Below are 1,037,165 nucleotides of genomic sequence, written 5' to 3'. Positions count from 1 at the left end.
ATCTTCTGGGAGGGCAACAGAGGAGGGCATAAGCAACACAGGGTGTTTCTGGAGTGCGCTGATGACAACTTCTGAACACAAGTGATCATGGAGCTGATGAGAGAAGATGCTCTTCGGATCTGATATTCACAAACAAGGAAGAATTGCTTGGGGATGTGAAGATTAGAGGTTGCCTTAGCTGCAGTGCTCATGAGATGGTGGAGTTCCTGAGGTTCCTTCTGTGGGTTTCCTCCAGGTTCTGGAGGACTGCAGGAAAGCAAATGTCATTCCTGTCTTCAGGAAGGGCAAGAAAGAGAATCCAGGGAACTGCAGGCTGGATGGCCTCACCTCAATCCCTGGGAAGGTGTTGGAGCAACTAATCCTGGAAAACATTTTCTAATGTATTAAGGACAGGAAGGTGATTGGGAGTAGATAGCATGGATTTATGAGGGGGAAATCATACATCATAAACCTCATAGCCTTCTGTAATGAGTTGACTGTCTCAGTGGACAAGGAGAGATTAGTGGATGTTGTTTATCCTGACTTTAGCAAGGCTTTCAAACCTGTCTTCTGTAACACCTTTGTAGACAAATGATGAAATACAGACTAGATAAATGAACAATAGGGTGGCCTGAAAACTGACTTAAATACCAATCTCCAAGGGTTGTGATCAGCAGCATAGTGTCTACCTCAAGGCTGGCAGTGTGCCACCATCGATACTGGGGCCAATACTGTTTAACATCTTCATTAATAGACTGCATGGTGGGACAGAGTACAGCCTCAGCAGATTTGCATATGATAAAAAAGTTGGAAGATTGGTTGTTAGGCATGATGGTTGTGCTATCATTTAGAGGGACCTTGAAAGGCTGGAGAAATGGGCAAACAGGAATCTCACTAAGTTCAACAAAGGCAAATGCAAAGTTCTTTGAAGAAAAGGACCTTGTTCCTGACAGACAATATGTCCTTGCAGCAAAGCAAGCCAAAATCCCCCTGGGCTACATTAGGAAAAGGATTGCCAGCATGTCGAAGGAGGTAATCCTTCCCCTCTAGTCAACATCTGGAGTGCTGGGTCCATTTCTAGGCTCCTCAGTACAAGACATATATAGACATACTGGAATTAGTCCAGCAAAAGGCCCCAAAGATGATTGTGGGGTTGAAGCATATGACATGTGAGAATAAGCTGAGGGAACTGGGACTGTTCATCTTGGAGAGAAAGTTCAAGGGGGCATCTTATCAACATGTATAAATACTTGAAGAGAGGGTGCAAAGAAGAGGAACCCAGGGTCTTTTCTGTGGTCCCCAGTGACAAGACAAGAGACAATGAACAGAAACTGAAATAGAATAAATTCCATTTAAATGTAAGAAAACACTAATTTCCTGTAAGGCTGGTCAAACACAGGAACAGGTTGCCCAGGTAGGTTGTGGGGTCTCCATCCTTGCAGACATTCAAAACCTAACTGAACATGCTGGAGGCTGTAGAGCTTCTACAAGTTGCCGTGTATCATAACTTCTTATTCCACCAGTGCCATCTACTGTATACGAATGAGAAACAAACACCTCAGGAAAAATGATAATTTGCAAAAGTATGGCTTTTTGCGTATTTACTAAATCATTGCATTCTGACTGGAGGAATTGCAAAGAACAGATGCTAACTGATACAGCAGCTCACACCCTACCGAGAGAATAATGTGGCAGTCCTTGCTCTACTTGCTAAAATATATTTAAATTTAAAATGGCCTTACATTGTTTCATTTCTCTGTGTTATAATGAACATTCATTTCACTGAATGATCCAATAGAAAAATTGGCTTTAGTTTTTACCCAAATTTCCTGAGGGCTTCAGAACAATAAACACTTTGGCTACACCTATTGGCATTTACTGCACAACAGGGATATGTTCCTCTTATTCTGCTACATTGAGGAGGAAGAATATTATCACCTACATATCTCATTGTTACTTCCATTACAATTGCTCTCTTGTGATGCAATTCAGAAATGAGGCATTTTTCATTAATGTAGTTTACCATGGAAACTCATGCAAGATAATCTACTGCTGCTGCGTCTATTGGTAGTAGAGAGGACTTTATTCTCAGATATCACTATATTTCCTGGCTCTATATTCTTCTGTCATGCTCTTGGCTGCAAATAAGGCTAAAGCAATAGCACTTATATATGTGCAAGTATGTGGGTGTCTATGTATGATATATATGTGTGGGTGTATGTGCAAGCTTGCACATGCTCATACGCACAAACACACAGGTGTATGTAGAAGAACGTGGTCAGGGGGCTGGTTATGCTACCTTGATCCTCCAGCACAGACCTGGTCTAGAATTAAATCACTTCACTGTCCCCTCTTTGTGGTGGGAGGAGCTCATAGGGACCTTGATGTCACCCGCTAGCTACCCTGTGGAAGGCTCAGCAGAGCTCCCTCTCTCCAGCCTGGCATAAGAGTGCCAAAGAGTGCAGTAGGGGACATTTCTTAGGCAAACAGTACTTTTGCAGGAAAATTGCAGTTTGGGTTTGATTGAAAGTGTTTGTGAAATGGAGATTCTTTCTGAAAAATATAAATGCTTTTTTCTGATGTTTTTGAACTGCTATTTCAATTACATATTCCAAAACCATGTTTCACTACTGCATGGAACAAAATTTATTTTGACTAATAGTAGTAATAACCTTACAAATATGCTTGAATGTTACCTTAGGTGCTTTTTTCACTTCTTCTGACTCCAGTGGGGGAAATTAAAAAGTAATACTTGGAATTTAATTGAAATGTTTTTCTTTTCTTTTTCAGAACACACACTGATTTGCCAAGCATTATTCTTGGGCTTTTAAAGTATCTGCATAAGGCTTAATTTTGAGTGAGTTTGACCTGGATCAGGCTTGGCTAATCTGGGCCTAACATAACCTCAACCTTAACTATGCTGTGATTTGCATGTAAGGTAAGTTAGATGATTTAATATTATTGAATCTCATTTATTATGTTTCACTTTAGGCAAGACTTTATGCTAAAATGTTTTTCTCCATCTACACTGAGGAAAAGGTGAAATTTAAACCAATTCCTAACTAGGGAAGCTTGGGCTACCTGTTCACAGTATACAGAAAATCAGTGGTGCAGCTGGGAACTTAAATATGGAGTTAGTGTCATTCTTTAATGGCAAATCCATCCTTCCTATATACAATTGATATCAGAAGATAGCTCAATTTAAAGTAAAATAGATATAAGAGAGCACCGATGTTATATTTCACCAGCTAATGGATAGCAGACAGCCTCTGAGTGAACTTTTATATCTGTCTTTGCTGGTTACAGATAAAGATGTCCAATGAGTAGATGGACAATTGAAAAGTGAAGTCTTTGGTACAGATTTGCACCCTTCATCCCTTCCACAGGAAACATACCCACTTCTGCAAGTTCCTGTGCCTACCCCTGTGGGGTCTCCCCTGTCTCCTTTCTGGTTCCTACATTCACAGTACTGTCAATTTTCTCAACATCTCCTTTAATGTTCCTTACAGTATTTTACTATCACTAATAAAAGAAGTCTTTATGAGAATTATGACAAAATGACAATTTATTATGATAAAGAAGGTCTTAGAAATATGAGCCATCTGTAATCTGATGTAGGAAAGTGTTTGAAATGGTAGCTCAGAAAGGTGAATGATGCTTGTGTCTATCTCAATGGCTGGCTGATGTTGAAACCTGAAGGTGACACCTTCAAATGTAAATCTATTTGAACATTTAATGACTAACTTTTTACGTTCCGTTAGTCAGGAAACATGCTTCTTCTCTAACTCCTAAAATAAAGAGCTTATGGACAACTGAATATAACATTATTGATTTCAATGTTTTATTCAAACAAAATGCCATTGCCAGGACTTAGAGTATTCTCTCTCTTCACTTTCCACACAGAAATCATGATCCTTGCTCTGGATCAGAGGTTCAGGCTTCCTCATGGTACAGATTCCTTACCAATAGGAGCTTGCCCAACTGGTTTGAAAGATACTCCTTTACTTGTCTCTCCACTTCTTGGTGTTGAAGAAGTGGATTTGTATTTAGTTTTAATTGGTGGAATGATCCCTCACAAAAAAAGTTGGGATGTTTTTTCTTATTTCTTGGATTCTTTTTTTCTTAGGGAACCTGTAACTTGCTATGCTTTAATTTTAGTTTATTTTAGGTTTCCTGTGCCCTCACAATGGCTCTGTGGTGCTTATTTACAAATCTTGTGGGTGAGAATTCTTACTGTATAACCTGGAATACAGGAATATTTTTCTGCCCTCTCCCCTTCATTCCAGTAAGACTCAACCCCCCAGCAGTGGCTGAAGCCTATTCACAGTACATGTACAGTAAGGTATTTCCTTTATAGCTGTCCTGGTACCCTGCCATCTTTGGCCTCGTAAGAGAAGGCTAACACTGCAGTTAAAAGGGGAGTAGGGGAAGAGGAGAAATCTAAGTTCTCAGATCCAGTGTGTTAAAATATATTGCTTCATGTAGCTACAGGATGATGAAAATAATTAATTTTTCACAAATCACTTTTTCTAATCTCCTTCTGTGGCCTACATCTTATTCACTCTTGTAATTTCTTTTAATAAAATTATAGTTTAAATGTATGGCTTTGCACTGTTTCACATTTTTTCCCTTTTTGACATACAACACAGGGTACATTCTCTGGAAACAGAAGAAAATGGTTTCCTAATGCTGTTCCCAAGATCACTCCTGTTTGCAAGGCAATTTATTAGAGGCACTTACATTCTCTATTCTAATCTATCCCAGTTCTGGCTGGCAATGAATGCCCACATTGAATATAGTTATTGATCAAAAAGATTGTAAGCAAACCTAGACAACGAGTTTATTAATGTGTCTTGTCATAATGGAAATAATGAAATACATTTGACAAAGTAGATGGTGGTGAAGAGCCTCATGTCTGTGTGGCCTCTCTTCTACATAGGTGCCCTGACACAGGTTTATGGGTCAAAACTAAGGCTGTAATTTGGATCTAGCTGTTGTGGTTTTGGCAAGGTAGGCAGGGTCTTTGTTAATCCATACATTTTTCTCATATAGAAAGGCTGTAATTATTTCAGGCAGCAAAGGGTAAGCTAAACTTCAGGGTAAGAGATACGTGGAGGTCACCAGGGCAATCAACTGCCTCTTTTCCAGACCAGTAGACAAGTCGAAACACATACATTATGCATACCATTTTTTTTCAGAAAACAAATAAACATGACATGTTAAAGTATCATTCCATCCCCTTACAGATAAGAAGGATCATAGGAGATAGGTAAGGGAAAAATCAAACAGCTCATTTGGCTCTCTACCAACAAAACCTTCCTTCTAGTGTCAGTGCCCTGCTTTCGGCCAACCATTACACAAGTGTTTGCTTAGACACTGGTTCCTTCCAAAACACTGGTCACCTTTAAAATGGCCTATACCAAGGGTACTTTTAACTGTAAAAACCGTAGGTATATATAAACTGGTTGATGAAAGTTAGTGGTAGGATTTCCCAAGTTTTCTGTATGTAAATTTTCATGATATATATGGCATTAATGAAGTAAAAAAAGCAAAGAAGCAACTCACGCTGGCCACTTGTCTTTAATTATCAGACTTTGCAGGAGCACGTGAGCTGGGGTCTTTTCTTAATTTTCATGCCTTGCATACATTTCCTTTAACTCCATTGGCCTTTCAGCAAGAAACAGCAGAAAGCTGGAAGCCACCAAGGAAATTTACTGTTTTCAAAGTCACAACCTCCAACTGACACTAGGGATAATTCTGGTCAGATGCATGGGTGCACCCATAAGTTCTAACTTACCTGAGCAGCCTCACCTGAGACCCTCACCATCCCTCTTGCCATGGTCCAGGAGCCCCACTTTGACTCAGTCCTGGGCACCCCGCCCTGCCCTGAGTTATGCTGTGGGCGTGCCTGTGTCCAGCCTTGTCTCCTGCCATTCCTGACGTGACATCCCAGCTGGATCCCAGTACTGGCTCATTGCTTGCCCTGTCTGTCCGTGGACCCTGGTACTGGCCTCTGGCTCTGCCCTCCATGCTGTGACCCCGTGGGATTGTGCCTGTTGGGGAGGGCACGGCAATCCATGAGGTCTGCTCCGCTGCTGGCTCAGCCCTGACCTGTACTGCTGCTCCCTGACTGCCCTTCTCAGAAGAGTGTCTAGGACTAATCCTCTCATCCTTATTTATGGGATAGTGTGTGGGCCCTTTGTCCAGGTCCGTTTTCCATCAGTGATATTGCCTGTAGGAACAAAGACCATTATCTCAGTGAGCACTCCTGGGAAGAAAGCCTACTGCTGGTCAATATGTAACAGCTTATGAATGTATTCAGAGAATTGTGAGCAACCAAGTGAGGTGCTTGCCATACATTTCCTAAATACCTGGTGGATATTATTGAGCTTTCTAAATTTGTGCCTAGGTCATCAACTGAACATGCAATGTCTCGACTGGTTACAGAGTCTTCTTCAAATCAGTACCTTGATTCTCACAGGAATAACTTTTCATGTTTTCAGAGAAAGGGGCTCATGATCTTCTCCATTTCAAGTCAGGCTATCAGGGTGTTTCTGTGAAGGTGACTGTTACTAGCTCTATGCCAGTATTTCTTTGATGTAACTGAAGAATAACATGAATGAGTTTTCTAGACTGAATGAGTTTTCTAGACTGAACTGATTTCTTAGGAACTGTTTTTACTAAGCATCACTTTTATTGTACAGCTTTCATCAGAAGGATCAAAGAGTAGACAAGCAGGTCAGAGATTAATTGCTGTTTGTGAACCGACTGTGCACTTTGCTAAAACCAGCTCAGCTCTCACCAAACCCAGGGGTTCTCTATGAAACAGCACAGCAGAACCCATAGGTTGAACAATGGTCCAGATTTTAGAGAGTCAGCATGACAGCAGTGGAGGAAGCAATGAGTGTAATTCTCCAAGGGTAATTTCCCTGACTGAAAACAGTCTTTTACTTCCACTACCAAGTTTCATTTTATGTAGCTTTGTATGTATGGGAGGCATTACCTTCCAAAGGAATAGTATTTTGTGTGTTATTATCACTTCAACCCCCCGAAGAGGTAGGCTGATTTTAAGAAAACAGCAGCTGCCTATAAAGTTTTACTTTCTTCTCTTGGATTTTCAATATTTTTTGGGTTCAATCACTTGTAGTGCAAGAAAGTGGCTTTTCTGCATTTTAAACAATTTAAGGGTTTTTTTGTGATAAGTGTAACAAGACAGTATAAAATGTAATAATGATAGCATCATGTAACAATAAGCATGCCTCTTAAGTTCCTGAGTTATAAAATCAGAGTAGCTTATTTCAAAGGAGGGAAAGGAGCCAGGGGAAGGAAGGAGAAGGCTATGATGTGTCCTCATTTTCCTGCTACCTGGTGTTCCCATTTCCCATGTAGGTAGTCTGAACTCAGGGATGTGATGTTGGGGCCCTTGTAGGAAGAGTGCCAGCTATCTCGCCTGTCTAATATGATCAAGTAATGTTTTTAAAAGGGAAGGTGGGGTTGATGGAAGTTAGCATTAGGTAAAGATGGATAGACTGAATTTGTCCTCAAGGTCACACCCTGCATGGCAGTGCAGAGACAGGATTTCATCTATTGTAGCTGCTCCAGTTTATAAAATGCACTCAGACCTGAATTCAAGCCCTTGCTCCAATTTATATTTAGAGTATTGCTGAGGATGCTTAGGTCCATTATCCTCTTCAGCACCTCTTGTAACTAATTTGGATTGCCATGTCTAATCCTATTTGTTTCTTGGTTTTAGCTTGGTCTTCTATTAGAGCTCTTCTGAAAAGCACCTGGGCATAGGCAGATTACCTCAAGTCTGCCTGTGTCATGGGCTTGTGAAATGTGGGTGTTACAGCATTTGGTATTTCAGTGTTCCGGTCCCCCTGTATATTTATTTCCTAAGCCTATAGTCCTTAGTGCACTAGTTTTTAATATAATAGGTGCTGCTTTATGACAAACCCGGATAATGACATATCTTGGAAAAATGCATATTACCCATAATGAATCTTCTCATCTTTCATGATCATTAATTACTTGCTAAATTCTCAAGGGTCTAACTAAGAAAATACTTAACTGACTGGTAATGCAGTGGCCAGCATAAAATTCATTACCACTTAAGCATAACACATTGATCTCCAGGGTACTCTGTGAATAGTGTATGTCTTCAACATGTTTTTCAAAGAGGCCACACAATGGCTTGGTGAGGCAATTAATTTACCATTTATTTTCATTCCAGAACAGAATGTTTTCTTCTCATGTTTTTGTAAGCAGGAGAGAATAATTTAATCTTGGATCTATTGTTAGAATTTAATGGTCAAAACAAAAGCTCTACAGCCCCAGACACCTGTCTGTTTCTTTTATTGTTTTATATGTTTTAACATCAATGCATCAATATATATAATGAATAGATGAATGAATAAATTAAGAAAACATACTGCCTGTTCTTCTGTGGCTCTTATTTATTGCAATGATTTATCTGATCTCCATAAAGTGCTGGTTACTGCTGCTGAAAATACTAATTCTTCACAGAATGAAGCATTCAGCTGCTATCATAGCTCTAGGCAGGTTTTTTTTTAAATCTGAACGCTAGAAAGATATACATGATTTATTTTCTGTATGGGAACACATACCAGAGTCCAGTTTTAAGAATGCTCTTTACACCCTGTTATTTTAGCATACATTATATGGCACATTTTCTGTAGAAATTTTGGCTTCTGCACCAAAGCACTATTTTTGTTATTTGTTACTTATCTAATATACTGCTGATTAATTCATGTTTTTTCTATTCACATTACAGATTTTAATTGCCAGTAGTTAGCTGGTAAGGTATCTCAGCATGCTAAAGAAGTCCTAGGAGTGTAGTTCAATTACCAGGGCTATTGAGCATGTCAGAAATTACAAGGGGAGATGAGAGTTTTATGGTTCTGAATCTCAATGTGACAGGTAATAAGGTTATTTCCAGGACAGTATCACCTCTCATAACAAGCCAAGTGTACTAGTATTGTCTAATCACTGTAATGGAGAAACTTTCATTGTCTTTTCTGCGCTGCTCTGAGTGTGTAAGCTATTAATTTGCTGGTATGAATATTCACATACCATCAAGTGTTTGCCTTTCTAAAGTATACACTGCACAGCTGCACCAGGGCATGGAATAACACCCATTTTTCACATTGTATGGTAAAAGTGAAAATGCATATAAAAATGTACAGAAGCTGTTACTTTGACTGTCATGAATGTGCCTGGAAACAGGGAAAACCTAAGAGAGAACTTATTCAGGATACGGTTGGGACCAAAGTGATATTTCATTAGAGACTTCTTCAAAGTTCTTCTTATCCATTAAGGAGACTTAAATTACATGGCATGAGCTACTAACCAGCTGCACTATAATATTATGCAAGGTTTTTGATTGCTTGGAGAAGCAACACTCTACACCATATTTAGTTATTTGTGATTTTATGCTAAGCTTTGCAATCTGGTACTGTCACTTGTGTTAATGTATTAACAGTTTGGATATTTATGTTGACTCATGCAGCTGCAATTTTTGTATTTTCGGATATGACAAATAAAGCATACTCCTATAAAACTGCATGAACTGTAAGGTAATGATACTTTGTCCACTGCTGAAAATCTACCTCATACACTGACATTCGCTAGGTAACTTAAGAACTCTCCTTCTACTATATGTAATTTAATAGCTGGCATTGGGTGACTTTCTCTAAGGGGAACAGAGGAACAGAATTAGTGGCCTGTCTAATGAATAATTGGGATAAGCTTTACATATTTCATTATAAATAGAAGGCTATTTAAACACTGTCAAACACTATCAAAATGAGGCCAGTCATGACCTGGGTGCTGTACATAGTGTGTCCCTCTCTTCTCTGTTTTAGTTTTCTTTCTGGGTTTTTCCAAAAGAAGTTGAGGATGATCTCGTACTATTTTTGCACCTGTAAGATTGTGGTGCTGTCAGGAGCCAGTGCAGCATTAGCACAAGCTGGAACCATGCTAGGTATTACAAGTAATCACCAGGTCTTTTTTGCAGCCCAGATTGTTTTGCCATAATCCTTCCCTTACTATTATATGCCTCACTGCCAGACCACCGTTTGCTGGAGTGCATGAGTGAGATCTGGACAGAACTGGTGGACAAAAACTGCAATACCAAGAAATAATTTCCACTCGCAGAAATAGAGACAGGTGTTTTATAGGCCTCTTCTACATCCACATCATCAGAGCCAGAACATAGGCCATGATCAAGAAAGCCTACATAGACCATGGCCAAGAAAGCCAACGGCATCCTGGCTTGTATTAGAAATAGTGTGACCAGCAGAAGTAGGAAGGTGATAGTCCCCCTGTACTCTGCACTGCTGAGGCCACACCTGGAGTATTGTGTCCAGTTTCAGGCACCTCAATACGAGAGAGATATCGAGGTGCTGGAACGAGTGCAGAGGAAGGCAACGAAGCTGGTGAAGGGCCTGGAGAACAGATCCTATGAGGAGAGATTGAAGGAGCTGGGACTGTTCAGTTTGAGGAGGAGAAGGCTAAGGGGAGACCTCATCACTCTTTACAACTACCTGAAAGGACATGGTAGAGAGGTTGGTGCTGGTCTCTTGTCACAGATAATTAGTGACAGAACAAGAGGGAATGGCTTTAAACTGCAACAGGGGAGGTTTAGACTGGACATTAGGAAAAAAATTTTCACAGAAAGAGTGGTCAGACAGTGGAATAGGCTGCCCAAGGAGGTGGTAGGGTCACCATCCCTGGATGTGTTTAAGGGTCATTAGGATGAGATGTTGGTGGATATGATGTAGGGGAGAACTTTGTAGAGTAGGGCTGATGGTTGGACTCTATGATCCCAAGGGTCTTTTGCAACCTGAATGATTCTGTGATTCTGTGATCATGACCATGAGTCTCTGTGTATCATTATCTTTCATCCTTTTCTTTTTCTCTTTGAACTGTAAGTTTTTATGTGCCTTTCTTTTGATACTGTCTAGTGTCTAGCCCATTGGTGGCATCATAAGCATCTTACTGCAAACAGAAGACACTTCAGACAAAAAGAATTCTGCTCACTATACTCACAACAGCAGTTCCTCTGAAACTGGTGGGTCTCTCTTTTTTTTTGGTCTTAATGCACAGCCTGGAACTAGCTTGTATGAACATGCCCAAGTGTGAGTCTAACCCTTTGGAGGCAATGCTTTATCTGTTCAGGATGCTGTGAAAGTTAACATTGTGTTTCTGTGAAGCACTGCCATCTGGCAGCATAGCCAATGATATTTGGGATTGCTTGCATGAGTTAAGAGAGTAGGTTTTGGCTCATTATGTGGCTGTATCTGTTTCATACTTAACAGGATAGAGCAGTGCATCTTGTGAAAAAGGATACTAAGCTCAAGTAAAATGCGACATGCACTATCTTCACCTTTATACCATATTTTGGCCATTGCTTGTCATCTTAAGGCAGCTTCAGGAGACAATAAGGGTCAAGAAATTCCATCTAGGGCAAACATAGTGTAGAGATACCCTAGCTTTTCCTAGTACACATATCCTCCCCTTCTCTTTTATGTTGACACCTTAGATGGCATAAGGCATAGGCCAAGTATCTGCCATTGACTATCTACGTTCCCTTCCCTCCATGGATCCTCCTGGAGGCAATTGTTCAGATTTTTGCCATCTGAAATCTGAGTCATTAGTTTACAATGTGCCAGTATTTTCTGTGCCTGCAGTTTTGCTAAATTGTTAATTTTTCGTCTTTAATTTCATATTATATTGGACAAAGTAATTTCAAACTGAACGCAAGACTCTGAAAATCCAAGTGCCAGCATTAATAGCTCTGACATGGATTGTTGTTTATATGAAAAAAAAAACTTTTCAAAGAGGGAAGAAGCAGGGTGAGTTTTCACACACAGAGTTTCAGCTACATTGTTCCAGTGAAATGTAGGATGGGAAGAACCTTTGCAGTGCCTTTGTGAGATTTGGGCTCCACAAATCAAGCCGTCCATGAAGTCACCATGGGCTTGAGCTTTCCATGATGAAACTCACGCATCAATACTAATTTCCTGACACCTTGCCTTTCTCTCCTGAAACCAAGTCACTCTGCTGTTATCTCTGATCTTCAAGTGGGAAAGTTGTTTGACCCAACCAAATAAGATTGCAGTGAATAAATCAGATGTCTCCTATGGAGATACCGACAGGGTCAGCTAAAGGAAAGGAAAATAAAGGTAAGGTCACTTAATATCAAAATATTCTTCAATCTTAAAACTTCCTTATTCAGCTACTTCTTTGCCCCTGCAGAACAACTGCTTGCTGAGGCAATTCGATAAGACCTCAGTACTTGCATACTATGGAGAATTATAATCTTGGTGGTTTATTTCCATTAAGCTGACTACTGGATGTAAGAATCTTTAAATTAAATTACTAGTATAGAAAAAGAAAGAGTGATTTTAGAGATTTTACTGTTTTTCTTTTACTCTTAGTTTTATGCAGCCTCTCTTTCCCCTGTAAATTATTGATTTTGTAGATAAATAACTGCTCTGCTGCCAGAAGTTAAATGTCTTTGGCTGCCAGGCACATGAGCTGGCCCTCAGCTTGAGCTCTAAGAATCACTCAAGTAGAATTTATGAACAATAGAATTGATAGTCTCTTTTTGCATGAATACTTGCCCGTGTGGGTCAAATACCCAGAGAGTAGACTTTGAAATACATGTGTGTGTTGAAACTAAGAAATATAAATCATCCCAGTGCCTTGGCAACTGCCTTTTACCTTACAACCCCTGCTCCCTGATGGAGGTTTGGCTGCCTCACTTCAAGTTTCCCGGGGAGCACGCAGATCGCTGAGCAGAGCCTGCTCTTTACCGTTAGTGTCGCAGGTGGAGTAGCAGTGCTTTGGAAAAGTGGAAAACCCAGGGGTAAAGTGAGAAGCAGGAAACTATTAGGGTTAGAGTGACAGGTGGACAAAAATGCAGTGACTGCACTCATATTGCCCCTGTGTTTTGGTAGGATATTGTGCAGATTGCAGCCCTCAGTGTGGGTGAATCTGGGTCAGGCAGAAAGGAAAGTGCTCTGTTCGGAATAAGGCTCCTCACTCAAACAGAAAGGAAACAGTATAAAAGTACAGGCTCACTCATACATGTGACAGCTGTGGGTAACTGGGAAGGTTTCTGACAAGATAGTTTTACTTTACAGCTCACCTGCCGAGATGTATGTGTAGAGTGAGTAATATTAGTTGCAGAGAGCTTTTCAGTCCTCTGAAAGTGGAGGAAGAGATGTAGAATAAATCTGGATACAGATGTACTGCAAGTGAAACTGGGAAAGCAAAGAAGAGAAAAGGAAAATCTACCCTATGTACAGACTGGGTTGGCTAGGGGCCAAATCTTCAGTGGAGTTATAACAACATTGAGGAGTTGAGAATGTCATTAAAATCTGCCTCCACCTTAGATAAATTAGAGAAGTTTCTAGCTGGTAAAAATTTTCCCTTTAATGATCAGTTTGAATGCGAGAATTTTCTTTTACTTCAACTCATGATCGCTTCCAAACTCAAAGTTTCATTTTCCCTGCTTTCAGAGCTGTTGCTTACTCAAGGTTTTTGTGACAGCAGCCTCACTTGCAAAGTTCGTCTCCATCTCTCTTGTATCTCTGCTTAACTTCTTCTTCAGAATAAATCTAAAACTTAAATTCTAAATCATTCCTGGTTGTGGCACTGCTGAGAACCTGCATCATGTTTGGTGCTTGTTCCTGCACGCTTTCCATATATCTTTCACAGCATGGCTACACAAACATTGTGGTGATGCACCACATGTGCCTTCACAATTTCATAAGGTGAAATTCACATCAGTTTTGAGGTTCTGTTGCCTTTATTCATATTAGTTCAGATTCCTGTTCACAAGGTGTTATCTGAATACTGTAGTTGTATTTGAATGGGTTCTCTCAGATCAAGGTGTGAGTGAGTTCTGAGTGTGGGTCCCTGAAGGTAAGCTGAAATCCACTTTCTGCCTTACTTCGCAATTGCTTCTTCATGTGCCATTTTAGAGAGTAAATTAGCTCAAACTTGGAAATTATTTGAGAACATAACTCCTATTGATATGCATTTTTCATGGCATTTATGAAACATCTCTTTCTTTTATAAATGACTGATTTTGTTGATAACAAACTATTATCTTGTCAGATATTAAATCTCTGTGGCTGCCAGAGACTTGAGCTGGATATCAGCATGCACTCAAAGGGTCACAGGGATACAAAAATATTCTTCAGCTTGGAAAGCCTACTGTGTCACTGGCAGGGGAGGACAGGAGCTTACTTTCTGATTCTTATGGAAATACTGGCACTCCCCAGAAAAAAGCAGGCAGTACAGATCTAAATGGGTTTTTGTGTCAGATTTTTATTCCTCAAATACTACTGATGAGCATAATGGTGACAAAACCATCTATGATTGGCATCTTGGTGCCATTGGCTAATATTTCCTCCCACTGTTGCTGGACATCTTCATCCTTGTGGTGCTGCTTGTGACCTTATAACAAATAAGAGGACAGTTCTGCTAACTTCATCATCAGGAGGACTATCGCCAGCTGACTTTCAACTCTTTCATTCATTCAGTGTTGCTTCACATATAAGCTCCTGAAACTGCCCGTTGCTCTCTCATTCTTGATAATGCTTCCATAAACAGCTTCGAATATATCCACCCCCTTGACAGTTCTGCTAAACACACTCAGCTGAGTCACCTGCATTTCATTTACTGTATATTGTGGGAGAACTTGAGACTGTATTTGTTACAGCTCAACAAAATGGAGTCCAGGAATGAACTTTTAACAGAGATGGGATTCATCTCATCTAATGATGGCCTCCTACAATCAGATGTGCAGTCAGACCTAGTTATATGAAGTGACCTGTATCTTCACTGGCAAGGACTGGCACTAGGTGATTTATATTTGTCAGTGACAAAGCTATGTCTCTCTATGCTCGAGTTTTTCTGATCACTTAATGATTTTTCTACAGTACTTTTACTGTGAATACACAAATACCTCAATTGTCTATTAGAATCTATATGTTCTGGTAAAAAACTACAGTGCTCTGAGTTTTCAAAGTGTTTTTCACTTTGAAAGATGCAATCTAAACACCTTATTCAGCTGTCACCCAAATCTGTGGAAATAAAAGGAAACTGCACACAAAAGATCAGAGGGTAATGCAAAATGGACATGGTATAAAAAGACGAAAGTACATCAGGAGACTAAAGGACATAGCTGAAGGAGAGTAAAGGAAGAAAGCAATTTTCCTCCCACTTCTGTGTTTTAAGATTTCAATTTTTAATTAAACATTGAGTATAATAACCTGTAATAACCATATCCGAGTCTAATAAAGTCCCTGGCCTTCAGCCATGGTATCTATTAGTCCAGATTATGCATATTACCTTATAAACAAAAGGTGCCCTCAAGTTATTATTATAATCAGTTCTTGAGTTGTTCATTTCCGCTATGGAAAAACTATCAGGAATGTGTGCAGCTAAAACCAAAAGCAGTAAAGTAAGTCAGAATGAGTAATATGATTAGGACTTTTCTAGATGAAAATGTCCAGGTGAATATTGTGTTTGTGTACATTGCTTTCAGCTGTTCAAAGAAGAGAGTCAAGTACCTCTTTTCAGAAATACTGGAGAACTTTTATTCCAGTCAAAATGTTGAACTAACAAGTTGTGGTTTATGCTGTCCCTATTTATCTGACAAACGTTCAGGTACTTTTGTGTATTTGGACTGGCCTAATATTAGGGTTTTGGGTTTAGTGTACTGTTCAAATGAAACAGAATGGACACTTAGAAGCTCTTTTCTAGTTTCACTGTTTAGTTTGACTATGTCATTATTTAATATGGGTGTGAAAGCATGATAAAGTCCCTTGTCTTAAAGTGATGTATTTCTTATATATTTCAATGGTGCTGAGGTCATATATTAACTACAATGATTGGCCCTCCTCAATGTCTTGGTGAAGGCTGGCATTTTTCCAGTCATATCTGCTGGAGAACAGATTAATTTTGGCTATCCTTTATTCAGGTAGTTGGCATTATGTTTTCAAATAATAAATCTACTTTTAATGCCTATTACCTAGGAAGAATATTGACTTATAACAATTTAGTGTCATAAGTACTGAGTGCCGTGAAATTGCTTCTCCTCTGCAGTGCTATTTGTTTCTAGGCTTAAAAACGTAAAGACAAGTAAAAGAGGAATTACCTAAAAATTCAAACATAATTAAATCACATTAGAAAGTAATTTTTTCTTTGATTGCACAACAGGATATAATCTCAGTTCTTTTTGACCCAAGATTACTACTGTTAACCAGTACTCGTAGGCACTGCAAGGTGTACGTTGATTCCTTTCCAAATGTCAGTGTGAGAACTCTGCAAGTCTCATTGGGCACCTACACCCACCGTTATCCCCCTTTTACTCAATATCATTTACACAGTTTGCCTCTTGACTTTTAAGAACAGGATGATAGTGGGGCTGCATGATTTTCTTTCAAATGTTAAAATGTTGGAGATTGAAGCTGTACAGATTATTCATTTACTTCACACATGATACAGCACAGTATAGCTGGGAAAAAAGCAAATTCTTAAAGGCACTAAAACCCCAATAAATTCTGTAAATAGTGCTTTGGTTGAACAAACAATATTTAGGAAAAACCTCTTAGCTACAATATTTAAATACAGTAAATGAAGACTGCGTTCCATTGAAGCTACGCTGTTGCCAACATTAAAATGACTTTGGAGATAACCTGTCAGGCATATGAAAGAGGAACATCCCTCAGCCCAGACTTACCTGAATATGAACACTTCAACATGATATCCTTTGTCTTAGTCTTCAAAACTTTTCCGTGCACACTTATGTGCATTATCTATAATTCTTTCCAGGGCTGGTATCTGCCTCCTGAGGCTGTAGGAGCTCTCCCAGATTTTTCACTCTGTTTGTGGCAGTATCACCAGCTACTCTCAGGGTTACTCAAAGATTGCTTGCTTAACATTGAATATAAAAGGTAAATGTAGCATGAGTAATTTAAATCACTTCTTGCAGTCAATGGCAGTAAGCTCTACAGATCATTTTTTACTCTTTTCAACAGTAGAAAGAAACCCAGAAAAAATATCCCTATTTCTCAGTTCCAGAACCTCACATTGTCTCATGTATTGAACTAAAGATCTCTTTTGCCTGTCATTTTTAAGCAAATAAATCCTATTTTGTTCCTACAAGATTCCCATCTTCCTTCACTGTTACATACAACATGTTGGTGTATCTCTTCTACCATCTGCTCTTTTGTCATTTCTCTCTTCCTTTTCTTGCCAAACTGATGGAGGACCAAAATCCTTTTATGTTGACAATTTGGAATACTGTTTTTTGGGTAATTTTATAGCTCATGCAAATAAGTGACTAACCTGCCTGTCCAGCAATTACAGATAGATTAGTAGTAGGTAAAGTGCAATCTCCGTATACAAGTCCATCAATGATCCCTGTAGTATTCTATTATATCCCTGACTTTCGGGTTCATGAACCATATATATCTGTCAGTAGATGTTAAGCTTAGACTTAAAATGTCTCTATCAGGCAGTTCATAAATTACTGATTGCTAGAAATCAAGTATAATATAAAAAGGGAAGGATCCTTGTCTGAAATGCTTTCTTAAATATCTTCCTAAGAATTTTCTGTTGGCTGGTTGCTGTCAGCCAAACCTGTATGGCAGGTGTTAAATTCCTAGCAGGCCTTTTCACCTTTTCTTTTATGGAATACACTAAACTGTGGGTTAGTTGCATGTACAAAGTCAGCCTACTGGCAAAGGCAAAACTACAAAATTTATCTTCTGTCATGACGTAACCTAATTCTATATTCTTATTTCCATCAGGTAGCGATGTTATTTACTGAATGAAATCATTGCTCCTTACAGGACCAGGCATTTATTCTGCACACATGTTTGTGTTCGCCTATGCAAGAATATTTTAGCAAATCTATGAATCCCTGAAGAAGAAACAGCTTTGCTGAGATTCAGAAAGGGCTGTAGGCAGTGCAAATTCCACTTCCAGCATCAAGTTGCTTAACTGCAGGTGCTTCAGGGCTCACCTTGACCAGGCTTACATCCATTTGAGTGCATTCAGCACTGGCACATTTTGTACTGGCACAATTCTCTTAATGTGTGGGAACCTGACAGGAAAGATTTTTGCACTGGGCCACAGCCTGAATAGACTTTTTGATGAACACCTGTGTACCAAGTGACATGATGGATGCACCCCTCCTTGGGTGGTAGTGGAGAACTGAGCTGTAGCATCAAGATGCCACACTTCTTAGCTCAAGGACCCTATATATTTGCTGCGATTAATTGGTGGGTTCCAGGTCTGGCAACAACCTTGCATAAGCTGATGATACCCCACCTGGTGTGATCTGGTCCCCTGGTATGCAGCTGTGCTCTCTGCCATGCCTGCACACTGCAGCGGGAACACATAATCCAAGGAATGGTATTTCTGCTGCTGTGACAAAGCCTTTTCACAAACAATTTTTTTCAAGACAATGGTGAATGTGCATTTTATGGTGCACCCAATTTCTTAATTTCATTTTGCTTGTGATTGTGAGACACTTGCAAGTAAAAACTGGATTGAAATAGAATATGGAAGAACTTCAAGCAGCAGAATTTTGCTATGAGTAATCTAAAGTGCAGCTCTGAATTCAGTTTGAAACTAGCTTTCTGGGAAAGCAGTGGTTGTAGAAGCTTATTTTTATGTGGTCACACTGGTGATTATTATTTTTGTTGCCTTCCAAAAGTGGATTATGTTTAGCCTAAGTTTAGAAATAATAGGTGTAATGAGTCATAAGTATCACTGAGCTTAATTGGGTAAAACTGACTGTAGTATTTACTACAGAACATGAGGGATGTCTCCAGAATATACAAAAGAGTATTTATGGAAGCTGAGGTTATACACTCTTAAAGAATATTTTGAGATCACTAGAAGATCCTGCAAAATATTACTTAAGTAGGCTGACCCTCCATGGGGTGGTTGGCATTCCCTGGAGATATAATGGCTACAACTCATCTGTAAGATGACTGAGAAAATGAAGTATTGATTTAAGGTTAGGCCTGATGTTGCACAGTGTTATTAAATTCAATTCAGTAGTGTTAATTCTATGTTTCACACTTTCTCAGAAGATTACACCATTATTTTAGTTTCCCCAGCAACACGATCCTTGGATTCTTATTACTCAGAAAATCTTGTGAAAAAATATGAGTAAATAGAACATACACAAGTTATGTATGAAAAAATGTTTTTCTTTTAAAGCTGGTCATGGTAGGGCTCATCTTTGCTTTGGTTTTCTCATATCAGATTCATGCTATAATTCCTGACTTATGTCAGGAATGTCAAAGGTTACTTTCAATCTTCCTTTACAGTTTTACATAGTCTTCATAGACTGTTGTGGAGTTATGTTAAACAGGAATTATATTTCTAAACCCATAAAGGTTTTAGTAGTATCTCTATATTTAAAAGCTGTGTTTGTGTCTGCTTCCTGGCCTGAAACCTCTGACAGCTATTACGTGCTATCACACATTAATGGTGAATCACAGTTTAGTTTTGCATCTGCTTGTGCTGCATGTCCTTTCACTGTGGCATGCGTAAGAGAGGGCCCAGGAGCCTTGCACCCTTGTCAAAGTCAGGCCTAAATGCCGCAAATGGGCTAGTTCTGTTTTACAATTATCTCAGTGTACATCAAACTAACTAGATCATAAATAATACTTTAGCTGACTGCCTTTAATATCTGCCAGTGTGACTGACTGATAGCACAAAGAACAACACTCATTTGTGGAGCTGCTGGTGGCCTCCACTTCAGCAGATATCTCTCCAGAAACAGGGGTAAAGTGAAAGTCCTGAGGCAGAGCTCTGCCTTCTTTACTGGGCTGTGCCCCTGCTGCTGAAGGTGACAGGGTGAGGATCACTCCCATGCCATGCTGCACTGCTGGCTTTCCATCCCACTGCTCAGAAAGCTGTCCCCTAGCATAGACAGCTGCTTTCTCCCAGTGTTGCACTTGGGTGCAAGAGTCCTTTGGATTTATTATGACTCCTGTGTGACCCTTAAACACAATAATTATTTGGTCTGCTTTTTCTAGTTCAAAGGAGCTGAAGTAACATGAGGACTGAACTGCAGCTCTTCAGTGTGGTATTTTTACAGCATGACGCTGAGGGTATATTTTGTCTGCCCTGGGATATGGTGTAAGGATCCTAAGGGCACAAAGTCTGCTGGGTTAGTGATGGAAGGCTACGTTGAATAGAAGGCAGCAAAACCAATGTATGTCAGCTTTATATCTACGTTGTGTGGTCCTGGGAGAAAATTATCCCTTGAAATGTGCCTGGGCATTGTCTTGAAGGCAGTGACTGCTCAGTGTCCCAAAGCAGAGCCAGGTGGAGAGGGAGCCACTGATGGTCCCAAGCTCAGTGCTTGAATTCACTCCATGGAAGAGCAAATGTACTCCCTTTCCTAACAGCAGGCCAAGGAGTAAACTTGGATGCTCCCATAGGCATTTTTTTCCTTCTCATGTAGAAACAGGGAAAAAAAAATCTTTATTGTGAACAAGACCCTGGAATTATCTCAGGTTTCCAATACTATGTCTATATCGCTTTGAAGTTTTTGCTTCCACCAGTGTGGCAAGATTTATATGTTTCTGTAATTCCAAAAGGCAATACAAATTCTGAAAATGGATTTCCCAGTCTCTGAAAGCACTTGTTATCTTGGAAACAGAGACAACCTTGAATGAAATATAAGTGAGGGACAGAGTGTGACAGAGAGGGTGAACTTCAACTTGCCATTCTGCCTTCCGCTGCCATGTGACCTACAGAGATAAGAGTGGGGTGAGAAAAAAAATTACATTGTTCATGCTAAATTAGTCCCAAGATGCTTCTGAGCAAAAATTACTGACTGAACCACATGTTTTGGTAGTGATTAGGTAGTGTTTTGTTTTGACTAATTTTATGTATACTGGGAGCTGAAGTGAGACCATATGTTTTATGTGTTGTAATAACCTCCTCTTAAAATCTAAAGAGTTGGTGTTGGATTAAAACACTCTGCTTAAAGAGAGAGATAAATATTTAAGAGAGAGAGATTTTAAGAGAGACAGACAAATTAAACTAGCAACCATTAGGAAAATGTTAAAAGAACCAACTGAACATGTCAACTGATTTTTTAAATATGGAACGTTAATAAGTCCATACTGTTATTATGAGTACATGTTATTATGAGGGTATCTTGTTATAAAGAATCTGGTCATATAAGCAAATGTATTTTTAAAAACTACCAGAAACTGCTAGGATGAAAGATGCTCTATAATAAATCTTTAACACAGTACTCATGTATTTGTCACTGTTTTTAAAACACTGCTTTCCCTTCACAGCCCCCTGGATTCATGGTCATTAATATTTGCCATTTTCACAGGATTCCTTTGGAAAACATGAGAAACACATCTTCTCTTAAAGATTTTGTTTTCCACCATGAATTTCCTTTCACCTGATGCAAGTAAATCCTTATTTTTTTCACCTGGCCTCATCTGTGTCTATCATTCACTTGACAGGATGGTGGGTTTAACATCTTAGCTCAGCCGTACTATGCTGTAGTTCATGTACCAGAGAGCTGTCAGCATGTCCAGCCATGCAGAGGTGTCGTAAATTGTACTCGTAGCCTTGCTGCTCTTCCTAGGACAGTTCCTCAGCTCAGCTTCTTCAGTTTATTTCTGTGATATTGAAAAGTTCACATACCACTTTTCTACAGGAAAAAAACCACCCCAAATATAGGTAAATTGCTGGTGATAAACACTGTGGCAGAATTCAGGTTATAAGGAATCTCCAGGGAAACAGGTCTTCAGGTGGATGTCTGCTGGTACCTACATTTTGTCATTTATATACACAGATATTCTTACAACATTTCCCAATATCTGTGTGGGTTTTATTGCTTGACATGACAAAGACAAAAACAGGGAAAAGGGAAGATTTTAATTAGTAAGCTTACTAATAACTCAAAGGTTTTTGAGGCTGGAGTTTCTATTTGGAAGCATTGGAGGGAGGCTGGAATGGAAAGGGCTGGACTTGGCTGTCCTCAGATGGACATCTAGTGCTAGAGCGAAGGAGATGTAGGCTATTTATCATATCTACATGGCACTGGTAGATGTGACAGGTAAAACCCAAGGGAGACCTGTGTCCTTTTGGAGGTGCAGATGCAGAGCAGGAGGCATATCCTCAAGTATCCTCAGTGCTTTGTTTGGGCAGCTAAATCAGGCCTTAACACTACAGGATTCCTCAAAGTATTTTCTCCTCTCATCTTTGACTGGGAAGCAGCACTAATGAGACCAAGGCTGCTACTTATTTTTTCTCTCTCTCTTTCTCACTCCTGTCACTAATGGAGCCACTAATGGTGGTTTTAGTCCTGCAGTAATTATTACTCTGACCTGAAGCACAAGCTCATTGAGTGGAGTCAACTAGTAATGATTTTCAGTCACAAGTGATTTGAATGATTTTGAACCAGTGACCTAGCTGTTGAGGTGAAAGTTGCTATAATTATTCCTCTGAGCAATTTTCTTTCCTCTGAATTAGTTTGTTTTACTATTCTTCTCACAGTTTCATAAAAGAAACAAGAGTTGTATGTCTGAAGGCAAGTCTAAATTGATAGTTATTTAATCTCTCCACCTGTGTCTACATGTGAAATGGAGACGCTTGAGCTAACGGAGATCTGAGTAGAGAATCCATCTACTGCAGCACTACATGCAGTTGAATACATCCCACTACTGACATGCTAGTGAACATGTGTTCGGATCTGCTCTGTTGAAGTCTGCAAGGAGTTCAGTTGCAATGTTGCTAGTTGCTGTTGCAGGTCTTTGTTAGATCAGATATCTCTTCACTATGCTCTGTTTCACTGTACAGATGCATTGCCTATAATTTGTCATGTGCAATGGGACAGAAGGGACTCTTTATCAGTGGGTTGGGTTTGTGTGTGGTGGGGTTTTGATAGTGGGGGAGGGGCTACAGTTGTGATCCCTGTGAGAGGCTTCTCAAAGCTCCCCTGGATCCAAGTCGGACCTGCCTCTGAGCCAAATAGCGATGGTGGCTGAGCTTTTGTGATAACTTATTTAAGAAGGGAAACCTGGGAAGAAGGGGAGTTGTGAGGGAAATACCTCTGCAAACACTAGGATCAGTTGAAGAAAGGAGGAGGAGGCGGGGCAGGCATGCTGGAGCAGAGACTCCCCTGCAGCCCATGGTGAGAGGTCAGGCTGTGCCCCTGCAGCACATGGAGGTCCATGGTGGAGCAGATGCCCACCTGCAGCCTGTGGAGGACCCCACACCAGAGCAGGTGGCTATGCCTGAAGAAGACCAGGACTCCATGGGAAGCCCCTGCTGGAACAGTCTATTGCTGGGAGGACTGCAGCCCACGGGAGGGACCCATGTTGGAGCAGTTTATGAAGAGCTGCCACCTGTAGGAAGGATCCACATCAGAGAAGTTCATGGAGGACTGACTCCTATGAGAGGGACCCCACGCTGGAGCAGGGGAAGAGTGTGAGGAGTTCTCCCCCTGAAGAGGAAGGAGTGGCAGAAACAACATGTGATGAACTGACCACAACTCCCATCCCCTGCCCCCCTGCACTGCTGGAGGGAGGAGGTAGAGAAATCTGGAGCAAAGCTGAGCCTGGGAGGAAGGAAGGGGTTGGGGAGGAGGTGTTTTTAAGATGTGGTTGTACTTCTCACTGTCCTACTTTTTTTGATTGGTAAATTAGTGTTGTTGTTGTTTTTCAGTTGTTTAGTTTTTGATGTTCTCTTTTAGTTTCCCTAAGGAGCCTGTCTTTTGCCCATGGCCATAATGGGTGAATCATCCCTTCCTGTCTTTGTCTGGATCACCAAGCCTTTTGTTTTATTTTCTCCTCCCCATACCTTAGGGGGAAAGAGTGAGTGAGTGGCTGCATGGTGCTCAGTTGCCCTCTGGGCTTAAACCATGACAATCAGGGAGTGTAGTGACAGGACAAGGGGTAATGGTTTTAAACTGAAAGAGGGTAGATTTAGATCAGGTATAAGGAAGAAATTCTTTACTGGGAGGGTGGTGAGACACTGGAACAGGTTGTCCAGGGAAATGCAGATGCCGCCTCCCTGGAAGTGTTGAAGGCCAGGTTGAATGGGACTTTGAGCAACCTGGTCTAATGGAAGGTGTTCCTGTCCATGGCAGGGGGGTTGGAACTAGATGATCTTTAAGGTCCCTTCAAACCCAAACCGTTCTATGATTCTAGGTACCTGTTCACCACTCTAAGAAGGCTTTCCTGAATATCAGCTTTGTACAGGATGCTGTTGTCTTCTGCATTACCCCAACTCTTAAAAATCTTGTTTCTTAAATAATAAAACAAGCATCAGCAGATTTTTGCTGAAAGTGAGGGCCACACACCTTTGCTGGGCAATTGAAACAGGCAACTCATTGAAAGATTACATATGGAAATTGCTACCTACAGACAATCTGCTCAAAACATGTATGTTTTTAGGATTCTGTTTGAGTATCATGTTGTGAAAGACTTTTGACATCTATCCACATTCATTTCCAGGATGAAGGATGGTCTGAATTGAAAAACATCAAATGCCATAGATTTTACAAAGCTTGTTCCTGTTGCGTGTCATGCCATGTAGTCTATGATAGTCTTGAAGTCTATGAAGTCTACAAGTGTAGTCTATGAAATCTACTACAGCCCAGAAGTCTATGATAAATGATCCATGTAAAAAAAATGAAGGTGGCAGCTTGAGGTTACTGAATCTTTATTTATTCTGTAACAAATTCCTTGTGTTTTTACACATTGGGAAAATCAATTTGAGTAAATTGGACTGTGCTCATTTTTCAGATAAGCTGTGTGGTCCAAGGAATTTGCTCTGAGTATTAACAAAAGCAGATGTTAACTTTTGTAAATAGTCATTAACATCAGGAGCATTTTAGGCTTTGGCTTTTTTTTCCTTTCCATTAGAGGTATTTGAAACCCAAGTGCCAATGCAACATAAGTGACATGTCAGGTCCCACAGAGTTTTTGAATAAATTTCTTGGCTTTGAAGTTCTCAGTTCAGATATGTATACTTGTGTATGTATATGTGTTTGTGCTGGTTTGTGCAGACTAGAGTTAGTATATCTGATTAATTTAGGTTATTTTTTCCCCTCTCACCAATAGCTGGGGAAAATTCTTATTTACTCTATTTACTTTGTTATTGTAGCAAAGATGTGGATGTCGTAGGGAAGCATGCAGGTCTTCCCTGGAAGGGTGGAAGAGGTTGAGGTTGTAGCAGAATCGGACCAAGGGAATTTGAAAGCCAGGAGGTAGAAGAGGCAGTGGCAGTGATGCTCATAGTAACTTTACATACTTTCATTTCATTCAAAAAGCTATGTACCAACATCTTAAACTGTTTTCATTTTATATTCCAATCATACTTTGGGACTTTGTCAGCGATTTTTAAAAATTAAACCTTTAATATTCTGAGGAAAATATCAGAAATAATTTATCCAATGAATTCTCCATGTGAAGTTATTTTACAATGAAATTGTCTCCATGCTTGTGAATTAAATAGGCCAGGATTCTCCCCAGAGGGAATTTTTATTGTGAATCTGACTATCTAATCCATTTAAAATTGGCAGTTTATAACTGACACTTCATTAAATTCCAACTTTTGCATACTGCTAGAGTTGGTGCTTCAAGTGGGTTAGTCAGGACCTGATCCTGTAACCTTACTTATACAAGCAGTATTACAAAGGTATAATGATTCATTGCACATGTGAGGTCTCCAGTTCTACAGAATAATATATTTTGATTAGTTCAATAATTATCTGTAAATGTTGTTTCTCTTTTGCTGTGTGTGATTCTGCTTCTGGATTTAACTGTGTAATTCTGCACATGTATTAGTCCTTCATTAACAGTCACAATAAATTGTGCAGCTGGAGTGAGATAATTGCATCTGTGGGGCATAGCAAAATGCAAGATAGATATGCCAATTCCCTGAGGTTATGATTAGTCTATAGGAACCATTCTCCCTTGAGTCTTCTTTTGTTATTAGCATAAGTTGTTATTGTAGGAAAGGCTCAACATAATGGAAAATTTGTACTTAAAGTTCAAAAACTTTTTAAAAATTTAGGTGAGAATTAAAGGGGGGGGAGGGAACAATAATTTAACTCTTTACATGCCACACTTCCTTGTACCAGAAAGTACAACAAAGAAAAAACTGTTCTAATGAAACATCTACTGACTTTTGCTAAGACTGTTACATGCCTCTGGATGTGCCTATCCAGCTTTAAGAGTCTTGCCACCAACCTGCCACTCAAGTTCCTCCATCTGAAACTGGGACATCCTCAAAGGCAGTTATAGAAGAATGATATTCATTCCTATTTGGTGTCAGTGGAAAGACACAGAGGAAAGATCTCTTCAGAGTAGTTTCTCTACTGAGTTTAGACATATTCCTTATTACAATGAAATAGGCTGTGACCCTCATGGATACAGTTTTTATGCAGAAGCTATGCCACCGATCCTGGTAAATTTGCAAGTGATTTACACCAATGTACCTGCCATTGATAATTTAGAATTGTGCACAAGTTCAGGTAGGCTGACAGACCAGATTGCATAGAAAGATAATATGAAGACACTTTGTCCTGGTTTAACCAGGATAGGGTTAAGTTTCCCCAGCAGTGGGGGGGGAAGCTCTAGCCGGGTTATTCAGATACCATGCAGACGTCACATCCTGGCAGGTCACATTTTCCTGGCGCGGAGCGCGGTGCACTCGTGGTTTTGTACATCGTGCTTCAAACTGCTGTATTTGGTAGCGATTTTGCTCTGTTCATTGCTATCACTATTACTGTTATTGTTATTGTTGTTGTTTGTTGTGTTGCTGTTGCATTATTGTATTAAACCTTTCCTTATTTCAGTCTTGGGGCTTTGTATTTCACTCCCTTTGTGGGGGAGGGGCAGCGGCCGCGTGGTCTCAGACCCCGGCAGGGGCTAAACCACCACACACTTTCATAGGTTCACTTATTCTTTTTGATTTTTTAGCTGAAATGGAGATAAATTTGCAATTAGTTAGGAAGACAAACAATTTTGGCTGAGATCTTGCCATCCCTACACCATCAAAACAAAGAGGTTTTTGCTGGAATAAAGTTAGAATATCATAGAATGTCCTGAGTTGGAAGGGACCCACGAGGATCATTGAGTCCAACTCCTGACTTTAGACAGGGCAACCTAGAAGTTAAACCATGTATCTATGAGCATTGTACAAACACTTCTTGAACACTGACAGGCTTATAGCCATGATCACTTCCTTGGGGAGCTTGTTTCAGTGCTTGACCACCCTCTCAGTGAAGAACTTTTTACCAATATCCAAGCTGAACTTCCCTGATGAAGTTTTAAGTCATTCTCTTGCATCTTATCACTGGACACAAAAAGAGAAGAGTTCAGCACCTCCATCTCCACTTCCCCTGATGAGGAAGATGTAGACAACAATGAGGTCACCCCTCAGTATCCTCTTTTCTAAGCTGAACAAAGCAAGAATCCTCAGCTTCTTCTCATAAGTCATGTCCTCTAGTCCTTTCACCATCTTCCTTGCCCTCCTTTGGACACATTCTAATATTTCTATATCTTTCTTATATAGTGGAGCCCAAAACTGCATGCAGTACTCAAGGTAGGACCACACCAATGCTGAGTATAGTGGGTCAATCACTTCTTTCAACTGGCTAGCTATACTGTGCTTAATGGATATGGTTGTCCCTGTTGGCCAACCAGGGCAAACTATTGACTCATACAGAGCTTACCATCAACGAGAATGATAATCATAATAATCTGTCCACTGTCTTCCATGGTAGTTGGCACTCATCCTTAAATAGTGTTAAGCAAGAGTAAGCATGAAGTTGAAACTGACAGCAGAGGCCATCTCCTAAGACCATTCAGCAATGCATCAGTGGTCGCAGAACTTACTCAGACTCCAGGGCTTTATTCAGGTTCACTGATGATATTGATGACTGAGGGGAGTAGAACAGAGGGTGATTCCTCTTCCATCAAATTATCAACTATGTGTGCTCTGTTTATGGCAGTTGGGGAAATGTATAACCTATATACAACAGCTCAGATCCCTATTTTGCAGCAGTGGAAAGAGTAAAAAACACTGAAAACTAAGAATAAACAAGGTTGTGAGGTTGTCCTTGTGTTTTTTGTAAACAGAGGTCTGCAGTAGGATATTTTCTTTATGATTTCCCAGTTGTGCTGGGATACTTGCCAAAGCTAATATTTTGTTGAGAGATATGAAAGACTTTTAATTAAATGTTCAGGTGCCAAAAGGTTAGGGTAGAATTGTTCTTTCTTTCCAGTTTTTTGCAGAGAAGACACAGAAGGATCCTATTAATATTACAGGAGTGAACACTTCATGAAGGCAGGGAGGAAACATTGCCTAGCAAATAAAATAATTCCTGAGAGAACAAAAGGTATTTGAATCTTTGGAAAGGTTCTTCATTATTAGGTGAATTTTTGCTGGCAGAATACATGGAACCATGCACATAACAGCCCTATGCTCATGTAAGTCACGAACAAGTCAAGAAAAATATTACAGTTTATTTAATCTTTCTACAGCTCCATAAATAAGTGTCAGATTTGTTGAGAATTATTGATTTTTTTTTACAGTCTGTTGAAGGATTGATTCTCACTTTTCTCTGTCTCAGGAAAAATGTTTCACCAAAAAGTTGTATTTGTACATATCCAGGGTATGAAATATCGGATAACAAACAGAAGCACAGTTTATATTGACAATGTGTGCAGGTGAATGGTGTTTGATATCTCTTCAGCTGCAGCAATTGTTGATAACCTTCATGACAATATGAAGTTGGTTTTTTTGTTTATTGTCTTTGGAACCATTCATATAAAAACTGCTCTAAAGAATACAGCTTCAACCGTGAAGTTTCCCTCTTGGCTTCCATGCTGACTTGTATGAAATCTAACCTTTTGAACTCACGCTTCATTACCTTGGAGGTGCATGAAGGCAAATCTCTGGAAGTTAAGGCAGGCACTGGTTTATTCCAGAATCTCTCTCTTTCTCATAAACTTCTCACACAACGCACAAATATTCCTAGAACTGCACAAAAGGTTCAGGTTGGCTGGAGCAGTTTGTCTCAGACACTGTTTTGAGAGGTGGGAGATGTCAATACAATATTTGATTATGTTTCATCATATTGTGGATGGCTTCAGTCTCAACTTTTGTTCACTGGAATATCAAAAAAATGTTGTATTCTTTATTTTCAGAACATCTACTGCTCCATTGTTCTTGAGGAAATTCATTTTATTATGTCTGTGGTTTTTATACCTGGCTTCCTGATGACGTTATATACCATTCTCACTTTTGCTTCATATGAAACTACTTTACAAGCTTGTTCTTTTGATTTTTCACACATCATTTCACAAAAGCACAGCATAGATTTTTACTTATCTCAGCATAAACGTCAATGCTACATGATTATCTTACTTAAATGAGCAGTTGCTGTTGAAGAAATAAAGAAATAGAGGGACACAACAATAACATCTGCACAAATGTCTTGATACTGCATGGTACCCACCACTGCATGGTACCCACCACTGCACTTTTAACACACAGCTTTCTCCTCTACTGATCACTTGTTCTGGGAATGACTGGCAATTTAACTTTGGCTAAAAGTTCTCACTTTCCAGTGAAAAAAAAAAAGAATACAAAATCAATTTTGTACTTTGTTTACACCTCCACAGGCCTGCATATTATTTTTCTTTCTGTTGATAAAATGTATTCTCTTCTCCTTAAGACAGCACTAGAGAGAAGACTCTCTACCGCGTATTTTGAAAGTATTTTCCTAAATCTGTAAATGGTTCTTTTCCAAATTCCAAGATATTTCAGTGTCACAGTTTGCCTGGACATTTCTTATAGTGTTTATTCCTGTTAAGGTTGTCTTTTCTTTTTCTTGTCATCTGCCAAATTTTCCTGGTTCACCACTGATACAGATTAGCCTTATCTGTGTAGAAACCTCTACCAGTATGGGCAAGAGTGACAAAATCTGGCCTGCAGTAAAGAACAGGTTATTCAGAAGAAATAAAATCAGGCAGTTGAACTAACCAGACACTAATGACTGGGTGCCATGAGTACTGATGATTGATCATTCAGGAATGAATTATTTATCTCAGCCTCATACACAATACTCGGGTACATGTTGTGTAAAATTAAGTATTACCAGTCCAAAGCTTAAGCACTATGTATAATGCCCGTGATAGCTGAACAACCTCTTGACCATTGAGTGTTTATTTGGAAAATGAAAAGCTTGTTAAAAAACTCAGAAAAAATAATGCAAACTTTTTGTTATGCGCTTTATAGTCATGATGGTTAACAAATCAATTAACATGTTAATATATTAGTAATTCCTATCTGAATAGATCTGGCTCAATAATTGTTGTAAGGCATCATTCATTTATATTGCTCCAGAGAACATACACTGTCTGAATTCTATTTGTGTTCATTAATTCCTTTCCACTTCACACATAAATATGGTACTTGACATGCTATCCTTGGTGATGTATAATAGCAATTTCCTTCTGACCTCAAGGTCACTTTCTTTTTTGTGTGTGCTACAAGCTGAGATTTCAGGAAGCCTGTATGGTAAAACTGGTGCTCTACAATAACCCCTGTTGCTATGTGATAATTAATTACTTCTAAGGCTATCTTGTATTCTAAAGGTACGGACCTTTAAAAGTGTATTTGCTGTGCTACATGTATGCTAAACTTTATTTCATGGACTGAAAGAAGATATCTGCCTACTTCCTTATATACCAAAGCACTTCATACCCAGTTCAGACTACTGTTTGCAGATTTAAAAATTTGTAATACTGGTTGCTGATTATGTCCAAGGCCTGAGTTTCATAAGTGAATAGGCTCAGATTAAGGACTTGGCTGAGAGAAACTGTCTGGAAAGCAGGTGAAAACCATTCACTGGGAAGAGATAATTGTTTATCATAAAAAGGAGTTTACTACTGTCCTGGTTTAACCAGGATAGGGTTAAGTTTACCCAGGCAGTGGCTCTCGGGCCAGTCCGGACAGGGCAGGAGATTAAGAACGTGCTCTACACCGAAGCCGGGGAGAATGGCCCTTCCTGGAGCCTTTGGCAGAGAGCAGATGGGGAATCCCGAGGCCGACCTCTAGGCTTTTGGAGCCGGGGATACAAAGGCTCTGAAGCTAACTATACCCTAACTGAGAAGGAGATACTGGCAGCGTATGAAGGAATTCGAGCTGCCTCAGAAGTGGTCGGCACTGAGACACAGCTCCTCCTGGCACCTCAACTGCCGGTGCTGGGATGGATGTTCAAAGGAAAGGCTCCCTCCACACATCATGCAACAGATGCCACGTGGAGTAAATGGGTTGCGTTGATAACACAACGGGCTCGAATAGGGAACCGCGACCCCCCAGGATTAGTGGAAATGATCATGAACTGGCCAGAGAGCAAAGATGCTGGGATGTCACCAGAACAAGAGGTGAAACGTGCTGAGGAGGCCCCACCATATAACGAGCTGCCAGAGGAAGAAAAACAATATGCCCTGTTCACTGATGGGTCTTGCCGCATTGTGGGAAAACATCGACGATGGAAGGCTGCAGTGTGGCATCCCACACGAGAAACCACTGAAGCTGTTGAGGGACAAGGTGAATCAAGCCAGTTCGCAGAGGTGAAAGCCATCCAATTGGCTTTGGAGATTGCTGAGCGAGAAAAGTGGCCGAGGCTCTGTATCTACACTGAGTCGTGGGTGATGGCAAGTGCCCTGTGGATGTGGTTGCAGCAATGGAAACAGAACAACTGGCAACGCAAGGGAAGACCCATCTGGGCCGCTGAAGTATGGCAGAACATTGCAGCCCGGGTGGAGAACCTTGTTGTGAAGGTGCGCCATGTGGACGCCCATATACCCAAGACTCGAGTCACTGATGAACATCAGCATAACCAGCAGGCGGACCAAGCTGCTAAGATCAAGGTGGCTCAGGTGGACTTGGACTGGCAGCGTAAAGGTGAACTGTTCATAGCCCAGTGGGCCCATGAGACCTCGGGCCACCAAGGCAGAGATGCAACATATAGGTGGGCTCGAGATCGAGGGGTGGACCTCACCATTGACACCATCGCAGAGATCATCCACGGATGTGAGACGTGTGCTGCAATCAAACAAGCCAAACGGGTGAAGCCCCAGCGGAATGAAGATCGATGGATGAAATATAAATATGGAGAGCCCTGGCAGATCGACTACATCACACTGCCACAGACCCGCCGAGGCAAGCGCCACGTGCTAACAATGGTGGAAGCAACCACTGGGTGGCTCGAAACTTATCCAGTGTCCCACCCCACCGCCCGAAATACCATCCTGGGTCTTGAAGAGCGAGTCCTGTGGCAACACAGCACCCCAGAGAGTATTGAGTCGGACAACGGGACTCACTTCCGAAATAACCTCATAGATGCCTGGGCAGAAGAACATGGCATCGAGTGGGTCTACCACATCCCCTACCATGCACCAGCCTCCGGGAAGATCGAGCGCTACAATGGACTGTTAAAAACTACATTGAGAGCAACGGGGGGTGGAACCTTCAAACACTGGGACACACATCTGACAAAGGCCACTTGGTTAGTGAACACAAAAGGATCTGCCAATCGAGCTGGCCCGGCTCAGTCAAAACTTCCACGTGTTGTGGACGGGGATAGAGTCCCTGTGGTGCGCATGAGGGACCTGCTGGGAAAAATGGTCTGGGTTAGTCCTGCGCCGGGCAAAGGCAAACCCATCCACGGGATTGTTTTTGCTCAAGGACCTGGGTGCACCTGGTGGGTGATGCAAAAGAACGGAGAGGTCCGATGCGTACCACAAGGGGACTTGATTGTGGGTGAAAACACACCGTGAGTTATACTGTGCTTTTGTTAATTTTTCTTTGTCAATGCTAATTGCTAAGTGGCAGGTGGATGTGACGCACATGGTATAGAATAAAGGGGTGGATTATGTCCTGGTTTAACCAGGATAGGGTTAAGTTTCCCCAGCAGTGGGGGGGGAGCTCTAGCAGGGTTATTCAGATACCATGCGGACGTCACATCCTGGCAGGTCACATTTTCCTGGCACGGGAGCGCGGTGCACTCGTGGTTTAGTACATCATGCTTCTCACTGCTGTATTTGGTAGCTATTTTGCTCTGTTCATTGCTATCACTATTACTGTTATTGTTATTGTTGTTGTTTGTTGTGTTGCTATTGCATTGTTGTATTAAACCTTTCCTTATTTCAGTCTTGGGGCTTTGTATTTCACTCCCTTTGTGGGGGAGGGGCAGCGGCTGCGTGGTCTCAGACCCCGGCAGGGGCTAAACCACCACAACTACAACCACTGTAATTCAAAATAAGGCTATGGTATATAGCATTTAACCTTCATACTCACTGTTCAGTAAATGCTGCAAAACACCTGCATGAGTTTGTAAGTTAGAGAGTTTTAAGTGCGATAGAGAGGAGAAACAAACTCTATCATGTGGCCTGGAGTGATGGCTGTCAGCCCTGTCCCAAAGGCCATTCCAGATACAAAGAAGGAGGAGTTTAGGCACACACACTGGCTGCAATTTCTATCTATCCCAAAGGAAAAAGAAACAAATAAGGCAACTGTCTGGTGGGAAAACTTGAAGAGCTAGGAGCGGTGCATTCTGTTATTAATTATCTGATCCTATACTACAAAAAATGCTAAGAAGCAGGAGAAGATAATTTTTACTGAGGATCATGCACATTGATGTGTGAGTCTGCTCCACTTCATAAGTGATAGAGATGAAATTACAGACAGTAGTTCCAAGAGCTGTCAAAGGAAAAAAAAAAAAAAGCCAAATGAGAGGCTATAACAGCAACGTTCAAAAGCCTCCCACAGAGAAAGTTAGATTTTTTGGTTTACGTCACTACACTCTGTTAATCAACTCTGTACTTGCCTTCAGTTTCGCAGTTGCTCCCTGCTGTCCACTCCCAATATGTTTGAATGACCCCTTCTTAGCACTTCCAGGGATTTTCCAGAAGGAGTTTCAATTAGGATACAGCATTTGGAGCAAAGGGCTGATGGTTTTTCTAGATTTCAGAAGAGATGTGATGGACTTCTTCTGACAGCTGAGAAAGGCTTCCTAAGGATTGTTCTCAAACTGTAGTGCTCAGGATCCAGAAAAAAAGTACTGCAAACTATTAAATGTATGAATTCAGCAGGCATGCATCCAACTTCTAGCTCTGTAGGCCTTGTGATTTTCTTTACGATTGTTCTGACTAACTCAAAGTTGTGTGATTTTAAAGGTTTTAAGCTATGAAACCCCTTTTATCACATGCATTTCAAACCTTTTCTGTTTTCAGATATTTTCTAAACTATCTGATCATCTCAAGTTTGTGCAATGAGGCTGGAAGCCCACTAGAGTGGGATTGGGATGGAGACATTTTGTCCCATTCTAGCTATATTTTTAAATATGGTGATTATCATAATTCTAGTATATTGATATTCCAGTAGTGTGGAGTTGGGATTATAATGCCAGACCTGGGTATGCTTCAGTCTGTGAACATGAAGTCTTTTGTGACTGTGTGTTAAACTAGCAGTCTAAAAGACAATAATATTGTTCATTTTCTTGTATTTCTCCAAACCAAAATAAAATTGAGTTTGCTGTAAGAAGCTGCATGGTGCTGCTTTCTCTTCAGTGGTTATGCTAGGAGTGGTGTGGGTAGACAATTCTGTTTCTAAGGGTGAAAAGCTGAAAACTGACCCAGGAGATCAAGACCACTGCTTAAAAACCGGACCTTTGTCACTAGAATGACTCCACAGTTCTTGCTGTTGCCACATCTTTTGCATAATTATGGGTATATCCCAGCAGCCTTTTTGTGTGTCGTTCCACTTCTGCTCTACTGAGCTCTAGGCTTCCTTTGTTCTTGCAGGGTTTCACTCACACTCTGCATGTTTCATGGACTGTTTATGATTGAGCTATTCCTTGATGTTTTGTGCTTAATGTATGACAGAGGGAAGACGTTACATACCTGCCTGAAATGAAGGTTAAATACCTGTAATGGGGCATCATGACTGTTAGACTCAAAGAATGGAAGACTTTTCATTCAAGACATTTCGTTTCAAATTTTATAAAATGAGGGTCAGGATGCTATCTGTAGAATAGATGATGTATGTAGCTTCTATCTTGTTTCTAAGCATGAGTGTAAGAAGAAAAAAGTGTATTCAGGAATTTAAAATAATGGTAAGCCCTATTGATTAATAACAAATATAGAAAGAGCAGAAGAGGTAGGGGCAACAGTCCATGCCTTCCTTCAACCCTCATTTTTCTGATTTACCTGCTCAACAGATTTATATTTTGTGCTTATTTTGGGAATCTCTAAAAAAATAAGAGCAATAGAAATTAAGAATTAGGTGAAGGTACAGAACACAAAAGATCGGGGCAGAAACAGGATGGTGGTAAGAAAGTGATGGGCTTTTTTTCAAACTACTCATTCACTGGCCAGGAGTGCTGATAAGGAAGCTGGAGAAGGATATTGCCTTCTGCCTTTTTATTCTTGTTCTCTTTCTTTCAATCCTGATTTCTCTCTCTCTCGACATTTAAAATCAAAACTGTCTGGAAAATTCAAGTCAAATTCAAGGATGAATTGCTCTACAAAAATATATGCTTTTTGGCAAAACTGGTTGAAGTGAGAAAAAAAATTTTCCATCCTGTAGCCCTTAAATGTGCTGCAGCAGAGGAACAGTAGAGTATATGTAATTGGCTGCATATAATTCACATACGATGTGAATCTGTATTACATACAGCCATAGGAGCAGATACCATAGTTGAAACAAACATGTTTTGATCATTTTGTGTACTTTTAGGCAGGTATAGGTAGTATTTAGATGCAAAAGAGAAGGAACTATGCTTGTTTTCATTCATTGCCTACCATGCTGAGACAAATCCACTTCTTCCTTTTGCCCCAAGGTGTCTTTTATAAACTGGTATGTGCAATCTAAGTTTGCAATAAGAACAATTAAAATTTCATGTTGTTTTTTATGTTCTCAAGTGCTATGGTTTAATATTTCATTCTGCCATCAGTTTTCAGATTAAGGAAGAAAGTGTTTAGGAAAGACATTTCTCCAGTAGTAATATTCAAGATGCTTTACAGGGAACGTGAGGACTATTTAGAAGGACTGTTATGGTAGAAAAGGGGAGGCAGCATAATAATTTATTTCCCTCATTCTTGTTTACATTCTTGGAGTTAAGCTCCTGACGTGAAGGAAGTAAAAAAAAACCTGTTTTTGAATTAAGCAATATTTTTTCTGTCAGACAATGGAAATGGTTTCTCAGCATGGTAAAGAATTTGCTGGTAGCTGTTGAAAAGAGAGAAAATTATTTTTCAGTTGCCTATAGATTTCCTGGCAACTCTCTGTAAAGAAGCTTGTGGGCTTCTGAGATATCCCTTGACCTGGTCTAAAAAGTCAAATAATCTTTCCAGGTGTTGCTCATGGAAAGAAACATAGAAAATTCTCAGACTGGTGACAAGCAAAATTCCTGGGAGTATGTATATGCTATAAATTTGGGTCTATTGCTTATTGTAAAAACAAAACCAAACCAAGCAAAAAAAAAAAATCCTTTCAAATAAAAATATTGTAAAGTAGTAGTACTTTGCCTGGACTGGAAATTATGGTCATGCAAAATATTAGAAATTACTCAAGTCCTTCAAGGTTTACAAATGAAGGTGGCTTGCTGTGTTTTCTCCCTTCCAGTTTTGAGAGAGTCCTCCATTTGAGCATCTTTTCAAGATGTGGAGCAGTAGGGCTATTTGGGAAATCTCAGAGAATTTTGTGGAAAAGTGAAGCCTCTTCTACCTTTTTCAGCATGGTCCTGGTGCTGCTGGATCCCCAAAACCAGAGTCCTGAGATGAGCAGGGTGAAAGATGTCATCCTTATTTACAGACAATTAAAAACATGATGCTTGCACAGGGTTTCCTTGCAAGTTGCTTACAGCTGTTTTTCCTGAATTCCTGGCTGTCATTTGAAGCCCATCTCAAAAAGACTTTACAGTCTTTGTGCAAGCCTACAAAACAAGAGGACACAAGCAAGCACTCCAGGATTTATACTGATGGACAATTACAATATTGTTTACAGCCAGTTGAGAATATAAACTTAGGAGAATGAATGTTAAAGGACCTCAGCAGGCCGTGTGTTCCTCCTCTTCTTTATTATTCCTCTTTCACACCAGTTCCAGGGAGACAGCCTGCTGTCCCCAGATGGTCTGCTGAGACACTCACATCTGTCTCTTCTTAAGGGAGTTACTCTTAATGAGCTGAGCACCTGGGAAATCAGAAGTGAATACCTGGAGTGATATTTTGACTTCTTCATCTATTGATATGGGAAATATGAGAGCCTGAAAGTGTGAGACTGGAGGAGGTAACAAGCAGTTGTGTTCTTCAGTGCCATGACATAAATGGCCAAGTCACTTACTTTGGTCACATCAGGACTCTGCTCCTGCAGATTCAGCAGTGGTGAAACCATGCTAGTGAGGGATTTCTCTTCTATAAGGAATTATCTTTCACATTCACAGCTCTGAGCAAATATCTAAATATTTTAAAAGCAGTGCAGCGTTTTTTGTGTCACTTCCTGTGAAATACACCATAGGGAAGGTCTTCAATTTTACAGAACGGTCAAAGCACAGGCAAATCACTGACAGAAGGAGAACGGTTTTCAATTTGCCAAAATGTAGACTTCAGTAAGTATTTCCACTGATGAAGAGGCTTTGGAAAGGCATGGTCTTGTGAGCACTGCAGCCAGAGTGAGAAACTAAAGTCTGTTTCAGCCATGTGTACAATGCAAACAACTTCAAATCCAAATACAATCAAATAACCAATATTAACCTCTTATCTAAAGGGTTCTTCACTTTCATTCTCCTAAGGTTTGGCTGCCTATATTATGGGGTATTTGCAGCTTCCAGGGTGACCTTGGTTGGGCAACTCATTAAACATCTGTGTCGCAGTTTTTTCATCAGTACAAATGGTGATGATGACATTTACCTACTGCCCTGGGGCTCTGTAAGGCTTAATTAGATCACATTTCCAAAACATTTTGAAAATGGTGTAAGATCTTCAACTGCTGAATGTTACCAAATTAAGGCATGGGTGATATTTCTGGCACGAGCAATGTGATGAAAGAAGATGTTATACTTTTGACTTAGATATCAATATGTCATATTGCACCAGGCTCACCTGTGAATGGTACCAGGTTTGCATATGATGCCATATAGTTATGTAGCCTGTGATCCTATATATAATCCCGTCCTTAGTGTATTATGGATTACACACTTAAGGCTTAATATTACTTTTGTGCTGATTTCATGCTACTATAATTCCATCAATTTCAGCTACACCTCATTTATAACAAAAAGAATAGAGGCTGTACAAACTTTGTATACAGTTTGCATTCAGCCTTATAGGATTAATTTTTGTCTTTATGAGAGCGAGTCTTTTCTGTTTTCATTTATTCTCTTCAGGGTTAGCATGAATAGGTGTGTTCGGTTGTTACTCTTACTACGGTGGATGGCAATTGCTATTATTAGTGTTTGTTGCTGGGGTATATGGCAAAACTGCAAATGGAGAAGCTAGGCAGTGGAAGGATGAAATGACTGAATTAGTTGTTCATCTAAAGCATGCTTTCAGTTTTCCATAGAATCAGATTTTGCTTCTATTTTTATTCTGCTTGCAGACATACACACACTTTGACTAGTCCCTTAAAGCTTTAACAACACTTACTAAACCCATCACTCTCCTTTGTGCTTTACGTCAGATGAGAAGGGTTGAAACTCTGGCAATCTTCACAAATTCCACACCACGTTTGTCCTTGCTCTTGCAGTCTGTGACAATTCTGGCAATGGCCCCAAAAGCCATCGAAAACACTTTTTCACTTGGATTATTAAAACTATCAAGGATCTCTGTAAATATAGCTTGGAGCTCTTTCTTCTGCAAAACCAGGCATGTTAAAAGGGCTGAAATAACTACCATTTGCTATAAACTGGATGGAGAGGAAAATTATTAGAAAGTGCCAGTCCAATGGTGCATGCACTCAGCCATCTGCTACAGGGACAGCAAGCTTTGGAGGCAGGAAAGGAAGGTTATTCTCCACTTTCCTTCACATTCATGACTTGCTATAGTGCCAGTGCACAATGTTCTGATCCTGCTGTAGCCTTTCTTACTGTGCCTTTTTGGAGCAAAAATGTAGGGTTTTTTGTGTGATAAGAACACAAACTTTCTGGTTCTGGCATATTCCTTGAATTCATTGATGATCTTCAAGGATACAAAGCCATGAATGAACAATTCCCTACTTACCTTCTGTAGGTGCAGAGCAGCATTTCCAACTCTGAGAAGACCAGCTCAGCTAATAGGATTTAGATCAGCTAGCCATTTCTTCAGGTGCCCCAGGATGTACTCATCCTTTAATACTTTGTAAGTGGATTCAGTGCAGAATAGCTAAAACAAAAGTGACTGGCAAACTGGTGGGAGAGGTTTCCTAACATTTGCCATTCTCAAACTTCTCAGTTGTCTTACAACTAAGAAAATCAGCACTTGTAAAGTCCACTTTGCTCTGGTTATGAGCATCATCCTTTCTCAATGCCTTAACCTTTGAAATACTAAGGATCTTCTATTTGTAGCCCTGTAATATGTCTTTTTCCATTGTAGTTCTCACGCTATTGTTGTGCTGTTATTCTTGCCATCTTACACCTGCAAACCCCAATATCATTGTTATGTCAGGTTTCTTATGTGAAGCAATCGCCACCTGCATGGAATTAGCTCTTTGTTACCCACTTTTTCCTAGTCCTTATTTTGAAGCTTTTAGTTTACATCAGAGGAAAAACAAGACTTGGTGAATAACAGTGTAGATAATAATAATTTAAATAGCCAATAAGTATTACTCAGTGATGTGCATGCACAAAGATTGGCAACAGATGATTGGGCAGCACCTGCAGCTGATCAAAATGTTCTCCAGTCAGTGCTAATAGTGGGAACTGTCATGAGAGGTCCTGATGAAAAGTATTATGTGAAAAAGCTGGTGAAACATCATCATCAACAGCTTTTCTTCTTGATGGCCACCTTGAAGTCAGTGTGACTAGCAAAGAGCCCACAAATAAAACTTTGTGCATGTGAGTCTATCTCAACATCCTTTTTGTGACACTATGCCAAATATACATTAAGGTGGGATTCAAGCACAGGAAGATTTAGCTATTGAAGCAAGTCATTCTTTAGTTGAGAAAGACTGACAGCATTAAGCCTCAGATATCCCTAATTCTTCAAAACAGGAAGGAGGCTCAGCCCAGCAACCAAGGTCATCGCAGTCAGCTTCAGCACCCACTGGTGCAAGAGGGGAACGACCTTGGTAAAAATGGAAAAATCGAGCCTGGGGTAGTGCTTGACAGTGATCCATAGGATAAATATGATTGCTTGTAGTGTTAAAGAAGGAATAATCTAAGGGAGGATGCATTATAGAGCTAGTAAATCCTGTAGTCTAAACAGATGTATTCAGAACTTTTTTCCCTTACCTAGCTAGAGGAAGAACACCTTCCAGATAAGTCTCTGGCATTGATAAACAAGTCAACATGGTTGGTAAATTTAATCAAGGAGGATTTATCCTTCTTAATGGTACCTTTCAGAGTGTCAGGTGCACAGCTGGATTCAGGACAAAAAGTGGACTAATCAGTCCTGCACAGGTAGCCCAAAGCATACAGTAAAACAATGAAAGTTCCACTGTCATTTCAAATCAGGCACTCTGCCCTCACAAATTTAATAAGGATTAGATTCTACATTTTCTGTCAATGTCTGGTGATGTACTAGGCAGAATGGAATTGTGGGGTTCGTGTTGATCAGATCTATCCAAAAGCTTACCAGTCTACTTCATGACAAAGGGCTGTCTGGCTTTGAAATAGAAAAATATATACACCCAAATGTCCACAGATATTGAGACAAGAGGGGTAGATGATTTTGGCACTGTGAGTCCTGGCACTGTACCCTGTCTACACGTGACTAATACAATCAGCATACTGCTGTTTCTATTTCCATGTTGGCACATTCATTATTTTTTCTGCCGATACCCAACACATACAGTTGGTTTATCAGTCCTATTTATCTAATGGTATTAAATAAAGTGTCTTGCAGTATCCCAGTATAGAATATGACTGGAGTCCATTTGTGGCTTCACTGAAATTTCAGCTTACTTCAGATCTGAACTCCCCTTGAACCACCATGCTATGACTAGGAAAGTCATTAATTTCTCCCATTTCTTTTCTGCTTCACAGCAGACACGTTGATGATTAGCTGCCCCTTATTTAAGTCAAGAAAAAGTGTGAATGTCACTTTTGGAGTTACTATCCTTTTGTTTTATTCACTTTAAATGTCTCTTTTTCACCCAGAACAAAAAGAAAGCAGGCAAGCAAGCAAGACACACAGATGTCGACTGCGTATCTCTGGGGTTTTTGTTTTCATCTTCTGGTAAGCACAATTGAGAACAATGTTCGCTACAACTCTCAGTGAAGCAAGCCTATCTGCTTGGATTAGCCCAAGCCTGATCTACCATGTTAATAACACTTGTCTTTTCATTTCATTGTTATTATGGCACCATCTTATGCTTTTTACATATTTTTGTTTGTAAAATTTTAGTACACAAACTCTTCTGCAAGAAAAACGAGCAGATAAGACAGCAAAATACAAACTCTGAAAGTAATATAAGTGGGAGACAGGCAACAGGAGAGATGTTGTTTCAAAGTATACAGATATGTTGGGTTTTTGTTTGCATTTGGAGAAGAAATAGGAAACTAGTCATTTCTCATCCTATTTGTCAAGCAACTTTCTGCTGATAGGTTTTCTTTTGCATTCATCAGTGTTATTTAGAGCACATATTTTTATTCAACCCAGGGCATTATTATTGCAGATGGCTCCACTCACCTTTATGAAAATACAGAGGATTCTCCTGTCTGAAAATTTTGTAAAACAGCTGTCTTAAAAGCCTCCTCATGAACTTCCTCACTCAACTTACTTTTGGAGTCGATCTCAAACTATCGTCTATGAACAGTCTTCCTCTGTAGCTTGTACAAATAGAATTATCCATTACATTAACATTTACTTCACCAAACTGGATGCTTTGAATCTGTCCTCTGGGCCATACACAACATCTGGGAGCCTCACTAAGTGATGCATCTGAATGACCAAGAAGATTAATACAGGAGCATAAAAAACACCAATAGGCACTTTGCTTTCCTTAGAATGCAATATTATAATGAGGACTTTTGCTGCCTGGGGAAAAAAAAAAGGACAGAAATTTAAATTGAAAATAATCTTTAATCTTGTTGTTTTTGAAATAAATATACTTTGGTATTCTCCCAAGCTACAGCAAATGATATATTATTGTCACTCAAGCTGACAGTTAGCAGAGGGAAGCTGTCATCAGTAATCACAATTGCCACTGGCCAGGTAGCAATGGTACAGCCATTACCATCCACTGCTATAACTGTGTGAGGATGGATGACTTGAGGTTTTCTTGATCAAATTTCAGGCTTTAAAATAACTATGATGATTGATTTTTAATTTTTTTTCTATAGGAGGGAAATAATTAGAAAGATTTTGGGGTTTTTTGCCATGAGGCCAGAAGGAAATTACTTTTCTCCAATCTGTAAAATTAGTAGCCTAAGTAAAGAAAGAGGCCAAGCAGAAAGAGGTGAAGAAGTTGTGGTAGACCTGCCAAGAAAATAAAGGACTACGCTGAACCATGTATCTCTACAAGCTCAGGCACACAGAGCTTTGTTTGTCATAGCAACATATTAATTTTTTTTTTTAGCTAACGGTACTAAATGCCCCTATCTTTTAAGGTAAACAGAAACCTGAAACAGAAAAATTATCAGATCTTGAAAGAAAAGGTCAAGCAAACTGATTGTTCCTGCTTAATTTTTTGCTTTAAAATCATATTAAAATTCAGTAATAACAAAAAAAAAAAAAGTCAAAACAAGTATCAGTCTGCACATAGTCTGCAGCCGCTCCAAACTCGGGTCTTCTGCCAGTGTCTCATGAATTCCTGTTTTTCATCTGCTAGGAGACAAAGGATGAAGAGATTTTACCCAACATCTGTTACTTGGGTGTATAAATGCACACAGATATTCTTTCAAAGTTTTGCTGTTTAAGGGTCACTTTGTCTTAAACTTTTTCTGTTACTGGAAGCCAACCATCGAAAACCCAAGAAAGGCTTTCTTGCAGACATTTTACATTTCCAGCTTACTGTGGCAATGGTGAAACTCCCCACCCCAAATCCTCTTGAGAGACTCTGGTGATCTGTCTCACACTCTCTCCCTTTCCTCATAGCTCTGAAGTGATACTCTCTCCTAGTCTGATTTACAGTGGCCATCCGTAATCCACAGGTAACCCCTCAGGCATGTATCAAAAGCCTTTGGTTATGAAACGAGGCAGCACTGTGTCCTAAGCCTGACTGCCTGTTCTTACAGCAATAGGTAGCAGAGGAACATGATCCTTAAAGCTGTGACTTAATTCACAGCTTTCAAACTTGTTGAAGTATGGTCTCTTTTTTTTGTCACTTCAAGGAGCTCTGCAAGAACTTGGAGGCAGACATTTTTTTTTGGCTCTGCCAGTTGAGTTGAATGGTTGTAAATTGAAGAAAATGTACTGGTCATACCAGGTGTTACAAAACCTCTTCCCTCTCCTGCTGAGGAAGTGAGGTCGAGAGGAGTTATGTGAAATTGTGGAGGAACTGGACTTTCAGCTGTCTACTTCTCCCCATTTTTGACCCACAGAATGAGCCTTGAGCCAGAATCACTGCAAAGTTAGCAGGATTACCTTGACCTCCTGTGCACACTTTCTCTTTTACTGTTTCTACCTCAGTACACTGTCTTGCATGTAAGCCAGTGTCTGGCATACTCTCCACTGCATGACAAACCACAGTTCTCCTATCTGGTCATTCTGGAGATCAAGAGTCTGGCTTAAGACCAGAAAATTAATTTATATTCTTATTTTGGGAACACAACCGCTTACCTATCACAGGGGAGGGAATGTCTCAGGAGGGCTCAAAGCATCTCCCCTCGGTGCTTTTCAGACAGTAAGCACACAGCTTCTGTAGCTGCCAGACTGGCAATGACTTTCTCCATAGCCTGAAGGTGGAAATAAATGGTATCTATGAACTATGTCACCCGGAAGAAAATAAAACTTATTTAGTTTACGTTTCTCCTATAGATTCATTCCTCTTCCTGGTTTATGTGAACAAAGTGAAGGTCAGCATCTGAGTGGGATCGATTCACAGCTCTGCAAAAGACTTCTGTGCCAAATAACAAGCAACGCAGCTTGGGAAGTGAGAAAAGCTAAAGGCTTTGCTCTTCAATGTGATATGTGCATCTGCTGCATTGCTTAACAATTTCAATAGAAGCTGAAGAAGCCGAGGATTTTACAAAATGAGATCAGGACACAAACACGAATGGGTGGACATGAGATGGTTTAGTAATCCAGGTATTTTCCTGCTGTAATCATTGGGTTTCTGATTATTCCTCATCTCTCCTGACAATGTGTGTAATAAGAGGTGTTTAATTCAAATTATGGTCCAACAGGGGCACTAATTCATATCTGAAATGCCTATATGTGAAAACCTGAAATGAGGCATTTTCAGAAAGCACATCCTCCCTGTTTTCTGCTACTTTCTAAGGCTGAAATGTGAAAATGTTATGAATATGGGTTTTCTTTTTGTTGTTGTTGTTGTACTTCTGCCTTTGTCCATCAGATCTAAAAACTGGAAAGCTGTGGGAAATAAATGAAAACCAACAAAAGATAAATAAAATTTAATTAGGCCCTAAAAAGTCTTTGTTTACGTGTGGGCAACCAGTTTGTTGATGCCAGCTTTTGACCGACATGACAATGTTGCTTTCTGGTTTTCAGACTGTTTCTTGTACAAACAGATCGTAAATCCTCCTAGCAGCCCTGGGGAGGAACTGCTAATTGACTCTGTTGGAAGAGTGGGAAGACTGCAGCCTTCTTGCAAATGTGTGCCACTGTCTGGGTCTCTTTTGCAGGGTACAGCTTTTTTAAGATGACTGGAGAAGGAGAAACAGTGGATTTGCTCCAAAGATTTGCCTCTGCCTTATGTGACACTGCTGAGGCTGGGGACACACATCTTGTTTCAGCAATGTTAATTGAAAGATTGTAATTCCCAGAAGGTGGAGAGCTCCTTGTCACCACCCTCCTGCCAGGTGGAGGATCCTTGGATCCTCCTCAGATCTGTCTGCTGCACTCCTCACGTAGTTGATCTCTAATTCATCTTAGACACTTTAAGCCAGACAGCTTAAGGAAATTAACTGCTAGGTCTTTGCTAGCCCATCTCATATTTTCACAGGGAGCAGATTGGCTCAGCTGGCTACCTGATCAGCATGTTGTCCCCTGTCAAAGAGTAATGACGAGGGTGGGTGAGGTCTTCACTTGGCACAGCTGGGACCTGCTGAGGATGTATCCACAGGCAAATGCAGACTCCTCTGGTGGTACAGGGAAAATATTTCTAGTGTTCCAGAATTAAGATTTCTATCCCTGGGGGGGAAATAACAACCCACAAAAATTATTTAGAAATAGTGGAGAAGGAAGTTCCAGAAATAAGGAAATCTGCCTGTTCCAAAATTTTACTGTATTCTTCATATTGCTCCTCAGCTCCTTCAGGATCAAAGTCAGCATTGCTGAAGCTGCTTGGTCATGAACACTGGCTGTCTCTCTTAGGCCAGCCACATCTACAGGGATTCAGCCTATAACTGTGGGCAGCGAGGTGGATTTTTCAGGCGTCTGAAACAAATAGGAAAAACCCTGTTTGTGACATTAATGCACTGAAAAGATAAGGAAGGTAACACAGCAGTATAGCCAAAGTTTTGGTTTGGAAGCTCTGGGGCTGGGTTATAACTTTTCACAGCAGGTTTCCAAATCTTTCTTATCACAGTTTATAAAATAAGTCGAACTATATGATATGTGCAAAAGGAATACAAAGAACATGCAGGATGATTTTGAGTGGAAGAATAAACTTACAAGACCTGGTGAAGGCTAGCAAACATCTGCAAGAATAACAGGCAATAAGGAGGCAAAGCCAGACCATCAAGGAGGCAGAGAGGTAAGTTTATGTGAAGGAACAAGTTTCAGGTACACTGGGAGTAAATCCACAGCATACAGAGAGAAGGACAAGAGTATAAACATACCAAGGAAAGCCCGTATCCAAAAGAGGATTGGAATGGGAGAAGGAAAAATCTGTGATTTGCACAGTCAAGAGACAGTCCATCATACAACTGTGACAGAGAGAAACGCTAGCTTATTCCGAAAATAGAGGCAACATTGCCTAGCTTTAGGCAGCAGCTTGCTGGACTGCAGGATCTCATTCATAATACTTCTAGATGAAGCTCTTCCCCTGATTAATTGTGTTGCACTGCCTGTGTCCCTGTGACCAGCATGAGAAAATTCCAGATACCTGCATGGATGCTATGGATACTCAGCACCTCTGGAAAAGCATGAGGACAGGAAGTGCCAATCCAGGTCAGACCTGCAATCCACCTAATTCACTGTGGTACCTTTCTCTATTGTCAGCACTGGATGCTTCAAAAGGAGACTTGAGATGTGGGGAGCTGACAGACAGTGGATAATCTCTCCTTCACAATATTGTTGTGAAGGATGACATTGTTGCCCTTCCCTTACCAGCAGTAAGAAATTCCAAAATATCATTTCAATAAAATATGATGTGACTTGTGACATCCACATTTTAAATGCTGGCATGAATCTGCTGGTGTCTCTTAACGGGGACAATAATCCTCAGTGACCTTTCAGCTGAATTGCAATACTGACTGAGCAATGTAGATGGGCGATACACCAAAATTTATTTACGGATTAACATCTGCATTTAGGACAGCAGTCACCAGGGTGGGGCTGAGGACAGCCATCAATGGTGGTTGAAGAAAAGAAGATAAGGGACATGAACACATCACAGATACTGTTCTTACCTGGGTAACTACAAGAATATAAATTGGTGTTTCTGGCCCTGGGCCTGCAGACACCAAGCTCAGCATGGTGAATGTATCCCATCACAGGGCTGAGTCCTGGATAAGAGCCAAATTTGATTTTTTATCTGTTTGCTCTGGAACTACTGAAAGCTTTGTTATTTAGCAGTGGAGGATTGAGCAGTCCCTTGGGATGAGTGGAGGAATCCGAGTGGTCTGAGGCATGGTTAAGTGTTGATGTAAGTATTTTGCCCTCCCTTTCCCTTGCCTGCTTTTGGTAGTTGTCCTTTTAAAGAGCAGAGGAGTCAAAAGAAAATTGTAACATGAAAGCAAAACCGGGATTTTTCACTCTGAAGGGCTGCGCTATCATCCTCTGAGTGAGATGAACAGCAGCCAGCTGCAGATGTGAGCATCTGAAAGCTTATTCTGTAAACTCAAAGAGCTAAATCTAAGAACTGGGAACTTAATAATTTACAAAGAGAGATTGTGAATAATTTAAAGGTTGCAAGAGAGCCATTCCCTGGCCTGAAATTAGTTAGTCTGGTTGCCTTCTTGTACTTGTCAGGCTGGCAGCTCTTCCAGGGAGTTGTTTCTTGTCTGTTGTCTGTGCTTGTTCAGCACTCAGTGGAGTACAAATGTTGGGAGGAAATAATAACAATAAATCAATGGGGCCAGAAGCTAACAAATAGCAACCCCAAAACAGAACTGGGGGCACTTCTTGCTTATTCAGGGAAGTGTGAACCTGTTTGCAGGGAATAATCAAGGCAAGACAAGATTTGTCCAGTCATTACATGGCCAAATATGGGGCAGTTTTCAGAAAGTGCAAATGTCACATCACTCCCAATGAGATGATTTCCTTGATAATACCAAGCCCTCTTCCAAGGCATGAGGCACTACACACCCTCAGTGCCACAACCACACAGATTCAAGTTGGAGGTGGTGTCATCCTTTCTGTCCACATGGCTCTTGAGATAGATGGGTGTGATGGGCACTGTGTGTGGCATGATGGTGTGTCAACAGAAGTAGGTACTGGATAGAAAAAAGGCCAGCCCAAACAGTTTGAGTCTAACAAAGTTTTAAGCAACGCAATTGTTGGGAAAAAAAAAAATATCATGAAGGCTTAACTCAAGGCTTTGCTACCAGCATTGCCTGTAGTCCCATTTCTCTTTCCTCAGAATATCAGAGGTCATTTTTCTCAAAAACAAGCATGACTTTTTTTCTTACAGTTACAGGAGCACAGCAGCCATCAGACCCAGCCCTCTTCCTTCATTTCCCCCTGATCCCAGCAGTTAGAGCATCACAAAATACAAATTTTTTGCCTTTCTTGAGAAGTATATTTACTTCTAACTCAGCAGTGAAAAGATAACCCAGCATGAGAAGAGCAAACATTCTTTTGTATAAAATGTCATCTTTTGAATCAAAAGTAAAACCAAAGTTTAAACAGTTGTGTTTGGTAACGAAGCACAAATATGCTGTTAGGAAGTATGCTTGGTGTGGCCTGACTTCACTAGTTACACTTTGCCTTGGTTTCACAGTTTTGTGCAAGGCTGTCAAATCTTTGTGTGTGAGCCCATGGAGTTGCCTGTTTTCCCTGATAATTATTTCTGGACACCTTTGACAGCTTCAGTCACTTTGCAAAAGCATAGACATCCCAAAGGTCATTGCATTTCTTTGAACTTCATGAGGGTGAGTGCTGATGAGAAGTTCTGTTGAGGCCCTGATAGTGTGACAATGTCCTTTTCTGACACCATAAAAATTCAACAGCAGAGCTGTCCCAAATCTGACAATATTTTCACTGGTGCTTGCAGCTTCTTAGGGACCAAAGTCAATCAACTACAATATTCAAGTCTGACAGTAATGACTATATTAGCATCTCACAGAACCACTTGTTCCTTTCTAACGTCTCCTGAAATTGGAACCTGAAATATTTTCCACTCGCTGCCCTGAATATTTATGTGCTGCTGCTGCACATGTGTGAGTTCAAATAATCTCTGTAAAAAACGGCTGCTCTAATATGTAGATATAAAGACACCTTTATCATGTATCTAAAAGCATAATGTGTTTTTGGTATTGTTTGTTATATAAATGTCACACAAGGTCAATATTATTATGGGACAGATGAATAATATGTGTAGCACTTGTTCATCAGCTGTTGGCAGATAAAAATTGGAGTGGGTAGACATGAAATAGCACATTCAGATGCTGCCTGCTTGATAAATATTGGGATTGTAATTGCACCTCCAGAAATCAGCTCTAAAAATAGAGTGAGACAAAAGAAAATGAGATGTGAATAAGAATTTATAATAGTGTTTCGTATAATGTCTCCTTCATTAGCATCCATCTGGACAGAACTGATTAAGTCTCTTAGCATACGTCACTAGGCAGGAGAAACAAAGATGAAAGGATATTCAACAGTAGACAACCAAGAAGTTGTACCATCAGTAGAATGAATGCATAAACACTGACAACCTGCAGACTGCACTACATTTTCCCTGCTTTACTTCTAACTGGTGCTGTGACATATGTGATTCAAAAAAAGTTGTTTTCAATCAGGACTTATCTTTCCTGCAATTCCCCTTGCTGTGTAATGAACACACTCAGGGGGCAATGCACAACCTCGTCAAAGGCTCAATCCAGACAGAAGGGCCAAAGTTGACAGAGGTACTGCTAAAAGACCAGTGGGAACTGCATTCTGTACAGACAATTAATTAGAAAGAGTGAATGTCGTATTCAGGCTGCTGTACTGAGCTGAAAACCAAAACAGCACAGGATGGATTTTCAGGTAACAGGCAATTCATTATCAAACAAACATATTTATGTAGAAAAGATTTAGTGTCCATAATAATCTTTTTGGATTAATGGTTTTAATTAGCAGAAAAATAGCAGATTCAAACTGTTGAATCATTCTACAAAGATATCCCACACTCTTTGTTAATGCAAGTGTTATTAACTTTGAAAAGAAGTCAGACATGGAAATACCTTTTCTTTTCCCTTGCAAAATCTTTCCCTAAAATATCAAATTAAAAATCAAGCCATTATAAACAAAAACTCAGGCAGATTATGCCTTCTGAGTTATAGAGATTTAGTCTGAAATCAGATAGATAATTTGTCAGGCTTTTAGTAGAAAGCATCAGGAGAGTCACTATAAAACTACCTAAATCAGAGGAGATTTCTACATTTTTAGCTTTACTTTCTAAAAAAGCAAGGTCTATGTAAACCGTCTGTGGCTGAACCCAACCCAGCATGAAGCCTAGAAGTCTCAAAAATAGTAAATTTCCTGAGTTTTCTCTAAAAGAAAGATTTATCATAATTTCTCATCTTACTGGATACCTGAGGCACCACCTGGAAAAGATGTCCGTTAAAACCCTTAAGAGAGACAAAAGCTTTGTTTAGAGCTTACACTTTCTTGGAGACTATGAAGTGCACACAAAGGTAAACCCTGCCTATGAGGAGGCATCTGTCTGTATCCTGTGGAGAGTATCTGCAAAGCTACACAGGGAAAAGTAATTTCAAAGATCAATGGCAAGGCTACCAAATGCTTGGGGATCACTGAGCAAGAGGAGGGTGGGGCAGGAGCCCTTTCCTGTTTCCCTTTTGGGATGGAGAGCGTGTTACTGAGAACGTCTGATTTCCAGGGCTTCTGGTGCTGGTGACCAAGCTGAGCCAGAAGGTTTTGGAGTCCCTTTCTGCTTTGCCAGCAACTGCTGTGAAGGGTTTTATTAGTCCAGGCAGCGTAGCAGAGTTCGGCTGCAAATAGCTGATGCTGTTTTGGGAACTCCAGCAGTTCTCCTCCTCCTCGCCGGCCCAAGGCATCTCCCCTACTCCATTCCCTTCCTTAGCAGCCTTGACAGCTTTCCCCATTGGAGTGAGGCTGGCTCACTCCCAACTCTTCTCATACAGGCTGTGGACTCTGCTAAAATCCACTTTTTTTCTGAACATTTGTATCTTGATTTCCCATGGAAACAAGCCTGGGATGATCCCTTCTTCAGCCTGTGAGTCTCTCTCCTCACTCTTAATAACTCTTGAACTCAGTAACTGTTTCCAGCCAGTTTTGACAGAGAGGCAGAGGTCTCAAAAGTAATTATGTTTTTACCAGTTTTATAAAAAACAGGCAGTTGGGTAGATGAGAAATGGGAGTATGAACACTTGCAAATTCACCCCTGGCTTATGTCTGATCCCTCTGGCTTATTGGCATCGCTGAACGTGCCAGCCCAAGGATCACTGCCAATATATTCTGTGGGAAGACATTGCATGTATTTGTGGTGTTAATGGAAAGTTGTTGTGTAATTTGGCAAACAAAAATAATATCAGAGGACACAAATGGCAAGAAATGGAGGTTTTGTCACATCTGATGCTCATAGAATTACTTATTCTGCATGAGTGAAAGACCACTTTGTAGCCAACATTAGAAAATGTACATCTATTCATCAGTTCATCTTGAGTCTGTGAAGCTGTTAGTCAAATTGGAGGCCAAGGGAAAGGTTTCTTAGCAGAAGTACTGTACCAGTAACATGATCTGATCAGTACAGAAATACTGGGCAGGCCCAAATTGCGGGGAGGTATAAAATAAAGGGCCTCTGCCTTGCTATAGTAGATTTAAAAACAAGGGGGGAGCAACTGGTATGTCCTGAACTGGGAAGTGTCACTATTCCATTGCTCCTACATTTGCTGTATATAAGGATTGATGCTCTAATGATGTATTTTACAGATGGGTTGTTTATGACACCATACATCAGGAGAATGAAACACTTTAGATGATCTCACTGTAACTATGTCCCAAGCAGCGGCATTCTGCTGATACTTATTAGAAGATTTGATTGTGCTCAGGATGGGGACCTGACATTTCTGTGAGCATTGAGTGCTCTGAAGCTATCTTTTTCTACATAGAGACCCAAAATTGCTTAGAGAGAGTTCCATAAAGAAGCAACCCCTCTATTATCCCCACAATGAGTCATGTAGGCAAAATTGTATATCTATGTAGTGAGCTATTTATGATTAAAATTTAAAAAAAAGGTCCCTTAACTTACCTAAATAAGCTCCAAACCTATTTAAATGGTGGTTACTAGCTTGTAAGTTGTTTTTTGCCTACAGTTCTTGTTGAAAATCTTGTCTGCTATGAAATACAGGTATCCTTCTGGCTTTCCCCTGTTACCCTACAAATCTCCAAAGCTGTGAAACCAGGAAAGTTGGAAGAGAAATGCTTTATAGCACTATGAATGTGCTGACATAAATACTTACTAATCAGTGTGATAAATTTCTGTCTTATCCAAGCAGCAAAATAAAATAAAAAGGACATATTTGTGCCATCATATATCAAAACCCCTTGAGCTCTGCTCCTCTGTCAGACTTCATAAATACCGGATGTGTTATCCCAATTCAGCTGCAGCACTACAGACAAGACAGTAAGAAAGTATTTATTTGATATGATTATGATATAAATTTCATGTCTGATTCGTCTCTCCCTCATAAAGTGGAATATTAGATTAGATGTTACCACGGGTGCATTGTAATCAGCCTTCTTTTACTGACTTCTTTTTGATCGATGAGAGAACAATTTTGCTTATTTTACTTGAGCCAAGAAAAAGCTAATTATATTCATTTCTGAAAATGTGATGTTATTAAAATTGAGATAAATGGCTCAGAATAAAATACAGAACATGGAAAAAATGATTATTTCTATTATTAGCAACAAGGCACATTCTCTCTGCTGTAATTGTGGGGATACTTGAAATAATCTGGCTTCTTGTCACCATTGTGGAAGGCAAAGAGAAAGTGAAAAGTACCAAATAACTGCACTTGAGACAGAGGTACTGCATCTCTAGCAGCACTACAACTTGTATGTCAGCTATCAACTTAAGGTAGTTTGGGAGGGAGATCCTCAGAGAGAAGAGAGACAGACAGGTAAAAGTCCTTTCCCTTCATTCACCTTCTTTTATCTCTTCTCTTGTGTCTGTTTTTATCTCACCCATCCTTTGGCAGTAGGGCAGCATGCTAATGAACAAACACCTGGTGTGACCAGGACCATCATTGGGGAATAATAAATGCTGGTGCCAAATACCCGTTCTGCAGTTTATCAGACAGTGTGTGGTTGTGTGTGAGCACATAGGAACTCATATATATGTGAGGATCAAGAGAAGTGACTGAAGATACTTTTATTTCCCATGCTCTGCAATGAGACAGTAAACATCTGACATATTCATGTTGCTCCGGTTCAGACCTTTATCCCTTCCAAAGAGTTGTTATTGTTCTAGGGTTCTTATAACTACTTCTTTACATGGGTTTCTACTGAATATAATTTCCTGTTTATAGTGGGGCTGCGTATTAGTCAAAGATTTTTTGTTCTGCTCTCTTTCTAGTGTTTTTGAATGTATCCTTCCGGAGAAAGGCAGTGGCATTATACTGAAGCAAACAGTCAAAGGTATTTAAATCGGTTTCTAGATGAATGCAAGCAAATGTCAAGGTGACAGCTTGCTGGTGTTTACAGTTTCATCTTCAAATGTTGAACTATGCATTTAATCTATTTATTATGTGTTCCTATAGCAGCTTTTAATTTACTCCCAGCAATGCAAATGGTGCTTTCTCAAATATGTAGGCGATATGTGTCCTGTTGAACAACAAACTGAAGTTAGAGGGACAATAAGAAAATAGTTGTATGTGTGTAAGAAGTAGATGCTAGAAACCAAAAAGACAAGGCCAATGTTTGTTCAGGGGAAAACCATGTTGTGGACATTTTGTTGAACGTAAAAATTGTAGAGAGCAAAGGTGATTTACATCACAATTTTCCTGTAAGTACGAGTGTCCCCTCTAAAGCTATGGTGTATATTCTACACCACCAACCTGCTTTACAAGGTTCCTTCACTGTCACCAAGAAATTTTCTTTAAAAACATCTCACAAAATAAAATCTGAATAATATAAATACTTCTTTTCCTTATTTGTTAAGACAAATATTTGGCTTTATGTATTTTAAATACAATTTCTTTAGAAAATTTCCCTATTTTCATTTTCTAGAAGTGGAGTAAGGCCTCCAGTCAGAAACAGTACTTTTTATTTCAGTCAACTGAACTTTTAAAAATACAATTTTTTCATCAAAATCTATTTTTGATTTGCTAAAAATATTTTGAAAATGGTTAATTGAAAATATGCACTCACACACTCCTTTTTATCATTTTGTATAATGGCATTTCTGATCATATTATCTACAAAAGTATCTGTAGTGGAAACAAAGTTCATATACTATGATGCATTTGTACCATGTAAAGTATTCAGTGGCAACATGCACAGTCTGAACAATGTCATGACTAGAATAACACACTTTTCCTATAAAGATCCCATTTACATAAATGAAAATTACATGTGTTCTAGTACAGTATAATTATTTTATATTATATAAATAAAACTTTATTCAAATATGTTTAAGGGCAAGTATGTGTGACAGCCTCCCACAATTTAATTCCTAAAAATGACTAAATACTGAATTACCATACTCTTACTGGCTATAATCTAATGCTCATTAAAGATGTTCTTAAAGGGAAGAAACAACAAAAAGATTCTTTTTTGTTTTGTTTGCTGAAGGATGATTAAAACACACATCACACAGGGCACATCATCTTATCCACAAGAAGCACAAAATTTTAATTAGAGCCTCAATGTCAGTGGTCCCAGCCAAGGTGTACCCTGATTTGGTCAGTGACATTTTGGGTGTTTGGAGCTTGTCAGAGTAGTCAAGTCAACCATCAGCACAGGTTTTGATGTATTTCAAAGTGACCCTGCTGACTGGGTGTAGAAAAGGGGAAAGATAAACCAGAGTGGTAATTGTCAGAAATGTCAGGGGGGAAGGAAAACAGGGCTGTGGGGGATTTTGAACACACAGCACACATGGCAGAGCAGGGCTATGCTGCTTGGCTCTCCCCCCTTCTCTACCAGGGTTCAGGTGGAAGAAGAGTCTTTACAAGGATGAAGGAAAAACAATACGTGAGTATTAAACTGAAGCAATTGTGTTTTCTTTCCTGTGTGAATAAAATGGCCAACATAATGTCTTACAGTCAAAACATGGTTTAAATGAATGTGTTAAGAAGAAACATTTGAAACAGGCTACAAGAGGGTGGGAAGCGCCTTCCTTTTGCTCTTTTGGGTGAAAGCCATGAGGAGGCAGAGCATGCGTGCAAACCTCTGCGTCAGGAAGTGAGAGCTAGCAAGGGAGGCCGATTCGGTGGTTTAGAGGAACTAACTAGGGACAGAAGGAGACAGGCATCTGTAGCTGTGTCGGGGTTTGCTGGCATGTCCAGCAGTGCTGATGCTGCAGAGCTGCTCCCCAGACCATGGCCAGCCGATGCCTGAGGCCACCTGCCTTGCAGTCTGCCTGCTGGCTCCTGTGCAAGCCTGCTGGTGCCACCTCCTACCCGTGCCCCTGCTCCCTGGCTGGCTGAGGGACCGCTGCTCCGCTGCAGGGCAATGCGGTGCAGCCTGGGGCTCTGGTACCCCAAGATTTCACTATTTACACTTGTGTGCCTCTGAGCTGGCATTGCAACACTTGCGCAAATTGTTACAGGTGGAGAAGCTGGAAATGCAACATGGGTTAGACAAATGGAGGATGAGGATGAGGATGAAGAGGAGAGAGTGTTCTCAGCGAAGCTGACCCAGTGGACAAGCTGACTCTCAGGAGAGGGCTTACAGATGACCCTCCCAAACAGAGGAAGGGGCTCATCTCTGGCCAGTCAGCCAGGCCCACCCAGTCTGGCATCCCAGCACTCAGGTTCTCTCTGCTGATTTCCTCTCGTTGCCTCATGCCTGTCTTCAAGGCAACACGCCTGTGTATTTACAGGAACTGCATTTCCTCTGACCTGATCTTGGACTGAGCTCCTGGCTCAGCCAGTGACCAATGCCTGGCATGTTCCCACATTTTGGTATTTCAGAGGTGCCATATCAGGGTCTGATTTACTTCCCTGCTGGTTTAGCTGCCTCCCTGCCCAGATGACAGACCTGTGCAAATCCCTTGTTTAGGTGCACCACTCACCCAAATGCTTTTTGGGAAAGATAAGGCAAAATGATGCATCCCACCCTGCAGTGGAGGATTGCAGAAGGGCAGGTGCAGATTTGAGAGTTGTTTTCACCTACCCAAACCCCCATGCTTCAGTCCATTGTGAAAATCCATCCACAGGGGGGTCTTTCAGGTGAAGCATGTTTTCTTCCCATGTGTAATGCTCTAATCCTTTGCCACGAAGGCAGAAACTTTTGACTTAGGTACCAGCTAATCCTGCTAATAGCAAATTTCTGGCCACTGAGGCACCATCTCACCAGCCAAATCAAGAAAGTAACAGGACTCTCTAACTCAGTCAGAAGAGACAGAGCTAGCTTTTCCTCACTTCCTTTTATTTCAACCGCTGCCAGGTGGAAGGAGATAAAGAAGACCAAAATTCAAATATTTCCTACCTCCTTAGTGCTAAAATAAATAGAAAAATAAATTCTTGATAACTAAGAAGAGCTCCAAACTGGCTCTGGCAAGTCATTATAGTATGTAGATTTGTTTTCTTTATACACAAACCCAGAATCAAAATCCCATATAAGCTTCTTTTGGCAGTATCTGAAATTGCGTGCCTGATCTTTTTATGCAGCAATCCCTCATTGAAAATGCTCCTGCAATTTAAATGCTGTGTGAACCATTTACTGTTCATACTCTGTGCAAAGGTCTAAAGGAGGAAACAGGAATTTATCTTATTGCAATCATTAATGTGACTGTCTTCACCTAAGCAGAATAGTACAGTGTTCCTGGTTATACAGGGGCCTCAAACTGTATTTTTTTATGGTCACATATAAACTGGCCCATAATAGTGTATCAATAAACCTCAATTACACTCAGGAAAATACTAAAAGCAAAGCTCAAGTGAAGCTCAATAAAGTCTACAGGCATATTAGAGCTGTGTGGAATAGTGACATCCATCTGGTATTTTTCAGTGACTTCTAGTCAATTACTACATTTCATCGTATGCAATCCTCTTTTATCTTCTGTTCCTGCTGCTACAGTAATTCTCACTCTGCTACATCTGTGGCTTTACTGTGAATTTTTATCACCTATGAGTAAGTGGGTCTTTTTTTTTTTTCCACTAGCAGTTGTGCTATACCTGCTTGGGGAAAAAAAAAAACCACAACCACCCAAGAAAAAAAGAAAGATTTAATTCCAAGAGAAGTGAAACACAAACCTAAAGACTGCAAGGTAAAAATGTAAAGTAAACCTATTTAGATATGGACAGATAATAATGAGCATGACAAAGGCAACATTCCAATCAGAACATGAATTGTTGAAAACGTGATGCAGGTTGAAGTGTCTGAAGTGGCATGTATTTTTAACAACCTCCTATGATTTGATCATATCTGTGACAATCCATTAAAAAGAGCATTATAAAATAAATCATAACTGTATTTTTCTTGGAGGAGAAAGCTTTGGCTGTCATGTCCTTATGATGAACATTAAATCCAGAGATATATTCTCTCTGTATGTTGAAAAATACAAGGTTAAAACCTGCAGCAGAACAGTTGATCTTACAGCACTAGTACTCCATGCTAGTCTAATCACATGCTAAAGCCTACAAAGGCTCCCACTGATCTGTGTGCAGATGGAGAGGGTGCAAAGAAAAAACCTGTCACATCCTTTTGCAAAAGACAGGCATCACATAAACCTTTATCCTGGGAGAAGCAGAGGGATTGTTCTCTTGGGACTTCAGACAGAGAAACTTGGCTTGGTGTAAATAATGAGATTCTCTATGAGAATATTGGCAGATGCATGGAGCCATCTTCACAGTTACCCCAAATTCAGGGGATACTTCTAGATAGGTAATGAGCTGAAAGAGTCAAAATTAGAATAGAGCCACAGAGGAAAAGAAGAGTAGTGAGAAAGGCATGGGATGGACCTGCACTCTTGCAAGCACTCATTTTCATGACATTTTCGGGTGATCGACACCCCTCCCATGGAGAGACAAGTGGAAATGTAACCCTGTGGCATGGGCTTTTTCTGGAAAGATGGCTTTCCTTCCCAAGTACAGATTCCTAAGGGACATGGAGCAGAGCTGCTTGGACATTTTTTGCTTGCAAGTGATTTGCTGAAGATGAGATAAAAAAGAAACGAGGGCTCAGCTTGTTTAGCCAAGTGAAACAGAGACTGATCGCTCCCTCAAAGTACCTCAGGGAAACGAGACTCTGTAAGGCAGAAGACAAGGCAGAGGGCAGAACTAAGTAATATAAACAGGCTAGCACTATACATCATCTGCAAATTAATAGCTTTCTAAGCAGAGGAGGAATGAGGCTCTGGAGCTGCTTCCCAGTACGAACAGGGGCTTCAAGAGGCCTGAGCAGATTCAAGATAGAGCACAATCAGCTGAAGAAAGGGATGAAGTGACGTAATTGAAAGAGGCAGCAAGAAGGAGGATTTGACAGTGTAGGAGGTTCCTTCCAGGTCTGTACTCCTATGAAAAATATTTTTTTTGCTTTAAAAACAAACAAAACCAGGTGAACTCTTTGATCTTGTCTACTCTTCAGTTTGAATGAAAATATCATGGATAATATCAGTGAGAACTACAAATAAGAAATGGTTCAAAATGCACATATTGCCCTTACTCAAAGACATTAATTTATTTTTATAACTCTTTCCAGTTCCAGAGAGGTGGACTCAGGGACAGGTAAGCCTTTTCTCCCCTCCCCATGCCAGACAAACGTGGCAAAGGGATGCTGATGCCCCAAGGAGAATGGTGCAGCAGTACCTTTGGTGCATTCAGATCTGTTAAAGCTCTAGGAAAACAGCTTCTCCTACACTCCTAGAAATCCCTCTGAGGAGGCAAATCTATGCCTCTGTTGTGATTTGCTTGGGGCTGGAACAAAACATCACCCATATGTCGTCGATCGGACCGGGAGCTGGCGGGAAGGATGGCATAGCTCCCCAGGCCAACTAGCTGCCTGGATGCATGCATTTGAATGTCACTCACTTCCCACAGTAAGCAAATATGCAGCTGCCATGAGAGAACTGTTAGATACTTTTAAGTCCTGGTTATAAAACTTGTTATGTATTATTTACTCAGCACTGACAGCTTGCTCTGTGCTGTGTGCACAAAGCAGTTCACTCTCTGCCTGCAGGAGCTTTTGATCAGGCACAATCCAAAGGTTTAGGATACACAGTCTGAATCTGGATTACTGGCTGGGTGTACTGTCAGGTACTGTCAAGTACCAGCATCCTGACCCCTGCTGTCTGGACTGTGTATTTCCTTTCCAATGCACAGCTATTTATTTCCTTTATGTGGCAAAGGAGATGCACGAAGGGCTCTTGACCTTTCTGGAGATGGGATACTACTGGGACATCTACCTAAGAACCAGGAAATGGTCCAACCTCTTAATCTACACATAGTCTTAAGGAGTTTTATATCCAGTGAAGGCAGAAATGCCTGGAAGAACTGAATCAGTCATTCAGCAATTGCATATAACTTTTAAAACACATCTTCCAGTGCTCCCGTGTATTTTTTTTCTCACATCTAGTTACCTGAGAAGAGAATTACAGCAAAGCACAGAGATTTCTCAGGTACCTTCATGGCAATGTATCATGCCATTTGAACATCTCCAAGTTCAGTGTCTCCAAATGGCATCAAAACCAGATGGCACAGAGAGTGGGGAGTGCCTAGAGTTAGCTGACAGTAAATGCTAAAAGCAGGGATATCTGAATCCCATCATTCTACAAAATCTTGGCTGCTACTTTTTTTCTTGTATGGCACCTTGGTTAGTACAAGAGCATTTGACAAGTGCATAACCTGGGCTAAGGTTGGAGGTGGTCCTCAACCAGGGGAATGTCAGACCTATGCCACCCAGCTGGCAAAACAAGGACCTCAGCACTGTGCTAAATGTTGTCTCCAGAGGTCCTTGATGGGGTGCATTGCTATGTTGCAAAGACCAGACAGCCCTGATAATTTCTAAAGACTGTGACAGGATTCAGGATGCAGGGACTGAAGGAAGACAGCCATTCTGTGTACAGAGAGCAGTGGATAAAAGATGTGGAAAAGGAAGAAGGAAAGAGGTTGAAATAACTGATGGAGCATGGGGACCAGAGGACAGAGGAAAAAAAAGAAAGTGAAAGGAGCTACAAGCAACTTCAGTGCCAGTAAGCACTGATCTTCTACTGGGTGTGTGTTTTGGGCATGATAGATGAAGATTACTGAGTCAGCAGGAATGGGATTCAGCTCAATGACAGAGACACTCAAATTCATGTGTCTGTATGTGAGTCTCTACACATGAGCTGTGAGTACAAGCTTGTGCTATAGTCAGTGGAGGTCTAGGAGAAGGTTAGTTGCCTATGTGTAGGTGATTAGTGCTTTCTGAGATGCCACAGAGTACCCAAGATACTTCTCTGCAGATAACAGGTGTTTCATACAACTTATGGCATCTTGTGAGTCTGCTTAATGACAAACAGGATATGCCAGACTACCTCAAAATGATACCAGATGCCTAAGTGTAGGTGACTAAATCATGCACCTGGTTGACAGAGTCTGAGAAATCCCAAAATCAATTAATCTAAACCTTGCAAATGATGCTGAATGGCTGTCTGGAAATTACTGGCTCAGTTGAAGAGGAACTCAATCCATTGGATGAACATAAGCAACTCCAGTAGCCTGGGGGGTCTCTCCTGAGATCACTGGTGGTGCTCAGCAGGCTGTCTCTTGCCTCTCCCAGCTCTGGTTACTCTGCAAGTTCTGGGTACAGAACAGTCTCCAGGTCTTGTTGCTTTCACTGTTGTCAGGCATTATTTCTAATAATAGTGTAGCTGTAACCCTCTGCCATACAACACAATCTTTACAAAGTTGTAGTTTCACTGAAATGGAAGACTCACTGGTGTCCATTAGCAGCTGCTGATTGATGTAATTCTCTTTATTTTGGCCACCTCCAAACTTTAATTATGAAATCAGAGGTTGTTCAAAACGCTGTAGTCAGATATCCCACTGTTACAGATTTAAGCGAGGAAATTCTCCCAAGCCTTCACTTTCTGACCTGGCTTCCCAAGCAGTGTCAGTGTCAGAGGTATAAAGCAGTACAAAACTTGGTGCTCTGATTTCACAGTTCTTGCTTTATTATTTTAGGCCCTCATTCTTTCTTATAACTTATCAGGGACCAGAGCCACAAAACAAGAAAATCCAGCTACCTTTTCAAAAGATAACTCATCTTCAGTGAAGATCTCCATTGTCCTGTCCTTTTCCACACTCAGTGTCCACACATCATATTTTGCTTTCCTTCTAGGAAGTGGAGCTGTATGTGGTTCTAGCCAAAGAGGACACTTCCCATTTTATTGAAGGGGTGAATAAAAGAGGAACGATATGTGAATGCCTTGAGCCCTCTACTGAAATCAAACCTTTGGAGACATATTTGTGAAAAGTGTGGGGTGACCTGAGACAGGCTATGAGTGAAAGATAATGGCAGGGGATGGGGATCAAAGGCATCTGAGTTGCAGCGTCCAAGCTTGTTTCTACCACCCTTTTGCACTCTTAGACACACTGCAGCAGCCAGAACATGCTGACTATAGGTTTGATTTTGCAAAACCTTTTGATGCAGCTTTTGCAAAACCAAGTCAGAATAGTATGACCCTGGTTTTGCATTTATCTGAGATAGCAATATCTGGGTCAGGAAGGGAGAGGAGTTCTTGGGAAGAAAACATGAATGTTTTTTTAGTTGATCTCCACACTAAACCTCACAAATGTGAATAACCTTTCTAACGCTCCTGCCTGATTTTCAGACTATTCAGAAAGCCAGGCACCTTGTTTTCCTTAGTTTTGCATTTAATAAAAGTTACGTACATCTGTTAGAGGTCTTGATTCAGTCAAACTTGAACATATGGCTAATCAAAGTCAATAAGACTATTTGCGGACTTACAGTTAAGTGTGTGATTGGGAATATGCTAAGTCAGGGCCATATTGACTCACAAGGCAAGGTGGCACATAGATTGATTTTTAGTTGTTAGAGACAAAAATAATTGCCTGGTTCTTTCTGGCTTTTTCATTGTTCTCTTTTAATACATCTCTTTTATTGGTAATATACAAAACTATACAATAAACATTTTTTTTTCTTTTTAAAAAGATATATCAAATCCTGACAAGTTATACCAAGAGAGGAATAAAACCAAGGCAATTTTATCTGGAACTCCACTGAACTGCTGTTTGTTCTCAGTTTCCTCTGAAAGTTAACTTTGCATATCATACCTTCCAGAGTGTGATAATCAAAAAGGTGATGTCTTATAATACATGTAATTACAGATTTTTTTTAAGTTTACACAATGTGTGCATATGGAGTCAGTGCAGCGTGGCTGACTTGACATGAACCAACAGCCTCTTGGTTGTTGTTTTCATAACTCATACTGGACATGAAGACACAAATATTTATTCTCAAAGACATAAGGATCTGTGAGGAGAGTGTACGAAAAAAAGTGAGAGAAGCAAAGAATAAACAACCAGTGAGCATATTGGGATAAAGCTGTTAGCTCAATTAAAATAAAGAAAACAGGAGTGGGAGAAATTGATAGCGGAGTAGAGAGTTGAGATTGGGAGCCTTCAGATGTCCCTGTAGCAGCATTTCTGTCAGAGGAGCGACTGCTACAGGAGAGCAAAGTAAAGAGTCTTTGAACTATGGACATGAAACTGTGACAAGAGAGAGTACTAATTGTCTGTATAGCTCTTAAGGCTGTCCAAGGTGCAATAATCCTCCATAAGAAGGGTGCAGGGTACAGCTTGAAGGGACAGCTGGTGGGGGAGAGTTGGTGCCCCTCTGCACTTCTTTCCGGTGCAGAGGCACCTGGGGAGGTCAGGTGTGGTGACTGTGCTTGGCCTGTCTGAAGGAATCTGCTGCCCGCTGTTTTGTGTGCCTGGTACAAACAATGATTTCCAAATCTGTAACCACATCTCAGAAGGGTCATGCATGCCTCATAGATGGAGAAGGAGGGAATTGCGCTCTGGGCAATGAAGATTTTGAAGAGGAACAAAGGTGCAGTGGTAGACCTGTTCATGAATTGGGGAAGTATTTCGTGGGAGTGTCTGACTCTGGACAACACAAACTTCTGTGATCTAAAATGGAAAAGCCCAATACTCAGACCTGGCTGTATAGCATGATGGCATTGAATGACTTATGCTGCTGAGCCACTCCGTATATCAGGTCTGACAGTGCCATGCTGTACCACTGCTATTCCTCTTGGCACCAGGACACGTGCATGGCAGGAGAAGCACGGCGTGGGCACCTTGCTGGGGAGGGGGCTCTGTTCCTCGCTGTTCTGGTTCCTGTCACCACTTTTATCTCCTCTCCTCAGCTCTTAGCCCGACTGGGAAGCCTCACCCACAGAGGAGACAAGGGAGAAAGCAAGCTGTCGTAACCAAGGGGTGTTACAGCAGCAAGTCTTGATCGAAGCATTTTATTTGCTGGGTCTTTTATCTATGTGTATGTGTTGGAGCATGACAGAAAGCAGAAAAAGTAGTCTTAAAGTTTTCTGTTGAAAAGCAGTTGCATTTTAAGTTTTACTGGCCAGTCTCATTGGTTAACAAAGTGAACATGAGTTCCCACTGAGATGTGCTGGCTGAGAGCATGGATGAGAGCCAAGGAGGTGTAAACAGCAGGGTGTCAGGCAGGAGCGGGAGGTCTTATTGCCCCCTGTACAGCACCAGCAGGATCGTTTGCAGAATAATGTGCCCCATGCTAGTGCCAGGCTTAAAAGGGGGAAAAAAAAAAAAAGGTATGATGAAAACTGGAGAGATTTTAGAAAGGTTGAAAGTACAGAAAATATACTCTGCCGTTAAGGGTCTTGTGGAAGCAGCCCCTTTAGCCTGTCAAAAAAGAAGAAGATCCTAAACTGATCTGAGAGCAGCCTTTGAACACCCCTAGAGACGGTGTGAGTATCTGACACTAGAGAAGTCGTTAACCCCGTGGAAGAGGCTTATGTATGTGTTCAGACTATCAACTGAAGCTTGAAATTTCAAGGGGGGTTCACAGTTTTAAATAGCAAAGGTAATTAATCATCGGAGCAATTTGTCAAGGGATGTATCTTTAATCCAAAACTGAATTGGCTTAAAAAAGATATTATTTAACTCAGCCAGGAATTAGCCTAGTGTTTGGTAGGAATTTAACCCATATAATCACAGCAGCCCCTATGGCCATAAAATCTATTAAACTGTTATTTTTTTAAATCAATCCAGGTTATCTTCCCTCAAATAGTTTAGTGCTAACCCAATCAGATCAGCCATCTTAGGGGGATTATTCATAACTATGGAGCAGAGTGTCATCTCAGGGGAAGAAAGGTAGAGGCAGTGATTTCTTTCCGTTGTTTAAATAAGTCTGAGATTTAGTAGAGGATAATGCATAGGAAGTGGCAGCTGTGTTCACTGAGGTCAGTCTGAAAAGAGGCATGGTATAGCAGCACTTTTAGGGAAATTAAAATTAAATTCAGAGAAGACTCTAGGTTAATAAAACTTGTTTCAGAGGAAATGTAGTGAGAGCACTTATCGGCCTGGCCAAAACCAAGTGAAGTCAAAACAAAACCCCCCAATTTCTTCATGCTTTACATAGAACGTATGTTATGGAAAAAGATGAAAGATATCATGTGACAGTCATGGCAAAAATGACATGCTTTATAGATATGAACTCACAAAGTCATTTAGGTCATAGAAGATATAGTTCAAAACAATTTGAGCTATTTCTGAAACGAAAAAGATGTCAGTATGAACTCTACATTTGCAGTTAGAGAGCAGGGAATATCATAATGTGAATATGTGAATAATTAAGACACTACAGACACTTGTGGAAGCAGGGGGGAAAGATGAAAGGTGTCTTTAGATATGAGTCTGGATTTGACTGACTTTTAAAGAAAACACACACAACCTACCATTTTCATGGCATGCTTAACATTTCATGTCTGGTGCTGAGTTTTACACTGAGATTAATACTAACAATAATATGCATATAAACTGGAGGAATAAGATGTGAAGATCACATCTACTCGGCCTTTACTTGTCTTATGTTTACTCAGTCCAGCTTTCTGCACTCAGACCTTGTTTACCATTCCCCAACAAGTTTTCTGTTTGAACCATACAAATCTTTTAGGAAAAACCAACCAAACCCTCCTGACCAACCTTAGCCAGCTGTAAGGCAAGGGTCTCAGGTGATTCAACTTATTCCTTCTGCAAAGTCATACACAGCCCTTGCATTACTTTTCAATGCATTTGCAAAGCAATACTAATTTATCTGGTAGGTCACGTAGCTTATTGATGCTGTGAGTTGCACTCACACGGTTAGTCATTTTGGTATCAGTGAGATTCCTTGAATGTATAATATCTACTCAGTGGGACTGAGGCTTCCAAAATGGGACTCGGAGAATATAAATGGCTTATGCCCTAAAGCAATAGATGCAACGCCCTGGTGTGGATTTGCAAAGTGTGACAGAGACTCCAAATGAGGGACACAAAAAAATTAATTATGCAGACAATTGAAATTGCTGAGGATTCCTTCCTTTAGGGGACATCATTCTTTCTGCTACCACAGACTCATGATTATTTATTTCAGCTCATAATTTTCCATCACAAAAGTGCAGAGGCACAAATCTGTGCTAAAGGGAGATGGCTTTTGAATTAGAATTGGAAGCATCCTCAGAAGGCAGGGGAATATGTGGTTAAAATGTGACTTGAGGGACAAAGATAGATGAGACTGCTTGGGGGATCAAGTCTAGTCCCTTATGGGGGGAGGGCAATGCTGAACAGACTCTGGATATGTTTAAACAATGGTGCAAGGGTGAGCTGCATCATGTCCTGCTGCCCCAGTCACTCACAATGGGAAGTTGTGTGTGATGCTTTCTATTTTCAGGGGCCCAGCTTCCCTTTCTGTAGAAACCAGGCACGGGGACAGGATAGGTAGTGTTTACTCCAGTTTTTGTTGCGACCTGTGGCATGGAGCATACCCAGAGTGAACATCTTGAGCAGGGCATCGAACTGTGCTTCCCCATCCCAGGAGGAAGATGCAACAGTCAGCTCCTTGCCAATACGTGCATTAGTCCAGAATGGTCCGCAGAATGCTACATGCCCAAAGCATTCCCATTTCCATATCAAAGATGCATATATGCAATATGAAGAGGCGCCTCACATGAACATTACATTACACATATATACAAACTTAATTTGCTCATGCAGTGTTTAAACCGAGAACTCAAAGGATACTGTCAAAAAGGGTTTAATATTTCAAGAACTAGGGAGGCGAGAGCACGCAGGAGGAGTAAAGCTATTTAAGGATTCAGTGGTAGCATGAGCATTATATAATTCTCCGAATCAGAATATAAAATTGCACTAATTCTTTGATTTCGGTTCCACTTTGTCTGAAACAGAAAAGGCTTGCTTGTAGTTTGTTCATGCTGTGAATTGATGTAGAAGCTTTTTGCAGATAGTTTTGGCCTGCCTGATTATCAGGTTTATTCATGTAACTGAGACCATTTTGACAGAATTGGCAATACTTTGTCTTCTGAGTTCAGAAAGGTCAGTCTGGCTTAGCAAGAGTTGCTTTCCCTGCTTCCTGTGAAAGAGGTAAAGCCTTTCTGTCTCATTCATAGAAGTGGAAAATCAAAATGATTCTCATCCTGGGATTCACCCCCCTTCACCCTCTGCTGGGTAAATTTGTGTGAAAACAGAAGAAAGTTAGACGACATTGCTTTTCGTGGGTGCTTTAAAGCCTGAAGCAGGAGCTGAAAGGGAACTGCTGGAGAGCAGGCACACATGCATCAGCTTTCAGCTTTGCGTTCTACATCCAGATGCCAGGTTCAGCTTTAGATACCTGTTCTTACAGAACATGGTTTGGCTATAAATATTCCCGTGAGAAACAGAGGTAGGGCTGATGTGTCACAGCTTTGATCTCCTCTGTGTGAGTTGGAGAGGGCAGCCTGACCCTGTGCCTGAACACTGACCGCTGGAAACATGCTTTGCTGGTGTGTGTGCTAGGTGATAACACATGTGCACAGTGCCCAGGCCTGCATGAGCAAAACTCACATAGTCAAACTTTCAAGACTCCACCAAGTAAAAAGGAGCAGATATATAAAAGAATTTTCCAAATTCAAATTAAAGAAATATTAATCTTTACAAAGAATTGTTCCAGGATTGTATTGTTCCAGGATTGACAAGTTTCTGTCAGACTCTTGTCATGGATTTGGAAAGCTGGACTGGACTGGAGGGAAGCGAGACCTTCCACAGCCAATATACTGGTGCAAATTGTTATTTACTATTATTCACAGTGTTATTGCATTCGTACTTAAGGATGCATTACAGAAGATTGTCCCTGTCCCCAGTGCAATGGTAATGTCAAGAGACAGCACGATCACAGAGCCTGAGAGGACACACAGGCAGGGAGGATGACGTGAGCATCACAAGGCTCCACAGCAGGTCAGCGGCGGAGGGGCGCAGATCTTCAGTGTCTGACCCAGATTGTGCTTCCTCCCCAGCTCTCAGCCTCTCACCACCAAGAGGCTTTCCACCCTTAGTGCTAGGTCTTAAAATAAACAACATTATAGCATCCCATATGTGGTCCCTGAATTAGTGCAGAATGGAAACTGGTTTTACAGTCTCTTACATTGTTTCCCTGCTGCTGCTGTCACTTTTCAGCAAGATACCCCAGACAGCAGTCTGGCTCAGCAATGACAATTTCAATTAAAAACATTTGTTTTCACATCCTCTTAACAGTTTCCACATGGTGAGAAGTGCCTCCTCTCCCCATGTAAATTTTGGGTGTAGGACAGTGAACAAAGCATGCATGCTTCTCTCTATATGGAAAAACTTAATTCCATTGTGGCTTCATTTGGTGTCGTGCTGCAGCAGAGCCAGGGTGCTGCACTGTTGTATATCTCACAGCGCTAAATGGGGTTTTATTAGCCTTTTTGCAACTCAGAATCAAGAGCAACTAACATAGAAACAAAAAAGGAACTTGTGTGGAAATGAAAAAAGTTTGCTACAATATCTGGCCTCTAAATATGCTGTTACTAGATTGCAGATCATATTTTTGCAACATCTGGGGTTAAGCACACTTTATGTTGGTGTATGCAGATTTAAGTAAGTTGAGGCATTTCATAGTTTAATGTCCTGACATATTGCAAAGTAAACACATTTTTCCAGCTATTCAAGAGAGTGTTTTCACATCAATATGCTAGGGTTAAGGAAACATTTGTGATGTGCTGCAAATGTGTCCATTGAGCAACCTTGGGGCTGGAGCAAAGAGTTTTTAGGAAATTGATGTTTTCTGTCTACTAACAATATAATCCTTCTTCCTCCAAAAAGTCTATTTTCCCCTCAGTATCTGAGTCCACCACGTTTCACAAAAGTCACAGCAATCAGAAGTAGTCAAGGGGTCAGGACCTGTCCTGTTTTTGAAAATGATATGCACATATGTTAATGTCTGATGTTGAGAGGCAGGCATGAATAAAACTATATCCTGGCATTTTTGACCTTGGAGGAAACAATACTCACTAGCAATGATTAAAACCTATCCTAAGTAGTGACAGCAACATGGTCCCCTCACCTTGCAGGATTGCTTGACACCTTTTTATGTAACTCAGCTCTCTAGATACCTCCCTGCTTAATTTGAAAACCCCTCTGGTGCTTATTATTAATTGCCTGTGAAACATCACCCTGAAATGACTATTTTTTGGGACATGAATACCTACTTTTTTCCTAAAGCTATGTAGCTTCTAGTTTTTGGGCAGGTACTTGTTTAAATTCTTGGAGAATGACAAAAAGCCAGATACACTCATATCTAGCTGAACTATGTCAGAACATCTCTCACCTCATGCACAGGGACCTAGCAGCTGGACCACTCATTCAGAGTGGGAGAAACTCATGAAGAACGATCAAAAGGCCCAAGTCAAGCTCAGCTGAGGACATGCCCCTTTCCAGCCATCGCTAGGGCAGACACAGAAGGCTGGTGAGGAGACAGTTTGCTGCTGATGTCGTTCTGGTTCCTTGTCTAGCTCTGTGTCTCCTGCATCCCTGGCTGTAAAATGGCTAACCATTGCTCAGATCAGCCCAGGGCAGCACTGGTAGGTGCTTGTTCTCAGGAGGGGCATAGGCAGACACAGCTGTGACCTGATAGAAAAGCTCAATATTCCTGTTGTTTTCCTGTACTCTCAATGGAAGCATTAAATATTTACCAGAAATGGATTTCAAGTGCTTTATTTCCTTACATAAGAAATGCGTGAGAGGTGCTTTCCAAGTGTTTTGACAGCTATGTTGGGCAGAAGGAGCATCCCCTCTCACTGAGCACTAGGAGCCTCAGCTACTTCTGAGACATACCTGTCAGGCACCAAAAGTAAGCAGACTGTGGAAAATCATGTTCTTTTGCTCTATTGCACCAACAAGGAGCACAGGCGTTATGTTGCCTGTCTGTGTGAGTGCAACAACTGTTGCTGTGGGACTGAAGTCAGGGACTTCCTGAGTAATATGCAGAGATCATATTGTTCCATAAGGATCCAGGATTTTTTGTGTTCAGAATAAAATAGCCTACATATAGAGAAAGTGATGGAGAGACGTGGTGAGTTGACTTTAATTTAAACTAGACACATTTCTACATATTACGGTTGTATTAACGGATTACCTTCCTGTTTCAGGAGGACACTGTTCTCTGAGCAAAGAGACAGTAGAGTTGGTGGCTTGGAAAGGGCAAAAACAAGGGAGGAGAATGGGATAAGCAACTAAGACATGGAAGATGGCAGAGGCTGGCTATGCTTCAAGGAAGGCTGAAGAGCAGAACCCCAATGGCAGAAAGTGGTAGATGTGAAAAAGAGAAGAGATAAAGAGATTTCCTTGAAAGAGAACTCTAGACACCGAGAAAAGTGAATGCAGCAAGACAAGAAGGCAAAATGGATACTTATGTTATACGAAATTTAAAAAAACAATAATCAAAATTTTAGAAAAATTACCCTACAAATTGTCTTACAAACTCCATCAAATGTAGTGGGGGTTGTTAGTCTCCACAGGACTACTATCCTGAGGAAATGCTGTTGAACCCGGAGTAAGTCCAGATTTCATGGCATATGCAAAAGTAAAGGATATTTTCCCAAGCAAGAAAGCTAAATCAAACAAATAGTATTTTTTTTTAACTATTTATGAAGTGCAGTAAATAGTTCTGGAGTTTTCATGCCCAATATAGTATCTGAATGCATGTATCCTATAGATCTGTGGTATTACTATGTGGATATTTCTTCATGTTATTTCCCTCTTTCTTCCACTGAAAAGAGCATGAGCTTAAAGCGGTATGTATATTACAGAACTTGCCATTTTATATAACTCACACTAAATGGGAGGCCCCCAGAAGCAAGAACAGACTTAAATATCTTTTTGACCAGTTAAATATCTTCTGCATAATTAGGATATGGTAAAATTGAGACTGTATGTATGACTGAAGTTTTACTGTATGTAGACAGTGTTGTAAGGCACAGCTGTGCAAGACTTGATGCAAGCCTGCTGATTTGAATATTCATTGAGTTCAGTGTCCCCTTGTGAACATCCACTAATCAATAATTGAATAGATTAAAACAAGAGGTCTCTAGAAGCAAATACTAGAGAAGCCTGTTCTGGTGTATTGATATTATAACAATTCAATGCTGGCATGAGAACAAATATATCTACCAACTGTCTGAGTAAATGAATTGGCTTGCTAGAATTGTTGTTAATTTAACAGGGCCGGGGTCATGCTAAAATCACCTTATCTGTCCAAGAATAAGGTGTGGACTAAACTAGGTGTCTCTCTTCAAAACTTCTGGAGAGAGAGAGAGAGAGACGGACACTTCCAGGACTGTATTCATCTCAGCTAAGATACATAATGAAAATGCCCAAGATAAGTGAGAAGGCCTGGCCTTTGAAGGTCCCTGTCCCCTCCACTGATTAGATGGTTATCCTAGTCTAGATATCTAATCAGTAGGCAGACAAAATTAAATAATGATCTTCACCACTGGTGTCATTGCTGTTATGCAAAGTTCAAGAGGTGGAGGAGAGATAGCTCCTGCTTATATGGGCAGCAGAGAGAAACAATGATGAACTTACATGAATGTCCAACAGGCATCAATACTACTTGTATTCACAGGCCACTTGAGGTACTGACCTTGATAGCCCTGTATGCTTTTCTATCTGAATCGCTCATTGGCCTCTTGAGCTTAGAGATCATTACCAGTTGCCAGGATGATTAATTTGGACATCTATAACAAGCATTATGAAAATCACCCTTAGGTATTCATAAAACAATAGTTTTTGAATGTAAAAGATTGCTTCTGTGAATGACATCTCTCCTGGTCATCACAGTGGTATGCTGTGTTTGTACAGAGAAGTCTGGATTGAGGAAGGACCTAGAAAGGAGATGTTACTCTGTACAAGCTTGAGATCTCTGTTTTCCTGAGAAATGCCCATACCTGAAGTTGGTAATCCATAAAATTTTGATCAATTTGAATACTCTTTTAGGTTTTGTGGTAGAGAAGATAATTCTCTGGAGAGTGGTGGTGGTAAGAAATAAGGCTTTTTCAGGCTCTTCATACCTACTTCCTTTTCATGTTAACCAAGAGTATGTTTTACTGTTAACATTGCAGAACCAAAGAAAGCATATGAGCAGGAGCTCATGCCCCCAGGGCATGTCCATCTTCAACAGAATGATTAATTAATTTCCAGCATCACCTGCTGTGCTTGGTAATGTTTGTCTTGCTGTGGCTGCACAAGTTAGAAAGAGGCTGGCTTGTCTGGCAAGATCTGAACGTAATTTTAATAGTGAGCAAAATCAGCATTAGCTGTTTCTGTATTGACAGAGAAATGTGGAAACCGATGCTACAGCTGCTCTCAGCAAAGACACTAGCAAAGGCAGGAAAGGGGAGCAACTGTGAATGTACCCTGGGTCCACAAGAAACTAGTCTTAACCTCATAGTGTGCCACAGAATGAGGGATTTTTCCTTAGGTTTCAAGAATAATTCAGACTGGAAAAAGCCAGAATATAAGATACTCTGTAATCTTTTATGAAGATTGCCTCCTTACTGCTCTCTGGTACATAATGGTATTTGCTGCTGGTTTTCCCTTTGTAGTTTGATTTGTGGGGTTTTTAAAATGTCTAAACACAGTTTACCCACTTTTTATATACTCATAAATCCAAATAAATAATAAAATAAAAATTGGGCCATTTATTCAGTCACTTTTTGGTGTATAACCTCATTTTAAAAGTACAGGCTTAGCTGCAGGGTAAGCAATCTTTCAGCATTATGTTTCCAATCTGTCAATCTGATCTGAGCTTAAAGAGCTCACATTCTGTTTTTTCCACAGAAACAAAACACTTATTTGAGAAAAAGTATAGCTTAAGCTGCCTTACAGACAGATATGCATCCCTACTTCTCTATTGTCATTACCTTTGAAAATTGGCCAGTTTTCAGCTGAATGGACCTTGATACAAGGCACTTTAAAGGTCACTGTGAAGGTCCATACAGAGGATTTTCCAACACAAACATTGACAGCCTCTGGAGAAAATATGTGTCAGGGTTGAATCTCATTCCACCTTTGTGATCATAAAAATCATCCCACATTCATGTTTATCTGTAAACCGAAGATTATATATCCTTAATTATGACTTATACCTCATCTCTTCTTTACAAGATCCCTTTTCAATGCTAAAGTAGATCAATACATTTAAACTTCCTCACTTTATCTTCAAGGCTAAAACAGCTCTGCCCTGTTCTACTTTTCGGACTTTATCACATTTTTCTTAAAGCCAGTTCTTTATTTCACCAGTGCTAGCTACACTGATGCTCTATTCATTCTCTTTTTGCTATCACAGTTTTCTATAACAAGCCTCTAAGAGGAAAAACTTGATGGATCCAGTTCCCTGGACACCATGGAAGCAAAATTAATGACAATGATACAGGTTGCAAGGTCTTAAGTTGTCATTATTAGAAATGCATTATAGACAATCTCTAGTAGGTAGAGCTCTACAAGGTAGCAGACTGAGTTGCTTACTGACCAAAACGTTATTTCTTAAATCATACCAGCTGAACCAATCCTGGAAAACTGCAAATATTCAAGCTACCTACTTTCATTTGTTCCACTGTTATATTCCTTTTTTTTCCTTCAAGAAACAGAAAAAAAAATTCAACTCCTTTTGAAGATTAAAACTGCATGCAGAAGATGTTTCAGCAAAAGGCCCAGAGAAAGTATTTGCCCTGGAAGATCTAAGTGGGAAGCCTGGAGACTGGAGAAATAAGTATCTTAGCAATATTCTTAAAAGTAAAGAAATGGTAGAATTTGTTTATTTTCTGAGTTTGCTCTAAGCAATCCATCTGTTATTTCTGGGTGGTCAAGAAGTTTATACTGGAAAGATTATTCTATAACCCCAAAACAAAGCCAAGCCACAAATATTTAAACAGCTATGAAGATTTTATAGTAAGAGCCACTGGAAAAAATCTTTTTGGAAAAGTGTCCCAATGAAGGAGACAGATGAAAAAGTTTTGAAAATTCCTTCAGAAAGAGTTTAAACAAAGACAATGGAAAGTTGTCTACCATCTAACGTACTCAAGGTAACATTTGTAAATGCTGAGTTAAAAATGTTAATTATAATTTTATGAGTTTACATTTTTATCTCAAACGTATTTTTCCTGAAATAATAAGGAGTGCTGGACATTGTTTATATGAAATTAGCTGATGTTTCAATATATTTTTCCAGCAAAGTGACCTTTTATAACGATTGTGATTTCCCCTTCCATACTTGTTAGTGAAGCCTACTGTCCTTACTTGTGCTGAGTAGTACCTAGTAGCACCCAGTACATCTAAGCTGGAAATAGCAGAAATTGTCTTAGAACCAGAAATGCAGTTGAGTATCTAAGAAACCATTTGCTCACTGTGGTGTGGTGAACGAGTCCTTCAGCTGATTTCAATGGAGCTAGCTCCATACCCCAGCACTGCGACGGCCAAGAGGCATGGTGCTAGCTGGGCCTGGCTCTGCATTTTTGGGACTTCAGTGATATTGGTGCTGGGTTGTCATATGGATGTAACAGTTTGCCCAGAGCTTGACTGAAGATCTCTGTATTCCAGCCCACAGTAGAGACACATCCTTGACCTCCACAGTAGGAAAGCACCTGTGATGACCACAGCCATGATGTAAAATTTTTGCTATGTCACCAGCCTCCAGAAGAAGGACCAAGCTTATTCAGATCTAGATATCTAAAAGTAAGTATGAAAGTAAAAAAAAAAAAAAAGTGGATAAAAGTCTCTAGACATATTTGCTGACTTGATTATCAGAAAATTACAATATATTCAAACTTTGCTGATTTCAGGGGAAGCAACAGTTGAGAACACACTCTGGAAACAGGGCTTCACATATCTGGGATTAAGTGTGACCTAAACATGTTCTTTTGTCTAGCATGCTTTTCAAGAAAACTATAAAAAAAGACAAGAAAAAAGAAAAACCCCACAGTTTAGGATCTGCTGAATCTATAAATAGGAAACCTAACTCATAAGGAACTAGCAGACACTTCCATAAATACCAATCCATGATACATGTTTACATTTGGGCAACTAAGCTTAAAGGATATAATTTTAAACATCACCAGGGCTGTTGGTAAAAAGCACGAAACAAACTTTGTCACATGTGGAATTTATCTCCTCTACCAGGAGCCATAGAAAAGTCAGACGTCTGCTAAGAGCTAATCTTTTAGACTCATGATATTACCAGCAAAGACATAACTTCCAGAGGACTCTGTATCACCCATGTCTTAGGTACCTACTTTTGGATAACCTTCTGTCTGGAAGTGTCTTTGTTTCTTCTCTGACTATAAGGAAGACTTAAATAATTTTGTTACATTTGAAGCCTACTTTTTACCAGTTATAGATAGACAAAATAAATCAGAAAAATAAAAAACTTGGAAAATATGTAAATGCCTAGAAAATAAAAAGTACTGAAACACAAGACAGTTAGACAAAATTAACCCTATGTAAAGGGTCTTTGTAGAAATATAGTTCTTAATTATACTTAAATTTAAGGGTGAAACTGAGAAGCACTAACTGAACTACTAAAAAAGAACTATTTTTAGAGTATCCATTCAGCAAACAAGAACCTTACTTTTAAGCAATCCACTGACCTCTCCTTTTATGACCTTATTCTTGCATAAAGAAATACATAGCCAACAAATTTTAACCATGTCTTTGGATTATTTTTTGTTTGTGTTTTTTTTTTTTTTTTAAATTATTTGTAAACCCTGAGTCAGTAATTGCACAGCAAAGACAAGCTGAAAGTAATCTGCAGCTGGATCTAAGCAGCATTTTTTCATGGTGGTATTTTCATGACAACCAAAAAGTCTGTCTGTGCTTTGAAAGAAAGAAACTGGAACTATCCAACAACACCAGAGCGTTCAAACTAGCCATCAAGGTACTCTTTTTTGCTGATCAGTTGTAATGCTCTAACATAATCTCTGTGATTTGCCCTTCAGCAGATGATGTACACAATTGTTCACTTAGGGATACAGTGACATTAAATATTTGCATGGCATCTTGGTCTTGTCTTGATACAAAAGTGCCCTGGTTCTGCATGTGCAATACAGTTTGACAAGACACCAAGAAAAAAAAAAATTGCCATAGCCTGTAACACTGGCTACCTCTGCCTTCCATGAATCTAAAGAGCAATCTTTTCAGCAAATTTTGTGCAAGTAAGACAAAATCAAACTAGGTGGTAGTCAGGCTCCTGTAGCTCCTTTACAAGAAGTGGTTTTCTGCTATGAATCAAAGACACAGAAGCCATATTGACTAAGAGAGAAGAATTTCATATAAATGTATGAATGTTAGGTAGTCATAGAGGGAAAAGCTTGTGTTTAAGAACCTGATGTAAAGAAAAACATCTTGAGACTTCTGATTCCTGAATGGTACATGGATTCTAGCTAACTGTAAATAACCATGAACAAAGAATATTTCAGTAGCCAATATTTTTCTCTGCTGGTATCAAATGAAATTCATTTGGTATCAGCTGGAGTTTTTATAGTGCTAATGGAAGTTATTTTCAGTTATCACGTCAGCCCATAAGTATACAAAGGCAGCAATTTTGCTAGTCATCTGGAGATCAGTTTGTATGTAGGGGGTATAGTTTAGACTGTTTCTGCAATGCAAGCTTTTATCTTAATAAATGTGATGAATCATAAATAAAAAGGAAATGATAAAAAAAGGAACATACGGCTGGGGCTAAGGTTGGGTTTTGAAACATTTCATAGTGTGAATGTCTGAACTCTAAAACATGATGTCCAGTAAACCCTGTGCACAATGGGGAACCAATGTACCTGTGAACTAAATATGACTGATATTTTCCTTACAATGATTCCTCTGATATTCCTTTAACATATGACATGAGATACAAACTAGTCAAATTCTGCTGGGCTGCACAGTATATGTGTAATTGCAATTCTTTTTAATAAACTCATGCATTTTAACACATATCAGACTGACAAAGGATTAACTAGTCCAATAAATAAGGAGGAGTTTAACTCTGCTTTTTATAGCTCTCCAAATCCTGTCAGCAATGCCAGTCTCTAATTGTGCTATGTTGATTAGTATTTCAACACACTTTGGTAAGATGCAAAATCACTCTCCAAAATGGCTCGCTTAGAAGAGCTTTCATATCTTCAAACTCTGTTACTCATTTTATCTAATGACAAATTCAACATTAGCTGGTTAAAATTTATCTAGTGTAATGCATGCATAGTGCTTAGAAGTTATGCAACATGCTGTGTTAGCGCATGCGTAGGCAATCTGGCTGTGCAAGAGCATAGGGCCAGGTTCTCAAAAGGCAATGCAGCTATGTTTTCTTATATTGCTTAAAAATGTCAGTGACTGTTAACGATAATGGCCCTTAAAGATGAACTGAGCTTTTTATAATACTCATCAGTCATTATAGCAATGTGAGATGCAGATTGCTGTACTGCACAGTGTTCCCTGGCATCCTGGTGCCCCAGTTGTCAGATTGGGAGGTCTATCAGGGTACCAACAGTTCCATCCCTGCTTTACCACTAAAATGCCTTTTCATTGAAAATAGAGTGAAGTGTGGAGGTACGTGATGTGGACCCAAGTTTAACCTGGTTGCATGGTTGAGAACCAACTGGAGTTTTATCACACTTGGAAGTAGTCCCATATCCCACCCTGGCTGGAGTCCTGTGATGCTTACCGCAGCAGCTACAGGCTTGTTGCTTATACATTTATAAAGGAACTGTATTTTAACTCACCATATAATTACGTGCAATATTTCTACATTAGGATGCCTGCTATTAATGCTGATAACGTACCACAGCCTGTGAAACTGTGTATTGACCTTTCATATTTCAGGTAAGTCATGATCAGCTAATAAGATAAGCAAAAGAAACTGGGTGAATTTAGAACATATCGTTACCTGTTTAAAACAATGTTTAACTTCAACATTTACCACTTCTGGTAAATCAGAGTTATATGAAAGGCACACCCTCTAATTTTGTAAAGAATTGAAAGCAAAGGACAAAGTAATACAACAGTTCAAATGTTCTTTATTCAGTGAATAAAACTCACTACTGTTTTAAGCTTAAATGCTGCTAAACAAAAAATTGGAGAATTCTAGCTGTCACAGATTTTCAGTCCTTTAGGGGTTGAACCCCCGATAATGAATCTGTTTTTATGTAGTCTTCACAAGAGTTACAGGGACATAGATTGCAACCACCACTAGATTCACAATTTCCCATTTAGGTAACAAAGCATTGTGATACAACTGTTTGGTTTTAATTCTTTAATGGAAATTTTCTTTACCTGTGCAAACGGTCACATTCATTTTGCTATTCTAGTAAACCACTGAGTCATGAAACCTACCTGAACTGACAGGCCAAGGCAAACTTAAGACTGCTTTACATAACCAAGATGACAAAACCGTTTTTCCCAGCTCTACTGAGATCTGGATCTTCATTGCCTTTCCTTTTGTGCAATCAGTTTCACTTTAGCAGAGTTCCAAGGCTGTTAAAAAACCAGCATTACCAGGACATCTGTACTCACTTTGCATTCATGACTGTAAGGCAGTACAGAATTAGGATTCTTCTGGTGAGTACAGGTGGTCTCATTTTCACGCTAAAGACCAAGGTGTTAAAGATCAATGTCTGCATTGATATTAAAGCAAGGCTGTTGAAGTGACATCCTGAACTACCTTAACTACCAAGTTCTTTGTCTAAAGGATGGTCTGATCTATTCTATTCTATTCTATTCTATTCTATTCTATTCTATTCTATTCTATTCTATTCTATTCTATTCTATTCTATTCTATTCCTACTCTAACCTGTCTTGACCCATCCTGCCCTACCTCATTACCAAAAAGGTCCAACATTTTTTTCAGGAGTGTATTAAGCAGCATACTTAACATTTGTCATAGTGGGATTTTTTTTTTTTTTTTTCATTTTCTCTCTTGGAAAAGAATAACACATGCAGTGGTATATTTATGTGGGGTGGGACACTTTTGGAGAATTTCTTCTGCTGTGCAAGTCAACCTCTATCTGCATTAAAGAAAGAGACATCCAAGCAGCAGAAGGTGCTGAGTTTTGTAACAGTCCTTAGTCTCCATGTGAGTCCAATCTGTAGTCCTGGATCATCCAGTCCCTTGAGAAAGCTGCTTGTCTGAAACAGGAAAGCTATACACTTATAATAGAAATCACATTATGCCAGTGGAACAGAATTGTCAACTATGTAGTCAGCCTGCAGCAGGCTTAAAGAGAGGAAGCCTTAAAGAGGAAGTGCAAGACTTTGAGCCTCATTTGGTATTTTCTGGAAAGCCAATGCAGAAAGCAGAAAAATGGTTTTATATACTCCTAGGATGCTGTTTTGCTGAAGACTCATGTTGAATATTCTGTAGTAGATGAAGTCTAGGTTATTTCACTGCTTTTGTCCATATGGAAGTGATAAAGGCACTTATAGGAAAGGAAAAATCAATAGACAGAAGATAGGATGCAGTCTTCTAACCTCACAGAACTACTTGATTGCTTAGGAATGCTACTACGAGAGATCTTAGTGTTGGTAAAGAAAACAGAGCAGGGACTTGAATTTACCTCTGTGAATGTGAATCTCTGCAAACCTTTCAGAATGTTCTCCTTTGCTTTTCTATCAACTTGATTGCTTAGTTAGTAGTTGCAAGTAAATGTTGAATATGAAAAGAGAAAAAATAAACTTTGGGAGACATTACAAAAAGAGGTGGAATCGCCTTTTACTATTCTTCAGGATAGATTTAAACTGGTTTAGAAAGCTTCTTGAGCCCTACTTTCATCTGTCACCACTATAGCTCATGCCTGAGACTGCCAAATGCTGCAGAGAGATCCCAGCAGATGGGAACAGTATTGACAGCAGCCGATCAATCATAGGCAGTGCTGTAGCTGTTCCCATTATACCTTGTAGCCTACACCCGCAACTGACTGTTTTCAGGTTATAAATTACACTGAGTGTGTAGTTAGCCTTTGCCTCGTCTCTGTTTCTGCTTGCTTAGGACTGAGAAGCTGGATGTTGGGCTGACAGCAGGTTGAATCAATACCAGCTTCTTCAAGGATCAGCAGACAATTGGATGTGTCAAAGAAAAAGATGAGGTTTCTCTCCAGAATAACTGTTTTGGTCTGAGACAGCACAGTCTGGTTGTGGGTCTCCTCCAGCAGCCAAGAGATGGCTCAGGGGTGCTCAGTGAAGCTTTTTTCTCAGCTTGGGATTGTTTTGTGAGTGAATATGCTGGGCACTGGCAATGCAAACAGGCTGGTAGCTGTGGTGCTGCGTGTGCTGGATCATTAGTAAGGAAAAGTGACGTGAGGAAAAGAAGGCAGCTGCATGATGCTCACTATCTTTTTTCCTCTATAAAAAGACAAAAAACCACCACATTGTTTCTTCCCATGACACTCCTATGTAAGAATTTACTGTAGTTGAATCAGGGCTGTTATGTGATGACCACTGAGTAAAAAAGACGGGCAGTGCACAAAAATAGGAATGGACAGTCATGCTAGCCTCAGTTATAATAACAAGGGCTTTTAGAACTGTATTCCAAATACTAATAGACCATGCACAATGCAATACTATGCTAAAAACCAGAATTTCAAATGAATAATTAGTGGCCCCAGACTACCTTTCAAAGAAAGCTTCATTTACAGGTATGCTTTTCCTTTCTGCAAAACTATATTTGACACAGAATTTGTAAGAAATGCACAAATGATTCAGAAATGATTGAGGAACTCCTTCTTGTCCCCAGTTTTTCTTACAATGGCTGACCTGAATTTCTTTTAAGTCAATAGAAAGATTGTTGTGATGCCACTGAATATCCTGTAAATCCTATTTGTCAATTCCACTGAGATTACTTGCAGATATTAAGGCTGAGTAGATATTTGCAGATTTGAGCCGATATTTATCAAATGTAAAACTGCAGTAATGATAGGATAAATAAGCAAATTGTGATTCTTTTTCTAATGATGAAGAAAAAAATATTTTTTTATAGGAGACACAAAGCTTGCGGTTCTCAAGCTAAATAAATCCCAAACCTGTGATAAAGACACTGAACATGTTCTAAACCTGTTAAAACAAAAAGAGTAAGCCAGTAAACATGAATATTGTAATTAAATCTAGATCAAAAATAAAATTTGAATATTTACAGTGCTACTAAGTTGAAAAAACAATTTGAATTATTAGGAAATTGCCTTATTTTTCTAATGAAATAAATTGCTGTCTCTGCCTCCATCAAATTCTACATTCAAAGCCATGGGATTTAAGTAATAGGAGAGGAAAAAAATAAATCTTTTCTTAACAAAGGTTTTCTGTGCTTTGGCAGTAGCCATCTGTCATGGTTGAGTGTTGTTAATACTGAAAAACCACCATACCCAGATGTCAGACTTTTACAAATACTGACTGCTGAAAGCTTGATAAGAACATGAATTTATCAGGTTTCCAAAATGAGATTTGGGTTTTTTGTCCTGTCCGGTCCCCCAATGTGGAAGTTCAAACTGACTTTCTGTTACCACATTTAGTTACTATTTTACATTATCTGTATCAACAGCCTTTTGTATCTTCTGGATTAGCTAAATTTTCTTTAATTTGTATTTTATCTGATGTTCACAGATTATTTTCACATTAATAGTGGGCAAAGGGTCAAGTTTCAGTGATTTATCAGAGTTCGCTTCCTACTTATTTTCTTTTCCTTAATAAAGGTACCATCGTGTTCATAGTGTTGAGAAAATTACCTTTTCTTAAAACAAATCATGCCCTTCTGCACTCTAGAAGTTGCTGCTTAAAAAACCCAGAGAAAATCAAAATGCAACATGATAAAATAATGATATCCATCATCGCTATATCCTGAAGACAGCTTGGAAACAGTATCTTTCCTATGGGGCTGAACTGGCACCCAAAGTGTACCTCCAATGGAAGTCAACAGATACATCAGGGTCCTGTATTTTAATTTTTTTCATTGACTCAGCACTACCTATCCTGCCATGAAAATACGAGAACATTTGAACTTGGTGTTTTGGTTTTTTTTTTTTTTTTTTTTTTGCATTTCCTCCTTTAAAAAAGGAAGAAAGAAACAACAGACATGTGAAAAGAATGCTTTGACATTTGAATGTTTGGTATACAGAAAACAAATTCCATGATCTTTTCTCTGAAGTTCATTTCTGGGCATTTTGGAGCACATGACCCCTTCATTCTTCTTTCCAGAAGGAATGTTCATAATGGCCTACTTTGAACAGGTTTTTTTAGACTATTTCAGAACGAAACCCACTATAGCTCTATTAAAAACACAGTAAATCAATACATTGCCAACGGTGTTTTGTCTATTGGTTGTTACTTAGTGTTCCTTGATTGAATTACTGCAACGAACAAACTCTCTATAATTGATCTTCTAAACTTCCTGATAACGATATAGTGAGGATATAGGTTTCTAACATACAGACACAAAACCTTAAGACTGTTTTAAGACTGTTTTGTTCATCTTTCCTTCAGGTGAGAAGCTGGACTGAAGGAGTCTAGAAGCGATTCTTATTGCCTCTCTTTCAAAAATGAGACATTCAATTAAGATTAGTCCTCTGGGAACCCACTGAGTATGTAAAGAGAAAGAGGCAGCTCCAAGGGGTGATTTTTCTTGTTCTCAGGTAAGTGTCAGGTTGGTAGGATGAGCTACCCTGAAGAGAAACCTCTTTCTGTCCATTGCCTGATGGGTTTGTGAGGAAGCACTTATACCATCTTAGCTGAACCTTTCCATAAAAAAAATGACGGACACAGATTTCAGCATAGGAAATTTCCCTGGAAAAGGGTCTTCCCTGCTGTTAGATTAGCTCAACAATGGCAAAAGTGCCAGCTTAAAGAAACCTCTCAAAATGCTTTTGTAGATCTGCTGTGTTAATAGCCAGTTACAGAAAAAGTCAAAGAAAAAAAAAAGGAAAGGCTGACATAAACACTGTAAATATTTGTATATTTTTTACCAGAGTCATTCTGATGTTTTCTCCAAGTGAGAAGTCCAGAAGTCAAAGAGAGTATAGGTGTCAAAAATGGGGTTTTCAGCAACAAAAAGGAGATTACCTTGCCTTTGGTTTGGGAGACATGAACTGAAATAGTTAGCAATGCTCTGATGTGTGCCCATCATTTCCTGTGAAACTGGAAGAGATCTGTGGCTACTCCTCAGATTGTTATTTAAACCAATGCCACTAACTCCAGACCTTTTTTTGACCACTGCAAACGTGATGTATTCCCAGGTGGTTATTCCGTACTCTCAGACACCAAGAAGACATGTGGTTGTTTCACTGAACTCAATGCAGTCTTCCAGATTATATTTCATAATAGACACTAGCCTATTGATCATGACATCAGTTTTAATCAATTTTTATAAAGGTTTTAGTTCACATTTAAGGCACTTGAATGGAGGCAGAAAACTTCCTGGAGATTTAGAAAGAGTTACATGATCATGGAGTAAAAATGTCAAAATATTAATAATTAAAAAAATCTTTCTTCCTGTTAATACTGCTTGTATTTTACAGAGGAACTCAGGGCTCAGTCTTCACAAGAGTGTGAATAATAAAATCATAGTATGGTTTGAGTTGGAAGGGACCTTAAAGATCATCTAGCTCCAACCCCCCTGCCATGGGCAGGGACACCTTCCACTACATCAGGTTGATCAATGCCCCGTCCAACCTGGCCTTGAACACTGCCAGGGAGGGGGCAGCCACAGCTTATCTGGGCAACTTGTTCCAGTGTCTCACCACCCTCACAGTAGAGAATTTCTTCCTTACACCTAGATCTAAATCTACCCTCTTTCAGTTTAAAACTGTTACCCCTCCATCCTGTCACTACAATCCCTGATAAAAAGTCCCTTGCTATCTTTCCTGTAGGACCCCCTTTAAGTACTGGAAGGCCGCTAGAAGGTCTCCCTGAATGCTTCTGTTCTGAACAATCCCAACTCTCTCAGCCTGTCATCATAAGAGAGGTGCTCCAGCCCCCTGATCATCTTCATGGCCCTCCTCTGGACCAGCTCCAACAGGTCCTTGTCCTTCTTATGTTGAGGGCACCAGAGCTGAATGAAGCACTCCAGGTGGGATCTCACAAGATCACAGTAGAGGTGAAGAATCACCTCCCTTGACCTGCTGGCCACACCTCTTGATGCAGCCCAGGATATGGTTGACTTTCTGGGCTGCAAGCACACATTACTGGCTCACATGCAGTTTTCCATCCCCCAGTACCCCCAAGTTCTTCTTTGCAGGGCTGATAATCCACTCTTCGCCCAGCCTGTATTTGTGCTTGGGATTGCCTTGACCCATGTGCAGGACCTTGCCCTTGGACTTGTTGAACTTCATGAGGTTTGCACGGGCCCTTCTTTCAAGCCTGTCAAGGTCCCCCTGGATGGCACATCCCTTCCCTCCAGTGTGTCAACTACACCACACAGCTTGGTGTCATCAGCAAACTTGCTGAGGGTGCACTCAATCCTGCTGCCCATGTCTCCAACAAAGATGTTAAATGACACAGGCCCCAGCACTGACCCTGGAGGAACACCACTCGAGCCATTGACTGCAACTCCTTTGAGTGTGACCATCCAGCCAATTCCTTATCCACTGAGTGATCCATCCATCAAATCCATGTCTCTCCAATTTAGAGACAAGGATGTTGTGAGGGACAGTGTCAAATGCTTTGCACAAGTCCAGTTAGGTGATGTCAGTTGTTCTTTCCTTGTTCACCAACAGTGTAACCCCATCGTGGAAGGCCACCAAATTTGTCAGGAGCGATTTGCCCTTAGTGAAGCCGTGTTGGCTGTCACCAATCACCTACTTATTTTCCATCTGCCTTAGCATAGTCTCCAGGAGGATCTGCTCCAGGATCTTGCTGGGCACAGAGGTGAGACTGACTGGCCTATAGTTCCCCAGGTCTTCTTTATTTCCCCTTTTAAAAGTGGGGGTTACGTTTCCCCTTTTCCAGTAAGAGAGAACTTCACCGGGCTGACCTGACTTCTCAAATATGATGGGCAGTGGCTTAGTCACTTCATCCGCCAGTTCCCTCAGGACCCGTGGATGCATCTCATGATGCCCTGTGGACCCAGGCACCTTCAGGTTCCTTAGATGGTCTCAAACTTTATCTTCTCCTACAGTGGGTGGTTCTTCATTCTCCCAGTTCCTGCCTTCACCTTCTGAGTCTTTGGTGGTGTGGCTGGGGCCCTTGTCGGTGAAAACTGAGGCAAAAAAGTCATTGAGTACCTCAGCCTTCTCCATATCCCAGGTAACCAGGTCTCCTGTTTCATTCTGGAGAGGGAAATTTTTCCCTAGTCTTCCTTTTATCACCAATGTACCTGTAAATGCCTTTCTTGTTGCCCTTGACATCCTTGTCATTTAATGAGAGATTTAATTCTCTCAGGGTTTTGGCCTTCCTAACCTGATCCCTGGCTGCTTGGACAGTTTCTCTGTATTCCTCCCAGGCTATCTGTCCTTGCTTCCACCCTCTGTAGGCTTCTTTTTTATGTTTGAGCTTGTCCAGGACCTCCTTGTTCATCCATGCAAGGACTCCTGGTGGTCTTACCTGACTTCCTCTTTGTCAGGATGCATTGCTCCTCAGCTGGAGCAGGTGATTATTGAATATTAACCATCTGTCTTGGGCCCCTCTTCTCTCCAGGGCTTTATCCCATGGTATTCTGCCCAGCAGATCCCTGAAGATGCCAAAGTCTGCTCTCTTGAAGTCCAGGGTATTGAGCTTGCTGAACACCCTCCTTGCTGCTCTAAGGTTCTTGAACTCTACCATTTCATGGTCACTGCAGCCAAGGCTGCCCTTGAGCTTCATATTCCCCACCAGCCTCCTCTTGTTGGTGAGAACACAGTCCAACATAGCACCTCTCCTTGTTGGCTCCTCTATCACTTGGAGAAGGAAGTCATCACCAACATATTCCACGAACCTCCTGGATAGCTTGTGTCCTGCTGTGTTGCCCTCCAATAAATATCAGGGTGGTTGAAGTCCCCAATGAGGACAAGGGCTTGTGAATGTGAGGCTGCTCCCATTTGTCTATAGAGGGCCCCATCCACTCGCTCTTCCTGGTCACGTGTCCTGTAGCAGACTCCCACTATAACATCTCCTGTGCTTGCCCCGCCTTTAATCCTGACCCTTAAGCCGTCATAAGAGTCATCCCACCACGTCTCCGTGGTGAACAAGAAATAGTCACATCCTGTATTTGATAGTTACTACAGATGCCTTGTGGGTCCGTAAGTTCATTATTCATGCCTTCACTGGTATCTCTTCTGAAACACAGAGAGTACTAGTCACACATTCTAAAATCCTGAATATTTACTTTTGTATTTGAAGGCAGAACATGTTCTGTGATTTATTCATTGAATGCTTTATAAAGGTAATTTCAGAAAAGTATGGTTAGGCTGTCTACAGGCAATGTCCAAAAATGAACAAACTCATTGTTTACTCCACTACCATGAACAGTAAGTTTGAGACAAAAATTCAGCTTACATCAAGCCAATCCTAAAATATACATTCTTTGCACAGAGAACTGATGTTTAAGAAAATGTCAGTAGGAAAGGTGAAGAGCTGGGCAGAAAAGGAAATTTTAAAATCTACATATATTCTTCTGAATCACAGAGAGACAGTGAACTCTTTCCAACACTTGGGCAACCCAGTACCAGCATCTCTCTTAACTCACATATGAGTCAACAATATTTTTATGTCTTGATCTTCCACACTAAAGATAAACAGATGTAACTTTCTGGAGGTGTAGAATTGCCATGCCTTCTCCTGGGAGTCATTCAGAAGTAGGTGTGTTACCTTTGCATATAACACATCGACTTTTTTGTTACAGTTTTCATTAATGAACAGTACTTCATCATGAAACGTAAGTTAGCCTTTTGAAATTAAATCTTATCTTACTGAAAGAAACAGCAAAATTTTTTAGTGAGTCCAAAATATTTCTACTTCAGCCTGCTATAGGCTAACATCTGTACAGAGATTCGGTTATCATAACAGATCTATGAAGTGCAAACCTTTAATTGTCCAAGAGGTTACACAAGAGAGAAAAATGATATCTTAAATTTTAATTATGGCCTTTGCTTTATTACAAGTTATTTTATCTGAGGAGAAAAACCACAATAAAGGTTTTTCTTCTAAAATAATATCTTAGATGATTAGGCCCCCTAATGTCATCTGATGATTCACAGTGATAGTTCTCATTTATGGTCAATTGACACCAAATGGCAAGAACAGACCTGAGGGCAGACTGAGCAGATTATTTTTTTACAGCTGAATTTGCCCAGCACATCAGCTGTATAATTCCACCATACGTTACTACTTCCAAGGCAAATATGACCATTATTTCTCTCAAGGAATGCATGCAGCACTATCAGGCTTTTAGACCTTGGCCCCTGAACCGAGCATTTATGAAGCTTCAGTACTCCGATCATAATTTTCAAAAATAGGGTATCTAATAAACAGAAGATCACTCTGCACCAGCCTTTGCACTATAGAAACAACTGATCCCACAGCTTGCTTTAGTTTTCTGTGGGTGCATTCTGAAGAAATTATGACTAAAACGGAAATTTTCAGGCAAAAGCATTAAACAAGAAAAATAAATCTGTCAGTCAAGACAACTATCCTCAGTTAAGAGTTGGTGCTTTCTGTTTGATTAGTTATGCCAGTCTCAGTAAGTCCTATCACCTTTAAAAGATTTTTCTTTGTATAAATAAGAATACTACATGCCTAGTGGTAGATTTCACCCCAGCCATGTATGCATGAAGACAGTCATTGTGCATTTGCAGAAGTGGCCATTCTGCCTAAGTTTCTCTTCCCAGGCCACAGATGCTTCATCAGCCAGTTTTTAATAACTTCTTATTCAGAATGGTGACTGCGAATTCCCAGTCATCCTGCACTTTGCTCACACTTACTTCCCAGACAAAACTCCCTAACGCCTCCTCCCCATCCCCTTGCAGCCTGTTGGTGCAGCTGTTTGTGAGGGTTTGTTTGCAGCTCAGGGACTGTTTCTTCTTTCCAGGCTTATTCTCTGAGCTTCAGAGCTTTCTGTAATGTAGTAAATACGCTATTGATTTAGGACCTAATTTCAGAAGGATCATTCACACAATTAAAATAACCATGTGCTAAATTGACAAAACCATCAACGCCCCCCCAACTCCCCAAGTCATTTTGCATGGCAGTCTGGAGTTAGACTCCCTCTGTAAGAATATAGGGACCACCCTGATCTGTCCACTACCTGCACACAGTTCTATGCAGCTATCTGTCCTGTCTCTGACTGTGGCTAAAACTCTATTTCCAGGTAGAGTATAGGAACAAGACAAGGTATGCTTCAACACTTCTCCCACACACTCTACCAGTCTGACATTTAGCAGCTCTGGGAAGGCATTGAGTGGGTTATGGTTACTAAGAATTTAGTAATTTTCAGTGGATTTTCCTTCCATGAGTTTAAACAGTGTCCTCCAGAAGTTTTAGTAAGTGCACCATCCTAGGGCAATGAGTCCTACAGCTCAGTTAGGACTTGTCTTTTGTAGCTGCTCTGCATTACTGCTGCTTATCAGATTTTATAAATAATATACATAATATAAATATAAATGTATTTGAAGTTGTTTTCTAACTTTTAGAAGTTATGTAAGGATGTTATATATATAACATCATAATTGTACTATAATTACATTGTATTACATTATTATACTATTATAATTGTTCATATCATATATCAAATCATATCATATATCATATCATATTATGCTACTTTGCCATGCATTGCATTGCATTGCATAATTGGGGTTTTTATAACCTAAATAGCTATACGAAAAAGAGTAAAGTCAATTAATTCTCAGATAGACGATGTGCAGTTTGGCCCAAGATGAAGTCAAGAACCACAATTGGCTTTATGAGGTCCCTCCACACAATCTGCATCAAATTACAGTGCTTCACAGCCTCACATTTTACCACATTAACTATTTCACCACTGAAAGTTTTGAAAGATTTGTCACTGGCTTCCATGGGAGTAGTACTGAGCCGTATATGAACTACTCAAGGTCACACAGCTATAAAGTATTAGGTCCAGGAAATGACTCTTTATCTCCTGACTCCTTACGTGTTGCTTTAACCTCAAGGTGAGCCTTTGTTCCTTTGTTTTCCTTTAAAAAATATTTTGACCAAAACATTATTTTCTCCATGATGTTACATGAATAATTCTTCTTGTAGTATGTCTTGGTTACATTTTTCATATATTTTTGGTCTGGAAAGAGAAATAACATGCAGTATTTTCCAGCTAAGTAAGTTCTCTGTTGAAAAATTAATGGACCAATTTTATACTTCCTATTGATCAGATCTTCTAAATAGGCTTGTAAACCAAAATCTAGTCTTCCTCAGAGGAATCAAAATCTAAAGTCTTATTCCATGCTTACCCACATTTTTGGACGCCTTTGAATAAACTAACAGTAAAGTGAGGACTTTTCCAGGATTCAGAGGTGTTGAACACAGGCAGAAAACCCATCAGATAGTTCGTTGGTGACCAAGACTTTTGCCCTCAGTTACATGCCCTGGAACATGTGGAAAGACGTGTGACTGCAGCTATGAACTCCTGTTCATTTTATGGTGAAGATGTTGATGAAGCATGAGCAAAGGATTTGTGAAAAATATGTTTCAGTACTTAAGTACTTCCAAAATCCATCCCCCCACCAACACTTCCCAAAACAACCTCAGCCTTTTGGAAAGTTTCTGCCCGTATTGTTTATATTGAGGACCGTTAGAGACAGTCAGCCAGAAATGTAAGTCTTCTAAGGGCAGTAATATTATTTACTAACGTCATGTTCCCATGCTGCCAAAGAGACCAGATGCTATGGTGAAAGAAAAATAACTTGGAAACAGAAAAGCACTAATCCCCATTACAATGTTCATCTCTAAATATTCTCCGAAGGCATTTTATGAACCCATTTGCAGGAAATGAATCCATACAAGATATGGCTTAGAAGGGAAAAAAACAGCGTAAGCTGCTATTTATGTACTCTGACCTCAGAAATTATATCAGATTGACTGTCAGTCTCTGTAGAACAAATCAACAACAGCCCCTGACATCAGGGATTTATTCCTTTACTTGTGTCATTTGCTTCCCAGAGATAGCTGTGGAATTACTGCTATTTGCTGACAGGCAGAAGTGTGGCTATCACTTCAGACAAATCAAGAAAACATGACAGAGAGTTGTTTTAATTAAAACACGAAAGCAAAAGGGAGTTACAAGTTTCATTGAGGTGAGCTGCTTGGTAATTATCTAACATCCGTGGGAGATGTAGGCTACTACAGTTAGCACTTGGGAGAGATGGGGTATAGCATAGGATTTGCATCACTAGCCAAGGCAGTGCCTGGGTTTGGGCTGTCCCAGGTCTGACAGCACAGGTCTGACACTTCTCTTCATCACTGCCTTTGCTCTTGGCTGTAGTATTGATGGAAAGGAAAGAGCAGGGCAAGGAAGTATATTTGTCCTGTTGTATTTGGTACAGGATAAAGCATGTATTTTGTAGGTTGCTTCTTTGTAGTCTTGCATGAAACAGAGATACAGACAAATCCTTTTATGTTCCGTCATTTACTCAGAATGTGTTAAGGTGACACAGAACGTTAAAATGTCTTGGGTTTGCATTTTGTTAGTGTCTCAATTAGACCAATCACTCTCCATAAATTTTAAATAATGATAACAGTCTTAATTTTACTAGAAATCAGCAAAATGCATGTGAAATGTGAAAAAAACAGGGAAGTAAAAAATACTAGCAAATTAGCTGCCAGTCTTCTAGTATATGTGATTTAGCTCTTTCTGGTTTGTTTGATGTCATCTGGTCTAAAAACTCTATATATTTGCTCCTAGAAATTCAAAAACCTTATATGTGAAAGACTTACATAAATGTGCAGCTTACAACAGTAAATGAAGGCACTTGGCTTTGCAGATGTGTCTTGGTCATAAGATTTTTCAAATTCTTTCTCTATCTATACAAACACTTCTTAACCTGAGGGAAATTATTCATACATCAAAAATTTCATTTTATACCTCTGCAAGGAATAATTTATAAGATACACATAGAACAAGTCTAGAAATGGTCAGTAGCTCCAAGCAAGGAGCCAATGTTTCAGGTACCAAATTTCTTTATAGAAATGGGCTAATGTTAATGAAAAAAAAATTTTGTTTTGTTTTGTTCTTTTTTTTCTCAAGAATTAATCTTATGAATAATTTGCTCTATTATTTTCATTAGTGACCTTGGCAAAAAAGGTTGGCATTTCACAGATGAGTTTTCTAGTGTTGATGCTATAAAGCTGGTTGGCACTGTTAATATCAAGGAGATTATGAATATTTTGCACAAAGTAGATGACCCTGCAGGTTAGGGGGTTAAAGCTGTGATGAAATTTAATAGCACAAAGTGAAACTTCAGGAATTTAAGGATGAATAACAAGTATTGCTGTAGCAATTACTGCTGTGGGTTCATAAACTGAAAACAGCAGAAGGAGGAGAAAGAACTGGATGTGGTGATACGTTATGGGTTGGCCATTGTCTGGTGACCTTGTAAAACCATTTATGGGTCAAGGCTGTATGACCAAAGGTCAGAGCCTGGCTGGAGGACTGGACAGTGACCTGGTTACTCACACAGAGTTGTCACTGTCTAATACAGGTTTAGTCATGTTGTGAGAGCAGTCAGGTGTCTGCCAACTGACCTATACATGGAAAAAATCTATGTGAAAGATCTTCTCCTTTTTGTCTTCATAGTGGCGACTCAATCTAAATTCCTACTCTTTCAATTTGAAAGAAGCCACCCTGCCAAAGGGCCACATTGTCAGAGCTCCATTGCCTTTTGAGGAAGAGACAAAGGGCCTCCTGGGTGAGCTGCTGGTCTCCACTCCTTCCTGATTGACTCACAGGACCTGCCAAGGTGATAAGTGATGTGATTCTGGATCATAATCCACTCTGCTTTTACATAGTGGTTATAGGAATTCACATTTTCTCTGCTTTTAATTTCGGTAGCTAGTAACCAAATGAAATTCCAAACTTCATATTAAAGAAGTCGCCTGGAAGCCGGGACTGCCTTATAACTGAGTGGTGCCAAAGTCAAAGCAGTTTGAATTAGATTCCTTTGCCTCTTAAAATAACTTTGAAACAGTTTTCACACCAATTCCACAGGCAGGCAAGATTATTGCTATATAGAATGTGAAAAAATATATTTGAATAGTTCAGTTTTTCAGAGCATTCAGCCTGCAAACAGTAAGACTGTAGTCTGTTATTTAGTACACCAAATTTAATGAACAGTATTAAAGCACTGATTATAACTGTTAATTTTCAGCAGAAATAAACACTGAATCCTACCAAACCTTTTTTATTAATAATCATATTTTGATAATAATATGTTAATATTGTTAATAATTATAAGTTAATAAGTTAATAATTATATGTTATTGTACTCCCTGGATGTAGCTGTATGTTAAACAGTTGGCAGAACAAATCCTCTTGATTCCCTGCTTGCAAGTCTTGACTATTTGTGAAGCCTTGCTAATGACAATATAGATTATTATAGCACTTTCACTTTGTTTCTTTTTCAGTACTGTCAGTCCATGTGTCCAGACTTTCATAAAATGATTTTGCTTCTTAAAAACACAAAAGCTATCTGAAGACCGAACATTTCTAATGTCTATGCTTCCACCCTTTGAACAATTTTCATGCTGTGTTTTACAAACTCACTCTGCATTTTTTAGGCTTTTGACTGGAAGTTTTGTCCTAGCTCTATATCATCTTAATGGTTTATGATCTCATAGTTCAGTGAACTTCTGTATTGTCTTGATTTTACTTCCAAGCCTTGAATCTTCATCTGAGGCTGTCTCTTCTGCTCTGGCTCTTCTGATTGCCTTTCTCTCTAATCCCCAGTATGCTCTACTTGGGAACCCCACAAGCCTACCAAGATGGTATCTCTAACACTGGAGACTTAGGCTGATTGTTGCTTCACAAAGTATGTTGAGTCAGGCTCACCAAGCCGCAACTAAGGATATGAAAAAAGTGGGGAAGGAAGGTAGGATTCTCATGCCAATGGCAAAAAGGAGAATCTGCTATAACAACACTAGTAGAGTTTGTAGGTGCAAGGCCATGAAAGTAACAACTTGAGAACACTAGTATGAGAGCAACAGTATGACAGCAACAAGGGAAAAATACAGCCCTGGAGGCTCTGGAAAATGCTGTCTTGGCAGTCTGAGTGAGAGGATGCAGAGCTGGCAGTGAAAGGCAGGCTGTGGAGTTGTGACTGCAAGGCCCCCAGCAATGCAAAAGGTATCTTAGGCACTGAGCAACATTATGAAGTCCAAGAGTTTCCCTCACTTTTTCATTTCTTATATGAAAACATATTTCAAGTTGTATTCTTTATAGGATTACGATATAGTTCCAATCTCTTTAATACACCCTGATAACTGCCTTCCTCACTCTAATTGCACAGTGCTAAACAAATCTTGAGCCTCTGACGGGCAATATTAAAGAATAGTTTCTGAAGCAGGAGGGAAAAATGGGTTGTTTTCTGTTGGTGATGTGCTCTGAAAAGTTAATTAAGAGATAAATGAAGAAAATGGCTATGAAGGCGGGAGGAGAGCTTGTATTCCCTTCTACTAGCATCAACGAAGCTTAACAGATCCCATTCACACCAGAATGATTGATTTTCTAATAAGCCAAGCCAGGAGGTAGCCTGTTTTTATGCTTCCCGTCTTTCTTTGAATATTCTGCCTGGGGCCCCAGAGAGGAACTGGCTTTTATATAAATGAAGTCTAAGTAATCTTAGACATCTCAAAAAGGACAAGTCTATGTGTGTGCTCTGCATGGCTTCTTGATCTTCAATGAGGAAAAGAAAAATCTATGTCATTTCTAGTTTGGCTGTTAGGGCTCACTTCATGCCCAAACATCTTTTTTTGTAAGGAAAGATCTTTCTCCTTCAAACTTTGCCACTCTTGACTCAGTAGCTTTGAGAAGGCCCTTAGGTCTATCTCTCTCTTCATTGCCCCTACTTCCTTGATGCACAGGGTGGAATTTACCTCCTGTGGGTTCTGTACCCAACCGTAACCAACTCTGGTCATTAGGAGATTGGGTTGTTGCCTCCCTCAAGAAAGAAGGCAGTTGACAGACCTTTGTTGACATCTCAGGGAGATAACAGAAATAAACCAGTGAGTGTGACATATGTGGTGGGGTCCAAGAATCTCCAAAAAAGTGTCAAGGACTACTGTAACTCCAGGGTACTACCTTGTACTACCCCAGGAGTGTCTGAGGGAGCAGCGTTAAGGTTAAAAGCTGAAATTTTTTGGGACCTGCCCTCTATATATATCCATGGGGCAAAGAGCTCTGGTGGGAGCAGAGTGACAGCCATGTGAGAATATCCAGGAATACAAGAGGAAATTTTCTCTCATAAGCTTAAACATGAATGAGGGATGATGTGTGATGACCTTCTCTTGCAGGCTGTATTGGGAAATACAGCTTCTTTCCCACTGGGAGGAGCACAGAAAGTACCCTGAGCAGAGGAAGCTGTTCCACCACCTGGTTGAGCTTCCAGGGTGAATATGGATGGTAGAGAAAACAACTTAAAAGGAAAGGATCCAGAAATGAGAAAGTCAGTCCAGAATCTTGAGTTCAGGTGGAGACACATATATTGCTCATGATTGTTACTTGAGGGTGGTGGATCTGGCAATACCAGTGGGCCTTGTGTCACACACAACCACTTCTTCCACTGAGTCATAGCCACCAAGACTTTGAAAAACTAGTGTTAGAAAAGGTGATGGGCTGCAAAAGCATCCAGTTCTCCTCAAATCCCCCTGAATAGAGTTACCTCCCTTCCCACCAGTGGTGCTGAACAGCATTAATATTCATCAGGAGGGGAGGACAGAGATGAGCTATTTCCTTGTGCTCTGCTGCTTAGTATAGTTGCAATACACTGGAGTAACAAGATAATGATGCTAATAAAGCAAATATATGCTTCTGTAACATTTTATGTAACTGGGCAGAGAGAGGAAGATGACCAGACCCAGGAGGCTGAGGATGGCATTCCAAAACTGAGAAGATTATGTACACTTCTGCTGTGTCCAGTGTGCAATAAATGCTCACAATGTTGTCCAGTCCCTTGAGAATGCTTAAATTAGATCACTTTGTTTATATCATCCAAAAACTGTCCTAGAGAAACCTCGGTCAGGACATTGGCTTTGTTGATGAGTCCAGGGCAGTGGATCTCCTCCTAAATTACACAACAATGTACGTGTGACCAGCAGCCTAATTGATGGATGGCCTCCACAACAGCAAAGACTGCCATGGATTTACTGATGTCACAGTGATACATGTGACTGATACGTGTATGTCCTGGTAAGCATCCAAGGGTCATTGCTCTTTCTCTTGGAGCCCTAAAATAGGAAAGCTGTTTCTCTCAAGCTTGGGAGGGCATTGCTCTCATTGAAGGGGGCTAGGTACATAGCCTTGATCAGCTCAAAAATATTGACTGGGCTGAATGCAAAGGTAACACTGTGAAACTCAACAGCCTGTGATATACATGTAACTTGAGAAGATGTGATCTAGTAGTCCCCATGGCCCTATTATCTATAAAAGTGATGTGCCTCTCAATTAGTCCTAACAGTCATCAAAATAGGCTCACTGTCACTTAACAACAGGCAAGCTATGGTCTCTTTAGGTGCAGCTTGGAAATTATTTGAGAATTCTACCTGGGAGACCAAAAATACAGAAACCACCTGGCAGTGGTCAAGATTTCAGCTGATATAACCTACATGGTAAGGATTAATGTTGGAGGACCCATCTAGAGCTTAATTAGGTAAGTGTTGCAGCAGGTTTTTGTTGAGATAACTTTATGGACCACAAAGTCATTATGCAGCTTCATGTCAGGAGGAAAACTGCGGAGCTGAAAAACAAGAGTGATAGCAATGAATGCAACCATAACTTTTTTAAAAAGTTGAGTCATTGCCAATATCTTTTAAGAAAAAAAAGACTGAGCACAACACTTTTTTTCATTAGCTTCGTGGACAGATTGAAAATTCATGAAAGTGAGGGAGTAGTAGCAGTGTCTCCTGCTGCAAAATATTGAGGCAGATGTAGTACAATCTGGTTGTAACAACGCACCTGAAGGAAAGCCAACAACACTTTCATTTGTAGTTCTGACCTGCACTCTGAGCAGTGTCTGGCAGTGAGCAAACTATGATTTTCCTTTCTGTCTAAAATTGAACGTCTATAACAGGTTCATATTCATCAAAAGTAGAGTTTGAAAAAGTTACAGAAAGAAAATGAAGAGATAGTGAGAATGAAGGGTTTTTGGTCTATTGTAACAGCTGTCTTTTCTGCAGAATGTAGAAGGCTGCAGATGACCTCCATAAGCCCTCCCCTTTACCACTGTGTACAGATCACACTGCTACGATCGGTGAATGTAAACTGGTATAATTATCCCATCTTAAAAACTCCATGGATCCTCTTTGGCAGAGGTGCTTTTTTTTTGGCTGAACCTGGTGCCTAAGTAAATGTCAGTTTCCAGATACAGCTCAACCAGTGGAAGAAGATACAACCCCTGGATGCATATTATCCCATCCTGCTGGAGGTTACTGACTTGCTAGACATGTTATACCTAATTACAAGTTCAGATTTACCACTTTGGCTTCAGGGGAGCCCAAACTGCATGTCTGTCAAAGCTGAGATTCATTTAATGGAAGTACACAAGATCTGAGCAATCAATATCAAAATCATCCAAATGATCACCTTACTATCTGCAAACAGCTCCTTTGGCCTTTCTCTGGTGATCAGGGATTCTGGGGTGTCTTTTATTTTTTTTTTTTTGTAAGCATCTTCTTGGTTGGGTTTGAACAACTCCTAAGATTTTAGCTTATACATCTTCAGTTATGCGCCCTTCTTTCATGGCTGGATGGATGCACTAGTCCTCTCTAGCTATGGACTTGCTGATCTACACCCTTGGTTTTGGAGGCTGTTAATGTATGTGTGGAAACTTGAATGAGCTACAGCTTTCCCAGTCCCTTCTGCCTCCTGGCAAATTCTTCCTATCCTCTTTCAGGCCTGGCCACTGGCTTTCTGGATCTCACCAAAGACCCTCAGGCTTTCTGGAGGAGTTACAGGCCCCCAGCTCTCTGCTGTCTGTGCCCCTCTTCTCTGCCATCCCCTGCAGCCTCAAGAACCTTCTCCCCATTTAACTTGATTCATAACTTTACTAAGGTGCATAGAAAATAACTGAGAATACAGAAATAAAATAAATACCATCTTTTAATTAAAAATTAGCATAAACAGTGTCAATCTAAATATGCAACAGAAATAACAGGGAAACCCCTTATTATTCAGTGCCTTATTTCACATTCTAACAGACAAAAGCAGACACTTCCATTATATATATATATACACATATAACTATTTGGCAGGCTTATTTCAGCATCTGAAATTAAACAACTAAGGCAGGCATTTATGGTAGCAAGAGCAAGGTTCGGGCCTATAGACCTGCATAGTGACACATGCATGTGCTTCCTAATTTGCTATAGGCAAAATCAGTCAGGTAATCTTCGACCAAAGATTTAAACTGAGACAATCAGTCTGAGTTTGCCTGAGAAGGTTTAAGGCATTGTTCCACTGTCAGATTGGGTAATGGTTTCTGACAAGAGGTAGTCGACACCTCTAGAGCTGGAAGGGGAAAAGCAAAATGCCTCTGTGCCCTAAAATGCTTGCATGATTCAGCCTTTAGGAGGCAGTGTCATTTCCAAGGGGACCATCTGAACTTCATTTCTAGCTGAGTCTTCGGCTGTAGCAAGAGTGGGAAGTTGATGTTAGACATGCCGGTGGGAAAATGTACATGACTACATACACATTTCATGGAGTTATTTTTAGTGTGTGTCTTGGCTTGCTTGTACTCAGCTTACCAGTAGATCTAGGACACTATAGGGATTCAGTAAGGAAACTTTTAGCATTATTCAAGATTTCCTCTGAGATATGGTGCATGGCCTTGAGACCACCACCAGGTCTTACTGTCCTCAATGAGCCTCACCTGGGAGTAACCACTCAGGACTCTGGGCCCAATTTCAGCTCAGCCATGTCCCATCCCAGCTCCAGCGATGCTGCAGGAGTGCCTATGCTCACTCCTATCTCTGTGTTGCCTCTGGCTGGGCTGCAGCCCCAGCTTGTTGCTCCCCAAAAGTGTCAGGGGCTGTTGGATGCCCTGTTATTGGCCCTGGCTCTGCCTGCAACACCTGTTCCTGAGGTGCCCACAGCACCCTGCTCCCCAGCCCCAAGGGAGAAAGTGGTCAGTGCTGATTTTGGAATTTACAGTGTTTCTTATATAAAATAACCATATCTGCCAACACCAGCTACTAGGTCTGAAGAACTTTTTCCAAGCACATAATGTGTGTGCTGTGTGCTGCCTTTATTGCCATCTCATCTGCTCTACCATCCTGGGTGTGAGTCTCATGCTTTTTGCTTTTTACATGGGAGGGCCCTTCCCTTCAGCGATCGCGTCTGGTGTCCTCTGTCACATCTCTTGGTCATAGCACTGTCCTCTTCCTACAGCTGCATTCTTCTGATGGAGGAAAGGGCTGCTGAGGACTTGGTATCTGCTTCTCTCCTAGGGAGGGCTGAGGGAGCTGCTGAGCATGAATTGGAGTAGACTGTTTTGGGGAAAGAGTGGCATCCAGGGGATGAGATTCACCCACAGTTTAAGACACTTATATTTAGGTTTTCACTCTTAAAAATCTAGAAATGAGCTGTGTCTCTAACACTCATGTTGGTCAATATTGCTCTCCAGTGACCAAAAGGACCACTGAAACACCAGTGCCAGATGGGTCACCAACATTTAGAAACCAACTTTCAGATACCTACTTTCTGAAGCTCAATTGCAGGCAAGGGGCTGGATTCAGCTGCCTGCAGAAGGGCAGTTTTAGAGATGCCCTAGGCTGCAAGACATTTGCATAAGGTTCAACAAGGCCATGTGCAAGACCCTGCACATGGGTCAGGGTAATCCTCAGTATCAATATAGATGAATGGATTGAGAGCAGTCCTGCAGAGAAGGACTTCAGGATACTGGTAGACAAAAAATTGACATGACCCTGCAATGTGCGCTTGCAGCACAGAAAGGCAATTGTAGCCTGGGATGAAGAAAAAGAAGAGTGGCTGGCAGGTCGAGGAAGGTGTTTCTGCCTCTCCTCTCTACCCTTGTGAGACCCCATCTGGAGTACTGTGTTCAGCTCTGGGGTCCGCAGCACAAGAAAGACATGGACCTGTAAGAGTGGGTCCAGAGGAGGGGCACAAAAATGGTCAGAGGGCTGGAACACCTCTCCTATGAGGACAGGCTGAGACAGTTAGGGTTGTTCAGCCTAGAGAAGAAAAGGCTCCAGGGAGACCTTATTGTGGCCTTCAATATATAAAGCAGGTTTATAAGGAAGATGAAGACAGACTGTCACTAAGAAAACCCGTAGTGACAGGACAAGGGGCAATGGTTTTAAACAGAAAACAGGTTGATTCAGATTGGACACAAGGAATAAATTCTTTATGGTGAGAGTGGTGAGACAGTGGAATGGGTTGCTTAGGGAAGTTGTGTATGCCCCATCATTGGAATTGCTCACAGTCAGGTTGGACAGGGTTTTGAGCAACCTGATCTAGTGAAAGATGTCCCTGCCCATGACAGAAAGGTTGGACTAGATGATCTTTGAAGATCCCTTCCAACCCAAACCATTCTATGATTCTATGGGGTTAACAGAAACAATGCAGGGCTTTGGGGTTGACCCGCATGCTGGAAGGCCAGGCAGGTTGTCATATGGCATCTCAAATACACTGACTGCCTTTACTTAGGCAAAATTTATTCCCTAATCAACACTGCCACTGCGGTTTAAAGAGTGATTCAGTTTGCTTTTCATCAGCTGAATATATCTCTTGGCTCCTTTGCAGTATTAACAAGATCTCCATTGACTGGAACAGGAGTTCACATGCGTTCAGTTGGTTTCCTATAAGGAGACACTTACATTTAATCAGTGAGTTGAATCCCACTCTTGATCTCTTTAGCAGTATATCAGTGCCAGGCTATATATAAATCCTTAGCCTAGCTGGTGATTTAAAAACAAACAAACAAGTGAGCTACTATTCAAACCAAAACACCTTAAATCAGCAAAACTTCCACTACAAGAAGTTAAAATATCTTGTGTTTTTCAAATGAAAGGTGATATTCTCATTGATTTCTGATTCCTTTATACATACATAAGGCTGGACACTTCAGAAAAATACCAAATATATTCAAATTTTTAATGACTTTGTGGGAGCTGACACCATAGCTATGTACAAATGTCCCCTGTTATTTGTAAAATAAAGTCCTAATCCAGCTGTCAATTACAGTGTAGGCATCCTTTAGACTGTCAGTGCTAATAAGGAATGCAGTCCCTCTTTCAAGGGCCTGACAACACTGATTGTCCATCAATGTAATACAGCTGTTGTAAGAACAACCCTAGGAATGTCAGTCCTGTGCTTTGTCTGTACAAGCTCTCTTTCTGTAATAAACATACTTTTTATTTCCTTGTTTACACATCAGCATAGAGATGTGGTTTTGCATTTCAGTAAGTGTATGTAATTCCATTAACAGTAAAGAGATCAGAATGTTCAGCAAGAGAGGCGATATCCTAAGGCATTAATCTCTCATCTCTGCTGGAGAATTGCACCGTGTATATCTAGCAGTATAGAAATTTCATCCTGGTCTCTTTCTGTACATTCTGTATAAACCAGTAACTAACAAGTGCCTTTTTTTCAGAGATATTTTAATGATAATTTTCTCTGCTTGCCAATCATGGAATATCAGCAGTTCATAGATTACCAAATGTCCTTCCGTAACCCCAAAACCATTTGTTACATATGAGATAAAGAGAAGTAAAATATGTGATCATGGCAGAAAAGATATTTTGTCTCCTTGCTGGATGCAAGAATTGATGGGAAATCACCTAGATCCCACTTTACCTGGGTGTGCTTAAAAGTGCTTTATGCTGCAAACTGTAAGAATTTACAAAACTATGAAGAGAAGAAACCTCTGTTAAAAAAGGAAAAATGTATTTTATCTCTGTGCATTTCCACCAAGGTTTTGAAACTTGCAAGCCAGCCTAAAGTTAGACCTATAACCAACTGTAGGCACCAATGTTTGGATCTGCTTTTCAAAGGCAAGTTCTATATACACAGGTTTGAAGTCTGTGGCTTTTAAGCAAATGTACTGTCTTCTCTTATGAAGTTGGAAAGAGTTACAGGAAGTGGGATTTTTAAAAATTGACCACAATCTCTCTTTTCATGTCTATAATCTATGAATGAAATGTCTCAGGAAATATTGCTGGGCAACTCTTTATTCCACTGAGAGAGATTAGAGAAAATGAGAAACTGAAATGAGGCTGCAGTTAAACAGGGCTGGCAATTTGTCACTGCTGTGGGAGTCGGAGAGCAGAGGGAATGGCTCTGAGGCTGAAACACTGCAGAATGTCTTCAAAGTGAAATTAGCAGCAGTGTATTTGATGGAAACAAATTTTCTTCTTTTATTCAATGTTTTTGTGTCAGAAACTGGAAAGTGCAATAACCTAATTATTTCATTATTGTACTGGCATGGCTTCAACTGACTGCCATTTCATACTGATTGAAGATTATAGTTGCTAACTATGTTGCTGTAGAAATTGCACATGCTCTTTCACTTTGATTTGAAAGTGTTACATTCAGTGAAAATAGTCACTCTGTGCTAGGAGTTGCAGCTCAGAAGTTTGTCCCAGGTTTTCCATTATACTAAAGCAGCGAGATCCAGGGAGAAAAGAAAGAATGAAGATTTAGAAGAAAACTATTTTCTAGTCCTACCTCTGCAACTCAAAGACTGGAAGACCTTGTTCACTTGTGCTCTTTATACATCTTCAAAAGGAAATAACTCTTCATTTCTTGGTGAAGCCCCTTAGGGTTCACAATGTTTTAATTGGCAAGAGTGACCTCGATGCAGTCCAGAGATTCAGTGACGGTGAATATGAGCAACAAAAGTGTTCGTCCTTAAAGGTCAAAGGCTGAAGTAAAACTTAGATCATCATCTCACTTTTTTTATTATGTGCTCGGAACATTACAGGCTATGAGATTTCCTAAAGCACCAATTCAGCTGTGAAGTAAAATGTAACAGTTTATCGACCTGTCATTTTATCAAACTACCCATGCATTGTTAAAAGACTACTGGGGATGGTAGAACTTGCATTAATTTCTACATTCATTTGCTACATAGATCTGAACCCCTCTGTACTTCTGCTATAAGATAATTCACATTTGTGTTTAATTAATGCTAGGTTTTAGTGATATTCATTATAATTTACTGTGTCATTATGGTTTATTGTAGATGCTCAATTTAAAAGGAGATGACAAATTTGTGCCTGGAAGAGGTGGCATTTTTTAATTTTGCAGGTGATTAAAAGTATAGGCCAAATTCTGTCCCTCAATTTCACTGAATTCCTCTGAGACAGAATCTGGCCTTAGTTTACAATAGCTTTGTGCAAGGCTGCAAAGAAAGCTCATTTGCACAATGTTGAAAGGACGATGTTCTACAGGGTATATAAAACAGCTCAGCTTGTCTTTAACTGCTAGCTAACTCATGTAGGTTCTAGCTAATTACTTTTTGGCACAGAGAGACCTGAATTCTTAGTTGCTTGTTCTGTGCTGTCACTTATAAATTAACTGTCAAAATCCCCCAAACTTGTGTGAGTGGCTTATTACTTCAGCCAAAGGTAGCACATAAGCTTTATATATCAATAAAATACATTGGTTTTGCTACTTGAACTGTTGGTAAGACCATTGTCTTGATTCAAGTTCATTTTACCCACTTTGATTTTTTAAAGTTTAGGTACTTAGCTGCCTAAGCCTAGGCGACTAGTGAAAAAGACTCCATAGGTATACAATCTCACAAGAGTTAGAAATAGCTTAACTGTGATAATATAACAATTCCTGTTTAGAGAAGCAGGTCTCCCACTGACAAAAGAATGCTTAGGATTAGACCCTATGTGAATAGTATTTGAGTTCTTGGGGACTTTGACCATTTTTTAAATACATTTATGAATCATTTTCGATGTTAGGAAGGGCCTGACTGTAGAAACAGTGTAGACCCAGATCATGTTTTACTTGAATCTTCATATGAAATGGTTTATGTTGCATCCTAGTATGCCATAAATTTATTTAATTTTGTAGTCCGTTTTTTGTTTCTCTCATTGATTTCAGCCCAAATGTTAATCTCTGAATCTATATGTAGACTAAAAGTGAAAGTTTCAGAACTGAGTGGCTGGCACAGATTTCAGAAGTCTGATCATAGTTAGTCAAATTTGAAACTATTGGCCAGAGATACCATGTACTTTGGAAGATTTCTCATTTAATACCTCTTTGAAACCTGCTCATGCTTTATTGCAAACAGTGGTATTGACCTGTGTGTGGAAAAGACCTTTCTTCAGCATATTTTCATTGAGTATATTCCTACTCTGTAGGGTTTGGGTTTGGTGGGTTTTGTTTTGTTTTGTTTTGTTTGTTTGTTTGTTTGTTTTAATGTGTCTTTAGGGATTTTTTGAACCAGTCAGTAACTAGGAAAATATTCCCGTGTCTTCTCATATATAAAGCACCATAACTGTCCCATGACTCACAATTATTTGGAATGCAGCCAAATGAATTATTAGTGGCAATTGTTCATTTGATGACTAATGTCTCAACCTTCAGAAATGGTGGGAGAGAGCCAGTAATCATTAAAGTTATAAAAGGCATTATACAGGCCTATATATGCAGCCTTACAGGAAAGTGTTTGCTCTTTTCTATTCCACTTTAGAACTGTGTCTGCTTTTCTTTTATCTGGAAGGAGAAAATTGAAAGCAGATTCTTTATTTTATTGTCTCTTTTTCCAGGGCTTTACTATTTCATCTGGTGCCAGCATCTATGCGACTACTGTTCAAATGTCTCTATAAAGACAAACATCTTTTGCAGAAAACTCAAACCAAACATGAATGGAGATTTTCTCCCTTACTTTCCTTTCCCCCCTTCCTAGGTTCTGGGTGTGACTGGCAACAGATACTGCAAAACTCTGATTTGGCAAAATTTCAGCAGCTTTGTGTTCACACACAAAAGGCTTGATCCACATGAGCACCATGTAAGATCCTGTGGAACACAGTCTAAAGATGAGATTTAGATGTTTTATTTAAGGCTCATATACTCTGCTCAACATTGGTGCCTATAATCTAATCAAACTCGTTTGTCTTCTAATTTTGTTCATTCATTTCCTTGGTTTCCTTTTTCACAGTTTAAGATAATCATATTTATCAGTCAATCAATATGTTGTTTGTGATATTGTAATTTAGCCTATGAATGATCAAAAACTGTAGATGAGCAGTATCCTCACAAGAAACCTTCTGTCCCCACAAATGAACTGCTTCACGTTTTTCCTTTACATTTAACTTACCCTAGTGTGAACAAGAAATAAACAATTTAAGTTGGTGGAGTTGAGAAAGGGGCATAACTGAGGTGAAAATTCAGCTGAAAAGCTTGAGCAAGGTGCTTCAGAAATTTTTTGTGTGCATGTATTATTATGTAATTGTTAGATTTCTTATGAAGGACCTAAATACAGATCTAATTTGCTTCTGTGACAGAAGGCTAGCTAAAGCTTATGGAAATGCAATACATTATTTCTGCAGCTTGCATGCACAAGTCTAAAGCTACAAAATGCCTTCTGTAGTTGTAACTAGTGGTGGTTGAAGGAAATTTTGGATATAACCAGGGTATAGACAGGAAAAAAAGAAATGAGGTAGTGAATGGGCAGATTTTTCTGGCAAGATTTTAGTGTGTGTGCAATCCATGAGTATAACATTAGACAGATGACTGGGAATTCCCAGCTGACCTGAAGAGCTGAGTATCACTGCATACCCTCCTTGAATGTTGTTGGTGAGCAAAACACTGCACATTCCCATCCTGGACAAGAAAAAAACCACTAAATCTATAAAGCAGGTTAACAAATGTTCTTTGGATAATTAATTTGATCCATCCCTGTGGAAAGGAGAACTTCCCTGGTGAAACATTCTGAGAACACTGGTTATTTCTCTCATGGTATCCTCATTCTCATTAAGTCTGGATGCAATTTCTTCAACTAATCTGAGCCATCTATGGGTTAAAAGCATAAATCTAAACTCCTTTTGGAGTCAATAGAGGGAAAGGGGCTCTGAAGAAGGCAACTCATCACCTCTTTGGACAGTGGTTTGAGAGTGCAGCATCACAGTCAACCTAAGTCTGTATGAGATGTCATGCTGTTGAAATGACTGGCCCCAAGCTACCTCCTGTCCCCAGCTGAGCATCTGTGCTGCCTTCCCTGTGATGGGTTTAGGAATCTGACAACAGTCACTGAGGTAACCTTCTGTTCTTTTCTTTTGCTCCTACAAAAGAAAAACATCTAGTGTTCACCAAACTGATTTGACTCAATTCGTGATCAGTGTTACCAACACTAGAGACCTGGCTGGGGCTGACAGTAGTGGGTTAGGCAGGATTACAATAACGCAACAGCCATGGACTGGTAAAAGACAATTATGAAACTTCAACCTCCCATAGCCAGAATGAATGTAATTTTGGATTTTTCTATTTCTTTCCTGTATTTGCAGGAAACATAGATAACTAATGTTTAGAGGGTTGAAGATGGGTGAGATGAATCTACCCCTTTGACTGGGCAAGTAAGAATAACTTGCTACGAAAGTACTGCAATACTTGGCTTAATTTTTGTACAGAAAAGCTACAATGTTTGTTGTAGTCATATTTTCTGCCAGAAATAGTTAATAGTGATAGAGGTTTTTTGGGAAGCTGCTATGCATTTGCTGGGAATTTATCCAATATTGGCTTCCAAACATAAATAGGCTTTTCTGGAAATAAATTAAAATAAATATTTATTGTTTTACATAAGCTTTGTCTCTCTCTTGTAGTCTTCATTGTTTCATTCACTTCTCGTTCTTAACCTTCATAATCTCTAGCAAATACTTTGTAAGATTTTGAACAACAGTTGTCTTCAGGTAAGACTAGCTGGGTAACCTGAGAGCCCAGCAGCTGAACCATCCTTTACTTACACTTTTCCTGAGGGAGAGAAAAACTGACAACTTCTTTTCTAAGGAGAATTGCTGAAGCTAGTGGTAAGATCTAGTCTGCCTAGCTTAGAGGTCAAGCTGGTTCCTAAAATTTAGGGAAGTAGTTGGACAGTGCATCTGAGGTAAATGCCTCAGGTTGTCACATAATCAATGTCAACTTATCTAGGTGGATGGTATTCTCTCTCTAATCATTTGAAGGCATCTTCCACTCTCCACTGCTTATACAGAGGAGGTAGGCATTAATTTTAAGAGACTAAGAAGGAATTCATCATATCAAATGAATATCTAAGCTAGTCATCCTAAAATCCTTTATTATCCATGGACAGGGATACATTGAGGGTGCAATTCTCAGCTTCATTTAGACATCTAAAATGGGTCAGATGAGCAGTGCCCTGAACGTCTTTATTTTTCTCCATGAAAAAAGGAGTCTCAGGTGATTAGTTCAGGTCCAGACATCTATACTGTAAAGCTATAGTTTGCAAGGCTAAGCTTACTCTCACCTTAATTATCGAAGATTTATATTCATGACAGATGCCCAATTTAGGGAACTAGTTCCCCCTGCCCATCTGTGACTTTTGACAGATCACATCTATGTGGCTTCTCTGAGTGTCGTCTGCAAATTTACTGAGGGTGCACTTGATCCCCTCGTCTAGATCGTCAATAAAGATGTTAAACAGGAGTGGCCCCAAACCCGAGCCCTGGGGGACACCACTCGTGACCGGCCGCCAACTGGATTTAACTCCGTTCACCACAACTCTCTGGGCCCGGCCATTCAGCCAGTTTTTTACCCAGCAAAGCGTGTGCCCATCCAAGCCACAAGCAGCCAGTTTCGCCAGGAGAATGCTGTGGGAATATTGAGTTAACTGTACAGCAACACAAAGTGCATTTACTGTGTAAGGGGAAGACACATTTGAAAACTGCAATTAAACTTCATTGAGGGGTACCAAAGGTGCAGTGTGAACTGGAGCCATAATATTGCAACTGGGCTTTCCTCTTAACCTCAGCAGCACAGGATAAAGTCAATCGTGAAGAAAGTGTTATCAATTAGCATGTAAAATAAGTGACTTTTCAACTTAATTATCTGCAGTGTTATCCTAGTTGTAAGACATGTGTTAACAGTACATTTACAGCACACACTTGTCTCCAAAAAAGACTATTCAGTTTCTCCAAATCACATTGAAACTGAGGTTAAAATATCTTTCTGACACTTTTTCATGGCTCAACAAACTTGGTATCAAAAATAAATTTAGTTCCCATTTCGCCAGCCTGACTGATGCCAAATGATCAAGAATGTCAAGTCACCTCTTTGAACAGAAGAACAGGCGGCATTCATTTGTCTGGCTGCTGACAAGGCACAACCAAATTTACCTGTGACTAACAGAAAACCATGATCGGTAAAAACACTTTATAATTAAAAAGGCAGGTTCTCTTTTATTCAGTTCTTCCAGCATAGTTATTAATACACATCCATTTCTTGATTCCTTCCTGGGAATAGAACAGCAGTTTAAACAAAAGTAACTCCGTTATTTTTCTGCATTGCTTTTTTTTTGTATTTATTCTGTTCTGGTGACAAGTTCACTTGGAGGTTAAGGCAGTCTAATCGCATTAACTATAAGCTTTAACACTAAGGAGTGGTTGGATGCTATGATTTTTCTGGTGATAAAGCTGACTAAAGAAGTTCCTACCTCCTTTCAAACTCAGTTACACATCTGTCCTCTGGAGGCAAGCCAGGCCCCCCTTCTGAACCTCACTCAGATCTCAGGTATATGTATGTTTATGCTATAAATTGGATCAAGAAAGTGATCCAGATTCTGACAAATTGTTCAAAAATGTGGGTTTTTCTTTAAACTTCACTAATTCTATGTTTATAGTCAAATAAGGAACGTATATGTTCGTATCAACACTAGGCAATTAAAGATCACATATGTTCAATGAAATAAAAAACAAGGTAAAAGGCAAACCCATAGAAGCTTGATATACTTTTGCTTTTTATTAGCTAGGCCAGTCCTGGCTTTCATTCATCCTGTTTTTAAAAAGAGCATCAATGACTTTTCCCAGCATAAGTTATCATTTCCCCCATTTACTCATGATGGGGGTGGAAGATGCTGAGAGTTACATCTCTTCAATGCCTCTGTATCCTCCTGTTTGATGCCGACATTCAGATGATCTTTTGATAGCTGCTTGCAGAGAATTTGCTGAGATTAGCAACCCAGTAGAGATAAGGTACTTTTATTAATAAAGAAAAAAGAACGAAGGTGTGTGGTCTTTTGGGAACAGTTAGTTTCATTTGTGATGCTGGATATGCAACACAGTGCTGAGGGTCGTATACGACTTACTGACATTTGATTGCAAGGCTTTTCTCAATGCACATCCATCTTCTCTGATCGAAGGTCCCTGCTGGCTTCATTCTCTGACTAGATAGTCATACTTGACCATAAAGTCTGCTATAAAGAACACACTTTGTACCTCACACTGCCTGATTTTCAGCTTCAAGATTCCTCAGCATCTTCAAAGCAACTTCAGTGGTAGCAAACTTCTGCTTGCTCTTCATCCAGCTTCTGTCTTAGCAAGGTTGTTGTGGTGGGTGGAGCAGTTCTTTGAACTGGGACTGGAAAGCAGGACACGTGCAATAACTTTCTTACACATAGGCATTTCCTTTTTCTACCAGTTGGACAGTCCCTATCTTTTCCATTCTTGAGACAACTTCTCAGGCAGCTTCCACTATGAACAAGATGTCAGCATATATTTCTTTTAGATGAGGTGTTTTGATTAGAAAAATCTTGTGCAAGGGGAAGAACCATTTCTTTCTCTAGGACAATGGTGTCCTGTTTTATTTCCTAGGGTGTGGTGGGTTGACCCTGATTGGACACCAGGTGCCCACCAAAGCTGCTCTATCACTCCCCTCCTCAGCTGGACAAGGAAGAGAAAAACACTATGAAAATCTCGTGGGTCGAGATAAGGGAGAGATCATTCAGCAATTACCATCACAGGCAAAACAGACTCAACTTGGGGAAATTATTTTAATTTATTATCCATCAAAATCAGAGTAGGATAATGAGAAAATAAAAACTAAATCTTAAAACACCTTCCTCTCAGTCCTCCTTTCTTCCTGGGCTTAACTTTACTCACAAGTTTCTCTACCTTCTCCCCTCCAGCAGTGCAGGGGGATGGGGAATGGGGGTTGTGGTCAGTTCATAAGCTGTTGTTTCTGCCGCTCCTCCCTCCTCAGGGGGAGGACTCCTCACACTCTTCCCCTGCTCCAGCATGGGGTCCCTCCCACAGGAGACAGTGCTCCACAAGCTTTTCCAACATGAGTCCTTCCTACGGGCTGCAGTTCTTCATGAACTGCTCCAGTGTGGGTCCCTTCCACAGGGTGCAGTCCTTCAGGAACAGACTGCTGCAGCATGGGTGCCGCATGGGGTCACAATTCCTGCCAGCAAACCTGCTCCAGTGTGGGTTCCTCTTTCCATGGGTCACAGGTGCTGCCAGGAGCCTGCTCCAGCGCAGGCTTCCCATGGGGTCACAGCCTCCTTCAGGCATCCACCTGCTCCGGTGTGGGGTCCTCCATGGGCTGCAGGTGTATATCTGCTCCACCGTTAACCTCCATGGGCTGCAGGGGCACAACCTGCCTCACCAGGGTCTTCACCATGGGCTGCAGGGGAATCTCTGCTCCAGTGCCAGGAGCACCTCCTCCCCATCCTTCTTCACTGACCTGGTGTCTGCAGAGTTGTTTCATGTATTCTCACTCCTCTCTCTGGCTGCAGTTGCCATTGCACAAATATTTTTCCCCCTTCTTAAATATGTTATCACAGAGGTGCTACCACCATTGCTGATGGGCTCAGCCTTGGCCAGGAGTGAGTCCATCTTGGAGCCATCTGGAATTAGCTCTATCGGAAATGAGGGAAGCTTCTCACAGGAGCCACCCCTGTAGCCCCCTGCTACCTAAACCTTGTTACGCAAACCCAGTAGAAGTTACAATGCTCAGTATTTTAAAGCAAAGAGGTGTTTATTCAATCTATGTACCTGGCCACGCAAGTTAAATTAATTTGAATTATGCAGCAAGAAAGATATAGAGACAATGGCTCAGACCCACAGTCATTATAAACCATGATGGCTCAGAGGCTTCATGGCCACAAGACTTGGACCAGCCAGAATCCTCTCCCTTTGGAGGAGGTACACTTTGAGTTTTATCTTCCATCTGTGGTACTGTGCTACACAAGCTTCTCAGACTGATATAGACCTTCAGGAGAAAGATAGAATTTACCAGTTCATCTGTCTTTGTTTATAATGTAGCAAATTTATGTTTCTTGCCTTCTTTTAATAATGTTTGAAAAACAATCATTGGCAATGATCATTAGAAAAGCCTATACAACTCATAATCTCCTTCATTGCCTGCCATTGTTCAGCTCCCAGACAAACTGGGAATATTAAATTGGATTACAATTTAAATCAAAAGTGAAATTTTAAACTGCTTTTGTTAATAAAGTAAATTAGCTAACTGAATCCACAGTCACAGGAACCTGAAGCAGGACATGATTCCATAAATTTATCTTCCCTGTTTTGCTGATAAACCTTAATCATTGCCCAAAAGGCCTGTGTTCAGTAATGAAGAGAAACTCAAACTCCAGTCTTATTCTGTTCCTGGAATGTCTCTTAAACTGACTAACAAGGGGCTGTACAAATAGCTGTAAGTCTTAATTTCTTGCCATTATAGAGGAATATTTTTCAGTAGAAATCAGCCTTAATATAAGTATTTTGCATTCTAATCAGCACAATCAGAGTGTTCCTCCGCACCTGGCTGTATAGCAGAATATCTGCTTGGTGGTAAAAAGCTATTAAGCAGTTAAGAATAGTAGTTCTTATGCTATATGACTCACATACTTACTTTTCATATGCTTTCTAACGTTCTTATAGTTGGTAGATTGATTTGCCCAAATGCTCCATTTGACAAATTTCATTTAAGTAATCTCAGGTTGAAGTGACTGGAAATTTTACTCAAATGAAGACTGCACTCCCTGGCATACTGTTCTGCCTTAAAAATAATGAATAGCCGCCATGCTTAATTATGGCCTAAATAAAGTCTAGAAGGCTATGGCACAGAAAGCACTATCTTGATCTGTCTATAGTATAGCTCTCTCACTAAGAATTAAACAAAATCATTTTGGTATGTAATGTGCCACGGATCACTTATTTTTCTGATCTTCAAAAAATAGTCTAATGCAATGAAGATTTACAATAAGATTTATGCACATTAAGATAATACTTCCCTACAGTCTTCAATTCAAAGCTTTCATAGTTTTGTCAGTCAATTTAATTCAACATCATAACAAATGTAAGTCTAATTTTCTTGGCGTTCAACACACACCTTTATTTTGAGCAAATCAAGCTTGCGATAGCAAGAATTAGTCATAGACTAACTGCGCACAATAACAGCTGAATCTCCCAGGGTAAGTAGTCATCTTTCACAAAAGGTGCATTGATTTATCTTCATTAAGGGATAGAAACCAACCACAACAGATCACACTCCAGCATTTACTTGTCCAGCTTCCAATATGGGTCCTTTCAAAAATTAGAAGAGAAGTGTTAACCCCTTTTGTTAAAGTTGCCAAAGACTTTTCTTTTCATCCTTGTTTTTTAGTTACTGATAATTTTCAAATGCTTCCATCTCTGGAAACCCCCTTTGAGGACCCAGTGGAGCATTACTACAGGCTTATACAAGTGTTGTTTTACAGAATCAGATAGGTAAAAAGCAAAAATGAGTCAAATATTTCTTTTCTGCCCTAAGGGGGTGGAGAGAGAGAGACAGGAAAAATTGCTGAGGCATTTTTGAGTTTGGGGAGATTCAAAAAGGCCCCATGTTTTAAGCAGCTGTATATGAAATGATATGAGATGAGTGAAAATGCTTGGGGCTGTAAGTGGAATTTGGCAGGGAAACAGCATTTGCTGAAAAGAAGCATCTATGCTTGTTGTGCAGAGAATTGGTTTCATTTGACCAAGCTATAAGCCTTGTCAAATTATGAGCTCTAGCTGTAAAATATGCAGCTTTTAAAATGTATGCTGCACACATATGAATGGCAAAGTTAGCTACATAATGAAAAATCTAGTCAGGTAAATTGCTGCAATTCAGAGAAGGCTTCTTGTAAAAGGTATCTAGCAAGCCTCGTCAGGCACTAAATGACTGCTTGTGCAAAAAAGGGTTCCTGCTGACTTAGTAAGAGACATTATGACGCACTTACGCCTCCCAGGGATGCATTGCTTGCTGGCCATTGTCAGGGACAAGACAATGGATGAAACAGGTTTTTGGTCCAATTCTCTGTGGCAATTCCTGCATTTCTGAGAACCTAAATTTTACTTGAAACTGAAAAGCTAGTATCTGAATCTGGGTTCCCCTAGGCAAAGCTCATTGCATTAGAAAATGCAAATCACACTTGGTGTGTCTGGTTTTATTAGATTAAGCTATGAGCATTGTGCCATGCCACGAGGAAGCCAATGGGCCAAGACCACAGTTAATTTTCATTATCAGTCAGTACAAAGGGGTGTTTTCCTTTGCAGGCTGAATTCCCAGCTGAAGGTTCAAGGATGCTGTTTTGTGCCTTTATATTCTGAGTCTATGGAAAAAGCTGCCCATACAGCTACTCAGTATTGCTGATGCCTACCACTGTGCATCAGCTTCCATATCAATTTCGTAGTGATTTTGACATCACTCTGCAAATCTCATCAGAAACAACAGATTGTGCTATATTCATAAGGTATGAGCAACTTTTGTTTAAAAAGGATAACAGTCTACATCAGATAAACAAAGCTCTGTAGGAACAGGGGTCTTGTCATCAAAGATATTTGAGAGATCAGTTCCAATTGACATTATATCTTAATATCACAAATTCTTACAAATTTCATCGGGTGAAATAAAAAGAAAAAATTTTGTTTATTTATTTTTGTGACCACTCAGCCCCTTTTGCTCTTGTTTCTTACTTAAAATAACTCCTTAAGTGCAGTCTACTCTGTATTAAATATGCTTTCTCTTTGATATCCCTTGCATGCCATCAGCTCATGTTCAAGTTCTAGCCAAAACATCTGCAGAAAGTTCATGCTCCTGAGAGCACTAATCTCAATATTTACTTAGTTATGCACTCATACTAAACATTGCCAGCTAATACAAAAGGCAATTAGTTTGCTGATTCATGGACTCTTTTTCTTAAGTTTCAGCTAGGAGCAATAAAATATACGGTTAAATGTGCCTTTGAAAAGGCAATCTGGTTTACAAGAAAGCTTTGAGCTGAATTATAGATGACTATTGATGATTAGCTGCTTGGTGCAGTACTGGCGCACGCTTCTCATCTGGGGAGCTGTTGAGTTTCTGCAGAGAGTTCTTGAAGCCCATTAAGGAGGGCTGCCCCAGGGAACCTTGCAGGCACCCTGCACCGGTGGCGTTATGCAGCGAGTGTGGTCAGGCTTTGCCCGAAACCAAATGTCTACCACAAAAAAAAAAAAAAGATGGCCCAGGAGAGCTGATCCTAGGTGGAAAGTACCCATTTGGGTAAGAACCAGCACCAAGGGCTCCTACCATATTTAGAAAGCTGCTCATTTAAAAAAGAAAAACTTTGAAGAATTAGTCATTTGAGTCCCTGTGTATTTCAGATCTGCAAAGCAAGCGGGGCACCATGCCATATTTCCCTCTCCCTGGGACTTGTTTCAGGAGGCTGATTCCCAAAGAGCTGTCAGCCAGCTGTGCTTCTTAGCAGTGATGCTGAAGCATTCACTCAGGAAAGGAGGTAGGAGGCATTTAAATCACTGTCTCAGGCTGCCAAGATCAAAGCAGAAGTTGCACATTTTTAAAAGCGTAATGTGGCAGAACATCTAATAGCTGTAGTGTGTCAGCGCAGCTGGTGCTAGGACTGCAACACATGAGTGGCCTTTGCCTGGGACATGGCTGGTGGCACCAGCAGGAGCTGCCTACCCCAGTGGGAGAGCAAAGGGGGAGAGCCCCAGAGCCTCCTTTCAGAGGACTGGAGCAGGAAAATGAGACTGGCATTGAGCAGGGGAAAATAAATCAAAGAAGGGGAAGAGAAACATCCGCAGGTCACTCTAAGGATCTAGAGAAGGAGCAGATGACTCTGGCTTTTGACTTTTCACAGTATCATTAGCTCTTTAAAGACCCATGCCCAGAAACTCTCAGCCATCAGAGGGCAAAAGGAGAGACTTGGTATGGTGCCCACTCTTAACTCTGTCATTACAAAATTTAACTGATTGAAATTGCTGCCAACACAGGGAAGAAAACAGGGTAATTAGGTAGCCATGTCACTACTCTTGTTTAATTTGTATTACCAAAGCAGCTAGAAACAGGAGGCATTTCTGTGTGACTGTGTGCTACACAAACACAGAACAAAGAGACGGTCCCTCCCCTCGCAAACTGCAATTTTAATATCCATGGAGAAGAGATCTTAAAGAAACAATATGAAAATGTTGAGATGCATGAGAGGTAGCAGGCCAAGCATCTCCCCAGGACCTGCCTGTGCTGAGAGAAGGAGGAGGAAGAGGGGGCTGCAGAGGCGGAAGGCACAACACGGCTTTTGCCTGACACAGCAGAACCTCTGAAAAGATATGCAGATGGGGTGAGATGGCAAAGTCACGAGTTTAGGGAGAAAATCCTTCTGGTGATGTTCTGGCTGCACGTTAACAGCCCAAGGTGACATTTATCATTGCTGTAGCAAAAGCTGTTGCATTGGCTGAGACATGGGATTTTAATGCTGAGAGCAAGTCGGCAAAACATCCAGGACATATACAGGTGCATCCCAGGCAGTCTGTGTCACCTCCAAGGAGCAGAAAGCTGGGTTATAAATAATGACAATGTACTGTCACTGGGGCTAGGCAGCCAATTGTAGCCATAAGTGTTTGTTTTTAAAAAAAAAAAGTGAAAAAAAAAGACAATTCCCCCTGCTTGCCCTAGGATTTAGAGCTTGTCAAAGGTGACAGTCTGACAGTCTCGGTGCCTGAAGTCCTCTCATTACCCACAGAACAGGTGCAGCACGGGAGGCAGCAGGACAGGTTTTCAGGGCTGATCTGACAAGCCTGCCTTTAGCAGTAAAATGCCAGTTTTCTGTGACAGATAAATTGTTGATGTCCTGATGGAGACTGCAATTTGTAGTGGTAAGAGCAGTGGGGTTCGGAGAGCGATGGCACTCTCATTGAGAGCTGAGTTGAAGCAAACCACCTGCTTTGGATAACTTGAGTGAGAAGTCAGTCAGAAGTAGTGCATTACAGTCAAGACCCATTAGAGTGTAATTTAAGCCAGAAACTCACAGACAAAATATTAGGGCCCCACTTGAGCAATTCAGCCTTTTCTTACAAAAGTTCTGTGTGTTGGCTTTCAGACCCTTGAATCATTCAATATCTTACAAATACCTCTCTTGGATCTTGTTATCCTTCTTGACCTGGCTCAATAACTAGGGGCATGAAGATTTTAGGAAAAACTGGTGAGAGGGGCACGAGCCGGGTTTGATGTAGAATTGGCAGAGCCACCTCACACAGGTGCTGCACCCAACCGTATGTACTTCTACTCAGAAGTTGTTTTTCATTCATTGTCATATGGTAAAATGCACAAGCAGCTCAGCCTCTCAGGACCTGAAAACCAAGTGGGTGGCCTGGATGAACAACTCTGCAAACTCAGGAGGAACCAGATCTCCCATGTCCTGGTTCCTGCAGAAGTGTCCTAACCACCTGGCAATCATGCAAGAGGCAATGACAACTGCTACTGCATACTTTGAGCTGAGATCTCTGCTGCCTGACTACATAAAGACAAGGGCAAGGGCCTCTTCTTTCTGACTTAGGTATGAGGAGGCCCAGTCGGTATAATTTTCTGCATCTCTAATCTATATCCCTAGTCTCTCTATCTCCATGGATAGAGCAGGTTTTATAGGTTATTAAACAACAGGTTTATTCTAAACTAAGGATTTTAACCAAAACCGCAGCACATCTGGGCAACTTGGAAAGCACGGGTCAAGCAAAATGACCTCATGCTTTAGATACGTGTGACTGGTAAGTACCTAAAGTTTTTATCAATTTTTATTCATGTCTTGAATAACTTTTGCATCTCCCCCTCAGCCTTTAACTCCTTAGTGGCAGAATCCACAATTAACCATAGTTTAGTTTGGGGTTTTAGTTTATTTTCTTCATTATTCATATTCGTTATTCAAACTGTCTTGTAAACCCCTTGTGCTCATTTAATGCTTGGAATTACACTGGTTGTGTTCAGGGGTTTCACTAGTTTGTACCAGGTCCTTGAAGTACTATTAATATTTTTTAGGATAGCAGTATACCTTTTTGACTTGCATTTTGATATTTTGCACTGCCACTGCAAGATGTCACTATTTCCAGTATCTGTTCAAAATTAAACAAATGGTTTCAGAAAGCTCCTCACCCGCTTCCTTTTCAGATATAGATTATCTCTGTATGTGCAACAGAAATTGTGAACTTTGTCACATGCTTTCCCACCACCCTTTTTGATGTCAATAGTAACATTCTCCATCATCATCAAATAGGGTAGCTACATCTTCTTGCCTGATTTAAAATATAGAATAGATATATATACTAAATATTTTTATACAATTACTTTCCATCTTGCCATCTGCATCTGCTTTACTTGAAGGGAGGCTCATTTTCCTCTGAGTATGTTTTGAGTGGCTTTTAGTGTCTTTATCAGTATTGATTGTTAGCTTTCCTTATCCATATTTTTCAGCATTCCCTTTCATCCACTCTTTATGCATCCAATCTTTGTGCATTGATTTATTTCAAATTTTTATTAAATAGTAATGCTCAATCATTTTTTTTAAGCAATAGGCTTTTTGCCCATAAGATTTATGCAAACTTTGATTTTAGAGCATTCTTGAACCACATTTAAAACTAGTCAGCTATGCCAAAAGTTTGTTTAATTTTTAGAAAACTGATGTTTGTAAAGGCATAAGTTTACATATCATCTATGGGTGCCATGTATGTTTGTACAACACAAATGTAATCATGATCATTGCTACCTAGGCAACAGTTAATTTTTAGGTCATCTTGTACTGGTGATTGGCTTGTAGAATACTGCATCCCCTGGAAACAGGCATTTATTATTTTCTAGGAGAAAAAACTATCTGCTCTAAACAACAGCTATTTACTGTCAAATGTGTAGATATCTTCTTTGAGAAATCACTCTAAAGTAATTTAAAAATGTGGAACACCCTTAAGCAATGGTGCTTAAAATTTGATGACACAGACTATCCAATTACCTGAACAAGTTACTCATCCAAGAAGGGGTCATAACTTCAGAAGTGGATGATCAGCCCTCCAGAGTGGGAAGACAGGTAATATATCAGTTCAGAATTGCTTGTTTTGTGAAGGAATCAGCTCATTTGATCTATATGCACCCTAGGGGACACCCACAGTTTCAGGAACATTCTGTTGTGCCTGGATTGGCAGCTTCAAGGCATGCACTTCTCCTACCTCTGTGAAAGTGCAGCATTGCCAGGTGCAACTAGGAGATGAGCTCAAGACTGTGGAACGATCTGGTTGGAAACAGCATAGAATCATAGAATCATAGAATCATTCAGGTTGGAAAAGATCCTTGGGATCATCAAGTCCAACCTTCAGCCCTACTCTACAAAGTTCTTTCCTACACCATATCCACCAATATCTCATCTAAACGACCCTTAAACACATCCAGGGATGGTGACTCCACCACCTCCCTGGGCAGCCTATTCCACTGTCTGACCACTCTTTCTGTGAAAAAGTTTTTCCTAATGCCCGGTCTAAACCTCCCCTGTTGCAGTTTAAGGCCATTCCCTCTTGTTCTGTCACTAATCACCTGCGAGAAGAGACCAGCACCAACCCCTCTACAATGTCCTTTCAGGTAGTTGTAGAGAGTGATGAGGTCTCCCCTCAGCCTTCTCCTCCTCAAACCAAACAGTCCCAGCTCCTTCAATCGCTCCTCATCGGATTTGTTCTCCAGGACCTTCACCAGCTTCGTTGCCTTCCTCTGCACTCGTTCCAGCACCTCGATATCTCTCTCGTATTGAGGTGCCTGAAACTGGACACAATACTCCAGGTGTGGCCTCACCAGTGCAGAGTACAGGGGGACTATCACCTCCCTACTTCTGCTGGTCACACTATTTCTAATACAAGCCAGGATGCCGTTGGCTTTCTTGGCCACCTGGGCATACTGCCAGCTCATGTTCAGCTGCTTGTCAATTAGAACCCCCGGATTCTTCTCTTCCAGACAGCTCTCCAGCCACACCTCCCCAAGACTGTAGCGATGCATGGGGTTGTTGTGGCCCAAGTGCAGGACCTGGCATTTGGCCTTGTTGAAGCTCATCCCGTTAATGTTGGCCCACCGATCCAATCTATCCAAGTCCCTCTGTAGATCTTCCTTATCCTCATGCAAATCGACATTCCTGCTTAACTTGGTGTCATCTGCGAACTTAATGATAATACACTCTATGTCCTTATCAAGATCATCAATAAAGATGTTGAACAGAAATGGTCCCAACACTGAGCCCTGAGGAACACCACTTGTGACCGGCCTCCACCTGGATTTAGCTCCATTGACCACCACTCTCTGGGACCATCCATCCAGCCAGTGCTTGACCAGCAGACCGTTCGCTCATCCAGGCCATGGGCAGCCAGTTTTTCTTTGAGAATCCCATGGAGAACTGTGTCGAATGTTTTTCAAAAATCCAGGTAGATAATATCGACAGCTTTTCCCTTGTCCAATAGTCAGGTCATTTTGTCATAGAAGGAGATCAGATTAGTCAGGTAGGACCTGCCTTTTATAAACCCATGCTGACTAGGTCTGATCCCCTGTTTGTCCATTATATGCCTTTTAATGGCACTCAAGATGACCGGCTCCATGACCTTCCCTGGCACCGAGGTCAGACTGACAGGTCTATAGTTTCCTGGATCCTCCTTCCTGCCTCTCTTGAAGATGGGATCTTGGACTTCATGGACAATTGGTCTGGTGCTGCCTGGCAATTCTTCTATTGCTAAGGGGAGATGAGATATATGAGTGTGATGGCTTCTCATTCTACAGACCTCTGACATAACAGTTTGGAGACTCCTGCCCAGCTGCTAATCCCTTTCTTGCTCTCTGAGCTGACACCCACCCAACAGCTCGTATAGTCACAGAGACTGTGACAAGCCCTTAGAGGAACATTCATGTTGTCCAGGGTGACAGAGTCCTCTTCTGATGTTCTGCACCTAGTGACTGGAAAATCTGTGTCCACCTTCCTTTGGTCAGAAGGTAGGCATTTGTTCAGATTATATTGCCATTTATTTGTCTTTAAGAGAAGAAGGTGGCATTTTGCATATTAATGTATTGAAATTATACATCCATTATCAGCATTAAACAGGGCAAACAGTCAGGAGATATTTATAGTAAGTTCTCAACCTTACAGTAAGTTTTTATATTCTAAACACTTGGGTAACATAACCACTCAGCTTTTTAAGTGATTGCCATAGGAAGAAAGAGAAACATTTACATGCAGTGAAGGAGAACTGAAGCAAGTCTTGGAAGGTACTGTTCTGCATTATCTCAGGCACTTCAGTGTCAATGGGGAATTGGGCATGGCAAGCATCCAAGTGCTCAGCTTTTTACTACCAGTGATGTTCCCTCTAATGTTTTTTTCTTTGAGGGAAATTCATCAGATGTAAAACCCAAAGACACATTATACTGTTCTGATCATCCTTCATTACATGTTGATCCATATGTGTTTTAATACAGCTGACCCCAAATGTTCAAAATTCACAAATCACACTCCCATAAGTGATACTAAGCTAGAAGCCAGAACTTTGAAAGGAAAAACTATAAAAAATAAAATATTATTTTTTTATTTCCTCCTCTTTTATGAGCTGTTAGTCTGGATAAGTTACTATCATAAGGGTCCCTTTGTGAATGTTACATCTAGATATTTTCCCTTCCCTTCCCTCCCCTCCCCTCCCCTCCCCTCCCCTCCCCTCCCCTCCCCTCCCCTCCCCTTCCCTTCCCTTCCCTTCCCTTCCCTTCCCTTCCCTTCCCTTCCCTTCCCTTCCCTTCCCTTCCCTTCCCTTCCCTTCCCTTCCCTTCCCTTCCCTTCCCTTCCCTTCCCTTCCCTTCCCTTCCCTTCCCTTCCCTTCCCTTCCCTTCCCTTCCCTTCCCTTCCCTTCCCTTCCCTTCCCTTCCCTTCCCTTCCCTTCCCTTCCCTTCCCTTCCCTTCCCTTCCCTTCCCTTCCCTTCCCTTCCCTTCCCTTCCCTTCCCTTCCCTTCCCTTCCCTTCCCTCCCCTCCCCTCCCCTCCCCTCCCCTCCCCTCCCCTCCCCTCCCCTCCCCTCCCCTCCCCTCCCCTCCCCTCCCCTTCCCTTCCCTTCCCTTCCCTTCCCTTCCCTTCCCTTCCCTTCCCTTCCCTTCCCTTCCCTTCCCTTCCCTTCCCTTCCCTTCCCTTCCCTTCCCTTCCCTTCCCTTCCCTTCCCTTCCCGTCTCACCTCTGTGCCCAGAGAGGTGGTAGAGTGGATCCTCCCAAAAACTGTACTTGGACACATGGAAAATAAGGCGGTGATTGGTGATAGCCAACATGGCTTCACTAAGGACAAATCGTTCCTGACAAATTTGGTGGCCTTCCACAACTGGGGTACACTGCTGGTGGATAAGGGAAGAGCAACTGAACATCATCTAACTGGACTTGTGCAAAGCATTTGACACTGTCCCACATGACATCCTTGTCTCTAAATTGGAGACACATGGATTTGATGGATGGATCACTCAGTGGATAAGGAATTGGCTGGACGGTCACACTCAAAGAGTTGTGGTCAATGGCTCAATGTCCAAGTGGAGACCAGTCACAAGTGGTGTTCCTCAGGGGTCGGTGCTGGGACCGGCGCTGTTTAACAACCTTGTTGGAGACATGGACAGTGGGATTGAGCACACCCCCAGCAAGTTTGCCGTTGACACCAAGCTGTGTGGTGCGGTTGACACGCTGGAGGGAAGGGATGTGCCATCCAGAGGGACCTGGACAGGCTGGAGAGGTGGGCCCGTGCAAACCTCATGAATTTCAACAAGGCCAAGTGCAAGGTCCTGCACATGGGCCAAGGCAATCCCAAGCACATATACAGGCTGGGTGATTGAGATCAGCCCTGTGGAGAAGGACTTGGGGATATTAGTGGATGAAAAACTGACTATGAGCCAGCAATGTGCACTCACAGCCCAGAAAACCAACCGCATCCTGGGCTGCATCAAGAGAAGTGTGGCCAGCAGGTTGAGGGAGGTGATTCTCCCCTTCTGCTGTGCTCTTGTGAGACCCCACCTGGAATACTATGTTCAGCTCTGGGGCCCCCAACATAAGAAAGACATGGCTCAAGTGAGTCCAGAGGATGGCCACAAAGATGATTGGGGGCTGTAGCACCTCCCTTATGAGGACAGGCTGAGAGAGTTGGGGTTGTTCAGCCTGGAGAAGAGAAGGCTCCAGGGAGACTTTCTATATTGGTCTTCCAGTACTTAAAGGGGGCCTATAGGAAAGATGGGGAGGGACTCTTTATCAGGGAGTGTAGTAATAGGATGAGGAGTAATGGTTTTAAACTGAAGGAAGGTAGATTTAGATTAGATATAAGGAAGAAATTCTTTATTGTGAGAGTGGTGAGGCACTGGAACAGGTTGCCCAAAGAAGCTGTGGCTACCCCCTCCCTGGCAGTGTTCAAGGCCACGTTGGACGGGGCTTTGAGCAACCTGGTGTAGTGGAAGGTGTCCCTGCCCATGGCAGGGGGGTTGGAACTAGATGATCTTTAAGGTCCCTTCCAACCCATACGATTCTATGATTCCCTTCCATTCCCTTCCCTTCATCTTCCCCTCTTCCTCTTCTGTCCTCTCCTGTCTTTTTTTAATTTTTAATTAATACTGAGATTCTCAGAAATAATATGATCCTGGACTCTAAGAAAAACTCTCCATATCACAAGCCTGTTAATAAAAGGCAAAACTTTAGCAAAACTGGAATTTACCCTTGTGGACTGGGCTCCCAGGCTGCTCTTTAGTTGTTTTTTTGAACATGTTTCTGGAGGAATGATGCTTCTTTTCTCTCCTTCTTTTAAGAGAAGCCCTTGGGTAAGAAGGTGTGCTGCTCAGTTTTATGTCTTGGCTTTTTGTACATTGAAGAGAAAGATTATGAGTTTTTCTCGTGTCTGGCTTCAGCTCTTTAAAGGAAGGAGGGTAATTTTCTGTGTAAGGTATGGCGAGTCTGTGACATAATTTCCTGGATTCCTCTGGGCCATGGCTTGAAAATATTATTAAAACTTGAAAATATTAAATCTGGTATAGTTTTTTTAGATGATCACAAAAGTTTCTTGACTATTTAACATGACCTTTAAAAAAGTTATTTTAGGTTTTTATGGAGACTGACCATGGAGGTGGGATTCAGTAGCTTGAAGTGTCTGCACTTATGTGTCTACTTATAAACTGGGTGTCAAGTCTCTGTAACAAGTGATGGAGATTTCTGGAGGAACTGAATCAGCTAAACCTAGGGCTATAAAGTCATTTTAGGCCAGGCAGTCTCCAGAGACTGTTTCAGAAAGAGCAGTCTCCCATAAGCTTGTGTTGGCATATAGGATGCTCCTGAGCATCTCCAGTAGTACAAGACTCCTGTGGGAGCCTGGCCATCTGAAATTGCTCAGCTGACTTGTGGATGTCTGCTCTGGAGGGAGATGAATCCCTCTCCACACACAGCATAAGGAGCGGTCTATTAAGTTATTCTAAATACAAGCATTTTGTTGACAGAGCTGATGTGATGTTCATGCCTTGAGGGCTGGAGGTAGGGTGGGATCCCCTGGGCATCTCACATGGGACTACAGACCAGAGCATGGACAAATGAACTGATTTCTGACGTATTGTCTAGATTTCCATGGAGTATATTGAGAATGAAGACACCCAGCTCACAAAAACATACCCTGAACTGTCTTAATCTGTGAACAGAATCCACCTTCTTTTTTGTTATAAAGTGCAAACAGGTACAATTCAAAACTCACACACATATTTCTTCCAGTCGTATTTGTACTACCAGATGTTACGCATCTGCTCAAACAAAGGTGAGACATTCTCCTTTGTGTAAGAAAAAATCAAAGGCAATGATTGCATATACAATTGGGGTTTGGTGGCTCAGTTTCCAGATTATTACTTTCTGTCTTTGTATGTCTGCTTTTTTTTAGTTCAGTAATGTATTTTGAAATTTGTAAATTCTCAAATGCATTATTAGAAAAGCACACCAAATTATGGGTTTTCAATGGCAAGATGCATATCCACCTCTTTGCATATGTATTTTATGTAAAAAGATGAGCGTGCTTCTAATTTGCTCTCTACTCTGTGACTTTTGTATTATGGTTTTGCTACAAGAGTTTCAAAAATTTTTTCAGACCAGTGGATCACGTCTGAAGCAACAAAACAGCAAATATATTGTTGCTTGTTACTAAGGGTAATACATGCTAATAAATGCTAATGCTATTTTCTAAAGTACCAAATAGTGATACCAGACGCCAGTATAAGAATCAGTGGATTAGTCTGAGGTAGGCAAGAGATGGATAAACCACAAAGCTCAAAGATCACAGATTAAAAGGGAAAATGGAAAACTCAGGGAAGAAAGGGTACATTTTGAAACACTGCAGTCAGATTGCTTTTTATTGCTGTGGGTCCCTGTCCAGATCTTCCCAAGGACTCATGTTTCTGTAGGTCCTGTGCTTCTGCCAGCCCCATGGGGCCACCTCTGGCACCTGCAGGTGTCTGAAACAGTAGCAGACGCTTGTGTGTGGGCAGCTGAATCGAGCAGGTGAATCCTTGAGTATTGCTGTTGCTGTGATCATTACGACACACCTGGCCTGGCTGTGCTGCTTTTCCCCAGCAGATAGATGTCTGGTGGCTTTGCTGCTGTGCTGTCTGAACATCCCCTCCCACTATAGAAGGATTCCTCTGCTCCAGGGAGTCCTGTAATACGGTGTTTAGGCAAGTTTTAAGCCTTTCTAGTACTGCTGAAAGCAGAGAAGTTATGTGATCCCAAGTGTGGCTCTGAAGGTCACTATATTTCACGTAATGTCCTAGTCTAGTCTTCCCAGCATACATACAGAGAGGTTTTACACCGCCTTGTAAGGATAAAACAGAGTTCTCCCCTGACTAAACTGGAATTCCGGAAGTTAAGTATACCTGTGAAAACAAGCAGAAGAGTGAAGGGATAATCTCAGCATGAAGTCAACCAGCCATGAAACAATATTGCAAAGAATAGGGAAAAATTAACGCCAAGGATTGAGTTGTTATAGATCCTCATTAACTGAGAAAAGAACAGAACGCCAGATTTTTCTCTAGGGGCTAGCAGCAATTTCTACCATATTTTAGATGAACAACAGAATTGTGAGGTTTTTCCATGTTCTTTTCTTCTGGTTGAGACAGGCAACTGGTTATGATAAGAACTCGAATTTATTATGCCCCAGGTGAGAAGTGAATGATGCATAAATGTAATTCTTTCTTTCTGCTGTAATTCTGAGACCTGCCCCAGCAGGCTGTGGTAACAGCTGCCCACCCACAAACACAGAGCCACACAGTAAGGTTATTGTAGAAAAGATTGGTTAATTGGATTAATTGTACAATAACATAGACTCTCAGGAATAGTCACAGGGAAACAGAAATCTCATAACAGGCAAGAATTATTTTTTTAAATTGTCATTTCAACATAGAAAAGAGATAGATTTCCACTGCAGGTCTTTTTTTACACTCAGAAATCAACTTTTCTAGAGAGCTGATGTCTTGGATGAACCCTGGTGAGTCTGAGCCCTGCCCATGTCATGCAACTTTCAAAAACAAGCCTTTTGGTGTCTAGGACTGGTACCATGGCTGCAGAAAGCTCTTGTGGTGCAGCTGACACAAACACTGCAAAAGCTGGAAATGAGAACTGTTAAACACTAAGCAAAGGAGACATCTCTGTCTTTATTTCTCCCTTTATTATTTGTAAAGTATTTGGAAGAAGACAGTTGCTGTAAGAATTTTTCAGCCCTTTCTCAACCTTGTTGCTACTTTTCTGTCCATTTCTAACCAGAGTATTATAACAGCACAATTGACAAGAGATAGGATATTTTCTGTTCCTTAAAATCAGAGGCTTGCTGTGCCCTGCTAGTTTTGCTACCCATTAGCCAGAGGGAAGCCTGATGGTTTTGCTTCTCTGGAACATTGAAAAATGCCCCATCCAAGGAATTAGAGAAAGAAAATAGTGACTGAAGATACAAAATAGACAGCGAGATGACAGCTGGATGATGGCAATAATATGTAATCTTGAGAATGAATTTTGTTCATTAAGCCTGCAGGGATCCCACACTCAGCTTCTGTAAAACAAGGTCTTTAAAAATTGTACATAAAGACTAAAATGGCCATAATACTTCCTTTTGTAAGTGATGAAGCAATCACTTAAAAACATGAACTAAGGCTCTGCAACGTGACTTGGGTCTGTGCATGCCAAGGATCCAAAGATACGAGATCCTTTCAAAGATGATTGTCACTGAGAAGTTCTGGAGTAAAGCTATGAGAATAAGAGAAGTTGTATCTGTCTAAATAATACAGAGAAGCAGTTGCATTTTGGTGTCTGCTGTTATTAGCTGCATTCTGTATGCCATTCATAATTTAAAATGCTCTCATAAATTGCCCTTTTTTCCTTTTACTGTGTTTCCATTTCTGAAGTGAAACTCTGGACCCACTGAAATCTGCAAAAGTCTTGTCTTTACTTGTCTGTTGGCAAGTAGTCACATCTGGTTCACCTCAGCATCTTAAAATCTGTGCTTTCTTGTATGTCTAAGCTAATTTCTTATCACATAATCCTTCCTCCTTCCTTGCTGTCTTGCTGAAAAAATGCCTTCCTATTGTTCCATCTTCTTCACCAGTGGCACTGGCAGTAGGTGCAAACAGATGCCCAAGGAGCACAATAACTTTGTGTGCTGGGTTTGTGTGGTGGGGTTTTTTGGTGGTGAGGGAGGGAGTTACAGCAGTGGCGCCTTGTGAGAAGCTTCTCAAAGCTCTCCCGGCTCCCAAGGCAGACCCACCTCTGGCCAAGGCTGAGTCAATTAGTGATGGTAGCTGTGCCTCTGTGATAATTTATTAAGAAGGGGAACCGGGGGGGGGGGGGCGGTAATGGGAGTTGTGAGGAGGACACCTATGCGAACACTGAGGTCAGTGAAATGAAGGAGAAGGGGGGAGGTGCACCTGAGCAGAAACTCCCCTGTATCCCATGTCCCCCTGACACCACGGAGGTCCACAGTGGAGCAGAGATTCACCTGCAGCTTGTGGAGGACCTCACACTGGAGCAGGAGGCTGGTCCTGAAGAAGGCTAGGACTCTGTGGGAAGAAGCCTCTGCTGTTGTAGTTCAGTGCTGGGAGGACTGTAACATGTGAGGATGACCCATGCCAGAGGATCTCGGGAAGAATGCATGCTGTGGGGAGAACTCACACTGGAGGACTGTCTTCTGTGAAAGAGACACTATGCTGGAGCAGAGGAAGAATGCGCAGAGTTCCCCCCCTGCCCCGAGGAGGAAGAAGTGGTAGACTGACTGCACCCCCCATCCCCTACCCCTGCACCACTGGGGAGGAGGAGGTAGAGATATAGGGAACAAAACCAAGGCCAGGGAAGAAAGGAGGGGTGGGGGGAGGTGTTTTTAAGATGTGGTAACACTTTTCACTGTCCCACTCTGTTAAGTGGTGATGTTGTTGTTAGTGTTCAAATTAAAGTGATGGTCTTTTTTTTCTTCTCTTAACGAGTCTGCCTTTTGCCCCTGACCATAATGGGTGAATCACCCCTCTCTAGCCTTATCTCGATTTCTGAACTTTTTGATCAATTTTTCTCCTTCCCAACTCTGGGGGTGAAGGGGTGAGTGAACGGCTGCATGGTGCTCAGTTGTTCTCTGGGCTCAAACAGTTGGCACTTCAGTGACAGATATTATTAGCTCTATTATTGGCAGTATTAGCAGTTGTGTACTGAGGGTTTATGTATACTTTGGGGTACGATGGAGCTAAATAACCATGTTTTCAAGGAGGGACAAATGACTTGATCAATCCATATATTTACTTCCTTTTTCATATTTAAATGACACTTTCAGATTTGTCAATAAATAATATAAACACATTGAGTAAATCAGTTATTGATTAAGTTGCTGGGGCATCATTTTATTCATATAAGGTATCTTTGCACAAATCAGCAAGAGCTAGTCACAAAAAGCCAGTTATATCTTTCATCCATACCTGCAGTACTTAGTCTTTTTTGCAAATGCGTGTAGTAAGGAAAGCCAAGCTTCAGTGAAAATGAGTAACTGTATTTACTACACAGAGACCTGTTAATAAATAGACTGGAAGAATGAAAAACAAGTTAAATGGTATGGACAAAATTCAGTTGAGTCTGTGTAAACTCATCAGTTAAACCTCAGAGTCTGGGGCAGTCTGCATGGGAGCTGTGACCTCTGCTGGTACTGATTGAGACCAGGCTCTTCTAATTAATGCAACTCTCCAGGGACCGCTGAATTGATGATGAGTTTTGTGCAGGTACCTGATCACCATTGTAAATAGAAGCCCAGAAATTCAGATTGCAGGTGCTGCAATGTGCTGCCAAGACATATTTTCTCCCTGCAAGACATGGAGTCTACAAAAGAGTTGCCCAGGCACCGCTCTGAAAATTCAGTCCACACTAGTCAGCTTCCTTTTCGTTCTCGTCATTCAGCCTGAATGAGACTGAGTGTGACCTTCCATATAAATTATTTTACTTAAGCAATAAATTCCATACTCCATAAGAGTGTATTTTCTCATAATTTCCAATAGTATTTAAATACACCAGAGGTTCTTGCTTCATGCACTTTTTGTAGGAGGTTGTTGCATATTGACACTTTTGCCTCAACAGCAGAGAGGAAGGTCTTATTAAAATGGATGGTTTCTACTACATGACCTTTTCAAAAAGCATTTTACATTTTACTTAAGATTCACAAGCAGTTGAAAGCCTTCTATTCACACTACATTTCTGTCCCATTTAATTTCCTCACTCCTCTTCTGTCTTGAAACCTTTTCTCTAGCTTTAAAGGGGAGACTACTTCTTAATGGAATGCAAACAGGACTTCCTCAGAAACAACATTATATCCTTACACAGATGGAGATACAGGTGATCAGAGACTAAATAATAGGTCTGGGCTGCCTTTCCACTGGGAAAATTAAAAGTGTCAGAGCATGAGCTTAGGTGCTGGGATGTACCTGTGATTCTGGGGAGCTGTTACAACAGTGCCTGGCATGCCTTTGGACCATGCCAGACCGCACAGAAGGTACCAGTTTCAACTGCACAGGTTGGCTCCAGGCTTCACATTCTCCTAAGAAAACTGGCAAATATACACATTCCTCTCAGTTATGTGTCCTAAGCAAATTTCAAATACCTCTTGGGATAAAGTCACAGTTCAGGCACCTCAGCCAAGAAAGCTGCTCAGAAAAGAAAAAAGGGTGTGGGAAGAAACGAGCGTAAAGCTGGAAACAGCTTCTGCTTTTGCTATGGTAAGATGAAGACAGAGATATAAGTGAAGGGATGTCCTGTAACAGCTAGATGAAAGCCCATGGGGAGAGAGCTGGAGAACGGCTGCAGAGAGGAACCAGGGTTTCAGGTGACACAGCTGAAGAAGTCACAGGGGAAAAATTTTTAAAAAAAAAGAAAAAAAAGAGACAAAGTCTAAAAGCTTTGGAGATGCAAGGAGCTGGTTGCAACGTTGAGACTCCAGGAGGAGTCTCACTGAATCAGCCCTTGGTGAGAGGTGGACATCCTCAGCAGCCAGCTCATGCTTTTCTATGCAATTTCACCAAAATAATTTAAAACACACCCTGGCGTTTGCCTCCACAGTGGCATTACCCCCATTTTCTGAGGAGGGGAATGTGTGGGCTAAAGGTAAAGAACAGTGTCACAAGGGTTAACATCCCTGGGGACTTCATTTTAATGTGTCTTCTTCAGAAGCGCATTTCTAGTGCCATGCTGGGATGCTAACAGATGAAGCATGTCTGGCTCCACATCCCTTAATATTTCAACCTTTTATCTTCTGGTCCAGTGAGGAAGTGGTGCAGAACCGAAATGCCACCCATACTGTGACAATTCAATTGTTGTTTTATATTTTAAAAATATCCTGTTGTTCATGGAAATATGACACCACCAGAAACCCAATAGGAACTAGCTGGAATTATTTACTTGCCTTAAACACGAGCTTTTTATCTGCAGCATACCCATGTTTTCTTTGTGAAAGGAAAAGTGATGGGGGCCAGATGGATTAAAATAATTGGGGAGTTGAAGTATCAGCCTGGGAAAAGAAGTTCATTATAAGCAGTGCAAGGCCAAAAGGAAGCCATCCAAATTGTTATTGTTCCTTACATTTTTGTTGTATCTTAGAACACAAACTGAGGTTTGACATTAAATGACATACGCTAATCCCAACAGCTTGTGTCCTTATGTTTTTTAAGTATATCAATGACATATTTTGCTCTTTTGTCACAATTTAAGAGTTGCATTCCCATCTCAGCATTTAAAATGTTTGTTGTAACTGGAAAGAATGGTGGCAAAACACTTCAGAACTGCTTCTGAATAAATTGACCTTGAACTAGGTATCTCTTGCTGGCAGAGTAAGGCTGGATACTGCTGCACCTCAACCAGGGTTTGTTGACCAACAGCTTCTAAACATGAGGGTGAGCAAAACAGGTGCGTGTGCACGTACAAGGCTGAACCCATGTTTATATATCATTCAAGAAATATGTGGTTTGATGTCCTGAGCATTTCTGTAAGGCACTTGTGTTCATTTGATACTGCGAACAACTAAAAATGGGACCCTACAAAACTCTCCAGAACAAACCAGGAAGAGGTATTTGAAACAACCTCTCCAGTTACATGAATGATTCTGCATACTTTTCTACACTATATAACACAGAGTTGTATATCAACTATGCAAACAAGGAAAATTGCTTTTTCATAAAATAACTGATTTTGAAATTGCAGAGCAGGCAAGTACACTGTTTTAAAAGAAATTTGTAATTTAAGTGGTCTTCTCAATAAAAAGGGACTGATATTTATTTAATAGGCTTTTATTTCTAGAGTTGCTAAATCCTTTACTGCTACACTGTAGTAAGAGAAAGCCAAGTGATTATCGATGTATGCTCTAATTAATCATTTTCCTCTTTTTCCAGATCTGTGTCAGCACCATCATTTCTCCTATTTTAATAACAAAAGATGGAAAACTAGCTGTAATTTAAAACTGTTGCTTAGTATGACATGGGTGGGGGTGTTGAAAACCAGACAAAATCAAGCAGACAAGCAGAGATAAAATGATTAATGATTTGTTCAAAAACCACCATTGATTTAATAATTTGGGGCTGAATTAGGTGTATTTTGGAAAGACCAATTAGCTGATGGCTAGAGGGAGATAACTGTGTGCGAAGTGTCCTTTCTGAGCGCATAAAGAGAGCAGTATCTAAAGGTTAAAAACAGATTCATGAGAACCTGCTAGGAAGCAATTCAGGGCTGAACATGCATGAGGTCAACTGTGAAAACCGTTTCCTGCTTATTCTGGTTTTTTATCTCCAAGCAAAGAAGAAATCAATAATCCCATATAGTGCACACTTCTGAATAAGAACTAACCACCCCATTCTGAGTAGACCATTAACATGAGCTCCATGCATTTGCTAATATAAAAAAGCAATGAGTGATCTTTTTTCTCCATTGCCACAAATTAGGAACAATATTTTACTTCTTCCCCTTGGTGCTGTTTTAAATACAGGTTAGCTCATGGCCACTGCACAACTGAGAGGGACACAGAAGGTAATGTACAGCTATTTGGATATAAAATGAAAATACATCCCATGAACTGCTTTGACTTCAGCAAACTGCAGGCAAAACTGAGAGCATTCCTCCAGAATGGGAGGAGTATTTGCCCTAATTCATGAAGCACCATTTTACCATTCTCCTCTCTTTCACTTTCCTTCTCTCTCTCTTTAAACAGAGGTGATTGCCTTCGGGAGCCGAGGCAGGGACTCATAGACCCCATTCCATCAGTCAGTTCCTTTCAGTGCAGATGATTTCCTTTTCTCCGTTAGCAAACACTGATTTTCTTAGTTTTGTTTCTTTGGAGCTTTACTTTCCAAGGCTCTGCTCGCTCTCATTGTGCCGCTGCAGATCATCAATAACAGCAAGAAAAACTCTGACAATAATGCAGGCTATTTACCTGCTGCTTTTGAGCCAGCAGAGAAAACACAAAAGCACAAAAGAAAGACGAAAGAAGACACTCTGGCGGTTAATGTCTTCTTAGAATCCTCCTCTGTTGCAATGCCAGCAGCAAAACTTGACAGTGGTCAGGCTGCAGCTGAGCAGAGACCTCTGCCTAACGCTGCGGCTGGCAGCATCACTTCACTTTGCTGGTCTTGTGCATCTCCATCAGATTTACCCACCCCTTGTAAACTCTTTTAGGTAGGGACCATCTTTTCAACTGCTGTGTCACAGGGAAGTACCACACTGTTAATGCTGTTTAAACCCGATCTACATCAAAGAGGTTTATTTACTTATTATTGACATGTAAGTAACAAGCATCCACAGAAGCATATATTCAAGATAAATGTAACAGGTAAACCACAGCGCTAGACATTGAAAAAATCTTAATGAACGTCTACAAATTTCTGAAGACCTAATGAAGACATAATGAAACCCAGGATATTTTAATCCTATATCATTATGCGCTCCTCTTGGCAGTGGGGATCCCTGAGGTGTGCACTCTTCCAGTGCAGTGTGTGGATGCCTCAGCGCCATGAGTAGCCCTGCAGCTTCCCCCAACCTGCTGAGACACAGAGGGAGCCCCTGGGGGTCCTGGCATTTCCAGAAAGCCATCTCTGATGTCTCCTGTTTGGCAGGTTTAGCCTAACTTAACCCCTGTTCCTTACTTAAAACATCAGGTTGTGCTTGTCATGCTTGTGTCCCCACGCCCCGCAGCAGTGAGGCATAAAACGCACGTTATTTACAGTGTGCCTGTAGTCACCGCTGAGCAGTGCAGAGATGCTGGTGTGCCTGTGTTGATACTTGGGCTTGGCAACACAGTGGTTGAAAAAGCTGGTTTGGTCTCTTGGTTTGCAGGCAGAACACAAACTGCTTGAACTTTTTAGTTTTAATTGAAGTATCTCAGGATTTAGCTACCACTGCTACAACAGAAGGCTTTTCCAGAATCATCCTCTTCCGAGGCTTAGAAATATTTGTCTAATTTCCATCCTAAATATATTCATGGCCACTTTCTACCCACCCGTGCTTGCATGAGCAATGTTCATTAGCCTGAATAACAGCTATTTCACAGGTTGCAGCACTGGAGGCCTGGTAGGAAGCCCCAACAGCCAGGCAGACTTGTGGGCATCCTAAATCTATTTTTCAAGGAATTCTTCAAGGCTGGGGGAACAGCTTGGTGAGAGAGCTGTGTGGAAGCCAGACTCTCAGCTGGGGGGGAATGCTAGCAACAGTAGGAAAGATTTCTGGATGAAAACCAATAAATGCATTATTATACAGAATTTTGCATGCAGTGGGACACAGTTAGCTTCACTTGAGAGTGGAAGCCAAATTTTCCTTGGCCATTATCCTATCTCCTGCACCTGATGCAAGATGGCTTCCAAGGGAAGAAAGAAACTCTCCAGAAGAAAGCTGAATCTTCATTCGGAGATTTAGCTACACTAAGTTAGATTTTATTAAACAAAAGGAAAAGAAGATTATTGCTTTAGCTTGCATGCAAAAATGCTTATCTCAGCATGTAACACTTTGCCAGTGTCAGTGTGTTGTCCCAGGAGAGCCTCTATGACAGCTCCTGGAACTGCAAGAAGTGAAGAAGTGATTTGTGGCTTTGTGTCTGCAAACTGGTTGTGCTCCTTTATGGTGCTCTTGGGAAGCAGTGAGAGGTTGGCAGCTCTGTTACCAACTAGCCTCTACCCCCCATTGATGTATCACCTCCTCCTGACCAGGGGCACTTGAGAAGCTTTCAGCTTCAAGAATCTCAAGATGATCAACAAAACTCGCATGCAGGCAGGTCACCAGCTCTCTTTTCTCAGTATGCTCATCGGTTCACAGCTGATGAAAAGATCTCTTTTCCATGCATGGCCAGAATACAATTTTCAGCTTCTGAGAATACAATTTTCAGCTTCTGTTGGGATATTTTCTTCCACTTCATGATGTGTGGCTAAATCAAAACATCAAAGGCTTCCCTGGCACAATGTTGAAGCTAACAGCAGCCATATAAGCTCTGATTTGATTGCCCCCAACTAAGGATACTGCCTTGTCCAGGTATGTCCAAAATTTAGTGTAAGATGTCGAAGTTAAATCACAATTTCTTATTGCCACTCATAGAGAAATTCTGGAGCTGTTGCTGCTCCTTCCAAACTGACATAAGCCTAGAGGTGCCTCCACAGACATACCGTCTCCATATTGGATTCACTTCCAGTTTTTAAGTGTCCTGGATTTCTGCTTATAGCACCCAGTTTTGCCTGTGTTTGCCTAACAAGCAGGCACTCTTCAACAGTCTTCCTACCTAAGGCTAGTGAGCCATCTTGCTCTCTCTGAGGAGAAAATTGTTTCCATAGTTTTCATATCATCAGCTTTCCAAACCACATCAAGAAACTATTTTGAGGATTTTCTTTTTTTTTTTTTTTTACTATATTTGTATAAAGTGCAAACACTCATTGATAGCTTTGGTTTTAAATGCCTTCTCAGAGTTCTCTGATGACTTTCAGATAGTTGGGAACACGTTATGCCTCTGGCAGACATCCTGGGAAATTTATGAGTACAACAAGCCTCCAGTTCTTCAGGGGTCTTTGAATAAACTTACATGTCAGAATAATGAGAACGAACAGCAAGTTGCTCTTGGTAGTCAGAGACCTTGTAAGACTGCCCAGGGACAGGAGGTTCTGGAAATTAATAACCTTTATACTTTAAGTTCTGCTTTTAAAATGTAGATGAAAATAGTTGTCTACAAATGTGAAACCACATCAAAAAGAATGAGCAGAACTCTGGAAATAGAGTTATGTGTGGGGTCATTTATCAGCTTGGGCAAGGTAAGTGAGCTGGCTGATAAATAGTTTTACTTAAGTGCACACAGCAAAATTAGGAGATGTTCTTGATGAAGGATGTATCCTACCATTTTGGATTCATATGGCAGGACATGTAGTGCCATGTCTTTGAGGAACAGACTACTTGAGCTGGAAGTCTAGTTTTAAGTACAGGACAGATTTTATGCATAGATGCAAGGCAATTTTCTTTCTGGCGTTCAGGAGCTGATTAAGCTGTCATGTTTCAGGTTGCTGCATATCACTGATGGACGTCTTACAAGAAAATTCATGTTGTTTACATGAATTTTGCATGTCAGATGGAGCCTATGGCTGGACTCGTACAGTGGTGTCATGATTCCATATGGGATCCTATGATGAGGGTCCACCCTTGGGCTATTGCTTGATGGGGAAGACAACATGGTATTTGGCTGCTGTTGACAGAGTCTGGCTCCAAGCTGAGCTTCTTTTGAACATGGGGCTGTGCCAAAGACTCCAGATATTTCTGTGTGGGGGATGACACAGGATGAGGCAAAGGCCTAGTGGCAGAGGTGTGTGGAGTAGAAAGCACCTGGGTAAGTCTCCCACTTGACAGTGGCATCGACTGGTAGGAAAAGACACCCCCCCATCCTGAGCTGTGTCATATCTAGCCCCATAAACTGCAGTCTACAAAGGGACAATCCTCAGCCACTATACAGCCATAGCCAGGTACCTCCAGCCTACTATAAATTAAAAGTTTTCCTGGTCTTGCTGCTTTCCATAACTCAGGAGCCAGTGCTTCTAGTGCATCAGACATAGCCAATTTTGGTAAAACACCATTTCAGTTGAAAGTAGGAACAGTGGGTCTTCTGTTGGAGTGGACAGGAGCAAGGTGCCTGCCGGGCTGGGAGTGTCACCTTACATTTTGACAGGGCAGCAGCACTTCTGCTCAGGGATTTGGGAAAAACAGGCAAGTTTTCCTGCAATATCCTAAAACCTAGTTCCTGGAAATGCACCAGACTGTGGGGTGCTGAGAGGCAGCTGAAGAAATCTTCGTGCCTGGCACCCATAAGCAGAGCATGGGTGTTGCTGGGGATCTCGGTTATGGGCAGATGAGATCTGCAGCACTGCCTTATGCAGGCGGCCTTGGCAAGTACTTTTACTGATGCCTGGGTGCATGATGGCTACGTGCCATGGGCCAGGCATGTCCCTACAACAGCATTTTCAAAAATACTCAGTTCCTGCTGGAGTCAAGGCTCTCCATGTCCACAGTGGTGTGGCCCCAGGCTTTTCTCCACAGGACCTTAAAGATTCTGGGCCTTAAACTCCTTTGGGCAAAGATTGTCTCTTTCTGAATATTTTCAAAGCATCGAGGAGACCTGAGTTTAGCAGGAGCTGTCAAACAGAAATCATTGCTTTTGTGTGGCTCCCCGGTAAATACAGAAAAAAAGGACCATTCTTGGCGAGGAGAGCTTTCTCTGAAAACAAACAGATGCTAAAATAATTATTATTTGGAGCCTGAAAGGCTTGACTTTGCAAAGTCAGAGTAATTTTAAAGTAAATTTTAAAGTTTGTTTTAACTGAATTTTTTAATCATTTATCTTAGCAAAAGAACAGGTGGTGAGGGCTTTCATGTTTGGCGGCTCATATTGCATTTATGCTTACATGTCCTGAAGTGCCCCACATCAGTAGGAAACAGCACTGTAAAATAATAAAAAAGAAATTAAAATCTGGTTTTATGCTGTATTGTTGTTTTGTCTATTGTTACTAACAGAGATTCACAGGAGAAGAGTAGCAATTAAAAAACTGCTGGAGTGACTTCAGGTCATTTTTAATTACTTGTGACACTAGGAATGAAATGCTAATTACAAGTCAATGTGGTGAAGGCTTACTACTACTGCAGGAACTCCTGCCAGAGAAGTTCCAACCATATTATCACTGAGATCACATTCTTTGCTGCTTCTGGTAAACATCATACCCAAGGGGACGTAATAAATGGAGGGGTGCCTCAGACAAGCACATGTGTCAAAGGAGAGGAGGATTGGGACACTAAAGCTAGAGGAAGAATTAAACCCAGAGAGAACCAACTGCATGTGCATGGATAAGCCCTAGGACACACCAAGTATGAAGATGTTTGGGAAGGATGAATGAGAGTCCATTTGTGCTGGCAGTAGCTTCAAGGGAGATGTTGTATCTAATGGACAGGAAATATGTAAGACCTTCATAGCCCAATCAAATGCAAGGAGAAACTTGCTACTGCTCCTCTGTTTGGCCAACAATGATCCATTAGTGCCCCAAATCACCAAACCGGCTTCATGGCAACTGGCTTCTAGAACTTGCAAAGCAAGGTGAAGAAAGGGATGGAAAAGCATGTTTCTGAAATCAGGAGGCCACACATTCAGTCCCTGAATAGACCTTGTCAAAGGTCCCCCGGTGCAGTGCAGTATTTTTAGACCTTTTGTTTTATTTTTAGATCAGACAGATTTCTACTGGCTTGACCCATTCTTTATTCCATCTCATCAAAGTAAAAAGGCAAAAACCTTTCCTAGTATGTGCCACACAATGTGAGAGCTATTGTTCACCGCAGTACAACTAACTGTATCAGAAAAGGCTTGTCCTCTACTTTATGTAATATTTTGATATATATACATTTTACTTACATGAAACATAATATAATGGAAATAGAAAGGCAATACTGCTAGCGGAACAGTGCTGATCAATACTGATGCATCTCCCTTGTATTGCTTAATACTCCAGGAGCCAAACAAAAAGGCATGAATGCTATTAAAGGATTTTTTTCCACTCAAGTATTTTAAAGTTTTTCTTGTAGCTGCTGTTATAGACCTAACCATAAAACCAGAAGATTGGTTGCACTGAGCCAAGCTAAGGATCCAATATCCTGTCTTTGGCAGAGAGCAATAACAGATGCTTGGAGAAAGAATGTAAGAAATAGTGCATTTATAGAGTGATTTTCCCCTGGTATGCACTCGCCGTTTCCAGCAATAACCATTTAAGAGTTTCCCGTGCCAGCCATGGCATCCAGACCATCATGTTTAATGAGGGACTCCTCTCGCTGGGCTGTCACCAGGTTGTTGTAATTAGGTCCTGAGTAATTCTGCGCCAGCTGGAGCTGGGCAGAGTCCAGACGGCTCCCGAAAAGGGCTCTGAGGCGCAGTCCTGGGGTCAGACCTCCTGCCTGGCACCCTCCTGCGAAAGGCAGACCTGCCACTCATCCGCTCCCCGGGCAGCGGGCTGCTGTGCGTGCCGAGTCCCTGGCCATGGGCATGGCCACCCTCAAACCCACCCCGGCACAGGCGGTCTGGTCTGCGATGCTGTTCCTTGGGGTGAAGTGACAATTGAAGAAAAAAAAAAAGAAAGGAATATGAAACACAAGCTTTTCCAGGAGCCTTCGGGGTAATTTTTACTGCTGGAAAGCTGTAATTTTGCATGTTTCAGGAAAAAGAGATAAAGCCTATACACACTTTCCTATGGTTTAGTGATATAGTTTTCCAAGAACTTTATGAATGTCTTAAGTGACTGAATGACTGCTTCTTCCCTTAAGTCTAAGACATTACTTTCTAGAATACATTAGATAAATCCAATTTCAGTAAATCCATGTTACAGGTCTGTGGAACCACTCAAGCACCACACGGGGCAGCTCTGATACAAACAGGATCAGACTTCTGGCTGAGTGTCCTTGGACTATGCACCTGCCCAGGTCCCCAGGAGGAAAAAGGGCCCAAAAAGGCAGAGAAAAAACCCCAACCCCCAAATGATTTACAGATCTTTTTATTCTGGAGCCACAGACAAGTTGGTCAAATCCTGAGAAAGCACTGCTGGGTTCGACTTCCTCCCAGGTTCTGCATCAGGGCTACCCCAAGGCTGCCTATTGCTGAGATGTGCTTTTTTATGTTGAATTTCTCCTCAATTTGGGACAATGCAGCTCTGTAATTCTACTTTGTGTGATGGAGGATTTGTGAACTTGACCATATCAGAATTGGGGATACAACTGAAACAATGGTCAGTGCTGCAGTCAATTAGCAAACCAAAGCTTAGCTATTACAAGGCCTTCGGGTGCTGCATTACAGTGAAAAATACATCCATATATCTGCTGATGGGCCCAGTCCTTACACATTGCATTTTTGGGAACGTCTAATCTATTCAAGTTCCAGAACCAAATAACCTGTTTGCTTCAAGGCTGACACAGCTGTTGAGACCCTACTGGTCCCTCACATCCCAGGCCTTGAACAACTGCCCGGGTCAGGATTAAGGAGAAGCTCGTAGCTTTGAAACTGCAACAAGGATCGCTTTGGCGAAGGGCTGGGTGATGTAAGAGATGTCTCAGCCACCCCAGGTGAGTTACTCTGCTGGATGCTTGTTTGACACAGAAGTGAAGCAGCCCTCTGAGTTATCCAGCACCCGAAGAGCAGAGCATTCAGAAACATGATTTATCTGCAGGCATGTGCTCAGTGTCATCCATGAACACTTGCAAAAAGGCAGCTCGTGGAAGTTAAGGATTTGGAAGATCCTTTTTGGCCCCGTTGTGAGGGCTGAACTGGGATAAACATGGGAGGAAGCATGTATGACACCTCCATGAGAAAGCAGTAAGCACCTTTGATTAGGAGGCTGTCATGTTAGAAAACTGCTGCTTATGCTTTTAACATCTCCTTCCACCCATTGCTCTGTAACAGAAAGGCCTCATTGGAGACCAGCCTCATTCTCTTTTCTGCTATCTCAACATATCCCAGCTTTCTTTCCAGTGGTGCTTGTATATCGCTCCTTCTCACCTGACCAACCCCCATGCTGACAAGCTCGTATAGCTTCAGCCAGGTGTCTTTGTTTGAGGGAGAGCACTTTTACTGAAGAGGTGCACATCTGAAATAAAACAGGGTGTCATGGTTCTGGCTCTTGGTTTCACTAATGCCCTTGGCTTTGAAGCAGCCTGAGATACCTGATACACTATCATCTACAAGAGGAAATGTTTTTCTTTTGTGCTCTAAGGAATTTATTCTCCCTCTGAATATTAATCTTACAGTGTACTATACACTCACTTGCAGGTGTTAGTAAAGATAATTTTTGTGCCAATTAAAGCTCTGACTTGGCACAGAGAACATATAGCTTTGCAAGTTGCTTTTCTCCTGCCTGGAGAACATGTGTTTCCCTCTTATTTCCACACCTCAGCTTTGGGGACAGCACTGTGCTAAACAGTGGCACGACCTGTCTTCCTGAGCTGCTCCATATCATTTTAAACAGAAGCTACTGGAGGCACATCTGAGACAACCATTGTCCCTGATTACCCAGCCTTGCATTGCTAACGTGGTGAACTCACCCTTTCTACTGTGTGTAACAATGGCCCCAGTATGGTCCCATGTCCTTTGCAAATAACCCCTAAAGCACCCCTGGCTACCATTAACACCCCTTGCGTTGGGCACCCTCTTCACTGCTGCACCCACCACTACCATGACACCCCTGGCACCTTGCAGACTAGCCCCTTGCCAGCTTGCTAGCGGTCAGTGGTGATGGTGGGATAGCAGACTCCTGCAAGGCCTTGCAGACTCCACTTCTTTAGATGAAAAGAAAACTAATGTCTGCAGAGAAACTCTGTAAAGATTTCCTGAAAAATGATTTTATGCATCTCACATTCTGCCTTTGCTGCTGGCCGTTGCACAGCTTTAGCAGAATTTGCAGCTGTAGCACGGCTCTCCCAAGGAGCAATGCCCAGGAAAACACATCCAGATCCTTCTCAACTGCAGCCTTTTCTCCTTCCTCCTTCCTCTGTGACCTTGCTGCCCCAATCCTCTACCCACTGCATGGCTCTAACTTTGCAGCGGCCTGCTTGTATTTATCAACAGGATGATCACAGAAGTTGCCAGGAATTTCCTCCACATCTGTTGACCCTTAGGTGCTCCCCGTGTTGGGGGGGAATGGAAAAGAACAGTGTAAGGTTTTCACTCTGATTTGGTCTCCAGATTACATTTTCGGCTGGTAGGTCTCCCACTGCACATAAGAAAGAAAAATCTCTCTCTCTCTCTTGCCCCTTCCTTTACCACACAGAAGCTGAGCAATGCATGTGGTGTTTAACCATAATGCTGAGTGCAACAGGCACTCACAACAGCAAATGCACCCTCGCTGCAAGGCTTGCATGCTTGCAGGTTGTGTGTCAGTTCCTAGACACTACTTAGCAGTGTATTTGCAGCAAATTTCAGATGCAGATGTGCACTGAGGTTTTTAGATGAAATTCATATGCAATTCAAGTCAACTAATCCCTTGGTGAGACAGCTTACCCAGCAAACATTTCGATATGGCATAAAGTCTTGTGGTTTGTGTTAGATGAACGCTTGAGGGGGAAGCCCAAAATAACTAGCATAGTCAGTAATGTTAAGAAAAGATGTGGGCATGTAACTGCATGTGGGCAAACCACGACTGGACAGGTCACTGCACACAGCTGGGTATGGCACACATGTGGGCATGTGAAATGGAAATAAACCATATTAGCTTAAAGTGCCTGTTAAGGAGGGACACCATGGGCTCACTGCAGCCAAAGGGAAACTTCATGCTGCTTTCAATGGCCATTGTGCACCATCCTGTGCTTTTTTTTCCCTCTCCCTCTTACTGTAAAAATTGTTATGAAAAAATAACCCCAAGCACTCCCTGCTTTTCATGGTAAAACACAGAAAGCAAGCTGCACTGTCAAATATTTCTCAAAATGATTAACTATCCATCAACGAATATAATCTGTAATGGTATTTCTCATCTAACCATAGTTTGTAAGTGAACATATGTAGATGCTTACAGTCAGGCAAAGAAAATCCACAAATGGAAAGCAGGGACCATAAAAAGCAGGTGTTGCAGTTCAAATTATTAGGCATAATTTCTGTGTCCAAAAAATGAAATATGCATTTATTTTGTGGCATAAGATTTCTGACATCCTTAGCTATTTGTTTCTTCAACTTTAGGAGCTAGATTTTGAAAATAGTGTCACTCCTGAATTTCCCTGGGAATTGAAATGCAAATATAAGCTGCATTCCAGCTGACATGCAAATAGCACAATCATTGGAGACAGAGAAAATGAAACGTTGTTGCTAACTCAATCTTCTATTACAACTTCTGTGCACATCATATACAAGTGGGAATGCAAATGTCATTAGTTTCCCAAAAAGTCATGTTTCCACAAACAAAATAAAGCAGTTTTTTGGTAAATACTACAAGATTAATGAGAGGTTCCTTGTCATATAATGATGCTAGAAATTTCTTGTCACCATGGTATCTTAAATACTTACTCTACATGGGAAAAAAACAAAAAACAAACTTCTACCATGAAGATGATCAACCTACTAATCTTGTGTGTGTGTGGAGACAGGCAATGTAAAATAACACTAGCCCTCTAGTAGAAGGCTCAGCTATTGAAAATTGTTGAAATGACCTGTCTTTGGCATTTCTGACTGTTTGGCTCAGGGGGAATATAATTTTTGAGTACAACTGTGGACAACCGAACACATATTAAAATAAAACATTGTAGCTAGATTGGCTCAGAAAACCAGTCTTACAGATTATACCAAGACCTTTTCCTACTGAAAAGCACTGATTTACTTGAAAGAAGAAAGGCTTTGTGAAAGCAATCTGAGCCCCAAGCTGCCTATTTGTGTTTAAAAGTGAAGTAAGAGAGAGACGGGTGCCCCTGGCTCCGAGGGCATGTGGCAGGAGCTGTACGGCCATACTGCATGGGGGGAGACCTTCTGCAGAGGCCAAATCACTCCACAGCACATACGCTGGGCCCCATTTGGTGTTTATGTGGGCCTCATAAATAATCATCATATTATTTGTGTGTTTTGTTCAGCTCAATCATCTGGAATAAGGCAAGAATGTATTGCACCAGCCACAGCGTGAAACTGAGAGGATGTCCTGCATGCTCTGTGGCATGGCAGGGGGGCTTGTAGGGATCCTCAGGGCTACAAAGCTGCTCCCATCCTATCTGAGGGCTGCACAAGATGGAGGGAGCCATACCCAGCACAGTCTCATCCGAAAGATCTCCTGGGGAGTGGTTCATGATGTAAATTACCCTGAACTGCCCCACCTGGGGCAAAGTGATGGGAGTGGCAAAGGACAGAGCTGGGGCTGTGCTAGCACGGGGCGGCTCAGAGACCAGGGTGCAAGCCACTCCTGAGATGGCTTTTACTGAGCCCTCAGCTGCTCCCAGAGATCATAAGAAAGGCCTCCTCTATGCAAAGGAGTTACATCCATATAATTAAAAGTGCAGTTTTAAAACCAATTAAGACGGCCGATGTGTAGACCTGTGGGAGCACTCTTGCCGTTAGAATAAAACCAAGGTTATTTGGGGTTTAACACAGATCAATAGAAAAAAATCTTTAAACTGAATTAAGCATTTCCACAGGTATTCAAACTGATTTAGAGAAATCAATTTGTAACAACAGGTTAAATTTAAGCTGATACAACTTCCTCATGTAGATAAGCCCTTACAGATACCTGCTGAATTGATGAATGCATATAAAGTTGAAATACATCTATATGCCAAGGTCAGAGAAACATTCTTGCTGTTGCTGATCCAATTAAGATGAAGGTTTTAATACCTGGATTTTTAAATCTGGAGTATTTTACACAGCTCAGAAGAAGAAGCAACGGGGTGAAGAGTTAAACTGGCCAAGTTCAGGGCATCATACTTTCCATTGGAAAAGCTGGAGCTGGCTACGAGAAGTTGCATTTGAGACCTTCTTACTCACAGCAGCTAAACCAGTTCACTGGATCATATCCTCAGGAGTGTCTGCAGCACAGGAGTGGATAATTGGATGCCTAATATCACCCATCTGAAAGTTTTGGCAGAAAAACTTAGGCAAGCCTTGCTGCGCCTGTCAGCTGCTCTCAGCTGCCCAAGGACCGCGGTGCCAAAGGTGTCCCTCTCCCGGCGGAGCAGCCTGAGGGGCCATACATCTGCTCAGGCTTCTGCTGACCTCGGTAGAGCTTTAACTCCCCTCCCCAGTGGGTGTGGCAGAAAAACCAGGTTTTGCCATGAAGAACAGAGGCACAGGAACCAATTTTCATCTACCAGCTTTGATGAGGAGTGTCTCCAACAGTGGGGTGACCGGGGCCAGCAATGCCTACAGGGGCACTGCAAAACTCACCACCACATGTGTGGTCGTACTGGAGGACTTGGCAGGCAGCTGAGGAGGAACTGGGAAAAGTGATTTCTTTCTTTGGTGATGTTTAGTTTTTGAAACATTTGAAGTGCTTGGGAAGAAGACTCACAATGATGTCAGCAAACCATTTTGGCTGAATCAATTCAGCAAACAGAACAAAATGTTCATAGTTTTTCACATACTGATAACAAAGGCAGTGTTCCTCTTTTTCCTGCATGCCATTTTTCCATATGACACCATTGTTATGCCAGATGCAAAAATCTATAGAATTTATAGAATCATAGAATGGTTTCGGTGGGAAGGGATCTTCAAAGGTAATCTAGTTCAAGCCCCCCTGCTAGGGGCAGGGACACCTTCTACTGGATCAGGTTGCTCAAAGTCCTGTCCAACCTGTCCTTGAATTGCCAGGTATGGGGCATTCACAACTTCTCTGGACAACATGGTCCAGTGTCTCACCACCCTCGTGATAAAGAATTTATTCCTTATGTCCAGTCTAAATCTACCCTCTTTCAGTTTATCTTGCCACTACAGGCCTTGGTAAAAAGTCTCTCTCTACCTTTCTTATAAGCCCCCTTTATATGTTGAAAGGCTGCAATAAGGTCTGCTTGGAGCCTTCTCTTCTCCAGGCTGAACAATCCCAACTCTCTCAGCCTTCCTTCATAGGAGAGGTGTTTCAGACCTCTGACCAGACCCTCCTCTGGACCTGCTCTAACAGATCCATGTCTTGTACTGGGGGCCCCAGAGCTGAACGCAGTACTCCAGAGAGTGGAGCAGAGGGGGAGAATCACCTCCCCTGACCTGCTGGTCACTCTTCTTTTGATGTAGCCCAGAAGACGGCTGGCTTTCTGGGCTGCAAGCATGCATTGCTGGCTCATGTCCAGTTTTTTAATCCACAAGGATGAACTTTTTCCTGGTGGACTTAAAAAAAATCTGGGTGAATTTTTGTGCATGATACAAATTCATGAGGAAAATCAGTTTTTGGGTGACCAAAATATTGATAATTTAAAGTCAAATACAGCAAATAGGTTTTTATGACATTTTTAAACTAAAAAGAAGAGTCAAAACATGAAAACTCTTCATTTCAAAACTGAGGTGCATTTGAGAAATGGACATATTAAGAAAAAGGTACAACATTTTTTTTGTTTTCTTAGGTTGGTCAGAACAACTGAGAAGCTTGTCTTTATGTAGAAACACTGCTTTTTTAAAATAGCTGCTAAAATGAAAAAAAATCAACCAAACAAAACCCAACACCCAAGTAACTCCTTTCTCTTTCTTCTTTCTTATTTTTCCTTTTCATCTTTTTTTTTTTTTTCTTGTTTTTAAATGTGCAGTAAACAGACTCCCCAGGCAGTATGAATTCAGAAAATCTGAGAGGTGAAAGTACCTGATCTGCAGAACATGTAGTTCTGTGGAATGGGTGCTGAGACAAAAAAGCTAGACTCATTAACCCTTATAAATTGGCATCAGATACATTATAATGAAATCATAACTATGTGGAATCCCCTATTTCTTAGAAGTATGTGTTGAGAATGCAGAATATGCCACTGTCTCCCTTACATGCAACTGGAGAGCAAAACCTAAAAGAAAACCAGAATACAGGGCGTGAGAAAGGATGTGACATCCAGCTTCTCTGCCAATGAATTCAAGGACCAACCCTCTTTTCTTACCTTAGGAGGTAAATGTACTCATAAGTAGTAATCCCACCACAGTGACTTCCATCATGTGGAGGATCCAATTAGAACATGACTGCCCAAGTCTCTAGGACTCAGATGTCTATCTGGTATAAACCAGCCTGCTTCCAATCTCAGCAAAAGCTTTCCTGAAACAAAGCAATGTCCGCTGAGACACTGGAGGCTTGTGTCACTGGTGGCTGCTTCTTGAATTCAGAAGAGGCTAATGTCAACAGCTTTTCAGGCTGATGGATTTTTTTTTAACTTTTCTACCTGTACTTAAGATATTTCTTGCCTTTCCAGAAAGCTGCCCTTTTATCAAACACACTTTTGTAGGCACCCAAGTAATTTACCCCAATCCCCCAGTGCAGATATGCAAGTTAGGTAAAAGTATGAAACCAGTAAGGGTACTGGCATAAGTATCTGAGAGGGGAACCTGTGGAAGGGGGATAAAATGCCACTGCCTGTACACTTAGCTCACTGATGGGTTAATAACTTGGTGCCTAGAGGTTCTTCACTGAGAACAATGGGCAACAGCTGCTAATGGGGCCTGACACTAGCGCCCTTGGGAAGAAGAGGAAGGTTAATTGAATTCTAGTGAGGCTCCCTTTGTGTTGCAGAGCAATTGAACAAACCAGGGCAGCCAACTTCCCAGCATCAGCCTATGCATTGTGGCAAGTTCATCTGCGGTGTGACTAAACTGCCTTCAATAGAAGGAATGAATTTAGCCTCCTAAAGCTAAATTCGGGGAGACTGAGATAATCCTATTGGTAATTTTGATTGACAACTGATGCCAGTGTTCGTTTTTACTTGTTGAAGTGTTGCAGGAGGAGTTCGCATTCTTGGACAGGCGGTTTAGCAGATATCTTGCTTGCTGGGGCTCCAAATGTACTGTTACAACAATGCGAACTCTTCTCCTGCTTCAGTTATTCATGGACATCCTTATCTGCACAATACCAAGAGCTGTGGGCATATTGTGATTAAAAGAAGAGAACAAAAAAGTTTATTCTCACAAAGTCATTCACTTGCTTTTGGCATCTAAATCTTTGGCTTCTCAGAAGCTGTGATACTGGTCTTTGAATGCAGACAATGCAGAATGTAATGTTATTTTGAAGATGTTTAAGCCTGATTGGTCCTCATTAGTTAAAACAATGACGGTACTTTCTGCTTGCCAGATAAAAGTGTACTTTATGTTTTTAGCTCTGAATTTAGTTGGATATCTTCCAGTAGCAAATGGTTTCAGGTTATTAATTTCTTCATTACAGAAGTGATTGTCTGAAATCTGACCTGACTTTGGAATGATATTGAGATAAAACTTTGCTGCATGTTCTCAGACTTCGCACAAGCTGGTTTTTATTTGAGTGCTGACAACATGCACTACACTTTTTGCCCACCCAAGCCATGAAGACTTTTACAACTTGCTTCCTATGGAACACAGCTCTCTTAGTGGATGAAAAGGAGTCTAAACACTTCTTTTCATTTGTGTAGGATAACTCTGGATTTAATTCCAGGAGCCAAGAGCACTGTAGGTAGCAATATTCCCCTGGCAATTTTTTGTTTGCCTTTGTCTAGGGTCTGTTCTCGTTTGAACTTTTCTCTCAGGCTGTCTGGACTGACTGATTTCCTGATGCACTATTTCTTCTTGTGTCTCTCCATTGTTTGCGCAGGCTGTTTGAACTTCAGTCATTCTTCAATTCTCTTCTCTGCTTTGTCACCTTCATGTGCAAATATGCATTAGTTGCTCTGCTGCAGAGTAGTAAGTTATCACCTTCTTTAGTTATGTCTGCGGTGCCATACTATGGAGGTTTTCAGTTTAACCTAGTTGCCTGAATGCTCTAGTATATATTATTTTCATGCCTTTGTAACTCCATTTTACTTCCCGTATCTGCAAAAGTAAAATGGGGGAATAAACAGGTGAGCATTGCTTTTTCAGAGCCAGCTTGCCAGTTAAATTAGATGGTCCAGGGATCTCTAGTGTTTTGGAAGACATTGGAAGCCAGTCTCTGAAACCATTACAGTGTTTCCACTACAGATTTCCCCCTGACACACATACCCCCACGCATGCATATTCACATACAGGCTCTAAAACAAAGAAACTGGGTTAAATGAAAATAAATAACGAACAGTCCTATTTAGTCCCATTTTTTTAGTGAGACCCCTCGTGGCAGTACTGATGAGGTTGGTTGCTGGACTTCTCACCAAAAAACCAAAGGCCTTCTAATTAGAAGAGTTTGAAAGCATCTCTAAATAATGCTGAACAAACCACACACCTAGCCACTATGCAGCATTGTCACAGATGAGCCAGATATAGCTAATGCAGTTAGAATGAAAACCAGAGTGAGGAATACTGCTTAAAGCAACTCACTTTTATTGACAGAGTACTGTAAGGCAAGGAAAATATGTTTGCCAGATTTTTTAAAAACAAGATTTGCAGCAAGAATGATTCAGAAAGATCAGCAGTTCAATATATTATTGAACTTTCAAAGATACTATCCTTTATAAATCCAATATTTATCTTTTCTCATATATACAAAAGCTCAACTTAAGCACAAAGCAGAACACAAAATAATGGATCTGCATATGAAGTTTTGTTGATGGTTCATAATCCAGTAAACAAGAGAATGCACATGTTCTGTTGCTATAGAGTTACAGTTGACTAGATTTAAACTTAAATATACCCCAAAACACACAAAGAAACCACAAAATACAGATGTGTTCAATATGATTATTTAAAAAAAAAAAATCTAAACCATGTTCAATCATACACAGGGAACAAAACACTGATAGATGCCAAGAAAACTGTATTTTATGGCCAAAACCAATTTTGCATTTATGGTGAAGGCATCTGTGAAATCAATGTTGTATTCTGACCACTCTACATTAATATTTTGGCCAGAAAACATTGCAAAGCACTGGCTTTTGTCTGGTTTTTAAAGGATATATTTTTAAAGTGGTGATGTACATTGACTGTGAGCCTCTTACAAGATCTCACATCAGGCCATGTTAGAGCAACCTATCATTTCCATAGGAAACAACAGTAACAGAAAGGTCCCAGCTATGCTAAAAACCCAGTCGGGGGCCGAGCTACAAAATCTGCAACCTCTTAGTTCTTCCCTGAGGGAAGAGTACATTTTTATCCCACATTTTCAGATAGCCTTAAATTCTGAACCTAACAAACTCTGCTGCATTTTGTGACTTTTCTTCTCCACCTCCGTATCTGTATAGCATTGGCCTTTCACTGGAAAAACTTATGAAAGGGATAGCTGCTTTTCACCAGTGATAATGTAGCACTATTGGTGCTTCCTAAAATAAAAGAAGGCTAACATGTCAAAATATGATGCATCTGGATAAAAGGGACAAAGGTACTTAACCACAGTACAGTATCATGCCTTAGCTTTGCAGGGCTGTAGCATGAGTACTAACGTGTAAGTAAAATTCACTTCTACCTGTACAGGCAAAACTGAACTGTATTTTAAAAGCCATACGATACTACTCTGTAATTAGAACCCCCAACATGCTAATTTTTATCACATAGACAAGAAGAGTGTTATCTTACGACTATACAAGGAAATGGGACCCAATTAACATGAGAATAATGACACCATATATATATGTAACCAGTATATTCTGAAAATGAAGCATAAACTATGTTTTTCACATGGAGGTCTTTTGCTGGATACTTTAATGCACAGTTTTCATGTCTTTTTTTTCTTTTTTTTTTCCTGTTTTCTCTATGAAAATCAAGCTCTTTGCATAATTAACTGAAACCCAAAGATATTTACATTTTAAAAGCCAATCCTTCACCTTCTAATTTTAAAATGAGTTATCCTGTATCTTGCATATTTTAAAAAAAGGTCCAGAAAAAGCTCAGAATTGTAATTCAGAATCTGTACTTTGTAAAAATACTTCCCTTGAACATGAAGTCAGTGCTGACCTCTTCAGGTCATTTGTGAATAAAATCTTTCTAAAGAAACGTTACTAAATAAGAACTGAGGGAAAACACAAAACGAAGAAATACATTACCCCTGTATTGTAAAGTGTTGCCACTTTAAAGTATGGTATAGGTTGAAGAAAACCACAGAGGTGTGTGTATCAAAATATCTTTTCATTATGCAGCTACAGAACATATGAAATCTTTCAACGCTGTCTGCTAAAGGCAGTATAGTCTCTCTAGCTTTGTTAGTACTGCTATTGTATACAGGTTTCTTAAAGTACAGTTAGTACCTATAGAGGTGAATTCTAACATATAAGTGTGTGCTATGCTTCATATGGCAGTAGGATAAGCATTTGAAAAAATTTATGACATTGATTTTAAAGAAATCATACATCACACAGCATCTTCAATTCTAAACATAGAAAATTAGATTGTACTTGAAGTGCAGTATGACTTAGTTTTTTCTCAGATATCAAGAAGGTCCTCTCCACTTTCATCACTCTCCACAGTTAATTGTCTCGTCCACCATTTCTTGACTTCTGATCCACAAGAAGCAGCATCAGACATGGGATTCATTTTGCATACAACAGATTTCATAGTTGAACGTCCACCAAAGCGAAGGTTGACTGAAGACACTGAATGGCTTATTGGTTTGGAGGCTATGAAATTAAACAGAAAGTTCTGTATTAGAGTAGATCTGCTTCTTGAACATTTTTGCTTAGAATTCAGGTATACAGAACTAGCTGGACTGGGGTAGCTTTAAACTGATTTAGTGCAGAAAGAGTTACTTGCAACCTAAATGATTCAGGCAGTACATGCATGAGCTGACCTGCTGGCAAAATGGTGAAAGTGGTAAGTGCCAGAAAAAGGGAGAGAAAAGTGCATTTATGGGTGGCAGCTACACCTAGAAAGTGGTATGTAACTATGGCCTAGAGGTAGAAGCCAGTACAAGGTGATGGTATGGCTTTAGGAAAGCACTAAAACACATGTGTAAATATATAAAAAACACAGTTTGATCTTAATGATGCTATTCATGATCTTAAATAGATGGAGGCAGACTACTTATCATCTGCTGGGCTGTACTGTGCATGGAAGTGACACTCCTTTTCTGGGACCATCCACTGAGAAACATTCAGGATTGACATGGCCAAGATCAGTGCTAAGAAAGGAAACCCCAAACTCCTAATTCTCACTTGAAAAACCTAGCCAGTACAGTAGTACTACTCCTCCTTAGCACGCTCCCTCTTTTACTCCTTCCCTCTGTTCCAACAAAATTCTGATCTCTGCTGCTCAGTGACATTTAAGTGGAAAACATGGACTGAAAGCTATTAAGCTCTTCTGTTTCTTCGACAAGTATTCTGGTCACAAAAGTAGGGCTAATGGTACTCATAGCATGACTAGCTCTTCTACTTCCACCTAGGTATGATTAGAGTCTGAACAGTGGCAGCCTTTGAAGGCAGTGCTCTGACTCAGAATAGGACTGACTGATGCAGCTGAAAGCAGGTTGATGTGCACGCACCTAACCTGCTGGTCATGAGTGTGGCAGGCAGCAAAGGTCAATATGCACTTTAAGAGAGAATATTTCAGGTGGTGGAGAGTGCTCTTGAGATAAAGACTTGACAAGGCCTCAGACTGTACCTATGCACCTCTCCCACCCTCCTATAAGGCATAGTCTAGCCTTTCTTTTCTAGCAGACTCTAATTAATAGAATAACTTGAGGATGTTTTCTGTTTCTGAGAAAATAAACAGGAAATGTTGTACATCTGGACAATTCCTGGCTGAAGTGAATATACAAAAATGTATTTTTATGGTGTAAGGTATAAATTATATACCTGGTACTCTCAGACAAGACAAGGCACTCAGCAGTTATTACTGTTGTTAGGAAAAACTTCATCCATTTTCACCGTGCTTTATATGATAAAAGAGAACTCTAAATGCACAAGATGCTATCCAAACATATGGGACAGTACAGCCCCCAAATCCAAAGATCCTGAGTAAATCTATGAAAAAGTAAAAGAACCCAACCACCTGCACATTACAGTGCTTGAGCCCATCTTCCAAACTTTCAGAATTCTGAGGAAGGGGAGAGATTGCTGTATTTCATCATACATGAGGGTAGAAAAATGTGGATGTGGGTGCAAGCAGCAGGTGGGATGTGGAACCGTGAATCATGAAGCCTCTCAAGGCTGTGTTGTTGTACAGCAGTGATTTGGCATGGGGGGACTCTCCTGATAAACGCTTTTTACTTACCTGATGGCAAACGCCATTGTCCAAATTTCCGCTGAGGTTTCCCAGCATCTGCAGAGTCTTGTCGATAGCCACCTCTGTCAGAAAGTGTTGGGCTAAGGAGCTGCTGCTGGCTACTTGTCTGAACAGAGAAAAAAGAATCTCAGTCATAGTTCCCCATTGCACGGGGACAATCCTAAGAAGGGTTATCTTTCTATTCTGTTTCCAAGCTTTATACATGAATAAAAACAACACATATTGCCATTTGTTAAGGCAGCATGGTTTCTATTCTTTACTGCCCTGGGAAACTACTAATAGTAGGAAAAAAATAAAAAGACCATTTGGGCTCAATTCCATTATACAGTCCCATTGAGGGGTACAAAATTGTTCTCAGCTTTCTACAGTGGAGTCCTTATGTTGTACCTTCTTCATTTCCTACCCTGGAATAGCCCAGGACTCCTACTCAGAGGACCCAGCATGCCCAGTGTTATCACTCTCATGTAAACACTACTTCAGAATGCTTGAACAGGAAAGCTTCACATCCCTGAGCCTGTACACATCTCATGCTAGAGCTGAAAGTTGGTGCTGCCAGAGTTGTACAGCTGAGTTGGCCCTTTATGGTGCTAGCAAGACAGCTAACTAAGCTGGGGAATTACTGCCTTAGACCATCTTGCCTTTACATGTGAAGGCAAAGACTGAAGCAAAACAAGATATTGCTTTCAACTTCTCCAGTTAAAAAGATGTTTTAAAAAAAAAAAACAAATAAGAAACATGGATGTTTTCTGAATTTGTTCTGAGTAGCTGATAGTCTTCTGGTTAACATACCTCTGGCTGTGCACTGCTATCCTGATTAATAGCATTCATATCTTCACTTGGCTGTGTTGTCTCAATGCTGGGAGGATTCAGAAATCGGCTCAACTCCTGTTGTTGACTCTCTCGCAGACTATGGATAATGCTGCATGACTGTTGTTGTTTCTATCAAGGTACAATATGTGACAACAAAGATGTTCTCATTGGTGTGTCACGGTGTTTGATTTTTTTTAAAGCCTTCTAAATATTTAACCAAACAGGCAGCGCAAGATGTGGACACCAGGCGCAATGATAAAGATACATGTATCAGATGGTTGCTATTTAAATAAAGTGACTTCCAGCATATGTCTGACCTTTATGTATGGAATAGAGGATGAAATTTATAAACTGTATTAAGGGGAGGGCAAGTTGCTCAATTGTTGGTTTAAACCTAGAGTTTAAAAACATATAAAGTTTTGAATTTATGAGTTAAAAGTTCTTGCAAAGAAAGAGAAACAAAGAAATTGGTAGAGATGCACTAAGAATTACATGAAGACAACGAAAAAATTCTAATTTCTTTCAGGGACTTTGCAACAGGCTGTCAATAAGACTGAATGAAACAGTAGTGGAAATCTTGGGACCGAGTATAGATTTACAGTACAAATAGAAAAACAAAACCACTACCATTATGATCTTACAATCTAATTTGCTTTTAAATTAAAATAAACAGCCCTTAGGAAGGGTTTCACTTTCCTGGGTAGTTTTCACATGCTCCCTCTAGAGAGACTTAGAGACTAACAAGAGAATTTGAAAATATATATTAACTTCCATAATTACATTCAGTTTATAAAAGGTTCATATAATGTGAAATGATCTGAACCATATTATTAGATTGAAATGAATAGCATATTTACTTTAACATAGCGTAATTCAATATCATAATGAAATGAACAACAGAGTTGAACAAACCCAGGATTGACAGCTGAGATTAAATTTACTGCCATTATTATTACAGAGATGAGATCAAAATGAAACTATCTATTTGAATATGCCTTGAACATTGACATTTCAGCTGGAATGTACATTACATTCAAATTGTCCAGTTATGTTTTTTTATAAATTTACAAACTGAAAAAGTCAGATCCCATGATCATAGATTTCTATGGAAAACCTCCACTCACAAGAAGTAAGCTTTTATAAAAATAAAAAATATATGCATCAAAACCTGGACTCAGCTTTACAGTAACTGAAAAATCAGTCATTAAAGCAACCAGCTTGTGACTTTTCATATAAAGAAACAGATGTTTTTGGAAGAAAAGAATAACTGCAAAACCTAATTCAAATTTCCTGAATTTTTTTAATAGAAATTTAATCCAAGAAAAACTTCGACCAGCACATACTGTAGCTATCCTGAGCAAAGGCAAAAATGTTTCTGACAATCAGAAACACTGCGTAAACAGAGTACAGAAGTACTGGCTGGGTCTCTACTAGTAAATTAAACAGACCGGGATTTTCTGCAGTGCTGAAGCCAAGTGACAGGCCAGGACTTGCATGATCTGGCTAATCTTCCCTCTACCACACAAGACAGCTTCAACCACTGCCTACTGGGAGCAGTCTCCACCCTGACCCACGCGGGGAGGGCAGTGATGCTCCTACGGCAGTGGTGTGGGAGACCATAAGGCAGTGGTGTGGGAGCGTATGAGTATGCATGGGCCAAAACTGTGCCAAGGAACATGCTAATGAGTATGGGTGACCCCAGCCCAGTCCTGAGCCAATGCCTTGGCCCTGCTTAATTTACTAGCATAGACACAGCTACTGTGTGCCAGGTTCATATACCTGATTTGCATGTACAGACTGCTCATTTGCACACACAGTTACTGTAATGGCTTATTCAAATGATGTATCTTGATACAGGTTCCATTTGAAGAGTCATCTGCTGGTGACTGATCATGGTATCTTCTGCCAGCAGAGGCAAGGAAATTATATAATTACATTCTGTGAGGAAGGATTAGGCCTATGGGGTTTCATCAAATTACATTGTTTTTTCTTTACTCCTTTGACTTTTGTCTCCGCGCATGCATCTTCCTGCTGCATTGAAAAGACAGATAAATTTTTGGCAGGAAGACAGTTTTCGCCTTCAAAAGATGCTTATTTTTGTAGTGCTTTCAATTGAGCTGTAACATACTTTTTCTGCTGAGTTAGCAACTGCTACATACTTCTTCACATAAATATTATCGTGACTTGAGAGTAAATGAAGCATAATGACAGCAAATTCCAGCGTTGTTGAACAGTACAATTTCTGCAACCATTTAGATCCTGGTTTAGCTTGACTTACTGCTCTGATTCGCTTTAAGCACTTCTTCAGCCACATGCGTATGGTCTGTTTGGCCACCTCCTCTTCTATGGTATATTCCAGTTGTTCCCTAGCAAGCAGCTCTTCCAGTTGAAGACTTTTTCTGATATCAACAGATCTATATGAAAGCATGCTGGAAGAAACATTTTTTTTTTCAAATTCTGGTGACTTTTTTACTTTAGAAACCCAAAACTCATAATTAAAATCTTAGTGCAAAAATATGTAATACAGGTATGTGCAATAAAATTGCATTTGAAGCTAAAAAACGCTGAGATGCCTCCAGAAGCGATTTGTGATGCTCAAAACAAATGAAGACCCTACCACCTACATCTAGCTATCCAACACAGGTAAGTTGCTGAACTGTAAGCAACTAGGGCATTTGTGGTGTTTGTTTTTTTTTTCCCCTAAGTGTTCATGCTTGGATTACATTCCCATTTCTAATTTATTTCTAGTCAGATTCACTGCCGTGTTGCTACATGTGTGGGGACAACATTTCATTGCTCGGGATACAAGGCAAACACATGACTGCTGGTTATGACAAACTGTCTCCAGTAAAAACATTAAAACTACTTAGAGCTGATTCCTTAGGACCTGTGTTTTCCATCACTAAAATTTTTGCAGGGAAAAAAAAGGGAAATCTAATTTTTATATTACATTTAAAACGGCAGTCCCTCTGTGGCTACCAGTCTTGCCTTTTCCCAAGTCTAATGAACACCTGTTAGGCTGGAGAGAAATACAGGCCATTATACCCGTTGTACAAATTTAGACAAAATCTCAGAGTACCTCAGCACGTCATGGAAAGTGACATCACCACCATTATGGAGCCGTTCCATTTCGTAGCACATGTGCTTGAACAGCAGCTTATCCTTGTCGAGATCCACCTCCAGCCTGCCCCGCAGAAGCCTCAGCAGAAATTTCACTCGGAAGGTAGGAATTACTCCCTGGGTAAAATTGCATAATAAACGGTAAATTATTACTGTGACCTAACAACCAACTCAGACATACAACTTCATCAGTGAGAGAAATGCTACTTCTCCAAAGACTCTGTGTCAAATCCTGGCCTATTTAAAACACTGTGAATACATTACTGAAGAATATATACATGCAGCCAACTCTTCAGCACATTCATGGAAGTCTTCATTGTTATTTGACTGATAAACAATGACAATCTGTGCTGTTAATTTTGTCAGGAATTTTCAAAATTGTTTGGGGACTTAGTTTCCCCATCTGTAATGAGGATTATATGCCCAGTGAGCTGCCTTTGAAAAACTGAAATTAAACTACAGTTTAAACATTCACAGCCAGGCCTATACCTGGCTGTAAACCTGTCCCCTTCTCTGTGCATCTTTGGACAAGAGAATGTTGGGAGTTCACTGGCTTTTCAAAGGCCTTCTGCTATAAGAGTCAACCTAGCACATGTTGCAGTTTTTGTGACAATAATTTTGATCTGCTGTTAAAAAATTATGACTGAAAGTATTTCGCTCTGAAACTGTGGTATCCATACTCTTTAAATATTTTGTTCTGCTAAATGAGCCAGACTGGAACTATTTTTTCTGTAATGTGTTGTTCCACATCAGAGAGAGATACTGTCAGTGTTGGGCATGATGGATGCAGAACTCTTCACCTCCATCAGTACAGACTGTGGCTTCCATCTCCAGCACAACCACGTGCCAACTACAAGCGATCAAGTTCTTTCACCATAATGTTGTTGATATTCAAATCTTAGTGATGTCATGAATCGTTCAGATGATGATTCAACTTGTGTGGGCATCTGAACAGCTCAGTCTCCCAGATGCTCTTCTCATCCCAGAATCACAGAATGGTTGAGGTCGGAAGGGACCTCTGGAGCTCACCTTGTCCAATCCCCTCTTCTTTAAGCAGGGCCTCCTAAACCCAGTTGCCCAGGACTGTGTCCGGACAGCTTCTGAATATCTCCAAGGATGGAGACTCCACAATCTTTCTGGGTAACCTGTGGCAGTCCTCAGTCACCCTCACTGTGAAAAAGTCTTTCCCGATGTTCAGAGGGAACCTCCCGTGTTTCAGTTTGTGCCCATTGCCTCTGGTCCTGTCACTGAGCACCACTGAGCAGAGCCTGGCTGTGTCCTCTTTGCACCCTCCCTTCAGGTATTTATATACACCCATGAGATCCCTCTGAGCCTTCTCTTCTCCAGGCTGAACAGTCCCAGCTCTCTCAGCCTCTCCTCATAGGAGAGATGCTCCAGTCCCTTGATCACCTTCATGTCCCTTCGCTGGACCCTCTGCAGTATGTCCATGTCTCTGTTGTACAGAAGAGCCCAGAACTGGACCCTGGACTCCAAGTGTGGCCTCACCAGTGCTAAGCAGAGGTGAAGGATCCCTTTCCTTGGCCTGCTGGCAATACTTTGCCTAACGCAGCCCAGGATACCGTTAGCCCTCTTTGCTGCAAGGTCACATTGCTGGCTCATGTTCAACTTGGTGTCCACCAGGACCCCCAGGTCCTTTTCTGCCAAGCTGCTTTCCAGCTGGTCAGTTCCCAGAATGTACTGTGCCTGGGGTTGTTCTTCCTTAGGTGAAGGACTTTGTACTTCCGCTTGTCGAACCACATCAGGTTCCTGTCATCCCATTTCTCCAGCTTGTTTAGGTCCCTCTGGATGGCAGCATAACCCTCTGACACATCAGCCACTCCTCCCAGTCTCGTGTTACCTGCAAACTTGCCGAGGGTGCACTCTGCCCCATCTTCCAGATCATTAATGAAGATGTTGAACAGGATTGGACTGCAGTATTGACCCCTGGGTGTACACAACTAGTTACTGGCATCCAACTAGAATTTATGCTGCTGATCACCACCCTCTGGGCCTGGCCATTCAGTCAGTTTTCAGTCCACTTCATTGTCTTCTCATCCAGCCCATACTTCACCAGCTTCTCTATGAAGATCTTATGGGAGACAGTGCCTAAATCTCAGCAAAGCCCTTCTGAAGATCAGACACATAAATGGATGTGTGTCTGTAGACTTCCAAGGGAGCAACTCTCAGGGAGCTGGGAGGAAAGAATGAATTGTATTGATCCTACAAATATCTACATTTGTTTTTATATCTACTATTATAAGTACTTCACAGTAGTAAAGAATAGAGGTTAGTATTTGAAGGGCCATGAACAATGTTAGATCATGTTCACTGAACTTTCAGAACTTGAACAATAACCTCTCTGAGTTTCATCATAACACTTTGCTTTCCCCATATGTTTTTTCAAGGCAAAATATAAATTTACTGGATTTCTGTGCTCATTATCAAGTTTCTTACCTCTCTTTTGTCATCAACCATGTTCCATATAATTTGAAAATGCCTAAGGTCATTATAACTTAAAAGTTGATCTTCTTCAGTTGAGTAAAACAATGAGAAATTCTCCACAATGATAGCTGAAAACCACAAAACGAAAATACACTATAAAGAAAGCCTGTAGTTACATTCTAACTGGTTAACATCTATAAGCAACAATGAATTTCAACAGAGTATGAATTCTGCTGTGCAAACTTCACATTAATAAATGCCTTCAGCTTTATGTTCAGATGAGGATTTTCAATGGGTAATACACTGTCATGCTACATCAATATTCATTGTGTTCACTCTTTAAAAGCTGTATCTTCAATGCTGGTGAGGTGCCTAATCCAACATCTTCTAAGATCAATTAGGTGAGTTCCAATGATGTTGGAAAAATGTTAACTGGAGAAAGGAAAAGCTCAGAAAATAGTATTTTTTAGGGTAATGATACTCTACAAACACATCCCTGTTCAAAAACGTTTAATTCCCAAACTTCCTGAGCTTTAGCATACACCATGCCAGAGAAGCATCAAAACCATGATATGCATATAAAGTAACAGTGAAGGTACAAGGTAGCCGCATACCTTAATAGAGGACAACAGACTCACATCTAATATACTACATGCCAAGATGGATCTATTTGTTGTTAATGTGTATTTTCACTTACCAACAAGCAAGTTTAGCATGATGTATGCAATGATGACATAAAATGAACAGAAATACATCAGAGCACCGGCATAATTGCCACAGTCTGTTTTCCAGTAGGTGCTGTTATCTGGTGTACAAAATGGAGGCTGAACCTTGAAAACAAAAAAACCCAAAGTCGATCACTCATAAAAAGAGATTCTTAATTTCTCTGCAATCAGTACAATACTTACAACTATCATTTGTTTAAAGCTTCCCAATTAGGGAATAATACTGTGGGCATTATTGTGGGCAGGTTTTAGTTGTTCCTTTAGTAGTTAGAAATCAGAAGACACAGAAAGGTATGACAAAAACCACCTAGGTGTGGATCTCACTACCACACACAAGGCACACTGTGCGTTATGCCACTGTGAAGAAGAAAGTTGATGCTCTGAGATGTGGTGGTTTTCAAAAAGCTTCCCTGCCCATTATTTTTAAAAAGGAAGGGAATATGATTTTCATCACAGTGGAAACCACAGATGGAAATTTACTTGGGCAAAATAAAGAGGTTCAAGGACAAATTTTGAGGTCATTAAGACTACCATCCACATGGAATGAGCCAAAGTGCAGACATTAACGACAAAGTTAATCTGAAAAGTCACTTTGCCCCAGTCAAAGCAGAGGTAACTGTGGAAAAGCAAGTTACTGCAGTTCTGATTTTGAAAACATATTTTTATTTTTGTTTTTAAATCATGTAATAGCCTAGCCCTATGAAATATCACACTGTGAGTGTATGACTGGAACTGCAATTTGTGTTTTATGTTCTAACGTTTAGCGAACATTATATCTCTTGAAGAGATAAAGGCAATCACAACATTCCCTGTACAAAGCCAAGATACTGGAAACACTTTACGATGCAAAGGTGTCTCCTGCTTCTTGCCTGCTTTATCTCCGACAGTATTGTATTTACCATGCAGTCATGCATAATTTTGTTCCAGTCTTCTCCGGTAACTATTCTGAAGAGTACAGTAATAGCCTTGCCAGCTGATGAAAAATTTGCGTGTCTGTTTTAAAGAATAAGAGAGAGAGAGAGAGATCATTTCATGTCCCAGAACTAAAACGTTGGCAAGAAAAAATGCAAACCATTTCCATTTTCTACTGTTCTACTATTTTAAACTAAAAATAGTTACAGTATTATTTGAATGAGCTCACTGAATTATTTATTCCATGACTTAAGATATAATAACTGAACTTTAGCTCAGACACATGTCTGAGTGTTTTGGCTCATTTTATCAAAGAGCTAAAGCAGACTCAAAGCCAGATCCTATCTCCTGTCTCCATTCTCTTCCTGAAGCCTGATGATGCTATTGATTGGGAAATCTCCAGTTAACTGCCAGTTCACAGAAGTGTCCCCCCCTCTATATCAGCCTGGTATATGGATCCTGTTCCTGGGGGATGCCAATAAGGTGTAGTAGGTACACTGTGTTTCAGCAGCTTGTGGCTAGCACAGTGCTGCTTTGAAGCACATTCCAGCTGGCATAATGAAGAACAGCTCTCAGTCTGCTCTGGGCTGGATCGAGGGTCATTTGGTCCAATGCACAAGGACTAGAAAGATGGCTCAGTGTCTCCTATCAGAAATTTTGTTTAGAGCTCTTCAGCTAGACCTGGGAACTTGTCTGGTTTTTACCACTGATAAACTTCTCCCTAGCAAGAATGTGATTTTTTCAGGCTGTTTAAAGAACATGACGCAGTAAGTACATACTGTACCTGTTAATGTTCTCTCCATACTTCACTGTACCAAATAAAACCACTCCAGCAAAAGCATAACAAAGAAGCAGTAAGAACATTCCCACTATGATGAAGAAACTCTTGTACATGCTGACAACCACAGTCAGAAGTAGCATTTTTAGTGTCACCTGGCAGGACAGAGAAAAAGCAATCCATGACACCATTCAGGAAAGCAGAGATAAAAGGGAAAAGAAAGTTACTGCAACTGCCATTTTGACAATGAATTCTTTACACATACATGTTCATGGGTGAGCCCAGTGAAATGGTACATTATGAATCTGATTGGAACTGAACATTTTGTGTCTTTCTCTGAAATTTAGTGTGCTTTTTACTTGTTAAGGAGATCAGCATATTAGCTTAATTTACAAGGTCAGAATGTTGCTCCTCAAGGTGTATAAATAAGGTAATACAGTGTAGGATAATACAGCAATAATACAACATAAGCTTAACTATAATATTCTAGGATGACTATACTCCAGAAGTATCAAAATTAGCATTGCATGAACAGCGGTGCAGTAAACTGGGCTTATCTGAAAGTGATGCTAACTGTTAGGTGGAAACCACAGATATTGCAGCCTACCTAAAGGAATGGGTTGATGTATAGAGAAGGGGATTTCCTTAAAATCAGCACAGCTTGGTTAAACTAGTAACTTCTCATGCAAGTTGGCCAAAAAACTTAAGAAGAGAGCATGATTTTGGAAATTACATAGGCTGTAGGCCTAGGTAATAGATATTACTTTCCCATGCATGGATATTGTACATTTTACTCTTGACGAAGTTATTGCCCTAGATTGTCCTCCTAACACCCTTAACCACTTTGGATGCTATGGAAAATTCTCTTTAATGGGACTGAGGGTAGCAATTTTCTTTAGAATCATGCCAAACTGATAACTCACGCTGATTTTTAGAGATCATATTGCATCACAACAGATAAATTAGTGAAACTGATACAGGTCCTAACATGAAAGCACAAAAGACTAGGTTAAAACCTTGAAAAAACTTTAGAATCAGTCAGAAAGCTTTGAAGGCAATCACTTGGTCTGGCTGCATAGGAGAAGCAAGGATTTTTCATTTGACTTCCAAGGCTCTACAGGCTCTGTGTAGTTTGATTGAAAGAAAACTTTCTATCTTTACTGAACAAACCCTCTGACTTACTGTTCTTAACCCTGACAACCTAGTACAGCAGTTTTTTCATCACATTTACTTTAATATGTCAGACTTCACAGAAAATGTTTGGATAGTCTAAGAAGTTCTACTGCAAAAGAATGCAGTGTCACCACTTCTTAAACAAATGTGTTTGTTCTCTGCTTATGCTTATTCTGCCAGCCAACTCTCAATTACACCAGAGCAAATCCAAACACAAAAGAAATGTAAACTTTAGAAGTGACTTGCTTTGTCGCCATGCCAATGTTTCCAGAAGAATATCTTGGCCCCCTTTAAATCAAATATAAATCCCTTACTGTGATAAGACATATATTGTAGAGACACAACATGCAGACCTGCACTCTGGAGGAAGAAACTTCTATAAGAGAACACTATCATAACAAGATGAGTGCATCATCCACCACTCCACTAGTCTTGCAGAGAAAATAAGTAAATAGCATGCACATCACACCACACTGAAATGGCAAGGACTGAAAATAGCACAATGTATGTTCAGAGTTTTAGAGAGCATTTTTAAAAAACTGTGTGGTATTACAGTTGCACTTTTTTTTTGGAAAAAAATGCAGCTTTTCCAGTAACCATAATGTAGTGCTATTATACACAATATACCTAAAATCCTGACATTTTAACGACAGCATGTCAAATTGGAAACTGCTGCTTGAAGTCTCCTTTTTTTCTGCATATGAAATGGAGCCTTACAGAATGTGCACTAGAGGTGTGTAGCAACTAGTCCTTTAGTCTACACATGAGCACTGCAGTGATTGTAGTTCCTAATTTATACTTACATGCTTCCCACAAATCGAGAAAAACCTGAAGACAATTACGCATGCCCCCATCATGTATGTGTATGCATTCTGGAACAGAAACGCAGAAGACTTAATACATTGTCCCCCAGAGATCTCATGGAAAGATCATGATAATTGGTCTTTTAATAATGTAAAGCAGTCACCATATGAAGTAAGAACTCATAAACTAGTAGCACCAATAATTCAATAACAGTGGAGCAGTAAGAAACTAACAAAGATGGTCTACCACTTCAAAAACACCAACCCAACCTCTCCACACATCAAACCAAAAAACCTTTAATCCTCTATTATCTGGGCTGTAGTTATGTCCAGCAGCCCCAGTCTACTTGTCTAGGCAGCTGTTGGCTTACAGAAAGTCCTCAGGTCTTCCAAGCTACTCAGCAGCAGGGAGCAAACTGTGAACGTCAGGGCAAAATGACTAGTCACACAGGACAGGCTTTCCTCCAAACAGAGCTTGGTGGAGGCAAGAGAGGAGCCCGCAGTCATTGTAGGGTTGTGACTTTGACAACTTGTGACTGATGACAAGTATTAACTATCCCTTTTCCTTCCCCTGTAAATAACGGAACCAGGGGTGAAGTCAAATTTAAAACCTGGGGTGGGATGGAGGGAGACCTGATTTCTTCCCCTCTTCTCCATTAAGCATAGCCCCTAAAGCAAAACCAGTGGTCCAGAATCACTGCTGGGTTTGGGACAGGTTGTATTGTTCAGCACTTTTGCACCTATGCCTTCTTCCAGTTCTCTGCTCCTGACTGGATTCTGTGCATTGCCTCTTTCTTCCTTGATACACCAGAGACTGCTGTTGGCAAGAGCTCTCAGTCTCTTCAGATTCCTTTCTCTCCTCACTCACATCCCTCCTAAAGACTTTAGTTTTCTACCACATTTACAGACTGTACCTCATATCAGTAAGACAACTTTTGTACTTCATCATTCCTCAAGACAACAATTCCTTCTTCTTAGCATCAAGCTTAATTTGTTTCAGCCATATTTCAGCCTTATTAAGCTCCCAAGGGTTTATCTCGATGTATCGCAGTGACCCTACTGCTGGTGCTTCACAGATAAAATCAAGCTTAATCACTGGAACTGTGTTTTGTAAATCTTACCAGTAAGGCAAAGTGAAGTATCACCCATATAACTCCAAGAGATGTCACCAAGAGATCATACCGATTTCTTCTGCTTTGCCAGAAGCCAGAAGGTGACATGGCAATAATCTTCATTGTGACCTACAGATAAAAACAATTTCTCAGTTGTACTGAAGAAATGGTTATTTCTTTCTATAAGAACCTCTTCCATTCTCTGAAATGTTTGATTGAGTTCATCTTATCAAATAGTTTAAAACAACTGAGGGCAGGTTTCCTGTCAGCTACCTGTTCCCATGCGGAGAAGTTAGGCTGCTAGACTAACCAGATCATATAAGCTTCCCTTAGGTGGAGGAGAACTGGTTCTTTGGAAGACCACACACGACCAAGACCAGCGGATCAACAGTATTCTGGAAGTGTCTCTCTCTCTCCATCAAGTACCAAAGGAAGGAGTGCAGCTGACCACCTCAGACTGAATGCTTAATGTATAGATTGCTGAGGTGAATGTGGGCTTAAGATTTCCTATAGTTAAGCAAGTCATGAAGTTAGAAAATGATTATGTCAATAACATGTAGCTAAAAGAGGTAGTAATATCGTATCTAGCTAGCTGTCTGTAAGCAGGCTAAAATCACATACACACATTTGAACTCAAGAATCTAATTGTGTTCTGTAGCACCTACAGTTCAAATTAATTAAAAAGATTTCTCATACTGCAAATATTTCTTGCTTTAAGGAATAGTCTCAGCACCATCTGTACTCAGCACCATATAAGAGATGAAAGCTAAGAACAGCAAATGCTGTACATTTTACAATGTACCTGGTAAAAGACAGCAGCCAAAGTGCTTGACATTTCCGATGCAGGTAATAGAAGTGCAGACAGGAAGCTTAAGAATAGATACTGATAAGAAATAGTCACAACAGCTAACAGATATTTATGTAGGGTGATGAATGTAGAGGGAACACTGGAGAGTTTCTCATACACAGTTTGTATTAAACCTCAAAGCAAGTGTTACTATATAAAGGCTATAAATGTCAGGCATTCATTGCATGATTTTTTCCATCCTACCTTGCAACACTGCCACTTAGCAGTATTCTTTACATTCTGAAATCTAAAGCGTATACAAAGGATGCTAGTTTGAGGTAAAAGGCTGATTTTCCAGTTGGTTTTTTTCATATAATGTTTTCTGAAGTCTGACTACAAAATGAAGAATATGGTCTCTGAATCTCTAATTATCATTCGAGGTAACTGAAAGTATCTTGCCTCCTTCTATCCAGACAGCTGAGATGCCCTAGAATATTGGAGCTAGATGCATGGGGCTGACAGGGAGCAGGTAAACATCCTTGACCTTCTGTAGCGGTTAGTGGAGGTAAGGGGAGATCAGCCAGGGTACCCAAAAAAGCTTTTGATGCCTTCAGTTATTTAGGCAACTGAATCTCACCCTACCTCTCCCTTGATCACAGTGACAGCTTAAACACCTACCTCACGTGTAGAATTTAAACACCTAAGTTCAGGTGTTTATAGTCTTGAACTGAATACCACACCGTGCAAATAAATAATCACATCTCACTTTATTCTGTGATCATCAGCGTGGTAAAAGTGAGGTCTCCGAGTTCTTCCTATTCTTCTATACCACACATACTGATGTGAGCAGTAGAGGTTAAAACTGAATCCTTAGACTGGACACAGGGCCATTAGCTATGCAGAAAGCCTTGGCCTTCCTCATGGACCATGCCTGCTAGTGGTAGTCAACCACGTACATTGCAGACTCTGTAACCCTGCATTAGGGAAGATCCTGGGCAGGAAGCTGCTTCCTCTCTCCATAAATTGTGTGCACTCACAGTGTGATAGCTTGCCTGGTGAGACAGTCAACAAATTTTTCTTGGCTCTGACAAAGTTCCTTTGAAATTCTAGAAGTGTGTTTGTTTCCCCTGGCAGGATAAGAGAAAAAAATATTTCTAAAGACGTAGTTACTAGGTAAATTAAAACCTGTCTGTGTATGATACAAATCAAACTTTTCTGTGTTTGCTCAGTCTCCCAAGAGATACTAATTTCTCCTGGGTAGGGAAAAAAAAAGCAACAACATGGACATACTCTAGCTACAGCTTCTACAAGGTATTCACTTCATTGTTTATTCATCACCGCTGGCAAAACCTATCACTGGAACACAGGAACTGCCATAATGCATTAGAGCAGTGGGAAATGTAGTCTAGACTGCTGTTTCTGACAGTGGTCAGTATCAGCTATTCAGAGGGGACTGAAAAGAAAAATACTCAACCACAAACTTATAAAAGAATTATGTACTAACCTAACCACGGAGGAAGCATCTTCTTTAACCTCATAAATGTGTGCTTTGTGACACTACGGATATCCTTATACATTAAAAAAAATATGCTTTTTAAAATGTGTTTAAGTCCTTAGATTCCAATCTTATGAAAACAGGCTTATTACACCTCGCACAGTTGCTTGCGATCACAATTTTCTCACAGATAGAGAACTGTTACTGCACAGGGTCCAGATCTGTGCAACAAAATATAGACAGTACTGGAATTTGACACAGTTTATTAAAAGGTATTAAAATGAAATATGATACTTTAAAAAAACAACACAAAACTGAGAGAGGTTTGATGATGACACAGGTACAGAATAGTGGGGATTAACACACCAGGCAAAATATAAATGAATGGATCAAGCAGAACTTCCGTGATACAACACACACTTTGTGTTGTAGCGAGTGAATTTAATCTGAGATGTTCTGCAAGAAAAGAGTTCACTGGGTTCACCAAAACACACGTTGAAATGCTCAGAGTTGAATATATATAAAAGGACACAAAGCTCAAGCTGGTGAATTATGACTATAACAAATTAAAAGTTAATTCCTACAACACATGTTTAAAGACAAGTGTCATGGAGAGTCCCAAATGTACATGTTCAGAAATAAAAACCGTTGTGAAGAATGAGACAACGTCCCTAAAGGCAAAATTAAATCTATACCTACTAGTCTTAATCTCAAGAAGTCATAAAATATATTACTTTACCTCAAGGACAAAAATGAACGTGAAAACAACAGACATTGTTGCTAAAGGCACAGTCACCGGATCGGCAGCATCCCACTGAAATGCAAACAAAATCCATTCATAGAAGAGTAGCTCTTAAACAGAACTAAATGCTTCTTCACTGCCTTAACATTTCTTGCAGGTTTTGTTAATGAATAGATTTCACTTTAAAATATACTCAGACAAGAATGGCATCTTCGTATATTCTTCTCTCACGGATTTACAGCTTAACTGGAAATCAAAAACAGTGGACCAGTCTACAAAAAGGCAGAAATTGACTCAGCTCCAAAAATTACAATTAATCTACAGTGATCTGTGCCAACTGAGATTGCTGTATCTAGAAATCATGTTTCTGTACATTCATCACAGTAATGGCTCAACTGATCGTTAACTGGTGTTAGGAAACGTGCAAGACATGCTGTACTACAATGAAACGCTTAAAAGAAACACAATTACCTTAACTGATAACAACACAGACTGGGCCAGAACAAGTACGGCAATAGTTCTCTTAAAAAATGGATGCTGAGTTATATCGTACATCTTAGCTCTAAAGCCGTCATTATCTGAAAAAGAAAGTTTGAGGAGGAGAATTAAAATACACAGTGGTATTTTCCCCCTATTTCTTGACATACTATCCATGTTCATTAGTGGCAAAATAATCCTTTACCAGTTTCAAAATACATTTCTAATTTTCTGCTACAATTTTCCATATCAAATAGAGCTTCAGAACATATAATTTCAAATACTGAATACCAGTGTTGCATGAAGGCTTTGGTACTTGTAGGGCAAGTGCATCATTCAACTGCTGTCAGGTTAATACATTCCATTCATATCATTAACAGCCAACTGCAAATATTTTTCATCTAGAAATTCATTTCTTCATTAAGGCTTATCCTAAAACCATCGAAGCACAACCTTTTTTTGGGTTGATTTTAATAGCCTTATGCAGAGATCTGTAGTTGGAGCCTGTTTCCACATTAACTTATGCACAACCTCCTAGTGGCCTCACGATTACAATTTTAATTTGAATTGCAGACTCCTGGGGAATTATGAACACTAGGGCTCAACATGAATAAAATCAAAATATCTTTGATACCCGGACGAGGTGGGAGATGAAGAGGTTGTGCTATCTTCAGTCTGCTTTTCAGATCTTCCCATCGTCTCTGATCTACAGTCAGTAAAGCTGTCCCCTTAATAAACAAAGAGAAGTGTATAAAGCTTTTGTCATATAAAAGCTAGAACATTTAATGCTGTAAACATGAAAACAACATTCTCTTTGGTGCCTGAAATAAAGTTACATACGCAACTCTCTTTAAATAACACACTGTTAGGGTAAAGGAGTCTAAAGTATCAGCTGTTACTCAAGAGGATTTCTGGATGCATTAGCTGTGAGTTTCTGCGACTCAACTCAGCAGGCACAGTTGTTGCTCTTTGTAGCAGCAGCCCAGTGTGGGCAGTGAAACGCTGCAGGAGATCTTCCATTTGACTGAACATCATTTGCCAGGAAGCACTGTTTTAAAGAGTGGTCAGTTTTGTCCGGACTTTGCTGCAGAATATCCTGCGGCTTGTCAGTACCACTACAGTTTCTGGGGGAACGAGCCCTCCAGGAGACCGCTCCCACTCTCCACAGCTCTTCTGCTTGGGGTGTAATTGAAATAAAATACTAGTATGCTATGAATCTACAAGAGCCCTCCACAAAGGAAGCACAAGGAGAAGTGGAAATACATCTTTAGGGTGGGCGGTGGTAGATGATAATCTAAGTGTTTTCATAACTTAGGAAGAAACAAGCAAACCCCAGACAGAATTCAATGTTATTTAAAATGACCTTCAAAACAAAATGAGGTCCTCATCACTTCAGAGAAGTGTAAAATCTCATGGAAGAAGTCTGGAGTTACAAAAACAAGGGAGACCTTTCCAAGGTAAATGTCACAAGCCTGTCTCCCAGACACTTGGCTGCTCCCCCAGTCAGCAGGGAGCTGCACCAAACTGGGCGAGGGCTGGTGTGATCTTTGGGGCTCACCTTGGCATTGGCTTGTGTAGATGCTGGAACAGTGACTGGCTGTGTGACTGATAAGGTCAGGATTCCTCCCTCTCAGTGGCCATAATCTCTTTATGGAGCTGGTCCCCAGATGGCACCTTGGGAGCAGGTGCTTTCCAACACAATGTGGACAAAGCGACAGATGTAGGGATGCCTATTACCTGAGTCAGGCCCAAACCATACCATTTAAAAATGCTTAAATTAAAAGGCAACTCATTCACCGCAGTGAGCGTGTCTGGTTTATATTCTCGGAGAGTTTCCACTGCAAACAAGACAAAACGTGGCAAAAAAAGTGGACCTTTGTAGAATTTAGGAATAGTGATGCCAAGTTGCTCTGCTGCTGAGAAACTACCACCTCTACCAGTGGGATCAGTATGAGGGGACCACTGAGCAGAGCCCCGTGAGTGGGACTACTGCTGAAGGAGCTGTGTTTGCATTTGGACTTCAACTCAAAACTGCCAGATAATATTTGAGTCGATCACATCTTCACTGCCAACTGAACACGGGGCACTTGGGAGCTGTGACAAGTGATGGGTGGGGGTTGTGAAATGAGGTGGTGGTGGAATGCTTTGGGCTACTGCCCTGTTGCTGGGACAGCTGAGGAATCAGCCCAGAGCCCCCTGTGGTACCTCCCAGTCCAATGTCTCCACACCTGCTGCGCCAACAGTTCACATGAAATACTACATAATATCTGAAAATATTATTATTTTTTTTTTTTTTAGAAAATTGTTCATTCCTACGTAAAATAGTTTATTCAGTAATTGTCCAACTCTGACCCTCCTCAACAACTCCTGGCACTGCTCTAACAATGTATCAGCCATGAATGTTCTAAAGCCAACATCTACTTAAAACACCAATAGCTTGGCCAAGTAACTAGTTTTAAGAAGATGAAACTTAACTTCACACAGTGGACTGTTTTGCTCTCTTCTTTTTGGACTAGTTGTCAGCCTTCTCTCTATCTTATTTCACATTTTTTTCAGTTCCTGGGTATTTCTTCACTCTACTCAAATATTGATTGGGCTGAGATTTTTTCCCCCACTGCATAATTAACATATTCATCTTTTCAACTCAAATCTAAAGACATTTTCTTTTCCCTACAGTAAATACATAAAAAGTAACAAGTATTCAAGTAAAAAGAGAAAAACAAACATCACATGCCACAGCAGCTACCTGAGGTTACTAAGAAACAACTGAAGAAGCTGAACCAGATGACATAAATGATTTATACTGACTGCATTTTTAGTATCATGTAAATTCAACAGAAATATTTTATGATGTGCCTGTTCAGTGTAATTCACAGGGAACTTTTACTATTGAGTAGCTTTTTTGATGTTCAGACTAACGCTTTCCCTGTACTCAGATATGGAATTGAGGGAGGAGAGCAATCATAGCTGAAAAGGTGGCTGTAGTTTGAGGAAAGTACAAGCAGAGAAAACCACCCCAAATGATAAATGTAAAAATCAGATAATTTTCTGAAAATAATGGGAACCCTAATTCAGGCTCTACACCTCAGACTTCCACATTTACACTGGCAGCTCATGCAGGGGTAATCCGGGCTAAAATGAATTGTTTAGTTATCTCCTGCGCTCATGATCCTTGTAAGCCTCATGTTCCCACCTTCCTGTTCCCTCTCCTTTTGAATCACAGTGAACATAAAAAAACTTTTACTTTTCACATGCGTTTGAGCTGTCCTGTGTCTTTAAAGTGGCATATCTAGGAGGAGGGAATGAAATATGAATCTGCTACACAGTCACATATAATTAAGGGTGTTTTTCCCCTGTTCATGTTCATATTGGACAAATCACTTCAAAAGTAACCTGTGGGTTGGCCCAGATCACCTTATTCCATAGCTGACAGTTGACTACACAGATGAATACTGAGTTATGAGTTAATGACACCTCACTAATTTGTGAAAGAAATCTCACAGACAACCTTTGCAGGTGACAGGCTGAAACAGTGAACTTAATCTTGTGAGTGACTCCTATTGAAAGAGTGGGAACCAAGAGCAAAAACACTGTCTAGGAGATTGACAGCACTTAGTAAGATTGGGCCTATTGTCACAAAAGCATAATAAAAGTCATACTAGTCAGAGCAAAGATCCACCTCCTCCAGTACCTTTTTTTCTATGACAATGGCAGAAGTAGATGCGTGTCGGTGTAGCAAAGCAACGCAGAGCAACAAGTGGCTCCTGATGATTCTCCATTGCCCACAAAGCTGGCTCAGAATTCATGACAGATACATTCAAGACCACATGCAAAACCAAAGGGGAAATGTACCACTTCCTCACTCCTCAACACCACATGCACCACACTTCAACGGGGTAAAGGAAAGATGTTTGATCAGCCATGATCAAAAGCTATTTAAGAGTGAACTCTGTAATCTGGTATTTCTTCTTCTTGCCTGTACTCCTGCCTATGAATAGGTTTTTAAGGAAATTTACCTGTGTAGAAAGTGTAAAGGGGAATGAAGAAACAACTTATATGATAGAAATGCTCAGCTAACATCTCAATAGAGTTTCATGAACTATGACGTACACGACAGAAACTCACATAGTTAAATACATCACAGCTATAGAAGAAAACCAAAAATAATTTTAACATCTCAAATAATATTTTAATTACCCGTAATTTAAATGACTTAATTTTTTTTCAAGACTTGCTGAAAAATATTTTGTATTCATCAGTATAAGGTTGACACATTTGAAGGAAAAGTAACATTACAAAGCTGATCAGGGGCAAAAGCAGCTATAAAAATCCAGTGGAATTCTCATAATGGGGAATTTTCAGCTTTGTTAATTCACTATTTAAAATTTAGTGAGTAAGAAAACAAATGAATAGTATATTGCTCCTTGTTCTCTAGAACAGATGTGTTTTAACAAGAATGACTGCACTTCATCTCGACAAAATTACACTTAAGTCACGCAAATATAAAACTACCTTCTGAACAGCAGAGGTTTTAGGTTATTTATTTGTTTTGCAATCTGCTTGACTTGATTTCATGATGCCTTGCTTGCCCATGTTGGACACACAGTAGTGTGCTGCTCAGATCCCTTCCAGGAGGAGTCAAGTGGTTTCCTTGAAGGGCAAACTCAACAGTTGTGTTTGCTACAGAGTTTGGGTGAGGGCCATGGTAGGGCCATGGCCGGCACCCAGTTTGTCTCCAGCACTAGCACTCTGGATTGTCTTGCATCTCCAAGCCCCAGAGCACACAGTCACCCTTTCTCTCCAGTGCCATGAATGACAAAAATATCACTCTAGCTAGCTGCAACATAGACATCTCATTATTTTTGGGACTTTGAACTGAAAGATGAAAAAAATTAGTAATTATGTCTTGGTGCCACAGGGGCACCACAAAAGGCTCAGCAAAAAAAGTCAGATTAAGGGTGGTGCAGTGTGTGTGCAGCAGTCCCATCCAGAGGATGCTATCTTTAACAAGTGTAGACATCAGCTGCTCTGCAACAATTCATCTGGGGACAGGTTTTTCTACTTTTCAGGGTAATCTAAAAAGCCCATGTGAACTGCAGTTTTTTTCCTAGAACACTAGCTACTTTTTTGTTTGAGTGATGGACAATTTTATAATGTACTCTGCTGTTTGCCAGGAAAAAGCCACACAGCTTTACTTTGGATCTGAAATATGGCAATAGCAGACCTCTAATGAGATCCATTAGTTGTAACACATACAAGCCTAACAAATTTTTACCTGCCGCTGCATGTAGGCCTGCATCAAACTAAAACAGCAGAACGTGGAGCATCTGTAAATACACTGTGCTTTAGGTTCAATCTCCATTTGGCAACATGGCTGCATTGTAAATAAACTCATACAGCTTTGAAAGTGTGTGATGGATTGCTATCATCCCAGGTTTGAGTTTTGTAGCAAATATGGATCAGGTGTGTCTGAAGCCATACTTGCAGGCTTGTAGAATGTAAGATTGTCAAGTCAGTCTTAAAGGCAGACCTGTCAGGTAATGTAGACAGTGTAATACTAGTTTCAGGTTTCTTACGGAGCCAGTTCTACATACAATAAGCCATCTCACTTGGTACCTTGTTTTCATTGAAATTAGCGATGACAACTCCAACAAAAAGGGTCAGTCCAATCATGCAGCCAAGGAATACAAAAACATGAATGTAGATTCCGTGGATCTGAATAGACAAAAGTAAGATTAATAGTTAAAACAAATCAAAGTATGTGCTGTAGAATTCAAAGACTCTGATGTGTTTCCTTACCGGCCCAACGCGATGAATAATAACATCTCTGACTTCCACCCAGCCTTTTAATGAAAGAACTTCAAATAGTGCCAGCATTGCATTTCCCACATTGTCAAAATTAAAATTCCGAGGATTTGCCCTGAAATGCAGTACATGAATAGGTATAACTTCAGCAATAAAGCTGTTCTTTCTATTTGTTACCTTGATTGTTCATAGTCTAACATTTAAATACCTCGCAAAGTTGGTGTGAATGCGTTTAAAATATTCAAAGTTCTGTCTCAAGAATGAGAAAACAATATCAACAGCAATAAATATGTACAGCCTATTTTTTTTGATTCCTATGTATATTTTCTTACTCAGAATCTGATTCACTGTAATAAAGCTTGTAACACGTTGCTGCATTTTAGTGGTTTTGTCAATGAAATTAGCAAAATACAGCATTCGTGAAAAAATTGATCTGATGGCATTGGCTAGATTCTAAAATAAATTTACCTGGAGACCAGCCTTAAACCCACATAAATGATTCTGACTCCAAAGTCAGCAAGATTGTTTAGAAAATGCTGTTCTTTTATTTCATTATCATCAGGAACTGATGATCAAAATCAAAACTTACTGAGAGGGCATCACATCTTCTTGGCTTTCCTGTACCATATGCTCTGACCTTTTGTATCAGTTGAGATTTGAGAGGATGCTTCCAGCTGAACGTTAAAAGCACTCTCTTTGGGCTAGGTTAGCACATTGTTCTGGCTCTACAATCTGAGACAGGTAATCCAAGGATCCCAATTAATTTTCAACAGTTTATAAGGTAAATAGTTGTATTCCAGAAGAATTATTGTTTGGTACTTCTGAAAATCCACCCACGCAGTGAAAAAGAGAGCTCTCAGGTATTTCTTTTAAATGCAGTCCTTATACTGCCATCTGGCTTTTGAAAATCTGGCCTGACACAACCAACAGGTGGTATAAATGTCCTTGCCATAAAACATTTTTCTGCAATAACAAAACATTCCCCGAAGTTTACAGTTATGCTGATTAAGACAGTTTTTGCTTATTTCTGGATCAAGCTGAAGAGGATTGAATTTGCTTATTTAAGGAAGAATTTCTGAAGCATACAGAAACAAAGACTTCTGCAGATGTCAGAGTTTCACTGACTGTTCAAATCACAGCATATTATTTCATTAGTGTAGGATGGCTCCAAATCTACCACTGCTGGTACATTCTTTATCCACACACATAGTCACTTAAAATAATTGTGGCTGTTAAGCTGATTTTGCAAAATGCCAACCTACATAAAAATGTAAACAATTAAAAAGAGCATTTTTTTCCTGTTCAGGTGTTGGGAAATATTAAACGGGCTTTATCAGAATACTAATCATAAATATAATGTTAGCTCTTAAATAATTTTTACTGCACTACTGCACCAGATAGACCACAAGGATTGCACTGGAAACAGAAAGAAGCTGCTAGCTAGCATGGTTGATGGCCATAGAAGAGAAAGGCTGGTTTTAGGCATGACTTGCTGAATTTTTTTTATGGGTAGTTGTAGGCAGGTTGATTTCCATTTGGTTTTCTTCCTGTCCTTTCCTATTTATTCTTAGGCTCTGTTGTTGATGTATGGCTCTCAGGATGTCTTCATAATAGTGCTAAAGAACAATTAAGTGATAATCTTGGTTCAAGACAATAACTCCCACCGTAATAATAATCACATGTAATTCCTATCTAGGTTCAGTACCTACAGGCATTTTTTTCCTTTCTGCTTTATGAATAGAACAGCAGGTTAAGTCTGGAAAAGTTTCATGTATCTGACTTTTTATTAAATATACCAGGATTTTTACCTTTAATATCATTTGATTTACAATTAAAACCCTCCATCAGTAGTTTAATGCCATGAGATTTCAGCCATTTTCTACATCAACAGCTGAGTTTTTGAAGAAAGACAGGCCAACATGTAGCAACTCACCAGACTCGCGGAACCCAAAATCCAGGCTTTTTCTCTCCAGGTCTTAACTTTAAATTGAGATTTTTGGAAACACTTACATTTATTCTGAAGATGCCATGACAATCTTCCTATAGTGAAATAAACCACAGCCTGAGATTATACAGTGGCCTATGAGAGATGCCAAAATGCCAGTATAGACAGCACACTTGTCATGATAGGGAAGCAATGTAAACAGAAATGAAGGGTTATTTACAGGTCTGGGATTAATCGTCATGGACCTTTACCCAAATGAAAAATGCACTTTAGGAAGGTTCAAGAAACCCTTCTCCTTCCAGGACTGAGAGTGCTTTTAATTTTGCAAGACTATCTAGCCTTTCACCTCTTTAGATGATGACGATCACTCCAAATGGAATAAGAAACACAGCTATCTTTCTCTATGTAATCTACATAGTATTCCAGTGCTTTTGTTTAGCAGCCTAACCTGGTTTTTAGCTGCTGATGTTGGAATGCAAAGGTGACATTTTCCATAGTTAATTCCATTTGACATCCACTCCTTTGCAGATAATCTGGCAGGAATTTGACAACTTTTTAGACAGTCCACAATATTTGGACCTGCTTAACTTTTTTACATGAAAACCCAGCCTTACCCTCATTCACTCATTCCATTATTACCCTTCCCTCCATCATCCTGCTTCTGAACACGCAAAGTGCCCAAGATCTCCATCTCTCATATGATAGCTCTGATTGCCCCACTTTCTTTCCCCAGCAGGAAGAAATGGCACAACATACTATTATTTTGAAGCAGAAAAGCAGTTCCTACCCTAGAGATGATGTGTGGATCATTGCATTTAGCCAGTTTTCCAGCAAACAGCTGCACTCCAAAGCTTGCGAAAACAAGCATTAATGTCAGCAAAAGAATAGAAACCTGTAAAGATGAAGTTAGACTCGTCAAGCTCTCCTCCTGCGGACTTGAAAAAGGAGGTCATATCCTTCCATGAACTGCAGGGAGGATTGTTTTGTTGCATAAAGCTGGAGATATGGCTTTCGTGACACACATGTTACTTCAGATTCTGGTCCACTAACCAGGTGCTGTGTTATTATTGGTATTATTACTAATGTGGCATCTAAGAATTGTAGATAAGGATCAAGGCTTCCTTGCACTCAGTTACCACCTTGCTAAATTCTGTACACCTAAGAACTGCCCTTCACTTTAAAAAGAACTCTTCAAGTACTTAAGTATGTGCTGCTTCTGTTTTGCTGAATCAGGCTTTACTAATTAATCATCTGATTAAGTCATGTTAGATATTTAATTCCAGGATAGCTACAATAAAGACATACATGAGCAAATTATGATGTAAATATCTTTAATAGAATACAGTATCTATGAAATGCTAACTAGCTTTATACTTTTTGTCCTTGCTCTATTACTGTCTGGAAATATTTGATAGTTTTAGCTTAACTGTTGTTTAGGCTGACAAATATCACATAGGGTCCCAAGACAACAGATTAGGTTCTGATCAAGCAATAACAGACTCCATTATTGTTATGATTACTATAAGTGCATAATCATGACCATAATAATAATGACATAACAATGAGATCCAGATCTGTGATGAACAACTGTATTGTCTCTGGTTACCTCTCAAAGAATTTGGAGGTAAAGACCTTCAGCTTGGAAGCCAGGTTTACTTTTGCTCTTGCATAGCTGCCATACCCTACTTCGCATCTTCCTTCCCCAACTAGAAGTGTGAATAAGGGGTAGATTTTATTTCAGTAGTGCTCCTATGTAATTATGGCCGAGTATATGCTGAATGAATAATATAAGTTATAAAAGAATTATTACAGCAGCTTTATTCAGTATAAATGTAAACGAGTTACTTATGTTCCTAATTTTTAACCTGTTCTGTGGTCATCTGCAGTGGTAGCTACAATTAAAAGTAAACAGACAACAATGGAGAAGAGATTAGAAAACATATATATTATAGCAAAATGGCATCTTATTACTCCTCCATACGTTTTTAACAACAAGAACAAAATAACTGGCACATACCAAAAAGATTTCCTTGAAGCCACTAAACAGCTCTCGCACCACTTTCCTCATCTGAGGGACCAGTTTGAAAATTCGAAGAGGTCGGAGGCAGCGGAGTACCATTAAGAGCTGAGCTCCGGATTTGGCAGGGACGTTCTGAGGCATCCAGCACAGGAATATCAAACTCACCTTGAGGAGACAGGGCAGGAAAAGGCAAAGAAGGATTAGGCTTACAATGTCTTACTTGACATAGACACAGCACAGAAGACCAATAAACACCTCTCTTCCTTAAAATTAAAGGGAAGATTAAGGCAAAAAAAGCCTAAGTTAGAAAAAGGACTTGGATCTCCTGTGCCCTGGCTGATTGTCCTAACTAATGGGCATCATCTTCCCCTTTGACTCAAAATCTATTTTATTCTTTTCAGCAGATGGAACAGTTCCAAAAGAAGAAATCAAATTAGCTGATTCAGAGCAGGGACATGAACTACATTCTTGGAGCAGGCAGCATCATCTCTCTCCCCCCTTCTCCTTTCAAACAGAGATTCTACCCTGAAACTGAGTTATCCTCACCTGGAAAGTCCTTTAATAGTTTCCTTGCCAGTTCTTCCTTCCACTTTGTTACAGGTGCAAGTAGTTTTGTCACCATGTGGTTTTATCACACAAATATTACGCATTTGAAGTGTTTTCAAACAGCATAGTTGTGTCTTGTAGCTTGAACAATCTCTGACAGATCATTATTGATTATAAGGTCTGTTAATGACTTCCTATCTTTTAAAAAGTAGTTATAAACCCAATGTTATTAGAGGGGGACAGAGGTGGAGTGTTACTAAGTGTTAAGTGCACAAAAAATGGAGGATCAAGCTGATATCACCAATGTTTTACAACATAGTATGATTTGTTAAAAGATACAGTGGTAAAGACAGCCACCCCACTAAAACAAAAAGATTTGACAGTGCTTCTGACTTTCATATTCTTTTAAGACCACCACAGGCACATTTGGAATATTCAAGCCACACCATCTAAATATTCCTTCAGACAAGCAGAGGGGTTCAAAGGGATTTCAAGAAACTAATGCACATACTGATTATGCATACTACAGTAGGAGTTTTGTATAAGTATGCATGTTCTTATTTATGCTAACAAAGGAATCTTTGATACAAATTGATCGTGACAAATTTTATGCAGCACATCTGTCTGGTGGACTAATCTCTGAAAGATTTAATCTAAATCCATCAAAGCCATTTTGCTTAGTAATTTCTTCAGTTAGAAAATATTTCATACTGTATTATACTGAGCACTGTTTCTGACACATTCTGTGGTGTTTGTTGTCATATGTGAAGAGTAAACAGACACCCTTCTCTTGTATTTGAATGCAATGCAAGAAATTTCCAGGGGACAAAGAAAACAGTAGAACATTTTTTTCCTGAGAATCACTACTGATAGGTATGGAATATAGAGATACTGTTTTGCTCTCTTTCTGCTATAGCAACACCACCACCAAGGACGTGCCCTTCTGTCAAATGGCAGAGGCTTTTGAAACGCTCTCTAGAAAGCAGGAGAACTGTCAAGAGGGGAGGAAGCAAGGGACGGCTAAGAAACAGAAAGATTCTCCTACATAAAAATGCTGAAGCGAGGTCAGAGATCTTGAGCTTACTTTGGAATGAAATGAGATCTGATACTTAAAACCTGTAATAAACAATTAAAAGGGACCATACAACAGCCCCATACTAAATTGCCTGGTGCTTATCACATGTCAGTACATTTTTAGATGTCTAAACAAGTATTTGTACACCTAACTGACAGGACTGCACATGAAAACAGTGGTGTCTGCACACATATTACACTACTGCATTTGCACCAGGGTGCACAGCCAAACTTTTAACATTCCCAAATATTTATATATCCAAAGATATCAAAAATAAGAGCTCTACAGAAACCTCCCATAAATATAAAAACTTACAAGATATATAAATATGTCCATAACTCCTCCAAAGTCCCTAATCACAGCTGTTGGTGTAAAAAACAAGCCATCTGCCATAATCTTCAGATTAAGCTCAATGCTCATGAATATTACAAAAACATATTCAGCAATCTGAAAATCAAAACAGAGAACAGTCATAATTTAAGAATAGGTGGTGGAGAAAACCAAGGTGACTGTGCTTCATTAAATGTAAAATGATTCAGTGACAGTACCTGGAGGGTTGGAGCATGCATGACTCTTCTGAAGGGGGATTCGAACATCATGGAAATGCAGGAGCATATAGTAACAATGATCATGACCCAGTCCAGGTAAGTAACCAAACCCAGCAAGTCACTGTGAACAACACATAAGGATAGCCATTACAGAAATGCCAAGAGTGCTGCGTCACTTGTACTGTGTCTACACTACAGTTAAGTTCTTTCCTATGAAGAATAAAGTAAGCTGAGGAGTGTCAAATATTTCAGTATTTCAGAAATGCGTAGTAAAACTAGAGAAGTTACATGCAAGTGAAGAAGAAAAGTTTGATAAAAACATCCTCTTCCTATTCATCCTCCTCCCCAAACAATTTGATGGAAAGAAAAACCTTTTCTGGGAAAAAAAGAAATACACACGTGCATGAACACATACACACATACATGCATGTGTGCACTCACACACTTATACTGCAGGCTTATGTGACCAAGCAAAGTTACTTTTACAGTGCTTACTAAAGCTGATGGTATTTGGTATTTTTCACAGCTCCAGTAACAGGATCTGTTTTAGAACTATAAAAAGAAGAAAAGATACAGTCATTTGCATCTTATTTTAGCCAGTATTATAATTATACCATGCATCCATCACCTCAAAGTAATTTATATCCAAAATCAAGGCTACATTTTATCTTGGATTATTTTAAAATGTCTGTAAAAGTTTCACTTAATTCTGTGCTATTTTAGTCACATTATCAACACAGCCAGTATCACTTTAATTCATGGCCTACCTGTAATTCCTCTAATGATTCTTTAAACTGCTAGTTTTTTGGGTCTTGCTTTTGTAAGCAAGGACTTAATTTTGTATTTTGCTTGGGGATGGGGTGGGGACAACCTGCTACTAAATTTTATGTTCGCAAGTGCTTCCTTGGGAGTTCCTTCCTTTTGCTTCAAAACCTCTTGGACCATACCCTCAGCTGGCACAAAAAAATCCTTCCACAAGCCCTATTTCTTTTATTACTTCCCCAATCATTTTCAGATGAATATTTTTAGATTCTCCATATCTGAATTTTCCTATGAAATTGCTGTACTTCACCTACCACATCCAAACACCCATTAGGCAGCCAGAGAGAGTGAGAACCACTCTATAAGTAATAAGCACATATCTAGGCGACATGAGTTAAATTTGTACTCCAGCAATTATTTAGCCTTTTTATACAAAGCAGAATGGCTTCAGCGGGAGAAGCTACAAGAACCCTATCCAAGAAGCCTCCCCTGCCCCAGTGGTTAGGGGCACTTTTTACTTATCTTTCAAATCCTTGTAGCAAGCCATGCCAAGACAGGATCTGCACTGAGGTATCCTATATTCCATGTGAGGGATCTAGCCATTGGGATGTGAAATTGTCATCACTTCCTTGCTGAGCTTAAAGTGAAAAATGGACTGACCTGACGAGGCATTACCACCAGAAGAGATTTCATGGTTATGAATTACAAGAACGCAGGATGCATACAAGAACAAGAAGCATCTTCCACGAGGCAGGTTCACCCACTTACACCAGTCAGTATACAGAATATACTCCTTTTGGTGCCATCCCACTGAATCTAGTGACTTCTCTGTCTTAAGCTCATATTTCTTCCCCACATTGTGTATAGTGCCATTCTTCAGTCTTTCTTACTAGAAGAAAATATGTATCCTACCAGTTTGAAAAAGATATCTAGGATATCTTACTTGGCAATCAGGGTGGGACAATGAATAAAGTAGGTAGGATTTAAATATATGAAAAAAATGACTATTTAACAAAATCAGTTTACTCTTATAATTGCAAACATTTTAATTAAACTGTTGATAATATAAATATCCTGTTACCCTCAGGCACTCCACAATGCTAAGAGGTGCTGACATGTATTTGACAAGTGGATTGGAACGCATGTTTGTGTGTTTTGTTTTGCTGTTTTAATTTGCAGCTGCTTCATGGACCAGTGAACTGCAATCAAGTTAGCAGTTGCATAGAAAAGCAGGCACCTAACTCAAGGATGTGCTTCTACATAGGTGGCAGAACACTTAAATATGGGTATTGTAAAACTGAGTATCTAAGCTTCCTCTCATTCTACCTAGAAGTAATCTGTTGAAGGGCACAGAGAAAACCAACAGTAAAGCAGGTGCTGAAACCAGGTCTTCCAAGTGCCTAGCTAATAGCCTTGAGCTATCTTCTGTCTTACACTGCCTGTCTGCAAGGTGACAAGCATTAAACCTCCAAAATTAGGGTGCCAGCTATAGACAGAGGTTTAAAAGAAGAGCTGAAAGATTATATCAAGCTGCTTGTACACAGTATCTGCCACACTTGCATACACCTACAGGTTACTTACTGAGTCTTCCTGGTTTTCACCTGGTGTCAGCTTTTCTCCTTTTATCTCTCACAGCTGAACACCTCCTCATCCCATTCTGGTTTCTAATTATGGGCTAAGGAGTCTTCAGGTGAGCACTGGTGGGATTCACTTCTCTTTACCTTTTTCTATTCTTTGGGTAACTGTTGGTGTATAAAGACTTCCTGCCTTATGATGAGGAATAGGAAGGGAATAGCAAACTGTTTCCCCAAGGTCTAAAAATGGGGTATAAAACATTACCCTTTCCCCTCAGTTCACACCTGCAGTTTCCCCACAGTCTTGTCCCATCTTGTCATCGCAGCCTGCTCAAACGTGTCTGCCCTTACACAGCATTTTATTGCTTCCTTTCTTCCAACAGCAAGACTACACCATAGGCAACTGACTGCCAGCTCGCATGGTGACCACATTATATGCAGTTTTCCTTTCAAAATAAAAGTTAGACCCAGACTTCTGAGGACATGAAAGTAAATGCTTGTTGAGCCAATTGTTGATATGGAATAAACTTACGCATTAAAGCGAGCTCGTACCACCACTCGGCAGAAATTCCTGAATCTGTGCTCACGACCAACTATGAAAAGTGGTTTATCAAAATAGGGATGATTCTCTCGCAGCTCCTCTTCCTGGACTTTCCTTTTGAAAGACAGAACATAAATTATTAAGTAATATGTATTATACCTGGCAAAAATATCCCTTACACTTTGTTCTTTCTTCATCATGACTCTCAATACTTTTTACTTCATACACAGAATACTCAGTACAGAAAAATGTGCACTCAGACTTTTGATTTCTAAATACCTTTTCATTTCAGCTTGTTCTTTTTTTTCTTGGATCATCTTTATCTCACTGTCTTCTCTCTGTGCATTTCTGTATCTCACTGTGTTGGAGTGCTAGAAGCAAAATGATTCCTTTTAAATGAGGTCTGTGGGTTGTTGTTTTTTAATATTTCAGATGAAAGCAAGATATGGTATTTTACATGGAAAGATTCAAATGCAAAATCTTTATTTCCAAATGCACTGCACATCAACTTAGTCAAGCCAATTGTACAGTATTTTCTATCTACAGCACAAAGCTGCTTATTTTCATGAAGGTTATTTTCAGTTTTAATTTAATGTGTGAAGTCCCATCCAATGCAACTTTGAACTTTAAAAGCAAAGGTCCTGTAAACTCAGCCAATCTCTCTGAACTGGAAGGAATACCATCAAAGTTACTAAGGGCAAAGACTGGGAAAGAAAAGGCTTTAGACATCCTTTCAACTTCTCAAGCCTGCTGCATGTGCTGCCAGGCAGTGAGTTGTGCAGAACATACAGGTAGTGACTACTGAGCGCAGGGAGGGAGAAGAGAATGTTGTCTGAGCTCATCCAGTGGAGGGTACAATCAGCATTACTATTCAGAGTTAAGTAAGTCTTTGGAGCACTCCTGGAGGGGTAATGCTTACTATTGGACACAAGCAAAGCCACATCTGCTTTAAAAGATTAGTTACCTACAGTTTCTTTCTACCACCATGCAGGATAATTCATTAACTACTTCTTATGCAGTTGTTTTTAAGTATGAAGCACATCTAGAAAATGACTGCCAGAGTTTGGAAATGGAGGGATTAACATTGCCCCTTGAATTTTCATAGTCATAGAGATCCACCAAATATCATTATGAATTTGCAGAAGTGAAAATGCACTTAACTGCATCACACTATACCACAGTGAAATCTGTGATTACTATTCTCCCTTTCAGTCTTTGTCCTTTTGTCCGATGGTTCTGGTGTTTGAAAAACACTGTTAATCTTCCATCAGAAATTTTGAAGTGCTGTTTTACCAGCCTGAGTAATTTGTGTAATTCCAGAGTAAGGCTTTTTAAGGTGTCCTGGGTAGCAATTGTTGTGTTCCTAATGTAGTGTCTACAGCTCCAGTGAATCTATCTCAGCAAGTGTTTCAAAACAAGTAAGTCTATCAGTGAAATAACAATGTCAATTATTTTGAGGATAATTCTGATGCAGTTACAGTCTTTGTTTTATGATTTCCTTTCAAGATTTCACAAGACAAGTTGTAAACAAGATCATAAATATACATTAGTCCTACATAATAATTTATTAGATAGTACATGTTTCTTATATTCTCAAACTGAAGCCATCATTTCTATGAGGACTTACATCTTGAGTTAACGTTTCAAGAGATTTTCCTCTGCTGATTCGCTGGCTGTTGGAACCATGTCTCAGTGACCTGAAACAATCATAATCAATTTAATGATAAATCTCAAGATGAAATTTTGACCTTTATAGGATGGCCATTATAAAGCACTGCTCTCCAGCCACCCAGTATTTCAAATTCTTATCATTTTTCTCTCACAAACATCAGAAGCTTATATGTTCTTCAATTGTTTTCAATCTGGTCTAACATAAGCCAATTTCTTTCCTTCTGATCTTTAAATTGATAGCTTTGTAGTCGGCAAAGGAAATGACATTTGATATAAAAAGGCATTTTTTTTCCATTTATACAGTACAATGAATTTCATTATGGTTACAAAGAAGAATGTAGAATTCAGTTCTTTGTACAAGTAAGTAATTTCAGTTTTTCACACGTTAGGTATTGCTCAAATGTAAGTCTTTTCATCACCTTTATTTTAAGAATATTTTTAAACCATCCTTTCTCTCCATGTTTACCTGCGTTCTTGTCGTATATGATGCTGGACACTAAGTATTGACCTTTCCTTTGCAGGCTGCCCCTCAAAGGATCCACTCAGCATTCGTTGTCTAGTGCAGGCCCTGTGAAGAAATATAATCATGATGACACAGAGTTTTCAGTATAAATGATAATGTCGGAGGTAGCATGTTTCGACAAGTCAGCTTGGCCTTCTGGGAAGCAAGTGCACAGCTTAACAGACAGTAACAAAACATATTTCCAAGGTAATGGTCCCTACTCCGCAACATAACTGCTCACCTGATGAACCTTCTCCATGCCTTAGCAAGGGCCATCTTTGATTTTTTTTCATTTTGCTGTAGAATTTATGGTCCGTCAAGACTTCACTAAGTGTGAAAACGGTTAAGCAATGCACTAATCAGTAAAACCAACTTCTCAGCAATAAAGAAGGGAACAGTACAAGTACAGCTGTCATTTTAGGGCAGCTCCCTTTCAGGGCTGTACGTGGCAAAATATTTATGTACACACTCAAGACTTACAACATACCTTTGAGCGTTCTTCTACATAACTAGGAACATATATAGTTTGAAATTAAAAGCTTCACATTGCTGATATCCTGTCATGTGCAATGTCTGCTCTCTGGGAATGCACTGAACTTGCAGAATTTTGCTGTGTGGATTTTTTCACTTGTTTGCTCATTTGTTTCATTTTGCTTTTGCTAAATTTTGGTTAACACTTCTTACATTTTACACATTTTAGCAGAAATGAGTATTTGTTGGTTAGTAAGTGTGATACAGCTAAACAGAGCATGCATATCTTTATTTTGATGGATACAATGAAATGGACTTGCTTAAGAAAAAGAGAGTTTTCCACTAAAAGAACTCACATAAATCTTCCAATGGCTGAGAAATGGAATTTCAACATTAGAAAAATATTTTAACTTTCCATGAATGCTGCAATTTTAGATTCACACAGTGCATGCCTTATTGCTCTTTTTGTGTTACACAATCATTCAGAGAAACACAACACCCAGCTGGTAATATTTTATCTTTTTAATGAACTGAATCTCCATTTTTTTTGAAAACATGAAAAAAACTACATGCTACTGGAGTAACCACTCTATTCACCAGTCTACTGTAAGGCTTAGATAAAGGCTGTCCTTGACAGCATGGGATGATCATGCTTGATGGCAAAATGTGTCCCAGGCATGTTCTTTCCTGACTGTGACTTTATTTTTCACTCTTCTCCACTATTTCTTCTTCTTTTGGATTTAAACACATAAATGATATGAGTAGGGATCCAAAGTGAGATCTGGAACAAAAATGAGAAGTTTAGAATGTCTGTCAGTGTCATCACTGACAATCATATGATTGTGAATGTGCTACACTTGTTATAAAAGGCATTAGGTTACACTACACTGAACTGAAGCATCATGCCATTTAAGAAAATTACTGTATGTCTTATAAGACACAGCTCACCTCAGCCAAGTCGTTAACATTTTAATACCAATGGATTTTAAGCATTATATTATGAAGGATGAGACTACAGAACACTATCAGAAGACAACAGAGATATCATTTGAATACCTCTGCAATTTTCTTGTAAAAAACAAAAAAAAAAAACCCAGATAAAAATTATTTCCTAAAAATACCTACCTAACTCAATTAAAATGACAATCCGTTTTTTCCCAGCAGAGACAATGGAAAGTTGTGGGGCCTGACTTCTGTATAGAGGCTTCTTGCTGTGACAAAGTGGGTAACTTACCTTTTTTTCCTGTAAATATAAATCATTGTGCTTTGCTTTTAACAGCCAAAAATTATTTTCCTGACATCAAAAAGTGACTTGCACATAAACTTTTCATGTCCTTGTACATACATTACTTGAATACCAAGTTACATAAACTCTTAGTGTCCATAATAAAAGAGAACATCAAACGCTCAAACAATAAATTCTTTACCTGACTAATGAACAAGATGGCTTATTTGATTATTAATGGTATAACAAAATACATTTAGCCATACATTATACAGAATGGGTATGCATAAAGGGTAACACCTGTAGAAAGACTGTTAGGATTGTCTATGATCTCTGCCTAAGTTAGGTTTCCCTAAATCCATATTTAGAATTTATATCCATTGCCTCATTTTCAATAACTCTGGAAGCTCTGCAGCTCCTATTGAAGTCAACAGAGAAATAATGAAATGCCAGTTGTATAACACAGAGATCAGAAATTTTTATCAAGTAACTGCAAAGAAACTTGTATTTTCAGTGAAAAAATGCTGTGCTGAAAAGGCTGTAGCTACTTTTGACAGCCTCTCTCCTGGCATTCTCCACTTGATGGGAATTAGTGCCTTAATCTTCCTTGTATTAACTCTTAGTAAAGGGTATGCTTTGTTACCCTTTTGACTCAGGATCTGTATATTTTTCAGCTGTTTAGACACCTAGAGTTGCAGATCTTTGGGGACTTCTGAAAAAACAGGCAGGCACCATGAAGTTTTCAGAATTGAACAGTTGTCAATTTCAAAGTCTACAATAGGATTTGTTTTCTTATTATAGACACTTACACTTATGTGCTTACTCCCAGTGCCTAGATGTGAGCCATGTGTCCAGGCTTCCCTCATAATCAGTGGAGATGTAGGACTCAATTAAATTGGTTGTAGAGAGGTGGCCAGTGCCACCTGCCATGACTTGGGAGTATTTTGCCTTGTTTCCAGGTGCTGCTTCAGGTCCCCTGTGCATCCCCTACAAATTTCTCTATTACCTGCCATCCTCAAGAGGACATCCTGTGGCATCTCATACATTACTAGATGTCCATATACGGACAACTTCATTGAATGCTTGGTCAATTAATTTAATTAATGGTGTTTGGAAGCTATTCAAGTAATCATAAAGTGGCCATCTAAAGACAAAGCAGTCAGCTACAGATCTCACTGGGCTACACTGCCTGTATTGACTAGACTTTTGTCAAGTAGATTACAGAGGTCATCCCTTAGCTCACAGGAAGATCTGGTAATCTGGAGGTGAATCCCACACCTGGGACAATCACTGTGCCACAGTGTTAAAAATTCATTCCTATGTGGTTTGCAAACTGGAGATAAAAAAAGAAGTTTTCTTGACTTGATACATCTTCATGCAACTGTAGCTGGTCAGAATCTTTTGACCTTTCTTCGAACAACGCAGGCAAAATTACCTTTTTTTAGTTAAAATTGTCCTTTCCATCTTCCTATACCACCTCTATGAAATATCAGAGAGGTTCATGTTCACTTGTGGAGGAATGAGGAAGTTATGAAACAAAGGAGAAGAGACAAGAAATATGTCAAGCTTCTGGATTTTGTACTCACCTTGCAGAACTCTGAACACAGTCCAGCAGCTGCAAACTACATGCTCCAAATTTGCCTTGAAAAGTACAAATGGAAAAAAAAGCCCTGAAAAAGAAAATGCGATGCAGTAGGTTATCAGAAAGCCAGGCTACAGGTGAAGACCACATAGAACAATACAATATTGGGATACCACATAGTTTGTATTACCTGTGAACAGTTATGAGGTCCAAACTTCTGAAGTCTTCCAACTATTTCATGCTTTGGAACCCCTGAAAAATAAGTAATGAACAGAGTGTCCAAGTAACATTCTTCAAGCTAATGTAAAATGTTAAATGCTTTGATCAATACTTCAAAATACTATACCTTCAATGAATATTCCGAGGTGTCTTGCAGAGGGTATGCATATGGCTCATGCTTGGACTGGCATCCTTTCCGCAACAAGTGTTTACTCATCTTCTTGTATTCTAGTATTTCACCAATTTGTTGCTTTTCTGTATTATTTTAATGAGTGAATACTTATGTAGTAACTGCAGCAACTGCAAGTATTACTGTGTACTTTTGATCTTGTCCTCCCTGAAAATGTACTCACACTGAAGTCTTAGCAGTGTGGTACACTTCAGTAAAACACTCAATTATCAGCCTCATTCAGCACTGTTTTCACTGTGACTTTCTATCTTTACTAAATCTTTTTATGCTCTCATTATACTTCCATCTAACTTGGAATATATTGTTAAATGTGACATCCTAATATTCATGGTGAATCCACCTGATAGGTGTTCTAGTGTTTTTCTCTTTCATTTTATAAATTTAATTCAATAAGGCACTGTTTGAATAGCAAGCAAAATGCACATTTTCAACACAGCTACACTACTGTTCTTTGGGAAAAATACACTATTTTTAAAAGAAATCTGAATTTGGCTGGTGAAATGAAATGAATTATTAATGCAACTTAGACAATTCATGGTTTTCCTTTTCCATGGTTTTTTTTTGTTCCCTTCCATATATCTCTAAAGGAAAAAACAGAGTGTCACTTATTTTCCTTATTGTCTGCTCAGTCTGTTGAACTATGGTAGCATACTTTCTTTCCTTTAGCCATTTCATATTCTCATTGTCGTTTTGGCTTTTCTGTTTCAGTTTTTTGTCTACCAGATGTTCATATAATAATTACTTTCCTTGGATTACAGAAGAATTAATAGAAACAATGGAGAAGAAGGAACCTTAAAAGGCCATATAGTCTATCATTTCTCTCAAAGCAGGATCAATGATATCTACAACTATCCTGGGCTGATGTTTGGTTAATTTCCTTTTTCATACCTGCAGTGTTGGAGACTCCACAGCCCACTAACTCTCCTTCACAACAATGCTTTACAGCAATCTATAACATGGTGGTCACTTGGCACAAACCCCATAAAATAGAGTAACTTCTTACCAAGGGATATGTGCATTCCAGTATTTATTTCTGTTCGTCTTTGCAGGAGGCAGGTGATATCCAACGATGTCATACACTTGTGGAGATTTAAGAAGGTGGTGACTAAGTCTGGATTTTGCGCTTGATGACAACAATCATCAACTGAGCTTAACTATATTTGTTCCGAGAAATGCATGGTATCAAAGCCTCACAGTTATTAAGAAAGAAGTCATACTCCTAAGAGAGAAAACTTAAAATATATACAGAGAAACTTGTAAGTGATTTAGAACTGACTAATGCAAGTCAGTTATTTAATGCAGGCAAATTTCTAATAAAGGATACCAAAGGTGTGCCTTCTATGATCACAGAATCATAGACTCATTTAGGTTGGAAAAGACCCTTAGGATCATCAAGGCAAACCGTAAACCTAACACTGCCAAGTCCACCACTAAACCATGTGCCTAAGTGCCACATCTACATGTCTTTTAAATACTTCTAGGGATGGTGACTCCAGGCTAAACAACCACAGTTCCCTCAGCTGCTCCTCATAAGACTTGACCCTTCACCAGCTTTGCTGCCCTTCTTTGGACATGATCCAGCACCTCAGTGTCTTTATCGTAGTGAGGGGCCCAAAACTGAACACTGCCATCGAGGTGTGGCCTCACCAGTGCTGAGTACAGGGGGACAATCACTTTCCTAGTCCTGCTGGCCACACTATTTCTGATAGAAGCCAGGATGCCACCTGGGCACACTGCTGACTCATATTCAGTCAGCTATTGACTAACAACCCCAGATCCTTTTCCTCTGGGCAGCTTTCCAGCCACTCTTCTCCAAGCCTGTAGCATTGCACAGGGTTGTGTGACTGGAGTGCAGGACCTGGCACTGAGCCTTGTTGAACCTCATACAGTTGGCCTCGGCCCATCGATCCAGCCTGTCCAGATCCCTCTGTAGAGCCTTCCTACCCTCAAGCATATCAACACTCCTGCCCAACTTGGTGTCGTCTGCAAACTTACTGAAGATACACTCGATCCCCTCGTCCAGATCACTGATAAAGATATTACACAGAAGTGGCCCCAGTACTGAGCCCTGGGGAACACCACTTGTGACCAGCCACCAGCTGAATTTAACTCCATTCACCACAACTCTTGGTGCCTGGCCATCCAGCCAGTTTTTAACCCAGTGAAGAGTACACCTGTTCAAGCCAGGAGCAGCCAGTTTCTCCAGGAGAACACTGTGGGAAATGGTGTCAAAGGCTTTACTAAAGTCTAGATAGACAACATCCACAGCCTTCCCTCATCCACTAAGTGGGTCACCTTGTCATAGAAGAAGATCAGGCTAGTCAAGCAGGACCTGCCTTTCATAAACTCATGCTGACTGGGCCTGATCACCTGGTTGTCCTGTACGTGCCGTGTGATGGCACTCAAGATGATCTGCTCTATAACCTTCTCTGCCACCGAGCTTAGACTGACAGGCCTGTAGATCTCCAGATCCTCCTTCTGGCCCTTCTGGTAGATGGGTGTCACATTTGTTAACCTCCAGTCACCTGGGACCTCCCCAGTTAGCCAGCACTGCTGATAGATGATGGCAAGTGGCTTGGTGAACACTTCTGCCAGCTCCCTCAGTACCCTTGGGTGGATCCCATCCGGCCCCATAGACTTGTATGTGTCCAAGTGCTGTAACATGTCGCTAATCATTTCCCCTTGGATTATGGGGGCTTTGTTCTGCTCTCCATTGCTGTCTTCCAGCTCAGGGGGCTGGGTACCCAGAGAACAACTGGTCTTACTATTAATGACTGAGGCAAAGAAGGCATTAAGTACCTCAAACTGTTCCTCATCCTTTGTCACTATGTTTTCCTCCTGCATCCAATAAAGGATGGAGATTCTCCTTAGCCCTCTTTTTGTTGCTAATGTATTTATAGAAACATTTTTTATTGTCTTTTACAGCAGTAGCCAAATTAAGTTCTAGTTGGGTTTTGGCCCTTCTAATTTTCTCCTTGTATAACCTCACGACATCCTTGTAGTCCTCCTGAATTGCCTGCCCCTTCTTCCAAAGGTCATAAACTCATTTTTTTCCTCAGTTCCAGCCAAAGCTCTCTGTTCAGCCAGGCTGGTCTTCTTCCCCAACGGATATCTTTTGGCACACAGGGACAGCCTGCTCCTGTACCTTTAAGATTTCCTTCCTGAAGAATGTCCAGCCTTTCTGGACTCCTTTGCCCTTCAGAACTGCCTCCCAAGGGACTCCGTCAACCAGGCTCCTAAACAGGTCAAAGCCTGCCCTCCAGAAGTTCACGGTAGCAGTTCTGCTGGCCCCCTCCTTACTTCTTCAAGAATCAAAAACTCTTAGCATTTCATGATCGCTATGCCCAAAATCGCCTTCAACCATCACATCACCCACAAGTCCTTCTCTGTTTGCAAACAACAGGTCCAGTGGGGTGCCTTCCCTAGTTGGTTCCCTCACCAAATGTGTCAGGAAGTTATCTTCCACACACTCCAGGAACCTCCTAGACTGTTTCCTCTCTGCTGTATTGTATTTCCAGCAGACATCTGGTAGGTTGAAGTCCCCCATGAGAACAAGGGCCAGCGATTGTGAGACTTCTCCCAGCTGGTTATAGAATATTTTGTCTGTCTCTTCATCCTGGTTGGGTGGTCTGTAACAGACTCCCACCATGATATCTGCCTTGTTGGCCTTCCCCCTGATTCTTACTCATAAACACTCAACCCTATCGCCACCATATTCAAGATGAAATAACTGGCTATGTGGACAACTGAAAAGCAGTGTTTGACACATTGAATGGTAGAGCATTAAACCAGACGGACCCTGATAAACTTGAGGACTGGGTCAGCAAAGGCTTCAGGAAGTTGGACAAGGAAATGTGCAAAGTTTCACACCTGGTGCAGAATAGCTCCATGTGTCCACGCAGACTGTGGAGTGGCTGGCTGAGAAAAGAATCTGGGAGTTACATTTTGCACTGGGTCTGAATGGGATGGAGTTACTTGGATGATAACTGGATGAATGTGTTCCTGCCATCAATAAGGCAAACTTCCTACTATATTAAGGAGGAGTGTAGCCAGCAGACTGAGGGAAGTTATTACCCCTCCTCTACTCAGAGCTGGAGAGACTGCACCTGTGATGCACTTTTGGGTACTTCAAAAGGGATGCTGAAACACAGGAGCAGGTACCAGCTGTCAGTGGCCTACAACACATGACCTCCAGGGAGACTTTAGGGAGCTGGGCTTTTTTCCTTTGGTGAAGAGGAGGTTAAACCATAGAGTTAAACACTTGTTACTGTGAGATGACCGAGCAGTGAGCAATGGCCAGAAACAGTGTCTTGGAGGCTTCAGACTGGGCATCAGGAAAACTCTCTCTCAAGGGTAGGTTAATGCAGTGCTGGAACCAGAGCAGGTGGAAGATGCAAAGCTGATCTGATCCAGGGATAGTAATAGACCTTATTTGAAGTGGACAGTTGGACAACATGGCCTCCAAAGTTCCCTTCTGACAAATATGCCTTATGTTCCTGTGATGAACAAACTGTGGCAGGTGCACCCACCTGATGAAAATAGGGCTTCTTGGCTGCTGAAGTGTAGCAGCTATCGATCTTCTTTTTCTGTGCCCTTGTTCTCAGGACTTTATGGTACTTGGGGCCCTTGGCCAATGGGAGCCAATACTGACTACAGATCAGATTTGGCTTGGGTATAGATGGAGTACCTTGGGGGAGCCATTTTGAGCACTGCACTGCGGTTGAGGACTCTCCCCTTGGGTCAGGATGCCACCCAAGAAAACTCCTTGAGGTTCCTATGGGTCAGGATGCTGCCCTATGAAGTTTCTTGAGGTTGAGAACCCTCTTTTTTTTTTTTTTTTTCAGGTGAGTGACAGAGCATTTTGGGTTGTCGTTAAACTCTACCAAGTTCGTGGGATCGTTTTGTTCTCCTCTTACGGACATTCGAATCTGCCATTGTGTGTTTGCGGAGTGTTAGTTGGTTGTGTGGGAAATAATTTTTTTCTATTCTTTGGTTGTTTTTCGCTTATTTGAGAGCCTCCTCAACACAAACTAATGAAAATGTTTGCTCATTCTTTTATGAGAGGTGGTGTATTATACTAATGTATTAGTGTCCAGAGATAATTTATTCAGAGATTAACTTTATGACTTTCCTAGAAGCACAAAGAATCTTATTTCTTGCTCATTCTAGTATTCAGAAAAATATCACTGTATTTTGAAGAAATATTTGTATGAACACAGTCTGAATTATCTTCTAGCATATTACCAAATTAGTAAAACTGGATACTTAATTCAAGTAATTATTTTTTTCTTCCCCCAAGATGCACTCATGGAAGTCTCAGTTTCAAACATATGAAAAATGCACTTCACTCAATTAGCTGTTTATGAAACTGAAAGTTCCACTTAAGCATGAGCCATCTTATTCACTCAGGCCCAGTAAATACATCAGACAAATCTTGACTAGAACAGTGAAAATCCTATTGCATACCCCCAGCATCAGTTTACACTTTGAATATAGCATCAATTGTAATGAAAAGCAAATAAAAAGCTGCCCATTTAAAAAATACTAAGTTTCCTAAACTGTCACAATATATATTTTATAATAAAATGAATTTTTGTGATTTTGGTGAGTTTCATTTTCTTACCAACAGACCAGAGAACTTTTAAGTTATTCCTTGTGTTTTATAAAATAAGGGCATAAATCCTTATGCAAGGGTGACCAAACACTGCTGCAGGTTGCCCAGAGAGGTCATGGAGTCTCCATCCTCAAAGTTTTTCAAAAGCTGCCTGGACATGGTCCTGGGCAACTGGCTCTGTGTGCCCCTGCTTGAGCAGGGAGGTTGGGCCAGATGACCTCCAGAGGTCCCTTCCAACCTCAACCATTCTGTGAAGCATGACAGACACAGAACCAGGTTCTGCACTACTGATACTTTGACTATATTTTGGACTATGTGAGACTAATTTTAATTTGCTCAGTTTCCCCCCCACTCTGTGCTGTTTACAGCTTATCCTCAGCATGGAAAAGAATGGACTGGTTTGTACACAACATTTCGCCTGAACCTTCTCCATGCTTTCTACTTCAAAAAGCCAGTGGGACTAATAATGGACTAGACACCCATTCTTAGATAATGATTCATCAGGAATGAGGGTCAGAAGAACCACAGGCACAAAACTTGCTTTTAAGATGAAAAGCAGTGCTCACACCAAGATAGAGTGATACAAAAGTGGGAAACACTGAAAATACACAGGAAGAACTGGATTTGTAGAAGTGGTTATTGCTGCTGAGGGAAATGCACCATGATTTTCAGAAAGAAGTGGAGCTGTTTGTAATTTAGAGGCACTAGTAAATGTGATTGTGTTTTGAAAAAGTTGTTCTAACTGTCTGTAACTCACTTTTATCTTCTTTCATTTTCCTTGGAAGGGTGAAGTCCCCACCTCAGAATGGATTTATGTGAATAGTTAAGCCCCTCTGTGCAAATGCACAGAGCTCCGATTCAAATCACCGGTCAGAGTCACAGAATCACCAAGGTTGGAAAAGACCTTGAAGATCATCTAGTCCAACCATTAAACTAACACTGACCGTTCCCAACTACACCATATCCCTAAGCGCTATGTCAACCTGGCTCTTAAACACCTCCAGGGATGGGGACTCCACCACTGCCCTGGGCAGCCCATTCCAACGCCTAACAACCCGTTCTGTAAAGAAATGCTTCCTAATATCTAGTCTAAACCTTCCCTGGTGCAACTTGAGGCCATTACCTCTTGTCCTATCGCTTGTTACTTGGTTAAAGAGACTCATCCCCAGCTCTCTGCAACCTCCTTTCAGGTAGTTGTAGAGGGTGATGAGGTCTCCCCTCAGCCTCCTCTTCTCCAGACTGAACAACCCCAGTTCCCTCACCTGCTCCTCATAAGACACGTCCTCCAGACCCTTCACTAGCTTTGTTGCCCTTCTTTGGACATGCTTGAGTAATTGAGTCAAAGTATGCAAGACAGTAGTTGCTACATCCTTGACTCTGTTCCCAAGACCAACTGCACCGAGATCTCAAGGGGGCAAGGTGAAGGTTAGCTTCCAAGCAAGGATTTTCAGAAAATACATAGTTCCTTTGGAGCACAGTAAGAAAGTTGCAGGAAAATGAAGAGACCTGAGACCTCCATTTTGCTGCATAATGCAACATTAGATGAGCAGGTGAGGCACCTAGGATTGAATGTATGAACTGCCTTTCTCTTTAAAACTCCCCTGCATCAACACTGGCAACACTGGAATCAACACAGAAACACTGACAGGGCTCAGGACCAGCAGGCCCAAGACTGGCAGTGCTCTCTTTCAGCATGCCCACCAGATAGATATACCACAAACACAATTTTCTTATGCTGGAACAGATGTACTGGAGATGCCACAGTTCACAGCCTCTTTAACAATTTTGAGGCAGTAACAAGGAACAATAAATAATATTTGTTCCTTTTTCTCAGGAGGAGAATAAGACTGCCTCTTTGTAAATTACTTACAAACATCCTGAGAGAGCATTAGAGGATGTATGATTCCCCATTTTTCTTACTTGACAGAAGTTCCCTCCTTTTCTCTCTGTTCCTCAAAAGTTCATTGCTGATGACCCAGCAATTAGATGGGAAAGCACAGTAAATGTAGATTAAACAAATAGATTAAATAGATTAATTAAAATAAATTAATAGATTAGTAAATGAAAACTTCCTTCTTCTGCCTCTGAAACATTTCTTCAGAGGAATTCAGGTGAACTGATGAGAAATCCTCCTAGATACAAAACTTTGGCAGCAGCAAAGGACCAAGAGGAATTCAGCAGGATTGAAATTGAAAGGACTGATTTCTGTTTCTCTCCTGGTATCTCTTAGTGAAGTCCAAACCGTTTGCTTGGATTCTCCTCCCACTCTGCTTTAGACTTCTCCTGAAAAGGAGAAAGTTCTGTTCTGATGGAAAAATTCATCAGAATTCTGAATTTCAATTTGCAGGACTTAATATTTTCTTCTATGTAAGAAAGAATGGAGCAGATGTCACAGGTGTTTGGTTTTTTTTAAATAAGTAGGGTATTCTCTTTGTCTACGTATTTTCTCTATGGTATGGTGTAAGAAACGTGTCAAACAAACTGACATTTGTGTAACCAAAGAGGTCTCACTAACATTTCACAGTTGTAATATAACACAGAATTTCATTACAAATGTTTTACTGAAACACTGCCATGAAGCCTGTATCTAAACCATATTTTTAAATGTTTTTTGATTAGGACAAAGAGACTTGCACTTATCTATCTGTAACAGTAATGCCTGTAACATCAAGGTACATTCACATAACTGAAAGAAATGCTTACAAATAGAGTCCTAAGTTTTGTTAAAATGGAATACTTATGGTCTTGTAGTTACAGTTCTCGACAATATTTTGACAAAGAGCATTAATTTGAATTAGTAATTGTTCATGTTTTCATTACCATGGGTTTAAAGACAGATAAAGTTTCACATTAATTTCTACAGTTCTCCCAGTGCTGTATTCTTATAGAGTATTAAAAAGAACTAGAGCTGTAGTATTTCTCAAATGGCATGTAATTGCTAGGCACTTTTCAAGCAACTTCATAATTCAGAAGTCACATTGAATTCCTAGTGCAGTGCTCCTCATAAAACACTGCCATACTTAATCTAATCCCACAGCTGTACTTCTCAGATCAGTTGTTCTTGTTTATATTGGGCATTTATCTGGGACCACTCATTCACAATATTCTTGAGATACACCTGCTCTGGTGAGAATGTAAATATGAAAAAAAGAATGATCTAAAAATTGTTGGCATTGTTAATGCGCTTTACATCAATGATAAGTCTTTCTAATCTAAAACCAATAGTGGCATGGAAAACTGCAGCATGGTGTCACCCATACAATAATTTTAGGCATAGGTCTTGGAGGCTTGCATTATTTACTTATGGTGCTGAGTACTTACTTGATATGGAATACTGAAATGTGTGATCATTATTAAAACATTCAAGAAATCTGGAAGACACAGTTTTGAAATCTTCTTCATTGTACATTTCCTACTTGGAATATGATTAGTTGTGGTCTATGTTTTCTAGTGTACAACCCCTGTGAATGTTTATGTGCATATATATGCAAGAACTAGACTGGAATTCTTTAGGCAAAACAACACTGCTAATGAAGAGACTTTTTTTGGTTAGTAAGTGAAAAAAGCTGAAACATGATCTTTCTGCATGACACAGAATTCAAATACATACTAAAGAAGAACAATCTCTCTCTTGTTGCTGTTCGAGCATATAATATAGCCAGAGAAAAGAGCAATTTATCTTTGATAATGAAGGCAATAGGTGTACTACAAAGGGATACACTATCATAAATATTATACATACAGTAACATTCATGAAAAACAAGGTTATGAGAAAACAGATCATAGTCAAAACAAAATCAAATCACTGCTGACTCTTACCTTAGAATTTTATTGATTGCTGTCTCTTTTTCCAGAAGGTTTCTTGCTCTGATGCTGAAAACAGATTTACGGAGCTATAAAATTAAGAAAAAGACAGTGTACCTTTTAATTGCCATAAAATATAGTATATGTATGTGATAGACCAATGAAACACTATGATTCCGTGTATGCAAAAGCAAACACATAATGTTTTCTATCATAAAGCTGTTGTTCACAGTCTGTGGCATGGGTGTCCTTTTCCAGGAAAAGGATGGTGGAAAAGATCAAAATGGTCACATAGAGCAAATTCCTTGAGGAATGTCTAAGATCCTAGCCTTATCTTGCAGCTTTTGGCCTCCCTATCCCAATCCCTAGCTAGTTCTGGGTAGAAAGAACCAGATAAGTTTTACTGATTAGCAGTAATATTATTGCCTTTATTAGATTTTTCTTCTCTGGTTGGCCAAGTGGCACCTTTGTCTTAATCCTTGCTACTCCTCCTTCACTTTGTATTTTGACTAGGATGGATCATACTCTGGAGATGCCTTGACTATACAGAAGAGCCAGCTAACAAAGCTTAGATGTATCATTTCAGTGCCTAGAGCTAGGTGAAACGAAAGTAGGTCCCATTTTTTCCCCCTAATGTAGAGCAAAATGTGGTGAGCAAAATGTGCTTGTGCTTGCCCCTGGTCATAATGTTTTAGGCATATTCTTGTGAACAGGACTTCCTGAACATTAAATGAAAGGACTGAGATACATGAAAAAACAAGCACTTAATTCCTACGCAAGTGGTTAACAAACATGGCAAATCAAGGAATGAATCACAGCTGAAGAATTTAGCTGAGGAATTGCACCTGTGATGGACAGAAAGCCTCTGGCACCTTGTAAGACTTAACTCTGTCAACTGTTTGGAGACCGTTATCTTGAAACAAATGGTTGAGATTTGGGAACTCCTAGCAATGTGTGCCCTGTTTTTGATCAATCTGAAATGGAATCTTTAAGCATATTTCTTTAAAACTATTTATTATAAATATTGGATTTGTTTAATTGATCTCTGTCTGACCTAAGGATGTAAGTAATAGATTTCTAAAGCACTACCTGAAATCCAAAGTCATTGACAAATAATTTTCCTAGAACTTCTCTCAAGACTCAGATTTACTCTGATTCACAGTAAGATGTCTCATTTTGGAGAAGAACGGAAGCCTAGAAAATACCTTAAAACTTGTTAATTAGACTGGCTATTGTTAATAAAATGGGTACTGCTTTTTAAGCCACACCTGTGACAGCAACATACAATCTCTTACCTAACCTTTACCTTTTCAAGTGTGGCCCCTTTAACCTTTCTCAAGTCCTAACCCATCTGTGTACAGCTTGTGGAAGTAAGAACACAGTTGATTTGAAAACACCACTATTTTGAGATTCTGTTGGTTCCTTAAAAAACTGCAACTTGAAAGCTGAAACAAAGTATTGAACACTTCAGAATGTAGTTTGGAAAATAAGGTATTGGAATTTCAGTTAAGATTAAAAATATAGTAACAGAATTGTTGAATATTTGAATATTAACCAAAAACTTGTTCCATTGCCTGGATATGGTTAGCATCTAAACAAACTAAAAATCCCCATATGAGATATACTATTATATTAAATATTGTGTAGGGGTAAGTATTTCATATACTGAAACATGTATGTGTAGGTTTTAACTCATTTGCAGCACCTCAGCACAGGTTTAGTGGATTTATCAGCATGGTACCTTATTATGGACTTAGAAATAACTGACAATGGTGAAAGCAATGGCAACTCTTTCACATCTTTTTTTCTTCTAATGTTAGTGAAATTAATGTCAATGCAATTCCAGATAACTGATTTTTCCCCTTATCAGGATTGCAGAAAGAAACCACCAAGCCACAGTGGTATCTATTCTTTTGCAAGGTGTTAGCTAATGATTTTTTTAGGGCTCAACTAGGAACATCAAACTTACAGGAATAATGAAGATGGAAAAACAGCTGTTTTGTTTCAGATGTTTTTTCCTGTTATAAATAATTGCTTTAGAATAATTGCAATTACATCAAACATCAGGGAAAAAAAAGTGTGCTACCTACTAATGTGTTATGTCCATTTATTTCTAATAACAATTCTTTGCTTGTTAACATCTTAGAAACTGAAAAGATGTCAAACACAGGTAGCATTAATTTAATTCCAAATTTCCAGTTTTTGCTCCTCTGATTTGAGAAAAAAGCTGAGGCGAATAAATTTTCCTGAAATTGTCTACAGCTTCCTATCTGGCACAGACCACTTCTTTTTGGTGTTTAAAAGAGGTGTCAGAACACCTTGGCATTAAGCGTGTGGCCCGAGCAGGGAAATTCACCCTGGTCGTCAACAAGGAAACATGCCCTGGGAAAGCAGGAAAGGGGAGTCTACTTCTTTTCAAAGACTTTACAGGGACGCTGAGCACTTGTGCTGATACATTTAGTGCTTCCCAAGACAAGTGTTACACCATCTAGTGCCAGCAAGGAAGAAGAACATCTCAAGAAAAGCTGCTTGCAGTTCTAGGTCAAGGGCTACTTAGATCTGGCACATTCGTCTACCAGGGGCTGCTGGATCCTCCCTCTAGGTAACAAGACTAACAAAGAAGGAGGCAGTGGTGTATGTTCTGCATAAAAGCATACTGCTCAATCCCTTTTTGAAGACTTTAGTGAACACACTAGTCATCTGCTGGAGATTTGCAAGGACAGTGCTGCACTCTGTTATTTGGCCACTGCACAGCCAGAGGTGCAACATCGATGGAGCCAGAGAGGTGAAGAGAAGCAGTAGGAAGGAGCCCATGTCCAGAGGCACTGAGACAGGGGAGAAAAGACTGGGTTCTAGTTCCTGCTCCCAAAGCTGTTCATTAATTTTATTCAGTGATGCTTAAACAAATAAATGCCTAAGAAGTCATGGGAATGAGGGAAGGGACCAGACCACAGGGTGCTGCACTAGGTTATCTGTGAAAAGAGTGCATTTACTTTTCTTGCACTTCTTTTCAGATGGACTAGCTGTGAAACTTGCACCTGAAGCAGTATGTCCTTAGGCATTGACCATGGTCTAAGCATACCCAATGGACTGAGCCTTAGGTGAAGTTTTGAAGGTTTGTTATCATCTTCTCTGCCTCTGCACTGTGACAGAATTAAGAATGGAGCCAGGTATCCAGTTCTTTAATCCAGGAATACATGAGCATGCACAAGATCCTACACTTTGCTGCCTAGGGACCTCAGTCGTCCAAAATGGAACTGATAATACAAGCCAGGCACTTCCAATGATTATGGCTTTTGAAGATGATGGTCCTCATTGCTCTTTAGGACTAAGGAGTACTTGCTTCAGCAGAACCCTGGTGAATTTATCTTAAATTTGAAATATCCAGAAGAAGCAATACAAGATAGTATTTTTAGATATGCACGACTGATCCGTATCTCATGCATATGTCAATATACGTGTTGAAGAACATCAAACATTAGTATGTATTTTTAAAATATGTGTCCTTATTTCTATATTAGATAAATAAACCAAATTGCTTCCTATTTAATTTTCCAAATTTGCACAGCACACCAGGCAAATGCAATGGAACTGTACAAACAGAAAATGGGGGTGATGATCAGTATTTTGTTTAATAATGTCTAGATGCTGCATGCTGGTGTAGAAGGAGGTTGGCAATTAAAACTTATAATACCTGCCGAGTTCTTGAATGTTGCAGAGGAAATTATTAGCAGTGTTAATGTACAAAAGATATTACTTGATCAGATGATGTGGAATTAAATAAGTACAGTATACTCTACTGAGGTTATTTTAGGGTATATCTGTTTAGCCTGCTGAGTTTTTTATTACAGGTTGTCATGTACCGTGAGGACACCCTCAGTGTATCTTTATTAGCCATTATTTATTTATTTACTTCTTTATGCAGCCTATAAGTACACTCAGTGCAGAGATAACAGTGCCATATAGTGTTCTGCTACAGAGTATTATTTTTTTTTAGCATAAAACACTGTCCTGAAATCACCTAACAGCATCTGATTACTGTTAAATATGTTTTCAACAACACATTTTAAAGAACTCCTGCAGGTTACTTTAATCTGTAAGGAACAGCTGTGACAGGTCAGCAAATTACCGATAATATTTCCTGGATGAAAAGGTTTTAGATGGAAAGCATGTGCTCCCACGAAAGCATGAATAAACTCGAGTCTTGGTTCCCACATTCCTTTGAGTTTGTTTACACAGATGTGCCTGTAGACACAGAATTAGAAAAGCTGCAGGTAGCGCTTCATCCACAAGTGCTGGCACCCTTCACTGCTGCTGTTGGCAGGGCAGACTTCAGGCAGATAAAATGACTCAGTCCTGTCAGTGTGAACTTGATCTGAATGCTACATCCTATGAAATCCCGTTTGTCCACACCGACAAGGACAAACCAATAAACCAGTGCAACTCTTGTAAAAGAAGCTAAATCACAGAACATTGTTGCTCTGCAAGTGCCACCCGCTGCTTTGAAAAGGTACTGCAGAAATCAATGACAATAGTGTATTTAAAAATTCCAGGCTTTGTACCCTGGAAAAAGAACATCTTTGGCATAAGATTAAGAGCAAAGCAACACAGGATGGTACCTTTGGTAGATGGCAGTTAATGGCTGTGGATCAGTCCTATAGCCTAGGTGCACTGGCACAGCGCTGCTGACTTTAGGCAGATCTATGCCAATTTGTAACAGCTAAGATAAGGCTCAGTAATTTTAAGTTTTGAGAAATACTATTCACTGTCAAGGTTTTGATATAGTTTGCTAGTTACATGTTTGCAGTGCACAAACCTCAGAAAACGCTGCACAAAGCAATTGTTTTCAACTTGAATTTGACAGAGAAATGTATGTTATCAACAGGTAAAAACTGTGGTGATGTAGTATATTATTTTTGTATCAGACCACTGCAGAGTTGGCAGAACAGACAAGCAGTGGTGGGTGTTCTGCAACGCAAGGTGAGACAAGGTCGTAAGTAAATAATGAGATATAAATGTCTGAAATGTTTGGTTGACAATGGAAAAAAAAAAGTGCACGCAATATATTTTTCTAATGCAATTTCTTGAATGTTATATGAAAATTAGGAATTTTGGCTTAGTGCTGTTGATAGCAATTTTTTATAGGGAACTACAGGGCCATATGGGAATAATCTTCTGTACCATGCCAGAAATTCCAAGCAAGGAAAAAAAAAATCATCCAAAGCTTCCGTTTCAGTTTGGAATTTGTTGGATGCCAATTGATGGTTTATGTAGACTTGCAGAATGAACAGATTGTTAGGTATTATATTGTTATTTAAACATGTACAGCTGCTAGGGAAAATATGAAGAGTCAGTACAACAAGAAATATATCAGCGTGATTTTTAAGAAATGGTAAGGAAGTATTTGAGCAGAATCTGTTCAAAACTTGAGCATTCCATTAATATAGGATATTTTTGGCCCACAGGAGTTTGCTGTGCAGCCTCTCAAATGCAAACATTATTATTTGTTCAACAACATTCTGCCTATGCATCTTTGGCTTGAAGAGATCAGATTCTGTCAAAAGGAATATGACAAAAATATGAAGAGTGATGGAAGGCCAGACCGCAAGTTGATGGTAGGTACCTAACAAAATGTTCAAAAGAATTTAAGCAGGTTAAGTGACTAAATCCTGTAGAAATCAATGGGGAATTTCTTAAGCTCTTTTGAAAACTTTGCTTAATGCCTACAGAATCATGAAGGATGCAAACACAAGGGACCTCTAGAGATCGCCTAATCCATTTCCCTCTCTCAAAGTAAAACTATTTTCATATCAACTTTGAAAACCTAGCCCTTGGTAAGGTAGTCCTGTATAAGAAACAGGATGGCTAAACAGTCAAGAAAGTGATTTAGCATTAGATAAGTGCCAGGAGGAGTCAAAGGCTGTCCCTTTTGATCAGAAGTCTAGAATGAGAAGTGCGCATAATCTCCTTAACTCTTGGGAGTCATTGACCTGAAATAGCCTTAATTCCTTTTGTAGCCCTTGATTGTTGCCTGTCTCTTAAGGAAAGCCATGTTCTTCTAATTATCTGACTACTGATCTGGAAACTTTACATGTCCTTTCATAACCAAGAACCTTTTTCAATTAAGGCTAATATTAACATATTCATAAAACCCCCAAAGACTGAAAGAGGATGATAATAGTCCATCTCAGACAGGTGGGGGAGCAGCTCCAGGGAAGGAGAAGAATCCCTGTCTTTTATGTATTGTCATACTATGGTTGGGTTTTTCCCTTTGGCACATCTGAGTTTTTTACTTTCAGCAATTTAATGGGTAGGTTTTTCATAGACTCATAGAATGGTTTGGGTTGGAAGGGACCTTTAAAGTTCATCTAGTCCAACTCCCCTGCAATGAGCAGGGACATCTTCAACTAGATCATGTTACTCAGAGCCTCGTCCAATCTGGCCTTGAATGTTGCCAGGGAGGGGACATCTACCACCTCTCTGGGCAACCTGTTCCAGTGTTTTACCACCCTCATTGTAAAAAATTTCTTCCCTATATCTAGTCCAAATCTACCCTCCTTTAGTTTAAAACCATTATTCCTTGTCCTATCACTACAGGCCCCACTAAAAAGTCCCTCCCCATCTTTCCTGTAGGCCCACTTTAAGTATTGAAAGGCTGCTATAAGGTCTCTCTGGCACCTTCTCTTCTCCAGGCTGAACAATCCTAACTCTCTTCGTCTGTCCTCATAGGAAAGGTGGTCCAGCCCTCTGATCATTCTGCCAAGTGCAAACTTGGAATAGGTTTTCTTTTTTTTTTTTTTCCCCCCCGATCTTTACTTGATGCAGGAGCCAGGGAGACCTTGGGAAAAGCTAGTAAAGAGGGCTGGGTAGATTACTCATGACAGCCAACAGCAGGGTGGAAGTGACGGCTCCTGGCCAAGGTGATGTGGAGTTGTAATACATTCTGCTGGGTGCATAGCAATGATAAGGCTCCACTCCACACCTTGAGTCAGGGATCTTGAGGGTCTAAGGGAAGAAGGGACTGCCAGGCTGGACCGGATTGGGAATGGAAGAGGACTGATAAAGGCTGGGAGTTTCAAGTGGGAGGTAAATTGGGTTGGGGGAACAAGTAAGAACATTACTCTTGGTTACACAAGCACATGCATATAATTCCCTTCACTAGAACAAAGTGATCACGACTGTATTTAATCAGTTCTTGTGAATGAGTCCTGTGACTGTGTGAGAGAGACCAAAGGGCTTGGAGAAGGAGATCTGGATTCCTCAGTAGGAGCAGGGAAAGGGAGAGTACAAGGCTCAAATAGAAGGGCTTTCCTGTAACCCAGCCCCCATTGACTCTCCCTTCACTCCAAACTAATGCATGCTCTTTTCTGTTAAAATACAACAGCCCTAAAAATTTTGCCATGCCTGTATTTTGTTTGATTGAAGAAACAGGATCAGCCCCTTGTGTTGTAATGCATCTTCACAGCCTTTGTATCAAACCCTTGAAATGTTTTAGCTCAAAACTGATGAAGGAGAAAGCTAATGCCAGAAACAAGTGCTGAATTGTGGCACTTTTTGAAAATGGAAAAGTATCCAGTCCCCAGCCTCCTTCCTCTCAGAATGTAATTGAAAATTGGTCTTTTCCAGTCAGAATTTCAAACATGCTATGTAGAGTCAAGAGTGTCAATTTTAAATCATCAGAAGCGAGAGACAGACCGTAACAAGAACAGAGTCTTGTTACTATTGCAGTTCTGTCTTCTCTGCTCTGAAGGGAAACATGATCAGGGAAGTTATGTGTATGTGGAAAAATACTTAATGAGAAAGTCTCTTTTTCTATGAATTGATTATTTAGACACAGGGACATAGGGACATTGTTACACATCCATTTTTTTCTGAAAATAAAATCTTAAAAAAATGCAAAATAGACAAAGAGGTCTCCTGATTAATTTTCAGAAAACCTGAAATACATCACTGCATTTACATATATTAACTTCATTAGAAAGGTCTGATGAGAATAGACATGGAACAAAAATAATCTTTGAAAATCAGGACTAATGAGCAAGAAAATGCTGAATTCATAAGCCATTCCAGCAGATAGATTGTTTTAATGACTTTTCTGAATGTTATAGCTAGATAGATTTTGGCAATATCCTGCGAATGACTGTACTGGGTCTGGCTGAGCCAGAATTGGTTTTCCCCTGTAGCAGCCCTCATGGTGCTGTGTTTTATGTTGGGAGCTGGCAGGGTGTTGATAGCACACTGGTGTTGTGGCTACTGCTGAGTAGTGCTTACACAGCACCAAGGCTCTTTCTGACATTTCCTGCCCCCAGTGGGACGGGGTGGGCAAGATCTTGGGAGGGGACACAACCAGGACAGCTGACCCGAACTGACCAAAGGGATATTCCATACCATATGACGTCTGCTCAAGTATAAAGCTGGGAAAAAGGAGGGAGGGGGTGGGGTCACCCTTGGTCCTCCGAGGCAACCGCTATGCGTATCGGAGCCCTGCTTCCTGAGAAGGCCCGACATCGCCTGTTCATGGGAAGTAGAGAATAAACCTGTTTTCTTTTTTGCTTCCACGCGAGGACCTTTGCTTCGCTTTGCTTATATTAAAACTGCTTTTGTTTTACCCACAAGGGATGGTTTTGTTTTTTTTTTTTTCCTATCTTATTTTCTTTCCCCTCTTTGCCCTGTTGAGAAAAAAGGGGGAAGGAGGGGGAAGTGATAGAGTGACTTGGTGGGTACCTGGCATTTAGCCAAGGTCAAAACACCACAATGACGTAAATAGCTAAGACTGAAGCACTTGGCTGTGTTTAATTAACAAGCAGTATATGGAAACTGAAATTGTAGGACAGAGTTCTACTCAGATACTGAGTAAAGGGAGATTAAGTTTGAACGATTTTTGTTGATATTTATGCACAAAGTTCTGCAAGAATTACTTTAGAAAAAATGTAGTATTTATTAGTGTTTAAAAATAAATAATCTTTTCTACTTGGAATTCATGTGCAATTACACTTTATTAGTTTCTGCTATATTCAACATTAATGTGATAAAATTATTCTTTCAAATTACTTAGAGAAAAGAATAATCAGGAACACAACAGAATGCTATCAGGTTTTGTGCCAAAATTCTGCTTTGCACAACAGAATGCCCAAAATAAAGTTCAGAAGAGGTTGATTAACTTGGGACATAAATTTATTACAATAACAAGTAGAAATTCTGGAAATTACAATTTATGAATAAATATTCTACCTTTGTTTTTTTCCAAGAAGGAAAAATTACAAATAAATTTTATGAGTATGTCTTCATGCCTGATGATTTTCTAAAAGATATCTTGGGACACTGTCTTCATTGCTAAAAGCTATGCTTTAGAAAAGCTGAAAGGCTATTTCAGCTTTTACAATTACAAGTATTTTCTGTAAGGAAAAGTCCTTTCAGAATACTCTCAGAATAAATGTGGTTCTTTTCACAAGAAACAGAATAGTTAATGAAAGAAGCTGAGCACAGTTCAAAAAAAGACATGCTGGAATAAACTGCCAGATTAAACACCATCAAGAATAGGTGGCATGTGTCAGCAGCTCATAAATGGAGTATCTATGATGTTAACCAAACGCGTTAAAAGTTGTGGGCAATCTTGTGTGTTGAATTTGTTGTGTGAAACTGTAAACAGATAAAATCATAAACTTTCCCTGAGGTGTTGAGAGATCATGTTTTTTACATAAACCAAAGGGTGTTGATCTCCAAGGAAGTACTGAGGCCCTTCCAGGATGAGACTTAAATAATTGAGTTGAGGTTTGTGTTCCATCCCATCTAACTTTAATGGATATCAGCACGTTCATATCTGGGAATGAACGCAAACAGCCTAAAAAAAGCAGGTGCAAAGCTCAGCAGCCCACCTGCAAGGCAACAAAGGTCATCATGAACATATCACTCCAGTGCTCCGACTCCCCAGAGAATGGAGAATCCAGTGCAAGGTCTGCTGCTTAATATTCATAGTCCTCCATGGTAATGGCTCTAGCTACCTCCGAGATCAGCCCTCACTTTCTGACCATGACCTCCTGTCATACAGCTACATTCTGCTGTAAGCAGGAAATCAGTGGGAGAAGCATATGGCATGGGAAGTTGAGGTTTCACAGGAACTAGACCTTAATGATGGATCTGGCTCCCACAGGAGAAAGGATGGCTACTAACTTCACTCCTTGCAGAGCTAAAACCAAAACTCATACAGGTGAAAGGAAACAGAAAGGAAACAGGATGATAAAGAGGACAGAAAAGGAAAATATGTTTGCCACTATCCAATTAATCTTACAAATGCAGAAATAAAGGAGCTGGCTTGTTTATATTCCTTTGATTATATGGAAGATGTTCAAATTCTGAACTATAAAATACATGGATATATTAAATACTCTTTTGCTTTGTTTTGTAATTCACTCCTGTTGTGCCACTGCTGCAAACATGCATATGGATATCTGTACATATTGAGTCATAGGCTTTTTCAAAGTTCATCTAATGAGTCTGTCAGTTTTGAGCTTTAATTTAACTGCAGTGTGCTGTGTTGTGTGGCCAAAGATAAGTAACCAGTTCCGGAGTGTCCTTACAACAATTTTCTGCAGGACTTTCTAAAAGTTGTGTGTCTCTTAGGAAAGAACTCAGAGGTGTTTCTGTGCTCCTCAGATTCTAGTCTTGAAGTTAAGAAGCAGAGGACAATGCTCTATGGCCAAATCAGCTGTATTTTACTGGACACCTGATTTGTTGTAAAACTTACAGCTTGTTTAGTTCTTCGTCTCCTGAAACTTGCTGTGACTATCCCTCAGGGTCTTGTGAGAGCCACCACAGTGCGACGTCTTTATTTTCTGCCAACTTCCTTTCTTCTCATCCACCCACTCACACAGAAATTATATGTTTCCATATTTCATCCAGTTCTCCTGTCCAAGAATTTACTGAAATATTGGTTAGCTAAGGAAATTCCCAGCATACTGTGAATAATTTTCATACAAATGTGGAAGTATAAAAGAACACTTCCCTCTGTGTCTCTAAAACTCCCCTTCTCCCACATCTACAATGTTCATGTAACACCCTAACTCCCTCTTTTCATTTGTTAACCCTTTCCTCAGATACTTTTTCTATTAATTTTACAAGAGCACTGTCTCTGTATACTTGCACTTCTCCTGAGCAGTATTCCTTCTTTCACCAGAAAGTATCTTCATGGTACTTTCTACTACAACAGGGGTATCCTCACCAACCTGGACAGTCCTGGTTTCTCTAATTAGACCCAGAGCTCTTCAACTCATGGCCTGCAGACCACATCAGCTTGGTCTGATCATCATTGCTCAGGAGGACCTCATGCAGAGAGCAAAAACTGACCATCCTGCATTTCCAGCAGTGTTAAGTTCAGAGAACCCCAGAGAATCCCAGTTTCTCACTGGGATTCCCACACACAGATACAGATAATCATAAACAACTCAACCAAAGCATCATGCTAAGCTGCCTATCAAGCATCCATAACTGAGAGAGCCTGTGTGTTGCTGGCACTGGATGTAGAAGAATGAAGATGGCACAGTCTATCTCCATACACTCACTCAGACCCCACACATTAAGAGAAAACTCTTAGGGGATGTGTAAAAGGTAAAGGGCATTTAGGTATCCAAAAGTAATTTTTTATATTAGTGTTTGGCTGGTTTATTACTTTGATAATAGTTTAGAAATTTGGAAGACTTAGAAAAACTTCTGGAACTCACAGACTTGACTAGAAAAAAGGAGTATAGCAGAGAAATCTGTTTTCCAAAGCTGTTATTTTGATTTGACATAGATGAAAATGATTTCAAACTGATTGTGTCATGGTTATGGCAATATATACTTTTTTCAATTATTTTGAGAAGGTAAAATATCTTAAAAAAAGAAAGAATGCAATGAAAATCTACTCCTCTTTTACAACGTAAGACAATTTTTCAAGAAAGTGGGTAATTATAATACTGAAAAGACTTTCTAAACTCCTAATATAAAAGAAAAAAAACTGATTTGCTTTATTGATCATCACAAATCATGGGTCAGATTGATATTGAACACAAAACCAACACCATATATATATATAGTGGCAGATTTTTAGAGAAATAAAAACAGAATGTTGCTGAAGTGGAAATAAGGCAATGTATGTATTAAACACTTCCTATCACTTCAGCAAGTGTGGAACACAGAAATACTGATATAAGTCTAGGAGAAACTGGAGGAACTAGTCACAGTTAAGGCACCACAAAGGAAGGACAGAGTCAAATCTGCCAGCAGAATCCCAGCTTTTGATTCCATCATATTTTTTTTCATCAACTACAATGCAAAAAAGATGTGAAAAGTTTCTGAAGCCATTGCACTGCTATCAGGAGCAGTAGGAATGTATCCTACTAGGCACTGGGATTAGTTAAATGTTTGGTCAGATTTCTTTTTTTACAAAGAAAAGGAAAGTATGCATGTAAGGTTTACATCTAAGTGCAACCAGTCATTCCAAGCTTGTTTTAAGGATATTTTTAAGAAGATTTGTTCATACAAAAGTGAGGTTTCCTTGGCAACTGTAACTATAGAAAGCCAGAGTAATTACTTTCACAAAATCCTTCCTAGTGCTTTCTCCCTCTTAATAGGAATGTGTAAATACCTTGTTTTAAGCTACATTTATCAGAAATATTACTCATCATTGATTCTACTCTTGAGGCATGGAAATCCAAAAGTATGTGCTTAATGCGAGTTGAATAGTGCAAAACCAATTTGCAAACACTTATTTCAATTCAAAAAGGAAAGTCAGATCATGCACATTTGCTCTTGGAGAGAAGAGAAAATTTGACAAGAATGCAGCATTCTGTTTTCATATTGCAAGACCTCATTGAATAAACTGTGCTATGTATTCATCTATCTTCAAACACAATAACGATTCACTTTTGTGAACAGCAGGCAGAAGGAATAAAATTACAATTTAATATACCTAAACTATATTCATGTAAACAGATCTACTGAATCATTGCACAGCTTTGCACTGCATACTGTGGACTTATCTGTGTGGCTGGGACAAGTTTAAGGTCTCTGTTCATCTCTTCATTACATGGTAGAAATGTACTCCAATTTCCCTGGCACAGTGTTTGAGATCCATCATTAGCAGTATTTGGCATAGTTCTGCTGACCACTAGGCTTGTCATTTAATAACATCCAATTTTTCTGCAGTGCTTGTTAGAGTAGATGATGTCCATTTAGGCTTGATTCCTTCCTACAGTTTTCCTTGTCTGATGAACAGTATTTTACCACGGCCCTCCCTTTCAGGCCATGCTTTTCAGCTTTGGATTACTGATGCCGTAGAATACACTGGCCACAGGAATGGGTTCTTGCACTGAAACAGGGATGGAAATTAACTGTAGTTTGCAAATTGTCTCTTTTCATTCATTATCGGAAGAGTATTGTTTTTCCTAACTCTGCTTCCTACCTATACGAATGCTGTCATGAGTTATAGTTGCAAACAACACTAGGAGAGCCAGAGTTTTGTGTAACTACAATACGTACTCTCTTTCTCTTCCTTGTCTGTGATTCTGTAACTTCAAATGTATTTACAACCCCCTGAGTTAATATTCCAACAGAATTCGGGCACTCTGTTATGAATACTGACTTCTATTTTGTCTGTTAAAATGCCACTAATAAGTTACACAATATTAGAAGTGATCAAGAAGTGGTATCAGTGTAGATGCCACTAGAAATATGGGAAAACAGTATTTTCCATGATGCACATGAAGATTTTTTCTGTCCCCGTAGTTTTGCAAGGTGCCAGAGGTCACACACATTTACTTATGTTGCATCATCATCATCATTCCAAGCAGTACCGGTATTTTTCAAATCCAACCATCTGTACCAGTCCAGCTGGGAGACTATCAGCATTTAGCACAATGGGTATCAAGTATGTGTGTTCAGCATCTGTTTTCTAAGAATTCCCAGGCCTAAAGAGAGGTTAATGTCCTCTAAATAATTAGAATAATTCTAAAATTAGAATAATTTTTACTCATCTCCAATGATTACGCAGAGACCTTGCTTCAGTGAAGTGTGTTTTCAACACTGTAACAGTATCAAGGCACTCAAAAATCCAAAGTGATATTCACAAACTTTAATTTTCCACTAGCTTCTCAGTGATTAACAGCAAGACTACTTAAAAAAATAGATTCATAAGATGGAAGCACTGAACACAATTATGTATCAAATCCTGAATTCTGAAGTCAAAGGAGACAGGAAAATTTAAATCAAATGAGAACCTGCTGTGATGTCTGTTTTAGGCTAAATTAAATACAGCCTTTCAGCCTGTGTTCAGTCATCCTAGCTTGTGTTCACTTTTATGTAGTTTGACAAACTGAATAACCTGAGGTCTTTCCTCAAGGAAAGACATACACTGCCCTATTCTCTTGATTTACCTTTTGATCAATATATTTGTTTTCTTCAATTGCTGATCTTTTAGAGTGGTCACATGAGGAAGAAGATGCTGAAGGAAGTCTTCGCAGCAGACAGCTGGTATCTTGTTGCTGGCGATCAATAAACTGCTTCATGAAACTTTCCCTTGTGAATAAATAGAAGATATTGATGGATTAAAACCCCAGAAAGAGTTAATATTTGGTTTTCTTTATGACATGCCACAATCGATTAGTGCTAAGATGGATAACTCAAAGAAAAAGTTGTACTGGGCTACAGATGTATATAAATGGACAGAGTGACAAACCGACTGATAAAACTTAAATTAATTTATTAAAGGAATCCATAATTGAACTGAGATGTGGGTGGCTTGCATGTAGTTTCAAAGAAAATGATTTTATTCCTTTTAATAATTATTTATTTACCAGTTAAAGTGCTAAATATTTGAAATGCCTTTTGCAGTTTTCAGCTCTTTTGAGCTCATTAAACAGCAAGTTGTTACTTCAATGTAAATCAAACGCTGATATAATCCAAAGGAAACATACTTTCTGCAAGAAATTCTTTCTTGAAGATTTCAAACAACATCTGTTCATATAACTGCTTTGAATGCCACTATTAAGGCGCTTCAGCAATTCTGTGTCTCACATATGCCATGTTTAAAATGCAGAAGCATTTCTGTTTGCAACAAATGTACATTTATCTTGCTGTGTTTTAAGTTTAGTAGAGTTGCCCTATTTTCAGTGCAAATTTACTATGTCAAAACTAATTTTTATCTGAAGACATAGTTGTACATAGCACAATAGCTTCAGATGTAAAGATATGCTTTGCTAGAGATAGTTTTATGTCTGTTTCAGTAGTTAGCATGATCATGTATTAGTCTAGAGTATGCTGGGATTAACAGAGCTAGAAAGAAATATCAAAAAAGACTAAGACTAGGAGAAGAATGCCCTCAATATATAACCAAACAGTATTTTGTTACTAAAAGCAAAACACCTATGACTGCTTCCTTGAGGTTTGGAGGGTTGTTTTTCCTGACCCTTCTGACCAGCATTCAGCTTCTGACCATCCTTTCATTCAGCTAAATGATATGAACAGGTTAAACCAGTTGCCTTAGCTTCCTTGTGAGTTTAATCAAAAGAAATGCAACCTCAGGAGACCAAGAACAATGACACCCATCTTTCACACCATCCTCTCTCCTTGCATGTTCTTGGTGGGGATACTGGAATGGGCATGGCCAGAGGACCTGTTTGGCCAGCCTGTGCTGTTTCAGAAGTACACGCTAGAGCAGCCCTTGTATTTCTGTAAGCTTTTTTTGGGACCATGCCAAGAATGTTTGTACTGTACCTGATGACTTAGTAGCCAGTTGAGGGGCTGATCCTTTGTTAAGGTGAATTTTACAGGAGAGTGGCAACTATGCAGAAGCCAAGAGGGGACAAGGTCGTCACAGAGTAACTGGTATTGGATAGCCTGTGTTATCCCCTCTAATGATTTGCTGCCAGTTGACCTTGTCTTTAAAAAGCTACACGAGAATTGATTAGACTGCTAGTTGTCTATGTCAGCCAAGAATCTAAAATCCAATCAGGAGCGGAAACAACAACACACTTTTCAATCATATTGTACTCATGTTGGTTCTGGTCAATCTAGCTGCTTTCATGAATATGTTATAAGAAGTGGTAGGATATTTTTTTTTTTTAAAGTAAACATGAGGTAAAACCAAAATATCATATCCTTTCGACACCGATGTTAATTCTGTTTAATTTCTGATTTTCTGAACTATCTGTCTAATCCACAAGCAAAACAATTAAATATTTTGGGTGCTATGTCTCACCAAACAAGTTTATAGCTGGGAAATATTTCAATACCTTATTTTTGGAACTGTGAAATCTGAAGGAAGCTTGGAGATTTTAACCATTTGTGGCCTGTTTGGAAATTTTTCAAAGATACGTAGACGCAATGGAAGCTTCTCCTTTGTATCTGCATTTGCTTCACTTTGCTTTAACTGAGAAAAAGAAAATGAAAAACATTACAGAAATGAAAATTTTGCCCTGTAATATCCCAACCTTGTTTTTCAGAATCCAAATAACAACAGCAATCATTTAAAGAAACAGAAGATGGCAGCAAAGAACTACAGAGGGTAAATTTGATACTCAGGAGTTTATCAGTCTGCTTGTGCTAGAAGCTGAAAATACCTAACGATACCATGCCTTTAACTGAAAGTCATAAAATGGGAGGACTGCTAATAATTTTAATTTTAAAATACAAAGCATATTAGTGTCCTATTCAATATGTTTATTTTTATGTTTTTTTCACAGATCCCTAACACCTTATTAAGCAAATAAACACCCATGATCTTTTCTTATTAGGCACATCTTTTCATCTATGCTGACAGCTCTTCGATATTCAAATAGAACATAGCATTTTAAAAGGGAGAAATTCTGAAGGAATCCAGCTCTCAGAACATGAAAATAACAGGAAAATTACGTTTAGATGAGTATTACAAGTAATAACAAAGGACTCAAAAGAATCCATCTACATCAGCAATTCTGTTACTGGGCTGCAGCAAATCACATAATGAATGTTGCATTTACAACTATCCAAAAACAGTTATTCCATGGAATATCACACATTTAAGTACAGAAAAGGCAGATGCATCTATCTACATGGACAGATGATGGCTAAAGGTAATGATACAAGATAAAAAAGATATGATATGGAGATATGATTCCTGAATTCTGATTACCTTATGTAGCAATTCAGTTGTGCCATTGCAACAAAATACCAAGTCAGAAAGAATCAGTGAAATTCACTTTTACATTTATTTTAAATGGTATGTGTATTGCATACTATTTCAATAAGCATACACCTAACTGAGATTATTTCAATTCTCCTTCTCCCACCTGCTTGTGAGCACAGGCTTAGAAGCTTACATTTTAAAACAGATTTTTCTCCATCAGCACCTGCAGGGAATACTGCTGATAGACATCAGCTTTAGATTTTCACCAGGGGCAATTGCCCAGGAAGTTGAATGGAGTTTTAACTCTCATTTGCACTGCCTACTGAAATGCATGCTCCCACAGCATGCTATAGAAGAACTGCTCTGCTGCGCTGTCATGCTATCAGCAACATCACCACTTCCAGCCACAGGACAGCTTAAACTGAAAATCAATTCATATTTGGTTGGATATAAGCTGTCATGTGGATGGAAAACTGTTTGAAGAGCTACAAACAAAGACTAATGATGACAAAGACAAAGACAAAAGCACTGAGTCAGAATAGAAGAGGAATATTGCATAAATCTGTATTATGTCCAGTCCTATTTAATTGCTTTATTAATGATCCTTAAAAGGAAGAAATGATGACATTCATGAAATTCACTTGATATTAAAATGTGAAGAGCTGCAAATACCATGTTGGACAAGAAAAAGGACAGATTTAGAAACAGGGGCTGGAAATAACATACTGAAAAAAAATCTAGAGCAAGAATAAAAGCAGAAACTAAACAAGAATTTGTACTTCAGTTGAGCATCAAAAGGCCAATTTGGGCACCAATTACATTACTAGCCAAAGGCTATGCTCACAACCAATCTCTGTTGGTTAGACATTATATAGGTACAGAAAATGGTACAGAAGTCCACAGCTCCTCTGTGCTGCTTTGAAGAAACCATACCTGGGTATCCATTCATTTCTAAATACCATTTTACCAGTCTCACACTGACAAGCCAAAACAGTGCAGAAGAGAGCCATGAAAACTAGGGGGTAGCTGCATAAACCAACTGGGACAAGGGAGAAAAAAGGAAAGCAAAACTAAAGGGGCCCAAAATTTACATCTACCATAACTGATTATAAATTAAGGGGAGATTATGTAAATTTACGTAAGAAATATTTGAAAACAAATTATTTCAAGAATATAATGGAATACCCCAAATATAGAAATGAGAGGATGATATTAAGAAAGGGAATTTCTAGGATGAGAATAAAGATTGCTCTCCTTACAGGGAAATCTCTGAGTGTTCAGAGAGGTCTCCAGAGGGAAGTGCCTCATCATTTTAAATTCAGACTAGACAGAAACCTTGAAACGCCAGAGTACTGCAGAAAGAAATTGCTCACTGACAAGGAAATGAATTGGATAATCTAACAGGGCTTTTCTGCAACATTGTACTGTTGAAAAGCTTTGGGGAGGGGTAATGTTTAGAGGAAGAAAAGGATTCCAGTTTCTGCCATTGCTTTTTAATAAGAAATATTTGCATAAATATGCAGATTTTGGCACAGACAATGTCTCTTACAGCTATGAACTCCTGTTTGAAGAAGTCAATGTGTACAGAAGAGAGAGCATATGATAGATTGCAATGTTGTCTGAAGTCTCAGTGCAGAACAGATCAGGGGGAGCTTGGAAGCAGGAAACTGTATAGTTCAAAAGGTGAGCAAGGGGACAGCAATATCCCCTGTCTAAGCAGGAGAATGATTCAGGATAGGCTTTAAAATAACCAAAAGTCAAAGCAGTTCTACAGAATATCTCAAATTACTCCTGCTGTGATAATATTATGTATTGGGGAGCTTGAGGCATTTAGCTTCACTGAGTTCTTCTCTATACACTTGGGGTGTAATTGTTGCTCCACATGACATACATCCTATTTTGTATTGCTGCTTAAAACCTTTACATTTCAACTTGCCTTAATGCATAATAAACACATATAATTTTAAAGCCTCAGGATTATGCTGAAATGTGGCAATGATGGTACAGAGTCTTTCAAGTAACAGCTAAACCCAAAATAAAATATCAGGACATTTTTTCTACGACTTTTGTTTTTTATTTATTATTATTACTATTGGCAAGGAAATGCACACTGGCCTGATTTGCTCTGCATGGCCTCGATCTCCAGCCCCAAAGAGCCCACTGGGAACAGTTCACCAGCATTTTGTCAGCCTGGCCTGGCTAAATATCTTGTGGTTGCTAGAACAGTAAGAAACATTTATGGCTGTAAAGCCATAGAAGGAATTTACGTCTATTTCCACTATTTCCATGGTGCTTGAATTTACAGGGGCAGATTTAATGGCACAATACATATGGTACAACTGCTTGCTCTAAACCTAGATCAGAAGAACTTATCGAAATAGTACGTAAATGGTGAGGAGTGGCAGAGAGAAAATCTTAATTTGGGATTTCAATGCAGCTTGAATAATACATCCAGATACACATCCCTGAAATCAAACTTCTCCCTCATCTGTTCATTCATAGAACTATAGAATGGTTTGGGTTGGAAGGGAGCTTAAAGATTATATACTTCCAACACCCCTGCTGTGGGCAGGGACACCTTCCACTAGACCAGGTTGCTCAAAGCCTTGTCCAATCTGGCCTTGAACACTTCCAGGGAGAGGCCAGTCACAACATTTCTGGGCAACCTGTTCTAGTGTCACATCACCCTCACACTAATTTCTTCCTTATATCTAATCTAAATCTACCCTCTTTCAGTTTAAAACTGTTAACCCTCGTCCTATCACTACACTTCTCTGATAACAAGTCCCTCCCCATCTTTCCTGTAGGCCCCCTTTAAGTACTGGAAGGCCACTAGAAGGTCTCCCCAGAGCCTTCTCTTCTCCAGGCTGAACAACCCCAACTCTCTCAGCCTGTCCTCATAAGGAAGGTGCTCCAGCCCTCCGATCATCTTTGTGGCCATCCTCTGGACCCACTCCAACAGGTCCATGTCTTTCTTATGTTGGGGGCCCCAGAGCTCCAGGTGGGATCTCAACAAGAGCGGAGTAGAGGGGGAGAATCACCTCCCTCGACCTGCTGGCCACACTTCTCTTGATGCAGCCCAGGATATGGTTTGCTTTCTGGGTTGCAAGCACACATCACTGGGTCATGTTCTGTCTTCCATCCACCGATACCCTCAAGTTCTTCTCTGCAGGGCTGATCTCAATCCACTCATCACCCAGTCTGTACTTCTGCATAGGATTGCCTTGACCAATGTGCAGGACCTTGCACTTGGCTTTATTGAATTTCATGAGGTTTGCATGGGCGCACTTCTCCAGCCTCTCCAGGTCCCTCTGGATGGCACATCCCTTCCCTCCAGCGTGTCGACCGCACCACACAGCTTGGTGTCATCGGCAAACTTGCTGAGGGTGCACTCAATCCCACTGTCCGTGTCTCCAACAGCACCGGTCCCAACATTGACCCCATGAGGAACACCACTTGTTGCTGGTCTCCACTTGGGACATTGAGCCGTTGACTGCAACTCCTTCAGTGCGACCATCCAGCCAATTCCTTATCCACTGAGTGGCCCATCCATCAAATCCATGTCTCTCCAATTTAGATACAAGGATGTCATGCAGGACAGTGTCAAATGCTTTGCACAAGTCCAGGTAGATGATGTTCAGTTGCTCTTCCCTTATCCACCAACGCTGTAACCCCGTCATAGAAGGCCTCCAGATTTGTCAGGCACGTTTTCCCCTTAGTGAAGCCATGCTGGCTGCCACCAATCCCTCCTTATTTTCCATGTGCCCTAGCATAGTTTCCATAAGGATCTGCTCCAGGATCTTGCCGGGCACAGAGGTAAGACCAACTGGTCTGTAGCGACCTGGGTCTTCCTTTCTTCCCCTTTTAAAAATGGGGGTTATGTTGCTCCCGTTCCAGTCAGCAGGAACTTCACTGGATTGCCACAACTTCTCAAATATGGTGGACAGTGGCTTAGCCACTTCATCTGCCAGTTCCCTCAGGACCCGCGGATCCATCTCATCAGGTCCCATGGACTTGTGCACCTTCAGGTGCCTTACATGGTCTCGAACCTGATCTTCTCATACAGTGGGTGGTTCTTCATTCTCCCAGTCCCTGCCTTTGCCTTCTGCATCTTGGGCAGTGTGGCTGGACCCATTGTTGGTGAAGACTGAGGGAAAATAGTCACTGAGTACCTCAGCTTTCCCCATATCCCAGGTAACCAGGTCTCCTGTTCCCTTCCGTAGAAGGCCCACATTTTCCCTAGTCTTCCTTTTATCACTGATGTACCTATAGAAGCTTTTCTTGTTGCCCTTGATATCCCACATCTTAGATCAATACAAAAGACAGCTGTGAGAAAGGCAGCCTTATTGGTGAAGAGAGTATATTTGTGGGGTTTTTTTCTCCCAGAAAGGCATTATGGCCATGTCTCAGTTTGGTTCAGAGCAGTTTGAAGTGAATCCCCCAATCATTGGCACTTGCTGTTTGCAGGTTTAGTTCATGAGCTGTGTTGGTAAGCAAAACAGATTCTTTTTGGAGGAAACAAAACCAGAAGCTCCAGCTTGGTTACACAAAAATACACTCCAGGCACCAAGACTGACTTCAGGTTCACAACTAATGACTGCTCCTTAGGGTGGCTTCAAACCCCGTATGTGATGGGGTATGTAGTCCAGTGTGAGACCGAATCTCTTCTGAAGGAAAACCCTCTGAACTGCACACATTGTAAATGTGGCGGCAGCAGCAACTGCTTCATTGTACTGCTTCTCCCCCATGGCACAGCCCAGGTGTTATGCAGTATGGTCTCACCCATACTACTTAATGCAGCTTCAGCTGTAAATTTGTTTGTGACTTCAAGGCTTCCTTACAAAAAGGTCATTGCTAAAACCAGCTTTAGCATAATTAAGATCTAGGCCCTTAAAACTGAAGAGAACCTGTAAGTGGTTCTCCTAAATACAGACAGAAACATGAATGGTGGTGAAAGTGGAAGACTGGGATAGAGCCAGGGGCAATAAAGGAGAAAAAAGGGGAAGGGTTATCTTTCTAATGGAGATGCACCCTGGATGTGGTCAGACAATTGTGTTGGGATGGTCAGAAAAGCAATCACTGCCCCGCTGGAGATAGCAGTCTTCCCAGCAGGAAGCTGGCATCTCCCACATAACCACACTGGTTCCACCAGGCTAACAGAGCCACACCACAAGACTATTCACAAACCATCCCACCTCTGCCACTAAAGCTTTCTCATCCATGTTTCAGAGATGGAAGTGTTGACATTTAAAAATTAAAAAAAAATACACTGCATTACAGTACTTGACCTACACAGTATACACAGTGTTATGTAGAACCTGAAGAGGAGAGTAAGGCAATAAATGGTGGTTCTTAATTTGTAGTATTATAGTCACCCAGATATTGTGTGACTGTAATGTGGTCAGGGTGAAAGTAGTGAGTTCTTTTAAAGTACATACTGCAACTTCTTTGATAGCAGTGACCGGAGTTGCTGAAAAAGCATTAAAGCACTGGAGTGAGACAAGCAGCAGGACCTGATTAGGAGAGCTTGCATTCCCACCATCTCTCCCCACGTTCATCAGAAGAGACATGCCACAGTGCACTTCAGATCTTCAGGTGAACACAGGGCAGTGTCACGCCTGCCCTCCAGCCTACATCCTCTTCTGTGTAACCAGGATGTGAGACGTGTCTGCACATGCAGAGGTCTTGTTATGGACTCAGCTGACAGCCTGGAACATGGAAGTGCTCTGTGGTCTGGTAATATGAACAAGATCACTTGAACAGTTCAAAGGGCAAACTAAGGTGAGTATCTCTTAATATCACCAATTTGCATTTAGAGACAGAAATATCTGCAAAAGTAATGTACTTGGCAAAGCGAACTGAAAGCTCGTATTTAACACAGTCATTGAGTTTCTAAGACATTGACACTTTGGTGAGAACATGCCAAAAGAAACAGAGTTAAACATAGCCAAATGGATAAGACCTACCTTTCCTAACTTTTTGTTTTGTTCTCTATTCATTTAATTCTGATCATGGAAGAAGAGCCAGTAATATGCAAAACATAAAGAGTGAAAGATGCAATTTTCATATGGCCTGTGAAGCAAGTGTATGCAAAATTCACTTAAATGTTCTGTAAATATTTCAATGAAATTAAATGATTATGAAAAATTTACTGCAATGCTCTACCTCCTTCATTTTAGTTGACAGTTTTCATAACAGGCTGAGATCAATCATGTTCAAAATTAAAAGCTTTGCTACTGGTGTACACACAGTTTATTTAGGAACTGGCCAGCTGCCCAGAATAATTTCATGGTGACTGAAAAGTTCAAACCTTTTGAGAAAGTTCAGGGGGTCTCACTACAGGATAGTTTTAAATTAATATTGTTTGCTACATTATAGTGCCCTGCTATATATATCAACGTTTTTCACTGCAAATCTCCTTTAGGGGCTGCATATATACCTATGCAACTATACAATATCTGTGTTACACTCAGCAGGATATGCTACGTGTTCCAACACCAACCACTTTGAGCATGACACTTTGAGCATGAAAGTACACAGGGATGAAAGACATTACAAAGTAATACCAGCACCCATCCAACAGGTTTCAAGAATTTTTTTGCTTATCCAAATGCTCAGATTTACCATCACCTTTGGCTTGTCAAAAGGAGCTTTGAATGAAATCCAAGTAATTAGCATTTAATGACATGTAAATTAAACAATCAAAAATCAGAAAGGCAGATTAAATGAGCCACTTTTTTCTTTTCTGTTATTATTCTGAAATTGTACAGACCTGGTAAATTTTTGGACATCAATGAGCTATACTAAAAGGAGATAGGCATATGGGTAAGCTTTCACAGCCCACACTCAGCTTTGGCACCAATTTGTATCAACATTTTTGTACCTGAATTTGATTTAAAGTTCAACATAAATCAGCTGTTCAGTTACTATTATTTACACCTCCAATTCCATTAACAATGAAGAAAAAGCTCCATTTTGTTTGGGCAAACTGCACCATGAAAAAAAGAAGGCAAAAAATAATCTGGAAATGAAGGTAAAAAAAATGACAAATTAAACTTGGGTAAAAGTAACACTTGCAGTGTTAGAAAGCAGTATTTATGGCATGTAGATCTTATTAGTATGTCTATAGTGCTATATAGAAGACTGCCAAGGGTCAAACCCCTTGCCTAAGGTCAAATGGTACCCACTGACTTCAACCATAGTTCATAGTATTTGCCTCCGGGTTCCTCTAGGCCTTGTGTGGTGGCCCTGAGACATAATTACAACAGTTATTTTTCTACAGGTATTCCAATTCTTCAAGGCATCTGAAACAGCATGAGAGCTTTTAAGTGCAATTCCCTACTTCTGTAGGATGACAACTGGGTTGTGTATTGCCTACTTTGAGAGGGAGAAGTGCTTGTGAGTTTGGCTGAAGGTGGGATAGCATTACAGGACTGTGTGGCTTAGAGTCCAACGTGGTGAGATCTTGTCTGTGCTTTCTTTGAAAGCAGTCCCTCAGTTAAAACATTCCCTGAACTACACCAAAGTGTTGTCTGGGAGAAAGTAGCTGGAGCTACAGAAGAGAGCCAGCAGTGAGCAAAGAGTTAAGCGGTGTGCACAGACAAGGGGTTAATGCTTGGGCTTGCTCTCTTGTTCTCTTTTAGTTAACTACCTAGGTTCCAGTTGCCAGTTTTGCCCTTTGGGCTCACCTAAACAAATGGGGACATTGCAAACAATAAAAAATTCTCCCATGTAGGGACTGTAAAATAGAACAGAACCTGAATTGATTTTAACCACATTCTGCGCTGCCTTGGGGAATTTTCAGTGAAATGTACCAAAAAATATGATTACAGTGGTACTGGCATTCACAGTAGAGACTGAACTGTTGATAATATAAGGGTAAAATAAACTGAAAAAGTTCCCGGTAGATGGAGGAACAAGATTACACATGTATTTCTCATACGCACAAGATTTGTTTTTTTATAAACAACTCTCTGTGTCACAGGGTTTATGTGCTGTGTGTAGTATGATTTGGTGCTGTGACTATTATTTCCCAATTGTTCATTTAAATAACTTTTTCTTCAATTTTCTATGAAGTCTTCCAAATTAATAAGATATTGAGTAAGGTTTCACAAGTGTGGCTTTTTTAATAACTTCCTTCCAGTAATTGCAGCTCCTGTCACTTCTTCAGGAACAAATGCTGCTGACAAGATGTGATTGCAATTCAAATGGAACAAAACTCCTATAGCAAAATTTGGCTAAGATTTAGTCCATTTATTTAACAGAGGACAGGAATCCAGTGTGTCATGGAGTTTCCCTTTGATTAACTGAGATAAATGAGATGAATTGTTCAAAGCTATTACTTCATACTTTCTACAGACTCAGGCAAACATTGTTACACTGACCACACTTTAGCCATATTTCCAAATTTTTTTCCCCTTTGCAGAGGCAAGAATTATACCATTTTAAAAACTGTAAGATCCAAGATTCTGTGCAGTAATGAGGGCCCCAGGAATGTGCTTACCAGACCAGGTTCAACCTTTACACTGAGGTATCTACCTGAGTTAAGTAAGCTGTGGTTGTCTTAGTCTCTCTTTATAGCCAAAAGTGATGAAGAAGCACTTGTAGAGGTCAGTTCAGATCTGGGGCTGGCTATATCTTTCAGACATATTTATCTTTTTCCATTGACTAAGGCGGGAATTTGAATCCAGTGTGCTCTTTAAATCAGATGTGTGAGTCCCAGTGTTAGGCAGGAGTAATCTAGGCCATAGCATCTATGATGGTATACATCTCAGTTAATTATAGTTGTCCAAGTGTGAAGTACATCGTATAATCATCTAGACGCTTCCTATATTTAACTGAAAAAGGTATCTCCAGATATTGACTCATCCCATACTAACACATAAATAAGACAAGCAAGATGGAATATCACCTTAGGGTAACTCCTTTACTGCATGTAGAGACAGTATAAGGTTACATCTATACTAGTAATGTACTGGGGTATGGGCCTAGGAACTGGAATAAGACTGTCCATTGTGTTACACTGTTAGCAAGGCTGCTTGCACAGTTTTGGCCTTGGCCAGCTAGCACTCTCCCTGATCATTCTGACATTCCCAGTAGGCAGTATGGACACCTATTTAAGTGGTAGGTACTTTTGAAAAGGGAAAATAACTTAGCTTCTGTATAAGTCAGGCTGTGGCTGTCAGCCAGCTTTAGGGACAGAGAGCAGGTCCTGGACAGATCTGTTTCTTGATATAGATTGGCTAAATTATTACCTTAGAGAAGATGCTCTAGTTTAGGTAAGATAAAAGGGCTTATCTTATCTATGATAAATCCCACTCTTATTTTAAAACAGTTCAGGGGTAGGTACATTTTTGGATGGGTAGTTTAAAATAGATAATGGACATGAAATATAAATCTAATGCTAACATGCATAACTATTCTTTTAATAGCTTTTATACATATAAATGCAGCTTTACCATTTTCATATTCATTATTTTTCTCTTGGGATAAGTAGCAGAAATGTTTTTGTTTCCATACAATGGTTAGTGAGTCACAAAAGAATACCATTATAATAAAAAATGCATTACGTGCTCCATTTCATCAGAGGAAACTGCTTGAGACTTCACTTAAACTAGGCATCATTATTTGTTATGAATTGTATATTTGATGAACAATAAACAACTAAAATATTTTCAAGTGAATGAAAGCACAAGATGTATGAATTCTGCTCTTGTACAAATAATCATTCAATACTGACTAGGTACAATGTGTTTATCTTCAAAACTCTGGGTAAAATTAATTTCAACTTGAAAGAGTGCTTCTGTGCAGGAAGCAAAGGAAGTACCATTGCAGAACAATTCAGAGACCCTTAATGTTTGCTTAGAGATTCCAGACCCCTGCACATGGGCAGATTCCTGTTGGTGGCTTTGTAAACGGTGCTTACATACATGTAGCAAGACACACAACTTCATCTGCCCTGCTGGGTTCACAGTAAAATAGAAGCAATCTGGGAAATTATAATTGTGGACAGATTTTCAAAGGCTGTCACCATAGGCAGCTCTCATTTACTTAAAAAGAAGACAGAGATCCAGGCTGTGATTGACCGAGAAAGTAATCATTCTGACTTCCTATCAGGATACAGACAGTGAGAGGTATATAAAATGCTGAGGAGCAGTGAGGTCACAAGGATAAAAGACTCAATCTGCAGAGAATCTGTGTATCCCTGCTCATAGTTTAACAAAGGATTATAACTTTGACCTAGGCCCTCTTAATACTGAAGTATAGGAAGACTGAAATTCGATCCATGCATGCAAAACCTTTATTCCATGTGATTTGTATAGGTTGCTCTATGCATTGTCTGGGGTATTACATGGGATAGATCACCACTAAACTGGTGTGGACACAAGGCATATCCAACTTGACCTACTACTTAGTTTTGTCTGCATGGTAGGAAACATACCTATTCTATGTGAGCCTAATTTCAGATTCCAAAGCCAACCTATGTATTCCCTATGAATTTGTGAGTGCTGCTTGAGGTGGAAGCGGTTAGGTGTAGATGTTGAATGATATTTGTCACAGATTGTGATACAGGTGCTTGTGCAGCAGGTTGCATGTTGTTTCTGTGGGTTGTGGCAATGCAAACCTGTTTGCTTTTTTTTAGGTATGCTGCAATGTCCGTGGACATTCTTGTAAAAGGATAGTTTGCTGGCACAGATGAATATAATAACATCTTCTAACACACAAAGGAGCTCTACAAAGACAAAAAGGATAATCTACTCATGATCACTGTAGCTAAGACAAGAATGCTTCATTGGCAACATGGAATACAATTCAGAGACACCAGATAAATCTTCCTAAAAATGCCCAAAGATAAGTACCAAATGTGGTAATGAAATGTATTATTTTTGGTCCTACAGGACAAGCTAAGCAAACCTCAACGGCAGTGCACAGTACTTTTATTTTTGTTTCCAGTGCTTTTATTATAAACACCATTATCATGTGGATTTGTTCCGTTCAATGTATTCAGTGAAATATGTATGAGTCTGTACACTTGATCTGATCTCCATAGAATCTATTTGTTTGGGACTGGAAAATTGGAGAGGGTCTGTGGAGGGGTCATAGAGATCTTCTCTATAATGTAGTTCTAGGGAATATAGAGGCACACTCTTCACAAAGAGACTTGGTCACAAGACGGGAGACAAAGAGACACTATTTGCTTCATGAAAAATCTGTCTAGACAGAACAATGCAGTTCTTCACTATGAAGACAATCATTGGAATAAGTTGCCCAGAGAAGCTGTGGAACTTCTATCACTGGAGATATTCAAGACTTGACCTGACACGATGGGTAACCTCATTTAATGGCCTGCTTTCAACAGCACGTTGGGCCAGATGGTCTCCAGAAGTTCCCTCCAACCTAGACTTTTCTATGAGTCTATGATTTGGTGATAGCTATAACCTGCAAGACAACAGATAATTACACTCTTCAGTTTCACTGTTGTGTATATGCATCCGCCATCTCTTGATAACTTGTACTTTCATTCAAACCATTACTGGGCTCTGTTTGATTTTGTGAGAAGTTAATTAATATAACTTAGATTTGAGTAAGTATTTGCAACCCACGTAGTGGAACAATTTCTACAATCGAATATCCTTAACACTGAGAAAATGTAACTGAAGTCAAGAAAAATTTCATAGCTGTAGCTGAGACCAGAATCCAGTATATTTCTTTAAACAGAAGAGACTGTCTTTGCACAAATTAGCTGTCCCTTGCCTTTTTGTGTTTTTTTTTGTTTTGAAACAGAGGCAGTACATTGAATTTGACAGAGGGGGCCTCAGTTTTAGATTCATTGTAGCTTTACAGTATTTCTGCAGTATAGAAATTCACATAGGAAGTTAATTTAGCCAAAGAACATGCAGAGACAAACCTATATGAGTGTTAACTGGGAGAACACAGAGGCTGATCCAAATTACTTCAGAAACCTTCTTGGCTGGATTAGATGAAAACAAAGACAGTTTGGTGTTACTGGCTGCCAATGCTCCCACACAGGTTTGCTAATAAAATTTTAGCCAGAGTTAGATTCCTGCATTCTGTTATTCTGTTATTCTTCTTTCAGAAGAGATGGGGATAGTTCTCTTTGTATTCTTCTGGTGATGGAATGCTTCTTTAAAGGGGGAGATATGGGTAAGAATTCTCCTTTAATTCTGAAATAGTGCTCCCACTCATTGGATATTATGCCGGAAAACCGTGCTGGCTTCCTCATTTTCTGTCATGTTTTAAAAAGAGTGCCTGATCCATTCTCGAGGAACTATAAAGAGAAGTCCTCTGAATTCTAAGTGGAAAATAAGTGACTGACTTATATTCAGGTACCTAAAAATCTCAGTAAAAATATGATGAATTCATCCTTCTAAGCAGCTAGCTTTTTTTAATGACTGAACAAGGAATCAAATCTCATACAAAGGCCAGGCCTCTACTTTTTATAAGCATACGAAGGTTACCTAGAACGTGCACACAAGTGCACAGATCCACAAGCTCTTATGGGCCTAAGACACAGTTCAGAAAAGGCAATGCAGACCTGTGTGACACAGAAGGACCCAAAGCCAAACACAACATGGATGTTCAATGATCCAATTGGCATCAAAATAACACGTAATGCTACACAAACCCTCTCCTTCCTTCCATACAGGACTGTCCCTTAATTCAGAGGGTGGAGCATCTAGAATCACCTATGTGCCCTGCGAAGCATTTGCATTTTTCTTAGATATCAACCAAATAAAACAAAAAATAAAGATTAGATGAGCTCCTGGTGATATAAAAGCTAGGTAAGCATTTTGTTCCCTGGTAATATAAATGAAGCAGCTGAAGCTTCCATTTATACTTTTGTTACTGCTGTTCACACATTCATAGCAAATCTGACTCCCATCTCTCCTCCTTGAAAAGTGTGTGCTTTGAATATGATCTTTGACTAGAATTTCAAAGGTCCCTATTTTATACAATAAAACCTTCCTCCAAGAGAATCCCTCTTGAATTTAATGTGTTTTCTTGACAAATAATATCGTATTGCAAATACTAGGGATTGGCAACTTCTGAATTAATAAGGTAAGAGGTAGGCAAAAAACAAAGGTACAAGCTACAGCCTTCAGTAGACTTTCAAAACTTTCTTAGTTATTAAAAAAGGAAAGAGTCTGGAACATGCAGTTTTCCAGATGACAAGGTTTTCCAGTCTTGAAAGGACAGCTTGTTTTCTAGAAATGGACATATTCTCTGTAAAGTTTACTACTTTTGAAACAGCACTGTTTTAAATGCTCTCCATGTGGCCTGGGAATGGAGGACCAACTTGAATTTTGTGAACTTTCTACTGTCTTCCCTCTATAATGAAAATAAGGATTTAATGCATTTTATGTGATACTTAAAATTCAGTTTGGAACCATTATTGTACTTTTCATTTGTTAATAAAATGTGTTCAACACTTATCTTTCCTGCCACTTGTTAAAAATCCATTTACATGGGATCAGATATAATGAAAAGGTAATTTTTCATTTTTCTTCTATTTTGTAGTTATTTCCCATTTGGAATTACCTCGAGCACTGTCCTCAGAATAAAAATACTCTGGAGGAAAGTAAATCTAACTAGGCTTTAAAAAGCTCCTTGATTTTCACACATGCACTCACATATATATATAAAATTTTATGCTGAGTGTGTTTAAATTAGATATACCAATTATAACACCTTTTTGCACAATATGTTCATGAAAAATCCCCATGCTGAAACTCCCACTTTAATGCTGAAACCTCAGCACACAAAATTTGGAAGTGATGCTACTGCTGAAATTGTCATTGGCATCTTCCTAGATCTGCTGAATGCCTGGAGGTGCTGGGTGAAAAGCACAGGGCTCCAGCAACGTGTTCTGACCAAACGTGTTCAGCATCCCAGAGCGGGGTGCAGCAAGACAGTCAGGACCAGCTGAGGTTTCTGCTTTGTAGCTCTTCACTGTGCAATCCTAATGGCTATCATCAAGATGAAAAAAGAAAAAAAGAAAAGAATATTTTAAAAGGAAAGAACTATCTAGCTGGTCCTTAACACCTCTGTTGAAGCCTTTGATTTTTCACAGCTCTGCTCCTGGTTTACAAGGTGCTTCTATACATATGAAAACACTTAGGTCTGAGAGATAGAAAGCCTCCAAATCCTATCACACAAAATGTCTCTTCTGAGATATCACTCAACATAGTTTCTGGAGCCAGGTGCCAAAAAATCAGTTACTAGTGTTTGACCCACCATTGTTCCTGGTCTCCATTAAAGGCAGTAGTGACCTGTGTGCTTTGGTTCCACTTACCAAGAATCTGTGGGTGAAAAAAAAAAAAAAAGAAAAACTCCTTCACACTGAAAAGTACAACTGGGTCATAAAATGTGAGTACAGTTTTGCTCCTCACTGAATAAAGGAGCTGTTAACAGGTCTGCCAAAGTGACGTTTGCATTGCCAGGACAGTGAGACTCCTTAGTATTAACAGGAGTAAGGTCAAAACTATCTTCTGAATGAATAATGACTGTATCTGAATGGCCTGGACTTCCCCTAGAAACAGCTTGCTTTCAAATACTAAGCTGCCTCACCAGAAAAGAGATCTGAGGAGAGCAAATAGAAACAAAGGGAAAACAAAAAGATGAAATCTCTGAAAAACAGTACCAGTAAAGCATCAGCAAGCTAGCTGCATGCAGGGAGACAGGACTGATTATTTTAGACTGCCTTCCTAATATTTTTTCTATTATGGACTACCTATTTTGAACTCTTGTTAAAAAGAAAATAATTTCCAGGAAATGATGTTACAGAAATTCTATCCTACTAATTCCACATGCTGATTTATTTACTTAGAAAAAAACTGAGAGGGTTTGTAGTGAATATTAAACATGACTTTTTCCAAGATGCATTAGTTAAACTGCCAAATTTGCTTGCAAATGCAGATCAAATAGATTCAAATAGATTCAAACAGACTTATCCAGTGAAAAGAAACTTCACTCAGATTCTAAAGCTGTGTGTACAGGTGCACAAAGACAGAATACAGTGGAAGTAGTAACATGTACGGTAGGAGGGAGAGACCACTGAGAAAGCATTTGACTGGAATGACTGTAAATAATGAACTAGGGGGCATCAAGTGAAATTTCAAGTGGCAGATTCATAAGTAGAAAAATAAGTATTTTTTCACATAGTGCATCGTTAAATTTATCTTTGCTGCTGCAAGCAGTAAATGCTAGAATATACACAGATTTTAAAATAGATTTAACAAAGACATGCAAGAAAAAATTCATCAAGAACTACTAGACAAAGATACACCATGTTGGACACTGGAAGTTCCCAAATCCCTTGAGAATGACTCTCACTCAAGTATGAAATATCACTGGAGAATGAAACATCACTACATGCCTTCCCTGTTCTTATGTTAGTCCCTAAACATCTTTTACTGGCCACTGTCAGGGACTAGATGTTGAACCAGGAGGACCTTTGCTTTGACCCAGTACAACTGTTATATTCCAAGCCTACAGGTTCTTCCTCAGTAAGCTTCAAAATATATATCTAAGCACAATATTGACATCATTTTTTTTACCGGAAACATAGATAGTGAAATTGCATCAACCATTGGTCACAAGAAACTGTCAAGTGACTGTCAGTGCCTTGGTTCTACTTTCAGGTGACATTGATGCTGATATAATTAGAGCTAGAAGGGAGACATTGGTTACCAGAATCTATCCTTACCCCAGAAACTGGGGTTTCTGGGGGTAAGGGCTGAAGAAGGCTTTCCTCTGATGTCAATGATCATCATCTCCGATACCAAAACCCATCATATTTAAAACTGCAGTACATTTAGAGTAGAGATCCAAAAGGCCTTACATTTGAATGCAGTACACTCGGGTCACCAAAGTAAAAGTTGCTAGTAGGACTTGCTCTCTTAAGACAGTCCACTGCTATGACAAAGAAGATATGCAGGTACTCTACATTATTTCACTACTTACAGTGGATAAAATAATCTTGCGGAATTAAGACATGCCCAGTGAAAAAAAGAAAAGTACCAAACACCAGAAAGCTCATTAGAGGCACTGCTGGAGCTGTTAAGGATTTAAGGAATTTTTTTTTTTTTAAAGAACAATATTCTTATAAGGCATGCACACACATTTTCAAGCTTTCAGAACGTATTCAGCATTTACATAAAATTGGCCTGATTTTAAAAGGGATCTGTTGTCATTCTGCAACCTGTAAAAATCAGGGCACTCTGAAAAACTCTGTGTATTTGACAAGTTTGTGTGTGGGTGTGGGTGTACACCTGCATTCACATATGCATATGTAACAAAGGTATTTGAAAGATCCGAAATGAAGGAAAACTTCTATGATTCTGAAATGGTTTGCACATATGTGTGTGTCTGTAGATTCAAAATCACATAGGCTACTGGTATTAGAGAGCAAAGATACATATTATGTTTTTATGGTTGGGCTGGAAAGCAGACCCAAAATATACATTTAGGAAATGATAATCAGATACATAGAACAGAAAAATATGCATCTGCAAGTACACTCAGGAGGTTTTCATATCCTTTATTCTTTTCAAATAACATAACTGCAAAAAGAAGAGCTTGTCCTGACATTTTGATCGGTGCTTTTTTGCCCCAAACCTAATTGCTTATACTGCTGCTTAGAGGGTACCTCATCCTCTCAGAACTCACATGTTATTTTTAGTGCAGAATGGAATGTAACACATTGCAAGCTTTTTAACTACCTCAAGGCACTGGCTGTATAACCAAAAAATATCAGATTCAGAGCCTTTTTTGTATGTTTAAAAAGATAAATATTACAATTCTTTACCTTTTCAGGCTTCCCCCCCCCCCCCCCCCCTTTTTTTTTAAAAACCTGTGTGAAATATTTTAAACATGACCGAAGGACACATGTTTCTTTTCAGAAGGATGTGGTCAATGCAAACGAAAACTAGGCTCTTCATTCTTTGCTAGGAGCTGAATTATACCTTTTCTACAAGCTCCTTGCATGAGTCTGTGCTCTCCCACCCTAGTTTTTAACCTGATGTCTGGAATCCTCTGACCTATAAGTAAAAAAGTAATTACTATGTTTAATAGCTGCACTTCTACAGACTGCTTCACACATACAGGTATAAGAACCTAATGTGACTTTGAAATTTGAATAACTTCTCCAGTAAAAGTTGCACCCTGACACTATTTTCTCTCAACCATAAGCAATTAAGCAAGGCGCCACAGGACTCCAGCCACAGGAAAGAGTGAGATGGAGAGAGAGAGGTCTTCAGAAGACAATTTAGCATACCTAAGGTATCACTCTGTCTCTGAAGAAGCCTATTCCTCCCCATTGCTCAGAGAACTGATGCAACTATATTGCTGAGGCCAGAAGTTAGGGGGATGAACCTAAGCCTTAAAGTTAACTCCTATAAGCTTCCTGGCAGTTTTAGCCAGATCAGGGCTTTAACATTTAAATGAATAGCTGTTAGCCATTATAATCTAAAATTCTGTATGACATTTTATAATGGCTTTGCTATTAATTTAAGCATTTACAGGACTGGCCTTATCTTTACTAGTAGATATGCCACCGTATTTTTGTAAGGATCACCCTACCATTAGTAGTTTAAATCAGAAATGAGTCTGTTTATGTTTCTATGAAGACAAGAAAACAACTGTGAAAAGCTTCTAGAATACCTTGCGAAGTCATGCAACCAATACTATTTTACCATGCTGAGTTAGTGGCACTGCCCAACTAGTGGCAGCATAAATGCATTAACTAAGATCTATGTTTTGTCCACTGATTTTGAAGTATCTATTCACATAAATGGAAATTATACAGAGGCTGCTTATATGAGTGTGAAGTTCAATTTGTTCATATCATGCATCTTTTTCTTTAGGACCAATCATCACAGTCTAGGATCTTATGTAAAGGAAAAGGAGAAAGCATGAGGACCCCTCTTCTCCCTTATCTCCTAGAAAAAGCACTCACCACCCTTTGAAAAGTCTTATGGATATTACTGTAATGCTTAGAGATTTCAGCAGACCCTGGGACACCATATTGTGCCAAAAGCTGTATCAACACACTATAAACTGGCCTCCTCTGTCATCATGAGGTTAGAATGTGAATTCACCAAAACACAGGAAGATTGGACTGGAAGAATTGCTCCTGTCCGTTAGGTATCTATGGAAGTGAAAGGCTAGCGTATCAGTCATACTGAACTTGCTTTACACTTTAAAGTGATTGTAAGAGGCTTTGTATTCGGTTTGTGTGGCAAGGTTTTGGTAGCAGGTAGGCTGCAGGGGTGGCTTCTGTGAGAAGCTGCTAGAAGCTTCCTCCATGTCTGACAGAGCCAGTGCCAGCTGGTTCCAAGACGGACCCACCCCTGGCCAACGCTGAGCCTATCAGTGATGGTGGTTGTACCTCTGTGATAATGTATTTAAGAAGGGGAAAAAAAACTGCACAACAAACTGCAGCCAAAGAGAGGAGTGAGAATATGTAAGAGAAACAGCCCTGCAAGACACCAAGGTCAGTGAAGAAGGATGGGGAGGAGGTGCTTCAGGTGCTGGACCAGAGATTCCCCTGCAGCCCGTGGTGTAGACCCTGGTGAGGCAGGCTGTGTCCCTGCAGCCCATGGAGGTTAACGGTGGAGCAGATATACACCTGCAGCCCATGGAGGACCCCACACCAGAGCAGGTGGCTGCACCTGAAGGAGGCTGTGACCCCGTGGGAAGCCTACACTGGAGCAGGCTCCTGGCAGGACCTGTGGACCCATGGAGAGAGGAGCCCACGCTGGAGCAGGTTTGCTGGCAGGACTTTTGACCCGTGGGGGACCCATGCTGGAGAAGCCTGTTCCTGAAGGACTGCACCCCATGGAAAGGGCCCATACTGGAGCACTCATGAAGAACTGCAGCCTGTGGGAAGGACTCATGTTGGAGAGTTTCATGGAGGAGTGTCTCCTGTGGGAGGGACCACACGCTGGACCAGGGGAAGTGTGAGGAGTCCTCCCCTTGAGGAGGAAGGAGTGGCAGAAACAACCCCCTTTCCCATCCCCCTGTGCTGCTGACTTGGGAGGAGGTAAAGAACTCAGGAGTAGAGTTAAGTTCAGGAAGAAGGGATGGGTCGGGGGGAAGTGTTTTTAAGATTTGGGTTTATTTTCTCATTGTCCTACTCTGATTTGATTGACAATAAATTCAACTAATTTCCCCAAGTTGAGTCTGTTTTGCCCGTGACAGTAATTGCTGAGTGATCTCTCCCCATCCTGATCTTGACCCATGAGCCTTTCGCTATATTTTCTCTCTCCTGTCCTGCTGGGGAGTGGGAGTGGTAACAGTGGCTTTGGTGGGCACCTGGCATCGACCCAGGATCAACCCACCACAGGCCTCCACAGAAATAAGGACTGGTCTTTAGAGACCTCCCCAAATTTAAAAACAAAGCCAGGTCTTGCCCTTTTTCCCTCAGATTTTGCAAGGATACTGCAAGCCTTTTTGGAGCTCAAAAATGAAAAGAGGTAGTGGGAGAGGCATGGAAGAAATAAATGTCTGAAAAGATTAAATCAGGCTATGGGTCACCCTTGTTATTTGAACAAGCGGTCACTTTTGCTTGGTTGGGCATGACATAGTGAGGACAGACCTTGAAGACTGCAGTGGTAATGACGATGCAATGTTGTCCTAAGGTTGTACTTGACACAAAAAATTGGTGACCAGATAGCTGGCAACACAATTGAGAAATTTTAGCTACTACTTGATCATTGTGTCAAAGTTTTATTGAAACACTATGCCAGTAGGAATGCATCATTGCTTCACTGTGATGGCCAGCACACACCAAGTGTTGCCATGGCTATGTAACATTCTTCTAGATTTTACACTTCCTCTGGTGGATAGGAAGCTCAGCTTTGAAGTATATTCATTTCAGTTGCCCACAGGGGACCTTGAACTAACAGATTTGATTTCTACACAAAGTGATATTGAGCAGAGATGATGATCATTATGTAATTTGTACTGCAGTTCACCTTAGCTTTATGTAACTTCATTCTATTTAAGTTAATGCTGAAGCTCCTGCCAACTTCACTGGCACCAATAAGTCAGCCTTAGTATTTTGCAGTGGCATATATTTTTTAGCTAGTAGGGTTTTTAACATAAAACTTTATGTGTGCTCATATGCACATATGTATGTGTGTGCTCATATGGACATATAACACAAAGGAGGTTTCGGAGAACAGTATTACACAAAGCAAGAATACATGTTATTAATTTTCAAGGTAACACTAACAAGACAAAGAAAATTTAGTTGTTATACATTGGAAAACAGAAGACAACGGCCATCTCATTGTGAATCACCTAACTTTCTCCTGCCCCTGCTCAGACTTAGTCCTAATTGCCACATTACTGTGCGAAATCCCCACAAATATGTGTAAGAACATGCATTCTCAGTAACACCTTAAGTTAAAAAAATTATCTGTTGAAACTCTTACTATCTCTTACAAATTACAACTTTCAACAAGTTTCCACAAGTAGTATTCTACTTTTTTTCAGTAATACTGATATGCATTACAGACTTTCAAGTTAGTTTTTCAAGACAGACACATTTTGAAAGATAAGAAAATGTAAGTGGTGCCAAATATATATGAAGATTACATGATGGCACTCATGGAGAAAATCTAGTAATAATTTGTTACAACTCCTGAACTCCTACATAAGCTACATCTTCAGTAAATGGACTGGGAAAGTTTGATCTCCTAGAACTGAACCAGAAAATCATTTTCTTCTCATCATTTAAAATAGAAATGTATTCTAAGAATTTTGAGAGACATTCACAAAGTTTCAAATGAGAAGAATAATAGTAAGAAGAGGATGAAGGACAGTCTAGAACCATAGAGCTGAAGTACAGTTTTATACTGCGGGGCACTTCATCCTATATACCATGAAAATTTGGTGTCCCTTGCTTCCTGAATGGCTTTAATCTAAGTCTATGATATGTTTACAGTATGTGGTAAATGGATAAGACCTGACATCAGAAAGTCTTTTTAGAGAAGCTTTATGCAGATCTGTTGATATCACAATTCAAAGATTAAAAATGACAGCCAGCATTAACAGTTTTAGTTCCTAGAGTAGCTCTGGCAAGTCTTAAAATTGAAGCTATTGCAAGCAGCTTGTTTTCTTTAAGCTTATCTAAATCTTTTCATGAATCCAGAGTTAACTGATACACATCAGGAACTTAAGAAATAGAGCGAGCCAATGAAAGCATTACATTTTCCTTTTCTGTTATCCATATGGCTATCCAGACCCAAAGGCATAAGGCATATACTTAACATAAGGAGCATTCTGAAACAAAGGCTATTGAATACAGTTGTCTTGTTCAATACAACCTTTTTTTTTGTTGTTGTTAATTTTGGTAAAAGCGTCAACTGCTAAAGCTTCACTATTGCAGATGTTCTGGTTTCAGAATAATGCAGTCTTGTGCACTTTAAATATCAAATCACAGATGGTTTGGGCTGCAGATATCTGTGTAACTGTGCTTTACTCTGAAATCTGAATTGTTTATGGTTTGGTTTTCATGATAAGGAGAAATGGATGATCAAGGATTCTTCCAATACATTATTTTCTTTTCCCTAGCACAGTCCTCTTTAAAATGGCTTGCTTTCTAAGGAGTTATTTCCCTCCCAAAAGGGAAGTACTTTGCTTTTAGTAAGTCATGCATGATAGTGTGGCGAGCAGTTCACAGACTACTGGCTAGCTGCCATGTGAACATGTTCTGTGAGAAACCAGGGTTCTGCATGGGGGAAAAAAAGCCATGTAGAGCCTTAGTTAGTTTATGTGCTTTTATTTTAACAGAGATGAAGATAATTGCTTTTTAGAGCTCTTTTACAGTGTGTAATTTTCTCAATTCCCAAATCCACATTAAGGAAAAGCTTTTACTTTTGTACTGTTTTGGGCAATCCATTTCGATTATCCTTCATACCAGACAATCTAGACTTCCTTCTCTTACTGGAACCAGGCTTAGGTAGAACTTCTTGGCCTTACTCATGGTACTAGAGCACATGGGCTTCAGTTTGGCTGATAGTTAGATTTTGACTTATCTTCTCTCTGTGACCAGTTCTGCTGGATAAATCACTTGCTTAGCCCTGACCTCTGCAAAGCTCTCACAGGGGTTTAATTATGAAGATTTCTTGACCAAAATAAAGGTAAGGTTCAATGCAAAAATATTTATTTTTAGAAGCTTATAGTGAAAAGTTAAAGAAAAATAAGCAGGGCATTTAGTTCGGGTTCACTTATTTGTTCTGCAGACAATAATACAAAAATACAGCATCAGGAGTGTCTAGCAGAAGCTATAAAAATAGCATGTGTTTTCACTAGCTAGAAAACCAGTGAGCTGTTTCAGTTAGAATTGCTTTATATGAAGAGATGATGAATATCTGTAGGGCAAGAGTGTATGGAAACCAAATTTCATACCTTAGTATCTAGAAACAGTTAAAAAAGCAAACAAAAGGTAGAAAAATATTAATATACAGATAGGCTTTTCCAGCAAACATCATGAATGTGTACTCAAGAGGTTGGTAGAAAAACCTTGGCCTTTTCTTCCTGTTTACCTGATTTCAACAGAATGACAAGAACAAAAAATATCCAAACCTGAAATGAGTTAAAATTTGCAACCATCCCTAGCACTGAAAGTAGAAACATGCTATGTGTTAGACAAAAAAACTAATGGGAGATAGGTTGCAGACCTGACCTCTGCATTTAGATCTGGAAAAGATCAGTGTACTTATCATTTTTATCTCTTTGCCAGCATGACTTCCATGTTGGAAACCTAGTTTGTGTGAAAGCTTTCTCTCACATCACGAATTTCAGCAGTAAGTATATGCCTTGGACACAGAAACACTGATAATCAATTATCAGAAGGACATTTTAGTCCAAGAGAGAGTAGTGATCATTCCCAGAGCAAGAGCCAACTTTAAAAAGGAGAGACACCTTGAAAATTTTCAAGGAAACCAGTACTGCATCCATGAATTTATGGAGGCTCTCTTAAAAAACAGATGGTTGTTTTGCATATTTCCAACGATGGGAGGATGGGTAAATTCCTCTGACAATGATTGTGGAGAAGTGACTACATGCAGTAACAAATGTATGATCTAATGTAAACAAAAGACTGTACTGTGTCTGGATATGAAAGAAAAAGAACCAGTAGTTGAGAAAATGGGAACCATAATGATGATGCCTGAGGGGAGAAAGGTGTGAGCATATTGACATGAATAATACTGGAATGCCATAGTAAATTAAAAAAAAAAATTTCCCAGTATCTTGATATTGATGTAGCAACACTGGTTTAACGTATCATTGCAGGGAATACAAGATGGATAACCTCAACATCACTGGCAGTACAGTGACAGCCTTATTCTCTGGGGAAGAAATTATTTGTAACTTTGTCTGTTAAGACCAAACATAACTACAAAATCTTAGTAGGATACATTAAAACGTGTGAAAGCCACATTACTGAACATATTCACATAGCAAATGGTGAATGTCTGGTTTCACACCTACCATACTGCCTTTTTCTCCACGTATGCCTTTTGCTCCACAGTGAGCCAGGGCCTGTACTTCCTTCTGAGACAACCCAGGTGGAAGTCAGGAACCTCTACAAAGATCCTGTTGGATTTGTGCCACACACCTTTAGAAACTAACTGAAGCGCCAACTCCAGAGACCTGCTGTTTTATGAACCTAAGTTCACAAATGAAGAACTCGGTCCCTGCTGTGAGGAGAGATGACCAGCTTTGAATGTTGACTTCTATCCTTCTTTCTTGCCATTATCATCAAAGTTCCCAACCTAAATTAGGATCCCAAATCTAGGAAGTTCAGTAAGATGCCTAGTGTTACACACCGTGGTTTTGGGCCTCAGTAATGTAAAAGCACCCATATGATTAAATGTCAATGAAATACGGGTTGCTAATTCATTAAAGTTGGAGATTTATGTCACTTAACTTTATTCATTGAAAGTCAGGCATTTTGCCTAATTAGTTGTCTAGACTCCCTCTGTAATAGAAAAAGAGAGCACCCAACTAGCATGGCATGAATCATTCCCTGGAGGGTAACTATGACTACAGGCAAGCGCAGATGACTAGCTTAGACTACATGTCTAACTATTTGCATGGCTAACAAGGTGACATGAATCCTACCCTTTGACATTTTAGAGAATTCCAACCTTTATCTAAAAGAATGAGAATCTTTTTCTTTGTATATAATTGTTCCAAAACTTGAGGATAGTTGTTTCTAAACTTCTGAGTGCTGAATTAACTATAAAAGCATTAAAACTTTTTGTTATGCTGCTTCCTGCACACAGAATTCTCATGAATTTTTTCAGTGTATGGCAGAAGATACACTCTTACTTCTTTCTTAAAAATAACTGCATTTTTTAAGAGCATAAAGTTTTTTTATTCTTGGGAGATTTCTTTTACATGGATTAAAAATGTGAATCTAATTGCTCCAAGTTAGATATGAAAACCACTGACATATTTTTTAACTGTATCAAAATAATAACTGCATAATCAACAACTGATTTCACATGAATTTGAGATCAAAAGTACAAATTGTGCTTCTCTCCAGATTACAGACAAACAAAAATGAATACTATAGTAATCACAGAAAGGAAATTTTATGTTTGTTCTATGGATGTAAGTTTGAATTGTCTGGCATGTGAATATCACTTTAATAAAAAATCAAACTCTACAAGCAACTGGGTATTTGTGACCCTCCTAAAATCAACAGGATGCTATGGTGATCAGATTCCTGCAACACTGAAAAAAAGATTTTATTCTACTTAATATAAATGTCTGATTTGAATCTTTTATTCAAATTTTATTCAAATTCGTTCTACTTTAGAGAAAAATGTAGAAGAACTCAGCATAATCTCTTTAGAGACCAACTTGCTTTGTCTTGACTGACATTAACCAAAATTTCACTTATGCATTCTTGAGTGAAAGAGGAGCAGTATCAAATTAGTATTTAGAATATGTGTGCCAGAATTATCTTGTACAATGTTCAGAAGACATCAGATACTCTCCCTTTAGATAGTAGGAGGCCAAAAGTCTCATTATATATCAGGGATTTTCTAACCTAAGTACTAAGTAGAGTAGTGAAGAAGCAGAAGTAACTGCTTAGTGAGAAAAAAAAAGTTGGTGGTAATTGCTGTTTCCTTGACAGCAAAACCAGAAAAAAACAGGGTAGATTTTAAGACCAGAGGGATTAACACCTAAAAATGAATACTTTTTTTTTTTTTTTAAACTCTTTCCAAAGACCTCTGTACCCTGTTGCTGTAGTTCTGGATGACTAGGTGACAGTGGATCCCACTATAGACCTCCCCATGCCCCCATCACCATTACCACCACCAAAAAAAAAGGGTATTATGGAACTAGATTCCATGACAATTCTGCCACTTTCGATGGCACCCAACTCCCGATTAACCTTCTTCTACTGCAACTGTTCCTTCTTATCAGACAGATTGCCTAATGGTTTCCTTTTATGTTTCTGCTATGAAAGTCCTGTCAAGACCACTAATGTTTCTTGAACTGCTGCTTTTTTGCAAAGCTTCTATGCATTTCAAAACCTGACCCTGAACCACTGACATCAAGTTGAGCTGTTCAGACATTAACCACTGTCAAAAGCAAGAACCTATCTCAACAGACAAAACCAGCAAAGAAGCTATCATTATCTCTAGGCTTTGATTATGAAAGTTTCTGTTTTCAACATAAAATAGTTAAAAGTGAGATTTAGAAAAGAAAAAATCAATATGGTAAACATTTGTTATTTTTTAAAGTGTAGAGGTAAAATAATATAATTCTAAAGGCAGGACTTTTTAAATATATGTACTATAAGCATATATATATATATATATGCAAACTCCTGCAGTTGCTGCTTTGATATGGATTCATGGCGAAAAAAGTCTTTTATATATTTCATGGTGTGGAGCAGAACTGGAGGGAAAGAAGTATGTACATCTGACAAGTATCTTCACTGGTGAGAGTGAGAACTTCATTAAATTAGAAGAACCATGTCACTGCTGCATACTCTTGTTTACTCCTCCAAGCATTTTTGTTGCTAGGTAGTAAGGCATGTATTGGGAAAATATTTTTAGTAATGAATGCCATCTGTACTCATGTTGTGCGTATGCACTAGTGAGCACAGACAACACATGTGTGATATGACAGAAACCTGATTCAATTCCTTTGAAGCAGGAGAACTACACTTATGTGAGATTTTAACAATTTAAAGTGGATGGGTACTCCTGACTGACCTCAGAGGCCTAAGCATTAGCACAGACTTTGTTCGATTCCTTGCCATACTGGGAATTTATATATGAACCCAGAGATGTTACTTCTTCAGCTTTGATTCTCCAGTAGCAAAATAGGGACACAATAATCTTGTCTGATATAAGCCATAAGATAAACCCTCCAAAGTCAATGAGGATTTATCTTACAGCTGGGGTTGTTATCATAAGCATAAAGGCAAATCAAGAACATTTTATATTTTAATACTGCTAACAGTATTTTAACAGGGGCATTCCAGGAAGTAGGATTACAGAAGTAAGATTACATGGCCAAGGAAGTTAGGCCACTGCTTATACTCAAAGATGTTTGAGATGATTGCTCTTTCCCATGTGGAAATACAACTCAGTAAAGTGGCGACACATATGGTTTTAGCCGCCAGTGGGTTCATCCTTATGCTATTTGCAAATTGCTTCTGAAATCCCATTCATAATATGGAACATTAGGGGTGTAAGAATGAGTGCACTAGGTTAGATCAAAGGTACATCTCATCAGTACCCTGTCTCTGACAAGGACCAGCAGAAGGTGTCTGAGATATAAGAACAGATCAAATACAGAGTAATTTTACTTCCTGCATGCCTTCCTAGCTTTGACAACCTCTGGGGCTGAAAGTTACACCTAAACTATCAGCCCTTATAGGATTTTTATTCCATTAATTTGTTTTTAAAACAAACTAATTTGATTTGATGGAGTGCCCTCTCATTTTTTTACAGTGGAAGAAGTAAAATAGTCCTTCTCAATTCAAATTCTCACACCTTTTGTGATTTCATATAACTCTGTCTTAGCCTCCTCCTCAGTCACCTCACTTACAAGCTGAAGATCATCCTCATTATCCTTGTCTGTACCTTTTCTAGGTTTATTATATATTATTTTTAAAAAGATGGTGTGATTTTATCTGCATGCAGTACTCAAGATGAAACATCTTGGATGTATATGGCAGAACAGTAATGTTTTCACTTCTGCTTAAAAATTTTCTCTAATAATTTTAAAAAATGTGTTTGCCTTCTCTTTTGGTACTGACTGACATGATAGTGAATATCTACAATGATTCAAAAATCTTTCTGGACTGGTGATAGCTTAATTAAGCCTACATTTATGTATCTAGCAGGCTTCTTCTCTAGGTATATTTACTGACATTACATTTCATCTGACATTTTATTTCTTAGCCACAAAATATGAATACTTTACAGTCACCTTTAATTTTGCATACCTATACTTTGCACCATCAGCAAACTATGTCACCTCACTGTTCACCCCATTTTCTAGATAACTTACAAATACTGAGTAGCACAGGTCCCAGCCAAGATCACCATGAACCTCTACTGGTACCTTTCCTCTATTATGAAAACCAATCATTTACCCCTACCTTTTGTTTTCTATCTTTTTGTCATTATTCCACAAATCTTTCTTCTTAAATTGTGTAAGCTTAGAAGGGATCCACTTTGTATGGTACAAGGAAAGCTGGAATATACACTTGAGAAGTAGTGTCATAGAGGCGTCATTGCTGTAAACTACAAACTCTGCTGCAGACGAAGGAAAGATGATTCATACAGCTAGGTTGGCTTGAGGATAATCTCATGGTTGGCTTAAAATTTTCTTGTAGCCACCCCACAAACAAAATGTATGCCTCTAAAAATTGGCCTCCAAAAGTATCTACTACTCTCCAGTGACTAAAGAAGGAAACCTGCATGAATATTTCAAAATGCATATACAACTTTGCAATGCATTAGTGAAGTGGGATTATGAATGCTACCCAGGTGTTTAAAACTCCATAACATTTTTAATGAACTTCACTGGCTGCAAAAGCTATTTCAGGGAGCACATACTACAACAGTAGAGTAAGCCCAAAATGGAGTAATCAACAAGGTAAAAGTGAGTTTCTCTGTGCAGAATGAGGCTATGGGAATCCTAAAAGTTTAGAATAGGAAACAGAAAAACATCAGAAATAAAGCCATGTTAAGGTGGGGACATAAAACTAGACAAGAACAGCACATATACGGGCCTTTATACTAATAGTAGAACCCTAAAAAATAACATGATTGAACTAGAATTCCTGTTATTAAAAAACCCACAATGTTGACACAAAAGGCATCTCAGAAACTTGGTAGAGTAGCAAGCAGTAGGATCCTACAGAATCAGAATATGCAGAACCAGGCAACGTATAACCCAGACTGACAGTACATTGCACCAGTGAAAGACTGGTACTATTAGAGAAAACCTACAGTCAATGAAGTGAATAAGGTAAATGCCCATGCAAATAGCATAGGATCCCTCTGTATTGTAACTGCATGCCTAACTGGAAGAAATATTCTGCATACATGTAAATGAGGACTTGAAAGTAACTCCAATATGCAAAGTAGTATTAAAGGCCTAAAGACAAGCAGTAATAATAATGGGAAGCCTTTTTATGTTTAGGAAAGGGTAGAAGAAAGAGGTTAACTTTTCACTCATAAGTGCCTTCTAGCTGAATTATATAGTCAGAGAACACCTAAGTGAAGAAGCACCTCATGGTTTAGTACTGAGCAAGATCTAGTTCGTGACATAAATATCAAAAAGTTATTCTGTAACAGTGATAAAAATGCTCTTACATTCAGAAATTTTTAGAAGTAGAAGGTCAAAACCATCTACTACATTGAATTCAAATTAAAAAATGAATTGCATAAAATCATAAAGCTTTCGAAAATAAATTTAAAGGAATGGCCAAACGACAGAAACTGTGAGGGGGGGTATATGGATTAACTTTAAATACCCTGATTTAGAAGCACAGAATACATCTACCACCTACAGAAAAACTTCAAGAAGGTCAAAAAGGCCAGCAATGTCAACTGGAGTGCAAAGAAGGCTTTTAAAAGTAAATGGATATGTTTCAGAAAAGAAAGTCATACGCTAAGCAAAGAATACAGAAAAAAGCATATATTCTGGCAATTTTTTAATAAAACAATAATATGGCAGATCATGAAAGATTTTGAGGAACTACTTTCTAAAGAAATAAAATCTAATAAGGAAGCTTTTAAGAACATACAGAAAGCAGCAAGATCTGTAGAGTTTTTAGAAGAGCAGCTGACTATTAGTCAAGAGTGTTCAGAAAAATAAAACTAGAGCAAGAAAGCAAAATGAATTGTGTTGACCACAGAGGAGGTCAAAGAAGATCCTAAACTGTGCTGAAGACTAATCTCCAACAAAAATGTCAGGAGAAAAGCTTTTGGAAGATAACTGACACAAGGTCAATTTGTTACTCTCCAAGACCTGAAAACACTCACTCAAGACGTTCAAAGGATCTCAGATGTAACAATGCTGACAGACGAGTGGTGGTGAATAACTTGTCACCTAAATAAACTCAGTAGCTAGAGAAAGGAAAGTGGAAAATGTGACTAACTTTAAAAAAGGGTTTCAGGACAGAGCATGGGAAATTAGAAACTAATCAGTCTGACTTCACATCTAGGCAAATTGATAGAAATGTAATAACTAGAATTAGTAAATATGTGGAAAATATAATGGGAAAGTTAACACAGCTGCTGTAAAGGGAAGTCAGGCTTCATAATCTGTTAAAAGTTCTCTGAAGTAGTCAAACAACACCTGAATAACTCAACTCATGTGATGTAGCTGAATTTCTAAATAGAAAGTCCAAACTTTATCACAGAAGGTGAAATAAATCAAATCTTTTCAGTTTCTTTTTAACTTTGGGCAACAGTTTATGGAGAGGACACAGAAGACAGGAATAAAAGGGAAGGAAGTTAAGATTGTAGCCGATAGATTTCTTGTGCCTAAGATCAATATCATCCACATGACTGATGCACCGAACATGACAGAAAGGGGCCTCACGGGAAGATAAGCAGCATCAACCTCCTACCTGGAGGTTAACTAGCGTGTTAGGGTCAGTCCAGATTGCTGCAGAGGATCAAGTTTATTGCACAGATGGATGGTGTCTATGAGCTATAGTACAACCCCTTTTCATTTGACTTGAGATAATACGGCAGACATAGCCAACAGGATGAGAGAAATGGCAGAACATGGGAGACGTACTGTGAACAAATGGAGCTGTAAGAATGATTCTGTTTTTAAGCCAGATTCTATTCCTATGTGTGACCGTGGTGCTAAGTAAATCACTTAAATTAACATTTTACAAGTTTTATGTTTGTTGTAGACACTTATAAGGGCTACCATAAAAAAGTCAGGAAAAGATTAATAGTTTTGTCTCTGTAGCCAAGCTTGAATACTGTGTAATAAATAATGCACAGGGATCACACTACAATAAAGAGAAAAAAATATCGACTACTGGCTTATTAAAGTGAGCTCTATCTACTTACTGCATTAAATGAGGCCAGACTTTTGGAAAGAGTATTATGTGATGATGTAATTAAAAACTGAATCATGATGTATATCCTTAACTTAATTTACACTGGCAAATTTAATTCTAAAAGTTTACTAGCTTTTAAATACATTATTTTACAATCTTTCTTATAATCTCCTAGTAATTTAATGTATTTTTGCTTTGATTTATTCAAACACATTTACTGAACCAACATGAATACCAAGTGTTTACATAAAATTTTACATTTTAGAGTACATTGAAAATATTACCTAATTAGTCCTTTCCCAATAATCTGAAAGATAAGTAATATTTTTCTTATCAAGTTCAAGAAAAGGAATTAAGTCCTAATTATGAAGGACACATCCCAAAAGGGATTATTAGCTAGGTGTAATTTCTGGCCTAAATATATTCTTCTTCCTTCCTTGAAAAGCATTTAATATTTCATCATCTGAAAATGCCCTGGGCCTCAAGCTTTACAGCCATTAAAGGCAGGAAAATAATGCAAACATGAGGATGGAAATACTTTTGGGAATCACAGAATCATCAACGTTGGAAAAGACCTTGAAGATCATCTAGTCCAACCATTAAACTAACACTGACAGTTCCCAGCTACACCATATCCCTCAGCGCTATGTCGACCCTACTCTTAAACACCTCCAGGGATGGGGACTCCACCACCTCCCTGGGCAGCCCATTCCAACACCTAACAACCCGTTCTGTAAAGAAATGCTTCCTAATATCTAGTCTAAACTTTCCCTGGCGCAACTTGAGGCCATTCCCTCTTGTCCTATCACTTATTACTTGGTTAAAGAGACTCATCCCCAGCTCTCTGCAACCTCCTTTCAGGTAGTTGTAGAAGGCGATGAGTTCTCCCTTCAGCCTCCTCTTCTCCAGACTAAACCACCCCAGTTCCCTCAGCTGTTCCTCATAAGACCTTTGCTCCAGACCCTTCACCAGCTTTGTTGTCCTTTGGACACGTTCGAGTAATTCAATGTCCTTTTTGTAGTGAGGGGCCCAAAACTCAACACAGTCATCGAGGTGCAGCCTCAACCAGTGCCGGGTACAGGGGTACATTGAATTAAAAACATTTTCTGCTTCATCTTCTGAGATAAGACAACCAGTATTTCAGTATAATAGCACACAGTCCCTATCAGCACTGAGCCTGTGATACCATCACATTTACCTCACAGGCAACCTTTTCTGTCCTAGACAGTTGTCCAATCATTCCAGTAATTCTGTATGATTCAGCTCCAAGAACCGACGTCTTACCTCCTTTCACCTTAGGCATTTTTAAAACATGCAACACTTCCTATAACATTAATTTGTTTGGATAAAATACCAGAAGGGAATACATTCAATAGTACCAAGTAACAGTCTTTGAAGAGAGGCTACTGTTTAAAGCAACATTTCAAAAGCATAAACACAAGTGAACCAGTGTCAGCCACCTTGGACATCTTTACATGTCATAATGGTGTATAATGCATATACCATTAATGCCAGTCAACCAAACTGGCATGTCCTACGGCAAAGTGCTGTCCTCTGGTTAAATACCCACTTGGGTCATGAAAACAGACTATGAGTGTCACCATGGTGCCACACTGCACAGTAGCTAGAAGGTCTGGTGACTTAGGCAGTGGTTTTACTCTCGTCCACCACCACACTCATATAGCTATGCTGCTGCCAGTCTCAAAGCTATGAAGTTGAGGGACTTTTGTAAAAATTCTATTTATGTCTTTTACTTGAGTGTGCTCTACTGCTGTTATGGAGACTGGATTCCTATCAGGATAATCAGGATAATGCCTTGTGAGAGACGAGAAACCAGGCCTGTGAGAAACTAAGAAAAACAGCCTGAGAAAGCAAAAGTTGAGGCTGATCGAAGAAATGCCTCAAACACTCGCAAGACAAAACTATGAGTCACAGGGTGCATTCTGTGGAGGTCGAAGCTGATAAGGCTGCCAGAATAACACAAGATGGGACTGGAGGAGGGAGCCCTGTGAAGACAGGACAGCTCTGCTCTGGTGCACCTGGCCAAAACTTCAAGGGCCATCTGTCCGGTGAATGACGTTTGCTTCATTATCCACAAAATGCATATTAAAGTTAACACCCCTCAATATGCTAACGAGGGCTAACATGATCATGCTAATTACATCATCCCATGAAACACCTCACCCCTCCCCGTACATGGGATACGTAGGTATGTGGGTCGACCTAGGGGATGGACCCAAGGAAAGTGGGTATAAATCAAGAAAGGGGGGGGGGGTGGCGCGCCCCGAGGAGAGAGAGTGCAGTGAAGCGAAGAAGATGGATGCCAGCGAAAAAGACGGATGTCTCCTGTGCCTCCCGGAACCCTCGGCGGCGGGATCAGCGCAGAAACCCAGACCGGTGATCTGTGTTTCCCCATTCCCTCTATCTCCCTCTTTTCCCTTTCCTATTAAGCAATGCAAGGCATATTATATTGCTTGCCACAACTTGCTATATACTTAGCCAACTATCGTGTGTTCAATTAGTACATTGTGGGTAGTTAATAAATGTTTAGACTTGGAGACTTGTTGTCCGCTCCATTGGGGATTTGCGAATCTGAGTCACTTGTCCCCCCCGTCTGAGCGGGACGTGACATGCCTATCAGGATAATATCAGTTATTTGGCATGTTAGTTTCAATGTAACAGTTCAATGTAAAGTAACTAAACTGGGTGATTATTTTTCAAGAATTGAAAGAACATAATTCTACAATTGCTGATACACCTGAAAGATTAACAAAACCAGCAAATGATGGGTGAAAGAAGTCTATAACCCAAATATTACAGAAGAGGTTCCCACATATTAAGCTCTCAATTTGCTATTTTGTGCATGAAATAAGCAAATGTGGATGATTTTGTTCCACTTTGTGCAGATTAAAGCACAACTATATATTTATGTAAAAGCTACAGATACCTTCCTCTTTGGTGGTTTGTGCACAAGGTCAAAATGGCCAACATGAACTTTCTAGTTACATTTGTTTTATGTGACTGTCATGTGAGTTTTCAAGCATGAGAGAATGGCTTCTTGGTAATATTGGTCCCCAAATCTGGAGAATCAATCAATCAAGTTAACTTTGCCAAGTGTCTTTAGCACTCACCTAACAACCTAGTTCCCTCTACCATTCCTGTCTATGGACCCTTGCCAGCACTTTCACCTGCAGTGGTGCTATGGTGTGCTCATAAAGTATCATACAGAATGGTTTGGGTAGGTTTGGGTACGAAGGGTACTTTAAAGATCACCTAGTCCAAAGCCCCTGCCATGGGCAGGGATATCTTTCACTAGATTATAAACAAAAAGATGGCCTAGATGTGATTTTAAAATTATTTTAATTACATAACTATCTAAATTGACTTTCATTGAATATTTAAACCAATTTCTAAATCTCTTTCACAATCTCTTTATTTCTACCTCACATGGTGTGATGGTCAACTATCTAACAAAATACTGCTATTCTCTTCAGCATCTACTATTTTGTTCATTTTGGTGAAGATGTTTCTGGTTTTTTACCATAAAACCACCAGTAAAGTAACGCTTTATTGAAACTACTTCCAAGCACAATAAAAACATGTTCTTACTTGTTTAAGTTTCTTCAGATCTTCATCAAGTTCCAAGTTGTCCAGAATAACAGCAACAAACAAGCTGAGTAGAATCTACAAAACAATTGCAAACTATTTGTTAAAGCTTGTCTCATTTTTCTTAAGAAGTAGTATGAAATGACATGGAAAAATGAGGTCCCTACTGATGTAAATGGGAGTCTTGCCTTTGACAGCTGTTTAACTAAAATCACCTGCTACTATATGTCTGCCAGACATTTTGCAAGTAGTAAATTGTTTTTTAGCCTATCATACAATTATTATATGAATTTAAAGATTTTGAATTCTACGCTTTATGATCAACGCATTATGTATGTTTAACAACATAATCGTTAAAATGTATTTCACATGAAAAGAAAACTAAATTAATCAGAAATAATTAAAAAAAAAGAAACACAAAGCAGAATCCTAAAATAGCTCGTAAAGCTAAGGTGCTTTTCAATTAAGGTGTGAATTTTTAGCACAGAGGCCATCTAACAATAATTTACTTTATGGACTTGCTTAATGCTCAGAGTGCCTCTGTGCAACGTAGCTAACTCCACTTTGAAAGAAGAGTAAGCTGCCTCATTATTTGCATGCATCAAAAGCAAAAGTATAGGAAACTCATGCACTTTCATTTACTATACATTAAATATTGTATAGATATGCCTCTAGGAGCAAGAATCCCAGGGGAAAAAAGTGTATATCAGATTATCGTATTTTCCTTGTGTAGAGATACTGACCAGAGGCCAAAGAGGCTGAAAATGTGACTGATATAGCTGAGAATGATATGGAACTAGGAGAGCAAGGATGTACATTCAGCATATATTCTCAGACAACTTACATTTTAAGGCAGTCAATTTGTATATACATAGCTTTAGAGCTGTCAGCAGCTGCCAAGGTTTTAGTCTCTGAGGTTCAAGGCAAATATCCTCAAACATACTGAGCTCCAACAGGCACGTACTTATTTTCTAGAGATATCAGAAGGAATCTAAGCTCTCTGAAAACAGTTACAGGCCTAAAATATTTTTGTGGTCTTGGACCACTGAGTGACAACCAGAGCAGACATATCCATCCACCACTGTTGTGAATGAAGTGTAAGTTTATCTGTCATTCAATCACACTGGAAGATTATTTCCTACCTATATGGAAGATGAAATTCAAGTAGCTTAGTACACCAGACAAAGAATTTGAAACTCAAACTCTATCTGAGCTGGGTGTTTGGATTTGTTGCAGAGCAGTATTTCCTTTCCCTTCATGAACTCTAAAGGTACAGAAGACACAGGAAGGACTCCCACCCATAAATTTACAAAATGTCAGTGTTCAGAAAAATAAATGTTCTTTTAATAGGACACCGGCTTTAGCAATATGTAGAATTTCCTGCAGCTGTTCGAAAAGACATATTATATATGCCACATACTCAAACAGTACATCATACAGTTTTCAATGCTCCAACTACTACAAACATCGGAAGTTAAGATGGACCTCAGAATGGCAAAACAAGACAGAATTCTGATAAAATACATAATCCCTGGCACAAACTATTTTGATCCGTAACTGTTGATGAACAGTTTTGCTATCATTTTGTCAGGATTTTACAGTATGGTGTTTTTCTTCTTCAGATACTTTATACAGTCTGTGATACTCCATTATCTGCAGCTTAGAGCATACTAGTTAAGGAAATACAGTTCCACTCTAAAAAGAAGTATAGTACTCATTAAATATATCACCCCTTACAGTCTTGCTGCTTCAATGCACAGATATGTATCAAGGCATCAAGACTTTCATGAACTCCCTTTTCACTTTTTTTCAACAAGAACCAAAGACGATGTACCGCAAAAGTTAAATGCAAACTTGTTATTTGTTTAACTTCCTCTGCTGCCATCTCAAGTAATAACAGTCCTCACTTCCAAAAGAGGTTTTGTTTCTTGAGCTTCAACTTTTCTTTGCCTTCTAATGTGAAACCTATTCATTTCTTTCCAAGGCTCTACAGTCTGCTTTGCCAAATGCCTGCAATTATCACCTCAATTCTAATCCTCCCCCCCTCTTCTGGCTGGTGAAAGTAATTTTTTCATTTGACTTCACTCTTGTTATTCACTCACGGCTGTTTATTCTTAGAATTCTTCTTTTTGGCGTTAGTAGCAGCCCAACTATTTTCATGCTCCTTTACCAGTTCCACGTTACTTTCTTTCTTTAAGCTCCTTTTCCCTCTAGACAATTTTGTCCTACATAGCTTTTCTCTTCAGGGTCTGAGAAAGAACTTAGAACTGAAACTAACCTCTTCATAAGACCAGGTAATTCTGCAAAGTTCTTAGAAGAGTTTCTTCATCCATGTGAAATTTATTTAGGTGAACTAGAAGAAATGTATACACTTATGAAGCAAGCAAGGACCGTGTACTTAAACGTAAATTTCCCATAAAAGGACTGAGGATGGTGTACTGAAAAGTGACTTTGCTCCTAGCAAAATAAGTGTTTTGAGTAAACAAATGGAGAAGTCCCAGATGACTCAAAACATGAAACATAAAGCAGAATACTAGAATTGCTATTACAGTTGAGTTACTTCTCAATTAAGGTAACTTTTCAGCACACAGGCCACCTGACACTAATTTACTTCCAAGTAGAATTCAAATCAAAGTATTAATACAAGCTGCACAGGAAGGTGTCAAAAGCACAGAACATGGTACACAAACCAGGGCAGGCAGGAAAGAAAGCATCAAACTAGTTTGCTTTTGACCTCTCTTTAAGATGGGAGAAGAAAGAAACCCGAACATCAGGCTGCCATGCAGAGGGGTGCAGGAAGATTCACAAGCCTCAAAGTCCAACCTGAATATATCGTATGCAGGTAACAATAAAAGTCTTTGCCATCTCACAGCCAACCTAAACGAAGGCCCTGGCTTCACTAGCAAAAGACATTTCATGACCTTTCCTCAGGACAAAGAACATTTGAGCCTCAGGACACTGGCACACACACATGTGTATGGTCTTTTGTCTGAGAGCTGATCACCTCCCAAGACAGGCCTTAGGAAGCTTGAAGACTTGCTGGGGAAGGGCAGAAAGTTTGATTTCAATGCTGTCAACAGAACTTGTACCAGAGGGCTTGAAGCACAAACATTCTTTGAACAATAATGCTGACATGCACTGGACTGTTAATAACAAATATATACCAGAGATAGAAAACACACATCTCCTCAATGCTGCTGGGGCAAAAGGGTCTATGAATGTCATCAGATGCTATGATGCAGGTTACAATGAAGTGTGCACCTCAGCAAAGACAAAGTACAGCAGCATCTTCAAGGGAGAAAAAAAATCATGGGTGAAACGTAAAACTCACATAGGTCTTGGTACTGAAGTTTAACAGTACTGTTTGAGCCAGATGCAGCTGCTCATTGGCCTTGAGTTTTGTACACAAGAGGCACAAAAGAAAGCTTGGACCAGATGATCCTTGAGGTCCCTTCCAACCTGGTATTCTATGATTCTACTTTATGGACTTAATGCTCATCTAAGAGATAAAAATGGATTCCAGTTCAGACAACGTTCTTGTTAAAGAATCAGAAAACCATCAATAAGACTCTAACCAGCAACTACTTTCAGATCCATGACCAAAACTCACTACCCTTTTGCTTTCTATCCTCACTTCCCAAGGAGTTTTAAAAAATCACTTCATCATGAAAAGTTGCTTTTCCAGACCCCAAGGACTCCTCTGACCCTTGAGAGCAAATTACACATTTTATATATCTGCTGAAACATACATTTGTTTGGCTTATATTTTATTTTGGTTAAGCAGATCTAAGAGCATCAAATGCACTTTACTGCCATTTATGAAGTGGTCAAGATTTCAATCCATATGAAGGAACCTGTTGCATCCACAATTACAGTTGGATTATTCATTCTTTAGAAGTGACACAGGACATAATGTAAAGTAAAAGTAGATGGAAGCTGATGGAGATTGTACAAATACAGTTAGTACCTTATATAAGTAGACAACTGAGAAAAGAAAGAAAATGGTATGAAGAAAGTGAAAACAAGAATAAATGCATCAGAAACTGCAGTGAACATAGACTACAAAATGAGCAAAAGTAGGAGTAAATTAAGGATGTGTAAAATGGTCATTCCCCTGATTGTGGTATTTTCTCTGTGTTGGTATTCAAAATACAGTAGTAAGCCCTTAGTGGTACAGGATATCCAAAAAGCTGTTTTACTTACCATTTTCTCTATAAAAAAATTAAATCATCCCATTTGAAATGCATACAGACAAAATGTTTTTTTAGATATAATCCCAATTTCCATACACATGGAGGAACTGCTGTATTAGTTCTCATCCTTTTATTGCTTGATATACCATATCATATATTTTCCATGCATTGATTTTGCATCAGGCAACAGGAAAGTAGTGATTTCTAGTTAAGAGTTTATATCCTGAGGCTTTACACTTCTCACTTTAAATACTGCTGCAAAGAGAATGCAATGGAAGCTGAGGACACCATTTCTACATGACAAATAAAAGCACTTGCTTAACTCTGCAGTCATTAGAACTGTGAAGGTACGAGACAGTTAACAATTATATTGTCAGTCTAGCAGTTTGACTTGGATCTTATGAAGAACAACACCTCACACCAGAACAAAGGCCACCACAACCTTATGCCACATGGCTGAAGGGTAAATTCTACCACATCAAAGAACTAATCCTACAGCCCTCTATGCTGCAAATAAGCATCACAATTAGTTTTAACTAGCTGAGAGAAATAAGTAATACAAGAGCTATGAAAATAATTCAAAATAAAGAAAAGCACAGCACATTGGCAAGCAAAGACTTACCAGAGTAGCAAAAAGATGATATAGTATAAAATAAATAGCAACTACTGGTGCCCACATATGTCCTACAGCATTCAGTGTCTGATCCATGACATCCACCCATCCTTCCTGTGTGAGAATCTGAAACATTGACATGAACGCCTGCAAGAAAAAGAATTACAAACATATTAACAATTCACAAATTATATTAATATGGTTTTATTGACACATTCCTCAAGTTGATTTAACAGAGCAGAACACCTGTTTTGGTTTGTTTTTTAAATCTTAATAAACAAACATATTTCAGTTTTTAAAGTCAGATGAAATGGTGTTCTAGAGCTAGAGGAGAAACAGCTAGCTTAACCTTTGACTGAACTCTAATCTGCAATTTGTAAACAGAGTCCTAGCTTCATTGGCCCATATGAAGAGCTTTTTGGTTTCCTCCAGGACTGACAAAATAGAAGAAATATCCCGATCATCACAGAACATTGTTTTAAATGTTATACTGTATTGTGATTTTTTGTTTATGCTTATTCTTCTGTGTTACCTCTCTAGAAATATGCCTATGATAAAGTGTTATAATTGTGACCATATATTTATGTTCTCTTAATAGCAGAAGCATTCTAGGCACCCCATAGATGTGACTAACTAATACAACACAAGGTCCTAGTACTTCCACTCCATTTCAGTCAGCCAGATTCTTCCCCTTATACATTTTGTAAATAGCATTGCTTGTGGAATTGTTCCTGTAACATTTTCAAACCCCTTCATACCAGGGGTACATGTCAAAAACAGAGGGAATAATGGAAATGTTTCAACCAACTGTCTTTGGTGATGGGGATTAATCCAGATAAGCCTAGAACCAAGATGTCTTACACCTTCGAAACCCCAACTTGAGCCTACAGCACAGTCCAGAATCTAATTCAACATAAACAATGTGTGAGCATGACACGTACATCATACACAGACACTGAGGACTGTGCTCTGCCTCAGCCACAGAAGTCTGCCTATGGTATTGAAGCATGGATCTTGATAGTCTTAAATCTCTCAGTGAGGCCAAACCTTTGCACAAGTTTCTTTTGCCTTTGCCTGACATCAGAAGTACTGCCCAGACAGCAAAGACGAAAGCTGATATCTTACTGACTTTTAATATGTAACAAAAAAGTGTTAGAAACTGAAGATATTAACAATGTAGCTTCCAGATAATAGGATTACTCGAATTCAAAATGTTGACACAGTAATAAAGATATATTAAGTTTATGCTCAGTGTGCTTGACACCCCCAGCAACAGCAGATTGACACAATAATGCACTTGGCACAAAGAGAACAGAACTCATCTTGTCACACCCATGAGAAAACAGGACCTGGAGAGCCCTTCACATCAATTTACCCTAAACCCAAATGCATGCTGGAAAAGCTGAAAACATGTAGATGTATAAACTTAAGTGCTTGATAATCCATAAAATGTGTTCTAATTATTTTTTAAAGCTTCTAGCAAAACTAACTGGGGGGGAGACTTCAAAGTTTATATTACTAACTACAGATAAGTACTTTGCTTGGGCTCTTTATCAAATTTGCAGAGTTTTTCAAACAGAACAATGTCTTCTCTAAGCAGTTTCTCCCAATGCAAACAGGACCCTGAAGGTTACACCCACACTCTTAAGGGAGTCCACTCCAGGCTGTGATTTCTACGCTGCAGGTAGGCTGTTTTACTCTAGAGCAGATTATTCATGTGCATGCATACAGCATCTGGTCCTGCATCTCCTCCTGGCCCTATGTGATGTCCCTATGTGGCCCTATGTGATATCATCAATATTTGGTGATAAGGAGCTGGTTCCAACTATCTGAAATAATAAGAAGGATGTGGCATAGTTTGCCACATGTTGTTTCTGTATTATGAAATCAGGGGTGTATATTATATGCTTAAAATCTAAAAGGAGGGCCTGAAAGTGCAAAGCTTGCTGGGGTGGTGTAGGAGGGCTGGGTAAGGCAGGAACAATCTGATCTGCTCCATCTTGTTATGCAAGGCACTGCATAAAAGGCACTACATTTTTGGAGTCCCCTGCTCATGCCTAGGGATTGTCTCAGAGAGTGTTCACTGGAAGCAGGAAGGAGGTTAACAACTAAGCAGTATCAGGAGGCCAGTGCTTCAGCTCAGTGTCTGACCCTCTTTCACAGACCATTGATAAGGATCCTAGGACTAAAGCTTCTTCTCCTCTGTCCATTACAACTAGTACATATTTTAAAGTACAAAAATTGGATCATGTTGCATCTAGATCATGTTCAGAGGAAGAACAGTGCATTTTTACTTTGTTAGGCAGGCCCCAAACATTTAGCTGCTAAGGGCTTTGTAAAAAATTTGCCCACTTACACTTACAAAAAACCCCACACCAGAAACCAGGTCAGTTTCTTACTGCTGCTATGTTCTGTGGCACTCTGAAGCAGAAAGGAGCATAAACACACTGTTAGGCTAAGACCAAGGAGTTCAAGAACTATTTTTACAGTTGCTTTTCACAAGTAAATGACAGAGATGATTAAGCCTACAGGTCCAAATCACTCACAAGAAGTGAGGTTAAGGTGTACGTGGAACAGATCAAGGCATCCTAGTTAGCAATCGCACACACTGGAAGATGAAGTTAAACTTAAGACTTTAATTTTTACATCAGCAACATTTTGACCAAATGTAATGTCTCAACCTTTCCTTTGAACACAGATCCCACAGAGAACAAAGGGTAGCATAAACTAAAAGCAGCAGAGAAAACTGCTTGGAACTACTTTTCTGTAATTTCTTTATGTCAGCTAAAATCTTTGCTATGTGTTACAAGAGCCCAAATACTAGGGCTAGAATTTGCACAGTGCCCTCTATTTTAAGTTCCTGTCACTAACGTTGGCCTTAACTAGCATGCTGCCAACCTGCAGCCAGATCCTCCCTTTGAATTAGTGTCCCCCGTCATACACGCAGACTCCTTGCACTGAGCAAAATTACAAAGTCTTAGCAATTCCTTTCCTCACAAAAAATCATGATGAGGGCCCTGCAAAACAACCCAACCCGAACAAGCGTTATCTAGCTCTGCAAAATACCTCCCCATGCAAAATATGCAGAGAAGGAAACATGTGGGATCTTTAGCTAGGAGGGGCCTTCTGTAGCCAGAGGAGCATGCATGGAACACGCAGGAAATTCAGCCTCCTTTATAGCTGCCAGTGGTGCTTGAGGGTGAAGACAACGCCCCATCAGTGCTCAACACCGATTCTCAGCTTCCCTTTGTCAGGGGGAGGTGAAGCTATATCAGGCAGCTGCTGTTTCCCTGAGCTCAGAGCATCTCTGGAGCCAGTGGTGGTCATACCTGACTGGTGTGACACTCCTTGCTGAAATACAACGTAGGCACTACATGAATACACCCCACTACTGGCTTTAAAAATACCTTAGGGACTGGATAATTGAACCAGTGCGGTATCCTTTCTTCCGAATTAGACTAAATTACCATAGTTTATTGCTTTTTAAAAATATATATTTTCATTAATTATTCAAGGTATAAAGATACCTACAATACTATGTTGTGGAACCCTCATTAATACAATCACTAGATTAATTTGGAAAAGACATTCTTTTAACATGATAAAATTCTAATCTTCTGTTTAAAACAGTCGTCCGTCAAGCATGTAGCTATAAAAAATGGCCTTTCACTATAATTTAGATTTTATTATAACATTAAAGTCCAGTATATGACAAAACATTAGTTTTAAGAAAATAACACTGCAAAATGAGTATGTGCTTCGCATCCAGCAGTCTCCTTTGGAGCAAGTTATTTTTAGCTGAAAGGTATACTTTCCACTGTTTATTTTAAAATTAATTTGAAATGCAACTAGCTGACAGAATCAACATCTGTGAAGATGAGACTTAGAGATTTATGCAAATGGTGGTTTTCTGAATTAATTCATGTTATAGAAAAGACTGTCAATTTCTTTGAGTGTTTATGCCCTATTACTTAATTAGATGTTTTGATGATGGAAGTCAAACTATCTTTTTATTCATAGTGGAAGATTGGCAAAGGTTCGGTGGAATATATGAGCCGAAGTGCCGGTTCTGATATCCTGTCCAACTATTACAGGGGTGGTGCCCACAAATTACTATTTACAGTTATAATGTACTTGACTTGTAACTGCTGCTTGTCCATAACATATTATGGGCCAAATCCCAATGGCCTTATTCATGGAAGCAGTCCTACAATCAGTAAGATTACTTCTGCAAACTAAGCTAACAGGATTTAGACCAGTGCTGTGAAATGCTTGCAATCTATTCTACCTGTGTAAACTTACCTTTTTCTCCTAATATAGTCAAGAGTGCTCAATAACACCCTGAGAGAAGAGTAGCTGTCCTACAAAAATGTGGCAGTGGCACTGAGATTGTAACTGCATCAGAGAATTTAGACTGCAACGTTCAACTTTTTTAATGGATGATGCTTAGGTTGAACTAACATTTCATAACTTGAGCTCTCTCCAAGCTCAAGGCTAGGAGTGAAGTCCTGGTTTTGCTGAAGACTGGGGGATTTTTTGCTGCTGAGATCAGTTGAGCCTGGCTTTCATCTTGTGTTGACCCATTTAAAAGAAGAGCAGCATCTCCAACTTTGTAACTTGAGACACTGAGCAGTCAGCACATGGCCACTGAGTAGTCAGCACATGGCCCCAAACCCCAAGGGAAACCAGAGCATGGAAGTCAGAGACACTAACAACACGTTTTGTTCTCCATACGGTGAATTTTAAAATTTCTTAGCAGTCATTTTATACCGATGCCTTTGAACAGACCACCCCCTCCCATTCCTTCTTCAGGGGGTCCATCTGCTCCCCAACCTTCTCATGGCTCAATATGCACAGCCCAAGAACACATGCAAAATGAGATGGCGGATCAGTTAAAAACAGTATAGCAAAGTTCTATATTTTTATACTTAGTATTAGAGAGAAAACCAGTGCATTTGGGAAGTTGCAATGGCCAAAAGAAGGGTGAAATTTGTAGCCATGGCAACACTGAGCTGGTGCCTATTGACTGTTGTCAGGAAACCATGTGAAAACATGCAATTTAGAGGCATTAGCGAAAGGAGGAGGTCTACTTGTTCCAAAACCCATACTGTGCCTTCTTATAAAGCACTTACAGTTTCAAAATTATTTTAGGCTTTGTCTGTTTCAGTGTAGGAAGCACTTTAATGTACGAACTCAAAATTTAGCCTCTAGTGTCACCATGTTTGTTAGTGTGCTTGTCCTCTCTGTATTTGTAACTGAAAAAGCCCAGGCAACACTCCTGGCCATTTTAAGTTTGCTCTTTTTGCGGGGTAAGCTCCTAAAAATTTATCTTAGTGAATTCTGCTATTGCAGACCTCACATCATCTCCTACATCATGCAGTAATCCAAGCATGTCTTCAGTCACGTTTTGAAAGTAATACATTCCAGGCAAACCCAAAATCACATATAACTGTCTTACTGTAAACTGATTCAGTGGTCTTTATTCAAAGCAGACAGCATGAGTGGGAATCCCAGAGCTTTTGCTAGGAAGACACACTCCTTTGGAGGGACACCATCACTTACACCATCAATCACAATTTTTGAGTACAAAATTTTCACTGACCCTATTAACTTATTAAGAGATGTTTCACTACAACCTGCAAAAAGAAATCACATACTGTAAATGATACTTCTGAAACATTCATAACAAGGTGAATATGTATACAAATAAACACTAACTAAAATATAAGGAGAGACCCTTGCTTCTGGCTATCATATAAAAAGTATTAAAAACATTTCAGTTCACTCCTTTATTATTGGTAACAGGTCTTCTGATTTTCCAAAACTCAAATCAGAAAATAGAAAACAAGTTTGGATATTTTTTGTTTGTAAAAAACTGTGTAATTTGCTGGAGAAAATATTTTCTCACTCTTCGAACATGCATTTAGTATATACGTATATCTGTTAAAATTCAGTATGATAGAAGCTCTTATTGAAGCTTAAATAGCCTCAGATTGAAATGCTCAAAATAATTTAAAACTTTACTAACATCTTGATATATCTTGGCAATTTTTTACTACAAATGGTTTTTTCTGAGATACTTGTATCAATTTATCTAGTTAAAATGTGCAGGTGGTTGTGAATCTCTCTTATTTTAATTATACTACAATAATTCTTTCAGGACTTTCATTGTTATTTTGCATAAATAATAAATATAATTCTAAAGCTCAATTTCATGGTGATTTCAAACTTGCTGTCATAAGTTTTTTTTCAGAAGTTATACATGGGAGATGGGCATACAATATGGTGGTAATATCACCCAATTTAGAGCCAGACGTCTGACTCATTAGAAAAGCTTAAGGTGGTTTGGTTTGGGGTTTTTTTGCTTTCTTCACCATTTAAAAAATGAATTATACTGAATTCTTAATGATCACAGAATTGTAGAATACCAGGTTGGAAGGGACCTCAGGGATCACCTGGTCCAACCTTTCCTGGCAAAAGCACAGTCTAGACAAGCTGGCCCAGCACCCTGTCCAGCTGAATCCTCAAGGTATCCAACACTGGGGAATCCACCACTTCTTTGGAGAGATTATTCCAGTGGCTGATTGTTCTCACCGTGAAAAATTTTCCTCTTTTGTCCAGTCAGAAACTCCTCTGGAGTAACTTGTACCCATTACCCCTGTCTTTTCCATGTGACTCCTTGTAAAAAGGGAGTTTCCGTCTTCTTTGTAGCCACCCTTAAAATAATGGAACATAGTGATAATGTCTACCTTAGGAACCCAGTTCTCTCAGCCTTTCCTCATATAGAAGGCTTCCCAGTCCCTTGATCACCTTGTGGCCCTTCTCTGGACCCTCTTCAGCCTGTCCACATCTTTTTTTGTATAGTGGGGACCAAAACTGAACACAGTATTTCAGGTGTGGCCTGACAAGCGCTGACTAGATTGGTATAATGATTTCTTTATCTCTGTTGGTGATGCCCTTGTTGATGCAACCCAGCATCCTGTTGGCTTTCTTTGCTGCTGCAGTACACTGTTCGCTCATATTGAGCTGCTTGTCCACCAGGACCCCAGGTCCCTTTCCACAGAGCTGCTCCCCAGCCAGGTAGATCCCAGCCTGTGCTGCACTCCTGGATTATGTTTTCCCAGGTGCAAGACCTTACACTTGTCCTTGTTGAACTTCATAAGGTTCCTGTTAGCTCACTCTTCCAGCCTATCCAGGTCATCCTGCAGGGTGGCTCTCTCTTGTGAAGTGTCCACTTCCCCACTCAGTTTGGTATCGTTATCAAACGATCAAACGTCATCAGGGTAGACCTGATCCCATCATCCAGATTGCTTATGAAGATATTAAACAGCATTGGGGACCCCACTTGTGATGGGTTGGCAGTTTGAAAAAAGAGCTATTTCCTACCACCCTCTGGGTGCGGCCTGTCAGTCAGTTCCCCACCCACCACACACACCACTGGTCTAGACCATAATGCATCACTTTCTCTAGGACGAGGCTATAGGAAACTGTATTGAAAGCCTTGGAGAAATCCAGGTAGACAATGTCGACTGCCTGCCCCACCACAACCAAGCAGGTCACTTTGTCACAGAAGGCAATCAGGTTTGTCAAGCACGATTTTCCCTTGGTGAATCCGTGCTGGCTTTTCCCAATCATGTGCTTCATTTGACTTGTGATAGCCCCCAGAAGGATTCACTCCATAACTTTCTCAGGGATTGAAGTATGACTGATGAGCCTGTAATATCCTGGATCCTCCTTTAAACCCTTCTTGTAGATGAGGGTGACATTAGCCTTCTTTCAGTCTTTTGGGACGTCCCCCGATCTCCACGACTTCTCAAAGATTATGGAGAGCGGCCTTGCAATGATGTCAGGCAGCTCTCTTAACACCCTCAGGTGGATAATGGCAGGGCCCATCCATTTGTAGGGGGTCAAGTTCCTGTAATAGTTCACATACCAACTCTGCCTTCACTGACAGTGGGTCTATGTTTGCATCGACCTGGATTTTTGTTCCCAAGGCCTGGAGCCCAACAGTGCTGGTAAAGACAGATCCTACTGGCTGCTCTTCTAAGCACATTTTCCAAAACAGAAAGCATGGTGTTACATTATTCCCTGTGGGTAGGTATTTTTTGTCTTACATTTGATGGCTGGCTTCCCATACATCCAGTCCAGGTTGATAATTAGGAATTGTTGCCTAGCCATTTTGTTTGCTAAATGCCTGACCCTTGAGGATGCCTTATTCATTGTTATTTAATTGTTCCAACCAATGCACTTTCACTAAAATAGATACATTGGATAACCAAGCTGGAATGACAGAAACAAATAAATCGTCACTGGAACCAATCCATGTACACTCAGTCTAATCCATTATTAAAGAAATGGCAGTACTTTCATTCAGAACAGTGTGCTTCAATAAATACATTAGCTCCAATTTCCACTGATTTTCAATGTTCTGTTCTGAATTAATGCAATGCCCATAAATATCCATTATTTATACCCAAAAGGCAAACAGTTATTTTGTCAATGCAGACAGGTTTAACAACGTTGTGTAAAACAAGCATTCCTGTATGAACCAAGAACAACCACCTTCATAATATATAGATCATGTGTAGATATGTTTTATATAAATTTTGTGGCTAATATTCACAATTGTGCACATAAATCCTCTTTCTGTAACATGCTAGAGTACCGTTAAGCCACATGCTTTGCTGTGTCATCATCAGGGTGCATACGTAGATTTCTATACATTCCCTCAACAGCAGAAATAGAATACCTAACCCAAAGAAAAACAAACTTCACTACTGAAGAACTACAAGAAGATTGTTACACCCAGAAAATATGATTCTTTTATCTACACATATGGAGATAAACTGCTCCCTCATTCTCAGAAGGAAAGAAAGACAGCTAATATAATAACAAATACAATAGAATCATAGAATCATTTAGGCTGGAAAAGACCTTTAAGATCATCGTGTCCAACTGTTAACCTAACACTGCCAAGTCCACCACCAATGGTAAGAAAATATCTTATCAATGCCAAGAAAATAATAATAAGCAACGAGCAATCGATGTTTTTTATACTTGCCCGGGGAAAGGTTGTAAATCTATCCAGTTCTTCCACAAAGCAAAACATCTGTAAACTGATTGCAGACATTACAATTAAAAGGCTGGCAGTAAATACCACCAAACTCCCAAGTTTTTTTCCTGGTCCAAATATCTTATACACAAAATCCTCCAGGGCAGGAGAAATCTTTATAAGCCGAACTACTCTAAGAACCTGCAAAGAAAGAGAAAATACAACTATATTAATTATTTGATTATCACATTAATCAACAACTTTTCACAGGATCAGAGACTTCAAGACCAAAAAGGGACTTGTAAGTCCTGTAAATATCAGGTTGCTATCACTTGTAACAGACCACAAGTTGTGTGTTAGGTTAAGTATACAAGCCTTGGAACCTGTCAGGTCTTCTCTGTACTTATCTTGGCCTGCCTGGAGATTTGTTTTAGCTAGCAACAGCAGTCACCCAATGACCAGGTAATGTTAACCTATTTTGTCTTTTGCTTAGCTTTTTACGACTGTGTGGTGTAACGCTTATTGTTACATATCTCTCTTTTCTAACATACAGTAATAACAAGCTGTAATCTTGCATAGAATGAGCTATCTATGACACCTTCATAAAATGCAGCATTGAGGCATACAGGCATGGGATGATAGCAGAGATCTTGGAGTACAGGCATGGGAGGATACTCAAGGACCCCAAGTCTATAATCAATTCACTGATCATGAAGAGTCACCACAGAAATGCAACTGGGTAAAGCTGGTTTTGGGGTAACAAAGGGAACAAAGACACAGGCAAAACACACCACAGATAGTAAATCTGAATGTAATGTGAAATTACAAACCAATGAAGGTTTATAGTGTGTTACCAAATGTAAGAACAGCTTCAGGCAGAGGTCAAAATATATCAGTCTAGATTTAGCAACTGAGAATCTACTTCAGTGCTAGGTAAACTGCTCCAGTTTGATTATCATCACTGTTAAAAATTCATACTTATTCTAAATGGGCAGGGTCCTGAACAGTTTTTGAAGCAAGCTCTGCTTTGAGCAGCAGGCTAGATGACTTTGAAAGGTCACTTCCAATCCAGATTTTTCTATGATTCTATGTTATTTGTTACACCAGGTTAAATATTCACATAAAGAACTGCCAGCTCTTCTTCCACAGGTCCATTTCAGTTTCCATTCCATTTCCGTGACCCAAAGCAAAATTGCTTGGCATTGTGTACCATATAACCTAACAAGTTTGGTAATAAACATATTTTGCTATTTCATACTATATACAACGAAGGAAATTTTGGGTGGCATTTCTCAATATCAGAGGAAGCAGCATTGTGTACCACTGACATATCTGATACCTCTCAGTATTAGTGGCAGCAGAACTGTGATCATGTGTGGAACTCCTACCCCATCCACTGCTCAGTCTACCTTGGTGTGGTGGTTTAGCCCCTGCCGGGGTCTGAGACCACGCGGCCGCTGCCCCTCCCCCACAAAGGGAGTGAAATACAAAGCCCCAAGACTGAAATAAGGAAAGGTTTAATACAACAATGCAATAGCAACACAACAAACAACAACAATAACAGTAATAGTGATAGCAATGAACAGAGCAAAATAGCTACCAAATACAGCAGTGAGAGGAGCAGATGTACAAAACCACGCGTGCACCGCGCTCCTGCGCCAGGAAATGTGATGTCCGCATGGTATCTGAATAACCCGGCTAGAGCTCCCCCCCCACTGCTGGGGAAACTTAACCCTATCCTGGTTAAACCAGGACACTTGGAAAACCTGCTGGCAGCTCTGATTCTCCTATTTCTGCCAGTGATGGTGGCACAGTGACATGAACATCAGTATCAACAAGAGGCAGTGGCAGCAACAGTATTTGCTGGAGACAACAGGCAGCAGCATATGGGGCAAATGAGATTCTGCAGTTCTTACAAAGAAAAAGACTCTCTAGCCCAAGGTATTGCCTATATTTCCACCAGAATCATATCAAAACTGAAAGGTAGGAATTACAGTGCAATTATAGGTTGACCTTATTTACGAGTTGAATACAACTACTGTGCTGCTTTTGGAGAGAAAATAAGTTTGACAGAAGTTGTTCACAGAAAGATTTCACTGTATCTTGTAGCTTGCCAATAATGTACACCTTTGCATTCTGCATGAAACTCATCTCCCTACTTATCTGCCAGGTATGCAGAATATGCTAGTCATCTAGGCTTTACTGCCAAAGAGGAGAGAGAGAGAAAGTCAACTCAAGACAGCAACTTATTCCAAACATACCAGATCCCTTGTGTGAGATGGGACAAGCCTTCACTGTCTTCAGTAGTTAAAAAGGGTCCTAGATACAGAGGTTACACTAGACAGCTTAACTTTCACATTCGAACAAGGTGAGATAAAGCCCTTTCTTTCACATTGGTACCATGATCACATTACATATAATCTAAGTACATGAAACTGGTTACCAAGGCAGTGACAGACAGTGAGATGAGAGAGATTTCCAGGTACTATGAACATGATGCTTTCTTACTTACAAGATCTACTCACAGTGTAATGTTAGATCTGTTCCCATCAATACTAGTGTTGAAACTAGTTTCAACACTGACCCCAGTGGGCTGAAGATTTCATGCTAGTCAGTATTCTGAGTTGTATTTTAGACAAACTGTATTATATGCCTTACTTTCTTCCCCCTTCCTTTGGGGAACTTTAACTGACCTTTAAGCAACACACTAATCTTATTGATACCGTTTGTTTTTTTCATTTATTTTCATTAGGTGACAAATTGAATCTACCAAAAGTACACTCTAATGAACATTTATGCATTCTGTGTAATTGGATTGCAAATTGTATTAAATTTAAGAGCTGTAGAAGGTGCGCTATTTGGATTAAATATAAAAATATGTTAAAAACCAAATAAAAAAGAAAAATACTAAAGAGGAGCTAAAGAGTTTTGTTACAAAGAATGGCTACATCTCCTAAAAAGGATGATATTTATTCAGAAAATGAGTCAGCAATACTTTCCTCAAGCACAAATACAATACCATCTCTTCAGTCCAGTATAGGTCAAATTCAGTTTAAATCTCTCCCTTTTTTGCTGGTCCATTACAGATCTCTGTAATAATATGCAAATTCTGTCATTTCTCCACTGTTTTTTTTGTGCTATAGATTATAGCCATAGAATGGTGCTCTGCTGTATTCTTTCACAGAGGGCTTTGGAAACTTTTGCATGAATGTACAGCAAATGCAAGAAAAATAGGTGGGAGCATGGACAGTAGCCAACATGGTGAAGACTGAATGATGTGTTGGTAATGATAAAGACCAATGAATAACGCAGACTGAAATATATGCTAAGGAAGACTAGATAAGCCAAATGATATTTCTGCTTGCTATCCTGGAATGTGTCAAATAACACTTCTGTTTTCAGTAATCTGTTTTGTCGGCTGACAAGGAACATATTTAATCTGTCATCATTAATACCTAAAGGCCTGGAAATCTGCCTAACGTCACGACGTATCCATGTGAAGAAGACTTTTTGACCTTGGTTGATTTGAAAATGTGTTATCTACCTTGCCCAGAAGCTTAATTGCGAGGGAATACAGTGTGTACCTCCCTTACACACTGACATCAAAGGTAAAGTATTTTCCAACCTTAATGTCGCTTGCCTCTTAGGGGATTTGGGTTGCAAAATACAACCCAAATCTTTCAGCATAGCAGGTGTTTCTGCTTGTAAAATGTATGTCTCATATATTTTGGAAAAAAAAAAAATCACATCCTGACATTTTCTGTCATAAAAGCTAGCACTTTAAAAAAAAAACCAAACCACTACCACCCCCGCTCCATAAAACTAATTGAATCCATTGAAAAGAGCCTTATCATTTTATTATCAACATCTGGCTACATTTTAATTATACTTTCAACCCCATGAGTTAGTGATGATGTTACCCATTTAGTTCAACACGTTCATAATTTATACTTAAAATTCCTAGAAAGAAATCATCAGATGTAAGTGGACTCTGCCCTAATAAATATGGACGCTATTAACTAAGTTGCTAACTGTTTTAACTGAGAACTCCCAGCTGGGTTTCCTGTGTGCTTTTGCCACAAGAGTGTGCAATGGCATACTCCTGATAGATCATCCTTTCTTGCAGGTTAGAAATATCATGCCACATTGCATAACAACATTTTACATATTTGGACAACAAAATCAAAGCTATAACTGTGTAAAAGCCTTCAAATGATCCAGGTGAAAGCAAAGTAGAATTTGTCATCCTGAAAGCTTTCTTGAGCAGGTTCGTAGAACCATTTAGAAGAAATACAGGATGGCATTTGCAGAAATCTGAATAGGCCATCATATTTCAGTCCACACTTGGGGACTCTACTTCCCCCATATTGTAATCACTTGATTACAATATGTGTCACTGTAGGTAATCACATTTATTGACAGGACTCTGATGATTTATTATTTGACTATATTGATTATTAAGTATTCTCCATGCTAATCCATTGTTGAATGGACAAATATGAATACTTTGATATATCTTTTTTTAAAATCCCTTTCTTTAGCACTGTAGAATATCACAGAATCACAGAATCATCTAGGTTGGAAAGGACCTTGAAGATCATCCAGTCCAACCATCAACACAACATTAACAGTTCCCAACTACACCATATCCCTCAGCACTAAGTCGACCCGACTCTTAAACACCTCCAGGGATGGGGACTCCACCATCTCCCATTCCAACGCCTAACAACACGTTCTGTAAAGAAATGCTTCCTAATATCTAGTCTAAACCTTCCCTGGTGCAACTTGAGGCCATTACCTCTTGTCCTATCACTTATTACTTGGTTAAAGAGACTCATCCCCAGCTCTCTGCAACCTCCTTTCAGGTAGTTGTAGAGGGCGATGAGGTCTTCCCTCAGCCTCCTCTTCTCCAGACTAAACAACCCCAGTTCCCTCAGCTGCTCCTCGTACGACATGTGCTCCAGACCCTTCACCAGCTTCGTTGCCCTTCTCTGGACACGCTCGAGTAATTCAATGTCCTTTTTGTAGTGAGGGGCCCAAAACTGAACACAGTAATCACCAGTGATGAGTACAGGGGAAAGATCACTTCCCTGTCCCTGCTGGCCACGCTATTTCTGATACAAGCCAGGATGCCATTGGCCTTCTTGGCCACCTGGGCACATGGCTGGCTCATGTTCAGCCGGCTGTCAATCAACACCCCCAGGTCCCTCTCTGACTGGCAGCTCTCCAGCCACTCCTCCCCAAGCCTGTAGCGCTGCTGGGGGTTCTTGTGGCCCAAGTGCAGCACCCGGCACTTGGCCTTATTGAAGCTCATACAGTTGGCCTTAGCCCATCACTCCAGCCTGTCCAGATCCCTCTGCAGAGTCTCCCTACCCTCGAGCAGATCAACACTCCCACCCAACTTGGTGTCATCTGCAAACTTACTGAGGGTGCACTCGATCCCCTCGTCTAGATCATCAATAAAGATGTTAAACAGGAGTGGCCCCAAAACCGAGCCCTGGGGGACACCACTCGTGACCGGCCGCCAACTGGATTTAATTCTGTTCACCACAACTCTTTGGGCCCGGCCATCCAGCCAGTTTTTTACCCAGCAAAGCGTGTGCCCATCCAAGCCTCGAGCAGACAGTTTCTCCAGGAGAATGCTGTGGGAAATGGTGTCAAAGGCCTTACTAAAGTCAAGGTAAACTACATCCACAGCCTTTCCCTCATCCAATTATAACACATTATAATGAATCTCAACGCTTTCTCCCACAACTGGAGCAACTCTAAGCACTTCAAGGAGGATGAATGGGGAATTGGTTGGGCTGGCTGACAGAGGAAGAATCAGAAGTCTGAATTAATCAATCTTTCTTTGTCTCTCCTTCGTGCTCTTTCCCAAAGGGAAAATGTAGGAAGAGCATCAATAAACACAATTTCCCTCTAGATAAGGAATGATTGGAGAGCTATAAAAAACAACTCTAAGATGATTCTGGAGAAATGACCTCAGAAGACCCACAATAACTGGCATGGAGACTCTTTCTTAGGCATGTGACTGCCACAAAGATGAAGATTTGGAGAAGAAAAAGCAAGTGTACCAAGGCCTTAGGGACAGAGGCCAGGAAACCAGCGGTGGACACTACAGTAAGGTGATGCTGTAAACATCTGTATGCAAGGTTAAGGCTCGATGAAGGACAGTGAATAAACTAATCCAGAACCTATTGAACAGTGTAGCTCAGACCGAAACAGGAGTTACTGAAAACAGAAAGGACTTGTAAGCAAAGTTAGGAAGAATACTATTTCTGTAAATCCACCCAATAAACATAGTTAAGAACAGACATATTTGTTATTTTAAAAGATATTCTCAAAATGAGTCAATATTGTGAGAACATCAGTAGTCTGAGAATGGACGTAAATCAGAGCGAAATGTTGATGGGTAATGTTTTTAACTGGTATATAGGGTAAAATGTAAAAGTAGCTGATCATACCTGAAAATATGTAAACTGAGAGTGATAGAGGTCTGGGTAAATATGAAGAGTGGTTCCAATTACAAGCAGCAACTCAAACTTGTGAAGAGATGAGCTGATGTATCCTGTGAAACCCAAGCACCAGATCTTCAGGAGAGCTTCTAAATCAAACAGAACTGTAAAAGCAACCTAGATGAATATATAAAACAAGAAAGATGCATTCAAAACACTGAGTTAAATTACAAGTTTCTATGTCATGATGTCCATCAAGGTTTAGTATAGCAAAAATAAAGATCTCCATAATATTTAACAAAAACACTCATACTCTAAACAGAATAAACAATCAATAATAGATTTCCTCATATTGGCTCATATTTTTCCTTTAAATGCACACTTTATGAAATTTTTTGAAGTCTCAACACAGACATGGAGACTCCACAATTTGGAAAGCATGAAATAACAAAACCATCCAGCTGACCTTTCACTTTGTGTACACAGATAAAAAAGAAAAAAATGATGAGATTTTTTTCAAAATGTGAAGCAACACATATGAGCTGTCTGAAGAATTTTAAGAGATCTAAGCAACAAACCAAAGTTTAAAGGTCTCTTGTTTGAAAATTGCTACTTCAGTTTTCTAAAACATCCATAGTAATATGACAACCAAAACAGGTAGAAAAGGGGTGATGGGACTTAAGCATTAGAACAAATTAAAAGAAAAGGAAATTCAAATTCAGTCCAGAATTGGTAAATTTTCACAATTTTAAAAAGAGATGGTGTTAAAGAAGTTGAGCAAAGAGAGTAAGTTACAGGGGAAGAAATCTACTTGTAGGCATTGGATGACTGTGGGATTCTTCCAGAGGCCTTTCTTGAAATACACACTAAAATGCATGACATACAGCTTGAAAAAAGGGAGACCATTTTGCATAGGTTTACATCTTCAGGATTTATTTTCTCTTATTTCTCTCACTACTAAAAATCCTTCTGACTAGACACACTTCTTCCTCACCTGCCTTCTTATTTGACCACTGTATATACACTGAGATACTCTCTCCCTCACTTCCGAACAGTCAGGAAACCTAACGGAAAAGATGTTTTTCCTTGACTCAGTAATTTTCTTCTCTGACCCTTTACACTTAAAAGAGACACTGAAATAACATTAGATGGCATCTGCACATAACTAATACTTTCAAAGTGTTGTGCAAAATTAATAAAATACAGCTCAAACCTCCTGAGCAAAAGCGTTATTAGTCCTTTAGGATGGAGAGATTAATTGACTGTGGGCCATAATGTTTACTGGATTTGGCAGGGGATAACAAAGTTAGAGACTAAGATTTTAATCTTGAGCCTGACAGCGACAATATCTGGGATGCTGCCTTAAGCACTTACATTATTTAAAATTTAAACTCTCCCATCCGTCAAAAATATATTTATCAACATGAAAGAGGAGTTTTGTGAGATAGCTAAATAAAATTTTACATATTTTATGAGTCCAGGACTGTGACAAGCAGGAGTGGAGATGGAACTTAAACACCGAAGTTTATGTCCTGTATTTACTACCCTAGACCGCACAGCTGTTTAAGAGCAGTGCTACCAGCTATATTATATGGCTTCCTTGAGGCATGCAAAATAGTTATCAGGCTTCAGATGTCTTCTGAATGATTAAATCAAGGCAAAATGCTTCACAGCACTCCAAAATTTTCTTCACATTAGGAAATAAATACTACTAAGAAATATTTGTGTGATTTCAGTCACACACAGTGTAGGGATGCTTTCATGCTCATACTCTTGAACATTTCTGGCCAGTTTTTCAGCCCTTCTTCTGGTGGCTCAAGGAGCTCAAGGAGAACAATGAGCCAAGTTTGAAGAAACCACCCCTTTACATGAAAATCTCTATCTGAAACACAAGGAAAATGTTTTATCAAAAATTTTAAAATGAAAGCTCACTTTTAAAGAAAAAACATCTAATTGAGTCCTGAAAGAATAAGGGGGGCAAATTAGGAAAAATGTAACAGTGGGTAGAAAGCAGCTGCAATTCAGCTTCAGAGCAGGTGGAATAACAATGCCATTTAAATACACACACGCAGAGAGTACATAGGCTTCCTATTAGGACAAGACTAACAAATACGATGTTAAGTGTATTTTAATTTATTCTAAAAATGTGTGGGTGGGATCATTTGCATTTTACATGCTTGTCAAACGAATTCAAACCACTAGCACTTAAAAATGTATCAAATGGTTTGCATAACATCTGATTACATTTATACACCTGTCTTCCTGCTGACAGAGCTTGTATTTTTTTCCTTCCTTGTAATTAATTACAGGAGAAGATTCAGAATATCTGACTAGAACTTTTTCTTAGGTGTGAAATGTAATACAATTTTATAGACTTTTTAAAAACTGAAATCACTCCTTTTGTTGCTGTAGAGACAGAGGAAAGGCAAATTCACATAAGAAGCCAGGGCAGACCCACAGAGAAAAAACAGGTGTAACACATGAGCAGCCACCCTCCACCAGGTTGCCAATTTTCCTTTGGGGAGGCCAAAGAGGAGCTATCAGGAATAGGCTGTTTCTCTGAGGGCTACCTCCCATTCAGTCACCTGTAAGTTTTATGGTATTAACGCTGCCTTTAGAAACATTAACTTTTGCCAGTAGCCCCTTAACATTTTTTTTGCAGAGGTAGAGCTCAGTATCATCTAACATCCAATAGTGACAGACCCAGCTAGTTTTCTTTGTAACCATGGCTTACTTGAAAGGTTATCAAGCTGTTGGGAAAGACATAAATCCTTCTGAGCAGGATCAGTGGGATTAAGGGCACAGACCTCCAGCACTTCCCTTGTTACCAGATTTGACACAGCACTCAATCTTTCCTTCAGCCAGGACAGGGCAAAGGCTACACAAAGGCAGCAGTGCAAGGGGACACAATGCAAAAGGAACCTCGGAGGAAGTGTACAGGAGCACCTGGTTTTGAACTCTGGTTTTCAGACCCTTTGAAGCAGCACTTGTAGGAATCTCCACACATCTCCAGAAAGAATTCTAGTCTGTAACCTCTTTTAATGGATGACAATGTGTCAGTTGCATATAAAAACAAACATCTATCACTATTCTGTCTAGGTATTGAGCAGGTAAAGTCAACATCCTCAATAAAAATTACCAAAATGAGTTTGCTGTTCTGCTCTTTCCAGGTTCTCAGATACTGCATTGGTGTTTTGAGTCATCCTGTTAAAATTCTGGTTTTGCTTAATCTGCAGGGCTCTTGTATACAAGTTGAAATGCTTGTAAGAACCTCTTATTTACTACTGGGTATACAAAATTATGCAACCGTTGGGATCTGGGTTTAGAATTCATTTCTATCTTTTATCTTCTTGTCTAACCCTTGCCTCCTTTTCTCTTGAGTTTGTCCTTCTCTTTCCAACAAAGAAAACAGGTGGGGTTTTTTGGTACTGGTTATCTCAATAACTTAGATTTATCTACTGAATTTAAGTGGATCTATTTCTACAGTTCGAGGCCACTACAATGTTTGGTCCATAGAATGGATGAAGTGAGCTATTTTATTAGACACGTCTGCGCCTAGAGCCAGCAGCTTCCAAGATGACTTCTGGAAAATGTATCAGAAAGCCAGATATGTTTGCTTAACCTGTCTGGCCATTTCCTTTAGCAAAGGGAATCCCCATTGCTGTTGCCTGCTCAAGTCAGCTCCCTCTGAAGGGAAAGCTTTCTGCAGTTTAGTCTAAAGGAAAATGCAGAGCAGCAGCAGTGCATCCTGCTCCAACCAGTCTCTCTCACCAAGGAAACAAACCAGCCACTGTGGAATAATCCACGTTGTTTGAATATTCAGTCTCTTCAAAGCTCTTAAAAACAATTTCTTTGTATGCCCTGTGCTGCAAAGAACAAGTTTCACAATAACTGAGTAGGAAATGACACCAAGTTATCAATTTCTTCTCTCTCCCAGAATTTTTTTTACTCTTCTGCTCTTCTGATACTGTATTTTATACCTCCTTCTATAAGATACTAGGGGTTTGTTCCTGTTTAATTTTTATAGTGTGTCTAGTAAAAGCTTCACAGGTGAAAAAACCCCAAGAAAAACAAATGGACATCAAAAGAGTAGGCCTTACAAATAAACAAAATACCTTTCTCTAGTCCAGACTAATTTACCTGATATACTTAGAAATGTAAGCATGTAGAATGCAAACAAATGTAAACCAAACCCAATAATCTAACCTATGCAGAAACAGAAAAATATATCTTTAAAGAAAACTGGACACTGCTCATAGGACAGAATTATAATACACTAGTCTACATGACATCTTGAATTATTAAACCCTGGCAAGTATTTCTGTTGGAAAAAAAAAAACCCAAACCCTACACTTGAAATAGATGTTGAAAAGAGTGTTTCTAGCACTGATTAATAAAAGCATAATTATACTATATATTCAGTGCCAAAATAGAAATAGCATATGCAGCGTTTCCTATTTTGAATATAAATAATGTTATTTTGTTAAGAATCCAGGCTCCACTTGCTGTATCCTGGGCATAACGCAAAATGCCTACAGTGAAAAGTTCATGGTCTCAGGCTTTAATGCTGACTTAATTATTTGTTTCCAGCCTAGGACATTGTACTGGTTTTGGCTGGGATAGAGTTAATTTTCTTCATTGTTGTTTGTATGGTGCCGTTTTGGATTTGTAATGAAAACAGGGTTGATTAACACTGGAATGTTTTAGCTGTTGCTGAGCAGTTCTTACACAGACTCAAGGTCTTTTCTGCCTCTCACTCCACTCCCTCTTGTGTACTTGGTGCACAAGAAGTTAGGAGAGGACACAGCAGGGACAGCTGACCCCAACTGACCTAAAGGACATCCCATACCATATAATGTCATGCTCAGCATATAAAGTTGGGAGAAGAAGAAGGAAGGAGGGATGTTCGGAGTGATGCCGCTTGTCTTCCCAAGTCACTGTTACATGTGACGGAGCCTCCTCTTCCAAAGAAGGACTGTGTAATTATCAAAGCCAGGGAAACTGCAGCAACCATAAAGCTAGACACGTGCCTAGTCCAGGCAATCGTAATCTACACTTTCAGAGAACTGACCTCGGTAAATTTCAGCACTGGTGGCTTTATAATCAGATAAAGTGACAATTCACAGTGCCCATGGAAGTAACTATTTTTAATAAAGAATGCCACAATACTGATTTCACTCTTGATTCAGGAAAAACAAGTATCTTATTTGAAGCTATGACTGTACATTAGTATCAGACTTCAATTCTTTTTTTATTCTTTTTTTTTTTTTTAAACTGAATTAAATAGTACTAAAAAGACATGCAGGAAAGGTTCTAGGATCTCTAGTGCATGCTCTACAGTAAAATCCTTGACCAGCTAACGACTCAAGCAGACTCCCTTCCTGAATGTCACTTGTAAGAAAACATTTTGCCTCCACTTCACTGGTTCAGGAGCACAGCCTCCTCCTTCACCAAATTCATGACTGGATAAATGTTTTTTCTGCAGTATGCTCTTGAGGTTGCTGAAGCCAGACTATTTGCAACAGTATTTTGGTTATGCTCAAGGACCTTCTTGCACCAAAGTATATGTCGAATAAAGATGATTTAGGAAGAAGTACTATATTCTTTAAACACAGGGTTTTTTCATTTTTTAAAGTTAAATTTGGGATGTTACACTCCTACTAGAGAAAGATAGCAACTCAGCAACCATGCACTGCCTGCAGATGTTATACTTAAGCCTTAGCTCATTACCACTGACATTTTGTTTGAGGAAATTACCTTTCAAAAGGTTGTAAGATAGGACTGTCAGCCATTTTCAGACAGAGGAACTTGAACAAGTTATCAAAGAAATCTCAGAATGCTTAAGGGAATAAAAAAATTACATACTAAAATGTGCTTGACATTCACATTTTCTACTTTAGCTTATCTTAAAAAATATCCAGATAGTCATTTTAGCATACTCACCTCAGCAAGGTAAAATTCATCATATTGTCTCTTGAAATTTTCTCCTTTGTAGTAGTTACTAGCAGCAACAATCACATCTACAGCCACCATGCTTAGTATGAACATATGAAACACAGATGACCTCATCATTTTCTGCAAAAGAAAATTTTATCATCAAAATGAGTCAAACCACATACATTATGAAGTTTTATTGCAGTCAAAATATAATCAGCTGTAATAATATGTTTTTATAAAGCTTCTTTACATTATTTTAATTTTTAGTCTTTAAAATATATTCTAATATATTGCTTCAACTGGTTTATATATGCAAGCTGGTTGGTTTTTTACTTTCAGTTTTTTATTTGCCAATTAACTTCTTACTGAATGTTTATCATTTAATATGATATCCATTGCTTTAGAATGTTTTTAATGCATAAACTGTACTTCTATCTACTCAGTTGCCCTTGAGTAGATAGAACTGAGTAGATAGGCCCTGAGTTGCCTATCTACTCCTTCATTATGATTTACTCATGCAGATGTTAATGACTTATTGTTCAGGAACAAGTAACATCAATTCTATCTTGTGCATTGCTTTTGCTCAAGAAAGATAAGTAATATGGGATTAATCTGATGTCAAACTATTGCCTAAAACTATAAAACTTATCTACATATAGTAGATATGCACATCTGGGTCAATGAACTGTGAAGTACTTCACAGATAATTCATGTATCTGTGCACTTAATGCTTTGTGTCACCGCTGTTGCAATCCCACAGGAGAAAAGAGAAATGGAGGTACGCAGCACTGTCCAGGAGTTTACATCCATGAGTTTCCAAAACAGTAGTGATAAGAGGTGTGCCAGAAGTTCAAAGAACTAACTTCTAGGTCCCCACAACAAAGAGCATGGATTTATGATTTACCCTGAAAACTTAACCACTACCTTCACTGGGTCAGCCACGGCTGTTCCAGTAGAAGCTAGAGTCAACCAGGCAGAATGTAGTTATTTTACATTAAACCATCTTTGAATGAATGGTTACTAATATCGATATTTTTTACAGTCTTTCACAAGTAATACAATTTATGTCTTTAATGCTTATTTGCAAACACAACATAAATAAATTATGCACCATTATGTTTCTTTGTGTTTGTGTGTAAATTGAAGTTGTGCTCACATTGGAAATGACCATTTTTATTTGCTCCTGAGTTTATATGTAAAAGCGCCTGACAAAATGTCAGGAAAAATAAAACTCAAAATATAGAAGAACTCCTCTTCTCAACTTCTTCCTAAACACTTTGTGTGCCTGTACTGTTCTAAATTCACAGGATCACATAATTATTTAGGTTGGAAGGGACCTCTTGAGATTATCTAGTCTGCCCCTGCCTGCTCAAGCAGTCAGCTGGAGAAGGTATTCCAGCACTGTGTCCAGTCAGTGTTTGAATATCTTGTCAGATAAAGACTCCACAACCTGATTGTGCAACCTGTTCCACTGTTTGATCACCTTCACAGTGAAAGAGCGTTTTCTTGTGTTCAGATGTTCAAAATTAGACAATGTCCCAGTGGGAGACAGAGGAAAAATATGATCACAGAATCTCTGAGATTAGAAGAGGCATCTTGAGATGATCTAGTCCAACCCCTCTGCTCAAAGCAGCATCACCTAGAGAAGGTTGCTCAGGACAACGTCCAGTCAGGTTTTGAGTATCTCCAAGGATGGAAACTCTACAACCTGCCCGGGCAACCTCACCCTGTGTTTTTACAGTGAAAAAGTTTTTTCTCATGTTTAAATGGAATTTCTTGGTGTTTCAGTTTGTGCCTGTTGCCTCTTATCCTACCACTGGACACTATTGAGAAGAGCCTGGCTCCATGTTCTTTACTTCCACACATCAGGTATTTTTCCATACTGATAGATCTCCTCCTGAGCTTTATTTTCTCCAGGCTAAACAGCTGCATGTCTCTCAGTCTTTCCTCATATTAAAGATGCTCCAGCCCCTTTATCATCTTTGTGACCCTCTGCTAGACTAAGTCCAGTACGTCCACATCTTTCCTGTACTGAGAAGCCCAAAACTGGACACAACACTCCTGATGGCCTCACCAGACCTGAGTAGAGGGGGATCCCCTCCCCCAGTCTGCTGGCAGTGCTCTTCTTAATTCTGCCCAGAGTGTCATAGGTCTTCTGTACCCCAAGAGCACATGGATGGCTCATGTTCAACTTGTTGTCCACCAGGACCCCCAAGGCTTTTTCTGCTAAACTGTAGCTGGTTGGTGTCAAGCCTGTACTGGTGCATGCAGTTATTCCTTCTTCAGTGTAAGACTTTGCTTTTCCCTTTGATGAACATCATGAGGTTCCTGTACGGTCAGCTCCACAGCCTACCAAGGTCCCTCTGAGCAGCAGCATAACCATCCAGTGTATCAGCCATTCCTCCCAGTTTTCTATCATTTGCAAATTTATTGAAGGTGTGCTCTGTGCCATCATCCAGATAATTAAAGAGGGTGTTGATGAATTAAGAGTGGCCTTGCAATAACATTGGCCAGCACCCTTAGCAATCCTAGGTTCCTCCCATCAGATTCCATAGACATCTGTATGTCCAGTTTGTTTAAATGTTTCTTAATGCAATCCTCTTCCACCAAGAGTAAGTGGCTCCAAACTTTCTCACAAGTCTCAGGGGCTTGGGATTCCTGAAGGTCAGTCTTACTCATCAAGACAAGGGTGAAAAGGCATTGAGTACTTCAACAATTTCCATATCACCAGGTCCCCTAACCCATTCAGCAGCAGGCCTACATTCTTCCTAGTCTTCCTTTTGCTGCTCTTATATCTGTAGAAGCCCTCCTTGTTGCTGTCCATGTCCCTTGGCAGATTAAGCTCCACGTGGGCTTTGGCTCTCCTAACCCTATCTCTCCACTCTCAGACAGAATCTTTGTATTGCTCCTGGGGCACCTGGACCTGATTCCACCTCTTGTACGCTTCCTTTTTATTTTTGAGTTTTGTCCAGCGCTACTTGTTCATCCATGCAGGCCTCATCTGCTTGATTTCCTTGCACTTGGAAGGGGACCATTTTTGAGATTGAAGGAGGAGATCCTTGAAAAGCAACCAGTTCTTATTGACTCTCTTACCTCTAGGACTGCATCTCATGGGGTTCTCCCAAGAAGACACCTGAACATGGAAAATCTACTCTCCTGAATACCAGGGTTGTGGTCCTGTCTTTTGGCTTTGTTCCCTCCTTGCAGGACCCTGAACTCCACAACCTCATGGTCATTGCAACCAAGACTGCTCCTGAATCTCACCTGACCAGTTCCTCCTTGCTTGTAAGTATGAGTTCCGGCCAGAACACCTGCCCTCATCAGCTCATGTGTGTTAGGAAGTTACATCACAGCAATCCAGAAATCTGGATTGTTTCCTGCTGTGTTGCTCTTCTAGGAGATATCAGTTGTTCAACTACCCCAGGAGAACTGGGGCCTGTGAATGCGAAAATGTTATAGAAGAATGAAAAAATGGAGCAACACACACTTTTTACATTCATAAAGATACATTAATGTGTTAGAAATTCATATATGCAGCTGTAAAATACCGTCTCAGTCCTTGGTGAGCTGAAGTTGTTATGTTGATAAAGAACTGTCCACGTTTACATTTTATGTTTAACCATGCCTGGAGCTCAGGGTCTTGACCAAGCTACTCTCCATATTACTGGGTTTTTTTGTGATCAAATTAGAGCATAATACGGTATGTATGGGAGACTACAAGGACTAGCACTTGTATCTGACTACAGAAGAATTCATCTGTTGAATTCCACTGGTGTTTTAAGGTAGTTTGCTTAACTGAAGCTGAGTGGAGACTAAGGACATATTTACAAGCATTCAGCTAATAGGACTGCCTCTTGCCTCTTAACATCTGGACTTCTTGTGCAAATCATTGACAAAATTGCAGACAGAAGACAGCTCTACCCTCCTCATGCAAGCTAGCTTCCTTTTGACCCTAGTGGCATAAAATGGTTGTGTAATCCAGTCTGCAAAGGGAGGCTTATGAGATAAAGCCTGAGAGTCAGAAATTTACAGAACAAGACTGGGTTAATAACAATGCCTAAAGCACAGTGAAGTCAAGAAAATAGAGTGACTAAATGAGGTCTTGATTTTATTTTTAATCCACAAGGCAAGCTATAAGAATACAATAATTAAAGACAGAGCTATTGGCATCGATCATGCATTTTTATCAGTGGTGTGATTCAAAACAGGTAGCATTGTATGTGTTACATTTCTATTTCACAAAAGTTCAAAACAGATAGTTAATCTCTCTGCATATTTTACACTGTATTTTTAATACTGTCAAAATTTCCTTCATAGTAACAAAGTATTCTGCCTCAATTGTGAAAGGACCTGCTAAAAGAAACTAGTAAGTGAGGCTGTAAAATGCACTTTTCTCTCCCTTCACAAAAAATAGCAACAGGGAAGCAAAATGGTAATACAGGAAGAATAAAAATGCATAAACCACCTTGGTATATAGGTACATACATGCATACTTTCTCATACAGTCTGTACCTTTGGACACTCATAAAAATATTTTCCAGTGGTATATTTGATATTGGAAAATAAATTACAGTAACACAAATAATATCCTAATTGTAGTATTATTCAGTAAAATTCAATAAAGCTTCTTGTCAATTACTAAAGGTCGCCTTCCCAACTGAACTGAAAGGGGACGATTTAGCTAATAGAGAGTATTATGTTGGCATGACACAATTCAACACCAAGATAATAGGGAAGGAGGTTCAGACAGGATACAAGCTAGGCACAGGCTATGTAAAGGCATGAACAGCTGGCTGAGGCAGCAAATTAGGAGATGGCTGTGGCAGGCAATGTGAAAAGCACCTAGTTGCTGGCAGAAAGACAGAGAGCTCACGGGGCCAGCAAGGTGGAGGTATCTGAGCAAATACACATGCACACAAAAACACTATGCTGAGGAGACCCAAAAAAGAAATTCATTACTTCTAAATCCCAGGACTGGCCTGCTCATGGAGGCCAGATTGGCATTTGTGTTTCTTAATTTTTTTCTACAGCATGTCAGAATCTAGCTGCTTACTTGTCATGAATGCTGTGCATGCTTTCCTGTTGGCCTCTCAGACAGACTGCTATATCCTTAGGAGATCAATCACAGTGCTCTAGTCCACACACCTACTGTGCCCAACTTTCCCCTACCTTCCCCTACTTTAATATGTCTTAGTTTGTTCTTTCTGCATCACAGGATTTTAACTTGGATTTGTACCCTTGAAATGGTTCAGCTGCACCTCTGCTGTAATGTTTGACCATGAGAGTTCACCGTTTCTTTACATGTTTCTGTATTTGGAACAAGGTCTAAGTGAAAGCTGAATTTAGCCCACAGCACTTGCCTAAGCCTTAAAAATCATTTTGGATCATCGGATCAGCAGTGTGTCATTTGGATTGCAGCCCTTTTCAGAGCATACAGCCATGGAAAATTCTCCGTGCAAACTTGAAAGAAGAGACATAATGCCAGCTTTTGTTCTTGTTTAATTTGCTGACCTTTTTCAGCCCTTGGATGTGTGTTTCTTAAACTGTGTAGGAATAAGATGAAAGAAATGTTCTGATGTTGCTGTCAGCCAGTTGCATGATGGGAAAAGTGTGTCTAATATTAAATTGGACTTAAGATTAGCTGTATTGAAGCAGTCTCAAGTGAAATGCCCTGTTGCTGCCATCAATCAACGGCAACAGTGAAGAATTTCTTACATTTACTATGAATCACTTCTAATGTTGGCATCTGGCTCCATGCAGGATGACGATTCTCAGCATCCAGGACACTGTGAAGAACGTAAATGGCACAGTGCATTAAAGATGCAATGGCCATAAAAACCAATACATGATAACCCATTAACGATCCAAATTATTTCAGTGTTTGGAAATGCACAAGGGAGTTGAGGGTTTGCTTTGTGTCCAGATGGGAATTTCATGAAAGCAGTAAAGACTTCTAAAATACTACTCATTTATTTAGCATTAGGGATGTGCTTGGTACAGCTGAGGAACTCTAAACGAAAAATTGTATGCAATATCCCGGATTCACCCAAAAGCTCAAGTAAGCAATGACACTGTAATTGCTGACAGGTGGAGACTACCTGCATCACTTAGTCTTATGAAGCATTACCATGCATGGCCTAAAGCAGTCATTTGTCACTCCAGGACTATCAGAATGGTGTACATGGCTTTAATACTCCTTCCACCTTCCTGCAGGGCAGAGAGAAGATGAGTGACATAAATTGGCTTTTGCCAGCTCACTGCCCTGGAGAAATTCCACAGCAGCTGTCACCTTACACAGCCAGAGGCACACAGACCCTGGCTCAGGAAAGCAGTGGTCCACGCAAAACGCAGTCACTAAGCAAACTAGAATAACTGAAGATGAAACTACATTTTCCTAAAGCTAAACTCCTTTCTGGAGCTTCATATGTACATCAGGTCACTCCTCGTACCAACATCCTTTATATGGGATTTTTGTTTCAAGTCCATAATAGATCTTGCTTACTAAGCAAGATGGTAGGTGTTGCAAACTTCTAGGGTCTGACAGACTTAATAATAAAAGAACATATGGGCCATAATACCCTCATATTACTAGTTCAAAATTGACCAAGCTCGTAATGTTCAACATTATCATGTGAAACCTTGAAAGAGGTGTCTTCAAAGGGCTCTATGGTTTTAGTTCGGACCTACAGAAATTCAGACTGCATTTGGAAATACTTAACACTCTTGGTGATGGTCTAAGAAAAAAAAAAAAAAAAGAGGACAAATTGGCTTGAAGAATAAAAAATTACTGACAAAACCTTCAAGTTTATTAGTACTGAGTAAGCCATGGTGAGGATCTGAATCGCAAAAAAGCTCTGCTTATTTTGGCCGTTTAGTGTGTGAGAAGCTTAGAGTCCATAATTGTCAAACTGGCAGGGTAGCTCTCAAAAGTACCAAATCAATTAATGAACAGTGTAAACATCATTTACTGGCTACATGATTATTGTGGTTAATTTTGTACCTATTGCTATAATGATGTTGTAGGTTATTTGTACTCATCTCTACATGTGTCTACTGGAAGACCATCCTCTCTGGTAGCTATAATAAATTTTGATTTGTTAAAGTTGTTTAGATGTGTACAAAAGAGTTGATTGATATTTTAAATAGTTATCACAACTAAAAAGGTTACATTTGTGTTACTCCAGTCTTTTTTACTTATGAGCCTGTTGCAGCCTAGATCATACCACTGCAGTGACATGAAGGTGAATATGACTCCCAGCTCATTTCAGTGCACAGCACCACCATGACTTATGGTTGTGGTATGTTCTGTAACTACAGTGCAAGTCTTATGGTACCTGATGATTTCTTAAAGCCCCATTAGCTGGGATCATGTGAGTATCGCAGAATACAGAACCCTTGTTCAGAAGAGCTAACAAAGCATGACCTGAGTTCATTACAGCACACAGAAAACAGTAAGTCAAATAAAAAATGAAAATGCATTGTGAGTATCTTTTTTCTTTTTTGGCAATTTCTGCAGAGCTTAGACCACAACTTCTAAAGAGGGATCATAGGTTTTATACAACAGGGCCAGTTAAAGTTGTATGCACAGAATCCATACCACTAAGAAAGTAACATGGGAAACAGTCACTCAAGGTGCTAGCTAGATTTGATATTGAAAGCAGAAGACATCACATGTCTGAAAAATTATTATAAGGTACTGGTCCTGGAACAAGACTAGAAATAGCAAAGAAAACTTGACTTTTAGCATTCTATGCAACATGATTTCTAAAAGCCACTGAGTAAAGATTCAGTCTTGGCCTAAAAAAGGGGGCCAGTTTTTTGATCCTGTACAGGTTTAGTATACTTGTGGTGCTATTTTGTCTTTTTTTTTTTTTTTTTTTCCTACAAAGTGCTTGAAGATACCTTGACTATGAAAGCAGCTTTAGAAAATCACATTCTATACACTGCTAATCATAGATAATTCATAGCATGAATAGGATAAATTTGATTTTCATGTTGTTGGTTAATGGCCATCTGAGCAAGTACAAAATTGTGAAATTGCAGGAAATTTTCCCTTTTGTTTGCAGAACATTGTAGAGCATTTTACAAGCTGTGTAACTAATTTTCTATAAACCATTTTGCTTTCAACTTACTTTATGACTGTCTGACAAAGATATGCTTGTAAGGAGAATTTAGCAAATTATTCTCATGCTCTGCAATCTGAACATTTCTCAAAATTATTAAGCATTAACCACAAATTTTAAGGGAACAGACTTTTTAATATCTTACATTGATGCAGTTATATATCAGTGTGGGACACTAAAAAACGTTGTAAATCTAAGATATCATCTACTATATTTGAGAGGAACTTCCAGATGCTAGACGAATTCAAGTAATGCAACTTCATTGAGGAAACAAGGTGCAGGGGGAGTTTTTAATTAGATGCTGAAAGGGGTGGCTTTTAGACACTGCAAAGAAATAGAGGCAGTAATTTCAGCTCAGATGTTATTAACTTTGGTGATGGCAGGGAGGCAGTCTTAGCTTTCCAGTACAGGCTGCCTGTCCCAGTGCACTGAGAATAGGGTGATTCTTCACCAGTTTAAGCTATAGACTTGTTTTAACATTCTTTATAATGGCAGAAGAACTTCTCAGGTTAGTAATGTAGTAGAAATGAATGTAAAGACTCTTTTAAGATTCATAGTCCAATGAAAAATCTCCTTGGAAACTCTAGTTACTTTAAGATCACCTTAGCATCGAGAACCTTTGTTACCAGTTGCAGGCGATAATACAGAGGGTATGGTGATATTTAAGGAAACACAATGCTCCCCAAAAACAAGTGACATAATAATTCTTGCAAGTTTTAGAATATGCAGTTGGAAACCTTTCTGTAAATGTTACCTGGCTGCAGCACAGGTGACACTGATCTGGCAGAAAGAGCAGCATAGACAGTAAACTATCCTGGCTTGAAAAATATTCTATGCATTTCACTTTACTGTGCTTCTGTTTCCACCTTCTACCTCATGTGATTTGTACGCAAAACTCAAGGTAAGCACTGTATTGAACTATGAGTTTTTACAGGGCCTCCTACTACACAGCCTCAAAATAAACTGGAAATGGGACTATTACTGAAGAATGGCAACATTTCAGGACATGCAAACATGTGCTCTGATATGTAATCAGGATCCTGCTTTTCATGTTATCACAATACGATTTTTAAAGCAAATGTAATTTTCAGATTATTTATGGCTAAAATCATAAAGAAATCAGCAACTGCCAAGGACTATCTTCCAGTAGTCTAAATGTCTCTGTAGTATTTGAAAATACAAGCAACTAATGAACCTGTCATGTTGTACCAGATACTCTTGCCTTTTTGCTAGCAAATTTTGATTTAAAAATTAAAAAACTACTTAAAAAAGGCAAACTGAATTTTGGTCAAAGGAACAAAGTAAAGTTATTAACACAGGAAGAATGAGAAAATACACAGTTAGGAAGCAAATGAATGGAAATAATGATAAAAAGCTTATTGAAGAGGAATGAAAAACTGTAAGATTTGACTTTTCAAGTAACCAAACTTTAAAGATAAAAGTTTCTGTCAGAAACTAGATACTTTTTTCCCCTTACATCCTACATTTGATAGCCAAAGTCTTATTTCTACTTTAGTGCTAAAGAGTAAGTGTTGCATATGCCTCCTTCAGACTAGCTGCATCCTCTTAATTCATACCCTGCAATAACAGAATAAAGCAGTAGTACAGGTACACTCCTGTATGCCTCTTACTAACAGTAGTCACTTCTCTCCTCCCACAAACTTCTAAGAGAACAATCAAAAAGAGAAATGGTGACTCTTCTGCCCTAAAAATCCATGCAATAATGGCTTCTTTGAAACTAAATGAACCTCCTCCTCACGAGTTTATAAATCAGCTAGCACAGATATGTCATTTTCTTTGCAAAAAGATAGAGAGGAAGTAAGCAGCCTTTCAGTGACTGCAATCTGACTTGGAGAAATGGAGAGCAGCAGCTGCAACATAAAAGAAACCTAAAAATACTACTTAAATTGTTCATGAAAACAATAATGCATAGAGATTGTTACCTTCCCCTCAGATTTTAGAACTGTTAGTAAGTATATCATCACCTCAGCAGTAATTTTCTTAAAGCTACATACTATGAAATGCAAAATAGAACCCAAATAATATGAATACAGATTTAACTCTTTTTCATAAACATTGCAACACAGTTCAATTCATAAAATACAATGAGACAAAATAATTATTGTATAAAACCTGAAATTAAATAGGCCAAATTAATTTTTGGTTTATATCTAGTGACTTCATCTAAACTGTAGGGTTGAAGTGGACCCTGTACTTTACTAAGGTGTAATTAATCACCTACCAGTCCTATGTGGATTAGTATACTCCCTCGCACTACAGTACTTTCAAAATGAAAGTCTGCAAGTTCTTTTCCTTTCACAATAAAAAATATTCTAAATCTGCAAATTATCACTGATCTCTTAGCAGCAAACTAGGTGTCTGGACTAGTTTCAAAGCACAGTGATAAATGCATTTAATCTCAGGTACAGGAAGTGGTATAGACCCAATTTAACACTTCCAGCTGGTCATATTATACACCACATATATACATAAACATATAAAAAAACACAGAATCATAGAATGGTTTAGATTGGAAGGCACCTTTAAATATCATCTAGTCCAACTCCCCTGCCATAGGCAGAGACATCTTTCAATAGATCATGTTTCTCAAAGCCCCATCCAGCCTGACTTTGTACATACATATATGTACATACATGTACGCACATATGTGTATGTATATATATAGAATCACTGAACCATTTAGGTTGGAAAAGATCTTTAAGACCATGATGTCCAACCATAAACATAACACTGCCAAGTCTACCACTAAACCACATCCCTAACTGCTACCATCTACACATCTTTTAAATACCTCCAGGGATGGTGACTCAACCACTCCTGTGGGCAGCCTGTTCCAATGCTTGATAACCCCTTCAGTGATTAGTTTTTTCCTAATATCCAATCTAAACCTCCCCAGGCACAACTTGAGGCCATTTCCTCTCATCCTATCACTTGTTACTTGAAGAAGAGACGCACCCACACCGCTACAACCTCGTTTCAGGCAGTGGTAGAGAGTGATAAGGTCTCCCCTGAGTCTCCTTTTCTCCAGGCTAAACAACCCCAGTTCCCTCAGCCACTACGCGTAAGACTTGTGCTCTAGACCCTTTACCAGCTTTGCTGGTCTTTCTTGGACATGCTCCAGCACCTCAATGTCTTTCTCATAGTGAGGGGCCCAAAAATGAACACAGTATTCGAGGTGTGGCCTCACCAGTGCTGAGTACAGGGGGATGATCGCTTCCCTAGTCCTGCTGGCCACACTATTTCTCATAGAAGCCAGGATTCCATTGGCCTTCTTGGCCACCTGGGCACACTGCTGGCTCATCTTCAGCCGGCTGTCAACCAATACCCTCAGGTCCTTCCCGTCAGGCAGCTTTCCAGCCCCAAGCCTGTAGCGTTGCATGGAGCTGTTGTGACCCCAGTGCAGGACCCGTCACTTAGCCTTGTTGAATATAGGTACACAGTTATGGGGTAGGCAAAATTTGTAACTGATTTGTGATGCTGTGCTCTGTCAGTCACATTATAATGGATGCATTTGACATTATCAATCTATATTTTCTAAGTTTTTCTCTGAAAACTCAAGTTTCTTCACTATCTGCACTATAACATTGTCTGTATTTACATATTGTTTCTGAATCCTCTAGATGTAATCTTCTATTTAGTTATGTCAACAATGTTGACATTTCCTATGTTTGTATATTTTTATTTTGAAACTATGCTAACCACAAAAGGAAAAAAACATAACGTTGTGCTTACTGTGAAGCACGACAGCTCCACCTCTACTACTAAATCTGGTTGCCATTATTCCAAAGCTGTACCATGTATGAGCTGTAGCAAACAATATATTGCTCACTCCTTCAGAAACACATTAAATATAATTTTGACAAGTAATGGATTATTATATGTGCTTCAACTTTCTCCCAAATTTCAGGGAAGGTGAATGAGGAGAGAATGAATTTGGAACCTACCTGCACTTCATTTTTTCCCCATGCCTTCAATATTTCCATACCTTTTACATTTTACAACTCTAGGAGCCTCACTTCCAACAATTTTCTATTAACACTGGTTCCTCTGAAGACCTCACCTGGCATGCCTCCTTGAAATTGCTTCAATAGGCTACTTACTCTTTCACCTACATTTCAATTCAAGAACTATGTCTTCAAAATGTCATTTATGAACCAGATGCGAATCAGGCATTTTCACTGTCTCTGTTTTATTTGGCCTTTTATTTCTTGATTCATTAGAAAAGTGTTCTTTTTGGTTTTATGTTATTGCAGTAGTGTAGATTTACTAGCTGCTTTATAAATATGAAGACAAACATTGCTCTTATTATAATGAGTAGCTGATGAGCTGGAAGGACACAGACCATAACATAGGTATTGCAGTACACCCTTCAATTGGTACTTACTCAGGATCATCATGAAATCCTTCAGAATTCTTGGTATTATTTTTAGGATATGGCATTACCCACGTACCAAGACAGGCACAGCTGAGCTAGAGAGGAGTTAAATACACTGCCAGCCCTTCCTTTTTTGCCCTCTCGCAGTTTAAATCATCTTCTTAAATATTTAGCCTGGATTCAGTTTCAGCATGATTGCGTTGCTGTGTCAACTCCAATGAGCAAGCTGCTCATATTAAAGTTGGCGTCTCCTAATTCTGCATAGACTCTATAGAAGAAATGGCTCTTCAGGGGGAACCCAAGCTCAGTGCTGTACATATGTGCTTTAACTCACCCCTCCTCACAACAGCGTTCAGGTACCATGAGCGATTTATGTGGGTGTTTTGCTGAGAGTTTAAAGTGGCAAAGGGCAGAAGAGAGCTCACAATACTCAGAAATCTGAGTTGGAGGACTGGAAACATAAATTCTGCTGCTAGGAAGACTTAGGGCATATCTTCTAGTTCCTTTAAGCTCATGAGAAAAGAACATGCAGAGCAATTCAGGATAAGCAGAAATTCAATCTCTATTTGCCAGCAACCTCTTGTACAAGGATGAAGAATCATTTTGAATTCCCAACTACTTCTTGCTTCTTACATACTGAGAAAGCACTAATAACAACACATTTTAACAGAAAAGAACAAAAGAAAAAAAAAAAAAAACAGAGGGGGAACAGTTTTCTTTATTTTGAAGAAATGATGGTGAAAAAACCAAAAATGAAATCCAAATGCTTCAAGGGTTGTCTGACATGGAAACAGCAAAAAAATATGTCCCTCTAAATAATTTAATTTCTAACAGCAAAATATGCACGTGAAAGCATTCAACTCTCTCTTTGGTCACCTGCTGTCAGTATTTCCAAATGCCATGAAAACTTGGAAAATGAGGCTCTAAGACATTAATTACTTAAGGAAATAAATATTTTATTTAGTGGGCTTTCTTTTTACTATTATTGTATTTCCCAGCCAAAGACAGTAGGAATAAAAACCTCCTTTCATGGAAAAGTTTTATATCAACTAGGGCTCCTTACCTTCTCTTAGCTCTTATTGCAGCTTTTTATTTTACTACAATTAACATAGCATGTGTGCTTTGAAATTCTTTAGAAGGCTGAGCTGAATTTCAGTGTTTTTTCACAGCTCTTGTTTTGTTGAGCTGTTTAAAACTTACAGAAGTATTTGATCAGCATTGGAAGTAGTAGAATACTTTCATTCTTTGATAACTCCCCTTCCAAACTAAAAACTTTCAAATGTGTGCTTTAGGCAATTAAGACAACTCTACCCAGAATGAATAAAAATCTTTTCCTGGGTCAGACTGGTCATCTGTATTGATTATTGGTTTCTGATTGCAATGCCTTGCCTAACAGAGTACATTAATCTTCATGGTTACCATATGTACTGTACTTGTCCTGGGAACACAGTGTACAATATAGTTCAGACTGGCAATAGCTACCTCCCTTAGAATACTTTCACTTCTGGTCTTTATGACTCTTACAGTTTTATGTACCTGAATGAGGCAATAAAGATTTCACTTCATACTAAAAGGCTTAGACCATTCAGAAACAGCTAGTCAGGTATGTGATGGGAAACTTTAGGAATATGTCCATAGTGGTACACCAGAGAAAATCTAATTTTTAGAAAAAAATGTTTTTCTAACATGAGTTACTTGGCCAAATAAATAAATATCAAATATTTTAATGGATTTTCCACCTTTTGATTAGAACAGTTTTTTCTTGCATTTTCCTTGCATAATTTAATTACCACACTAAAACTTGTGATTTACATATAAAAGCAGAAATTACTTTGAAATAAATCAAATGACCACTAAAGAAGTGATCAGATGAACAATTAGAAGGAAAAAAAAGACTTTTTGCACTTAGACTCAAAATCTACTTTCTAGTAAAGCAGTTTTCATTCAAACAAAACACACAGAATAGAATCATTGGAGTATTTCCTCCTAACTGAAACAGCTCTGGTAACTGCTGACAACTTATAGGTTCTATTGCCTTAAGCAGGGGGATAGAGAAGCTAATCAGTGATTTTGATTGCTTTTATTTTGGAGGGCAAGGGGCAGTAATTGCCTATGTACTTCCTTTTTTTTAAAAAAAGCATCTGTTCTCCAACTTCACCAGCTAGACTATTTTACTGCAGTCAAGCTGTGATATCCCTCTTCCCTTCACTAAGGTAGAACCAGCAGCGTATACATGTCTAAACAAAGGGATATGGAAAAACTCAAACTAATGTGGCTTGGATGAAATAAAGTAGCATTTCAGAATGAAAATAAGTTGATTCTAAGGTCAAAGGTTTGTACATTTTTAATTGCTTCCCTCTCACAGGAAGTAGCAGAAAAAATTATTTCCTCACTTTCTAAAAGGGTCATAAAATTAAGGTTGGATTTGGACTGGACCACACAGGAATCCTGTTGTGTAAATCTCTTGGAGAGGCTGGAGTCATAGGATACAGGAGACTGCAGCCTTCTAGTTATTTGGAAGCTCACCTTTCCAAATTTAGTTGAATTCAAACTTAATTGGGTAATTGCATGAGCAACACAATAGCTCCTCAGTTTCATAACCACACACAAAGGTGACTTGTAAGGGTCATTTTCAGCAAGTTCATAGTTCAAAATTACCAGCTTTCTTTTCTAAGATGTTATTTTAAGAAATTTATTTAAAGCAAGAGACCTAAAACAGAGAGGCTGTCTCAAACCTAACAAATGCATCATTAATCCAAATTTCAGTCCTCTTTGAAAATCATTCCACCCCTCCTCAAAAAAAGGCCAACCAAACCACAAAGAATCTTTTAGAAACCTGCACACCATTTCTATTCTTTTGACTGTTTTTTCAAACAGGATTAAGAAGAGTTAAAAATGTAAATGTCACATAACGAGAGATAAACATAGTGCATAGTGTTCATAGCTATGGCATACTTAGGGCATAAAACCTAGCAGGTCCTTCAAAAGGCAAATCAACAGATGCACCAAGTGCAGATACTAGTGAGTCTTCTTTCAAAGGCTGTGAGATTGTGTGTAAGGGGGTACAACTGCATTTTTTTCACTCCTTTCACCATCACAACTTGCTAGAGCTGTGTCAGCTTCTGCTCATCTATATCCAGCAAACTAGAAGAGCGGTTTAGCTGCCAGTAGAGCTGATTTGCAACACTGACAGCTTTAACACCACCTAATTAAGAGCTGCTTTGCTGAATGCTGCCAGAGACGGATGGGATTACAGCAAAATAGAAAGCAGTAAAGATACACGAGGTAATGTGTGATTCTGGATGAAAATGATAAATTTGGGGGCACGCCCTCAATACTGAGAAGCGGCATGGATAGAAAGAAGTTGATTAAGTAAGGGAGAGGAAAGAAAATATGCAACTTCCCCCTCCCACAAATTCTTAAACTCTCATGATGCTCTTCTCCCTATAACCCATCCTTTCAAAAATTATTCCCATATGTCCTTTATGAATTTTCACTTCAGAAATACTTACCTGATGTGAAAGCACAGAGGGTGGGAATTAAGAAATCTTATCTCCATGGCAGGGGAAGGACAGAAAAGCAGAACAGGCACAAAGGAGAACAAAGGGTTTAGCACCATGGTGTAAGAGTAGTTGGCAGAGACGTGGGTGGCAATGACAAAGGAATTGCCATTCATGGACTGTGAAACTCATTCTAGGATAAGGATTTATGTGAGCCTCACTTCTAGTTCCTGTTCTTCAACTGGTGAGTGCAGTGTTTGTCTAAAAACGTAGAACATTAAATCAAGTTGGGAATTGAGAAGAAAGAAAATTAAATAAAAGAAAAAGGCAGGTTAAAAGTTTGCCATCAGCACATACAGAGCTGTTTTTAAAAGTTTAATTAATAAAAAATCTATAATTGTGAATTGATTTTGATATATACTAAATCAAAATAAAGCAGCTAATTAGTAAACTAAATCTCTTCTGGTCTGTATGGTAAGAGTTTCTATTGAAGTTAACTTCAAAGGATTTCTTTAAAAATATGAGCATCAAACATTTTTTTTTGAACAACAAAGGAATATCCTTTGATAGGAAAATGCTGTTGTCCTATATTTGTAATATATAATTCTTATTTGATAATTCTCAATGGAATTATAAGGTATCTCATAAGACTTGAGGAAAGAAGAAGGATGCTGTAATTAAATGATAAAGCAAACTGATAACATGTCTGACAATATTGATGCAAGTTCTGCAAATTTAGATGTTTTCTCATTTTAAAATAATTCAGCTGATTTTATTTTTCCAAGGAAGATCTACAGCACTTTTAAAAATGGTCACATTAATATACATCATGAAGTAATATTCCCATTTATACAGTCATCCCTGAAAAACAGGAAAACACAGAAATTCCAGCTATTTATATGATTTTGATTATATCAAATATTAAGAAATTTATTTGTCTTTACTGAGAAACATCTATTTAATTATGGCCACTGAAATACATCCAAAACTGAAGACCTATTTGTAAGACATCATGACACATACACTCCCAGTGCATTTTTATCCTGTACAAATTCTTTCAAGGGAACTGTTGTCATTGACATACTGCAGTATACTGAATTAATATGCTATTCTAAATACAAATGAAGTAGAAACTCTTTAGACCTGTATGTCCTATTTTGGCTAATTAGTTTAATTTTTATCAGATGAAATTTGGTGTGTCTGTAAAATAGAATGTGTCCCCCAAATGCTGCTCATTATTACCGTGATGGGGTTTTATCCCCACTTGAAGTAGGGCCTACTGAATATGCACTATCGCAATATGTGATTCAGTATTTGCATTGTGAATTCAGCTGAAGTCTTGAATGTTTAAATGACCTAGGCTTTGAGCTAACATCAATGACTGTCTTAAAATTATACGAACCACCTCCTGTTGATGTCTCTTTCTTCTGATTATGAAGTGCCTAAGGTGATCAATGCCTATCAGCACATTTAACTGCCAGACTCCTAAGACAGCCAAATAAATTCCCTTCCTTCTATGTCTACGTCTGTACAACCACACTTACGCATAAATATCTATTCTTGCCCTCATTCCCACCCCTAAGGCTTTTAAGTAATTTTTAAATTAATTTCTAGTTAATGTTGCTATCCCACCAGTGCAAAGAGTAAAAACATTTTAAATTAAAACTGCATCCATCACTGCCATACATCTCCTTCTAAACCATATTCAATTATTCACCCTTTGCATACTGTATCTTATTCTTCTCTTAAACAACCAGTAGGATTAACCTTACTGGTTATATATTCATGATTAATGCTGAACTGAAATGGTGTGTACAGCATAAATTCTACATTGATTTACAATATGTTTTTTTAATTTGAAAAGGAACATAAGTGCCAGCATTACTACAGACAATTTTCCAAATGATCTGCAAAAGTAACCACACTGGTTCGTATATACCCACTGGTATTACTGTCCTTTCATTTAAAAGATAATGTCAGTTACCAATGTTTTTAGTTGAACACATTTGCATAATCACAATCCACAAAAATTAGTAAATTTGTAGCATTCACTATGTCTTGTACATACACTTATCTGTCCCAATACTGCTCCTTACTGGTTTATGAAAACACAGGACACTCTCATGTGGCACAGCCTTCTTAGAGATCAAGATTTTCAAAGCAATCAAGTGGATTTAGACACATAAGTTCTATTCAAGGACTGAAATAGGTACAAAACAATTCTTGGAATTGCTGAAGCACAGTACATCATTAATTCTGAGAACTAGGCAGTATTCTAGAACTGTGTTCAATGTTAAATTTAAGCATTAAAGTAAATTTCTTACAGCTAGAGTAAATTTAAGGAACTCCCTTTTTTCACTGCATTTAAAACTGGGAAAAATAAACAGCTAGTTTCTCCCACATATCCCTAAATCTTCATGCTTTTAAGGAGGAATGCTTAGCACGAGCATGTCCATTTTGCCTCATGGGTTTTTTGATTTGTTTCAAGACTGTTTGGCATTTAGATTTGTTTCAATGTGCCATTTTTAATGACTTCAAAACCAATGTTGTATATTCACAACAATAGAGATGAACTCCTTCTCCAGTACAGCCAGCGGCAAAATGCTTGCTGAGTTTGACAGTGTCAGGGTTCTACAGTTTCCCTTCTGTAGTTCCCCCAATCAGACAGAAAATCTGGAGGAACAGAGGGTGAAAAAACCTGCACTTGTCACATGCCCTTTCCTCCTCACCTCTTCTCTGAGGGATAGGTAGAAGGTCTCCAAGCAGCAGTGCTTGGCTCTACTTAGCTCTGAAGAACACTGAGAACCCCCCACCAATTTTCTTTCAGAAATCCAGTCTGAGAGCAGTGGATCATCCTCTTTTGCAGCTCCATCGGTGAATAACAACCTGCCTCAGGACAGTCACCTGAAAGACTGGCAAGCCGAAGTTTGTATTTCTGTATCATACACAACTCTTTGCCCAAGTATCCTTGCAGGCAGATCATTGCTCCAGGTTTGGTTTTAGTTAATGGCATTCTCAGCTGCAATAAACTCTGCTCAGTCTGCTCTATTCCGCAGGAAGTTACTCCTATCACCTCTTGAAGGATGCCTACTCACTGCCACTTCGAAGTCTCCTGGCATAAGCTGTAAGATCCTAATGCTGCAACATAGCTACACCTTGCCTGACTTCATCCACATCCTTTGCAACCATCTCCACATGAAGCATGCTCAGTAGCATCCTTGAAAAAGGAAGAGTGCTCCCTTCTCTCACAGGAATCCTTCTAACTGGGAGCACACAAATAAAACAAATACCACCCACAACAAGACATAGTGTAAATCAGACTCCCATCCATACCTGCACCCTTACCTTTCCACATACATCACCAATGGCATCAATAAGAGGACTGGGGCACAAAATCCTTACATATTTCAATGACTTCAATGAGATTCATATATATGCCTATGCTTGCTGAACTGGATTTTTTTCTGAATAAACTACTGGTATTCAGGAAACAAAATAAGGCCTATATGCTTAATAGCTTCTTAGTTGAAAATTACTTCTTGTTAAAAGTAAATCTGGTAACAACAGAACATTATTAAATCTGCAGAGCTATGAATTACAAAATGCTGGAATTAAGGTAATCTGTGTCTGGTGTGTGCATGCTATAATACAGCCTTTAATGACATGGTCACCAAAGTGCTAACTTTTCACTGAACTTCAAGGGGCTGCAGGATGCACATGAGTAGATGAAACATCCTGTGTAGTGTAAGTAAGGCAGAAAATGACATAGGGAGAAGGATGGCTTCACAGTTAATGCAGCTGAATACTTCCTTGGAGAACTGTATTTGACATCTACCTCTGTTGAAAACTGATGCTAACCAAGCTGTCTGAAACTCTTCCTAGCCAGTCATTACTAGAGTGTTCCTCATTTTAAAGGTATCTGACTTTAGGGTGAAAATGTGTGAATTTCCATTGTGTTGCCTGTCATTTCCTGCCATGCTATTCAAAGGTGTAGCTGAGTACTGAGTTCTAGGTGGTTGTGCTTTACAGTTATGCCTTACTGTTGCCATAGCACATTTTTCTCTTTTTTTTTTTTTTTTTTTTAACTTTAAATTCAGTGCTACTGGTATTTCAAACTTGTATTTGACAAAATCACTTTAAAGGAAGTGTGCAATGTACAGAAAAATGAAAATTTAAGAGTTAATGTACAAATACGAGAAAAATGGGTTGGTTTGCAGAATTTACAGTTACCAGAATTTTGCCTTTCAAACAACCTTATCTTTGACTGTGCTTAGTAGAATGATTACTATGAGGGTGTGATGGAACAAATACCAACCAAACAGCCATACCCTGATCTCGGCAAAACACTTATAGTGTGGGTGGATATGGCTAAAGTCTACCTGGTACCTGGCAGTGCACAAACCACTGTTTGCTTTAACAGGAAAAGATTTGATGTATGCAAAAAAGAGCAGTACTGGAGCTGTTCTGGCTCCACAAAGCATACAACAGGCGTGGACTCAGCAGAAAATCAAGACCCTCACCAGAATAAACAGTTCAGATGATTACCTTCCAGAGACAGAGCATGGGATTGCTCAGCCATAACAAACTTTCTCAGAGGGCTCTTACAGTTGTTTGCTTTGTTTCTGCCCTGTTTCAGTAACTGATATGCATAAAGGTATATATATATGTGTATGCATATGAGTGAAGAAGCATGTTTATCTTTATGGTTCTGATTGAGTGGCAGGAACTAAATGGATAAGGGAGAGTAGGTCTGAACTGTGAAGGTTTATCAGCCTTGGCTATGGACAGACAGCAAAGACCAAAGGTTGCTGAACCTTGGCTAGAGAAGAAAGAAGAAATTAAGGATCTGTGAATGGATCTACTGGTGGTAGTTTCTAACCTATGCAGAACTGGGAAATTTTACTTTGGGCAGGGGATGAAATGGAGTGACTGAGGGTAAAAATAGTAAGAATTCTCTTGCAAAACACCATGCATAGTCAGTGAGAGGCAGTTTGTCAGTAAAAGAGAAATGGCTTAGAAGATACCAAAGAAAACTGAGCCAACAGAGTAACAGACTGGATGGCAAAACTGTATGCAGATAAAGACAGCACGAGGGAGGGAATTGGGTGTACAGTCAGCTTTCACTAATTAGTGTTCCAGTTCCTCCTCTGAGTTATCTAGAATCCTACAAAGGGAAGCGGAGGCCAGAAATGAAGAGAGGATCACAGCACATGTACTGCCAACTCTGCTATATTAGCAATGTCTGTAGTAAAATACCTTCTGAAATCAAGCCCACTAGTGTATGTATCTGCTTTCCTCAGCCGAACTTTTCTGAACAGTTTATGATAGAGAAGAGGAAATGATTTATATACACTTTGGGTACTGTGCAATTAATAAAATGTCACCACATAGATTATATACACCAGGGGGCATTAATAGCAAAATCATGTACGGCACTTAAAGTATGATGTCTCAAGCTACTATTCAAAGGATGAGGTGAAGATTAAGTGAAAATGGCTGATTGTAGAAAGCAATTATGAAAAATCCTGAAACACTGCAATTTAAATATGAAATAGCATGCTGTGGGTCTAGGCCTATAAAAATGTAAAAAAATCTACGTCACAACTAGCAAAGAAAGTATCTGCTGAAGGTACCTGCTTCTCTCCACTAAGTATAAACTTCTGTGCCTCAGTTACTAAATTTTAAGTATCTAAAGTAAGTTAAATGTCCATTCCCGCCCATAGGAACAACTGGTTACTGTGTACTAGGAAAGAATATGCTAGTGTTTTGCGAACTGTCCTGAGAAAAGGAAGCCCATATAACAGTTCTGCACTGAGCTGAGGTGGAAAGATCAAAGTTCCTTGTGTAGGCAAAAGGCAAAGCTGGGGAAAGAACCCAACGTAGTTGAGTGCCAGTTTTTCAGTCATAATTAATTTTTGTCTTTCTCATCTTACAAGAAAGTAAAAGAAGTATCTATTGCACCACATCCTTATCCGTACCAATGCAGAATTATTTTCTAGCCTTTTGTCCCGCCTGGCCTGGCAATGGCTGCAGCCATTGGACGGCATTTCCCTGCTACCACGCAAACACTTCCACAGAATCTACAATGTTCACTGTTGGCCAGAAATCCTCCTTTTCTTAATTTTATCCCATTAGTCTTAGTCATACTTGCTTGTACTATATAATGTACACCCTGCTCTACCCTACCCTAGTTTTCTGTCTCTCTACTTGCTCCTTTAAAATATTTAGCATTAACAACCAGGCATGTTTGTTTTCTGTGTCTAAATATTGTACTATATGCTTTTTGACCCTGTGTTATTAAAGAATTTGTTCAAAACTTTTTCACCCAAGGAAAATTCATTCTCTGGTACCATCTGGTACTTTTACTCTGTTAAAAGAACGAAAGCCAACAAACAACTAAAAAAACTGATCACCATAGCCAGTCTACTTAATTGCTAGCTGGCTGCACAGGTCTGGTTTGGACCTCTTCAGTTAGTTCTTCTTAAAACAACACCCAAGCATGGGTCCCTCTGTTCCGTACAATCCTCTGATGTACTGGGTTTGTGTGTCGGGGTTTTGGTAGAGGGGGATGGGGCTACAGAATTCACTCTGATGAGAAGCTGCTACAAGCTCCCCTGGCTTCAAGTTGGACCCACCGCCGGCCAAGGCTGAGCCCATCAGCGACGGTGGTAGTGCCTCTGTGGTAACATATTTAAGAAGGGGAACCTGCAGTGGAGACAGAGAGGTAGGAGTGAGGGAAACACCTATGCAGACTCCAAGGTCAGTGAAGAAGGAGGAGCAGGGGCGGGGAGGTGCGCCAGAGCAGAGACTCCCCTGCAGCCCGTGGTGAGAGGTCAGGCTGTGCCCCTGCAGCCCATGGAGGTCACTGGTGGAGCAGATGCCCACCTGCAGGCTGTGGAGGACCCCACGCTGGAGCAGGTGGCTGTGCCCGAAGAAGGCCGGGACTCTGAGGGAAGCTCGTGCTGGAGCAGTCTGTTGCTGGGAGGACTGCAGCCCATGGGAGGGACCCACACTGGAGCAGTTCATGAAGAACTGCAGCCCTGTGAAAAGGACTCACATTGCAGAATTTTGTGGAGGACTGTCTCCCATGGGAGGGACCCCATATTGGAGCAGAGGAAGAGTGTGAGGAGTCCTCCCCCTAAGGAGGAAGGAGCAGCAGAAACAACGGGTGATGAATTGACCACAACTCCCATCCCCTGCCCTGCTGTGCTGCTGGGCAATCACAAGCAAAGCTGAGCCCGGGAAAAAGGGAGGGGTGGGGGGAAGGTGTTTGTAAGATGTGGTTGTATTTCTCATTGTCCTGATCTGTTTGATTGGTAAATTAGTGGGGGTAGTGTTGTTTTTTACTTGTCTAGTTTTTGATGTTCTTTTTCAGTCCTGAAGGAGTCTGTCTTTTGCCCATGGCCATAATTACAAAATCACAGAATCACAGAATTGTCTAGGTTGGAAAAGACCTTGAAGATCATCTAGTCCAACCATCAACACAACATTAACAGTTCCCAACTACACCATATCCCTCAGCACTAAGTCGACCCGACTCTTAAACACCTCCAGGGATGGGGACTCCACCACTGCCCTGGGCAGCCCATTCCAATGCCTAACAACCCGTTCTGTAAAGAAATGCTTCCTAATATCTAGTCTAAACCTTCCCTGGCGCAACTTGAGGCCATTACCTCTTGTTCTATCACTCATTACTTGGTTAAAGAGACTCATCCCCAGCTCTCTGCAACCTCCTTTCAGGTAGTTGTAGAGGGCGATGAGGTCTCCCTTCAGCCTCCTCTTCTCCAGACTAAACAACCCCAGTTCCCTCAGCCGCTCCTCATAAAACTTGAGCTCCAGACCCTTCACCAGCTTCGTTGCCCTTCTTTGGACATGCTCGAGTAATTCAATGTCCTTTTTGTAGTGAGGGGCCCAAAACTGAACACAGTCATCGAGGTGCGGCCTCACCAGTGCCGAGTACAGGGGTAAGATCACTTCCCTGTCCCTGTTGGCCACGCTATTTCTGATACAAGCCAGGATGCCATTGGCCTTCTTGGCCACCTGGGCACACTGCTGGCTCATGTTCAGCCGGCTGTCAATCAACACCCCCAGGTCCCTCTCTGACTGGCAGCTCTCCAGCCACTCCTCCCCAAGCCTGTAGCGCTGCTGGGGGTTCTTGTGGCCCAAGTGCAGCACCCGGCATTTGGCCTTATTGAAACTCCTGCAGTTGGCCTTAGCCCATTGCTCCAGCCTGTCCAGATCCCTCTGCAGAGCCTCCCTACCCTCGAGCAGATCAACACTTCCACCCAACTTGGTGTCATCTGCAAACTTACTGAGGGTGCACTCGATCCCCTCATCCACATCATCAATAAAGATGTTAAACAGGAGTGGCCCCAAAACCGAGCCCTGGGGGACACCACTCGTGACCGGCCGCCAACCGGATTTAATTCTGTTCACCACAACTCTTTGGGCCCGGCCATCCAGCCAGTTTTCTACCCAGCAAAGCGTGTGCCCATCCAAGCCACGAGCAGTCAGTTTCTCCAGGAGAATGCTGTGGGAAATGGTGTCAAAGGCCTTACTAAAGTCAAGGTAGACAACATCTACAGCCTTTCCCTCATCCAAGAAGCAGGTCGCCCTGTCGTAGAAGGAGATCAGGTTTGTCAAGCAGGACCTGCCTTTCATAAACCCATGCTGATGGGCCTGATCATCTGGTTGTCCCGCATGTGTTGTGTGATGGTACTCTGGATGAGCTGCTCCATCAGCTTCCTGGACACCGAAGTCAAGCTGACAGGCCTGCAATTTCCCGGATCATCCTTCCGACCCTTCTTATAGATGGGCATCACATTGCCGATTTCCGATCTGTCAGGACTCCCCAGTCAGCCAGGACTGCTGGTAAATGATGGAAAGAGGCTTGGCGAGCACCCCAGCCAGCTCCTTCAGCACCCTCAGGTGTATCCCATTCAGTTCCATAGACTTGTGTATGTCTAGGTGATGCAGTAGGTCACTGACCGTCTCCTCCTGGATTGCGGGGGGGTCATTCTCCCAGTCTCTGTCTTCTGGCTGAGGAGGCTGGATTCCCTCAGTACAACTAGTCTTGTTATTAAAGACTGAGGCAAAGTAGGCATTAAGCACCTCAGCCTTTTCCTCATCACTTGTTACCTTGTTTCCTCCTGCGTCTAGCAGGGGATGGAGGCTCTCCCTGGTCTTTCTTTTGCTGCTCACATACTTACAGAAACATTTCTTGTTATCCTTGACTGCTGAAGCCAGATTAATTTCCAGCTGGGCTTTATACCTCCTGATTTCCACCCTGCATACCCTCATAGCATCTTTGTAATCATTGTGAGTGGCTAGCCCTTTCTTCCAAAGGCTGTAAACTTTCCTTTTCTTCCTGAGTTGCAGCCAAAGCTCCCTGTTCAGCCAGGGGGGTCTTCTCTGTCGCCGGCTTCTCTTACAGCACCTGGGGACAGCCTGCTCCTGTGCCACTAAGACTTTCTTCTTAAAGATTGGCCAGCCTTCCGGGACCCCTATACCCTTCAGGACCGTCTCTCAAGGGATCCTGTCAAGCAGGTGCCCAAACAAGACACAGTCAGCCCTTTTGAAGTCCAGGATGTCAGTTCTGCTTAGCCCTCTCCTGGCCTCCCTAAGAATAGAGAACTCTATTATTTCATGATCGCTGTGCCCTAGTCGGCCTCCAACCACCACATCATCCACCAGTCCTTCTCTGTTCACAAAGAGGAGATCCAGCAGGGCACCTTCTCTGGTCGGTTCACTCACCAGCTGTGATTGGTGAGTCATCCCTTCCTGTCCTTGTCTTGATCTCCGAGCCTTTTGTTTTATTTTCTCCTCCCCATCCCTGAGGGGGAAAGAAGTGAGTGAGCAGCTGCATGGTGCTCAGTTGCCGTCTGGGCTTAAACCTCATTTAACATCACAACAGTCTTTGCACCCTTGAACAACCTCATTCACCCTGCTATCAAACCTGAGAGCATGTAATGCACGATCTCAGCATCAGACCATGTAACACAACCCTCACATTATTTTGGATACTCGGAACTGAAAAAAACACAGAGAAATATTCGTGCCTGAAGGACACAAGGATGCCACAGGGGCACAGAAGAGACAAATGGCCAAGAACTGTGTAAACTGGGCATGATTGATCTGTTCTGGAGAAGGATGTATGAAAGGCCACAGTCCATGTCAGATGGCCTCTGGGCTAGATATCCATCCTGGTCTTCTTTAGCTAGAAAAATAAAGATAACGAGTCTATAAAAGGGAATGCACACTCTTACTGTGACAGCTGAGTGTTGTACACTGTCTGAAAGCTCTGAGACAAGAACATAATTTTTTTTTTTTTTGTATAGAAGAATTAAAATAACAGATAGAAAAAAAAAACAAACTCAAATTGCAAAATACTCACCCTGAATACCAAACTAAATCTCAGGCTAGAAACTAAAGTGCATCTATGTCAAAGAAGGGTTGCAAACATGTGCTATCGGTTCACATACATTAAACACAAAGAAACTTAGTGTCCTTCCTCCACATGCCACATTGCAGGATTTTCTCTTCACTCCTGTCGGGCCTCAAAGACCCTCTTTTCAAAGGTCTGAGGCAAGTATAGGAAAGAAAGGGAATCCTCGGAAGGGGAAGCAAAATTGTGAGAGAAGCAGCTTGAAAATCTGAGTTTACTGTACTGCACTGCAGCCTTCAACTTGTTAAAATGCGTAGGTCAGCTGAAGATGCTTCTCTCTAGCTGACACTTTAAGAATTCACAAAACATAAAGGATGTAGACTTTGACCTGACTGTGCAAATACTCCTTGTATAACAAGTGCATTTATGTCAATGAAATCACTCATATAAAAACCTGATTCTCAAAGCTCTAGGTACCTTCTACTGAATTCAGTAGGATTTAATAAATGCAAAATACTTAAAATTCAGTATGCATGCTTGCTGAAGTGGGACTTAATTTTGCTTTAAATCTGCACATCAAAAATATATAATATAGATTATTATAGCCTACTGGAGAAAGAGGAGGTAAAGACTGGCTTTAGAGATTCACCCCAAAAGAACTGGCACACATAAAATAGGAAAGTAAACACCCTGCGCTCTGATGCAGTTTGTAGAGTGATGGGCAACACCAGTTTCAGATCCTCAGCTGCCCTCTGGCAATGCTCATCTCCTTCTGTTGGCTCTGTGTACTATGATCCTACCACTGAAACCTGCTAAGGGCTTAAAGACACGTGAGATGAATCAGGACCACACTGATTCTCAGAAGAATTATGAGACAGTTTTCAGAATACCAAGAATACAATAAAAAAAGGCAAAGGCTTTTTTTCAGAGATTTTTTTGGTGAGATATATTTATGAATAATTGAAAGTAACAATTTTAATCTGAATATGAAACAGCCACTTAAAAATTTCAGAATTTAGTACAAGCTGTTTGTTTAAATACTTATTAGCACAGACTCATCCCACTTACTCTTAGGAACTTCACTGAGATGCTGAGAAGGCCACACAGTTTATGTAGCCTCCCCACGACAATGAAGAAATACAGACAACGCGAGAGGCAATTCAGCATCCCCTGAATTATCTTCAGATTCATGATGGGAATCACTCTCTCCACTGACTATTGTGGAATCCAAAGGATTAGAAATCCGAACAGTAACAAAAACATATTGCAAAGTGATTTTTTTTTAAAGTTTCAAAAATCTAGAAAGAACATATATAAAGAACAATCTAATAACATACAGAGTTGTAGTGCATTATGTTCTTTGCAGTCCAAGTGAAAAGAAACCTTCCTTTGAAAAACACTAGAAATACAGAAAATATTGGAGGGAAAACAACTCACACGAAGAAAAAAAAAAAAATCCCTGCTAGTTTTATTCTAAGACTCTGCAGTCTTCCACTTTGCTCAGATTTGTCATCCAAGTTACAGCTCTAAAGGAAGTCATGCTGCTGCTGCTGCTTCCAACGCTTTGATTGCTGTAATTGTGCTAAACACAAAAAAGCTAAACGACAATTTAAATACCTGTTTTCAGTTTTATGGGATTTGAAACACTGGACATATTTAACCCCAGAAATAAAAATTTCTAAAGGAAACTCAGATGAACTTCAATTTTAGTGGCATTACTGAATAGCTTCTATAATCCACTGACACTAGTGTGCCCCAAAATTTCCAAGTGCAAATTATAAGTACAAGCTGTATTGAAGTCCACTGCTGAAAAGAATGCTAGATAAATGGTCTGCTCTGCCTGTTCAGATCATGGCAAAAAGACTGAGAGTAACAAAAAATACACATAGCTGAAGTGGTCTTTTAAAACAAGATGCATATTTTTATCATGGAAGATTTTTAGTCTATTAATTTGACCACGGTGTTGGAAGAACTGAATGTCACTACTTAATGACATTTATCGGTGAACTGTACAGGCCTGTGTGAAAGAGGGTCAAGATTTATAAAAATTTCTTACGCAAAACTTATTACTTGTGGAGAAGAAAGTTTTTCTGGGACCTTGTTTGAAAGTTAGGAGTTACTTTCAGCTTGTCCAAAAGTAAGGGGAAGTTCACAAATCTTGACTGATTATTAGTGTCTGCCAAGGCTTCCATAACTGACATACAAAGATTTTTGAAAACCTACTGCCTCAGACAAATTCCAAATACTTGTTCCTAAATCTCCCAAGAGATGCCAAGGGCCTGATGTGACAATGTTTTCTGCTGCAGCAGGCTGTCCTCTAATAAAGAATACTGCCAAGGAAAACCACTACCCTTTTATAAGCTTAATCATAGTTTAACACCTATCCGTTTTGTCTTTGCGATGGGATTCTGATACTTTAAGTCTGCAGGAAAATTATATGTTCAAGCTGAAATCTGTTTGTTCAAATGCAAAACAGTGAAATCAACAACATGGGGTTTTTTTGTTTAGTTTCTGTGGTTGAATTGCTACAAACTGTGGCTAGAAATCTGATTGTAAGGAACAAGAACTGACAGCTCAGCAGTAAATGGAGAACTACAGAGAAGAAACTATGAACATAAAAGAACTATGTCTAACTCACTGTTAACATATGTGCTTTGGCATAATGGTTATAAAAGAAACGAAGACAGGCAGGCAAGAAAGAGGGGAGAAAAGAAGTGGGAGAAAGGGAGGAAGGGAAGGGAGTGGGAAGGCAGGCAGGCAGGCAGGAAGGAAGGAAGGACAGAAAAGGAGGGAGGGAGGTTGGTTGTATGCCTTGCAGACTGGAAATATGCATGCAGTTCTGCATCCCCTTGAAATAACTTTTCTTTTAGATGCCTGTATACAATAGCAGAGAAGTAGAAGCATAGACAAAATTACAATAGGCATCTAATAATTACTACGTTAATTAATGTTTGTTAATGTCAGAATGTTACCTGTGGGAGATTTGAAAGCTGTCTTACAAATTACAGCCTCGTCACTAAATACACTAATCTTTTTTAACAGTCCTTCCTGATATTCAACATTTATTTCCCTTTCTGAAGTTTCCTCATCACTGATAACTCTATTTGTATACACAAGCACAAACATCAACCAACCACCATACTTGGTGTTTATCGTTCTCAGACACTCATGTCTGCCCTCTTCTTGTTACTGACTGCATGTTACAAGAGCTTGTGATCCTGTCATTGTCAAGTTTTGTTGTTTCAAATTGTTTTTTGTTGAAAAGGAGCATCCGTCTCAAAATTACAACCAATAATCTTTGCATTATGTTTTTTGCAATTTCTGAGTAATCTCAGGAAAATCAGCAAATTAATTCCTCAATTGTAATCAGTTAAAATGCTACATAGTTACTTTATGTAACTTGTTCCTACAAGATGTTCTGGAGGCCGAAACAATAAATGGGTTCAAAAAATAGGCTAGACAAATTGATGGGTGATAAATCCATCAATGGATACTAAATATAATGGCCTAAATTTAACATCCACTTCAGAAAGTCCCTAAATGAATGATTGCTGGAGTCCAAGACAGAGAACGAGGGCATAAATGGATATCCAGAAGCTCAGAGAAGGATGATCTATATATGCCTATTTCTGGTACTGGCTGATCTTGGAGACACGGCAAATGCCTTGTTTGTCTGCTAGTTTTATGCATTCTCCAATATCTGCATCATGGAGCTTATTAATTTTCAGGTCCCTTTAATAAAAAATGGTGAATTTAAATATGCAAAAAATGTATATGGACAAAATATGTTTGGTTCTCCAGTTTTATAGATTATTTTTTTAATTCATACCAGAAAAAGACAGTGGTTCTCAACACCACATCAGCAGCTCATTTACATTATAGTTGCCCTGTACCCTCCTTCCTCCAGTTAAACGGACTATAATAATTTCAGCTGTCTGAACTCATGACTTCTATTAATAACATAAACTGAAGTGAACACCAGTTTACATTACCAGATGAGACAGTAAGCTGACGTGTCCCTGGAGTAAACTCACTGCCTCTTCAATTGGCATTGTTACTGTGGTTAAAGACCCTGAAAAAAGGGGGCGAGCAGACAGCAGAGGATGGTAACAGCTTTACCTTCTTCATCTGAAATAGCATAAAGCTGAAACTGAGCACACATTTAATGACGGATCATTTTGTGAATCCCCAACCAGACACTCAGAGTTAGCCAGATATTGGAGTTTCTACCTCTTTTTTCCATTCACCACACCTTCACCATTTCTTCCCAGACCCTACGTACAAGTGGAAAATATTGGAAGTCTTTTTTTTTTTTTTTTTTCCTTTTCATAATATCCAGCATTTGCTATATTCCCATATACATCTGAGGATAGAAAGGTTGGATGGGGCTGGACTTTATTGTGCATGCTATTCTGTTGCCAATATGTTTAGTTTCTCTGCAGTCTTCCATTCCACCTCATTTTTTTCACCGTTTCTATCTCACCAAAGCTAACAGCTTGCTTTTACATTACACTTTGCATACTCTGCTCCAGAGTCTCCTCAATAAAACTAATATGGTTGTTTTACACTACTGTTTCAGTGCCAAGTACATCACTGAACTACCCAAGCTTCTGTTAACTGATGCAATTTCTAGGCTTTCTAAACAAGAAAAGGGCATATAAAAAAAAAAAGTAGATTTTTTTTTTTTTAATGACAGCCTCAGAAGTTCAGGATTTGGAACAATTTAATCTGCTTCTGAATAAACTCATATAATACACTCAAACAATAAACTCATTCAAATCAAAACTTACTTTTAGCCAACTGAAAGAATATTTTTCTTTCACTGTAACAGAGGATTTAAGTTAATTGGAAGAAATGTATTATATATGTATTTAATTTAATGAAAGACACTGTAGGTAAGAAGAGAATAGGACTGAGTAGGCATACCTTCTGCTTGATTCTGAAGTTACACTAAAGGGCAAATTAGTACAAAAATAGACTACCACACTTTTTCGGTTCACCAATAATTACTTCCAATGAAAGAGAAAAGGAGAAAACCCACTTACGCCCTTGTCTGTTACTCCTGCAGTGAAAATCCCTAAGTACTGTTTTGTCTCATTTCTCTCTCTCTCTCTCTCATTCAATATATCCTTATGAAACTGCTAAAACACTAGATTTCTGCTTCTCTGGCCATCTCTCCTCCACCTTCCATATGTTTTCTGTCTTTTGATATTACTTTGATCGTTTTGTCTCTTCAAGGTTCTCTAAAATTCTGTAATTGTACAGAATTTGTAAAATATAATACATAGCACGAAGGACTAACTTTCTTTTTGAGGCAAAAAGATTAATCATATGTTCAGGAGCACTGTAACCATCATAATGTCACTTGCTTGCTCAGATCATAGCTTTCTGACCTTCTATTTCTTCCCCATGGAGCACATATGATTAAAAGTGAATATAGCATTTCTAATCTGTTGAAGATTTTACGATCAGACTACGAGTGCACATATGGTTTGTGAGTTAGTGACCACTTCCATCCATGCTGACACATCACACACAGTGTTCCCAAGCTTTCCCTAAACATCATTCCATCTCCAGTTGTGCATTTCATATCTGCTGGACATACAACCCCAAAATATTTGCATGAACAGGGAATTGCTGTCTGGCTCATTGTTTCCCACAGGAATCACAGCTCCAGACTTTCTCTGCTTATTACAAAGCTATGTATTGAGAAGACTGAAGATGTCATTACTTGGTGTTAGTAATACCAACCACAGTTTCACGGAAGACATGTGAGTTGAATCTTTCCAGTTCAAGTTTAAATGAGCATGTGTATTTTACAAGTCTTTGCAGACAGGAAGACAAAGAGAAGGAATGAGCAATAAAAACATCAACAACCTCTAAAATTAATAGGAAAGGAATAATAAGAAACACAATGTGTCTTTAACATGGGATTAAAGGGGTAAATACATGCTCAAAGTTTTTTGAAGGATTTTTTCTGGAACTTGGTGCTCATTTTTTCTTTATTTGTGAACTGAGAGCTTCCTACTGTGCTAGTAGGAGTAAATCACGGTAGGGAGGAAGTTCTAACACACTACAATGTGTTAAAGTAATATCAACAACAGCAAAATAACGTGGCAATGCGGGAGCCTCAGCATGCATTCATGCCAAATGGTTCATGTTGAAATGGAAAACACAAAGATTATTTTTCAGTGACAAAAGAAAATCAATATTTAAAATCAATGCCAGTCATGGGGAACAGTGAGAATAAGTAACAAAAGTCCACAAAGCACCTTTGGGAACACTCAAAGAAAAATGCAATAAATATAAAACCATTATACCAAAATAAAAGCTTCTCTGCCCCACATTCGGATAGATTTGCAAGTCAAAATCAGAAACCATACTGATACTAATCTTCCAGCCACTTCTAAGAAACTAATGAAAACTTAGTTAGATGTCTGAGTTAGAGTTCTTCAAAAACACCAGATTAATGCCAATCTTTCTTGCCCATCTCTCATAGTTTAGTCTTATTTACTTTTAACTATGTATACAAGAGCCCCTTGCAGATCCCAGACCTGTATATACCTGCTGGTTCTGTTCTGCCCATATGCCATGCAGCCAGTGGAAAGGCAGGTGGGCTCTCAGAAGAGACAAGAGGGGATACCCTGGCAAGCACAGTAGTGCTCACTTGCCCAGCAGTTTAGACACACCAAGGCACACTACTCACTAGATGGGATTCTGAAACACCTTTGTAATCCCGTTTGTGGATGAGCTGTGATGAAAGTGAAAAGACACGGTTAGCCTGCTCATTCATTTTACCTAATTGAGCAGTTCAGTGCAACGACGACATGTTTGTGTGAGACAGTTACAAAGGCTCTGCACAGAGCCTGTACGGTATCTCCGCCTGAATTATTATTTGCTTAGGAATAATACCAGATCTGCATTGCTTCACATGCCAGTGCAATGTTCTACCTAGGCTAGCATCACCTGTCAGGCCTCCCCTGACCTGGTCTGTGGGAATAAGCATAGCTGTACAGAAGCCGAACTAGTAAAACACAACAGATCCAGCTAGTCCATGTGAAGTGTCTTCCAAAACCTGTATTAGAGACGTTTTTATGTTACACACCACACATAAATCACATTATTCTTTCCTCCATCACTCCCTGCTTTAGAGAGCTGGATGTATCTATTTGCCAATTTAGATAGCATAAACCTGTCTTCCTGGAGTGCCTCTCAAGTAGTTAGTAGATTTAAACACTACAGTAGCCAAATCTGGGAGGGATAAACTTTTCTACCATAAGGAATGTGAACTAAAGCAAAGATATCTATTAAGTCGTTTTCTCAAGGTCTACGGGAAATTTGTGCTTGGCCAATAAATTGAACCCAGATCTCCAGAGTCCCTTTCCATTCCCTTAGCCACTATGATATTTCCTCTCCTGACGCACAGTATAGTTTGTTGAGGAAGTAAATTCTAAATAACTCAGTACACTGAATAAGTGCAGTTTCACCAAAGCACAGACCAGACCTATGTAACTGCTGAAACAGAACTTTTAATAATGTTCCTGTTCATATTTGGAGCAATAATTATTTACAGAGCCCAGACAGGAATTAATAAAACCAAACTGCAAACTTTAATTAAAATGATACAGAGCAATAGAGAGTCCTCACTACCTTTTTCTAAAAACTCTATCCTTCACAGGATATTGAATGGCAATGTACTTAGCTAATAAAGGTCAGAAGAATGCATATTAATTGAATGTGTCCTAAAGGCAGGGTATATATTCTACAATCTGATTAACTCTTACCTAGATTCAGATTTATGTACCATGTTCCTCTTAAGGAACAAAACCCACCCAAACTGTTAGAAAATAACTATCACATCTCTCACTAGGGACTTAATGCATAAAGAATGCCTTTAATATATTGCAGAGGCTTTAAACACATGAATTTTTTATGAAGTCTATTTGCTTTTTACCTTGGATTGATTGAACTGAAACAATAATGCATGGTAAAATGAAAAAAAGGTGCATGTGTTTATCCAGGCTTTGAGATTTTGCTTTCTTTGGGCTGTATTTTAGCCTATGTTTAATAAGAATAAAGCCTATTTTGGACACTATCCTAATAAAATAATATTTTAACGCATTGCTTTCGTTTGGATTGCTTTCCTTGGATTTACATCCAGCAAGGTCACAGATTACTGGAAGCCCTGCAGATGTTGCACAAAGGGATGAAGAATGCGAAGGAAACTGCTAGCTGAGTTGCAATTATAAAAAGTTGCAGCAGCCACTGATGCATGAAGTTTATGTTCCCTGGAACACAATTTACTATGTGTTCACAAGATTCCTAAGCGGGGCAAGAATTCAATAATACAGACAAAGGCAGACCAGGTAAGTCAGATGCTATCTTAACTTTCATCTGGAGGAGTTTTCACTGTGAGTTCAACGACATTTTATCCACATACCTGAGACTGTTGCTTGAGAACACCATAAATGATGTTCCTGTTGCTGTCAAAATCAAGAATTAAATTTGGGAAGAGGAATTATCAGTTAAGACATATCCCATAATTCAATATATGGCAGTGGTTTGACAAAGCAGAGGTATTTTAGAATGAACAGCTTGTGGAGGGGATGAAAGGTGCTTGCCAGCTTAGTGTTCAGCAATGTACATGCTGCCCACAAGTACATGTATTTTAGTTTACACATTAAACCAAATATAACCAAAACTGCCAGCAAACATCATGGTATCAGATTGCTACAGTAGATTTGGCTTTCTACTCTGAAGCAGGTTTGTTTCACCCAGAAGTGACATTATTTAAGTTGCAAATAAAAATTTGAGCTGCTGTACAATGTGCTGCAATGAAAAGGATTTACAAAAATATTACTTATCTTAGTCTGGATTTATTTAAACAATGAGGACAGAGTTTTACAAACTCACCTATATCCAAGTGAGAATATTAAACCTGGAAGTTTCAAACACTGTATGGCTTACTACCTACATGCCTCTTCCCCCTTCTTCTGTGAAACTAGTTTCAAGATGGAACAAGAGAAATGAGGTACTTCTGTGTTTATCATTAGTCATGCTTCTTGGCATAATGTTATTGTAATTTGCAGTTAATAACCAAGCATTTCTGTTGTGAATAACCTAGGAGTGGAATCAGTCTGTACATAAAGTCTAAGAGATAAAGGATGATTACTTATGTTACTTTATATTTACGAAATCTAAAATCTTTCTTTCATGAGCACACGAAACAGGGCGTTTATAAGGAATGCATTTTTCTAATCTTCTCCCTTTGGGTGTGGTATATCTTTTTTTGTTGATCTGCAATTTTCAAGAACAAGTCTACACTGCAGAAAGCAATGGATTTAAAGAAATTTATGACTAAAACTCTTGCAGCTATTGCTCAACAGAGTCTCCTTATATCAACATTTGAGTGTTGCTGGTTACACACACTGATTTATTAAAAAGTAATGTCATACCTGTAGACATGCAGGAGCTCTGCCCTGGGGTTTATTCACATCAACAGCCACAAGCTGCCAACCTCCAGCAGCATCTTCATGAAACATCTTGAAAGGGAAAATTGTCAGAAATGTTTTACGTGCCAATAAATACAAGTGAAATCTAATACATTCCCCTTAAGGATCTGCATACATTTTGATGATCGCTAGTTTAAAATAAGAGGGAAATGGTTCTTACTGCTACAGAAAAAAAGCAATGTGCTCTTTTTCCAACATTAATAGATTCTGAATTTTACTCAGATAACAACAAACACAATGTGTCTCTATTAGTCCTAATGTAGAAACCGATTCAATGAATCTCTGATCAGTATCATTAGATGGTGGTACCTGTTCAGAATAAATTCTTTACTAAGGTAAGCTTATCCTGAGGAAACACAAATACATTGTGACCAAAAAATAAGCTTCATGGTGCATTGGGAAATAATAGACAACCTCATCTTTTTTACTGGCAAAATTATTTTACTCCAAGGATCAGACTTTATTTTTGTTGCACTGATGCATATCAGGAGTAGCTGTACAGTCCTTCTGTACTGTTATCCAGAGCTTATAATTCCTGCAAACAGCTGAATGATATTCTGGCTCTAATGATGTCAATGGAAAAGGCTCTCTTGACCACAGTGGTATTCACATTTTACCAATAATCTCTGGAAGCACAGGTGTAGGCATTCGGGCTTTTTTTTTCCCCCTCGGAAATTAGGACATAAAAAGATGCAGACTGCTAATGGACAGTGAGAAAACATGCCTGGACGTGATTAACACTGTCCTTGAAAATATCCTTGAAAGAAAATGAATGGCTCTAGCATTTTGAATTGCCACCTGGGCATCTGCATATACTATGTAATGAAGTGTGGCAAAGTTCCCACCTCACTCCTACCTTTTCCTTGATACCCAGCACCCAGCACCTCGAGAACACAGCCACAGCAGCATGGTTGAAGCTTAAAGGCCATCCTGAGAGAAGTGCTCATTAGACTGGGGACAGTGTCACACAAATATGGTTGTAATGCTGCTGAGTCCTTATGTAGCATCTCTGCACCAGGAAGAGTTGCCAACTCAGCGCAGCACTGAGTTATTCTTCTTTGTACCATGCTTTAATATGCAGTGATAAAGTGCTTTACAAGAACCTCCTTTTACCCTTCTCCAGAGACCGCTTCCTTGACTTTGACTCTCTGACACTCATTCTCTTTTCTATAGGACTAAGTTTCGGGACCAGTTTAATGATTTATGAAGTGGGCAAATGAAGAAAGATATTGTTGCTTTTTCTCAAGGTTATTTCATGCCCAAAACAAGCAAGGTTTTTAACTTTGTCTGGTGCTTTGAACAAGAAACTGCAAGAAATTTTCTGCTCTTCTTAATACAGAAAAAGATACATCGTTTTTATAATTCAATAAGATGGACTCCCTTTATGTCCCATCATGCCAGTGACTCAAGGAGCAAAGTAACCATGCATTTGTCTGCAGCCAACATGCTATTTTATTTTGCGTGATGCAATTTATATTCAACATGTTCATATTCTCTGGCATGATGACATTATTTTGGGAATTTCTTTTATCCTTGAAATTCCTTAATGTCGGCTGCTTCTTGAGTTTCTCTACATTGATCTCTCTGTTCCAGCTTTTAGTTTAGAGTATGTCGGTTAAGCCTATATGGCTCAGGAATTGGTTCCATCAGAGATGAAACAAACATTACGTTCCTCAGGCTAAGTATGTGTCATGTGGAAAAGTCCCTTTTTTTGTTAGATTTTAAATTGATATCAACAAGTCTGCTTTGACAAAGACATATATAAAGTAGAAATTATTGCCACAAAGTCTATTTGAGGTGAAAAATGTAGCAGCAGGCACAAAAGGACTAGAGTTCCATACAGTTACGGGAATATCCAGAGGAATATCAGAAAATATTTCATAAATAATTCTGAAACACGTAAATCCTCTGGCTTAAGAAAAGAAATAAACTCTAGCTACAGAGGTTAGAAAAATTTCCCTCATGGGTGTGTTTCTCGTATCTGTCTTCCTAAGGGCTTTTTGCAGGAAGCCGGTACCGGTCCCTCTTACAGATGGCAAACTGCACTAGCCTGAAAAAGCCTGACCTTTTGTACATTCAGGATACATAATATGACAGTTACAATAATGTGTGGGAAAATTTAAATCTCAACCCGTTAGCCCTTGTTTTTCATACGGGGTCTTTCACACTACCCAGCCCACACATAGCACCCTTCCTATCATGGCTTCTTCCTACCCATTATTTCACATTCAGGGTTTCACTTTCTGTGGCTACCCAAATATTAGCATGGCTCTTTCATTGCCTCAGCACCTCACTCCTCCTTGGTCTCAACATGCCCTTCTCAGCTCCAGGACCAGCTTCCCCAAACACTTCAGCTAACCTCTGACCTCTCTTCTTACAGCTACAGCTTGCAGTTTCAGCTTTTCTTCCTTAGCACAGAAAGTGATATTCAATAGCAACCCTAATTCCAAACCCACCAATGACATGATAAAAAAACATTATCCTACTTCATTAAAAGAGAATTAAAACAGTGATAACATACCCAGCAATACAGAGAACCATATTACAGTCTTCTCTAATACTCTTTTTTTAAGAAAGCCTAGTTGGATAATATAACATAGAATTTAATTTTACATGAAAATTCATATACCAACTTAAAATATATGTAGTAACATGCAAAGTCAAATAAATCAGATAAAATAATAATTAACAGGAATTTTTGGCTTATTATTCATTCATAAACTAAACCCAGTCAAGCCCCCAGAGAATCTCAGCATCTCAGCTGTTTCACCTGGGTGGTGGCAGTTGAAGTAGTACTGCTCCTGGACCCCCACATCTGCTGGAACTGTACTCTAATTTCTGCAAATGTCTCAATGATGACTGCAATGAAAACATTCTGAAAAAAGAACAAGAAAGAATGGCTGACACAAAGCTCAGCAAGCAGAAAAGAGAAGAAATTCATTCTAATATGATCTACATTTCAGACAGGTTTAAAAGAACACATTTTTCAGTACCTTAACGAGCCAGGCCAGAAAGAAAATTAAGGTGATGAAATAGAAATATGAACGCCATCGGGGAAAACTGTCGATTGCTCGGTACATAAGGAACACCCAGCCTTCCTGAGAAGCAGCTTCGTAAACAGTAAATATGCTTGTGCCTGTAAGAGGAAAAATGAAAATGTTTGGCATTAAGTCTCTCTGAAAGTTCTCACTATCAGCAAACAATAATCTTTTATCTATTCCATTTTCCTTTTCTCTAAAGTGTATCAGCTCTCCTCTCCTCCTTCAAAGAGAAGTTTTTCAGATGCATTTCCATGTTTCTTCCTTTTGCAACTGAATATCAATTGGTTTTGTATCAGATCAGACTGACTCCCTTTTCTCCCTGGGCACACATGCATAATCCCTTAGATGGGTTCACTGCCAGTATGCAAATGTCTCCAAAGGCAGATTTTGTCCCATCATGTGACTTCAGCAGCATTCGTAAGAAAAAGCAGATTTAATTAAAACTATCAGGATCAACATTTGGTAGGCAAAAGGCATTACTATTAGTATCAGCAACACTGAGTACGCAGCAATACACCGAGAAGGTGCCTGACACTAGCATGTGCAGTTAGGCACCTACCATAAGCTACTGAACAGTTTTCAGGCAGGTAGCCAGGGTAGCTGCATTAACATACATGTGTTGCTTTAAAAAATGTTAAAGCATTTTTAAGCTGAACTTCCTCTATCACTCTGGGGAGGTGGGGAGAAGATGAAAGAAAAGTTATGAGGGGTTTATGTGTGCAGAAACTACTTTTGAATAAAAGCTACGAAGTTACTACTTTTAAACTTAAGATCCAAACTCATCCTAATGTCTGAGTGATAATATGCTTCAGCCAGCTCCTCCTTCCCCCTTATCTCTGCAATGAAAGCTCTGAAATACAGACTGTGGTTAGGGTTCGTACGGCATTCTTGTCTGAAGCATTTTTTTTGTTCTGAGAGGAACACAATTAAACTGTGAAATTAAACTGTGAAATCTCACAAACTGCTGTGAAATCACAGAATTGTCCTACAGCCACCTGCTAGCTCCACTCCAGTACTGCTTCGTTTCACAAAACACCTTGGATAAAAGAAAGGGAGCGTGAGGAGTACTGCCTTTAGCAAAACACAGAAGCTGCTAGCAACACAGATAGCAAGCAACTATCTGATCCTGTTCACAAAGAAAGGAGCAGCTCTAGTCAGAAATTCCTGGGTCCAGGAGTTTTCCAAAAACTCACACTAGCCTATAAGGAGCTCTGCACTATTATTCTCCCACTGAATTTGCAGCATCTACATCCTTTTGCCTGCTAACACAGATGGGATGAACTGTTTTTGCCTTAGGGAGTCCCTTTTGCAGATAAATCTTCACTGATAAGAGGAGACAGGGATGAATGGATTTTTTTCCATATAAACTCACTCCTTTGATATGTAGGTGTTGAATGGTTAACAAGGTCATGGTGCGTAGGCAAAAATGTTAATCCTTTGTTAATTTTTCTGGTTATTGGATTCCTTCCTATTTACTCCATATGGTTCTCAGGACCAAGGGACAGAAATTAAGAGGAAAGAAAAAACATTCAAGCATGAGAGCAAAGCCCTTTCTATTTCGTCAGAAAAGAGAGTGGTGTCTATCAGTACTGAAATATCCATCAGTGATTATTTCATGGGTATTCTGTATTTCAAGAATTCATAAAGCAATGGTTCAATTATCTAATATTATACTGTTGCTGAACTGATTAAATTATTGAACAAAACAGTGCTGTTGAGGACAGGCAGAGATTAAGGGAAAAGAGGAATCTATTAAAAGTTGCTGGCTAGGAAGCTGTCATTAGTCATTACCAATGGGAAAGTCACAGTGAAGATTAGTAAAATAGAGGGGATGTCATGCAAAGTATTTATAACACATACACTGGGCCATCTGCCACAGTAAAGCAATACTGTGAATGGACAAAAATGCACAGTTAAACCAATTAAAATAATATGTGTTTGTCTGTGACACTAAAGTAAAAATATGTCTTGCATATGACTGGTGCAGGTGTTCTTAAGGCTATTAGAAAGCAATCACCACTAGGAATATACATTCTTACTTAACATATGTGACTACAATGTAATAAAGCTTTCAATACTGATGCCAGGAGCCATGCTGTTAACTATCTCTGTAAATACTGGATACAAAATAAAAGCATGACAGTAAGGGATCCAACACCATGAAACGTTTTGCTTTCAAAAAGGAGAGTAGTTCTTAGTGTTAACATCTGCCTTACTACATATTTTTGCTCTTCTAAATTACATTTAAAGACAATCAGCAACCAATTTTTTTTTGTTCTGAGAATTTCTTTAATATCTGACTACATCTTCCTAAAGCCATGTGTAAGTTATTAAAAAGATTCTCCTTTCACAGCACCATGCTCTATTTTTCTCACTATGTTCAAACCCATACAGAGGGAGAGGAAGTATCAAAATTTTAAGTGATGGTGGGATACATCATCAGACATGGTGATGCTTCCGTGTATGAAACCTAACTTATGCCCCTTAGATCAAATGGCAAAATTCTCCTTTTCCACAGGTTTCAGTATTCTGTCTATCAGTGACATAGCGTCTTCCTGTACTAGTTCAGAGGGCTTAAGTAAGTCCTGACCACATAGTGCTAGGAGTCCCATGGTTAGGGAACATGAGAACACAGGACCTCCTGTAGTTTGTGTAAGAAAAGCAGGAATATGGGTGGCAGGGGAACGAGGGCTTGAAAACCTGCAGAACCTGACTATTTAGATAAACAACAGGCCCCATATATTTCAAAATACAGTCAATGTCTTGAACATTTAGGTCAAGATTCATGCAATCTAACTACAGGCATCAGTGAGACATTTCAGTCATGAAAAAGTTTTGAACCATGACGAGGGTTAAACATATGATTATAATGACATTACTCATCAGTTTAGGCACGTTGGCATGGGTAACTTGCTGAATTTGGGAATAAGATTTCAACACCTGTACCCAGAATACTGTTAAATCTTAGCAAATAAAAACATCTAGAAAATATTTATAATTTTCCTATTTGTTTCAGTAGATGGCTAAACCTTGGTGGCAAGAAAGATTAAAGTCATTTAGAAGGAACTTTCTGATGACAATGGAGGTAAAGGAATACACTTTGAAATTTTTTTTTCAGTGCTTTTATTTGAACCTGTGTAATAAATTCCACATTTTGATGTAACACTAAAACAAGTCCTTTAACCACTCTGATGGTTAATCAAAACAAGAAGGAAAAACATTTCTCAGTACACAAATTAAAACTAAATAAATCAGTATCATAATCCGTATCAGTCTCAAAAGACTGCTTTTATGCAACCAATAAACACTTCTAGCTTTGGAAATGTTTTACAACTGCACATGGTCATTACCAAAAAGAAAAGAAAAAGAAGTCCAGAAAATGAAAGATTTTGTGAAGTATGGGAAAAGAGACTGAATCTTGCTAAACTTATGCAACATTTTCACTTACTTCATACTGTATAGAAGAAAAGACAGCAATCAGAGAAAAACTGTATCCCTACTAATAATGCATGTTAAGGTAAATGGGCATTCACCATGGAAATGCAGGGGTCTTATGTCTTCTTCAATATGTTTCTTTCAGATCTACCATCTAGGAGCATCAGTCTGAAGGGACATGGAGGAAACAGTTGTTTCAACACCTAAATCATTATAATAAAAGAAAATTCTACTGGTTTCCATGCTTAATCAGGGAGCAAGGTCACCCGGCTCTTCCACACTACACAGATATACCAGGAAGTACAATAGAGTACCAGGAAAAAAAGAATTAAAAGAGCCAGAGCACGTAGGTAATGATTTTCCACAGGAGAGTGAAGACACCTATCCTACCAAAAATCTATTCTGCCAAAACTTTTAAATACCTGAGAAATATACAAGGTTTTTATTTAAAAAAAGGACCCATAGTTGACAGAAGAACAACAGTATCGCTATGCAGGAATGCTATTTTACACACTGTATTTTATATTTATGCGTATTTTGTAAACACACAGGATTTTCTGCTTGTTTCTGTCTCTCTGTGACATCAGCTCTTGCTATAATCAGCTCATTCTGTGAATGGACATAACAAAAAAGGGAGTACACTGAATAATGCTGTAATTTTATAACCACAGAATTAAAGGAGGAGAGCTAAAAAGTCACATGGAAAATTCAATAAACCTGGAAACAGAACCCTTTCCTTCTACCTCTGTGTTATGCTCTTGCTTCTCGATTCAAAATCCATATTATTAGAGAAAGAGAATGCACGGTGTTGGGGTATTGTCTTTTATTCATATCTTTGTGTGATGTGATTTGTAGCTATTCAAAGTGAGAAACAATAAATTAAAACTAAGGTTAGGTATGCCATTGACTGTGGAATCTATGTTTATTGACTACCCTGACTTACCACGTCAGGGTTCTCTCAGTTTTCTTGTGTCTCCTGTGAAGTGGCTGAGGAAGAAAATCTACAGGAGGGCCACTTTATGTAAAAAAAAATGACAAAATTTTGATTTTATAATTTTTTCTTTTTATTCAGGAATTATTCAGGCAAGTAAAAGGGCATGCGTTGTTATTAAAAGCTTAAAATACTACATATTGTCACCCAAAAAATGCCTCAGGTGCCAGTCAGCAACAGGCTCCTTTTCCTCACTTTACAGTGGCCACTAGATGTCGATCGTGCGCCTCGGGCACATCTGGAACACCAGGCAGCGGAGGGAGCAGGCTGATAACCTCCCGGTGAGCAGGCAAAAGGATTGACTTTTCTATTTCCCGGCAAAACTAAGCAGCCTTCTGGCAGGTGCTGCTGTCTAATTTAACTGTATTTGTTGCGCTGAACACTGAAAGGTAGCCTTCCTTAAGATGGTTTTGTGAATGTTATGTCCATGAAGAAATGACCTCTCACTTAGGCTATAGAAATTTTATCAAACCTGTTTCTGTCCCTGCTCGCCTTCACTGATAAAATCATGAAGCCAAATGTTCCTGCAATGCTTGCATATTCCCACTGACCAGTCAGATTTTCATTTATGTCTTCTCCTTCAGTATCAAAGCATTTGTAAAACACTGCATGCAGTCAGGATTTTCCAGTTGTCTTACACTGTTGCTTTGGTGAAACTAGAAGGGAATAAAAATCACCCAGAAATGCAAGGACAAAGTTGTTAGCACTTTTGGGAAGCAGCTGGCAGACAGGACTGAAATCAACAAAAAGATCAAATCCTGAATGGCTTCATGGGGTTTTTTGCTTGTCTCTGAGTGAGCGATCTGGTCTATTTTACTCTCCCAAACCAATTCACATCAGCCAGTTTGCCAGCCAGCAGAAATAGGGAGGAAAAGAAGAAAAATGAAACATGTCAATGCTCTGCTCCTCTGCTGAAACCTCAAACCTCAGTACCATTTTCCTGTGACTGAGCTGTGGAAAAGATGGCAAAGCAGAAACTGTGCAGAGCACTGATTTACAACAGCAGAAAAAACACACTGCCAGTCTGAACACAAGATTTCAACCCTTGTTAAGTGTTGTAGAGTAGGGCTGATGGTTGGACTTGATGAACCAAAGGGTCTTTTCCAACCTGAATGATTCTATGATTCTATGATTCTACGTAGTGACTTCAAACATACAGTAGTGATGTTACTGATTCTCAATTTTGAAAATCTGTTTCCTTATGAGAAGATAAAACTTTTACATATGAGAAAAGACTATGTACAGAGACCATACGCATAAAACCTCCAATAAGGAGATAAAGAAACATTGCACATATAAGTGCTAAGATCAGTGCAATTTGTTCTACAGACTTTGAATGGAAAGATGGAAAGCCAGCCAACTTTCAGAAAAATTGTTGATGGACTTAGATGAACTGTTTGCAACTATTTTAGAAATCTGTTCACTAGTCAGAAGTGTTAGCTTACCAATAGGAATGCTGGCATATGTGTTGACTGCACAGGCTAAATGGGAGCATGGCAGTTCATCCTTAGCCATAACATTAGTGTCTTACATGTAATAGTGCTTGTGGTCCCTGATGTAATATTTTATGCTTTAAAAAGATAAATCTGTTTTACATTTGTGAACAAGTCCATGGTGTAAACAGAGACAAACATTCTTCAAAATTACTTTAGGTGTGCATGTTTATGGATATTTAGGCAGACTAGCATTTATATTTGCTTTTCCTTAATACTTTTTCAATTAAAATACTCCTCAGTTATATGTTCCCAAGTAACTTAGCAAATAGGGATCCAAAATGTCAGCGGAGCTCATAAGCTGGCTTTATGTGCATAAATACTGTCTGATTTTTCCTTTTTACAATTACACAGCTGTAGTGTTAATATACACTCTGTATTAGAATCACTGGTTTTTTTTGTGTGTGGCAACTTTACAAAATTTACTGCAGTTGATGAGAATCAAGGAAATCCTGAGCTGTGAATTGTTCACACCTTGCAAACCACTACCTGGAAGCTCTGCAGCACAGTCAACAACTCCCACCTCTCCTTCTCTGTAGAGTGTATTTTCAAGGATGCAACTTTTCTCAGATCCCTGGGCTCCCATCCTCAGCAGAACGGGCAGAGCTTCAGGCTGGAGCCTTGAAGTAGGACACCGCCATAGTTGTGCTTTTCCCTATCAGAGAATCAAACTGTAATAATACTCACTTTTCAGATCTAGAAACCAAGAATAAAAAATTGGCCTTGGTTTTAAGATCGACAAATGCTGTGAAAATGGGCCTGCCACCATCTCAGTCTTTCCAATGAAACATCTCTGATTTAAAGTACAGTCATAGTAAATGACTGCTACAGTAAATGTTATGACAAAACTGTGTAACATAAAAAACGTTAAACCGAAGAAACTCTATAATTTATATTAACTTATTCCTTTGAAAATGAGCCATCTTTTTATAGGACTGTTACTTCCTGTTTTAAAATACATTATATATGTAGATGCCTTTAAAACCATACAGTAAAAGTGACAGTCCAGAAACCAAATATTCAGAAATTCACACAAATTCTTACATTTAAAATTTAATGAACACTTTAAGGATTATCATATTAAAAAGACAAATTTAAGGCAGGTTTTCAGTACAGATATTATGTATTTGGATTTTCATTCAGCCATATATTACATTGGGAATGACTATTAAAATCAAGGTAGTAATGGATCCCTTTGTTAGAGAGAAAAGGAAGTATGCAAATCTTGACACAAGGCATGTAAATTCAGCATTGACTTTCATACACTGTCAATCAAAACTATTCACTTGTTGCATCAACTTTCCCAATAGTCATAGACAGAGCACTCTCATTTTAAGTGCAGTCGTGAAACAGCAAAGCTAGCATGCATCAAGGCATCAACTAATTTGCTTAATTAATAAAAAATGTATCTGCTTTGTAAGATGAAAGAAGTATGGAAGAATGAAACCACAGAACATATTCACATAGTAACATTTCCATATCTAGAGTGACCATCATGATACTTTACCCAAGAGTTAAATAAGTAGCATGACTATAAACTTTACCATGAGAGATTATTTCATCAAATCTTGAGTCTCGTCAGCTAGTAGCAGCTGTCTCAAAAGCACGAAAATGTGTGGAGGCAGAAAAAATGCACTAAAAGAAAAGATGTAGGAGCTAATGAAAACATATATTAATGATTCAGCTAAACAGAAGAAAAGCTGGGGGCCCTGGAAATGTACAGAGACCTTAGAATTGTGTGCATATTTGGGAAATATGGATTATAAGAGATTGTCTGACCTAAATGGAGCATTTCCAGTGTGATATTTATATTATCAAGAATAGAACAGAGAAGATCAAGACAAAAACCTTATAGGAAAACACAGGCTAACACAGTCCATGAAGAAAAAAAGATCATGTTCAGAAAGTGCTAAAAAATATCTCGTAAGGGATTTTCAAACCTACAGCAGAATATTCTATTTGTCCTACACAACAATGCGTTTCCGTATTTCCAGTTGCAGTGTAACTCTTTCATCCTAAATTTTCAACCAACAGCACAAATATTTAACAAAGGGATGAACCTCCTCGTCCCAGCAGAGTTTTAAGAGATGGAAGAAGAAGACCGAAGTTCTATAAGAACCCGTGGTGGTGACTGTGTGTGGGAAGTGGTTGCCCAATCTGACAATGAATAACAGCAGACTAGGTATGCTGGTAGACAGGAAGATATTCAAGGAGGAAATTCTACAGTACATCATTTCAATAGCTTATGAAGGCTATATTTATATTGTTTTTTACTGTAGGGTAGGAGAAAAAACAGTTTAAGGGAACCTAGACAATCAAAGCTGCTACTCTGCCCTAACGCTCCATCTCAGCTTCATTCAGTTCCTCGGGGCATCACCTGTGAATTGTAGGCACCTCTCTGAGGATGCATGCTCTTTCACAAAATGAAGATATCAGCTCCTTCCTCTTTCATGGATAACATTTTCAAAAGCAGTTGCATGGAATTTTATCCCTCCTGCAATCACTAGTAAAACTGATGTGACCTTAAATAAGATGTTTTTAGAAATCCCTCCCCAAAGCATCCTAATTTAATTTCCTCCACCTATAGTGTATGTTTGAAAAAGACTTCATTCTTTTTTGTATAAAAGTTTCATCTAAGGACAACAGTAGAAAATCCCAACTAGCAAGACCTGTTGAGTATTCAGTGACCAGAAATAAGAGAGCCGAACCATTTTAGCTCAATCTAAGAAAAAAACCAGACAGTAAAGCTGGCCAAGGAGACATTATAAAACAAATACATGTTAGAAATCTCATTATCCTCCACGCATCTGAAAAACAGGAGCAAATATACAGTGCCAAATGCATCTTGAGAGACTATCTAACTGAAGAGATAAAATCTTCCTTTCCTAAATGGGAGAAAGGAGCTCTATGATTGTTAGAAGAAAACCCACATAACACTCACTCAATGACCTGTTTAGCTATTAATGAGTTAAGTACTCCCCGATACCTGTTACATGCCACCAGAAGTGAAATAATTTACCTTCTTTGCTGCTGTGAGGGAGAGGTTTGCCCACTAGCCTAACATGCACAGTTAGGGAGAAGGCGGAGACAGGGAGAAGTGGTTTAGTGTGCTGACAGCTCACTAAATCCCACAGCACCTTTGTGAGATAAGTATATTGTTAATTGTGTTTCAGAGATGGCTGTATTAAGTTAGAGACTCTGAGACTTTCCTCGAACAGCAACACAATCAACATCTAAGGTGAGACTTTCTTAAAGATTTCTGATTTTAAGAGCTGGGTGTCAGAAGAGAAAGAATCTGGGTTTTTTTAAAATGGAAAACATACACGGATGTCAGAAAGAATGGACAACAACTTTTTTTTCTCCCCTTTGGAAAATGAAAGGTTGAGTTGAAAAGAAAACCAATTCTTGTAACATCTGACTTCTTTTATTCTTGACTGTCTTAAAGAAAGTGTTTGCATGACTAGAGATGTACTGGTTATCAAAAGAATTCTTGGAAGACTAGCAATAATAGACTAAGCAGCTGGCAGGTTTATTTGGAGATGAAAATCAAAACCTTTGGCAAGAAAAGCTGTATAAACTGCCAGATATTTCTGGGGAGAGAGAATGTTCAAAGTTTTAATACACTCTGTTTAAACCTTGTTTTCAATATTATCTCATTCTGCAGAAATCCTTTCTGATCTTTATGTACTACTGAAAATAGTTTCACATACTCGTAACAGAAATTTCCTGGATCTCTCACTGTCAAATCAATGATTTTTTTTTTCCTCAGATATTCCTTTTCTTTTTTTTCCTCAGGATGAAGTTTACCTGCAAAGATGTTTATTCTTCGTGTAGGTGCGTGTCAGCTCTTCACTTTGACTCAAAGCTGCTTTAATTTCTTATAGATCTATGATATTTAACACTTTTCTTCAAAGCTTTTTGCTAAAGTGGAAAATGTGGCATTTTGTACTGAGCCACATGAACATGTGGTTTCAAAAAAAAAAGGAGTTTTGGCATTGCTCAGTGAAGCAGTTTCCTAAGAAATACAGATCAGACCTACCTCCATTATTTTTTTATCAAAGGATGAGCTAAACAGACCTAATTTTCCATATGAAAATAATTTTCAGTTGAAATCAGAGCTTTTAGATCTCAAGGTGCAAACAAGTGACATGTGTATATTCAGGGATGACTTTCTGCATACCGTTTACTTCACAGTGACTGACTACCTCTGCCTACTCTTCATCTTAAAAAAGACCTTTGGAAGTCTATCCACTCCCTTCACTGAAGTCAAAGGCACCTCTAATTAATATCACTTACTCAGGGATAAAAGCATACATAAGGACAGTTACTGCTGGACTTTATATCGTTATTCTCAGTAACATGTCCGTAGGTCCTACCATGGCTTAGGTACATTATGTCCCCATATTTTCAGAACAGGAAGCAAATTCTGATCCTAACTTGGGAGCTCTGCCAGCACATTTAAGTAATATTTTTGAAGAGAAAACTATGTTCACAATTTTTAAATCGCACTGCCCAATGTCAGGCATGGAGCTGATGTTCAGATAGCTGGACATAGTCTGATTCTTTGAGATGCTGAAGAAGACAAGTACAAAATTTTCAATCCTGGCCTGAAAGCTAGTGCTTGAAGCCAAAGGGAACTTTATCATTTCTGTAGTAGAAACAGTTAGATCTATGGTTCTGAGATTCTACCACAGAAGCCCCCCCAAAACATAAAAAACATTGGGAAAACAGTACATTTGATCAATACGTTGTTTTCAAAACACTTATTAAACTGCCTGCCACATCAAAAATAAAGCTAGAGATTGATATGATAAGATGTAGTCAAGAGAAGGAAACACAACTGTTTCCAGACCCATCCATTTTATAGAATCTGGGAGATGGGCTTCCTAAATGAAGACAAATGCAACAGAGAATTTCAAAAAATGTCTGCTTTCAAAACTGACTGTGAGGCAGATCTGTGGTGCCCTGGCATTAAAACTCTTTTCAGTGACTCTCCTAAGGAACTTGTAAAATACCAACTAAATGCTTTTAGCAGGATTCATGTGCTCAGGTCAGAAATAATTGAAATAGAGGGGAAACAACTGCTAGCAGGCAATAGCAAGCACTGGAATATCTGAGAAGACTGTAGAATTTGTCTCCTCTGAGGGCTTTAAGAATACATCAGACAAACATCTATCATGAATGACATAGGTAGAGGTGACTTAATCTTGGAGTGACCAGGCAGTGAGCTGGACCTTCCAATAGATATCCTTTTGAGGCTTATACTGGTTTTCTCCAATTTTACAGCATTAAAGAATTCTGTGTCAGAAAGAACCTTTTGGATTGAGACACTATACCTGCAAGTCTTATTTTCCTGGATTTTATTGTCTAAATGGTCTGATTTACTCCTAGACAAATATACTCAATCCTAACAGCAACATTCAAAAACAGAAAGAAGAATGTATTTATCGCCAGTCACTAGGTAATAGTCTGAGTTACCATCTGTATAATGAACAGAAAGGTAAACAATCACGTTCCAGAGAAAGGAATCCTAACAATAAATCACTGATAAAGTTTAAAAAAAAAAGACAGACAAAACACAGCAATGTAAAAGAGCATGAGTATGAAATCATACAAGGAGAAAATTAAATAACAATATGAGGTGGGCAAGTTATGTGATAAAACCTGCATTTGTAGGGAAATCTAGTAATAAAGAATTTCACTGACTAAAAACATCCTAAGATATTTTTTCCCCTATATATTACAGCTAAGAGCATCAAACAACTACCCAGTTTCTTCCTATAGCACTGATAGTACAAATTATTTGGCCTGGTAACCACATGGCTTTCTTGTTTAACGTCCCTTTATTTGTTGTCCAAAGAGCAAAGCAAGCTTTGCAAGGCCACCTTCTACTGATCTATCACAACCAAAAACAAACTATGGAAATTAAAGCTGGGAGAGGAGGTGAGAAGAAATCCTCTTAACTGTTTTATAGCCATGTAAAGCCAGTACAGTGTCTCATCCTTACTGGTTACAAAAAGAATGTTATTACCATGCATAAAGTAATCTGTGTGTGTTTAGGCTGCACACAGACACTACCTTTTCCAAACACGGCATGTCAACATTACAAAGAAACACTGAGTTCAAAGTGCAAAAAGCACCCTGCATTAGGGTTTGGCCTGGAAAACTGTTGCAGGAGGCGCAGAACCAACTTCGACTGCTTCTGAACCAGCTAAACCATATTCTTCAGCAAAATGCCCTTTTTTCTTTTTCTTCTATAAAGGAAGCATAAGTGAGTCATCAGTTGTAGCTCTAACTTCTGTAAAGTAACACTGTGAATAAATAAAATGTCACTCAGGACATGATTTGATGATTACTTAACTCTGACTGTAAGACTGAATACTACGTTAAAAGCATCACAGCCACGTGACACAAAGTACTGATTTGCTGTAAGCTGACTCTGTCAACTTAAAAATGCACTTTTTTTGAGGGTTTCACTGAAAGGTTGCACACTGCATCATGTATTGTCTGTCTGCACCCCAACTTGTGCCACAGCAGGTATTGTCTGGTCTCCAACCTCCAGCATAAAGTTGGCACAAAGGCATAAGGCTGGTATGAATTCAGTATTGTGTGCCTCCTCCAGTGACTCCAACAGGAACACATTCATTTACCCTGCCTCATCCTGAGCAATCCCTACTGTGGGTCTTAACACATGTCAAACCACAGCCTGAGCCTATTGCAAAGCAGCACTTCTGCAAGCACTTATGTAGTCAAATACTGAAGCTCCTGTTCCCATGGATGTGCCTGTACCAAGTGTAGCTCCCTCCAACCCATACACACCTTCAATACTATTCTAAATAGGCTCACACCCTCAACATCTTCCACAGGCTGACATTCCCTCATGCAATACATACCTTCAATACTAGGTTATAAAGTCACATCCCTGGTGGGCTGGGACACCAGGTATGTGACACAACGCTCACAGAAACTTTGGACTAAAAAATCCCCAAACATTTTTGAGTTATTTTTTGAGGCAACAGGGGTGACTCATGGGGTCCCATGGAGATCAAAACAAAGCACCGTACTCAACCACCCTGCTCTAGAAGGGACCAGGCTTGAGCAGTGTGAATACAAGTCAATCTATATCACTTTGTTTGTAGATCAAAGATCAGTGCCAAGCAGATGATTTCATTAGTGCAAATCCTGCCTCTGACTCAATTCCATAGTTCACACGTTTTCACAGTGTATGGCTCAGTGGCGCTACACATCAGAAAGATACATGGCCAAATATCTAATTGCAAATATAACCTCTGGTGATAGAAAGTTCCCAAGTTCAGGTTGCCAAAAAATGGAAAATTTAGAGGATAAATATCACTAACCACTTGTCTCTGACCATAAAAAAAGACATAAGGTAATACTGGCATTGAAACAAGTGCCTATGACCATAAGGTAGGCTGCTTTCAGGTGTTGTCTAATCATCAGAGAAATGAAGTCCTGAAAGAGTTTTTCATCTTGTTTTGCCTCCTCCATTCCTAAGTTTTCTAAGAACAATGGATATGGCACAGTTCCCTATGATCACAAGAAGGAGTGGACAAGAGCATCATCAAGTTTCCTTCCAGCTGAAAAATAAGGTTTCATCAGTAAATGTGATGATATAGGCCCCAAACAAAACCTCACTAAGTCAGATAGACTCCAGTTGTTTTAAATAACACAGGCTTAATCCTCAATTAGCAAATAATATAAAAATGTTAATTACTCCATTTTCATTGGCTTCCTGACAGGGGAAATTTCTAAGAATGCTTCTAATGAAGTTATGCAGAAAGGATTAACACTGTTCTCTGTTTGGAAGTTCTCAGCAAGGTGGCTAATTTAATAAAGTACTGCACAACAGCTGGGGAAGGTCATTCTTTGGTACAGTCTGGTTTTGTTACAAAATATTTGCTTACTCTGAACTTCATTGAAATTCTCCAGTGAAAACTCTTCCTAAACTGCACCTTTCCCATTGTGCCTGAGGACACTGTGGACACAGCTGTAATCCTGCATCTGTCTGTGGTTAAGTGAATTGCATACAAAACCAACAATATCTCCATACTTTGGTCAAAAATGTTCACTACAGCAGCACTAACCATTCGAACACTCTAAAAACTGCTCTCAGCATAGTGGGTCAAATCTATTGATGACCCTAATATTAAACTGAAATGAAGGACTGCTTAAGGATCAGAAGAAGTAAGCATGTGTTTAGAAAAAAAGGAAGTCATAGTTCTTGGAGATACTGCAGACCCATGAAAGCATGTGTGTTATGGATTTCATATCACTTCTAAGGAATGAATGAAATCAGAAAGCATCTGGAGAAAGACAAGCTGATGGAGACTAGTTAGTCTGGTATACCATAAAGCATCATATCTGACAACTTTGACAAAATATTTGAGAAGAGAACAGACAAGAAACAGGTGTGAAGCAACTAACATCACAGTCTATTCTGATCAGGTTAAGACCCTTGGGAAATTACTGTAGAGAACAGGCTAACCACAGCTTGAGTAAATGCTCATTAGAAGCAGCATTCTTCACTGGATAAAATGACCAGGTGAAAGACTGCAAAGACTAATCTGATTGTGAAATAACCATACAGACATCTATTAAATTAATTCTACAAGCTTCCCAGAGCAACTATTCAAAATCAGTATTCTCCCGATACGCCAAACTTTAGAATTTCTCTTAGTGCCCCAATGACTGCAGTCAATATCCTTAGCTATTTCCAGGGCATTTACCATCTTGGTATGTGAATGTTACTGAAATAAATATCTGTGGCTATGGTATAATAATGGTATAATGCTGACTTTTCAAATGGCTTTCACAGTATGCAGTTTCCATTCACTGCCACTGCCCCTCCATGAATCACCATTATTGCTCCATAGTTCTGTATCAGATACTGAGGAAAAAAAGAAAACATCCAGGCAATGACAGAATTCTGATTCTACATGAAATGCAAAAAATGAAAACAGGAAAAAGAAAACACAGATAGAGTTTGTTCTAGAGAAGAGGATTAGTGTTGTGGTTTAACCCCAGCCAGCAGCTAAGCACCACACAGACACTTGCTCACTCCTCCCCCCTTCCAGTGGGATGGGGAGAAGAATCAGAAAAGTAAAACTCATGGGTTGAGATAAGAACAGTTTAATAACTAAAATGAAATAAAATATAATAACAATAATAATAGTAGAATATTATAATAATTATTATAATGAAAATGAATATAAAAAGAGTGAGAAATAAAACCCTAGAAAAGACAAGTGATGCACAATGCAGTTGCTCACCACCCGCTGGCTGATGCCAGAGCAGCAATCTGCCCCTCCCAGTGAACTCCCCCCAGTTTATATACTGAACATGATGTCCTATGGTATGGAATACCCCTTTGGCTAGTTTGGGTCAGCTGTCCTGGCCATGCTCCCTCTCAGCTTCTTGTGCACCTGCTCGCTTGCAAGGTATGGGAACTGAAAAATCCTTAACTTAGGATAAGCACTACTTAGCAACAACTAAAACATCAGTGTGTTATCAACATTGTTCTCCCACCAAATCCAAAACACAGCACTGCACCAGCTACTACGAAAAAAATTAATTCTATCCCAGCTGAAACCAGGACAAACAGTATTACAATAGGAGCTTTTTTGTTTGAGAGATGATGATAGACATACTTAATTAATTGTCACTTAACCTCAGAATTCTAAGTAAAATGCCTAAAAACAGCAGATAAAAAACAAATGTCAGAAAAATATTCATATGTAGAATATAGAAAAGTTGGCTAATACAGAAGGCTATTTAAGTAGTACACATACTAGTATAAAAACCAGGCAAAACCTGCCACAGGCAGGTAATTAGGAGAAAATAATACCACAGTTTATCAGAAGAGACATGCAGAAGTCCTGTTGTGACTAATCTATTTTATTTGAATTTGTCAGCCCCTGGGTAACTTCTGTCAAGATGAATCAGCCATGCATAGAGTCAGCTCCTCGAGAAATAGAACAGATTTATGAAGTTTTTGTCTTGTACACATTACAACAGCACATCTATGCTCTATGAACGGTTAGATGCCCCTGTCCCACTGGTGACTGACGTGGTCTTCTGACAGAATATTTGCTAACTGTTTAAACTTCTTTTGAATTTTATGCAATAAATAACTAATTCTTTCTGTATCATTAATTTAAATAGTGTACAGCTTAGCTGGAAACACAGGCCCAAAGTCATCCAACCTCATCGTAGCTGTTTGAATTAAGTGTCAAAATTGAGAGCTTAGTTACTGCAATCTTCGGCACAGTGGAAAAAAAAAGGTGATACTGTTGTGTGGTTTGCTCCTTTTCAGATGTGAACTGCGACTTTTAACTTGAGGATTCATGCTAATTACCTAATCTTAGGAGGCATAAACTGCGGTCCAAATCTCTTACTGAAATGAGGCAAAGTGCCAATCATCATGGTACTCTCTACTGCAAGGTGACAGTAGTACAGATCTGTTGGAAGAGTAGAGGATAACCTTCTACAGGACTTTTTGGATGAGAGTGGAAAATGCTGACTGCAGGATGCAAGATGTATCTTGACACTTCCCAAAATGACCAGTCATACCTTCCCTGGAAATGGAATAGTATGTCTTCAGGAAGTCTTAAATTCTGCTGAGTATTTATGAGAACCTCCAAAGCAGCTTGTACCATTAAAGAGTCTGTCCGGTGAAAGTATCTGTCGAGATTTTAGGAAAGATAGCAATTATCTGCATATTGAAATAATTCATAGAACAAAAATGCCCCTGTGGCAAAGAAATCAAGATATATTTCCCCACACTGTGTCCTAAGTACAGAAAAATACAGAAGTGTAACTATTCATTAGATGTGTTAAAGATTTATTCAGATCACCCACTAGATACTTTAATACTAGATACTAGATACTTTAGCTCCCAGTGATCACAACCAAAATTTACAATCAGAGTAAAATAAGGTATTTAATGTTCTTAGATAAAACTTTTCGTCTTTCAAGTAATTTCTACTCTCAGTTGCTATGAGAAAGCCAGTAACTGTAAGACAGTTTTTTTAAGAAGTATTTCAGTAGTTCACAGGGGATCCAAGATCCTGTACTATTCTTTTAGCTTGTAACCTAGCTCTTTTCTAATACCACTCAGTGCATACTAGATACTGTGTGAGAATTTCTTCACGTGTCAATGTCACGACATTGACCCTGGAGAAGAATACAGTAACTACCGAAACTCCCTAAGAACAGTAGGGAAAAGACACTTAGGAAAAGAGTCATTCAGTATTTAAATATTTGAGTAACAATGTAATAAAGTGAGACTGTGCACTATTTAATGAAGAAGGAGTATGCCATTACACATTTGCCACAGGGTACTGCAAGGGTAGCAGCATGTATTAAGTCAGTTACCACAGATGAGCTGATGTGCTGGAGAGTCACACCTAAGCTTCTGCTCTGTGTGTGCTAACCCCCCCTAGAGTGACCATCTGTGATCTAGATTTTCTGGAATAGCATTATCCCCTCTTTTTCCCCAGCAGAAGTGGTAAAGCCAAGCTGCAAGCTGGCCCTGTGTTATCAAATCAAAGGTCTTAAATCAAAGATGATTTGCTAAGCTGCTCTAATTACAGTAACAGAGGGCATGTTGCATGACTATTGTAGATTGTATTTTGTAGTGGGTGGTTTTGCTCATTTCCACCAACTTTATGAAAACGCTGTTTAGGATAAAATAACCAAATCTCAGGAAGCAAGATAAAAGCAATGTGTCCCACGCATTATGCTAGTGTTGAAGGTCAAAGCCTGTAAACTGGTCACATACTGAAGCTCCTGTCTGAAAGTGAAAATCTTCCACTGCGAAAACAATTACCTCTATTACCCAGTGACTGCAGCTTTCATTATGCAGAGCTATATTGCCTTAATGGCACTAACTGATAATTAAACCAATAGGATCTAATTTTCTTGGTATGGAATGACAGGTTTCTAATTGCCTAACTTCATGCTTTGCCTATTGGCTAAGAGTTTCCTGCTCCTTAGAGTGGCTGAAATTAGTCACACCTTTTGTTTCAGGGCTGTTCACACTACTGTCACACCTTTAACTCCTCTTTCTACTTTTTCCACATTGTTCTCTGTTCCTTGTCAGACTGTGAGTTGTTGAGTAGATATCCATACAAATAGTCACTGTCTTTGACATAAGCCTTTCTTCAATTGTCATGCAGAGTGCAAACTGGTGGGCTGTGAGGTTGGTTTTGCTTGAAGCAGCTCTTTCTATTAGTTTTCTTAGTAAATCCTCATTAAGGAGATGGTCTAATGTGCATTTATTTCCCTTTGACCATGGCATTCCTAGCATGCATATGTCCCCTGACTGCTTTACTTAGCCTCTCAAAGTTATCTGACCCTTTGGTTAGCATTCTGCATTAGAGGAAAAAGAAATGTCGCTGTAGATAATAGACCCCAGTGTTTTAACTCATGCTTCCCATAGGAATTATAAGTAAACAGTAGCAGCAGTACAAAAGCAAATTTCCTCCTTTGCTTTCACAGAGCCTGTATCATCTCAAAATCATGCTGGGAGGCCTTGCTATGCTGGAGCAGGGGCAGCACGAAGTAAGCACGAGAAGGTCATCTGCGGAAATAGTACTTACACTACATTTAACTCAGTTAAATCTGCAGCAGTGGGCACTGACACACTGCAGACTCTCACGGGGGTGCAGTGCAAAGATTTCCTAGGGGTGCCCTGTGGAAGCCTGGGTCCTGCAGAGCAAACTGCAATGTCTCCAGCACCACATTCCCCAGCAAGCTCCATTCCTGGACTCCTTAAACCCCTAAACTGGAACAAATAAGCCCTCCTCTTAAGACATGAAGCAGGAGGGAGCAAGGGGTGGGATATTTCAGTGGTTCAGTAAGAAGCCAACAGCTGTGCTGGTACCAGTGAGCTCTAACGAATTTTCAATTTTTTTTGTTACTATGCTTGTGATCTCATACTAATCATGGGGGAAAACTTACATAGCATTTAAGACCATGCTACTTGAGATAAACTAAGGAACAGTACACGAAGTTTTACGTCAATAAGGGATTGACATGTCTGAGGTGATACAGCTTACAGTACAAAAAAGCATAATGAGATGCAATTAAAGGTCACATTTGACCTGCCTCAACTTTCATTTTCTTATACCCTTCTAACAAGACTGCCTGTCTGCCACACTTTGCTCTTTGATCTCTTCAGTTTATGATCAGTGACAGTTTATGGGCCTTTTACTTACATCAGCAAGCATGAATTTTACTTTTAACATTGACATCCTTACCACGCAAGTACTTATCAGGAGCTATATTAGAAGGAAAACTTAAAAATACTTACTTCCAAAATAAAATCTAACCAAAACATACTGGTTCAGTGTGCAAACCATTCTTTCTGTGTTCCCAGACACAGATGGGAATGAAAGAGAGATAGGAGGAAGCGCACAGCACAGATGTCAGACAGGTCATTAAATTCTCTGCAGCATACTATAATGACACAAGTGATATATCAAACTATACACAGCAGGGAAAGATGGCCACCAGGAAAAATCCACAATTACAAACAAAACTGAGAACAAAAAAAGGTAAAGCTTTCTGGAAAGGTGTCTTCTTCCATTATAGATCCAACTATTTAGCTGCTGAAACTAACACAGAACACCCTGAAATGGCAGAGGAAAGTGTGTTCCACTGAATTCTCTCAGTGGTAAAGTTTTCTTTGACTGTCAGTACAAGACAATTGTACTAATCTATTCACATTAGTTTCACCTGATTGCCTGGTTTAATGCAAGACTCAATTACTTTGAGATTAACATAGCAATAAATTAAAATTCTGGAGGGCTGCTCAAATTGCTCTAAGTTTCCAAAACTCTACAACTTCCCATATACCATTTGTTAGTGTATCAGAGCTAATTCAATGGACATTATTTGTGCATATTTTTGTGTCTAAATCATTGCTTAAAAAAGAAAGAAAAAGTCTTAATTAACTAGACAACTCAAATGGCCTCACTGAGACCACAGGAACATCAAATAGCTAAGGGAGTTAACTGGAGCATCCCACTATTTTTTTTTTTTTTTAAATACAGGCCACTTATTCAGTTGTCTAAAATCAGAAGCATTGTCTTAGTATCCTTTTTTGAAAATCTGTGGGTTTAGGTATCTCTGCATTAGTCTTCCAGCACAGAAATACAAAGAGCACACTCACTGTGACCATCAGTAACAGCCAATATTTACATCCCAGTCACGCCCTTGGACCCACATGGTACAACCAGTTTAAACAGCTGGTGTATTCTGTGAGGTGCCAGGACACTGGTGCCTCAGGCCTGGGGAAAGGAGACTGGAGCTGTCTTCTGGTCCACATATCAGGGTTCCTTCTCCCACAAAAACCCAGCAGGAACAAAGAAGTAGCAAAGAAGTATCTCTCTAATATAAGATCATGACACAGCCAGGGTATACAAAACCAGGACCTCAGACATGCAGGTCCACCAATTCAGGTGTAGTCTTTAGATAAAGCCCATCAGCTTTCCACTGAAAATTCAAGGCCTTACATAATATATTTAAGACACAGTTGTTTCTAATCTGCCAAAAACTTCTCATGGGAGGCTCTTTGCTAATACGTTATCCGGTATAACTTAATTTACATCATCCACACAACGATACAACAGATGTGACTCCCTTCAGCAATTTACTGTTGCTGAATTCAGAGAGCTTGAAGAGACTTAAAATTTTGAAGAAACATGCTCCCTGCCAGAGTTTGATCATTTTCACTTTGTGTTCTCTGCAAACCAAGAAATGACCTGTTTTCTCCTTTCCACGCACATCCACAAACCATGCAAACTCACTGACTAAACACTGCCTTAGGTTAGAGAACCCCCATTTTAAAATTATTCTGCTTGTTTAGATTGTCATACTAAATTGTCATACTAAAGAACAAAACTGAAATAATCTGAAGATGTCTGGCAAACTACACCTCTTCAGTGGAAGGCTCATCAAGACTTCATGTTTGAAAGTCACGTTCAGTCCTTTTATAGTAATAATAATTCTCCCATGTGCCACAGAATTTTTGCTAAACAGCTAATTGCCACTCACCTTAAAACCACTATAACCTCCAAATTGTTTGGTAACTGCCATATCTCACCTCTATCGGGAAGAAACAGTGAATCGCGTGCATTTGTCTGCTTTTTATAAACCTTACTGCATAACTTTTAAGTAAGTAAAACCGTATTTTCTAAGTATAACATACAGTGATATTCACTCACTTATATAGTTAATACACGGTTATAAACCCTGTCTTGTCAGGCTGAGGGAGCAAGTGATTTACAAAGGATAAACAGTATATTTATGATCAAAGAAAGTCAGTAAACAATGGCCGATCACTCAGTGTCTACTCAGGAGAAAACTCCATACTGAGGATATCGCATTTCTAAAAGCAGTCTGCTGCTAGCCAGTCATCCTGGGAAATGGCTTAAAAATTGGTATGGTGATTACAAGGTTTATGAACCCTCAAATAAACTTATATCTAAATGGAGAAAATGGGTATAATGAGGACAGGACTGTCTCCAAATCAAGAAATAACTTTGCAGAGGCATCAACCCAGTATGAGTGTCTTTGAACCCACCTAATGCAGCGGCACAAAAGTTCCAACAGTGTTGCATCTGAACAAAAGAGAGACACCCCCTTTTGGAGCAGAGCTAAAGTACACGTAGCAATAAACTGTAAGCATTCATTTAAGGGGAACAACTGACAAGCATAAGGTGGGATATCCTTGCCAAGCTGTAGAAACAGAGGACCAACACCACACCACCACACAACACCACAGTCATGGGAACTACAGAAGTGGTGACCTACGCGGAAAAGTATGTGGCTAATTTTAAAGTTCTTGCTAGTATTTCTTATTCAAAAGGTGCAGAAATAGGATCAAAATATAATGTCTGCTTTGCAGAATGTGGAGCTAGATCAAGGGGAAAAACTTACTGTTTTCTCTTGTCTGCAAGGTGTTGGTTTACTGGACTTGGCTTTACTGTGCAATGCAAGATATGTATGTCCCATGGACACTGCCAATGCTAGAAATATTTGTGCCATATAAGTACATTTTGATAAATTAAGTTTGCCTAGTCTTCTTCATTTCTGTCTCTGCTCATAAGCAACAGTCCTTTCTTCGTGCACCAATTTGAGAATTAATGTGTATCACCTTGCTTCTTAGACAAGCCTGAGTAATTCTCTAATAGCGAAATTAATTTTCTACACACTGCATCGCCAAATCTCTCAGTTCTGTCAGTTCAAGAAGGGGAAGGATGGACCAGAATGCCTGAAACTGTTTTAATTGCTCAATTAGTAAGTTAATAATTATATTAATTGCACATGGAGGATAAGGCAGTCAAAAGAGAAGCTTTCCTGAGGAAAGGAAGAAGTGATAACTCAGCCACCTAGGTGACATAAAAGTATAAGAGGCAGCACATGAACGAGGCATCAAAAAAGTCGTGACTTGGCGAACAGAATAAAAATCTAGAGTTTCTGAGAAAAAAAACAGGCAAGGAAAAGCTACCTTTATTGCTTTGGATCATGACAAGAGTCCCTAAAATGTTGTTTCTACTTGATGTCTCAAGAAAATTTCAGTGAGAGGAAAATTTGATCTAAAAGACATCCCTGTATCCTGTACAAGATATACTACTAACAAAGAACACAAGCAAGTGTAATGTAAGATTGTACAGAGCTTCCAATACTTTCAGACTCACCTGATGGCAAAAATTACATATTCTGCTGAAATGGAAAAGGGTGTTTGTGGGTAAAACCCTTATAGAAAGATGGTCATTATTGTGCTTTCTGAAGCTAAGTCTCTACGTGAACTGTCATTTGGAACCTCAAAGGAAAGAGCAGCTAAACAGTGAGTGGAATTAAAGGTGAGCATCAAGAGAGAGGAATATTGTGTCAAAAAATGTTTTTTCGTATTCTGTGAAAACTGAATATATTGTAGATCTGCATTTTTTCAGTACAGGGAGGAAGAACAGGTTTAGAATCATTAAGAAATGTTTGGAGAACAGGAAAATGTAAAACCAGGAGCGAAGTCAAATGACACTTAAGAACACAAATGCTAAAATACAACACAGATATTTACAATGAAAGAAAATATTAACACATTGACCACGTGTCAAGGTTTGAGCCCAGAGGGCAACTGAGCACCATGCAGCCCTTCACTCACTCCTTACCCCCCAGCACTGGGAAGGAGAAAAAGAAATGAATCAAAAGGCTCAGGAATTGAGGTAAGGACAGGGAGGGGTCACTCACTCATTTAATGATCACAGGCAAAAGACAGGCTCTTTAATGGAAGAAAACAAGAATATCACTTTGATTCAAACACTAACAAAACCAACACAGACAGACAGAATGGGACAGCCAGAAGTATTATCATACCTTAAAACACCGCCCCCCACCCCTCCCTTCTTCCTGCCAAATAAAAAGATATCCCAAAGAAAAAACAAATCTTCCAAAGCCTTTTGTTATTAAAGTTTTTCTGATGAGAAACTAAACACGGCCTTGTAAGCAAGTCCTTAAGAAGCTGCAACCAGTGAAAACACTATTGTGCCTTAAGCCCAAACAGTTGACTCCCTTTCAACTTGTTCATTATATCTAAGGAACAAACTGAACTTATTTATCTTATTCATATAGCCATGCTTCACTCATCACAGTGTTCACATCCTTCATAACTCGAATTATTTCCCAAAAGGAACAACACAGTGAGGACTGAAAACTGTTCTCACCTGCACAGGGCATGTGAACCTTTTTCTTCACTCCTCTGTGCTCACCAAAAACCTGTATAACCTTCTGAAGGTACCTATATATAAAGCCAGTCTCAGCTGTCATGCCTAGGTTTATTTAGGTGGCTGCACTGGGGATAACAGTGTCTGCAGTCCATGGCTAAGCCCATTCTAGAGCAGAGGAGATGATTAAGAAGGAAGGAGCAGCAGCAGAAGTGTAAGAAATGAGAAGCGGCGAAAAAAAGAATCCACTATGCACCGACCCAGCTTTCTGTGCCACTCCCTGCCTCACATGCTGCAAAAACAGGAGTGGCAGCTGGGACATGGGGAGAAGAGGTGTGTGGACTGAAGTTGAGACAGGTGAAGCAGGACAGGTGTGTTCCCTGTCTCTTTAACTGTCTTCCTTGTATCTTAATACCTGAATGAGTGATTATAGGTTTATGTTAATTAGCAGTAAAACAAGTAAGTGACATCCCCTGAGTGGAGATGCTTTTGCCCGCAACAGTGCCTCAGTTGGGATCAGGGCCCTAATGCTCTCCGTCTGCAAGGCCAAGGAAGGAAATTCAGTGAGAAAAACAAAAATCTATCACCATTTTTGAAATAATGATTTTCACTGGTTTCTCAATCAGTGGACTAATGGGGCATACTTTAAGTCATTTTGTCTCACATTTAGAAAATATGAGTTTTATCACTAGACGGTCTGAATGGCTTCCCTAATTACATTCTGACACCTTCACACATTAATATCATTATCACTTGTCATGTTACCATGATAACTCCACAGGCCGCGGTCATGGATGAAGGCCGCCTTATTAAGCACTTTGCATGCAAGTGCCTGAATCCAAAAGCTGTATAGGTGGAATAAGATTAGACCTGTTTATCAAAGTATTTAATACTATGATGCACTTGCTAGGATGAACAAAACATTAAGACTCAGTATGTATATCAAGCGTACATATTATCTGTAGAATAAAAGAGTCTGACCGCAAATTTTGATGAAATCTTTACTGAACCAATGCTTCCTCCATAAGAGCTCAATCTCTCAGCCTTTAACTGGTACAATTAAATGGAGGCTCTGACTTAACAATTACATTCTGTCATTGCTTTCTATTACCCCAGATACCAAATGACTCAGACCCAAGGGATTCAGGCTGTGGTGGTGATGCTGATCTGCATTTGTGGCCATCTATGTCTGTGCAAAACTACACTGGCTTCATTCAGATGGAGATAACTGTGTGAAAGGGCAGTGGGGGGAGGAAGGAGGTGTATTAGGAGGCTGAAAACACCCTTGCAATCCTTTTCACTATCAGTCATATCTCCTACTTTGAACAAAAAACCTGCAAATATAATTTTTATTCTGTTCATCAACTCATAATTCACTGTTCCTCATGGATCTTGAAGTCTCAGAGCTGGCAAAGAAGGCAGTTGCCTAGGACAACTAATCAGTCTTAATCCACCTGCCTTTCTTGCCCATGCCAGAGACCTGGAAAGACCAAGTGGCTGCTAATACTGCCACCAAGAGACAAGCAGGCTGTGTCAAGTGGGCGTGGAGTGACAGAGAAATTAAAAGGTCAGCCTCTGCCACCAGTGACAGGCTCTTTTCTTCATCCAGTGGCAGCAGGAACACCAAGTTGGATTTTCAAATGTTTTCTTTTATGTTGGTATGTCTTGTTACCGTTCAGCCTCCTAAATGTTAAAGGTGGCTTTATATGTTTTTGTGTTAGGCAGTCCATGGAGAAAAATTGAAAATAACTTCATGGAAGAATGACAAAGAGTGGGTCTTTGTCACCTCTAGTCACCAGTTTGGTGTTGCTCGCTTTCCTCTGGGGCCAGGAATTCCTGCTGCTGCAGACTCAGAGGGAGGAAGGTGGAAGGGAGCATACTTTGCCCCAGCCCCTGCATGGGGGTGAGTAGGGCATCCTTCCAGAATGCAGGTCTCTCACTTTGACTTCTGCACTACTATATAAAAACATGGGTCACTTCTATTTTCTCTTTAAGAACGTGTATCAGTCTCCTGCAGTCAAATTCATGATATAGGTGTCCACATAAACCAATGGATTTGTAGCTCTGAATGCTTGCTGTTTCTAGGAGTACCTAATTGGGGATCTGATTCAGGCTGACTTTTCAGCTTTTATTCCAGACTGCTATGAGCATCCTTTCTCCCTTTCCAGTTGTTTGGCTTTCATGTGCCCATCACACCTCATCACTCAATACACTACTCTGCCACTATGAATTCTAATCCTAGAGACAGGTACCCAACCTCTAGGCAACATTACATCTCTCATGGAAAATGTACTTAAGGGATTGTGACAGTGAGGCGCAAAATTCAGGTTCACAGCATACGATCTTAACCTTAATGCCTTCCTTCTGAACAATGGACCTAATGCCACCCCAATATTCTTGCAGCCTAACAGCAGCACCTTTGCAATTCAAACCGGTTGCGCACTCAAAAGTATTTTCCCCATCACAAAAGAATTCCCAAGAGACAATGTAACTCCCATATTTGGTAGATAAAGTTTCAATTTACAGGTAAACAAAGGGGCTGTTTTGATCCCTGTGCAAGTCTTTTATTAAAACAATACCTATGAGCGAATTGAGGAAGTTGACTTTGGCCCCACTGTGACGTTTCCTTTCACAAACATTAAATTAGGTTCACTTTTAATCTAATCGTGGCAGACGTTTTTCACAGTGACATATAAAATTTTTCTTCTGATTACCAATTTTAAAAAAGGCTCTCAACTCTAGGCATGCCAAGAATATTTAAATTCTGGGTCACATATTATAAGGGAAAAGGCCTTATAATAAAAGTGGGAAACATCTGAGACCTAAATCTCTGTTACTGTTTTACAGCTCATGAAATGAGATCATTTTGCTGCTCACCGTGCCATTGAACAGTGTTCACTTCTACTGTAAGGCAAGTATGGTTTAATACAGATGTAATTTTTATATATGTGCTTTGAAGCACTCCTTACCACTGAAATTTCATTATTTGTCTCCAAGATACAACATGTGTGTGTTTATCTATTATATGTAAAATGGACATTAATATGTCAGTCTGTCAAACACTCTCTGCAGGTACACGATGTAATTAGTATAATTTAATAGGCTATTGGCCTTAGCAATTGACAGATGGGTTGATGATACAGCATAGAATAAGATCTTCTCCTTTCAGAATGATCTTTCATGGCATAAAACTCTCGCTTTGTAGAGTATTTTTAAACTTTTATGTGTCTTTCATTTGGGACTTCCTTTTTCTTTTGAGACTATCTGAAGCAATGTGTAGAACTGTAAATCACAAAAAAAAAGGTTCTCGAGGATTACGTGAAGAGTAAAATCAGTAATGTAGCTGCAAGTGTACATCTGTAGATGATTACAGACAATGGCACCCACGAGGCATGTGGAATGATTACTAGCCAGATGTTACAAAAATCTGAATTGCAAAAGGATCTGTACTGGGTGAAAAGTACAGGTAAGGAGGAAAACTGCCCAGGATCCAGCAACAGTGGGGGTTCTGGCACATTTGTGTCTGTGTGACACCCTTTCCAGCAGCACCCACACAGACAGCTCTACCAACAACCTTAATGTGGCCCTGACAGCAATTACTGCCACGTTAAATATTGACTAAAGGTAGACGCACACCCAGATAAACAGTGACATGGAAGATAGAAGTACTTGTCATAGTTCTCCATTTGCCAAGTCTTGCACGCTCTTATTTAATTCAGCAATTATATTTATGCTTTTTAGATAAATCAGATGCAAATACTTATGCAAATACAACCATATGCCTAATGAGTTGTACAATTACTGGGTTTATTCACAAAACAAAGGTCATTTTTCTCAATATTTACTTCAACTTTTTTTGCACACTTCATGATACTGTCATGCTGTCAGCTACATCCTACAGAATTAAACACAGCTAGGAAAAACACAGAGAAGAAGAGAATAAAATCAAAAAGAAGAAACAGGCCAGCTGTGAATGTACCTGATGCTCTCAGTGGGAGACAAGGCTGAAGGCCGTTCTAATATGAAGGAAACATCAACGTTTTTATAGGAACCTGAATCAAAATCAGCTAAGAAGTCTGAGAAAGATAAGAGCTTGACAGTACCATACAGGTATAGCCAATAGTAAGGAGCTTTGCCACCCACATCCACACAGCCAGAAAAGCCTTTCATTCATATTCTTTCTCTTACTCCCACTCAGCCCCACAGGTAGTATTCGAAAAATCTTTCAGGCATCCTGATGGATAAAAGACTTCAATTAATATGGAGGCACCCACTGTATAAGAACAACACTTACTTAAGAAGTTCTGTGTCACACTGTTGGAAAGAGTACTCGGGTTTCTACTGAATTTATGATCAACTTACCAGAAGAAAGCAGTAACAATTTCTAGCCTCCCATCAGCTGAAATCTGAAACATCTGAAGTCACCTCATCTAGGGGGCCAGATTATTCTTTCTCTACTATTCCATCCTTCCATTTCAGAACTTCACAGAGAAATGGATTTGAGATACTGAGACCTTAGCTAATTGGCTCTCCACTCAATGTTTCATTAATTCTCCAGTTTCACAAACAGTTCTAAGACAAACCTCTGTGACTGTTACTTGTAACTGTCCTAGAGGTATAACCAGACAGAACTGCCCCAGCTTTTAGTAACTTCACTCTTACTAGAGATGACACTGGTAAAGTTGGCAAAATCAATTGGTGTTAATTTCATTCTACATCCAATCTAGAAATACGTACACTGAAGAACAGAGGCATTAGCTGTAGATATATGCTGATGTGGCCCATGTTTGAAATAATACCTTCACAAACATCAGGTGTAAGTATTATACTATTAATACATATTTAAAGGGTGCAGGCACTGGAGAACCTATGGCACAAATCTTGTATTATTGCTGTACAAATGCAGAATGGAAGCATTTTCATAAGGAGAGGAGAAGAACTTGATGGTATACCTCTTGATTTTAAAAGACTTTTAACACTTGTCTCACCATGACAACATACAGTAACATGGCTAGGTGAAACTACTCTGTGATGGGTGCAAAACCATTTGTTAAGTGTCCTTATGAGCAGCTATCAATACAACATTGTCAGAAAGGAAGACTGTCAAATGAGGTTCCAACAGAATCTGTTCTTGGTCTGTTCCTATTTATTTTTCTGCTCTTGACCAGGTTGATAGAAGATAAACTATACTCATCAAATTTCAGATAAAAGTAAGGTAAGAGGCACTGAAAGTATTCAGCAGGAAAGCATAAAAATTCCAGATCTTTGGAAATTGACAAAATAGTCAGAAAAAAGAAGAAAGCTATTCAACAGAGATGAATGTAAGGGTCTACATTTAAAAAGAAATAATCAAGTAAACAAATAAAGGATGGGAAACAGTGATGGCAGCTCTTTTGAAGGGACACAAGGGCTATAACAAATCAGAAGAATGCATGAATCACCCACAACATGCTGTTCTGAAAATGGAAAACATCTCACTGGGATATAGAAACTGTAACAGAGCTTAAAACCACATAAAGTGATGTCTCTACTGTGGTATTCTGCCAGTACTGCACTTCAACAAAGAGGTGAATCAGCAGGATAAAGTCTAGAGAAGGACAATAAGAATAATTTAAGGTATAAAACGAAAGTCCTATAGCAAAAGTCTGAAACATTTGGAGCTATATAGACCAGCAGGGCCATAGAGAGTAGAAGAGGCATAATGATAATCTTGAAAGATGCAGAAAAGCTTTTTTAAAGTTTTCTTTATGTCAGTTGTGAATAAGGTGAGAAATTATGATCTTAAATTGAAAAAAAAAAAAAAAAAAAAAAAAGACGATTCAGGTTATAATTTAGGAAAATCTTCCTAAAAGTACAGACAATGAAGCAGTGCAATAGATTGCCTGCAGGGATTGTGAAGTCTGCTTCACATCAGAAGGGGGATGGCCTGGATTATCTTGACAAGATGACTTCAATCGTATTTATCAGTAGTCTGTAACTATGTTCCTCCTTAAACAACACATACATACTTGCACAGAAGCATGCATAAAACAGATGAACAGAACACCTCGAAACTAAAAATAGAAAACTTGGGAAATAAATATATTGTCAAGTACCCAAACTTACACTATCACCTTTCTGATTTTCATCCTTTTAAAACCAAAGCCATTTTTAAAAGTGAGAGCAGAGTATGGCCAAAATTAAGGGACTTTCCAAATATGAAACTACCTACTCGGCATAGCCCTCAGAGTATAAAAAAGTCTATTAACTCCTATCTGATTAGGACACTTTGGTTTTCACCCAGTAATAAAATTTTTAAAAACCCTCCCTTTTACTTTAAAGAGAAGAAAAATAACTGAAATTACCAAATTCAAATATGCATAGCCTGTACTTATAGACCGCAAATTAAGTGGTGCTAATTATACAGTAGCTGCCATACTGCTATGCTCTTGTGATTTGTGTAATGACAGATTTCAGGAACCAACAGGACAGGCTGCATAATAATATCTGCAAGTAAAATATCAATGAATGTATACAATAAAATAGTATAAATACACAGAAAAGATCTACTGCATTACTTACCTGTTAACTACATACAAAGGTGCATCACAAAATGGAGATTTATGATAGTTATAACCCTGTTTATAACATTCCTAATTTGAGGATGCTTATTTAAAATTTTGTGGCAAAGCTGCTGTGTCTTACCCAGTATTTTAAAGTTTAGTAATCAGCTTTCAAATGATATTCAACTTAACTTCTAGCTGCTGTACCAAGAGGCGATATATCCTGGTTACCTATTTCTAGACAAAAACAATATATCAATGACAAGTCTCCTAAGTCTATTAGCAATCTTTGATCTTTAAAATGCAGCACTCAGAATGATATATTGATAAAGTATAGGACTGCAAGTCAGGAGACTGGAGTTTGAGCCTTGTTTTTATAACTAGCTTTGCAGGCACCCTTTGACAAACTATTTCACCTGTCTTTGTCAACTTGCCCCCATCATTAAAAACATACTGGCCTCTTTTATTATGCACTCTGAGCCTCGTTCAGATCATCCACCCACTTAAGCTTGTCTAAGGCATTGCAGCTACTTTTCCCAGTGACCAGTTAAGCAGCTAGAATAACAGCCTTCAATGCCACAAATAATTTTGCATGTCAAGATAAGAAGGGTGATTTCTATCTAAGGCATAATTCTGGTGATACACCTATCCCACGCTCCTCTCCCAAACCATCTCGAACTAGAGAACTTGCATGTGGATGTTTTTAGCTTCTAGTGTGAACTCAGCTCATGTTCACCCAGGCATGGCAGTATGCCATTAACTTAGGAATCTGAAGGTTGTCTGAGAGATCAGACAGAGTTACCCTTTGAGATCTACTGAAGAAAAAAATTATGTAAAAGATAGGTACTATCAATACTGCTATTCAGCTAGCAGTACTGGTACAACTGGTAAGCTTCTGACTCCCAGAGGAAACAGAATGGAGCTTGGTTGAAATCAGTTTTTTCTCCCTTTCTCACAATAAAAAGAAAGGACACAAATGACAGTTTTTGTTCAGAAAGCATTTGGTATCACAGAGTACCTGTTGTAACAGGACTCAGACCATTTCCTGTAACTCTCTCACTCATTGTGTATATTCAGCAGCCTGGGAACCAACTGCAGTGATTTCAGCTGCAAAGGCTTTCAATATGCAAAAAAACCTTTTTGGATTGCAGTCATTCAGTCATTAAACCTTTTTATTACCTTCAAGTTCATCTGGGGCCAGGATAACAGTCTGGAGCTCAGTCCAGGAAAAATGAAAAAAAAAAGCTTATCAGAGTCAGATAAATGCATGAGAAAGAATACAGCCTGCAGGCATGCTTTATCTTTTGAAGGGACTTCCCTACCTGTGCTGAAATGAAAATTTACAGTTGCAGGCTCCTGTTGGACCTTTGTCTGCTAAATAAATGTGAGATAACCATAATGTTCTGTCAGGGTAACTGCGTATTTTCTATTTGGATATGGATCTTGCCACAGCTGCCCATGCTCTTGTCACCTTTCCTGAATTATTGTTCTACACTCGCTTCCCCAAGGGGATAGCACAACACATTGCAGCTAGCAGCAAATGTCTTCTCTTGGTGACTCTGCAGTGTTCTTCACAGAACACAAATTGCACCTGTATTGCAGAATCTGCCTGACTCCCAATCGTTTTTCTGGATGATGTTCTGATTTACACAGTTTGGATTGAGATTGCCAGATATACATGATCTCATTTTCTCTCCCCCCTTGTCTTTAGTACCAAGATGATTATCAAAGTAATGGTTTTTTTTTTCATGGGAACTACTAAAATTAGACAATTAGGATGAATTATATACTCTAAAACAAATCATAAATAAAATCAGAAATTAGTCATCACATTTGCATACTGGTGATAATCAATGGTTGACTCTTCTTAAATAAAGACATTGTTTTAAAGTTATTTAAATCCTGGGATCCCAGGCAATGTAAAAATAGATGATAACTTCATAATTCCAAAGCAAATAGCACAGCTTCTCTTTCTGGCATGTGCTCTACTTGAGCAGAATACCGATTGCTCTTGATATCTTTTCAGCACAGACATGAGCTATCCATTCTATTCATTTCATAAACATTTTTAAACGGATACTGAAATGGATTTTACCAGTAGGACAGACCTATCTCATTAAAGCCACTGTAGCCCAGCTCTTGCCTGCTTAGTCCCAGATCTTCAAGGTCCATGCATTTAAATCCAGGTGGGCACTGGTAACCTTCTTCTAGCTCTCTGGAACAGTGGGTGTCTGGGATAGCTAAATTATTCCAGGTTACATTTCTGTGAAAAATACAAAATTAAGGTGTTACATAAACTCAGCCCATAGCAACACTAAATACTTGAAAGCGAGAGGACTAAAGTGAAACCAGCTATTATTTTTGCTATCTGATGTTCTTCGGTACATGTTATTTTCATTAATTAAGCACTTATTGTAAAGGGCAAGCTAACAGGCTCCTAAGATTTCAGCCTTATGTAATGATAGTACAAATGCTAACAGCAGAAGTTTCATACCAATGCCTAGAGACCCCATCAAAAATAGAGACTCTCCAAGACACAGAGGAGTTAACATTCAGCTGCTCCAATTGCTCTTTAATGCAATTTGGACACTTACTGCTTCAGGCTCCTTTACAAATCCCGAGACTGTGTTCAGCTGCAGTCAATATTGTGACTTTGACTTCCACAGATATTACCTGAGCTAGCTTTGACACTCTTCAAAAGGATCACTGTGGATGACTTGTCAGCCACCTCAGTATGCATTCAGCTTCTTGTACGTTGGTCAAGCCAGTTTTCCACCACAGATGAATAGTCACAGTCACAGGCAAGAAGTCAAATCATCACATGTTTAGTGCAATTAGTATCTAGGCCTTGCTGTGACTGAAACAGATCTGGTCAGTCCAGTAATGATTTGGTAGGATACGTGAAAAAATCTGAACTGGTTTGAACTGGTTCAAGCTGATTTATGTAGCCAAATGTAACACTGAAAAATAGAAAGATCACGAGACAAGGGGCAGCACCGCAACACAGTGTGTTGACCATTTTTTATTGTTGCCAGAGGCTGAGCATCACTTGTCTTCCCAGCTCCTCTGGCACCTGGGGCTGAGCTGCTGAGGAGGCCCTGTCATGCTGCACCAAATTGGGAATTCAGGTAGGTCCAGCGCTAAGGGACGTAGAAGCCAGAAGGACAGGGAGGACACGTTGTAGCTCCCTGTCCTGTTAAATCTGTGCCTGTGGCATGTGCACATGAAGACAGGTACCCAAGTACTCTCAGACTTTGGTAAGAAGCAGCTCAGCCAGCTGATTCCCCCTCAGCATTTACAGCACCCAGTTAATAATTGCAATACATAGTCCTTTGCCAAAATCAAACACTGGTCACCCCATTTCCCAAGAAGTGATTTAGTTAAGAGGTACGTAGCCTTAGCAAACTGCCCCCTTCCATCCTGAGCAGGTCCCTGTTAGGGTCTACAAGGCAACACAAAACAGTGTTACAGCGCAGAAGTGAGGATTCATGTTACTTGTGCTATGAGTCAGCTGGGTAAACCAAAGACAAGAAAGGTTGCAATATGAGATAACTTCAACTGTGCTGAACAGGGACACAGCTAAGCAACATCCGATTTTCTCTTTCCTTGTATTCTCTGATCCAGCAAACGAAAATCCCAATTTTTGGTTCAGTCCTAGGGCAATTTCAGATCAGACTTTAAAAGCTAATCATGGTGAGTTCTGGTCTGAGAAAAAAACAGCTGATAGGATTTTTCCATTCATGTTCAGGTTGATTCTGACTTTCTGGTCACAGCACAGACTTTTCATATAGAAACTCCCAAAATGAAATGCTGAAAGTTACAAAGAAAATCTTGTAGTATGCACCCTGTTATCCTGAGGCTTCAGACCAGTGCCTTAAAATTCATCATTTTAATTAATCTTGCTTGTCCACAGAAAAGGTGAAACTCTTCAGTCTGCCCTTTGGTATAATTAATATCTTATTGTTCTTCTGAAAGTCCTCTTTTTTTAATCTAACTCACAGATGCATTTTGACAACTAAATTGGGTGAACAGAAGCTTTAATTACTCTATTTTTCTTGCTTTTATGCACTGCATGCAATAGCAATAGTTTAGTCTAAATCTGTCAGTGTGAAACTAAAGCTTCCTACAGAATTTTTCCTAGGCAGTTATAAATGCAGAGAAATAACTGTAGTTGCACCTATCCTGTAGTAACTTCTTCATCATGCCAGAGAGCCATACATATCTGCATGGATGCACACACAGACACGTATAGTTCCAGCTGAAGTTTTAAAGCACACCCTGAAATTTAGCTATATGCATAGCTAGAAAGACAGATACACAAGCACATGTGTTACACTTTTTGTAAACATACACAGCACATGTCACTCAAGGATTTAAAAATTCATCTGGGCACCATAATTCCTTTATACTAGAGTATGCTAATTCACAGTTGCATGCTTTAAGTACATTAGATTTATGATACTGCCATCTAAAAGCCATTATAATATATAGGATTATCATAAGACAACATTTCATGAATATTTTCAGAAATGAAAATTAATTCATTGGCTCAAGCAGATTCAGAACCCTGGCTACTGGTAGCTAATGAATTTTACATTATGGTTTGCATTAGAAAATCCCTCAGACCCAAGAGGCTAGCAGTGTGAGGGCATATTATCAAAAGTATTGCTGGCTCAATCACTACAATGCAAAGCACTCACATTAAGTGTTTTATTTAAACCTAGGTCACTTTTATATCACATCAAACCTCCTTCTGAAGAAGAAAAGCTGAGTGATTTAGGCTAAAAAGGAAGAATCTCTGCTTATAGTACCTGTACCTGTACAGATATAGGCCGTTTTTGGACCAATGTTATTAGGTAATTTGTGTTCTGCCTCAGGAGAGTAAATAGGCATAGACTAGTCTACATGGGCCAGACAATATTAGACATCTAGTCTAGAAGTGGCTAGAATATCACCAGATGTTTTCAATATAAGTTTTATTCCTTCATAGGCCATACTCAACAATAAGTACTGAGATGATGATTCAGCATGTAACTAGTTTCAAGTGTCTCAAAAGTTTAATTAGGCAATGTGCTTAAATATATTGCTTAATAGGGTGCTTTGATAAAATTACTAATTCTTGCAACATGACCAAAGAAATAATTCATCCCAATAAACCAACTGAATTTTTCTATGCAGAGTACTCTGTGTGTATGGAGCACAGCATCAATACAAGAGGTGAGCTGAGAAATTAGTTCTGTACAGGAATGCAAAGGATGCAGAAGGAGATCATTGACTCCACATCACCTGATAAGAATCCTTCAATAGTAAGATTATTGCAAAAGACATAGGAGTGCTACTCTGACATATTTTTAACTGCCTGAAGAACATTCTGACTACATACATACACATGTACACCACAAGAAGAACCCGAATTGATGTGTCTTGGCAGTACACATGCCTGTTTTCCATGGCATCTGTGGCAAATCTGATCTTTCAACTACTGTGTGCTCACGTGAGCAGAATCTCTCTTTGAGCACCATCTCTTTATTAGGGCCATTCTTCAAAGAAAGGTTTTGACAACTTAAGAGATAAATTACCTGATGTAGCTCCTAACTTCCTATTTTCTGTTAGCCTGACTTTCTCTGCTGAAAATAGAAATGGAGAAAAAAATGACATTTTTATATTCTGGTGTTCTATTAATTTTTTAAGATATCACCAGAAAGCCATCCAAAATTACCAATGTAGTTTCCAGGCCCAGAAAATTACAGAAAAAATTAAGTAGGATATTTATTGATAAGGTATTAAAAAAACATTCCAAATGGTCAATTAGGTAAAGAAGTCAATAACTAAAAATGAATTAGCTGAAGCTGAAGGATTTTGAAAGGAACCCTACATTTGTCTCTGCCCCAAAACCAGGCACTCCACAGCTGCTGACTGAAGAACTAATGTGTTGGTAAAAAAAACCATAGCAGACATAAAAAATGGCTGGCGGATCATGAAGCAAGTAAGCAGCAACTGTACAGCTTCCAAATAGGGAGCAATACATTAACTGGGATCTCAGAGGAACTGGCGCTGGGTTCTGTGCTATTCATTTTCATTAGTGACCTGGGGGACTGTGTGAACCTCGCTTCATCAAAATCACACAAAGCATATGCTGAAGGATGACAAAAACCTTTGAGAATAAAGAAAGATTATGTAGTTCTGAAGAGCTTAAAGGTTATTCTCAGTAACTGTGATTTAATGTCAAGTAATGAATTCAGAAAGTGATAGAACCTAATTGGTAAATGGACACTGCTGTATAGAAAGTACTAATATTGAAAAGGCTTGGATCAGATGATTGATAAGAGATAGATTTCTCTGTAAGATATCAAGAATTCAGTTACCTCTTCTGCTATATGAATTTAGATGTCTAACTCTGAGCATGCAATTTTGAAAAAAGATCTCCATTCCTATACATTTTTCTAAAAGACACTTCTGTTTTGCCATATTGCCAGAACACAAGGCAAAAGCACCAAGCTACTGAGATTATAGCAATAAACCTAAAATAAACCTGGAAGACAGCACTGAGCTCCATGCTGCAGAGAAGAAGTTCCTGATGCTCAAATTAAATTGATTCTGGGCCAGAATTACTCAATAAACATTTTCTGATTAAGTAATACTGTAGCTCTACATTGACTTTAGACAAGTTATCTCATGAGTATTATTAATACTGCTCTCTTACATTATATAAGTGAATGATATCTAATTAGTCTTTATTCTGAAAACTGGGATGATCTACTTCTGTGAAACACCTTCACTGCACCATTCTAGACAATTATTAGAGCCCATGAACATTTTTTTAAGCTTTAAATTCTGTATTATATCAATATTTTATGAAGTGAGATGCAATCTACAAGCTGGAATCATAGTGGGAAAATAAGGTCAGCTGTGTCATGTGCATCCAAAAACAATGTTTTTGGAGCTTTCTTTGAAAAATGTAAGCAAGATATGTATAGAATGGCAGATTAATGATAATGGAACCTCTCAGGTCACAGATCTGATATAGCAAATACTAATTTCTAGGGTAGCAAATACTAACTTCTTTCTTGCTAATTTCCTACTAATACATTTAATCATACAAAAGAGCAAATTTTCACATCAAATGCAGAATAAGCTCTATATAGTCACAAACACTCTGCATTCTAGATTTAAAGCTCCCTCCTGCAATTGAGTCCATGCAAATACCCAAAACTTGTAACTCAGTTTGATTTTCCTCACACAGATTGCTAGTGCCATTTGGGATGCCTGATGGTAATCCTCTTAACCTTTAAGTGCTGATCTAGGAGGTCACAGGCTTCTGTAAGTCCTGTGCCACATCTGAGAGCTCTGTGTCATACCTGAGTGTCTTGGATACATTAGTTATTTCAAGCAGCACTAAACGCCTAGACATGGATAATTGCATTAGGTCCCTCAAATTAAATAAATGGTCAGTAAGCCAAGTCAACAGTCTTAGTTTGCTTCCCCCCTATACTACTGTCCAGTTTTAGAGCACAGAACCTTGTTTTCCAATCAAGAGACTTTCCTTAAAGAAGATAATTTGCGAAATGAAAGAGAAAAAAATAATATTCCTGGCATATCCATAATTAATGGCTGTAATTTTGTACCAATAAAAATGTCAGGAAATCCTAGATTAAGGTTCCTGTGACAGCATTCTACCAGTAACACTGTGCAGAAGGGAAGTTTTAAATACTTTTCTATTTAGATTATGTCCTCTTAAAACTCAGCTCATGCCAACTACTATACAGCTGCTGATATCACTAGGTAGTTAAAAATACTTCTTTCATATTCCAAGTTACACTTGTTTTCAGAGATTCTGGGAATTTAAAAGAGAGGAAGCCTAGATGGAAAAGTGCTTGCTTTTTATCTGATTCCTTGTAAAAAATAAAAAGGAGAAGGGTAAAAGTTTATTTATTGCTTGGTGACCATGAAAGCACCTAAGCAAACTTCCCTTAATTTGTCCTTTTAAATGTGTCTTTTATTCCCAAATCTATATCTTAATTCTTACTGTGCTAACCCAAACAAGCCCATTTTCTCCAGTGGGAAGCTCTGAACATACAACTACTATTAACAGATGGTTCCTAGACTACTTCCTTACACTACTGCTCTTTTTATAGAAAGACCTAACAATAACAACAGCTGCTCCTGCACAATTGTTAGAATAATAATATTGTCTTATAATAATTATAAGAACTTTGTTACTATCATGAAGTTTTCTACTGATTATTTTCATAATTATTATCACATTATGACCTCAGGTTAACAAGGAAGATATTGATGTATAAATCAGTGATACTGATATTTCTAAAATTTGAAGTAGTGGTTTATCATTATTACTGGGCATATTTTTTTCAAAGTGTACTCACTGTCAGCTAACTCTCCTGTCACTGAAGTCAGACACATCTATAACTTAACTTCAGTGAAAGGGAGTCATACTGTAATTGAGCTCTATTGATAGGTCTTCTAGTTTGTGCAGAAAGAGATTGCAATTTAGGACAATGCTGCTGTTAGAGTCATTAGAGGTTCTAGATGATCCAATAACAGCATCATCCAAAATCACTGGTGATAGTTAAAGAAATTTCAGAGAGTACCTCTCTGGCTTAAGGATTACAGATATGTCTAGGCATAATTCTTCCTCTGGTATTTTATAATCTTAGCATTGCCAAGGGTCATTTTTAAATGTTATGTTTTAGTTTTAGACAAACTTAGGTCTAAAGTCATCATGTACCATATTTACAGAACAAGTTTCCCATTTTTAATCTGAGAACAAAATCTGTTTTATCTTTTAAACTGTAAGTGTGAAAACTTCATCCATATTTAATGTTTCTCATAATTATATCTGTAATTATAACTATAAAGCTTTCAAACCTTCCTGGTAACAGATTGTCTCTGATATCTATTTATTATCTTTATCACATTAAAAGATAAGATAGGGCATGCTCAAAGGGCTCATGACTTTAGGAACACTACAAACACAAAGCTTAAGCTTTGGCAGCATTTCATGTTTTACATTTTAACTTGGCAAACACAGATTTCACTACTCAATAATTAGTAACTGAGGAAAGTATCAGACAGCATCTGCCAGGGATAATTATATTCAAATCAACAGGCCCAAATAACTGAGGGCATCTCTCATCTCTTCTATTAATTTTTAATAAATCTTAAAATAGCAGGGAAATTCCAGAAGAATGCTAATGTGCCATTAATTTTTAAAGAATAAGCAGCGCAACTGGTTAGCCTGACATACAGCAAGACAAAAGAAAGAGTGAGCTGATACAAAGTCTAATTGATAAAGAGTAAAGAATATGAATGCAATTAATTGCAGGCAGTATGGATTTAGAGAAAATAATTCTAATCATACTAACATGATTTTGATAAGATTACAGATTCATCCAATAAAATTGCGTAGCTTAGACTTTGTAAAGCAATTCATTCAATAAAACATGACTGATTAAAAAGTTGGCACTATATAATATCAATAAAGCACATGCTAAATGGGCTGAAAACTGATTAATTGACAGGTCAGAAAAATACTTGCCAGTGAAATGATTATCATGATCTACCGTAATCAGTGAGGGAGAAAGGATAGAAACATAAATAACAGTGAGGACAGGGCAATCTGACAAGTTATCAGCATCATTTGGTTACCTGGATCCAATAAAAAAAATGTGCTTCAATACAGCCAAATGCAAATTTATAGAGGTGGGATCACTGAAAGCAAACCTTATGGCCTACAGCCTATGCAATAAAAGGGATAAAAGAGGATGGAAATACTACATCATAGAACATAGATGCTACGTGAGAGTTTGAGATGAGGGGATATAATAGAGCATCCTGTCATATTTGTCCCAGTAACATCATCGCAAGAAAGAGACAGTGCTTTCCCAGACTGTAAAAGCAGAACAATAATGAATTAATGCCTCTCTCTGTATGGCATTCATACAAATTATGATATTACATACAGGGGCTTTGTTCATATTTTTTTAAATATTTGAGAAATTGAGGAAATCGTACAAAACCATGAAAATGACAACACAGGAGAACGTACTTTGCAGCAAGAGACTTAAAGAGCTAAATAATGTTAGTTTATTAAAAAACATATTGAAAGGTGCCTCAGTTGTTGTGTGTAAGTGGATTGACACAGAGAAAATACTGGGAATTAAGGTTCTGTGTAATCTAGCATAAAAAAGTGTAACAAGAATAGAAAGCTAAAAGTTGAAACCAGAAAAATTAAGATGATGAATTAGGAACATATTTTTTAGTAGTGAAAAGGTTTTTGGTATAAACAAAAAGTTCCCTTGCTTATGAATTGTTCTTCTGCTAACTAATTGAGAATAGATACGTATCTAGGAGACACACTGGAGTCAGACACAAGCTATAAGGTTTCATAGAGCGGAAACAAAATGAAATCTGACTAGATGATACAATTGTTTCTTTTGACTCTAAATTCAGTATATAGATACTGTAATATTTTACTACTGCTAGTATATTGTCTTTCCATATATTTGACCAAAGGTACATAGATTTTTATATCTTACCAATCAGTTCAGATCTTTTATTCATTATTTATATGTTCAGTTTCAGGTTCCAGTATCAGGTTTTTTTGACAGTTTTCACAGTCCTCCAGTGTCTAAACTCAAACCATTGTGGACAGAACTTTGAGATTCTTACTTTTTTGGTCAGTTTTTCAAGAAGAAAATTGTTTACATGTTTATTCAACAAATTAAGAAAAGTAGTGCTCTTACTCCCTTTCTCCTCCCACCCATATTCAGTAATAAGACATGATTAAATTAGACTGTCTATTACACAAGGCAGTAATACTAGGTAAAGTTTGATTTGATTTTGATTGTACCTTTTTTTATTTCATACGTGACCCAAATTAGGGTCTACAAAATGTGCTTTTGACGTTCCATCTATTCCTACTCACTGCATAGGAATTTTGAAAAGATTCAAATTAAATCACCAACCTTATCTCACACTTCAGGACGCGAAAATTCAAAGAGCCAGCATCTCTTGGCTGAATCACTAGAAGGAGCTGCACAATAAAAGGCTGCAGCTCTGCTGTCCTGACTTAGCCCACCTCATTTTAGGCACCAAAGACAGAGAGAGGAGAAATACATCTCCATAGATTTGGAGGCCAGTGGGTTCAGCCACACTCCAGAAGCACCTTTCTCTCTGTGCTAGCCAGAGAGGGAATTCAAGGCATTTAGATTCCTAACACAGGTGCTAACATCAAAACCAGATGACTGTACTCATGGCAGATCGCTTATGTTACACAAAGCCAATGCTCTCATTGTCCAAATGAGAACAGGATGGCTGTGGCTACTTAACAGTTTTGACAATCTACTGGTTTGATCATTAGTTGCAGGCATTAAAGGGAATTAAATTCAAAGCTGTCTTTATCCCTCTGTCATTATCCCTCAGAGTAATAAAGCCACTGAAGCTGACCACAGAAAAATGAGTAAAAGAAGAAATCTTTCTTATGGCGAGTGCTGGAACGTACACCCAGGCACTAGAAAGCGAAGCTCAATGAAGAGAATTTTCAGAAGTTCTAGTATGGATTTGTTCTTAAAGCTGTACGCATGAACAGTATTATTTTGAGATTTTATCAAATGCCATGTGGCATAACAACTCTATGACAGCCCATTTTTGTGACTGCTACAATCAGTCATGAGGGACCTGAATTCAAATAGCAATTGCATGATATGTCTGCTAATGCAAGACTTGTTTCACGGGAATCAAACCAACATGAATTGATGGCATTAGCACAACAAAGGAGGCTGTTGCTATAGGTGCTAATACATAGGAAATAAACAGGAACAGTTAAAACCAAATCCAGTTAGCTTGCACAAATCTACATTTCACCAAGGTATATCAAATTAGACATTTACAAGCTGAAGTGATATCATGCCTATAGTACCTATTACAATCCAATAAAGTATTTTGTTAGCAAATTTTTTAAAAAGAGTGAAAAACGCCTCTGTTCTCTTTTAAATTGCAAGGACATGAACCGAAATATATGAAACAATCTAAACTGAAGACTGTATCCATTTTGATTTTGAAGTATGTTCAGGATCACTTCAAAAAACAGTTTGCATATCAGACTTACCTGGATTAAATATAGAAAGATACCTTCTGAGTAGCTGTCTACCAACTATAGGGAAAACACAAGGTCACCAAATTGCACTGTAGGATTTGAAAATCATCAGCCTGAAGTTCATCTGGGAATCACTTCTATCAAAGCTCACAAGCACTTTTGGACCCATCACTCACAACAGCAGAGTTAGCTACAACAAGACAGCAGGGCAGGCTTTCCTGGCTCTCTCTTTGGACCACTGCACCATGCAGTTTTATCTCAACAAACTTTCTGCTTAAGCACAAGACAGGGTAACCCTCACTACATGCAAAACAAACTCCTTCCTAAAGCTTGTACTGCAAAGCGTCAAGACCGTTCAGAGGATGCCTTCATCAAATGCATTTACGCAGGCCAGTCACTAATGTAACATCTAAACTGGCAGGAGATGTGACTCAGCATAGCAAAAGAAAGGGGCTGCTGTCACTGAGCACCCAAGAATTTTCAATGTCACCCAGCTATCTCCAAATGGAAACTATCTAGCATTTGAAGACTGGCTGTTTTTCCATCAAATGGAACTGGCCATTCCACCAAAGCTCTCACTTTACCTAGGAGAAAGCTGCTTGATCTCTCCATTTTATAGCCTGACTGGTACACAAGGTGAACAGGAAGACTTACTGCCAAAACTGGATCAGTGTTTTATCTGAAGAAAGGGCTTCACTGACAGGGCATTACAGAGAACAATATAATTAAAATATGTAGCTGCAGAGCTCCAGTAAGGTCAGATAATTTTGTCAATAAGGGATCTGAAACATTCCTGGGGCTCCAAGAAACCCAAATGTAAAAGCCAAAATTCATCTAGCCTTCAAGCCTACAGGCTACATTCAGCTCAAGAGAGAAAACTAAATGAGCCACTTACTGTCTGTAACCAAAGCTTTTTCTTCAACTACCATCTGAAGAGCCCTTCTCATTAACATGCCAGGTAGAAGGTGTACAGTAAGTTGGTCTGGACTCTATTTTTAATACTGCCCCTAGGCAACGGCCATGATAATCAAGAGAAGCAGGCAGCATGCAAGATCAAGCTGAACAGGTTAATAACTCTTGTTCTTGCTGCCTGGGCAGGTGTCCCACATAAGGAGAGAGTGTGAGGAAGCTAAGCCTTTATTTGTGGTGAGCCAGGAGGACAGGGATGAAGACAAAGAGCTGGAAGGGAGAGGGTGGGCAGTAAACTATGCATCTGTGAAGGGAACTGGTTCAGTCAGGCATCAGTGAGCCCAGCAGAGCCTGCTACAGCAGGGACAGAAAGGTGGCCAGTATTTTAGGCACTAGGAAAGAGGGAATATGCTATATGTGTGTCAAGTACAAACAGTATGGTTCACTGAGTACAAAGGCAGCTGATGAGCCTGTTCTATGCTAAGGAGATAGGGAGTGATGATGGATTTGGGGGGGTTTCTGGAAATTTATTTTAAACTCCTCTATCTTATATAAGAGAGAGAGGGCAAGGGACAGAGGGACTGAGTAGGTAAGAAGCTGGAAACGCAGTGGTGGGGGAGGGGGATGTGTGTAAAGATTGAGTAGAAACATATTTTCCGTTACTGTAAAACAATTAAGAATAATAACACCTCTGATAGTAAGAAGCATGTTTTGGTGAGAGAATTGGATATGCCATGTGAGGGTGAAAAATGAAGTTGGAACATTCAAGAACATGCTCTCACCCCAACTCCAAAGTTTATACACAAAGAGAGGGAAAACAAGATGCTGCAAGCCACTCTCACCTCTGCCCTAACACACAATAGTTCCACTCCTACATCCAATCCTCCCCACTTTCAATGTGTCCCCCTTTAAAAGAGATGTACAAAGGCAAACAGCTCTTCAGATGGTGAGGATAATGATACCTGACTTTTGTTGTGTCAAGAAGGATCACACAGAATCATAGAAAAATAAGGTTGGATATGAACCCTCAGTGGGACATTACAAATAGAGTTCCCTGTCCCAGACTATTTCTACATTTCCTAAGATAAGTTCTCATAGCCTGTTTTAAAGATCCCCAGTAGGCAAATTCAGAACCTAAGAAATGGACTCCAATGCAGGCTTATCCCTTATCCCTGACAAAGTTTTTTCCTGATATCCTAACCTGAAATTTTCTTACTGAAATTTAATACAAATACTTCTTATCCTAGTAGTACAGAAACAGAGACCAGATTCCTTTTCTCTGTGCAAGAGTTTTTATCCACGCAAAAACTGCTATGTGTCCAGTACTTCTTTACAGTTGAGCTAAAAACTGCCAAATGCTTCTTGTCATCTCTGCTCTATAGATCTAAGCCCATACCCTTTTCACCTCCTTTACACTCTCTCCAAATAACGCCTATATGTTGCCTGATACTACAATTTATACATTTTTACAAGAGCACAATTCTGTTAATCTCTGTTCCTCCATTATGCTCCCAAATCACTTTACAAAGAATTACCTCCTAAACAGTCATTCAAAATGTTGTATTTGTACAGCTCGTTTTTCCTAAGTACAGTATATTCTCCCTGCTGACTTTCATCCAGTTTTTCCAGAGCATGTCTTCAATTTGTCAAGATCATTTTAATTCTAATCTTACCTTCCAAAATGCCTGCAGTCCCTCCCAACCTCATGTCATCCTCAGAGCAGTAAGTATATTCTATCTGCCACCATCCAGGATGTTAATGAAACCTCCAAATAGCACAAGACAGACTTATGTGGATCCTTGCTCTTTCTGTTCTGACAAGCCATTAATTATCAGTCACTGAGCATGTTTTCCAAGCAGTTTTGCACCTATTCTATGATTATTTACACCTTAGCCATGTTTCCCTTACCAGCTTACAAAAATCTCCTGTGAGACTGTTACAAAGCCTTCCTAAAATAAAGATATATTACATCCAGTCTTCTCTCCAATTCACATGGCTGTTACCCTGCCATAGATAATTATATTGGTTTGACATGGTTTATTCTTGACAAATCCATATTAGCTGCTACTCATTTCCTTGTTACCTTCCAGCTGCTTATAATTTTCTGTTTGTTTATTCACTACAGAATTCTTTCAGGAATAGAAGTTAACCTCACCGGTATTCCAGCCATAAATCCTTGGCTTTTCTTGCCCTGTCTCTTATCCCTTCCTCCTTTTTAAACTTCCACTGTTTTTCCTGCCTCCCTGCTCCTCACCCACCCTCCACAAGTTCTTGGAAACAATGAAATAACTGAGATGATAGCTTCAGTCTGTTCACAAGTATCTCAGGATGAATATTCCAGCATTTCCAAGATCTTTTTGAATTGCAGTAATCCAAAAGATTGGGACAGGAATCAAATTTAGACATCACATTCATCTTCCAGAAAGCAGCACAAAACTGAAAACAGTCACCTGGTTTTCAAAACAACATATGAGATAGATCACTCACAGAAACAGAGCTGAAGTCTCTTTCAGAACTTCTTTCCTGTAACTGCCTGCATATCCAGAAATGACTCTGCGTTTCCAGGCTAAGGGAGATGTACAGCTCAGTAGTAACTGCTGTCTAACCTGTGAAGGTCAGGACATTCACAGCCTTCTCCATTAGTTGTCTGGCTTCCTCTTGCACTATAAAGAACAGAACTTTCCCAGCTTCCTTTCTATTCAAAAAAAGCAAACAACACCCGATCACCCATCTGGCAGATTCAATGGAGATCCCTCTTAGAATTCTATTTTTCTAGCAATGTCTGACCTTTCCCTCAGTTTTATGATATAAGGAAGATGTCCTGACTTCTGGCATCCTGGCCTCCTGCAGATTTCCTGTGGGAAGTTCAGGCCTCAAACTCAACAGGCCTCAAATCTGTACATCAATTACAAGGTAAATATCTTGTGGATACATACAAAACTTTCCTGACAGCAAAGAGGAGATGTGGTAGCTGTGTAATTCAAATTCTTATATTTATTCTCAGCCAATTTCACAATAATCTATAAAATTCACTCCATCTTACTCAAAAGGCTTTATTAGCCTGAGGAAAGAAATTCCATAAAGGTTGACAGGCTGAGCAGAAGTTCAATAAACTTGTATGTCTGTGCTGGGACAAACAATTGTGTAAACCCCAATGGCTCCAAATCTTAATATAGATAAGTATGTGTCATTACTGAGCCACCAAGAGCCAAGGCTATTGGGTTCCCATCACTCTATTCTAGACCTTCATTAAAAGGTCACCTTCCTGCTCAAACTGCAGCTGGACAAACAAAACCACTGGGAAGCCTGTGTGAAATGAATTAACAGTCTAATTGCTTTGGATAACTGTCTGTATAACAATTCTAGACAAAATGAGGATTTCTGCTCAGAAATCACATGCCCTCTGAGAGAGAGGAGAGTCCCACTCCTGAAGATCACTTCCCTTGGTCATCAATACTGGCCATTACTTCAGCACTCTTCCACCCTTGTGACAGGAACCCATTTGGACTGAATTACTTCTCTTTTAGACTGATGCTCTATTTTTCTTGATTCTGGTTGGGGTTTAAACAACATCAGGCCTGGAAAAGTAAGATTTCTTCCATTCCTCTTCTCCCTGAGGAGTTTATACCTAGAGACATATCACCATCAAGAGAGACTGTGAATAAATCCCAAAGGCAATATTAAAACAGTGATGGTTGTTCAACTAGAATCAGTAAATTAATGTGCCCTGTTAAAGAAGTCCTGTTATGTTGATTTTTCAAGCTTGGTCTTTGATTTCTTCCCTTTCTCAGAAATCCAATTACTTACTCTTATTTTCCCACTGCTGATATAAGACAGTATCTCAAATCTTTTTTGTTCTTTTTAATCATATTTATTGCCTCTATTAGATATTCTGGTGAACTTTCAGCTCCAGAGTCTTTGAAGCTGTTTTCTGACATTTTCGGGGCCTATCCATAGACAGATGGAAAGATGACCAAGAACCTCTTAGATCTTTCTATTACTCGGTAATTATTTTTCTTATCTATTTTCCTGGGCAGTTCCTACTTTAAACAAGAAACCTTGCAAAGAAGGATTTTAAATTGACTGCCATGGTGACAAGGCAGACAGGTCTACAGAAATACTCAGTCTATACCCTACTGAAAGTGTTAAAAAAGGCCCTTAAATAATGACTTTGGGAGAAGAAATAGATAAGTACTACATTTTATGGCAGTTATTCATATTAGCCTTCTTTCTTTTGATGAGACTTCCTTTCCCTTAGTTCCAGTGCAAACTGAGAATTACAAAAGGAAAATTTACTGTTGTGGAATGATTATAATCTAACCATGAAGTATGAAAGTATTTTTGTGTAGTCAAACATATCTTGGCAATAAAAATAAGGAATACACAGTAGCTAGTGTGTGAGGATAAAATATTCTAAGAGCCAGAGCAATGGTTTGGAAATAATTTCTCTCTCCTGTCCTGTGAAAGTACCTTTTGCATACTGGAGGTGCCCAAGAGTAAATTACAGTAGATTTGGGAACACAACCTATTTTCACCGTATTTGTTCAATTCTTCAAAATTAATCTCAGATGTAACAAAACAAACTGTCAAACTGCTTATAATGTATGGACTTACCTAGATAAGTGGATTATATATACATTACATTCCAACCATATTGTTGTGTCTTTCAAGCCACTAAAGATCCGTACTAAGGAAATTTGTGTAATATACCACTTATTGGCAGAAAAAAGATATACTGGTTGGAGAAATCATCAGGGAAAAGCTGTGACAGCACAGTTGTAAAAAAGGTAAGTAATAATCACAAGGGAATACTGAGTGAGAAAATTGTTTAGGAAGAAGACAGTGTTCCCCGTAGGGGAAAAAAGTCTGGCAAAATAAAGATTATAAGAATGAGGGAGAAAAAGACTTCTGATCAAACAGCAAAAAAACCTTTTCAGTCTTTGGAAGGAAGTCAGATTTTGCTGATTTCATGGATAGAATGAAAAACTCACACCACAGTTAGCTCACTTTTAGTATTTCTGTTTGCCAGAGTTAACATTAGAAAATGACTGAGGAGGTGGAAAGACAGGAGGTCAGGCAGTGTGGGCGTCAAGAAGGATGGAAAGATAAAAGAACTTGCAGCAGTCAAAGAGGCAGTGAGCATCTGATGAGGCAGCCGCGTCCTTCCAAATAAAAAAGAATAGCAAGATTTTAAGATGCTGTTTTCAAAAGACACTTGACTCCCTTATAATTATAATTCATAAGGCAGTAGACTTAAAAAGAGTGATTTCTAAAATTTCTGAAATAGATGAAGTCTTGATCTCAATAATAAGATTTTACCCTTGCCGCTTGCCATAGAATTCTGAGTAATACGAGGCAAATCATCTAAAATGAAAGTTCTCACAGGTGGCCACTAATTTGATGTTTTTCATTTTTTAATCTTGACTTGGGAGCCTGGGATCTGGTTTGCAGAAATACTGAGTATTTACAGCTGTGGCTCATTAAAGTCTCCCAAGTTATTTAAGGCCAAGTACAGCCAACTTTGGCCACTCTCCATTGCCTGGAACAGAACTACCTGAGACAGACAGACTGACTCAACTTCTGAGAGGAATGTTTAATCCTCATTATAAAGTTGAGAAAATGAACCTCAAAGACAAAAGTAAAATTTGTCTAGGCAATTTTTGTGCTTTTGTGCTCTAATACATCTCAGCTAATAAACTCTCCTGGATTCAGAAGTGGCATGTTGCCTCCATTCTAACTAAATTTTGGACCAATGTCTGCCTCTAAATTGTCCTCTTTTGGCACCAGAACTGTTATTTCTTTCTCTATATTTATTTTCCCAGCCCATGGTGGTTTTTCTTATAAATTCTGCAGCCAGCTCTGGGAAGGTCAGCCCTGACCTATGTGAAGAAGGCACAGCCTAACTCCATTGAGAGCTTCTGCACTGCATTCCTCAAAAATTAAAAAAGGATCAGGTATGCGTAAGTGTTCACAAAATATGATGATGAATATTACAGACAAGAAGAGGAAATAAGTGTTTTCAGAGTAGGAATGAGCAGTACACCAAAAGTAAGGTATAAATCCCCATGCCAAGCAACAAAGAAAAAACATGTTGTTCTATGAGTGAGCACCATTTATCAGAATAAATGATGCAGCATTTCTAAGGAAAAAGTGTTTTTCCGTGTAACTTGCACAACCTCATCCCCAACCATGGGAGCCATTTAAAGTTACAAGTCTGGTTTGGAGATGGCGAAAGTGATTGATGACTTTCTGAAGGTGCCTATGCCAGGCACCTAAAAAGTAACTTAATTAGATTTCTAATTTTTAAACAGCTAAAAATATATATACTTGATGATACTGAAAGAAAAAGTAGTTAAGGCTAGATGTTCAACCTCAAGTCTAAAATTTCCTTAATTCTGCATACTTGACTTTTCCAACTTTAACCCACTTTAGAGTTGTTTTTATTTCTATTATAAACTTAAACTTTCCATATTGCAAACATTATTCTGTTCCACTTCATCTTCTTCCTCTGATTTCAGGGAAAAGCTGTATTCAGTGACACAAGCAATTATATGATGCCCAATCTTTCCTGTGTGGTCTATTCCACTTCTTGTTTTTCCAAAAATCATAGGTAAATCACAAATCTTCTCATTGCCACAACCAAATTTTTCACAAATATTTTTTTCCCCCATGTCTATGGGAAACTGTAAAAAACTCTGTGCTATAAAAATTTTCTCTTAAAAAAGAGGAAAAGTCAGAATGAAACCTCATTTCCAATCTCGGTGAAGATCAGCCCTGTATTTTACTATAGTATTGATTAAATAAATAAGAAAAGATCCAAAAGTATTTTTTTTCATTTAACAAAATACCATATAATATCCAGCATATTCTCAAATAATTTTGTAACCTTTTTTGTATTTGCCACTTTTGATAACCTCCTTTTATATTTGGTAGCTTATAGGCCCTAGTTTAGAAAAATCTTTAACACAGGAGTTTTGTGATAATCAGACTTTTTATTCAGCATAGTAGCAGATTAAGTGGTGTTTTGCTTTCTTATGATGTCTACTCTATTTATTTTATGTTCTGACTATTTCAATACAGGAATAAAAGGATGCAATTTTGTCTAAAGCAAAGGCTACAACTCCAGAGCTAACACTTCCCTATTCAAAGAAACAGGGACAAAACGAAGAAATAGATGTAAGAGACTGTCACAATGTAAGCATGGTCAAGCATACAGTCAAGTCCACAATTCAACACGACATGTAAGTGTGTATTTATCTGTAATTTTATAAACCATCCCAGTGACAAGAGGCTATACTGTACTTCGAGTTAATCTAGTGTTTAAGTATGTGCTGAATCAAAACTGCGATGCATACTCGATCACCACTGTAAAATATTAATCATAAGTGTTTTCCAAAGGATGGGTGAAAAGGGTCTTTAAATCTGAGCATCACGTCCCAGCGACCTCTTAATCCAGAAAGGGCATGAGATTCTAGGGGTAGTCCTCCCTGTATTTTAGGTCTGGCCCCATACCCTGATGTTCTGGGAAAAGATAGGAGAATTCAGTGAAAGCTGATGAATCATCAGTGACCTGAATCAGCTGCAAGTGGCAATGTGCCTCTTCAAGTCTCCTCTGCTCTCCTGCTCTCTCAGCCCCCGCTCCCCACAGTCACCCACCCCCTAACTCAGACTGCAGGCAAATGCCACAATTTGTAATCTCTCTGTTGCAGTTAAAATCTGTATTTTTCATAATTCCTAACATTTTTGTTTCCCCAGTTTATCTTAGTGTATTTTGGTGGACTACTTTTAATCTATTGAGTCCATTTTACACCCACTGACGCTAACTACAATTATACATATGCAATGAAAGAACAGCCCCATGTCATGCCTGCTTAGGCTAACTCACCCTGGCTGCGTGTCATCAGTCACACAATGGTATGTAAAAGTTCCAAACATCTGCACTCCCAGGATCCCGTACAGGAGGAGAAAGAACAGAAGGAAGATTGAAACGCTCCAGATCTGCTCTCCAGAACGCCTGGCAAAAAGATATGACACTGAATGCACAGGCAATGTGAAGCCTCCTCTGAAAAGCTCCAGAATAGAAAATATGCTCGCACAGAGAAAGTAGCATTTCAACCTGGAGAAAGTTTGTCCTTAAAACTGATCTCTCACTCTATGCAGAGACAGAAAAGGGAGGCATGTTTTTTTCTAAATCCATAAATTAGGGTAATTAAACCAGCTGTAAACTACAAAGGATGGAACAAAAAAAAAAAAAAAGTATAAAGTCTAGCATTTGTAAAATGGTATCTAATGACTTATACAGAGAAGATATGATGATGAAGTTGACCAAATAAAGACCAAAAAACTCTTTCACATTACCATTACATGGCTTTTGCCATGACATGCTGTACCAAACATGTGTGTCTGCTTGCATGTAAGCATCTCTGTACATATACCGATACATGTACACTCATAACTGTAACGGTTAGGGCATGTGCTCATGTACTTTTATTTACGAATATTACCCTACTAAGACCGTCCACCTTAATTATTAAGTGCCCATATTAACCGAACAGAATTTACTGCCATTGGTTGAAAATCAGTGGCTACAGTTATTAGCAAAATGCTTTAAGATTTATTTAAATATTTGTCAGTTTTAATAATTTTCTAGGAAACTTTCCTTAAATATGGAAAATAGAAAGCATTTTTTAGCCAGAACTAAAACTCAGGAAGAAAATGCCCATTAAGCTTGAAGGGTCATGTTCTGAGCTGCACAGACAGTCTTCTAAGTCAAAACAGAAATTTTCTCTGTTGTTCTTCAGACAACAGCCTTACTTACTTCAAGATATTTGTTATCCTAGTTCTTGGCAGCTCAAAACGAAAATATATCCGGAATGCTCGAATCATAATGAGTGGTCGTGGAATCCGTAACATGCCCCAAGGTGACATCTGGTCAACTATTTCAGCAATTTCAAACACCTACAAACAAAAGAATCAGGAGTTTTTCTTGATGATCCTGTCCTGTTCCTGTATTCATTTGCAGAACTTTTAAAACTATGAATACTATACATGATTTCTATTTTAATTTTCAATCTTATCTTGATTTATTTTATGGTTCATTTTAACCATGTTTTTCAAAAGAAAATCTTAGTAAATCCTTTAATCCATTTCTGTTATCCTAATGAAATTGCAAAAATATACTCTGCCTATGTTCATAATGCTTCTGTCTTAAACAACTCAAGATGGCTGTGCAAGCTTGTGTCAGCTGCCCGCTTCTGTGCTAGTCCTACCCCAAAAGTTTCACACAACTTCGTTAAAAGTGAATAATTTACATCTCCAAATATGAAAATCGGTATCTGTTAATGTTGCACAGCACTAAGGTTTTAGTATGATATAAAAGTACACATACACAGGTTGCCTTATGAGTTCCAATGTGCATATAAATTCCCATTTAATTCCAACTGCATGAGAAAACTGTACGTTTTTCTCCTAGACTCCACTTACAACACAAGTTTCAGCCAAGCCACAGAACAGGGAACCATTTCCTTAATACATTGACAGGTTAGGCACTCCATAAAGGCTATTTAGCTTAATGATTGGGTGAAAATGTCTTGTTTTAATCTTTGTCTCACTCTCTGAGAGTAACTGTTTAGTATTTGCTCAAAGTACTAAGAAAACGGAGGAGGAACCTGGCAACGCATAAACTGGGTAATCTACGGTGCTTATCTGTAATGATCAACCTTCACTCTACATGATGTACGAAAGACTCCCCTGTGTATAAAGCAGAAAATTACAATGTGTCTTAAATCTGTCAGAAGTGGGTAAGTTATGACTAACAGCAATCACTATAGAACTTTTACAATCCTTTTACTATTGCAGACCCAGTCTCACAGTCTTCAATCTGTTCTTAGCCAAAAAACTGGCTATTGTTTGCAGGACACAATCTGACCTGTATCTTAACAGTCTATACTTTTCTGCACCATGTCCAAGTTCCCTCCTTTATGAAAATGCATCAAATTGTTTCCAAATGTATTTATTATTATTTTTTCCATTGTGCTTTAACTCGAATTTTGGAAAAGGTTTTCTTAGGTGTGGGCCTTATTACATGAAACCCCTCCACTCACCGCATCAATACCTACAGCATAGCAAACATCTACCACTGGAATCACTCTCCCTTTAGTTGCCTAAACTAGTCACCGTGACATCCTACTAGACTCAGTGGAAGGAGACAAGCACAACTGTCATATGGAATAAGAGATAACTGGCTCTCTGAAGATGCTTCTCTCTCCTTTTGACTATGCAGAGGGTTTCTAGTAACAAGCTTCAGATTAATGTATAACTTCTCCGTAAGAAAAATTAAACCAGATAAAATCTACTACTAATGTAGATATGCTGCAATGTGCAATTATGGAGGTATTGAATTCAGCAGCTTTTTAAAAACAATTTGACCCATGTACAGCTATACTTCCACAACTCATAATTATTTGGTTGTGCCATACATTTTTCACAATTAAGGAACTATTCATTGAAAAAGGTAAGTGAAATAATTACCTGTAAAACCAGTGACACCCAAAGACAAAAGACCATGAATCCATCAAACACACACCAACGATCCTTTACATATGAACTATCACCCTACAAGAGAGAGAAAAGCTAAGTGGTTAATTGCTGCAGTTTTACTGTCAGGATTTACAAATATGTAAAATAAATAAATGAAAGTTCTTGGATGAAGGAAAAGTCTTCTCTGTACCACATTTAAAATGCCACTTTTGAAAGGCTCCAAAAGCCCACTATCTGGACTAGAATATGCTGGAAACATAAACACACCTTCTGAGTAAATAAATGGTAGCTTCATTCTTGTGCAATACTTCTCAGCTTGCATCAAAAAGAACTTACAAAGAAACCTGTTATATACACTTTGATGTAAATCAAAAAACACACAAAAAATTAACATTGGACTCATTTTTCCACTGTATTGCCCATTACAAAATACTTGCACATGAAGGTAAGTGTAAAATGCTAGCAATCTAGTATTGTGTCGTTCAACTGCTTCAATATTGTTCAACATTACATTTATATCATTACATTTATATCATTTTACATTTATATTATTTTACATTAATTTTTTCATTAATTTTCAGTCATTTTTCATGCTCTAGAAACAGTCTTGACATTTTGGAAACACTAGACAGTAACCACCATCTCATCACTGTGTAGGCTTTCAAGTTTCTTTGACATTTCCTGAACAACACTTTACCATCACAAAATGACCGTTTTTTAGACTTCATTAATAATATGTATGGTGAACTTTTCAACACTGGTATTATTGGCACTCCATTAATTGTCTAGCACAACAGTTCAGAGCATACCTTTGCACTACTGATCAGGAAACAAAACTGAGCACTGGATCCTTGATGACCCATATGCCTTGCTTCCTACCTGTTCTCTGGCTCTGCTTTAGACTTCTTCAATTAGCTCTCTAAAAGAACACCTGAGCATGGTTTTGGTGATAGTCCAATCCAGAGATCACTCCTAAAAGGCAGCATAGAAAAGACCACACGCAAGCTCAGTTTCCTCTCTACTACACTATTCTCAAACACTGGTCCAATTTGCATGTGTAGATATCCTCGCGTCTCACACCATTCCCAATGACATGAAACACAGGTCCTCCACTGCAAGCTATAAAAACACTTCTTTGGCGGGCTGCTAATGCCTCATACTTTACTTCAACCACTGAACTGGAAAAAAACTACATTTATCAGGTAGGTTACGGCTGAGATTATATAGTTTTGTGTACCACATGGAGCGTAGAGAAAGCTGGGGACAAAATGCAGTTTGTTGAAAGGGAGACTAGGCAAGACTAGACCTAAGGAAAAGTAGATATCCCAGTTTCGTGTAAAAACATATGCAGAGTGTATCTCAGGGCACATAAACACCCCTTTCCAAATGAGGTTTCTCCCAGCAGATTGAACATACCCTCCCCTGACTTATATATTCTCTGGTTCCTTTTCTTTGTTTGGTGTTCTTCCAGATACAAACTACAGAGTTTGACATCCATTTTCACACGTATAATTGGGGAAAAAATTACTGCCACGTCTCAAGAATCTTGAAGACATTACTGGACTTAGGCCTGTTATGTGATTCCTGGCTTGATACACATTATTTCTTATCTCAGTGTCAGTTATTTCAGTCAACCTGTATTTGTTTTTAAATGTCTCAGCATTTTCATTGATTCTAAAAGCACAGATGTTTTGTTTTAGTCTAATATTTTCAATGACATATACTACCCTAAAAATGATTTATCATTCTCTGCAGTAGGTGACAGCAAGATATATTGTGCAAATAGAGACAAAATAGTGGTTTTATAAAAAGCTTTATTTCAGCTGCAAGAATTCTTCAGGGCAGAAGTGAACAGAGTAAGGATATAAGGAAAATACAGTAAGTGATTTTCACATCAGAAATAAAGGACAAAGAACTTCAATGCTATTTTCAGATGGAGAATTTTCTAACACATAAGGATGTTAAAGTTCTCAACCCAAGAATTAAGAGGAGGAAGACTGCAAATCAGGGAAGCAACAGAATAGGGACTTTTGCATCATGTTTTTAACCTGTCCTTCCTGAAGAAAGTAGACTTACTTCCCTAAGTCTGAGCTAATCAGTAACTCTTCACCCAGGGCTTCAGTGGTTATGTTCAGCAACCGTAAAGCAGATATATGCTATTGCTCTGCAGAGATCAGCTACCAACACCCTAAATCTCTTACCCCTCTCTCCTCTCCACCAGTTCCCTCTTAGGGAATAAATCCCCAGTGAGATTTGTATCAACATGCAACTTGAGTCCTTCAATTGTGGCTCTGAACAAAGATGCTGATAAGTCTTTCTCCTGCTGAAGAATTCTTCGAAACTTACTTTTCTTCTCCTAAGCACCTTTTGTCTGAATCAAAAAGTTTTCCCCGAGTTTTGCTGTACAGATTTGAGCATGAACGTGTGCAGGAGTTCCTGTATTCACTCTTGTCTGAATAACCCATCAAGTACTCACAAAAAGCCAAATTTTTTTTAGAAACTGCTTTTTCTCTCCACAATACGTGTGGCATGATTGAAGCAGCTCTGCTCTTTCCTCCTTACACAGGAAGGAGTCATGACCCTTTCCAGTCTTCTCACCACTCAGGCTGCTCCAGCATGTCACTTCTCTCACTGTCACATCAGGCCAGCTTCCACTGCTACATCCTCCTTGTCAGGGAGGCTTTCAGTGGATCACCCATAGAAACTTAGGGCACCTGAATGACATCTGTAGAAAACTCATTTTGGGAGACGTTCTGGCCCTTTCCGCTTTGCATGTAGGGAAGCTTTGGCTAAATCCTTTCCATGTTTGTCATTTGGCTGACAGTGGATGTGGTAGAGAATCTTTAATGCATTTATACTGTGTATTGGCATATGGGACATTATTTGCTGTTGGAAGCATTTTTAAGGCAGGACCACATCCTGCTTCATGCAAAAATTAGAATATACTTTATAGTATGAACACTGACTTCTAGTGCTACTTTCATGAAAAATCTAATTCTGACTGAACCAGGCTAGCACTCACATATTAATAGCAATGAACAGGGAGTTTCATTCACATTTGAAAAAAGCCTTGGGCTGAAACTCCATGCTCACGGTCAATGGCAGCCTGTTCTTAGACTTGGAAAGGAATACAGATACATGAAAATTAAATACATCTGGTGACATCTTAGCTAAAATTGATGAAGTATTGCAATGTGTTAATCCCTCACCCTTTCTTCATCATGTCTGCTGAAATTTGAGAATCATTGATGAGGTTTGTTTCGCATTTTTTTGTGAATGCACTATCCCAGACCATTTACAATATGGTTTATAAGTCTTTGAAACATGATCTAAATATTTGTAAAAGATGAACGGTTAGTACTGTAGACTAGAAGCCTCATTCTGAGACTAATTCAAACCTCTCAAAGTCATTAAAGTTGCTGACTCCCTACTGCCTACAGTGGACAGCAGATTCTTTCACATGCACACCAAGTTCTGAAAGCTTCCCCAGCAACATGACTTAGTCTGTTTAGACAACAAACTCATTTGCTTCTGACAGAGCAGTGGATGCCAGTCCACTTACACAGTCCATGACTGCAGGCTTGGAACAGCCTTTGGAAAGCTTTTATGCAGTAAATCATGCCCTCACTTAATGCCTCTCCCAAGCAAACTAAGGGACACTGCTCGAACTCAGTGGACTAGCTAACTAACTAACAGCTATTGAACACAAAGCATTTTAAGATACCTAAAAAATCTGAAGTCCAAGCAGCAATATTGTTTAGCTGTTAGATGGATCAATCTTTACTTTGTTAATTAGAAGCCTATTCATTATTTTGTAATACTGTTCCTAGCCTCCCCATATAGTTTCTCCTAATATGCTTCCGTCTTTTGCCTCAATATTTATTTACAACAGGTCAGCATCACTGTTAGGCTAGTACACAATCATGGAAATGGCTTTCTTGGTAAACCACACATGTGGAATGGATTCAAAGTCTGCCCCTCTTTTAGAGATGCTAATCTGAATTAATCTGAAATTTAACATCCCAAAAGAACAGACAAGCTTGACATAATGGTCTGTAATTAAAATATTCTCTTAATTTTCTACGGTAATGTTGCCATAACTAAGGAAGAATACCTCAAGTTCAGCATAAAATCTTAGTGTCTCTTTACCTCTTTGAAAATAGGACCAACAAATAAATCTCTTCCCTTCTCCCTACATTCTTTTTATTTCACCAGTTCTTGTGTAATTTTAACATCATTATATTAACTGAGTACAATGTATTCACTCATTTCTTCATTTTTTATTTTCATGTGTAATACTAATACCCCAATAACCACACTGAGATGCCGGGAGACACACTTTCTCAATTGTAACCAGCACATTAAAGATAAAACACCAATTACCAGTATTAGGTGCCCTGAACAGTCATTACACAAGCTCACAGAAAAAACCCGATTTTATAAGACCTAACTCATTGCAAATGTGAGCTAAAACAAAATACAGACAGAACCATAGACAGAAGTAATAACACCTGAGGTAGTCACTCCATGAGAGCCATTACAGTTTAACTTACACCAGAGTAGAAGACTATCAGGACTGTGATTTTTTTAATAAAAGTTTATTCCATTATCATCCTTGCTGAAAACAAAATACAAAATCAACATCTGAATTGCATAAAGCAATGTGCTAGAAGATTGATTATGTCTGCTAATTTTGTTAAGCAACTTCAGTATCTCATTGGTAAGGTAGACAGCTTAGCTAGATGATAGTAGTCATCTCCTAGGTCATTTCCGTCCTGCTTATCTCTTAACATCTCAGGAACATCTTGGGATCTCTGCAAGTGAAAAGCCTCCTCTGCCTCCCTGCTTGCCTCCAGGAATTTATTTTTCTCTCTCATCCCTGACTACAACCTGTTCTCTGAATCCTTCCCTCCCATCTCTTTTCAACTGTCTCTGTAGGAAAGCTAAATAAAAGAAGTGATAAGACATTTGCTCTGAGTAATGAGATGTATCATCATCTGCTCTGGAAAGGAGTCCTGTAGTCTTGGGTCTGTCTGTCTCACACTTTTCCTCACAGTCTCTGACAAATGGGATAGCTGAAAGATGGTACAAATGTGAAGAGACCAGCAAGCTCAGTAACAACCAGCTACTTTGCTTTTCTATCATGGTCACTAGATCCTGCATGTGGTAGTGGTAAATAAAGTACATAAACAACTCTAGCAAATTCTTCAAATCACCCTGTGGTCTACTTTGTGTAGCACTACAAGTAAGCTAAGGGTGGAAGCTGACATTTACAGGCATTTTAGGAGCAGCATAAATGCACAGGAGGAAACATAAGGAATAAAGGGAATCAGAATCTGGGAGTATAATTTTTTCCCCCTCCGCTATGCTCATTCTAACACAAAAAAAGCAAGCTAGAAGAGGGGACAGCTGAGTTAGGGAAGCAAGACTCACCCTCCCTCCCTCCCTTCTTTACTCCACACAAACACTGCAGGGCATGGAGGTGGGAGTCAGACAGAAAATGAAATCAGACCTCAAGGGAGCACCTTGCCTAATCTCTCTCTCCCCCTGCAAATGCAGATGAAGATATACATACACACACAGAGGGTGTGTGTCTCCTACCTGGTCACACATACACATACATCCCTTATGTTTCTGGCTCAACTTCAAACTTTCCCTATTTCCTTAAAAACCTCAGCTTACAGGTCTGTTTAGTAGCAGAATGATGTGGACAATCCAGTCAGGCTCCCAGCCTGTCAAATACTTTCAACATTTTCCTCATACAGCAAAGAGAATGAAAAGATACAGCCTAATCAAGAAGACAAGCTGCCTCTGACTTCTGTTCTCAATTCTCCCCTTCTGTTTCCCCAAAATAAAACTATTTCTCATATGTGCTCATGTGTCAAACATGAGCCCCCTTCTTCCTTCTTCAGAGCTTTGCAACTCCTCAGCTGCCCTGGGGACTGACTGAAGTGGGACCTCAGACAGACGGATGACTCTCAGCCACGCTACCTACTTAAACTCCATCTTCTACTGTGTGACATAAAAAAATTCAACCTGAAGCATTTTATTACCCAACAACCAGCAAATTACATACTAGCCATCTTTTAATGCAAAGTACTTCTGTAACTGTAAAATGATGATCCAAGCAGGAAACGAAGGAAATTGTGGCTTGCTTAGCTAAGACCATGTTAATAACCAAAGAAAAACCAGCATATTTTAAAATGGGTGGTCATCTCCAAGTTAACCCTTTACAACAGTGATAGTATCACTTCAAAATGAACCAACATTTTATTTTTTTTTTAAATTCTGTATTTGGGAAAAAAGAAACAATGGGGGACACACACAGAGCTTCTTCATTTCTGTATGTCTTCTTCTTATAAAGTGTCTTCATTCACAGTGAAGGAACTTATTTAAAATATATTCATATAACAGCAATTGATTTGTAACAGCCAATGGAATTAGAATTGCTGTGTGAAGCTTAACTCTAAACGGTTATAGTGGGTGTAATATCACTTTATCATCACTGAGTTAAACAAGTTCAATTTGTAACTATTCATGTATTGTACTGAACTGCTCCATCATCAGATGCTTCCAAGTAACACATAACATAGTGCATAATTTATCTTTGTCATAATATGTAATGTAGTATTTAAAGTAATCTTGTAGTCTATGCTAGAAAAATGTTGGAAAAATCACTTGATGTTACAGCACACAAAACAAAGTTACTCTATTTAGAATTAAAAAAATGAAACACAGCTCTTGCTGGTCCTTTGGATTACAGGGTGATTCCATGCATGTTACAGACACATAACACACACAGTTCCTATCTATCATTACAAAAAAGCTATAAACACTATAGAACTGCTATTTCCTCATTTGCAGTAACTAAAAAAACCCCCAGATTTTTAAGTGAACTTGTTGAGATCTTCAGATTATTTTACGAATTACCAATGAAGACGTGAGGCTATTTCATTCATTAAAGAACAGCCACAAATGTATTTTTTAGGCACACTAGATTTTTGTTAATTTAGGAAATTAACTTCACCAATTTCATGTTTCATATTGTAATAGGAGATTTTAAAACTATAGTATTCACCATCTCATCTGCTGTGTCTAACAGAAAGAAATAAAAGACCACCAAAAAGCCTGTAAAGGAAGAAACAATCCTGGCCATGAAGTATGAATCAAGACTTTCAAACAGACAAACAAGGACCATTTACTTGCTAAAATTTCTGTTAACAGTGTTTGTTGCAAAATAAGGGGGGGGGGGGGGGGGGGAATTGGGAGAGTTATAAAAAATGGTATTTTAAACCTAAACTGTTGAAGAAAATTTAAAAACAAAACAGAAACAAACATGAAAACATACACAACACTCCCTTCCTCAAGTACAAAATGTATCAATGGGAATAACCACTTCCACAAAATGATGGAAATGCCTCAACACACCTCCCATATCAGCCAAATCACTGTAGAGCATCTCAATTCAGCTGAGTGAAATTAATTCAGATTGTCCACTATTCAGAGCTGCAGGCACAGCCTTCATACATAGTCAATAGAGGACAGATGCCTTCTTATCAACACCCAGCAGTAGGTGTGGCTACAGAACATGTAGGGAAGAGAGCGTCACTGGTGTACTACATTGCTTTCTTGATACACTGCTTTACCACTGCAGCTGGATGCCAACATGCCCTGCAGAGAGATTTTATGGGTTACTACACTGAAAAGCTGAATTTCATTTCCCTCTCCATCTGCTTATTAGCCAACTGTATTCAGTGCCACAAGTACTGATTTACTATCTGACTCGGCTCCCTTGGATGTCTCACAGGTTCATCAAATCTAAAAATGGCTGATCAGGAGGCAGATTAATAGGATCCCCCTACCTGGAACAGCACCCACTGTTTCCAGGAAGTGCACAGGAAAAGAATCTTCACCATGAGAACAAGTAAATATTGGAACACATTGCCCAGAGAAGTGCTAGCATCTCCTTTGCTGGAATTATTCAAGACTCAGCTTGATAGGACCCTGGATAAGCAAATTAAGACCCTGCTTTGAGTAAGAGGTTGGTCCAGACCATCTCCATAGGTGCCTTCCAACCCAGACTTTTCTCTGGTTGTATGCCTCTAAGACAATCTCCTCAAGATGCCAGTCCCTTGGGGTTGACTCCAGTTCTACATCTAGATCCACAGGCATGGATGTCTGCTCACATCTGGAAGCACTCTGCAGTCTTGAGGAGGTGATGTGTGTTAAATGCTGCTGCGCTTTATCCAGCAGTATTCCGCCCCCCCCCCCTCCCACCTCCAGTGTTTGTGGTGGATGCAATGGGCAGATTTGGATCCAAATGATTCAAGGTGAAAGCCTTCACTCTGAAGCATCAAATATTGCCCGGAGATTGTATAGGTAGATTTGACTGCAAAAAGTCTCATCTAACATGACAAAACTCAGATTTGTGATCATCATTCACAGTTCTCCTTCAACATAAAAAAGCCACAACAATGAAAGCTGGAATAGATATTAGAAGGAGGCACTTTTCAGAAAGAGGATTTTATTATTCGGTAATTAGCATTATTAAAAGCTGGAGAATCCATTTTATACTACAGAGACCAGGAAAATTTTATTGAAACAACAATCCCAGTATAGCCGTAAGAAAGCAACACTATTAGTGGTGGAGGACACAATACTCCGAAATGAAATTTTACATTCAGCTTACTGCCTTAAAAATCCCACATAAATTTCATCATTTTCATGAAAATACAGCTGCACAAAACTGTTCTTATTTCCTTCCACAGGGACTTGGATGTCATTAAGATTTTTTCATATTTGATGTCTTGTTTTATTCTCTCAAATTAAAAGAGGAGACAACATGGGCATAAAATAAAATAAAATAAAATAAAATAAAATAAAATAAAATAAAATAAAAAAATATATTGTTCAATTATAGCAGACTTCCCTGAAAATGCAAGTTTCAATACAGAATGGCACATTAGGGATGAAGTTCTCTCTCATCCTACCTGAATACATAACATGTTATCCAATTCACTGCTATCCCAGTATATGCATCATTTTGGCCTGACATGAAGTGATACATTAAAAATATCCCTCAGTAATAGCTGCTTCCATGAAGAAAAACAGTAAAGTAACCCTTGAAAGTGCTATTAGAAAGGGGAAAAAATTAACATTACCGAAAAGTAAAGTTTTATTCATATAATTGGTCTGTATAATTAAAGAGTAATTTCTAAATAAATTATGAAAGTCAGTATGTTGTATATTTTTTCTCAGCAACTTTAAGGTTGAATTTTGGTCATCATGGTAAATCACTAAGTATTATATGGACTCATACTTCAATCCATGCCCCAAAATAACTTCTCACTAGAAACTTCTATGACCCATTGACTGGTTAGAAAAATTACCATTTTCGGTTTAGAAATACTGCCTAGGTAAGTTCACTAAGTAATTTAAATGCCTTTGATTTTCTAATACTCTAATGCAAAAATGGTGCAAAAAGCCCCACTGTGTAATATGAGTCATTACTTTCCTGTAATAAACACTCCAACAAAACCAGGCACAAGTAACCATAGAAACAAGTGCGTATATTCTAGTGCCACGGTCTCTAACCTTCTCTGGCCCACAGGCAGTAACACCCAACTAGCAGCATGCTGTAGGCAACTTCATATTCGTTTTCTTCATGATAATCAGTTTTAATTTTTTTAATTTCCTGTGACTGGAAACAACATCAGAGCATTTCACTAGCAACATGATCCCAATAGGCTGGGAACAGATGTCCTTGCGATGGACATACACACTTAGCAAAACAGCAACAGAAAAACAAAGGAAAAAGGTGAGACAGAAGAATCAACTTTCATAGACTGTCTTATTCATACAACAAATATCATTACTGTTTGTTATGAAATAACATTTAAAACTATCAATCACAGCCGCCAACACCAAAATACCCCAGTATTTTTCAAGTTAAATTTTAAGACAATTTGAGATAATATACTTTTTGCCAACACAGAATAGCATGGGACCTGCACTACATACCTAGGTTTCCAATAGCATTATACATAGCATTCTAATTTTTAAATATAGATATGCAAAATAATCTGTCATAAGGACAAATGAGTTTCACCTTATAATCCCAAGAAGTAGAGTCAAAGGGGAACCTCAAATCTTAAGTCAACTGGGTCTTTTTTCCTGTTTGCTCTGTGAGCTTTTTACTACCACAGGTAAGTAGCTTTCTCTTTTTGTTTCCCTCCACATAATTACACCCTGTTTAGTCAAAGCATCTTGTCATTTTATCATCCTTGCCACTGATCCTGCTGGTTATGCTCCTGCCCTCAAGGTCAAGCTTCTCGCTCCTGTTTGTGACTTGCACACCCCAAGATAGAGCTTTCACCTGCAGGGATCATGAGCACATCAGAGCATGACGACACAGGATGATAGGAGCCACATATTCTGTTTTACTACCTGACCTTTGAAAACAACACAACTTCCTGATCCTTAACTCATTTATATGCCATGGGATATACAGCATATCTAAAGTCACGGAGCACAGTAATTTCAGAATCTCCATCTTCCGTTTTCAGTCTGTAACGCAGTAGAAACTCCCTTGACAAAACTACTAAAAGCTGGTGAGTCAGCTCACAGTGTTTCATTGCAATTCAAAAAATATTTCCATCATTTATCAGAAGGATTAAACTCATTTTGTAATTTCTCCACTCTCGTTAGATGAAGGTGGAATGTTTAATATTAAAGGTACAGAAAAGAAGGCAAAACAGGTACATCTAATAAGGTACAATAAACAACAGTTCTGTAATCCACAACTCAAGACTAACTTCTGAATTGGGATGATTATGGAAGAAACTCATTTAAGCATAAATGAGTTAATGCCATAAGTGTTAAAGAAGAAGCTGGCATCCAGTTGTCTGTATACTTTCCGTAGGGCCCACCTGTCCACTGACAACAAATCTGTAATAACAAGTTAGAGTAATTGCTGTCTGTGAGATACCTAAAGGCTAGGTGCCAGACTGGATACCTTAAGCTTCCCTTTCAGTCAGTGAGGAAAAACAGGCCAGATAAATTACCTTTTGGAAGAGCCTACTTTAGACAGAAATGACTATTTAGAGACAACTGCAGACCCTCAAATCAGTGTTGATGAATCCTACCAAAAGTGTTTCTATTTTAGGCCCAAAAATCTTTTTTGTGTAACTAAAGATAAAAAAGTGTCAGAATATACAAACGGACATCAGCTGCCACTGGAAACAGCTGCAGACCCCAGTTTAGATCATGGCAACCAGAGTATTTCATTACAGCATAAAAACCCCGTCTCCACCTCACACTGCTTGCACTCCAGGTGGAAAGTTCCTTATATTGGCAGAGAACTGAATGTACAGAGTTAAGCCCACATGGCTCACGTAAGGCTCCAGCCTGCTCCATCTTCGAGTCTCTCCTCTTGAGCAGACAGACAGCAACCACAGCAACCAAAGCACCTACCAGAAAAACGAGGAGGAAAATGTGCTCTCCGCACAGGGCTAATGCTGCCTGGGAACACGCAACATGCTGAAAGCCACTGATTTCAGTTAACTAAGTCATCTGGCCTTTAGTACTAGACAGAAGCAAAGGTACCAGCTCCCATCCATCTGTGACTGCACTGGTAGAAGATTAAGCTTTGGTTTGGTTCCTGCATGAATTCACCAAGAGTGCTGAAAGTTCACGGTGCAACCATTCACGTCAGCCCCTTCCAGGAGTACTGAAGTCAGTGAATAGCGCTCAGTGCTACTGAAATACTCTGACAAATCCACTCGCAACTACTTCAGTTAGTACAAAAGTTTTGCTGTGAATGTAGCTGATTTAACAATGGGGGAAATGTCAAGGACCATTACTTCTGACTTTGTATAATCTCCTTTGTTAGCTGACATGTGTCACAACTGCACAGTGAAAAGAAAGACATTTCTATTAAATTCAGTGCACTACTTGTGCTATATAAAAAAATTTCTAATTTTCAGCATGATGATACTAAAATAAGTGTCAGCTAGGCTTTTTTAACAGACAGGAAACAGAACTTTCACACTTTTTATTTTACAGTACTACTCTTTTAACAGAGGAACAGCATAAACCAACCTCCTTTTCACAACATCATTTCAATGTAGGTTTTCTAATACCATCATGACTGTGATTAGAAGCCGCAATGAGAATGCAGTGTAATGAAGATAATTTCATATACCCTGACAAGTGTCCATGGAGTGCAACAATATCCATTCATCTCTCATGCCCTAAAGGCTGAATTTTCACCTGAGACATCTGTTACTTGGTTCCTTTTTTTTGTAGTGGATGTGAATTCTTTCATATAATGGACACAGTTTCCTGGAGGTTTCTCAGATTTTGGCACATTTTCCTCTTTGTTTATTTTATTATATATAATGCCACCAGTGCAATTGTGTCTAATGCAAACAATTTACCTGGAATATTTCTCTACCTCCTTACTCCACCTCCTAGTACCAACGCTGAAAGTAAAAACTTCTAATAAAGATAAGATACCTTTAAAGTAAGGTATCCTTACCTTGCTCATACCCATGTGAGATGACCTTCGGCAGACACCTTATTATAAAGTAGAATGTAATTTTTGCATCACACTGATTAAAAGAAATACGAGGTACTTCCATCACAAGTTAGAGTCCCTGCTTTCTTTCAGAAGTCTGATGCTCATCTAATATTACATCTGTTTTAGGCTTGAGAGTTATCTTTCATTTCTCTAATTCCACACCACCTTCTTTTCTCAGTGAGGAAATAATTTTGGAAACTCCTTGATTCAATGAACAGACCTATGTCAAGCACATACGTCATGTTCATAAGTGACATATGAGTGGGAAAGTAAATGTGAGCTTTGATTCTGAGGGACTGCAAGTCTTGGCAGTGAGGTTACAAGTTGACTCATAAAGTATTTCAACAGACACAAACATCAGTTTATTCACGGTGTTCTCAGAAGTCTGCCAATCAATCAGTAAGTTATGCAGCAGACATAAACTGCAAGTAATTGGGAGACCAGTTTAAATCTTATTCAAGATACAATGGAGATTGATCCGCTTTCATTTAAACAGACTTAATACTTCCTTGAGGCGGCTGATTACAGCAGAGCTCTTTCTGACCGAGGAGCCTGAGACATGAAAGAAATCAGAACCAAAGAGTCACTGAACTCTATTTACATCCTGAGAAATAAGGAGCATGCAAACAAATCTAGGATCAGTTGAAGAAAGTGGATTTCTGAAATGAAGAGATCATGAAAATATCAATGTCAAATTGAATTCAGTAACTTTTACCATTGCACTAAATTTATTACATTTTATACATTGGTACAAGGTGGTGTACTGTGGTGGCCGAAATTGCATTTATTTCTTAGAAGGCCACAATTTCACTCACAAAACCAAAGAAGTATATTATACTTGCACACAATGTTAAAACTTTTAGATTCTTTACTCAATTATAAATCACCAGTAGCAGGCAGTAAAATAAAGGTAATTTCCAGCAAAATGCAGAAGTTCCAGTTTTACGATCCCAGTGAATCAGAGGTTAGTCACTTACCTAGACTTTTGCCTATGTCTGCAAATCTTCATACTCCAGGTATTCTGACAATCACCTTATTACATGTTTCCTGATAAACTCCCAAGTAACACAGAGTATTTCTGACCTAATAAAATATTACTTAGAGCATAAAAAAGTGGTTGCCAAGGAACTGTGAGAGTCTAGTTGACAACAAACCCATCGCTGTTCACTGTACCAACGTAAAAGAGATGCCTGACTTCTACTAAATCACTGATACTATGTTGTGCTACTCAGCCACCCTGGTACCACTGGAGCTTTGTGTTTCAGGATGCTATGACTGAGCCTGTATCTGCTGAGCAGACATACCTAAGTACAGCTGGGGAAAACATTACACCATGAAGATGGTCTAAGTTAATGCATTTCCAACTTACATGAGAGAAAAAATAAAATTAAATTAAGTAATCTCTTGAAACACCCCTGAATTATTCACTGAACTGAATGAATGATCAGATTGGACATCATGTTAGGACTGGGAGACTTAAGCTCACAACAGTGATGGCTATCGTTCATACTCTATTGACAAAAACAATTAAAAATTAAGTTTGATTTCACTCAAAATATTCCTAAAATCCCCACTATTCTGGTGTCATTAAATGTCATGTAAAATTTGTGTCAGCATGCAGCCTTTCCCAACATACCATGTTTTGATGTTCTAACAAGTCAAAGTCAAGTTCAATCACCCCTGAAGTAGAGCTGTACTTTGTATTTAATATTTCTAGGTCCAAGACAAAGAAATAATATGCACGTAGTAACATTAAAAGAACCTCATTTACCATTTTATTAAAATGGCCTTTTTTATTTTACACACTCCACAGGTTTTTTAATGTGTAAAAAATCTGTGATATTTACCATTAATCTTTTAAATTTTTTTTCAATTACTTTTAAAGAGATCAGAATTTTTAATTTCTAAAACATTAGGTCTTTTTAAGATGTGTCTGTAACACAATTTAGTAGACATCTGCTAACATGCTTCATAAGCTATTCTTACAAAAATATTGATGTGTCTATGTCACATCATCCATTAATTCATGTGCTACTCAGAGAACAGAATTTGCAATGCTTTGAAATCATTAAAATGTGTGATCTACATAGAAATGTTGCAGAAAAAATATCTATGAAAACTTGCACATCTACAAATGCAATACTTTTAAAAAATAGTATTAAAATATTGCTGTGCTTATTACAGCATATTTTCATGACTGAAATTAATATTCAAAATTAATTGCTTATAAAAACAGAATTGGTTTAACATAATTCAAAACAGTAACCCATGACAGTTCCTCTTATAACTACTTGAATAACCTGCTTGATGAAGTAATTAACACCTAACTTTTAATGTCATCGAACTCTTCAGTTGGAAGCCAGATAGTATTCATGAAAGTCATTCTCTAGTCAGTGGTATTATATATTTACTGACTTAATCTATTTGATAAAGATTTAATACTGTGTACACAGTATTTTCCTGAGCTCTCTGTCATTTCACAGTGAGCTCTATCAAGTTGTCTTACTGTTTGAACGTACATTTTATATAATGCGGCCAGCCAACATTGTATTGAATATAATCCGTTACACTGCACATTTATACCCATTTCAATTCTTCCAGAAGAGTCAATCTATTATAACACCTATCAGAAGCAAACAGTGTATGATAGCAATAATAATGAATATCAGTGTATTGTTTTGAAAACAAAAGGATCTCAGACCCTGTAGTAGATATATCCTTTTCTGTCACCTTCTGGTTTCTTTACTATTTGTATTTTGTGCTCCTTGTCTAAACACATCAGTGTCTGCTTTCTTTGTAGGTGGTGGATATCTACGTGAGCAGTGTGCTTGTAATTGAAAGAGTCCTCTGTATTGTCTGCAAATGGAACAAGCAACCACCAACACTCACAAGGCATAGGCAGCCCAAATTCTGAATAGATTTTACTAGCACAGCAACAATTATTCAGAAGGAAACATGAGTAATAAAAGGCACAATGTCACAGCAACAGTTCAGGTTAACTTTCTTTCTGGGGTGACAAAACACTTGGATGTATCGCTTTGTCACTTAGTTTACACAGGGAAAAGGGAAACTTTTTACAGACAAAAGGCTAGGATTTTCAGAAACTACTTTCCTTTTCTAAAAATCCCTGGGAACCAAAAGAAGTAAATTTCTCATCCTCAGAAGGTGTTAATTAGACATGACTTAACATTTTCAAAATCTTCTTAGCTCAGCTATACTTACATTGTTATTAATTGGAACTTCAGTGGATGGTGCCTGCCTCCTCCATAAATTAGGTTTCTCTCTGGACTAAAATTTTGCATTAATCATGGTTCAAAAGTTAATTAGCATTTCAATTCCTAAGGCCTTTACAGAAATACTGATTTATGGTAAAGTTCAGTAGAACCATATGGCAATACATTCATTGATCCTACATTCACTAAAAGTCTTGAATGTACCTAAATTAGGACAGCAGTTCATAAACAAATTTCCTTATATGAGGATGTTTCATATACAAACATCTTTAATAAATGCTAACAGGTTTCTAAACAGTGACTTATTTTCCTTTGATTGCCACTGTCTTTGTAAGTCCATGGATCATTATGTTCTTGGCAGCATTGTAATATTTAACCAATATTTTCCCTAGAGTAATAATCCAAAGACTAAGTCAAATAGTTCACCAAAAAAGGATTATTTATTGATTAGCATTCAGAAAACCAATTTGATAACATATTCAAAAAGCTCTGATTTAACAGCTGAAAAAAAGGCCAATCCAGTTCTAACAGTTTTACGAAAGTTGCTATACATGACACAAGTCCATATCCTTGTCCTACAGTTCTCTTATTCACATGAATACTGTGTAGCCACCAGGCCCAGTGAAGCCATCCTTTCCCTTTATTCAATAACTGTGAGACCACATCCACAAGCCTAATTCTGCACTGAGTGCAGTTCTGGGCTCCCCAGTACAAGGACACAGACATAATGGAGCGAGCAGAGGGCCACCAAAAAGGTCAGAGAGCTGGAGCACATGACATAGCAGGAAAGGGTGAGAGACGGGTCTGTTCAGCCTTCAGCAGACAAGGCAAAGGGGGGACCTTGTTGCTGTCTACAACTACCTAATCAGAGGATACAGAGAAGATGGAGTCAAACTCTTCTTGGAATTACACAGTGGTAAGAAAAGCTACAAGGAACACAAGTTGGAACATGGAAAATTCTGATTAAGTATTAGGAAAAAAAATTTTGCATGGGGTTGGTCAAGCACTGGAGCAGGCTGTCTAGAGAGCTTGTGGAATCTTCATCCTTGGAGGAGTGAGATTCACCTGGACAACACAAGTCATGGGCAACTTCATCTAACTGGACCTGCTTGGGGCAGCAGGTCAGACTAGATGACTTCTGGACGTCCCTGCCAGTCTAAGTCATTCTATGACACCATGACAGTGTCAATGAAGGCACTTCATTCCAGTGTAACTGTATTCACTGATGAATGCTACATGACATTAAGCTGTAAGCAAATCCTCAGTTGTTCACACGGTAAATGCAGCCAACTTCTACTAAACAATCTCTCTTTGCATAACAGTAGTTATGCCTACGGTATTTTTATCTAATAAACGAAGAGTAAAATGTCAGTGTGCAAATGAAATAATCTGCATTGCCATCTGCACATGTATAACATGAATTAAGGCAATGGAACCAACTCCAGACATCTGTTGATTCTGTGTGGACAGACTCATCAGACATACTTCAAAGACAAGTTCATCATATGATGATGTAAGGTAAGTTCATGCTATGAGGAGCAGCTGAGGACTCTGGGTTTGTCTAGTTTGGAAAGAAGCAGGCTGAGGGGTGACCTCATTGCTCTCTACAGCTTCCTGAGGGGGGGATGGAGAGGGAGGTGCTGATCTCTTCTCGCTGGTACCCAGTGATAGGACACATGGGAATGGTTCAAAGCTGTGCCAGGGGAGGTTTGGACTGGACGATAGGAAGCATTTCTTTACTGAAAGTGTGGTCAGGCACTGCAACAGGCTTCCTAGAGAGGTGGTCAATCCCCCAAGCCTGTCAGTGTTTAAGAGGCATTTGGACAATGCCCTAAATAACATGTTTTAACAAACTGGTCAGGCAGTTGGACTACATTATCATTGTAGGTCGCTTCCAACCATTCTATTCTATTCTATTCTATTCTATTCTATTCTATTCTATTCTATTCTATTCTATTCTATTCTATTCTATTCTATTCTATTCTATTCCTACAAATTTAAACAACCCAGTGAAAGACATTAGAATATGAAGCAGAATATTATTCATAGCCCCTAGGTGTCGACTGTGAGTGAAGTTGGTATTTCCATACACAAAGGTTGAGAAATCAAGCTTTGTACAGAAGTCATACTGCTGGCCACCCCTCCCTCTCTATGCATTGATACCTGTGTGTCTATTTCTTTACTGTCTGTTCTGGTTAAAACAGTAATTTGTTACTCCTACACTGTTCAAATGTGCACGCTGCTCACTAATTCCTCATTCATGATCCTGTGTCCTCATCTTCACCTGCTTAATGGACATCTCTGAATAAGAGAGTACAAGTAGCGGCCAGAAATAGCACTTCACAACGGATTACTCTGGCCTTATGCAACAGATGAAGATTTTCTCAGAATCATCTTATTTCAGTAATGTTCTAAATGTTAATATTAATGATACTTTTAACTTTTACTATTAATATTCAGTAAGTATGATGACATAATAGCTTCGTTTGGCAGTGAACAAAAAATGTTATGTGCCAACTCAGAACAAATCGAAGAGCTAAGTAAAACCTCAGATGTCTCTGGAGTTACCAGACCTTTCAGGAGTGAAAGCAAAGTATAACATGCTGATTAGCTACTCTGTGCAATAGTGACATAATTGTATTGTCAATAAGGTCTGCAGATAGATTTTCTATATGTAAGCTGAATTTGTATCTTTTTGTAGAAGATTGGAAACAATCAGTAAAATAATGCTACAAAATGATGATTACTGAAAAATTCTGCAGTTTTACATTCTCCAATATCATATCTACTTATACAAATTAGTCCAGCAACAACAGTAAACATATGATAACAGAAGCATTTGTTTACCAACATGCATTATATTAAGGAAAAAATTCAGTAAAGCAAGATAACGTTCTCATTTAGCTCACAGTAAGACATATATTCTTACTTAAATAAAGGAACCACACAACACCACATCCAACCTTCTGAAATGAAAATCAAAGTTCTAAGTCCATATATGGATCTCTAGACACTTCCAAAATATTCTTGCTGATGTATATGTAGCTTATTTTTCCTTCCATTCTTTATATTAATCCAATGAAACTATCTGTTTCTCAGTAGGAAACCATTATTATGAATGTTGGTATTATATTTTGGGTGGGATTAAATATGCAGTAAAGCTGCATCTTTGTCAGTCTCTTTTCAGTTTATACACCGTGGTGTTGCCTGCAGTTAAAAACAATCATATCAAAAAGAGCTGAGAAGTTAAAAAACAACGATCAAATGTCACCAGCATATATTCAGATCACTTTCCTAAGCACATGTAGAATACTGTTTAAACGCTTACCTTAACAATCCCACGGATATGCATTTTTGCTATCATCTCTGCAGTGTAAAGAAACATCAACAGAGTATCAAGAGCAAATGTCACATACTGGAGAGGAGGATAATGCTCGAAGGTCTTTGGAGTGTTCATACAAACGGAAATAACACTGATGATGGCACAGATTCGTAGTAAAGAGTGTACCCACTGGAAAAAAAAAAAAAACAAGACATTGAAAGATTGCTTTGATGTTCAAAAAAAGCTCAGTTATTTAGCCTCCATAACTTGTACCGGCACTTTTTGTAAACGCACATTTGCGTTTTTCTTTTACATCATGATCCACATATTAAAGATCTTCATCCAATAATAAGCACTCCCGACTTTTAGTTTTATATATATAGAGAGAGATATTAGTTAATTTGGGAGGTTGTATAATTCAGAAACCAAGAATTAAGAGCCAGAAAACTGAGAATTAGGACTCTATCATTTCTACTTTTTGGCTTTTGTAATCCAATTTCCTTTCAAATGACAACTTGTCACATCTATGTGCAGACAATAAGTGGAATTAGTTGATGTTATAAATTGGGTGAATATATTAAAAGAAAATATCTGTGGAAAATTTTAGTTCCATATTTAGATGAACTGATTTTTAAATCAGTTTACAATTCCAAAAATTAAGTGAGAGGCACAGGGATTAAAAGCATCCTTCCATTTATGAAAATAATAAATATAAAAGAGACTGTGTCACAGAAAGATGCTTCTAAACATCAGGATTCACTTTTGTTCCAACCAAGTTCTGCTGCTATAAGAGAACAGTTCATTTCTATGACAACGTAGGTCTCGGTCTCACCACAATCATTATTAATAACACTGATATTCAGTGCCAGTCACAGTGGGAGGTCTAATGAATTAGCAGAATGTATCAATACGGGGGTTTAAGGTTGGATTTTTTTTCTTTTAAATCAAAACACCATTGAAACATCTTGAAGCCAGACAAGTGTAATAAATCAAAGATGGTAAAGTCATATCTATCAAAACAAGAAGAAAAAAAAAAAAGACACTTCAGCAAGAAAAAAATTCTCCAAACAAAACCCACCTAACTAAAGTGTATTTATAGCAATTTTTCATCTGGGGAAAAATTCTACACTCATTTACACCACCTCAGACCTTTTGACATCAAAAAGAATTAAGAACACTCACCTAATTTAGTACTGACTGTACGTGCACCTAAGTGTAATGATATTTGACCTTAATTGAACAGCTCTATCATTTGCATACTCTGAGACCGAATTAATAATTTGGAGGTGGAAGGAAGCTGATGAATGATCTCCTATGTCCGTTTAACACCTACTGTTTCAAACCTTGTTTCAACTGAAAAAATTAACATAAATATTAAAGTGTGGCTGATATAAAAACTATTTGCCACAGTAAAATGTTGGTATTATACACGCTAAGCAGTATACAACTAGTCTATCAGCATGACAAGAAAAAAATTATTCCATCGAAAAAACGTGTACTGTGTATGGAGAAATACAGGTAAATAACCCAGCATATATTTCTGCAGTGACATTTTGAGCTTATTACAGCAGTCAATACAATTATACTTAAGATTCTTTAGCATGAATTAATATATGGGTGTTGTCTTGTAAATGATTTAGGTGTTAAAACTCAGCAGCAAAATGGAGGGGATCCAGCATCTCTACTGCAAATGAGATGAGAGTTCCATTAAATGAATGTAATGCCAATGTGTATTATTTCAGAATATTTGACCTTCTGCTTCTACAAACTAAAAATTTATACGCTACTTTAAGAGAAATGCAAAAATGCCTTCTCTGCAAAAACACGAATCATTCAAAATACAGGAATCCTGGATGTACACCGACTGCTAAATAAATAAGTTAATCATAATAACCATATTTACATGGTAAAGGCATTTTCTTAATACTGCATGTTCTATTAATAACTCCACTTCCAATGAAGCTTTCCCCAGTTTTAAGTTGTCAGAAACTTTTACACCTATCTATATTTCTTAGGGCAAATTGTAAGTTAAAAGATACCAGAAAAACATGAGCTGTATTTCAAAATAACCAGCCAAAATAAACTTTTATATTCATAAGTGATGTAAAAGGAGAAATCTGAAAATCAAAAGTGCCCACTGCTGGCTACCACCTTAGCAATGAAATGCTCCTTTTAACATCCTTTTCAAAAGCTCATTCTACAAACTTAACTTCTAATTTCAATAAATATGTTAGGAACCAGAGACATTGAAAGGATGGCTGTTTAAAAAAACAATCAGTAGATGAACTGGTTGGCAAACACTGCTTGATGATCCCCATCCATTTGCAACAACCAAAAGAAACCTTTTCACGTAGTTTTGGACTTTTTGCAAAAAATGAACTGGTGGATTAGCAACCATAGCTCAATACTTGTTTCTGACATCTATTTCAGAATCTTTTGTGGAAGTCATATTTCAGTAACACAGGTTACATGTAACTTAAAATTATTAACAATGGAAGGAGATACCTACTGGTTTGTTAATCCACAGAATATCTGCATTGTCTGACAAAGATTCATCTGGACCGAAATCTGTAACTGGCTGGGCTTCCACCCTTGAGCTTTGTTTCCTTTTCAGCATCCTGAAGTTAACTGTTGTTATCTATAATCATGAAACCTCCTTGAGGAGAAAAAAAGAGAAGACATTAATTCACTAAAACCACTTTATAATGCATTTTGAACAGTTTTACAAATAACCTAAAGCACTTTGTTTTCACACAGACTGCTTTTGTCCTTACTGATTAACAGGATCCTCATTTTATTAAAAAGCTTTGCCTATATAAATCACTGACATGACTCTCGTTAGTTTACAAAAATTTACAATGGTATGCAACGCAAACGATTACCAGAAACTTAGCAACATGGGCAGAAAATTTGTATTGCTATGCAAAGAATGCTATTGCTGTGAACTTAAACCCAGAGTAATCACTGGATGGATTTGACCTGGAGCCATTTAATTTAATGGTGACATTTCCATTTATTACGCTAGGCTAAGATAAAGCCCAACACGAAAAAGGCAAATAGGCGATGTTAAGCAGCCAACAGACAATGTTCTTTACTGAAATCAGAAGAGCTTTTTGCTATATATTACTACTAACATGTATTCTTCTAATACTTTTTTTAAATCTTAGCAATTATCCAATAGCCAGACAGTCAGCTGTCTCTGGGGCTTGTGTGGGCACATGGAAGCACTGGGGAAAATGTGTTGTTTCCACAAGGTCAGGCCAAGTCTGGACATTCCTGCATGGGCGGCACTGACAGAGCCTTCTGTATGCTCAGCAATGTGAGCCACAACTAGCAGATGCACCACAACAGCAGGAAGGTGGGTTAAATCTTATTATTGACTTTGCCACAGACACAGTTCATGGATCCCAGAGTCTAAATAAATCCAAAGAGATGAAGAAGATACACTCTCTCAAGGAGTAACAGTCTGCCCATGAAATACAATTCTGTCACTCATGAAATACAATCCCCTAGGGATTTTTTTTCAGGAAAGTGAGGAGGAAGGAGAAAGCAAGATCTTGAGACCTTATTCTGGACCTTCACTCTGGACTAAGCATGGTTTGTAGGTGACACTACACTTTTGAAAAGTTTGTCAAAACCAGTATAAAATAGAATTATAGAATGGTTTAGGTTTGGAAGGAACATTTAAAGATCACCTAATTCAACCCACCTGCCAGGAGTAGGAACATCTTTCACTAGATCAGGTTGCTCAAAGTCCCATCCAACCTGACTTTGAACACTTCCAATGATGGGGCATCCGCAACTTCTCTGAGCAACCTGTTCCAGATTCTCACCATCTTCATCGTAAAGAATTTCTTCCCTTACGCGCAACCTAAATCTTCCCTCTTTCAGTTTAACACTGTTGCCCCCTTGTCCTGTCACTACAGGCCCTGGTAATTACAGGCCCAAGTATCACAATGATGACTGTAACATGAATGCAAGAAACGTTGTCCTCAATTAGCTGGAGAAAACAGTGGGCTCAGGATTGCTGAAGTTCCCATGTGCTTGGTCTCATCTGGCCTTTTCAACCACAGACTGCTGTTTCATGTCCAGACACTATGCACCTATGCATCCTTGGCTGTCTCTTTCAGCTGTTACGGCAAACAACCTATTCATCTTCTTCCAAGTCCCTTGAAGTCTACTCCTACTCTGTCTATTTTCTCTCTTCCAGATTTAAGAGGTCAACTCCTGTCTCTGTAATTCCTTTGCTACATTTTCAGGAAAGTGCTTTTCTGGTTTCTCCTATGGTGTCTCTCCATACATGATGAGCTCTGTATGTGAGTTCCCCGCAGGCTTCTACAAAGGTTTTTCAGTACCTTCTTTCATATCTGCCAGTAAACTAAAACTGCCAATCATGATGACTGTTCCGCCAGTACAACCTTGTGTTTTCCTGCCTATATGCACCTATCTCTTATCTGCTGTCTAATATTTAAAAAAAAAGTCTGAACCATTGGTCTATCTTTATATAGACCATAAAGCAACAAGGTCAAGGTCTTGGACTGATGGTCCCAGCTGGAGGAGGTGACATTATGCAGTAATTGATTTTTTAAAATAAACAGAAATTATATAAAGGGACAAAATAAGGGACAACTTCTGACACCTTTATTAGTATTGGATGGTCAGTCACAGCAATCTTAGTACAAGTGAAACTGGCAAGTTGTCACTAAAAATATACAAATATTGTAAATTGAACATTATAAATTAATAGTCTCTCTAATAAATGAAGACTGAAATAATACCCATACAGGTTGTATGTTCTCTTAATTATCATGGTCAAGCTTCATGCTCCAACTTCTTTCTTGTAACTGAATTCACTACTTCCTCCTCTTTAGCTATTTTTCCTGCTTTCTCCTATGTATTTCTAAGCCTAATGTATTGACCTATTTTCTCTACTTGGACCAAGGCATAACTAGAAATGCTTGAAGCCTCAGAGATGTTGGTGTACTTTTTGAGGTCATGAAGCCTTAAAATGGCTACATTTGGCACAGTGATAAAAAGTTTACTGCAATGTCTTGGGAGCTGCATTTCTCAAGATCTTAGGAAAAAAACAAAACCACACTTTCTAAAATGTTTCTTGCAAATATGTTCCTTTGGAAACTATTACTCAAAAGCTAATCAGTGAATTAACAAAATAATAATTTTATGTTTACCATTTCTGGTAATGGCTATGACCGTGCTCCTAGTAAACTCTAAGAAAATACGTACCAGTAAACAGAGAATCAATAAGTTAAGTACAATCAATGATGATGAGAAGAGGCCCAGGATATGAAACACTGAAAAGCCAATGACACTCCAAATAACAAGCTATGTCCATTTGGGGAAGAAAGTAGATAATTACCATTATGCTTTTCTCAGTATTCCTTATTTGCACATCTGCTGTATAGGAAGATCAGCCATATCCTTCTAATGAAACTCCCATTCACCCTTTTACCCAGTGCCTTTTTTTTTTTAATTGATCTGGGTACAGAAAATATTGTGACCTTTAGACACAATAATTTAATGGATTCATTTCACTACTTAATGTTTGACTAAAGAGATCAGAATTCTTATTTTTAAGAGGTGGCCTTGAATAAACAAATCACCATGCATATAAATCCAGTGGAACAGAGGAAATGTTTATGGAATATAAGAACTTCACTACTTGAAATGAGCAGAAATGCCCACAAAAAGATGCAGAACAAAGATGACAAGCCAAGAACCTTCTGGAAATGGTCTTTAGCAAGATTATTCAAAGTATAGCACTCAAGCTTTTATGCAATTTTTTGTTGTTCTCACTATTATTTTTCCAGGGAACACACAGGCTTTTACATATGTGTGTTACTGTAGAGCAACACAAAGCCCAGTGCAGCCTCAGGACTCTGCCGTGTGTGTAAAGAATTTTAACTCTTGGACTACAATCCTTTTTCACCTGTTTCTGCAAGGGGGAACCAGCTGAAAGATGAAGAGGAGGAAGGGAGCTGTGCAGGAACTCCTTCCAGCATGTGACACGCAGTGAGCACCACACCAAGCTGTGCTAATGGGTAGGCTGTAGTCCTCCCTAACTCCAACCAGAAATCCACCCCTGCAGTTCCCGCATTGATTCCAACAAACAGCATTAGGACTTTCTTTGATCACAACCTGTTATTAACATGAAAAGCTTAATACATTCTCTAGGATATATTTCTAGCTCCAGAGTTTTTAAGAAATATTGGGTGCAGGGCAGAAACAGATTTTGAGACAGTAAAATACCATGGAGTTTTGGGGCTACATCCACTTCCCATTTCTCTGGAGTATTTTTTTTACAGTAGAATGAAAATCCACAGCACAGGTGTCAATCTTCTCAGGGAGGAATGTAATATCCTTGCTTTTAAATCTCTCCTTTACTTTTAGAAGCAAAGACAAAATAAAGGAAGAAAACCAAATGGAAAATTACTCACACACTGAACCCCTTCAGATCCATTTGGGCAGCCTTTTCTTCTCTCTCTCCCTGAACTTTCAGGCATGTTCAGCAACCACCACCACCCACTAAATTTGCAGCTTCTGCTAAAATGAAAGTATGCTAGCACAATAGTTGGTGAACTTAAGACCCACGGTGCACTTGGGAAAAAAAAAGTCTGAAGAAAATCTAATCTCAGTTTGTGATATCCACACTAACCACAAGACGCTCCTGCAGATGAAAGTTTGCACTTCCTATAAAAATCAAAAGATAAATTTTTAAAAGCAGTTGATCCTACACCACATCAAATGCTGAGAAATCCGTGTCTCGTTTTATAATGCAAGCTCACTGTGTACAGCATAATCTGCTCAAGAAATCTCTATCACAAAGTCAGAAAAACGTGCTTATAAATGCTCTGGTAGTTGAAAAGCAGGCAGTTGAAAAATGACTTCACAGAAAAATGAACAGGAAAATAAAGCAGATAGTCCTACCTACCACTTATGGAGTGAGTTTAAAAACCAGACAAATCCTTGGAATCAGCAGTGTCTGGCTTCCAACATACTTCTCACTGCCTACTGACTTTGTCACCTGACATCATGTGAGCACTGCCTGAAGGTCCTCCCAGGGCTGGCCACCTACAAGCACTCTCTTCAACACCAATTCGCTCTTCTTTGAAAATGTCAAGTTCCCTTCCAACTTTTCCCACTTCCAAGAGAATAATTATCTTTGAACCTTTTACTATCTGCGAAAGCTAAAATGGGTGACAGGAAGAGGACGTGAACACCCATACACACAGCATGATGACAAAATACCATTTCCATATTATACATTTTAAAAAAACCCAAACCATGGGCTACCCTAGAGAAGAAATGGCTCTTAACCATAGTATGCATTATATCATTATAGGAAAATTGTTAAGTTCTCATTCTTTCATCCCAACAGCCTTCTTTCCCTCTTAGCAAATTGTCACTGTTTCTCTATTGCCTGTTCCCTCCATCCCCATGTTCTTCCATCCCCGCTTTTGGGTACAGGTACAGGTGAATGGCATTTCAGTATTTGTTTTCATGTAGCAAAATGTCTGAAGAGAGCAAGTCATATACATGACAGTACAGATATATTAATTTTAGAAGGGTAAAGACACAATTCCAATGGATACAGTCACATGGCACATGCCACTATGAATGTTACTAACTCCTAAGTAGCTTCAAGGAAAAACTTACTTCAGTATTTGTTCTGTGTGATATTGTTACTGCATCTGATAAAATGTCCTAAAAGATCTCTTCATTATTTTGAACACAGTATACTGCTAAGAGCTGACCAAACTTCAGTATTTATTAAAACCAAACAGGATTCTTCACAAAGAAGGTATACTAAAGGAAATATCCTAAAAATCAGTTACATTCATATTTTCAAATCGTTTGGATACAGGTAGGAAAGAACAGCTGGTGACATCTTGTACTTATTAACAGGACCCCAGATCAAAAATACCAGACTGGGGTTCACAGAGTGAAGAAGGTTTAACAATTGCTTAAGGCTGCTGCTGTAAGAACACCTAGTCTGAAAACAGACAGGTGTCCAGACTTTAGGTTTTTGCTCCCAACACATCTCCTGTGTCTTGTCTTACCATCAGCTAAGGACAATGCTCACACAGTATTTATTTCTTAAATATGAGTTCTTCCTCTCAGACCTAGACAAAATAATTCAGACCTACTCAGCAGAGGGAATCAAATATCACATTGCATACAAAAGCTGATCTCATGTAAGCCAGATATACAGCCTACCACTACTATCACATAATGTCATATCACAAGTCCTTTTTACTATATGTTTTCTAACATCCAGAAAATACAATTTTGAAGAAACTACACATGCATATACAGGGTGCTGTGATGCAGTCAGATAATCAAATTCATAATTTTAAATAGAATTGGTGCACTTTTTAACATTTTTCAATTAAGAAATTGGGTCAAGTAAAAGAAAAAAAACAACTGAAGATGATTTTCCAAATGGCACTGTTAGACCACAACATGGCACATCCCACCACACCACTTCTTTTACACACAAAGTAGAGATCAAGGTACTCAGCTACTTCTGTAGTAAAGAGCAGGTGCACTCTCACATTTCAGGTATACTGAAAGGAGGGACACATGCAAGCATGAAGCGGCTACTTCTCAGTACAAGAAACCAGCCTTTTCAGTGGAAACCAAAGCACAAGCGTGGTGAGCACCCTCAATCTCCCTCCAACATGCTGGACGTTGGCATGATTGGACAACAAGACAGCTTGCCAAGCCCTGCAACTTAAATATATGCTTAGATATTACTCTGTCAGAATGGTTGATAAAGTACTAAAATTTAATGATGGCAACCGAATGCACAGTAATCTGCAGTGTTCATAGCAGGTTACTGAATGTGGGGTATTTCAGGGAGAGGATGGGTTCTCTGAATCCTCTCAAAGAATGACCTGCTGCTGCCCGCCCCTTTGCTTTCACGGAGGGCTACACCACAATTTCCACCTGGAGATGAGTAGACCACAAAAGCAAATCCCAGAACACTGCTCTTGTATTTTTTCCAGCATGATCCTTACTAAGCACATTGCTGCAGGTCTTTGTCAGGTATGGGCTCTTAAGGATTGTCATACAGACTACACTACAGTAGACTCATCCTAGGGCAGCAAGTGGTGGTTATGTGGCCCATAATCAAAGTGAACTTTTGAAGTAATCTAGCTGTTAAACTGTGCTATATATCCATAAAGGGAGTATATTTCCATCAGGCAACCCATCCTCTCCCTGAAATACCCCACATTCAGTAACCTGCTATGAACACTGCAGACCCACGTTTCAGGGTTTTAAAGAAAGGGATGAGGGCATTCTTCCCAGAATGATGCAGGGGTGGAAAGGAGCTTCTCTGTAGGCAGATGGCTGGCAGCATGCCTGCTGCTTAAGTGATTATTTTAATGTTGCTGGGATTTTGTTGTACCACTAATTACATGTTAGTGTGCCTAGAACCTTGTATACACATCTTTTCATGATTTAAATACATTAAAAATTAAGATAAACAGTGGTTATATTCTTTTAGCATTGTTACAATTTTTGCTAAAATAATTATTTAGGAAATTTGAATATTCTAGATCATCTTTGCTTCCCAAGTTCTCCCCTCTCCATCATTTAAGGAATCACCAGTGACATAGTTAACACTTAAGTATTTTAAACATGAAATGCTGAAAACAAAATTAGGACTTTCTTTTTTATCCTTTATCTTTCCTTTAAAACAAACAAACTGACATGTGATATGCATTTTTATTGCTGCAGAGCAGTTCCTAGAAGCTGCAGACGTAACCTCTGGTACGATACTACCATCTTCACAAACACAATGATTGAATGTAACTCCCAGGAAGAAAAGGCCAAACCCAAAGGCTTTATTGTGGAAAACTGAGATCATAGAATCATCAACTAATTCAGGTTGGAAGGACCTCAAGAGGTCTCTAGTCCAGTCTCCTGCTCAAGCAGGGTCAACTCTGGTGTCAGACCAGGCTACTGACGTTTACTCAGATTACTCCAGTCTGGTCTCGAAAACCTCCAATGATGGAGACTATACAACTTCTTTGAGCATCTTGTTCCACTGCTTGATTGTCCTCACAGTGGGGGAAAAAAAAAAAAAAGAGATGAAAGAGGAAAACATCACAGAAAATAAAGAAAGGAAAAAGAAATTACCTAGTAAGAACCAAGACAATTTGCAGACATAGTCTAGGAGTGGTATCTCCCAAAGAAAGACATTTATCAGTACTTAACCAATACAGGAAACTTCAAATGAAATAAAAGAGGCTATAGAAGTAAAGAAAGGGAGAACTGAAAAAGACTGAAAGGAAAATAAAATATGATTCAACTCATAATGCCCATATTAGGCTGACTTTGCTCTTTACCTCCAAAAAGATTTCATGCTCAAAATCTACAGGACATCCAAGTCATTTTCCAACCATGGAAGTATTCTATTAGTAACACAGTAAAAGTCATTTGTGAATGCAACACCTCTATTTTACTCATAAACACATCAAAAATCTTGTTTACAACTCCCTGAATTCCTAAATACCTTGGGGGGTGGGGAGGAAACTAAAATCCCCAGAAGCCAGTAACAGTTCAATCTCATCAGGAGATACCCATGCCTTAAGAAGTCATTCTTCTCTGTGAAAATCCGAGACTCCCCACCTCTTCCAGAGCTTGGTCCAGTGGCCCATTACTTCCTGCAACACAGCTTGACACTACTCATCTCCTGTGGTGAAGGTTTAAGACCTGAAACCTCTGTGACTCAAAACCTGGGTATGGATGAATGCCACATAGGTCTACATAGTGTTCATGGTACCAGCAATGTCCAGAAGCTGGAAATAAGTCAAATCAGAGTAAGCTGTATTTCCAGGAAGTAGAGCTTAAATGGGAATGAACTGTGATGGACCAAATTTCAGATCAAAATAAAACAGATGCCCCAAATAAAAAGACTGTGTCGACATTTCTAAAGCACAAATAACATGCTAATTGTTACGACTTTAAAATTTCATTTTAAAACACAGTACCAAGCTCAAATGGTTAAACAAAAATTCCCCCAACTGTTCCTGAAAGTCCCCAAAGGTATATACATGAACTTGCAGAGCTGGAGTATTCTGGCAGCCAGAGAGAACTCGAAGAAATATAATTTTTTTCTCCCTGCATTAAAGTTTCTTAATTTTGTGTTTTATGCCACAAAACTTAGTTCACTGTTAATATGTATTATTTCTCTGTTGGTTACTTATAGAGGGCAGGTGGGATGTGGCTGCTGTGGAAGAAGATGAAAGAGAGAGGGACAATGAATGAAACAGGAAATTAAGGATGCTTAAGACAAAAACAAAAGACTCAAAATAGCATTTAGTTAGTATTTTCTCACCGTGAATATTTATTTCCGAGTGTCTCAGAATGCAACAGTGGGTAACCAACCAAATCATAGCTGACTTAAAAGCTGTATCTGCACATAAAGGCCATCAGAAACCTCCATCCTTCCTAGAAACGCGTCACTGACGTTACCGGGAGTGCTAAAATAAAACGATGTCAACGTTAAGCACCTCTCTCAACGCGCAGTGTTGAGGCCCCCGAAACTGCACGTTACAGAGACTGACTTCAGGCCTTGGTACGTCGCTCTCTCCAACCGCCCCAACCCCGAAGCCACCAGCCCCGGCGAACGAGGCGAAACCTCCCCTCAGGGAGGCGGCTCCCCACAGCGCACCCCCTCCCGCCTCGGCCCCATCCACAACCACCCCGTTCCATTAGTGCACCCCCGGCCCGTGACGGAGGAAGAGGCCTGTTGGCCCCACGGCCCGGCTCTGCCTCAGTAACGAAGCGAGGCGCTTCTCGCGCACCACTGAGGGATGCGGAGGGGGCCTGGGGCGGCGGGGGCAGGCCTCCAGTCTCCCGCTCCCTGCGGCAGCAGGCCCCGAGGCCGGCCCGCCGCGCTCCCTCCCTCCCTCCCACGGCGGGGGAAGGACGGTTGGGGCGGGCGATGAGGAGGGCGCCGCCGCCCCTGCAGCCCCCGCGGAGCCGGCCAGGCCTCCCGCCGCGCCCGTCCCCTCCCTGGGAGCCGCCAGCGTCCCCGGGAGAGCCCCGGCGGTCGCCGGCGATGGAGGGGCCGGGGAAGGAGGCGGGGAGGAGCCGGGGCCCACCGTGTACCGAGCCAAGCGCCGCGCAGCAAGCCGCGCCCGACGCCTCCGACCTACCGCCAGCATCTCCCTTCATGGCGCGGTCGGGAGGGGCCGGTCCCGGCCCCCGCGGGTGTGTGAGGTGTTACGATGGTGTGCCTGCCTCGTACGCCGTCCTCCCCGCGGTGGATCGGGGCGGCGGGGCCCGCCCGGTGGCGGCGGCGGCAGCCGCCCTCGGTCTCTCGGCAACGGCGGCGGCGGGCGGCCGCGGGGACGGGGCGGGGGTGTGGGGGGGCCGGGCGGGGCGGCCTGCGGACCGACGGCGGGGAGGGAGCAGGTGAGGAGGAGACGGGACCGAGCGCACACATGCCAGTTCGGAAAAAAACAAGCAACCACCACCCTCGAGTTGCTAAAGGCTCCCGGTTGAGAGGAAATACGGCTTAACCGCTCGGGAGCCGGGGGGTGAGGCCGGGACGGTGGTCCCGTGGCGCAAAACACTCCCACAGCCACTTGGAAATGTGTTCGCGGCGCCCCGAAACCCGCGAGTGGGGAGTGAGGTGAGGGGCAGCCCGCCGGGGGTTACCCCTCGGGCTAGAGCAGGCGAAGCCGCTGATCAGTACGGTTTTGGTTTGGGGTGTTTTGGGGTGGTTTTTTCCTCGTGACGATCTTCAAGGATAGTTTTCTTATTTTGGTAGGAAACCCTGTTTGTGCACCTCAAAGCTTTTTTAGTAGGCGCGCACTTCTTTGCCGCTGCAGAGCCTTTACTTCACTGGTAGCATCAGCTGGGTGGTCTGGTTAGTTTTCAAATTACTGAAGAGCCAAATAAAGGCTCAGTCTTGAGCTCCACGGTGAAATAAATCCATGAAATAGCATCACCTTATGTAAAGAGATACCACAAATAAATGAGTGAATAAGTAAATACTTGGGAAAACGTTTCTGTAAATGAAGTCGCCGTGTTCCAATCTGTATTTTTACCTTCTTGGGCAAAAAAAGTAAATTTCTCTAAATTGTGATTTGTCTTTAAATGATACTAGTTGATATGAATAATGTGAGCCCATAGCCTTCTGGCACTTGTAAAATTAGCAAAATTAAAGAGGTAATCCTGCAAATGCAGTTGTTGCTACAACGGCATTAAAGACATGGAATAGGATTTGAAAAAACCCTTAGCAAAATACATTGGAAAGCAGAAAGAAAATGTATGGCATAAATTGTATTCGGTTCCTTTAGATTGTATCTATCTGATGCTTATAACAAAAACTAATAAGCCAGTTAGGGAGCTGGCCTCAGGATTATGGATGCAGTCCCGCCAGCGCTTATGTATGTGCATTGCCAGTATTAGCAATTCCAGTAAATTTAAGCACCTAATTTTAGTGTTTGCAGGGCTAGTGTCTTTAATAGCAATCAGCCAGCTGATATCTCATGGAAAAAAAAGGAATCAGTTTAAGAATAAATGTGTTTACAAATAATACTCTTCACATTTTGTCTTTTTCCTCCTCAGTTCTATTTTATTTCTTGGGATAACTTGCTAGGCAGCATTATGCTTTTGGTGATAGCATCTCGTAAATGAAAAATGACAGTTGCAAACAGTGAAATGTTGCAGCTATATCTAAGTGAAAGAAATCAACATTTGCCAGCAGATGTGACTTTGTGCAACAGTTTTCCTGTGGATATACTGGCCTAGGAAAAATAATTCTCGATAGACCAATTGAGGTTGGACAGAGCCTCGGGAAGCCATCTGGTCTTACCAATCTGCCTCAACCAGGCTCAGCTATGAGATCACACCAGCTCGCTTAGGGCTTTATCCAGTTGGGTCTTGAAAACCTCCCAAGACACAGACTGCACAGTCTGGGCAATCTGTTCCAGTGCTTGACTGTCCTCACGGTGGAGGACTTTTTCCTGACATGCGGTTGGACCCTCTCTTGTCTGCTGTCTCTCCTCCTCCTGCCATGCACCCTTGGGAAGAGCCCAGCTTCATCCTCTTGACAGCTTCCCTGTAGACCCTGGCAGACTGGTTTTAGGTGGTCCCAAAGCCATCCCTTCTCCAGGCTGAACAAGCCCAGCTCCTTCAGCTGCTCCTCATAGGGCAAGTGCTCCAGCCCCAACCACCTCAGTGCCCTGTCACTGAACTCGCCTAGCAACATCTTTCATGTACTGGAGGGGGGCTCAAAACTGGATACAGTATTTTAGATACTGGTTAATGGGTACCAAATAAAAGGGGATTAATTACCTTACATGTGGTTTGTATTATAGAATACATACTTCCTTATGTATTTCAAACTTCTGCTTGTACCTGGTATATTTGGTAGCACAGTGTTAAATTTTGCCCTATCTGCACATTCTGAGCCTCTGTGAACTGCAGGCTACTAACGGGGACCCACACTTTCAGCAGAAGGTAGGATTCTCTTGGACAGCCAGTCCATGAGCACAACTTGCAGCAGATGATGCTAAGGCTGGAAGAAGGGTTTAGCCCCTGATGTACCTGCCTATGCGCAAAGGAAAAATAGTCGTGTCTTTCATTTAAAGAATTGTGCAGACAGTGAAGGTCTGCTGTTTGCAAGAAAAAGCCCTTTCTTGCTTTGCTATTTCACCACAAATTTACTTTCACATCTGTCACTTGAAAAGCAATTATGAACATTTTAGAACTTGAGTGGCATATATCATGTATGTGAGGATAAAGTGGAAAGCTTAGATATTTATAAAATTGCTGATATAATTTTGCAAAGAGTCTATCAGTCATTTGAAGTCCATGCTGATGTTTAATATTTAGGGCTGAAGTTTGGTTTTATTCTAATTTAGAAAATTCCCATTGACCTAAAGAGCAAGTCATAAACACACAGATAAGGACTGAATTTGGGAGTTAATCTTAAGATGTTACTTTATGGTAATGTGAAATAGATCAAAAGGAAAGATATGCCTTAGTAAGGACTTACCTCTCATCTCTATAAATCTAGAACAGATAAAGCTCATTTGAGCTTTACTTGTATCTCTCTTGTCCTTACTTTCCATAAATATCTGTTAAGGAGATGAAGAGTAATGTAAATAAATTTTAAAAACATCCCAAGGAGCTGAGTTTATTGGAAATGCCATTGTTGGAGTTTGATTTACCACTTAGGACAGAATGCACTGCTTGATCAGATTTCAGATAATCTATAATGAGTAAAAGAATTCATGAAATATTCATTTTGAAATGATGCTTGAGCTTTTCAAAAAGGTCACAAAATGTCATTTAGAAATTTCAAATTAAACATCAGACCCAAAGGAAGATTTAATCATTTAGGCATAGGATACAAGTCAAAAACTGCTCTATTCCTGCTTTGTTGCTGTCTAGCCCCAGGGCATCCAGAGTCCTTAGTCATCTTAATGGTGGTTACCACAAAGTTCTCCCTTAGTCTCAAGTCCTGCTCTGCACACACTGAGCAGCACCCTGGTTTTGCCAGGGCTCCGCGTGATTCAAACCAGCCCAGCAGCCCAGCTTTCTTCCATCTGAATGATCTGTCTGGCTCAGACTGAGAGGTGGTCTTGCTCTGAAGTGTACAACCATAACAGAAATGGTCGCAGAGCAACATCAGACTAATGACTGCAAGAGATCGGTTAGCATTCATGAGTAATTTTGATTGGGATGGATTACAAAATTGTCATTCTTGAGTGTCTGTGACCAGCATCAACATTGATGAACCAGAATAAAGGACATGGTGTATGGTTTTCAAAATTTCAAACCTTGTGGAGGGTCCTAAATCTACAACTATGTATATATTTGGTTTCCTTTCAAAAAGTACTGAGTACTCAGAAGAGGGGCAATAACGGTGTTACCCCACCCTTTCTTTTTCTTAATTTCTGTCTCTCCTTCATTTTTTGTTTAATAACAAGCAGCAGGACCCAGTGCAACACGGAACATTGAAACCATACGAGATGGTTGCTGTTGTCTGGAGAATCTGGTGTGCATATGTTCAGCTCAGGCACTCAACCTGAGTTACTGCAGTTTTGCTTCTAAGAAGTCAGCAGTATCTATTTTTTTAATTTACTATCCTTAGAAACAACTCTTTGGTCAAAAGGATAAGAATGATCTTTCATTTAACTCGTTCAGGTGACTAGTTAAATACAAAAATCACAAACATTCATTATTTTATTGTATTTGCCACTATTTTAGATTTTTCAGCAGCAAGGAACATTGTCCCTTTGAGAAGTAAGGCACAATTTGACCCCAGAGTGAGAATTTATGTTGGAAAATCACATGTCCGTTTATCTCCTTTCTTGGCCTCTTCAACAATACTGCTAACTTGGATTACACCAGACCTTGACTAGCTTTCTGAAGTAAGTGCTAAACAGTTAAGAACGTAGTAGTATGCTTTTTAAAAACATACTATTAATGCTGGCATTCTGAGCTGTCTTGCAAGCTCATGATTAAAAATCATATGCTTCCTTAAGGTCTCTGTAAAAGCAGGGTATTACTGCTGTTTAGGGGAATTAACTACTAAACATTAAACAAACGAAAGACCTACCTGCTATTTAAAGTTTCAACTGGGATCTGAAAGAGTAAGCTAAGGTTTTACACTAGAGTATAACACAATAACATCTTGATTAATGTTGGCCTGTGTGAACTGTTTGGGTAGCTTATATTCACTAGTATTCAGGCCAGCTACATTCAGGCCAGCTCAGCTTTAATCTTGTTCTAACCTTGATCCTATAACTCCAAAAGATATTTCTATTCCCTGTGTGATACCATCAGCTGTCCCAGATTCCATGTCATGTCAGCAAAATTAACACGAGGTTTTCTGTTCTGCACAGCTCTGGTATACTCTTGTCTCTTGCTTCCTTCCAAGGATGCCATCAGCTAGCACAGCAATGACTCTCAACAGCTGCATGCTTTCTGAACTGTTTAATTCTGACAGATTTTAGTTAACTCCATCAAGTACTTTGGTCCATGGGTGTTCAAGTGGTTTGTCGTAGATCTTAACAGCCATCTCATTAGTGATTTTGTGTCCAGTGATGAAGAATCACTGGAAGCTTCCAACTCTCCTCATTCCATGGATAAATAATAACTTATTTGATATGTGGGATTTTCAACTTCTGGTTAATTTTAGAAAATTGCTGTGTAAGCGAATGCCTCTGCAACGTCTCCACTGATACAAACCCCTGGTGTGACTAAAATGGCTTCCATGGAAACCCAGGAGGACCACAAATTTTGGTGGTCTCCAGGTTTTTTTTAAGCTTAGAGTGTTCACTGGATGTGCATTTTGCTTTGTTTTGTTAAAAAAAAGTCCTTAAAAATAGCATGGAATGCGGTTTGCAAATCTAATGCCTCTGTTAAAGTGACAGCAAAATTAAGCTGGCCACTAAGAGGATGTAATAAAGGAGTAGGCAGAGTCCATCTGCCTTCCCACACCGTAACAAATCTTGTTCAGTACACAGTATGTCATCAGAGTCATAGAATTGTGGAATATTTGAGGTTGGAAGGGATCTCTGGAGACCATCTCATCCAACCCGCCTGCTCAGAGCAGGGTTGCCTAGAGCTGGTTGCCCAGAACCCTGTCCAGATGGCTTCTGAATATCTCCAAGGGTGAAGATTCCATAAGCTCTCTGGGCAGTCTGTTCCACTGTTAGACCACTCTTAGAGTAAAAAAGATTTTTCTTATGTTTTAATATTATTCTAATTGTCCTTACTACAAAAACAATTCTGGCAAAGTTAAAGATATTGCTTGCCTTTAAAAAAAAAATTTTAAAAAATCACTGCCTATGAATTACCTAATCTACCCTAGGGCTTGCAACTTGGTTTTCACACATAATGTTACATCACATTTCTTCACAGTTCAGAAGGCTATGAAACCACAAAATAGCCATCACCAGTTTGAATAGAAAATTATGCTACTGATTCTTCTGCTGGTAAATAAAATTGCAGGAGAAAGGTTTATCCCAATCTTTGACCATACCAAATCCTGCAGACTTTTAATAAGAGCACTAATAGCGATACACTTAAACTGAGGTTCAAGTGTAGGTGTGTTTAACAGCACTTATTCTCTTGATTCCACATCTTTAATTGAAGACATTTCTTGTCTGACAAGTATTATTTAAACCTATTGCCTACTTTTCAAAAGGCTGTTCAGTATTAGCAGTATATTCCAGCTTCTCATCCTCCTCATCAGTGTTGTGTTGACTTTCTCTTCTCTACCTTCAGTCTGCAGGTAGCGACATTACCACGTGTAAAGTGTACACCTACCAAGCACCTACAGGTCTGAAGCCTTAGTCTGAAACTCGATATGTAGGAAAAGTAGCATTTTACCTACTTTACGTAGGTGTATGTTACCCAGTAGAGAACAAAGCTCCTTAAGTTTATGTACAGGAGTGGCTGAAAGGAAGTGAGCAGTGTTCAAGACAGCATGTCAGGTTGTCATTTAGAAAGAGTCTGGCTCCTTATACATTGAATTTACAGTCTGTTTGAGAGCCACTTAGCTCCCAAATATGTACACATCGTGTGTGTGTATATATACCTATATATACATGCATGCATATAAACATTCTAGGCTTAAATGTTTAAATAATAATTCTGAGAAAAGGTTAAAATCCAGTAAGGGGACACTGAGATATTGTATTAGAGGCACGTACACATGAAAGTAATTATTAAACTTAAGCCCTGGGTGCACATTTTAAATACTGCACCCTCGCACTGTGTAACTGCACCTTCTCCAAATTCAGAAGGTACACAGCCAAAAGGTGTGTATTACTTAAAAACTTGACAGCTGTAAATAAATAAAAAATAAGAGAGTGATAAGGTCAACATACCATGATGGATGTTTTCTCTTCATACATTTGAAGTTTGAGTATAGTTTGCAGGCTGTTTGAATGTCTTGCTAATACTTATCAGCACCAGTCTGCACAGGGAAAAAGGAGGAAGATGAACAGATGGCAACACTTTAGTTTGTGGATTAAAGATAAGTTTAGTGCCAAAAGGGAATTACTATTGTTTAAAATGCAAAGCTTTCTATTTATTCTTCTCTAACTCCAGACTTCTGGCAGTACCATTTCTGAAAATAACATTGTTCTTAAAAGTGCTCCCTTTTTGAATCTAAGGGGTTTTAATTATTTTTTTTTATTGTAGCACAGCAAATAAATGTGAAAAACTATCACACAAATAGAACTCATAGTGCTGCATTAAGCATGGACTTCAAAGTTCAAGGACTGTCAGAAATAAAGGCCTGCCAATATTACTTACCTTTTCACTACATCCATCAGTGTCAAATGCATGAGGTTAGCACAACTGTAAACATTCAAAAATTGAAGCCAACAGATCACTCTTAATACAGGATTTTTTCCAGCTGCATTGCATGAGAAAATTGTGTAACAAATTTGCAATATGAAATATACTATAAAGGGCAGCAAAACTGTTAAAAATTAGTATACAGTATGCAACAGCTATATACAGGGCTTTCAGGGTTTTTTACAGCCCGATTCTACTCGCTCATATTTTAGGACAAAATTACGCGTCATGTAGAGGATAGTACACTACAAGTAGAGAGCAGTTTTACACTTCACAACTTCAGGATAACCTATTAAAATAAGACAAAAGTTTTGTGGTTTTATAGTCCGTTGGAATCATGTCTGATTTTAACCTGTATGTCTTCAGGGAATAAGAATGTATATTTACAAATATGCTAGAACACATTTTGTCCAGTCTCTTCTTTCGTGTTTCAGTGAAAGTTTATACTTCAACTGAATACTTGCATAAAAACTGGATTTTACAGGCCCCAAACTGGACTTTAAAGGTTCTTTTGGCGTCTATAAGAACAGCAGAGCAAAGTCAAATGCTTGATGCTTTTTTTTTTTTTTTTCCCCCAGGAAGATCACTAGCAGAACTAGTTATGTTAGCAGGAATCCAGGGAATTGTACTCTTGAGTTCACTATGTAAAATGTAAGACACCTAATTACACTTTTAGGAAAGGCAGTATCTGAGTCACAGGATTTTTAACTAAATCTTAAAATGTTTTCTAGAGCAGTATAATATGTGGTATACCAGATATTTAATATGAAGATAAAACAGGAGTTACTCCTTTTGAGGAAGCTACTGAGAACTTTAATCTCCACTATAGGCTCTGGAACCAGCGAAAGATTCTTCTGTCAGCTGCATGCTTTAAAAATGCATGTGTATGTGTGTAGACTAGGACACCTATATTCTACCATCTTCTGTGGTGGAACTTTGTTTCTTTAAGAGCTTTCCATCCCAATGAGGTACAAGGCAATCAGCAATTTCCCAGGACAACCAGAGGGATCAAAAAGTGTTGCAACTTTTCCGTAGCATAAAGAAACACATGTGTCCATTCCTGCCAAATTTTATTGATTTACAGAGACTATCCCTCATTTTATCTTAGTTTTAAAGCACTTCCAAAATTTCCCACTGCTCTGATGAAGTACTATACTGTGCGTCTTAATGAGGCATTAGGAAATGGCTAACGAATAGTGTTTTTTAATTTGCAGTCACTCTGGCTGGTGCAGGTTGGCAGCCCACGGTGTCGCACAGTGTGAAGCCATGAGCAGGTAACCCTGGGGAAAGGAGAGGAGAGGAAGGAGGGCTGTGGGGAGGCAGGTGGGAGGGAGGTGCTCCAGCAGCCAGACAGGGATGCTGCAGCTGGGGAGCACTGGTCCTGTCTTCTCAGCGGTGCATGTTTCCCCCACCATGCTATGCAGATTATCCCAAGCAGCCATCCATCAAAGGACAGGGGGATGCACATACCTCGAATATTTACGGTGCCTGCACTTGGAGAATGAGACAGTTCGTTCACATCTGTGAACGGGCCACTTTTAAAACATCAAAATAAACCATCTGGCTGCGCAACTGTTTCTAATTACTTCCCTGCCTAGACTGTAAACTTCGGGGTTTGGCACCGGCCTCCCTCCCAGAGCGCTGCCCAAATCCTGCTCCCAGGCAGCTAATCAGAGCCACTGCAGCACGGGGGGAGCAGCCTTGGAGCTGGGCTTGTCCAGCTCGCAGCTCTCGGCACGCCTGGCGGCTCTGTCCGGCCGTCTGTCCGGCCGTCTGTCTGCGGGAGCGTCCCAGGTGCGGCGCACGCACCATGTGCGCCCAGGGGCTGCTGGGGCTGGTGGTGCTGCTGCTGGTCACCTCGCTGCCGGCCGGGCACCCCGCGCCGCCGGCCGGCCCCCCGGCCCTGCGGTAAGTGCGGCTCTGAAGCCTCCCGGGGGGGTTGTGACTGACTGAGGAGATGTCAGGAGTGTGGAGGCCGGGGTTGCGGAGGGAGCGGTGAAGCGGTTTGCGAGCTCTTCCTCTGCCTGCTTAAAAGTGACACTGAGGGAAGTGCGCTGGGTCGCTGGAAGCCTCAATAGGTGTGCAGACTGCGGGGGTTATTTGCAATGATGTATTTCACGCCCAAAATACTTTTAAAGCACGGAAGGGGAGAGAGCTGGATAGTGACAGCTCTTTACACCCAAACATCTAAATTCTGCTGCCCGAGTGGAGCAGGCGCCCAAGCACAAACCCCTGTGTGCTCCTGCTCTCTGGTGCAGCAGCACAGTGAGGCACGCTACCCTTTGCTCTTCCACTCCCCCAGGGCCAGCGCCTGCCTGCCCTTAGAGCCAGCAGCTCCTTCACTCCAGAGTCTGCGAAATCTACTGTCTGAGAAGTGCAGGTACCTAGCCACTTGAATCCGCAGGATTCCCTAGCGTTGTGAACACTGATTTTTGGCTTGGCCAGTCCTTTGTTCTTTTTTCCTACAATCCAGCTGCTGCTGAGGCAATGTGTGATTTTCCCTGTGTATGTCCTGAAAGTCCCGACCTCTGTGTGCTCCAGTGCATGGTACAGTTGCATGGCAGAGCTGCAAATCTTCAGATCTACCATCCAGATTCTGATGACTTTACTAAAACCACAGCCACAAACTACACTATCGCATGGAAAGCAGTGATTACTTCGGTTTCTTTTTCTGATGAAAGCATGGATCCTATATATCTGACAACCAGAAAGATTACTTTGGCAAATGTATTTTATTAGAATCAACCATAGGTTTGCTTTTGGTACCATATATTCCTGTCATGCTGTGTTTGGATGTATATGTCTTTTCTAAACCATTCAGATCAAAATGTTTCATGATAGATAATGAAACTATACATGGATATGCATAATGTAAAAGATGAGCCTAATGCGGTTAATGAGGTAAGTAAAATACAATATAAGCATTTCAGCAGGTAGCAGTGAGATTCTGATAGAAGAAAATTGGGTGATTTCAGGCAAGTAGTAGTTTACAACCATAACTAAAGTGGTGGCATTAAAAACAATATTATGGTGATCATCTGAAGCCATGGCAAGGAGGGTGGTTTCCCATAAGCTGGGCTCTCATCAGCTCTGAGCTGCAGCTGCTGGCTTTGACTACAGCTTGTTCTGTTTGCTGTCCTCCACAGGAGCGGTTTGGGTGGTCCTTCTTTGTGCTGGCTGTCCCAGACTGAGTCAGAGCTCAGGTGCCGTGTCCCTGGGGGGAAGCTGTGCAGTGACCAAGGCAGATGCGAGTGTGGAGTCTGCATCTGCCAAGTGACCGAGTCTGGCAAATACTACGGTCCGCTCTGCGAGTGCCATGACTGGGTGTGTGAGATCTATGACGGGAAGATCTGCGCAGGTAAGGAAACCTCTATGGTGACAGAAGCTTAGATAATTAAGAGTATCTATTATAAACAGAAATGTGGTGCGAACACAGCACAATGATACAGTAGAGACACAGTTATGTATGTGTACCTGAACCATGACTCTAAATGGGGTTGTGGGCACATCCAAGGATTTCACCAGATTAAAGGATACAAGTCAAAGGCACCATCTATGCTGTAAAATGGGACTTTGCCCAGAGAAGCTTCATGTGCAGCAGGGGCAAAAGCAGGAGTTGCTTTGGGTTGCAGGCTCTGCAAACTTTGTTTTGAATCTAATACAGGACACAATATTGCTTGTGTTTTTCACATTGTATTGCTGCATTTGAATTGTTTGCCTAATAATGGCATAAAGTATCTTCCAAGGCTTTAAACTATCTCTGAACAATCAATTTTGTCTTGTAGTTATGTTTTTTTCTTCTGCTATGAGTAAGGTTTGCTGTAACAGGTACCACACACTGAGGGACTATAAATATGAAACCTCTGTGTTTCTCTAAGTAATGATAATGCTTTCTAAATAGAGACTCAAAACAATGTAATTGTATTGTGGTTTCAGAGATTTCCACACTGACATGGTATTCTTTAATGACAAATGAAATAACATACATTTCTGGGACAGAATTTAGTCTCCAGCAGTTGTTGGAACATGTTGCTTGGTTTGCATCTAAACATTATCACTCTTTCATCTTTCCAGCTGTCTTTACTTAAGTTTCTGGGCTATTTCGGTCAGATTTTGGACTTTTTTTTTTTTTTTTTTTAAGCGGCTTAGTATAGCATTTTAGAAAAAAAGCAGGGAGAAGAAATGCCATCACATTCCTAAGGGGATTCAGCCTGGAGCTTGACGAAAGGGGCCAGAAGGGTGCTTCATTTCTAGAATCTCTTCTTCAACAGCTTTACCAGTCACACAAACGTGTCATATTTTCAGGCCAAAAACTGCAATTAGGTCAATGGGAATGTTACAGCAGTTCTCCTAGTAAGAGGACAATACAAATGCATTCCAGCAGTGGATTTGGCAAATTTTGTAGGAAAAAAAAAGCAATTTATTTTAGCAAAAATGTAGCTAAGAATAAGGAGTCCAATAGTAGCATGAAAAGATCAAGGGTGGGATTATGAGAAAAATATTTGTATTTGGCACCTATGACTTTAGAGTTTTATGGAGAACTGATTTATAGACTATGTAGTTAGCAGTGTTAAGTCCGGTTACATAAGAAATAACGGGAGTCTGCCAGTCATTTCAGTGCTTTGCTCTCCCAAACGTGAATTTTCTGATTGGTGGTGTGATTTCAATATGCTTGCTATTATTGCTGGGATAATTGTATAAAGTGAAACTGAAAGCTCCTTCAAGTTTAATATTCTGCTACAAACTCCACTATTATGTTCCTGTTAATCTCATGAGCAGTGGCTGCAAGTTTTGCCAGTGCTTTGGTGGAGAGGGGTGCTGACAGGATAAACAAACCCAAGAGACTTCTAACAATATTTAGCCTTTGTGTAGCACTTCATGCAGCAGTTCAAAGATGTGAATGTTAAGTGATTAAATGTTTTTTAAAAACCAATTTTTTGTAGTTGTCACCTTTTGTAGCTGGAGTATTGATGCTGTGCTACCACTGAGATGTAAAATAATTTAAATTCACTCTTCTAGAAAAAAAAGTAGTAAAAAATTCAGTACAAAGTCATGGGGAGGGAAACAGCTGTGAAGGGCCTAGGGGTTTTGCTTCTTTGGTTTGTTTTTTTGACAACAGTGCTGAAAGTCCAGCTGACTTTGTTGGCGTCCAGGGCTATCCAGCACTGCAGGAGTGGCTCTGGGTAACTCCTTTGGGGCTGGCACACGGGGTCTGGATCCAGATGATAAAACTTCTCCTGTGCTCCCTGCCCTCTTAATTTTCCCCCAACGTTTTCAGTCACTTGAATCTGTGTGTATATGGCAGGAAGGGAGAATAGAAAAGATGGTCAGATTAGGTATAACTGTCAGGAAACGGTCCTTATGTTGTATGAATAACATCCCCCTCCAACCATTCAGTGAACCGCATCTTCTGATGTTTCTTAACATTATGTCACCAAGCGATTTTCCATGTATGACATACTTTCAGCACATTTTTTGACTCAGTGATGAAATTGTTTCCTCTAGGTGAATAGCCAAAATACCTTACTGCAGTTCTATTCCTGTTTCCAGCTTTGTTTTTTTTTTTTCCTATTTTTGTTTTGATATTGGCTGTCCTATTTCATTGTGGGTCTTTCCTGATGAGTACAACAACAATAACTGCTGACTGGTACCACATGCAGAATTTCCAGACACTAAATGAATATTCCTCTAGAGAACCATGGTATTTGAGATTAATGCTGTATCAAACAAGCTACTTTTCAAGCTGCCAGAGTGATGCCTTTTTCAAGTGACTGATGTCTAATCACTGGTGATGTTCATATTCAGAGTTGGACAGGCAGATTTGTTTAAGTCACAGGTGCCAAAGGTAGCTGTGTTTCCCTGCCAGTCAGTTCAGACATACTTCCACTTCCCTCTCCTGTCCCAAGCGAAACAAAATACTTAGTTGCTCAATATGCCAGCTCATTATCTTCAAGGCACTTTCTGGGTCAGATCCACCTTCTGGACCCATCGTTGGACACCCATATTCTGAAGAGAAGATATTCATCTGTTTATGATTTGCTTTTTCTTACCACCTTGTATAAGCAGTGGGAAAAAGATTATGCTATGAGCAATGAAGAATAGCAGATGCAGATGTCTTTGTCCTTTTACTCTCCCTTGAGACTTCTCTGCTGTATTTCCCTTCTGTGATGTTTCCCAGTTCTTTAGAGGGAATTCTGATCATTTTTTTTGCCTTTTATCCCACTGAGATTGATAAAGCAACAGATGATCTCTCATGGAGTCAGAAACAACGAAGAGAGAGAAATGAAGCGCTGTAGTCTGAGTCACTGAGTCTCCTGTGCTCCTCAACGGCCTTTTTGTCTGTCAGCCATGTGATAGGGTGTAGAGGAAAGAGTAGAGTCCCAATACTGTCATTCTCTTTGCAGTGTAGGTGACATCTTTATTTTGTCATTTGCTGATGGTCTTCAAGGAGATGAGCTAAGAGGAGGAAGACTGAATCAAACACTGAATCAAAACCCCAACGGATTTATGCTTCATTCAGAGCAGACAATATATTTGTTGCTGTTTATTTGCAAATAGTAGTTCTGACCTCAGACAGTTTCACATATTGCCTCAGGCTTTCTTAGCATAAGTGGAGCCTGTGTTGTGTGCAAAGGAAAGTGGAATCCAGCACTAATTTCTATCACATCACTGCTTGATACCTATTTTTCTGTGGTTTCGCAGTATAGAAAAAAATCAATTTTAGTGATTTTTTTTTTTTAGTTAATCTTTTTTACTGTGCCTGTGATTAATGAAGATAAAAAAAGTAAACTAAACATAAGACTTCCATGGCCAACTGGAGTGGGAACACGCTAGATATTCCTAGAGAACAGACAACGGAAATTGCCAGCTGGGACATAAGACAGTATGACTGCACTGCTCATAGCTGGTGAGATCAAGGGGCAGATACGATTTGGTGACTGCATAGAGAGCAATGTATAAAGAAGGTTTCTCTTTGCTTAGACCTATATTCACTGTCTTTGTTTTTCCATAGTTATTAAGATTTATTATAAACAATTTTTCTTTCAAACTGAAATACCTTTTACACCTACTGAATGATAGTGTCACTGTGTGATTTACCACTGCCATAAGCAGTTGCTGGGGAACTTTTGTTGCTGCTGTTCAGGCCAGTGAAAGATTTTTCTGTTTCTTTCTCTAAAGCTGTAGTTGCTCTAAGTGCTGTACCTATTTTAAGACTAGTTCAGCAATGTAATGGCAGTGTTAGTCGTAGGTTTTCACAGCCAGAAGTGTTATCATAGTTATGTGAAGGACAGGAAGATATCAGTGCCATTATTTTCCACTCTGTAAGGCTTTAAACTATGCAGAGAACACAAGTGGAAAATTAAATTGACAAGGAGTGGATGCAGAAATACAAGATAAGTCCAAATTAAAGTATTGCTGTAATATGTAGCTATGCATCCATGTGAGTTTATTGGATATTATGGCCATATATATAGGTTGGAGAGAGTTAGGAAATTGAGAATGGAATTTGGAGAACATTCTGAGCAGAGGATTACTCTTTGCTCAAAACCTGAATAGTGTTTTTAGGCAGAGCTATCTTAGTTGAGTTGGAAATGCTCTAACAACTGTACCTTTGTATTTGTACTGAAGGGAGGTCTGACACGCTGATTTTTTATTGAGCAGCACTTCTTGCTAAAAGCGTGAAGAAAAGCCAGTCTGTGACCTGCATTGATTGCCATTTGATCTGAAGTGAAATTCAAAACCCTGGATTTTGAGAACAGGTGTAAGCCTCTTCTCTGTCAGAGGCCATGTTTGCAAAGATTCAGCTGTGGCACACGTGGTCACTGGAGACACAGCCTCCTAAAAAGACCAAGTTAAAAATACGGCCAGAGGCTAATGATGAAAATGAAGGTTGCAGTTCTCTGGCCTGGTTTGCTTTAGTCTGGATTTCAGAACTTGTCTTAAGTGACATTTCCTCCTGGAACAGGGATTTGTAGGTGTGATAATAGCATACATATTCATCTCAAAACAGGTCTCCCAGATTCTAGTGTAAGTGAAATTGTGATAGCATAAACCTCATTGCAGGCTCATTGACTTGCTGAGTGCATGAGGTCCTGGCAGACTTACAAAGTACAAGCTAAAAGCCTGTATTATTCTCAGCTTTGTGCTGTTGGTACCTGATCTAGGTAAACTCAAGCAGCCTTTGATACATCTACAATTGCTGTAGTTCCAAATGCAGTGTGTACGTTCAAAGTGGCAAGCAAGGCAAGGGGAGGAAGCTCCTAGAGAGGCACTGCAAGCGGGATTACTGGAAGGGAAGCATTTTAAAAGTGTCTATTTAAATGATTTGTAGCTAAATGACCAGCCCTCATTTTGAGCACCTTTATCTGCAGATACTGCTCGTGTAAAATATGTGCTAGTTTAAAAACTAAAAGTGAGGACTGGGCACGTGGAAGGAGAGGCTTTTTACAGCACCTAGCAGAGCTGGAATGCAGCCCCTCAGGCCATCACCAACAGCAAAGCAGTGGGGGGAGCAGCATCTCCTTCACCTTTTGCCCTTCTTTAGACTGAGGTGACAAGCTTATCTGTTGCAGAGAAAAACCAAACGTTTCTCCAAGTTTTGACAATGTAAATAAGTGTTCTGAAGTGTGTCTGAATTTTTATGCTATTCACAGACTGATAATGAACTGAAGTCTTTTTTTATGTATTTGAAAGCATACCCTTTGTGACAAAATGGCTTTCACGGACTGAGTCCTTTTATTAATGTTTGTTTCATTATCATTAATATGGAAAAGATGGATGATAGAAAATAGATGGTGTACTTAATGTTACAGAAGAGTGTATTAATGATCTTACCTGCTTCAGTGGCTGAGTTTCAGTAAGTGCTCTTATGACAGCCTTTGTCAGACAAACCAACTGGCTTGACAAGATTTTCTATGCTTATTAAAGTTTTATTGTTGATAGCTGGTCCTGTAAAGGGCTTCAAACCATCCATCATTTCTGCCACTGGACTGTAGACCCTTCAGTGTAGGTGTTCCCAGGTAGTTTGTCCTGACAAGGAACATGTCACTGATTTAAAAAGTTTCCATGAGCTTTTTTAGGAGGACAGAACGCAATGCTAGTGCTGTCCCAGGAAAAAAAGGGCAATTTGTCCCTAAAAAGGACTGGTGCATGGCTGCCATGCAAAGAAAGACCCCAAAGTATATATGTGGTACGCTTATCAGTGTTTTACTGGAGTATATGGTGGTGGAGGGAGGCCACATTACTTTGTAGTGCACCACAGTTCTATTGCTGGAGTCAAATTTCCTTTGGAGCTGTAAGGACTGTGAAGAACAAGGCAAAGGTGAAGGAGCTGGAATTTGAGGGGTTTTATTTGAGGTTTTTCTTTGATTTCTTTGAGGTTTTTTACTTTTCCCTAGAAAGGGAGGATTGTCTTGACCCAAACCCCTTGCAAGTTCTTCTCCTAACAATAATTCTAGATTGAAAAGACACATATCCAGACCCAGTGAGGTATGTTTTCCTCTACTCCTCTGTTCCACATCTGAGTACATAATTAAAAAATGTTCTTCTTTTAAACTGTATTTTAAAAGGCTATTTAAAAGCTTCCTTTCCTAATGATGGAGTGAGTCTTTATTTGCAGATAGGGGTTTGTGAGTTGGTACATAGGGAGTGGGCTGGAACACCAACTCAAGCAGTTACATGATCAGATTCTCATATGAAGAAGAATAAAGATTCAGGAGAGTTTAATTGTGGTTGCACTTGTCCCCTTTGTTGAAAGAGCAGTTACATTCCTAAAGCTCATAAGACCTCCTTTGCCCTTCTGCTTGTCTACCTGAGTAGCTGCAGTGATTGCAGTGGGGCATTTTCTTGCCAGTGACTTAAGGAGTGGCAGTCAGAGTATTGAGAGGCATATCTGGGGCATGTTATGGGGAAGGTGACTGGGAGTGCCAACTCTGGCAGGAGTGAGCTGAGTAATAACTTGGTGATCTATAAGATGTTACTGCCGAACACTATTGCCTTGGGAGCAGCATGTAACAGCAGATGTATCTGGATCACCTGGTCACAGTAGTGTGTTCCTGGGGGTAATGCTGGGGGTGGGAAGAGGCATGAGCAGACTGCCGGAGAATCCTCCCGTGCGCCAGACAGACTGTCACAGTCCACCTTCCTCAGTCGTGCTTCTTCCAGTCCTCTGCTCCCAGCAGCTCCAGTTCAGTCTTCTAAACCAGATGGTGTCAGTCATTTTAAACATTGGGAATGTTAGCTTTCATGATCCACCGTTAGAGGCTACTCAGTGCAAAAATTGCTCTTTTTAAAGTATTTTTCCTGTTTTGCATGGAATTTCCTATTTAATTAAAAGGATGTATTAAAGTTATTTAAATCTTGAAGTTGTGTGGTTGGCAGTTAAGAAATGCTAAATCTGACTCTCTACCTCTAATGAAGAGTCCTGTGCATTTAAACCATGATACATCTTTTAATTTTGTATTCATTATGGTTTTCACCAGTGGATTTATGCTTCAATGACAGGAGGGAAATGGTTGCTTCCTGAGATTTGAAATGGTTTACAAACTTGATAACATATTTAAAGCAAGATATAGATGTTAATCATTACCTTAGTCCATTCATTTGTCTGAAATGTGGGAAACACGTATGGCAAAACAGTTTGTTGTCACGTAACGTGGATTTCTTCATGCCCCATTTCCTCACTCCAAGTGTTTTAAACTAAGTTTTTCAGAAAGTAACTGGATATTTGCTAAACTCAATGATGCAAGCTGATTGAGTCTTAGAAGCCAGAAACCCCTCTTCTTAAGAAAACACTCTTCCTCTTCACTTTTTGAAACACCCAGACTCATTTCTTGTCTGTCCTATGTATCATTATCCAAGTGAAAGCAACTTTGATTTATGGAAGCACCCAGTGTGTTTCCAGCTTGAAAGTGTTCCACCTATAAATAAAGAGGTGAATTTGTAGCAGGTAAATACCACAGAGAATTGGTCAGACAAACAGTTTGTTCTGAATATTCTGAAATAATTTTGATTAATGAAGCTAAGAGTAATCATTTTCAAAGCTATTCCTCAATACTAGGCTTTTAAACAGAAAGAAGGTTTTAAGTTCATATTCTTTTAAGCTTACTGTGAGAAGACTATAAAGAAATTTTAACAACTGCAGGTGCAGTGACATGCCTGGTAGACTGTGTTCCAGAGAACAGTCCTCAAAATGGTGGTTTGTAAAGTCATGCGTTGAAGGATTACTGGAGAAGTTCTGACCTCTCACTTCAGGAAGAGGGAAGAATTGAAATGGAGAAGGACTAACAATTACATCTTATGAGCATACTTGCAGAAGGTCCAAATCGTGCTGAACAGTGGCGATGCCATGACAAAAAGCCATATAAGAACATGTTGCGGTGTGGTTCCCCTAAATGCTTTTGCAGAATTGTGCCTTTTAATCACTATATGCTTTACATGTAAAAAATCACTTATGTAGGCTCTTGGAACATACTGCACTTTTACCCTAATGATCTGCACTGACTTGGTTCTTTCTCAAGCAGTTTTTAAACTGGAAAGAATAGCGGCAATGAATTAATTGTACAACTGCAGCCTGACTTGCAGTGATAAGGCTGAGACCTTCTGTTACAAAATCATAGAAGCCAGTATTACAAATTTACTTAGCTTTTTGTCTGGTGCCTTTGTAGTCAGGTAAATTCTGTGGGAGGCAGATAACCAGTAAGAAATGTATTTAATATCAGAAAATGGTCTTGAAGCACTTTGTTGGAGTACTGTTGTAGGACTGGTACTTCTAATGACCATCTTTTCAAAGAATTTCATTTCATTCTCGCTTCTGTTTCAAACCACAGATAATCCTCATCACAAACACAGCAAGTGTAATGAAGCAGAACTCCCAGTCTGTGCTTAGGAAGAGAGCCAGGTACCAGCTATCACTGGAAGAAAATTGCCTATCACCTCCAGAAAGGGCAGTTTCTCTAGATGGGAATTGAGAATGTAGGAGCAATTGCAATTGAATACAGCTACTCTCCATTTATGTGGGTTTGTCTACAGTCTGCATTTGTGGAAATCCTTTTATTTAAGGTAAAATGCCCAAGTTTTAATTTTACAATTATGCTTTATGAAAAGAAAAAGAAAAAATCAGTTTTAGCTGGTCCAGCTCTCATTTAGCTTCTTAAACCTGGCTGATTCAGCCACTGCAGCTTAACCTAAGACTAGCATGCCCTGGAGAGTTCTTGGAGCAATGTCTTTCCTGCTTCCGTTACTGAAAATCCATCTGAGAACTTTCCCAAACATAGTCCTTTCTCATTCCCAGGGTTTTAGGGCATCATCTTACAGTGAGAGGGACTACTACATTTCTACTGCCTTTTTTCCCCAAGACTGCTTAATTAATTGAAGCGTAGAGGAGAAATGTTAAAGCATATCATTGGCACTGGTTTTAAACTGCTTTCCTTTGTATGTGGCCTCTTCTAAACAGAGAGGCTTAACTGTGGCATAAATTTGTGTATCACAATAAAAAACAATTGTGCAATGTCTTTTCAAGATTTCTAATGCTTAACTTCCTACTAGCTTTGTGTATGTTATGCACAAATACAATAAAAAATTGATTGGAGATGGGATTGGCAAAATTACCAAACTCCAGTCATGTACTTTGTTAGATTTAGGAGTAGATCCTGTCACTCATCTCTACTTTTCAGGTTAAAAAAAAGTTTTAATAAAAGCAAATGTTGTGGCTTTTTTTTAAATCTAAACAGAAGCCTATGTTTTCTGCTGACATAAGTCTAATGAAATCAATACAGTTATGTCGACAGGGAATTGGTCTCACAAAATTTCCTTCCCTTGTTTGACCAGAATCTCAAGTTAACAGCAGACAAAAATGCAACATCATACAAACCCTGTCATTTACCTGCAAATGCTAATGGTAAAAAAATAATAACAATAATGAAATCTCCAAAGTTTAGAATGCTTTTAAGCTTGACATCATTTTACATGATTTTCTGTTTTGTTTTTCTTCTGTGTATTGTACTGCTTTGAAGAGTTACATGTTACTCAGCAGTAGCTTGACAGGGCATACAACAAAATAATTTTTCACCAGACTGGCAGAGTTGAACTTAGCAGAAATGAGACTTTTGTGTGAAAACATTCTGATAAATGAAAACCAATCTTTCAAGGAGTTAGACTCTGCTGTATTAATTAAGGAATCGGTTACACTGACAGAACTATCCCAAGTTTTATTAAATGGTCTGCTGATTTGGAAAGTCAAAATAAGATTAAGATGTTGTAATTGGATGAGCAGGGTGAGTGTCAATCCCCTCTCCCCTCACCATCTTAATGCTTTTGTATATGATTTTTGTGGGATTTTATTTTGTAAAAAAAAAGAAAATTCCATTTTAAATGCAACTGTTAATTACTTAAATGTATGTCTGCTACACTTACATGGAGCTTATAAGAGATTGGACGGAATTAAATCCAGTTGGCGACCGGTCACGAGTGGTGTCCCCCAGGGCTCAGTTTTGGGGCCACTCCTGTTTAACATCTTTATTGATGATCTAGACAAGGGGATCGAGTGCACCCTCAGTAAGTTTGCAGACAACACCAAGTTGGGTGGGAGTGTTGATCGGCTCGAGGGTAGGGAGGCTCTGCAGAGAGATCTGGACAGGCTGGAGCGATGGGCTAAGGCCAACTGTATGAGCTTCAATAAGGCCAAATGCCGGGTGCTGCACTTGGGCCACAACAACCCCCAGCAGCGCTACAGGCTGGGGGAGGAGTGGCTGGAGAGCTGCCAGTCAGAGAGGGACCTGGGGGTGTTGATTGACAGCCGGCTGAACATGAGCCAGCAGTGTGCCCAGGTGGCCAAGAAGGCCAATGATATCCTGGCTAGTATCAGAAATAGCGTGGCCAGCAGGGACAGGGAAGTGATCTTACCCCTGTACTTGGCACTGGTGAGGCTGCACCTCGATGACTGTGTTCAGTTTTGGGCCCCTCACTACAAAAAGGGCATTGAATTACTCGAGCGTGTCCAAAGAAGGGCAACGAAGCTGGTGAAGGGTCTGGAGCACATGTCGTACGAGGAGCGGCTGAGGGAACTGGGGTTGTTTAGTCTGGAGAAGAGGAGGCTGAGGGGAGACCTCATCGCCCTCTACAACTACCTGAAAGGAGGTTGCAGAGAGCTGGGTATGAGTCTCTTTAACCAAGTAACAAGTGATAGGACAAGAGGTAATGGCCTCAAGTTGCGCCAGGGAAGGTTTACTAGACTAGATATTAGGAAGCATTTCTTTACAGAACGGGTTGTTAGGCATTGGAATGGGCTGCCCAGGAAGGTGGTGGGGTCCCCATCCCTGGAGGTGTTTAAGAGTTGGGTCGACTTCGCGCTGAGGGATATGGTGTAGTTGGGAACTGTTAATGTTGTGTTGATGGTTGGACTAGATGATCTTCAAGGTCTTTTCCAACCTAGACAATTCTGTGATTCTGTGATTCTGTGATTTTTACAGATATTATCCAGAAATACAGCATGATTTCTCTGTAAGTGGTTTCAAAGAGGCATATCACATGAGATTTTTTTGAATGAAGTTCTTGCAGGATAATATCTTGGAGGCTATATCTAAACAATACAGTGACTGTGGACTTGATTTTATTTCATGGGTGCCTATCAGAGGAACTTAGAGTGGATTTTAAAATAGTCTTACTCTGCCTGGGACATAATTTATTAAGCTCTTTCAAAACAAGCACATAGTTCCTCTGCCCCTTCGTATGGGCTTTTAGTGCTCTGTCTTTCAGGGTTTCTGGTGTTGTCTTGGCTTCCCCTCCATCTTTTTCTGTATGAACAGTGGCTGCCAGCGCCACTCTGAACGTTTTCATTATCTCCAATTGCCAAATTGTTTTTCCTAATTCCAGTTGCTGTTCTCAGAGTCTTTTCTGCTTTCTGAGTAGTCTTTATCTGGCCCAAGTCCTTGGCACTGCTCTTCACAGGTTTCCTAATCCATTCCTCTGGCTCATCAAAGAATAGTTTCCATGAGGACCTGAGTGGAAGTTAGACCCACCTTGGCTCTCTTTACACTTCCTGGTGGCTCTTTCTCAAACCAGTGACCTCTGCTCTCACGCTTGTGTCCCGGGAATATATTTTCTTAGAGGAGGCTTGCCTCAAGAGCAGCTGAACTGCCTTAGGTATTCACTGACCTTGTAGAAGTTACCCACAGTTGTATGAAATTAAATACTGTTTCTCAGCTCATACTTTATTCATGCAGGCGTTGTTCAGTTGTAGAGGCTCCTGGTAGGGTACGAATCTAAACCATGGAATCTTTAAAATAGGAATAAATCAGGTGTCCACTGCTGTATTGTCATTTCTTCCGGCTTCAGCCCTTTTTCCTTCCCAGAGTAGGTGGTACAGCACACTGAAATTTTACAGTTTGTTTTAGTACTTTGAATTATCTGTTCGTTGCTTTTCTTACTCCCAAGAGAGGGAGTGTTTTTGAACATAAAAAAGCTTGTCTTAGATATACTATACAATCTCTGTCACTGGGGGGTTCAAGAACAGGTTGGACAAATATCTGTCAGGCACTTGTTTGTGCCTCCAGGCACAGAAGTGTACCGGATGATCTCTTCCAGAGGTCTCTTTGAGGCTGATTTTCTTTGATGGTGATGTGAAACCAATTCTTGGCTGGTGTTCTGCCTTAGTGAGGAGGATCTGTGGTAATATAGTTTTTGTCATGCTATTAAGTTTCTAAATATAATAATTTATTGAAAGGGATGCATAACCATTGATTTTAATCTGTTAAGACTAAGAACTTTCATCTTTTGCAGTATTTATAATACTTTATAAAATATGAATGTCTGTTTCAACTTTCTAAATGACCACATTTCTAAATGACCACTACCAAGTCTCTAAGCAGGAATGACCCTGGGAACAAGCTTGCTTGTTTAAAGTTTAAGCATCTTTTCAACAGAGAGGCATAAATTAATTCTTTCTAGAGATAAGTGGTGGATTGACTTTCGTACTGCTTGACAGAATCCCTTGGGAGATGGTCCTGAAGGGTATAGGGGTCCAGGAAGGCTGGACACTCTTTAAGAAGAAAGTCTTAGTGGCACAGGAGCAGGCTGTCCCCAGGTGCTGTAAGAGAAGCTGGTGCCAGAGAAGACCCCCCTGGCTGAACAGGGAGCTTTGGCTGCAACTCAGGGAGAAAAGGAGAGTTTACAGCCTTTGGAAGAAGGGGCTAGCCACTCACAGTGATTACAAAGATGCTGTAAGGCTATGCAGGGTGGAAACCAGGAGGTCTAAAGTCCAGCTAGAAATTAATCTGGCTTCAGCAACCAAGGATAACAAGAAATGTTTCTATAAGTATCTCAACAACAAAAGAAAGGCCAGGGAGACCCTCCATCCCCTGCTAGACACAGGAAGAAACATGGTAACAAGTGATGAGGAAAAGGCTGAGGTGCTTAATGCCTTCTTTGCCTCAGTCTTTAATAACAAGACTAGTTGTACTGAGGGAATCCAGCCTCCTCAGCCAGAAGACAGAGACTGGGAGAATGACCCCCCCGCAATCCAGGAGGAGATAGTCAGTGATCTACTGCATCACATAGACATACACAAGTCTATGGAACTGAATGGGATACACCTGAGGGTGCTGAAGGAGCTGGCTGGGGTGCTCGCCAAGCCTCTTTCCATCATTTACCAGCAGTCCTGGCTGACCAGCGAGGTCCCGACAGATTTGAAATCGGCCAATGTGACGCCCATCTATAAGAAGGGTTGGAAGGATGATCCGGGAAATTACAGGCCTGTCAGCTTGACTTTGGTGCCTGGGAAGCTGATGGAGCAGCTCATCCTGAGTACCATCACACAACACATGCGGGAAAACCAGGCCCAGTCAGCACGGGTTTATGAAAGGCAGGTCCTGCTTGACAAACCTGATCTCCTTCTACGACAGGGCAACCTGCTTCTTGGATGAAGGAAAGGCTGTAGATGTTGTCTACCTTGACTTCAGTAAGGCCTTTGACACTGTTTCCCACAGCATTCTCCTGGCAGAACTGGCTGCTTGAGGCTTGGATGATCGCACGCTTTGCTGGGTAAAAAACTGGCTGGATGGCCGGGCCCAAAGAGTTGTGGTGAATGGAGTTAAATCCGGTTGGTGGCCGGTCATGACTGGTGTCCCCCGGGGCTCGGTTTTGGGGCCACTCCTGTTTAACATCTTTATTGATGATCTAGACAAGGGGATCGAGTGCACCCTCAGTAAGTTTGCAGATGACAGCAAGTTGGGTGGGAGTGTTGATCGGCTCGAGGGTAGGGAGGCTCTGCAGAGAGATCTGGACAGGCTGGAGCGATGGGCTAAGGCCAACTGCATGAGCTTCAATAAGGCCAAATGCCGGGTGCTGCACTTGGGCCACAACAACCCCCAGCAGCGCTACAGGCTGGGGGAGGAGTGGCTGGAGAGCTGCCAGTCAGAGAGGGACCTGGGGGTGTTGATTGACAGCTGGCTGAACATGAGCCAGCAGTGTGCCCAGGTGGCCAAGAAGGCCAATGGTATCCTGACTTGTATCAGAAATAGTGTGGCCAGCAGGGACAGGGAAGTGATCTTACCCCTGTACTCGGCACTGGTGAGGCTGCACCTCGATTACTGTGTTCAGTTTTGGGCCCCTCACTACAAAAAGGACATTGAATTACTCGAGCGTGTCCAGAGAAGGGCAACGAAGCTGATGAAGGGTCTGGAGCACATGTCGTACGAGGAGCGGCTGAGGGAACTGGGGTTGTTTAGTCTGGAGAAGAGGAGGCTGAGGGGAGACCTCATCGCCCTCTACAACTACCTGAAAGGAGGTTGCAGAGAGCTGGGGATGAGTCTCTTTAACCAAGTAATAAGCGATAGAACAAGAGGGAATGGCCTCAAGTTGCGCCAGGGAAGGTTTAGACTAGATATTAGGAAGCATTTCTTTACAGAACGGGTTGTTAGGCATTGGAATGGGCTGCCCAGGGCAGTGGTGGAGTCCCCATCCCTGGAGGTGTTTAAGAGTTGGGTTGACTTAGCGCTGAGGGATATGGTGTAGTTGGGAACTGTTAATGTTGTGTTGATCGTTGGACTGGATGATCTACAAGGTCTTTTTCAACCTTCATGATTCTGTGACTTCTGTAACAAGCTCAGAGTCATGGAAAACATTTTTTACCCAACCCTTGCAATTTGATGGAAAGTTAGCAGTGGGTTTATTAAATAGAAACTTTTCAAATTTTTTTATTTGCTTTCTTTAAAGAAGTGATTCTTAGTCAACCACTGACCTTGTGCATAACTGGCAAAAGGTACAAAACAGCAAGGGAAAGGGAATTGTTGCCCTGCAGTTTGTTGAAGGGTAATATAGACCATGGCAAATGACTATATAGACCATGCCTATATTCTAGAAGCTCCTTATCCTTGTTGGCTCCATTAAACAGCAAATAAGATAATTCCTATGTAAGCAGGAACCACATCTGTTCTGCATTTTTCACTGGAAGTAAATATGTAAAAATGTTTTGACAGATAATGAAAAAATGGTAGCAAGTAGTATTACATGCTAATAAACTTATAGAAATAGGCCAGTTTTTTAAGTGCTGCCATGGGAATATACATTCCCTATATTGTCTCAATGCAATATTATACCCTCCAGAAAGTTAATTATTCTTGGATGGCAATGAACTGAACCCTGCGTTGATAGCTGAAAACATTGCCTAGATTGATAGCAAGTCAAAAGATGTTGCCATTGTGGGGCTGCAACACTTCTATCAAACTGATTTCTTTTGTATCATTGGGAATCGGGGAATTGCCCCCACTATTCCCTTCTTCACCTTAAAAACAACCAGCTATATACAGGGTAATGCTATGAATGTAGCATACAGCACAAGTCTGTATGAATGTTTCTTCTTCCCTCTTTGTTGGTCTTCCCACATAGCCTAAGCACATGGTCTTCATCCCACTTCTTGTGCACATTTGTAGGAAGGATATGGGGAGTTCCACCCCCACAGAGGACTTCCCCAGTCTTCTCCTTTTCTCCTGCATCCAAGAAATATGAACACATTGCTGCCTATCTTTTCCTTTAGCCCAGTGTCTCCCACATCCTTTTAGGAGAGCCCTTCATGGAGCTGTTTTGGTCTTGCTGATACTGTGTCATTCATTGTTGCTGGGAAGCAATGATTTCAGAAGCTGCTGTAAGGAAAATATCTGCATTTCTGGACTGTGTATTCTATAAAACCAGGTAACTGTGGTGCTTAAAATTTTTTGCTAGGTTAGCCTCAGAAGGAAAGGCAATTCTTTTAGAGGGTGACGTTACTCCCTCTGTACTGTGCGACAGAATTGTCACCTTGCAAGTCTAGTGATGGAAGCTGGTGTTGAAGTGTCCCATAATGTCTTGGCATAATGGACATTCCCACCATATACTATTCCTCCCCTTTTGCTCTGTCTTTCCTCCCAAAGTGAGTCACATAAGTGGTTTTAAATGTCTTTCAGTGAGTCATATAGTATTGCTGATGGACAGTTTTGCTAATTCTGTCCCTACTTTAATGTCACTATATACAGAGACTCTTTGCTACCTAAAAGCTAACATTTCATTTGGTCATCTGCTCAACACTTTTATAATAAATACTTGCGTTCCTTAAGCACGCTTTTTTTTTTTTTTTGGTCATAGCAATGTCAAAACGTTAAGCTTTTGTTTGTATTCTGAACTGTCAGTTTGAATTTTTAAATCCTTTTTCAAAAATGGATCAGACTGAGCATTACGTTGGCCACATACCTCCTAACACCTTCTGGCAAGCATCAGAAGCCAAGAGTTCCACTCTGCCGTGGCTTATTGCTTGGCTGAAAAAGAATCAAAACGCACATAGGAAATTTAATGTGGTGAAAGTGAGAAGAAGAAAAGGATGGAAGGTTGGAAACAAATGTAAAGACTTTGTATACATACGGCAGCTGGAATGTATGAGACTACAAGCAGTACAAAGTGTTCCTCGGAACAGGAAAATGTAGGTCTGTTATAGCAGCCATAGTTTTTAAACACTGAATTAATTTTGTGATGGTAACATTCATAAAATTCCTAACCCAGTGGTTTCATTCAGTCTGCAACTGAAGGAGACGAATGCCTGAAGACATAGTGCATGTGGTATAGAAAGGGAAGACTAAGCTGGCAGATGCCAAAAACTCATAGGGAAATACCAACACCTTCCCAGGCAAACAGCTAGGCAGGAAAATCCTGTTTTAGACACTTGGATAGACAAGATATATTTCTGGAAAAAATGTGGGAGAGCGCCAAAAAAGATGATTTGTTTGAATGCTATGCTGAAACATATTGTATTGACATTACAAGATATGTTTTGGCATTAAAATGAAATGAGCAGGGAAATAAACATAGTTCAATGTCTTAATTTCTTTCCCCCCACTACTGTCTTCTTCCAAGGTAGCATTTTAATGATAAAAGCACTTTTACATTCTTTGTCATAAGAAATGTACCTAGAAATACAATTTAAATAAAAATATTATTTCCTTCCCCACCCAATATGCTGGAAAATGTAAATTAAGCATGACAGCTTTCAAAACTTATAAGTTTGAAAACTAAAACAGATGCTCTCCAAATGCAGTGCAGTGACATGGTGAGCAGAGTATCACCATCTAAACACTAAGAGACAAATCAATGCAAAGTCATATTGAATTTTTTGTTGTTTTGAGGTGTAAACCTTAAACACAAAGAATCCTTGTATTGTAAATGGAATATAAGCATCCATAATGCTTTTAAGTACCATCTGTTCTGCTGTTCTTGTATGCAATTCTTCTGTTGGTATAGCATGTACATTGGCCAGGGGTGCACTTTGGTATACCTGGCATTCAAACAGTTCCAGAGGTAATATAACAAGATTAGGTCTGTCAGGAGTTACTTGATATATCAATGCATCTTGAAACACCTTTTTTTTTTTTTTTTTTCTTTGCAAGATGTCCTAGTGATTTATTTAGATTTCAGTTAATCTTTTCTGCTACTTTCCAAACACCTAATGATAGGATGTTCTACAGAAGGCTCTCTGAAGATAGTAATTACATACATTTACATTAGTCCAACTCTCAATTTCTGTGTTTTCTCTTAAATATATTTCCACCCGTGTTTTAATATGGCTGGGAAATTTGATCACTTTTTCTGTTTTGCAGAGAGCCTAAGAACGCTCTGATTTAGAAATCCTGGGGAATGAAAAGTGATGTGGATGTACAGTCTGCTGAACAGATTTGTGGGCTTCTCTCTGTAAATGTTTTAAGCTAGTATTGTCGTGAACTTTCAAGAGATATTTTTTGGTTCCTGAGTAATGAGATGTGGTCCTCAGACTCCCATAAAGAATTGCGCAGTTGGTATATGAACAGGGAATTGACAGAAACACTGGTGTCCGAACAGATACTATAGAGGATGCCTAGAGGCAACTGTTCATCCCAGAGGATGAGCAGGAGGATTTCATCAGAGGATGAAAGAAAGGATTTCATCCTAGACAATGAAATGAGGAAGCAACAGATAGGCATAGATACAGCTGTTAACTATTAGACGCAACAGTCATTTTGCTTCATTACTTTCTCTGCCTGCAAAACTTCAGTTACTTTGTCTGCAGTGTTTGTAGTGGTAGCAGTGAAATTAAAATATGCAAAAGGAATTTAAGTGAAAGTAGCAGAGGGTACATAGGCATTTGTTTTTCAAGCAGCAGAAATGACAGGGTTAGAAAAATTAAACTTCAGGAATATTAATATCAGCTGTGCTCAGACAGCATTTTCAGTCTCCTCTTACCAGTGGTATTGACAGCAGCCATCTTTGTGTCACAATTTTGATTATGTTGCACACTCAACACTACAGGCAGACTTACCTTCATGATCAAAAGAGGAATTTCAGTGCTCCTTTCTGAAATTCAGCTGACACATCCAGCTGTACTCCCCACCAGGAATCCATCACATGTCAGAAGGAATCAGTTATTTTTTTTTTGTTTTTGTGAAAAGTGCTAGTTCTCATGGTCAAGCAGAAATTTTGACAGGGAAAAACTGAACACATGAGTTAAAAACCCCTCTGAAGCATATCCCCTTTTCTATATACCTCTTATTACAAACTTACGATAATATATTTTGCCATCACAAAGTAAGGCTTGTCCAGTCTCAGAGCTCTTACTTTTTCAGCAGCATTAGCCAAATCGTGAAAACAGAAAGAACGGGCTGGTTCATAGCCAGCCTATTAGAATATCATCAGAGAATGATTTGGATTGGAAGGGACCTGTGGAGGTCGGCTGGTCCAGCTTTGTGCTGAAGGAGGGCTGGCTTCGATGTTGCTCAGGGTCGTCATGAAGTCAAAACCTGTCTATGTGATGCGATAAAAAAAATGAAAAGAAGTACAGATAAACTTCTGTTGAAATAGCGCTTAATTCATCTGACTCATTTGACAAAAATTAGAAACAGTTAAAAATAATTTTTGACATGAGGAGAGATGGGTTAGGAAACTAAACCAATTTATTTTGCCATCTTCTTTATTAAAAGTATAATACTTTTATCATGAGAGTTGTTTTTTAAAGCTCCGTAATTTAAATCAGAAAAAAAGCAAGCCTTGAGATAAACACAAAGGCAGAAAAGAAAAATTGTTCTGGATTGTCATTTAAGGAAGGGCTGTTAATTAGGCTAGTTCTGCCTACCTCATGAGCACTCAATCAGTCCATCTGCCCCAGGTTACTTTCTGTTTCTCACGTTTCTCTGACCTCTCAAGCCGGTAATAGACTTGGCTTTTTCTATTGAGTATACTCTAACTGGTTGTGTTGATTATTCCTGGGTTTCTCCACGAAGTATGTGATGAACTGTTGGGCATTTCCTTTGGAAGACAAGTGGAAGGTGGTACATGATACATGTCAGAAAGCAGAGGGATAGACTTGCTTAGTTCTGCAGTTAAGCATTTTTGAAGTTTCAAGACCTTGAAAGTTCATCAGTCGAAGATACCCTGAAGGAATGAACATGGAAATGTCACCATTTAAATAAATAAAAAAAAAATTTTGTTTTTATTGCTTGGGTCTAAGCATCTCTCTGTTAACGTAGGATGCAGTCATAAAACTAATATCTGTGTCTCAGACTTTGTGCCTAGTGAGAGTCCATGAATAATCAAAAGCAGTGACATGGTTCATCATGCTACATCAAGCTGTGTTGTCACTGGTCACTGAAGGCTTAATGACTCCAAGACTCACAATTTCTGGGAGCTCCAGCAAAAGTTTTTTTCTAGCACTTGATTACAGCCTTGCAAAGACAGCTGCTTTGATGCTGCTTAAACACTGGATTAAGAATTGGAAGGTCTCATTGCCCTGGGTCAGTTTGACTAGCTGGACATAATGTTTACCATCCTCCTATAAAAAAACTATTTTAGATGGTGGTTAAAGACTTCCTCAGAGCTGTGTGGTATTAAAAATATCTAGTACATTGCTACCAAATAGTCAGTCTGGTCTTGTCTGTTAAGCCTGACATCAAGAATAAATCTACCAGCAAAAAGTTAAATAAAAAAACCCCACCTAGGTGACCCTTTGCTCTATTCATCCATCAGCAGGGAAGTAAACAGTTTGTCTATGATTGCCTGTCTCACTTATCTATTACAGTCTATTTGTTCTTCCTACCCTGTAATTACTCCATTTTATCTGCTGAAATACCCTCTGATTCACATTCAAACTATTTTCAGAAACACCCTTTAATTCTGGCGTGATATTTCATTGCTCAGTAAATATGAAGAGGTGCTCAAGATTTGCTTTATTACTAAGTTCTGGAAAGCACTGTGAACTTATTGCTCTGTGAGGTTCCAGTTTGGCAGCAGCTAAAAACTGATTTCCTGCATAAACTGAATGCCAAGAGGTGGAGGCAGCAACAGCAGGAGGCACAAACTTGCCTCTCTCCAGTACTAAGAAACTAAGTCAAGGCAGTCCCCCTTCAGTGAGATACTCTCACCTCTTCTGACATTATCTCTTTACTATGAGTTCCAGTTTGATTTTTAACTTAATTAAAACTTTTAAAATTCTGTGTTTCTAAAGTTTGGATCATTTTACAGCTTGTCCTTGTGCTTTAAATGTGAGGAAGGGCAACCTAGCTGGCTGTCCCAAGTGGGCCAGATGTTAAGACCATGCAAGGAAGTTAATGGAGGTGACCCAAAAGGACTGCTGATTATTTGGCTGCATCACACACTCTGAAGCAAAGGTGGTGAGCACATGAATGCAGCCCACCTTGGGTCATGGAGCAGCTGTACCTGCTCTCTAGAGTAGCATATTGCTCATGTATGCCTGTGGTTTCCTGGGTGTACATCTGACTTGTTTGTGTGACCACACAGTTTTACTCCCCATCCCCAAACCACAGGTGATAAATGAGGAGACTCACAGGTTTGCTAGATGTCAGAAAGTGTGTAGCACCTACTGGAGGATTTAGGAGGACAGTGCTCGTTTCTGGGCCTAAGCCAGATGAACCAAGGAATCTTTGCTGCCAGAAGAAATACAGATGTGTTTCCATATCTGTACCAAGAGCAGGAGAGACAGTGTCTGGGCTGTGCACAAGCAGACAAGAGCACACCACATCCAGATTTTTGGCCTAATACACTATCCTGGTAAACATTTTAAAAGCCGGCAAGTCTTGAGATACCCCATGCATTTTGTCCTGCTAAGAAGCAAGGACTTCTGCTATACTTCCTGTATGTGCAGAAGTGATCAGGTTCAAAGAGGAACAAGATCTCAATGTACGGTTTTTGGTTCATTTTTCAGTTCTGAGCCATATATTTCCACTGGGAAGTTAATGGCTTAATGGCTTTCCTTTTTTTCTACTTGCCTTTACCTTTTTATTCTTTCTCTAATATTTCTGGGGTATAGTGCTAAATGTGCTTTAGCATTATTGGATATATGCTGTAATTTACTACTGGAACTGATAGGCTGCTCCCAGTGTACAGGGTTTTGATTTAAAAATATAGTACTGAAAAGTTAAAGGAAAAAAGTATAGCAAAACCCTTGCCAAGCCAAATTATTACTTTTAGGACCATCTCTTATCCTTACCCCAATGTTCTTTCAGAAAAAGATTTTTTAAAACAATGCTGACTGTACATATGAATTGGTTGAGTAATGCAGTAGTACATTTCCCCCAACTTTGATGAGGAAAGTATAAATTCTGGAGTGCTCTAATACTCAAAAATCCACGTTACTTTTAATAACAAAAACAAAGAAACAAAAAATTCTTACTGATACTAACTTGAGAAGAAACAGTACTTTGAGAAAGCCAACAATATGCTTTACAAAATTATCACCACAGGCTCTTGAATGAAGCGTAATGAAATTATATGCAGGTGTGAGTTGTTTATAGCACTTTTGGAAAATGTGTCAGACTGAAAAGTATGCATAAACGTTAACAAATTTTTGAAGGACTACAACAGCATTTAAAACTGTTAGGAGAAAGTTGGGTTTTACTTTCCTTTAAGTTAGATATTTTCCTCGGATGCTGCTTTATTTTAATAAGCATTGACACCTGAGGAGCACTTTATTGTCCTCACTGCTGTCAGTCTGTTCTCATGAAGCATGTTTAAATTAAAATTCTGACTCTTGCCAGTTGTCACTCACCCTGTTTTCTTAGAAGATATTTCTCATCTTACTTGGGACCTGTTGCCTTACTTGTTTGAAAACTGCCCTTTTTACTGTGAACGTACTTTGCATTGTGATGACTAGGATAATGCAAGGAATTGTATATTATGCCTCTTTTTTTTTTACTCGAATAAAGACCACTAAAAATGTATCCAACTTAGACTCAACTTTGTAAGCTGTGTTTTTTGTAAAGTTACATTTCTAATTATTTTTAGCTTATTCATTCAAGATTAATGGCTTTTAATGCTGATTAAGTCCAGGTTGCTTATATTAGTTAAAGCTTCCTTCCATTTATCTTCTTGGATGTTTCTATAATCTGAAGTGAAATGTAGTCCTGTTTAGAAAAGTTGTTCTAAACTAATATTCTCTACTAATTACTTTTCAGTCAGATACCAATAGAAATGAATGGGAAAAGGAAAATTGGTCAACAGTCTAATTAAAACAGATGTAGTGTACAATGTTATTAATATTAAAAAATCAAATACAAAATGGCTGGCAAGTATGAGAAAAATGAGTTCAAGGGACAAATAGTACCTTGGGAATGAAAGAAATTTTAAGACTCGTCACTGCTTTCTATTTCCTTTTTCCCTCATCCACTTCTTTCCCCTTAATTAGAAGATATTACTTTTTACAGAATTTGGTCAGGAGAGGCAAAGATGAAACATAAATACTGAAAGACTTGTTGCCAGCAAGCTTAAACAGCTTTGATGTGCTAAATCATCTATTAACACTAAATCAGAATACCTGAAGTAAAAAATAAAGCAGGTATATACAAGACTACAAATTTAGGCAGTTTAATTTGTAAGGGTTTTTTTATTTAGAAAAAGATCATCTCTTTGTTACCAAGAAGTGTCCAAAGGGAACACAAATAACACCTATTCCTATACCGTTTTATATCCATTATGTATAGTGTATCTGCCCCACTAATACAGTCTCATATGTAAACAGAACACTACCACTGTGACCACCACCTTGGGAAACTGTTTGAAAATTACACATCCTTCAAGTATTGCGCCCAGTTCTTGGACTGTGGTAGTTAAAAAATTCTCTTATTAAGAACACGGTGGTGGATCTTAGCACTGCTGAGTACTTTGCCAGAAAAGGCAAATTTGTTCAATGGGTATTAATTTTCTGTATTTGGAAAGAATGACATACTGACATCATGTGAGGATTACAAAATACTATCTCAACCCGTCATTATCAAGGACAAAATTAAACATTCTTTACTAGGAAAAAACATTTAAAATGAAAACATTTAAAATTTAAACATGAAAAACTTGCACACCAGAATTATGAGGTAATGCTCACCTTATACGTTATTTTAGAAGAAATAAAGGGTGCTGTACTATTAACTCCAAATCGAATGATCCAGGTGACTTATAAGGTATTCTAAGTTTGGGGTGAAATAATAGAAGGACTGATATGGGATTGAGTTGATAAAGGATTAAAGAATATCATTTGTAACAGTCAACCCGGTTTTATGGAAATGACTCCTTTAAAATTACTTTTCTTCAAATTAACTTGAATTCATTCTTTGAAGAGATTATAAATTTGGTTGTTAAAAGTGGTTACTTAGCTGGGACACTGTATTTTTGTGTGGTATCATTTTGTTATTGAAAGTCTTCCAATCTAAAAGAAAATCGTACCATCATTAACATCTACATTAAGCAGACTCAGAACCAGGCACTTAATTTTTTGGTGGATTTACATTTCATTGATGTATTTAATTTTTTGGATGGATTTTTAAAAAAATTCTTACGGGTTGCTATCACTGAGTGAACATCTAATAACATTCTCTATTCAACTTACTTTCTCATAGTGACCTGTGGATTTAAAAAGGCATTGGACATAGATTACAGTTTACAAGACAGAGACTGGCAGATGGTCAATAAAGATATTTGTTAACATTAATGTTAATGCATAAGCAGGGAAGCAATAAATAGAACTAGAGTGATTCATAATTCAAACAGAATATACAGTAAAGGAGAGACTGAGTAGAAGGACCAAGAATGAGGCACATAGTGGAGGATAGAGACTGATTCCCTGGAGGAACTCACATTTGTTTAAATGATCAAGATATGACTTGTTTATGTTAAAGTATATTCACAACTTTCTAAAAAAACCTTTCCCATATACAGAAGAGATGATGACAGCTGAATACTGGAAAATAAGTGCATGGAGACAGAGTCACACAGCTCAAAAATTGCCTGCCCTTTGAGGAACTGAGAAGGTTTTCTTCATCAGAGGGGCACCACTTTTTTCTGGTTTTAATTGGCTCCAGTCATAGATCCCAGGACTGAGCTGGCATTTAAGACAGCCTCTGGAAATGAGTACAGAGCTACCAGGGACAAGAGTTTACAATTCCAGGTCTTGCCTGTGCTTCCCTGTCTATGTTTAGCTAGATTTATTATTTGCGGTTGCTTTCCTTTCCTTTTCAGCCTTGTGGCTGAAATACCTGATGTAAGAGTTCCTGCTTCCTTACCTCTATGTTAAATGAGGCATCCTTCTATCTGCAGTCAGGCTCAAAGAACCATATCACAAGGTGTAGCAAGTGAAATAAGCCACCTGCAGAAATCATGTGGTTTTTTTTTTTTTTTCAGTGTCTTTAGCAAAAGTATATTTGGGGCATAGTGGCAGAATTTTGCCAATCCAGAACCATGAGTTCAAGCCATCATCATGGGTGTGCCTCACACATGCTAGCATAGTAAATTATCCTGGCTCAGGTGAACTTCTTCAGTTAAGGATAAGTCCTTGGGCTCAGTGCATGGGCAACTACATCTGGGCTCTGCAGGCTTAATGGTCTCCACTACAAATCTATGAGTCCTTTTACAAGGCGAAAGCAGCTTTACAGCATCAGCCTGGACACAGCCAGGGTTCTTCATGTTTTATTTGCTGTCATGGGATGCCTAAGTTTTGTGAGTCTATATTAGGATGATAATCAGGGCATGTAACAGTAGAACAGTGATATGTCTAACTGACACCGGTGATGCTTACATGATCCATCTTCTGCTAATGGATCTGGTGTTTGATGATTAGGTGGAATAGGTCCAAGGGGCCAGAAAAGTTCACGAATATTAAAAAAAGTGGAAAAAGTACCAGAGTTTTCTTTTAATCACTAAATGTGTAATATTGACTTCAGGTAGGGAGGAGGGAATGTCCAGCTTTTACCACACAGACTTCTCTTTTCAGAGACATACATAGAATAAAGACCGTATCTCTCAAGGCTCTCATGGAAAGTGGCCAATGCATAGATGTTACTTTGATTAACTCATAAAGAATCCATGAAAAAATAGTATTTAACAATAATTATTGTTGTAACAAGAAGAGATGATTGCATCTTACTGATGTGCTGTCTATGGATTGTTTGAGAAAGTTACTGGCTGTGTGAGTAGAGCGGAAAATACTGATTGAAATTGGCACTGCCCATTCACAGTACACAGTATGTGTGTATCTAGAAAGGTTTCACATTGGAAATCAATTACAAATACAATGAACTACTGAATATGAAAATTAGAAGTGAATGTAAGACAATAAAAATGAGCAAAAATTAGACTTGAATGTATGAAATGAGAAAAATAATACTGAGGTAATAGAATTCAATATTTATCAACAAAATTATTATTTATTTCTTCATGGTTTCATTTTGCACTTTGATTAGTTTGACAAGACTAATGAATAAACTTCTAAATTTTTGATATACTGTTAAATTACATTCAGTAGCAAACAGTGAAAAACCAAGCGATCTGACTTATTATAGAAGGATTATAGAAGGATTTAGAGAAATTAAATAGATGGGTTAATAGAGGGCAAATGCTATTCAATGCACTTAAATGTGAAAGAATATGTAAGATTACAGAGTAAAATACAGTGGTATCTGTTTGCAGGAAGCTTGTTTCAAAGCACAGGCCAGGAGGGTGAGTACAAGTGATGTACTATAGACAGAAATCATTAAGTCATAAGTGCAGTTCATGGGAGCAGTGGAAAGAGGGGCAGTAGAAAACACTGCCTGGGGAGGTATTTGCTGTTGTGGTAGAAAGCCATTGCTTCCCTTCCTGACCAAGGGAAGGACGGCTGAGGGGCCAGCCACAGGGAGAGAGTTTACAGACTGCCAGGAAGGTTCATTGTGTCATCATCATCTCTCTTTTTCTCATGTTTCAGCTTGATCTTTAAATAATCCTAGAGGTTTGTCCTCTGCAATAAGAAAAGCAGGCGTATTGTAAAGGTCACAAATTTGACCAATAGCTGGTGTTACAGCCTTGCCTCCGTGTGAATTTGGGGTTTCTGATTGAGGAGGTGCGAAGAAAAGTAAATCCTACTTTTGCAAATTGGAACTACTTGCTGGGTCCAAGCAGCACTTGTGGTTCCTAGGGAAAAAAGCTTGTGGCATTGGCTTTAAAACAGTGGCCAAAGCATTTTGCTTGCAGAAAATATGTTCTGGTTATTTAGGAGATGAGAGTTTGTTAGTGCTCAGCAGACCCATGTCTCCCTTGGCAAGTAGATTAACAAGAAAGCACAATATTGGGTAAAGTGTTTCCATGGCAATGCTCAGGCCTTTTGTCAGCATTTTTCAAGTGAGGATTGTGAGGTATAGTGCTGAGCAGTACAGGGCAAACGCTTTTGCTTCCAAGCACTGAGAGGAAACTTACCCTTCTGAACTTCTGCGAGGCATGAAAAGGCAAGAGGCAACAAGGTTGTGGCTGTGGGAGGCTTTTTGTGGGATTGTCCCTATATTGTTCCAGCTGGGAAATAGCTTGAGGCTGCCTTTTGAGGGAGTTCAAACAGAACACCTTTCATGCTGATGCGGAGAGAAGACACAGAAGGAAAGCTAAAAGCTGGTGATGCAAAAGAGTAACTGTTTAAACAATACATGTGAATCGTTGCCCAGATAATGATTTAGCCAGATGGTTACTGACTGTTGGACTTCAGACCTGAACAAAATCTGATCCATGGGATTGAAGGAGTGATGATTATACTCAAGCACATGTCGATAACTGGAGAAATACAGCTCCTATTTAACTGGGCTTTTTTCTTGTTGTGAGAAATAGTATTTTCAGTACAGTTGGATGAGGAGTGAAATTTACTTAAAGGCTTGTCAAGAGTTTGAGATGTTAATCTTTTTTTTTTTTTAAGCTTGAGTTTGGCAATAGTCCTCTGCCTGATGTAGGTAGAAGAAAGGGTGTGTCCTGGAGAATGTCAGGGAGGAAGGACCCCTGGGTCCTCTGGAGGTGATTGCACCATTCACAGTTCTGCAGACTTTTTGGATTTCTCCAAAATTTCTCACAACAGGCATTGTTGGAGTACTGTTACCTGAAAGCATCTTTATATGGATGATAGAACATGAAAAAGCTTTTAAGTTACTGAAGGAAAGAATGTGCGTCTTCATGCTGTCTCTAAATGCACAATTTAGAATCTTAGTCGAAGAAGTTGATGATATCAGTAGCTGCAAACTTGGGGAAATCACAAGTTAAAAAGGAAACCAGGTTTTCACAAACAAACATGTTTTTGGATGCTCTGTATATTTTTATGTTTACCAGGTATATACTTTGCACCACCAGCCTTAAGTTAGGGCTTATGTGAAAATAGGTATGCAAATAAACTTTTCACATAAGTTGGGAAGACAAACTGCAGTAGTATATGCTGTGAAATGAAGGGAGACTGTGAAATGAACTAGGGACACCATTTAAAAGAACAAGCAAAGAATTATGACTTGTCTTGAAGGTGCTCACCGGCATTCTACTAATGAATATACAGGATATACTTGGTGTTTTCAATGCAAATCATTAATTTATTGATTCAGTTATCAGGGTACAGGTGAATGATGGTAATAGGGCTGCATTTGCAGCAAGCTCGCAGAGAATGGTAAGCACACCTTTTCATGATAATGAGCCATCAGCAAACTACAGTGAAAACCAAGCAGAAAGAAAGATGGGCAGAACTTTTGCTGAGAACAGTGTCTATGTGCTGAGCACTGGACACAGTCATCCTAAGCACCAACTGGAGCAACTGTTTCTGGAACCTCAGAAGCCTCAAATCAGACAATGCTCCCAAGAGAATATGCAGCTCTCCAGGTCTGGGGATGCAGAGCGTGCCTGGAGACACTCACTGAGGTAGGGGCTGGAGAGATGGTGTCCTTGGCTGCAGGTGGAGGGTCCATTATGAAGTAAAGGAGCTGTGGGAGGAGGTCAGCAGACTGCACAGCATCAGAGAGGATCAAAAGGAAATTGGCCAGATCTTCTCCAAGACCACGTGGCTACAGGAGGCTGAGTGCCAAGCTGTACTGAAGGAGAGGCAGGCAGGGTCTGTGTCTTCCAGGGTGGGAAATGATGACAAAGGCTGGAAGCTTGTGACTTCTGGTACCCACAGAAGAGGATCAGTGCCCTGGTAGCAGATCAGAGGCTGGGAGCTATTTTCAATGAAGAATCAAAGCTGGCTCATCCTGAGCCACACAGCCACACCAGGAGGAAGAAGCAAAGGGATCACTGTGGTGGGGAATGGAGGCCACAGTCTGGTGTCCTAATCTGCTGTCTAGGGTGGTTTGTTGCTGGTCAGTAGCATGGACCTTGAGACATGGAGAGACTGCTGAGCCTGGTCCAGCCCTCAGACTGTTAACCCTACTGCTCTTTCATGTGATATAGACAGGGGAGACCTGGAGCATATCAAGCGTGACTACATGGCTCTGGGGGTGAGGGTCAAGATCTCAGGGGCCCAGGTGGTTTTCTTTTTGTTCTTACTGGTGGAAGAGGAAAGGCTTTTACTTTTAAACAAAGATCTCAATTAGTTTTACAGACAGAGCCAGTTATTCTTCTAGTTTTCATGAACCTTCTTAGAAATGAAGTAAAATGCCTAGAAGTGCTTTTAAAAACAAAATACCTCAATCAAAAGAGTTTATGTTTTGAAATAGTATTAGCCTTAGTAATATGGTGGTTTAGGTCTCCAGAGTATGTGGAAATACCTTTCAGTAATCCTTTTCTTTGTTTTGATTTGAATCACAACCTTCAATATTGGGGAGTATTTCTGTAACTGGTAGAATCCTTATAAATGGAATAAACTTCCATAAGTTTTAAACATCTTTTAAACATAATATGTACATCTCATATGCAAAAGTACTGCACTCCTTAAAAAAGCAAAGTCCTGGTCAATGAACTTTGAAAACCCATACTTCTTTTCCTTTCAATGCTAGGAGAGATTTTATTCACCTAGACCTTCAGAGTTTATGCCAAAGGTTAGGTTTTAAATTTTTTTGTGGTCATTGGGGATCCAAATGAATGTTTATATTTACTTTAACTCACTTCTGTTGTACTTACCACCGTTTAAGTTTTGACTCTGGAAAACAGTAACAAGTTCAAACGTTAAAGAAAGAAAAACCTCATAATTGATGTTTGGTAATTAGAGACATAGGAACTCAAGCTAGGCTCTAGGCTGTCTTAGCATTATTAGTTATATTTTGTCAACAAATGATAATCAGCATGTGCTGCTACAGAAAGTGGTGGAAAGATCACATCAATGAGCACTAGAAGTTTTAATTTTTTAATTCTCTGCTATTTCAGTGCAGAGAAAAAGAAGAATGAAAATTAAGGGCAGAACTTATAATTTTGCTCCATTGGGGTGGCTGTAAGAGGGTGTCTTGCAATTTTTCAAATAAATAATTCCCATTGATATAACTAAATGCTGTGGTTTTGTAAAGGCTATAAAGTCATACTCTGTCATCAGCCTCTTAACTACTTTTAATATGCAAACATTGTGATTAGAGTTCATTCAAATGTCCTGTAACTCTACAGTATTTGGTTTTGTTATTTTTATGACTCATCTCAGCAATCTTTATTAAAATATTGCAGAAATGGATTTCTGTTTCAATTACTTGGTACAGGATGGCAGTAGTTACAATGAATTAGAGATACATTTATCAATTAGTTATTTGGTAAATTTCTTTCTCCTGTGATTATTCTAAATTTCCTTGACAACAGCATGGTCTGAAATGAACATTTTTCCCTAAATTAAACTTTAGTCATTAATTTTGTACTGTAGTTATCTGTGGTGGGATTCCTGTGCTGAGCTCTGGGTGAGTTTGTGTAGCAGAAACATCTGGTTATTTGGCAGATTCTGCAGACAAATGTGTTGCCAACTTCAGAGCTGTCTCCTCATTTGCCTCATGATTTGGCTTTTCTTGGCAGATTGACTTGCATTCCTTAGGGCCATTTTTTTCTGATTTTCTTTTTATGATAAAGGCAATAATTAAAAGGCTTTATTAGTGAATGTTTACATGCTGGAAATTCTGCTAGGAATGTCACTGAAAGAGCACAGGTGACAGGAAAGAGTAGTTTGGAGGTAGTATAAATTGTTTGCTTAAGTTAAAAATAAGAATAACCTCTTTGTGTTTTCATGTAGCACATAAAATAGCTGAAAATCCCAGTCAGGATGGCAATGTGTGCTGTCCAAACACTGATAACCATGATACTTACAGCCCTGGAGACCATTATGCTCTGAGAGTATTTGCACAAAATATATCTCGGTGTACTGTATGTAAATTTTTGCAATTGCAGTTAGCAAGGCCCATGAGAAAGCCCCAAGTATCTGGCAGCATTTCTTAAGGCATCCTGTATGCCGAGAAAGTAAAATAACCTTTCAGGAAAAAAAAAAATGACTGGATATGGGGAAGTCCTGATAGTAATAGTTTGAATAAGGCTGAGCAAGAACGAACATCACAATAATATGCAATGCCTGTAAAATGTACCAAGCTCTGTCAGTAACATCATCTGCTCTGTGCACACTGACAAGCAACGTGTGTTTGTGCAATTTCAACATCGCAGAACATTATAATTTGCTTATATTTTCCAACCAACTGCCCTATCAATAGATCATTTGCCTGTTGGCAGAATGCTCTAAATAATTTTGTTCTGTGCACCTACACCGTTCTGTTACATGGACGCTCTGGAAAAACACTGGGAGTTGGATGCCTTCTACCCACATTTGCTTTTTCCCTGTTTATAGTAAGAGATGATTATGGCATTTTAGGTTGTGCTTACTTTCATACTTTTTTATTATTATGATTTCTATAGTGACTTTTTATTTCCCCAGACAATAGATGAGTAACATAATCCTGTTGGATATTTAAATTTTGATCTCTTTTGTCTCATTCTTATAAATGCTATTAGGGAGGGTTATTTGCTTCACATTAGTTTGCTGGAATAAATTTGACTAGCCCCAGAGGCAATGTTAATCTCTTTTGATGCAAATTCTGCTTCATATGCTAAGACCAGGTGGCAAGGCTAGGTATTAATAGGATTGTAAGGGTTTTAGGCAGTTTCTTCAGCATGTAATTCTTCAGCCTGTGTTATTACAGCCAGACCATTCATCCAGTTACATCGGCTGAATGTCAGTCTTCATGACTCTATCTGATACTTCTTTCTAATTTTGCTATACAGTGCATGCAGAGTTCCTACGTGTTTCAGGGGTGAGTGGTGCACAGGCTGCCTGCCTGCTTCATCTGAGATCCCCAAATCATGGCTTGCCCATGAATAAAACTGTTGAATAAGAGACAGTTTCTAAACTGCAATAACTGATGAAAGCGGAAAAGTTGGAAAAGATTTTGTGAGGACCTACAGACTTTAAAAATGAAACTCAGTTTAATGTTTTGAAGCTGATCAGCCTTTAAAATGAATCCAGAATTATAATTTAAAGATAAATTGTCTGAATGGTATCATATGTGGCAGCACTGCTATCTCTGTATTCTCTTTATGTACGTAAATGTGTACTATGCTGCCATATCAGTGAACTATCAATGGAAAGAAAAGCAATGCTGGAGCGGGGTCTAACATACTCAAATTTGGGAAAGATGAAAGTAACCCTGTGTAGGCACTTTTGAATGCTTTTGTTCCTAATACATGGGAGCAATTATTCAAGAACATGTCACCCATGTGAAAATATGTTCCCTGTGGTGCTATCAAAATAACTGTGACCTTAGCATAACTGCTGCAAAAAGTGATAGCCAAACAAGCAGATGCAGCTTTAATTGACTTTCCTCTCCTTTAAAAACAGTAGACAAATACATTTATGTTATCTTTCTTTTTTTTCAGGCTAATTTTCTTTTTTTTAAAATGCCTGTTCCACTTCTAGGCATAGGCACTTCAGTATAAATGAATAGTGATGATGAATTAATTCAGTCTACAGTAGATCTGCTTAGGCTAAAAGTAGGTTATGGTACAAAGCTCCAGTTTCTTGCCAAAGTGATAATTTGAGGCCAGCAGAGGTACCTAAGAGTGAATTACTTCACTCATCTTGTTTTTTCGCAAGAGTATGACACTAAAAAGGAAACTGGTTTTTAAAAACTGACTATAAAATGTCACTGTAGTGTTCTACTTTTATCTCTCCCAATTGTGTATCGCTAGCTTGTTTACATGTTTTCAGTAATTATCTTATTCTCTAACCTTAATATTGCTCTTTACAAGTATTGACTTTGATTTAATTTTCTTCTTTTGAAATAAATCGTGTTTTTTCCACCCCACCTTTTTGGATCAGCTGAGATTTACTCTTGTGTCCTACTAGAATTGCAGTGGGGACCTCTTGTGCTCTAGCTGGAGGGGTGTCCACAACTGTGGGTGGATTTTTTTTTCCCCAACCCTCCTCCCCCAAAAATAGTCTAGCATAGACGTGTAGAAGAAGTCTATCATGTTTAGGTTGTGTTTGTTATTGTTGGGAAGGAATTGTTAGGTTTTTGGACACATCTCTTTTCTTCAACAGGCCACCAAATGAAGCCAGGGAAACCTGACAATCAGACAATGGCTTTTCCTCCGTGACTTTACAAATAGATGAATCGGAAAGAATTTGTCTCTGGATTTTGAAAGATATTGAAGTGTGAGCGCTCAGGATTCATTCCTGAGAGGTCAGTTCTGCAGGAACTGCTTGGATGGAGTCTCAGACTGAAAGCTGAAGAAAAGGATCAAGTTTTCATGGCTTTCAATGCAATGAATAGGAAACCAGAACCACAGCTGTGGAGCTTGCAGTAGAAATATTTTGGGAAAACAGAGAGGCCAGTTTAAGTGACTCCTTCTTATAAATCCAGTTTCTCTCTTTGTTATGCAGAAAATATATTCATACTTTTTTTTTCTCTGTACCATGCAGTAAAATTATATATGTATGTGTATATTTTAACTTGTAGGAAACTGTCTTACATAATCTGTGTCATACTGAAATTTAGAGGCTTCATCCATCCTCTTATAGTGTGTGCACCTAAGAAAATTCCAAGTGTTAGAAGAACCAATGAAAAAAAAGTCTGCCTTGCTAAATTGTGCAGCTATTTGTGGCAATGTGTGTATGTTAAACTTGATGCCACTGTATCTATCACCTTTTTCCCCACTGAGTCCTTACAGAAATGAATTATCCAGTTTGGAAGTTTAAAAAACACCAAAAGTTAATTTATCTAGTAGTTTTTCTGGTCAGGTGGCCACAATTAATGTCTGTGTTAAAGAGAAACTGTGTGCTTGAAGATTTTTGTCCTGTCATGAATAACTTTATTTTAAGCTCTCATGATTCCACTGCTACATTTCATACAGAGCTCACACATTGACTACAATGAGAGCAGAATTTTACCGATAGGTATAGTGTGTTCTGCGCAGGAAACTTTTACACTTCAGTTGAAGCGAGGCAAGTGCAAGAATAGATCTTAGGTAAAGAAATGTGACACTCTTTACCCTTAGGAACCAAAATGCATGGAGTACAAACTACAAAAGCTTGACATGCGCAGACTTGTATGGTCTATTTTACTAATTGCTCTAAAATTCCTCACTGGCTGCTGTATTTTTAAAATATGAAGAGAAAATTAGTGTGCCATTGCACTTTATAAATAATTCTTGCACATTTAACTCATCATTTTCATCATTAGTCAGGAAGCAATTAACATTTTAAATGCTAATTTTTAGACTATTAGAGAAATATCCGCTGATATTAGACTGCTGAGATGGGAGCATGCCATGGTAGATTATTATACCATGAAGATTGTAGGGAAGAATACTGTATGTTTCAATTCAGCGTCAGCAAGAATTGGTACAGTACAGTTCCATAACAAGCTGGGAAATTTATTTTAACCTCTGGAGGAAAAATAACAAAGCAGAGGCATATAGAAAGCCTTACTAGAGAAAAAAGTTTAAAAGTAAAACAAGAAAGGGGGATTTTTTTGAACAAAGTCATATTGGTTTTAAGTAGAACATTTGGATTAGCACATTTTTGCATGTCGCATTAGAAAATTTTCACTTATTAGCCTTTTCCTGTTGTAATCTCACCGGGATCATATTAAACCAATAACACCTGGGGAGCTCTGGCACTCTAAGGCTGGAAATTATATGCAAGCAGAAATGCCCATTGATGGGACATGCAAAGGACTAGATTTCCAGTTTACTCTCATTGTTGTTCATTCCAGTCAGCAGAGGAGATTCTGAAATTGTATGGGACATAACAAACTCACCTATGAAAGCTGTTTTTAGAGAAAGAAAGAGACCAAGTCAGAATATCATGCTTAGGGGATAGACAGCTGGAGCAGGGCTTGAGACCTGCTTTCAGGTCCTGGCTTTACCAGTGACTTGCTCTGTGATGTTCAGTCAGGGGTTCTGCTTCCAGAAAAACAAGGTGTTACTGCCTTCCTTCTTGGGGCACTTGGAGCTTTGTGTCTTCTAAGCTCTCTCATAATTACTGTTTATTTTAAATAATAACTAATTGCATATCTGCATCCCTCTGGGCAAAGACAACCAGAAGAGAGTTAGAAAAGTTACGGGAATGTTTGTAGTCTCTGGTGCCCTCCTCCTCTCCCATCCCTTTGAATGCTGGCATACAGCATTTTAGAAAATCCCAGTGTTAGCTATTTAGACATGGAAGTGTGTGAGAGACTTTGTTTTTCCATTTTGTCATGGTACTAGTCATGGAAATTGGCAGAGTCATGTTTTCTTAACATCAGAAAAAATTGCTAGATCCATTGAATGCAGATGCTATTGGTTAGGACATATATTTTGCCCTAGGCAACTTCTAATTTCCATTTTGCTATCATCTGTATAACACCTAGCCTTATAACAAATGGATGGGTTGATGAATTGGCTGAGTGGTATGGGCTGTATTAGCCCTCAACTCTCTCCTAGATGGGCAATAGAGTTTAAAGTCATTCTTCTCAAACTCCTGTTCTAGCAGCAAGGTTACCGGTAATAAACCAAATACAGTAATGATATTCAGTTATATCTACTCAGGTTGACTGATTATACATTCAGAAAGATCCACCAGTGTAGCAAACTGCTGGCAAATGTCCATCTAAACAAGCTTGTTACTGCACACGCATCCATTTTGCTATTTCCAGCAGGTAGCCTCTCAGAGCTCACTGGCGGTGTTCATTGGGCTCCATCAGTGAATATTGTTTACATCATGATCTATATCTGATAAGTCTATCTGTTCAATCCAAGTACTTTCACTTAAAATGAATTATAAGAACTGTGAAGTCTTTTGTCTTCTACCTCTCATATAGGAAATACTGTTAACTTACAGGCCAGCTGGAGTTAATGGGAGTGTGAGTAGGGGCTAGCAGTGAATACATCATTGAAGTTGCATGGGTTTTTCCATAAAGCCAGTTACAAAGGATATCAGGTTCCTAACAGGTGCATTCAGAAGGTTCTGTAAAATGAAATAAATAATGAAATAGTCTAAGTAATCTGTCTAAAAGTAATCATTCTGTAAATAAGTATTTATGTTAAAATTTTAGTAGGAAAAAACAAAGACAAAATGATAAAAGCAGTACCAACAACCAAAAACAACTTGAAAGTTAACAAAGCCGAACAAAACCCGACTACACAGAAATTGAAACTCACTTTACTGAAGCAATTTCCCTGTCTAAAACACATGCATAATGTTGTATTTATCTGTTTTCCATGGCATGTTGCAATGGAATTATTTCACTTGTTCAACACTTAGAAAATGTAATAGTCTCTAAAATTGTGAATTGTTACTAAAAACCAATGAAGGGTCATAGCAAGCCTTAAATCCACGTGTGCACTTACAAGACTTTGCAAGGGCAAGAAATGTCTTACAGCTGCAGCTTTTTGTAGAAGTACGAGAATCCATGACTGATCTGTACAATAGATACCTACATTAAAACCAAAATATTCATAGAACGTCCCAAATACAGATGATGGGTCAAGTCAGTGTGTACAGCCCATGTAGCTTTTCTTACTGATGTAAGATAACAGTGACCCCTCATGTTTTCTTTCAAGACAAAGTTTTTCTGGCTTCTGTAGAGGAAGAGACTCTGCAGAATGTCCTGTCCTCTCTTTCTTATAGGAGCCTGTAAAGTTACTGTGCATTAATTAACACCCAGGGCAGTTTCAGACCATCAGATAAGTCAATTCTTGAAATGGAGGTGGGAAGCTAGTATTGTATGAGATGTTTCTATCCTGCACTGCTGAAATTAGGGTGGAAACTGCTTCTGAAAATAGCATGAATTTTATTCCCTGGTGCTTTTTCCTTTCTGTCTGCTACAGAGATGCTGAGTTAGAGTACCAGGACAGAATGTGCTGGGACTGTGGGTGACACAAGATCTTGAGGATGAAATCTGATTTCACCAAAACTATTTTTCATTTTGATAGTTTTCACTGCAAATTAAAGCCACAGTATTAGAAGTCTGTCTGTCCCTTGGCTTTGTAGCTTAATAGCATGTGGGAAGTCTTCTGTGTTCCGGTCAGCTCAAGATCATGCAGACATCTAGCATTTCAGCTCTACTCAAGTCCTGGTGCTCCCTTCCTACAAAGTGGGTTAATATGTTTGGAGGAATTTTCTCACTGATCTTTTTTTGACAGAAATAGTGAAAGGGAGAGATTCGGGCTGTGAAGTAGAGGAGGGGAAAATGCATACTGAAACAAAGCATGCAGAAAAAGATATTATAACTTGACTAAGAACTGAGACTCAATTACCTGCCATAAATATAGTGCATGGCTTTTGCAGGAAGTGTTTGGTTGCTGCATCACAGTCTCACCTTGAACCCAATTTTAAACAAACTGAATATCCAGATCTGTACTTTCAGGATTCTGGAATTAACAGTCTGAAAAAATCATAATGGTATTACTGTTATTCAAAAAACCCAAACAAACAAACAAAAAGGAGTTCTGTATTTCTTACCCCTACAGATATTCCCATGTGTAATCCAACCTAAAACATCCTGACCTGCTGTATGTTATTGCTGGAAGGTCTGGAGGTATTTTGCAAGACTGTTCATACTGCCATAGAGGAAAAGCACTTCCAAAGAGGCAACGAACATAAGAATTTAGCAACTGTTTAGGGCTTGGTCCAAATCCTGCTGAAGTAAAAGAAAGAAACTGGTAGAGATTGAAATGAAATAATTGTCCTATTCATATATTTTACAATCTCCGTATAAAACCACCAGCGATGTGAGGATGAAATTCATAGTAGAATTTGCATTATGCTTATCAATTGAGCATTAGGGAGATGTCATCTTCATTGACATATATTTTTGGGGTCAGTTGTCCCAGTGTGGTTCATAAAGCAATAGGTTAGGATGAATTTTTAAGCATTTTATGTAATTCCATTACTTGGAATAGTAGTGTCGAATTGTCCCTTGAGTCACCTGTGTACTCCATTCCAAAGTACCAAATTTGACAAATGATGGGGAGAGCAGGCTGTGTTCCAGAAGGACAGATGGAAACTGGAAGAACTAGGAAGAAATGTATATGATTTACATAACACTGTATAGAACTTTTTGGAAAAAAATTAACATAAAATCTGTTCCATTCTGTGGTATTGTATTCCTGGGAACCCAAATCACTTTCCAGTTGGCCTTCTCCTTGCACTTTCTTTTCACCTCTTGTACCAAATAGCTTTATTGTACGGTCCTCAGCCAGAACAGGAGCAAATGTCTAGCCGGAAGTTCTTCCCTGTTTCAGGTCTGTGCTACATGTGTGTCCCTGAAACACAGGGGCATTTACAATTCAAGCAATTCTCCTTGATGTGCAGAGTCCTGCTAACTGTGAGGCCTAACCACAGGACAATAAATTCCTGAGTTTTCGATGGAGCTCTGTTTTGGAGGGTGTAGAGGCTGAAAAATCAGTATAAAACCCAAGTGAACAAAGTTGCAGTGCTCTTCCAAGGCTGCCATTCTGTGTGAAAAAGGAAAAGAAGATACTTTGCTTCTTATATTCAATTAATAAGTAAAAAAGTATGCATAATAAGAGCCTGTTGCCATTAGTATTTGATCTCTCAATTTCCTTCAGAAGAAAAGCTAGTTTAAGAAAAACCATTACAAAAGTGAAAGATTGAAAAAGAGAGTGTGCAAAGAAAGAGAACAAAAATGAGTTTGATCTATTTGCCTTCCGTGAAATCTAGTTCCTAGCACTTGATTATTTGTACTGAAAAAATGCCCACTTCCTATTGCAAAACTGTTTAAAATAGAACTGCTACATTTCTTTGCTTTTCCCATTATTGATGTGTGGATGATGTTTATTCTCCTAATATATTTTTACTGAACTTTTTAAAAATATATTTTGACACTTTATGGCAGCACGTACAACAGTAAATACCTTTTCTTCAGCTTCCATTTTAGTTATGATCTTGTTCTATCCTTCTTGCAATACCGTCCCCAAATGGTGTATACATTTTTGTGCTAATTAAGGTATTTTTACTTTTATAGGTATATATGCAGCTATATTATATATGTGTGTGTGGGGGGGTGTATGCATCTGTATGTGGAAAGGAGTTGTCTGAAAAAGCATTGGAAAAACTGCTGGGTAACCTTTTTCAGTTGTTTAATGCCAGAAAAGCAATGTATAATATTTAGCTCTTTCTTTAAAGTAGCTATATAGTGTTTTTTCTTTTAGACATCCATGGAGAAATTGAGCAGCAGACACTTATATAAAAGTGCTAAGCGGGAAATTGTGCACTGTCGTGGCTAGTGTTTATTTTTATTACGTGGCCAGCTTTAGAAATATGGCCAGCTTTAGAAATATGGCAAACTATTATTCTTATTTATGTTATAAAAACCGATCATGAAACAGATTTTACCCGAAGAATAATAAACACTTAATTCTAAATATTGGTGGGGGGTGGGGGATGGGGAGTGTAGTTTATTTCTTGGTTTGGAATTCTTTTAACTTCAGAATAATGAAGTTATTTGTCTGGTGAAAGGAAATTCCAACCTAATAGCTGACCAGGAAACACTCTGTTCAAAACAGTGGTCGTGGTCCATTCTAGGTCCCATTGGATTTACCAGCTCTTAAAGGCAAGGGAAATGTCACAGCATTATCTGGGATAGTAAAATGAATTTAAATTCTTTTAGGACACATGTTTTACTACCTTTGATTTCACATGATATTCCTGATAAAAAGTTGTGTATGGAAGGCAAAATTATAATAAGTTCTGCTAAACTAGTAACAGGCAGGAGCGCTGTGCTGCAGCACTCTTCTGTTTTGAACTGCAGCATTTCTTTCCCCAGTCCTATCCCTATGTTATTCTCCACCATCTGTTCTAGCTTCCTTTTCACTTCACACAAATATCATGGTATCCTTTCCACTGTGATCTTGCACTGCTATCACTGAACAACTAAAGACCTACCAATGTAATACATAGGTTAATATTATCCAGACCACCTGGTCTACCTAGGTGATATTTTCTAAATGTTGTTTTAGTTTCACTTTGATTACAGGTCTTTTCCAGATCGCCGTTCTTTCAAAATACCTACTTTCATGCAGAATATATATCCTAAAATATTTTCATGTTCTCTTTTCACAATCAATAGACCCTGTCTTTATTAATGAATACTCTTTCTGCTGGTGCTTTCAATAGTCAAGGTTTTTGATATGTGCTAGCAGACAGTATTTTTCACTTAGATTTATGTTCTAACTCTCAGTCCTCCAGTAAACATTTGTACTTGCTTAGCTCCCTATAATATCTCTGTATTACTGATTTTTTACTTTACAGTCTGACTTTTAAAATAATTTTCTGTTTGCTACACTCTCCTGAACATCTAGGTATGTTAGTATATTGTCTTCTGATTCTAAATATGTGTTTATAAAAATATTTTTGCTAATATGTAATGTAACTTTTCCTCCAGAAGACCACAAGTGTTTAGAGAAAAAAAACCCCAACGACCTTAAACAAACCAACAGCCCCTCAAGTGTTTATCTTTAGACATGTTCATCTATGTAAAGAGATTATATAAAGTGTTTATGTGCAAGAAATATTACTAGGTACGTTCTGAACAGCAGCTATAATTCCTGAATGCAATTTATGGACCTCTATTGTGTGTGCAGGAAATGGAATGAAATCTGGCACTTGTTGCTAGGCAAAGTGTGCCTACCAGCATAGCACTTCAAAGTAATCTGCAAAGATCTGGCAGTTTAACTAGCAGGAATGCTAAATTGCTTCCAACGCAGTTTGCCTGTGATGTATTTCTGAAATGAATGTAAACTTCTTTTCCTAACCAATAATTCATGGCCACAAAATGTAAACCTTGCTCCTTCCTTAGGCTGTCGGCTCCGTGTGGGAAAAAAATATCTTTTGGGAGCTTTTTACTGGGATGTACTGAGAACCTCTGAAGACCATTGATTTTAGTCAGAATTAATGAAACTCAAAATTGCTCTGTAATGCACTCAATTTGGCTTTTGAATATCAGCACCCGTATTCAAGGGGTATGACACTGGGAGGGGTGTGGATGTGGCAAAGGAATTTAGGTAGCATTTTGAGTAGGTTCAGTGTTTGCTTCTGTTCTGTTGCATGCTGTGGACACTGAAGTGAAAGGGAAAGGATTATGAATTTTGAAAATTGGAGAGATCACAGGAAGACATGCTTCAGGGTATTCCTGAAACAGCACAAACAAGCCAGCAAGTAATCAGTCATTCTAGATGAGAGAAAATTGTGCTTGAATATTGTATGTGCATTTGGGTGGGCTAAATAGAAGCAATTAGAAACACGTCTGATGATTTATATGTTCTGTCTGTCTGATCTTAAAGCCTTTCCAAGATTTGTGAAATATCCACTCACTGGAAATTCTTGCTGAATTCATTATTTTCAAGAATGTTCACACTTAATTACATATACCTTTACTTTAAAATGTTTGACTAATTTGTATTCAATCAAAGAACAAAACTTCCTTTATTCCACTATGATCTAACTCGGTTTTCTCTTGTGGACTGCTATATTGTACATATCTACCACAGATCCCAGTTGTATACAGTTTGTAGCTTTGTAGCTTTGATTGGCAAGTGTAATATAAATGAGATTCTGCTTTGCTCAATGATTGTCATTCAGACATTCTTTGCAGGGAACATGAATTTGAACTAATGGCAAGAAAATTAAGCAGTTCTTCTATTGATTTGTTAATTCTTCTTATTATAACGGCATTTCCTTTAGGGAAATTGCATTGTGTTTGGGAATATCTTCTGCAAGGCCAGAATTGATTCTTGATGTGATTGCATTTCATCGTTTTGACTGACAAGGTTGAGTCTTTCTGGCAAGCTATTTTTTTATGCTTTTTTTTTCTTTGCATTTTCTTCCCCATATCACTTCTTTCTTCCTCTTTCTTTCACTTCCTTCTCCAGTTTGAGTATATGTTTTAACAATTGTCTGTATTTTCTCACCTTCCCATTTAATTTTCTTTATTCTGAATCCTCTTTGCAGTCCTGTGGTTTTGTTCGTTGTGCTCCACATTGTATCCCAGTCCTTTCTACTTATCTGTGCCAGCCTCCTTCTCCTTCCTTAGTTTCTTCATTCACTCCCTCACACTGTAATTTATCCTTCATTTGCTTCTAGGTTCCTTACACATGCTCTATTTAATACTGTCCTTTGCCTACCCCTATAGCAATAGTCCTTATGCACTTAAGCAACTCCCTCCCCTCTTCAATAACATATGTTCCCCTTTCAGCCTATACTTTACTTTTTTTTTTTTTTTTTTTTTTTTGCTATGGGGAGCATTGACTGAGGATATTTACTTAAGAAGAAATGTGTTCGTCTTAGATTTTAATATTTTAAGTACCATTTGCAAAGTAGTTGTGTTGATCTGTCATTCACTTACATTTGTTGGTCTAAGCCATCACAGTCTTACACTTATCCATATTCATAAGTTTCAGAGTGTTGGCATGAATTTGTTGACCTTGTCTAATCTATCTTTCAAATTGATCTACTTAGAACAACTAACATATCCATAATAAGCAGACATTAGTAATTTCTGTGATAATTGATTTTCCACAGAGTGTGAAAGCTAGCCAGGATTACACATTGGAAAAACTTTGTGAAACAAAGCTGTTACCAAAATGGGGAACAGGGGAACTTGGAATTTTGTCTTTCAAGGGACTATTTTAACAATGATTAATTGCATTATTCTTATTTTCTGTGACTCTAGTAGGTTCTTTTTCCAAGTTAGTTTCTTTTCTTTTTGTCTTTTCTTCAAAATTCTATTAATAACCATTTAATTCTATGACTAGCCAAGGTCTTGCTGTAACTAGATGGGTTTAAGATTATGTCACGCTTGAAAAGGCGTGAATAACCAGCACAAACAGAAGAATTATGAGTGCAATACACGTTGTATTAGAACTCCTATTAGTGTGTCTCAGTCAGAAGCAGAAATGCCTTGTTTTTATTCTTGATTTCTGAACTTCCCTTAATAGGCTCCTTTTAGTTTTTCTAGACCTTCCACCCCCACCTTCCCCCTCAAAATGTTTCTAAAGTGCACAAGTAAGAGAAGGCTGGGGGGGGGGGGGGGGGGGCGAAGAAGAAAAGTACTCTTCTATTATCAAGCTGGTTTAGTGAAACTTCTTTAGCTGTTTGACTCCTTTTTTTCTATTGTCTCCTTTAAAAGGTTCATCATCTTAATATCAAACTCAGATTTAGAAGAACAATAACAGTCTTGTTTACTGAATCCCTAATTTAAGAGAGGGGTTTTTCTGCTTTTTTTTATTTATTACCACCAAAGTTCTTAGGAATTTTCTCTTTTGCAAGCTGACAGAGAATCTGTCTTTTTGTCTGTGTATGTGAAAGATTAGTTAACAAAAGCTACCCAACATCCTTTGTTAGAACAGCCTTCCTTTCTGCTGCCATGATTGAGCTTTTGAAGATTCCCTGATCATTTCATTAGATGAGAGGACTTCCATGTCATGAGCAGAATGATTAGACTTGAGATTGAAACCAGACATGTGAAAATCAATGTGAGTTTTGCCATTGTCTTCAGCAGGCCAGTCTCTTCTGTTTCCTTCTCTGCTTACAGGATTCATTCTGTATGTTCTCTTCCATTCCTTCCCGGCTACCTAATGTAAAAAGGAAGTGCACAGTGCAAAGTGTAAGGACAAGACCATGGATTTTCATGACCTGAGTGTAAAGACAGAGCTTGTCTCACTCTGCCATGTGAATACCTTGGGAACATTAGCTAAACTCACTTGTCTTACATGTTTGCCAGTACATTTCATTCGGTATCTGTAAAGCATGGGTAATTTTTTCCCCACAGTTTTTGGGCATCGTGAATGTATATGGCCAAATACCTAATAGCAGACTGTGATATGCTAAGATGATACAGCAATGGAACTATATAAATATCTGAAATTAAAAGAAGTCATGACTCCACCCAAAATTACTTCAGAACTTTGAGATATATTTTTCACTGTGTTTTATATTTTGTCAGGAATGGAAAATGTCCTTCAATTGTTTGGATTGATTGGGTTTTTTGGCTAAAATCATTACTTATTAGCACTACATTTAAATGTGCATCAAGAAGAACACCAGCATAAAGGAACTGATTATTTCAATTATACCACCCACACCTAGAAATAATCTTTTTTACACTAGGAATCTGAAACAATGTTTTAAAAGCAAATAAAACAATCTGTTCACCTTTTATCCATTATGTTCTTCTAGTTTAAGAGATTTCTCTGATTTATTTCAAACCAAGGAATAAAAATAGAGTTATTTTCAGTTTGCCATGAATTGCAGTCTCCGGTATTTTAAAAATGTATAATACTGTGCTGATTACTCTTTGTTTAAATGGATGGTAATCTGTGCATGCTATCACAGTTGGAGCCCTGTTCCCACCTGCCAGCTATTTTCTCACTGTGTCTCTGGGCAAGTTGTTTTTCATTTTCCTCTTTAAGTTTTCTGATGTAAAGAATAAATAATATAATAGTGCCTGCTCTGCAAAACCCGTACATTACTTTGCCTCTCCCTACATTGTCTGACCGTGCCTTTTACAGAAAGGTCTAAGCATATTCACCCACCCTATTTTGGTGATGTACCTGAGACATCTAAGTTAGGAGCCTGTCTATCTTGCTAAAATGCTTACATTGTTTTTTCAGGCTGTGCTGTGCAGATCTGTGAGGGTCCATGAACTACATATAAAGTTTTCACAAAAGGCAATTGAAGAAATCAGGTTCTAATATATATTTGACAGAATAGATGAGTATTCTGAAAAGGATAAAGTGTTAGCTGGAAAATGTCCAGGGGTCTGTAAAGCAAAAACAATGTACATCCTAGTCTAGACTTTTTTTTCTACAGGAAATAAGCAGGCCTACTTAAGACCTGAATCAAACCAAGCCACTTGCTAGAGCCACCTATCTCTCTTTGAGTACAGACAAGCTTGGGATGATCCAGCTTTAACTTAACCAAGGAACTCAAGTACATTCCTTTCCATGGGAAGAATTGAAGGGCCTTGTAAGAATTAATAATGCTCAGATACTGGGCTAATCTAAAGTGCTTTCATAATCCTTTCTAAATCATTATCTGGTAAAAAGTAAACTTTTTTTTTTCATACCTTCCTCCTCCTTTTCTCTGCCAGTCTTCCTGTTTGCAAAGAAGGTGCGATAATTTGTTAAGGAATCCTGTTTTGAATACCTTATTTCTTCACTGATCCTCCTATTATTCCACATGCTGAGCCTTCCTTCTGACTGAGTCAAGTCACTGTATTTAGAACATTTCCAGAAGTCAGGATGATACAGTCCAGACCTGACCTTTTTGGAAGACTGACTCCAGTTGCAATGTATTTCAGTTTTCTGTCTCTGTTAGGTTAGGGATAAAACTTCCCAAATAGCATACAGCATGTTTTGGAAAGTGAAGTCTATTTTAGTTTCACTGAGGAGCCACTGCACAACTTGGTAAATTGACAAGTCTGTACTTTAGAGACTGTGATAACAAGAGGAGGTGCTGCAGGAGGTTTGGCTGGACTGTAGAAGAAACTGTCAACCCGAGGCATGTTCTAGGAAACAGGATCTGTCTTTATTTTGCTGAACTTTAGATTCTTCTTAAAGCTTTTAAAGAACTCCACAATCTCTGAACAGGTTAAAAGTTTGCAAATGTTTATCTTTTCTAAAAGCATAGGGAAAATATTAGACAGTATTAAGAGATGAATAAAGTTCAAAAATCAAGGGAAGAAAAAGCTAATCCCTAGCAGTACAGTGAGGGAAGCGTATAGCCAAAATAAATCTCAAGAAGCATTTGTTTAACATTTGGCACTGCTGAAAAGAGTGGATAAATGTGGGCACAACTTAATGTGCTCAGAATTATATTTCACTTTTGACCCGTGCTCTTCGTTGGAATGATGGGGTATGCCCCTCTTGTGTGTCCTTGGTGGTCAGATATTTTGAAAACTTTATAAAATGAGATTTTAATGCACCTGTATTTTTCCCCCCAGTAATGGACTATTGAAATCATATGCAATGCTCAGGTTGTTTTTAAACACTACTGCAAGCTAGCACATGCTTGAATACTCTGGTTTTATATACGCCTCTTCTTTTTGTAATGAGTTTTACCCACATGCTAGCAAAAGTTTTGGAGAAGTTAGTGACTCGATTTCAGAGATTACTAGCTGGTATTTAACAGTTTAAATCTATGCTGTGACAAGCTATGGAACTGTTGTTTCACATTTACATTTTCTGTGTCAAGTGTGCATATGCAATATTTTGGAGAGAAAGGAACCAGATTTCCTACCAGACACAAGTTTAAAGGAGACAGTTAATGATATTTATGATCTTGACTTAGGGATTCAGAAATTACTAGAGAACTTTCCTGTTTAACCAAAAGACTGAAAAATATGTTTTTGATTTAAATCTGAGGAAACTCATTAACTTTGTTTATGCTTTCTTGTTGAGATGCTGCTGTGCAAAGCACGCCCACAAAGCATTTATTTTAAACTAAGCTTTTTAACAAAAGCTGTAGGAAGAATGTGCAAGTACATCCCTTTATTCGCTACATATGTAAAAACACCATTAAATAAAATTGTTATCCATTCCAATTAACTAACATATCATGAAGTTATGGAAAAATTATGTGTTGTAAAGCATATACACATCTTTGATAAATATTAAAAATTAATCTATCATTAATAGATAACACTAAATGTAATTATTTCAGATAAGAAAGTATATCTTCTAGGAGATCCTTGGTTTGAAAAAGGTCCTTGGATCACCAGTTAGTCATTCCTCAAGCACTATTACTAAGTAATGATAGCTTTTCATGATGCTACTAAATTTCACTTAAGTGTAGTCATTGTGAGAGGCTTGTAGTTATTTTATGAGCATGTGTCCCCTTTTCTTCCCTCCAGCTCACTATGCAAAGGAGATGTATCATAAATTTATTAGCGTCTGACTCTATGGTGACTACATAGTCTGTGGAGTGAGTTGTCTCGAATTAAGCGTAGGTTCTCCTGTCTGCAGCTCATGTACACATTGTGCCAGGCTTATAATTTTGACCTTTTGGGCATTATTCTGTGAATAATATCTAAGACTCATTTTTGTACTCTGTGGAGCTGTCTTACCCAGCTGACTTGTTCCATGTAATATTTATGTAACTGGCATGTTTACTGTGAGCTTGTTTGTCCAGCTGCTAACCAGCAAACTGTAGAAGGTCGGGGTTATTTTTTTATAGAATGCTACAGAGAATTGCAACACAGTTGTGCTCGAGTTTGTTACGGATCCCAGGAAGAAAGGCACTCAGACTTAATAAGATATTATTTAAAGTACCTTTTATTGGAGATAACACAAGGAAGATGGTGATAACACAGATAACCTTACGTCTCTTCACATGACGGCAACCTTAAGTTGTACAGCATGAGATGGACCTCTAATCAGGGCATGGCAGGCTGCCTGGATCCTGTTTGTGGTGAGGCTCAACAGTATTATTGCCTGTAGACCTTTTTCTTACCAGATTTTCTTAGAAGTAGACATCATGGGTCATTTTGGCTGTCAAGCAAAAGGATGTTCATGTGAGAACTTTAAGACAAAGGCAAAGACACACAGGTGGCATCCTTGCCAGGCATTGCATGTGAGCCTGGCCACATATTTCATATGTAGCAAATCAGATGTTATTACTTCTAATCTGAGCTCACCCAGTCCTTAAAGCAAAGTTTGTGGTGTCAACCTGTGCTCTACTTAGTCTGCAGTGCCAGCTCTAGAATGTGCAATGTGTATAATGTAACTTCACCCCTAAATAACTTGCTGATACTTTTTTTTTTTTTTTTTTTTTCCCCCCCCCCCAGTGTTCTGATACACTGGTAACTTTTGAAGTTAGTTTGTACTTAACTGGATATATTTTAGCTGTATCATCTTTATCTAACTCTTCGGTTTAGTAACTTAGCTTTTAAGGTTTAGCTATAAACTTCCCATTAATGCTGCTCTTCCTTCATGTACCCTATGATGAACTAAAAGCAGCTCTTCCCAAAATGTCGTCCAGTTTAGAAACCCTGACTTCACTGAGTGAGTGCTTGCTGATGTTACATGGCTGATTTCTTCAGCAGGCGGTTTGCACTCTCTGCAGCTCTTATCTTTAAGAACAGCCAGGAGAAGAGCAGCTGGGGGGCACCAGAGCAGCCCTGGCATTGGGCACCTCCCTGGGGATGAGGATGGGACGAAGGTGGGCTGGGATGTGGGCCTGTGGGTGGGCCTGGCTCAGCAAGACCCGTGTCTGGGCTGAACAGGGATGTGGGGAGCTGGAGACCAGGCCCTGCTGTGACGTCAATGGGGCCAGGGCTGACGGCCCGGGTGGCTGACTTGGGGACCTGGGTCATGGGCAGAGTGGGGGCAGCCCTGGGAGCCTGTGCATGGACAGGGAGGGTTGGTGGTGCCCTCAGGACCCTCACAGGCTCACGAAACTGCTGAAGGAAATAAAAACATTTCAGGAGAGGGGATCACAGAGTTTTTACTGTATGCATGGTCAGTAATGCTTGATCAGAGCAGAGACTCAAAGCTCAGGGGGTATTGGGGTGGAAAGCATGGCATTTGACTAGGTGGACAGAGGCAGTAGCTGCCATACCAGTGCCTAGCTGTAGACCAGAGCATTGCCAGTAGTAGAGAAAGCAGGGAATGTTTGAATAGAACAGGGTTTCACTGGAAAGTTCACATTTGTTGAATTCAGAATGAAAAAAGCTTTCTGCAAATTTCTTTTCAAAAAGCTCTTTGAAAGAGCTTTTCTCAAACAATATCCACTGAGTGTTAGATTTTCAGGTCAGTACCATAGCTATCTGGGACTGTAAGCAGTAGGAGTCTTTGATCTGTCTTTTGGACAGCTAGAAACCTTGAGAGCTCTGATACAAACATGGCTTCCAAGGTTTCCACATTTACTGACAGTCAGCCGAAGAGGAGGCCATCAGGTTTTCACAGGTTCCTTTCTCATGCGCATGGGAGTCTAGATGTCCTCTGATGATTTGTTTTAAATCAAATAGCTGATGGGCAGGCCTTTGGAGGCACAGTTGTTAATAAATTTATGTGCTGCTTTTTTGAAAATAAAAACCCTGCCGCATTTGTGGGTTTTTTTTTCGGGGGTGGTGGTGAAGTCAAATATCAACTGTTTAATCTCACAGAGAATCAGGAGCTCTCCTTCAGTCAGTTTTGAATCAGCATGTTTGTGCTCATGGAAACCACAGGTCATGTGCAGCCACAGACCATGGGAGGAGCCAGAGGAGCGCATCTGGGCCAGCATTTGTTAGTGAACCCAGAGCACACACCAAACCAGCTCAGACTCAGGAAATGTGATTTATTTAATTGAAGTATTTCAGCTCTTGAGCACAGTAATGCAAACATGAACCTGCTGGATTTGTAAATCTTTCTTTCCCACAAGAACGTAGTTTTTAGAGTGTCTACAAGTTTTAGTGTCTACATAGCTAAATATGTGAAGCTTCTTTGTCTTTTTTTTCTTCTCTGCAAGTTATTTCACGGAAAAGAATTGTTCATGCCTCGGATATAATTTTGTTTGATATGTGCAGTATCTGTACAAAACTCTACACTGGGAAAGTAACGTATGGAAAAATGGTCTTCTAGAGAAGCCAGAGAATACTAACGCTGCCTATTAAAAGATCTTCCTACTTAAAAGTTGATTATTTTTGGTCTTCAAAAAAAATGAGGAACCATTTGGTTAAAAATAAGTAAGGAATTTTTCACAGAACCATTGAATTATTAACGGAAACCTTGACTCTAGACTGTTTTGATGGATAAAACTAATTTATCTCTGTCTCCCTGAGATATTTATATCATCTGTCTAAACAGCATGAATCACATTTAAAATTATATCAACTTGTGCCACCTCCGGGGTAACAAACTGGAGCTGATTCAACTGAGTGTTGCTTTCCTTCATTTTAATAATTCATGATATCTAATTGATTTTTATTACAATTGAGTCTGTTCACTTTACAGGGAATTTCAATTCATAGCCAATAGTGGGGGGAAAGGAAATTGGCAGTATCATGTACTTATTTTCTTATATTTTGTACCCTTTTAGTACAGGTAGAGGAAAAATGAATATTGTCTTTGATTCTTGAGGTATGTGTATGTGTATATAGACACAAACTTATTTATACCAAATACACATACACAGTAATAAAATGCATCATTTTTTACATATATAAATGTAGGATTTATGTACTCTTCAAGTAAAAGACTCAAGCTATGAAAGATAATTTGGACTCAGAGCACTGTCGATTACATAAAAGTGCTAAAACCATATATTACCCTCGCTATGTGTTGCAACTGAAAACAATGGAGTAGCAAAGTTTGGGCTATTTTCATGTCTTGCACATTATTTTTCTTTAAACAATAACCAAAAAAGATTTGAGAATTTGCCATGAAATGAACTTCCAAAAAAATCCTTTTAAATTGATTGAAACTTTTTGATATTAAAAAAGAAATGTATTTTATTTTGTAATTTTGCAAGCAATCTAACAAAACTAAGCAACACAGTACATTTAAACCAAACAGCTGAAATGAAAATGTTTTATATTCTTCAGTTTTGTTTCTTATTCATGTCATCCCCTCTTTTCCTGACTAACTAGAATAACATTTTCAAAACCTTGTGGTTTTCTTTTAATAAAATTTTATATATATTAAAATATATTGTAACTATAATATTATATACTATTAAAAATATTTTAGTTTTAATAAATAACCTGTTCAAAGTGTTTTAACTTACTGTGCTCAGTTTTGGGCTCCACAGTACATGAGACGTATGGAGCTACCAGAGAGAGTCAAGTAAAGGGCCACAAAGATGATGAAGGGACTGGAACATCTCTTCAGTGAGGAAAGGCTGAGAGAGCTGGGCCTGTTCAGCCTAAAGAGAAGGCTCGGAGTGATGTCATGAATGTATATAAATACCTGCAGGGAGGGTGCAAAGAGGACACAGCCAGGCTCTGCTCAGTGGTGCCCAGTGACAGGACCAGAGGCAATGGGCACAAACTGAAACACAGGAGGTTCCTCCCTCAGAACATCAGGAAAGACTTTTTCACAGTGAGGGTGACTGAGCACTGGCACAGGTTACTCAGGGAGATTGTGGAGTCTCCATCCTCAGAGATATTCAAAAGTTTGCCTGGACGTGGTCCTGGGAAACCAGCTCTAGGTGCCCATTCTTGAGCAGGGAAGCTGGACTAGATGATGTTCAGAGGTTCCTTCCAACCTCTGCCAGTCTGTGATTCTGTTATTTGTGACTTTCTCTTGTCATGACATATACCAATGGACATATCATTCATACCATATGTCAATGAATATTTCAAAGACTGAGATGTAAAATGTAGAGTGCAAAGGCTGCAATTAGCTAGATTATTCAGTAAAATGTTTGTAAAATGAAAATCACTTGCCTTCCCAATAACTGAACTTGCCAAACGTTATATGATCTTTTGCAACTTGAGACTATTAACTAAAGCAAGGTTAGGCTTTAGCAGATGGATAATTTAGTACTGACTAGGTGGAAATTTAGGTAATTTAAAATGAAAATAACTCCTTTGACCAGGTTGGAGAAAAGGGATAAAAGAGGCAGGTCTGGACACCCACAGTGGACTATTCTAGTTTAAAAGTATGTGATTAACTAAACATCCCCATTAAGCTCTATAGGATTAGATCCTCTGTATTACACTGTTTTAATACATATTTGCTGAAAACTTGGCTTCTAATGCCTTATTTGGGGTTTAAGCAGAAGCGGGTAGATGGAGATATAGAAAGGGCTATATAGCCACATTACGTGACATAGCTGTGTGCAGAGAAATTTTAAGAGCACAAGAGACAGTCTCACGTAGTTCTGTCTCTGACTGGTCTTCAGTACTTAATAGAACAGTGAGAAAGATAAAATTCAAAAAATTAAATGTAGTAATAGACCATGTAAAAGAGTAAAAATCTTTCATGGCCTCTTTCAGAAATTGTTGCTTTGAAGTTCTGAAATATATGATTAGTGTAACATATATTAAAAACAATCTATGACCAGCATGTGCAATTAAAGTCTTTTATAAGCATTACTGTAATTTAAATTCTAGTCTTGGCAGTGGAATTGCAATTGACAGTAAATGTAGTTTTAAACTTCAACATTAAGTAAAATCATGCATGATGACCTCTTTGGACAGAGAAAGATAACTGTAGTCTCGGTAGGGAAGAGTATTATCTCTTAGGGTTTTTTTTGGGTCATTTTTCTGCCTTAAAGAAATTAAGTAAAAGTTTGAATTCTTTAAATGGTCTGATGCTTTTATCTTCTAGAAATAGTTTCCTATGTTATTGTTTAATTCATTTTAATGTCTAAAATACCCTCCAGGAGCAACTTTTTTTTTTTTTTTTTTTAAATAGTTTAATTTTCTAGTCTATTTCCATTTCTAAAGATGCTGATTTTAAAGTATTGTTTGATCTGATCCATAGTTTCTCATTTCTATTAATGTAATAAATAACAGCTTTTATCTGATGAGAGCACATTACTTACAGATCATGTATGCTGCTGATGTGAACCTTAAGTACTTTCTTAAAATATTCTTCTGCAAATACTAATACTTTTGATCTCCTAATTTAGCAATAGTACTTTAAAATCAACTTGTTTGCACAATTTGTACAGGGATATGGGTAGAAGATTTCAAAACTGAGATATTCACGTTGACTCAAGTGACGGAGAGCACACTGAAGTATTATGTTCCTTATGTCAACATGGAAGAAAGAGGGTATTGCTAGAAATAATATTGCAGAGTGTATATAATAGAAATATCTGTTATAGCTAGTTGATTTATAACCTGAAAATTAAATAACATCAGTAGTCATGCCCTCACACCCACCTCAGGTATATTTTTTTATACTGTAATATGGATTGTGATTGATTTTCTTCTTTTAGAACACTACTGAATGTTTGTTTACTAAAATATTGTGCTAAGCAATCCCTGGAACATTTTTTTTGCTATATCAACTAGAGGGATTTTTGAAAGTAGCACAACATAAACAACCAAGACCTCAACCTTAAACAGAGATTCATTTCAAGCATGTTGACATAGGGAAAAAAAAAAGTAATGATACCAATTTTATTTTTTTTCAGAAACCACAAGTTTTTCAGAAACTGTGACTCCAACCATTCCAAAAAAAGAGACTCAAGAGATATACTTCAGCTGATTGCAAGGCATAGTTACTGAGAATCAAAAGTGCAACTAAACAGAATAGGCCATTTTGCTATTCTCATCCTAATGTAATCTGAAATATTTTCACTAGCTTTACATTTGTGTGAAGTAGTAGAATCTACTTCACAAATACAGGAAAGGAAGTCATCCAATTGGAAAGAACTATTAAAAACATCTTCACTGTGCTGGTCTAGGTTGAAACTGCAGAACAATGTTTTAATTTTTTTACTTTCCCAAAATTTTCAACTCTTACAACTCAATCATCCTTCCTATCTAACACCTCAATTTAAAGCGGGAATCCATAACATCAAGTTCTTAATATTTCTTCACCTATTTCATGAAGTGTTTTTTAGATTTGAAAAGCATGTCATGAATCACTCAGTGGTTGCTAAAAATAAATAATAATGAGCCCAATTCAGTTATCATCCCAGTTGCTGCTTTCCTTCTGATGGCTGACTATGCTATAGAGAGGAATCCTTTTGCTATATCTCACCTACCTGTAGAAAATTGATTCCGTTACAGTTTTAAAATGAGAACTGCCCCCAATTGTGTTCTTACACAAATAATTGGGCTTTAGTTATTAAAAGTAAGTGACAGTGAGGACATCTGAGTGTATTTTAATGTCTGGTCAAGCAGCCTGGATATTTGTACTCCAATAAGAGACTTCTGTTCTAGTGAGAGTTACTGTGCTGTAACTAATGCTGCAGAACCACAACAATAGGTGTTCTACCAAAGGCAGTATCTCCAATAGTGCTGGCTTAATGAACCAAGGATTTATTTAAGAGCTTTGTCCTTGCAGTTTAACAAGCACCTGATTATAGTTTAACAGTTGCCCCTAGACAGGGAGTACTCTTTTCATCTTACTGAGAAAAAAGGTGAATGTAATTTCAAAGATACTACATTGCCTCATTGGGGTCTCTAATCATACATAACATCTGAAAGCTATGAAACACCAAGAAATTTGTCCTTACCGAAATTTCTATGACAAAGTTAATTATCATAATCAACTTTACAAAGAAGAGAATTTAAGCTCATCTCTTGGAGCCCTGGTGATGTTGTCCTGTCCCAGAAAATGAAAGATCCAGGAGTTGAACCCAGTCACCTTTCTTTCAATTCTAAGTCTTAACCTCAAGATCAGTTTTTCCTTATTTTTCTTTTCTGCTAAGTGTTTCTAAGGAGTCTGCATTTTTGTGCCCCACCATACCTCAGCAGAAAAGATAATAATGATAAATAGACATGCATATGTTCACACATGCTCTTAGATGGCAAGATGGTAGGTAACAAAAGTAATTTGTTTTGACTGTTTTCATTGCCTATGGAAAGTTCAACCACAAGGATGTAGCAAAACTTTCAGCCATAGTGAACATTAGAATGAAATAAAAAAATCAACCAAAACTGGTACAAAGGTGGAGAGAATCTTTTCCAGTGGGAGGCACAGAAATAGTGATAGCACTGCTGAATGCTACAGTTTCTGCAGGCGCACAGAAAGGGAAGCAATGTTCAAATTCAGTTTCTGGTTTACCCAACAATTATGCAATATAATTGTTTTCATAAATGGATGGAGTTCAACCTATAACTAAGCTGATATCCTTCTCATTTTTTATTCAGTGTGTCAGAATATTTAAAACCTGACATAGATTATTGTATAGGTAAGTGAAGCAAAAGAAAGTAAATGAAGGAATCTTTATTTACATGCATACATGTCTAGTGATGCACCAAACTCCAAAGTCCCACCAGTTAAGTTTGTGTATCCTATTCAATCATTGTATGCTTCCCAGTAGTTTAGTGGACAAAGACAGCCAGCCTCTGAGGACTCTTCAGCCCATACAGTGCCTTGAATATGTACAGTTCAGATGTGGATTCAGAACTTTTTGTTCTGAAAGACTTTACCTTTGTGTCTTTGCTCTCGGACCTATAGGTATGCAAATGTAGTAGAAAAACATTTTTAGAATGCACTTAGAATGAAGAGTCTAAGGATGAAAGCATGTGATCAGAGCCAAATGATTGTGGTTTAAATTGCCGTCTTTCAGCTGAAATGTTTTAATTCCTAGGCTATTGCAACTTTGCAAGTGGCTAAAATTCTACAAGTGTTTTTCCTGGAAAACTTGACTGGTTCTTCTGAGGTTTAGAGAGGTAATGGTAGTTTTCCAGCATAAACTGGGCCTGGGTCCATTTTACATACGTTGTGTGTAGCATTTCAACTGCAGATTTGGTACCATTTTCTGTCCCTACTGATACATCTTCAGTGGGTACATCTCAGATTCTTTTCAGCTAAAGATTTAGTCACACCATCTTTCCAGGGCTGACATGAGTATACACTCAGGCTGTTGTTGTTTCCAGCTGGGGAGGCCTTAGCCTATGGCATCCTTTCCTTGTCCCTGGTATGTGATCCTGTGCTTTGTATTTCTAGTTTCAATCCACTTTTATTACTTCAGTCCTTCAGACTGTCAGTCCAGTTCATATGGTATGATTTTCCGTCTTCACCTTTCTACTGAGAGTTTATGGGTTTGTATCATTGGCAAGTGTTGTTAGCATACTCTAAATGTTTGTATCAATATCAGTAACACATATTTGGTTCCAAAAACATCCTGTGAAACATCACCAGTTATCTTCTATCCCAGTAATATCCCTTTGGTCCTAATGTTGTTTCCTTCCCTTAAACCAAGTTGTGATTCTTTTACATTTCTGGAGTACCTTATCCTGAATAATTTTTTTCCCAAGTGACACTGTATCCAATATATATATGATCATATCAGCTAGATTTCCTGTGTTCCTTTTCTTAAAATATCAGTTACCTTACAAAGAGACATGCCAGGTTAATTTGGTGTATTGGTAGTCTATTTGGGGATAAAGCTATTATTCATTATATTGCATTTTTCATTACCTCAGTGTCTCTAGCTATACAATGCTTCATAATTTGTTTCAAATCCTTGCACAGCTCATGAAGTCAGAGCCACTTTTTTTTTTTTTTAATGTTGCCTGGATCATGTACATCCCTTTTTCTTAAAAAAAACCCAAACAACAAAACCCTAGGCTTTTTATTTTTCAGACATTTGATTGCCAGCCTGATAGATTCATTAAAAGTCTTTGTTATTAAACTGGCCTTTCAAGTGCAAGTACTGTAAGTGCTCTCAAGTGCAAATTATGGGGTCTCGCCCTCCTGGTCTAGACACTTCCTTAAAAACAGTTTTATGTCTTTGTTTTGCTCTCATCTTAGATGAGTAATTTTCATTTCCACAGTCTGTATCATTAGCCACACTGCATTTGCTACTGTAGTCAACATCCCCATATTAATTTTGTTTTGGACTGTCTGTAAATTATCTTTAATCTTAACTGCTTTTTGCTGCTTGGTGAAGCCACTTTTTTGTTTGTTTTCTTTTTATTTGGATGATGAAAGTACATTTTAGTACTTGCAATTTTGCAAGATCTGACCGTGCCTAACATTTTCTGTTCTCACTTTCTCCATATATTTTCTGACATCTGACAGTTTTCCTTGCATATTAGTTTCATTTTCCACCCTACAAGCTTTCTGCATACTCGAGATATAGTCTCTGAGGTGACTGCTCATCTAGAAATAAATGGAGCCCTTTGTTATAGAAGGTATTTCCAAATGTTTGAAGCTGCAAGTTTTTCACAGTCCACAGCCAGTCCTTTTCTTAAAGGAAAGGCAACTTCCTTGAGTCTTCATTATTTCCCTTATTTTCTGATTTTTTTTAAGTGAAATTCTGATTTATTTATGTTTAGCATTTATTCATGTTACAGCCATTTTTTGAAAAATGGAATGAATGTGTCATCACTTACTCTGAGATATAGCTTTCCTGATCAACTCTTTAGCAAGGTCTTGTAGTTCAGTTTTCTTGTGCGATGTGTCACATCCTCAAATATCCAGGTCTACCCCTTATTGGTAGAATTTGTTTTCTGGGAAGTTACAATATCACCTCACAGTTTTCATAGTGCTATTTGCTCCTTATTTACTATTTCATAATATTATTTGCTTTCTAAATAATACAGAAATTTATATACACAACAGGGGTCTTACACAAACCTTTCTGAAAGGAATCTGAAACCAATGCAAAACAATTTTTACCCTCTCTAATTTTCTTACAGCTTATCACGTACTTGGTTTATAGTTCATTACATCACTATTTTTGCCATGAGGAAGACCATAAGATTGGTACATGTGGATGTAGGAAATAAGCAAGAAGATGTCAAACTGACTTGCAGATCTACTGCATCATCTATGTGACAGGGAAGAGACAGTGAGTTATACAAGCTACTGCAGGCAGTTTTATGCCCTTCTACACTTCAATATAGTCCTCTCACCCAAATTTTGGGGCAGAATATTGCCATTGCTTTACAATTAAAAAAAATATTCAATTGGCAAAATGAAGATATTTTAAGGGGGTGGTCAAGGTGAAAATCATTAATGCAATTTTGCGAATTCATATTAGTTACATACCTTATAGTTCTTTTCAGTTGCATGCAAGAGATCTTCCATTATTTCTCTCAGTTTAATTTCATTAATTTCAGGTTTTTGTATTTTCTTGTTAAATAAAGCCAAGAAACTGCTTTGTAGGACTACTCTCATGAAATTCTTTTATTCATTTTCTTTAAGCAGGCTGTATGAATTTCAAGTGAAATGATTTTTTTTCTTCATGCACCATATGTTAGATTAGTGCATCTCTAACTGAGAGAGGTTAGTGCTGCTGGCCCATCAGTACTAGCCATCAGTGGCTTCTTCCTTACTCTGTCATTTAGACATGGGAATGGGAAAATCAGTCCTCCTTTTAGTAGAGCATCTTTCTTCACCAGTGGACATCAAGCTGTTAAATCACAAGAGTGCCCGACATGGAGAATGCAAAGTCATTGTGATAAGTAATCCTTGAAAGGAAGGAAAATATGGGGAGATGGTTATGTTTTGTCTTTAGGTTTTTTAAGCTACTCTAGGACTTCTCACTATTTTGCAAAATGGCTTATGCTGTTTCCTGTCAGTGAAGCAGAGTAATCACAAGAGTAGGTCTTTATTACATATTTTATATCCTACTTTTTTTTTCCTTGTCCTTTACCAACAGTTATTCAGCAATTTTTAAGGTGACAACTCCTGTTTTAAAACAAGAACTAACATGACTCTCATATGAGTTGAACTGGTTTTTTCAGGTATTGAACTGTATCTTGTCTTAGAACCATCTTAGAAGGAAAACAAAATTTTATTGAGCAACAGAAGATACTCTTTTTTTCTCATTAAAATATTCTATTTACAATAGTGATGTAAATTCCTTATTGGCAGCAGACTGGGCTTGTATTTCCAGGCAGTTGACTCTAACTGCAGGCAACAGATGCATTTAAATAGACTGCAATAAGATTCTATTTTTGAGATGTAGTGGTTGGAAGGGAATCTTCTTCTGTCAATCAGATACACATTCAAATGGTATTTATTTTAAAATTGAATATTCTAGTTTAAAAGATTTGCAATTGTTTTCTCATTTACTACCTAAAATTGTAAAGGAATGCTGAAGAATTAAGTGTTTAAAATTTGCACCTGTAATTTAGTGTGGAACGTGATGCTTAATGTGCAACGTAAATAGTGTAAATTGTTAATTCATCTGAATATTTGGGTAATTTTCAAGAAAACTAGAGAATTTTTAAAAACAAACTTTCCTTTTATAATTCTTCATGCTATTAGATACATTACAAATTTTAAGCAATGTATTATTCAACTGACAGAAGGCTAGCATGCCATGTCCTAATAGACTGAGAAGCTGCATTGGTTCTTTAAGATACTTCACACTTAGCAAATAATCATAAATAAATATAGTCCTCTGAGTATCAAAATATACTACATTGCCAATATTATGTCAATATTTAAAGACAAAATTCAGTTTTGCAGCAGCAGCCAAGTAAAGTCTAAGTGGGTGGGAGAGGGCTGGAGGAACCAGTAGCCAGAGGAGGCTTCAGGAAGAAGAATTTGCACCTGTCAGTAGAGGTAGGAGCTGCAGCTGCTGCTGCATGAGGGAGTTACTGCTTTCTGCTGTAGCTGTCCCCCTCCATGCTCGTTTTCAGGGTTTGTACCATAAGACTTATTCCTGTGTCCTCAGGCTGCAGTTTCTACCTCTTCTTTGCCTACAGCTGGGCAAGGAGGTGAATGGAATCTCTGCACTTGGAGTTTTGTGTTAATAGTAGTTAACAGTAAACAAATATACGGGAATGAGAAAGAGATGAAAGTAGTAAGAAAGTCTATTTTTCATACAGGATGTTCTAGTTCTGTATTCCTTCTTAAAATAAGAATTCATATGTAGACCTATCAAAATCACATACATCAGATTTCAAAGTCATGGTGATTTCAAGTGTCTCCTCATGTTTAAGATCATATTTATTCATTTCTGGTTTTAACTGCATATGAACTATGTTGAGTGAATCTGTTCATCATGTTAATTTAAAGCAACAATTGATGGAATCTATTTTAAAAGTTGGATTAGAAAATATCACTTTCTGAATGAAAAAAGGGACTTGACACACTCTTTTCTTCCATTGCTAGGCCATGGGAAGTGTGACTGTGGGAAGTGCAAATGTGATGAAGGCTGGTATGGTGAAGCTTGTCAGTATCCAACTACTTGCAATCTTACACGGAAGAAAAGCAATGAAATGTGCAAGAATTCTCAAGATATCATCTGTTCTGGTGCAGGTAAGATGTCTTTTGTTGCTTTTGATGGCTTGATGTGCTCCCTGTGTTATCTTGAGAATCACTGTAATTTCTTTTCTAATTAGGAATTTTGTAGAGTATGTTTCAAGAGACTGAGAAATAACCGTATGTATACTAAAATGCTGAATTTTCCTATTGGCCTATTCCTGTGCATATGATGGGCACTGATTCAAAATGCCTACTTCAGTACTCTAGTTTATCCATAGCTAATTTAGGTTGGTGAAACTGCAGCTGTGTCATGTATTTTGCCCATCAAAAGGTTGTGATAATGGCATTAACACAGAAAGTGATGTCATTTTTTTGTGTTTATAGTATGCAGAAATGGCATTTGCAAATATTTTTCCAGGACATTTATAAGCTGTACAGTTTTTTGGGACACTTTTGAGCTGTAACAATGATTATTAAAAACAGTTGTGGAGGATCTGCTGGATCATTTAAATGGGGTACTTCCATCATCACTTTTCTGATTTGGTAACTCTCTTTTTTCTAATTCTATAATTTTATAACTCATCCTAACTTAAATGGGAAGTCCTTTCCTTAAATAAATCAGAGGACAAAGAAACAGCCTTTTAGAAGCCTTCACTGCTGAATGGTAAAATTTTGAAGGACATTTGCTACCAGTCATGGTTTGAGACCAGAAACTGCCTTCCAGTTTTTCCATTGCATTGATCTCTGAGTGAGAGAATGTTTCAAGAACCCCATTTCTGCTCACTATCACTGGCCTTTAATTTCTGTCTGGGTCCATGCATTTTCATACAACTAAATTTCACGCAAGGTAGTTGCTGACATGACCAAAGACCCAAAGGATTTGTGGTCTTGATACAGAGAAGCTAGGCTCTCATGACAAGATGTGACACCAATTTAAAATAAAATCTTAAGCATACAGCATACTGAGTAAATGATACATTTCATTTATGACAATAATATAGATTATATGAAACTCATGATTGTTTGGCTAACAAGCGAGAGACACCTAAATGAGAAACTGACTCTCAAAAATAAGCATGGTTCATTGCGATCAGTCGAAGTACTTAAACAAGAATGCTAAGACCTTTTTTTTTTTCTTTCTTTCCTTGGCTAGAAGTAGCCCCAGTCTGTCTATCACTGAGTCTTCACAGGAAAACCAATGTAGTTGAACAACCACTAAAAGTGGCCAAGAGGGAAGTGTTTGTGAGATCAGGAGAAGAATAAATGTTTTTGGTTTTGCTGGTATGAAACTGGACAGGCTAGGGAGCTTGGGGTAGCTTTGATGGGCTGTAGCCATACATATTTTGTCTTAATGGGTTTGCCTTTTGATCTACTGGCAACATTGCCTTTGGGGTCTGAGTGCTGTTTTTCAATTGCCAATAAAAGATGGGAAGGGATGACATGAGTTGTTGCAAAACAGTCCTCTGCTGTCACACAGATAACCATTTATTGTAATTCTTTTAATGAACCAATCAAGATCCACCTAAAATTTAACTTTTCTGACTCAACTGTTCCTAATCATTTGTCAGAGCAACTAGGGCATCCTACCTAAAATGAGATTCTCTATATGAGCAATTTCCACTTCTAGTCAATGGGAGGGAATGGACACTTTTAGGACACAGTCTGTCTGACCTCTTTAGATGCCCAATTTATGAATCAATTTACCATTTTATTTTTTTTCCTGTTGGGGAATTATCTGTAAATAAGACAGTTTTCTCATAATTTTTAATTGTATTTATTTTCCAAGTAATTGTAGTAAATAATCACAGTTCTGTAGATTACTTATGTTGTATTATTTCATTATATCAGCTATTGCAAATATTTTTAAAGTTTACTTTTTTAGACTGGTCAAGTATGTCACAGAGCCCCATTCTTCTGTTCTTTGTTTGGATTAATATGATATTTAGTAAAATTTGCAATGTTTAAGTATAAAATGGTTTCTGCAAACTAGTTGTGTAATATCAGCATAAAGCTTCTATTTTGGAGGACTTCTTTTGTGTCAATAACTATGTTTTCTAAAATAAGTGTGGATGTAACATGAGAAGTATGAGTCTTGTGAATTAAGTTCCTTTTTTTAAAAATCTATACTTGCTGTCCAGTAACTGCTGAAACAGCTTATGCAAGCCCACTGACCACAAGGCCCCAGTTAACATGGTATTGCACAAAGTTCCTGCCCTTAAAATTTTAATGAAGGTGATAGAGGTAGGGAAAAGGGGTATCTTTTATATGACCAACATGGCAATAGTTTCATTTCTAATGTGATTTTATGGTATTTTTAATTTTTTGACTGTATAACTCCTTAATATGTTTATTTATGGCTCTTATATGTTATTCAGGAGGAGAAGAAGGCAGCAGTTGTTTGCTTTGCCCTGGCAACTGCACTCCAGGTCAGATAGATTCTGTGAGGGAAAAGGGAGACTTCTTCCTTCCCTGAGAGCAACAAAACAAACTTTTTCTGTTTGGGAGGGTGGGTCATGGTGAAAGGCAGCCACTGAGGTGAGGGAGCAACTCTACTCAAAAGACCAAGAAGCAAATGTGCGACCAGACCAGAGGTAACAGAATAGAGATTTGTTTACAAACCCATTTCCATCCTTTGCATCACCTGAGTGCTCTGGCTTTTCCTTATGTCAGAAAGTTTTCTGTTGTGGTTTATGTTGTGAGGCAAAAACAGCTCTACACTTCCAAAGGGGCATTTGGTACTCCTCAGGGCACATACATTGGGGGAGAATCTCAGGCAGACCTGTGTTCTCAAATCACTCACTGGTCTGACATGGGTAAAACCCATCTTTCTTTTGACAAATCAGCAAGTGTCTTTATTACAGTTCTTAATGTTCTTGCAAGATCTACTCTTTTATGAGACATCACCCACAAGCTGAAGAAAAATGAGCCCTAAAAGCTTAAAGTTAGATTGGCTCAAAGTCCTGAAATAACAAGATATTATTGTAGAGGTTCCTACAATTCTTCAAATGAATGAAATAACTTGCAATGTGAACATCAACACCACTGGAAAAAGATGCACTTTTCAGTAAAATTGTTGATATGCTGTTATAATACTTATGGTTTGTTTAATAATGCTGTGAATTTATTTCTCTGCAATTAGCTTGTGTGTTGTAGAATTAATGTATTGCTGTGGTAATTGCTTTCTAGCTTGAGTCCTTTTTTCCTGACATCTGATCATAAGGTCTTCATGCAGATGTTCCTCACTAACATTTCCTTCCTTTGATTCCTGGCTTTTTCTCCAAGGCTATACTTACAAAATTTTAATCCTCAGATGATAGCTGTAGAAAAGGGACTAGAGACTAGGGTGCAAAGGAACTTCGTGAATTTAGGCAGACATCTTTTCAGGTCCTCAGTAACCATGCCCTGTTACTCTCATATAACATGGCTGTGGAACTGGAAAAAAACAGACTTCATTCCTGAAAAGATGACTAAATTAAATTTTCTCCTTTCAGTGGGTAGAAGATATAATTTCCAAACCTGACTTCATACATGTCATGGTTTAAGCTCAGAGGGAAACTGAGCACCATGCAGTCACTCGCTCACTCCTTCCCCCTCAGGGATGGGGAGGATAAAATAAAACAAAAGGCTCAGTGGTCGAGAATAGGACAGAGATAGATGACTCACCCATTATGGTCATGGTTGAAAGACAGATTGGAATCTGGAAGGAAAAAAAGAACATCAATTTAATTTGAACACCACCACCTCCACCACTAATTTACCAATCAGAGTAGGACAGTGAGAAATACAACCACATATTAAAAAGACCTTCGTCCCACCCCTCCTTTCTTCCTGGGCTCAGCTTTGCTCCAACTTTTCTCTACCTCTTTTCCCTCAGCGGCACAGTGGGACAAGGGGTGGGGGTTGCGGTCTGTTCATCACCAGTTACTTCTGCCGCTCCTTCCTCCTCAGGGGGAGGACTCCTCACACTCTTCCTTTGCTCCAGCATCTCACAAGAGACAGTCTTCCACGAACTTCTCTGACATAAGTCCTTCCCACGGGCTGCAGCTCTTCATGAACTGCTCCAGCGTGCGTCCCTCCCGTGGGCTGCAGTCCTCCCAGCAACAGACTGCTCCAGTGGGGGCTTCCCTCAGAGTCCCAGCCTTCTTCAGGCACAGTCACCTGCTCCGGCGTGGGGTCCTCCACGGGCTGCAGGTGGGCATCTGCTCCACCATGGACCTCCATGGGCTGCAGGGGCACAGCCTGACCTCTCACCACGGGCTGCAGGGGAGTCTCTGCTCTGACCTTGGTGTTTGCAGAGGTATATCCCTCACAACTCCCACTCCTCATCCCAGGTTCCCCTTCCTAAATACATGCCTCACAGAGGCACGGCCACTGTCGGTAATTGGCTTGGCCTTGGTCAGAGGCAGTTCTGACTTGGAGCCAGGTGAGCTTCTAGAAGCTTCTCACAGGATCCACCTCTGTATCTCCCTCCCCTGCTACCAAAACCCCACCACACACAAACCCAACACAATACATCAGTTGTATGAAGTCAGACAGACAATTCCAGGTGTAAATTTTACTTAGGAAAATATGGTACTCCTTATTAAAAATGAACCACATGAATGTTGTATCTATTTACAGCTAAGATTAGGCTTTTTGTTGATATGGATTGTTTTTGTGTCTGTCTTTATTTGGCTGGATGATCTTTAGGTTTCAGCCTTCTCAGAAATAAAATGTGTACCATCTCTGATGGACTAATGAAACTCTTCCCATAAACTGCAATCACTGAGTACTGTCTTAAATGTTTACAGGCACATGTCAGTGTGGCAGGTGTAAATGTGTAAACTCAGAAGGAAATGGACTCGTCTATGGTAAATTTTGTGAATGTGATGACAGAGAATGCATAGATGATGAGACAGAAGAGGTTTGTACAGGTATGTATTTTAGTGAGTACAAGAAGAATGGTGAAGATTAATATAGGCTATTATAAAATCATTTAATTGTGTCGACCTAGAAAATGTCTTTACTGAATGTATGACTTAAATTCTTGCAAATATAGTTTTATTTTATCTTGCAAACTGTAAGTGGGAATTTCAGATGCAAACATGAGCTAAGCAGGAGTTTAAAGAATGAAGAAATCTTGTGACACCCTCCCCTTTTTGCAAGAATGGCAAAGAGGATTGTACAAGGTAATTCACTAAGGTAATTCATAGCTTAGTGTGTCTGTCTTCAGCAGAATATAAGAAATGTGAATGCTTTGTGACACAGATGAGAGCAAGATGGATGACATACCAAAAAACAAAAGAAAAATAGCTCACTAAAAATTTTGTCAAGGAAGCAAAAATTAAAAAGAACAAGAATAAATGTAGGATGAGAACTCAGAAGCAATTCAGGAGATAAAAAGGGAAAGGAATGAATGAAGAAAAATTTCATCTGTCATAGGAAAGGCAAGAGAATAAGATGGAGTGAACTCTGCTGATAGATAGAAAAGCAACCAAAATTATAACTGCTTTCATTTCATTATAAGATAGGAACCTGGCAATTAAATATTGTACAATACACACCATTTATGGCATTATAAATGCTGTCACCTATATTACTAGGGAGGCTTGTCCTTGAGCTGGAAAGTGCTACAATTATTTTTCAAGCTGTACACATGCATACTGTGTCTGTATGCGTACAGGAGGGTTCAGAACTGCTCTTAGGCTAGTCATAATCTGATAATAGTGCTTGCTCTGTGTCTGTGTATAAAGAAAGAGAGTAGTTGTGTAAAATAGCTTTATCTCTTTATCCTTACACAGAGAATAAAATAAATTTGATTTTCTTAAGTGCCTTTGAAGGCAAAAAGAACTTTTTTTTTTGCATAGGATTAGGTAGGGATTTTAAATGAGGGTAGACAGAATGGTCCTCTGAAGTCCAAATCCAGGGGTACAATATTTCCAGTAACTGCCTAAAATAAAATGAATGGAGTGCACTAATTTTTATGTGTCACTGATTCTATTTACATTTATTTGCTTGTAACCTTTACATATGGTACCAAATATGATAAAAATCTACCATTTATTTAGTTCCAGTAAGTTCTCTGTCTGCTGTTTTTGTCAGGTTTTTTTTCCCCACCTGTGTCACTGCTGGTTTATATTGTTAGGTTCTTCTTAGATTTTATTTCCCCTTGTTTCATCCAATGGTGCCATATTCCAAACCAGACTAGATGCATCTCTGTAAAAATCTGGTTTTATGTGTATGCAGAAATCAAAGTATGCTGATATAAAAGGACAAAAAAATGTTGGTAGATTCAAGTCGCTAAGGTCTGTGATTCATCAGTATAAAAGCCCTGATACCCTATGTAAGTTTTGGAGCCTTCTAAAGTAAATATAAGGTGTAAACTAATAGTGTGCTTGACTTAGTTAGATGGTTGTAAGCTGAAAAGTTTGTGCATCTAGGTTATGAGTGTTAGATTTTGCTTTTCTTTTCTAACATGCCTCTATGGAACATAACCATATGTTGAACCAGGCCTTAAGCAGAAAAATGGACAGCAAATGAACTCAAGGTCAAAGGTACATAATTTCATCACAGAAAAAGCAGACTTCACATGCCTATATGGTTACTGCTTCTCTCTCTCATCCCAATGTCTCCTTTAATACCCTCTATGCTGTCTTTTGTTTCACAGGATTTCCACCACAGGAATCATTTAGGTTTATTTATGAAGAAATACAGAAACAGTGTTCCAACCCAGTTCTGCTTAGCTAGCAATGGTCCCTGGACATACTCCAGTGCCTGTTGTACTTCTACAGTTTGTATAGTACCTACTTAGTTGCTACATACCCTTTACTGCCCTTGAAGGTATAGACAGGTCTTGAAGATTTTGTCTTCAAAGCAAGCCAATTCAGGAGGATCAAACTAATGAAAAAACAAAAGCTTCTATTTACACACATGTCTCTAAAGCCTGCAGCTGTAAACTGGGATTTTATCCTGGAAAAGCATACGATGCCATGCTGAGATATGGATAACATGCATTTTAATCTTTGCACAAGGGGACTGTATTTTTAAGTAAATCAGTTCTTAGGTAGGGCAGAGTTACAAAGATGCATCAAGCTTTTCCTGCCTCAGTTGGATTTTTATCAGTCATTTGACTGTATCACTTTTTATTTGAGGTTACATAAACTTTGGAAGTTTAAGTTGCAGCTTATTTTTAATAAAGTATCATGGTTTATAGCAAATTGAAATCTGATCCTGATCTTTTTTATCTAAGGCTTTTTTTCTCTAATGGCATGATTTTGCCTTCAGTCAAGAGCAAGAGGTAGTGGTAAATTGTATCATTTAATTAGTATTTATTTGAGGACTATACAAGTGTGAGTGAAGAATGAAGTAGTGATGTTTTAATCTGCAAAAATTGCCAGTAGATCAAATTAATTTACTCCTTCACCATTTCCCCTTTATTTCTTGTCCACAGTTCAAGAATAACCTTTCGGTAATAAGCATTATTTTAGACTGTCTTTGTTGTTATCTAAATAAGATGGTATTTTTATCTTCTGTTATTTTGTGACATGTAACCAAACAATTGTTATGAAAATTCCATGTGTAATTGTAGAAACAGGAAAAAAAATGTATTCGACAGGTCTAAATTTGCACTCTTGATAGTTAAGGATATAAATTGACTGGAATGTGATAGAGACAACCAGGTCTACTAAGCTTAACATACCTAGAGGTAAAAAAGGACTAGATCCTGATTTGATCCTTCTAGTAAAGAATTATCTTATGACTTTAAGATTAGTAAGAGTTGCAGCTACTTAATTTAAATGCTTTATGTCATTGAAGCACATGGCAGAAGTCCATTAGTGGATCAAAATGTTCAGGAACTGGTTTCATCAAGCCTCGGGTGACCCAGCTATCCTTTTGGGAGATGTATGATTTGTTAACATCTAAAAGGTTCATTTTACTAATTCTTATCTTTCATGAACTGGTTTATCCATGTTGAGACATCTTCTTAAGAGGTAAGAAGGGAAGCCATATACAATGTAGACTGTTGTAAATCAAGGTCCCTCTGCTGAGATTATCTGAGGAGTCAAGAACACACAATGCTTTCTTAGACATGCCAAGTATGGTGGGCATGTCCTATCTTAACATCTAAGGCTGTGCTTAAATTTTAACTATTACATTTACCTATAAAGTTCAAAAATTAAGCTTAACATTGGTGTTATTTTCATAGTGTTTATTGATTAGATTTAATATGTGATTAAATGAAAACATATTCTAAATAGATGGGGAAAAGTATAATTCAGATATCCTTTGTCTTATTTTATGTAGGCATATATGGTGTATAAATTGTTTCTATTCTGATTCTAGCACCAAAAGTTTTTAAAAGAAAAGATCAAAATAGTTAAATTGTTAATGCCTTTTAAAAACTTGCCTCTTTCTCACTGTATAAAATTTGTTTTGGCTTAAGGCCATGGAAAGTGTTACTGTGGAAACTGTTACTGTGAGGCTGGTTGGCATGGAGATAAATGTGAATTCCAGTGTGACATCACCCCCTGGGAGATCAAGAAGAGATGCACATCTCCAGATGGCAAAATCTGCAGCAACAGAGGTGTGTCATTCACACGTTCCTTCTACGCATATTTATATAGCTTGCTTTTATTTTACAATACACATTTTCTGCAGTTGAACGTAGATTGGGTTTGCTGATGGTTTATAATTTTTGTCACTTAATTCAAATCTGGATATATGTTTCCAAGTGAGTGGGTAGATACCTGTATTTAGGTATAAACTTACACAAATCCACACCCATTTTTGGATTAAACTGACCCAAGTTCTCATCCTTCATTTTTGTAATAAGACTGAGCAGATTAATTTATTAGAACATCTGCTTTGGTGAGAGACCTATCCTGCAAAATAAAATATTAGCAGATTTTTGACTTTGAATGGATTGGTTCTGTAAGGCCAACAGGACTGTATGTCAATTCACTGTTAAAGAAGACCAAGGACCCACAATTGAATAAGAAAAATGAAAACACCTGGAGAAACAACTAAGAAGTGTTCGGTAACGATGCTGTGGAATGCATACAGAGCTGGAAAGGTAGACTTCACACAATATTTCTAACTACATGGGGTTTTATTTACACAAAGTTCCAGAATTTGAATTTTACCTTATACTTTGTCTAATTTTGCTCTTTTGGAAAAAAAATAGCACAGAATAAGGTTGATTTTCACTAGCTCTGTGTTTGGCTTTGTTGAACAAAGAGTTAAATAAACAGGTTATTTTTTTGGCAATAGCCCAGAATAATTACGGTAGAACATAAGCACAAGTTGCATAGATACCTCTCTTGAAAACTCTACTGACAAAACCTGCTATACTGTGAACATCTAATTATCCCGAGAGCATTTAGAAAACTTCTTGTAATTATGAGGAAATTGAAAGATTGGCTCAAATACAGAGATCATGTAGGCTCATTTCATCTTGGGACATTACAGTAAAATTTTTTCTGTAATTCTGGAAATAGTAAATATCAAAGTGGCTTCAGATCAGATATTTTATTTGCACAGAGAAAGTAATTTCTTGTCAAATTATCTCTTCTCAAAGCAATTTTTTGTTCAATTTTGAAATTTTAATGTGCAAGTATTTCTTTAAATTTACATTTTAATTGGGGGAAATGAGGATAGATAGTATAGCTGATATTCTGAATAGCTACAAACTCCTGTACAAGGGTACATTTATGGGATTCTTCTGTATTTTTAGCCTATCATGTATTTGCAATTTTATCCGCATAAAAATGTTGTACACTTTTGACTACATTAAGTTGCTTTCCAACACAGTATTTCTACTCCCTTTAGTCCTATTTATCCAGTTTTCTGTATTTATACATCTTGTGATATAGGTGCAGTTCATCTTGTCAGTCTTGAGCCTTCTAAAAATTAAATATCAAGGCTAACCTTGCTGTCCAGCCTTCTTCAGTGCTAAGGTGGATAAATTGTTTGTATCTTTCCACCAACTGTCTAGTCAACCAGCTGAGACCAGATGTGAACCTTTAGATTTTTTTAAACTTTGGTGAGATGCCGTTTTGCATTCCGATATCCAGAGCAGCTGAACCAAATTCACTTTGAAGTTGTTTCTGGGAGGATTAATCACTCTCCAGAGACACTTCCTCATTTTCTAGTTTGTGGTTTTGTTGTTGTTGTTTGTTTCTTTTTTGTTGTCAGGTTTTTTCCTTCTCCTTCAGTAATGTCTCTGAATTGTGAAAATATCAAAAATCTAGTGCAAATTTCTTGAGGGCTGTCTTGGGTGCTTTAGCACTAAACAGGGCAGCAGCTTTTCCTACTTCATGTAACTGTCATGCATGCACAGTTGTGTAAACCATCTCTTTTTAGAGAATGTGCCTATATGTACTTTTTAGTCACCCTGTCCTGTTTTCCTCAGATGCATTATATTGTTCAGAGTAATCTGAATAAGAAGAAAAAGGCTTTGGTCGAGTAGCAGAAGGTGAAGCTACTCTTCAGGAAATGAACTGCATGCATCTGTAAGGTTAGGCTGGTTCTTTGTGGCCATTGGCACCTCAGAAGTAGTGAGTGTATGGGCCTGAAGCATATTTGGATTTCTGAATAAGGAAATGATCTGGTTTTCTTCTGACTTTTCCTAAGTAAGTAGGATGCGTGTTCTCTGTATAGCAGTAAGGTTGTGCCAAATTAGTATCTCTGTCATATTTCACATTTCCCTTCTTATTGTAAACAACAGGGTGTGGCCCTGAATATTGACTTGGGAAAAGTGGAAAAATATCATTTTCATGTAGGTCTGTGCTGGTGTTCTTCTTAGGTAAAGAATGACCTCCTAGAATATTTTCAGCTGGATTAGAATTTGGATTCCCTTCTAGTTTAAATATTTATGCTTAACAATCATTAATTAACTGTGCCCAAGCCCAGGTCATTTAAACAGCACTGATTTTTATTGTCATTAGCGTCAGGGCAAATTGCTGTTGATGTCAAAGATTTATGACTGTTCTATGCACTACATTTTTCTGTTGATTCCTAACAAGGCTCAACAGTAAAAAGAAACTTGAACAGAAAGCCAACTTGTTTGTATAAAGTATTACTACTAAATAATCATAGAAGGTTTTAAATATAGAAGATAAGCATACACTCATGATTAACACTTGCAGCTTTGAAACTACAGTCCTGTGAGAGCAGAAAATTCTCAAGTGTAAGTTCCTGTAATCAAACTACTATTACTCTAAATTGCTCAGTTAATATTCTACCTCTGTCTCTTTTTTTTAACTCTTTCCTAGGCACATGTGTATGTGGGGAATGCACATGCCATGATGTGGACCCAACTGGTGACTGGGGAGATATTCATGGAGATACTTGTGAGTGTGATGAAAGAAACTGCAAAGCAGTATATGATAGATACTCTGATGACTTCTGTTCAGGTAAGGAATATATATAATAGGAACCTATGTGTGGTTTTAAAACAAAAGCATCCAATTGGTCTGATCTGGCTCTTCCTTAATGCTCTAATTCTCATTTTCCTAGCTTAAAATATACCAAGCTTTAGCGGTCTTTTTTTTGGGAGTGGACTTTTTAAATTAAAAGACATAATTCTGTTATAAAAAAATGTTTCCAGTTCTAAGGCTTTCTTAAAACATGTCTTTTTTTTCTATGACTTTTAGCAAAATTCTGTAAATATGAAATACTGTTAGGTGCCCATCTGCCTTCTAATACTCTTGTCTTCAGTGTAACCTAACATAAATTGGAGAATGGTTGAAACTTTAAAATATATACATATATCCTTCCTTGGGGAAATTTAAATTTGAAAATTTGTTAGATCAAATTTTATTTGTTATTTCATGTTATATGGCAGGGAGAGGACAATGAAAGGAAGAAATTAGAGGAAAAATGAAATAATGAGTTAATGAAAAACAGTACCCTGAGAATACCAATTGACTTGAGAACAAGTAGAGCATCAATATGTGAAAATACAAATGTGTGGTCCAGCTACACATCACTGACTGTACATTTTACACACTTTCACCTTCCTTTTTTCTTCTACTTGTACTTCAGAGCATTATATGCAAATTAGTTAACATCCATCCAGCCATCCAAGGTTTGTAGTGTATTATTTACATTGTTGCTCCACGTATCAACTAACAAAAGCTGAGATACCGAGGAAGACCTCGCATACAATTTTGTACAGTTACCAATAAAGATGCTAATATTGGGCAGGAGAGAATGACTTTGATCAATACACAGCATGCAATTTGTACAAACAGGAACTTTGCAAAACAAATGAGGGTAGTTTCAAAGGGATTTGACAGATTACAGGTTGTCAGCTCTAATGCATCCTGTAGAAATCTAATCTAGCCTAATTAATAATAGGAAGAATGCAGTCACATTGAGGAAAACAATGATGTGGTATATTCTCCTCTTATTACTAGAATGAGAGATCCCTCATAGAAAGATCATAGGAGTTGTCTGTAATAGGGAGAGAAGGCTGAAACAAACATGATGATACATAAAATTTTTAGCTGCTTCTTCACCTGTTATAAAGGGGAAAGGTTTCTCAACTGTTGTGTTTGGTTTTGTTTTTTTTTTTTGTTTTTTTTTTAATAAATATTGATGAATCACTAGCTAATAAAACGGGGGGGGGGGGAGGAAAGAAGCATTTCTGAAAATCTTCAGTGAATTCATTTGCTTGTTACTGTTTCAGCCACCTACAAATGTTATGTAGGTTTATTTAATTAATAAGCTGGAAGAATGTGGAACTGCAGTCATGAGAGCGGCAAGAGGATTGACTTTGGGATGCTGTCAATTTTTGAATGTATTGTGTTGCTGAGTATGTTTTTAGCACTCAGGGACTTTTCAAAATGTCAGCATCAGCTAAGGAATACAAAGCTAAAAAACCAACATGGTAAATGTGTTCTGTAGATAAGGGTGAACACAAGAGTTTCAAACCTACTTAGATTAAAGCAAACCTGGGGCATCTGCAGCTAATGCTGCATCACTGAAACAGGGCTTGAACTCCCTCTTTCCCAAACATTATTACCATTGCTGCTGCCCAGAATGGCAATGGTTGTAAGAAAGCAGAGTGTAAGAAAGTATGGACAGTTACAAAGGAGTTGGGGGGAAGATATTGCCATTTGACATTGGAGTAAGGGCTGGTACAGTGTTCTTTATTACACAGACATAACTGTAAATGAACAAAGAGATACAAAAGGAGGTACTCATATGGGTTGCTTGATGTAACTAAAACTCACATTGAGGTATAGCTTAGTTTTTCTATTTAATCAGCAAAAATTTTAGTACTACTTCTTATTCTTATCCCTTCCTTTTCCATTATGTTTTAGAAAAGCCTAATTTAGCATTAGCTGGACACCCAAGTATGCATTCCTCAAATAGATTGTGCAAAAAATCCATTTTCACATTAAGCAATGTGAACAGTGTCTTATAGTCCTGCTCTTTAGTTCTGTTTGAGAAGTGGACAAGATGCATATATATTAATTTTGGTTTACTGTGGTAGACAGAATCTGCAATTAAATCAAAGATTTACTAGCATAATTGTAATTGGGCATCTTTTTTATTTGTCTATGTGAAATAAATTTACTTAGTGCACAAAGTGTGCATGCATTAAGTGTGTCTTTAAAATAGCCTATTTTTTCTCACAATTGTAAATGCATTTAGGATGAATCCATGAGGGATTAGTCAGATTAGGGAGAATAATACAGCTCTTTTAAAACCTACATCAAACAGAGCTGATACAAAACTTTTCCTGTCTTGTTCTGCCTACCTAATATGTAGAGACGGGAAATCACATTGTCCTGAGTAGCAGATTGAAATGATAGGAAATCATGTTTACATGTAAAGAGTTTTACTGTGACTGAATGAAATGCTATGTTTATTTCATAAACTACAAATGACAGGAATTGACAACCCTGCTGTGAAGATTTAACATCACACAACAGCAGCTCCCTCCAGAAGCTTCATATGCCTTGGGGTGACTGTCAGTTTGCAGTACCTCATATTGGCAACTGGATGCCTTCTTTTAACATCTGAAGTGCTGTTCAGTGTGTTACTGAATGATTTTCTTTCACAGGTGTTTGCAACATGAAAGTGATTCTCTTCCTTTAAAGAGAGAATAGCTTTCATGACTTGACATAGAAAGAAAAAAGGCTTGCGTAAGAAAATTCCTACATTCACACATCTCATTAGCTCCTTTGCTGTGGCTCTAGCAAAGAAAATATATGAAAGAACATCATCATCTCATAAATATCTATCTGGATCAGGGAACGTATGTCCAATTCACAACCTGTCAGCAGGTACACATGAAAGCAAGGGACGGAATCATAGAATCATCTAATGGTTTGGGTTGGAAGGTACCTTCAGAGATCATCTAGTTCCAACCTCCCTGCCATGGGCAGGGACACTTTCCACTAGACCAGGTTGCTTAAAGCCATGTCCAACCTGGCCTCGAACACTTCTAGGGAGGGGGCATCCACAAGTTCTCTGGGCAACCTCTTTCAGTGTCTCAGCACCCTCACAGTGAAGAATTTCTTCCTAATACTTAATCTAAATCTACCCTCTAAACAAGAGGAAGCCTTTAATGCTTTCCAAAGAAAACAAATAACTAATGTAAAGAAAAGTTATTGTGAAATTAATAAGGCTTGTATTCTGAGAACTACTCTGATAACTCGTAGAATGCTTGTTTCCTCCCAGTTTCTCCTTGTGAACTCATAAATGCATATGTTTTAGAAATTTAATATAAGCCAGACTTAAATGGCAAGTACACTTAGAAAGAGATATAAAATCTGTGTTGCTATGGTTTTCAAGAAGAACCTGGGTAGACAAGTGGACTATCAGAGCAATTCTTTGGGGTGCTGTGTCCAGTGAATGATGACCATGTGAAAATTGTGAGAGAAGATCTAACCTGCTGTTTATGAAAATAAATATTTGATTTTGTGGCAAGGAATGTTTTTGCTGATGCTCAAGCTTTACTCATCCAGTGCAGAGAACATTTTGTATTGCCAGAATCCCACTGCTTTATGCAGAGAGTCTCATGATGGAGGGAGCTGGGTGATTAGCTTGTTTTTTCTTGGTCTGGATATGTTATCGTTCGTATAGAGGAAATTGTTTGAATGGCTTTCCAGGTTAAGTTCTCAGGAGGGATTCACCCCTAACTTCTTGGCTGTCATATTTTTTTAAAGAAACTTTCCAGAAAAGCTTCTATGGAGTTCAGTTGCTTTTCCTCACCTCAATTTGCACGGTGAAAGTTGCATTTATGTTGCTACATTCAGACATGGTCAGGAAGACTCAAGTTAGCTAATGAGATACCAAAACCACATCCAACTGCCCTATTGAAATGAGAATTGATTATGCCCAGTATTTTATTATTTGCACTTCACTATTTAGAAGAAGGCACTGATTTGAGACTTGGAATTGGTGTGATGTTGCTTGTCTCTAGTGGGTCATGTTGGTTGCAAGTAGATAAAAGATGGTATTGACATATTACTTAGAGAATATATCACAACTGTGAAAATTGTGAACGTAATGGTTCACAGAAAAATATGAACGTAAAGGTAAATGAAATATTCCCTTATGACGACCCCACTTTTCCAGACAGTGGTGAAATGTGTATTTGTAACCTCTATTCTACCCTTTTGCATGAGGAGCATGTGCCAAAACATCCCTTAAGAAAAAGAATTAAAAGGAAATATGGTTCAAGTGGAATGATAGACCAGTGCTATTTTCAGAAAAAAATAGATATAGTGAGTTGATCGTATTTTTTTGCCAGTCTGATTATTTAATGAAACCACAACTTTGATAAAGTTCATCTAATCATGAGGTTTTAATATCTATCGTCAGTATGGAGGCTAATGTTTAATTGTATTGATTGTAAAGGTCATGGACAGTGTAATTGTGGAAGGTGTGACTGTAAAGAAGGATGGACTGGGAAGAAGTGTGAACATCCACGTTCTTGTCCATTATCAGCTGAGGAAAGTGCTAAGAAATGCCAAGGAAATTCTAATTTACCCTGCTCTGGAAGAGGTAAGCACATTTCTGGAAGTATTTTCGTGCCCTTAAAATGTACTTCCATTAAAAGAACTTTTACAGATGCCCAGCATTACTAGTACTGAAAAATGTGAACTTTCTTGGCTTACTGTGCATGAATCACACCTACATAAGGTGAGTTATGAGAAGGTAGGAGAATACGAAGGTCACTATTTTTCCTGTCATCTACTGCTTTGTAGATGTATGTATTTTACATATCTCAACATTTGTTTTGGAGGTTTTCAAGGATGCTTTGAAGATTGTTGTAGTTAAGTTTTTACTAAAGATACATTAAAAATATGAACCTATTCTATGCATTCTTTGACAAAATCAGCATGAGATTTTCAGCCTGTGTAAAAAGTTGTGGCATCATTGTGGTAAGAGTTTGGATTTACACTGCCTAAGAACCTGCCCTACTGAGTGCAGGACTGACTTCTAAAATGCAGTTGTTCTTCAGTGCAGTTTGCTAGTCACTGGCTTTTCATTTGAAAGCATTTCTTTGTGACAATGTTGCCTTTTCAAAAGCTTTGACTAAAAAAATAGTCATACGTACAATTGAAATACACATTGAAAGCAAAAGAAAACCTCTGGGAAGGAAAAGGACCTGCTAATTTTCATCTGTCACTGCAGAGAAAAGAGAGAGAAGTAAATACGAGACAGACTGGTAATTGAAGTTGTTATGAATTCTGCCCACTTAAGTATTTGCTGGGAAAGGTCTAAAGCTACTCTTGAATTATTGCATTTGACCCTAAATGTAATTTCATTTGCAATTTCTTCTTTCACTAATACTAGCATAGACAAAAATTGTAAGCTGTCCACCCAAGTTAGCACTGTGATAATTGTATTTATCTTTCCCTGTAAATGTGTAGCAACTAGTAACAGTAAATGCAGCATTAGGTGTATCTTAAAAGAACTATGTATTAAGAGATTGTTGGTTGCTTTTTTCTTAATTAAGCTACAGTTCTCCAGTGAATTACATCTCTCTTCTTGCTAAAAATTCTCAAAGGATTTTTTGGCTACAAGTTAGGTGAAACATAATTCTACGTTCTGTAGAGAATTAACTGCATTTTATTGTTCATGATTGCAAGAATTATAACTAAAAGAAAGGAGTGTTGACATTTGATTTATTTTGTTGTTGTGTTGGGGTTTTTTTTAACACTGTCTGGCTCTTTTCCTGTTCTCACTGGATGCCGGATGTCTCTTCTCTCATCTGCTTCACTTGTGATTGTTGAGCATTCGGAGTCAATTCTATGATTTAATTGCATTGTGCACTACGAGAGTCAAATGACAGAGAAAAGAATGACAGTCATAAAACTAAGTTTAATTTCAATAAAAATACAGTCTTAAGTTATGGAACATATTGTTCTATTTGTATTTTAAATTTTGAAAAGATTTATTAAGTATAGTGAGAAGAATGAGTTTAAAGATTTCAATATTAATGGCAATAATTCTATCCTCTTGGTTTTCTGAAAAAACCCCACCTGTGTATTATTGCTGGCAGTGTTCTCCTGTTGACATACTGGCAATGACATAAGTCCCTTTCAGGTGAATTCATTTGACTGAATGATCTCTTGGTCAAAATTTTCAAATAAAGTACAAGCAGTACCTATTGGAACAAGAGGCTTAATTGGTAGTGGCTTTCACTCAATTTCCTTTGACTTCCAAACAAGAAGAGATCAACAAGGTGTATGAGGAGTGCAAAAAGCAGACGTGGATCTAGGACATAATATGATAGGACAGCTGCTGTAATGAAGGCACAAGAGATTCTGCATCCCACACTTGAAAAAAAATTCCCATGAAAACTGTAATTTTAAAATGGAATGTGGTATCTTGTTTTAGTTCTATCAGCAATTTTAGGTAATTGGGAGAGAAAAAGAGAAAAGAGATTTTAGTCTAATCATCTGTAATTTACTGGGTAGTGTATTTTTTTACCCTGGACTCCCTGGATTTCCCTTCTTCCATCATATTTTGGATATAATAAAAAATGTGACAAAGTTCCTGTACTGCTGAAGTGATGTAGGTGTTTAGTTCCTATGAAAAACTGTCATTGGACTTGCACAGTTAAATTCTTTGGTCCCATTTGAAAATCCTACTACTTGTCATTATAGCTTGTCATGGGCAGAAGCGTTACAAAAGCAAATGAAACAAAGATTTCCAATCAAATGTAACCTCTTTCAAGTCTTCTGGGATGGGAAAGGCCATGTAACACCATGTAACACCTTGTAACACCAACCCCAATTCTTCTGAAGTCCTTGTGTGAACAAGGGAAAGTTCCAAAGGAAATGAAAGTGTTACCTTTTCCATTTGAACATTATTGTTTTGGTAACCTCCTTGTAGTATTTTTCTACTGGCTGTGGTACAAAGACTGTAAGTCCTTGTACAGATCAGTAATCGACTGCACTGCTGGAGAAGTTTAGTACTTAACATCCTTATTTAATGGGATCTTTTAGTAAGGCAATTCATGTATGGAATAGGATGCAGAACAGCCCAGAGATGCAGGTGCATGACTTTATGACTTTGCCATGTATTATGTTTCCTTGAAGAATGTTTTCTATTCATCTGTACCTTTTGTTTCTAGGTTAGTCAACAACAGTTGTGATAGATAATGTACTCTTTTGAAATCACTTCTGTGGTCTTGGATAAAGACATTGGAGGCCAAAGCATTTTTAGAATTTTTAATGCCCTATAGATAGCTGAAACATGTAGTGAGAAAAAGGTAGAACTGTTACAATTTGGTCTCTTTCTGTAGGCTCTCTCTAAATGCTGACATACACTCAAATTTTCAGATGGAGGAGTTTGAAACTTCAGTTGTGATATTCTGTTCCCAAGATTAACAAAAATTATATTTCTTAGATGGTATTTTCTTGTTGAAATGTTAAGTATGATTTTCAAAATGTGATAATTCTTGACTTAAACAGTAGGAAAAAAATCCATGCTGCCTGAGGAAGCATTGAAGAAAAGAGTCCTTCAAAGATTTGGCTGGCTGATTTTAGGTTTTTGTGCATTTTGAAAAACTTTCTGGTATGAAAGACTGTAAAACTCCCAAAAATTCAACTTCAGTCTTTAAAATCTTCAATAATAATTACAGAAGGTTAAGCAGGAAAAACAAACAAACAAAAACCAAACTAAGCCACCAAATCCTCTAAATTCCTCATAAAAAACCTTTGGAATTTGTATAGTTTTGTGTGAGAGATTTGGGATGGTGGGGGCTTACATTAAAAAATATATCTATCCTTTGTTTCACTTCATACAATTGTATAATATTAGCACAAAAATCATGGCAAAATGATACTCTTCAAAAATTTTCAATCAGTCTGAGGGACCAAAGGCTTCCATCTTTGAACTTAATTTTGGTAAGGTGCTTATTTTATACCTTATACTTTGTTTTTACAGATAATGATGGATGGAAATGAAAAGAGAATGTTAGCCTAATCTTACTCTTTTTTTTTATGATTCAATGACATGATTCAATGTTTGTGATATTAAATTTTCATGTAAAGGATGGGGTTCTTATATAAATGTACCCAAATTTTTATTAGTTACCTTTAAGGCAAATTGTGTTCCTACATAGGCAGAAATTGAGAAAGCATCAGCAATGCAAACTAAGAGAATTGTCATGTGCCACCCAGATTTTGAGATTCCCAGGTTCCCTTAGCTATAAGTCATGTAACCTCAGCAAGAGAAAAAAAGATAGAGAAAAAAAAAAAGTGATAGGAAGCATTTTTTTAAGTGTTTAATATATGGGGGGTACATAAAAGTTGTATTAAAAATTTTAAGAGAATTAAAAGGATGTCCTGAAGAACAGGACCTAATTAGATAATCACTATTTATAAAATGCTGTAGATTACAATTTCTCAATCTGCATTTTGCTCTCTTGAGAGCAGATGAAACTGAACTTTTATTCCAGACTGTAATTTCCTTCCTGATTTTCCCCAATCACTCAAAGGAATAACAAACTCTTACAAGACTGCTGGTCAGCATGTGGGGAGAGCAGAGATGCTTCCAAAAATACATTTCACTATGGTCTTACATTTCTTAGGTGCTTCAGTAGGTGAAGGAGGGAGAAGGCTTTATATTGACATGTTGAGCAGTAAGTGAGAATGTCCACATTCTCAAATGATGTTATAAAGGCAGAGGAAATATAAATCCTCTCAGTTACGTCAATCAGGCTGTCTTTACCTTCAGTAGTTCCTGTTATATATAATGGGAGAGAAGGATCAAATGAAAATTTTGAGAATTAAAATACACTATTGCTAAGTACTTTCAAAAAATTACTTTCCCTGCAAAAGCATGTTGAGGACGAGGAGAGATTCTAGCCAGCTTCATTCACATAAGTGATTAATTCATTCTACACTTTTATTCCTGAGAGTGTTTTTTTTACTTGCTGCATGACTTTTCACTATAAATGTAATACTTTCACAGTGAAAGTCTGTCACTTTTAAGAACACACTGTACAGGACCAGTGTCAGAGATAAAGGAAAAGACACACCAAAAAATCCTTATGGTAAAAAATAAAGAGATAACATATTATTGTCAAGATTAAGGGACAAGACAAACCACTTTTCTCTTTTAAATGCATGTCACTCACTTGAGTTTCCCCTTAGGGCAAAAGCAGATTTCAAAATAATTTTAATAAAAAAGCCTTCAGGAAGAGAACTGGAAATAAAGAGTAGGTTTTGAGAATAATAGATGAGAGCTTTTTTTAAAATAATCTTGTTCTCATCACTTACCCTTAGTGAAGGCAACCATCCCATGGCAGTGGTCCAAAGACAGATAAATGACACATCTTATTGGTAGTGTCTTTTACCATTTTAATCTCTTTTCTATTATTGCTTTTATTTATTTGTCACATGGAGAGAATGAAACTGTTTCTTTATGTGTGAAATTCCCCCTTAGACTTGTGCTCTAGCATTGTCTATCTGAAATATGAAGAGGTTTTTTTTTTATTCTGTACTGAAAAAGATTTTTGTTGTTTTTGCAAACTCTCATAAGTCTCATTTTCAAAATATTAAATTTGTGAGTTCAAAAGTTGTATGGCATTTTGAATGTTTACTGACATAGTTACTTTACAGTAACTTTGCTGTATCTTCTCTATTTAAAATTATCAGATGTTGACTGACTTAGTGAAAGAGCAACAGTGCTCAATGCATTGTTACAGATTCCTTGTGGTGAACGGAGACAGTGAATCAATCCCTTGTGTTCAGTGCTGGGTTCTGTAATGCATATTGCTAGTCTGCAGGATACCATCTCCTGGAGTCTGGAAACAAAGATCAGGGATAAGGGTCAATGACGACCCCAAAGAGCAGTGCCGTTGCACAGTGGCTGCTGTCTTAATCCTTTTTAGGATATCTTGGCTGTACTATTGTATAATATACACTTTATGCTGCCCTGAAACAAAGCTCATCGAAGCCTTGGATGATACAGGGAATGCTGTAAATTCCAGTTGATACAATACACCATGATATGCAGAAGGAAAGAAAAACACACATGGAATAAATCATATCTGTGTACTGACAAGAGTGGATGGAAACTAGATAAAAGATATGTGCTAAATATGTGCATAAAAGCAGGTGTAACTATGCATTTCTCTTCTGACCTTTGTGAAGTCTCACATGACTGATCATAAATATGACAAAATATTCAGTTGGCAAATAAGTTTCATATCGGTGTTTGGATGACATCATTCAGTATATCTTCAAGATTTTTAAATCTATACAAACTGTAATATAGTAATGCCAATCTGATAATATAGTAATATAGTAATGCTCATCTCTCCAACAGGTAAGTCTCTACAGATAGGTATGATGCCTTAAAAGAGCAGAAGGGCTGCTGGTGGCATGTGCCAGATCATGAAAACTAGTTCATTGCTATTACCATTGGAGCCTTATTTACTATAGTTTTATGGCCTCACAGTTCTGGTTCTTTTGTTCTAAGTGCAGTTATTAATTAAGGGACTTTGGGGTGCTCTTCTAGTATATTGCCCAAACCAATCAACCAAAAAAATCTCCTATTTCTATTAGGTAGCTGTAGAAAAACATTGTTTCTAAAGCTTGTTGACTTAATAAAGGAATATGATGGTAGAAGTTGCCATTTGAGTAATTCACTATACTTTATATGTGACAGGATGGGGTTAGAGCAAAAAAATGTAAACAATCCTAAGGTAAAATCTAGGTTACTATCCCTGCTACCAGCTCTTTATTGCAGCCTCTTATTATGCAAATTGCACCGTTTAATTGAAGTGTAAATTACTCTAATGTACATCATCTCTGAATTTGGCCTGCTGTTTTCATTCATTCTGCATGACCCCTGCATTCTCAAGGAGGTCTTAATTAAAGCACTGTAGTAGACAGCCTGGCAGCAAGTAATGCTGTTAGCTGGTGTAACAACAACAGAGCATAAATGCAAGTCATGCATCATGTCTCTAGCTTCCACCTCAGCAGCTTTGAGACTGAGCTCCGTTATACATCTGTGTGCTTCAAGCAGAGAGGCACTTCTGCTATATTAGTACTTTAATGCTGAATGAGCTGGCATAACAGTATTTGCTGTACAATTTGGTATACCCTTATATGCTGGAGTGGCACTCTGAACTCCCCTTGTAATCTGTTGAAGTCTAAGAGAGAAAAATACAGATAAGTAGTTGCATCACACTCCTCCCAGATTTGTCTGTCAGTAGTTTAGATCACTGATTTTAAACTGCTCCTCTGATTCAGGCTCTGTATGAGCCTCTCTCTCTGTTAACTGAAGCAGGAGCCTCAGGAAGCTGCCTTTTCTTAGGAAAGCCAGTTTGGAACTGCTGAGAATATTTCACCTTTTCCCATTTACGTTTTTTTAAAATATATTTATCTCTTTTTATCAGAAAGTGTTCAGGAGCTCAATACTTCAGTATTTCTCTGTAGAGAAATCTACTTCTTTGTCAGTGACCCACCTACAGCACTCCTGGCTATTGTTTTTGCCTTTTACTGTTGTCTTTTGTGGGAGACAGCAAGTAGGGACAGAGGAACCAAGGAAGGACTGCAAATCAAGAGAACATTTCATATCGGCAGAGAACCCATACCTGTGGTGCTTATAACTCAGTAATAAATATATGGTTCCAGAAGTACTTTGTTTGTGCATAAGTGCTTTTTTAATCTGTTCTGGTAGAAGCAGGGTGTGTTGGAAGTTGTTTCTGATATGTAGGTGATACTGTAGGAGTGAAGTAGTTCACAAAAATTTCTGTAATAGAATTTGTAATGCTCTGAAGTTTCCCACTTGTTTTCACAGTGAGAAGTTTGAAAGAGGTGAAAAATGGAGGAAAAGTAACATATCTGTTTTAGGATGATACTTAGGAATTAGGGCTGTGGGATATAAGCCCCATATAACAAAGGAATCTTGAAACCTTGGCATTTGTGGCTGGCAGAGTAACAACCATGGATGTCCCTTCCCAATGAGAATAACTTGATATGCATGCTCTTTTTCAGTACAGCGTTTTTTGATTCAAATATCTTTTACTTTATTCTCACCATTAAGAAAAGCAGTGTAGGACAAAACAAATTCTAATGTTTAAATGGATATGCAAGAGGCAGGCACAATTATTTATATATGATATATTTATGAAATTATTTCTATATGTTATATTTATGTAATTATTCATATGTGATATATTCATATATAATTATTTATTATGAGTGTGGTAGGTGTCTGCTACAGACCATCTGATCAAGAAAGGATGTAAATGAAGCCTTCTTTAGACAGCTGAAGGAAGCCTCAAGATTGGAAGCCTTCCTTATCACAAGCAATTTCAGTCACCTTGATATCTGCTGGAAGATCAGGATACCTCAGTACAAGTAATCTAGCAGATTTGTCCCACATATCTCAAGCCCCTGAATCTCAAGGCAGGGACTGAGGGAATGAAATCCCTCCTATTGTAAGAGAAGATCAGGTTCAAGATCACCTGAGGAACCTGAACATACATAAATCCATGGGCCCTATTGAGATGCATCCCAGGGTCCTGAAGGGACTGGCATATGTTGTTGCCAAGCCACTCTCAATCATATTTGAAAAGCCTTGGGTGTCAGATGAAGTCCCCAGTGACTGGAAGAGGGAAACATCACACCCATTTTTAAAAAGGGTGAAAAGGAGGACCCTGGGAACTACTGACCAGTCAGCCTCATCTCCATGCCTGGTAAGATCATAGAACAGATCCTCTTGGAAGATATGTCAAAGCATATGGAAGACTAGGAGGTTAGAGAGACAGCCAACATGGCTTCACCAAGGGCAAATCATGCCTGAGTAATCTAATGGAGTGACTGCATCAGTGGACAAGGGAAGAGCTACAGGTATCATGTACCTGGACTTATGTAAAGGCTTTGATATGGTCCCCCCTGACTCTATTTTCTCTAAATTGGAGAGATATGGATTTGTTGAAGTATTGTACATAGACTCTTCTGTATTCCAGTCTTGCTTAATTGTTCTTAGCCTGCATCTTCCCTGCATTTTCAGGGGGAGTCTCCCTTGCTGTTTTCTGTCAATATTCAGTGATTGTTAGAGTGTCTTTTGGCATAGCTGGTCTTTTATTCAGGAAGTTTTGTTTCTACAGATTGTTTGAGCTTGGCTTCCTGTTTAACAGAGCAGGGAACATAATGTAGAAGGCAGACTGAAAAGAAAAAATTGTTATTCAGAGTAGCATGGGAAAAAGCCCTGGAGGGAATAGGGTCCTGAGAAAGCTGGTTAACATTCATGGATTACATCCTTCAAGCTCAGGAGCCATCCTGACAAAGGGGAAGTCAGGTAAGACCGCCAGGAGGCCTGCAGGGATAAACAAGGAGCTCCTGGACAAGTTCAAACACAAAAAGGAAGCCTACAGAGGGTGGAAGCAAGGACAGATAATCTGGGAGGAATACAGAGAAACTGTCTGAGCAACCAGGGATCAGATTAGGTAGGCCAAAGCCCTGAGAGAATTAAATCTGACCAGGGGTGTCAAGGGCAACAAGAAAAGCTTCTATAGGTATGTCAGTGATGAAAGAAACACTAGGAAAAATGTAGTCCCTCTCCGGAAGGAAACGGGAGACCTGGTTACCCTGGATATGGGGAAGGCTCAGGTACTCAATGACTTTTTTTGCCTGAGTCTTCACTGGCAAGTGCTCCAGCCACGCTGCCCAAGTCAGAGAAGGCAAAGGCAGGGACTGGGAGAATGAAGAACCATCCACTGTGGAAGATCAGGTTTGAGACCATCTAAAGAACCTGAAGGTGCACAACTCCATGGGGCCTGATGAGATGCATCCACGGGTCCTGAGGGAACTGGTGGATGAAGTGGCTAAGCCACTATCCATCATATCTGAGAAGTTGTGGCACTCCGGTGAAGTTCCCGCTGACTGGAAAAGGGAAGATATAACCCCATTTTTAAACTGGGAAAAAGGGAAGACCCAGGGAACTACAGGCCAGTCAGTCTCACCTCTGTGCCCGGCAAGATCCTGGAGTAAATCCTCCTGGAAACTATGCGTGGGCACATGGAAAATAAGGAGGTGACTGGTGACAGCCAACATGGCTTCACTAAGGGCAAATTGCACCTGACAATTTTGGTGGCCTTCTACAGCAGCGTTACAGCATTGGTGGATAAAGGAAGAGCAACTGGCATCATCCACCTGGACTTGTGCAAAGTATCTGACACTGTCCTGCATGACATCCTTGTCTCTAAATTGGAGAGATGTGGATATGATGGATGGACCACTCAGTGGATAAGGAATTGTCTGGATGGGTACACTCAGAGTTGCAGTCAATGGCTCGATGTCCAAGTGGAGATCAGTGATGAGTGGTGCTCCTTAGGGGTCGGTGTTGAGACCAGTGCTGTTTAACATCTTTGTTGGAGACATTGTTGGAGACATGGACAATGGGATTGAGTGCACCCTCAGCAAGTTTGCCAACGACACCAAGCTCTGTGGAGGGAAGGGATGTGCCATCCAGAGGGACCTGGACAGGCTTGAGAGGTGGGACCATGCAAACCTCATGGAGTTCAACAACGCCAAGGGCAAGGTCCTGCACGTGGGTCAGGGCAATCCCAAGCACAAATACAGGCTGGGTGATGAGTGGATTGAGATTAGCCCTGCAGAGAAGGACTTGAGGGTAGAAGTGGATGGAAAACTGAATATGAGCCAGCAATGTGCGCTCACAGCCCAGAAAGGCAACATGGGCTGCATCAGGAGGAATGTGGCCAGCAGGTTGAGGGAGGTGATTCTCCCCCTGTACTCTGCTCTTGTGAGACACCACCTGGAGTGCTATGTTCAGCTCTGGAGCCCCCAACATAAGAAGGACATGGACCTGTTGGAGCAGGTGCAGAGGAGGGCCACAAAGATGATCAGGGGGCAGGAGCACCTCCCTTATGAGGACAGGATGAGAGAGTTGGGATTGTTCAGCCTGGAGAAGAGAAGGCTCCAGCAAGACCTTATAGCAGCCTTTCAGTACTTAAAGGGGTCCTACAGGAAAGATGGGGAGGGACTCTTTATCAGGGAATGTAGTGATAGGACGAGGGGTAACGGTTTTAAACTGAAAGAGGGTAGATTTAGATTAGATATAAGGAAGAAATTCTTTACTGTGAGGGTGGTGAGTCACTGGAACAGGTTGCCCAGAGAAGCTGTGGATGCCCCCTCCCTGGAAGTGTTCAAGGCCACGTTGGACGGGGCTTTGAGCAACCTGGTCTAGTGGAAGGTGTCCCTGCCCATGGCAGGGGGGGTGGAACTAGATGATCTTTAAGGTCCCTTCCAACACAAACCATTCTATGATTCTATGGTAATATATTCACCTTATGTCTATATAATATAAAAATCTCAACATTGAAATTGTTATCCAGAAAAAGAGTATGTGAGAAATAACAGTTTTTCCATAGTGTTTTATGTGTATTTGAGTTGAACTTTCAATACTGTCTGTTCTCTACATTCCAGTGAGATGTGTATCTGTAGGTGATGCAGATATCTTAGAAAAAAATCACCATATATTAATAAGATGTAATAGATCACAGTCTTAAGTTATCAGGCTAACTTATGCTGTTTACAACTGAAAGAACCTGGTTAGTATTCAAAAAGTTCAGGCAAAGCTTTGCATAAGTGCGTACTTGCAAGTGATATACTTTGCAGCAGGCTGGCAATTTTAGAACATTTCACTGTTGTAGATTGCTGTAATTATCGTAATTGCCATTACCTAATCAAAGAATGGACTGACACTCATTTGTGCTGGACTTCCTTTGAATCTTTTGTCTAGTCTGTCTGTTTCATTTGACTGGATAGTCAGCTGCAAGTAAACCTGCAACACATGAACACCTTTGATGGATAGTATGTTCTTGTAGAGTCTAGAAAGGGAATACATTGTTGTCAATACTAGATGGAGAAACTGCATAGACATAGCAGTAAATCCTGATAGTTGGAGTTTTGCAGTAAAATTTCTTTAGTTTCTGCTGAAGGATGCCTAACAAACATTAAATTTACTTACTGTTTTGATATACCAAAATAGTTTTTAAGGAGGTAGAACATAAGCTATTCATTCCAGTCAGAGACGATATAACCAATTAAAATTAATAATAATTTTAAAAGTAGATTAGATTTTTGCTACTCTGAGTTGTCATCCTGTTTTGGTTCATTTCAAAAATGATGTCTGACCTGAAGTCACGATTTATCAATGTCTTGAGTACTTGCAGATATATGGGAAGGATTCACACTGCTGAAAAAATTATTCATTGAATGTGCAAGGGTAGTTGTATGAAGGAATGTTTATGCAATGCAGACAACACGAGAGATAGATGCAGCTTCATTTTACATTTGCAGAAGCATAGCAGCTATTTAAATGAAAGTACCTTTAAGTACCTTTTCTCTCCTAACTTTGGTATATCAAGTATTTGTAGTTTGATCACAGTAACAGTAGGCGTTCTAAAAGAATCTCTGCTGGGAAAAAAGAAGCAATTGAGGTGTGTGTACATGTTTATGTGTGACAGCTGATTAGATTTCAGAGTTCGTTGACTAGAACAAATACCTGATATAAAATCATGAAGTCGTACTTTGCATCAAAAAGTGAGATGAAGGCCAAACTTTTTATTCGTCCCCATAATAAATGTATATATATTGAAACATCATGGCTTGCATCAGCTCACATTTGGAAATGCAGAACTGACTGGTATATGCACAGCAGAGCGTTTTTATTTACCTGTACAACTGTCTACAGAGGGGGAAAATGAAGTCATGTTAAATATATGCTAGCTATAGTAAACACAGTAGAATATTCTGTGTTAGGTTCATCTCTTGAATTTATCTAGACATCAAAATGTGAGATACTTCAGCCTTTGTTTTCAGGAGAATGATAGTACCTCTAAATTGAGGTGAATTTGCCCATTTCTTCTATATTTCTGTGTTACTGTAAGATGAATTGTCATCGGTCACACTTTTCCCTACTGTCCTTAAAGAGAATGACTATCAGGCTAACCTTTAGACGCTTGCATTTGGGTTCTACAAATCCCACCAGTTCATTAAATTATTTACCCCAACTGCAATGTTTTACTATAGTACAAATAAAATGAATAGAAGTCTGTGTAGGCTGGAGTAAAGAACGTCTGCTGTTGATGTGCAGATATGAGTCCTTTTTCTGAATATCTTGTTGTAGTTTATGGAGTATTTTGAGCTGCCTTAGCAGTGACATCTAGCCTAGTAAATTAAATAGTGTTATGGATCATCCCCAGGCACTGCAGCTTGCTTGCCTGTAATGTCAGATAGTTAGAACAGTCACTGGCCCACTTTTGCCCTGTGCCAGCTAGTATTCTTTCCAAACAATTCCTGCTTATAGTTCAGGAATTAGTGTGGGCTAGTGACTGGTCCCCTTAGGCAGTCTGGATGAGGCCACCTTCATGAAAGACAGCTTGATAGTACAAATGCCAGTTCATCCGTGCCAATTGGCCTCAGAGCCAGGGAACAGTCCCGATCCCATTTAATTGACTAGTAAAGAGACATATATCAAATACTGTGCTGTTGTTACAGTAATGAAGATTAACCTTCTTTCCTCACTGTGGTTGGTGTGGTATCTATGTCGCCCACAGGAAAAGATGAAAGAAAGCAAAGAGTTTCTAGCACACCTTACGAAGGACCCATTGCCTACTCTGAAGTTGTTACCTACTCTGTGCCTTCTTCAAGACAGCAGCTTGTGTAAAATAAATGGATCAGTGCTGTCCCAAAATTGATTTTGTATGGTGTGACAGAAGATTAATAGATTTCCAGGTTGACTGAGTAGTTTGATTTTTTTTTTCTTCCTTTTGCTTTTCTTTTATGAAAAATTTTACTTAAAGATACCTTAAAGGCCCTGAAAATTCAAATGGCATTTTTTTAAGCTGAAAACTGTTAAGAACTGACAGTGTTCAGATTGTTGGTGAATACCATGATGCTTAGTTTTCCAGAATTTGCTTTTTGGAAAGGAAACCTGGACTTCATGGCATAATTTTAAACTTTTCATGGTACAAAAATGACACCCCACCCTTTTTCTTAATTGCATTTAGACCTGACCAGGTTCTAGCTTAATCAATGCTTACTTACTTATCTGTGTTATAGTTCTTGTTTGAGGACTTCATTATTTCTCTTCAAGTATTTTGCAATGTCATGCTTATGGTGCAGAATGAGTTATTCCACTCCCATTGTAACTGTGTATCAGTACAGTGTCTTTGAAGCATAGAGGTACAAATATTAAAAACTTTAAATTCTGTAAGGGAGAAAATTATTAAAAAGCTAAGCAGACGTTTTTTTTCCTGATAGGCAAAAATAACCTTGCATGTTTATATCCATATCTGCTTTAGTTAAATTCTGAAGTGCTGTTTGCCAAATTTGCATGAAGCACTGACTGATACATTAGAGAGGCAGGTATTTGTAAGAGACAGAACACTATAAAGGTGATTTGTTAAGTCAGTCAATCTCATTTTCAAAGTATGTAGGCTTTTCTATCAGGAACAAAAGACCATCTTTTATTTGCAAAGCAACTTTAAGAAGTTAATACATTTAGCAAGTGCTGAATTTAAATCACCATGATCTTGATATTTAAACTGAATTTTTACTTCTTGAGGTTGCTTATTTGGTGTGAAGGTGCATAGTGATCAATAATAAGATTTATAAGGAAAAAAAGCGTATCTTGCAAAAACATGTAACATTTGATGTTTTTTCTGAGGAAACTAAAAAGGAAATGTTATTTAAAAGATGTTCTTTAGAAAATTAGTTCATTAGTGTTTTAAAGGTCTATCAAATACCTATTGATAAAACTCGGCAACATCTTTTATGTGGATAGTGCTTTTAAATTATTTTCCCTGTGATTGTATAAACAGTTGCATCATTGCTTTGTGCAGGAAACTGAAATGATAGCACAAGTTCCATGAGAGAGAGAAATGTGGAATTGTTTCCCTACTTTTAAGTGCTTCTAGAGAGATTTGTGTGCTATGAGAACTGAGTACAGACTGGACTAAATATTTTAAATGGAAGCAAGGAACCTGGGGAGAAGTGAGACTGGGGGGAAGTATTTAGGCTTCTGATCTCTCATTGACCATTTTTGCAGTAATCAGTGTAAAGTGGGAAGTATAGTTAGCAACTAATACTCTCTGAAATCTTTGTTAGATACAAGTCTAAATATCAATATGAAACCTTGGGAAATAACTCTAAGATAAAGTTGTTTTCTGCAATTTATGTTTGGAGAAAACTGGTACAAAGTTCAATGACAGTTCAAAGTCAAGAGAAGTCAGGTTGAAAGCCAGTCTTCATATTGAGGAATTCCTAACAAAGTCTTCTTTCAAGTCAAAAATCTTTCTCCCAGAAGTTGCAGATCTCTTTCTGAGATAGTGTTTCACAAAGAGGAACTAGAAATTGCTGTAATACATTATGTCATCTTTGTTTCCTGAATACCATTAATGCAGTTTTTTTACAGGAACTGCTGCAATTTTTCTAAGTAAAAGGCCCATGGGTTCAAATGTTCTGCCCTTTCCTTGCCATCTTCATTTGTCCAGTGCTCAAAATACTTTCAGCAGACAGCTTTGTCAGTTCTGTTAGGAAAATGATTTTATGGCACACTTGAAGTCTGATATTTGCCTTTGTTCGTGTTCTCTTTAGTTTGTCACCCAAATCACACTTCAGAAAGCCAATAAAGCAAGACATGACCCAAAAAACTAAGTACTTCTGATTAAATCATAATTTCTGTGAGATGTACTGGAATTTCAGCTCTCCAGTTCTAAAACTGAAAGCTTAGTTTTGGGTAAAACCAAACAAAACAAGTTTCTTACAATTATAGAGGTTTTCAGAAAGACAAATAAATACCAGATCCAAGAAACTGCTGTCATAAAAATATTAATACTTGCTGAATCTGCTTCCTCTGAGACATGGAGGCAGAGAAGGGCCAACAAATGAGATACTAAACATTAATGGTTTTATTTTAGGCTTGGGGTTTTTTGTGGTTTGGTTGGTTTTGGTTTGGTTTTGTTTTGTTTTGTTTTTCATGGCTCATAGTCATGGTTTTAAAGCTCAAGTATCTGAAGACATGCTGTTCCTAATTTTTTATAAAGTGCATTATGTACAACCTTTCTTTCTTGTATTTGTACTTTAATAAATAATTACTATCTACTTTACTTGTCATAAATCAGACATTGCCTAAATACCTGATTCAAAATGCACCACTTTAACAATGAATATTTTTGGAAAGTTGTATGACAGAGAACTGAACATGAACCTCTATGTGCCTAGTGGGGTTCCTTTCTCTACCAGTTTACTCATGAATCTTTTAATTGCATCTTCTGCCTTCTTTATACAGGCGAACTTTGGAACTGTGTGCTTGGAGTACTATTGTTTGGTTGCTATACATGCCTTTCTTCTCATTATGGAAGATATCCATTTTGTAACTAACTATGCCAGTACTGTCTGTGTTTATAATGCTGTGGAACACACACACAAAAATTCCTTCTTTCTAAGTGGGTCATGATCCCAGCTTGTTATTTCCTACTAGGAACTTGTTTCCAAACATAAGGCAATGATTAAGAATAGACATTGAAGAGAAACCTGGAACATAACACCTTGTTTCAAATTTAGAGATTTCTCTTCTTAAATAACCTTTGGACTCATTTGTAGTGTGTGAAGGTGGCAACCTTACAACACCTAACTTACAAACAGTGCTACTTATTGTTATTGCCAGTAGATGGCATTCTTTATATTAACTAAATAACTAAGAGTTTGAAACTTTTTTGTCAGTTTTTTTTGCGGGGTGGGGTGGGGGGTGGGGGGGGTGTTGATAGACACTTGCTTTTCAGAATATTCATGGAAATTGTACATACCTGCTATTCTGAAACGTTTTGTCAAAATTCCTTATTTCAATTCAACAAAGAAATCTTTTTTTTTTTTTTTTTTTAAATCAAAGTAATTTCAGATTCATGTAATGATGCAATTCAACTGATTTAGTAATTTTTACTTTTATTTGGGGTGAGGAACAGGAAAGGGTTTTTCTTTTCCTCTTTTGGAAGGTAAACCAGAATATTTAATGGTGAGCTTAGAGTTTAATATTGCTGCTTTCATTCAAGAAAACTTCCTTAAGAGATATTTTTCCTGCCCTGTTGCTTACTGTCTGCAACACCTACAGACTGTCGACACAACCATTGTTTCTGTAGTAGATCTGTAATGACCTGTGGCAGTGCTGGGGGAACAACCCAGCAACCTGAGTCCAGGTGTTTATAGCTCACTATGGGTTTCTATTTTTTTTTTTTTTCTCCTTTTGAATGCTTAATCCAAAACCCACTAAAGTTAACAAGGAGATGTATATTGGCAACAGAAATTTTTTGACCTGTTTCAATGGATACTGAAATGAGAGGGTTGCTCACAAAGCAAGATACTTTGATAGAAGCTAACCAGAAGATTTTTAGTGTATTAGTCATATTGAAATCCATGACCTTTGCAATGATAAATGAGCAACTGAAGTGTAGAAGATATTTCATGATCCACTGCATTTCAGAATGTATTGCATATTCCACTGCATAATCCAGATAGTGATCCTTGTGGCTTCTGTATATGCTGAATGTTTATTTCAGAGGCACCAAGCAGTAGGTAGGAGCTGGACACCCCTGAGAGTGTGTGCACTAGAAGTCTAATATCCCCAGCTGGGGTACTGGAATACCATACACCTGGTGCAATTTGCTATCGTGTGCGAACTGAGTCCATCACTTTATGCCCGTACAGCCACTGTTTACCTAGATGTGAGCTTGAGGTGAGTGTGAGCAGCAGCCTCTCAGATTCTGGGCAAATGAACCTTCTCTGGTTGGAGGAGGTACTGCCAAATGTGGAACACTTGCCAGATACAACTATTGGTGGTGATGATTATGTGTGTACTAATTAATGAATTCATATCAACAATGGCTTTATTTCTTTATTATTTGAATGTCAGTGATTTTCAACCCTTAATAGTGTACAGCAGTGTCAAACTGAATAACTAAGTTGGAAGACCCTCTGTCCGTGTAGGTCAACTGACCTGCATAGGCTTACACCCTGTAGCATTGAGGAAACAAAATAGAATTTTACCTTACTGCACATTTTTGCTTACTGGGAAAAAAAATCTATTATTCCCAGGTACCATCAGAAGTCCTTTATGCCGTGACCTGGTTGCAGTGGTGATTCTTGTCATGACCCTGTAGTTACAGGAACAAGCTGAGAGCTAGGGAAGAGCAAGGGTGCTTTAATTGTGTTTGTGATTACGGACAAAATGCCCATGGAAGGAATATTTAGGTTGTCAGTAATGCTCTGCTATCCAGAGGTTATTCCATTTACCCAGTCTTCATTGGAAATGTCCTTCACAAACACTGCTTACTTAGGGAAGATGCTGCCACATGAATTTTTCCCAAATACTACCTTACCACACAAGGAATTGCATTAATTTTTTGTAGCTTGAGGAGTGAGATATTTATTCCTTGCTGCACAGAGGTTCATTTTTTTATGCAGAATGTCACTGCAGCATATTTGAAGAGCAGCTCAAAGTGTCTCCCACCCTTTAAAGTTTCATATAAGCTTTAAGTGAACTCTGAAAGTAGAAGGAATTAATAGAAACCATAAATATCACAAACATATGCAGACTTATGTTTTTATGTATGTTATAGCATACTGGAATTCTGTTTGCTGCTTGTATGTTAGATTAAACTAGAGGTGCACTTTAATCGTTGTTGTGATTAATAAATTTGATTTAGTATCCTTAACCCGTGCCTTTATCAAAAAGCACAGGCTGCTAATCTGTTTTATCATTATAGAAATTATAATTAACTTGAGCTGGCATGCAAATGTTATAAATTCTGGATCATTTAATTCAAATTTTCACCTCTAGTTACATTTTTTGGGCTTGTACTCAAATGAGTAATAGTTCTGTTTTATTAGTTTCAGCATGTTTTAATACTTAAAAGCTGTTACCATAACCAAGAAATATGCTGATCTTTTTTCACTCTTCTGGATGTAGAAAGAATGGGGTAGTTAGTCTGAACAGCCTGAAATTTATTTTGTATTAGCTATCTTTTTATTTCATATCACAGATTCAAAGATATTTCTAGCTACTTCTCTGTGAGCTTTGCTACTGATCCATTAGCAATTTGACTGTGATACACCATTGATTATCATCTAATATAGATATTTGCAAGAAACAATAACTCAGAGGCTTCTTGGACTCATATATTGAATTTCATTATTGGCATCTTACACTCATTAGTCATAGGTGACTGATTTTTGGTTGGAGATATCACAGTAATGTTATGGTCAAGAATGTTCAGCTTTTGTAAGGACACATATGAATAGTAATTGAATAATAAACATCCAATGATCACTTTATAAGCATGTCAAGTAATTAACACAGCAAAAAAGAAAGGGTAATGATGAATAGAGGTAAATCATGAGAAGTGTAAATATGGCTTTATAATTTCCTAAACCTTAATAGTTCTTCGGTGGCAATGGCAACCAAGCAAAAGACAGGAAAAAAAATGCTCTGAAGAGACAGAAGGAAGAGCATTACGAATATAAATATAAATGCATTCATTAACATTAATACAGGTTTTCCTGAGGTCTGAAATGAAGTGCATAATGATGAGCAGTTGTATCTAAATCAAAGAAAGATGTGCAAAAATATGTCACTTGTAGAATTATCTAGCATGCCAAACTTCAGACATTAATTACAGTTCCATTCTTGGGTCATCTCAGTGAATATATTAATAGTAGGTCACAGGAACTTCAGAGAAAATTTCTCATTCCTGATGTTGAGTATAGTGAGGCTTATAAGCATCTTGAAGAGAACATCAGTCTTTTGGGTTGGAAGCTTGCTCTTCTGTAAATTTGCAGGTTGTATCAGCTTCTATTGAGACCGGGTAGATAATTTCTCAGATGAGAAACTTTCAAGGATGATCTAATAAGCAGATACTCTATAGAAAGAAACAAGTGATCTACTGTTCATTGTACTGATCTACTAGTTCATCCTCCTGTTTGGCAGTTTTTCTTGCTTCAGTGTTTAACCTGTAAATTCTTAAGATTACAGTTTATTTTCTTTATCGAAAATAGTTACGAAACTTGATGTGATGGGTTTGGGTCAGCTAGACTTAGCTGCAAGGTAAATAGGCCATGCAAACATGGCCAGTGGTAAGTAATATCTAAATTAAATCTGAGGCTGGTTTAGGTGTAAATGATAACTCACACTAAATGACCTTATAAATAGTGTTTTCTGATATGGAATTGTATATTGACTGTCATTTTGTCATATGACAAGAATAGCTGTGATTCTGAAGAGCTCTTTCTGAGGTGGTAAATGTGGTTCGTTCTCAATGGGAATGACTCATATCATCACAGATTTGATATTGTGACATTTTAGGGTTTTATTCCATGTTATCCATGTGGCTTAGTGTTATACTCTTCAGAGTGTTATACGTTGACTGAACTGAGTCAGCAAGGTGACATAATCTTGTCTAGATTCATTTAAAAAGGATTGTGGAGCAATAGATCCTTTAGATAATGGAGTGTGATAATGATTTGTTCTGCTTAAAATCTTATAAAAAAGAAATTTCTCTCATCACAGAGGGGTGATTTTTTGACAGCTATCCCTTATGAGCTAGAAAAAGGCTATTCCACCTTTCATAATAGCAGGTTTTCTTTGGAGATTAACATGCCTTGATTTCCAATGGTGGACCATTTAGCCACAGTTAAAGTGGATGACTGTAGGGACCATAATTTTTTTAATATTCAAATTTAAAACTTAATTTTCTTTTATATTTCTCATGCCTCTTTAAGAATTCTTATCTGTGAACAGCTGAGAGAGATTTACTTGCACAGACACTCACAGAAAGTGAATCTTGAGTTCAGAAGCTTAAAAATTTGTGCTCTAATTGCTACACTTCTCTTTTTTTAAACTTAGGGCAAAGCTTGGCTCAACAGACTGTCAGAATTTTTCAGTCTCCTTCCACAGGCAAGTAAATAAGCCAGTCAGGGATTACAGTCTTTACGTGAAATTAATGTCAGTAACGATTGTGTGTTGCTGAAGGCAGTGCACTCTGTATATTCTACAGAGACCATGTTACAGTTTCTAAACCCCTTTGTCAAAATCCCAGATACCTTGTGTCTCGTGCAGAAAACTTTTCAAGACTTATATTTCAGTGTGATTTATGCCCTTGAGTTGTGCTGAGTATTTTCTGTATGATTTTACACATAGGAGTCCTTCAGGAGGATCTTCATTTGCTGAAATAAATACTTGTGGGGAGATAATTAAATCTACATTTCTTCAAGAAGTTTTTGCTGAATTGCCATAGTAATGATATATTTCTATAATATGATTTGCCTAATAATGGCAGAAATGTTTCAGTGTGAGACACTGTCATCAATAACAAAAAAATCACATAATCAATGTATCATGTAAATCTTCACTCAGGTGTTTAAAACTCCTTTGGGGACAGTGGAGGCTGAATGTAGAAACCTTTATACTCCTGCTGCATCTGAATATCTACGTACAGCTCAGTAGTGAAGCAGTAAAAAAAAATTGAAATAAGATAAACTCCAAATAATGTAAAATGGACCGTGAAACCAGTTCAAGAAATTGAAATGAAAAAATACTGGGAAAATTTCCATTCTGTTTTCCTCCTGTACTGGGTGCAGGTAGCAAGGTGGTGGTGGTGGGATGGGCTGCAGGGCAGCCCCTGTGAGGAAAGGCTGGGGCTGCCCCATGCCGGACACAGCTGGTTCCAGCCAGCTCCAACCAACCCACTGCAGGGCATGGCTGAGCCCCTCAGACAAGATGGTGGCACCTCTGGGAAAGTGTATTTAAGAAAGGGAAGAAAATGATGGATAGGGAGGAGGGAAAAAAAGTGACAAATGGGCAGTATGAACACTGAGGTCAGAGCAGAGGTCCGCTGCAGCCCATGGAGGACCTGCACTGGAGCAAGGGAAAAGTGTGAGGAGGAAGGAGTGGCAGAGAGGAGCTGTTACAGACTGACCAGGACTTCTAGTTCTCAATCCACCTGTGCCACTCATGGCAGGGGAGGAGAGGAGTCAGGAGTGGAGGAGTGAAGCTGAACATGGGAAGAGGGTAGGAGAGGTGTAGTTTTAATGTTTATCTTTTTGTTTTCCAGTACCCAAATTAGTAATATCTATTTAATAATTTCAGATATTAAATATTTATTAATAATTAAAGATTAGTATTATTATATTTAAAATTAATTTTCTCCAAGTCAGGTCAGTTTTGCCCACTGAATTTAACTTTGGAAAGACAGTTCACAATTCAGATGTTTAGATTTCATACAGACATCTACTGAGGTCATTAGTTTCTGTTTGATTTAAGAACAAAGACATATCTTCAAGAAGGGCCTATGACCCTGATTTGGAAGGTGAACACATCACTTTTCTCCGACAGTATTTTGATGAGTAAACACTTTCATTACTATAACCATTTGCAATATAAATACCCAACAAGTCATTGATACTGTCTCCTCTAATTCCTACAAGAATTTGAAAAATAAAGCATGGATTCTGGGGATGGCCCACTTGGAAAGAGGAAAAATGGTTCCCTGTTCCCACAAAATCAAAAGTTCATGGTCATCAAATCTCAATTTCAGGAAAACCAAGCTTCGTTCATACTATTATGTGTATATATGCTCCTTTAATAATTCATTTGTCAAATGGTAGTTATCCTTAGTCAAGAGGAAATCAAGCCCAAATGTCATTACTTTAAATTTCGGGTACTGGTGGTGTTTGCAGTCATGTACTAAGAGTGGATAGTGACTACTAATACCTGGTCTGAATGATCCAGGCAGGTAGAAGCACAAACTTCCAATACTTTACAAAAATTTCTTTTACAACTAAGTTCTGCATGGTATTATTAGCTCTTCACTTGGTGTCACATTAGAAGAAATATCTGGGTAGTACAAATATGCAATCCAAAAGTCACCATTCAGGAAATGTAGCCATTGCACTGTACTTGGTTTTGAGTATTAGTATGTTTTAAACAAGGTCAGTAGTACTGAGTTTAGAATTTCTTTACCATTGGCACTATATGGCTACAAGACTAGGAAGGAATGGTAGATAAGAAAAAATTAAGGCCAACATCTCTAAGAATTGTAAAAGCTGATGCTATACTAAGCATAAATATATAAATTTCTATAAACTTACACAATCATGAAAAAAATTAGTAACAAGGAAGATTCTTTTCAATTCTCTCCCCTCTTATCTACTTCATATTATTTTTAAAAACAGTACTTGGAGATATATACTCCCTTTGTTCAACATTTCTATTTTAACCTATGACAACAGAATTTAGTAAAACTGTGTATCCTAGAAAAAAGCATCAATGGATAGTTTTTACTGGTTTTGCAGTAACAACAGATCTCTTAACATCAAGCAATGACTTAGTAATGGAGAAAAAGTTGAACAACAGAGACTTATAAGTCTATCCTTCCCCACCCCCAGCACTATCTACTTCATTAATAAAATATGAAAATGTTGGGATATTAATGATGTGATGAGTGAGACCTGTTCTCCATTCTAAAAAGCTCTAAATAATAGTGTTTCTAATTAGGCCTGTAGTACAGTGTATTACACAAATTTTACACTACTTACACCTGTGTAAAGTGCTGTGAATTTCACAGAGAAATACATCACAGGATAGTTTTGTAGTTTTGCAGGTAGCTTCAAGGTAATCTCTTGCTTCAGACTGGGATAGCTCAGATCCCTGTTAGTGTTTGCCTTCAAAGACACCACATTAGTGTTAAGGAAGCATAAAATACTGCATGGTGAGTTTTTTAAACAGCACCATTTATGTGAGAGTAGATGCATAATAGCAAACTAATGATTCTACTTGTGTGTATGTTTAATAAACCAAACTGAGGTTTATATTTAGGCTCTGCATTAAGTCACCAGCTATCTCAGGCTTAGTTTAAACTACTCTGTGATCATTTGTATTCTCTTTGTGCCTCTGGTCTCCACTTGGGAGTTGGCAGCAGTATGTCTGTAAGCACTGTATGCCTATGTGGCAACAAGTGATGGCTCTTGTCTGAAGAGGCTTCTTGTTTAAGGAGGGACCGTTCTGTTCTGTTGACAATGAATAATGGTATATGGGACACAAAAGGGAACATTCCCTTCTCAGGATTAGTGTTAGCTGAGATTTTAATTGTTCTCTTGTCTTCTGTGTTAGTCAGTGATAATGTTGCCTTCTCTGCTCTGGGATCACACAAACGATATGTTTTGTTGTGAAGCCTGATATTCCCCAGTAAGAAATACATAATCGGATACTTAAAAACAGCATGAAAAATATTTTGAACTTTTAGTCTAAAATACTAACAGCTGCTTTCACTGCCCATAGTAGAGCTCAACAACCTTCCTAATTGCCTACCACCTTAGCGAAACACTGAGGAGTAATTACAGGGGTTATATAATATTTCAAAACAACACAGATGAATTAGATTGCATCATATATTTATTGCTACCTTCGTATCTACTCTGTCAAGAATTTTTGCACTGCTTTCTATTTAGTATGATTTGGATTTCTATTACATAGAATCGTAGAATGGTTTGGGTTGGAAGGAACCTTAAAGATCATCTAGTTCCAACCCCCCTGCCGTGGGCAGGGACACCTTCCACTACACCAGGTTGCTCAAAGCCCCGTCCAACGTGGCCTTGAACACTTCCAGGGAGGGGTCAGCCACAACTTCTCTGGGCAACCTGTTCCAGTGTCTCACCACCCTCACAGTAAAGAATTTCTTCCTTATATCTAATCTAAACCTAACCTATTTTAGTTTAAAACCATTACGCCTCATCCTATCACTACACTCCCTGATAAAGAGTCCCTCCCCATCTTTCCTGTAGGACCCCTTTAAGTACTGAAAGGCCGCTATAAGGCCTCCCCAAAGCTTTCTCCAGGCTGAACAACCCCAACTCTCTCATCCTGTCCTCATAAGGGAGGTGCTCCAGCCCCCTGATCATATTCGTGGCCCTCCTCTGCACCCACTAGAGCAGGTCCATGTTCTTCTTATGTTGGAGGCTCCAGAGCTGGACACAATACTCTGTAGTACAGGGAGAGAATCAACTACCTTGACCTGCTAGTGAAAGGATATGGTTGCCTTTCTGGGCTGTGAGCGCACATTGCTGGCTCATATTCAGTTTTCCATCCACTTCTACCCTCAAGTCCTTCTCTGCAGGGCTAATCTCAATCCACTCATCACCCAGCCTGTATTTGTGCTTGGGATTGCCCTGACCCACGTGCAGGACCTTGCCCTTCGCGTTGTTGAACTCCATGAGGTTTGCATGGTCCCACCTCTCAAGCCTGTCCAGGTCCCTCTGGATGGCACATCCCTTCCCTCCAGCGTGTCAACCACACCACACAACTTGGTGTCATTGTCAAAGTTGCTGAGGGTGCACTCAATCCCATTGTCCATGTCTCCAACAAAGATGTTAAACAGCACTGGTCTCAACACCGACCTCTGAGGAGCACCACTCATCACTGATCTCCACTTGGACATCGAGCCATTGACTGCAACTCTGAGTGTACCCATCCAGACAATTGCTTATCCACTGAGTGGTCCATCCATCATATCCACATCTCTCCAATTTAGAGACAAGGATGTCATGCAGGACAGTGTCAGATACTTTGCACAAGTCCAGGTGGATGATGCCAGTTGCTCTTCCTTTATCCACCAATGCTGTAACGCTGCTGTAGAAGGCCACCAAAATTGTCAGGTGCAATTTGCCCTTAGTGAAGCCATGTTGGCTGTCACCAGTCACCTCCTTATTTTCCATGTGCCCACGCATAGTTTCCAGGAGGATTTACTCCAGGATCTTGCCGGGCACAGAGGTGAGACTGACTGGCCTGTAGTTCCCTGGGTCTTCCCTTTTTCCCAGTTTAAAAATGGGGTTATATCTTCCCTTTTCCAGTCAGCGGGAACTTCACCGGAGTGCCACAACTTCTCAGATATGATGGATAGTGGCTTAGCCACTTCATCCACCAGTTCCCTCAGGACCCGTGGATGCATCTCATCAGGCCCCATGGAGTTGTGCACCTTCAGGTTCTTTAGATGGTCTCAAACCTGATCTTCCACAGTGGATGGTTCTTCATTCTCCCAGTCCCTGCCTTTGCCTTCTCTGACTTGGGCAGCGTGGCTGGAGCACTTGCCAGTGAAGACTCAGGCAAAAAAAGTCATTGAGTACCTGAGCCTTCCCCATATCCAGGGTAACCAGGTCTCCCGTTTCCTTCCGGAGAGGGACTACATTTTTCCTAGTGTTTCTTTCATCACTGACATACCTATAGAAGCTTTTCTTGTTGCCCTTGACACCCCTGGTCAGATTTAATTCTCTCAGGGCTTTGGCCTACCTAATCTGATCCCTGGTTGCTCAGACAGTTTCTCTGTATTCCTCCCAGATTATCTGTCCTTGCTTCCACCCTCTGTAGGCTTCCTTTTTGTGTTTGAACTTGTCCAGGAGCTCCTTGTTTATCCCTGCAGGCCTCCTGGTGTTTTTGCCTGACTTTCTCTTTGTTGGCATGCATCTCTCCTGAGTTTGGAGGAGGTAATCCATGATAATCAGTTGTAATCTGGTGCCGACCAGCTTCCTTGGGCACCTCTTTCCTCTGGGACTTTATCCCATGCTACTTTGCCAAGCAGATCCCTGAAGAGGCCAGAGTCTGCTCTCCTGAAGTTCAGGGTAGTGAGCTTGCTGTTTGCCTTCCTTGCTGCCCTAAGGACGTTGAACTCCACCACTTCATAGTCACTGCAGCCAAAGCTTCCCTTGAGTTTAAGATTCCCCACCAGCCCCTCCTTGTTGGTGAGAACAAGGTCCAACATAACACCTCTCCTCATTGGCTCCCCTATCATTTGGAGAAGAAAATTATTACCAACACATTCCAGGAACCTCCTGGGTTGCTTGTGCCCTGCTGTGTTGTCCTTCCAACATATACTGGGGTGGTTGAAGTCTCCCATGAGGACCAGGGCTTTGAACATGAGGTTGTTACCATCTGTCTATAGCAGTCCCCATCTGCTCACTCTTCCTGGTGGGGTTGCCTGGAGCAGACCCCCACTATAAAATCTCCTGTCCCTCCCTTCCCTTTAATCCTGACCCATAAGCTCTCGGTCAGCTCCCCAGTCAGGGCTCCCTGCACTCCAGCTGATCATTGATATAGAGGGTGACACCCCCTCTTGTCTCCCCCGCCTGTTCTTCCTAAAGAGCCTGTATCCTTCCATTCCAGCACTCCAGTCCATTCCAACACCTCCATGATGCCACTAAGATTGTAGCCCTGCAGGCATGCGCACTTCTCTAGCTCCTCTTGTTTACTCACCCTGCTATGTTCATCTGCATAGAGGCATTTAAGTTGGGCCCCCGATGAAGCTGACTTCCTGGCTGGAGTGGCTGGAATTCCTTTGTACTGTTCTTCAGGTGCTCTCCTGCTGACCCCTGATCCCTCTCTGGGCTCTGGGCATCTAACTGGTAGGAGTGGGATGGATTGAGGTTCCCCTCCTGCAACTTTAGTTTAAAGCCCTCTTCACCACCTTGGCAACCCTATGACTGGAGATGCTCTTCCCCTTCTCTGACAGATGGACCCCATGAGCCTCCCAGTAGACCAGGTTTGTCAAAGTGAGTCCCACACTCTATGTAGCTGAACCCCTGAGGTGGCATCAGTCCCATAACCATTTGTTGATTCACCAGATTCACCTGGCCCTTTCAAACCACTTCCCTTGGACTGGGAGGATTGATGAAAAAACAACCTGTGCTCCAGAGTCCCTTACCGCCACTCCCAGGGCACTGTAATCCCTCTTGACACTCCTCAGACTGCTCCTGGCTCTCTCACTAGTGCCCACATGAAACAACAGCAGCGGATAATAGTCAGTTGACTGTATGAGGCTTGGTAGTCTCTCCGTGACATCCCTGATATGAGCCCCCGGTAAGCAGCAAACCTCTCTAGAGAATGCATCAGGTTGGCAGATGGGTGCCTCCATACCTCTCAGAAGAGTCTACTACTGCTATCACCCATTGCCTTTTCTTAGTTGTGCTGGTTACACAGGGAGCAGACCATGCTGCCTTACTCAGCTCCAACATCTCTTCTGATGTGACAGGTCTTTCCTCTTCAGTCTGCAGAGTGGTGAAGTGGCTCTGCAAGGGCACCTCAGGCTTTGGGGGAGGTCCCTCCTGCACGTCCTTGCTGTTGGAAGCTTCCATTCTTCCACATTATTGGTGCCCCTGCTTTCCCTGTGTGCCGGTGGGGGAGTTTTTGGCTGTTTAGCCATGGGCTATGTGTCCACTGCAGACTGAGCTCAAAACCAACTATCTAATTCCTTCTCAGCCTCTCTGATGCTACACAGCCTTCTCACCGCCTCCTGCAGCTCAGCCACCTGCTGCAGGAGCTCCTCCACCTGGGCACACCTTTTGTGGGCAGGTCTGCCGCCTGTCCCTGCCCCAGGAGAAAGGTCCAGGCACTTCCTGCAGTCTGAGGTCTGCACTGCAGCCTCTCTCTTCGGCAGCTTCATCTGGGTGGAGGCACTGGCTACCGCTGGGGTAGATGGTGCAGACCCCCCAGCCAGAGCTGCAGCCTTTGCTTTCAGACAAGTGCCCACCATCTTGCTATGAGATTCAGGTAGTATGAGTGCTCTTGACTTGTGCAGATGGTCACAGAACAGTGCCTGGTTGCTGGGTTACCCTAAAAGAAGGGTTCTTTCACCTGGTATGCAAGCCAATATACATGGGGTCAAGGTATTTCTTTATTTCATGTCAACGCAGAGGTGGATTCTAGGTGGTAATTCCACAAAGCTAGCTCACCACACAGAGGAACTACAGCCTATTTATCTTGTTACATGATTAATAGAAACTTATCTAAATTTGTGCTCATTGGTCCGTAATTGCCATTCTATCAGCTATTGGTTAGTTATATTTAAATTAGCCTCATTTGCTATGCAAATTAGCATGCATGCTCCTTACAGGCATGGTGGGGCAAGTCTTTTTGGTCTTGAATTGAGTCAGTGGTCATGATCTCCCCCTGCTACCTTTATCTTTCCCCTAATTATCACAGATTTTCGCTGACATCATGCTTCTTGGGCAATCATCCAGCCTCTGGCACCTTCTGAGGCAGGATGTTCCCGTCTTACCAGTCTTTTAGCTCCTCTTCAAGGGCATAGTCGTTAGCAAGGACTGCATCATTTATGCAAAGTATCAGGCTTACACAATAGAGCCAGTGTTTAGTGGTCCTCCTTAGAAGATTTAAATGCAGTATATCTATTTCTAACTTGAATAGCGTTGCTATAGACTAGGCATTAACCTGAACGTATGGTTTTTCTAAGTCTACATGTAGACTTCAAGTGATTCCACTCAGCCGGTGGAGAGTGTCCCTCCTTTGAAGAGGCGCCATTACTGCATGCCACTCCACGTCAACTGCAGCACAAACTGGTGCACCATGCCCCATTTGCCTGTCCTGTTTGTAGCGCTCACTAGGGCTGCCTTTTGGGGGAGTGGGGCATGGACACTGTTACTCCTGACTCTGCCTATGCCTCATCAGCTTCTCACTCTCGTGAGAGCTGCTGACTCCTGCTGGGTCTCCATGCTCTCTTGGGGTTTCCCTGGCTCAGGAAACCTCCCCTGTTCACCCCACTCCACTGTGGAACATGCCTGCACTGGGGCTGATTGCCTCAGCAAGTGATTTGTTGGTATGTATATTTTTGACAAAGAGAAACATTGGGCAGTTCATAGAACCATAGGTTGGAAAAGACCTTTAAGATCAACCATAAGTCCAACCATAAACTAACACTGCCAAGTCCACAACTAAACCATGTCCCTAAACGCCACTATCTACATGTCTTTTAAATACCTCCAGGGATGGTGACTTAACCACTCCCCTGGGCAGCCTGTTCCAGTGCTTGACAACCCTTTCAGTGAAGAAATTTTTCCTAATATCCAATCTAAACCTCCCCTGGTGCAACTTGAGGCCATTTCCTTCATCCTATTGCTTGTTACTTGGACAAGAGACCGACACCCACCTTGCTATGACTTCCTTTCAGGTGGTTGTAGAGAGCACTACGGTCTCCCCTGAGCCTCCTCTTCTCCAGACTAAACAACCCCAGTTCCCTCAGTCGCTCCTTGTACGACATGTGCTCCAGACCCTTCACCAGCTTTGTTGCTCTTTGGACACGCTCCAGCTCCTCACTGTCTTTCTTGTTGTGAGGGGCCCAAAACTGAACACAGTGTTTGAGGTGTGGCCTCACCAGTGTTGAGTACAGGGGGATGATCACTTCCCTAGTCCTGCTGGCCATGCCATTTCTGATACAAGCCAAGATGCTATTGGCCTTCTTGGCCACCTGGGCACACTGCCGGCTTCTTATTCAGTCAGCTGTTAACCAACACCCCCAGGTCCTTTTCCTCTGGGCAGCTTTCCAGCCACTGTTCCCCAGGCTTGTAGCGTTTCATGGGGTTGTTGTGACCCAAGTGCAGGACCTGGCACAGAGTCTTATTAAATCTCATACAATTGGCCTCAGCCCGTCAATCCAGCCTGTCCAGATCCCTCTGTAGAGCCTTCCTACCTCCAAGCAGATCAACACTTCTGCCCAACTTGGTGTCATCTGCAAACTTACTGAGGGTGCACTCGATCCCCTCATCCGGATCATTGATAAAGATATTAAACAGAACTGGCCCCAGTACTGAGCCCAGGGGAACAACAGTTGTGACTGGCTGTCAACTGGATTTAATTCCATTCACCACAATTCTTTGGGCCATCCAGCCAGTTTTAACCCAGCAAAGGGTATGCCTGTCCAATCCATAAGCAGTTTCTCTAGGAGAATGCTGTGGGAAATGCTGTCAAAGGCTTTACTAATGTCCAGGTAGACAACATTCACAGCCTTCCCTCATCCACTAAGTGGGTCACCTTGTCAGAGAAGAAGATCAGGCTAGTCAAGCAGGACCTACCTTTCATAAACTCATGCTGACTGGGCCTGATCACCTGGTTGTCCTGTACGTGCCGTGTGATGGCATTCAAGATTATCTGCTCTATAACCTTCCCTGTCACCAAGGTCAGACTGACAGTTGTGTAGTTCCCCAGATCCTCCTTCCAGCCCTTCTGGTAGATGGGCATCACATTTGTTAACCTCCAGCCTGCTGGGACCTCCCCAGTTAGCCGGCACTGCTGATAAATGATGGCAGGTGGCTTGGTGAACACTTCCGCCAGTTCCTTGGGCAGATCCCATCCGGCCCCATAGACTTGTGTGTGTCTAAGTGGTGCAGCATGTTGCTAACCATCCCCCCTTGGATTACTTCATTCTGCTCTCCATCGCTGTCTTCCAGCTCAGGGGGCTGGGTACCCAGAGAACAACTGATCTTGCTATTAAAGACTGAGGCAAAGAAGGCATTAAGCACCTCAACCTTTTCCTCATCCTTTGTCACTATGTTTCCCTCCCGCATCCCCTAAAGGATGGAGATTCTCCTTAGCCCTCCTTTTGTTGCTAATGTATTTATAGAAACATTTTTTATTGTCTTTTACGGCAGTAGCCAAACTAAGTTCTAGTTGGGCTTTGGCCCTTCTAATTTTCTCCTTGTATAACCTCACGACATCCTTGTAGTCCTCCTGAATTGCCTGCACCTTCTTCCAAAGGTCATAAACTCTCCTTTTTTTCCTGAGTTCCAACCAAAGCTCTCGTTCAACCAGGTCAGTCTTCCTCACTGGTTCGTCTTTCAGCACACAGGGACAGCCTGCTCCTGTGCCTTTAAGATTTCCTTCTTGAAGAATGTCCAGCCTTTCTGGACAACTTTGCCCTTCAGGGCTGCTTCCCAAGGGACTCTGTCAACCAGGCTCCTAAACAGGTCAAAGTCTGCCCTCCAGAAGTTCACGGTAGCAGTTCCTCTGACCCCCCTCCTTACTCCTCTGAGAACTCAAAACTCTTTCATGATCATTATGCCCGAGATCACCTCCAACCATCACATCACCCACAAGACCTCTGTTTGCAAACAAAAGGCCCAGTGAGGCGCCTTCCCTAGTTGGCTCCCTCATCAGCTGTGTCTGGAAGTTATCTTCCACACACTGCAGGCCTCCTAGACTGTTTCCTGTCTGCTGTATTGTACTTCCAGCAGACATCTGGCAGGTTGAAGTCCCCCATGAGAACAAGGGCCAGCGATTGTGAGACTTCTCCCAGTGGTTATAGAATATTTTGTCTGTCTCTTCATCCTGGTTGGGTGGTCTGTAACAGACGCCCACCATGATATCTGCCTTGTTGGCCTTCCCCCTGAGTCTTACCCATAAACTCTCAACCCTATCGTCACCATCATTAAGCTCTAGACAGTCAAAACACTCCCTAACATACAGGGCTACACCACTGTCTCTCCTTCCTTGCCTATCCCTTCTGAAGAGTTTATAGCCATCCAAGTTTATAGCCAGTTCTAGTAATTAGGCCAGACTTGGTACCCAGATGAGACATTTCAACATGGTTATCTATCTATCTATCTATCTATCTGATTTTTTTATTCACACCTTGAAAGATTCTGTCAGCTCCTTCAAAGAGGACTTTGGGGTATTGTGAGGAACAGGAAAAATTTCAAACCAAAATGCAAACTCTTGCAGAATTATTAATTTTTTTAAGTGCTATTTGATAGCAGCTGAAAAGATTATATTAATTTCAACCATAGCATCAGTGTATTCAGAATCATATAGAAGATTGCATATTCATGTCTGCATTCATAACACTATCCATATTTATGGTTGTATTTTCATTCTTAGGAGTCAGTGAGAACTGCGTACACCTCTTTCAAATTTTTGACCTTCATTTTAAGCTACTGAAATGATCTGATTGTTGTTTGATTTCCTGTGGTGGGGAAAAATATTTTGAGAACGGAACAAGGCAAGGAGTGGGGTTTTTTTGTTTCTTTTTTTTTTTCTTTCATTTTGCCGTCCTAAGAATTTACCCCTTTAATACCTGAAAAGAAATGGGCTTCTCTGTACTCTGAGTCAAGCAAGAATGGCCGTAATTCATGAATGCTATAAGCCTTTTCTCATCTGACTCTTTATAGGTTATGATGTCTGGTTGTGCATCCATAGGCAATGTTGAAGGGATCCCTGCCTTCCTGTGAGGTATTCAAGGAAAGGAGCTGAGCTTTGTAACGTGAAGTTTGGTATATGAAATCTGAATCTTCCAAAGCTTTTCATGGTCAGTGAAGGGATAGAGAAGCACATATACTATTGCTTTGCCTCAGTAAAGCAATTCCTACATTGTTCTGTTTTGTCTGTGTTACATCAGGATCTCTTTGGGTGTTTTGGCAGATTTATTCAAACTATCACCTTAATGGATATTCCATGACATGTGGTACCTTAGCTTCCAGCTTATAAACAGTGTAGCAGAAAACTATTTTCAGTGTCATCTGTAAATATAAATAGATGATGCCTTCCATTAATATACATTATGAGATTACAGTCAAACTGCCTAATGTTAACGTAGCATCCCAATTTCTTCCATGGATAGGTCCTAACTTCTGGGAAAAGAGAAGAAGAGGGGGTAAAACATGTGCATGTATTCTATAGTCAAGTTGTTGGGAGCAGAAATATCTGAGCCTATTTACTTCTTGTTCCTATTGAAACTACTTTTTGTTTTTCTGAATCACTGTGAAATCTACATTTGTCTTCCCAACTATTTCAGACACATCCTGCAGATACAGCTAATTAAGAGCCAACCACTGGTTGGAGTTTCCCTCAGTGCTTTCCACTGATTTGTTTTTGTTTATGATGTGTTTTGTTTGCTTCATTTCTATGATACATTTGTGCAGTCTTATTTAGCCTTCAGATCATCAAGTTACTGGAGCATCAGTGCACACGGCATGAAAAGAAATGAGTCATTCACCCATTCCCAGTCTTTTGTTTCCTCAGCTGATTGAAGGGTTCAATAAATTACTGTGGTTCATAATGACTATAAAAGTTAAACACTATTTTTATCTATTCAGCTGTGTTTTAAATACAGCATTGGGATCTATCATTCTGTCATGGAGAGAGGCTCTGGAAGCATTTGACAACTTATAATCTTTCCTCCTTCACATATTCATGAGAGAGGAAGATTATGCATGCAAGCAATAACTTTACACATTAATTATTGAGTCAGATATCAGGAAGACCATAACTTCATGAAAGACAGTGCACAGAAATACTTCGATTTGAAGAAAAGATAAAGCTCAAGGGCAAAAATCCTGAGGTTTGAATAACAACAGATAATTTCCTGTCCTTCCTCCTCTATCCCTTATCTAAATTTCAGGCTAGAATATCTATATTATGAAAAGTCCCTAAGGAAGAACAGAAGTGAGCAGCAGGAGATACAGCTGTTCCTTGGGTTTGTTAATAGGTTTGGGCAATGCCTAATTGATGCCTATTACAGGTGGTGTAATGAGATCCATCTCTCAGTGAATCAGTTGTGTTTCTTAGCATGCTGCAAGGCCATGACCCTATAATTTTCTACACTTTGATATATTACCTGCTTCCTGGAAAGAAGATGGAGCCAGCAAGTTGCCTTGCCCAGACCATGCAGCACGAATGGTGGGCTTCTAGTACATCCTTCTCCCCTCTTTATTGCCTTCTTGTTTGACTTAATGAATCAGTGTGCTCATCACAGTACATCAAACAGCGCTGAGGTAGCCCCTTTATTTGTCCATGGCTGTTGGTGACTCATACTATTAACTCCAAGTAATTCAACTGGCTGTATTTTGGAAGCCCCTACACTCATTCTTAGACTATTATTGCTTGTTTGATGCTAGCACTTATAATTCATCCTGGTATTATACAGGAAAAATTCACTGTAAGGATTTCTTTGAAAGAGAGAGGGAGAGAAAAGCTTCTATTGCCCTTTCATCTACACACTGTAACACAGAAACAACTCTTGGCAGGAGTTAACCCATGCTCTTGAATAATCTTTTGTGGATTAAAAAATGGAGGCATACTGAGCAATTCTTTTCATTCAAGTGACATTTGGATACGAAGCTTCCCACAGCCCTTTTTTTTCAGATAACATGGACTGGATATGAAATGAATTTAGTGCAGATTGAGAGATGGCTATTGTTTTTAACCTTCAGAGTCTCATGATAAACTCTGAGAGTAGGGCTGCTGTGGTTTAAGATCATAAATATTCCATTTCTAGTAATTTTAGCTTTTTCTGTATATTGCATATGGTAAGAACAAAGCAGTTACAGTTATCTGCATACATGTATGTAAGTTAATGAACACAGTAACAATGTCACTTGGCAGTGTTGCATAATTTGTTCTGTGTTTAGCCATAATATATCCTCCTATATGAAAGGGGCCCAGGTAAGGGGACCGGGGTTGTGTAATTTGGAATTGCCAAGCTTTTGTACTTTTGAGGCTTTATCCTACTGTCACACTTGTTTTGCCAGAAATTGTGTTAGTGCCTCCTAGAATATATGTCATTATTTTAATTTTTTAAAAATGTATTTTGTTTAGTTTAGTTTAATTTAATTTAATTTAGTTTAGTTTATTTTTTGAGAAGGTGTGCATTGATGTGCTTTGAACCTGTCTTGGTACAAAACAGATATCCCTCATAGACTTATACTGACTTTTTATGTTTCTTCATAGTTGTAGTCTTGAAATGATGCTATTCTGAGAACTTTGTTATACATCAGAGTTACTCTCAACAAAGCACAGAAAAATGCATTGTTTAAAAGATATAGAGCAGTCTATTTTTAAAACTCTGGAAATCTCAACAGCTTGAGGTTGTTTCACAACTGTCTTCAGTCCATGTGATTTGTTTTAGTTAAACGTATTTTCCTTGCAGGCTGCCCTGTTTATGACCATCTTCTATTAGAATTCCCTTATTAAAATCTTGGCTTAGCTTTGCATTCAAGTTGATGATCTGCTTTTCAGGCTTGCTGCCTTGCTTTGTTAAGCACCAAAAGGCTGTTTGTCCTCTTGAATGTCTTTGAGTAACCTTTTGTGGTGTTTGGAACTCATTCTAACCTACGTATGCTCTTACACAACATCGCCACCATATCCAAGTGCCTTTCAGTTGCTTATCAAGGAAGAGTGCTACCACTTGAGACTTGCTATCTTCCCCACCCTTTCCCAAAGGAACAGTGATTTGCTTTGAGGAGGTGAATAGATGATTTATGTTAGGAGACATTGAAAAAGAACTACACCTTGTCCTCCCAGCAGAGAATGGTGTTTGTGGCAGTCTTCATGCTCTGTAAGTTTTGTTTTCCAATTGCAGGCCTGCTTCTGAGAATCTCTCACTGCAGTGTAGGTCACATTTTTCTTTTGGTTTTATTTTGGATACAAAATACCTTTGTGCCTAATCTGGATTTGAGATCTTACTGTAGGTCTTGTGCTAGAGCTTAAGAGAAACCATCAGGTATTATAGTCAGTGCTACTGACTGACTCAAAGATAAGAACACTGAATATTTTTTTTTTACATGCTATTTGATTCTTTAATCAAAGAAAACAGAAAAATAAGTTGACATTTCTTTATAGAACATTCGGGAGGATTAACCCTGTCATAGTTTTATTTTAAAAATTGACTTGTTGCTGATGGGATGTCATATGAACATTCGTCTTCCCTAGGAAATACATTTACAATAAATGTGGAGCCCAGTTTTGATAGTCTAAGACTGAAAAGCATACTATTTCCTTCTGCTTTAATGAATGTCACTTTACTTCTAACTCTTGAGGTTCTTTCTGAGGACCCTGTGTCCAGCTGGGTAAGAAAAGTGAGTTACTTGAAGTATGTCCTTTCTAGAAATTTGAAATCTATCACTGTTTTAAAGGTAGCTGGCAAAAGCACACTTTCAAGATTTAATTTTTGTGTTACTTAGAAGTCAGTAAAATGTGTTGCCATATTGATTTTGGTCCCAATTTAGGTATTTGGAAAAAGCATATCTATTAGTCAAAAATAGTATATAGCCTTTGCAAACAAATACATAACTTCATTTTCAAAGGAGTGCAGGGTGGACATGTTGGGTGCTATAAAATATTCCATTTCCCAGATTGTGTCATATATTTTTGATGAATCAGGAAGTGTTGAGTGCAAATGTATACTGTGCATTTCCATCACAAGCTTTTGGGAAACTTAGATTTGTTTTTCCCCCAAAATCTCAATGATCTCTAACTGATCAACCACCTTTTTTTCCCCCCTTCTCCTCCTACAGGGGAGGTATTGTAATAATTTATCTTAAAATTCTGTGATTTTTCTGGGTAATGGAAATCCATGAATATCCTGGTGCCATAGTAGGTCAGAGGAGGAAAATGATTAAGATTTAAAAACATTTTTTACTGTGAGGGTGGCCACACACTGTAAGATATTGCCTAGAGATTTTGTGTTGTCTTCATCCATGGAGTCATTCAAAACCCAGCTGGACACAGTCCTGGGCAGCCTGCTGTAGGTCACCCTGTGCTGAACAGAGGGGTTGGACTAGATGGTCTCCAGGGGTGCCTTCCCACCTGAACTATTCTGTGATCTCCATTGATTACATTGTTACTCACATTAGCTGAAAAGACTTTCTGACAAGGACGTGTAAGTCTGTTGAATCTTGTGGCATTGCTTCATGGCAACAGTTTCATTTTCCCATCAATACAAATGAATTAATTTCAATTAAAGATAATGTATTACACTCCCTTAGGAGTAGGACACAGCAGTACTAGACACTTGCTAATTTGAGATGGTGTGATTTCATGGTACTAGGCTAACACCAGAGAGTAACGTCGTTCACATAATAGAATTTTCTAATGAAAAGGAAAAGCTAACACGCTCCTCAGTGTGTCTGTTTCTCTGGTTTATATATCTGTGCAGGTATTGGTGTTAATTTATGTTGTGCTGTATTCCCTTTTTTCCTTGTGTAACAAGTACATGAGAACTGGAGGGTCACTCAACACTTAACTACTCAATAACCCATTCCCTTGCAGCAGGCAATCCCTGTGACTGCCTGGGCTTCCCTGGGAAGAGAGCATTGATGGCAAGAGGAGAACTAAAGGGCGTAGTTCAGAGAGCTGCTCCTTCTGGGTTTCAGGTTCTGCAAGAATACATCCCTAGTTGGCTAGTTTACAGTTTACTCCAGACTATGTGCTAACTAGTGGGTCTCTTTACAGAGATATTTGGAGCCACATGCATTCTTAAAATTGAGTTTATTTTCATTAAAACTCTATCTATCTGCAGAAGACAAATATACGAGCTTCCACACAGCCTGAGCTTCAGCCACATCTCTGTAGTTACCATGGATCACATCTAATCAAGGGCTTAGTAGGGTAGATGCAGCAGTCTTAGAGTTAGTAAGATTCTTCAGGCAAATATATAATTTCATTAGGAACACAGGCCATGGATCAGCTCAAAACTCTTCAGCATTGCTAAGAGTTTGTCCAGAGGGTCTTCTACAGAAAGTCCTGAGGTTGTGTTTCATAGTATGTTAGCCATACAAGATCTAGCTCCAGAGGTGAAACCACATTAGCATAGCTACATGCTTGAGTTGTTAAATTCTGCTAAGCATCTGTATTCATGCTGATAACTGAGTTTTGGATCCAGCTTTGTTTGGAAAGACTGTACAGATCAATCGTTAAAGGTTTTATCTCCTTCTTAGCGGAAGCAGAAGGATGGGGCAAAAGCTGATATGTAATTTCTTACCCTTTAGTGTAGAAGCAACCAGGGGCTTGTTCTGTATTTGTTTTTTGGATGTACTTGTTGAAAATGACATGAAACACAGAATTGCACTGTTTGACTTTGTCACGTCCTGCTCAGTAGTGTCTCACAGACTTGTGCCTTTCATGCTGTTGCAGATCTGCGTGCATGTACCTGCCATTCCAAACTTTCCTCCATTTGGAAGTTATTTTAATCTGACATTTTGGTGTGGTGGTGAGGTTATTTTCCTTAGAATTATATTGATCTTCAGTGTCATGATAATCCGTGTGATCACGTGGGTTTGGTACAACTTGCTGTGAAAGCTCAGCATTTGTTACTTTTTGCCTTTAAGAAACATTTGCATGTGTGTGGTCTTGCATGGGTTTTGTGTATAGAAGATACCTCTGTTAGTCTGTACTACAGTTTTTCAGATAAAGGTCTTTTGGGGGAAGAATGCCCATGAAAACAATTGCATTTGCAATATAGAATCAGAGACATGGAATCATAGAATGGTTTGGGTTGGAAGGGACAGTTAAAAGTCATCTAGTCCAAATCACCTGCAACGAGCAGGGACATCTTCAACTAGATCATGTTACTCAGAGCCCTGTCACACCTGACCTTGAATGTTTCCAGGGAGGGGGCATCTACCACCTCTTTGGGCAACCTGTTCCAGTGTTTCACCATCCTCATTGTAAAAAATGTTTTCCTTGTATCTAGTCTGAATCTACCCTCCTTTCGTTGAAGACCATTACCCCTTGTCCTATCAAAATGTTGCACTTGGCATGTCTCTTGACATTTGGAGTCGAGTTAGTTTGGTTTTGATGCTGATTTTATTGGTCTTCTGAACACTGAACCTCTGCATAGCAGTGGTGGCTTTTTTAGGGTAAGCCTAGCTTGTCTTTCAGATAGATACTAGAAGTGAGAAGGGGGTTGTGTGTATTGTTTTATATGTATTTTTTACACTGCATGAACTATTTGGTTTGTAGATAGTTTTCACTTGTGTAGTGAAACTTCTTGGGAAAATATATTTCTTTTTCATTAATTGCAGCTATAAATAAAGTAGTGGAGAAACAGATCGAGCTGGGTATAATGTTTCCTGTTGTGATCTTTGAGACAGGATAGATGAATGAGTCATTCATTTAAGTAGCAGTGCTGGTAATGAAGGCTTCAAGGAAAATATTAAATTCCGTCATTGTGATCTGCCTGTGCTCAGGCTCCTGATCCTGAGAGCGACAATCCCAGGCTGCCCACTGCTGCTGTAACACAGCCTGCTTTGGCAGCCGCCCACTGCTGCTCTGCCTGCTGACCCCTTTTCCTGTCGTAACTTCTGAAAGCCAAACTATTGCTGTGCAAGGTGGAGCAGGACTGCTGCTCTTGGGAAGGAAGCAAAGAGGGACTGACTTTTTAAAATAAATGCTTTATTTCTGTGAGTGTGTGCGTGTGTGCTCTGCAAGAGTTTTGACATGTTTTGCATGCTACTGATGTTATAGTACATGTGGTTGCTGCTTATTTTCAGCTGATGTCTCCACTGCTCTTTTTCCTCTCACAACTGAGTATCAGTTTCTGCCCTTGTCTGATCTACAATTACCGCCCCCTATAACTTATGCCTCCCACTTTTTCTCACAGAAAAATAATGAGTTCTACTGATTATTTTCCTTATCTCTTCCCACTTCCTCAGCACCAAGCCTCACTAGCCTCCCCACTCCAGGAGGGGGAAATGAAAATAGCAGCAAAATTACTAATTCTTCTGTGGCAGCCTTTCATTTGCTGCTGCCAGTGCTCTGCCATAACTCAGGCTCCTGGGGAGAAGGGTTAAAATCCAAGCAGTTGCTGGGACCTTACATTTTGCGGCACAGGAATTTAATAACGCACCAGTTTTTCAGTTTCGTGGAACTACTGAGAGGAGGCTTAAATATAATTCTTACGACAATATTAGCAAAGAGGAGCCAATCCACTTTTTTTTCAATGAAATGCTGTTTAATTCATTATTGCTTGCTGTTAAAAACAAAGCAAGACAAAACAAAACCTTTATTAGCTTAAAAAATAGATCTACAGAATTAATTGCTTTTTAAGCATCGCATTAAACTATTGCTTTTATTTGTCTGAGTAATTTGAGGAACTTTTCTCTAAAACAGCAATAAAAGTAAATCCCACATACATGCTGTGTTTAAAGCAATTCTGACAAATTTAAACTGGTAATACCAGACCTAATTTGTTTCTTTAATAAGATGTTTATAATATGGGTGAAATGTTCCATCTAGGCCTGATTTACAGCTGAAATCAGGTATGACAGATCTTGCCAAACTCATTGTGTTCAATCTGGTTAGCAGTAATTGGTTTTATTTTTTTTTATTGTTTTGCTAAACAGAACTCTGACATTTCCTGGAAAAGGGTTGGGAAGAATTTTTGATAGTCTGCAAAAATCTGTATGAGCAAACAAGACTTTAGCATTAGTTCATGCCATGCTAAAATCAGAGATGGCATCCTAGATCTGGAATAATGTTTCTCACCACTGGGATTTGCCTGCTGTCTGCTTCCTCATACCAGTTTAATCTCTTTCTTGAAAGCCATGAACAACAAATGCTACTTTACACTTGCTGCAAAGCTGCCTGGTTCATTTCCAGTGCTTGTTGTGGATATACAGGTCTAAGCTCAACAGCAGAGTTCCACTCTGGGAACAGCCGCCTTCCACCAGGACTGGATCCTGCTGCTGTCAAAAGATGCCCTGGAGCTCAGGGCTCAGCAGGACTCAGGAGTGCCTTCTGCCCCAAGCATGGCAATACCTTTGTGAACATCAGAGCTGGTGGACTTACAAGCACCAAGCATCTGCAAGCCATCACCTCTCATGCAAACCAAGACCTGCCAGCTCTTGTGGCTCCTTTGAGTGCAGCAGGAGCCAAGGGCCAGGAGTGCCTGACTTTCACAGCAGCACAAGAGCTTCTGTCAGCTGGTAAAGGGTATTTTGCAGCTGTAAGGGGCAGTTCCCCCCATGTTGTCTTTCTCCATCTGGAGAAGCTCTTTGAAGATTTCCCCTTCTTGCAAGGCATAGGTTGTGATCAGATAGTGGAATAGGCTGCCCAGGGAGGTGGTGGAGTCACCATCCCTGGATGTGTTTAAGGGTCATTTAGATGAGATGTTGGGGGATACGGTGTAGGGGAGAACTTTGTAGAGTAGGGCTGATGGTTGGACTCGATGATCCCAAGGGTCTTTTCCAACCTGAATGATTCTGTGATTCTGTGATTCTGTGGTGTTGGTTTTTTTTTTCATAACACTACTTTGCACGCTGACTGCTTTTAATACACTGGTTGCTAGTGCTCTGCTCTCGGCTGCTGTAATCCCACTTCATTCTTGTATACGTGAAGGTGTATTGCTAATGATTTGCCTAAATTCAGATCCATGGTGAAACTCAGAAGGTGCAACCATGCACCATGATCCCTGATGCCCTCTCTAATTATAACAAGTAAGCATAGAGGGATGGTTGTTTTTACTGAAAGAAAGATCTAGCTTGACTGAACAGCCAAGGGGGAACACTGTTTTTCTCCAGGTCGGCACAAGATCTCTAACTGTGCCACCGTGCTTCCCACATGTTATGGCCACCATTCAATCCTTACAACCCATGGCAGTTCAGAGGTGGTTTGGTGCCGCTGTGTAAGAGAAAATGTGGCCATAACAGTGACAGAAAAATTGTTCTTAGACAATAAAAATCAGCTGGCAAAGTTCTGAACCATGGTGGTGCAGGAAATAGTGTTTCTGTAGACTCAGCAGTCTGTAAAATGATACATTGCTTCATAGTTCAGCAAGGTGAATATCTTGATTAATCAGAGCTGTCTTCCTTTGGAAATGGGGTCTGATTATTTATTATTATGGAAAAATGTGTTGGCTCTTCCCATAGATAAAGTAATTTTGACTTGGACAGATGTTATTTTGCTTTTAGAAGATAATACAGCTTTTTTCTCTCTTCACACCACTGCTTGAGCTAGTGGTTGTCTCTTTTAATGCCACTTCTTTTCTGCAAATTGGACACAATTTCCTGAGGACCCCTGGGTTTCCACTTGCTGGAGAATCTTCCTCAGAGATACTCATCCTCACCCCTTTTGCATACCCTTGTATTTTTGAGATTAATCTGCCTTATTTTGCTGAGTGTCAGTCACAGGTTTTCCTTCTTCCTTTGTTCTTTCATTTGGCAGATGACCTCACTTCCTGTTTTCACACCATCACCTACTTACTCTTCTGTGAGCTCTGATAGTTACCTGCCTCCCTTGTATGTTCCTCAGTGATAAAGGAAGACCTTATTGCTCTCTACAACTACCTGAAAGGAGGTTGCAGTGAGGTGGGTGTCAGTCTCTTCTCCCAAGTAACAAGTGATAGGACAAGAGGAAATGGCCTCAAGTTGTGCCAGGGGAGGTTTAGATTGGGTATTAGGAAAAAAATCTTCACCTAAAGGATTGTCAAGCATTGGAACAGGCTGCCCAGGGAAGTGGTTGAGTCACCATCCCTGGAGGTATTTAAAAGACATGTAGACTTGGCACTTAGGGACATGGTTTAGTTGTGGACTTGGCAGGTTAATGGTTGGACTTGATGATCTTAAGGGTCTTTTCCAACCTAAATGATTCTGTGATTTGCAGGTGTCTTTGCTCTTCTTTCCTTCCATTCACATCTTCTTTTCTTCATTTTTCAGGGTGCTTGGAGCACTCTGAACTTATCCCGTGATTTTGATTCTTCTCTGTTACTGGTTTTGCTTTCGTATCCTGACTTCATGGCCAGATGCTTCCCATTCTCCTCATCTAGGAATCTGCTGTCAAAATCTTCTTGTTTGCCAGATTTGCAAGTTTTCAGTACATCCGGCCTTCCCTCTTCTCTCATGCCTTTTCATTCCCCATCCAAATTTTGCCTTCATCCTCAGCTGTGGCTTTAGTCTTGGGATCTTTTCTTTGGTGAAACCTGTTAGATTGCATTTCTTACATGTACATATTCCAGAGTGTGCTTACCAAAATGTAACTAGTCATTGTAATGGTCTTCTCTCCATGTCCCATCTTTTGCTGCCTTAGCAATCATTTAGATAACTTTTCCTACTCCTACCTTTAAATGCAAAAGCACAAAAAAAGAAAGAAAAAGCTCCCAGTAACCTCTCCCACCTTTAAATTCACATGAGATCTCCACTGTGTTTCTGCTTTGCTGACTTTGTCACTGGCTATTTTATCAGTGACCTTTTCTTAAGGCTAAAAAAGTACTGAAATTGACTTTTGTAGCGTTTATTTCACAAGCCTGGTTTATCTGAAGGGTTGAGTTCTTTCTTTCCTTTCCACTGGAGTAACCTTGCTCTGAAGTTGCAAAAAACTTCTCCTAAATCTTCGGATTTCTGTAATAATGACTGCTATCTCTGGAAACACCATGTTCTTCATATATTCATTGGTGGGGAATAGGCAGTTTTAGTTTACAATTTAGTGGACCTGCTTAGACGAAGTATTTTGGGGGAGAAAAGGCGCACAAATTGCTACAGCAGATGGATTTGATGCATTCTTTCTCTACTCAGAACCACTCAGTTCACTGGCTAGGTCTAGGTTTCTCTTGTTCTTTTACTTAGCAGATATTTTTTTAGAAACTGTTGCAGTGAATATTGCTTTTTCCTTGAAGGGATTGCTTTTTTAGCCAGCAATCTTATTTCTGATGAATTTTTAAATATTTAATAAAGCAATTGGTCTGTAGAAAGCACTATCTGTGTTGTCCTTGTGTTCTTACATGATGACTGAGGAGATTGACAAAGCAATACTTTGTGTAATATCTATACTTATTTCCAAAACAGAAGAGGATAGATGTTTTCAATTTAGCATAGAATTCCCTACACTACTTATCAGGCTTTACAGTCTTAACATTTTTAATCAGTTGTAAAAGATCCTCTTACTCTCTGATTTATATAATAGACCTTAGCTTTTCTATTTTTGCTTCATTTGACTTCAGAATGTTTCCGATGCTATAAAAAATTGACATTTTGTTATTTTTATTTTAATCTTAAATTTTTCCATATATTAATGTTGATAAAATTCTCACTTTTTAAACAGTGACTTTTAAAGACAAAGAAGAGTAGCCATATCCTTAAAACAAAAGATACACAGTATTTAATATCAAGCATATTACTGACACTTTATGTGACCATTTTTCCTCAAAATCATACTGACTGAAATTTTGAAGGGACTAATGACTGGTCATATGGTTTGAATTCTCCATCTGCTGGAGAGCTTTTAATGCTTTCTGGGGAATGTTGGATTCTTTCTTCTCTTTCTCTCCCTCTTTTGAGAGAAGAATTATAGGAAGAATTGTGAGTTATATAAACCTTCCCTGGCACTCCCAGAAGTTCATGTTGTGTGGTAGTATAGAAGTCCCTGAAGTGATGTGAAAAATACTTTCCTGGTCCCTAGTTTCCATTCAGTTTCAGGCACCTCTTTTGCTCATCAGTGACGTTTCCTCTTCTCCTGGCCAGTGGGTGACACTGACCAAGGGTTGAGGCTCTTCCAGACACATTTCCTGGCTGTCAGCATTTTCAGTGGGCTGTCCCACTGAGAGCAGACACAGAGTAGCTGATGGCAATGCAGGTCAGGACTGAAAGCAGGTGGTAGAGAAGGGGCAGGCAGCTGCACGGTGAGACTGCTGTGTTTTGTAGTTCCGACTTAAGCACACAGGTAAATCTGTTGCTTGTGACTGATTGTCAAAATGAAGGTCAGTTCCAGTTAAAGCAGAAATCTTGTCAGGAGCATATGTTTTATTTAGTGGTGATCCTTCTAGAAATTTTGTGCCTAGTGCACACTATAAACCTGATTTCTTGCTCTCAGAACTAGCAACAATATTAATGTATAAGCAGTTGTTTCAGTATTAGGCTCTTCATAACAGTGGCTTGAGTTAACTAATTAAAATAGAATACCTTAATTTTAGTGTTTCAAAATATTGTTGTGTTTGTCAGGAAGGTTTGGAGACTGATCACAAATCCATCTTTTCTGTGGCAGATATTACAGGAATAGTGTGACCTCACTGGTAGGCTTTAATTACTTGTTGCATTTGTTTTGACTGGCTTGAAAACTGCTAACTGTCTTTAATTGCTGGGTTTTGTTCACATCCTCCAAAAAGGAGGCTGAGTATAAATATGCGAAGCTCATAGTTATACCTGTTCTCTCTAAATCAGTCTTAACAGACAGTGTCCTTGCCTGCTCATGGTGCCCTATCAAGATGAGCAAAGATGGTATTACTTTCAAGAAGTTTAAACAAGTACACTGTAGGGTGATACATAATGTGTCTGGCTGGTCTCCTTTGATAACTCACTGGCTCACTGTTTTATTATTGCTATGCACTCTTCCTGAAATCAGTATACTCAGGGTTACCTGCAACAAAGAACTTACTACTAATACTTGAAATCAGAGAGTGAGAAAATGAAGGATTGTATCGTTTTCTAAAAATAAAGTTTGCATTTTAAAAGCTGTTACGATCATGCCTTTAATTCCCTCTTTAGACATTACATACTTTTCCTCAGAGCCAACCTTTCTGGGTGCTGGGAAGGAGCATTATTTCACAGATGCAATTACATTTGGGGCAAAGATTTTAGGAGCCATAAGGCAGTGTCTTTACAACAGATTAAATAGAGAGCCTTGTAACGAGAGGCTAGTGCACAATCTGGCCAGTTGGCAACAAAAAGGAAAAATTTGCTTACAAGTGAAGGTAAGAGCATTTTAACTTGGAACAACTCAGTAGATGATGCAGTTGCTAGGTAATGTCTTTCATTTCTGGAAAAAATCTTGGGGTGAAAGCTAATCAATAAGGTAGATACAGTGTGATGTCATTTGTTGCCATGGTTTCTGAATTTAGCAGTCTGTTATCTGCAAATAATATTGATGGTTGCTATGCAGTTGAATCTTTTCATATTGTTGTTTTGTCATTATAAAGCTCTTTAATCTTGGCTAAAGCTTCAAAAAGCAGAGTCTCTAGGAGTTTAAACGTTTTAATAGATAGGCTTGTATTACAACCCTAAAATATCTTGAAATTTACTACCTAATAAACAACAGGCATCAGCAGGAAGTGAACGAGGTTAACATTTTGGTGATTAAACTTCCACAAAGCAGTTGACATTTTCTAGTAAATTAATCTGCAAATTAAATATCTCTGTGGAATTAGTGCTATGACTCATTACATGGCAGATCATGTAAAAAAGGGGTAAGCAGTCAATCCTCTGGGTGATAAGGCAGTCAAATGTATAAAGCTGTAAATGGCTCAAAAGCCATCACAGCTTCTTGAACAATGTCTTTGTGTTTCATATATCTTGTGCTGTTGGATTTTGCCTCTTTATTATGTTTGGATTTTGCTAGAAAATATTTTACAACAGCTTATGGTAAGCTTCAGACAGTTGGACAGTCTGAAAGGGAAATGAGACTTATTTTTCCTGATACCTGTCAAGCTGAAGGAAAAGCATTCTCTAGTCAGGTCCTTTAAATCAAACACAATACTTCATTTTTCATGTTCTATGGAGAAGATGTTAGTTTTAGTAGAATGCCACGTATCCTTTACTTGATTTATTGGCATCTCTTTACAGGAGTTCTTCTTGATAGTTTGAGTTATTGAAAGCATTTTGGAGGGAAATAATGAAAAAGAGATGAAAAGACAGAGCTCAGTGCAAGCTAGAGAAGGTAACATGGGGTGATCTGAAAGATGAGGTGATCTGTAGAAGTACAAAATGTTCAGTACCCAGCATTTTAAAGGAGGGGAGGGGCCACTGGACAAAGTGGAAAGAGAAAAAAGAGTAGAGAGAAAAGCAGAAAAGAAAGAGGCTGATGGAAGAAAGAGGAACTATTTTTATTGGGGTGAGAAAGGAGGGGAGGAAGGGTAGAAATAAATCAGATGATGACTTGCTGAATTGTAGGGATTTTACATCTTTGGAGTGATATTTGCCATGCTGTCTCGTTTTTCTCTCTTCTCCCAGCGGATTCCTCCTCCTCCTCTTCCATTTCCACTGTTCTCTGCCTTAACTACACATTCTTTAGAAAGCATTTTGCCACCTTCTTTCTTGTCTTCTTCACACATATCTCCTTTGTGGGGTGACATTGACTATCACATTTCTTTTGAACAGAGAAGTAATTGCCTTCGTAGTCCTACTTGTCCCCTTAATATAGTGAGTGAATTGTCAAGGGCATGCCCCCAATGGGAGACCTGATGAAGATGTCACCAGGAAAAGTGAGGCATACAGCTACAATCTTGCTCTTGCAAAGGGGGCAGGGGTGTTCTCGACATCTCCTCTTCTAGAACTCCTCTAGAAATTCTGTGTTGGCTGTGCAGAGACACAATAGCAGCCTTCAAGGAGTGTATCCTCAAAGCACTGCTTCTGAGAGGAGGCAGATGGAGGAGACATGCCGGCTTGATGATGATAGCAGATGTCAACAAGTTAACAATCTGAAAAGGAAACTAGCAACACAGTAATGCTTCTTACCTAAATGTTTAAAGAGAGGGAGGAGAAAAAAAAAAAAAAGAGGAAAAGAAAAGCAATGTGGAAAAGAAGGTACAAATCACTAGTGCTGATCAGCAAGAGCTGTAAAAGACTATCTGATGCTAAATCTGTAAAGTGGTGCTGTTGAGTGGATTTATCTAAAGAAGTATTTCACTATTAGGCTGTCACAAAGGAAGAGCATTTACTTCAGATGCCATATGCCAACTGTGCAATTAGGCTTCCAGTCATACATGCTGTGTGTACTAAAGCGGAGGGCAAGTCTCAGCCATTTGCAATTGCTCTTGCATAACGCTTGCTTTTACAATCCTGGGTATTCAGTTGCTTCCAGTGTTGTGAGAGTTCTGTTGTTTGGGTAACATATCTTTTATTTCTCCAGGGTTTTTGTTTTAGGGATATTTGTTTTCTGTGTTGTGGTTTGGGTTTTTTTTTTTTCCTCCCTTAAGGAAAAACTAAGTTAATAAGAAAAAACTTTTTTAATAGTCTTTTACATTATAAAGCAATTCAACTTTTAAACAATTAAAAGAAGCATACATTTTCTGTCTGAGGAAAAACACACACACATTATTATATGAAGGACAGCTTGGTACTCTCTACTAATGAACAACTTCAAAAAACATACACATGATAGTGGAAAGTCTCAGGCAGCTTTAACAAAAGAATTTCTTAATTTGTGAATTTCTGCTGTTTTCCTTAGGCCAAATTTTTATACCAACAGCCACTGCAAGACAGTGTAAGTTATGAGCAGACATGGGACTTTAGGTACTTTCTCCTAAAGGAAAAGGGTAAGAGAAGCTGTACACAGCAAAGTCCCTAGAGCCACTGTGACACTCCCTGCATTGCACACACCATGTGAGCCTTTCAACCCATTCCCAGCCCTTTCAATTGGGACCATGATGTTCCATGTAGCACTGGATGGCCCAGTGTCACTGAGCACTTAACACAGATTTGGAGTATGTTTTCCAAGCATGATATGGAAATTAACATAAAACCAGGTGTATCAACATAAGCAATTATTGAAAGTATCCTGGCCTTTGAAACCACATATGGGCCTAAGGTGAGGTGATGCAACCTGGAACAAAAAGTTAGCAGTTATGGATGCAAGTCTTCTGTGTGATATATTTATATGATAACGGTTAGTTGTTTGCAGTTACTTCAGCCTCGCTGATAGTACTAATGTAGTAGCTGATGCAGTTATTGCAGTTGAGAGGTGCCTAGTAAGACTAAGGAAAACAGAGATATTTAACCCAATTACATGCTTTAGCTACTGTTGGTGCTATTTAAATAAAAATCTCAGAGCTTGATGATAAAAGTTTGCTTCAGTGTACAAAATTATTGAAAAAAAGTAGTTCAAAAATCTGAAGTTTGGAAATTAGATTTATTAAAGCAATTTTCATTTCATTTTATGTCTGTATGATTCAGCTAAGCTCTTCTCTGGAGCTTTTATGTGTTTTATATGTTTAGCTGAGGTCTTGGGTCAGTCATGCTGCAAATAATCTCTTTTTATGAGTAGACTTAAGGCATGTTTGTTTTCTGTGTATTGATTTAGAAATAGAAAGTTAGTTCCCAACCCAAATCCAAACAATTAGTTGTTCTTGTAATAGTTGCAGCCCATTTTTCTTCTGTATGAAGAAATAAATGCACAATTTTATTTTTCACAATATACTGCAGAAAAAAAAGTGCTTGTTGCTTGAACCTGGTGTGGAACACCCAATTTTCACCAGAAGATCTCCACAAAACCAAGCCCTCTATCCCAAACCCCCAACAGTCTAATAGAGCAATCCTGTGCACACTAAGAAAAGAAATCCTTTGTGGTTCTTGTAGCTTCAGTTAAAATACAAAACCATCAATATGCCCATCTAATGGTTCAAATGCGAGGAAATTGCTGTACAAGATGTCCTCTCCTGGTCTGTTGGCTTTCTGTCTTTCCTGCAAAGGCTCATGAGGTGCAGAGCACAGCAGAGCCAGGATGCCACACTATGGATACATCTCATGTACGCCTCTGTTCGCGTCACTGTGCCGCTCACCAGGAATGAACTGACATTGCTACCTGTGATAAAGGTCGTCAGGTTGTGATGAGCAGCACAGTGCACCTTCCTCACTCTGCAGTGACAGCTGAGCACTCTGTACAGAGGACAAACTGCTTTTAAGTGCTTGCATATTCTTCATTTTTCTGAGATGGTAAAATAGCACTTCAGTGCAGAAAGCTCCAGCAGAATGGATTTGTTCATGTAGACGTTGAACTCCTTTTGCTAAAGAGGTAGCACCAGTTATGCTGGCCTATCTAGCTGTTTTGTCACAAAACTTCAGACATGTTGGAGCATTGGAGACAAACAGAACTGTACTAAGTTCATAAAGCTTTTTTAGAAGGGGAAAACTTATTTTTTTCTCCCAACTTAACTAGAGGTTGCAGATGACATTGTTCATATATTACAAGTAGAACATTGCTCTTGCTTGCCCAAAATCCTTGTAAGAAACTAATCCCTAGATTTTCAGTTTGTGTGAGATCAGCTAGATATTCAAGTGTTTAAAGAGGTTCCAAGGATACTTTTGCACATATTAAAAATGCTTCCAAGTTTTTCTGGCACCTCTTAAACCATCCAACCAACCAGGTCTAAGAATAACCAGCATTTTAAAAGCTGGGAATCACTTCATGTATAAGGCAGAATTACTTCTTGTCTAGTCAGTACAATATTTTGACTTTTTTTTTTTTTTTTCTCTTTTAAATGAGAAGCCATTCTAGGTGTGGGAAGTCATTCCAGGACATTTTGGGAATAGGACAGACACAAAAAAACCCTATGTGTGCCCACTGAGAAGTCTTTAGTTGTTTTCTGTTTGAGTCTATAAATTTCTCCACATTGATCAAGCTCAGCTGGATTGCACTGCTCTTAACGCCTCAGACTGAGCAAGGCATGATGTGATTGTCCACCCTATTTTTGGCAAGTGCTGCATTTTGTTTGCCCATTTTGTGGTACTATTTATTTCCTTTACTGGTCTTTCTTCCCTCCACCACTCAGTGAATTTTCATTTTCCTTACCTGAAGCTGCTACATCCTATCTATTACTTCCTTAAGTCACATCTGCTTCCCCCCACCCACTATGTCCCCTGAAACTTTGTGATCTTCAGTACAAATCTTCCCATCCCACTTCCCTGATTTACCATTTCTGAACATCATTTTAGATCATCTGTTCCCATCCAGCATGAAATGGGTTCTGCTGTCAGAAAGACACAGCAGCTTTACTGTATGTGCTCAGGTTGCCTGAGATTGCTTGATAACAAAGAAATTGCAATTTCTGATAGGTAATGCTTTCAGATGTTAAGCCTGGGACAGCCATGGGGCAGAAAAGTCCTTCCTAAAGGCATATTCCCTTCTATTTATCACTAGCCTGGAACACCGTCTGTCAGAAGTACCAATGAACCTGGTTTGCTTTTACCACAAAGTCAGTGCAATTTGGTGCTGTATTCCTTACAGGTTAAAAAACCAAACAAAAATAAACAATTAAGAAATTACTTTCTTTATTTGTTTTCATTTAGAAGATAAAAATTCAGCACCATGCACAGAAGAATATGTTGTAGAGTTACAGACAGGAAAAGACAATGAAGTACCTCTTATTATATTCAGTGTTTATTTTTACATTGAAAGCTATTACTGTTTCTTCCTGATATTTTTGCTGGTAATAGCAGGGAAAAAATGTTTTATTACACAAATTATATACTTCTACCAGAGTGTTTTAAAATGAAAATTACCTGTATGAAAGAGACTTTCAGTCAGCTTGAATGCATGCAGCTAATGGTCACAGCGATTTGCATGGGAGCAGGTTTAATATAAGTGCTAGGCACTGTTTACTTTAGTTATGCTTTCATAAATGTTGGACAAGAGGAATAAAAAAATGGTATAGTAAGTGCTGAATAAACTCAAAAGCTAAATGCTTAAGGCACAGATTTTTAGAATTCTAGTCAGTTTTCTAACAAACTTATGTGTTTTAATGAGATACTTTAATTCCCTTTAAAAACAAGAAAACCCAGCCTAAGCTGGTCTTTTTTCAGTCTTCAAGTAATAACAATTATCAGTAATAAGTTAATACTCCTATTGACTTCAATGGGAGGAAAGAGTGCAAGGAAATATTAAGACTGTAGACAAATAAATGTCTTGTATAATTATTCTGTTTCTGGAATCTTGCATTGCGATAAGTAGGTTAAGCTTTTCAATGCTAATAGCTAATGCAACCTCCATCATAAAGCTTCCTTCTTCTGAAGTCATTAGACAATGAAATTTACTCTCCCTGTTTAGCAAGGAGGAGAGGAAGCCACTTGCTATAAAATGTCTGAGGTGAACTTGTTTCTTTTTACTTATAAAGTGTAGCTCTTGCACAGACAGTTGAGAAAAGTGCAGAATATTATAGTCCTCCTGTGTTTAATTGTTTCTGTATGCCCTGGAATTTAAAGAGAATTTAGGATGTGTTTGGCAGTAGCTTTCTCTCTATAATCAGGTTGCTATGGTAAACCTATTATTCTAGACAAAGAAAGAGTATGTTTAGTAAAGTGCTGATCCCTTTTCAGTATAATGTGAGCTTCAACTTACTTTTGAATGACTGAATTTGTATGGTAAGTATTTTAGCACAATAACTAAGAGAAGAAGGTCACAGAATAAGGTGTGGCTTCTGTTATTTCAGTAGCAGATACATCTGGCAAAGTGGTAGTATGGCTGAAGCAAGTTTACCCTGCAAATATCTTATCCTGTTTTTCCCAGAAAAGCAATCTGACATTTACTGCTGCAGAATGCTATTATTTTTTGTGTTTATCTATATGGTGATAAACTGAGCCTTTGACGTTTACATTTACTACATCCTATGTAATTAGCTGTTCAGAAGCAATAGGACTTTAATTCACTGTTAAATTATCTCCACAGATTGAGCCCACTTTACATAATCTAACCCAAATCTCAGTACTTTTGGGGGTAAAATATACTTTTAAAGTCAGTACGAAGTTGCAATTATTTAGTGCCACCACTAAATTCACTTCTCATATTCATGGTGCTGATTTTGTCACATTTGTAAAAGAAAAGGAATGATGAACTAATAATATGAGTATCAATTTCAGCAGCAGTGTACTAAACTACTATAACTGTATCTTTGCATATTTAAAAGTAAAGAAACAGCTCAGAGAAATCCTTTTCCAGAGCACTTACTGACTGAGGTTTCTATCCATTTTCAAGACACTTTCAGTTCTGCTGAGGTCCATAGTCAGATGATCTAAATCATACCCTGAACTTAACACCAAAATAAAATATGAGGCACAGATATCAACAAGGAATTTGGGCTTTTTGAATGTATGTGTTGGTGTTTTATTCATTAGCTGAGAAGATTGAGAAGCGCCTAAATCGCCTTTGTGCTTGATTTTGAGTAGACAACCTGAGCTTGTATCTCTTACATGACAAAAATATACCCTATCTGCCTAGGGATGGGATATTCCTCCTTTTTTTTTTTTTTTTCTTTTTTTTTTTTTCCCCTGGTGAAACTGTTGCACATTAACTAAAATGAATAAATACTAATTGCAGCAGGAACTGAGAGGAACCTGTTCCCATTCCAGTGCAAGTGCCCAGCCACTAGGCTCTCAGGTCATTCTGACTTATTAAATTAAGCATTACAGAAGGCAGTGCTTAATTACAGAACATGCAGGAGCCTCATTACAGAACCTTCCTTTGCTCGTCTCTCTGGAGGATTTTCCATCTCTGCTGACTCCTCTCTTCAAAGCAACTTGCTTAAACTGATTTCATTGTCCTTCAGGCATCTTCCTTATTATAGCATTAGCTGGCCAGAATACCACTGTTAAAGATGGTTCTTTTGTTTATTTTAGAGAGTCTTCACAACAGGTGGGTCCTGTTCATCGGGTACCTATCTGTCTACGGGTGACTGTGCTTTGGGACACTGCGATGTGACATTTTTGTAAAAGTAGCCAGGTTGTTTAAGGTGGATGCATAAAAAGAGACTGTGAAAGCCCTAAATAGTTACAAGTTGGACTAATTAAAAATCTCTGTATATTTAAGTACTAAGGAATGATTTTTTTTCCAGTTTCTAATATAGCTGTCCTTGGCAAATAATTATAGTTTAGAGAATGCAGACAGATGACATCAATCATTCTGTAGACAATGATATCTTAAATGTTGACCTGATTACCAAATACAACTATATTTCGTGAGGTGGTAGATGCGCTTCCTCTAAGTTTCTTTCTGGAACCAATAGCCTCATGTAATTGCCAATGCGACATAGTTTTAACACTGTGTATTATAAAGGTATCATGAAGTATTTGCTGTTAATTCTCTCTATCAGCATGTCTTCTTTAAGATACTTGCACTTTAAGTTGATCATAAAATGTCCTTCTAGATTGATTCCTGACGTACAGAATGTCATGTGCAATGTACATTGATGCTTGGGAAGATGAAGAGTATGGCAGCTATAAATTTTTTCCATCAGTAATAAGATTTCCCCTACTCCAACTTAATTAGACTGGGGTTTTTTTTGAAAAACAAATGTAACAGATTTAGGTTAGAAATTAAAAAAAAAAAAAAAAAAAAAAAAAAGATTAAGAATGATCTGGCAGTATGTTGACCTAAAAGGTTTTATTGTCACAAACCTAGTTAGAAAAGCCCCCCTAAGGTTCTCCTTAACAGTCCTTTCCCATTCAACAAAATATTTCATCAAATGGTGAAAAAATGTTGCACATGCTGAACTGTTTGGTTACATAATGAACTTGGCGGATTTTTTTGCTTTCTCCTACTGTAAATTGGGGTTCTGCAGTCAGTAGAGCAGTATCCAGGACCAGGTTGAGTCTCACTGATGCTGTGATTAAATTAGATCAAGAGGAACAGGCTTTTCTGTGTCCTAATCCATGTATCTGGTGGCCCTTTTTTTACCCACAATATCCTTTCCCAAGCCCATCAAATGTATTACCTTGATCAATGGTTTGTGTCATATTTAGAGCATTCTCACAGTAGTGTCATTAAAACAATTTAAAAAATGTGGAGGCAAACTCTTACAAGTTAGGAAATAACAAAACCAGTGTTACCCTGAACTGAGTTTATCTCATATGTGTGCAATGTAAGGCTGTCCTTGATCTTAGCTCTGGGGTGTTCTCCTGTGAACAGGCTGATGGAAAGGATGACTGACAGAGGTTGTGCTTTTGATTTCTATTTCCTTGGGTCTAGGCTAGAGAAATTATAGGGATTTTTGCTTTCCGAATGCCTGACAGAGTATTTGAAGACGTCTGTACATGAATAGAAAGTATCTTAGATAGCCCTGTGCACAGACTATTTAATTCTAATTACATTCATTTTGGAGTTTCTGAGGTATGTGTTAAATATTTTAGATTAATTATAGAGGTTAATCATGCAGTTAAGCATGTGCCATAGCTCTGTTATGCAAAGTTGAGATATGAAAAACATACAATGCCAATGATTGCTTGTTGTTGCTGTTTCCACCAAGATATAACAGTGATACACTTCGCTCTGGTTGCCATGGAGGAGGGACAGTTCTGTGTTGGTTCTTTTTAATAGTGTTTTTGTGCATACTTTAATTAATACAGTGGCTGGTAGTTTGTCTTTGGGGGGTAGGCTGTAGAATAAGTTTTATTTTTTATTTCATCTATTTTACTTTACTGAAATCATGTCTCTAATTATTGTTTATTCTTACAGGGAGATGTGAATGTGGCCAATGCACTTGTTTCCCTCCAGGAGACAACAGAGTTCATGGCAAAAACTGTGAATGCGATGATCGACAGTGTGAAAATATGGACGGCAATGTCTGTGGGGGTATATGTTAATATATAATATAATGTAATATAATATAATATAATATAATATAATATAATATAATATAATATAATATAATATAATATAATATAATATAATATAATATAATATAATATAATATAATATAATATAATATAATATAATATAATATAATATCTTGACAGCTTATAACTTTCTGTTCCCCCTGATTTTATAACATAATGTCGCTACAGACTGTTGACATAATTGATTAATTATAATATATTATAGATTCTTGTAAGAAACAAGCTCTATAAATATTGGATATGTTAGTGGATATTTATTTTAAAACTTCAGAAACACTAACAGTGAAGTAGATTAAATACACCTAATAGCATAAATGTAAGTGCTGTAGTATACCCCAAATTCCATCAGTGTTCGTTAAAGAATATGAACACTTAAAAGAAAACCTGAAAAATTAGGTAATTTTGCTTTGTGTTTAGTACAGTTGATGTTTTACTGAGAATGTTGTATTTTACCTAAAGGTAATAATAGCTTGCAGTACTTTTGAATATTTCATATTTACTGACACTCATATGTCTGTTTTCTAAAGAAGTAGTAAAATTATAAAAGAATCTAAAATGCTTGAGATACATTGTCATAGTAATTTTACATGCAGATGATTCATTTTAATATTGACAGTGAAAACCTCACTTTTTTGGTTTTTTCAGTAATGTATGTTGGTGTTAAGCAGTATTTCAAGTTAGTTTTAGATATGTAATGCATGCATACCATATGGTATTTTAAAAACAGGTGAGTAGTATCTGTCCTGAATACCCTCTTTCTAGATCTTATTAGCTTTATATTTAAAATGACTCTTTGATTATTAATATTAACAAAGTAGTTTGTATGAACAATGACACATTTTATTATATTCCTTATATCTATGTAAGAAAAAAGCATATTTCTTCATAATCCTTGTGTCCATAAAAAATTCTAATTACAGGGAATATTTCTTCAAGGTGTCTGCCATGCAGAATGTAGGCATATATGGAAAATTCTAGTTTGAATGCCTAACCAGCCATAATAATAGTTTATAATATTTAGTGTACTTCAATAATATGAATGTGTAGCTAAAGAATAATTTGAAATTTAATTTTGTATAAAGCACATAAAAGCAGATAAAAGCACTAAAAAACTGGGTCATATTTGTTATAAATTAAGTAGTTGGGAACCAAAATTCATCTTCCATGGTTAAAAGTATGTCTTCTGTTTATGTCATTCATGTTTTACATAATTTGATGACAATGCTTTAATGTTAATATTGCTAATTATATTTCACATTTTGGAAATTATAGACAAAATTCCATTCTACCTTATTAGGAAGGATACAGTGATAATTTTAATTTTTGTTGCTGGCTAGAGCACCTCACATTTAAATGAATAATCACCTCAACACCTGAGCCTGTGTCCAAGTTTCTACTGTGCAGGAGGCACTCTAGGTCACACTATTACCCAAATAAACTCTCTCCTTTAGTCTAAGTAGCTTTGTCCAGAGAATGGCAGGAATTAATTAGTTGATTTTAAAACCATATGCTTTAAGCTTATTTTCCTAATTTTGAAACAATAAATAGAAAGGAAACTCAGCTCATGAACTTATGTAGTCTCAAGCTCAACTTTTCCACTTTTATTCAAACTGCTAGTTTAGTTACTAATGATTCCCTGCAGGTGAAAGGAATTATATGGGAAAATTCAAGTGACTCTGCCCTATTTGAAATTGCACTGCACAGCATCTGTTGACAGGACTTCATAAGGCCCACCCTGGGAGTTGATCTCATTCTTAATTCTTTCCCCAAAATCACAGAATAAGTGCCAAATCAGAAATCCTGTTGTCCTGGGCTTTCTTGTAAGTAAAAGAGGAGGAAGCATGGCATAAGGTGATGATTAAATCCACTAAAATCTGAGCTGACCATTGAAGTGCAAGGGAGACTAGAACATCTTTGCTCATTCACAGCTGTTAGAGCTTGGTGAGGTGAAGCTAGTCTGTAGAGTTTTAGTCTTCCCAGTTAGAAGTCATGCTACTACTAATACTGTCCTCTAAAAACTATTGGATTTCTATAGTAGATCTGTTGGGATTCCAGTGGTAAGTAATTGGCAGATTATTTTTTCATATTCCTGTTATTTTATTTCTTGTTCTGTCTATTCTAAATATAACTTGAGATATTTTTAGATTATTCTAGATTTGGTTCTAGTTTACTCCTTGAAGTGGTTTCCTATGTTATTACTATTGCATGATTCCATCCGTTTTTGTTCTTTTACAGCCAAGAACTGTTTTCCCTTTCCTCTGTTTCTGTTCTCATGCCACAGAACTGTTTCTTTGTTGGCACTTGTCTGGCTCTTCCATGTGAAGTGTGCTGAGATTCAAATTAACATAGATGTCTTACTAATCATGCAGTTCTCTTCCATACACCACTTTTCCTTCTCTTGGCTGCTGGAGCTCTGAAGTGGCTCCTTCCCTCATTTCCCCTCTCTCTCCCTCTCTTTCCCCTTTTTTTTTCCTTCTTTTTTTACCACTGGCAGATCATGAAACCTTATTTTCTTTGACCATCCAGTGTCCATCTGTACTTCTGATCCACCCACCTCAAGAGGCTCCCCCCCAATAACTTAAGGCAGCACCTATTTAGGTATAACTACTAAGTACAGGAACGTTTATCTTCAGAGAGTCCCCATCAATTGCATCTTTCTGTTCACTCACCATTTAGCGAGTGAATTCCCCTCACCTTCAAACTCATAATATGAGCCATTTACTTACAAATTTTCTGTGACTTCATCTTTCACTGTGGCTTCCAACAACATTTTCATTGAAATGTCTCTTCTCCCAGTTTCTGACCAATTGTAGGAATTTTTGTCATTGTTATCCGTTCCAGATCCTCAATAGCCTCTGATATTACTGATAGTTTCATCCCTACTCTTTAGTAACTGTCAGATGTTTTGCTTGGCTATCACTTTCTATCCTGATAAGATTTTGAATGTTTCCTTTGATACACAATATTTCACATATCTCCCTTTTTAGGAGATTCTACCAATTGTAACCTTATTTTCTCTCTTTTTTGCAACTTGCCTGTTCACAGAACTTCACTTATTAATTTTGCACTAATACACACACATGTCTCTCTCTTCCTCTTGGGCTTGTCCACGCTTCTATCTCAGCCTGAACCTCTTGACACCTCTTGCTGAACTGCTTATTCCTTCCTCTTTCCTTCCTCTCTTTTCGTTATTATTTTTCTACCACTGCTGCTACCTAGGCAATCACTGTCAGGACATAAGCCCTTGCTAGTAATGTTGGCTTCATATAATTGTAAAATGGACTCCGTGAATGTGCAGGGTCTGACAGTGAGCACTGAGTGCCTGTAAGCACAAGGAAGGAAGACCAGTGTTTTCAGATTAAATACATGCTGAAATAAGAAATGTGAATGACAACCTAAAGGATTTGAATAAGAATTGTTACTGGCCTCCTCTGACCAGCGGAGACTGATTAATAGCCTGCTTTCCAGACCAGCTGTCCATGTGACAGTAGAAAGACATGAGGCAAAAGATATGATAAATTAGGGTACAACTGAGTGAGACCCTATTACCATGTTTCTGCATGACTGTAGTGAGTCATTCACTTAAAAATTCAGCTGTCCATCATTGCAGTATCAGGGATAGAGACATTACGTCTCCACAAAGACAGAGGTTGCAGGAGAACTTGGCATACATTCTACAGCACTCTGCTATTAGAAATGGATTCATAGAATCATAAAATCATAGAATGGTTTGGGTTGGAAGGGACCTTTAAAGATCATCTAGTTCCAACCCCCCTGCCATGGTCAGGGACACCTTCCACTAGACCAAGTTGCTCAAAGCCTCGTCCAACCTGGCCTTGAACACTTCCAGGGAGGGGGCATCCACAACCTCTCTGGGCAACCTGTTCCAGTGTCTCACCACCCTCATCATAAAAAATGTCCTCCTTATGTCCAGGCTAAACCTACCCTCTTTCAGTTTAAAACCATTGCTCCTTTTTCTATCACTTCAGGCCTTGGTGAAAAGTCTCTCTCTGCCTTTCTTATAAGCCCCCTTTATTATATTGAAAGGCTGCAATAACGTCTCCCCAGAGCTTTCTCTTCTCCAGGCTGAACAATCCCAACTCTCTCAGCCTTTCTTTACAGGAAAGGTGTTCCAGCCCTCTGACCATTTTTGTGGCCCTTCTATGGACCCACTCTAGCAGGTCCATGTCTGTCTTGTACTGAGGACCCCAGAACTGGATGCAGTACTCCAGGTGGGGTCTCATGAGAGTGGAGAAGATGAGGAGACTCACCTCCTTTGACCTGCTCGACAGGTCCTTCCTTTGTATTCCTTTTCCTTTGTCTGTTCCTCTGCACAGAGACTTAATATGCTACGGCTGGAGGAGGCGTCTCATGTGCCCTTTTTGAGATAGATATATTCTATCTAAAGGCCTATTCCCTACAGTTCAGTTTTTTTCAATGATGTAAGATTTGCCCAGGTGTATTGCAGTGTTGATCCACAGCAATATTTAACATCATGTTTTCTTTGTCTTTACTTGGTTCTTTGAGTCTTTCATGTTCAAGTTAAGTGTTCCTGGTGCACATGCATGACTGGAGAATCACAGGTTTGCCAGCACAAGTTCTTTCTTGGCATGGCTATGCCAATGATGTACACCAGGCCTGATATTTACTTATTCTGTATCCTGGTGAGAGATACTTTTCTCTGTCCTCTGAGGTTATAGCTGTGCTGCTAGTTGCAGATATGTCCTGAGCTTTCAAGTGTTATTTGTTCCCTTACTGTGTCCAGTCGTGTTTTTCAGTGATGTCATCACTGGCTGCTCCACCTCACTGGATTGACTGTTGTCCATTATGTTCTGTTCTCTTGCAGGATTGAGGACAGGCAGGCAACAAAAATTCAGAACAACAGTAAAAATCAATTTGAAATTGATTTGATAACGCTCTTAACTCCATTCATTTTGATTTGTTCTCTGGACCATTATTGGCCCTAGCTGTGAGTTCTTGTCACAGCAAAGTAGCAACCATTGAAGGAATAAAAGGGAAGTCCATTTGGGTCCTCTGCATGCTACTGGTTGGTGCAGGATTATGCTGCTTAAAAACTACAATAAAAAAAAAACCAACATAAAAATAGTAAAAAATTGGTTGAAGCTCCACACAAGTTCGTCATTAGGACCACTAGCAAAGGATGAAACTCATAACAGGTAACTCATAGCAAGGCCATTACATATTTCTAGGGATGCTCCCATTATGTTTTATGTCAGTCTTTCAGTCTGTGCTTCATATAGTGGACCACCGATTAGATAATCAGCTTTGATGAGACCTTTTAATATTTAGTCATGGATGTTTGCACTGTCCTCAACACTAAGAAAGAACTAAGCCCTGGTCATCCCAGTAAGCCAGTACTTTGACTGGTGACAATAGAATACTTTGAGAAGTCTGATTTGTTTATTTTCAAGCGAGTAAATTTGCCTTGGTGACTTTTTAACTATTTGTTTTCACCACAGCACATCAATATATAATCCTAACACTGTAGGGAATTCATTTGTGTAATGTCATGTCACATCAAAGAGTAAATGCAACTATCTTTTTTGTTTGTTTATACCAATGCCTTTTGGTAAAAGGCATTAGTTCTTATTACTTCGAGATTCTGGTTGTAGTATAAGTGCTTGTAAAAGCTGGAGGAGCTGATTTATTCTTGGAGGAAATGCTGAGGTAATTAATATTTCCCTCCTTACTCTGGTCTGCCTTCATACCAATCTCCCTCTAACTGTAGGAAACCAGTACAGCAAAAACTCTACATGAGACTTTATGGGTGGGGAAGTTAATATTTTTTTTGTAAAATCCCCAAGTAAATTAATTTTCACGACTCAGACACATTCTATCACTGATTTTATTCACTTACATTCTCACACCCACATACAAGGATCAAAGTGTCTGTAATTTCGTAGTTCGGTCAGGACCACTTCTGAGTGACACTGAAGATGGACAAGAGACACTGTCCACCAAGTTCTCAGTAGGTCTTTTTATTTCATCTTGACTGACAACAAACTGGTTTTTAGACACACTTTTTATATCATTTAGGACCCCACAGTTAGGATGATCCTTTTGCCTCATGATTTTCTTACTTACATCTCTGTAAGTTTCAGGCAAGTCTGGTGCCTGTTGTCTGTGCTTCCTCATTTTTTACATTAATAGGACAATGGTGTTCTTGTTGGGTTCACAGGGAAAGGAATGACACAAGTTATGTGCTGTGTCTGCGTTGACATCCTTTGTTCTTAAGCACAGAGTCTTCTGCTGACAGGTCGTCATGAAAGTCACCATACCATTGTTTTATGAGAGTGCAGACCCGATTTTGACAAAATAATACCTTCCTCAGTTTTACTGCTGTGAATGTGTTGTTAGTTATCAATATAGGTCATGTTTTTAACCTCATTCTGGTGTTTCTTCTGGTGCTTACCTACACATTTCCACTCATACGTCATTCACACCAGTCTTAAGATTTTCAATATAAGCCTCTATGTATTGGCAGTGAACAAGGGAAAAGCTGTGGTTTATAAGGCATATATATACTTAAAGCCACAATTCTCAACTTTCCGACGTTTTAAGCTTTTACAACAGACACAGAAGCTTCCACATCACATTCTTACAACTTGTGAAGGATTCTAGGATCACATAGTCATCACCAGGATGTACAATGGAAATGCTCCCTCTCAGAAGGCTGGTATAACTTGCCCCTAATTGCCATGCTCCTTTGATTGTAAAATTTTCATTACTATCCAGCCAGACTAAGTAATTTGATTCAGAGGAATACTGCCTTTCTTTCTTTTTTTGAATATAACTATGTGTTATCATATGATAAATATATAGAACAGAAACTGTGAATTCTTTTTTATGAAAGTTCTAGGTCCATACTGCAGAAATCATGAATGACATTTATTTTTGTCATCTGTTCAGTGAAGCAGAAACATGATATTTTCAGATAGGATGTTCTTATGAGGACCAATAAGACCATAACAATAAAAATGAGAGAGTTATGATTAATGATATGCTTCATTAAGCAAAGTTAAGTATTAATATTATGGTTCAGTTGCTGTCAGACAATCTCCTCATTCCTTGCACTAATGTTGCTTTACAGAAATAGAAGTATATAGGACATTTATGGAACTCTCTGATATACCTAAAATGCAAATTAGGAGAGAGAAATAATACCAGCCTACCTCCCAGCCGAAGACAGCTTTTGGCACTGACTGGTCAGAAAATTCAGCAATAGGAATGCAAATACTGACTCTTACCATGGCTTCTCAGACTACATGGGACATAATTTCAAAGTCTTCAGTTGCCTCCAGTTAGGCACCTTATATGATTTCTGATGCCCAAGGCTACTCTTGCCTGACCCCAGCTTGGTCCACAAGGACACAGGGATGCCTGCATAGTTGCCGCCATCATGAGGATGTCCTTGATATCTTAGGGCATGTCAAATGGACATTGACATCTGAATTGTACCTGTAATTTCTCTATGGTTCCTGTTATGTTAAAATAATAGTTTATTTCCGACCCAACAGGTTTTTCATCTTTTCTACTGAAAAGTCTTCAGAGCAGGGACCATGTTCTTTTGGCTGAGGAACATACATAATAATTGTTACAGAATTCACTAGACATTTTTATACTATTTAATAGAGAATTTTTATTATGGTATTTGTTATTGAAAAATGCAATTGATTCTTCTGGGAAAAAGAAGTTCAAACACATGCTTACTGGTTAAAATTGGTGCTAAAAAAAGTGAAAATTACTGTATTAGGTAGTGAAGAAGTCAAGAGTCTACCTGGCATAAAGCTAGTATGATTTAGGGTTTTATTTTGACAACACTAGGTGGAGAGTTAATGATTCAATGCCTGTGTCCTTGCACTTAACTACTTCATCCTAGCTCTGAGGCACATCCAGGGGCAGCAACAGATAAATTCAAAAGGATCAGTAGGTATTGAATTAGATACAAGGATGACTAATGTAGCCAGTATAGCTTTTCATGTGCATGGTATATTCTGTATTAAATTAATTGGTTTTACTTAGCTACTTTTACTTTTCTAACTTTTCCTTTTAAATGCACTACAGATTTCTGTCTTGGTCACCCAGACATTTGTGCAGGTGAATGGAAAGTTGACACTTTACATAGAAGCACAGAGAATGTAGTTTGTTTGGCTTTTCAGTTAGCATAAAATATGATTTAGGTTTGTAAAAAACATTTTAATTGAATCTTTCTGTTGAAATGAGCAGTAAAGGGATTGCTAATGCATCAACATTTAAGTTAATTAATAGATATTAATTTGCAAATCCAAAAGGGGCTTATATGTTTAACCTCATATATTAGGCTACAAAGAGCCACTACACTATACCCATGCTTCCCCTATGTTGATGTCTGCGTACTGTGTGCAACTAAAGCCTGTCTCTGAGAAGGCCGTGCTCTGAAGAATCTAAGACATGTGCAGTCCCTGCCAACATCACTTGAAATTTCTCAAATGAATTTGTCAGTATCAGCTTTTCTCTCTGGTTCTTGCTTTGTCTTTCTCTGGTAGTTTGAGAATCCCCATTCTAGTACCTTCAAAGGAGGTAGTTCAGATCCTGCTAAAAAACTTCTTAGCTTTTTTTTTTTTTCCTTCTTTTTTTTTTTTTCTTTTCAATAGGCTAATCAGATATAGATCTTTGAAGGTCTTTCAACAAACCATTTTCTGTGCCCTTTGAATTCTTTCTTTGGAACTTTTTGGGACTCTTCCAAGTTTTTCAAAATCTCTTCAAACGTGGATATCACAGTGAGTTGCAGGACTTTAATGTCCATCTCATCAATGCTCTAAATGTTTCTACTCACTTCTGTTCTTACTCACCTTCTCCTGGTATATGCATATGAGGACGGTATTATCCCTTTTCATTGCAGTGTTTCACCTGAAAGTTTTACTGAACTGCCTGCCTGTTGTGTTGCTGAAACTGAGCCACAGTCCACCTTTATTAGACTTGGACAATACTAAGCAACCTATTATGAAAATATAATAGACGATCAGTATTTTGCTTTACATTTATATTAAGTTTCTCTAACTGCAGTTGTTGCAACTGTTCCAGTCTCATGGCATTCTCCTGGTATTCAATAAAAATAAGAATCAGTGATTCAGTAATGTTTTTACCCACTCTTTTAGCATATTTGGGCAGGTTTATGAAGCCTGCTCGCTTAGAAATATTTCTCCCAAATAGATGTTGTTTAATATTCTCTTATGTTAATAATATAGTAGAGAGTTCTTTATCATAGTCCTGTAATAAAAAAATAGAAAATCCTGTTTCTATTTAAATACAGAGAGAAATATTTGTTTCGTTTACTGTCTTGTTCTAAATCAGGGATCCTGCATTATGTTAAGATTTTTCATATTCCTAGTACACTTTTAAAACTCCTTATTTCTCATCCAGTTATAGATTTTTTTTTCCTGATTATGTCCATTTTATTCACAGCTAAATTTCTCATTTATATTGGTTGCTATCTACTTCATCTATCTTTCTTTGGCTGTACAGCTTTCTCATTCCTAACTCATATCATCTCTCCACCATTAGACCTGGGTGGACTTCTGTCTTACGGTGGAAAATTGTTGTTGGGCTATAAGAAAAATTCTTCATACAGGACAGTTGAATTAATATTTTTATAGCTGAAAATTTGTTTCCTCCTTTTCTGGTTAATATTGATGTTATTAAATATAAACCTAATAAATATATAATAGACATAATACAATAAATATAATAAATATGATATATGATATGATATGATAAGTTTGAAAAACTTGTTCTCCTGAGGTGCCAAATTTTGTTTAGGGCTGACCTCAGTTTGCCCTTCATGAACATCATCTGGTTATAAAGTTAATCTATAAATAAGAACCAGCTTTCTCTGCAATGATTACTTCACATTTTTCATCATGCTGACATTCCCATGTAGTTGTGCCTCTTGTATCAGAAAATTATCATGCAAGTTTTTTGGGAACTCTGGTAACAGTTACATGGTTAGTCCTAAACTGAAGTTTTCCACAACCACAGAGTTTTATTTCCAGGCATGGTATGAAATAATTCATCCTGGTGTCCAGTCTGATTTGGCTTGATTTGGGTTATAATGGACCTCTGCTAGTAATGCGTCACAGCTTTCTTTGTTGCTGCATTCATATTTCACATTTAAATCCTGTAGTTATTTGATTTATTGTTAATTCTAACCAAAGTGACAGTATCTTTAACATCATCTTTTTCTCTCCTTTGCCTCTCACCCATCACAGTCTTTCTTTCTGACTGGAGATTAATGTTTAAGACATACTGTTATATATTTAAATGCTCATTAACATAGATTTTTATGAATTAAGATCTGTAGTCTCGCAACCATTGCAATATGCAATTTGTTTGTGATTTTAAGTATTTTATGTTAAATCTGAATTGATGACAGACCAACACTTTCCAGTAGATCTGCTTAATCTGAACAGTTAAATCAGTATTTCATCATGTTAGCTAATTCAGTTGGGCTGGACTCCTTCAATTAGAGATTTTTCTTTTCCCCTTTGCTCTATGGTTGCTGAATTCTTGAATTTTATTCTCCTCTATGGAGGGAATTTTGTTCTGATCTAAAAGGACTTATGAGCAAGAGCAGCACCTTTTTCTTTTTGCTTTTGCTCATAATTTTGAGAGTCTGGGATTCATTGGAATGAAACTCGGACACTTTGAATGTAATTTGAATATTACATTCAACCGAAAGCTGTGGCTTATAACGTTTTGGGCCTTCCTTTTGGTCAGCTGGTTTGGACATCTTCAGACAAAGGCAAAGAGCCTCTACAAGGAGGACACACACAAATAAACCGTGTAAAGCAGTTTTTCACAGGTTAGCACACACAAAGATAGCTCGGAGTTAACAAGCACTGGGCTAAGCACTTGCATACTCACCACCCTGATGGATGAGGCATCCAAAGAGCTGCAGCTGCCCAAAGTGATGTCAGCTAGGAGTAAATATTATTTTGGCAAAATGGATTACTTGAGACAAAATAATCCTTGCATCTTGAGGATTTATATGGCAAAAAGGAGGAGAGGAATGGCCAGCTCAGAAAAACGCATGTCAAAATTTTATGTAGTAGACTGTAAACTCTGCTGTAAATGTATAGATTATTCATTAACTTTTCATTTGACTTGTGTAAAGGCTTTACAGACATGATCATCTCTGCATTCTGTAAATCATAATGACTATACAAGAAAAATGATACAAAACTATTTTCTCAGTGAAATCAGCATGGATTTCTTATTATTTGCTGCTAAAATGAGTACAAGTATTTGTATCTCCACAAATAATTTTCCAGCACTGACATCCAGTTGTATATTCTGGTCTTGAGTCGTTGAGCTATTCTAAAATCTAATCTATATGTTGCTAATTAAAAATAAGTTAAGGCAGATAAAAACACTCTGACAGAAGCTTAGCTGGAGTAACTTAATGTAGACAACTGCATGCTGTCCACCTGGAAGGAGCATATGGGAAATTATATATCCTTGTTTTCTACCTCTTCTATTCTGGTTTGTGGTATAGCTATTCTTGTTTCCCAGTCTAACACAGAAGCTAAAGTAGCATCAAGCTTCTATTGTTGCTAGTTATCATTTTGTAATATTTGACATATGTTAAATACATATATGTGAATTTGTAATTGCTGAATGTCACTTGCAGAAGTGGGTAGGAATACTGTCGTAATAAGACTGCGTCATTGTTACTGAACATTTAAAGTTGTATAGGTAATAAGACAAAAAAACCAAAGATCAATACACAATCTGGAGTATGAAAATTATTCTGAACATTTAGATCACTGTAAATGACATCTCCAAGACTTTGGAGCTTCCAATATTTTCTAATTTAAATTAGTAAAGTATTTGGCCATCAGTAAAACATTAAGAAATTCCACTTATAGCAAACTACAAGATTCATCTCTCCTTTGGGCTTCTACCAGTGCTGCCACTGGTTTACAATGTTAAGTTGCACTGTTGCCTCATGAGGAGTCCAAAAATCAGAAGAACAAAGTTGCTGGTTTCCTTCTCTGCATCCTACAACTCAGTGCTTTGCCAGACACTCCTACTGCTTGTGCCCTTCTTCCCAGCCCATGCTCCCAGATTATCTCAGTCCCCTTGTTTCCACTGTCTTGCCCTACATAGCAGGTAGGATAGGACAAAAGTCACTGGTATGTATAATTTGCTTCTTTTAACCCCAGTAAACTGATTAGCTGAGGAACGTTCTTCTCTGCTGCAGAAATATTATTCAAGGTTGAAAAGTGAAGTTCTGGCTGGGAGATATTTCTTCTTTTTTCTATTTTCCATTTCTGTATTCTTCTCTGCATTTGCTGTCACTTTTCCCTTCTTCCTGGCCAGATTTTCTACTCAGTTTACTATTCAACATATTTTCCTTTTTCATTATTCTTTGTACAAATAATTCTCAAAAATTAATTTCATCTTTTTTTATTCCTTTTTTTAAACATCAATTATATCTTCTAGGCTCTATCATTGACCCACATTCTACAATTTCTTTGACCTTTCTCTCGCTTGTCGTTCCCTGTCCTTCTTTCCCTAACATTTCAGTGTATTCTTCTTCATTTGCCCTCTGTTTTGTTATTTCTTATTCCTCTTTTCTCTCTGTCCTTTCATTTTCCTCTATTTTTCCTCCTTATTATTAATCGTCTTTTGATTGCTGTGTCCTTACAACTGCATCATTCTTCTGCCCGTCCATCTTCCTGCTCATTCAGGCTTCTTGTCTTGATCTGGGAATTAAAATCTATGTGTCTCTGTGGAAAAGAACCCACCATGGTAGCCTGCCCATTCTTCTTCAAAGTCCTGCCTTGGGGTCATACAAGCATGTGCTCTGGAGAATGCTTTGGTCTGTTCCTCCTTCCTGCTCCTCCCTCAGCATTTCACTACAGGAAATATGAGGAGTGAAAGTCCCAAACCTTTTAAACTGCTGAGCTGGGATAGCTATGTCTGGAGAAGAGATGCAGAAGAGAAACAGAATGTTGTTGGGGTGATGAGAGGAACTCTTTGCAGGCTGCCAGCTGGGTTTACATACAACCTATTTTAGCAAGTGCATGAGACCTGGGGGATTTATCTTCATCCTGTACTATATGAGTTAATCTGCAGTAATTGCAGAGTATGTTGAGTCCAGGCTTTGCACGTCAGCAGCTCCATACACTGCAGCAGATAAGCAGCAGTAGTGGGCTGTTCTTGCCCACTACTGTTCTCTCTCTTGCCTGTTCTGCTGTGTGCTGTGCTGCTCTCAGCCCTGTGCTGGGGTCTGCTTCTTCAGGTGACAGTATGGCATATGCAGGTGAGACTTCAGCACTGGGCTGCAGGATTAAAGACATGGGAGGAAAGGGGTTGTGTCTGTCCTCAGTACACAGTGGACTAGGGAACATCCTATAAAGTTGAGCTGATGAGGGGAGTCATGCCTATGCTTTTCTGCCCATCACTAGGGCACGCTGTTTAACACAAGAATGAGAGAACTGAAGAATGCCACCCTGCCAGGAAGCTGTTGCTGTCCATCTCTCCGTCTGTCTATCCCATAGGATACACTTCACACTGCAGAGGTCTGAAGATGATCTCAGTTGTGACCGTAGTCACTACTTTCTGCTTGATTTGCTCATAACCAACCTTGGTGTTGTTACAGGCCATGGTATTTGCTCATGTGGCCGATGCATTTGCCAGGACGGGTGGTTTGGAAAGTTGTGCCAGCATTCAAGGAAGTGCAACATGACGGAGGAGGAGAGCAGAAGTCTCTGCGAGTCAGCGGATGGCATATTATGCTCGGGGAAGGGTAAGAACTGGCATCTGAGCTACCCCATGTCAGTGCCCCACCAGAGGAAAACGATCATGTTCAGGAAGACTAATGTGCATGGCAGAGGGTTGTTGTTTAGTAACCCTTTCTTTCAAAGGCACCTATTATTAAAAGGATGTTATATTTGGCTCCGTAATGCACTTACATCCATTTTGTCAAACACCCACCACACATGTTTAGGAGCATTACTCTCCTATGCAATTTGTTAATAGCATATAATTTCCTGTATGCGTTTATCTGATGGTCTGCATTGAACAGCCGTGCATTATACACCAGCCGTTAGTGCTCCATCCAGTTTGAGGGAGAGGGGCACTACCTGCAGTAACACTGAAATGGGCAAGATGGCAAATGTAGTATCTGAGGCAACAGTAAGTGGAGATGAGTGTTTAACAGAAACATTTGGTATACTTAATCATCCCTCTCCCCAACACAGCAGCAGAGGAAAGGTAAGACATCTGCAGCCCCCACAACAGAATCGCACAAACTCTCTCATTTACTAAATTTTATTCAGGTGATTGCATCAGCTTCAGTCCAGCCATAAAAAAAAGGCCACAGGGAGGAATAAAATTTATAAAATCTTGATAATTATCTGAAATTGTTCTCTGAGGTTCTTACCTTGCAGTCTTTCAGGCTAGGAAATTGCATTACCGGAAAGAGGGCTTTTTAGCTCCCCCGTAGTGCAAACTGTCTAGTTTTGTATGTAACATATCTGAAAGAGAATAGGCAAAAAACGGGTGGTAGAACTGGCTGGAGTCTAGAATGCACTCACTCCAGACTGAATGTGCCATTTCCTCTGTTCCTGTATCCCTTGCAGAGACAGGGAAGAAAGCTGCTAGCTGGAAAAAACAGTTAGGACCCTTCTATATCAGACAGATTTTCAGTTGTCCCTTTGGTAACTTTCATTTCAGTGCAAAGGAAATTTTAAAAGGGGTTTCCAGCCTGGCCTTCTTCCATCTGTATTATCACTTACCAGAATTCTCCACTGCACCATTTTATTTTATTTTTTTTCCCCAGTTGTTGCAATGTCATAGAAAATGAGGAAGACGAACTGCTATTGTTTCCAGAAGATGTGGCTATCTTTAAATTAGTGTATGTGTAAGAGGATGCTGAGTTACTGGAGAAATTAAGTAACTCTGTTTTACTGCAGAAGTTAACTTTTCTTCTTTTAGTCTTGGTCTCCTTGTAATTTTTTATATAAACCGTGAAGGTGAGTGAATATGCTTAAAATCAATAAAATGCACTATATAAGATTCTAAATAAATATAAACATGAAAAATGACATTGAATTTTAAAATATTTGTATTATCTGCTACCTTTTTGTAAGGATGGCTGAGAGCTATTTATTCCAGCCTGTGGGTCTTACTCTGAGAACAATTAGCTTTGAGCATGTATAGCAAGGCTACAATTTACTCTGAGGCTTTGGGAGCAATCTGGCAGGAATTTGCAGAGACACTGAGGATTTTTTTCCATCTGCTGGCTATGCTGCCCAGGGGGTGGTTTGGGATCTGGTCACTGGTGTAGGCTGGAGCATCCTGAAAGTTGCTCTAGGTTGTAACTTGCTGCAGGCAGGTAGTGCTTTTAAACCTGGCTGCATGAATGGCAGCTCCAAAGGCCCAGATTTTCTAATGTAGTAGTGCACTGTTGAACACCATTTACTTTCTATGGGAATTACAAACCTGACCTTAAGTCCATATTCAGCAACACTGGTGGGATGGCTTTTTAAAGTTTCTTCAGCCATCAAGCACATGTAAGCTTCCAATGTGATGGAAGGTTGCCCTGAGGACAGTCAACATAATAAAGCTGTGTCAAATTAGATGCTATAGCAGCTTTATTGTGGGAACAGCTGGTCATATGTACGTGCTTGTCCAAGCAGAGAAATACTTATGTAAGATAACTTCCAGAAGTGTGTGGCCAGTGAACATCCAAGGACACCACTGTCTCCCATCTCTTCTCTGAGCAGGATGGGGATCACAGGCAAATACAGTCAATTTACTTGTAACTTTTGTTTCTGTGCTTAGCTTTTTTTGTTTGTCTGTTTATTTGTTTGGGTTTTTATAGGCAAAGCTGCTCTTGATGTTAAATATGTATCTGGAAATCATGTCTTTCTGAGTACCCATACTTTAAAATGTTCATAGCTACTGTTACTGGCACTATCCAGAGGCCAAAATGACAAACTGTTCTTTTTGTTCCATTACATTGAGCAATAAGTAACCATTACTGGTCAAACATAAGGGAATTTCGAACCCGTGCAGTAATGGTGTTTATTCCATCTTTGGTGCAAACCTAGTCAAGATATGCAAGCCCTGTAATGGATTGAGGGAGCTTGAGTTTCTGTATGTCGGATTTAATAGACTCTAAGGAGTCCTGGTTTTCAGCACATAACTGCTGAACACTTTCAGAAAATTAGACTCTGTTAATATAAGTGAAGTTGGACAGGACATCCACATTCCTAGGCTGTTTTCAAAATCTTGGCTCACTGACTATGCCACCTGTAGTAAAAGCTCTTCCCAAGGAAAACAGCAACACCCACCGCACTGCTGCCTCCCTGGCAGTAAATGTAGGGCTGCAGATGGCTACTGTAACGGTGCAGGACCCGGGCTAGGTAATGAGCCAAATCCCATCCAAGAGGAACTGGCCAGGATCCCAGGGAACACCCCGCAACTCATTAGACTCATTTTAATTAAACTGAGGAGCCTCCCAGAGCAGCATGTTCTGTTCAGGGAAAAGACTTGATACATTCATTCTCCTTAACAATTTACATGATGGAGCCTGATCTACCTTTGTTGACTTGGTGTTAAATTTGCTGTATCGTCTGAAAAATAGCTTTAAACATCGTGGGCATCCATCAGTAGCAGCATCAGTGCTTGCTTATGCAGAATCACTTCAGGTTTCCTACAGTGTCACGCTCTTATTAACTGCTTTAATTTCACTAAAATTCGCTTACTATTCATCATTATTTTCAGCTGTCAGTACTTTGTAGTTTGTATAAACAGAGACATTCAGTTTAAATTGCTATCAAGTATGTCTTAGTGTATCTCTTATACAGCAACCATACAATATGTATGCTATCCTCCACTGCCTCTTTATACAGTGGCATTTTTTATCCTTGTAGGGAATGTATTTTCTGTGCCCATGACTCTGTAAACAATTCTCAGAACTCATGGAAAAGGTAGATGCTTAACCAAATACTCCCCTCCCCAAATGTTTCAATCACTAGCTCTTCCTGTATATATTTATGTGTTCCATATGTTACAAGTTAAAACAGCATTTCTTTAAAATTAGGCAATGAGTTAATTTTTGTCAGCTTGCCATGCACACTAAGTAACTTTTATTTTTAATTTAAAAAAATAGGTACTCTGCTGAGGCTGTTCTGGTTTCAAAGAATTAAGTTTCAGTGATCAGGGACACTTCAGTATTTATGGGAAGAACCTAGGGAAAATTGGTTGGTATTGACAGATCCACATTTTTTTAAAAAAATGTATATTTAGATGTTTACTATGGATTTTATTCAGAAGTCACTGAAAGGAATGGAGAGATGGAAAAGCATCATTTTATACACTTTGGCTCAGGCCCTGTTAAGTAACCCATGAATTCTCTGTAGGTTATGTTCTGACATAACCAAGCTTTCTTCTATATATTTTTCTTTAATACTGCATTAAACACATTGGTGACTTTGTACTGTAATCATTGTGGAAATAGTGCAAGAAGGTGGGATTTTCAACAGCATCTAACTCATTTATAAACAAGTTCTGTCAAAGGTCAACAGCTTCTTTGGTGACTTTTTTTTTTTTCTTTTTTTAAACTGCTGCTCCCTTAATTGAAAACTATGTGTGAATTCTTTGTTACCATTTATTTGGGTTCTGAGATTTTTGTATTGAGTTGTGCTGTAACCAGTTCTGAGGGCTAAAAAACGATTTTTGCTCAGCAGTTACTAAGCGCCCCACCTTGGTGTTAAGGGTCTGAACTCTGTATAGGGTCAGGCAGCTGAGGATCGGCTCTGTGAAAGCCAACTCTCTTCAGCTGGGTGTTGGGATCAGCCAGGAGGAATTACCATCTGCCAGTGGTATTTCTAGTTGCAGAAGAGCCTCTCTCACACCAGTCTCAGGCTTCCTGACACATGATAGCCTGGGGTCAACTCTCCCTTCCAGGATTCAGAGCCATGAACCTTCTCCTGAAGGTAGGGATGTCTCTGAATATTCCCTTAAAGGGAGGTTTTTGGTGCTCGGTGGGTTACGGCATCACCTGAATGTCACCATAAAGTTGCTCCTTTGCCTGTGGGGGTGCGACATGCCATCCCTGAGGAGGAGGAGAGCGGCTAATCCCAACAAAGGGCACTGCAGTACTCTGCAGGAATGAGCAAACTGCTGAGCTGCTGTTATGTGCACAAACTATTTCTGACCTAGAGCAAATATTTAGTAATTCCATGGGAGGTGGAGCAGCTTCACTTGTGGTGATGAGGATTTTGGGGGTCTAAATGTTAATCTTAGGCACCTCTGTTCTTTTGTGGACTCATCCCTAAAGGCTTTAGATGAGGAGGGTCATTTTCTTCCTGCCTACGATTTCAGTAACAGTCTATCAGGGACAATCTGAGCTTTTAGAGTCAAAAAAAAAGAACAGCTACTGGGAAGAGTAGCCCTGATTGTAGGTCTCTGAAACCAAAGGAAAGCTTCAAAATGTGAGTCTTGATTAAGTGAAATAGCAGAATCAAAGCATTAGTAGTAACGTCCCACCATATTATAGCTCACCCCAAAAGAATCCTTTTATTCAAAAAGCTTTTAGCTTGATCATTTTCTTTTATGCAATAGCTACTTAGGCAGCAATTTTGTGAGTACGCGCACGTGTGTATGTGTGCACGTGTGTGTCTGGGGATGTTATTTTCTAGTCTGAAAATGCCAGTGCTCTTTGACTGTGGGTAATAATTTTTGTGATTTCAGGTTCCTGCCACTGTGGAAAGTGCATCTGTTCACCACAGGAATGGTACATTTCAGGCGATTTCTGTGAATGCGATGACAGAGACTGTGACAAACATGATGGTCTCATTTGCACAGGTGCAGTACAGGCTATCACTTAATTGCTCCAAGAAACAAACGGTGTTGATGGGAATTATGTTAGACAAAGCCCAGCTTCTTCTTTCTCCAGTGATGGAGGAAGTGCATTTACCGGTTATTTAAACCTGCTATAATTGTTTCTTTGTGCAGTGTGATAATCAACTTGAGGTTTCACAACAACAGTTGAAAGCCGGAGTATGAATTTAAAAAAGTAAGCCAGCTATGAAATCCATCAACAATTTTCACTGTAATAGTCTACAAGTTACTGCTTTTTGGAAAAGGACATAAGTGTCAGCATTGTGATCATGAGATTTCTTTAACTCTTGTTCTCTTACTGGACTTTCTATGTGTATAATACATTTAAGTCATAGATGAAGTTCACTTGTCTGATAATCTTTGGTAGGTGAGAGACACAGTTGTGTGGGTTAACAGAGCTACCTGGCAATCAGACGATTCTCAGTGGGAGGCTGAAATACCTGACAGGTTTTCTTATGATGTGATGTCTAGTGATTAAAGCAGCTTCACCTTAACATTGTCTGAGAGTTCAGGTGGCAGATGCGGAAAGAAATGGGCAGGCTGCCAACAAACCCTCATAACAAATCTAGTGACAAGAAGCAACATGGGAATTGCTACATTAACTCACTGGCTGCTTCCTGTTATAAATCTTAATTTTAGAAAGTCTTTGCTGAGCAATTATTAGATGTGGAGGAAATCTGCAAACTGATTAGAGCAAGAGTGGGAGGGCTGACACTAGTAAATTGTATCTACTGGCTAGCCCTATTAGCAAGGGTCCTTTTCTGGGGGCAAGTAGCCAGTATAGAGGCAACAGGAGCCTTATCTTCAGCTGCAGCAGTTATTCACACATCTTCATAAAGTCAGTAGAAAGAGAAGCTTACATTGGACATCCAGGCTGTAGAGGTCTCAAGCTGAGCATCCAGAAGTCAAAAATATTGAAGTAAAATGAAAATAGGGGTCTCAGCACTTAATGTTTCCTCACTGCAAAATAGGGACAACACATATTTTATCTATTTAATAGAGAGTTTGAGATATTATTTATTTGTATAGCACTTCCGAGAACTTAAGTTTAAAGTTTTTCATGTTCAAAGCGATGTTTTTATTGCTATTCTGTTTGTAACTCTTTTATGTCTTTTTCTTTCTGCATAATAGTTAAAAGTAATCTTGTTTTTCCTTGTACCTGGAGGTACAGTGTGAACACTGAGCCTCAACACCTGGGTACAAATGATGGTGGCATAATTACAATATTTGCAGTTCTGCTGATGGAATTATTGAGAGAATGCTATTACTGCTTTGGAAGTGTAGGTTTGGGGTGGCTTCTTAATGCAATGGAACAGTAATTGCTCCCTTCCAAAGAAAAAAAAAGGGGTGAGGGGAACAATAAAGGAACAATGCAACTACTTTAGCATGGCTTTTTACTTCCCATAAAACACATTTTAATGTAGCACATTTCAATTATGATAATTGCCCTTTATTCATTCTCTTCTAGGCAATGGTGTTTGTAGCTGTGGAAACTGTGAGTGCTGGGAAGGATGGAATGGAAATGCTTGTGAAATCTGGTTGGGGAGAGAATACCCTTAACAAAGGACATAAAAGACTGAGGAGGTTTTCTGGTTGTTTTTCTTTAGGCTGCTAGAACATTTAATTTCAGAAGTACTCAGTGTATGGGTGTGGGTGTGCATGCACACACACATATATGGGTGTAAATACTTTAGAACATGCATTTGAGAGACTGCTCCTTAAAGAAAAGCATGACAAAACCAAAAGAAAAAAAAATTAAAATGTCTTGGGAGCAGGACAGTCCAAGCTCTAAAAGATGAAGTCATAAAATACTGGCCCTCTGGAACTTCTCCAGAGTTTTTTGGTAAATTCAGTGGGACTGAGATTACACCCATAATGCCTATTTCCTAAGCAACCTTTAAAAAATGTGTAAGAAAGCCTTTTTTTTTTAGCATTATTTACTTGGTTGTCAGCTCTCCATATCAGTATGCAACATTACTCCTGTAGAAGAGTAGCACTACTTGAATATTTGGCAAATAATTAATTTGATTCATTTTTTGGTGTTTGACAAATACATTGTTTGGCCCTTTTTTCTTTGTAATGATCCTGATTATGCACCAGCTCATAAATTGAGAGAAGCTGTAAAGCTTATAAAAATACTAATGATTTCTCATTTGGTTAAAGCATAGTATTTGTATAACTGAGGTCCAATTACCTGAAAACCAAAATGTTTGAATAGACCCTTGTCCACAAGAGAACTTAGTTTCTGTGGTTAATGTGTCAGTAAGTTGGTTATCTAGTCTACGTGTTTTGATACTTTCAAATGCATAACCTATAGGAGTATAAGGAATGAAACTAATAAAGATACAAATGTATGATTACCTGTTCTGAATATGTATCCTGCAACTCATATGTACTTTTCTCATACTTCTCTATATATGTACAGTTGCTAGTCCTCTTAAATGTAAAGCAAATGAAAATTTGTTACACTAATAACTTTTAGGATGACAATTCTGTATGCTATTAGAAATCACTGTTTGGAACAGATTGCACTGTCACACACGGTATTCGTTGAATTTAACTGCTTTTATAGAAATGGGGAGCCTGAAGGTCAACTGACTTGAAAAATCAGCTGTGCTATGCAGTAGCCTGGTCTCAGCTAAAGATGTTCAGAAAATGGCAACAAAGTAATTAAAGTTTTAATACAGTAAATACAAACAAAGCAGTGGTATGAACAAAAATTTTATTTTTATTTTCCAATGGTGAAATGCTGCTCAGTGTGAAATTCACATTGAGTTATGAATGATGCACAACTATTGGGACTTCCCTAACTTATTTACATATGAGTCTCTTGGTTTTTTGTACATGTAGATTTGGCAGCCCTTGAATTCTTTAGAGCAAAAAAAAGATACATACATTTTAGTTTCAAAAGTGTTTACATTTTGTGAAACCATGATTGAGTGAGAAATTGCTTAAATGGCTGGAAAATATTTCTTTTTAATACCAAACTGTAATACTGTGGTTTAGGTGCCAAGGTCCTGATTTTTGAAGAGGTACATGACTCAGAAATAAGGGAACTATATATCAGCCAAAAAAAGTATTTCCATTATTGGTCTAGAAACTAGTTTTCATTTAGAAAGGACGATTTTGAAATAGGAAAATACAATGGTACAGTACATGTAATAGAATGCAAAAAATTTGAATGAATTTATTTAATCACTTTTATTATTCCCCCTTCCCATGTAGCTTGCTTTTTCTCTTACCCAATATTTTCCTTAACCTGGATTCTTTCTTTCTAAAAATGAAGCTTGTGAAACCCATGTTCTCAGGGAGTATAATCACCAAACATCCGTGCATAACTTCTATAGTATAGAAGTTATGCAGATAAATAACAAGACGTACATCCCAAAGCTGCTAGCTGCTGTTCTCTATTTAGATAACAAAAATATCAGGCAGAGTTCTAAAATGTATTGATACAGGATAAAGAATCTTCAAAGTAAAATTAATCTTGAAATCATAGTTATAATTTATACTTATAAGCCTTAAACTCTGTAGAGCTTAACAGGAATATCTTCTTAAATTTTAACACATATGCATTTTGTCAACCCTGGTGTCTGGAGTGCACAGATAGCCAGTTTTATTTATATTTATGAATACTGCTGACCTGAATCATCTTATAATCAGTGTTTTTTCGCATATACATTCATCTGCTGAATCAGAGTGTAAACAATGAAAGATACAAAGTTTTCCTTGACTTCCTTCCATTTGTATTTAGTGCTGTAATAAGAAAATACTAGATAATCAAAACTCTTATCTAGGTTCAGTAGATGCTTTTGACTTGTTTCATGGCATGATAAGCAGATTTATATATACTGAAGATCAGGTGTGGTATTTCAGGTACTCATTCATAAACAAAAGAACAATTCTTTAGAGGGTTGCAATGTCATATTTGATGCATTTTACTTTGTAATTTGCTTTCATTTTAAATTTATAAACTTAAAGTGTAAGATGATTTTGAAATTCTAGTTAGAATTTTAAAAAATCAGCTCCAACATTTTAGGTGTTTATGTATGGATTACATAGCCATAGCATTTCAAAAAGTGCTATCCAAGTTGTTTGTTAAGGTATCTATGGAAAAACATTAGAATATTCTAAGACAACTACTGTCAGTGGTCTTTAAAATGTAAATTATCAAACAAAATGGTGCTATCGCGATAAACCTTAAAGTATTAACTAAGACTACTCAAAATAGAACGTATATGTAAATTAATTTCCAATTTTTATTCTGTTTCTTATAATGTTGCTTGAACATTCCCCCTGCTCGTCATGCTGAGGTAACTGGTGATGTAACTCCCAGCAGATCTGTTTTGTGGCTCATTTCCTCACTAGAAAAATGAGATCAGAAGGAATAAGACTGTTATTCCACATATGCAAAAATAATAACTGTATTAATAAATTGTGATTTTACACCTCATTCCCTGTGACAGGAATTTCAGATATATAAACTGTAAAAGCAGGAAGAGGTGTAAGAGAGTGAAACGTACTGCTTGATTCTTCATACCTAGTGACTGTAAAACCTTGCTTCCAGGCCTGTGGCAAAAGGCAGTTCCAGGTCGCAAAAGCAAATTGGATAAATGGGGATTTTGTACTGGTTAGAATTATAAACCTTATAAACAAAAGATACTATAACCTTGCTTTCTTCTTATGAGAGAAAGAACACAGTCCAGAAGTGTGCCGAATGCTTCTACAATAGACTTGCAGGATTATGCCTATTGTATATAACATATCTGTAATATTTCCTATAAAACAGCTGTGGATCGATTTGCATGTGTAAATTATTAACCTAATTGTGATTCTTTTTCCCCTGGCCATGCCCTCTTTTAGAAACACATAGATTAACATTTAATCATGTCCCTGCTCTAACATTTCTGATCTGATGCACTGCCCTTGCTTCTTTACAGAATGACCTCACTTTGTAGCTAAATGATACAGCCAAATGATACTGGGATGGAGAAAGCTAAGTTTAATATTTCTGTGACTGGGTATTAGAAGAAAAATTTTATTACGTTTTTAAAAATAAGTCATAGCAATTGTATTAGTCATATCCCCCCCCCCCCCCCCCCCCCCGGTTAATAGACATTTTAAAATGCATTGCACAGAATGAGTTTATCTAAAGGGTCATTTAAAAGAAAGATAACCTCCTTAGTCTAATTTCACTTGCATTCCCATTTGAATGGAGCTGAATAATTTCTTCTTTATACCAATAAACAGATGGATCAGCAAGACACACTTTCAATGCATGGACCAAACTGCCTGCTTTCATATCTCATTGCTTTACAGTGGTTTTAAACCAAGAGAAAAAGTTTCCATATATATATATATATAAAAAGTCAGAGTTCTTTGTTTCAGGTATGTCCATATGACCACAGTCAAAGTGAATTGCTTTACTCTATATCTGGGGGTGAGGAGTTTGTTAAGAACCAACCTGACTCTACACAAGTTAATGAAAACGACTATATTAAAAAATTATTTAAGAGTGGCTAAAAACTCCAGCAAATTAAGCAAAAGCTGTGCTATGTGAACTACAAAGCACTTGAAAGCTATAGACACCTTTCTATAGGCTCTATCATTTGAGCAATCTCATAAGGATTCTTGTGTATTTATAAAAATTTTAAGTACAACAAAACGGTGCTTTGTTGAAGTAGTTCATATCTACTTAAAACTGGATTTCTAAAAGTGTTAAGGTGTGACTGATTTTGCCAAATAGAACTGTAGCTGAAATACAGATTAAAAAACCAGGAAAGAGATAATGACTATGTGCAGTGTTAACATATGAAATGGTAAGATGAGGTTGGATTGCTGTGCTGTTTTATCAGTGATTAGATAAAACCCAGAAGAACAAAATAGAAAGCAAGCATGCAGAAGATCTGGAACGCTGCAGATTCACAGACAGCTGGACATGTAAGTACAAAAAACCCAATCTGTAAATACAAATGGATTCCATCAGGTTTACTATACAGTACTTTAGTAGTAACAGACAGTTGAAAACAGCTTTCACTTAACAGCAAAATTAATTTTAGAGGGAAGAAAATGGTGGTCTCATCCTGGAGAACAGCAAGAGAGGTATTATATTAAGGAGCTAAAATTTTCTTTGGCATGGTAAAAGGGGAGAACTGAGTTTGCCAACCTATTTACATGAAGTTTCACCATCCTGTGGCGAGTGCAATGATGTTTTGCACAGTCTACTTCTTACATAAACTTTTTTGTTGTTTTCTGGTATGCCTTCTTATAAATGTTTTATTCATCATGTTGAATCTGTGTATACAACAAATAATAATAAACACAAACTGTACAATGCAGACAAACTCTTTGCATATATGCATGTAAATTTAGTAATACAGACCAACAGTTCTTGGATAAACACCACCTACTACATGCAGTTCATCCTTTCTATCCTCTTCCCATGCAACAGATGAGACAAGCAACAAAACTAAAGGGATGAAACAAAGCACAAAGACCCCTTTGCTATGTTTAAACAGATTGTAGAAAAAATATTTTTTAGGACATCTATTCATTGGATTAAACACACATACGTATTTAGCCCACAGAAACAAAACCAGAAAAAAATAAGAAAAAATGCTGTATTTCCAGTATGCACTAACTGCTTACAAAAATTAAATCTGGCCTTAATTATAGACCCCCAAACCGGTTTGCAGATCATAATTGCTCAGGATCAAGAGTTTAATGTTGAAAACAATACTTATGTAGCATCAGGCCATGAACCAGAACCTCCTTGCATGGCTCAGTCAGGTCTCCAGCCCTGTCTCTCCCCAAGCTCTTATACTGGGAGAGTAAAAAGATGGCTGGATGGGACATGAACACATGTATTCCCTCCTCATGAACTGTGATGAAATTCAGGTGAGAGGGAAAGAGTATCTAGCCTTCAGCTGTATTATCTCACTCAAAATATTGTGAAGTGCTCCTCTTATAATTGTAGGAAAGCCTGGGGCCTCCTCTGGACCTGGCAGATAGTACAACGTCAAGGCTGCTGCCTCCCATGGGTCCCCCAGATGAATTGTAAACCCCCAGCTCACCACGTGAGCTGCTTTGGTTTGGTTTTGTTTTCTCGGGGATGGTGCACAAATCCCACTGGACCAGATGGGATGAGAAGGGTGCACCGAAGTTTTTAATAAAGTGTTGTTTTCCCCACACACACATATTTAGTGCTAGCAGGCAAGGGCACAGTCTAAGTCAAAGTTTCTTTGCATTTTTATCACAGTATTAGCGTAGGTTTGTATTTTTTTTTCTCTACATGGATAGTGGGCTTCATGCTTAACTCATTCCCTCCCTAGAAAGACCCATCATCAAGTGTTAGCTTGCTGTTCTCATATTACAGATATAAACCAGAAAGTCTGGCCTATGAAAAAAAAGTTTATCTAGAATTTAGCAGCTTTGGAGTAGTCTCCTTGAAGACTGCACAAAATTTGCTTATAAAAACAGAATACATTTGAAAACTAGCATGAAGAGTTCATTCAGACTGAATCAGTTTTCAGCTGAGCAGACAGGGAGTTTGAAATAACCAGCAGTCTCTGTTAGGGACTTCAGCACAAAGATGTGATAAAAGAAATTGCCAGAAATACAATGCTAAAAAAGGAACAGATGATTTCCTTTTTTTGTCTTTAAATATCAAGGTACAAGAGGCCAAGAGAGCATTGCCACACAGTTTTCCAGACTGAGGTACAGTTTGGTCCTTGTTGCCCCTTTTTGAGAAACAAATACCTCCTTAAGCATACAGAGAATACCCATATTTTTAGTCTTCTGAAGGCCTGTGATTAAGTGTGCAACACTTCAGTGGCATCTCTGTGGCATTCTCTAAATCTTCCTCCTCGCCCCCAACATTGGTTTAATCGTTCACAAATGACAAACTCAAAGGATTGATGTTGTTTCTGGTAATAAGGTCCAAGGCTTCAATTTTATAATGTTTTTGATTTGTTCTAAGTTCATGTAGGAGAAAGTACAGTATACAGAGAGCAAGGCAAGGCACCTTCAATCTAGCAATTTGTTGGGCATATTTTCCTAGGAAGCTGGGTGGAGGTACGTACTGGGATATCAGTGATACATAGGACTGGACTTTGCATGCTTAGCGAAAACTAAAAATAAAAGATTTGTAATATGTCCAGTTTTAAAACTTTTTTTTTTTTTTTTTAAACACCAGAAATATTTAATTTGTAACTACCCTTTGCATTGGTGCTGCAAAAATGAACACGACAACATCCTTGCCCATGCTTTGCTAAGTAGGTGTGGGATTCAGCCAAAAATAACAATGGCATTAAGTTCAGTTCCTTAAAAACAGGAAAGGATTATATTTGAAATGGATTTAGGTAGCGCAATTCTGGTTAGTCTTATTTATGTTTTTTTTAATTGGTGGTGCTTGTTTTTCAAACAATGACGATTTAGTAGATGAAAAATGAGCCTTAATTCAGGCCTACAAGGCCTACAAAATTCTTTGGACCCACTTTCCCAAAAATTAGTGGGTCTTGCTCGCTGGGCAAGGCAAATGTTACCATTACCAGTAAGCCTGTGATATGTATAAAACACACACACAAAAAGAAACTATAGGGGGATGCCAAACACTTGTTTCAGAAAACTTCCTGTTGGCTGTGTTTGACACTCTTTCCTCCACTATAATGCCAACCTCAGAAGCACAGTATCTGTTACTAGAGAGTATTCACATTTAATCAATATTGTAAGCCAGAGACAACAATCCTATTCTTTATAGATATAATTTGTATTAATAGATTTTTGAAGGCTTCCTGATTCCCTGATTGCTTTCAAAACTAAGCCACCGGCAACACTTAAGTTATAGAGAAACACAATCCCTGCAAAAGGTCACAGACAGTGGAGCGAGCAGCCTTATAAAAAAGGGAAGAAGAGAAATCCATAATAGCACAGGTTTACAGCATCTAACTAGAAATTACTTGATTATTTGTGTGCTACAAAATAGAACTTAAACACATGGATTTTGCTGAAACTGGACTCAAAAAGGGATTATGGGCAATTGTCAGCAGGCAAGGTATCAAGTGTACTTGTGAAGTATGTCATTCACATGAAGTGTCACAGTCACAGAAAAGATATTAAAAAGGCATTCCAATATCTGGTAGGGCATTCCATGGTCTGAGTTTAGCTGGTTCATCCAGGTGTCTTCTTGTTGTGGGTGGAGCTACATGTTGAGATTTATCCTCTTGCAACAACTCAGTTCAGCAACAGCAACGGGCAAGCATGTGACTTGCCGCAAGCTGATCCACAGACACTGCAGAGGGGAAGTCTGGCAAGGATAAATTGCTCAACTGTACTCGGGACTCAGTAAGTCACAACACCTGTGAGGATCTGGCTATGTTGTCTTACTCTTGGTAACTGGTTTGCCGCCATTCATTATTGCAGATGCACTTGTGCTTTTACTTGGAGTTACCCCAGCCTTTGGCACTGTTTCTCCAATATCATGCAAAGATGGTTCTCGATACATGGCAACTGAGGGGAGAAAAGAGAAAAAGAGAGACATTTTTAAGACTGTATCTATCTCATTTAAGAGCTCATCTCAAATAGGATTAATTTTCTACAGTAACTGATACTGTAATATAATCCATGTTCCTCTTGCAAGTGAGGGAAACTATTTACTTTGACAGACACTTGTTTTGCATGACTGATAGCTTTGCTTCACCTTCCAATTTTATCACTTCTCTGTCTGACTTAAAAACACAGTAGGAAACTGTATGCTTGCTTATGTAATGGCAACTATAGAAGCCTTGGAAATGAAAAATTACTGTTCTGTCTTTGCATGAGGCAGACACACAAAAATACACATATATATACACACATGTGTATATATATATATACACCCCTTAAATAAATATTCTGCAAGTTTTTAGAAGTAAAATATGATAAGACAGATGGTGTTTAACAAATGGGATCATACAATACAGTTGTCTAGACTTAAGTGTTCTTTTTTAGTCCTACATTGCAAGACCAGGCTTGAGTCCAGCTCTACAAAGTTATTTGTACATCTGTCTGCCACATCTGAGGAGCTCGACCATGATCTCGTCAGGTGTGTACTTAAGAAATGTCCAGGACAGTGCTGCAGAGAGTACACAAGAGATTTGGGTTTTTTTCTCCCTCCTTTCCAAAAACATATGCAGTAGCCACTGATCTCCACTGAATGTAGAAGTGCAGAAAACCCCAGATTAAACTATTAACTGAATTCTTACAGGAATTAAAAATTTGCCCCTGGGCTTTAGTCCCTATCTAACCACTAAATCCTTTGAGGAAAATACATGTATTCAATTACACAGTTCCAGCATTAAGCTGCCTTAATGATTAATGCTCTTGGATAATTCAATTTCATTTTCCATGTCACTGAATCAGGTAATATTTCCACTTATACCTAACTTCAGTAGCATTTATTTATATCAGAGCAACGTTGAAAGAGATGTCAAACCAGTCAAAAGAATTAATCATCACACTGTGATTTCAGGACTGGCTGTGTTGCTGCCATAGAGAGCACAATCCCTTCATCACTTGGCTAATTAGAGTAGGAGGCAGGAGCATCAAAGTACTGACCTTGATCTTCAATGGTGTGAAGTTTCATAATAAATATGAAGAGCCCCATAGCATATTAACTAATCAAATACTTGTTCTAACATTTCCAATGACATAATCTAAATCCTTTTATGGCTTTTGAAAGTCTGAAATTAAACATCTTCTCTAGTGTATGCAAGGCTGGTTATGATCTATGTCTTCAGAGTGCCCCCATAACTGTGTTTAGGACACTTTGCTGATTAATTAAAGAGCTTGATGAAATAACACCGTGGCCTACAAAAATATTAAGTCGAATAACATGAGATGGAACTATAAAATAAGGAATTATATAGCAGAGCTGTCATATTTGATGACTCTCACGGGCAATGTAAAGCAAGTTATTTCTAAGCCTTGCCTAAGCTATTTTGATAGAGTCTGAGCATCCAAACATTAATGAAAAAAGTAACTTCTTTCCTAATCCATATGAACTGACATTGCTTTTAAAAATGCACTGGCTTTGCCTCCCTACAATTCTTATAATTTAATTTAAAGGGATTGATATATAAAGCGTCAATATGGTTGAGAGCTCATGAAAATACTGTAAGCTTTTGCAAGACAAGGAAAGCACGAAGGCATCAACTTGAGTTCAAATATGAATCATAGAATGGTTTGGGTTGGAAGGGACCTTTAAAGATCATCTAGTTCCAACCCCCCTGCCATAGGCAGGGACACCTTCCACTAGATCAGGTTGCTCAAAGCCCCGTCCAACCTGGCCTTGAACACTGCCAGGGAGGGGGAAGCCACAAAGTGGATGAAGTGAAGTTAAAACATAGGATTATTCAGATTCTTTCCTTATGATGGAACTCTAAAATATTTAACAAACTGATCCTTTAATCAAAATTTTAAGTTAAAATGTTAAAAGAAATGAGTCCGGTAACTAAAGCATTACTCGGGTATGTGTTTTCAGATGTTAAATAGTGAGATAATTTCCAGAATGACTGAGGCTATGTGTAGTAATAATATCAATGAAATTTGGAGTGCCGTGAAGACAAGAAGAAAAAGCAGCATAGGCTTATAAAGTCCTGCAGAATACATAGGATAACCCAAAAGTTCCAGGATATAAATGAATGTATTTTTCAGAGAAGGCGTGACATCATTTTAGTGTGTAAGGTTAGCATGACTTTTATTTGCTTCTATCTTGGTTTAAAGGTCAAGTTACACAAGTTACATGCATTGCATCAACTGGCTCAGTAATAGAGTATGATTTATTTTATAAAGAGATTTTTGTGTTTTGTATTAGAAAGCTTTTACTTTGAAATGCTGACATTTCATCCATTCCCTTTATAACTCCCAATTATCCTGCAATGTCCATTATTTCATTCTGCTTAATGAAAGGACTGTTTTCTCACTGCAAGACTCACAACAGCTTTTGTCTCTACCGAGAGGATATTTTAAAAACAGCACAAGGCACTTCCACAAAAGATTTATTTTCTTGTAAAATGACCTCTTAATCCCTGGAAAAAATGTTTTTACATATGCCTTTTCTAGCATCACTATGCTGAAGCACAAAACTGCTCCATGAATCCTGGGGACTGTCATTTGGAATGGCCCCTGTGCGGGGCATGCACATTCACAAAAGGTGTTTTAGAAACCATTCCCTCTTATTCTTGTGAGATTTATAGGAGGATCTGCCAGTGATGGACTGAGTCTCACCTTCCAATGGCTTGGGTAGAAAATGAGCTGCTGGTTTTGTTTTCTTCACTCTGTTTCCTTTCATGACCTGCCCTTCTTTGTTCAGCCCCAAGAACCAGGCCCTCCCGGATTCCTGTTGTCTGTAGAGCATGGATGAGTAGATTACATAATAATTTTCAAAAACAGACTCCTTGAATTTGCACTCTGGTGTAAAAAGTTCCTGTGGGAGGAAAAGTAAATGTTAAACGATATCTCTAAAGTGCAGCTTCTGTTTTGTTAACTTACAAATAACCTCTTGATAAGTTTAATATATGACTTATAATAAGGTTCTGCTTTGAGACCAGGAGATCTGTCTTCCTCTAGATGACTTTCAGGTGAAGTTATAACACCTCCCATAGATGCCTCTGTTTTCCCATCCATGCAACAGGGACGGTGTATTTTCAAAGTACAGAGGAAGTGACACAGGCATAAAAACACCATTTAAAATACAGGAATAATTATTATTGTACTTATTTTTCTGATAGGATATTCTTGTAAAGAATAAGAAAGTCCATGCTAAAATAGCATTAATGAGAAAACAGTTGTTCAGTTTTACCATACTAAATGTAACAAACTCCCTCTATGGTTTATAACAACTAATATTTGATGCTTAAAAATTGCTGCTGCCAACATATTAAAATTTATATAATTTCCTAGAATAGACACAGCCTTAAACACCCCAGGAAAACACTATTTTGATGTACAAATTTCTGTACAAAGAAATGTAATTCCTAATGACATCCTTGGTGTTCATCCCAATACTGGTAATGCTTCCAAAAGTCATACTCAGTAACAGAGCAGTTGTTCTAAACTCTTTACTAAGGTTAACCTAAGCACAAACTTCTGGAACCCCGTAGCCAAATTAATTTTATTTTTTTTTTAATAACACAATTAAGAGTAACAAAATAAACAGTGCGAGTGTATATTGAGACAGTTTACCAAAATCCTTTGAAAAAAACACCAGCAAGTTAGCAAGCAAATAAAATACCATGAGAAAATAGGATTCTGTGTGAATGTGATTTTCAGTCTTTGGACCCATCTGCTGAAACCTGTGGAAGATAGGCCCTTCATAAAAGGAGGAGGTAGTTGTGGGAAGGTGGGAGGTGGCTTGCTAAGCTTTCTGAGCACAAAGTTCTCAGCCCTGAATCCTTTTTATTCATATTTCTTTCAGTTATCTTTCCCAAGAAGTAAAAATCTCAAAAAGTCATATATTTTCACTTCTCCATTCACAGTATATTTTTCTTTTTCCTTTCCATTTCCTTTTGCTCCTGGCCCCATGCAGTACTGATTCAACACTCTGCAGGTAATGTGTTTTCAGGGTCTCTATGCCATCCCCAGCTGCTTATATACTGTAAGAATTTCACAGCTGTTTCTGTCACAGATTTCCTTTCTGGAAATCAAAGTCCTTAAAGACACCGTCCCCATACCAGAAAGCACAGATGAAGTGCTTTTCTGAATCTGCACTAAATGTCACTTAGTGCACAAACAAATTCTCCTAATGTTATGGGGTACACAGTATTTGTATTGCCACGGCTTAAGTTAACCCCTGTAAACAAAGCTGTCTTGATGGACACCAGGCATACTATTTGCTTTTTCTATTACGGAGCAACTTTTAACCTCAAATAAAAAGAATTAGTGTATTTTATCCAGCAACAAACTAAAAACAGTTACTGCAGCAGTTACTGCAGCAGCTGGGAAATAATTTGTGAACCTGCTCTAGAATAGGTTGCTTTGTCTGAGTGAGCAAGTACTCTTAGTGTCTATAGGTCACACTCATTTACAGGATACAAAAAATATTATCTGATGTGTGCAATGGCCATCTTTCTGCACTACCACTTCTTTATCACCTATGTGCACAACTGCGTATATATACACATGCAGAAATGCAAATACAGTCTGTACTAGAGGCAGCAAAAGCTAATGACAAACAGTACCTTCTCCTTTGCCACAAGGCTTTTTCTCTCTCTTTTCCAAGACTTTAAGACATCTGTTGTTTGTGTTAGTCTCCTTTCTCCTCCACTGATTTCAAATCACAGTAGGGCTCAAGGAGACTCAAAATAAAACCAGAAGGCAGGGTGGCATGCTAGAGGGAATGCCTGTTAAAGCCTAGCACAAGCATTTACATGTGAGTCATGTTTCTCCGCTGTTGAAACAGCAGATGCTAATCAGGAAATGCCTACACAGCTCTCCTTATTACCTGCTTCACTGCAAATGCTACCCCCTGTGTTCCCCACTAAGTTTTACTTCCTTGTAAAGCTCAATTACCATAAACACTACTTCTTAGCCAATACTCACTTTTTGCTATAAACAAAAGCTGTTTGTCATTCCATGCTCCTCTGTACTAGAGATGGTTGGCTGCCTGTAAAAGCTATTTGTGTGATTTCACAAATATCCATTAGGACACTGAAACAAGATTCCTTCAAATCATATCCCACCTGTGAATCAAACCTGGCTCTTTTCTCTCTCATCTCTTTGGCATGTACAGTAGTGTTTCTGACAGCGCACAGCATATGAAGTGGGAGGTATTTACCAAGTCAAAAAAATGGATGATGTCAACAAAATTACTTGGCTACTCCTGGATGCAGACTGATAGACTGGACAAACTGGCATCATTACTATTTCTTAGTTATGAAAAGCATGGTAATAGATTGTTAATTATTTTTTGGGGCATATGAGTAGGAGCCAAACCTGAATACTGTATTCTGCTCAAAAGTATCACAGCTATCCTCTAGATGTCTGGGTAGCGTAACAGCTTTTGGATACCCAGTATATTAGGATGCAATTCTGCCTGGGATAAACTCTCAGTCAAAAAGTCACTTAAATATATGTTACATTAGAGCAGGCTAATAGTTCCACCCATGCGGAGAGTATTCATGAATGAAAATTAGGCATCTGACGATGACTATGCTGGGCTGCAACCACCAGTTCCTCTGAAGAATTACTCAGAAAGACTTCTGAAATGGGCACCTTCCCTGTGGCTCAGGTGGAAACTGAAATATTTCTAAGTTAAAAGCAACGTCTAAAGCCTTACCTCAGACATCATCTCAGCTGGCTGAAAAGCTCTAAACACCTGTATTTCCTCCAGTAAAGCAGCCACGACTCCTAAAATACTGTTTCTGCATGTGCCTAGGCCAAATCTAGAGCTGTATACCTAAGGCTCAACCCAGTAGAAGCTCTCAGAAAATTACCAATGTGCTAACAGCACTGACTTTAAAAAAAAATCATCCACAGATTACTTTATTCAAGTCCATTGCTGGAGGGAAAGACAGTACAAGGGCATTTTATAAGAGAAACTCAATGGTGAGGGCACTCCCCTAGGCTGCCTGCCTATCTGTATCCAACCTGAAGGAATCTGAATCTACATCTGGCTGACATGAATCATTTAGATCTTCCCTACAAGAATGACTTTTTGGGTTTTGATCCAGGACAGTCTTTACACTTTGCATTAGGAAGTGAATGAATAAATTGCAAAACCAGACATGACGTGCAAACAAGAACTTGTGCTCAGGATTTCTCTTCCAAGGTCAGTGCCCAGATTTAACCTGTAGTCTTATATAAAAGGTGGTTTCCTCCTGTCAAAGCAGCATTTGAAAAATGAAGTATATACCAACTTCCAATTTCCAAAACCCCAGGAGTGGGTTTTGGCTGTAAACTACAATCTGATACAGCTTCCTGGGTCCTAGAGAAGTGAAGGATGTATTAAATTGCACCTTGCTGAGAAGAATTTTCACTTGGATATTTTTGCCAGCTTCCCATCAAGCTTTTGCTTGATGTGAGTCATATTTGGAGATGTTTTAATTCTCCTGGTTGCTGTAGCATTAGTAAGTATCACAACACACAGGTTGTGGGTTCAAACTCTTGGAATCAAAAAGTTCTGTCAAGGGGGAGTTCTCAGTTTTGGGGTCCCCACCACTGTTGCCAATACTCAACTTTGTAGTAGTACATCATAATAGTGGAGCCTTAGCTCATGGAGACATGTGGTGGTGTCAGAATCTACTTTCATTTAAGAACAAAACACAAATGAAATAAAGAAAAAAGAGCCATTATCCACCTCTCAAACTTAGGAGTGCCTGAATGAAGGAGCTCAGGTTACCTGTGTTGTGAACATGGAGATATAAGGATTGTTGGAAAGCAATTCAGATGACAACTGAGATGAATTCCCTACCAAGTAATTTATTTTTGTCAATCAGAGGTTGAAGTCTGACATGAGGAAGCTAGGCACCTCCATGCTAATCAATAATATGGCATAGCAAATGACTATAGTTCAAAATCAAAGTACAGAAAACTTTACTATCTATCCCACAAGTCATTGAGTAAATGAAAATTTTTGAATGAGTTATCAACGTAACTTCTAATTGCTGGGTTTTCACAATGTAGTCTGTTCAATTTAGCTAGCTTTAATGAAGTTGCACATATTCATTTGTAGCCACGGTCTTTTCACTTGAAATAATCCCCACAAAGCATGAAGTTTTTCTGCTACGGCTCTCAGAAGAAATAATTATGCAGCTATGGACAAGACACCTATGCTGCAAACCACAGAGTTGCAAAGTAAAAACTAGCATGACAACACAGCTAGCCATATAGCTTCTAGATACTGTTTAAAAATTATATGAACATCTGCAATCTTAAACTATATCTCTGTTCAGTAAGTAAATCAATAATGAACTGTTGGGGCTGAACAAAAAGTACCCTTCTGCTGCACACCATGAGGGACAATGTAAGACCATGGCTTTACTGTGGTCATCAAAACAGGCAGTTCAAGGACAAGGGCTTCCACAAAAGTTTCCTCCTTCTGCTCCTCAACCTTCAAGCCTCTTTAAATTTGTGTTTTATTCTGAAATACAGGAAAGGAGGGTATCATTCTAGTTACAGCTCACAAAAGTGACATAGCTAGCAGTCATCCTCTTGAATTGTAGCCAGCAGCAAATAAGGAGGCAGTGGATTCCCCTGGAGATGGGCACAATGGCACTCGTTCAACACACCGGGCAGCAAAAGCGCAGCTGCAGGCTGAACTAGCTACAGCTTCTCCTTGGTGCCAGGCAGAAAACATAACCGCAAGACAAACTCAAAGAGGTTGCCAGGCAAGGAACAAGCCAGTCTAATCAACCACTGTAAAAATAACCTGATACTATTTATTATTTGCACTTAGAAGTCCAGGTCATGTAACAGGACCTCAGCACTTTGGAAGTACAGACCAAGTGGACTCTGCCCAATGTGAACACCTTTCATTCCAAATAGCAATTGATACAGGGGGGGAGAAAAAAAAAAAAAACAAAACCGAAACATTTGAGCATGCTAGTAGGTGGTTGTTGAACATTTTTTGTAGGAATGATGACAAAGGATTTTTAAGGAGAGACTGAAGAAAGGACAACACTAGCTTTGTGGAGGCTTGTGGGAAACTTCTGCAGAGTGAGAAAAGCAGCATAGAGTCAGCACACAGGTACTTTTGGGGTTAGAGGCTAGCAATACAGGAATCAAAAGAAGGAAGTGGCATTTTAATAGTGGATAGAAAGGTTGGAAATGACTCATGAAGAAGGGCCTTAAAACTGAGAAGAATCAGTGTTTAGTGAGGAGAAGGCACTCAAAAGAGAAGAGAAATACAGTTAAAATAATGAAGCTGGGAAATGAACTTCATAGCAGACTTCTGAATGGAGATCAGGGGGGTAGCACTGTATTTCTCAGTGCGGGAGGGGAGGATGCTGGAGTAATCAAGATGTGAAATGATAAGATACCAGAAAACAGCTGCAGTGCTGTAGAAGGGCAAAAGGCCACATCATAGACATATTTATGCAGCAAGACCTGTAAGATCTGAAGGCTTCATCTGCACATGAGAACCGGAAAATACCTAAACTGATATTTCTCTGACTTGCTGCACATTGAATTAGGTGAGTTAGACTACCTTCTTACAGTATACCTATTTGACAAATGCTGGTGTGAGAGAATAAAAAATAGTTACTTAAGATTTCCCATCCATAGCAACAAATTTTTCCAACTCTTAATCTGGCCAAAAAGCTACAGTTCAAAATGATCTTGTACAAGAGTTCCTTTTCAAATGGCAGAAAACCCAGCAATACGTGGTTAGGTACTTTATGGATTAAGGAGAAATTGATACTATGTTCCCTGTATGTTCAGAAGACATCTAGCTGATCTGGGCCTAAAAGCCCATAATACAAACATAATTTTAAAACATGAAAACAAGAACAAGCAAAGTTGGCAGAATTTTCTATGTGCAAACTGGCCAAGTAAGATACCAAGGAACATGAAGCTTTAGCTGCCACTACAAACCATGCAGTGACTTTAGTAACAAAGCTTCAAAATAAAAAGCAGTAATATCTGAACCTGCCAATCCTACAGATGCCCCATGAAAGCAGCACATGCTCAGAAGTCCGTTCACATACTTTCCACAGTCTTCTGACAGAAAACTTCCTTAATAGACTAAACAGTCAGAGAATACCATTATTGGCTCTTCAGTTAGTGTTATTTCTGTTCTCTGGAAGATTCCTAAACACATGGACTTTAAAAAAAATAAAAAAAAAAATGCACTTGGTGTCACGCAGGTAAAAAACAGGGATCATTCTTGCTGGTTAAAGAATCAGTGAGAGTGCAGTAAGGATGTCAGTGTGCAAAAGCAAAACTTTTGGCTGCAATAATTGTCTCATTTTTTACTTTTTAAGAGACTGGAAGATGTGAATATCACTGCTTGTAAAGAAACAAAACGCAACTTTTGACTAAATTAAGGTAAAAGCAAATGTAAATCAATGCTATTGCAAGTATTAGCAGTTACTAAATTGGGATTATAATTAGAAGGGATATGACTGGCAATATTAACAATGTAGAAATTTTTTATTCATGTGCATTCATGAGCACCTAAAACAAGGTGATGAATAAAAGCCACATAACATACATAAAGACAAACTAACAAAAAATAGCTTCGACAGATTTCTGTGTGTTTAAGATGGTATTGATTGCAGCCTGAATTTGGCTTCATTTTCTGTCCAGATTGAAACAGAACTTAAAACAGCTTGGATTACAAAAACTTCCTTGTTTCATAACAGAAAAGTTGCTTTGCTTACAACTAGCAGCTATGGCCATATTAAACTATAATTTATTAAAGGCAATAATATTTTGTATCAAAGGCAGAGCACATATTCATCACTTCCATAAACTTACCATTTGCAAGACTAAACAATGATGTCAGATAAAAGCATATTTTAGTTAATAACTTCAAGAATGATCCCAAAATACTACTTATATACATGCCAGAAGTCTTACATATATCTCTCTCCCCACCCACACAGAAGTTAGTATTATATTACAAGCAGTGCTCAGCTATTATGTTCTTTTGATGGACACCTACAATTCAGAGTCATCAACTCAGTGGGACATGGCTAAAATAGAACAAAATTTCCTTCATATAAGCTTTTCTGATGTATGTTATTTAAGGTTGTACAGTTCAACTCCAAAAGTGATCTAATGTGTTTGAAGTGAAGTCCATCACGCAGATCTGAATCATGACCCTATCATTAGGAGTTAGTGAATCAAGGTTGTTTAAATTTGAAAGAAGGTTTGGTGGAGCAGCCTGGAAATAGTTAATAATTTTTAAAATGAACTTTATGGCATTTGTGCGCCAGAACTAGAATCCTTCAACAAAAATTGAAGAGAAGAACTGCTAAAAAAGTGTTGCCTCACCTGAATAAAAGAAGCAAAATAAATTTTAGAAATATTAGTGATAAGCCAAATTTGTAACTCTGGGTTTAGAATGGGCTGCAGCCCACTGATAGCCATCACATGTTATAGCATATGATCAAGTATAATATCCTCCTTCATCCCCACAGACATATAAAGGAGTGTGAAATTATCTTTCTGCTTCAGTCCTGCTCTGAACTTTCACAGAAAAGTGTATTTTTTGGCTTGAGTACATCCTTGGCTTTAAAGGAAATGCAGCCAGAATTCTTGTACCAGTGAAATGAGATATTCTTTCTCCAAGAGCACAATCTCCTCCCCACTTAATCCCCAGCACCTAGCTTCCCTTAAGATTTAAATTTGCAGTAAAAATCTGCTTTAAGGCTTCAGTTTAAACACCAACTATAACTCCTTGCTTTACCAACACAGAAAGACATCTTTTATCTCCTGTACAGCATCTGTGATTAAAGAAATCTAGTATCAATAAGAAAGGCACACGTCCCAAGGCATGACTAAGAGAAATTGCATGTGTTGTAGGGAATATTTTCTTTCACTACCATTATGGGACATTTCGAAGAAGAACGTGAGTAAACCAGCCTGTCTTTCCTGGTTGCTTCCACTCAGAACAGCCATAATTCATCAGCTTGTAGACAGCATCAGGTTCCCAGCTAGAAAAGGTCAGTGCCAAGGGAAAAATGGGACAGCACTAAATTAAGAGACTGAAAGGAAGGATTTAACAACATAGCTGTTGAAACAAACCACGATGGGCTGGGGAAGAAATTCTCATCCAGTCTCCCATCAATCCACCGTTCTGTCCCTGAATGAATAATGCAGGAGGCATACAAAGTACTCTCAGATATAGACTGAACCTTTCCAAATGACAGTGAAATTTTTTGACACAATTTTATCCAGACACTTACAGTCATTACTGTAGACACCTTCTGTAATCCAAATGCCTCAAATAATATAAACTATCAAGAAGAGTAGTATTGAAATGGCCAGGTAGCCAAAAAGAACCAAGGAGGATGACTTTTTCTTACCTTTTACCACTAATGAAATCTCTGCTTCTCTGCAATACACTGAAATGTTGGATAAAGAAAACCAATTTTAGTTTTTGCCACTGCATGACTGGTATAGTAGCCTTAATTAGCTACTATTGTGCAATGTCAGATGGACAGTATATTGTCATATATATGGTGTTGTTACATAGTATTTGCAGACCTCCCTGAGTATGATAGTATAATGTCCATAACTATCTACAAAGGGAAAAGTAAACATAAATAGATGCAAATTCAGAGGTATTTTGTAAGGTATACTTTAGGCTCTTTCAGTTCTACATGTTCCTTCCAAAAGATGTGTGAATTTATGAAAGTTTTAAATGGGTGTCATTTACAAGCTGAGAAGCTAGAAAAAGTTGCAAGAACAGTCAAGTTATAGAAACTGGCCTACTTTAGTGTACTCTGTTTCTTTTTTCTTTACAGTTGTAAGCTTGTTTTTCTGCTTGCAGCCTTTTTTAATGACCTGTCAGTGCATGAATTATACCGCCTAAAGAATCAACTATTATAAAAGACAGGGGCTGGAATGAATAAAAGTCAGTTAGGGTAGGTCAATTATATGAACTTCTTGCTAATGTCTCTTTGTCATCCTTTTTCTGTTTTGCGCTGGACATTCATAAGAAGAACATGAGAGGCAACCCCAGAGGAACCTTTAGTCTGAGGAGACTAATGCAAGGCAAAACCATTCTGTAACGAATGCAATCAATTCTCTGAGAAAATGCATTACCTAAGTCTTCTCTTAGTTTCATGACTCAAATGAGCTGCAGTTGACCACTGAAGGCTGGGAAGAAAAGCGAACAGAGACCACTTTCAGGCGTTTGTTACTTAACTTTTGTTATACAGCAAATACATATTTTAGGAGAAAACCAGCAATTCTTTGCTTCTTTCACTGTGCATCTTCTTGCCCAGCTTTGTCCTTCAGCAGTAAAAGCACTGCTGGAAGTATTCAACAGGTTTTCCTCATTTCCTTCCAAAGCAGCTTTCACATATGAAAAAAAGGGGCCCTAAATCCATTCTCTGTTCTCCTTCCTCCTCTCCTTTTCCAATGAGAAGGTAGAAAATGATGAACGTCAAATCTTAAAGATGGCCAAAACCTGACAGGCTGACAGAATCTTAGATATTCTGTACTGTTTCCTGTTATGCATTTTCATTCTCTAATAGAGATGGATGTCTAAAACACTGTTTCACTTAAATATAAAAAGTGAATGCACATATGATGGGACACCCAATGGAGTGCTGCCCACCACATAACGTCTGTCCAGAAAAGACATCACAGGAGCGAAGTTGTGTCTTGAAATTAATGAATATGAACAAAAATCCTAAATTTCTTGCTAGCATTTTGAAATGCAAGTGCAGAAAATATTTTTTTATATCTATATCACTTGCAAATAGTAATTTTCCCTAAAAAAAAAGTCTCTTATATTTCAGTTCATCCAGAGATCTAAAAATATTTTCCTGTTATTATTTAATTTTCATAGCATCTACATAACTGTTACTTCAATTATCCATTATCAGAAGAACCTTAAAATACAGAGATTCACAACCAAACATTCAAAAGCTGTATAGTGAATCAATACCAAAGACAGAAAATCCATTTTGTCTCCTATTTTAACTAAACAATTAGTGAGAAATAAAATGTCAGCCTCTGAAAGGTATTTTTGGAATGGCATCATGTCGTTAACCAGTCAGAAGTGGCAAAAGGAAACAAGTCAGACACTTTTGCGTGTATCATTATATGTTAAAAAAGCAGAAACTTAATGTATCTCATTAAATAGGAGATGATTACACGCAGCTCCTAACACACACTCAGCAGCAATGCTTGTTTTTGTTATGGATGGGTAACAGCAGGATGATTATAGATACATCCTGATGCTCAGATAAAATTCCTCTTTTAGCAACAAGCTTATAAAGGTTGATTATGAACAATGTGAATATATACATGTCTGGCAAAACCCACAAAGATATAAAACCAGAGTGGTAGCAAAGGATTAGGGCTTTTTATTTGCCTCAGTGTTACAATATGCATTGCAGAACTAAAAAAAATGTTTGGAAATAGTTTTACCAAATAACATTAATACAACAATAAACAAAGTAAGATTTTTATCCATAGCTGCTGGCAACTGAGTGATAATCAATGCCACTACTTGCTCAAGGTGTTAGAAATCTGACAATTTCCCATAAAATCAGTTAGCCCCTTGTTCTCAAGCCTCTACCTAACTCGTCTATTATAGCATATTCCTAAAGCTGTCCTGTGGAAAGTCAAAGCTTAATATTGCTTGGATAACAACATATTGATCCTAGAGCAATTTCAATCTATTCATGAACAATCCTGATGAATAATGAAATGTACAAATATCCAGCTTTTAACCCTTCTAATCTGTACGTGAGGAATGCAGACAGCAAAAGGAAAAAAAAGAATAATCACTTTTCTTTTGGCATCTACAGTACTCTAATGGGAGGACTAACTCCTCTATATCCTATTGCTTTTCAGCAGAACGCATTATACCACACCACACAAACAACAGTTTTTACAAAGAGGCTCAGCTGTGGTGACTACGTTTCCAAGAAAGCAATGAGGTTTTGCTCAAGATTACAGTTGCTTTTACTGCTACTTGGAAGTGAATTTACATCACCTATGTTAGTGAGAAATGGAGGTTCTTCCTTCCTCTTTGCCAACATGGCATTAAAAATGCATTATCTATTGACTTGAGTGGCTAATTGCAAAGATAAACTGAGCTAGAAAACATATAATACTATTGAACTGTGTATAAAAACAATTTGAGGCATAGGATCAGGGTCAAAACTATAGCCTACTCAAAAGAGCAAGTCAATCTGTAACCCACCTTCAACTGGCAAAGGAAACACAATCAAGACACATATTAAGGTGTTCCCTACTACATCATCTGTAAGAAGCAGGAGCAAATGGCTGAATGCAAAGAAACGACTGTTTTAAGGTCTTACAAACAGCCTATTGATTATTAAAGTAAAAAGCATGGAGGTGAAAATATCAGGTATTTTGATTTCCAAGTCTGTTGGAAACACAATTCTTCACTGGTTCACCAAAGCTGAGGACAGCTTTTCATATCTTTCTTTCACAAGAAAGGTATGCATCAAGCCATAGTGCACACAAATGATGAACTGCAAGAGACAATTCAGAAGGGCTGGAAACGGGCTGAACTTCAGCCAGTGACTTGGTTACCCCCAGCTGATGCCTGGTGATGCCTCTGAAGTTACCTTGATCTCAGTTGCCTTTTCAGAGAGCCATTACTTTACCTGTGGGTTATGAGCACTAATTTACCACTCAGACCCTGGGTCTGTAGACCCCTGTGGTCCTTGATGACTCACATAACTTTCCTCTTACACATTTTTTCATTGCTTATAATTTATTTGAAGAGCTTTGGGGTTGTTTCCTGTATTAAAACTCCTGTTTTCTCCTTAGCCATGATGGTAATCCTATGCTCAAGTCTGTGCCTATGCTGATGCATTATTTCTTGTGGCCAGAATGTCCTCCTCACCCTTCATGCCCACCTGCTGGCTCCAGCTCCGGCCAAGGGCTTTTCCCCAAGCAGGGAAATTCAGACAAGACAATGCACACATGCACTCGTACATCCTCTCACCCTACAAACTTAATTCTAAACTTCAGCATTGTGGTCATAGACAGTGGAGATATTTCCCTAGATTACCTGCCCTCAGAAGGATTTCTTACTTGTTTTTCAGGTAATATCCTGTCATTCCTCCCCACTGGCTTTTTTATATTCTTTTTTGTTAATATGTATGTACATGGCTGTCTTCTTTTCTGTATGTGCCCATGTCTCACAGACATTAAGAAAACCCACCAAAACAAAACAGAATGAAAAAAAAAATCTAGCAAGTTTGCTGTTTTGAGAAAAGCTTGGAGCAGAAAAAAAATAAAAATTATCAGCAAGGAAGAGAAAAAGATGTCCCACCACTAGACCATGCCTTAATTCCTCCAGAGCAGAGTTCCTTGTAATTATTTTTCCTACATATGCAAAGTAATTCATTGACGGCTGTCATACTGTCAAACACTGGCCATGCTTTTGTAAGATTGTGCCTCCTTGTTTACAAGATTGTGGAATTTTTTGTCTTTTAGTATTTGTTGATCTATGTTCCATTTTTCTTGTCCATTTCCTTCAAGTCTTTCAAGAACCTTTTGAACTATATTTTCTCTTTCATTCTCCCACAATAATCAAACCATCAGCATATTCAAAATGTTGCTACAGGCCATATGAACTCCTTTTTCCTGAGAATGTCACAATGACTGCATGCCTGTTTCCATGCCCATATATGCCGAGGAATAGATCTGTTTACCTTGACCTTAAATTGACATCAAATAGGACAAAGATTTAACTTCCTCCTATACTTTCATCCTTGAGCTATGAACACACAACTCTCTTATCCTCAGCTTTATCTGGATTCCTAATTTCTCCCATTGTGTCTCAAAGGCATTGCATTGCATGCATGCATAAAATGTATCACAACTGCATATCTTTTGTTCTTATTCCTATTGAATTAGTACAGTAAGTTCTTAATTAAGCAAAGATGCAGATAAAGCACCTATGTTTAGACTGAAATTTCTGTTCCATTTGTTTACATTTCTTTTAGCTTCCATCTTTCACATTGGTCAGTTAGATACTAGCAGTCCCATGTAAGCCTGTGCATAAGAGTCTGTTTTTCAATACTTTACTCACCACAACTGAATTTGGTCCTCATGCCTGTATAAATACAGAAATAGAGACAGATGTGTTCTTTTTTGTCCCTGAAAATTCCCTGTGCTGCTGCCTTTGTATAGTCAACAGGTAATTTTTTTCCTTGCTGCTCATAATTCCTTACAAAACATGATTTGCAGCTATATCTTCATCAAAAGGAAAGTTAAAACAAGCAGACTTGAAAGAGGCAGCCACAAAAGGAGACATTAGATTTGTTGGATTTTTTTCTCCTTTTTATTTTTTTTTCCACAAAAGCATTTGCACCTGTTTAGAGGGGGCAGGGGGTGAAAGATAAACACCATGCATATGATTCACAAATATGTTTCACCATATGGAAAGAAAGATGGACCAGAGAAAAGGGGACTTATTTTTCCTGTTCTGCAGTATTTTTTAATTACACCTCTCATTAGCAGAAAATACAACAACACAAGATGTCATTCAATACATACATTCAAAACCTAAATAAAATATCCTACAGGATAATGGGACTGAAGGAATCCATTGTGTATATCTGCATAATAAAAAAATACATTTCTTCCATATGAAACCAGAATATATTAAATATTGCAGTAGCCTTCAACTTGGAGGTTTAGATACATGAGCTCCACTGAAGAGGCAAGCAAATGCAACCTTTTGACTGAGACTGAAGCAGCTGGTTTCACTCAGTGCATGTCAGGCTAATCTCACCAGTGCTAACTCGTGATGGCCTAGAGGGACTGACAGAATACCACATCTCTAATCATGCCCTCTGCCGCACAGGCACACCCCTTACAACAAGGGGCAAGCCTGCAGAAGCGGCTGTTTCTGGAGTGGAATCAAGTGTAAATGAGAAACATGCTTTCTGTGTCCATGATCTCCAAGGGCCAAGGTGAGGACAGAACACAGACACATTTTAAAATGCATTAAAAAAATTATTTGTGGAAGAACAAACGAAAGAGTGGACAAAGAAAGGGAGATGTGACTGCAATAAATGGAAGATTTTCCAAACTATTTTCTGTGCTATGCTGCCTTGTGTTGGTTTTGTTTTTGTTTTTTTTTTTTAAGAGAAATTTAGCTGTGAGTTTTAACCTATCATCAGTGGTATTTCCTCAGGACTTTGTTCCTGCCACGTCCATTCCTTTGTAAAGACTTTGTAAAGCTTTGTAAAGCTACTGAAAAAAAGCACTGAGTTTAGGGACTATTACCTATTATTCTGTTCAACTATCTGATTTCTCTAATGGGTTGAGTATATAGAGATATGGGAAAATAATAGTAAGGAGATCAAGTCTCCTCATAGAGGGTTGGAGATGCTGTATTTCATGCATCAAAAGTGAGATTGCAGAGGCATTATAGGAGAAATCAACCAACAGAATATGCAATTGAGAGTATAAAACTTACAGCAGGTGACACACCCTCTTCAGGTGACCTGCCTCTTCAGTTTGCCTGTCAGGTCTTTTTAATTGTTTGTACTTTTGGCCTAACTAAAAGCAAAGAAACAAGCAAAAAAAAAAAAGCCAAACCATCTAGATATTTTTGAAATGTGAGTAACTTTCTACTACATAATTTCAATATTTTAGTACAGATATATCACTTGCCTAATCCAAGGTTAATTCTTTATACACTGAAGGTCTCAAACAGCTGGAAAAAAAGACAATTCTTATATGTCCTTGTTAGCTAATTATATGTCCTTGTTAGCTAATTAATGATCATCTATCAGATCTATTAGTGCTTAAAATAGCAGCAATTGTGTTGGGTTTTTTGCAAACAATCACACATACACTTATGTCTGAAGTAAAAAAATAAACATTTATTTTTAAATCCACATTTAAATGTAGATTGGTTTGTGGTACAATTTGTTTGGATTCCTGACAATGTAACATCTCTTTAGCATTTAAGACCCAGTCATCTTTACTGATGCATTACCTTGCAGTCAGTATTTCACCAAGCATTCAGAGGTGCCAGCAGGAAGCACCAAGATATTTGGGAAATCTCAGGGTGCAGAGCAGGTAATTTGGCTGCCAGTAACAGGCTGTGAAGTTCCAAATGAGACTGATCAGAGAAAGAAGAAACCTTCTTCTTCAGGTTGTGCACTGATACGGTGCTCTGTCGGCGACTGAAAGACAAGTGCTGTTGCTGGCAGCTGCCCCTGCATGTGTGCATGCAGGGGTGTCACTTCTGCTGGTTCTGGGAAACCATCAGCCTGTGAATTGAAGCCTCCCAAGAAAAAAAAGCAGCAATTAAAACAACGCTGCCAGTAAATGTAAATCAGAGGCGTTGGATATATCTGCCTCCTCCAGTCACTACTTTGAGAAAATGAACTTGTATGAGATCAATAATTAGAAAACGGGGAGCCACTATGAATCACGTTCACAGTTTCTGCTGAGGTGCTCAGTCCCCAGCAATCGGAAGAACATGTTGTTTACATTGTGCATGATTTACATCAATAACAAGACTGGTATTTCATAAAAAAGCAGAAACAGAAAAGCTTTTTTCTTTTTTTTTTTTTTTCCCTTTTCATTTCTGTTAAGCTTTGTATCTTCAAAGGTCTGTACTACTAATTCCACCCACCATTGCCAGCAAATAGATTGGAAAAAAGTCTTTGGAGTACATTTTATAGCTTGGAAAACCTGGGAAATTGAGATTAAATGCAACATTTTCAAAGGCGGTGTCTGATTTTGAGATTATTGTTTTAGCAGCGATACCTGGAGGCCAGACATTCAGCTGCGCAGTGCTGAGCAGCCCCTACTCTGCTCTCAGCAGCCTCAGCACTTCTGAAAATCAGGCCAGGAGTTTTGATGCCCAAAATATACAACTATGGAAATATACAACTACAGAAATCTACTCATAAACAATTTTCCCTAAACTCATGAAATCAGACCCATTTTTCAAGCCAGCTAAAATGCACTGCTTGCCAATGTTATGCCTCCTCAGCAAGCCCCAGGAGTGGGCAGGGGCTGTTTCATCACAGGTTGTCCCTGTTATCCCTGTGTTGTCCTGTCTATACCTGCTGCACAACACTCAATGCAGAATTAGATATTTTGCCATCTAACTTAAAGCCAGCCCACATCTAAACACATATGCAGATCAAATGGAATGAAGTGCTGTGGTTGCAAATCAACCTTCAAATCTATTTAGCATGGAGGTGAAAAGCTTTTCTGCTGGTGTTTCAGCAGTGTGTTTAAGAAAAAGGGAATCCAAAGTTTGGAGGACAAACTTTGCAAGTAGGAGAACATACAGAGAAATAGAAAAGAGGAAAAAAAAATGATCCGAACTTCATTTAGGAAGACCTGGACAAATAGGAGGAGTGGACATGGGACAAAGTTGTGTGATGAGACTACAGAAATTCAGAGAAAAAGCAGTACAGATATTCAAGGGACTCAGTCACAGAATCACAGAATTGTCTAGGTTGGAAAAGACCTTGAAGATCATCCAGTCCAACCATCAACCCAACAACAGTTCCCAACTACACCATATCCCTCAGTGCTATGTCGACCCGACTCTTAAACACCTCCAGGGATGGGGACTCCACCACCTCCCAGGGCAGCTCATTCCAACTCCTAACAACCCAGTCTGTAAAGAAATGCTTCCTAATATCCAGTCTAAACCTTCCCTGGCGCAACTTGAGGCCATTCTCTCTTGTCCTATCACTTATTACTTGGTTAAAGAGACTCATCATATGAATTAGAAGAAAAGTTCATATAGACTGAGACACTGTGGGTAAATGCATAGGTCCAAAAATATTGTTAATAGAAACCTCTCCCCCCATATATTCAGTGAAGTGCTAGGGTTTGTTTGCAGAGTTTCTTGTCAATTTTATCACTGCAGAATGGCGTTTTTCTTATTAAAAAGTACCCAGGATCAACAAAACATATCGGATGGGTGGGCCTGAAGGCATACCCTTTCTCAAGTCTGGACACACTGTGGCTCTGTCTCATTTCTTCAGCAGAAGGGGACCGCTTTAGCTGCTGAATCTTCCTGCCACTCCTCCCTTTTTAAAAATCACTCTCCCTGAGTGCTCCACGTGATGCCAGCAGAGTCACTGACCCCAGGATGGAAAGGCAAAGCAGGGAGATTTATATTATCTGCTTGCCAGCCCTCTTCCCAAGCTGTGGACCTTCAGACCCATGCAGGACACTTCTCTAGATCTGGGAAGTGAAAGGGTATGTTCATAGGGCAACTAAATTGCCACAGACATTTTGCAGCCTGTGACTGTAAAAGTAGGCAGAATTCCATGTAAACCACTTTTTCAGAGCTCTGAAGTGAGCAGCATATTTGCTCATGATGATATCCAGTGGAGTACCATCAGCCCCTCGCCTCAGCCCATCAATTTGTGTTAGCAAAGCTATTTTAGAAACTGAAATTAAGTAAATGCAGTCATGTTTACAAAGAAAAGAGGAAAAAACCCCTCTCTGCTTTACTTTTCTAAACTATCAGTGCTCCCAGAATGCTATTGCAGGTATTTTGTTATTTGCTCTTGTCAATAATATCAAAAAGGTGAAATACTTGAGAAAAAAATTAGCCCTTCTCTACACACACAGTGTCTGTCTCTTGCCTGACACTTCTCAGGTTCACGCCTTGTACAAAACCCACAGTCTGCAGACCTTTTACCAAAGAGTTATCTGGTGCCTCAGCTTGTGTATCTATTAAATATTAGACTGACTCAATCCTAATTTACTTTGGGTTACAAAGTAGAGGTAAAATTTTGAGATACTACACTGCTTGGAAAACTGATACAAAAAAATACTTGGGGTCCTCATTGGAGGATAAGAGTTAATGTTTTAATTACTCAGCTCTGTGTGTCTGATTAAAGCATATTTGCTTTTACAACTGAATGTGAGTCATTCTCTTTGGTTAAACTCTAAATTTTACATTGTGATTAAGAGGAGAACTACACAGTTACCCCTGGCCAGAGATTTCACCACGTAGCAACCAGTAAATAAATGACATGGCTCTCTGGATGTTCACATCAGTGCAACTCCATGCCCACCATCACCTAAAAGCAATTACCAGCATGTAGAGTGAGCATTGCTGAGAAAAAAAAAAAAGAAAAAAACCCACCAAAACCACAAAGGAAAAACCAAGCACTGTGTCCAAATGCAGGGGGGTTTCATCACATCAGAGAAAGGAAGAAGATAGAGTGAAGACTAACAGAATGACATAGGTAGTGAAAAAATAAACCTTGCCTTATTCACTTACACTCATTTCCCTGGACTTTTTAAGGGGCCTCAGAGCATGGGCTTCGAAGGCCCTTAAGTCAATTAAAGCCCTGAGTTTATCAAAAACAGATCACACTGTGAGGACACTACAGGGATGTCATTAAAGGTAATTTCTCCAGGACCAGCCTGGCTCCTGCTGGGCATGCGGGTGCTCAGCGTGGGGGAAGCAGGAGGCTGGGGCTGGGGCAGGGAGCTACCTCTTTCCCTGGTATCCGCCCAGGGGTGCGCAGCCAGGTTTTGGGGTCTGCTTGGAAGTCGTCACAGCCTATGGCAGCGGTAAGTTGTGACCTGAGCCTCCCAGCCAAACTATCGAGCTCTGGTGGATGTTCAACATCGTTTGCTTTCGTATTCGTGCAGGCAAGCCTACCAGCTTAGGTGGGTGGGAAGCTGCTCCTGGCCGGGTCACGGCTCAATTTATGAATATTAAAATAGGCTGTCTCTCCCTTCACGGAAACTCAGCAGATACCCGGTTTTCATTATCTCAGCTATTTCTTTATCATGCTTTTATTAGATTTTGCTTCTAAAATCATGTCCTCAAGCAACTGAATTTTTACATCTTTTTAACTTATGTGGAATATTTTTGCACATATGTCACTCCTTGTTTACATCTCAGGGTAAAGGCCTTCTGTAGGTATCACCAGTTAAAAGTAAATAAATTACCACTTGTATTTCACAAAACATATTTTTCTTTCCTGTTAATTCACTGCTTCGAAAGGAAAACAGAATAGTAAATGAACAAAAAGGGGAAAATTATACTTTAATAACATTCTGGTTTATGTGCTTTTAAATGAAATGACAAACATTGTGCAAAAGTTACAATATTAGTACAATCATCTCTATTTTAATGGCATGAACATTTTTCCGACTTGCTGAAACCTCTACCAGGAGTCAATCCTCAGGGCCAATGAGGAGAATGGCAAATAGAGCATATTTCAAAGCTAAGTAAAAGTACCCTTGAATAATTTATAATCATCAATATTTTATGTGTCTAAATATAATATTTATGACTCTCATTTATGAAATTACTTAATGAAATATAAAATGTTATGAGCTATAATTTATTTTATTAAAATGAAAATCAGGAACATTCAATTAGTGGTACGGATAATCTCATCTGAATTGAATCTCTATTGCTGGGCACTCTCTAATTCTTTCTAAGGCTCAGAAGCTGCAGATGCGTTACTTACAGAACAACTGTTCTTCATGAAGAATAGAGAGTCCCTACAGCACCCAGGAGAGTGCTTGTTATGTTTATTTTACATGGAATAAAACAGCAGTCTTAAAAACTCTCCACCGCCTTCGATAACAAAGCCCCAACCTGCAAACACTTACAAATATTAATAATCTTAATTAGTATACCTGACATTAGGAGGACACTCATCTATTTAAACTAAAATATATAAATAACTGTAATTAATAAGATCACTATTTGAAGATAGGTACTCTGTGAAGTATAACAGCTATTTATCAATGCATGTTCCTGTAAGCAGATATGGAGATGACCTGCCATTGATAAAGTCACAGTTGAAAACTGTTAAAACACAGAAATTTATAATCCAGAGATCTGAAACCTAATCTAAGGCAAAATGCCTGGATTGGGATACATTTCTCTCCTATGCTTTCAGAGCTATTTATTCCAAAGTGATAACTGCTTTCACAAAATACTACTCTGCATGATTAAGTTAGCTGCACATGATATGAGTGACAGTGAAGAGAACTAGGTCAGCTGTGATGTTAAAAAAAAAAAAAAAAAGACATTACAGCAGCTATTCTAAAACCAGAACACAAATAATAAAGTTTAAAAAAGGTCTTGGATTGTTTTACAAAAAAAGTCCCTTCCTATTGTTCCATTAAATTTGTATTTTATTCTGTGTTTCTGTTTTCCTCATACTACAAATTGATCCAACTTTTTTCTTGTGAAAAGCGAGATCCCCATTTCCTCAATAGCAAAAAATCTCACATTTGATTCATTACAGAGCAAATGTTATCATCTGATTTAGTAAATCAATACATTTAAACATCTGTTCTGGCAAAGTAATGAGTCTTTTTTCCATACTGAAGGTTACGTATCTCCTTAAATACAATCCGTTTTTAAAACATCTCCTTCTACTGCCTCTCCTCTAAATAATGCTAATACCAGGTTCAGCATCACTGCCCTGTCTTTCTAAGCTCATCTGAAGTCTGAATTAGACAAGGTTCTTACTCAGATGTGCTTTGTTTCTTGTGTATCTTCCTTACAAACCTACTGAGAGATATTTTGGGTTGGGACACAGTTTTTTATTATATGAATCTAAATATATGAGACCAAAACTACAGGATACCAGGGAGTAACCTTAAGAAATCATTGATTTTAAGTTCCAGTTCATGAAACTGATTTACAAGCACTTGCTGAAAGAGAGATGAAACTCCTGAAGTGGAACAGGCTGTAACTAACCCACACAACCCACAAAACTCTTTGCTGTTGTAGCATTAAGCATTTCGGCTCCCCCGAGTGATGGTCTCTTTGGATTTTGAATGCCTCAGTGCTTGAACACACTGGTGATATAAAAAGGCGGTCATATATAACATATTAATGGGAGGTAGAGATGCTACTACTTCTAGCTCAGAACATGGCACTCAACTCTAGAAGGTAAATCCAGGCTTTCCCTGAACAAACTGTAAGCACCACACTGTTATTCGGTCATTTGGTGCCCCTTCTTCCAAATGTGAACATTCAAACCCATGATGATGTCTGCCTCTAGATGAGCACGGAATAACATTAAAATCATCATTAAAAAATATTTGAGATTCTTTATATTTTTCCTTTGTTTTTTGATCTCCTTATTAATTTATGACAGGTTTTGAGCATCTCTCTGCAAGCAAAGGGAGAAAATTACAAAATAAATCTTTTTTTTTATAATCACAAGGTTAAAGACAATTGGGTTTGAAGAAAACTAGCATAGGAATGATCTTGACAGGCTCATTGACCTTTTATCTACCCAAACCCCTCATCTATAGTATCATTCCTGAGCCAGGATGAGCAGACAGCTGAACAATCCCACATAATTCCCCACATGAGAAGAACCAGCATAAATCTTGCTGCAGAGCAGTTTCATGAACCAGTCTGAAATACCCACAGCTACACGGTGCAAATAAATATTGGGGACCCAACAAGAACTATGTTTCTGTCATCGCAGATCATTCTTAACAGAAGATGAATCCATGAGTCCTAATACTATAGCAGAAATTGGTGTAAGATCAAGACATTTAACACCCATGGAGGTAAATACCTGTATAGTTGCAAAGAAAAACAGTAACAAACCCTGGTATTTTACTGATAAGTAGAGACTTGAATACACGGAGAGGTGATGAGAAAAGCCTTTGGAGAGATGAGCTGAATTATTTTATTGCAAAGTATTGCAAAGAGCTACCTGTTCAGAAGAGCCCAACAACAGAATGGGCTGTGTGGAGCAGGAAGAAGAAGGATGAAGGTACGTCCTCTCCCAATCAACCCTTCATGCTTACTACAACCACAAAAGTAAGAGTGAAATAATATTTCCCCATTCTTCTCTGGAGGGGAAGGACACCCAGCTGTGATTTCCAGAAGTGGAGGCAGGTAAAGGTGGCCTCGTTGCTTGCATCAGGCCAATGGCTGTGCCTTGGGACAGTGCACAGGACTCGGGACTTGTCAGGCTCTGCTTGGGCTTGTCCTGGCCTGCCTGGAGCCTTGCTAGAGCTTGTTTAGCTGTAGCAGCAACTATCACAGAATCCCAGAATAACTCAGGTTGGAAGAGACCTCAGAAGGTCCAACTTCCTGCTCAAAGCAGAGTCAGATACGAGAGGAGGCTGCTCAGGGCTTTTTTTCTGGTATTAGTTTACTTTCTACATTGGCAGCAAGCAATTGATGGAGAATTTCAACTTCCTGCAATTAAAAGTTTTAGTTTCCACAGCTGTTAAAAAGACTCTGAACAGGCAGACACATAGTGCTTGGAAGGCAAGAGAAAATTGAATTAAATTTGATATTTGCTATCTGTTTTCAGATCTCATAATTTTTAAATCAATGATTTCCAATGACTTGGGAGAACAGTGCAGTACTGTACCAAAAACAAAGAGGTGTGAGAGATGAGAAACCAGGCCTGCGAGAAACTAAGAAAAGCAGCCTGAGAAAGCAAAAGTTGAGGCTGATCGAAGAAATGCCTCAAACATCCACAAGACAAAACTATGAGTCACAGGGTGGATAGTGTGGAGGTCGAAGCTGATAAGGCTGCCCAAATAACACAAGATGCAGCTGGAGGAGGGAGCCCTGTGGAGACAGGACGGCTCTGCTCTGGTGCACCTGGACAAATATGAAGGGCCATCTGTCAGGTGAATGACGTTTGCTTCATTATCCACAAAATGCATATTAAAGTTAACACCCCTCAATATGCTAACGAAGGCGAACATGATCATGCTAACTACATCATCCCATGAAACACCTTACCCCTCCCCGTACATGGGATATGTAGGTATGTGGGTCGACCGGGAGATCCCGACAGATTGGAAATTGGCCAGTGTGATGCCCATATATAAGAAGGGTCGGAAGGATGATCCGGGAAATTACAGGCCTGTCAGCTTCACTTCGGTGCCCGGGAAGCTGATGGAGCAGCTCATCCTGAGTACCATCACACAACACATGCGGGACAAGCAGATGATCAGGCCCAGTGAGCATGGGTTTATGAAAGGCAGGTCCTGCTTGACAAACCTGATCTCCTTCTACGACAGAGTGACCTGCTTATTGGATGAGGAAAAGGCTGTGGATGTTGTTTACCTTGACTTTAGTAAGGCCTTTGACACTGTTTCCCACAGCATTCTCCTGGCGAAACTGGCTGCTCGAGGCTTGGATGGGCACATGCTTCGCTGGGTAAAAAACTGGCTGGATGGCCGGGCCCAAAGAGTTGTGGTGAACAGAGTTAAATCCAGTTGGCGGCCGCTCACGAGTGGTGTCCCCCAGGGCTCGGGTTTTGGGGCCACTCCTGTTTAACATCTTTATTGATGATCTAGATGAGGGGATCGAGTGCACCCTCAGTAAGTTTGCAGATGACACCAAGTTGGGTGGGAGTGTTGATCTGCTCAAGGGTAGGGAGGCTCTGCAGAGAGACCTGGACAGGCTGGAGCGATGGGCTAAGGCCTACATTTTCAATAAGGCCAAATGCCGGGTGCTGCACTTGGGCCACAACAACCCCCAGCAGCGCTACAGGCTTGGGGAGGAGTGGCTGGAGAGCTGCCAGTCAGAGAGGGACCTGGGGGTGTTGACTGACAGCCGGCTGAACATGAGCCAGCAGTGTGCCCAGGTGGCCAAGAAGGCCAATGGCATCCTGGCTTGTATCAGAAATAGCGTGGCCAGCAGGGACAGGGAAGTGATCTTACCCCTGTACTCGGCACTGGTGAGGCCGCACCTCGATGACTGTGTTCACTTTTGGGTCCCTCACTACAAAAAGGACATTGAATTACTCGAGCGTGTCCAGAGAAGGGCAACGAAGCTGGTGAAGGGTCTGGAGCACATGTCGTACAAGGAACAGCTGAGGGAACTGGGGTTGTTTAGTCTGGAGAAGAGGAGGCTGAGGGGAGACCTCAGATCAACGTAGAAACCCAGACCGGTGATCTGTATTTCCCTATTCCCTCTATCTCCCTCTTTTCCCTTTTACATTAAGAAATGCAAGGCATATTGTATTGCTTGCCACAACTTGCTATATACCTAGCCAATTATCATGTGTTCAATTAGTACATTGTGGGTAGTTAATAAATGTTTGGACTTGGAGACTGGTTGTCCGCTCCATTGGGGATTTGCGAATCTGAGCGGGATGTGACAAGAGGTTATGCATGAACAACTTTCTAAGGCATTTCCAACTCAGGCCATATTTAATCAGCTTTTATCAAATTATAATTACTGTATCGCAAACCCAAACTCTTTAAATTCCAAGCTTACACTTTAAAACATGGGAAATTTCTTCCTACTTAAGTATCCCATCCTAATTGACTTACCAAACAAAAAAGGAAAAGCTAGAAAGACCATCAAGCAGGATCTACCAATCACAGAGATCTGACATTAGAAAAAATGATAACAATGCTCAGTGAAACAAATGCCAAACAATACTAATGAAGAAATTGAAAATTATTTATTTTAGTGGCAATGTATACATTCTGCATGTCTGTAGACATGTCTTCAGTCTACTGCTGAAGAAAATCAGAAGCCAGATTCTCAGCCAAAAAAAGACATGCCACCTCTTTTTGTTCATATTGTTTTCCAGATTAATTTTATAGCTTCAGAAAGAAATTATCATTTTAAAAATATTTAATTAGTGGAAAGAATAGTAAATAATTAATTTTCTGTACACTGCACTTAGTTTTGATTTGCGATAAACTTTTGCAGTATATCAGCCTTAAGACTCCTACTCACCATATTGCTAATACCCTTTATAGTACCATAAGAAATAGAGACAGAATTAACCTACTGTTCCACTTCTAATCACTTACCACTTTTAAAACAACATATGGCTGAGGTTGAACACATTTTTGAGAATTCTGTTTGTTTAGCAAAATTTAATAGCAGCTTAAATTAATCTTTCCTTTAAATTCTATCAAGATTACACTTAAATATATCAGTAGCATTCTAATGCATTTCAATCAGAAATGTGTACCACCAAGGTAGGTTTTTGTGTTTTTATGTTATTAGCTGCTTCTCAGAACTGAGCAAATGCTGCTGGAATACAATCAAAGGCAGATCCCAAGATTAACAACCCCATGACAAGTAAAAGCAAAGGCATATTTGCATCTTCCAAAATACCCACTCAGAAAAAGCCCTCTACATCTTCCGAACACTCTGTACTTACTTTTACTTATTTACTCTTTTCTCTACACCACTCTTGCTTCTTTTAAGTGCCTGCATCAATCTGCCCACCTGCGCTCATCAAATTTCTTAATGTCACTTCCAGTGTTCTGCACTTCTCCAGGTCTGGATGAGGGCATCAGCAGGGCCTGGGGCTCAGGAGAGACACTCAGACTTCGAAAGCACCTGCGCCTCATGGGCCCTGGTTACATCACTGGCCATCTGCAAACCCTCTCTGCCTTCGGGAGGGAGGATTAGTCTTTGCCCACTTTTAGCCAGCAGTATAAACACAGCCCTAGCTATATTGCAGACTGTGATTTCCATGGTTCTCAGAAAAATTTCCTTATTATTAAGTAACAGTTTTTTACCCATAGCAATACTCAACAATAAAATGGATGGGAAAACACAGACTTCTTCCATATCCATCAATTTGTCCAGACAGCAACAAATAAATGGAAACAACAGGACAGAAAGGTGCGAGATCCCTCATGACATCTCTTCCGCTGCCAAAAACCTAAATGTTTACTGTGATAATTTTTGAGCCCGGGATATGAAGCCTGTCAAGGATTTTGCAGCATATGTGCAGCATTTCCAGTAGATAGAGAAATAAGCTTTGTAATGACTTACAGTCAGAGACTAGGAGTGTTGCCAATCTTTATTATAATTTTTCAGTGCAGAAAAAATGACTGTTTTGGAGACAATCACCCCACAACGCTTGAGAGCAGATTTAGCTACCAAAAAAACCCCCAAAAACCGGGACGAAGTGGTAAAGTTGTTTTTCTGGAAGTGTGGGAGGGAGCAAATGAGCATCTTTTTGTGGAGCACATAAGGAGAAAATTTTCAGGTCAGAAGCAAACCAGAGTGCAGATGTATACAATTTACAGTTAAGGAAATAAAAGAACAGCAGGCTATTGTAAAAATGGAGCCACTCTTAGTCAAAGTACATAAGCAGCACAGTGAGGTTTTTGTCCTGTAAATTTCTGAGCTCTCCCACCCTAACCTATAATGAATGTAGGTGGGTAATATGCTGCTAACTCCATGAAGACAAAAAATTGGTTTCTTTCTGGGGCTTTTGGACAGTTTCAAAGTGTGTTCTGCAAGAATAACATTCCTGTGTCTAGTTCACAGCGCTAAAGATCATTCAGATCTCACTCTTGGCAGACTAGGGTAAATAACTGAAGTGAAAATTACTGTTCAGACCCTAAGAGTTGCAAATGAACTGCTGTACTACCCAGCAGGCTTCCTGCTGGTTTTAGTCAAACAATTTCACAAATTCGAAACATGGGCTTCGGAGAGGATCAGCATCCTCTCCCTGAAACCTCCATCACCGTGCAGATGAGTCTGGCCCTCAGATGAGATGGAGCTCTGAGTGCCTGTGTGGCTGCGCACCGAGCGATACTTTTGTGGGACTCCTGGAGCAAAGCATCACACACTGACACATTTTGTGAGCTGCCCTATATTCTCAAGAGTGGTTGACAAAGTAAAAACGTCTCATCTTTTGACTTTTCCCCGTGCTAATCCATACTGCTTGGCCAACCAGTGTGAAACTGAATAGCTGATGGAATTTTTTATGTGAAAGAAAAAAGCCCAAATCTGGGGGTTCGCAGGACTGTGGAATCGCTTTCTGATGAGTCATTATCCAGCTGTCTGAAGCTTTTGGCAGCAAAGACATCAAAAACACATTATGACTGCACAGCTTTCACTCTAGGTCCTTGCTCTAAATTATTTTTTTGCCTCTATGTACTGCTAACTGCATTCTTTGCAGGATATTTATTCATGTACCACTAACTACAATCATCGCAGGATATTTATGCACTTAATATACTGCTTATACCACAATATTAGACAGCTGCCGGGTAGCCTTGGATGGTGCTATTCAATGACAGTGGTTGTAAATGTCACATTTCCTCAGACGACATTCGCATCAGCCAAATTTTCCTGCTTGTCATTTTTTCCCCAGATGCCCTGAGGAAGAGTTTCATCCCAGGCAGTGACCTACATTAGGGCAGGCTGGCTGCCGCAGCCGTGGGGAGCACCGTTCAGTGTCGTGTCAGCCTCCCCCTGCTGAGCTCCAGCTCTGACTGCTGTTTCTCATGTGAAGTCTCTCACACCCCTCCCGTCTTCCAGGAAATAACCCAAGCTTTTTTAAAAAAAATAAATCCTCGGGAATTATTCAGAAAGGAAATAATTACTTTATACTAGTTGTCACTGAAAAATGCTCCACTCATGCCAGAGAGACAAAAAATCCCAAAGAACGGTATGTACACTAATATATGTACATGTGTGTTCAGGGTGTAACTACTGTGAGTATACACTCCTGGAACACAGGACATATACTTTACACTACAGTATATATATCCAGTAGCAACGGATATATAGGATCTCTTTTGCATAACTTTAGTTATCAAGTCTTCTTATGTAGCCAGTTGAGAGAAAGATGTACCTTCACAGAGTGACCCCTTGCAACCGATGACGTTGAAAATAAGTAGGATTAATTGCCCTCTTAGGGCATTTATTGTCTTATACTGGTCCTAAAAAACATCTAGGAGACTGTTCCCATGCTAATTGCTGAAGTCTGGAAAAAAAAACCAAACAAAGCCATTGGGTGCAGAAAAAATACTGAATAGTATGGCTGTTATGATTGTAAGCAGCATGTCCTTTAATAACTTATACAAATGAATGTTTAACTTCTCTTATTTTCTGTTTAGTATCACAGGGATTTACACTGCCAGCACCCCATCAGTACCTAGCACAGATACCTCTCTAAAACAAATGCTAGGTGAACACCTCTGAACACAACTAGCATCAGGGAATCTCAGGGTTTGAAGTGGTGCTGGTGTTTACCACGGAGCTTCAGAGTGCACACTGCAACAGAAGAAAAACCAGAACAGTGTTTCATGCCTGGATTCCTTTGTTTCTCATCTTACAGAAAAAAGCCTGCGCAGGTGAATAGAAAATAGTTCTGCCCTGACCTCTCAGAAGCTTAATTACGTGGACTGGGGGAACAGGAAGGGTGAGTGCTCTTTATTTACAAAACAAAGCAACTAAAAAACAGCAAATTGAAAATCCTACACATGTTCCCACTTGCCTGAACAGGCGGAGGAAAGTATCTCAGGAAAAATGTGTTTTAATTACTTTCTGTTCAGGATTCTTCAGTGATGTGTACATAAGTAATACTAAAATCTGATTCTTTTATCATAATTGTCAAGGACATTTTTTGTAAGCTAGTATGACTTACCAAAATGGCATGTACATTCGAGAACAATTCTTATACATTGGAATTAATTAATTATAAAAAAAGTATATTTAACTAACAATCATTGGCTTGTTCTCCAAACTGTGTTCATACAGAGGGACTGTAGGGTCCATGACCATACGGTTTGCACTCAAACCTCATGGATACAGCCCACCTGGCTTCAGTTATAGGATCAGGGCTACTACAGTTTGTAGAAGAGAAGAGAAAAAAAAAAAAAACCCACAAAAAACGAAACAACCCAACAAATGACAGTTGTTTGGTTTGTAAAAAGTGAGGTTTAAAAGACAATTGGCTAGGATTGCTGAGGCAATCTATCTACATCTCTATACTACATCTATCACTATAGCAACTGCAGCCTGGGAGGTGTTTTCAAGACTCTAAGAGCAATTAATTTTCCAGGAGATGTAAAACAGTATCCCTATTCTTTTGTAAAGGAGTTAGATGGAGCGCACCAAGTACCCCAAGAGCCCAAATATGATTGTTAACATGAGTTATTTCCCAGGATAACTTACTCATGGTTAAGATTGTTCTTCAGTAACATGTTAAATGCATGCCATGGTAAATTTTAGGAAGGCGGAGAAGAATGTGCTCAGTGCATGGGGACTGGAAACCTCTGAGCTGGTCTAAGGCAAATAAGAAGGGCTGAGCAGCAGCCTGGTCGCTGCTTGTGGGTGATGGGGAAACCAGACAGTGTCTGCTTCCAGCAGGACACGCAGCAGCACATGGGCTAGAACGACCCGAGCTGACAGGTCTCTCCTCACCCTCCCAACCACAGGCTATCTAAAGAAACCATTAATCAGCAAAAAGCTTGCTCCACAGTCATATGGCATCACTAATGCTTTTGCTTACCTGCAGCAACCAAAGGGGAATTAACAACAGTATTTCTGCTCTGGGAGCTGAAGACCACTCTAATGTGTCATTGGCTTTAATAACAACTACGACTGTCCCTGCAAAAAATTCATATAAATGGGACAAAACATCCTATTAATCGTCCCCTCACATTGCACAGTATTTTGGAAACCAACACACATGAGCAAGTGATTTCATTGGAAGACAGTTTCTTTCTGGACAGAGTTTTTTTCTAGATAGAAGGGTAAATAACACAATGGTCATAAACTAATTTTAGTAAGTACATTATAAAGTACACGTGGTTTTCTAGAGACTGAGATTTAGTGACCAATCTAAATATCTCATGAACATCCAAGTGCAGTGGAAACTCTCTCCTCCTCATCGGTCCCCCTTCACTACTGGTGCTCTCCATGCTGCACCTAGGTGCTTATGCATTTTATCAAAAAATGCACGCTCTTCATCTCCAACTTGTTCCTGGCTCACAGCCACCTAACTTGGAAACCAGTGCTACTGGTGAAACTTTAGGCAGAGCACTGCACCTCTTAAGCGTGCATTTCCTGCAGTAAAAGGCAGAGGGAAATGGCAATGTACATAAAACCAACTCATGCATGTTCTGGAAGAAGGGCAGCTTCTATAATCTGTGACACTGACCAGTGCTGGTTACCTCTGAGCTGGCATCAACAGAAAACTACTGCTTTTTCCTCAAACTGCTTCTCATCATCCTGGATCTGACTGCAGTCTTCCTGCAAGCACTATTTCACCTGACATCTCATCATCATTAGTAACCTTACTTCATTGCTAGAAACTCCTTCTCCCTTCCTCCCTTGCAGTTTTCAGAGCCAACCACTTGAGGAACTTGTGATTATTATCGTTTCTTCTTCACAGACCCTGGTAATATGGTCCTAAATTTACCACAGTGTTTTGCTAGTGCTAGTTCCTCAGTTGGTATTCATTTATCCTTTTAATCTCTTCCAGCAGGCAGTTTTCACCACATACTTACTACTTTACCACCATCACTAACATTTTCTTAAATGTTATTTATAAATGTGGAAATATTGGAAAGTATACAGTAATGGCAAGCATAAGAAGCAAACAGGTGGGACTACACTGAAGCAGCAATCAAGAAGCCTACTTCAATTGATTACTTACATTAAAAAATATTCCTGTTCAGCTCAGCTTTTCATTAAGGAGGGATGAGGTTGGATAAAGTTTTTGAACCTGAGCCTATAGAAAAGCATCTGACTCCTGAGCCAGCTTCTCAGATTGCAGGTCAGGGCAGCCCAGATGTAAAACCACTCCTGGTTAAGGTGCAAAACTGTCACAGCTTCACCTGACAAATTCCACACTAATCTCAGTGTGGGTTTAGCTGGAAACTGCATCCCCCCCTCTGAAAATTTGAGGAGTGCATCCTTGATTAATCCATTGTAAGAGATTTGCACAGGAGCTGAGAACGCCCCAGTGACCCAGGATCAACACACAGGGTGCACTTTACATTGATATTAGATAAATCACATCTGGTTTGGGTGCTCCCCCATATACTGTCCATGCATACTGACAATTGGGGGAGAATAGCATCTTCAAACAGTGGTACAACATCAAATTACAAAGCCATTTATCTCGATTTAAATAATTTACAGATTTGGCATATTGTATTTTCTACAGCCAAGAGCTTTGCTACTTCAGAGTGGGCATGCTGGGGAAACACACCCAGGCCACATAAACCAAGTGACCTCCAGCTGGCTGAAGAATGGAGACGAAGGGGAACTTGAGACCCCATTCTCTTTCAGCTTATTCGTGTATCTTAAAGCAAAACCTAGGGAACCGCAGACAACGGGGAGAGGAACTAAAGCAACTCCTTTCATCTGTGGGTTACACATGGAAGACTGGCAACATTTGCACAAACAGTTACACACATAAAAACACACTGACCCTCTGCTTGCTTACACTTCAAGTCCAAACATTTTTTGGAACTGGGGAGTAAATAATCTACTTAATTTTTAGCCAGTTGCAGCCTAACTAAATGTACAGAGTAAAACTTCACACAATGTGCAAGTTGTCCCTAACTACATATAAAATTTTGCATGTGTGTGTGTGTGTCCATGCTTTTTTCTTTTTTTGGATGTCACTTGGGCTAGGAAGACCATGAGTTAGATCAGCCATGTCTGTGAAGCTGTTGCTTCATTTTTCTACATAAAGATCTTAAGAATCCCTTGATCTAATGCCTTGTTTGTAAATGTTTATTCTAGTTTGATCATGCAATTTCTAGCAAGTCCAAATGTGAACCAATACCTTTTCTGTTGAAGGAATCTCTCAACCTGCAAAACAGAGTGAACAGTAATGGTCACAGAAGACAGGCTGTGTTAATGCTATCCATTTCCAGATGATAGGCTTCATAATTCATTTAACTGACTCTCAGACAACACCCAATTTAACTGCCTAAGAAAGATTTATCCATACCAAACAAAACCAACTTGGCCTTCCCTTGATGGAGAAGTAAACCATCAGATTTCCAAATTACAGTGCCAAAAATCTCCTTTATCAAAGAAGGAAGCCTCTTTCTGGTGATACAGCTGGTCAGCAAAGGACTTTCCTGTGATGGAGCTGAAGAACACTGTTTAAAGCAGATTGGGCAGGTACTTCTTGAAGGCATGAGTTATAATAAGGTTTATTACAAATGCTGGTGAGTAACAAAATGATTTATTTAGTGCCATTATAGTGAAGTATTTTACGAGTAGCCAAGACACACAGGATTTAAAATATTTCATTATTATTTTCCAATAATGTTGTTTCTGCATTACACATTATAATTCATCTGATAGCTAATTATGTAAAAATAGTCCATATTTTCAAAAACAAAGAAAACAGAAAAAAATTGGGAGCAATATTATTTTAGGAAATTCTTAGTGTAAAAGTATACAGTTTACTGACAATACTGCAAACGAGGGTGAGGATAAAAATATAGGGCTGAGATTCCCACCAGTGACTAGAAATTCAAACATCCAGACTCAGGTGTGATGCTTCAATGAACCACCTGTAACTGGCAGTCTGAACGCTGCCCATCACGCTCACCTTTGGCTACAGCAGAAGACAGGGTGTGGTGGTCTGCAGTAGTAAACACTCTTCATTATTCTCCTTAAATTTAGACACAATGTAGGCTCTAATGTGTCTTGGCACCTATGGTGGGCAGTTCATACAGGGATCTGAGCCCTGGCCCCTGTCTATAATCACTGTGCAGACTGTTTTAGATAGCACAACAGGTTTGGTATCCACCTCCAGCCTACAGCAATGGGATTGTGTATGTTAATCTAAACATGCAATCAGTGAGGAGCAATTACACTTTCTGTAAGCATGTGCTGATAAGAGCATGTCGTTTCTGCCAGCAGAGATTATAGTGGCAGGAGTGGGTTATTGCTGCTTTTCTGTGGAGCACTGTTTCACCTGCCAGAGCCAAGTACACCATGACAGACTGTGGTGCATAAACACGGGCACCCATTTTAAAAGACACATGAACAGAGCTCTCTTCCCCCTCCTTAGTTCAGATTTCCAGCTGCAGGCCTCTGCATTAATAGCAGTCAGAGTTAAAACTGGCTTTTTCACTTAGATCATCTGAGAGCTGCCTGTGGAAAGCAGGAAGGGGCTTTACAGTATAATGAGCAAATGGAAACCAGTCTAACTAAATGGAAATGTGAGGAAGAAAGTAATTTTTGTTTACGAATTATGAGCCTTTCCACTTTGCATATCTCTTAAGTATGATATACCCCATAAGCTTTTCAGAAATGCTTCCCTAGTAGGTATACCTATGTACAAAAAAGCAGTAATGTTTTCCTTGCAGTAGTTTTCTTTTCAGTACAGGACTGTCAAAGTAAGCTACTTATTTAAAATAGTTCAATAATTTAACATCTCTACTTAAAAAACAATAAAATAAATAAATTCCCACAGCTCAGTGGCAATTTAGAAGACAGGACCTGACAGCTCCTGTGCTGCTATAAACCCCTCACTCAACCAAATGAAGACCCAAATGAGGACTTGAAGTGCCTGAATTTGGAGACTTTCTAAAGAACAGTTTAGCTTAAACTAACCTAAATGTTGTCCAGCAGCTTTCTCTGTACATATGGTAGCTTCTCCCAAAGCCACTATGGCCCAGTGGCAAAAATGAGTGGCAGGCAGCTGAATCCCAGCATGATGCCAGTAAGGATTGCTCTTAAGTTGAGAAACACCCAGTTCAATACGGATAAAATTCATTTGCAGACACTGTCATTAGAACAGGGCAAAAGAGCTTGAGTAGGAGCCAGTAATCTCCTATAAGTGAAATGTCCTGTAACTACTTGGAATAAATGACATTATCATAGCAATGAGAAAGTCTGGGACATGCAGTCACTTCCACTCTTTTTATCAGAGCAAGGACTTTGTCTTCCTTCTTCAGCTATCTCATAAATACAATGTAACCCAATTAACACTGTATCTAACCCTTATCAGCACCTTCTTCAAATGAGTTCTGAAAAGGAAATAAGAAAACATGTTCAGCTGTGCATAATGAGGAAGTTAAATAGTACAGAGTATTTTTCTATGGGAAATAATTGATAGTTTTAAAAGATTATTTCTCCCCAGATAAATGCAGATAAGTCCACTGATGAGAAACATTTGTGTAAACATATATATGTCCATTGCTACACAAATAGAAAAATGGTTCTCATGGGCTACTCTGCATTAAAGAACTATGTTTTAAAATGTAAAAGTGTAATGCTCTTCCCTTAATTTATAGGTGCTCCAAAGAATGCACCCAGAAAAAAACAAAAAATTAGCTCTATATTAGAGTTATCAAATGTATGCTGTCCAGAAATGGGGCCTTTGGGATAAAGTCTGACCACTGCTATCCAAATTCCTCATGTGTTAAGCCATAGAAATGAATGAAGCATGCACTGCAGGGGAACAAGACTACCAAAATTTTAACAAAACTATAAATTTTGTCCTTAGAAATCTCTTTATCACCATAAATGAAATCTATTGCAGCTACTTCCCAGTACTGTTTTCTTTGTGCATCCTAGGTGTTATGTAGCTAAACACCCTTCGCTTTAAAGTCTTTGCTAACTCACTTCGTGCTTTGCAATAACGTCTCCCAGGTACCCTTGTTTCCAAAGGTGCATTTTCAGGGTAGCATGTCAGGCTGATTTTGCTCTGTGCTTTCAGCCATAGCTTTGCTTCAGCAATGGTGGCTTTTAAATATTTAAGGTGCATTGCTGTTGTGATCCTAGAACTGCAGGAAGAATTCAACGGAGAAATTATTTTTGTCTTGGACAAGTGAAGGGGACAAATCTGGAAAATGTAAGACATGTAAGTGCCTCCTGGCTGTGAATACAAAAATTGAAAATTGCCTGTAATTGGAAATTACAGAGTTCTATCTGTAAATTTATGCTGTTGAACAATAACTTTTCTTCTGCTTTCCAAAGTAAAAGGAAAACTCTCAAGTACTGAGAACACTGTTAAAGAAAGTATATATCACTAAGCTAACCAAGTGGTGTGCTACTATGATGCTTGCTATCTGGAAGAGTGAGCACAACACTCAATAAGTGAGAAAGGAAAGACACTTTTTTATACTTGGAATAATGTTATCTCCAACTGAATTGAATGGTGAACTTCCGTTCTTTTATTTTATTCAAACTATTCAAATAATTAATTTTAGAGGATTCCACAACACCATATTAATGCCAACTTGACAATTTTTTCACCATTGTCTGGAAATTATGATGGTCCTCCTTTCTTTCAACACTGACTCAAGAGTGCCTCAAAAATATTATAAGATATCTGAGAAACATTTGTCTTGATGAATTGAGGGTATCTACAGATGAAACTGAAATATGTGAATAGCCAGGAGGTGAGTTACAAAAATAATAAAAAGAGGTACACACAAACATTAACATGCTCTCCAAACGACTGCCCAAAAGGCGAACTTTTGGTCTCAGGCAGGATATACAGAGATTACAGCTGGAGGAGCTGGAAGACCTCTTAGGCACCTTTGTCCCACATTTACCCTCTCCAGAATGCCATTTCCATCATTTGAAGACATGGTGAAGGGAACCAAAGTCTGTTTACTTGTTAGACTTCCTGGTTGATGAGCAAATGAACACACATATCCCATGTGTTTATTTGACTATTCGTAGCCACAGTTCAAAGCACACAGAGGCAATGTGTGTACCTTCACCTGTAGGTTCTTGCTTCACTTTCAGATATCATGGGTTACTGAAGTGAAGCCAAAATCTCCAGCATGCTTCAAACACCACTGACTTGCAGTTGTAGGTCTGTAATTAAAAGCCATGTTTGACATCTGAATTTAACTGACACCCATACATATGGCTTCAGGCTGGTCTCCACTGCTGTTGTGGTTTGTATAACATTAATTGAACTGCTTCCCTTGAAGGGAAACTTTCTGACAGCTAAGTGAGTAAACAGCTTGGATTCCAGTTCCCTTCAATCACTCTATTGATGTGATGCAGTAGGAAGTGATTTTAAATCTAAACTGTCACTAAAGATCAAACCTCAAGGTTAAAAATAAGAAAGAAACAGATATCTGAAGTTTTTCACATGACAAAAAACCCCCCAAAACATTAATGCCAACTTTGAAACAGATTGAATCAATAACAGGCTGTACTCTACAGAGATGCAAAGAAGTCAGGAAAACCCAGTTAAATAGACTGAGGTAACCTAAAAAGCCCTGAAAAAGGCCCCTATCACCAAACATGTTTATTAAATTATGACTTGTGCTAGGAATGCTTATTGAATCTGCTGTAGGTTTGGACAAGACAATTTTTGTATGAAACAGGTCTGCAAGAGCTCTTGCTTGCCAAATCAGAATTATATAAATATACTGAAATCCAGTGACTGTCTTCACAGTCATTGTTAACTAAGGACAGGATAATTTCTTGGTGCATCAACAGCCTTTTACATTTCACTGCCTTCACTTTTTGCAGAGTAAATAGAGGAAAGAATTGGTTGAAATGTCCAGCTGTGTAAAAAAAAAAAAAAAGACACAATTCCAAGGTTAGGCCACCTTAAGCCCTGCAGTCTCCACTCTGCCCACGGTAGCCCAGAACATCCCTGACAATCAGGGTGCTGTCCTCACTCCACCAGGGAAAGCCAATGCCTCCCCAGTCCCTGAAGGAGGGATTATGGACAGGATTATGTGGACCAGAGGAGAAAAGCTTTTAGCGGTGCTAAGGTTATACATTTCAGAATTGTTACAATAGACGTTGGGCTGCTTACCGTGTTTTGTTGCTGTTTCAAGAGCAAGCAATACAATAAGCCATTTCATACAGCACCCCTAAAATGATCTCTTCATCATGCAAGAACGATGGATGATTTGCCTGTACAGTAATTTGTGGTACTGTTCCCCATTTGTACATCATCTTTCTAGCCTTGGCAAGGCTAGAATCATTCTAGCCTTTTGTTAACAAGTTGTTCACACAAGAACTTTACCTGACTCCTGTGCTTCAAAATACAGAGGATTTATTTTACAGATCTGAAGAAAATGTATGACTGTAGCTGCTACAGTAAAGCTGTCAGAAACTAGATTATCTGCAGTCATTTTTTGTCTTGTACACATGGCATAATTTGTTTTTCAATTATCAAGAGGAGTTTTCTTTCTACATTACCTAAATTAAAATGCTTTGAAGGAAATACTTGCATTGGACTGCTGCAACTGATTTTCAAATCAGAAGAAAAGTAATGATAATATTATGAACAGAAGATAATCTTAACTAGCAATACATGAAATGCAAGTGGAAAACCCCTTTTATTCAAAGTATTACTTTAACTGGAATTGAGAAAAGTGCTTTTCCAGAATACACCCCCTATGCATTACATGCTCTGAATTAGTTTTTGTAGAAACTTATATACTTCATGTCAAAAGAATTTCATTAGACAGATGTCTCCACCTACAGCCAAAGTACCGGAGCAAGCCAATCACCTCTCTTCTTTTTCACACGTCAGAAATCAGCCCTAAAGTGTGTCTCCCCAGAAGCTCACTTACCTGACTTCACTGAATGTTTTACATCCTGATGACAACTGAAGCAAAGGACAATAAATACCATTTTTTTTCCTTAAATTTTGAATTGAAAGGTAGCTATAAAATTAAACTGAGCATCAAACTGCACACATCTGAGGGCTAAAATAAACTTTTCTTTTAAAAAAAAAATCCATTTGTACATGTACAAAGGCTTGGACAGCACGAGTTTGCCCCAAAATAACTGCTGACATGTCTTCTCAGACACTTCCATAGTAAATGCTTCACTGCACACACAGCTGAAACCACTATTTCCAGCCTAGGGGGACTTCAAAGTAAATCTTACTTCTCAGCCTTTAACTGAAAGGTATCATTCATATTAACCCTGCAACAGATTGGTGACAAATCACCAAATTTTGAAAGGTCAACAAGAGTTTTCTGTGTTCAAAGCTTTTCTCCCTAACCTATAACAAGAAATTTCCTCAAGAACTACTAGCATCAGGGTACATGGAGAAGCAGGAAAATACACAAAAATGAGAGAACAGAAACATACTGCTGCTTTCTCAAAATAAAATCAGTTTCTTACTTCCTTAATTGGTAATAAAATTCATAGGCTTCCCAGTATTTGGCTTGAAATTACAGGGACATTGCCTGTTTTGATTTGCAATGTGTTGACTTCTTCAGTTACATCACCAAGGGGGACCATAAAGCAACACTTCTTCTTTACTACTCTGTAGGCATTGCGATCTATCTTATCTTAATCAGTTTGAGCACTATTTCAGGAATGACCACTACCATAACTCAGAAGTAATGCACCAGCACGTCGACCTTTTCAAAGCTCAGACTCTATCTCAAATGCTTTTGCATTTCAGAAAAAAGATTCTTTACTGGGTGGACCACAAAATCTTTACCATTCAGCAATGAAGGTGCAGAAGGGTACCTCCACTGTTCTTTCTCCTTACTGACCAGGGAAATCATTACTATTGAAATCTTATGGAAAGACTATTACAGAACTTGAGATAAGAAAATAAGTGACATTTTTAATATAATAAGAGCTATTTAGGTTTACATTGCTAGCTGACAGATCATCTGTTGAGAATGGAAGCCAATAAGCCTACGAGAAAAATTGCACAGTAACACCCTGGGAAGAATTTGTGTCTGAGATGCTTTCCAATGTGACTAGTTCAGATGAACAATAATAAAAGTTTCTTTTCATGTTTAAGATCTTCATTCAAGCTTTGACAACCAAAAAATTACCCAACAAGTTGCACAGTATAGAATGAATGCATTTACTGGGATGGGGGTTTTTATATATAATAACAGACCCTTTAGTTTAACAAGTCACTAGAATAAACATATGTCATACCACAAAGAAAAGAAATGAAAAATTCTTCCCATTATTTTCTTTCTCTCCCCTATTCAACTACAAGAATATTAATTGCAGATGGCAAAGGAAAATGTCTTTTTTTATGTGCACAGCTGCACAGTTACTTGGTGAACTTCAGATACAAAGTAAAACTCAAAAAGTCATGATGCAACACGTAACAACCTTCCACTGCTGCACGAACAGATTTTAAACCACAGAAATGAACACAAAGAAAAATGTTTTTTGGATTTAAAATCATAAAGAATTTTCTTCCACTTCAGCACAACACTTGCTCAAAGTCCCAGAGCAAATCTCTTTTGCAGTAAGGTTTATTTGTGTTTCCCCTCACCGCCCACCCATGGGAACCATGGAAAGGGCTTTAACTGAAGCACTGGCAGGAGTACATTCACTGAAATACTTCTTGGTACAGTGATTTATACATCTGGCTGAAATATCCAACCACTGGATGTCACTGTTACTCCACACGAAGTAAACAAATACAGCCATGAGACCACCACCACCATAGAGTAGCTGTCTACTGCTAGCTCCTTCAGGAAAAAAGGGAACTTTCAAAAGTACAGTGAATTTAAAATTCAGGAGGAGTGCAAGGGAAAACCATGCTTGGAAAACAAAGTCTTAGGGAGTCCGAAGTGCAAAGGGTGGTCAATAGTGGCCTATGTTACTAGGTCAAATTTTGGCTTTGAAAGAAACTGTAGGAAAAGTTGGCTTTTCCTTCAGAATGGGAGAATGAGAGAACAGGTCCTTCTCAAGCCCTTTACATTTCTGAGCTCTGGGGCTGCAGACTGTTTCCAACTGATGACCATTACATATAGACATTGTTCTGCAGCTACTTTTCCAGTTGGAAGAAGACTGACTGACATGACTTATTTAGGTAGCACCACAAAGACACACATGCACATGCTCAAATAATTCCCGTCAGTCTTCAGTTGGGTATCCTAAAAGTGAAGGGTTTCAGTTCTATTAGTTTTCCCACGAGTAAACTGGAAAAAAAAACAAACCAAACCAAAACAAAAAGATGTTGATCTTCTCCCTAGAATGCAAAAACCCCCTTCTTGACCCTAAGTGATTTTCTCTGTGCCAGCCTTGAACATGAAACTGCTTCGATCTATTGGATAAGGCAAAAACCTATTTCTTTTTTTTTTTGTGTGTGTATCATGATTCACCAAGCAATTGTTTTATTCTTATTTTAATATCCTCACCTGTCTGTCTCTACTCTTTCCAGTAGTCCTTACAAATATAGAAATAACTTGCTATTTCCAATATCACCTCCAAGAAAGCAACATATTTCCTTAGTCTGAAAAAGATATATTTCAACTTAACATATAATTAATTGTGCTTAACCAAAAAGTATGCTCCTAGTAAATGATAAATCTATACTTTAAAAACAAAAGTAGTCATTTGTAAATGGTTATGACTTACTCTCAATAGATTCATTCTACTTCTTTACGATCATTTCAACTTCCATTTCAAACTTTGATTATTTCTGAGACTCTTACTTCTTTCAAATTAAAAGTGTTAGGAATGAAAATAAAATCAGTTGTTCATGAGAGTTTGAAAGGTGTCTAAAATATGCAAACATAAATAAAAAAATTCTGTCCTGAAGTATCCTTAATTATAGTGCCTAATTTCACCTAGTGTATGTGACAACTCAGCAGAAAAGAATTTTTAAAAGTCATCTACACTTTTTTCAGTTTTTCTTTGCAGCTAAATATATACAATATTACTTAATTTGTTTACCCTTATTAAAATAGAATCTCTGTATTACCAATATTAACTATGGGGAAACTATGACTCTACTGAGATACAGCTTCAAATTTAGCAATGTGCTGGTATTTCCAGTCAATATGTGAATCAGCTACTATAGTTAGATGTTATATGATTTTATGGTGTTGCTGCTCATGTACTATAATTTATTATGCTTCTAATTAAACTTAAAGCTGTAGAAAAGCTTTAAAATCTGTATAATCAGGAAGATTAGAATGCCTGGGACTCAAAGATAGAAAAAGCATATAGAATGCCTTTAAAAATGATCTGCTCATTTATTAATATGCAGTGGAAAGTGCCATTTTAATGATACAAATTGAGGGATTTCCAGAGAACTAAAAAAGCAGAGTCCATACATCTTTTTCACTATAAAATGCAGCACTGATTTCATATTTTTACATGACAGGAAAAAAAAAAGGTATGGGTCAGGAATTAAACGAGATTGAACAGTCATGGAAATTCTTTGAAAGTCAGAGACACAGGAAATAAATAGCCAGTGTGAAAACATTTCAACCAAACATGGCTTTTTAACCATCTTGCTAGTGCCAGATGAGAGGAGATGAAAAATAATCACAGAGTTGACCTTTGCTGAATGGCTCATCAAACCTGGCTTGCCCTTGAAACTGACAGGACATATAGAACCAGCATTTCACAAGACATACATGGAGCCTAACACACCACGGCCACAAACTCTGCCAGCCCATTTTTATGGCCATGTTACTGTCTGCTGTTTGTTTACTAATGAAATTGAAGTTGGTGGAAGCATTTGTATCAATTCAAATCATCCACTGAAGTAATAGATAGTAAAAGTCAGGCAACGATGTGGCACATCACACATACGCCGGCTGTTTTATATTAGATTTTTGTCTATAGTTTACATTTGTTTGACTTCTCTTTGCACTTATTGACTAGCCAAATAAAATGTGTGTCACTCAAAACTGCAGTCAGCAATACAAATCCTGCCACTGCCAGCACTTTTAACTTCAATAGAAAGGCAGAAATGGGTCAAAGAATGTTCATGAAAAAAAAATCTCTGAAAATGTCTTTCTATTGTCTTTAGACTGTTACAACAATGAAGCCTTGGTGATAGCAGCAGGGGGGCAAGGGCGCTGGGGGAGGACAAGCCCTGATTACTGGAAGACCTCGTACAGTATATTACCAGACGGTACAAAATACTGAAATTCTGCTGATGGTACCTTGAGGCATTTCCTGGCCTTAGATAAGTCTTAGTTTGAAATTTTTTCCCTTTAATCTTTTTGTACTGACTTTAAACGATTCCCTCTTTCACGGCGGGTTGTTAAGCAGCTCCTGGTGCCGCGTGCCACAGAGGAGCTCTGACATTGCAAGGGTACTTTCTTTGATGAACTGTAACGAAACCTGAGTGCGAGGCTGCATTGTCTTCAGCCTTCATAATGGGATTGCTCATTAAATGGGAGGTAAACATATTAAGAATGACAATTTCCATCCAATCATTCAATTTAGAAAAGGACAGACGTTCCTGGCAAAGTCAAATAGCATGGCAAGGTTATCCGTAATAGGGATTTTACAGTACAGCTGTCAGCATTCAGAGATCATCTGTTTACCAACAGGTATCGCTGTCACTGTTGTTGGGCTTTTCCCAAAGCAGAGGAGAAAACTGAAGAATGACAGAATCATGTACAGAATCTAAGGCCTAGTAAGTTCCACAGATGTTGCTACTGCAGAGATGACCACCGTTTTCAGACACACTTGCAGCTGCATCATTTGTTTACGTGAGAAAAAAAGAGGAAAGTTCAGTAGCGAAGGTGCCAGAAATGCACAGTCATTTAAGTACCACAGGGCTTGATCTTGCAAATGCTTCTGAGCTTGGTGCTTATTACCATGAATACCGTTACCAAAATTAATGGAAGTACTCAAGCAAATAAAGCTTTTAATGCCTTAAATTGCCTGAGTCTTGAGGTCTACAGGTGCATAAATGTATATCATTACACCCACATGGAGTCCCCTGACTTTCCAAAAAAACCTCTATTTAGGTGAAATCATCTGCCCACACTGTTCTTTTTTTAAAGATTAGAGATGTAGTTTGTGGAATATCATACCAGATAATTTCTCTGAACTTCAACAAGAAATTATTTGCTTATTATTCAGACAGATGAGGAGAAACTGACATAAAGTTACAATATATGTGCCAAAATATAATTGATTAAGTTTGACAGAAATGTGGATACCTTCCAGTCACTTTCCAGAAAATTTTTTGTGACCATAAGAAACCTCTACTTTTATATGGTCATAAAATCCTCAACTACAATTTGCAAATAATATTTAATTTCATAAAGGTTTTTCTGCTTTTCGTTTGGAATCTGCACGGTCTTTTAGATGCATTCATGGTTACTCTTACCAAATAATTGTCCCCCAGCTTCCACTTTACACAGATACCATGGATCCAAGGACTAAAGACCACAAAATTCATATTGGTGACTCCGTGTGACACTGGTTTGTACACATGCCCCTGCCTTTCCTCTATCTTCCTCCTCTTTCAGAGTTTACGCAAAGCTTGCAGAAGTTTCAAAGTAACTAAACACACAAAAGCTCAGAGAGATGGTCAGGTGCTAGATCTGATCTTACTGTTTTTAGAGTTCCTAGAAGAAATGCAAGTAAAGATGACCTCAAACACAGTTTCTAAGAATCAGTTTCATCACCAAAGCGTCCCTTAAAATTGACCATATGATATTGTGCTGATTAATTGCAACAGCAATTATTATGGATGCTGTATTTGGTTAATGGGTTTGTATTAATTTATTTTAAGAAATTTTCATCTGATCAATTAAATTAGAACTACTTTGAAGATTGTATGCAATATTGGATCTGGTAATAGTTCACCACCTGGATAGCTAATAACCATGTCTACTGCTTGTTGGATATTTAATTCTGCTCTTACATTAGACACAATATATTGGTACATTTTAAAGCTGATATTGCATTCACTTTGGATTCAATTTTTCTGCTGGTTTCTGCATTGTGTGCGAGACCAATCCTCGAATGGACTAACTGTACCAAGCTCCACAGGGTACAGTGTAAACGTAAAGCTTACTGGCAATTGCTGAAAGAACTCCTTTTCTCAAAACTCACAACTGCAAAATGAATGCAACTTGTCACACCAAATTAAGCACATAATAAATTCATAAGAAGCCTGCTTTCATCTAGGCAAAAAATATACATGCTCCCAATGGGCTGCTGAGTTGCTAAGTCTCTGTTGACTTGCAGCTAGGGAGAAGGTGTGGGCACATCTAAGTCCCGACTCCAGTGGCACAGAAACCAACTAAGAACTCTGGAAACTAAGTTACACAGTAGAGTAAAAACTACTAAAAACCCAGACCATTTTCTCAGGCCACTAAAACACAGGGATCATTCCACGTTTGCTGAAATACTGCTCACCATGCCATTTACTTTAGGAGCAGGAGACATCTATTATCAGTCCCCTTTTTATCTCTTGTGAGAGAGATAATGTTACTTCACAATTTCTGCCCATAGATGAGAAAAGTTGTCTTTGTAGATATGACATACATGGTATGGGTGAATATGCATGACTGACAGGTAATGTACATTGTAAAATCTTTGAGGCAAGAACTACATCTTATTTGTTTTGTACTATTTTATAGTATCAAAGTTCTGTAGGTAACAGTAATCATCACAAAAATCTCTACAAACAGCTGACAATATTTTGGTATTGCAGAAGAGAACTGAACATGTATTCTTTTTCTCAAAAGTGGAAGAGCTGCCTAAGTAGAATCTCTAACAACCATGTTCATTTTCAATACAAATGGGAATTAGTGGGGAAATTCTGGTTCTAATGCTGTGCCAGTATTTGAAGAGGGCAAATGTTCAGACTGCATATCAGTTAATAAAGCATCAATCCCAAGTAACAAAACAAGCAAACAGAAAAAAAAAGAGAAAATATTAAAAGATTATATTGTATTTAATTAGTAGAGAACTAAAAGTTAGGAATTTAATTAGGCAATTCAACGTGATACTATGGAAAATGTATTTTGGCAGAGAAATATTGTTTCATTCCCTGAGATGACTTTAAATTTGGTAGCTAACAAAGGAAACTGCATTTATATACACTATATTTCAATTGGGTAAAGCATCTTACTTGATACTTTACAGCATTTTGACTGAAAAAAATTAAGACATGTCTCAACCACAGTCCTTTAAGAAATCATCCTAGATTGGTGCTCCGCCATATTTATCGATGATTCCATGAAGTGTTAGCTGATGAGAAAGACAGGTGCTAGGTGGACTGCTTGGTAAGAGGTGCAAATCCAGACAAAATACATGTTAATATAGCCACATGGAGATTCAGGCATTTAGGGTCAAGATGCAAGTAATACTTCTAAAACAAAGAGGAAGAATTATGGAAAATATTAACTTTGAAAAGGGCAGAAGAGACAAACAACTTAGCGTGAATTCTCAGTGACCAGTGCTTTGGCAAAAAGGGCTTATAGTAGCCTGGACTTGATAAACCAAAGACCAGCTAATACTCAGAGAAGGCAGCTTTACCTCTCTATACAGCACAGTCGGGTCAGTGATGGAATAGTGTTTACATTTCTGATGCCCATTCTTTTAAATTTGGAGGCATGTGAATAAACAGCCATGAAGTTGGCTGGAGTTGTATTTATCAGTTATTTCACATCACAGTTCTTTTTGGAAGATGTATATTACATATTTTTAAGGACTCATGCAAGGTTGACTGTTCAAAATGGTGGGATGTCTAGTCTTAAAATGTAGAAACCTTGAAAGTTGGCAAATAAACTAGTCATCCTAAACTGGCTTCTTTTGTATCCTAGTGTCTACTGGACTGCCTCTGCAAAAAAGCTCCTTCTGAAGTATCTCCCAGTGTATGCTGTCCATCATTTAAATTTACAGGAAGGTTTACAAGGGGGACTGAAATGAAAATTCAGGTGCATCAAAATTTAGTTTGCATGAATAATATACCACCACAATATCTATTCAAGATAGTTATTCAAAACCTCCTTTTTTTGGGCCACTTGGGAACATCCTACAATGCAATGACATGTAAAGAGTCATAACCAAGGTAACTTCTAGCATCATGAACATACTTTTGTACCCATACTAATTACTCTCATGAGAAATTAATTAGAATGGGCATAGTGCTAAAATGATGCAGCTACAACACTGCTAGCTGTGCTAGAGCCAGATCCTTTGCATCGAGCTTGGCTGCCTGAATGGTTTTGTATTATGTGTCACAGGCTGTGCCCTACCCTTAGAGGAAATGTTACTGATTTTCCCTTCACCCTCCCTCAATATCCATGGTGATTACAGGACTGTTATCACCCTATTATAAAAAGGATGAACTAATACAAAATTAAATGAGATAACAGGTTAACGTTAAGGGGGTGCCTACACGACAGACTGAATAATTTTGAGCAAGTTTTGCCTTGTGCTCAGGGGCACAAGACAGCTCCAGTCCATAAGCTCTGTGATAACACAGTTCTGAGCTCAGGCTCAAAGGTTTGCTGAGAAACAGAGTATATTGGCTGCACATGTCACAGTACTAATGCAGATATATGAATTTTGAATTAGATATAGCTCATAATCTAGTTTGTTGAGATACAGGTCAAGTTTGACCACTCACCATCCACCATATAGGCAAATGCACAACATACTGGTGGTAACACTAGGAACAGATGTTCATTATTTGGAAGTCCATACCAAGATAAAACTAATACTCATTGTACAGAAGAGCTTAGAATTCATTTATTGCATCTTTTGGTGAGCATATCTTAGAAAAAATATATATTTTTCAAAGAAATCTATATAAAAAGCAACTTGCTGTATGTGGATAGGTAAAGAAGTATTCCTAGCAAAACCACTGAACAACTTTAACTTTAAAATAAATTCTTCCTTATTTATTATTATTTTATACAATATCATCATCATAATAATAAAATATATGTTCTATTCCATCATTGCTAAATCTCTAATATATAGTTATGAGGGCATGAATGCTAACCCTTGGCTTCCAGTGTAAGACTGTAAAGCATTTGGATGTGGAAAAATATTCTTTCCAACTTATAGTAACATGACTTATCATCGTACATTATACCATGAAATCAGGGAATGTTTCTACAATTGACTGCATGCCCACTGAGGTATACCCTCTGAATAAAACTCTGTTCAAGCAGGCATGCAGTATCAACTCAAGCAGGAAAACAGTGCACATCATAGCTTCACAAGAAATAACATGATACGACAGAGTATGCTATAAAAATATACCTCTGCAAAAATTCAACAAAATGCTTTAATTTTACTAAATCCTGAAAGGGTGTAAACCCACCAGAAATGGGTTCTTATTTCTGGTTATCTTATGAGAGGAAAGAGCAAACCACAACTGGGATACAGAGTTCTGTCTAACAGAGAGAAGCTTTTCAAGACAAATTTTATGCTCCAGAGGGTTCAGAAGTCTGAAGGGTGAAAAGAAGGAACACTATCACAGATCATTTCTAAAACATACTGAATTCAGGGGAAAAAACAACCCAAACTTCATAAAGTGAAAAACTCAGGCTCCCAAATCTGTTTGCATCCTAAAGCAACCATCAACCTCACCAAATCTTACAATGTCCTTATCATTTGGATTTATCTCCTTTACATTTTTCTATAACTTTGTTCATGAATTTTATAGTATTTCAGAATTTGTATCATCATAATTCTAGTTTTCCACTGAAAACGTCCTCCGAGGTTTCTACTGTATCACCACAGAGAAAGCCAGAAGAAATTATTCAATGAAAAAATGTAAAAAATAGTTTGCACATCTTTGCTCAAAAAGTTTTAAATTAAAAAGTGGTAGTCTAGGTCATTCATATAGGTCATTCAAGATAGTAAAAATATAATATATTTGTGTTTAGTGTTCAGTGATTTCACACGTTCCTAGCTAGCATTAGTTTTTCAGTAGGGGAGTATAGACAACAGCGCTAATTTCAATTTTAATTAACAATTTCATAAGTAATCTGATGGGATAACAACATTAATTAAATTCACAGATACTAAATTGAAAGTTGTTGTAAGGACTAGTGGGATTAGGGATGTAACGCAAAGGAATGGTATCTTATTAAGAGGAACTCCTCCCCAGACCTGAGGATCATCCTATATTGGTATGCTCTATTAACAGCTAATCGAAAGTTAAAATTTTAAGTTCTCAACATCACCCACTATATTTTATTAAAGTGTGCTCACTCTGATGTAAAAAGCACTAATAATGATAATACAGAGACACAGAAAGAGAGTCTGCCTTACATACACTAAATGTGAAACAAAAATATTTGGAGAAAGCAACTTGGAACACACACACTGAGTAGGAGATTTTAACGACACTTTTCCCAATGTACCTACCAAAGAGACTTGGCATATTGAAAGCTATGTTTAGAGAAGTATGCGTAGTACAACTTTTTATTAGGAATCTGAGATTTTTGTTATATGCAGCTGTATTCACAGAACTGATTTCTTAATCCATATGACTTGATACTGATACTACACTTGGAATAACATATGCAGTTTGAAGCTTCTCCCTGTTGCTGGATGGGAGTAATGTACATAATGGGAGGAAATGCACAGAGTGGTTGAAAAGGTTCATTCATTCATTCATTCATTTATTTAAAAAAAAAAAAATTAGAAAGGTTGATGAGGAGAGGACAAAATCCAAAGTTCTACATCCAAATGTGCATGTAGAAAAGGGGGTACTCAAGGAGATAGAATCAGGCATAATTAAAAATAACAGTATTCACATTTCTAAAAATAAAACCAGATATTGATAAACTAGCCAGACTGATGTCTTTCCAAGCATTGAATTCCTCTGTATTGTGCTACATTTAATTGCACCCATTGTCTAAGAATTAATATTAGCTAATAGACTTGTTATCTGCTTTAATAGTGCTGATTATGCTAAGCTACATTGCTGTATTGGACAGCTGCCATTCCTGTTTTATTTAAATTTTGTATACTAAATATATTTAATCCATTCACTGCTGCCAAACACTAACAAAAGGAAAGAACTCTGGGGAAGAAAACTGAGTTTAAATATCTAAATGAACACAATCAATTTAATAAAGTATTACCAAATAACAAAGAATAATCCTACTTCAACAAAGGAGAAGAGCAGGTGGGATAGACCTTTTATATCATAAATATCTATCAAACTGAGATTATGTTAAATCCTTTTTTAAAGGATTTATCCTTTAAAGGGCTTTAAAGGATGAAGTTTAAAATGTGCCCCATATTTCACTATATGCTTAAATGTTTATATCAAGGAAGTGTTGTTGCAATGATGCAAGATTGAGTTGTTATTATAAGGTGATATTTTGAAATGGGACTATGACAACCAGCTAGAAGACAACATAGGTCTTGTTACTTTAACATAAATTTTCTTGTAAAGTTTTTATTAGTTTCTCAGAAGTATGAATTGTTATGCTATTAATTCATTTTGCTTTTATTTTTTAAAATGACTTCATGCATTCTGCCTGATGATGTGTAGAAAGATAGTTTTGCATTGCCTTGATACCTTGTCATAACTTCAATCTCACGCTTCTGTTGAAACTCCAGTGATGATACTAAGCTGTATTCAAAATAAATTAAAAAAAAAATCAGTATAATAGTCTGATGCTTCACTTCAACATAGAACAACTCTTGACCACAGTAGAACAATATAAAGCACCTCTAATGTCAGTGGGTCCACTCCAGAAAACTCAGCTATAAATGTGTAGCATTTGTTGCTACGATCACTTGGGGAATATCACCTGAGGAAAGTGGGGAAGAAACTAGCATCATTTATACCCACCACTGGTCAGGTGCAGACAAACACAGCTAGACCTAGCTCACTGCTAAGGACAGCAGGGTCTTGACTTGATTCCTCTCCTGTGCTAAACTGTATGCCATGACGTAATCTGGCCCACGCTAAAACCAGCACAAAGTGGAGTGAATAAGCACACATCCTTGCCAGGTAACTCAGCTCTCTGCAGTAAGGGATGTAGTATTTTGCTAAGACAACTCACTTCTTGACGACTATATTTTTATTTGTAAATCCCCATATTGAAACTGTCTGAACAAGTGGAGAAAGAATGAGTATCAATGTATGAGTAATTGAGCAGCACTCCTGAGGGGCTGCACAGTCACCTGGTGGATGCCACCACAAAGGGAGGTAGTGGAGGGATGGCAACCCATGGCTTCAGCTATCCAGAAGCTTTTGACCCTGTCAAACCAAATGGCACAGCAACGGACTGACTGCAATTTTTTCCAGTACACAAAGAGGAACATGAATTTCAAAGATGAAGCACTAGAAGCCAAGAGTGTATCTGTTTTGTGTGTGTAACTTACTGAAGCTGATGACTGAAGAAAAGCAAAAATACATATTTGAATACTCGGATATATTTGAATAAATGAACTTAACATGATTTTTTAAATTATTTTTGGAAACTAATCAATACTAAATCTTTGGTAGAAGAAATGGATTTTTTCTGTCAAAATTCACATTTTTTGGTTAAATAAATCACAGTTTTAGTTTAAAATTGACAAAAGAATCAATAACAATTTCAAGAGCATTATTATCCAAATGGATAGTGAAAAAGACAAGCTGGTTGAGTGTGTGTACCTCAACATCTCAGCACTGATGTCCTGACGTCCTGACCTAGTGAAAAGCTTGATTATTCCAGAATTCATTGTACCAATGATGTCCAGTGATGGAGCTGTAGTTTGAAGGCTTGTCAATAGAGACGAGGGCCTCCAGAAACAAATTCAGCCTAATTAAGTGACTTTCTGGTGACTCCCCTGTCCTCTATCCCCCTGCCTACAGAGGGTGATAGGAGGACTGAACTCATGAGTTAAGCATGCCAATTAGATACCTGAAGGCTAGGGCAAACCTTGGAATTAACCCAGCTGTTTCTCAGTGTCAAGACATGACAACCATGCTTTGCATAATCACAGGAAAAAAACAACACACTTTGCTCACTATTGGCTTTTATCTGAAATCAGACATGATGGTAACCAAGCCATTTGGGATGACAGATTTGAGTTCAGGTGATGCTCTACAGGGTATTATCACATAACTAATCCCTCCCTGTCCTTTTCTCCAGTTCCCACACATAAGCTTTTCCTGTTTTGCTCTTGCACAGTAAGTTCCCAGCTTTAACATCTTAGCAGATAAACAGATGAAGAGACATAGACGATTGGCATTGGCCCTCTACTACTTTTATACTGTGTTGGTAAATACAACTGCTGGGCCTTCCTCAATTCACAAGCTTGTAGAAATGTTTCAGCTTTTCTCTTTAAGCCCATTGTCCATCCATTACTCCAGGTTCAAATAAACTGAACTGTATTTTCAAAAATCTATGATCAGGAAGCTCGTTCAAAGGCTTTCTCCAAAAGAACAACAAAAGCAGTCAGTTTTCCTCAAGGAGCCCAAGTTCTCCAAGAAGCACAAAACCAGACAATCATAAACCAAGGAAAAGATTCCCTAATTTTATCTGCAGGATTGGTAATGACTCAACAAGATGATAGGGTGGCTTTTTTGGCATTTTTTTTTTTTTGGTAAATATTAGAAAATTATTTTAAACAGTGAAATGGCAAGAGTTTCCCTATCCATCCATATATAAATACTTTCAGCATACAGTCATGAAAAGCAACTGAAGACCCTAGGATGTCAGACTCTGAATACTGCTGAACAGGCTCCACAGAATATGTAGCTACATTTATGAAACTGTCCAGTCCTTTTATGATCATTTATGTTTACTCCTAATTCTAGCAAAATCATCCACCACTGAAATTCCTGGGACTCCTTCCTTCTTCCTAATTTCACCTGCAGTTTTCAAAACCACTGAATACCCTCCGAACCATGACAACCTTTGCCTCCCCCACAGTGGTGTGAGGACAGACCTGTCTACCAGAAATAGGAAAGAAAGAAGGAGGGGAAAAAAACAGATCTTTCTTAAATTAATATTTTTGCTTGCTGCTGTTCTCTAATACTTTTAGGGATGTATGAGCACAGCCTAATCCCTTCAGATCACCTCTTTTTTGCAGAATTCAGTATTGCCCAAGTAATCTGGGTTACTTTGAAATATTTCCACTCCCTTCACAGCTCTGCTGCAAGACCTGTCACAGTAAGAAGCATTCAAATAAGTAAAACATGACTTCCCAACTGTTTAAATTATGTAAAATGCTAACAATATTCTAAATACAGGAAAACTGTTTCTTTAATGCTCCTTTCTGACAGTTCACCACAACTGCATCCATTTCAAAGGCTTCTGCTCCCCGCACAGAATTAAATAGCTGCTACAAATGTCCTTTGAACAAGAGCTGTCATCAGCGGGATAGGAACACAAGCAGCCTGGGGGCTGGTATCAAACAGTCCCCCAAAAGAAAGATTGTGAAGCAACCAAGGACATCTGAAGAGAGAAATCTAGGCTGAGAACTATTTGAGGAATTATCTTGAGATATATTTCTTCCAGAAAATATATCAGACATGGTTTACACTATAAAGCATCTTCTACCAGTGCGGTCCAGGGCATACATGTATTCTTGTCTAGTTTCAGTCCCAACAGTCGAACCCTGACCTTCTGCAAGTAAAGAAATATCAATCCTTGGAGTTATGTGAGCCTTTGATTGACACTTCTCCACTGTGGCAGTCTGTGTAGGTGTCTGTCAGCACAAACAGCTCTAATGTCAATATGACAGTGACATTGTCTCTGCAACACTGTCTCTGCTGGCCAGATTTTCTACCTCTGCTGCTCAAGAATTACATGACTATGCATTCATAAGCTTTAAGATGTCACCAAGTCTTGGAAAATTTCCTTCTTTGCCTAAGTTCTTAGCACAAGTGGATGTTAGTGCCCTAGATAAGGAAAGGGATCCTGGATTTTTTTCAGCCTTGAGGGTAAAATAAAACAGCACAGAAGTCCAACTACCAGAAATCAGAGGTAATACAGATAATTTTAAATGTCCCTTTGGACATTTAAAAAAAGACACAGAATCTAATGGAAGATGCTCTTCACCACATGGGGAAAGCAGAGTTCTGAAGCAGAAGGACAAAGGACATAAACAAAAGGCAGTGCTGCCACATGTGGATACCGTGTAGAGCTTAATGCCATTTTGCACAGGGACTCGGTACCATCCCAGGAATGCAGAAGGTTCTTGCAATGCCCAGAGGAAGGTTCCCTGCAAGGCAAGGCAAGGCAAGGAAGAGTTCATAGGGAAAAGAAACAAGATGCAGAGCCCAGAGAGACCCAGGAGATCTTTCAGACTCAACAAAACCACAGAGAAAGGTGGAAAAGGAAACCAGTGATTTACAACTCTCCATACCACAAGCATTAAAAAATAAAAGAAGAAAAAACATCAGCCTCAGCATTTCATTCCCAACGTCCCATCACAATGTCCAAACACTTCTCTCCCCCCTGTAAATGCTAGGGAAAAAAGACCTCTAATTCAAGGTAGCCAGTTTGTTTCTAGGGCATGTATGTGGTAAAAGAAGGTACACAGGGTGACAAATTGTTAATCAATCACAACCTGCGAAGAGGAGCATGCCAAAAACATTGTGTCCCCAGCAAATCTGTCCCTGAAAACTAGTGTGTGGTGGTGTTTGTTGTAGGTTGTTTTTTTTAAAAAAGCAATAGTCAGCTAAAAACTCTGGATTCCCAAAGAAAACACTTTATCAGAGGCTTCTAATATAGACAAAAGTAAAAATGTTTACAAACAGAGGAAACAAAAATGTATACAGACAGTACTGATTCAAGTTACTTTAAGTGTGGTGAAGATATCAAAGTATATCTGGAAAGAACCCAGCAACTGGATACTTGGACTATGCCACGCTGCAAACATACTAATAAGGATTCATCAGAAGTAGTAGTTCTACTCACTAAATACATTTTTTTTGTATTCAAGATCAAAAATTCAAGTACAAAGGAAACTGCTTGCATGCTGCACCTCAGTTCAATAATCTGGTAGAAATTACTGAATGTTAAGAACAAAACAGCAGCAGCAGTTCCTCTCTGTAGGTACTGAGATCAGTTTAGCTTTGTATATCAGTACACTTTTATTTAAATTTTCCTGGAGTAATGACTGTTTTGTTCTCTCACCTTTTTTTTAAAAAGAAAATAAGTTTTGTCTTAACATGGGGAGGAAGCGAAGCAAAGACTCTTCTCTTGTTCAGATGGCAGTAGAGTAGGTGCTGGCCCAAACTTTTGTGCCATGCAAAGTGCTCACGCTCTAATGAGGAAAGACATGTGCCACGGTCAGTATGTATTGGCCTTTCTTGGCTGCTGTGCTCCAGCAGGTCACTGCTGTGAAGAAGCAAGTGGCACATGTGAACATTGGTAGTTCTGAGGTAGCTTGCAACAATAGCAGCAATATTTGATGAGTTATGATCTGGCTTAGTTTTGTGATATTTCTGTTGCCTATATAATTTTATTCAGTGTCTCAAAACCAACTTGTGCCTCTTCAAATAGTAAATAATTCTTTATCATCTCTTTTTCAGTTTCATGAGGCAAAGATCAGTCTGGGCCCACAAGAGTTGCCATTGGGATAGTAATGGCACTGAACCCTCCTGCTCAGCCTCGCAACTTGTCAGTGGACGATAATTATGTTTACTCTGGATTTTCTGATGCCAAACTAATTACTGTTGTCTAATCCTAGGCAGGACAGCAAGCTATATTTCCATCATCAAACCAACCCTTGCTGATCTCACAGCTGACTGCATTGCAGGGATAGGAGGAGCATGATGGACTACTGCAGGAATGATATTCCCCCATATAAAAGTTCTGCAACAGTCAACAAGTAGCTGCACATTTCCCACATCTGCCACTGGATATTCAATGGGCTCACAACTACTACTCCACTGTAAGCAAGTGGTGCATAAATGTCTGTATCATCTGGTGACTTTCATTTACTGTCTTCATCATGCATCCCTTGAATGATCTAATTTCCAACGTAGCATCCTTGGCTGCTCTGGTAGTTGCTTTGAATAAAGGAATATAAAAGGATTGGTCACACATACTCTAAAACAAACTATCTCAGCTCATTTTTCCAAAATAAAAGCTTCTGCTGAGGAAGTGGTCAAAAGACTGAAAGTCAGTTTGAGAAACGGTAGTTAAGCAACAAGTTGGAGATAGTGGCTGGATGCTTAAACAAAACACATAAAGGAGAAGACAGAAAAATTTTAGGGAGTTTGATCCTCATTACCTACCATACCCTGAAAGCAGCTCTGTTACAGCATGCCACAATGCTGTATGCCTGAAGGTAATATTAGGACAGTAAGGTGCCTGCATACTGCTACACCTTTGTGAGGAAGGGTTGCCTTAGAAAAAGATTAAAATATGAAAGAAATCCAGCATCATAACAAAGTCAGAAGTTGTGCACTATCAGAAATTTTACTAGTACATTTTAGTGCACTGATGAGTACTTGCAGGTGGCAGGGCTTGGACTTTGTATCCACACAAGGGATTAAAAATAAATAATGCAGGCTGTATCTTTTGAAATCCTAGAAGAATAAATGTGAGGTATCCAGTTATTATGTAACATGATGCATTATATAACCTGAAGTTGCATAAAAAATGCTTATAACAAAATAAAATACTTTTAAAAGGTACATTAGCATGTTTAGCTCCTACTGATTTCAAAGTCTATTTACTTACTGACTGATCAGGAATATGAATCAAGACTTTAATATAGCATAATTACTAGGGAATACTATGATATATTCTACTGAGTGTCCTGAGATAACACAGTGCCAGTAAGATATGAAGGTAAATCCTAGATTTGCAATGGCAGTTTCTAAACACGTTGTAATTGTCACTCAAGGGACTGTCCAATCCCCAAATTTAGGGTCATTGAGAAATAATTCTGGATCACAGCTTTTACCCAGTTACTTCATGTACAGGGAACTCACTAGGGTTACAAGATTCCTGTTATAAGCATGTACAGAATAAATAACACTATATTAAGCTGTAGTACAATATTTGGCTCATCGCTTCATGGTTCACAGATAGTTTAATGATGGAAAATATGCTCCTTTTGTGTTTCATTAACCTTCTCATTGCCTTTGGGCATAAGCCAACTCTACTCCTTGAAAGATGAAGGGGTAGAAAACTGTGAGATAAAAAAATGAAATTCAATGATCACTACAATTTAGTCACATACCCATATCAAATTCAGGACTGATGGGCCAATGTCGGTTATATATGTCCCTTTACACAAGTATTAATCAAAATATTTATACCTTGCAATTGTGTGAGCTGGCATGCATAAATCTTGTTGTGAGGAAAAATATGTAAAGAATGTACTAGGGATTGTAAAATGAAAGTATTAGAAGTGTGCTTCTCATCCTTCTCAAAGACATCTAAATTATCAGCAGTAAAAGGTCTCTAAGCAGGAACCCCAACACTCTTGCTTTTAAAAACATCATGACATTGAATGCCTTTAAGGGCTAAATTCAGTGCTTGTGATCCAGTGAGAATCTGGAAACCCTCAGATCCCACTCCTCGAAGGTAGTAAGATACAACACTTAGAAGTGATGACATTTTAACACACAGAAAAGCTGCTATTGACCCTAAAGTGATTGCTGCTTGCCCTAGGGCACACGCAAACCTAAATCCATATTTTGGGATATGAGCAGAAAGTGCTTCTCTCACAGAATCAAAAAGCAAAATCAAAATGTGGTTGTTCTGCAGCCTCTCAGGGATTCTGAATAAATCCACCCAGATCATAATGCCAGAAAATAAGTAATGTGTATCTCTCTAGTCTGCTACAGTGTTGTTTCACATAGATGGAGGGAGGAAAGAGAGGAGGAGGCTCTAGTAATCGTCATTCTCTATATAGCTTTAGTACCTATGCCATCTTCTTAGAGAGCTCATTTCAGAGGACTTTCATGCTGGAGATCTGTGTATGAGGAAATTTATGTAACAAAAATTTATCAAGACTAGACAACCACACCCAAATCTGGATATATTTATGTGTGTTAAAATAATTCTTCCCCAAACTGACCTTAAAATTTTAACTATTTTATCAGTCCAAACTGTCTTCCTAAAAGAAGTATTTCTGTACTGCTGTGTTGGAGACAATACATTACAGAGTGTGATGGCTTAATTATGAAAAGATGGGCATCAGGGAACCGCCAAAGAATCATTTGGATGAAACTCCACAGCTAAGAATTCCGACGGGCGTTTGCAGAAAGCGTTGCCATAGCCAGTGTCTGTGTGTAAACTGCCACCAAACAGATTCAGCTCTGCTCAGGGTGAGCAGAACCAGGAGGCGAGGAGATTCACTGCCTGGCCTCCCAACACCACCGATAGGCAGTGCTGAAATAACGCAGTGGGTGGATGATAGCAAAACATGTGCAGGCAGGTTGAGGAATAAAGATAAAAAGCAGAAGGTGGTGTGGAATGTTTCCGGTAATAAATATGTTGAACCATTAACCTTTTTTTTTTTTTCCCCTTTTGTATTGACAGACACATGAACAGACCAGATGTATTGCATCTATAAAATAGTGGAGAAAACAGAGTGGGCTTCAGTGCATAGGAGATGTTAAAAGGGGTCTCTAATCTGGACTAGGATGACACAGCACACCCTGGGGAATCTTCCTTCTCACCCCTGGGATCCTGTCACCTGTGCAGGTGACTGCTAAGGATTAAGGATCCTGCTCGCAGGATTTTTCCAGTTTGGTGTACAGGTTGGTTACCGCAGGGTTCAGGGACTTGCCAGGTCTGCTTGACTGCCCATTACTTCAGGGCACGTCCTGTTTCTGATAGCAGTGCTTGCAGTTGACTACAGTTAGAAAAAAATCTACTTCTTGTACCTTAACCTTTTCACTCATCATCTTGCCTTCAAGACTTCCCTCAGCCCTTTGGCACACCTGCTCCATCTAACTACTTCTATACAGAACAGCATGCAAAGGGAATTAAGTTATGAATTAATTATGTTGATAGGAAGCCACCAGAGAATATGCCAGTGCAGATTGCTCATTTGCCTCATGGGATAATATGTCAAAAAGAAAGCAGCAACAACATGTCAGGCAACCTAATGTTTCCGAAGCTTGACACAACATATAGGAATGAAAGATATTAAGCTTTAATACAATCACAAAACAAAGGCAAAATCACGTTTCTTTAAAGAGGGGTTTATGTGAAAGCACAGTTACTTCTGTGGATAATGAGATACTATCTAGCTTTGTCTTCTATACCAATTTCTCCTGCACATTTAAAAAGGCTGTACAGAAGATGGACGTGTTTAAACAACTTTAAGACTGTAAACATCACCTGCAATAAGCAGGAAAAGTGTAGGTTAGTGGTGACAATCTCAACTTCAGATTGTCTATTTTGGCCTAGATCTCAACAGAAAAATCTATTTGAAGCTTCTTCAGTATGCAGGGAATAGCTGAAACAAGGACCATTTTTAACTTCTGTTTTAATTTTGCTCACTTGCCTACTTTGACTCAGATTTTTGCCTCCAGTCTTCATTACTGGGTTTTGATAACAGCTTCCAGCCCACCACTTCCCAAACCTATAAAAAGAGCAGCACTTGAAATTATTACAAATGTAAAAGAACTTTTAAACTGTCATTTAAGAAAACAGACATGTAGCCAGTTTTCCTTTGTGATACATGTTGTTAGGACAAAATCTGTGTTGGACTCCCCCAGGCTCAGGGACTAAAGAACAGGAAAACTATAAAATTACCTCCCTTTTTGCCAGCATGAATAAAATGTTATATCTCCTTCACATTTACATCATTTGCATGAATTGCTAAGCAAAACACTTTTTAGTGACTGCTATTTTAAACTAAGAAATTGTCAGTTTTCACTGTTCATAAAATATCCAAATATGATTTCTTTAATCCATGTCACTTACCAATGGTTTGTAAAACTGGAGTTTTTAAAAAAAATACCAAAACCAAAGATGAAACCTTAGGGAAGTATTAAAAAAGGAAGAAAAATGTATGAAAAAAGCACTTCAAGCCTTCTGTATTTCAGAATCTCTTATGGTGATGTTTTTCATTAACCTAAGCGGTGGTATAAAAAGGATATAATCAGACATATGGTCTTGAACTGTGTGCATTGATCACCAGATCTGGATGTAGGGGGCAGCACCTTGGTAAGGAGGGGACAGCTGAGAAATGCTAAGATTAAAACAGATCTGGGGGCTCCTCACAGTCCCAGCCACAGTCCCCTCTCTTGTAGCTGAGAGAGGAAGATTCATGCAGCCCTTGCAGCTGCGTGCAGTAAACTTGCCTGCTGATCCCACTCAAGCCCTAAATGCCAGCATTCCTCTTCGTCTGCAATGGCTGGTTTTATATGACCTAGCACCAAAGCACTGAGGTTTCAGCTGAGGAAGCATGAAAATCAAAAAAAGGTCTACGAAAAAACGTTTTGTGAAAAGAGGTCCCACGCCACACCTAGACTACTGCAGCCACCTCACCACTGCAGCTAGACTGCTGCTGCTCATGTTAGCCATGCTGACATTTCACAGCAGTGTTGCACAGTCAACCATCAGGGAAGTAGTCTGATACACTAAAACTCAACAGTTCTGTTATTTTTTACCTCTGAAGGGTAAAAACGCCAACTAATAAACATCGTATAATGTTCCCTAGTGGCAAACCGTAAAAAGATTTATCGATTTTTAGCAGTCAACTACATCTACTGAAGCAAGGTGTGTTTTGACATGTACAATACTGTATGGCATGGGAGATTTTAACTAAACACATGGCAAAAATATATAATTGCATCAAGTTCTTGACACAAAATTATTTGGTCTCTCCTCATTCCCATTGTTTGAAAATGTTACAGTTATAAACCTTTCGATTTACAGGAAAGTCATACAACATGACTTAAGGATGGGTTTGAACACAGAAAATGTAAAGTGAACTGAACATGAAACAGGAGCAAAGGACACAGTGAGGGTATGATAAATGTGACCTGGGGAACGAGTTTTCCCAGTCAGGCATGGCCCTGATATAAATTGACGTTTGGTACCATTTGCTGAGCAACGACTAGAGGAGGCCAACTGGTTTAGCCTTTAGAAGTTAAATCCACTCATTGTAGCTGAAATGCTGTTAAGTGCATATTACTAACTAAACATAAATTCAAGTCACAAAATTGTAGTTTAAGTGATCACTGGAAAAAACATGATTTCTATTCACATTCAATCCTTTCACAAACTATGCAATGGGCTTAATTCCATGAGCAAAGGGACTAACTCAAGCTTATCCATTATCCAGGTTTAGGTACAGCCCTGAACACGTGACTCAGTTGAAGTTCTAAGGATGACCACTAGGCTACAGATTTGGTGACTAAAAACATCCTGGTGCTGAATCCAGCTACCTGAGGCAGCATGTCTCCCTAGGAGCTCTGAAGAAGACTGTTTAAACTAGGTTTGAAATACTTACCATGCATGAAAGAGCAATTGTGAAATTCATTGTATGCTTCTACAGACATCTCCAGAATACAACTTTGCTATGAAGTGTCAGCATATCAGATCCCCTACCAAACACATAAGTTCTCTATAATGCTTTTCTTGATAAAAAGATTAACAGATATTTAGACCTTTTTAGAAGAGGTTTGTAAATTAGAATGTGAAACTTTATATGAAAGATGCTAAATGTGGTGGGTTTTTTTTGAAACAAATGTTGAAACACATTTGTGCACAGAATTCCTAAAAATTGCTTATAAATGATAAACTTAAGTACACTACAGAGATTTGAACACCATTAATTCAATAAAGTTTTGCTTTGTTTACTCATTGAAGGTGTTGCATGTGGAATCAGAACTATTACAACATATTACTCTTCTTATTGAAGAGCCCTACAAAGAAGGATACATAGGAAACTTCACTGTAGATATGACCGAAACTACATGAACTATTAAGAAACATACTGGTGCAACCATTCTTTGTTTCATCTATTTATAATTCTTAATTAAAAAATGCAACCATTTTTAGTCGTATACCTGGGAAGTAAGGCTGGGCTACAATTATATTTTGGAATACAGGAGTAGTAAAAACTAAGAGAAATCATATCTGTTCTAGTTTGCCAAGGAGTGGATTAAGATCAAATAGGAAGTCAGAAGTGAAAACTGTTAACACCACACAGGGTGAGACATGTGGAGGTCAAATGCCATGATGTCAGCAGTATTACAAATTACTTAAATTTGGATCCACTTTGACCACATGAATGAGAACTAACATCCTTTCTCCTCCAGACTAAAACCATCTCCCAGATTAATTTCTTTTGCAGTCTGTTCACAAGGAGTAATGTAATATTTTGGCAAAACTCAATTTTTGGAAGCTTGTACAGCTGTGCAATACAGAAGGCCAGAGTGCACTCTATAGCACAGCACCAGGGGCTGTGTGAAGACCTCCTCCTTCTGCTGAGGCTCCAGCGTGAAAGCTCTGTAATCTGAAGTCTCACCAGGTCTGGAGTCTCAAACTGCAAGGATAATATTTACAGTACTTGCTAAATTATGAAGGCGGTAATACCACTGCTAGAACTGACCAGTTCATGTTCACAAAGCACAGTGGAGAAGGAAAGTATTAGTTTAGTTTTGAATTCTGAAGGATATCCAGGTCAGTAAAAGCCATAGTTGATGACAAAATCAGATTCTTTGGAAACTCACAAATCCATAGAGTTATAGAGGTCTGAATAATAAGCCAAATGGAAATAAAAGAACTGCTTTGAATAGTTTGTTTTTTTTTTTCATTTTAAAAGAAGTGTTTCTTCTTGCTTCTTCAAATTTCATAGTTTGTAAAATAAATAAACAAGCCATTACAAATGGAATTTGATTTAAATGTCAGTCATGAGATGGACAGATGCTTTTCAAGAACAAAAGCGAATACCGAAACTTTCTCCTATATAGACAGAAGTGAAAAGATCTGGCAGCTTAAAAAAGCCAAATATGAACCACCACAGAGTCTGCAACAACAAAAGCTAAAATTTTATCAAAATAGCCAGTCTTCCTTCTGAAAAGGCCATTGGTTATTCATTGCAGTGAAAACTTAAGAGAAAAAAGGAAATTGAAAAGGGTACCTAACTTTACCATACATGAAAACAGGAAATTTAAATCAAAAGCCAAGGCAAGGTATGAACATAATGCAAAACAATTGAGTTCAGTGTCCTCAAGTACACAGAATAATTCAGGGCATCAATTTTACACCTATGTTCACTTCTAAAACATATAAAATTAGTTATGTCACTCTGTCTAATAATGACTGTTATTGAAATGTCACGTTAATCTGTTGTTTAGCTTGAGTTAAATCTGTCTGAAATATTAAATCATTAATAAAAACATATCCTTGAAAGCATTGTCTTACAGAAAACACAGATGCATTCTTGATAGGTGCTGAAAAGAAATACAGGCAAGAAAAGAATAATAACTACTATCTGTACTTACTATGTATCCACTTACACATCATTGCACTATGTGCTATATCTCAGTTTTATAGGCAACAGACACATCAGATGTTCAACTCAAGCACAACATATAATTTTTATAGCATTGATTTGCAAATTTTGCTCACTGAATTGCATTGCTTCAGCCATTTTAAATGAATGTGATCACTACCAGTAATAATGGTTTCCTTCACCAACACAGCACCCTCATAAAACCACAAGCAAATCAGAAAACTGTTCCAGATTCTATAAAATAAATCTGTCCTTTTATCAGAAATAAAGTATTCCCGATTCCCATCAAAGTTAGCTGCATCTGAAGATCACAAACTGAGAGTCAGAGGGACTTTTCCTTATCCAAAGGACTCACTACAGTACATTGATTTCTGTACGTACAAAAAGCAAAAATTGATTTATCATATGTACAAAAGGCAAGCATTGATTTTTATTAGTTCCATAATACTAACTGTGCTGTTGCTTCTTTTGTGAGCTAATGACTTCCTTTTTTTATTGTTTAAGTCACATCCTCACATGTTGTTATATGTTATATACACCTACTGTTATTCCAATTGTGTTTGCCAGTTTAAGATAGAATATTTCATACTAATGAAAGAGAATATATTTTAGGATTATATATTTCACTGCACAGCAATTGTTTCTATTTCTGTATGTGGAAAAAAAAAAATTATAACCAAAGTTCCACCTCAATTCTTTTATCCCTGTTTTACATTTTTAACCAAAAATCTGTGTCAGAAGAATTATACGAATCAGTGATTAAGAACTGAACAAAGCTTAACAATACATATTTCACATGTGTCTAGTCTCCTTTATGGTCTGAGTTTTAACAAGTAGCTCTAGTTAGAAAGAAATAAAAATAAAATCACAGCCACTGTCAGTGCTACATCAGTAGCACTCTTCAGTCACATTTTGACCTAAAATCACAACACTCTTAGAACTAAATTACTGTGTTTCTGTTGCATAACTGTGTGTACAAAACCAGGTATTTCACTCTTAAAATAGTGCTAATTAAAACATACACACAAAATTTGATATTACTAATAGATTTCCTAGACCTAGTGCAGAGAATTATAACTAAGTATCCGACATGCTTCATCTGTCTTAATGTAGCACTATCAGGTCTGGCAGTGGTATATTGACTCCTCCAAAGGAGGAGTAAAAAGCAAAATGAGCTGTTTGCAGCCATCTGTGGTTGGTTATAGAAAGTGGTGACTTGCATACCCGTCCTCCCAGAAACAGGTTTTGCAACAGGGACCCGCACACCTGTGACCTCAAGGTGCAGCTGGGCAATCCTTGCTTAGGAATGAACCACAGCACTCCACAGGTGCCCCCCAGGTACTCCCCAGGACAGTGGGGAGGCAGCAGTAAGCTTTCCACACATCACCCTGTGTCTCCTTTCTTGCATTACCTTCCTGTCTCACGGTCTCAGCAAAATAAATGCTCTGCAGAAGTGAGCACAGCTTCTTTGCAGGCTGATTATATTACCCCTTGTGCACACAGCTAAGCCCCCACATGCCGACTCTGTTTTGCAAGAATAATGAGTATTCACAGATCCTAATAAGAGGCAGAAATCTCCCAGGCATCCAGCCCTATCTCCTGGGACCACTCTGACCAGGAATGACGCCAGGTTCAGAAAGCTCAGGAAACAGCCAAGACAGCATCACCTTGAGACTAATACACTAATACAGCTCTCACCTAATTACTGTAAAATAAATAAATAACAGCAGTGATATTTCCTTCCGAGAGCAAAAAGCACAGGTGGCTGTTACTCAGTTGAGAAACTGAATTTTTAAAAACCCGCCTCTTGAAGCTACAATTTAAGCCTTCATATTGAATTCTGTACCTATAAAATATGATAAATATCTTTGCACCGTCAAGGAGTAATATGTAGCATGATGCCAGCTGCTGGTTGCTACCAAAGATTTACCACCACAGATCTGGGGGAATACTGCTGTTGCTGAGAATAACAATTATATGATTTGGGGGAACATAAAAATAGGAAAAAAATATGCTCTTTGACACAAGTCAAAGGGAACACAGAGAGGTACAGCAGGTTTACATGTGGCCTCCAAAAATCTTTAAATACTGCCTTTACTCTACCTGCTTCACGCTGTGTAGTTAGTAACAGCGCAACACACAGCAGAATTGCAGCACTATAAACCTGACTGCAATCCCATTGAATATAAGGCTCCAGAGAGAAGAGCCACACCGGAACAAAGTAATTTAGCCCTGTAACACAAGGCAGTGGCCAAAAATAGATTTATATAGAAAGAGAAAAAAAAAAAACAACAACAACATAGAAAGTGTATGGTACATGGAGAATCAGAGCCACTACTTTCTTTAAAAAAGGGGGGAAAAAAAAGCCCAAACCTCTAAGTCATATTCAGGTATGTTCTTAGCATGCTGGTGGCCTGTATAAAATGAAAGCTGCTTATGCATACTGCATTGCCTCCCAATTTATAAGAGGTGTAGCAAGAACATCTGTATGTAGTACAAGGGAGATGGAGTAGGATGGAGGCAGACCTCGTTCAGTGAAGATGACCAATGTTCAAACATGAACACGCTTCTTTACAGATGTCTTAGAAGATACTGGGCACCATGTTTATTTGTGACTTGCATAAACTAGAAGATTAGTTCTGGATAAAGGACACAGTGCTATTATAATTTGGCTTTGGACTTTTAATTGTGGAATTTTCATGTTTTCAATTAAACATTTAAATCATTTTGCTATACACCAATGGAGAAGGAGGTTTGGGAATTTAGCATGCTGAACTACACACAGACAGCTATAATCTCTATATAATTTGTTTCTTTCGTGATGACTCCAATTACACTATAGTGTTCTGCTAAAAAAATGTCTTCAAAACATTTAGCTATTGCTGTACTATATGGCTTAATTAAAACCTTATGTTTATCACTTAATACACTGAGCATGAAGTTCTCATGAACTGACTTTACAAGCCAATCATGAAAGCAACGCCACCATGACACTCAGTAATTTTGGGCACCAAGAAACAAACTCTATCATATAAGGAGAATTTGTATTCTAAATAAAAACAAAAATGACACCAGGTGCATCTCTCAATGAAAGACTCAATTATAGTGTAGGAAGAGCTACCTGTCCTAGGAGACTTCATTCAAACTTAGCATATTTCAAAGAGAGTTTGATTATCTGGATAATAGCCTCTGATTAATTCAGCACTAACTCAGCTTATTTATTTTCAGTAACATATCTCCTAATCTATATCTGTATCAGAGAACAATCAGGTCAGTAGTCATTTTGCACCCCAAAAATGCAGGCGTTTAGAATTTTTCCTTAAGCAAACCAAATCAAGGTAACCTTGTGCTCTATAATTAAGTTGCGGGGAAGCCACTGCACTCATTTATGTACTCCTTCAGTCATTACTTGTTGGACCTGGTCTGTGAAAACTACTGAATAATATTTGTGTATTTTGAAGGAAGTAAGGTCAGATGGGTGCCTTCATCATCAGTATCTATTGGCTTATTGACCCAAAGGAGGTTGGAGACTCCTCTTCACAATGGCAGTAGTTATACTCCATGCTCAATGCCTACATAATTTTACTTCTTAAGTCTTTTATAACTACCTACTACTGAAGCAATCTAAAAAATCGAGAGAAATTATAGCAGTATAATGGATTACCTCAAATATTTCCTCACCACTTGTGGTAGCTGAAGAAAATTAACAGATTGGTGCAGTAGGTTTATGTTGCTCCAAAACTTTTGACTGAACATGAACTTTTGCTATTTATCTTTTACTGCGTACATCCAAAATTCAGGTAGCTCCTTGACATGATACTATTTTGATCTGAAACATTTTGGCCAACTTAAAAAAAGGTCGAACACTCAAGTTTTTATTTTTTGTATTGTGGAGGCTTTTTAAGTCTTGAAGCCATAACCATCTGTCAGATTGCTTCCTAATCTCTGTAATATTTCTAAAGTATACTCTACCTTCACAGCAAGCTCAAAGGTTGTGCCCTACTACACATCTATTTCATATTAAACTGCCTTCAAGAAGAATATATTTCTAGTTTTTGTTGGAAAGTAAGTAAGAGGGGGATGAAGAAGTGGTGCACACTACAAGCTTAAATGGAAGCTTCTTATGAAGGTACGTTTTAGAATGTAATAAAAAGTCATGTTTACAGAATAAGTTCCTCGAAGAATATAAACTTCAGTTATTACTGTTACAGAGTATACTAACAGAACCTCTTGGAACTCAGCTTACTTCTTACTTGTGATAAAATTGCATTTATTGATAATTAATGGTTACTTCTGTTTTCTGAAGAAGGGGACAAATGAAAGGGTATGCATCATTTAAATTTCATCCATGACTCAAGTGAAATATTTCTCTATGCTTAACATAGCTTATCAAAACTGTTTTCCTGTGGTTTCCTAACTTTTCTCCCCTCTCAATAGCATGAAATATTGTATTAGTAATAGGATTATTATGCCATTTCTGAACTGTCATCTGGTCATCATGCCATTCCCTTCCTGAACATTATTTGCTCCTTACAGTGGAAAGCAACTCAAATGAAAATGCACACAGCACAACACAGAGCAAAGCTACTGAAAATCTTGAATATGAACTATCACTAAACACAGAAGGGTAAATTAAAATATAACTTTATTCTTAAGCAATTTGCTAAACCAATTAAGCGTTGTTACTATTTTCTCTCACTTCATAAAAATATCACCTCTCAAGAATATATCAAAGCTGCTCAGACCTCACAAAGAAACTAATGCCAGGAAAAGGGCAATGTAAATCACAGTAATAAATGCATTTTTTTCAAAGTGTTAGCAGTTCAACTGCTTGTGAGCCCCTTCACATGGTATCTCATTTTCTGTGATGACATCATTACACCAGAAAACAGGCAGTTGTTTCAACATTCTGCTTATTGAAAAAGGGAGTTGAGTTTTCAAAATTATTCACTCTTATCTGGGTTTTGCTCCAGCTGACTTTAGTGCGAGTTTTATGCCAAAATGAACATTTTTATGCTTGGGCCGTTGGAGCTGCTGAAGGAGGTTAGGTGCTACCTACATTGTATCTACAAAGCTATGCTGCTGTTCCATTACATTTCAGCTAGGGACTGAGGCCACACATTACTTCTTCTTTGAGCTCTGTTGGAGATCAAACGGAGACCACTGCATGCATTGGTTTCTGACAAATAATTTAGACTAGATATTTTTGTTTCATTCTGTTCCCTCAAAGATAAAAACGAAGGTATAGACTTCAATGTAAAAAAGGACAGCACTGGAGAACAGTGTGTTCAATCTCAAAACATTTGCAAGTAAAGATTTTTCTGAGCTTATTTTTAGCTTTGCATGCTCAAATAAAAATGAACCTCTGCTACAACACTAACCTGGTCAGAAACTAGCAAAACAACCAGTAGGAACCACTGAAAAAAGAAAATAAAAAAAGAAAGGAAGTGAACAAAATATTTATGGAAGGATTTATTTTCTATGCTCTCTGCTGCTAACTGGATTTAATTTCTATTCTGAATCCTTCCTAGTTCACTTCCTATATTCTTTTTCTGTGTTACCATTCAAAATAAAGATCTAGCTGTATTTTGTAAGGAAGGATCAGGATAAGAAATTTGGGGATTGATATGAGTGCTGTTAAGTATCTCATTGCAGATCTCCAGAGCACTAGGTTTTGTTTACTGACTCTCACTGAATTCAACAGCTTCCCTGTCATGTAACAAACGACTCCTTTTAAAAAGGACTGTATAAATATTGCCTTTGAATTATATATATTAAATCCATACTGTATGATATAATGACAGCTACCAATTACAATGATTGATTTTTTCTGAAATAATATCACACAAATCAGACAACTTCACCTTACTATCTTAGAGTAAATTTAGCCTCCTATATATTCATATATGCACAGTATCCCTTAAAGTTGGTCTAAAACCCAAATGAAGTAGAGCAGATTTTGATCCACAGCTTTCAGAATTCAGGAAAAACACTGTTCCTTCTCATATTCCACTGATTAGTATAAAACTTTGTTACGCATGTTAAACATGAAAAACACATGCAGAAGAGAGTATACCTGATGACTTACAGGAAGACTGCCTTACCTCTACAATAAACAATAACAACATTGTCATGTACCTTCTGTTTTTGCTAATTCATGTAGGGACATTACAGATATCCTCTCAAGGGAGACTAGATGCAGTGCAGTCCTTTCTCTAACAATTAGCTGTGATTCCCTCAGTACAGAAATTTCCAAATGGAACAAAACACGCCAATTATATGTAGGATACGGTTATGAAAACTTAGGGACACAAGATGAAACAAAACCAGAACAATATCTTGGATTGTGATAACAATATTTTAGGATGCTAAAACTGAGGGAGAGGGAGGGAGGGAGGGAGGGAGGGAGGGAGGGAGGGAGGGAGGGAGGGTGGAAGATGAGCCTTGCAGACCAGGAGGCCAAGAAGAGTACAACAGGGGGTTGCATTACTTTTTGGAGCATGAGTTAACTTTCCTTTCTAATAGATCAGTCCATCACTAGCCCACATGTAAAAGTAAGAGAGAAAATTGTATTATACACAAAATTAACAACAATCTGCTATTACCCTGTACAAGCCAGTGCTATGTAATGACAGCATTACTTCTTCACAAGCAGACGCAATTTTTCTCTGAAAACTCTAGTGAGTCACACACATGGAACTGAGCAGCCTCAGAAATCACATCAGCTTCTGAAGAATCCCCAGTTACTAAGTTCACTGGTATCCTTTAAGCCCCCTAGAACAAATGTGACATCTGTGGGAAATTCTCAAACAAAAACAAATTCCCATGGCACTGCAAGATGTTACTGACCCTGGAAAAGTATTCTTCACAAAAAAACCCCAGGCAGTTCTCGATTTGTCTTCTCAGTCTGAATTCCACAAGAATTCCAACAGTCTTCAGTTAATCGGGCTGAATTTACTGTAAAGTAAGCAATCAAAGCATAATTTTAGATTGCTATTTCTTTATATTTCTAAGTGGGAAGCATCCAAGGGACTCCAAAATGATTCAGAACTTGTATCAACTACATTGAACTAGCCTGCGCATGCATGCCACCTGAAGAAATCTTCTGTGGAAAATAAACCAAACACTAACTGAAATTCATCAAGCTTGTGAAATTAGACCTAAAATTCAGGACTGTGCAGCTCTGAGTAGAAATAAAGGCAGACACTACTTTTTCAAATTCAGGCTCCTACTTTTCCTAAATGACAATATACTTCTTACATTTAGAATTAAGAAGTTTACTAGAAGGAAAAAACTCAACTTCAAATCTTATTATCAGACTTGCTGAAATGGGCAGTCCCCTAACTACTTCTTTTTCAGCTCGATTAAGTGTTGCAGTCCAAATGACAGTACATCCAAGGCAAAGAAGACTGAAGTTAGTAGTTATTTCATTGCATTATCTCTCAATGGCCAAGAGTCATAGACTAATGTAAATCAGAGTAATCATGCAAGCGTTGAACTAAAAAAGGGGTTTTGGTTAGAAAGGTTATAGACCCTGCTGAAGTTGCCTGCTCTGAATCAGAAGCAAGTCTGTCTAGATCACGCTGACAAGAGTTTGTCTAACTCATAGAAACCTCCAGTGTGATGATTCATAGGTTTTTAGCTTTTCCCAGTACCTCAGGTAGTTAAAGAATTTTTGCTGACATTGTCTTCACTGACAATTAAACTAATTACCTCTTGTCCTATTCTAGATGAATATAAAATAATTGATTGCTTTCCTTGACCCTCTACAGTACAGATTAATGTAAACCCGTTCTCTCAACATTAAAAACCCTATTAAATTCAAGATATAGCATACACAAAGCTTTCTTCTTACCACTAGGTGAGCTACACTATCAAAGAGAGCAATGAGACTGATTTCACAGCGCAACCTCCTGAAAAATTTATATAGGCTGTTTCTTACTATATTAATATTTTTATATTTATAAAATCAATATTTTTTAAGAATTTATCTATGATATCTAGAAAGATACTGTTTCCTAGGTTCTAATTCCTCCTCCCACTCCATCCCATCCCTCAAAGCTAGACACAATGCTTGTCGTGCTTTGGGATTTTGGGTCTGTCCTGGTTTTGGCTGTTTTTTCCTTAATCTTATATCTTTTAATACTGTCAGCTTTCCTGAATCCAACAGCTCATTTGTTTTCACTCCATCTTTTGTGACCACCTTTCCCTGATAGCAGCCTCCAAACGCAGATTTTCCCTAACTCCATCAACTTACAACTCCAATTCATGCACTGAAAGAATGGGCTTGAAAGATATTAGGGTACCTATCTGGGATATTGATTTGTTTGCGCACATTTTTACCCCTTTGCAGACTGATGCAGATGATGCGTGGTTCCAGACTGAGCTCCACTGAAATTAATGTGGCTCTGCTTGAGGTGCAGTGGGATGTCCATTTACAAGTCTGTTTAAAAATTTGACAGACAATTGGTTTGGACAAAGGAGGAGAGAAGGAAGGAAGGAAAGCCAAAGGACTACAGTACCAATGACAGGCACACAGTATTACTATCAGCACTTGCAGCTTTCACTCCAGGGGAGAATAACATGCTCTATCACATGCATCATGATCAATAAATGATCACTGAATTAACAAAATATGTGGAAGATTAACTTGTACAGTAAATGTTACTCCCTCCTAAAAAAATCTTCTATGTTGTTTGAAAACACTTGTTTCTTTCTATTTAACATACAATTTCTATCTTGTAAATAACTGCACTTTTAAATGAGAAACATAGTATGTAGCTACATCTTTGTTAAGAAGTGTTTGTGATGAAAAGAAAAGAAAAAATCCTGTTCTTTGGAATTTTCCTTTCTCACCCTATGCCACAATTAAAAAATACTAAAGTTCCTTACTTAACTTATTAGCATGTGTCACATTAAAATGGAAGTACTAAAATAAATGAACCCAAACTTTCAGAAATGCTATCAGAAATTCTAAAAATAGTCTACTAGGTTTTTTCAATGCTCTGAAGCAGACCTTCAAACACCACGAATATATGAGGAAACTTTTTTCTAAGGATTTACCTTAAAAAATGTTTTGACTGATTTAATTTTTAAATTTATAAAAAAAGTTTAAGCTGGAAGCACACTTAAGAAAGAAATACAATGGAAAAGAGGTTTTAAGTCTTCAAAACTAATGTATTTATAGTTATATTAATCTTTAAGAATTACTCATCATCTTTTAATTAATGCAAGAGAATTATTGTTGGAGCATATAAGGTAAGTTATACATACATTTTCAAGATAAAAAGCATGTTCTAACCACGTTAGAAGAACTGACAGCAGACAGGAAACAAAAAAACCCTCCAAACAGTAGAACAAAATCACAAAAACATCCATTTCAAAACCTCCCATCAACAAAATGTCCTCCAAAAATCCCTTCTTGCTAAGGGAGAAGTAACACAGCCTCTTGAATGTAGTAAGTCATAGTAACAGTATGTAAAGAGGGAGGGAGAAACAAAGGAAAAGCTGCATTACATATTAATAAGGCTTCTACTTATGCTACGGATAGCATTCAAGTTTACATAATAAACCTCTGCTCTAGTTTGAAGTCACAAATTACTTTTCAGATCTCAACAGTAGAGAGTATGATATATAATTATTCACAGGTTTTCACATAATTTACCTCCAGTAACAGATTTGATTCAGTACCCTTTTACTCATGTGGGTCTTTCTCATTTCAAAACAATCTGTGCAGCAATTTCTATTTTGTATATGTGGGGTTTCAGGTGTGCTTGTCTGCCTTCTACCTCCTCCTGGTAATTGTCCTGTTGAGACACTCAGAGAAGGGCATTAGAAAACTGCATTCACATTACCATCTTACATTTCCAAGTTAACTGGAAATTTTTATTACAAAAACTTTTTTTATTAAAGTAGTCAGCATCATACTATGCACTACTGGCTAGGTGGTACAGTATGTCCTGATGCATTCCTTTGAAAAGTCTTTTTCTTTTCCCTGAAAACTGGTACAAAAGTCTTCCTTTGAACAGCAATGCAAATGATTATACATAATGGAAAAGGGGAAAAACTTATCAAAATGCCTTTGCTTAAGCGTTTGCTAGCTCCATATATACATTTAGCTAATTCTATTACAGAAGGATGTGTTACCTTTGGCTCTGCCATTCTTAGGATTACACAGAATGAAATGTATAGTCACCCTTCATGTCCCCTCCATATCCTTCAAAAAAGGAAGCAGTAGTATTAATGAACAAAAATAGAAAATTGGATGCTAGAATGTTACACATGCACTTTTCTTGGAAAATCTTTTGTTGCTGGGTTTTGCATAAGCTACTTGCATAATACTCACTGATTTTTGACCCCCTCAGGCATACTGTTTGCAGCCTAATACTCCATTGCACTAAGCACCTGTATTTTTAACTGCAGTAATACTGCAGGATGGATGTATCCCCAATTTTCTTCAAAATAAAGGGCTGTTAATTAGGCTCTAATGTTGACATTTTTTTCTGACAACTGTAGGTGATGTTTCTGTTTTCATTACCTTTTTAGCAATTTGTTAAGCAAAGTAGGGACAAAAAAAAGGAAACACATATAAGCCAGGTCCTATACTCCCCTTTGCTCCTCTATACTCCTATGGTTTTTTGGCAAAAGGCATATATCTGCTTTGAATTTCTTAATACTAGCATGACTAGCAGGCCATTTTTAGGACAAATGTTCATCCTGCCTTCTAGATCACTAATTTTTAACATACAATCCACAAAACATCTGAAGCTGGTTTTCAAAGTGAAAGGGGTGACAGATGCAAAATATATTTTCATGTATTGTATTGCCTGGCATTCACCATTTGAAAATATAGAAAGTGGGAAAAATGACCCAAAGAGATTATGCAGGGATTCAAGGAAATAATGTTGAGAAGCATTCTTGAAGCCCAAAGTAAATGCAATCATATAATACACTCTCCACATGGTGAGCTACACTTAGGAAAAGCATTCAAGGAGCTGTATTAAACTCCCCAGGACCAGAAGTTCTGACAAGTGAGAAGACAGGTCTCTTGAGATGTCACACTAACAACTATCTTTAGATGTTACTTTATTTTATTTGTCAGCATCTTAAAAAAATAGTAGTTTAATGCTAAGGTAATGTTTTGGTGTCATATTAGCTTTTTTGTACAAAATGGGTGTAAAGCCATTTTAATATTAAAAAATGGAAACAAAGGAGTACCTTCAGTTTCAACCTAAGATCTTTCATTTTTATGGTACTTTTAAGACAAAAGAGAAACTACTAAGTACATCTCATCAAAAAGAAAGAACCTTGTCCAATTTTATTGACATAATGCCTTTCAAGCATAAAAACTTTGCAAGTGACATCATTTAATTAAGTAGAGAGGGCTGTATAAAAGCATAGCTATTTTTCTAAGTGATATTTATATTTAAATCACCTATGATGCTCTTAAAAAGTAGGGGCCCAATCTAATAGCAGCATTAACAGGATTGTGGCCTGGAGTGCTCATCATTTCATCACATTTCACTTAATTGCTACCCATAAAACATGGATTTTATATTTTTAAACTATGGGATTATGAAATAATTACGGATTGTTCAATTTGTATGCTTAATCTGACATCTGAAATGATCACTTATGTTTGATCTGTTCAATATTACTTTTCTTTTACTATTCTCCACTGCAGAAGTGAAATATAGAAGATAATAGAGTCATATTTAGCAAAACTTTTCCAAGAAGCAGTAAAACATACCAAAAGCTGTAGCTTGGTTCCTGGTACTGCTGCTTTGTCTTACTCTGCAGCACAGCTAGGAGATTCCCATGGTTGGAACCAAATGAGCCAGATCAGGTTGTGGAAGTTTTATCTGTGTAGTGATAATGTGGCTCTATATAAAATTCTGGGAGAAATTACATCTTAATACCATTATTCAGGTAATCCAGTTAGCTAACAAAACAGTCTTGAGGTCAGAAACAGAAATAGAAAAGAAAAAAAAAAAAAAAAAAGAAGCAAAAAAGCTCATTTTAGACAGCTACTTTGAACATGAGGTTTTAGCCCATGGCAAACAAACCGTATGAAAAAACCATACTTGTTTTCTCACTATTCTGCCACTGTGTTCATCATTTTGTTAAAATGATAAAAAGACGGGACTTTTACTGAATCTACTTAAGAGACATTTCTGGAGACAGCATGTGGATGAACAATGCAATTTTGCCACGGTTTAGTGGCAGGAATTAGGATATTTCACACTGCAATCTACACACAGGCTTGCTGCAAAAGGAATTTCAGTTTTGTTAAATTCATTCAACCATAAAGTTATCTCAAATCATTTGAATCTATGTCAATCATTTTAGTAGAGGTTTTCCAGGTGACAGAAGGCTTTGTGACTACATTCAAACCGCATACTATGGTGATATGATTAATTTATTATGACTTTTAAATTCAAGAAAACAATGAGAAATTCAGGTACCTGCTTTCTAAGGTACCTGCTTTCTAATGCTGTCAGAGCCCAGCTTAAAAACAGCACAGAGAATGAACTGGGGGCTCTGTAAAGACTAGCTTCTACTATTACATCTTCACATATCTCGAATCTTTGCTATATACTTAACACTTGATATATACGTCTGTTACCACAGTCAATTAAACTCTTCTCAATTAAACAGCTTCCTAATTATTTTTTATTTAGATTTTTTTTAAAGGAAGACAAGAAAGCTTACTGGCATTCTTACACAAGCTATATTCATTCCTGCATGTCAGGTCCTCAGGTGGAAGCCATTAACAAAGTAAGATGTTTCTGTCATGGTATTATGGGTATTTGTTAGCACTGCTTAGGCTCTGGTTTCACAAAGCTTTTTTCATGCAAGCAGCAGAGTTCCCCCCTCATTGAGGCTACCCAAAAGTATGAAATTGCTGATGTGTGTGAGAAATCCTTGGCATACTCTTTTATTAGCATATTATAAGATTATCCTTTTAATAACCTGTCCTAGAAAGACCTGCCTTCCTGTCAGTGGTTCAACGCTGATGTTTAGAATGCATATGGCAAAGAAAAATATGTTAATGAAAATATTTGCTTATTTTTATGTTTACTTGTTTTACCTATTCATACTGTAGAATAAAGAAATGAGTCTATATATTTGATGAGGTTTTTACAGTTGGAAGTAGATATTTACTTCAGAATAAAGGAACAATATGTCACCTTAATAAGGGCTTATCCAGCAGAGCTTGCTTTCCAGGTCATTCCAATCACAGAGCGATATCAATTTGACATTAACAGAAAGATACTACTAACAATCTTAAGCATGAGCTGGAGAACCCCTGCTGCCTACCAGTGAGGGGAATTGAGTTGGAAACCTTTAGAAAAAGCAGCAGGCCATGAAATGGCAAATAAAATTCCTTCTTCCACCCAGAGATAAAGGAAAAGAGTACAACACTACTTTAACAAATAGGACTTGACAAAAAAGAGAGAAAATAGATGCAGACATTTTTCAACATTTGTTGCTTTGCTGAATGGAACAATGTGAAGAAGAAAGGATGTTTTATCTTTTTGAAGAAAAAACCATCACATATTCACAAACATATTTACTGAACTTCTGAAGCCTTTTTCTTTTACAAAAATACCACCCAGTCTGATTAGAAATTACCAACAGATGGTAATAACTAAGAGGGCAAAACAATTGTCTAATTTTCTCTGTTTTTTTATAAAGTTACTGTTACATACTTTTAAATGCTTTACTTCCTGATTTGATTATCAACACTTTCCTTTTATTGATAGAAGCACGAAAGAAATACTCTAAATCTGCAAAATACACCAGTTCTGTTCCTGTAAAACTGGATAATAATTTGGATTATTCAAGCTGTGTTAACTGACAATAGGTTCATTCTCAAAATAGTTTTGTGGGTTTGTTGTTTCTTTTTTTTTTTTTTTACTTTAATGCTTGTGATTAAATTACATCTTTATGTATAAGTTACATTACTTTTATTCGTGTGTAGGGGGGATATACTAACACACCCCATAACACATATAAGCAATAGGAGCGTTATTAAATGAGTTTGTATTTATGTTGTTATTTTCTTGTGATTTTCTAGAATTTTGACTAAAAATTCTAGGAAGATCTCAGAATTCTACCCAAGCCTAAATAAAAACAAAATTCAAGGTCTTGAAAATTTTGTTGGGGAATTATTTCTGGAAATGAAGTAAACTTTTTACCTGGATAATTTTAAAATATGTCTTTCAAAATATTTTTAATTTTTCATTAATATCTTAAAGTATTTTAATTTTCACAAGTTTTAATTTTTAATTTTTGCCCTGCACAACCATTAACCAAGCAACAAAATTTTTTAGTATTTAATACTAATTTTGCAATAGTCTGAATAAATGTAGAATGTAGACAGCAGACAATATTTATTAGGATAAGTAGTGTCTTTCACTTTACCTTTTATTAAGTACAATGAAATGTTTTAAAAAAACACTTATTTTGCTGACTCAGGTGACATTTGAGCACAGCCGACTTTCCTCTGCTCCCATTAACACTCAGGAATCTGTGTTGTGAACAGCTACAGTATCGCAACTGTTATTAATCATTCCTTTATTCAGTAATACCATAAGTTAACAGTTACACCCATGGACTTCTTTTGTGCCTTTTCAGTTAAACAATCTATCAACATTTTGTTCACATTTTCATGACTAATGTTTCATTCCAGAAATCTGTCCAAGAATTTTCTACCACTGTAGGCTCACACAAAAATATGTCTACTGAAGTCATAAGGATTACAAGGTTATAGTATATTTATTTTTAAGACCAGGGCTGCAGAACTCCATGCTATCTTTCTGAGTTTGGTGTACCTACAGTCGAATGAAACTGAACATGCCTCTTCACATCTAACAAAATCTGTGATCTGCCAGAATAAAAGGACATGTTGTGTGAACTTTGCATTTTGTCTGCATCTGACATGACCAGTGTCCCCACATTTCCTATCAGGTAATTCCAACAATTTCAATTGAGGCTATTTTTACCTTGAATAGTTTCAGGCAAAATTTACTAATGAGACTGTTTTCATATGATTGGCAAAGTTTGAAGTGAACCTACTATGATCTACCTGTCAATCATGAATTCAAATCCTAATCCTTTCTTCTGCATCCTTCTTTCTCAGTGTCATATATCCAAAGCTGTGAGTTGGACACCGTAGTTAAGACACTATCTCTGTATTCCTCACATGCCATCTATAGAGCGTTCACCTCCATACAATAATCTTTTAAAATCAAAAATCAGCTGATCTATCTTCTGCTCTAATCATGCCAATTGAAGAAAAGTGGCTTTCACAGTTCTGAGTAGTGTAGCACAGGGCAGGATGCTGTCAGCTGTCAAAGATGCAGTGAAATTTCTGTATGTATTAAGGGGAAATATAATTTTTTTCCTCTTATTCTATTTTCAACAGCTATTCTTCAGCCATCTTCAGTGCTCAAATGAATGCTAAACGGGTGATAGAATTGCCTCAGCTGATGCTTCTGAAGTTGTCACTTCCAATGCCTGAAAGGTCGATTCCTTCATCTCCTTTGCTGCTAGTGCCAATAGATACTTGAAAATGAAGAGACGAGGGCACACTCCTGATCTTCAAATGTCGAGAAGAAAACAGTGAGCTCAGTCCTCCTCATGAACAATGTAAGTGTTGAAAAAGAATGTTATCTTGTTATCTTACCCTAAGCCTTAACAGAGGTTCTCCAGAAAACAGAGGGGGGAAAAAAAGCACAAGGTATGCAACTTGAAATCAAACATACTTTTTACTAATATTATTCACATGTTAAATTAAACAGAGGGATTCTCCCTGCTATACTTTGTTCAAGAAGAAGTTGAATGAGAATGATGCTTATGCTTATCCAAAACCTTCTGGTACTTACTGAAGCATAGCCCAATAGCTCCAGGTCCCACTGGAATGAATGGAAAAACTCCTACCAACTATAAAAATTATTTTATGCCATTATAAAAAGAAAAGTAATTCTTGTGAAAGTATGAAATTACAACTGTGACTGAGTTCTGAGAGAATATATTTTTCAGTTCGTATCTCCCTGAGAACATCCATAATTTACAGAGATAGTGTTTCCAGATTATTCTTGATTAATTATACTTTACTTTTTTGTCTGACCAGTCTATTCTCACATTATCGCAGTAACATACCCCTTGCTCTTCCCTTGGCAGGGAACATCCATTCTAGGATAAAGAAAAAAATACCAACAAGGATTGCAGAATGTGGTTAATCACAGGCAGGTCTACTTTTTGATTAAAATTTTATAAAGTTAAACCCTTATTTTTTTAAAATAAAGTCATACTCAGACAACAGTGTCAAACACTGGTGGGAGAAATAGTAACAATACTTGGAAAACAGATTAAAAAAATCTTATATATTACCTATTCTTAAGATTGTTTAAGCTACTTTTAGGAGTAGATCTTTTCATAATATTATTCTCTTTCCTGATGATTTGGACTGTGCTGTTTTGGCCTGTAGCCCGAATGGCAATGTGACAGGGTGTAACTGCTTAGGGGACATCAGTCACAACATGGAAGTCAGATGCTGGCCAAGAGGGACATAAAAAGAAAACATATTATGCTTTTGAAATGTTGGCTATATTTTGTTTTGTGCCTGTGGTATAAAACCCTTTCCCTATCTTTCTAAAATTCACCAGCCGTTAGGCAATTCATCAATAAGTAAACAATTCCATGGTGAATTAGGCAATCACATCTCTTTTGTGAAAAAACTCCAGGTCTTCAGCTGCGTACATCTGCGGAGCCACAGAGTACTGGTATTTCATTTTCATGTTGAAACACTTTGTTTTCAGCTTTGCAGCCACAATCATACTAAAGATTAAGTAATATAATGTAAACGTCTGGCAATGCTAAAAAATTTTATCATCCTGTTAATAAGCCAAAGCTATCCACAAGATGATGTACTATTGGAAAAAGAAATCCACAGGTGCACAGAAGGAATTAAGTCTTCAGCTTTTTGTTTCACTTACTGAAAGTACAGGGTTTTCCTGCGGATCCTGCATATTAAGTCCAGGCGTTCATGTTTTCTCAGGTAGTGGCATCGTGTCACTTTTTATTACAAAATGTTTAGTGACAAATATGTCAGGAGAACAGAATGTAGAGAACAGTCACAACTAAATTCAAATATGATGGGGTGAGTTGTGTACTCACTCCTACTCCAACGTTTATAGTGCAGGATTCAGGTTCGACTGCTGATTTTCTACAGATTTATGATTCCTTTCGCGACACCCTCGGGGAGAGACAGCATGTCCCCAAGGCTGTATTTGTAGTCTGCGAAAAAACAAGCATCCTTGTCAAGTCAACACGAATCGGTCAAGAGAGCTTCTCATCTGACAGTGAATAGAATATGTTGAATAAACATTGCACAATAAACCTTGCCAGTTTAACCCTTGCACGAAGGATTTTTGAAAGTGCTCAGTTATGCCAACCCTGCTACCTATGAGATCAGCGATTGTAATTAGCATCAGAATTAGGCCAATACTTGGTACTTCTGAGAATTTTGGACCCCTCCAATATCCAGACAGTATTTCACAAATTTGAAACTGGAACTTTTATTTCATTAAAGATGCATGCAATTACACTAAGCTATGGGCAGAAAAGTCCCCACCATTGCTAGGTGTTGTTCTGATGCCACACCACAGCTAGTGCTTGGTCACGTAACAAGACACATGAACCTCATACATTCCTCCTGGAGGTCTGTATCCACCTGTCTCCACCTAAAACTGCCTCTCTGGTTACTGAATAGTGTCCCAAATGAGGGAAAGTTGAGAAGGCAGGAAAGAGTCACACTCTACGAAGAAAAATGCCAAGAGTAGGTTGCAATGTCTATGATACTTGTCTTAATGAGCACATATGATCATGGACTATCCATGGAAATATGCCAGGCATCACTCTTAGGGAAAATTGCCAGCAGAGAAAGTGAAGGATTGAGGAATTTCACATGAGAAACCAAGAGCGAGATGAAGACTTGATGTTTGCTACAACTACGTGCAAGAAGTTACTGGATGCTTGCTTTCCTAGCCAGTTTTGTATAGAAACCTAAGTATCAGTCCTAACACACTCATTTACATTGTAAATGAACTATAATTGGCAAATAGTTAACTGCAAATTTAGCTAAAAGGAAAAAAGAAAGTAGTCTTGAGTTATCCTTTCAGAGAGGTTTAGTCCCATGGGAATGAGAAGGCTTCAGAGATGAATGCAGTTGCTTATGTGGACACACTCACCCATAGACTGTCACACGTATCTAATCCCTGGCCACAGAAAATCCAACAGGGGAAAGCTGGTGGAAGCAGCGCCCCCCCCCCCCACCCCCCCGCCCCAACACACACACATAAGACAGGGGACCATGAACACCCTAGGGCTGCTCCAAGATTAATAGACTCTGCCAACAGGCAAGAGGCCAGGGTAAGGGGTCATTAGTCAGGACATGCAGAATCAGCATTTCTATAGGCCTGCCCAGATGGTCAAGTTTCCATGCAGGATCCAGCCCACAGCTAAAGCTGCTTCACCAAGGAGGAAGAAACTAAAACATCCCAAATTTTTCCACAGGGGCACTTGGCATATGGGAAGATTACAGGGGATACAAATTTATCACTAACCATCATTCACTAATCTTAGCTACACACTTGCCTATTCAAGTGAAAAAAATGAATATGCTGCAATAAGAAAATAAATGTGTATAACAGCAAGGTAAAACAGACCCCCCCCAAAAAAATCAAGAATAATATGAAAACTTTTGTTCCAAAAATGTAATGGATATTGTGTATAAATTAGTCATTAACATATATAACACTAATACAGAAGACATCTATGGCTATTGTGTTGCAAATAACACTTTCATTCTACAGCAGTGGTGAAGACTTCTGTGGCTTTTTTCAACATTTGGAATTTATAGAAACATATCTTTTATACAAAGCCCTATTTTGTAGGGTTGCACGCTACAATAACATGTTAAATGTAACGTCCTTCTTTTGCAGCTCAATCTTAAGGACCACACATCATACAGAATTGTGTTGCAAAAGTACAATGATAAATTCTCACTACTTGTGCCCACATCATCTTATTATAGGATATGTAGGGGGCTTTACCAAGCTCCCTGAAGTTACAGGATGCTTGCACAATTTTCTTTAATTACATAGGTAAATACATTTTCCTCTTCTATGTTAATATTATGGAATTTAAATTGAATATTCCAGTTAGTTAAAAATTAACAAAATATGCATTTAACTATTTCATTTCTGCAAGATAATACTGAACTTTTCTTGCATAACGAAAGCACATTTTTGCCTGATTAAAGCCATTCTTCAGCCCACCAGAACTATTTTTTTTTAGACTTTATAGTTAAAAGCTCACAGTTAATTTCTGTTCATCTATCTTGGTATCTAGCCATATATCTTTTGGAAATAGCCCTGTGAATAACAGAAGGTCCATTAACTATGCAGCTACAGCAGTGATAGACAGCACCACACGTGTCTAATAGTTGTTGTTCTACTTCACACAGAGTTAATTTTTGTTTCTTACCTAGAAATCTTGAAGATGCAGTGAGAAGTGTTCTTTACTTCATAAGAACCAAACTTATTATGACAGGGATTTAAACATAAAATCCATCTACAACTGTCTTCTACATTTTGAATATTCTTTAGCCAATAATGGAAAGAAGTAGTAGGGTTTTGCTTTGGAGAAGTTTCTGATAATTGTCTAAAATTTGAGAGGTCTTAAATCTTTGGTAGCTACTTTTCACACTTCAATGCAATGAATAAGATTAAACAGTAATGAACAGAAAATTAGAAATTTCAAACATGATCTTTTTGCTTGTGCAGTAACAATTATCAGGGAAGTAAAAGAACAGAAGACAAGAGGGGCGTTGGAAGACTCTACAATACACAATGAGACAGCATTCAACATTTAGGATTACAGTCAACCCCAAATATCTGAGAACAGCAAAGCTGAGAATAAAGAAACATCCAGAAAAATGTAGTTGTATTTATGCAACAAAACAAACATTGGCCAAAAATAGAAGGAGGTAACCAGGAGAGACAAAATTGCCATAAGCAGAAATTTGACAGAGTAGATTAAGCTGCTGGTCCATCAAGCCTGTGCTCAGACTTTGTCTGTGACCATTGTACAATAGTTCAGAGGCAAACCTCCTTCAGTGCAGCTACAGTAAGCAATGCCATATACTGAGGAAAGCATTCCTCTTGATCTCTGTGGCAATCATTTTACTTCCTGAAGCATGAGATTAGATTACCTCACCTCGTTTTAGCATACCTACCTACAGTTATTATTCCTTGTCATACAATCATTAGTTGAAAAATACCCAACTGCAGCTGCTGAACTCTGTGATCTTCCATGCTTTGACAAGAAGTTTGGAAGAGCAGCTTTTTAACCTTGATGCATTTATGTACATTTCCGTAATCTTAGAGAAAGAGAACATATATATCAAGAGTTTTTTTGCATGTGCATATGCGAGATAAACATGGGAAAGGAAATAAATATTTTATGTAAATATGAAAGTGTTTCTTATAGTTAAAAAATTTCAGCTAAGTCCTGCCTAGGATGCTGTGAACATTAATGAACAAAACAGGACACACAGATTTGGTTTAAGTGGCAAGAAACACCACTGCAAGTTTTGAGTCAAATTCTGTTATTACCCCCAGTATAGCATTTAAATGGCAGGAGGGTGAAAGAGCTGCCACAGATTAAGAAGCCACACTAAAATACTGTATCTTTATAGTACTAATTATCTTTTTGTATATTCAAAGTAGTATATTTCTTTAACTAGTATTGTTTATGAACTGTAGTTCAAATAGTAGCCATTTCTGCATGTGAAAGACTCAGAGAGGTAGTAACAAATTCAAGCATCAGACTCAACCAATGGTGATATCATCATAAACATGTCTACAATGATGATATCATCACAGGGTTTTCTACAGTTCTGTTCTGCTCAACTGTTCTACTTCTCCACTTTCTTAAATCCCTGCTTATCACAGCCTCCTCATGTCAGCCTCATTCCACTCACCTCTTTCCTTCTCACTTCTCTCCCACCCCATAAAACTCTCATGTATCTGTGCATGCCTCCTTTTTCCCTTATCTTGTGTGTGAAAAAACATTCAATCAAAAAATGTACTGAAAACTTAACCCACTGAAAAAAAGTCATGGAGATAGGATGTATTTTATACTGTTTTTCTACTATACTCTGTAGCAAGGACATCTGGCACTGTTTTGCACAATACAGCAGGGCTATGTTACCAGTTGTTCCTTAAGTGCCACCATAGAATAAATAAATACATTAGCAATTTGCTGTATTTATTTTTGGCAGGCAATTTGAAAGACAAATTATCTACCTCCAAACACAGATATAAATAAGCATAAACCATGCAGATGTTTTCCTCCCTGTCAGTGTATTTCAACTACTTCTGGAACATGCTGAACTTGTTTACCTTTTGAGCAACGCAGTTGAACTTACAGAGAAACACAGCCCTGAAATGTGCTATTTACTCCCCTCTCAAACAAACTTTTGTTATATAAAGCAAATATAGGTCACCTTCCAACTGATACCAAATTGAATAAAAGATAACGGGCTATGCAAAGAAGGTATTCATACATAAGAAAGCACTTTAGTAATAAGCCCTTAAAATTAGCCGATGGAGCTTGCGTAAGGTCCATGCATTTACACTCTTAAAAATACCACTGTTAACATAACTAGTTTTCAAAAGTCTTTATCAGAAGCTGTGATTTTCAAATAATTAAATTCACCCATTTTCCTCTCTCCAAAGTATGCCAGAGCAGTTCCAAGACACAGATAATGACAAGTGAACTAAGTTCCTATCCCTTAGTAAAGTGTATGCTGGGAGATAAGAGCGTGGGAGCAGGTTGAGATCCTAAAGCATAAGAAAGAAAATCATGACATAAGAAAATCATATTTCCTATTGATCACAATAGTACTAAAGGAGCCACTCCACTCTGATGTGCTTACATTCACAAAACCACAGACACTTCAAGAGCAACAAGATTTACCCTATTCTATTATTCAGTATACTTCTAACTACTAGAACAAAAGCCTACCTCTTTAAAATTATAGAGCAAGCTCATATTTGTCCACATCTCTTTAAACAGCTATATTTCTATTTCTACAGTATCTTGCAAAATGGGGAACAATCTCTGCCAAAACCCAGGGCAACCACTGTTGCACTGTGACAACACAAAATCAACAGAAAAATGTTGCCTCAATGTCACATTAACCTCTTTTGGATTATTCTTGTAAAAAAAAAAGAATTTTAAAACATTGCATTTGCTCTTTGCTTTTGCCTAATTTAAACTTCCTTCTGTTCTGTTTATTATAAGGTTTTATGCACCTTTGAACCTTCAAAGTACTGCACACACTAAGCGTTGTTATTCCAAAGCTCAAAGAGAGGCTCTATGAAAAGCTACCAGAAACTTATTTTTTGTTTGATTTTTATTTAGATACTAGAAATACAGATTACTTCAGTTCTCACTCCTTTGCAGGCTGTACTGTCTGTGCTCCCATCTTATTCCTTGGGGCTGAATTTTGCTCCCCTCAGACAGGTCAATTACGTGGGCTTAAAGAAGTGGTGGAAATACCAGCACTGGGAAGCTGCTGAAATGTCAGGAGAAACCCTCAAAGGCTTTTCTTTTAGGTGTGAGTTGCTAGAGCAATAAAATACACTTCCTAGTAACAGATATTGATGTTTTCTCTCATTCATGAAGGCTGTGACACAGAATGACATCTTACTGTCACAGAAACACTACCCAACCAACACCTTTCCAACATCCTCAATATACATACCATGGCAGATCAAACACAAACCCCCATCTTACAAGAAGATTATTCTGTAAACCATCCCTAATTCTGAAATAATTTATAAAAAATTGGTAAGACCTCTCAGAAACACAGCTATGTTTCTCCATTACTCTCTACACCCTCAGTGAGGTCGTCACTGCCCCATACCCAGAAGAGGAGGTCTGGAGCCACAGCGCACAACTCCAGCCAGGCACCATGCTGAAAGAGGTGACCAGGCAGTTCAGACCTGGCCCTGAAGGTTCAGTCATCTTTTAAAGCAACTCTGTAGTTCATCAGCCTTCCTAAGAAACCATGCAGTGGATTGCTATGACTTTAATATCTGCTGCTGACAATATCACAGGCGTACCCTTCCCCTTCTGGTTTTGTCCAAATCTCAGGTCACAGTGAAAACTGGCAGAAAAAATGGTTAAAAAGGAAACATGAAGAAGAAAGCATAAGCAGGTGAAGGTGTTTTAGATTTAGAATTTTTTTCCTTTCTACATTTTAGTTTTTCCCCTCTTCTCTTACTCTGGTAGCCACCAAATGTTGGTAACACCCAGCTAAACTGCTCCTAAGATGAAAAACACCCCAAACCAATAGACCTTCCAAACCCTCCCAGATACATCAAGTAATTTGTGAGAGAAATTAATTGATAAAATCCAAGAAGACTCTCATATTCTCACCTTAGAAAAATAGGAATCATAAAATGGACTAATAATATAAGTTTTAACTCTGAGTTCATCCTGTTATGATAGCAGAAAATCCTAGAAACAGAACATGAAGCTGCAGCCCCCCTGAAAGTTGAACTAATGAACCTTTTGCAAAGTGAGTTGACCAAAATAATTAGCATCAAAGCCAACAAAAGCTTCTTCCATCTACTGCACTGCCATCCTCCTGCTGCAGGCAATACCTGTTCCCCATGGAGAATCCCTGTGGCTGTGTTCTTTTTTTCAGTGCATGGAGCCAGTTCTACTCCTTTTGGTTTTGACAGGATCAACCCTGAAAATAAAACCTCCTCTTGCCCGCCCTTTCCAAAGATGAGATAGGAGTAAGGCATATTTTTGGACTTTAACATATTAAGTCCATAACTATTGTATCAACAATCTTGCTATTAACTGAGATGGCTTTTTGTGGAAAAATCCAGCTTCTCCAACACACAGTGATGAAGTCAGTCATAAATACTGAATTATTCACAGTTCATTAATCCATCTAAAATAAATTTCAACTCAGTTTTATAATTCTCACTGCTCACTAACATACACCTAGAATTGGGAAGCTGTCACTAAATAAATATATCCTAATTATGACTGGAGATATATATACACATATATATGTATACATACACACACAGAAATAAATTTGGATGCAATAAGCCAAAACTTAAAAAAAGGTGAGCTCAGTGGATAGTCTCTAAGTGGGCTAACCCTTAGAAGTGTGAAGAAAAAAACTGAATGTGAAAAGGCTCTTGTCAAATATGCATTCGATAATCTATACGTAAAACTGGTCTGTCACTGTACCTTCATTTTCCTCTTATCAAACACTTCATATCAGAGAAAGCAGGATCACACATGATAATACCCTTCCTGTCAGTGCTGTTTCTTAATTAGTCAACATCAGGTGAAGCTTATGATAAAAATAATTGAGTTGGGGCCTTCAGTCTCTAAGAAAGACATCAACACACAGGATATTCTCACAAGCTATGGGTTTCATATACTGTGAATGGAAAAAGGGACACTAAAGCATTCTGCAGAGAAGGACTATACATGAATTTGGTCTTCACTTAGACTATAAATGCTACTTAGTCTATAGTGCAAGCTTCCATTTTTTAGAAATGTTTATCAGAAATTGGTAATATATCTAAATATATGTAAATTTTAACTAGAATTCCCATTATGTGGCACTTTTTTCAGTGATGACAGTTGGCATATGAAACAGAAAACTTTTTTCTCCCATCCTCCCCTGAATAGCCAAGGGAAAACCATATATGATATGTAATACACAACTTTTGCATTTAGGTGCAACAGATACACAACTGTGACAAAGAGTCAAAAAAATCCACCAACAAGACAGTAATAGAAAGTGATTGGTTAAAATTATCTTTCTATAAATGACAGTATTTAAAATATTCTGCACACAGTATTTCTTCATCTTGATCCTCAGGGAGAAGATAAACTTCTCTCTGATGCTTTGTCTTCTTATTTCCAAATGCATTAGTCGCTAAGCTGAAAGCAGGCAATTACTAAAACAAAAATGTATTGTCAATGTTTTCAACACATTAATATGAAACAATCAAACCTGTATTACAGCACTGATGTTTTGAAATCACTACCTTTAAATTTGCATTAGATTACCAAATGTTACTACTTTTCAACTTGACAAAAGTGTAAGTTGAAAATAATTTTGTAGACATACCAAAACTAAAGGCTTCCACTGAGCTTTCTAACGTGTCACATCTTTGTCACTTAATGGGGCCACTTCATTCTCCACATGAAGAGTAAGCAGTACCTTCCAAAAACACTTGTTTCCTTACATTGCGCAAGGTAACGTGACAGATTGAGACACTCTCCCAAGACATTTTTAAGTGAAGTACACTCAAAACATAACAATATTCACAGAACAAAATTCAGAAGTACTTAACAAGTTGCCAATAACTAGAGACATATATGAAGTAATCAAGTCCAAAAATCTTGCCAATTGTGGCAATGAAGAATATGCAATCCTTTTGTTAAACCCATGCATTACGTTTTCCTTATACATAATCTTTTATTTATATCCATGAGACTGATCACAACCTAAGTAATCTGTGTTGCTCAAAAAGATACAGAAAGAAAGCAATTCAGATTCCCACTGGCATCACAGAAATATCTTGTTAGACCTGAGGATGTTTTAAGGGTTGGATTCACTTCTATTCAAAGTTTGGATCTAGGCATCTCTTCTTATCTTGCCTTGTGCTTTCCACTCCTTTCCATTACCCAGACGACACCATTCATTTAACTTGAACCATTACCAGAATAATACATAAACACAGCATCTGCCAGAATTTGTTCATGTAGGGTCCCTCCCTGTGCAGAATTACCCATCAGGAAACTGGTACATTTTCTGAAATTTATATTGCTTTCTGAAGGACTGAGAACTCACTTCAGAAACAGTGCTGGGCAAGAATGTACTCTTAACTGTACCAACACATTAAAACAGTACTGTTCATGCCATCATACTGAAATGAACTCCCCACATAAAGTGATGGAACTGGGAAGCCAGCAGTGCATTTTGTCTAATAGCTCTAGGTGTTTTCCTCTAGTTTTTTTCCTTCTGACAGCAAATATTGCATGTTTTCCTGTGATGGATTTTTTTTATTTTAAACGGAAGAAAATAAGTATTTTAGATCATACTGATGGAGTTTCCAGCAAACATTTTATGAAGAGGAGTTTTCTCTTTGTCCTGACATTGACATTCAAGATTAGTTCCATTTTTTTCTTCCTAATTAGCTTTTCCAAGACAATTGTATATTTGAAACAAACAGAATACTTTCCCTCAGGGCATCAGAAACTTAATCTATCCAATTTCCTTTCAATGGACATTGAAAATAAAGCAGTATATTGTAGCTCAGTGGGGAATTAAGAACTATGTGACATAAAAAATGGAAAAAGCACTATGTAAATAAATTCAACATAGCAATAAAAACATAGTAATGAAAAATCCTTTAAGCCACCTTGTTAATACCTGACAGAACTGTCTGTTCATATTAAAGTCTGTTTGCCTTTCAAAGGAGGTTAAGACACTAAATTTACACAAAACTGAGGATTTTTATATTCACAGCAACACGCTGATTAACATCAAATAATTTGGAATATCTTAAACAATCTGAGGACTTTCCCATCACTTTATCCAGCAGTCTTCTTTGTGACTCAAAAGATTTTTTTCTCAAATTTTGATCATTTTACAAAGATATAGACCCCCACAGAACTCTTTATTTTCCTGATATCTGAAACAAAAACATGAATAATGCTAAATACACAGTTACAAGATTATGGTGATAAACTGTAAGGCTGTTAATGATGTTTTAGATGGAAGTTACACTTGTAAGTCTTGTCAATAAAAGTAACTGTTAGAACAGCTTTTGGACTCTGATCAAAAAGTCATTAGTAAAATAATTGCAGGTCTTTATTTAAAAATTCTGGAGAAATTAATTGAAAATAATAATCTCTGTGGTGTATTGCACACTACCAGTATAGCCTACCAGAAAAAGAGCTCTACAGAATGTTTTTTAAGGACTGCTATCATGCAGACTTTCGTACATAGTAATTTCTGCTGTATCTCATTTATAGATATGCTGCATGCATATAGGGGTACACAGGTGAGTGTACTATATATACACACACATATATAGATGTTATAGAACTTCTTAAAAGTGAATATGTGCCTCATCCTGTGTAGATTTCAACTTCATCTGTGCCTCTTAGAGTTCAGAAAGGTACTTACTGATGTGTAGAGGAAACCTTCTCCATTTAGGGCGATATACAACCCAGTCTTTACACCCTGGATAGCAACAACTCGAAGTCCCACTGGTATAAGGTTGAATAACGCTGTGAAGAAAAAACATGACCAGATATGAATATACTATGATTATTAAAATATTCTAATAACATCATTAGTAAAAAGAAAGAAAACTACTCCTTGTATAACTTTTTCTGATTTTAAAATTAAACTAATTCAGAAAATCTTGCTTTTAGTAAAGCTAATCCTTAAAATGAAAGCCTAGGTATTTATCTAGCAATAAGTCTTGCAATAGTTCAGTGTTTGGCACAAGTGCTAACTACCAAATACAAAGCACAGCACACTGGACTGCAATCATTTATGCAGCACTGCAGTCATGAGTATCTCAGGCAGTCTGAAAAGAATCAGAGAGCCCAACAGTTCCTTCATCAATGTAGACTGAGCATAAGAGTAATACTTGTGAGATATACTGCAGAAAATATATCTCTCTGATTCTGGGAAGTAGCTTTTTATTTTCTTAGGCATTTTTATGGTTTTGGACTAAGATATGCTCTCATTAAAGATTCCTTTAAGGGGGTCTGTTATTTCAAAACAAAATTAGTTTGCTTTTGTTAATGATATATTTGATACAAGCAGTAGTACACAGGTCTCAGGTAATAGCAGAGTCTTATCCTGGGTCAGAAAAGCACTGGAATATGTGTTTGACTCTAAATGTACATAAATGCTATTGAGCTGAATATAGAACATGCTCAAAGACTGAAATTTTTGGGGAAAAAAATAAAATTAAAGAAACAACTAATAGCAGATACCCTAGCAATGGTATATAACTCTGTAATAACAAAACCAGCCACAGCTTTGATTAGTGTATAAAAAAGAGCAGTGTGAAGAGTGGGAGTTTATCAGCCTCACCACAAAACAACAAAAGAAAAAGTGATGTAAGTAGGAGACACAGACCAATTCTTCTTCTAAAACTTATGCCAGCACACACCTAACAAAGTTTACTGACTGATACTAGGAAATCAGATGCAAAGCACAAGTCAGACAGTCTTGGAAGAAAAGATCTGGATAAACTAGAGTTCATGCTAAGCGTTTTTCCACTGTGGATGAATCAAGGATTCACAAGTCCTTGGATCAGCACCAAAAGCACAACTTGTGTGTTCAACATATGCAGCGAGGACCATGGTTCTACCAAGCCAGGTCTCAGGAACACAGTAACACCTGCAGTGAGTTCCTCCAAATTTAGGAAGGACATCCATAGGTGTGATCAGAAAGTGTACTCTATGAGGCTATCTGTAATCAGAATGCCAGGAGTAAAGCCCAAATCAAGAGAAAAAGGGTCATGTAATTGCAGAGGATAAGTACATTTTCTCAAGGTGTGAAAACTCCTGGTTGGTCAAAGGACACAAAGCCACAGATCTTTTATGATGAAGAAGATCAAATCTTTACAACTGACAAAAAACATAGGTTGACTACTAGAATTTAAAGGTATAAGTGGATGGAAAAAAAAACTCAACCCTTTCCTTCAACACTGTTACAAAGAGAAAGAATATGTAGTGTAAGTTCTTTTTAGGAACGCACAATGACAGTATAAAGCTAGGAATTGTTGGAGCAGAGCACTTCCTACAGCTGTAGAAAGAAAAATACATTCAAAAGAGCCCTGGAAGAACAGAAACCAACTTTACAGGTTTACAAAGAAGAATAGAAGAGATGACATCAGGCAAGAATTAGCACAAATATATAGCATTTTCATTTCTATTTTCCAAAAGTCTCCATCATGCTAGGATCTTACTGGCTTTTTCACTGGAAAAATACTGGGTACAGGCAAGGTTCCCTCCCTAATCTATACAAGATAAACATAAACCAGTGAAATATGGCACTCACAGACAAGACATCCTAACAGTATATAGGCTAAACACTGCATGACTTGAGGGCTTTCAAATGTTCAATATAATTTGGAAGTTAAAAAAAACAATCAGCCATTACTCTCAAATGAAACAATGTCAAAACCAGAAAAACCACTATTGTGGGTGATGGAGGGGGAGTCTGTCACAGCAAAACTAGGTTTCAGATGGCAGTTAAGTTTGGTTTTTTGAGAAGAAAAGAAATTCCAGAAGGAAACTGGATATAAACACATGTTAGAGGCAGGGCAGCAACAACTGAGGGGACACCAGGAAGGAAAAACAAATCCTTGTATAAAGAAAAGAGGTGAACACAAAAGACAAGTCAGCCATGGAAAACTGCTAATGAAAAATAACTCCAAATCATAGTGGTTCAGTCAAAACTTCTGGAACATACATATAATTTGATGTATTACCAATAAAAATAAAGCAGCAAAGCTAGAAAAAAACCCACCATTGAAGGCGAATTGAAGGCCTGTAACGTGGCGGTGGTTAATGCAACCTGTAAAATTACTAGAGCGGTCTATAGTTGCTGGTGAATTTAGAAAGCACTGAGGAGGGCACATAATGTATCTTTTACTGCCACCAAGTTTTAATTGGAGATTGTAAGAGTTCCTGTAATTAGTCTAAGACCATAAAATTTTAGAGTGTGGTCTGAAATGCTGTAATTCTGCACATACAGAATATTCAGTAACTTCCACAAAAATCTTTCAGACTTGGGTGAAATGAGGCAGGACAATCTACATTCAATTATTGATTGATAAACACTCAGCAATGATGTGCTTCACACTGAGGTCAGCAAAACATGCACCAGTAAGGCACAGCATGTGGTTTTTACATGCTCTGAAGCTGGCCAAAGGAAATTTGATTTCCTCCAGAATATGGCTGTGTAGTACTCTTTACTGAGCAGGACTTAGGTGCCCAGTTACACGTTTTAAACCTTCCTAGGATTCACCTGTGCTATCCCCACTCCAGTAAGAACCTGCCTCGAGAAAAGCAGAAATCCTTCCAGTTTGTTTGCGTTTCAGGTCTGCACAGCCAAAGCTATGCTCTTGCCTGAGAGGCATGTGAAAAAGGACCCTGTTGCCAGCTTCCCTCTGTCTTTAAGACAGTGAGCCAAAACTAAGTGAGGTCCCTGATCATCTATACGTACCAAACCCAGCCCAGTGAGTGTACAGATGAGTTGAGAGAGGGAGCACCCTGGAACAGCCCAGGAAATATAATTCTGCCTGGTGCTCAGTGCTCCCATGCTGCCCACTTAAGTATAAAGCCTGGCAAATGCAACTGTAAATAAGATGTGGGAACATCAGGGAAATCCTTAGCTCTGCTTTGTATTCTGTCTAAACCATGACTGTAAAGCAAATTGTTGCTCTTTCTTTTCCTAAATCTGTAAGCCTACTCCTACCACACACAAGATAAGAAAATGGGGATTGGGCAGTTAACAGGAACAACTGTCATGAAAAAAATTATTGGTTTAGGTGTTGTGGAGGGGATTTGCAGAAGCAAATTTGAGTTGGATTCTAATCCTCCAAAAGTTTTAGACAAAGTTAAAGTCCACTTTTTGATAAGCAGTAACTCTTTCCTTGAGCAAAACACAAACCCACCGCATTTCTTTTTCCTTTTTTTATGTAATACCACCACAATGTATTAACTTGAAATCTGAAATGCCTGAAATCAGGTATTTCTGTATCCTTGTGAAAGCCTATTTAGGTACAACTGACTTGTAGCTACAAGAAAATTGCCATTACAGATCACTGGTTTTCTCAAGAAGCTTGCTAGAGACCAGTTGCTTAAAGCTTATAAACTTGCTGTCTGTTCTGCATGTGCACTGCTCTGGTGTCAGTTAACAAAATTTCCCACAGCACCAAATCTGCAATCAGATCAAGGCAACTATTTCTTTAATTTATATCCATCTGCAGGCCTACAGGCAAAAATGAGAACTCCATCAGAACATCTTTCAGATGGGCAATGAGTGCAAGGAGGTTGGTATTCAGAGATCCGTCCATTCATTTCTTACGGAGCAAACCCATTCTACCTGCCTGATGAATGAAAGACTAATTAAAATGTACTTTTATGGCCTCCATTGATCCTGTCACACTGACTAAGTTTATACTGATGGGAGAGACAGGCTTACCTAACTCCCAAAGGTGATGGAAATAGATGACTAAATGCCTGTGTAATTCTCTGAAGAAAAACTGCAGTAAAAAACATTGCAAAAATCAGATTGCAAATATTTCAGTTCAGTAATCCAAATTTAACATTCAATAATCCAAATTTAACAGCATTGCAGGTGTTGTTTTTTAATCTTCATGAGCTTTATTTCTGTCTAATTATCCCCTGTACCTTACAAGGGTGCTGTGAAGATTATTTTATTAATATCTTCAAACCAAAGTATGGTTAGAAAGACATTAAAAAGTTAATACTTCCATATTCAATTTGGAAGATATAAATAGAACATTAGGAACATGCATTAAAACATGAAAATAAAGGAATGTTAAATGGTTGCAGGATTTCTTGAACAGCAACTCTACCAGGTACCAAGTGCCATGAAGGAAGCAAAGCATGTTGCTTCATAATTAAGCAAGAGATGTGCACAGCACAGCCAAATCAAAGTTGCTTGGGTAATGTTAACTTTGGCATTTATCAGTTTATGCAATAAGGACACAAATGAGTAATGGTCTTTTAATCTGTTTTAAATATGACTGTAATTTCATAAGGGGCACATATAGCAACATTTAAGTGTTAAAGTCAGTTTTATCACCCATCGAGGAAAGTATCATAATTTATGATTAATTTTTTCAGTGGTTGTTGGCTGAGATACACTCTTCAGGTGAATCAAAATAAACCATAGTGCTAAGAGATCCAGGGTTTCACTCTCAGAAATTAAAGAATCAGAATTGGCCGTTTCCCAAATTAATTAGTCTTCTTACTAAAACTTCCCTTCAACAAAATTTGAAGATAGACCAAAGCCTGAAAATGAGCTGGTTTGGGTGGGGAGGACATCAGGAGGGGAATGTAACACTTCTTACCACAAGCACAACATGGAAAGCTCTTCTATTTCTTTATAGTTTCTGTGTAGTAGCTTGTTTTTCCTAATTAGTAATGATGAAGTCCATGGACAACACTAAAGCAAGTTCCATTGGCACCAAGTAATGCTGAGAACTGCTGTAAAATCCAGGAAAATTAGAGCTAGAGAGGGACAGCTACGCTGAGTAGGACCTTGGTAACCAAGCCTACAGCTTTAGCCACAGCCATTCCTGCTTTCACTAGAAGCAAGCCACAAAACAAACCAGAAACTGTAAGGCATTAGAGGAAGGAAAAAGAGAACAGCACCTAAAAGAAGAAAAGCAGTGTAATAAAGTCTCTTTCCACATATCACTGAGAGTTTGGCAAAAAAATATAGACTACACACACAAGAGGGTTTAAGCTAACAGCCTTGGTCTGATGATGTGAATTAAGGAAACTCAGCACCATTAACCACTAGGTGCACTAATTTATACTCTGTCACAAAACATCGCTAACTTGGAAAGGGTGTAAAAAGAAATTACAATAATGAACTGAAACCCATCAGTCTATTTAGGTTGGGTTCTAATAGCATGACCACCAACATGAGCAGACGAAAGTACATTCAGGGATGCAATTACAAGCAGTCACATCTTTCTTCCTTTTTCATGCAAGGGTTTGTGTGCAGCAGTACATTAAAAATCTTGCCATCTATCTCTGCAGACTCTAGCCTTTGCTCAAACTTAAGGCAAGTCGGGACAATGGCTGGCACTATAGCAGCTGACTAAAACCAGTAGTAAAACTCATTTCGACTTCAGATAGAAGCAAAAAGTTACATTAAAGAGACTACCAAGAAGCTTTAAAGACAAACAAAAATGGGTGTGAACAGAACCACTCAATTTGAATGGACTACATCTTAATCTACCTCTCTATAACACTGTGACTCCAATAGTGTGTAATTTATGTTTACTGACGTACATATAAAATGAGCACAAAATTATGATATATGCACTTGATGGAATTTTAACTTCAAGCACTCCTTTAACTGCTTGACACAGAATAAATTGCAACAGCCCAAAAAGTAGCTGCATGACTAAGCTTCAAAGAGTTTCCTTGCTGAAGACAAAAAAAGAAATCACTTCTCTGTCCCTCACTACTCACTTGCTCTGGCTGCTCTGACACCCAGCTACTCAGATGGCCAGTGCATTAGGTGGACCTTTTCAGAGCCTTCGGGGACAGTGAACAGTTCAGAAGACGGGTTGAAGGCTGGCAGAGATGCACACCCTTCGGTAGTCTGTATTTCCTCCATTTTTATGAAACACACCTTGAATGGGAGTCATCCTCACTATCAAGGTAAGAATACAATCTGTCCTATTGACAGATAATACATGTCTATCCCTTTGCCCACTGGTGCATTAAAGAGGCAACCTGCAAGCTCCTTGGTCAGAAGCAGTGTTTTCCCCCCCTGGCAGCTGCCAAAACTTTTTTGCCCATAAGCCTCAGCCAGAAATTATCATGGTAAGAAGGTCAAAAATAAAAGATCAAAATACTAGGAATTCTATCCATGAGAAAATTATTATTTTAAAGCAAGACAGAAATGGAAAAACAAAATATGCTGAAATAAAGAAAAGCAATAGGAAGCCAAATTTAAGGTGGAGATTGTATGCTTTCCTGGCAAACATATTAATTTTACATCCTTATGGTCTAACTTGTCTTTACTAAGCAATACTGTAAAATTTGACTAGAGAATAGAGAATTACACCAGTTGAAGACAGAAGAAAATCCCTTTATGGAAAAAATTCCTTTCAGCCTAAAAATCATGCTGAAGCAAAACACAATATTATCTAATAGTATTTATCCAAAATACATAATGCTGCTATCATGTTGAAGTAAAGCACAATATTGTCTAATAGTATTTATCCAAAATACATAATACTGCTATCTGGTATTTGGTTGAGTTCGGACAAGTTCTATATTTCAGAACATTTATAATATAGAATATTCATTCTGCATTTTGGAACAAGAATAAGAGAGATCTAGATCATACTGTTCTAGAAATCCAGAAAGGCAGAGAAGAGGGGAGAGAAAGGAAAAATGACATAGTAAGAAAAAAAGAAAAAGAAAATATTTGTAAAGCTGACAACAGTGAAAAGAGGAAGGTAAGGCACTATGGTCTAGTTTTGCAAAGATTCAAAATCCATGGAGTTTTAAGATTTAAAAACCCCCCAGAAATATCATTAAAACATTCCAAAATTGTTGCAGTCATACACAGCTCCTCACTGAAGCTGAAAATAAGAGAGAGATGGGCAGAGGGAGAAGGAGAGGGAGAGAGAGAGAGACACGCTCGCACTCTAAGACACATTTCTTGGACCTCATATAGGCAAAGCTTCTATAAAAAGCAATAATGATCTTGTCTGTACAATGTCTTAATATCTAGTCCAGTACAGAAGTGGACATGAGGGATGGACACACTGAGGGAAGAAAAGAAACAAGGAACAAGGGGGGAAAAAACCCCACTTGTAAAACAAGCAGAGAAATACATATCAAAATAGATTAATCAATTATTTATCTGAATTCTAAAAAAAAATAGAACAATAAAAGATGACCATGCTATCTGTTGATGAAATGTGTTAAAAATGACAACCATGTGTTAACAGATAAAATAGGGACCTAACCAAAGTACAGCAGAAACCTCAAATCCCTTAATTTCTATAGCCTAATTTCAACATTTTAGATGAAAGTAGAGGCTTATTTATATATGCATAATAAGATAAATCTTTTGTATTAAAAATGCTTAAAATAGACCTCAAGATCACACAGAAATATGTTACTTAAATATGCCATTATCATTAAAATAAACAAAATACAATTGTTCTCTGCTAAACAGAAAATTAAAAATCAGCTGTTTCTAGAGTCAGAATAGGTTTGCTTAATTAACATTTGCAACGGAAGTTATCAAATGTATATATGCTCATTGAATGAAAATATGTGGCAGTATCATAGGAAAAGAGCACCAAAGCAGTGAGCCACACAGCCTTTCAAGACCACGTTTGTTTGGAATATTTTTGAAAAATGCCACTGTCACAGTCCCTACACTGGCAGAAATTCTCTTAAAATCATTGAAACTCTTGCTGGTATAGGGACTGTAGGATCTTTAGCCTCAATTCAGCAAGGTACTTCAGCATGTGTTTTGAGCAGAACTTTGACAGTTAGACATACATTTATTTCTTTGCTGAATCAGGGCCTACATGACCAGAATGTTCAAGGAATTTTTGTTTCAATCTCTCTTTTTTTAGTATTTTTTATTTATTTGAAGATAAGAAATTTTTGTTAAATATATAGCTTTTATAAAAAATATTTTTAATGTAACTTTACTATTTTTATAAAATTATCAGAAGACAACCATTGGCCTAAATATCTCACCCCTGAGGTCCACTGGCACTTACGCTTTCCCCTTCAGAGAGAATACATTTAGGCCAATGTCCTGCATGACCCTGCAGGCTTCGAATGGACAGAACCCTCCTCCTTTCGACAAAACACATTCAGAAACCCTCCAAAGGCATTAACACTATGTCTGCGCATACACACTCGAGCGATGCAATCTGCGTGTGAGATTAAGACATTCCCCTGGGGCAGTCACTTACTAGAATTACTGCTGTCATCCTTGGTTCCATCGAGACTTCCATCGGGGTGCATTTGCAAGTAGTAGCCTTGCCTGCAATATAACCTGGTCACTATACCCTTGAGCTGGGGATCTGAAAGACAAACATATTTTGTCACTAGCCTCAAAACTTTTTCCAAGAGTTATCCCTACTTCTCTCACTGTAGGAGGAAGTTTGGTGAAGCAGCATTGCCGTCTTAAAAGTAAGTACTAAAACAGGATGGGTCCTGATGGAGATGGAGAAAAATCTCACCACAAATTATTATTAGGCCAGCTGAGTGCCCTGTTCTCTGCCTCCAACATCCTTCATTATAATTAACACAGGTAAAACAGAAAGAAAAAGAACACTCCAAACACCCATAGTCAGAAGACTTAAAACAGATTAAGCCCTGCAAAAAAGTTTAGACTTCAGCAACAAGTATAGAGCCTTAGAGAAACTAAGAAAACATTTAAAAAACCCTACTCGTTTCATACATCTTAGTAACTTACAATACTTCACATAAGTTTTAAGGACACTTGGAGGAAAAGGTCTGTCTCATTTCCCTCTCTACCAAAAGTGAAAAACTTATCTGGTATAATATTTTGTAATGGTCCCATCTGAAGAGTTCCCAAAATATTTTACCAATCTAGAAGTGGATACAACTCACCTGCCCTCTCCCACCTCCCAGAGAATAACACCCACAGTCAAAGCAAGACATAACTCTCCTTCAACAGAGGAAAAAAACCTGAGAAAATCCCTAGTAAGCTAAAAGTATATGGGAAATTCAGGTAGCTAAACAGTTAAGCTACCCTGTTTAATACTCTGCATTTATGAAAAATGCCAAGAACTGGGCAGTGGCTGCCAAGCCACAACTTTATGATTCATCTCAAGGATGGTGCCTTACCAAGTCACAAATTAAGCTGCTGCAGAACTGGTTCAGTGCTGAGAAAGAGGACATCACATCTTAAAAAAATCAACAGCACTACCTCTGTGTGATATTGGTTAAACGTAAACTATTAGGCCCAACTCCAGGCAGCCAGCACATAAAATTGTGGGGACATTGGCATGAAAAGCATCTATGCTGTATCATGCTTAGCTCTGCAATAATGAACTAAAATCATAACGGCTTTGAGGCATATAGGTAATAAAATGAACAGGTGAACTTCTAAGGAAGACAGAAGTGATTTCCGTGCAAACCTGTGGCCAGAATATAAAATCCTCCTTGAATCTGTGTTTAATTGCTCTCACAATCAATCATGCTGGGTTGCTTACAGTATCCTACGGGGAGGTGAAAGTAAACACTAATAAACAAAACTGCCTCTGACTGGAATGCTATGAAGTTTTCTATAGAGGCTCAGTTCCATGAAATGATGATGAAAATGTCAAGTTTTTCTTGAGTATCCAAATTACAAAGTCATATTAAACAATAAACCCATCTAAATTAAAAATATAAGATTAAACTGTAAATATCATAAAAACGGTTTCTATAAATATTAACACTGTAAGACTTTTGAGGCATGGAAATAAATAATATAAACATTTGGTGATCAACATATAAGCACACTACAACTTTTTTTTTTTTTAACTGCAAATTTTGTTTTCCGTGAATTTTTACATTAGCAAACGTTTCTCTGTCTTTATATAAGAATACTTAGAAACAAATATTTTTAAAATTTATAAACAGAATAAACTGTATTTTATTTGAATGTATTGTCTCAATCAACTTCATCAGGCAACAGAAAAGTATTTCCATAATTTAAAAATGAAAAGTGAGTTCCTCTTACACAGGCACTATTCCTATCAATGCATGCTTTTGATGTGCACTTCCAAATTGACGACTTTAAACATACTTGCTTTACACATACTAAAATGGCATCTTAAAGGACTAAAGAAAAATATTTTTAAAATACTGTTAAAAATAGAGCTTTAAAAAGTATTTACAGGAAAAATATCAGTATTTTGAAAAACAGTACTTCTAGCTCAAAGTATCATAGGAAGGCAAAGTACAGTCAGCTCACTATCACCAGCTGTTTACATCTACTGCTTCAAGGGAAAAAATGTGAAACTTCAAAATTACTTTCAAAGTTGTTCTTTATACTCATTCTATTCATTTTTCTAATTTCACAGATAAAATATACTTTCTAACAAGAAATTGCACACTCATTTGTCTATGTTTTCACCAAAAGCATTATTTAAAGTTAACCCTGCTTTACCAGCTATCCAAAATTATATCTGAATTAAAATAATTTTGTGGATAGCTATGCAATTCAAGTAGCAGTTCAGACTATGTGTGATGAGACAGGGTATGAATCCCCCATTTATTTGTTCACTCAAGCCCAAACACAGCAAAATAATAACTATTATAGCATGAGACCAGAGGATCCACACTGTGTATATATATATCTCACTTGTATACAGTTTTAACAGCTTCATTTATCAGAAAACTGAACAATGCTGTCCCAAAACGTGGCTCTTTCACTTGAATGTTTCATCGACAACTGGAATTTACTACTAATAATGTGATCTTCATTGTGCAAAGTAGATCTCTGTAGACTGATAAATGGAAAAAAAAAAGTTTTTTTATCCCCATAAAATGTAGTAACTGAAACTTTCTTTTTACTTTTTTCCTGTGGATTATTAGAAACTTTTTAACCCACTTTCCTAAGAACATCTTTTCTACCTTAAGTTCCTACCTGTCCTTAGCAAGATTAAAACTTTTATTCCTGACAAGTAATTTAATCACGCATTTTTTTATAGTTCTTCGTCATAATATTTAGTTAATATATATCACAGCACTTTGGATCTACAAATCAAAGTAAATAACAACTAAATGTTTTAGCTGAACAGTGCTCAAAAAACTGGGGCAACTGGACAATGAGACATGGTATTTCTTTGATCTTAGCCAAAAAGCAACCCAGATTTAGTGATGGAGTTCTACGAAATGACTCACTAATCTCAATGCAAGTCATAATAAGAAACAGTCAAAAAGACTACTCCATACAGCCTCAAGGTAAATATCTCCAGGATGAAGCACACCATCCTGTCAGGCAAAGAATTCATCTCTTTTCCTTGCAGAAAGATAAATGACTCTTTTGTGTCCTTTTTGAGACACCTGGGCAGCAAGCAGAGAAAAGAAATCTGCTAGTCCCTGCATTTCTATAGCATTTTGTCTACCCATTGTCACTTAATAATATTACAGGAACAGTCTCAGCTTCAGATGCTTTACAGACGAGTTTCTCAAACCCTTCTTGATGACACTTTTTTTTTTAACTGTCTGCTAGAAGGCAAGAGTGACCAGCAATGCCCAGAAACACCAGTAGAAGACTGATGCTGCGTGTGCACAGGTGCACTGGATAAGTTATGTTTTATAATTCCCACCACAGTGATACAGGTAGACAGACCAGCAATTATTCTTACCCTTTACACCCCACATACGCCTTTTTCTTCCCACATGAAAGAGAGAGGGAATGGCAAGAGAATACAACAAAATAATAAAACACAAATGAACAGGATGAGAGTAGACGACCTCACCAAAGAGTTCCCAGCTCTCATGATTTTATTATAGGTATTTTGCTACCAGTTCTCTTAAAGTCCTAGCCACCAAAATGACATGATTATGTGAAAAATACCATTTCTATTTAATTTTAAACACCTTGACTTCAGGGGAAAAGAAAACAAACCATCAAACTTCACCATGGATCAAAATTAAAGGACAGTTCAACATCTTCTAATGATCTTATTTTGCACCTTGACTTCTGATGTTGAACAGCTGAGCATGACAAGTCTGTAATGCCCCACCATGGAAAGAATTACTCTGACTTGTTATTAGAGGTTGTCGCTAAAAATTCAGACGTTGTACTGAATGGGCAAAGCAACAGCTTCTCAAGCCTTTCTTCCACGGCAACCTACATGACAGCAGCCACTTGCAGCCTGCTTTTATTGCTTTTTTCCCTTGTCAGTGGCAACACAGGATGCATGACTGCAGTTAGCATGCACACTCTGTCAGTAGCTTTTCTAATGTCCTCAACCAAGGTAGAGTTTAATTAAGATGTCTTCTTCCTCGAATAATGGCTACAAAACCAGCTTTGGCATTAATGACAGACTGAGTGCAGCTCTTGCTTTAGAACATGACACTTATTGTTTTCAATTAAGAATATTTTCTGTTCATAAACAGAATGGTTTTAGCATCTCCTTTCCCACCCCCACAGGCTGCCAGGACAGATCTCTTTAGAAATTTTATAGGTTTAAAATAAACAAGGGGACAAACTTATTAAATACAGGTGTTAAGGATTTTACTTCTGTGTTCGGACACAGATGAATTTACAATGCTAAAAGAACAATAGTGAATATGCCCATTGAATCTTAATACCATGAAAAATTAATCCCTTAGCATCCACTGGAGTTTTAATTTTTTGTTTTTACCATAGGAGGGCTTTTTTTGCCTGTCATTATTTACTTACTCCCTCTTTTGAGTAAAGGTACTAAATAAAAGCCTGTTTGAGCTGACAAGCAAATGCTTAATGGTGGGTTAGTCTCATATCAACTCACATTCTTATGGAGAATAAACTGAATGACCCAGTCAATTACCAATCTGTCACAAAATGAGCTGCTCAGCAAGTCAAATGAAAGCCAGTATTTAGAGGTACATTCTGCTCAGATAGCATAGCATCAAACTCATGTTAACAATTGGTAGCTCTAGGTACTTCACATTTTACTTGCCCTTTATTCTTTACCTTTCCCTCCTGCAGTTTTTACTTTTGGATATTTCAGTATTAAAAATACCACTCATGCTGGTCCAGAATAAATCGAGCATCTTTAAGATTTCTGGTGTTCCAATAGTCACCATGACTTGACTGCCATTTCTTGCTCACTGATGTTATGATCAGCATGTGTTAGGAAACTTCTCCCTTTTTATTTATTTTAAATATCAAAACCATTTATTAACTATATTAGGATTTAAAAAAAGTCAACCCCCCAAAAAGCTGCAACCCCCAGATTTCTTGTGAAGCTGGGAAGCAAAATACCCACCCCAAAGCACAGTGTCTCAGCCACTCCAGACCTGCCTCCCAGTTAGTTCATAAGGCCTGGAATGTGTAAAAGGTCATTTTTCCTGACTACTCAGACAGGAGTGCCTTGACAATAGTGTTGTGTGGAGTTTTGGACTGGGGTTCTTGCAGTCTCTCTTGCTAAAGCCACTCTACTTTGTATAATAATTAACTACCCGCCACAGGGAGGATTAGAGCCCATCCACTAGACCACATTTCAAGGCAGCCTCCAGTCCTTCACTGACTTCTGCACAGAAACCTATCGATGCTTCAGATTAATGTCTGGATACTATTTAAACTTTAAACATGTGTCAGTACCATCTAGTATTTTAGAAATATTTACCACTAGGCAATTCATCTCCAGAAGGAGGGACCAAATTCCATGTAAAATGACATTTCCTTTTTGGATTCTCAGTTCCTGCTGTAACGCTTTTCCCAGTTTCCAATAGTTGTCTTCTCAAGCATACTGTTTATGTTTAATCTCAACAGTACTCTAACAGGTGCTGTCAGTACAGATGATCACATTACAGTCCTTTTGCCTTGTTTCTGGCAAGTTTTGCATCATCATTCCAGCACATAAAAGTGCAGGATCCTCTCATATGCATGTTACACAATCCCAAAAGCAAGCTTCCAAAAGCAAGTACATAGCCGATGGGGAATTCAAAATTTTGTAGTTCATTTAAAGGTGATAAAATACTACATAGTCATCTAAAACCATGATGTTCCTTCATTATTAAACTCTTCAGATGTTCTTATGATACAGCTCTTGAATTCAAAAGCTTTATACACTCCTAACTTTATTATTTTCACTGTCCTGTCACCTGGTGTGTCAGTGTTTCAAAGTTTCTGGTCATGTTGTTTTTACTTTCTCTCATTCTTAATAGGAAGTGATAAAATATGAACATTTACATGCTAGTGCTCTCTGATTTTAATAATAATGTTTTCAATATCTCATAATACACACCAGAAAACCAAGATTTAATTAAGAGCTTTAAAGAAAAATATTTTTAAAAGAAAGTTTTGCTCTATTCAGGACAGAGGGGGAAAGGATATAATGTGAACTCAGAAAAGCAATAGCTTCCATTATTCCCTGTTCCCATAAGTAATAATAGTACTTATTCTGAAACATGGTGGCTTTGTGAGCCTATTTCTCTGTGCTCACTCATTTTTCTGTCCTCATGATGATTACAGGGCACTCAACTTCGGTGTTTATTTTTAACTCTACTTTTTGTCCGTTCATGCCTCACATCACAAGCTCATCTCCCGCAGAACCTCGCTTTGAGAACACATTTAAGAGAGACACAGAGTCCTCCTACGTTCCTGCACTGTCATTGTCATCGGCACTTCCACAGCGTTTATGAAATTTCTTGGTAAACTATGAAAGCAGGTCAGAGTTCTGCAAAATGGTTGCTTTTCTTGAAAGCACAGCATCATATCCTTTGTGCTGGTGTCCTTGCCTTTGTATTGCAAATGTTTTTATGTTAACCGCAAAATGTGCTGCCTTCCATTTGTGTGCACTGAGGTTTTGTCTCTAGGTCTTACAATACATTTCAAACTACATAAGATTTGCTTCTTGGTACGTGGTTTTACTTGAACAAATTTGATTGTCAATAGAATTACACCAACTTGGTTTCTAGCTGGGGTAATTTATATCCGTTCAGATTCACAAGATGATTGGATTTAATAGGCTTGTCTACGCCATAATTGTTAACAGTCTCCTTTACCAGCCATATTATTTTTGGAGGGTATTTGTTGGAAAAGAAAGAGGTTTAGGTTGTTAAGAAAACACATTGTTCCAAAATCACAATTTTACATGGGTATGGTAGTTTAATTTTAGTAACTTAATTTAATAATTTGCATTTCTCTTCCTACTGGACTATATGGTACATCTCCAATGTTTCTGATCTTCCAACACATGGATTTGTTGGGAGATTTCTCCCTATTGCTTTCCACTCTTGTGGAAAGTATTCCCTAAGTACTGCTTTCCACTGTTGACCCATGTTCCTTCTAATATGCTAAAATTCAATGATCTCCAATTTCTCAATATCTAAAATAGCTGACGTTACACACAGGAATGTTGAGAAGAAGCTGGCCTCTACTTCCAGGCTTACTTAAATAGCACTAGTCACAGTTTAATGCATTTAACTGTTACCCGACAAGCATCATCTTCCACTTGACACAAAATTATCATCTTTGCAACTATATTCACTTTCTCAAAGTTTACTTCAAAATGCTAAAAATTCTGTTGTCTAAAGTTCTATGTTACAGCAGCCTTGCTATTACAATTTTTATTTGTTCTTTTCATTTCACATAGGCCTAAAAAATATCCTGTCTTACTGAATCTTCTTGACTCAGATAAAATCATTTTCTAGTATTTTGTTTAGGACTCCTTCCTATACCTGAACATCTTAGTTTTACCTGGTATTTTTTTGCTTTTGAATTCTGACAGTGAAACATTAACATTATACAAAATATTGCTTAATATTTCTCTTTAAAACAAAATCATTAAGCAATAGATGCCAGAGTTAAGCAATTTCTGTTGTTTTGCAATAATCTTCACTTTGTTAGCCTCCCATAAAAATGCCCTGTGAAAGACCAAACTTTATTTTAGTCACATTCAGAAAATGCAAAGGCACCACAATGTGACAGATTCTATTACCATTTAACTTATGTATAAAATTTGACTAATGCATTGCCCTTTGAATGAGTAAATAAATGTGTTTTAAGAATGAAATTTCTCTGAAGATGTCACTGAACATGGAAAGCACAATAGGATGGGCATAGATGACCTTTCCAAATGTAACAATATATTTCACATAACACCTAATTTACCAAAGAATGAATTTGATTCTCCCTTTCCTAGATAATTCATATTTTTAGAACTAAATGTTTGAACATAAAGTTTATTTTTACAATCTTGGCTATTTGTCTCCTTGCATGCTGCATCACAAAGCAATTAAATATTTGATGTCAGCTTCTATTTCTTTCCCAAACACGTAGAATGAAATTTGGAAAGCACCTAAACAATCTATTTTAAAAGTATTAGAAATTATCATGGTAATACTCAATAGAGAGACAATAGCAGGATCATTTGCAATGCTAAGTATTAAATCCTAAACCACTCTCCATTTTCTATTGTTACATACAGAAAGCTTCCACAACACCGAGTGGCAGGGGTCCTTAACTTGTTATTAACTTAACTTAATTCTTGTCAGAGTACAGAAAAGCCCACAAAATGAAGCAGTATATTCCCTCTGCTTAGATATGCAACAGTATCACTTCTGAAATGTACACCTCAAGAACATAGTGTATTATATTTACTTTTACTTCCTTGCCAATGGCACAAAATATTGAAAGAAGCCATTCGCATTACTTTCAAGAAATTTTACATTTTCATCTACCAACTAGCTTCAAACGTGGAGGTAAACAAATGAATTGCACTGCCAGTGAAGTGGGAGAAAGAAGATTTTACATGAAGTGATAACTAGGAATTGCAATATATAGAATCATAGAATCATTTAGGTTGGAAAAGACCTGTAAGAACACTGAGTCCACCCGTAAAACTAACACTGCTAAGTCCACCACTAAACCATGTCCCTAAGTGCCACATCTACACATCTTTCAAATACCTCCAGGGATGGTGACTCAACCACTTCCCTGGGCAGCCTGTTCCAATGCTTGACAACTCTTTCAGTGAAGAAATTTTTCCTAATATCCAATCTAAGCCTCCCCTGGCACAACTTGAGACCATTTCCTCTTGTTCTATCACTTGTTATTTTGGAGAAGAAACTGACACCCACCTCACTACAACCTCCTTTCAGGTAGTTGTAGAGAGCGAGAAGGTCTCCCCTCAGACTCCTTTTCTCCAGGCTAAACAACCCCAGTTCCCTCAGCCGCTCCTTGTAAGACTTGTTCTCGTATGATATGTCACAGATTCATTGCAGAGCAAAGACATTCAGTTTTCTTTGATAGCTGAACAACATATAGGACTTCCTGGCTCCAGGTGCAGCAGATTCCAAATATCTCCTAATGAACCAGTCTCAATGTTCACTGCTACCACCATAAACAGATATGTTACTACATTTTACAAAATTACAAAAAATCACAAATTGTCATTTCCACATTAGCTGGGTTGAGTGGACTGAGCTGAGATTTGTGCAGATTTAAACATACAAATCAGAAAGTGAACAGAAACATGACTTGTTCATCAGTGCTAACAATTTAGTGCACAAATGTAAACTCCTGATTAATAAAAGCATTAAGTTGTGGCCAAAGACAAATAAACCTCTTTGATACTTAAAAAAAAACCCAACCCACTCAAAAGAAATTAAAGAAAATAAAGTACCATCAAGGAAGTTGATAAATTAATTATGTTTTAATTTAGTGTTCAATCACATACAAAACACAGGGATTGCTTGTTTTCTTTATATCTGACAGAAAACATTTACTATAAAAAATAAGGATTGGTAAACTGACTTTCAACCTTCAAAAAAGTGGAAAAGTCAAAATTTTCCTTAGTTGAACATTATGTATTCTTATATATTATTATTTAATCCTTATGCTTTAACATAAATCCTCACTGCCAAACCATGTCATTCACCAACACTGGCTGAACAGGTTTGTTTACAAAGATATAATCTCCCAGCAAAATGAGAACTGTTAACCACAAATTACATTTCAGTTCTCTTCATGAACAAGTAATATTACTGAAGACACAGGACTCCAAGAATATGTGGCCAGGATGAAAGGAAAATTGATTGAGAAACGGATAATCCCATTGTGAAAGGGAAATAAATATATTTCCATATTTGTTATTAGTTAGGAACAATCTTTATTGTTTCTGTATAAAAGCAAGATTACAGAGGTCCCATCAGACAAGCTGAAGTTTGCACTGTTAATATAAATAAAATACCTTATTTATTTAGAAAAATATTTATTTGCATAGGAAAGCATGAATACACTGGCATTACTTTATATGGAAGCTCTACAGAAGAATTTTTAAAATCATTATACATACAGTACTATTAATAATTATTTAATATTTTTATAACATTCCATTGCTCTTTAACAGAGAGTTGCTATTTTCAGTTTAATCTCCAAAATCTCTAACAGTAACAGAAATGAAAGCAAGGCAAGATCACCAAAAAAGTATCATCGAGGATCTACTGCTTGCTTTTGTTTTTTTTTTAAATACATTATATACCAAAGAAATGTCATGAGTTATAGGAAGCGTATTATTAAGAACTACTTGAACCAGAAAATAGAAAGTCATACTAAATATTTCAGTTGTTCCTTCATTTTTGCAGCGTAACTAAGTGTTACTCTGGAATGCTATTTAACCAGGGACCCGCTGAAGAAATAGCAGACATTTTCCTATAATTTATTCTACCATACTCACAAGCACTTGTATATTTTATTTGCCAGAATGCAGTGAGTTGGAGAGACAGAAAGAGAAGCAATGCATGGCTGCTTTGGTTTTCTAAGATCACCTTTTCCCCAAATGCTCCCTGTGAGAAAGGTGAGAGTCCTGTTCAGCCTACAGAGTGCAAGGCCTCATAATCTGTGGTATTAAACACAACTCAGAAATCTTAAGAGAAGCAACTTGGAAAACTGATCTTCAGCCAGTGCGACAAGAAAATAATACCCTGTACTTGAAGAACACAGTCTGTACCATTTCTAATTCAGAATTACAGACTCATTTCTTCTATCATTGATATGACAAAAACCATGCCTCTTTACTGGAGGTGCTCCTGCTTATTTTTTGAGTTCAAGGTTAACTTGGGCCACAACTTCATGGTTTTTTTGTCTTCTCCCCATCTCTGCTATTCAAGAAAACTTGGAATACACAGAAAGAAAACAAACTCTTAGGAAGTTACATGACCCCAGGAGCTGGGCTTTAAGGAAATCAGTAGGTTTTGATGCTGATGATACAGGACAGATCATATAAAACTGTGACAGGCAGTCACTCAACAAATCCTATTTGAGGAACCTCAGCACCAACAGCCTTGCTTGTCTGGAACTGGTCTTGCTTCGAGACTGACTCTAGCAAGAAAAAAATGGATGTAAGTAGCAGACTCCTTTTATGCCACCTAATGCTCCTAGAGGAAAAAAAATCCGCTCAAAAAACCCCAAACAAAACCAAACCATTTATCCCACCTAGATTACTCTGTCTCTCTTGGAGAGGCTATATAATCCAAATATTTAGCTACTAACCAGAAACTACGCAGAACTATACTCGTATTATCTATGAGAAAATGAGCAGAAACAGGTCAGGTGAACTTGATTATTCACTAATAAGGAGTAAATCTTCCAGTTCTGAGTCTTTGATGATATGGTGGAGACACAGTCAGCAGAGACTACCCTAGCCACTGGCGCCATGAACTAAACCTACTGTTCACCCTTAAAAAAACAAAAGTATTCTATAGTCTCACAAGATTGAAAATGTCTGCTAGGTTTTGGAGGAGCTCAAAGCTGGTTCGTGCTTTGATGGAGACCTGACCAATACCTCAAAAATACTGAAAGAGCTTTCATTCGCTAAATTTTATTAGAACACAAACCAGAACAAATAGGTTTTAAATATATAACCTGAAAGTGAAATAAAAATAGGATTGGAGATTTTGTATAAAACACTTATCTAGTGCATTTTTGTAGTGACTTTATGATCTGCTTTTTCATCCTGCTTTGCCTCCAGTCCAGCTTGCTCACCCTGAAGAACTGGCTATACATCTATCTGCCACCTGTACTTTTTTAACCTGTTCAGGTGATAGGGTCTCCTTGCCCTGTTTCTCACATCCTGTCTTTCACTCCCTACCCGCTCTGAACTCTTCAGTCCAGCATCGTTTCCCAGCCCTGCTCCAACTATGTTCTCCAACTATGCTGAGCAGTCAAGAGTATATAAGACAGCCCAACTCCCTGCTGCCCAATCACATCTTAACTTTAATAACAAAACACATTTGTAAACTTAAACAAATAAAACAAATATGCCATCAGTCACATATATCCTCCTTCACAAATTTATAGAAACACTCAGATTCTATAGATTTAGGCTAACTGTGCACTTGACAGAAGATACAGACTCCACCTCATAGCTACCAAGAAATAATATACAGTCTTTAATTTCTAGTTGTATACACAAACATCTATTAGCACATTGAGCCAAAGCCACCAGCAACTTCATCAGCCATCACATGCATTTTGCAGAGTAGCAAGTCTGACTGAAGATCCATGGCAGTTCCGAATGTGTATTTTCTCCGAAGATATGTAATACAAAACTAGCAAAAAAACCCAAACCAAAACATATTCCTCAAGTCTGCTGAGCCACAACACTTTCATGATGATAGCTCCTCCCTTCACTGTCTGCTTGGCCAAAACCAGTAACACCAGCATCATTCCTTCTCAAGACTAGCATCATCTCTTAATTTATTACAGATGTCAAATTACATGTGTGAAAATACTAAATGAGGCAAATTCGAGATCCATCATTGGTGTCTTTCAATGACATAACAAGTGACATTCCTCTGAACAGGTATGGACATCTACTCCTGATCTTGAACTCCTTCAAGAAGGAGTGGGGAGAAACATGCAGCTCTATGTATGATTTCCCTCATTCTGCCTGAAGTAGGATGGCTAGCCTTTGTTTTTAGAACCCAGATCAACAAAATTTGTTTTTAGTTTGCCAAAATAAAAGAAAAAGAAACCTTGAAATAAAAAGCAAAAACGGATGGATTAAAAGCTTTTCCATTCTTCTCTAATAGGCCAAAGTGGGCAATGGTGGACCACTGGCAGTTGAAAAAACATTGGGTCACAGCAAAACAAACAAAATCATAATAACTCAGAGTTTAAATCCTTAATTTCCCGACAAACTAAATATTTAATCCAAAGAGTAAATATTTCATTTCAAAGATGAGTGCAATTTTAAAATTTTAAAATCAAATTGACTGACAATTTGAAATGAAGACTTGCTTCAAAACCAGAAAAATAATAGTAATAAAAATTGTAAAATGCCTATCTGAAAATAAAGGGCTTACTCCAGACTGCTTCCAGGTTCATACAAAGAGCAACATGGTTAAACTAACAAGTCTGTGAAGACCCTTGTTTTAGAATCAACAAGCTTGCAGAGAAAAATACCTTTAAAAATAGCCCTGTCCTACCAAATATCCCATTTAAAGCAGAGGCACACAAATCCTTTCCACCTCAGCTAACGGGATCAATTCTGTGGCTTCTGGTTGCACCAGCATAGTTCAGCTTAGTTCAGCATAGTTCTGATGTATGTGAAAGGACCTAAACCCTAAAGACTTCGTCATAGATACATGCCCTATTTGGAAATACAGAGACACCAAGGAAGCAGAGTATTAGTACCATATTCAAATTCTCATAAGGGCAGAAACTACACCCTTGCCATTAGGAAAGTGTCAATGCACTCAGAGAGGACAAGTGTCCTCTATTGAATTTCCTTGACTGCTTCCTGAAATCTCCAGACGTCCAGCTCTAATGCAAAGAAAACCAAAGTTAAATTTTAATTTCTGCCCAGAACTGCATCATATGTTGCGTCTGTATTTCTACTTTGCATTTTTTATTTTTAGAACATGGTTAGTTTTGAATATTTTAACATAAATATTTTAAAGGCCATACAGTTATTCATTGAAATTATTATTCAAGTTCAAAGTAAAAACAGGCTGCTTCCATTATATCTAGGCTAAAAAACCTGTGGTATCTACAAGATTTTGTACGTGTCCTGTTGATTACAACATTCTGTAGACTCTAATGAACGTAATGTTATGCTGGGACTCTAGCAGCATAAAGAAGGTGAGGATGGCCCTGTGGGCAAAGCCCAGAGGTCTCAGTCAGGAGAGGAGTGGGGGTCAGGCTCCACTTTTGAGGGGAACTGGGCTGGTCCAGAGCACTGGGGCACGTTCCTGGAGGAGGATGAGCGCTGGCCTCATATTACAAAGTCACAGTAAAAAGACCCCACTGCCAGCAGATTTCCAGGCAGAGCCTAAACACAGAAGATCAGCAACACCCTCATTTTCCAGACAGCAAAACAGAAGCACAAAGAGGACAGACATTTTGTCCAAAGCAGCAATAAAAATGCATCCTAGTCCAGAATGTAGATGTCCCTACTAGGCTATACAAAAGGCCTTAATATGACTGGAAGACAATTAACAACTGGATAGACAGAAACCACTATTTACAAGTATGTCAGAGGCCAATTACTACTCTGAGTTTTACATTAAATTGAGTGTGTTCATTTGTGCAAGACAGTATTAATCCCACTGTTGAGGAAAATGGAAGGATTTTAATAGAGGAATTTAAAGTGGGGGAAGTGAAGGCAAGGGGAAAACGCATGCCACTGTTAATAAAATAAATAGATGTCAGCACAAATAGACATCACTTATTAGAAGCCTTCTATCTATGCAGCAGAATGACAGGTTATAAAATCTTTCCCCAGCGCTTTAGTATCTAGTGATGAATGCAACTGGAAGGAAAAAAAAAAAAAAAGAAACACTTGTCAACAGTTTCCAAACAATTCCAAATCAAATAATCTGCTTTAATTTCATATTTTGGACAATTCATGCTAACTACTGGATATGTGTTGCTCAGAATAAATAATTTCTCAGTAGAATTACCTCCTTTGAAAAGCCACAAAGAATTTTAACAGCAGTGTTTGTACACTGTAAATAGCTCTAAGACTTTTCTTAAACTCCTGAGACATTAAAAGCTTGAGTAAACTGGAAATTAGTGTGAAGATTACCTTACATAGTGTTGGGACACCAGCAAAAATCTAAAATATTGAGGTTCTCAAAATCTCCTAACTAACTAAACACTAGTAAATACTTCAGGTTTCTTTCACAGAAATGTTTGTACTTCAGTCATGTTAAAAGAAGATAAATGTTAGCGATGAGAGGTAAAATTAAGATAATCAGATTTTTTTGGATCAACACAAGTGGAAGGGAGACAACGGCAGGTAAATGTTGGGGAATTTTAGACTTCAAAATCTACTTATTCCACCATAAATCACTCCTCCTTCTTTAGAAATCCAACTTCTCTGTGAGAGAAAAATCGGGTTTTCTCCTCAGCTCTGCTGAGAGCTGGGAAGCTGAGCTGCCACTGCAGTGCAAGGGAAGGTTCCCAACGGTTCAGGCTCACAGCCCTGCCAGGCAGCCTGCTGCCTGTCCAGGCACTGGAGACTGGGAGGCTTTCAAGAGGCAGAGAGCTGTGTTCTGGGACCCATACTACTATTGTGGGTCTCAGTTCTCCTCAGGCCTGCCATGCAGCATCTCAGGAAACAGAAGCAACCTACTTCTAGAGTAGATTCTATGTCTAGTCTTTAAGACTTCTGGAGCATATTTCTGATGTAGTCCTCCTAGGCTCCCTTCACTGCTAGTAGAGCCATCTATTCCAGAATGATATGAATTACACCATAGAAATATTTTTCATTAACTGCATGACAGACAAAATATGAACCTGTAAGTTGCTCATGCTTTGGTGTCTACATAGCAAGATTTTGCATTCAATCGGGTGAATCTCATCCCAAGCCTAAAGAAGCTCCATGGCCACCAATTCACTGGTTGGAAAACTTTGTTTTTCCTGGAACTTCAGTAGAATCAAAATATCCCAGAAAAATATTCTGATTCAATGGTAAATCACCACAACAAACAGTAAATGATATAACAGATGACTGCAATGAAACTTCTCTGAGAAATGCTGTGAGTCATCTGAATTCAGTCAAAATCAAAACCCTCTGAAATGCCATCCTGAAGGCAGAACTTTTTCAAAGTTGGCCTTAGCAGAAAATTATTTCTTACCAGGGATAACAGGAAAATGTGCTCAGTAACTCTGTTTCTCTCCAAAGAACTTAAGATGACTACCTTAAAGCCAGAAGTCTAAGGAAACACATTGTAATAATTAAACCTTCCCTGAAAGACACACCTGAAAGGGAACAGACCCTCTGCTTTTGTGATACTCACTTGCAGCATTCCAGAAGAGAAATTACTTCCCTGTCCTACTTGATAGCTTATGCAGTCCACTGAAGAAACAAGTTTATGATGTCTTCAACTGCAATGAGCAGATTGCATAAAGATCTAGCTCCCTATCACAGTGTACAGGTAACACCAGTGTACAGGTGCCGCGGGTATTCAACTAGTCCAACTGATGTCCAAAATCAGCGTGTGGCTGTGGGAAAATGCATAAAGTAAACCTCAAGGGGATGAAGTTCATGCCTTTGTTTAGTAGAAAATGCTTCTAAGACACTTAAGTGATTGCCTAGCAAATATTCAAAAATAGCTGATGAAATACAGATTCTCCTGTGCTCTGCAGTAATCCTCTTTTAACCTCATCAACCAAGAATGAGCTTCCAGCTCTGCAACTGTCCTACAACTGCCATCATTCCACACCACCAAACATTCTCTGATAATGTCCTGGCATTGGTAACAAACATCAGTCACCTCTTATCTGACTACGGCAATGTATTTTGAAAAAGCTTTCCAGCTAGAATTAAGCAGAAAATAATGTTCCGGTCATGAAATACTTTTTCAGCATAAAGCCCAGAACAAAGCTTCCTTCAAGAAAAATTAAAATGAAGGGAAAAACAATACCAGGGTTACTCACATAGGAATAACTAGCAGCCTGGCAATCAGCACCCACTGGAGATTTAGGTTAAGCACTTTTTGTCTGAACCAAAGTGAGCATGAACTCAGACTTGAAATGTTGACACGGCAGGAGAGTGCTTGAGCCACAGACCTGCTTGTTTGTTTAACAAAAAAATCTTTGTTGTTTAACAAAAAAAAATCTCAAGTCTCAAGACACTTTCCCAACAGAAATTTTAACAAAACTGTCCTGTTCTGATGAAAGCTTGGCATTTGGCCAGACCTGACAGAACAATAAAACTACTTCAGGTAAAATCAAAATATCAGTCCAACAACCTCTAGCAGAAGGTCAGAAAAAGTGTAGCTCATCTGCTTAGGAAGAAGGATTACTGCAGACACATGACAATTTCACTTCACTTGCTCACCATAAGGTATTTGGTTAATTCTTTTCTCCTTCCCCTGATGATGATATACAGTCCTAAAGAACTACTTCACTTTTTTTTAAAAAAAAAAAAAAAAAAAAAAAAGGCAATTAGAGTTACAAGCAAAAAGAACAAAGCAAAAGGCAACTGAACATAGCACAATAGAAGGTCACTTGAACAAGTCATAAAATAAATTACCCAGATCTTCTGAAGAACCTCTTACTCATTAGGGCAGAGTTTCACCACTGCTACAACAGCAACAGACAATCTCAAATTTAGTGCATGCACACATGTGCACTGTTCCACCCTCTCCAGCAGAACCGAAGCCTATTTACCGCTGTCATCACTCCTTTGTCATTATGTAAAAACACAAAGTGGCACAAACCCTTACAAAATTTATGTTCTGTAGAGATGCTAAAAATAAATCCTAGAGAAATGAAGCTCTTCAAGTTGTTAAAACATACTCAACTCATTTTGCTAACCATGTACCATACTTATCTCCGTTTTCTTATAATGATGACTGGAACTTTCTAAGCTACACAGTTCTCAATGGTAAACCTAATATGTTGCTGTGCCTCTGTGTCTGAAGTTTGGCATGTTTGCTTATGTTTGATAGTGCAACTCCTCTACGAATGTAAGCTAGAACACCAGTGCAATGTACTGAAATCTGTCTGGATGCCAAACATGACTCATTTTGGTAAGCATCCAGTAAAACTTCCACCAACAGAACTATTATATTTTAAATCAAGTCTGATTCTTTACGAGACAAATAATAGCTTGATCACTGTTGTGATTATTTTTACATTTTCCATTCAGATGAAACCTTCCAGCATTTATTTCTAATAGGCCATAGCAGTTTAATGAATCCATAGATATCTCTCCTTGTATTCAAAGTGAGCGTGAACATAAAGGCAGATATATTTTTGACTCAACTGTAATGTATAGAAATACAAATATTTGCAAAGGTGGTTTTATCCTTTGGAAAGAAAAAATTATGTCTGTCTTTAATTGCAGCAGAAAATATTTCTGTTCTTCTTTCAAAACTGTGAACTAAGTAACCTTGTATCCACAAGATTACTTGGAAAGATACATTTATTATTACCTTTTTTTTCTCTAAAAGTTCATAAAATTAGTACTAAGGTCACCCTAGTTTTTGAAATAGAAGAATACAAAAATTCCCATTAATATTATTTTTCCCCTTCAAATCCCCCAAATACAAAGAACATAACCTTCCCTTTAAAATATATGAATTACAGGAAATACATAATGGTACAGGTTTCATCATCCCTCACTACCTCTTACATAGCTTGCATGGTTTTGTCCATTCTCCTTCAGCTTCCCCTCCCGTCCAATATCTGATCTTTGTGCATCTACTAAGAACCATCAGGAATGAAATACAGTATTCTTTTGTAATCAGTCAGGTGTTTTTGGAAAGAAGAAATCAAGGACAAAAAATATCTGGAAATGGAAAGGTGTGATGAAAAAAACAAAGGCAACCCATTACACGTGATTAGGGGATTTTAGGCAGTGTCATATGTCTTGCCTCATCTAAGATTCCACTAAACTCACTTTATATGGCTTAGACAAACTAAACCAAAATTAACAGCATGGACCATGCTGCAATTTTTACCAGTTCATTTCTTAGTGGTCCATTTCAGCAGTAGTGTAGAAAGGTGCAGGTATAAAGGACAGGGTCATAAAAGTCCTGAGTGTTAGCAGTTCTGAAGTTTCCATAGTTAAAGCTATACCATTAAAACCTACAAATGTAAAAAAGGCCAGAGGGACATCAGAATCATCAATGGTTAATGCACAGAATGTGCTTTTGCACAGCGCTAAGTGCACTTTCTCCTTATCAAAAGTCTGTTCATGTACCTGCTACTGCCAGGGCTACCTCTAATGTGCTGTAATGGCTGTCCTTGCAGCCTTGCTTGCTAGTTCCAGTGATGAACTCAGAATGAGGAGCAAGTTCTGCAGTTTCATGTGCTAAAATTAAAATCTCAGTCTTGAAAGATGCATGGAACTTCTGTACATACAGAAATCAGCAAAATGGAATAGAAGTCTCTGATTTTGTTTACCAAAACCAGTATAAAAGTTGGTTATGGTCATCAGCAGGTTCCAAACTTGCAGTCCCAGAATTAACTGGCTGTATTTTATTTTCCCTTTACAGAACTGAAACTAATTCCAACTATCTACCTGTTTTAGTAGCAGAAAGCTGTAAGAAAAATAAACTCAGTGAAAGACACTGGGGATACAGGGATAGACCTGAAGTTCAGAGTTGTTTTGCTGTATTTCTATACTGTTTATCTTTAAATGTCTCTCCACCCATAGCAAAGCCTGACATTGCTGCCAGCTCCACTCCACTGACCGAAATTACATAATTGCTGTCAGATAGCTGGTTGTCACAAACCAACTGTTATTCCCCTTGGTTGTGTTTTAATACATGGAACTGTAGAATCGTAGCAGCTAAGAGGCATTACAGAACTAATAAAATAAAAGTTAAAGCCTGAATAATTCACGTTATAGTACTTTCTGAGTAAGTCTTGTATACTTACCACAGTTTTTTAAATGGAACAAAATATAAAATATGTATAGCTCATTTGTTTGGGTTTTTTTTTTCTTCCCCTTGGGTAATCAGGTGTCTTACCAATATGGCTATACAGTACTGCCCAGTCAGGATGTGTCTGTCAAAACAGGCTTTGACTGGAAATTCTGTTCTGACAAAATAGAAAATACAGTGAAAAACTCCACAAACCTAAATGTCGGTTTGTTTTCCCACATGACAGTACAGTCATCTTCTGAACAGCTTTGTTTAATAAGTTGTTGGTATTACTACTACTCTGATTTCCAAGCCAACGCTTTTAAGCAGCCAGAGCAGTTTCCAATGCATTGCTATGTCCTTCTGCTAGGAGCTGCTTATGAAGCAGACCACAAACCTCTTCTGCTCTATTTTTGGAGTTTGAGTGGTCTCAAGGTGTGGGCCTAAGGCAACATGCCTTCCAGCAGTCTAAGCTTTGTCACAGAACAGCTAAGGATAGCTATGGCCTTGTCTACATCAGAGAGTCATATCCTTCTCCTCAAGAGTCCAGGTGCTTGTGGAAGCAACATCACCACCGTACATAATTGCCACAGAAGTTACATAAATATACAGAGCAACCTTAACATCTAGTATCATATCTGATATACATGCGTTATGTACTTACAGCTGCATCCTGTTCCTAGTATAGTCAACTTCTTCCTTCCCTTCTACTGTTTTTTCTAATTTAAATTGCAGACACATAGCTACCCAAGCAGCATATAATCACTATGGTATCTGTTTCACTGCTCCCACTGGAGCAAGAGGTGAGATCCAGCACTGGTTGATCTTACTGTAACGACTGAGCAACAGCCTCACGGCTAACCTTCCTTCAGCCTTCCATTCGCAATGCAGAAGGATGGCAGCATAAATCCCTGTGACTCCAAATGGCAGGACTGAGCAACTGCGTGTTGGGGTGGTTGGAGAACAATCTTATTTCCTTTCATAAGCACCTCTGCTGAAGTTTACAGGCAAAGGTGGTGGCAAAGGGCTGTCAGAGCTATAGAAATTCCTATTTGTCCTTCCCCTGTGGGAATGCAAATAGGGAAATTTCTATCTTGCTCCAAATATAGAGTCTGAATGATCCCAAAGAAAATCTATTCAATCTTCTCATCTTCCACTGAAATAGGAGCTTAGATAGCAGTAAATAAGTAGACAAACAAACAATATTCAGAATTAGCTCACTGAGCAACTACTTCATAAATGTTTAAAAAACACTGATCCTATGCCTCCCTACAAAGAGAGAATAAACATAACTAGCCACGCACTCAAAACGCAGAAAGATGAATTGCATCCAGTATGCAGAAAGACCAAGGTCCAATCTCAAAGCTCACCAAGGGATACAAGACCCCAAAAAATAATACTGATATTTCAATAGTTGTCTCCTAAAGACACTTTTCTGTTCCCATAGCAGTAGACAGTAGAGTCCAGAACTGTGTAATTTTCATGTTACTTAAAAATAAATAAATAAAAGCCTTCACAGGGATAAAAATTCAATCTGATAACCAAATGGAGGCATTCAGGACTCACCAAGCTGTCAACATATTAGAGCCACTGTGCGAGACATTGCTGATACTATGGCAGAAGTGAAGAAACATTTTTTCACCTCCTACACAGCTATGACATATCCCTAAAAAAGAACTCGGGATGCCACAATCTATCGGACTCAGGATAAGAGTTGTGCCATTATCCTCTGGTGTCACATCTGAACTGCTCTGGAAAATAAACACCATACACCCAAATTGTTCCTATGTAATAGAACACATCTACCTGGAAATCAACTGGAACTAACATCATTATACATATAAACTATTACACAATCAAAAACTAGCTGCTCATATAAATAGAGAATAAAAATAAATAGTGAATAGTTAAAGACTTTTTCTATGTCATGTCTTGTCTGTAGTAGTCTGTGTCATCCTTGATATGATTAATGGCAACAAAAATACCTAAAAAGAAGCAAAACCTTTTTGCTGCTTCAGGTTCCAAATGTGGCTGCTTTCCCTACTCTAATTAGGAACTGAAGTTAATCACACTACATACATAAGTAAGAAGCCTAAACTCAAACATACTGCTTCAAACAACCCCAGTTATGTCCTAGATGGATACTAATGTCAGGAAACAAAGAATGAAATAATTTTAAAAGATATTGTCTTTACAAGTCTGTTTAATCTAGAAATACTTCTCTAGTTAGGTTGCTTGGGTGCATTCAACTTACCCTTTCCACACCTTAACATGATTTAATTTTCTTAAAGTTTAGCTAAAATTTGTAGTGAATGCTTTTTGAATAACGGCATTGGCAATTTACCAGCAATGCATTCCCCACTTAACTGCTTATACTCCACCCTTATACTACTTATACCTAAACGCTCGTTAGCAGAGTAGAAAACAAGCTTATCTTCCTTGCATCCCTCTCCATATTTAAAACAAATGCCAACTGTGAAAACCAAAATATCAATATTGTGTGAAGTCGGTAACGAACTGACAAAATTACAGTTAACAACGTCTAAGCATAAACATTTTTTAAGATAAGACTCACTATGTTCCTCATACTTGTGCCACTCAGGCTGCTCAAACCATGGGGTTTTTGGCAGCTATTATTGGAGCTCTGCAAATGGAGAGTTTTAGTAAGCCAAATCCTGAATTTTTGACTGTTTATCCATGACAAATTTTGAATTGGACCTGCCCACTGACATCCAATGACCTAGAAAGCTACCCAAGTAATTCAACAGAAATGTTTGCTTATGCCTCCAGTTCATTTCAACCATTACATTTGTAACATAAAAACCTGGTAAACAGGGTGATGATTGATCGATTGAATTGTACCGACTATGATAAGCAGCCTCGAGATAGCTATTGGCTTGATCTAGCCACTTTGTCGTTGCAACAAAAAGGTACAAATGACTATTCATACCTTAGTTTTACTACAACCAGATTATTCAAGTTTAACCTACACTGATTTTAGTAGCTTTTAACTGTATGGAAAAACTGATGAGTCTTTGTTTATCTGTCATTAACTGAAACACATTTTTGAGGCAAAAAACGTCTGAAAGTGCTGATATACCTATCTGTAAGTAGAGAATTAGCGAGTATGGCTAATGGGAATGGCTTAGTTTTTCTTTCTTTCTGTAGTTTGGAGTCAACTATCTCTGCAGTGATATTCACTGTTTTCAAAGAAAGATGACAGCTTACTAGTAACATTCGGGGGTTTTCTAAATGCCATAATTTATATAAATCTGAGCCATCCACTCATTTTGATTTATTTACATGCATAACTTTTTTTGATCATTTTGCGTAGAACTTACAACAGAATACTTTTTATACAGAGCATTACATATCAATTTTACAAAGACTTCCAGAATCATGTGCATTACATTGAAAGATCTGGTTTTAGGGTAGTAACTTCACAACCTTGCAGTTGTTTAGCACATATAAGCTACTTGGACAAAACAATTTAATGAATAAATTTACATTCACAAAAGGTCTAAAATATTAAATTTCTTAGTTCTACACAAATTGCAAATTTGGGGACATCTGACCTTTAGAGCTGGAATTCAAGAAGTTTTATATCTTTTTCCTTAAATATTGCCACAAAAAATCATTACTGAGGTTCTGTGGAAGCAGGTCTCATTTCTTTAGCAAAAGTCTATGGACACAGGAACCACAATGACAGTTATTTCTACTTTGTCAGAAAACTGAAATGGAAGCAATAATGAAGTGGGATTTACCAATCTAATGCCTGGAAGAGTTCAGCCATAAACTAATCTCTGCAAAAAAACATCTTCAGAGGTAAAAAAAAAAAAAAAAAAAAAGTAGGTAAAAAACAGTTCTTGGAATCCAGACCGTTATTTTTAAGCAAGTCAAAACTATGCTTGTAAGGAAGTTAAGACTATGGTCTTCATTTTTTAATATTTATTAAAAAAACTATAAATCATCTGTGCACCAGACTCTGTTTGGAGTTTGCAATAAACACAACATTTGATTACTGAAGTAAAGCTATTCAGATGAAAAAATAACTTGCTTGGTAGTGGGAACTGGTGATGATGATGTACATTGTTCACTATTAATAATTTTCTAATGAGTTCCTTAGGAGGAACATATATATTTTTAAATCTTTAAAACATACGCAAGCTAAAATCAATAATATTTACTAGAAACAACAAAGGTTTGCATTTCTTCAGACTACGTGCATCTGCAAGGATCAACCTCTCTCAACTTTTCAACCCCAGGAATAGTTTTCTTTAAAAAATTCTAAAGTACCCTGTGTTATTTTATAATTAGTCCTACTTCTTGGCATCGTCATGATCCAAGATAACTGATAAGATAATGAAAAGGAACTAATAGCAGGAGGAATCCATTATTAATTCTTTGTGTGTCCCGACACAAGAAAAGGGGAAGACAACCATACTTTGGACTTCATCCTGTAATCATACCTCTACATGCTTGAGACAAGCACAGGTAACCTTCAGGACTGATGTTGTAAGTACCTCCAAGTACAAACCTGACCAGAGTTCTGACAAGACTTGCAGTGGACACAAGGGGAACCTTGCTAAAATCCAAAAGGCTGTAGCAAAGCCATCCTGACAGGCAAGTCTCTTTCTAGTGCCATAGAAAGAGATTCCATAGTTGATGGAATCTTATTTTTGTTGGCTTGAATAACACAGTTTAGAATGCTGTTGGGAACAAAGTATTACACATTTCATGTGTATTTGTTCTGATTACAAACAAGGAACTGTTCTGATTATACAGCAAGAAAAGTGAAAGAAGAAAATAGAGCAATGAAGTTTTAAGAGTTCATTTATTTTATAGTCACTGGTATACAGATTACAGTGGTAAATTTTTCAACTGATCAGAATTTCATATGAAGAGATACAAACCACTAGTTAAGGTAGAGGAATTCAAGCCTCGGTTATACATAAACTACATAGATGAAAGAGAGGAGCATCTGTTTAAGCTCAGATATATTCACAATGCATAAAACAGTAAGTGTGTGAACAACTAAATGCTCAGTAAATGTTGCAAGATTTTGGAACAGTTATGAACTATGATCCGTGAACTACAGATTTTAGGTTACAAGGGAGAATTATCGGAGAAAAACCTTACTTCATCACATTTATGAATATACCAATTTGTTATGACTGTTCTCAAAAACAAAACAAAGAAGAAACTATCATGGATTAAAACCAAAATAAATAAACCAATAAATACTTATTTTATTTATAAACTAACTATAATAAGCAAACAGACTGTTCTTTATGAATTACCAGTAAACTTCACACACATCTTCTAATCACAAAAATTAAGCTTGCTGTTATGTGAAGAACTCTGTTACAGATTTGGAAGGAAAATATACGTATCATACCGAAATAGACTTCTTGTTGGTGAGGTTTCATTATGGAATATACTTTTTAAAGAAGACCACTAACATAATCTAGTCATTATAGATATGTAATGTTTTCATATAAGAAGATATATATATATAAACCATAAATTTAGTACTTATGATCACAGAAATCAAAAGTAAGTACTTGCCTTTCAAAGATATCTTTCATTCACACTACAGAAAATACTACAATAAAATAATAGTAATTTTAGTAAAGAAGCATCATTGTTCTAATTTTATATGGGAAGTAAGGAAATGAGTCTCACAGAATCACAGAATCATCTAAGTTGGAAAAGACTTTGAAGATCACCTAGTCCAACCATTAACCTAACATTGACAGTTCTCAACTACACCATATCCCTCAGCTCTCTATATAACACTCAGGGAGTGCAAATTCTGTTCAAAACCAAACTATAAATACCTATGACGGGTTACTGCATTAAGGGAGACCCTGGTACCAGCTCCTACCTCTAGGTTCATAGTTCCACAAGAACCTCCACTGTAAAGAAACCTGCCAACCTTTTCTTAAACCTGACATATCTGTTGTTTGCTGAGTGACTTTGAAATTCAGTCACAAAAATGCCTTGAGGCTTGAAAAGTCCCTTTTCACTGGGACATGAAATTCCATTCAGGTTTACCTGTACCATAAACCATTATAAAATGGAGACTAATTTAAAAAATCATTACTTCCTTTCTCTCATTTGCATTTTTTGAAAAAACATTGGAAATAGTCTAGCAACCAAAACTAGATGTTTCTGGAGCTTTACAGTACCAAAGCAGGAGCAGCAGCCAGTTACACTTAGTGTGCTGGATACATCTTGGCGTTTGCAAAATAAAGCAGAAAGGACAGGCTTTGCAATGGAAATGACAGTTAATTAAGAAGGATTTTTCCTTTTTATCTTTTTTTTTTAATTTACTTCTACGGAAAGAAAAAGAATGCGTGCTTGTGTTTCACAAAATGGAATTATTCTTACATGAAATAAAATGCTTGATTTAATATTTTAAACAAATGCTGAGTTCCATCATTTATTTATGCTGATTACTGCCAATCAGCAGTCCAATCTTGGTTCAATTTACAGCAGTTTTATAGCACAGCAACTCTAATGCCTTTCAAAAGTTCTACACCTGGGCAAGGGATTAGAATCAAGACCACAGATTTAATTAAATTAATTTAGTTACATCCTAGAGATTAAACTTTATATCCTAGAGAAAGGATATACTTTGCATTCCAATTTCAGTCAACTATATCTAGCTTCATTTATGAAAATCTTACTGAAACAACCAATATCACATTTATTAGCTTGTACTCAACATTTTATGAAATGGCAACCAAAACAGCCTGGGATCTTGAAAACCTTGAGGGAACAACGTTCGTGTATTTTTTCCCACCATAGTCCATCTATTTAAATTTTATATCAAACTTTTACTATTTACTTCTTTCAGTCTTATATTAGCTTTCCTATAGCTATATATCCATTTATTTACAGAAATGTAAATTTAAGTAATGTCACCTATTTCAGGACATTATGAAATCATCTATAGTTTGTAACATAGAATCAGAACTTGAGAATCCAACTCCTGCCCATCTCTAACTTGATACAATTGTATATTCTTAAATCCTGACACCAAACGCAGCTAGTTTCTATCTTGGCACCAGAAAAGGGTATGTCCCCTCATTTTCAGTCCCTTAGGAAAATATATTGGAAGATCTAAACTTGATCTTATCAAGTTATCTGATTTGTATGATTGAAATGAAAAACTTACAGTCTACATTCCAGTGAAAGCAGGTGGCTGATTTTAGACCATAATGAAGACATTCAGAACTTTACTAATTTTCTCATCCTTTTCTACCACGGAATGTAGTAGCGTATATTCTTTCTGTTTTCACATCACTCAGTGTATGGCAGAGTGTAAGATATGAATTAGCACTAATAACTCCTGAGAACAAAAATGTACCAGTTTCAAAGGGTTTCAGAAAAAGCTGATGGCACAGTAAGAGTACGTGCCATTGGGGTATATCTGCTTGACTATCACTAACTCTAATACTTGCCCAAGGTAGAAAGGAGCTTACATATGACCAAGCAAGATAAGCCTCTGTTTACACATTACAAAAAATGGCTATCCACATTTGTGTATCTTCAAATTTCTAAATTATGCTTAGAGTCTAAATCAAAAGACTAACAGCAAAGTTTTCTGTAATAAACTTTTTGAGTGTTTGCTCTATATTAAAATAAATTACTGCTGTTTATAAGCTACTGACTTGAAAATTCATTATTCAAAATGAGTTTTAAGCACTCATTTTAGTTTAATTCAAATTAACAAACTGAAATACCCTGAAAAAAATACATCTACTAATAGTTTATATATAGTTAGAAGACAGAATTCTGTGTTTAAATACAATCTAGAAACATGACCTCGCCTATAACATTTTATTGCTCCATCACCATGAATCAGAAACCACCTATACTGTAATCTCCCTTAATATCTCTATTACCTAGATAATTTAGTTCTACAAGACATTTAATAGACACAATAACTGACATACCTTACAAAAAAAGATCACTATATGTGGACGGAAACTGCCTGAACTTTGGAGATCCAGCAAGATCACTCAAGATCGAAGAGTTCATTTGCTAATGAAGAGTTAAATCACCAGTTACCAAATGAAGATAGTGAAATGCAATGTTTGTGTATAGGGACAGTGAAATTTGGGTTCCTCCAATTTCACATATCCTCCAGATATGCAAACTTCCTGAAGTAAATAAATGTAAATCAATGCTTATCAGGAAGAAAGAATTGACCAAAAAAACCCCAAACAACACAGTACATTATAGACAAAGCAAGCAAGGAATTCAAGCCAAACCAGCTTGAAGCCTTTGAGAAAAATCAAAGAAATCTCAACTTGCAGCTAGTACCAAACTTAGAATACTTAGAAAACACAAGTTAAAATACTGACTGCTCTCTGAAGTTGTGATTTCTACTTTCAGCATTTTAAGATATACAATGGGTGTAGTTAAGTTTTTCTACTCATTTTACATTAAAATAGGAGATGGTCTGAAATAACATTGGTACAGCACTACATGTACCCACTACTCCATCCCCCCACATTTGAGATATTTCTAAAAATCAATAGTCCCTAAAATTATGTTATCATTTTAAAGTTATTTTTCCCCATTCCCTCTCAAAAACATCTCGTTCATCACTTTTAGAGCCACCAGGACCAGTTTAGAATAAGAGAATTACATTCCAGCCATTACTACATTGCTTTTTAAAGCTTCTCTTAGCAAGCAGAGGGTCTATGTGAAATACTGAACGCATGGGAAAGAAAACTTGACACTGAGTCTAGCAAACCACATGTTCAAAAATAATTTTTAAATATGCTTAGAATATTTTACATGTGATACAGCACATTTACACATTTTCAATTTGTGATGCTCATGCAGTCCTTTGCACAGATTATCAGCAATGAAGGAAAAATTTTGAAAAATTAAAAATTTTTTATATATACTGTTAAGATTGGGTATATAGCTCCAAAAGGATTGTGGTTAACCAATTTCATTTAAAGAAAAGTAGTGAAGAATAAGCAACACCCAGAAAAACAGATGGTCTTGCACCTAGACAATACAGTAGCTGTGGGCTTTAGTGAACTTCTGAGGACAGTCACACGGGAAAGCACAGCTACAGGTTTTGGTCTGCTGAAACTTTGAGGAAACCGGATCATCCGAGCCTGGAGCTAACTGACTGGGATTCGATGTGGTTTCTTAAGCATCGGGAAATGAGGCACGTGCACCCGCATGCACAGATCTCCATTTCATTTCTGCTTACATCATCCCACAAGTAGGAGAACTAAAAACTACTTAAGGCACTATGTATATGGGGAATTATCTTACATCTGAGATTATGGGCCACTCCCACGTCTGCCACAAAACATTAGCTGATATACTGAGGAATTTTCCAAAAATGCTTTCTTTGGAGAATTAAATTACCTTTGTAGATGCAATAAAATCTAATCAGGGCGTTTTCTGAACATGTTCCCTAGGTCTCTCTTTCTCATAAATATTAATGTACAAAATCAGAGGCCAAGTCATTCCAATATTCATACACTCTATGTATAAATTTGGAAGTTTTAATGTGGTATTAGCACACAGAAACAGTAAACATAACACTTGGTTTTTAATACATTTAAATGTTGAGTATTTTCCAGTAGAATACTCTCAAGGGACCTAATTATCCAAATGATGATTTTTCAGATTAGCAAAGAACCTAGATATGTAGATGAAAACACAGGCTAAGAAGTCTGAATTTGCCCTAGTGACAGTCTCTGAGCACTGTAGTTGCATGAGGTGAAGAACTGACATTTATTTTCTTCTTTTTATTGGGTAGCCCCAGATTATGTAAGGTTATTTCACATGAAAACTCAAAATCTTGTTTGTCAATTCTCCCATTTGTGATTATATTAACATAAATTAAACCATTATAACTGAACAACCTCAAATCCAAGACAGGATGATTCATGTCCAGGACAGGTTGATGTCTGGCATCAGTGTCAGATAAGATCTTGGCTTCATGGCTACCTGGAAATTGACAGTGATTTCTTCATCAGATGACAGGTAGGATAAAATAAAGATGAAATAAATTTGAAATATTATAATACTAAACAATATGAATCAAAGCTGTCCAGTAAAATTATTTCATCCACTCACTAGATTATCCAACAAGTCTCCCACAGAAATCACTCTGCCAGTTTAATTTATTAATCAAAGTTTTAGAGACGCTGTTTAAAACTACCCTTGTGTCTATTACTAGAGCCAATATATAAGCAAATACAAACATTACCCTTTACCCTGAGTGAGCTCCTGTATGTATCTTTAATGCTACCCTTCCTAAATTTTATTCTCCCAAAACACTCTTCTGTTGATATTTTAGTGTGCCCCTAAAGGAAGGACCATGAACAGAAAATCTGTCACAATGACAGAAAGATGTTACAGTCACTTGGGAATACTATGATTTTAGCATGTTATGTATTCATAATAACTTCATTTGATCACAAATAAATCCCACTGAACAAGAACAGTACTAACAGGCATTTTTAAAGAAGAGTTTGAAAGTAAAGAATATTTTCAAGGGTTTGCTAACATGTTGGTAAATATGCACACATTGTGTATATCTATTTATCTAATTCACATGCACATGTGTGTACAAGAGTAAATGTATATTTTTAATTTCAAAAGCAGCATCCTAGTTTTTGCTGCCTGATTATTTCAAAGATGGGAAGACACTTATTTTTCATATGTAAGTACAAAGCAAACCACTTCTTATTCCATGAGAAATACAGTCTAGCTTTTACTGCTCTACATAACAAATAGTTTATATATACTTCTACCCTTCCATTGAATTGTAAAAGAATGTTATGGGTGGTTTATCACATTTCGATTAGCTCATTTTTCACAATGCTCTTATGATACTCTGTATATCATTTACACATGGTTTATTTGTCAAAATCCCATAGCACGTTTATGCTATTTTGTTTGGCAAAGACTTATTTTAATGGGTTTGACAGTGTGATTTCAGTGGAGAATTCAGTGGTTGTTTAAGTCAGTTTAGGAAAACTAAAAAAAAGAGTGCCTCATAAACGTTCATTTTGTAACTCATAGAAGGTACTTTTAAAGCAATTAGCCTTATAAAATGTGTTTTTTTCCAAATGATTATTCATTCTAAATTATTATGCATAAGATGTTTAAGTAATGACTTCTTGATTGTTTCTTCAGTTTCCCTCCTAAACAGCATTCAACTTTGAATCCACAGGTACTCCATGTATCACTTTACGCATCATGAACATGCACAGTAAAAGGTACAATATTAATTATTTTCAGGAGGAATTCTTATGGACGAGCAGTAATTCTGAGACCTTAATGTAAAACAGTGGATAAATACCGTCATGTCTCCACTTGAAGGATTCTTAGAGAAAATAAACGGGGGTCTGACGCTGCAGACTTTACTAGTAAATAGCCCTTGTTCTGACTATTTTTACTGACATCGTCTGTACCAGTGGTATGGGTTAACAGCTGAGTTATATTCTAACCCAGTTCTCTTATTCAAGAATGTCACGAAGTGCCTTATGAAAAATGAATGAATGAGAAAGGATGAGTTCACAAGTGTCTTTAAAGCCCCTTTCTACCTAAGAAAATGTTTGACATCTCAGTGCTGTGAGACAGTCATCTCCTCAAACCATACTATAGTCAAATACAGAGTTTTCCCCCAAATAAGACTGCACAGGTGGTTGAGAACATTTGCTCAGTTAGCAAATCCCCCTAAACTTATTTTCATGAACAAGTATCACATATATAAATCCATCGTCATAAACCAAGTACTCTAGTCTGCTTTTTAAGCACACATGCAGACTGCCTAAAAATAAGCCACCATAGATTTTGCCACTGACATGTTCTCGCTCATCTTCCCTATATCACTGTATTATCTAAAAATGGCAAGATTTAGCTTGCATTAGGAGCTACAAGGAATAATCCTCATAGTAATAAAGCCATGTAAAAATAACATTGTATGGATTTTGTCAGTTTATGCTATTTTAAGTATGAAGCATGGAAAAAAAAAAAAAAAAGCAGGAAGGACCAATCGGGACAGATCACTGATTATGCTTCTTAAAATTATCTTCCGACCCAACCTAAAGAGGAGCTATAGTATACATACCAAACTACAACACATGGTGGCATTCTCTAATGTAACAGAGGGTGGCTTGTACTTTACCATTGACTGGTAGGTATTAGCCACGTTCTGAGTGATACTTAACATTTTCACTCTTCATGATACAATCCTTTTGTTCTAAAACTACTTGTTTTCTGAAGATGAGTACAAAATAAGTCATCACCATGAGCTGAATAGCACAAAATTTTTTAAAAAAACAACAACCAAACAACAAACAAAAACAACAGAGAAGTCATTGCAGTATCATTTAAGTCCTTTTATTTCTAGGGTTCTAATACAAAGTACTGGACAAAACGCAGTCACCGTGGTACTAGTTTTAGTCGTGTCGGTTGACTGCCGGCCATCTACCCCGAAGAAGAAGAACTGCCTGCAAACTTGCTGGTCTGTAGGAAGAGGCCCTGGCCCGGGACGGGCAGGCGGGCAGCCACGGGGATGCAGGGCAGCTCTCCCACCGCTGCCGGCTGCCCCTATCTCTCCCTTCGGTGACGGGGAAGTCACCGGGCAGCGGGACCGGGACCCCCGCGCTACGGCCGGGCTACGCCGACCAAAGCCGAGCCGGCAGCTCAGGGAGAGGACTGGCGAGCGACACACCGGACACTTAAAAAGCTTTCCTCGCTGCGTGCTCTTTGACCTCTAAAGGAAAACACGGGCGAGACGGGGACACGCGGGGTGACGGGCAGGGCTCACGCCACGCCGGCTGCCTCCCCCGAGGGGGAGCCCACCTGCCGTGATCACCACCTGAGCCCCGGGGCGGGCAGGCGGGCGGGCGGGCAGGGTGGCAGGCAGGCGGGCAGGCAGCTCCCGCTGCGAGGGAGCCGGGAGCCGCCCGCTGACAGGAGCCGGGGGGTGGCTGGCACCTCCCGCCACGGCGGCGACCAGCCCGGGGAAGTTTCTCGCCACAGGTTGCCCCCCTTCCTCCCTCCCTCCCTCCCGCCCGCCCCCCCCTCCCCCGGGAGCCCCCTCCCGGGCGGGCCCGTCCGACAGGGACGCACCTTGGCGCCGCAACCGCCGCTTCTTGAGCCCGAAGATGCGGACCTTGGAGAAAATGTCCACCAGGTTGCCGTTGCAGAGCCCGCGGTTCTTGCTGGGGCTGTTCCGCCTCCTGCTGGCCGAGGGCCGGTCCCAGTGCTGCTCCCGCGCCTGCCGCTTCTGGCGGATCAAGCCGCTGGCGATGGCCGCTGCCATGGCTGCTCGCCGGCTCGCCCACGCCGGCCGGCGCCGCGACGGGCAGCGGGGAGAGCGGCGGCGGCGGCGGCGGGGCGCTCAGCCCCGGCGGGGACCCATCCCCGGGGGGCGCGGCCGAGCGGGAGCCTCCTCCGGCCCGAGGCGCGGCTGCAGCGGGGCACCCCCCCCGCCCGCGGGAGCTGCCGCCGCCGCCGCGGGGTCACCGCATGGGTGCCCCGCCGCGCCCCCCCGCGCCGTGCCCCGGCGCGGGGGCACCTGCTCGAGCGGCGGGTGTCTGCGCGGAGGGGAGCGGAGCGAGCGGGACCCGGGGCAGAGCCGCGCCCGGTCGGGTCGGGTCGGGCCGGGCCGGGCCGGGTCAGGTCCGGCCGGCAGCGTCGCCTCCCGGGGCTGCCCCTCAGCCCCGCGCCGCCGCCCGCTCGCCCGCCGCTGCCATCGCCGCGGCCGGGGCGGCTACCGCCGCCTCTTGCAGGCTCCCGCCTGATGATTGCCAAGTGCTTCAGAAATCAGCATCTGGAGAGAGCAATCTTCTCCGGGGAGAGCTGCAATCACGGCTCTTCAGTCCCACCCCGCTCCAGCCTCCCCTACACACACACACACACACACACACGCACGCACGCACCGCTGGAGCTTTTTTTTTGTCCTCCCCAAGGCGAGGGGCGGCGAGGGTGCAAGGGGGTGGAGGAGGGACGGGGGAAAGGCAGGAGAATAACGCCAAGGGGGGCGAGGGGCGGAAAGAAGGGGTGTTGCTGATGCGGTTTGCTGGTGGGAACCGGCGGCTTCCCGGCGAATCCGCCGCCGGCTGCCTCTGCTCCCCCTGAGCTTTCGGGATGGCTTCGTGCGGGGCTCCCCCCTCCCCACCCCGCGGGGAAAGGGGGCGCGGGGCGCTGCCGGAGGGGCGTATGCCCCCCCCCCCCCGTCCTCCGCCGCCTCTCCGGCAGGGCGAGGCACCCTCACCCGCGCCCTCTCGCCAGCTCCCTCGCAGCGGCTGCCCGCCGCCCTGCCCGCGGGCGGCCCCCCCCGCCGCGCCCAGCGGTGACACCGGGACCTGTCCCCGTCCCCAGGCCGGGGAAAAGCTGTGGGGGCAGAGGGAGGCCGGGGAGAGGGAACGACGGCAGCCCCTCTGCACCCTCCCCGCCCCGCAGCTCGGGAACGGCCGGGGCCGGGGGTGTAGCCCGAGGGGAGAGGGGTCCCTGCTGCGTGCGAAGGGCTTAGAGCCGTGAGGGAGAAACACACCCACGAGGCTGAGGGCACCTTCTGCCCAAACCAACACGCGCTCTTTGGGAGAAAAGGTGATAGCACCAGCAGACTTTTAACTCGGAACGCGAACTGATTTTTGAGGTTACCAAGGGGATCCCATAGGGCACCAACAAACAGCCGCAGCAGGTAGATTTATTGACCACCAGTGCCATGTAAAATTCTTTCTTAATTGTTCTCATGCTCTACGTCTTGGAGCACTTGAGTAAGCACCAGCCAAGCTCGCTAGACACCAAATGCCTGAGGAGTCTCTGCCCCGAGGAGTTCACATGCACTGCAGATAATAAATACCATGTAAACTACAACATCTCATTTTTTTCCTTTCATCTTTTTCTGTTGGGTCTTCTCCCTTCCCAAGTAAGGGCTCGATGTTTTCCAGATTTACTTTCTGCCAGCCTAATGGTGAAATTTCCTGAAGTTGTAACTAACGAGAGGGAAGTAAGAAAAGGAAGCCAGCAGCTACACAGAAAAAAATGCACAGTTATTGTACAAGGAAGGGCAGATGCTCGAACAGGGAAATATCATGTAATAAATATCTAATTTTCATACTGCTTTCAGAATACTCTAATTTCGTATTAGATGGATCGTTAAAAAACGGGCGTTGAAGTGTAAAGATCCATCCAGAATAATTCACTGCTTCACAATACAGAACCTCATAGGTTAGAGTAGGTTCTTGTTTCAGCAGAGGCTTCAGCAGCTCTGATATTGACCATTATTTCCCTAAATCCTTTAATCTGCAAAGGGCTATTTTTATACAGAGGGCAAAACTGTATGGTGGACACTCCCTTATACAGGGATTTTGCATTAATACTAGACCATCTAGGAGCAGAACATGCACAATCGGATCTGGATAATACATTTTAATTCTATTTAAAAGTGTCTCTAAAAAGATTCAGCTAAAACGCATTGGATTTTGGATCTGGCAATTTTTACAGCACAGCAATTTCCTTACAATGATTGCAATTATCTTAACTAATGCAATTAGACAGAGAGGGTTGTGGTTGGTTTTTTTGTTTTGTTTTGGTTTGGTTTTTTTAAATTTAAATTTCCCTGTAGTAGTTTTGCATACTGCTTCCCTTTTCCTTACTTCCCAGCAGCGGACAATACACGGTGTTGCTTTCCTCAAATCTCAAAACAGAAGCGCTCGCCCAGATGCCGCCCCGGTGGGTCCCTCCCTGCCTCCCTCCCTCCCGGCCCCGGTCCCGGTCCCGGTCCCGGCCCCGGTCGGCGTGTGCCTCCAGCCCCACGGACAGCCGAGCAGAGACCGGCCGCGCGGCCCGGGGACACGGACACCTCCTGCCACCGGCGGGGAGGTGACGGGACACAGCCCGCAGTCTCCTGCTGGACCTGGGTCCTGGCTCCAAACAAAGGAATGAATGAGAGGGAGTGGAGTGAAATAAAGGTCAGCCCTCCACTATCTTGCATTTTCACAGTGGGATACACACTGCCCTAACTTTTGCATGAGAAACTCTCTCGAAAAAGGTGTAGGTTCCACGTTTCCTTTTGCTGGAAGGACCTCTTTATATTATCCAGTGATGCCATTCACTATACACGATCTACTACTATTGTTCCTTTTCCTTAGTTTCCTTCAAATACTGGGCCTTTGCCAAAACACACTGACATTTCTCAACAATATGATGCTCGGGGTGACGGCAAAGAAAGGAAAGAATTAAGGTGAAAACGGGCAGTATGCCTTATAGACAAGAGAAAATGTGTTTCTTACTCCAGAGATCAAAAACAATAGCTTTCTACTTGCGTCTCAGAAATGCAGAGCGGTTGTTTACAGCTTGAGATTTTGCAAAGAAAACTCAAGAGAGCCATCTGCTGTCTTAACCTGTGATAAAACGTGTGCAATTCTAGCCAAAGTGAAGGTTTTGCTAACAGATGGATTGCAGAAGTATGAACCTATCGGCTACCTTAAAGACTAGTAACTGCATGAGAATATCCATTTAGGACAAATGGAGATATCTTAGTTACAACATTTGCTACATCAAAATAGAATTTTACTTCTGATTAACAAAACTCTGCATATGAAAACAAATGATTAAAAGCCAAAGAGGGGGAGAAGGGATTTTCAATACTTTCTATTTTCCCATCTGTTCATTTCTAACTGCTTATTTATCATGGATTTCAGGAGTTTTCTAAAACAAAAATGTTTTAGAATCTTTAAAATTACTTGCTTGAATAAATGTTAAAGGAAAACATTCAACACATATAAAGTGTGCATAAAATACTTGCTTTATTATATACTAGGGTATGAAACATTATTATTCCTTAAATACTTTTTTTGCCATATTACTGGGGACAAGCCATATTTTATTTCATCTAATTTAAAATGTACATTACAACGTGCTATTTTCAGGCCTCAAAGTTCAATATTAAAATACACACTGTTAATATTTGTGCATACACATCTACTAGTGATACATACAATGCTTCTATAAGGGCTTCCATTAGGAAAAATGAGATTCTATGCTTTATATTCTATCCTAACCTAGATCCATAGGCTAGAAAATTTACAGAATCAAAAATGTCACTCTCATGGTTTAAGGGCTGTGTTGTTTTGGTTTTTGTTTTTTTTTTTTTTTTTCCCTAATTGTATGTTTTGCATTACATTGGATAGAGTTACAAGCTACAGAGTAATTTTTGGTCAATGCAGACATGAAAACTCTAGAGAGTTCTTCCTTTCATAAACCATTTCAATAGAAACAAAAATGTCTTTTTAAAGGTGTATTCCCACAAACACACATTCCACTCACATTTTTCTCCCATATATCCTGAAACCATTCTTGATATCAAAACCAAAATGAAACAAATCAAATCAAACCCTAAGAAGAATACACCAAAGACCTTAGGAGCATATATTTTCTAGAAGTGTAAAATGCCAGACTATTACATTGCTACTAAACATGTTTTACTTTCATGAGCTCTAGTAAAGCTTTTATTGCACTTGCTTGCCAGCTGTAGGCACACACAGCTCACTTGTCCAGTTAAATGCTCTGGAATATGGTGCTGTGAAGTCAACCTATCTTATATTCTAGAAATCATTACTAAAGTATTGTGAATCTAGATGTTCTTACAGACTCTAAAGAGCTGAAGATCATTTGATCATTTGGTGTCCCTGGAAAAGCTTTTTTTTTTTTTTTTTTTTTACAATGGTGTGCTATAGTTGCAAACAAGAGTAACACCTTACTCCGTAAACTTCCATTCAAATTGGAAAGGCTATTCTAGGAGTAAAAGTACCAATTTAGGCATAAAAATTGCAAGACATGCATAAGAGCCACTGGGCCACTGGGACAATTTAATGTCATTCCAAGAAGAGATATCTCAGCAGTGAAAATATACCTGTTTATAAATTCTGATGGATTAATTTAATCAACATTCCGGAGCTTTTGATAAGACAGCAGACTGATTACCAGAGTGCTGTCTCTAGCTAAGGTTGTGATTCTGAACATCTGTTGGTACTGATCAAAAATTTACTGAAGGTTGCTGGTAATTTTGGTGGACTGTAATTCAATTTACATACTAAGACCCCTCCACTCCCACAAAATGATATCATAAGAAAATGCGATAGTTTTACAAACAGGATTATTCATATAACTACAGACTGATATTGTGTGCCCAAGGCACGCAATGTGTACATAGGAGGGGTGGGGTGTTGGTAAGCAACAGTAACTTCCAATTCTTGATTTAATTTTCTTGGGGGACAAAGCTAGAACAAAAGATATAACTTAATGGCTTGAACAAGATGAAAGAAATATGATCTATGGCTTACTCTGTAAAAAAATATGATCTGTGGTTTACTCTGTAGGTTGGTAAGTGTTTAATTTTTTAAAAAATTAACAAGCTAGAAAAACATTTGTCAACATAAAGGGTCATATTTGTCATGACCATGCCAGCATGAACATATTAAATTACAGATAAGAAATCCCTTTTCAGATAGTTTATTTGCATTCCGTGCTTATAATTACACTAGTATGTTGTGCAATGAGCTTTAAACAGTTTAAATTAGGTCAGTTTTACACGTTCTTGTACGTTAGTCTGATATAATTCTCCTTATAAGTTATTGTTAACTTGTCAGAAGACAATGCACTGTGAAGCACTACAATCTAAAATCCTTAACAGGTTGAACACGTGATGCTGCTGGTTGATTAGACTTTGAAGAGCATTAAGAACAAAGTTTTTTAAACATGCTGATATACTTCACAGATTTTGGATACCTATGCTTTTACACTGTTCTATATCAAAAGCACTCAGCTTTCAGTCTCAACCTTTACAATGCACTCAAGGAGCCAAAGTCACACCTATTAAAATTTACTGAAAACATAGGAGGTCCTATGTAGTCAATTGTTTAAATAGGTCAGATGAATCCCTTTAAATAAGACAAAAGTAAGCTTCCAGCATGTAGTTTAAAGGACTGCACATATTTTAGCCAGCTTCTTCACAGGCTTTGGACTTACTTGATTTTATCTATCCAAGCCATAAGAAGAACCGTTAAAACATATTTAGTGTTCATGCAAGAATAAACTAATCCGCCATGCAAGGAAGTCCTACATTAGATGACTGGTTATGCAGAGAACTATCAAACTGTAACCATTAATATACATAACATCTAAGGAAGTATGAATGCCTGTATCAGCTCAGAGCCCATGGCTTAGCTAGTGCAATATTTGTTCTGCATTGACCAGTGACATTTCTTTCACATATTACCTGGGGTATGTCTGCAACTCGAAGGACTGCATATCTCTACACTAGTAAGGATTCGAGTTCACTTAGGGAACTGAATAAAATAATCTTATAGATGACCAATAGGACAGCACTGAATAGATATTGGTTTATTCTTTAGAAATAACATAATTCTCAAATTGCTTGGTTTTGCTTTTGCTTTTTTGACTTTGCTTTCCTCCTTCCCTTCCCAACGCTAAATTGCATTGATTATACTGTAGTAATGAGGCTCACAAATAGTGCTGTGTCAAGGAAAACACCTGCTTTATTGCTTACAGTTTCATTTTCTATTCCATTGGCTAACACTTTGTTCTTCAACAGGGAAAAGTGAATGGAGATTCTTAACGCTGTTTTTAACACTCAATCTTTCGGCAAGGTAAGACGCATGATTACAGCTCCTAACTTTTAGCACACTTCCCGTGACATCTTTTGTGACTCTTTCTAGTTTTCACTCTATCTGTCCTCTACTTCTGATGCCACTTCTTTTGAGACCAGGTGAACATAAGAAATCAGCTGGATTGACAGGAGAATCTGAATAGCACACAGATCATCTGAGGGCCTCCAGGATAGATCACCCAGGCCCAAAACTTAACTCCAACAAGTCTCTTTTAAACAACAATGACAACAAAAGAATCAAGATCACTTTCAAGGACAAACCCATTAAAGTAATTCAAAATTAAATATATTGTGGCTTCTGCAGTGACATATATATATGATTTTAACTTTAAAAATTAAATAGTCCCCTTAAAGAGAGATTCTTAATTATGAACAACAGAAACACATTGCCATCTATTTTGCTCCCACTGAAGCTAATAGCAGATCTGTCACAAGAGTGCTTCAGACAAGGCTCTGGTGACACAAGCCAGAACAACTTTCATTAAAGAAAAACACACCCCCCATCTCTACTCCACACAGATGCACAGAACAGTTTAAGATTTAGAGACCTAAAAACAGCATGGAGAGCTTCTTCATTAATTTTTCATATGCACAGCTTAAAACAACATCTGTTGCATTTTCTTATCTAGCTACAGCAGGACTTTTCTGTTTTGCCTGACTTCTGAAACATGCAACAGACTTTGCTGTTATTCTTCCAAGTTACTGAAAGTCCCTGTAATATAAGTCCCCTTAATTTTGTTCTATAGAAACAAAATGAACACTGTTCCTCAGAAATCTGGTCTACAGTGAACTTCCTCTGGAGTTAGCACAGCTGGCAGAGCATGACAATATGTAAGCTGTTATAACTGCTTGACAATACTCTCCTGTGAGGGTTTCCTACTCCTAGAACAGAGAAAAAATAATCAAGGAGATTGCAATGAACTTACTCACAATCTCTTAATTGAAATCATCACAAATATACTAAACACACATTGATTTTTGCTGCACAAGTTCTAGGAAAAAACATGGCCTATAGAAAAGTAGCCATCAATATGAAAATTTCTAACTGTAGGGAAAAACAATCAGCTCTGTAGATAACAGCGGTTTGGGGAATCTTTACCAGCATACACAAAGGGGATTGTTCCTTTCATAGCCTTTAACATTACATCACAATATTTATTGGTTCATCAGATGTTCACTTTCCACATGGTATCTTCATAGAGGAATCAAATCTTTTAGTCTTTTTGTTAATGAAATAAATAATACCAGTGCATACACACAACACGCAACATATACAAGCATAAAATGCATGAATATGTAAAATTTAACAAAAAATTTTTACACATAAGTACATGAGAGGATTTTTGTATTTATGAGAATTTGGGGTGATTGGTAAGGAGATATTTGTATTCAGATGCTTTGTCTGAATACCATTTAAAAGTGAACAACTTGTCTGTACATGATATGACATTTAAATCCCAACTTGGACATAGAACCTATATCTTCTGTCTTAAAATATTAGGAAACTCAAAATATAAAAATATAAAAATATGTAGCTGAAGCTTAATGACAGTGTTTTTCTAAAGTCCTGCAAAATATTAATTTTAAATCTTTACATAAGGGGTTTTTGCTTTTTTCAGAACAGATATGAAAACATATGACAATGAGAAAAAAAATGGGTTATATTTCTGGACTTTAAGAACAAGGGAGGTGTTGGATTTTGGTCATCTCACAGAGACCCAGGAGAAAAAGCACATGATATCCATTACAATAAAATGCTGAACAGAAAAGACAGGATGAGCAGAGACGTATAAATTACTAGCTTGAGTAGAAGGATGATTTCCCTCAAAATACATCCAATAATCCTATAAGTATAGAAAGTGATTTTCACCAGTGACAAGGAAGGGCTGGAACATGGCTGCCTGTGCACTCGCATGCATACACATGCACACACACATCCACAATACCACTTTGTGGTGGAAGAAAGCATGAAAGACACTCACTGACAAACAATTTAGAAAAAATAATCTTCTTTTCTGCTATCTAACCTAAAATTGGCATTGTAATTAATTTTGCAAGAGAACTTTTGGATAGTCATCTGTGTTTGTTTACAATTCTTCTACCATTTATTTTCAAATAACTTTTGTTTTATAATCCATTTGACACCAATTTGAAGACATCTGTGAGGAAAAAAAAGCCCCCAAACCTAAAATCCTGTTCTTTTCTTGTTCTAGAGGGACGGTAATACAGTATTTCTCTAGGTACTGCTAACCAGGAGAAGGTAAGTCTCTGAAGGGAGAAAAAGTAGATATAAAACAATGTTGACTAATACCACATTCATCCATAGGGTAAGCCTTGATCTTCCCCGTGATATTTTCATACAAGAACATCCCTTCCTTTACGGTTCAGACACAACTAATGTTCTCTGAAAAAAAGCCACATGCTGTGTTTCTCTCTCTCCAAACCATCAGAAAATTCAGTGCATTGTCTATTATTTCTATTGAATTGAGTAAATTAATGACAGATATAAATCTCTAAAAACAAGTATGCCTTAGCTTCTTTTTAGTTAATCTAGATATTCAGAAGTGTTTGATGATAATGCGTTTATATTTCCATAGGAAGTGACTTTTCTTTTTTTGTCCTTAATGTTTCTTTCACTCTGTATTATTTTCTTTGACTGAAAGATTTTCTTTGCATTCACATACTATCGTTAAGCAACAGATGCAAAGAAATATTATCTACTACAAGAAAATATGAGAAGAATATTGATTAAAATGACATTTTAGATACCAGCCTTTTCTCCTCCTCTTTAATAATCAGTCTACTTCAGCTCTAGCTTCATAATTACCAGTGGTAATTGCTGTATCAAGCTGCATGTTTCCATTTTACTTCTTCCCAGATAGAAACATTAATTTCTTCTCTACTTCATTTATATGTTTTTAAAAAATCTAGCAAAAGCAGAAATGAATGCTTAGTCCTAAAAAAACGGAATTTAAGAACTTCTGCTTGCTTGTCTTGTTAATCACACAAATTAGAACATCAAAAAAAGTTAATAGACTTTTACTATCTTTTTCTTTATTTTAAAAACATGACAGCTAGAATATAATGAATACTATGATTATTTTTAAGTCCTGAAAAAAAATATTGCAATACCTGCTCATATTACTGTGCTGATATTCCTGGTTATTAGTTCAAATACCATAGCATTTATTATTGGCAGCAATAGCATGAATACTCCTAACATAGTGACCTAATTTTACAACATAGTCCTACAAACCTAAATTATGAAACATCTCACAGTCAAAACAACTCATCGAAATCTTTCAACAGTGCATCGCTCTAACGTGCAGTGCAATTATCTGATTTGCCAGCAGTGGACACTGTTACTCTAGTTATCCACAGATATATTGACTGTGGAATAACTTTCAACGCACACACCTTGCACTGCTGTAAGAACTTGGAGTTATTTGTACCAGACAAAAGCTGAGTAAAAGTTGTATGGGAGGAATATTTTTCAACATCTGTGTGACAGCAGAAAGACTGTCCCTTTCTTTAAAAAACTGTTATTTTAAAGTACCTTTAAGAAAAATAAACTCTGACTTATTCACATAGGACTTTTGTTAATAATAATAATTTCAAGTCATAGAAGGTGTTCTGATACAAAAAATTAAAATTTCTTCATTTATCTTTTTCACAGAATGACAGTTTTGACAATGAAAATGTACATTTTTTGCATTGCTTCTGTAAAATTGTTACAAGTATTGAAATCAGCACATTAAAAATTCTAAACAGTATATTTACTTCAGTAGCCTGTACAATTTGTTGAATAATATAATTGTTCAAAATCTGCAAAGGACATGTTTTACCCACTGATACTTTTACAGGCACTTTAAAGTTAAGCTGAAGTGTAGATTTTTGGCTAGGAAGAAAAAATAGGTAGCTATAAGACCAACACAGAGAGTTGCAGAAGGATTATCTAGGAATCAGCCTAGCTAGTTGGAAGAGAGTTTGCATTCATCTTAGAGACAGAAAAACTACACATTTAAGAAAAGCAATGCACAGGTTTTATCACAGATAATAAACATTATCTTCTTAGGCATGGTTACAAGAGTTACAGCAATCACCTTCTAATCTCGTTAAGCTTCCCCTAAAATTCCCATCAGTCTAACACTTTTACATAAATGCATTTTTTTCATGTAGTATCTTAATAGCATAATGCTCGTTGTCTGGCTAATGCAGCTAAAAACTTAAATAGGGCCTAAGCGTCTGTCACCAGTATGTGCACGCGGGACACCCGGAAAGCCTACAAGAACTATGCCTTTTGTCATAGGAGAAATCAGTTGCAGATCCATCCTATTTTTTCCTTTTACTCTTCACCTCAATTAGTAAATTGATATGACTTACCATGCAGCCTGGCCATGCAGAGCTGGCAAAGTTGCACATGAAGCAAGAAAAGGGGCATGACTTTACCTGTGGTGGGATAGTCTCAGATTGCCTAAGACTGTTGTGAAATTGCCTCCCAGAAAGCTGGAAAGTTCAGAAAGGTTGGTGTGAGATCTAGTTTCTTGCTGGCTGTGTGTCACTATTTGAGAACCTTGAGCATCCACTGGGTCAATGACTCTTTGTTCACAGCCTCTTATTATCTGGATAAAAGTGACTTAGAAGCCATCAGTCAGTGCATGAATCCAGTCAAAACAACAGTTGGACTAGACTGAGAGACTGTTGAAACTCTCTTCCAGTCATCAGCTTTTACACCTCCTCAGCCTTGAACACAGCTAGACAGAAGATCGTCCCTTTCCAAAGCCCACTTTTCCCAGTCCATCCACCTTGAAACTGAACTGTGCTACTGGTATACAAGGTTGCTCTTCAAACTTAAGCCTTTGAGACTCATTTGTTACCAGAAGTTTCCAAACATCCGTTGCATTGCCCTTCAATGTTCAGGTAAGTCTTGTGTTAAATAAAATAAAAGTAAAATAAAATAAAATAAAAAATAAAATAATTTTCATCAAGCCTCAAAGCTTTTTGACTTTTTTCTAGCCTTAGCTTAAGCACTATGGAAACTTGCTTTGGCTACAGATGTAGGGAGGAAGAGCTAAATTAATACCAGGAAACAGCTTGATGAGTGGAAGCTCTCTTTGATGCAATCCAAACTGTGCTCTGTAAATAAGTGAATGGTTCTGGCTATGCTAGACTGATAAGGAAGAACAGAAGTAATTAGAAATGGAACATACTGGCAGCCAAAATGCTGTGAACCATAGCTCCTTGACTAATATTCTCTCTTGAGAGACAAAGAAATCCTTTCTGGGCCCTAAAGACTCAAGTATAAGCAATCTACACATCATCATTTATTGTGAAAAAAAAAATGCTTACTATTGAAGTTTTACACATGTGGAATGAGGTATTATACCATGCTACAAGTATCACTCATATGTTTTTAAAGATTTTGTTTACAATTGTGCTATACAAAATAATAGTGCTTTGATGCCTCTCACATTTTTTAAATTGACTGCTAAAACCTTGGCTACAGGTAGGTCAACTTCCCATAGAAATCAATTTTTATTATTTTAAATCTCCTAATTTAAAAAAAACAAACAGCTGTCTCTCAGTATGTTGTGCAAGTATGTGGTGGTTTAGTCCCTGCTGGGGTCTGAGACCACGTGGCTGCTGCCCCTCCTCCACAAAGGGAGTGAAATACAAAGCCCCGGGGCTGAGATAAGGAGAGGTTTAATACAACAGTGCAACAGCAACAAACAAACAACAACAATAACAATAACAATAACAGTAATAACAATGAACAGAGCAAGATATGTACCGATGCAGCAGTGAGAGGACCGACTGCACAAACCCACGCGCTCACTGAATCTTCCCGCGCTCTGGCGCCAGGAGGTGATGTCAGCATGGTATATGAATAACCTGGCTAGAACTTCCCCCCACTGCTGCAGAAACTTAACCCTATCCTAGCTAAACCAGGACAAAGTACAATCAAACGTGCATATTGTTTCCTTTGAAAAATATCAGCATCTTGCAGACCAGCTTCCTCATTATTTCAAGATTTGGCCCACACCTAAGGAAATCTTCCTGATTAACACTGCTGAAGGCTTAGAGGAAAATAAAGAAAGAGCACAGTGATCTGAAACAATGATGTTTTATGATATCCATTATCCGTTATGATCATCTGCAAAGCCCTTTACAGTTTTATGCAGGGCTTTGCAAATGTATAAAAATATAAGCTTAGAAATGTCAAGTGATGAGACCTCTATTTATTAAAAATATTAATTTTCTCAATTAAAATCATGCAAATGACCAATAAATTTACTGAAATCTGTCTTTTGTTTATTGTAGAATAGTTTATGTTGAAAGGGACCTCTGGAAGTCCCTTTACAAAAGATTTTGTAAATCAAAAATCTGTACATGCAGACCTGGATCTGAACAGCATATAGATATTTCTAAATCTCATAATTTTTGTTTCCAAAGACAGAACACTTCTGTTTTACAACAGGATATTTTAATTGAAAATGTATGCCAAAAGCATTAAAAATATTTTTTTATTTCATAAGCTCTCAGAGCATGATTTATTTCTGAAATTACTTATGATTAGAAGACAGCACATTTAAACACGTGAAGCTGTTGACAATTTAAACCTTGATTGTTTCATACATGCCTCACATGACACAGGATTTTCTGAAGTACAGATAATCTTTACAATTTCCAGTAGACTTTCAAAAAATGATTTTTTGATGTCGCTGATTTTAGAAACTCAAACTTTCACTCTGTGTGAAATTAATCTATCAGTGTTGTACATAGATTTTAATATGAATATCAGTGGCCACCTGGCAAAGCTTAAGCAATTTAGTTCTTAAACCCCCCCAAATTCTCCAAAGATTATCATAGGATGCTTTAAAAAGGCATAGATTTATACATACAACACATATCTACATACAATTTTCCCACTGCTAAAAATGAAATGTAAGACTGGACTCTAGAAAACAAAATATAGGGCCTATCAAGTGTGGATGTAAATGAATAGATAGCTACAAGATGGATGGGCATAAGATAAAATGTATCTTTAGAAGTCCTCAGAATTTTTTTACTACAAGGATAAAGAAATTAAAAGTATGTTATATTGTATACTCAAACATGTGAAAACACACAAACATGAGAGAGACTAGACAATAATATAAATTAAGATGTTATTGAAAGAAATCAGTGACCAACTTAGTGATCTAAGCGAATTTCAAACCTAGTCAATACTGAATGAGATTTGCTTTCTTCATTCCAAGTATTCAAGAAAACAATAAGGCTACAAAAAAACCTTTTTGAACTGAAAGAGCAAATCTCTTCTGCAGATTGAAAAATAAATTGGCCTTTTTTGCCTACAGAAATAAAAGTGTATAAGGAAAAGTGCCAGGAAAATCGTATTTATTAATTTTATAAGCAAAAAAAAAAATTCTAGGTAAGGGTATCATACTGTTACCAATCAGTAAATCTGATCTTGCTGAAATAGAAATCTATATCATAACATCACATATAGCAGAGATAGAGCAAATATTTTAGCAATTTCAGTCATCACTAACAACTTTAAGACTAAAGAAGGAATAACATCATTTCTAATGAAAGATATGGAGATTGTTCAAGAAGAAGCCTTGCTGCCTTTTTTTGATTTGCTCCAAATAAAAACTAGGACCTTTTGTTCTCTTACAAAAACTAGGAGAGATCAGTGGATCTGATGGGCAAATTCCATTCATGACAAACTTACCTTAATGTGAATTGTCACAGTTTCAGTTAACAGGGACCTTCACAGTGATATTCAACACCCTGTATATAGAGGCACTTGTCCAACACAGATTCTGAGTTGCTGCATGCAAGACCCCTCTTTTCTTCCACTGGCTCTAAAGGTAGTCTTTAGATTTAGGCTCAGAAGCCTAATTCTGCTTTTCTGAAATGCACCTAATGCTTAAAAGAGTCTAAAGTATTTAAACTCCTAGAGGTTTATACCAACAAAAAAGTTTGAGATAAGCTTTTTAAAAAGGAAATTTTCAAAGGTATTTAAAAAAGTTATTAATTTTCAGTATTTAATAAATCATTGTTTGAACTAGGCTTTCTCTATTCCAGCATCAACTGAAACATCCTGGGTTTTCTTTTTTTCCATATTTATAATACTCATGCTAATCAGAAATCTTTAGGACATTTAAATATTCTCACAAAAACTAACAAGAGTTCTAATTAAAAGATTATGTAAAACAGTTCTAGTGTGAGGCATTGAAACATTATAAATTATCAAGGATTACTGACTTTCACACATTCAGTTATACCTGCTGAAACTTTAATAATTTTGTATTGTAGCTCTGATCGCTTGTCATGGTTATTCAATAATGTCTGAACACATCCCAAGACAGATTTCCTCTCTCTGCTTACTACATTTAGTCTATATTCTGACATATCACCAAAACCTAGTCTGCATATACTTTGCTACATACAGGGGCTCCCATTGTGGCTTCATCCCCAAAATGAAAAAAATAAGAGCTTTATTACCTAGCTAACAGAAATTAATAGTAGCGTTGGCATCTATTATCTTTATGTGAAGAGCTGGCTATCTCTTCCACTATTTCTCTGCAGTTAAGTTGCAAGGAATTGTGTTAATGATAGGGGGTTTGGGTGGGAGGGGGGAAGGAGAGTGAGAGCATTAGATGAAAATCTGAGATTCTCTTTGTTGTAAAACACTCTTAGATTGCAAGACATTTTCTAAGAATGAAGAAAAACATTCTGAATCTGAAAGAATATTTCCATTTTAAAATCTATTTCCTAGTTGAGGTAAATATTTGTATGAAAATACTACATAGTTCATTGGTCTTTTATATGTGCTTAACGCTAATTTTGTTCACTGAACTAAGTCAACTATTAATTAAAAAAAAACTACTCGATGCAGTTCTGTCATAAAATTAAACATTTTAGAATCACAGAATGGTTTGGGTTGGAAGGCACCTTAAAGATCATCTAGTTCCAATCCCCCTGCCATGGGCAGGGACACCTTCCTCTAGATCAGGTTGCTCAAAGCCCCGTCCAACCTGGCCTTGAACACTTCCAGGGAGGGGGCAGCCACAACTTCTCTGGGCAACCTGTGTCAGCGTCTCACCACGCTCACAATAAAGAATTTCTTCCTTCTATCTAATCTAAATCTACGCTCTTTCAGTTTAAAACCATTACCCCTCGTCCTATCACTACACTCCCTGATAAAGAGTCCCTCCCCATCTTTCCTGTCGGCCCCCTTTAAGTACTGGAAGGCTGCTATAAGGTCTCCCCAGAGCCTTCTCTTCTCCAGGCTGAACAACCCCAACTCTCTCAGCCTGTCCTCATAGGGGAGGTGCTCCAGCCCCCTGATCATCTTCGTGGCCCTCCTCTGGACCCACTTGAGCAGGCCCATGTCTTTCTTATGCTGGGGGCCCCAGAGCTGGACACAGTACTCCACCTTATTTTGTTGAGACAGAATTCCTTCTAACCATCAGCACATTTTTATATTTCCTTGGGAAACTGAATTTTAATTTCATTTGGATTTAAAAACAAGCTAAAGCTACTGCCCTGCTCTGCGTTGCTCTGATCCAGATGAACACAGAAGTTCAAGCAAAAAATCCTCTCTGTTTTTCCAAGATCTCCATGTGGATACTCAGCTTTCAAATGTATATTAATGACAACAAACTGGCTTTTCCTAAAACATATTTTCTGTGTCCCTTTTCTCTATTTGGTGGACAGCACCATTAATCCTGCTGTTACTCTGCTCCATCCCTTTGGCTTCATTAACTTTGCCATGCTACCAAAAAACCAAATCTTGCACATCATCAAGATCCAGTCTGCGTTATTTTTGAATTATTAATTAATTTGTTTTGGATCCATTATAATAAAATCCTGTGCTTTGTTTTGTGGTGGAGCTTTCCTTTGTATACCACTGAAGTCCCACCCCAGTGTTCTAACCTCATGGTTATTGACTGAGCTCTTTGAAGGAGGGTCTCCCACTTCTCTGTATGCCTGGTATCTAGTGCAAGGACTGAACCTCTGGGACAGCTATGCCAAGACAAATGCTCCAGCCCACTGGTGATCCCCATGTGTTAAACATTTCTGATTTCATCACCTATCCATCCCTCCCATGTCTTCCTCCCATAATACAAAACAGTGGGAGGAAATCAGTGCTGTTGCCAGCATCAGAGCATTTAGAAAATTCTGATGTATGGCACAAAACTGTGCTTCCTTTAATATAAATTAAACTGTATAGACTAGCTAACTTTAGTATAAATAGGGCCAAATTCTCACTGGTGTCTATGTGCTCTTAGTATAGTGATAATTACAATTCCTAATATAGGAAAGGAAATCTGAAGAACAGTAGGTAGATTTTAAGTGACAAAGTACAGTTTTCTCCCTGACACGCTCATTATTATTGTCAATTATAGGTAATTTCCTTGCTTACCTTCTTCCCCCAATGCATGCCAAATAAAAGAACAAAAACCCTAAAACAGACATTAAAAAAATTAAAATTTTATGAGTATGAAAAAGAAATCAGGATATATTCTTTCAAAGACAAGATCATAGAGACTCAGAACAGCTAATTCACTTGCAATGCTGCCTTAAATGACTGCTTTCCAATTGAAACTAGTTTCTGTTTTATGATAAACATTGAAAACAAAAGCCAAGGTAATACAGTCTTACTCAGAAGTTGAACATTAGGGTATATGAAATGTTACCCTATTCCCTTTCTCCATACACTCTAACCAGCTAGTGGCACAAAGAGCAACAATAACGCTTAAACTCACCCAAAACATATTATATACTACAGTTTCCTCACAACAGGATCAAAGATAATTCCTTATGCTCTGTGTGCCACTGATTCAACTCAAGGTCTAAGCAATATTAATCAAATTTTGGACAAAGACCCCAATGTTTATTATAGCCCCTTAAGAAATCTTCAGCTAACCAAAGAAACGTTGCTAACCTCACTGTGTGAATCTGGGGTGGGAGATCGTGCAGGAATGTATATATAATATACAAAAGCAATAAAAGCTCTTTAAAGACTCAGATTCACTGTTGATAAGGATTTATAAAAACAAAAGATGCAAAGAACCAGAGTAAGCTCACATAAATTTCATCACTAGGAGTTTGGAATTTTGGCTCCCTCTGTCAGGAACCAACTTATCCAAAGGAGACAAACAGCCACCCAGCCTTTGGAAAATGCTCACAAGCCTCTACTGATCATAAAGAAATTAATTCTCCTAAGAATTAGGTGAGACACGAGGAAAGCATTCAATAGCCCTGGTACAACAGAAACTTTTTTTGCACCCAGCTAAATACGTGGAGTTATCTCCTATATGCCTGGTTTAGGTTCAACAGCTGTTGTCTTCTTCATAATCTAGGTCAAGATTTTACAAGTTTATTTTGTACAATCTGCAGATAGGTTACTGTCATTCTTTCTATCCCATATTTTGTGAACTATTCCTTCTTTTCTTTTCTGGATCTCTGTCTCTCTCCCTCTAGGTGCAAGAGAGGTACAGCAGAAGCTGTTTTCACTCTGCTGAAGGGCAGGTTCAGCACAGAATCAGAGAAGTCATGAGGCAAGATGAAGCCGCTTTGCCTCTGAGTGCCCATGTTGTGCCAAACAGCATGGTGCCATTTTTGTGTTTGGATGAAACAGAAGAGGGAACATTGGTTTGTTTAGCACAGTCTTTGTGTTTAAATGGTCATAAATGTCATAACTTTCCGTAGATACGTTAGAAAGTTGCTCAAATGAAAAGCGAACAATTAAAATTAATTAGCTACATCTATTTTAGCTAAACAATTCCGTGTGGAAACAATTACATTCAAATCTTTAAAGAGTCACTTTCAGTAGAACATCTAGAGATGTTAGAGTCATTATAAGAAGATCTTGAGGATTAAGGGACAATGCTAATGATTTTTTTTTGTTTACTATCCTGAGCAGTAACAATGATAACCTTTGAGGATTATTATGCAATTGATTACATAACACTTTATTAATCTCCTGAGCTATTAATCTTTGTGAATCACATGCCCTCATACATGCTTCCAGTACTTAGAAGTGACAGAAATTATCTAATTTCTGTTTCACTACCTTCTGCCTCCAACTTTCTGCTCTCTTATTTCCCCTCTACCCACATTCCTTGCCTTTCCCTTCAACTTTCTAAATCCTGTAATTATTCACCCATCCTGTAAGGGATTTTACACTAAACAGTCACTGAACAGGGTAAAGACCTGCCCTAGCAATAGGAACTGAAAGCCAAGTAACCCCTCTTTTTTAGGAAAATTTTTGTTACAAGGCTACCAACATGCCTACTAGTCCCCCCTCTCATTTCCTGCACAGGGCCACAGCCTGAACAGAAGGAACAGAGCGTCCTGTCTCATTGCCTGATTTGTAAACTGCAATTCCCAAACCCCTCCTATCTGCACAGGGTGTGTAGCTAAGATCTCTCATTATTTCTATAGTCCCAAGCAAGTAAGTGTATAACTACAGAGGCTGTATACAAAAAAATGAGCATCATTTTCTGCTGTGCCAGCTGTGCATTAGGAGAAATTAACTAAGCTCTAATATTTAGAGTTCTGGGCCTAACCTCAGGAGAGGACTTCGGCTGTAAATATCAGTCAGACAAATACAAATACAAACATTCCAGACTAGTTTATAGCACAATTGCTGACAAGAAATAAAATTCCTTTTTATTAGTAAGGACAAGGAACTACAGAGGAAACAAAATGCATGATTCCACTTGACAAGGAAACTGCCTTTGCAGTGATAAAACATGAAATCTTTCACATTTAGAAGTCATATGTGAAAAACATGAGTATTTTCACTCTAGTGAAGAAACAAACAGAAGCATTAAGGGAAAAAAGAAGGGACTAATGTTTGTGGATAGCAACACTGGAACATTTTAGAGACGTAGTTGACACTGCTTTAAAAGTCATTTTAAAGTAGTTATACAAAAATCAAGGCATCACATTTGCTGGTCATTTCTGAAAATGTCAGCTCTCCCTGCTGCCTATAAGAAGTTAGCAATACCAGACATTATTCTGCATATCATAAAATGGCTAGAGAAGAAACTTTCAGCATTATTTGCCTGTTGTTGCTGAAAGGTGATATTTCATAGGTTCTAATAAAATTTTATCTGAATACAGAGTTTAATATGTTAGCATACAAAAGGCTACTATTCTAGTTAGCAGGAAACAAGCAAGTCTTTTTTTCTGATATAGCCTTGAAATGAAAGGTGTAAATTCAAGCAATACTGTCAGGTGCCTGTGTTACAAGCCATTTTAATGAGAAAAGTTCACAGCAGGTTGCCTAGCCATTAACAAAACTAACAGCTACAAATTTAAAGGTTGACAAGCAATTTGGAAACATCTAGCCATTCCCCACTTCTTATATATAATGGTGTGGTAGAAGCAAAATGAATTGCCATGTGGAAGTCAGCACGATGCACAAAAGAAATGTCAATGATTAGTCAATGAATGCTCCCGCCAAGACATTCAAGATGTGCAGACAACTTCGCCTAAAGTCTGAAAGACCAGAGAGGGCAAGAGGTATGACCCAGTAATGAAGAGCCAGGAATAGGAATCCATCACTTGTTTTCAAAGTCTTTAGAGGTATAGCAATGCAATTTGCTGGTCACAGAAGACATGATTTCACTTTCTGTGAAGATGAAAGGTCTTAGCCAAGAGCACATTAATATTTGCATTTGCTCTGTGTCTGTTTAGATAGATATTCAGGTCCTGACCAAGATGCAGTTCCACTTTATGCTGATCTAACCACTAGTCTCCAGCTCCCTCAGTTGAGCACTGCTTCCCTCTTCCAATGACCAGAGGCTTTAGAGACAGTCAGAGCTGCTCACTGATCCAAGAGAAAAAAAGGCATTAGTTTTAGCAGATTGATCTGCTGGATTATCATGCTGATCCTGCTTGCCCTCTAGTGACAGTGATGGAAGGCAGAGAAAAAGAATGTGAGGCCACAAAGAACACAAGTCGTCCCAGGTGAATGGCTTTATAAAAGCTAGATATATTTTATTAAAATTTCTAGTGCTCTGTAAGACATGGTTGCCTTGCATACTTAAACTTTTGAAGTTTGCATATTAGTCTGGAAACCGTTAGCACAGAAGGTGTCATTGCTACTGATTGTAATATTCTATCACAAGGACTTAATAAATATTTTAAAGAATTAAGTTCTATTTTTTTAAATCAATGGAATGTTCCAGAGACTCTTTGTAAAGAGATAGAATTGCATGAAAATAGTGAGGCTATTTCAAAGGCAATGTCATGGACATAGGAAAATTTAGACTTTTATGCCGAGAGAAAGAAGATGCTATGGACCTAAGGGATATTCAGACTATTGAAACATTATTCACAAATGCTCTTCTGTTGTTCAACATTGTGTGTATTTCTAGATCAGCTGCTATGCGCCCTTCAGAAAGCAAAGCTGAAAAATAAAAGTTAAAGCAAATGATCTTGATTCACCCAGTAGGTGCTCTCTCTGAGAAGATACAGACTAGTCTGACTCAAGCCTCAGTTATGAATTGTGAAGCACAGGGCTTGTAATGGTATGACCTCTGCTCTGGAGTTCAGTGATACTTGGCACAAGAGCTATCATCATTTCAAGAGACAAATTCTATGAAGATCTGTGGGACTGTGGTCCTATCTTTGCTCTCCTATGTAGCAACTGAGTGACTTTAGTAAGCTAGTAATGCATTCAGCCCATTTATAGTTTCATCTATAATGCTTCTTTTCAGATTATTTTATGACTGCTAGCAGCAAGCACCTAGTCCCAGAAAGGGAAAAAGACTATGAACAGTGAATTAAAGGCATGAAGAACTACAGGGCCCAGTGACTTCTAGATCTGCTTAGAGTGTAAGTCCCTGCCCACCACCAAATAAAAGTAATACCTAGAAGAAGCCATGATGTACTTGAGAGCTAATTAGTCTTGGAAACAGAAGCAATAATCAGACCAAATTATCTTTCCCCTGTTTCTTCAAAGATGCTTCTATTGGACAAGTAAATACAAATGACAGATTCAGTGAATCCATCTAAACAACCTATAGAAGAAAACCCTGTTTATAAACTAGAAAGAAGGCTTGCACATAAACATTATTTTCAGTTGTTCACTGACCTGTTTTCCCAATTCCTTCAAACATGCAGATTCAATGATTAGGTTGTGTGAGACAACATAGAAACTGCAAATTTATATTTGTTATGATGTTGAAAACCTCTTTCGTGCCAGCCCACTTCATAACAAGTACTTATTTTTATTAAAGCGATAGCACTGATGAAGAGACTTCTCATGGAAATCAATGGCAAAATGTCAATGATTTTGATAGATCAGACCCAAAATAGCTGCCAATTACAGCACTCCAAGTTTATTTCAGATGCATTTAAAAATGTTTATCACTGTTAGGGCAGTGGGAGGAGAGCTGCTTGTTATTTCAGCTTGCAAATTTATTCATGCAACAAAAAATATGAGAAAAACATAATGAAATACTTTATTATAAATAATTTCTACTTTTCTGTTGTGATGGGTCAGAGCACATTATGCAGTGAGTTTAATGAAAGCAATTAGAAATTTATGTCTAAAAATTACCTATGCTAAAATAACTGTCCTATATAAGAAGTGGCTTCAATGATTAGAAGATTTGTGCCATCTTCCTTCAAAAGAGGGTGTGTGTTTAAACCCCCTGACCCCAACCCCAGCCTGGTACGAAGTAATAATACTGTATTTGTTTTAAGTAATATGGATAAAAGTAGCGGTAAACCTAAGGAAGAAAGAAGAGATAAACAATAGCTACTCAAAAACATGAAGAAAATAGTTTCCCAGTGATGGACAAGAAATATATAGAATAATTCAGAAAGGAGGTTTGCAAATATAAGTTAATATAACTGTTCTGAAAGTGTAATCCTCAAGAAGGTTGTTTATTATGTTATTCCTTTCAAATAATACTGAAGCCGCTTAATTTACTGTAGCCTTTATATATAAAAGCATCTTTTTCTTTGTAAGATAGTCGATAGTTTTTTTAATAGCTAGAGTCCAACTATTGGTTAAACAAACCCTACTCAGGCTGAATCATAGTTGAAAGTGTTTGAACTTTCTAATGTCAGTTCAAGTCTGATTGACACAAAATGAATGAGAGGAGGCAGGACTGGATTAAAACTAGAATTAAAAAGGTTCTGCTTACATCTAATTTTAACAAGTCTGAGGATCAAACTAAATTTCCATTTGAGGAATATTTGCTCAAAATAATTGAAAATAAACTTAAAATAGCTCCCAGAACTATCTTATTCCACTAGAGATTCAGAAAAACACTGCTGAGCTATGCATTCTGCTAAATTAAGATAATTTGCACTTAACTGATGGCTTCACACACACTGGTGACTGTATAAGAATATCTTACCTTTGAGCTCACTCTCAGTATTCTATACTATGAACAGAAAGAAATGTCAGAAACTTCCACTAAATAGTTACATCAAGATTTTACATTGCATGAGATATAGATATACATGCAGAACAAGAAAATGTGGTTTATTACTTATTGTGGATATCATGAAATAAAGCATATCAGAAAGGTTTTCTTTAAACCTGTATGCAAAGAACATGAAAATAAATTACGGACCCAAATAGTCAGATCATAGTGAAGTTGACCATGAAGTGAGCACTTATTTCCACGGTGAAGCAGTGAGAAATCCAGTCACAGTTATACATGTAGAAATTGAGCTGGTGAGAAACACATGTTGGTCTTCTGAACATTTGCCTCAAAAGTTTGGCATTAATGAATAAGCAATTAGCCAGTACTGTTTCCTATCGTACAGGTTGGGGTTTTTTAATCACTGGAAGTTTAATATGCAGATTTGAAATTTTATAATACATCTTTTCAGAATGTTCAGAATATCTGATAGCTTGAGCGTATTGTTAATGAATGGTTCCTATTAAGGATTGCTTACAAAATAACTGTGTTTATGTAAGTCACATATATTTATGAGACTTTATTGCCTAAAGCACACAAACTGAAATAAAAGTTAGAAGTTATACTGAGGAAAAAGTATTTCCTTCTGTAAGAAATGATAGCTGAGAATGGTTTATGGTAAGGTTAACATTAAAACATACATAGTAAAACCACAACATTCTGTATTCTATAAGAAATTAGGGGAGGGAAAAAAGTAAGAGTATGTTGTAATTTTCAGAAGATATACTTCACTTAATATATTGTAAATAAATATGCTGGAAAATTAAAGTTTCCTGGAACTTAAGAGCAAATACAATCCAGTCCTAAAAAGTAGGAGGAAAAAACCTGCATGTCCTTAGCAAAAGTCAGTCGGTCAGTATATTCAGTCATCACATAATACTACTTACTATTTTATGGAGCCTGGCAATAGATATTAACATACAAAACAATTACACTAGCCCAAATTGCCCTTCCAAGGAAGAACAGCCAAAGAAATCAGAAACAGAAGTAGGTGAATTAAAATTAATTTGTTTAGGAAGGAGAATAAAAACCAGAATGCCTTGTTTCCTAAAGAATTTTAACTAGCCCAGTGTTGTGCTGAAAAGCATTATTCTGGCACACCAGTAGAGCTATGAAAACAGTTATTACGCCTGATGTGGTTTCCACGTCAGAATACTTTGTTAGACCTTCTTTAAATGTGTGAACTAATTTGCTACAGCCATCAAGCAATGTTTTAGTTAAGGATTAAGTTAATGGCAAATTAAGTTAATTGGTTAAAACCAAATTAATTTTGATTCATTAAAGTGAAAAAGCGTCTTTCTAAATAAAAAGAAAAATTATAAGTTTCTATCATGTTTCCAGGATCAGACTTTTATATTTTTTTTGACACTTTCTAAAGTAAAGTCATTATTTATTTGAGACCTGTTACAGGAAGAGTCATGCCCTTAAAGAAATATTCTACAGGAAGTTATCGTTAAGCTAGCTGTAACAAGTCTCGTTAATGGTAGAAACAAAATGTTACAAGCAAAACAGAATGGCTCAAATACCACCAGAACCACAGCTCCAGTCACTGACGCATGATAGAAGCTGAGCTACAATGGCAGACATGCATGAGCACACAAAAAGCAGTGTTATTTTCATTTAAGTCCAAAGCAATAGGATTATTTTCTTCCTGTTCAGCTGTGAGAATGTCTTGTTCTTGAACTGGATGCTTGCAATTGAATTTCCTTTTAAAAATAATCTGTTGGAAAGAAATCATACGCAGCTTGTTCTGGTCAATAGTTTCTAAAATAAATTTCCAAAGAAACCCTTTCACTCCTCAATCACATCAATTAGAAGCTTGCTTTGCTAGCAAATGATCATGTATTTATCACCCCAACTTTCACCCTCTCTACCTAGGCCAAGGCTTTCAAAGGCAGGCTCTTAACTCCAGAGGCAATGCTTTTAGGATTTCATCCTACCCACCTCAAACACTTGCAGAGGCTGATAATCTTCATTTTTGGAAGGCCAAACCAAAATCCCTGCCCAAGGTTATAATGTCAAGCACATTACAAGACAGCAAAATTCACTGAGCCCTTTTCCATCTGTTGTACCAATACAGATTCCCAATGCTTATTAAAATAAAACATGCATATATTAGTATTCAGCAGTTTATACATGATTTCTAAAATAACCTCATGTTTTGAAAAGAGAAAAAATGGTAAAACATGTATATTGGAAAAAGTCTTGAGGAAGATAGCCATAATACTGATATTGAAAGAAACAGTTACCTATATAAATTGGCTCAAAAGGAAGATGTGAACATACCTTTTGAAAAGTCTAAAGTCAGTAAAAATGTCACGAAACAAATATTTATTGAAAACAGCTGTCTTTAATGAAATATTTCCTCACTTGTCTTTGTCCAGCTATTGTACTGTAATGCTAATGCTTGAGAACTGGGAAGTGAACAAAACTAAAAAGAGAAGCCAAAAAATGGGGGGGGAAATTAAATTATTTTTGTGCAGTGCAATACATATGGTGAAAACTAAATTTAGGTTGGCTGTGATCCCATATATTCCATTAATTTTGGCTTTCAAACCCAGGAAGGCTGTTTGGAACAGCCTCAGCACAGTGGGGTCCTGGCCCAAGACACCGAGGTATTAGAGGAGAAGAGTAATCATGCGTAAATACTCACACATATATATATGAAGCAGACAGGAAGCAGTGCAGTAATTCATACAAAATTCCACATATCCATTCTCCCCCATTCCTCATTTACCTCCCTGAAATGCATCTGTGTGAAGATCAGATACTTATCCTTAAACACAACCTACTCGAGTCTAACCCGGCACGAGCAAAGCTTATACAGTCCACCATTAACAGGGCAGAAATTTGTAAGAGAAATATTAAGGTTAGTATGAGTGAAATTAATGGCAGCATGTGTTTGTAGGGAAGCAGGGGAGGGAAAGAGAATGCACAGGCATACAAGGGAGCAAGCTTTGATTTACAGGATATAGGATTCAGCTTTGTGGAAAGACTTAGTCAAGAGCATCCCTGAATTACAATCAGGTCCTGGCAGGAAAACATAACTAAGGAAAGCTGTCTGCAAATTGTGAAGAAATCTGAACTTTTTGAGTCCTAATTGATTGATCTGCAGGGTCTGTTCTCTTTACATCTCTTCCTACCTTGCACCATTTCTCATTCAACAAAAATCTTGAATTTTTGTGTGATGAACTTTTCATTTAAAAAGAGCAAAGCAAGCTTTTTCTATTTTCACCTGACAGTACACAGCTGTGCCCCTAGTTGCTTCTGTGCCCTGATTGGCAACATGGGCACTGAAGATCCATAGCCTGGAAGACCACTGCAGAGAGAAAAGTTCCCAAAGGAAGGTACTCCCAGAAACCCAGTACTGCAAGATCCTGCCAGATTCAGATTTCCCTGTTGAAGAGAAGCTATTGCACCCCATTCTCCTGCTCAGGCCTTAAAAAAATATCCATACTCTACTGGTTGTCACCTTGCATCTGTGTACTAAACTGGGAGTCACAGTGTAAACAAAAGAAGCCTATACTGTATTTGTCTGTATATCAAATCAAGATGACTCGAAAATGAGAAAACCATAGCTGTTTTACATCCTGCAGGCCTATCCACTTAGTTTTATGTTCAGATATAAACTATGACTATTTGGATAATTGTTCTGAGTGATCTTAAAAAATAAAAAAAATCCAGACTAAATTGGTAATCCTTCCCAGATTTCTTGTTTGTTTCTAAAAAGTTTGCTGAATAAAAGTCTGTTACTGAAAGGTGTGCTTATCATTCTTGTGAACTTTGGAGAGAGATTTTACCTGGGCAGATGACAAGTGAGGGAACACCAAAGAAGCAGCTACACTGATTTTGTTTCTCCCACCCCAGTTGCTTCCTATTTTGATCTGTTGTGTCCCACAATTTGATAAATGGTTAAATGAAGGACGGTACTTGAAATTGAAGCATGAATTATTTGCTTCATTAGTGTCCGCAGGATCCATTATAGAGTAAGAGTACACAACTGAGGTTTGACATAAAAGTAAACTGTATTTAGGGTACACTAAACACCACAGTAATGTTTCAAGTATAATCTTGCAAACTAATACAAGTCAGCTGGAACCCATTAGCTGTTTCTGGCTGTCAAAACAAGACATTTAGAGAGGTATTTATCTGGCTGAGATTCAAAGACAAAATTGTCATTTTTACTGCTAAAGTTCTGCACTTGGCCCTATGTTACAGGTGAGGGCACTATAAGCAAAAATAAAACAGGACAGACTAAATGCAGATATATTTAAAGTGCAATATCTTCAAAAGGCAGAACAAAAACGTGCTCACTGATGTTTCAAATCACAGAACAGTAACTCCCAAGCTGAAAAGCATTTTGTATTTGGTATATAAATACCATTATTTAGAGAATAATTTAAGCTTTTCCCTAGAAAATGTGTATTATATACACATGCATATAGACATTTGAAGAAAATTGCCTAAAAATAAAATTGATATGATCAAATAGGAATACATATGAAAAGTTAATTCTGCTGCCCAGTGCACTTGAATCCAGGAACAGTCTGAGATATAACTGTACAGCAAGAAGAATGAAAATACTAGATTAGACTTTTTCCTTGATGATTATCAAACCTCACTTGATAATGCTGCAGGAGACCTGATATTCTAAGGTAGCTCCATTTTTTCTAAGTAAATGCAGCTGCAGAGCATTTCTGTACTTGTTTTCAAATAGGTGTCTGATATGGTAAACAACACCACATACTTAGAATTATCTGAAGTTCAAATAGTTTTTTGTTTTCTAAATTGATAAATATTTCTTAAAAATTAGAAATGAGTATGTTTTTTGTCTTACTTTCATCTTACTGAGTTGAAAAGTATTTCAAAAGACAGCTACCTTGACTTTTCCATAAGATATATCATTTCAGTTCAAAATACTTAATTGAATTGAGCAGGAAAAAAGACCATGTTTAGTCACTGATGTAAATGAGATGATTTTAAAGAACGCTCAGCACCAAACTAATTCTCTGATAGTGAAGCACTTTTTCTGTTTAGTTGTCTTAGCACATAATCAAAGATTCCAGCAAGAAATGAATAAGGTTTTTTTAAAAGTTTTGAACAGAGTTTGGACCTTGACCTTGTAATAATTTTTTACAGTCTAAGATATGGAATAACTGAAATCTAATGCATTTTTCTAGAATGACTGGTAGGGAAAAGTGCAGACTGTATTGTCTGAAAACTGTTATGAGACAACTGAAGATGCTGGCATAGTGCATGCACAAGAGCGCAGTCTTATATTTGGCTTCCTCTGAGTAAAATTCTTAAAAATAAATAAAGCAAAAACCCTTCCAAGAATATGAAGGAAGGAAAAGAAAAAGAAAAAAAGAAAAAAGAAAATAACTACCGTCTCTGGGATTTTAAAACTCACGAGACTTTCAACAGTTTGTAATCTTGAGCTATTAGTGCATTACACCAAGCAACTACATTGACTTTAACGAAACTATGTGGAAAACTGCTGTACTGAAGAACTTCATGCAGAGAAGACAAACAGAAATATTTGACTCAGTTACCAGAAGTAGTCTGTCATCCTTCACAAAGCACTAGACATTAGGTCCAAAACCTGAGCTATTAAAATTTTCAACTAATCGGTGTCTTCAGAGTCTGTGACACTGGGCTACAAAATGCCCAAATGTTTGGATCTTGCCCCACATTTAAACCCATCAGATACAAATGTAAGCAAAGTCAGCTTGGCCAACAGAGGGGTTTACTTCTGAAACCTGGGATATCAGGCTGATTTTTCCATGGATCTTTATGCAGCCTAAACACAAAGGCTAGTAAACCCAAAATCTAGTAGGTCAAAGTAATCTACTAGTATGGCCAAAACAATACACTGGGTGCCTAAGTGGTTTGCTCAATACCTTATTCACAGCAACACTGGGAGACCTGTCTAACCCCAGGACAGACCCCAGGATCCTAAGACATGGAGTAAGGTTGTCTGTAAAACACATGGTGAGGGTGAGCAACCAGGAGCATGATGATGATGGAGTCGCCTACCCCCAGAACACTGCAAGAAGACACTTCTCTTCAGGGGATCCAATGATTACCAAAAATCTCCTCAAAGGTCCAAAGCCTACTCCTCTCTCCTAAAAGCATATAGCTTGAACATCTTTGAGAAAGGTGACGGTCCTTTTTTAATCAACTATTCTAGACTACCCCATTTTCACTGTCAGAGGTAATTCACCTTTGGAGTCCTACAAGCCTATTGCAAGTACAATTCCTCAGAATCACCCCCAGTGGATTTGGGGCTCGGGTCTGCCCAGATGAATTAAAATGGTTTAAACTCTGTTATGCAGTTGACAGAGCTCAGTCTGGTTCCTGTCTCCCCTTCCTTTCAAGAGAAAGCCTTAGGTACATTTTGGACAGAAGCTCCTTCTGCATGGGTCCTATACACTGAGGCTCTGGTGCAGGAGGTGCTGCCATCCCATGTCCCACCCACCCCTAGCCATGAGCTTGTTATCAGGTTGCCTCAATCTGTTGACAAGAAAGTGCTTATTGATATGCACTAAACCAAAATTTGTGGTATTTGGGGTAAGAAAAGTGCCCCTATAGAATTTAAGTCCCCTCAATGTTAAATGAAAGCTGAGAAGAGCTTCTTTGGACTACAGCTTGGACCTGGTTTCCAAGGAGGTGTTATTCTAATGACATAGTTGTCTCTATGCATTGTGCCTCAATGAATGGGAATGCACTTTGCTAATATTTCGAAAGCATAAGTACATATAATGAGCTTGATGACACAAAAAATACAAACCAATGTCACAGTGAGGCAAATACAAGTTTTCTTTCAACTCTGCAGCCAAGCTATGACCCCACATTTCATGTTTTGAGAGCAAGTGAGCCCTACTTTCCTACACAAATATTCTAGGTTAAACCTCTAACACTTAGCGAGATTTTGATGATGGTAAGTAAAAGATTTGAACAGCTAGAGTTACAGCAGAACTACAAAAAAAAACCAAAGCAATGTTTTGTTTTTACAATAACAAAAAAGTAGGGAATAAAAAAAAATATGTGACATAAATTTCAATATTTAACAAAAATATATTTTCTTTTATACTTGGTTTTCAATAGAAACAGCTCAATATGAATGTAGACATTTATCTGATCTATATTCCTTCCACAAAAGTGAGGTTTTTAAATACGAACAAATTTTGCTGAATCTTCCTTGCAAATGAAGATTAAACAGTTGGTATTTATCAAATAAATGATGAGAACACTGTCTGGTGAAACACAAATTAAAATCTATTGCCCAAATTAAAAATATCTATAAAAATTATTTTTGTGGCACCTACTGGTATTATTTAAGAGTCTAAGTTCCCAGAAAACAAAAAGAAATATAGGCCTACTTTCCCATCTTCCCTCTTCCTTCACCATCCCCCTTGCTGCCACCAAAGGAGCCAAGAAGCCCAAAGCTGTTATTGATGCAAGTGTCCTGCAGGTCATATACTCTCTAGAGCCCTCAAATATATCCATAGATTACTGATCATCCATTTTCCAGTTTCAACTTTTCTTTACTCCAAAGTGGTTAAAGTGGGTTTTTTAAGTAATAATTTTAGATAACGCAATTCAACTGCGGCAATTTGTGATGGATGAAACTTCATTTTCATTGCAAACTATTTTAATCATGTGTATAACACCAAAAGAAGGTCACTTAAATCATGTGTATAACATCAAACAGAAGACCACTTGCCATCAGAGCAGAACTAAAGAAACTCCCTCCAAGAAGATTCACAAATAAGTCCCGGACATTTGATATCAACCTTTGTGACAAGTAATTTATTTCATGAAGAACACAAAAACACTGACAGTGGGAAAGTAGCATAAACAGCATAAACAGCGGTTTGCCAGCAATGCTCTGTCAACATCAACTGCAACAGGAGGAGAACCTCAAGGCAGAAGGATGACTCTCTGCCTCAGCCAAGAAAGCATACATTTTTGGAGATTATGAGCACACAGAAGAAAGTAATTAGCCTAAGAGATGGCACTGCTTATGACATGGATGCCTAAATACTCCAGAGGAGACACCTCCTTTACCTCAAGGCTTCACGCAGGTTTGAGTCAGCAGCAATATTTACCTAATATTAGCACAGATCCACTACTGTTGATCAAAAAGAAAAATACCATTGTCATGTTCTAGCATCCATTTCCAAATCCCCCTACTATTTTGTTTGGTTCAGCCAGATTTACTTTGTTTAATTTGTTCGGGTTTGCAGGCCTGCACGACAAATAATGTGGAATTAATTTGTCTCTTGCAGTGAAGTAAGCTACATATGTGTAAGAAAAGAATAGATTTTTTAATAAGCCAAAGCATTATCTTAGCAAGACTAAGTACGCATATCATAATAAACCAAGTACTCATGAAAGTTAATGTCTGGAAACAATGTCTGATTTTTAGGCTGACAAATGTACGCTCACATATTTCTACATCACATAAATGCATTTAGTAAGTGTCTAAAATAACAATGCAGCTTATCTATCATAGTTTTTATGTATTTAAACCAGTTTATTTTCCTTAGTTCCTCTGGATTTTGCCCTTGTCCTAGCTGGAAATGTAATCTATTGACAGCTTCTTAATGGATGAAATCTATTATGTTGAAAGAAAAATGTAAAAACATCCAAGACGATGTGAAAAAATTTCAGGTGGACTGAATGAAATGGTTTCACTGGAATATTCTTTGGTGCATTTATACCGAAATTTGTGTTTCCTCTTTAATATGATGCTGGTCTTAACAAGAGATGTGAGCTTTAAAATATGCCTGAAGAACAGGATGAAGCATGGTGGTAAAACAATTTATGAAATGATGCATAAATAGCCTGTGCAGTTTCCCTATGAGACTTGACAAAACATACTGGCTTCTATCCAGACATCAAAATGTAATTAAGTATGATTTGTTATGTATATTCATGGATTATTCACATCTGAATACTTTGCTTGCCTGAACTGCTTTAGTGTATTTGGCCCTGATCTACAAAATATTTTAAGTGAAAAGTTGAATGAGAGCAACTTTTCCTGGAGGAATTCAGTTTTTCTTTGTCTCCCTTTCTACAGATCTAGAGCAATTAATTGTTTGAGACATTAGATTAGTATTAGATCATTAATCTAAATATTTAAAATAGTGACAGATGGTCCCAATACAACACACAGTGTGATCCTGCAGGGAGGAAAGCACAGCTATGGGAGCAACACCAATATTCCATATATTCAGGTTGGTGGTGAACACTTTAAAGAGAAAATTAATTGGTCCCAACAGCAGCAGAATTGCCACAATTCCTACATAAACCAACAAGTTGTCAAACTAGTTCAAGAATCAGCCCATGTCAAATCTCTATTTTCAGGCCTTTGTAAGGACACTATTTTCAAATACACAGAAAAATGGCTCCATGGAGCCAAGAGAAGCTCCATTTTCTCTCATTTGTAAAGATGAGAAATCTTTCACCTTTAAAATCCTGCCAGACTGACCTTAACCTTTTCTGTGTTGATTTAGTAGGTCACAATTTTTGTTTAAATAAGTGGTATCTGATGATTACTTCTAGCAAAAGAAGAGTGGCATTCTCCCGCATTCTCCCTTTCCTCTGCTTTTCCCTCCCTTTCCCTGCACCATGTAAATATGTTTGTAAATATTCTGCAGATTTTAGTATGGCTCAAACAACTTTTACAAGACATTAAGAAAAAACACAACCTCCACAGCACATCCCTCCAACAGTAAAGGAGCTATCTTTGGCCATGTGGCTACCAAACACACTACCACTGCTTCCTGTATTAAAGTACGCTTGTTTTAACATTCCTGCATACTGCAAACTCTTCTGATCTCTAAGACTTCATTTGTCCCACTTTAAGGTGACTATGATCAGATCTGATACCCTTTTAATGTAGCCATATTTCCAGGAAACTCCCTCTGTGTGGTAACTAACACAGTGGGAGGCCAGTCACTGGCTAAGGACACTCAGGAGCTGTTAAAACAGCAACATTAATTTTGCTGTTTGTCATATCCTGCTATCGAAGCCTAAAGGGTGTTTACAAATCCTATGGACCATTATGCTTTGTTCAGTTGTACAGATATGTCGGAAGAATGGAGAAAGGAAAGGCAGTAAGTACCAGGATTTATTCTAGAATAAAAAATAAATACAGCTGATAAGGGTATTTAGGTAGAAAGAAATGTACCTAGTCAGCAAGAGAGTGTTGCAACAAAGTTTTAAGCAGAATGTGGAAAAAACACATCAATTTCAAAAAGGAAAAATCATGCAAAATTATTTTTTTGCCATTGAGCTATCTAAATAATACAGTCTAATTTTATTTATTTATTTATTTATTTGAAAATGCTTAGCATCCTGTAACTATGGTAACAATTTGCCTTGCTGAGTGCATCTTTGTTAACATCCTCTTGCTGTAGTAATGCTTCCATCACCATCTGGCTGTGACAATTTTCTTGCTTGAGTGAAAATTCCTCCAGAGTATAAAAATCAGGCCACTTATTTTTAGAGGGTTGACTGCCCCAGCTCCTATTGACTTGCAGAGTCCCCGTCAGAATCTCTGTAAATTCAGTCATGTGATTTTGGTATCTTAATGAAGGGGATAAGCAGCAGAGTAAAAAATGATTGAGTTACAAAGCTAATAAGTTGTCCTCTTGCCTTTGACAGAGAAGGTTTATTTTTCAAACTTTTTCAAGGAGTGATGTTTTAAAAACCATGTACTATGTCTCACCTCCTTTGCTTCACAGAAAATCAGTGTCATTAAGCAGATGACAAAACGAACTCCATTATTAATACGACAGGTTCCAAGAATATCACATGAAGACTCGGAAACCTTTGGTTTCTATGGTAAATCGTTTGACTCTAATACACTTAATAAACATATTTAACATTCCATACTCAGTGGGTCAAATGGAGATAACATAATCATAGTTATTAGGTCAAATAAATAAGGTAAGAACTCAGAATAGCAAAATACCAAATATGTACTGACAATGACCCAGGTTGGATAGATATAGAAGCAAGAGCCCTTTCATGGGCCTCCCTCCTGTCTACATTTTGACATTTTGGTAACTCTTCTGAATTCTGCTCTAAAGTAGAAAAGAGTATTATTGCATCACAAATATAAAATAAACATTATTTTGCAGTTAGAAATAATATAGGTGCTACTAAACATTTAATTAAATTGAAATCCTTTGGCCATTTTGCATATCTGGTTATTAAATTTAGTTGATTGATAAATGATTTATATATTAGATATTTTCTTCAAAATTGCATAAAAACAATCAAATAATCCTTATGGTTTTGGGGGAAATACAGGTAACCGCCAAACTGATGACAGAGTTTAGGATACATTTTACACATATTTATTTATGTCTTTGGTGTACATGAAGAGTATAGACCAGACATAAACATGGGACCACTTTTTTCCAGATCACTCATCCAAGCATGTGCCACTGTTGATTTCTCCCTGTAAGGAACTGAAGGAAGGAATGCCTCAAACATTAATCGACACAGAAAACCTCAAGGACAAGCTGTGGCCTTTGTGATTATTCTAAGGAATGTCACCCAAGGAAGCAGGAGTGTATCAAAGGATGCACCCATCACTCCCTTGCAGTTGTATTGACAAACTCCTTAGATAAGCCTCAAAGGGAGAGACATGGACTGAGTGAAACCAAATGTTTCTCATCAAGAACAAGGACCACTAATCATTGGCTCCATTGTGTAAGCCTGAAGAGGTGACCAGGCCTGATAAGAGATGAGCATTTCTGCCCCAGAAGCCTGATGATTGCTCAAGAAGCATGAAGTCAGCAAAAATCTGTGGGAACTGAGGAAAAAACAAAGGTGGGCAGGGTGAGTACAACTACCGACTCAACTGGACAAGGGGTGGTGCACCCCATTCCCCCTCAATGTATGCGCAGAATCCATGCTCCACCTTTTTCCTCATCTCTCATGGAAATGAGTTTATGGAATACCTGCCCCTCCTCATCTAGTATGCTAATCAGCTGATAAGATGAACTTAAAAGGCAACAGATCTTTGCTGTGTGTGCACCCACCACCCAACCTACCAGACCTGAGACAATGCTGGATCCAGGGGTGGTGACCAGATTTCTTTGACTCTCTTTCTCTTCTTTCTTTTTCTTTTCTTTCGTTTTTTCCCCCTCTTATAGATTTATAAGAGACCACATTGTTTATTATCCTTTTCAAGTTTAAATTGTTTTCTACCACAAGTAAAACATTTTAACTGGTCATTTGGTGTCGTTTCCCCTTAATTTAACACAAGGGGATCACAGAACTCTTATGACTCCCTGGCTCCCAGTCCAGGTTGTGACACCCCTTTCACAGGTACAGAGCATAAGACCAGAGAGTGCTCTGTGCAGTGAGCATATAAGAAAGACTCTTTTATATGCAAAAATTTGCTTTCTATGTGTGTTCATATACAGACAAATCTCTACCTCAGAGTGATTTTTTTTTTTTCCCTGAGAGTAAATGTTTTCAGGAAAAAGAAAGGAATTGACAGTAGTAGCTTAGGCTGGCATTTGGAAACAATGGAGAGAGCAGCATGTAGCTTGACAAGAAATATATTGATGAAAGAAATGGGAGAGTTGAGAGACTGCAATGACTTTCAATTTCTAGGACGATTCTGTAGGGTTTTACTGTTTTGTAGGACAGATATGTTTTAAACTAAGCATATTTAACATGAACACTTGAGAAAGAATCTGAAAAAAAACCCCAAAATAATGAGTCCTGTTCTGCACATATGACAAATAAGTCATATTTCTCAGTGAGAACTCCCCTTAAGTTACCTTAGAGAAATTACTAAATATCTGGTTATCTTTGATGATTCAACAACTCTCAGGCCTGAGGTCTCAATACACCTCCCAGACAGCAATTTCACAAAATCTGTTGAGCTTTTTTTTTAATATTACTGCAAGCTTACCCTCCTTCACAATGGACTGTTCTTTTTTTTTTTTTTTTAATGTTATTGAAGAAATATGCTACAAATTTATAAAATATGAGATAAATTCTTTTATGAAAGGACAGAGGAGAAAATTCTCTATTAAATGTCTAGTTTTATTTTTTTAAAGGAGTTTAGCATGTGTAAGACAACTTTGTAAAGGTTAGATAGTCTCTGGGGAAGACTGTTACCAATTTTCCGACCAGAAAATACAGTGATAGCATGGAGTCCCTTAGGCAAAAGAATAAAGTCCAATGTTTCTCTTTTCTTTTTTATAAGGTAAAGAAATCTAACTTTTATTGAGATCGTTAATCCCTCTTTGTGTTATAAACTGTTGTGTGTGCATAATTCTTTTCATTGGGAAAAAAGTAATCTGTTGAAAAGAGAAATGTTGCTTCTCCCACTGTCCTTTAGAGAGAAAATTTAATACACATATTTACAATGCAGAAGAAATTATCAAAAAGCCACATGAACAATACCAGCAGAATTCTCAGAGCTACAAATTTCTTGAACTGAGATGTGGAAATAACAATTTGCCACACCCCAGCCATGAGCATGGTGCTAAGACAGGTATCTAACTCTAGTCAGATGGTTGGGAAGGATCAGTTTCTAATGGGGCCAGTCTCTCTACTGAGCCTGAATAAGCAGCCCACAGTCATTGTCTGTATCTTAGTGAGGCTAAAGGGAGATGGGCTGAACTGTCACCCTGCTTGTCACTCATTTCCAGCAATGCTGTGGAGGTCAGACATGGTTTCACAAAAGTCAGAAGTGCTTAATATGAAGGAAGCAATGGCATGAAGACATGATTTTTTTTTGAGCAGCATTAGACTGGCATTCATTTCATAGATTGAAAGAATTGTAGAATGATTTGGGTTTCATTGCATGTGCACTAAAGGTTTGCCTCATCTCAGTCTCAGGAAAGATAATATTTTGGTGATTCTTCTTCCCTGGGAAGTAGATGCATAAGAGGACTGCTGCTTTTCTTCGGCTGAAGTCTATTTTGTTCGGACATCAAGTCCATGACTAACAATTTTCTCTTCACAGTACCTCCAGAATCCCATCTCAGTGTTTAACAAGAGAAATCTCCTCTCTTACTACTGCTAATGAGAACTATAAATAGCTCAAAACAGGCAGAAAAACTGGATAAGCATATATATAGACTTGTTATAATAATTATAGGCTAAAAGATGAAAACCAGAGGACACCAGAAATAATTTTAGAGGCAACAATCATTCTATTAATGGTAAAATAAACGTAATATATTTGGCATAAAATAAGAAAATTATAAGCTATGGGTCAAAGAAAAGCCAGCCAAAAGCATACCCCAGCTGCAAAATAAACAGGCATGAACATAGAACTACTATTAATCTGATTTGTTACACCTGAATAGCAGTTTTCAGGTACTGAAGCAAATCAAGCCATGCCATCTTTCTAATTCGTATTGTAAAAAATCAATATTACTGAAGAACCAAGAAATGTTATTTTTTAAAATACGTGTGAGTATCCATTCTCAAAATCTACCCTTCAGTATTTGTAAGTGTTGCCTTTCATTGTTTATAACAGAAAAATTACAAAAATCTAGCAAATGGCAGAAAATACGCCCACACACCTGCTAGTAAGTATTTACTTATGTCCATAGAACAGCTTTGCTTAAAAAGGTTTGTTGTATTCTTAGCAAATTGCTGTATATACTTCATCACATTGCAAACTTTGCTTGCAGGAAACACTCAAATACAAGACTGACATGCTGCAACATACATTTTACATTCACAATTCAGCCAAAACAGATACTGGAGTCTTTATTGCTAACCAGGATTTCTAGGTGCCACAGAGATACCAAGGACTCTCTGGGAGTCCCCACTTCCACTATTCCTCTCCACTCCAGCTGGTAAAAGAGTCACTATTCCACACCCATTCCCACTGAAATACCTTTCATCCATAGTACTGAGATAAAGATAACATGTACCAGTATAACCCAGAGGTGGTGGCCACTCCACTATATGCCAAGGACAACTCTTGAAATTAAAATGGATAACCTTCTAGGCTGCATGGGGAGAAGGCGGCTCTCATATTTGCAGGTTTTGTGATGGTTATGAAGATAAATCACAGTCACATTAAAAAAAAAAAAAAAAAAGAAAGAAAAAAAGAAAAGCAACCCCCTCTGCTCTCAGCTCAAGTAAAACTTAATCCACAGCAATTACACATCTTTTTGATGCTTTTAAAGTGCCATTTTTCTTGACATCTTAGTAGCCCATGCACTTTGTGTCAAACAGACAGCTCTATTCAATATGTCATGTCTACGCAATAAAGTTATCATGAAAATTAATGGTAATGTTATGAACCTCGGAATAAATGCAATTAACTTTTTTTCCAAATGCCAACAGTACAAAACCTCTACATCTTAATTAGTTCTCTATCATCTTACTTCACATTTTTCCACAACATGCAGTTATTAGTTAAATAAAATACACTTTGGGGACTCATTTTCCAGCATGATGGAGTACTTTTGCTCCATGTTGACAAAGTGAATTTAGGTTTTACCCTAGACTGGGAAGAATCCACTGGAAGGCTGAACTTCCTTTTAAATGGACCAAGCACAAACAGATAATCCAAAACCCATTTGTTTCTCGTTTCACAGTAGAAAGAAAAGCATTATCCTGACCATAGGCATTGTGTCAGTCCATAAACAACAGCATGCTGAGGATTAAAGTAATCCATTATAACAGGTTATTGTCTTCAGAGGGAAAAAAAAAAAAAGATTCTGTTTTACTGAGTATCAAACAGATAAAGTTTATTCCACATTTTCCATTTACTTTCTTGACACACAATCTGTGCAGATCAGTTAATATACAAGATCTGATCCCTAATGTGCCCTTACCAAGAGGACTGCAAATTCACTACTCTGTTGAGGATTTACCAGGTTTTGTTCTTGTTTCCAACTGAAATGGAAAAGCTTTATGATCATCATGGCAAATACAAGTGCAGCTTTTGTTTCATAATTATCACAGCTATTCAGAACTTGAAACTATGACTTGTTTTTTGCTGTAGCTGTACTATGCAGATCTTAGGGGTGTCATAGAAACTAGGAATGATTCACTGGGAAGACATGTTCCTTCTCAGTCAATAGTGCACCAACAACCTAGAACAACACTAAGAAAAATTAGTCTACTGAAGATGGTATCTTCCTTGAAACAAGTTTTTGACATTTCATTTGCTTTTCCTTACTCCTTTTGATAACTGAATTGAATAAAGCATTTTTTCCATAATTTTTGTGCTGCAGCTATGATGCTTTATATATCTGCCTGATAAACACTACCAGTTTGTACCATTTTAACAAGAGGGCAAAAGTGTGAGCCTTATGACAGAAAAAATCCCCAAACCAAAACCAAATTACAACATCTTCAACATAACTTCAGTGATTTTGAGTGAAATGTTCAAACACTACACAACACGGTACTTTTTAAAGTGCTGTCCTACCCTTAGAAATAATACAACTCCTCTGTCTAACAGCAATCTTCCCCTTAATTTTTTGAGAAAAATCCCTCTAACCTCGTTACGCATATGTTATGCAGGGCTGGGTACCATCTCCCTGTGCTATTCAAACTAATTAAGATTCTGCAACTAGAATTTAAGTTTACAATAGTTTGATGAAACTTGACCCAGAAAATCAGGCAGTTCTCTATCAGCTCTACAGTATTAGCTTTTCAAAAAGATAGCACGCTCTATTCATGTAGTGGATTTTATTACAAATAGAAGGATGATTACCCTTTCCCCATCACAGCTGTTTTCTCCAAAATCCCACACAGAATACCCTGTTAAATATTTTAAAAGACAATGGATGACTAGAAGACTTCAGATGTTGCAATGGGATATAGAACCTGCTCAGTTTAAGTTCAGTCACATTGTGGCCAAGAATGTGCACAATCTGACCCACTACCCATGTGTTGTACATAATCTCTCATTTGTATTCTTTCTTAAAATGCTTCAGGCAATTAACTAACAAAAACTGGGAAGATGTGTTTTTATAAAAAGCAGCAAATAGCAGTACAAGGCATCATCATATGATTGAGCACATTCTGTGTTAAGACTGGTAAGTAGGGAGAGACAAAGGAGAAAGGGAAAATTACATACCACTATTTGTGTTTGTTGTAGTCCTCCCTCTTCTTCCACCCTACAAAACAAGATCCCATACAGCAAGCGTTATCTACCTACTAGGAAGCAGGAGGCAAAAAGACTGTCAATCACAGGGGTATTACATACAGCAAACTTCCACCCTTTCTCCCCCTTGTAGTCATTAAAAAAATAGGACAAATTTTGTAGAATTAGGAAATACACTATTATAGAGAAAGTCAGTATAATGTAAAAAGGGGAAAGAGGGAGGAAGATAGGATGGCAGAAAACAAGACTATCACAAACACAATTACTAGTATGTAATTTTACACTTCTGTATGTCCTGTCTCCTCCCATCCTACAAAACAAGATTCCATACAACAAGCAGAAGTGGTAAGAAATGAAATTGGGAGATAGGGTCGTCTTAATTGCGAGCCTGAGGAATTCTTCAAAATCATCCAGATTAAGCAATAAATCTTGTTGATAACAATAGTGGCAAGAACTGTATCAAGGATCAAATCTCAGCTCTGTATATAGCAGATGTTGCTGCCTCTAGTCCTTTGGTCTAGAAGATTAAAATGCTCCCAACACATGGCTCATGAACAGGGAGACATCTAAGGTTTTTCTGTACCCAGTGGAGTGTCTTGACAGCACCAAGCAATGCTTATTTCAACTATTACTAAAAACTTTCATTCTCATAGAATAAAATAGATCTCTTCTTCACGTGAGTGTGTTCTAGGAAAGATGCAAGTACATCTGATGGCTCTTAAGAAAACTAAGAGGTATAGCAATTCATATATATTGCTGAAAACTGAAGAAAAGCAACACACACTACACAAACAACTTCATCTGGAAGTAGTCAGTTCAGAAAAATGATGAAGTCTGACTCCAGCGGTGTTTGTGTAGAAGCAAATAAGAGGGCTCTACAGAAAATCTGGAATATCCAGGTTTTGAAATACAGACTACCCTTTCCTTATTGTCTGGCAAGTTGTATCCCGAGTACACCAGGTACAGAAACTTCTTGAGCACTAAGAAGTGTTTTTTGATGATCTTACTGGAAAGGGGAATTAACACCAAATAACTTCAGAGATCACTTGATAACAAAATTATCCTAAAATAAGAGAGCTCAACAGATGTAAAACAGCTTCAATGCTTAAAAGTATAAAGAGAAACTGATGTTGTAGCTATAAGGCAAATATGATGGAATTACTTCTAAACAGGATGAGGTAGGTGGGTCAAAGCTGGTTGTAGGTAAGTTCAAGAGGACTGAAAGAATACCTGTTGAAATACATACCTTGCTGCAGGAGGTTATGTCACTGTTTCTACACACATTTAAATCTCAAAGTGTAAGTAGGCAACTAAGCCAGAAAGGGTAGGAGAGGCGGAGTTAGATACTCATGCATTAACTGGTCAAATGTTACAACAGGACAAGCTTTAGAACTGCAGTTTTCTGACACCTTAAACACATGTTTCTTGTAACTGCTGGTTCTGGATTATGAAAGAGCTGTTCTTTAGAAAAATATCAATCATTCCTCTATATCAGTTCACACAGAAGCTACAGTTCATTCACTAAGCTATAGGAACCGGAACGTAACTAAGCTGTACATTTTGGAATAATTGTAACAGTATTGGGAAGCTTGCAAACTTTAAAGAGTGATTTTTTTTTTTTTTAAAAAGGTCTTTATAAAAAATTTATCTACACCAGATGCAAAGGTTTGAACATATGAAGGTTAAAATTCTCCAGCTCCTTCTGAACTCTCTTTTGGAACAATATAATTAAGTCACAGGGAGTAGACAGAGCAAGAGAGAACAGCAGTATGATAGAATAAGAAAATCCATAAGACTGAAAAGAAATATTCATCTTCTATAGGCCATTTTTTTTTCCAAGAGTAAACCGAACAGAAGCAAACTTTGAAGGCAGGTTGAAGATCAAATAACCCAATATAGAAAAAAAAGAGTCAGAGAAACTGTGAGAAAATAGAAATGTTCTGTCAGTCCCAGGGAACAGAACAATTAAAATAGATTGAAAGCAAAATAAATTATCTATTTGCCTTGTTGTAGCTACAAAATACTTTATGAACTTCTATATCCAGGTAGCAAGGAGAAGATATTTGCTGATGACAGCCAAGAAAACTGAAAAGACACAGGTCACAAAAGAACAGGAAAATGCAGCATCATCAGATGACCCACTGGATTAGGGAGGACAAGGCAAACTGGATCCCATAGCTACTCCACACAGGCAAGTGATACAGCTACTATGATACCCAGTAATGTCTGCCTTCCTAAATATGCCGTTCATGGCTGGGTTACCTGAACCAGAGTCTTCAGGCAGGCTCAAATCAGCATCTTGCTACAGATCCAGAGGACACAGCACCTCTGCTGTTGTACCTACAGAAATGTTTTCCAGAGAAGAAAGGATCTGAGGTAGAAATTCCAGCAAGGAGTATAACCAGGATCTGCAGCACTGGGCCACATTCTGGCTTTTTGGCTATGGAGCCTGTTTTGAGACCTTGAGCTCCAGTCAAGTCTTGCTTACACACATCAGCCACTGAAGACAGAGGACAGCAGGTTTGGATTTCCCGTACAAGTTCAAACTCCCCTCCTTCATACACTTTTTATTCAGCAGGAATATCCTAATAGACCTAGCAGTCAGATTACATCATCGTTAAATGCAGTTTGCTGTCAGATACATGGTGCCTGCCCAAATTAACTGAAGTAAAGCCTGCACACTGTACATAGTACAGAATACCAAAGAAGGCCCAAATCTCACTGCACAGTGCTGGTAACATGAGCATAATGCTCTTAGGCCCATAAACTCTGCACTCAGTCATCTTCATTCCAAACAATACATATGATTTTCTCGCCAAAACCACGTTAATGGCCATGAAACCCATAGAGAGCACAGTAAGAGATGTCATTCACTTGTGCTGCCTGGAAGATCCTTTAGAATGAAAAGCATGCAAAAAAATTATATAAGCAATTCCTACAGTGCAATATTTGTTCTTTGGCAAAAATCACCAAAGCATTTATTTTAGTTAAACATATTGTTACTGAAATACAGAAATTTTTCTCCTACCGAAAAAATGTTTGAACCCAACCAGCTCTACTGAAGTTGAAGAAGCTTTATGGGGACTGGTGGCATCCTTATACAAAAGATATAACATGTTGGAAATACCTGTTGAAGCACTGTACTCAATCAAAATCTGGATTAGCCTTTTTTTTTGATGGTAAATATCATATCCTAAAGGCTCTTGCAAATTCATCTCAAAATCACTAGAAAGATTTTTTTTCTTCTCAGAAGAAAACTATCCCACTTGGGAGTTCTCTTACCGATCTGCAAAACAATTGGGTTTTTGGTAAAGTTTTGTGTCCATATAAATGTCATTATTTGAACAACAGGTCCCACTGGTCTGGGTACAAGACAGCCGTAATGCTGGATCAGAAGCAGGCAGCACAGAAACAAAAAGAAAAGAAGCTATTTCTGCAAAAGCGACAGCCTTTTCTAGCTGGGACATGCTCTGTTTAGCAAATCATGAATGTACACAGAATAAAGACTACGGAGTGAATGACTGTTAGAAAAGAGAATGACTAAATAATAAGAATACTTACAAAAAGACCACCTATTGGGCAGTGGAGATGAAGGACAGCTTTATCTATTGTAAAGAACACATAAGCTGACAGAATACTTGGGGGGAAATGAATTAAAGCTAGAAACATACAAGGACTTAAAAAAAGGCTACTAAGACATCATTTAATGATTTAACAAGAAAAAAGCAGAAATGGAAATGTCTCCCAAAATTCTGAAAAGAGACTATGCTCAGCTATATCTGCAGCCTGCATTTTAGCATGAGCTCAAGCAGAAGACACACACCTGAAAATAACATTCAAATACTGGAACTCCTGGTTTCCTTGAAAGCCTGTTGGCATAGGAGGGGAAAAGTTTTTAAAAAAGAGAAAAAAAAAACAAAACAAAACAAACAACCAATGAACCCTGGGTCATTGAGAAGTAGACTGAGGAAATGAGACAGCTACAACTAACCGACTGTGCTCTGCAGGATGTCAGTGATGCTGGATATTTCTATGACAACATGCAGTGCTCAGAGCTAATACAACGTAATTTTCCCACTTCTCCAAGAGACAGAGGTAACCTGTGACATGTGGGCCAATAAGACTGACAAAAGTTTGAATATGATTTTTTTTCCCCCTCAGCTATCTTTAAGGCATGTACAAAAAGAGATACACCTCATGCCTGAACACACCATTGTCATTTGGAAGCAAAAGGCTTGGGCTCAGAAGCACAAGTGTGAAGAGAGCCAGTGAGCTAAGGTAGAATGCAACTGGATTGTTTATATCTTCCATTATTAAATTTTCTTTCTGTTTCCTCCTTTCAAGTTCGTGGAGCTATATTGCTTGTTGTATGGAAAGTTATTTTGTGGTCTGAGAGAAGAAGGGACATGAGAAAATAAAATTAAGATGAAATCTGAAAAATAGGACAGAAAATTCCTTTGGGTGAGGCTCAGCTATCTCTGAAAGATGAGCATAGAGAACAGTATTGCAATAACCACACAACAGTGTCTTAGATGTTGGAGAAGGAAGGAAGGAAGGAAGGAAGGAAGGAAGGAAGGAAGGAAGGAAGGAAGGAAGGAAGGAAGGAAGGAAGGAAGGAAGGAAGGAAGGAAGGAAGGAAGGAAGGAAGGAAGGAAGGAAGGAAGGAAGGAAGGAAGGAAGGAAGGAAGGAAGGAAGGAAGGAAGGAAGGAAGGAAGGAAGGAAGGAAGGAAGGAAGGAAGGAACTATCTACTAAATGAGAGCATGGAGTTCAGTTTTCAGGCCTTTAGTCCTATACAGATACTGCTCAAAAATGTGAAAAAGTACATATCTCTATAATGGTAACATTTATTAAATGAAGGAGACTGGACATTTTTCATAAATTTCAGACGGACATGCAAGCAACCTTCACAAGGCCACACAATTTTGTTTCTCTAGAGTCTTTTTACTTTAACTGTTATCCTCATAGTGAAAACAATGGTGAAAAGATTCTAGTCTGGCTATTTATCGTCTAGGCCAGTTAGGCATATGTACTAGATAGCTCACTATAAAGTCACGTATTGGAGCGTACAGTGCACTGTAGATATTTCATAGTTGTTTAGAAAGGTAACTAACCTCCTCTGGCCCAACAGCCTTCATAGCACAACCAAAGTTAATAGATATGCATATAACAGCTCACAAATTGCAATGTAATTAATAATTGTTTTCTAGTCACAACAGTTAATCACTCACTGTACTGTAGACAGGCAATGTGCCAAGCAAGTACCAGCTGTAAAAATGCAGCCATATAATTAAATTAGTTTATTTTATTTATAAATCAGCATCTTTTGCTATTCCAAGTTTGCTTCATAAACAATTACAGTTTGACAATACCATTTTTATTATTTTAAGCCATTTGCACAAGAAGACAATTATGTTCAAGGTGACTTGGGGAAGAAAAGAAGATAGCATGAATTCCCTAGGATATAAACACCGTAGTTAAGTACAGGTCTGATGGGACATGATTGTGGGAACTGCAAGGAACACCAGAAACTCAGGGAAAAAAAGTTATTTATATTACTCTACCAGGTTTATCAGAAAAATAGTAGAATAATATCAGATTACAACTGACCTGTTGTAGTTGCTGCATTGACACATTTAAGAGAGATGCTTCCCTGAGGAAGGATGTCATTCCTCAGTTGTATGAAAGCTAGAGCATGTGAATCAACTTTGCTCTCAGTTTTTACAGCACACAGCAGGTTTCTGGACTATAACTGGGCCTCTGTGGTACTACTGCAGTATAAGTAACAGGTGTAACTGTAAAATCTCTGTGCAAAGCTGTTCAGCTGTGGCTATTTGTCCAGCATTTCTCTGAAAAGACTACTTGCTTCTCTAATTGTGCCTCAAGATAAAGACACTTATTTGTAATATTTTGAGTTGCTGCCCATATAAACATACTTTTTTTGTTGGAGACTACACAATGAATTATACACTTTCTAATGTAAAGCAGCAACCTAAGTGTGAATCTGTTACAATAATACTAAAAAAACTTCAAACTTCAGTGAATAGCATACAATGTCCATCACAAAAGACAGAAGAGAAAATCCTCTAGAAAACAGCTGCAAAAGCTTTTATAAAAGAGAAGATCAAGAACACGTGATGAGAAGATAAAGTGCTATATGTAGGTTTTACATGGAAGTCGAGAGAGGTGATGACAAGATACCTAACCTGGAGGAGAAAGGGTTATGGAAACGGAAATAGAAGGTAATTAACAGAAGAGGGAAGCAGACAATTAAAAGAGCTGAAAATAGATTTTAAGAGGGTTCAATTAGTCTTAAAAAGAAGAAATACATGAAAGAAATGTCCACATAGTAAGTAGAGTACAGGTAAATAAATGACACTTCAATGTCTTTCTAGAAATCTTGGTATTTCTGTAGGTCCCACAGCACACTATTCTGACTACCTAAAATAGTTTTTAGAATCTATAAAAATTATACATCTATGCATTTAGACACAGCATTTAAATGCTTAAGGTTGTAGAACTCCATTTGAATACTGAGGTCTTTTCATATGCTACAATAATTCTCTCTAACATGTAACAACTGGGCCGTTTTTAAAACTTGTACCCCTTCAAGCATTAGAATAGGAGCTAAATTGACTAACATCAGTTGTGGAAGTGTTGATTATATCCCCTTAGTGCATTGCTTATTAACTTTTTCTTTAAAGAATATTATGTGCTAAAGCAATAAGAACACATTATGCTAGGCTGTAACAGCTTGAATCCAGGGCTGGCATTTTGTCCAGTCTGCATATAAGACAGCTGTTGAGTGGTACCTGACTTGCATCAGCAGTTGTTGTGGGTCCAGCACATTGTACAGAATGACAAATGTCTTGTTTATTTCCTAATCTATTTATTTTTTTTAAAGCCTTGGTTCTTCTACTGAAAAATCTCAAGAATGGGCTCAAAAGGAAAGAAAGATAAACTGCACACTCTATGAAAAATGAAGTGCCTACCTGTCTCCTGTACCTTTTAAAGTCCCTTCTTTTTACAATAAGTATGACTCACCCTTCATAAGTTGTATCTTGCCACGTAAGACTAGCGATTACAGACTAGATTTGCACACATTCACTTGGTTCTGCAATAGCTCTCCAATGAGTGAATAAACGAATACTGAGCTATCTCCTCTACATGCTAGCCTCAGAAAGAGCCATTAAGAAAAGCTTGGTAGATTATTTTTCTAAATGCCCAGCTTCCACTCAGGTACCTAAAAAAGATTTTCCAAAATGCTTAGCAACTGACATATTTAGCATCTTCAAAAAAGATGATGTCTTATTTTGATAGCTAGATAAAATTGGAGTATCTTACTGGTGTTTAGAAGAAGAAAAATCTGGTTTAGGAAACCCAGTCTTCTTCCACTAATACCAAGTGAAAAAATACCTTAATGGTACTGGAGTTAATTTGGACCTTAAATGTATTTTCCAGCATGATGTCCAGATCTGCAAACATCTTAAGTGGAAAAAAGATACAGCCTGCTACACACCCTCTTAACTTTTGTGAAATAATAAGGAAGAGACAGTATAAGATGTAATCAAATTAAGATACAAGGCAAGAATCTGCTCACTTAAATGTACTCAGAACTACTAAAAACCAAAATATATTTATCAAGTGAATAAAACAGGATAGTTCCTAATATGTACAACAAAAGACTCATCTGGGTTAAATACTTTATTACCCTAGACTGATTGAAGATTTTAATTTCCTAACCAGTTGCCCTTCAAAACAGTATAATTTAATCTGGCTTCACATCACACTATGAAATTTTTCATGGAAAAAATTTTGAATGGATTTCCACCTCAGAGCGTCTCAAAATTTCTTGACAAGTAAGACAAGCACAACAAAATTTGATTTCATATCAGTCAACATAGTAATCATACACATGATAAACTTGCTGCAGCAAAGCTGCCCAAAGGCAAGCTGTCCATATTCCCACAAATGAACCCCAAGATGTATGTGATCCTCCCTGCCCTGTAACACTGCTCCCCCTAAACCTGCCCATCATTAGGCAATGGATGACATCTGTAAACACCTGGGAATGGCAGAGTCCAGCACGCTCACGCATGTGCGGTGTGTACTTTCTCTCTTACTTCTCATGTAAGAACATTGTTTACATACCAGAGAACACTAACAGCCAGCCAGATGACATGTAGCAGTATAGGAAATGGTACCTGTCACTGCTTGTCATGAGTTTCTGAAGCCAGCAGTGTCTCCTCCCATTCTCTTTGTGGGGTTTGCTTAGAGGAGCAGAAGACACATTTTTTCAGGATGACAGTAATCTCCATTCCTGACCTCTAGCAGTTGACAGCCAGGGAAATCCCAGCCCACACAATCCACAGACTCCTTCAAATTTCTGCAGGTGACTGATACTCAATCAGCCAGGGACAAATCCATTACACTGCTCAAATGTTCAGGTTTCTGACATTATCCCAAGAACATTTTGGAATATTCTCACCACAGCAAGGACTCAAAATTGGATTTAATCCAGCATTATGCAATCACCAGAAAGGAAAAATAATCCCTGAACAGAGTCAATGCCGTGCAATTCAAGGCATGCAGCACTGGGAGCTGCCTGGAAGAGGATATGCATTTCTTAGCTCAAGGAGTCAGGTCCTGCAAACTGAAGAGCTCCCTGCAAAGCCTGAAGGACTCTTAGCACTTCTCAAGATACCATGAGTTGTTGGAATTCAATTTAAAGAAACATCTGAGAGTCTTAGCTGGTTTAGAAAATAACATCACTTGTTCTGTTTTACCATTTGCGTCTCAAAAGATGTAAAGTAACCTGAAAAAAAACTATACCACCCAAAAAGGAAAATCCCTAATTTAATAACATCAACTCTCAGTCACATTAGCTGGAATATTTTAGCTAAAATATCAGAAGTGAAACATCTTCCAGTTTATACGTGATTCAAACTACAAAAGATAAATATTGTGCAAATAAATAGAAATGAACACTTTTCTTCTTTGAGTGATCTGATTGTAGTCAATCAATTACATACACATCCATAAGAACTAGGAACTTATTTTTGTAATATGAAGACACACCACATCCAACACTTCAACTCAGGAGAAGAGCAATATCATCACTGAAGAACAGCTGAGAATTTTAGCTAACATCTTACATGCTAAATCTTACCACCACCCTCCCCCCCACCCCCCGCTGATTCAAAGAAATCTCTTCTGTACTTACACATATGCAAGAAGTTATACTAGGATATAGGTTGCTGTAGGTTCACATTACAAATCATCACATGGATAAATATTCAGTATGTATCATCACAGTTAAACACATAATTATTAAGAAAATCAAAAGGCAGCAGACCACAGTTATGAAAAAGATTGTATCCAGATTTTAGTGGTTTAATTATTATACTCAACTGCAAATTTAAGACAATAAATGAACGAGGGTTTTTTTTTTCCAACCAGTATTTCAGCTTAATCAATAGCTTGCACAACATGCCTCAGCTTCAGCACATTCTCTTGGTTTAAGCACTTTTAATAATGCAGTGTAAAATATAGTAAAATTATTCTGTTGTAAACTACTATCTATGGCTCTAGAAAACAGAAAGCTTCCAAATTCTACCCAGTTAGTAATTTTTCACTATGTTCTATATGAAATTAAGGTTTCCAGATTTTATTGACACTTTCTCATAGTGCTAGGAAATTCTTTGATAACTATTAAGGATAAAGGGGCTTACTTAAAAAAAAACAGAAAAAAGAAAACTAAGATCTCCCTCTTCCCAGAGAAAATGTCCCTCTTAGCTGGCAGCAGGAAGAGTGACAAATCAGCTGTTCCTAAATTGAGACCAGAGGAAATCAGCTGTTATTGACATAGAGGGATGATGCTCCTACACTTCAAGGAGACTGCGTGTCCAAGAACACTAAATCTTCTGGACACAGTGTCTCCACATGGGACTAACTCAGTCCACTGTGAAACTACCACGTGTTAAGTCACCTGAAGCATGTGAATACAACTTCTTCAGCCTTACAAAGCCTCTTGTATAGGATTTCTGAAGACAGTAGAACCTCAGCAGCTTGTCAGATAATAATTATTTTTATATTAACAATCAGGAGAACTCGCTGTATTTAAAGAATTTGACTATTGGCCATTTTTCTCACTATGCTAAGCATTGTTTACAGACCAATGCCAAAAAGTATCTACAGCTTCAGCTTTCATAATTGCTCTCTCCCTCATTTGATGGGTTTGAATTCATTGTAGCAAGATATTCTCATTAAGAAAATCTACCGAATGAAGTCTGGAAGTGATACCTGCTTAAATTTCATTTAAAGTACCTCTCAATCCCACCCCCCAAAAAAACCAACTAAACAAAACCCAAGAAAGTGGATTACTTTATTATCTGTAAAATTCTTCCTGTTGATTGAGGCTTAAAGAGTACTCCTTGCTTTGTTACCATGAAAAGCAAAAATACAAGGTCTTCAATGAAGCTTCAAAAATATATAATTTTACTATAGAGTGAATCAATTTACTATGGAGTGAAAATTACCCAGATGATAAAAATTTACTATTCTCAGGATAAAGGGAATAAAAATATTTAGTTATTCCTTCTGGTCAAAACATATGATACAAACAAGACATGTCTTTCACCACTCACATGAAAAATAGCAATCAGAAGAAAACAGAAGAAATTGAAATTTTTCTTCTCATAAGAACACTTATGTTATATACCATAAAGACCTCCATACTGGTCAAATTCCAAAACAGATATCAAGTGTCCGCCATCCAAAGTCATTTGAGGGAAAAGACAGAGAAAAGGAACTGGTTTCCAGTTAGCATCTCTGATATTATAACAAGGTAAGAGTCCAAGGGGCACAACAAGTCAGACACATTTCTGCTCAGCAGCCACTTAATCTGCCACTCCTGATCATTCTCCAGAATGCAAAATGATTCAACACTATTAGTCAGGGTATATTTTGCATCCATGTAAAATCCTTAAAAGCTTTGCCTCCAAAACCTGGTATGAATCTGCTGCCTTGCAGCTGGGGAGACCACAGTCTAGAACCACCTTCACAGGAAAAAGCATCTGAGTACTCCTTGTCCTCCAGAGTTTCAGTGGTTCGTTGCCCATACCTCTCCTCATAAATCAGCAGTTATCAGAGGGTTTATCCCACCCTGCACTTTGTCCTGATGCTACTTAGGGTCAGGCAACGAACCAGCAAGTGTCACTAGGACAACAGACCCACCAGTGTCAGCTAAATCTGGGGTCCCGACCACAGCTGTCATGCACATCACTATCAGGATTTCCCCCTTCCACAGTGATGGTGTTACCAGAGATGCAGGACTAGTATCTTTGTTAACAAGTATTTGTTGATTGTTAACAAATGGTACAAGACAAATGACTTTACTCATTTTTTGCTGGATTTTTTGCAATGGGGAAAGGGTATGGCTGTTGTCCTTTTTTGCTGTCTTCATAATCCCCTTGCCTTTCATCCTTCCATCCTTTTATAGCCTTTCCATCTCCTTTTTTATTCTCTAAAACCTATTTCTTATTCCTCTTTCTCCCCTCCCACAGATGTGTTTTTTTCAGTCTCTAAATCTCTCCTAGAAACCAGAGGTGGGAAGGCAAATCTATACATGCCCAGCAATTTCAGTCAAAATAGCAGCACTAAATCGTCACCTTTGCCCCACAAAAAGACTTTGCAGAGGACATTCACGTTCAAGCAAAATATTTGATAGATATCAAAGAGACAGCACATATGCTCTTTCTTTTGTGCTGTAACTGTGTGTTGCACAGCAATTGTACTCTATGATGAATGGTGGGAAGCCTGAACACTTGTAAATAGTTGTAAAAAAAAAAAATAATTTGAGGCTTTGTTTTGAAAAGAAAATCAACAAAGAGTTTAGTTACTCTTCCTTTGAGTTTGTGAAAAATTTGATATTTCAAAAGTATGTGATCTTTTAAACTTTCCTTCAGGATAAAATTAAAACAGAATTGTCTGAAGAAAATATGAATGCAAATTATGGAGAAGAAAATGAGTTCTGGAAGAAAGAAAACACCTTTCAAATATCAGACTAGTGATACTGTGGAACATCTTACTCAGAAGAGTAGTGAAGAAGAAGAAAAAAATATCAGTTTCTGACATGGAACAATTTAAAAAATTGATAGCTATGCTGCCTGTAATAATAAGAGGGTAAAACTCTGTATAAGTCCCTCAGTCATTGTATCCTCAATCTTCTGGCAGGCATGTCCAAACAAAACGATTCTTCATGACTCTGGTAAAGTCAACATAAAATTAAAATCCTGCAAATAAAAAAGTGAAAGTTGTGATAATTTTTTTAAGACAAATGAGAGGGAAGAAAGTGCGGGAAGATAATTATAAAAGAGCTATTTGTTCCAGTTACTCATATGCAGCAGGAACAGGAAAAGGCAGGAGGTTAATTATACTTTGTAAATAATGTTTTCAAGAGAACAGCTTTGGTAAGTGTAATAGGTCCTCTGGAATTGCAACCATTATTTATTGCATCAACCTGTCTAGAAATACATATTAGCTGCGATATCTATGGAGGAAGTGATACATACCATATTTTAAACAGAAGTCTCAATTCCTAGATAATATCAGCAATTCCCATGTGCAATTTTATCTACATTTCTGTTTCCCCACCTTTAGTTTTGTGACTCAATATTATTATTCGTCTTAGTGTTACAGTCTGAAACATTTCAAATGCATTACAGCATTTCAGAAAACCATCATGACAGCCAGCTACTCCCCACAATGAGTGAAAGCACCATCGCACACAGCAGTAAATCATTGTTTGTCTTCCACAGTAACCACGTAATTTATATGCCATTTATGTGGGGTTTGGTAATATCATTCAGAAGAGCACTATAAGGAATATTATAACTTCTGCACTGCCAGCGTGATGCTTACATTTTCACATTAGCTGATGTTTTTGCCTCTGAGAAGTAGAGATACGGTTACTTGATATCAGATGAACTTGGAAACACCAAAATAAAAGCGCTGTTGATAACACAGTTTGGAATAAATCACTCTTATCTGGACAGGGAAGTGGCAATGATAAATTCAAGAGAATAGACATGACGATGGGCTGCGCAAGTGCAGAGGTTGCTCTGTGCACTCTCCACCCTCTTCTTCGGCTGCAGCTGCCCAACTCCGTACACCCCCTCTCCCAGTGTCTTTGCTCAGGAAGCAAGGAAAGGAAGACCACAGGCACATAACAGAAAACATGCACATGATGATGGTGAAAAAAACCAAGCCATGTCACAAGCCAAATTTATGTATGTAAATTTACATACCTTTTTATCCACTGATCTATAGGAATTTAGCCAGACTTCCGCCTTGCTGCATATACAGTACAAGATTACATGGGATAGTTTTGATTCATCTACTTTAACACTGGAGCAAAAATTGAGAGATGGTACTTTATATATTTAAGAGGATTAATTTCAGTTAATAAAACTTTGGAACAACCTCAGAGCAAGTTATTAAATAGAAATGATTGAGCATTTTTAGAAAAACTATAAAAAGCTTGTTAAAAATGCATGTGATCCATTTTTCTTTCATGTAATTGAAGTATTATGCAGTTAAACAGTTCATTTAAATGTATATAGTGCTGAATGAAGAAAACTTACAGTAATTCAAGCTTGCATTTACTCATCTATTTACAATAATACTTGAAATAAGCAGAAGGAAGAGAAAAATCAGAGGCCAATCTCCTATAGGTCATATAGTGATGCAGTGACTATGAGAAGACACAGACGGCACTTTATCCATTAATCTATGGAATAAAGCCAGATTACTTTCATCAAAATACACTGCTGAATATAAAACAATCCTGTGCAGTTCCACCTGAAAAAAAATCTTTTTAGGTATAAGGAAAACAGAGAAAGGGAATGGATGAAATGGTAGGCAAGAATGGTGCTAAACATTGTTAAGGGCAAAAAAATCCCAGAAAAAACCCTAATTAACAAAAAAACCCCAGTTTTGTTTTGCTTTTTATTAGTGGTAAGATCATATTATTTTTATAAAATAATATAATTTATATAAATATAAATATCTATAAATACCACCATGGGACCTGTTCTCAAAACATTCCTACATTTTCAAAAGTTTCATAGGCGTTTGTCTTGTCAAAAATAACTTTACAGATGATACTTACAAATGACTATTTTGTAATTTAAAAAAAAAAAAGAAGTATGCATTTTACTGGCTGGTCTGAGTGTGCATGTAAGAGAAAGCACATTGTCCTTTATGTACTTAAAGCATATAGACTATAATGGCCTTTTTACTGCTGAAAATCTCATGCTGTTCTGGAAGCCCATGCTCTTGACAATGTATATGGCTACTTGCCTCTAACTCCTAGCTTTTCTTATATTGTGCCCCAATTGCTTTCTGGCAAATTGAGAGGAAAAAGCACAATAGCAAGTAAAAATAATTTTCATCCATAATTTTTTTCAGACGTCTAAAATCTTTTCACAAGGTTGGATGGATCCAGCACAGAATTGCCAGCCTTAACAAGAAAAGGGACTATGAAGGAGAGACTTCTTGGTTAAGTCCCTTGTCTATGGACAAGTTCAACAGACAGAGGCCTGTCAAGGTTTAGCAGAATATATCTAAAACCTCTGGGTGTATCCTGAAAATAAATCTTGGCTACTTTAGAAACCAGTAATTATTTATCTGCAGTATTATTACAAACTTAAAACATTTGAGAAGGATAGACTGTATATTTTTTTTTAATTGATATAGGTGAACCCACATGTTTGCACCAATACAAGAATCAGATTTCTGACAAAAAACTTCGGTTTTAATCCTGTGAGATGTAATGGACAAAGCAAAGAACACTGTCTCTTGAAGACAAGCATTTTCCCAAAGAAACAAATCAACCAACCAACTTCCAGATGCTCTGTTAGATCAAAAGCACAGCAGACTTGCAATCCCAACCTATATCTTTGTTTCACTTGTCAAATGGCATCTACATAATACAGAAATATTCAGAATTTAAACTTAACAAAGGAAAAAAAAAACAAACCATTTTTAACTAGTTTCTGGATGTACCTTTGAAAAGTGTAAACCTTTTTATCAGCTGTTGGCTCATAAGAACAATTATTTGCTATATCAGATGGTTCAGCATTTTTTCCCATAAATAATTCCTAAAATAACACGAGTGATGAAATTAAGATCATGTTCCACTGAACACGCTTACACCTTTCTTCAAAGCATCATCTCCACTAAACTGCTATGATTCAGGTGAGGTGTGTGTTGGGGGAAGCTACCCAACAAAACAATGAAACAAAGCACCCACACTCCACCTCTTCACCATCTTTTTGTTATTTTCCACACTTTGGCCCACTCATCTGAACTTGCTCCAACAGTGATATTTGGTTTTATCACTAAAAACAAAAAATGGAATTCTTCTAGATAATTTAGAATAAAAAGCAAAAATAAAACTAAATGAGTTGCTCAATAAACCATTCTGGTTTTTTTAAATGCACTAGTAGAATTAAAAAAAACCCAAAATACCCTAAGGCAGTGAAAGGTTGCACCTTTCCAATTATATTTACAAAATGTTATGACACACAAGACAGCTCTGAGAAAGATTCAATAACCTGGAACACAAGACATATTATTGATACTACCATAAAACTGAAACAATCCTGATCAATACATAGCAGGGCTGTTAAGAAGAAATAAAACTCACCAGCACTCCTTTTTATTTACTTACAGTTGAAGAAATGTAATTTGGAGGTAAAAACAAGGACCCCACTATATACTTATAAAAATCAGTAAATTGTAAGATCAGCTATTTTCAGGTTATTAAGTAATATATAACACTTACTGCTGAATCATTTAGAAATATAAAACAAAACTATTAGCTAGACAGTCCACATAAAACAAAGGCCTTTAAAAATATATCAGAAAACAGAAAGATCTTGAACATACAATGGAATTTACTTTGTGTAATCTTCTGTTTTCTTCCTATATACAGATTAATTAATACAAATTCTGTTAATCTAGCTAATGCATCACTGTATTAACTTGGATGCAAGTAATTGTATCTGCTTAACGTCACAAGTTTTCAAGGTATATTCAGCGCATCACAGTTATTTATTTCTAAAATACTTCATTCTTTTAATTTTATTTTTCTTTACTTCAGCTTGTGCTGAAACAAGTAATTAGAATACTAACGCAAAATACTAATACGAGAGATCCAGTTGCTATTAGACCACTGAGGTAAAGCATATTTGAAGACTTGAAACCAATCATCATGATTATCACAAAAGTTTCTCCTCCTGCTAACAAAGGAAAAATAAAACAGATACAGGAGAGCCATGTGAAACAAGATTAACACAAAGAACATGGTGAAGCACAAAAAATTAGAAGGCCCAAGGCTCAGAGTTCCAGTCTCTGTTTATTTGGCATTCATTACATATTTTGTGTCATTTTTAGGACTCATAAAAGAAAGGCTTGATAGGTTTGGGGTGTGGGCATCAGGAAGACTGCAGCTTTATACAGATAATCCAGGTGAAGGCAAGTATGTTTGGGTCCCAAAGACGGGTGTTAATTAATGGAGGCAACATTTTTTTGTTGTTATCTCTTTGTTTCATATGATTAAAAGTGGAACAGGACACTAAAGAAAATGCAAAAAGACTAAAATGTGAAGAGAAAGTAAGATTAAAATGAAAACTAATGTGATGTTCTCTTCTTTTGTTTTTCTGGTGATGAAGAACAGTTATTATCTTAAGTGAGGGGTAAAACAAAGACTAACACCTTTCAAGACTTCGATTTACTTTATCCTCATCATGAAATTAAGTCACAGGCTTTCTGAAGTTCAGATGCTGAATCACATTTAATACTGCCAGGGATTTGTTGTTTTATTCACTGGCATGTTCCTTTTTCATTACCCCAGCTTCTCTGTCACAAGCATTAGGACAACTTAAATTCTTCCCTACTGAGAAACTACCAGTTACTCACTGAATTTCCTATATCATACACGAGTGAAAAAGAACTGACAGGTCAAAATGAACATGACCTTCTTTGAATAGTTCTGATCTCTTATTCCAACTACAAATGTCAAGGTTTTCACGAAACAACTTTAATAAAGAAAAATTATATATAGGAGAAGGAATAGGCATGAAGATGGCTATGTCAGATTCTGGTTTTGTTTTGTCCTTTTTATAAAGCTTACATAAATCAGATTTGATGTTAAGATCATTAAAGGGAGTTGATGTGGAATGAAAAAAATAATTGATGAAGCCTCAAAGGTTTATTTACCATAAACTGACTTGCAAAATACTAGTCTGCTGTGACAACTTTCCATTCTTCATTATTATTTTTATTTAAACCCTTTTGGCTCCTGCTCAGAAACTTAAATTGAAATTAGGAGCTTTCTCCCACTCCCTGCATATTTCACTTAATGATCTATGGTCAGCTCATCAGCAATTCTTCCATGCAGTGTAGGGTGATACTGTCTTCTTTTTTTAAAAAAACAGAGAGGGAGCAGAAGTGAAAAGACATAAAAATGATTTGCCAAATCCAAACATTTGGCTGGAACACATTTGTCACTTTTCACAAGAATGGATTTTTTTTTTTATTTGAGGTGGGAAGAGGAAAGAAAAAAAGGAGGAAAAAGAAAGCCTAGAGAAGTAATATTTAAATAACATCCCCAGCAAGGGCAACACTTGGAATATGGAGACCCCATTTAAGATTCACTTACTGAAAAACTGAACAGAAGGTACTTTTTAACCTTGGTGTCCATACCACAGTGAATGTTGATTATCAGGTTCTTTTTGGTCTGATGACTAAATATAGTAAAATAGCAAAAAATTGCAGTTATGTCTTAACTGGATGATTAGCTATTCTGTGCTGAATGCACATGCCCATCAGCTCATCTCCAAATATTCAGTCCTGCTGCAGAACAGAATTCATTGAAATTCAGACATGTCCTATGGACAGGGAAACTACACCTTCCAACTCTTCCTACATACCACTTTTACTACAAAGAATTTTATATCAAAGATGAACAAAGGCCTGGGAAGCCTGCCATGTGAGCAAAGGCTGAGAGAACTGGGTTTGTTCAGCCTTGAGAATAGGAGGTTTAGGGGAGACCTTATCACCTTGTTCCAATATTTAAAGGGTGGCTACAAAGAAGATGGAGGCTCCTTTTTTACAAGGAGTCACATGGAAAAGACAGGGGTAATGGGTACAAGTTACTCCTGGGAAGATTCTGATTGGAGACAAGAGGAATAGTTTTCACGATAACAATCAACCACTGGAATAATCTCCCCAGGGAAGTGGTGACTTCCCCAACATTGGACACTTTTAAGATTCAGCTGGACAGGGTGCTGGGCCATCTTTTCTAGACCATGCTTTTGCCAAGGTTGGATCAGATGATTCTTGAGGTCCCTTGCGATCTGGTATTCTATGATTCTATGATATCTTTTATAGAGTGACATTAAAAATGACACACACCATGCAATAAAACACAAAAAAGCATCACCTTTAAAGTGTATTCAGACTCCACTTAAGCATACATCCCACTTTTTAACATTTTAATTTGTAACAAATATTTATAAGTAAAATTACTGTAAAATAAGCAGAATAACATTACTCAACAAAAGTCAAAGTATGATTCATTGCACAAGACTGTTTTCCATAGCAACTGCTGAAAAAAAATATTATTGCACATGCATACTCATACATACATGTATACTCATAAAATGAAAGTTAATACTCTGTTGTTTCCTAATGATGCAGCCAAAAATCTAGGCCATATGCAGGGAAAATGAAATTTAAGAAGATTTGCTTAGAATGGATAGCTATTTTTCCCTTTTTTGGGAAGGGTGGGGGGTGGGGGTGGGGGTGTAAGGTGGGGTGGTGTTTGTGTTTTTTCTTTTAAAGAAAATGAAGAAAAGCATCGGTCAAATCCAGCAAACAGTTGATACAGGAAAGGAGAAAACAAAATCCCCAAACTCAGCCATTGGTTGCTTCCATTCTCATAATGCATTTTGGATTTGGGGTGAAAGTTCAGACCAAGTTCTGTTGAAGAGTATTGGAAAATACTGGAAAATTTTCAGCATTTTAATTAAGCTTTATTTGAAATGTTACATAAACTAGGATTCTTCAGCCTTGACAGCAATATTACTGTGGGTGGGGAACATAAGAGTTTTCTGTAATCTTGGAAATGCCATAGAGAAGGTAAAAAGAAAGCAAGTGTGCAAGAACTACAAAATCAAATGAAGCTGGGAGACGGAAGGTATAAAAGAAACAAAATTCAGTGTTCAAGCTCTTTGTCACTGGATACTGTAGATGAACCAAAGCATAAGCAGGCTGAAAAACTGATTTGACCAGTTCTCAGGCAAAAAGTCTGAGTCAAATTAAATCAAAATATACTGCCTCTGACCCCAGAAGCCCCTAAACTGCCTGTCACTGGAAAATGACTTTCCAGAAAAAGTATCCTTACCTGCCCCCTCTGTTCTTATTGATCCCCAAATACCTATTATTGAGTGATGGCAAACAGAGCTAGGTGGACCTTTGGTTTGAACAAGTAATTTTGACAGTTACATATAACTGCCTGCATACTTGCCTTTAGACAACCATAATCAGTCCCAAAGAAGTAAATGCCCACATACCATCTAGGAAAAAAAGCGAGCACAGCTCTGACTGTGCCAAAAGGCACGAGCCTGGGTGCCGTGCGTGGCAGCAGGGAGGCAAAGAGGAACCCAGCCTGCCTCTCCGTCCTCCTCAGCACGGATCTGGCCCAGGAAGCACGCAGAGCACGCAGGAAGAACAGCCATGCTCCCACAGTGTGCCAGCGATGATCATCCTTCAGTTGATCATATGCCAATACATTTTTAAGGTCCATCGCAAACCTGTTCACAAGAGGTATTTGCTTTAAAATAGCAAAATTCAGTGTTGCTTTTAGCAATACAAAGTCAGCTCAATAATCAAATACAAATAAACTTGTGACAGAGCATAAAAGTAACACTAACTAAAACATGAGATGCACATTGCTGTGAGTACATACTATTGGCCAGCACACTGAACCAAAACCTGCCACAAACCCTGGAATGATTCAAATAGCCTGAAATGAGCTTTGGAGGAAGGTCTGCATATGGAGAGCTTTGCAGCTCTCCCCGAACATTTGGCTGCAGATGTTTCTTTTCTCTCAGAAAACAGGACAATGAACAAAAAAACCCCAACAAAACCATAATAAGATGACAAAAAATGATCAAAATACTACACAATGCAGTGCTTGAAATATGGTATTTTTAAGCGAGCAGATTGGATTTGAGTTAGTTCCTTTAAACAACTCATTGCATGCTAGTAGAAATTTAGATGATTAATATAGCTTGGTATTAATACACAAAGCACTAAATATGCTCTACAACAATTTGGTTTAAAGAGATGTACAAGTTCCAGAAGGTGAGGGTGCAAACTGTGGAACACATTCTAAAATAAAATAAACAGCAGAGGGAGAATGCAAATGCCTTCTAACAAAATCACCCTATTTTTAAACCAGACCCATTTTTGGGTCTTTTACATACATATTTCATTTTTCTCATTTGGTAGAGAAAATACAACAGTCTCTTATCAATTGTTCAAATTTCTAGGCTCAATTTCCCTATGGCATACAGCTGATTAGGAAATGTATTAATATTAAATTACCTTTTTCTTCAAGTATATCCTACCATTAATTAGGAGCTTATTACTGCTTTATAAATACATCCTGCTTTATCACCAGAAAACCTAGAATTGAAGGGGAAAAAAAGGCTTAACCATAAAGGAATACTATTTCTCTTTTTTCAACAGTTAGTTTTCTGTGGAGGCCTTACTGCTGACACTTAAACATTTATCCTCATTGCTTACAAACACGTGCTCTCAGTTTTTTAAGTAAACAGCATGACTGTTCTGTGTCACTATGATGGAATTCTTCATCAGAAAAAGAGAGAAATGCAAGAAATTGGAAATATTGAAAGCTGACAACTTTTTTTTAATTCCCTTAAGAATTTGACACCAAGCACTATTTAAATAGTGTTACAGCTGTTCCTGTAAACTTGCTATGGGCTGGCATTAGTTATGACCACAGGCTGCTGTAACACAGGAAGGTTTCATGAGAAGACTCTTCTGCTTGCACAATTCATTCTGTTGGGACAGTGAAATACTTTGGTGTCCATTAGAGGAAGTTTCAGGTGAAGCTTGGCAAACAGGATGACAAAGCACAGCAATATGTCACTGGAGACAGAGGGCCCTGGACGTAGAAGGGAGCAGATACTCATACAAATTTCTTACTGGTACACAGAAGCAACTGTAGCTTTCACACTGCACAATTTTTGCAATATGTCATTAGTACCTCTATGGCTACTCATCCTACTCTCAGACCTGTAGAAGCTGTGAGCATGCCCCTGCATCTTGTAACCTTGCAGTGAAACCCTGGACATGTGTCTCATGCTACAGTGCCTCACAGATCAAATTTGGCATTGGTGCTTCTTCTCTTTGGTAGGAGTGGTGACCAGTGGTGAATTCCACAACCCAAGGCCATTTTCTTAAAGCAAGGGTGTTTAACTTTAGGAATAAATCATGTCAGTGAGAAATACTAAAGCAGAAAGAGGTCTGCATGGATATCTATTTACAGGATGTCAGCAGTGCAACTGGAGACACGACTGTAACAGACACAGATTTATTCAGGCCAATCCTGATTGGGGTCATTCTGACACCCACAGCAGTGACATGGGAGAAATGGATTTCACTACTGAGCAGATTCTATCAATACTAGTTAAAAACAAGCAAAAAAAACCCCAACAAACCACCACAACACCAGAAAAACAAACCCCATGCCCTCTTGCTATCAATGATCCAAAGGAGAAAACCGCTGCAGAAATATCAGTTTTTCCCTTACTCAATATAAACCATAGCATTACCAGTACTATCAAACTATTTTATTCCCAGTAGTGACTCAGGGATTTGAAACGTGAAAACAAGCACAATCTGTTTTTAATTTATTAACAAGGAAACAAACTTCTCCCTCATTCTCCTGTCAAAGAAAAGCTGTGATGCTTTGTTTGACTGTGCTTCAGCTTTGGAGTCAAAATAGCTAACTGCCAGAGGTATTAGAAAAATCTGCTAATTTATTGAAAAAACTTATGCAAAACAACACATAAAGGGAAGTCAAATGCTGTTAATTGTTCTCTGAAGCACATTCCTATAGGCAGCAGGAGGGAAATAGAAAGAGCCTACTAAGAAGAATACCTAAATATTCTATTAATGGACACTGGTAAAGAAAAGCATCTTCATTTTCTTTCCCCTAACCCGGTCTTCATCAAGATCACATTAATCGCATGGTAACCTCCAATAATTACACACAGGATTGTATTCAAATTCATAATTTTCAAACACATTTACCACCAACATTTTTATTATCCTCCCAAGACATTTATAGTCCCTGAAGCACAACATTTTACAGATTGTTACAAATTTTAAATACTTCAGATTATTAAAAGAACTCCCTATTCCCCTCACATTCTGATCTAAATCTGTTTTGAGTAGAAGAACATCATAATTTACAACATGAACTTCACCATCTATTCAACTCTGATACTAGCAGCAGTCTGCTTTTGGATAGCTTGTCTGGGGACTCACACGTCAAATGCAGCTTTTTGGCTTTTTATATGCAACACAGTGCAGTCCAGCAAGGCCGTGGAAGCAATAGAACAAGATTAGACTGCGTACTGTCTCCTAGTAAAATTTAAAATTTTGAATGAAAACCAAAACTAGCCTCAAAAAAGAAGCAGCAATACAGCCCTGGAGCCTGCCCAGCTCCAGCCTCTTCATCTCAGGGCCTTTGGGGCACCGCATGGGAAACAACCTCCCATGATTCAGTCACAGCTTTACACAGTTCGTTTCAGCAGTGCAGGACAATGGCATCATCAGCAAAACAGAAATGGAAAGGGAATGGCAGAAATACAGGAGCTGAAGCTCCTGGCCCCTCGTGTCAGGCAGGACTTTGTCACCCTTAGGCAGTGAAGAAGCAGAGTGATCAGAGGCTTGGTTTGGCGAAGGCTGTTTTGTGCTGAGGTCTGTGAGCAGACTGAGTCCTGAACAGTCCGATCAGAGAAATTAGCAAAAACCTGCAGGAGCCAGAGACATCTGTTCACCCTGTCTGATCCCTACAAGAGAAGGTACTACTGATGCCTTTTCTTCTGCTGTTCTCCATATGCACGTGAAACACCTGTTCGCCCTCTCCGCTCACCAGCGATTTACTACAGAGCTTTGCTGGCCCTCTAAGGATGATACCCATCATTCCTCTGCCTTAAATAAAGAAATGGATTATCACATGCTATGCTATGTATTTTACAAGTTGCTTGAGCCAGCAGTGAATGGTATTTTGCAGAGCATGGTTACAAGTAAACCAGCTACTGTAGGGACACAGGAGCTACCACAGGTCATTTTCCCTTCATTGAACTCTGTATGCTCCTGTGCCAGCCATGACAAATCACTGAACTTTTGTGCTTGTCCCCAGAAAACATCACCTTCTGGAAGAAAGCTGAACATAACAGTAGTTTAGAGTCCGTAATCCACACATGCTACAGCTCAGCATAAAGTAGCTGAGGAATTTTTGGCAATTTGCTGCTCTAGAATTAGCTAAAACTCCCTCCAGCTATGAAAGACTATTTGGTAAGTATCTTTGACTTTCAGATAGAAACTTTAAAATGGGATTTTCAGAGGACAGACAATGAGATGCTATTACAGAATAAGATGTCTGATCCTTGTTTCTAACAAATATCTAGCAGCACTTTAAAAAATAGGCAATGATTGCAGAATAAGAACCAGGTACTCCATTTTCTTCAAATCATCTTCACGTGTCTGGTAAAATGAACACATTAATTCTTGAATGGAGTAGAAAAAAGAAAAAAAGGTTAAAAGATACATTGAGAGATTTCCAGGAGAGAAGCACGAAAGTGAGAGAAAAGCATCCCTGTACTGAATAGAAAACCTGAATTTAGTTAGTTTCATACTGTGATGGCAAGCATGGTTTAAATGTGGCAATACAGCCATGGCTGCTTTGGTCCGTTCCACCTACTGTACTTAAAACCTCTGGGAGAAGTACAGCACTGTGAAAGAAGGTAAGCTGGGGATGACCCTGGAGACCACCATGCTCAGATTTGTACATTTTTTTTTCATATGTTCTCATAACTTGTTTTCAGGGGCAGTCGAGGGGACTGCATCCTAATACTAGGGACAAATATTTAAACAATAGGGAGATCATTCCAAGTTATAATAAGAACTTTTCACAGCAGACAGGGAAAAAACAGTGGTGCTATTAGCACTGCTGGTAGGTTTGTCATTTAAAGATTGAGTAATTTTGGTGACCTGTCATATTAGCCCCATCCTCCCTGCCTCAGAGGGGCAGGCTTGTGTCATTCTGAGTTCATGGCAAGCTACTGGTCGCAGGTTAGGAAACGTCCTCCAAAGTACTTCTGATCAATGAACTAATGTAATGCAGGCATCTCTTTTTCATTCCTTCATTGTTCTCTCATCATTAACTTTCTGTAATGTTTGTATAAATCCCCTTAAGAATTGTTCTTATATTGGAAAGTAACTATGACTCTGACAATTATGCTGATTTTATTTGCGTTATTCAGCTGTTCTGCAGTGAAAATATGTTAGTCTCTGTAAGAAAGACGTAGTGGTCAGCAAATATTATAATTATTTTTTTTTTCACCAGTGTTTTAAGCTCTGTACTACTTTTATTTATGATTACTGACATGTTTGGTTCTTGTTTCAAGTTCTTTTGACTCTAGGTTTTGGCATGAATAAACTTTAAAAAAACCTGTTTATCTCATAAAGGGGGGAGAGAGAAGTAGTAAGTCTGTATCCCCTTAATGCAACAAAAGCAGCCAGGACAAGAGGATGGACAAGGAAAAGCAGGCCAGCAAGCCTTGGTATACTACATTTTCAGAGTGGATAAATGTGCGCAAATCATATGTTTGTGAAAACTTAATTCCAAAGAGAGCCAAGCACTGAGGGGGAAAACAAAAGCATCTCATAAAGGTACTGGCAGCTTTATAAATGATGAGCAATCCATTTAATGTTTTTCTGATGTGATTTAAAGAGTTCTTATTACTTTACAAGAAATCCGGGCAACAATATTCCTCTCTCCAACAACATAATTATTAAACTGAGATATATACCCAGTTTCAAAGGCATTGGTGAGCAGGCTCCTTCTGTCTCTCAAAAATGTGGGTAAAAACTAAGAGGCCATAAGGTCTTTTAATTTACAAGATTTTGTAAAACAGAGAAGCAGACTGGAGCTTCAGTGAAGCAGCCGGTTCTGAGGGTAGACTTTCGGTACAGTATTAATTGGGGTGATAGGCCAGAGTTCTGAAAAAGCATCTGAATTTACTTTAACTTCACCCAAATGAACAGTCCCACTGAAATCCGAACTTTATGAGAAAGCGTCAGATACCAGTACCTTCATACCTGGAGATTATTAGCAGGAGATACGGTATGGGAGATAGGTGTTTAAAACACATTTGCATAAACAAAATTCAAGAATAGCAGCCCTGCTTCTAGCAGCATTCATTACAGGCTGCTGAAAATGAGTCTGTTACCACAGTAACCAAGCTAATATTGGCTTTCCAGCTTGCAGGCATTAAATTCCTTAAATGCAGGTGCAAATGATGAATCCACGCTTTTGGAGCAGGTGAATTTACTCTGCCAAAAATGCCAGAAGTGGAACAAAGAAGACACTATACATTTTTATGGCAAAGACATAGTAAATCAGTTACCCAAGAAAAGAGGTGGAGGGGCTTGTGATAATGATGAAATTTTGACTGCATGGAGTACAAGTTCTAAGTACACAATCCCATTGTTTTTACTCAGAAATAATGGGCATTATTTGGACAGTTATTCTGGTGATGCTTATGGTGAACTAGAATTCATTTCACTCCATTTCAAGTGTAGGAATCACAGGCAAAATATAGATTATTTTTGGTCAAGTAAGCAGGTGAGGTCCTGAATACCAATAAGCAGTAGACCTGTTGAGACAAAGCATCCTTCCCATAGTTGTTTTCCAAAGGAAAAAAAACGAGGCTTGTAAATACCTGTTATACTCTGAGGGAAATGTACTGTGCTAGCCTCACCTACCAAACAAATGGTGGTACAAATAGGTTATATCTAGATGTAGGTCGTAGACATCTAATTTTTCCTACCTTAATGATTAGTACTGAATTCCAGAAGAACATTCACTGCTAACTCTTCCTAAAATTATTTTCAAGGCACTCATTTTAACAGGTTGTTGGGGTTTTTTTCATTTATACATAGATTGTTCTTTTGTCTTGTGTGTTAACTGTAGCCTAAGAAAAAAATCCTTACAAATCAGAAGTTTTACAAATCATACAAAGAATCTATATATTCCAAAGAATTTCTGGATTTAATGTTGAATATTTCAAAATGGAATTGCATTTTGGAATTAAATCGTTATTACATCATACTTTTAAAATAGATAAATATATGCATGTTCATGCAGCATCTGAGTCTACTAACTGTAGAACTTCTAGCATCATCTCATGAGAAATCTTTGCAATTCTAAGAATACGTTTGGAGAACAAAAGCCAAAAGATGCTTGTCACAGCCTCAGGGGCTCTGGATGACACCAGGATGCCCTAACCTCTCAAAGGGGCTGCGCTTCAGGTGAGGTTCATGACTCACTTCTTTCTCTCACCCTCTGACTGACTCAAGCATTTTGAAAAAGCGCGGCAGAGGTAGGCAGTTGGCTGGGAAAAGCCACCCTCAGAGCAGCTGGGGCAGCCTGGGGTGGCTTAGGAGAGTTTCCTGTCTCTTGCAACAAACTCACTCAAGAAGCTCCAGGTGGTTTGGCCCAAGCTTCAAGGTAGACAAGATGACATTTCGAACTCATCTACTATTTTTTCAAAATAATTTCAAACAAGTTTGCTAAAGATTAGAAATAAATAATGAAAGAATGTACGGGGAGGTAAATAACTGTGCTTGCATTGCTGTGAGCATAATCAGAGATTTTACTTAGTGATTCACTCAAACGATTTTAATAAGTCTTTCCTCTCTGAAAGTTTGACTGTCAGAGAAGGCATTTCAGATTCAAGTAATCTCTGAAGCACATTAGATAGAGCAGTTGATACTTCTTTTGTTTTTTAAATGAGCAAAGGATAAATACAACAGGTTCTTACAACACAAACGTTGGTGCACTGCTCTTGCTCAGTTTTATTAAGAGGTGGTGTCTTTGCCAATATCTTCCTAGTGTTCCTCTTCAGGACCATGATCTTTTAAGCATCCATATTGGTCCACAGGGAGTTTCTGAATTAACTCTTAAATTTTTCAATATGAAGGTTATTTAGAATACCAAACATTTACATAACAGACATATTACTGAAGCATGACACTATCCTGAAATCTAATTTTTCCTTTCTCATATGATAGTAACACCTTGAAGACTAAGCAGCATGACAGAGTAAAGTCACTCTTACAAATCACACAGATCAGACAGACCTTTATAAATACTGCCAGCTGGTGTACTATAAACAAGAATCTATACTAATGGTTTATTATGTAATACCTAAACATATATAGCATGGCTGTTCAATAAAAATATTCTAGGGTGCTTGATGCATGGGAAAAAGGAATGCAACACACTAGCATTCAGCAGGAAATGCTCAGAAAAAATGTTTTCCTACATTAATCTATGTTTTACTGATTTTCAGAAAAAATTACAGAGCAGCATCCTACAAAATGTATCTCAAAATGTTTCACAACCTTCTAGTAAGCCATATAAGCTATGTTTCCATTTTATTACCTTACTTTCAATCTTATACCAAGAAACTTGTAAAGTTTTTGTGAATGGTTCATCTTACTGGTACCCAAGCAGTGGTTCAGTGTGTGGGAGAACATCAAGATTCAAGCACTCAGTGTCATTTACTGGCCCCTCTGTTTGCTTCTAAATAACTGAAAAATGTTCTCTGTATTGCTTTTTCTCCATTCACAGATAAATCATTTGTGCCAACACACCCAGGATGTTAAGAGTGTCCATTTGACAAAGCACATCCAAATGTCAATTTTTTCAGTCTGCAATGACAGGTAAGTCAATATAAAAGGTATTATTTTGACCAAAAGAAGAAAATCTTGAATAAATCTTCACTTAAAATATCTCTTTTACTTCATATCTAATAGGAAATGTTGACCAAAATGCAAATAATTTCAAACTGAAATTAAGAACTGGTTTCCATAAAATCTCTAATAGCTGTTATCAGTTAGATAATATCATGTTAGATAATATTGAAATGTTGTGCCTTTAAGTAAAAACATTCACATTTTTTTCCTTTAATTTTTAATTACAAATTGATATCAAATATAATCTAGCAGCTTCAGGCTTTAAAAATGTTGATTAAATGCAGAAAGACTCAAAGGTTTTGAAACTTCACTTTCTCTGCCCCAGGGACCTCAATATTAAACTCTGTTATTAAAGGAAAACTAGTCTAAGTTATAATAATGAGCTTAAGAAATGTAGAAAATACCCAGAGTATCTTTAAGAATGACTATTAAATTAGAAGTCTTAATAAGGGCACCAAACTGATGCAGCATGGGACTGTTGAAAATCCAGACACCAAACACAGGTGATACTGAATCAAGTGCCTTACAGAAATTCAGAAATACAATCAGCAGGCAGAGTTGTCATCTCTGCATGACACGGTATCACTGATGTTTCTGTGACAGGTCCCATTCTTCATAAAATTTTTCTGACTGACTCAGGTAAATGTTCATCCTCTGATATCTTACTGACTGCATCTCCTGTGGTGCTTCCAAGCTCTGATGATGAGCTAACTGTGTTGCAGTGTCCTCTATCAGCCTATCCTTACATTTAAAGCAAAGAAACCCGATCCATTGATTTTCCAGCTCTCTTAAATGCATGATTAGTATCAGATTTGTTGAACTTTGTCACTGGCTCAGAGCTTTGTGGTCATTTCTTCTGAACATCTTTAGTATAAGTTATCAAACCTGCAGATAGAAAAATGCTCTTGTTTTTTATCTGATGTTTAACTTCCCCTCTGACTTCTGCTTAAATAAGTAATGTGGCACTAGTGCTCTGACACACTCCCAACTTTCCTTAAAGAAAAACAATTCATTATTTCTCTCTTTTCTCCATCATGCTTGATAACTTCATAATTCAAACTGATACCAGTGCAGAAATTCTGATACATCAGAGCTCAGATGTTAACTGAACTACTTGCTATGCACATAATCTTTACTGGAGTGTCTAACAGTGTCTAACTGCTTCAAGTCACTCACTCTTTCCCTCCTAAATTAATTTATTCTCATGATTTAACATTCCCTAAGAGTCTAGGTAATGTCAGTCACCTCAGCTATCACTTGTACGTAGAATATATTCCATTAAATTAATGGAATGTATACTAAAAACACTGCATATAAATAAGCACTTTAGATTTCAGAACTTTGGCATTTTCCATCTACTTGTAGGAAAATAAAACAGCCTTTCAGCACTTCAGCACTACATTTTTTTTTAAATCTAAACCTTAAATATTCTTGAAGATTTGACAGGTATATGTTGGTTTAACACTTGTAAGACAAATAAGTAGTCTGAACCAGACACTAATTTCTGACTCTCAATTTTATCATTTGAGAAGCAGTCACATAGTATGTCAACAGAGCATAAAGAACCCATTCTCGCAGTTTTGCAAGCTGTCACGCAAGACAGCCAGGGGTCCCAACACTGCTTCAAGTAAAGGTGGTGTATTCGTGGTATGAAGAAATAATAAAATACTAACCTTTGAGTAAGACAACTGTTGTTTAACAACAATCTCCAAACACAGGCTTAGTTTATTTTCCTGTTGCCTTCATCCACCTCCAAAAGCCCTGCCTGTTTTCAAGGCTCCCTGCAACATTTCCTCCATGATTCTAATTTCCTTTAGCTTTACCAATCATACACTTTTACGACATATAATGGCATATAAGCTGCATCTGTTACAAAAGCAACCACATTTTCCTTATCACCTTTGCATTGGGTTTAATTTCTGGCAAGTCACAGATTCCTTTTTGATGTTATAGAGCATGTTGTTGTATTATTTCCTTACTCTACAGAAAGCTTGAAAATCCTATTTGTTTTAAAGGAAATCTATACTGAAAATTTTTAGTTAAACTAGATTTATCAGCTGGGCTCTTAGCAGGCAAGAATACCTATATTTTGTCAAGAGATTAAATAAATGCACAACATGAAAAGAAAACATTAAAATGCAAGAATAAACAAAATGAAACAAATGAAGCAAAATTAAAATATTCTCATTTTTATAAAAGTAAGAAGCTTCTTTCCCTCAAGGGGCTGTCACTGAACTGAGCTAAAAACAGACATGAGGGTAGCAACACACAGCCTGCAAGCGCTACGCCCTCCAAAGCTTGTGTCATATTTCCCTAACCTCCTCCTTCCCATTGAAAAATGTGTGCCAGTCATCATTCATGCATATTCAGACCCAGCTGAAGTTAGCAGTTCCCCGATTTCAAGAAGTGAGGTAAAAGAAGTGAGAAAACCCACAGACTGCTGTGCTGGGTAGCCACAGTCTGTAAGTGGCTTGAGACAAGCTGAAGCCCAGAGGAGGAAGACACTGCGTAAACAGGCTAATTGGGCAGGCAAAACCTTCTTCTGTAAGTCAGCAAAATGATTTTTTTACTTCCATATCTATTAGTTCAGTTTATTATCCTTTAAAAGAAGAATAATACTGGTTTACTTTGGAAGGATTTCTGTATTATGCATCCAAGCAGAAACATATGCATTTTTTTTTACCAGACGATAACTGTAGTCAGCACTTCAAATTTTTAAAGTAACTGAGGTCTTCAACTAAGTTCTACTACTTCAACATTATGACCAAACCACAGCAGTTGACATATTTACATTATCACTTTAATGCACAGAGAATTTCCTTTTGTAAAAAAGCATTAATAGAAGTTTCAACAAATTGATTTTGGTCTCCACAGTAAAGCACAATGAATATTTAAATCCAGTTCCTCAGTGAGACCCCACAAATAATCTTATCAGAGACAAATATTGCAGCAAAATTCTGCTGTTATTTGAAATAGCACAGGATTCGGCAGAATGCTTTCCACTTCACAGCATAGCTTTGGGTTGAGGAGTTTGTGAGTGCTTTCCTTGTCCCATCATATTAGACAAATCTCTACTTTCTACACATTCCAAATGAAAATATTCTTCAGCTAGATAAGAATTAAGTAGCAGAGTTTTTTAATTCCTCAAGAAAAGAAAACAAAGAGGCAATTTTTTACCTGCCAAATAGCAGGAATAAATAAGGGAGGTATCCTAGAGGTGTTCTGCTCCCTCCGAGTCAGAAGGAGTTTGTGTTTAGCCCTAATGAGAAAAGAAAAGCCAACACAGCTGCAGAAGGCCAAAGCCTACCCAGGTGGTACCAACTCCCTTCTTGCTGTAGTCTTCTGCGCGGGGCGCTTAGTACATGTGCACGCTCTTGGCATCCTTGAAATGCTGCTGTGGGTGTTGTAAAGTGTCCTCTGACAACACATGCAGCTGAAACAGGTATTTCCTTTGATAGAGGTCAATCACCAAAGACCAAGTCAGATTTTTTCACATGCGATAAAAGCACAATTAAAACTGGCATCTTTGTAGTAAATTCAGTAATGCTATATTCACTATACAGATCAGTGTCCATGGTAAAGAGAAAAAAAAGCCCTCAAAAACTGTGACACGGTAAAATTTTAGCTGTGCTCTGATCTGTTCGCTAAATCTCCTTCCCCTGCTGAGACTCTGTCAGTGAAAGAAACTTTGGGGGAAAAAAGTAGCAATGCTTCACTGAAAACAGTATTCACTGATTTGGCTCTAGCACCAGAGCACAGTGAAGTGGTTGGTTAATTCAGACTTTTGCAGTCCCACTAAACTTAGTAAAACTGGTGTCATTGAGCCCAGAAGCATCTCTAGAAATACTCACACCACTTCTTTTCAGAGGATTAAATCATCTGAAGGAAACAGGCAGAGCTGGATGGAAAAACAAAATTCACAAAAATGTTTTGAAAGTTGTTTTCCTTCTTCAACTTTTTAAAGAGTTTTGACATTTCATGAAAGAGGAACAACAACCACCTTTCCACCAAAAGCATTTGAGAGAGAAAGGCACTACACCAGTGTAGACCCAACACAGACATGCACGCTTAGGTCTCTCACATTTCAAAGAAATAACCTAAGTTCTGAAATACCACTTATTCCAAGACAGATCTGTCTCATTTTAAAACAGAAATGAAGTCCTAGAAAACCCTTTCAAAAGTAACATTTGGAGACACGCTCCATTTTGATAAAATTGGATGTTTTTTTGCCAGAGGCAAGTGCAATGTTGAAGAGCAAGAGCTAATTAAAAATAATTCCTATCTTGAATACTTGATCTGAGTACAAGTGCTAGGACAAATTTCTGGGGTTTAAACAGTAAGAATGTAACAAAACTTGGCTGCTTGTGGATAAACTGCAATCCCACAACAAATTGTGCTCAGGCAGGCTGGCTTCTCTAGGTCTCCGAGCAGGATAGATGAGAATCTGTGCAAATTTTATTGATAGAGAAAAAAAAAAAAGAAGGGAAAAAAAAAGTCTAGAAGGCGTTGGTGTCTACCCCCTGTTTTTTGTCTCAATATTCCTTGGGATTATAGTTCACATCCCACTCAGGCCTCCCAATGTTAATATCACCCAGTAAACCTGTCTGAAGTAGTGCTGACACTGAATCATTTAAACAAGAAAATCTTCATAATAAGGCGTTTTCAAAAGCAGAAGAGAATTATTTTGCTGCAGCTCTGTTGCACGTCTAAGAAGTCAGAAAATAAAAGTGTTCTCCAAACCTGCCGTAGGTGATATCAGCACCTGGGGCCATCAGTGGGAGGTGAACAACTGAATCCTATCCTCAGAAAATGCTTTCACAATTTTTAAAAGGAGGAATAAATGGGGGGGAAGCACTTTCTCTATTGCTATCACTGAGTTTGGAGTTTACTGTTGTTAACCTGTTTCAGCTCACTGAATAATATCCTTGAAGTTTTCTGCCACCACCCCAGTAATTTAGAAGTGTAAAGGTAAGGAGGTACAAGGTATGGTGTATGATACAGACTCTGTTGCTGCTGAGAAATGCAGTGCCTAATGAACATGAAAGTAAACACGCCAAATACCGATTCAAACCGATGTCAGCAACCCTATTGCCCCTGTCAAATCTCTCTGGTCTCCTCCTCCTTGCCTCACCTCTGAAGCATAGCTGCTGGAACAGCTCTTGGCTTGGTGGCTGATGCCCAGGGGAGCAGCAGCAACTGGAACGTAACCTCCGCTGCCAGGATGGTGGCAGCTGGGGCCAGCTGATCTGAGGCTTGGTATGGAAAGCGTAAGGAAGAAGCTTTTATGCACTGTTAAGCCACCCTTTAACACGTGCAGTCAAGCAAGAGACTCCAACAGCCACCCACTTACTGGGATGCAGTAGTTTTCGGCATGGCATCTCTTTCATGTTTAGCGGCGTTTTTTTCCCTGGAGAGCAATAACTCATCCTCACTGTGAGACGTACTATTACATACAGTTCTGCATCCTCCCCTAAGAGGGACAGTGCAGAAACACTGCAAGTCACAATATCACACAAGAGAAAAATCTGGTTCTGAGTTTCAGATTCAGCATCTCCCTGTGCATCTTGGCATCTGCCATCAATATGATATTTTTCTTTCCAGCTCAGAACATATGCCTCTTCGTGCATGAGACAAGACTGGACAATGAATGACATCATCTGTATCTTTGTTAACACATTTTCAGGAAACTGGGGTCCCTTGACAGTCAAATTTAGAAAGATAACTAGTTTTTCCATGTGCTAAACTAAGATAATCTCCTGTGTTTTGTTTCTTCTGGCATCTTGTTTAGCGCTTATGCAAATACTATAATTTATTTGAGCCATTTGCAACATTAAACATGGAATTCAGCAGACAGCATGCACGACCAAATTGCACAACCATATGAGAATGAGATGGTTACCAAAGATAGTTACATTAAGCTTACATTCGCAGAATAAATAATTCAATCCTCATGCTCCACATTTAAATATTTATACAAATACACTGCTTGTCACAATTAGTTTGATTAAACTGTTAAGAAAAAGGAACTGTGCAAGAAATGAGACTTCATCCAGGAGGAGAAGCTATTTATGTTGAGGTTAATTACATGAAATTACAGAAGCAGCAGCAGGTCAGGAAGCGGTTGTTCAAATTCACACAAAAATCTGACCCCCAGTTCATTCAGGGAAGATTTTCTACCCATTTTTTTTTTTTTTTGCATTTAGCAAACAAGACTCTGAGCTTGTTTTCTTCTTTGTCTCATGGAAACATGAGACATGTTTTCCTCTTTCTCCCATGAAAAGTGTTATTTATAGACTGAAAACACACTGTAGTTTACAGACTGTTTTCTGCATAATTTTCTTTCACAACATGCTTAGGACAAATTATTTGCTTTCACGGCACACTCACCACAACTCCTTGAAGCAGGAAGAGAAACATTAATGGAAAACCTTTTCCCATCAATCTCAGGGACATTTTTCAGGAAACTTCAAAAACCCTAAATAGCCTCAGAGAAAAGCCTGGATTTGTGATACTGTTTATATTTCAGAACAGGGATTATTTCTGGTCTATGTGAGGTCTGGTGCTGCAAAATTTAGGGGGATGGAATGACACTCCCCCTCTAGGAGGAAGAAATCAGCTTACCCCATCTCACTGGCATGAATTTAGATGTGACTAAGGCTACCCGGAGCTCCACACATGACATTTTGTAGTACTACTAGGAATTCAAGCTCTGACTGCATGTGCAATATTGGAGCACTGCTGTAACAGGATTTAGGAACAGGCAGGTGGGTCACCTTGATCTGAGACAGTTTATTCTGTGTTTTTCAATAATCAAAGAAAAAAAAGGGTGACAGGGTTCTACTCCATCACTGATCAAGTTCAAACTGAACAGCATCATGTAAGAGCATTTACTACACAAAATCACTGGCCAGTGGGAGGGATTCTGCAGGACAAGACAGACTGTCAAATCAGCCTACGATTCAAGCTCGTGAGGGATATGCCCTTGCATCAAAGGGCACTGAGTAGAGACTTTGCCCAGAGGAGAAATAAAAAATTATTCTTGTTTATATCTAGTTATTTTAACAACATTTCTGGAATAAATCTATGAGAGCCAGATTAGGAATGCTGCAAAAATTCACGAATGCCTGTTGTACCTTTCAGTGGTGGTTGGCGGTGCAAGAGCACAAAGAGTGGGAAGGAAAGAGTGGGTTACTGCCTTTAACTGCACGGATCTGCCAAAAACCTGCCAAAGAGGTTTCTTTTATTGTATGATTCAATGAGACCAAAGAATTTAGTTGTTGTATCTATGAAGCAAGCTAGATTTCTGATGTAAGTGAAATTTTGCTTTTTTTATTATATATTTGGTTGACATGTTTCCTCATATTCCACTTTCTCTTACTGTCCCTTCCCAAATAAAGTTTCTCCTTTTTCCTGGTTCCAATCATGAATACATAATTACGTGTCAATGAAAGTGGGGTCAAGAATATATTCAAAGAGGTGGCATTTTAGTTTCTCAATACCAAATGTGAGCACAGGCAGCTTTGGGAAAGATCATCTACCACTCAGATTTATGTTTAGAAGAGCTCTAGCAAGCCTGAACCTGGTCCCCTTTATTGCTGGCATCTGGGAGAAGGTTAAACATAATTACATACACACAAATGAATCCATAATCAAGCACAGAAGTGGCTCACTCAGAATCAAAAATTTGACTATTTCTCCAAGGTTTGTCAAGCAAGGAGAAAAACAGGTAGACAGTTACGGAAAACCCCTGCTTCCCTCCTATGTAGGCAAAACTTCAATATGCAGCTACAGTCCCCAAGAGATGAAAAATGGATACTCAGGTAAATTCATATGAGGAATTGATGTAGAGTTTATACTACTAATAAAGACTGCCAGCACAACACAGTCCTGCTCTCCTTCAGTAAAGGGCCAAAAAAAAAAAAAAAAAAAAGAAGAAAGAGACATCACAGGCTTCACTCTTGTGGACAAGTATGAGGGGAAAGTAAGTATGCATATGGGTATTTATCAGTTTGACATTTTCAGAAAAGGGATTACTAGGACTGTTCACTTTCTCCCCTTTTACTTCTCTGTCACCAAAGCCGAGCAAAGAGCAACATTTCTGTGTCAGGGAGGGCAGCCATCAGGAACTTTATTATTACATTTATTACTACCTAGAGAAACTTCCTCCCCAACAGTCCTCAATGCTGGCAACCTGCTGAGAGAAAGAAAAGTAGAGTGCATGAGCTGTTTGCTGTATCTACCAACTTGTTCCTGACATTTTCACAGGGGCTGCGGAAAGACTTAATTTTCACATTGATCATGTGCCAAATCAGTAAAGACAAATTCCAGTCAGGATCTTTGTAAAAAGGCTTCTACAAACCAGGACTTATCGTAGGACCTGTGTATCCAAAGCATTCTTGCAATACTTTTTTCTTGCCTATTTTAACTCATATTAGCAGCTTACTAAAGTAGGTGTAGTAAAGAACACTATCCCAGTTTAATCTGGACCTGCCACTGAAAGAAACAGTCCCTCCAGGTTGGTTTTAACCTGGAGAAACTCTCCAACAGTTTACTGCTTAAAGGTTTATGCCATCCAAGGCTCTGGCTGGCATAGATGTAGGAACAAGGGGCGGCGGTGGACCATGCACTGCATTTTTCTTTCAGTAGAGCTGACATTAAACATTCAGGAAGCTATGACCAATGATTTGGGGTATGGGAGAGGTATACAATTATTTTGCAGTTATTTTCCACCACTTCCAATGTAGACTGGTTCAAGATATAAAAACATTATTTCCCCCAAATCATATATATTTGCAATGTCTCATAAAATTTCATGTTACAAAACCATACAGGTTAGCAGGGGGCATTATTTGAATTACTAACACTAAAAAGGTATTCTTAAAAGAACCATGCAGTACTGGAATCTAAGAGACAGCCCTTCCCTTTCCACTGCCTCCTGGTTTTTCCTTTATTTTGGTACTTAGCCATGATCATGCTACTTCCCAACAATCATGCAATCAAGGCATAATTTGTTCCACCAGTAATGAAGAAATGATTTAGAAAAACATTATTCACTGTCAGCTGAGTCTGACTCAGGGAAAAAAGTGTCCAGAGGTTGTAGAAGAGATTGAACTTTTAACCATAATATTAATTTCTCTGATTTCACAATATACTACTCTATAGTCACTGTCCATTGAATATAAGGTTTCAGAAAAATAAGTTAAAAGCAAATCCATTATAAAACAGAAGAGAATGATAATGCTAACCAATATTCCCTTCTCTGCAGCAAAGAAGGAAAAGTAATTGCAGTGGCAAAATATTTTAAGTTTTTGTTCTCAGAGTGGCAGTACATCTACCATATAAATAGCTAGGTCTTATAATTCTATTATAGATAAAATAAGTATTTTAATACATATGTTCAACATCACATGCATACACATCATAAGTATGAGAAGTATTTGCTTGCTTGTAGATAGGCTATGTTGATTAAAATATTGCATTAACAGAAGTGAAAACAAAGTCAGGGCCTGTTCCTTTCTGGGACTGAACAAAAGTGGAACAGAAAGTTGACAGTGTTTAAAAAAACAGTTTTATTATGTGTATAAGGAAAAAATACCTGGTTGGTGATATGTTTATTTTACCTTTCCGTGTCATTAGTAATGGAAAGAATTAAAATTCATGGAACTAATTCGGTATATCCTGGAATAATGCAGAACCTTTATTGAACCATTTACCCTGATCCATTAAAGCAACCCCTCCATGTCACTCACAGGTTGTTTTGACACGTCCTGTAGGAAGTCAGAACAAACAACCTTGGTCAGAATAATGTATCCCCAGAGAGATCTTATGGAAGGTCAAGAAACTTACAGAAAATATTTTGTTATCTGCAACCATAACACCTAAGAGTAGAAGGGACAACAGTAACAAGCCATGGCTGTCTCTCATTGGTCTTTGTGCTGCACTGGTTTTGAAATTACTCTCAAATGGTGACTAGGATAAAGACCAGCACTGAAAACCACTAGCTTCAGTAAAGATTAAGGACATTACTAACACGTATTCCATAACTGGTTAAATACTGTCTTGCATAACCATATCTTGACAATGCTGAAATAATTTTTAAGATGGAAAAAGAATCAGGTTAAGGCCAATTAAAGTATTATTATGCAAAACATACAAAACTAATTCAGTTGAAGGTGAGAAAACAGTGTTCTTATCAGAGGTTATTCAGCTGTAGGCACTCTTCTCAGTGAAATCCATATGGTTTTTCAAACCTGGAAAAAGCTGTAACACACAAGCAGACTGCAGAGAACAGCCGTTCCATGGCTGTATACCATGGGATCCTTCCCACCTCTTAGTAGCTGCCTATTTCTCTGTTGAGAAACAAGACCTCATGTGTCTGTACTGATAGTCTCAAAGATGACATGTTTTTCAGTCTTCAGAAACTCTCACACTTCTAATATTAAAATTATTTATGCTGTAGACCTGTTCTGTACAAACAAAGAAGTATTTTATGAAAGATGTGAATAGGCATGTTTCTTTTTGACATTCTCAGAAAGAATGTATGCTAACAGAAGAGCATCTGGTCTTCACACCTCAGAGAGAACAGTTTCAGTACCCACAAGGTTAAGATGTTTGGCTTCCTGTATTTAGACAGCAAAACTTTTTGGTTTGCATCCTGAATAAAGTTTATCGCCAATCCTAACAAGTAGCAGTTTTCTTCACGCAGCAGTGAAGGAACTTAATTACTTTGTGATACAGTAAAATATGCTTAATTATTCATCGAGACCTTTCCCCTTGATCATTCTATTGGACTTAGATCATTTTTATTGGATTCAATTACATTTTCTCAGGAGAAAACTGTAATCCATTTAATGTACAAGCTTCCCAATATTTTAAAGATACCGGCTGGAAGAGGGAAGACCTGAAGGAAAAAGCCTACTGATTAGAAAGCTTCACTAGTTGCTACAAAAATAGGTTTTTTTACCAGCTTCGAAGTGTTATTATCAAAGATGCATTTGTGATAGGACTCTTGTTAATATTCACAGAAGCATGAGGTAACTCCTGGGTCAAACCATTAGCATAAATTACACATATAATTGTGCTATTTTATCAAACCTTCTTAGAAAGCTCAGGCATGACTATGCATATGAATTCTACACACACTTTAATTTTGGCTTATGGTCTCAACAATAACATTAAATATTATGCACTTTGCAAAGGACATAAGACATTGTTCTGAAATTAAAAAAATAAACCCATGTTAATTCTATAAGTTGTTCAGACATGCAGTTGTTCAGCTGAGATGCCCTGCCTGACAGACACCTGAACAGTCAGCCAATTAAGCTGCCTTTTTTTTTTTTTTTCTGTTGCATAATGTTTCCACTGTACTATCCAGAAACATTGCGCTCTGTGGTTAAATTTTTGTAAAGAGGAATGCACTTAAAATATTCAGTAAGTCTAAAGAGTACATTGCAGCTTTTGGAAGTATCACTATATACTTCAGCAAACAGGCCATACAGATAATTTTCTTGCACAATGCAGAAGCTGTTGTACTGGAACTGAATCTTGTATTTCAATATATTTTACTTTTTATTGCATAATAATAATTAAATTAATCAAACTACATGTTTTCAAATTACTTGATTGGAAGTAAAAGGAGGGACAAAATATCCAGTTGCAACCTCACAAAATACTGAATGTAACATATGTGGTGTAAATTAGAAGCTCGATTTTACATCACCAGTTCAGGGTATGAATAAAAGCCAAGAAGAGCAAATAAAAGAAGGAAGCCACACTCGAACACAATGTGGGAAAGTTGCACAATGTGTTTCTCAAAGAGCTCAAGGAAATAAAGCTGCCAGTCAGAGAGGGACCTGGGGGTGTTGATTGACAGCCGGCTGAACATGAGCCAGCAGTGTGCCCAGGTGGCCAAGAAGGCCAATGGCATCCTGGCTTGTATCAGCAATAGCGTGGCCAGCCCCTGTACTCCGCACTGGTGAGGCCGCATCTCAATGACTGTTCAGTTTTGGGCCCCTCACTACAAAAAGGACATTGAATTACTCGAGCGTGTCCAGAGAAGGGCAACGAAGCTGGTGAAGGGTCTGGAGCACAGGTCTTATGAGGAGCGGCTGAGGGAACTGGGGTTGTTTAGTCTGGAGAAGAGAAGGCTGAGGGGAGACCTCATTGCCCTCTACAGCTACCTGAAAGGAAGTTGCAGAGAGCTGGGGATGAGTCTCTTTAACCAAGTAATAAGTGATAGAACAAGAAGGAATGGACTCAAGTTGCACCAGGGAAGGTTTAGACTAGATATTAGGAAGCATTTCTTTACAGAATGAGTTGTTAGGCATTGGAATGGGCTTCCCAGGGCAGTGGTGGAGTCCGCATCCCTGGAGGTGTTTAAGAGTCAGGTCGACTTCGTGCTGAGGGATATGGTGTAGTTGGGAACTGTTAATGTTGGGTTGATGGTTGGACTGGATGATCTTCAAGGTCTTTTCCAACCTTGATGATTCTGTGAAAAGCTTTGTAGATGCAAAAAGAAGGCATAAAGAAGCTCAAATCAAGGCCATGTAGACTTCTAAATACCTGATAGCAGTTTTCAAAATCTCTACCTTTGCTTATATTTGTAAATAAAGATGTATTCATTGTGCATGTTTGGGAAATAATGTCAGACATTTTAGGAAATAAGACTGAAGATAAGCTAATGTAACTCCTAGTAAAACAGTGGTTATTTGAGGATGTGTTTATTTTTCAGAGAGCAAAGTCCAGCTATGTGAGTTCTGCAATATGATTCCTTTGGGATTTTCTTTCTTTGCACTCCATACTATACCAGAAATGTTACAGATTATTTTGTCCCTGAGACTTATCTCCAGTTTTGATTGATGTCTAAATACTCAAAGATGTACAGCAGGTAGGCTGGATACTTGATCAAGTAACTATTTTGCCCCAGTAGCTATGGTTCATTAAGTAAAGCCTTAGCTATGAAATATTCAGGATGACACTATTTTTAAGTAGACTTTCTGCTAAAAGTGCTGTGAAGGAGTACAAGAAAACCTCACTTTCTAGAACTAAACCAGTTGATTTTTAGAGTAGCACTGCATCCAAGCATTTGAAAGAAAGTATTTTAATTAAAGAAGAGATTTTTAATTTTTTTTTTACCTCCCCTATGTAAGCTCTGTCCTGAGATTAAAAATAGCATATTGTATAAACCCCAACACATTTCCAGGGCTATCTACTTCATAGCAAGCACTAATTTCAAATATTACAATTTAAATATCAGGAGACAAAGCAGATAGTTCTTTCTCAGACCTCTGTTGATTGCAGTGGCAGTCAGCTCTCATTCACTTCCAGCTTTGTTCAGAATTCAGCAGACTTCTTAGCCTGAATTATCACAAATTTTCAGTTCTATTTAAGTTTTGGTATTTGTTCTTGACATTTTGGAATCTTAGGGCTAGTACATACTCTGGTGAGCCATATTTCTGAATTATTACACTTAATTCATGCTTGGTTTAGACCTTAGTCTTCCCACCAAAATAAATTGGCAGAATAGGGGACAAAACCTGAGAAGCCTCACCCACAATAGACTACCCCAATTTTTTATATCAGTCTGAAGATCCAGACACAGGTAATTGCAAATCTGAAGAGTTACTGGAATGGGGACCATCCATAGGGAACAAAGCTTCTGTTGTTTCAGGAGAGTGCTCACCACCATGTTTTGCATATTCAAGATGTTTTACTTTCAGGCTTTCCCAGACACAGATTTCCTAATGATACTTACTGTTTCCTTAGTGCTTATCTAAAAATCAGAGAACACAGTCCCATCTGTGGGGACTGTTCTGGAAAGCCCCAGAGCATCGCCTTGAATCATGTAACAAGAGTATCAGGGATACTCTAGTCCACTGCTGCCAGGTGATAGAAACCAATGGCAGGAAAGACATGAAATAGCTAATTTTATTCAGTGGCCTTTATCTTACTTGCAATGAAACACATTTAAGCACTTTGTCCTTATGGCCATATTAGTTCAGTCTGTATCAGAGAGGAGGAAGTAACATCTTTCTCTTCTTCCCTCCCTCTCACCTACCTTAAATTCTTACATGCAGTTATGCAAATAATAACCTGGTGAGACTTGTAAGAGATCAGAGGGAATTAAAGGTCTGTTGTTTCATCAGGGTGTCCACCTCCTACCTAGATAAGCATTGTATTTTAGAAGAATGGCAATGTCATTTTATTTGGATAGTTTTAGGGAGAATTTACATAAACTGGCTAACATGAGTAATAGCCTCCATCACCAAAGAATGATGATATTACTCCCTTTATTTCCATAAGAAAGTTCCTCAGTGCACACCACTAGCATACTAGTGTATTCTATGTCTAATTTAATTTTAAAATCTTTACTTCCAGTGAAGCTTGTATATTCAAAGTATATCAATTGACCTACCAGAACACCACAAAAGTAAATAATATTTATTTAAACATATTCATGTAATCTGGTACCCAGGAAAATTAGTTAGAACAATGTATAGACTCTCATAACAGATGCCTTCACAGATTCTGTTACAGATTTTCACAGTATCTTAGGTTAATGCCTTTGCTGGCCTTTGCTCCAGTGACACTTCAAGCACTTCTGCACCAGACAGTTGCAAAAGTATCCAGATTCTAGCCGTGAGAAATCCTGACCAGGAACCAAGTTAATATTGTTTCTATTGCAAGTTTAAACAACTAATCTCCTTTCCCATTACTGAAGACTGCCTAAAAAAAATACTATATTCTTTACGTAACAAAATCTCATTTGTCTGTAGACAAGGAAACTTGAAAAACACAATCAAATTTTACAACACGTAATAAAAAAGAAACAGAAATGTAAGTTTAAATGTTTTGTTCCATAACATTGAGTCATAAATATACACCACAGACTTTTAGCCTTTCTACTTCCCCCCACCCCCAATTATAGAATAACAGAACCATAGAACAGCTCAGGCTGGAAGGGCCCTCAGAAGAACATCTAGTCCCACCTTTTGTGGGAAAGGGAATCTAGATGAGATTATCTAGCACCCTGTCTGCGTCTAGCTACACTGAAAGTGCAGTGAGGTAGATGGAAATACAAGTTATAGGTGAAAATTAGAACAACTATTCCTTCACTCATCTCAAATGGTAGTCGTAAAGACCAAGCACTTCCCTTGCAGCAAACACATTCCTGAGCTCTGCAACTCTGACTGCTGAAGCTCTTCCATCACATTTGAGCAGGAGAAGACTGAGATGTCTAGTGAACAACGTATCTAGAAAATACTGAGGTCTTTGCTCCCATTAATATTTCAGCATTTTATATATATAACAGGATACAAAATAAAGAAGCAAAGATGGACCTCTTCTCTAGTGGCTATTTGTTTATAGGGGTATTTTAGCTTGTCTTATTTTTTAAAAGACTGATCTTAATCTCTGATCAAGATCCACAGGCCTCTGTCCAACCTCACACCTTACTGGGCCCATCAAAAAGCAGGCCATATTCTAATATTAATAATCCCTTCCCTCATCTACTCACTTGCTTATCTTTTTGGAGAATTTCCAACAGGTTAAAGACATTAAAAAATGTAATAAACAAGACTTCAACAAAAATAGCAGCCTACAAGTTCCAGTTTGTAGAACACAACATGAAATTGCATTACTTGTATTTTCACTCTGTGCTTGGGCCCCGCTGCAACCCTTGGTTTGAGAAGGCAGGAAAAGGATTACTATTTATGGGTAGTCTACATGGCAAATAAGCAAACAAAGGCAGTGGTCAGTTGTCCCCCTGACTTCTATCCGAACAAGAAGTGTGTTCCTCCTCTTGGTTTTGATGCTTCTCTTATGTCCACATGATGATTTGCAGAATGCCAAATCTCTGGTCTTAAAATTCACTTTGCACTCCAAGAAAAACACAGCTGAGGACTTGGACTTGAGTCTTGAGACTTTTGAACATAAAGGAAATTAAAAGAAGTCTTAGAATGTGAGAGCTGGCCAAGCTGAAATTTAGACATTGCCAAAGGCTTGCTGTAGAAGGCTGGAGGCCCAGTTGCTGAGATTCCCATGCTTGGCAAAAAGAAAAAAATCCCTTGAATACCTTCTAAAAACTGGGCCTGACCTGTCTCTTCAACCTTACTGACCTTTCTGTCTAGGAAGGGGTGTGGGGGGATGATTGAAAGGGATCAACACATGCACACTGTGAAAAATGAAAGGGTTAGAAAGAATCTTACTCATTCCCTATGCTATTAACTACTGCAGCCTTCATGACTTTAGTTTATGAAATATGCATTTTGGCACAAATACTGAAATAAAAACTTGCTTGAAAATAAAACTGAAGCTTAATCATGTGCATATATATATTTTTTATGCACAGAAAATAATCATATTTTATGAGGGACAGAACTGAGAGGAGAGGGGAAGATGAAAATTTGTTTTAGATTCATGTAGCTGGAACGTGTTTATGTGGAACTGTTGTCCTATTGACAGAAAAAAAGCTAACACAATAACTCTTACTATAAAAAAAACCAACAAAACTCCAAACCCTCTGTGCTGTTGTGTCCTATATACTCTTATCTGCAGGAACCGCAAATTTCAGTTCAAGAGGTCTTTCCAAAGTTATCCTTTTCTCCTGCAGAAATTTTGCTGACCACTTTCTTATTGCAAAAACTATTATTAGAAATAAATATGAATAGCATATATAGCTACATTTAATCTCTGGATATATGTTTATTTCACCAGACCATATTACATGGTCCATGTACCAGTATAGGCTGGGGGCCAACTAGCTGGGAAGCAACTTGACAGAGGAGAATGCAGGGGTCCTGGTAAACATCAAGCCAGCAGTGCACCCTCACAGCAAACAAGGTCAACAGCCTCCTGGGCTGCATAGATCCAGGTACCAGGGGGTTGAAGGAGGCGATCCTTCCCCTCTGATCAGCACTGGTGAGACACACCTGGGGAGCTGGGTCCAGGTCTGAGCTCCCCAGTACAAAAGAAACATGGACATACTGGAGCCAATCCAGCAAGTGCTCATGAAAATGATGAAGGGCTTGGAGCATGAGAAGAGGCTGAGAGACCTGGGACTGTTCAGTCTGGAGATGAGAAGTCTCAGGGGGATCTCATCAATGTGTATAAATACCTGATGGGAGAGTAAAGAAGATGGAGCCAGACTCTTCTTAGTGGTGCCCAGTGACAGGACAAATGGCACTGAACACACGCTGAAATGTGGGAATTATGTATAACCATGGGGAAATTTTTTTACTCTGAGGGTGGTCAAACACAGGAACAGGTTGACCAGATAGGTTATGGAGATATTAAAAACCTGACTGGATACAGTCTTGGACAACCAGGTGACACTGCTTTAGGCAGAGGCATTGGGCTAGATGATCTCCTGAGGTCCCATCCAACCTCATCCATTCTGTGAGTCTGTGATCTTTTCAGCATACATTACTTTGTCCTGACTTGTATTCATTCATAATTTTACTTCAGAATATTTAAATACTTCTATTAGAAATGTTAGAACTGTAGAAAAATAAGTGGTGTAAAAGCCACTTTAATGTGTTTTTCCAGTCATAACTGTTAAGTTTTCAGAAAGTTCAACATATTATATGTCTCCCTAAATTGATGTACTTGATGTATTGCAACAAGTTAAAGATCAGTTTAGCAATAAGAGTCTTCATAATATTCACTGCTGTTTGCATTTCTTAAATGCAATTGTTAGCTAATAAAGAAGCCCCTAGTCTATAAAAGTTGTCCTAAGTTTACATGGCTAACCCAATGCATTTTTTTTTTTCTTATTTAGTTAGAAATAAGTGGCCATCCTTCAATAGCTGCTGTAAAAAGAAATAATGATGTCTGTAAGTTCAGAATTATTTAGGATCTTTCTGTAATGACTTAATATTTCCTCCTTCCAAAACAAGGCAGTATATTACCGCAGCCAAATCTGCAAGGAACTGGGTTAGTCAGAAGAGTCTACCAGCCGCCATCAGTCACAAATAATACTCAAATGACAAAATGCCAAGAATATGTGAAAAAATAATGCCACAAAAACAAAGGCAGTCCAAAATAATTACAGAAATCGTCTAAAGTTTATAAAATCTTAGTTAAGTCAGGCTAAAACTTTGTTTTAACTACGTATTCAGGTGTTATTCTATTTTCTTTCAGTAGTCTAACCTTAAGAGAGGGCTCATGCAGTTATCGACAGTGTATGAGAGACATTTATATTTACTGCTGGTGAATCATCCTGCTAGTTTCCTTCCAAACTTCTTTAGCACACATTCTAACCTATACTTTGGATCATAACACTGCTCTGTTGCACGGATCATACTTTTTTTACATGTTTGTACTACGCTTATCCTGGTGGGGTCTATGAGTGGGATCTCAAAATGCTACCCTAACAATATTACCTAATATTACTCAATAAAAATAACAATATTACTCAATATTACCTTAACACAAACGTTAAATCACTGCCTTCTCTAGCAGGAGGTGTAGTATGTTACACCTACCCAAGTCTAATCACATGTTGCTGTCAAAAGCATGTTTCTATTCTGCCTCCCGCCAGATATCATAGCATGTGATCGCAGGGGAAATGGGATAAATTTGATGATCCAGTGAAACCCCAGATCCTGTGCTTTTGTTAGTTAATTCTCCATAAGAGAAATCAATGTGACTCACCTGCATGCTTCACAAGTTCAAAGGGGGCTGAGGCTGCAGGTCCCTGGGGTGTCAGGTGGGGATTAGACCCTCAGTTAGTTTTGATGAGAAACTACACCTCAACAGAGCTGAAAACAACTTCAGCAGGGCACTGGTTGATCATTAAAAGCATGAAAATAAACTGGATGATCTTGTATATAAATACTGTCACATAATGGTATTGATTTTTAGTTTATCCTAATAGTCTGACTACTGATGGAACCAACTTGGCTGTATAGATATCCAATCCTAGTTTCAGAAACACAACAGTAAGAATCATTCTTAATTGCAAAGGAATGCACTGACACCCATCAAACAAGCAGAGCAACTTAGAAAAACTTATGCCACAGGAAAGACTCCTTGATTAAAGTCCTAGCCTTGGAGGCAGACTCAATTTCTTGCTCTCCCATAAACCTCTCAAGGTAACTTACTGCTACTAAATCTACAGAGTGACTGAGAGTATTCTAACACCAAACATCAGAAGTCCAAAACTTAAAATGTCTGGGCCTGAATCCATAAAAGGACTTAAAAAATAATCCAGTGAAGGAATTAGCTGTCTTAAATTAGGCATGTCTAAATGGCAATACCTAAATGATGACTAATCTTTAAAATCTTGGTCAAAGAGCAGAATAGAAAATTCAGAGCTAGACATAGAGCAGACACATAATGCAAAAGGAGAATTAAAGATAAGGCAAGAGATTCATGCTCCAAGTGGCAAGTCATCAAAAGCCAAGCAGTGGGAAATATAATTAACAAGAGACGTGAGCTCATCTTCATTGGAGCTTCAAGTCCTGACCTGCTTGAAGTCTGCAGCCCTGACTTTGGTGTGCCAAGTAGTGCCCACATTTCATCTTTCCAAGAAATGAGCTGAAGGCAGGAGAGGGCATGTTATTTCCTTTTCTATAAAAGGTGGCAGTAGCTGATCCCTAGGTGAATTCCAGAATTCATGTACTTTCCCTGAAGGTTTGGTGTTGGCCTCAGTGTGCTCCATAGACCAGGGACCAGAATCACAGGCTGGGACAGAGCTGCACCATGCAGCTTGTCTCTCCTGAAGCCCGGCAGCTGTTCAGGCACAGCAAGACCCTGACACAGCTGCCTAACAGCTGGCCATACCCCAAAGACTGACTTCTGGGTCTGTTCCCTAAGACTATCACTACAGTTTACAAGAAACATCAACATATAAAATGTGCTATATTTCTCTTTTATTGGTGCTGGCAATAGAGCTACAGTACAAGAAGAACAAGCATAATTGCAAGAAAAATGTTTAGGAAAATGAAAAATCAGAACCTAAAGAGTGGATTTTCTCCTGTCATCCAGACCAACACATGTTCCAGGCCATGAGACAAGGGCAAAATTTTGCCACCTTTCCTTGTCCCCTTCCAAACTGCTTTACAACCAGCACTAGCTAGGGGTTAAGATGTTCAAGTAGAAGCCTGTAGTCACACACTGTGAGAAGTCTCTTGGATAGTTTTAGCAGTTAAAAGGATTTCTTCTTTTGCCCTGTTCTCAGTCTTGACTATTTCATGCATCTGGCAGAGGTTTTACAGCACTGATTTCTCCTCTAAAACTATGCAATGCTTTTGCTTTCCTAAGTATACACTTAGAAAATTAATTGCTAAACACAGGGTTGTTTGTGAAGGAGCTAGGTCAGAACTCTGAGCTTAGTACAGTAAATAACTGAGGAATTTTGATTATAAATGCTATTAAAATGAAATTAATATGAGAAGTGTTCTGACATTCTTTGAAGATATGCTGCACAAATAGACAAAATCCAGTGTAATCTAAAGCTTTTCACAAATTTTACACTAACCATCTGTGCTACAAGAATAATCCTAGAAACAAAAGTACTTGAATGTCCTCTGCCTCAATAATTACTGCCAACACATATATTTCACACCGCAATCATCACTTAATTATTGCCTCAAAGACCTAAATATTCCAGAAGTGTCAATTCAGAATAAAGCTAATTTTCATTTACAGTTCCCCAAATAGGAGAGCTTACATTTGTAGAGTGTCTGAAACCTTGACTTAACACAAGGTGACAGACTCTGAGAGACCTGATGTCCCTGGGTCACTGTAACTGTCAATGTCAAGCAGTTACTTCTAGAACAAGGGTGACAAAGGGCACAAGCCATATGCTGTTTGTATTGCAACAGTCTTCTGAAAATAACCTCAGTGTATAACTTACATGTGTGAAGCAGTTACTCATTTAAATCTCAAATACTGTCATGCAGTTGAAAAAATAATTACTTTGGCACTCACTTGGGCATCCATCTCACATCTAAACAGGAGTCGTCACAAATTTTGTTGAAGATCCTCCACGATAATTGCAAATATGTGTCTATATTTGCAAGGACACTATGCTGTAGGATCCCAAGGCCCAATTTCCTCCACATGAGAGTCAGAAGAATTTCAGTTTTCTATCAGAATATTCATGAAATGAGTCCACACTATGGTCTTGTTATTGAGTCTTTCTGAGCACAAATGATCCAAATTGGTTAGTTCTTCCCTCATAGATAAAAAAAGCGGTCTTCACTCTAACAACAGATCTTAGGAAAACACTTCTTCCAAAGCATTTTACCTTTCATTGCATTTTGTGATACTCTGATATGAATTATTTTTTTAAATTCCTCAACGACCTTCCTCACCATTCCTTAGGAGAGCTAAGTTCTAAATATGAATTTGTTTCATACAGTATGCTTCACTTGCTTTTCACTCTGTTCAGGAGCTAACTAGTTTCTTTCACATCTGGGTCCAGCCCAACAGTAGAACAACAGAAATGGAAATGCCTTCTCTAATCTTAGAGTAGGCTCTCATTGTCTTTCAAATCCGTTTTCACAGGAGATGCAAAATTAGGTGTTCAAAGTATTAACAACATCCCTTTGAAACACAAAGCTCTTTTTTTTTTGGGACAGATACCATCCCCTGGCAGCATGAAAACTTTATGCCTACAACACTCTCTTTAGAGAAAAGAACATTTCAGGCACAAAAACAGTGAGATCTTAATAGAAAGAAGATTACACTTCCATTGGGTATTGTAAGTATAAGGGTTTTCTGTGTCTGAAGATAACACAATTTTACCAATTCTTCTAAGTTACCTAAGTTACCTTACTACCAGAAGAGAAAATTCTGTCATATGAACAATGTTAATCCTTAGAGCTCAGTCTTTTGCATATACTCCTTTTACACATGTTCATAGCAGGCACAGTTCTCACAGGGTGAAATATTTGTTCATTAAAAATAGTTAAATTCAAGCAGTATTATACTTTGCAATAGTTAATTTTCTTAAAGTATTTTCAATAGCATTACAGAAGACAGCAGACTAAAGAATTCACAATACATTGATGTGGAAAACACTAATATCAATTTCAGCTAGGTCTTCACCTAAAAGAGTTTCACTTTATACATTTTAATTTTTTCCCAGTTAGAATTCTTGGCAATTTTATTATTAATATATACAAAAATATTAGACTGAATTATATCCCTTGCTTATAGAATCTGTGGTCTTTATGTGCACTGTTGCATTTAAGGTAATGAATTCATTTGGTAAGAGATGAATCCGCTTGCATTCTAGCCAGTCCTCAGAGATCAGAGGGGCTAGGGGCGGCTGGACTTATCTCTTAATAGCTATGCCAACTATGGCCGTAACTCTAGGCCTGACACCAGATGCACGAACAGCCGATATGCTGTAGGTCCGGCTGCATTCAAGAGAAGCAGTCAGGTTCACAAATAGTACGGTTTATTCTTATGCAACATCTACAGATTCTTTGAGATTGCCTACGATAAACACACAAACTGCAGGTTGGCTATATAGCACTACACACAAAAAATGATTGCAATCACACACACTTAATTCCCAGGTAATCACTCAGCGTAGCCAAGGGCCCAAATCTTACCAAAAAGCGTCCCTTCTGGGAGGGGGTGAGAAGCACAAACCCGTCGATCTGTCCCTCCGATTTGGTGTCGGGTTGTCATCTCTCCAAGCTAGACACAAGCTCGGGGTAGTATTTATCTAAGTATGTATGTGTGAGTGGGTAGGACTGTGGTCAAGCCGTTTTTTCATGAGTAATGACACAGCACGTTCCTTGGTGCAAGGTGTGTGCTGGTTTTGCGGGAAAAGAGGAAGAATGAGAGATAAGGTCCACAAAGTACTGCAGAACAGTCCTTGAGAGAAGAGGAAGAGCAGGAGATAAATCTGCATAGTCATGTCAAATATTCCTTGAGAAAAGTGGAAGAACGGGACTATGCGGCCTCCACCTCGCTTCACATTCCTCCTTGGTGCCATGGCAACACAAATCACTGGATCTTCATCCTGCCCTGTGTTTGTTCTGGGCACCACGTGTTAAGGAAATGTGTGTTTTGCAGTTTTTTCACTGTTTTGCTTTTCCCACACTTCCAAATGGTACCCAGCTGGATGATGGAAATCAAGAGGCTGTGGGGCAGAGACCAAAACCTACCCACTGAGAAAGAGAGTGGGAAGACCCAACAGACCCCACATACACAGACACACAGCAAAGCCCAGTACCTTCCTTTGCTCTAACTGCAAGATTTAGCTGATTACATGGATGGATTTACAGCACAGATTTTACTTTTCATGCAGAGATTTATTGAGCTGTAACAAATTACAAGAGTCCCTTGAAACAGGTTGCTCGTGCTAGTCCTGTGAGATTGTTGAACTCCACTGGCAGGGTGGCTGAGTTGAGGGCAGTGCCTCTGGCCTGAATTTTTACAGTAGCTGACAGCAGATACACACTACAGATTTCACATGTCATGTTACTTGAAATTACATACACATGCACACAAAAAAAACCCTGAAAAGTGCAATTCTGGTGTAAAGCTGTACATGTCAGCAAATAACAGTTTCAATCCCAAACTCTCACCCTTCCAAAACTCCCCCTGACAATTCTGCAAAAGTGCTAGATTATTTTGATAGCAAGTTATCTGTAACAATAATACAAATATGCTCATTTCTCACAAAGAAAGAAAATAATACATGGCTCAATAAGTCTGTTAAAAAAAATTAATACAGACTAGAGTACAGACTTTAAATGAAAACAGAGATCTAAACCAATTCTACATCAGCTATTTTAAGACTTCATGAAGGAGTTATGACCATTCAACAGACCTGCTGGTGAAACAACACTGGGGAAGGTTGAAAACTTCACAACTCTCCATTTCCAGGACCCGTTAGTTTTCATTCCATATTAAAACATTGTTTTTCTAACAATTGTCTTAAAGACTGAATTTCAGTCAATATCAAGTTAATAAAAGCAGTTTAGAATCACCACACACTGCATAAGGACTGAGTTAGCAGCAGCAAGCCCTATCAGAAGACCCATTCAAATCAGACCCTGCTTTCCTTCTCTATCCTAACAATCTTAACCACAAAGTCTGCAAAATAGCGACAGGGAAAAAAGTTAAGTACCAAATCTAGAGAAATTTCTGTCAAGAAAAAGAATGGTGTTTTTCAAATTCTGCAGCTTCATTAACATTATTTAATATCAACACTATTTCCCTCACTGCTTATATTGTCTCATTAGTGCAATGGTTAAACAATACTCACAGTTAATCTATAAAGATATGCTTTTAAATATATTTACACAGAATTATTTTTTTTTCTTTTAGAATTACTTACCAAGGTCTGTCAAAACTGGAAGGAGAATTTTAAAAAGCCCATAGTTTGCTGGACACACATTTTGTGTGATGACAGTTATTAGGTTCAACGTGAGTACAGTGGTGTTCCCACAAGCCACATGTTTCCACTAAGAAATCACTGAGGGATCATAGTCCTGTAGCCAAATACTACTTCAGCAGCGCTCACTGTCTAGCAGTCTTACCAATAGCATTGTTTTGGGAGAAACTGTTAAAGGACCTGAAGCGGCAATCCTGGGATACAGATTATCACTCAGTCACCAGGATTGGGGAACAGGTGATATAATTTGCCCAACTGCAAGTGAGACCTCTTCAGTTCTTTCATAAATGATGTTAGGCTTAGAAAAGTGGTTGAATAGAGGAAGTTTTGATGAGTATGTGTTAAGAAACAATCAGTATGTACAGGGAGAAGGAACAAGCCTTTTTCTCCCTCAGATTTGGCTGAACGAGGGAACAAACTATCCCGTAGGATCCCAGGGAAGGGCGAATCATCTATCCTTAATGCTGCACCATCCCCTCTCCATAAAGAAGCTTAATATAACCCATCATAGCTGGGGGAGAAAAGTAGTAATCTCAGAATTCATTCAATAGAGTATCAGAGAAGCTACCATACCTTTCTAAAAGTTGTTAGTGTATTAAGTGGGACTGAAATGAAAAAGGCTGAAAACATTACACACAGGAAAAAAACAGGGAGGGGAGGAAAGTACCCTTTAAATTACAGGCACTGGTAAACCAAATGGCTTATGGAAGCAATATTCACAAGGACAGCTAACATATTCACTACAGCCAAGATACAATTGGTTAAACTCAGCTTTTCTTAATTTAATATATATGTAATAATACAGGAGGCAGGGAGACTCTATTCTGTCTAAAGCCACTCAGCTTCATTCCCAGAGCAAGTAAGTCACTGCTACAGCAAAAAAGCATGATCTCACCCCTCGCTTCATTCGGTGTGTTTTGACAAATTACTGAAGAACTCTAATTCTTCAGTACCGCATCTATTCAAGAATATTTATAGGCTCCTTCTACCTGCTCATTCCCTCCTTTTTGCTAAAAAAGACACATCTCCAAGGATGACTAACTGGAAAGGGGAACACAGGCATTCTTACTGGTAATTACAGCTGCAGTAGACTGCCAGCCTCATGGGCTTGCATCTTCCTCCAGGGCTCCAGGCATCAAAAAAGAGATGCTGAAATTGAAGAAAACTACTGAGGGACAATTACCATTTTAGCTCAAGTTCCAATATATTATCCAAGGGATTGATGACTAACTTTATTGTGAAACTAAAAGCTGAAATGAGATGCTGGAAGGTAGGATGGGAGGTAGTTAGACCTGGGTGTGGGATCTCCTCATTAAAACCTGAGGTAAGGCCTCTGAGTCCTTGTATTGAGTAAAAGGCCATCTAAAGAGTTTTAAAATGCCCAGGAGGAAAACACAATTACAACTTCTTAGTACATGCTGCTTCCACAGGGAAAAGAGTTTGTGCTCTTGCTTATCTAAGGCAACAACTTGTTGACCAATGACAGACTTTCTAAATTAAAATTAAAGCTAAAATATGTCTCTAAGTATGCTACCATAAATGCAGTCTTTGGTGTATACTTAACTTACCTTTGTTAGGATCATGCAAAAACAGACAGATGAGCTTTCAGTGATATGAGACACTTGAGTATGCTTCTCTACACCATAAAGTATGCACCTCCTATTAAACATTATGTTATAGCAAAGCACTGAACCAGGGATGCAAATAAAAACACTGCTTTTGTGGCTTTATATTTCTCAGCTGATTTCTGTTGACAAGAATTTCCAAGTAAATCTTCTGCAAAGATTCAACAACCACCCACTGTTGGTTTTTTTGTTAATGATAACAATTCAAAGGAAGAATCAGGTCTCTGTGAGTGTTCCACCTCTGAAGAGCTTGAAATTTGATTTTTCTACATTCCAGATTAAGAAATAAAAACCTGCTGTAAACTGAGTGGAAGAATATAAAAGAAGAACCGAAGACCAAAAATTTCTCTAGCAAACTGATCTTATAAACATTGTATGTTTAAACCTACAATGAAACCAGAAGCCATGCTTCCTGCTTAGAGACAGTGTAGAAGTATGATAAATATCTGTACCAACAGTTGTATGGGAGCAGCAGTGCCTGCAAAAGCAGCCAGCAGTTATCCCTGAGATAGCATCCCCTGACAGGAATGCACAGGTAGTAGAGCTCTTCCAAAAGTTTTCTTTCCTCCATTCTGTTATCTGCATCTATCAACTCCCTGCATGGCATAAGATGTTGACAGGTATCTGTAGATAAAGCATTTCAATGTCATAGAGGATCTTTCTTGGTTGCTACCTGTGGTGGTTTAGTCCCTGCCGGGGTCTGAGACCACACGGCCACTGCCCCTCCCCCACAAAGTGAGTGAAATACAAAGCCCCGGGGCTGAGATAAGGAGAGGTTTAATACAACAGTGCAACAGCAACACAACAAACAACAACAATAACAGTAATAACAATGAACAGAGCAAGATAACTACTGATACAGCAGTGAGAGCAGAGAAATCGCATAACATACGCGTTCACCGACTCTCCCACGCTCGGGCGCCAGGAGGTGACATCAGCATGGTATATGAATAACCCGGCTAGAGCTTCCCCCCCACTGCTGGGGAAACTTAACCCTATCCTAGCTAAACCAGGACACTACCTGTCTGTGAATGTTTTCAGGGGGAAAAAAATCCTTAAAAGCCCCAAAGTGTTAATCTTGAAAAAGATGAATCAAAACACTTGTAACTAATTCTATACAGACTGAAGAAAAGCTCCAAAGGTAGTATACCACCATGAAAAAATAAACCTTTCAGGCTGTGTTGTTGTACATTTTCAGAAGCGAAACTGTGGGACACACCAAACCCTTCAAATATTGCATATGGCTTAGGCATTTTAACAGCTTTTACAAATAATGCTTTTGACATCCATTAGAGCTAGTACTCCTAATGAGTATAAAAAGAAAAACAAATCCAACGAAGCCCAGAAAACTTTTCAAATGTAAATTTAACCTGACAGCAATTTTGTAAAAAGGTTGGTAATTTCAGTTTCCTACCAAGACACAAACAGGAATAAAATAAAATTGGGAATAGAAGCACTGATGAATGGGTAAGCAAGAAGATTTTTCAAGCTTTCTAGAATATAATTTTGCACACACACAAGTGCACTTCATCTGTGTGAGAACTTGAGCAAAGTAACTGAATGCATAATAAATTATAACTTTTTTAAAAGCAGCGCTGTTGATTCACCTTCATTTCTTAAAGGCTGAATTACTGACAAATGGATTTCTTAAAAGAAAGGAGGTAAAAATTCCAAATTATTTATATTAGTCAAATGGTAGAATATGATGGTTCATTAATTCAAACAAATTACATTCCTTAATGTAAGAGCATCGATATATCAGACAGATCTTACGAATCTAGCATGCTAACTTCTGTCTACTTTTGATCCACTATAAGCATTTAGTTAATTTTTTCTTGCAACAGCCTCATCTTGCAAAGATTTATAGCTCTTTAATTTTTATGCTCTAATACACTCCCAGATCTCAGTGGAACTATTTATGTCATTAAATGTAGAGAATACACATACATCTTTTGCAGGAGGAGGGCCCAATTCTCAGACCAAGCTCCAAATTCAAGTAATAAGTCACTATTTAAGTAGGGGGGAAAAGGCTGTATCATTCATTCAGTTTTCAGAATGTATGCTGAGGAGGAAAGATGGAAAAACTCCTCCCCTTTAGCAGAGTATCTAGGCAAACCATTCAAGGGAAGATGTATGCTGGGTAAAGACTGACAAGTTGTGAGTCTGCGGAAAAATTAAAAATGAATATGTAAAAGAATGTCTGACTATTTTAAGCTAATTCATGTTTTCACCTCAACATCTGAAAATACAGACCTCGTTCTGTTACTATTTTTTTCCTTTTGTAGTTATAGGCCCATTTTTAATTGAATGGAAGTGCAGAGAAATGTTAAAGGCAAATGTTACAGTAAAAGCAGAGGAATGAGAGAACCTAAATCTTTGAGGAACAACATCCTAGCTAGGATTAAAGGAAAAGACAGGCTTTTATTGTTCTTTCAGGTTTAACTTCCCTTCACTTAGCTTCAGTAATTTAGAAGTTAGACATCTATGCTGGGATGCACTTCTTTATTCAGACACCTAACGTTGGGTGCCTGTAGTCCCTTTGTAATCACTTGAAATCTGGTCAGTATCTTCAAGGGGGACAGAAGGAGGCATCTCACCATAAGCAACCACCGGTGCTGGTCACCTGAACAGTGCTCTCTGCTCCACTGGGCATATTGACTGCATCTCCACTGACACCAGGAGGTGCCCAGGCACCTGCTGCAGACATGTTGGCATCTTTTTGGATGTCTCAGTTGGGCCTGAATTGCATCCCTCATCAATGTCAGTATTTCAGGCTTCTTTTCTAAATCCAGGGAGAAAAATAAACACCTCTCAAGGAAAGTTCATCCTTTCCAAAGTATGTATAGAATAAATAGGATGAACTGTCTTCCACGGGTGCCTGCCCTGCTCCCAGCACCACAAAGCAAGGTTCACTGGCTGACTTTGGACCAGAAGTACTACAGGACACTCATCACACTTTAGAAATCTACAGTGCTATTGTTTAAGCTTCAGACCAGTAAAATAAATCCCCCTGCTGGGACTGCCTGGAATGGATGGTCCTCAGTAGGAGTTTGCTCTTTTGAGATGCTATTTCACTTAAACTGGAATTCAGTCAGGTCCACTGGAGCCTGACTGAATGACAAGATGACCAGTAGACATGCAAGTTTGGCCCACCTTGGTGCCCATCTGGAGCCCATTTGTTCTTAAGGAAACCCAGCATTTTTTCCCGTACTGATGAGTTTCCTTTCCATTTTCTGGAACTTTTGTTTCACCTCCATTACTATTAACCCCTGCTACTATTTCACCTCTGCGAAACAAAGCTCATTACTGTTTACTGCAGTTCAATTTTGCACATGCTTTCTCCCCTCAGTTTCAGTGTACCACTGGGTTCCCCATCCTACTCTGGGTCTGACTAACCTCTGTTTCAACAAATCTGGCTGCCCACCATTCCTCCTTCTTTTATGGGCTTTGATAATAACTGGTAAGCTACTTTTCTTCCCACTAATTACATCTGCCTTACTTATTGTCTTTTCCCTACCTCCCTAGATGTACTGTCCATATAATCGCTGTCCCTGTGCAGCCATTTTTCCACCTTCTGTATAATCTTCTTCCCCCTGCCCTACCTTTTCAATGGTTTTACAGTTTCACACGTAGTGGGTTTTTTCTATGTCTCAAATCCCACAGCAGTGCTTCACATTACATACTTAAAAACAAGGACTGAACACTGGCTGCAATCTCAAGCCACGAAACTAATACACTCTGAGGATCAAATGTCTCAAGAGTAGAAATAAAAAACTGATGGAAGCCAACAGTCAGGGTTTGCTGCTTAGACATGGATGCATGCTGAAGATAGGAGGAGATGATCTGTTTTCTCTGTCTACAAGTAACTTCATCATCAAATGCACTTACTCTGAAAGGCAGAATAAGGCCCATTGCATATAGAGCCCTTCAATAATTGTACAGCATAAATGTGTGCTTGGAGGAGCTGAGGCCATGCCTATTGCATATTCCAATGATCAACAAATCTAGGTGTCATCCAACCTGACCCATCAGGCTAAGCATGCTGCTTTTCAAATGTCATGTCACTCTTTCAGCACATGTGTGTTATATTTTTAGTCCCTGGCCTCTTTCCTGGACCTGCTGTTTCTCTTCCAATGGCACAGATGTGGTCAGTCTCCAAGGGGCACACCAGCATCCTGTTGGTGACCCCACAAAAGTACTTTTGCAAATTTACACTCACAGGTATTGATCTACTGTGGAAATGCTGCCACCTTCAAAAGAGAGCAGTGAAGGTACAGCAGCTCAGAGCCCAATTCTTAGCAACTTATGCAAAACTGACACTGTCACAGGTATTTGGTAGTGGATTAAAGCTGGTATGCAGTCTACTGTTACTCAGGCTAAAGAACTTGATCAAAACCCCACAATTAAAGCTCTTACTCTTATGAGGAGTCCTGTAGAACTGCTACGGCATCACTGAGGGAGAGATTGATGGCCCCGGGCTGAGCCATGGGCAGGGTGTGGGAAGGCCGGGCAAGGCCAGGAAGACCCTTTTGTGCCCTGAAGTGGAGGAAGTTTGTCACATTTTTGAATGACAAAGTCCTGTTTCCAATTATTGAAATCTGAGCAGATTGCAGTTCGAGGAGACACTGCTGCACAGTGAATCAAGCTGTGCTGAACATCTCATCATATATTCTCATCTCCACATCTGTGCTTGAAAAGAGAGACTTTGTAATAAACTACATAGAAAAAAGGGCACACATCATCAAACTGAATGGGTGTGGACAGATCCTGCAGCTAAAACAGCTTAGACCTTTATGGCATGCCAATTAAACCATGGCAAGCCCCCTTCAAAAAGAAAAATAGTTCAAAGCAAGCAGCATCTGCAGATCTGCAGCCATCAGTGCCAGAGGCATATTTCAGCAGCCTGAAACCCTGCACTGCTGGCAAAGCTATGAATTTGTGGTGCGATACTGTAAGGGAGAGCTGAAACAAAGGAAATGTTTTTGATGTTCTAAAGTTAAAAAGAAGTTTTCAAGTCTTTCAGAGTCTTCGAAGTTCATTATCACTCACTGATTAATAAACTAACAGTTCTATAAAGATCAGCCAGTGAAGTAGATAACTTGGAATATATTTAGTAAAGATGAAGTTACATCTGTCCTCTGTACATGATTTCTGAAGTTTAAGTTAGAGGTAAAGTCCTAGCTCCACTGAACTCATGAGAATTTTATAACTGATCCCTGTAACGCAAGATTTCACCAGCTACTCCATTTGTTCATACAGGTATTGAATTCCTGACTTTGAACTTATGTTTCTCTACACTGGCTCAAGTGTGTTTCAAATGCACAAAAAAAAATTGAAAAGCAAGAATAATCACTATATACATTGTGCCTGCCACTGCAGGCATCCATACGAATGTGAATTATAGCAGTGCAAGTCTATAATTTCTAGAAATACTGGTAGTTATATCCCATTTCAAACTTGAACAAACAAATAATAAAATGCATACTTCTGGTATAGTCAGAACACATCCCTGTGTCCTGAAATCTGCTTCCATGCACAGAAATGATGGGGTTTTTGTTCTTATCATTCTTATGATATTTGACAAATGCAATATCCCTACAACTGCCACAGTCAAAAGGTAGAGAACTCATATTACAATAACACAAACAGCAGATTCTGCTAGTTTGAAATCTCACACACAACAACTATTTAAAGAAAAAGGTCAAACTAATACTGTAGATTTATGCATAGGCAATGTGTTGTGGCTTAATAGTTCAAGTACGTATAACATCAAGAAAAGTTGCATAAAAATGTAGTTATTTTACTGAATGTCCCAAGAATAATTTTAATAAAATTTACACTGACTGTCATAAAAATAATCTTTGTAACTTTTACCTGGTAAATTAGTGGTGCTTAGCTGTCAGGCAGTAATTTGTTAATCCAAAGTGGTCAAACTGTTGTGATCTATGTGACTGTACTATTTTCATGTAACCAGTGTTGAATACCAAGTATATGTGATATACCAAGTATATGTGATACTTAAAACAGGAGGATCAGCCTCTCCCACATAGAACAATTTGTGGCTCAAAATGTCGGGATCACTTAATTGTTTTTCTCATCCCTCACCTCTTAATTGGGATCAATCACTATTTCATACAATTTTTATCAAGCAGTGTTTGAAAATGTATGGTGCCTTGAACCTGATGATGCTAAGTGCTACTAGCACACTAAAATTACAGGTAATACAAAGATCTTTCATAAGTCTTCATAAATGCACTCCTCCTTATCTCAGTTTAGATAAAAGTAGCAACTACTTGGATGCATAAAAGATTCCATCTATGACTGTATTAAAAAAATAGATGGACACTGTTGGATGCTTTTTACTACATCTTGAAAAATCACTATAAATGCAATAGGTTTACCTGCTCTATGTGGATGAAGACCACTACTTGTAACAAATTCTAAGAATCTGGAACAGTAAGAGCAGAGCTGGATTCAGGACTCCAAGCCTTACATACCTTAGCGAGACTTTTGACAGATAGAGAGGGATTAATTATATTAATAACCCGAATATATCTAAATAGTCCTGTTTAATAACAATATTTCCTCTCTGTACATTTGCAGTAAAGCAGCGGTTCTGCCTGTTTAGCCTATGTGTCCAGCGCTGGCAGCCATGCAAATGCGAGGTGGCAAAAGCCAGTTCCTGTTAGTTACGCCTGCAGTGTGGAGAATTGCAGTGTTGGCTTCTGGAGTGCCCAGTGATCCCCACACTCCCACCTCCCCTTGTCCAAACACCCAGCCTGCTTCCCAGGGAGAGAAAGAGAGGGCCAGGAAGAGGGGAGGGGAGGGGAGGGGAAGGGAGGGGAGGGGAGGGGAGGGGAGGGGAGGGGAGGGAGAGGGAGAGGGAGAGGGAGAGGGAGAGGGAGAGGAAGAGGGAGAGGGAGAGGGAGAGGGAGAGGGAGAGGGAGAGGGAGAGGGAGAGTGCTGTCAGGGGTGCAGCCAGGAGGCACCCCTGGGAGCTCAGAGTTCCCACACCTCTGATGTACACCACAGCCCAAATGTCAGATGCCCCATGATTCCTGATAAATGCACCCATTTAAACACATAGTCTCTGTAAGACTCCACATACTGATGAGGGCATAGGTTTGGATGCGACAAGGTTACAGAACTGAGCCCTACGGCAACTCAGTGCTATTCTAATAATTGCTATCTGTACTGCAGCAGTGATACTGACAGTGATCAGATCAGATCCCTTGCACTGCACTGCGTGCAGATACACAAGAGGGCAGTTTTCCACCCAGGAAGGTTTTGTGTTCTAAATTTAAATGAGATCTCATTTATAAATAGCAACAGAACAATGTGGTTAAATAGTCTCCTTTGCCAGCGTCATAATGATTCCAAATTGCATCAATGAAAGCAGAGAAAATTAACAGCTTTGCCTTAATCCTTTGTATGTTATGTTGGGGAACTTGACAATATGACTTCATTCCTAGCACTTCTACTCCTGTAACTTGCTGTAAAGAAAACCAAACAGAATGTCCCTAAAGACAAAATTATATAAACCAGAAAGGGGGTGAGGATTAAGGTAAAAATTCCGGAGTTGAAGATACTGCCCATGGCAACTGCTGAGATTGACTGTGCTTCTTAGAAGACAAAAAAAAAAAAAAAATTAAAAAAAAATAAAAGCAAGAATCACACAAAGCAAAAGTAAAAATTACCTTTTTTATTTTCTAGTGGAATTCCCCTACAATTTAATATCGATTCCTTTTCTTTAACAGTTGGATACAGTATGCTGTGCAACTTGGTTTCATTGTGTTGCTCTGTAGAAAGTCTTGGTCTCCATCATATTACTGAAGCTTACAGAGCCATGGTTAAATGCCATGTAAATAACAAGCCATAGCACATTTTACCAGATGGCTGTTCAAAGGCATGTGTAGGCATCCAGAAAACCTACAAAGATAGCATTCATAATGGTAGTAGTTACCAAGCGTGCCTCTAGAAGCAGTACAAATACAAACAGCAGTGCAGGAAAACAGCTAAAAAGGGAATAGTTCTGATGTATCACTGCACTACCCTAGTTTCACATGACTCCAGTTCCAGCAATTTTCCCAGGAATCAGTCCAATCCAGTTTTGGTGGACAGAGTTAGAGTGGCTTTTGGCAGAGTAACACAGCAGTGAAGCCAATTTTCTACCAACTCTCACAGATTTCTTTCTGTCTAAAACCAGGAGAAAATATGAGATATCTTTGAAAATAACTGCAAAATTATATCTTCATAGTGATCACCACAAATTAAGAAAGAAGAGTAAAGTCTTTCCCAAGGCCAAAAGAAAGTGGAAAAAGTTACTTTCATTACCAAAGTTGTGACATGTAGTAGAAATTTAGGGAGATAAAGCATTGCCTTGCAAAGCAACTATGTGCATATACTCCAAGAGCCTGACTGCTCAGATGCAGAGGCAGACACCACTGCAGCCCCCCTGGGGGAGAGCTGATTATATTAAAAACAACAAAAAAACCAACCCAATCCAATAAGCCATGCAGGTTTGCCATAAGCGGACCAGGCTTGCTGGGAAGGCCAAAGCGCAGATACAGGCTCAGTTTCGTGTCCAGCCAGGAGGTTGATGGCCTCATTGCTAACAGCAACTCAGAAGGCACCTTGCAAAGTCTAAGAATTTGTCCTCTTCCCATGTGCTCTTTCTTTTATTTTTTTTTTAAATTTAATTTACTACAATAAGTATATGTCTAGATACAAGTGAAGAATACATAATAGTTTATTTCAACTCCACTACAAGTAAAAATTCTCATTCCTAAAGCATGCTGATGAAAACAAGTTTTAACTGGAATGTAGTAGAGGCAAATAACAGAGTTTAAGCAGAGAAAATATCATACAAGAATCTTTGTGGGGAAAGTTCTGACTTGAAATCAAAGCCAAAGGAAAAATTATGTTGAAAGATGCAGAGCTGTGATGACCTCACATCCAAAGGGGACGGGCTTCTGACCATGGAGAACAGGAGTGAGACTCAAAAAAGAGGGGTTTAATATAACCACCCATACAACTAAGTTTACTGGGGTTAACAAAAGGGTGAAAGTGTGAATATGAAATGGGAGACCTTAGAGTGTAGAAGGAAGATGGGAGGAGCCAGCTAAATTAATTAAGGTAGACCTTAAGAAAAGGGAATACTGTGGATGGGGGTTCAGAGCAATAAATTCTGGAATCCAGGTGAATGAAGTGGGCTACCTGAAGAGGCTGCTCTTGAGGGGGCTGGTGGGGGTGCCATCCACCTCACCAACCTAAAAAAAATTCACATCTAAAGGCTCAGTTATAGCCATACACATTCTGAACGTTACTTTTGGTGGTTTGATTTTTTTGATGTGAAGCCTTAACCAGTGGGAAGTCAAACATTCCTTCCCCCATTTTCTTGTTTTGGGCTTCTGTTTGCCCAGAGGCATGTTACATATTATCTAGAGAACATGTAGATGAGATGTATGGAAAGAATGTAGGTAATAGCTAGATACCTTTAAATAAAATGAAGTAAAATGAAATAGTTATTGCAGCTGGGGAGGAGTGTGGATGGTATGAGATAATATCGAGGGCTTGGATGGAACATGAACACCCTGGCAGAGCTCTATCTGTAATCAGGACTTATTCTTACATCTCCAATAAAGTACAGTCAAGTAGTTTCTTGAAGGTCTCTTTGGCTTTTGTTGCCTTTCCCAATAGTTCTGCAGTAGGAAACTTCCTGCACATTAAATTTCCTGCTTTTTTTTTTTTTTTTTTTGAGGGTAAAACAAATATTAAAGTAGAGCTACTACACTTTAAATCAATTTTATTTATAGCAGTAAACTAAAATTTGCCAAAAATTATTCTTAAGTTTTCTTCATTTATTAAAAGCTTTTCTTCCCCATTTTACAGCGTCTTTTCTCCTATGCTCAGGGATGCCTCATGACTCATCCTTTTAAGGTTAGCCACTGGGAGGTTGGGGGTGCAATGTAAAAGCCCTGATTGACCAATAACAAAACTTCGCAGTTAACGCAAGGAACCATTGAGGATCTTTGCCAATGCAAAAGAAGCAGCAAACTAACTAACTAAAAAACCAAATGAAACCAACACAAAATAGTGGAAATGTGGGATTTAAGTTTATTTAAAAAAAACCCAAACTTAACTATTAAAGGACTTCAAATTATAGTGCTCCTAATACACTAAGCCAATGATGGCAGCATACTCAATGAGCAAAGGCTCACAGTGCATTTATTAGGTGTACAGCTGTATATTTTATGACGTGATAGAATATATAGTTGGTGTAAGAGCATAGAGCATATTCTCATTGCAAAACTAAAAAAATAATTTATTTTGGTCAGAATCAACTTGTAATCTCTTTTCAGGAAAACCACTTTCTACATTTGTTGTGGTTTAAATTTAATGGTTTAACTTGAATGTCATCAAGGTATAAGAACAAAATCTAGACTTCAAAGAACTTTTTTCTTTATTGTTCTAAGTCAGCCATCAGTGGTTGTTAAACAGCCTCAAAACCAACATTGTGTTAAACCACAAGCTTCTAAGACACATACTTCTATCTATTCCTATATAGTAGCAGCTGTGAAGAAGCAAAGTCCTTACTAATATTTCATCTTCCTCAATGAAGCACTGAATTTGCTGTAGTACAATGAGGAAGGACATTTGAAGCTAAGACATCAATTATGCTTAAATACAAACCTATGAACTCTCCATTTCCTATCATTTTAATATATTCCTAATTTATCAGGTACAGTGATATTCATTTTTCAAAAGGATGAATAATAATGTTTGTAGACCTAATTTTGACTTGGCATACACATATTATCAAACATACATCCATAACAATACATACACGTATTGTCATAAATGTAAATGGCGTATTCTTTTCATGGAAGGCACAAACATTTCCAGATAAAAGCACAGAGAGTGAAGAACGAACATTTTGTATCTGCCCATCTCTCAGATAATTGGAGCCTTTTATTTAGCCCTTTTAAAGGACATGTTTTTGTCTTCCAGTCCAGTTCAAGAAATGTTACAAGTGATTCAATGGCTAGGTCAAAGAGGAGGAAAAACAGAGAGCTTAGCTCATTTTTCTCATCTGTTGTAAATGCACCCTATGCCTTACACTAAAGCACTTTATCTTGCAAGGCCATACCTAAAAATGGGACCAGTCAGGGTTAGGGGTTTTTATATCTTTCATAGAGTACTGTTTCTCTACAAATCTGAGTGAAAGGATGTTGTTTGTTATACAAATTTAGTACAGGAATAAACAGGTGACATCATAACTGAATATGCATTTCCTGTTCTTTCAAAATGGCACTTTCCAATAAAGCAAAATGAAAGATATTACAATTATTCTGTACTTGAAATAAGAAAATTGACAGGTCATTGTCTACCAAAACAAGGAAACATATACACCTTATTTTCTATAAAATTTGTTGTTGGTAGTTTTTTTATGGTTCCATGATCTAAATTCTATCTGAAATTCATGCATTTCAGATAATGACTGTGTGTATGCTGTTTTTTCATATGTGGTGGGAAGTTTTTTACATGTTTTAAAGAAAGGAATAACCTGGTCAATTTTAACAGCAAGTTTCAGTTTTCTGGATGAAATCCTGCTAGCACCCCTTTGAGTTATTTGGTTTTTAGGTAGATGCATAATGAAAGGATACCCTTTGTTCTCAGAATGTTATCCAAAACCAAACAGGAGTACAAGGTGCAAACTAATCTAAGTTTGACTTCTCAGTGTCAATTTGTGTATCATGTTTAGAATTTATAGGTTGGGGAGAACGTGAAACAGATTTGTTATGTTGCTAGATACATATGTGATTATGCATATGATAAATCCTAAAAATTTTCAAAGCCATCTTCAGAAAGAATCCATGAATGCAAACCATGCAAATCACATGTGGATCCCCCCCCCCCCCCCCCAAAAAAAACACCTTAGAGGAGGAATGAAGATAATAATGTAATCTCTCATATTTCTTGTGATATCTGTGTGCCCAGTCACAAGGCTCCTTATACCCTTATAACTTTAACCTTTATCAGGAAGGCTCAGTAGAAAGAGGCATTCTGTCTTGCTTGAGCAGGGACAGAAAGGAGCACAGGGAATTCACAAGGAATGAGCTATGTTAGTCTGTCTTTTCTACTTCTAGTCTTTCTCTTTTCTCTCAAAAGAAAGAGGGAGATTCCAAGTCAACCTGCCAAAAATGCAAGGGAGGTCAGAGATTGTCTGCTGACCATTCCAAGAATGGCCTTCTCCAACAGCACTACTACATCATTCCTGATGCTAAGAATTTTAAATGGCCAGCCTCACAGATTAGCCAGTACTAAACAATTAAGGAGTAAACCATATTAATGTCAATATGTGTTATTGTTTCATACCCATTTTCATTAACAGAAATTTTTTTTGTAACAAATTTTAAAAATTCTATAGCTGGTGAAGATGACTGAGTAATCTGATTTGTACCAACTTTGCTATTCCTTTGGAGATCCTAAATCAAATGGGGTTAACTGGTAGCCTTTGGTCGCCATAAATCAGAAAGCTATGGTAAAATGGGACATTTATTGCAGTTTCTTCCTCCCACAAACTCCAGTAAGACTCCTGGGGATCCTACAAACCAAACCTGCAAGGAATAATCTCTGGTAAATTATAATCAATATTTCAGCCACAAGATGGAAGAGGTGTGGAATAGCTGAAGACTTCCAGAAGTGCCCATTTGTCATCAATAGGAAAAAAGGAGAGAGGTGAAACCAGTTTAGCTGACAAAAGCATGTGCAAACTACAAAACAAATGCAGCAAACCCAGCATATATTCTTTGTCAAAACTGGCAGTTCTGACAAGAGAACAGAAAACACTACCTTAACAATTTTAGGTCTGTTAGGAACATCTGAAAATGATCACGTAGCAGAGGATATTTGCTAAGAGTAAGCCAAAGACACTTGTGATGGCAAGTAATAAAAAAGTGACACTGCTTCCATACATGGGAAATAATGTACAATTCCCTAATCCTATAGATTAGCTCAATCTTGATGAAACTGAATAGGAAACTGAACACACACAAGATAAAAAACACAATGAAATTTAATTTTGTGTGGCCAACACTCACAGCCAGGCCCCCTCTAGGGCTGGTTATAGGACTAATAGTCAGTAGACAACCCCCCTCCAGATTCACTAAAGAAAACTTCACTGCAAAACTCAAAGTAAACCGAACTTTTTTCTTTTTATTTTGGAGCCTTTTTACTTGCTGTAGTTTCCATTTCAAGCTTTTCCCTGACAAAGAAAGAATCAGTGTAACTTGCTAATAATTTTAGTGATTTGACAGACTTGTTCATCTCCAAAAGCTTTAAGTGAGGAATACAATTGTAATTCTCATGATACAGCTGAAAGAGCCCACACACCATTTCAGTTCCACTTCATTTTAGCTACAAGTGGACAATATCCAGCACAGAAAATCCTGGTCACTGCTGCAAACCATGACTATTTCTGCTGCAGAATGCAGCTGCCATGGACTCTCAGGATCTTAGCAGATTAGTGGAACTAAATGCTGTGCAATATGAGTAGGTTGCAAAGCTGCCACAAAACTAACATTTCACTAATAGATAATGTAGTTGTGTACACATGACTACCTGCAGATTTTGCAAAGCCTCAAACTTGTTCAGACTACATAGAGTCTTTTCCTGTGAAACTGCACTATATAAAGAACAACATGAAGGTAAAATAGTACACAGACACCACAGTGAGCAACAGACAGAAGAATCCACCTACCATGTGAGATTCCAGGCAAGGACTGATTCCCCTTTAATCGTGTCCTCCTTGAGACTTTGCACATATCGATACACATGTAAGTGATCCCAAAAAAATGCACAATAGAAATGCTAGCAATAAACTGCCTTTCTCAATTTTGCTTAGTAAAAGAAGTAAAAATCAGTCCTGTTCTCTTTTGTCCACACCAGGTGGGTCCTGCAGGCAGCAAAAGGCATTGTTTTTCTTGTACCAGGTTGGTGGAGAACGCAGGGAACTCAACAATCAAGGCTATCAAAGAAAGAATGTGAGAGCCTGAGCAGAGCAGAAATAGAAATTGTATCATTGTCACATACAGCGAACAAGAACACTTGAATACCAGGTTGGTTGAAAGGTCATAACCCATGTATGCCAAAGCAGGAGTTTTCAAACCCACCAGCAAATACAGTCATGGTCTTTGAAGGAGAGGAACTACTATGGCCTCAATGGTAGAAGAAAGGGCAGGACAGTGGAATCTTGACCCCTGCACATCTGAGGCTTTTAAAGGACTTTTAAGTAAAGTTGTATGAGTTTTTAAGGGCCTTAGGAAGAGTGAATTGTTTATGGGAAAGAAGGAGTTAACAGGGAGAGTGGCCTAGGCTGGAGGAATGTTGAGCAGCTTATGAGAGCATGTGAAGATAAGAGCAGGGCATTAGAAGAGGAAAACAAATGCTGTGGGGATCATGCTGGGGAGTACAAGGCCAGAGAATGTACCTTTGCTTTTCAGAAGGGCTAAAACCAGCTGCTGCTAGGGGAGGATGGTGAGGGTGGGAGGACAGCCCAAAGAAAGAAGTTTCAGATATAAACAATGGGGGGGGGGGGGGGGAAAGAAAACTGAGTTGACTAAGGCAGCTGTTATAGTGGTGTTGGAGAAAACACAGGAGAGGAGACAGGAAGGTGAGGATCACAACTCTTACAAGAAGATAACGGAGAAGCTTAAACAGAAATGACCAGGTAAAATGGGTAAAGTAGCTGCAGTATAAACCAGAAGATAGCTAGCAAATTGAGGTCCTGAGGACTGGCATAGAGGCATTTGGGATGATCCCAGCCCACCTGGGACTACTTGTGAAAGGAAATCACCCCCAGCTGACCAATGTTGATCAAAACCACCTGGCTTAAACAGCCTCTGCAGCCACGAAATGGGCCATGTGCAACCCACAGGAACACCAGCCATGGGGAATTAACTGAGGTTATAGCCAGTGTTGAGGTGCATGAAGGCAGCTGGAATTGGTCTCTGTAGAACTTTATTTGGAAGAACAAATCCCAAATGGGTCCAGAGTCACATATTGTTAAAAGCAGTTACTGTTCATAGTTAAACTGGTCCTGGAGGGAGGTGGGGTCTAGTTACGGTGAGCTAATATTCAAAACTATACTGCTGGAGGATTTGCTTATTCACTGCATATGATTATGGAGTTTGGAAGGGCAGGCTGGAAGGGCTGGGAGACTCTCCGGGAAGGAGGAGAGCCTGAGGAGTCTAATTAAAAAGAAGTCGACAAATAGACACAATAGTAGGAGAAATACAAGCAGTTATAATGTTTGCTAATATAGGCCCTGAGGGCAAACAAGCCAGGCCCCTGGAATGTAAGGAAAAGATAGACCCCCATGGTTCTGGGTATGGGGCTTGCCTGCAGGATGTCACAGAGAGGTTTTTTTTATTTTTCCAGGAATGTTGGGTGAGTCATGAAGATGGCATTTGAAATAGAACAACAATAGAGTTTGGAAGAAAAAATGGAGTGCCTGAGAGAAGATACAGCCAAATGGAATAAGAAATTGGTTATCACCTTCATGCATAGGTTGGCAGAACTGGTCTAGAAATGAAAGAGAAGACCCTAAGAACCAAGCATTGCAACCAGTGCAGGTGATATCTAGCAACATGAAAGCAACACTTTCAGCTCTACTAGCTGAGGAGCAGTCAGACTTTAAGATTGGGCAGGTCTACTCTCTCGACCCTTGGGATCACAGTAAACTAAGGTATGATCAGCTGGAAAAAAATTATAGTACCAACCCCATAGGGGTAGCTGTAGATGTAATGAATGGCTCTTATCTTGTTAATAAAGTCTGGTGCTGCTACTGATGTCTTGAAACACACTGGATGCCTGGGGGACACAGCACGCCAGCAAGACATGAGAAAAAATGCATTTTAGGCAATGGTCTCTGATTAGGAAATGGTTTTATTCTGGATCTAGCTAACAATGGGGGGGGGGGGGGGGGGAGTGTAATACAGAAACAGAAAGCCCTGTAGGAATCTTTGCTATACAATGGTGAACAGCAGTGAAGCCCCAGAAACACTTTGAACACCACAGGGGTGAGTAGTAAGAGAAGTTTGTACATGTCTGCTCAAGTTAGAGTGTGGAAGGATTAATACACTTACATTAAGACCCAAAACCACAGAAATGGTATGAATGTCTAAGGGAGGCTGAGGAAGGATTGTAATCCACTATTATTAGCCCAGTGGATTTTGAAGTACTAGTTCAATGACCCAGTTTATATAATTCACCAGTGTATCAGAGAGTGATGGAAGGATGTGGAGTCTGGATTTTAGGGCAGTAAACACTGTCACTCCACAAACAGCACCTAGTGCTGTTAAACTGCCAAAACACATGGCCACAGAAGTACTAGGACCAAAGCAGTTTTCAGTCATGGGCCTAGAAATCTTTTATTTTTATTTATTTTTGTTGGTTTGTTGTTGGGTCTGGGTTTTTTACTTTCTCCTAGAAAGGAATGCTGGTATAAGTTTGTTTCTATATTTCAAGGGAAACAATATTACTTCACATGAATTCCTCAAGAATTTCACAACAGTCCTTCAGTCTCCCAAGCACATATCACCTGAATGTGCAATAAATTAATCCATGAATGAAGAAAAAATAAAATATCAGATGCTGTAGTAAATTTCTGTTGGTTTTGCTGAAAAACTTTACATTTTGGTAACTAAGGAAGTTCATATATCATTCATACACACAAAATTATGTGTTAGGCTAGTAAGGAACAAGAGATATAGCATTCAGCACTGTCCACAACTCCTGTGACTGCTAAAGGAGTTTAGTGTATGATTTAAATTAAAAATAAAAACCTCAACATTTGAAATCTACTGACAGCTGAAATATCACTCAAAATTACTCTTCTGTGTTAAAGAGCAGGAACAGACTAAGCTTTTATATAGCGAATTGTTTAAAACTCCTTTTTCCAAAGTACGTATGTCATGAAAAAAATCCATTTTCCAGATCTTTTTTCAGTGTAACAGACATCAGCTTTAGATCACTTTTTATCACTAGACGTTGATACCAGCAGATGAATTGTGCAGCAGTTGGTTATTGAAAATAATAATTTAGCTTTTTGTAAGCAATTGGCACTCCAGTTACCTGAATGGCTGCTTGACAGGAATCGTTTGCAACCTAGCCTGGTTTCTGCTTCCCCAGAACTGATCTGTATGGAGTTACAACCCAAACTTCATCTCAGTGTTAAAATTAGACAGGAATATTTTAAGAATTGTAATGCTAGTGTAACTGTACAGCTTAAAAATCAGTAATAGTACCTGTATTTTAGCATTTGGTGTTAATAAGCATTTTAAAAACAGCACAGGACAAAAGCCTAATTAAACAAAACAGGCTAATAGTAATATTAGAGTGAAGGTTGAACTTAAATTGCTGGTTTACTTCTGTATTTTCATTAAAGTTGACAATCTTTCTCAAAGGCTCTGTGAATTCCTGGCTCACAGAAGGAGCAAGGACAGCAGTAAAAAGCTGAGCCTGCCTGTGTAAAGATGATCCTGTGTTGAACAAACTGTAACCAATAAGCTGCAAACTGCAGTTTCTCTTTCAGGTTGATCCCGGCCCAGTGTTTATGGTTTCTTTTCTGACATGTTTGACACTTGCTTCTTTGAAGGAACGATAATAATGCCAGGATTACATTGCTGCAGTGAGATGGCATTATGGCATCCTTTTGGCTGTGCCAGGGAAAATGTTTCCCACATGTGAGTTGGGGAAAGGAGAAGGAGAGGCAGAAGGGTTCATGCTGTGGGTCAGAGCGTTTGCAGGCAGCATTTGCCCTCAGCACGGTAGACCCGCATGGGCTGTGGGCAGCTTTCTGAAGCCACTCATGGTACACTGGACTTGCCTCACTGCCCTGTCTTGGGGAGCCAGTGAAACAGGGACTGGCTAAAAAGCTGCTATTTCACTTATTTAAAAATCCACATACATATTTAGGTTAAGCTTTAATGAGCAATGTTTCCCTTTCTGCCATTTTTCTTTCTCTGCAAAACTCAAGGACAAGGGGGTCTCTTCTAAGAAGTGAATGAAGCTGGGCATGGCTGGGGGAGAGGGAAACCAGTCTTGATTTTCCCAGCATCAGCAGGCAAGAGGGCTTTCAAATGCCAGTATTCTCATCCATAATGACAGCCTCTTTGAAAGGCTGGAAAAGACTCAGCAGCAGCTTACAGTCATAAATCAAAACAACAGCTCGACGCAAAGCGAGGGTTCTTTCCTATTCATCCAGCACCTTACAGTGCCACACTTTGTGAAAGCAGAAGATAGTTTTCAGTTACAAAATAATTTTCCTTCTATAGTTTTCCAGAATGGAGATAAAGGAAAATTCATAAGCTGTGCCCATTGCTCTCCACAATATAGAAAGAAAAAAAATCTTGCAATGCGAAGACCACTGTTGATTTCAACAGTTGATCTAGGATCAGGTACAGAATGTTTGGTCTGTGTTTTTTTACCCCTTTCAAATGGAAGTCCTGATGTAATTTTAATAGCAGTAGCATAACCACTGCAGTTTAACGCTTTCTTGGTAATAAATGAAAAGAGATGCCAGCACAAGCTGCATCATCAATTTTAGGGGCACCTTGCTTTTTCAGTGGTTTTAAGACTCAAAATCTACATGCATTAAGTTTATTTTAATTTGTAAGGCAGCACTTCCAAGAGCAGAGTTTGTACTGGAAAAGAAAGTGGCATCTTTTTTTCGAAAGGTATTAAACTCAAATTATTCTGGAAGATTATAGCAACCAATAGCCTAAATAATCTGTCTGTTAAATCCATTTTCTTGAAGACTACCATACAGAAATTTTCAAGTTGTTCCATCCCATACAAAATACCACTTTAAGATACTGAAGAAGAAAGAATGGTTTAAGTGCACTGAATGTCTATTAAGATTTGTGTTAAGAGCACCTTCATTAAAATCTTAATTATTTAAAATATACTTAATTTTAATTAATTTTATTGGTTAACTATGGTGAATTTTATTATTTAATTATATTTAATTTCCTTCTTTAGTGCTTTGTATGTGTTCCTAATTAATTCGTCCAGTTTTTCTTGTGGTGAACATAGGCTTAAGTGGGCACAGGCTCCACCACAGGATGAGTGTCTTACCTGATTCCAGCTCTGGTACTGCTCAACAGGCATTATTTTAATTGTTGGGGATCCCATTCTCACGTGCATCGCAAACTACCAATGTAATGGCAGCTTGGCTCTGAACACCTTCATTCACAAAACAGAAAGCGTTTGATGAACTCAAGATACTTCCACCTCCTCTGCAATGTTGAGCCTTCGCACTGTGTGTGTACACAGTGCAGACTTTTATGCCAGACAGTGATAAAGATTTTCAATAGGCTCCTATTTTAATAGAGTTGCAAGTCCTACATCACAGAAGTATAAAGTCCAGTGTAATGTTATGGCAAAATCCATTATTTAACCTTAGGATTTCATACACTGCAGCACTTGAGCTTTACCCTTACAGTCTATAAGGTAATAATAGTAATTTCAGTGAAATTGCAGCCTTGCAGAGCTCTGCTACATACACAGCCTTCTTCACTGTAATATGAGATTTACAAGGCAATATGTAGGAACTGGAACATTTTAAAATCTAATGCAGATATTTGAAGTAACAAAGCACTTTACAACAATTAATGGTAGTGGATGGATAACCAAAATGAGTCATGATAATACTAATTTTCTGTAGAGGTGTGAGCAAAACAGATGTTAAATCTCATTTTTCTTGATGCTCAAACAGATAATTTTTTTTCCAGTATCTTTTTTAACCTAGGACAGATCTTTTTCCATTACAAATTCCCTTTGTTCCTGTTGCTCTCTGTGCAGGAGATATATGCTGCACCCTGATTCCCAGCCTGCTGGCCACTAAGCAGGTTGGGTTTCTCATGGACTTGCAGGTCCCCACATACACACAGGCTGCTCAGCACAAGAGAAACAGCCCATGGTGGTGGTCCAAGCCACGTAGCACACTTTTGTGTCCTTTTCTGTTCTTTCAGCCTGAATATTTAATAGGGAAAAGAAAAGCACCGTCCTGGTCTGCCCAGGAGCCAAGGCCCAACTGCCTGGTGGTGTCACAAGTTGACTCACCAGCATCTCCCCCACCTTCTCTTGCAGATGCTTTATCTGATCAAAGAACATCTTCTTTCATTATTCTCTAATATACTCTGCATGATAATACCCACAAGCCACATTTAGATCAGCAGTGAAAAGAAACAATTTAAGAATGAAGAAATGGCTGACCCTAATTGTCACACTCTCCTCGAGGACAGTGGTTTTTGTTCCCTTAAGGATCATTGTTTTGCCTTGGGAAGCAAAGCCCCTGAAATCTGTACTTTGTATTCTGCATGTCTGATGTGAAGTAACAGTAACTTGGTATGAAGGACATCTTGAAATATTCTGCCTTTGTGAATATGAATGTAGGAATCTGCAGAAACTGTGAATGAACATTTACAACAAACTGTGAGCCTCCTACTGATGCACTCAAATACAAAACAGGAGGTGAGAGAGAGAAGGAAAAGAGATGAATTTGTTTTCCTAGCAAACAGCTGTCTTCTTTAACAGAAGAAACTAAAAAGAAAACAGTGTGCGAAGAGGCCAAAAGCTGCATTAATTACAGTATTTTTAGATGTTATAAGCACAATTTTGATAAACATTCTAAACTGTTCTGTCAATGCAATTAAGTCTTTTTTCTTGATGCAGCATCATCAATGCATGCGCCTGATGAGAATATATTGTGGGCTGTACAGTGCAGTTAGCCTTTGATTAATGATTCAAGGCAATCAGTAGGGACCACAAAAATTCCTGGGGGATGCCACAGTAAGCAGCACAATGTCACAATTTAATTTATTCTCTTGACCTACATGACAAAGAGTGAAGACATAGTCAGTATTAAGGAATAAATTCCAGCTGTGGTTATAGAAAAGGAAGTCCCACAGAGTTGAAAATAATAGGTACACAGCTTAGGAGAAAAATTTGGCATGGAGAGATTACTTCTTGGATATTTGGAGGGATGTTATTTATTTATTTAGATCAGCTGGAGGATGTGGGAAGGTGTCAGACTAATTGTTATGTTAGCTTTAATGGCTGGGCTGCCACAAGATCACCATACTAGAAAAAACAATCCCTCTAGCTGGAAAAAGCTAGATCTTGTTTCTTAGCTGGCTTGTATTTCTATTTAGCCAGAGCATGGCATTACAGCTGGTATTTTATCAGGATAGACCTAAAAGTCAGCCTGAAATAATCTTTTTGCTAGAGGCACCCACAACTAGTGACATCAGTTGTCACACTGTCAGTTGGATTGCTTTTCTTCTCTGACATGAGGTCCTCCATTTCATGTCAATGGGAAGTGATCATATTATCTCATGAAGTGTTCAGAGCTGAGCAAGGTAACACAGGCATATTTGATTTTGTAGCCTTCAGCACTTAGAAAACACTAAATTCAAAATGCTGTAGTACCTCCTTCAAACAATGTTGTCTACTGTTTAGGTAGCAAATCTGCCTTCTGCTTCCTGAACCTGCTCTTTGTACGGTAATTTTTCCTGCCCAAGGTCTCAGTTACTATCTTCAAGTACGTCATTGTTTCAGCCAAGGTTAACTGAAAGACCAATATTAGCAGTGTTGCCAACAGCACTGTTTCTCTGACATGCAGAAATTCTACAGTGAGGGTGAAGCTCATCTGTACTAGATCCATCATTTTCTCCAGGGCTAAGTGTTTGGAATGTATTTCCTGAATAACAAAAGGGCATCTAGGTGCAAAAGTTATTTTCAGCTTTGACTTCATTTATAAACTCAAAGCATCTCCACTATTCTCATTCTTCCCATAGGGAACAGATACAAGAATAGATATGATGGATGCTAGTCACATTACTTTCTGCACTTCAGAAAACGGCTCAGACACCACAGTATGGAAATCTACATGATATGAAATGGAACAAAAGAATATAAATTCTTAGATATATGAGATTGCAGATAAGCAATAATTCTGGCTGTAGTGGGAGCTGTCAGTTTAAGCAGCTTCACTGGGTTGTTAAACAGGAACACACATATCAGTGGAAGGTTAATATTTTTGCTAAGTAAAAGTACTATAAAATTTTCTACCCATTAAATACTTCCTCTAGGTATGGTCATAAAAAAGATCCAGAACAAAACAGCACACTCTGTGCTTAGGAAGCCCACAAGGAGCTGCTTCTAGCCTGGCATAAAATAATTCAGGCAGCAATACTGCAGTGCCATCAAATGCCTACTAAAGTTGAAATTGACCAAAACTTGTAAAGATATTAATTATTTGGGGCACTCACCAAGAATTTGTACTTTTATTTTTCAATGCATAAGAAAGTTGATTTTAAATTTGGTAAGTCATGGCAGCTGCTGAAACCATCTTCTATGTATTTATAGGCAATTCACCAGCTGTCATGGGCTGCCATGGCTTTCCTCACCTTCAAAGCAGAGATGGTTTAGTGCCTACACCTTCACAACTGGAATGGCACATAAAGCTTGCTGTCTCACAGTAATAGCCTCAGACTAATCACTTAATTATTAAGCTTTATATGTTACACAAAACCAGTTATTTCTATTGCTGAATCAATATAACTGGTATGTACCACTTAAATTAACAAAGTATCTCTTCTGAGCTACTTAAGGGGGATTATGTTCTTTTATATGCATCAGGCATAAAAAACCAACTCTCATGCTTTTTTTCCCCCATCCTTGTGTATCCATCTCTCTTTATGTAAAAAAGTGATTCATTCTTCCTGAAAAGAGTAAAATTTTTAACCCTCAAAATCTGGACTTCAAAATCCTTCAGGTGCCTGGAACCACACTTCCATGCTTAAGCAGAACTGGCCCAAGACTGAGAGTGTTGAGGAGTAAAGTTACTTTATTGGCAGACAGTCTCTATTCCAAGGATTTCACTTACCCATTAACTATTTAATATAAAAATAGGTCCTTGGACCAAGCATGAGAACCAATGTATCCTGTTTCTGCTGCCCTCCCCCCCTCCCAACCAGCTAAGGAGCTCTGTCCTCAACATTTAAAAGATTTAATTGGTCCAGTTTCAGCAGGAGGAAGGAGGGTAAACCCATCAGTGTACATCAGACTTATATTTCCCTGAAGACACATTTTAGGCACTCAAATCCTTTATCAGTGAGACCTCAAATATAAGAATAACTTAGAAGCAGCCAGTCTAATGTTAAGAATAAACTGTCTAGTCTTATTCCAAGGAAGGTAGGATTAATTGTTCTTTAAAAGAGCCCCCCTCGCTCCTCTGACCATGGAGAAAATTTTTGTGAATCCCTGGGACATGAATCCCTTTCCCTGAACTCTGTTGCTGCTCTCTTCCTGCCTCGTGTTCTCATGTCTACACTCATCCTCTCAAGCCACTGGATCAGAGAAGCCCAATTTGATAAGAATCAAAACTGACAAACTACCTACCTGATCAAGTGCCTGAATGTCCTTAGAGACCAAAATTCAAGGCCTAAATAGGAAGAACATAAGACATTGCTGATGACCCAGACAGGATGGCAGCACTGACTGCTATGCCATGAGAGATTAGAGGCAGAAAGGGCAGGAAACACGAGAATAGTAGGAGCCTTCAATTACCCTTATGAAGATTCTCACTGGTACATAACAGAGATCACATTTTTACGAGGCCATTGATAAGTACATCTTGAAGCAGCTGTGAAGGCAGTCCACAAAGTGGGACACCTCCGTCAACCTTGTCCTGACTATCACACGTGGCTTGGCTCAAAACTGCACATGTGAATCTGGATAAACTCTCTATCCCTACGGGAGCAACAAAAGCCAAAAAGATATGCTGCAATTTTGCTCCGTTTCAAGAGGTAGAGCCACACAAAGATGAAGAAACTTGTTTAAAATGATCAGGTAAAAGAATTAAAACCTTACAGACAGTGTGGAGATTATTGAAGGAGCAGCACTGATGAATGCATACCACAGATTTTTTTAAAGGTAAAAGTCATGATGACTGAACAGCAGGTAAGGGAGGATATTAGAAACAAGGCATCCCTCAGAAGGCTGAAGCTGTTTCAAACCTGAGGAAAAGGAAATGATCATGAACTCTGGCAGATTAAATGTAAAAACATAACTAGGAGGGTCCAAAAGAGGGTTTGAAGAGCAACTGGCAAAAGGAATGAAAATTAAATACAAAATCTTTCTTCAAACACATCAGTAGCAAGAAGCTTGGCAAAGTCTGTAAGGCCAGCTGATGATCAAAGTACACAAGAGAAACCTGAGAGAGGACAAGATTGCAAAGAATAAAATAAATTCTTTTTGTTAATGTTCGCTGTAAAAGAAACGGGGCAGATTTCCATGCTGAAATCTGTATTTTGGGGGGACTCAGTAAAGGAGATCTCTGACTTCTCTATCATATTTTACAGTTACTTAAAAGTGACTGGTAATAAACTGCAAAAATCCTCTGGCATTCAGTAAGAGGAATCAGGGATGAAGTCAGTAGTTACCAGCAGTGGTGAGTAACCTCTCCCTACAAGCTGTCAAAATAGTTGAAAATGGTAAATGCAAGTTGAGTTTTTCAAAATTGGTTAGATGACAAGTAGTTTTGCATGTCTGAAGAAGAGCAACAAAGCTGGTGAAGGGTCTAGAGGACCCTTAATTTTATGATGAGCAACTGAGGGAACTGGGGTTTTTTAGTCTGGAGAAAAGGAGGCTGAGACCTTATCACTCTCTACAACTACCAGAAAGGAAGTTGTAGCAAGGTGGGTGTCAGTCTCTTCTCCCAGGTAACAAGTGATAGGACAGAGGAAACAGCCTCAAATTGCACCAAGGTAGGTTTAGATTGGGTATTAGGAAAAATTTCTTCACTGAAAGGGTCATCAAGCACTGGAACAGGCTGCCCAGGGAAGCGGTTGAGTCACCATTCCTGGAGGTATTTAGACTTATAGTCATGGTGCTTGGGGACATAGTTTGGTGGTGGACTTGGCAGTCTTAGGTTTATGGTTGGACACAATGATCTTAAGGGTCTTTTCCAACCTAAATGATTCTGTGATTCTAGATAAGGAAAATTCATAAAGTTTGATGCAAGGACCCTTATATTTTAAGTAAGATAGATATTGTTTTATCTTCATCAATAAGCAGATGACTAATCTATTTGTCAAAACTTGAAATAATAGTTTCGGCTGTGGTGTAAGAATTTCAGCCCCCCACTTCCCTCACAGCACAATCCTTTAGACACCAATTTTGGATTTTTAATTCAATGGGAAATTGAATATAACAGGTTTTTTTAAAAAAAAAAAGCTTTTTGTTTTAGATTAACTATCTTTCCAAGCCAAAATATGTTATCACTCAAAAACACAAAATAAAAATACTGTAATAAGCAACCCAAAAATACCTGCCTGAAAACAGGTTACTCAGAGTCTGTGAGGCAATTTTAATGTTATTCGTTTCATGTATCGAAGTGCCTGCCTCTAAACTGCTTGCTCATTTCATTGGTGCAGATTTGCCTAAATGACCTGATCTTTGAAGACAATTTACTAGAAATGACCTAGCAAAGAGATAATTTTATTTTGTGTTGTACTTTGTTCTTGTTCTCAATATGTTGAAAGGTCCTATTTCTCAATGTTTATACAGTCTTTTCAGAGCAGTGCTTTCAAAGTAATTATGTTGTTCACCCTTTGTACCCAGATGCCTGCTTGTATGGACAAAGGTGATCTCAGAGCTAATGCATTTTCCAGGAGGAACATTTGTCCCCTTTCTTCCCCCTGAAATATGCACATTGGCCTTTTTTTCCTACCTCTCAGAAATCTGAGTGAGATCCATCTTGTCTAATTCTAGCTATCTATAAGTTACAATCTTACATTTCCTCACAAAAATATCAGTACTGGGCAAATCCAAGGGTTCATTTGATCTGGTATTCTGTTTCCATCAATGGCTACAGCCATCTGCTTGAGGAGAGTAAAAACAGGGACAACCATATAGAATCATAGAATGGTTTGGGTTGGAAGGGACCTTTAAAGATCATCTAGTTACAACCCCCCTGCCATGGGCAGGGACACCTTCCACTAGATCAGGTTGCTCAAAGCCCCATCCACAACCTTACCTTAAACACTTATGATACTTCCCCTGGGTACTTTCCTAGCTTCCAGATGTTTTCCACTCAGCTGATTTCCAGAGCCTGATGTGGTTTCTGTGTTTACTAACCCCCAGCAAATACTTCTTCCATGTACTTGTCCATTCCTTCCTTGAGCCCATGTAAACTTTTATCATTCACAGCATTGCCTATAGGCAAGCTGCTTGGTTCTGATTCCCATTGCATGAAGAAATGTCTCTGTTGTCTGTTTTGTAATGGACTTTTTATAGATTAATTTGATGCCCCTAGTTCTTGTGTTGGAAGAGGCAGCAAACACTATCTCCTTTTGCCATGGCATTCATGATTTTAGAGTTATTAGATCCCTGTATCCTCCATGCTCCCTATCTCCATATCTGTTTTTCATGGTGTAGTGGGTTGACCTTTGCTGGCTGCCAGGTGCCCACCAAGCCACTATATCATTTCCCCTCCATTAATGGGACAGGGAGAGAAAATTTAAAAAAAAAGCTCATGGGTCAAGATAAGGACATGGAGATCACTCCCCAATTACCATCATTGGCAAAACAGACTCGAATTAGGGAAATTAATGTAATTTATTGCCAATTAAACAGAGTAAGATAATGAGAAATAAGAACAAACCTAAAACCACCTTCCCCCCACCCCTCCCTTCTTCCCAGGCTCAACCTCACTCCAGACTTCTCTACCTCCTCCTCCCGGAGTGGCACAGGGGTATGAGGAATGGGGGTTGTGGTCAGTTCATTAAGCATTGTCTCTGCCATCCCCTCCACCTCACACTCTTCTCTTGTTCAAGTATGGGGTCCCTCCCACAGGATACAGTCCTTCATCAACTGCTTCAACGTGTGTCCTTCCCATTGGTTGCAGTTCTTCAAACTGTTCCAGCATGGGTCCTTGCCACAGGGTGCAGTCCTTTAGGGATGGACTATTCCAGTGAAGGTCCCCCTGGGGTCACAGGTCCTGCCAGCAAATCTGCTCTAGCATGGGCTCCTCTTCACAGGCTTCAGTTCCTGCCATGATCCTGCTCCTGTGTGAGCTCTCCACGGGCTGCAGCTTCCTTCAGGGCACATCCACCTGCTCTGATGTGGGATCCTCCATAGGCTGCAGGTGTATATCTGCTCCACCGTGGACTCCCATGGGCTGCAGGGACACAGCCTGCCTCATCAGGGTCTTCACCACAGGCTGCAGGGGAATCTCTGCTCCAGTGCCTGGAGTACCTAATCCCCCTCCTTCTTCACTGACCTTGGTGTCTGCAGGGCTGTTTCTCTCACATATTCTTACTCCTCTCTCCCAGCTGCTCTTGTACAATAGTCTTTTCCCTTTCTTGACTATGTTATCACAGAGGCGCCACCACCATCACTGACTGTCTCAGCCTTGGCCATCAGTAGGTCCATCTTGGATCTGGGTGGAACTGGCTCTGTTTGACATGGGGGCAGCTTCTGGCATCTTCTCACAGAAGCTACCCCTGCAACCGCACATTGCCACATAAACCCAATATGCATGGCCAGCCCACCAAGTCACAGCTTGTATGGAAGCTGTTCCCTGACTTTGACTGCCCTCACTGCTTTTTCCTGAATCTTTTCCATTTCTATGATATGTCCTTTTTGAGAAGAGGCGAGAAGAACAGTAGAGTGTTCAAGATGTGGGTGAAGGTTCAGCTTGTTCTTTGTCTAGTTTTCTGTTCTTTTCCTATAAATTCCTAATACTTGACATTTTCTGATTATTACTGAGATGGTAGTTCTATGAGAATAACTGTTATAATCAATAATATAATCAATTACTGGTTCTCCAAAAAAGAGAGGTTTTTTCCAGGCTCCTTTTCCAAAATCTCCCAACCTCTAACTTACTATATCTCAGGTTTTTTTAAAAAAAGATATTTGCTGAATGTGTGGGATGAAAATTAGCAGTAGCAAAAATTTTAAAATAACAAGAATGTTAAAGTCAGGTTCTTGCTTGTGTAAACAAGCCCTACAATTAAGTATTACTTTTTCCTCATGTATTAATTCAACTTCTATCTCACATAGTAAAAGGGAGCAAAGGGAGAAATTCTCACAAAGAATGAAAAAACATTGTTTTGCCCTTGACTTGCCATATTTGCCTAACACCCTGATTAGGATGCATTTACTGCTGCCCTGAACCTAGAAGAGGCTCTCAGCAAGCCAGGTGATGCTTGTTATGCCAACCAACTGGGCCTAGGGATGCTATAATGAGTCTGAAGTTTTACTTTTCCCTAGGGAAATATAAATCCTGCATGCATTCAACTGCTGTATTCCTGATACATGTGTTTGCATAGAGAAGATAATGAGATATTTATAAGTGGCATGATACATTACCCTATAAAATTGATGAGCAATCCATGCATCATGCTCTGAAAGAATCAAGAAATTAAATACTCACAAAGTATCCTTTCTTTCTTCTGAATTTTCTTAGAGAAGCTGTGAAAACTGTAAACTATTAAGAAGTCAGAAGTTAACATTCTGCAATAACACATGATTTCTGCATCTGATTTGAAAACTACCTAATAGAAAGATTTAAGTGCTTATTTCTTTCATTAATTAACTGTACCGGGTCTGGCTGAGCCAGAATTGGTTTTCCCCTGTAGCAGCCCTCATGGTGCTGTGTTTTATGTTGGGAGCTGGCAGGGTGTTGATAGCACACTGGTGTTGTGGCTACTGCTGAGTAGTGCTTACACAGCACCAAGGCTCTTTCTGACATTTCCCCCCCACAGTGGGACGGGGTGGGCAAGATCTTGGGAGGGGACACAACCAGGACAGCTGACCCGAACTGACCAAAGGGATATTCCAGACCATATGACGTCTGCTCAGTATAAAGCTGGGAGAAAGGAGGAAGGGGGTGGGGTCACCCTTGGTCCTCCGAGGTAACCACTACGCGTATTGGAGCCCTGCTTCCTGAGAAGGCCCAGCATCGCCTGTTCATGGGAAGTAGAGAATAAATCTGTTTTCTTTTTTTTGCTTCCGCGTGCAGACCTTTGCTTCGCTTTGCTTATATTAAACTGCTTTTTTTTTTACCCACAAGGGTTGTTTTTTTTCCTATCTTATTTTCTTTCCCCTCTTTGCCCTGTTGAGAAAAAAAGGGGAAAGGGGGGGAAGTGATAGAGCGACTTGGTGGGTACCTGGCATTTAGCCAAGGTCAAACCACCACATTAACACAGCTGAATAACACAGTCAGTGGTACTGTTGATCTACCAGAAAACAGGCAAAGGAAAAGAAAAAATCCACAAAAAGGGCATATTCAGGAGGCTTTGGCAGGCAGAAGAGCTGTCTAAAAACATGAAGATATACAGCTTAGGGCAGGAAGCCTTTCACAGTGAATTATAGAGGCTACAGGATTATCTTTCAGAAGTGGCTTTCATTAGCTTATTAAGAACTGTTCAAGGGCTGGCATAGATGGATGACTGGAGAGAGCATACCTCCACCGTTACAATATAATAGCCAGAAACTTGGCACAAGTCTTTGGACCCAAGAGTTAATTTCTCATTTTTGGGTTGCTTCAGAGGCCATATAAGTATTACCTGTTCCTTGCCTGGAGCTGGCTATAATTCAGTCTTAGACAAGATGTACTAGAAATATTTTGAGAACCCTGTAAAGTTCAGAAATATTCACATCAGAGAGTTACTCCACACTGATGCAATGCCTACTTTAAGCAAACCTATCGTTTATCTGCTAAAAATACCTTTTGATATTTTCAGCAAGAGCCATGATATTGAAGAGATTGTTCTTCAGTTCATTGATTCCACTAGGTTGGTCTGTAATCCTTAAACGTTAAGAGAAATATCTCAGATGGAAGAATTAATTCTATCAGGTAAAACTGCGACTCAATTTGTTGACAAAGAAAAGGGACAAAGTAAAACCAAGCCAAACCACATTCAACCGAAACTGCCAAGTTAATCTGTTTTGTTCTTTTACACCCCTTAGAAAGACAGTTTCTTCCTGTTCATTTAATATCAGCCTTTCATGACCATTATTTCATTCTTTCTTTCGGACTTCAGCTAAATGGCAATTGAAAATCTTAGCAAATGTCTCTTAAGATTTTTGAGATGTTTTTTCCAAAGGAAAATCATGGCTTGACCAATCTATTTCAGCTTGAAAAATAAGAATCCTTTGACCCTGTCAAGGCAGGAAAAATGTTTAAAAAATTATTTGGAAGCAAACATCAGTTATATAAAAGAGAAACACATGACAAAAACTTGAGCAAATTACTGTCTCACTAAAAGGCACAATGTTCATCTGATTAGTTATACACTTAAATCCCATTGAAGACCTTTCCCTCTTGACCCCTGAACTAGAGAAGAAAAAAACAGCGGAACACAAGTTCCTCCAAGCTGCAGAGATCCCCATCGAGAAAAAGAATGAATTTCAGGGTTAAATTCAGAGGTATCTAACCAAATACGGAAAATTAAATTCATACATATAGTATTCATTCTATTGCAAGAGTACACATGTACTCTGCAGCATGTATGTTCTATCATCTAATGTAGAATGTAACCTTTTAATAGCTCTAGAAGACTCAAAGGGATATGATAATGACTTTTTAATAATATTACTTTTTCCGTCTTAAGGGAGAGAACTGCTAATCCATTTGCTACTTTATTTCTGATTTTGTATTAGAAAGGGATAAATTATACAAATAGTGTTAAATTTGAAGAAATTCTCAATCACAAATCAAGTGACTGGAAAGCAAAGATTAATTTGTGGTGGAAACAAGAGAAAGAAAATCAAGCCCGTGCATACAGACTATATGATATAAAAGAATATAACAACCAGCTGGGTACAAGAAGAGGTAATGCTGTCCACAGAAGCAAAGCAAGTATCAGAATTTCTTGACTTTTTAGACACCATTTTTTCTTACTTAAAAGTGAATTACAAAAGTAATTAATATGGTAAAGGACAAGACTTTTCTGAGAAGTGCAAAGATTATATGTCAAAAAACTGAAACAACAAATCTCAGTGCCTTTCTGACCTATCTATTGTAGATTCCTTCTAATTTGCAAGAACTATGGCAATGAATACATTCCTTTCTTTTAATCTAGCTGTTTTATTTACTTGCATATTTATGTATGCAGTTCAGCAACTCTTAGAAGCGTTCCCCTCAGTCCCAACCTGTCCCCTTATCCCTCATCTATCACTTGTTTGAATTTTTCCTGTTAACTCCCATCTTCTCTAACTTGACTGTTTTCCATGTATGTTACCAAAAAACTTTTTCCAAAATAATACTACAAGATACTTATTGAAGTGGCTCATCTTTTCCTCATTAATTGTCTGAGGCTGACTACTAAAGGATGATCAAAGTTATCAATGCTGTTATTTTTTTCTTAGAAGGCTTGGAGTTTCTCAAACTTACCTTAATTTCCAATTCTCCACTGGCAAGGGGTTATGATTCAACAAGATCAAAAATTCACCCTCATCCTCAGAATTGTCTTTTACTGGACCTCTCCACTGACATTATTGATACATTTAAAGATAGGTGCTTTGCCCTACTCTTTTCCAGAGAGGTAAAGACTGCCTGTGATATTTGAATGACATCACTGTGGGCAACGCAAAAGAAACAAACCAAAAAATGTCAAAACCAAAACTTTGCTTTCAACCAGCATAATTTTCTCCTCTTCCCCCTGACCTTTTCAAAATAAAGATAAAGATTACTTTAAATGAGGTGTACAACATGACAAACACCAGCTAGTAGTTTCCTTTGGGGAAAGCCTCTATTTGAAAGAAGTGACTCATTAGTTTCTGTGCTTTCCAAATGATAAAATGCCTTCACTGCACTTCCCTCAAGCACCGTACTCTACTGCTTTCTGTAGCATTGAAGAGATGTTGGCAACAATAACTGTTTTTTGCTTCAGGATTGGATTGCCCTGTGAGACCCCTACTCTCTCTGAAAACAGGAATCAGGTTCTATGCAGAAAATACAAAAGCATAAGTAGACTTATTTCTATAAACCACAGCAGAATTGCATACTTCTGGGAAGTTCTAAAATAAGGTAACAAAGTGAAGAAATTAAAATCAGAACCAGTTCTGCTCGTTAAACAACTGAGGGCAGCTACGCTCCTTCCTGAAGCTGGAGATTTGCTCAAGCCACCACACCTGCACCTGGGCACAGTGTCAGATACTGGGTTCCCTAAGACAACCTCTCCAGAGGGGGCAAGCAACCAATACGCTTAGCCTCCCACAGTCAGTGGCAACACGGTGAAGCCCAAAAGGGACTGCAAGGACCAGGAAAGCTGAGTTTGGATTCTGACTCTGCAACTAGTACCAGCCCTCACTAAAGCCAATGAAATGAAGTCCAGGTTTAGGAGACCTGTGTGAGAATCAGTAAAATGAACAGAAAGAAGAACAACAGAGTATACAGGAACAAGATATACCTCTTAGAAATGTAAAAAGTAATTTTAAAAATTAATTTAAAGAAAAAAATATAGAGGCACAATCCTTGCCTGCCCTCTTACACACTGGTTTTAAGTGGCCCATGGTTTTATAATTTTTGGGGGCATCTACAACAAAAAGTTATTATAGACATCCAATACTCAGATACAAAACTCTCAACATCAGTAGCTCTGTGGTTGCATTTAGAGTATTCAAAGACTGGAATGCAGCTGGAAAAGAAGTCAGTAGGAATGTAGATATTTCGCCCTTCAGCTTTCCTTCAAACACTACTTTCAGATAAGAACTACTGTGACCCTGCATGTTGCCCCCCATAATCTGCACGTGGCTCATCAGAAATGTATACACTGAACACTGCTGTGTAATCACTGTATCTGTACCGATGGCTGACTATGCTGATGTCAACCCAAGCTGCAGCTACTAACTCTAGTGTGAAGACACCCAAGCCCTTATTAGCACAGCAGGTTGGGGACTTACTGTGTGCCAGAAATGATGGTTGACCACAACTAGACTACGTGTCTAATCAGAGATTTTGACAAACTCCCATGGGTCCTTGCCAGATGAAAAGCACTCTTCCCAGGCTATTCCTGGGGTAGCACAGTAACTCACTGCACCCTTGCCTAAGCAAGGACTTTGCCATGAAAACAGCCACGAAGTAGCTTTACACCAGGCTGCTCCTAACATTTTTCCCCTTTGAACTTTTGTCACAGACTTTGTTTCTCTTTACGCTGAAGAAACTTCTTTCCAACACTTTCATGCCCTGAATAGAGAATACTCAAATCAGCTTCCTAATGTGTTTTTAGCAATGCTTGCACTGAGGCTCTACTTTGAATGTGAGAACAGGATGCCTTGACAAAACAGCTCCACATCCCAGGCTCAAGTGTGGAGTCTGCCACCATAACTGTTCTGATTAAAATAGAAAGTATTACTGAATGTAGACAAAAAAGGCCATGAAGTACAGATTGCTAAGCTTATAAGGATTCTGCAAATGGGTCATCAAGGTTTACATTTACAGCACAGATGCTAAACCAATGCTCTAACTGCAATATCAGTGTGTTTCTTAGCATTTTTTTTTTAATGTTTTCTTCCAAAATGCTCAAGGAAGGTGAATTCTCAGCATGGACTAACATCTTCAGAAACATCAAAACATACAAAGTAATACTCAGCAGCACAGACCTAGTGGAATTTGATGTTGTCCTTATAATTACAGCTTAAATTTATTTACAAATGAAAATGAGGCATTTTAATAGGAACAATTTCATGAATAGAAACCTTCATTTCATAATTACAAAACTTGGACTCTTCAGTCAGAATTGTCTCAATTTACTTAGAGCACCTACAAACTTTTGCCCCTGCCCACTATGTAAATGGCAGGCCTCCCTGGGATTTCTGTAGTGCTTTGCATGAATTCTTCAGACTTTTCAGTTAAGATACAATGTATTATATTGGTTATATGTATATATTTCAGAAGCAGAAGCCTACAAAAATGGAAGAAACTTTTAAAGCAATTCATGAAAACGGTAGCTTCACTGATCAGTTATGCTAGTTGACAGCAACCTGTTGCCATAAGTATGAGAAAGCAGACAAAGTCTTCCAAGTTTGCACAAATATATTTGCACATCATATAACTTGACATATGAAATACACCACCTGCTTCATCTGCTTGCCTTTTATTAATATGGTAATTTATTTACAAGTTGAAGTATATGTGGGAATTTTCTTCCTTAAGTTAACAGCTATGCCCATGAATAGTGGGATACTGTTTTAATGTTTCATCTGATCTCTCAATTTTCTTTCATGATCATAGAATACAAGGTTGGAAGGGACCTTAAGGATCACCTCAAGGAACAACTTTTCTTGGCAAAAGCATGGTCTAGACAAAATGGCCCAGCACCCTGTCCAGCTGAATCTTAAAAGTGTCCAATGTTGGGGAAGTCACCACTTCCCTGGGGAGATTATTCCAGTGGTTGATTGTTATCGTGAAAACTATTCCTCTTGTCTCCAATTGGAATTTTCCCAGGAGTAACTTGTACCCATTACCCCTGTCTTTTCCATGTGACTCCTTGTAAAAAGGGAGTCTCCATCTTCTTTGTAGTCACCCTTTAAATACTGAAACATGGTGATAGGGTCTCCCCTAAGTCACCTTTTCTCAAGGCTGAACAAACCTAATTCTCTCAGCCTTTCCTCACATGGCAGGCTTCCCAGTCCATTGATCATCTTTGTGGCCCTTCTCTGGACCCTCTCCAGCCTGCCCACATCTTTTTGTACAGCAGGGACCAAAACTGTACACAGTATTCCAGGTGTGGCCTGACAAGCACTGAGTAGATGTGCACTTTCTATCATTACCAGTTTCAGAGAGCTTGGAGGAAAGCTCAGGACACTTTTGTCTGGAACTGAGCAAATGAATATAACTTGTATGTGTTTAGTTCTTTAAGAAATGCCTACTAAATTTGTCCATATATAAAGAAATATTATGCATGGACATACTAATATTAATCTTGATTCCCACATATGAGTTCTATACAACTACCTCGTAAATTACTGTCCTAAAATGTATTTGTCATCCTGAAATGAAAACCTGGTTAGAAACAAATGAATTCACATTGCTGAAACTGAATACATATAGAGCTATTAGGTGAGGGTTAGAAACACAGCCAGTGAAAATGCCCAACAAATCTCTTTTGACCCACATCATACTCCCAAGCCCAGGAAATGAAGTCCAGGCTTGACTCTTATCAGCACTCCTTGGACTCTGCCAGCGCTGGGAGGGTAATCACACAGCGGTGCTGCAGCGTCAGTGTGCTGTCAGCTGGGGCCTCATCACTGCAGAATAGAGCCCTTGTCTGTCCAGGGATAGTATCTAGAATAGTCTCGGCAAAGCACAAATGAAGGGCTAATAATCTCTGCCCTAGAAAGCACACCCTCTGACAATTTGATGCTGCACTGAAATTCATAAGCATGGCTCTTCAGTCAAACTCTGCATATCCTGTCATCTGTGCTCATGAAATTGAGAAAGACTCAGTGCTTTAAAAGAAAAACTACAGATAAGAGGTAGCAGGGTGGGAGGAATGCAAGTAAACAAGTGCAAGTGTTCAAATTTTTATTATTACTAGTGAAAAATTTCCCATTTCTTTTCCTTCTGAGTTAGCACTTTTTTTTTTTTTTTTAAGATGCTGAAAGTACTTTCAGCTCTGAGTTTTGTTTCTCCAGCAAATTCATCCCACCCAGGATCTATGAAGCTGGCAGCACGCTATATAATTTCTCTCTTTGCATTTTTCTTCCCCTAGTCCTTCAGGCTCTCAAATCATGAATTGACTGAGCCAGAGAAAATATTATTCAGATCAAATTTTGAAAAATAGTTCAATATACTTTTTAATAAGGTGATTTATTTTTTTTAATTTGTAGTTTTTCTTGAGATGTTTGAATCATTCCATTATCTAGTGAATAAAGGAAATCACAGAAAGAAATGTCTTAACACACTAAGGAACACATTTTTATTACAACATTTGGGTGTTTTGGTATAAAGAACCTTGATTGCCTCCAAAAAAGTTATTTAAAGTGGACACATTAGTATAGTTTTTAAAATGGTACACACTAACTCATTCTCCAAGCACCGTTGCTGGTTGCTCTCTTCCTGTCCTCTCTTTGTTCAGGAGGTTCATTGAATTACAGCTTTTTTGCCTGCCTGAGTTTCACCCACTCGTTATCAGGAATGAATCATATCTCTGTAGCATCTCCTCTCCTCCCAGCCAGAGTCTCCAAACAGAAGAAGCAGCCCACAGCTCAGCTCCTGATTTCAGTCATGCGAGCAATTCTCCCACCCCAGTAGATGTGGGCGACCACCTGTGGTGTTTGCACAGCTCAGGAGCTGGCTGGGTACTGCAGGGCAGCCCGGCCGTGCTGCATCAGGGATGCCAGGGGAGCCCAATCCCTATGCCGGGGGGAGCCCAATCCCTGGCAGTGGGAAGTCATAAACTGACAAGAGCTACCACAGTGCCTGCCGAAAAGTCTCTTTCACTCCCATGCCGTCTTTCCTTACCTGTGAAATGCCCCCACGACTCCCCTTTCCTACAGAAATATGGCTCTAAGTCAAAGTTTCTAACCCAGACTGTATTGGTACCATCCAGAAGTAGTTGCAGTTTTCACTGTATTCACCCATGCTGGGGTATGCTTTTTGCAAGTGACCCATTCCTGCAAGTGACTTGGATTATTGACTGATAAATGGTTCAGAAAGCAGTTGGTCTTTTTTTTTTTTTTTTTTTTTTCCCCCGAAACTCTTGTGAAAGCAGCTGACAACCTGTGGTTCAGATTGTCCCATATTTTAAAAGAGAAATAGATGTTCTACTCATATAGAAATTACTGACTATTGTAGTCCTGAAGTCCTGGAGCTGATTCAAGCTTTTCCACTGATGAGAAAATAAATACATTCACACTAGCAGCTTCTTTTGACAGTTTTTGTTATTTTTACTTTATGTACATGGTTTTTAAAAAGAGGCTTTATTGCCCAGAAGTTTCTTTCCAGAGCCCATTCTTTTTTATAATATCAGGTCAAATAAAGTAACAGAAAGAACACAGTGGGACAGGGGAGCAAAAGAGGGGGGAGAAAGAGCAAGTAGAAAAAAAATTGAGGCTCATGAACACACTGAAGGCTTCGTGTTCAAATCATGACAATACTGATGGATGAACTTACCCTGAGGAGAGAGGCAGGCTCAAGAGCTGTTCACAGATCAGAGCTTGGAAAGACATGTTGTACCAACTAGCTTTGGGGTTTTAAATGTCTCCTTATGAATATGTCATTTTGGAGGATCATTTTCTCAGGTTTTTTATGAAATCAAAGATAATGCAGAAATCCTCCAGATTCATGGTACATCTCTCTTGACCAGAAGGCTAGCCTGGATTTCTATGTTAGATGTCTATAATCAGGTGGTATGGCTATCCCAGCTGAGATATTCACATCCTTGAAGTTAAAAACACAATTTTAGAGGACTAACCACTAGAACTTTATGATACACCTAGACAATATAAGCATCACCACATTATTGTTTATAAGAGTATGTATTATTCAGATTGCAGTCTTGAAAACTGAGAAAACTCATAATGCATCCCAACATCCTAATGTTACTGGATTAAGGCACAAAAGAGGAGCAGGACAGAGGATTTAATCTGAAAAAAAAGATTTAATACCTTTGACAGAAGGAATAAAATTGTGTCAGGTGAACAAAGGAATAAGAATAAAGGATCCAAAAGAATGAGAAAGAAATTGTATTTTATTTTAGACTAATTTATCTATTTTGGGGATAAGAGGAGGGGTGGGAGAAGACTTTGGGTGGGAAGGAAAACACGGGAAGCAAGTGGACTGAGAGGATGAACAACCCTCGCTGCTACAACTCTCATCATTCCTCAGAGTCACAGAGCCATTAGGACAGTGAGGAACCTCCTACTTTTTGAATGTTGTCCCAAAAAGACCCGACAGAGAGGTGGATGCAGATTTTACTACCATGGCCGTCACTTCTAGCTAAATCTTGAGCAAATACCGGGAGATGTCTGGTTTCTACTGATCCCTACTTCTCTCCTCTTTGAGAGTCTCGCTTTGACATGCAAGCCCATTTTTTTCACAAGGCAACATTTCTGTGAACTTGTGACAAATGAGATAACTCAATAATATCCTCAACAGCCCAATCCTGCTACAGGTTTGCCACATCGCAGAGCAGCTGATGAGACCATGTGTTCTGCCTACGTCTTTCCAGCACCTGAGACAAGAATGGCTTTTTCTATTTTTGCTACTTTTTTCTAGTACATTTTGTCTTAAGAAAAGAACCTTTAAAGCAGCAGTCCATCTCAACTAACTTTTTCTCTTCCATCCCTTCCCTAGTACCTAAGAGAATGCTCATTAGTTCTAAATATAGTAAAAGGCAGTCAAGCAGGATTTTTCTCCACTATAAAAAAAAAAGAGAACAAAACAAATCCACACAATTTCTAGAAAAACTGAAGATTAAAAGCAAAACAAAAATGAAAAACTGCTGCAAAAATGGAAGTCTCGATTTCTCTTTAATGTTCCCATTGCTTGTCTTTACCTGTTCTCCTCTCTCTCATCCATCCTGCCCAGATAAACATTTGCTAATATGAACAAAGCAGCCCACAGTACCCACTGGCGTCTACATTAGCATGTGGCCTACTGCAACAGGAACAGATCTGTAGAGCAAAGCAGCTGGTGCTAGGGACCTGACATCCACAAAAATGCTGATATAAATGCAGTCCCAGTTACTCAAAACTGCAAGTGATCTCTGAATTCATCATCCACATTAAGCATCTTTAATTCCCTAGGTTTATTTACAGAAACAGAATGTAATTCTGTTTTTTCCTCTATATAAAAACGTGTTACACTAATATTAGTAACACCAAACAAACACTATATGGATTTCAGAATTACCCGTTCTAGCAGGTGAAAGTACCAGGGTAGTAAAGTAACATTTATGACACTGTATAAGCCTTCCCATCATTACAGTAAATTCAGAGAAGACACTCTTCTACTACTTCTCTGCTAAAAAGGTAGTTCAGCTTAGCAAAAGCTCACACATACACCATTTTATTGGGGTGGGGGTTGGAATCTCACTGCAGCTTTGAGATAACTTTAACTATCACCTGTTCCTGGATCAATACTTTACTTCTAAGTTTGCTGGATAAATACCTTTTGTTCAATTCTCCTTAGGTCTCTCACAAAATATTCACACATTTTAAAAAAATCACATCTTTTAATATATACAGCAAACAATTGAAAATGAATTATAATTAAGGTGCTTGTGCTGATGGGCACTCTGTAACCAGCAAAGCCAGCTATTGTAACCAGCTTGCCTTTCCAAACACGCCATACCCTGCTTGTTTTGGAGCTCCATACTCAAGTGGCATTGAAGATTCAGGCTTCTAAATCAACTTTAACATTCAGCAGAAAAGGGCAAAAGTTAAAACAAATCTTCTTTCCTTTTCAAAAGATATAGAGGAGAAAGAAAAAAGCAGCAGTTTTGTTAAACAAAATGTTAGTGACCAATCCTTACATGGATGGAGCTCATGGTAATCACCAATCTCCAAGCTTGCCAACACTGGTGTGGAATTGTTCTTACAGAATAAGGTTCCGTTTTCTCCAAGCTTTCATGTTGTTTTGCTTGAAGTTCAAGAAGGAAACAAAACAAAGCTGTCTCTAGAGGGAGATCTGGTTTTATGCACCTTCAATCTGCACTACACATTTGTGACCAACCTACAGGGATTAACAAATATTCAGACCAAATGGCCTACATAAAATTAACATTGCAAATCAATATATCAGAATGTGCTAAAATTCCAAATAACAAGCGTTTGAAAGTCTGAGTATTCAAAAAGCAAACTTATCTATAAAATCTTAATTCAGTCTTTTCTACGCAGGCAAAATGTATCAGTCATTAATTGCACTTCCATTTCCATACATAAGAGTGGCTGCTTACTATTAGTAAAATTATGGAAAAAAAAGCTGCACTTGCCCATTTCAGATCTAAGATCAGTTACGTTCAGCTACGGATCATCAAAGACTTGCCAGAGTACATACAAATCGAAATTCCTCAGAATTGCATGACTTCTGTTTCCCTTCAACATACTTCCTTTGAGGTTTTTTTTTTTTTAAAAAAAGACAAAAATCACTAAGCAAACCAAAGACATTCTGAGGCAAACACTCATCACCAATAGTTTCACTCCAATGTTTAAATTTGGCAAAGTTGTAAACCACTCAAAACAGGATCTTCCAACACAAAACCAAAGCAAAACAAAACAAACAAAAAGATCCCTACTTGGTTTCTTAAAAAAAAAAATTTTAAAACTGCATCATTTACATGATACAAGCCATCCTAACCTCTTCAAGGAAAAAATAAATTGAAATGTGCTTTGCCATGCTGTTTTCATTTAAATAATCTTTTGCAAGTGCCTGACTGCCTGGTGTAGAAAGATCCCGCCTGAAACACTTGTGACACCAGTGAGTATTCCTCAAGATCGTAGCAGGTGCCTCTGGGGCTCTGTGTGCCTCCCTGTGGCCTCAGCTGAGGCTCCCTTCAAAATACAAAAGCACCTTCTGTACGGAGGTACAGAAACCTCATCGTTCCAGTCTAGCCCTGACTCCAGAAGAGACTCATAGGGTTGTTTAATCTTGTGCAGCTTAAATGGATCTTTCCACCTCTGAAGGAAGAGCAATTGGCATGCATTGCTAGCTTTCCATTTCTTCTTTTATAGAGCTGAGGTGTGCTACATGATCAGTCATAACAAATGCAGGGAAGAAAATAATGAAATACACTTTACTGTGTATAATGAGTGGTTTATTCATACAGTTATGAAAAACATTTTGAAACAGTTAAGATTAAACACCACAGGAAGCTGCTGAGGTACATTATTTATCAATATGATCTGTACAAGTATTTGGCCCCCTCATCCTGCAAATAATTTCCCCTATGCAGTGCTTTACCAGGCACTAATTGGTAGCACCGTAGGTAATCTTACAATATATTTTCACTTGCCTTCAAAAGTCAAAGACTGAAGAATAATGTTCTTAGGCTGATATTTTTATCCTTTTTTATTCCTTAAGGGAAGACTACAGGAATAACTGCTAAAATATGAAACATGGCACACGTGGTCCTCACTGACTACTAATTTTGGATTTTACTTCATATTTAAAAAAAAAATGGGTTTTCACATGAACAAAGACGTTCATAGCTTTTGCAAGTATCGCAGAAAATTTGTTTTAGCATTTAAGAGAATATGTTTTGAATTTGATATTACAAACACTTTAATATTGCAGTAATTTTAGGCACATTATTCTGTAACTTAATGGTGCTTGCCTGTCAAATTACCAATGAATACTCACACATTTCAAGTGTGATTCAGACCCAACAAGTAAAATTCCTTTGCGACACAGTATCTTCTGACAGTATCTGTTGTCCAAAGGTGATGGACAACACTTGTGTCCTATAAAAGGCTAAACGAATCATTTTCATAGCATGAAAAAAGAAAATTTTGGACTTCTCAAGCAGCTCATCCTGATGAACACCAAGGGAAGAGATGCTCCATAGGTTATGACTGTAAAACTCCTCTGCAGTTTGCTGAGATTTCTTTTTCCAGCAGACCTATGATCTGCTGCTTATATAAAGTCTGGGAGGCAAACAATTTCATGATTAAGGTTTTAGGAAGTGATCATGGGATGCTTTCCAATAACACAAGCATCCAGAATTATTGCTTTGCCTTGGTGTTTTACTTCATTTCCAACAGCTCAAGGTTAGTCAAACTATTCAGCTGTTTAAGGATTTGTATGATGTTATATATAGTAGCTCTGTAGTTAAGACTTTAAGTAACTATGACAGAAGGCAGTTGGAAAGATGAGGAGAAAAGAGGAAGTGAAGGCAGAAGTTTGCAAATTTGGGAGGGATGCCAACATCACCTCAGACCACAGTGTTATACTACAGGTTGGGTAGAGTTCCCCCAAGAACCATGGACCCGGATATTTGTAGGAATCCATAAAATCCATCAACCTTGTCAAAATCCACACTGAATGTGATGCTGGGCCTTGAAGATGTAAAGCGTAGATGTATGCACTAGTCACATGCACTTCTAGAATTGATAGATCATATTCTGGAGTTACAACTAAGGACTTGATCCTTACATTTTAAAACCAGGCTCATTTCTTCACAAACGTGCAAAATCTAAGAGAACTGATAATACAGGATATAGGAAACTAATAATATATACGTATTATATACGTAACTCCATAATTTTCAGTTTATTCATCCCTAAACACAATTTCTAAAAGAACAAATTACAAATACACAATACTGACCTGAATCTATTTTCTGCCCATTCATCTGTGTAGGAGAAACTTTAAGTGCTTGTCCAAGCACAACTATTTCACAGGATATCATACTCCTCGCTGGAGGCAGCCTTGTTACAGCAAAAAGTTTATTTTGATGACACATCCACAACAACCAAGGCATCAAAGAGCATTTCTTCTACTCAAAAGCCCCTTACTTGGCTGGAGCAGCTGCTTTCATGACTCCAATACTTTTTTGCTTACCAGCTGTAAGCAAGGGCAGGGACAGGGACAGGGGAGGTACAGCAGACTTCTCTCCAACTGCCACCAGCTGGCATTTACGTTGAGCAAGCTCGTGTCCTCCATCACAGTGTGTGCAGCACAGTGTCGACTCAAGACTAACAGCTTTGCCAGATTTTTCTTCCCCTTTTATGCCTTCTTCCTCCCTGTCTAGAGCCTAATATATCTATAATACGACAAGGAACCTGCAGACTGGAGCTATGTTAATTTCTTACAGTGTGCACATACATAATTTTTGTTCACTTTTTTATTCAGTCAACACCACAAATGTGTATGTTAACGCCAGTTGTGTCGAAGGTATTTGAAAAGCCAATTCAGCCCTCTGTCCCCATTACAGAAGATAAGTGAGCATGTACTTCAAAGTACAGTGCAGTCCTATGCCTGTAGAATGCTGCTACACTTTAACATTTCTATACTTTGCAATGTTTGTAGCAAAACGTTCCCTTCAAGCATTAGCCATCTGGCAAGGTTTACTTATGAAATCTTTCTGCACGCCTCAAGGGAGAGTTGTGGGCAGATCTAAGGCAGTAACAAATACACCAGATTAGGCCCTTGGTCTTTTTAGATATTATCTATTTTAATGGAGAGTAGGGAGAAGAGGAATATTCAACATAATACATTACATTTTCCATAAAAATGCCCTGTATTTTGGTAGGACATACAAAGAACAGTCTGTGCTTTCAAAGCACCTAAATAAATGTAGATTGGAAACACTAACCAGAAAGGAACCGCACAGTCAGAATAGGTATAATTATGACTCTAATATTCACATCAACTTGAAATATCTTAAATTGTTCATCACATCATAGCTAGTTTTAAAAACCTGACACCTGAGAATAGGATGCTGGCTTACTTGAGGAATATTTGTATGACTAACCAACCATGTGCTTGAATTCAAGTTTCAGAATCAAGCCAATAGTTGGTAATATATTCTATTTCACAGATTCTCATATTTGCAAAACACAGTTGCAATTTTTTTTTTTTTTCACTCTTCAGAAGATACAGATTCAATCAGAAGAAAATAATGTCAGGCTTAAGGGAAGAAAAATCCAGTTGTGGATTTATGATTTTGTTGTTTAGAAGGCTGCTAATTCAAGCTCCCTCCCTCCCCTTTTATTTTTATATGACTACACAAGAAATTTCTGTCAGAACAATCAGTCAAAGAAACATTAAACACTCTACTCGGTGGAATACATCCAGTAAACAATCATACTGGAATCAGTTTATCTCCAAGAAATTGAAGGGTATGGGCTCCAGCTCTTATGTAAAATACTTTCTTTTGACTGAAACCAAGTGAAGACACCATCAATTCAGAAGATAAATCTCCCTCTCTTCATCTGTTCTGCTTCTGCATACCCACTTCTTATTAATACTAGTGTTCAAACTCTGGAAAAAACACACATTACAGATTAAGATACCTCAACCCCTCACTTCCCAATTTAAAAATCTTGTCTGAACATACAAAAATCAATATATTACCTGACATTCTGTGAAAACTAAATATAGTTTTATTTCTATTTAATCACAGAATGACTCAGGTCAGAAGAGATCTCAGAAGGCATATAGTCCAACCTCCTGCTCACAGGAGGGTCAACTCTGAGATAAGACCAGGTTGCTCAGAGCTTTACCCTTTTGCATCTTGAAACCCTCCAAGGATGACGTCAGCAAAACCTCCGTGGACAACCTGTCCCACTGCACAATTGTCCTCCTGAGGTGAGAAAGCTCTGCTTTATAAAAGGTTGTAACCTCCCATTTTTCAGTCTGTGGCCACTGCCTCTTGGTCACTTGTTATACACCTCAGAGCCTGCCTCAGACTTCTCAGACCCTTCCCTGTAGGCATTATGGGCCTGCTCTTAGGTCCTCTGAAGCCATCTTCTGTCTCAGGCTGAACAAGCCCCTCTTCCTCAGCACGCCCCAGCACTGACTAATTTGGTGGCACTCTGCTGAGCTTGAATTTATCAACATCTTCCTTGTACTGGAGTGGATAAGAGCCATAAGCAGGACTCCAGGTGCTGTGTGGAGCAGAGAGGGACAACCACTGTCCCAGTCTCCTGGCCATGCTCCTGCTGATGCAGCCATGGATACTGTTGGCCATCTCTGCTGCCACATCTCTCTACTAGCTCTGTCTAGCTTGCTATCTGCCAAGACCTCCAGCTTCTCTCTGCAGAGCTGCTCCCCAGCCAGTGTCATTGCAGAGGGATGGTCCATCCCAGCTGCAGGCCTCCACATCCACCTTTGAGGGATTTCATGACTCCTCTTGGTTGTCTAGGCTTTTCTGGATGGCAGCCCTACCCTCAAGCATATTGATGGCTTCAGATTGCTGATGGAACCTTCAATCTCCTCCTCCAAGTCATTGATAAAGATATTAAACAGGATAGGACCCAGGACAGACCCCTGCAGTACTGCACTTGTAACTGACCTCCAGGTAGAGTACAATCACTGAACTTTAGCCTGACTATCCAACTGTTTTTTTCACCCATCTGGTAGTCCATTGATGTAGTCTGGAACGCCCTAACTTGGACAGAATAATACTGTGGCAGATGGTGTGGAAAGCTTTGCTAAAGTCAAGGTAAGTGACATTCACTGCTCTCCCCTTGTCCACCAATCCAGCAATTTTATCAAAAAAGACAGTAAATTTTGTCAGACATGATTTATCATTGGTAAATTAATGCTGACTGCTCCCAATCACCTTCTTTACGTGCCCAGAAATGTGCTCCAAGAGGACATCTTCTACAATACCCCCAGGGGTCAGAGTGCAGCTGAACCTCTGTAGTTCCCCAGATCGTGATTTTTTACTTTAATGAAGATAGGTGCAACATTTGTCTTTCCCCACTCATTGGGGACCTACCGTGATCTCACTGACTTTCAAAGATGATAGACTGGCCTTGCAAGTACATCAGTCAGCTCTCTAGGCAGCCTTGAATGCAGCCAATCTGATCCCAGGGACTTGTATGGGTTGTGCTCTTAAAACTAATCCCTGGCTCAGTCCTCATCTACTGTTGGTCATTCTCCTCCTCCAAGCCTTTCACTAAGCACAGAGACCTTTCTGGTGAAGAGTGAGGCAAAGAAAGCATTGAGTCTATCAGCCTTATCTGTGCCTCCTGTTACTAAATAAACCACCTCATTCACCAATGGGCTCACATTGTTTAGCCTTTTACTATTAACGTAGCACTAGAAAGTTTTCTTTCTCTGGGTATCCATTACCACTTTCAACTCTCGTTGAGCTTTGGCCTTCCCAACACTATCCATACAAGTCTGGCCAGTGTTTCCATATTCCTCCTTTGTAACCCATCCTTGCTTCCATGTGCAGTGTGCTAGAGTTCATTCATGAGTTCCCTTCTTAGCCAAGCTGGTCTCCTGATATAGTTACTAGATTTCCAGAGTATCAGGATGGAACATTTTTTTCCTTGGAGGATGCTGCCCTTAAGGACCTTCAGATGCTGTCCTTAAAGACCTTCCAGCTCTATTGAGCTCCTCTGCCCTTAAGAGCTGTCTCCCTCTCCACCTACCAGATCCCTGAAGAAGCCAAAGAAGCCTCCTCTGCTACCTGCCTTCCTCACTTTGCTCTGATTTTGAACTGCAGTATTTCATGGTCCCTACATTTAAGGCTGACACAGATTAAATATCATATCCAGTTGAACAAAATGCTTTCTTGTTTTTCATAGCAAATTCAGGACACCATCACACTTGGCCAGCCAATCCAACATTTGTGTGATGCAGTAATATCTGGCATTGGTTGCAAGCCTCCTGCATTGCTTGCACCCCATCTTGTTGCCCTTCTAATAATGCATCATGATATTTTTTCCCCAGGAGGATTTCTAAGCATATCAGGTAAATTCTTTTACATTTCTCTGATTTTTTTTTTTTTTTTTTTTTATTTCAGCATCACAGTTCAGCATCTTTTGAGTATACCTCAATCTTGCAATATTCCCCTCTGGTTTTCATCCTATATACACCTTCATGGGTTGTTAGATCTTTTTCATATTAAAATGAAAATTTTACACAGATCTGTACTTGAAACCATAGGAGCATCATTGCTTACTAAAAGTGAGCTCTTCTTCATTTTAATTTATGTAAATCTTTCCAAATGGTCCATATGAATAGTTTTCCTTTGGTATATTCATTACTGAAGTTAAGCTTACTTGTTTTGTGGTTTGTCCCAGAATGAGTGTTCAACCTAACTGCCAGATTCTCTCTCTAAGTCCATAAGAGCATGGAAAAGCAGGGTGATATAGCTATTTCAAGCCAGAAACATTTTGCAGAAGAAAGAGTGGTTTTAGCTTTCACTAGGCCAATTTGGTAACTAAGGTCCAAATGCCTTAAATAACGAGTCTTTTTCCTATGTGCAAATGACATAATACAATCCTTCACATACAACAAGGCTCAGTCCGGGAAAGGATTGGCAGCTGGGAAGTTTTGTTTAAAGCCTAATAGCTTTGAGGTTTTATTTTAGAATTATTGTTGGCTTGTGAGACTCAATATGTCAGGTTATTAATTAATTCTTTAATATACTTACTTTTTCTCTGTGTAGCCCTAAACACTATGCAAAGGACTGGGGAACTGTGTAAGTCAAATCAAGTAATTCTGTTTCAAGTTAACCCTTTCTTTTCTTATATACCTGTACTGTGACTGAATGCAAAGAACTTTTTAACTAGCATAAACTGAATCTGACTGCTCTGTTAGAACAAATGTTGCCTGTTATTCTGCATATGCCAATCTTCAGTACAATCAATAAGCAACTGCATGACAAAAGGGGAGTACAGGATCATTTGTTTCTCAGTTGTTGCTCAGGCAAAGGGAGCTTGTGCAAAGGAACAGTGTAGGCAACTGCCAAAGGCTGGGAAAGGGACCCAATGAAATCAACAGACTAATCCTTTACATGCATGTTTCAAACCTTCACTAAACAACAGTACACAAGCTGAAAAGAATAATACTAAGAAATGAGAGATTCCTCAAGCAGGCAGACTCAGATGCAAAAATCAAAGACAATAAAAAGGCAATCAGAGTTCAGTGCTGCAAAATACTCAGTATTGTGAACATACATGAAAGTCAGAAGCACTTTCAAGATTTGAGGATGTCACAGGGTCATTCAGCACCTTAGAGAATAAAGGTAGCAAATATTGATTTCAGCAAAACAGTTTGCAGAAGAGTGTGATCAGAGAAAAACCTAATTATAAACAAACAAGGCATGGCACACATTACTTAAAAAATAAATCAATTTTTTGTCAATAATTCACAAATAAATGGGGCAAGTATGGAGTATGTATTTTTTCACAGCTGAGTAATACTCTGATCAACCATATGCTTTGTAAACACCTGACTGAATGTCAGGTCAGATGATTCAGTCACATCTGCATTTCTTCTTCTTCAAATACATTTTTTTTTTTTTCCTAGACAAAGAGAAACCTTCTTAGAGGTGACTCATGTACATGTCTGTAGCTGACTTTCTATGATGTGAAACTTACTCATTCCAGGACAACTTGTAGCTTGGTAAGAAATAGCCACAGTGCTCCACCTTGCAAACAACGTTTACCCAGTCCATTTGAGTATAGCACTGACACAGCAGTCAGTATAAACCTACTCAGACAGCGTACAATCACCTTAATGTAAGCGCAAGTCTTGAGTCAGCCTTGATGAGGCATGCAGACCTTAGGAGACCAGTGGGTGAAACACTTGGAGAGACCTTCTCGAGCAGAGTGGCCCTGATCGAGGCCCTAATAACAGGTAATGCCCTGAAGAACTGCTTGCTTCTCTTATTTAGATGGGCAAGAAAAGAAATCTAAGGGCCTTGTGTGCACACACGTGCGTGCACACACACACACACACTATCAGAGTAACTGCATTTGTACTTTCCTGGGCGCCACTACATTAAGCAATACTTGGCTGTTAGGCTTTTAATATTATTACTACTTTGCGTTGTGAAGTCAACCCATACATAAAGTGATATAAGAACAATTGTAGGTTTAGATAGGTTGAAATCTTGAGCTAATTAATTTAATGCTTTATTGATTAACAGCAAGAAGGAAGCACCTAAACCAAAACCTAGTCAAAACAAGCAAAACTAAGTAACTTGTGGAAAGTGATACAAAGCACACTTCTAAAAAAACGTCACTCGGACTGAATTTTCAACAATGTCTCTGTTTGTTCGCACTTGGTAGGCACAGAAGGGTCACAGAGCAGGTCTGGTCCCTGCTCCTGATCCCCAAGGGTAGCACGCTCCACGTAATTAATTTGGGTCCAGCTCTTTCACACACAGTGCAAAACAGCTGTTCCAGCACAGATTGCAAGCACCATAGCACTTTGGCCTGGGGCACAAGGGAAGGTGGTGCTGTGTTGGTGGAGGAACATGCGGTTCTGCCTCTCAGCAATTCTTCATCCTTGAGCACTGAGGCAGGGATGCAATATAGGCATGAGAAATGACAGCACCCAAAGTAGCCTGCTTCACTGGCCGTCACAGAAGTTGATTGTACCCATGTGGTTTGGTTGCTCTGGGAATTTGGCAACACCTAAGGAAAAAAGACTTTTCTGGGTATCAAAGTCCATATCAACACAGAATCCTAAAAAAGGCTTTACCCGCCTCTCGATGGGGCACAGCTTTTCACCACGCTGCAAATCTGAGAGTCTTCTGCTCCCAGCCATGCTTTGCTTACTTTTAGTCACACAGCGACCTTCTCATCACCCCTTTCTTAGGACCCTTCCTCTAACCACTTATATTTCAATAATTCATCTTATTTCACCTCATAAATTTCCATCCATGTATATGATTTTCCCATTGCAGGTTTTCTCATCTTTTCCTGGCTGAACACTCAAATAAAAGGGCCCCAAGCATTGCAGCAGCATATGCCATTTATATCTCAGCCTCCGCCAACCCTCAGTATGATAATTAGAAGTGGAGTCCTCTCATCCTACTTGAAAAAAAATCCAAATCCCCTTGTTTTTAAAACAAAATGAAACATTTTCAAAATAAACCAACATCATGTTTAATACAAAATTAATTTCAAACATAGGGTTTTATTGTTGTGAGGTAGCTTGAACAAGCTAAAAATACCTGAATGCTTCTCAGAATCTGAAAACTTGAAGAACAAAATTACTCCAAACCTCAGAGCCAGAAATGCTAAAACCTTTGTAGGTGTGTACAGTATTAACTCAGCAATAAAGCAGAAGCCAGTGTTCAGCCTGATTGTTGATTTAATTTATGTAGAAAAGTAAACCAATTCAAAATACACTCTTTTGCTTCACTTATTTATTCACATGTACAATTTCACTAAAGCTAGCTAGAAGTTCACTAATGAGAGATTAAGCCTCAAAATCCTCTGAAAAATTTGAAAAGACGTCAGTGAATTCAACTTCTCATATATTGCTGTGACTGAAACATCTCCTCAGTAGCACAGCTAAAAAAAATAAAATTGTATACCTATTCAAGCGCCCTGTAAATCAAAATAGAATCACTAAGCTGCCCTGTTACCTGAAACTCTGTCCTTCGGAAGTTAGCCACTGTAATAGTTTTTTTCTGTCTGAAGCTGAGGCAATTATTCTTTCACCAGAATTAAAATTAACCGGTGAATGAAAGCTTGATAAAAGTTTGTGGTTCTTATTCAAGAGAAATAACAGCTTTTCAATCATTCTAACTGGACTACTGTGTTTTTAGTAAAACAAAAATAAGCTTGCTTTTTCCATTCCAGAACAAATAAAACAAATCTTCAGGATTACTGGAATGTGGTAAAACATAGAATTTTCTTATCCAAATTCCAGGTCATTGGAGAATGGGTGAAAAAGGAACATACATCTCTTCATCCACTCCATGTTCATTGCAGAAATAATTAAATCAACACACATCTAATGAATGCATTTCTAGCAAAAGAAAGAAGTGAATGTTTTACAAGGCTATTCTGAGATATTTGGGGGAAATTTGGTAAGTATAGCATGATCCTCAAACTCAATTTACTAAAACATTAATGTCCCCTCAGCCTGTCAAAAAAAGTTTATATTAGGATATAAATTCTGTCCTTTTTTTCCCCTAGAGAATCTCTATTATAACAACTTTATTTCATGTTGCACTCAAAAATAAGATTTTAAGCATGACTATCCAATAATTCCATATGAAACAGAAAAACTTTCCTCGGCTTGGTCTAATATAAAAATATTACTTGGCAACCAAAATTAATTCCTTTTTTAGGGCATTTATTTTCTTACTAAAGAAACTGAAAGGTGATATTGCATTCCTTCAAGGCTTCTTTGCAGCTGGACCTTCCCTTGGAGATGCAATATCTGCACTAAACAAACCCCCATTAGTTACAGCTCAGAGATCCTCTGGAGATGCATCATTCTTGCCTTAGCAACTTACCAAAACCCATTCAATCTTTTCAGGGAAAAAGCTCCACCAGGCACAGGCAACCGCTCACTGGTGACAGCCCTGTTATTAGACAAACATGATAAAAACACATTTCTCCCAGCCTTGTCACCATTTCATGGACAGTCCACTCTCATTCCCCTAGACCTTCGATCCAACATCTTCAAACCTCTAAGGTTGATCTGTGTCACCCCGTCATGATTGTGGCAGCCATCCCTTGATCACTGCCTCTCCCAGATGTAGCTGCTGTCTGACCCTCCCCACTGAGAGACAGCTGTGGGAGACTGGCTACCTACCAGCTACCCCTGGCTAGCAAGGACAGAGCATTTGGAGTTTAGCTTTGTGCCTGTGCCTCATCAGTGTGCTCACCCTACCTGCCACGTGGCCAAGCTCAAGCTCAACCCCAGCCACGCATCTGGCACACCTTTCCAACATGGGCCTTTTCCTTTGGTCTTAAATATCCAGTTAGGAGTCATATCATCATCCAAACATGCCACAATAGCAAGAATTTATCTTCTGGTTTTGTCTTTGAAAATCTGCTGTGAAAGCATTATGCAACACCATGCTGAAAGCAATCAATCCTCCTCAACCTTGCCTATCCTGTCAAAAAAAAAAAAAAAAAAAGCAGACTGTGATTCCCTTTCTTGAAATTTCTATCTAAAGTGGAAATAGAGTTAAAAATTAGTGGCTTTGTCTTTTCTCTTTTTTAAACAGTTTTTTCTTCTCTGTCAAAAAAAGTCTGTTCAACAGTTTACTTCATGTTAATTTCTTATTTTGACAACCCCACAGAATACTAAATCAAGAAGTTTACCGAGTTTGATACCACAAAAAACACTGAAAGGGGAAAAAATTCTTAGGAAATGGTTTTTCATGAAGGGTTTCATATTTTTTCATCTATTTTTTTTTCATGTGATATTTTTCAGATTTATTTTGGTTTTATATCAGCACTCACTGTACTTATGAATCAGGAAAAACTACCTTTTTGGATTTTTATCTGGCAAAAAAAGATTAATTACAAACAAAAACTCACTAAGCTGCCATCCTATCTATATGAACAAAATTTAAGTATGTCAAATATATCAGATGAAATTAAACAGGAAAAATCTATTACTTTGTATTGTGTCCATCTATAAAAAACTGAGGGTTGTGATGCCAACAGCAAATTAGCAGGCAAAATATTAAAAATGAAAGCTTGGGGAAGAAGAAAACAGCAGTTAAAGGGGAAGAAAAAGAATACAACTGTGTTTAATGCAATTATTATATGCACAGTATGCAGCAATCCTAAAGAAAAGAGATACTCGCAGGTGGTATTATTCTATATAGCTTTATGCCTCATCCTAACAAAGAGCCTTGAATTGTGCTTCTCTACATCCAGCAAACACCCGTGGGCTCACAGGAAGAAAAGGACAGTATTTTCAGATTATTGTTGTCGGCTCCCTTTACATATTGTTGCAACTGCCACTTTTTAAAATATTAAACACCCTGGAAGAAACACTGACAAAGCCTGAGATTTGAAAGAAAGAACACTAAGGTGAGCCCACCAAACAAGCAATTTATCGCTACAGCTTGCATTCACCTCATCTGCTTGGCAATTTAAAGATCATGGACACTGAATGAAGTCAGCTACCCAGGGGAATTATGGCAGTACCCTTTACAAATAACATAAATATTAACAAGGATTTTACTTCTATTAAAAATCTGTAGGTTGTAATAACTCCAATTACAATAAGTCAATTCTCACATTAATTCTCACCTTCCCCAAATCCTGTTTTAAAATCAATAACATTCCTGTGGATTTAAAATCTACTTTTCATCCACAATTCAAAAGTCTTTTCAGATGTAAACTTTCAACACACCAGTGAAGCACACGTTGTTCTCTTCACTTTCAAAAGAGGTGCTGTAATAAGCTTGAAGGCTTGTCTACAAAAGGGAGCTGATGAGGCTGATGTGAATTTACAGCTTCCCAGCTACTTCAGGGCAACTCATATGCCCACATCATTAGGACACAGTGGTCACCTCATGGCACATCTAACCAGGATCAGCTACCAAGAGGCCCTGGTGCAGATGTATCCATGGGGCAACACGGCCACCAGCAACCAATGTCCATCCCATTCTGCTCAGGTTTTCAGCTGTGCTGGTGAGGCGGCCTCACTGGGCCATGCTGGGTTTTGTTTAAGCGGACTCAGGTTGCATGCCCAGGTCAGGGGATGCCAGTGGGCTAGGTGGCCTTTTCAAACACACCTCCTTTAGCAGCAGTGTCATATTAGATCCATTTAAGCTACACGTGGGGTTATACTTTACCCCTTTTTAACATACTTCAGGGTAATGTCTCCGCATTACAGGCTCTGTGCAAGTTGCCCAAACCCAATAGGTGTATCTATACAGGTATTTTTGCAAGAGAAGCAGAAGGTAGCAAAGCCAAGTCCAGACAGAAACAGAGGGACTTCCCTGGAAGGGTAAATTAACTAACTCAAGGTGTGATTTGATAACAGCTCAAACTACTCTATGGTGGAGCTGTCACTCCCTTCCTTTAGCCTGAAACCTAATTTTACCATAAAAAAGCATGCTTGCAAAATGCAGGGCCCCCTACACCTCCACCTAACACAACTTCATTCCACCACTAATACTGCAGCTGCAGGTTATTTGTAATAAGTAGCTAAATGACAGACCTTCCCATACTTCATTTCAGCACAAACACAAACCACTTGTTTTTTCCCCACATCAATTTATAACTCAGCTAATCCTAATGTAACACATAGCCAGTAGAAGACATACTGCCTGCACTGGGCTCTAAAGTTCTGGGTATTTAAAGGTGGACTAAACCCCAAGAAGCTTTCCAAGGAGTATGAGGAAACTAAAATTTATATTCATAAGTGTTGCTGTATAGCTTATTGCTTTGAAGGGTGTGGCAGCTGAAAAAGGTCTTTATTAAAATGGTAAGGATCTGCACTTATTCTTGATGCTTCTTTACAGTCTGCCTGCATATGATCACCCTTATAATCCTGTCACTCACCTACCAAAAAAACTCGCCCTACTAGGAGATACGAGAGCAATTTAAGGCATAATTCTGCTCAGAACAGAGAAGTTTCATTATGGACCAATTTGAAAATAACCATTACTTAGAAATTTAATGGCTTTGTACTCTGCAAAAACTCTTACGTTTGCAATTAAGCTCATCTTGTGAACACAATGGTAGGTATCCCGAAACTACACCAATATATGACTTATTGTATGAAAATTCATTTACTGATTTTGGGTTAGGGTTTTTTTTTTCTTCTTCTACACTGCAGTACATTTCTGAACATGACAGCAGATAGCTGTTCCATCTGGGTTCCCACCAAACTTTCCCTCCAACTGCAAAACTACAAATCTGACAGTCACTCTCTAAATTTTCTTCTCAGGTCCACTCAATGTAAAATTAATTCCAGCATTCTCATTACCCTCCTTTCTACTCCAACACATCAAAAATTATTAAATGTGTAATTAGGTTATAAAAGTAATTCATATCTAATAACTAAAATATGTTAATTTTTTTGTTTTTACTTCAGCAGTATAGCAGAAGTACAATCTTGTGCTATAATGCTTTTGGCATTGTAATAAATTTAAATATATTGGAATAGTCAGTACACATACATTTGTATGAAAACTGTATACCAGCTTTCATGCCAATTATTTTCTAAGTATTTACAAGAGAAGATTCAGGTAAGCATGCCATTTGAAAAAGACAAGCTGCCAAATACTCAGCTCACAGAAATCTTTTTCTTAGAATTTTGTATATAGCAACTCCATTTTGTTCCATCTTATGTTGTGCAAATTTACTTGTCAGCCTCTACACAATGCTATTTACTACACTTCTGTCTTAAACTTTCTACAGTGACTATGATTATGTCTGACATACAGAAACTAAAAGGCATTTTTAAATTACATTTAGAAAGGATGTGATTTATGTTATCAATTAGTATCTATGTCTTTACTTGGCATATACAAATCTTGAAATTACTCACATACAAAATCATATGCACATGTACCAAAAAACTTAGACTTCAGATTAGACTCTCCACAATTTTCTACACAATAAATTTGAAGGAGAAAGGTGATCTTCAGGTAAAGGCTATGAGTTTGCACTTGAACCACCTGTCGGGATGAAAAAACCTTTGTAATTTTCCTGCGTCTAGTAACCCCATTAGCAAAATACAAGCAGTAACTATATGACTATACAGGTCAGTGGTGCATAACAAAACTGCAAATAAAGATGATATAGACAGCTTGAGTTAGCTTTGAACTAGCTAGCGTAGCTTCTGCAAGCCATATAACCTTGACCATACCTGGTGGCAGATGAGACATTATTTGTACTCCTGTTTTGCAGGAACCCAACTGTAGGAGCCTAAGTCATCCCCGGCCACCTGCCCAACCCCTTCCCACAGGCAGTGAAGAGAAGATGCCCAGAGACCCACCACTGCTGACTGTTCACCACCCAGTACAAGGAACGGGACCAATGCAGTGCCACACAAAAATAATTGTCTTGGATGAATTTAACAGTGAAATTTATCTTAGAAAAAAATATGTTTATGCTTTACATAAGACAGTTACCAAATGATTATATCCTGTTAATACACATAAAAGTCTGAGGCGGAAGGTTTTTATCTCAAAAGGAAAATATGGCAAAGCATTTACAACTAAAATTGTAACAGGCATTCAGGTACACTGTGGTTGTTGAATCACTGGTAATACATATTTTCACCTTTCCACTCTGAATATCAAATCTGCTTTACACTGATCACTGCAATGAAAAGTGAAACATTTTAAAACTGCAGAAATTTTACTGAATTAGTATTACGTAGCTGATGTCCCTCCATAATTAAGTTTTTTTTCTGTATGTATAGGTCTAAGTGCTGATGACAGAAACCAGAGGAAAGCCATATGAAAACATGAAGAAAAACCTCTCAGCTTGTACAGTTATTATATTCCAATGCCTATCAACATCTTGTCTGGAGATTATGAAGTTGATATAGTGCTGGGCTATGAAGTGCTGTGTCATTTCAGACATGTGAGACCATATTAAGGTTGACTTTAGGATTACCTTGGTCTGCAAAAGCTGTTGCAGATACCTGCAGGTATAAGCAAAAATTGTTGGTTTTGTTTTCAAAAATAATAAGGAGCAAGATGGCTTTAGCATGAGAAGGGCAGGGGGATGTTCCCTTCTGGGAATGACCCCTATCCTTACTGGGGTCATACCTGAATATGGTCCAAAAATTAAGTTAGGAATAGGAAAAGTGCAACTGCTTCAAGGAAGAGGGATAAATTAGGACAGCTCTCCCTCTCAAGCACCCAGAGGCCAGGGTGTGCGGAGGGTAAGCAGAAGTAGATAGTCACTTAGCCTTCCTTTCAAATCCACTCTGTCCCCTTCTTACTCTTGTGACAGCACTGTTGAAGAAAGGTGTAACAGCTTTGTGAAATGTAGCTCTTTCAAGTGTGCTTACCTGCTATCTAGTAAAAACCTGTTCTGAAAGCAAGCTGGAGGCCCTCTTGATGCCTTTATATAAAAACACTCCCTTTCAAAATAGACAAGTTTACCTTTGTGTACTACTAATTACTTCAGTGGATGCTTTCATCTCCCTGCCTTGGGCTTTATGGGCCATATATAATGCTAGCTGGGAATTAAAGAAAAAGTCCACTGCCATTGTGCATTAACTTCCTATTCAATGCATGTTCACTCTACCTGATTTTGGAAGATACCTTAACACTTTACATTTGTATGGAACATTAATTACATATAAGGGGAAAAAGTCATCACATGTCATATGTAGGTCTTTACATAACAAGACAGAGGAAACATAATTTATCAAATGAAAATAGCATATCCAGACAAACTTACAGCCCTGAGAATACAGCAGTGAAATTGAAGATAATAACTCATCCTAATTTTTCTCAGACATAAGAAAAATTGTCTGATTATCATTTTAGGAAAATAATTTCAGAAACAAAAAGCTATTTCTTTTGAAGGCATTAGATATTGTAACAACATATTAAGGTTAGTACAATACTAGTCTCCAGGACTATTTTATTCCTAGGTCTTGAAAAGTTAGGAATGTTAAGAAACAGCTGCTGTTGTCTAGGGAAAAATCTATTTCATGTCAAGTTTTCAGGACATATTCCCTCCTGACCCTTAGCAAGCGTTTTGTCAGCTTGGAAGCATGAAAGGAAAGGCTCCAAAATTTTGACTACTGAAATTCAGGATAGTTAGTGAAAAGAAGGTTCACAATATGCTTGTCCTATCTCCAGCAACTGCTACAGCTGACTATTAGAGACATGATACTGTGCTGGATGACATGTTGTATGGATTTCTCATGTTACCAAATTGATCTTTTTCCAAGAATGCTTTCTTCTCCTAAAAATAAAAATATGAAAACTTGGATCTGGACTTCACTTATAATAAATGCTGCAAGCCACAGGTATGACACATCATCAAAGACAGGAAATCACTTTTGTTAAAACAGAAGAAATATTCTAAAGTGTAATTCATCAAAAAAAAGTAAAACATCATAACAAGCTGAAATTAAAAAATAAAAACATGACCACTGTGTTTAAAAATAATGTTGGACCAGCTTTATAATTCAAGAAATTCCTACTGGCTAGTAACTAAACTTTCTCTGGAATTTATGGCTCAGTCTTACTCTCACAGTAATGAATGCTTATGAATCTTTTACTGAAATGAATGCATGAGTCTTTTAATTTTATTGGAAGACATATGGATCTTCCACTCAAGCAAAGTTATTGCTGAGTCTTAATGATTTTTTTTTCAACAGTACAATATTATTACTTTCTAAATGTTCAAGATTTTTCATTTCGGCACTGATTTCCAGTACCTGTTAATAACGGTACTGCTGCTATTTCCCGGAACTGGTACAGTCATTCAGGGGCAACCTGTACTGCCTAAGGTACTTCAGCAATGATGCTGCACATGCATATTTGAATTATGTGTCTCCAGCAGTTAATATCTCCCTTGGCTTTTCCTTTTTTGGACCAATGTAAAGCCTAATCTGGCCCAAACAATAGGATTCTCAGATTTCTTGCTGCTAGGCAGTATCTGTTTCCCTTTACTATTAATTTATAGATGGTTGCAGTTTGCTGAATGCTGAAAACTACGAAAATACTGCCCTACAGGTACAGGTTAGAGATATAATCATGCACAAAGTTCTGTTTTAAAAAAAAGCCCAACATACAAATAAAGGTTGGTAACTTTTAAAATGCATGAATTAGCTTCTGAGATTGATCTCTGCAGACTGTATCAAGATAAGGTTTAGGCCTCCAGTTATTAAAGATAGAAACAATTTCTATTTCCCTCTGTTCCTTAATAAAAGCAAGACTCCTTTCTAATGTCATTAATTAAAAGTTCTGACATCTTTAAGAAGTACTATCCCAGTTAGCAGCATATTTAAATCTGTATATTTGAAAGAAAGAAAACCATAAAAATGAGACTTATATTTTGTAGAAGTACAAACTGGAGAAATCCCCCATTAAAGAACGCTTTGACAATGAGTGGAAAATCAGTATCCATTTTTTGACAATATTATTGATACACAAGTTTGTGATCCAAGATGCAGAACTAAAATCTGCCTTTCAACCTTTTGACTTCTGAAAGTTCAGAGTGGGTTTCTAATTTGGATTTGGGTCATTTGTACTCTTGTTACATGCCTCTGTGTTGCTCCCATTGATTTTAACCTAAAATGACACTTTTAGAAAGTGCTTATTTAGTTCCATGTTAAAGCTGAAAAGCACAGTCTCAAATCTTTCTCTTTGAAAGACACAAAACCTAAAACCCAGCTACAGTTGCCAGTTCCCTGTACTCCATAGCCCCACACATTGTTTTCATGCAAGGAAGGCAACATGAGATGTAGTCCAGAATATGATTCAGTGACCCATCCAGAACAACAGAACTAGAACAAACAGAAGATAATGAATCTGGTTGCTGCTTGTATGAAGCAACGAATGGGTGGCAAGGCAAAGGCTGGCACATTGATTAAAAGAAAAACCACCCAAAACCAGCCAGATGTTCAGCTGAATGACTTGCAGGTAAGGAATGTTGGGACAGTCTCACGGGTGCAGTGACAATTCAAACTGCTCCCTTCTTGTCTTCTCTGTTCTGGTACACCGTACTGGAAACAACAGTAAGAGAAGTTCAATTTGGGATGAGACTAAAGAGTGGGAAAAAGAAGCTGTTGGGATGAGACTAAAGAGTGGGAAAAAGAAGCTGTATGACTTACGGTCAATCAAAAGGAAGTTTATTCTTGCATTTTTGGCTCCGGCCCAATTCAGGGTGTTGTGCTGATCTGGGTAACTCTGCCATGCTACCACAGCAAGACTTGAATACTGATGTGGAGAATCCCACAAGAGGTATGGCACAGCCCTTCGAGGAAAAAATTGTCTGGGTGCGATAAAAATTTCTGATTACCACTATAGAGATGTTTCTTTTGGGTATGGGATAGAGGGATGGAGGAGGGCCTGTTCCACAACAGCTATCACAGTATAAAACATCTCTCACAGGAACATCTAAAGACATTTTATAAATACAGATGAAGTCTCCCGAGACCTTGACAATTTTTGGAAATAATATGCTTGTATTGTGGAAAGCCACTCTGCTGTCTGGAGGAGTTATCGAATTGCACAAGACCATAAATGCGTAACAAAGCTCTCAGTAAATGTAGGTTATTGCAGAAGAACTGTAAGAAAATATTGTGGCATAAAGATGGGGCAGGAAGGAGGAAAGCTGAGAGTGATGCTCCACATTTCCACCTCCAGATGTTTACAGCTACCCCCTGTCACCAGCCTGTCACTGGCGACATGCAGCCCCTCTTTCAGGACAGTGCTGGTCTGTGGGGCTCAGACGTCCCTTCCTGATATTTAAGCTTTTTCTTTCAGAGTGCTGGGGCAGGCACCCATCTTACTTCCCCCTTGCTACAGTTCAGTGTCTTGCCAGAAGTTATACTTACCTTGCTTACCTTCCTTACCTTTCTGTGTGATAAATTCATGGCTCAAAAGACGTGCAGCTGAAAGTGGCTTTATTTTTTTTAAGCACACAATTTCCCCCCACAAATACACTCATCTTAATTTGCCTTTAATCTTGTTAGTAGGAAAGTACTTGGAAGTAAACTGCAAAAAGTCCATTAAGTGTCATGAACGCTCTCAGCCTAGGTGCAATTTTAATTTAACTAATGTTCTTTAATAACATGTCATCTGACAGGCAAAACCATTTCCATTCAAAAAAGAAAATGCATGGGAAGTTTCAACGACTGTTAATTTTGTGAACACATAACATTAAGCAAATTATATTCTTAAAAATCAGGTTATTCCACACAATATCCAGTTACCAAAACAATATTTCTCAGCCTAACAGCATTTTGATATTTATACCTATAAAGCTATTATTATGCACCCATTGCAATAAGTGATCATAGTAATTGCTTGCAAAACCAAACAGGGAAACATTTCTGACCAACTGGAAAAAAAGAAAAAAGAAAAAGAATGGAGCTGTCCCAACACACAGCAAAAAGGCAATTAAAACTTATGGGGGTTTTTTGCTGCAGTTATCGATTTGTTTAAAAAATGAGCTCTCAGTTTGGTCATTTACATCAAAATGGAAAAAGAGGACTGGCCATCTATTAGTGCCAAGTCAGAGCAGTGACTGAAATCTGCATAATCACTAGTATTTATTTTCACAGATTTTCCTTCTGTGCTCCTGGCTTCCAGCAAGAGTTAAGCCCTGAATTGCCTTCCTACTCACTGAACTCACCACAATGGTAAGTGTGGTTGTTCTTGAGCACCTCAAAGTACCTCTTAAGTAACAAAAAGTACACATTTCTCTGGCTGGATTGGGGTGTGTGTTTTACCATATAGAGATACAAAAATGCCCTCATATTGTATATTTAAGTGACAATAAAGCCACTGAAAAATCAGTTGTGATTAGACATCTTCAGGTGAACACCCAGGTGGACAGTGATTCAACCTGTTTTGTTTGACCTTAGTGATAACAACTGCCACTCTAAAAAAATGTCACAGGAGAGTTTATACAAGGCTTTGGCAGACAGGCCATGCACTTCCCAGAATACAAATTATTAGGGCTTAGCCCCGAATCTTCAGAAGTTCTAGGTATGATGTTTTTTTTCTTTCCTTGGAGTTTTTCTACTCCCTCAGCTTAGTGAGCCTTATCCTGCTTCTGTTGTTCTTATCACAAAATGCTCAGAATATATTTCTTGAGTTTTTAGAGTGTGTGTCAGAACTGTTCATCAAATACAGGGCAGACTTATGCTACAGCTTCATCCTGAAAAAAGTTAATCAGCAATTGCAAAAAATCAATCCACGTGCACTAAGCCCACGAGATACCAAAGATGAAGACCCTTTTCAGATACAGTACTGAAAAATCTCAGCAAAGGAAATAGAAATTTGATATTGAAAATGAAAGAAGTCTTAATAGTGACCGAAAGTTCCATGTGAAAAAATAATACATACATACGTACATAAATATGAGTAAACATCCGAGATCCCTATATGAGGTTTATTTAGCACCCACATGTTTCTTAACTTAATGCAGGAATAGTTCACAGAAATGAGGGTGATACTGTTCAAAGAAAGACATGAGAAATAGTAATTTTCCATATTTATTTCACATATAGAAATCACATCCTAAGGTGATGAAAGTAATAAATTAGTCCACCTCAGAAATTTCCTTAGTCAGAGTTCAGAAACAGTATTATGTCTTATTGATAAGCTGTATTCAATAATAGTAAAAATGCACAAATATAATATGCACAGCTACACTCAGTCAGAAACATCAATCAACAAATAAGTTGATAGTCTTTTCTTCACAGAGGCTTATCCCACATATCTTTGATATTCTTCTTTTAAACCTCTGCCTCAAATAATAGATTTTAACCAAAGTATCAAATGTGATTAACAGCTTAGAGTAAATAAAAAAGTAGATACCTTAAAAAGGCAGTGTTAGCTTTAATAGCAGCTCTCCTGGCTTTGCATTTTATTCATACAAAGGAAAAGAAAGGAAACTAATCATCTAAGACAGTTTTAACTGGAACTCTAGGCAGCCTTGTTAAACTGCTTGGTTTTGGCTGGAAGGGAGATTTCTCCTTTTCACTAACCCTTTCATCAAATAACCTCATCTGTTTTACCTGACTTCTGGAGTGAGGCATGACTTGTAATTTGGGAGGTTTCATATTTTATTTCTAATAATTAGACAATAGCAGCTAAACATTGCTTATCTTTTAAATCCAAGTCTCATGACCTTTCACTGAACTTTGAAATGTAAAGAGACCTTGGCAGATACAGTAAGCAATGAATACAGTTTGGGATCATCCTGAAATTTTCTCCTAATCAGGTCTTCCCCTAATCCTGTAACTGGAATAGGAGGTTGGAGCATTCTCCTTTAGCTCTAAGAGGGCTTCAGTGTCCATATGAGCATAGCAAGAGAGCAGACCTTATTTGTGTCACTTCAGTTCTCCCCTTATCTGGGAGTATCATGAAAACATAGGACTAGAATGATCATTAAACATCATTTAGTCTAACTTCCAGCACTGAGACAGAATAAAATGTACACAAATAGATGTAGGTAAGATAATAATTAACTCTGCCATTAAGGCCAATTTTCTTTTAAATTCCAGGTGAATGTATAGTTAGTTGACAAAAATAGTTCTTGATCTGAATTCACTTCCCAGGGCCAACCCTGCAAACATACCCATGTATTAGTCATTAAACAAAGACTTAATTCTCCTTCAGTCATTTGAATTGCCTGTGAAAGAAAAGCACAGTATCTGAATATATGCAAAACAGACTGAAAGCAAAAAAATATCCTAATGGTGAAGGCACTTGCTTCTTTGTGCTTTCGTTTGTTAAAGGGAAGGTTTAACGGAAAATGGTGATATTGTAAAAATAATTTTTTGGACTTTGAGTATGAAATAATTGGAAAATTAATATGAAAAGTATGCAGAAAAATTTATAAATTATAAAAGAATTATAACTCCATTAATTTTTAAATTCAAATATTACCATCTTTAAAAAGTCACTGATGATATCTGCTTACTGTAAATGTGAAGAATAAATATAGAATATAGATCTGTATTCTGACCTAAATTTGTTCATTTCCTCCAGCCAACTCCGTTATGTTGACACATATCCAAGCTCCTGCTGTAGAAAAAGGAGATATGCCAAACTTGGCTCGTGCTGAGCTTACAGAGAAATTACAATGATTTTCAGCTTGTGCTCAGGAATCAAAAAAGATATTTCACTTCTTAGCACAAATATTATAAACAGAATAACAGACTCAAACTTATACTTCTAAAGACTATATCCATAGTTATAATTACAGTGAATCTTAAAAACCTTATTTTTAAAATATTGTGATATGCACATAAATTGTTAAAGAATATTATTATGGTTGTAGAAGTCATTTGTTCATATTCAGCCTTTAGAAGATGTCAGAACTAGGAGTGCTTATTTCTTTAAAATGTTTTTTCACGACACTTAGGTCTTACTAAGTACACCATCTTGACAGGGCTCATTTGATGAACATCTATTCAACATTTCATTACAGTTGGAGGCGTAGTCCAATATCTTATTTACTACAAATGATTCAAATTCTAGTCTGAAAGAGCAATCATTAATTTCCTCATGGGCTTTTTCAAGGCTGCTATCATTTATGCTAGCCAAAGGCCTCAGGAAAACTCATCTCCTTTTCAGGTGAGGGCCATAACAGCAATCCTGATTTCACAGCTGGGAAACTGTGACACAGTGATGTCACGTTAAATGTGCCCAAAAATACTGAGTGAAAATTGACAGGTTCCCACTGAGCTTACATGAACTAAGGCGCATGGAGGCTCACCATTCAGACAGAACTGAGCATATTTCCAACAGACAAATAGCCGCTGTGAAGATAACCTTATCCTTCCCACCGAAAAGTTTCACGTGAAGATAACCTTATCCCTCCCACAGCAAAATATCACAATCTTCCTCCTGACCACTGAAGTGCTACAGAGCTCCTTTACAAATGGGGCACAAGATAGTTCAGCACATGGAGAAACCTGGTAGATTTGTCAAATTTCACTCTTAGGAAGGATCTGGGGTGGGGTTTTTTCCCCTCTCTCTCCTTTGTGACATTTTCCCCTGAAGCTCAGAGGGAAAATACTCCTAAGAACCAGCAGGGCTGCAGAATGACTGGGAGAGACACAGGTTTCTGCAGCAGCCACCAGACCTCAGCACACATACAGCCGCCCAGCTGGCTGTGCTTAGGCCACCACCTACCACTAACTGTATCCTAGAGAAACAAAGCAGTGGAGTAAAAGGTAAATACAGAGAAACTGCTGTAGTGCTCATGCCCTAGAGCTGTCACAATGATGACATTCAAACATTAACTTCAGCACTTACATGGTATTCTTTGGGACCATTTATATCTGGCCAAGCCAAGATATCTATTATATAGGTATTTAAATCTGAGCTGGTTGCCCTAGGCTCTCTTTCTAGTCAATAGAGAGAAAGAAGCAGTTCTTGGGCATGACTCATCTCCCCCTAAGGCAAGTGTCCAAAATAGGTCAGATGAATCACACCCTAAAAGCATCTGTTTCTTTCCATTGACAGTGAAGAGGCCAACACCAACAAGCTCAAATGCAAACTGCTACCACATAGAAGACATCTGAGGTTTGGGGAGCTGAACCCCACCCATTCCCTACAAACAAGTTGCAGTGCCAGGGCTCAACCTTGTCAGGTACAGCCTTGCTAGGAAAAAAAGGCTCTTTTATACTCATACTCAAACCCATTCCCAGAAGTGTATCTTTATCTTTTCACCTTCACATAGGAGCTGTTTTCCTGTTCCCTTCTTCCAGAGACGCATGTCACCTTGAACTTCACAGCATGTCCTTCTAGCAGTACTCCTCTAAGTGCTCTCCCTACTTCCTTAGGCACTTCCCCTCCTCTGCAGCCTTCTCCTGAGTGCATTTATCCCTTGCAGCTGCATTTCATCATCCCATCTGCTGTCTTGCCAGTGCCTGCGTTAACCATTTCTCTGCTTGAAAGAGCTTGTAAACCCTACCCCACACCAGGACTCTGGATACTTTTATTAACATTTATCCATACCGTGCACACTGAAGAGCATGTCTGCATGTTAGCTTATTGCATTTGAAGGAAACCATTTGGAGAAGTGATAAAATAATGTAAAAATTGAAGTCTTCTGGCCCTTTTGAAATAAGAAAAAATTTAGTGTGTTTCCCCTCAAAAAGTATTCTACAGTATTTAAGGACCCTGCGTTGTAATAATGAAAATATTGCAGCAGCATATTAATGGTGATACCATAGTTCAATCATAATGAAAATAAAACATGTAAGTATACAGAAGCAAGTTGCATGAATGAAGAAACCGCATCTTTTTTCCTTCCAAGTGAACCTACAGTCTACATTTCAGGAAAAAAAAAAAAAAAAAGTTACCTGTGTTTCACACAAGTTAGAGGTTATATTACCATGCACCAACACAAAATAGCAGCAGCAGCACAGACAACTCCACAAAAAGGGAGAGGAAGACAGTGTCTCATGAATTCTTAATTCATTAAGGAATGAATACACTCCTACAATTTGTAAAGGAATAAATCTGTTCTGAAGAACAAGGCAATTTGGGTAAAGGAGGAGTATCTAATCATTTTCCTTTTGATCTGAAAATATACCTTTTAGGCATCACTATGTGCAGCTGAAAGAAGAAGAAATGGAGGTAAGAATAAAACTGTAAATATTAAAACCTCTGTAAAAAAAACAATCTCTGTGAAGTTTTCCCTGTTCCTAAATGGTAGTTATCATGTGAAAAAATGAAAAACAGATAATAAACAGAATAACTTTTGTCGCTATAATATACAAATTTTTCTGTGTTTCTAAGCCTTATTTTTCCAATCCCAAAGTCATCAACTCACCCAGCTGTGAGGAAAACAAAAGCATTGTGTAGTTTTAGGTTTAAACAGCACAAAATAAATATGTTATTTTAATTTTATGTACATGAAAAGTATTACATTCAGCTTGTAGGATTACAACCTATTTCTTGACTAAGTATATTTCAAAACTTGCAACTAATGAATTTTTCATATCTAACATTTTCTCTTTTTTATGCAGTTCAAAGAAGATATGCAAGTAAGAGTATAAGGCAGCAAAAATGATCATCATTTGGATTCAACATTCTTTTCTCGAAGAGGGAGAATAAAGTGTCAGATATATGCATGGAAGGATAATTTCAATAGAGCAAGAATGCTTGAGGGTGGCTCCATGGAGAAACTACTTTTTAAATTTACCTGTCTCTATATAGTTTTAGGGTTCATCACCAAGGAGCATGAGTGCTGCCAGTCATTTGCATGATTAATTAAAAAAATCATGTCCAGCCCAAATATATGACTGTTAAAAACCTGTAATTGTCACACTGAGGCTGTCACCTAGCAAGTTGTGCTCCAGTGGATATGGGGGAATTGCCATGCCTAGCTTGAGATCCACTATGGGAAATAGTAATGACCCTAGAAGCAGCAGTTTGTCCCTGCAACCCAGCTGCAGGAACTGAAGTTCCATGTCTTGTCCTGATTTTACCATAGTGCATTTACTCTTTGGCCTTAAGAAAAAGAAATATAGAAATCTTCATTCTAAGTTTAATGGTAGCTGTAGCTTGGAAGATAGAAAGCCAATTATTTGACAGGGGGGTTGTGTTTATTAGAGGCAGTTACTGTCTCTAACTTTTAAAACAAACTTTCCAAAATTTTTACATTTTAATGGCTCATTTTTCTTGAAAGGGAGTACATATTATCTCAATAGTACTCATATATACTAATCTTACTGATAACACCATTGGTGTCTTCTGAATGGGTCAGAGATTTAAGTGCATGCTGTAAGCTTGAAAATTGGATTTTCAATGCCATCTTAGTGCTGTTTATATTTCACTTTTTTATTATAAAAAAAGAAGATAGCAACGTAGAGCTAGGAGAACGTAGAGAAAACTTTTCTAAAGGTATATATATAAAATGTTCTAAAGTCTTCTCAAGCCAAAAATCTCAAATTGACCTTGATAAAAATCTCTTTAAAAATTGTTCCTATCTATTCTTTTTCCTTTCCAATTCCTCTGTTAAACATTGTTCCACTATTATTCAAATCGAGCATAATAGATACACACTAATAGATCAGACATAAATGTCTGAAATGAAAAGTCTTCCAAGCTTTTAATGTGACTTCTGTGAATGAGCTTTGTTTTATTCTCTTGAAAATGAGACATGTACATTAAACAGGTCAGTTTTATTGAATTAAATCCTGCTATTTGCCTGTATTTTCTATGACAGAATATTTGTAGTTTGACAGAATCACAGAATCACAGAATCACAGAATCAACTAGGTTGGAAAGGACCTTGAAGATCATCTAGTCCAACCATTAACCTAGCACTGCCAGTTCCCATCTACACCATATCACCCAGCGCTATATCGACCCTACTCTTAAACACCTCCAGGGATGGGGATTCCACCACCTCCCTGGGCAATCCATTCCACTGCCTAATAACCCGTTCTGTAAAGAAATACTTCCTGACATCTAGTCTAGACATCTAGTCTAGACATCTAGACAGAATATACTAGTTTTTGCTAAAGGTCCATACTAACATGAAGAAAAGTGCAAGATGGCACTCTCTTCTGTAAGTTGCTCAGTCATGCATGCTCGAAAAATAATCATATTGAAAGCTAACAAACTACTGAAAGAAGTTCACAGATCTATACCCGTCATATCTGTCTTGATCCTGATGTGATACCCATGGAAGCAACCTTCTGTGTTGTTATGTCTTTATGCATTTTTATGCCACCTTCTAAACTGCTGTCTTTCAGCTTAATCTCCTTTGTATCAAGCTATTATTTTAGAGTCCAAATTAATTATAACTGCTTTTGTATTGCACAATCTGACCTCAGACAGGTATCATGGCCCAGGTGTCTCCTGATGAGTCCCAGGTGAGGCTGGGCAGGGCCATTTGGGCCCATGGGCGCACTCAGGGCACAAGCACAAAATAGTAAATGTATTTCTGGGAGAAGGACATGCTCCTTTAAAAAGCAGCAGCTGGTTACATAAAGGGAAAAAAAAATTCATTTCAAGAACCATAATCTCTCAGATGCATAATGGTACCAAAAAGAATTAGTTTTACATTCCTTAGGCCTCATCACTGAAATGATGCCAGTAATGGTTGCATTGACTCCTTCTGGCAACACTGGTAGGTTTATCAAAAGGTATTAATTCTACCAACATACCTTGGTTTGCCCTTAGGCCATCAGGACTAGAAAAATGCTACCCACAAAGAGTGTTAAGACTGACAATCCTCTTTAAAACCTGTTGTACAGCTCCCACCCACCTCTTAAAATGAAAGGGAAACAGCAGCAGCAGAAGTCTGTCCTCAGGCTGTGCAGCTCTGTGTGCCTGACTGCCTCGAACAGGCTGGGATGTGCTAGACAAGGCTGTATGATGGGACCATGTTTTGCAAACATCCAGGACAACATGCTTGGTACTTTTCTGCAGGTTTCACTCCTTTATCATTTCAGAAAACAGGAGAAATGAGCATGAAATTTACCATACTAATTCCATATATGCAAATTGTTGTAGCATGGATGTGTACACTCTCATATGCTACTTCGTCCATGTTTGTTTTCCAAAAACTCATAACTGCATGTGGTTTGTACAGTTGAAACAGTTTCTGAATGTCTAGCTTATTCATGTGGACTAAGCATTGTGTCCTCTCTTTGGGCATAACACATGCACTATCTCTTCCTCTTCAACTCTCTGTCCATTTCTTCCCCTTGTTTAGGTAGCAAACCAGAGAGAAAGGCTTTTAACTTTCTACACTCAATGGATAGATACTAGGTACGGTTTTACCTGTGATATGGCAACTACCTCTAGCACAAATAAGGTGACCCTCAATTCCATACTGCTCCTTAAAGCCTGACTGTTACACATTTTTTACCCAGTGTAACTCAGGATCTCTTCATATTGAAGGAAAAAAAAAAAAAAAAGAGTTCCAACAGACATCTTATCTAAATTAGTTTATCCATCAGGAGAAGCACCTGGTATAGCTAATGCCAAAATAGCATAAATCTGTGTCACAGTCAGGATCTTCTTTTGTAATGTGGTGGAATAGGACCAGTCTGTAGATCAGTTCAAAAAGCCATGAGGAAAGAAAAGGTGCAAATTGCCCAAAAGTTTTGAGGACATAATTAATTTCTGCCAGATTTCTGCGTTTCCAGGACAACCTCATGTTTTATTAAGTGGGAAACTAGAAAAAAAAAAAAAAAAATGAACTGGAATGTAAGAAATTGCTTAGATGAGATTTGTTAAGGAGACTGACATTTGCAACAATAAAATTTATGGCTCGTGCAGCCACCAGAGATGTAGATCAGATTGCAGTTGATGTAGGTTGGCCAAATGCATTCTTGGGAAATGAAACAAAGTGGCTCTGTATCAGCATACCGACTGACAAATCTTTTAGCAAACTGATACTGTTAAGTGCCCTCCAATGTCCATGTGCCAATACTGTTACCCTGCCTCTAAGTAGCTGGCTATCTGTTAAAGTTATCTGTCCAGAGGGAATATCAACATTCTGAGTACTGTCTTGGTACTACCAGCACCTTGCCAAGGAAGTCAAGATATCTTTCTTCAGCCTTTTTAGCCAGTACTTTTGGTTAATATTCTTTGCTCTTAAATGTCAGGAACAAAAACATACAATAGATATGTATATTGCTGTGAATTAGCACCTCTCTCAGATTTCTCCATCAGTTCCTCAAGTCTTTTTGCACACATGTGCAAGTCCCAACACAATCAAATAACTTAAATAACTATTTCTGTGCTTCATCCCCCCATTCACTTGCCTCTCCGAAGCCATACCGAGACTATGCAACATCCAGTGCATAAAATCACTACCAACAAGATCATAGTTAATAATTATTTTTAATTCTCCATATTGATTATGAATGGAATTGGGGCAGGTGTTCAAGATTTCTGGCCAATACATACCTCTTCAATGCCAGTATGAATCCTCTCTGCAGAAAGTCTCGGGAGCAGGGATATTTACTCCAGTACTAATTATTTCTCTTTCTCCTTCATTTATTTTATTATTTTGAGCAAGCAGTACAGTTTTCTCATTCTTTCTACAGCACTACAGTCTCAGGTGCCTACTCACCATCAGCAACTCCCCCACTCCTGTGATACAGTGTTCTTTATTTCTGAACAGGAAATTTATCAATATATTGGGGGGGGGGGAAGGGGAAAAAAAGAAGCCAAGTCATTCACCACAGCCTTCACATTATTGCTGATGACAGATGTTCACAATTCTTGAACCAGGTCCCCACACACTACAAGACAGCATTTAGGGTGGGTGGGAGAAGAACACTGTTTGGGTGTCTTTATTTTACTTTCTGGGTTTTGAGCATTTAAACAGCGTTTTTTAATAATTTACTGACTTTTCTCTTGCAGGTCCTAGAGCTAAGAACATATTAAAAACTATAAATGGGTTTCTGATATTTATATTGCTCCAAGAACTAGAACCTCAAGAAAACTTCCTAATCAGTGACACATTCAAGGCCTATGGGCAATGTAGTCCTTTTCAGTCTATCTAGAGAAGTTCTTTTCCAGTGTATCCTAAATCTACAGTCTTTATACCTGCCAGTTACCAAACAGATAGTTAAACAAAAATTTGATTAAACTTAATCTGTGTTGAATTTAATCTCTACAGAGTAAATCTTTGTTGATTGAATTGATGAAACAGTGGCTTGGAATCAGGGAGGTAGTTTCTGATGGTAACTATTTGTAACAATCATTCTCATTTTTCATTTAAGCAAAAGTTCTTCTAACCAGCATGTCAATTGCTTGAAAAACATTGGAGACAGGCTGTTGCAGAGGTTTAAAAGATAGTTCTTGCTACTGTGAGCACGTGTGAAAGCGCATGTACGTGCATCTTCAGTTAGAATTGTGTTCGTTCAGCTGTTGTTATTCCAAAAATAATGGATTGAATATAAAATGGTAGGCATTTATGTGTGCCTTTCTTGTCTGGATACAAGCCAGAAAACAATTTTAAACTTAACTGAAAGACTTGTTTAAATTGTTTTCACAGTTTTCCATACTAAAATGTTATCCCTTTACTGTTCTTTAAATATGCGTTGGGCTTAGCCAAGCTATAAAGAAAGGGCTCTGAAATTCAAATGAAGACAAAGACAGTCCCAACTGCTCTTTAACTAGGAGATTTAATTCCTTCCCCACTGACTTCCTAGATAAGGCAGTCTGTTTAGCTTTTTTAACACAGGTGCTTGAGCCATGTATAATTCCTAAACTACATAACCAGTACAGAAGGGGCTGACCTGGAGCTGAGCAGAAATCTTGAGCAATCTACAGCACAACTACATGCTCATTTTGCGATGCAAATTACACTTCTCTTAAACAAGATTTTATGCCTGTGCTGAGCCTTGTCGGCTCAATCTGCCAGACTCCAGCAGCTAATTTGCACTCAAATTTTAGGCAGTGAAGCAGTTATCTAAGAAAATAATGAAGTTCTCATACTGCAAATGAAGAAGGGGAAATGCCTGCAGAGGCATAGCATGTCCATCTAACATGAATTCACAGATTCAGGCAGAATGGCTCTATCTTTGGACACCTCTTTCCACTTGTACTTCTATGAAAATAATTTAGGAAACTACATTAATTTAGGTCAATTATGAGACTAAAATCAAAGCCCATATTAGGTAAAAGTCCTCACCAGTCAGCTCTATTTGGCAACAACATTTACCTGGAACAGATTCTGACTCAACCTCATATATTGCTATTAATTAAATATTTATTCACTTCTGTGATGTTAACGCATTCAGTTATGGATACATAGTTGGGCGGAAAATTTAGGCAAGGGTATTCTGGTATTCATGAGAAACCTGGTGACGAGAGTCTCATGCTAACGGATCAGTAAACCTGGGTGAAAGTCAGCAGATGAAAAGGGAAAGACAAAGAAGAAACACATGGTTGATAGTGTATGTTTTAAAAATTTTTTTGTTATTCCACAGAGTTTAGGAGGAAAAGAAGTTTTTATAAACCTCAAACCCAAAAGCTACAAGAAAAAGAAAGCATATTAATAAATGAAAAGAGAGATTAAATTAGTGATGTTTCACTAATGATTGTGATACTGAAATCCCTTTTCAAATCCATCTTCAGAAAGATAGAGAAGTCTATTGAATAAATAGAAATCAGTGAAGACACTGTAAAATAACCTATTGAGAAAAAGAAGATGAAAGAATGCATGCTACTTTGGATGAAGCCTATCATACTGTGCAGCTGTCTTGGAAAAGCCACAGGCAAGTAAGTGCTGGAAAACTGGAAGAACACACTACTGGCTCACAAAGGAAAAAGAAAGACATTTTTCAAATACATTATTCATTGTAACTGCTCACAAGCTTTTATTAAAACAAGTAAAAAGGGCAAAACAGGTACAGCACTATCAGTAAAATGTATGTGTGGGTATAAAAACACAGGTAATGTCCTGCAAATATTTTATTAAAATTTAAAAATGCCAAAAACACAAGAGACTTTGCAATGGAATACTTCCACTACGTATATTTCCTAGATACTACAAAGGATGTTATTATGTATTTAAAGTTTGTCATTTGTTCTTTTCATTTTTCTTTCTACTTAGAGAAATTTTTATTTTTATCTATACTCTGTTCACAGAAAAGATATCTGAAGCTCTTTAAATGAGAAGGCAATGACTCTGCTAAAAATGTATGTTCCTGATGGCTTAAGAAAAGCCCTATTTCTTCTCCAGGCAAAATCCAGTGGAAAAATAATATCAGGGGAAAGTCAAAATACGAACACAAAAATCCTTGAGTATTTTATCTATATAATATTACACATATAATATAATTATACAGAAAGAAGTCCAAAATGGTTTTAATTTAACTGTGATAGCAACTGTAAGGACAAATGAATGCTCAAAAGAGATGGGCAATATTCCTTGTAAAATAAAGGGAAGAATTAACATTAGACCCTGTCATTCACAGACATATAAGATTTGGATATTACTGAATGTCTTTAAATGTCAGGGAAAATAAGCATTCAGTTAATGTGTCCATATTTATATCTTTTCCTGCATATTTCCATGCACACACATAGAATAACGTTCTCATGCTTCTGCAGCAGGGAAAAAACTCCCACTAGTGAGGTTAGAACTGAACCACACACTGTAAACTGCAGAATCACTTATAGCTTTGCTCTAATAAAGCTTATGTTCCTGTATATAGTTACCATACAGGCCTGCATGGAGATTAATTTTGGCATGTCAATAAGGGGCTATTTTGAGCAGTGGAGATGGACAGGTTAAAGTCAGAATTTCAGAGAAGGGAATGACACAAAGATGACTTTATTTTCATTTTGAAATTTTCAGAAAACACTCGTTTCTGCTTCCAGCATGAATTTGGTCTTTTTTATGTAGAGCCAATATTACAAGCCAGTACTATAGCTGGGGAAAAACAGAACTTCGAAATGAAAACTAGTTTCAGCTTCAGGCTGCAGTTCAGTAAATGTAACTCTAGCTAAATATAGCTTTTCCTTTTTTATAAACCTGTGCAACTCTATCAAAGTAGTTGGACCAATTTTTATATTTGATGGCAAATGATGCTGGTGCCCAGGTAAAAGAAATTAATGCTTCACTGTTGAGTTAAAGATATGTTTTAAATGGAGCTGAGAAGGAATGGGACAGTGTAATGACTGTGGAAAAGGAGATTGAAAAGTTGTGGGTTGCAAGAGTGTAAAGGGTAGATGTTTAAAGGCACAGGGAATTCTAAAAATAGAGAAAAATCAGGAGATTTTACAATCATGAGAGAAGCAATAACTTTTTGTCATCAGTTGGGATGTAGCTGTTGGGATCTTTTTTTTTTTATTAAAATTCAGCTGGATTAAGTTTTGGGCTCCGGGTAAATTAATCAAAATTCTTAGATGAGAAAATTTATATTATGTGAATTACTGGCATATTTCTAAAATTAAGTAGGTTTTAGACACTTCTAATATGTCTGGGAGAAAACAAAATCCAAATAGAGTTTTCTTCATATAAAGAAATATCTTTTAAATCTGCTAAATTAAACTCGTTTTATGATTTCAGTCTGTAAAAAAGTCACCTGAAACTTAATGTTTCTTAGGCTTTTTTCAAAAACCCAAATACCACTGTCATCAACAAGACCTTGTAAAACTACTCCATACGTTGACAGATGCAGTTTGCTAATAGCATGACATTCAAAATACTGCAGTAAATGATGCAGAAAATACAAGATTGGAAGGTGTGGAGATTGCCATTAATAACAGATAGGACAGCAAGAATAATATTTTTGGAACACACACCTATGAAAATTTTCACTATTTTGGATTATTTGTTCTTGCCAGTACTTTAGTATGTAGGAAAATTATTATTATTTTTTGACTGCCTAAAATTAAACTCCTGAAGATTATATGATACAATTCATATGCTTTGATATGTTCATGACTTCAAATGTGGTGGATGTGCAGAATTCCCACTGTGTCTGTACTAATTTCTGGACTCAGTTATCTCATTTAAGACACACAGCATCATTTTGAGCACTATGAGGTGCCCTGTCTAACCTTAACTACCACTCCATAAGGCGGAGTTTCCTTAAAGTCTTGTGTTGTATTAGCCAGTAGCATCTTAAATGGCACTTCACACCTATGTTTTGTCAATTGAATCCTGCCTGGAGTATTTAAGTTTCAGAATGAAAGATAGAAATTAGCCTACAGACATTTCTGATCCATACTAATAGCACATATAGCACACCCAAGAAAATACTACATATTTAGATGTCTGAAAATGAGGTTAGGACATAATTCAGAGTAACAATCTGTTCCTAGTGTTTTTGTTGACAAAGGCCTGACTCTGCGTGGATCCCACACGAAAAGACATTTTTGCAGAATTGGAGCCTGATAAAGTTTATCCTTTTGTTTCTCCTTTTCAGGGTGGTTGTGACTAGAGACCAAATTTGCCCAAGATGATATATAGCCATATTTCAGGAATACCTATCACACTACACTAGAATGGATTTTTTTTGTATATATAACAACCTGCAATAAAGAGGTTGACACATTCTTGAAAAGTTTCTCTTTTAAAATCAGTTAATTGCTTCACATATTGACCTCCTGAAGTTTATATTGTAACTGCAATCCATTGTCATCATCATGTTCAGCTAGTTTGCATCAGCCAGTTTGCAAGCAAAGTAATGAAAAGCAAAGGGTGATGTTAAGACAGTGGGAAGAAATTAAATTAAACTATTCACAGAAATTTTAGCACCATCTGCTAAGGTACATAAAGCCTCAAAAAACAGTACAAACTAGCCAAGAGTTAATCATGAAACATAAAACTCAGAATTATGTTGTATTTTATGTTAAATGCAATAGAAGGCAAGTGTAAGAGCAAAGTACTAATCTGGTGAAAAGTGACATGTTTTGAATGTTAAATACTACAGGTGCAACATTTTTCAAATACTTTTGGAAGACTAAGCAGCTTGTTTGGAAGGAGAAGACCCGACATCCCTAACCCTACATCCAGCACTCATCAGTTACTCAAAGAGGTGCTCGTGCGTATACCAACATGTGTTTCTAGTCTGATATCACTGAAGGAGGACTTCACTAGAAAGAAGACATGGAAGTCCAGATAGGTTGCAGTTACATGAGGAGTCAAAAAGCTGTATTTTGGGCTTCACCAGTTTTCATGGGAAGAATTTGAAGGGTTGGACAAAATTTCTGACTATCAAGTAAGGATCCCTTACTCTGGAGTTAGAGCTTATTTCAGCAATATAAGAGAGTAGAAGAGAACCCTGTACAAATCACATCATAGACTAAAAAGTGGTCTTGAAGAAACTTCAGTGAGCATACTTACTGCCATGTATGCCTTATGGTGCTGAGAAGCCACATACCCCATGTGAAATATTAGTTTAGTATCTCTCGCAGAGGATAGACAAAAGGCCTGGAAGGAGCTGTGTCAAGAGCAAACTTCCTAATACCCAGGGCCACAGAACAGACCTTCATCATGACAATAAATCCACTACAGAAAATACTAGTTATCTGAAAACAAACATGTTTAAAGCCATGCATGACTGTCACCCTGTACAGTAGGAATCTTCTTACCAGTCAGACCAGTGCTAAGTACTATTTGAATTTGAAAAGAGTGAGGCAACCAGAAAAAAACATTGGATCTGTATGCACATCCTCCCATGAGAATAACCAAAACTAATTATTCAAAGTTCAGACCTGTCCCTAGATGTCAAGCAGAGACAGTTCTTCTGCTGAGTTGGACAGGAGCATAACTGAGATGAAGCAGAAGTGTGACAAGCTGTATGCAAACCTGGTGGAAGAAAGGCGTTCTGCAAGGGCATATATTAACTTCCTCTCCCCATGTCCAGCACTGTTCCACTTCTCTGTTCAGAATAGAGCAAATGCTTCTGGTACTGGGATTACCTAAGCACTATCGTTTTCATATAACTGTATTGTTATTATGCATAACTGTAATAAGAAAACTTATTACCACACCTGCATGTAGCACTTGAATCAGCTTATTATCAGCAACAGTTACAGTGTTGCACAAAAATTGCATGGCCTATGTCAAATTAAACACATTGAAATATACATTAACCCTTAATTCTCTCCCTATCAGCTATCTAATAAGCACTAAGCACCCCAATGTGAAGTCCATTACATATATTTATATTTATACCATATTTAAACAGTCTTGTCCCAAGTACATGTCCAGCTTGACATCACTTTGCTGTTGAGCTCACAGGAAGGTTTATGAGGAATGAAGTCTGAAGTCTTCCTGTGAAGTACTCTGGCAAAAGAAAGTGCTAGTGCATTTCTTAAAATTCTCTGTGGGTTATGCAGTAGAACGTACTGCTCTGCGTGATCCTGACTTTTCAAGGTTAAAGAGAGAAGGATTTGGCATGGCAGTATTTGGAAGGAAGTGTGGCAATCAGTATCTGTTCCACAGTGTAGACAGGCACAAAGAGCTGTGTGGCATCGCCAGGCACCCAGCAACTCGCTGCAATTCCAGGCTGCAGTATGAAACAGGATGGCAACAGGCATCCCTTCTAGTGAACACCTGCAGTATCACAGACGAGTTGTGCTAATAAAAACCTCTAAAAACTTGCTGTGATATCTATCCAGTCATACTCTAAAAGCCCATAATACCCAGAAAGTAATTTCAGTTTTCTATAATTTTGCTGCTTGCAAAGCCAGGAGCCTTCAGCTAGAAAATAGGAATACAGGTAGGGATGAAGTTAGTTTGGTTGGGTGTTTCCACCAAATTCCAGGTACTGTTAAGTAACTCTAATTTTTTTCTTCAAAGATCTTCTGTTCCTCTTTCAGCGTGCTTACCAAAGAGCTTCCCAACCTTCCCAAGGTTTTGAGAAAAAGAGGCCAGTTAAAAAGAAATTCCTAACTGAAGTCCAAATCTGGGCAATGGATCCAAATGTGTCTCACAAAGGTGAACACTGAGCTCTGCTCCAAATACTAGCTTTGCAGATCTTGACTATCAGAAGTGGCCCGAATCTCTTAAAAAATGTTTCTGATAGAGAAATAGTAGCCATTTTAGAGCATTCTTCTGGGCAAGGCCTCATACAATTGTAACAACTGATCGGTAATAGCACAGCTGTAGTGATTTCACCAGAGTAAGCAGAATAAATTCTTAAACCCAATGATCAGCACAAATTCATCAGTTTTTTTGGCCAATCTAACTATGAAGCCACAAAAGCCTTCCAGGATCTAAAATATTCAGCACTGCCTCATCTAGTGGAGACAGAAGCTTTCACAAAGAAAACTGGCACATCCAAGGCTTCACTGAGATGTAAATCTTCCAGGGTTGAAACTAAGGATGAAGGCTAAAGTTAGTTGATGCTATGGCAGTGACAAAAGCTGTTGTGCTAGATTAGGTGGTATTGTCTCATGGGTTCAGAGAAAGGCTTATCATCAGCCTTATGAGCCCTACAGGAAATTAGGAATTTATGAGTCCTCTGCTCTTACCATAGCACATTGGGGTGCAGATGTGCTCCCTGCCTCTATATAAGGAGTGGGAATGACTGTGAAACACATTCAGGAACAAGGAAAAGACAGTCCTGAGGATACAAAGTGGTACTGTTATTCCAGGTCAGACTGAAAGGAGTTCGGACTCGAGTTATGAGTGGCCAGAAATAACATAAAGAGGCTCATTTCTATTTGTGGTCACCTCAGAAAAGGGCTGACTGCTTCAGCACCTGGATTTCAGCACTTCTTGTGCTCTGGTGGCAGAGCAGAGCTCACAGCAGTAAGAAAATATATTGCCCAGGATGCTGTATAAAGTAATTTGGTATCCAAGAGCCAGATGCCTTTCTAAGGCATCAACAGATATGTGTGACTGGAGGATTAGGTAGTCTTCACAACAAACTTCCCCCTACTATCACTGCTGCCCATCTTGTGCTGATGCAAAGAAAATATTCCCAGCTTTGACACAGCTGATTACCCTCAGTACTCTTTTGCAATTAGTTGATCAAGAAAGGTGATGAGAAGACCTGCTGCCTGATTCAGTGAGAAACTCATAAAAAGTGTAGAGTGTCCATGCTTGCCCTGGAGAAGGCAGTCCAGTATTTGATACTGTGCTTTGCCACAAGGAAACCTACTTTCAGTCACAGGGGCTGGAAGAACGGGCACTCTGCTGCCCATTCCCCCTCGGGGGACTACCCATGTGCGGCCAGCCGAGTCCCATGGTGTTATTTTGCAGGGGAGCTTTGTTCTCTGCCAGATGAAGAGCCACAGGTCATCTGTGAAAGTCCCATGGTCCCCTGCTCCGGGGCAATCATAAGAGTCATTCCATGTTTAATACTCACACCTCCTGCACACCCTTCTGGGGAAGAAAGCCTTGAATGCGGGCCCGCTGCCCCACCTCCCAGCAGCTCTGCAGAGCCAGGTCTTTGTTGCGAAAACAAGAGCGCAGAATCTCTTACATAAAGGGCTGGAGATGAGCAGTGGAGGAGGGAGAGAGGTGTCTTCCCATAATATCCTGTCTCGGGGAGTCTGCCAGCAGACAAAGCAAGCTCTCTGGAAGCGTTTCAGCTTCCTGTGTTGTTGAATAGGTTTGAACCTACTGTGTTCCTACTGTCTCTCTTTAGACTCGAGAATTATTGGGTATAAAACAATGAAATTTTGCCCAAATGTGTGCTGCTGCACAGATCTGCAGAAGGAAGTGCACCATCGTCTGCTGTCATAAGAAAAAACAGATCAAATAATACAGTTAAATGAGTTAACAGAGCCCAGCACATCTTCTGCATGGCAACACTGAAAGACACTACTTCTGAAGGGTTCTACCCTTTGGTCCCCCTTCACAAGGCCCAGATCCTCTAAGGCAGGTGAGTGCCTAGCTGCCATTGAAGCTAATGCAGGGTCTCCACTCAGAAGCAACTTTTTTTGGGGGTGCAGCCTGTGTCTCAGCTCCAAAGAGAAGAGTCAGCCAATCACTGATTATTTTTAAGTTATTCTGAATTCACAAAGAATCTGGTTTTAGCACTGCCATTGATTAGACAATTTCCCTTCAAGAAATGGATGGGGTCGGCTGATGAAGAAGAAAGTATACATCCTCCAGTCATAGAGTATACATAGCGAGAATAACCGAGAATAAAGCAGACATACTCTGAAAGAACTCTGCTGTACAACTGTTCACAGGAGAAAAAACCAAAACAAACCAAAACAAACCCAACCCAAATAAACCTGGACTGCTAAATTATTTTCATTGTTTCAGAACAGTTGTCTTGGATATCCACAGCTAGTTCACTGGACCTCTTAAAAGTCCTTGACAGGAAGACAGAATTTTACAGTGGCTTTTACTCCCTTTAGGTTTAGTAACCAGCGTGACAAGAGCCAAATAATTCCCAAAATTGAAGGGGCACTCACAGTGCACAAGCTTTTCCCTTATAGCCTTAAACTGTTGGCAGGGCAATCACTGTCAAAACATACTGAATCTTCTTTAAATAACTGTAGTAAATTAAGGATGAAAAACAAGTAGTTCACTACTGGATTTTTTTTTTTTCTAATTGCATGTTTACCTTATATTTATTGTCCTTTCATTGAAAAAGGTAGGATTACAAGGCTTTCAGAGCTTTGAAATATCTCACTGATTATTTGTTTACGGTCTTCAGGCCTGGGTCCTATTACATGGCACAAACATTTAATGACACAAATATTGCTTGTCATGAAGAATTATTTCCAGAAGAAAGGCTACTATTAGAATCCATCTAATGATATGAGCAATGTGAGACACAGTGACACCCTTCCTTTGAGGCTTTTTTCTGTATTATTGGCTTTCCCAACTGGCTTTTAACAGCATGATGAACCACTTACTGATTATGAGCGATCTCTTCAGCACTAACAACATCCTCGAGACTCAGCACTATGTCTCCTTTGAAACACTTCTATCAATAGCCAAAGATCACATGGTAATTATCAAAGGCATCAGAGGTAATTCAAACTATTTTGTAGCTTATTACGAGCACTTTTGATATACTGCGTCCTTTCCTGGGCGCAGATGAACCAGATGTGTTCTAAACAGCTTCAAATTTAACACCTCTGATCTGTGCAAGACTTGTTCATAATGCAAATATCTCTTGCTTTTGTATAGCTTATATATTCCTAGAGAGAACCTATCCCATCACCAACAACAGCTGAAGTTAGAGCAGTAAATAGTGTTTGCTTGTCTTTAAATTTCTATATATGTTTGCAAGACACATTATTTGAATGTTGGGCTGATATACCAACAGAGTGACCCCAGTTTCTCTGAGGGATAACTGTGCACTTGAAAAAAGGATCATAATCTTATCTGTAACTGTATGGCCATAGACAGATGACTTTTGCAGTAGTCCACCAACATATTATAATTGTGACTACTGTTAGGACTCGGGTTCATTCTCTACACTATACTTAGATGATTAATTGTTAATTAATGAAAAATGAAGTAGGTATCTTTCTAGTGAAAGCTGCATGGAAACCAATGCAGTTCCAATAAGCTATTGGGTAAATTATGTACATTTTTGGACAGCATTAAACAGGCTGTATTTTAAGCATTAACTACAAGGAGAAATTTCCAAACACTATTACCATTCCTACTAAACTACCAATTCTCCCAAAAGACTTAAAATATATATTCTCCACTTTATTTGAAAAACAGTATCTTTCAAATTAAATGCTTTTTATTATTTCACAGACCATAAATTACTTTAACTCTACAGACTGCTCTCATTCAGAAGATAAGTTGTGATGGGACGACCTCCCTCTCTCTTTCAGTAACTTCTTTTCATTCACCGAAAAATGCCTGTCTAGGCTATATGATCATCTCTCAGCAGCAAAATATTCCTCTTCTCTAACAAAGTCCAGGTGCTAGTTTTCATGATGAAGAGGAGATGGTGCTTAAGCCCTTATCAACCTCCATCTCCAGAGCTCCTCATGTCATCCCTCATTCATCATCTTCCCCCTTCATTGCCACAGTCCTGGCAGCTCACCCCTCCCCAGCTGCTTCACAGGCATCAGGGAGAAGTGGCAAAGCCACACCACAGCCAGGTGTGTGCATGGGCATATGTACACATCTCCCGTTTCCTTGAAGCTTTGGCACGTCATGCTGCCTCCAGCACAGGACCCACACAGGCCCACGGTGTGATCAAACATGTTGGTGGGGCCTAGAGAGCTCCATCATGTGATAATTATACCCATTCCTGCTCATAGAGATTTAAAAAAGACGAAATTTCTTCCAAAGTAGGCCCTGGGCACATGCTGCTTGCCCTCTGCATCTTCGTTGATGATGCAACACATTTTTTGCATAGTTCAAGGTGGAGAAGCTGAACCATATGCTCTGTGACCATTAGTAAACCCACAGCACTTGTCCAAAGCAAAAAAATGCTATGTGAGTATTGGTGAAATCTAACACATTTCTCCTAATCAGCCTCATTTACACTCCTGCACTGTGTATGGGGAAAAACACTTGATAAATAAAACACCTTTACTAGGAGCCAGGCCCATTCTGAGCTGATGTTCCTCACCCAGCACTGGGTGGGAGGGTGACGCACAGGAAGGATGTTGCAGAAAGGCACCACAGCAGCAAACCATTTGGAATAATTTAATAACCTTCAGTACAACACATCCCTTTTCTCACACACAGATACATTTATTTCAGTGTCCTCAGATCGATGCCTTCAAGTTTACAGACTGAGGAACCTCTGCACTGTCATCAGGCACTCCTTTAAGCAGCAGAGACATTTAAAGCAGGGACAAACATTGCAGAACAGCTATGCTGCACCATCCTGTTACTATTATTTGTTTTCTCAGTATGCTTCCCAAGGGATAGAAGCACACTCCACAGTGTACAAACAACATCACACCGTTATCTTCAAAGCATGAAAAAGATACCAAAGCAAAACACAATTCAAAGGATGACCTTTATGTGCTATTATCTGCAGTGCAGTAATTAATTTTATCTGCTAAGCACAAATGAGATGAATAGCAGTTTTGCAAAATACATGAATGAATGAATGAATAAATAAATTAATAAATTAAATAAATAGAAACCACCAGAAGCCTCTTCCAATACATTCCCTTTTGTTCCCCTTTGTGAAGCTGTGCACAGGGGGCAAAAACGAAAGACAACATCTAGCAACCCTACGTCTGTGCTTTGAAGAGCTCACTTGTTCACTCTGAAGTGTTACAAAGAATGTTTTGGTTTCAGATGCCAAGAAAACCTTCCAGTAAACAGGGCTTGATTCCACCTGTCATCTAATATTGGAGATAAAAAAGAACCCTGCTGGTGTCATTCACGCTCTCAGACGCAAGCAAAAACTTGCTGGCCTGGGGCAGACAGCATTGTAGGGCCTGGGTAAGGGTGGGCTTGGTCTACCTGTGGGTGACAGCTCTGGGTTGTAATGGAATGAACTAGGAAGTCAGGGGAAGAAACTTCTGCACAACTATTGTAAAGTTTCAAGCAAAGACAGCTGAGGCAGATCAAACAACTGCTTAAACTGTAAAGTTTCTAACAAGGCAAACCACACAGCCTATTTGTTCTTAAAATAGATTATCACAGGCAGATGTCTCAGAGGAAACCCACACCAGCATTCTTGCATGTATTTTAAAGAGTATTTTCATACCTGTCATCCCTAAGTTTTAGCAACAGACATGCTTCTGACCTTAATCCAATGGTATCAGGCCTCGTATTTCTGAACACAAGTCACAGAGGGGAGTTAAGCAGAGACAAGAGATACACTTGGCTTTGAATAAATCTTTCACTCTGCCCCCTGATTAGTACTAGCCATCAGCATTTGAAAATAGTTTTAAGGTAATTTTTCACAAAAGAATTACAGAAACTCAGAGATATTTTTTTACATGAGAAATATACATACATTTTCATTTGTTAGACATATGCAAACTCAGTGTTACCTTCCCTTTCACCTTTCCAGTAAAGTAAGTATCACAGCTTTCCCAAAGGAGTGGTTTGCTTCAAAATGTCATTTTAACTTTTGTAATGACATAACAACACTGACTGAGGTCACTTTTCACCTTCCTTCTGCTCCATGCTTTGATAGGAGTGAGACACCATGAAGTGTTCTGGGCAAGCCCAAGTCCTCTCTACATTTCTGAACTGCAAGATAATTATTTTTAATCCAAGTGGGCTCAGCCATGCAGCACATATGGTGCTGACTCCACATTCTGAATTCATTGCAAAACTTTGAGGATCTGATTTTTGTGATTGTCTGCATATTAGGTCAATGGCCCCCCTTGATATTTAATTTGCACTGATCACTCAATCATGTAAAGCTGTATGTTAATTAGGTCAATAACTGAAACATATTGTAGGGAGATTTAAGCTTTACGAAGCTGACAAAGATTACTGAAGAATCAAACAAAAGGAGAAGGAAAGAGCATATTTCAATGGGATGATTAATTGTATGAACAATTTATTTTTAAATCATTGTGAATGTTTTTTTCATCCTTAATTGAAAAAATACATTAAATGCAAGAACAGAGAAAGCTTTTTACTCCTCCACTGCCACAAACAGTGACAATTCCTAAAGCCAGAAGTGCCATAGCAAATCAGTAATAGAGTAGCACAATCACTCACTACTTTATAACAAGCTTTTTGGTAATTTGGATCTTTTTTCCTTTGAATGACAGAGTCAGGATAGTTCATTACAATTCAAGGTTTTATTAAAAAAAAATTGTAATAAATGTGTAGTCTTCATGTTCATGATGATAAGCTTGAAAATGTCACATGAAGAGGGGTGGAAAGAAGTTAAAAAAAAAGTACTGTAAGCATATTATTTTCACTACAAAATATTTGTTTGAGATTTACTTTATATTTTTAAACAAGGTATGTAAAAATAGTTTTGGGGTATCTCTTCATTGTTTACAAATCTTCAAGCATTTAAGCACTGTATAGTTATGACTCCACTTACTTTGCAGGTGGAGAAGCAGAGACATAAACCAATTTGAGACCCAGGGTTCAAAAATGTTCACTAGCTTTGATTTTTTCTGCATTGTGTAACTCAAAATGAGCTACTCTGGACTGTATTTTGAGGTTTTGAATATTATTGCTCTCATTGATATTTCTGGAGATTTCTCAATACAGAAAAAATAAAGGTGCTACAAAGACTTTTTTTTTAGAAGAGGCCCATAACTTTGGAATTGACTCCATATGTTGTCCCAGAAATCCCTGAATAGTTGAAGTATGCATCAGACATGTTCCAAAGCTCATCTCTTTTGAAGAAACTTCCTGATTTTATGTGTTACACCTTCCAAATGACGTTATGTGCATGTGTAGCCCAATTCACCTGTTTTTCTTGATGTTAAAATCTATGGAGAATTCTCATGTTCTCTGGCAAATAAGCATCACTTTATCCTGCAAGTGATCTCAGGGATTACAGTAAGGATTTTAAAGGATAAAAGACATAACTCAAGTAAAGGAAAAAAAATCTGGTCAAACTTAAATATGAAGCTTTCAAGCAGTTTACAAGTCTTAGAAGGATTACCAGGTTAAATAATGCTGTATTTGGAAAACTTGGGTTATAGTCTATGCAGGAAAGCATGTATTATACCCCAACAGTGGGGCTGTGCTAACATCAAGAATCTCACTATTAATAGGCCTCAGCTGTATTTTAACCCCATTTTGTTTTCTTAGTTCAAGTTTATATTTTGCAGTTTTAAATGAACCCATTGTGTTATGCTGTCACTTCTTTTTCTACCAGCATATAGACACAAAGGTGATTGCTTAATTAAACAGTAATGCTACAAGAAGCAAATTAGCATCAAACCTCTTTAGAAGAAAATTGCATAAAGAAATAATTAATCTGTTAATACAATAGTAGAAGTCAAATGAATCAGCTTACAAAAAGAGATACATTTCAGCAAGATGTCATCCCAAAGATACACTATTTCAAAGAAGGCTTATATTTGTGCAAACAACTTTTACATTATCTGTTTTTAAATTGCTATGAAGCAAACAAGGATTTATCATTTAAAAGGAGATTATTTATTTCCTTTTGCTATCAACAACATGCTGTATATCTGATGGGTTCCATTAGTTCAGAGTCTGGTTTTATTTGTACTGAAGCAAGAAAATGCTTAATGTATTTTGCTTTTAAACATCAGTTTCTGTCATTGCCAGTAGATGTTTATTGCAGCTAGTCAACCCTGAGGGAGATTTACCTATTGATTATTGGGTTTTACCCATCATAATAATTTACCACTAAATCTTATTTTGATAATAGGGTCAAACTGGAGGCAGAATATTTCTTCGATGGAAAAAAGACAATGAGATGAAACAGGATCTTCTCAAGAAATACCATATAATGTGTACTTTTCCTGAAATGTACACTTCTACTGCCTCCACATGTATTGTTCAATTATTTTTAAAGTTCAATTTATTATTTAAAGTAACATCAGTTTCAATACATTTGAATATATCTTTCTTCATTCTTCATTCACAGAACTCTGGATATGAAAAAATGAACTTGGGAGCTCAGGCTTAACAGAATCAATACGCATCAGGTTCTGCAATCTGTCCATATCTCTTTAGACAACATGGTCTTTCCACTGCTGTGTTCAGGCAGGACTGAACATTGTAACTCCAGAATGACGAAGAAATTGAGAGAAGTGCAAATGACTAAATCAAGTTAAGGTAGATGTTCTTGTTGAAATTACAGTGTGAAGGCAGGTATTTAAATACCAATGCACTGCAGAATTAAAGCCTCTCTGTGTCTTTCTGCTTTATAATGATATGTTTCTACAGAAAAGTTTTATTTATCGGATTTTTTTCTCAGGAATGACTTGCTATCATTCGCCCTTCAGGTGACTATATTATGTCATAAATTTGTCATGTATAAAATAATTTTTTCTAGCTTTCAAACTGCTTCATAAAAAATTTAAACATACTGTGACAGAAATAGAAATTAGTATTATGTCACTGACATCATCTCTTCATCTTTGTCTTCCTTAAGAGGTCTTAAAAATTGCTATTTTCAAATGAAGCAGAAAGCAACTTAAACCACTTGGAAAATATTTTTCTATACATTTGAGTGCAGGCTGAAAAGAGAGGGTGTCAGAGGTGAGAGAAAATTTCATTGCATATGAATAATTTTGAACCTTTTGGAGTTGATGATAACAAGAAGAAAATCAAAATATGTACTGCACAGCTTTCAAATGATGGTTGATGTTCAGCTTTGCTGAACACTGCAGCACAAGAACTGGTAAATACCTGGAAACAAGTACTCATCCTAAATTTCATTTGTCTCTAGCAAGATGGTGTCTACAAATAGCGTCTACAACCAGTATATTATTAGCTGCAGATGAAGATATCCTGTCAAAACTGAAATCAGTTTATACAGTATGCATTATTATATTTTAAAATATTCCTAATACTCTTAAAAAATAACCAAGGAAACAACTGATTATTTTCACTGAGGTTATGTGACAACAAATAATTAATTTGGAAATATTTTGGTATTTCCTTGGTTTGAGGCATCAGTGGCCACACAGAAAAATATATCCTTTCAAACAAGTAATTAATTTTAAGAAGAACTGATACATGATTGACTATGCATAAAGTTTCTATCCTGCTGTGTGGCAAACAGCAGTACTTAATTTTCCACCACAGTTAAGTGATCAGTGTGAATAATTATGCATAATATGTAGTAAACTAACATACTTTCTCCAGAATCCTCTTTATCACTTATTGTATTTTCTTATTTCACAATGTTTGTACTGCAAAAGTTTCAAGAATTCTGTTCTTGAGCTATGCTAGGGTTGCATTTGTGATCTGCTCAATTTGCATGCAGCCCTATATCTGACAGTCATTTCTAAATGATTGAGAAAATTCTTCTGCACAAACTCCAGTAAAGCCTTGTGACAATTACTGCTATCTCTGCAGATGCATGAAAACCTCTCTCCTACTCATTTTTGAAAATGTAAAGCCTCTCTTTTTGTACTTTGACTCACCAATGTGATGTTACCACCATGGTAGCACTGAATACAAATATGAACAGACTGACTAAAAATATATTTATAATATCAAAATGTAAACTTAAATCATTTTAGATGTTCTTTCTTGCATCCCTCACATTTTATAGACCTGAGGGTTCTGTATCCTTTAAAGGTGGTATTCGGCTATGTAATCTGCCTACAGTTATTCTGGGATTATTTTATTTTTTATTTATCATTTCACATGAAGTAATCTGTTCATCAATTTCAAGAAGAAATTTAGGCTCCTTGAGGGTTTTAATAAGTTACTGCATAGATCTAATTATGCAATACCTAACTTCATATTTACTCCAAATTAAATATACACTGCTCAACTTCAAATGGCAGGGTGATTTCGGGAGGAGAAAGAACTGCCAGCCAGAAGAAAAAAAAAAAAAAATCAGAATTCCAATTTGGGGCACAAACATTTACAGTTTCTTCAGAATTTACCATCTCTTTTTTTGTTAGGTCATTCAGCCTCCAACCTGTAGTCCCAGTTTTGGAAATGAGGGAATTTTTAGCAGCAGTCTTTCACCTCCATTCTCCTCTAAAACTTACATTCAGTCCTTAACCTTTGGGGTGCCCATTTTGCTTACCATTTTAGCATCTTCTTTCCAGCACCTTCTTAGGGACTCAGAACAAATCAGCACCAGAGTACAAAGTATCTCCCCATACTCCTGCACATGGCCTGCTGAGAGAGCACTGGTGAAGGAAGAAACATCCAGATTTTGCTAGAAAGAACTGTCTTTCCCCTTTGTTTCACAGCCCTATCACATTTCAGAGCAAAGTACTCACTGCACCTTTTCAATAAACCATAATAGCAAAGCTAAGGCGGCACAGATTTACTGTCCACACAGCCACCAGTGACCCTCTTCAAGAGTTCAGTCCCTTGCTCAGGCTGCATTTTACTCTGAAGAGGAGGTTTAATCAACACTTACATTGCTTCAGGTTGTTCTACAAGAGTTTGATAGATTGAGCCTTCCAATTGCTCACAGGGCAAATGAATGAGAAAATCTGTGCCCCTTATAACAGAAGAGAAGTTCTTTTTCTCTCAGAAAGAAACTGAAGAATGGATATCATAAAATATTGGAGGTATGGTCTCCCAAAGTCCCAAAACCTCTAGGCATATTTTGCTTAACACTGGACAAAAGCAAAGACCAACTGTGTTTCAGAGACCTAAAGCCTTATTTGCAACAAAATACTACTAGCAAGTTTGATGAAGAGGAGGACATGGAGGAGGGTTAGTGATAATAAGGCCATACAGTCATCTAGTTTTTCTATCACACATCTTGATGTCTTAGATCATATCAAAGAATTTATTCTTAACAATCATCTCGCTTTGTCTGCCATGATCTAGCCATCATGGGCTATTTAGTCTTTTCTGTGTACCACAAAAAGGGATAACCTCAAAAAAGGGCAGCAAATGCAAAGACATTTAAACTTTAAAAGCCCCAAAGGTAAAAGGGAACAAAGAAGATGTTAGTAGTGCAGAGGCCTTGCCAAAGTTCATTCTTTTAAGCAACACAGGAAAAATTCTGTTCCTTCAGAAGACAAGAAAATTTCTTAAGAGAGCTTGAGGAGAGAAAAATACACTACTGAGAAGTGCAGAGGTTGAGAAACAGGAGAATTCAACCTCTGGAAATTACAATTAATTACCAAGAGATCTGATGGCATTTTTAAACCTTTTTAATGTTATCTCTGATGTCATATTCTGAACTGCAATGTGATGTAACTTGCACTCAGCTCATACTTTTGGGGTTTGCAATTGCATCAGCTAGATCCTTCCCTTTAAATAAACAAGCAAAATATCCTCAAAAGTGGCATTCTGGGGAATAAGCCATGAGAATGGTAACCAGCTCTTCCCAAGCCTTTGTATCCCAGGCTGCTAATATTTCAAAGTTTTCTGAATATCAAACAGATCCCATTTCTTTCCTACAGTCTTTTTTTCAGAACAAACCCGCTCTGTATTTTTGTGGTAACTACTTCTGAGATGAAGTACTGGTGAAGAACAGGTTCTGGTAGTTTTAAAAACATTTTAGGACTTCCAGGCTCCACCCTAATCTATCCTTTGATCTGTTATTGTATCTGAGACGTATAAAAAACCTTATGTTCACTGGGATTTTGCATCATTTCAGCTAAAGAAAGAGCGCAGCTTTCATCCTGTGGTGAACGTGCTCAGGCAGAGTTGAGAAAAAAGTGTCTTTGTTAACAGAACTGAGAGACCATCTGGGCAGTGGCTGTCCTTAAATTCATAATCCTTTACACTCGGTGTTAAAAATACTAGGAGAATAAGGCCTCTCTGTAGAAAAAAATGAAAAGAAAGAAAAAGAATTTAAAAAAAAATTTAAATGAAAACTTTGACAATAAGGAGCTATCAAAAATAGGAAGTAGAGGTTTGAGTGGAATTTCGATGGATTTTTTTCTTCCTTAACACTGAATACCATGTCCTTCAAGAAATGCTAATTTATGCTCCCTGAGCAGGGGAGTCGGAGCTTCCCTTTACAATGAATGCAACATGAATATAACTGGTCTCTAATACCAGTTTTTAAACATTTATTGAGGGAGAAAAACAAAAAGTAAGGAAGAAGGGGGCTGGCAAATGTACTAGGAGGCAGAGGAGAGAAATTGTGTATGTATGTGTGTGGGAGAGCAGAATGAGTTCAGAAGAAAAAAGTCAGCTTTAAATCTCCTTTCTGCCTTAGCCCAGATGTCTTTGCATCATCAGATTTTGGTCCAGCATCCAACACCAAGACTCATTTTCTGATGGAAAGCTAATTTATAAGCCTCATTTAAGAATGAATTTCCTTTAGCAGAAACTATGTAACATAGAAATTGCTTCTTCTGCAGATAGTAGTTAGATTCAGGAAACTGAAAGGAGGAAATTAGGATTTGAAATCAAAAAAACCCTGAGAAAATAGAAAAAGGAGAGATGGGATAATTGAAAATACATAACAGCATATATAAAATATCATATAACAATATATTCTAAGTACCAGAAAGAACCTGCCTGAGCCATTTCTCTTTTTCCTGCTATGTTTTTGCCGTTAGGAAATAATAAGGGAGAGATACATTGCAAAAAATCACTACAATTTTATTATTGAAAGGCATATGAATCTTATGATTGGTAAACAATATTTTATGAAATTATGAATTCTGCATCACTGTTACCCTTCCTAAGGGCTGCGGAATAATCATAGTGTGCATAAACAGTCTACCAACACCCATGAGAGTTATGGCCATAAACTACTTTTACTTTGTTGCAGTATATTTACACTAAAAGATATAGTTTAATTAATGATCATGACAAGGAACTGAGGAAAATGAGAAAGGTGACTGCTGACTGTGTTTTAGGTGCATTAATTCTGAAATAAGCCTGATACAAAAAAAAAAAAAAAAAAAAAAAGTGCATTATTCTGCCTGGACAAATAAATGAAATCATTCATCATTTTTAGTCCTCACTTGTGAAAAAGGTGACTTCATTCCAACAAAATGAGGCTAAAATTGGCAGATAAAAAAATTATCTTTCAGGAGAAGCAGACTTCTAAATTAGATTGCTCCTTTATGAGTAAGCAGAAAAGATTACTATGATACTAAGCAGATCTACAGAAAAAAGGCCTAGAAAAACACACCTTCACTGCAGGACGAGTCTTAAAGACAGTAGATAATGACTTCTGCTCTTCTAAGAGAGCTTCATGTTCTGAATTCAAGGAGCTGTTTGTGGAGTCCTAGCGCATTGAAACAAATATGCAAGTGAGAAAATAGCAAACCTGGTAGCAAAAGGAAAATGTGTTGCATGGATGTTTCCAGATTTCAGAGAAAGGAAAGTATAAAATCTTAGTCCTGCAACAACCACCAGGTTTGGGACTTTTGTTAATACTTGACAATGAATGGATCTGACCCTAAAACTGATTTTTAAGAACAACATTCACCTGAGAAGAGCAAAGAAACACCATATTGTCTATTTCCTATCTACATGGGGGTAAAAAAAGGGCTTAGACCCATGACTTCCCAGGGCTAGCAGAAAGTTTCCTCAAGAGTCTATAACCATCTAGACAAAAATCAAACCTCAGCAAATGGTGGGCTTGCTGGTAGCAACATTGTACTGAAAGTCATTTGTTGAGCTACAATTTTATTTTTAAAAAAATAACACAAGGGGAAGAGACAGAAAAGAAAGGCAAAACACTGGATGCTTTCCATTTCTCAAAGTTAAGATCCAAATGTAACATCAAGATGATGCTAATATTATACAAGCTTGCTGCACTGCACCAAACTCGCAGAACATACTGCACTACTTAAAACACTGCCACACTCTACAAGCAGGCTGACATAAAAGAGCCTCCTAAGTTATTTCTAGCATTAAGCTGTTCATCAGTTGGAGAAGGCATTCATTTAATCATCTTAAAAGGGTGTAATGTATTGCTGCGTTATCCATTCATTGTTATGTATCCAACATTACAGTGGTATGTAAAACTAAAATACAAAATAATTGTGCTTTTCCACTGCACAGAACCTTCCTTTTGTGAGCAAAAAGAGTGTTTCTTCACTTGCATCATTGACATTAGGCCCATAAGGACTTTCTGTTATAGACGATGATGCAGTTTTACAGCAAGACACAGGATCAGTTGGGCAATAAATAGGATAAATGTCATGTTACACCTCAGGAACAAAAGAAAATAATTATATTGAAATTATATTGAAATATTTATAATATCTGTATCAACAGTGAAAACATTGAAATCTCCTTAATTCTAGAAGAGAGCATTAGTAACAGAACTCAGGAAGAAGCATCTTCACAGGAGAAATGTACAATATTTACCTCCCCCACCAGTGTAAATTTTTATCAGCCACAATAATCCCAACAAGTCCCAGTCTGGTAGAGGATGCCGGACATAAGCAGCTCTAGTCCCATGCCACACACACCCCCTACATTGCATCTTTGGGTTATTACAACTTGGGTCTGCCCATTTGCCTTTATGTTTAGATTGCACTGGCATCCCTATATCCTCCATATCCCTATATCCTCCATATCCCTAATACATGACATACGCAGCTCATCAGGCAGATTTTATGCATTAGCTGGCTAATTAACATCTCTAGAAAAGGCCCAGAGACTTTGTTTAGATTAAAATCTACCTGTTGTGCACTAATATACATGTCTGAGCACTTGCAAACTTTCCTTCAGAGTATTAAAATGTTACAGCTGTTTCTTACAAGATTTTAGATAGATCTGCGTAGCCTCGTTTAAGGAAGGAAGAACATCACCCGAAGGATGTAAGGCAAGCTGCACAAGACAGTTTCAGGGCCAGAGGCTGTCTCCTGGCTCCTTTTATTTACTAGTAAAGATATGACCAAGCAATTCAACCTACAAAGACACTGAGCAGTCACTTGTTATATGTAAAGAACAGCAGAATTTGACATGTAGACAATGTCTAAGACTCTTGCAGTGGAAAGGAGCCAGTCAGCTAGAAATATCAAGATTATGTCAGCTGGTGATCTGTGGTCCATACTGCAGAAAAAGTGAAAAAATCCTCAAGCTCAGTGTCTGCCAGTTCTGGGGTACCTAGCTTGTGTACCCTGAGTCTTTATAGAGCCATATCTTCTCATAATGTTCTGCTTAGGTTAACCCTGTAAGAAGATTTTTTTCCTTCAAACAAAACCCTTCTGGTTTCATATTTTCCTTATTAACAACCAAGAGTCTGTCAAGAATTACCGACACCCTCAGGGAAGGTAATGCAAACCATGGCAGATCTGCTTGAAGCACCGATTTTTCCATAGACTACCATAAATCTCCATTTTAAGATTTAAAACTGATGACAGATGCTGGGCCAGATCGCTCTCCCTCAGGTGCACTGGGGCAAGTGCCAGGGTCAGACAATTCTGTGCTAGAAACTGGACGAGGAGCATGACCTAATTCTAGCACGTGTACACTTCTTGTGCCAGAAGTACCTCCAGTGGTATTACTAGCTGTGTCCCATATGGCCTATTTCTGTTCTCATTTTGATACAAAAACACTGCTCATTACTGATACCTCATCACTGATTCAGTGCTTTTACTGGTTCTATGACTTCTACCAGTCACATCTCAGTCAGGAAATCTAGACCTCAAATAAAATGGAATAACCTGCATAGCACTAATGAAGTTATTATATCCAAGCCAAATTTGTTGTTAGCGATTTTTCCATAACCAAAGAAAATAAATGTCTTTCCTCCTTTGATGGAACACTGAATTTTTCTGCTTATAAATCCTTGATATAGAGTGCACATGAATATTGGAAGTATTCCACAGACTCTTCTACTTCAATGAACTTGCACTGATAAAAGCCCTTTGAGCAGTTAGGCAAAGGGAAGTATAGTGAAGATCTGAACATGCTGTACAACAGGGAAAAAGAATAGGGTGGATGACAAACCACAGAAAGGTATGATATTAAAGTAAGAGGGAAGGAAAAACAGGTGAAGAAAATGAGAATGCCATGCTGTAGTTTACTGAGGAATCTGCAAGCCTTAAATACTTGTCACTCAGAGGAAAGAGAGGAGAGGAGAGGAGAGGAGAGGAGAGGAGAGGAGAGGAGAGGAGAGGAGAGGAGAGGAGAGGAGAGGAGAGGAGAGGAGAGGAGAGGAGAGGAGAGGAGAGGAGAGGAGAGGAGAGGAGAGGAGAGGAGAGGAGAGGAGAGGAGAGGAGAGGAGAGGAGAGGAGAGGAGAGGAGAGGAGAGGAGAGGAGAGGAGAGGAGAGGAGAGGAGAGGAGAGGAGAGGAGAGGAGAGGAGAGGAGAGAAATAAGTCAAAAATATATTATGTATCTACAGGCAGGGTATTTTTATATTTAAAACCATCTGTCTTACAAAAGTTCAGGTCGCATCATTCAGTTAGATAATTATAAGCCCTTCCAAAGACCCAGTTTTAGTAGAAAATGCTAACTTGATATGAGTTCCTGGCCTGAAATAGCTGTAGGCTTTGCTAAGGCATGACAGAGGGAAAATGGATGTGGACAAAAATCCTTCCAGCTTCAGAAATTCCTGCTCCATAAGGGAAGGTAAAGTTGCAATTGTAAGGCTGGTCCAAGTCACTGGGATCCCAACAGCCCCAGGATCCATGATTTAGAGTGCCACGGGCAAGAGAGAGTGAAAAACATCCTACAGTGCATTTGCATACTGGGGCTTATTTAACAACTAGTGAGACAGAGTTTTACTCTACTTGATTATGAGGCATCCACTCTTTGACTGCCCTCAGTGCTGTAATTGCTGGATCTTGCTATCCCTTTCCAGCAGGGAAGTCGCTACTGTCTCAGGCCAGTCAGGCAAAAAGTCAAGTCAGTTCCTGCTATGTTACTGCTCACCATGACCCATTTTGGTTGGTACAGACCAAGGTCCCTGGGCATCTCCTGACATCATCTCCATTTGGGTCTTTGGTGAGATCTTTGATCTCCATGATCAGTTCCAGGATCTTTCTTCCAACCAAAATCTTCACCTTCATCTTTCCAGGCTCCCTTCTTTTTTCACAGACTGTTCCTTGTTTTCAGAAACACTTCTTATTGTCATTAGCTCTTCTTTCCAGCATCCCAAGCCCACAGTTCTCCTATCTAAATTGTCTACATGCAGAAGCACAATGTGTGATCAGCCTCCCAATTGCTGTTACTGGCTTATGTCTCTCTTAATTGGAGAACTGAGGACACGACACTTTCTTTTTAGCCTTTGGTGTTATCAAAGTTTACAAGCAACTTGCAGGTAGCAGGTTGCAACTAGCAAGTAGCAGGCTTCTGCCTGAGAGTTCATCATTTCAGCTTGGGACACTCACCTGCATACATGCATGCATCCAAATATCTGTCGCCTCGTGGCATTCACAATTCAGTCAGTTTTTTCACCTATGACAGTTACTCTACCTCAAACCACGCAGTGCCACCTAAAAACTAGAAACACTGTATTTTGTAGCTACAATACACATCTCAGAGTGAGCAAATGCCAGATCCTGCTCCAAAGACTCATTTCAATAATATTAGACCACATTTTTCAGCTGAGTCAGGAATGACAGTAGTTCCTTTTCCCTGGTAGTAGGCTTGCTTTACATGGAGGTATGAAGTGAGAAAGCAGAGAAGCTTCCCTCCTCCTTACTGAGCCATGCCTACCAAGAGGTACTGAGCACTTTCCTGGGAGGTAGAAGATCTGGCTCATTAGGAAGCTGAACCAACATTTGCTACTTGCTGCCTGAGCACTTCACCTCGTGAACTTCACTGCAAAGTGTTCTCCTCCTGTCTCCTACACCCTCCTTACTCCCACCAGCTATCTTTTTCTTCCCGGACCTCTTGGCATGGTCCCTAACCTTCCCCACACACTCTCATGTTGTCTGTCCTATACCGTACTGCTTCAGTTTCCTCCTCCTTCTCTTTCCCATGACCAGTTTCAGAGTGTAAGCTAATACTATGAGCAAAGATGACAGCTGTGACTCATTTTTTTGCACAATGCTACCCTCCTCATATCTAATTCTAGTACCTTCCAACCATGAAGAGTTTGGGCTTTTGGCCCCAGAGGCATCAAGAAACTGCTCTTTGTCTCAGGCTTCTCCAGCTGTGGTTTGAACAGCAGCAGCAGGCACGAACACATTCTGCTCAGGGTGTTCAGTCAATGCTAGCAGTGCTCCAGAAGGTTAAGGAGAGGAAGTTTGTCTTTGGATCCAAATGGGGCTTAAGTGCAAGCCATTCAACCACATCAAGAATGAAAGAGCCTGTATATTCACAGAAGTCAGATTCCAGGTGCCTGAGAAATTTTACAGTCAAAGAAACCAGCACTCATGCTGCTCTTCCAGGGTTAGAAAGCAGATGAACAGCAGTTTCCGCATCACAAACTGGTGTACTGGCTTCTGAATTCTGCTTGAGACACATTTAGATTCTGACATCCTCCTTTTGCGTCCAGCCTTTTCTGTTTCAGTCAGATTCCTCGAATGTGCTTGGTACTATCATTAAAAAGTCTCAGTCACAAAGCCAATGATTGATGTGATCAAACAAGGCATCCATATGACTTGCCAGATATAATACTGTTATACACTCCTCACTTTAACACACATGCCAGAACAAGTCTGGCTTTCTCATTTGCAATAACATGGGAGAGACATGCAGCAGACAGTCAGTTTACAGAGGCTGAAGCAATAATAGGAGGTTGCTACCTATTATGTTATAGTGACATGTAGCACAATTGGGGAAGAGAAATGGAGTATTTGAGAATCAAAAGGATCATGAAAGAAAGGGTTTTCTGTTTGGAAATAAAGGCTAAAAGGAAATTCTTACAGACTCTTGTATATCTTTTTCTTTTAAAGGATTCTGAAGTGCTAGAATAATGTTGCAGTATCCACTGCCACCCTTCCCAGAAGCAATAGGCTCAGAGAGAAAAATAATTCATGCTCAATCCTTTCCCAAAGCAAGGCAACCCTGATAGGCTACCAAGAACCTGTCAGATCTTCTCATGGAGGCCAGTCATTTAAACATCGTCCAAACTGTAAAATGGGCAGTCAGGTCAGTGAGTGTTATCAATCTTCTCAAAGAACAATAAGCATTAATTGGATTCTTACACTTGCTTGTGCAGCTCAAAGTCTGCCCAAATGTGTCCTGCCTCAAAATGCTCTGTCAGGCAGTCAAAAAACACACTAGACTATTTTTGAATGTGAACTGGCATCATGAAATGTTCCATCAAGGTTAATGACATAATCTTCTAAGGTGTAAGACAAATCAAACACAAGAGTTAAATTTCCTTTTATGTTCAGAATTTTTGTTCCTTGAAATGGCACAGAGCAACACAGCCCCCAGATTCCACTATAATCATCCGCTTTTGAGTCAGATATGTAAAGGAATAAAAAACAATTCCACATAATACATTACAAAGTGTCAGAGCATACCTTCTATACATCGTTCAGACACCTAGTGTTGTTTTATTACAAATGCTTAAGTCATCACATTATCTTGGACTAAAATATCAATGCCTTGGGAGTGCATCAGAAATAATAAGCTTGTTACAACACTGAAATTCTGTATCTATTGTTTGTCTTTTAAAGGAAAGGGAAGAAATCAGAAATATATAAGTCAAAGGTTTTTTGAATGGCAAATTGCTCTAAATATGAAAGAGAAAATGCCATGTACATAGTTATTATTACCCTCTCTACCCATATATGTAGTCATATTCTTTTTATACCTTTTTGTTATCACAGCCTCTGTGTTCCACCTCATCAAATTCTGTTCAAAGGGACTGGAGAGTGGATCTACTCTGAAGCTGCAGACAGCTGTGAGGACTATCCATAGTTCTGCAATATATTCTTATATTTCCAGCATCTGCTGAAGACTGAAACCAAAAGAAAGACCAGGAGTAACATAAACCATAAACTAGCCAAGTCCTCAGTAGGAGGCAGATCCTTGTAATCACAGAATCACAGAATCATCTAGGTTGGAAAGGTCCTTGAAGATCATCTAGTCCAACCGTTAACCTAGCACTGACAGATCCCAACTACACCATATCCCTCAACGCTATGTCGACCCTACTCTTAAACACCTCCAGGGATGGGGACTCCACCACTGCCCTGGGCAGCCCATTCCAACGTCTAACAACCCATTCTGCAAAGAAATGCTTCCTAATATCCAGTCCAAACCTTCCCTGGCACAACTTGAGGCCATTACCTCTTGTCCTATCACTTGTTACTTGGTTAAAGAGACTCATCCCCAGCTCTCTCCAACCTCCTTTCAGGTAGTTGTAGAGGGCGATGAGGTCTCCCCTCAGCCTCCTCTTCTCCAGACTAAACAACCCCAGTTCCCTCAGCCGCTCCTAATAAGACCTGTGCTCCAGACCCTTCACCAGCTTCGTTGCCCTTCTTTGGACACGCTCGAGTAATTCAATGTCCTTTTTGTAGTGAGGGGCCCAAAACTGAACACAGTAATCGAGGTGCGGCCTCACCAGTGCCGAGTACAGGGGTAAGATCACTTCCCTGTCCCTGCTGGCCACACTATTTCTGATACAAGCCAGGACGCCATTGGCCTTCTTGGCCACCTGGGCACACTGCTGGCTCATGTTCAGCCTGCTGTCAATCAACACCCCCAGGTCCCTCTCTGACTGGCAGCTCTCCAGCCACTCCTCCCCAAGCCTGTAGCTGCTGGGGGTTGTTGTGGCCCAAGTGCAGCACCCGGCATTTGGCCTTATTGAAACTCCTACAGTTGGCCTTAGCCCATCACTCCAGCCTGTCCAGGTCTCTCTGCAGAGCCTCCCTACCCTCGAGCAGATCAACACTCCTACCCAACTTGGTGTCATCTGCAAATTTACTGAGGGTGCACTCAATCTCCTTGTCTAGATCATCAATAAAGATGTTAAACAGGAGTGGCCCCAAAACCGAGCCCTGCGGGACACCACTCGTGACCGGCCGCCAACTGGATTTAACTCCGTTCACCACAACTCTTTGGGCCCGGCCATCCAGCCAGTTTTTCACCCAGCAAAGCGTGTGCCCATCCAAGCCTCAAGCAGCCAGTTTTGTCAGGAGAATGCTGTGGGAAACGGTGTCAAAGGCCTTACTAAAGTCAAAGTAGACAACATCCACAGCCTTTCCCTCATCCAATAAGCAGGTTGCCCTGTCGTAGAAGAAGATCAGATTTGTCAAGGAGGACCTGCCTTTCATAAACCCATGCTGACTGGGCCTGATCATCTGGTTGTCCCACATGTGTTGTGTGATGGTACTCAGGATGAGCTGCTCCATCAGCTTCCCGGGCACCGAAGTCAAGCTGACAGGCCTGTAATTTCCCGGATCATCCTTCCGACCCTTCTTATAGATGGGCGTCACATTGGCCAATTTCCAATCTGTCGGGACCTCCCCGGTCAGCCAGCACTGCTGGTAAATGATGGGAAGAGGCTTGGCGAGCACCCCAGCCAGCTCCTTCAGCACCCTCAGGTGTATCCCGTCTGGTCCCATAGACTTGTGTGTGTCTATGTGATGCAGTAGGTCACTGACTGTCTCCTCCTGGATTGCACGGGGGGTCGTTCTCCCAGTGTCTGTCTTCTGGCTGAGGAGGCTGGATTCCCTCAATACAACTAGTCTTGCTATTGAAGGCTGAGGCAAAGAAGGCATTAAGGACCTCAGCCTTCTCCTCATCACTTGTTACCATGTTTCCTCCTGTGTCTAGCAGGGGATGGAGGCTCTCCCTGGTCTTTCTTTTGGTGCTCACATACTTATAGAAACATTTCTAGTTGTCCTTGAATGTTGAAGCCAGATTAATTTCCAGCTGGGCTTTAGACCTCCTGATTTCCACCCTGCATACCCTCACAGCATCTTTGTAATCACTGTGAGTGGCTAGCCCCTTCTTCCAAAGGCTGTAAACTCTCCTTTTCTCCCTGAGTTGCAGCCAAAGCTCCCTGTTCAGCCAGGGGGGTCTTCTCTGTTGCCGGCTTCTCTTACAGCACCTGGGGACCGCCTGCTCCTGAGTCATTAAGACTTCCTTCTTAAAGAGTGTCCAGCCTTCCGGGACCCCTATACCCTTCAGGATCGTCTCTCAAGGGATCCTTTCAAGCAGGTGCCTAAACAAGTCAAAGTCAGCCCTTTTGAAGTCCAGGATGTCAGTTCTGCTTCCCCCTCTCCTGGTCTCCCTAAGAACTGAGAACTCTATTATTTCATGATCGCTGTGCCCTAGTCATCCTCCAACCACCACATCATCCACCAGTCCTTCTCTGATCACAAAGAGGAGATCCAGCAGGGCACCTTCTCTGGTTGGCTCTGTCACCAGCTGTGTCAGGAAGTTGTTTCCCACACATTCCAGGAATCTCCATGACTGGTCCCACTCTGCTGTGTTGTATTCCCAGCAGATGTCTGGGAAGTTAAAGTCTCCCACAAGAACAAGGACAAGCAATCATGAGATTTCTCCTAAATGCCTATAGAATATTTCATCCACCTCTCTGTCCTGGGTGGGTGGCCTAATAGTAGACTCCTACTACAACATCTGACAAGACAAAAAGCTAGGTGGTTTTCCCCTACAGATAATGCTATGTGTCGATAAGGGAAAATACTGAATATTGATTCTCTGTGGAGTATTAGTATTTTTATTACCACAACAGCATCAAAGTCAACATCAAGAGTCCAGATCCCTATCTTACCACTTTCAGTTCAAAATCCCTATTATGAAGTTAAAGCTCTCAAGATCTCAAGACACCACAACAGACTGAACGATGGAGATTATGATCAGATCATATCCTCTACACAACAGCCATCTGACTTTACTCAGTCTTGTAAGATATGGAACACTTCATCTGCATCAGATCTTACATTCATGCTGCAACTGCATACTATACAGACAGATAATGAAAGACAGACTAATACTAAGCAACGTCTTTCCTCCGGAGGAATAATCTTGATTCCTTCTGTGCCACGAAGTCACAACAGATGACAGTTTTAACACTGACCTTTAATGCAATTTACCTCACAGTAGGTGAAATAGAATTGTTCAGTCTATAACAACTACACAACCAGTAACAATTATACAGTATTTGTGTAATCACTAAGCTTAAGCTGCATAATACAAATCTAAGCAAACAATTTTCCTTTCTGTATTTCAAGGGACATCTGCTCTGACTAAAGGTCAGGTGGAATGGATACAAAACACTTTTCCATTCCTGACAGTAGCTGTGAAGAGGAGGTATGGGGTAATAATCATCATTTTATGGCTTTTGAACTCCCTAAAGCAGGGATTTTATAGAGGAGGTGTAAAAGGATGGAGAGGAGGAAAGGGAAGAAAATTAATAAAAAAATCTCAATAGTGTTATAGTTCCATCATCTTGTCTCTTTCATGTATATGTTGAAGTTCTAATCTCTTCTGAAGAGAAGGCAAAGTCAATGCACTGACTTTGCTGAGAATAGCAAGAAAATTCCCATACAGCAGACAGAGGGATTGCTGAGCCTGAATAGAGAGATCTGCATGTTCACATTATGGTTAATGAGAACCAACTGCACAAATTGTGGTAATTCATTCAGCCAATAATGGCTATTATCAGAGAGAGTTTAAGTATTTGTATACTGCACTTTCTCTGGACAAATCTGTATGACACAGGCAGAAGCATAGCCAAATGCACTAGTTTGCTCAGGTGTTGATAACACTGAAGTACAGTAATAAGACTGTAGTTGGTAATAAGGTTGTAATTGTGTAGCCTACACTGGAATCTGTGCTTCTCTGCACCACCGTGGCAGATTTAGGTGAATGCTAGTTTGGGGATATCTGTACCTGCTTTGATCGTATCTCCTATCTGCAACAAAAAATAACCAAAGCTGGATGCATGTTATGAAAGGCAAGCAGGTAGCAGGAATCCTGTCTCTCCAACTTGCATATATGTTTTAAAGCACTGCTTAAGCATTACAACTGAAGTAAATCCCAAAGTTGCTGATAGTCAATGGAGTAGGTGCCTTTAAAAGTCCCTGAGAGAGGCCAGGTTTGGCCCCTTGTTATAAAAGCAAATTTAATACCTTAACCTGGCCGACTACTGCCTTTTTAACATGCATTATAAAAGTTGTTTGGCAAACAATTAAAATATAGTGTAAATATATATTGAAATTAAGGTATTTTTATTAAGGGCACATATGGACAATGTTTCATTCTCCTTCCATGTTATTTGTGATTATTTCAACAATTTCCATAACATCAGCATGCTGTGATCCTGAATCAGATACTCAAAGTCAGAATGCAAGGGTTACATCATGAGGAAATATATTTCTTGCTGTACACTGATAATTGTATAGCATTCCTGTGCTGTCTGTGACTTTTTTTCAGCAGGCTATAAAATAATTTGTAACCAAAAAACCTTAAAATTATGTCTGTAGTGTCTATAGCATCTATGGCAAAGACATAAAGACAAGAAACCTGCAGAAGGAAAAGTGAATTTATAACTTTCATATTTCTCAGTGTTTCTTTTTTTTTTTTTTCTACTTTTCTTCGAGGGCAAACAGTGGAATAATTAACATATTAACTAAGTTAACGTGGCTTTGCTAGTTTATACTTTTATCTTCATACAAGAATCTATACTCTCATGTTCTCTAAAAAAAGTACATTTACAGAAAACTGCAGCTCAAAAAAACTAACGTTTTAGCATAAAATTATGAGACACCATTGACAGTACATTCAGATTTTAATTGTTTCTGGTTATTTTTTGAGCCTGTTTGGTGAAGCATTTCACATATCTGTGTATGTACTTGTGCAGAAACATATGTAGAACACAAGAAGCTTAAAACAAATAATTCAAGCATCACTTTGCCGTTATACCTAGCACTGGATTTTGCCTCCCTACAGCTAACTATAATCTGCCATTGTTTCGGCTTCAGCAGCACATCTTCTGGTGTTGGCAAGAAAAGACATTATTTGAATTAGTGGGACTGTTTTCAGTTGGAAGCAAAGTCAGTCAGTCACAAAAGCACGTGGCCACTTTGCCTGTCCATCCCAAGGCTTACTCTGGTGCAGGCAACCCAAGGGCTCCAATAAAAATCCAACAAAGACAAGAGCTAAAATTCATGATTACTTACAGCTGAAAAAGGTCACTAGAAGGAAAGGGTAATACTTCCAGTGACAGCCTACGTAATTTTGGAGCATATATCTCATCCTCATACAGCATTTAAGAAGACAGGGCCAGACTGCTACACGCGAAGGTGCCTGAGGCAGCAGGGAGCCTCTATATGGATTTCAGCTGTATCCAGGGACTGAAATCCCATTAATTTCAGCTGCTTCAGATCTGTTACTGGACTGGTCATTGTTCCCAGTAACTAGTTGCTGCACAATGGCTGAACCCCAGGAAATTCCCAGACCTGCCGTAGGTTATTGGTAAAACCATTTTACTAGATTTTTTTTGTGCTGTTGTAATGAAAGACATGAATTCCACAGTTGCTCTCATTCTATTACTGCCTGAATCCCTATGTTGATAATTTATTAGGTTTCTCTGTTTGAAAAACTGCAGGTGGTAATAGAATCTGCAGAAATTTAAGACACGTTCACAGTTTGATGTGGTGGAGTTCATAAAATATAATTACCGTGTGGCCATATGAACACTGTATTATGAAGGTGTGGATCCTAGCCTGATTTTATGAACTCCCTGTGTCTATCTTTGTTAAATGACAGCTTATATTTTAATGCCTGACATATCTATTATTATTTTTATTTCCATTTCCATATGAAATCTAAAGCAGTGGTGGCATCACTAACTAGTGGAGATTCTTGAATCTTGAAAATCTATTTAAATGAAAATATCATCCAAGAAGATGGTCAGATCAGGAAAGTGGAGGCAGGCAGACTAAAAATAAAAAGTAACTCATTACCAGACAAGGAATGTCAGTCCAGCTATCCAGATCCCCCAGTGAACCAAACTAGAAAAGGAGGTTGAAATTTTTAAAGACTCCTTTATCTCTAGTTGAGAGAAAGGAGGGGATTTAAGCATTCAGAGCAGTAAACTAGATCCTGTGTCTATAGTTTCTTGTACTAAGTGAAAGCTTGGAGTTCCTGCAAAGTGGATGCTGGGCGTCTCTGGTGTCTCAGGAAGCCACAGGACAACCCAAGCCCCTGCGTAGTACCACTTCAGGCCGGCAGCCTGTTCACAGGACCTCAATTCACACCTCTCATCGCACAGCTGAAACTACAGCGTTGTGTTGAAGCATTAAGAGACCATGAACCCTTTTGATCAAGGAGAAGACAAGAAAGACACCGGAACTGGAGCGTGCCCAAACTGAAGGAAGCTCAAGGGAAAATGTGGTTTCATTTGCAGTGCGCCATATGGCAGGAAAACGTCCCTTCAGAACACCCTTTCTGGTAGCTAAATTAACTAGGGCTGTGCTGTGATTGGATGCAATTTGACATTTACCTTCTTTTGTTATTTACAGCTGTCAGTTTGGAATACAATGCCCCTAAAGTGGCCTCAGAATATCTCCTGTTCATTTTTTAATTTTTATCTAGCTCTTCATTGAGAAATTGCTGCAAACCACACACAAGGAAATAAGATGCACGAGGAATTGTCACATCTGCATTCTTTTGAAATGAAATACATTTTATTATTCAGTATATATGTCATCCTCATCTCTTCTCTTAGCTATAGAAGTTCCAGCTGTAAGTACCTATTGTAAATCGTGCATATAAACTCTGATATTCCCAGCATCTCAGGGTATAAATTTTCCATATGTCTCAGCGCATCCTGCATTGTTTGGGGTATGAAACATGCAGCAGAGAACCAATTTGTATTTTTATTGAATCAAGCCCTTAAAAACAAAAAAAAGGAGATACATGGTGAAATGATCTGTAAAAATTCCAGCAAAAAGCAGAGACTAAGCAATGAATAAATTCATCTCAATAAATTGTGTCTGCAACCAAGTCAAATTCACTATTTTCTCAAAGGTAGTAGTAAATTCTGATATTTCATTTATATAATATTTTCTCCCAATTCTCCTATGCATTTAGGGCAGACACTTGATACAGTGTCAGCATAATATTAGGAAAAGGGTAAACACACAACTGTAGAGATCATAAAGATATGGCAGCCAGCTCCAGTATCTCAGCTCTGTCTATTTAACTTTTTGTTCTAATCTAGTTTTTGTAAAGGTGCATCCCTAGTCTGTTGCTGATTGAATGCACAGTTCTCATTTGAGCAGGCAGCTGGCAAGCACAATGTTATACATGATGAAAGTGAAAACCAACACATTGGAAAGGCTTGAGCTGCAGTAAATTAATTACCGAATCTATATAAATTGAGCATTGACATCTGTTCTCTGGACATTTCCTCTTCCTGACTCTGCCTTGGCATGTCAAGTTCACCAATGTGGATAGAATAATTTATGTCAAAGAAAAGAGTCCAGATTAGATGATCTAATAGTAATGTTGAGCCTGTTCTGTAACTTCCATTAGGAGCACAAAAAAACTGGGTATGCTACCAAGTGAATTCACTGTCAGGAGCTATAGTTTCCTCATTCTCCAACAGGAATTGGCTGAAGAATTGAAGTGTGTATTTAAAGCAGTGGTTTAACTCAATGATTGCAGAGACACTTTCCTGGAGACTGTGAAGGGCGCCCTTTGATGCCCCTGGACTGTTCGCTTTGAAAGCAAGGGATGACAATACCGAAAAATATTTTACACTTTAGATCCACACCTCTGAGCAAAACTGTCCAACTAGGGGCCATATCTGTAGCCTGGAAGAGGGGGCAGAGTCATATTATGGAGCAGGGGCATCTGTAAGGACTCACCAGTGACTACTGAGCTGCTGGAGAGAAAAGCAGGGAGGGGCTATCCAGCTGCAGCAGCACTAGCTGGAGAGATTTCAATCCTGTTAGCTTGCTAGTGAAATCCACTTCCTATTTTTCAGGAGATCGAGAAAGAAAGGCAGAGGTGGGCAAAATTACCTGAGAAAAACTGCCTTTGGAGAGAAAGCAGCTGAGGAAATCCTGTCTTCTCAGAGCAGACTAGAGATCAAGGTAGTTTAGCCACAAACTGTCTGACAGTTTGGAGGTTATCAGAGGATAAGGAATTCTCCTGGTGGGGAAAAAATGATGATTTGTGGGCTTGCAGAATGTTAAAAGGGTTTTGCTTGTTTATTTGCTTTAAAATAAACTCATTCCTCAGAAGTTCCAGACTGATTAAAAAAGAACCTCTTCTTGTACTGCAGGATGACGTATTATGACATTAATTTGAAAATATATTCTCTAATCTTATTCAATCAAACTGGGCAAGCATCTTCAAGCTTTATTTTTTCTCCATATTTGTCTAAAGGTAAAGATTGCAAAATCCTAATGAAGTATACAGAATAATGAACTACAGTTCAAGATGAGAGCAATGAGTGGACACCCCTTACATTGATCTCCCTGCAACAGCTCTTTTTTTATTCATCTTAAAATGACAACAGGAAAGGTAAAATGAATTCTTGAAGCTTTATATCACAAAGTTTGTTTGCAAAATATCCAATCTTTACTCCTCTACTGAACTGTTCCTTTCAGACAAAATAGGAAGTTGCTGAACTATAATTTTAAAAATTTTTGCTCGTACTACAGCATTTGACACATCTTAGGAAGCAAAGAAATACTGGGCATAAGTGGTCATATATCAGATGGAGACTTTTCTTTAAGATGCCTTTGTGACTTGGCCCAAGAGCACCACTATTCACTGTTGAAAATTGGGTATCCTGGTTCATTTGAAAGGGTTACAGCCTTAGTGTTTTTTAATCTACAAGCAAAAGAAAAGTCTACATTTCATCCACTATCAATTCTAGTAGCTGAGAATGGGAAAGAAGTGGAAGACAACAAGAACCTTGAGAAATTATCTCCCACCCTTGGGAGAAAAGGAGAGAGACTGTCTGTTAAGAGCAGGATATGTCTTAATGTATAAATCCAGATTTTTCCATACATAAATCAATTGACCTGAGTAGTCTATGCATCAAATACTTAAAGAGATTCATACTGACCATTTCTGGACAGGACTGTAACCATTAGTTACCAACAGTGCTACTTAATATACATGTAGACACCAACCTCTGTATTCCCTCAGGACACTGTAAGAACACAGAGATATATCTGCGTGCAGATTTTGCCATATGAAGATCCAAGTGACAGCCCTCACTACACCCCAGCACAGTAATTGAGGTACTGGTAAGGAACGGGATAATGCAGCTTCAACATTTGCCTCAGTTATAAGATGCGGAATACTTGCTGAGGGATGGCAATTTTTCAACAAATACAACTTTGTTTTTCCATATCACCTTCTATGTATTATGGCAGAAAACAAAAGAAAATCTGTCCCAACAGAAAAATTGTAATGACTGTTTTGCAGGTCTCTCTTAAAGGTCAGCGGGAGTCAAAGACTGTAGTGCAGCAAGGCTCAAACTTCGTTGTAAGAATTTTAGACATCAGAAACCAGTGTACATGACTGGAAAGCCCTTGGCTGTAACAATTACATATTTTCTACTTATCCTTACCAAGATGAAGTTTGCATTGGACCTAAAATCTAGAGAGAGAAGTGAAAGGTAAAATAAACCTCTTTCAGGTTGTGTGGACTTCCTGATTCATCATTTTTCTTCACCACAACAAAATTTGAAGAGTTGCACCACCAACAAAAAAGGTCAGGGACTTGGGATAGATAGTAGAAAGAATATACTATGCATTTATTGGTTCTCTCCAAATGGAGATGCAACATATACAGGAGGAATATAGAAAGAGGTAGGCTATGTAAAAGGCTAGATGAAAGTCCTATAGGAGGAAACCTGGTTTAGACAGTCAAGGGATGATCCAGCTATGAATGCTACAGGTCATGACCTGTAGGAAGATACAGTGGTGTTTAAGGCAGCAAGAAGGGGTCTTGGTGCCTTGGCTAGTCACATCCAAGAACTATAAGGCAAAGACTACCCTGGTAATAGCAAACAGACAGCCATGCCTATGCAGCACCATTCTGATATCAGAAGCAGTGCAGTCATGTTAATGTTTAACTCCTCCCAAATATCTTGCTTGCAGCAAAATTAAGTATATTAAGAGTCCTCATTGACACCTCAGTCACATAGTTCAAAGGGAGTCTTTGAACACTGCACTGCAACTTGCCAGATTGTTATAGTACACCTATGCTACTAAATCACAGAAGTTTTCCCACTGCTTATTTGCTATTTCCTCACATAGTTGAAGCCTGCATTTACTACCCTGTCTAAAAAAATCCTAGTCACTTTTCTGTGGATACTTAACTCCATAAAATACAGACTGCGCCAAAAGGCAACAGAAAGAACCACCATGTGTTGTGCTCCAAATGTGTCCCAAGTTTTGCAGGGTTAAGCACTCACTCCTTCCCCAGGGATTGCAACAGCCTGGATACAATGCATGGAGATGCTGCTCTGAAGGGCAGCAACATGTTCCCCACCCAGGGCCCAGAGGAGAACCAAGGTCAGATACTACCTTGTTTCTAGACAGCCACTCTGCTCTGGAGAAGCTAATCCTAAAGAAAATGGTTGCAAACTACATCAAGATCCCTGGGGTTTTTTTTACTTAGCAGTAGATGTAGCCTTAGTGTCTTAAGTGTCTAAAAAGTCTTGGAGCCAATATTTTGAGGATGTAGACCCTCACAGCAGAAGGAAGAACAGGAAAGGAGAGTAGGGTTTTGCCCTATAACAAAGGGGGCACCTTGGAAAGAAGATTAAAATCAGCTCTGCGCCACAAAAAAATTAATCCAAACTCTTTTAATTCTGCTGCCAAATTATGTAGGAGGATTGAGAAACTTATAGGCAAACAGATTTGTCTGAAGAGAAGACGGTATTTTCTTGAAAAAGTTTTTCTTTGCTTGGTTCTCATTTTGCTTGTTTGATGGACTTAGTAACCAAGCTGGACAGGCCTGGCTAGAAGTTATTTAGGGGTGCTGCTCAGACAGCTGCTTGACGGCCTAAATATGCTACAACAGTCTTGATGAACCTGAGTGAGAGTGGCTGTAACTGCACACCTTAGAAGGGTGCAATATCCCCAGTGGGATCCTCAGAAGTTGGTAACTACTACCCTGTAGGGTATGTACCTTCCATGGACATTCTTTGTGACATCCCTTTTGACTGTCTGCCCATCTTTCACATCAAGGGACTTAGATTTGCAGCCTTCAGGCTATTAAACTAATTAAAATACATAGTCTTCAAGATAGAAAGACTGCTGATCTGGCTTCTGTGAAGATGTCAAAAAAAAAATCACCTTTCCTCTGAGTCAGAACAAAACCAAATTACACACAAAGTAGATTAGATTAGAGAAGATCTGTTTCTTAAAGTACCTTATCTGTTCTCATTCTATTCAGTCAAAGCAGGCGGATTCACCGAATGCTGTTTATATCTGTGAGCCTCACGCTTGCACAGGGATCAAATTCTGATCTGGTAAACATTTAACTCATTCCAGTAATGACATCTGACTCCAAAGCAAAGGATTTTAGCAAAAAAAAAGCAAGTAAACTGTGATGTGTGTATAAGTGCATTAATGGCTCCTGCTAAGTCTCAGTGATCCTCTTACAGGTACAAAGGCTATAATGGATCCACAGCAGACAAGAGGCAATGCACAGCAGTTCATGCATAGCTCATCCTGATGACAAAACAGAAACAGTGCTTGTTGACAAGATCAGGGAATGAACTTTTTTCAAAAATGGCTTAGCTCTTCAAGAGCTGCTATGGAGGTCTAGTGGGCATGAGTAGGCTGAAAGCTCACATTCAAAGAGCTTGAGGATGCTCCCAGAAGGGAACTCGAGAAGGCATCTAGTCCTGTTCCCAGCCCAAAGGCAGTGGCAGCTACACCTCCAAATTATGTGAGGACAGCACGGTTTTCAGGAAGAGGCAGTATATTTTATCGGATCACCTGAGAGAGTCAGAAGCTACAGGTAAGCTTTCAGCCCAGGGTGAAGGGTACACGTGAGTTCACTGATTTTTCTGACTGTATTGGTTGACATTACAAAAGACAATGCCTCTCCCTGAAAACTGAGCATCCCTTATATAATTAAAAGGTCACTGCTGTAACAGCGGCAGTTCAGTGCATGTCATCGTCTTTTTTACTATTCTCTGCTATTACATGGGTGGGGTTACTGCTCCAATATGCGTTACAGTCTGCTGGAAACACAGCATGGGAAGCTATGAAACTCTTAAAGTATTCTCATGCCACTGGAAAGAATCAAAACAAGAATTTTAAAGAAAAATTAGTTTCTCTTCACCCTTTTGATAGGTGACATCACCCTGTCGAGAAGTGAAAGTCTAGATAAGTATTACCGTATTATCCCCTAGTTAAGAGGAATCTTATAAGCCATCTCAAAGAGCCTGTAAATTGAAAATTCAACAACTAAATCACAGTTGCATCACTTTTCCGTATAACCATTTACTACTTTTATCTTTGCCTATCCCTCCTGCTCCTGCATTTTCCTGGGTTCACTTAGTTCTTTTAAACTTCCTGGTTAGCTAGACATGCATTTAAGCAACATAGAAAATAGAAATAATAAATATGAAATAACTGGAACACAATTTTTTTAGTTCCTTTAACTATTGTTATCTTGCCTTAGCTTTATAAGCTGTATTTTTATCATTCTAATACACTAAGCACGTTTGCTTGGACATAGCTATTGTTATTGAACTTTTTTTCATTCATTTCTGCAAACTAAATATATTTAATATTTTATGTAAGCATTTCTAAAAATACAAGCTATGTTTAGGACCTGTTTTTTAAAGATCTTACAGTGAAAATAAGTTCAAGTGCATAAAGTTGAGACGTAGCCACTTTTTTTTTGTTCCCTATACATTTATACACAAAAACTCATTTACATATAAAAATGTCACAGTTTTTTAAGTGTACTATCTTTCTAATAGTAGACATCTAATTAGATAATACTTGCTATACGTATATCTAACACCTTTCAGAACGATTAATAAAAACCATCACCGCAGTTAAAAACTTTCAGGAACATGGGACACCAAACTTTTACCTCTTACTCACCTAATTTGAACATAACTTGAAAATGCAGTGGGTGGTTGCATATTTTGTACTGAAGGGGACAAAGTACCATAAATTGCCAGAAGAAAGAAAATTATTTGTAGCAGTGTATATTTATTAAAGGTCAGACACCTGAAGCAGCTGAGAGGTTTAGAATATTGGTGTCTCTGACAGAGACAAATTAGTGAACAGTCAACGGTGTTTAAGTATAATTCATCTGCTGCCTCTGAATGCTGTCATGTGATTAGCAGCTCCACATCTGCTGGATGCTCACATACCACTCACCTAATTTATACATAAACAGTGCTCATGATTGTTGCTTGTGTTTGTGGTTAAGTTTTGGAACTTCTTCCTATATAATAGGAAAAAAGGAACTTTAATAATAGGAACTTTTATAATAGGAACTTTTTTCTTCTATAATGGGAAAAAAAGAGAAAAAATGTATGAAAAAAGAAGAAACAACACATGAATGACAGAAAGATGGGGGAAAGGGATAAATGTCAGAAATGCCATTTTGTTGTATTCTGAGAAGTCATGAGAACCTGATATTAGCTAAGAGATGAATGACATCACCTCAAGGGTACCTTCTTCATCAGCAATATCTTGCACCTTGCATAGGCCTTAAGAACAGGGAAAATCAGATAATCATAAGACAAATTTGAGTGGTGAAGATGAATAAATGTTTGATTATCTCAGCTACCACCTTATGTTCTTGAATTTATCTAGCCTATATGTGTATATCCTAACAGTATAGACTGATGAAACCAATTCTTTTCCTTAGCCCCTTACCTCAGTGTAAAATTTATTTGAATGACAGAGCAAAATTTGTTTGGATTTCTGAAAATGTGAGAAGGGAAAGGAAACAGTTCAAAGCCATGTAATTATAATAGTAAGCATCTGAAACACTGAAAAGTCTATACAATATGTTTCATCAACTTGAATCCAAGAAAACACTCAAAAAGCAATGTCCACCTTTAAGAAGTGGCATTACAGTAACTTATAGAGACCTCTGCAATGGTATGGAATAGTATCAGGCTCCTGTGAAAGCTGAAGAAATACAATACAAATTTAACCATGATAGTAGTCGATTCCAACACACCTCAAAGCTCAAAATCATCTCATAAAATAATAGCATTAGCATTTCTGCAGACAAACCAGGCAGGCAACTTGATAAACATTTTCAGGGGCACAAAAACATTTTCAGCAAATAGCTACATGTTCGTCAAAACAGTTTGTTCATTAGAAGGCAGAAAAATTGGAGTATTTTTCTCTTGAAGAAAATGTTGCATACAACTCTCTTTACAATCCTCTCTAAATCCTGCCTGCAGGGCGGAAGCCCACAGTGCTAAGGAGTCACATCAGATGTCCAGTGTCATTCAGCCTATACTTAAATAAACCAAGCCTTGGGACAACTTAAAACTACAGAGATGCCAATGCAATGAGAAGAAAGATGAATTATTCTGACTGTAAGGCAGGAATAATTTAACCTATCATAGAGAGTGACTGAAAGAATATTTGATCCCTCCTGGTTTCCTTTGGAGCACCTTCATTCATTTGATGTCCAGATGCCAACTATGATCACTGTTATTAGTATGAGCAAAATTCACTTTCTCCAGAAACCTGATACACAGACTAGCAGACTTCTCACTGTATTATTTATTTTTTAAAAAGCTTTTTTTATAAAATATATCTTAAAAGCAACAGACAAGGCACACTTCCCTTCTGTAAAAGCTGTGGTCAGATACTCTCATAAAAGTGGTGTTCTCTTGCAGCCTCCAAATAATAAAATATATTAATAAAGGAAAATCAAGTAGCACGATGTAACGATTCAATAATCTCGTTTTACTGGCCAGATCATTCATTTGTACTGTGATTACATATTGAAGCTCTTAAATTGCAGAGATACTGCCCAGCTGCTTCTATTGCTGTTTTATCTGAGTGAGAAGGTGCTCCAAGCCACAGTCCCATGGGGTCTGGCAGGAATATCACTTCAGGGTCTGCCATAGGCACAGCTCCTGCGGCAGGCCTAATTCTGTGCTGACCCAAAGGAACAGAAAATGGACAGCAAACATTGTTGGGTATGCAACCAGATAAACACAGTCTTGCCTACAGAGATGTACAGGGAAGGTACTGCTGCTGCTGCTGCTGCCTTCTCTCCTCCTCTCGCTGTCGCCCAAGGGTGCATAAGTCTTTTCTTTCTCCTCTCCCCAGTCTTGCTTTGGCATTATTTTAAATTCTGCATACGACCAGTTTGATCTAAGATCAGGTCACCCGAAGTCAGTAGAGTCTTTTGCATTGCCCTCCCCAGTCCTCCTGCACGGCGCAGAGGCAGCAGGGCCAGTGGCAGTATGGGAGCAAGCAAAGCACTGCCTGCTCTAGGCTTCCTACACACAGGAACACTGGCGATGAACAAAAACCTTCAGATTAAACACTGAGTTATACTGCACTAGTAATAAAGGGCTAATTTAGATGAGCTCTCATTTCCTTCTATTATACCACAATTTCCTTTTGTAAGCATACACTGCTTTCTCTCTGGCTCTGCAAAGCAAGTCAGACCTGCACTGGTGAAAAGCTGTCCTATGCACCATGAACTTTCTGAGGGCTGTGCAACCTAGAAAGCCAGAATTTTCTCTAACTGCCTCTAACTCTAAGTTCTGCTTTTTCTTTCCTATGAATAAGATTATAAAGTCTCTGTGGAATGACTTAAAATTATTTTACCATTTTCTTTACATCAGCTTTATAACCAAATAAGAGATAATCAAATGCCCAAACTATCTTGGGGAAGAAATTTTAAGAGGATACTACAAAAGAGTTCCCCTTATCCACACAAGGCATTAATACTTCATGAAAATCAGACTAAATTGGTATATCAGACTCTATGTAAAGATCTGAAATCTGTCTTTACCAAATGCTAACTTTTCTTGGGTTTATGTTTAACTTTGGCAGGCATGGATTCGATAGAGAATATTTCTCAATGATTATGTGTTTTTTATAGTATTCTGTATTTGAATTTGTATTTCCTTAAAACTGTTCTCTATTTCTTAAGTAACAAAGACCAAATACAACTTTCCACAGAAAACCAACCCTCTCTTAAAAGCGATAGTGCACCCTCATCTTGTAAATCCCTGCCTGGCCTACTGTCTCAGCAACAAACTGCACAAAGCTAAACAAGCTTTACCACCTAATAGGTCATTTTTGAACTTTGCCCACTGAAGGTAAAATGCTACCTGAACTCCTCACATGGGTGATACTGAGCCAGAAGGACAGTTTCCTGACTTAGTGTGGGCTCCATCTAACTGAGCTTAGGTGTTTAAAATTAAGGCTTTCACCTTTCCTGGTCAGACCTTTGATATTCATCTGATAAAACACAGATGGCTACTTTAGTATGAGAAGTACTGCTTTCTTGGGTTGCCTTTTCTTCTTTACTCACTGGTAACAGGGCCTAGGATAAATCGTTCACATTCAGTAGTCTTTCAGATGTCAAAAATTAAACAAAATGGATTCCACACATAGGCCTTATGGTGTCTTGAAGCTGTAGAGTAAACCCATCCAGTAAAACATTTCTTCTTTGTTTCACCAAGATTTCAGCCTCTTCTACACCAGAATTTAATGGTGTTACAATGCACAAAAGCAAACAAATGTCTCAAGGGGCTCCCTACTACTGCTATAAAGAATAGAAAAAATTTATTTTTTGAAATTTCAGGAACACTCAGCATGCATTTCTTTTTAACCTATTTTACATGATGTCCATCTATGGATAGGCTACTTCAGGAAACCGATAAGCACTCATTTTTCTCAGGATGTTGGTAAAATATGAGGAAAAGCACAGCTTACATAGACTTTGTGTTTTGAGCTCTCTACAGTTTCTTATGCAACATCTGATATATTTGATTTTTACAATTCACATAGACTTGTTTCAAATCTCTTCTTAAAAACATTCCGATATCATTGCTAAGCTTTCAGATTTGAAATCAAGCAAAGCAAACCAAGAAATATTCTATACCCCATGAGAGCAAAACAGTTATATACATGTTTACTCAAAAGTACTGATTTAGTGTTCTAATGTACATCTGAATCTAAAGCACCTAGCTGAATTGGGAACAAAGGACATGAAAAACTTAGGAATTGGCCCCAGCATACTTCTTTGCTGTTAAACACAGGTATCAACAGACTTTGAATAATTAATAGAACCACAGCTGAAAATATTTTTCTTGGAGTTAGACCAGAATGATTATTTGCTATTTTAGAAAATTCGCTATTTAGAAAAAAAGCATAAGAAAAATTCTTGTCTGAAGAAAGTGGTGGCAGAACTGACAACTACAGCAAAAACCATCAGTGCAGGTGATACATTATAGGTAGGCATGCAAAAACCTCCCCACCAGCACTGATAATCTATCTCAGCAATGCCTTAGATAAAATACTTCTGAGAACAGAGATTAACACATTCGCCAGATCAGTGTTATCCTTGGCCTGAGCACGTGACAGTACAAGCATAGTTTTATACATCTGTAACGAAGCATACCAATTATGGTCTGAGTGTAAAATTTCTCGAATGACTAACTGAGGGAAATGAGATAAAACAACTCTACTGCAAAGGGGTTCTTGAAAACATGAGATTTTCAGTGTGAATAAAATGATTCTAACATTGTGATATCATCAAAAACAGAGCTGTAGCTAAGTTTAAATTCTCCTATTTATTTGCAGTAAACTGACCCACCATATGAATGATTATTTCAGTGGTGTTGCTGTCTGTCCAGATCCTATGAAAAATAGACAATTTTCTGTCTGGCTCAATGTGCCAAGCACTATGCTGCAAAACACAAGACAAATAACACAGAGTACACCTCCTCTGCACACATCTCTCTTTCCACCTAGAAATGATACCAGTGCAAGACCTGAAGGAGTTTATGAGAGGAGTCTGAGTGTTTACCAGGTTGGTTGGTACAGTAGCAGGAGCCCTATTCATGTTGCCACATGTTCAGAAAACTATAGTCAATTGTCCACTACATAAATATAGATCAGCTCCAAAGTGCACATGCATAAAGTCTTCCCTTCCCGGGATGCCTGCCTATGCACTGAGCAGGCTGTGTGCAGCTGGATGCAGTAGATCTGATGCAGATTTTTGTGTGTCAGACTTTCTGCCCATGCCCAGATTAACTAAATGGCACACACACAGTTACTGCTAGCCCAGAAAACAGGCTCATTCTGCAAAGGACTAGCATCTGCTCTTGTATTTATGGCACCTGTATATTTTGAGTTCTCTGAAGTGCTAAAATGGACCTCAACATATTCTTATGCTGTTTAAAGTTACAGCAAAACTTATGCTGCTTTTAACTGCTGAAGATCTCATCCTTTCCATCCAGGAAGGGGAAGAAAGGACCATGTAGTTTTTTCTCTACGAGCCCCATTGCAGTCTGATTCTGATGATAGTATGTGCTGCAGAGCTGGTGAAGGTACAAGGCAAAATCTCTCCTTAAAGATTCATCTCCAAAATATGCATTTTGTAATTTTAACTATAGTCATCTGCATTATATCAGATAAAGAAAACAAATGAAAACATTTTGAATTTGCATAAGACACATGCAGTGCAAGGCAGCTTGTGAATTAATAGGAAGAAGCAAGAAACTGTTTATTCCAAAAGAGAAGGGGATTTTTAAGAAAATAAAAAAGATTAAAGACTTTGGAATATGCCATATCTTCAATGTTCTTGCCCCTCATCAGAAAGTGACACTCTATTAAAATAAATAGTATCTACAGATTACCTATAGGAAAAATACATTCTATAATGTCTGAGTTTTTAGTAAGGATGTTAAAAGAAAGGAGATGTAAGCAATCTTGTACCCTTACTGAAGAAAAAAAGAACTTTCAACTCAGCCACTCCTGGATTTTGGAGGAAATCGAAAAATACAACTTGAGTAAATTGACTATCAGTGATGATATCACTTTTATCTGTGGTATTCAAACCCTACCAGTATTAAGTGATTAAGTACATGTCCCATCTCTGAAAATGAAGTACGCAAGTCCTGGACACTTTAAGTATACTTGACAGCACCACTGACTGCTCCAGAAATAAAACAAAATATTTATTTGTGAAAGCTAATATTCAGAATGTAGGCAAATGGCTGTATTTGTTTAGTGGATTTGCACTCTTTCATGCAAGGAAGGTGTTTACTGATACTGAACTTCAAGTTAGTAAAGTCAAAGATTACGTGTTTCAGGTTTTTTGATGATTGAATCCTTTCCTGCCGTTTTAAAACTCCTTCTTTAGCAACTGGTGCATGCCTTTCCTTAGCACTTGAGTGTGATCACCTTTGAATCATCATATCCAATTAGTGGCACCATGTTACCTAAAGAGTAATACTAAATCAGATAAAGAGGATAAGAGGGAGCACAAAGTGGTTCAGATTGAAAAAGGATTAGATGCATTTACTATAAAATAGCTGCTTCTGTTTGGGAGAAAGGCAGTGTCCTGCAAGTATTTGAAGACTACTGAAGCCATTTTTGGGAAAAGAGATATTTTAACATGAAATGCAAAAAAAACCCAACAAACAAACAAACAAACAAAAAGTTTAAATGTTAGGATTAAATCAGGAAGAAGCACATTTATGCATATTTCCAGAAAAAACACCCTGCATACAGCCATAGAATAATCTGGAAAAAGAAGAAATACAAATCTCATTTTCTGGGGGTTTTAAAATAGAAGTCAGTATTATTTCAATAATATAGTAATAATACAGTAATTCCCCACTGAAATTCAGGGAATGATCTTGTGTTTCCAGGAGACAAGCATGATGGATCCTCCTATCCTTGCAGCCACAGTAACACTACTGTGTACAATGGGACCATCTTCTTCTACCAATGCTGTTTGAGCAAGGTAGGAATACCAGAGATTCATGCAAGTCATACTTTTGTCCCCTTTACACTCCTTCCAGTGATACTGTTGCCCAAAATGACAGTGTTTACTGCTTCCTTCTATGCCAGACCCACTTGGGGATGTCTTAATGCATTGCTTTTGTAAAGAACAAGAGCAAAGGATCTTTATTTACAGCCTTGCTCTGGCTTGAACATCAACATAGCACAGTGCTCTCATCATGGTAGGCAATGGCCTTAACATTCATATCAGAAGCTAAACATGACATTTTACAATCTTTTTATTAAACAATGTTATTATTATTGCACAGATGGGCTAGTTACAGTCTCTCATAACTGTATAATATGCAAGGCAGTCAGATGAGTGATCAAGACTGTTATTTGTCTTTTAATCTCCTGTCAGCCAACCCAAAATTGCAATACATGAACTAATAGCTTCTTCAAACTTCATATGTATATCCCAGTTATCTCAGAAAATAATAAATTATGTGATAGCCGTTAGACAATCTACTGACAAAACCACCAAATTTTTTTAACAGTTTCAATAGTTGACATTAATGTGACAAATTTGAGTATCTCTGAAAAGCTGCTCTGTTCAAGACTGTAATCTTAGTGTTATCTGCAGACCACAGAAGCAGCAAAGCTTAGTAAAATGTTATCTGTTCAGTTTCTTCTTCCCCTGAAAGATCAAAGTGTTTTGGTATAAAGAACATGCAGTTCAATGTACTTTTCCCATAATTACAAAATGAAAACCATCTGACTTTATGCTAGGTAATCTTGCAGCAAACACTTTTACCTACTATACTTATTTATTTATATAGCAGTTGATAGCTGAAAAGGATTGCACTGGTTCTCTTGTGATGCTTTGGAGTGCATGAACAAACGTGTGTGCTGCTCCCCTACAAAACAGATGTGAGAACTTGGCTGTTGGACTCATCGCACACGATCAGGTGGAGCAGATGTGCTGAGCACTGAGGTCACCAACCCAGCCGGACTTTCCCTGTGCTTGGGATGCAGAACCAAGAAGAAACTAATCATGCAGATGCACCGAGGTAGGACTGCTGGAGCCCTTGGCTGCAACAACTTGCTCGCTACTTGGCCGTAGTGCTAAACTTTCAGCTTGCATTGTGGTTTCGAATAATGTTTTCCTAAGTTACCTCTCCAGGCGTATTTGAGACCATCCACTGCCACAGAATTACTCTGTTGATTGCTGTCAGTACTGCTAACAGCCTTGTTTCATCACCAGATTTTAAATCTTTGAAAATATCCTCTGAGATGATGAAAATCACGTAGAAGAACAATTTGAGAAATACTATCCGATTATACAGGTAGGTGTTTTCACAGAATCAATTTATTTCCAAAATGCTTGGAACTGCTTCCAGACCTGGCATACATGCCCAGTTTTGCCAGAGATAAGTGGATGCTTCCAGTATCACATATGAGGAAAACAAATGAGCACAAAAGGATTTGGAAATGGACAGAACCACTTTCATATTATAGATGGATTTTTCTATTCTTTTTAATGTCTTCTGTCAAGTTGTCAGAAAATTATGATCATAAATCCCTTGTCTCTCACCTTTCTCCCTGCCTCATACACATCACCATCTCACACACATTGCTGTATAGCTCAGCCAGTCTCCACGATTACTCTCAAAGACTGATCTTTGAAAAGCTAGTAGATCCTGCTGTATTTAACTTTTGGTTTCTTCGACATACATTTTTGACACAAAAGAAATGTTATTTTTGTAAAAATGTGAAGTCATTGAGGTATTATGGAAAATACAAAAGGACCTTAAGAGGCTAAAACATCCTGTGAAGAAAGAAAGGTTAAATTCAATTTGGAAAATGCAGAGAAAAATAGAATGCCTGGGAGAAAATAACCTCACAGAAGTGTTCAACAATACAGTGCTGACACTTTCTACTTAACCAGAGCCTTTCATGGAAGGAGCTAATGTGCTTTACCACATGTTGGGAATAATTCTTCCATCCTACACCTGAGGTGGCCAAGGTCTCAAAATGTCGTGTGACTTGATTAAGATAAAACAAAGAGTGAAGAAAAATGCACTGGAAGAAATATGGGCTGTCTGTGGTGTTACATGCCTGGTCACAGGATGAAGATTAAGGTCAGAGGAAGGCCAGAGACTACTTCAGTTGTAGTGGGATTCTTTCACCTACATCTTTTAAAATTGTTCCTGATCGTAATGAACCGCTATTTTGTTTCCTTTGTCATTTCTCTTTTTTGGCTTTGGGTCAGCTTGTGATGGACTCTGTTCCCATGCAAGGGAATAAAAGCAAAAATCTCCCATTACCACCTTAATGCCAATCTCTGTTCCCTGCATTTACCTTCTTCAGGGTCCAGAGGAGAAAACCAGTGATGCAAACACACTTTCAGCCTCCCTGGAGATGACAAGAAACCTTTGGACTATAAAAGGTTTTTCTTCTACTCTGAGATTGTGTTGCTCAAAAAACCCAAAAACCCACCCAAGACCACATCTTTCAAAATATTTCCTTTTCTTGTTTGTTGGGGGGGGGGAGGCTTCTCTTTATGGACTCACCCCTTTTCTTCTTTCTGGGCTCCTTCACCACGGCTTCTAAACACCACTCCATTTAAAGAGAATCTAGGTAGATGTAAATGTTATGTATATAAAAGACCTTCAGTTAGAGGGTAAGCATACACTTAGTATTTTGCTGAGCCAATAATCAGTCCCAGGAGAAAAAGCAACCCGAATGCCCTGTGGACTATGTGTTTACTTAGGCTATCACTATTTAAGTCAAAGCTCCATTTTAGGAAGCACTAACCCCTGGTGTATGGAGAAAAGAGGTCTTGTTTGCTACTTCCCTCTGTTGCTAATAATTATAATTCCAAGCAAGTTCCCAATTAGTGCGAACTAAACACTCAACCCTTTCCTTCACAGTTTCCTAAATGAGAATCTCTGAGCCTAAATAAATGTAATATTTAGTTTTATTTAAATACAGAAGAGAGTCAGTCCCTACTTTTAAAAATATTCCTAGAACTACTGTTCAAATAATTCATACCTGATCTTTATCTGGCTGTTACACTCATCTAGAACAGCTAAGTGTTCAAAAAAAGATCTCTATTTCATGGGTTCTTGTTTTAATTATTTTTAATAAACTGTCACAGGCAGAATGTGGAGAGCTTTTAAACTGATTATATAACTCACAGAAAGATCCATTCCCTCCTTAGTCATCAGTAACACTATTAAGCGAACAGCTGCAATCCACACACCCTTTTTTGCTTTTATCATGAAAACAGAACGAAATTTATCAGTTATCAAATACAATGCCTTCTCTCTATGAATAAATTATCTTGTGGTTATAACTTACAAAATGTTCCCATCTCTATTCATACCAAATGCATCAAGTCATTTGGATGACAGAACACCACAAAAATTATCCAAACTGTCAGGAAGCTGCAATGATTTATTGTATAAAAATTATTCCAATTTTTACCAACTCAAAACAGTAGCAAAGAGGGAAAAAAGAGAAGTCTTTCCAGAATATTGGTCATATATAGTTCAGAGTGAATCATCATTGAAAAAAATGTTTGTTCTTTCTAAGGAATCAGTGATTTACATTTTAATGACATTTGACAGGGAAGTCATGATCCCTTCTTTCAAACAGATCTACCCCCCCAAAAAGCACTGTACAAAATTTTGAAAGTATCAGTAACTTTATTTTAACACAAATGAATTTACAGTAACAAATATCTTCTTATGTTTCCCACTCAGATAATGTCACTCACCATGAGATGATGTAAAGCCTGAATCATTAAAGTCACACCTGATTTTTAAAATATTTTTGCTTGACTCTGACAAATGCACTCCAGCTGAAAGGAGCTCCATGGATGAGGGAGTCGTATACAGAGATTAGTGATAGAGCTGGAAACCAGAAGAGGTTTTTAACCTGTTTTTTTATGATTTTGCAGTTGGAATCTGATCAAAGTGTGTTTGATAAATATTTGCATAACAGTAAAGAATGTCTCAATCTATTAAAAAACCTAAAAACATTTTTTTCTGTCCATTTTAGTGATTATAAATCCAGTTCAAGGTTTAGGTTTTCACAGCAGAGTGTAAGTCTTTTCAAAAAGATTTTTCATAAAACAAAATTGTAGCTTCTTAAATCAGTAAAAGAAGGTTAAAAATAAACCTTTTTTTTTTTTTTTTTTTCTGGAGACAGCAACTTCTCCCTCAACTGCAAAAACTTCAAGCAGTTTTCACTTGAGCTGAGTCAACACAGATTGAGCTGAAGCATCTGGTCCTATGAAAGCTGCTGTGAGAGTTTGCAGAATTTTAAATCCTATTTCAGGAGCATCATGGTGACACTGTAATTATCACACTGCACTACTAAACAGGCTCAAGCTCCATTTCAAACACACAGAGCTTGTGCTCCAGCATAGCCCAGAAACAGTAAGCTAGGCCTGGATGGTGGCCTGACTAGTCCATTAATGTTTCCTACAGCAGCATCCTCAGATTGCTTCAGAGGAAGACAAAAGAAATCCTGAAATAGGCAATTATTAAATGACTCTATTGGAGGAAAAAATCTTCCTAATCCCCCAGTAATAATTAAAGTTTGGGTTATGCCTCAAAGTGTTGAGATACTGAATTTTCCAGAGTCCCAGAGATGGATCCTCAGCACGTAGGCTGGTGTTACAGCACTGAAGGCAATGCAGTGGCCATGGCTGAGGCACCAGCCCAGTTACTGGTGTTTCTTTTTAATCCCTGCTGTGGGTCCGAATGCTTTATACTCCATATAAACCTTCAGTCATCCTTTTAACCCTAAGTCTTTTCTTTACTGATATCCACTGGCATGTGGATCTACAGACGTTTCTTGCAGTACAAATATTTAATCTGTTTTTCATCTAGCTGTACTTTAGTTTGATTGCTCCTGTATCTCTGAGTAATCAGAGCTTTTAATTTACCTTTTTCATCCCTTTGCATTCTTTACTATCCATCTTTCAAATCTTCTTCTCATTTCAAGACTTCCCTCCTTCTACTTTTCCAGTCTGTTTAAAAAATGTTCTTATCATTGATCTTCAGTCATATTTTTAACAGTGGAGAAAAAAAACCCCACATCAGTAGAATAATATTAAAAAACACAGAATCCCCCAGATTGGTCCAAGCAAAACAAAAGGCTTTATTGATTGACTTCATACTCAACAAGGTCCCACGTACTTCCTCTTTTGGGCTGCACATAAAAAAGTGGCAAATGAAAGGGGAGAGCTATCATGGAGAAAGTGAGACCCTTGGAGTCCTTTGTGTGGGACCAGGTGACTGAAAAGCAAGTTCCAACTATGTTGCACTCACTCTAAAAAAACCAGTCTTTGCATTTTACTCATAAATGTTAAAATAGAAATACCAGCAAAATGCGTTAAAGTTGGAACAAATGTACTCCAATGCCTTTGACCTTGTGATTCATGACAAACATCACCAGTAATCAAATTATAAGGTGTGCTTATTCTGCCTATAATTTCCTAAGTAAGAGCTTGAAGCAGACAGCATTATCTTTTTGATGTGAACCTACATGACCTTCATCCCCTTAATGTAGGCCCTAGGAATTTTCTAGGGAAGGCAGCAGACAGAACATAGAGTTGATAGCAGAAGGAACAGTATTTGACCTTTCTGTTGTTATTAATAAACAAACAACACGCTGCTATTTCCTTAGCACAGCATACTGGAAAAAAAGACCTTTCTGTGTCATACATTGCCCTTTCCAAAGCCCAGGTCTTCATTTGTTCGTTCGTTCATTCCTTCCTTCCTTCCTTCCTTCCTTCCTTCCTTCCTTCCTTCCTTCCTTCCTTCCTTCCTGTCTTCCTTCCTTCCTCCCTTTTTTCAAGAAGGTGACTTGTATCTGTATAAATCCACCTTAGTTTATTCCAGGACATGATCAAAAATATGTGTGGCTGTGCTGCTGTTGCACCAATTATTATAAAACTCTTTCATTTGCCAAGCACACCTCACTTTTCCTTTTACTTTAACATTTTTCTTAAGTGATGCTCTCCTGAGCAATCATGGAATTAACTTAAGGAGTGTTTCTCCTGTATCAACCTTAACCCTGTCTCCTTTGATCAGACATTATCCAAACTAAAAATAAGATGCCTGAAAATCCTTTGAGATGATCACAGACAACATACAAAATTGTGCCTTACAAAACAACACACAAAATTATAATAGGTCTGGTCTGCCTGTGTGTCGATGACTCAATTAACAGGAAGGAGGTGAAGTGAGGCATTGGCTGGACTTCTGCTACTCTAGTGTATGGCTTATCCATGGGAAAACAGGAACACATTGCTCTGACAGCTAGAAAAGCAAGATGGGAAACTCCCTTGATCTCCTGCCATTCATTGAGGTTGCAGATGTAGTACCTTAGAAAAAGAGGCTCTGTAATGCCAAACCATGTAAAAGAAGAGCTTTTCCATTAAATGTCTGCGTTTGTCTGCTAATGTGTAGAAGGAGTTCAAATGTTGAACCAGGTTGCCCAGAGAGGTTATTGTCATCCTCGGAAATATTCAACACTTGACCCTGAGCAACCTCATTTGGTTGGGCCCACACTGAGCAGGAGTTGAACCAGATGAACTCCAGAGGTCCCTTCCAACATAAATTATCCCATGATTCTGTAATACATATCTTAAATGCTTCATTTGGGATGTATTGAAAGGCAAAGTAGGTTTTTGACCAACCCCACCTCAAGCTTTCTTCCTAGAAGGAAGCAGGTATCCATGATCTACATATAGTGCTTACAGAAGAGAGGGCCTCAGATCAAAGGCACATACATGACCTATAGATCATCCAAGGCTACCTTGAGAATAAAATATTCAAATGCAAGTTTCTTGTTCTTTGAACCTAGCCCTTGCTTAAGGTTAAATGGGAGCTGCAAAAATTTACTACAAGCCATAACAATATATGCTCTTGAAAAACCACCTCATGTTTTCAGATTGACAACCACAATCTTTCTTAAATTTCAGAATAGAATCTTCTTATTGGCCATAAGAGCTTCTTTTGTATTTCCCATTGGAAGTATTTAACTATCTGACCATCTTTCATGTTATATCAATTTAATATGGCTTGAACTCACAAAAGCCTTTGTTAAACTGGGACACGTTTTGAATATGAAGACAGAAAAGATGAAAATCTCTTAGGGGTTGAAAGGAAAGATTACTTGAAAGAAGGAAAAGTCTTTTATTCATTCATAAATGAGAAAGCAGAAGAAACTGGTCTGTATTTTTTAAATGCAAGACTAAATAAGGCTAATTCTGAATTGCGAACTTCATATTCAAAGAAAATCTAAAACACAATGTCAAGATTCAAATTTCAAGGAATGAAGGCGTCAAATAAAGTGACTAGATTTTAATGTGACCAGGCCTGTCTAAACACTCACTGATGACAGCTAGACAATATTTACAAAAGCTGTTGCAACATGAGCCTGCATGCATAACAAAATGCAAATAGTATGAGTTGTCATTAATCACTTTTCATGCAAGTGACAAGGTCACAGACACAGGCTACATCTATGGCAAACACTATCACTATGGAGCTTCAAAAATGTGGAGTGAGGAGGCTTTTAGTCAAGCAAATACCAACCCCTAAATGTGTCTATAACAAGGACTGATTTTCTCTGTGTTTCTCGTCAGAGTGAACATTAGTGGGAAGAAATTACAGTACTGTGCAGATGCTTCCTCCCTGCCAAAATGAAGGCATTTAGGGGAGAGGAAAATAGAAGTTGCCTACTAAGGCATTTGTTTCCTTCTAGCAGTTGGGTAAAAGTAGGAAAAAGAATTATATAACAGAGAATCCACCAAGAAAAGAACAGGTATATCCTCTGTCTGATACTCCAATGAATTAAAGGCCTTAAAAAAAAAGTGCATGTGTGCACATGTCTCTGTTACTACACGTTTAATGTTGTGTTTTTAATTAGATGTGATAACATAGTCAAAACTGATTTTAATGATTAAGACAAAAAACTTCCTGGATTTGAGTGTTGTAGTCTAAAGTGATGAATAGGTTCATTTACCCAGCTGATAAACGTGAAACGAGCCTAGATCGGCTTGTTTTCTCTAGAAATGGCTGGAGAAAATTGGTTATCTGACAAGTCCTTTATGAACATTCCATGATATGAAATCTCAAAGATCCCTTATTAAATAAGGATATGTTCTAAGGGGTGAGGTCGGAAGAAATGTGATAGACTGTCAAAGAGCTTATAGGAAAATGTTACTTTAAAAATCCTGCAGCATGCAAGATAAACAACATGAAAGGCAACAAATGTGCTTAATTTAATAAAGTATGCTTCCTTCAACCCAAAAAAACTACTTTGACTGCTAGGCTGGCTTTTCAGTTATGAGTGTGGGAAGACATATCAGCCAAAAATACAGGAGTTCATCAGTTTGTGGGGAAAAAAAGAAAAACCATAAGGAACTATCAAATCATTTAGAATGTTCTTTAAAATTTCCTCCTAACTTCTTAATTTGAAACTCTAATTTGAGGCAAAAACTTGGATTTAAATAAAGCAAATCAGGTTTGTTTTATGGGGTTTGTGTTGAATGTTGCCTGGGAACTCTGCATTCACAAAGCAGAGCGTAGGGTAAACACTGAGGTTAGTGATATCCAAAAGGAATAGGGAAATGACAAAAAAGGAGGCAGGCTATGGGCAAAGTATACAAGAGGAAAATACCTATGCTACTAACATCAACTCCTTTAAATAACTTTAAAACTATGGCAAAGCATCAATTTTTATGGCAGTGTACTGTCCTAGGAAAAAAAAAAAATTACCTGGGGAGAGGTTACTCACAGCATTAACTATAAAGACAGCATGCAGACACTTTGCCTAGGACGGACAAAGATAAAGCAATCCCTTGCCTGTGCCCTAAGCAGTGTCTGGTGACTCAAGGAGAATTCCAAGAGCTACTAAACCAAGTAATTTGGTTTTAACTTAAGCATGTTTTCCAGAAAGGTACCCTGTCTAGATTTGAAGGCATAAGGAGACAGAGAATATAGTTCTTCATCTACCAGTCACTTTCACCATTAAAAAACTGATGACTAGTTTCTAATTTGACTTTGTCCAGTTTCAGCTACTGGACATCAGTTTCTGTTATGCCTTCCCTAGGTAAAGAACAACTTCATTTCTGACATTTTCTTCTAGATTTTGTAGGTTGTAATCAAGGCACATTACCTTGATGAGCTCCTGAGCTCCCTGGGTCCCTTTCTAAAAGGTATTTTCTTCAACCTTAAAATCCTTTTTTGTGGTTTTCCCCTGCATCTTTTCCTTTTGTTCAAGTCTCGTGAGAAAACAGTGGCACCAGAACTGCAGACACTGCACTATGTATTAGCAATGAGAACAGTGCTGGCCTACCCACAATATTTATACTAACATGCTCAATGACTGAACAGTCTTTCTGTCAAAGTATCACCTGGATGCCCATGTTGAGGTGTTCAGCCACCATAATTCCCAAGTCTTGCTGGAAGTCAGTACTTTCCTGCACACAGACTTCCTTTCTGTAAACATGGTCTCCATCCCGTCTGCTCTTGCAGACCTTCCCAAACAATCTGTCACACCCTGCGATCGCTCTTCCTAGAAGGTGCAGATTTTCAGTCATGATATCATTCTTTTTGCTTGTTTTAAATCAGCAGGGACTTTTAAATTTAATCTTGAATGTTTATGAAAAAAGCAAACAGTTTCTCAGGTCCTAAAAACCCCAAAACTAGAATGACACGTAGAACTAAATAAGCTGCTTTATGAAACCAGATTTTACTTATAGTTTTCTTCCAGTCTTTCAGTCTAATTTATAATCCCTCCAAAATGAAATAAAGGTTGTTTGATGAGACTTATTTTCCACAAAACCACGTTAACTATCACTAATTTACTTGCTATCCTTTAAGATGTTAATAATTACATCCAGTATCAACTTTTCCATTATTTTGCCCAGGACTGATGTCAATTTATGGTTACATATGTCAGACGAACTACCTTTCGCTAATGCTGGAGCAATGTTGCCCTGTAATAGTTCTCTCAAATTGCAATAGTTTTCTGATATTTATCAAAAATTAACACTAGAGCAGCAGATATCTTCCCAATCAGCTACTTACAAGTTCTAGTGATTTAAAACTGCTTATCCCTAGCAGATGTTGTTTAACATCCTAATTGTTTATGAACCAGGATCAGAATGACTAAATTATTTTCATGTAATAAGAATACATCATCCTATTTCTTTCCAAATACAGAAAAGAAATATTTCTGGAACAGTTTTGTTTGTCCTGAATCATACTACCAATTTTATATTTTCCATTCCATATTGGACTGACATCTTTGCCAATATTTCTTTTGTTCTTAATTTATCAATGTGGTGGTTTGACCTTGGCTAAATGCCAGGTACCCACCAAGTCGCTCTATCACTTCTCTCCCCTTCCCCTTTTTTTTCCTCAACATGACAAAGAGGGGAAAGAAAATAAGATAGGAAAAAAAACAACCCTTGTGGGTAAAACATAAGCAGTTTTAATATAAGCAAAGCGAACCAAAGGTCTGCGCGTGGAAGCAAAAAAAAGAAAACAGATTTATTCTCTACTTCCCATGAACAGGCGATGTCGGGCCTTCTCAGGAAGCAGGGCTCCAATACGCATAGTGGTTGCCTCGGAGGACCAAGGGTGACCCCACCCCCTTCCTCCTTTCTCCCAGCTTTATACTGAGCAGACGTCATATGGTATGGAATATCCCTTTGGTCAGTTCGGGTCAGCTGTCCTGGTTGTGTCCCCTCCCAAGATCTTGCCCACCCCGTCCCACTGTGGGGGGGGGAATGTTGGAAAGAGCCTTGGTGCTGTGTAAGCACCACTCAGCAGTAGCCACAACACCAGTGTGCTATCAACACCCTGCCAGCTCCCAACATAAAACACAGCACCATGAGGGCTGCTACAGGGGAAAACCAATTCCAGCTCAGCCAGACCCAGTACAATTAAAAAGAAAAAAAAATGTTCCTATTCCTGCTAACTCTGCCATGCATAGATTTTTCCTGACAAGTTCTTATTGAGATTTTCTGCTTTTATTTATAATGAACATATTTAGGTTATGATCCCCAGCCCCTGGTCCCCAAAGAGCCACCACTTTCAAGTACTATGGTGAATTCATCTTTATCCATCATACCAATGACCAAAGGATGACGAAAATGTTGAGGTACTTAATGCCTTCTTTGCCACAGTCTTTAATACTAAGACCAGTTGTTCTCTGGGTACCCAGCCCCTTGATCTGGAAGACAGCGATGGGGAGCAGAACAAAGCCCCCATAATCCAAGGAGAAATGGTTAGTGACCTGCTACACCACTTAGACACACACAAGTCTATGGGGCTGGATGGGATACACCCAAGGGTACTGAGGGAGCTGGCAGAAGTGCCTACCAAGCCACTTGCCATCATTTATCAGCAGTGCTGGCTAACTGGGGAGGTCCCAGGTGACTGGAGGTTAACAAATGTGACGCCCACCTAAAGAAGGAGGATCTGGGGAACTACAGGCCTGTCAGTCTGAACTCAGAGCCAGAGAAGGTTATGGAGCAGATCATCTTGAGTGCCATCACACAAGACAACCAGGTGCACAGACAGGACAACCAGGTGATCAGGCCCAGGTAGGATGGGTTTATGAAAGGCAGGTCCTGCTTGACTAACCTGATCTACTTCTATGACAAGGTGACCCTCTTAGTGGATGAGGGTTGTGGATGTTGTGTACCTAGACTTTAGTAAAGCCTTTGACATCATTTCCCACAGCATTCTCCTGGAGAAACTGGCTGCTTCTGGCTTGGACAGGCATATTCTTTGCTGGATAAAAAACTGGCTAGCTGGCCAGGCCCAAAAAGTTGTGGTGAATGGAGTTAAATCCAATTGGTGGCCAGTCACAAGTATTCTCCAGGGCTCAGTACTAGGGACAGTTCTGTTTAATATCTTTATCAATGATCTGGACGAGACGATCAAGTACACCCTTGGTAAGTTTGCAGATGACACCAAGTTGGGCAGGAGTATTGAACAACTTGAGGGTAGGAAGGCTCTACAGAGGGATCTGGACAGGCTGGAGTGATGGGCCAAGGCCCATTGTATGAGATTCAACAAGGTTCAGTGCCGGGTCCTGCACTTGAGTCACAACAACCCCGTGAAATGCTACAGGCTTGGGGAAGAGTGGCTGGAAAGCTGCCCAGAGGAAAAGGACCTGGGGGTGTTAGTCAATAGCTGACTGAATATGAGTCGGCAGTGTGCCCAGGTGGCCGGGAAGGCCAATAGCATCCTGGTTTCTATCAGAAATAGTGTGGCCAGCAGGACTAGGGAAGTGATTGTCCCCCTGTACTCAGCACTGGTGAGGCTGGACCTCAAATGCTGCATTCTGTTTTGGAGCCCTCACTACAACAAAGACATTGAGGTGCTGGAGTGTGTCCAAAGAAGGGCAGCGAAGCTGGTGAAGGGTCTAGGGCACAAGTCTTATGAGGAGTATCTGAGAGAACTGGGGTTGTTTAGCCTGGAGAAAAGGAGACTCAGGGGAGACCTTATTGCTCTCTACAACTAACTGGAAAGGAGGTTGTAGCGATGTGGGTGTCAGTCTCTTCTCCCAAGTAACAAGTGATAGGACGACAGGAAACGGCCTCAAGTAGTGCCTGGGGAGGTTTAGATTGGGTATTAGGAAAAACTTTTTTACCAAAACGGTTGTCAAGCACTGGAACAGGCTGCCCTGGGAAGTGGTTGAGTCACCATCCCTGGAGGTATTTAAAATGTGTAGATGTGGCACTTGGGACATGGTTTAGTGGTGGACTTGGCAGTGTTAGGTTAAGGGTTGGATTTGATGATCTTAAGGGTTGGACTCGATAATCTTAAGGGTCATTTCCAACCTAAACAATTCTATGATTCTAAGATTCTATGACAATTTACTTTGTTCCAGAGGCAATATTCTCCAGCTCAGACATCACTTCCTATCTTTTTCAAAAACATTGTTATCTGAAACTGAGAATGTACCACCCAAATTCAGTATCTCTTTCCTCACATTACACACAACTCTGTATCTGGATAGGGACAGGAAAGAAATTATAATATGTACTGAAAGTATGACAGCAGAACATCTGACATAAAATCTGAAAAGTAACACACTGTGAGACAGCAGGGGTTTTATTCAAATAGTTGCAGCATCCATTATAAAGAAAGACAAATGTCAGCAAGCAATGGGAGAATCAGAGAAACAAAACTAGGTGATTTAGTCTGCCTGGCAATGACATAAGACATCACAGAAACACAGAAAATTACTATAAGTGAAGATGAATATAAATCCTGACCCTAAAACACACAGGAAAGAGTTTTTCTAGTGGAGGGAAGCAGCATTATATCTGAAACACATGATAAGAAATCAGTGAAGAGATCTTCAACAGAGTGTGAATGAATACAAATCTTGAGCTATAAATATGTAACATAGTACTGGTATTTCAAAAGGCAGTTGACCAAGAAAAGGAAGCTAGTTACACAGACTTAAGGGATGTAAAAGAAACAGCTCCAAATGTCAAATGATTATAAGATATTTCAGCTCCAAATACAAAATATGTCACATGCACTTAATCCCTAAAATTATGTCTTCTCAGGACACCTTGTTTCACAGTATGCAGGACTCGAAGCTATTCTGAGGTTTCTCCTCTAAAACATGCTGGAATTGGTTTAAGAAGTAACTACAGCCAAGCCACTAATTAACAGTGACACAGTACAATTAAGTTCAACTTCCTCCATGGAGTAATCATAGCATAAAATAACATTATCATACTAATATTCTGAGAGGGGTATTTTAAAAAAAAAAAAAAAAAAAGTTAAGAAGCTAATCGAAAAGACACAGAAGTAGAGATTGAGCATGCTAAACATTTTAACCACAGCATGAAAAAACCTCTGGATTTTTAAATAGTTTAGGTGGTAAAATATCAATACTTATAGCATTAAATAGCACAGAAGGAGGAAGAAAAGAGAAAGAATAGGAAAGGCATGAGTACTTCTATGCTTCAGAGAATAGGAACTTAATTTTAGGCAAGTCAATAGGAAGAAATGTAGCAAGTAAAATGCTTCATGGGAGAAGACCATGAACACCCTGCAGAAAAGTTCAGCAAAGAATTCTGCTCATCAATGAAACAAACATTGTATATAGGTACTGTATGTATATGTATAAGGTACTGAGCAGTAAATAATATTGGAATGATTATAAGGCTGGTACATGAATCACTACAGAGTTAACTGGAACACTGTGGGAAAGTGAAGAGGAGCAATAGAGAGTGCAGAAAACTCCTCCCACCCCAAGCCTCTAGAGCCATAGAAAAACCAGAAGAGATGGAGAATGAGGATATTAAGGCTTAAAGGGGAGAGACTTCAGTGAGGTAGACAAAAAAAAAATAAAATAAAAAAAAAAAAAAAGGGAGAGGGTATGTGAGAAGGTAAATCTTATACCCACTTTATATTCATAATGATAAGGGGGTGATTAACTAGACTGAATAGTCACAAAATCAAAAGGAAATTTTGAATGAAATGTTGAACAAATTCATAGTTTGTTCTTCTGTTGTAGAGGCAGGAATTTACAGTTCACAAAGAAAGAGCACTTTTTACAAATAACACTTTAATTGTACACAAAGTTTTATACAGTTTTGAAGAAGTTTATACAGAAGTCTTTCCTAGCTTAAGTGACAAGCCAAAAATGCTTGTTTGATAATTAACAAATGGAAGATATACTTGAACATCCTGGGCCAACTGGACCTTAACAGTGAATGACAGATAATATCATTAGCAATAGGTAATGAAGGTCCTTGAGAGGGAAGATATGGGGTACCAGGGAGAGATGGAGAGTCCAGGAATATGGTCAAAGTAAGATCTTAGAAAAATAACTCTGTAGCAGATAAATGTGTGCATGGAAATCTTGTACGCTGAAAAGCCTATCTCTTCTCTTTCCCCATGTTTCCCAGAGTGTGCTACAAATATAGGTGAATGAGAAGGAGGAAGCCCAAAGAGACAAACTGGTCAGCAAGATTATCAAGATCATATTTGTGCCCCAATATTTGTAATATACAATCAGGAAACCTCCCTAAACTTATGTGGCAGAGCAGTATAACCTCACACACTATATATATAATTCATTCAATGTGTTTAAATCTCAGAAGAAAAAAAAACCTAACATTTCAGGTAAATGCTGAATTTGAGAACTACAATATATATATGGCAGGAGAGTCCTGCAACATCCAAAATAATGTTAGGATTTAAGTTTTCATGAAGATGTAACATTGAACACTGCATAACATTCCTTGGAGGGCCCTCTGGGTTAGATATCTTAGTATCTCATGAAAATCTGCTTCCCAGGTGCTAAGATTCTAGGCAGAAATTTAATTACTATTCAGCGGAAACAACCTATGGTGCCACAAAGTGTGCTCATAAAACAATCTTTAGGAAAGAGGTAAGTGGGAGAGTGTGGCACTTTAAAGCCTTGCTCAGCTTCCAAAGCCTAGCCCTGTGTGGCAGCATATCACAGTGCTGCACATGGTCTAAAATAGTTCAGTAAGTTAGTACTATTCTACCTCGATTCTTTAAAGAGTATCTCTTAAGAAACAGTCACTTGAGTTAATAAGGTCTTATGAAATAGCCTACCTGATCATTACATTTTTCTCTACACATTTTCTGATGGATTGAATGAAAACAGTATGCTTCCTCATTAGTGACCCTCCCTCTCTTTGTCTTCCAAAGCTGCCTTTTTTTCATGAGAAAACAGTCTGACTTTAAGAATGAGGCAGGTAAATATTGACTGGTTCTCATATCGAGTCATACAGTCACTGCAGATGGACTAGAACAAGATTATCATGATAAAACACACTTCTTGATCAAGTCAGGATCAGCATTTCTTGTCTGCTACAATCTTGGTGAAATTTACCTGGTCTCACATAGGAATATAATGTTAGACATCCATGTCTGAGCAAATCAGCCTGAGCACTCTGTTTTCAATGGAAAGAAGAAAGCATTTCCAAAGAGTGATCCAGCTCAGCCCAAATGATGTGTCTAAAAATGGTCAGATGAAGCACTTTCTGGAAGTGTCCATTTCTCTCTGTCAACTATAAAATGAAATTAGGATTACCAGATCAGATTTAGAGGTTTAATTCTATGGCATCTATAGCAAGATAGGAGACAAAATGTCCTTCTCATCTCTATATGTCTACCCAAAATACTCTAACATACTCAGCTGTCCTGTTTCCCTCCAGCTTTTTAAGGCATGTTATTCTGGGCACATGCTAATTGTCATAAAATTGGTCCAAGCTCAACAAGGGATTAGGAAAGCGAACACCCTGAACATCCATCTTCTCACCCCTTGAGGACCTTTGTAGGATGTCCTGACTCTGAGTAAGATTCTTGGCTCCAAAACCTTTGAAATTTCCCCAAACAAGTATCAGGACTTCGATCCTACTTTCTTATGCCCACACCCTGATGCACATTTTTCCTAAGGAAATGCCTATTGCATTTATTTATTCTTTTCTTTGAGATCCAATGATATGCAAAGAGGTCTCATTTCAGTTACTTTCAGGTCAGCTTCTACAAAATATTTTTTTAAATGTTCTACAGCTTTCTGAAAGACAACTCATTTGCATTGCTTCACTTGGCATTCAAGCCGTGTATGTCCTCAGATGAGTCAGCTCATGGAGCCCAGAGCCTCTCGAATTGGGGCCTAAGCTCCACCACGTTTTCAGACATGCAGAGTAAGACACCACAATTCTGAATTGTGGATCCACCTCAGAACAACTTGTGCCGCTGGTGTGCCAGCCCATCTCCCATGAAAGCCCAGTGCTGCAGTTCAGTTAGCAAAATTAGACTGGACATTAGGAAGCATTTCTTCACCAAGAGGGTGGTCAAACACTAGAACATGCTTCCTGGAGAGGTGGTAAGTGTTTAAGGGGCATTTGGACAATGCCCTTAACAACATGCTTTAACTTTTGGTCAGCCCTGAAGTGACCTGGCAGTTGGACTAGATGACTGTTGTATGTCCCTTCCAACTGAAATGATTCTATTCTATTCTATTCTATTCTATTCTATTCTATTCTATTCTATTCTATTCTATTCTATTCTATTCTATTCTATTCTATTCTATATTCTATATTCTATATTCTATTCAAAATGTCCTTTCACTTTGACAGTATGAATTACTTTTCCACTTCTAAGGCATTTGCTCTAATTATTCTTAGGACTTCCTACAGAATGATTTTACTACCAGATACCACGTCAGAACAGATACAACCCAACTTATTCTCCCCCTCCCCTGCCTCCACAAAAAAATGAAAAAAAGGCTCAGTATGGTGACAAATTACAAATAATTGCAGTGGAAGCTGAACAAGCTGAATGGCCACAAGGCCAATGTGCAGTGCTGTGCTGGAGGCTCAGCTTAAGTCTTATTGTGGAAAGGCCAGCATCCCTGTATCGTTCTCATTAATTTTACAGCTTCAACCAGGAAATCCTCCCTACTACAGGGAAAATCCTTCTCTCTCCTCTGTGTTTGTCATGCACCTCCTGAAGCAATGCAAGAAAAGGAGAGAAGAAGATCTGGATAAGCCTCATCAGCAATTCACAGCCCTTCAGATGGCTACCAGGAGCCAGTGAAGTTTTTGGCAGGTGGGGGCCAGATGACTATGGGAATTCTTTTGCTTTCCTGCACCAGCCTCAGCTCCATGCAGCCAAGACAGAGAAAGGGGAGATTTTCTCCAGGTCTCTCTACAGGCCTAGAAACTAGCCATCACCAGGCAGTCAATGGCTAGCTGCTGGTAAGATGATGGAGGGTGAAAACCTGAGCTTGCAAATGTACCATGCTCAACCACATAAATGCCTCAAACTCCTGTCGTCACTTCCAGAAGACTGCTGTATTGCTTGGCCTACCCTTCCTCTAGTGGCCTTTGCTTTTCACCAGGTAACAGCTGTTTTCTCCTCACCTCCCTGCTCAAAAGCAAAACTCAGAAAATACCACTAAAAAAATCCTTTTCTTATTTTCATTTCAGCACATTTCTAATGTCTTTACTGAACGAACAGTCTCTGGGTGTTTCTTTTGTTTACAGGTTTGTACTTGAAAAAAAATCAGCTATTCAACTACTTATTTTTAATATTAGGTTAATTTTTAGACTAATTTCAATTTTTGCCATTAAGAACAGATTTCCCTTTACTGATCTCCAAACTAAGTTATAAATACATTGTATATTTGGTTTTTGGAGAAAAACAACTTCCTTGCTTATTACTTATAGAAACTCCTGGTAAAACAGTCTAACCAAGGAGCAGCAGCCATGATTTGGCATTGTTTGCTTTTAACAGTCCTCACTATCTGTAGGTAATGATAATGCTGACAACCAACAATCTTCTCCTAATGAAGGAAGAGGTTTCATCCCACATGGATCCTAAGGGAGATGTGGGAGTTAATCCCAGGAGAGAAAGAATTAAAGGCATCAGACAGTCCCTAAGAAAATGCCTGGAGTAACCATGCCAGACTTTAATGTCCCATTCCATTTATTTCTCTTTTAAGGAACGGAAATTCAGCTATGGGATTTCTATGGCAATTGTGAAGGAACAGCACTTCCTTCCATAACTTACATTTGATTTTAAAAAAATTAAAAATTCTCTCCCCTTCCTTTTCAGATAAGTGCATTGGAAAATCATTAAAAATGTAGCAAATTATTTTATTTTCTTATGATTAAACTAGGCTTCATTACAAACCAGCTTAAGAGCAAATTTTTTTATTGCTTACAGAACTAAACTTTTAATTGCTTCCAGTAAACTTTATGAATTACATCCTTTTAGTTCTGAAACTGTTAATTCTAATGTAATATTGTATCAATTTCTATATCTTCTTACAAATGCTAGAAAATGGTCATAACTGCAATTTTAATTTATTTTATTGCTCACACCTCTGAAAAGCAAAAAATACTGGGGAAGCAAGGTGATAGTTAATATATATATCAGTTCCCAATGATTACAGAGTTGAATAGCTGAGATCCCCCTACTGAATCTTAGTATGAACCTTCATTCCCCTGACAGAACATGAGAAAACCTGGCAGGGAGGAACCCAACTATGCATAAATGGACTGAAAACAATTTTAGAAGTTTATTTCAAAAAGTGCTGAAATTTTAAAACGTTTATATGAAACAAAGACATCTCAATGCACTGTGTCCATTCATGTCTTCACAATGAAGTTGCTTACACAGTCAGATTGATTTTCCTTTGGAAAAAAGTCTCCACCACTACTATACCAAATATATTATTCAAAATACACTTTTATTGGAAACAACCTCATTAATTTTTGTACTAACGGACAATGCACTAATTCAGGAGGAACAAAGATTAATTTTTTTTCTGGAAAATCTCTTCCTAACTACAGTGGCCTTTTCTGTCACCCACTTAGCTCCCATCCCCTAAGTTATCCCATTTCCAAAGACACATAGATACAGTCACTGCATTTTAACATGACGCATCTTCCTTTTGAAACCTATAAAGTGCACAATACACAGTGTGATAAATCTACTAAAACACTTCTTTTGAGAACCTCTTCTGGAATTAACCATTTCCAGTAGACTTACTCATCTCTGAACAGATAAGATTAACTCCCAGTGATGTAAGGACAGAGCCACAGATAACATGAAAGAACAGGAGATCTCTTCTTCTCTGAAACTACTTGTATATGCGTTTAAATATATGTGCATGCGTGTGCACTATACACGATCAGTCACTGCTGTCACACAATAGAAACTACTCTCAAAGGTGGCTTGAATTTTGCAAATAACAGTTGGGAAGCTTAAGTTCTGGAGAGAGTGCTAATGAACCTCCATATCAAAAATCTAGCTTTGTGGCTGACATCATAATTTGATCTTAAAAATATTTACCTGGCCTGAAAATTGCTAGATACAGAAAACAGAAAGAATAGTCTCTCAAAACCTGAAGAACATTTATACTTAATTAAGCATTACAAAGATATTACTTAAATTTGCAATGCTAATCAGAAGAACTTAATATCAAACCTTGTATATATTGTTTGTCTCTTGGTAAATGCAAGCCAGTTTACTGTTATCCCTTCAAACTTACAAGATTTTAATCTTTCCGAAAAGTCAAGCATTACTTATAATTAATCAAGATTAATAATGATGTGCACTGTGGTCAGCATTGGGACTGAATCCTGCTGCCAGTTATTTCAGTGAGTTTTTAATCCAAACAGCCACAGACATCCATCAGGGATTTTTTTGATGGTGACTTCATCAGGGTAAGGACTCTGCAGAGTATCCCATATGTGATTGTGCTCTGTTGATTGACTTCATCTCAGGAAGAATTTCGGTCTCTTTCTGCAGGGTAACCGAGGGACCTCCTTTTTAACGTGCCAGCAAGGTCCTGCTGTTCTGAAACGTGCAGCCAACATCTCTGATTTCAAATCTTTGACTGCACAGAGTTAGTGCAGAATGGGGAAAGCAGCTAATAGTTAAAGTTTCAAAAGTAGTACTTCTGTCAGGCTGGTTCTTTTTCATAACTTCCTTGTTTACCTTTATAACCTAAAAATATCACATCTTCAGTATTTCATAAGTTGGGGATTTAAATTCCACTAATCAGTAAGATTTGTTCCTATAAACATGAACATCATATGATATCAAATTTTTAGAAATAACTGCTTTCCAAATTGTTTCTCAAGTGACTAACATATGTGATTATCTGTCAATCTCATGAAATCATGGTATCTCACAATATTCAAAACCATCATTGTCACTTTCCAGGAGCCAAGGAGTCTTGGTTATTTTTCTAATCAAGGTTCAGCATCTAGATATCACAGTGAGAAGTACTTTAAAAATCCACTTTATCACCAGCTGAGATAGATAGAAATATCTTTTATATTAACACAATCAGTGAACAGTTTTCAAGGCATAAATTTAAGAAACTGTGAGGATTTCAAACAATACGTGATTTTCTATCAATGAAGTGATGAAGAGAAAATGGAAGGAAAGAAAAACCACAAAGGCAAATACATTTTACAATTGTCCCTATCAACACATACTTCAGGTGACCAAAACAAAATACGAAGGTGATATATTACTTCAGTCTAGTGATCTCTTGCCATCAACCTGCACAAAAATCTGCTGTGAGCTTGCATCTGATCTGAGAATACATGGAAGCTTACTGAAATAAGATATTTTCTGCAAGATGAATGTTTTTGTTGCTCTTCTGCCTCCGTTTTATGGTGGAATAGAGATACTGAGTTCCTGCCATTATTAGCTCTGCCACAAATATAACAATTCGGTCTTAATTTGTGAGATGTTCTATTAATTCTCCTTTAGGAAAAAAAAAAAAAAAAGCACCAAAGAAGCTATTTTAGAAACCAGACAACCCTGCTAACTGTAAAAATATTCAACAATCACCAGGGGAAAAACAAACAAACAGCAATAATAGAAAATGTCATCTCAGCTTTTACCTTCTTCATGCAGGAAAGTATTCTTACAAAACTGTGCATATGTCACTGCAACAGTATCTGGCAAGATGATAAATATTATTTTGACCTATTTCGACATTAGTAGTTTTAGAACATAAAGTCCTAGTTTAAAGGAAGCAATGAATGAAAAGGTCTCGAGGATAGATGCTGAAGTGCAAGTCCACACAGAAAAAAAATATTTATCATAGATCAAAACAGTCCTTAAAAAGCAAATGCTTTACCCTCTTATGAAAAAAAAAATTACTAGGAACACTTTGCCACAGACTTTTCTTTCCCCTGGTAGCTGCATTAAGTCCTTCTACTTCTTATCACCTCACAGTCTCTTTAAAAAGACTGGTTTCCAAAGTAGAAGTCTTTGAAGCTTGCTAGGAGCCTCAAAGCAGGACAGATAGGAAAAGAAGTGTCCCTTGCAGGCAGCCCCCCAGCAGGCATACTGAGCCCCAGGTGGATAGTATTTGGTCCCCAAAAGGTTCCCTGTCATAGCCCTTCCTTCTTGTTGTCGTTCCCTGCTGCCAGACAGTGCTGCTCAGCTGACTCGGATGTGCAGAGCAGAAGGGCTGGTCTTACCTGCCAAAAGGAGGCCCCCCCAAATAGCTGCTTTGTAGAGTGTGGCAGAAGGGGTGGTAGAGAACTGAACAGTCCCTATCTGATCACATGAGGGAGATGTCTGCATGCTTCTGTGTGTGTTTCTCTATGTCAGGATGAAGCTCCACAAATACTTTTTCTCAGAGGCAAAGACAGTTTAAGAGACTCCTACTTTGGCTTCAGGTCCCTGTGCATCTGACACAGCTCTCAGATGCATCAGCTGTGCACTTTTTCTGAAAAGTTGTCTTTAACCCAGATTATTTCCCAGTCTTGATGTGCAGAACAGATTCACAGACCACTTGTACCAGTACAATCATGAATTTGGAGAGCTGAGGTGGGAAGGTGAGAATGGGCAGCCAAGACCAGAGATCTCCTCAGCTGCCTTCACATGTGCAAATAGGTCCTGAAAGTGCACACATGTGCTCTCTTCAAACTCTTTTAAGCGTTTTTTACTCACACTATAAGAAAAGAATAAAAAGAAATGAGGTCAAGCCTACCAGTGATGCACTGCTCATTGCTTCAGCTTCTCACCTTCCAGTAACACCATTAGATCAACAGCTACTGTGTAAAAATAAGTGTAGCCATGTCCATACAATAAAATAAAAGGTTAGAATAAGGAGAGAACAAAAGAGCGCAGAGAAGGGATGAAAAGAAAGAAACCAAAAGATGGAACCTTCAGAAAAAGAAAAGAAATAGAAGCCAAGCATAGGGTCCCATTTCAAATCTACTTTCTTTCTACAAGTTATCATGGACATCCTCATCATCCTCCTCCTCATAAAAATAAGTATAGTGTGTACAAACACAAAATTATTTTTGAATAAGGTTGAGATATTACTATAACAAAAAAGTGGTTGCCTTCAATACTTTCTTTCCTCCACTAGTTGTAGAGTTCTTACTCTACAAGTTTGTCCCTTTGCCTTTTTGAATAATTAGACCAATCTTTCCTCCACATCGCACACACAGATTTTCCCAACAATTCCATTCAATGTTCAGCAGAAAATCATCATGAGGTGACAGAGAGTGCCATGCCCTGTTACACGGACATCTCTAGAGCAGCACTGGATATAGAGTAGAGACAACGATTTGTTTGAATGCGTCTGTCCTGCCCAGTTGCTAATGTGCATAGTGCTGGCACTGTGTGTACAGAGACATCACTGACCTGATAACAGCATTTACATGATTATATCTAAGAAAAATGTTGGTGTTTGTCATGATGGGATTAAATGAATTACGCTCGAGTGATTTTACCACTGAATTTTTATTCATTCTGGGGAAAGACACTTTAAGGACCACCAATGTTCACTGTGAGCTCTTCAGGTCAACAGTATTTCCATTAACACTCCTAACAAATCCACAGTCTTATTTTCATAAGCTAATGTGCAATCTGCATGGCAACAGTGCAAAACCACTGGCAGCCACACAGGAGGAAAATACATCCCCGCAGAAGGTCACTCTTCCTTCAGCTAACGTGTGTCATTCCCTGGCAGACATCTGCATGCCAAAAGTCAGGGTTTTGCTAACCCTGCCTGATTTAACAGAGGATTTTCCCCTTCCCCTAACCCAGCCTCACTTGCTCAGTAGCCAGCTGGCAGCAAGTACCTGCAGCCCTGAAACTACACTGATTATTTTGTTGCCTCGTGCACTGAGCACAGCATTATTGAGGCTGACAGATATGAAGACACTTCTCTTGCCTTGCACATGTGTATCACAGAGGTAGACAGATCATTCAGGGGATCTGTAACTCCACAGCTGCTCTGGTGTTAGAGGCAGAGCACAAGGCAGTGACTTACAGACAGATCACTAACCACCCCCCAGCACAGACACTCTGAACCATGCATTTAGGCAGGACTTGCACTACCCTCCTGCATGCTCAGCAGACAGACCTGCTTCCATGTCCTCCTGTGCTTTAAAGGTTTTGAAGGAGAATATGCTTCTGGATGCAGAAGCAGCAATCTACCATATATCATATGAAGCACTGGTTGAAAGGCAGAGTTCAAAGGATTGTAGTGAATGGGGCTACATCTGGCTGGCAGCCGGTCACCAGCGGTGTTCCTCAGGGCTCAATTCTAGTGCCAGTTCTGCTCAATATCTTTAGCAACAATCTGGATGCAGGAGTTGAATGCACCATTAGCAAGACTGGTGATGATACCAAACTGGGAGGTGCTGTTGACTCTCTTGAGGGACAGGAGGCCTTGCAAAGGGATCTAGATAGATTGAAACATTGGGCAATGATTAATGGGATGAAATTTAACAAATCCAAATGTCAAATTCTGCACCTAGGATGGAGTAACACTGGGCACAAGTATGAACTGGGAGAGGAGTGGCTGGAGAGCAGCTCTGCAGAAAGGGATCTGGAGGTGCTGGTCAGCAGCAGGCTCAGTATGAGCCAGCAGTGTGTCCTGGCAGCCAAGAGGGCAAACCACATCCTGGGGTGCATCAAACACAGCACAACCAGCCGGTCAGAAGAGGTGATTATCCCGCTGTATTCAGCATTGGTGCGGCCTCACCTTGAGTACTGTGTGCAGTTCTGGGCCCCACAATTTAAGAAGGATATGAAGGTCCCTGAATGTGTCCAGAGGAGGGCAACAAATCTGGTGAAAGGGCCGGAAGGAATGTCCTGTGAGGAGCAGCTGAGGACTTTGGGCTTGTCTAGTTTGGAGAAAAGGAGGCTGAGGGGTGACCTCATTGCTTTCTACAGCTTCCTGAGGTGGAGAATGGAGAGGGAGGTGCTGATCTCATCTCACTGGTACCCAGTGATAGGATGCGTGGGAATGGTTCAAAGCTTTGCCAAGGGAGGTTTAGACTGGACATTAGGAAGCATTTCTTTACTGAGGGAATGGTCAAACATTGGAACAGGCTTCCTAGAGAGGCGGTCGATGCCCCAAGCCTGTCAGTGTTTAAGAGGCATTTGGACAATGCCCTCAACAACATGCTTTAACTTTTGGTCAGCCCTGAAGTGGTCAGGCAGTTGGACTAGATGATCATTGTAGGTCTCTTCCAAGTGAAATAATCAGTTCTATTCTATTCTTTCGACCCTGTCTATTCTATCCCATAAATTACAGAGGAGAAAGCATGTGATGTATAGTTTGCTTTTCCTACATTCATGTGCCATATGCAGACTCAGTAAAGTACGGCTGTGTGATTAAGCAATCCCAGCTGCTAAACTGATAAAGCAAGGAAAACATCCAAGGATTTCTCTTTTTTCCCCTCATGAAAAGGGCGGGAAAGACAACATAATTTGACATAATTGTTCCAATTGACTGACACTTCATTTTGCTCATCCATATAAAAAACAAAAGGCTACATTAATAGCAACTACAGCAACTAGCTTTTTTTCTCCAGGAACTGACTGCCTTCAGTACTGGAGGAGTTCCCTCATCATCCAGGCACGTGGTAGAAGAGCAACAGCACATCTTCCCCTAGCAGGTTTCTAGCCTCTCAGCCTTTTCTTTATTTCCCCAGCGGGAAGCACATAGAGAATTTAGCCTCATTTGCAAGTACTTTCAGGAGTGCCCACACTGCAGTTGCCAGAGCCTTTACTCCTAGTTCCAGCACAACACATGTAACACAGCTATGGCTGTGCGTGGGGCAGCAATACACTAGGAATCGTTCCAATGGCAAACAGCTCTTGTGAAAAGCACTGGCCCCTGCAATTTCATTCCATGCTGCGCCATAGCCAAAGAGGAGAATAGGTAGTAGCTGTTACACATACACATGTTTTGCCCCTGCTTTGAGCCTGATGTAGTGGTCTTGAGGGTTAATGAGAAATCTGTCTTGAGTTTAAGGAGATGAGTTTATCACATAAGGACTGATAAGCTGGCAGCCATTAGCGGGGAGTCCAACCGGCAGTCTCCATGGCATCTTACATTGTAGGTCAAGCCCTAATGGATACAAGTCCTTACTTATGGGCTAGTCTCCCTTTTTTAAATTTGAACAAACCTAAGCAAGAGAAATACTACAACACCATGCTCCACTGGTTTCCTTCTTCAAAATGCTTGTACTGGATGACTTCCTAATTTTTTCTTTTTTGAAGTAGAAATAATCAAAGACTTTGAAGTTACAGAGAATTTCTGACACAAAGTAATTATATTGTGTCCTTCTCTTAAACACACTGACATGCTGATATGCTGGATAGACTAATTTTCTCAGCAACAGCAAGCCAAGGCCAACAGTCAGCAATCACGATAAACAGGCATACTGTTTGTTGTGGGCTACCTTTCCTTTACCTCTGGCATACTCTGGCAGCTCTCACTACTCAGTCTGACTCAATATTTCAAAAGCACTGTTCCCACACCTTCCTACATATACTTGGCACAGACCTTTGACCTGCTTTAGCACTAGAAACTTACATAGCTAGCACTTGGTGAGAAGGAGCTTAGGAAGGCTATGAAAAACATTTTTTAGTCTAACTAGTGGTTCCCAAGCAGTCTGGACCAACAGATTGCTGTCAGACCTTGACATTTCTCCTGAACCACTAAGTAATGTGCCACTAAGCAATGTGCCGACCACCAGCCAAGGGACACATTTAGTTACAGGCAGAAGAGAAGTGATGACTCCCTAATGAGAAGGAAAGTAAAAGTATTCTCCAAATGAGTTCCAGACTGAAATGAAGTAATCGACGGGACTTATTCTAGAAGACCAGTACCTAAAATACTAATTGTGGAACAGAGCAAGTAAATCAAAGTCATGTAATATAAAAATTGTAGGAAAGAAAGGCATGAGATGCATACATTTATTAACTTATTGAAGAGTCTTACAACTACATTTATGTAAGCTGAAAGATGAAAATAAACTTTAGCAAGAAGTCAGCCTTTTTGTGCTAAATCTTTCCTAAGCTTCGCTAAAAATGTCACTTCTGGGATGAAGAGGGTGTCCCTTTGTGCCTTCAACTGGGAACTGAGCATGAATGTGAGTCATTGCCAGAAGGACATTGCTCCAGGGCAAAGCCCATATTTTATTACCTAATCGCTAAAATTAAGCTGCTTTATTATAGATATGATAACTTGTTGCAATTATGGTATCACCCTGTTTCCAGGCAGATTCAGTCTAAGCTTAAGCCTGATTCTTATAGCAGGTGGTTCCCTAAATCATGATCTTGTTTGGTATCCTGTGAGACTTGTGCAGACAAAAAGTTTATCCCTTCTACCATTTCTTACCTGTGATTATTTCATTTGACTTTTCTTCCCTTGATATCTCTTTTTGGCCTGTTCTAGGTGAAACACAAAAGGCAGTAACTTTCACAGCATGCTATGAAAAGTACCCAAAAGTCATTGCTATTCCCTCTTTAGCATATTAGGAACTTTGTGTCTTTCTTACCTCTAAGTCTTACTCCATGTTTTTCCATTTCAGCCACTGGTATGAGAGAGTTTGAGGCTCTGAGGTACTGTTTAAGACCTAAAGACTCTGCTGTGCTATATTAGAGTCAGTGGAGGTGTCAGCAAAGACTGTCAGCTGTTTGCTTCCATGGAGCATCTTTGTACCACTTTCTGTAGCCTCAAAGACTTCCAGGAATCTGCTGACAACAATTCAAAGACTACTAGACCCAAGTCAACCAGCATGTATCTGTTGGCACCTACAAAGTCAATGAGGAAACTTCCTCATTTTTTAACTTGAACCCAACTCAGAATTATGTATTACCTAAATTCCTCAATCTCTCTCTAACTTGTCTGTTCCCAGATAGCATTACTCGCATTGCCAATCTGCATTCAGCTGCTGAGACTTCCCACTTTAAAACTGTGTCAAGACACTGATGATGTTTTGACAGTGCAGACTGTAATGTAGAAGATTTAACACAGCTTAGAAAGAGGTAGAAAAAAATGTATTTCAAATACAGGAGCAACCAGTTTTAAAATGTTTCATCAGAAAGAGCCAGGCCATCATGGTAACAAACCATCCATAGACATAGACATGCTGGCTGTAGGGTAGATTATTTTAAGATGGTGCCTTCTTGATACAGAAACTCTGCACTACATATTATTATGCACTAGGGCTCAAATTTTTAAAATATGATTGTCTAGAGTCAGCTTCCTAAATCAAATATAAGTGCCATATTTTCAGAAGTGCTGAACACTAGCAAGTCCTGCTGCAATGCTTTCTACTTCCATGGCATGTTGACTTTAGTATGATGAATACTTTGATAAAACCAATCTGTTTATTTAGATGTCTAAATAAGGGCTGAGCTAGCATATCAAATTTCAGACTGATGAATATTATTTTCCATCAAAACATGAAACTCCTCTGCAGTGAAAATGCTGACACACTCTTAACAGTACCAGCAAATCAAAATCCTAGAATAGAGTGCACATTTACCTGTTCTCAGAAAAACAGTTAATTTCATTAAACCCATTATGACTGCCATTTGAATCTGCTATTACATCAGTGCTCGATGTGACTGGGCAAGCAGGGGTTTTTTTTAAATGCATGTGTACAGTTCCTGAGCAAATGCGTAGACAACAGACATTTTTTCTAGAAGCAAAACCATGACCAGAGGGTGCCCTTAGAGCAGTAAAATCACATAGCTTTGTCTGTGTAAGAGAAAAGTCAGGATTTCTGACATTTGTTCAAGACATCCTCATCTCGAAAGTATGACTACCAAAGAGGTTTAGGGAGCAGAGGGGTAGGAAGCAGAACTGTGTACTGTGAGAGGCAGAGTCATGTATTAGTAGATCCACAATCAGCCAGGGCCTATCAGATGTCTACCTCATTTTTATTTTAAGAAATAAACACAAGATACAAAACCTGTATTTTTACAAACAAAGTATGGTGTAGAATAAGGACGTATTTTGAGGCATAAGCAACGTGGGCATGTTTTTGACTGGCTCCTCGAGTTTAACTCATTGCTTTACAGTTTAGCCCTTGATTTTTTTCCTGCTGTTGATGGCAGCTGCTTGGACACCTTCCATATTAGTTTTCATTCCAGTAAGACACTGGACCAAAATAAGCAAAACCTTAAGGATGGATCCTTGGCAAAAATGAAGACTTGTATTTCAAAATAAGAAGGTACCATATCACCTGTGCCATTTGTAAAATGTTGCATCACCTTGTTGTGAATTAACCATAGCATATTTCTCTGACTCAGTGGAGTTCTTATTTGCAACATACTCTCTGAGCCAATGGCATAGACATAATGAGAAGAAGGAAAGAATCTGATGATTTTTTTCTGACTAGCCACAGTGGATAGAAGATAGAACAGTAAAGCTGTGGCAGCTAGAGTTATTTGCTGTGATAAAGCAAGCATTCCAAGGCCATAAGAGGAATCAGACAGATGATAAACTAATTCAGAGTTCTTAATTCGGCCAACCTTGTCACCCTTGCGACCATTTCACATATGCCCTTAGTGCATATGAAACTCATCCACAGCATTGCTTACATTCTTCACTCTGCATTCAAGGCTTTCATGCTTCTTTGGCAGTACACAGAAGGAATCAAGCAACCTTTAACAGGGAAGTTAAACAGTAACCATGAAGTTGGTGCAACTAGCTTCTGCACCACTCAGTCATGGAGCCTTCAGTGTAGAAAAGGCATGTCAGCAGTTTGCCAGAATAAAAGATCTACAATATGCACTGTATTACAGCTTTCATTCATTGACTGGGAGAGGCAAAAGACCACTCAGCTCACTCACTAAATGAAAATACATTCTCCTGTCAAGAACAATACAATAAATGTTAAGACTCCTAATAGAGTATTATTTTCCTCTCTTTCAGCTCATTTGCATGAAGCCCTAGAAAGAGGATGCTGTACTGCAGAATTGTCCATGATTGTGATGTTCCCATTCCTACCAGAAACTCTTGCATTTGCCAGGCTGAGCATACCAGCTTTCTTGAGGGTACAAAGCACTCTCCCTCCAACATGCACATGTGAATAAAACACAGCACGATCCAACTGGTATTAAAACAATGATTGTCACAGGAACCTACAACTAACTGTTTACCACTCAATACACTTTGCACTGCTAGTCCAGTCTCCTGAAGAACTGAATGTTAGGAGGACTGAAGTGATGCTAGCAAGGAGAAAAGCAGATAGAAATACACAAATTCTTCCATAATAGCACTCCCCATGATGAATGTCTGCCCTGAGATCGCTAAGACCTTCAGTAACAAGGCTGTTCACCTGGATTTATGACTGTTTCTGACTATCTAACTGTAGTTGCTGCTATAAAACCACCTTCCACTTTCCAGGGCTTAAAGAAGGTTGGACTTCATCTTGTCAAATGAAAGATGAACCATAATGCCCTCATATGTAAAGCCTCCTTATTATTTACATGACTATAGCTCTGAGTAGTCTTCACAATTCACCTCTCTCTTTACGACACTTTTAATCTTTAAAGGAACTAACTCAGTCAGAACAGAGGAATCAATAGCATGTGATTAAGTGCATCACTACCTGCCTGCCCTGTTAAACGAGTCAAATTCAATAATATCAAGGCCTCCTCTTTAAAAGCGATTGTCATGCAATCATCTTCACATGATTCTCCAGAAAACCTATACCCCACTGCAGCAATAGGACTGCCATTTTCAACAGCAAATTCATAAAAGCATTAGAGTTTTTTCTTGAAACCACACTCAGAGCTGAAACTAACTCCCAGTAGAGAAAACAGATTCTCAGCCTTCACAGAAAAGTGCAAAAGCTGCTGTCCCTCAGGAAATCTAAATAATAACATAGTTCTGTTATTATTTTGGAAGTGGAAAAGAGAGAGTAATTGTCACTGACACACACTTTTTAGGTTTTGCAATGTACCTGAGTAATATGGAAATGAACCCACAAGCAAAGAAAGATCAGCCTTTGCTCTTTGTGGAGTGCTTTGGCTCTACAGATCAAAGCATAACTTCAAGTTACTTGAACTGACCACCTACAAGTGAAGAGGGAAATGCATGAAGTAATGAATATGAATGCTGAGATAGGCAGAAAGCCAGAAGAAAATCCTGTTGGCTTTGTTGATCCTCACCAATGGACATAGACAAGCCAAAGCCAGTTATTTAGCTCAAGCCACTTTCATGATTTCTTTGGCTCTCTTTTCCCTTCTGTGCCAGGTTCAAGTCACATCTGTCATCACATTTCTTGTCAGATCCTGAACTAGGAAAATAGTTATGAGTGTTCTCTCTTTTTCATAAATTACAACTGTAGGAATGAAGCTGTTACATACCACAAAAGCAGCTTTTCCTCAAAGCCACCAAAAAGGCCCTTTAATACAGAATTGTTTTGAACTAAAGCAATCACTGCTATTGCAGTTGCAGACTCCAAAACACTCTTTTTAATCTTTAACACAAATTTATGACTTCACAGTTCTATAACTTTCTGTGAAGAAATCACAGTCTTGTTACTATCAAGGTTTCTATGGAAAATTCTTTTCTTCTTTGGAAACCTATGATAAAGATTATATATACACCGACATGCACATAAACACATTTTTTGGTTTACTGGATATATTCACCTCCTCTCTGAGAGAAATATAAAAAAACCTGAGTGTGAAAAACTACATGTGAAAGGAGAAGGTGACTTAGAGGCTGTCTCATAAACTAGGTATTAAGCTACCTGCGCATTTCCAAGCACTCCTTGGCACTACTGTCGCGCTTTGGAGCGTTACAACCAGGTTTCCACAGGTAGGGGTGTATATAACACAGCCTGAGCTCTGCTAGCTTTGAGCCCCCTGACTAGCTTCAGCTCTCAGTTGCATCTGTGCAGCCTCGCTGAAATCAGTGCTGGTGTGCCTCGCTAATTGCTGGTCATTTTCTCAACAACAAGTAGTATTGACTCAACAGCAGCTACATGTTTGATCTTTCTCTCTGATCACTGGGGAAGATGGAAACACATCTAGTCTTCAGCCTTCTTCAAAAGAATAGGAATGAATGACAGACACAGCAGCTTGCAAGCATATAAAGGAAAGAGGTTGCAGTTTTTCATGAATAATAAAATAATGAATAACTGAGGGATACTATTTATAGCATACAGGTGCAAACAATTGCTAGTGACAAATCCTGGCTTTAACCAGACAGTACAATAAAAATGGTAATATTAAAAAAGCAGTAGCAGCAGCCACAGCAATAGGAAAGATGAAAATCAGAAATACGTTTTCCCAGAAGGAAATTGTGACTGAAACTAAATAAGAAGCAGGATAATACACATGCTTTGCTTAGCAGCCTGCTGTGTAAGACAGTGCTTCAGCAACATGTAATTGTTAATTTAAAGAGTTGCTTTGACATTGTTTATCTGTGTGTAAGAATACAATATTTAGCAGTATTTCAAATGCTAACAATGCAACTGAAAGGAATGAACTAAAATAAAGAATTCAAAATAGTATTGAGTGTTTAGAAAGATATACGTTGATAAGAAACTAAAACCTCATATTAATTGCAAAGTGTTTGTTACTGAATATATAGTTTTGCTAGGCATCAATAATAGGAAATACATTTAATGGTGATAACCCTTAAATAACTGGAAAAAAAGTTGAAAAAGAATAGAGTGTACTAAGCATTATGGCACTCTCATAAAACAGTGGGTATTATATGTCCTCTACCAGTTTTGAATATGCCATAAAATGCTACAGAGGTATTACACACTTAGAATTATAAGCACGTGGCTACTACCATTATAATAAACAGATTACTGCCATGAATATTTAAAACATAAGCAGTATATATGTAATGAAATTAATTCTGACATTTACAGCATTGCATGACCTTAAGGCAATGCAGGCAAAGTACCTGCAATGCACCCAAAAGCTGCTGTACCTGTCAATAAATTGTAAGATTGCATGAGCTTTGAAAAGAAAGAGATATCCAGAGTCTGAAACGAAGTCTGAAACTGGAAGACAGTACAAAAAACTTTTATATATATATTTTTATATATATATATATAAAAGCACCATTTTTCAGACTTTCCTTCTTATCCCTGTAAAGACTGTTGGCAATGCTCACTTTTATTATGTGCTTTAAATTAGAGAGAATGATGGACATAACACTAATAAATTGCAATACATGTAATGCTTTGGTTGTGAGTCTTCCTTGTACAAACAAAGTGTATACAAAGCAATTTCATTTCTTCAGAGATCATGACATTTATAAATTACTCTCTTATAAAATGAGATTAAGGTTGCTAAATGACCCGCGTAGGCACATTTTACTCCAAAATGAGATCCATAACTCATAACATGATACTGCTATATGGATACCCATACTGATCCTTTATACTACAGTGGGTTTCCAATAACAGTGCTCACTTCTGTCATGTTTTCTTTGTACCTTTCTTTAGTCATAGAAATATAGCATAGCAGCATTTCCAGAAACAGATTTCACAAAACACACCAGTGATGCACAGAAATCCCTGAGGCATTGTTCCTCCTTCTCAAGCAATGAATGTGGCTCCCAGCCACAAGTTATTTCACAGCTGTGGCAAAAAAAAAAAAAAAAAAAAATATGCTCACTGTAGTGTGAAGGCAAGAAGCTAGTCCTCAGAATACTGTATCCAAAACCATGTACATTAATAAATTATTAGCATTTGTCTGTATTAGAATGTCACTCTCCTACCCAAATCAAAAGCAACAGGCTTTGCAAAAGTCATGTTATAAATGCAAAGATTGCATCCCTTCTGAGCACATCATCTAGCATATATTTATCCTTTCAAAACCACTGTGAGGTAAAGAAGTGTCCTCCCCATGTTGTGGTTGGGGATCTAAAAGATTATCTAGTTTTCCCAACCTTCCAGGAAATCTACAGAAGGGAGAGGAACAAACTTGGTCTCTTCAGTGCCAGCTAGCATCCTTCCTATTACATCCAGCATAAGTTCTGAAATTTAAAGTTGAAAATTCAGTACAAAGCATATGACAATCCACATTAACAGTAGTGGATTGATGCTGTTAATTCACTGCTTTTGTCTGTTTTTTGAAGAAATTTCTGGTCAGCTGGATTTACTATACCCTTGAGAAACAGACGATGCTGTGTGCAACAAACCTTTCCTTTCGCCTGTGCATGCAGGTTAGATCTCAGTTATCAGAAAGTAGTTTGCTGGGGGCAGGTTGCAGTTTGCTTTTATTGTTATATTATTTTGTTTCAAACATGTAATGCAATCCAACATGATAGTAAAACTTCACAAATTCTAAGTACCAAAATACCACGCTCTGCAATGTGAAGTATTCTAGTGTTTGACCTGGGAGAAAGATACAGTATCTCCCAAAATTCAGGTAAAGGCATTTACAAAATTATGGTATAACATATGCAGAGTCCCACTTTTTTAAATAAAATGTAAGTTCTATTAGTTGATATGTTAAAGAAATATTCTGCTATTACACCATTACAGCATACTGACATTGGGAAACACTCACAAGATTCAAGGAGCCAATAAATAAGCACCCCAAAAGAGTACTGTAAATATTGTCTACTTATAGAGTACGTCATATACCAGTTGCACTATACAATACATCACACTACAATTATACATAACCAAACCCATAGACTTCTGCATTTTGTATTCCCAACCCTGACTTTCTCTTCCTGATTAACTTCTGTGACAATGTCATACTATTACTTTAAATTTCAGTCCTTGAATCTGTAAGGGAAACAGGCTTGATTTATGCAGCAATGATCCTGAAATCAATAGTCTAAAATTTTTCAGCCTGGTCATGAAGATTGTTGGATAACTTACTCTAGCAGTAAGTCTCTGATAAGCAGGCAAGTACTTGCTGGTGAGAATTACCATTCTTTGGACAGATTTATCATCAGAACTACAAACAGCTGTTCTTGAAACCAAGCTTTGGCTTCATTGCATTAAGCTTTGCTCACCATTCCTCTTTCCAACTCAAGAACTGGTAATGGCACACACTGTTTAAATCCCCTTCAATTTATCCTGTCATATTTTACTCCAACAACATAAACTGTGATATTGCAAGATACTAAGTGTTATAAAGTACTGCGTGACTTTTACTCCTATGAATGTCAATTAGAGTTCAGTTTCTTACAAAACTGGGATGATATTCCCTATCTTCTGTGAACAAATAATCTATGAAAAAAAAAATCTAACATACCACGTTAAGTATATTTCCACAGCAAAATATCAAAGTCTTCTTGCAGACATTGGCAAATTCTGAAAATATTTTTGCTAACTATAAAGCAAAATCTATTAGTAGATTACAGATCTGTAATTCAGGATGAAAATCCTCAGATCTAGTGTCTTACAGTTCACAAGTTTGAAGTGAAATGCGCAGAAATTTTAAGAAATTGTCACAAACTTTAGCCGACTTTGTATGAGGCGCTGCAGAGAATGACCATTCTTCAGATCACCCCCTTCTGATGTTCACTCTTTGAACATTTTACTTGGAAGATGCCAGCAAGTTTGCAATTGGCCTTCATCCTTTATGATCTCTGCCCTTATTCTTAAACTATACTGAGGTGGACATAGATGCAAATGAATTCTTATATATACATCCCAACACTTTGTGTTTTCTAACCTTATAAAGGTAGAGGTACTGCACTGCCATTCCCTCTGAATGTTTAGAATGAGCAAATCTGAGGAGGTTTTGCACGTAGTTGTCCTCTTTGTATTCAGGCTAGATTTTGAAACATTTTAATATGGTATTTTGAAATATAACTGAGTCTTCAGGGAGCACACAATCAGTACACAGAGTCACTTTAGCTGTTGCCATCTGAATCAATACTATCTAAATACTGGCCTGGAAGATTTCTCCTTACAGCTATGTATTGAATCTAGCCTATATAAGGCTGGATATCGCACTTATTCAAGGTAAATAATTACGCTGAGAAATAAAAAGGAAAATAGTACTTAACAAAAATTTAAACACTGAAGGATACTATTATGTGATAAAAAAGAAAGGCTTTCATACAAAATTTTTGGCATTCAGGCACATGTAAGTAAAACCTTCAATCAATTACATCATCATATACTATCCAGAAAATATATAAATCAGCTATAATGCAGATGTAGCTATGTCATAGACTCTGATATATTTACGATGCTTTTAAGAAAACAAGGCAAAACATTTCTTACATAATTTAACTGAATTTAGCAACTCTTTGTAAGGTGGAAAAGAGAAATTTCACTGGAATACATAAAAAAAGAGAATCCTAACACCTAAATTAAAGGAAAAAAAAAAGTCCTGTGTTTATAAGTACTTTATTTCAGTAAAGAATTGATTTTAATTTCATTGTGCCTGGTGGCTATCAAGCACCTGTTGATATGTCTACCTGTTGAATGATTTATATTGTAAAGTATAATATTATAAAACCATGGCCTCAAACAAAGAAGTCTTTGGAACAGGACCATATTTATATTCATTTGAAAGCCAAGTGGGGAAACCACTCTTGACTACTTATTTCAAACAAAATACAATTTAAATGAACTGAATGGGGAATAATACCTATGTTTGATAATTTAAAAAAAAAAAAAAAAAGAAGTTCTAAGTGGAACCAGTTAGCTTTGGCTCACCTAATGCAGTGACTGCCAATATGTGAGAGTTTTCTAGCTGAAATACAGAACAAGTTGTGTCCTACTGCTTCCAATTACTAAGAATGGGATAAAAAAAATAGAAGAAATAATACTCCAACAATGTCTGTTGGCAAAAATGACCTGTCAGATCTATGACAGTTTGACATCAGTTTGAAAACTCTGTCATTTTTCCAAGTCATGCTAAGATCCAGTTCATGCCTCAGCAGCGTATTGCCAACACCAGCCATTTACTATAAAGGAGAGACTCTATTTAGGTTGAAATTTGCATTACACTGCTGGTGTGCTCCACACTCCCAGTGGTCCCATGGCTGAAGTTGTGGCCAGGGTGCCCTTCAAAAACCCCTCCTGCTGTGTGGACACAGGGTGCTGCCCACAGGTAGGAGGTTGTGCTATCAACCACAAGACAACCTTGGGTGGTTGAACAACAGTCAGCTGCTGATCACCTATTAGGATTATAGGTTAATCTGCATTGGAAGGGACCTCAAGAGGTTTCTAGTCCAACCTCTTGCTCACAGCATGGTCAGCCCCAAGATCAGACCAGGTTGCTCTAGAAAACCTCCAAGGATGGAGCCTGCACAACCTTGTGGGGCAGCCTGTGAGTTTAGGCACCCAGTGGGTGCCTACAGTTGGCAGCTGGCCTGAAATTCATTGCCTGAATACATATCATGTGCACTTTGATTGGCCTTGTCTTTCCCCCTCCAAGCTGCACCAGTCAGTAATGGAGACGCACACTTTGTGTGCCAGATGAACCATAGTGATGAATCCCACCTCCCCCTCAGATGTAGTAAATGCAGCTCTGCTGCAGCACCAAAACTGCCTTCTGAAGTACCTTATTAACTGTAACTTCAGGAGAAAAGGAAATCTTAAACTCACATGAGTTACATGTTCATATACTAAAAAAATCAATATTAATCATGTCTTTGGAGCCTGTCCTCTAGAGACCACTTTTTAAAGCAGTTTCCATGGATGATTTCATGTGCACAGGAATGATTCCCTTGGTATCACTCTCAGGAACTGATTATTTTCACTGTCTCTAAGAGAATTAAATCAGCAAGAGACAATGACGAAGAGAATCAGGTCCTTATTTACAAAATAACCCATCAATGCTTTAGTTAATAAAAAAGAAAACAAGACTCTCTGTGAATTTAACTTGGCTATTTAACAGCATTTTCTAAAGAATAAAGCAAAAGAAATATACAATTGTATTTTCATAAGGCAGCTAAAATGTTAGTATGCTACCAGTTTTTATACGACAGTCACAAAACAGACATAAAGTTAAGGCATTAACAGAGAAATTATTTTGTCTGTGAAGGACTCCAACACACAGTCTGAAAGGTCTCTTTGCTTATGTCAGCTGCACATTACTAAATGCCAGTGACTCCCCTCTGATTTAGATTAGTTATTCCAGATAATATTAAATCAAACTCAAATCCTTGGTACGCTGCCTAACAAGATCTCTGCACTGAAGAAAAATGCAGTCTTCTGAAACTCAAAATTAGAGCTCCAGCCTTTTTGAAGACTACTTGTTGTAATCCTATTCATTTGTTTTGCAGTATTGTCTCAGATATGGATGGGTGCTGCTCTGTCCTATGGCTTTTCACCTATCTATAGAAAGAAGATATCTTTCCCAACAACTACTGCAAAAACAAAGGCAGGCAAAAAGGAGAGGTTTGCCATGTAGGCTACATGCAACAGTAATTAAGCCTGGGAGTAAAAATACAGACTTCAGTTTCTCCCTAAGGAAACCATTCTTGAAGAAAGCCTCATACAAAGGTTACCCTTCTTCTTCTAATTACATGAACAGAAAATGTTATAGAAAAAACATTTTAATTATAACTACATTCATTTCTATCAAGTCTGCAGGTGTACACACTTACAAATGTAAATTCAATAAGGCTCACCCTCCTTTTTCAATTCTTACCAGATACGAATAGCTAATCTGAAAACTCACCTTTTAATTGCACCTCTTGACATGTCAAACCACGTACAGGTATTGTGTTCAAAGGCAGCAGTGCATAATCAAGCTGTATATAACCATAAAGACTACCTTCTGGAATATAACTCTACATACGCACATGTGATGGCACATATAATCACATAAAATAAGTTCTATTGCCTTCCAGGCAGGATTTGAAAAGATGATGCATGTATATACGTATATGTGTGTGTGCATGTGCGTATATATACACAGAGACCAGCAGCACAAAAGACTGGTGGATATTTATTTGTCTAGAGAAATGATGACAATAGAGTTTACTTGGGTTTCCTTATTAAACTGAAACTGTATTTCATTTACTTCTTAGCTGGTGAGTCCTACACTTCCCTAGGGTGTTTATACTTTCATCACCACTCAGTTGCAGATCAGCAACTTAATCTATACAGAAGAGTGAACACCAAGTGACACAGCTTAATGGAGCACATCTCCATACCCATTCTGATTATCAGGCCTGGTTTTGGATTGCATGCATTTTCCATGCAATATCAGGTTCAAGGCCCTAATCCCTATTTTCGAAGCACTCAATGGCTGAACATCAAGATATCTAATAGTTCAAAAGCAATGAGGATTCGGCAAATAATTTCACCCTTCTGGCAGAATGGAACTTTCTACAGTAAAGTTTTTCTCAGTGAAATGCATTAACACTAGAGATGCAGCTCACCTTCCACTTCAAATGCAAATTGCAATTCTTTGAATCTTCTCTACCAACCACATGCATCTTTCTAAGAAGCTAGAACAGCTAGTTTCACAATATGCACTCCTTGTCTTTGGAAAAGGAAGAAATGGCTAATATGATACTGTATATTATATATTATTATATTATATTAATTATATTGTTAATATACGTGTGTGCTATTATTTTATACTAAATATTAATAACATTTAATGCATTTCTGAAAGGAGCAACAACAAAAGAGGATGCTATTTCTGTACATAAGTGTCAAGCACAAGACAAGGTTGTGGTTAGTCACCTTTCCTTACTCCACAAATGCTTTGCTTTGCTCAGGTACAATAACTGATAAATATCATTATCCTATGAGAAGAACATGGTAATTTAGCTAAGATATTGTATGAAACACTATAGCTTTTTTGTATCTTGTACATGCCCATCCACACGTCCCCATCTCCACAGCCCAAAGATCTAGTAGAGCAGTTAGAGATGTGTTCCCCACCTAAATACAATCTGATTTTTTTACCATACCGGTCTAAGCTGACTAGTTTAGATAAGGCATACTGGTTTCTGGGGCCAAGAGAGCAACCCAGGAGAGCAAGATAGCTCCTATAGCACCTGACTCCCCTTGTTTCTCAAGTCCTAATGATCCGCTGCCCAGCTAGAACTGGATCAAATGAGGTGTCTTTGGCACAAGCTCAGAGCAAGACTCACACACTCACCACAGTTTCACATACTGACTGCACTGCTCCATCTGACCTTATGCCATTACAATACATTAGAGTCTCTCTGTTTCTCAGAGGTTTATTAAGATATTTTGAGCTCACCTTATTTTTATATACTGTATTAGAAAGCATTTCTCAGTACATAATGAAATAAATCATCCTTGCTATTTCACTTTCTTTTCACTTAATCCCCAATTCACAAAATTGGGTCATTTTCAATGGGTTTACCACATGAAACAGTGAGAAATAATAATAGCCAGCAATTAAGTCAAATTTAGCACTTATTACTCAACAAGAATTGCCTAGGAACAGAACATGTTTTCCATAAATGCATTCATTGTTCAAAATTCTTTTGAGCATGTTTTAATGCATGCGCCTCCTCTCCTACAGACTTTTAATAAGCTGCTCATTGCAAGAATGTATCATAAATTGGATACTCACAGTTCAAAAGTAAAGTTAATTTGACAGGTCTCAAGCCAAATGTGTCTTTTACTGATTACACAAGCCTAACTCATCTGATCTGCAGTATGTTCCATCTATGAGCCTGAATCCCACATTCTCCAACAATTAAAAACAACCCCTGTTTTTCTAACTACTCCTATAAGTAACCATGTTCTTTCAAACAGAGTCAAGCTACCTACACGGGGAAATCAAAGTGATACAGCTTCGCCCAGCTCTGTTCCTACTTTGAGCACAAATCCAAGAAGCTATATACTTGAAATCTGACTATACAGTTCTAAAGAGGAAAAATACAGTGTCTTTGCCATGAAATTAAGATCATTCTGCTTCTCTTCTGTTTGTGTAAAATAAAAATATGAGCTATTGTCTCACCATGCCACATACTTAGTTTTTGATCGTTAATAATTTCATAGCAAATACATGTGATCCATTTGTTATTCATCAACTTTGATATGCTGTCTGCCCTCAAAGACCTTTTTAAAATATGTACGAAGTCTGCAGTACCAGACATGGTTTTCTGGACCATTTTCTTTTTCAAGCCATAATATAACTGCACACCTACTACAAAGTTACAGTTTGCCACCTCTCTCTCTTTAATTTGAATTATAACTTGCAAAAAAGTCAACATCCCCTTACAATAGGAATCACTCAGGTTGAATACTCATTACATGATCAAAATAGAAAGTGAGGAGTTCGAATAGGCACACTGTATTTATAACGTCCTTTGACTGTATCCTAGCTTCAGCTTCCCAGCACAGAGAATCAAGTCTTTAAGTTAAAAATAGTCTTCAAGTCTTTGGTCTTTGAGTTAAAATTAGCGCTCGAAAACCTTCATGCTTCAGGAATTATAGCTTGAGCAACGAATCTCACCATTTCAGTTACAACATGTGATAACACTCTTCTGCAACACCCAAAAAGCTAACATAATGGGATGTTCCCTATTAGGTAGAGACTCAGGAGGCGTAGCAGCTCCAGGTTGGGCGTAAAGGGGGCTCTGAGCCTGAAGCTAGAGCATGGTGCCATAGACACCGTACTACACATCCAGCCTTCATCCCACGGACTTGGGGGAACAGTGTCGGGTTGATGACGACAGTGCCACAAGGCAACGAAGTCATCGCATCCATGTGGCACACCTTCAGCCCATACGCTGTTTCAGTCACCAGCTCTCATCCCCTAACTCATGCAGTTCACAACCATGCAAAATGAGAGTGCAATAAGCAGACAGATCAGATTTGGTATTCATGCTTTGTACAAATACAGGAGGCCTCACACTGTGCACAGCAGTAAAGAAGTCAGCCTAATATTTCTCCAAGTTGTTTACCAGCTAGCTCTCACTCCCACATATTTGCAGACTGCTAAAAATGACAACTTTTCTTCATTTCAGCTGGATCCTACTGGCTGTCTACCATGGTTTGAAATTTCCAATCTGACCACTGAACCAAGTGGGAGCCTGTAATGAGAGAAGTGAGACAGTGAAGGTCTGTTTCCCATGCACCGTTCGGCACAGCCCAAAGCACCTGTATTGGTCGAATCTCTGTACAGACTTATTTTCCTGGGTTGGCTTGGATATCTGTTCACCAGAACTCACTACAGGTAATAATATTGGCTAACTAAGATTTACTATTGTCCTGAAATAAACAAGAATATAAAAGAAAATTAACTATACCCTATCTGTCTTCTAAATGCAACAAACTTGTGCATAGGATTGTTAATATCAATAGACTAATACTTAGGAGTAATTAGCTATTTTGTCAAAAATCCAAATAAGTAAGGCATCAAATTAATAAAAGCATAGCTACCTCTTCAGCACTTATATATCACAGTAATGGAGAAATAGAGAAATACTCTAAAATGCTTTATTGCCTCCTGTTTTATTTCAATTTGCAAAGTTCCACAGATTATATAGGGGTGTGTACACATATATATATATTTTCACATAGCATTGCCAACCTCATGAGATTATAACCCACAAACAAAACCAAACATAGTCACAATACTGAATAGAGCAGTCTTATCTTGGCTTTAACCATTCTTTGGAAAGGGTCATCTCTTTTTCTTTTGGGGAAACCTTCCATAGAGACCTCTATATTTCTGCTTCTGTGAAAAGGCAGAGATGCTTCCCTGGCTCCTTTCTTTGTGTGCTGCTACCTCCGGCCCTCCATGGCCATGGACAAGCCCCCGATCTTTTTGCTTCATGAACTCTGGTATCAGGCACTGCTCCTGGGCAGTTTGCCATCTCTTTTGAAACTGCTGCCTTCCTTTTTCTCCACACAGTGTGACCAATTCAAGGACCAGAAGACCAGCTCTCTTACCTCCTACCCTACGTATATTATTTCCGAACTGTCCTTACCCCTTTCCTCACTTCACCTTTTCCCTCCTGGGATCTGATTCCTTGTAAGATGGGAAAACACACAGATTTTGGGCATCTGCTACACATTCTCATTTGCTTCTCTCTCTCTCACTTCACCCTAAGTAACGAGAGAGGGTGGGTAAGGAGATGCAGCAGGCTTCTTGGTTTGCCCCACAGGTGGCTGCTCCTGGGACAGCAGAAACCGGTGCAGGCTGTTCAACAGATGCCTCAGCTGGAAGCATCCTGCACCCCAGTCCAAAGCCATCTTCCACCCTCCCACTCTGGCAGGCATCCCACCCTCTGCAGCCAGCACTGAAGCAGAACTGCTGAGCTGTCAGCAACTTCTCACAAGAGGCCAATTTTTACACCGCATAATTGTAGCAAAAAAAAATATTTAAAAAATCATGAGAGTTGGCAACCCGTGTTAAATTTGCATGCATATCTGATTAGCTGCATCTTCAGAATACACAGTCTTACAAAATATTGCAAAATTATTCATTTTGATTTTTTAAAAGTCTGGATTGAATTCTGTCAAAATATAAAGCTTGTTTTCTTCTTCCTTCCCTCCCTCCAAGTGAGTATAATCCAATTTTCCTTTGAAACTGTAACATTTTATTTCGCATTGCTTGGGAGTTATGAACAAAAAAAGAGGAACGGTAATAGGAACGAAAAAGGAATTTGCCAGCTTCATCTTTATTTAAGCAGCCAGAGAATGAAATAGGACACTTTCCTACAGTTATTCCTCTTCTTCCACCCACTTCCCCGGAAAATAGCTAGAAGAGAAGGCTCCAAACTGGTTAATCAAAGCTTATGGAAGTTAGTCTCAGGGGCAGTTTTATATATCTCCTACGTGCCCTTAGCCTGTGAGTTTGGACTGCTGAGATCACCGTACAGGAAAGGACCCAGGACGTTACAGATGTAGGTGCTGATGGGAGACCTGCTCTGGTTCGCCTAGACAGCCAGTGTCAAAGCCAAAAACATAGTTGCCATCCAGGCTTGAGTGTAGAAGTTGTATGCACCAGCAACAGACAAGATTTTCATCAGTTTGCCAGACTGACTGGGACATATTTTGTGAGACTGGAAACCAGGGTGTTGCAGGAAGATTCAGGGAGGAGAGTTGGAGTCACATTTTCTGACCCTGCAGAAGAATTTGGTTCTGAGATGCTGCTGTTTCACCTTTGCTTGTGAAGGCTTGGATGACAAACGCTGCATTTCGGGCTGTGGCCAGGGCTACCAAACATCCATTTCACCTGGCAGTCTCAGCTCTCAGCTTGGCCTCTTGAATCCAGTGGAGCTGCCTGGGAAGGTAGCTGACACCCTTGGCATTGCTCATCATGTTACATGGGACCACCCCAACCCACCCCATCTCCCCAGTGTATTTGGAAGTCAAAGTAAGGAAGAACAAACACTTTCGTCCCAAGAGGAAGGACCCAGTCCTATTTCTTGCCTCTTTATCCACCAAGCTACTGCATTTGACAATCCTCTTCAAACCTACCCCCATCTCAAATCTGCCTCAGAACTTTCTTCCCAGTCAAGCAGAAGTAAGTCCACTTGAGCCATCTTCCCAATCACTGGGTCCTCACAACAACCAGAAGCTTTCAGCAAGACACATCCATCTGCCTTCAACCCACCTTCACCCCACCTTCCTCAGTGCCTTCCTGGCACCAGCAGCTCAATGAGCAGACTCTCCAGCACATATCGAGAAAGGTTACAGTTACATGCAAATATCAATCAATATACAAATTGGCATGATTACTGATATCATATGCCACACAAACAAAAACTGAAAGTCTGTAATAAACACAAAACAAAATACGTACATCTGTGTGCATGAGCTAAAACTAAAACCTCTCCTTTCCCTTTCCTTGTGGTTCCAAAGGTATACATTCTTTATTCCTTACATATGCATTATGTAAACTGCCAGATAATACTATGAGAAAAGCTGTATCAAATTGGTTACATTTTCTTTACAATATTTCAGGCAGCATTTTGAATGCTGTATTTTGCTCATGTGAATATCTGAGCACTGAAGCTACTTTCTCAAAGCAACATTTAAAAAATTTTTAAACCCCATTTCAAGACTTCCATACAATGTCCTGGGTGTTTTTGCATAACACTTTCTGAAAAGAACAACAATGCAAAACCCAGGCTTCTGTTCTGAAAGTTCACAAAGGAAAATGCTGTGGTGGCTACACTGATTTTGCTTCAGTACTTTGATACACAGGTGCTCACATACATTTGACAAAAATAAGCCTTCCACAAAGTCTTCCTGTTAGGGGGTTAGAAAGCCCAAAGTAATAAACTATTCCCAGTATCACAAATAAAATCCATCCACTTCTGTGGTGAAACACCACCTTTCATTCTTCATTATCCTCTTATAGCTTCAAATAACATGGTCACTATAGTTCATTTTCTTTGTGGCAAAACTTTATGCTCTAGTTCACAAAAATAGAGCATAAAGTTTTGCCACAAAAAAAGTACTTAGTCAGTGCCTGGTCATGTTGACATATAAGTGAGAAAGCAGGAAACAATAAAAGAAAAGAAAATCTGGGGACAAATAAACTTTGAATCCTGCATACTTTTGTCAGTTTGCAAATGGTAGCTGTCAACTCAAACAGCAACTGCAGCCATCTCTCTTGTCAAAGCCCACAGAGTGTCTGTAGTTAACCAGGTGGTAGTCCTCAACCCTGAAAGGTGTTTGGACACTGAACTCCTTGTAAGGAACTGGTACCTATGTTTACTTTCTGCTTGTGGAGGGGACACCTCCTCTCCCCAGTTAGGCTCACACCAGTAACAAGATGGTATAAGGTACCTGGCATCAGTCTGCATTCACTGGGGTTTTTTTAGCTCCACATGAGCACCAGTTTTAGATGAGTCTAGACAGCTTTGGTTGGAGCCACTTGGACATTTCTTCAGCACACTACGTAACAGAAAACATTATTCACTTGTGCATGGTGCAGCACAAGTACACACAGACAGCTTGATTTCTAATCACACCTGAGCTAATAAGTCCTCCTGAGACTTATTAGTGTCAGCTTGAGCTGTCTGGAAACATCTTGCCCATATTTAAAAAATCTCTCAGTCATTCCTCTGAAAAGGTCTAGTGCATTCATGAAGTAGAGCAGATATCTGTAAAAGCACCACAGAAAACCTCAGACTGTGTTTTTATAATAGACTTACTAGAATTTATCAGCTAAAGTCTCTGGTTGTGCTGTGCATGCTTCAGTCCAGGATTCTCATCGGTGAGCAGGGAGGATTTTCTCTCCAGTTGCTCCTAACACGTTTCTCAAGCTGTCTGGGAGGTACTCCCTCCAGTGCTCCTGCAGTGCTCAGGCAATGCTCAGCGCTCAGGCAGTGAAGACAAAGAATAAAAACCAATAGGCAATCAAGTAAGTAAAGCCCAAGTCCAATATAATTAATACATATAATGGAGATCAGTTAAGAAGAAAGCTAACTGCTTTGCCAACAGGAGGTTGCTTTATACCCGGGCTTCTTATTCCTTCCTGATACAACGGCCTACAAAATAAGGGATTTAATCCTACTGCTGTAGTTAAAGCATTAGAGATTTCTAAAGTCAATTAGACCTAACATTTGAATGCTTGATTTTGCAGCTCCTTTTAATAAATTTTAATATTTGGGTTTTTTTAATAATGTATTGATAAATATTGTCAAGCAGCAACGAAACCAAGTTGAAAACAAGAACTGTGATTACATGCACCAGGTTTAACTGCCTCACATCCCTGGCAGCTATTTACTTTTTTTCAGATATCTGGATGCTAGGGTATGAAGGCTAGTGAGCAAAGAATGGTTTTATGGTTAAGGCACTGAAAAATAAGGTTGTGTTCTTAGAAGTATTATACAAAAATGTTAAGTCTTTATGCTTTTCTATTCCTCCTTTCCCTATCTCTAAATAGAGGTTCGTAAGACTCCCTTAGCCCATAGAAATTTTGGATGTCCTAATTAACATCTGCAGAATAATTTATGATCATGGGTGGATAAAACTAATATAAAGCAATTAATTTTTATTGGCTATCTTTGCTATAGTGCATCTGAAAAAAAAATGCATGCTGCAAACTGGAATTTCTATCTACTGTATAGAAAGTAAAGGAATACTGAGGTCCTGGTTCTGCTCTGTTCTCTCAGACCCTTCAGCATTGAACAAATGGATTTAAATGGACCTGATTTTAAAGGGAAAAAATAAAACTACCACACATCTGATAGTTTCCATAGCACTAATTATTCTTTGCAGTCTTTTCTCCCCCCCCAAAAAATCAAAATGCTTGGCATTATCAATGAAACTGAATAAAAACTTTTACCCCTTTCTCCTTGAACTCACTACAGTCACAAAATATTCTGGAGCACTTTTGATTACTTCTATTCATACAGAAAAAAAGGTAATGCGCTTTTTTCAGGTATTATATTATGTGGCAGTCCTTCTAGGAGGTAAGTGCTGTTGTGACAGAAGCAAATCTCCACAGCATCACTGATGTGAAAGAAACCTTTTCAGCTTTCATCAGCTGAGACGTTGTTCTATGATGAGGGAAGGGACTAATTTTTCTCCTGAGGCTGTTGGTATCTTGCTGCAGATCCAGTAGCTTAAACATATAGAAGAACTGTCAACATTGTCCCTACATCAGATAGAGAAATGCTTATGACCCCTGGGGAATTTTCTTTCATGTGTTCATAGAGGGAGAGTGGCAGTCAGAGAACTGGGGCATGACTTCTTTCCTTTGTTCTCTCACTGGCATCTCAGCCCCCTGGGGTCAATGTTGAACAGCGTTTCTAACCTGAACCAGGAAACTAGAAAGCCAGTCAAGGAATGCATGTCTGCAGTGAAGATGTTTATTTACATCATATGCCCATGCATTAGCTTCATGCCATGGCTGTAGTCAAGGAACTGGTCTTAAAAGAAAAAAACAGAAATACTAGAAAAAGGAGTGATCTCAATTCTGCAACAAGTAGGATGTGGTTCTTTGTTCCCCCAACTTGTTGATTGCTGAAGTCACCCACACTCAAGCATAAGCAGCCGAAAATTCATCCCAGTCTTTCTGCCTGCATCGAACGTGCTGTGTTCAAGTGATCTGGATATCAACTACATCTAGCTTTGAACAGATGCTCAAAGTGCAGTAGAACAGGTAATATTGCTTCCACTTGTGCAAATATTGTATGTTAGCAACTCTGTGTGAGTCACAGCTCAAATTCTGAGACGAAAGATACTAAAAGCCCTCACCATTCATCTACCTGCTTACATGCACAAGTAGTAGCCATTAGAAGTCACTATTTGTCAAAGATTTGAAACAGCACCCCGTAACTTGTTATTTTAATTTCTGCAACATATAAGAGTAGTGTACACTGTCAACTGATCAGAGGAAATGAGAAAATAGGAGACTCTAACTGCAGTTAACTTCAGTCAACTACCCATTACAGCATAGGAACAAATGAGTGAGGAGCAGGAAGCACCTAACAACACTTCAAAAAAATATTATGAACTGAGGTAGAGTTGTCAATTTTAATCGCTATCTACGTTAAAGCAGAGCACTGCCTTTGTGGTTGTGTCCCATGTGTCATTGGGAATCTGGGAATCAGGTGCCTTTTTAATCAGAATTGCACCACTCCATGTGATATCATAGACAGATTTGTTGTAACTGGAAGAAATGGGGTATTACTCTACATCCTGCAGCCCACAGGTCTGCTTCTAGCCCTCTGGCTACTGCAGAAAGAGCAGAGACATGGCTTTTCCCACCTTGTCAAGAATCAACCTCCTGGACATCCTTCTATGCCCAGAATAGAAGAAAGAAGTTTGTGCCAGCCACACTGCAGGAAAACAAGGGAGAGAAGGAGCTAGGTAAAGCCTTGTCCTTGGTATGCCAAATGCAGAACTAAGTATAATCTTGCCCTTACCATATGAATACCACCACTTAAATGAGTGCACATTATTGTGTGGGGATTTTCTTGAGATGCATCTGGCACAGTCAGCACATATTTTTAGTGCTTTTTTTCAAGAGCATGGCAATACTATGCAGATAAAGCAGAGGCACCCAGTAATAAAATCCCACCCTTTGCCACTGCCCAGTGAGATGCTGAATTTGGACAGAAAGCAGTAAGTACTGTGGGGTCTTGCAATGAAGAACAGTGACTATACAAAACTATTTTAACTGTATGATAACATTATTCTTAATCATTTTTGCCCCTGAAAAGGTATTTCAAGCAAATCAGGTTTCCAATCTTGGTTTTAAAAGTGAAGATGTATATGACCATAACTTCTGTGCCTCCAATCCTATAGCTACTGTGACCTATTTAGTTAATAAGAAAGACAAAGCCATTGATAAGACAAAGGAAGCATTACCTTCCTTTTACCTCTGGAACACTTTCAAAGACCAGTGAAGACTAACAAAAAAATTTACTTAGGATCAAGGTTAGCTAGAGTAAACAGTGAGTAATTACTATCTTTTGAAAGACCTTGCTAAGACGCAAATACTTTCCTTATTTCTTACTTAGGTATTTTCCTATTTATGTAAGTAAAATCATCTTAGGCTAAAATAGTAACAAATAAACCAAATTAAATAGAATTCACTTTTCATCTATTTTTATGCTTATTAAATATGAACATTTTTCTTTAGTTTGTCCAATAAAAATACCCTAAAATCTTTAATTTTATTTCTTAACTGGTTTGCTCTCTTTGACATGCATATGTTTGCTGCCTCTATTAAGGTGCTGTATATGGCTGCATTTTATTGTTTAATTATTTATTACATTAGGCCACTGACCTAACTGGGTCTTCTAGAAAAAACTGTACAGCAGTTAGTGCCAGTTTATAAAGAGATAATCCTTAATAAGTCAATACAGTTTCATCTATTTACACGAGTGACAACTTTGGCCCATCAATCTCAGTGATTCTTGTAACTCCTCAGACTTGCATGTAGGCTATATTTTTCTGTTGTATATATAATACACTATGTGAATGAAAAATATCAGTTCAGACATGAGCTTGTGAACTGCAGGAATTGTCATGTCTGCATATACAATTCTTCAAAGCTGCAGCCTGACACTCAAGAAGGTGGCACAGATCGTGCAGCATGCAGCTTGGTATATACATGATGTATTGTGAGTCGCCTGATACAGTAAAATCAGTCCTTATCTAGGCCTCTTGAGGTACAATAACAGCTAGGAAGAGTCTGAACCTGTAGAGAGGGAGGAAAGGCAATCTGCAACACTTTTGTTCCAATTTCCAAGAGCAGAGAAAAAAAAAAAAAAAAGGTGGGAGGAAATGTACTCAGAAATAATAATTTCTTGGTTTCTGAAGGATAAATAAAACAACTGGGTCATTTGCAGGAACAATTAATCCTAAAGACAGCAAATTTGTACTTGCTTTTTGCTACTAATCCTTGTAACATATTCAAAGGTTAGCATCTTCTCTTGGGTAAAGACTGAGACACAGACAGGGCCTTCAGCCTGCTATTACTGAATTGATACAATTTTTGAATGATTGAGCTCTTCATTAAACCTGTCAAAATACTGAAAGGCATTGGTAAAACTATACAGTTAGGAAAGGCTGGTTAAGAAACTGAATGTTAATATTACCCCTAAAAAATAAACAGGTCAGTTGCACCTTCCATTTTACATTGTTGCTAACCAAATAGATACCATTTATTAAATAAGCATAGGGAAATTTTCTCATCAACACTCATTCATGCCAAGGGCAGTGTTTCCCCTTACTAAAAAGACCTTTGGGCTGGGGTTGAATGCTCCAAACAAAAAGGGCTTTTTTTGTAACACAACTGATATTACAAGACATGACAACTAAACCATGAGCCCGATCCCCCCACTAACATTACACTCTACCTTTAAGAACATTTTGTGATCTGTTAACAGCAGAATGGGAATTTGTATAATGTGTATTAACCTATTTATCTCTCAAGTTATCACTAGACTTTTAAAGAACCAAAATCTAATAGAACTAGCATCCCCTGAAAAATCCTTCATGCTTCTCTGTACATGCCAAACAATGAGATATCAGGGCAGTAATACCAAAATTGACCTGTAAGTGTTCTTTCAGGTCCTTGTACATCCATCATGAATATGACTATTTGGCTCCTGTTTAGACATTGTCTTCTTAAATCCTCATTACAGTATTGCCAAAAATGGAGCATAGTTGAGTGGACACAGCTGAAATGGCTGCTGCATGATGAAGAAGAATCAAAATAAAGGTCATTTTGTAAGTATGTAAGTGGTGTCCATGAGCCTGGAAGAGCAGGAAGGGAGAGGGGTACACAGTGAATACTGTCAGTATAGTACATGGAAGTGCAGGAAGGCTCTCTATAATAAAATTGAAAGTAGCTTTCTTTTTTCACCTTCTCTAGAACAGAAGAATTTCTGGTAATAAGACCCAAAAATTTTGATATCTCAGCTACAAAACCCGAAGCTCATTTGTGGGACATCTGGGTACCAGTGGATTTACTGGCTTTGTTCTTTCCTCCCTCTACTCCACTCATGCAAATCCCTCTGCACACAGGCTGGATGCTACAGAGAGCAGAGCTTGTGCTCTCTCTAGAGAAATTTCAGAAGCCTTTTCCCTTCCCATCTGTTATTCGAATCCATCCTAATTTGTTCTGAGCAGAGCTTGTTCTCAGATGGGCAGGATTTGCCCCCACAGTACCATAAACTCAAAGTTCAACATCTCTTCACTCCTAAAGCAAAGGTTTTTTCCATTATGAAACAGCTTCGCCACGCTGAACCTCCTCAGGCAGCAGGGCCACACTGAACCTCAACAGGTTGGAGGGACACACTGAACCTCATCAGACGGTGAGGCCATATGCCACGCTCCAAGGATGTCAGTAATTGTCACTATGGCACTGGATACCTCCTCTCATCACTGAAGGGAACTGTCTGAGAAAGACCATGATATCTCTTATGGAGCACATCAGAGATGTGTCCCAGTCCTCAGGCTTTTAAAATCCATCAGGATTTAAAATACACGGAAACATACAGTGCTGCTGAGGCCCCACACCACAGCAAAGGATGTGAACTGACAGGAGCTTTGTATTGTACCCATAGAAGTGGAGAGAGTGGTGAGAAAGCCTTGCTCCAAATCCCATCCCCAGATGGAAAAAACTCCCTGCTGGGTGCTGTAAAGCAGAATTTTCACTCTCTCTCTAACAAATTTATCTGAAAGGAAGATGGGGAGAGAGAGCTGAAGGAGGAAGGAAGGGAATAAGCATATGGACTGTAGTAGAAGCCGTGGCACTGGAAAAAGTAATTTTCCCATGCTCGTGTTCTCGGTGAGCTAAGAAGAGAAAATACAGGTTAAAGAGCTCTGTAATGGGATAATCTCTAATTAGGTAGTTATACATCTAGGGGCAAGAGCAGTCCACCCAGTTATCACATGGAATATTATGACAGAGATGGTGTCTTTTAATAGGGCTATTACAGAAAATGTAGGAGCAACGGCTAATTTATGACCTTGAAAATAGTGTGATAACAGTTTGCCCAGTTATGAACAAAACAGAAAAAAGAAGACAGGAATACAAATACACACTGATATAAAATGAGCTTGTAAAAATTGAGTGAAAAATCTTCATCCTTTCAGTATGAAAGCACTGGGTGTGATGAAAGAGCTGGCTCCTCTTGAAGTGCAGGTATGACTTGAGCATGCGAAGTACCACACTCCAGACGCTCCTACTTATTAGCACTAAGACAATTGTTAATGTAGAACTGCTCACCACTAATTTAAACAAATTGTATATAATTGGATCCCATAAGCCCTCAGAAAACACTGCTTCACTACCTCTGCCACCTGACTCAGTGTATTCTCAATTCAAAAGGCTTAGGCACTCACAGAGGGCACCGCAAACAGTGGGGTTAGTGTCATAGAGATTTTTGGCTTAACTGCCCTCTTAGGTCAAACAGCACTGAACTTAAAGCAAGAATTTTTACATTTTGTTTTGGTAATGGACCTTTATTTCATAATTAGTTGAGTGCACTGCAGCCCACTTGGCAGCACGTTACATACTGGCCATTCCACCAGTGCTCTCTCAGCAGCTTTATGAACTCACCATTATATCTAACCTTACAAGAATTAGTATTTTTAGTGATATTCTTGGAAAAGTACTGCTAATATCTACTGATGACACATATTTCTACACTAGGCAGATCCTTCTATACTGGATTAAAAAAAAAAATTTAAAAAATGATAGTACTCTGTCAGGGACTTAGGATACTGGTTTTGCACATCCCCCTCAGGGACAAAACATCAGTGCCATGTATCAGGGGCAAGGAGACTACCAGGTGACCCGCTTACTAATTTATATACTGCAATGTTTGCAGTTTGAACTCTCATTCTCTGATATTCCTTTATTTAGAAGTATTTTTCAAAAGGATTAGAAATTCCTGCCAACTCAGCCTTTCATTTCATATATTTGCTTCGAGGTCCTTCACTGAAGACACACTGAAATCTATTTGTGTAACCCCTGGTTTGTTCTGGTTTCCACTGTTGCCTGTACCTAATAGAGCGATGAAAAAAACAAAAACTTTGAGATTCTGAGAAAAAGCTCAATTCTCTTTAGAGGGAAAACCCAAGAGGACTGTGTCCACATGGGGAGAAAATTGTTGTTCTGTCTCAACCATTCATTTGCTGCTTGTTCTATTTGGTTTCTGTAGACCTAGATTAGTTTCATTATACGTTAATGCCCTTGAATGCAAACTGGGGAAGACATCCTTGTTCTGCAAATTAGTCATTGTAAGTTAAAACAGACGAGAAGATGGAGCAGACTGAGGCTGAGGCTGTAAGGATTATTCAAGTAATAGTAGATTAAGCACAGAACCATTTAATCTGTACAAGAAAATTATTGTCTTCCACAGAAACAGGGGTCTCTTCTTACAGAGACCAAGGACTGGTGGATTAGCAGGAAAGAATTTGAGTATTTAAATTTAGACAGATTTTTAAAATCCAAAGCAGAGTGCCAAGGCCAAAAAAACCTCTTCCTTCTTTTCCTCTGAGGGCAAAGATCACTTCTACCACAAGAATGGTCCCATGCCCTGGCCATGGAGTACATGCTCCTGTTATCCTCCTGTAAAACCCTTCTCTGGAGGGTTGATGACCTAATCTGTCAGTGGAGCACTGCAGCATAAAAAAGAGCAAGGAACTTCCAGAAGAAGGATTAAAGCTGGTGCTTTCAGGTAACATGACAAAAAGAAAGACACTGCAAATGAGGAGATTGGAAGGGGAAAATGAAGAAAGGATATTTTCACTGTTGAAAAGAATCTCAATGCAGTTAGTCTGGCCCAAATTGGCTTAATTGCCATGCTGTGTGAAAAGTCCTAGAAATGTTACATTAATGTGCTACCAACTGAAGAAAGTTTCCAAGATACCTAATAAATTGAGAAGTATTTATACTGAAAGTCATTTACTCCTCTATTGCTAAAAAGATTTTACCAGCTTAGAAGATTTGATTCAACTTCCAAATTTACAGATTGGTTAGAGGGGTTTCAGAAATCCAAGCTCTTCATAACAAACCCACATGCTGACTGCAGACCCCCACTGTGCTTTATTTTAAGGCCACACCAAGCTATGGCCCACCATCAGAACTTTTCACAATTGGCTTTATTGTAGGCAATGAAAACATAAAAACCTCTGTTCTTGTTAAATACAACACCCTTCTTAGTCCCAGATTAAGTAATGATACTTGGGTTTCTTCCGATTTTTAATCTGTAAAGGAACAGTTATTTTAAGGGGTTTTCATGGAATTCATGAAAAGAGCAGAATCTGCTGCTTAAATTCAGTCTGCATTAATCTGCATTAAATGCAAGGATAAATACGCTCTTTGCATCCTCAGAGAAAAGAATCAAGAGATTCCAAGTGCTATAAACTCATTTTCCCTAAAACTATTAAAAAAAACAAACAAACAAACCCAAACTGCTTTATGATTTCTAATTTTCATTAATATAGGCAACGTACATGCAAATATACTGGAGCATACTGTCAGAGTATAAGCCAGATCATCTTAATTCACAGACCATGACCAGATTTAGCCTGCCATAATATTTAAAGCATCAATAATCAGTAAAAATGTTTCTTTACTTATGATCCTCACAACTATATAAAGGAAGATAGGGATTGGTGGTCATGTGGGGACAAATATACACGCTTTCATTAAAGGAAGATCAAGAAGCATGTGCAGCAGCAACTCAGGTCGGTGTCCGTATAGCTCAGGAAATAGCAGATGGGTGTGCAGTAAAACAACAAGTTACTCAGATGACTGATAGTGTTGACCAGTTTCATTGCACACACTCACACAAATGTGATCCCTAGTAAGGTCAGTGAGGAGGAAAGTGAGTACAAGTCAGTGAAGTGGAAGAAAAAGGTTTTATTTAGAGACAGAGGAAACCTCCTGTCCTTCAGTTCTTCCTTACCCTGGAGCTGCATCTTCTTGTCAGAGAGAAGAGAAAGGGGAAATCTGTCACTTTCCCAGCAAGACTGAGCCTCCCTTCCTGTCTGGTTTGTCCTCCTCAGAAATTCATTATGATTCATTCCTTGCAGACTCGGATCTCTGCTGCTCAGCTGCCAGACTTACTCCAAAGACTCTGGTCTCTTTCCTCCACCAGCTTTTCACAAGGTTAACCAAGAGCCCATGGAAAGCCCCCTTCTAGGTGTTCCTTCCTCAAAGGATGAATCTGGGGTTCATCCCTTCTACTGAAGCTCTAACATTTCTTTTGCCTGGCTGGGATGCTGTCATATGCTCTTACTAGTTCAGCTGTGTTCCCATGCTGAGACTGTGGGCACAAGTAAATCACCCTACAAGCAGAGCTTGACCTAACTTTCCTTAGTGGAGGTGAAGGGGGTTTTCTGATCCTCTTTGGCTGTGCTCATACTGCTAAATAAAAGAAGTGCTAGACCCCTGGCCACCCACACTTGTTCCTTAAGTCCCAGGCAGTTTTGAACCACTTCAGCTAGCTGTCTCCAAGCCAAATCTGCTAGGGAGGGTGGTAACTGCAAGTAATGTGGACATGAGCCAGCCAGAGCCATTTGGACTTGGATCAATCCCTGGCCCTTTTTAATTAAGCAATATAAATTCAGTCTTAGGTTCCTGAACAACTAGGAGGAGTTTAAGGTGGGGGAAGGATATCAATGCCAAACTGAAGGTGGACAGTTCTTTCTCACAATTCTTACTTGCCATCTGTTAATGAGAAGAAGAGACTGGCTCTCCATTTGAAGCTACTTTAAGATCTCCAGTATAAGTTTCTTGAAGCAGATTTATGGTGATCTACTAGGTCTGAATGGCACCTAACATTCTTGGCCTATTTGACTGGACTTAATAAGCTATTGGGAGAAAAAGGCAAATTAATATTGAACCTATACTACTCTCCTTCAGAGTGCCTAATGCCTGCAAGTGTGCAAAAATGCCTTTGAAACCTCCTGATAGAGACAAAAGCTATTTAAATCCTTCCAGTGTTGGATACCTCTATCATTTATACCGCCCAGCGCATGGTGTCCGATACAAAGATTTACAAAGCTTAGGACCACAGAAGTACATACACTGCATTTTGAAAGTTGTGTTGTAAATCAGTTTGGGGGGGGGGTGTGGGGTGTGGGGGGGTGAAATAATGCATTTCCACTCACCAGCAGTTACTGTGGCAACTACACTGACTGACTCAGTTTAGCTTGAGGGCCACCCTCGTGAGGAGAGTCGTGTGCCATCTCTGCTGCAGGGGAGCCTGCAGGTGTTAGCCCAGGCAGCTGGAGCATACACAGGGCTCCACATGCCCACACAGGTCCAAAACAGCAAGGGCTGCCAGGCATACTCACACAGACGGCTTGCAGACTGTCCACATGACAGCAGGCCGGCAGGCAGGAGGCACTGGACACTCTGCTTAAGGTCACCCTGGAGGCCACTTCTTCAGAGCTGTACAGTGACAGCTGGTAGACTCATGAGAGTGTGGGAGCACCTTCATTTATAAAAGCAAAGCAACATTTACAAGGATATCTCACCTTTAGCAAGATAGCTATAAATGGAATAAATTGAGAGAAGCTAGACTCTCAAACGTAACTCCCTTAGATGTCCTTGGGAAAGAAACACTTCTAGAAATAGATGTTTTCCATGAAAATGTCCTTAAATTTCAGACCTATTTGCTCTTCAATTGATAAGTAGCTTAAACAATTTCTAAATTCTGCTTGCCTGTAGGACTCTCTATCACTAACCTGTCTAAATGACTAAATTCCTTTAATCCCTTTATTATTTACTTTATAATTTCTTTTGTCATTCTGGTTTTTCATCTCCCTCTGAGAATAAGTGGGAGAGAGAGCATCCCACACTATTCATGTATCATCCACACAGCACTTGAAAAAAATCTCCCATAATGTACTAACATCGCATTCTGACTTACTTTTGTTCGAACTTCATCAGGTTCCACCCCCAAATTCTTAACCTATATATATGACTACAAGAGCTTAGTATTTCTCTTTTCTTCATCTTCCATCTTAAATCTATTAGCAGATACTCTTTTCCGCAGCCAGCTTAGGCCATAGCCACTCCAGCCAGACACTGAAAGCCAAGGAAAACGGGCCTCAGCAAACATAATGAACCCTCATGTTGCTGTTTCTCCTGATATTTTATTAAAAGATTTTAACCTAGCCTGCACAGCTTATGGCTTACTTCTGCTTTGGCTATAAGGTCCTAAACTACTGCCTCTGCTTTCATCCTGATGGCAGCTGGCACAACTAGAATAAAATAATTTTCATCCAGCATCTAAGAGACCATGAAACTAAGTAGCCCTACAGTTAAACTACTGTGATATTCACCTGCATATCCTTAGGTCCTATTATTTTTTCTTATTGTGCTTAAAGACTCTTTTTTTTTAATCGAGAGCACCATATTTACTTAGGTATCTTGAGGAACCCCTTAGATTGTGTTTTCAGTTGTGTATGGCAGTGGTCAAAAACAACATGCATGATGTTGAAGTGCTAAGAAAGCCAATGTCTTCTAAGATACACTTTCACTGAAAACCTTCAATGAGCAGAGACTATCTTCTGTGGCCCACAAATCAGAGGAATCACCTCCACTTCATGTAAGTAATACCCCAGGTACATCATCTCTTATAAACTCCAAAGATGAACTGAAATGAGGAAAGACACTAGAACACAAAATCACAATGACTCCATTCCCACTACCTTGGCGCACATTCCTCCCACCATGAATAAACTCATTGATTTTACCCAGATATATATTACCTAGGAAACTACAACAGCATTGTTTTTTTCCTCTTACACTTTTACAACTCCACAAACATTATCATTAGTCCAGTTCTAAAACAAAATAAGTCCTCCTTCAAAAAAATGTAGGTCTTCAGTACAAACACTACGTAGCAGCATATTTGCTGTAAAACAATCCCATACTGCTTTTAGGCGCCCTGTTCCATGGAAGAAGAGTTCATGCTACAAGTTTCAATGGTAAGAGAATTAATCTCTGACATCTTTCAAAACTTTGTGCAAGTAGGCAGAGCTCAACACTTCAGAACCCAGGGTTTACTAACACAGTCACTGGTTTTGTCACAAATGTCCCTGGTCAGCAGGAATCTTAGAGCATATTGCACTGAAGTGGCATGTTATAATCCTCTCATACAACAATGTCAGAAAACTAGATTATCAAAAGTGAACTCAATCAAAGGTGAACAAGGGGAATCAAAGGTGAGCAAGATTCAGACCACAAGTTTGCTCTGTCTGTACCCTGCTGAAGGTACAGGTATTACATCCACATAGGTTTTGAAATTCTCTGGGAACTCTTCGGCAGGGTACCACAGCCACAGGCTTCAAGGTATTCCAGGACAAGTATGAATTGCTCAGCAATATTATCCAGAAAACTTCCCTGGAAGCTGAGGAGTCCTGCTTTAACAGCAGAATCCCACATAAACCATTTTATCCTCAAGGAACTAATATCCTCGAACAATTCTCAAAACAAATGAAAGGGATAACATTTGTCCTTAGGTCTTCTAAATCCTCTTGCTCATTTTACTGTCTTTTCCTAATCAATCACAGTTGCTTTACTGCCTCTGCATTTATGTACTTCTGCTACTGTTCTGCTACTGTAAATTAGCAGAAAGTGGGAAACAATCACTCATACAGCTCATGCCCAATAAAACAAAGGATAGTCCATCAGCCTACCCTTCATCCATCATAAATATCTATTACATCAGTAATAGCCTGTACAGTTTTTCTGGTCACTGCCACTAGCTAATTATTCAAAGTGGTGGAGAGAACTTAAAAATATCTGAAAGAAATCTAATTAAGGGCTAATTTTCCTCAGAGACCCTAAACCAAAGTAAAAAGGTGAGATGCCTGCACAAGCAGCAGGTGAAAGAACTGAAAGAGATGTGAGAGGCTATAATGGAAGCAACAGCATTTGGGACGGGTGAAGGTCATATTCATGGAGATAAAACAGGTCTGAGTAAAGCCAGGAGACTAGCAAATGTCAGTACTGAAAATCTGTATAACCCTATTTTTTGAGGCAGAAAGTCTCCTTCACATGGGGACAAACATAAAAAAAAAATTATGATGACAAGGGGGTAGAAGAAATCTCTTGGGGGCACAAGGCTTTACAAATTTTAATCCACCTGTTAATGCTTTTTTAAAACATGGAATTTCAGTGAAAGCTAAAAGAGTCCAAGCCACAAAAAACTGCATCTGGGTTTTAGACATCCTGAAGTTAATTTACATCTAAAATCTTGGGCTGATCTCCTAATGGGATAATCTGCCTAAATCATGTTTATGTTCAGTTTCTCAGGGCCTATTAGCAATCTGGATTTGACTTGCAATTTCTAGTTGCAAGAAAATCAGAACTGTAAAGTGTTTTTTTCATATAACAAGCACTATGAATTAATAAGCGCTACTATTAAGTTAACCTTTAATAAGATATTCCTGATAGGATACTCAATTTTATAAGAAACTACTATACTAGCGATCTAACTGATTTTTCCACATCTTTTTCCATATTTTCCACTATATTTTGCACTGGTAGTTCCTGTTCATCTCATTCAGTGTCAGCAAATGTACCTATATTAGCAACGAGTGATATGTGTAGAAACTACTGGGCAACAGCAATGCTCCATAATGCACTTCTCTAATGAGAAGTGTGAACTGGGAACTGTTTAATCTGGACTTTTTTAAAACGTAGCAGGACATGTTTAGGAATACATTTACTGAAAGAGTAACAAGTCTGGCAAAGTTTTCTTCTTTAAACTAACATTTTCAACTCAAACCTCATTAAAGGGCAATGAAATACCTGTATATTTCCTTTGCCAGCATTGGTGAGAACCAAGAGATTTATATGTCAACAGAAGACTTTGCTTTTGTATGCAAGCTCCCTCTCCTATTCAAATCATTCAACACTGGTACAAAATTCTAGTTTTCAGTCACACTAGAGCTTAATTCTTTAAAAGCTTGTTCAAGGGAGCAATATCCCGATTCTTTCCTCAAGAGAAAGGACTTTGTGAAAACATGCCCTTTTCAGGAGATACCTCCTTATCCCATAGGCCTAGAAAATCCATAGGAATGAACTCCTTTTAGCTGGATGAAAGCAGAGCATGCAAAGGGACATGTCAGCTGCTGCCTCATTTTTGTCCTCCAAAGTCAGAAACATCCTGTATCCTCAGCAAAGGCAAGTTATACTGCACTGGAACTGAGATGATAGAAATGCCCAGGATTTTCTGACAGTTCAAGGAAGGAGAAGACACTGTGAAGGAAGTGCTCTTCACCTTATGGATGAGCTAATCACCCCTGAAAAGGTCCCTGTGATCAGTAATCACACACACGGAACAGGAATGGCAGCATTAGCCTCTGTTTTTCAACAGGAAAAGAACCAAGGAGTACCCACTGACAGTCCAAACCCCTCCACACCCTTTCCACACAGCATGTGGTTATGTGGAGCTTGCTGCCACACAAAGTTTTTGATGCCCAAAACATAAACGTTGATTGACAATTAAGGGTGTGTAGCTCCTTCAGATGCTACTAAAAGCAGTGGTCTGAATAAAAGCTCTGACTTAAGACGGTCCAGTGACAGCCGAAAACTGAGAGGACAGATTAGAGGAAGGATCAAACCTAGATCTGACCCATGTCTTCTGTTTTTCTTATACCACCTAATGCCCAGAGCTGGAGACAGGACATGGTCAAGAGCTAAGTCCCGGACATTCTGTATCCTCACTATGTTCTTATCTTTCCAGATGACAAAACTGCATGAAAAAAACGTGGATGACATGATGAATTTTCAGGGAACAGCAAAGTCTATTCCCTTATCAGCTCAGTGAAATACAGACCTTTCGGGAATCTCCTTAAAACAATTTTTGCGTAGAGGATTACAGTTTATTTGTATCACTGTCTGTGAGCGAAAGCCAAAACAATTCCAATGGAATAAAAATGTTTAACCTTAGTTCTATTCTATTATCTGATGGGACCAGGTTAATTTTAATGCCATAAAATGATTAAACCAAGTAATTTCCAAGATACTGCCTTCTGTATGCACACATTAAACTTCCTCAGTGCAATTCCTCATGCTGTTTCCAGTTAAAAGTAAAATAAGCAGGTGTCAGAGTGAAAACACAAAATATGGACATTAAAATTACACCATGAATTTCTGCTAGCAACTGCATGACATTTATTGTCATTTGACCCACGCAACCATCCAATATTAACTCTCAAACTGCTAAAGTGTTGGTGTGTTCAACAGAGTATGTTACCTAAACAAGTGCATTGAATTTTACTGCAGAAGGTGTTACTATTCTGACTTGTGCATTGACTTTTACTGACAATATTATTTTTATGACTTCCCAATGCTGTCTCATCAGCAACTATTTACTTTTGTTGCTACTATTTAATGTGAGTGCTTCTAACAGCATATGCTACAGATACACCAAACCTGCATTTCATTTATCCATTAAAAGCCTTTCACTTAATGATTTTTGAGTTTTTGCACTCAGAAAGATCCTCTTTAAAGTAAGTGTACTCCTGATTTGAGTAACAAGTTTGTTAGTTATTCACACACTATTTACCTTTTCTGCAAAGTATATTAAAAAGAACATGTCACTTACATACATCTTGCTCACTGTGAGTTCAGTCCATCATGGCGTCAAACACCATCAGTTCCCTTTGCAATTATAATTTTCAGTACTTCTGAGGGGCTCAGAACCTCTAAGGAACCACTTCAAGAACACAACAAATTGTGTTTTTAATAGCCAGTCCGAAGATGAATATAGTCCTTTAAGCACTTTATCACATGGTCTCCTATAAAAAGATTTTATTCCCAGTTGCTTCGTTTGTTCTGACGGTAGAAACACACTTTGTGCAAGAAGTGGGCTTGTTCTTAACTAACATGGCCCCAGTTCTGCAAAGTTTATTTCCAGGTACACTTTTTTTCTACTGCATACACAATTTCTGTATGGTGGCAAGTAGCTTTCAGGTACATCAAGCCTTGTGCAACTTTTTTCACAAAAGAGACTGCAAACTTTTAAGATCATTCAATGTTTTATTTCTCAGTAAATTGTTCGGTAAAGTAGTAATTTGTCTCTGAAAAGTTATCATTCACTGAAATGCAAAAAGCAAACAAAAGGACCAACAGCACACTTGTGCCACGTTCAGACATTCCCTGCGATTCTTAACAATCAGGAAAGCAAGGCACAGAGAAATAACAGTGTGTCCAAAATCACAAAAGCCACCTGAAACAGAATTAGGTATAGAAACAAATCACTGCTCCCGAAGTAACGAGGACATCCTCAACGTAACGAAACCTGCTTCAGCAGGACACGGTGCTCACAGGCGCATTTGCCAAATGTCTGTAAACATTCAGCACAGTTTAATTTGCACACAACCACTTCATTTATCCAACCACATGCTAGGCTCACAGCGTTTCATCCTACATGTTGAGTGATTATACAAAAATGTCAGTAGTGACCCCACCAACTACAAAATGACACCTCAGAGTTGGTGTAATGCCTTAATTCCTATTTCTTTAGTTTTATGAAGTCCTCTTGAAAAAACAGTTTCCAGCTTCAGACAACTCTCTCCAGATTATATTTTTACAGGCAGTTACTGGACAGAACAGCTTCGCAAAGGGACAAATTCTGAATGTCTAAATCACTCATCTAAATTTAAAATAATTTGAAGGAATTTTAGCTCAAAATTAATATACTTAACATAATCAAAGCAGGTAAGTAGAATAAATATCAAACTCAAACGAAAACTGCACACATATAAAATATTTAAACCAATGATATGTGTAAATACATTTTTCATATTTTCCCTAAGCCTAAACCATCCTTTGTATATTTGAATTCATTTATAAATGGCCCATCATTAGGAAACATCGAACTAGGTGCAAGCATTTTATCACAGTAGGGAGATGCATGAGCAGGCATAAATTTCACCCCTTAACAAGTAGAATATGCAATTTAATTTGATCAAGAATAATTAAATTTGTATAAATTAAGGAAATGTATTCCATAAATGACAAAACTTCAGCAGGTGAAATACATGTAAATAGGCAATTTTACATCTGAGTGAGAGAAACACACCGCAGCTTGATTAACAGTATAGGAGTTACAGTATTTAGGCAGTCAGAGCTGCTTTTCAGACCTACGTGAAAGCAACTTCAAGGACCCAATCCTGCAACTCTTACTGAGACAAAACACCTTTTGTCTTTTGGTGGGAGGTTTGTTTTCTATGAGTAAGGAAGGCAGTGGGGAGGACAAATTTTCTTAGAATTCAGATAAAAACACACACTACACATTTTATGGGCAGGACCCAAGCTTCCGTTTCAAACAGAAGCTGGAATGGCTCTGCTTAGAAACTTTTCCAAAATTATAAGTGACCATGAAAGAACAGTCTGACTATTTTATGGAGAAGGAGTTTAACAAGGGACTATGCAGAGATCCCAGTTCAGCCACAGCCTGTATTTCAGATGTTCTTCATTTTAAATAGGTTTTGTATTTGAGATTGATATGGGACCGATACTAACAGAAACCAAATTTCTCTGTCATCAGCAACATATTTATAGTAATGCCAATTTCCATCTACTCTTCTGTCAACATCCCTGACTGAGTTGGAGAGATGCCTCTCCTTGGAGGTAAATGGAGAGGAAACCTGATCCATCCTCTGTCTGCGGGGCTGCCACCAGGAGTGAAATGTGATAGCAATTCCTGCCATGGGGACCTCTAGCACTCCAGCCAACTAACTCATCTCCCTTCATCTCCCATCTCTAACAGCTGTCATTTGGTGAAAAAAACTATTCACTTGCTCTATTTGCTTCAAAAAACATCCAGAGATACTCTCCTTCCCCATTTCCCCTCGAGCCCCAAATACTCCCCATGGCTTAGCCATTCCCTGAGTGAACACACACAGTTTAGAGCCTGGTGCCAGGGTGGCATCTTATCATTACAAGCCCTGGCTCAGGCCTTATGGTTCCGAGCAACTTTTAACTCTTTGTGAGTCTCTTTTGTCTCACTTTGTGAAGTCCTCTCTGTATGTATGACAGGCCGGTAGGGCAGAGTTAGATGGAAATAATAAACTTACAAAAGCAAGTAAGGCCCAGGGAACCTAATGCATTGCAAAAGTTTTCATGCTGGACAGGATGCTGAAGATATGTGGGGCTTCATTAATTTTTGTACTATTAAACTCAGCATAACTCAAAAAAAAATCAATCGGTGCAAACAAAGCCACATCTATTGATTCTCAAAGTTTGTCTCCTTATGAAGAAATGTAAAGAGGTAAATAACTGTAGCAATCAAAGGCAGCTCCTCTTTCTGGAATATCAAATTTGAAACAAATTTCATCATAACAAAACTATTACCAAATAAAAAACAAAGACTCCTGATGCAACCCTGCCAGACACTTGCACACACCCCACCAGACACCCCATACCTCCCTGCCCCGCTCGCCCCTCGCTCCAGAGCTCTGCTTGGTGCCTGTAAACCCGGGGGGCCAGCTGGGGCCCCCGGGATGACAGAGGAACCCCGGGAGGAGGTAATCGCTGGGAGGGGGGGCTGCAGCCAGCGGTGGAGAGGAAACGTAAAGCAGAGAACATCTGGAAAGGAGCCACTCAGTCCCGTTTCTGGAAAAAGACCAGCTGTTGGACAAAAAAAAAGTGCAGCAGGCCGAAAATAGCTAAATAAACGGAAATTACAGCCAGCGTTAGCTGCCTAACCTGCTCGATTTTCCGCACGGTTGGCTCAGCGGCAGCTGCTCGCTCGTGTGGTGCCTTTTGAGACCAAAAATCCCGGCAGCTCCTGAAAAGTTTGGCGGGCAAAGGGGGCCGGGGGAGGGCCGGGCAGGGGCATGGGGGGGGGTGTAGCGGAGCCCCGTGCCGCAGCGGGGACGGGGCTCCCCGGCTCCCGCGGGCGGAGCTGCCCGCAGGGGAGGAGCCCCACGGCCCGGGGCGGCGGGCGAGGCAGGGCATCACGGCACCGGCTCTCCAGCGGGCGGCCCCAGCCGAGATGGAGACGATCTGCCCCCAGAGCAACCGCGCCTGCGACCGATCTAATCCCGCCAAGCGGGTGATCGCCTCCCCCCCAACCCCGCCCCCGACAGTTTAGCTCGCCGCAGCTGAGCGCTCCCGGGAAGGGGCTGTCAGGACGGGGCATGCGGCTCGGCTGGGCTCGGCGTCCCGGCTCCTCCGCCGGGATCCCGGAGGACCGGAGCAGAGCGGCGCAAACTGCGCGGGGCAGGGAGACAGACCGCGGACCTGCCCGGCGGGAGGGGGCACCCGCAAGCCGCCACCGCAGCTCTCCCGCCGCCCTGTGTCCCCCTGGTCTCCGCCGCAGCGGGGGGCAGCGACTCCCCAGACCGGCCCCCAGGGTTTCTCTCCCCTCGGCAGTTTGGCTCAGCCCTCCCCAGGCAGGGGGGCGGTGGCAGGGGGGTGCAGTGCCACTCCTGCCACCAAAACCCGCTCGTCCCGTGGAGGGGGGCGTAAGTGCGGCAAAGTCCCTGAGGAGGGGGAAAGGTGTGCTGCTGTACCTGCCCCTCCGAGGGACACGTCTCGGCTTCAGGGGGCCATTTCGTTACCAGCCTCCCCTCCACAGGGAAAGGACACGGGCCTTTGGTGGAGGGGGGAAGGATTATACGCCTCTCCCCCCTCCGATATGCAAACTGAAAGGTCTAGAAACCACCAGCCCCCCAAGCCCTTCCTCCGGAGCATCGTTTCTCGCCTAAAGCATCACGGCGGGGCAGCCTGCCTCCCCCGGGGGGCGGTCGGCGGCAGCGGGCAGGGCAGCGGGCAGGGCAGCGGGCAGGGCAGCAGGCAGAGCCACGCCGCCGCTCTGCTTTCCCCCTGCGGTCACGGCCGCTTCATGCACGGCCCGGGCAGGAGGAGACGGGGCGTCCCCAGGGGCTGCGAAAAGGTGGCCGGCTGCCCTGCCCCATCCCGCCCCGGGGCGGGGGGGAGCGGGAGGGCACACAGTTTGGAAGTTGCCCCCCGCCGGGGGAGGTGGCTCGCTGCAGTGCCAAGGGGCGAGGGAAGAAAAGGGCACTTTGCGGGAGACCGAGCGCAGCCTCCGGCGGGGCATTTCGGCCTCTCGCATGCTGAGAAGTGTCTGCTCTTCGCTGCTGCGGCAGCGGCGGGGAGGAAAGGGGCGAGAGGAGCTGGCAAACGAGAGCGAGAGGGGGGAAGAGCTAAAAATCTGCCGAGGTGCCCACCTCGACTCTCTGCACCGGCCCTGAGCTGGGCAAAGCAGGAGCCGGCACCTCGGCTGCCGGAGCGGAGAGGGGTGCGGGCTGCCAGGGCTGCTGCTTGTTGATGTTGGGGTGTCAGAGAGGCAAGGAGAGCCTATGATCTACTACACTGCAGTGCCAGCGTCAGGAGCCTCCTCGCTCGGGAGCTGCCACTGCAGGGCAGCCGGCACTCGCCCACACCAGCGCGCACACCCGGCATCCCTCCCCGGGCAGCCCGGGCTCCAGCCGCTCTCGCCTCCCCAGGCGCGCCAGGGCTTGCAGACAGCCGGGGGGAGCCCGCACGGCGGCGGGAGGGGGCCGGGGCCCGGTGTGAGGGGGGCGGGGAGCGCCGGTATTTCCCCTGAAAGGCTCCCCGCTCCCCCGCCCGCCGAGCGTCCCTTCTCGCCCACCGCGCTCGCCCAGCCGCGGGCTTGGCCGCCCGGCCGCCCCGAGCAAGAGGGACGCAACAGCGGCAGCGTGACCCCCCCCCACCCCCCCCCCCCCCCCTCGGGACCGGGCTTTTGCATTTCTTATGTAATGTACTGCAAGTTTCCCCCTCGGAGCCGGGCTGAACCGAAGCGCATGATCCCGGCTGCCGGGCAGACATGGAGACGCACGCACAGAGAGGGGTCAGCCCGGTGGGGGGGGGGGGGGGGGGAGGGGGGCGCTGGGCATAGCTGGCTAAGCTGCCGTCTGGGCACAAGCCCCAAGAGAGCGTCCACCCCCCTTCCTCACGCCCCTCTCCGCCTTCCCGGCCTAGAGTCCCGGGGGGTGAGTGACAAGGGGGGAGCCCCCAGGCCGGGGGCGGGGGGTACCGGGCTTGACTTCAGAAAGCCGAGCGAGGCGGGTGGGGGGGTGTGTGGGAGGGGGGTGACATACTGCAAGCTAATCAGAAAGTGCTGTGCAGGACCTGAGCCCCGCACACTCACCCACCGCAGGCAGGGCCGGCTCACACCAGCACGGGAGACCCGGGCTCCCCTTCCCAAAACTGACTGGGGGTGTTCACGGGGGGCTCGCATCGGGGACGGGAGCGGGTGGAGGCGGGGTGGGGGCTCTACCGGCTTCCCCTCCAAAAAGGTAGCGGTATAAAAGTTTCCTCCTTGGAAATAGCACATAGGAACTAGGAGATGCAGGCTGGGCTAGGGTCGCCTTTGAGATATTTTTTTTTTCTTTTCCGTGGTGACAGTGGCTGAAGCTAATCCAAACCGCTCCTTGCTTATTCATACACATATGCACATGCATGTCCGTGCTGGCCTCGTTACATTTCCCCCTCTCCCCTCAGCAGGATTGCAGATCTACCTCGGCGAGCAACAGACAGGGTAGCATAAAGGAAAAACAACGCAGTGCAATGGATTGCTTACCAGTTTGGTTCTTGTTTTTCTTAAGACTCTTGCCACAAAGACACTGCAGCATATGCGATCCTTTGCTGAAAATGTTCCAAAGAAACCACATTGATTTGGGCGAAAAGCAATCCAGCAGCTTATACACCCTGAGAAAGAAGAGATCCTTGTGGTTGCATAATAATAAATTGAGACCAGTTCTCCTGAAGAGGGGCACCAGTTTTATCATAGAAAAAACGATTATATTCCGATCTTCTCCCAGTTTTTTTTCCTCACGTGGTATATTTCTTTGAGACTTTTCAACGGATGCTTTTTTTTCAGCCAGGCTGAATGGTTATTCCCCCTAGATCAACATTGGATTATAACCAAAAGCGTGGAGAGGAAAGAAAAGAAATCCCTTTTTTTTTTCAGCCTGCAGCCAAACGAAAAGTAAGGTAGTGAAATCCCAGCCGAGGCCAAAACCTCATCAGAGACACCGGCAAAACGCGGAAGGAAGATCCCCGGAGAGAAAACCATAGCCTGGTACTTGACTGCTAGGAGGATGGGTGGATCCGCAGAACAAAAGCCACGGCAGGATCCATCCTACGGAACGACTGCCATTGTGCAGCCCCGCGGCGGGAGAGCGCACCACCAGCACCCGCCGAAGCCCGGCTGAGGCGCAGAGACCGCTGCCGGCCGCGGGCGCGGACCCCGCCCGCAGCCCCCGCCGATGCCCCGCAGCCCCCGCCGCCGCCGCCGCCCCGCGACGCCGCCGCCCGCCCTCGCCCGCGCGGGCCGTTCGCTCCCGGCCGCGGCTGCCGCTGCGCCCCGCACCGCCGCGCAGGAGGCAGCACCCGCAGCCTCGGCGCCCAGTCGCCGGCGGGCGCCGGCGGGGGGGGGCGGGGAGGAGCCGCCGAACCCCGCCGGCCCCGGTCGCCGTCACGTACCCACGTGCGGCCCGGCCCGGCCCGGCGCCGCCGGTGTACGGAGAGGGGGCACACACACACCGGCGGGCCGCCCCAAAGGTGCCCCACAGGCCGCTGACCGCGGGCCCCGGCCGCCACCCCCCCCTCCCCCCCCGAAGCGTCCTGACCCCCGAAATCTGGCCCTCCCCCCAAGGCTGGCTTTTGCCCCGCGCGGTCGTGCCGTGGTCTCAAAGGACGGGAATGGCCCAAGCAGCCGCGAGCCGCATAAATCGGCCTGGAAACGGCGTTCCTGGCTGCTGTCCCCGCCGGCGTCGTGCCTTAAAAAGCGTCCGGGTGGGGTCTGGGGATTGCCCCGGCGGAGGGAAGGGCCGGCTGTTTCATGTGGGGGGTGACACCGTGCTCCGTGGAGTCCTGGGCCCTCACTGGGGTTCCCAAGCTCCGCTTGGGGTTGGGACCGGCGCTGTTTAACATCTTTGTTGGAGACATGGACAGCGGGATTGAGCGCACCCTCAGCAAGTTTGCGGATTACAGCAAGCTGTGTGGTGTAGTTGACACGCTGGAGAGAAGGGATGTGCCATCCAGAGGGACCTGGACAGGCTGGAGAGGTGGGACCATGCAAACCTCATGGAGTTCAACAAGACCAAGGGCAAGGTCCTGCACGTGGGTCAGAGCAATCCCAAGCACAAATACAGGCTGGGAGATGAGTGGGTTGAGAGCAGCCCTGTGGAGAAGGATGTGGGGGTATTAGTGGATGGAAAACTGACTATGAGCCAGCAACGTGTGCTCACAGCCCAGAAAGGCAACCATATCATGGGCTGCATCAAGAGAAGCATGACCAGCAGGTCAAGGGAGGTAATTGTCCCCCTCTGCTCTCGTGAGACCCCACCTGGAGTACTGTGTCCAGCTCTGGGACCTCCAACATAAGAAAAACATGGACATGCCCGAGCAGGTCCAGAGGAGGCCACGAAGATGATCAGGGAGCTGGAGCACCTCCCTTATGAGGACAGGCTGAGAGAGTTGGGATTGTTCAGCCTGCAGAAGAGAAGGCTCCAGGGAGACCTTACAGCGGCCTTCCAGTACTTAATGGGGGCTGACAGAAAAGATGGGGAGGGGGACCCTTTATCAGGGAGTGTAGTGATAGGATGAGGGGTAACGGTTTTAAACTGAAAGAGGGTAGATTTAGATTAGATATAAGGAAGAAATTCTTTACTGTGAGGGTGGTGAGCCACTGGAACAGGTTGCCTGGAGAAGTTGTGTCTCCCCCCTCCCTGGCAGTGTTCAAGGCCAGGCTGGACGGGGCTTTGAGCAACCTGGTGTAGTGGAAGGTGTCCCTGCCCATGGCAGGGGGGTTGGAACTAGATGATCTTTAAGGTCCCTTCCAACCCAAACCATTTTATGATTCTATCAAATACCTACAGAAGCAAGGCTAAAATAACCCTACAAAGCACCTGCTGCACCACTGAGGTGACAGGTCCACAGGCAGACAGACCAGCTCCTGAGCAGTGCTACTCACTGCTCCCCATAGTCCCACCCAGGGAGCACTGCCCTTTCATCAGTCCTGCCCCGACTCTGTGGGAGGGCTGTGCCGAACAGGCCCGCAGTGGTTGCACCCATGCGTGGCAGTGGTGGCACTGGAAGAGCTGGACGCTGACGCCCATGTTCTCTCCCTCCCCTTTAGATGCTCTGCTGGACTCTGTGGATACTGGAAGGTGTCAGAAGCGATGGGACAGAGAGCATGAATAAATGAGGAAAAAGATGAGGAAGTAGTAGTAGAAAGGAGCTGCTGAGAAGAAGGTGGTGGAAGGAGAAAACAGAGTTGGTAGCAGTGGGACAGTGAACAGCTTGCTCTCCTCTCATTGCCAAAGTCGTCTATATCCACCTTCATGATCATCTTTACCTCTTTGGACAAAGGTTCGCTCTTTGACCATTTACTTTTTCCAGTAACAGAGTACAAAATAAAAGTACCAGGACACTGTTTTCACCTATGACATTTCTATTCATATTTGCATTCATTCAGACGTGGTCAGATGTTGGCGTTTTCTCCTGAAGCCATGGAAGCTGCCGTTGCTCCAGGAAGTGTAAGACTAAAGTATGAAAAATGCAGAGGTTTGTGTGTGTGCTTTTCCTGCCCTGCCAGGATCTCTGTCTGGTTACCAACGTTTGGGAAACTCTTATGGTAAATGTTTGATCAGCACACCAACAAAAGTGCTGGGAACTGAAAATTTCCAATAGTTTTAATTTCGGTGACATTCTGGATTTATACATATAGATTAACTGCTTGGTTGCCAGATCCTCATCTACATGATATTCAAACATCATTACCTTGTTTTATAGAGCTGAAGAATGATGCACAGGAATAAAGGGCTGCATCCCAAGAAGTGGCTCATGGAGTCTGCAGCACATTGTGGGGGCAGATGTCAGTGCCTACCTCTCAGCATCCAAGTTTGTAAAAATAAAAATAAGCAAAACTTGATTGATAAAATTTAAGAAAAGTTAGAGAGTGAGGCAAAGGTCACAGAAGTTAATGCTAGGGAGTGGCTTGGTCCCTTGTCCCATCCCCTTGGCTGTGCTGCCTGTTGAGCTAACGAACTGTCCTTCCTGGCATGCAGACATTACACAGGCTTCTGGGAAGGCGAGCTGGCTCGGCCACCTTGCAGCCAGCTGGCTGGGAGTTCTCAGCAGCCCTAGTGCTATTCATTGTAGCTCATATGTCACGGCTCCGTACAGACATAAAATTGATCTAGAGTCTTCCCAAAATATCTGAGGTCTGCGTCTATCTTCCCTTGACCACAAGAGCCAACATTATATAGCTGGGAACAGTCTGTGATCTGTAGAAAACAAAAAGTCATTTACAAGCTTTCCACCCAAGTAATTGGTTTATATACCTCCCTCAGGCTAGCATGTAACTCCCTACTTTCTAAATGAAAGTAAAACTTCTCTTTAGCATCTCACCATCATTCACATGTCAGGAATTGTGGCTACAGAACTGAAGGAGGCTGGTGGTTCTGATGGTGATGTATGATTTAAGGTTTACCAGAGTTAGAACAGAAGCAGAAACTCTGTATCTCAACTAGAAAACTAACATTCACCTTGCCTGTCTGGTAACTTACTGCCCTTGAAGAGGTCCCCAAAACCTGGCAGGCTTGCAGAGAAATACCTGAGCAAGGGCAGGAATTTATTCAGAAATCCTCTTTATGCAGAGTCAAAGTCACAGAAAGATTAGCCTGTCAAAAGAAGAGTTGACCTAATGTGGAAAAAAACAGAGGAAGTATTTTCTTCTCAGGCGAAATATGTATAACAACCTTAAAAAGTCTAAAACATATACTTAGACCTATTAGCCTAAGTATAAATTATCCTTTTCAACACTTTAATTAATTTATAAATGGCCTATCATTAACTGACACTGAACTAGGTGTAAGCATTTTATCACAGTAGGAGGATTCATGAACAAAAATAAATTTCATACCTTACTGCATACAATGTGCAAGCGAACAAATCAAAAAATGACCTGGGTAAAGAGAAGGAAACATTCCCTCAAGGGTTCTTATCTGTCTTAGGACCATGGAATAAGACGACTTTACTTGAAGAGGTATATATGCAGAAAAGGTGGGCAGACCTGTGGAAGAAAATGTCATCTACATAGCCCTTGTAAGTCAAGAGGAGTGAAAAATCAACAGGTGATACTTTGTTCAGCTCTTCCTCCAAGGATTTCAGGTTCCTGTTTTGGGGGAAGGGGAGAAAGCAGCAGTGGAGTATTCTGGTCACTCAGGCTGTACCAAGAAGACCTCTGATTGATAGATATTATTGCAGGTTTGGGACATAGGAAGAACATAAAAGGAAAGGCCCCTTGCTTTTATAGCATGCCACCAAGAGTCCCTGTCTTCTGGATCAAAGAGAAAAAGTCATTACCCAGGTACTCCATGTGGCAGGCCAGGGTGGTGGTGATAGAGGAGTCAAATCCCAGGTAACCCATCCTCAGGAGGTGGTGTCATCAGTGGACTCATTTTAATGCGAGGAAAATTCAGCAAAGCCTTGTTCTGGTAGTCCTTTAAGAACAGTGACAGTTTTCCCAAGATGTCAAAGCGCTACCATATAAGCACCTTGTATATCAGTCAGTAAGACTGTGGAATGAATAACCCACTCAACTCAAAGTTTCGGTATACGTTGACTGCAAGAGTAAATTAGAAAAGGTTAGCTGTTTACACAACAACCATAAGCTCATTTGTCTTCTAAACTACAGAGCCTGCATAATTCCCATATAGCCTAAAAAATACAAAGATGGTAGCTACCATTTAGCGAGACTGAGCCTGCAGAACAAGACATGCAGACGTCTACCTGCAAACTAGATGGTTATGCTCCATTATAGTCCATGAAGATCTGGAACTTGATTTGACTGCTGAAACTTAGACACCTAGAGCCATCTGAGACTTCCTAGGATATCTTCCAAGATGAGGCATGGCAGATATGATTCTGGATCTATGCAAGACCCAGGACCTTATGCAGCTGCTGGTGGAGGCCACACAGTACATCCTAAAGCATCTCAAAAGGACAATGATGGCTATCTATGTGTAGGCAACTGTACAGAGCTTCTAAATCCCTATTGATTACACTAGAGCTTAGATACTCAGCTCACGGGTTTACACATACACAGATAATTCAGTTTAGGCATCTTACCCACAAGTTGTATCTCAAGCTAAATGTTTATAACTGTGGACTCTTGGCGTCCTTGAAGACAGCTAGTTCGGAAACCCTCTTCATCTTTTCCTCTTCTATGCTGGGGGTAGTGTCTAGAGGAGTAGATGAGGCCGAACTCTTCATCATAAGTCATGGTAGAATTTTTGACTGTTCCACAGAGAGAACATCAGAAAGAAGTGCCAAAGTACCAAGAGCAATGGGAATAAAGGTATCCAGCCTTTTTGGAAAGGTCACCTTGCTCCTAGTGGAAAAGGGAAGAAGGAGGGATTGTCATCCTTCCTCAACTGAGCATACAGGTGCACTCGCCCTGAGGGAATGAGGAGGATGAGTTTGAACATTAAATGATCTTACAGATTAGTACATGCTGATCCACCAGTTCCAGCCCAGTGCCCATTTCTGTAGGACTATAAGGGTGACATTTCTTATCTGAGAAAGGAAGGGAGACAATGGGGAATACACCATATTCTCAGAAGCACATGTTAGCCAAATTCATAATTACATATATACAAGAAGAAGTTACCAAGTATCAGGATTTCCCTGTTGTTCCAAGGTGATGAAAGAGCTGCAGGGAGTTCCTGGGGCAACTCAGGTGAATGGTGCTCTAAACCAGTGGTGCACTGGTGCCCTGTACTGGTGATGCCTGGTTGAGTAGCCTGGGTAAATGTGAACATACACTGAGGTCCTGGGATTGTTTTAGATTACTGAGGCAAGTGGATATTTTCATGTGCACGAGTGGTGTCCTGCATTATCTGTCTCTATCCTACCAGCCTCGTATCTCATGATGGCATTGCCTGTGGGAGAAAGAAGGAGCTAACTGAATGGGAGAAAAAGGGCCTTGAGCTGCCTGCTCAGTAGGGGCCTAAAGTCCTGATGTTCAGCAGGAGCAATTGTGGGAGGAATCCTACTGTCTCCCTACATTATAGTAAGATTTCATGAGAGACAAACTGAGTGGTGGGTGGGGTGTGAGTGTGATGCGGATCGAGTGTTACATGAAATGGTTTGACACTCAGAAATCCAGATCAGAAACCCTGGTCTGTTACCCTGTTTTGGACTGGAAGCACAATGAAATGCTTTACGAGGAGGTGCCAAGATTGCTTTACTGAACAATTTGTTGTTATTAATGTAAGTAACACCAAAGAGCTTTAGTCAAGGATCAAGACCTAGGCACGCTGGGCCCTGTAAAACACAAAGACTGTGCCTGGACTAAATCTGTCTTTGCAGGAAAGAATAAAAGACCTAACTTGGAAGAAACTGCCAGATTGGGACAGCTCAGATGTTGTTTTACATGAGACAAAATTCATTTATCAATCTGTAAAAAACATGAGAGATGTTCATAAAAGCACAGAAATGCTCCTGCATGCCTTAACTGTATGAACATCTTCCCTGACAAATGTGAGGATGTGAGGTCCAGTGGCTGTAAACATGTGTTAGTCCACCAAGGTATGTATCACCCCTGCTTTTTCCAAGGGAGAAGCTAAATGCAGATGGTCTGGCAGAGTACAGAGTCAGCAAACGGAGTGACAGATGTTGCAGGAGGGGCCCGTGTAGGTTTGCATGTAGGATTTGTCTTCAGCAAGCCTATTAAAATTCCCTCCATCAGACTTGGGGCAGACATGCCGGAGCAGTCTGCGATGGCCATGCTTACTTCTGCCTAGCCTGTGGCAACCAGATGGCAGTGACCACCTTTAAGGCACTTGGCAGGGGTTAGAAACAGGTGAGGGATTTACAGATTGAGTTTTTCTGCCTGCAGCCATCTCCTGGCTGTGCTGCTGGGGGCTGCCCTGGTACCAACTCCAGACAGCTTCAGCACAGAGCCTGGCTCAACTAACTGAAACTTTGGGGAGCAGAGCGCTGGCCACTCCACGACACACAAGCAGCTGTAAAGCACTCTGCTTATAGCAGGGGACTGGGCAACATCCCTGTTTAAATTGCGAGGCTGATACTACAGTGCTTTGCTCTGTGGAAACACAAGGCAGTCATTGCAGAGATCATAATCTGAAGGAAATCTGAGATCATTGTTATCATACAAACAGAATACAGCTATGGGTACTAGAGCAGACGGCATTAATTTTTAAACAAACCTGGTCCCGGCACTGCTTTCAAATGCAGATTGTGCCTCTTTTCTTTCCCTTCGATAATAGAAGTTTCATAAAGTGCAGGAGCATGTACTACAGGGCAGAGGGTAGTAATTTGAGAAATATAAAAACATTGAAGAAGCAGTTACAGTTAAGATAAATACACTGCAAGAAATGTCTCAAGGACTTAAGGGCAGTGGCATTGAAGAAGCAATTAACTGTGAATCTAAGCAAATATTGCAGATTTTAGAACAGAGGAAAGACTTAAAATAGCTTAGTCTAAGTTGTTTAGGTGATACAATGGTTTGGTATCTGTCGTTGCTTGATTTAATTTCAGATATGTGTAATTGCTATGAAGACTGACTAGTGAAACTTTTATAGTTCTTAAAGGGCAAAACATTTGTGTTACAGCTCTGTGGCTAAATTAAAAATTGTGTCAGTGAAGGACAGCAAAATGTTTCAAGTGGTTTAAGTGGAACAAAATAATTCTGCTTCAGCAGAGCTTTTGTGTCTCAGCTTATATTTATTTGAAAGATGTGAAGAAATCAAACTACTAGGGAAAGAAGATACTGTAGTGGTTTTTTTCTGACCTGAGTAATAGGTGTAACAATCTCTGAAAGATCCTTAGAACAGAAAATCAGCAAACACTGGTGAAAGCATAAGCATGATACCTTAAGCTTCATGCTATGATCCAACAAGAAAGCATAAAATATATGTTGATCTAAATGAGAGTGTAATTGATGCAGAAAGCAGAGACTTGGTTCCTGACGAGATAAAGAGAAGTACAGTGGTGACAAGCTTGAACACGTGTTTGCAGACTGTTTCTATTTGCCTTGGTGCCATTTAGCAGCAGCTGCACCAATTAAAGTGGTGGGCACAAAAGGTGGTGCAAGGAGCTGCTAATCTATTTAAACAAATCACAGTGAAATGTGTAGACAATGCAGCACCTGTGAACGTGAGGACAGATCACCAAATAGCAGAAATCTATTTGCCATCAAAGCAGAGCAGGGGAATTTGCAAACATATACCTGCTGGACACAGAGGACCTTTTTCCTGAAGTGAAGTATTTTTATCTGCAGTATTTTCGTATCACCACATATGTTCTCTGAAACAATAATCATCATCCACAGGAGGAAATCAGAGTCCCTTGAAGAAAGAGAATCCAAACCGTTCAAAATCAAGTACATGTGTTTTCCCTCAGAAGAAATTGTTTTCCAGGCTTGGTTTGTTATGTGGTACATCGAACTGAGCCAACAATATAAAACTGTCATAAGATAAACAGTACCCTTCAAATAGGTAAGTAAGAAATAGTTGGAGATAGAAGTCGACTCACTTATCTAGTTGCCTGATATAGGAACTGATCTCACTGAAATTGTAGACACTCGGCCATGGGAGACAAGAGGGGAAATCCAGTCTGCCCTACCTGAGTATCTTTGTCTTTCCACTGATTATGCAGAAAACTGAATCCAGCCCACCCACAAGATTAGCCAGTGGCTGAAGTTGTAGACCTGGAAGTGAGAGACTCTCTTCAGCCTAAAGAGAGTGATTATCTAATCACTAGATCCTATCATTGCCATTATCTAAAACAATAGTCCAATATAACAAAGCATACATGGGCCAGGCATTAGGTCACCTATCTGAAGGTCTTTGAGCCCTACAGTAGAGTCAGGCTCTCTCTTCCCTGACGTGTCCACAAACACATGAAGCTCAGGAGGGACGTGAGGCAGATTTCTAGTTCTTCCTTTGTGTTTTTTCTGGCACACTGCAGGGGCATGTAGATTGTCCCACGTTGGGTACGCATGAGAAGCATGTTTAAGTAGCCTGATGGAGAACCCTGTGGCTGTATTTCTCAATATGAACTTAAAAGGGATGTGGTTGCTACGGCACTGTCTCTCCAGATGTGAGGGAAGGGAGAGCTGTGTACAGCATAGGCAGATGGATGAAATATCAACAGGCAAAGGAAAACATGGTATTAAATATAACTGAGGAAGGAGGTAAGGAGCCTTCCCTTTCCCAGGTTATGACAAAGACTGATACCTTCAGCAGAAAGGCACATCTACAAATGCAGAACTGTACTGGAGAACTGGTGGAGCTCCCTCATTCAGGTGAGGGAGACAGAGAAATTGTGAATGCTCGGTAAAAAATTGTCATTGTAAGGAAAAAAAAAGGAGTTATTATTGTCCTGTTCCCAGCACAATCTCTGATGCTGTCCTTCTTGGCATTGGCATAATGAACAATGAGAAATTTCTATGCATGTGTTTTCATGAGTGTTAGGACAAAAAGTAAAAGAACCATCCACTAAACTGCTTGCTGGAAGGAGTTATGGACACTACTCTTCGCCACTCTTTTCATGGCTAATGTTAGGGGCTGCAGCCCTACCATTGCAGATATTTAGGTATTTCCCACTGAAAGGAATACTTTGAGGACTTGACCCAAGGTCATAATGCTAAGGTCACTGCTTGAAGCTTTTTCTCTGTTGTAGATTACGTATATGTCAGATGCTATAAAACAACAATTTGTGAATAGCACAGGTAAATAAGCCAAAACACAGTTAAAGAAATTAAAGAGCTTAGTAAGCAGAGACAGTGCCAAGAGTTGTTGGGGTTTTTTCAGTGAGAGCTCTCTACATGCCAGATTTCATTTTCACTAACGGTTTCCACAGCAGAAGTGATCAAGAAGAACAAAGATACTTATTCTCCTTTAGTTTTTCCCCTGACCATAAAAGTAGCCAAGGCTTACCCAAGACAGAACTAATTCAGATCTAGCTTGAGTACCTTGATAGGCAATTTTGCTGTGCCATTGAGACACAATTGAGATTTGGAAATCTGTCTTCCCAAGTGATCCACTTTTGCTTTTTCTTCCTGTCTAAATAAAGAGAAATATTTTCTTGGTAAGTACTATGTCAGGAAAACTATCCATTCTTTAGCTACAAAGCCATGCTTTCTACTTCAGAAAACAGTATAAGTTTTCCATATGCTCTGGTTCTGAGAGCTTATTAACTTATGAGTATTGCTGAAGACAGCTCTAATAGGACTCTATAATTTTACATGTAGGAATGGATTTATTCAAGACTGAATTCAAATTTGGATGCCTGATGATAGTCATAGCGAGTGGATTTCAGCACCCAGTTTAAAAGACCTAAATGTAAGATGTCTACGTGTATTTACACATAATCTATATATGTCTATGTGTGAGATAGCTGTCTCTGTTCCCAAGGTAGTCGGTAAGATTTTCTCAGCACAGTGAATGGGCTCTAAAGAAGAGGAGACTCTAGTCTAGAGTTTTTCTGCTCACCTCAAAACAGACACCATGTCAGCTTTGCATCAGGTCAGCTGAAAACCACTCTTGATTCCACTGACTCTACTGACTACCTTTCCATAATAGAGATTACATTTAGGAGCCTTAATCTGCAAGTTGAACCCAATCCTTTATTACATATGGGTGATATGCCAATAAATGGAAAGTGAAAGCTAGTTGGGTTAATTTCAAGAATTAGCATACTGGTAATAAAGTGAATAAAATAATAGGTAGGTCAGACATCTACTGATGAAAAATACCCTGTGTGTGGACATGCTGGTTTCTGCACGTGCAAGTTAAGATACATTGGTTTAACTTTCTACTATGATCACCACCCACATAAACAGCTTGATCTTCTGAGGTGCTGAGAATTCATACTTTCTGGAGCCAAGAAAAGCTGCAACAGTACATCAAATCTGAAAATTGGGACATTTATTTAGATTGCTATGCGGCAATGTTGATTTAAATACCCAGCTTGAATATGTTGGCCATAGCTTCTTCAGTGAGGAAAGAAAGCAGTACCTTACCATAACCAGTGAAATGTTCTTTATCTGGTCCTACGATTATTATTCCTTGTTCTTCCAGTTAACATGTTCTTCCAGTTAGCATCTTTGCCTTTTGCTAGGTTTTCCCCTACAGGTTCTGGCATGGTGTTCTGCTGATTGTTATCAGTGATGGCCCCTCTTTGACACTTTTGGCATTTCCATATCTTTTCTCAGTACTGTCATCATTGAAGGTAGAGGTTTGCACCACACAGAAGTCATGTCCTCCCTTTCCTTTCTCCTTGTGCTATCATGTATACAAAGAGTTGGAAATGACTGGATAAATTGAGACCTCTGATTAATACTTATGTTACATTTATTCTGCTTAGGTATAAGTGACTATACAAGCAGTGTAAGTGGCCACAGAGCAATGGAAAGCAAGGATTTTCCAAAGGCATTTGCTATCCTCATTTATACTCAGTCCCCCTTACTTGTCACTCTAGTGTATGAAAGGTTTTAATCTGGAAGGAATTTACAGTTGCACTCACTCTAACATCTTGTATACTGCAAGAATAAAGTAGCAAGGCCTACCTATGAATGAGAATTATGTCTCAAGTCCTTTTTTGGCAATATTTTTTGGGGGGGGAAAAAGAGTCTAGAATGGATTAGTTTTTGCTACACCGATAAAAAATTAGCAACTCCAGTAAAGACAGAGAAGGCAAAATAAACACAATCTTGCTTTAGGACGAAAGATGCTAAATAGAACACATATAACTTATTTCTTCAGTTCTTTTTCTTCATATCAATATCTAGTGGATGTTTGTGCTGAACAAGCTGTTAATCTATAATATCTTTCTAAACAACTTTTTTTTTTTTTTAACAAAGGAGAAATACTCAGTTGTACTTGGAACATGGGCCTTAGAGGTAACAATCTACTATTTAATAAATTAAAACACATAGTGATGTACTTTTGTACTGCAAATGAATGAGAACATATTGTAAATAATAAATTACAAGAGAGACTGACAATGTATCTACCGCACATCTTAGATCTTGCATTTATATTACACTAAATGACTACTCTGTGGCTTCTGTCATGGAAGTGTAAAACAAGGTACATTAAAATGAAGTGTGTTAAAATGAGAGCACCATTGGAAAAACAAAGCTCAGGTTTGTTTCCTGTATGTATTCTTGATAATCTGGAGTAACTGTCAAATCACAGGAGTTGCTATTCATTATTAGAGAAACAAGTGAGAGCAGAAGATGGCTTAGAATGATGGTCTAATCATCCTCTATGGAGACATTTGAGCCATTCTGCTATTATTTTTTAAATAAAAAAAGGACTGCTCTGGGGCAGCACTTTGTTAGTTTTCATTTAAGAGAGAAAGCATTAAAAGCTAGAATTAAAGCTATTTGTTCTAACCCCATTTACCCACCTGAAGTCAGATCTAGAGCAGCAAAATCAAGAAGTCTAGAAATCAGCTTAATCAAAGTTAATATAGGTTCAGATGCTGCAGGAGCTGCAGAACTTTTATTCATCTGAGGCTCATTTTCACATTGAATGATGGCAAGACAAGACTTGCAGAAGTCATTTTAGAGTGAATAGGTTAGTGATTATGTTAATGAATCCTGTCTATTGTATGAAAACCTAATGTATTAGGTGCCACACTGAGTTGCAGCTGGCAAGGTCAAAAATACTGCTGTGGAAAACTAAGCAATGCAGAAAACAGTTGCACTCTTCCATAAATGACCTAGGGTCCAGTATTTTTGGAATATATTCCTAATATATTCTGGATCCCATCTCAGGACTGCCTGAATCTGGGCAGGAGGGAACATTTTCCATGCTTTCCTTTCTGCAGTGGTAGAGGCTGGAGAAGCATCTGCTGAGAATGAGACCATACGAAGTAAGAGAATTGTCTAGATATCTAGACATCCAGGGTCTAGCTATCACTGGAATGTATTGGACTTACATAGAGAAAGGTAAATTGTCAGCACAGACTGATTTGATAATTTCCTATTCTGGTTTATGCTAATCTCTCTTTACATCATTCATAAACTCTAATGGGATCGCAGAGCGGTGTAGAGAGCTCTACACATATGGGAAAATCAGATTTTGCTTCATTAACAAGTATCTTCATAAACCCATTATCACAAAGAAATAGAATGGCATTAAAACTGATGAGAGACCAAGGAGGAAAAAACAGGCAGAGGCCCTGCTGCGGTGTACCATGCCAGCAAGGAGTGCCCAGAGCTGGTATAGGCATACCACTACTTCTAAATGTGAGTGCTTTGGTTTAGGAATATGAGGGTCCTGTTTCTACCTTGTTATAACACACTTTGTAAAGAAGCTGAGTTAAGCAAGCACAAGAAACATGGTTTGATAGCAAGAATGTTTAGATTATGCCTGATCTGGATGTAGAAAAAACCCTCATGTCTCTTTTGATTTCATCTGAAAGAGCCAGGAAGATAAAACATGTGTTAGCCAATGGGAACCACCTGAAAATCTTTAACTAAAATGGTAGTTTCTTAATTTTAGGGGATTTTTTACTATTTAGGCACCAAATCTAAGTCTCATTGTGTTATTGAGATTATTTCAAAGTTACCTGCCACAAGGTACCATAAAATTGGAAGGCTTCAGGGCTTTTCTGCAGTAAGCCTATTTAGCAGGAATCAACTGCCAGATAGGGCCAAAATATGGAGAGAAGATGAAAAACAGAGCAAAACTTGAAGTTCCTCCTCTTGCCACACTCAACGCTAGATGCACTGCTTTTTGTCATCGTCCATCAACAGAAGATAATGTTCCACACAGCATTTAAAAGGGACACTGTCAACCTAGCTTTAATAAATTAAATCAAAACCTCATAAAGCTACTTTTTCAAAAGGGCACCTGCCTCTGAGATCATCTCCTTTATATTCTTTCTCATTATTTAAACTAATTTTATCTAATTTAATTTTTTTATTACTTTTCAATTCTCTGCTGCTGTGAGACCATTTCTTCTTGCAAGCAACTTGCAAAGATTCCCCCGAGGATGCCTGGAAGTAGGACTGAGATCGCAGGGACCCTTAATGCATAACCATGTGAGAGCTTTATGCACCCACATGCACCCACTTGTCTCTGTTCGTTGCTTCTCCTCTTCCTTAGCTTCAAGCAGAATGAGGCAAATTGGGAAAAACACTTATGTCTGATGTTGTAATTCTTAACTGCCCTTGCTTTGTTGATGCATGACATGAGGATGCTTAAAGACATTACAAAGGGGGTTTGAAACCCCTGAGGCAGAGAGGAGACTGTAGTGTTTGCTTCCTGAGTAGCTGCTCTGTCCACTACCCCGTCCTACAGAAAGGCAGCAGCAGGTAAATTTTTAAAAGTTGGAGCAAGCCTGCCCAGCTTCAAAGGGAGACTCAAAAACCCTGCCTTAAGTACGTGATCCTGTGAGGAGAAAAGAAAAAGGGATGGAATGTCTATGTCAACACTGAGACCGAAGATGTACTTGAGTATACAGCATTCCCATCTTGACTCTCACCTCACAACCCTGCACTCAGTAGCTTGACTTCAGACATGTTTCTGCTCAATGGGATAATTAGTTGGATCCCATACAGAGATTTGCCTCAATTATCTTCTTCTTTGCAACACTTAAGTTTGGTTTTGGATGTGTCCTTAGGATCCTCTTGCCTTTATTCTCACTGATGCCATTTAGTCTTCAAGACCCTCAGACCTCCGTAAAGATTCCATTGTTTCCATTATGTGGTGGTTGGTTTTTTTTAATCAGAGGTGTCCCAAGAAAACACTAAGTATCTTCCCAGATCTACATCATTCAGACCCTAGCACACCAAATAAAGTAAATAGTTAATTTTCCATGACAGCTTGGCAGTTATTCTGTGTGTTCCCCTTAAGTCTTTCAGGTAGGTAGAAAAGGAAAGTTCCTCCTCACATCCGTTGGAGTAGTGACTTCTCCAGAGTGGTACCTTCTGTTCCCGCTTCTTTCTCAGGGCATCACGAAGGCTGACCACATGCTTCTGAGACAGGGAGCAGCTTCTTAGATAAATAGTCCTTTCCCTAGCATCTGCAGGGATTCAGATCAGAGAAGCAGTACTACACACCAGCTGCTGCGTGGACCTACACATTTTCTGAACACTCTGAAAACATTTACAGATTAACTAATCTTAGTAAATAACATTTTCCTACTATCATGTAGCTGAGCTCTGCAACTTCAGCCACAGCTCAGATGCTTTCAATTTAAGCTACCATATATACAAGGTCTAGGTTTTCATCCTAGAAGAAACATGACTATTGAATTCTCATTTCTCATCCCTTAGACTAGGGCATGACACCGACCAAAGAGACACTCATTTCATATGCAAAGAAATAAATTGGAAATCATTTCTCTCAAACTGAACAGCTCTAGGAACACAGGTCATTTTTTCCGAAAGTGATGTTTCAGAGAACGTAGGCAGTGCTCTGCAGAAGGCTGGCCAGTGCCACTTGTGATAGCAATGCTTGTCTCCAGATCTAAACTGCATCAAAGAAAGCTGACTACCCTTTGGACATACTTTTCTAATGATAACTCTTCCATGTAAGGAATTTTATGTCATTGCGATAAATACAACACTCAGACACTCATTTCCTCTCCTAGGACAGAGGCTGGTTTGCATGGGCCTTGCCTATGCACGCAACTCCTCTTTGTTGTTTCTGCTGCCTTCTTATCTGGTCTTGAGTCTTGAGTTGCAGCCATTCATCTTTTCTGCCTGACTTTCTGCTCAGTTTCTACTTTTAAAGAACTGAACATTGTTTTAAGTTTGGTCTGTTCCTCAGTTTTTCTGGAAAATATAGTAGGACTTCAGGTTTCCTGCTTTCCCCCCCAAAAGAAGTATGAATGTTTAAACTTCCCAGTTCCCTTGCTTTCCATCAAAGCCACCCTTTTCTTCACCCTGCCACCTTCCTGTTGAGCAACCACTGGCCCACATCACTGCGGTGCTGGCAGTTTAGGAAGGTGCTGAGGCTCTGGTCGGTGTGGTTTGCATGGACAGACTTTTCCTCTTTACGATGTCTTGCTGACTTTAGCATGAGCTTTATCTGCTTCCAGATTAGCAACACCAGGACCCTCAGCAGCCACAGATCTGTTCTCGGTGCCAATTTAGAGTTATGTAAAGCCATCAGAACAAAGGGAATGCTTATAAGCTTCCTGCTGTTGTTAGCAATGCAGGCCAGATGTGACCACACAGGAACAAGGCTCTGTTATCAGTTTTAGGCTACTGGCAGTTTATAAAACAATTTAATGGCAGCACCCAGGAACATCTAAAGAAGTCAATGAAACTTGAAACAAAATTTGTTGCTGATGGTGCTTGTTTTCCAAGTTGGGTGTGCATACCTAAGAATCATAGCGTATGTTCCACCACTTACATTTGCATGGCTGGCAATCACAATTTGGTTGTAAAGTGACAGATGTGGAATTGAAGAATGATAAAAATTAGAATCCCATGAAACCAGTTGTACATTATGATCACTTATCAGAACACGGCTATATTTTAACATATGGCCCATAAAAAAAGTTACTCAGTACATTTTAAAATCTAAAAGAATGACCTTTTTAATTGCTGATAAAATTGGCTTGCTCCCCAGGCAGTCCAGTTTTGATGAAGCTATAAAGAAATTAACTGTTTTGTGACAAAAAATAAATAATGCATAGATTATATTTCCAGGAAATACCACAGATGAAAAAGGAAACTTAGAAATATGGTGTGACTTCTAATTATATTTTTTTTAAAATTCATAGTGAGAAGAAATAGAAATGAAAGTTATCACAAGCCACCATTATAAAAATTAATTCAACTGATTAAAAAATATATAAATAATGTATCCAATTTTAATAACAGAATAACAGACTAGTTTTGATGAGCTAATAATACAAAGATTTATCTACAGACAGAAACACATTATGCACATGGTACATCATTTTTCATATTCATAAAATATCCATTTCTCTTCTTATGAAAAGATTGTAAGATTTGATCTACAGAAGCATCATAGGATGCCCCAGTGTGGCTGATGTAAACCCATCACAATAGCTATACCAGACATGTTGATTCATATCTCTATCTTATTTTAACCCTATTACTTTTCAAATAGTCATTTGTATAGCATGACACGGGGTCCAATGCTGCCTTTTTAAAGCATTTTTTCTTATATTAAATGTCATAAAAGCATTTTCTTGTGAAGAAATCATAGCTCATTTTACATATCTCTTAACAGCATTTACTTAACGACTTCACCACTTTGGAGTTACAGCTGGGACTGACTCATAAGATATTTATATAAAGGATTATTTTATCTTGTAGCTAAATTCCCATATACAGACAAACTCTAACCATAGATAGAGCAGGACAAGATTGGTACCAAGCAGTGTGGATTTATATTTAGGATTGCTGAAGACTCAGTTTTACAAAAAGTCCCTGAAGTGATCTTACTATTTATTCATTTCCTAATAGACTAACCTGAAAGTGCCTGTGAATCTTGAGGAAAGAAGATCGTTGCTTTTAGAGTCCATTTGCTACCCTCTTCTACCCAGAACACAGCTGTTTTGATTTGTTCCTATCATAGTATGCTCAAGGAGGTATCATCTCAATTATTTCCTAACAGAGCTAACTGAAAAGTGTTGGTTCTTCTTTAGATACACTCTTTGATGAATTTAAAATAATGTTTTATTATTTTTCCCTGAAAAAAAACCCGGGCATTTAATGCTTTGACAAGATGCATTCTCTTCACAACTACAGTTTTGCCAGTGAGGTAAACAAAAAAGAGAGAAGAATAATTATAAATAACTAAAATCCCCAAACAGTAGCCAAGACAGCCTAAAAAATGAAAGGCTGAGAAAAAAAAATTGTAATTTTCAGAGGGGAAAAAAAGAAAAAAAAATATTTCTCCTGAAAAATAGGCTGGAAAATTTGAAAAATCTCTTTTTTCTGCTGCCAAATCAGGGGATACACAGACCACAGCCATTATCTTCTAGGAGATCTTTTATTGCCCAAGCTGTTACTCTTAATAGAGGCAGGCTGTTACACTTAGTAGCAGGTAATTATCCATTGACTACCCAGGCTGCACACTTGCTCTGGGAGCTGGGTGCCCTGGCCCTGACTCGCCATCCTCCGAGAGTCCTGGCCCAGTGGGGTGGGTGTACGCCTGCATGTAGCCATTGCAAGGCAGCAGCCTCCTCCTCCTCCTCAACACCCCACCTGTGCTGAGGACAGTGCCCACGGACAGCCGGTCTCAAATTCAGCCAGCTCTGAGTGTGAGTTTATCAGTTCTTGTGAGCTCTCAACGGAGCTCATCAGCTCTTGGGAGACCCTCACATGCTCCATCTCAGTTCCATTGCCTGCCTTCGGCCATCTGTTTTCAGTAATTTTCTCCATCCATTTTGTGAGGAAGTGAAGGAGTTAATGCCTCAAACATTCATTGAACTGTTTGCAGCACTGATCTTCTAAGGAGGACCGCTAAAGGTTGGCTCTGTTGTGTAAGTTTGATACTTTGTATAAACGGTGCAAGCCTTGCTAAGGACTACACCCTTGAAGAAGGGCTAAAAGACTGATCAGATGGGAACATCTGCCCCAGAAAGAGCCAAAGGCTGGATGATTGCCCGAGAAGCATGAAGTCAGCGAAAACCGGCAGTAACTGCGGGAAAGGTAAAGGTGGCAGAGGGAGATCACAACCACTGACTCAATTGGACAAAAGGGTTAATGCACTCCTTCCTCCCTCAACAGCATGTGCAGAAGCCATGCTCCACCTTTCATTGTCTCTCATGCTAATGAGTTCATGGAAAAGCAGCCTCTCTTCATCTAGTATGCAAATCAAACAATAAGAGATTACAGGACCTGAGACAACGCTGGAACCTGGGGTGGTGATCTGGATTCTTTACTCTCTTTCTCTCCCTTCCTTTTCTTCTACTTCCTTTTTTTTTTTTTTTTTTTTTTTTTCTTATAGATTTATCAATAAGAGGCCACATCGCTTACTATCCCTTTTCCAAGTTTAAGTTGTTTCTACTGCAAGTAAAACATTTTAACATTTGGTGTTGTTTCACCTTAATTTAACCCGAGGGTATCATGTTGTAAAGGTTACAACACCCTGGGCTCCTGGTCTGGGTCATAACACATGTCCATATGCCCCTACAGAGCCTGTTCACACAAACCTGCACATGGGGGGATTTTTATGACAAACTGGCTTTTATTTTTGACAGGAGGAGAAGGGAGGAAGGAACATCCTAACCCAAAATCTTAAAATAATGGTTGTATTTTTCTCCTTTACAAAAATAACTTTTTGCTCTGGTTCTGTGCTTCATCTTGTTCATTACTGAGTTACTGTGGAAAATGTTGTTTATAATAGTCACAGATCCATATGATAGATATGTGCTTATGTTCCTAATAGTTGGAAAGACTTGGAGAAAACAAGCTGATAAACTTGAAGATAGCGCATCACTATGAAGCAGAGATCAGCAGTCGCTGCAGGGTAAGTTAGCTACCTCTGTTAGTAGCTAAAAGTCAGGAGTTATGTTAAAGCTTTCACTATATTACACATATTATACTCTCCTCCACCCCCGTGTCATAACCAATTCATACATATTGGCAACTTCTTGACATCGCTGACTGCAAAATTACAGCTGTTCATCTATTTCTTGAAACTGAGGAAGGGAGCCATCTGAATCACATGTGTTATTTCCAGGAAAAGAGGAGGGAAAGTGTATTGAAATGACAGAACTCAGACTCAGAAATCCCTGGATGACAGTATCCAAGGACAGAAACCCCATGCCTGTCCCTTTGCACCTGGTAATCTAACCTTTACACCTTAGAAGAAAGGGAGAAAATTTTCTCCCCTATTTAGTACACCAGAACCTGTTTGTTAGGATATTTTCCTGGGAAATATGGAGACAAATTTCCCTGAGTCTGAGGGTGCACAACCAAGGCTGTCCCACTCTAGAGCAAGCATTTTCATCACTCTGTTAGTATCTACATGATAGGAAAGAGGGACACCATGGTTATAATTTTCTTTTTTAAAAAGAGCTGGTCATGCTTCATTAAGTCCATATCTTCAAAGAGGACTACACGGAGTGGATACTGAATAGTCAAAGACATCTAGCATTTAAGTCTCTGTGCAATTAATGAAGAAAGATAAACATCTCACTTAGTGAGGCTACATCTTCCTTCCACTATCTTCAGACACACCTACCCTGCTCTATTAACTTTAAAGGAAATGTAAAGCAATTTCTTTTCCCCTGCCAGGTTCAAATACCTAAAATTTCTGCAAATTTTTGCACATCAGTTAGACACACTGTGTTTTGCTTGCACAGACTCCCCTTTCACAGGACTTAATTTAAAACTCTCAGTGTAAAACAAGTCTGTATCACACCACATGGTATATATGTTTGGTACTTTCAAAATACAGTGAAATGATCAGTTGACTTCCAAGGCATCAAGGAACCAACCTGACTGTCCACTCCTTGTAATTTCTTTGGTCTGCCTGTGCAGCACAAAGTGAATGTAAAACACCATCAACCAGACTTCTTGGCTTTTTTAATCTAACACTCAAAGAATTATAAGTGTCTGTGACATGGCAGTATTTTATTCTGTGTTTGTACCCTGTCTAGCTCAAAGGAGTCTTGGTCAGGGAGTGAAGTTCTGGGATGCTGTGACTAATGTGATTGTATATGAGGGATTTTTCCATCTCAAAATGTCTTTTTTTTTTTTCCCTGCCTGAAAAGTCTATTCCAAGAGGATTTTAATAAGAGCTTGGAGCCAGATTTTGAAGGTGTGACCAAAAGCAAGTGGCAGAACTTTGGTCTTGTGGGAAAAGGGATGGGAAGCAATGCCCCAAGGTGAGGGTGTGGATCACCCAAGTAGAACAGGTCCTGGGAGTGGTGAATCTGAGGTGTTGAAAAACTATGCTAGCTCTGGGGAGAAGTGGTAAAGCAGACCTTGTTACAGATTGTTTCATTTTCTGATACAGATCTGCTAAAGGCGGTGGACACCTCTTCCCTGTATGAGAAGGACTATTCCTCTGTTTGCTTGGAGCCATGGGGACAGACACTCAGAGCCTATTGGCTACTGGACTCCTCCTGCTTTTGCCCAATCGGATGTGACACCTTTCTGCTGGTGGTAGCTATAAGCCTAAACCCCTCAGCTCTGGATGGAGTCACCAGCTCCCAGTTTTCCCATTGTAGCAGAGACTGAAAGGAGTTGGGGGTAAGAAGGGCTCAGAAGACCCTCAGTAAGCAAAAAGCTTTGGGGTAACAAATAACATTTGATGGCTGGATTTGATGCTGTATTCATGAGGGACATCATTAAGAGAAGTGGTGATTTCATCTTTTCATGGAGTATGTCATCTTTAGAGGCCAGAGATGACTGTTAAATTGACTGTCTTCATGTATTAAAGGCATGTAAATGTCACCCACACATTCCTGTACTGAACACAATGACTTTAATTAGACTTAAATATTTCAATCCTCAGTCAGCTAAACCCTTGTGTACCAGAGAGAGGGAACTGACAAGATAGAGGTATCAGTCTACAGTGAAGGAGATCTACACACAGCACAAAGGACCTGTTTTTCTTTTACTTAAATTGCAAAAAGTGTCATAAGTCCTTCCAGTATGGAGGTATTTTTCATCCCATAAACATTTCTTTATCATCCCAGATTTGATGTTCAATTGGACTTTGAGTAAATGTCAGTCATCAGTCTACTGACAGGTGCATCCCAGAGTACCAGTCCATCTGCTGTCCTGCATCCAGCTCCAGTCAAAGTCTGATGTTTTAGAATAAGGGAGGAAAATGGAGAAAACAAAATCTGGATAGTTGTTCTTCTTATTCAAATGAAGAGCCTTGGGGACAGATTACAGTCATTTATTGCAGAGCTGCCAGTTCTGTGGGACTATGCTGGCAAGGCTGTCAAAACTTCTTCCCTTAGGGATGTGTGGCTGAAAGTGGATGGCAGAATGGTATTTGGAACCACAAGATCCAAGGCAAGATGGAACACAACCACCTAGGCTTACTTAAGTACCTGTCTGTGCAGCCTTCAAGCTCTCAGAAGCTGGATCAAATCCTATCTTTAGGATGGCAACTAACGTCACCTTCCAATTATAGTGACTGCACCACCCTCCCAAATCAGTGTTAATTTATCATCCTCGCTGTTAGAAAACTGCATCATATGTCAAGGTGAATTTGCCTGACTTCTGCTCATTGGATCTGGTTGTCCTGTGTTATATAAGACTGAAAAGACTTTCAGTTTTACTTTCTTTCCTAAAAGCCAGAACTACAGACTTTTAGATCCTTTTTCCCCTACATGTGTGAGTAGCTATACAAGATCTTATTTCAGCCTCCTTTTTATAAGCTGAATAGGACCAGCTTCTCATCTTAAGAGTTATTTTTAGTGATTTCATTTTATGACTCTTCCTCTTGAAGTGATGATAGCAGAGCTGCTATGGTAGTCCAGCATATTACAGTAGCACAGCATATTACTGCAGCACCATAGTACAGCTACTGCAGAAGTAGAACTATTACAGTGGTGTGTTGCTCCTACGTTCAAAGGCAGTACTGCATCCCTCCCCCTTCACTTTGATACTCCCTCTTTTTTCCTTGATCAAGGAGAAGCATCACTTGATCGAGGGTGATGTTGATACCTCTAAGGACAGTGTAACACTGGAAGCTGACAGTAAGGTGATGAAGATGGCCATTGAGTAAGCAAAAAAAAAGAAAATTAGTTTCTGAATTCTGGAAGAAGATTTCTTGAAAATATCTCTGGGGGGAAAAAAATCCATTTTTAGTCATTATGAAAGTGAAGAACTAGAATGTTTGTATATTATATTTTAAAAAGAAACATGAATGCACTACTTAACTGATACATGTCTTGTCATTATGGACCTATTACTATTTCAGTGAAAAGAAATTATAACATTTTAAGACTCAAGGACAGAACATGGAGAAAATCAAACCGAGAAAAAATATCCTGGCTGTCTTACCCTTCTTCTCAGAGTGAGACTCAAATCCAAAAGGAAGAAAAAAGCTGAATACATGCCACATTTGATAGCAAACATTTGGCCAGGGGTAGTTCTAAAAACATATTTGAAACCTGTAAGGTGCACGTACTTACAGGAAAAGTTGTTTAGCTCCCTGATTAAGTAAGTAACTTTAAACGCAAGGTTCAAAAAAGTTTTGATGCGTCCAAAATATATCACTTCAAAATGGTCTGGAGGCCATTAAGAAAAACAGATTTATGTTGCTAGAGATATTTCTGAAGAGAATTTTTAAAAGTATTGCTTTAACAACCAGTTATATCATAATAGAGTAAGATATTTTTTAATGTATGTAGTAACCAAAGCAAACTTATTTGGAGCTATCTGATAAAATGGATATATCTTACCCTCAGGGAAAATACAGAAAGTAATTGGACATTGTTACTCCAGGGGGAAAAAAAAAAAAAAAGTCAGAGAACCATTTATGAAAGATATTTGGGAACATATTTATCATCACTTGATGAACACCTATATGAAATGTAAAGAACGTGTCTCTCTTCTTCAATCGTCAGCAGCAGCTAAGTGAAAGGAATATTTCCAGATTAAAAAAGTATATTACACTGACAGTAAAATAGCCACATAAATAGTTTACAGCCATTTCAGATTGCAGTACAATATGTAGATCATGAAAATTGTTCATTTATGCTTGCAAATTGAATAACTGAATATTCACTGAAGAGGAGTTTCATAAGATACAAATGCTAGTTAGACACACGATTTCCTCCAACTCCTTATGGAAGTTAAGTCCTTACCTGATTTTTGCACATTTAAAAAGTCTTTCCTGCAATCATCTGATCTAAAAAAAACAATTACTTTTTTTTTTTTTTAGAAGAAGCCATATTCTTTCTACCAAATCATCAGTGGGGTGTGTATCTCCCCAGGATTTTCAGTTTCTGCTGATGTTGTCAGTCCTCAAGGATGGGTCCGTACCAGGAAGCCTGCAGAATTGAAACTTGGCATCTTGAAAGGATCTGATCTCTGAAACCAAATAAAAGCAAAACAAACCAAAATGATAGAGTTGCCTCTACCATATCAATTTGGAGCTGAGATGTTATAAGTGTATTCTGGCTTTATTTGAGAAGGTACAAGTCATAGAATCACAGATTCACAGAATGATTTGGGTTGGAAGGGACCTTTAAAGATCATCTTGTTCCAACCCCCCCTGCCTTGGGCAGGGACACCTTCCACTAGACCAGGTTGCTCAAAGCCCCATCCAACCTGAACGCTTCCAGAGAGGGGGCATCCACAACTTCTCTGGGAAAGTCTAGGGAATAGAGCAACCCAGGTAATTCATATTGTGGAGAAGGTAGCCAGCTATGGATGCTGAGGGTTGAAACACCAGAGTTGGTTGTGACTAAACTGGACCTGGATGACACATGGGATTTCTCAGGAACACAGTTCTTTTAACTTCAGCTTCAGTGAGCTTATTGAGTATCCCCCTTAAAATAAAGGGTTTCCCTTTGAAAGTTTCCAGTCCGTGTAGCACAATTATTCTTGATTCTTTCTGTCTTGCCCTCTCCAGAAGCACCTGTCACAGGCTCTGTCAGGCTTCTGATGCTACAGTCTTTCACATAAATTGAGTTTCTCATTATTTTGTAGAAAGCTAAATATTAGTGGAGATTTGGGCCATATAATTAAATATATTTACTCTTATGATAAATCATAATACCATTCAGCCCCACATTTTTCAACCCACATGAATTTTTTGCATTTCTGCTTCAGAGAAAATAAATTCATTTTCTTCATGGTCACTTGGATAAGCAGCTAAAACACGGCAGCCTGTGTTTTAGCCATGGAGACAATCTCCTGTGATATCAGCAAATCTGACAAGCCTGACCCTGAAGGTTACCTCTGTTGCAGCAGACCCTGGAGAAGGTTGATGTGCTATCTTTGGCCTTCAGCTGGTGCTAGGGAGACAAGCTACACTTACTGTTTACTAATCTGGTATCCTACACAAGGAAAGATAGGTCAGTAACTCCACTTTTTCCTGTCTGTGCTCTATTCTTATCTTGTAGGACAATGCCATTGTCCTCTTCTTTGTCCTCTCCTCACTTTTGTGCAGGGGCTTCTCTGTGTCTCAGCAGGTTCTGCCACAGCAGGGACCTTTACAAGAGCAACTGAAAATGAATATGTTCAGTCTTCCCTGAGATGCATAAATTTTCCTCTTGTTCATCTTTCCAGAAATCACAAGACAATGTAGAATTAACTTTTACTTTTTAAATTATTAAAAGAAATACTTGCATGTAACAGTTCCTTTAGAAAGGTTGGGCTCAGATGTAAATCCAGACAGCCCTTAATTCCTTCAGCTATGGGTTCAAACCTGCCTCCCCTGTGGTTTTCTTGAGGGATTATCTTTCCTCTGAGGAAATGTGTTTGTCAGTGGAGGAATCTGCCCTGACAGCCTTCACCTTCTTGCTTTTCCTTTTAGTGCAGGATCTCCACTCTTGACCCTCTGCCTCTACTGAAAAATCTTTTTCCTTGAGCAGTTTTCCAGATTCTTTCTGAAAACTGATTTTGTTTCTGATACATGCTGCTGTGCCATATGGACGCCAGGAAATGTGCAGAATAGCTATGTGTCTAAGAGCCTAAAGGTATTCTGGCTTGGCTTATGCTGGTAAAACATCTTTTAGGTAATGTCTAGGATTTGCTTGGGGAAAACAGTATGTACAGTCCCAAAAGATGAAACTCATGTGCCATTTACTCCTCTGCTACCTGTGCTGAAATGCAGTTTAAGAAGCAACAGGCTACAGAAATTTTGGATCATTCAGAGAGGTTTTGGACCTGTTCAGCCCTTTACCACCTTCCAAGGAATGAGTGACAATTGATATTGATAAAATAAGGTGATGGTGCTGTTGCAAGAGGTCTCACCTGATCGTGTGGATTTTCTATTTTTCTTGCAGGACCCTGAGCTTGAGTTGACTGAAACTGGTAGGTGTAGAGGGTTGCCAGGTGTCACTGCATCTGGGCACCATTTGATCCCTTCCATTCTTAACTCCCTGAGAGCCAGTTCAGCAAGCATCAACAAGATGTAAAACAAGTTGCATCAAAATTGTGAATATTTTCATAGTTACATGTCTTTCTATATTTAAACAGTATTTGAACTGGAAAAAAAAAATCCATTTAAGAAGACTGGAGCTGAAACAAAATACAATGAAGAAGTTATAAATGGCTTAAATTAAACCATGCTTATGTGAAACTAATGGCATTCATGAACAATAGGAAATCATGTTTTCTAATGAATGCATGAATTTTGATTGCTTCATAGCTTTTGCCTTTGCAGTGTGTGTGTGTGTGTGTGTGTGTGTGTGTTTGTATGCATTTAGGAATGAGACCATCTTCCATAGAGTTTAACAGAAGTGACACCACCAACTGTCACATGACCTTCAGAAGGTGGATCGAGGGGAGGAGAAGGTGAACTAGAGGACACAGTTTAGCGTTTTGTTTTATTTTACTTATTAAAAATACAGTTCCTGCTTCATGGACCCCCTTTCTCCAGGGAAGGAGGGGAAAAAGTAACTGATTCACAATTTTCAGTTGTGATTATTTTCTGCCTCTAGCGGAATTAACACAACAAGTTGGGTCTTTCAGCCACTGTGACTAACAATAATTCTTTTCCAATGCATTCTTATATTGAGTATTCATTCACTCTCCTTTTGTTTATTCTTTGAAAAATAAACTAAGCCTGCAAATGTTTGAGCTAGTTTGATATTGATGTTGGGTCAGGCTTCAGGTTTTCATATTTATCATTTGTTCAGTGAAATGGAACTTTTTAAAGACAGTTAATAAATCACTTTGTCAGCTGAAAAGTGAACCACCGGGAAAAGAATGGAAGTGGTAAAAAGACTTTTAAAAATATCTTATACATATTCTGTGACTTCCTGTGAAAACTGTGGAGGAAACATTTTCAGTCAGTCTCCTTCAATCCCTTCCTGCTTGTCTTCTGAAACTTTTTATGCAGCTGCAGGGTCTAGCATGAAATATATGTGCACATGCCAAGCTGAAAGATAAATGTGGCTCTTTGTTCTCACTGGTCGCTCTGGATAAACCCAGTACATTGTAATGGAAATACCTACTGACCTGCAGTTCACCTCTACAGGCTGATGTGAAAAGATGTGTATATCTGCATCTACCAGAACCAGCATGACATTTCTAATAGACCAGCATCAACAATTAATGAGTGAAATTGCCAGTGAGGTAAGTAAATGTCCATTTCTCTTGAACATTTGTCTAAATGCCAGAAAGTTCAAAACATTAAGTTACAGGATTCATGCAGCATGAAGAGAGAGTGTATGTGGGATGGGCCTGTGGACAAATGATGGGATGCCAACAGGGAGCAGGCCAGAACCCCTGAGCTCAGAGATACACCTGCATCCTCTCATCTGGGCACACTGACTTTCTTGCAAGGTCAACTCTGAGGATTTCTACACTAACAAAGCCTGAACTGAATCTTTGCTTAAAGCTTAAATATGGACTCCAGTCTGTAGTCTAGCCAGATGTGAATTTGAATGCTATTGCTCGATTTCTGCTAACAATATAATTATACAGTGATATAACTGTATATCATGAAAGCCTTGAAAACTTAGTCCTAAATTTGCGTCTCTTCTTCATGTAAAAGACCCCATCTGTGAGAGGAAGCGGTTCAGTATGAATTCTATATTATTGGTTAAATTTTCTTATATGACAAAAAAAGCAAATTCAACAGATGCAAATATTTCACAAGGAGCCTGGAATGTCTTTCATGACTGTTATTAATGTAAGTGATTACATCCTGCAGCAAAGCCAATTTATTCAACATTTACTGTATTGGACAACAGTCATCTTTTGTGCGTGACGGCAGGTAACAAAGTATAGCACCTTTAGTAATCATTTTTTTTACATCAGTGACTGTTCTGCAGCATGTGATTGAGTGTGCAATATTCATGTCACATTTTTCAGCAATTTTACCCAAAACCTGGTGATTGTTTATTTTGTAAGAGTTGAAAAAGCAATCCCACTTTACTGGAATTTGTCTTTAGACTGCTTTGACAATTACTGGATGTCCAACACATGCAGGACAAAGACAGGACAAAATTAGAACGGCCACCCTTTTTGGGTACAGTGTTCTTCTTTCAATTGTGGTGTCACCAATATTCAACACTTCAAGTAGGGGGACATTTCAGTTTGCTTGCTTGTTGTATTTCGATGCCTTCCTAAAGCCAAAACTGCACATTTAAGACCTAAAGGAGTGATAAAATACAGAACCAGCATGAGGAACCCGCTAAGGTTTTATCAATGCACTATTGATTGATGTATTAGATCAGGGTAACTCCACTTATTTATGCTACTTCAAGAAGCTATTTCTGACCACGTCAAGCAGAAGCAGGCCAGCTAGTCTTCTTGAAGTGTGAGGCCTAAAGACATCTGGTGGAGGTGTGTGTGTGCTTCATCCCTTTAAGGAAAGTACTGGAGAAGAGTGTAGATGCTCACAGTCTAATTCTCATTTACAATAAGGCCCTCTCACACTGACCTAGCTGTCGATACAGGGGCTATAGAGCATGACGAAGGTACAGCCGCACTTATTGTTATTTATACTCTGTCATACCGTGAAAATGGAATTTCCAGATCCTTGCCCTGATGGGCCAATGAGGCCAAATAGCATTCACCTCGTTTGCGTGACTAGCCTCACCATCTCTACACAGCTTCATCCCATGAGTAAAGGGAAAGGATGGATTTTAAATACCACTGAACTCAATATAAAGAGCTCTGTAGAGGATGAAAAGCTAAGGCCCTAATCCTACAAACATTTTCTTGCTTAGGACATTTTACTTCATTTGTCCCCTTGTATTCCTCATCTTCCACAGCAGCTTCTTCTTATGGTTTTGCCACACATTGATCTCTCATGGGAAGTACATCATCCCTGCCAGGACCTTGTTCTTGAAGCTGCTCAACACAAGCTCAGCTCTCACATCTTCACATACAATAAGCCTCAAGGTCTTACACACATCTCGTTTTGTCTTTCTCAGAAATCCTTGAGAGAGAAAAGTCATGAGCGTTCCTGCTCACCTCTATAAGCATATGGTCTTATTCTCCATATTTTATTCTTTCTCTCCATGTTCCTTCCAATCTGGTACCAATGAGGTTCATTGATTTGTTATGTCAAGCTAGGATGTAAGCTTTTCCAAGCATATGTGCTATCTTTTGTGCTTGTATGACATCTGATTCCAGGATGCCCAGTGCAATGGATCCCAAATCCATATTAGGGTTATTCATATGTGCTGCTGCATTACAGATAATAACAATATTAGCAATAGTCATAAGAACATATGATTAGTGCTGCATTTTTGTTTGTATAACTGTGAACTACACAACTGTGGGTTTTTTCTGTGAAAAAAGCCCTGTGATTTCAGCAGCAGTGTAGGCTGATTTCATGAGCAGATAGTACAAGACCAAATTAACCTCAGAGTCCTGACCATCCAGCAAAACTTTTGCTTTTGATTCCCATGACATGACTCCTTTGTGAGGATATGAATTCTCTTATTTCCAAGGAATAGCTCCTTTTAATGGGGTGCAGGTGATGTGAAAATATAATAATACATTATGCAAACACCAAACATCGGTTATGTTTTCAAGAGCCTTGATTTTGGTTGCTTCAGTTCATTCCATTTTTCTTGAATCACAGAATCACAGAATTGTCTAGGTTGGAAAAGACCTTGAAGATCATCCAGTCCAACCATCAACTCAACATTAACAGTTCCCAACTACACCATATCCCTCAGTGCTAAGTCGACCCGACTCTTAAACACCTCCAGGGATGGGGACTCCACCACCTCCCTGGGCAGCCCATTCCAACGCCTAACAACCCGTTCTGTAAAGAAATGCTTCCTAATATCTAGTCTAAACCTTCCTGGCGCAACTTGAGGCCATTACCTCTTGTTCTATCACTTATTACTTGGTTAAAGAGGCTCATCCCCAGCTCTCTGCAACCTCCTTTCAGGTAGCTGTAGAGGGTGATGAGGTCTCCCCTCAGCCTCCTCTTCTCCGGACTAAACAACCCCAGTTCCCTCAGCTGCTCCTCGTACGACATGTGCTCCAGACCCTTCACCAGCTTCGTTGCTCTTCTTTGGACACACTCGAGTAATTCAATGTCCTTTTTGTAGTGAGGGGCCCAGAACTGAACACAGTCATCGAGGTGTGGCCTCACCAGTGCCGAGTACAGGGGTAAGATCACTTCCCTGTCCCTGCTGGCCACGCTATTTCTGATACAAGCCAGGATATCATTGGCCTTCTTGGCCACCTGGGCACACTGCTGGCTCATGTTCAGCCAGCTGTCAATCAACACCCCCAGGTCCCTCTCTGACTGGCAGCTCTCCAGCCACTCCTCCCCAAGCCTGTAGCGCTGCTGGGGGTTGTTGTGGCCCAAGTGCAGCACCTGGCATTTGGCCTCATTGAAACTCATGCAGTTGGCCTTAGCCCATCGCTCCAGCCTGTCCAGATCTCTCTGCAGAGCCTCCCTACCCTTGAGCAGATCAACACTCCCACCCAACTTGGTGTCATCTGCAAACTTACTGAAGGTGCACTCGATCCCCTCATCCAGATCATCAATAAAGATGTTAAACAGGAGTGGCCCCAAAACCGAGCCCTGGGGGACATCACTTGTGACCGGCCACCAACCGGATTTAACTCCATTCACCACAACTCTTTGGGCCCGGCCATCCAGCCAGTTTTTTACCCAGCGAAGCGTGTGCCCATCCAAGCTGCGAGCAGCCAGTTTCTCCAGGAGAATGCTGTGGGAAACGGTGTCAAAGGCCTTACTAAAGTCAAGGTAGACAACATCCACAGCCTTTCCCTCATCCAATAAGCAGGTCGCCCTGTTGTAGAAGGAGATCAGATTTGTCAAGCAGGACCTGCCTTTCATAAACCCATGCTGACTGGGCCTGATCATCTGGTTGTCCCACGCATGTTGTATGATGGTACTGACTATCTCCTCCTGGAATGCGGGGGGGTTGTTGTCCCAGTCTCTGCCTTCTGGCTGAGGAGGCTGGATTCCTTCAATACAATTAGTCTTGCTATTGAAGGCTGTGGCAAAGAAGGCATTAAGGACCTCAGCCTTCTCCTCATCACTTGTTACCATGTTTCCTCCTGCATCTAGCAGGGGATGGAGACTCTCCCTGGTCTTTCTTTTGGTGCTCACATACTTATAGAAACATTTCTTATTGTCTTTGATTGCTGAAGCCAGATCAATTTCCAGCTGGGCTTTAAACCTCCCGATTTCCACCCTGCATACCCTCACAGCATCTTTGTAATCACTGTGAGTGGCTAGCCCCTTCTTCCAAAGGCTGTAAACTCTCCTTTTTTCCCTGAGTTGCAGCCAAAGCTCCCTGTTCAGCCAGGGGGGTCTTCTCTGTCACCAGCTTCTCTTACAGCACCTGGGGACTGCCTGCTCTTGTGCCATTAAGACTTCCTTCCTAAAGAGTGTCCAGTCTTCCTGGACCCCTATACCCTTCAGGATCGTCTCCCAAGGGATCCTTTCAAGCAGGTGCCTAAACAAGACAAAGTCAGCCCTTTTGAAGTCCAGGATGGCAGTTCTGCTTCCCCCTCTCCTGGTCTCCCTAAGAACTGAGAACTCTATTATTTCATGATCGCTGTGCCCTAGTTGGCCTCCAACTGCCAAATCATCCACCAGTCCTTCTCTGTTCATAAAGAGGAGATCCAGCAGGGCACCTTCTCTGGTCGGTTCACTCACCAGCTGTTTCAGGAAGTTATCTGCCACACATTCCAGGAATCTCCAGGACTGGTCCCACTCTGCTGTGTTGTATTTCCAGCAGATGTCTGGGAAGTTAAAGTCTCCCACAAGAACAAGGGCAAGCGATAGTGGGATTTCCCCTAGATGCCTATAGAATATTTCATCCACCTCTCTGTCCTGGGTGGGTGGCCTATAGTAGACTCCTACTACAACATCTGCCCTGTTGGCCTTCCCCCTGATTCTAACACAAAGACACTCTACCCTGTCTTCACTATACTTGTACTCAAAGCAATCATAACAGTCCCTAACATACAGCACCACCCCACCACCTCTCCTTCCTCGTCTATCCCTCCTAAAGAGCTCGTAGCCATCAACTCGCACACTCCAGTCATGGGAGACATCCCACCATGTTTCTGTGAGAGCCACTACATCATAATTTTCCTGTTTCATCATGGCTTCAAGCTCTTCCTGTTTGTTACCCATGCTGTGTGCATTGGTATACATGCACTTCACATGGGCTGATGTTTTGCCCCCTTCCCTCTTCAAATCTAGTTTAAAGCTCTGTCAATGAGCCCAGCTAACTCCTGCCCCAAGATCCTTTTCCCCCTCTGGGACAGCTGCTTCCCATCCAATGCCAAAAGGTCTGGTGTCTTGTATACCAACCCATGATTGGAGCTGTGTATTCTCCAAAATGCTTCTTCCAACCAAAGAAATAAGAATAAAAACATTTCCATTTGACATTAGTTATTGTATTTCTTTTCAGAAAAGAGCAGCAGTCTTTGTAGTGTTCATGCTCTGCTATTAAGGGCTAAGAAACCTTTTCCTTAATTACATTTTTTCAGACAATGCCTTCATTTCACATTTCCCAAGGCAGATAATGCCATGTTGCAACATATCAAATCCTGGCACACCAGCCACACACCTCATTATTCCAGGTCATGGGATGGAATACAACAAGCCTGGTATAAATGGATGTCATTCAGCACAATGTAGGATGTCAGGGATGAGTCCTTGATATGCAGTACTGTTCTGCAAAGTGTAGCGTGATGAAAGTGACTTCTCTTAACTCTCCAGCATAAAGGCAACAAACTGAAAGTATGTGCAAATGCATAAAGAACTCCAGACCTTGCTAACTTGCTCCTTTTTAAAATCTTCTAAATAGAGGTGATTACCTAGTTAAAGTTGCAAGCAGAAATGTTTCAGTATAATAGGATCTCAGATAATAGGAGTCTCTTCCTGCTTTTCATCACTCAGGATCCAGCCCATTCAGCTTTGAGAGACAGGATCTCTCTCCCTCTGGAAACCATCAAAGTCAATGACACATCTTAACTGTCTGTACAGGAAAATTTGGCCCTTACTTCAGAACGATTGCTTTTTTAGACACCTAAAATGTATATACAAGCAAATTGCTATATTAGGTGGACTTCATACAATCCTCCCTTTCTTGTGTTGGAAGTATATTGGGCTTATTAATGATTGATTTATTTAATGTATGGAAATAGTTTACAGTTAAAAAAATAAATACAACGTCTAAAAAAATATTTTTATTATGTAAGAACAGAATCTAATGATTTTCATAATATAATCAAGATATTTGTGTCAATTATTTATAAAAACATAGCTAAAACTTCCTGTAATCTGAATGAAAGCAGGAATTAATTTTGCAGCTAGAATCCATTTTGAGCACTTAAACATCCTGTAGTCATTAGGGGCAGGGTACACATAACAGGGGGACTGAACTGTAATAAATGAAAATAGCTTATTCTTTGGGAAAAAGAAAAAGCTATCATTTTTCCCAGGGAAAAAAAAAAAAAAAGAAGAAGCAGGGCTCCTCCATCTCATGTTCTGTTCATCAGCCTTTCATCACCTCTGGCATTCTTGGGGCATATTTCTATGGTGTTGTCTCCAGACTTGAAATGCATTGTAATATTTTGATGGCATGTATAGTGCTCTGAATCCTGTAAGGAGCATTCATTCTCTCTAGGTGATGCGGCTTGGAGGCAGGAGGATTTGCTATTTGTAACAACAAAATCTAGGAAGAAAAGGATCACTCAGAGCAGATATTCTGAATGTAAAAGTATTTTGTGCAAGAACCCCCAAAATTGTGCTATTTCAGCTTGAATGTACCTATATTTCTTTAGCTGTTTCACTGAATCCTGAAGTACACAAATGAAAGCAAATTTTAAACCACTTTTACTTTCTGGGATTTTTTGTAGCTATTACATGAATTATTTAGATAAGATGGAGGTGAATGAAGAGGGTCCACTTGCTGTTTAGTGCTCTCCATCGGAGGGAGTTGAAACTCCCTTCCAAAACAAAGTGCAGTCCTTTTGCAGAGCTGTGACAGATGAGTGCAAAGCTCAGTAAATGCTGCAGTTATGTGCCCATTTGCACACTGTTTTGTCCTGAAACAAAAACATTTGGGCTATAGTTCTCTGCTTTATAAACCTGCTTCATCTAAGGAGGCCAGAATCCATGCAGCCAGTGATGCTCTTGCAAAACATGGTACATACTCTGGTGCCACCTTCCCCTCCTCCCTGGCATGGGACAAGGAAGCAAGCTTGTGCTCTGCTTCTTCCAGGCTCCTCACTGGGGGCCGGCCCATGGTTGGAGGAACTTTGAGAGCATCCCTGAGCACTGACAGGCTCCTGAGCTGCACACGGGGCTCTCTACTTGCAGCACTGAGTCAGGCACTTTGGGATTACGAAGTATTATATCAATAGAAGAGGACTGTGTGCACACAGTATGAGTCTGTTTGTCTTCCCTAAAATTTACTGGTGTGACTCATGACTGGCTTTCTCTGTGCCATTAATGGGATAATTGAAATACTCTTCCAGTGGTCAATTTAACATGCTTTAAACCCAACAGTAAGATGACAGGAATGGCAATTATACTCCCACAGATGTTTTGTAATTTTTGATCTTCACAGGCTGGGCAGGATATATGCTTGTTTTCTAAAGGCATGGCGGTTTGCAGATGCACACCACAACACGGCACTCTCCCCACGGCTCATGCAGGATTTCAGTGAGCTGTAGGCTGTGGCTGGAATAGGATTAAGTCTGTCTGTGTGTTGCTCAAGCCAAAATGGCAGAGAGGTAAGGTAAGGAAAGCAAGGAAACGGCAACAGAGTAAGTGACATGGAGGGACGTATGGAAAAGAAATGTTATTAATGACAAAGCAAGAGAAAAATACTTAGTAGAGATAAAATGCAGGATGATACTCAATGGATAGCTGGAAAAGAGCTGATCCTGAGCTGAGGGATAAATGAAGAGGACGGACAGATGAAGTGAGAGACAGTGAAGTAAACTATTTGGTTTGGTTCAGGGAAGGGATGAGGGAGTGTTGTGAAGCATGTGCTGTATGGAAATGAGAGCCTGAAGGTGTCCTGCTGCCTTCCCTTTCACTACATGACAGCACTTGCAGGTTGCAGCGGAGCCACCTCACAGAAGATGCAAGCAATAGTCCTCACTCCAGAGCTGGCCAGCCCTAGGCAGACCTACAGGCATTTCTCAGAGCAGAACCAGTACTCATTGTCTTTGTGAGAGGTCTCAGCAGCCAAATTTATGATGATGACAAAACACTTGGGGGTCAGTCACCCGTGTCACACAGATGATGCTTCTGATGTTGATCTTGTTGATCTTGGTCCCTGCTAAGAAAGGAAAAGTTGCAAGCTGTTGAACTGATCGTCTGAAGAGTAACTCTGTCATTTAGGGAATAATCTCAGTTTCTGCAGCAGGGGCATGTCTGTGACACCATCTAAGACTGAAAACATTTAGAAGAAACATCTTTCAGAGGTGAATTCCCTCCCTGGGGCTGACTGTTTAAGTTACAAATGCTGCAGTAACTTAATAGTAGTACTATAGTAATAGTACTATAAAGTACTGTTCTGGTGTAACTTGGTGCAAAAAGACTGCAAAATGGGGGACTTGAATTGGACCTTTGTGTTGCTGGCAAAAAGAATCAGTTCTGGGCTTCCCTTTTTCTGCAGTTTTTCAACATTGCCAGTGCAATGACACACACATGCACTTGAGACTCCTCTCAAGACTGTTGTTTGGGTGCAGAAAATATTAGTTTACACTAGTGAAGTGATATGCTAGTATGGCCATACAGATTTGGTTTGTGTGTGAGCCCATTCAGACCCAGACTCAGACTCTGTGCAGAACAAACCTTCTTTGACTCCCCAAATATCCTCTTGTGTCAGCAAGATTCACATGAAGAGTGGATGTTAATGGGAGCTTTATACAAGGGCTTTGCTGGGTGAAGGACTTCACCCAGTGACGTTATGGCAGCTTCCTTGTTATGTATTAAAATAAGGACAGAGGACTTTTTATTTTAAAAAGTGAATATTAATAACCTTTGAAACACCTAACTGGAAAATATTTTTTTACAGCTAGATGGAATGATTATAGCACTTTAAAAATCAATCAATGTTCCCCTTTTAAAAGGTTCTTTGCATTTACCAAGCTGATGAATAGCCTAATTAAATTCAAAGGAGTTAAAAAAAAACAAGTTCAGAAACTGAAGCATGCCGAAGTGCTATTTTGGGGAACACAAAATATGACTATGTCAAAAGCTTGTTTGGTGAAGCAGCATGTGATGAAAACTGTCTTACTCAATTGAGGCTGCTCCCTTTCTATCTCTCACAAAGATTTTGAATGAAGAATAGCAGTGCTGTTTTTTCAGAACTGGAGTTCCTGTTTCATCGTTACATTTTTCACTTTCAGTAGTGATGTGAAATAGGAGGAAATTATACATGCAGTTGTGTAAATTACTGCTCTTCTTTTATTCTTTGTAGAATTGTGGATGCATCATCATTTTTAGAGCTTATTTTACTGTCTAGGCAGAACTGAATTCCATTGTGCAAGGCACTTTGCAGAGCATAAAGAGAGCTGAGTTACTTTAGTGTAAAATGGACATGAGAAAAAGAAAAAAATCTTCTCTTGAACTGGGAGATTTAAGGGATACTACTACATTGCTACAGCTAAAATATTTTCATTTTTGTATCTTTAATTATATAACTAATTTTTATCTATTTATTATCTATTTATACTTATTTATTGTTCATCTCAATTTATAATCTATATTGAATTTATGTCTTTTTTCTTCCTTGCACTTCAGTCCAGTGAAAAAACAGAAGGGTGCTACAGACATTTTCTTATTCTAAACTTCTAGGGAAGCCTTCTTTTAGTTTCTCAGGCTTGTTTAGTTTTCAAATACGACAGCAGGAGTTAATATTTCCTTAAAGATGATCAGTGGATCTCCTATATGAGAAGTTACCTAATCTGGTATTTGGATGCTGAAGAACCAAATTCTCTTTTCTGCAAATGAATCAGCTGTACACAAAATTTAAACGAGGTGAAAGAAACAGAAGGGACAAAGTGTATTAGGGCTATTATTTTTACTCCAAATTTGAAAAGGCTGGCTGCAAAGGAAGAGTTTTAGGTAGAGGAAATGATGGAGAAGAAAATACGGTTGTGATCAGAGCAAACGTACCATACAGGCAAATAGAGATAAGGTCCAGAAAGAAACTCAATGGGTAGGTGAGCAATGGAGTGGAACTAGGACTGAGGGGCAAGCAGGAAGGTGAACTAAGTAAAAGGCAGCTGAAGCAGAAACTCACAGCATAAAAGCCAGAAGTAGTAGAGTAAGGCAGGGGAGTCAGGGGACTGGAAAAAATGTCTGTCTTCTGACAGACAAAGTGCTGTTTCGAACATAGAGAAGGAAATGTTAGCAAAGGGCTTATTAGAGCAGTCCAGTGAGAGAGAGAGGAAGAAATTGCAGGCATGGAAGAGTAAAATCCAGCTCTGCACTGGCCTTATGTGTGGAGTACCACAGTTCAAAGGAAGGAGCAGGTGTCAGCTAATGTGAGGGAAGGGACAAAGCAATAGGGGAGGACACTGAGCAACAGTGATAGATCTTTGGTTTTTAAACACTGTCATCAGTGAAATGTAGGTTGACTTTTCTTCAAACTGACAGGTTTTGAGGCATGTTCAGGATTACCCTTTGCCTCGGAAGAGAGAGAATGAGAGATTACTCTGATTTTCTAGTTACAGGTCAATGCTTTAGAAAAATAAATGGAAGAATTTAAAGTAAAAAGAAAACTGCCAGCAGCTCCTTTTCTTGTTTGGATTTCTTTTTGCTAGCACAGACTGGAGTTTTATATTACTTTTTCTTTGCTCCCAGATGCATTAGCACACACTTTTTGACGAGAATAGTGTCACTGGAAGGTTGGGATTGACTTCTGTTACTTACTGACTTGGAAAGTGAAGCCTTCTGGGGGAGATAAGCTTATAAGTAGCTCCATAAAATTTCTTCTTGTCTCTTTTTTACATTGTATGGAGGTTATCAGGCAGCCAAAGTTCAGTCACTCTCAAGTGCAGTTCATGGCTCAGTAATATACAGGTGCTAGAAGAATTTATTGCAGAGTGGCACAGCCTGATTTCAGTGTGGGAATGGTTCCTCCAATGAAAAATTCATAGCACACAGAATTTGGAGTTTCCAAAAAGCATCTCACAAAGAAAAGCTGAAACCTCTGATAAGCTTAATAGGTGGATTTGCTAACTATTTTGTTTTGTAAAATTCATGTGTGTGGAAAAAATATCAATCTCCTGACCATTTTATTTAGACATTACTGTTGTTAGTTAAGCCCTCATTTTTCTTCTTGTTTCTCTTTTTGTTTTTCTTTTTTTTTACCCTTTGCACATCAGTAGACAGTGATCTTGAGCAAGTACTAACAGTACAACCATATACCAGTAACTCCTGGCAAATGCCTGATGTGTCTCCATTGAATACTGAGTACAGTTGCACATTTGGTCAGCTGAATGCTGGAAATTTTTAGAATCTGGTTTTACTCCTGTATGCTGAGCCAGGTTTGCAAAGCCATGTGAGGGTAACCACATTAACAGGATAATTATCATTGCCTGATACTGCTTTGTGATGATCCCACAGAGTGCCCCAGTTATGTGTATGTGCAAATGAGATATATTTACTGCTCTTCCATGTTTAACTTAAAAAGGTATGTGCTGGTTGACAAAACTGCTTCTGCATTCCTCTGCTTTATTTTTCCTTTGGCTTGCTTCATTTTAAAACCTGTGCTCTGTGTGCATAGGGCATAAGTGATCTCTAGCTTTAGTTTCAGGCATATGAAGATAGCACCCAGGGTGCTGATTTTCATCATGGCACTTTCATTACTCAGCTCCCAAGTGGAAAAAGCCTTATCCCTCTTGATTCCCCAAACTGCACACTCCTGGGAGCAAGAGCAGAGAACTGCAAGACTATATAGCAGTGATAAATTTAATTGGATATTTGTCTGGATATTTGGACTTCTAGGTTTCTGAAAGTTCGTTACTACCTTGTCTTGTATTGAATGTAATTTTATTTTTAAAAAAGCAAGGCTATGTTTAAACACCATTATGGCTGCCAACCAACCATCTCGATGTGGGTGGGAGAGTTTATGTACTAATGGTATGTGCTGTTATTCACACCAGAGCAGGATCTGTGCCAAGGAACATGCAGGGCAGGTGCTGCCCACGCAGGCAGGGGAGCCAGGAGCAGAGGGTGACAGTGAGGCAGGACCCTGACCCACCCGGTGCAGACCCACAGCACCCAAGCAAGAGGAGCCGAGCAGGTCCGTGGACGGTCACCTGTGTCAGCTGAGAGTCCAGATGACCAGGGCAGTTCACAGCAACAAGACAGGGCCAAGGTCAAGCTGGAAAGCCAAGTCAGCACAGCAAGGCCAGGCTTAATGTGGTACAAGGTTGAGTGCTGCCTTTCCTGTTGTGTAGTTCAGGTAAGGACAGGGGGATGAGCTTAAAGCTCCTCTTAAGCTTGGGTTTAAAAGCAGATACCAAGTTAAGAGATGGGTATGACAGCTTGCTCTGACCCAGCTCCTTCCCAGCCATCTGCTCCCATGTGACAGAGCTGGGCCATACCAGAGCTGGCTTGAGCATGGGAGCCAAACCCAAGGGAGGTGAGAAGATGGAACAGGTTGCAGAGCCTATTCATGTGTGCAGGGCCGTGAAGCAGATAATGATTCAGAGAAGATCACAATCCTACTCCCTGATAACCTAAATCAAGGAAGCTACTGTGGCATCCTGCGGTTCCTGCCCCACCTTTTCTTCCAGTGGAAACCATCCTGTGGGCAAGGAATGGAGGAAATGCAGCCAAAGCTCTTATCTTAATGTGCAGTCCAGATGTGGCTGGGATAGGGACCTGCCTCCAGGAGCTGGAAGACAACCTGGCCTTTATTGTTTAGGCATAGATATCAAGGAGAAAAGTGGTATTAAGTGCCCACTAATTTTGGTGCCCAGCCTGAGACAACTAGATTCTGGTATTTCAAAGTTGCTATTGTTTTGCAGCCCATGACATGCAGGTTATCAGGGCCAGTTTTATAAGAGTTAATGTGAGAGGCTCTTGGAAAGAGTTTGGAGTGCTAGCCAGGGAGTACTTTTTGTAATAGAATCACAATGCTTGTTTTGGGATCTCAATCCAGCATCTAACCATTTCTAAAGTGAAGTTACCACACTCATTCTGGGGGGCACAGAGAACCGTGCAGTTGCATCTAACCAGTGCTTAGCACAGATAACATCTTCAGCCACTGCAGTGATCAAGCTCTATTCCCTCTACTGCCAAACTGAACATGTTTGGTAATTTTCTAAATCGTTTAAATTTGTGCAGATCCTTATGGGAGAGAAGACATAGACCCTGACAATAAACATGAAAGTTCTTCTTTACGGTGTGGGAGCATTAGTGCTCTTCACAAAAATGCTTTTAATAGCAGAAAGGCAAAAAGCTTGTCCTCAATCTCTTTGTTACCTAAAATCTTGTAAGAAATTACAAATTCTACAAAACTATGAAATTTATCCCAGAACTTTGGTTAATCTTTGGCAACATTTTAAATAACTGGAAGCAGAACCTTCTAATGGAATGTGTCAGGCAAATTGAACTGTAGGAGGGACTGTCAGCTATGCCTATGATTTCTTATACTCATCTCCAATTGGAGATATCCCTATATAAAAATCTTAAAACATGATTAACGTGAGCACTGCACCCTTCTTAATAGTTTTGCTTATTTGAGCCTGATAATTGTCCATTACATCACCATTACTGCAGTTAATCTTACCTAACTTTCTTCACAGGTTTCCTTTCTTTACAGTTAAGTTTTACCTCAAGTAGCAGCTCTTTTTAGTGTCATTGCCTTAAGGTCTAGGAACATCCTAGTCCTTGTTTCTGGCCTCTTGGGACATGCAAATAACACCAATATCTTGAACTAAATCCAGGAGGAAATGTGGTATGAGACCCTTTACCGCTATTTGAGTGACCCTTCTGCACATATCTAACTTTTATATGTCCAAATTTAGATGAAATTAATCCCATCCCAATTGGAGTTACTCACTATTACCCTTCTCACTATCAGATGAAGGACAAAGAAACATGAGCAATTCCCAAAATCTTCACCTTCATTCGCAGGTGTCATCTGACATTTTAATGTCATTCTCCAAATGCAGTGAGGATACTATCCTGAACCCAAATTTCAAGTAGGTAAATTCAAACCCATGCAATCGAATAAACAGCAGGTTAATAGACCAGTCACATCTGCCAACTCTGAGGACTAACCAAGTCTAAAAGCAGTGTTGCCATCCAAGATTGTAACAATCTAAAGAACTATCTGCAAGCCATCTTTAATCATAACATGGCCAATTTCTTCTTTAGAATCCTCTTAAAAAGTTAACATTGTGATTTCCCTCTAATTCAGTCCAAGAAATTCTCCTTTTTATCACTTCACAGAAAACTGATCCAAAACAAAATCCCTCATGGCTCTGAGGGAATATCAGGTGTCCTCTTTTGAGCATGTTACACATGGATGCTTATGAAGGTGTTGGCTTTTGTCACTGCTGGAGAAACCCTTCACTTGCATTCTTCAAGAAGTAAGAGTCTGATAAATAACAGAAAGTCATTCTCTCCCATCAGCTCTTCCTACTGCTTCAAGCCAGATGGAGCGTTCTCTTTCTGCTTCTCCCACCTTTGATTTTGGAAACACTAAACCATTCATTGTTCAGCAAGAATCCACAGCTTGTCTTTCTCTTCTCATCCTATTTTGTATCTCCTGTTGCTGTAAATAGTTCCAGACTGTCACTGCAACTCTTCTTCAAAGCTTCTCCAAGCTTATGGAGGATGACTCTGACCCAAGTTTTGTCAGTTGCTCAGCTGTCCCCAGGGATCCCAGCACTACCAATGTCCACAGCAATCCCAGGGCTACCAATTCATCTTATTCTAAAATAGACACCTAGGACAGATAAAAGTGCCAAGTACCTCATCCAGCCATAACACTTGGGAAAGCTGGAAGCAGCAGCAGAAGCACTGGCAGCTCTGTGTTCATAACCTCAAGGAAGACAGCATTGTTCTGGTCATTCCTGCTTCATGTTCAGAGGGTTTTTATCTAAACCACACAGGCTTGAGCCTGTTTATTTCCATACTGATATTTAAATAAAGCTAAAATTCTACAGAATTTGATAGCACTTGTTTGTAAGAATTGAGGTTAGAGAGGAGCTGTTTCGTCAAGTCTTACATATTTAGTAACTGACATCTTCTACTATATTTAGCTCATGTGCTGAAGAGCAGATAGCTGATTATGCAACAAATTGAACTTTTTCTGGCCTCTTTGCAACAAGCAGGGCATTCAGCACCCTGATTACAACTGTAAACAGTTAATAATTATTGCAATAAGGACTGTTATCATTAACCTGGCATTAAACTTCTGAGATTTTCAAAGCATTTCACAAAATAATGGAGACTTGTAACACTGCTGTGAGTTAATTAAGGGCTGACATCCTTCTGGTTTTTTTTTTTTGGAACTGAGCATTAAGGGCCCGATCTGGAAAGGAATGTAGATAATACTGTCTCAGTTTTTAGTTTTAGCATTAATAATATTGATAAAATTTAATTAAGTGTTTAAGCTCGTGTAACTTATGTGCTTTAATATTGTAACTGCAAAGTTATACTAAGGTACTGTTGGCCAAACTTTTCCAGAAGCTTCTCTTGCTATTTATAATGAATGCACAATTAACCCGAGTGTTAATGAACTTATAAATCTTGCTAGTGTAACATTTGTTAAATGTGTGAGGAAAAAGAGGAAGGCTGGAAGAAAATTCATGCAACAGAAAGCCATTCAGTTTTTTTAATCCCCAGTTAATGGTGAACCAACCATATAAGATTCAGACATACGGAATATTTTTTTAAGAATGATATTTTTGTCAGTGTTTAATTTCATGTAGTTGGCACTTTCCATAGATTACTGAGGAAATGAATGGCATCAGGACTTTGAGATCTGAAGAAATTTCCCCAAATACCCAGGCCTTTCGTCTCCCAGCACTCTCCTCTAAAAATTAAATCCTCACCATTCAATGAGAGAACGAAACAGATTTCTGAAGCATCACTACTGTGCTTTATAACTCCACAAGTAAATTGGGAAAGATGTTGCACAAGAAACAAACATCTTATACCCTTTGGTTTCCCCCAAAGTGCTAATTATCAGTGCTATGCTTAAAACATTTATCTGTGCTTCATTTTGTGATTAATCTTCTAATCATTTCATAAATTATTATGGTAAAAAATTACTTTGACTGGTTAATTGTGAAGTAAATTGGCTGTTATTGGTCAGCAACATTTCTTAATTCTATGTTTCCGTATATTGGTGAATTGCCAAAATAATATAATAAATCAATAGGGAAATTTACAGTTCTTCTTTCTAATTTCACCAAAAAAACCAGTGTTCACATTTGAAATAGAAAAAAATTTAAACAAAGTCTCTGTAGCTGATTCTATTGACTTCTTGTTGTTTGATTCGTTCTCGCTTATGCAACATGGGGGCATAGCCATGATAAGCCTTCCAGTGGTCACCATTTAGAAACCACAGAAGTTACTGTTGATTAATTAACATATATTTTATCATCTGCTGAAGCATATCAGCCCTGAGGAGATGGATTAATTTACATTCTGTATTCCCTAGGGGACCACACATTACCTGTGCATTACCACACATTGGAAACAACAAAGCAGATCAGTTTTATCTCAAACAAGCTGTATTTCCCAAGACAGCAGCATTTTGCATTTGACTTAATATATGCTTGTGTAAGTATTACTGCATGCAAGATTAATTGATTACTTTTGGTTTTCTTATGATAAAGACACAAAGTCTTTCAATTCCCTTCTCTGATTTATCGACATTTTGATGTAACTTTTAATATGTTATCTTATATGTTCTTTAGTAAACCAACTGCCATTATATTTTTGACATTCTGTTTAGCTGTGACAAACAATAACTTCAGATTTACCGGAACTTCAATTGTTTCTCCCTTAAACATCAATATTCCATGATTTTGTTGCAGGCTGCTCTTCCAAAGGAAAAATATATCAGAGATAAGGAGTGGTAAAAAGAATTGTCCGGTTTCCATGTGATCCCATCCTACCTTAACTCAACCATGTAACACCACCTATCAGCGAGGAGGCAAAAGCATTTCTCACCAAATGAATGATAAAACACTACATAACTGTCCTGTCCCTTCAGCTTTCCAGTCTCATTCAACCTTGAAGTAAAAGAAGTTTAATGCTCTTTTCTTTCCTTCTGTAGCTATTTCTACACTTTTGTGGGTTGGGTGGGGTTTTTTCCTAATAGCAGCTCTTGGTATTTGGAGAGTGATGGACTAGTTCACTGATTAGTTTCCTCAACTTTAATATCCGTGATTTCTCTGACTAGGCAAGAGAAGGCAGAAGATACAATCGCTGAAGTCCTGACTGCTTTGTGACATTAATTGGGAAGCTGACACAGATGCCAGCTCAGATCAGAAGCAAGTGCAGAAGTGTTGGTCTCTGAGATCAGACTCACACAGCCACTGTGACTGCCTGATGGCTGAGCCACGGTCACTGCCAACAAATGTGCCTGAGCTCACAACAAATGTGATGCAATATGATTTAACTTAGCTCACTGTGAGGAAGGATAGCAGCAAGTTACTTCCTGTACATTTGTTATGGTCTAGGAACGTGTGCACCAAAAGCTCTTGCTTCTCGACAGATATGCATTCACATTTTGCCCTGAGGCAATCTGGTCATGTATCTGAGCCTAGTGAAGAAAGCAATGAAGAAAGTGCTAATGTAGAAAAGCTGGGCTACTGTGAGGTTGGAAGGAAGAGAGATTTTGTCACAGTCACAATGTATTTTGGGTATTGTTAAAGATGTTTGGCATACTATGCTTGGCTTGTAATGCATGTCTTCCCAAATGTGTTCAAAGGCTTAAAAGTTTTAATTAAAGCCCTTTATTTATATTACTGACTACTGAGAGTGTTAAGAATTTTCTGGGTGACGACTGTATTGTTTATGGTGGACTGCTCCATTACCAGTTAGTGATAACATTAAAGGTATATGATGCCAATATATAAGTTAGCTCGAAACCCATGGAATATAGTATGAATCTCTTTGGGAAGTCACTGTCTCAGAGGCTTTCTGAGATTAAAATTCAGCTTTGCATAATCATCTGATATATAATTACCAACAGGTCGAAAAACTTTACTCATTTCTGGATTACTGTTAGTCAATTTTTAGTCTGTTAGGAGTATCTCAACACATAAGTTAATCAACACAGATTAGCATAGTTTAGTAACTTCTTGCTCATCCTTCTATTTTTTAGCCAGTAAACCTGTTATGAAAATCGCTATATTACTTCTAATCTTTTGTTCTATTTTAACCTTGCACAACCCCCTGCCTTTTGTTCACGTATGTGTCAGAATGTCACAATGGTAATAACTGTGCTAGTTTTTTCAGCTGTTTTAGTGGTATGCTAACATTTGTTGGAAGCTAGGGATTTTGCTGGAGTACTATTTCTCACACCTGGAGCATATTGCCCGCTGAGGTTTGTATTGTTGATTCAATTTCTGACTATAAATCCAGACCTAAATTTTATTTGTTCTCCTTGGCTTTCACTGAATGAACTAAATTTGTGGGTTTGTATTCTTTATGTGTAATTTTCCTTAAGACACTCTGTGAAAATCACTATGTAAGCACAATTTGTGCTGCATGGCGTTATTAAGTATTCTCTTTTAAGTTGTACAGTGAAAGAACTGTATAATTCATTTTGTTGTAGCTTCCCAAACAAATATATTTTTCTAAAATATGTTTGATTAAAAATTGATGTGTCATGTAGCTACTTCCCAGTGATTTTAAAATGAACACAAATAGGATAGGCTGGAGGATTCTCAAAAGATATGCTCATCTCATGTATTTTCTTCAGGTTGAATCTAAAAAGGCTTCCACCAGTAAAACAAAGTTTCAAAGCTACCACATGTAATTTTCTATGCCAGTATTCCTATGGATGTCCAGATTTTAGAGTCAGATCATCAATAACAAAATGTATACTTCATAGTTGAGATATGCAAATCAATCTATCTCCTTTATTTCACTTTGATTTTTAATATAATACAGATCATATTATGGAGAACCATGGTATGCAGTACTGCTTAAAATATTCTGCTGGTGAGAAGGCAATGTGAGAACTGCTATTTAAAATCAAAAAAATGATTTTTACGTCAGACCAGGAGGTGATTATGCACTGCTACTTCGCAGATCACCATAACAGCAGTGAATAGTGAATGACTGCCTCGAAAACATGGGTGGCTGAGTTTCTAAACAGATTTTAACCAAACTGCACTTCCACAGTAATCACCTCTGGTGCATTAGACATCTAACAAGATTTTGTTGTACCAGTATATTTAATGGTGCAAAAATTTTTGGTTTGTTTGGGCAACAGTTTTTACACAATTTACCTTTAATGATTTGCAGAAGGATAGCTTTGTCTATGGAACTGCAGCCAAATATTACTCTCAGATCTACACGATCAGCTTTCATTTATCTTCACAGTATTGACAAATGTATATACAATCTGATCTATTTTCACTATGCCATAGCTTGCATTGGCAAAAAAAGTTCCAGTTCAAATACATCCTATACACTGCATCTCTAAGAAGCATTAAATGTGAATCCAAACACCACTGAAACCTAGGAATATCTCCAGTTTTCAGTATACACCCGAGTTCCATTGAAAGTAATAAAGGTACTGAATCAAATCCAAATGGAAATACCCTTCAAAGTGGGAAAGTGAAATTTAGTACTGGATTTGAGTTTATGTGACTCATACCTGTCTTTAACAGTTGAATTACCAAGTTACAACTGTTTCTTGATTTATTGACATATGGGCATGGCAAAACTTGACATCCTCTGCTAAGCTCTACTTTAGTCCAATTTTGACTTGTTTTTGAAGGAGTCATCATCTTCCTGAGGCACTGAGACAAAATCTCTTCTGCTCTTGTCACTGGCTCTTTCCATCAGTTTCTCTCTGGCTCACCACTCTTCAAAGTTCTAACCTGTCTGCTCTGCAGTCTTTCCATTCCTCAGTCAACATATTGCTGGCATATATTTTTATTTTTCCTCCTTTTCTGGAATCCCGTTTCCTGAGAGACCTCTTTTGCTCCATATTTTCTGTAAACACTCTTGTATACTTGTAGCTTCTTAAACCTATGTCTACTCCTCTGCCCAAATATGGGGGGGGGGGGGGGGGGGGGATGGGGGAACAGGGGACAGGACACATGACACACAGATATAGGCTAAGTAACTCAGAAACCAGCCTTATGCCTCACTTTTCTGTTTCTAGTTCATCAGTCCTTGTAAACTGGATGTCTCCTGTATAGCTAATGGAGTGAAGAGTGTGCTTTTGAAAGCCTTCAGGAGGAGGATCTAGCTGCCTAAATTTTAAGTGCAAGTTAAAAGCCTAAATTAGGCACACTGTGTGTCATGTTCCATGACTCTCTGGATGCAGAGATGGGATTTTGTTTAGGCCTGTACTTCCTCAGCCTAAGACTACTAAAATTGAATTTTCTTTCTTCCTATCCCTCTTTTGTTACTGTCATTGAAATTTCAGATGTACTTTCAGTAATTCAGATTTCCAGCTGTGCTGTTCTCTGACCTGTCTTCGCTTCTCATGGGCAGCTTTACTTTTCTAACATCCTTCAAAATCCATCCTTTTCTTTACATCTCCACCAGCAAAACCTCATGTCAGTTTTTCTTTTTTTTTTTCTTTTTAGTTTTTCCAAGGTTACAGTATCCTTCTCTTCCTCAAGTCTCTCTGGCTGAATATTTCCTTCTTGCAATTGTTCAGCTTGCAACATTCATTCAGTTCTGCTCTAAATTACAACTGACATGAGTTCTGAGATCCTCACTTGGGTCCTTATCTCTTGCAAGATAAAGCATTAACTCTGCTGTCTCCTGTTGAGAGAATCCATGCCAAGTTGCTGTGTAACTGTGGTTCTCCTCATTTGAATGCCCTTCTGCCCTCGTACTCCCTCTCTGTTGTTCTCCATCCATTTTCCTACTTAATTTCTTTCTTTGTCTTTTCTCCCTCTTTTGGAGGTCTTTCATGTAGCTCTAGATTAAGGTGTCAGAGGAGGGGGCAATGCAGAATACACGATGATAGGTTCCTGCTCTCAGCTGGCCTGGCAGTACCCTCTTCCTCTCTCCACTGACTATGGAAGGAGGCAAAGACAGCAAGCCTCAGTGGGGCCAGCCACTCACTGGCTCTTCTATACTCTTCCCCCTGCTTAGTGATTTTCTTGTAGTGTATTAAGGAACAGGACTCCCTATAACTCCTTCCTATCCAAAACCTATTTCTCTGTCTTCAGACTTCCAATACGACGACTCCCTGGGTCATTGCCTAGTGGATAAGGGGCAACAGTATCTTCAGGTTGGATGGCTATGGAGAGCAGAGCAATTTATCCTTTTAATTCTGAAGGGTATTAGTAATTGTGGCACTTGTACAAGATGTTCTTATGTGCAGGGGGTGCTTACTTCAAATGGTAATTTTCACATAGCTTTTATTTCTGTAAGATTTATTTTTAATATCAAAGCATTCATGTCAGGAGATGTTTTTTAACCTTCCTTGGATTTATGTTTAAATTGCACTGAAAGTAATATTTTGATTAAAATATATGTCTTAGAGTTGAATGACAGAGCAAATATTAATGAGAGATTCTGCACCACAAGAGCTACGGAGAATGAAACAGTCTTTACAGAACACATTTTTTGTCCTGCTCACTTGAACAGTGAATGATTATGCTACCTGGCTGTGAACTGCACTTTTTGTCCTAATCGTACTTTGAGTTCCCAGGAGAGGGTCATACAGGACAGAAGACACCCATTCATTCTAGCATGTGTCAGTTCTAGTGGACTTCCACTCTACGTGAAATAGTGTGAGCTGATCAGTCAGTTTCCCACAGAAATCCATTGCACTTCCACACATCTACTACCGTGTCTCACCGACCAAAATTTCTGGCCTTGCTGAATTTGTATTCTGTCTAGAATATGAGTGACAGGAAAACGCAATAGAAGACTTCAGTTACCGGAGTCTTTCACCACTCTCTCTCCACCACTCTCTCTCTTCATTGACTACTAGCTCAATATAGAGAAAAGAGACAATCCAGTGCTTTTATATTCAAGGTTAAAGATGAAAAAAAAAGGACAAGAAGACTTGTGATCTGTATGATCTTTTTAGCTTGTTCCACTGCCACTGCAGAACTTTATTTCTGCCACACAAAACTTGTAACGCTTGCCCTGTCTGACTTCGTATGATGGATTACTTAAAGTGAAAAATTATTCAGAGATAACACCTCACATCACTCCAGTGCAATCTCACATGAAGATAAATGATTGAAGTGCTCTGAGCTCAGGCTTGTAGAAGGGGGAGACTGAGGAAGTTCAACCAAAACAAAAGCCAACATGAATGGGCTTTCAACAGAAAGATGAGAACGGAAGTGTGAAATAAGTTCTTGCAGCACTCTGATAGAGAGGACAAAGCCTCGTTTGTGTCTGATCAGTGGTCCTTGCAGTCTGGGAATGAAAGGAGAAGAAATATGACTATAAGACAGTTTTATCTGAGGAGTGAGGTAAAAGAAAACTAAATACTAGACAGCCAGATCCCTGGCAAAGAGACTAACAGGACCAACATGAAACAGTTTCCTTTACATGAATAGCTTTAGACAGAGACTTTCAGTGTTTGCTTGACTGGGTTTATGACATCCAAATCTAAAGCTAGTGTCAAAGGTCTTGGCCTTACAGCCGAGAAACTAAGCCTAGGATTTGTAATATCTCCTGTGATTCCTTCCGCTTCTCCTACTGTCTGGGTCATCTCAGTGGTAGAAAGGGAAGAGCAAGCAAATTTAGTTCAGTTTTCTGCAGTGTTTCCACACTGACTTTGGATGATGGCCTAGAGGTACCTCTCAGAAACACAGCAACAAAGGTGGGAAGATGGTATGGTGCAGGAGCCAGGAAACTGTGTCCCAAAAAGCAGTCTGAGAGCTAACAGACAGAAGTAGTTTCTTCTCCAACCATCTCTTTGCACACAGAAGTTTCCTAGATGTAGCAGCTTGCATGTACCTAAGAGGAACTGGAATTTGGCACAGGGTCTGAGCACTTATAGAGGCATCTGAATACCCCATTAATGGGAGAGTTTCCTTGAACAGATGCCACTACTAGCTCTGGCAGGGCCATACATGACTACAACTCCTGGAAAGGTTTCACTCAGTTGTGTGTGAGGAGGTGAGGAGGGCTTTGAAGACATCCTGGAAGGTGAATGGAAAACCTTTGGTAGTCAGTAAGTAAATGCCCTGCTTCATAGTGCCATTCAGCTATGGGGTCCTTCTGACCCCCTATGAAGGACATAATCCCCATGGAGCTTTCTCCACATGAAGTGAGTGCCAGCCTGGTTGCCTTCTGGGACTGGATGTGGACTTTGCAGAGCTTAAGGCACATACGGAAACTGGACTGTGGGATTAGAGGGGTCTATGCTTCTGGCAGAAATCTGTATGTAACGGGGGCTGCCAAGGGGTTAGTACATGATAGGAGGAGGGGCCCTGAAAGTATCATGTGCTGGCTGTCCCCGGTGGGGCCATTCTGCATCATCCAGCCTGCTCTGAAGTGTTTCTGACACATTTGACAGTGCCCTTCGTTTGTCAGGATTAGTGTCGTTGTCACCTGTAACTTAATTCAATTGCTCATACATATGCATCTAGCACCATTCCTGATGCCTTGGAGTGCCCCACTTGGCCTCTAGTTACCACCCCAAGAAGGGCATGAATCCCTGTCATTTGCTACATTGCATCTGCCTCCCTTGTAGAGAAGTTTCAGACATCCCAGGGCATCACAAATGGCAGTAAGTGTTTTTGTGTGAGCAACTGAACCCATCCCCTGGGTCTGTGGTGGCTCAGGTAGATTTGGTTTGCTTGTCAATGTTTGTCATAGTATTTAATCAGCTATACTGAAGTCCCCTTTGTGGAGGGCAGGGTCACATGGGACTAACCTTGTGCTCTCCAGGCATCACTAGTCAGACTCTGTCTGCCATAGAGATGTGGGTGGTCCAGCATCAAAATTTCTATGTAGCAGGTAAGGGAAGGACTCCCTCCTGGCAGTTACCCTTTTGATTAGCATCACTAGCACCCAGAAATGGAAAAGTTGCATCTTGCACTTTGGACCTGTCGAAAGGAGTGCTGTGCCTGAAGGTGTGGGCCCCAAACTAAAGCATCAGGCCTCAAAAGGGCATGGGGACACCCTGTGGGTGTGGTGAGGTCCATGATGTGAGGTTGCTGAGAGGACTTGAGGGAGTGCCAGAGACCAGATGCCCAACTGTACAAAAGCAGCCACTCCTGCCTCTCTGCAAGACAGCCTCAAGGCCAACACAGGCTGCGCATCTTCATGTCCTGAAGATGGTCTCAGAAAATCTCCTACAAGATGTCATAGACATAGCTCATACAGTCCATTTTGAATTTTGATGCTATGCCAATGTATTTATCTGAATGTTTTTTCCATACTTATAGATCAGTTCCTAGGAGAAGATGCTCTCTTCTCCCTGAGGAAATGCATGCCTTTGTCTAAAGTCAGGCAAGAAAGAGAAGAAAGGCAATAAGCAACTTTAGTTCCTGCCATGCAGGGTTGTTTCAGATGTCAACAAACAATCAGTTATCACTCTCCAGTTAGAGTGTTTGTTGTTGAAGAAGTTTCATCCTTAGATTTTACAATTAAAAGAAATTAAAAAGCAACATTTCTACCCAAATTTTGTTTCAAAACAAGCAAGGTTTGTAATATTTAAACTGACAGTCAAAATTTGTTATATAGGAAACTAATGTCAGATCCAGCTATAGTCAAAACCTAAAACTGACAGAAAAGTTTGTTATACGTGGATTTTATGACATGCTAGAGTACACAGAATTTTGACTGACAGCTCAGCGAGACAATCTTACTATCCTTGTATTGTGAAAAGTATGTTAGCAGTAGAGCACAGTAAGTGGAATGTTATCTTTTCATTATTTTTTCTGATTTTCAGGTTAACTGATCTTTGATTTTGCAATGTTTTCTGTTGTACAAGCCTCATCTTTCTTCTATTTTGTTGTCACTTTTTGAACTGTTTGTACTTTAGGTATGTCTAACAATATATCTGAGCTATAATGAGGACACCAGATATCAGCACAATATTCATGTTAGGGACATAATACTATTCAGTATAATGTATTTTTTTACACATATTTTCCAGTCTTCTCTTACAGAGCGGCTGTTATAGCTTTACGTATGCAAGGTAGGCTTTTTCCAGTACTGTATTTTGCAAGATGACAAATTGGCAAACCTCTCTATTCATTACCAAAGTGGCACCACTCTAATACATAGGTTCTGTAGTTGAATGTAATTAAGATATGCATTATTGATGTGTCACTGCAAGAAAAGAAGCAGCAAAAATGTATCTTTGTCATCAGGATCAATCTGAATATGATGACATCTGTGGATATTAGTTTTGCCTAGTATCTTATGAGAGCAGTTCTGTTTTAATTAACTGAGATAGTTCTTTCCTCCGTTTGCTAAACAAGCTTCTCTGATTTCCCTACCAGGATTTCTGCATTCACTTTTCTCATTAATCTCTCTCCACATAATCTGATAGTAACTTAATTTTTTTTCTCTGAATTACCCATCTTCTCTCTATTCATTAAACTTAGTTCTGCTCACTATTTCTCCCCCTTTCCTTTATCCATTCTTTTCCTATGAACTCTTAATTACAGTTTCCTTAAAAGCATGCTCCTCCTTTCCCAAGCGCTACAACTTATCCATTTCCAAAATTTCTTCCCTGTGAAACACCTGGAAAGTTAGGTCATTCTGAATTTGAGGACTCCCAGCTGTCAACACTTTCTTTGCTTTCTCAAGCACTTCAGGACTACCTAGAAGACTCTGCTGGGCTCAAGCCTCGTTGTAACACATGATCCATTCTATGAGCAACATAAACGTCACGGTGTGAGGAGCATTGCCTTTCACTGGAGAACTGAGTGCAGAGATGACAGCCTGCCCATGCAAGGTCATGGCAGAGCCTGGAGATAGCGGGCAATTTAGTGCCTTTACCACCAAATCACCTCACTCCTGTAGCTGGTAATACTGAGTCATGGTTATCAGTCACAGAGGAGTACAGATGATTCAGACATTCATTAATGAAGCACTTACTTTGACGTAGTTGGAGGCTATACTAATTAGGTTCAGAAATACAGCCAGAAGAGTCAAGAATCTTGTTGTTTCCTTTTGTGTGTTTGTAATTGCTGTTCTGCAGTACAGCAGTTTTCCATGCTAAGGGATTTATTTCTAGTTGCTACAGAGTATTACAGTACCCTTTAATGTAACTCTCTGGTGACATTTTTAAATGATTCATACACATTTCATATGTACCAGCTTACTTTTAAATGGAAAATGTAGAGGAAAATCTTAAAAGGCACACATCTGTACTGGGAGCCTTGCTGAAGACATTGCATTCATGGAGTTGGTGATCTTTGACAGGCCATGTCTCCTCTGTTAGGGCTCATACTTAGGGCTTGAGAAGCCCCTATGTTATTAATATAATCTGCAACTCATAATATAGCTTTGGGAAAGGTAAACTCTATATGGCTCAAGGGGTAGTATGTATTGATCCTGACTGGGAGAGCACCACTCGTTGAGGAGGGAGGGAGTCACATCACAGCTAACCTGAGCAGGCACAGGCCCGTCCTGTGCTGGGCTGCATGTCCAGCATGGCCTTCAGGCCGTGTGGTGCTGCACATGCCCCTTGACCCCAGAATGAGCTCAGCTGGCTCATTGTACCAGGGAAGCCTGTAGGCAGCTCCCACTCCATGCAGGCCACCACACCACCTGCCTGGCCTTGACTTCATCTAAAAGGGTAGCAAGAAGTTCTTGTGTGAGCATCCTTTAGGAATAGAGTTGTTTTCTCATATACAATACAATTCTTGTACCATACAGTATCTCAAATGACCAAAAAAGGAAGGCTTCTCTCCACAGACAGGATCTGCTCTGTGCAGCACACCAGGGGAAAATCTGTCCGGGCTAGGTCCAATGCTGCACGAACACAGGTGCCCAGCATCTGAAGGGACATAAGATTTATTTACTATCTATATTGCTCTTTCTGTTCTGTCTTATTAAAGCAGTTATCTTATTAAGCCTTTTGTTGTCACCTCTTTTGTATTGAGATCCAGGAAAAGCCCTGCACCAGCTTGCCCTCTCTCTCAACCTCCCCCAGGACAATCTCTCCATCACTCCTCTTACTTCTTTCACACTGTGCAAAGTCACTAAGGCTCTTAAACAAGCACTAACCTGATTTTTTAAAGACAGCTAGAAAGAAAATGCTTAAAGAAAAAAAAAAAAAAGAGGAGAGTGAAACAACTTCCAGTAGCTGAATTCAGGACCTCTCTCTGAATTATGTATTGTTTTCTGTGGTCACTGTCTATAAAAACCAAAGCATTTTCATTCATATAGCTTAGTAACAGGAGGCAAAGCAACACAGAGAAGGAAATAATGGTATATTTCTTGCTAAAATATTATTCTGAGCTTGGAAAACCAGTATCTGAGGAATTCTGATTCTTAGGCAAGAAATTTGGTGGGGTGTCTATACACTTAGAGTAATACTTAGATTTCTCAGGCAGAAAGTCAGATGATGATATGATTAAATCATGGGGGCATAAATCAGGATTCTCATCCAGGTGACTTTCATGAGAAACTTTAATTAAACTTTGATTAGGTGTAGATTTGAAAGTAGATGTATTTCTGTCTTGCCTATCCACCTCTGTGTTCACCTCTTCGTTTGTTCACTGTCTAATAATTTTTGAACCCACCAGCCAGTTTCAATCAAATATGACAGAGTGGTCAAGGTCTTAAATATATCAGGCATCAGGCAAAGTAGCGGCTGGGTAGAAAAGGGTCCCAACTGAACACTGCCATGAAAGGAAATGTAGTGATTTCTCAGCCTCCTATCAATCCCCAGGAGAAGCTATCCCCTGTCAAACATCAAATGCCTGAGGGGCAGTTGGCCAGAGCACAACAAGCCTGGCAGACCTTGAACTAATCTGGGAGCACAGTCTGCCACACCAAGGGATGGGGAGAATAAGAGCTGGGGCGGGGAAAACCAGCTCTCGTCCCCTTGCAGCACAGGGAAAACCAGAACGCACCAGTTCTGCTGCTCGGAGAACCTTTTTTTTTTTAATCTTTATGTTGTATAAGAGATGGAAATGTTTCTGTCCTTTTTGATCAGTCCATAAAATCAGTTAACCCATATCGTATTTCCAGCAGCAGCTGGAACCAAAAAAGAATTTGTGCAAGTACAGAATTG

General features: G+C 39.0%; 3 protein-coding genes and 2 long non-coding RNA genes across 10 annotated transcripts; 3 read left to right on the top strand and 2 right to left on the bottom strand.

Moving 5' to 3' along the window:
* Window positions 1-2,783: 2,783 nt before the first annotated feature.
* Window positions 2,784-44,827, top strand: LOC141940204 (uncharacterized). Its single transcript, XR_012627917.1, has 3 exons — window positions 2,784-2,917; window positions 41,393-41,471; window positions 44,214-44,827. It is a non-coding gene; the product is annotated as an uncharacterized LOC141940204 (long non-coding RNA).
* A 101,985-nt stretch (window positions 44,828-146,812) lies between these two features.
* NALCN (sodium leak channel, non-selective) lies at window positions 146,813-397,934 on the bottom strand. Its single transcript, XM_074859339.1, has 45 exons — window positions 397,775-397,934; window positions 396,952-397,096; window positions 388,096-388,242; window positions 385,593-385,775; window positions 366,443-366,526; window positions 364,731-364,870; window positions 363,798-363,926; window positions 344,997-345,151; window positions 312,633-312,775; window positions 312,410-312,514; window positions 309,583-309,669; window positions 273,731-273,862; window positions 267,797-267,964; window positions 261,342-261,533; window positions 252,290-252,427; window positions 247,478-247,552; window positions 212,399-212,535; window positions 210,542-210,683; window positions 196,149-196,222; window positions 182,993-183,094; window positions 182,483-182,552; window positions 181,135-181,226; window positions 180,847-180,969; window positions 178,474-178,530; window positions 177,979-178,099; window positions 177,746-177,877; window positions 175,807-175,974; window positions 174,577-174,681; window positions 173,778-173,884; window positions 171,839-171,959; window positions 171,656-171,754; window positions 166,674-166,767; window positions 166,034-166,140; window positions 165,560-165,634; window positions 162,548-162,667; window positions 161,427-161,495; window positions 159,457-159,605; window positions 158,660-158,753; window positions 157,733-157,865; window positions 157,048-157,163; window positions 154,553-154,710; window positions 153,752-153,902; window positions 151,453-151,602; window positions 150,652-150,769; window positions 146,813-149,060 (listed from the first exon to the last, which is right to left on the bottom strand). Exons 3-45 carry the CDS (start codon window positions 388,201-388,203, stop codon window positions 148,867-148,869), a joined length of 5,217 nt encoding a protein of 1,738 aa, XP_074715440.1. The 5' UTR covers window positions 388,204-388,242; window positions 396,952-397,096; window positions 397,775-397,934; the 3' UTR covers window positions 146,813-148,866.
* An 8,790-nt stretch (window positions 397,935-406,724) lies between these two features.
* On the top strand, window positions 406,725-560,659 carry ITGBL1 (integrin subunit beta like 1). The gene is made up of 11 exons (XM_074859328.1): window positions 406,725-406,856; window positions 408,095-408,306; window positions 467,898-468,044; window positions 472,781-472,903; window positions 476,413-476,553; window positions 479,243-479,383; window positions 483,846-483,992; window positions 539,229-539,345; window positions 553,056-553,202; window positions 558,158-558,271; window positions 559,776-560,659. Exons 1-11 carry the CDS (start codon window positions 406,759-406,761, stop codon window positions 559,865-559,867), a joined length of 1,479 nt encoding a protein of 492 aa, XP_074715429.1. The 5' UTR covers window positions 406,725-406,758; the 3' UTR covers window positions 559,868-560,659.
* Window positions 560,660-561,012: 353 nt separating this feature from the next.
* On the bottom strand, window positions 561,013-981,888 carry FGF14 (fibroblast growth factor 14). 6 transcript variants are annotated; one of them, XM_074859338.1, is made up of 6 exons: window positions 981,247-981,425; window positions 741,484-741,523; window positions 668,639-668,749; window positions 660,079-660,182; window positions 570,572-570,770; window positions 561,013-567,814 (listed from the first exon to the last, which is right to left on the bottom strand). In XM_074859338.1, the coding sequence occupies exons 3-6, from the start codon at window positions 668,688-668,690 to the stop codon at window positions 567,678-567,680; spliced, it is 492 nt and encodes a 163-aa protein (XP_074715439.1). In that variant the 5' UTR covers window positions 668,691-668,749; window positions 741,484-741,523; window positions 981,247-981,425; the 3' UTR covers window positions 561,013-567,677. The 6 variants fall into 6 exon arrangements, with proteins under 6 accessions (XP_074715439.1, XP_074715438.1, XP_074715434.1 ...); XM_074859337.1 differs by lacking the exon at window positions 981,247-981,425 and adding an exon at window positions 809,407-809,688; XM_074859333.1 differs by lacking the exon at window positions 741,484-741,523 and having other exon boundaries at window positions 981,247-981,888.
* LOC141939491 (uncharacterized) lies at window positions 810,250-853,024 on the top strand. The gene is made up of 3 exons (XR_012627596.1): window positions 810,250-810,375; window positions 811,086-811,392; window positions 850,980-853,024. It is a non-coding gene; the product is annotated as an uncharacterized LOC141939491 (long non-coding RNA).
* Window positions 981,889-1,037,165: the final 55,277 nt, after the last annotated feature.

This window comes from Strix uralensis, chromosome 2 (assembly GCF_047716275.1).
Source record: "Strix uralensis isolate ZFMK-TIS-50842 chromosome 2, bStrUra1, whole genome shotgun sequence".
NCBI classification, from domain to species: domain Eukaryota; kingdom Metazoa; phylum Chordata; class Aves; order Strigiformes; family Strigidae; genus Strix; species Strix uralensis.
The sequence above is the reverse complement of the archived record's forward strand: the minus strand, read 5'-3'. Positions and strand labels throughout refer to the sequence as shown.

Coding starts and splice junctions, on each gene's coding strand:
- FGF14 (XM_074859333.1), bottom strand. CDS start 981,454: ATGATAAAACTGGTGCCCCTCTTCAGGAGAACTGGTCTCAATTTATTA. Junction 660,183..668,638: donor GGATGACAGCAGTAATTCTA/GTAAGTGACTGC, acceptor TTTTCTTCACAG/CGTTATTCAACCTTATACCA. Junction 567,815..570,571: donor TCTACCCAAGCCATTGGAAG/GTGAGACTCAGT, acceptor TTCTCCCCTCAG/TTGCCATGTATCGAGAACCA.
- NALCN (XM_074859339.1), bottom strand. CDS start 388,203: ATGCTGAAAAGGAAACAAAGCTCAAGGGTGGAAGCCCAGCCAGTTACA. Junction 171,755..171,838: donor TTATTCATCGCGTTGGGCCG/GTAAGGAAACAC, acceptor TTGTCTATTCAG/ATCCACGGAATCTACATTCA. Junction 157,866..158,659: donor AAATTATGCATGACTGCATG/GTAAATACAATA, acceptor TTTGTTTTCAAG/GTTCAGCCTCCATTTTGTAC.
- ITGBL1 (XM_074859328.1), top strand. CDS start 406,759: ATGTGCGCCCAGGGGCTGCTGGGGCTGGTGGTGCTGCTGCTGGTCACC. Junction 472,904..476,412: donor GACAGAAGAGGTTTGTACAG/GTATGTATTTTA, acceptor TTTTGGCTTAAG/GCCATGGAAAGTGTTACTGT. Junction 483,993..539,228: donor TTTACCCTGCTCTGGAAGAG/GTAAGCACATTT, acceptor TTATTCTTACAG/GGAGATGTGAATGTGGCCAA.